The 1,002,214-nt window shown below is 41.7% G+C and overlaps 2 protein-coding genes, 2 non-coding genes and 1 pseudogene across 4 annotated transcripts; 3 read left to right on the top strand and 2 right to left on the bottom strand.

Annotated features, from left to right (window-relative positions):
• Window positions 1-36,489: 36,489 nt before the first annotated feature.
• Window positions 36,490-827,449, top strand: LOC124775227 (voltage-dependent T-type calcium channel subunit alpha-1G-like). Its single transcript, XM_047250065.1, has 39 exons — window positions 36,490-36,567; window positions 70,538-70,671; window positions 81,121-81,218; window positions 206,261-206,432; window positions 314,418-314,703; window positions 327,454-327,546; window positions 332,493-332,671; window positions 336,177-336,313; window positions 354,898-354,949; window positions 389,292-389,449; window positions 402,959-403,168; window positions 436,087-436,205; window positions 436,254-436,406; window positions 443,541-443,692; window positions 463,737-463,940; window positions 467,870-467,990; window positions 557,277-557,432; window positions 605,411-605,569; window positions 637,134-637,269; window positions 639,546-639,709; window positions 645,431-645,630; window positions 652,858-653,028; window positions 687,149-687,344; window positions 698,827-698,899; window positions 700,018-700,042; window positions 700,127-700,285; window positions 717,336-717,528; window positions 721,156-721,305; window positions 739,231-739,392; window positions 741,125-741,343; window positions 742,603-742,795; window positions 763,605-763,756; window positions 763,843-763,952; window positions 773,655-773,785; window positions 773,903-774,052; window positions 777,897-778,189; window positions 804,867-805,119; window positions 818,018-818,250; window positions 825,553-827,449. The coding sequence occupies exons 1-39, from the start codon at window positions 36,511-36,513 to the stop codon at window positions 826,453-826,455; spliced, it is 6,906 nt and encodes a 2,301-aa protein (XP_047106021.1). The 5' UTR covers window positions 36,490-36,510; the 3' UTR covers window positions 826,456-827,449.
• On the top strand, window positions 159,873-159,945 carry Trnae-cuc. The gene has a single exon. It is a non-coding gene; the product is annotated as a tRNA-Glu (tRNA).
• LOC124778889 lies at window positions 361,137-361,254 on the bottom strand (annotated as a pseudogene).
• Window positions 827,450-928,897: 101,448 nt separating the features above from the next.
• Window positions 928,898-930,159, bottom strand: LOC124775229 (piggyBac transposable element-derived protein 3-like). The gene is made up of 4 exons (XM_047250066.1): window positions 930,135-930,159; window positions 929,675-929,841; window positions 929,297-929,580; window positions 928,898-929,192 (listed from the first exon to the last, which is right to left on the bottom strand). Exons 1-4 carry the CDS (start codon window positions 930,157-930,159, stop codon window positions 928,898-928,900), a joined length of 771 nt encoding a protein of 256 aa, XP_047106022.1.
• Window positions 930,160-999,184: 69,025 nt separating this feature from the next.
• On the top strand, window positions 999,185-999,258 carry Trnat-ugu. Its single transcript has one exon. It is a non-coding gene; the product is annotated as a tRNA-Thr (tRNA).
• Window positions 999,259-1,002,214: the final 2,956 nt, after the last annotated feature.

Consider the following 1,002,214-nt stretch of genomic DNA (forward strand, 5'->3'; position numbering starts at 1 on the left):
TCTGTGATACACACAAAGCTGAACATCCTAGAGCATTTGCCAGCCGCGGTGGTCTCGCGGTTCTAGGTGCTCAGTCCGGAACCGCGCGACTGCTACGGTCGCAGGTTCGAATCCTGCCTCGGGCATGGATGTGTGTGATGCCCTCAGGTTAGTTAGGTTGAAGTAGTTCTAAGTTCTAGGGGACTGATGACCGCAGCTGTTAAGTCCCATAGTGCTCAGAGCCATTTGTACCTAGAGCATTTACAACTGACGCGCATGTTCTTGCTGTAGGGATACATAACGTCAGTAGACATATTTTTCAGCTTTTATACAGTATATACAGTTGTTCATGTTGTAGTAATTGATTACATACATTTTTTTTCTTTGTATCAGATGCCACTGAATATCTCTTTGTCGAAATGAACCTTTCAAGTGCTGCTTGTGTGTTCAGAAGGTGTCCTTTAACAAATATCTTAAAACTGTGAAGCACAAGGCATTCAAGATTTTCACAGCTGAAAATCTCTGCGTTATTCATGAATGCCTGCAGATGATCGACACATCAAAAGTTTATAAGTGGTAAAATAATGAGCAAAAATAAGCGAAACGATCAAGTACGCAGCGTTTTACTTGGTAATCGCAGGGCATTTCAGTCGAATCAGTTTCAACCGCCAAATATGTTGTTATATCCCTGCGGAGGTGGGCGATTATAATAGTTGCCGGGTGCTAAGGAACAAACTTGGTAAAGTATAATGGGTCAATGAAGATTGACGTTTACAGATTTTCGTCCGACTGATACTTAAAAGTGAGTGTTCCAGTTGGGTCATAAGCAAGCTGAATTAAATAAAGAGGCGGAGGCAATTCCAATGTTAAATGTAATTTAAACCATAGTTTTCCCTAAACTGAATAATAGCTTTGTTACTGACGTTCCAGCGACTCAGTAACCTCATGAAACAATGCCGTGTGACACGGGCCTAATCTAGGTAATGACGACCGTTCTACAGTTACCAAATTGCTGGCATACTGATTACTAACTGCTGTTCCAAGCAGCCCCAGACATTTTCTATGGGATTAAGAAGGGCTGATTTAATGGGCCAGTCGAAGTGCGTTAAGGTGTATGAACCCTCGTAAAATAGGAAACATAAGCGTGCAGCCTTATGAACAACGCAGTTTACATTTTCGAATCCGAGAGTATCCACATAATATTTGTTATTAAGATGTAGAAGAAAGCGGAGCTCTGGACCACCCACAACGTTGAAACAACATGCTGGTTAACGGAATCCTGTCGCCTTACGTAGTCGTTGTCACATAAGGTAAAATCTTCTAGGTTTTAGGCAGCGTCATATTTCTTCTACACAATCGACGTTTTGACTCCTCTGCTGGGATCATCTCAGGATCTTGTGGCGTACGCGGTTAGCAGAACATTTAGCTATCCGTGAACACCAGGACTTTCCGAGGAAGATCCCAACAGAGGGGTCGGAACGTAAACCTTGTGGAAAAAATGTGGCGTCCAGGAGATTTTACTTTCAATCCTGGTTAATGTCCACGTGATAAAAACCACGCAGAACCACCCCCACACCGCGTGATAAATGCCTCATTGTAGCATTTATTTCAACATCTATCCTCTCCTACAGTTTTTACCGTCTACAGCACTCCATGAGTACCGTGGAAGTAATTCCTTAATGTCTTAATACATGTCCTACTACCAACTACACTGCTGGCCACCGCAAATGCAACACCAAGAAAGACAAGAGGTAGCACAACAAAATTTATTTTGTAGATAACATGTTGACCAAGTATCAAATGATTACGTTTACAGACGTCTGTGACATGTGGTTCCTGCCAGAATCAGTAGCCAGAGTAGCCGCCATTGTTGGAGATCACCGCTGCCACACGTCTCGGCATTGAGTCAAAGAGACGTTGGATGTGTTCCTGGGGTACAGTAGCCCAAGCAGCTTCCACACGTTGCCAAAGATCATCTGGTGTGGCAGCTGGGGATGTAACCTAGGTCACTGGTTGAGCAACCATGGAACACATGTTTTCTATCGGCGAAAGATCCGGAGAGCGAGCCGGGCAGGGAAGCAAGTCAATCTGGTTATTGACGAAGAACCTTTGGACAATGCGTGCCACGTGTGGTCGCGCATTATCCTGTTGAGATATGGCTGTGGCCGAGCCCTGAAGGTAAGGAAGGACAACTGCTTCCAGCACTTCGGATATGTAGCGCCGGCTATTTAAAGTACCGGCAATGCGTACTAGAGGCGTGCGAGAGTAATATCCAATACCACCCCATACCATAATACCCGGTGCAAGACCAGTGTGGCGGTGCATAATGCAGCTGTCCAGCATCCTCCCTCCACGGTGTCTCCACACTCGAATCCGACCATCGTGGTTCTGCAGACAGAAGGGTGCCTCGTCAGTAAAGACAACGTCATTCCATTCTGCCGTCCACATCCGTCTGTCATCACACCATTGGCGACGGAGACGTCTGTGGTTCTGCGTCGATGGTAGACGAAGCAATGGACGTCTTGCGGGGAGACCACTCTGCTGTAAACGGCGTCGAATGGTACGCGCAGACACTGGATGATGCGTTACAGACGCAATGTGCTGTGCTATGGTTCGGGATGTCACTGAGCGATCCGTCACTGCCATGCGCACAATTTGCCTATCAGCACGTGCAGTGGTGCACCGATGTGAATGCGATCGACCACGGCGGTCCGTCGTACCCTCCTGCATCCAATGGTCACATATCCGCATTACAGTTGTTTGGTTTCGTCCAACACGACTAGCGATTTCTCTGTATGATAATCCACAATCTCGGTAAGCCACTATCCTTCCTCTGTCGAACTCGGATACTTGATCAAACGATGTTCGCTGTTGTCTACGAGGCATAACTGATCGTCTTGTGAAACAACCACAAGGTAAACACACGTGCCGAACGTACACTCGTCGAAATCGCCGAGCCTTAAATGGCGCTATGAGGTGGCGCCACAGGCGCGCGTGATGTGCGTCTGCGCTGAAATTCTAATCAGTTGCATATCTCATCGCTGCAAACCCATGGTGTAAATTTCACTTGATTCGGATGCTTCCTTCAGGGTGTTGCATTTACGGTGGCCAGCAGTGTACTTTCCATATGTTCCTCGTCTCATAGATTTTGTGGAGAAGCTCGTCATTCCTTTCCTTATAAGACAACATAATTTTCAACAATTTTCTGTAGCACCACGTCTCAGACGCTTCGATCTTCTTTTGTTGCATCCACTCTCAGAAATGTCTTCGGCAAATTCAGGCCTATGGTCGAAAGTAGCACACTTCTTTTGGTCAGGAATGACCTGTTTGCTTGTCCTATTCTTCTTCACATGTCCTTGCCCCGTCGATCATGTATTATTTTGCTTCCAAGATAGTAACAGTTCTTCCCTCCGTCATATTTGTGTTCACAAGTTTGATAACTACATCGCTAATCTCATTTCTGCTATTCCTCATTACTTACTGTGATGATTTTATTTAACTGAAAGGCGTGTCACTGCCGTGACGTACGTCAGTTCTGAAATGTCACAAAACTGTCTGGTACCAGGTCAACAACACCTTTTTTTTTAAATTTTGAGAATGTATGTGTTTCGATTTAAAAATAAAATTTAGAAGTATTTTTATAGTTTCAGTACTTTTTGAGACTTTTTTAAAAAAAGCTAGGAAACAGACTCCTCGGTCTTCTGACCGGTTTGATGCGGTTCGTCACGAGTTCCTCTCCTATGCCACCTTTTCTCGCCTCATAGTAGCGCTCGCAATATATGCACTCAATTATTTGATGGATGTATTCGAATCCCAATCTTCCTCCAGAGTTTTTACCCTCTACAGCTCCCTCTAGTACCAAGGAAGTTATTCCGTGAAGTTTTAAAAGATGTCCTAGCATCCTGTCAGTTCTCCCCGTCAATGTTTTTCAAACATTTCTTTCCTCGTCATTTATTACGTATCAGTCCACCTAATTTTTAACTTTCTTCTGAAGCACCACATTTCAGATACTTCTATTGTCTTCTCTTCCGGTTTTCCCACAGTCCATGTTTCACTACTATACGATGTTGTGCTGGAAACGCACATTCTCAGAAATATCTTCCTCAACTTAAGGACTATGTTTGACACCAGTAGATTTCTCTTGGTCAGGAATGCCATTTTTGCGAGTTCTAGTCTGCTTTTGATGTCCTCCTTCTTCAGTTATTTTGCTGCCTCTGTAGTAGAACTCCATAACATCTACTTCATGATCACCAATTCTGATGTTAAGTTTGTCGCTGTTCTCGTTTTACTGCTTCTCATCACTTTCGGCTTTCTGCGATTTACTCTCAGACTGTATTCTGTACTCATTAGAATGTTCATTCCATTCAATTCTTCTTCGCTTTTGGTTCAAATGGCTCTGAGCACTGTAGGACTTAACATCTGAGGTCATCAGTCCCCCAGAAATTAGAACTACTTAAACCTAACTAACATAAGGACAGCACACACATCCATGCCCGAGGCAGGATTCGAACCTGCGACCGTAGCAGTCGCGCGATTCCAGACTGAAACGCCTAGAACCGCTCGGTCACCGCGGACGGCTTCTTCGCTTTCACTGAGGACAGCAATGCCATCAGCGTATTTTATCGTACATCACCTACTGCTCTCCAAATCGACCTGTGTGCTTTTTTTAGGGATAAATAATATTTTCTTTCCGGAGAGCGTAAGTGAAGTGGCAATAACATCCTTAGCCAGGCACAACTAAAAGACACTAATAAACTTGTTTCTTCCTTCTAGATGCATCACATGTATTTACCAAGACAAAAGAAAGTCTGTGCTCATGCAGCAGTGTGGCGTGAGATGTTACTCGTATAACGCCATTTGAGAATAGCATGGGTGTTGAATTATGAGGCGGAGGGTTGTTACAGGTGGATGTATACATGGTACTCATGTAGCTATAGCCTATATTTAAATATTGGAGAGAAATATTTTAATGATTTATTCCGATGTGATATTCGTACAAATTAATTTTGTGCCAGTCAAAAAGTCTATCACAAGTCTGTGCGTCTACCGTCCTAGGGAATAAAGACGCGCGCACTTCTGCGCACGCGCGCCTGTGTCGCCGCTATACTTTCAGTATTAGTTCGCCGCGCGGCAATCCCGACATTCTTAATCGACAAAAGCGTTCACGCCTCCACGCTCAGCCGAGTTCAAAGAAGCGGCAGCGTGAATAATCGCGTTTCGAAGCGTGTGACACCGTCAGCAGAACGCAGCCGCCGTTCGCGCCGCTGCGCTGGGCAGGCGCGCGGCTCCCAGCTCGCGGCGCGGGCTCCACTAATGCTAATCCGGCACTGCCCATTCGCCTCACGCGCCATACTCCCAACACGCCGCGTCTAATCGACTTAGAAATCGCGACGTACCGTTGCGTTGCTTTATTCATAGCGCTTGCTGCCAATACCACTGATCCTGGAGGTCAGTGTGCCATCAAAAAGAACAACTTCGGCTTTTTTTGCGATTACTCTCCAGTCTACGCTTTTAAGTTCAAAGGAAATATTTTTTAATCTTACAAAACAACTCTCAGTAACTTTTTATCATCATTCTCTGGCATTGTGGTTGCCCCTTGGTATTGTTAAAAACACAATGTAATAATAAAATGCTGCTTGTGGTGTCACCGCCAGACACCACACTTGCTAGGTGGTAGCCTTTAAATCGGCCGCGGTCCGTTAGTATACGTCGGACCCGCGTGTCGCCACTATCAGTAATTGCAGACCGAGCACCGCCACACGGCAGGTCTAGAGAGACTTCCTAGCACTCGCCCCAGTTGTACAACCGACTTTGCTAGCGATGGTTCACTGACAAAATACGCTCTCATTTGCCGAGACGATAGTTAGCATAGCCTTCAGCTATGTCATTTGCTACGACCTAGCAAGCCGCCATTACCAGTTACTATTGATACTGTAATAATGTACCGTCAAGACCGACGTTCTTCATTAACGGATTAAAGTTAACTATTCCACCATCTACGTCCGTTTTTCTAAATTCTAATTTCCTTGTCCTGTTCCAGACCTCACGCCAGCCTGCGTGAGCTAAAACGCGTGCCTTTCGGTTTCCTCTAGTAAAACGGTGTTGGCTCTCCTGCTAACCACAACACTGCTATTTTAGTATTATCAGGTACTGTGACTATGTATCCCCTACTGTTACATTTTTCAGTAACGAAATGCAGTTAGTAAATGTGTACAAATGAAAAACTGTGCTCTGCACAAAAAATGCAAGAAGGGTGCATTGCATTACTTCTTAGGGTAGTTTGGACAATAAGAGAATAGAAGCTTTTGAAATGTGATGGTACAGAAGAATTCTGAAGATTAGGTGGGAAGGACATGGAACTAATGAGGAGGTATTGAATAGCATTGGGGGGAAGAGGAGTTTGTGGCACAACTTGACAAGAAGAAGGGATTGGTTGTTAGGACATGTTCTGAGGCATCAAGGGATCACCAATTTAGTATTGGAGGGCAGCGTGGAGGGTAAAAATCGAAGAGCGAGACCAAGAGATGAATACACTAAGCAGATTCAGAAGGATGTGGGTTGCAGTAGGTACAGGGAGATGAAGAAGCTTGCACAGGATAGAGTAGCATGGAGAGCTGCATCAAACCAGTCTCTGGAGTGAAGACCACAACAACAGCAACAACAACAAGGTGGAGTACATCCGACCTAGTAATTTCTTGTGGCTATAAAACGTTTATCCGAGGACGTATCTTAACGTTATATACTTTAAATTATAGGTAATACAAAGGAGCAACTGTTTACAAAATATTTTTGTTATACCATCAATAGTTTTTGAGATATCCGTATTTTACGAAACGTCCACTTTTGCTGTTTGAAAAAATGGTGGGGTACATCCGACCCCCTATTATTTTGCACAGAAATAGTTCTAAATGAACGGTTTCTTGGGAAATAATTATAAGCAATTATGTTTTTTACATAAAGGAACAAAATGTATTAAAAAATAACAATGTTTAGAGTATTAAATGTACTGAAAGTTAAATGAATGTAAATATTAATTGACAATAGATGATTTCATTGCACGGCGGTGCAACAGCAATGTCGATCTCGGAATGTTAAAATCACGAGCGACTGCTCGTAAAGATATTCCCATTTACATTGCAGCAATTGCTCGGCGAATATCGTTTTGTTTGCTTTTTGTCGTTTTTCGTTTGTAAATTCGTACCATTTTCCTAAATATAAACAAAAATTAACTTTGTTTACATAAATAAATAATTCCATACACATAAACGATAAAAAATATGCGGTCGGATTTACCCTACCATTTATCGGTCGGATTTACCCCACCATGTCATGTTTCATTTAACACACATAGAAACAGTTTACACGACATTTCCAACAAAAACGATATATACACTGAATAGGTCACTAAATGCACTACAAAAATCACTTGCCGTTTGTTTTGTGATCGCTTTATTTAATAAGGTAAATCTAGTGATGTAATTTGCACAAAAAATGGTTCAAATGGCTCTGAGCACTATGGGACTTAACAGCTATGGTCATCAGTCCCCTAGAACTTAGAACTACTTAAACCTAACGAACCTAAGGACACCACACAACACCCAGTCATCACGAGGCAGAGAAAATCCCTGACCCCGCCGGGAATCGAACCCGGGAAACCGGGCGCAGGATAATTTTCACAAAAATTAATTTGAAACAATCGAAAAAATACTTGTTGTCTTCTGAGTGTCTCAGTGTCAAATTCGGCAAAGCTGTCAAGGTGACATTTTCGTTATTTCTAATGGTCTATATGGTAACACTAATGCGAAATCGCTCCGCTTTGCCGTTTCTCACAAATAGAAGGCGGTCGGGTTTACCCACCCGGTCGGATTTACCCCACCTTACTCTATATATATTTATTTATTTAACTATAATGAGTGTAACGATATGTGGGGATATGACCTGAACACATAGTATGAACTGCAGATGAAACGGGTGGCAATCTTCGATTGATATGTAGGATACTGAAGGAATTCAGAGTCTGCAGAGAACATTGTTTACAAAGGTTCGTGCGGCCCATTCCACAATACCGTTCAAGCCTGCTGGACCCATACCAAATAAGACTAGCAGAGGCTCCTCAACTTGTGCAGGGATGGGCAATACGAATGGTCGTAGGTTTGTTCGAACCGTGGGAGATCGCCACCAAAATGCTGAAGAACTTGTATGTGTATACATTCATACATGTACAGCGTTATTCATGTTAACATTTTAAAAAGCCCGAAGCACCTTAGGCGACGCTCAGACAAGTAATTTGTTATAAGAGACATGGGGCCGCAAATGTCGGGAAATATCCCAAAACTGGATGAAAAATGTTGAACGTATGAAATCAGCAGATGACATACCTTGGCACATGAGCAACCTCCGGGCTTGTCGACCCTACCCTCGCTGGCAGGAGGCATTGTTGCACTTCGCTTAGCCAGGCTACTCAGTTTTCGAACGCTTTTTGTAAAGTGATCTCATGTAAACGTACAAGCAAGCAAAAATTGTTCTCATTTTGTGTTTCTTTCCTTTTGTCCCTTCTTTTGTTAATGGACTTATTTAGTAAGGAAAACGTAGTGGCGCAGTTCAGAAGCTTATACTCATTTACGTGTGACGCAATACGCTAGGTATCTGTTTGACTGGACTTTGCAATAAACCAGTGGAGGTCACGAAACCGGTGAACAACAAAGTAAATCGTATCTCAATGTCAACACATAGCTGTCCAATGCAATGTAACAATGTACTGCCTGCCACACACAAGACTCAAACCCTTATTCCCAAGCGCTAAATCCGCTCACGTAGGTGCAGAACCACACTGACGTGAATACTAGACTCGTATTGGGATGAAAGGTGCAACAAACCGATAGGCTCAATCGCTACACGTGTGGTGATGTACGTCATTTGGTGACGTCACATGTTCAGCACTTGTCATCCACTTTCGGGATATTTTCCGACATTTGTGGACCATGTGTCTTATATTAAATTACTTGTCACATCGACGAGGAAATTGCTTCGGGGTTTTGTAAATATTAACAAGAATCTCCCTACATGCATATATATGCACGCATATGCATTTATATCTATATAGTTTGTAACCGGTACAACTTCAGATATTTACATATTTGGTACCTTAATGCGTACACACATCAATGTGTTGTCTGTTTTTTTCTCTGCGTCGAACAGTCTTTCCACAAGCTCGTCACAACCTTTACGACCTGATACGTTCTGCATGGCCGTAATGCACCACTAAGTAGACTATGCCCGTCGGTAAAGACTAACCGTTGCGCGTCAGTGCATCCACAGTTCAAAAGCCGACCTGTTGCCTAAGGGGAAATAAGCATATAAGCATTAAAGCACTACTGGCCATTAAAATTGCTACACCAAGAAGATATGCAGATGATGAACGGGTATTCATTGGACAAATATATTATACTAGAACTGACATGTGATTATGTTTTCACGCAATTTGGGTGCATAGATCCTGAGAAATCAGTACCCAGAACAATCACCTCTGACCGTAATAACGGCCTTGATACGGCTGGGCATTGAGTCAAACAGAGCTTGGATGGCGTGTACAGGTACAGCTGCCCATCAGCTTCAACACGATACCACAGTTAATCAGGAGTAGTGACTGGCGTATTGCGACGTGCCAATTGCTCGGCCACCATTGACCAGAAATTTTCAATTGGTGAGAGATCTGGAGAATGTGCTGGCCAGGGCAGCAGTAGAACATTTTCTGTATCCAGAAAGGCCCAGACAGGACCTGCAACATGCGGTCGTGCATTATCCTGCTGAAATGTAGGGTTTCGCAGGGATCGAATGAAGGGTAGAGCCACTGGTCGAGCTGAAATGTAACGTCCACTGTTCAAAGTGCCGTGAACGCGAACAACAGGTGACAGAGACGTATAACCAATGCCACCCCGTACCATCACGCCGGATGATAGGCCAGTATGGCGATGACGAATACCGCGATGTCGCCAAACACGGATGCGACCATCAAGATGCTCTAAACAGAACCCGGATTCATTGGAAAAAATGACGTTTTGCCATTCGTGCACCCAGGTTCGTCGTTGAGTACACCATCGCAGGCGCTCTGTGATGCAGCGTCAAGGATAACCGCAACCATGGTCTCCGAGCTGATAGTCCATGCTGCTGCAAACGTCGTCGAACTGTTCGTGCAGATGGTTATTGTCTTGCAAACGTCCCCATCTGTTGACTCGGGGATCGAGACGTGGCTGCACGATCAGTTACAGCCATGCGGATAAGATGCCTGTCATCTCGACTGCTAGTGATACGAGGCCATTGGGATCCAGAACGGCGTTCCGTATTACCATCCCGAACCCAGCGATTCCATATTCTGCTAACAGTCATCGGATCACGAACAACGCGAGCAGCAACGTCGCGATACGATAAAGCGCAATCGCGATACAGTACAATCCGACCTTTATCAAGGTCGGAAACGTGATGGCACGCATTTTTCCTCCTTGCACGAGGCATCACAACATCGTTTCACCAGGCAACGCCGGTCAACTGCTGTTTGCGTGTAAGAAATCCGTTGGAAACTTTCCTCATGTCAGCACGTTGTAGGTGTCGCCACCGGCGCCAACGTTGTGTGAATACTCTGAAAAGCTAATCATTTGCATATCACAGCATCTTCTTCCTGTCTTCGCGTCTTTAGCACGTCATCTTCGTGGTGTAGCAATTTTAATGGGCGTAGTGTATAATGTACGTTGGTGAGACCGAAACAAATGTAAACGATGTGGCCGTACCTTAATAACTAATATTTTTCTCCCTCTGGAATGGCCTGGCAGGTCATCGCCCCGCGAGAACGGTGGGCTGTCGATGGGATCACAGAAAATATTTCTTTGCAAACCCGCAAGCAGCAGCCGATGCGACGGCAGCAGAAGCGCTCCGCGCCCAGGGGACTGTCCGCGGGCGACACGTTTGCTCAGAGCGGCCGCCGGCAGCGGGCTGGCGTCGAGTTGGCCAACACAAACAGCCGCGCGACAGAATGGATGCCAGTGTCAATACGGGCCGCGCCGCAAACACGACAGTTCCTACAAACTTAAATTAACGCCGGTCCCGCGCCGCGGCCGACGCGCCGCGCCGCTCCGGCTCACACAGATCGAACGGCCGCAGCACATCCGCCGCCTAGCGCCGATCGCTCACCAGTCATAACACACAAACACTGGATCTAAAATATTTCTGCAACTGACATAAATTTCTTTAATCTTGCTCACGTCGTGCTTCATCAGTTGATCAATAAGAGTGGTAAGATAACCGTAAAATCTCTTATTTTAGCTGCATTTATTAGCACTACTGCACGATGTTTCCATCCGACAACAAACCGTAAATTTGCGTATAATGTTAAACAAACCACTTACACATGCATGATGGTGTCGTCTCGCGACACATAGAGTCTGGCTGCATCGAGCTAGCCTCTGTGTAGTGTCATTATTTTGGTAGATACACTTACAAATCGATCATTTTAACTGAAGGTCGAATGTACATAAACACATCCGAAAGCAGCAGACACAGGGAATTTCTTTCCCCCGTTCTTGCAAATCGTTCCCTAATGCTCTTTCCGAAACTCTCTAAAACCTCTGATTCTTTCAGTTTGTCCAGTTCTCATCTCCTTAAATTCTTACCTTTTTGCAGTTTCTTCAGTTTTAGTCTATAGTTAATGAACAATAAGTTGTGGTCAGATTTCACAACTGCACCTGGTTCCTAAATCTCTGTCTTACCATAATATAATCTATCTGAAATCTTCCAGTGTCTCCGGGCCTCTTCCACGTATACAACCTTCTTTCGTGATTCTTAAACCAAGTGTTAGCTATGATTAAGTTACGCCCTGCGCAAAATTTTACCAGGCGGCTTCCTCTTTCATTCTTCACCCCTAGTCCATATTCACCAACTACTTTTCTTTCTCTTCCTTTTCCTACTATCGAATTCCAGTCCCCGTGACTATTACATTTTCGTCTCCCTTAACTATTTGAAATTTTTTTTAATCGCCTCATACATTTATACAATTTCTTTATCATCTGCGGAACTAGTTGTCATATAAACTTGTACTACTGTGGTAGGCGTGGGCTTCGTATCTATCTTGGCTACAATTATGCGTTCACTATGCTGTTGGTAGTAGCTTACCCGGACTCAAATTTTTTTATTCGTTATTAAACCTACTCCTGAATTATCCCTATATGATTTTGCATTCATAACCCTATATTCACCTGGCCAGAAGTCTTGCTCCTCCTGCCAACGAACTACAATAATTCCCACTATATATAACTTTAACCTATCCTTTTCCCTTTTTAAATTTTCTAACATACCTGCCCGAATAAGGGACCTGACATTCCACGCTCCGATCCGTAGAACGCCAGTTTCCTTTCTTCTGATAACGACGTCCTCCTACGTAATCCCCTCCCGGAGATACGAATGGGGGACTATTTTACCTCTGTAGTAGAGGACGCTCTCATCCTTTAACCATACTATAAAGCTCCATGCCCTCGAGAAAAATTACGGCTGCAGTTTCCCGTTGCTTTCAGCCGTTCGCAGAACCAGCACAGAAGGCCGTTTTAGGTAATGTTACAAGGCCAGATCAGTCAGTCATCCAGACCGTTACTCCTGTAACTACTGAAAAGGCTGTTGCCCCTCTTCAGGAACCACGAGTTTGCCTGGCCTCTTAACAGATACCCCTACATTGTGTCTGCACCTGCGGTAGGGCTATCTGTTTCGCTGAGACACGCAAAACCTCCCCACCAACGGCAAGGCCCAAGGTTCATGGAGGGGGAGTTGCCTGTATAAAGAGGAATAGAGCCTCTAACTGGTACGCCTTTCATGCAGCAATAAAGATGGAACGTCGCTCTCATAGACCTCTAGGAATTTTAAAGTGTATTTTCGTCCTCCTTTTTGACTTTTTCGCTCTTCCACATCGTTTTTGTTTCTCATTGAGGTATAAATTAACACAATAATGTGTTATTAAACCATAACCTTTGTTAAAATACCTATAAACAAAAATATAAAAATTCATTTCTTTTTACATTATTGCAGTTAAAATGTACTTAAATTGAATGCGCAGACGTAATAAATCAAGAAAATTTAAGGTCTATTTTTCAAAGTGTAAGTTTTGCACACTTTTCGTGAACACTTCTAGACCGCTGACTCTTCACGAGAAATACGCTTACAGGCAGTTTTTCTCTTTTTTTACATGGACAAAATGGATAAGTTTTTCGTTTTTCAAGCTTGTCCGTTGGACATGAAGTGTCATTCATCACCTCGAACTAAAAATTTATTGCGTTGCCTAACGCTTTGTTTTTCCTTTGACGTCTCTTCTCCTCCAGAAAAATTGATATTTTGTAGCTCTTGAGACAGATTAGAGGTTTCCAGTTAGTATTGCACGAAATCGAGGATCAAATATAGAGAACACTTCTGTGGAAATCGAAACGTAATTTGGTTGTTTTTCTTAAAAATGTCCATAAAGAGTATTTGGATTTGATCTACCTGTTGCCACCATGTGGTAGAAAATAGCCAACGGCCACACTCTTGTTTTACGATTAGCAGAATAAAACTGCACTTCATACTTAGTGTATCTATTCCACTTTTTGTGGCGCAGCTCTGTGTAACTGGAATGATGCACTGAAGAAACATCTAAGTTTCCCCTTTTTTTGGTGGGGGGGGGGGGGGGGAGACGTAAGAAAACAGGGTCATGTCTTTTATAAAGCCATAAAGGCGAGGTACAATTTCACGATCGCTTCTTGCTTGAAATTTCGCTGGTATCTGTTTTCTTTTTTTTCCTTTTTAATGTCCCAACTGATGTCAAACCGTTAGCTAGTAGCTCCTGGACAAGTTGTAAAGAATAAAATAAACTGTCAACTCGCAACTAATATTTCTGTTTGTATCTTGAGATGACGAATTACAGACTGATTGATGGATGAATAGTTCACCTCTGCACTGTAACACTAATTACTAACCAATGCGCAAATACTTCACCTCCTTGCTATTCTCTGTTGTACGTACCGCACGTTTTTGGTTTTAAGTCTTACAAGTATTTACATAGCTAGTCCTCCTCGGAAGTTGAATGGTCAGCGTGCTAGAAAAGTATGTGCGGGGCCCGGGTTCGTTTTCCGGACGGGTCAGAGATTTTCTCCGCTCAAAGGCTGCATGTTGTGTTGTCTTCATCATCATTTCATCCTCACCGATATGCATCACATAAAAAGGCTTGCACCAGGGGACTGGTCTACTTGACAGGAGACAATAGCCACACCGACGTTTAACTCTTTTCATAGCTGCTAAAAATTCGTAATCACAAATTATCAAGACTATCCTTATGTAATTGGGCTAGGAGAAAATATTTTATTCGTTTTATTCCGACTTAAAAATGTACAGTCAAAACTCATTTTTATTCAACTAATTCTTTTTTGTTCTTTTTTGGCGAAAATAGAAAGAGTTACAGCATGAAACACGAGTTCGACAGTCGTCAAAAATTGTTGAGACGTTAATCATATGACGGATAGTAATAGATAATATTTAATTTCACTAGCATCTTCTGCTCATCATTTCATTCGTTGGTGCAACGAACTGCGTCCGAATGTCATACTGACGATTTTTTTCGTCATGCCTGAAACAGATGCTGTGTCAGTTCACGAAAAGTGCTGGGTGGAGGTAGGTATGGAAGTAGACACCTTCCCATCGCATTCCAGACATGCTCTATGGGTAACTAACGAGTCACAGCAGTCAAGGAATTGCAGTCTTGTGCCTTGCGTCATCGTTCTGTAGTACGCCATTTGGTAACCTGGACAGGAGGAAAATGACAAACAGGTTTACCATCCTTGGCCTCTACTGGCGAGCATATAGCCGTCCTTTAACAATTACTAACACAAGTTTTTGTATGTCCATCCTTGTGACTGGAGGTCTGAGGGACTTCGGCCGCTCACTTGGGTAATAAAGTGGAACACCTACAGCCGTCCTACTGATGTCATTTAACATACGGGTATCAGTTTCGTTGCTTCAGGCCTTAGCTGACGCTGATACAAGTATTGGGTGATGGTGTGGAATCTGCATACTAATTACGGGAGGCGTCGATAAACATATGCAAATTTACCCTCCAAAATTGTGAATGGGGAAACATTACTCTTCAATGAAGCAATGGTTACAATTACTTCGATTTATTTCAATAAAAGGATTATTAAACAAATGGCAATCTGTGGCAGCATTAATATGATAAAATTATCGATAAATAAATGACAGCCCATGGAAACATTAAATCCTTAGCATGGAGAAAATAACTGGTAGCGACCGAATGAATAGTGACGGTTGCAAAGTTTATGGAAAGTGAAAGTACTACGAGAGGGAATACGTCACATCTGTGGGTAAATTTGAAAGCAAACTATTCATTACTGTAAAAATGCAAGTGTTCAGAATGAAGCTTAAAGTAATCGGAATAAAAAAGTGACTCTAATTTCCTTACACCTCATCTCGCGAATGCGGCATGACCTCATCATAGCCGGCCGGAGTGGCCGAACGGTTCTAGGCGCTACAGTCTGGAACCGCGTGACGGCTACGGTCGCAGGTTCGAATCTTGCCTCGGGAATGAATGTGTATGATGTCCTTAGGGTAGTTAGGTTTAAGTAGTTCTACGTTCGGGGAGACTGAGGACCACAGCTGTTAAGTCCCATAGTGCTCAGAACCATTTGCAGCCGGCCGGAGTGGCCGAGCGGCTCTAGGCGCTACAGTCTGGAACCGCGGGACCGCTACGGTCGCAGGTTCGAATCCTGCCTCGGGCATGGATGTTTGTGATGTCCTTAGGTTAGTTAGGTTTAAGTAGTTCTAAGTTCTAGGGGACTGATGACCTGAGAAGTTAAGTCCCATAGTGCTCAGAGCCAGTTGAACCAGCCATTTGAACCATTTTGAACCACATCATAACATAGTAGGTGGTGGGTGAAGGGGCTGTAAAACCGATCACTGGTGGGACTGATGATCCATCCCAATGACTGCCCAAATTAGACCGAAATGCTTCTAAGCCCCCAGTGTACCTGTTCAGGCACCTCTTCAGTGAGTCCCAGCTTCGAAGTCTAGGAGCAGACACTCTGGATCATGATCTTGATCCGACTTTTAATCAAATGTGAACACGTTTCACTGCCACATTTGTTGTCGCTCACTGAATTCAGATTGGCTCCGCTCCAGATCTTTCGAGTGGCGAGTGATCGAACTGCTCCTTATAACACACTCGTCCCTTTCCTCTGACAGATTGACCAGTGACTTGCATCCTACGATACTCTTCCGAAAAAAGTCACTTACCTCTCTCCATGTCTCTTTCTCTGGCCAATAAGATGCTCTGTCTGTTCTCTGTTCAATACCTCATTCTAACTTAAAATCTATTTAGGCCAGCCAGTAATGGTAGGTTTTACACCAAGTAAGCATTCAATTTTGCAACGTCGAAGCGTTCGGCAACCCTCGTGCTTACAGTGGCCCAGGATCGATCGTCCCCTATACATCAGTTAGATGTTTGTCTTTCGTTTTCTGTGCTGTTCTGGAAACAGCTAGCTTTCTATATGTTGAGTACAATGGTTCAAATGGATCTGAGCACTATGGGACTTAAGGTCTGAGTTCATCAGTTCCCTAGAACATAGAACTACTTAAACCTAGCCAACCTAAGGACATCACACACATCCATGCCCGAGGCAGGATTCGAACCTGCGACCGTAGCGGTCGCGCGGCTCCAGATTGTAGCGCCTAGAACCGCTCGGCCACTCGGCCGGCTGAGTACAATGGTTTCTGCCTGGTAAATTGGAGAGTCTCCTCACTCCATTTGTTGGTCTTAAAATGTTTTTGCCAAGCGTTTTCTCCATGGGAGATGCATCTGTGATTCTATACAGTAGCCTGAAATCACACTGCGGTTGACCACAGGAAAAGCTGCAGGCCGGTGGCCAGTTACTCTTGACCTCCTCTTGCAGCTTCCAAGAATCTGGCGCTGATGGTGGCTCTCTTTTACATCTTCTAGTGGGTTCCTATGCGTTCTAATCATCTAAGGTGTTTGTAACTGCTGTCAATTTGTACATGTCGGCCAAACATGCAGGAATTTCAGAACCAGGTATAGAGAACATCTCAGAGCACTGAAAAGCAATAGCTCACACTCAACATTTGTAGACCACCTGGGCGCTGGCCGTTGTGGCAGAGCGATTTTAGGCACTTCAGTCTGGAACCGTGCGACCGCTATGGTCGCAGGTTCCAATCCTGCCTCGGGTATGGATGTGTGTGATGTCCTTAGGTTAGTTAGGATTAAGTAGTTCTAAGTTATAAGTGACTGATGACCTCAGATGTTAAGTCCCTTAGTGCTCAGAGCCATTTTAACCATTTTTAGAACACCTGGTAGCACACAATCACCATCCGACAAACACTGAAATTGACTTACGCATCCTGAAAACTAGAAGCAGCTTATACCAAAAATTAACTGTAGAAGAAAACTATCACATCCAACAGTCAGTAGGCCGAGGAAAGAAAGTACTAAATGAATACACAACACTGTGGAATAAAACCCTCTTCGCCACAATAGAAGAACTATACAAATAACACGCACAGCAAAACTACTCATGAGAAAAAAAAATTTCTCTCTCTCTCTCTCTCTCTCTCTCTCTCTCTCTCTCTCTCTATCCCTCCCTCCCTCTCTGTCTTTCTGCCCCAGTCCTGAACATACATACATACAGACACACACACACACACACACACACACACACACACACACACACACACACACACACACACACGCATACACACGCACGCACACTCACACAAACCAAACACCACAGACGTCAAATATACATCAAACTCGCGCGCCTCACCCAGCCTATCAGGCCACGAAACAAATGAATTCTACAAATCCGCAACAACACGTAATGGCGGCGAAAACTCCACCTATGTTTTGAAAAATCGGAGGAAGTTCAGTGTCAAGCGACCATAGGCCACGAAATCAGCCTGTCCACCTCGCCAACAACATATGAGAAAGCACTGCAACCTCAAAGCCTTAAGTTACACACAAAAAATTTAATATACACTCATTTCCGTCTGTAAATGCATAATAAATAGAAAAATTAAAATTATAGTCTGCTGTTTGCGGATGGGAAGTTGTAGATTGTATAGCAGACTAGCTACCAACATAACTTTCAATAAAGGTATGTAAACTATTGCATACATCCACTCTTTTATCCAATTACGCTATATCTCGAACCTTAGACATAATGCTATAAACAACACACAGTGCGTCAGGTCGGTAATACATATCTCAACTGTGAAGTATGAACAAATGATGTATAACATTTTACAACAATTATTCATTCACAAATGTAAATATTATATACCAAATTTCATTACATGTTAATATGTAACAACAACTTTACAGTAAGAAAATAAAAAATAACCCACTGAAGATAGCACAAAAAGTGTAGAAACATGTCTGGGTAAAACTAAATTGAGAAAGGTGCCTTGCATAAGGCGGAATTCCTCGTCCTACCGCATTAGTTAATTACTATCAGTCACCAGTGCTGTGGCGTATGATTTTCATCGATGTGAGTATTCCGCCCAAATACACTATTGCTATTAAAATTGCTACACCACCAAAATGACGTGCTACAGACGCGAAATTTAATCGACAGGAAGAAGATGCTGTGATATGAAAATGATTAGCTTTTCAGACAAGGTTGGCGCCGGTCGTGACACGTACAACGTGCTGATATGAGGAAAGTTTCATACACAAACAGCAGTTGACGGTGTTGCCTGATGAAACGTTGTTGTGATGCCTCGTGTAAGGAGGGGAAATGCGTACCATCACGTTTCCGACTTTGATAAACGTCGGATTGTAGCTTATCGCGATTGCCGTTTATCGAATCGCGATATTGCTGCTCGCGTTGGTAGAGATCCAATGACTGTTAGCAGCATATGGAATCGGTGGGTTCAGGAGAGTAATACGGAACGCCGTGCTGGATCCCAACGACCTCGTATCACTAGCAGTCGAGATGACAGGCATCTTATCCGAATGGCTGTAACGGATCGTGCAGCCACGTCTCGATCCCTGAGTCAACAGATGGGGACGTTTGCAAGACAACAACATCTGCACGAACAGTTCGACGACGTTTGCAGCAGCATGGACTATCAGTTGGGATACCATGGCTGCGGTTACCCTTGACGCTGCATCACAGACAGAAGCGCCTGCGATGGTGTACTCAACGACGAACCTGACTACACGAATGGCAAAACGTCATTCTTTCAGATGAATCCAGGTTCTGTTTGCAGCATGATGATGGTCGCATCCGTGTTTGGCGACATCGCGGTGAACGCACATTGGAAGCGTGTATTCGTCATCGCCATACTGACGTATCACCCGGTGTGATGGTATGGGGTGCCATTGGTTACACGTCTCGGTCACCTCTTGTTCGCATTGACGTCACTTTGAACAGTGGACGCTACATTTCAGATGTGTTACGACCCGGGCTCTACCCTTCATTCGATCCCTGTGAAACCCTACATTTCAGCAGGATAATGCACGACCGCATGTTGCAGGTCCTGTACAGGCCTTTCTGGGTACAGAAAATGTTCGACTGCTGCCCTGGCCAGCACATTCTCCAGATCTCTCACCAACTGAAAACGTCTGGTCAATGGTGGCCGAGCAACTAGCTCGTCACAGTACGCCAATCACTACTCTTGATGAACTGTGGTATAGTGCTGAAGCTGCATGGGCAGCTGTACCTGTACACGCCATCCAAGCTCTGTTTGACTCAATGACCAGGCGTATCAAGGCCATTATTACGGCCAGAGGTGGTTGTTCTGGGTACTGATTTCTCAGGATCTATGCATCCAAATTGCGTGAAAATGTAATCACATGTCAGTTCTAGTATAATATATTTGTCCAATGAATACCCGTTTATCATCTGCAATTCTTCTTCTTGTAGCAATTTTAATGGCCATTAGTGTAGTTGTTTCATTACTGATTTGTATATGTTGCGAGATTGGTTCCGGAAAAACTGACCACTAACGCAAGATATAGGTGGAAGAGCTGCTCCAGTCTTCTCAGACTTGAATGGGAGTCAGTCACTGCGTGTACTGTGTCTCACCTCGTGCTGGCACGCAGCAGGTAGCCGAGCAGCGGCACCTGTGTCGGAAGCGGCAGACCTTACGGCCGCGCCTGAGGACTGGCGGCCAGGTGGCTGCCTCGTGCTCCCCGCGGCGCCCTAATGAAGCGAACACAGCCGAGTGGCGTTCGTTACCGCTAACAGCCCCCTACTGCCGCCGTTCCGTGGCCGCGCTGCAGCCTCTGCCGCGGCTGCTACTCCACTCCCTACCCCCTGCTCCCAACCGCTACGTCACAATAAACAATAACCTCAAGATAATGAGCATACCCACAACTTCCAGTACCACCAAATATTTCCTTGGAACGCTCCATGCCACTAGATTCACCAGCGGTGTCATGAAACAAACAATTCCTGCAGTATTTTCAATTCAGAGCTCCTTGCTTAGTAAAAAAAATATCGATTATATTAAGGAAGTGAGGATGAGATGGGAGATACGGTACTGAGAGAAGAATTTGACGGAGGGTGGAAAGATCTATATCGAAAGAAGGTGCCTCAGGATTATTGAGATAATTGCGAAACCAAGCCATGACGAAAATATTTCATCAGCGTGCAAGGTGAAATCTCAGAACAGCATCATAATTTCAAGGCCAGGAATTTGAAAATTTGTGATAAGTTCTTATGGGACCAAACTGCTGAGGTCATCGGTCCCTAAGTTTACACACTACTTAATCTAACTTAAACTAACTTACGCTAAGGACGACACACACACCCATGCCCGAGGGAGGACTCGAACCTCCGACAGGGGACGCTGCGCGGACCGTGACAAGAGGCCTTAGAGTGCTCGGTTACCCCTCGAGGCTCAAGGCCAGGGCTGACAGGTGCATATATTATCAAAACTAGTTCAATGTTATGTTTTGTTATGTTAATCGGGGACCTAGAAACGACGGAGAGGCCCCTTCCCCGCCGCAGCCGCAGTGGTCCGCAACCCCACGACGACTACCGCAGTCCACTTCACCCCTCCGCCGCCCCACACCGAACCGAGGGAACGTCTCACACCAGACGAGTGTAACCCCTATGTTTGCGTGGCAGAGTAATGGTGGTGTACGCGTACGTGGAGAACTTGTTTGCGCAGAATTCGCCGACATAGTGTCGCTGAGGCGGAATAAGGGGAACCAGCCAGCATTTGCCGAGGCAGATGGAATACCGCCTAAAAACCATCCACAGACTGGCCGGCTCACCGGACCTCGACACAAATCCGCCGGGCGGAATCGTGCCGGGGACCGGCGCTCCTTCTCGCCCGGAAAGCCGTGGATACATAGTCTGCCTCTTATAGCATTCGAAAGAAATAACACGTATCGCACACATTGTTAGACAACAAATATTTTGCATCATGTAGTCATTTATGCAATCAACGGGGCGCTTTGCTGGTGCTCTGTAAATTACAATTAAATCAAATCGATTTTAAGATTAGAATAGTCAAATACAGTACTGACTAGTGAACTTTAACACCAGGAAGAAGAGCAAATAAACTTCCACTGTATGGGACTAATAATAAGTATACAAATATTAAGGTGATTTGTAAGTGTACCAGCTCTGAAATTTATTGTAATATACAAAGCTATCGACACCGGCAGCAACATCAGCATTATGCGTGATGGGTATCGTGTCGAACTGAGCTTCGATAGCATATATCACAACTTCAGTCCATGCTGTACCAACTCTTTGCCACAGTACAATCGTCTGTCTGATGACTGAAGCCAAACGAGTCTCTCGCCAAGCCATGATAAGATGATTCCAATAAATGACAGATCTGGAGAATCAGCTGGTTATTGAACAGTCGAAAACGCTCTCTGTCGAAGTAGTTCAGAACAGCATGTGGTCTTGCATTATCTTACTGAAAGATAAAGTCACAGAAACTTCAAAGATAGGGTACAGCGTCAGAAATGTGATGCCTACTGTCCAAATTGCCAGCATTGCGAACAAGAAGCTATCGTGTTTTGTGTCCATTGACAAATAAATGGATTTGGGAACAGATTAGAATCTAAAACAGTGATGAAAACAGAGTGCATGTCAGTTGGATAGTACCCTCGTAGGCTACAGAAGTTCTTCTCTGGATTTTAAGAAATAAAAAAAACTGAGAAGACAAATTTGCGGCAGCTAGGTAGACGACTGTATAAGATATGCAGGGGAATCAGTGATTCTTATCGCTGTAGATCGCAACACATGGAAGTATCAAGAGGGGGATCTTATCAAATGGCTGATGATGATGTGTTATGTATTAGTCTGCCGAAACTGTGATAACAGAGTTTATTTTTAACAAATTTTAGGTCGGTCATTGCATGTTCATCGAACCCATTCTGTTTTTACCCCACAGAAATATCATTTTACCACTCAGGTGATAATTATCCCCGGGCTGGTAATACCTGGCCTAGAGCTTCATGTCACTCAGGTGGTTCTATCTCAAAAAATGCAGTTAGGTATAGTATTCATTGAGGTAGAAAAATATTTCAATTAACTAATGTCCTAGAATCATAAATGTATCAAGAAGAATTAATTAAGTCATTAGTTAACCCTAACAGTACTAAGCGGGGAGGAGGACTTTATATCCACCTTGTAAAAATATTGTAACCTACTAACTTACTTTATATTTTAAAATTTTTAAAAAATACTTATTGTTTTTCTGTTAAACATAACCGAAAAAATTAAGCCCAAATCGTAGATGTCGCTTCATCCATTGAATGTGTTATTGAATAATTCCATATTCAAAGCTTTATTTACATATCAATATCACTTTAAAAAGTATGTTGAGAGTAAAAGTCGACAACAATGAACGAAATTCGCATTTTTAAATTTTTTGTGGTAGTCGTAACGTCGGTAGTGCAAGCTATTGAAAGAGCATTGATATTGCTAGGTGTGTGTCAAAATGTATCTTCAGGTTCTGTACCATACATACATATCAGTACCTATTTAAAAAGTATGTTGTTAATATAATTCAACAACATTTAAAGAATTTTTTTAAATTTTGAGAGTGAGCTTTAAGTACAACCCCCCCCCAAAAAAAAAAAACACCCTTCGTAACGCATGTTATGGAAATTGTATTTGTATTGCTAGGGTTAACACCTGTAAACACACCAGACCTCAAACCAATGTGAAATATTTTAAAAATAGTCTTGACCGCAATAAAATATTTGTTTGCAATGGTTATCGAATTTAGTCAGAATTTGACCATCTTCAGACCATTTACACTAGTTCCACGATGGTAGACGGTGGCGGTGAAGGGAGCAGGTGTTATGACTGCACGAGCGTCGACTTCTTAACAGCTTATGTAGCGGTCATCTCATTAAATAGCCGAAGATTAGGAACAAACAGTCGCACATGGAATTAGGTGGAGTACAAATCTTGTCCAAGAGAATATGCGTCAATGAGCGCAAAAGAATGTGTAACACAAATTTAAGCAACAACACTCACGTGGATTGAACTAAACCAGCAGGAAGTAAAATTGAATTTAGACTAATTGTGAATGCAAGATAAATTACACAAAACGTGCACACATAATATTCACAAATTACCAACACATATCAAACACAATAGAGAAGAACTAGAAAAATCCACCAACAATAACTGTGGCATAAACCAAAATTCCTTTACGTAAACCAGGAGTTAATTCAAATCCAAACACAGTAAAACACATCGTTTAAAGAACCTACGGCACGGTGGATAGTCTGGAAGGTTGGAATAACTTTTCGAACAGTCTGCACACTGAGATGCTTATCAAATAAGTCCAAGAACAGCTGATAACTACGGCTTTCCAATCCTACTTCCCCGTTGAACTCTGTAGAAGTAAATAGCAGACACAGTTTCAACGTCATGTTCCACAAAATGGCAATGACGTGCTTCTCGGGCATGTAAGCTTTTAGAATAAAGAATCACTCTCCCACTGGGAGTTATATTCATATTTGACAAATGCTTGTAGCATCCACGTGCCACATGACTGACGGTATTTGTCCTTGAATGGCCATCCTGCAGTTACCAGTGGTAAAAACGCACAAGTCCATTAAAGATAAGACCACACTGTAGCAGAGCGGCGTGGTAGGACGCGCCGCTAATAAGTACAGCACATCTGAACTGCAGTGGCGCGAAAAAACGTAGCAAATTTTGTACACTCCTGGAAATGGAAAAAATAACACATTGACACCGGTGTGTCAGACCCACCATACTTGCTCCGGACACTGCGAGAGGGCTGTACAAGCAATGATCACACGCACGGCACAGCGGACACACCAGGAACCGCGGTGTTGGCCGTCGAATGGCGCTAGCTGCGCAGCATTTGTGCACCGCCGCCGTCAGTGTCAGCCAGTTTGCTGTGGCATACGGAGCTCCATCGCAGTCTTTAACACTGGTGGCATGCCGCGACAGCGTAAACGTGAACCGTATGTGCAGTTTGTGACATTACAGCCTTTATCACTGCGATTTTTAATATGTAAAAGTTTTTTTTTCTGGATTTGCGTCAGTATGTGCGAACTTCTAACATATACCAATGAATGTTGTAACCAGATATCTTTGCCGCGCTCCTGAAAAGCGCAGAATATCACGATAGCTATAAACTGTTATACGCTGCTATCGATCAGTAAAAAAAAACCGATGCACCTATGTTTCAAAATATCAATTGCCAATTTTTACTTCTTCAGGGAGCCGCGCCGCTGTCTAGCTGTTCTGTGAATGTGTTGCGAGTCGGACGCAAAAGTATTGTGCTCCATACTGATATAATCATTGTATTGTAAATTTAAGAGTTTAAGTGATTAAAAATATATGTAGCCACAAACAAGTGAGAATGTGTATCGTGAAAATTCGCTCCATCGCCACAATGGGTGGCCATGTTAATGTAAGTTTCCGTTTCATAATATAATACTTGAAGCCTTGAAGTTTATTTAATTTCAAAGAAAATCTCTCAACCTTATTTTCATTAATTATACTTGTGATAATCTTTTCTGTTTAAAAGATTTATGCAGCTTATGATCCAGCGTGTGTTCTGTCGGAACAGGAGGCTGTCGTGACGACATCGTTATAGTATTTATTCCAAGTTCTTTCAGTTCCGTTTATATGTTCGTACAAATCCAATTAGTTGGTCCCTTAGGTTTCTTTCATGTAACTTCCGTCTGTTTTCTCCGCGCGATCTTCCTCCGAAAAAAATTTTCTGTTCATTTTTTTTTTTAGTAATTTTCGATATCGCGAAGGAGAAAAGACAGCCGCCTCCTGCTCCGAACGGAACACCACGACTTTTCTAACGTCGGAGAGTACCGCACGAATTTTCCGCTAAAAGGTAATAGAATTTCTTAAAGCTGGATCAATTACACATGTTGCTGCTGTTCTCCGACAAATCTGGTGTGATTAATAGTAATTTATTCTGTCACGACAAAAAGAACCAATTTTATTTTTACCAAAGCAACAAAGCTTTCAAAATTAAATTACCAGAAAAAAAAAAAAATCATACCAGAAGTTGACGGACTTTGAGCGAGGGCGTATAGTGGGCATGCGGGAGGCCGGGTGGACGTACCGCCGAATTGCTCAACACGTGGGGCGTGAGGTCTCCACAGTACATCGATGTTGTCGCCAGTGGTCGGCGGAAGGTGCACGTGCCCGTCGACCTGGGACCGGACCGCAGCGACGCACGGATGCACGCCAAGACCGTAGGATCCTACGCAGTGCCGTAGGGGACCGCACCGCCACTTCCCAGCAAATTAGGGACACTGTTGCTCCTGGGGTATCGGCGAGGACCATTCGCAACCGTCTCCATGAAGCTGGGCTACGGTCCCGCACACCGTTAAGCCGTCTTCCGCTCACGCCCCAACATCGTGCAGCCCGCCTCCAGTGGTGTCGCGACAGGCGTGGATGGAGGGACGAATGGAGACGTGTCGTCTTCAGCGATGAGAGTCGCTCTTCTGCCTTGGTGCCAATGATGGTCGTATGCGTGTTTGGCGCCGTGCAGGTGAGCGCCACAATCTGGACTGCATACGACTGAGGCACACAGGGCCAACACCCGGCATCATGGTGTGGGGAGCGATCTCCTACACTGGCCGTACACCACTGGTGATCGTCGAGGGGACACTGAATAGTGCACGGTACATCCAAACCGTCATCGAACCCATCGTTCTACCATTCCTAGACCGGCTAGGGAACTTGCTGTTCCAACAGGACAATGCACGTCCGCATGTATCCCGTGCCATCCAACGTGTTCTAGAAGGTGTAAGTCAACTACCCTGGCCAGCAAGATCTCCGGATCTTCCCCCATTGAGCATGTTTGGGACTGGATGAAGCGTCGTCTCACGCGGTCTGCACGTCCAGCACGAACGCTGGTCCAACTGAGGCGCCAGGTGGAAATGGCATGGCAAGCCGTTCCACAGGACTACATCCAGCATCACTACGATCGTCTCCATGGGAGAATAGCAGCCTGCATTGCTGCGAAAGGTGGATATACACTGTACTTGTGCCGACATTGTGCATGCTCTGTTGCCTGTGTCTATGTGCCTGTGGTTCTGTCAGTGTGATCATGTGATGTATCTGACCCCAGGAATGTGTCAATAAAGTTTCCCCTTCCTGGGACAATGAATTCACGGTGTTCTTATTTCAATTTCCAGGAGTGTATTTAAATGGTCCGGCAACCTCCGAGGAAAGTGACGTGGCTTGATAATAATTTCTTTCTTATGTGAGAAAGAAGACTATAAATTTATATACGTAAACGTTGGTGACAGTGGAAAGAATAACGATGCGGGGATCTTTTGACGGTCAGGTTTAGCAACAAAATCGGAAATAATACTTTGCATATACAAGGCCCAAAAGAATTACCAAGCACGATAGTTCACCTCACGTATTTGTTGGAGACGAAGCTTTTCCAACAATTGCCTATTTGATGGTACACAATCAGAAAATATACAGTTACAGACATAACACAGCCCTAACAGTTTCAGACAACATTGCTTTTCCTGGTGCAATTCATATAAAGTTGATTTTTAAGGTCATATAACTTTGGATATCCACTTAGACATACGATTAAATTTTCCTCGTCTGATGCCATTTTGGTAAACAAACTTTGGTTTCGCACGTCATTAGAGCTACGATATGAATGATGTGCAGTGTTGTGACACTTGATGTACCCCACTAGCGACAACAGAACTACGCGATGCTGCGTGGTGCGTCGTAGTTGGCCAGTGAGTGAACTTTGGCTCATAGTGCTAGGCCGCTCCCTTCAACTGCCACGTACTGCGTTCTGTCTCACACGGTTTCATACAAACAATATTTGCAATATTGTAGTACCTGTATTATTCCGAACTACATACATGCATGACCGAAGGGACTTTGCATCATAACTCTGAATAATACAGAAATAGCAATGTAGTATTTATCCGCCGACACTTGCCAAGAGACTTTCAAGTAAAATGTTTCTCCTGACGGGAATATACATAATGTACGTACGACTCAGGTTGTAGACACATGGTTGACAGCATATGGAAGTTTGGATCTGTCCGTGTGTCGTGTTTGGATAGCCTAATGGTAAGGCGACCGCTCACCATAAGCGGGAAATCCATGTTATTGTCTGAAGTTTGGATCTGACCGTGAGTCGTGTTCGGATAGCCTAATGGTGAGGCGACTGCTCGAGATAAGCAGGACATCCAGGTTATTGTCCAAAGTTCGGATCTGACCATGAGTCGTGTTCGTATAGCCTAATGGTAAGGCGACCGCTCACCATAAGCGGGAAATCCAGGTTATTGTCTGAAGTTTGGATCTGACCGTGAGTCATGTTCAGATAGCCTAATAGTAAGGCGACCGCTCGAGATAAGCAGGAAATCCAGGTTATTGTCCAAAGTTTGGATCTGACCGTGAGTCATGTTCGGATAGCCTAATGGTGAGGCGACCGCTCGAGATAAGCGGGAAATCCAGGTTATTGTCCCAGTCCGGTGCAAATTCTCACTGTCGTCATTCTGTTACACACGTGATGGTAGTCAGTATTCGCAACTACGAATGCACTTCATGGAAATTTGTATAGGGTCGCGTCGTGACGTGCCGCTCTGCTGCAGTGCAGTCGCGTTCAGTGTGATCTTACGGCGCAGTGAAGAGTGCGTATAACCCCTGGTGGGATGCGAAGGAGACCGTTTCTTAGCTACACCGGTAAAGAGATTATACTACAGTTTCGAATTCATATCGAAGCACCAAACGGATCTGTAGATAGTAGCAGAATTAATATTGAGTATTTTGAGCACAGTTGTCAATCGTGTGATTATTGCCACAATATCTTTTGGGACAACATTACACCTTTTTCAAGCGCTTATAATTTTTTTATGCCTTTAGGCCTCGTCACAAATTAAAAACAAGTAGCACACGTGCACTGTCAACTCAAACCATAAAACAAAAATATATCACAAGCCGGCGCATTCACTGTTCCCGAGGTATAATTTCGGTTTGCAATTGTACCTTGAGATGCACCGGCTTGTGATATTTTATGTTTTACAGTTGGAGTTGGAGCACGTGTGGTGCTTGTTTTTACATAGTGACGAGGCCTAACGGCACAAAATCATTTTTTGAGCGCTTGAAAATGGGATAACGTTGTCCCGGGACAATTTGTGGCAATAATCACAAACAACTGTGCTGAACATCCTTAGTATTGCTTGAATAACAGTTATATGATGCCAGAATGAGATTTTCACTCTGCAGCGGAGTGTGCGCTGATATGAAACTTCTTGGCAGATTAAAACTGTGTGGCGCACCGAGTCGTGCTTGGGTAGCGCAGATGGTAGAGCACTTGCCCGCGAAAGGCAAAGGTCCCGAGTTCGAGTCTCGGTCCAGCACACAGTTTTAATCTGCCCGGAAGTTTCAGTTGTATGATGGTGTCACATCATTAGCAGAATTCATGATGCCGTCTTTGATAACGGCCAACGGCCTAGGCCCAGAGGTAATACGGGTTACGGGCAGATCACCGAAGTTAAACGCTGTCGGACTGGGTTTTCGCACGGATGGGTGCCCATCCGGTCTGCCGAGCGCTGTTGCCAAGTGGGGTGCACTCAGCCCTTGTGAGACAAACTGAGGACCTACTTCACTGAGAAATGACAAAACAGCCGTGATAGCGGTTTGCTGACCATATGCCTCTCCAAATCTACATCCAGCAATGCCTGTGGGTGGAGGATGACACCGCGGCCGGCCAGTACCATTGAGCCTATATTGCCTGTTCGTGCGGTGTTAAATTTTAGTCTTTGATAACGCGTTTTTATCGGGCGTTTTGTGTCCATAAAAAGTCTAAGGTAAGCCCTATGTTTGTTCATGCGTTGTCTAACAGTATTTAAGGTACACTAATGGCCATTAAAATTGCTACACCAAGAAGAATGCAGACGATAAACGGGTATTCATTGGACAAATATATTATACTAGAACTGACATGTGATTACATTTTCACGCAATTCGGGTGCATAGATCCTGAGAAATCAGTACCCAGAACATTCATCTCTGACCGTAATAAGGGCCTTCATACGCCAGGGCATTGAGTCAAACAGAGCTTGGATGGTACCCTGCTCATGCAGTTTCAACACGATACCACATTTCATCAAGAGTAGTGACTGGCGTATTATGACGAGTAAGTTGCTCGGCCACCATTGATCAGACGTTTTCAATTGGTGAGAGATCTGCAGAATGTGCTGGCCAGGGCAGCATTCGGACATTTTCTGTATCCAGAAAGCCCCGTACAGGACCTGCAACATGCGGTCGTGCATTATCCTGCTGAAATGTAGGGTTTCGCAGGGATCGAATGAAGGGTAGAGCCACGGGTCGTAACACATCTGAAATGTAACGTCCACTGTTCAAAGTGCCGTCAATGCAAACAAGAGGTGACCGAGACGAGTAACCAGTGGCACCCCATACCATCACGCCGGGTGATATGCCAGTATGACGATGACGAATACATGCTTCCAATGTGCGCTCACCGCGATGTCGCCAAACACGGATGCGACCATCATGATGCTGTAAGAAGAACCTGACGTTTTGCCATTCGTGTACCCAGGTTCGTCGTTGATTACACCAACGCAGGCGCTCCTGACTGTAATGCAGCGTCAAGGGTAACCGCAGCCATGGTCTCCGAGCTGATAGTCCATACTGCTGCAAACGTCGTCGAACTGCTCGTGCAGGTGGTTGTTGTCTTGCAAACATCCCCATCTATTGACTCAGGTATCGAGACGTGGCTGCACGATCCGTTACAGCCATGCCGATAAGATGCTTGTCATCTCGACTGCTAGTAATACGAGGTCGCTGGGATCCAGCACGGCGTTCCGTATTACCCTCCTGAACCCACGGATTCCATATTCTGCTAACAGTCATTGGATATCGACCACTGCGAGCAGAAATGTCGCGATACGATAAACCTCAGTCGCGATAGGCTACAATCCGACCTTTATCAAAGTCGGAAACGCGATGGTACGCATTTCTCCCCCTTACACGAGGCATCACAACAACGTTTCACCAGGCAACGCCAGTCAACTGCTGTTTGTATATGAGAAATCGATAGGAAACTTTCCTCATGTCAGCACGTTGTAGGTGTCGCCACCGGCGCCAACGTTGTGTGAATGGTCTGAAAAGCTAATCATTTGCATATCACAGCATCTTATTCCTGTCGGCTAAATTTGGCGTCTTTAGCACGTCATCTTCGTGGTGTAGCAATTTTAATGGTCAGTAGTGTAGATATGAAAGATTTACAGAGATTGCAATATCTGTATTACCAGTTACTCCCTAGTTCGCTTCAGCCAGGCAGGCGACTAGTACATGAGGGAAAAACCTGCAGCTGAGCGTTGCAGCTCTCGGAAGAGTAGCGCCCGCTTTTACTTCCTTTTTCTGAGCGCGGCAGCTGTATGCTCCGCCCACGGCCGAGGTGTGTGACGCCGCTGGCCGTGATTCCGGCAGCGACCGGCCGGAAGCCGCTGTTTGGCGACACGGAGGCGGAGGTGTGCCGCAACAGGTGGCTGCGCCCGATACAGCCGCGGCTGCCGCTGTCTCTGCTCCCACGTCTGCTGCCGAGCCGCCGCTGTTTAAATCGCCGTCTGCCAGGTCTAGTCAAACGGCCCAAACATACCCCCATTTGTATGAAGATAGTAACTGTTCTCGAAAGAACAGATACCACTGATGACCGTGCAGCTTCTCTAGAATAAAATTAATTGAACCCTCAGCTGCCGACAGGTGTTGCTGATATACCTCGGTGGGGACAGCTGAAAATGTGTGCCCCTACCAGGACTCGAACCCGGGATCTCCTGCTCACATGGCAGACGCTCTGTCCATCTGAACCACCGAGGACACAGATGAATGGCGCGACTGCAGGGATTTATCACTTGCACACTTCCCGTGAGATCCACACTCCCAACTGTCCACAACCTACATACGTGATGTACCTAGTAGATATTTGCCCATCCACTCAGGATATCCCGGGTTCGAGTCCCGGTCAGGGCACACATTTTCAGTTGTCCCCATCGAGGTATATTGTTGTGTACATAGTTCCGCGTAGTCAGCGCGTACACAACATTCCCACTAGAGCGCGCCCCGCTAAGAACAATAGCGCAGGCGCAGCGCTCGTCCGTCTCCGCACTACGAGATGGCGCCGCCATAGAGACAGACCAAATTCTGCTTCCGCCGATCCGCATATTAATATGTAACGCAGCCAATGAGATTGCTTCTAACGTAGAACCTTTTCTCCTCGCTGATCACACTCGCGCAGTGGTACATGAACGCGCGAGGTATTATAACGAGTGTACAGACCTCCGATTAGTCAGTCTGCATTTGTCTGCAAAGTCTGTACGAGTTCTACATTTGTCTGTACCAGTCTATAGTCAAGTTTCAGTCTGCGCCTAATAAGATTACCATATTCCTGTACATAGCCATGAAGACAAATGTATAGACGCTTTTGTCAAGTCTCAGAGATATGTGTGAGAATAATATTAACGTACCAATACCAAAGGAACTTCAGATTGTCAATTGTAAATAGCATCCAGAACCAAGTTAAGTAATTTTTATGCTTGTTATCATTTTAATAAATGTGTGTGAAAATTAATCAAGTTCTGTTTAAAGTTAGTCACCGTCAATCTGCTACTCTAAGCGTGCAAGTGACATTTCTATCGTCTGACCTAACGGCAGAAGAAAAACACGCCACGATAAGACCACGAGACATATTGCTGACACTCGCCTACGTCGTTAGAGCGACGAGTAAAATAATCTGATGGTGTGTGTACCGAAGGTCTTACAGTACACACACCACATATATCAACAACACCTGTCGTCAGATGAGGATTCAATCAATTATCATACCTCCACTTGCCTTTTGCAAAGGAAGAGCTTACTGTGCGCTACTGAGAAGAATGCTCTCGACAAAACTCGTCGCTATTAATATACGTCCTAAAAGCATACCTATCGTTAATCTAGCATACCAGATTATGTCTCAAGCTCTTATTTTTGATGTTAGAAGGAACAGTTCCATTCGAAGTGCTTTTCTTTCTTCATATTTACATTGGTCAGATTTACGTTACTGTTTAACGAACTTAATATTATTTCAAAGACTGTCTACTAACAACTACTGCATGTTTTACAGATTTTATTTGCACATCGCTTCGTCAGATTCAGTCTAGCTATTATTTCGTGCCACTCGTTCATGTGTCTTGCCCAAGACACGTTAGAGAAATATGTGTTGACTATATTCAATGGGATCGCTACACTGAGGTGACAAAAGTCATGGGAAAACTCCTGACACCGTATCTGATCTTCTTTGGCATGCGCTAAACAAGCCGTTGGAGATTCCCTGCTTAAATATTGCACCGTGATGCGAAAGTCTTGCCGGTGCAGGATTTTGTGCACGAACTGGCATCTTGGTTATAAATGTGCGATGGTATTCATGGCGAAAGACTTCGGTGGCCAAATGAAATGGTTCAAAATGGTTCAAATGGCTCTGAGCACTATCGGACTTAACATCTGTGGTCATCAGTCCCCTAGAACTTAGAACTGCTTAAACCCAACTAACCTAAGGACATTACACACATCCATGCCCGAAGCAGGATTCGAACCTGCGACCATAGCGGTCGCACGGTTCCAGATTGAAGCACCTAGAACCGCTCGGACACACTGGCCGGCTTCTAACTACAATTCCATGTTCAATGTCTGTTAATTCCCGTCGTGTGGCCATAATCAAGAGGGAACCTTTTCATATGAATCATCTGAGTACCAACGAGAGGTCCAGCAATGTACTGCCCGTTTATACGTTGTGTAGCGATACCAACGTCATCTGTATATGTGCACATCGCTGTCCCATGGATTTTATCATTTTAGTGTATATCTATGAATTGTTTGGAGTTTTAAGTCTCTAACTGCTGGAGAGCAGTCGTGTGTCTATACAATTGTGCCAATACACGTCAAGCTATTTCTCGTAACGTTTCTTTCTCTCATCACTGTTTTTTTTTTTCAAACACATTCCTCGAGAATAAAATGTTACTACTTATTTTGACGCAGTGGATTGTCTGTTAGCACGAATCTTTTCGACACACATATGCAAGCATCTGAAATGAGTTGTTCACCACTCGAAACTAGCTAAGCATTTGCAAACAAAACAACAATAAAGCACAATGATTGTTTGTGGTAATAATGTTATTATATAAAACGGTTAATACATATGTTCTCCTCAAGCAATTTCCAAGTTCAAAATAGCTTGCGAAACAAGTTTTCTGGTTTCGTAAGATTTTGAGGAGGAATAGGAAAAATTTAACGCCGATTTTTAACTTTAAACTGTGCTACACCATACCATGGCTGCTAGCGTACCTGACTGCCACAGTATTTCTAAGAATTTTTCCTGGATGGAAATAATGGAAACAAGGTGTACTCAACCTCGTGCGGCCGACTCAAAGGCTACTTGACGGAGATGTAGCGCCTCATGTGTAGAAAAACTAACTTTAAGCACTGGAAGAGTGGTGTGCTATCCACATTGCTTTCCAAGAAAAAGTATTACTGAGTATAGAATGTCCATTGGAACGCAGAAACACGGCATTATGTGAAGTAGCGCATCGCGGGCTAGCCTACATCGTAGGCGATTCCAAGACTATTGCGTTTGATGCGGCTTTCGTGAATTCTACGCATCGTTTTCTCGGAAACTGTTGTCACTAATTAAGATTCATGTACAGGTAGCGTATGATTCGTTTTATTTATAGTTATACCCATTAGAAACTTTGCTCAGTATCATCGTTAAGACAAATTTCATTATATTTGATAGTAAACATCGAGAATTTATATGTTTCAGAACAAGCAAATAATGCTCCACAATTACGTAATGAGAGAAAGAAAGATTAATAGATAGACTTTTTTCTCACAGCAGGTCTATTGAAGGTTTATGACACTGTTTCTGCCATTAACATTATCTTTCCTGAAAAACTTCCCTTTATTGCATCAACACGATTGACCACGAGCAACCGAATATGCCACTTGCATCTGCTACAAAGTAAATGAATGAGAAAGAGTGTAAAAATGATTTCAGAATTTCAGACAACATTGTGAGTATCGGACATGCAAGGAATTTGGATGCCTTCAGACAGGGGTACAACGTTGGCACATTTTAAAAAATGGTTCAAATGGCTCTGAGCACTATGGGATTTAACATCTGAGGTCATCAGTCCCCTAGAACTTAGAACTACTTAAACCTAACTAACCTAAGGACATCACACACATCCACGCCCGAGGCAGGATTCGAACCTGTGACCGTAGCGGTTGCGCAGTTTCAGACTGAAGCGCCTAGAACCGCTCGGCCACACCGGCAGGCCACATTTTTTTTAAAAAAAAGGCTTACTAGGTATCTGTTCACACTGTGCAACTAAGCAGCAGTAACAAAAAGAGAAACGGCATGTAATAGAGAGACTAAATGGTGTGGCTGTAGTGCATTCATACAACAATGAGCAGCGTTTACACTAGCAGTAAGCTCAATTAGTAAATCTTCGCGTTTAGCCGCCCAAAATCAAAACTATCCCGGGGATCCAAATGGCGTCTTAGTGTTGACCTGCTTCAGCCCCGTCAAGTTGAACTCTCGTGGCAGTCTCCGCCGTGCAGCCAGAAGATATACCTAAGATCATAGGATAAAATGTATTTCCTCTTGATCCTATTTATACACCAGAGATAGAGGCTCAGATGCTATTCTTGTGAATGGAACTATTTGCCAACTTTAGCGAAACAGAAGACGCTTAGGAATACTATTTCAAATAAGTTGTGCATCCTCGTGTTAACTGAACAGTCTTTGTGGAAACAAATATACAATCGATAGGCTACATACATCGACGGCACGAGAGCCTCGTTTGGCACTGCATAAACAGAAGTAGCCGATTCCGGGTGCTTTGCCTTTCAGTTTTAGTACAAGTTCAACTTATATTTTGCGAGAAGTTTCACCGTTAACGTTAACAAACTTTATATAATCTCCTTGTCTTTTCGAAAGCTTTTGGAAGCTGTTAAAGAGTTTGTCGTTCCATTTAAAAGAATAAAACATACTTGTTTCAGTATCTCGGTTGATTCAAGAGTATTAAACAGAACATGCGACAAAATTATGTGCCTCGCTGCCTACCGTTATTTGAGATAAACTTCGTAACGATATATTGAATCAAGGAAAAGGGGAGTCAAATCTTATGTGACTCACTCTGTATCTATGCAAGGGGCAGTCAAATGAAAGAGCTGAAGATGGATAAAAGTAAAAAAACTCTTTACTCTTTCAAAAGTAAAAGTAAAGTAAAAGGAAAAATATTTGCGGTTGTCTATGGAACCATGATTGCACCCAAGCGTTCACCTCTTCGTCCGAAGTAAATCAACAGCCACTCAAATCTTCATGGCTCGAAAAATACGGGAATCACATCAGCGGGCCCACATGTTATGAAGCTTGTTTCCACAACACTACATCGTTTCGCTGGGAAACCTTTAGACGTCCTCCATATAGTCCCGATCTCTCCCCTTGCGATTACTATATTTTGGAGCCCTAAAGAAAGACATTCGTGGCTGTCGATTTGCTTCGGACGAAGAGGCGTACGGCTGGGGACAGTCATGGTTCAGTCGGCAACCGCGAACATTTTTTCGTGAGGGCATTAACCGTCTTGTTTCATAGTGGGATAAATGTGCCAACAGTTATGGCGATTAATTTGGAATTAACAAACAATGTAATTACATTTTTCCATCTCTCTCATTTTCATGCTTTATGTATTCTGTATAATTATAAGTGAAACTCCCACTATAATTGAGAGTGTGTTAATGTGTATTTCTTTAAGATTCATGTTTGCATAAGCTTCAGCATTCTCTTGATGTGTGTTTATTTTATTAGTGACTAATGTTGTACACCTGTCAGTTTCTGGATTTTCCTTAACGTTTTCTCACGTGGTTCGAACGCGTCAGCATGCTGGTGATCCTGCTGAACTGCGTCACGCTGGGCATGTACAGGCCGTGCATCGACGACCCCTGCACTACCAACCGCTGCAAGATACTGCAGGTATGTATAATTCCACTTTCATCTAGTACTCATAAAAATCAATTCGTAGCACCTCTGACTTTTTGCTCACAAACTAATAACACTAAAAACGTGAAACTTCTGTCACTTCTCGACGTAATACCCCTTCAGCCATACAAATTTTTCAAAACGTCGACGCCATCATCCCGCAGCCACTGCAAGAGCTTTAGGTGTCTGGGTTGACCAATGGAAAATCGCTAATGCAATAGCGGCTCGGCTAGTGGATGAGTGACCACGGAGAGTGCTTTTCATCGTCGGAAACAGCCAAAAGTGAGTAGCAGGCATCAGAAATCACTTCAGAAATGTTGTCGCGAAGAAACTGCGGCATCACGTTCGCACGATGCACTGGAGGACACTTTTCGCATTACCAGGTCTTCATGCAGGATTGTGTGCACAGATCCCACGGAAAAGCCAACTTCGGTGGCGGCGTATTTCATACTCTTTCGGCGATCCTCTAAAACATCTTTCCGCTCTGGCTCGATCATGTCGTCATACCAGCCGCTGCGAAGCTGAGATTGTTGTCGTTTGATGTCACACTGCGTTCTACCTTCTTTGAACAGTCATACCCACGAACGCACATTAGACACATCGGTGAGACCATTCTCACATACCTCACTCAGCTGACGACAAAATTCAGTCAGTGTCACATCACGCAAATGTAGAAAACGAATGACTGCACTCTGTTTCGTAATGAAAACGTCGCCATTTTAAGTGTCAAAAACAGCCGTCACTCGCCGCTGTCCCTAGAGTTCTGTGTGCCGTACAGTACTACCACGACTGCCACGCATTTACAATGATTGCACGCGTATTTTAAAACAAACCGCATTTTTCTATCTGCTTCGAGTCCTGAGACAAAAACTTTGGAGTTGTTATAACGTGAATGTACCTCGTATTTCCCGGCAACATAAGGAGATAGGGAGATGCTGAGCTCCGTTCAAAAATCAAGAATTCGGGAAATCAGGACTTGCTAAATACAGCCTCACAAATAAACACAGATCAATGTTTAATGAAGCCAATATCTTGTCGTACGTTTCTTCATGCCGGCATTATGTTATTACAGGAACAGTAGAAATTCGAATGAGCAAAAGCAACTTCAACTGGAACAGTGCCTGTAATCTTAGTAGTGTGTGGAAGCGAGCTGTCAACGCCGCAACGGAACAGGGAAATGTACTGAATTGCTTACATTCTTACGAGACCTTTGAGAACACCAGTGCAAACATGGGTGCATATTCTGGCAGTATGACGTAATGGTGATATTCACCGACCTGTCACAAGCCCTCTATAAGCTAAGAATAGTCACCACAGCGGCAGTCAAATCAGACAGTTACTCCTGATGAAGACAATGGAAAGTAAACCGAATTTTTTTTACATAGGATATTGTGAGGTATGGCTGAGCTGTTTAGTATAACCCTAAGATGCTGTATGCCCGATCCCCGGTGACCTACAAGGAATGGGAGTTCCTCATAAGAATCATACAAATTTGAGAAAAAACAATGTCACGCAATGGAAACATTTTCTCAATAGAAAACTACTAGGGGTGGCCTAGTTAAGCACGGAAGTACAGGTACCACACCATACATGATCAAAGCAATTCAAAGGCAGGCTGCCAGATTTGTTACCGTCAGGTTTGAACGACATGCATGTATTACGGAGATGATTACGGAACTCATATGGGAACCTTGGAGGGAAGGCGACTTTCTTTCCGAGAAACACTATCGAGAAACTTTATAGAACCGGCATATGAAGCAGAGTGCCTAACGACTCTACTGCTACCAACATTCATTGCGCCTAAGGACCACGAAGATAAGATACGAGAAGTTAGGGCTGATACGGAATCACATAGACAGTAGGTTTTCTCTCGCTCTATTTGCGAACGGAACAGGGAAGGAAATGACAAGTAGTTGAACAGAGTACTCTCCGCCAAGCACCGTACGGTGGCTTGCGGAGTTTCGATGTAGATGTAGACTTATATATTAAGAAGGGACTCATCTAATTGCAAAAGAAGTCAGTAGTCACTGTAACAGTTTGGTTTATTACAATAAGACATCAAATAAATGAATTAAGCATCTAAACATTTCATGAGTGGATAAAAATTTTGTGATCGCGAAATACAGCTTTGGGACAGGCAGGTGGACACATGAAAGCATAAAATGAAACTTTGCAACAGATATGGCTGCGAAAATTATTACTGTTTTAAACAAATAACTCAGAAAAATAAGTGCGAACACCATTAGAACCACCAAAGTGCATAATGGAAGCAAATAAATCGGATGTCGATCAACCAGCTTTCAGTCTCCCTCTGTTTACTGACTGCATTGATGGCTCATTTCTATCTCTCTAATACAATGTGAATGTGGAAGACGGCAGGAATAATGGCTGGATATTTTGAGTCTAACTCGACCTCCATACTCAGTTCTAATATGGGGACGTGCTTCTGTGCGACGCCTCAGCAGCAAGAGTCAACTTGGTTCAAATAGCTCTGAGCACTATGGGACTTAGCTTCTGAGGTCGTCAGTCCCCTAGAACTTAGAACTACTTAAACCTAACTAACCTAAGGACGGCACACACATCCATGCCCGAGGCAGGATTCGAACCTGCGACCGTAGCGGTGGCGCGGTTCCAGACTCTAGCGCCTAGAACCGCTCGGCCACCCCGCCCGCCAGAGTCTACTCTTCAGCTCCCCAGCAGCATGTATGTACACACTGATGTCTTGGCAGCAAGCATATTCTCACCTAATTACTTGAAACATGACTGGATCTGCCAATATAGGAATCTCACCGCCAATTACAGCAGACCTTGCGAGTTCTAATCAATAATAATATCATAACTAAGCTTAACAATGTCCTACTCTTTCGGATTTTATCGTGGTTAACCAGTGATAGTCTGATGTGAAGAGGAAGGCAGAAAAGCTCTCCCACTCCATGACAAGTCTCAGCGTCATCCAACCAAAAGTCTTACAGGAGGACGCCTGCAGTTACTGTGGACTAATTGTATTTTGTATTACTAGGATTTTAAACGGATGTACTTTCATGTTGTGGTCCACGCTCTCCTGTCCTGAGGACTACACTTGGCTTTTAAATTTTATCTTTCCTAAAAGGATTTCTCCTAGCATTTCAAACAAAGTAATTTTACAGTTCACAGGCTGGTCCCCGAAGTGCCTGCTGTGCATAAATGGGAAACAGCGGATTCTTTGACATCTAATAGCTTGGGAGGGATGCTCTCAGCTCCAAACACTTTTGTGACTCTCTGATCAATGTCCAGAGCCAGATAGGAAGAGCTCCCAAGGCTGCAGAAATTGACAAAAAAATGGCTCTGAGCACTATGGGACTTAACATCTGTGGTCATCAGTCCCCTAGAACTTAGAACTACTTAAACCTAACTAACCTAAGGACATCACACACATCCATGCCCGAGGCAGGATTCGAACCTGCGACCGTAGCAGTCGCGCGGTTCCAGACTGCGCGCCTAGAACCGCTAGACCACCGCGGCCGGCTGCAGAAATTGACAAGTCCCCCTCACCATAATAAATGGAAAAGTGGAAGAACAAATAAGGAGCTGTGCAATCATTGGTAGTAGTGAATATTGTCTGCAGTTATGATGCGGCATTAAGGATCAAATATACTGATTATCTGGATATGCATATTACATTGTAAAATATGTTATGTGACAGTTTGGGAATAAATTGGTACGTAACACTGTCATCATTAGAAACTTCGATCTCATATAACTTTGTAATAATACTTCTCTCACTTTCAGAAAGAAATCCATTATTAGTATACACATAAATCACAGGTTCTTAATCTACTTAGCAGACTCAGTGAAAGAGATTACAACACTTGCCGATATAATCAGATAACTGCTGACCTCATCTTTATCATTTTTGAGTAATATGGTATCCAGGATGACTCTCTGAGGACAGTGGGATGATACAAAAAGCCTTAAAACAAATTTGAACGCATTATATATCAGGTGCTGAACAATCATCATTAATCAGCACATTAGATGTTTCCGCCAGTGTGGATTTAACAAATGATGGTACATCCTCGAATGAACAGGTCTCCAACGAATGTTCTATGACTTACTTTACTGCACTAAAACATCACTGTAAATATTTCAGATTGCCAGTATGTTAATGATCGTAGCACTGAGGTGTTGATCTAGCGCTGTATCGACCTTAAGACTTCCAATGAAGGGAAATTTCATGTACCATACATCTGTACTGGCTGCTTTAGCGAATGACGCTCGGGCTGTCGACCGCGGTTTACTTTTTATCCGTCATAGCAATACGGCGAAGGACATTTAATCTTTAGTCCAGGACCTCCGTTGGCTCTATGCCGTATTTTATGGACCTTTCCCTAAGTCTCTGTTTTTAGGTGTCTTTCCTTCCGTCGATTAGGCCTAACGCGCAATCGCTTTTAATTCGTTTTTCGTCTTCGTGTTCTACGGTTTTGACATGGGCGCATATGGCCTTAGTATTTTTTGTGCCCTAAAATAAAGCAAAATAAAACAATTCTTTATCTTATAGCCGGCAGGTGTGGCCGAGCGGTTCTAGGCCCTTCAGTCTGGAACCGCGTGACCGCTACGGTAGCAGGTTCGAATCCTGCCTCGCGCATGGACGTGTGTAATGTCCTTAGGTTAGTTAGGTTTAAGTAGTTCTAAGGGACTGATGACCTCAGATGTTGAGTCCCATAGTGCTCAGAGCCATTTGAACAATTTTTGAACCTTATCTTATAAATCCACTCGATTTTCTACATCCTTCTGTAACACCACATCTCAAACGCTTTGTTTCTCTTTTATTCCAGTTTTCATACTGTCCACGATTCACTACCATACAATGCTGTGCTCTAAATGAACTTTCTCAGAAATTTCTTCCTCAAATTAAGGCTCACATTAGATAGCAGCAAATTTGCCTAGGCTAGGGATGCCCTCTTTGCTAGTCTGCTTTATAAATCCTCTTTGCTTGTCCGTCACGGGTTATTTTGCTGCCTAGATATCAGAATTCATTAACTTTATCTAATTCATGATTCCTAATTCTGATGCAAAGTATCTCGCTGTTCTCAGTTCTGCTACTTCTCAGTGGTTTCGTCTTTCTTCGATTTACTCTCAGTCCATATTCTGTACGCATTACACCATTCCACTCAACAGATCCTGTAACTCCTCTTCGCATTCACCGAGAATAGCAATTTTCTTTCTGTTCTTTCTCTGCGCCTTGTCCCGCGCCTAAGCGGGGTCGGCGTTTTTATTACCGATTTGGCAGTGTTAGTTGCAGAGTGTACCCGGATGCCATTCCTGCCGCTACCCCGAACCCTACGTGATGTAAGTGGTGTACGCCAGCTGTCTGCGTCTAGTGTAAGCCATGAAATAGTTCAAATAGTTCAAATGTCTGTGAGCCGTGTAACTGAGGCGGAACGTGTAGACCAGCCCGGCATTCACCTATGGGGGTGTGGAAAACAGCCTGAAAACCACATCCAGGCTGGCCAGCATACCGGCCCTCGTCGTTAATCCGCTGGGCTGATTCGATCCGGGGTCGGCGGGCCTACCCGAATCCAGGAAGCAGCGCATTAGCGCTCTCCACCGAGGATAGAAATGTCATCAGTGAATCTTGTCATTGATGTCCTTTTCGGTTTGATTTGTAGTCAAACTCTTGAAGCTTTCCTTTATTTCTGTCATTGCCTCTTCGATGTATAGTTTGAGTAGTTGAGGTGAAACACTGCATCAGTTTCTTACACATTTTTAAATCCGAGGTCTTACTTCCTTGTCTTTCAGTCTTATTATTCCCGCTTGGATCTTGTACAAATTATATATTAATCGTATATCCCTGTAACTTATTCCTATTTTTCTCAGAATGTGGAACATCTCGCACCATTTTACACTGTATAACGCTTTTTCTAGTTCGACAAATGCTATGAGCGTGTCTTGATTTTTTATTTATTTTTTTTTTTTTTTATTTCAACCTTGCTTCTATTATTGAACGCAACGTACGAACAGTCTCTCTCGTGCTTTTACTTTTGCTAAAGCCGAGGTGATCGTCATCTAACTATTCATCAAGTTTCCACTCCATTCTTTCGTATAATATTCTTGTCAACAGCTTAGATGCATGAGCTGTTCAACTGATTGTGCGATAATTTCGCACTTATCTCCAGTGCCATTTTCGGTATTGCGTGGCTCATATTTTCCGAAAGTATGGTGGTATGTCGCCCGTCTCTTAGATTCTGCACACCAACTTGCATAACGTTTTGTTGCCACTTACCCTAGTGATTTTAGAAATTAAGATGGACTGCTACCTACCCCTTATTTTCTCTCAAGTATTCCGGAGTTCTTTTAAATTATGACACTGATACTGGAATCCCTATGTCATCCCTACAGACACCAATTTCTTCTTATAACACGACATCAGACACGTCCTCCTCCTCATCGAGGCCTTCAATGTACTCTTCCCACCGATGTACTCTATCTTCTGCGTTTAACAGTGGAATTCCCGTTGCATTCTTTATGTGACCACCCTTGCTTTTAATTTCACTGAAAGTTGTTTTGTCTTTCCTAGTAGCTGAATCAATCCTCTCCATTTGTTTTTCGATTTATTCACATCTGCCCTGCATTTGATATTTATTTATTTCTTAATTTATTTACTCTGATATATTTCTGTCTTTCCGTGAACTTTTTTTTTCTTTCTTCTTTCATCGATCAACTGATGTATTTCAGCTGTTACCCAAGCTTTCTTCGCAGTTATCTTCCCTGTACTTATGTTTGTCTGTCCAACATTTGAGATTGCACTTTTTAGATATGTCCATTATTTTCTACTGAGCTGCTTACTCTGGTATTTCTTATCGCAGTATCCGCATCCTTAGCGAACTGCAAACGCGTCTCATCACTCTTCAGCACTTCAGTATTGCACTTCCTTCCACAATGATACTCTCGGACAATTCTTATGAATTTCATTGTGCTCTTCGTCATTGCTAAATTGTTATCTGAGTCTACATCCGCACCTAGGTATGCTTTACAATCCAATATCTGATTTTGGAACTTCTGTCTGACCAAAATGTAATCCATGTGAAACTTTTCCGTGTCTCCCCGTCTTCAACAAGTATACCTTCTCCTCTTATGCTTACCATCTTTGTCCTCTCTCATTCATATTGCCAAGCTCATATTCTCCAACAACCCTTTCTTTTATTCTTTCCCATACAACAGCGACCCAATACCCTTGACTATCAGGTTTTCATCTCCCTTTACGTGTTGAATTAGCCGTTCACAATCATCATATATTATATATATTATCTGTATCTCTTGCTTGTGACGTTGGCATCTATACCTTGCTATTCATAACTCCTGCTATGCTATATTTTTTTCTGTTGATGTCACTCTACGTTTTTCTCATCAGAAATCCTCATTTTCTTTCCCTTTTTTACTTCGCTCACCCCCACCACATATAGATTGAGCTATTGCACTTCCCTTTTCAGATTTTTCTAACTTCCCTACCACGTTCAGGTTGTGACATTCCACGCTCCGACTCGTAGAACGTTATCCTTTCGTTGGTTATTCAGTCTTTTTCTCAAGGTCACCTACCCTTTGGCAGTCGCCTCCCGGGTACCCGAATGGGGGTTCATCCGGGATCTTTTATCAACGGAGTGATCATCCTGACACTTTTTCAGTTACGTGCCACATGTCCTGTGAATACACATTATGTGCCTTTATGCAGTCGTTTCCGTTGCATTCTCCATTCTCATGCCGTTGATCACTGCTGATTCCTCCGTCTTTCAGGGGCTGGTTATCATCCAAAGGGTAAGAGAGCACCCTGAACCTCTGTCAGCACCTCGTCGTGCTTTTGTTCACTACCAGGTCTCCGTAGACATTCTGCAAGCGCCTATGAATATATGAGCTGCTCTGGTTTTATTCCAAAAGAAACTCAATGACGGCTCTGTGCTTGGAATGCACTTCCGTTACAGACGCCATTTTGAAGGCTACTTATGTCGCCACCTATTGAAATTTCATAAAACTAAAGCGGGGATATTCCACACTGGCCCACAACAAATTCCTCATTTTTTCACCTGGAACTGGACAAGAAAAAATGTGTTGCATTACTTACTGAGCACCCCTCGGACATACTGTGAATGTAGGTACGACGTTTCTCAGTCTATCTTCTTATATCTCACACGGGTAATACTTCCTTGCTTAATTCGAATTTTCTCTGGAAGCGAAACTTATCCTCCCCCACTTCGACTTACCAGTCGTTCCTTTCTTTAGAATTGGTGCTCGAGATTGCATTATAGAAAGGAAGAGCAACATTTTTCCAGGAGGTGTGGTATATTTGACAGTACAAAACTGTATGAGCCGGGGTTTTTCGAAGTGTAAAGCTAGCCTATTTCTTCAAACCAGTTAGTAAATCTCGAAAAAACGTCGCTTACTATTTCTTCTGTTGATGGGTCTTTGCTCGGCTTTGCAACAGTGCTTGTATCAACTGCGCACACTTTGCCTCTTGATGCAAACAAATTGGTAGACCTTTGACATGAAAACGATGAACGGTCCAATTAGTTAGTTTTGTATTCCTTCCTACGTCATTGATTAACATTTTCTAACATTCTCGTTTCAAAATTATCTAAGGATGATTCACGCGGATAGTCAGCAGCTAGTACCGCTATTGGATCACAGCTACAATTAATAGGATTCGATGCAGACGCGCACTTAGCGAGGCTATATGCTCGAATATCCAGCCCATTACGTCGCCTCCCGCAGAATGGCGGCAGCTGTTGACACACAGACACCGTCGCTCTGTTGACACTACTTATCGCATTTGGAACGGCTTACTGTTCCCGTTGCGTTATCGCATGTGGCTGTAATTAATGAACTTGCTGACTCGAATTCAGAGCTTCGGAGTGGATATGGCGAAATTTGGCCGCCGTTACTGGAAATCTCCAAACATTGTCGTCCATGTGTAACAAGCCCCACGAAAGTAATTCCTAGCCTAAAGATATCTGAGTTTGGAAAACGTAATAAGCTTTAGTCTAAAGACAACAAGTTCCAAATGTAAAGTTTTGTCTTAAAGATAACTACAGTGTTATTTAGACGCAGGACATCCGTAATGAAACTAACTAACCCTTTCTGTATGGAGCCAGCTAGCACAATATTAGCTATATTAAGACAAGTCCTGAACAGATTCATGCATTGCTTCTTCGGTGTATAGTCTGAATAGTACGGGCGAAAGATTGCATCCCTGTCTGACTCCTTTCCTAATGTTCAAATGTTCAAATGTATGCGAGTTCCTAAGGAGCCAAACTGCTGAGGTCATCGGTCCCTAGACTTACACACTACTTAAACTAACTTATGCTAAGAACAACACACACACACCCGTGCCCGACGGATGACTCGAACCTCCGGCGGAAGGGGCCGCACAGTCCATGACTTGGCGCCTCAAACCACACGGCCACTACGCAGGGCCTTTGCTAATCCTATCGCCTCGTTCTTGCTCTTCCGTTCTTATCAATGCCACTTGTTTCTTGTACATAACTACCTGTTCACGACAGTGCACGTTACCAGCATGTTCCAGAAAGCCGCGCAAAACTGTGATTTTTCAGGGGGTCATGCCTCAGGTTTTATTAATCAAATAGTTTGGATAGACCTAGGCCTGCCGACCATTTGTATACCTATCGGAAGAACGGACGTACTGTAGCTATCCTACAACACAGGTTTAAAATTTAAACGTTACACACTTCTTCCAGGCCAGACAAACTGAGCAAATTAGTCGTCTAGGGTGGACCTTAGGCGGCCTTAAAAGCACGATTTGTTCATGGGAAGTTCTTAAGAACACCCCGGAAAACTGATTTTTGAGCGAGAAAAGTACTATTTGTGGTGATGGTCACTTCTATAATTGCAGTTTATGGAATACCTTCTAAATTTTTGCAATATCTTTCTAAGATGATGGTCTCGGGGAACACTGAATTTTTTTTCGATATCATTATCCATTACGGAGATACAGAGGTTCAAATTTACAGTACTTACGCTCGTGCAAGATGCATATAACACTCGGTATGAAGCATAGTTCTAACTGACGTAGTGAACGCATGATAAGAGTTCTAGGGTCATCGCAAGGATTTTGAGACCACTAATCTATATTTTAATCAGCATTTTTTTCACCAATAATACATTATGACGCGCTGTGTCTGCGTAATGGTCGATTCACGCATATAAAAGAACCAGCCCACAATGGTACATCAGCGACAAAAAGTGAGCTAAAAACTGTCTTAACGTACCTGAAAAAGACTTAAAATGACCGCCAAAAATTATGTTAAACTGAAAAGACTGCTAAGTAAAATGTTTCTAATGCCACTACTACTCTTTTAAGATACTAATCTTAAGCCGGGTGTTGTCGATGAATTGCGACCGATGAGCAAAGTATCCAGGAAAAATCTAAAGCAAACGATTTTTTGTTAACCTTATACTATGCTTACAGAGTTGTTGTTTATATGTGTCACAGCATAAAAATAGGTTAAGTATACGAATAAACTGTTAAAACTTTTCTGACCTACAGAATTCGCTTTGTATAAACAGCACACCCTATTGTGGCACGGAAAAGAAGGGAGCTAGCTGAAAAACGCTCCGAAAGGCGAATACGTTGCTCTTTTAAAAACCGTGACAGAAAAGTGGGATACTACCAGCGTCAATTCTCATTCTGCCTACCTAACAAAAAATTTTGTCATGCGAAAACATTCGTGCTTTTTTGTGCTGACAGTAGCAGAGAGGCAGTGATGGTGGAAGAGATAGAAAAAATGCCAGTGGGAGAGTAAGAGAGAGGGAGAGAAAAAGTGGTAGTGAAAGAGAAAGAGCGACGGATGAAGACAATATCAGTGGGAACCAAAGAGAGAGAAGACATTGAAGGTCAGTGAGAGACAGTGGCAGTAAAAGAGAGAGATGGATGGAGATAGAAGCAATGGGAGCAAAAGACAGATCAGACTGTGTAAATGAAAAATGCAGCTGAGTAGAGACCATAGATAGGCTTTTGGGGTTTGGAACCTCCCAGAATGGCGAACTTTAACACTTAGGTGAAACGTAGGATGCATTTTGGGCAGAAATTATGGGTATAGGGGGAAAAAGACGTTGTACCATTTAGAAGTTTTGAGTTGCAGGCCGGAGAAAATCGAGACCGTGAGAGATGGATAATGGCAGTGAGAGGGTGACGCCCAGTTCGAAAGCTTATCTAGAACAGAAGCTGGGTTAATGACTTTAAAATGTTCTGTATTAAAAGAGCGCGAACACCGTAGCAGGCCAAAATATTTGGTGACGAGGGTGGACTGAGCATTGAGGCAGGTGGTTCCCCACTTTTCTGTCAGGGTTTTTTAAAGAGGAACATATTTGCCCATTTTTTGCTGGTCGCACATTATTTGCCTTTTCCTACAGCTTACTACAATTTTTCTCAGTATTTCGGACATCTTGCCACTTTTTACATTATCGTACACTTTTTCGACAAATCCGATGAACACGTATTGATTTTTCTTAAGTATAGCTCCCAGTAACAAGTGCAACGTCAGTAGTGCCTCTTTGGTGCGATTACATTACCTAAATCCGGACTCGTCATCAAATTGATCCGTAGTTTTCTTTCCCGTTCCTCTATATATTATTTATATTATCAACTTTGATGTATGAGCGGTTTATACCATACACTTAAACCATTACTTCCTTATGAAGGGGACATGACAACACTTAAGAAGGAGTAATAATTCAAATATATCCAAATGACGTGATTCAGTTTGGCAGCCCGATATATATATAATCTGACTGTAACGATATCACAAGCAAGTTGTATGTTTATAGACAGATAGTTTAACATACGAAAAATAGAAACTGTAACAGGATGTTAAAATCCGTTTATTTTTTTTTTTTTTTTTTTTTTTTTTTTTTTTTTTTTTTTTTTTTTGATGATTCGTTTTTGAAAAAGTAAGAGAAAAAGTTACATTTATTTCCATCATCTCTCAGAGCAAAGAGGAAAAATGTAATCCAGTTTTCGATTAAATGTGGATGTTTCCCACAGGAAGTGTCAAAATGGGTATTAATAGAGATATTCTACTATTAACAACCGATTTATACAAGTGAAACGCAGTTGCGAACCAAGAAATCAACACAGTCTGGCACTTTTTTTAAAATTCCTTCTTGGTTCGACCTCTACATTTTTGTGACATATTACGAAGCTTAATAACTTTAAACATTGCTAAATGACCATCTATACCTACATCTGCATAAGTACGCCTCAAGTCACCGTACCGCGCGTGGCGGAGGGAACCCTTTACCACGATGATTAGTCGTTTCTTTTCCTCTCTCACTCGCAGATAGAGAGAAGGAAAAACGACTGTCTGTATGCCTCCGTATGAGTCCTAATTTCTCGTATCTTGTCTTCGTGGTCCCTACGTGAAATGTAAGTTGGTGGCAGTAGGATCGTTCTGCAGTTCTTCAATTGCCGGTTCTCTTTCTCAGAGGTGTTCTTCGAAATGAATGTCTTCTTCCCTTCAGGGATTTCCACTTGAGAGCCGCGAGTGATTAGCCGAGTGGTCTAAGGCACTGCTGGCATGGACTGTGCGGCTGATCACGGCGGAGGTTCGAGTCCTCCCTCGGGCATGGGTGTGCGTGTGTGTTTGTCCTTAGGATAATTTAGGTTAAGTAGTGTGTAAGCTTAGGGACTGATGACCTTAGTAGTCAAGTCCCATAAGATATCACACTTCACACCCCACTTGAGCTCCCGAAGCATATACGTAACACTTGCATGTTGATCGAACCTACCGGTAACAAATGTAGCCAGCTCGCCACTGCTTTGCTTCGATGCCTTCTTTCAGTCCAACCTGATGCGGATCCCAAAACTCGAACATTATTAAAGAATGGGGCGCACTAGTGATCTATATGCGGTCTCCTTTACAGATGAACCACACTTTCCTGAAATTCTCCTAATAAACTGAAGTCTACCATTCCCCTTCCCTACCACAATCCTCACACGCCCGTTCCATTTCATAGCGCTTCGCATGGTTACGCCCAGATATTTAAATGAGATGACTGTGTCAAGCAGGACACTACTAATGCTGTATCCACACATGACGGGTTTGTTTTATCCACATTAACTTACATTTTTCTGCATTAAGAACCAGCTGCCATTCATCACACCAACTAGAAATTTTGTCTACGCCATCTTGTATCAACCTAAAGTCACTTGTCTTCGACACCTTCGTGTAGAGAACAGCATTATCAGCAAACAACCATGAACTGCTGCCCACCCAGTCTGCCAGCTCATTTGTGTACATAGGAAATAGCTACGGTCCTGTCACACTTCCCTTGGACACTGCTCCGATGAACAATCGTCGTAGAAGACAACGTACTGTGTTCTATTACTTGAGAAGTCTGGGAGTCTATTACCTATACACGTACCTTCTTTAACATTCTGCAGTGGGATACCGTGTCGAATGCTTTTCGGAAATCTAGAAATATGGACTCAGCCGGTTGCCCTTCATCCATAGTTCGCAGTATACCATGTGAGAAAAGAGCAAGCTAGGTTTAACAAGAACGATGCTTTCTAAAGCCGTGCTGATTCGTGAACATACGCTTTTCAGTCTCTATTGAATTTATTTTCTTCGAACTCAGAATATACTCTAGAACTGTGCAGCAAACCGATGTTAAAGATATTTAACTGTAATTTTTCGGGTTCATTGCTTTACCCTTGTATATACAGGAGTCACCTGCGCTTTTTTTCCAGTTGCTTGCCACTTTTCTTTAGTCGAGAGACTCACTATAAATGCAAACTAAGTAAGTGGCCAATGACGTAGAGTACTCCTTTTGAAACCGAACTGGGATTCCATCCGGGTATGGCGACTTACATGTTTTCATCTCTTTCAGTTGGTTCTCTGCGACATGAATGCTTATTACTATGTTATTCATACAGGGGACTGTGTGATGCTCAAACGACGTTACGTTTGTTCGATCCTTCTGCGTCAACGGCTTCTTAAATATGGAATTTAAAACTTGGGCCTTTCTTTTGCTCTCTTCTGCTGCCGAACCAGACGGCCAACGAGTAGCTGGATGGAAGCCTTAGACCCACTTAGAGATTTTACATGGGTCCCGAATTTTTCGGGTTCTCCGCCAGATCTTTAGTTAAGGTATCTCTACTAACCTTTGCTTGTAGTCATTTGCGCGTCCTCTTTGGAACCGAGAGTGCAGTAGCCTTTGGTTCCTCAGCATTTTCCAAATTTCCTTATTAAATCATGGAGAGTCCTTTGGGTCTCTAATCCACTTACTACGCACGTACTTGTCCACACCACGATTTACAACCTGTTTAAACTTTGCCCATAATTCCTCTATTCCCATCATTCTGGAAGTAAATGATTGCAGTTCACTATCTAACTGAGTTGCTAACAACTGCTTATCTGCTTTTTCTAGCAGAAACACCCTCCTAGCCCTCTTGAATGATTTATAAACTTTCGTAACCATAATCGATGCGACAGGATGATCACTAATCTCCGACTCTATAATGACGCCATAAGGTCCCGCCTGTTTGTAGCTATAACGTCCAAGGTTACTTCCATTGCATATGGGCTGACAAACTAGCTGCTCAAGACAGTTTTCTGAATACATGATCAGAAGTACGAGGGTGGTTTGAAAAGTTCTCAGCACGAAATAGAATAAAACTACTTCCATCACTGAAACTTTTTTTTATTTTTCAATGTAGTCTCGTTGTAGATTATTGCACTTGGTCCAACGACATTCCAGTGCCTTGATTCCATCTGAAAAATAGCTGTCAATTCCGGCTATCAGTTCTTCGTTTGAAGTGAATCTTCGTCGAACAAGAAAAAGTTTCAGTTTTGGGCACGGTGCCATATGAGGCGAATAAGGTGGGCGTGGAAACAATTCATACCTCAGTTCGTAGCCCCGGCACCCATCTTGCAGATAATTTTTTCATTTCTAATTCTTCAGTTAAAATGTGATATACACTTTCAGATAACATTTGGCAAGCGTGAGCAATTTCATGCACTTTCAATTGGCGATCCTCCATGACCATCTAGTGCACTTTTGCAATGATTTCTGGAGTAGTGATACATCTTGGCCGACCACTGCGCGGATCGTCATCTGAGGTCTCCCAACCAAATTTAAATTGATTTTTCCAGTTGGCAACAGTTGAATATGAAGGAGTAGAGTCCCCCGGTGTATTCTGGAAATCGGCATGAATGTCCTTTGCTTTCATAGCTTTCTTTACGAAGTGCTTAATCACTGCTCGAATCTCGATATTTTTCTTCTTCGCAAATCACTACGTGGGTACAACAACAACAGAGCCACGTCACCGCCACAGATCTCTTCCGAGAGCACTGACGTGGCACATGTTTACAGGCAACAGTCCAATGAATATCACGTTGACAACTCGTTGCGCTAGCGCTGACCTCTCGTGGTGATTCCAAGAACTTTACAAACCATCCTCGTACTTGACAAGATTGTCTGTCTGTACATCCCGCAATGAATCCATACATGTCCCGGTCTATACTCGGTAGGTTAAAGTCACCTCCAACTAGTCTGATCTGGGTATTTATGCCCAACTGACCATAAACTTACTTTGAATGACATTAGAACTGCCACAGCGGAGTCACAGTGGTCGGTAAAAACATCTAACAATTACCTTGGTTTCACCTAGACCTGTAATGCGCGACCAGATAACTTCACTATCACACTTAATTTCAACCTCAATAGAGACAATATTTTTGTCGACTGCGATGAACACACCCCCTCCTAAAGCGTCTAATCTGTCTTTTCGACAAACATTCAAGTACTCGCTAAATATCTCAGAGCTTTTTACTTCGGCTTTTAGCCACCTCTCAGTCCCAAGAATGATTTGAGGTTGAGAACTTTCCAAGAGGACGGTAAAATCCGAAACTTTTTTGCGATTTTTAGAGTTGAATTGTCTTTATCTGAACGTGGTCTGATTTCCCTATATGTGTATCGACCGGCGAGTGTTCATGAGAGTACTTCAAACTAGAGCCTAGCGTAAAAATCCCCCGTATGCACTCCACAAGTACTCTAGTATACAAGTAGCTGCTTCCTTTGTGTAGTGCATCCCTGACCTATCAAGGGAGCCCCACAAATGCCCACCCGATAACGCAGATCCAGTAATCTGCAGCCAAGACCGTCACAGAGACGTCGAAGCTATTGGCTGAGACCATCCACTCGGGTCCAAACCAGAGGACCCCGATCAACTCTGGAAACGATGCTGCAAATTGTGAGCTCCGCTTGCATCAAGTGTGCAAGGCCAGCAGTCTTCACCACCTGAAATTTTTCTTCCTAAAGGACTCAGCCTAACGCTGGAGCTCCCAATAACTAGCAAACCATAGCATGTATAGAGACACGTGGTAAAGCTGTATTCACAACATGGCAAACAAATTCGCACACTGGGAAGGGGGTTTTCCGAAGACAAAATAATTCACATTTTCAGTCTCATAAATTATTATCACGGTATTTGTGTAGAATTTAGTACTCATTAATACATACCTTTCACAAACAGCATAATTGTGAATGTCATCCTTGACTGGTTATGCCTCAGAACATGATGACTCAGATAATTACGTCGTATGAGGAGGGATAGCTTGTGCACAATTACGAATTTGAAATCACAACCTCCTTAAACAGTTGATGACCAGAAGGCATCTGTGCACGCCCTGTGAATAAGAAGAATTTTCGGTTAAAAAATCGTATTATTCCTTCTGACAGCAATATTATGTCCTCAAATGTCAACAGTATATAACAAAGGAAGAACAACAACATAGTAAGGTTTCAAAATATATGGAAAACAAGTAAACAGAACAGGAACTAAAGGAACAGACTTTTGTAGAACGATTTTATTGAAAAATCTTGAGATCTAACATAAACTGACAAGAAAGGGAGAATCATAATGGTCAGTAACAGACCGCTGATCCAAATCACAGTTAGAATACGGTCATGGAAACTAGACACAATCATAAAATTAAAATTATACTAATAGTCCCACTTCATTAGTTCTCTTAACACAACGGAATAAAATGGTAAGTGCTTAAGACGCAATCACAAAATAATTTACGGGACCATCATATTCAAGACGAATGACGGGCACAGAAGTGGTATAAATAAATTGTTCTGAAAGCCGAGCGAAGGTCATTAGCTAAAAATACATTGTTTAATTCAATTTTTAGTCTGCATTCTAATGAGAACAGAAAGTACACAACTACGAAACCGATCGCTTATTTCGAAAAATTAACATTATTCGTATTGTTTTCATTTTACGCCATTTTCCAGTCTTAAATAACAACACATGGTTTCCTAAATCTGTTCATTCCTCATTACACATTAATTCCATTGGAGTGCGGTCCTAAACGATTGACGATGATGACAATGTTTCAGTTTTAGTATCGTTGCCCTCGATACTCTAATCACAACAGCAATTATTATATATACACCCTGAGGACATAATTCACAAGGGCACAAGCTGGCCACCGTTTTAAAATACGATTAATTTTCGCAGAAGTATGGAGCATCAATTATCGTTCCACATCACAAAAGCTTTCATTAAACCTACAGTTTGTGTTATTTCAGCTCCACTGTTCCGGAAGCCTGCTCACGCTTTCACATCGGGGAATATTTTTCATTCTCTGTGACAGGCGACAGCAAAACCAACATAAGTTAAAATACCAGGCGTGCCGTTAATATAAAAATACGCGGCATTTCTCTTGTACGTTTGGATAACATTTCACTCCAGCTGTTCGCTGTATGTTCTGAATTCTTCACTCATATTTTTTTCTGTATCATCGAAAACTCCGAACGATTATATATCAATCAGAGAAGCAAAGTATAAATAACACTTCAGTCCACCTGACAGTTTGCCTACAAGGAAAAATTCAGGATGGAACTATATGATGCTGTGCAGGAAAGAATAGGCTAGTTCCTAATTGAGCGAAAGAGGCTTTATTAATTAATTCTTTCCGCCAAGGGATTTTATTTGTCCAGACAAATTGGTCATCATTTATGAGTGACAATGTGAGCGGTTCGGAAGCGGCAATTTTGCAGAAAAAAAGATTAGCCTTGCCGAAGCAACTTTCCTTGAACTGGAGTTAACTTCTTTTTCTACTATAATGCCTTCTGTTCTAAACGACCGACACTTAAAAAAATCACTGCTCCGTCGGGATGTTCCAACTACTACATCCTCCAACGCTTAGCGCAATCGAATTACATTCTCTCGTAAATCGTGAAGTACTGAAGTTCAAAAACTTCCCTCAGTATTTTTCTGATCAGTTTATCGTAAATTCTAGGATGCTCACAGCAGAACCTACATTTGGCTAATTAAACGGACTGAGCAGTCTAAGCACACATGGTCTGTACATCTAATACTGAAGAAGTTTTATATCCAACGAACTGCCATGACGGAAAAGAAAGGTTAAGCAGCGGGTTTAACATTCAGGATGAAAGGATATCAGTGATTTCAGATGATATTGCTATCCAGTGAAAGTAAAATAGAACTACAGGACCTTTTGAACGGAATGATGTAATCAATACATAAAGGAAGTAATGAGGAGCAGCAGAAATAAAATTATCTACAAATGTTATATCAAATTTGAGGGCACATGGTCGAAAGTCGAAATAATGCAAGAATTCTGCTACTTTGGAAGCAAAATAGCGGAGGACAGACTAAGCAAGGAATATGTAAGAAGCACACTAGTACAGACGTGTCTCAACCCCCCCTCCACCCCCCTCCCCCGTCCACACTGTCCTCGCGTAACTTTCATTTAGTCGACCTCCAAGCCTACGCACGTCACGATATCGGGGTTGAAAAGTCATACCTTCTGTTGAGTCCCCTACCCCTACACCCACCTGGATCTATGTTGTCTGGCCATGAACAGTACGTCATGCTGCACATTTAAAGTCAAAAGTCCGGAATGTTGTAGAAAAAGAAAGAAGCCGTATCAGCAGGAAAGGGGTCGATATCAGTACATTTACAAGTTTGTTGTAGAGAAATCGCTCTATTATTCGGTGAATAATATTTTCTGTCTTCTCTAAAGCCCATTGTATAGTCATGAAATTGTATTTCCACTCTCACGACGTTCCAACCCGATTCTATGGACGAATTGTTGGTGTCCCATCAATGTAATTCCGTATATTCCGGAACACCACGTCTCTGGGCCATTGTAGTTGCAGCACCAAACTCCAATGACTCCTGTTATCAAATGGTTCAAATGGCTCTGAGCACTATGGGACTTAATATCTATGGTCATCAGTCCCCTAGAACTTAGAACTACTTAAACCTAACTAACCTAAGGACACCACACAACACCCAGTCATCACGAGGCAGAGAAAATCCCTGACCCCGCCGGGAATCGAACCCGGGAATCCGGGCGCGGGAAGCGAGAACGCTACTGCACGACCACGAACTGCGGACTCCTGTTATCAATGCCAGTACAACTATCTCATAGGTTCTGACTAAGCCATTTCTCCGAAATATCCTTTCATTCCACTGCAGAGTGACAATTCGTTCTGGACGCACTGTTACATGCTGTAGCTAAGCCACTTCTCTACAATATCATTTCTCCATGGGGTGCTAGACACGCAAGATGTACATGAGAACGCCTGTGAAGTCTGGGTGGTAGAAAAGTTACCGGCGGAAATGGAGTTACGAGGGTGGATCGTGAGTCCTGTTTAGATAACTCAGTCAGTAGAGCCCTTGCCTGAGAAATATAACGTTCCCAATTTAGAATCCCGGCCTGGCACACACTTTTAATGTGACGTAAAATTTCACATCTGAGCACACTCCTCTGCAAAGTGAAAATTCGTTCTACAAAGTAATCCCATTGTGTGCAAGAACCAAGGGCAGGTCAATAGGCAGAATATTGACGGCTTCCTATATCTGAATAATCTCAAGAGAGAATGAAAGTTTTATTAATAATATAACTCAACGTAGGGAGGACGTCTGTGAGCCGAGCACGACGTCTAAAATGAAAATTCGACTCCCATTCGTGTTATCATGATATGAATTACAATGTAAGCGATGTTACAACAGCGAAGGAGTGACATTTCTGTCAGCCATAGCAGCTAATGATCAGTCAGTTGCAAACATCCCATTGCTGACGAAACAACAATTATCTGAAACTTAATGAAATGCATGTGAAATTTAGCAGGTGGATAAATGTGGATGCTCGCGCGCCTGTGGCTGATAAGTTTAACCGTGTATTTCTTGCAAACGTTTATTACTGTATCAGCTGTAACCACTTGGCACCTGCCTGGATCTGCTGAGCTACTGCATTATGAACCCAGGCATTGGAGCGTGCCTCCACAAGAGGCCAGCGGGCATTTTCATCACAGCGGAGACCCTGCACGCGCCAGTAATTGGATCACGCGGTATCTTAATGAAATGTATTCCGGCCGTAGCATCGATCGGGCGGCATCTTATCTCCCAGGTCACCGTCCTTAGCAACGTCACACTACTTTGCGTGCGGCTCAGGTAATGGCCTACATCTGCAGCTATAAACAAAGTAGGCCAGGAATTTTTTAATTTACTGTCCTCTCGCAAAGGAAACTATTATAACATTGTATAAGCCATATCTACATATACATACTAACTATGACGGGTATCGTGGACGACATTGATTAATATTCAGGGAAAGATGTTTGCAGGCTAATTTGATGTGCCTTACAGAATGGCGAGGTGTAATTTCACAGCTAAACTACAACGTGAAGAATGGACAGTCAAGTCCAGAAGAAAGAGGAGTGAGAAGATAGGACTACATCTAAGATCTACGCAATGAAGAATAGGCGAGTGCAGGGTGGACTATTAGGAGGAAAAGGTGAAACAAATGAATGATGCAGCAGTGTGGCCAGAGTTTGACAAAGGACTGAATTATTGAAGTATAAACATTTCAGGGTTAGTCAGCATATGTCAGAAGCTGCTGAAGTCAATGACAGATGCGACTGCCAATAGTTAGTTGAATGTCCTGCCAAAACACTATTAAACTAGCGACTTGCCCCTCACATTACCAGATGAACGTTACCATAACATTAACTAAGAAACTATCAATGGATAAGCGTGACACTCTCACTTCTAGCCAGAAAAATATGAAAAAACAGAGAAAAAATTGAATAAACCAAAGTTCTAGACTTGAAAGGTGATCAAGGTATCAGAGAACAAATTTTAACATCGCATTTAGAGATCAAAAAAAGTAAACAGAAGAACGTGAATTTTTCAATCTCTTTTGGAGACTTAGAGAAAGTCTTCGCCGATATAAAATATTCAAAATAAAATACAGTGACAGATGAGTAATTACAGTATCTACAACAAGCGTTACTATCCCATTAACCAAGAGCAAAATGTTGATCTATGTGAAATGCATCGGTCAATCAAACTGACATGTCATCCTATTGACCACAATAATGTACGAAAAACGATAAGATCATCTCATCTATAATAGTTGAGAGCACCTCCACTGTTTTCGCAAATATATCTGAAGAAAAACTGCAACCAGTCGCACTTTTTGAATGAATGAATTTTTTCAGCCTGGTTATTTTAGGTCCTTGGCCCATCGTTGTATGCCAGCGAGGACTTCTCGTACAAATTTCACATTTTTGTCCCATAGTATAACAAAATTCGTAATTTTCTGGTTTACAACAGCTTTTGCATTACATGCAAGATCTTTACATTACTCAAAATTTTGTGAAATATTTCTGTATACGAATATTTCACAAAATTTTGTGTAATGTAAACATGTTGCATACCAGTAGTTCATGGTGTGGGTTCCTGTAGTCATGTCCTAGTTCATGAACCACGGGCAACGTATGAGTGGCCAAGTAAGTGGTCCCGACAGTCGGGATACCAGTTACTTTGGAATAAGGCTGGGCATCTCGGACATATTCTGAGTCGTGGTCACCTTTGTGCTTATACGGCAAAGACTACCAAATCCACCGGTTAGTCCCTCAACCGTTAGGGGTGAAACCCAATGGGACTCGGGGCAAGTAAGGCTAGCAACCTGCTTCCCTGGTGCTTAAAATATGATGCTGGCAACAATCAGAGCAAAATGCCTCGGACCTTTGGAGTTGACGGAGTCCCACCTCTAACTGACAAACCAGGGACTCCTAAGATACGACTTGGCAAACAAATGGTAATGAGATGGGGAGCTATTAATATCAATGGGGGCTACTCTGGGAAGAAGGTAGAGCTGGCAGAGGCTGCAAGTAAGATGGGGCTGGACGTTTTAGCTGTTAGTGACATTCGGGTAAGGGGTGAGAAAGAAGAGGAAGTGGGAGAATACAAGGTCTACCTGTCAGGAGTCAAAGCAGGAATAGCACAATGGGGTGTAGGGCTTTACATCAGGAAAGAAATGGAACCCGGCGTAGTTTCAATAAGGTATGTAAACGAACGACTGATGTGGATAGATTTGACAGTGTCTACCAAGAAAATTAGGATTGTGTCAGTATATTCGCATTGTGAAGGGACAGATCAAGATAAGAAGGATAGTTTTTATGAGGCACTCAGTGATGTAGTTGTTAGAGTAAAGGACAAGGACAGTGTTCTGCTCATGGGTGATTTTAACGCCAGGATTGGAAATCGAAGAGAAGAATATGAAACGGTTATGGGAAAATTTGGAGAGGATATGGAGGCCAACAGGAACGGGAAACAACTATTGGATTTCTGTGCCAGTATGGGCTTAGTAATCACAAACTCCTTTTTTAAACATAATAACATTCACCGGTATACTTGGGAAGGCAGAGGAACCAGATCTGTCATTGACTATATATTAACAGATCAGGAATTCAGGAAGGCTGTGAGGGACACACGTGTATTAAGGGGATTCTTTGATGACACTGATCATTATTTAATCTGCAGTGAAATTGGGATTGTGAGGCCGAAAGTGCAGGAGGGCAGGTCCATATGTAGGAGGATAAGAGTGGAGAAACTTCAGGATAAGGAAATCAGGCACAAGTACATAACAGCGATCTCAGAAAGGTACCAGTTAGTTGAATGCAGTCAATTACAGTCATTGGAAAAGGAATGGACAAGGTACAGGGACACAGTACTAGAAGTGGCTAAAGAATGTCTTGCAACAGTAGTGTGTAAAAGTAGGATGAAGCAAACAGCTTGGTGGAATGACACAGTCAAGGCAGCCTGTAAAAGGAATAAGAAGGCGTATCAAAAATGGCTACATACTAGAACTCAGGTAGACAGACAAAGTTATGTTGAAGAAAGAAACAAAGCCAAACAGATAATTGCAGCATCCAAGAAGAAATCTTGGGAAGACTTTGGAAACAGGTTGTAGACTTTGGGTCAAGCTGCTGGAAAACCATTCTGGAGTGTAATTAGCAGTCTTCGAAAGGGATGTAAGAAGGAAATGACAAGTATTTTGGACAGGTCAGGAAAACTGCTGGTGAATCCTGTGGATTCCTTGGGCAGATGGAGGGAATATTTTGAAGAGTTGCTCAATGTAGGTGAAAATACGATCAGTAATGTGTCAGATTTCTATGTACAATGGGATAGGAATGATGATGGAAATAGGATCACATTTGAGGAAGTGGAGAAAATGGTCAAGAGATTGCAGTGCAATAAAGCAGCTGGGGTGGATGAAATTAAGTCAGAACTCATCAAATACAGTGGAATGTCAGGTCTTAAATGGCTACGCAGGATCATTGAAATGGCCTGGGAGTCGGGACAGGTTCCTTCAGACTGGACAAAAGCAGTAATCACACCAATCTTTAAACATGGAAACAGAAAAGATTGTAAGAACTACAGAGGTATCTCTTTAATCAGCGTTGTGGGTAAAATCTTCTCAGGTATTGTTGAAAGGAAAGTGCGAGTATTAGTTGAGGACCAACTGGATGAAAGTCATTGTGGGTTTAGGCCTCTTAGAGGTTGTCAGGACCAGATCTTTAGCTTACGGCAAATAATGGAGAAGTGTTATGAGTGGAACAGGGAATTGTATCTATGCTTTATAGATCTAGAAAAGGCATATCACCGGGTTCCTAGGAGGAAGTTATTGTCTGTTCTACAAGATTATGGAATAGGAGGCAAACTTTTGCAAGCAATTAAAGGTCTTTACATGGATAGTCAGGCAGCAGTTAGAGTTGACGGTAAATTGAGCTCATGGTTCAGTGTGGTTTCAGGGGTAAGACAAGGCTGCAACCTGTCTCCACTGTTGTTCATATTATTTATAGATCATATGTTGAAAACAATAGACTGGCTGGGTGAGATTAAGATATGTGAACACAAAATAAGCAGTCTTGCATATGCGGATGATCTAGTTGTGATGGCAGATTCGATTGAAAGTTTGCAAAGTAATATTTCAGAGCTAGATCAGAAATGTAAGGACTATGGTATGAAGATTAGCATCTCCAAAATGAAAGTAATGTCAGTGGGAAAGAAATATAAACGGGTTGAGTGCCAAATAGGAGGAACAAAATTAGAACAGGTGGACGGTTTCAAGTACTTAGGTTGCATATTCTCACAGGATGGCAACATAGTGAAAGAACTGGAAGCGAGGTGTAGCAAAACTATTGCAGTGAGCGCTCAGCTACGATCTACTCTATTCTGCATGAAGGAAGTCAGTATCAAGACTAAGTTATCTCTGCACCGTTCAATCTTTCGACCAACTTTGTTGTATGGGAGCGAAAGCTGGGTGGATTCGGGTTACCTTATCAACAAGGTTGAGGTTACAGATATGAAAGTAGCTAGGATGATTGCAGGTAATAGTAGATGGGAACAATGGCAGGAGGGTGTCCACAATGAGGAAATCAAAGAAAAACTGGGAATGAACTCTATAGATGTAGCAGTCAGGGCGAACAGGCTTAGATGGTGGGGTCATGTTACATGCATGGGAGAAGCAAGGTTACCCAAGAGACTCATGGGTTCAGCAGTAGAGGGTAGGAGGAGTCGGGGCAGACCAAGAAGAAGGTACCTGGATTCGGTTAAGAATAATTTTGAAGTAATAGGTTTAACATCAGAAGGGGCACCAATGTTAGCACTGAATAGGGGTTCATGGAGGAATTTTGTAAGGGGGCTACGCTCCAGACTGAACGCTGAAAGGCATAATCAGTGTTAAATGATGATGATGATGATGATGATTCTGCATACCAATGCTATACTGCAGATTGCCAGTTCAATCCTAAGCACTGGAGATTATTAATTATTTAAAATTTATCGTGTCTGTAAGGTTCTCGAAACTTCCTATGTTTGTATGTTCCTGTGTTCTAGAACATTCGATGTTCGTTTAAATAGCACCCTTCTCTGTAAGGGAGTTTGGTTCACTTCTGTTCTGGCTGTACACTGATGTTCGTTGTAAACCCGCTTCTAGTTCTAAGTTTTATACTTCAATAACGACCCTGGTTTCGGATTTGGACTTGGTCCGGTGACGAGGTGACACTGCTTGGTGGAGACACTGGTTACTCCAAACACCAACATCTCCGAGATTCCAATTAGGCAAAGTAAAACCCGCCTCCTACATGCACAGGACCCGTAGTACAAGCACCACATCGTTCCCACGGTCCGCATATTCAGAAGATCAATGGATTCTAAAACTTAACATTTGGGATAAATTCCAGGCCTATCTGAACAGAACATGTGGCAACAACTCACTAGTAATTCCGCTTAGAAGAATAAACAACGAACAGGATCCATTCATGTGGAAACGATAGTGGGAAACGACATAGTTCGGAATGATTTGACCCTATGTTACAGTGTGAATTATAGCATTACAGAAGCTGAGAAAATCTCACGTGATAAAAGGAGTTGTGGAAAACACGTAAAAAGCTCTTCTGGTAAGTATGTCACAAGAACCAAGGAGTCCTTAAGGCGGTCCCAGCTCATTGCTTAAATGAATAGAAAAAGTTCACCCGAACGAGGCGTGACGTACTCCCAGATGTGGATCCTATGGCAATTGTGGAAGAGAACCATGATCTCAACTGTCATACACCGTCTTGTACGGAAAGAAATACAGCACTTTATGGCATCCAGAAATGTCGGATCGAGTAATCAAGAAATAACAGCCATGAAAGTCGACACCAACTTTAGGGGGTAATATAGAATTTTGAAGAAGAGGCGTATCAATCTTTAGCACACAGTCGAATGGACCAGGAAGAATGGACTCTGCTAACTCGGACTTACGCCGTCAAACGACAAATCAGCACCCGTCTAAGGGTACAGCTAATTTCTGCCCCAAGCATATCGCCTGAACAAGAACAGATATTTAAATTGGTTGGTTGATTTGAGGTAGGGGACCAAACAGCGAGGTCATCTGTCCCACTGACATTTGAAGAAAAGAGGACAACACACCAGTATGTTTGCAATGCGGGCACCCTGGACAGTTATATGCTGCTGTAGAAAAAGAAAATGGGTTTTTGACAATAACTACTCTACCAGGCGTCAACCGTCGCAACATCCCTATTCACGCCAGGCATCTGCTGACAGTTACACACTAAGGTGACAGGATTCATGGCATACCTCCTAATATCGCGTCGGTCCTCCTTTTGCCCGACATAGTGCAGTTACTCGTCGTAGCACGAACTAAAGAAGTGGAAATAATGAGGCGGGCTTTTGTGCACGAACTGATCTTTCGATTACGTCCCATAAATGTTTGATGGATTCATTTCGGGCGATCTGGATGACCAAACCGTTCGCTCAAATTGTCCAGAATGTTCTTCTCACCAGTCATGAACAATTGTGGCCCTGTGACAAGGTAAATAGTCATCCATTAAAATTCCGTAGTTGTTTGTGAACAAGTGTCCGCTAACGGCTGCAGATAATCTCCAAGTATCCGAACATAACCATTTCCAGTGACCGATGAACACAGCCCGCTCCATTATGGAGTCACCCCCAGATTGCGCAGTACCTTGTTGACAACTTGGGTTCATTGCTTCATGCCACGCTCTAACCCTACCATCAGGTCTTACCAACTGAAATCGGGACTCACCTGACCAGGCGGCGATTTTCCAGTCGTCTAGGCTCCAAACAATATGTTCATGAGCCCAGGAGAAGCACTGCAGGCGATGTCGTGCTGTTAGCAAAGGCACTCGCGTCGGTCGTCTACTGCCATAGCCCATTAACGCCAAATTTCGCCGAACCGTCTTAACAGATACATTCGTCGTAACTTTCACATTAATTTTTAAGGTTATTTCATGCAGCATTGCTAGTCTGTTAGCACTGACAACTCCGTTGCTCTCGGTCGTTAAATGAAGGCTGTCAGCCACTACATTAGCCATGGTTGGAGGTAATGTCTGAAATTTTATATTCTCGATATAGTCTTAACACAGTTGATCTCGAAATATTGAATTCCTTTCTGCTCCTTGTGTCTAGCTTCAATTACCATCCCTAGTTCAGTCTGTTGATTCCCGTCATGCGGCCATAATTACACTACTGGCCAATAAAACTGCTACGCCAAGAAGAAATGCAGATGATAAACGGGTATTCATTGGACAAATATATTATACTAGAACTGACATGTGATTACATTTTCACGCAATTTGGGTGCATAGATCCTAAGAAATCAGTACCCAGACCAACCACCTCTGGCCGTAATAACGGCCTTAATATGCCTGCGCATTGAGTCAAACAGAGCTTCGATGGTGTGTACAGGTACAGCTGCCCATGCAGCATCAACACGATACCACAGTTCATCAAGAGTAGTGACTGGCGTATTGTGACGAGCCAGAAGCTCGGCCACCATTGACCAGACGTTTTCAATTGGTGAGAGATCTGGAGAATGTTCTGGCCAGGGCAGCAGCCGAACATTTTATGTATCCAGAAAGGCTCATACAGGACCTGCAACATGCGGTCGTGCATTATCCTGCTGAAATGTAGGGTTTCACAGGGATCGAATGAAGGGTAGAGCCCGGGTCGTATCGAATGAAGGGTCGTAACACATCTGAAATGTAACGTCCACTGTTCAAAGTGGCGTTAGTGCGAAAAAGAGGTGAGCGAGAAGTGTAGCCAATGGCACCCCATACCATCACGCCAGGTGATACGCCAGTATGGCGATGACGAATACACGCTTCCAATGTGCGTTCACCGCGATGTCGCCAACACGGATGCTGTAAACAGAACCTGGATTCATCCGAAAAAATGGCGATTTGCCATTCGTGCACCCAGGTTCGTCGTTGAGTACACCACCGCAGGCACTCCTGTCTGTGATGCAGCGTCAAGGGTAACCGCAGCCATGGCGTCCCGTATTACCGTCCTGAACCCACCGATTCCATATTCTGCTAACAGTCATTGAATCTCGACCAACGCGAGCAGCAATGTCGCGATACGATAAACCGGAATTGCGATAGGCTACAATCCGACCTTTATCAAAGTCGGAAGCGTGATGGTACGCATTTCTCCTCCTTACACGAGGCATCACAACAACGTTTCACCAGGCAACGCCGGTCAACTGCTGTTTGTGTATGAGAAATCGGTTGGAAACTTTCCTCATGTCAGCACGTTGGAGGTGTCGCCACCGGCGCCAACCTTGTATGAATGCTCTGAAAAGCTAATCATTTGCATGTCACAGCATATTCTTCCTGTCGGTTAAATTTCGCGTCTGTAGCACGTCACCTTCGTGGTGTAGCAATTTTAATGGCCAATAGTTTACATCAGAAATCATTACGCATGTATCATCTGAGTACAAATGACAGCTCTGCCAAGGCACTGCCCTTTTATAGCTTGTGTATATGAGCATATCGCTATAACCTCGGTGTAGTCGACCTGTGGGACATTCATCGCCATACCCTGGACGTGGCCACTCCCTAACACCAGGTAGCTGTTCCCCGTCGTCATATAGAGGTACCAGCCGTTCGTCGAACCGTCGAATTAGAGAAAACTAAACGAGTTGACTGTTCATGGAAATGAGGCCGTCACAGATAAAAATCCTCCATGAACGACTATTAGCAATATATATGGAAATCTCATTGGTGTCATCATCGACGGCTAACCACTCCAGGTGCCAATCGACTCAGGGGAATTCATGTCGAATGCTTACCGTCGCCAGTTAAAGAAATATTTGTTCTGTGATACGAAAGCGATTGCGCCGAAAGTCACAAAAGGGTAATATGTCCAGCAAACAGGAACTTGTATTGCAATCATTACTATCAATGACAGAACACAACCCTTTGCTGTTTTATAAGAATGTAGTCGCAACCATCCTCTCGAATCGAGTTTCTTGCAGTAGCCACAAGTAGTCATGAACTGTCGAATAACAGAGCTCCAGACTGACGAATCTATTTCAACAAGCAATCATAATAAAGGTTACTCAAGACAGTTGTTCGTCGTCCTGCTGTTATCTGCGAGACGAGTTTCAATCATCAACCTAGATCCTCAGTTAAACTGTGAAGCTTTTCTCGATTGCAAAAGTTACTTTGGCTCAGAGAAGAAATGTACATGCGGTGACTGCCATAAGCATTGTAGCTGGTCAATAACTTAAGATAACTAACTGTCACGAGCAACCACAACTCATTCCTAAAGGTACGTGTGTCGAGACAGTTAAACTGATCCAGGAGGCGCAGCTGAAAGCCATCGGCGAAGAATGACAGCTCGCTAATATTGCAGGCAAGGTAAAGGAGGAAGTTGCTATCGAACTGCCCACAGGATCGGGCCTGAGGGACAGCGTTGGTGAGTGTTATCCTTTCTGCGACAATTGCCGGATGCTTTCAGATCTGGAGTAGAGGAAAGACAGATCAAAAGGCTTACGGTAAAACACCATATCAACAGTGGCAATCATTCACCATCAGCCAGCGTTCGTATAAGGCATTTCTGTCTGAACAACGGATAATCCGGAAGGAATTTCTGCAGGATGATATTATTTAACCTTGAGAGAGTCCCCAGTCCTCTCCTGTGATCCTTGTGAATAAGGATGGCACATGGCATCGACTACCAGTGACTGGCGAATAGCGTGAAAAAACATGTCTACCGATTGTTTTGCATTGATAATATCCTACACTACTTGAGAGGTGCAAAGTATTTCTCAACTACAGACATGCTGACAGCCTATTGGCAAATCGAAGTTGACAATTTTGTATGGAAAAAAAATCCCATCATGGCCCTGACAGACTCCATAAGTTCTAAGTTATGCCATTTGGACAATGTAATGCTTCAAGTATGTGGCAGACAACGTACTTCGACACCTTACGTGGACGATGTGCCTTTACTCTCAGAATGACTGTTATTTTTTCGAAGACATTTTATGAAAATTTGTTGAAAAATTCAGCAATCGTTGCACAAAATAAATTGTATTTCTTGCCAGTTTCGGGCACCCAGTGCCCTTCTTCAGAAGATTCGAATTATCACAAATACGATAAAAGGACCCTAAGCAGCAAGTGCAGACATTATCAATGGTTCCAGTTTTTGCAATGTGTCTGCACTTGTCGCTTGGTGGCCTTATACCATACTTATACATATACAATGTTCCGTTAACCGCCTAGTTTTGATACTCGTTAATAACGTGATAATTCTAATCTGCTGAAGAAGGGCACTATGTACCTGAAATGAGTAAAGAAATAATACTTCTTTGTACACCTGTTAGCTGATTTCTTCAAAAAATGCAATTTTGAAGAAAATGGGTAAAGTAATAAATCTGAAATCCTATTGAACTATGTGCAGACTGCAAGCCTCCAGCTAAATCTGACGAAGTGCGTCTTCACTGCCCAAAAAACAAAAGTCTTGAGGTCCTAGCTAATGGTGACGGCGCCCATCCTGAATCAGATAAAATAAGAGTACTCACATATTTTCCAACTCCATGACACAGAAATGATGTGAGAAGTTACCGGCGATTCATAAACGACTTCTGTTCCATCGCATGTCCCTTGCAGGTACTACTGCAGGAAGACGCCAGATTTTTCTGGAATAAGCTGTTGCTTGTTGTTAGGGATGTACTAACGTCTTCTTCAGTACTAGCTCTGTATGACGAGAATTCCGAGACAGAATTTCATACAGATGCTAGTAGTTTTGGGATATATACAGTTATGGTACAAATTCACAGAGTTGCTAAAAAAATGACATCTTGTGCTTCCAAAGTACATCCCACACCCCAGTGTAACTGATCTACAATCTAGAAAGAGCGCCTTACAGTTGTTTTGGCCATCAACAAGTTCCAGCTACATTTATTAAATAAAAGATTCACAACTGTGACAGACAACCAATCCCTATGCTGGCTGACGGGCCTATAGGAATCACTGGGTCGACTGACGAGATTGGTACTGAGGCGTCGGCAATTCGACGTCTCAGAGGTGTCCCCAAATACGAGGTCACAAACCGAAAAAAGTGATACAACTAAAACATTCATATTTCTTTACGTACTACATGAATATGTAATAAAAATGGGTCTTCCTATTTAAAAAAACGCAGTTGATTTCCGTTTGGCCTATGGCAGCGCCATGTAGTGGGCCAATCATAGAACCATCTGGTTTTCCTCTTCAAGCTAGACGAGTTTCGTTCTTTGTAGTTTTTTCGTTTGATGCTTATTTCGTGCGATATTTGGCCCGGTCACGATCAATGGACCACCCTGTAGTTTGAGATAGCCTTGCTTACATGAAAAAATTGAAATCCTTCGTACTATATAGTCCAGACAGAAATACTGTTCTTCACGGGCCATCGGTTTTTGGTGGAGGAGTTTTGAACTTTACGTTTACGTGTAATAATACTGCCCAACGTGGTTGTGGGTGGATAACCGCAGCTGTTGCTTATTGTGGTGATGCTAATCTCATGAACAGCAAAACCATCGAGTTTTATGATGTTAGTCATTTTTTGGGCTTCAGCTTTGATAATATGCTGGTCTTCGCACAATCAGTTGCCTTTTATCTTTTTCCATACCCACGTTACCTATCGCGACACAACTTGCTATATCTTATTATTTACATGGGCTCGACATCTATAAATAAGTCTTCAGGGTATTGCCTTACACTCAAGGGAAATAGTATGACGTTGTTGGCTGAGAACTTGGAGGACTCCCCTTGGTTAAGTAGGATTTGAGATCCTTGTTGGTTTGTTTCAAAGTGGTAATGCCGACCTATTAAGTGATACAAAGGAAACCAAATCATATCTTTTTATTTCGATTTGCTTTATAACCAAGGACTACAAGGTATTTGTGAATATTCTTAGCGTCCTCTTTGCATTCTGTTTTTCCCTTAATATTTCGACTGCCATTGGGTTTTGTGTCAAGCTGTTTTTTTGATGCTGTGACAACTAATATGTCGCCAGTTGTAGTAGTACCTAGGCCGTAAATATCCATATTATTGTACTTCGTAGGTTACTGTGTGACATTTTGCTTTAAATTAAGATGGGTCCTCATATATACTAGAGGTTACCTCATCTATAACAATTTTATAGGATTTTGTACACATATATTAAAAGAAAAGGAAACAACGACAATCTTTTGTTTCAACGGAGCTCCTGATTGTATACTGTCTACTTATGATCTTTTTAATGTTTTTCATGTTTTCTTGTAAATCTGTGGAGTTAAATAGTTTTATTACTAATAAATATGTACGCATGTTTTAGTCTATTGTGCTGGATGTACACAGAGATTTGGTTTAACGTCACTACTTTCATTTTTTATCTTTAAGCGCTGTTATGATTACCTGTCACTTTCTGTAAGCTTGCTTTATACACCCTGATGTACACTGCATGTATACTCTTTTATTATGCAGGGGCCCGAAGATGGCATTGTCAAATGATGAAACTGGTAGCCTTCAAAATAAAATAACATCTTAAGTTACACGGCTGTTGTTGAATTTGACTGACATTGACAGTTACTTAACCAGCCGATGTCCCCTGTCCATGTCGGACCAACACAGAAATAGACAACTCCTACAGAAAAATAAGCGTAATACATCAATGTTGGGATATCTCCTCCCGGACTTGTACTTTTTCTTTTTTGGTCATCAGTCTACTGACTGGTTTGATGCGGCTCGCCACGAATTCCTTTCCTGTGCTAACCTCTTCATCTCATCTCAGAGTAGCAAGAGTAGCACTTGCAACCTACGTCCTCAATTATTTGCTTGACGTATTCCAATCTCTGTCGTCCTCTACAGTTTTTGCCCTCTACAGCTCCCTCTAGTACCATGGAAGTCATTCCCTCATGTCTTAGCAGATGTCCTATCATCCTGTCCCTTCTCCTTATCAGTGTTTTCCACATATTCCTTTCCTCTCCGATTCTGCGTAGAACCTCCTAATTCCTTACCTTATCAGTCCACCTAATTTTTAAACATTCGTCTATAGCACCACATCTCAAATGCTTCGATTGTCTTCTGTTCCGGTATTCTCACAGTCCATGTTTCACTACCATACAATGCTGTACTCCAGACGTAGACTCAGAAATTTCTTCCTCAAATTAAGGCCGGTATTTGATATTAGTAGACTTCTCTTGGCCAGAAATGCCTTCTTTGCCATAGCGAGTCTGCTTTTGATGTCCTCCTTGCTCCGTCCGTCATTGGTTATTTTACTGCCTAGGTAGCAGAATTCCTTAACTTCATTGACTTCGTGACCATCAATCCTGATGTTAAGTTTCTCGCTGTTCTCATTTCTACTACTTCTCATTACCTTCGTCTTTCTCCGATTTACTCTCAAACCATACTGTGTACTCATTAGACTGTTCATTCCGTTCAGCAGATCATTTAATTCTTCTTCACTTTCACCGAGGATAGCAATGTCATCAGCGAATCGTATCATTGATATCCTTTCACCTTGTAATTTAATTCCACTCCTGAACCTTTCTTTTATTTCCATCATTGCTTCCTCGATGTACAGATTGAAGAGTAGGGGCGAAAGGCTACAGCCTTGTCTTACACCCTTCTTGTACTTTAGTGAAAGTTAATTTAAATACTGCAATTACTAAAAACAATAAAATCAATTAGAAATATTGCAGTAAAGTGTGATGCAATTCAAGCAATAACAAGACACTGTCGAGTTTGAAAGTGACAACTATTATTCTCTTTATTGACAGAATGTTTAGTAATTTTACCTATTGCATTTCAGATATTCGACGATTTTATATTCGCCTTCTTCGCGCTGGAGATGTCTGTGAAGATGATTGCGATGGGGGCCTATGGGAAGGGGACGTACCTCGCCGATCCCTGGAACTGGCTGGACTTTTTCATCGTCATCGCTGGGTGAGTGAATTTGTGATTCAGTTCCTTAACAATACAATCACTCAATTAAGGGTGTGTTATGTACTTTGCTCTGTTATGTCTTCCACTATTTATAATGTATTTTGGTCCACTATGGATCTTGTTGGTGCTGAGAATTTCTAATCAATCTCTCCTCCGTTCTCATAACATATTCCTTCTTCCACTTTAAAGGTAAAATGTATATGTTTCTTAGGCAACAACGTACGTGGTTCGTTGGCTTTTTTCTGGATAAACAAGTCTTTTATCTTTACAATAGTATAATGGATCATACAAAGAAATAATATTAGTCTCTACATCCCTCGTACTTCATTGGGAAGTCATGCTTAACTGGCCCATTAATTACTCGGAGAACATCAGACACGCACTTCACCGAAATGAATAGAAAGCGACAAATCTGTCGGCCTTTTAGTTCCACAGTGGCGTCCATGTCTCGTAAGATGAATATTGCTGGTTCAGATTCGATCTCGGGCATGCTGGTGTTTTAATAGTGGCGTTACAGTATGCATTCTGAATGTTTATAATATAGTAAATTTATAGAAGGAAATATGTAGTCAGATATAAAGAATGTTTCTGAAACACTTTCGTATGATTTGAGCTAGCCTTGTTCACATGAAAAAATTTAAATCCTTCGAACTATATTGTCCAGACAGAAGTACCGTTCTTCACGGGCCGTCGGTTTTTGGTGGAGGAGTTTTGAACTTTATGTTTAGTAGAATGATACTGCCCAACATGGTTGTAGGTGGATAACCGCAGCTATTGTACTTTGCGGTGATACTAAAGGTAAGCTTGGTCTTGAAACTTTCAACACTCGAGACATTATTGCTTATCGCGCATTTCAGGTATCAAAAGCTTTAAACAGGGACATCGTTAACATCATATTTCAGTTCTAGTTATAAGGACTCGCAATGTTCGTAAGGCCAATGATACTGGCGATATATTGCTACAGATACGTGTTTCTATTTCATATTTGTAAGATTTGGGGTTATTCTGGTCAAAAAATTCACACGTCGATTGGTAGTGAGCTACATGATAAACTTTTTCTATCCTCATTTCGGGAACAGGCAGGTTTAATTTTATGAGAAGCCGCGCCAACGGTTTAAGACGAGAGGCCCTGCAGTTGCACCCGAACGCGTTTAATGACAAAAGTCAGCTGCTGACTTTTGCCGAATATCACAAACTTTTGCCGTATATCACAAACGACTAATTATGGAAGTTTAAGACTCGCTAATACGCCTGAGCGAGAAGAATATGTCCCGCTCGCTGACCAAAAAGGCTCTGACATCAGCACATAATTTTTCGCCGAAGCAAATGATACATATCATAGCGGCACGTGAGAAGGCGATACTGCAGAGGCATTCATGTACAAATGCTACTCTGAATAGGAGACGGCGCCTAAACGTCATCACCGATTTCGTCGTGGTTAATGGTGTATGCAGCACTGGCCACAAACGAAGGAGGCAAACAAGGAGCTACAGATAACCAAGCGTTTAGAAAAAAAATATCATTTTGGCGAGGATCAGACGAGGCGTAATCCTTCTGTGCTAGCGTATTTTACAGACAGCGTTAGGCGCAGTGGGAAAAATACAGAACAGGAATCCAAGGATCGGGGGTCGAGACCATAGGTGAAAAAACTTTTTCCTTCCTTTATTTTCAATTTTTACGTTACTACAATGCAAGTGAACTGAAATATTATTCATTGTATCGTATTTATTAATATTTTCGTAAAAGACATGTAAATCAAAGCCAAAGGAAAATTTGGTTTATGTGTACGTGGGAAAACATGGGAATGTCGTCATAACTGCAAAGAAACTTGGATATTTGCAACAACCTCATACAAAATTCGAAGAGTATTGCGTGCAGGAAAACAAATTTCTTCTGTCAACTGAATCGTAGGGTGAAAACGCAAATCCACGATTATATAACGAGATTTTTTAAGATGAAAAAGGATTGCCATCATGTAGTATTAAAGTGATTTCCCCCCCCCCCCCCCCCTAAATGCATCAGCTGGAGCAACGCTCAGATATTTTTATTATCATGTGAAGAATTTGATCGAAAAATCTTTAAAGCTGCTCTTACCTCATCGAGAGAAAAGTAGAAATCCCATCCCGAGAAGACTGAATCGTAATAAATTCATTGCCAATATTTTGTGAAAGGATGCGTTACCCGCGGTTTGCTGCAACCCTGTGGGAGGAGAAAGAATCTTTTCTGAAGGCAGGCCAACTTTGTTTCTCTATGGAAACTTTAAAGTCATCATGTCATTGTAAAAATTTGTCGTTTATAATGTGCGCAAGATCCCAATACAATTTTTACGATGAATGTCCCCACAGGAATGTATAAATATAAACTGTTAAAGAATAAAAGAATCTAATTTTATATACGAATTTATCTTTTATGCCTTAGAATCGCTTCCTCGTAATTTATTTGCAATCTAAATTTTCATTAACGTTTTCTTTTCCTGCCTTGTATAAAATATTAAAAGACAGAATATACTGACCAATGTTTTGTTTCACTTGCAGTGTCAGTAACGTAACAATTGAAAATGAAAAAAATGTTTCCACATAGGGGCTCGAACCCACTACCTTCGGAGTACCAGGCTATCCTCTATCCGCTGCTCCAATCTCTCAGTGCCGGCAATGCTCACACAAAAGTGTCATACGTCTCCCGTCCGACCCAAAAATACTACTTTTTTCTAAATTTTTGACCATCTGTAGCTCCCACTTCAGTTTCTTTCATTTTTTCAAAATGGTTCAAATGGCTCTGAGCACTATGGGACTTAACATCTGTGGTCATCAGTCCCCTAGAACTTAGAACTACTTAAACCTAACTAACCTAAGGACATCACACACATCCATGCCCAAGGCAGGATTCGAACCTGCGACCGTAGCGGTCACGCGGTTCCAAACTGAAGCGCTTAGAACCGCACGGCCACACCGGCCGGCCTTTCATTTTTTAACAAGCCCTGCGTATACCATAAATCTGGACGAAATCGGTGATGATGATTAGGCGCAGTGTCTTTGTCAGATGAAGAGATTTGTACAAGAGAGGGATTTTTGGCGGGCAGCATCAAACCAATAAATAGACTGGTGGACTCACAATATCTTCAACTTGTGCGAGTTCTTTCACCTGTGGATCTTCAACCGCAGCACCGATTTTACTGTTGGTTGACTATCGATCTTTTAATCCGTCATTCGTATCTTCAGCCACGTTTACAGACGAGCCAACATCAACAGAAGATGAAATAGTAAATACACTCCTGGAAATTGAAATAAGAACACCGTGAATTCATTGTCCCAGGAAGGGGAAACTTTATTGACACATTCCTGGGGTCAGATACATCACATGATCACACTGACAGAACCACAGGCACATAGATACAGGCAACAGAGCATGCACAATGTCGACACTAGTACAGTGTATATCCACCTTTCGCAGCAATGCAGGCTGCTATTCTCCCATGGAGACGATCGTAGAGATGCTGGATGTAGTCCTGTGGAACGGCTTGCCATGCCATTTCCACCTGGCACCTCAGTTGGACCAGCGTTCGTGCTGGACGTGCAGACCGCGTGAGACGACGCTTCATCCAGTCCCAAACATGCTCAATGGGGGACAGATCCGGAGATCTTGCTGGCCAGGGTAGTTGACTTACACCTTCTAGAGCATGTTGGGTGGCACGGGATACATGCGGACGTGCATTGTCCTGTTGGAACAGCAAGTTCCCTTGCCGGTCTAGGAATGGTAGAACGATGGGTTCGATGACGGTTTGGATGTACCGTGCACTATTCAGTGTCCCCTCGACGATCACCAGTGGTGTACGGCCAGTGTAGGAGATCGCTCCCCACACCATGATGCCGAGTGTTGGCCCTGTGTGCCTCGGTCGTATGCAGTCCTGATTGTGGCGCTCACCTGCACGGCGCCAAACACGCATACGACCATCATTGGCACCAAGGCAGAAGCGACTCTCATCGCTGAAGACGACACGTCTCCATTCGTCCCTCCATTCACGCCTGTCGCGACACCACTGGAGGCGGGCTGCACGATGTTGGGGCGTGAGCGGAAGACGGCCTAACGGTGTGCGGGACCGTAGCCCAGCTTCATGGAGACGGTTGCGAATGGTCCTCGCCGATACCCCAGGAGCAACAGTGTCCCTAATTTGCTGGGAAGTGGCGGTGCGGTCCCCTACGGCACTGCGTAGGATCCTACGGTCTTGGCGTGCATCCGTGCGTCGCTGCGGTCCGGTCCCAGGTCGACGGGCACGTGCACCTTTCGCCGACCACTGGCGACAACATCGATGTACTGTGGAGACCTCACGCCCCACGTGTTGCGTAATTCGGCGGTACGTCCACCCGGCCTCGCGCATGCCCACTATACGCTCTCGCTCAAAGTCCGTCAACTGCACATACGGTTCACGTCCACGCTGTCGCGGCATGCTACCAGTGTTAAAGACTGCGATGGAGCTCCGTATGCCACGGCAAACTGGCTGACACTTACGGCGGCGGTGCACAAATGCTGCGCAGCTAGCGCCATTCGACGGCCAACACCGCGGTTCCTGGTGTGTCCGCTGTGCCGTGCGTGTGATCGTTGCTTGTACAGCCCTCTCGCAGTGTCCGGAGCAAGTATGGTGGGTCTGACACACCGGTGTCAATGTGTTCTTTTTTCCATTTCCAGGAGTGTAGTCACAGTCAACTTTTGTCAGCGGATGAAACTCGTCATGATGACTGTTGTGTTGGCTGAAGAGCCAACACCGTGTTACTAGAGGAGGCCGCGTTTTAGCTCACGCAGGCTGGCGTGAGGAGGGAAGAACTATACTGACGTGAGGTCTGGGACATGACAAAGAATTAGAATTCAGAAAGCGGACGTAATTAATTTGATACTTAACTTTAATCCATTAATGATGAACGTCGCTCTTGACGGTACATAATTCACAATATTATCTGTTCTGGATACATAGTAACTGAATATGGCGCCTTGCTAGGTCGTAGCAAATGACGTAGCAGAAGGCTGTGCTAACCGTCGTCTCTGCAAATGAGAGCGTATGTAGTCAGTGAACCATCGCTAGCAAAGTCGGCTGTACAACTGACGCGAGTGCTAAGGAGTCTCTCTAGACTAGACCTGCCGCGTGGCGGCGCTCGGTCTGCAATCACTGATAGTGGCGACACGCAGGTCCGACGTATACTAACGGACCGCGGCCGATTTAAAGGCTACCACCTAGAAAGTGTGGTGTCTGGCGGTGACACCACAATGACATTGAAATGATAGCGGCAGGAGTTTATAATTAATAAGTGAGCTAGAACTGTAGATGACTGGTAGGGACGTATTTTCACGCAGCACGGTAAAGGTACTGTCTACTATTATCCTAGACGTGCTATATGATGTAGCGCTAAACATAATGTATTCCTAATATATTCCGAGCCACAGCACATAAAACAGGTTTTTTTTCCGGTGCTCATACCTCGGGTTCTATTGGTGACACGAAGGTAGGGTCAAATATATTGGATAGTCCTTGTGGTAACCTGCAGCACAGGGTCAAAGTAAGAATATTACATACTTCCTCCAGCGTACACAAATGGAGCAAATTGGTTGGTGCTTTTTGTATTTGATGTGGTCTAGGTGGGCCTCAAGGGGCTTATGGAGTCATTTCTAGTTCGTGGACAGTACTGTAGAAAACCCCAAAAAAGTTTTCCTGCCATTTTTTGTACCAAAACCGTGCCGCATACCCCAATAAGGCTACGCACAGCAAGTGGCTGAAATTTTTGTTATATATTCCTACGATCCCGCTCTCTAACAACCTTGAAACTTTTTTTGATATGTTTCCCGTTTCCGAGATACAGGGTATACACGTAAAATGCGCACGTAAAAATCCGATCTGAGGCGGAAACGTAGTTTATAAGGTGACGGAGCAAGGCGAAATATGCTATAAATTGTCTCCGTCTTCACCTGGGAGCCCCTTTTTGCATTACTGAAGCACATGCAATTTTTTTTTTGCACGTAAAATCCAGTCTAAAACGAAAAATTACATTTGCGTTACCTATTTCAGTTTCACATAAGTAAACTTGGAAGTTCCGCAGTATATGTTTCTGTATGAAATTTAGCCCAAATTTACCTCACACTGTACGAAAAGTCTACGTATTACCAAAACTATGTATCCACAAACTGTTATTCAACTTAAACTCGTACGCTAACCTTGACTAAACACAATCTAATTTGAACTGAACTGTAGTTTGTCTGACTACCACTTGTCTTTATATTAAATGCGCAACTGAAGTAAAACAATTATCTGGTCCTAATCAAAATTTCCTCTTACCTCGCGTTTCGGCAACATTGTTGCAGATTTCTAGAAAGCACAATAGCAAGCAGCAAGCAGGCACCGGATAAGCTAGATTTCTACTTTTAAGTAAAATTTCTACACTATATTCAGACTGTTGCATACCACATGGTTCAATGTGGTAATGCGTAATGATAAACATTCTTTTAAACGTGGGGTGAGGAGAGTAACTATTCGTATGAAATAATATTTCTAGACAACGATTTTAGAATGAAGTACGTATTCAAAAAGATAGAGTAAAACTTTGCGTGATCTCCACACATAGCACTGGACTGAACAATACTATGCTTACCAAAGTGAACAATGATTTAAAAAGGGTACAATTTTAACAGAGAATTTCTATAAAAACCAAACATCTTAGGCAGTTTACTTGTAAATGTATGATTCAGGGAAGTGGGGTGGTCTTTGTCTCAGCTCTGAGCAAGTGAAAATTATGAATCAGCTGACATTAATCATCCCAACAAACTAGCTGCGCAGTCTATCACCTACAAGTGTTCAACTAAAAACGTATCAGACTGCGCAGAGGCAAAGACTGTGCCACAACAAGGCCAAGGGTTGTTTAACAGTAACATAGCTTGCTCTCTCCCTGACGTACACATCGATAACTTAAAAAATCAATATGGCATTCTTACCTTACAAACTATCTAAATTTTACTCACCAACACATTTCTTCTCATGTGAGTTACATTCCCTGCTGCAGCAGAGAAAAGAAGGGATCCAGCAGAAAAGAATCCGAATGTGTTCCTCTTTATTTAAAAGATTCAGACTGAAAAATGGGGTACCAGCTGCCTCATCCTACCTTCCTCGGCACCTTTAAAATTTTTCCGAAAAATTGTGGCATGAGAATATATTCTCGCATTTTTATACTGAGATAGGAGACAGTGGCAGTGGCAAATAGATGGAAAAGTAATAAATACTGGAAGGTAGTAGACAGTTGTCGTTTTATAGAAACAGCGAAAGAGACAATGGCAGCGTGAGAGAAAATAGAGGGACACAGTGACGGTGGATCATCATTGACAGTGATAGAAAAGTGTTCAGAAAAGAGTCAAGGAGACATTCCCGGGGAATGGGGGGTTTGGGAAGGAGGGGGAGAGGAAGAAAGGCAAAGAGAAAGTGGAAGTGGGCAAGAGCCACTCATAATGAGACACAGAGTATATGACATTGATAATGGGAAAGAGAGAGATAGTCACAATGAGAAGAGACAGCAGCAGTAGGAAGGAAGGAATGATATACTAGCAGTAAGAGAGGGCGAAAGACAGTGACAGTGAGAGGAGATTGAATAGCAGGAGAGAACGAAGGAGGCTGGGGCTGTGTAACTGGAGGCAGTAGCAGTTACACACAAAGAGATAATGACAATGAGTTGGGCCGAATGAGTGAGCGGGAAAGGGCGGCTGAGGTTGGATAGGTATGAGCGACTTACAGCGATGGACTAGTGTGTGTGTGATCGAGTTGCAGTTAAGGGAAGTTTGAGGTGAGTTAAGTGGTAAAAAAGTGCGAGTATGTTCGCATGGCAAAATTTTTGGGAAAATTTTTGAAGATGCAGAGGAAAGTAAAATGTGGAAGCTAGTAGATCTCTTTCAGCCCGAGTCTTTTAAATAAACAGGAACACACTCGCATTTTTTGGGCTCTGACAGAAGCATTTTTCCGCTGGTTGATGAATGACCAAGAAGATACTACACTTTTCTCACTATTAATTATGTTACTAGTAGACCGTATAAGCCTTTTCCATTCAGAAATTGCTGACATCTGGACAGTGCGCTGCACTGATTGGAGCCACTATCTAAGGCCGTACTGAGTTTACTGGCACGGTAGCTCAGCGTGCTCGGTCAGAGGGCTGGCCGCCCTCTGTAATAAAAAAGCTGAGTGAAATATTCAACGATGAATTTGAAGTAGTGTTATGTAATGTCCGCTCAGACCAAATGATGAGAACAATGGCGAACAAAAATAAGAAAGGTGGGTACACAGGTTCCTGTTAGATAACCACCGTTAAGCACCATCGTGTGTGGCCAGTTCTTGAATGGGTAACTGTCCGGGTGCTGTTAACAAATTTTCCTTTACAGCAGAAAGAGTGGGAGGGGTGGTGGCGTAAGGGTCCATGATCGCCAATCTTTGCGCCAGTGTCCTAGATTCAATTCCAAATCTCTCCGCAGTCTCACGAAGTGAGGGCATGCAACACTGTTGATTGTTATCCAGCTGTCGGATGAGGCGTTATACTCCTCAAAAAATGGTTCAAATGGCTCTGAGCACTATGGGACTTTACATCTTAGGTCATCAGTCCCCAAGAACTTAGAACTACTTAAACCTAACTAACCTAAGGACATCACACACATACATGCCCGAGACAGGATTCGAACCTGCGACTGTAGCGGTCGCGCGGTTCCAGACTGAAGCGCCTAGAACCGTTATGCTCCTCAACGGGACTCTCTGTGCTCTTCGAGAAGAGAAAGCTATGTGCCAGCGAGGTATTTCATCGTCTCCCTTCTCTTATCATGTCGAATACTACACACACACACTACAGTCATATAAACTTAACAGACACACTCACATACAGCTCTCATACTTCGCGAACAAGTTATACCTGCGGCCGCGTAGCGTAGGGAAAACCTTTGCAGTTAAGGCGGCTGAACCTACCCTTCGGGATCTCCCAGCCATTCTTGATTTAAAACTTAACTGTAGTGAAGCCACTTTTCACACACCCACAGTATATTTGCCAAGGAGGGTGCCAATATGTCTCCTGGAATCGTTTTCAGGTCTAGAACAGTAATCTGCTGTAATGCATTGTTTGACATATGTTGAAATAAATCCATAACTCCTAGATGACCATTTAAGCATCTTCAGATATCGGGAGAGCTGAGGCTGGGGTAACGCATATGATACCCTTATGAAATCGCCGTTTTCGACAACATATTGACAGCAGGTTACACATGGGACAGGCTCTTCAGTATGGTAAACAGCTGACAGCTCCAGCTGTTGATTTATTTTACATAATAGCTCACTTAACAACTGCAAATAAATACTCATTTAATAAACTGTAAACAACTCCACCGTATAAACACAAGCTCAGTGAAATATTTTGTCGTCTCACTTAAGAGAACTGGACAGGAAATGCTGGGGAGGTACAGACTGTCATTAACCTGAAAATCGAGCAGCGCTCACTGTTAGATAAGGTGGCCTCTCCCCGAAGCACGCTACAGCTGCAGTATAGGCGGCACTAGCAGTTTAGAACAGTGTGCAGAGATTTATGTGGATTCTGTCCATATGCGTTTCTGGCGTTAGTAACTCATATCTATATTCAACATAGTGTTAAAGCACTTTGAGGAAAATAGACATCGCCTTGGTATGTCTGCACGCTGTATAGCCAGTGATTCAAAAGGCGCGAAGCCGAGGGTCGATATAGCTTTGTGAAACATCCTGTAGTTGTCCTTTGTGATGTGGTGCGGTAGATAGGTTGGGGAATCACCTTTCGCAGGCCTATGATGGAGGGAGCTGCATGACAACATTCCGGCGACACGTCTTCCCTCGCGCATTTACCCTCCACCCCCGTCGTCTGCACCCTGTTACAGCCCCGAAACGCAATTTATCAATACAGCTCTACTGTCCTCAGAAGTGGTGCACAAATTTAATATTTGTTTTTAACCAACTTCGTTTAGCAATAACCATTAATTTTATCCTATGAAGGCATTATTTTTAATAGTCCGCGAGTTTTCTATCCCCTATAACGCAGAAAGTATTAGCCCTAGAGAAAATATGAATAGGAACTTTTCTGCAGGTAATTTAATTTAGTTCAGTTTTGTACTCGGAAACATTTTCACTTGAAGCCGCGGATTTCGATTTATTCGAGTAAAACGTAATGAAAGTAACCTTTAAACTCCGCCACCCTAATGCTGCTCCTCGCCGGTGAGGATTTTTAGTATGTTGTTTACGACACTCCCTATAACTGCACAAAAATCTGCGACTACACGATTTATTTTCCTCTAATTTTCCTTTGTTGACTGGACTACTAGTCGAATCAGACAGGTCAGTTTACTATAGGTCATTCGTAATCTTCCTTCCTGCCAAAAACGCAGAGACAGGTACTTACGGCACTTTGCTTGTCTTGTTTGTTCCAGGGCACTGGAGTACTGCCTGAACGTGGAGAACATGAACCTGTCCGCCATCCGAACCATCCGCGTGCTGCGGCCTCTGCGTGCTATCAACAGGATACCAAGTGAGTTCTACTCCGTCACGCTACCCGCACTCGCCGACACTAATGTTTATTATAAGAAACTTTACAACGTAAAATCATTTTATTTTAAAGCATGTACAATACCTAGAGAAAGCTCTAGTGTAAAGTAAAGAAAATACAACTTTCGGTTATCCCCACTCCAAAAACGATTTCTTCTCTTAAATGGCACATCCCAGCATAGTGGCAGATTAGTCGAAACTTTTAACTTTGTCTAACACTGTTTCCCATAACGCTGACAATTTTATTCCAGTTCTAGGTGCTACTACAATAACCGAATACTGCTTTTCTTATTCACTTTTATGCAAGTTTTTAGCCATTATGGAATTACTAATGGACGACGATGTAAAAAACAAATAGTAAATGAATCCGAGAGCAAAAATCTGCACTCAACCCCCTTGAGGCTGTAATATAGGTGTTTCTCACGATGATATACTCTGCTTTCTCAGAATCATCACTTATCTATCTACCCTTTGTGGTGTTGTAAAAACTGCAATGTTAAAATATTAGCTACTAAAGTAAAATGTAGGATGAAAGTGGGTGACGTTCGGTACAAGCCTGCTCCATCTTCATTATCTTCATTTTTCTAACACCACTTTATGATATAATTTTATAATCGATTATCGATTATTAAAGCAAACTTGACCGCGACAACTAGCAACAGAGTCTTGGATCCTAACCTAAATTGATATTACATAATTTCTATTTTTATGCATAATATTTGTTGATAACAACAGCATACCATTGCTAACTGCTTCCTGATTTCAAGATACCGTTCAATGCTTCCGAAATTATGTGAGAAGTCTGTATTTCGAATATTGTAACCAGCTAAACCTTCGTCACGCGATATTTCGCTACCATGAACTCAAGGTCTATAACAACTGAAGATCATAATAAGACTATAAGTTTTATTTGGGACCCACTCATTTGGCTAGTTCCAAATACTGTTTTTCACGTATCAACGATGAGTCATGATGCAATACTGAAATTCAACTACACAACTATTTTTAAAAGTAGCGGTCACTTAACTGATGTTAAGAACAAAAGGTCACGTTTTATACATATCACTATAAACCGAGTGCATCAGCTGAGCTGATAGTAACGCAATATCAGTAAAAAATATTAAGTTTTCTAGAACTTCGGAAATATTACAGACTCGCAAAATCTAATACCAGTTTTGAAATCTGTCAAAAAATTCCTTCAAGATAAGATATTTTATGCGTTTCACAATCGCTTTAAATTTCGTAAAAATTATGTTTATTTTACTTTACTAAGAAGTCAGAACGAGATGTGGAAGGAATAATACACTTACATATTGTTTCCAGCACATTAATATGCATTTCGGTTAATTTATGAGACGAAATATAAACTCATTTAAGTAGAAATTAGTGTAGATTCAAGTAGTGCTAGCCATCAGGCAGCTTAATTTTATTAGGAAATATATATTTATATTTCGTTTTTCTTGCATCACCTCCTTCAAATGGGTAGGGGAGGGGCGCTTGTATAAAGATTTTTAAGAGACTCCAAAGGCAGTTCTGAGTTAGATAAAATTGAGGTAGCTCGTTAGACTTCCAGTACATTATTTTTTACGATTGCCTACCAAAGTTAGGTCGACAACACTGGAAACACATGGTTGATGCTTGCAGTTATTGTGAAATCTGCTTGTAATCTGTGTTTACGTAATAAATGTGATGGAGACATGTTTCGTCTTTGCTTGGTTCATCGAACACAATGACTAGCACAAGTGAACACTGGGACCAGACTCCTGGAATGGATTGCAGTCGGTTTCATTAATTCAGCATGTTACGAAATCCTCAAGTTAGGTCTGTGGCTCAGAATTTAACTGTTCAGTATCATCGAGTTTAGAAAACGCCATAATGTTTCAAACCAGCTACTATCGAGTTCAGTTCTAGCCTGCTAAGAAGGCTGAAACTGTGGTGTCGATTGACGAGCTTGTCAAACTTTCCTTTTCCTTCATTAAAAACCGTGAAAATATTTTAAAGATATTTTTAAGATTACCGCAGTACACTCTAAGACAAAAAAAAAACAATCCTCCACGAAGGAAGTATCTGAACGGGACGGAAACCGGTAGGATTGACGTACATGTACATACAAACAAATGATATCAATCTCAGAAGAATTGGGTGATTTATTAAAAAGAAACAGCTTCACGAACACGCTGGTCCATCTCGAGCCCTTACGCGAGCAGTTATCTGGCTTGGCATTGATTGATAGAGTTCCTGGATGTCCTCGTGAGGGATTTCATGTCCAATTCTGTCCAATTAGAGAGTTAGATCGTCAACAACCAGAACCTGTTGGAAGGCACAGCTCATAATGTTCCAAATGTTCTGAATTTGGGAGAGATCAGGCGACCTTGCTGGCCGAGGTACGGTTTGGCTAGCACGAAGACAAGCAGTAGAAACATTCGCCGTGTGCTGGCAGGCATTATCTTCCTGAAATGTAGGCACAGGCAGACGTGGCTTGCCATGAAGAGCAACTAAACAGGTAGCAGAAAACAGTCAAAGTATTGCTGTACTGTAAGGGTGTCGCAGATGAAACCCAGGGGGTTCACAAGTCTTTTGTGACTAAGTGGTTGGCAGCCATGGAGTCCCAACCTTTGCCCCATTACTTTCTTTCCGTACTGTACGTTTATATTTCCACTATCCCTTTCTCCTCTGCCTCTCCATCGGATGGCTTTCTTGGTGCTGACCCCGCTTGGACCTAGTTTATGACTGAGACTCGAATTCCCACTTCCGACGTCATCGAGCACCTGCAAGGTGGTAGCCCCATGACGAAGCAAATATCGCACTGAAGTTAAAACCTTCCGACCCCTCTGCTAGGATCTTCCTCAGGATCCGTAGTAGTGGACACCGGAAGATCCTGAGGATGATCCCAGCAGTTGGGTCGAAATGTCGATCATTTGAGAAGAAATATGATGCGGCCTAGTAACCAAGACGATTTTAACTTCAGTGACAACGGCCCCTAAAGCCTGTAGACTTACATATGTATCGCACTGTTGGTGCCTTAGTTGAAAACTCGCCATGTAGGCGAAGGAGTATATGGCTCTGAGCACTATGGGACTTAACATCTGAGGTCATCAGTCACCTAGAACTTAGAATTACTTAAATCTAACTAACCTAAGGACGTCACACACATCCATGCCCGAGGCAGGATTCGAAGGAGTATATGCCCATCGTCACTGGGGCTCGGGGATTCCAAGCAACGGACTACTGGCCAGGTAGCCATTGCTGAGGTTGGGTGGCGCCCATGCGCCAGCAACTGTGGCCGAGCGGTTGTAGGCGCTTTAGTCAGGAACCGCGCTGCTGCTACAGACGCAGGTTCGAATCCTACTCGGACATGGATGTGTGTGATGTCCTTAGGTTAATTAGGTTTAAGCAGTTCTAAGTCTAGGGGTCTGATGACCTCAGATGTTAGGTCCCATAGTGCTTAGAACCATTTGAACCATTTTTTGTGGCGCCCATGGGGAGAGCCCCCGTTCGGAGTTGGTGGCACAATGGCGGATGAAGTTACTTCTTGCTGATGTCCATAATGCCCCCGCAGTATCTGTGGTTGAAAAGACCTCCTTTTAATGCAGAGAGATGTGACTAAAATATTCCCTTCCATGGTGGCACTGTGGGAGGAACGTAGGGCTAAGCGGCAAGCAGAAGCAGACAAATACCCCCCCCCCCCCCCCCAATAGTTAGTTTGCACAAGAAATGATGGGGATTTCTTCTTGGCCACAAAACCCTTATTCTTTGTGGAGAACTCAGATGACAAGTTTGGGGAAGTGACAGCCATCTCTAAAATGAAAAATAGGTCAATTTCGATCAAAACAGCGTCCTCAGCCCAGTCACGGGCGCTGCTCGCTTGTAACAACCTGGGTGACATAAGTGTGACCGTCAGTCCCCGTAGTCAGTATATACACTCCTGGAAATTGAAATAAGAACACCGTGAATTCATTGTCCCAGGAAGGGGAAACTTTATTGACACATTCCTGGGGTCAGATACATCACATGATCACACTGACAGAACCACAGGCACATAGACACAGGCAACAGAACATGCACAATGTCGACACTAGTACAGTGTATATCCACCTTTCGCAGCAATGCAGGCTGCTATTCTCCCATGGAGACGATCGTAGAGATGCTGTATGTAGTCCTGTGGAATGGCTTGCCATGCCATTTCCACCTGGCGCCTCAGTTGGACCAGCGTTCGTGCTGGACGTGCAGACCGCGTGAGACGACGCTTCATCCAGTCCCAAACATGCTCAATGGGGGACAGATCCGGAGATCTTGCTGGCCAGGGTAGTTGACTTACACCTTCTAGAGCACGTTGGGTGGCACGGGATACATGCGGACGTGCATTGTCCTGTTGGAACAGCAAGTTCCCTTGCCGGTCTAGGAATGGTAGAACGATGGGTTCGATGACGGTTTGGATGTACCGTGCACTATTCAGTGTCCCCTCGACGATCACCAGTGGTGTACGGCCAGTGTAGGAGATCGCTCCCCACACCATGATGCCGGGTGTTGGCCCTGTGTGCCTCGGTCGTATGCAGTCCTGATTGTGGCGCTCACCTGCACGGCGCCAAACACGCATACGACCACCATTGGCACCAAGGCAGAAGCGACTCTCATCGCTGAAGACGACACGTCTCCATTCGTCCCTCCATTCACGCCTGTCGCGACACCACTGGAGGTGGGCTGCACGATGTTGGGGCGTGAGCGGAAGACGGCCTAACGGTGTGCGGGACCGTAGCCCAGCTTCATGGAGACGGTTGCGAATGGTCCTCGCCGATACCCCAGGAGCAACAGTGTCCCTAATTTGCTGGGAAGTGGCGGTGCGGTCCCCTACGGCACTGCGTAGGATCCTACGGTCTTGGCGTGCATCCGTGCGTCGCTGCGATCCGGTCCCAGGTCGACGGGCTCGTGCACCTTCCGCCGACCACTGGCGACAACATCGATGTACTGTGGAGACCTCACGCCCCACGTGTTGAGCAATTAGGCGGTACGTCCACCCGGCCTCCAGCATGTCCACTATACGCCCTCGCTCAAAGTCCGTCAACTGCACATACGGTTCACGTCCACGCTGTCGCGGCATGCTACCAGTGTTAAAGACTGCGATGGAGCTCCGTATGCCACGGCAAACTGGCTGACACTGACGGCGGCGGTGCACAAATGCTGCGCAGCTAGCGCCATTCGACGGCCAACACCGCGGTTCCTGGTGTGTCCGCTGTGCCGTGCGTGTGATCATTGCTTGTACAGCCCTCTCGCAGTGTCTGGAGCAAGTATGGTGGGTCTGACACACCGGTGTCAATGTGTTCTTTTTTCCATTTCCAGGAGTGTATATTGTAAAAGTAAGTGTACAATATGCGTGCCACTAAAACTCAGAAACGAGTCCCAGTACGATAAACAGAATTTTATAGTTTGGTAGTCCTCGTCCCCTTCAATGAAGAAGGGCCCGTTTTTACCTGAAGGGCGCGTTTTAGAAGATAATAAGGGCTGGGAAGTTTCCCCTCTAGTAATTCTAGAACATTTCAGAACATCCGAGAGTATTCGAGAACATTCCAGAACATTCTAGAGCATTCCACATCACTCCAGAATGTTCCGGAATGTTCCACAATGATCCAGGATGTTCTGGAATGTTTGGGAATAGTCTGGAATATTCGGGAAGATTACACAATATTCGGGAACGTCTCTGAACTTCCCAGACCATTGTGGGACATTTCAGAACACTCTCGACTGTTGTGGAATGTTCTGGAACGTTGTGGACAATTCGAAGCCTTCTGGTATGTTATGGAATTCGCCATTTTCGGGGAGGGGGGGCGGGGCTACATTGGTAGGAGTACATAAAGCAAGACCCGTCGTGGGTTCGAAAGTCAATTTATTATCAGTGACGAAGGGAGGAATCGAAAGATAGTCGAGTGAGTGAATAAAAACAAACAGAGAAGAGCGAGTGATCAAAGTGGTGCAGTGGACTGAATATCAACCGAAAATACAGTTTGAAAAGCATGTTAAGTGTACTTAGTGTATTTGTTAATAACAAGTTGATTTGGCTTATATTTTAGACGCTCCCCAAACACAAAAGAGGAGGAGATCTTGCCTGTTCTGAGGCAAAACAGCGAAAAAACGAAACAGACGAAATGCGCGAAGCATGTTTAAGTTCCCGACGAACGACAATGAGCACCATGAGAAGCAGAGAAACCGAAGAACAAAGAAATGATCGGATGGAAGAATCAAGAATTCCGACAAAATCTTGTTATAAACGATTGCCAACTCAAACCAGCCATGAAAATGTCACCTACAACCTAACAAATGAAACATTCCATTATGTCCCGATGAAAGAATATAACAAGGACAAAAATCATAAAAATGGAAAACATCTATCAATTTTGCAATGAGAAAAAACTAGGATTCGGTTGCTTGAATGGAAAAATTTGATTACCACCACTAGAAACACCTAAGCAGGAGTTTTTACATTACATGACCAGAGAAACTACAGATCAAAATAACTTCAAAATATAAAAGTGTACATTGTATGCTTCCAAATGACTTCTTTCTATGTCACTTCGATCAACACTAACAGGGATGAAATAGATTATGTTCTTTCTTTCCATCCAAGGACAAATCTATCACAACATGAGGTCATTACTACCACTACGCAACGAATACTAAAAATTTCTGCAAGTATATTTCATCGGAAATGAAGAAACAGAAACTGATCAACGATGCACAAATATCAGTGGAATGAGAGGAGAAGTAGTCCCTGATGAACAGAGAATCTTACACAAATACTATCAACTGAATCACATATTCAAAACAGCACTACACCGAATTATTTCTGATGGCTATAAAGTTATAATTCGAGCCGACAGAAGACCACCTGGAGAACACGAACGTCTATTTAATCCACGTCAGATAGACGAAGTCGTCATCGTAATTGTGGACAATGAAAATACAAGCCGTGACGTAGATGTACATTGAAGAAGAGAACGACTAAAATGCAGTGCAGAGACTCGCCGTTCATATGATGTCCTCCGGTATCTGCTAATATTTCTGCACGGAAAGGACGGGTATGATTTTAATATGAAACAAATCCAACCTGAACCAGGCGTAGAAACAAACAAAAAAGTCACTTCCACGGAGTTCTATCCTTACCGCTTAATGATCAGAGACAATAGAACATACTGTCACATCCTCAACGCTAGCCGTTCATTCCAACAATTCCAGGAAGATACATATGCAAAAATAGAGGCAGAACGGATGACTTACACAAGACTGAATCAGAAGAAACTACGCACGGAAGAATACATCCATCTTCGAGACGCAGTCATAAACGACGGAAACACTGATGACATTGGAACAATGGTAATCTTACCCTCATCATACATAGGAAGTCCGAGATACAAGCACGAATACACTGAAGATGCTATGACCTACACAAGAAAATATGGACCACCTGACCTCTTCATAACGTCACATGCAATTCATCGTGACCAGAAATCAAACAACTATGATACGGACAAGCCCCCATGCATCGGCAAGACATAAGAGCCCGAGTTTTCCGACAAAAACAAATGAGATTTATTGAATTCATCACAAAAACACCATACCTTTCCTTGCTGGATGTACACAATCGAATGGCATAACCGAGGACTACCTCACACAATGTCGTGTGGCCACACGACAGAATTCATCTCACGGATATCGATAAAATCATCTAAGCTGAATTTACGAATCCCCAAGAAGATCTGGAACTGTGCGATGCATAGCTGAAAGCATGACTCACGGACCATGTGGCCTTTAAACCCGATTCACCATGAGTGATGGAAAATGTACAAAAAAATGCCACAAACCGTTCTTGGAGACGCTCAAACCGGTGTTGATAGCTGTCACAAGTACAGAATACGATCGCCCAGGAAAGGTGGCTTCACAACAAAAATACGAATACGAGGTAGCGACGAACTGTAAATAGATAATCAATGGAAAGTACCATATGACACACTACTTTCCAAAATGTTCCAAACACAGATAAACGTAGAATACTGCAGTTCAAATATGTCTGAATGTATGTGAAGGCAGTGACATGGCAGTATTTCATTTAGCCAAAGGCAGCGAAAAAAAATAATAAAATACGGCGAGATGATGTACCATATTACCATATGGGAAGATAACTTAACAGCAAAGAAGAAGAGTTGTAGGTTTTCAGTTTTCTCGTACACGAACGGGAACCGGCTGTACAACATCTAGCTCTAGATTTGGAGAATGGACAGAGAATTTACTTCACAAAAGACACTACCAACGAGACTGCAAGTGAATCGCCTCGGAACACAACATTAACAGATTTTTACCAACAGTGACAAATGGAGCCATTAGCGAAAACACTACTAATGTCGTCGTCCCTACCTATTATCTATTACATGTGAAACACAACAAGAAAAATATTTCAAAGACGAAAACATCTGCTTTTCCTGAAGACCTACATATGTGTTAATTATTAGTTAATTTCTTGGAAATTCAATCAAATAATGTCGACATTTCGTTAGAAATTATGGAAACAATAGAAGAAACGGGATATAATTGACGATTCCATAAACTGGGGTTCGATCGATGATTGTCTTGCTAATTAAAGTTCGAAACAAAAACGCATTACCTCCCTAAACCTAAGAAAACAGCTTTCAGTGTTAAAGAAAAGATTATAAATTATTTGGTCAAACGAAGAAGGGACAAAACACTTTAAGTTAAGCAATGGGAATTGTATAAAAGGAACAAACATTTACACGAAGTACGAAATGCACGCCAAAATGAAACTCGCTAAATTGTGAAAGAAAAACTACCTGAAAGATTTAGAACTGCTCGTGAGAATCAATGCACCTTTACCGAAATAGATCTACGTGACATGGCCCTCTGAACTGCAAATGAGATTAACATTACAGATTTCCTGGTTTCTTCGACCTAGTTCAACAGATTCAGGAAATAATACGAAAAAGGAAGTCGCAAAATTACGAAGTTTTCTTGAAGTAAACGTGCAGAGGAGGTGTGATTAAACGTAATACTTTAGAGAAAAGGGGACTGATGACCATAGATGTTAAGTCCCATAGTGCTCAGAGCCATTTTTCACTTTAGAGAAATTCGTAACTGACGTAAAGATTAAGCTTCTTGTTATACCCTAAGACACTGTGTATAAAGCCAATCAGTCCGGTTTCGTGCAAGAACTGCGTGTAAACTACATTTTGTCATTTCGAGTGAAAGAACTAGAGAGTCGCTTCTTCCGTCGATGAATGCTTTAACACATTCCTGTACAACAACACCAGTGATACGTGTCAGTGGATTATTGTTTCGCCAGTTTTATTCCTGTATTCAGGAACCTCAAGGCAAATTAGAGTCAACAATTTAAAAAAAGTAATGTTTAGTTGCAAAGCTATTACAAACGACGTAGCAGAATCTGGAAATATGGAAGAGAGTACTTTTCAGTGCTACATACGAAACCTCATCTTAGCAGTTACAACAAGTAACGCATTGCTTTTGTTGGATTCTTGGCCTACACAGAACATCACGTCTGTCTTTAGGAGGGCGAAAAGATTCAGCCTTTCAATGAAGAACTTTTTCGGCACTGTAAAGCATTTCTCAGAAAATTACCAAACAACAGAATTTTTTATACCTCTTGGTCATTTCAGGCTTGTCAGCGGAACAGTGTTCTTAAACTTCAGTCACTTGCGCGTTGTCAGTTTGCAACAACGGCTTTTAAGGATATGATGAATTACGCAGCACAGTACACGAAAAAACGCCCATAGGCATTTCTTAGTACATCCCAGTTTTGTCTAAATAAAACTAGTAATTACTGTGACGTGCTTAATTCATAAATCCTTCCTTTCTCAGAAGTGTATGGTGGGAAAAAAAAATGTTTTTTTCCCCGTCAAATAGACACTGCGCATTTTTGTAATCAAGAAAGTGTTTCATTGTTAGTAAAATTTACATTATTCAACACTATCATAAGAGAAGCGCTACAGAAATTCTTAGCAAATATTTTATATCAACATAGTGATGTTCCGATCGATAGAAGTCGTCTTTAATTTAACATCATACATTGCCTTCATGTTCTTTCCTCTGCTAGTCACTTGTATAACAATTACATCTGCAACAGTTCAGCTGCCGATATGAACTGCAATTTATTCAAAAAATTAAAGATTTGAGACTTTTTATATGCTTTAAGTGTTCAAAATTCCCGTGTGTACACTTTGCACTTCGAGGTACGCGGCACTAAGTTACCTTGTCATGGTTGCGTCTATTTGTTCGCAGAGTCGCGCGCCAGGCAGGAAGAGTTATGCAAACAGCTGTTATAAGCCGTTCTTGTGCTACAAAAATGAGTCTGATTGTACAATTTCCTAGTACGTACACAGTCTAAAAAAAAGTCACTTTCAGCACGCTTATTCACGCACTTATGTCAGAGCTATATTCCAGTTTATTAACTGCAGCTTACTTTTTTCACCATTCCTCTGCAAACGTTATAGAATTGTACAAAATTTAAAACCAGTTTAAAAGAAAAGCAAATTGCGTTCCTTCCTCAACGGGATATGACTTGCCAAGATGATTTTCAGAATAGCTGTTCGTGGGGTTATGAAACAACACTGAAACAAAAAATCTTGCAAAAAGACGGTATTTGTCTACTTATTTTATTACTGTTCAAGAACAGGAGAACAGAATTTGAAATTATGTGATGATGCGAATCGATACTGTATCAAGTACTCTGCCGCTGAACTTGGTACTTTAATCTCATACGTCTGCCACAAGGATTTCGAAAAGTTTCATATCATTCATCTCCCGCTAGATGAACGAACAAGTTTCTTGTTATAGCCAGCTAAGCGAATTTTCCTCACAAGATCTTCGTGCAGAAGCGTTCGGAAGAAATTCCTAGATATGGAGTCTTAGATGCTTCAGCAATGGAGTAATTGGCGCGTTTGCAGGAGAATCATGTCCTCTAGAGGAAGTCACTAAGTGATGCCTCGAACGTACATAAATAAACATGATGAAAGTTAGGTTCTGCAAGAGACTCCACACGCAGAAAAGATTAGGAAACGAACAGTCCCTACAACTCTGTGCAGAAAACATAGCTACTAATGAAAGGAAAATTCTGTCTATTAAATCCAGCGACCGAAGATGTCGTCCGGCTCCGGCATTTTCTCGTTATGGTTGGAATCGAGATTTTTGTCATGATAAGGAAAGTAATACATGAACTAGCAAACAATATTCGAGTACTTTAAAAGATCGCCCCAAATAAATTAAGATGAAGAATGAAACGATATACGAGTATACGCATTCACATATTGAGTAAAAAATGTTCATTAATAAAAGTGATATTGATAATTATAAATTCTGTACCATTTAGGGGAAACTACAGCCGTAATTTTTCCCGAGGACATGCAGCTTTACTGTATGATTAAATGATGATGGCGTCCTCTTGGGTAAAATATTCCGGAGGTAAAATAGTCCCCCATTCGGATCTCCGGGCGGGGATTACTCAAGAGGACGTCGTTATCAAGAGGAAGAAAACTGGCGTTCTACGGATTGGAGCGTCGAATGTCAGATCCCTTAATCTGGCAGGTAGGTTAGAAAATTTAAAAAGGGAAATGGATAGGTTAAAGTTAGATATAGTGGGAATTAGAGAAGTTCGGTAGCAGGAGGAACCAGAATTTTGGTGAGGTGAATACAGGGTTATAAATACAAAATCAAATAGGGGTAATGCAGGAGTAGGTTTAATAATGAATAAAAAAATAAGAGTGCGGGTAAGCTACTACAAACAGCATAGTGAACGCATTATTGTGGCCAAGATAGACATGAAGCCCACGCCTACTACAGTAGTACAAGTTTGTATGCCAACTAGCTCTGCAGATAACGAAGAAATTGATGAAATGTATGATGAGATAAAAGAAATTATTCAGATAGTGAAGAGAGACGAAAATTTAATAGTCATGGGTGACTGGAATTCGAGAGTAGAAAAAGGGAGCGAAGGAAACATAGTAGGTGAAAATGGATTGGTGCTAATAAATTAAAGAGGAAGCCGCCTGGTAGAATTTTGCGCACAGCATAACTTAAACATAGCTAACACTTGGTTCAAAAATCATGAAAGGAGGTTGTATACATGGAGGAAACCTGGAGATACTAAAAGGTATCAGATAGACTATATAATGGTAAGACAGAGATTTAGGAACCAGGTTTTAAATTGTAAGACATTTCCAGGGGCAGATGTGGACTCTGACCACAATCTATTGGTTATGACCTGTAGATTAAAACTGAAGAAACTGCAAAAAGGTGGGAATTTAGGGGGATGGGACCTGGATAAACTGAAAGAACCAGAGGCTGTACAGAGTTTCAGGGAGAGCATTAGGGAACAATTGACAGCAATGGGGGAAAGAAGTACAGTAGAAGAAGAATGGGTATCTCTGAGGGATGAAGTAGTGAAGGCAGCAGAGGATCAAGTAAGTAAAAAGACAAGGGCTAGTAGATATCCTTGGGTAACAGAAGAAATATTGAATTTAATTGATGAAAGGAGAAAATATAAAAATGCAGTAAATGAAGCAGGCAAAAAGGAATACAAACGTCTCAAAAATGAGATCGACAGGAAGTGCTAAATGGCTAAGCAGGGATGGCTAGAGGACAAATGTAAGGATGTAGAGGCTTATCTCACAAGAGGTAAGGTAGATACTGCCTACAGAAAAATTAAAGAAACCTTTGGAGATAGGAGAACCACTTGCATGAATATCAAGAGCTTTGATGGAAACCCAGTTCTAAGCAAAGAAGGGAAAGCAGAAATGTGGAAGGAGTATATAGAGGGTCTACACAAGTGAGATGTACTTGAGGACAATATTATGGAAATTGAAGAGGAGGTAGATGAAGATGAAATGGGAGATATGATACTGCTTGAAGAGTTTGACAGATCACTGAAAGATCTGAATCCAAACAAGGCCCCCGGAGTAGACAACATTCCATTAGAACTACTGGTAGCATTGGGAGAGCCAGTCCTGACAAAACTCTAGCATCTGGTGAGCAAGATGTATGAGACAGACGAAATACCCTGAGACTTCAAGAAGAGTATAATAATTCCAATCCCAAAGAAAGCAGGTGTTGACAGATGTGAAAATTACCGAACTATCAGTTTAATTAGTCACAGATGCAAAATACTAACGCGAATTCTTTGCAGACAAGTGGAAAAACTGATCGAAGCCGACCTCGGGGAAGATCAGTTTGGATTCCGTAGAAATGTTGGAACACGTGAGGCAATACTGACGCTACGACTTATCTTAGAAGAAAGATTAAGGAAAGGCAACCTACGTTTCTAGCATTTGTAGACTTAGAGAAAGCTTTTGACAATGTTGATTGGAATACTCTCTTTCAAATTCTAAAGGTGGCAGGGGTAAAATACAGGGAGCGAAAGGCTATTTACAATTTGTACAGAAAGCAGATGGCAGTTATAAGAGTCGAGGGGTATGAAAGGGAAGCAGTGGTTGGGCAGGGAGTGAGACAGGGTTGTAGCCTATCCCCGATGCTACTCAATCTGTAAATTGAGCAAGCAATAAAGGAAACAAAAGAAAAGTTCGGAGTAGGTATGAAAATCCATGGAGAAGAAATAAAAGCTTTGAGGTTCGCCGATGACATTGTAATTCTGTCAGAGACAGCAAAAGGACTTGGAAGAGCAGTTGAATGGAATGGACGGGGTCTTGAAACGAGGGTATAATATGAACATCAACAAAAGCAAACCGACGATAATTGAATGTAGTCGAATTAAGTCGGGTGATGCTGACGGAATTTGATTAGGAAATGAGACACTTAAAGTAGTAAAGGAGTTTTGCTATTTGGGTAGCAAAATAACTGATGATGGTCGAAGTAGAGAGGATATAAAATGTAGACTGGCAATGACAAGGAAAGCGTTTCTGAAGAAGAAAAATTTGTTAACATCAAGTATAGATTTAAATGTCAGGAAGTCGTTTCTGAAAGTATTTGTATGGAGTGTATCCATGTATGGAAGTGAAACGTGGACGATAAATAGTTTAGACAAGAAGAGAATAGAAGCTTTCGAAATGTGGTGCTACAGAAGAATTGGGGAGAAGAGGAGCTTGTGGCACAACTTGACTACAAGAAGGTATCGGTTGGTAGGACATGTTCTGAGACATCGAGGGATCACCAATTTAGTATTGGAGAGCAGCGTGGAGGGTAAAAATCGTAGAGGGAGGCCAAGAGATGAATACACTAAGCAGATTCAGAAGGATGTACGCTGCAGTAGGTACTGGGAGATGAAGAAGCTCGCGCAGGATAGAGTAGCATGGAGAGCTTCATCAAACCAGTCTCAGGACTGAAGACTACAACAACAACAACCATTTAGTTGATTTCAACGATGTATAATGAAACTCCTATCGTTCTTATTACAGATAGTTAGTCACAAATCCAGACAGGCTGTGAATATGTAGAATATCACCGATAGAACATTACCTATCATTTCTCGCAGCTGTTTTCTTGAACAGTACGCGGAACGCCAAACAACATAAATAAAAAGTTTTTTAACAGAAAACACATTAACAATGTGGGAAGTTCGGTTTTATAACCTGTTATTTTCTAGTTACCTTTTTTAATGAATCCTCCCCGTTGGCACACTATACGATAGCATTTTTACATAAATGCCTTTGTTCCTGACCTAGCAGAAGATTAAATACACGTATAATATTAAGCCGAGAAATGGCAGAGCCCGAGAAATCCGAATGTCGCGAAAAACGTGTGAGGAGCGAAATCCAAGCAATGATAAATTAAAAACTGTCTCTTGCACCTCTGAAGATGAAAGATAAGTTCTGTGCGCAAATAACATTGATTTTCTATAAAATTAATCAGTTTTCGTATTCTGATGTTACAACTGCTCTTGGATCAGAGAATTGGTTTGTTAGAACCTCCACGGACACTTACCTTGCCAGTGAGATGAATTTTTGAATCATCCGGAACTCGTACCAAAACCTTGTGGGAAACAAAATTCCTCAATTGGACAGTTGTAGTAAAGCTAGAGCTGAACAACGGTCCAGCAAAACCACTTAAGCTCCTTTCAGTTCTCAGAAGGGCTGCAACTTCCGTGTGTTGCTGCGCACGGGACAGAAGTATGTACAGCACTCTACGACATGCAGTAATGGAATAAAACAGTAACGCAGAGCGCGAACTCCACCAACAGCTCAAAGTGGGCCCTCGACACACTGCACTGCCTTCTCAAGCGTAATGAGGGCATCCAGTGCGGCAATTAGCGGCTTATTAACTAGTCCACCAAGCGGCCCAACTTCACAGCACTCCTTGTTCAAGGAAGTCTCTCTGCGTTGTTGTTACTTCTTTGTTTCTCTTCTGCAGTTTGCCTCCATTTCTACGCTGTCGTTCACAGTCCACGCTTTCCACTAAAGATACTAGCAAAGTTTTATAGTTGAGTCCAATTTATGTTTCGAGTGTGTCCTTTTGCAATATTATCACGATGATAATTATAATTACTACCACAAATAATAATAGCGAATAATAGTGACTGACATTAGGATAACAATAATATTAATTCATTTATTGCGGGATTCATAACGTCGGTCGTAACTTCTGGGCTGCAGCAGCGCATTCTCCAGATACTTACAATAATTTTGCATGATGGAAACAAATACAGAAGAAATTACTCCAGATGCTACACTTAAAGGTGAATCCGTCATTCCAACAAGCAGGTCCCAGACAAATATGCAGGGGTAAGAAAGACGCGGAGGTTTATGGAAACTGGAAACTCTAAAATACAATTCGTAAATATTTCTTTGGGACACATTTACGCGGGTAGAATAAATGAAACAGTTCACTAAAATCCTTGATGAAAAGGAAAGAATAATTTTAGCTCTATAAAAAACGAGAGTCACAGATGAACAAATAATGGATTTAAAGCCAAAGCCGGAAAAAGGATAAAATGATAACACAAGGTTCAAATGGCTCTGAGCACTGTTGGACTTAACTTCTAAGGTCATCAGTCCCATAGAACTTAGAACTACTTAAACCTAACTAACCTAAGGACATCACACACATCCATGCCCGAGGCAGGATTCGAACCTGCGACCGTAGCGGCTGCGCGGTTCCAGACTGTAGCGCCTTTAACCGCTTGGCCACCACGGCCGGCGATAACGTAAGGCATGCCGTTCTTGTGAACAGTTATTGTGACCTTTATGAAGGAATTTACGTATCCCACTGAAAGAAATACTCTTATAACAAGGAAATGTGCAAACAAAACATATATTTCAAATAATACTCATGCACCAGTCAATGGCGTTAACAGTATCGACCCAAAAATAGTTGAAAATTTCTGTAAACTTCTAGAATCGAAACTTTGAAAATACAAGATAATAATATTAAAATTCTACTTGGAGACTTTAACGCCCAAAGTAGGACAATGAAACGTTTTCATAAAAATTCTTGGGGACTCCAGCACATAAACAAACAGATACAAATGACAAAGACTTGTAGAACTGTATCAACCGTTTCACCTGAAATTGATATCTACAAATTTCAAGAGACTGCCCCAAAAACATCATGAATATGAAGTTAGAGAATGGGCTAAATATCGAAAAGATAGCTATCTAACATTTATTAGGATGAAGCTCATCCCTCAAAATTTGTTAAACTTTAAGAAGAAAAGTGTAAATAGATTTAATTTAGAGAACATAATAATAACTTCGAGATACTGGTAAACAAGCATAAGAAACGAAGGGCAAGACGATAAAAATGCTGAGAAAATAGCTTCAACAAGTAGAACTAAGGAACATAGCTGGTGGAAGCAAGAGTGTGAAGAAACCCTGACCAAACGGAAACAGGCATGGAAAGAGCGGTACTCGGTTTTTTAAATTTAAAGAATATCGACAACAAATAGCTGAAGTTATAAGAAACTTGATGATAAAATGAACTCCGGCCAGCTGAAAATTATTTTTAGTAAAACATGACCCGAGACTTCTTCATAATACAGACAAACTCTCAAGGTACAACAGACACGCCCCCCCCCCCCCCCTCCCATCAAACCTTTCTTATAGTGTAAAACTAGCATTATCCAATAAAGAAGATTTGTGGATTATTAATTAAATATTTTGAGAAACTATTAAACTGCGATTAAAGAAAAGAGACTCGCCACCTTAACTAGTGAAGTGAACTTTCCAGAACGGAAGCCAACAGATAAGAAGGAACTTGCAAAAAATCATTCTCGATACGAAAAACAAAAAGCACCAGATGGAGCTGGAATAGTTGCTGCACTAAGGAAACTAGCTGAAGAAAACCTACTGCAGACGTTAAAACAAATAATGTACGAGGGGCGTTAACTAATACAACAAATTTTTTTCTCGGCCAATTTAGGATGAAAAAATGCAGAATGTGTTGTGGGACATCCTTGAGTGGTCCACTATAGTTTCATAAAGTTTCGAAGCTCCGATAGGTGGCGGCGCTGTACGAAGCTTTCGAAATGGCGTCTGTAACGAGGGACATTTCAAGCAGAGAGCTGTTCAAATAGTTCTGAGCACTATGGGACTTAACATCTGAGGTCATCAGTCCCCTAGACTTAGAACTACTTAAACCTAACTAACCTAAGGACATGACACACATTCAAGCCAAAGGCAGGATTCGAACCTGCGACTGTAACAGCAGCGCGGCGATCGGACTGAAGTGCCTAGAACCGCTCGGTCACAGCGGCCGGCCAGAGAACTGTCACTGAGTTTCTTTTGGTGGAAAATCAGAGCATTGTAGGTATTTATAGGAGCTAACAGAATGTCTGTTAAGGCCTGACAGCGAACAATAGCACTGTGAGTCGTTGGGTGAGGCGTCTGTTGTGGGAACGTGCGGACACTCTCATTCGAGTTGATCGACAGATCACAATAAAACACCTACTCACTAGACGTCTCTGTTGGTAGTGCTGACACAACCGCTTGGTAACTCGCCGCTTAACACTAGTCAATAAAGAGCAACGAAGGATCATCTGTGTGGGACTGCTTGCGCGTTACGAGGCTAACTGTAACAATTTTTTTGTCGAAGATCGCTACAGGCGATGAAACATGAGTTCATCACTCTGTAGCCTGGATCTCGCACCTTCCGACTACCATCTGTTTGATCCAATGAAGAATGCACTCCGCAGGAAGCAATACGTGGGTAACGGAGAGGTTACTGTGTATGTGTGTATGCGTGTGTGTGTGTGTGTGTGTGTGTGTGTGTGTGTGTGTGTGTGTGTGTGTGTGTGTGAATTCCTAAGGGACCAAACTGCTGAGGTCATCGGTCCCTAGACTTACACACTACTGTAATTGACTTAAACTAACTTATGCTAATAACAACACGCACACACATGTCCGAGGGAGGACTCGAACCTCCGGCGGGGTGGGGGCCGCCCAATCCATGGCATGGCGCCTTAAACCGCGCGGTCGCACCGCGTGGCGTGAGGTTACTGATGCAGCAAATTGTTGGCTCCGACGTCGACCAGTAGAGTGGTACCATTAGGGTATACCTGACTTCCCAGTAAGGTGGCGTAGGGCCGAGGTTATGTTGAGAAATAGGATTTTATATCCAAAAGAATGGGGAATAATATGGTGTATTGGAATCCTGAATAAAAGCAACATGCTTACAGAAAAAAATGTGTTGCATTACTTGTTGAACGCCACTCGCAGAATATATGGCTAACACAAAAAATTCCAAAGGATTCGAAATGCGCATTAATTCACCCTTTACATTAAAGAGAAGATAAAACTGATGCCAAAAACTACAGAGGAATGTCACTGTTACCAGTTGCATACAAGCGGTACTTCGGAACTGAACGGAGCCTTAAGCTCACTCTCCAACACAAAGTAGCGAGATGCATTTACCACATCGCTGTGTTTGTAGACATCAAAATGGCATACGAGTCTAATGACAGAACATCTTTATACCCGTTATTGAAAGAGCTTGGTGCGGATGACAAAACAAAAAACATAATTAGGCAAATAAGAATCAAAACAAAGAGATATCTAAGGCTTTTGGGGTGCAAACAAGTGTCAGACAACGAAATGGTCTATCCTTTAAAAGGTGATCGGGGAAAGACAAGAAGAAATCAAAGGGTGGAGTTATAGAACAAGTGCAGTTACGCTATAAAAACAAGAATCTTAGAATTCAGTGTTTATATTTTCCCAACGATATTACAATACTGCCTAGGGACATAGCAACCAAGTATCGTACCTAAAAATAGAATATATGAGAAATACAAAAAATGCTACAAATTTTATGAAAACAGGTTACAGAAAAATAAAAAGAGTTAATAAATTTAAATGTCTTCGTGGGGTAATATAGAAGAACGGTTGTGACGGTGTATCTAATAAATTCAGGGCAAGGAAGGTAGAAACGACCTTTCAGTTAACTAAAGATCTGTACAATAAGAGAACTATCTCCTCTCAAGCAAAGTTGCAGCTATACGTTCATTTTCCTTTCAAGACACTGTCCATTCCGTTCAACTGCTCTTCCAAGTCCTTTGCTGTCTCTAACAGAAGTACAATGTCATCGGCAAACCTTACAGTTTTTATTTCTTCTCTGAGAATTTTCATTCCCACCCCAAAGTTTTCTTCGGTTTCTTTTACTGCTTGCTCAATGTACACATTGAATAGTCCGCCTGGTTGGCCGTGCGGCCTAAGGCCCGTTGCACACTTACGCGGATGGTCCGCGCTCCGCGTTCCGCGCGCGGTTGGTAGTCACGTATTCGAATAGAGCACCACACAGTTACGCGGACGGTCCGCACGCGGCGGAGCCGTCCGCGCAGCCCTTGCGCGCCGCGGACCGTCCGCGTCAGTTGAATACACAGAGACAAGTTGGTGCGTGCACAGTCCTGCGGATACCGCGCGCACAGTGTAAGCAGAGTACCTCTTTTCAGCCGTAGCATTCGACTAGTGTGGTAAATACGGGTGTGATTTAAGAAGCTTCCAGAATGTCTTGTGAAATCGATACAGACGTGTTAATCGCCGAAGTTGAAGGAAGGCCTCACGTATGGGATCCATCGCATGGGGGCTACAAGAACCGTGAAATGCGATTGAAGGCGTGGCTAGACGTCTGTGCAAATATAATACTCGGCTTTGAAGGTCTGAACGAGGCAGATCAGAAAAAGTGTGTTAAGTAGACGCATATTTTCCTTGTGTTTTTATTGTAGTTCTATACAAAATACAATGATTTACAATTATAGAATTATAGACATCCACAAGTTCAGTTTATGCACGATACAAACATTGATTATGTAGAAAAACTGTACACAAGCGCAAATGTCTGTCATTGAGATAAGTGGCCTGTGTTCAGTGAATTTTTGATTCCTGCAGGGCACAGCTCCTCTACCGACAAAATATTCCGCAAATTTATCTCGTACAGTATTACCCGATTTACTGACAGGTGTAGTTTCTGCCACATCTTCGAAGCCGGTAACATGCAGGGTATCTTCAAAGTTGTATCCGTCTCTTACTCGAAGAAAATTATGCAAAATGCAGCACGTTTTGACAATAGATACTGCTAGATCAAGATTGACATTCAGGGGCCGGTGAAAAACCCTCCACTTGTGGCTTCATATTCCGAAAGTACATTCAATAATCCTTCGGGCTCGGGTAAGTCGGTAATTGAAAATCTTCTTTTTGTGAGTCATGTTTTTTCGCGCATACGGCCTTAACACATGTTGTGTTAATGCGAAGCCTTCGTCTGCCACTAGAACATACGGCACTCCAGAGTCGTGTGTACCTGGCAGTGGCTTTGGTGGGGGTAACGCTAATTTTCCTTTTTCCATTTTCCTCCAAAAGACGCTGTTTTTAAAAATATTTGAATCACAGTTCCTTCCGTATCCTCCTACATCAATGAACGTGAAACAATAGTTAGTGTCACAGACGGCCATAAAAATAATGGAGAAATAATTCTTGTAATTGAAGAAAAGTGATCCACTTTTGATAGGTGTTACTAGACGAATATGTTTTCCATCCAGGGCTCCGATCCAATGAGGAAAATTAGCGACATTTTGGAAACCATGGCTAATTTCGTTCCATTTGTCTGTTGAGGGCTCAGGCATGCATCCTTCTCTTAACGTAGTCCAAATAGTGGCGCTCACCTGCCTTGTAATCTGTCGAATTGTTGATGCACCCATTAAATAAGAGTAACGCAGATCTGTAAATGTGTTTCCGCTTCCAAGATACCTGTAACGTGTAAAGCATATATTTGATACTTACGTACATTCGCAGAGGAAAGTAGAATTAATTCTAGGTATTACGTCGGCTACGCTAACATAAAACCTTAGATGTATTCCTTCTTAAAATAATATATGTACGCGTCCTCAGTAATAAAAGACTTATCGACCTTGTTATTTCAGTTGACAAGGTCCAGACGAGATGGAAAACTGCACGGGATGCCTATTTTAAAAGCCTCACTAGAATAAACCAAACGAGGTCCGGATCAGCAGCAACTAAGAGACCAAAATACATCTACCATGAGCAGTTACACTTTCTTGACCGTCTGCGAGTTGCACCAACGGAGAGTAACTTCGACTCAGTATCGGTCGTGCAAGATAATCTGTATAACAACAATGCACTCGCAGAAAACAGTCGAGACGAGCCCTCTGAAGAACAAACCGATGATGTCCGACTGAATGTCAACACCGAAAAACAATCCTTCAAGAGGAAGAAGCCTATCAAGAACACAACATTTGAAGATAATTTACTTACATTATTAAAAGATGGTAAGGAAAAAGAGGAAGACGACGACCGAGCATTCTTTGTTTCGCTGTTGCCATCTGTGAAGACATTAAATGTTGATCAGAAGCTATTATTTCGTACTCAGGTACTTCAACTGCTTATGTCGATTAAGCACACAAATCAGGCTAATTTAAATATACACCCCCCCCCCCCCCCGGCTCCCATCAGCTCTTTCCACTATCCACCGACCTCTTTTACCTACGCCCCATCTTCAATATCCCAACAGCATCCTAACCAATCAATGCAGCACCGCGAGGATCCGTCCGTACAGACACAACTTGCGACTCCCCATCCCTCTCCAGCCCAATCAACGCCATCATCATCTTGGGAGATATTATAAAAATTATTGGAATTCAATAGTAATACAATACAAATGTAAAATTGTCTATTGCCAAACGAATGTAATACACAGCTGTAGCAAAGCTTTGAATGATTAAATATATTATTAAAGTAATCGTCATCCGTATACATATTCATATTCTTACCTTAAGGTTACTGCTGCTCGTTCTGTCGGAGTAATAGGTATCCTTCTGAGACTTTCAAGTGTCAGGTTGTCTTGTATTTTGCCGACAAGCTCGTCAAAGCAACGAATAGACATACGAAAATATGTATTAAATTTGTCTTCGTCTTTGCGCAATTCGGAATACAATGTGACGAACGCTCCTTTCGTACATCTTTGATCCACCATAGGATGCACCCAAAACCGTCTCTCGCGCGTGGAATTTCTCTTTTTGTATATCATATAGGTTGAAATGACTTTTACTTGCAGCGAGCTCATCTCTATAGATCCGATCAAACAGAACGATATGTTACACTACAGATGAGATCCAGCACAGTGCAGGGAAGACCGCGTTCACTCGGCTGCACAGAACCGCGCGCATCCACCCGACTGTGTGAACCATGACGCGGGTCCGCCATCCGCGTGCGGAACGCGCACCATCCGCGTAAGTGTGCAACGGGCCTAACGCACGGCTTTCCGGGTGGGAAGGAGCGCCTGGTCCCCGGCACGAATCCGCCAGGCGGATTTGTGTCGACGTCCGGTGAACCGGCCAGTCTGTGGATGGTTTTTAGGCGGTTTTCCGTCTGCCTCGGCGAATGCGGGCTGGTTCCCCTTATTCCACCTCAGTTACACTACGTTGGCGATTGCTGCGCAAACACGTTCTCCACGTACGTGTACACCACCATTACTCTACCACGCAATCATAGGGGTTACACTGGTGTGAGACGTTCCCTGGTGGGTCCACGGGGGGCCGAACCGCACAATAACCCTGGGTTCGGCGTGGGGTGGCGGAGGAGTGAAGTGGACTGCGATAGTCGTCGTGGGGTTGTGGACCACTGCGGCTCCATCGTTTCTAGGTCCCCGGTTAACATACAATACAATACAATACACATTGAATAACATCGGGGACAGGCTAAAACCCTCTCTCACTCCTTTCTCAACCACTTCTTCCCTTTCATACCCTACGAGTCTTACAACTGTCGTCTGATTACTGTACGAGTTGTAAACGGCCTTTAGCCTCTTCTACATCACCCCTGCGACCTTCAGAATTAGAAAGAGTACATTCCAGTCAACACTGTCAAATGCATTCTATAAGTCCTCAGATGCTATTAACGTAGGTTTGTCTTTCCTTAACCCATCTTGTAAGGTAAGTCGCAGGGTCAGTATTGCCTCGCGTATTCTTACACTTCTCCGGATTTCAAACTGATCTTCCCCGAGGTCGGCTTCCACTAATTTTTCCATTCGTCATAGTATTTTGTAACCATGACATATTAAATTGATACTTCGATGATTTTCACACCCGTCAGCAACTACTTTCTTTGAAATTACTACATTCTTCTTGAAGTTTGAGTGTATTTCATCTGTCTCATACGTCTTGCACACCAGGTTTCAATTTTTCAAGGCTTGCTCTCCCAACGCTGTCACTAGTTTTGACGGAATACCGGCTACATGCGGAGCTTCGTTTCGAACTTAGATCTTTCAGAACTCTATGAGATCTTCTCGCGGTGTCATATCTTCCATCTACTCTTCCTCTACGTCCACTTCCCTTTCTATAATATTGCCTTCAAGTTCATCTCCCTTGTATAGACCCTCTACATACTCCTTCCACCTTGCAGCTTTGCCTTTTTTGCTTCGGAGTGATTTTCCATCTGCGCCCTTGATATTCATGCTGCTGCCTCTATTTTCCTCCAAGGCTATTCTAATTTTCCTGTAGGCAGGATCTATCTTTCCCCTAGTGAAATATGCTTCGAAACCCTGCTTAGTCATTTCGCATTCCCTGTCAATCTTATTTTTTAAACGTGTTCACTACCATGAGTTTCATTTGCTCCATTTTTAAATTTTCTCCCTTAAATCAGTTAAATTCAATTACTCTTGTGTTATCTAAGGATTTCTACTGGACCTAGCATTCACCTATTTAATCCTCTGCTGCCTTCACTATTTCATTTCGTAAGGCTAACCATTCGTCTTCTACTACATTCTTTTCCCCTCTTCTAGTTGGCTGTTGCCTAATGCTCCTTCTGAAGCTCTTAACAACCTTTGGTTCTTTCAACATAACCAGGTCTCATCTCCTTAGTTGCCTACCTTTTTCCGACTTCTTCAGTTTTAATCTACAGCTCATAACCAATGAATTGTGTTCAGAGTTCACATCTGTCCCTGGAAGTTTACAATTTAAAACCTGGTTTGTAAATCTCTGTCTAACCAGTATATAACCAATCTGAAACCTTCCAGTGGCTCCAGCTCTCTTGCACGTATACAACCTTTTCTATGATTCTTAAACAGACTGTTAGCGATGATTAAATTATCCTCTGTCCAAAATTCTACCAGGCGGCTTCCTCTTTCATTCCTTTCTCCCAGTCCATATTCATCTAATATTTTTTCCTTCCATTCCTTTTCCTGCTATCGAATTACAGTCCCCCTTCACTATTAAATTTTCGCCTCCTTTGGCTCTGAGCACTATGGGACTTAACTTCTGAGGTCATCAGTCCCCTAGAACTTAGAACTATTTAAACCTAACTAACCTAAGGACATCACACACATCCATGCCCGAGGAAGGATTCGAACATGCGACCGTGGCGGTCGCGCGGTTCCAGACTGTAGTGCCTAGAACCACTCGGCCACTTCGGCCGGCTTCGTCTCCTTTAATTTCTTTCATCATACATTTCTTAAATCTCTTCATCATCTGTGGAGCTAGTTGTCATATAAACTTGTACTGCTGTTGTAGGCGTGGGCTTCGTGTCTACCTTCGCTACGATAATCATTTCATTATGCTCTTCGCAGTAGCTTTCTGACATTCCCATTTCCCTGTTCATTGCTAAACCTACTCCTGCATTACGCCTATATGACTTTGTATTTATAACTCTATATTCAACCGACCAGTAGTCCTTTTCCTCCTGCCGTTGAACTTCACTAATTCCCAATATATCTAACTTCAATGTATCCATTTTCCTTTTCAAATTTTCTAACCTACCTGCCCGATTAAGGGATCTAGTATTCCACGCCCCGATACGTAGAGTGCCAGTTTTGTTTCTCCTGATTAAGACATATTCCTCTGTAGTCCCCGCACGGAGATCCAAATGGGGGACTATTTTACCTCCGGATCGTTTTACACAAGAGGACGCCGTCATCATTTAACCATGCAGTAGAACTGCATGCCTTCGGACAGTCGTCTGCAGTGCCAGAACAGAAGAGCCGTTTTGGTTGATGTTACAAGGCCAGATCAGTCAATCATCCAGACTGTTGCCCCTACTGCTACCGCAAAGGCTCCTGCCCCTGCCCTTCTTCAGGAACCACACGTTTGTTTGGCCTCTCAGTAGATACCCCTCCGTTGTGGTTGCACCACCAGTACGGCTGTCTGCATTGCTGAGGCACGCAAGCCACCCTACCGACGGCAAGCTCCACGGTTCATTGGGGGTTTAATATCAGGAACGGAAGGGATGATAGCAAAGTAGAAAATTGAACTGACAGTTACACTTACACTAACTATTCAGAAAGGGTAGACTCTGTCAACAGTGGACTCCGTAGACAAAGGGGGGGGGGGAATTGGGGAGGGGAAAATTGGTGGGGGATAGGGTAATATGTGTGAACTACAGTCAAGTATCAGAAAGAGACAGGTATTGTGATAGAAGACGGATAATAAGCTGGAAAGGAGTGTAATCCTCTGAGATTTGGAGGAAGATCGTTCTCGAGTTGGGTTCTTTATCACAGATTTTTGACGATGACTGTGCTATGTAGTTGTATAGAGAGGATTTTACGTCGTTGAGAGCGAGTATTTCTGATATTTTCCCGTTCCTATCCATGTTGTAAGTGGAGTGGCAGATGAGGTGGGAAATTGTCAGTGACCTTTGAGAAGGAACCATCCACACCTCGTTCAGGGTGATTTAGGAATCACGAGAACAGCCGGATGGGGATTCGAACCCCATTCCTCTCGAATACGATTGCTCCCCCTCACTTATTTAGCCGAGGGTTAACATCCGTAAAACGACAGGAGTTGTAAACCAGTCAGGTGGAACACTATCATGATGAAAGAAGAAACTGTTATCGATCATCGACGAACCGTGTCAAGATCCTTGTGACAAATACTATTTCCCATATACCACTTGCCTGTCCCTTTTATAGTCAAACGCATCTTTGGTGAACACTTCTCCTAACACTGAGTGACATAGTGAACATTCTTGTGTAACTGGGACTTTTGGTTTCAGTAGTATGCATCAGCACTGAAGATATTATTAAAAATAGGGTCTTCTTTAGGACATGTTCAACACATATATATTTCAGTAACCGAATCCGGCTAATGCCTGTGTTTCTGTCAAGTTATAGTCAAACATTTTTTTTCCACATCATGACACAAAATGATGTAAATCCTATCGATAAAATGACAGTAACAAATCTGATCTCATCGAGCGAGTTGGAGAGAACAGAAGTAAGCACACTTAACTCGCGTTCGGAAGGACGACGGTTCAAATCCAAGTCCCACCATCTTGATTTAGGTTTCCCTTCATTTTCCTAAAGCGCTCCAGGCAGATACCGGGATGGTTCCTTTGGAAGTGCGCGGACGGTTTCCTTCCCCATCCTTGACATATTCCGAGCTTGTGTCGCGCCTGTAATGACCTTCTTGTCGACGGGACGTTAAACCCTAATCTTCATTCCTTAAAACTGATCTCAGCAACTTTGTTAGAATTGAACTGAACGCCCAAATATTATTAGAGCGTAAATTACAACAAATTATGCATACTGTGCTCCATTATCACAGTAATGCACACATGAGACTTATTACAGCAAAGAGTCAGCTTCGACTAAAAACTGTTTCAGAAGATAGTTTCAAATTGTCGTGTTCAGCCAGGTGAGCTGCCGAGCGGACACAACATGCACCACCTGGATACGACTAAATGAGTGACACAACATCGACCCCATTGATTTGCACATCTGCTGCAGTATCGCAAAAAATTACTTGACTGTACGCAAGGAGCAGTTGTTGAACATTCAGTGGTGCGACAGTAGTTGCTCAAACCTCATTTAATTTTCCACCGAACGGTTGATACACCCTTGCCCTCGACAGTGAATCTTTGTCATACCATGCCACGAGTGTAGTACAATTTTTTCTATTTCACATTCTGCTGCGCAAGCAATGTTATTACAGTATGTTATCCTACGTAGCAAATACACTACGTCCGGCATGTTTGTTTATCCAGCCTGCCATGTTTATTTAATCGGCTACGCATGCGCATTTGGAAACATAGCGGGCGCGCATTTATCACGAAGCTTCAGGATACATTGTCGGTGTGTTCTATTGTTATTTATTCGCAATTTGTTTATATTAAAAATCCAGACCGGTCGGCAAAGAATCTCTGTACAGTCGAAAAACAAAATACGAAAACGCAAGGTCCCCGACAGTTTCCCATGAATATACTATCTGATTCAAAAGTAATCGGACACCCCTACGTAATGCGGAACTGACGGCTAGATGGTAGGAGAGGCGGACACGCCAGTATTAAACGAGACGGGGAGTACTCTGTGGTCAGTAAATAGGCAGTAACACCAGAATGCGTCGTCCAGCAGAGTTGAGTCGTCTTGGGGTTGTGTAAAAACAATGTCACTGGACACTGGATGACTGGAAATGAATCAGAAATCACGCTATTCCGTGTGCAAATCTGATGAAAGGATTTAGATTTGACCATTGCCTGGACAACGGTACCTGCCATCAAATTTGGTGCCAACAGTGAAGTACGTAGGAGGTGATGTTACAGTACGTGGAGTGTTTTTCATGATTAGAGTGCGGTCCCGTTATTGCGTTTAATAAAACGTTAAATGTGGAGAGCTATGAATACATTTTACAGCATTGTGAACTCCATACAGTATAGGATTAACTTGGAGACGAAGATTGTTTACATCAGCATGACAATGCACTCTATCATATAGAAACGTCCTTCAGACAAGAGTTTATGGACAATGTTGCTGTTGTGGTCTTCAGTCCTGAGACTGGTTTGATGCAGCTCTCCATGCTACTCTATCCTGTGCAAGCTTCTTCATCTCCCGGTACCTACTGCAGCCTACATCCTTCTGAATCTGCTTAGTGTATTCATCTCTTCGTCTCCCTCTACGATTCTTAACCTCCACCCTGCCCTCCAATACTAAATTGGTGATCCCTCGATGTCTCAGAACATGTCCTACCAACCGATTCCTTCTTCTAGTCAAGTTGTGCCACAAGCTCCTCCCCAATTCTATTCAACACCTCCTCATTAGTTATGTGATCTACCCATCTAATCTCCAGCAATCTTCTGTAGCACCACATTTCGAATGCTTCTATTCTCTTCTTGTCTAAACTTTTTATCGTCTACGTTTCACTTCCACACATGGCTACACTCCATACGAATACTTTAAGAAACGACTTCCTGACACTTAAATCTATACCCGAAGTTAACAAATTTTTCTTCTTCAGAAGCGCTTTCCTTGCCATTGCCAGTCTACATTTTATATCCTCTCTACTTCGACCATCATCAGTTATTTTGCTCCCCAAATAGCAAAACTCTTTTACTATTTAAGTGTCTCATTTCCTAATCTAATTCCCTCAGCATTACCCGACTTAATTCGACTACATTCCATGATCTCGTTTTGCTTTTGTTGATGTTCATCTTATACCCTCCTTTCAAGACACTGTCCATTCCGTTCAACTGCTCTTCCATGTCCCTTGCTGTCTCTGACAGAATTACAATGTCATCAGCGAACCTCAATTTTTTTTATTTCTTCTCCATGGATTTTAATACCTACTCCGAACTTTTCTTTTGTTTCTTTTATTGGTTGCTCAATATACAGATTGAATAACATCGGGGATAGGCTACAATTCTGTCTCACTCCCTTTCCAACCGCTGCTTCCCTTACATGCCCCTCGACTCTTATAACTGCCATCTGGTTTCTGTACAAATTGTAAATAGCCTTTCGCTCCCTGTATTTTACCCCTGCCACCTTTAGAATTTGAAAGACAGTATTCCAGTCAACATTGTCAAAAGCTTTCTCTAAGTCTATAAATGCTAGAAATGTAGGTTTGCCTTTCCTTAATCTTTCTTCTAAGAGAAGTCGTAGGGTCAGTATTGCCTCATGTGTTCCAATATTTCTACGGAATCCAAACTGATCTTGCCCGAGGTCGGCTTCTACCAGTTTTTACATTCGTCTGTAAGGAATTCTTGTTAGTATTTTGCAGCTGTGACTTATTAAACTGATAGTTCGGTAATTTTCACATCTGTCAACACCTGCTTTCTTTGGGATTGGAATTATTATATTCTTCTTGAAGAATGGACAATAACATTCCTGAAATGGACTGACTTGCACAGAGTCCCAATCTAAAAGCAATGGTTCACCTTTGGGATGTGTCAGAACATCGACTTCGCTCCAGACCACAGCGTCTCACATCAAAATCTTCTGTGGTTTCGGCTCGTCAAGAATGGCTTGGATTCCTCCACAGACATTCAGACATCTCGTTGTCCCCAATAGAGTTCAAGCCGTAATAAAGGCGAAGAGTGGGCACACCCTACATTAATTTCAGCTAAGAGGTGTCGGGATACTTTTGACGAGATAGTGTGTTTCTCTGGGCTGTAGGAAGACTTGAGTTCCTCAATTACCATAACAATGCAACTGCTGAAAAGAAGTTTTGTATGACCTGCATATCTACAAACATGTGTTGGCTCATTGTCAAGAAGAGAAGGAAATGAATGCAGAAGCTTTTTTCGAACTAGCACTGTAAGTTCACTATTAAATGAAAACTGGCAAGAATCGCCCAAAAACGTTTGGCACCACCTGCACATCTGTGAACGTGTCTGTGAGTAGTGCCTTGGATAACAGAGAATGAAAGAGTAAATCTTACATAGCGGGCTGCTAAGCTTACGAAACCAGAAAAAACTTTTTCTGCAAAGAGAAAATAAACAACCAAAGTTTGGTCAGCATATTCGAAATTACAAATCTTTACACATATTCAATGAAAGTTTACTGCTGGGTAACATCACTACCTTGTTTCTCCACTCTGTGGATTGTAACACGCTTATTTTGGTAGGAGTGTAACACGATTATTTTGGTATTCTTTCCTCTTGCATTCTGCGCCATGTGTGAGAGTCGTCTTTATTTTCGTCGACTCTTATCGTCTATTACAAAAATGTCAAATCCTCTCCGCGCATCGCCATTTGTAAATGCATCCAGTTTCCTGCAGCCTTTCGTAGATCTCAGGAATCTCGTTACTGATCCCTGTACCCATATTAAGTTGTTTTTCACTGTCAGCCACGTCTCTGAGCGGCAAAGTTGCGCTGGCACAGCCGTCACTCGTTCTAGAAAATGTACCATTAATTGTTCCATATATGGTCTGGTCCTTTCTCAGTTTGTAATCGACATGACGTTCACTGTCATAATCAGGGTGTGCTGAGAAATAATTGTTAAGAAAAAATTCGATGCGTTGTGTCATTTCCGAGTTGATTGTCATTGAAGTTAGGCAATGAGGCCGTTGTGCCGGAAGTTCAAGCGGCCTCTCAGATGCAGTTAGTGTCAGTTGTTATCACAGTGTAGATGACAGCGCACGAGGCTCCTCAGTCTTTTGCTCGGCTTCCATCGATACTAACGTCGCCGCGCGCAGTGGCCGCGCGGTTTGAGGCACCATGTCGCGGACTGCGCGGCCCCTCCCGCCGGAGGTTCGAGTCATCCCTCGGACACGGGCGTGTGTGTTGCTCTTAGCATAAGTTAGTCTAAGTAGTATGTAAGTCTAGGGACCGATGACCTCAGTAGTTTAGTCCCTTAGGAATTCACACACATTTTTTTGATACTAACATCTTATGTCCAGTTATTGTATCGCTCTCTTCTTCGGTTTTAGGAAACCAAATGAAGAGCATGTTTTACGACACCGCCTTTGGTGGGCCGTAGGAATTTACTCGGGAAAAGGCCTGATGGGCTAACTTCAATGCCAATTAACTTGGAAACGACAAAATGAATCAGATATTTTCTTAACAATTATTTCTCAACTCAATCAACACTTGTTTCCGATTGCCCTATTTACAGGGATATATATCTGGAATGAAACAAAATGTAAAAAATTTAATTGGCCAGCGATGCACCTATGTTAGTGGCTCACGCAATGGGCAGGAACGTACAATCCACAAATGTAAACAAACATCACTTTCAAGGCAAAGTTAGGTTTCTCTAACTGACGCATGCATGTTTTTTCTACAGAAATGAAAACTAGAGGTACAATTAGTAACAATATATTTGTTTTCATTGTCTTAAACCTCATACTTTCTGAAAGGCGTAGACTAATGTGCAGAGCAAGGGTTGCCTGTAGCAGACTTCAGGACAGCGCAGGAACCCTCATTTCGGCATTACAGAATTACGACGGAAACTGTGGCACTGAACTACCATCCTTCCTCCTAATGGCTCTGAGCACATGGGACTTAACATCTGAGGTCATCAGTCCCCTAGACTTAGAACTACTTAAACTTGACTAACTTAAGGACATCACACAGATACATGCCCGAGGCAGGACTCGAACCTGCGACCGTAGCAGTCCCGCGGTCCCGGACTGAAGCGCTCAGAACCGCACGGCCACCGCGGCCGGCCTTCCTCCTAATGAAAACTCATGAAAGGGTAGGCAACCATCCTCTCCCACCCCCATCGTAAAACGAATGTTCGGGTGGATCGATTTCAGATATTCTGAAAAGGCATTCAAATTCTCCCCACCATGAGGCCAAACAACAAACGTATCATCAACGTATCTGAAGAAAAAGGCGCGTTTCAAAGGCGCCGATCCCAACGCATGTTTCTCGAAGTCGGCGCATCTGAACTCGATCCACCCGACCATTTATTTTACGATGAAGGTGGAAGAGGATGGTTGCCTTCCCTTTCTCGAAAAAAATGGTTCAAATGGCTCTGAGCACTAAGGGACTTAACATCTGACGTCATCAGTCCCCTAAAACTTAGAACTACTTAAACCTAACTAACCTAAGGACATCACACACATCCATGCCCGAGGCAGGATTCGAACCTGCGACCGTAACCCTTTCTTAACCCTTTCTCGACATTTTGGTTAGGAGGAAGGGTGATGGATCATTGGGGCATTCGGTTTACAGGAAAGGTACTCACACTGACTTGTATCTACAGGCTAATAGTTGTCACCATCCAGCTCAGCGTGAAGGGGTACTTCGTAACTTGGTACACAGGGCACATGTCATTTCCGACTCTGAGATTTTGTTAGCTGAGCTGTCCCATCTTGAAGCTACGTTTCGTCAAAATGGTTATAGTGAAAGACAGATTGAACGTACGTTGCGCTATCGACCAACTGTGCATCGGGTTATTAATGATAATACTGAGTCGTCACCTACGTCTACTGCCTTTTTGCCTTACGTAGGAAGCACTTCCAATAAGATCGGTTGTATTTTACGGAAATTCTATGTGAAGTGTGTTTTCCGACCTCCATCTAAAATTAGACTGCTTTTGTGTTCTGTTAAGGATGATCTTGGTTTGCGTAAGGCGGGTGTATATCGCATTCCTTGTAGCTGTGGCATGGCACATATCGGTCAGACTATCAAAACCGTGGAGGTCCGATGTATTAAGCATAAACGGCACACACGATTACAGCAGCCAAGTAGATCTGCTATTGCCGAGCATTGCTTGGATAATGGTCACCCCATGTTATATAAGAATACCGAGATGTTGGTATGCACGTCCAGCTATTTGGACAGGGTTATTAAGGAGGCAGTTGAGATTAAATTAGCGAGCAACCTTGTAAACAGGGATGGAGGTTTTTGTTTAAACTCTGCCTAGAATCCTACTCTCTCCCTTGTCAAAAAACAGAGGGACAGATCAGTGTTACGCTGCTAGTTCGTAGTCTTTCACAATCGATATCTCTGGTGGCACTAGTGTTCAACATATGTGTGTGTGTGTGTGTGTGTGTGTGTGTGTGTGTGTGTGTGTGTGCGTGTGTGTTGTATGTTCCACATCTCCCCCTAAACCACTACACCGATTTCAACCAAACTTGGTAAACATATCACTTACTGTCAGAAAATAATCGCCGTGGGGGTAAGACCAACCTACCTATCTTAGATCAGGAGATATGTAGTCATAAACAGTGACATGCGTGAGAAACTGCTGCATTATGTAAGACGTCTTGCTGCTAACTCAACTCGCAACATATTTTGCAGATGATTTCCACATATGCCACTGAATGTACCTACACAAGTACGTCACTGTACGACACATGGTTCAAGAGATATGCTGTCATAAACGCTGAGATGAGTGGAAAAAATGCCCACATCGTGTATGAAGTTTGAATACATTTATTCTTTCTACTACACTACTGGCCATTAAAATTGCTACACCATGAAGATGACGTGCTACAGACGTGAAATTTAACCGACAGGAAGAAGATGCTGTGATATGCAAATGATTAGCTTTTCAGAGCATTCACACAAGGTTGGCGCCGGTGGTGACACCTACAACGTGCTGACGTGAGGAAAGTTTCCAACCCATTTCTCACACACAAACAGCAGTTCACCGGCGTTGCCTGGTGAAACGTTGTTGTGATGCCTCGTGTAAGGAGAAGAAATGCGTACCATCACGTTTCCGACACTGATAAAGGTCGGATTGTAGCCTATCGCTATTGCGGGTTATCGTATCGCGACATTGCTGCTCCCGTTGGTCGAGATCCAATGACTGTTAGCAGAATATGGAATCGGTGGTTTCAGGAGGGTAATACGGAACGCCGTGCTGGATCCCAACGGCCTCGTATCACTAGCAGTCGAGATGACAAGCATCTTATGCGCATGGCTGTAACGGCTCGTGCAGCCCCGTCTCGATCCCTAAGTCAACAGATGGGGACGTTTGCATGACAACAACCATTTGCACGAACAGTTCGACGACGTTTGCAGCAGCATGGACTACCAGCTCGGCGACCAAGGCTGCGGTTACCCTTGACGCTGCATCACAGACAGGAGCCCCTGCGATGGTGTACTCAACGACAAACCTGGGTGCACGAATGGCAAAACGTCATTTTTTCGGATGAATCCAGGTTCTGTTTACAGCATCATGATGGTCGCAACCGTGTTTGGCGACATCGTGGTGAACGCACATTGGAAGCGTGTATTCGTCATTGCCATACTGACGTATCACCCGGCGTGATGGTATGGGGTGCCATTGGTTACACGTCTCGGTCCCCTCTTGTTCGCATTGACGGCACTTTGAACAGCGGACGTTACATTTCAGATGTGTTACGACCGCATGTTGCAGGTCCTGTACGGCCCTTTCTGGATACAGAAAATGTTCGACTGCTGCCATGGCCAGCACATTCTCCAGATCTCTGACCAATTGAAAACGTCTGGTCAATGGTGGCCGAGCAACTGGCTCGTCACAATACGCCAGTAACTACTCTTGATGAACTGTGGTATTGTGTTGAAGCTGCATGGGCAGCTGTACCTGTACACGCCACCCAAACTCCGTTTGACTCAATGCCCATTCGTATGAAGGCCGTTATTACGGCCAGAGGTGGTTGTTCTGGGTACTGATTTCTCAAGATCTGTGCACCCAAATTGCGTGAAAATGTAATCACATGTCAGTTCTAGTATAATATATTTGTCCAATGAATACCCGTTTATCATCTGCATTTCTTCTTGGTGTAGCAATTTTAACGGCCAGTAGTGTAAGACACTCCTATAATCGAGGCAACTTACGAAAATTCTTGTCACCTGGCAGCGCTTTTGACAGCTTTCAACCGTGAAGCGCAAACAGCAGTAGGCAAAAACAAACCTGTCTATAGAACTATGAAGACACGTTACCAAAGAGACGTTTACAAAACAGCGTTGTAGACATCCGAAGTAGCTGCACTCGGCCTGCAGAAACTGCCCAGTATCATCTCACGCCGACTCTACTGCAGCAGTACAATAATTCGCTTATACTAGAAAATTGGCAAAATGAATAACCTGGCAATGTCGGACTTTTCAGCTAGTTAATAAATAAAAGGAAACAGTTGCACATATAGGTTTTAGGGACCAGTTAAAAGTTTTATATTACTCTTTTTTTGGCCGTAATGCGGTACGATGTCAGAGCGAAACAAATATGTACTGGAGAAAATAGTTTTGCAGCTTCAGGGTGTCTTTTATAGCCATCGTTTGCAGTTCGTCCGCATTTTCCGCGCGCGTTGCCATAACACTGGTGCAGATGCCTTTATTGAAATACGCCGTCCGCGCGTGTTTTAGCCCGCACTCGGACTCCCTGAAGGGCGGGGCCGGAGCTTTATGAGGCATTCAGGGCAGCCCCTCCTCCCTCCCCCCTCACCGACCCTCCCACGGGCAGGAGGACTTCCGTAGCGCTCAGCGGAAATCCGTCGTCTCGCGCATTCGCTTCCTCCCAACAGCAGGCACCCGTATTTCGGCCGCGTGCCATCGTATGCGCATATTGTCCTAGGGCGCACTTTCGGTCGTGTCACCCAAAAATATAAATTAACGAACGTGTGCCTCTGTTAATTTAGAGTGCTGTGTGCTGGAGTTCCCTATTCTGCGCTATTTCTCGTCCGCCGAGTATTTTCCTCGGCTTTTCAATTTACTTTCATATGATCTGTTCCAAGTTTGATATGCTCCACAAATTGTGCTGTCTAGGAAGCCTGCATACTCGGATCGCTGGACACACAATCGAGCCACCCGTATTAATGAGTTTTATTACAATAAGCAAATTACAATACTTAACCTTTGCAATTACACAGATGTGTCGCAAGCAAACGGCGACACAGAAAATACACTACTGGCCATTAGAATTGCTACACCAAGAAGAAACGCAGATAATAAACGGGTATTCATTGGATAAATATATTATACTAGAACTGACATGTGATTACATTTTCACGCAATTTGGGTCCATGGATCCGGAGAAATCACTACCCAGAACAACCACCTCTGGCCGTAATAACGGCCTTGATACGAATGGGCATTGAGTCAAACAGAGCTTGGATGGCGTGTACAGGTACAGTTGCCATGCAGCTTCAACACGATACCATAGTTCATCAAGAGTAGTGACTGGCGTTTTTTGACGAGCCAATTGCTCGGCCACCATTGACCAGACCTTTTCAATTGGTGAGAGATCGGAAGAATGTGCTGGCTAGGGCAGCAGCCTAACATTTTCTGTATCCAGAAAGGCCCGTACAGGACCTGCAACATGCAGTCGTGCATTATCCTGCTGAAATGTAGGGTTTCGCAGGGAGCGAATGAAGGGTAGAGCCACGGGTCGTAACACATCTGAAATGTATCGTCCACTGTTCAAAGTGCCGTCAATGCGAACAATAGGTGACCGAGACATTTAACCAGTGGCACCCTATACCATCACGCTGGGTGATACGCCAGTATGGCGATGACGAATACACGCATCCAATGTGCGTTCACCGCGATGTTGCCAAACATGGATGCGACCATAATGATGCTGTAAACACAACCTGGATTCATCCGATAAAATGACGTTTTGCCATTCGTGCATCCATGTTCGTCGTTCAGTACACCATCGCAGGCGCTCCCGTCTGTGATGCAGCGTCAAGAGTAACCGCATCCATGGTCTCCGAGCTGATAGTCCATGCTGCTGCAAAGTTCGTCGATCTGTTCGTGCAGATGGTTGTTGTCTTGCAAACGTCCCCATCTGTTGACTTAGGGATCGAGACGTGGCTGCACGATCCGCTACAGCCATGCGGATAAGATGCCTGTCATCTCGACTGCTAGTGATACGAGGCCGTTGGGATCCAGCACGGCGTTCCGTATTACCTTCCTCAACCCACCGATTCCATATTCTGCTAACAGTCATTGGATCTCGACCAACACGAGCAGCAATTTCGCGATACGATAAACCGCAATCGCGATAGGCTACAATCCGACCTTTATCAAAGTCGGAAACGTGATGGTACGCATGTTTCTTTCTTACCCGAGGCATCGCAGCAACGTTTCACCAGGCAACGCTGGTCAACTGCTGTTTGTGTATGAGAAATCGGTGGAATCTTTCCTCACGTCAGCACGTTGTAGGTGTCGCCACCGGCCCCAACCTTATGTGAATGCTCTGAAAAGCTAATCATTTGCATATCACAGCATCTTCTTCCTGTCGGTTAAATTTCGCGTCTGTAGGACGTCATCTGCATGGTGTAGCAATTTTAATGGCCAGTAGTGTAAGTAATCTTCTCAAATAAAGTATAGTGGACAGAGGGCAGCCTTGGCGTATCGATCGAGAAATGGTGAGTGGCTGCATAGGCCGGCCGTTGACGATCACCTTGGACGTCGGCCCACGGAGTAGTCGCATGACGACAGTGACGAATGGCTGTGGGTACCGCATATGTTGGAGGACCGCTTCCAAATAGTAGTGGTCCTCTCGGTCGAAAGCTTGACTAAAATCGATTGCCGCCAGTGCACCCTTCAGACGATATGCCCTCGCCAGTGAGATCAAATCACGATATTCACTGAGCGCTGTTTGAATATTATTGTCGACTCCTAATGACGTTTGATCGGGTGAGATAACATTTCGTAAGGTCTGGCGTATCCGCGCCGCCAACAGTCGAGAAAAAATCTTAAAGTATCAGTTCAATAGCGTCAACTGGCGGTAGTCCTGCAGTCGTGAGCTACCGGACGGTTTGTGAATAGGAATAATCATCCCTTCCACAAGGGCCGCAGGGAGCGGCACGTCCGGGGATAGTAGTTCGCGACAGATGTCCGTCCATCGGGAGGCTAATAAATATTGAAAAGTCCGGTAAAATTCCAAGGGGAGGCCATCCGGACCCGGAGACTTGTTGACAGCTCCTTTTCTAATGGCCTCGATCACTTCTTCTTCTGTAATTTCGTCCATCAAGGCCGCTTCCATTGCCGGGGTGACGGTGCCGTAAATCGTCTGAGAGACGTCCTCCAGTGCTGTCGGATCAGGGGTCTGAGCGGAATGGAGTTGGGAATAATGATTGTAGAACGCTGTGTTTATGTCTTGTTGCGTGGTGAGGCGACGACCGTCCTCCGTGTCGATGAAGCGTATCAGCGCTCGTTGGCGTCGTTTACGTTCACGAAGGACGTGGAACATTGACGGGCGTTCGCTCGGTATCCGATCCTGCGTCCTCGAGCAGATGACTACCCACTCTAGGTGGCGTCGCATATGAGCGAGGATCTGAGCCTTAGCACGGTGGACCGCCGTTTGTCGCTCCGGAGACGGCGCCATAGCATCGCAGTCGCGCAGGACCTGGAAGTAAAAGCCGAGTGTATGTCTTCGCCAAGTAGCGTGGTCGCGACCGTAGGTTATCAACGTTCGCCTCAGTGCCGGTTTGGCGCAGTCCAACCACCAGCGGATCGTTGTGGGATACGCACGGAGGCGATTTTCACACGAATGCCACGTATCCTCAACGGCTTGGCGGCAATCCGGGTACGACAGGTGAGCGATGTTTAATTTCCACGGGCTGCGGCTTCTCCACACTTGTTGCCGCCGCAGGGTGACGGCACAAATGTAAGCTGAGTGGTCCGAGAATGCTGCAGGCCACAGTTCCGCATCCTGTGGTCCAGCGGCGAAAGAGCATGAGACATAAATCCGATTGATACGACTGGAAGAGTGACTTGTGAAGTGCGGGAATCCCGGTCGGTGGCCGTGAAGATGTTCCCAAGTGTCCACCATCTGCAGGTCTCTAATTAGCGTCTCGAGTTCCGGGCACGGATTATGTCCGGGGAGTTGGTCTCTGGGTGCCAGTACGCAATTGTAGTCACCTCCAAACACCAGATGGTCGTGGCAGCCTTGGAAGAGCGGGGCGACGTCTTCCGCAAAGAATCGTGAACGTTCGCGACGTTTCTCCGTCCCGGAGGGTGCGTAGATATTGATAAGGCGGACACCCAGTACTGTGAGTGCCATTCCTCTAGCCCCAGGCAGAAACAGGATATCGTCCGCCACTATCCCTTCCCGAAGAAGTACAGCGACACCGCTGCCTGTTGGGGAAGCTGGAGAGACGCAAGCATCGTAACCGTACATGCCTGGGAAGTCGTCGACGTACACTTCCTGGAGAAGGGCTATATCGATGGAAGCAGAGTTCAACATATCCTGAAGCAAGGATAACTTAGCGCGCGTCCGTATAGTGTTGAGGTCTATCCATAGCACCCGTGTTGGCCATCAATACCCTTGTAAGGCTGTCTCGTCACTGTATCTGATGGCGGGAAAGGATCAACATTGGTGGGGTAAATTTCCCCCCGCGTCGTCGGACACGATGAGCAAGGCGTTTTCCTCACAGTCATCCGCCCAGTCGCTATGAAATACCATCGGCTGTTGGTGGCTGTTAGTGGCTGCTGCGGCACTCGGCGCTGACTCCATCGGCTCTGCTGGCTGGAAATCGGCAGCGGCTGTCTGCTTGTGATCCTGCTGTTCTGTGGGGTCGGAGGGGCTGAAGCCGTCACCACGGCAATCTTTTGAGGTTGATGTTACAGCGGCCTCTGTACCGCCGGTACCGTCGTCGGAATTTCCGCAGTCCATGTCAGACGATCGCTGCAAACACTTGTCCGATGGAATACGCCGGTGTTTCAGTATCGGAATGTGGGTGGATTTCTTCAGCTGCTCCGGTATCTGGAAGAAAAGCCGCTGTTGGCACAACCCGTGGGTCAATGTCCATCCTGGCATCCACGCCTTCTTGCAAGGTCGGTCGGTGATTATCTTCAGGTGGGGGCGCCGTTGTAGAGGCCGGATCCTGTACTGCAGAATCCATCGTGGTCACGCTGACGGGGGAGGCTATCGGACTAATGTGGTCATCATCGGAAAGGGTTGCTGCCCGTTTAACTTCGGCGTAATTGAGAGGAAGGGTCGTCACCGCAGAAGGAGTCATAGATTCACCTGTCGGGATTTGAGTAAGCCGTCGTCGGAAACAATCCGACCGGACGTGCCCTTCTTGGCCACAACCAGATCAAGTGCGTGGCTGACCGTCATACATAACGATCGCCCTACATCCGCCGATAACAAGATATGACGGAACATGTTTGGTCAGTTCAATTTTAATCTGTCGTAAGAACGGGGTACGTTGTAAAGGTGGTCCATTTTTCGGCCATATCGCTGATCACTCTGCCGTAGGGCTGGAAAGCCGCGGTGACTACGTCCGGTGGTACTTCGAAAGGGAGTTCGAAGACGCGAATCGTACGGAGGTCAAGCCCCGCGTGATCGATAGAGACCGCCCCAATATGGCCATCAGAATGTTTGAATTTAAGATCGTTCGCATGTGCGCCCACGATTCTGTTGCACACCTCGTCACTTACTAGCTTGATGTAGACAACACTGCTCGTGATAGAGAGGTGGATACCATTTATGTCTCGCGGTTCAATTTTAACGTCGTCACGTAGAAAACATTCCACTTCAAAAGCTCGCGGTCATGCATGATCGGGTTGAAAACTGATCTTGATGGTGGTTTGTCTGTATGAATGTGCCATGTTGCGTCGGTAGTGATGGACTCTAAACTAGCGACAACGCAGTAGTAAACAACTACGGGCACTCGCGACCGCGCGGACGGTGAGATGACATCAACCCACAGGAAAAATAATTATCAAAATCTGAACTGTGAAGTCATCCAAAATTCTAGTTGGAAAACCACACTCTTTGTTATACTTCTCAATTGGTCACGATCCCACATTGTTTATGATCTGAAAACTCTAATATTCACGAGAAACTGCTCTGAAATTGACCTGAACCGACAAAATTGTGTATATATTCTCTGAAACTTCAAAGACATCTAAGACAATATCTGAAAGGAATTAGAAAAGTGACTAAATTTCGTGAATCACACACAATACTGTTAACAATCGCATGAACACTGGGGGGTCTCACCATACATCTACCCACTTTTGAGTATATCTCTTAATACTACGACTCGTAGCAATACAATATCAAAAACTTTTATTACTAGGTAAACAGTCACTACGCGATTTGACAGCTGACATTTATAATTCCCGCTCACGTCAGGAAAAGCACCAATACGGGAATAGCAGCTTTTAAGTTATTGGTCAGAACGCAAGCAATTATGGCGGTCGCCGTAATTTTCGCGCGAAGCCATATTTCGCGACAAAAGACTCTTATTAGTCACTGTCATACATCTAGTCTCATAACAATACATAAAACTACATAAAATAACTACAATAATTTTGACATGCAAGGAGAATTAGTCCTAATGAGAGGAAGAAGTTTATATTTACTGGTGTTTCAACGATGACTACCAGGCAACTTTTAATTCACTGATTGTAATTTTATTTTCGTTAGCAGAAAGCAAACAAACTAAACAAAGAATTTAATTAAATAGAGTCTGTAATTCTTATACTTTTAATAGAGAAAGAAAGTTGCTAGGTCAGGGGATAGCGTTCGGCGAAATCCCTTAACTTTTTGTTGCATACGAAGCGTTGCGTTAGGCAGCACGATGTCGGCGGGTTACGATGATGAGAGCAGGATACAGACAGTTCCGCTGGTTAATCTTCTCCGGCGAAACGCAAATAAAGTTCCGGCACAGCTGTATCTTTAACCCCGTGGTGATTAACAAACCACAAGACGCCAGTACACGAAAGTTGTTGACATGTCCTCTCTTTCAAAGTACATTACGTAGACATCGCTCGTTTTTACACTTTATGCACTGTCCGTGACGCTATCGTCCATAATTACACGGTTCGTCACATTCATATAGTCTTAGCCACAAATACACAGTTCATAGAATTGTTCATGTATGTGAAGCACACCGTAAACAATGTCCACTCTGTTCTCGCATTTCAAACTTCGAGAACGTCACTGAAAGCCATTTATATTGCACAGTTAGTTAGTCTTCACTTTCATGGCTTGATAGAATGTGATATACAACAGTTCCACCACCCAAAACCAATACCAGAAAAGTTCATTCAAACAAAGACACAGTTCGTGTCGGCCACAACAAAGTAATGTTAGCGGCACTTTCACAGTCCGGTTTATTTGCTCTTAAAGTTCGCTGGCGATGGCATTACATACCGCAGTGGTACAGAGAATTAACAATCTGATAGTTCGGTATCACTGTCCATACAATTACGTATGCTTTTCAAGGAACACAGTACTATTTTTCCCGCGTACGCTTCACAGACACGCCATCCACCATTCCCTCTACTACGCAACAACCTTTCAACTCTCGATATCACTATCGCTGTCCCCTGTCTATAGATGTTATATCGTTATCGTAAATTACATAAACCTTTATTGACTGCATTTTTCACAATTAATAATATTCCAAAAGAGAACCTTAGAAACTTTACCACAGGTACAAAGCAAGAAACATATTTATCCATTGACTAACGAAATAATCACAATTACATCTTAACATTTAAAACCCACAGTAGAATGTTACATAATCACAATTAGAAATGCCCATATGAACAAAAGAAAAAGAATAGAAATCTAAAGAAAATCACGAAAAAAAATTTATATGCGTAATTAGCAATGCCTTCACATATGCCCCCCTTTTATCATGAGATGTTCCCAGGAACCTCTCAGATAAAATGTCATTGACTCATGTGAGACAACCAACATCATAAAGCTAGGTCATGTCATGAGTATATATATTGCCCTAAAGTATTCAAACTTCTATTCAGACTATTTGACATGAATAATTGGATACATCATATAACAGTACAAATAAAGTTAACAACAATGAAGCAGCATTTTACACAGTTCTTTGAGAATGCTGACATAAAGCAAGCAAATCAAATTAACAAATGAATATTTCATATAGTAAAGACTAAAACTAAGACAGGTGTTAGTTACAGCACAAACAGAATTCTAGGATGAACAAATAATTACAGTAAACCTATACAATGCTGCTGCAGACAAATCTTGCTAGATTCTTGACAGTTGTATATACTACTTATCATCACACACACTGGAGTGTCTTTGGAAGAGTTTGTAAGCAAAGCCACAGTCTACTATAACAACTCACATTTCATTGCTTGAATCTGATAACTACTTGACTCTTCACATCATCAAACATGTGAAAAAAAAGCTATCAGGTTTCAAAAAGAAATTTATATAATGGTATACAAGAAATTATTCTTAAACCACTTCTTATTTACAGTTCATAATCAAATCTTTACACTGTTTACACTGAAATTTATTTCCTCTGAAAACTGCAAGTGGGCAAATGTATTAGTGTGTTGTTCTTGCCTTATATGGTTTTAAATCAACCACATTCTTAAGGGCAAATTTCTTTTTGGACTTGGGATAAATCAGATAGAATGCATTCGGGTGGGGTATACCAGCCACCTCAAATGGTCCTTTGTATACATCAAAAAATTTAGAAATCTCACTATTTATCTCTTTTGACTTCTCATATGTCTTGACCAAAACCAAATGTCCTATCCTTATATCAATACCCTTCACCTTATCATCATGTCTTTTTTTTCTTTCCAACAGTTTCTTCTCTACCAGTTCTCTTACCCTTTTCTTCTTTTCACCCCAACTCAATTCCTCCTTGGCAGGGAAAGATAAATTTTCCTCTACCACTTTTTTGTCTCTCACCTTACATAATCTCTTGAGGAGTAAACCCCGTTACCTCATGAACAACAGTATTCATTACATCCTCAATGTCTCCTATTATGTCTCCCCATGAACTGTGGTTATTGCTACAATTAGTATGGCAGAATCTGCCAATCTCCCTCATATAACGTTCTACTGGATTCCCTTGCGGATGATACGTTCATGTGTAAATTACTGTAACTCTTTGATTGGTAAGGCCTTCTTTCCACTTCTTACATGCAAACTGTGACCCATTGTCGGATAATATGGTCTTAGGTTTCCCAAACTTCACAAAATAATCACCTTCCAATTTACTCAAAACGGCTTTTCCAGTAGCTCTACATAGCGGATAAAGTTTTATAAATTTAGAAAACACCTCCAAAACTACAAAAATGTATGCAAAACTTCCCTTGGTTTTTGGTAACTTACCATAAAGATCCACCGATAACAGTTCCATTATATCATGCGGTTTAATATTTTGCATAGGGAGCCTACATGTTTGGTTAGTAACTTTGGCTCTTTGACATTTGTCACATGTCTTAATACGGTTATTCACTCTCTTTACCATGTTGTTAAAAGATACACAGTCCCTCAATTTCTGTATACACTTCTTAGCACCAACATGTCCAAAACTCAAATGAATATAGTCTATTATCTCATCTATATGTCCACGGGGCCAACACACTTTCCAATCTTCTGAATTTTCATCAGTTCGTCTAAACAACACTCCATCATGAATTTTGTAATACTTTGGCAACTTATTGTTACTGTCTTTCCTTTCCAGTTCAAGCTTCGCCATTTTCCACACTTCATCCTGATTCTGATACCTTCTCATGTTTTTGCAAATACCTTCAATTTTCTTCTCTCCTTGAACACCTTTTATATAAAACAACTTTACATGCTCTTTATCAACATCATACCATGTATCATTACCTTCACTCAATGGTAACCTGGATAAAGCATCTGCTACTTTGTTCTGTGTACCTTTAATATACTTTATCTCAAAAGGAAACTGTTGTAAGAACAAAGTCCATCTTGTTAACCGTCTATGTACCAGCCGAAACTTTTTGAAAAATATAAGGGATTTGTGATCAGTATATATAATAGTTTTATTTCCCTATAGGTAATCTCTGAACTTTTGAAATCCCCAAACTATTGCCAATGCTTCACACTCAGTCACAGTGTAATTTCTCTCACACCTGGTCAATGACCTACTTGCAAAGGCTATGGTCCTATGATCTTCATTTTCCTCATCCCCAAAATTTTGAAACAATTCCGCTCCAATACTGTACCCACTCGAATCAGTCCCCAAACAGAATGGTTTACTAAGATCCAGATGGTGTAAAATCTTTTCCACTTTCAAAGCTTCCTTAAGTTCATTAAAGGCATTCTGACACTCTTCTGTCCAAACATAGTTCAGTTTAGGACTCAATAATTTGTTCAGACATGGGACATTAAAAGCTTGCCCTGGCACAAAATTCCAGTAAAAATTACACATACCCAAAAATGATTTCAACTCTTTTCTATTTCTTGGGGATGGACACTCTTTGATTGCTTTCATTTTGTCTGGATCCATCTTAATACCAGTATTTGACAAAATCCTACCCAAAAACTTTATCTCTTTGCGACCAAATTCACACTTTTTGAGTCTCAGGGTCATGCCCCCTTTCCTTAAGGGTTGAAACAACTCATTTAATTGGTTCGCAGGAGAGCTTCTGTAAAGTTTGGAAGGTAGGAGACGAGGTACTGGCAGAAGTAAAGCTGTGAGTACCGGGCGTGAGTCGTGCTTCGGTAGCTCAGTTGGTAGAGCACTTGCCCGCGAAAGGCAAAGGTCCCGAGTTTGAGTCTCGGTCGGGCACACAGTTTTAATCTGCCAGGAAGTTTCAACTCATTTAATAAACAACAATGTTCTTCCCATAACTCAGTGACAACTAATAGGTCATCCACATATATTGTCAGTTTTGAACTCAGCTCTGGTCCTAATACTTGATAAAGGGCTCGTATAAAAACAGACACACTAATATTCAGCCCGAATGGGACAACAGTGTATTGATAAGACTTCCCGTTTACGAAAAATGCTGTATACTTCCTATATTCGTTAGCAAGTGGCACCTGCCAGTATCCGCAGGTCAGATCGAGACTACTAAGATAGTTTACTTTGTGATACCTCTGTAACATCCCCTCCATATTCTCTGGCCTATCAGTTTCTCTCCTTACCACTTCGTTTAACATCCTGGCATCAATAACTAGTCTCACACTACCATATTTCTTGCCCACAATGACCAGAGGTGAATTATATTCACTCTTCCCTCGCTCTATAACACCACAATTCAACATCCTCTCAATTTCTTTATTTACCGCCTCCCTCTGTGCAAATGGTATGGAATAAGGTTTTTTCGAAAAAGGTTCATGTGGCTTGATATCCAGCTTACATTCATAATTCTTTACTCTTCCTGGCCTGTCAGAAAAAACTTCCCTATTCATCCACAAAACTTCTCTCAGTTCTTCTTTCTGGCATTCATTTAACCCTTCAACTTTAGACATTTGGTTCTTCAATTCGTCCATAAGTCCACTTATATCCTCCTCACTCCTATACTCCAAGTTCAGCTTATCATCACCAAAATTAGTTACTTCAGGCATCATTTTCACTTTTAAATACCCTAACAATCGGTCCTTATCTATCACCAATCAATCAGACTTCACGCTGATCCTTGACCCATCACCCTCAAAATTAACAAAACTCTCTCCACAATTTATCTGCCTTTCACTCTGTCAACCAATCCATGCCCAATATAATATTCACTGTTAACCCAGGTACTACAAAAAAAATTATGCACTAAACCTATGCCCCCAATCTCAAGTTCCAAAATTATTTGGTGTTTAATTACCTTGCTTAATTTCCCTGTAGCACCCACTATCATCAAACCTACTACTGGTACATTCATCACTTCATTATGGTCCTTTATGTAATTAAATAAACTTTCAGCAATAGCACTAATTTCACTACCTGTATCCAAAAGAGCTTTTTCTTCCCTACCATACATTCCAATTCTCACAAAAGGTTGCTTAATCCTATCACCATCATCACTACTTTCTTCACATAACAAATCCTGCTCAATTTCATTATGAGCCCAGTCATCACAATTCAACTTTGAACTTTCCTATCCTTCTAAACATTTCTGAAGAGCACAGACACCTACTTCCTCCTCATCATCAGCTGCTATTCCTACATCTCTGTGAATAATAAAAACATTGACATCTTCTTCATTACTTACTTTCTCTTTATGGTTCAAGGCATGTGTATTCATCACCCCTCCATTGACCTCAGAAATTGATCTTTCTCTTGGCTTAGCATCTTTCCTTCAATCATCACATTCATGGAAAGCACCCCTTTCACTACTTTCTTTCTCTCCTCCCATACTGCAACCATTACTCATACCCTCCCTTTCATTATTACCACTTGCATTTTGAAATAATTTCTTTTCATTTATCACTCCCTTTGGCTGCCTTTCATATTCTTTGACTCCCTCATACATATGGGAAAATCTCTCCATACAAGAGTCCCCTAATTCCTTACCACCTTCACCATTAACCTCAGGTCCAATTTCTTCCATCACCAGACCATGATGAATACACACCCTATCACCATAATCATTACTAATACTATTACCTATCACTGTATCCCTTACATTACCATGGTGATTTGAAAATTCAGTAGGCCCTAACCTTTGACCCGCCCCAGCACAGGCATTCACTGTAGCAGGGTCCCGTTTCCCTCTCGTGATTCCCCTACTGTCTGACAATCTTGGCTATTTCCTCTAAAAGCTCCTTGGCCTCTTCCCCTACCTCTAACATTTACTTGGTTCATTCTCCCTACTCTATCCTGATTATCGTAATGACCATCCACATGTCTATTTTCATTAAATGAACAGCCCACTTGCCACCTATCCACATCCCACACTCTGTTCAGAAAGTCTTTGATAGTACTAAAATTTCCTATCAATCCACATCTTCTATTAGGAGGCAACTTCCCTATCAATACTTCTGTAGTATCCTTGTCACTCCATGGGCTGTCCAAATGTTTTAGTTTACTTATCCATTTCTCACAATATTCTCTCATATTCTCCCTACTACTCCTATCATACCATGGGGCCTTCTTAAAAGCTTCTATGACATCACTTTGTTTTTCTTTCAACCAGTATTCTTTCAAAATCCTCAAATGTTTCGTATTTTTCTGGTGCATCAGCTCCCCAATCTAAACCTTCTCCTTTTACACAAGCACTTGCCCTCCTTAGTTTGTCCTTTTCTGTCCAATCTGTAGTAAACTGACTTCTCAAACTATTCACAAAAGACACGGGATGTACATCTCCACTAGGATCAAAAACTATATTATTGAAACTACTACCATCCCTTATCTGCACTGTTACTGGTGATGCAGTAAACTGCTTACCCCATACTGTCTTTTCTAAACTCCCTACCCTATTCTCGATCTTAGCAGTGGTCTCTCTAATATCTTCCAATTCTGCCTTAGTCTCTTGTCTACATTCACGGAACATTTCTTTGCAATAATCTTTAATTTCATCCTTCCCCTTCATACATTCAGTAGCTTGAGTTTTAATGTTTTTATCCAAGCATTCTACATTTTCCTTTATAATGTTTTCAAACTTCTCTTGCTTCTTATTTAACTCAAACTCTGTCTCTTTAAAAGTCTCTTTAACGTCATCTTTAAACTTCTCAAAATCTTTATCAACCTCTGACTTAAAGCACAAGATTTACTTTTCCAACCCATCTTCCATTTCCTGTTTAAATCCCCTCAGACGTTTTTCAAACTTTTCGTCTAGCTTTTTTATTTCTTCACCCATTTTTTCCTGTGATTTGCTGACAGCTTCTAGCTTTCCACTCACTTCTGTTTTCATTCCTTCCAGTTTCGTCAAGAGCAATGCTAACATACTTTCCACTCCTCCCCTGTCATCAGCTTCTCTTCTGACACCTGGTTCCACTTTAATGTCTAATCCTTTATCTACCTTTTCCATAACAAACTCTTCTTCTTTATTTTTTATTTTTGCTCACTTTCCCACACCTTGAAACTAGCTACACGCTCATCTTCTTTGATTGTCATTTTGTCTACAAGAGGTAACACACACAAAACAAAACAATTTTCACTCTTCCAAATTTAAACATAGATCCTAAGATTGACAGGTTCTAAAAGACAGTATTACTAAAACACGGTCCTGTCACAACACGGCGCCATATGTGATGACCTCAACCCACAGGAAAAATAATTGTCAAAATCTGAACTGTGAAGTCATCCAAAATTATAGTTGGAAAACCACACTCTTTGTTATACTTCTCAATTGGTCACGATCCCACATTGTTTATGATCTGAAAACTCTAATATTCACGAGAAACTGCTCTGAAATTGACCTGAACCGACAAAATTGTGTATATATTCTCTGAAACTTCAAAGACATCTAAGACAATATCTGAAAGGAATTAGAAAAGTGACTAAATTTCGTGAATCACACACAATACTGTTAACAATCGCATGAACACTGGGGGGTCTCACCATACATCTACCCACTTTTGAGTATATCTCTTAATACTACGACTCGTAGCAATACAATATCAAAAACTTTTATTACTAGGTAAACAGTCACTACGCGATTTGACAGCTGACATTTATAATTCCCGCTCACGTCAGGAAAAGCACCAATACGGGAATAGCAGCTTTTAAGTTATTGGTCAGAACGCAAGCAATTATGGCGGTCGCCGTAATTTTCGCGCGAAGCCATATTTCGCGACAAAAGACTCTTATTAGTCACTGTCATACATCTAGTCTCATAACAATACATAAAACTACATAAAATAACTACAATAATTTTGACATGCAAGGAGAATTAGTCCTAATGAGAGGAAGAAGTTTATATTTACTGGTGTTTCAACGATGACTACCAGGCAACTTTTAATTCACTGATTGTAATTTTATTTTCGTTAGCAGAAAGCAAACAAACTAAACAAAGAATTTAATTAAATAGAGTCTGTAATTCTTATACTTTTAATAGAGAAAGAAAGTTGCTAGGTCAGGGGATAGCGTTCGGCGAAATCCCTTAACTTTTTGTTGCATACGAAGCGTTGCGTTAGGCAGCACGATGTCGGCGGGTTACGACGATGAGAGCAGGATACAGACAGTTCCGCTGGTTAATCTTCTCCGGCGAAACGCAAATAAAGTTCCGGCACAGCTGTATCTTTAACCCCGTGATGACTAACAAACCACAAGACGCCAGTACACGAACGTTGTTGACATGTCCTCTCTTTCAAAGTACATTACGTAGACATCGCTCGTTTTTACACTTTATGCACTGTCCGTGACGCTATCGTCCATAATTACACGGTTCGTCACATTCATATAGTCTTAGCCACAAATACACAGTTCATAGAATTGTTCATGTATGTGAAGCACACCGTAAACAATGTCCACTCTGTTCTCGCATTTCAAACTTCGAGAACGTCACTGAAAGCCATTTATATTGCACAGTTAGTTAGTCTTCACTTTCATGGCTTGATAGAATGTGATATACAACAGTTCCACCACCCAAAACCAATACCAGCAAAGTTCATTCAAATAAAGGCACAGTTCGTGTCGGCCACAACAAAGTAATGTTAACGGCACTTTCACAGTCCGGTTCATTTGCTCTTAAAGTTCGCTGGCGATGGCATTACACACCGCAGTGTTAAAGAGAATTAACAATCTGATAGTTCAGTATCACTGTCCATACAATTACGTATGCTTTTCATGGAACACAGTACTATTTTTCCCGCGTACGCTTCACAGACACGCCATCCACCATTCCCTCTACTACGCAACAACCTTTCAACTCTCGATATCACTATCGCTGTCCCCTGTCTATAGATGTTATATCGTTATCGTAAATTACATAAACCTTTATTGACTGCATTTTTCACAATTAATAATATTCCAAAAGAGAACTTTAGGAACTTTACCACAGGTACAAAGCTAGAAACATATTTATCCATTGGCAAACGAAATAATCACAATTACATCTTTACATTTAAAAACCACAGTAGAATGTTACATAATCACAATTAGAAATGCCCATATGAACAAAAGAAAAAGAATAGAAATCTAAAGAAAATCACGAAAAAAAAATTTATATGCGTAATTAGCAATGCCTTCACAACGGGACATAAACAAGACGTCCTCGCCGCAGCGCTGCGGAAAGCAGACTGAGTTCGCCAGGTCAAGTCTTTCGATTTGACGCCACTTCGGTGACTTGCGCGTCAATGGGAATGAAATGATGATGATTAGGACAACACTACATCTAAATCCTTATCAGATAAAATCTCCGACCCAGCCGGGAACCGAACCCGGGCCCTTAGGATTAACATTCTGTCGCGCTGACCACTCAGCTACCGGGAGCGGACTTCGTCAAATTAAAAGCTATGTTTGACACTAGCAGACTTCTCTTGATCAGCAATGCCCTTTTTGCCAGTGTTAGTCTGCTTTTTATGTCCTCCAAGCTCCATCCATCATGCGTATTTTGCTGCCTAGCTAGCAGAGTTCCTTAACCTCATCTGCTTCGTGATCACCAGTTCCGATGTTACATTTCTCGCTGGTCTCATTGCTGCTTATTCTTATTGTTTTCATCTTTCTTCTATTTCCTCTCAATCCATATTCTTTATACGGAGGCTTTTTCCCCTCACTCCATTTGCGGCTCGCTCAAGGAATGGTAAACGTAACAGGTCCCGTCCACCACGCAGCGTACCGTACGTATATTTAGATGAACTGGCGTGTCAGTTGGTTATATGGAATCAGAGTGATAAGATGGTTTGATAGCGAGACATGACAGAATAAGAGAGCGGAGCCATCATGTTGACGGCGCCCATTTGTTGATGTATCATTGTAGGCCGTCTAAATTAGTAAAAAGATTGGTATACTACCGGCAGCCTTATGACATAGCTTAAGAATAGTGGTCGTAAAGAGTGCAGAGGTCGCTTTAGGGTACTGTAGATGGTGTGCAACTGGTAATAGCTCGTCTACCTCTGCATCTACACCTACATCTACATCGATACTCCACAATCCACCTCGCCATCCGTGGAGTAGAGTACCCCATACCACTACTGATCATTCCCTTTCCTGTTTCACTCGCAAACGGAACGATGGAAAAACGGCTGTATATATGCGTCCGTATGAGCCGTAATTTCTAGTATCTTGCATTCGTGGTCCTTACGAGCAGTGTATGTTGGAGGCATCAGAATCGTTCTGCATCCAGCTGCGAATGACGTGTCTCTAAATCTTCTCGATAGTGTTCCTTGAAAAGAACCTGCCAGTAACAAATCTAGCAACCCACCTCTTAATTGCTTCGATGTCTTCTTCTGACCCGACCTAGTACAGATCCCAAACACTCGCACAGTAATCAAGAATATGTCACGCTAGCGTCCTATATGATCTCTCCTTTACAGATGAACCACACTTTCCTGGAATTCTCGCTATAAACCGAAGTCGCCTGTTGGCCTTCCCTACTATAATCCTCACATGCTCATTCCATTACATGTTGCATTGCAACGTTACGCACAGATATTTAAACGACGTGACTGTGTCTAGCAGGGCACTACTAACGCTGTATCCGAACATTACGGGTTCTACTCATCCTCCTTAACTTATATTTTTCTACATTTAGAGCTGTCGTCCATCCATCACACCAACTAGAAGTGAACTTGTATCTTCGCACAGTCACTCAACTGCGGCACCTCACCGCACACCACAGCATCATCAGCAGACAACCTCAGATTGCTGTCCACCCTGTCCGCCAAATCATTTATGTATAGAGACAACAACAGCGGTCCTACGACACTTCTCTGGGGGCACTCCTAAAGTTACCCTTGTCTCTGATGGACATTCGCCACCCACAACATACTGAGTTCTACAACTTAAGAAGTCTTCAAGCCACTCACATACCTGTGAACCCATTCAATATGCTAGTGCCTTCTGTAACATCCTGCAATGGGGCACCAAGTCAAGCGCTTTCCGGAAATCTAGAAATATGGAATCTGCTTATTGCCCTCATCCATAGTTCGCAGTATATTATGTGAGAAAACGGCACGCTGAGTTTCGCACGAGCGATGCTTTCTAAAACCATTCTGATCCGTAAACACAAGCTTCCCAGTCTCAAGAAAATTTATTATTTTAGAACTAAGAATGTCCGCAGCCCGTGGTCTCGCGGTAGCGTTCTCGCTTGCCGAGCACGGGGTCCCTGGTTCGATTCCCGGCGTGATCAGGGATTTTCACCTGTCCCGGGATGACTGGGTGTTGTTGTGTCACTTCATCATCCTTCATCCTCATTACGGTTGGAGGAAGGCAACGGCAAACCACCTCCGTTAGGATTTTGCCTAGTACGGCGGTGCGGATCTCCCGCATCGTTCCCCTAGGCTCTGTCAAGAAGCGTGGGACTTCATTTCCAGAACTGAGAATATGTTCAAGGATTCTGCAGCAGATCGATGTTGGGGATATTACTCCGTAGTCTTGTGGGTCCGTATCCTGCCCTTCCTATACACAGGAGTCACATGCGCATTTTTCCAGTCGCTTGGGACTTCGCGCTAAGCGATCGATTCGTCATAAATGCAAGGTAAGTAAGAGACCATTTCCACCGATTACTCTTTGAAAAACGGATTGGAATTCCGTCCGAACCTGTTGGCTTATTTGTTTTCAACTGCTTCAGCTGTTTCTCTATGCCAGTGACGCTTTACTACTATGTCGTCCAGACGAGATTCTGTTCGATGGTCAAACGACGGTATGTTTGTACGATTCTCCTATGTGAACGATTTCTTGAACGTGAAATTCAAAACTTTGGCTTTAGTTTTGCTATTTTCGACTGTCACACCAGATTGATCAGCAAGTGATCGGATTGAAGCCTTAGGTCTACTTAGCGATTTTACATAGGACCAGAATATTCTCGGGTTCTCTGCCAGATCTTTTACTAAGGTATGACGATGGTAGTAGCTGTATGCTTCACACATAGATCTTTTCACAACGCACGAATCTCTATTAATCTTTGCTTGTGTCATTTGCGGGTTCTCTTTTGAACCTAGAGAGCAATAACCTCTAATTCGTCAGCAGTTCCCGAGTCTCGGCCTCTTCCGTCGTCAAATCCCCTTACTAAGCACATAGTTCTCTAGACCACAATTTATAGTCATCTTAAAGGTTTCTCATTATTCCTCTACATCCATCTTACTGGAACTAAGTGATGTCAGTTCACTAAAAGATGCTAACAACTGCTTATCTGTTCTTTCTAGCTGAAGTACTCTCCTAGCCTTTGTCACTGTTTTATTAACTTTCGTAGCCATAGTTGCTATAATGATATCATGATAGCTAATCTCCGCCTCTACATTGACATTGTCGATATGGTCAGGCTTACTTGTAGATACAAGGTCTAACATATTTCCATTGCATGTGGACTACCGAAGTAACTACTCAAGTCAGTTTTCAGAAAACGTGTTCGAAAGTACTTCGAATGACTGTCCGCACCCCCTGCAAAGAAACATGGACATCCCAGTCTACACCCAGTGGGTTAAAATCGCCTCCAACTAGCAATGCATGATCTGGGTATTTAAGTGCTGCTGAACATGAACTTTCTTTGAATGACTCTAGAGCTGCCACAGCAGAATCTGATGGCCATTAAAAACATTCAGCAATTAACTAGGTTTCATCTAGAGCTCTTTCACGCGACCAGATAACTTCACTGTCACTCTCAACTTCGAGCTCAATAGAGACAATATATTTGCCAACTACAGTGAATTCTATCCCTCTGTGGTCTTTAATCTGTCTTTCAGATATACATTCTATCACTCACTGAATATCTCAGAGCTTTCCACTTCGGAATTCAGTCAGCTCTCAATCCCGAGAATAATTTGAGCATGAGAATTTTCCTGGATGGCAGTAAATTCGGGAACTTTGTTACGAATATTTCGACAATTCACCGATAAAATTTTGACAGTCGAAGTGTCTTTACTCTGAACGTGATGTCCCTTGCTGTGCATCGACTGGCGAGTGTTCATCATAGAATCTAGAACTACTGCCTAACTCAAAAAACACACTTGTGCACTCCACAAGTACTCTGCTAACCGAGCAGCTACTTTCTTTGTGTAGGCCCGCGAGTGAAACAAGCGACGCCCGAGATGTCTCATGCCAGATTCTCCACCACTGCTACACCCCCAGGCAGCAGCCTGAAGGCAACTGACCACAACAAAAAGCACATACATCTGTTGGCAATCTGCGGCCAGCTCCTCCTGCGGCATCACACAATATACACACATCCTACCCATTCTAGCAACACTGAAAAAGTAAACTATAAAAGGAAACAAATCCTAGGCATGCAACTTTCTATCCTTATCAATAGACGCTGATGCTTCAAAGAGGCTGTTCAGAAGAAATGAAAACTGTGCTACAGGCTGCTTACAAAACGCAAGCTTACACTTCTTAAACAGAAACACGCACAAGGAAAAGACAGGAAAAGATAAATTCTTAACCTGCCGCTGTGTAGGTATTTGTCAGTTGAGAGCTGGATCGTCACTGACTGGCTTCCTCTCCCACCCCTACGCTTGATGGTCGTGTAGTGATCTGAATTTACCAAACGGCTGCATGCAGTCAGCGCAGTAAGAGAGAAACACGCTCACGACTACACAGTATACAAATTTGACCGATTTGTTGGTGTATCAGTGTGGACCGTCCACCATATCTACAAGGAATGTTGTACCATCTTTACTGAGAAGAGTGGTCGTAAGAAGACTATAACCTTCAGGCACTGCCGACGAGTCTCACGCATTTTCAGGGACAAACAATTTCAAATCCGACATGAATTGATGCTACCAATGAATGCAGGTCCCTCTCAACCGGTTTTCGAGTGAAGAATGTGGGGGTAACTGCATATGGTGGAGATTCGGAAACGTATACGTCTCGAAAAGGCCATTGCTCATTGCTCACAGCACCACACAAAGCGGTACGCCTTTAGTGAGCCAAACAACGCAAAAACTAGACTGTAGTTGACTGGAGGCGTGCGGCGGAGTCCAAAGAGTCAAAAGATTGACTCTTTCCAGTGATGCAACGCATCACCCGTTTAAAACACAGTGTGCGGAGGCGGTAGTTCAGGCTGTAGCTATCTTCTCCACCTTCATTGTACTCCGTGAGTTCCTTTTTCGTAGAACCTTCTGTCTTCATGGCATCATATAAATTTAAGGTGTCATTTTATGTTTTCACTTTTACACTCTTGGTCTCTGAAGGAATTAGGCGCCAGACAAAATGAATTACATACCTACCCATTCAAAGCAAGAGAGACGAATATTTACGTTCATTAAATCCTCTTCCTGGAGAATCTTATCTCATGATGTCATAAAGTGCCCCTTCTGCACACAGCGCTTTGCTCTTACCTCATTTCCTCTGAGGCATTAGTTGCCATTCACTTTTGAACCAGATTAGTCACGAAGAGATATTTTTGGTATTACCATATTTTTCATACATAACACAGTATGCCACTCCTCATACTGCTAACTCGAGCATTCCACGTCAAAAGTATAAAACTTTAGTCTGATAAAGAGGCCGATTGCATAAAAAAACCAATTTGGCACCTGTTGAAGTAACTTCAGAAATGTAATCTACCGATATATACTTAGGAAGAACAATTTCACGTTTACTAGAATCAGTAGTGGCTGTCATCTCACCATGTAGTAAGACAGCATTCAACAACAACTGCAACACCAAGATTATGGATGACAGCAGCAGTGCCTGGGTCACACCTAGGAACATACAGCAAATTTTCGTCTTTTATTTCTGAATATTTAAGTCTTTTTGGAAAACTATTTCACTGAAAAATCTGTTACCTTGTATCTTGCCACATTCGTAATTTTGGATGCACAAAACTTCGTTCTGCAGAAATATCCTCTGCTACACCACAATTTAAATTACAATAAAGATTTTGTAAAGTTTTTTTCTGATTTTGGGCTTCTACTGAACTACTTGATTCATCAAAATTACTTGGTGTACGAAGACAATCTAATTCGCAAGGAGTCATGTCTACGGTGTTACCCAATGGCTTCCACATGTAAAACGAACAAAAATGGTGATTCATACCAGCTGCATAATGGTCCATTTAACTTCTGTGGCAGATGATTTTCCATGTAATAAAAAGTACTTCGCTCACTCAGATAATCAACATAAAGCAGTCATCAACCAGAACGGCAGTCTGAATCACGAAGTGCTTTTTTATACACGGTCCAGTTGGAGATAGTATGTCAACGTCCGTCCCAATAATCACCTCACGTAGCCAGTTACAAGGGTACAACAGTGTAATGCACCATTTGAAACACTGCCACGCTCGAAAGTCTCCATATACATAAAACGCTCTCTAAGTTGAATGTCACACATTTTTCGTAGTGTGAGATGGGGTGGTTGCAGTTGTAGTGTCCATCCCACTGAACTGCAGAATCAAACTCCCCGTGATTGAAAACGGAGTGAAACTCCCTATGTAATCATGCGGATTTACTTTTAAAAGTTAATAAAACAGTCACGCGATGGACAACGACTCTTTAAGTCTGAATTTAACAGGGGTAGGCCCACCTTTCTGAAAGTCAACAGTAATGCATGAAATACACAGGTCAACCACCACACGACAGTTCATTTCAGTTAAGCGAGGCATCTAACTACTAAATGAAAATGCACATTTAGAAAAGATGTCATTTATTTCCATTAACGAGCATTCAAGTGGGAAATCCTTTAACAAGACAGCAATGAACGCAAAGGTGGAGATCAGTTCCGTTTGATTCAGATTTTGGTACCAATTTTAGGATCGTGTTATGAATATTGCCAATGGTCAAGCGAAGAGTAAATCAGAAAGTGATAATGAAAAGTGAACTCGGAAGAACAGACACCCCTCACAGATAGTAGTTTATCCTGCATCAAACAACAAAGTGTGGTCATCAGTTACAAAATCAACTAACTCTGCAAAGTTAACAAAAACTGTGGCCCCTAAAATATCCTACGGAAAAGCATTGTTGGCCGAATCTTACCAAATAAACTTCCAGTACTCGAATGTATGCGCGTCAACTGTGAGCGGCAGGTAACAGTGTACTGACTCCATCTTCCCATGTGAGACCTGCGAGGATCCGACCAAGACCGTCGTTCATGTAAATAGGAGGGAAGAGTCCTAAACTGAAATTCTAACTTCTCTCACAAGTTCTGGGAAAGCTCCAAGTCATCCACCAGTGATGCTAATGATTCCGAGCGACGTCCAAACTCAGCCAAGTTTTGCTTAGGCTGCGACCAACGCCCCAACAAAATTTCAAGATTTCGACAGAGCATCAAAAAGAGTGCGACCTTCTGTTCATTTTGTGGGCGGAGACAGAGGCAGAAGCTAAGATTTCTTCCTAGCCACCTTCCAGAGCAGCCGTTGAGACGCTGTGTTTTGTGATTCCCACTTCCAACCGCCGTTTTCTTTTGGCAAAGGAGCATTCCTCCACGTATGTATCGCGCCTTTGAACAAGCACTTTTTAGCCACCCAGCGCTTTATCTTCCGTCGTGATAACGTTGCCAGCTCCGAGTTGGGGGAACCAACGAGGGTGGTCGCCGCAGCGTCTCTGAAGCTCACTTAAAGCTATACATTTATGGCCGTAATAAAGGTCGGGTGCTTGCGTGCTTCTGCCGTCTTTCTTCAGATTCCTGTGCCGAATAAACGGAAAAATACAGCTTCTCACAAACCAAAGAAAACAGCTAGTTAAATTCCTACCTTGACCGTAGGCAATACGTGGAATTACACATGCATTTTGCAAGTAGTAATACGTATTATGAAAGGAACACCTCAGTCACACATGCATTATGTTGATAGGCCTGAGGAGTACTAAAGGGGCCTATAAACATGAAAAAATACACTGATCAGCCAAAACTGCCCACTGCCCACTGCAAGGTTGATGTCTCCGGTGGCGTTGCGGGCAAGTGACGCGGTAACAAAAGCATGTATGCAGAGCAGACACGGACGAGGGATCACCCTTGCCAATATGTGTGCTGCAAATGGATAAATCCACTGAGATAAACGACTTTGCCAAAGGGCTGATTATTATTACGCACAGCCAGTGAACGAGCATCTTGAAAACAGCGAAGCTAGTCGAATGTTCACGTGTAACTGTCGTGAGCATCTACAGAAAGTGTTCGAAGCGCAGTGAAACCACCACTAGGCGCTGTGTGGTTGGACGTCCACGACTCTTCAGAAAACGTGAGGTTTGGAGGCTTGTCTGTTCTGTGAAGTGGGATGGATGGTGACCTGTGGCATCTCTGTCGAAAGAGCGCAACGGTGATGGGCGCACAAGTGTTTCGGAGCACATCGTACATTGTTGAACATGCAGCTCCGCAACAGACCACCCTTACGTGTTCACATGTGGGCACAACGACATCGTCGAATACAATTATAGTGGGCCTGGGATCGTTGACATTGGACCGTGTATCACTGGATGAATCACGTTATGCTACACCAGGTCGATGGTCGCCTCCACAAATGCCGTCATCCAGGCAAACGGCTCCTCGAAACTTTCATTGCGCCAGGGACGCAGGCTGGTGGGGGTAGTATTATGCTATGATAGACATTCTCCTGCATTTACATGGGACCTGTGGTAATAATCGAAAACATTATGTCAGCTGCGAACCACCTGCATCCCTTCATGTTTGATGTCTTTCCTAAGGACGATGTCATCTTTCAGCAGTATAATTTTCCATGTCTCGAAACCAGAATCATGCTACAGTAGTTCGAGGAGCATGATAGTGAAATCACAATGTCTTGGCCACCAGATTCGCCTGATGTGAATCCGATGGTTCCCATCAGGGTGGCTATCGAGCGACATCATCGTGTAGACAAATTAGCGGCCTGTTATTTAGAGTAATTACCTGATTTGTGCATAGACACCTGGTTCCACATAGCTCCACAAATCTACCAACCAACTGTAGAATCGATTAAATACAGAATCTGTGATTTATTTAATTACAAACATTGTCCAACGAGCCATTAAGTAGTCGGTCGTAATCGTTTGGCTCGTCGGTATATGTAGTGTGGCGCAACATGAATAATTAAGCCTGCTTATACTAGGACCAACTTTTAGACACGCTTAATCATCATAGTACTTATCAGGTAAAACAATGAAGATGTGGAACAAAGATCACACCATTTTCGATCAAATGTTCTACATCAATAGTTCACTGGTCTTTGTTTACGGTGACTATAGTGACTGAAATGACGTGCCGCGCGGGATTAGCCGAGCGGTCTCGGGCGCTACGGTCATGGACTGTGCGGCTGGTCCCGGCGGAGGTTCGAGTCCTCCCTCGGGCACGGGTGTGTGTAATTGTCCTTAGGATAATTTAGGCTAAGTAGTGTGTAAGCTTAGGGACTGATGACCTTAGCAGTTATTTGAACATTTGAACATTTTAAACTGAAATGACGTAATGCACATTGAAAAAAATGGTTCAATGGCTCTGAGCACTATGGGACTTAACATCTGAGGTCATCAGTCCCCTAGAACTTAGAACTACTTAAACCTAACTAACATAAGGAAATCACACACATCCATGCCCGAGGCAGGATGCGAACCTGCGACCGTAGCGGTCGCGCGGTTCCAGACTGTAGTGCCTAGAACCACTCGGCCACTCGGGTCGGCTAATACACATTGTAGACATAGTACGGTAAGTTTCAAATTCAAGAGGATAAAATGTCCTTCACTTACAACACTTGAAAAAGTGAGGGCAAATGTTAAACAAATAGAATAAAAGATACCAAATTACCAACACTTAGCTTTATCTTGTCCAATGTAATTACGAATTATTTCAGTGGTAAAATGGCTAATTCTACTCCTTGGAATTTTTATAACGCACAGGATGCAGTAGCAGTATCAGAAACCAGAGAAGAATCTTAGAGAACTCGAAGCAGCGTCCTTACGAATTGCTCATTTACATGTGAATAGTACTGAACCCAAATTCATGCTGCTCAACTTTCATTTAACTTGACTGTCTGTCATAGAAAGAAATTAGGATTGTGGAACTTATTAGTAGCTGCAAATCGTTCGGAAATTTAGTACCCGGGATCAGTTGTAGAAGTGTTGGGTCCACAGACACAAATGTTACATACTGGCTAAGTACATCACGGAATATTAGAACTCTGTGTGTGTCAGAATTAAAAGCAAAACGTATGAAGTACATAATCTGGAATGACAGTGGTAGGCGTTAAGAAAACATACGTGGAAAACTTTATTTTGGTGTTAATACAAATGTAGCGGTGAATTTGGTGTTCACTTTCGTGGATTAAGCCTGTAATGAATTCATGACGAATAGTATTACGTGTCATAGCTTGAGCAGCTCTGATGACTACACCGTAAAGAAAAACCTATCCATCACTCAGGTCGTTTCGCAGCCAATTGTCCAAAGATAGGTCGAACAAGGTGCATACCCAACAAGCAAGTAACACTCGTGATTTAGTTATCTAACTAAATGTAAAGGATATGGCAGAAATGGTATTGACCTAGTCTTTGGGATCTTTCTTCTCTTTATCGCGGAAGCGAGAGCTGGATAACCAAGGAATAGGAGCATTGTGCACCTTGGAGATGATGTGGAGGCCTTTATGACACAAAGGGCTGAGAGAAAGTACCAATGAAACTCAGGAAACGAAATTTTAATTTCAAAACCCGATAAATACTTTTCATACAAAGTAATGCTTCAAACCTAGAAGAAATATTGAAGTCAAAATAAGATGGTTTTTGAAGTGAGTGACATCAATAATACTAAAGTAAATCAAAAAATTCAAACTACCAGATTTTCAGGAAAGAAACAGTTAAGCCCCTGAAACAGAAACAGAGCCAAAGACCTGAGTTTGCTGCTATTGGTTTTCTCTGTATGTACCAATGCTTTACTGTCATTTCAAATATTTTATTATCGCTTCTATCTATATAATAATCTATCTGTCTATATTAAGAGTCTATATAATAATTAAAATCCCAAAGAAAGTAGGCGTTGACAGATGTGAAAATTACCGAACTATCAGTTTAACAAGTCACGGCTGCAACATACTAAAGCGAATTCTTTCCCCGACCTCGGGGAAGATCAGTTTGGATTCCGTAGAAATATGACAACACGTGAGGCAATACTGCCCCTACGACTTATTTTAGATGCTAGATTAAGAAAAGGCAAACCTACGGTTCTAGCATTTGTAGACTTCGGGAAAGCTTTTGACAATGTTGACTGGAACACTCTCTTTCAAATTCTGAAGGTGGCAAGGGTAAAATACAAGGAGCGAAAGGATATTTACAATTTGTACAGAAACCAGATGGCAGTTATAAGGGTCGAGGGACATGAGAGGGAAGCAGTGTTTGGTAAGGGAGTGAGATAGGGTTGTAGCCTCTCCCCGATGTTATTCAATCTGTATATTGAGCAAGCAGTGAAGGAAACAAAACAAAAATTTAGAGTAGGAATTAAAATCCATGGAGAAGAAATAAAAGCTTTGAGGTTCACCGATGACATTGTAATTCTGTCAGACAGAGCAAAGGACTTGGAAGAGTAGTTGAACGGAATGGACAGTGTCTTGAAAGGAGGATATAAAATGAACATCAACAAAAGCAAAACGAGGATAAGGAATGTAGTCGAATTAAGTTCGGTGATGCTGAGGGAATTAGATTAGGAAATGAGACACTTAAAGTAGTAAAGGAGTTTTGCTATTTGGGGAGCAAAATAACTGATGATGGTCGAAGTAGGGAGGATATAAAATGTAGACTGGCAATGGCAAGGAAAGCGTTTCTGAAGAAGAGAAATTTGTTAACATCGAGTATAGATTCAAGTGTCAGGAAGTCGTTTCTGAAAGTATTTGTATGGAGTGTGGCCAAGTATGGAAGTGAAACATGGATGATAAATAGTTTGGACAAGAAGAGAATAGAAGCTTTCGAAATGTGGTGCTACAGAAGAATGCTGAAGATTAGATGGGTAGATCACATAACTAATGAGGAGATACTGAATCGGATTGGGGAGAAGAGGAGTTTGTGGCACAACTTGACTAGAAGAAGGGATCAGTTGGTAGGACATGTTCTAAGGCATCAAAGGATCACCAATTTAGTATTGGAGGGCAGCGTGGAGGGTAAAAATCGAGAGGGAGACGAAGAGATGAATAAACTAAGCAGATTCAGAAGGATGTAGGCTGTAGTACGTACTGGGAGGTGTAGAAGCTTGCACTGGATAGAGTAGCATGGAGAGCTGCATCAAACCAGTTTCAGGACTGAAGACCACAACAACAGCAACAACACTTCTATCGTCATTATTATGATTTCTAATACTATAATTATCGTTTCTAATATTATTGTTATCAGTTCTAATATTCTTGTTATATCTATTGATACTAACACTTATCTTCCAAATTATCATTCATGTGACACTCCACGAAAACACTTTTCTGCTTCCTGGCCAAAGAATTTCATGAAGCTCATTAAATCCTGGTGCTTTCGTCTGGAGATGGGCAGGAAACCTGCATATAATAGAGGCTTTTGGTACATTTTATACACAACCAATTTTAAAGGAAAGTTTGAAGTAGAAGAATAAAATGTCCATTTAAAATTCCCTGTGTAGGACAAAGAAGGAAGCCTGACTTCTCCTGTCTTTACTTTTGATGTAGCTTTGTCAAGCTTCATATGATGCTGGATACCATGGAATACGTGTCTCTCCAGTTTATGAGATGAGGCTGAATGGAAGAGGCCTCAATTTCCTACGCTGGTTGGTTTTTAAACGGATATGTCATCACATATTTCTGTCTTAAGAAGTCTTTCCAGTCAACGGCGCGGTTACGACAGTTTGTAGTCGGGTACCTCGACCAGGGTATGTGAAGTATTTTTAATATTTTGGAAGACAGTTGACGATCTATAAGTAGCCAAGAAGAAGAGTTTTGTTTACGTGAGTCTAGGATAATATCAACACCAGAGGAAAATTGTATGAAAGGAGTAGGATTCTTTATGAATAGGAAGGTAGGAGAGAGAATGCGTCACTGTGAACAGTTCACTGACAATGTTATTCACGTCAGAATCGACAGCAAACAAACGCCAGCAACAACAGTTCAAGTACACGTGCCGACATCACAAGTGGAAGAGATAGAAAAAGTATATGAGGATACTGAACAGGTAATTCAGTACGTAAGGGAGTTGAAAATCTAAGTCGTTGGGGACTGGAATGTGATTGTAGGGAGGAGTAAAAGAAAGAGTGACTGGAGGATGTGGGCTTAGCACTATTAATGAGAGAGGAGAAAGACTAACTGAGTTCTGTAACAAGTTTCAGCTAGTAATAGTGAATACTCTGTTCAAGAATCACAAGAGGAGGATGTATACTCCGAAAAGGCCGGAGATACGGGTAGATTTCAGTTAGAATACATCATACTCAAGCAGAGGTTCCAAAATCGGATACTGGATTGTAAGGTGTGCCCAGGAGCAAGTATAGACTCAGATCACTATTAATGAAGAGTAGGCTGAAATTTAAGAGACTAGTCAGGAAGAACCACTGCGTAAAGAAGTGAGATACGGAAGTACTAGTGAATAAGGAGATAAGCTTCATCTTCTCTGAGGCTATAGATACTGCGTTAAGGAATATCGCAGTAAGCAGTTCAGGTGAAGAGGAATTGACATCTCTGAATACGGCAATCATAGAAACTTGAGCGAAAAACTTAGGTACAAGGAAGGTAACTGCGAAGAAACCATGGGTAATAACGAGGTACTTGTCGATCGACGAAAGAAGGGAGCAAAAAATGTTCTCGGAAAGTTAGGAATACTGAAACACAAATCACTCAGAATGCAATAAATAGGGAGCGCAGAGAAGCTAAGGTCAAATGGCTACATGAAAAATACGAAGAAATCGAAAAAGATATACACTATGTGATCAGAAGTATCCGGACACCTGGCTGAAAATGACTTCGTGGCGCCCTCCATCGGTAATGATGGAATTCAATATGGTGTTGGCCTACCCTTAGCCTTGATGAAAGTTTCCATTCTCGCAGGCATACGTTCAGTCAGGTGCTGGAAGGTTTCTTGGGGAATGGCAGCCAATTATTCACGGAGGAGAGGTATCGATATCGGTCGGTGAGGCCTGGTACGAAATAGGTGTTCTATAGGATTCAGGTCGGATTTCTGTGCAGGCCAGTCCATTACATGGATGTTATTGTCGTGTAACCACTCCACCACAGGCCGTGCATTATGAACAGGTCCTCGATCGTATTAAAAGATGCAGTGGCCATTCCCGAATTGCTCTTCCAAACAGTGGGAAGTAAGGAAGTGCTTAAAACAACAATGTAGGCCTGTGCTGTTATAGTGCCACACAAAACAACCAGGGGTGTAAGCCCCCCTCCATGAAAAACACGATTACACCATCACACCAAAGCCCCCGAATTGTACTGTTGGCAGATGAAGTTAACCGGGCATTCGCCATACCCACACCCTGTCATCGGATCGCCACATCCTGTACCGTGATTTGTCACTCCACACAACGTTTTTCCACTGTTCAGTCGTCCAATGTTTACAGTATTTACGCCAAGCGACGCGTCGTTTGGCATTTACCGGCGCGAAGTGTGGCTTATGAGCAGCCGCTCGACAGTGAAATCCAAGCTTTGTCACCTCCCGCCTAACTGTCATATTACTTCCAGTGGATCCTGATGCAGTTTTGAATTCCTGTGTGACGGTTTGGATAGATGTCTTCGTATTAAACACTACGACCCTGTTCAACTGTCGGCGGTCTCTGTCAGTCAACAGACGAGGTCGGCCTGTGCGCTTTTGTGCTATACGTGTCCCTTCAAGTTTGTGGAAATCTCTCGTACATACGTACGACGCAAGTGACACCCAATCACCTACCAAGTTCGAAGTCCGTGCTTTCTGCGGAGCGTCCCACTCCGCCCTATCACGATGACTAATGAGGTCGCTGATATAAGTACCTGGCAGCAGGTGGCAGCAAACTGCACCTAATATGAAAAAAGTATGTTTCTGGGGATGTCCGGATACTTTTGATCACATAGTGTATTTGTCGGAAGGACAGAGTCAACATACAGAAAAGGCAAAACACATTCCGGTGAGATTAAAAAGAAAGGTGGTAACATTAAAAATGTAATGGTAATTTCACTGTTATATGCAGAGGAGACAACAGATAGGCGGTAAGAGTACATTGAAGGTCTCTATGAGGAGGAGCACTTGTCTGACTACGTGACAGAAAAAGACGGGAGTCGCTATAGATGAGATAGGGGATCCAGTATTAAAATCAAAATTTAAATGAGCTTTGGAAGATTTAAAATCGAATAAGGGAAAAGGGAAAACCAACATTCCATTAGAATTCTAAAATCGTTGAGAGAAGTGAGAACAGGACGACTATTCACGTTGCTGTAAAGAATGTATGAGACCGGCGACATACCATCAGACTTTCGGTAAAACATCGTTCACACAATTCCGTAGATTGCAGGAGCCGAAAAATGCGATCATTATTGCACAATCAGCTTACCAGTTCATGCATCCGCTTCTGACAAGTCTAATATACAGAACACTGGAAAATAAAATTGAGGATGTGTTTGGTGAGGATCACATTGGCTTCAGGAAAGGTAAAGGCGCCAGAGAGACGATTCTGACGTTGAGGTTGATAATGGAAGCAAGACCAAAGAAGAATCAAGACTCGTTCCCAGGATTTATCGACATGGAAAAAGCGCTGTACAAATTCAAATGGTGCAAGAGGTTCGAAATTCTGAGAAAAGTAGAGGTAATACATATTATGTACAAAAGCCAAGGGGGACCAGTAAGAATGGAAGTCCAAATGAAAAGTGTCCGGATATAGTCTATCGCACCTACTGTTCAGTCTATACATCTAAGAAGCAATGACGGAAATAAAAGAAAGTTATAGAATGGAATTACGATTGAAGCTGAAAATTCAAGGTGACAGCAGCAAAAGTCACCGCAGATCTGAATGCTACGCTCGCGAAACCTGCTAGCACGAAAATAACACGAAGGGAACTCCATAAGCAGGGAATTGCAAGGGAAGATGGAATTACAGAACCACAAATCAGTGATTTAAATGCCCATAATTCGAAGACGTGGTGCCGATGCCATGAAACGTAGACTATGGAGTAGTGGGCGAATGTCAGTTTGGTCGGATGCGTCTTCTTTCACACTGTTTCCAACTTCTGGCCCTGTTTAAGTCCCAAGACTGCCCTGTTGTGGTATTCAATGGGCTCCATGGTTACTCTGCGAGGTCGTATTACTGCCAAAGATTATACGACGATTTTTGCTGATCAGATCCATCCCGTGGTGCAATGTTTGTTCCCCAACAGTGAAACTGTGTTCCAAGAAGAAGAGGCCCTGTTCACACTGGTGGCATCGTCCAGGACTGGTTATTTGAGCATGAAGATGAACTGTCGCATATCCCCTGGCCATCACTGTCACCAGATCTCAATATTATTCAGCCTTTGTGGTCTAATTTTGAGAGAATAGTGCGTGATCGCATGCACCAGTAACACCGTTACCTGAACTTGATACTATTTTGCAGGAGAACTGAAATAAGATTCTCTTAAAAACCATACGGAACCTTTTTGTTTCCCTTTACAAACAATATAATTTTTAAATCGGAATTTTACGTGCCCATTCGATAGAGCGGTCCAAAATTAATCTAGTCCGGTATGGGTCTATCGATGTGTGTGTTATCAGGGATAATACAACACGAAGAATAGCTGTACTGCAGCAGCGACTCAGTAGAACTGCATGCTTGGTGGTAGCATGGACGGTAGCAAGGAAAGCTGCGCGAATAAATATAAAAATATCTCGTATCGCATAATAATTATCGGAATTCAAAAATATAATCATTTCATTAGAAAGAACACAGTATTACAAGAAACAAGTAGTGGTTGCACCACGGCAAGTGAAAGACTTCACTCACACAATATGCATGAAACCCAGGAAAATGCAACGAGACGATAGTTGTGTTGTGACGTAACAAGACTGTTACGCCACTTGAAGTAGCCGGTAGGATAGGCACGCGTACACACACGCCGACGGGCGTCAAGTCTGGAACAGGCTACGTAATTAATGCTATGAAGAAAAGTACGTAGCTGGATTAATACTTATCTTTAATCAATCATTGTGGTACATCGCTCTTGACTATACACAGGAGACTTTAATTACAATCACTGTAAGGCTAATGGCGCCTTGCTGGTTCATGGCCATTAACTTAGCTGAAGGCTATTCTGTCTCTCGGCTAATGAGAGAGAAAGGCTTCGTACATCTAGTCGCTAGCTAGGTCGTCCGTACAACTGGGCGAGTGCTTGTTCGTATCACGAGACCTGCCTTGTGGTGGCGCTAGGTCTGCGATCACACAGTGGCGACACGCGGGTCCGACATGTACTAAATGGACCGCGGCCGATTTAATCTACCACCTAGCAAGTGTGGTGTCTGGCGGTGACACCACAAGTTGAACGGAGAATGGATTGTATACAGCTAAGTTACGAACCAAATAAACTCTATACGGAAGCAGATTCTGCTCTATCGCTAACAGAAAACGCATGTATCGCCATTCCTTACGAGCACGTCACAGCACAGTCAAAAACGGAACAGAACTCCATAGAACCTTTGTTCCTTATTCAAGACGTTTCTCTCAATGGCCACGAGCATTCCTTATTGGCCGAGTTACCGCTCGATCCAAAGAGCGTCGTTACGTGGTATCGGCGTGATATCTCTTGTCGGTAATTAATATCTTGTTCGTTGTGCTTACAGGTCTCTTTTCCTCGTAAATGTTTTAGTTTATACGTAACAGCTCTTGCGGCGGCGCGGTTCCTTACGTCTCTTTACAACGAACCTGCATCTACCTGTGAACGTTGTCTCAGCAGATCATCAGTAGAGAAGCCGAGCGAAACCTACTGTACTTCGACGTGAACCAGGCTGCAATAAAAGTCACTAAATCTACGTTTCGGGAGAAAATTTTCACACGAAATGAAAGGTTGGAAATTTCGTCCTTCATTAATATATTCTGAAACTTAGGTGAACAAGTATCACTGCCAAGCCCGTGCTAGTCCTAACACAGTCACTCACAATACCTTTCACTCACGTTAGCAAGTTCATGGTGTTGCATTTCCCGAAAACGTAATAGCTACAAAAATACGGATTGTTTTTGATTGAGAATGCTCGCCAAATATTAAGTCTGTCGCTACCTAAAACAGTCACAGTTTTTAGCCACCGACCTGCTCACTACGCCACGCGGAATATACACTCCTGGAAATGGAAAAAAGAACACATTGACACCGGTGTGTCAGACCCACCATACTTGCTCCGGACACTGCGAGAGGGCTGTACAAGCAATGATCACACGCACGGCACAGCGGACACACCAGGAACCGCGGTGTTGGCTGTCGAATGGCGCTAGCTGCGCAGCATTTGTGCACCGCCGCCGTCAGTGTCAGCCAGTTTGCCGTGGCATACGGAGCTCCATCGCAGTCTTTAACACTGGTAGCATGCCGCGACAGTGTGGACGTGAACCGTATGTGCAGTTGACGGACTTTGAGCGAGGGCGTATAGTGGGCATGCGGGAGGCCGGGTGGACGTACCGCCGAATTGCTCAACACGTGGGGCGTGAGGTCTCCACAGTACATCGATGTTGTCGCCAGTGGTCGGCGGAAGGTGCACGTGCCCGTCGACCTGGGACCGGACCGCAGCGACGCACGGATGCACGCCAAGACCGTAGGATCCTACGCAGTGCCGTAGGGGACCGCACCGCCACTTCCCAGCAAATTAGGGACACTGTTGCTCCTGGGGTATCGGCGAGGACCATTCGCAACCGTCTCCATGAAGCTGGGCTACGGTCCCGCACACCGTTAGGCCGTCTTCCGCTCACGCCCCAACATCGTGCAACCCGCCTCCAGTGGTGTCGCGACAGGCGTGAATGGAGGGACGAATGGAGACGTGTCGTCTTCAGCGATGAGAGTCGCTTCTGCCTTGGTGCCAATGATGGTCGTATGCGTGTTTGGCGCCGTGCAGGTGAGCGCCACAATCAGGACTACATACGACCGAGGCACACAGGGCCAACACCCGGCATCATGGTGTGGGGAGCGATCTCCTACATTGGCCGTACACCACTGGTGATCGTCGAGGGGACACTGAATAGTGCACGGTACATCCAAACCGTCATCGAACCCATCGTTCTACCATTCCTAGACCTGCAAGGGAACTTGCTGTTCCAACAGGACAATGCACGTCCGCATGTATCCCGTGCCACCCAACGTGCTCTAGAAGGTGTAAGTCAACTACCCTGGCCAGCAAGATCTCCGGATCTGTCCCCCATTGAGCATGTTTGGGACTGGATGAAGCGTCGTCTCACGCGGTCTGCACGTCCAGCACGAACGCTGGTCCATCTGAGGCGCCAGGTGGAAATGGCATGGCAAGCCGTTCCACAGGACTACATCCAGCATCTCTACGATCGTCTCCATGGGAGAATAGCAGCCTGCATTGCTGCGAAAGGTGGATATACACTGTACTAGTGCCGACATTGTGCATGCTCTGTTGCCTGTGTCTATGTGCCTGTGGTTCTGTCAGTGTGATCATGTGATGTATCTGACCCCAGGAATGTGTCAATAAAGTTTCCCCTTCCTGGGACAATGAATTCACGGTGTTCTTATTTCAATTTCCAGGAGTGTATGTCTTTTCTCGTCACAAAATTCACTTAAAAATTCCGAAATTTCTACACACACATCGGAATAATTATGCCGTCACTTTCCAACACTTTTGATGTACGAAACATTACTAGATCCGGCAACTTATTTCCATCTGAACTACTACTACACACGTCCGATCTGTTTCATGGCTAGGCTCCGACTCCTCCCTAGAATACTCTAAGTCTTCTCTACCAGCAGAGAAAGGCGCGGAAAGAATATTGCTTTACCACTGGCCAGTTTACCCAACAGCCAATAGCATAACAACACTCTCCCGCGTCAATCCGCACTTTTCATCAATAACCAATTGCAAAATAGTAAACCTAACGACTGCACTTATTACCGACGTAATTATCTAATATGCTGAAGTTTTGCTTATGCATAAAGTTATTTACTATTGTTATTTATAGCTGAATTAACTTTCCCTTTACCATAAACTTAATTTACAAATCTATTCTACAAAAATCCCCTTTGTCCATATCCATACTTCTTCGAAATGTTCCCACACTAAATCCTACTACACAACTCGTTAAACAATTTTCTTCATATTAACCTTAAACCACACTCACGCATCATTCATACTGCTAAAACACACTTTAAGACATAATAACACTTTATAAAAATACTAGAACTGTTTATGAAAAACATTCTATTACTTTAGTGCACTCTAGTGGGCACAATCGAAACTAAAATCACAGTCCCCCTATCCAATACTGTCCTCTATCGGCTGATACATAAACTACGTGCGCGTCCAGTCTCGCGTCACCATCTGTCACTATCCAGCTCTGAGACACATCTCCCACTTAACCGCCTCCAAGGCAGGATCGGTATACGGCGCTACGCCTCACTTTGTCAGTCGAATTAGAGCCTTTGCTCCTCATTTCTCTCACTGGCCGAACCAGGGCTCGCCCCAAAGAGCGTCGTTAGAGAAATCACCGCAGCTGAGCTAGAAATGGTTACTGCGCAGATATCGATCTGTGGACACAGATTACCATAACAAAAATTGCTCACGAGTTCGCCGACCCGTAAAACATGGGAAATCGGAAGTTGGCAGTCCTAACAAACAACATTCAAGTTCACTCGTGCCTGTTATTCGTACAGTACCAGAAGTGTCTCTGCAGGAAACTGCGAACACGTACTCTCTTCTGAATATCCGCAGTGGTCTTGGGTGTGACGACATGTGTAACTTACTTTCGGAAGTCCCTCTGTACGAGTATATTTATCTCATGCAATTTTGTTTTATTAGACACATATTTTCAAACAGCAATCAAGTACAAAATATTTTATACTTCAGCTTTTGTTGCTTTCTCTATAGGTACGAACATCTATTGCACAATCATTGTTCCTTGTTTGGCGGATATGGTATAACTGAAATATCTTAGTAATATCTTACGGACTCACTTCCTAGCCTCATCTACTACACAATCATTGTTCCTTGCTTGGTGGATATCGTATAACTGAAATATCTTAGTAATATCTTACGGACTCACTTCCTAGCCTGACTATAGTCGGTGTTACACGGTATCAACGTAATATCTCTTGGGGTAATTAATATCTTGTTCGTTGAACTTATAGATCTCTTTCCCTCGTAATTGTGTTAGTTTACACGTAACAGCTCTGGCTGTCGAAATAGAATAAGTTAGACTTATGCAGCTACAGAATTAGCACCCGGTGTTTCGCACATTCTTTTGTATTAGATCATGTTTATACTGACACACGTCATGTTCCGAATTCTCTTTCACGTCTTGCAACGTTTATGTATTTTTCGACCCGTAATTATGTTAGTTGCTGTAGCGACACGCGTTCACCGAAGCCGGGGCAGGTAGGGAGAATTTACGACCTTCAGAGCTCGTAACGTCAGCCGGAAGGATCATATATTTCTCCGCGGCGGCATTGGCGGACCGCTGCACCGGCTTTGCCTCTGGAGCGAAGCACGGAGAAGTATGTTCAGCTGCGGATTACGTGGCAACTCTAGACAGGCCGTAAACACCAGCTGCGTCTCCACTCCTAGCCCTCGTCTTCTTTTATAGAGGCAGCTGAATCTAGACTACTCGTTGCTGTGAGTTTTAGTATTTTGTTGCAAGTTTCACAGCTCAGCTCGCAATACTGAACTGCCACGACAGCAGCTTGTGTCACGGATGGAGTCCCACAGGGTTCAATTTTGGGTCTACTGCTATTCCTTATATAAGGAATGACCTTCCACTTAACACTCATCAAGCAAACTTGGTACATTTTACAGACGACACTAGTATTATGAAGACTCCAGATGGAGATAAAGCAACTCAAGAAATCGTTAATGATATTTTTCAAAAGATTATTAAGTGGTTCTCTGAAATACGACTCTTCCTTAGTTTTGAGGAAATACGCTATATTCTGTCCTGAATAACATACAGAGTCATTGCAACAACATATTTAGCATATGAATAACAGTTAGTAAACAAATTAGTATGTTCCAACGTTTTCGGTGTATGTGTTACTGCCAAAACCCGAAATGTGGCCAGTTGCCGAGATGGCCAGCCATTTCGAACTTTGGCTGAGAGGTGTAGCCAAGGTTCGATTACCCAACAGTAACAGTATATATGCTACTTTGGCCCGCCATTTTGCGCACTGGCTGAAAGTCTCTGGCCAAAGCTCGATGTGATGATGCGAGACTGCGACTTGTTCTTTTCTGACAGATCGGCTTCATTGTGGATACTACAGGGTGATTCAAAAAGAATACCACAACTTTAAAAATGTGTATTTAATGAAAGAAACATAATATGAACTTCTGTTATACATCATTACAAAGAGTATTTAAAAAGGTTCTTTTTCACTCAAAAACAAGTTCAGAGATGTTCAATATGGCCCCCTCCAGACACACGAGCAATATCAACCCGATACTCCAACTCGTTCCACACTCTCTATAGCATATCAGGCGTAACAGTTTGGATAGCTGCTGTTATTTCTCGTTTCAAATCATCGATGGTGGCTGGGAGAGGTGGCCGAAACACCATATCCTTAACATACCCCCATAAGAAAAAATCGCAGGGGGTAAGATCAGGGCTTCTTGGAGGCCAGTGATGACGTGCTTTGTCACGGGCTGCCTGGCGGCCGATCCATCGCCTCGGGTAGTTGACGTTCAGGTAGTTACGGACAGATAAGTGCCAATGTGGTGGCGCTCCATCCTGCTGAAATATGAATTGTTGTGCTTCTTGTTCGAGCTGAGGGAACAGCCAATTCTCTAACATCTCCAGATACTGTAGTCCAGTTACAGTAGCACCTTCGAAGAAAAAGGGACCAAAAACTTCATTGGCTGAAATGGCGAACAAATGTACAACTAAATGAAACTTTATAGCTCCCTTAATTCGCCGACAGATAGTGCTTAGCTCTGCCTTTTGTCGTTGCAGAGTTTTAAATTCCTAAAGCTGTGGTATTCTTTTTGAATCACCCTGTATAATAATTCCTGGTATTTGTGTTATTTGTGCTTCCTCTGTGACTTGTTCTTACTTAGATACATCGGCTTCATTGCGAATACTGCGGTGATTCACGTTATTTATATTATTTTGTACTATACTATACAGCAGAGCCTCATTTATCCGACCTAAACTGGGCGTAGCCTGGTCGGATGCGTAGGAAGGCCGGGTGAGGCGGAAAGTGGTAAATAAAAACTTTAAAACTGACAAAATACATTAATGTTATGAATATTTCGACAGTCACCTTTTCTCCCGCAGACCGGTTCGAACTAAATGGAGGATCGGATTAGCGAAATTCGGCTGATTGTGACTCTACTACGTTTTTATTTGTAATATTTATATTCCTGCCTACGTTTTTCTTTAAATATGGTTAATCAGCAAGCGAACATAAATATTTGGTCTGTAGAACTATCCCATGTGAAGGTACATCGATTTGTATTATTCGTATTATTCTTCCGTAGGCTGTCTAAAATTGCTACTTAACACGGGTATAATCAGCAGGGCATTGTTGGAATACCGGAAAATCCGTAACAACATTTGATATGAAAAGCGGATAGTCAGACACTATAAATACTATGGCGCAATCACTGGTGCCTTCAGAAAATTTCCCTCAACAACTGCGAAAGTTTGTCGAAGGAGTCGGGCTCACTGTCTACACAAAATCTAAATAGTTGCAGTAGTAAATTACTTTAACTGAACTTTTGCTTTACGTAATTTTCTCAGTATGTCTGAGAGAAGACCTATGCGTGCCTGGGTGTCCTACCGAATCAGGGTCACATATTCTGCACAGAGTTTAGGTTACTTAGACTGCACTCCAACTATGTAGAGAGCTTGCAGCACTAACGAAGACAGCTAGGTCAGTCGTCGAAACATTGTGGTCCACGATGTAATCGTCCTTTTTTATCTTTTTTTTGAGGATTACATTTTACGATAATTTCTGTGTTCTCCCGAAATTATAAGTTCCGCACGCTGTAATCGACCTAAAGTTTCCAGAATGAGTTTTCCCTCTGCAGCGGAGTGTAACCTGATATGAAACTTCCTTGCAGATAAACACTGTGTGCCGGATCAGGACTCGAAACTAGGAGCTTTGTCTTTCGCGGGCAGGTTCTCTATCAAATGAGCCACCCGAGCAGGACTCACAACACGCCCTCACAGCTTTAATGCTGCCAACCTTCTAAACTTACTCGCAAAGGGGAGGGCCCCGTATTTTGGAGTTCTAGTCCGGCACACAGTTTTAGTCTGCCACGAAGTTTCAGCCTAAAATTTGTTTCTGTTTTTCAACATCCGACATATTTGGCAAAATATAGTGGTCCAATTAGATTAGTTAAGATATCATGTTGCACAATGGAAATAATATTGTGATTTAAATGGCGTGCAGACATTCATTATTGCTGTAGGAATAATAATCAGCCTTACAAATATGAGCAATAAATTCAGCCTTCTTTCAAATATTTGAACTCCATTACTCGTCTGTTTGCAGTCATAGATTCCTCTTAAAATCGTTTTACAGGAAGTGCATTGTTTCAGCAACATCATATCCTTAGATCGGTGGAATGTTGAGTTAAGGGATAATGGTAATTCTGGTGGTAGTCTTACGATAACAAAGGAATGTCTATGGGGCAGTGGTACGGAAGATGAGGACGAGGTGCAGCAGTTATAACAGGAAATGAAAGTCATCTCTTGCACATAGCAGTGGTCTAAGTCAAACTATTCCCAAGATGAGTACTGTTTCAAGAAGACGGTAGGAATGTTTCTGAGACATTGAGCAGCGAATATCGCCGATGTGGGCACGCTGAAGCTGATATCACACACAGTGGATTCGAATCGCAATTTATAATCGAGCTTGATACCAATTTTTTTGTATCGGGGGACATTGTGAAATCTGAAACTACGTGCCAAAAACACCCCGTGGCGTAATTATGGGTGCAGGATTCATCACGGGAAAGCATATGACACTGCCTATCATCCCAAACGGTTCTCTAACAGATGCTAAGCACAGGAACTTCTCCGTTGACATTTTCTTCTACAGTATGCCACTCAAAGGCAATTTGCTTCTGTCTCGTGGATGAAGATGGCCGTCCCCAGTCAACTCCGTTAGTGGGCATTGCATCAAACACAATGTGAGGGCCGGCCGGAGTGTCCGAGCGGTTCTAGGCGCTACACTCTGGAACCGCGCTACCGCTACGATCGCAGGTTCGAATCCTGCCTCGGGCGTGGATGTGTGTGATGTCCTTAGGTTAGTTAGGTTTAAGTAGTTCTAAGTTCTAGGGGACTGATGACCTCAGAAGTTAAGTCCCATAGTGCACAGAGCTATTTGAACAATGTGAGGACACCACTCTAAAGGTGCGTTTACACCTGTGCGTCTTGCAGCTCGTCGCCGTACGGCTGTAGCTTGCCCCGTGGCGAAGTAGCGGAGCCCATTGTGAAGACGGTTGTGAATGGAACCACTCGAACGCACAGTTTGAGGATAAGGCATGCACCTACACGCATGATTTTATTTACGTGTGGAGCGAGTTCCAGCGCACGCCGACTAAACTCAAGGCGCACAGGTTTAAACGCACCTTAATGCTGTAATCACAATTCTGCATGAGATTCGCTTGAATGGCGCACTTCAGATGCAGCAAAATTTCCTACGACTGCTCCAAAGCCGCACATGGGTCCTCATAAATGCTAGCAAAAGATTCTCCGAAGAACTGAGAAATAATATCAGTGAATCCATGCGACAAAACAACAAATCTACTCAAGAGAAATAAATAGAGTAAATGAGTAAGAAGTCAATGAAATATAACCATATGAAATGAAATCAGCGAAATCTGTATAGAACTACTAGCTTCCAATGTAACGAACTTGTGACAAATGAAATTTTGTGGGACACAAAAATTCTAAACCGAAGTTCGTGCTTATCTTGGCCATTTGCTTTATTAGGCCACTAGTACACAATACAGGACCACCCCAAAGATTCACTGTCATTTATGCTTTCCCCCTCTTCTTTCCTAAGAAACAACCGGAGGTGCGCCTTTAGTGATTAGTACACTAAGAGGAAGGGTTATAATATTGGAACGAGGCTCGTTCAGTAAGTAAGCTAACAAGAGGTCTCCCCGAAAAATTAAATTCCACGTCTGGGTAGAATAGACAACGCTTTTAAACGACGCCAGTAGGGGGAGGAAGATGTGCTCTTGTACGTCGAAATACAGTTTCAAGATGGAGGCGTTGATGGATGCATTGTTATTTTCAGATGATCCATCATTAAAGTGGACGCTGGGCTGCGGCTGGTCACATACTTGTACAAATAACGAATACCAGCAGCCGTACTTTCCACACTGAAGAGCCAAAGAAAGTGGTACACCTGCCTAATATCGTGTAGGACCTCACGAGCACGCAGAAGTGCCGGAACACACGTGGTATGGACTCGACTTACGTCTGAAGTAGTGCTGGAGGAAGCTGACACCATGAATCCTGCAGGGCTGTCCATAAATCCGTAGGATTACGAGCGGATGGAGATACCTTCTGAACAGCACGTTGCAAGGCATCCCAAATATGCTCAATAATGTTCATGTCTGGAAGTTTGGTGGCCAGCGGAAGTGTTTAAGCTCAGAAGAGTGTTCCTGGAGCAACTTTGCAACAATTCTAGAAGTGGGAGTGTCGAATTGTCCTGTTGGAATTGCCCAAGTCCGTCGGAATGCACAATGGACATGAATGGATGCAGGTGAACAGACGGGATGCTTACGTACGTGTCACCTGTCAGAGTCGTATTTAGACACATCAGGGGTCCCATATCACTCCAACTGCACACGCCCCACGCCATTACAGAGCTTCCACCAGCTCGAATAGTCCCCTGATAACATGCAGGGTTCATGGATTCATGAGGTTGTCCCCATACCCTTACACGTCAAGCCTATCGATACAGTTTGAAACGAGACTCGTCCGACCACGCAACATGTTTCCAGTCATCTACAGCCTAATGGCCGGCCGAAGTGGCCGTGCGGTTAAAGGCGCTGCAGTCTGGAGCCGCAAGACCGCTACGGTCGCAGGTTCGAATCCTGCCTCGGGCATAGATGTTTGTGATGTCCTTAGGTTAGTTAGGTTTAAGTAGTTCTAAGTTCTAGGGGACTAATGACCTCATCAGTTGAGTCCCATAGTGCTCAGAGCCATTTGAACCATTTTGAACAGCCTAATGTCGGTGTTCACGGACCCAGGCGAGCGAGGCGTAAAGCTTTGTGTTGTACAGTCATCAAGAGTACACGAGTAGGCCTTCGGCTCCGAAAGCCAATATCGATGATGTTCCGTTGAATGGTTTGCAAGCTGACTTTTGCTGATGACCCAGCACTGAAATCTGCAGCAATTTGCGCAGGGTTTCACTTCTGTTACGCTGAACAATTCTCTTTTCCGGCTGCAACGATGTTGGGGATTTGCTGTTTTACCGGAATCTTGATATTCATGGTACACGGGTGAAATTGTCGAACTGGAAACTCCCCACTTCATTGCTACCTCGGAGCTACTGTGTCCCATCGTTCGTGAGCCGACTATAGCAGCACGTTCAAACTCACTTAAATCTTGATAACCTGCCATTGTAGCAGCAGCACCCTATGTAATAACTGCGCCAGACACTTATTGTCTTATATAAGCGTTGCCAACCGCAGCGCCGTATTCTGCCTGTTTACATTACATATCTCTGTATTTGAAAACGCATGCCTATACCAGTTTCACTCACCGAGCGAGGTGGTGCAGTGGTTAGCACACTGGACTCTCATTCGGGAGGACGACGGTTCAATCCCGTCTCCAGCCATCCTGATTTAGGTTTTCCGTGATTTCCCTAAATCGTTTCATGCAAATGCCGGGATGGTTCCCTTGAAAGGGCACGGCCGATTTCCTTCCCAATCCTTCCCTAACCCGAGCTTGCGCTCCGTCTCTAATGACCTCGTTGTCGACGAGACGTTAAACACTAACCACCACCACCACCACCACCACCACCACCACCAGTTTCTCTGGCGCTTTAGTGTACAAAATGTATTAATTACGTGACCAGTTTTGACACTACGTTAGTGTCATCTTCAGGCCTCTATGCGTGCTGAATGGGACAGGCACCGTGTATATTCATTGGTATCGTGGATTTCTATTTATTGGATGTGTGCACTCCAGCTGGTCTAATAACAACTATCAACTTTAAAGTCCATGAGATCAGTGTATATATATGGTAGCTGACATAATTCACCGAGGTTTGGATATCACCATTCATTTCGCATAGCGGCCTGAAGATGACACTTACATGTAGTTTCGAAACTACGATGTAATAATTACTACATTTTATAGAAAAGAACAGGTTTTGGTATTCTTTATTTCTGTAAGGATACATTGTTGGTGATTGAAGCACGAAGTCCAGTAAGATTTTTGCGTTCAAAGAAATGTCCTCAGCCACAGTTTATTGTCAACTGTTGAACGTTTGCGTAGCGACTATAAATGGATAAGGTTCAAATGGCTCTGAGCACTATGGGACTTAGCTTCTGAGGTCATCAGTCCCCTAGAACTTTGAACTACTTAAAAGTGACTAAGCTAAGAACATCACACACATCCATGCCCGAGGCAGGATTCTAACCTGCGATCGTAGCGGTCGTGCGGTTTCCAGACTGTAGCGCCTAGAGCCACTCGGCCACACGGCCGGCTAGCGAGTGTAAATTCTCGAAAGCAGATGTGGATTTGGTGGCAGGAATTTGATGAAGGCAGAACAAATGTGCGAGACGGGCAACGGTTACTTCCACAATGGCCACGTCCATCTCAGATAACTAAGTGTGCCGGCTCGAAGGGTTGATTCCAGCCAAACGTTGCAATCATGTGAGGCTGACTGCAAGCGAGCAAAACGTCTCCATTAGAAACCGTGCGACACACATTGGGTTACCAGTATATGTGCTCTCTTTGGGTACCGCAACAACCCTCAGACGAGATAAACTTGTCGCAACCCGACGTGGGTCGCGACATCCTCACTTTAGAAGCTTACGCCCAAATCAGAAGTGAAGGTGAACTTTTGGTCGTCCGTTCCCTGGTAAGCGAGCCGCTACGTACAATACTGAAACAGTGACGGGGTCAAGCTGAGTTTTATCTGGTCTCTGTGCTCTGTGGTTGGAGTCATAACAGAATAACTCAGATGTTGGGCTAAGGAGGTCGATATGGTAATGATACGGGAAATGAGACACTGGGTTGGTTCACTGGCCTGCTTTTTATAGCCCCTTATCGTGTTTGCAACGAACAAATAGACGAGCGCAAACACTAGTTTTATAAATTCAATGAAAATAATGGTTCAAATGGCTCTGAGCACTATGGGACTTAACAGCTGTGGTCATCAGTCCCCTAGAACTTAGAACTACTTAAACCTAAATAACCTAAGGACATCACACACAACCATGCCCGAGGCAGGATTCGAACCTGCGACCGTAGCAGTCGCGCGGTTCCGGACTGAGCGCCTAGAACCGCTAGACCACCGCGGCCGGCTAAATTCAATGAATGTAGGACATAGATGAGGCTTGCAACAAATTACCAGAACAAATGGCCACACCGGCCTATAACGTGATGAAGATTCGGGTGTAAACAGTAATGTATGGTACCACAGAGCACGAATCATGGAGGTGCCAGATTGCGTTGTTCTAACTGAACCATAGATTCAAGTACTCGTCGCAATGTGATGCAGACATGGGTACATGTAGATATCTGAACGATGAGCTACATATAGGCCAGCTTTTCAAGTCCTTGTCAGTGCACAAAGTTAACTGATTAAACTGCTCACTCACATGGTAACTGACGTAAGCTATCGATCATCTGAATCTATAACTCTTCGATGAACTCTTGAACGCTCGAACTTGGAACTACTTAAACGTAACTAACCTAAGGACATCACACACATCCATGCCCGAGGCAGGATTCAAACCTGCGACCGTAGCGGCCACGCGGATGCAGACTGAAGCTCCTAGAGCCGCACGGCCACACCGGCCGCCGTGGCGTTCTTCGTCAAATACATCAGCGCAACTCGGCTAGCGTCTGCATTTTTGTTCAAGCACGCATTTTTCGCGATGTTTCCGTATTTTTGTCCAACCGCTGGGTTTCTGAACTGTTACGATGGCTTAGCGGCAGAATATGTACATCACAATGGTTTGCAAAGTGCAGGTGTAGGGGTAAATGCAAATGTCGCGGCGAAATACGAGGAGACGGAATCTAGTTTCGCCGAGAAAAGCTGGAAAAGCGCCGTGACGGGAGGTCCGCTGGCGGCGACGGGCTCTCAGCGCGCTGACTGATGGCGACTTTTATCGCCGCGGCTCGGCCGGCGATCCGTCAGCGTGGCCAGACACACAGCCATTAGGCGCTATAACAGGTGGCAGCGCCGGCAGCCGTGGCCAGCGTGCGGCGCGTCTCTCTGCCGCCCCCTCTGGTGACGCTCGCTTTATGTTTTAAAGCGGAACGTCTCCAGATTCCCTCAGAATAGCGTAAATGACCAGAACTTGCAACTCAGTGCTGTATTACAACAAAACTGAATTGACGTACTGTCCCTACTTGGAACTACTTAAACCTAACTAACCTAAGGAAATCACACACATCCATGTCCGAGGCAGGATTCGAACCTGCGCGGCTTCAGACTGAAGCGCCTAGAACCGCTCGGCCACAGAAAATGAGTGAGGATATACAAAGTGTCGTGTAATCTATAGAGCATTTTCGTTCCACATAATTATCCTCCTGTGTTTTCCTTAAAAATAAGTACTATTTATAGTAAAACTGAAATTGTCAGTCTTAAATTCAGGCTTTATTCGGAAATTAGTACCGTGAAACAGAGTGATGTTGTAGTAAAAAATAAAAAAAAACTATTCAAAATTGTCATACAGCGCTAGCAAAAGCTATGTCTTCAAAAAAAGGGAAAGTAAAAAGCTCAAAACCAAAACATATCTAACATTGCTTCAATACTTTTTCGAGCTTATATAAAACATGTTTCCATTACTCATAAATAACTTCCGCATTTATCACTAATAATAATTACAGGAAACTCTTCCCTTTGGTTATGATCAAGAACGTTCTAGTGAGTACAGAAAACAACAATAATAATATAGATTTTTTATGTTTCTGCATTAAACTGTATTTGCATCAAAAGTAATTACATAAAAGTCCAGATGTTACGCGATCAACGAATTTTTATTGCGCATAAAATGGAGTTTGCATGCAGTGCAGTGCAGTGGGCTAACACTGAACGCTGTTTGGATCTAATTATGTGAAACACAAACAAACAAAAAACAAAGAGAAGTCTTCAGCCGATGTTTCTCTCTGACACATACATTTATGTTTCTTTCCATACCAACGCTGCTAATACTACCAGTAATACTACCACTGACTACTTGTGCTAGAGCGACCGAACCGTTGTTTTGGCAGAGTGCAACTCTATCTGTCCTCATCATGGTTCGTCCGCAGCTGGTGGTCTCGCGGTCGCGTTCTCGCTTCCCGAGCACGAGGTCATGGGTTCGATTCCCGGCGTGGTCAGGGATTTTCACCTGCCTAGAGATGACTGGGTGTTTGTGCTGTCCTCATCATTTCATCATCATTCATGAAAGTGGCGAGATTGGACTGAGAACAGGTTGGGAATTTGTACGGCCGTTGATAACCGCGCCCCACAAACCAAACATCATCATCACCATCACGGTTCCAGCTCTCCATCCACACCGAACGACTCCTGTCTCTAACACAGTAAAATATTGAAGACTAATCTTGACAGGAAACTAAAACAATTCACATCTCCTTTCCCAACACAAAGCCAGAAACCGCAACGGAGAGCCAAAAGTTATCTAAATTTTTCGTATTGTAACATATTTACAGAAAAATGGTGGTTGATAAGTACGTTATTTTACAACATATTAACCTTCCTTTCCAATGCACTTCGTCTAGCGGTCTACAGGCTTACGGCTTCCTCCCAAGAAGGAAGCTCCGCATCTGTGGAAAAACCAAAGACATCACAAAGTATCCCTGAGTGACCCAAACAAATAAAAATCCAAATGATAAATACCTGTGCAGTAGGGTAGAAGTTCGAACAGCACAAAACTCGATTTCTTGGTGGATTCAACGGTGTGGCAAGCCGTCTGCGGGCGGACTATCACACAACAACAGCTCTTCGACAACACACCTCATCTTAAACCGTCTAGATCTCTTAATATATCTGTATCACTACAAGAAACCTAGGCTTCTTTGGTGTGCTTTTCCATATTGACCCTGAGCCTTGTTTCACAACTTCTAAGTTTCAATATGACAGTGGCAGAAGTCTAAACTACGTCGTAAGTAACGAAATATACTAAACAATGTACATAGTTTTATTCACAAAATATGCACTTATACGAGACTGTTTTTTGGCATTTAGCTCTGCCTCTGTATAGCTGCCTACGTAAGTAAATCATAACGACATACAATCAGCTGTGTCTACAAAAGCAAACTGATAAAAATAAACATTAACGTTGGTGAGAGAAACCAAAATCGACAGCAACTTGAAATAACGTACTCAAATAACACAAAACTATATTCTAAGACAAAAAAAAAAGACGCACCACGAAGGAATTATCCAAATGGGGCGGAAATCTGTAGATGTGATGTACACATGCAGAGAAACAAATTATTACAATTTCATAAAAATTGGATAATTTATTCAAGAGAGATGGCTTCACAACCTGAGCAAGTCAATAATGTCCCAAGCTGTTATTCGGCTTGTCATTAATTGAGAGAGTTGCTGGATGCCCTCCTGACTGAAATCATGCCAAATTCAGTCGAATGGCGCGTTAGATCGTCAGACTCCCGAGACGGATGGAGGGCCCGTCCATAATGCTCCAAACATTCCCGACTGAGAAAGGATCTGGAGCCCTTGCTGCCAACATAGGATTTGTCAAGCACGAAGACAAGCAGCAGAAACTTTCACCGAGTGCAAGTGGCCGTTATCTTGCTGAAATACAAGCCTTGTTGGCTTGCCATGAAAGACAACAAAACGGGGCGTAGAATATCATCGACGTACTTCTGTGCTGTAGGGGCGCCGCGGATGACAACTAAAGGGGTTCTGCTGTGAAAATAAACAGCACACCAGACCATCACTCATGGCTGTTTGGCCATATGGCAGCGATAGTCAGTTTGGCATACCACCGCTGCCCGATAAATCTCCAGACACCCCTTCGGGGCTCAGTTACAAGCGGGACTCATCACTTAATACAATTCTAATCCAGTCAATGAGATTTCAGGCCGAAGACGTGTCTGGAGACACTCAAGGCAGCGGTGGGATATCAACTTGACTGTCCCCAATTGAGAACGTTTGGAACTTTATGGGCAGGCCCCTCAATCAGCTCGGGATTTTGACGATCTAACGCCCCAATTGGACAGACTTTGGCACCATATCCCTCAGGAGCACACCCAACAACTCTATCAATTAGTTACAAACCGAATAACTGCTTGCATAAAGGCCAGAGGTGGACCAAGGGCCGGCCGAAGTGGCCGTGCGGTTAAAGGCGCTGCAGTCTGGATCCGCAAGACCGCTACGGTCGCAGGTTCGAATCCTGCCTCGGGCATGGATGTTTGTGATGTCCTTAGGTTAGTTAGGTTTAACTAGTTCTAAGTTCTAGGGGACTAATGACCTCAGCAGTTGAGTCCCATTGTGCTCAGAGCCATTTGAATCATTTGGACCAAGGCATTATTAGCTTGGTCAATTTATGAATTTTTATGAAATTGTAATAAATTGTTTTTCTGTACGTGTATATCGCATCTACTAATTTGCAGCCCATTCCGACAATTCTTTCGTGTGCGTCGATTTTCATTTCTTTTGTTTTTCTTCCTCTCTCTGTCTCTCTGTCTCTCTCTCTCTCTCTCTCTCTCCTAGAATATATTTAGTCTGCATGAGTTAGTTCATACCATTTCTTTTCGGTTCCCTTAGAAAGAAGTAAAGGATTTTATAAACTGCAAAGTCTGTGGTTGACAAAAACGTTCCCACAGAAGTTGGTAACTGGTATTTCTTGCTCGCAATTTCGATATGAGGTCCCATCGATGGATGCATCCAAAAAGTATGTGATTTGTGACTCCCACTCCACCATAATGACAAAGTGAGACAGTATGATATCCGTGCGGTGTAGGTGCTGTGCATATCGACAGTGATTGAACTTCAGCTACGCTGTGGTATCTGAAAATTTCCGTGAACACATCAAGGCTTGGTTAGTAGCACTGGCGTTGTTTAAACTTAGTATTTCCTTCAGTTTTCAGGGAAGCTTGCCATTATTTGTCGCACTCAGGCCGAACTGTCATCTTGTATAGTACTCTACACCTGAGGTCATCGATTTCTTAGCAAAAGTGGCTGCGACTTCGTTACCCACGACGTTGGCGCATTATTTCAATAGATGGAGAACCTGTGACAGGACGTCCCAGTTGTTTTACATATGCTGTTATCTCGTGGGCTATCGGCTGTCCTCAATGAAAGTATTCAAGAAGAGTGATCGCAGACAGAATCCGAGAAGATCAAAAAGTTTTCCTCTGGCACCTCATAGCAGCTCTTTAAGGGTTTCCAAGACCACCGAAAGTTCTGCCATCAACACTGCCATTTCCAACTTACACATTAGTATTCCTCCTGCTTCTTTGAGTCGTCTGTGTAAAGCATCATCGTCTGTAGATATTTGGCTCGGAACTCGAGCAAGGCATGATTTGAAGTAGTTGAACTGTTTGACCAAATCGCACATCTGTTCCAGCAACAATGCATAAGTAACTTTGTTCAAACATGAGCACTCTTCGTCCAGAGGGGTCTAATCGCATGTCCAGTGCTATGTCTTTAAATTTCCTTGCTACTGGTGGCAGATCCTTACACAACCAATAATTAGACGTGTAACATATTACACAAGGTTTCTGGATGCAAGATAATAAGGTGTCCTCTGAATATTGGGCCCTCTTCATTAGGAAATTAATGCTTAAATATTTGCGCCACAAGTGTAGCGGTGATTCGTTACTTTCCACAAGTAATGCATCTGTTTGTGTTGACTTCATGGCACCATGACCTATTCCAAGCCCTTTTTGTTGTATCGTATTAAACTTCTATAGTAAGGTGTCCGCCATCGATCCGTAGAATATACCTACATCTATAGTCAAGACGCAACTGCACTAGACCGCGATACATGCACATGCATGTGCAATAGTCTGCACCCCATATTATTCTGTCCATTGTTCTTAATACCTTAATGTTTGTCTCACGCTTTACGATTGCTTGATCTATGTGTTATATCCGTCGCAGTTTACAGTCGATGTACAGGTCAGGATATCTCACCACTGGTTCGTAGAGTCGTAGAGGGGATCTTTTGCATCCGATGTCTGGTGCAGATGTTTACAGCATATTTGGTTTCTGAAATGGTCAGTCTGTTTTCCTCAAGCTAATAGAAGAGGACTGTCATCGCAGCGTCATTTTACGCTGTCCTACTAAACTGTCGCTTGTTGTACATATACACAAATTATCGGCATATTGTAGTATGTTGATATTGCTGCCGAAAATGGTGTGGATATCTGCGGTGCAGATACTAAACAATATGGGTGATAGAGCTGATCTTTGCGGTAATCCCTTCCTCGTCCTCCTTGGTCCCATTCTGCTATTACCAATATTCATAAAAAGTTCTCTGTCTTTAAGTAGACAAATGAGGCTGCAATGAGTTGGGGATATTGTGCCATTCTATCTTCTTGGCTAGTAACCAAAGGTCAGCTACATCATATGCATTCTCAATAGCCATATAAACAGCTATTAGCAACCCGTTGTTGCTGAGACAAAGCAGGATATCTGTAATAAGTTTGGAAAACGTTTCAAAGGTTCCACTGCCTCTGTAAAGCTCATCAGCCCAGTTTGAACAGGCCCTTATGTTGATCCCTCCGTTCTTTTCAATGTTTTATCATTATTTCTAACATCTTCAGTGAATATGATTTTAGCGCAACACGTATATATGACAACTGATCCGGACATTCTCCAGTCGTCAAAACCGGAAAAACTGTCTGCAGCAGCTTAAGTCCTACTGGACGAGAAATTGCTTAAACATATTGCTGAAGTGATTTTTTTCCTTGTTCAGTCAAATTATGCAGCATGGGGAAAATTGTGTTGTCAGGATCAGGTGCCGTACTTGCGTGAACTGACAACACTCCATCTAGTTCTGCAGAAGGTCGAGGGCAGGCACCTCTGTGTAAAGCCAGGGTAACTGTTGGGAACCTGTGGATCGTGTTCGGCATAGTAAAATATTATTCGTATTCACTCATTTGTTCACAAGTCGTCATTCTTCCGCACCAGCCCCGACTGATGCTTCATTCAGCAGAATGTACGATTCTAGCTGACATCTGTCGAGTGAGCTCAGCTTCTGCATGTCTGGGCAATGGTGCGAACGACATCAGCATTGCAGTGAGTTGATGACGAGTAGGCACGGCCGTTGCCCAGCGAAGTCGTCTCATGCTGGCTGCTGAAGTGTCCTCAGTTCCACTCCACATTCTATGATGACATTTGATGATTCACCAACGGTATATCTGATGTTGGTAGTGGTGTGATTTGCAGGTCTCCTCCCTGGAGAGTGGTAAGTTTCAGCATCCAAGATGCACCTGGATATTCAACAGGATCATGGACCCTAAGAGACGTTGTTGATGGCTATCACATTGAAGTTCAGAGGTAGCAGCACCCTCTAATATGTTGTTATCGGAAGACAGTCAGTTTCTCCATCAGTAGACGTTAGGCAACGGACAGCAGGAAGATCATCAGGTGAGACCATCATCTGGAGTACGTCTTTGGCTAGTTAATAGACTGTGCTCGAGCATCTAGGACATAGATTCACTGTAGCATCGTAATCATGGAATCGAGAGCTATTACTGCGAATGCCATCAACCCCAACGACCAATGCCTGACAAGAGCTGGAACGCCGGAGTGTTTAAACGGAGCTAGGTGAGGTTATGACATGAGACTCAGTTTGTAATGAATCTGTGTGTCCTTATTCTGCTGTATTAACTTAATAGGCTGTTAACTGTTGTTCAGTTCCTCACTACATGTTCTTGTGTAAGAGAGTTTCTTGCACTATATCTTGTGAGCTAACAAGTATGCTTGTCTCGCTTCCTTTCTACTGAAAGTGTGTTCTGACTTGACTGATGGTTTCGCAATGTGTTGAGGGCTTGACCCATTTGTGATATACTGGCTCACTTCCTGATATGGCCTCTGCCTCAGGTATAACTTTGTTTTGCCTGTGACAGTGTTAATGAATTTTAATGAAAATTTCTAACTTCCTACCCTTTACCGTTCTGTGATGTTACACATCCCTCCTCTTTAAGAAATTCGTCCAGAATTTTACCTTTCTTTCACTTAATACTAATCAGAGTACCTGCCTTCTGTGTTGCTTCTCAATGTAAATCTTGAAACCTAGCTTAATTAATGTGCTTCATCTCCTGTACTAGTTCTATACACTATTTACATTTTCCACTTACATTACTTATTATTAGTTAGTATCCATTCTACAAGTATCTGATGGATGGTTACTTCTATTCAATGAGATATTTTATGCACTTTATACAAAAGTAAGTTGAACAAATAAACAATCTGTCTGATAACTGAAGTCAGTCTCTGAGGTGCCAGGTAATTTCTTGGTAGTAAGATCAACATAAGCTTCACCGCTACATATTCTCTGTCTGCCAAGATAAAGATACCATTATACCACCAACCCATTAGCCAACTTTGTTTCAGTTACATAGACTAGCCAAGCAGCCTAAAGTGAACAAATGACCGTCTTATTAACAAAATTATATTACTGATGTTTCAGCGTTTGGACAGCATGGCTCACCAAACAAGGCTATATACAGTAGTAAGCTAAATTGTGATATGCAATTAGCTAAAAACATGCGTTGTGTTTGAGACCTTACCTCCACATTGTTATACCTAGGTAATTGCTTTAGGCATGGATATGTTAAAAAAGGATGGCTCAATACAATCGAAGGGTCGAGCTGTACACGTCTGTTTTCATGCCCTGCAGCTAGACTCGTTGCAGATAATACCATGTACCCGTCATACTGCAGCCAAACAGTTTATATGTTGCCCACAATTAAGAATCTGAAATTCATGTAGATGACACCAAAGTATTATGCTGAATAATGTTTATTCAAGTAAGAAATCTCAAATAAATGGAAAGTAGTTCTATAGTTAACAGTTATAAAACACCCAGAAGGAGACCCCTATTATCATGCAATTAAGTGGCAGTAAGTGCAGACAATAATGGTAGCAGAAATCCCAAGTAGTCATCCAAGGCACACAAAAACAAGGTCCATTTCATGTTAAGGATAAACGAAATATTAGCCAGCTCAAAATAACTCAGAGTTCAGCATGGCGATTTGCACACCAACAGATAAGAGATAAAGATTAGATCCTCATGCCCGTCTACAATTTCGTAACTAAACGGAAAGGGTCAAAGATCTGAACTTGAGCACATTCAGACTTCATCGAAGTTAGAATCCTTTCGAAAGTTATAGTATTCTAACGGCAATCTACTGCCCAGAATCCATCACCTATACGACTCCCCTCAAAAAAAGATATTTGTCTGCAATTATCTCCAGTAGTGTTCTGTCGTTGCCCAATTCTCATTGGCCGAATACCATCCCAAATACTCGTTCTTTTGTTGACCAATACAGTTTGACTCAGCTTGACCACTCCTGCACTACACTAATAACTTACAACAACATTTAATAAAAAAATGTTATAAACGTTCAGTCTCACTTAGACCATTCACAATAAGTATAAATAACAGTTTGTTCATAAATAAATTACTCAGCATTGTTGTGCATGTGCACTCACAGTAGATGACTGTTTAATATTGTTAAATATTAGTTTAACTATTACTTAGACCTGGTTGACAGAAGCATCTTTTGGCATTCATTCCAATTGTGGTACCAGTTAATACATGTGACTGACCACTTTTAAATTACAGTGTTTTTTAATATGAACTACAAGCAACATTTAAATAACGTTACTGGCAGGAATTGAAAAATACTCATTAAATAACTGCTCAAGTACGGTAAGATGTGAGGCTTTCATGCTGCATCCAGTTGCTGTGTTGCCGTGGAGAATGCTATGTTCTGACAGATATTTGTATAATGAAAAAGATAACAACGTAATAAATCAATAAGTGAAAATCAAGAATGACACCTATAGCCCTAAGCTGTAATCCAATCATTTAAAAGTGGTTAATTTCAAGGTTTATTGGGAAAATGTTCAGTCACTGTATGTATTTAACTTCTGTAGTTTTTAAGATTTTGAAATTATTTTTTTTATGCATACCTCCGGAATTAAACACGTATTTTCGTCAACATATCGAGGGAAAATTAAAGTCACCACCAACTATTATCGTATGAGTCGGGTACGTGTTTGAAATCTAACTCAAGTTTTCTTTGAACCTTTCATCAACTGCATCATCTGAACTGGGAGGTCGGTAAAATGATCCAATTATTATTTTAATCCGGTTGCCAACAATGACCTCTGCCCATACTAACTCACAGAAAGTATCTACTTCAATTTCGCGACAAGTTAAATTACTTCTAACAGCAACAAACACGCCACCGCCAACCGTGTTTAGCCTATCTTTTCGGAACACCGTTAGCTTCTTCGCAAAAAATTCAGCTCAGCTTATATACGGCTTTAGCCAGCTTTCAATGCCTATAACGATTTGAGCATCAGTGCTTTCTATTAGCGCTTGGAGCTCTGGTACTTTCCCAACACAGCTACGACAATTTACAACTGTTACGCCAATGGTTCCTGTATCTATGTTCTTCCTGTGTTCAGCCTACACCCTTTGTGATTGAAGCCCATCTTGTGTTTTCCCGAGACCCTCTAACCTAAAAAAACTGCCCAGTCCATGCCACACAGCCCCTGCTACCCGGGTAGCCGCCTCCTGCGTATAGTGGACACCTGACCTGGATGCACCTCAATTTTCTGAGATTGCAGGTGTATTCACATTTGCTTCACTATGGAACTACGATTTGAATTTCTAGCAAGTAGCCATATTTTAGACTGTCTTAAACGCCACCATTACTGATACATCTTTTGCGCTCTGCCCATGTGAGCAACTGCCATCCAAATTCTCCATGCTTTGAGATTACCCATATTTGGCCACACGCCGATCGCTTTTGTATTTGAGCTCATGTGGAACAGCCAATCAGTCTCCTTGCCTAGCCAAGCAAGCAAATTCACCTCTCCTCAATAACAATCATATCTGGCTGAATAGCTCTTCTAAGTACGTAGTACATGCTCATTTACTGCATAGACAAGAGCCAATTATCGCATACAGAGAACAGAAGACAAAAACTAAGTGCTAAATCACAATCTTGTATTTCTACGTAGTGCGACTATTAAGTTAATAGATCATCTATTTCACCACAAAAACTTCATATTTAACCAACCGCACTTTTTTTAAAGACATTGAAATTATCTAACACGATTAGATGAAATATCACCGTTAAAAATAGAAATATATTTCCATTGCGAAAGACAGATACTGGTAATATTTACGCTTATCTACATATATATAATTCAAGAAGCAAACAAAAAAGAATGGCTGCAGTGGTGGTATAATATATGTTGTTATGAGAGCATCAAGATGATGATGATGATGAAGTCCCATACTCCTTGATAGAGCGTAGGGGACGATGCGGGCGACCAGCACCGCAGTACTAGGCAAGGTCCTAGCGGAGGCAGTTTTCCATTGCCTTCCTCCGACTGTAATGGGGATGAATGATGATGAGAAAGACGACACAACAACACCCAGTCATCTCGAGGCAGGTGAAAATCCCTGACCCCGCCGGGAATCGAACCCGGTACCCCGTACTCGGGAAGCGAGAACGCTACCGCGAGACCAAGAGCTGCGAACAAGCATCAAGAAGCATATGTTAAAAAAATGTTAATTGCCAAGTTAAGCTTGCAGTTATATGAAACGTAAACTGGTAGTATTTACAAATGGTTCAAATGGCTCTGAGCACTATGGGACTTAACTTCTAAGGTCATCAGTCCCCTAGAACTTAGAACTACTTAAACCTAACTAATCTAAGGACATCACACACATCCACGCCCGAGGCAGGATTCGAACCTGCGACCGTAGCGGTGGCGCGGTTCCAGACTGAAGCGCCTAGAACCGCTCGGCCATGGTATTTACATTTCATTAGGAGCAGGTAAGAAGTAAGAATCATACAGTGTGATCAGAAACAGTCTGAGGAGCTCGTAAGGGTGTTGCAGGACAGATTGTGCTAGAAAAATATTAAGAAAAACATTTTCGATACGTTGCGTTGTTTCCGGTTACTTAACACTGAAGTTAGCCAGTTAGGCCAATGCGCTTGCAATTTCAAGAGGTCCACCAGGGACGATGTCGTCAAACGTGTTCTTCGTTTGGTGTCCTAAAACCGAACAAGAGAGCGATACAAAAATTGGGCATGGGACAGTAGTAAACTCGAACCAGATCCAAAGGATGAGCATTCTCGTCCGCTATCGTCTGCACTACTAGAACAGTTGACACTAAAGGCTGAGCATTCTCGTCCGCTATCGTCTGCACTACTAGAACAGTTGACACTAATTGTATGTGGTGGGCCGCTTGAATTTGCGCGTGCATCAGCCTGATTGGCTAACTTCAATACGAATTAACTCTGAATAGGAGCAACGTATGTTTTTTTTTCTTAATAATTATTTCTGAGCGTAGTCTTCCCTGCAACACCCTTACAAGCATTACAGACTGTTTCTGGCCACCCTGTTTAATGGCCTCTTTGAAAGATGGCATGTGTAAAACAATTTACTGTTATAAATCTCTCAGGTTTCCAACTTTATACATCAGTTCAATCCACCGAGAAAGGTAACGAGATCATAATATACCCAATGTATCTACTAATTCGGAAAGTTATTTTTTTTTTTGACACACGATTATGTAACTCATGCAGGAGTTTAACATAAAGGCATTTACCGAATATGGGGCATTACTTTTAGGTGTTCACGCACTTCAACTGCTTCCGAGTAAAATAAACAGATAAGACTTGTTGAGGAAAAAGAGTTCAGCATGAGTACATTCTAGCTCCTGCTCGAACGAACCACGTTGATCAAAGTAAATCTCAAAACACAACACATAAGAAAGGTTTCTTCATACTCTTTCCCTTGACCTGTCTCTGCCTGGTGTACATTAAAACCGCCGTATCGAGAATAATGCGAGCTTTCGCAGACCCTGTCTCCACGACGTCACGGCATTACAAAGGAGTTTCTCAGGCGGATTAAGCCGGCGACGTCCGTGCCACAATGGATCACTTTTACCGCTTGGCTTCGCCCTTTCGCAGAGTGCCAAACAATACGAAAGGAATTTGTTAAACGACCGATTGAGCACATTATCCGCCGTCGAAGCCTGTTTCCAATACCGACCCATGATTCATGCAGCTCGCTACATCAATTCAAAATTATCTGCTTGCCGAAATACGCCCCTGCGGGTTCTGTAGCAGACAAGGCAGATGAAAGGCCCCGTCTTACATATTTCTACACGCTTCCGCCAGCGATACTGGCTCTTAAAATTTCTTTACAGCAGAAAGATCCTCGCAAATGTCTCTGATGTGCCGTTGGCCTCTACTTCGGTCCTGTGAAGTTTTCGCTGTTAATTTACCCTAGTCACGGTAGCTGTTTCCAGATGCTCTTCCCTAAAGCGTAATATCTGCTATCTTGCATTGAAAACGCAGAATGTATGCATTACTTATACCATGTGGCTATAATTAAAGTGCAGTTTCTCATGGAGGTCCACTGTGGGCAGTAATTATCGTATGGCAGCGAAAATACGTAGATATGCAAATACGTTGATACGGGATCAGTTTACGCTGGGAAAAAATTAGTTCCAATTTTAACCACGAGGTACAAATATGGTGCTGTATATTGTTTGAATAAATGTATGACATACACGCTGCCATTTAAGAAGCCACAACGTGATTGAACAGTCTGGCTATCGAGAAGAGAGACCGCGCACTGTTAGTGAAACTGTTTTAAGTGAACGGCAGAAATACAGTGCTGCGTTGAGAGAGTATCACCGATTGCCAGGTCTGAGGAGAGCCCGATGTCTTTAAATAGTTCAAATAAGATAATAATGGAATTCGAAAATTGTGTGGCACATGGAAGAGGAAGGCAGCCTATCACAGTGGAAGTTATTGATGAGGTTGCTGCCGAATTTGGCTTACTGTGAAACCGCCCTCCGTGCACGAACGACCATTGCTTCGCCGTATGTGATTGTGTGGGGTGGATTTAGTCACCTTTATTCTCAGTCGGTTCTTCTTTGAGCAGAATACACCCAGAGGGCCTGTCAGGTGTACCGTGATGTCTGTACGTTTTCGAAACCTCCTTGTACAGCATATGATTTCTGCTTTGGAAGAGCGAAACTGTGTGGAAACCACTGATTCCGTGGAATAAGGGGCAAGTCTCACGTCGCTCGACAAGAGAAAGATCTGCCTTACACAACCTTTCAACAACGTGTTATCTCCAGAGGTTTTCCAGAGGCATGGTTTGCAATATTACCAGTTTTGTGATGTTTTGATTTGGGGACATCTAAAAGAACGCCTTTACGGGAGACATGTTCTTCTCTACCTGATCTGAAAACCAGTATACAGGAAACGTTGCTCAGATTCCAACAGAACTGCTGCGAGCAACCGTTGATCGTGTCATTTTTCTCGTGCAGCTTCTCGCCGAGGTCTCCGCTGCTCATATTGAACAAATTGTGAAAGTATCGGTTAATAATAAAATCAACATTATGCCTTCCTCACTTGATTGACATTTTCTGCCCACGTCCCATTCATAACCCACTACATTTCTATAAGTCTTTTTTGCATTCACAGCGCAAGATTTTCACCCGGTGGCTAAAATTGGAAATATTTTTTTCCATCGTAAACCGGTTCCGCGTTAACGCATTAAAGTATCTACCAAGTTTCCCTGTCGTACAATAATGAACGTCCACACTGCACCTTTGTGAGTGGCTGCAATTTAATTATAACCACTTGGTATCTTTGTGCCTACCACTACTACTGCAGTCATTGAGAAGGTGATGTATTCCAGAATAGCATCTCACCTTACCATCAATAATATCATCAGCAAATCACAGTTTGGATTTCGGAAGGCTCTGAACACTATGGGACTTACCATCTGAGGTCATCAGTCCCTTAGAACTTAGAACTACTTAAACCTAACTAACCTAAAGACATCACACACATCCATGCCGAGGCAAGATTCGTACCTGCGACTGAAGCGCCTAGAACAGCTCGGCCACACCGACCGGCGGATTTCGGAAGGGTTTGTCTACTGAGAATACCATTTCCACATTCACTCACTACATGTTACAAACATTAAATAATGAAATAGCGCGGGCTGGTATTTTCTGCGACCTCTCTAAGGCATTTGAATCACAGTCTTCTTCTAGATAAAGTGAAGTTTTATGAGACTGACGGTAGCCAACCTGTTGATAATGTCATATCTGATGAAAAGAATGCAGACACTTGTACTTAATTATTCAATCAGTATAGTTTGGGAACGTAATTCTGAATGAGAGAATACACTTATGGGGTTCCCCAAGCCTCAGTCTTAGGTCCACTATTGTTCCTCATTTATGCAAACGATCTTCTGTCTAATATACAACAAGCAGAATTAGTTCTCTTTGCAGATCACACTAGTATTGCAATCAATCCAAGCCTACATACAGAAAGACAAGAAATGGTAAACAAAGTTCTTCCAACTATCATTGACTGGTTTCTGTGAATGTCTCACCCTCAGTTTTAAAAAAGACACAACATATCCAGCTCTGCACATCTAAAGGTACCACATCAACGGTAAGTGCAACACATGGCGAGAAACTAATAAATAGGATGGAAACTTCAAAATTCTTAGGTGTCCATATTCATGAGAATTTAAATGGGAAAAACATATTTGGGAACTCGTAAAACAACTGAGTTCAGCCACGTTTGCACTTAGAATCACTGCAAATCTTGAGGAGAGGCAAATCAGTAAGCTGACATATTTTGCACACTTTCATTCGATAGCGTTACATGGAATAATGTTCAGGGGTAACTAATCTTTAAGAAAAGAAGTCTTAATTGCGTAGCAAATGTTGTTGGGATAATATATGGTGCTCCCCCACGATCATCTTGTAGACATCTGTTCAATGAGTTGGGCATTCTGACGACCCGATAAAATTTCGGGCATACACCCGCGCGAATGCTACTTCTTCTGTTGATATTTCGGCCGTGTATCGTCCGATTATCCTCAGAGTGAGTCGCAAGGCTTACGAAAAGTTGCCAAGCGCTGTCTTATATACCACAAGGCGGAAGTGCTACGCATGCGGTTCACAGCAGCTGGTCGGCAGCATAGAGGTGCACTAATACACGGGCCACCTATTGTGAAAGAGTCCATACATTCAATTATCGATGTACATTCGGCGGCGGTAATACCTTGACAACTACTCTGCAATTTAATTACACCAAGAGTGGGAATCCATGCCCCACCCAGATTAAAACCATTATCTCTGTTTATAAAGTTATTGGTTAATGTAATTTATATGGATTCCTTGAAAATAGAATCCCAAAGTGAATGTAGATGTTAAAATCTTAGCGTCACTGTAGTTCATCGAATGACCTGTATCCATACAACGTTCTCCCACAGCTGACTTGTCTGGCTGTAGTAAGCGCGTGTATCTTCGATGTTGCACGCGTGTTGTCGGACCTATATATGACGTACCACAACATCCGCAAGGGATCTGATGCACACACACCCCCTACCAAGCAATAAATAATCCTTCACAGAAACGAGTAAGGCTGCAATGTTCGTAGGAGGCCGGCGGATCGCCCTAACACTGTTTTTCTCGAGAGTGCGGCTTATATTCGAGAAGAGAGCACCCACATAAGGCAAAAACGCCCCTAATCTGAAGGTATTTTTTTCTTCTAGATCACGTTCTTACATTCTAGGATTCACATTGAATGCTCTGCGAATTTGTTGCTGGGACTATCCATTCACTTTAAAAATGCTGGTGAGGTATGTGAGCTCTTCTTGCAAATTATAATTATCGGATATACAGGGTGCGCTGTGCACTAAGGTCTTAAGGACACCAAGGTTTTATGAAGGGTCATGGTAGCTAATGGGATGTAACCAACAACGTGACAATAAGAAGTGCTACCTTACCGAACGCTTCATCGGTACCAAAGGAAGTTAAAAGAGGTTGAGAAGTGTGAGGCGCGGTACCACCGAGACTTAACGGGTTTCCTAAGGTTCATAAGATCGATAAAGATGAGCGTCTAGACGATTTGTCTATGCGGCAAATAGCGGGTACTAAGGGTTCACCAACCTATCTTTCTGCCAAATATTTGATTGCATTATTAAAACCATTGGTGACGGCCAGTGTGGCCGAGCGGTTCTAGGCGCTTCAGTCTGGAACCGCGCGACCGCTACGGTCGCAGGTTCGAATCCTGTCTCGCGCATGGATGTGTGTGATGTCCTTAGGTTAGTTAGGTTTAAGTAGTTCTAAGTTCTAGGGGACTGATGATCTCAGATGTTGAGCCCCATAGTGCTCAGAGCCATTTGAACCATTTTGAAAACCATTGGTAGGAAAATGTAGTCATCACATTCGTAATTCTATAGATTTTACTCAGAGACCTAGCAACCTCAGACTAAATAGTACCCTGTGTGCTGTTTACATTTGATGTGGTATCATTATATACCTTCAAAGGATTCTTTGTCTCGTATCAGCCAACATTTTGATAAAAGCCTCACCTCCTTATTTGAGCATGTATTTCTGTCATTTTATTTTCAGTTTAATGGTGAATTTTATGTGGAGATTGGTGGAGTCGCGATTCGAAGCCTCCTCTCCCCTCTGGTAGGTAATTTATTTATGAGTGATTTCGAGGAAAAGTTTGATACCAACTGTCTTTTGTAGGTACGTGGACGACGCATTTGTAATTAGGCCTCACAGGAAGGCGAATTACATCGACAACTTGAGCATCTGGATTCTACCCATGCTAGTGTTAAATTTACTGTGGAATTAGCAAAAGGTGAATGTCTCTCTTTTTTTAATGTTTTCGTTTATCGTAACGTTGACAGTTTATCGCAAACTAGAAGCGCCGAAGAAACTGGTACAGGCATGCGTATTCAAATACAGAGATATGCAAGCAAGCAGAATTCGGCGCTGAGATCGGCAACGCCTATATAAGACAACAACTGTCTGGCGCAGTTTTTGAATGGTTACTGCTGCAACAATGGAAGGTTATCAAGATTTAAGTGACATTGAATGTAGTGTTATAGTCGGCGCACGAGCGGTGGGACACAGTGTCTCCAAGGTAACGATGAAGTGAGGATTTTTCCGTACGACTATTTCATGAGTGTACCGTGAATATCAGGAATACGGTAAAACATCAAATCCCCTATACCACTGCGGCCGAAAATCATCGTGCAAGAACGGGACCAACGACGACTGCAGAGAATCGTTCAAATTGACAGAAGAGCACCCTTTCCGCAAATTGCTGCAGATTTCAATGCTGAGCCGTCAGCAAGTGTCAGCTTGCGAACCATTCAACGAAACGTCAGCGATATGGCTTTTCAGAGCCGAAGGCCCACTCGTGTACCCTTGATGACTGCACGAAACAAACATTTACGCCTCGCCTGAGCCCGTCAACACCGACAGTGGATTGTTGATGACTGGAAACATGTTGCCTGGTCGGACGAGTCTCGTTTCAAATTGTATCGAGTGGATGGACGTGTACGGGTACGGAAACAACCTCATGAATCGATGGACACTACATGTCAGCAGGGCACTGTTCAATCTGGTGGAAGTTCTGTAACGGTGTGGGGCGTATGCGGTTGGAGTGATATGTGACCCCTGATACGTCTAGATATGACTCTGACAGATGACACGTACATAAGCATCCTGTCTGATCACCTGCATCCATTTATGTCTATCGTGCATTCCGAAGGAATTGCGCAATTCCAGCAGAACAATGCGACACCCCACAAGTCCAGAATTGCTATAGAATGGCTCCAGGAACACTCTTCTGAGTTCAAACACGTCCGCTGGCCACCAAACTCTCCAGACATGAACATTATTGAGCATATCTGGGATTCCTTGCAAAATGCTGTTCTTAAGAGATCTTCACCCTCTCGTACTCTTACGGATTTACGGACAGCCCTGCAGGATTCATGGTGTCAATTCCCTCCAGCACTACTTCAGACGTTAGTCGACTCCATGGCACGTCGTGTGGCACTTCTGAGGGCTCCCGGTGGCCTACACGATATTAGGCAGGTGTACCAGTTTCTTTGGCTCTTCAGAACATATTGACATGCCAGTAGCTGCCATTAGCCTTCACAAAACGTAAGCGTCCCTAAGATCTTAGTGAACAGGGCACACAGTATATCTGGTAATGATAATTTGTAAGAAGAGCTCACACTCCTCAAGAGCGTTTTTAGTGCGAATGGATAGTCCCAGAAACAAATTCGCGGAGTATTCAATGCGCACTCTAGAATGCAAGAATGTGATCTGAAAGAACAAAATAATACATTGAGATCAAGACTTTTTGCCATGTGTGGGTGTTCTTTCCTCGAAGATAAGACGTATTCTCGAGAAACACATATGGGACATCATCGGATGACAACTCCAGCGTAATCCACAACCCGCTTTAGCTGTGCTTTTGTTGACCGACAAAGCGCAATAGGCACGGAACTTCATCCCACAAACTGACATCCGACACCTGTACAACACAACGCTTGCACTTTTATATGCTTGCATTCAACATTCTGGCGGCTACACCGGTTATTTGTGTGCCAGCATTTCAATTTGCAATGACGTATCTTGCGCTTACATTAACTTGTGATGTTGCAGTGTTAATCACGTAACTATGCTACCTCGACAAATGTATCCCCAAAATTTCATTACTCTACATTAATTTTTTTTTTTATTTTGTGATGTTTTTCCCGTCAGCGTAGATTTAACGCGTCTGAAGGCCGAACATAGTGATGCTTCATGATTAACATACCTTTCCAAAACGAAAATCTTACAATAATTCTAAAGCGCGTTTCCAAGTGCGGGCGCGGATTTCTGGTTACTTACTTACTGGTACTGTAAGCGAGTGTTTCGATTTAGTAAGCGCACATGAGCTCGGTAGGAGGGGTGGTTATACCAAAGCAAGGAATCATCGGCTAGCTGGGGGTGATGGTTACTAAAAGAGGGGGATTTGGCGTGGGCCAACTAAAGTCAATAAGTGACATTGTTTACATGGGATCTTACAGCATGGTGTTTTCACATGTCTTGTGAGGTGTTGTGTTTGAACTGTAATCCTGTTGTGTCTTTGTGAAGGTTGTCGGAAGTTCATAGGGAACAATGGAGATGGTGTATTGACTCTCACAAGTATCCGTTTTCGAGTCCAGTGGCGGGATATCGGAATCTTGCTATATGCAGTTAATTAGCTACAACACATTACTATTGCTTTTGGACGAGAGACAGTTTTAAGCCTGTCTCGCTTGTTAAAGCGAATCTGGCTACACTTACATGGACTGAGTTTACTAGTGTGGCAACAGTGCATAGAATTAATCCAGCTCCATCAAAAAGCGTGTCCTAATAAATCTGCGCATCAATGGGTCGCGTAATTAGTTTCATGCGTCACGTGGGCGCCAAATTCGGCTCTGGCAGCAAATGATATTTTACACGACGCCACGGAGGCCCAGAGAACTATAGGAATGGACATGTCAGTTTGATATGCTGAATTGCTATGCGCAGTCGTGTAACGGCATCGAGGCTCTTAAAAGACTTCCACTGCCTTATGTTCCACTATCCGATCATAAAGACTCCGGACATACCCAGTTAACGAGAAATTGACCTGTATATACCATTATATGTAGAAGGAGGGGAACAGTATTGTATTGTCAGTCACGAGAGCGAAGTGGCTTCGACCATGGACTAGTGACTGGATGTCACCTGAAAACAAATCCTTCAGGAACAATTCAGTCTTCCTAAAGCTGTCCAGTTCGGCTATTGGTGATGTGACTGTGATATGGAAGTGCGAAGTAACAGTCACAACTGAACCAAGGCCAGGCAGTTATCATGTACTGACTGGGACCGTCGAGCTTTGAGGAGGGTGTCTGCAGAAAAACACGTGAAACCAGCTGAGTCAATCACTCGTGACTTCCAAAAGTGCATACCTGTGCTTATGGATTAAAAAGAATGGATTTTTAATGGTCGAGTAGCTCCTCATCAGCCATATACACTACCGGCCATTGCTACACCACGAAGATGGCGTGCTACAGACGCGAAATTTAACCGACAGGAAGAAGATGCTGTGATATGCAAATGATTAGCTTTTCAGAGCATTCACACAAGGTGAACGCACATTGGAAGCGTGTATTCGTCATCGCCATAGTGTCATATCAACCGGCGTGATGGTATGGGGTGCCATTGGTTACACATCTCGGTCACCTCTTGTTCGCATTGACGGCACTTTGAACAGTGGGCGTTACATTTCAGATGTGTTACGACCCGTGGCTCTACCCTTCATTCGATCCCTGCGAAACCCTACATTTCAGCAGGATAATGCACCACCGCATGTTGAGTTCGTGTACGGGCCTTTTTGGATACAGTAGATGTTCGACTGCTGCCCTGGCCAGCACACTCTCCAGATCTCTCACCAATTGAAAACGTCTGGTCAATAGTGTCCCAGAAACTGGCTCGTCACAAGACGCCAGTCACTACTCTTGATGAACTGTGATATCGTGTTGAAGCTGCATGAGCAGCTGCACCTGTACACGCCATCCAAGCTCTGTTTGACTCAATGCTCAAGCGTATCAAGGCCGTTATTATGGCCAGAGGTGGTTGTTCTGGGTACTGATTTCTCAGGATCTATGCACCCAAATTGCGTGAAAATGTAATCACATGTCAGTTCTAGTATAATATATTTGTCCAATGAATATCCGTTTATCATCTGCATTTCTTCTTCATTTAGCAATTTTAATGGCCAGTAGTGTATTTCTGTCATTGCTAACTGACGCTCTAGAGAGCGACGCAAGAGGCAAGTGGAAGATTGGAAATGAGTGATTTGAACTGATCACACTGTATCTTGCATCAATTCGATAAAAGTGTTTTGATCTGACGAAGGCCTAGAGAACGTTTGCTTCCTATGTGATATGTGACCTTTTTTTCCTGAGGTTGTGAAAAAGTTGCCCTCTGAATCTGACATCAATAAATCGTAAGCCTTCAAAAATAGTGAATGAGTAAATCTTGAGCTACAAAATTAAACAATAATGACACTTAATTTAGTTGGCAGCATTCGAATTAAGTCGCATTAAATCATCTGACAAACATAAAGAGTATCAAACTGTTAACTTGGCAAATCTGGGTAGAAAATCCGGGTGTCCGATTCTAATAAATGCCGACCCGGTATAAAACGATAATATTGGTGAATTCGTACCGTGGTTGCTGAAATGTTACTGTTAAAAGATAGAAAGGGCATTCATTTACATCTGTGGGAGGAATTGAAAGGAGACTGATCGTAAAAAATCTGCAAGCAAGTCTCGAGAGTGAAGCTTTAAAATTACTGGAATGATTTGGCTGTCCCTACAATCTCATTGTTTCGGCTAGATCTCACCTTGTTTGTTTGCAGCTGGTGGCTGCTGAATCAGTCATAGATTTCGCGCCAGTAAATTTCACCTGAGGCTAAGTGCAACTCAGCTCAAAATATTTCTAAATCCCCCAGCGCTCACCGAGGTTCTGAAGGCTGTAAATTCAACTAAATAAATACATAGGGATTACAACTACAAATAACCTAAATTGGAGCGATCAAATAGATAATATTGTGCGTAGAGCAAACCAAAGACTGCGATTCGTTGGCAGAACACATAGAAGGTGCAACAGGTCTATTAAAGAGACTGCTTACACCACGCTTGTTCGCCATATTCTGGAGTATTGCTGTACGTTGTGGGATCCGCATCTGGTGGGACTGACGGATGACATCGAAAAAGTACAAAGAAGGGTGGCTCGTTTTGTATTACCGCGAAATAAGGCAGATAGTGTCACAGACATGATACGTGTATTGGAGTGGCAATGATTAAAACAAAGGCGGTTTTCGTTGCGACGGTATCTTCTCACGAAATTTCAATCGCCAGTTTACTCCTCCGATAGCGAAAACAATCTGTTGGCACCCACCTACATAGGGACAAATGATCATCACGATAAAATAAGAGAAATCAGGGCTCGCACATAAAAATTTAAGAGTTCATTTTTCCCGCGTGCATTTCGAGAGTGTAACGGTAGAGAGACAGCTTGAAGGTGGTTCATTGAACCCTCTGTCAGGCACTTTATTGTGAATAGCAGAGTAATCACGTAGATGTAGATGTAGATGAGATGTAGACTGCTCATCTGGTGGTGACGGACCTTGGCGATGAAGATGAAGCATTAGGATGAAGTCTAGAGCTGAAGTGGTTTTGTTCCATCCGCTTCCAATCAGGAAGACTCGGTTTTCGCTTTTCCATTCTCTGCATCATTTCTAATTGGCTGAGAAAGGGGTACTCAGAGTGTCGACTAGCAAAAAGAAGCCTTAAAAGAAACTGGTCCCTTCTCCATCTCTGGTATCAGGCGTTAACCAATAAACCATAGCCTAACAATTGCTGCTAGAAGACTGTGTTCTGGTCTCTCTGTCTTTTCCTCAGGCCAATGAGGCGGGTTCTCGACAGCACAGCCATTTTTCTCTCTTCTGGCGGCTCTTAAAGTGAGTTAAAATTTCTGTTTTTGAGGTGCCGGAGGTCGTCATTACCTCGCGCTCACAAAGGTGTCTTCACTGTGGGTTCTTGCTCCACGTTTCGATCTTTATCTCCTGGGGGAAATGCATATCGGAGAAAGCTCTATGTTTTGCTCACAAAAGCGTTTCCCGCTCTTGCCAGAACTGGCATTTCTTCTCCTTCCACGTTCGTGTTGTAAGCCATCCTCACCACAGGGCACCTCCTCAAAGAAAAGCTGGTCAGCCATGTGGTGTTGACCGGAGTAGCTCACAGCTGCTCCCATCTGGGAACTCGACAGGAGGTAACCCTCTCCTGTCGGCCTGCTTGACCTAACCATACCCGACTGCTTGTAGCTCAGCTTACTATATTCCGAAATAGGCTTCTTATTTAAATTGAACCATGCGATGCAGTATAAGAATGTAAAACAAGTACGTATATACACCTCATTATCAGTGGGCATTAATTGTTGTGATACGCTTAATTTTTAATTCTGATTGTACATTAGTTATGGGACAGTTTTGGGAAAAATAGTCACGTAACAGCACCCACTCCTGCTTTCTTTTAAATTCGTTCAGATGCAGTTGCACTAGGAACTTGTTAAAGGATAAGCGCATCAAAAGATTTTGTCTATGTGGCACTGAGATTATGAGCTCATTTGAGGCACTGTTTGGGGTTTGGACTTTCCCAAGAGTACACAAAAACATTTTATTCTACTACTAATTAACCCTCAAAACCATCACCCACTCACTTTTTTACTTCCACTCACTCTTTTATTGGTGGTGTCAAGTCAATTTTACAACAGGGTCCTTTAATGTACCATTTAACAACTCATTGACTCCTCCTTAAAACTGAAGTTACAGCTTAGCTCCTAGCCTGACACACACTGACATTAAATGACTTCATAAACTATATAGTATTACTTTACTTGTTCAATCAAGCACTGATTACTTATACACAGTCGAAATTTCCATCCTTTAAAACATCGATTAATCTCTCATTCTCACTTCAGTTCCCGACACTGAATCCACGCATTTTCGAAATTATGCAGGCTAAGATATAGCAACATAAGAAAAATCTCCCCTCCATGAACCATGGACCTTGCCGTTGGTGAGGAGGCTTGCGTGCCTCAGCGATACAGATAGCCGTGCCGTAGGTACAACCACAACGAAGGGGTATCTGTTGAGAGGCCAGACAAATGTGTGGTTCCTGAAGAGGGGCAGCAGCCTTTTCAGTAGTGGCAGGGGCAACAGTCTGGATGATTGACTGATCTGGCCTTGTAACAATAACCAAAACGGCCTTGCTGTGCTGGTACTGCGAACGGCTGAAAGCAAGGGGAAACCACAGCCGTAATTCTTCCCAAGGGCATGCAGCTTTACTGTATGATTAAATGATGATGGCGTCCTCTTGGGTAAAATATTCCGGAGGTAAAATACTCCCCCATTCGGATCTCCGGGCGGGGACTACTCAAGAGGATGTCGTTATCAGGAGAAAGAAAACTGGCGTTCTACGGATCGGAGCGTGGAATGTCAGATCCCTTAATCGGGCAGGTAGGTAAGAAAATTTAAAAAGGGAAATAGATAGGTTAAAGTTAGATATAGTGGGAATTAGTGAAGTTCGGTGGCAGGAGGAACAAGACTTCTGGTCAGGTGACTACAGGGTTATAAACACAAAATCAAATAGGGGTAATGCAGGAGTAGCTTTAATAATGAATAGGAAAATAGGAATGCGGGTAAGCTACTACAAACAGCACAGCGAACGCATTGTTGTGGCCAAGATAGATACGAAGCCCACACCTACTACTGTAGTACAAGTTTATATGCCAACCAGCTCTGCAGATGATGAAGAAATTGAATAAAATGTATGATGAGATAAAAGAAATTATTCAGATAGTGAAGGGAGACGAAAATTTAATAGTCATGGGTGACTGGAATTCGAGTGTAGGAAAAGGGAGAGAAGGAAAAGTAGTAGGTGAATATGGACTGGGGCTAAGCAATGAAAGAGGAAGCCGCCTGGTAGAATTTTCCACAGAGCACAACATAATCATAGATAACACTTGGTTTACGAATCATGAAAGAAGGTTGTATACATGGAAGAACCCTGGAGATACTAAAAGGTATCAGATAGACTATATAATGGTAAGACAGAGATTTAGGAATCAGGTTTTAAATTGTAAGATATTTCCAGGGGCAGATGTGGACTCTGACCACAATCTATTGGTTATGACCTGTAGATTAAAACTGAAGAAACTGCAAAAAGGTGGGAATTTAAGGAGATGGGACCTGGATAAACTGAAAGAACCGGAGGTTGTACAGAGTTTCAGGGAGAGCATAAGGGAACAATTGACAGGAATGGGGGAAAGTAGTACAGTAGAAGAAGAATGGGTAGCTTTGAGGGATGAAGTAGTGAAGGCAGCAGAGGATCAAGTAGGTAAAATGACAAGGGCTAGTAGATATCCATGGGTAACAGAAGAAATATTGAATTTAATTGCTGAAAGGAGAAAATATAAAAATGCAGTAAATGAAGCAGGCAAAAACGAATACAAACGTCTCAAAAATGAGATCGACAGGAAGTGCAAAATGGCTAAGCATGGATGGCTAGAGAACAAATGTAAGGATGGAGAGGCTTATCTCACTAGGAGTAAGATAGATACTGCCTACAGGAAAATTAAAGAGACGTTTGGAGATAAGACAACCACTTGTATGAACATCAGGAGCTCAGATGGAAACCCAGTTCTAAGCAAAGAAGGGAAAGCAGAAAGGTGGAAGGAGTATATAGACGGTCTATACAAGGGCGATGTACTTGTGGGCAATATTAAGGAAATGGAAGAGGATGTAGATGAAGATGAAATGGGAGATACGACACTGCGTGAAGAGTTTGACAGAGCACTGAAAGACCTGAGTCGGAACAAGGCCCACGGAGTGGACAACATTCCATTGGAACTACTGACGGCCTTGGGAGAGCCAGTCCTGTCAAAACTCTACCATCTGGTGAGCAAGATGTATGAAACAGGCGAAATACCCTCAGACTTCAAGAAGAATATAATAATTCCAATCCCAAAGAAAGCAGGTGTTGACAGATGTGAAAATTACCGAACAATCAGTTTAATAAGCCACAGCTGCAAAATACTAACACGAATTCTTTACAGACGAATGGAAAAACTAGTAGAAGCCGACCTCGGGGAAGATCAGTTTGGATTCCGTAGAAACACTGGAACACGTGAGGCAATACTGACCTTACGCCTTATCTTAGAAGAAAGATTAAGGAAAGGCAAACCTACGTTTCTAGCATTTGTAGACTTAGAGAAAGCTTTTGACAATGTTGATTGGAATACTCTCTTTCAAATTCTAAAGGTGGCAGGGGTAAAATACAGGGAGCGAAAGGCTATTTACAATTTGTACAGAAACCAGATGGCAGATATAAGAGTCGAGGGATATGAAAGGGAAGCAGTGGTTGGGAAGAGAGTAAGACAGGGTTGTAGCCTCTCCCCGATGCTATTCAATCTGTGTATTGAGCAAGTAGTAAAGGAAACAAAAGAAAAATTCGGAGTACGTATTAAAATCCATGGAGAAGAAATAAAAACTTTGAAGTTCGCCGATGATATTGTAATTCTGTCAGAGACAGCAAAGGATTTGGAAGGGCACTTGAATGGAATGGACAGTGTCTTGAAAGGAGGATATAAGATGAACATCAACAAATGCAAAACGAGGATAATGGAATGTAGTCGAATTAAGTCGGGTGATGCTGAGGGAATTAGATTAGGAAATGAGACACTTAAAGTAGTAAAGGAGTTTTGCTATTTGGGGAGCAAAATAACTGATGATGGTCGATGTAGAGAGGATATAAAATGTAGACTGGTAATGGCAAGGAAAGCGTTTCTGAAGAAGAGAAATTTATTATCATCGAGTATAGATTTAAGTGTCAGGAAGTCATTTCTGAAAGTATTTGTATGGAGTGTAGCCACGTATGGAAGTGAAACATGGACGATAAATAGTTTGGACAAGAAGAGAATAGAAGCTTTCGAGATGTGGTGCTACAGAAGAATGCTGAAGATTAGATGGGTAGATCACATAACTAATGAGGAAGCATTGAATAGGATTGGGGAGAAGAGAAGTTTGTGGCACAACTTGACCAGAAGAAGGGATCGGTTGGTAGGACATGTTCTGAGACATCAAGGGATCACAAATTTAGTATTGGAGGGCAGCGTGGAGGGTAAAAATCGTAGAGGGAGACCAAGAGATGAATACACTAAGCAGATTCAGAAGGATGTAGGTTGCAGTAGGTACTGGGAGATGAAGCAGCTTGCACAGGATTGAGTAGCATGGAGAGCTGCATCAAACCAGTCTCAGGACTGAAGACCACAACAACAACAACAACAAGAAAAATCTTGAAAAATTACATCATTATACAGTGAATTAAGATATATAGCAATATAGTTGTTACAGAACGAAAGAAAATTCAAATCATATATATGCTGAAAGAGAAAACGAGAAACATAAATCACAAACTCTGCTCGAGATAGTGTCAACTTAAGCATACGAAACACAAAATTCAGTATTCAATTTACAAATCACACTTGTGTCACAGTGTATGAAACGAAGTACACGTTTATAAATAATATATAAATTGATATGAAGAAAGATACGTACAAGTGGAGTTAGACTTTACAGCATACTAGTTCTCCACAGGTGATCATGGTTACACATTTTAAAACAATAAAAATTTACAAAAATCAACAATAAAGTTCCTTTCAAGATATGTAGGTCAATCTCTGTCACATAAAAGGTGGTACAACACACAAAGTACAAAATGAAATGTCCCTGAGAAAGAAGCACACAAAACTGGTCTTTATGTGAGGCACAAAACAAGTTTGACACACACGATGTCATATGTTGTATCCTAGCCAGTAATGCCAACCGAGCCCGCTGCCAAAAGGTTGGCAGCATCAAAGTACGGACGCCGTCCGTATAAGCAGCGCCAGCGATACAGGAAATCGCCGCAAGTCTGCGCGCGCCACCGCTGGCTTCTGGCTTCTTAAGCGCTGGAGTCGCGAGCGCTAGGACAGTTCTGTATTCACCGCTCAGTTGTATACTCGCCACCGAATTGTGTACTTGTTAGTCAGTTGTGTGTTCATCGCAGCAGAGTTGTTGTTTGTCGTCAGCCGACGCTGACCTAGCCGCTCCGACTCGAACTAGACAGATGTCTGTAGACACGGAGTTCCCTATTGTGTTTCTGTATCTTTATCAATAAAGATAAGTACCGACTTTTATTTAATCTGAGTGTTTGGGCTTTCATCTTTCTGTTTACTGTTCCAGCGGACCGGTCGGCCCGCTATTAAAAATGTGGCGGTGACTTCGTAAGCCATTTCTACAGCCAAGTGTTTGTCGCTACGAACACCGCCACAAAATCATAGTCTTGGGTCGAGGGGTACGCGATTATTTTCAGTGCTCAACATTCGTGGAAATAAGTCCAGGTGGATGACGCACATTGTCTTAAACTTGAAAAACGGGTGAATTGATTGCGATGCAAGATTGTCCACAGCATAGAGTCTTTCCATATTTTCATTGTGGCACACATATACACGAGATTACAAGTTCAGGTGTACACAGCGTTGGTGACTGTAATAACTCCAAGTCTCTGATCCGATCACAGTTGTGCACACTAATATTTTTAAATACAGATGTAGAGATAGTGTCCAACAATGTCTTTTCGTCCAGAAATAACGTCGCAAGCTACATCAACGTTGAGTGGCTAATATTCTTTCTCTTGCTGAACATTTCGGATTGTGATTAACGTTAAGTTGAGAAGCGGCAAGCAGCCTCCTCTCATTTCACAACAGAAAGTTTCACAGTTAGTTTGGTATGAAGACACAGTCTCTTTGTTCATTAAGTGTAAACACACAGTCTCAGTGTTCTTTAGGTTTGAAAACAACAGTAAGGCTCACTCGGACATCGTGTAGTGATTTGTTGACAGCTGCATGGAATCCTCTCATATCATCGTTTGTATGTAAACAGTGCGGCTGGCTCTTGCCGGTTTCTTAACGTGGGTGAGCCCTCAGGATACCCAGCCGTCAGTCCCCTTGAGATGGCTGCTTGCGTCGCAGATTCTTTTGTCAGCGATGGGTAATCCGCTGGGCGTCTGGCTTCAGACGGCCGTTTACGCTGAGAAGCGGCAACCCCTGGCACGCTCCCCCAACTGTCTGACGGTCTGCTGTGTGCATGTGCCTGGCAGAGTCTTTAGCAGTGGCACCTCATACTTGTTCCAGCCCTCTCGTTCCGGATGACATCTGCTCCACTCCCATGTCTCCGTCCAGTATGTAGCTGGTGCGACCTTTAAGAGGCTCCTTGGCTTTTCGCATAATGCTCTGTCACATCTGTTGAACATACAACAAAACAAAACAAAAACAATATGCAATCTTCATCAGGGCAACTACAGCCAATGATCCACTTAATGTTACACTGATGTGTCTCCCTCGCCATCTTCCTGACTTCTTCTGATGACAACTGAACTTCTTTCATGAGAAAAATCTCATTTACTATGACTTCAAAACTCTTATATTTTTCATAGGATAACTTCATTTAATTACTACTACTGCATTTTCTTACAACGGACTTGAAACTGTATCACGTCTCTGCTGACTTCTTCGATGTTTCTCATTCTCTGAATACTTTGATATGGGAAATGTGATGGTTTCCAATCGACTTGTGGCTTTGCGCTGTTTCTTATTCTACGACACTGGGGTGAGCAATGTTTCGTTGGCCGTAGCAAAACTTTATTCCCCACCATAAATATCATCTCTCTTTTTCGATAACGAATGGCTCATTTGCATTTGCTCTAATTAGCAAATAACAAGAAGAAGGGGTACTCAGGCAAGCAGGAACGATATATAAGCAAATAAATTACTGGTGTGTGCAACTGAAGGTTTTCCACAGCACAACAGTTCACGAGAAAATAAATGAATCAGGAAGCACTGAGTTTGCAGTTGCTTGTTCTGAAATAATAAATTTTGAAAGTTAAATGGAGTTACTGGTTATATAAATGACTGGCTTAACTTAATCTTTGTTATGTAAAAAAATGACTTTCACTAACCTCAGGGTGACGTAATATAAATTTTAGAAAAAGGCAAGCAATTTACATATTGTTATTGAAAGATTCAATTGAATTGACTTTAAGCAAATGAGCAACTGATTTTACTTTTAAAATAACAATAAAATACATACCAATCCATGAGGAGTCACTCGCTAAGCTAAATAGAGAATAAATAAAATTGCTGACTCTTAATTTGTGCTGTATCTTCAGTTATCAGTTTTGCCAGTGAAACTTTACGTTACTTTAATTGAATGAAGTTAATACTAAAATTTACAAATTAGTTTAGCCTCTCTTATGCAATACAAGAATGAACAGTTACTGAGGCAGACAATTTAGACTGAAACTGGTCATTATCAAACACACGAAACTGGCAGTAAGCAGTTAATCAGTTTTCATATGCTTACAACACACGGTGATTGCATGGAAAAGAAAAGGACCCTGCCAGGTAATAATGTCTGAGGACAATAACAACACAGGTGCCCTACAATTTTTAACTACTGCATGTTAATCATGCTTTGTGAAAGAAATGGATCTGGGTAAAGCCTCTACATTCCTATATCTGTCAGTTAACAATCGTACGATGTTGTAGCTGTGCAAACGACGAAGACATTTCTGAGCTGCAGTTGTCGCTGCTGCTACTGTTTGAGAACCCCGAGTCGTCTCCAGAGCCGTGGATAACTACGGGACAGGCACTAGTTAGAATTTCAGCTTCCTCCGCCTGTCCTCTGCTATCGTGCTCCCAATACTCGCGGATTAACGAATCAGGCGCGTCTGCACTGGCGCAAGCATAGTGCACGCCGCGTCGGCGGGACCCCCCAATGAACACTTCCGCACTTTCTTTACTCAAGCTGCTCTGCCTCCCCTCTGCTTGCAACGCGACAGAGAGTCTCCATACGCAAAGATAACAACAGCACAGCTACTGCCATTACGTCGTTGCTGTCGATATATTAAATAAAGTTTCCTTAGGTATTACCAAGAAATTTATAATAGTTTCATTATAATTACAATCAATTGTATACAGTCAGAAATAAATACAAAATTACATTGATTAATTACTAAATATAGTTTCTGTAATACAGCTTACAGATTCAGAATCAGAAGCACAGTACAAGTTATCAACGGATATTAAATGGCAGTATCTTTTGATGGTACGGAAGGTATTTTATGTGCATTTTCGGTGTTACAGTCTCTTAAATCGTGCTTCCCCGTTTTTCTTTGAAAAGTGCAGGTTCTGTATTTCAAATTCTATAAGGAGTTGAGGTGCGGACTCAGAAGTGGCATCGCTCTGAGCTGCATCCCTGTGAGCTCTTGTTTCTGAGCCGGCCGTGGTGGCCGTGAGGTTCTAGGCGCTCCAGTCCGGAGCCGCGCTGTTGCTACGGTCGCAAGTTCGAATCCTGCCTCGGGCATAGGTGTATGTGATGTCCTTAGGTTAGTTTGGTTTAAGTAGTTCTAAGTTCTAGGGGACTGATGACCACAGCAGTTGAGTCCCATAGTGCTTAGAACCATTTGAACCATTTGAATCTTGTTTCTGAATTTCCCCTACATATTACTCTCGTCATCTCTGCTAAATTCTACTTTGCATACATCGTCATTAATATGGACGTGATCCTGCTTGTTCCCCATGTTATTCTCGGTTTGCGATGCTGTTTCCCACAGCTCCCTAGTATCTACGTACATCTTGAATATTTCCTTTTGTCGCTCCATTTCTGAACTAATGTCTTCCATTTCTAAATTCTTTCAAGGCTCATTCTTTGTAAACTTCTAGCTTTCACTTTGGTATGTTTTGACATATCCTAACTGTGGATTCAACATTATACACCACGCTAGAGGTTGCGGTAGTCGATAGCGGTCCAGCACTTGCAACCTCTCTGGGCTGGCTGGCGCTTGCAGCGCCGCCGTATGGCACGGACAGAGACTGGCAGATCGCACTGGCCGAGTCAGCTACAGGTCGTGAGCGAAGTCAGATTAGAATAGCATTCAGTGCACTAGGTTCGCAGCCTCTAGTACGCGCATGTATTACGCACATAATACCAGAATTGTGTTAGCCTATCTTGCTTATTGTGTAATCCAGTTAATGTTCGTCAATGAGTCATTTGTATTCAAGAAAGATAGTTGTTATTAGTTATGTTCCTGGAGAACAGGACAAAGTTAATGGTTCAAATGGCTCTGATCACTATGGGACTTAACATCTGAGGTCATCAGTCCCCTAGAACTTATAACTACGTAAACCTAACTAACCTAAGAACATCAAACGCATCCATGACCGAGGCAAGATTCGAACCTGCGACCGTAGCGGTCGTGCGGTTCCAGACTGAAACGCCTAGAACCGCTCGACCACTGCGGCCGGCGACAAAGTTAAGTTATTAACTAAAGCATTCCAGAACTAATTATTATAGAATGTTCCAGATTCCTACAACCACCCCACTCCTGCTAGCCTCCATCATCCCACTGCAAATCCCAGGGATACAGATTGAAAAGCATCCTGCATTTGTGTAAGGTGATGACATGCTGTCATCGATCTTCACATCACTAACACCATTGTTAGACTTTAACACACCTAACCTTACAATAAATCTAATCACCCTATGGTAACATTTCTCAAATCTCACGTATGCACTGAAATTCAATTCCCTTCTAACACACAAAAGTCGGTCTTTTCCTATAGGAAGTGAGGTGGGTCCTCGACGGAGCAGCTGTGTTTCTTTTTCTAGCTCCTAATTTATTTACGTTAGCCAGTCCTGGCAGTTCTTACATTTTGTTAAACATTTGGTTTTTGTAGTGCTAGTGGTCAGCAGCATTTCACGCTCACAAAGGAGACTTGACTGTGGATTCTCATTCCGAATTTCGATCTTTATCTCCTGGAGGAGGTATATTTCGAAGAAAGTCATATTTTCTACGTTTTGGTCACAAAAGTATCTTTCCTGAACCAGCTGAAAACAGCATTTCTTTTCCTTCCACACGCTGGTGGCCCTGCAGAGGAGGCTACTGTCACTCCAATGATGGATACCATGCGGCAGCCCTCAAAGTAGAGCTGTTCAGGCATGTGTTGTTGACCTTTACAGCTCACGGCTGGGCCCTTCTGGGGGTGCGACTCTCTTGTTGGTCTGCATGATCTAACCACACATGCTTGGTTAAAATTAAACTTGATGTTTCTAAAGTGGCCTTTATTTTAATGACCCAAACACAGTAAAAGAATGTAAAATACATTGATTAACTACTGGCAGTCACAGGTGATACATCTCATTAGCTGGTTGGGCTTAATTGTTCTGATTAGTCTTTTTAATTCTGATTTAATATTAGTTACAGGAAATTTTTTGTGAAAAAAGTTCGTGTGGCAGCATCACGTCTCGTATCAACAGCGAAGTACGGAGGAAGCGGTGTGTTACGGTATGAGTGAGTTTTTCTTGATTAAAGTATGGTTCCCTTATTGGGCTTACAAAAACATTAAAAGCAGAATACATTTTACAGCGCTGTGTACTGTGTGCAGTAGAACAACAGTTCAGCGATGATTACTGTGCCAGTATGACCATGTCATAAAGCACTGTAAGTAAAGCAATGATTTTTGGACAACAACAATCCTGAAACGGATTGGCCTAGCCAGAGTCCTAACTGAACCCAATGGAACACTTATGTTTAGGCTTATTGGCCAGGTTTCATCACTTCTAAGAGTGCCTTCATCAGATTTAAAACAATTAAAATGGCCTATAACATAGTTACAAATCTATAGGAAAAGACACATTTTCTTATATAAAAAGTGTAAGACTGACTATCAATAAAAGACAGAGGCAGTACTTACATGTCACATATAAAATAATTAACAGGCCAGAAAAGCTTTAGTCACAAAATATATAAAAATGAATGCGTGAAAGCGAGCCACTATGGGCTGCTCGTACTTGTACAGCCACAGCTTGCAACAGACTGAGGCATCCGCGTTAACAAGTGCGGGCAGGTGAACATGACATTGCATCGAGAGTGCCATCTGGTAGCCGCAGGTACAACTTGGCTACTTAACATTCAGGTGTAGACAGACGAAAATTGTAATGAATATTCTTCAGTACATAATGTAAAAAGTAATATTTTGCTTAACAGCGACAGATAAAGTAACATTTTGTCTGCATCAGAGCTTAGCAGTACAGATTGAAGCATAAAAACGTCATTATAGAAAATATGGTAAAGGCTGAATGACACAGCTTGTAGAAATCGATATAATATGAAATACAGCCGATAAAACATTTAATAAACGAAAAATTATGAATTAACTTAGACGGAAAAAAAACGTTTCGGTACACTGCACAAGGAGACCCGAAATTAAATGTGAAATAACAGCTTTCTAACGTTGAAGAAATTTTTATTACGTAACTGCAGCTGTTCATTGAGAATAAGACTATCACTTCGAGAAAGATGTCTAAAAATAATTCTTCCACAATGTCTAATTTACGTCCTTTCTTCTCGGTGTGCAAAATGTTGACATCGCAAACAGCTTTAGGCGCATGACCTGTAATTAGAAGATGGTCGACAAAAGACGACGCGGTGGTCTAGCGGTTCTAGGCGCGCAGTGCGGAACCGCGCGACTGCTACGGTCGCAGGTTCGAATCCTGCCTCGGGCATGGATGTGTGTGATGTCCTTAGGTTAGTTAGGTTTAAGTAGTTCTAAGTTCTAGGGGACTGATGACCACAGTAGTTAAGTCCCATAGTGCTCAGAGCCACTTTTGAACAAAAGACGAATTTTGGGGGCTAGTGCCATTTTTTCTTAAAAGGTGTTCTTTATATTTGGTTTTAAAGGCACGTCCTGTTTGTCCTATGTAGCAAGAAGAGCAGATGTCGCAGACAATCTTATAGACGCCAGAAGTTTCTAAAGGGGAACGAATCAATTTTAAATTATGAATGAAGATTTTTTTCAAATTATTATTGACAGAAAATGCAACGTTGCAGTTGTATTTATTACGAAGAAGGCGTTGGATCTGATAGGAGATGTGCCCCACGAAAGGAATAGAGAAATATTTTTTTGTGTTGGATTCAATGATAGAGGTGTCGAGCGTAGTAACTCTTTTAGTAATCTTTTTAAGGATGCTAGCTTTATACTCGTTATTAAGTGCTATCGTTTTGAGTAAATTGATTTCGTCGTTGAACTTTTCTTTCGAAAGTGGAATGGAAGTAGCTCGGTGAATAGCTGAATAAAAGAAGGCGTTTTTATGAGACTGTGGATGAATGGAAGGCGCAGCTACATTCTCATCGGTGTATGTTTCTTTACGAAAATTATTGAATGACATTTTATTATCTTCTATTGTAAGCGTCAAGTCAAGAAAGTTTAATTGGCGGGCCTCGTTTTCAAGTTGGATGGTGAAAGAATCAAGCAGCCATGTCTGATACTTTCCAATGGAACACTTTCGCAAAGAGTTAGGAAGTCGATTTCATTTCAGATCACAGTGTCCAGCATCACTACCTTCCCTGGTTTCAGATTTTGAAGAGCAGTAGCCCGACATTCCTCCACAGACATTCAGACACTTCTTTGAAATAGTCCCTGGCACAGCTGAAGCCGTCATAAAGACAAAGAGTGGTCGAATTCCATATTAATGCCCATTAATAGTTGCCTGCGTATTTTTCATCAGATAGTGTATCTCACTGGATCCGAACACTTCTGCGCATACCCTTGCAAGGCTTTGAACATATCAACTGCACTTACTGGCCCATTCTCGAGTCACCAGCTGTCACATTCCACCTGGAGGTACTGTAATTTATTCAGTGCTGTATGTGGCGTGTAACTATTTCAACAACACTGTCTCGAGTTTCGATTCGGTATTAAGGAACTTTTCAAATGGTTCAAATGGCTCTGAGCACTATGGGACTTAACATCTACGGTCATCAGTCCCCTAGAACTTAGAATTACTTAAACCTAACTAACCTAAGGACATCACACACATCCATGCCCGAGGCAGGATTCGAACCAGCGACCGTAACAGTCGCGCGGCTCCGGACTGAGCGCCTAGAACCGCTAGACCACCGCGGCCGGCGGAACTTTTCAACACGGTGACGTAACTACCTGTCTATATGTGTGAACGCACTCTCTCCTGTGAATACGTGAACAGTGGTTTGTTGCCGGAAGGCATCTGTGTCCCGCGTTGGTCAGCTTCTCGCTCGTACCACGATCACAGCAGGTATTATTCCGGAACGAGAGAGAAAGTGCCGACTCCAGTTTCGGAGTTTCGGCTGTGGGAAGAGCCGTACGAATTCCATTTCCCGGGGCAGCGGGAGCAACAAGGCGCCGGCGGCCTGCCTGCATAATGCAGCCGGGAAATTGAAGCGAACTGGCGCCAGTGGCCGTGGGGAGCCAGTCCTGCCGACGAATTACATTTCACTTCTTGTTCCCGTCCGCGTCGCAAACAAATTCAGAACCGTGACGCTGAACAGGGTGACGACATCATTTCTTGACGTGAATGCTCAAATCCCGGAAATCGCTTGTGTGATTCGACCGTTGGAACATGTCTATATTTTTTTCATCGTTGGTAGTGTGACAGTCAGCACCATTTGCTTGCACACTGTTAAAGATTCCAGTGCTCTGTTCACGGCAGTAGGGAACAGGATTGTGATTGAGAGAACTCTACTTTAAGAGTCCAACAGTGACAGCATTCACTACTTATCGTATAAGTGACATCAAGTGAATAACGTAAGAGGCTGTTACACTTGCTGTTGTGCTAACATATAAACCAACAGTAAGAGAGTCAGTGTATGTTGTTAATGTATTGCGTATCTCTTCTTCTGGCGATGAAGCCACAATGATCAATGTTTAGGTCTTCCAGTTCTTTAGTCTCCAGACTCTCTTCCACGAACACTCATATCTTCAACATCAGCCTGCTTCATATTACCATGTTGTTCTAGCTACATTACATTCAGGAATGCATAGCAAATTCTATAGTCAGTTATTTCTGTTTTTTGTTATTTGGTTTTTAAATCACAGTTCGTTTACTTCTCATTATAACCGAACAGTGAAAAACTAAGTTAAAGATATGAGACGATTTGATTGGTTTCAGGAACGGTAATGCAATTATTTTATATAATACGAATGAGGATTCCCTTCTTACTTTTGTGATCTAGCATTCACTGCACTGAATTCAGGAAACTTCTATATCTATTACATTCATTGTAGCGCTTCAGCGATTATACAGTTCAAACTGCTTTTGTTCGGAATTAATTTTCTGCTTAAATGGGAGTCGTGTTTGTTTTCTGTGAAGATAAACTCGATAATACGCGAACAGTGCTGTAGTATTACGACAAATGTCCTTGGTCTATCCGCCACCTTTTGTTCGTCTGCCTTGCATAACATCGATGGAGAAGAACCGCCAATGACCTTATTGTATTTTAGTTGTAAGATTATTTTATTCGTTCTTATTCTTAAGACATAGTTACTATACAGTTTTCTGTTGGATTACTGCGCGGCTTCTCGTGTCGTATATGTGTTCCAAAAGTTGTCTCCTCCACATCTCTGAAAACACCTTCTCAAATTTGACTCGTACGTTACCTTTGGTGATCGTGCTGGTGCAATGTGCATACGGTGGCCCCCCCCCCCCCCCACACACTTTTTTTTTTTTTTTTTTTTTTTTTTTTTTTTTTTTTTTTTTTTTTTTTTTTTTTTTTTTTAAAATAGACCCATGCTGGGCTTGTTTTGCTGTGCAAATGTTCCCATGAGTGGCACTGACCTTTGTCTTTTACCACTCATTCAACAATATAAGTTCAGTAATCAATGGCCTCGTAATAGTTTCATTATTTTCTTTGCGTAAGTTACTCTGTAGCCAATACATATTTATAAGATTTAGTTGTCTTCGGACTAAAGCTTCTTGATCATGTTCAGTATTTTCATTGATCCCTGTGCCTTTCTAATTTTCATTGATCCCACTGCCTTTTTAATTTTCATTGATCCCAGTGTCTTTCTATTTCTAGTGTCATTAATCATTTCAAGCATCCTGTTCACTGCTAGCCAATATTTTTGCATGTAACCTAAACATTACCATACTAAAAAGAGTAAATTATTAGATTAATTTTTATGTGGTTGATTGTTTCATGCTTATGCCGGTGACTTCACTGAAATAGAGCTTACATTGTGTCGAAAGACTTATTACATGTCTCCAGCTATTGCTTAACTACTTCTGTAATCGAATCTACATTTAGCATTCCGTGATTGATATGGTTCCTTCTTGCGACATAGGCAGGCACAGACGAGTAAGCTTACAGTTTGTCTGTCATATATAGACTGGGCACGTTTTGATTTTTATGGTACACCTGTGAAAATGATGTTCGTTTTATTGTATTGCATCTTTTTACAACCTTGACAGTGCGTGAAATGACTTCATAACACGATTCTACGAGGTAGTTACAACACTTTACAGGAATCCAAATTAACTGAAAGCAAAAGACGTGCGACATATTTCGTAAAACCAACTACCGTTTTGGGGCAGTGGATGGGAGTTTTATCACGTTGTGTAACAACCGCTGACCTGAACTTGGACGCAAATACTTTTAATTAATGTCATTATCTGCTTCAGTTCAGTTTCACAGTTTAATCTAAAAGTCATTTTTTCTAATCTCAACTTCTGAATCAGAATCCTAAATTCATTTCACTCTAGAGGTATTTCGATACCTCCAACTATTTCGACGCGAAAAACTTATGGAACTTTTTGACACTCCATGTTCTATATTTGGGCGATCATTTTATTACTGGTTATAACGATTCCAGTTCTCCACGTTTTGGACTTGGTACAGGTAATTCCCGTTAGTAATTCTATGTTAGTGCACAGTCATACAGGTCTGAATGCTGAATGAATGGTAAACCTCGAGAATGTAGATGTATTGCTCATCACATGTGAAGAAAAACTGTGAAACTAGACCTCAGTTTTTACTTAATTTTAACTATGTATACTTTCTCTATCGATAATGTAAGGTAGTAAATATCACAAGAAAAGCATAATAATAAAATATTGAACAAAGAAATATCAGAAGTAAATAACAATGAAAATAATAATAATAGAAGTACCAGTAATTTTAACATGCAGCAAATGTAACATGTCCATATCTGGAAGTTCTCCAGTGGCTCGTTGAAACGTTAACTTTTTTGTTGATTTTGTGAATAATAAGTACAGTGAAAACTGTTCTTTAGCTATTGTGCTAAGTAATATTTTTCTGCAGTTACGATTCGCCTTATTTATAGCTTATGTAACACTTTTCAATGTAACCAATACTTAGGGAGCAATCGCTACTTACCCGTAGCTCACGAACAGCTAACGGATACGTAAAATTATTATCGTATTACATAGATTTCATGGAGCTGCTTCGTCTAAATGAACGATGGTCACAAACTGAACGAAAAGTTCCAGTAGTGAACGACGCTAGCTGGCAAATGTCATCGACTGGATGTGGCATACCTTTCCTTGTATGTATCCGCCGTATGTGGTCAACTTAGACTAGGAAATCGTCAACGTAGCTGCTTGTTCCATAGCTGATTTCCAAGGGTCGTTACTTCACTGAAATAGGGTGCCGGTGCGCTTTAACAAGGGGATTTGCTAGGCCTGTGCGTACTACAACATTTAGCACCCGCAAAGGCGGTAATAACTGCTCTACCAAGCCGCCTACAACTGACACAACTACTGAGTCACTGTGTCGGAGTTTACACTATTTATTATGTAATGAATAATATACGAAATTTAACTCCCGTTTGAAAGATATCCTACGTCAGGTACAAAATTTGCCAATTATCACTCTGAATCAAGGTCCCAATCCGGTTGTAGACACTTCCAAGAAATTATTCTAGATCCAGTCGTGAAGCGGCGAACTACTGCATCAGCGGTGACCATTGAAGACAGGTTGCAGACAGTTTGCTGGCACTCGCCGTAACTAGAAACCTGAGCGTCGGCTCCAGAAGTAGACCCACCGAATGACTCTCCAGCTGACTTTCTTGTCGGGCTGTGTAGCCCATGTAAATACCAGGCGGGCAGAATGATACCAAGCAACGCTCTATTTCCGCCCAACGACAGGCGATACAAAGTAGGGCGCAAACGTGTCGCCCTATGTAGACCACACCATACTACGATTTCAGCCGCACGTGAACTCGGTGCTTAACGCCTGCTATTCAGGCAACCCAAAAGACACCACTGTACTGCGCGGAGCCTCTGCATGACATGGTATATAGCAGTCTGATCACCAATAAACTCTGATGTTAATTACTGACTAAGTCTATTGGTAAAGAAAATATTGCAAGAGATGTTTTCATGTGCATAATTAATTCAGCTACATACAAATGACCAACTTTTCAAAACACTTGATGTACACTGGTGGTCAAACTCGAGTCTGATATGAAATGGCCGGCCGGTGTGGCCGTGCGGTTATAGGCGCTTCAGTCTGGAACCGCGTGACCGCTAAGGTCGCAGGTTCGAATCCTGCCTCGGGCATGGATGTGTGTGATGTCCTTAGGTTAGTTAGGTTTAAGTACTTCTAAGTTCTAGGGGACTGATGACCACAGATGTTAAGTCCCATGCTCAGAGGCATTTGAACCATTTTTTGATATGAAATCATATGTTTTTTGACCCGCTCTACGAACTCCTATAATCAACTCCCGTCAAAATTCGTTCTAAAACCTTCAAAAATCGCCGGTAAAAAGTAGTAAATACAACAAATACCATTTTTCCTTCTGGTATGAATGTATAAATATGAATTAAGTCCGTTAGTTTATTTTATTTTGTTGTATTAAGCTACATTTAAATTACCGAACTATCAGTGTAATAAGTCACAGCTGAAAAATACTAACGCCAATTCTTTACAGACGAATGGAAAATCTGGTAGAAGCCGACCTCGGGGAAGATCAGTTTGGATTCCGTAGAAATGTTGGAACACGTGAGGCAATACTGACCTTACGCCTTATCTTAGAAGAAAGATTAAAGAAAGGGAAACCTACGTTTCTAGCATTTGTGGACTTAGAGAAAGCTTTTGACAATGTTGACTGGAATACTCTCTTACAAATTCTGAAGGTGGCAGGGGTAAAATACAGGGAGCGAAAGGCTATTTACAATTTGTACAGAAACCAAATGGCAGTTATAAGACTCGAGGGGCATGAAAGGGAAGCAGTGGTTGGGAAGGGAGTAAGACAGAGTTGTAGCCTCTCCCCGATGTTATTCAATCTGTATATTGAGCAAGCAGTAAAGGAAACAAAAGAAAAATTCGGAGTAGGTATTAAAATCCATGGAGAAGAAATAAAAACTTTGAGGTTCGCCGATGACATTGTAATTCTGTCAGAGACAGCAAAGGACTTGGAAGAGCAGTTGAACGGAATGGATAGTGTCTTGAAAGGAGGATATAAAATGAACATCAATAAAAGCAAAACGAGGATAATCGAATGTAGTCGAATTAAGTCGGGTGATGCTGAGGGAATTAGATTAGGAAATGAGACACTTAAAGTAGTAAAGGAGATTTGCTATTTGGGGACCATAATAACTAATGATGGCCGAAGTAGACAGGATATAAAATGTAGACTGGCAATGGCAAGGAAAGTGTTTCTGAAGAAGAGGAATTTGTTAACATCGAGTATAGATTTAAGTGTCAGGAAGTCGTTGCTGAAAGTATTTGTATGTAGTGTAGCCATGTATGGAAGTGAAACATGGACGATAAATAGTTTGGACAAGAAGAGAATAGAAGCTTTCGAAATGTGGTGCTACAGAAGAATGCTGAAAATTAGATGGGTAGATCAAGTAACTAATGAGGAGGTATTGAATAGAATTGGGGAGAAGAGGAGTTTGTGGCAGAACTTGACAAGAAGAAGGGACCGGTTCGTAGGACATGTTCTGAGGCATCAAGGGATCACAAATTTAGCATTGGAGGGCAGCGTGGAGGGTAAAAATCGTAGAGGGAGACCAAGAGATGAATACACTAAGCAGATTCAGAAGGATGTAGGCTGCAGTACCTACTGGGAGATGAAGAATCTTGCACAGGATAGAGTAGCATGGAGAGCTACATCAAACCACTCGCAGGACTGAAGACCACAACAACAACAACAAGCTACATTTGCTACAATATAAGACTGGTAAACTGAAGACAGCCTTCAAAGTGATCAACAATGACCAGTTGGGATTGGTTTTAAATATTAAAGCATCTTTGTGCAGCCAGCCGGTGTGGTCGAGCCGTTCTAGACGCTACAGTCTGGAGCCGCGTGACTGCTACGGTCGCAGGTTCGAATCCTGCCTCGAGCACGGATGAGTGTGATGTCCTTAGGTTAGTTAGGTTTAATTAGTTGAAGTTCTAGGCGACTGATGACCTCAGAATTTAAGTCGCATAGTGCTCAGAGCCATTTGAACCATTTTTGAGAAAAACTATTAAACCTCAGATTTGGGAAATATCGGAGAGAAAATGATGTACTGCTTGCTACTTAAGTTTTTCATCTAGATTATCAGCCTTCTTTGTAATGACTTTATTGCACAAGATACTGTTTGTGATTCTTAGAAGACGAGCGTGTTTTTGGAAGTACAATGTGAAAACTGTCATTGGAAACGAAGCAAACTAATTTTTTTGTTTCTACTTTTGGTGTTAAGGTGCTTTATTGAGTATGATAAAGTGAATTTTCAAAAAAATACAGAGTATTTACCAATTCTGTGTAAATCTGAACTAATCAAAATGCATTATGTCCACATAAGCTTACATCAAAAGGCTTATTGTCCAATAGAACACAAGAAACGACATTTAGTCCATCACAAAAGTCCTCAGATCTTGAAAGTAAAAAAAATTGTAATAAATACATTTTTATGAACAACTCTGACTGAGTATTTTGTTTAAAGTCCGAAGAAGTAAACAAAATATTTTTTGTGACATGTTTTTCGCCACTTCTGGAAATTTTGCTTTCTGTGACATTATATGTTTTGAAAAGTTACGCCTCATACATGTGGTGAACCAGAACGCCACTGTAAAAACTTTGAGAGGTTATTTTGGTAGAAGGAATCCAAGGTGTCATTCGACTCATTATAGAGTCATTGCGTTTTGTTTCTTGTCCCAAATAGCCTTGTACGTGTACTGCACTGAAAATAGTGCACAAGACTGCATATAACGACGGTGATCGTCCATTATACCAATATTGTGTTAATCGTTTTCGCAGTTCGTCAACGTTACCCGGAAGCGGAGGAACAGAGATTTTATATTTAATGTAGCCCCATACACAGGAGTCCGTTGGGGTTAAATGAGGTATTCGCGGTGACCAGAATATTGCTCCACCACGCCCAGTCCAAGTCGGCACATTCCTACGGAGATGTGCTACAATTTCACGACAATTAAGTGGTAGCGCACCACCTTACTGGAAAATCAATTCTGTGTCTATATCCTGTTGTAATTGAGGCATTAGATAATGTTCAATTTGTCCACGTACGACATGCCAGTTACAGCTAAACCGTAAACTTTGACGTCTTTCGACACAAAATATTTATCTTAGGCGAGCCCAATACATGTTAGATTACTGCTCATCCTGTATCCGGACATTATGCCGATTCACTTTACCACAGGTATGGAAGTGGCTTCGTAACTGAACGGAATTTTATTAAGAAAATAATTTACAGTCCGTATTTTGTTATACATTTCTATACAAAATTCAGCTCGTTTTCTTTGTCACTTTCTCTTAAAGGTTGCAATAGTTCCAACTCGTAGGATTTGAATGACAGGTGTTTCGGTAATACCTTCCACTCTGTAACATTAGGCATATTCAGTTCTAGGCTGGCACGCCTCACTGATTTACCCAGACTACGAATGTATGACCACCGAGCTTGTTTAAATGCTACATCAGTGACTATTGGCCGACCCTGACCCAGCGTCCTGTGTGGTACACATCAGTTTCGGTGAAACGATTATACAAACTAAAACAACTTGCCTCTGTGGTGGTAGCTTGCGATATTTAGTCCTGAGTTGTCTCTGAACTATAGCAGCGGCTTTGGATTCCTGAAACAACAGATAACTCTGTGCACGCTCTGCACCATTATACGACTCCAGATGATTATTGGATGACTCATTCGCGCACGTCACCTAGCGGGAACGTCAGTAACTGACAGTATTAGACAGGAATAAATCTAGAAGATGTATTGCATTCAGTGCTGTATCAAATATTTCTGTAAGTTATTAACCTTTTTCACGATTATAGATTACTTTTGTTTAACCAATTTATAAACACAGGACCGGAGAGTGAGTTTATTGCCTGTTGCCATGTCACGTGGTAACGGCGCCGGTGTGCTGATGTTGGCAGGCATGCGCATCCTGGTGATGCTGCTGCTGGACACGCTGCCGATGTTGGGGAACGTGCTGCTGCTGTGCTTCTTCGTCTTCTTCATCTTCGGCATCGTGGGCGTGCAGCTGTGGCAGGGCATCCTGCGCCAGCGCTGCTTCCCCAAGACTCCGCCGAACGTCACGCTGCCCAAGTGAGTCCGCCGCCGGCGCCGCCCACCGCCTTGCGCTACGACTAGACACTTCCCCTGCACAGTGGTCACGCGTAAGCGATGTTTCTTGTTATCATTCAGGAACAAGGAGAAGTAAGAAACTGAGATTTAACTTCCCGTCGACGACGAGGTCATCAGAGACGGAGCACAGGCTCGGACTGGCAAAGGCTGGAGAAGGCCATGCTCTCTCCAAACGATTTAGGGAAACTGTTATATACACTGATCAACATCCACGTGATAGTAAAATTTGCTTTATTAGGTGTAGCCAGGACACGACTTAATTTTACCAGATAACCTTCTTTGGAAAATAAAAAGGCTTTTCTCCTACCCAAAAATTTACTAACGCGTGTTTATAAGAAGGGTAGAAGGACGGATCCTCAAAATTACAGACCAATATCCTTAAAATCGGTTTGTTGCAGGATTATTGAACATATTCTCAGTTCGAATACGATGAATTTCCTTGAGACAGAGAAGTTGCTGTCCATGCATCAGGATGGGTTTAGAAAGCATCGCTCTTGCGAAACGCAACTCCCCCTTTTTTCACGTGATATCTTGCGAACCATGGATGAAGGGTATCAGACGGATGCCATATTCCTTGGCTTCCGGAAAGCGTTTGACTCGGTGCTCCACTGCAGACTCCTAACTAAGTTACGAGCAAATGTGATTGGTTCCCAAGTATGTGAGTGGCTCGAAGACTTCTTAAGTAATAGAACCCAGTACGTTGTCCTCGATGGTGTGTGTTCATCGGAGGTGAGGGCATCATCTGGAGTGCCCCAGGGAAGTGTGGTAGGTCCGCTGTTCTTTTCTGTCTACATTAATGATCTTTTGGGTAGGGTGGATAGCAATGTGCGGCTGTTTGCTGATGATGCTGTGGTGTACGGGAAGGTGTCGTCGTTGAGTGACTGTAGGAGGATACAAGATGACTTGGACAGGATTTGTGATTGGTGTAAAGAATGGCAGCTAACTCTAAATATAGATAAATGTAAATTAATGCAGATGAGTAGGAAAAAGAATCCCGTAATGTTTGAATACTCCATTGTTAGTGTAGCGCTTAACACAGTCACGTCGATTAAATATTTGGGCGTAACATTGCAGAGCGATATAAAGTGGGACAAGCAGGTAATGGCAGTTGTGAGGAAGGCGGATAGTCGTCTTCGGTTCATTGGTAGAATTTTGAGAAGATGTGGTTCATCTGTAAAGGAGACCGCATATAAAACACTAATACGACCTATTCTTGAGTACTGTTCGAGCATTTGGGATCCCTATCAGGTCGGATTGAGGGAGGACATAGAAGCAATTCAGCGGCGGGCTGCTAGATTTGTTACTGGTAGGTTTGATCATCACGGAAATGCTTCAGGAACTGGGTGGGAGTCTCTGGAGGAAAGGAGGCGTTCTTTTCGTGAATCGCTACTGAGGAAATTTAGAGAACCAGCATTTGAGGCTGACTGCAGTACAATTTTACTGCCGCCAACTTACATTTCGCGGAAAGACCACAAAGATAAGATAAGAGTGATTAGGGCTCGTACAGAGGCATATAGGCAGTCATTTTTTCCTAGTTATGTTTGGGAGTGGAACAGGGAGAGAAGATGCTAGTTGTGGTACGAGGTGCCCTCCGCCACGCACCGTATGGTGGATTGCGGAGTATGTATGTAGATGTAGAACATACAACCTTAATAAAATTGACTTTTATAACTGAACTGATTTTACGTTCCTTGGTAGTGCTGCCTCGATGCTCTCCAACGGATGCCGAGCAGTTAGACGGGCGCCGCTTCCGGGTCGAAGACTGGCGTATTGAAGACGGGCACCTGGTCGATCAGGCTGCGACGATGTTTCCTCCTGGCGGCGGTCCGCGGCGGGTCGAAATCCGCCTGTTTCCTTTCCTGCCGGCTGTTTAACCCGGCGGCTCTAGTCTTCCTCCGCGGATTCTGTCGTGAGGATTGGCGGCCGTTGGCGATACCCGATTGGCGGATGGTGATGTCGTCGTATTACCATCCGCGTCGGAAAAAGGGGTTGCGCGCGTGTGTTTCCGCGGCTGCTTTCATGTTTGGCGGGAAACGCCTCTAGTGCCGGCTGGCGGAACGCGTCGGAACTACGTTGCAGTTACGGCTTATTCTGCAGCGGTAGCCGCCCGTTGCATTTGCGTGGCTGTGCGCTCCATGGCAAAAACCACGGAAATCCTAAATCTGGATGAACATACAAAGATTTGAAGCGTCACTGCGCCACCACCTTGCTCTGCAGTCGATCTCGATGCTTGAAAACATAAGTTGCTTTGGTACAAAGGACTCATTCGTAGTACGCTAGCTGCACCAAATACGATAACACCACTTTAATAGTTTTATCAGAAATATTCGATAGCACTCATTTTCGTACTTCCCCAGTCATGCCATTCCCGTTGCGAAACGCTTATAAAACCAGAACAAACAGAAAACTAATACAAAGAATTGACTGATAGCAATAAAACAACGAGACTCCAGCTCTTCAGATTGTACTTCCCCTGTGGCTGTAAAACTCATAGCTATCCCACCGAACATTATCTAGTTTTCCCCTTGTCCAAGCTTCACTTGCATCTCTTTTCTATAAATTGTGCAACAAAATGTAGCGATCAAACTTTCGGGACATGTTCCTCGCACTTGTAAGGATAAAATAGAGTATCTTATTAGAGTCTTCAGTTCAGTTCTGGTGCTTACAGACAAATAACAATGAATAAAGAATGGGCCTTTTTCTTGCAAGTACACAATTGTTATTTTTTATCACCCAAACATGTTTCACCATAGTTGTGGCATTCTCAGTGGGTCTTTTATTTTATTTTCCTGAAACTCATACATACAGACTACGTTTAGGTTATGGAATATGATACTTCAGATTTTGTTCTTATTTAAATTACATATGCACTTTATCATTTATTTTACATTGTACGAGGGCTATTCGGAAAGTGAGGAAGAATCGGTCGCGAAATGGAAACCACTGTGAAAATCCGAAGAGACTTTTCACAGAGGTTTTGATCAGTGTCTAGTATGCCCGTCGATCGCATCAAACAGCTCTTTTCAGTTGTGAGCGAGTAAAGCTGCCTAGAACAACAATATCTCCCGCCAAGTAGAAGGGCCCGCTGAAAGGCTTCGCCTTAATGAATGCAGCCCACCTAACACAACTGCCACGCACTTCCTTCTTCATGGCAATTCTCAGCCGCACTCTGCAGGGGTAGTGAAGATGCTCCTGCAGCCTTCTCGATGGGAAGTGTTCGATCACTCACAACACAGCCCTAATTGGCTCGTCGTGAAACATGAAACGCTAGATACGAAGACAACACTTGGGCGCAAGGCTACGCGCTATAGACCAGCGTAGAGAATTATCGGAAAGCACAGGCGGCTGCCTTCTATGACGATGGTGTTGGAAATTTGGTATAACACTCCGACAAATGTCTAATTAGAGTGCGACTATGCAGATAAGTGCCTGGAAGGTGTAGCTAAATGCGGAAAGAAAACAGTTTTGATTTTCACTGTAGTTTCCTTCTCGCGACCGATCGTTCCTTACTTTCCAAACAACCCTCGTATATATCCTGTGGCTGCCAACCAACGTCAGTCATAGGTCTAAATTAGCACACCATATCATCTAAAAACATGAGGGTTGTTGGAATTTTTGTTTATTATCCAATCTTTAATATGTATGTTCTGGGAACATTCGTAGCATATGCCCGTTTTTGGCCTTACCATTGTAGTGTTTGGCTAGTTCTGAGCTGTGACAAGTTTGTTTTAATGTAACACACGTGCTCTTGTGGAGCTGAGCTGAACCTGTGAACATCGGTAAAAGTTCTGTGAAGCTTAGTTATGGTGAACTATTTCCTGTCGTTTGTTATTCATACCCTATATTTCGTATTCTAACAGTGTTTACTTATGTTTTCTTTTGCCTGTTTGTGAATACTGCGTGTTGCTATGTTCCTGTGGCGTGGACACACGTTTCACTGCACAAATTTACGTATATGATGCTCTTGCTGATGCTATGGCAAATAGTTCGCAGGAGCTAAGCTTCACAATACTTTTTCCGATGTCCGCAGGTTGAGCTCAACTACAGAATAACACGTTTAGTACATGAAAACGAACTTGTCACAGCTCAGAACTAGCCAAATACTACAAAAGGTAAGAATGATAAAACAACACTCAACATAGTACAACGGTAAAGCCAAAAACAGGCATATGCTATGAATTTTACCAGAGCACAGATTTCAAAGCTTGCATAATAAACCAAAATTCAATCCACACTATTTTCCAACATCCTCCATCTTTGCAGAAGAAATGTTGTGCTAATTTACACCTGTGACTGATTTTGGTTGGCAGCTACAAGACACACACAATGTAAAATAAAAGGTAAAGTGCATATACAATCGAAATAACAACAAAATCTGATGTTTCACATTCCCCAAGCTAACCATAATTTTTATGTATGTATTTCAGGAAAATAAAATTAGAAAAAACCGCTCAGGATGCCACAACTGTGGCGAGATATTTTTGGATGATAAAACAAAACAATAATTTGTGTACTAGTAAAAAAGTGAACCCATCCTTAATTCATTATCATAAAATGAAATATACGCTCATCGGTACGTAAATGCTTTATTTCCATCCTACACTCTTAATAATACATCAGTCATAATCAAGAGTCAGAAAATGAACGTATCAGCATACCACATAACGCTTTCTTACATGAACTGTACAAAACTCCCACTGCTACTGCTACCATAAACGCTTGAATCAACCCACAGTCACACTTAATCTCTGGTGTGCTGACGACTCCCTGGAGTACGTAATCTCTACCGTTTCGCAGTCCGAACAAGAACTTCCAAACCCCTCCACAAATTACTGGCTCAGGCGTGGAGAAAGCGAAGACGAAAAATTCCGGCTACCCTTTCCTAACCACCTGGCGCTGAATCTGCCACTCAGAGACTCATGGTATTTACAATTAACTTACACCGATATAACAAAGAAGGAACTTGAAACGTTTATGTGCTACGTACGCTCCCTTCCTATGTGCCTCCCATGATTAAAATACTATGTAGGGCTGTAGGGAAAAGTGGAAATTTCCAGATCCACATACATGCAATACATATTTTCTTTAAATGTGTGAATAATAAGCCCTGAAAAGTTGGCCGTTCCATTCTGTTACGCCTTAATACAGCGTGCACCTTTAACAATGAATTCGTAATATCACTTGCCACATGCCGAATTTTGCTGCAAAAGTCCGATATACAAATTTCAAAATTATAACCTCGTAAATCAACACATCAGCTGCTATTCCGTACAGTGCTTTATTGGTTACATGCTTAGAACATTATCAGGTGATACCTGTCCATATACTGGCTGATAACGTTTAAAGTGACATACTCTGAAAAGGGAGTTCTCTTATGTACAGTTCATTACCAGGTACGTTTCAGTTAGCTTATCCTACCGGGATTACCTATTCACCATTAACAGATACCTTTTAATTAACGGACGTTCTCTTTTATATAGACCTCCCAAGTAATGCATCTCTTTCAAAGCCTCTTGGAAATATTACCTGCAATTCTGTCTCTCGCTCTCTCTCATTTTTTACGTCTCCGCTATTAACATTAAAGAACTCTACAGAACAGCAGTTGCGGTGTTTATTTACGAATTTGGGTTAGCATGTAGTAAAACAGTTACGCTCGAAGGCCATAAAATTCCTTAATTAATAGATCAGCGATGCCCGTGTTTCGTAGCAGAAAACTCGTAGCTTTACTTCCCAGGGGGAGCTATTGCACAGGAACGTTATATCTCCAGAGTGAACCACAACAGTTACACATTCGGCTTCCATCACTTCTTTCTAAATGAAAAGAAATTACTTTTTTTAAGTTCCACCTAGTTACGTAGTCATTTGAAAATAAATTTGGTTTAAAAATTCCTGCTGCTGATTCACGTGTTCTCGAATGTGACACCACAACTGCCGTGTTTGTAATACGTTACCTGCCTTAAACTTTATGACCCCTCTGCCGCACCAAAAAGAATGAAAACATTATGTTTTAGGGTTGTAAGTAGATGAAAAAAAACTTTTTTTTTTCAATCAAGGTTCTCGCTGGCTCCACCAAATTAGTTGGAGAAGGCCATGCCGTTCATTGTGATGCAAAATTAATAATTATGTCTTAACATGCTTTGTGGCATCCAGTAGTTTACGAATAAACATCAAAATCAGTTCTAAAGGAGTCTCGAGTAAAAAATGAACTGCATTACACAGAGCAAAAACCAATTTCAAATAATTTATGACCCACGTAAATTGAACTCTTACCTCCACCATGTTACTAACGTCCGACTGCAGCATCCTGTAATGTATCACCGATCGAACACTGTTTCTTCAAGCCTGTTTGTACTCCCAGCAATAACTGAAATAACAATATTACAGACTGCTTCAGTTCGCCTTCAAGTGAAACAGAGCTTCTATTCAGGAGATTTTTCATTTAAATTCAGTGAACAAAAGACTGATTAAGTACAATATCAGACTTGATTTGTAGATTATAGATGCAAGTGTCAGAAGTACACATTTTGCGTGGTTATGTGCAGTGAAGGTTCCGGTAATCACTTCCATTTACTGAACTACTCTATGTTCCACAGACACAGTGAAACTGTGTGAACTAAAATAAATTACCTAGCCTTTCCCAGTCAGCGAGAGAGAGAGAGGCAGATAGACAGAGAAATTTTGCGAAAAGCCACAAATCGATCGACTAAGAGAGTGCCTGAAATATGCATCGAACTGGATGCCATGCATCGTGCTCATCACGTTTTAACAAGAGACGTCGCTTTAGAATTTGATGAAGGTCGTGGGTACAAAACGCGCTGAATTTGTTCCTTCCTCCAATTGATTCTGCTCTAACAAACACGCTAACAATGTTCACATTACGAATTATCAATGTTTGTTTGCGTATAGTACGGTCGAAAAATAAGAGACAGATAACGTGTGGAGTATTGGTGAGAAGATTCATGTTGTTTTTTCCGTTCGTATTATTTTTTCAGTTTTTAATATGACAGTCTATGCAAAAATGGACTAGTAAACTGAGTAATGTTATTAACCACTAAAATTCATCTATCAGGTAAATAAATTTTACTAAAATACTGCGTTGTAAGATATCCAGTAGTGGACATCTTTTGCATATTGCAGTTATTCCAGACTGTTACCTAAAACAATATTCAGAAACATCGCTTGCGTTGATCACATAATAAGACAAAAAATATTAGTGCACTTAGCTTGATTTATTGTTTCTTGCTATCTGCTTGACTTCAAGCCTTTGTCAGTGTTTTTGCTGAAATGTTGCTTCTGCTTCTATGCTTTAAATGTTCTACCTACTCATTTCACTAAGTTTCAATATCGGATCATCTCTCAAGTATTAATCTGTGCAATATATATGTAATATGTAGTTCTTACATACATAATAATAAATATACACTCATGCCATATCACACGCTTTTAAATAAATCAGTACGTTTTGTCTGAAGTATAACATCGGCAGAAAAAGTAATTTTTAATATTGTGCAGATTTACGTTACATTTATAAGCAGCTATTAGTTTCTCATCAAAATGCAACTTCAAACTATGTGTGTTTAAAATTGGCTTTGTTTCCTTAAACTAACATTGATTTCAGGAATGTTGAAAATTGAATTTTCCAATGTTGTTACTATCTACGAAATCTTCCATTCATTTTGTCAAGTGCAGAGTGTGTTTTATTTGTTAACCTGAAATTAGCTGTCACATGTTTCTTAAATCCACAAAAATAATGAAGGATAATTATATTAGTTAATAAGTAATTCACAAATTTTATAATACTAAATGTTGTATAAATAATAGAAATGTATTGAATCGATACAAATATAAACCTTTAGCTTCTGAAAAATTAACATGATTATAGTAATGGTAAATATAAATATTCTCATCAAATGAGATCAGAAGTTAAAGCCACAGGATCATGTGGTAATTCAGTTAAATACTATAATTTATTAACGATATTAAAACTTAACTGCATAAGTGCTAAATGACAAATTACGTATCGCTAGACAGACATCAATAATCTATCATAGCACACTACATTGTAAATACCATATAAAAATGATTATAGACATAAAGCCATGATAAGGTATGTACCATAAATCATACATTTTGCAGTGATTGCACAAATGCTTTCCCTTAATATTTCATTAACCAATTCGCATGTAAAATATTTATAATTGAAGTTTCCCTCATAACCCGACTGTTTCCTGTTAATGAAAATACTCTATTTAGCTACTATCATGACCAAACACAAACTATTTTTAAAGCATGTCCGTGTGACCTCCAAGCGCAATGTCACCCAGCATGGATGTAATGTGTACAGTGTACAGTAACTAATTTTTGTCGTGAAACGTAACTTTATAAACGCTATTTGATACAGTCCTCAGTTAGAAATCAGTGGTTGTGGCAATGACCAAAAATAGTATTATATTTAAACATCATCCTGATCATATCACAAATATAATATATCCTTAACAAGGAAGCCGAATAAGCACATAAGCTGCCACATTCTTTTGAGTTTATTTGTTGATTTAGTTGATTTGCAGGTGACCACTGACATCTCTTCCTCTTTCAGAAATGCTAACATATTACTTACTATTCCTAGCTTCCGCACCAAGAGCCATGGTACAGGGATCATTATCACTTCATGTCTTTAATAAATTTCTAAAACAACTATCGATGATACGCTTGCAGTAGTATAACTATTACTTGCGAAGTAAAAATATGATGAGGCCAAATGCGATAAATTGGATCTCAACGGTCGAGTTACTCCATACATGTACGTACTTTTCTGTTCACACCCTAGCAAATTTCTACGAACCTGAGCAGGACGGAGAGTAGGGATGGTCAACCAGACAAGTGCAAAGAAAGAAGAATACGAATGGAAAGTAAGTGTGATAGACCGAATAAAACGTTTTCACGCATATTTGTGGAAATTTATGACAAGGCATCCAGTCATGTGCCACACAAGTACTCTTCAAATACCTTAAAAAGCTCCTATTGTCTCTCGAGAAAAGCAATTTGTGTTTATTACTGGCGATCGTCGAAGTATTCTGTCTGCCTGAGAAATGCCACAGGCAGTAGAAGACATGGAATCTATCGATTCGACAACATTAGTTTGGATTGCCACAGTAATTGCTACGTGGAAGCCTGAGTACCTTCACACGCTTTAGAGTCATATGTTACTTATAGCTGATGCAGCAATAAGACGAAACACACAGCAATAATGGACACACTTGCGTAAAACGTTTGACATAAGCCTTGTAAAGCAATCTGAATTTTTTTCCACACGATGCGAAACACTTTCAGAAATGTTAACTTCTGGGCTGAATATGAGTTCTGAAGTACGGAATCAGAAAGGAACTGTGACAAAGCCATCTTATTAGTGTCGTTCAATCAGCGTTTCTCCCCTTTTATTCGAAACTTTAGCGTTACTCAAATAAAATACAGAAATTAATATTTCACTAGAAGGTACGAAAAGTGTAGAAATCCAACAATTTCACAACCTTAAAATTTATAATTCTTGATGAAAAGATTTCAATACATTTACAACAACATAAGCGAATTTTTTAAAAAACATGGAACATACTGGATCAAATCCGCGCAAAATAATAAGTGGTGTGTCTAGAAAATATGCATGGAATGTTTGACAGCACTTACTCAGGTCATCCTCTATACATAAAGTAGTACAAAAAATCAATACACATCCTAATCATTTTTCGAATTAAATCCGTAATTGAATTTTCTTAAAATAATCTTAATGAATTCGATTTAAAGCAGGTAAATTAAATACACCAATTAATTCATTTTAATTAGTAATATTCTTAAAAGAAAACCTTTCAAATTTTTGTTTCTTTGATAAAATATTATATCATAACAAGGTAAATCATTTCTTTCTGATTAATACAAAGACACTTCCAAAATTATCCTTTAAAATGCGCTTCAAAAATGGTAGAGTGGATTTACATGTGAATATTGCTTATCTGCACTGAAATTTCAAATGTTTCAGATGGCTCTACGCAGAGACACCCAATCATAAGTAAGCTGCAAGTTAAAGCTCTCATTCCTCCACTCCAAATAATATTTGTATATTCAGCCTAGCTAATAGTTTTGTCTTGGAAAGAAGATCACAATATTTTACTGACATAGATTTTTCTTCCTTTTAATTTTGATTTTGATAAACAATAAATGTTAGATTTACGCCTGCCTACTATATTTTTCTCTTTTTTTGGTCCCGACTTGTGATTGGTTGGCATGTCTGGTACACACATTGATTTCAGTGTAGCGTTCTCTGACGAGATGCGCATGCATAATCGATTTTTCAGCTTGTCTGAGGTTGCCGGACCCGAATTTGTGAAAGAGTTCTGCTGCCGCCCCGCACACGAGCCTCTGGGACGTGACGTGTGCACCTCCCCCAACCCCCTAGCACCCTCTTCAAGGAACTCGAGCCGGCAGCCGCCACCCTCTACCCCACAACCTAACATCCCATGCATCCACCCCGCCCCACCCACCTTCACTCTCGTTTCGTCTGTTGCAGGGAGCTCGACGAAGAGTTCACGATCCATACCAGAGCTACTCTGTAAGCAGAAAATTAAATGAAAACACCCCTCCACGGTCATGTTCTGTTTATCTTATAAAATAACGTATGCCGTTGACGGAAAGCAGTCCTACATTTCCTGTGTTTTGTAAAAATGTTTGCCTTTAGGGCTTAGTTTTGTATTGTATGTGTGTGTCTCTCCGTGCATATTCTCTCCCTTGGTGTCGAGTTGCAGAATAATAGTTTTTCCTTCCAGGCCAGGGTAACATCATTGTCTCCTGGTTTGGCCTTTTCTCTGAAACGCAGTAATTCGAAAGATGCTAGAAGAGCAATATCATAAATGTGATGTTGTTATGCAGCGTTCTGGAAACTGTTTGTTTCGTTAAAATATCTTGCGGAACAGTGATTCGTTCCAAATTTCTTACAGTCACAGTTCAGGCCACTGCGTTACCTTAGATAACCCTGGACGATTGTTATTGCAACTCGGATCAAGCTTGAGAGGAACTTTGTTATGTTTGCATTTATGTGTCAACGTGTTGCCTTGTCTGCCAGTGATAGGACAGTACGTTCATGTTTAAAACGTGCGTCGCATTTTCCTGATGTTTGCATTGTGTCATGGACTGTATACCTAATCACGGCGGCCTACAGGTGCTCGAAATGACTCCTTTGGCTTTTATAGCGTATTGAAATATCGCTGCTATTAATTGACAATGTTTGAGACAAGAGAAGTATTCCGCCCCTTTACAAGGGTATCCCATTGAATGATATTGTTTATGTTCATTCAGTGATTATATCTTTTGATATTAACACAGATACACATAACAATGACTTCCAATTTTTGCACAGAAGTTCACGCCCCCGAGTTCTATTTACGCTGTAAAAATATCTATGATCTGTTGTCAGACGATTGCGATACTTACGGACGACGAATATACTGTAATGGTAAAAGAGAAGAAAAACATTGTTGTTTGACATGTCATAGAAGGATTCTGAAGACAGCATTGGCAGATCGAGTAATGAAGAGGTACTAAATCGAACTGTGAAAAATAGAAATTCATGGCACAACTTGCCTAAAAGAAGGGCTCGGTTGGCAGGGCATATGTTGAGGCATCAGGGAATCGTGGGCTTGCTGACGCATGGAAGTGTGGAGGTTAAAAATTGTAGATGGAGTCCAAGGAATGAATACAGTAAGCAAGTTGAAACGGATGTACGGTACAATAGTTATTCGGAAATACAGAGGGCACAGGATAGGCTATCGCGGAAATCTGTGTCTAAACAGTCTTCGTACTGAAGGCCACACACCAGGAGTGACTTCAGTAAATCACGATGCATCTTAGGTCATAGTGAAATGCCGGGAGCTTATTTGCATTGGAAGATAGAAGAACAAATAGATTCAACACATACTTGCTTTAGATGATGAAAAGGACAGGAAAAGACGTCTACAAGTAATGAATAAAGCCAGGATGCTGAGAGAGATATATGCCACAACAATAGTTCAGGAAAAAGATAGCAATGTATGTGTTTATCATCAAATTTATTTCAAAAATCTTCACTTGTTTTATGGTTACAAAGAAATATGTGTGCGCACATATGGAAGCGAGAATCTACAGGATGTTTCAAGGTGTTGCCGTAAAGTGTCTAAGGATGATGGATCACGTCATAGGAAACTACGTTCGGCGCTTCCTGGCGACGCCAGACATCTTCTTCTGAATTCTCTGGCAATGGGTCGACGAGATTATACCTAGCTATCGGGGTGTACTAACTAGATGAGCTGCATCTGCATGCTGCCTATCCTCTTTGAATTGATAGAGTGATTTTCAAAAAGAAAACATTAAGAATGATTGTCTAAGAAGAGAATGATATTTTGCGATCTTCGCTACCGCCTTTCAAATGGAGCAGGTGGCTGGCTAATAGGCAGCACACAGTGCGTTTAAACGCTGCAGAGTGCCTATTCCTTACTGCCTCTGAGGGGAATAACTAGTGTTGCGCTCTATGAACATTACGATTCGATAGTTTTGGTATACTACATAAATGACGTAGGAAATAGTAGGATTACCTTTAGTATTGGTAGCATTGGTGAGGAAAAAAACATAAATGAATATGTTAGAGAGAAACTGGGAGCCAATAATTTCACTTTTTTTCTTTGTTTAGCGCATAATTAGAATCACACATAATTCAGTGTTAGTCCATTGCGTATCTGATATCCTTACAGAATGTAAACAGCATTTCATAAGAAATACAAATTAGTTGGTCGCATAACTTTTGCCCTTTTATGTAATCAAAGCAATTACATTCATACAAGTAGAGATTACGTGCACAAATATAAAACAAATCTATATAATAAAAGTTTTATACTCAGTACAACGTTCTCCATCATGATCAAAGGCAAGAGCTTCCTGTTATTATTGATAAATGCGAAACTTGTTTATGAATAACAGAAACATGTTTTATAACAGTTTAACGAAGTATTGAAATAATGTTTTATATATAGTTTTGTTTTGCATTTTTCTTTATTTTGCCTTTTTATTGAGGAAATCACGATTTCTAACGCCATATGATAAATATGTAGTGTTTCCTTTATTTTTACTGCAATACCCCTCAGCTTCACGTTACAAATTACCAGTTTTCGAATAAAACCTGAATTAAATATTGACAAGTTCAATTTTGCTGTAAATACTATTTATTTTTAAAAACAGACAGGAGGATATCTGTGTGGTACAAAAATGTTCCGTAGGTTACAGCTCTTTGTATATCTTCACTCAGTTTTTAGACAGTTTACCGTTTCGGTTTTTAGCGAAATCTAGTAAGACACTGATTGGATATGTAAATAAAGCTATCATTAAGAGGTAACGCCCGACTGGTATGCGACACACCTAACGCAAATTTAACGTGGGTACGACCTTAACTCACCACAGACATTAGGAAAATTCAGTAGTCGACGGCTACTTAGCCTACGGTAGCCTATAGTAGTTTTACAACTGTAGACATAACCAATAATAAATGACGCCTATCGTCACTGGGAACCGTTAGTGCACATTTTGTCTCTAGCAAAAGTTGTTCCGCATAACGTGATCTGTCTCTCTGAGACGTTTGATTTACAGATGTTGAAACGCCCTGTATATAGTTGCTTCCACGTATATTTATGCGTATCTCTTCTAAGCAAACACTTGTAACGTTTGTTAAAATAAATTTCAAAAATGTGTGTCTTTCATAACGCTTTGTTTTAGTCAGAAACTAGACACAGGCTATATGGTGGCATGTCTACTGCCGGTGCGATCACTGAACGGGAGCAACAGGATGAAACTCAAGTGCTAAACATGAATGCTTAGGGTTCGAAACTGGTACCTGCAAAACTCTCACTTCTTCGTCGATATTGAGATCATTATATTACTGATTATTAATAAAAGATCATCATCAAAAGATCAGAGAGCATTACAGAAGTTTACTCACACAACAGGCGAACAAAATATAGGTAAGGAAATAGTATCGGACTTGCTGAAGCAAGTATTAATGCCATCTTCTGGAAATCCAGAGAAAATCAAGATGGATGGAGGGGCTGACCAGTTTTGAAGCATAAACGGTGCACCCCGAGGTCTCAAGTAAACGTCATCAGCTTGAAAAGTGGGTTGGTGTTACTCTTTGTGCCTTGCTGGGAGTGTTGATTGTGACTTTGCTCTGTGTCGGTGTTGTTGTGGTCTTCAGTTCTGAGACTGGTGTGATGCAGCTCTCCATGCTACTCTATCCTGTGCAAGCTTCTTCATCTCCCAGTACCTACTGCAACCTACATCCTTCTGAATCTGCTTAGTGTATTCATCTCTTGGTCTCCCTCTACGATTTTTACCCTCCACGCTGCCCTCCAATACTAAACTGGTGATCCCTTGATGCCTCAGAACATGTCCTACCAACCGATCCCTTCTCCTAGTCAAGTTGTGCCACAAACTTCTCTTCTCCCCAATCCTATTCAATAATTCCTCATTAGTTATGTGATCTACCCATCTAATCTTCAGCATTCTTCTGTAGCACCACATTTCGAAAGCTTCTATTCTCTTCTTGTCCAAACCAGTTATCGTCCATGTTTCACTTCCATACATGGCTACACTTCAAAAAAATACTTTCAGTAACGACTTCCTCACACTTAAACCTATACTCGATGTTAACAAATTCCTCTTCTTCAGAAATGCTTTACTTGCCATTGCCAGTCTACATTTTATATCCTCTCTACTTCGACCATCATCAGTTATTTTGCTCCCCAAATACCAAAACTCCTTTATTACTTTAAGTGTCTCATTTCCTAATCTAATTCCCTCAGCATCACCCGATTTAATTCGACTACATTCCATTATCCTCGTTTTGCTTTTGTTGATGTTCATCTTATATCCTCCTTTCAAGACACTATCCATTCCGTTCAACTGCTCTTCCAAGTCCTTTGCTGTCTCTGACAGAATTACAATGTCATCGGCGGACCTCAAAGTTTTTATTTCTTCTCCATGGATTTTAATACCTACTCCAAATTTTTCTTTTGTTTCCTTCACTGCTTGCTCAATATAGAGATTCACCTGACCAGAAGTCTTGTTCCTCCTGCCACCGAACTTCACTAATTCCCACTATATCTAACTTTAACCTATCCATTTCCCTTTTTAATTTTTCTAACCTACCTGCCCGATTAAGGGATCTGACATTCCACGCTCCGATCCGTAGAACGCCAGTTTTCTTTCTCTGTGTCGGTGTATCAGCAACAAAAATGATCACTAATAATGAGAATTTCTGGGTAGTACATACCTTTAGGAACCGAGATTATTAGTACATATAAAAGTACACGAAATAACTACAGATTTTGGAACTAGGATTACATTGGGGAAGATCATAAAGTAAGAGTACGATATAAAACATCTTTGTAAGTGGTGCTCCACAACTGTAACAAGTTTAATGAACGACGTATTTCTGGAGCTACAATATCAGCTGCTATAAAAATTTTACTGAAATGTGCAACTAGTTTCGGTCTGTACGACCTACCTTCTGGCTATGACAATTAGGTCGTTTTAGTATCTCGCTTTCTAATGTATTATACATAGTGACCTCAAATTTTTCTTAAAGAGGCATAGGCAAAAAGCGCAAAAAATTTTCGGTCAAAGAGCAAATAACTAGTCGAGAGCGGGTCTGTGCAAAGCATTTTAACCGATAATTTGCTGTGAGACGAGTAAGTGCCAAATTTGTTACCAGACTTTCATGTGATGAACAGAACGAAAATCGTGAGTCATATTGCGTGGAATTGAAGGATCATCTTCATTACGATCCATACTTCACGTCGAAAATTGTAACTCGAGATGAAAGCAAGTATGACTCCGAGACGAATCGAAAATCAAGGAGTCTCCTCGTCCTAAAGAGGCATGTCAGTCTAAATCGACTGTCAAAGTCATGCTCGTTGTTTTTTCCGCTATTGAGGGCATAGCGCAATCAGAGTTCGTTCCAAGGGGAACAACTGCAAACGCCGATTTGTACATCGGAATACTACAACGTTCGCGAATGGATGAACGGAGAAAGAGGCCGGAAAGATTGGCCAATGGCTTCCTTCTTCATCACGAAAACGCGCCGTGCCACACTTCGCTTTTGTTCGCGAGTTTTTGGCCGGAAAAAGTGTTCCAGTCTGCCCACATCCTTCTTACTCACCAGATTTAGCACCATGCGGATTCTTGGTCTTCCAAAAAATTGTGCTTCAAAGAAAATGTTTTGGCACCATTTCTGATTGGAGGGCCACGTCAGAGTATCTGAACGCCGTTCTAGAAGTATGCATCCAGTCATGGATACAATTTGGAATAAGTGCATTGCTGGCCAGGGACAGTACTTTTAAGGAGGTTAAATCAAATTCCATGTAAACGTAAATAAAATTTTCAAAAAAAATCATTTCAGATTTTTGTCTATTAGAACTTTATTTATTGCGATTGCAATTTAGACATGTTACTCATTTTCAAGCATTCTGAAAACGGTTAGTCGTCAAATATAATACACGTAGTTATGAAACTGACAAACACTGAGAGTGAAAATTTTGAAGCTACTTACGTGTGATGTTGTAATACACTCAATAATATACAGCTGATCCGTCTACTGTATACATTATAGAGCTGGTGAAATAATTAAATGAACTTGAACTTTAAATTTCATGTCGTAGGCGTGGATCATAAAAGCGGCAAAGATGCAAACACACAAAGAGTGCGAGCTATGGGGTCCAACGATGCTAATATATGGAGTGGGCACGGTGTGCTTTGGGAAATACGTGCGTAGAAAAGTGACGGAAATACAGGTGAAATAAAAAGGGAATCTACAAAAGATACTGAGAATATATTTACAAAAATAGGTAAAGATGAAATGACTATTAGGTCAAAATAAACCAATATCCAAAAATACAAATATAGAAAAGGGTCTAAAATCTCAGATATAGATGAACGCTGTGGTCCACATACGTACAACAGTTGCAATAAACACATGAACGTTGGAGAGGTGTGAAGTAGTATTAAGCATAGCGCGGCCTACATTTGCTAGGATTAACTATATTATAAGACGTTCTTCGAGCAGACCAGGAATTTGGGGTTTGTAAGGTCAGTCTGTTCATTCAAAATGCATTCTGGCTGTTCACGAAATGACCTACCGATGTCTTCCAAATAACTAAGCTGTCTTCCTTTTCCTGAAAATGACAACCTGTCGCAATTGCAATCACAATAAATAATGTTTTAAAAGCCAAAAGCGGAAAAAAATTTCACAAAGGCTGTGGACCCAGTAACCATCAAATGTCTGATAAAATTATTCATCGTATTTTTTATCACACCTCGTATGCGCCTTTCAGCAGTTAGTACACGTCAGCATTTCTGTCTCATACTTTTACAGTCGTTATCAGGAGAAAGAAAACTGGCGCTCTACGGATCGGAGCGTGGAATGTCAGATCCCTTAATCGGGCAGGTAGGTTAGAAAATTTAAAAAGAGAAATGGACAGGTTAAGGTTAGATATAGTGGGAATTAGTGAAGTTCGGTGGCAGGAGGAACAAGACTTTTGGTCAGGTGAATACAGGGTTATAAATACAAAATCAAATAGGGGTAATGCAGGAGTAGGTTTAATAATGAATAAATAATAGGAGTGCGGGTAAGCTACTACAAACAGCATAGTGAACGCATTATTGTGGCCAAGATAGACACGAAGCCCACGCATACCACAGTAGTATAAGTTTATATGCCAAATAACTCTGCAGATGAAGATATTGATGAAATGTATGATGAGATAAAAGAAATTATTCAGGTAGTGAAGGAAGACGAAAATTTAATAGGTGACTGGAATTCGAGAGTAGGAAAAGGGAGAGAAGGAAACATAGTAGGTGAATATGTGTTGAGGGTAAGAAATGAAAGAGGAAGCCGTCTGGTAGAAGTTTGCACAGAGCATAAATTAATCATAGCTAACACTTGGTTCAAGAATCATAAAAGAAGGTTGTATACATAGAAGAATCATGGAGATACTACAAGGTATCAGACAGATTATATAATGATAAGACAGAGATTTAGGAACCGGGTTTTAAATTGTAAGACATTTCCAGGGGCAGATGTGGACTCTGACCACAATCTATTGGTTATGAACTGTAGACTAAAACTGAAGGCCCCAGGACTAGACAACATTCCGTTAGAGCTACTGACAGCCTTGGGAGAGCCAGTCCTGACAAAACTCTACCATCTGGTGAGCAATATGCATGAGACAGGGGAAATACCCTCAGACTTCAAGAAGAATATAATAATTCCAATAACAAAGAAAGCAGGTGTCAACAGATCTGAAAATTACCGAACTATCAGTTCAATAAGTCACAGCTGCAAAATACTAACACGAATTCTTTACAGACGAATGGAAAAACTGGTAGAAGCCGACCTCGGGGAAGATCAGTTTGGATTCCGTAGAAATTTTGGAACACGTGAGGCAATACTGACCTTACGACTTATCTTAGAAGAAAGATTAAGGAAAGGCAAACTTACGTTTCTAGCATTTCTAGACTTAGAGAAAGCTTTTGACAATGTTGACTGGAATACCCTCTTTCAAATTCTAAAGGTGGCAGGGGTACAATACAGGGAGCGAAAGGCTATTTACAATTTGTACAGAAACCACATGGCAGTTATGAGAGTCGAGGGGCATGAAAGCGAAGCTGTGGTTGGGAAGGGAGTGAGACAGGGTTGTAGCCTCTCTCCGATGTTATTCAATCTGTATACTGAGCAAGCAGTAAAGGAAACAAAAGAAAAATTCGGAGTAGGTATTAAAACCTATGGAGAAGATATAAGAACTTTGAGGTTCGTCGATGACATTGTAATTCTGTCAGGGACAGCAATCTGGAAGAGCAGCTGAACAGAATGAACAGTGTCTTGAAAGGAGAATATAAGATGAACATCAACAGAAGCAAAACGAGGATAAGGAATGTAGTCGAATTAAGTTCGGTGATGCCCAGGGAATTAGATTAGGAAATGAGACACTTAAAGTAGTAAAGGAGTTTCGCTATATGAGGAGCAAAATAACTGATGATGGTCGAAGTAGAGAAGATATAAAATGTAGACTGGCAATAGAAAGGAAAGCGTTTCTGAAGAAGAGAAATTTGTTAACATCGAGTATAGATTTAAGTGTCAGGAAGTCGTGTCTGAAAGTATTTGTATGGAGTGTAGCCATGTATGGAAGTGAAACATGGACGATAAATAGTTTGGACAAGAAGAGAATAGAAGCTTTCGAAATGTGATGCTACAGAAGAATGCTGAAGATTAGATGGGTAGATCACATAACTAATGAGGAATTATTGAATAGGATTGGGGAGAAGAGAAGTTTGTGGCGCAACTTGACTAGACGAAGGGACCAGTTGGTAGGACATGTTCTGAGGCATCAAGAGATCACAAATTTAGCATTGGAGGGCAGCGTGGAGGGTAAAAATCGTAGAGGGAGACCAAGAGATGAATACACTAAGCAGATTCAGTAGGATGTATGTTGCAGTAAGTACTGGGAGATGATGAAGCTTGCTCAGGATAGGGTAGCAACTCCACAGAATATTTCTTTGGTGCACGTGTTTACTTATGATTAAGTATAGATAGATGCAGAACGAAATTAGAATCAAGTTGCCCTGACTGAATGGAATGGTAACCGAAAGCCAAAATTTATAGAATACGTCTAAACTGACCGTGTAGAAACCTCATAACCTGCCACGGAGTCTGCTCGGGCGCCTGTGGCGGCTGCACCCGACTGCTGCATGCACCACCCCCTCACCGCCCCACGGCACCTCCTCCCCCCTGCTCGTGTGCTGCCTGCTGTGTCGTGTGCACTTGGAGACTGCGGACTGCGGACTGCTCTTCTCTCTGTCTCTCTTCTCTCTCTCTCCTATTCTCCTTCTCTGTCTCATTATATTTGCCATCTCTGTGTCTGATTATCTTGTGTCTGCCGATCATCTCTTGTCACAATTACATGCACATGTGTACTCAGTGTTCGTATTAGTTTTTAAGAATCATCTGCAAAAGTACAAACTTGTTAATGCTCTAGAACAGAAAGAAAAACTGAAAAAAATTCTAATTTCCCATCTCTTGTTGGAATTTGCATCATAGATTAAACGTATGTGTTGTATGAGTAATTTAGTCAAGTATACATAAGTCAAGAAATGTTTCTCATGTTATTTAGTGTTAAAGTTATTTAACGGTATGACTGAAAATGCAACACGAAGGAATGCAATTATAGACTAGAAAATGCATTGTATCGCTGTGATTGTGAAAATATTATTCATTGTACCTTTGTTTCAGAAAGGAATAACATTTCATTTCTATACGTAGGATAATTCCATGATTATGTTACAAACTTTCAGGGATGATGGAGATGGATAAACGTATCAATTAGAGGTAAGGGACCCCGATCTGGAAACTATTTGGTCGAAATTTATAAGCGAAAAACTCTCTGATATCTCCGTGAAATACGTCTATCGTTACCGTTGTTGCTAAGACTGTAGGTGGGCAAGTTTCAGAAGTGGTAGAATGGATCAAAACGATAAAAAAATTTTTGGTTAACATGGGCTCTTAAATGCATACCTTAATAGCTACGAGCTCTTGTTCATCTTCTATATTGTGGAACACATCTCTTCCATCGAACAATTGTCCATAGCTCTTAACGTATGCCTTTAAGAGCCCAAGTTTACAAGACTTTTTTCCTTGTTTTGGTTGATACTACCACCTCTGAAAGCTGCCCACCCTAAAATCTTAGTAACAGCAATACCGATACGTGTATTTCACTGCCAGAGGTATCAGAACGACGTTCGCTTATAACTTTCTACCTGATCCTTTCCCGTCTTGGGACCTGGCCTCAAATTGATACATTTACTCTTCTCCATCGTCCCCCTAAATTTCTAGGATCATCACGGAATCACCTTGTACACAGTGGACAAAATAATACTGGTCTGTGAAATAGATACGCAATCCCACTTACATCATCTGCATTTTAACCAGGTGGTGTAAGTTGGGCTGCCTATCTTAAGGTGCACTATTCAACAGACAAATTGTATTTTGCCCACCCTATATTTGCCACACACGGTATTAAACCTGTCTTGAAAATCGCAGTAAAATGTTAACATATGTCTCACTTTTCTAATGTTTACACATTAATAATAGTACCATTACGTTCTTATTTTAAAAAATCTAAAATTATACATAATATTCCAAAAGGACCTTACAGTTTTAAGAGCAGAATAAGACCATTACACCAGGAGCTGATCGTTTGGCACCACACCGACGTTCCAGGTGAAGTTCTACCACTGATAATAATAATAATTTATCGTAGTTACTTTTTGCGAAAAAGGTTTCCAAAAAATGAAAAAAAAAGTCACACGAATCGCGTAAACTGTCACCACAGCCGCCCCATGCTGAAAGCGCACTCTTTCAGTGACCGACGTTTTTCACAGAATAAGAGCAGCAGATAATTTCAAAAGTAAAACTGTCGTTCTAAAACAAAACTGTCCCAGCATTTTAACTTCCAATATCACAACTGATATTAACAACACAGATAAGATTGTAATCCGACACAAATAATAAGGAATATCAATACACTACCACGAACACAATTCTAAATCTCTAAACCTAACAGCTTCTGCAGTTCAAGACTGTTACACAATTATGTAGTTCACCATTCGCCTACTATGCCGTATCTGGCAAAAACTATTTTCGATTTTTCTACGTGAAATTTTTGAAGAATGCACATGCAAATAAAGTACACAGCAGGAAGTTCATTCTGTAGAAATACTGTTTTTAATCAAAGATTTGTTTCCTTGGAGCAGAATTTCTGGAATTTTTTGTTAAAAATCGGGGCTCTCTTAAATAAAAGCTTTGTACACGATGATGGGCCGTAAGTACGCTGCGTAGCTGTTACGCGGCTCATGAAATATTTATTTCTCATCCAGGAAATCAGTACCGTAGGCGTCTCCGAAATGCGATTTTCATTTTTAAACATGTTATATAATTAATAAGCCCGTTTTACATACACGCTGCTCATTATACGGCTTCATTAGCAAATGTATTTCAGTCGGTGGCAGGTTCGCTAAATTATGACGAATCGGTCGTGTTTAAGTGCATCTTCTCGATCTATGAAAACTTTTCAGTAGCAGCAGAGCTACCGTAAAATCTGATAAATATGAAAAGATACCTAAGAACTGTAATACAAAATCATATACGATTCGAAAGGAGAACTGAGATAAAAACAGAAGTGACATATAATCTTCTGCCAAAAACTGCGTATGGTTTCAAACTTATCTAAGTCTTTCATGACCTGTAACATGATAGTTTCTCATCAGATTCGTGTTTTTCAATTGTTGATAACATCACTGTTGTTCTCAATGAAGAGACAGACGTTCGCCGATGACATTGTAATTCTGTCAGAGACAGCAAAGGGCTTGGAAGAGCAGTTGAACGGAATGGACAGTGTCTTGAAAGGAGGATATAAGATGAACATCAACAAAAGCAAAACGAGGATAATGGATTGTAGTCGAATTAAGTCGGCTTATGCTGAGGGAATTAGATTAGGAAATGAGACACTTAAAGTAGTAAAGGAGTTTTGTTATTTGGGGAGCAAAATAACTGATGATGGTCGAAGTAGAGAGGATATAAAATGTAGACTGGCAATGGCAAGGAAAGCGTTTCTGAAGAAGATGAATTTGTTAACATCGAGTATAGATTTAAATGTCAGGAAGTCTTTTCTGAAAGTATTTGTATGGAGTGTAGCCATGTATGGAAGTGAAACGTGGACGATAAATAGTTTGGACAAGAAGAGAATAGAAGGTTTCGAAATGTGGTGTTACAGAAGAATGCTGAAGATAAGGTGGGTAGATCACATAACTAATGAGGAGGTATTGAATAGAATTGGGGAGAAGAGGAGTTTGTGGCACAACTTGACCAGAAAAAGGGATATGCTGGTAGGACATGTTCAGAGGCATCAAGGGATCACCAATTTAGTACTGGAGGGCGGCGTGGAGGGTAAAAATCGTAGAGGGCGACCAAGAGATGAATACACTAAGCAGATTCAGAAAGATGTAGTTTGCAGTAGGTACTGGGAGATGAAGAAGCTTGCACAGGATAGAGTAGCATGGAGAGCTGCATCAAACCAGTCTCAGGACTGAAGACCACACAACAACAACAACAACAACAACAACAGATCTCGTAACCTTCAGGAGCGTGCAGTATATCCACGTCACCTAACGTGGTCGACACCAGGTCTCTAATTCCGTCGTTGCTGCGATGGAGAATTTTAATGTTCACAGGGCTAATAAGTTTCCCCACGCATGATTAACTTCCTGCGCATCTGTAGAAGAGCAGGGCGTTTTTGCCCTCGTCTCTGTTGCTCTTATTATTTTCGGACATGATTTTTGCATACGCTTTTCGTTGTATCCCTTAATTCTGGGAATGGTACGTAGCCTCTCAGTTTCCACACTTACGCGGTCCAGTATTTTACAACACAATGACATACGCAACCTAAACTAATTTTGTGGAGATTGACACTGTCCGAGAAAACATATGAACTAAGAAAAGTCTTTGGCTTGGCACTAAATTAATTTACCACACACTTGAGGTTTCTGATAGCTCACAGAAAAATGTTTTGCTGAGACTAGTAAGTTTTGGAACGATCGTATTTCAAGAGAACACTGAGTGTATCTCACAATTTCCACATCCATTTCTTTTAAAGATGCTAGACGTGAAATGTGAACTAGGTGAAGTATTGGTTTTATTTTAAGAATATGTTCTTTTATTTTTGTATGTTGTGGCAGTTTTACATCTCCGTAGCAGAGCATTTTCACCGAGCGTCCACATGTAATTAAATCAATTCCTGACTTATTCTCAATCTTATTAAACGTTTATCTCCCTAAGAAAAAGAGATCATGCTTCAGTGTTCGTATGGAGGCAACATCCTAATGCAATTTGTCGTTCCTTTTTATACACATGAAATTTTCCAATTGCAGCTACAGCAGTTTTTAGCGGAAACTAGTGTATAGGAACTTCTAATTTAGTCTGTACCAAGAGTTGGTCGTGCCGAAATTGTTCTGGCGATTTCCTCTACTGTACAACACATTTTTAACGTCGCTCTTTAACGTTCCGAAATTATACTGAAGCATTCTGCGCGATACCCGTTCACTGCAACATAAATCCAATGGTTAATGAATAACTTCATGCATTTGTAAATGGAACCAATGCCAGAAGAAAATTGGTAACTCAGCAAAAGAGAAATTGGATTTTAATATTTAACTGTAGCATACAGGACATTTCAATTACCAGACAATGAGATTGGCTGATACTGGATTGATGCGGCCGCTGTATTGTCCTCTTTATATTATTGCGCGCGCGATTATTAGGCGGAAATAGGTGCAACCGTATGAAATTGGTAAAATAACTCCACCATTACTGTTGTCTAAATTCCATCCTAAAAGGTGCTGTGGTGCACGTAGGGACACTCGTCTGAGGTGTTTGCTCACACATTCTGTGGGATTCACCCGTGTCCCAAGTCCTCTATGGGCTACCAGGAAGGCCGTGGGCAAGCTCTGACACAAGCATCTAAACAAAAGTGTAATCTCGGTCTTCCTCATAGAGCTAGTAACGAGACAGCGGAGTCTGCTTGCAGTTTTCGGGCCTAAATGGAAAACATTAATAATAAATATTGGACAAAATAGACAACGGGCTCAGATATCGATGAAAGGATAAAGTTCTTATCAATTGATTGTTTCATTTCTGTTTTTAATTGCCAAAAATAAAAGTTTTACAAAACACTTGCCAGTGTGTCATGATGCCGGAAAGCGAAGATGGCAAGAAGGTTAACGACATTCTGGTACTGCAATTTAATCTGTTAACTCTTTGATGCACAGATTTTATGTTTAATTAATTTTTTAATAAAACATGCATTTTCTATGTCTGGTGGGGTTGCTAATAAAGGAAAACATGAATTAAAATTTTTTATTGTATTGATTTTGGTTTTAGATGGTGGTATATATAATATACCACCATGCCACTTAGGGCCGTACCTAAAGTTTTTGAGATATCTTGGTTTGTGCTTGTAACTCACCTTTAAATTCTACTCTAAGCAGTAATAATTAGTATAATTAATGTAAAATAATTTTATTTCTGGCAATTGGTCATTTACAATACAAAATCAAATTACAAACCTTACAAATAAAATATGTTTCTTATTCCTTTTTGTGAAAATCTTGAAAGCACCTTTTTGTTTTGCTAAGGCACAAAGGCACTTTGCATTCAGCGCACATCCAGAAAGTGCGCACTTGCTTCTTTTTTGTACTGCATTTCGCACAACGTCTGGCGGTAGTACGCTCTGGCTGGTGGGATGAATTGTCGAGACGCTGGCGTGAGGAAACATATGGCTTGTTTTTCTTTACGTGGACTTGACTCTCATGAAGTCTAGATGGCCTCAATGGTGTTTTCTGGGTTACTAAGCTTTGCAGGATACTCATCCTGAAGACTTTGGCAGTCATTTTTTCTCTATCGCCTAGTTCCTTCCAAATTATATAGCTGTTGACGATACTGACATCAAGCAGGTGAAAGAATATTCGGTGCCACCACTTTTTACTTCTCCGGCTTATTTCATATGATTTTTTCAGTTGGTCGAACTTGTCGACATTGTTCATGTGTGCATTGTAATCCATCACTGCTTGAGGACAAGGTAGCTCTATGCGTGAACCATCTCTTTCACGGCGAGTCACTGTAGTAACTTCAGGACTGTGAAAATTTGAAAGGAGATGAACAGCTCTCTTATCTTTCCACTTCAAGTAGAGGATGCCACAGTTGCTGACCCTCCAGTCAAATTCACCTCTGCTTAATTCTTTGTCTGTTTTTAATTTGGGTAAATGTTTCCTTGTTGGTTGAACTGTCCCACAGGCATATATGTTTCTCTGCTGTAAACCAGCCAACAAGTTATAGCTATTGAAATAGTTGTCGAAATAAAGATAATGGCCTTTATTTACGAGTTCAGAGGACAAACTCAGCACTACATGCTCCCCAAGGCCTGTTTGCACTGTGTCACCTACTTTTCCGGTGTAAATATCAAATTTCAAGTTGTAAGAGGTCTTGTCACACAGCATCCACACTTTGTAACCACGCTTTATGGGTTTATCTCTCATGTATTGTTTCATACTGTTGCGGCCTTTGAATTTGATCATTGACTCATCAATTGCTAGGTGTTTGCTGGGTTGGTAACACTTGGAAAAAGATTCAGATAGTATCTTGATCACTGGTCGCAGCTTGTACAGTTTGTCATAACCTGGGTGTCCTTTTTCTGGATGCAATGTGTTATCATTCAGATGAATGTTCCTCAGTAACCATCCAAACCGATTTACTGCCATCAGAGATGCAATATAACGATCATGAAGTTCTGGGGCACTAGACCAGTAGTCTCTGTATGCTGGCATACGCTTTATACCCATCAAAATGTTGATTCCCAGGAAAGTTCGTATTTCATTGTCAGTTGTTGGAGTGAAAGACTTGCCAGATTGCGTCGCATATAAATTTGTTTGGAAAACGATTAGCTGAACTAGCTCTTTTGGAAATATTTTTTCGAATATATCGATAGGTTCTGGATCATCAATGTCCCTAATAAAAGCACTTGGTCCTGATTCACTGTCGAACTGCATTCCTGAGGTAGCATTGAATTGTTGTCCCCAAGTTGGCGCTGTGTCAGCAGCGCGTTTTGGCGGAGTGGACTCACTTTCTTCCTCGCTCTCTGAAACTTCGCCTTCAGACGACACAATAGCCTCCGCAACAATGCTTGCTTCATAATCAGATTCGTCATCTGTGGTGTCAACAGTGGAATCCTCGTCTGATGGAATTTCACACAATAATCGTTCGATTTCTTCATCTCGTAAGCCTCTTCTTGACATTTTCATTTTCAAACAACAGCCTGAATCCAAGTAAAGAATACGTAAGCAAAACAAAATGGAGAAAGAGCTAAAATAAGTCACAACACAATTAAAAACTAAACTTTGTAGCGGAGGATTTCGAATTTTATACTAGGAAACGAAATGCAATAGAATACTGCTACATGCACGGTGGTACAAATAATATACCACCAAAATAAATTGTATATAAATAACGGAAGATTGTGCATATGAATGTATACATGGGTTCATACCGTAGCTGTGACGTCCAAGATATGGAAAAAACACAGGCGCAACAAGAAATTCGTTATAAACCACTATTCACACGCAAAAACCATGCACAACTCAGCACGCAGCTTTCACAGTTGTAATCTATGCAATTCTTGGCGGGAACTGATTCCTTATAGGCAGTGAGTGCCATCTGTCTGATAAGTAGAGAACTAGGTGAGCATATTAGAGTGGTGGTCGTGCAGTTAAACCACTGTGCAAAGAGCCAAGAAAATTTTCAAAAGGTGGTATACTATGTATACCACCGTGCTCCAAAGAGTTAAGTAGTTAGTCAGGATCGGATTTGGTGTCTGGCGTATCATGTGTCACTTATGATGAACGTGTGAGAATGATTGTATTTTGTTGTTTTGATCATACTTGAGAGAGTATGGACCTTGAAATAGTGTCACGTCACAAGTAGTTCTTATACGATATACGACGGTACTTCTGAAAGTATGTTGCATATTATTATGCCAGCCCAAGTAAATTTTAAAAATTGCATCGTACAACACACAGCTATATTACTTTATTTTTGTTAAAGACGATTTCAGGCATGAATCTGACCATCTTCGTGTTGCACAGTAAGTAGTGGAGCGAGATCTGTTTATTAAATTGCAGATTGACAACTAAAGATATTTACGAATTAATCATATACAACCTGTTACTCAAAAATTAAAAAAAAAACAGATTTGTAAGCCAAGGAATAGAGAAAAATAGTGTAATAGAATAATAATTCAGTGAGTAAGGTTGGTAGGTACTTAGACGGAGGTGCATCCACAACTACAAGACATTAATATTTAAGTTCCATGTGGCCACTCACTTACAGATTACTTAAGAAAATGACTTCGGCCATCTGAAAAAAAGACCATTTGCCAAGAGCGGTTACAATGCTTGTCGAATAAAATTTCATCTGTGTTTGCTGAACTTCCATCCAGCCCCGGCCGAGAAATGGATATTATAACTCGGTCCGAACTCAAAGTTAACTCCTCAAAATACAATAACAAATCCAGAAACCACATACAGGAGAATACACCTAAATACAAAACTCACTCAGATAGAGGCTCAACATTTAACAAGCATATCAATAAAATAACTTCAAATTACATCCTGTTAGGTTCTTATCATAAGGAGCCCCACTTACATTCTAAAACCACAGAGGCAACACAGTTCATACAAAATAACTTATAAGGCCGAATTACAAACTGCTACAAGACATCTCTTAATAAGCAATACATAAAATTTTTTCGTCAAACATTCTGGCCAACACTGTGGTCCAGAATAATGAATCAGTTAAATACTCCAAACACCGTGATAAAATATACATCAAGATACCACTTCTTACAACTGTTTAGTACAATGTTAACGCCCAACAACCACAGTGGAAATAAACTCATGAGCACAAGCCCTAATGGCTAGCTAGCTACGTCAGTAACTGTCACTACCAAACCCGAGGCAACGCCTGCAATGTCTGAAGAAATTTCCTTTTTTAAAAAGAACCACGCGAATTAGAAAACAAAACCCCAGACAGTCTGTCTACAAACCTGGGACAGAATATGCCCAAACACTTACCAGATTAAACAAGTCACTTTAGTTACCAGAAGAGACGTACGGCTTATCTTTAATTTTCCTGGAAGGGCTGTGTATCAAGAAAGATTTCCGCCCTGGAGGTTCAGCTGCACACGCATAATATTCCAAAGTATCGTAGACAGTTCGTTTAGCGCTGGGCGCTAATCCGGATTCCAATACAAATGCCACTCAGCAACGTGCTGCAGAAAACGTGATCAAGAGCCAGACCACAACACGCTTTCCGCTGCTCTATCAGCTGACTGCAGTTTGCAAGCATTCCGGCATCAGGAGGGCCCGAGGTAAATGTGGTAGAACCACTACTATTTTCTATATATATAAATGATCTGGCGGGCAAGGTGGGCAGCGTCCGCTGTGACCGAGCGGTTCTAGGTGCTCAGTCCGGAACCACGCGACTGCTACGGTCGCAGGTTCGAATCCTGCCTCGGGCATGGATGTGTGTGATGTCCTTAGGTTAGTTAGGTTTAAGTAGTTGTAATCTTCTAGGGGACTGATGACCACAAATGTTAAGTCCCATAGTGCTCAGAGACATTTGAACCATTTTGAGCACGGTTGGCAGCAATCTGCGGTTGTTTGCTGATGACGCTGTGGTGCACGGGGAGGTGGCGAATTGGAGTGGCCGCGGGGGATTAGCCGAGCGGTCTAAGACGCTGCAGTCGTGGACTGTGCGGCTGGTCCCGGTGGAGGTTCGAGTCCTCCCTCGGTCATGGGTGTGTGTGTTTGTCCTTAGGATAAGTTAGGTTAAGTAGTGTGTAAGCTTAGGGGCTGATGACCTTAGCACTTAAGTCCCATAAGATTTCAGACACATTTGAATATTTGAATATGAGTGACTGTAGGAGGATACAAGAAGACTTGGGAAAAATTTCTAATTGATGTGATGAATGGCAGCTAGTTCTAAATGTAGAAAGATGTAAGTTAATGTTGCGTTACGCTCGGATACGGCATTATTAGTATCTAGCTTGACGCAGTCATGTCGTTTAAGGGGAGGTTTACTATCTTTGGGCCAGCCGGAGTGGCCGTGCGGTTCGAGGCGCTACAGTCTGGAACCGAGCGACCGCTACGGTCGCAGGTTCGAATTCTGCCTCGGGCATGGCTGTGTGTGATGTCCTTAGGTTAGTTAGGTTTAATTAGTTCTAAGTTCTATGCGACTGATGACCTCAGAAGTTAAGTCGCATAGTGCTCAGAGCCATTTTTAACTAGCTTTTGCTCGAAAAAAGCATGTTCTTCGAGAATTTTTTTCTCAGGATATATTTTAGATTCCATGTCAAATTTGTTCAAAATGTTTATTGATATTTCCTCTACAAACTGGAATTTTTTCGACCGGAAATGTCGAAGAGCAAAAACGGAAATTCCGTCGGAACGAAACAAAATTTTGTTGTAGACCTCCACGCGCGGTATGTCACAAGTCAACCGGCTCGTCTGAAACCAAAATTGAGTTGAAGTTAGCGAAGTGTATAACATTCTTTAGGAGTTGTACCTCGCTTAAGTTATTTGGACGATTGGAAACAAAATGGCGGCTATTTGAAAATAAATTTTATTTTTCCATCGATTTTTCGACTTCGTCGGCCAAGTAAAAATATTTATAGTTAATGAAACGGAATGAAAGTGGTACAACTCCTAGACAATTTAGTTAGCTTCGTCGGAAACAAAGAATCATGCCAATCGGTTCAGTAGATTTGAAATTACCATACCGCGCGATAAAAAAAAGCGTCATTTCGAGAAAAAGGCGTTTGAAGTTTTGACTCCATATAAATGCAATATTATGCAACTTACATTCAATCTACTATTCCGGATCCATAAACTGGTCCTTCCTCTTCCTCACAGAGGGCGTTCTGCTCGATCTGGGCCATCCTGCGCTGCTCCAGAGCCGCTCGTACGGCCGGTGAAAAGCGGTTTTCGGCCGCTTGAATCCGGTGGTCGTCCGAATGCTTGGCGAACTGCGTCGAATAGAGTCCCAGAGCGACGTCCATCGTTGTCACGGTCATCAGAATTGCTGAATACCCTTCGTTGAAGCTGCTCACTGCCAGGAAAGTAGCAATCTTTACAGTTTTCGCACCAGAATGCAAATGCTTGGGGGCTAATTTCCAAACACACGCGTTCAAACTTTCATTTGAATTTTGTGTGTTTCCTCCCAAGCACCGGTACAATAACTCGTCCTCCGAAAGGAAAAAACTGGTGCATGTAAAAGGCCGATTTCAGGCAGGAGCATTTTTTTTGTTCAACCGCGAATAACAAACATTTCCGTTCCGTATTCGGAAAAACCGTTTCAGGGGTGGATTCTAAACACTGTTATGGATCCAAAAATTAAATTTAAAAAAAACGATTTTTTGAACCAGAAGATAGTAAACCTCCCCTTAAATATCTGAGCGTAACGTTGCAAAGCGATATGAGATGGAACAAGCATGTGAGGACCGTAGTAAGGAAGACGAATGGTCGACTTCGGTTTATTGGGAGAATGTTAGAGACGTGTGGTTCATCTCTGAAGGAGACAGCATATAGGACTCTATTTAGATCTATCTCGAGTACTGCTCCTGTGTTTGGGATCCGTACCATGTCGGATTGAAAGAAGACATCGAAGCAGTTCAGAGGCGGGCTGCTAGGTGTGTTGCCAGTAGGTTCGAACAACTCGCCAGTATTACGGAGACGCTTCGGAAACTAAAATGAGAATCCCTGGAGGAAAAGCAATGTTCTTTCGGGGAAACGCTAGTGAGAAAATTTAGAGAACTGCCATTTGAAGCTGACCGAAGAACGATTCTGTTTCCGCCAACATATATTTGGCCAAAGGACCACAAAGAAAAGATACGAGAAATTGGGGCTCATACGGAGGCACGTAAACAGTCTCACTAAGTTTGCGAGTGAAGGGGAGCCGGAACGATTCATCTCCTCCATGTTAATTTTAGCAAACAGAAGGAACATTTTTTTTTTTCACCATTAAACGTATTGCTCTGAAATTGGGACTACATGTTCAGTGAATATTTCTCTACAAAGTTATAACGCCATGTTATGAAATATTAATTGGTTTTTGTTTTACAATTCTTTTAAACAGATGCTTATTTTTTCTCTAAAATTTTGCACTTTTTCTTCTATAACTCCAGAATTATACAATATTTTTTTTACAATTTGTTATAAAAATTAAGGAAAAGCAGTAAACAATATTGTGTATAAATTTCATTGATATGCTGTTAGCAGTTTTTGAGAAAATGTTCCTCAAAGATGAAAATTTTAAAGTTACGGGAAATGGCTTCCTAAGTTTTTTAGTACATTCCTGCCCCATATGATGGATTATCAGCATCCTCTTCTTTTTCTAGTATTAATTTCCTTTTCACTGGTCTTTTCTTCCCTTTTGCTGCATGTTGTAGGCTTTTGTCTCTTCTTCCTGCACCTCTTAGTCTTTCTTCATCAATTAGGCGCGTTGTGGAAATGGTGTTGTGTCCTGGTTGGAAACCTAAACGTTTCAGCACATCACATTTGACAAAGTTTCCTTCATTGTATGTTGCCACTGCATCGTACACTCCAAAATTCAATGTTTTTATCTGTCAAACACTATTTTGGCAATCCTAATCCAAATTAAATTATTTACACTTCTATTTGAATTTTTTGTTTCCCCATGTAAACACTTTTCCAATAAACTTGGCTGTGAAAAATCTCTGAATACGGGCTTAATTATATCAATTACAGCATTTGGCAAACTGTTTTTATGGGCATATACCTTTCCTGATTGGTACTTACACCATGAGTCATCGCCTGTAGGGCACAGTGCATGTTGTGGATGCTCATTTGTTGATGCAGTATGAAAAATAATGCCCATACTGAAACTTCCTGGCAGATTAAAACAGTGTGCCCGACCGAGACTCGAACTCGGGACCTTTGCCTCTCGCGGGCAAGTGCTCTACCAACTGAGCTACCAAAGCACGACTCACGCCCGGTACTCACAGCTTTACTTCTGCCAGTACCTCGTCTCCTACCTTCCAAACTGGCAGAAGTAAAGCTGTGAGTACCGGGCGTGAGTCGTGCTTTGGTAGCTCAGTTGGTAGAGCACTTGCCCGCGAAAAGCAAAGTCCCGAGTTCGAGTCTCGGTCGGGCACACAGTTTTAATCTGCCAGGAAGTTTCATATCAGCGCACACTCCGCTGCAGAGTGAAAATCTCATTCTAATGCCCATACTGCTCTCCTCATACGCTCAATGCTTTTTGTATTTTGCCTAATTGCACACCCATAATACATCTGCATTCTTTCAATTGCTTCATCTGTCAATCTTCCTCTTCCTCCAACGGTCTTACCATCACTAAGCTTCTGGGATCCTAATGTCTGCTTTAGTTTGCGAAAGCGAGCCCCCCATGCTCTTCTGCACATGTCCAATGCACTCCTGGTTTTTAATGTGAATTTCATTGCCATAAGGTTTGAGTTCCTCTACAGCTTTATATCCCTTAGAATCACCATCTCCTAGATAGTTAGTGTATCGTACATTATACCACTCCTACGATCTGGAAAAAATTGCTTTCACTCCCTCTACTACCATCGCTCCACTCGTGCCGTGAAAATTTGCTTCACAACTTTCACTATGTTGGTCCTTGGTATTGTCCTTACATCTAAAATGTTTTGAGAGAATATAAACATCAATTACTTTGCAACTGTCTCCATTTGTAGCTGTCACAACTCCATTTAAAGATTTATGACCTCTATGTTGTCATGATGCATCTAAAGCAACAGTTAAATCTCTACAATTCCCATTACCTGTCACAGCTACTTCAACTGCTTTCTTCATTGTTGCTTGAGCAATGTCTTCAGCAGAAGATCCCACCAATTCATTATAAAATCCAAACTTGGTTGGTTGTTTTGGCAAGTTCATAATTCCACATAACAATGTCCCTGCAGCACTGCCCTTGTCAATGCAACGCATTCCATACACTAGCCTAACATTCACATCATACACCTTCTTTCCACTATTACCACTACGAGGAATACTGTTAGAATTAGAGAACGAAACTTCTGCAGCACATTTGTTACACTTCAAAAACATTTTACATGTCAAACCAATGTGTGAAGCTATTTTCAATTCCAGTCCTCTTTCTTTGCAAACGTGGAATAATACGTTACGTTTCAAAATATTAAAGAGCAACGAAATGTTAATTATTTCATTCACATCATTACTGTCACTTTCATAGTTTTCAAAGTTTTCTTTCCTGGCACAAAGTTTCTTGCTGGAGGAAGTTCTATCACATTCATTTGGAGTAGTCGGTGATGCAGTCTGAGCAGCATCTCCCTTCGAAACAACAAAAGATTTCCAGAATGAGATTTTCACTCTGCAGCGGAGTGTGCGCTGATATGAAACTTCCTGGCAGATTAAAACTGTGTGCCCGACCGAGACTTGAACTCGGGACCGGGCGTGAGTCGTGCTTCGGTAGCTCAGTTGGTAGAGCACTTGCCCGCGAAAGGCAAAGGTCCCGAGTTCGACGTAAACTTAAGTGAAACGATCGTCAAAGACCGTCATAAAGACATTCCAGTTTACACCATGTGATGTGTGCTATGTCATGGGACAGGTAGTGGAACTCTTTATTATAAAAGCTAGTTACGTAATCATAAAAGACACCATATTTACGCCAATGACTGTAACACTTAATTTATTTCAAGATTGCAATTTCGGGCTTAGGCCATTATCAAGTGAAGATGTTATGGCTATTAGGCCATGTCAACCTAAAATGAGCTGACACATTTATATGTCTTTGTCATTACTATTAAATACATTGGTGACGCTGTTACAAAGTGCGAGCACACATATCCATATGTCATAAAACAACGTAGTCTGTAGACACTCATGTTTTTTAGCCCATCACTAGTCACATAGGCACTAAACTGCCATAGTGATGGGGTAACGAACATGAGTGTCTACAGACTATGTTGTTATATGACATATGGATGTGTGTGCTCGCACTATGTAACAGGATCACCAATTTATTTAACAGTAATGACAACGACATATAAATGTGTCAGCTCATTTTAGGTTGACATGGCCTAATAGCCATAACATCTTCACTTGATAATGGCCTAAGGCCGAAATTGCAATCGTGAAATAAAGAAAGTGTTACAGACACTGGCGTAAATATGATATCTTTTATGAAGTTCTACATGACTGTGAATCCCAGGTAGAAAAATGAAACTGGTTACATTATCTCTGAAGAAGGCACAAGATGCCAGTGTTTACATTACATGGTGTGAAGAGACAACTTCCCAATTCCCAGTGTAATGATTTTTGATACATAAGTAAGAGAACAAATCATGCAGCCCAGACATTAATTCAACTGTTTGCCCTGCTGTTTTTCTGATTTTGCGCTGTTATTGTGCTTTGATCTGTTGCAGTTGTAACACTTGAAAATAGCCTAGGGACGAAATCTAGATTGTGGGATGAAACAAGTTGTACAGTCAAACAGTGGTTGAATCTTTCAAAAAGTTTTATATGACTGTGTCTCCACACCAAAGTAAAATAATTACTTCTGTCAGGCTTTCAGTTCCTCGACAGAACCCGCTCCGTGGTCACCGAGCCATTCGAGAACTACTCTGTTAACATCCTCACCGTTGGAAAATATCTGTTCCCCGGAGGTTCCTTCAGCTTCATGAATATTCTGAGGTGAAAGAAATGGAAAGCGAACGGGATGGGAAATAGATGGGAAGGAAATAATGCCTTCCGGCCGCCCAAGGCATTGAAGCAATGCAGTGGGGAGAGTTGAAAGCTTGTACCAGACCAGGACACGAACCCAGATGCTCCGGTTCCTTAGAACGATTGCCATAACCGCCTCGGCCATCCGGACACGCTTCTCGTCAGATCCAAATTCGCAACGTTCTGCTCACCGAATGGAACGACCCCAGCCAATTACCCCCTACTCGCAGATTTCTGAGTCCCGTAGGAGTTCGGGCGCTGGTTATGCATCCGCAAGGAAACTTTTTCATCAAACGGCTGTCGCGTACGTGTCCACGGCTATTTGATGGAAAATTTTCAGTGTGGATGCACAATCAACGTCCGAAATCCTATAAGGATCGGAAATATGCGACTAGAGGGTTAATGGGTCACTGCGGTGAGGTGCGGCTTCGATTGCTTGCCGGGCCGATTTTTCTTCACTCTGGGAGTTTATGTTTCTGTTGTCCTCGTTATTTCATCTGATCATCGTCGAGGCGCTACTTGCCGAAGTGGCGTCAAACAGAAAGACTTCTGTGGCCGAGCTATCCTAGACGGGACCTGCCAGTCTGACGCAAAGCGCGTTCCGGAAGGCCGAGGCGGTTACGGAAACCATTCTAGAGAAGCGGAGCATCAGGACTCGAGTACCGATCCTGCACTGAGCTTCAACTCTCGCCGTTCCGTTGCCGCAATGCCTTGTGCAGTTGTAAGTCATCATTTCGTTCCCATCTCTTTCCATTCCATGCACCCCCTCAAAATCACAAAAATAAAAATATTCATTTAACTGTCCTAGCCCGCTGCTCCACCATAAGTAATGTGTGTTCTGTTGGAACAGACACCACTCATGTCTATAATTCTTTCAGCCTGCGAAGAGAAGGATTTCGCTTGGCGAAAGATCTGGAGTATATAGCAGATGCTTCCAAACCTCCCACCGAAAAGTCGAAGCGAAGCTTGTGTTGGCGCGCATTGTCGGGTGTTCCGTTGTCGTGCAGGAGAACAATACCAATTCTTAATTGTCCACAGCTCTTACTCTTTATGGCCATAAACCTCTTTGCCTTTTGTGTGCTTAATTTTCCACGGCACTTGCTCTTTACTGCCGTAAACCTTTTGCCTTTTGTGTGCAGGTGACGATGGCTGCGGTGTCCAGATTGTGCACAATTTCCAATAGTGCAGACGACCTCGCTCACTGATGTGGTCACTTCTTATTGTGATACGCATCTCCGGAGCAACACCCGCGATAGTCAGTCTGCGACGGCCGCAATTAGTGATCCCGTGGTTGACCTCGTTGCCTCTAGATACTGGGGTCTCGGCTTCGATTGCTGGCCGGGTTGCGATTTTTCTCCACTCTGGGAGTTTATGTTACTGTTGTCCTCGTTATTTCATCTAATCATCGTCGACGAGCTTCCTGCCGAAGTGGCGTCAAATAGAAAGACTTTTGCGGCCGAACTATCCCAGACGGGACCTTCCGGCCAGTAATCCCGTACGATCATTTCGTCTGTGATTGCAGCGAATCACCATCAACTCATACCTGTGCGGCTTTGGTCAGTTGGGTAGCACTGCTTCACTACGGCTTGACACGATATTGCATTTGAACCATATGTCGCCAAAATTTTACGGCCAATCTGAGAGCGATTTAGACGTTTTGCCCACAAGGATTGTACTGTCCCGAGTACTTCAACTTTGGAGAAAGTTTTCAGTTGCTGCGACATTTCACTCACACTCTGTGATGCACCTGTTATTCGTACTGCAACAGAACTGTCTCTGCAGGAAACCAGGAAGGTGCTCTTACATTTGACACTCTTATTGCGCAGCGGTCTTAGCATGGGACATGCTCGACACTTACTGCTCCACTCGATGGCGTGGGAGCAGTAAATCTCAATAGCAGCTGCAAGGGTTGCCCAGAAAGTAATGCACCGCATTTTTTTCCAATAATTCTTCATTGAAGCTAGTGAGAATTACACACACGAAAGAATGGTGTTTTATCTACACACGCCGCGCGGGATTAACCGAGAGGTCTCGGGCGTTGCAGTCATGGACTGTGCCGCTGGTCCAGGCGGAGGTTCGAGTCCTCCCTCTGGCATGGGTGTGTGTGTTTGTCCTTAGGATGATTTAGGTTAAGTAGTGTGTAAGCTTAGGGACTGATGACCTTAGCAGTTAAGTCCCATAATATTTCACACACATTTGAATTTTTTTTATCTACACACCCTGTTTTTCCACATACTCTCCATCCCGTTCTATGGCCTTCCTCCAGCGCAAAACAATGGCGTGTATGCCCTGTCGGAACCAATCCTCGTCCTGGTGGCGGAGCATGTGCTTCACTGTGTGACTCACCTGATCATCGTCCTCAAAAGTCTTCCACGAATGGCATCCTTTAATTGGCCAAATAAGTGGAAATCTGAGGGGGCTAGCTCAGGGCTGTAGGGTGGATGTGGCAACACTGTCCAACCCTGTTATGCGTTGTGTTCAGCTTTCCTCAGACTAGTGTGGGGCCAAGCGTTATCGTGTTGCAGCAAAACATCTCCTGGATTGCTGTGGCGCCGAAATCGCAGGAACCGTGTCTCGAGTTTTGTTAATGTGTTGACACATGCTTCCGAATTAATGGTACCGCCTCTTTGAATCACATCAATGAGAATCACACAGTCCCAGAACACGGTGATCATGACCTTACCGGCGGAAGCAGTTGATTTGAATTTTTCTTGTGTGGGGAATGGGAACGGGGTCATTCCATCGACTGCCATTTTGTTTCGAGCTCAAAATTGTGAACCCAGGCTTCATTACCTGTTGCAACCTGGGACAAGAAGGCCTCATCGTCAGCTTCAAAACGTTACAACAAATCAAGACAAATGTTTTTTTCTGTGCGATTTGTGATCCACCGTTAAACGCCGCGGGAGCCATCTTGCACACACTTATGAGTATCCAAGAGTGCGGATAATTGCATCCACACTTCCTTTGCTGATTGACAGATGCATCACCAACTGCCGAGTCGTAATGCGAATGACATTATCATCTCGCTGCGTCATGTCAGATGTGACAGCCGTGGACGATCTCCCCGACCGCTGCAAATCGTGGAGCTCCGCCGATCACCCTCAGTGCCCAGCGACTAACTGTACTTCTGTCAACAGCAGAATTTGCACAAGCGTTTATGAATGTTCCCCACAGCTTCTTTCTCTGCAGTGAAAAATTCAATGACGGCACGTTGCTTGTAACGTACTTAACCTACAAACGCCATTTTGAAATTGTCCTACAGCTACGCTATCTGTCGGAAGTGACGGAAACTTGGCCGTCCGAAGTGGCCGAGCGGTTCTAGGCGCTTCAGTCTGGAACCGCGCGACCGCTACGGTCGCAGGTTCAAATCCTGCCTCGGGCATGGATGTGTGTGGTGTCCTTAGGTTAGGTAGGTTTAAGTAGTTCTACGTTCTAGGGGACTGATGACCTCAAAAGTCCGATAGTGCTCAGAGCCATTTTTTGACGGAAACTTGGCGCGTTCACTCAGGAGACTTCAAATAATACATATGTGGCGTTTCGCATTCGTAGCATTGTTTTCAGCTGAGAAAATAAAAAGTGGTGCATTACTTTCTGGACAACCCTAGTACCTCCTGTTTCGCCAGTGTGAGCCAATCCACTTTCAGTTACAATCCATAAAGAACATGAGCTCCGCTCATTATCACTGCCGCCTTCCATTGGAAATGAAGTCCCATGCTTCTTGACAGAGCGTAGGGTAACGATGGGGGAGACCCGCACCGGCTTACTAGGCAAGGTCCTAAAGGAGGTGGTTCGCTGTTGCCTTCCTCCGAATGTAATGGGGGTGAATGATGATGATGAAGAAGACACAACAACACCCACTCATTTCGGCCAGGTGAAAATCCCTGACCCCACCGGTAATTGAACCCGGGACCCCGTGCGCGGGATGCGAGAACGTTACCGCGAGACCACGAGCTGCGGATCCGCCTTCCACTAGTACGACGAAATACACTCATTTGAAGTAACTGTAGGGTTATGGGAGAAGAGAATATATTGAGGATGCCTTGTTCCAGTAATGTTATATACCGTTAATGAAGGCAGCTGGTTATTTTCGCCGAAATATTGACACATCATTTTTCTGCATGATGCGGTCAACAATAACAAATTTATGGTAACAAATGCTTTCACTTTTTCATAATAATGAGTGCAAAAGTTGCAGACTACCACTGCAACCAATTTCTTGCCATGAAGAGAGATCAACATACCAGCCCTGCTCTTGTAATTCAACTCGTGGTGGACCACACTCAAATCGAATCCGCTCGGCGGGTTAACGACAACTGGTCGACCAATCCAGCGTGGTTCTCGGGCGAATTTCCAAGCTCGGTTAGGTGAATGCTGGGCTGGTCCCCAATCTCCCCCTCAGAAAGTTCAATACACACAGAGCAACGTTTCCGTGATTCACAGACGGGTGACTTCCCTCCGGTTAATTGACAGTAAATTGTTGTTTGCAGATCTAGAAATCTGTCCAAGTAAAATATGACGATATGACTGGTGATTTAGCAACACTGCATACTAAACAACAAAATAATAAAATGTCTATTTTCTCCTGGGCAGCAGGTCAAATATTGATGTGAGGATGCGTAGATGCGAAACGGTCAGTCTATACCGACAGTATAGTGCATTTCACAGCAGAGTTATGACCGTGCAGAAGACATCAGGTAGAAAATTATGAGATGAGTTTGCAGGAAGACTGTTAGATGCAGAGACAAAACAATCAACAGACTTATGTATGTACATATTAAGGTACCACATTTAAAAATATCTACACTTATTCCCTTTACACACTATAAAGGGTCTCTCACATATCTTACGCACACCAATAACTTTTTATCCAAGAAAAACTAGCGTTCAGACGAAAAATATGCATGCTCCATATAAGTCTACGGAGGTCACCTTGTGGTATCCGTTCCTATTCTTCAATGACAGCCCATGAGAGTTCTTAAAGAGTCTGTGGTGGAACAGGACATCACAAACACAGTGTTAAGCATGTCGCACTTATCCACGATGGAGTTTAGATCAGGACTCACTGCCGGCCTCTCCATTACTTCAATGTAGAGGCTTCTCAAGACATCCATTCTGACGCCCGCCACATAAGCCCTAGCATTAGAGGGAATTGCCGGCCGCGGTGGTCTCGTGGTTCTAGGCGCGCAGTCCGGAACCGTGCGACTGCTACGGTCGCAGGTTCGAATCCTGCCTCGGGCATGGATGTGTGTGATGTCCTTAGGTCAGTTAGGTTTAAGTAGTTCTAAGTTCTAGGGGACTGATGACCACAGCAGTTGAGTCCCATAGTGCTCAGAGCCATTTGAACCATTAGAGGGAATTCAGTGCCACCACAGTATGCAGCTGCCACCACACGATCAACAGGATCTGTTGGATGTTCTGCCTGGCGGTAAGGCGACCGTGGACAGTGACATAATCCATGTGGCTGCCAACCATCAAGTGTCCCCGCATCACAGAACCTTGGAAATCTGTCGATTTCCTGGACAACATTTGGCAGGTACTCCTCATCCCGGGTCTCCGTACACGAACGCGACTATCCCCTTGCGTCAGATTAAATCGACTTGTCTGCGAATAACACGTTTCGCCAGTGAGGAAGTTGCCAGTTAACATGGGAACGGTACAACTGGAGGTTAGCTGCAAGATGGTGTCTTGTCAGGTGGGGTGCTCGAACAGGACGCCTGGGTCGTAAGATCCTTTCTCGTAACCTGTTCATTACAATCCTATCGAACACAGCGGTTCCCCTGACCCTCCTGAGATCGTCTTTCTGTGCTCTGGCGGTACTACGCAATGCAGAGACGACTATATATCGCTCTTCACGTGGAGTTGTAATGAGTCGGCGACCTTGTCCAACTCGCCTTGTGTACTGACTTGTTCATTGCAGCGTGTCCACAGACTACGGATGACACACGGATGGCACCTGCAGGAAAACGACCGAAAGTCCTTTCTGGATCAAAAAAATTGTCCTTGCAAGTTGCATTGAATTAAGATGTCGCACTGCATACAGGGTGTTACAAAAAGGTACGGCCAAACATTCAGGAATCATTCCTCACACACAAATAAAGAAAAGATGTTATGTGGACATGTGTCCGGAAACGCTTAATTTCCATGTTAGAGCTCATTTTAGTTTGTTCTTCCACCTACGCTCAATGGAGCACGTTATCATGATTTCATACAGGATACTCTACCTGTGCTGCTAGAACATGTGCCTTTACATGTACGACACAACATGTGGTTCATGCACGATGGAGCTCCTGCACATTTCAGACGAAGTTTTCGTACGCTTCTCAACAAAAGATTCGGTGACCGATGGATTGGTAGAGGCGGACCAATTCCATGGCCTCCACGCTCTCCTGACCCCAACCCTCTTGACTTTCATTTATGGGGGCATTTGAAAGTTCTTGTCTACGCAACCCCGGTACCAAATGTAGAGACTCTTCGTGCTCGTATTGTGGACGGCTGTGATACAATACGCCATTCTCCAGGGCTGCATCAGGGCATCAGGGATTCCATGCGACGGAGGGTGGATGCATGTATCCTCGCTAACGGAGGACATTTTGAACATTTCCTGTAACAAAGTGAAGTCACGCTGGTACATTCTGTTGCTGTGTGTTTCCATTCCATGATTAATGTGATTTGAAGAGAAGTAATAAAATGAGCTCTAACATGGAAAGTAAGCGTTTCCGGACACATGTCCACATAACAAATTTTCTTTCTTTGTGTGTGAGGAACGTTTCCTCAAAGTTTGGCCGTACCTTTTTGTAACACCCTGTATATGTGGTTAAACACAACGTCCACAAATGACAAATGCCATCTGCGTATCTCACCAGAAAACACTGGGACACTGGTACCCACTTCCTTCGGAGGGTCACCTTTCACTGTAAATAATACCACAGCCAATACTAGGCGAATGATTTTAATTGTTGCCGACATTTAAAGCGAAGATCAAGCCATGCAGCAAGACCACAGGTATCACCTGAATCAAAATAGATTTCATATACTGGACGTTGATACAAGTGTTCCCCTAACTCTTTTGAACTGTTTACTCAATAGCGTGCTTCCTGGGGTTCTGCCGAGTTGTCTCCATTGTACGTACAATATTTCGTCACCCGATCCAGCCGTGTTCTCCAGGTGCTGAGAGTTTTGCTGTAAGTGTACTTGCTACCTGGAGTTCTGTTGCTATGTGTATTCGCTGCCTGGGCTCCAGGTGTATAAAATGGAAACAACTCGGCAGAACACCTGGAACCTTTCTACTAATCAACCTGAGGAAATAATATATTTATTTCGCAATAATGTTAGTGCTACATATGTGCATCTCAATAAATAATAAGCAATGATACACGGTTGCGTAAGACCCTGAGCTTTTACAGTAACAACTCACAAAAATCGTTTTCACATCTTGGAATAAGAGCTGTGTTTCACATTAAGAGACTCTACCCCTGATGAAATACTTGTATTTACCAAACTGTCATCATTAAAGTGCACATTGCTTTCCTAACCAATTATCTTTGATGGACACATTAAGTACTGCCACTCTATGTCTCACCGATTCAAGGTTTGCTGAGTGGGCACGGTAAGCCCACGCCACATGCTAATTAAGCTGATGCGCTATTGAATTAGGCATCGCTCATTTGTCATGCTGGAGAGACGGCAGACCTGTCAGCTCACCTCATCGTCCATATGCCACAGCGTTGTCCAGTCGGTCACTCCAGTGTCAGACCGAAACGAAGTCTCTTACGTATCGATCAAGAAATGAGATCTCAGTGCATTTAACGATTTAGTAAATCCAGAACCTGCATTTAATAAAAGAATAAGTGTTTTTCGTTGGAAGTTGGAGTCCCTTCGATCCCGCTCTACAGTGTGGTTGTTTCTCCTGACGAGGTCATCGACATGGTCAAAAACTTAAAAACAGTAAAGCAGCAGGAATGGAAAGGATTAGTGCTGAGCGCTGGAAATATGGTGGAAGCTACTTACGTACTAGACCAGTGATTCCCAATCGGAGGTAATTCCCCCTGAGGGGAAAATATAGTTTTCCAAAAGGTAAAAGCGAAAGTGTCCATTTGTGTTTCGGTCACGAGACAAAATTATTTATGAAGATAATTACTAGTATCATTACTTCATTAGACTATAATACTGATTACATAAGTTATCAGTAATTACATTTTTTCATATACTAGCATTAACGTGTAGCACAATGTCGTGGAGGTTACAACTTGCGGAACTAACGTATGCACATCACCTTCCGTACATAATCCACTCACTACATACTTACTTTGTAATATAACAATTATTGAACTATGTGAAAAAACGTAAATAAGTTACAAACTACGGCGTGCACACACTTTATTCAACGTGTAAACGTCACTACAAATATTCGGATTTAGGTTATGATACACTACTGGCCATTAAAATTGCTACACCACAAAGATGACGTGCTACAGACGTGAAATTTAACCGACAGCAAGAAGATGCTGTGATATGCAAATGGTTAGCTTTTCAGAGCAGTCACACAAGGTTGGAGCTGGTGGCGACACCTACAACGTGCTGACATGAGGAAAGTTTCCAACCGATTTCTCATACACAAACAGCAGTTGACCGCCGTTGCCTGGTGAAACGTTGTGATGCCTAGTGTAAGGAGGAGAAAGGCGTACCATCACATTTCCGACTTTGATAAAGGTCGGATTGTAACCTATCGCGATTGTGGTTTATCGTATCGCGACATTGCTGCTCGTGTTGATCGACATCCAATGACTGTTAGCAGAATATGGAATCGGTGGGTTCAGGAGGGTAATACGGAACGCCGTGCTGGATCCCTACGGCCTCGTATCACTAGCAGTCGAGATGATAGGCATCTTATTCGCATGGATGTAACGGATCGTGCAGCCACGTATCGATCCCTGAGTCAACAGATGGGGACGTTTGCAAGACAACAACCATCTGCACGAACACTTCGACGACGTTAGCAGAAGCATGGACTATCAACTCAGAGACCATGGCTGCGGTCACCCTTGACGCTGTATCACAGACAGGAGCGCCTGTGATGGTGTACTCATCGACGAACCTGAGTGCACGAATGGCAAAACGTCATTTTTTCGGATGAATCCAGGTTCTGTTTACAGCATCATGATGGTCGCATTTGTGTTTGGCGACATCGCGGTAAACGCACATTGGAAGCGTGTATTTGTCATCGCCATACTGGCGTTTCACCCGGCTTGATGGTATGGGGTGATATTGGTTACACGTCTCGGTCACCTCTTGTTCGCATTGACGGTACTTTGAACAGTGGACCTTACATTTCAGATGTGTTACGACCCGTGGCTTTATCCTTCATTCGATCCCTGCGAAACCCTACATTTCAGCAGGATAATGCACCTCTGCATGTTACAGGTCCTGTGCGGGCCTTTCTCTTGATACAGAAAATGTTCAACTGCTGCTCTGCCCAGCACATTCTTCAGATCTCTCCCCAATTGAAAACGCCTGGTCAATGGTGGCCGAGCAACTGGCTCGTGACAATACGGCAGTCTCTACTCTTGATGAACTGTGGTATCGTGTTGAAGCTGCATGGTCAGCTGTACCTGTACCTCTGTTTGACTCAATTCCCAGGCGTATCAAGGCCGTTATTACGGCCAGACGTGGTTGTTCTGGATACTGATTTCTCAGGATCTATGCACCCAAATTGTGTGAAAATGTAATCACATGTCAATTCTAGTATAATATATTTGTCCAATGAATACCTGTTTATCATCTGCATGTCTTCTTGGTGTAGCAATTTTAATGGCCAGTAGTGTATGTTCGATATGTCTGCCATCATTGGCGATGGTGTGGCGCAGACAAATGGCGAAATTCTGCATGACCCACTGAAGAGTCTGAAGATCGACCCTGTCGTTGACCTCCTGAGTGGCTGTTTTTAGCTCAGCAGTGGTCTGGGGTTTTCGCTATACACCTTGTCTTTAAACATAGCGCCGGCCGCGGTGGTCTCGCGGTTCTAGGCGCGCAGTCAGGAACCGCGCGACTGCTACGGTCGCAGGTTCGAATCCTGCCTCGGGCATGGATGTGTGTGGTGTCCTTAGGTTAGTTAAGTTTAAGTAGTTCTAAGTTCTAGGGGACTGATGACGACAGTTGTTAAATCCCATAGTGCTCAGAGCCATTTGAACCATTTTTTTAAACATAGCCCCACAAAAAGGAGTCGCATGTGTCCAGACCCGGAGAATATGGCTGCCAACAGAGGCCAATTTCAGTGGCTCTGGGTACTCCAGACTGCTCTTCGAGGTCATCAAACACTCTCCTGCTTAGATGGGGTCGAGCTCCGTTTTGTATGAACCACATATTGTCCAAATCAGGGTCACTTTGGATAATGGGGATGAAACCATCTTCCAAAACCTTAACGTACCGTTCGGTAGTCACAGTGTCATCAAGAAGTATCGCAGCGATTATTGTGTGACTGGACACTGCACCCCACACAGTCACCCGTTAAGGGTGAAGAGACTTCTCGATCACGAAATGCGATTTCTCAGTGCACCAAGTGCGCCAATTTTGCTTACTTGACGATCTAAATGATGGGCATCGTCGCTAAACCAAACCGTACTAAATCCCATCACGGCCCGCAGTTTAAACGTCCTAACGCAAACCGTTCAGAAGTTACGACATTTTATTTCGTATAGTTCAGTAATTGTCACCCTGTGTGACCGTAAAACTGAGACATACACATCGCATATGCTTAAATATCTGATGGAAATACCTTTTCCGAGACGTACTTATCTCCCGCAATGGACCACAAATTGCTTCATTATTTACTTCGAAATAGTAACGGAACTAATTGACAGCACAACACAAAAATAACTATGTAATGGCTACTACGCTGATTATTATTATAATTATTACTATTGGCAGTGGTCAGAAACAGAGCATTTGCCACTTGTGGCCTTCCAATTTCTGCCAGTTCATAAGTAACAAAGTCCAGAAATCAAGCGATTTACAAACAGTGAGTATAGTGCGCGTATTTTAACTTAGTTGATGCACTGAGAATTGTTTTATCATTCTATAAAAGAAAGGGTTGTCAGAATAAGCAGTATCAATTCTTTCATTAGTCCGTTGTTTAATAAAACGCCTACTACCACTAAATGTTATTTGTCGTCTGTCATTTTAAAAATGAGTGTTCAAATGAAATTCTTTTTCATGCCAGAGTTTAGTTAGGCACTAAAGACGATGAGAGTGGGAGGGGGATGTGGGGGGGGGGGGGGGGGGGGAGGGAGAACTACCTTAAATATGATTGTGTTCAGGGGCAGGGCAACGCTCTCAGAAAGATTGGGAGCCACTGTGTTGGACTCATATGCTGGAGACATGGAAAAATACTTGAGAATTGGCTAAAAGCGAGGACCATTCCTATTAACAATAAAGGTGACATGAGTGTATCTGAAAATTAACTTGCCGGATTTCGCGTAATCAAACTGAGGATTACAATTACAAATACAAATACAATTACAAATAACCTAAATTGGAACAATCACATAGATAATATTGTGGGTAGAGCAAACCAAAGACTCCGATTCATTGGCTGAGCACTTAGAAGATGCAACAGGTCTACTAAAGAGACTGCTTACACCACGCTTGTCCGCCCTGTTCTGGAGTATTGCTGTGCGGTGTGGGATCTGCATCAGGTGGGACTGACGGATGACATCGAAAAAGTACGAAGAAGGGCAGCTCGTTTTGTATTATCACGAAATAGGGGAGACAGTGTCACAGACATGATACGTGAATTGGAGCAGCAATCATTGAAACAAAGGCGTTTTTCGTTGCGGCAGGATCATCTCACGAAATTTCAATCAGCAGTTTTCTCCTCCGATTGTGAAAACATTCTGTTGGCACCCACCTACATAGGGAGAAATGCTCATCACGATAAAATAAATCAGGGCTCGCACAGAAAAATTTAAGTGCTCGTTTTTCCCGCGTGCCGTTCGAGAGTGGAACGGTAGAGACAGCTTGAAGGTGGTTCATTGAACCCTCTTAAGGCATTGCGCCTTCGCATCGCTCCTGGCACTTGTTAGGACGATATCATTAAAGGCATGAGTCATCGACAGATGTCACCAGCTAACATGGACCTGAGTTACAGAGCTGCGCGTAGTTGTACTAGTAGGCGGCAGAGGTCAGCAGTTGACGGACAGTGCTAGCATTCGTAGTCAAAACAATGTTGTAAAGTTATGTTTGATTAATATTTGATGTATTTGCATAATTATAATTGTTTTATAAGTGTAGTAATTAGCAGTGTGAGTGTTGTATGAGTGAAAAAAATTGTTCAAATGGCTCTGAGTACTAAGGGACTTAACATCTGAGGTCATCAGTCCCCTAGACTTAGAACTACTTAAACCTAACTAACCTAAGGACATCACACACATCCATGCACCAGGCAGGATTCGAACCTGCGACCGCAGCAGCAGCGCGGTTCCGGACTGAAGCGCCTAGAACCGCTCGGTCACTACGGTCGGCCTGTATGAGTGATGAAGGAGAACAGAAGTAAATGAAAGTTGTTTCGATTATTCTCGAAGTACCAGTTAAACTATGCAAGCGATTTACTACAGTTAAATGTGCAGACAGTTTATGGTACTAATAAATCGTGAGTAGAACACAAATTAATCGGTAATTTCAGAAGGTGTAATTTTATATTTGATACTTTTCTAAATTTATTTATTTAGCAATTGCCATAGAAAGAAATGTTTTACTATGATTGGTCATTGCGAGATAATACTGCAACCTGGTCTGCTGTTTGTGATATCAGCCAATCAGAAAAATGCAGGCTCGCGCCAATCTATGCTGGGAACAAAGCCTTTGGTGTGATCTAGGGGGTCGGGGCTGAGGGTTCGAACGAGTAACGTCTGATTGAAAGCAGCTCCGACGAAAGTACTGTAAATTCGCGGAAAAATGCTAATTACGAGTTCGCGAAGTAGTACAAAGTGTATTTAAGTGAACGGTGTAGTGGAAGTCGTGTGGAATTTCGGATGGAATATCAAAATTATTGCTTTTGACTGTTAGTTAAAACCGCGTGGCGTGTTCTGCGATCTGAGACTGGAACAGGTGTTACGTGTAGAGCAGAGTGCACAACATTTGAGAGAGCATTTCCATAACCAAACGATCCGGTGAACTCTATTAACTTCGGTAACGGGTGTAAATACCATAAACTGGCTACGTGTGTGATTGTGGTGTGATTGTGAACTTTACATTGTGTTGCCACTTAATACGGACTTGGCAGTATTAACTGTGATCTTTATCGTAAAAATACACCTGAAAATTTACATTGCCAAGTTAAACCTTTTATTTCAGTAGCTAGCCACATCCCGTTTACCGGACAATTCTATGTAGGTTGCGACCTGCAATTGACGGTAGTGGTCTAGTATTTTCTACTACAGCTTTTAGCTAGACAAATGAACATTGCTGGACACTGGCAGGGCGGTAAAAAGTAAGGTGCCGCGCCGCGCTCTGCCAGGCACTTCATTGTGAAAAGCAGAGTAATCACGTCGATGTAGATGTAGATGTAGAGGCATACTAACATACTTTCTTCCTGTGTACCATCACTGAATGGAATGGAAGGTAGGTGCTACTAGCACACTACGTGACATCTTCCACACGCCCCACGGTGGCTCTCGAAGTAGCGCAGTAAATTTCATCGCTAATATCTTGGCAAACAACAAAATAAATGGAATCGTGTGACTTTATGCTTCAGAAAAGACAGAGAAAGAACAGCTTGTGTTTAAAAATATTTTCGGTTCTAAAGTTGTGCAGAATCGTTACAAATGCATGAATATTCGGTTAGCTGGTTGATTTGGGGAAGCGGACCAAACAGCGAAGTCATCGGTCCCATCGGATTAGGGAAGGATGAGGAAGGAAGTCGGTCGTGCCTTTTCAAAGGAACCATCTCGGCATTTGCGTGAAGCGATTTAGGGAAATCACGGAAAACCTGAATCAAGATGGCCGGACGCGCGTTTGAACCGTCGTCCTCCCGAATAAGAGTTCAGTGTGCTAACCACTGCGTCACCTCCCTCGGTCGAACTTTCGGCAGGGTCCATCGCGACCATCGTCAAATGAATAAATGCTGTGCAGTGGCTATAGAAAAGATCGGCTACAGGTTCTGATGGCGCCGATGGCGCGTTATAGCCATTTTTTTCTCAAGAATGTCGTATCAGAACGCTGTATCCTCCCTTCGCACCTATGGTTTCTGATTTTCTTGGCGGCAATCGGATACGGGAAATGGATGGCTAACAGAGATAACACGCTTCGTACGAAACCTGATCATGTGTCTGTTTTCTGTATGATTATTGAATTCATTAGTTCATTAATTTAAGCGAAAAGGCTGATTTTAAAGGAGAATAGTTCAAACTATTTACGTCGTTCATTGAGTTCATAAGTAGCACATTTTTTATCAATGGCTGAACCCAAAAATGCTCTTATTTGCAGTAATATTCACCTCTAGTTTCACACTGGAGTTTACCATTGCTGTACCACTTTCCCGAATTATACAATATGTTAAAATATCTGCGATCTTCTTAATAATTGCTGAAGTAATAATATAGTCCGTCAACGGATACTCACTTATCCGGAGATATATCCAGTAATTTTGTGAGTAATTAAAGCACACCCTCGGCCAATAAACGACTTATTGTTGCCCTGCTATGGATAGAAAACGTTCAAACTGATATTTTGTCAACATCTGCAAACCGTACATAATTTCTAGTACGTTACGCCTTCATACGTCCGTTCCACGCGGAAAGTGACGAACTGCCCTCACCTCGCGGAAACAGCAAGAAGGTGTTACCTGCCGAGTAAGGCGCGTTCGGCTCCGAATGCTACAGACAATCAACGATACGACTGACTACGTCATGCCACTATTGATATAAATACCGCTTACAGTTTTTCGGGTAAACAGCGGTTTTGACGAATCTTTTGGATAAAACCAAAATCAGACATGCACTGCATAGGAACCGGAGAACTCTGAAGAACACTTTCAGAATATTAGACAGGAAGACGGTACGATATAATATCGTCGAACGAAGGTCTCAGAAGTGAAATACCTAATGATGGAAGTGCATTAATGTTGCAATGCATCGCTCCAGCCGCACAGTGTCAGACCTAAGAAGAGTACGAGATAACATTTCCCATATTTCATTTCTTGCTGTTCCTTGCCTCGCCTTAAGAGGACTTCCGGCGGCATGTGCACTCTGAACGTTCCTTGCATCTTTTCTAATTATTTCAGACAATGGCGTTTGTTAATAAAGAACCGTTTTATATTGTTCTCGTTCTCGCAGAATTCTGCAGAATGTACCGGCAACCTCCATGATTTATACAGACGTACGCAAGTTCGTCGACGACTGCCAGAAGCATTACTGAGTAACTGCAATTGTCCCACATTCGTAAAAATCGGGGCAGTACGATGAAGTATTCCAGGAACTGTATGAGATTCAAGGGCGAGCAAAAGTAATAGACTTTGTTGTACGTCGGGACACTTTTCAAAAACTTTCGCCTCTGCCAGCGCTGTAATAGAAGTTTAATATATTTCCCTATACTATTTGTGAATGATGGAATTCAATTTTTGTGGGCACCACTCTTCTCCTGAAATTACAAAAATTACTTGGGGCAACTAAGGATTTACGAAATGTGAAAACGTGTTCCGAGGTACAAGATGGTCATGCACCTAGGAATAAATATTCTATTGAAATTTAACAGTGCTGCAAACATCTTGTCAATATTGTATTTAGTCGGCTACCTGTTACCTTATTTCTGTACTTCACCCCAGTAATGACCAAGTGAAATGAAATTAAGCAGAATTATTATCAAAAGCCAGTTACAAAGAAAATACAGTTTGAAACTGAGGCTATTCGAAACTAACACAAATTTCCATTTTCATGACAGGTAAAATTGTTAAGACATGAACGAAACACAGTTAATTTGCAAATATCCCACGTTTCATTGTAGAAGACCTCCTTCGGTTTTATTGTACAAAGAGGTACACAACTGACTAAACATGGTTTTACCGTACAAACGTTATGCTGTACAACTAGTTTCAAAAATATATAAAATTTTACTAGTTATATAATTCTGTAACTGAAAAATTAACTCTATATTCGAAGCAGCTTTATAATATTATCCAGCACTTAAATCTACATCTACATCTACATCCATACTCCGCAAGCCACCTGACGGTGAGTGGCGGAGGGTACCCTGAGTACCTCTATCGGTTCTCCCTTCTATTCCAGTCTCGTATTGTTCGTGGAAAGAAGGATTGTCGGTATGCTTCTGTGTGGGCTCTAATCTCTCTGATTTTATCCTCATGGTCTCTTCGCGAGATATACTATATGTACTGCTTGACGCTTCGGTGAAGGTATGTTCTCGAAACTTTAACAAAAGCCCGTACCGAGCTACTGAGCGTCTCTCCTGCAAAGTCTTCCACTGTAGTTTATCTATCATCTCCGTAAGGCTTTCGCGATTACTAAATGATCCTGTAACGAAGCGCGCTGCCCTCCGTTGGATCTTCTCTATCTCTTCTATCAACCCTATCTGGTACGGATCCCACACTGCTGAGCGGTATTCAAGCAGCGGGCGAACAAGCGTACTGTAATCTACTTCCTTTGTTTTCGGATTGCATTTCCTTAGGATTCTTCCAATGAATCTCAGTCTGGCATCTGCTTTACCGACGATCAACTTTATATTATCATTCCATTTTAAATCACTCCTAATGCGTACTCCCAGATAATTTATGGAATTAACTGCTTCCAGTTACTGACCTGCTATTTTGTAGCTAAATGATAAGGGATCTATCTTTCTATGTATTCGCAGCACATTACACTTGTCTACATTGAGATTCAATTGCCATTCCCTGCACCATGCGTCAATTCGCTGCAGATCCTCCTGCATTTCAGTACAATTTTCCATTGTTACAACCTCTCGATACACCACAGCATCATCTTCAAAAGCCTCAGTGAACTTCCGATGTCATCCACAAGGTCATTTATGTATATTGTGAATAGCAACGGTCCTATGACACTCCCCTGCGGTACACCTGAAATTGCTCCTACTTCGGGAGACTTCTCTCCATTGAGAATAACATGCTGCGTTCTGTTATCTAGGAACTCTTCAATGCAATCACACAATTGGTCTGATAGTCCATACGCTCTTACTTTGTTTATTAAACGACTGTGGGGAACTGTATCGAACGCCTTGTGGAAGTCAAGAAACACAGCATCTACCTGTGAACCCGTGTCTATAGCCCTCTGAGTCTCGTGGACGAATAGCGCGAGCTGGGTTTCACACAACCGTCTTTTTCGAAACCCATGCTGATTCCAACAGAGTAGATTTCTAGTCTCCATAAAAGTCATTATAGTCGAACATAATACGTGTTCCAAAATTCTACAACTGATCGACGTTAGAGATATAGGTCTATAGTTCTGCACATCGGTTCGACGTCCCTTCTTGAAAACGGGGATGACCTGTGCCCTTTTCCAATCCTTTGGAACGCTACGCTCTTCTAGAGACCTACGGTACACCGCTGCAAACTGTGTAAAATTGAACTGGTATCCCATCAGGTCCCAATGGATAGAACACGAAATATTTTTCAAATGCTGCACGAAACACAACCTCATGTTACCAATAGAAAAGCTGTAAAAATGGCGGAAACTGCTTATGGCAGTCTCTAGTGTGTATTCCTTCGCGCGAATCTGAAATCGGTCGCTAGGCTGAAGCATCGAATAAAAAACATCATGTTTTCCTGGGTATACTATCCTCTATGTACAACGATCTACCCTACCATGTGAAGAATTCTGTGCTTAACATTCACACCACATCTACTACTATCAAGAAGATATCCGGAAATTAGCTTCCTTGGAGCAGCTTGTTTTTAATCAAAATTTGCATTTTTGTATCATTCAGTTAAGAGACGAGACTACTTTCCCATCTAACGCAGTCCCAAATATCCATTATACTCACTATTGAAAGCGCCTGTTGTTAATTGGTAAGACTTCTGATGCATCGGCAGCTTCTACACTTGACGTAAACTCATTTGTAATCAAGTTATCAAATTTAGCTTTTATGAGCTTTTTACTGATGAGCGGAGCTATGAATGTTTGCAAAGTGCGTTGATGAAATTCTGCAGAACATTCAATTAGCAAAAAAGGTTCTTAAGACACAAACAAGAGCACTACTAGTTGGCTTATTTTTCACTGGTGAGCAGCATACTCGAAATTCTTTTCTTCCCTGTCTGTACAACGGGTGAGGGGTCCAGTGGCTGGGTCGCAAAATCCGTCAGAAATCCCCTACCTCTCCTTTTTATTTACTTTGGGACGCATCAGAGACGCTGTATAAACAGTGAAAAGCAAGTCTGGAAGTAAGCCAGTCCTTGTGAGTTCCACAAACATTCTGCGTACCCGGAGAGCACGAACACGGCCATTCTTAAACAAGGCAGAAAGGAATTTCAAAATCCGTAATATCAGACGCAAAATAGGCAATGCGTTCTCCCACAGTAAATTTGAAATAAAAGATCATTTCTAAATTTCAAATCTTGAATTTGTCACTGTTAGCATGGCAATAACGTTCATGTAAGTAGAATTACTTGGATAAGGAAAAAAGTTTTTCCAGCAAAACATTAGTACTTTCAAGCAGTTCACTACACATCAAAATGTAGAGGTCATTCCTTAAGCACCGTTGAAAGATACCAAAACACATTTCAAAGAAAAAAAGCAAGCCTTCTTCCATGTTGGGTGCTATGTTCAAAAATTTTAATTCTGTACCGGCTTCATATTTTAAATTCTGCAGTTGACTACGATTCGCTACCGTGTCCAGAACATTTTAAGTGATGTGAGGTGAACTTTTCGTTAGGCCTTTGCAGGCTGGCCTAAAATGCATTACACCCGAGGGAGCTGGAACGCAGCGTTTTCGAGCAAAAGAGCTGAAAGCATTTTTAGTCGCGAATCCGTTGCAGCAGTTTAGTTTGCTACCACTGGGTCCAATCCGTGGCGTAAATGCGTATCTCCGTCCCAGTTCAGGGAACGTTTCTGATTTCAGTGGCTCCTCTCATAACATTGTGTTAGTGAAAAGACGTTCTGTTTTAAACAGGTAATTTAACCATGCCCATTCTCCACAGCATCTCTGTTCAAAGTATATTTTTGTGTTTAGCTCCTGCTACAACACATTTCATGTTTACTGTTTCGTTGTTTTACAGTTAGACGCTTAAAACAGGGACATTAACATGTAGCTAACAAATGCACAGAAAACGAGTACAGCCGTTACTAGAGAGGCACTCAAATACGGTAATGACTGGCTAGTCTTCGACACAAACAGAATTCGCAGTTCACGTCCACATCAACACTATGTAGTGACAATGGCAGAAAACAATTTCTCTGATCCCAATACACAAAGAACACTGTTGTGGGTTGGCAGAAGAGCCAACACCGGGTACTAGAGGAAGCCGAAAGGCACGCTTTTTAGCTCACGCAGGCTGGCATGAGGTCTGGAACAGGACAAGGAATTTAGACTTTAGAAAAACGGACGTAGCTGGTGGAATACTTAACTTTAATCCACTAATGATGAGCGTCGCTCTTGACTGTACATGACTCAGTATCAATAGTAACTGGTAATGGCGCCTTGCTAGGTCGTAGCAAATGACGTAGCTGAAGGCTATGCTAACTATCGTCTCGGCAAATGAGAGCGTATTTTGTCAGTGAACCATCGCTAGCAAAGTCGGCTGTACAACTGGGCGAGTGCTAGGAAGTCTCTCTAGACCTGCCGTGTGGCGGCGCTCGGTCTGCAATCACTGATAGTGGCGACACGCGGGTCCGACGTATACTACCGGACCGCGGCCGATTTAAAGGCCAACACCTAGCAAGTGTGGTGTCTGGCGGTGACACCACAAACACAAATACATAAAATTTAATTTTTAGCTTGGACAATAGTCAACATTGTCCCAAAATAAATTAAAATGATTTCAGTCCACTGCTTCAGCCCAAGGTATTCTGGAGGTTTCCTTCGTTACCAGGCGAAAACAGGAATTGAAAATCTGCCCCCAGATATCACAGTTGTTAACCTTTCTGCCCCAATTCCAGCTTACTGGGTGGGATGAACTGCTGAAGTAAACAAAGTTTGGCAACAACTTGCCCAGCTCTCAGCAATAGAGAGCAGATCCCGTTCGTCATGAACGATGTCGCATCACATAACAATTTTCATTCAGCTGAAGTCTAAAATTCTGTTACTAGGGGAAAATTTACGACTTGTTAGTTAATTAGCTTGTTACTTGTATTTTCGACGTATTCAGTCCTCAGCATATAACAATAACGAAGCAAGTATTAACTGTTTCAGAAAAAAATCTTCTTCAGTAAAATGGCAAGGATAAATGAGCACTATTTACTTGAATACTTTGAATTTATATTCACATTATTGATAATCCAGGTTAAACGTTCTGACTAGAAACACATACACACACACCTGAATTCCAGTAACTACACAATGAAGGTGAAGAAGTTGCATGAAACTATAATTTCAATTGTTTTTAAATTTAAATTTTGTGCATCATTACCTTCTATTAGATACAACATTGGGGGACAGTTTTAACATCAGAGTAATTATTAGGGTATGCTTTTGGTTTAAAAGCAACCTACAAGATGTTTAAATGTGTATACAACATGTTATCGTCATTCAAAATTATTTTATACGTTGTATCAAACTTCAGAATTCTTGAAAATATTATTCAGTATGACTTTAAGGAGAGGAAAAAAGGCTAAACTTCTGTGGCATTCATCACCATAGTCATTAGTCCAACACACATGAAAAGTTTCGAATTTCAGCACTCCAAGATATTTGTAATATTTGATTTTCATGGTAGCTCTTTGTCAACAAACACATACAGAAATAATTAACACTTTGATTTAGATGTTGCCTTTACCCCAGGTTCTGCTGTTTTTGCGTAAGCTTTACACATATTTGTCTGTATTGTGTTTCTTTCAGACTACGGAAAGTCAGTCAAAAATTTCAATACAAATAGTGATTTTATCCATCATTCTTTCTATCGATACGCCTCTAGCGATACCTTAATTACGATACTTGTGTCATCATTAAACAGAGTTTTATTCGCTTCACCAGGAATGTCACTATTTAGGACAGAAACAAGAAGAGATGTGGCTCCAGTGTTGAACTGTACGGCAGGCTGGTGGTGATTTGTCCCTAGCTGGGAGATAAATGAGCTTTACTAACTGAGCGGACCTCTAAATCAACGCGTTGTTTCACAGTAACTTATGAAGACAACCAGCTGTTAGTCGTTCCTTTGGAGTCAACCAAATTTATAAAAATAGACTTTAATATTTTGACACTGAAGATACTAAAGACGAAGCTGATGGGAACAAGGACAGCAAAGGGAAACCGGTTGAAGGGATGAATTCTAGCGACCGATTCCAAACGTCTGGTTTGACCAGCGAGGTCATACCTGAGACTAAGACGCTACAAAAGCGATTTTTGAGGGTGACAGTCATTTCACAAGACGTTCTGCAAAGGTGACGTCATATCACGTCACGTGAAATATCGACAACCGCAGGAACTGCTGTCGGCTTCGTGACAAGAAAGAATAAAAAAGTTATTGTTCCTCGTTTGACTCGCAGCGATAGGTTGTGCTCTTAGGTTCCTGCCTAACAGCACATTCGGAAATCGCCACATATTCGGAAATAAAGGGTCGAATATTTGTGAGAAGGAAGAATATGAATTTTATTGCTGCTCGTGTTAGTCGCAGCAATGAAGAACCTCTTAGATTTCTGTATAATCGCACACTCGGAAATCACTACGTATTCGGAAATAAACAGCGAAGTATTTGTGCCAAAGAAGAATATTAATGTTATTGCTTCAGGGTGTTTCACTCGCAACAATTTATCTGTCCTCTTAGGTTTCTGCCTAACCACACACTCGGAAACCGCCTAATATTTATTTCATTCTTCGTTCTCTAATCAGACAGAAACGTAAGTGCCACAGAATACCGCAGAACATACTTGTATCACATTCATGAGGAAGTCCCGTAAGCTGAAACCTTTTTTTTTGTGCGAACCTCCTTCCTTCAATTATATAAGCCCCCTCATTATCCATTTTCCACTTTGTCATGTGATATTAAACTCCTGTCTTGGATATCATAGCATATTTTGAAGGCTTATATCGTTGATGTGTTATTAATTGACATTGCCATGTTTGTAATAAATTTTCAGCGCGCCGTTGCTTGAAACGGAATACTGCAAATTGTAATAGAAGTGAGTTTCCTGTTTTATTTGTAAATTATTGGCGTTAAAAACTGACTACTGAGAGAAATCTTACATGAAAGCATAAACTTTCAATGAATCATAATATGACTTTTAATTATAACAAAAATTGCAATAAATCGTAGCAAGAACGACGTGTTTTTATAAATCCCGATACGTTTGCGTAACGTCTTGTGAGAGGCCCGTATCGAATGCTAACGAAAGTTCGTTACGCATGATATCAAAATGAGGTCTCGCTTGCAGAAAGTCTTGTGAAATTTTACCGGATATCTGAAGGCAAAAACGAACAAAACAAACGAATGTATTACAGAAAAAAATATCACACACACACATACAATAAATTACAATTAAACTTCACACGATTAATTACGCAACCACGAACTTCACTGACGGAAAAAAATCGCAACCCAAAAAATAATTAATGTAGAGTAATGAAATTTCTGGAATACATTTGCCTACGTGACATATTTAAGTGATTAACATCGCAAGAACACAGGTTAATATAAGCATGAGATAAGCCGAGTCATATGTGAAATAGTGGTACATTAATAACAGATATAACGGCCAGCATGTTGAATGCAAGCATGAAAACGTGTAGGCGTTGTGTTGTTCATGTGCCGGTTATCAATTTGTCAAATGGCGTTCTATGCCTATTGCACTAAGTCAATACCGGGACGCTTAATGCTGTTTGTGGATGACACTGTAGTTGGCATTAGATAATGTCCCATACGCGCTCGATAGGAGATATATCTGGTGATCGAGGAGGCAAATGAAAGATGTCGACGTTCTGCAGACCATGTTGGGTTACAATAGCGGTACTTGGCCAACCGTTATGCTGTTGGAAAACACCCTCCTGGAATTACGTTCATGAATTATGGCACAATATGCCGAATCACCAGACTTATGTGCATTTGTGCAGTCAGGATACGAGGATTAACCACGAGAGTACTCCTAGCGTCACGCGAAATCGCACCCCAGACCATAACTCAAGGCGTAGTTCCAGAGTGTCTAGGCCGCATACAGAATGGGTACAGGCTCTCAACTGACCTCCTTCTGACCAACTCACAGCCTTCACGAATGACACTGATGTAGAAGCAACTTTCATCAGAAAATACAACTGACCTCCACCCTACCCTCCAATGAGCTCTCACTGGACACCACGAACGTCGCAAATGGAATGGACACTATAGGATGTCTGGTTCGTATCTGTCCATGAAGTAACCGGTTTGTAACAGTTCTTTGTATCACTGTGGCGCCAGCTGCGGCTTAAACTGCTGCCTGCAAGTGTTGTACGATGCCCAGATCCATATGCCGAACACGATGGTCGTCCCTCTCGGTAGAGCCGCGTGGCCGTCATTAGATCGGTCTTTTGAGACCGTACATTCTCGCAATCGCCGCTGCCAGCAGTCATATACAGTGGCTACATTTCTGCCAAGTCTTTCTGCAGTATCGCAGAAGGAACATCCAGCTTCTCGTAGCCCTATTACACGATCTCGTTCACATTCAGTGAGGTACTGATAATGGCGTCATCGTCGCCTTAAAGGCTTTCGTGATTGACATCAGCTCTCCACGTCCAGTCTCAAAGGTAACTGACGCTCACGACCGTTGCAGCGTGTATTTAAAGCAAACTTGATTTGCATATCCATAGTGACGCTACTAACGCCACTTTTATGCGACTGATACGAAATTTGAATATACTTCATCTTTCAGATACAGAAAAACACCTACCAACTTTCGTTTATGTCGCACAGCTCCTTCTTGGTGACGTAATTTTTTTTTTTTCAGACAGGATAAATCGCAAAGAAATTAAGGAAACGAAAAAAAATAAAAACCAGAGAAAACGAAATATACAAATGTGAAATAAAGCGCTATCATAGTTTACGCCAGTAAGTGAAAGAACCACAGATGACCTTTAAAATCCGCTACAATATCATGCATCGTAAACTCCTAATATAACGGAATAGCGGTAATTCTTAATAAATATTGAATGTAAGGGGACTATCGCGGGTAAGTGTGTGTTTTGGACGGAGACAAACTAAAATGTAACATAACAACCGCCAAATGAAATCAACAATAACATAAGAAACGTAAAAAGGACGTAAACAGGAAGTAAGGAGAAAGTAACGCAGACATCCTAAAAGAAAAGGCATTACACATGTAACGAAAATTCATGAAAAAACAAAATATCTTGAACTCGGTAACTAGAATTCAGCTACATAGGATAATTCAGGCTACCTATTCCAAGCTTCATTATTTTCAGCTTTTTTGCAGTACGTGTGTGCACTTACTTGAATTCATAGATTTCAGTTTCTGGTACTGCTTTCACTGCTGTTCCGATAAATAAAAATCGTTTACTAGAATTGACGTCTACAACTCAGTTCTCTTTGTCGATTCCATTGTTTGTTATTCATCGAGTTTTTTGAAGCAGTACAGGGAGTGATACCATATGGTTAAATCGCTAACGAATTAGCAAACCACAACGGATGAAAATTTATAGTAAAGGAACATGGAATCGACAGTTAAGAGCGATACCACATGAAATTCTAAGACAATGAATAGCGCACATCTGTTATAAAAACGTGAAAATAGAAAATCTTCGAATCAGTTACTAGAATTGACCTACATAGGTGAATTCTTATTGTCACTCCCGAAGTTCATTATTTTTAGTGTTTTTCGAGTAGCTGTGTGACATGATTTGATGTAGGATTTCTATTTTTCTGTTTCTCAAAAATGGTTCAAATGGCTCTGAGCACTATGGGACTTAACATCTTAGGTCATCAGTGCTCTAGAACTTAGAACTACTTAAACCTAAGTAAACTAAGGACATTACACACATCCATGCCCGAGGCAGGATTCGAACCTGCGACCGTAGCAGTCCCGCGGTTCCGAACTGCAGCGCCTAGAACCGCATGGCCACCGCGGCCAGCTTCTGTTTCTCTCTGCATTGCTGCGAAAAATAATGAGCTTTGAAATCAGTAACTAAAACTAACCTATATTGATGAATTACAGTTACTGATTGCATGGTTCATTATTTTTCGCGTTTTCTGATTAGGTTAGTGCAGTGGTTTGTTATAGCACTCCTATTTTTCGTGTTGCTTTTTGTACTACAGTTGTATCACTAGGTCCGTGTCCACCCCCGGCAGCTGAGTGGTCAGCGCGATATAATGTCAATCCTAAGGGCTCGGGTTCGATTCCCGACTGTGTCGGAGATTTACTCCGCTCAGGGACTGGGTGTTGTGTTGTCCTAATCATCATCATTTCATCCCCATCGACGCGCAAGTCGCCGAAGTGGCGTCAAATCGAAAGACTTGCACCAGGCGAACGGTCTACCCGACGGTAGGCCCTACTCACACAACATTTACTAGGTCCGTACTGTCCATTCTTTGGGAATTTCCATATATGGTATCGTTCTCTGAACTACTGCAGAGACGTGATAAATAACAGATCTTGGAATCGACAACTACAGTTGACCTATTGAAGTCAATTGTAGTTACTAATTCCTAGATTCGTTAATTTTAGTGATAGTGCAAGAAGAAATCACCTGTGCAGGTAAGTCTGAAACAGTTTGGAAAGCTTGCAGTGGTGTCGGAGGGAAGGTTGTGCTGAGGAACAATTGTTAAGAAAATTCGATACGTTGCACCGTTTCCGAGTTAATTAACAATGAAGTTAGCCAATCAGGCCATTGCTCGCAAATTCAAGCTTCTCGGCAGGCACAATTGGTGTCAACTGCTCTCACAGCGTAGATAACAGACTGCTCAGCCTTTTGCCCTGGTTCGATCCTTACTACCTCCCCATGTCCAATTTTTGTTCAAATGGCTCTGAGCACTATGGGACTTAACAGCTGAGGTCATCAGTCCCCTAGAACTTAGAACTATTTAAACCTAACTAACCTAAGGACATCACACACATCCATGCCCAAGGCAGGATTCGAACCTGCGACCGTAGCGGTTGCGCGGTTTCAGACTGAAGCGCCTAGAACCGCTCAGCCCAGTTTTTGTACTGCAGTCTTGTTCGGTTTTAGCAAACCAACTGAAGGAAGCGTTTGGCGACATTATGTCTGTCAGGCACGTTGAATTGTGCGCGCAACGGCCTAATTGACTAACTTGAGTGCTAATTAACTCGGAAAACGGCGCAACGTATCGAATTTTTTTCTTCACCATTATTTTTCAGCACAACCTAACCCGCAACACCCTTGCAAGCTGCCAGCCTGTTTCTGAGCATCCTGTACAGGCCAAATGTTCTTGTCGATTACAAGTTTCTTTATTATTTGAAATAGTACAAAAATGGCTCAAATGGCTCTGAGCACTATGGGACTCAACTTCGGAGGTCATTAGTCCCCTAGAACTTAGAACTAGTTAAACCTAACTAACCTAATGACATTACAAACATCCATGCCCGAGGCAGGATTCGAACCTGCGACCGTAGCGGTCTTGCGGTTCCAGACTGCAGCGCCTTTAACCGCACGGCCACTTCGGCCGGCCGAAATAGTACAGACAACACGTCCAAAAACTGAAATATCTAAAAAATATCATTGCACACACCAACTGGAAGAACACGAAAAGTAACAAACCGTGAAATCACAATGTAATTTCACCCTCGGAGAATGTGCCATAATCAAATATTTGTTAGAATCAAGATTATAAATGTAACTGTACATCGTTTCACTTGCAGCAATGTAAGCTGTGCTCTTAGGTTCCCGCCTAACCTAACCCACGGAAATCGTGACACATACGCAAAATAATATTTGTGAGAAGTGAGCTTGTAAATAGGATTGTACATCGTTTCACACGCAGCTATTTAAGCTGTACTCTTAGGTTACTGACTTACCACGTCCTCGGAAATCGTGACATATTTGAAATAAGCAGCATAGTTTATGTCAGTTGCCAAGCGAAACACAAATAAAATTTAATAACAGGCGGCTTACATCCTTCGCATCATAAACTTATGACGTCACTGGTCAAAGCTAAGGGCTGCAATTTGACACTAGATTTGACCCCTGGTTTGCATAGAAAAAGGTCCCACGCCTTAGTCTCAAGTGATTTATAAAATATAAATACCCTGTACGTATTGTAAATTGAGTCGTGTCTCCACACATACACAAGTAATCAATTCCAAGAGCATTTAGTTGCAATATAAAGAATGTTGTGAACATTCGAGATGAGCTGATAGGAAACCAAAGGTCATATGACAGTAATAAAACCGCTGCAGTAAAAGTAAGCGGCGCAATCAAAATTCATGTATATATAAAAAATAATATCGCTCTAGCTAGCCCCCTTACGAATGAAATGAGATTCCTCTATCATTTGTAAACTATAATCAGGATGATTAGTACAGCCGTAAACGTTTGAAGCTGGCATTTTTTACCAAAAATTTCCACCAGGAGCTAATGTTTGGTCCAACTAACATTGCCGACGTCGGGTTCAAGTTTGTGACATCATGACAGCTTTCCTTATTATACCTCCATGGACTGATGCGACAGAACCATGCACATTTCTGATTCCTACGAAATTTTTTACCAGGAAACATTAATGATAAAACTGGAAGAACACGGTTTCAAAGTCACAAATTGAACGTATCGATACCGCATCGGGAAAACAAGTGACGAGAACAAAACCTTGCATAACGAGGCCCTCATACCGCAGAAAATACTACAGCATGGCTGGTCCTGTATTCTACATTAATTCTTCTGGAATGCGATGCAGATATATTTACCGTTGCACTAGCATGATCACTGTACGAAATTTAAATTTATCCAAAATAACAATTTAACTGGTATTGTTAAACTTCCCAGACATAATAAAGAAAAATTAGTTGATGCTTTAAAATTCAGTTTCTTTGTTAGAAGTTGATGGAAAATTCACTCTAACTCATGTCTACTGATACAAATGGCTGTGAGCACTATGCGACTTAATTTCTGAGGTCATCAGTCCCCAAGAACTTAGAACTACTTAAACCTAACCAACCTAAGGACATCACACACATCCATGCCCGAGGCAGGATTCGAACCTGCAACCGTTGCGGTCTCGCGGTGATAGACTGTAGCGCCTAGAACCGCTCGGCCACTCCGGGCGGCTCTACTGATACAAATCATATTAATAATAATCATGCAATCTCAGCGCACTTCATCATTTGCAATCACACATAAATGAACAAACTGAAAGGATACGACTTGAAAATCACAGAAAGAATATACCGATGCTGCTTCGTGAAAACTAGTTAAAAGACTGATACCGTGCGAAGCTGCCTCCCATACCCCTGAAAACGGGCCTGCGATAAGTGCGTAGTTAGGTGATAATACAGGCGGGGCCAGTGTTTACGGAAGTGCCCGGCACCGTCCAGGTTGACTCAACGACCATAATCCTTTAGGGGAACAGATTCACTGCATCGCGAAATAAACACGACGTTGGGGCTCGTTTACTCGCAGATTTTCTTCAAAGGGTTCATTAAATCTGAAAGAGTAAGAGATACGAGATACGTCTTCAGAAGAGTAAATAGCTAGCTGCACAACGATGACACTGCTTTCTTTTGCTCGTAATTTTGTTTTCATTGATTGTCGGACTACGACGAGAATACTAACCGAACTACTCTCACGTTCGAGTAAAGCAGTGATACTTTTGACGTGAAGGCAGTAATAAGTACGTTTTTAGAAAATTCAGGCGTAGATTTGCGCAATAATCCGCTACTTCAGCACTTATCAGAGTCTTCAACGCCGTACAGCAATTCATATGACACATTACTAATAGGTTCGGAAAACGCAATGACAAATCACTATTAACAAGTGCTTATCAAGAAAGTTAGGTGGAACCGTCGTGTGGTTACATTCCTCCTCCGTATGTGCTACGCAGTTTCTCTCTGCGTGTATTTAGAGAAGTTCTACCATTCCAAATTTCCGCCAGAGAGAGTTTAGTTTTATGCAGTTTCTCGGATCATTAGCTTTCGATTTTGTTCGCACTAAAGTGACCGTCAAGTACGAGTACATAGTTCTCAACCGAAGAATCTACTATGCTCTCGCTCCCTGAGACACTTCACGGAGGTATGGCGTTGAACATAAAATACTGACGAACACTCTTTTGACTACAAACTACATACTACAACCTAACCTCCCATACTCGACTTCGGGTAATTAAACAGTCTTTCAGCAACAGAGAAGCGGCTACTTACTCGACAGGAGGGATGGGCGATGTTTAACGTAACTAATAAAATAATGCAGTTACTGAGTCGTACCTATTAAGGAGGTAATTAGTTCCATCCTTGACCCTATCAACTTGTTAATAGGGTAGTATTCAGCAACGGATAAGAGTATTTTCATTATTCATTCTTTTGGTTCAAATGGCTCTGAGTACTATGGGACTCAACTGCTGTGGTCATAAGTCCCCTAGAACCTAGAACTACTTAAACCTAACTAACCTAAGGACATCACACACATCCATGCCCGAGGCAGGATTCGAACCTGCGACCGTAGCGGTCGTGCGGTTCCAGACTGAAGCGCCTTTAACCGCGCGGCCACTCCGGTCGGCGTACGCGGAACTAATTTTTTCCATTGATAACACTGATAGGAGAAGACTGCTGAATGCTGAGCCGTTCCGCTGCACAAGCTGTACCCGTTTGTACGTAAAAACCGTGACACTATTATATTTGCCGGCCGGAGTGGCCGAGCGGTTCTAGGCGCTACAGTCTGGAGCCGCGCGACCGCTATGGTCGCAGTTTGGAATCCTGCTTCGGGCATGGATGTGTGAGATTTCCTTAGGTTAGTTAGGTTTAAGTACTTCTAAGTTCTAGGGGACTGATGACCTCAGAAGTTAAGTCCCATAGTGCTGACAGCCATTTGAACCGTTTGAACTATTATATTTCATATTGAGTCATGACTGAGTAAGCTGAGAAAACATACAGAACGAGGTTGTCCAACAATAGATTTGCCAGTTCACCAGCATCCTCTCACTCGCTGAAGCGTGAAACGTATAACCAAGGTTCTCTTATCGAAATTTGGTTTGCTATTTGTTGGAGGAAACATGAATGCGTTGTTTAAAAAAAATTTAAGTATGTAACTTCCACTCAGCATCGGAGTGTGTGCTGATATGAAATTTCCAGCAGATTAAAACTGTGTGCCGGACAGAGACTCGAATTCGGGCACACTTACCAGCGAAAGACGAAAGTCCCGAGTTCGAGTCTCGGTCCGGCACATTATTCCACTCTGGTTGGTTGGTTGGTTTGGGGAAGGAGACCAGACAGCGTGGTCATCGGTCTCATCGGATTAGGGAAGGATGGGGAAGGAAGTGGGCCGTGCCCATTCAGAGGAACCATCCCGCCATTTGCTTGGAGCGATTTAGGGAAATCACGGAAAACCTAAATCAGGATGGCCGGACGGGGGATTGAACCGTCGTCCTCCCGAATGCGAGTCCAGTGTCTAACCACTGCGCCACCCCGCTCGGTCTATTCCACTCTGCCAGGAAGTTTAATATCAGCACACATTCCACTGTAGAATGAAAATTTCATTCTGGAAACATCCCCCAGGCTGTGGCTAAGCCATGTCTCCGCAGTATCCTTTCTTCTAGCTGTGGTAGTACCGCAGGATAGCTTCTGTGAAGTTTGTAAAGTAGGAGATGAAGCACCGGCAGAAGTAAAGCCGTGAGGATGTGTCGTGAGTCGTGCTTGGGTACCTCAGTTGGTAGAGCACTTGCCCGCGAATGACACAGGTCCTGAGTTCGACTCTCGCTCCACCACACTGTTTTAATCTGCCAGGAAATTTCAAATTTCAAGTAAACCAAAATTCAAAATGACATCCTTAGTTACATCTAAAACTTAGAAAAAGTTGCTACGATAATGTATACAGTTCTACATCTACGTCCACATACACATACACACTCCGCAAGTTACGGTACATTGCGTGGCGAAGTGTAGTCTGTATCACCACTAGTCATTCCCTTTTCTGTTCCTTTCACGTATACAGAGAGGGAAAAACGTCTGTTTATTTGCCTCCGTATGAGCTCTAATTTCTTGTATCTTATCTTCATACTCCTTACGTGAAATGTACGTTGCGGGCAGTAGAATCGTTCTGCAGTCAGCTTCAAATGCCGGTTCTCTAAATTTTCTCAATATTGTTCCTCGAAAACAAAGTCGCTTTTCCAGCAGGGATCCCCATTTGAGTTCCCGAAGCATCTCCGTAACACTAGCGTGTTGTTCGAACCTACCGGTAACAAATCAGGTACCACGTGTCTAAACTGCTTCGATGTCTTCCTTTAATCCAAAGCGGTGGAGATCGTAAACACTAGAGCAGTACTCAAGAATAGATCGCACTAGCTTCCTACATGCGGTCCCCTTTACAGACGAACCATACTCCGCCGGGACCAGCCGCACAGTCCACGGCTGCAGCGCCCTAGACCGCTCGGCTAATCCGGCACGGCCATGCTCGTTCTATTTCATACCGCTTTGCAACGTTATGCCCAGATATTTAAACGACGTGACTGTATCAAGCAGCACACTACTAATTCTGTATCCGAAATGGTTCAAATGGCTCTGAGCACTATGGGACTTAACATCTATGGTCATCCGTCCCCTAGAACTTAGAACTACTTAAACCTAACTAACCCAAGGACATCGCACAACACCCAGCCATCACGAGGCAGAGAAAATCCCTGACCCCGCCGGGAATCGAACCCGGGAACCAGGGGGTGGGAAGCGAGAACGCTACCGCACGACCACGAGATGCGGGCATTCTGTATCCGAGCATCACGTGTTTGTTCTCCCTACCCGTCCGCATTAACTTACATTTGTCTACATATAGAGCTAGCTGCCGTTCATTAAGCCAACTAGATATTTCAATTAAGTCGTCTTGTATCCTACTACAGTCACTCAACTTCGACACCTTCCTGTGCACCACAGCACCATCACCTAAACAATCGCAGTATGTTTCCCACCCTGTCTGTCAGGTCACATATGTATATAGAAGAAATAAGCGGACCTACCACAGTTCCTTGGGGTAGTCCTGACGATACCCTTGTCTTTGACTAACACTCGCCATCGAGAACGGTATGATGGGTCCTATTACCTATGAAGTCTTCGAGCCACTCACGTGTTTGAGGATTTATTCCATACGGTCGTACCTTCGTTAACAGTCTGTAGTGGCGCACAGTGTCAAATGCTTTCAGAAAATTCAGACATATGGAATTTGCCTGCTGTCCTTCATCCATAGTTCACAATATATCATGTGAGAAAAGGTCGAACTGAGTTTCGCACAAGCGATGCTTTCTAAATCCGTGCTGATTCGTGGGCATAAACTTATCAGTCTCGAGGAATTTTATTACGTTCGAAAAGAAAAAAAAAATGGCTCTGAGCACTATGGGACTTAACTACTGTGGTCATCAGTCCCCTAGAACTTAGAACTACTTAAACCTAACTAACCTAAGGACATCACACACATCCATGCCCGAGGCAGGATTCGAACCTGCGACCGCAGCAGTCGCGCGGTTCCAGACTGCGCGCCTAGAACCGCTAGACCACCGCGGCCGGCGTTCGAACAGAGAATATGTTCATGAATTCGGCAGCAAATCGATGTTAGGGATGTTGATCTGTAGTTTAGCGGGACCTTTCTTTTACCATTCTCATGTACTAGTGTCACCTGAACTTTTTTCCATTCACTTGGGACTTTGCAGTGGGTGAGAGATTCGCGATAAATGCAAGCTGGTTTCAGTGTACTTCACGATCAACATAGAACCTGTTTAATAGTTAATAGGTTTCTGGGATCTGTTATATGATCAGAACTGCGGCATTAGACTATTTTAGCCCACACCTACTCGTAAACACTTGTAAATGAGACTTCGGTTTGGATCGACTAATATGCTACTCAGAAAATCAGATGCTTAATGTAATGGACTGCAGCTTTAAGGTCTGGGCGAGCTCTAAAGGCGAAGCCAACTTAACTAGGAAGAAAAACTCGAGAACGAATCGCAGGGTCTCAGGGACATCTGAGTGGCAGCCCATCTACTGGGCTAACCCCCACAAGGCCGCAACGCGCTCGAGGGACATTTCCAATTACTGTACCAACCAACGTCACACAGCGAAAGGCGGAGACGATGTTTGCGGAACAACAACAAGCGATTAGGTGGTAAGAATACCGTGAAATTAGCTAAGAAGAGACTTCCAATTATGATTTATTCTGGAGTAGACTAGAATGTCACATAGCACTTCAGGCAGGTAAAAAGTTGTAGCGGAAGATAATCAGTTAGTTTATAAAAGTGAAAGAATTGTGACCAAGAGGTTGAATAAAATCAGAGATCATTATTTAAGACTAGTGCGTCTGCTCCAGTGGAGGACATAAAGTTTTGTTTTAATCAATGGTGATTTCAACATACATCTATACATCGAATTGTATATGGTTTTGCCGAACTAATAATTAAACCTACACTGTATGGAGTTAAGACAATTTGCTACCGAGACATACAAATTGTTAGGCACAAAGACAGCCATAAGGACGTCTAGAAGTTTAATATCCTTATCAGATCTTGTCACGTAAGAATGCAGAGTCTCGCAGCAGTGAAACTGAATAAAAAGTTTTCAGGTTTCCACCGGTGTCAAGTGATGAAGTTTACACGAGCTTCGGGCCAAGCAGTTCCTGTCCTTTGTCGACTGGTATGGCTGCCAGTAGGGCGCTGAAACGCCCTTATATAGATTAGCTGCCCGTTGTGACGTCACTATTGTTCGCGACATCGCCATGTATGGCCATACGTTGGCTCACGTTTCAAATTTGCCGGCACCCATGTCGTGACGCACTAACGGTTTCTGGGATTGTCTAGTTGCCGGCCGCAGTGGCCGAGCGGATCTAGGCTCTTCAGTTCGGAACCGCGTGACTGCTACGGTCGCAGGTTCGAATCCTGCCTCGGGCATGGATGTGTGTGATATCCTTAGGTTAGTTATGTTTACGTAGTTCTAGGTTCTAGGGGACTCATGACCTCCGATGTTAAGTCCCGTAGTGTTCAGAGACAGTTGAACCATTTGATTGTCTAGTTAAAGAAGCCGTTGAAATAAAAGGCAGCAATAACATCCTTAATAGAGACGACAGCCTGCAGCTCATCGCGGCATGGGACCCAGCGATCGCGTGGTTGAAGTGGGTACATCGAACACGGAATCAACCAGTGACATCGCAGCCGGCAGCTAGTGTGTATAAGGGCGTATCTGCAGCCCAGTTTCAGTCATACCACTTGACAACGGCCGAGTAGCGCTTACCTGGAAGCTAGTGTAATTTAATCACTTGACGCGCTTGGATCCCAAAAACTCATTATTCAGATTTTGTCACAGTTTAGGAACAATCCTCATCTCAAATACTGCCACTAAATAGTCTTGTACACATCTGACAATTGATGAGATGGATGAGCGCCGGTCCAGAATTAGAAACACCACGGTAGATGTCTTTAAACTGCACAAAAAGATGCACAAAAAACCTGTATCATCATAATGTATTAAAGGCGACACGACCGTAAACTAACGGAAAAGCGGCCTTTTTCAAGTAGAGGAAAGAATAAGAAAATCAGGAAAAGCCAGAATCTTGCTGTGCGGCGAAGAACTCGGAGTGACAGTAAAGAAGAAACGATGGCCACAGTTGAAGCATTTTCCAAGTCGAAGAGGGCAGAAGTATAGCGAAAATGGAAAAGGAACGTCAGTATTCCTGGGAGATTTTCATCGCAGAAATAAAAGTTCGTGAACGTGTAAGACAAGAGGTAGCCTACAATATAGTGAGACAGTGTAATAAAGTGCATTTTAATGTAACAAACAAAGGGAAATAAGTTTACCATTAGAACTTTCAGTACAACACACACAAAGAGATAGATGAAGTAGTACATCATCGTTGTTATTATTATTATTTACGTATATTCCACCTTGCATATGCATAAACATGCATTATAGCTGGTGAAATTGTGGCACCCGAAAATATTATACAAATTGAAAATTAAACTCCAAGGAGACAATTAAGTAGTTGCGTTAACGTCGAAAGAGCTGTAGCAGGAAGTCAAGAAAAAGGAAGTTACTAGCAGCAGTAACATAAACACAATGATTCTTCAGTACTAGAACATCGTCCTCCGCTCAAGGCTTATACACTTACAATGGACGTTGGCAACGTTTAGTAGTACCACAGGAAACATCAACACCTCGAGTCACAAACGCTCTTGATAAAACAGAACCGTAGAAACGGTATGAACTACCAAGCGTTCATCCTGTTACATTCTGTGTACAAAACTCATTGTTAAATTGTTGAAATGAAGCTTCAGATAATATTTGATTAAAAGAACGAAGTTGAAAATGGAATAACGCTATAACTAGTTCAATTATAGTAACACAGAATACTGCATTGACAAATTTTGAAAATGCTGTGGACTACAGCTAACGAAAGATGGTAGAATCTCTCATAAGTCTTTTTAAAATTACACTAATGGTACCACACGACCTCGTAAAAATCATTACACGCACACACACACACACACACACACACACACACACACACACACACAAACAAACAATCACACACAAATATGTTTCACCACGACCATTATTGTGTTACAAGACCACCAGTTGACCATCCAGACTCAATTTTTTCACTTCTTTAATATTTTTAAATCTTTATTGCCGATTTATTTACAGGATAATTATAAAGCACATGAACATTTTTGAATAATGGTATAGGTAAATGGGTAAACGTAAGACATGGTGCTGGCAACTTAGTATGGAAAACGGTCGCCAGGGGCGTCATTGTCCACAGTTACAGAAAATAACGACGAGTAAGTAATTTGTGTGTTAGAATTTGTCCGGGTGAGCGCGTAAACAGTTGCTACGGCAAGTTTCACAAGGCATCACGAGTCAGCGTAGTGCAGTGGTGCGAGATATTTGAGGAGGATGGTTGTTTGTCTATGGCATATCTCGACAGGCTGTAATAGCGGCTCACATCACAGCGTGAAACTGATAACAGGGAATTCATCTTTCACCAAGATAGCGCCCCTTCACAAGTCCACAATACTGTGTACAAGATTACCTGAATGAGGCGTTGCCACGTCGCTGGATAGGCTGCGCTACAGTCGCTGACCTGTCGCTACTACAGTCGTCGCACTGGACGCCTTGATATTTTTTCTTGTGGTTACATCAAGGATAGTATTTATGTTCCACCTCTGTCATAGAACCTCGAAGATTCGTGACATCACATCACACCTCTGTCGGATATGGGCGTAATTGGTCTATCGATTAGATGCATGCCATGTGACGAAGGGTGGGTACATATGAGGGCAAATCAGAAAGTGTTTGCCCCGATTTTTTAGCCGAATTACTGCTGTAAATGTGAAATAAATATATCCATTCCCAGCGTTGGACCTTTCTTGGTTTTTGCCGGCCTTATCTGCCGGCAGCTTGGCTTAGTGCACTGCTGTCAGTTATTAAAGATGGCGGTTGTGCTTCACACGTCCACGGCGTTAGAGCAACGAAGTGTGATTCGTTTTCGAAGGAGAAAGGGAAGAACGTCCGTCGAGATATACAGGAAAATTTGGCCGACATATGAGGAAAACTGTCTCGCTTTGAGAACTGTGAGGTGATGGTGCTGAAAGTTCGACAAAGTTTGTGAAGTCTCGTACGACAATGAGTAGACGGGGAGGCCGCGTACGTTGCTGACTGACGACAACATTTCTCGCAAGGATGCAATGGTGAAAGCAAGTCGGCGTGTGCACATCACTGCCATTTTTCCGGGAGCTTGGCTTATCGTATGGAAGTACAGCGATTCACAATTAGCGATAATGCCAAGACAGCAATCCAGTGGTGGCTCCTTAGTCAGGCACACTAATTGTACTGCAGTGGCATCTCAAATTTAGTGCTGCGATGGGACAAATTTGTGAACCGGTGTGGGGACTATGTGGAAAAATAGTGTGAGGAACGTAGAACAGAATGCATATTTGTTATTACCTGTGTGTACCTTACATTGACTAATAAATTATAGGGGCAAAGACTTTCTGATTTGCCCTTGTAGAACAAATATTGTAAAAAATCTTTGATAATTGTCTTTCGCACAGTGTATCGTTTGTTACGTTTATTTGTACTGATTTTCTAAGATGTATCAAAGACTCTAGAATTACCGTGTATAACGTTTGAGTGAAGCGAAGACAATTGTCACTGGTAGTTAATCACTCTTAGCTATTCCGAAATGAAGAAAATAAAGCTCTTTCTGCTTTGTAATTCGTTCTCCATGAGGACGTGCAAACCTTCCCTATCTAAACATTCTCATTCTCAGCGAAGTGCATGTTTTCGCGTTTAAGCGTTGGGGGTACTTAAGCAAACGATTCAGTTTACTTGCCGCTGCCTATTTCGTCGTTTCTCCCCGCCGTCACAAAAGGAAACACGGCTCGCTTACTTAATTTTAATTTCATTTCGCGTTCTGCGACAGGAGTGGAGCGGAGTCTCAAATAACATTAACGAATAAAAGCAAATGGCAGGACGGGGTAAATTGCACCCCGTGAAAGACGTTCCTAGGCGCGGATGGGGAACGAGCGGGCCGAGGCATCCGCTGGGAATCCCACCACGGTGACGGCATTTGCTGCCTAACGAAGCCCACGGCTGAGATGCGCCGTATTTCCAGGGAGATGACGAACGACGTAGCCAGTAACCGCAGCTTGCAAGAGTTATATTCTCGCAATGTCGTCACAGATCTGTCAAATAATTCCAATTGAACTGACTTCACTCAAAACTGTAATCAATTTTATCCAACATTGTTGAATGTTTGTCTATAACAAGACTGTTCACTAAAAATCACTCTGTGACAGTATGTTGCTTATCTTGGTACACATGGTACGGTCTCTCTTTCTCGGCGAAATTATGGTTGGAAACAGGAGAAGTCTGATACTTAAAAGAACAGTCTGAGATATCACTACAGTTCAGATGTTTATTCTTTTGTAATTAAATCAAAATTCAGAGAGAGAGAGAGAGAGAGCTGACTTTTAGAGTGTTAATTACAGGAGTTGGACAAAAACATGGAAACACCGCGAGAAATACATTCTTGAACATAAAGCCTGCGTGCAGCTCTGTTTTATTCGACTACGAACGGCACCTGTGCGAAGTCTCAGCTGTGATCAGGACGGCGTTCTGTGTAGTTGTGAGCGCATTATGTCGGATCTAAGTAACTCCGAACTTGAGCAAATTGTTGGTACTGCTACCGTAACCAAGGTAGCCGAAATAATATGGTGTTTCAAGAGGCACCATGTTGAAGATTTATACCGCTTACAGGGAAAACATAAAACATCACCTGCTAAGTCAAAATGCGCTCAAAAGTATGTGCTAAGTGATGGTGACAGATGGTCATCGAAGAGGATTGGGACGAAAAATAAAGAGGACGACAGCTGCAAAAGTCACTGCGGAATTGAATGTCGCACTCGCGAACCTTGTCAGCACCAAAACAACACGAAGGGAGCTCCGTAAGCAGGGAATTAGAGAGCGAGATGGAATTCCAAAACCACTCATCGGTGATGCTCACGCCCGTAACTGGAAACTGTGGTGCCGAAGCCATAAAACCTGGGAAGAGTCGTTTGGTTGGATGAGTCTTGTTCCACGCTGCTCCAACGTCTGGCCAAGTTTACGTCCTAAGAGTGAAACACGATAGTGTCCGGTGATGATTTGGGCGGCCATATCGTGGTATTCAGTGGGCCACATGGTTGCTTGCAAGGTAGCATTTTGGTTCAACAGGTCCAACCGATGGCACAATGTTTGTTCCCCAATGGTGTTACCGTGTCCCAAAACAACAGGGGCCCCCGTTCACACAGCTCGCATCGCCCGGGACTGGTTCTGTGGGAGCGAGGATGAACTGTCGCAACACCCCTCGGCACGAAAGTCACCAGATCTCAGTTTTATTAAGCCTTTGTGGCCAGCTTATCAGAAAATGGTGTGTGACCATTACCCACTCCCATTATCGTTGCCTGAACTTTCCGCTATTTTCCAGGAAGGATGGTATAAGATTCTCTTCAAAGCCGTTTATCCAGTCCTAGACGAGTGGAGGCAACAAGACCAACGGTTTCCCTACACAATATTAGACACTGTAGCATACTGTGTTTTTTGTTTTGCCCACCACCTTCAGCTGTAGTGCAGTTCAGAGCATTATCGACGCTCACAACGTGGTATATGCTGGCACACTAATACACTACTGGCCATTAAAATTGCTACACCACGAAGATGACGTGCTACAGACGTGAAATTTAACCGACAGGGAGAAGATGCTGTGATATACAAATGATTAGCTTTTCAGAGCATTCACACAAGGTTGGCGCCGGTGGAGACACCTACAACGTGCTGACATGAGGGAAGTTACCAACCGATTTCTCATACACAAACAGCAGTTGACCGACGTCGCCTGGCGAAACGATGTTGTGATGCCTCGTGTAAGAAGGATAAATGCGTACCATCACGTTTCCGACTTTGATAAGGGTCGGATCGTAGCCTATCGCAATTGCGGTTTATCGTATCGTGACATTGCTGCTCGCTTTGGTCGAGATCCAATGACTGTTAGCAGAATATGGAATCGGTGGGTTCAGGAGGGTAATACGGAACGCCGTGCTGGATCTCAACGGCCTCGTATCACTAGCAGTCGAGATGACAAGCATCTTATCCGCATGGCTATAAAGGATCGTGCAGCCACGTCTCGATCCCTGAGTCAACAGATGGGGACGTTTGCACGAACGGTTCGAGAACGTTTGCAGCAGCACGGACTATCAGTTCGGAGACCATGGCTGCGGTTATCCTTGATGTTGCATCACAGACAGGAGCGCCTGCGATGGTGTACTCAACGACGAACCTAGGTGCACGAATGGCAAAACGTCATTTTTTCGGATGAATCCAGGTTCTGTTTACAGTATCATGATGGTCGCATCCGTGTTTGGCGACATGGCGGTGACCGCACATTGGAAGCGTGTATTCGTCATCGTCATACTGGCGTATCACCTGGCGTGATGGTTTGGGTTGCCAATGGTTACACGTCTCGGTCACCTTTTGTTCGCATTGACAGCACTTTGAACAGTGTGGACGTTACATTTCAGATATGTTACGACCCGTGGCTCTACCCTTCATTCGATCCCTGCGAAACCCTACATTTCAGCAGGATAATGCACGACCGCATGTTGCAGGTCCTGTACGGGCCTTTCTGGATACAGAAAATGTTCGACTGATGCCCTGGCCAGCACATTTTCCAGATCTCTCACCAATTGAAAACGTCTGGTCAATGGTGACCGAGCAACTGGCTCGTCACAATACACCAGTCACTACTCTTGATGAACTGTGGTATCGTGTTGAAGCTGCATTGGCAGCTGTACCTGTACACGCCATCCAAGCTCTGTTTGAATCAATGCCCATGCGTATCAAGGCCGTTATTATGGCCAGAGGTTGTTGTTCAGGGTACTGATTTCTCAGGATCTATACACCCAAATTGCGTGAAAATGTAATCACATGCCAGTTCTAGTATAATATATTTGTCCAATGAATACCGTTTATTATCTGCATTTCTTCTTGGTGTAGCAATTTTAATGGCCAGTAATGTAAGTAACTCCCTAGAAGCAGCATCATTCAACTATCGTTATGGCCACTTCCAGCCAGTCAGGAACACAGCAGATGTCGATAAAGCCATCGTGTTTATTCCGTCAGGCACACTTTCACTTAATACGTGTACTTCCAGAATTAGAGGAAGAATAGTTCCCTTCCCCAGGTTTTGATCACGGGTTTCACTTCGTTGTAAGACAAATGACGAAACTGAAAATTCCGTCCAAAATATTCCCAATCGGAACTTCCTCTGTCCCCCTACCAGCTAGCATAGTATTTGCCTCAAAAGACCCTGAACCTACATGGGTTATCAACCGATCGGCTCTCACTACCTAGAGAATGAAAAGCACAAAACAGGTAGCTTCATCCATCAGATTAATACAATGACAGTTCACGATACCACGCCACAACGCCGTCCGGTCCAAAACACCACTCATCCGATATCGACCACCGCCATTCGCAGACCATGTCTATCTTCCCTAGCCAACGCTACCTAAAAAACAAAGGCTCACGGCGCACACTGTGACGTCATGACTGTAGCACTGCATTGAAGTCGTTCCCTCAGTCAGCGTTTAAAGAAAGACGTGAACAAAAATGCGGAAACCTTTTACGGCTAAGCAAGTGCTGTGTGCTCTGTTACACCAGGTTCAAAAACATAAAAGCTCTCATAACAAATGGTTCAAATGGCTCTGAGCACTATGGGACTCAACTGCTGTAGTCATAAGTCGCTCTCATAACAGACTCATGTTATTCGTATGTTGGAACAAGTACTTTTAAAGGCAAAATATCTATGAATATCGAGTTTTATGTATTGTACTTACAGCATATACTTACTACAAATAAGCGTTTACAATTAGGTAAGTTTCGGCTCAGAGCTTTTACTTTATATTTAACTACAGAAACAATTTTTTTGGAGGTAGAAAAAATGGTATCACAAACAGGTACAAAATATTTACTGAAAAATTCGTGCACAAATGCCAATCCAATGTATTTATTGCTATTTTTCGTTCAAACAACCAAAAAATAGGGCGACAATGGTACTGAGTCTATTTAATGGTGGTACTCAAGGAGAAGACAAATAAACAGCTCATTTTTTTCGCTAAAGCATACTGAAACATAATTACTTGAGTATCCCACAGTAATGCTTGCTCTCTTTCTCTCTCTCTCTCTCTCTCTCTCTCTCTCTCTCTCTTGCGCGCACACACACACACACACACACACACACACACACGCACACACACACAAGAAATTTGTACAGTATGTTTCTTCATTCGCCTTTGCACTAGTCATCAGAGTGGTGACTTGCACTAAGCGACTGAATAACTCAAATGGTGTCATTTACATCACTTTTTCCCTGTGTAAAGTTTTTAACAAAATATTTGCACAGCATAACTTCACTTGGTGTCAGGTGCGTGCTTTTGTATATACAAAGGTATTCAGGAAACAAATGTCGGGACACATTGTTTGATGCTACTTTCACAAGTACACTTCTTTGATTTGTTTGCTGTAGGAAAAAAATTTCCCTTGCTTTAAGGATATTTTCAAAAGTTTAGTTTAGAAATGAAACACATGTGACTACATCATTGGGTGATATTTTTCCCTCGACTATCCTTTGTCACTATTAAATTATCTGCTTCTTTTATTTCTTCAGAGCCGAAAAACATTTTATAACAGGTACAACGAATTTTTTTCAGCACCCGTTGTTAACAATATTATATCAGACAATCAGCTTAATGTCTCATGTGTCCAAATTCCTGACAAGAATAAAGTACAGAAAGAAGTGAGATAGGCAAGAAATCGACAGACTGCAGCCAACAGCGCGCATACCTTAAGAGAAAAATGTCACTGACCTGATTGGTAAACTCCTTCGCAGGGTTGGTGCCGTGTCTGTTTACCACAGCAGCCGCAAGATTCAGGACGTGCTAGGCTTCAGGGAGGACAAGATAGATGCTGTATACGCTGCAGGTGTGAACAAGGTGGAACGTCACAGTGGAGAAGCATAAATGAAGCGGATAGTAGCGCGCATAAGAGAACATGAGTGCTACATTCGTCTGGGGCTGTACAAGGCTGAGGTGGCCGAACACCGGCGATAGTGCAGCGAAGAAATCAAATTTAACGAATCCTGCGTTCTGGCTAAGCAGCCGGCCTTGACAAAACGCAAGATCAGAGAAACCATAGAAATAATAAAAACACCCAAACAATGTGAACAGACCGCAGCAACATCACTTGCCACGAGCGCAACGGCGAGTAACTGCCGCCGCGCGGCCTGCGTCCTGCAGGAAGAACACAGGCTCATTCGCCGATGAGCACCAATCATAGTAAACAATGGAAGAAGTCACAGACGGCAGCAGAGCTCCACTGTTTCCACCGCAGCAACCTATTATTACACAGAACACGCTCCTTCCGCCTCAGGTGATAAGTCATAAAAACGAACATTTAAAATCATGACGTAACGTAATGCTCAGTAAGCAGCAATGACAAACAATAGCAATAGAACATCAGTAGACCCAGAAGAAGGCCACTGAACATGTACGATGTACATTACGATACAGGTACGAGCGCTCAGAACACTTTTATCTCAAAATATAGAAGAATAGAAAAGAAAATTGCGGATCTTTAAGATGACCATCACTTTGGCTTTCGGAAAGGAAGACGCTCCAGAGAGACAATTCTGATGTAGCACTTGATAATGGAAGGAAGACACCTTCATATGACATGGCGAGATAGGAAAAGCGTACGATAATGTGAAACGAAATTTCCAGGACAATAAGCTTGAGCTATAGCGAATGATGGTAAACTGGGAAATACACGATACGTACAAAAACGAAGACGGAACAGTAAGAGTGGAAGACCAAGAACGAAGTGGTCAGAGTAAATAGGGTGTAAGGCAGGGATGCAATCTTTCGCAGCCGACCGGGGTGGCTGAGCAGTTCTAGGCGCCTCAGTCCGGAACCACGCGACCGCTACGTTCGCAGGTTCGAATCCTGCCTCGGGCATGGATGTGTGTGATGTCCTTGGGTTAGTTAGGTTTAAGTAGTTCTAGGGAACTGATGACCTCAGATGTTAAGTCCCATATTGCTCAGAGCCATTTGAACCAGCCTTTCGCCCCTTCTGTTGAATCTATAAATTGATGCAATTACGGAAATAGAAGAAAGGTTCGAGAGTATGATTAAATCCCAAGGTTAAAGGATATCAGTGAAAAGATTCGCTGATGGAATTGTTGTCCTAAGTGAAAGTGAAGAAAAGTTACAGGACCTGTTGAATGGAATGAATGTCTAATAAGTGCAGAACGTGGATTGAAAGTAAACCGAACAAAGACGAAAGTAATGGGGAGTAGCAGAAATGAGATCAGCCAGAAACTTAACATAAAACATGGTGACCAGGAAATAGATGAAGTTCAAATATTCTGCTGCCTCGGAAACAAAATAACACATGACAGACAAAGCAAGGAGGACATAAGAAACACTTTGGCACAGACAAAGAGGGCATTACTGCCAAGAAGCCATCTACTAGTACGAAAGGTATGCCTTAATTTGGAGAAGGTTATGAGAATGTACGTTTAGAGCGCAGCAATTTATGGTAGTGAGTCATAAGACAGTGGGAAAACCGGAATAGAATAGAAGCGTTTGAGATGTGATGTTACAGAAGGCTGCTAAAAATTAGATGGACTGGTAAGGAATGAAATTAGAATTATATTAATACCTCCAGCTGCTGACGGGCGTTGATATATATCAACGGGGACAGGTGAAAATGTGTGCCCCGACCGGGACTCGATCCCGGAATCTCCTGCTTACATGAGAGACGCTCTATCCACTTTTTTTTCATTTTGTTAGATATATCCATCTGAGCCACCGAGGACACAGAGGATAGTGCGACTGCAGGGACTATCTCGCGCACGCCTCCCGCGAGACCCATATTCTCACCTTGTATGTCCACACACTACATTCGTAGTGTCCCACCCCAACACACTCATTACTCGTGGAAGACATTCTTATCAAGTCCCGTAAGAGTTCGGGGAATATATGTGCATCTGCTCAGAAGGAGAAGATCATGGCCGTACTGTTCAAAAATGTGTGCGAAATCTTAGCAGTCCCTAAGCTTACACACTACTTAACCCACATTATCCTAAGGACAAACACACACACCCATGCCCGAAGGAGGATTCGAACCTCCGCCGGGACCATGTCCGAAAGAACAGACACCACATCCATATAAGTAAGTGTATAGGTAAGGAATGAGGTGGTTTTTCGCAAAATCGGCAAAGAGATGTTTGAAAATATTGGCATGAAAAAGGTACAGAATGGGCATGTGTTAATACATCTGGGAATAACTTCCGTGGTACTAGAGAGAGCTGTAGAGGGTAAGGGTAAACACTAGTCAGAAGACTGTTGAGAAAAGAAACAGGAAGTTTGAAGCAACCTTCCATTGTAATAAATCAGGCTCAACTTTTGATATTTGACAATTTCGTTTAGAGTACCAAATATATCGCTCGAGTGTTTGCAGTCGATGTCTGATTGTTGAAGGCGGTGAATTTATAACAATTATGTCACGACACACAAACAAGTAGACGACAACTTACAAACAGTCATAAATGTTCCGCTTATTTTTACAGTTCTGCATGCGCTTCCATTTCTTCGTGCAAATAAATTCTACAAACAGATGTGTACAATAAGGGAACCTCAGTTTGGCCTGGAAAATATTGATCTCTATGATTCGAAGGAGGGTCAACTACAGGAAACATGTAATGGTCACAGACGACCAATTTGGCTTTAGAAAAGGTGTTCACACACTAGAATCAATACACGTCATACGATTACTTCTTGAGAAAGGACTAAATAAGGCCCATCATATACTTAGAAAAGGCATTTGACAGGATAAATTGGCGACAGTTTTTGAAGATGTTGAGAGAGATTGGCATAAAGTATATGTACGGAAGAGTAATGCAGAGACTGTATTGAGAAGATGAGAAGGAGTATAACAGCGTTTAAGGTAACGTCGACAGCGATGTCATTAGAGACGGAGCCCAAGCTCGGATTAGGGAAGGATGGAGAAGGAAAGCGGCCGTGCATTGTCGAAGGAACCATCCCGGCATCTCCATGAAGCGATTTAGGAAAATCACGGAAAACCCAAATCAGGATGTGCGGACGTGGATTTCAAAGCCGTTCTCCTGAATGCGAGTCCAGTATGCTAACAACTGCCCTACCACGCTCGGCTTATGGATTGTGATAAGGTGTCGAGAACATCAAGAAGAAGCCACTATTAAGCAGGGCGTAATACAGCGCTGTTCACTCTATCCTCTCATGTTCGTTGGATTCATTCACAGGGTAATAAATGAAGCTAGGGAAATACTGAGAGCTTCCTATAAGATGAAAATTAACAAAGGCAAAACAAAAATCTTAGTGGTGAGTTAACAAAACACAACAGCGTAGCGCTCACTTTAACAATGAGCGACCGGAGGTCGTCGGAACCTTTGCCTGCCTAAGGAACAAAATTACATCAGACGGAAGATCTAGGAAGGATGCTGCATCTCATATCCACCAGTCAAAAGCTCCTATTAAGAAGAGTAGAAACATGCTCACATCCAGCAGCATAGACAAACCTCTCAGGAAAGACGTCATAAAGACGTTTATTTGGAATGTGCGTCTGTAGAAAAGTGAACCACTGACAGTCGGAAAGCAGAAGAACAGAAAATAACAGCCTTCAAGATGTGGTGCTACAGCAGAATGCTCAATATTTCCTGGGTAGACAAGATAGCAAATGAAGAGGTGCTCCACAGAGTGGAGGAAGAGACTCCTTGTCTCCTGAAGCTCACGAAACGCAGAAGAAGGGACGCATGGGTCGGCCGTCTGCTAGGCGTGATGGTATCATCAAAAGCATCACTGACGGGACACTAGCAAGAAAGAATGCTTGATGTAGACCGAGACTACAATATATCAACCAGATCATGCAGAATACAAGATTCGCCACCTACACCATTCTCAAGAGGAAGGCCGAAGACAGAAATGCCTAGAGAGCTGCTGTTAACGAACTTGATGGTTGACTACAAAAGATAAGAAATTCGCTGATACATTTTATAACACTTACCACTTCTTATTAATGGTAATTTCTATTTGTACAAACTTGTCAAATTTTTTCACTATGTAGATCACTGATTTTTATTTCCAAATTACCGATTCTGGGCAATGTCGTCCATCTTCGGATCATACAATCAAGCACCAAAGAAACTGATATAGGCCCACTCGTGTACCGTTGATGAATGCACAACGCAAAGCTTTAGACCTCTCCTGGGCTCGTCAACACCGACGTTGGACTGCTGATGACTGGAAACATGTTGCCTGGAAAGGAGAGTCTCGTTTCAAATTGTATCGATTGGATCGACGTTTACGGGTATGGAGAGAAGCTCACGGATCCATGGACCCTGCATGTCAGCAGGAGACTTCAAATTGATGGAGGCTCTGTAATGGTGTGGAGTTGGAGTGATATGGGACCCCTGATACGACTCTGACAGGTGACATGTACGTAAGCATCCTGTCTGATCACCTGCATCCATTCGTGTCCACTGCGCATTCTGACGGAGTTTGGCAATTCCAGAAGGACAATGCGATACCCCACACCTCCAGAATTGCTACGGAGGGACTCCAGGAACACTCTTCTGAGTTTGAACACTTCCGCTTGCCACCACACTCCCTATATATGAACATTATAGACCATATCTAGGATACATTGCAATGTGCTGTTCAGAAGAGATCTCCACACCCGCGTACTCTTACGGATTTCTGTACAGCCCGGCAGGATTCACGGTGTCAGTTCCCTCCAGTACTATTTCAGACATTAGTCGAGTCCATGCCACGTCGTGTGTAGTACTTCTGCGTGCTCTCGGGTGCCCTACATGATGTTAGGCAGGTGTACCAGCCTCTTTGGCGCTTCAGTGTGTGTTGTCGTTACAAAGTAATTTGTCGTTAAGGAACTATTCGTTCACTGCCATATGATAGTGAATTATCCGTGTCGCTGTCATATGACAGTCAAATGACTGTCATGTGACATATGTCACTGACAAATGACAGTGAATTACCAGTTTCTGGCAATGTCCTCCACCTTCATATCATATGTTGTACTTACAAAGTAGCCCGTCGCTAAGGAAGTGTTATGTCACCGTCATATGACAGGTACCGTACAACTGCAGCATATGGTCTGAAGATGAGCGACATTGCGCGAAACCAGTGATTTGGAAATAAAAACCAATGAAGTATTGATTCACAAACTGAAAAAATTAGACAAATTATGAATATGGATTGCGGATGCCCCATGTGTCCAGTTTTGAGAAACGTTTATTTGGTTTTTGTTTTACAATGTTGGCGACTCTAGCTCAAGTCTGTAACTCTGATTCTCGGAGGCCTGCCACCTTTTTTATGTACGGTCTTTTTGTGGTTAAAACTGGTTTTGTCTGGGGGTGAGGCTAACGGGATGGAAGAAGTGATGTGGCATGACATATGTACTGAATATTGCAAGCACGGCGAATTATACGAATTTTAGCTATCATATCCTCATGTAATAACTATAGTGCTCAAATGCTCCCTCGAAATGCAGAACAGTACACATGAACACACAAGGTAACACTACAGCAAACAGACGGGCGAACAAGTTAGCGAGAGAACCAGGGAATAAGAAAGGAACATAGACATGGTGAACAGGCGCAGGGAATATAAATGAGATGGCTGGGCGGGGGGGAACAGGGTGCGAGCGCTGATGAGCCGCCTGTCGGATGCATAATTCTGACACAGCGCTGGACGAGGGTGGTTGGGAGGAAGAGAGATAGAGAGAGAGAGAGAGAGAGGGGGCCAACCACCGTAGTCAGCATTGCGCCATTTGCTGACGTCATGTAGAGCCGATCTCCGGGGAGTCAATGATACGCACTGCTTGTCCGCGCCCGTTGGCTCCGACAGCGACACGTATCGTAGTACGGGAGCGAACATCAGCAGCTGGAGAGGTGACGTCTGATACCATGTGTACAGTACATCGCCAGCAGGAGCGCAATCTGGCCTAATGCCTGGACCTGTCTGCAAACCCGATGACGGAGAGAACATCGTCAACATTGGACATGCTACGCTTTTACCTTTCGAACATAATATTGCGGATTTTTAAAAAAAGAAAAGAAAAACTCAAATTTTCGGAGTAGAACATTTAAGAAAAAGCACCTATGGACCAGCGCAGTTTGGAAGCTATTACAGGGAGAGTCAAGTGTAAAACTTAAATATTTTATGTGATTCGTTGAAAAAATGTAGAACACAATTACGTCATTTTTCAACGTAGTCTCCCTCAAGTTCGGTACACTTCCTCCAGCGTACAGGACGTGTACGGATTTCTATGGAAAAAAATCCCGTGGTCGAGTGCACAGCAACTCCTCCATCTACATATACATCTATATTTATACTCCGCAAGCCACTCAACGGTGTGTGGCAGAGGGAACTTTACGTGCCACTGTCATTACCTCCCTTTTCTGTTCCAGTCGCGTATGGTTCGCGGGAAGAACGACTGCCGGAAAGCCTCCGTGCGCGCTCGAATCTCTCTAATTTAAATTCGTGATCTCCTCGGGAGGTATAAGTAGGGGGAAGCAATATATTCGATACCTCATCCAGAAACGCACCGTCTCTAAACCTGGACAGCAAGCTACACCGCGATGCAGAGCGCCTCTCTTGCAGAGTGTGCCACTTGAGTTTGCTAAACATCTCCGTAACGCCGTAACGCTGTAACGCTTACCAAATAACCCTGTGACGAAACGCGCCACTCTTGTTTGGATCTTCTCTATCTCCTCTGTCAACCCGACCCGGAATGGAGCAATACTCAAGTATAGGTCGAACGAGTGTTTTGTAAGTCACCTCCTTTGTTGATGGACTACAGTTTCTAAGGACTCTCCCAATGAATCTCAATCTGGCACCCGCCTTACCAACAATTAATTTTATATGATCTTTCCACTTCAGATCGTTCCGCACGCATACTCCCAGATATTTTACAGAAGTAACTGCTACCAGTGTTTGTTCCGCTATCATATAATCATACAATAAAGGATCCTTCTTTCTATGCATTCGCAATACATTACATTTGTCTATGTTAAGGGTCAGTTGCCACTCCCAGCACCAAGTGCCTATCCGCTGCAGATCTTCCTGCATTTCGCTACAATTTTCTAATGCTGCAACTTCTCTGTATACTACAGCATCATCCGCGAAAAGCCGCATGGAACTTCCGACACTATCTAGCAATGGTCCCATAACACTCCCCTGTGGCACGCCAGACGTTACTTTAACGTCTGTAGACGTCTCTCCATTGATAACATCATGCTGTGTTCTGTTTGCTAAAAACTCTTCAATCCAGCCACACAGCTGGTTCGATGTTCCGTAGGCTTTTACTTTGTTTATCAGGCGACAGTGCGGAACTGTATCGAACGCCTTCCGGAAGTCAAGGAAAATAGGATCTACCTGGGAGCCTGTATCTAATATTTTCTGGGTCTCATGAACAAATAAAGCGAGTTGGGTCTCACACGATCGCTGTTTCCGGAATCCATGTTCATTCCTACTGAGTAGTTTCTGGGTTTACAAAAACGACATGATACGCGTGCAAAAAACATGTTCTAAAACTCTACAACAGATCGACGTCAGAGATATAGGTCTATAGTTTTGCGCATCTACTCGACGACCCTTCTTGAAGACTGGGAATACCTGTGCTCTTTTCCAATCATTTGGAACCTTCCGTTCCTCTAGAGACTTGCGGTACACGGCTGTTAGAAGGGGGGCAAGTTCTTTCGCGTACTCTGTGTTGAATCGAATTGGTATCCCGTCAGGTCCAGTGGACTTTCCTCTGTTGAGTGATTCCAGTTACTTTTCTATTCCTCAGACATTTATTTCGATGTCAGCCATTTTTTCGTTTGTGCGAGGATTTAGAGAAGGAACTGCAGTGCGGTCTTCCTCTGTGAAACAGCTTTGGAAAAAGGTGTTTAGTATTTCAGCTTTACGCGTGTCATCCTCTGTTTCAATGCCATCATCATCCCGGAGTGTCTGGATATGCTGTTTCGAGCCACTTACTGATTTAACGTAAGACCAGAACTTCCTAGGATTTTCTGTCAATTCAGTACATAGAATTTTACTTTCGAATTCACTGAACGCTTCACGCATAGCCCTCCTTACGCTAACTTTGTCATCGTTTAGCTTCTGTTTGTCTGAGACGTTTTGGCTGCGTTTAAACATGGAGTGAAGCTCTCTTTGCTTTCGCAGTGGTTTCCTAACTTTGTTGTTGAACCACGGTGGGTTTTTCCCGTCCCTCACAGTTTTACTCGGCACGTACCTGTCTAAAACGCATTTTACGATTGCCTTGAACTTTTTCCATAAACACTCAACATTGTCAGTGTCGGAACAGAAATTTTTGTTTTGATCTGTTAGGTAGTCTGAAATCTGCCTTCTATTACTCTTGCTAAAGAGATAAACCTTCCTCACCTTTTATATATTCCTATTAACTTCCATATTCAGGGATGCTGCAACGGCCTTATGATCACTGATTCCCTGTTCTGCACTTACAGAGTCGAAAAGTTCGGGTCTGTTTGTTATCAGTAGGTCCAAGATGTTATCTTCACGAGTCGGTTCTCTGTTTAATTGCTCGAGGTAATTTTCGGATAGTGCACTCAGTATAGTGTCACTCAATGCTCTGTCCCTACCACCCGTCCTAAACATCTGAGTGTCCCAATCTATATCTGGTAAATTGAAATCTCCACCTAAGACTATAACATGCTGAGAAAATTTATGTGAAATGTATTCCAAATTTTCTCTAAGTTGTTCTGCCACTAATGCTGCTGAGTCGGGAGGTCGGTAAAAGGAGCCAACTATTAACCTAGCTCGGTTGTTGAGCGTAACTTCCACCCATAATAATTCACAGGAACTATCCACTTCTACTTCACTACAGGATAAACTACTACTAACAGCGACAAACACGCCACCACCGGTTGCATGCAATCTATCCTTTCTAAACACCGTCTATGGCTTTGTAAAAATTTCGGCAGAATGTATCTCTGGCTTCAGCCAGCTTTCTGTACCTATAACGATTCCAGCTTCGGTGCTTCCTATCAGCGCTGCGCTGCACTGCCTGTGTACAAAATCTTTTCTCCCACCGCCTCTTTGAGTGGTTCAAACGTCTAGTAATCACTTGGGTACGATCTGGTCGGTACGGTGGATGTGGAAGAGTTTAAAAGTGAAGGTCTTGATGGTTGCAGTTGGTTGCACAGACTTTATCATGTCAAGCATTGGAAAATGTCACCTACGGTCAGAAGCCATCGTTTGTTTGTTCTGACTGCACGCTGGAGATGATTTTTTAACGAATTGGAATGTGACTGACTGGGAATGGTGTTTCTCCTAGGTGTGTAGATTCCGAAGATAATGCCTCGTTCGTCCCAAACAGAGTGAAAACAACCTTCCCTGTAGATGGCTGCGTTCGATAATTATTGGGTTTTGGTGATGAAAAGGCACTATTCCATGCTTCCTCCCTTAGTTTCCAGTTGGAGGTAGTCCTCAGGTTCATCTCCTGTAATGATTCTCATAAGGAAATCATCACCTTGTGCTTCAAAGTGCCGCGATCGTTATTCACAGACGTCAACGCTTCGCTCTTTCAAATGTGAAGTGAGATGCCGTGTAATCCACTTTTCAGACTGTTAGCGAGATCTGAACGTGTCATAAGTAACGTGATATGCTGAGCTACAGGTAATGTTTAGATGAGCGTTCATTGATCTACCGTCACACGGCGGTCGTCCATCACAACGGTTTCAGCTGCTGGAGTGGACTCCGGTGTCACAACACAACATGCCTGTCCAGGGTTAATAGCATCTGCCACAGAAATCACCTCGTATTTGAACTTCCTACTCAACTAATACATTTTAGCAGTGATAAACATGCCTCACCGTAGTGGACTTGCACCATTTCAATATGTTTCGTACCTTCACTGATCAAGAAACGTATGAACTTCGTTCTTCATTGGTGCGTGTCGCAAGTGAGGCAGAAATTTTAAATTGGTATTGTGGTAGCGTTTCGTTTTTGTGCAGTATTCTACCGTAAATTGGGTGTTATTTAAAGCACTGTTACTTGTACTACCAATCTGCAGAACAAAGGAGCGGCAAATTGAATTTTTATTACGTTTTGAGGGTCTCCATTTTACTTCCCGTCGTTCATCTCCCATCCTTCCTCCATCCCCTACAGAATATTTTAATGCCATCAAGGCTGTTAAAATTTTTAACGAGGAATAATATTGGAAGATGGTACTCAACACGTAGTTCTCAGCGGGGATGTAAAGGTAACTTCGGCTGCCCAAGAGAGTGTTGTAAGGCCGTTAAAGATCACAGTACACAACATCTTTTAAAAACTTGCTTGCGGTTTCGAAAGACATTTACTAGGAACTTTTAATACAGGCGTTAGAATGACCACTATTAAAATTTAAGGAAAAATCTTTTGATTCCAAGCATGTTTAACTGCGTCTGTCTTTTAAAGTCAGTAAGATAGAAAAATTTATCAAGATACGAAAAATTTTACACCGATTAAATAACCGCAAAACAAAAAAAGACACTTTAATTGACGGATTCAGTGCATAGTTAATAGGGAGCTGACATTTAATGCACTAACCAAGGTAAAGTTACCGACGTGGGCTCAGACCACGCATCAGTTGCTTGGTTCAGCCCACACTCATATATACAAAGGGTACAAATTAGAGTTATATAACAGATACAAATTGCAGGTTGCATCATGCGGGTACTTGGCCTGAGAATAAGACAAAGTGTGCCCGTTTTACCCACAGAAACAAACACAATATTTAACACGCAAATATTTTAAAACAATGTAAACAACCGGTCATTCAGAATGAGATGCAAATATGCTTCTCAAGAATCAACATACGAATGCTTTAAATACAAAAAATAAAACAAGGTTTGAACCCCTCAGCATTCAAAATTAGTCATTGGTACAGTATTAAAAAAATCTCTATTCTTAATCAGTAATAGTGGAACTAAAGCCAGCCAAAATGTGACCGCCTTTAAAACAGTCTTAAAATTACTTCGATCATGTTCCGGTTACAAAGGATGCTGATCCACTTTTAAAAACCTACCCCAAATAAAGGTCACCACACGCGGTATACGTGAACAGAACACAAATCTGAGTTACCAGGGCTCAACAAAGAACACGGGATTCTGCAAATCGCATTCAATATTTAATCACACGCGAACTAGGTCTCACCATTTATTTCTATGCCAGACCCCGGAAGTACCAGGTATGGTGACACGACCACATCCATCAACCAATGCACCAGAAATGGGAACCGACCGGCTCCAAAGATGCATTCCGCGCCCACAAAGGCGGCAACGATTCTTCAAATGGCCTCGGAACACATGTAAACGTTGTGAACAGCCGTCAACCTCAACACGGCGACTACACCTCGTTCTAGACGAGCGAGGGCTCTTAGCGTGCGGAACAGCCAGTAACTCCACCGCATGATGTTAAAATCCCTTCAAGCAGCAAGTTTGATCCGTAGCGAGACGCCCTTAGTCACGAAACGTTCAGCCATTGGCTAGAATCGATATGACTGCATTCATTTAACTTACACTTGTCGTCCCATTGTAACAACTGGGCAGCAAGAGTGGTGCATTGTTTCAGTCTGACATTCATTGGTAGAATCCAAAACAAATGTACTTCATGAACTAAGAAGTAACTTACAAAAGCACTTAGCCGACCAATTCTTGATAGCAGTCAGAGATTCTTACCAGAGAGGATTAACAGAGATGATAAAGAATAGCATCGGGTTTAGTCAAGGGGCCGTTTGTAAGGGCATCTGTGATAAAAAGATGCTGAACAATCTCGAGTGGAAGACAAGACAGGATCTGCAATACGGAGAGGTTTATTGTCAAACGTCTGAGAACACGCGTACTGAGAAGAGTTAAGCTATATATCTTCACGAATATGACCCGCCGGCTGAACGCGAATGGAAAATCCTAAACTAGAGGACCTGCAGAGGCTTAGTTAGCAGCATTCGATTTTGCTAGGAACCATTTGCGAGTGGAAAAAATGTAAGAAAATAACAGTGCATATACATTGTCATCCAAGTGCACGACTGCTCGAAACGTGCCACGGACACAGGACAATTGGTGCAGTATTAGGCTTGGGGTGGGTGCACAGTGGGGGAGGAACATTCACTTGGGTTCCTTGAGACTGTGTTAGTACTCGAACTCACCATGACAGCTATAAACATTATTGCAGATCACCTGGATCTCTTCATGGTTGATCTCTTCCCGACTGCGATCGAATCTTCCAACAGGATAACTGTACTTGTCACGTGCTTGAATCGTGCTACAGTAGTTTGAGAAGCATGTAGTGAATTCATATTGAAGCCTTGGCTACAAAGTCACCTGATAGAATCCGATGAAACACATCGGGGACGCTATCGAGCTCCAGTTCGGCATCCACAAACAACTTCCCCATACCTTCTGGGAATGGCGTGACCTGTATGTAGACATCTGGTGCCACATGTCTCCGTAAACCTAGCAAGGACTTAACGAGTCCGTCCCACGCAGAATCGCGATCGCACTGCATTCCAAATGTGGATCAACAAGCTGTCAAGCAGGTGACCACTATGTTTCGGCTCATCAATGTAAAGATGCTGTATCTGCGTAGAATCTAAAAAAAAAATATTTTTGGGGCATGGATAGTAAAAATCGAACTATCTCCATGTCACAGCCATTGGAATAAAATGAAAATGTAGACGAAACTCTCCAAGGGTTTAAACTCGTTTGAGATGCTCATCGGGGTGCAACGAGATTTCAGTCGTGTTGAAGAAAAATGTACGAAAGTTACCTTGTAACGTACCTCGACCCACACACTCATCCCTCATCAGTCATGATTTCTGGTATGATATTCGTGGCACTCCCTCCTGCAGTTGTACATATTTTTTTGACTACACAAACTATTCCCGATATTCGATCTTTTTATGTCTTTTGACCGACTTATTACGCCACCAGCATAATCAACTGTTTCGTTAACATGACTAATTTAAACATGCCCGTGAGGATAATGGAATATAAATGACTTTTGTAAACATTAAGCTGATACTGATTACGATGACGATTCGATCCAAACTTAATCCTTAGAACCACACTAGTTTCGTGGTCAGAAGCCCTGAAGAATACAACAATGTAATTGTTTATTTTATGCTGTTAAAATTTACAAAATTATTAAGTAAAATTTTCACAAACAGTTTCTAAGTGCTCGACTAAGCCGATGGTGCAACAAGGCCAGTCAGTGAATACCAAAAAAGGTAGAAAGTGGGAAATAATTCGTGCAGTCGTAAATTTTTGTACAGCGGTAGGAGAAAGTGCTATGAACAACATACTAGAAATACTGACCGCCAGGGACTGACTGTGGGAGTGGTGGTGCATTTAGAGGTCACTTTTGTCCATTTTTTTTAATAACTTGAGAACTACGGCATCTAGGGTGAACGTACCGCAGTACAAAATTTGACTACATTAAATCCCCGACAAAAAGGTCTTGTTCGTTGTTTTTCTGTGGGACTAATAGTTCGCGCTTAGAGAGCGAAAGGCTATGAAAATCTCGCGAGTGATTTCTGAGGGAGCTATAAAACTGCAGGTTGCATACAACGATATAGGTACGGGCAGAGAATCTGCATTACCATACTTTTTTTTTTAAGTAAAGGAAAAAGGTTCAGAAGTGGGATTAAAATTCGGGGTTGAATGATACCAATGATAAGACTCACCAGTGACATTGTAAACCACAGTGAAAGTTAGGACACATTACAGACCCTCCTTACTATAATGAACAGTCTAATGAGCTCAGAATGTGGATCAAGAGTAACTACGAAGCAGACGAAGTGAGGGATTCTGTTACCTTGAAAGCAAATAAGCGCTTGAGCGATTCAAGGAGAATGTACGAACTAGACCAGCACAGTGAAATAGGGCATTCCTCACTAGAAGAAAGTCTACTAGTATCAGACAAAGGCCTTACTTTAGGGAAGAAATTTATGGCAGTGTACGCTCGGAGCACAGTTTTATATGAAAGTGAATCATCCACTTCAGGGAAACCAGGAAAAGAACATATTCTAAGCGTCTGAGTGTGGTGTCATAAAAGGACGCTGAAAATAAAGTGCACTGATAACAGGAGGGGATTCTACGCAGAATCGGTGCCGAAAGGAACAAGAGGAAATGGCTAACAAGAAGATGGGACAGGAAGCTAAGTCACGTGTTGAGAAACCAGGAAATAACTCCCACGGTACTAGAATAACGCGTAGAGTGAAAAAATAGTAGGGTAAGGCACTGACTGAAATATTTTCTAAAAATTATTCAGGGTTTTTGGCGAAAACTCAAAGGTAAAGAGTTTTGCACGGAAAAAGAAGTCGTGGCAGGAAGCATCAACCAGCGCGCCTGGAGTAAAAAAATGTTCGCATATGGTAACATATCTGTAAGAATTGGAATTGCACTGACAGTGCAAAGAACTTGAAGGTAATCCCTTCTTCGGTTGAACTGACAACATGTTGTCAGAGAGTACCTGAATCACAGGTACTCTCATGGCATGAAGAGGAGGCAAATTTAAGTTTCACAATCACCAGAAGGCTCAAAGTGACGTGCTGAGCAGCAGATGGAAATAGGTAGCTGAGTGTGTATATTTTGTTCTTGTATCACGGTACATTTTTTTTACTTATGGAAAGTCCTTCACATGCAAATAATACTTATAGAAGTAAGTAGCTGTGTATTAGTTTGTCTACTGATAACTCACAATCATATCTCCGCTTAACAGTCTTACCTCATGAAAATTCCACAATGGACAAAATCAGTTCGATTGATTGGTATCGCAAAGACCTACCGTTTATTTCAAGCCCTTTTTCCTTTTGTTACCCTGTCTGTAGTAATGACTTTTCCACATCTACATACACAATCAAATGAAATACACAACATTCATAAATGCCTCCAAAAATTGCTCATTGCTGAGAGGATTCTGATAAACACATCTTCACTGCAGCAACATAAGCGCATAAGATGACTGTGTGTTTACTCTTGAATTTACTGTTCGAAAAGGGCCGACCTACTTACGGTAGATGGCGATACCCGGCAAACTATTGCACACTGCTTGAGAGAAGTAAGACATTTACATATCCGATCGAAATGCCACCAGTTGATTAACTTGCTAATTGTTCCTGATAGATGGGTTCCTCTTCCGCAATATTACACGTGTCACGTTTCCGACAAAAACGTTAAGTGCATTTGTGATTCACGGGGCAACGGATTGTCAGGGAATAATGAAAGTGGCCGGTCTTCTTGAAACACATAGTGCTGCTGTCTGTTCTTCTCTAAAACCTTCTGGGCGAAGCGACCTGTTCAGAATACCTAGCGCCTGAAATTAAAGATTTTGGTAAAAATATCTTCAGTTGTTGTAAAGGAAACACAGTTATAAACGACCTAGCTGCCGTGTTCCAATAAGGATTTAAGTTCATTGTTTCTATCAGACGTGGCACACGAATGTGTAAAAGGAAACATAACGTACTCATTACAGTTTCATTTCAACGACATGTGATTTTCACAGTGTGTCTCGAAACCATCCACCGAGTTAACTACACCACTGTCAAGTTTTTTATTTCACACAATCTACTGTTAGAGATAAGAAAAGTAACATAAATGGCTGATTAATTTACATTGATGTAATGTCAGGTACAGGACACAACGAAACACCTGAAATGCCGTAAATAAGACAAGAAAGATGAGATAAGATTTAGAAGTGTATGCTGTATAAGAAATTTAATCAAAGTAAAATGGACACAGTAAATATCTTCCATTTTCGTATTCTGACGTCTATTTTTGGAAACCTGGTAAACTTTCGAAATGTTAACTGTGGTTTGTATAAACAAGGCTTATTTTCTACAATAGAAACCATCTGAAGAAACGTTTAATCAAATGATATGAAATACAACATAATATTTTCATGACTGGATACCTATTCTTTTCTCATTCTGTTTAACAGCCATAACTACACATGTTGACATTTTCTTATCAAATAGTTTTCATCAAAGACTAGATCAATATGCATATGGAAAATATTGTAACTATTCATCCAATGTAAGCGGTGATGATAAAATATAAAATAATTCTGTTACTATGCATGTAATATTGTGTAAAACACATAGCACTTTGAACACCTTTACACTTACTGTAAAAGTTTCATTTTATTTATAATTTATATTATAGAAGAGTTCATGACTCCAGTAAATAAAAGTTTCATAAATAAATACTTAAATCATTAACTTTAATGAACGTTGGATATGCCATTACTGGTTTAGAGGGACGAAGCTCATCAATAAATTGAGTGTATTCTTGTTCATACACATAAATGTAGATGCTGTTAATCAATATTTAACTGAATATTCTTCAAAATGTGTTACAAATTTCAAAGGAAGACGTATGACATCTTCGGTTTCCATTAAATGTCACACATGCTGATTGGTGTCAACGAAACACTTGTCATCAACCGAGTTGACATAATTAATGTGCCCTATGGTTACGATATGTTTTAACTTAGCACTATAAAACATGCAGAAAAATGACTTAAATTACCTCGCGCCAGACACAGAACCCATTTTAACTATTACAAAAATGTATTTTCACCTCCTACATAATTATTTGCTGAAATAATGAACGAAATATTTTATAACTGGCCTATGATAAACGTCCTCGAACATATACAGGGAGCTTTTCAGGAGTAATAATAAATATTTTAGGACGTGGTAGTGTAGACTAATTCGAATAAAACATTCCACATAACGTATGTCCAATTTTTATTGGTTACAATGGTACGGCTGGTTACAGAGGTACGCCTGGTTTCAGAGATAAGTTTTAAATTCGTGTGTTGCTATACAAGTTTCTGTTGTGAAGCCTGACTTTCTCCCGGCGTATGCAGTGTTCAAATAACTTACGGGAATGCAACCGGGTGACATCGTCGACAGCCGACGATATTTCGACGGGAGTGAGCAGGAAGTAAGCGCTGTGTAAGGGAATTTAGAACCTCGGTTTTCAGAGAAACTCCGGAAGTATAAAACACATACACACATACACGCAAACGCACATACTGTGAACACTAGCGCCATCATAAACCAAAGATGACAGACGTCAGAAGTTATCGATACAGAAATTAATAATCAACGGGTGAGGTAGCATAAACTCTGTCCCCCTGTCTCTGTTACTTTTTTTTATTCTTGAAAATGGCGAGAGCAGGATTCCACGTAGAATTTAAACAAAATCCACCATCTCTATTTATAATGTTGCTTTCTAATTTAATTTCAACTGCTTCCTTAATAACATTATCCCAATAGATAGAACTGTATGTCAGAATCTCCGTGTTGTTATATTCCAAGAATACCGGTACCGGGACACTGTTCTGCAATGGCGGATTTGCTCGGCTGTTGTAAGCGAGTGTGACGCTTATGTTCAGTAGACGGATCCTTCACAGTCCTGGTAGTCTGGTCAGTATATGATATGCCACAACTGCAAGGAATACTGTGGACACAAACAAAAATCATCCTTCAGGGAGCCTAAAATGACCCTGATCATAGATGGTGATAACGAAACACACTCCACATCACATTTCCGTAAAATACTCCACGCGTAAGGTAAAAAGGCCGTAGACTTCTGTGCTACCATGACTCACCCGATGCGCAGTTGACCGGTAGCACAACGCACGTCCGATCTGTCTCTCATTGTAACCATTCCGACGAAAGGTGACTTCGATATGGGCTAACTCAACCGAAAACTTCTGACATCGGTCACCTTTGGCTTGTGATGGCGCTAGTGTCTACAGTGTGTGTGTGTGTGTGTGTGTGTGTGTGTGTTATCATTCCTGTGTTTCTCTGAAACCGAGATTTTGAGATTTTAAATTCACTTCCGCAGCGCTTACTTGCTGTAGATAAGCCTAGAAAATTGCGGGGTGTGCTCTTCTCCAAATATCGGCGGTTGTCGACAAAGTCACTCGGCTGCATTTTCGTGTGTTATCTGAGCAGGCTGCTATCGGTTTGTTTATCAACTGTTATTTTTGGTATGAATTTCAAGTTGTGAAGTTGTGCTTGAGTTAACATAATCAAATTTTTCAGTTGTGATTGTGACCCACTGGACAGTTCCACGGTACCTTCTAAGCATGACGCACTTATATACAAATTATAAATATGCCGATACGCTATTTGTGTACAGGTTTTGTAATGGAAACGCTGCTGCTGCTTGTAGAAACCACGTTGGACTACTTCCTAACCGCACAGTCCCAGATTCGAGAGTCTCTAATCTTTAACTAAAGTGCCTGAGACTGGCGCAGTGCCCAGCAGTCCAATTCATCTGAAAGTCAAATGAACAGAGTGTGGATGAAGTAGAATACACTATTCACATGGCTGAACGCAGTCCTTCCATGAGCATACGCAGAATTTCTGCACGTATTGATGCGCAACATGCATTAATATGACCACATTACGCATGCACGCTCTCCCCTTCTCGTTTAGAGCGGATTGGATACCTTCAAGAAGGGCACGAAAGTAGAGGATTCGAGTGTTATTGACTAATTACAAATCGCCGAATAATCGCATTAATACTCTTTACTGATGAAGCCACTATCACTCGTGGAGGTTTCAGTAAGATATCTGACTCACATCCGTGACCCGACAAAAACCCCCACGTCTTCGTGGAGTCGTATTTTAAAGAGCACGTCCCTGGAATTGTGCTGTGTGGTGTGATAATCAGTTGACTCGGAGTGTTGTTAAAATCGTTGAGCAGCCACAAGTTGCGAGTAACTTTTTGTTTATTTTTACATGTTTCACTCGATCAGTGCGAGCATCTTCTGAACTGTTGAAACACAATGTGTTGCACCACCACACAATAAGTCATAGATTCAATACAATAAAGGATGGCAGCCAAAAACAGTTGCAGGATAGAATTTTTTTATTAAAATTCTTGACCAAGGTTTCGGTACATATAAACATACCTTCATCAGAAGTACATTTCCTGAATAGAAAGACACATTCATTAGAAAAGCCATATCAACGAAAGTGAGAAACAGAAGCTTAAATAACGGTGAAATTGCTAAAGTAATACAGGCACACAATCTTTAGTACTTACTAAAATTACATCATGCACTGGAGAATAATGAAACAATTATGCCAAAAGGCGTCGTCAGTAATTAAAATATCATCTCCATTTGTACGACATGTGTAATGGGTACAGGATCAAAGCGAACAGTTTAACAATGTTACTTCACCTATGAACTGTTGACACACGAGTGTGAAGGCACTAAGGTAGATTGTTTCGCCGAGAGAGGGCACTTTCATGTGCCAGACTCGCGCATATTACAATCCATAAATACATACATAAGCGCATTAAATTATTAAAGGTTGTGTTAATTCAAACTTTGTCTTAATAAATAAAGCGTATCACGCCAATTAAAGACATTTATGTAAACTAGAAATATAGAACCAAATTTACCTGTGTCCTAGTGTCAAACGGATAAAGCTTGCGCTTGGAACATCTAACGAGAGAGGGCACTACTGTAATGCGCGAGAGTCTCGCGTAACGTAGGCAGTGAAATCATACTAGCGAAACAACCAAAATGTTATAATAAAACGAAACCATCTGTCTGTATGAATAAAACATAGTAGTCATTTAACCACACATACACATTGAAATTCATAATTAACAAACATCACATTATGTAGATCCCAACAAGATAGGAAAAGCGCATTTCACCGGCATCAACAAGCAAGAAAATAACTCCTAGTCAGCCAGACTATATTACATTAAGGCAATGAGGGGTTTGAAACTGTCTAAAAAATTTTTGTTTCGAAGCTGCACCTGTTCATTAAGAACAAAACCATCTTTTAGAGACAGATGCTTGAAAATCTCTAATTCTTCGAGCAAGTCTAGTTTGTCACCTTTATCAGCTTCATGAAGCAGCTCTACGTCGTCCAGTTCTCTTGGCGTGTGCTGTAAGAGCCGTAGATGTTCAGCAAAGGTGGAATTATATACGTTTTCCCCATTTTTACCTAACTTGTGTTCTTTATACCTAACTTTAATGGGTCTACCTGTCTGCCCTATGTAATAGTTTGGGCAGTCATTACAAGTAATTTTGTATACACCGGACTTAGTGCTGAGTTCTTCTCGTGCTCCAATCTTATGAATTACTCTACGTTTGAGGCTATTATTTACGGAAAAAGCAACTCTATAACCGTATTGTTTCTGTAAAAGTCTTTTTATCTTATATGAAACGTTCCCTAAAAATGGAATAGAAATAAAGTTATTACTCTCATAGTTCTTTGCCCTGTTATCTCCTAAAGTAGAAAATTTTACTGCTATTTTTTTCCTAGCAATTTGGTCAATTAATTTAGGGTCGTATCCATTGTTAGTGGCTATTGATTTTAATAAAAATATTTCATTTTCAAAACAATTCTGTGCTAAAGGTGTGATCACAGCGCGATGAACTGCAGAATGAAAAAAGGCGATCTTGTGAGTTTGAGGATGACAGGAATCTGCTGGAATAATATTATCAGAAAAAGTTTCTTTACGGAAAATGTCGAAGCTAATGGTGTTACCCGATAACTTAAGTTTCAAATCAAGAATTTTAATAAAAAAATTCTATCCTGCAACTGTTTTTGGCTGCCATCCTTTATTGTGAAGAATTTTAACAGTTGCTGTTGCAGCCATGTTTAAAATTTTGTCATAGATTCAACTTACAATGTAAATACTTGCATTATGTAGCCGTAGCCACGCGTAACAAATATCAGGCTGCGTATAGCGCCGCTGGAGTGCCTGTATGGCGGAAAGGGCAGCGCATCTGCCCAGCAAGCAGGAGACCTGGGTGCGAATCCTGGCATTGGTACAAACTTTAATTCAGCCTTCATCATTATCATACATAAAGATGAGACCCTATATATGTCAGGAACATCAACTGTGTATGATTGAAACGGAGGAAGTTAGTTGTGTACAGTTAAAGTAAACTCTCCGGTCAGGTATATTCTATGATTAAACAGCAAGACATATCATTTCTTGTTGAGCGAGTCAAAGCCCTAGCAACATGCGCTTTAGTTGAAACTACCTCATTAAGCTCAATGTAAAACAATGAAATACAAAAAAAAACCGCTACCATCACTAAACTAAGGGAAATATCCGCCGCTTTCTCGGGCGTTCACAGAGGTATGACTGAAAAACATATCCGGTTATTAAAATAATTAACGTAGTACAGTTACAAATTAAAATTATAACTGTCGCTTTTACATGCGTTGATACACATGAGTCATGTACCGGATGGTTATAATTAAACTTTCCCTACTCAATACGTATTAACACGGAAACTAACAACCGTACGAGGAGTCGTATTTTAAAGAGCACGTCCCTGGAATTGTGCTGTGTCGTGTGATAATCAGTTGACTCGGAGTTTTGTTAAAATCGTTGAGCAGCCACAAGTTGCGAGTAACTTTTTCTTTATTTTACATGTTTCACTAGATCAGTGCGAGCATCTTCTGAACTGTTGAAACACAAATGTCACGAATATGGGGAAGAGAAATATTGCAGAATCAATTCAATCAAAACACTTTTAATGTGCTTCTACGGTACATCATACCATTACATGCCGGTACTGGTACTGATACGAAAGTGACTCACAATGGCGGCCATAGTGTCCATAAGAGTTTGTAAGCGCAGTATTGCATTCTGCACAGCAGAACGAAGCATGGCTACTTCTCTCGATGAATGTTCCCCTGGTAAACCATGTCCTTCAGGTAGCCTCACAATCAGAAATAACAGCGTGTGAGATAAGGTAATCGTGCCGGCCAAGCATTTAGAAACGATCGGCTAATAATTTGATCTTTTGCAAATGTGTTTCGGAGAAGCAGGTGAACTTCAAACTGGCTCTGAGCACTATGGGACTTAACTTCAGAGGTCATCAGTCCCCTCGAACTTAGAACTACTTAAACCTAACTAACCTAAGGACATCACACACATCCATGCCCGAGGCAGGATTCGAACCTGCGACCGTAGCGGTCACGCGGTTCCAAACTGAAGCGCTTAGAACCGCACGGCCACACCGGCCGGCAGGTGAACTTCACGAGCGATTGCGGTGACCCCATCTTGCATTAAAACTGTTGAGTCCAATGCGTCTCCCTCCTGTGGGGCGGGTATGACATGCTGGCGAAGCACATCGCGGTAACGCTGGCCAGTCACACTGCTCGTCTTTTGTCCTTGAGCGCCAGCCTGTCCAGCGTAGCCCTGAAGCCACCCCATACGGTGACGCTTTCACCATACAGGGGAACTTCATGGATAGTGACTGGAAGTGAAAATCCCCACACCGAGCAAGGTGGCGTAGTGGTAGCACACTGGACTCGCATTCGAGAGGACGACGGTTCAATCCCGCGTCCGGCCAGCCTGATTTAGGTTTTCCGTGATTTCCCTAAATCGCTCCAGACAAATGCTGGGATGGTTCCTTTGAAAGGGCACGGCCTACCTCCTTCCCCATCCTTCCCTAATCCGATGAGACCGATGACCTCGCTGTGTGGTCTCTTCCCCCAAACAACCATGAAAATCCCACACTTGGCAATTCTGTGTGTTCATCTCAATCTCACCCGTTAGAGAAAAATGAGCTTCGTCTGTTCATACGGTGGTCCAGGGCCAGCTCTCGTCAACTTCAGTCCTTGCGAGAAAGTGGAGAGCGAACAACACGTCGTTGTGCATCCTGTGCTGGAAACTGCTGTACGATATGGATCTTGTACGGATACCATTTGCGAACGGTTCGAAGCACCTTCCGTACAGTGAACCATGGGATGTTCAACTGTCGTGACACGCCCACTGCCTGACGATCGGGAATTGTCTGCCGTAGCAACTGCGATTTCATTAACCACCTGTGGTGCAACCGGTCATCGGCCTCTTCCCGGAGCGACGCCCAGTTCTGTAGTTGATTCGAACTTCATCATGCTCCGCACGGCAAACGGAGAAAGAGGACCCTTCCGTAATCCTTTCAGCCAGCGTTATTCTCGAGGGGCAGCCGCAGCATTGCTGTTGTTTCGTTAATAGAGCCCCACCTGCCGCTTTTGTCCAAGCTCATGCTGAGACGTCAAGTGCACTGCGACTGGTCAGGTGTATGAGGCTAGGAATTACGATGACTGACCACAGCACCTGGTGGCCATAATTGGAACTGGACAGTGGCGCTGTTACGCATCCCATACTCTGGACATTAATGCTACCAAGTTTGCTACTCTTGCTACTCGTACAGTAATTAGTTTCCGTGCCGTAAAGTGTTAGATAGGGAAAGTTTAATGAGAACCATCCGGTATATAACAGTTCACAAATCCATTAAAACTGCCGTATACTAGTGCAAAGGTGGGGGGGGGGGGGGGCTCTGAGCACTATGGCGACTTAACTATTGAGGTCATCAGCTCCCTAGAACTTAGAACTACTTAAACCTAACTAACCTAAGGACATCACACACATCCATGCCCGACGCAGGATTCGAACCTGCGACCGTAGCGGTCACGCGGTTCCAAACTGACGCACTTATACTAGTGCAGATTAGTTACATAATTCAGACATGGTGACATGATTCTCCTTGTGTCTACAACTATTAAAGTGCAATATATCGAAAGGAAGGTATTAGCAACATACATATTCACTTATAACGTACATATTTGGTACATATACGTATTTTCGTATACTCATGAGGGAAAGGAATTTCAGATTGCATGGAATTTTCGTATTTAAACCAGACGGCAATTACGAAACCTATTCGTGTAGGCTCTGCTAACGTCAATAAACGTGGTAAAGAGTCGACGCCTTTACGGGGATAAGCACATTCCTAAAATTCGTAACTGATTATATATACCTTTTAAATAAACATAAAAATGACATTAAAATTGTCCTTTTTTCGGTTGTCGTCTTATGTTCGTCGTATTTGTAAATGCTCAATACAATTATTTACTCGATCATCATGAAACGATATGTCTTGTTGTTTAATCTTAAATATACCTGACCAGAAGGTTTGTGTTAACTGTATACGGACAACTTACTCCATTCTGCTGCAACACCAGGTTTTGAAAGCTTCTATTCCCTTGTTGTCTAAACCAATTATCGTCCATGTTTCGCTTCCATATATGTCTGCACTCAATACAAATACTTTCAGAAAGACTTACTGACGCTTGAATCTATACTCGATGTTAACAAATTTCGCTTCTTCAGAAACGCTTTCCTTGCCATTGCCAGTCTACATTTTATATCCTCTCTACTTCGACCATCATCAGTTATCTTCTTCCCAAATAGGAAAACTCATCTATTTTGTGTCTCATTTCCTAATCTAATTCCCTCAGCATCACCCGACTTAATTCGACTACGTTCTATTATCCTCGTTTTGCTTTTGTTGATGTTCATCTTATATCCTCTTTTCAAGACACAATCAAAAATGTGTGTGTGAAATCTTATGAGACTTAACTGCTAAGGTTCAAAAAATGGTTCTGAGCACTATGGGACTCAACTGCTGAGGTCATTAGTCCCCTAGAACTTAGGACTAGTTAAACCGAACTAACCTAAGGACATCACAAACATCCATGCCCGAGGCAGGATTCGAACCTGCGACGGTAGCGGTCTTGCGGTTCCAGACTGCAGCGCCTTTAACCGCACGGCCACTTCGGCCGGCTAACTGCTAAGGTCATCAGTCTCTAAGCTTACACACTACTTAACCTAATTTATCCTAAGGACAAACACACACACACACATCCATGCCCGAGGAGGACTCGAACCTCTGCCGGGACCAGCCGCACAGTCTATGACTGCAGCGCCTGAGACCGCTCGGCTAAATGGTTCAAATGGTTCTGAGCACTGTGGGACTTAACATCTGTGGTCATCAGTCCCCTAGAACTTAGAACTACTTAAACCTAACTAACCTAAGGACATGACACACATCCATGCCCGAGGCAGGATTCGAACCTGCGACCGTAGCGGTCACGCGGTTCCAGACTGAAGCGCCTAGAACCGCACGGCCACACTGGCCGGCCGCTCGGCTAATCCCGCGCAGCAAGACACTATTCATTCCGTTCAACTGGTGTAGGTCCTTTGTTGTCTCTGACTGAATTACAAAGTCATCGGTAAACGTCAAATTTTTTATTTCTTCTCCACGGATTTTAGTTCCTACTGCAAACTTTTCTTTTGTTTCCTTTATTGCTTGTTCAGTATACAGATTAAATGACGTCGGGGATAGGCTACAACCCTGATTCACTCCCTCCCCAATCACTGCTTCCCTTCCATGTCCCTCGACTCTTATAACTGCTATCTGCTTTCTGTACAAACCGTAAATAGTCTTTCGCTACCCGTATTTGACCCATGCCACCTTCAGAATTTGAAAGAGAGTATTCCATTCAATGCTGTCAAAAGCTTTCTCTAAGTCGACATATGCTAGAAACATAGGTTTGGCTTTCCTTCATCTATCTTCTGCAATAAGTCGTAGGGTCGGTATTGCCTCGCGTGTTTCATCATTTCTACGGAATCCAAACTGATCTTCATCCAGGTCGGCTTCTAGCAGTTTTTCCATTCGTCTGTAAAGAATTCGTGCTAGTATTTCGTAGTATGTGTGTTATCCAGTTCTAATTAAATCTGAGAATTTATCTTACTGTATGTTGGGGTAACACATTGCATTTCCACAGTACTGAAGATGCTCGTACTGGTCGAGTGAAAAAGGTAAAATTAAGCAAAGATCTAGATGCAACTTTTGGCTGCTGTACAGCTGTAATAGTGACATCAAGTCGCGCAGGAAGAATGCAACATATTGCATATCAACAGCAGTACTGCAAAATTGCTGGTTTGGTCACTAAATAACAAGCCACCAGCTGGTAACCCAATGACTTAATTTTCCGTAGAAGTCTACCACGACAGCTTTGTTTGTTATATATTGCCCTTGTATAACTAATCACCAAGATGTTCACGACAGTCTGACGATGGGTTCTACCCGAAACGCGTCAAATATAGTCGGTGATTTATCAGCTGGTGGCTTCACGTTTAGTGATCAAAACAGCCATTGTGTGGTACTCCTATTCAGCTGCTCTTCAGTTTTAATTTACAACGCTCGCTGTTCCCCTGCAGACAAATGCCGGAGTTCGCTGGACGCGTTGTGTTTCTGCACCGCCTTGCGGGGTCCCGTTAGCTCGACTTTCTTGAAAACGGGCTTCCAGCATTATTGGAAGAGATTCCTTTGGCTACAAGGATAGGTATATTCTTTCAGCATGACGGGACCTCTGCACATTCTAGTTGTCAGGTGACACATCACCGAAACCTAATATTCCCTCGAGGATGTGTCGGCAGAAATGTTCACGTTTCTTGACACGTAGGGCCCTGCCTTCACGGTTTGATATTCTTACCCATGGCAAAGGTTGAAAGGCGTAGTATGAAGAGAAAAAAAAACTAAGACACGAACTGAATAGCGCTGCTCTCATAAGACAACGTCAAGATCTCAGTTTTCAAGAGAAATCGAAAGCTTCTTGACACTGGATGTGGAAGTTATGAAAATCAACTTTGAACTTACATGCATCTGGTTAAAGCCTTCTGTGAATATTTGTTTGGGTTACTGTTTAACGATTGCATAGCAGTAACCAATGAAAATTGTTCGTATGTTACATGGAACGTTTTATTCGAAATAGTTTCTAGTATCACCTCCCAAAATATTTACATTCTACGTAATCATTGTTTCTGATCATGAGCTATGAAACTCAGAACCAGTAACGACATTAATAACAGTTATTTACCATAACTGGTTGCTAGATTTACAAGTTAATCCTGTGTTAAAAGTATATTACCAGCTCAGATATAAGTAATACTGGTGTTTCAGAATACAACTGCAGTACTTATTCAATAGACACAGCAAAAAGTCTTGTATCTCCAAGCTTTTACTGGTAATAACTGCCGTGACAAAGTTGAAGATCGCACCACTAGACGGCATTAGTGTCAGAACATGGGACCATATGTCCTAATTTTTAATTCGACGGACTTGAATAAATTTTAGAGATTCAAAGGCTTTGTACCAGCAGCTAAATAGAAAAAGTCATGTAATTATAGAACACATTTATTATTTCCCAAGCTCAATAAATTCTGATCACTATGTCCTCATCAAACCTATAGAGCACTCTTATTCAGAAAGTGCTATTGGTTTACTGTAGCTGGACAGGCTGTAGTCGCGGCTTGAGCCTCAATTACGGAAGAAATGTGATGTTTTGATTTTGCAACATAACTGTACTGCATCTACATCACTTTCACTTTCATGTACGTGACTGTCCGGACACAGAACTTCAGAAAACCCGAAATGAGTGTGCCTTCCATCATAATTCTCTATTTTTAAAATGATTCGTTGTTGCCTGCAACTGTCGATTTTTATTTCCTTTTCCTATTTTCGCGTTACGCTATTTTCCCTTAACTGGATATATTTTTACAACATCGATACATCGCTTTCGGATAAATTGGCAGTATTTGCCATTGCGGATATTTTACAATCAAAGAGTTGACAAATGTATCAGAGTATCTGTAAATGGCCTATGCTGAAACTGTTCAGTAGTACAAAGATAAAAATGTCAACAGTTTCAGGCAGTCAAAATAATAGTAGCAGCTGTGGACCTCGTGTCAAACAAAATCTCTCTTCATTCCCAGTGGTCTCCAGTAAGAGATGATCTAACTCCACACAATGTAATTTTCGTGCTTCCAACTAACTTTTATAGGATGTCGAATGACCATAACATAATGGGAAGGCTTTTGACTGTAATGTTTCATTTTTCAATACGCAATAGCAATTTAGGCACTTGGGCCATTGTCACACGCTTGAAACAGTGCCTTAGTGATTCAGACACGTCTGTCATTATATAAACGTCGAAATATTCTAGAATGGTTTCAGGAAGACCTGGGTGGGATCACCACTTGAGTTGTCAGTGTTTAAGACGTATTCCACGTTCAGAAGAAGAGAATAATGTGTATTAAATTTGATCCGCACACACTAATCCCCGAACAAAAACAACGATGCGTGGACGGCTGCCGCCACTTTATTGAAATGCAAAGCGCGAACAGTTTTTTTCCGGAACAAATCATCACGGGTAGCCATACGACAAAGTGGAGAAATTCACCTGAAAGATCAAGGCGTCGACGACAAATCCGACATTCAAGCCAGTGTTCTGCACGAGCTGTACAACATCCCAAAGGAGGACTTTCCTGACAGTTTCATATCGTAAGAACGTTCTGAGCGTTTTACTAGATGCGAGGGAGACTATGTGGCATTAATACCGGCATTTTAATGTTCCTAAATTTTTATTAGAATAGCAACGTTTTGTACGGACGGGGTACATTTACGGTGCTATGTCATACCGATCACAGTACGACAGTACAGGAAGAGACAGCGATGCAGATTAATAAATAATAAAAGAAACTGCGTGCAAGTAAACTAAAAATAGAAGAGCCTCATTCTGTGCAAAGAAGTATTGACAGTTAACTCGTGCGGTGGTATACTTGAAAACTGAAGATATTCTCTGTACAGGGTGACTCCGTGGTGATGCTACAATCTTTCAAGGATGATGGAGAGTGGTAAATGTATCAGTTTGAGCTAAGGGACTCTGCTGGTCTGGAAACGAAGTATCGACAATTGTAAGCGAGAATCGTTGTGATACCTCTGACGGTGTAATATGTGCACTGATTTTATTGTTCTTAAGCTTATAGGGTAGGCAACTTCTAAGGGGTGGTAGTATGGACCAACACAAGGAAAAGATGTATAGTAAATATGGGCACCAAAATGCATACCTTACGAGCTATGATCTCTATTTCATTTCGATACTGCGAAAAACATCTCTTCTACTGAAAGCTCTTTTGGTTTCCACATTTTTCGAAGCGGTAATATGGACCAAAACAGGAAAAAAAGTCCAGTCGACATGGGCTCTAAAACGCATACCTTACGAGCTACGAGCGCTGTACTAGTACCTGCGAATATAGCGTACCCTACAGTCTCAACAACAACAGCAGCTGTAATGCATTGGTTCAAATCGTTCAAATGGTTCACATGGCTCTGAGCACTATGGGACTTAACATGTGAAGTCATCAGTCCCCTAGAACTTAGAACTACTTAAACCTAACTAACCTAAGGAGATCACATGCATCCATTCCCGAGGCAGGATTCGAACGTGCGACCGTAGCGGTCGCGCGATTCCAGACTGATGCGCCTAGAACCGCTCGGCGACTCCGGCCGGCTGTAGTGTATTCGACTGTCAGATGTGTCAGAATGAGTTTCGCCTACAAACATCGACTCAGTCGTTTCCGGACCACGGTCCCTTACCTCAGATTGATACTTTTACACTTCTCCATCACCCCCGAACCCGAAAGTCTGCAACATCATCACGGACTTAGACTGTATTTTTTTGCTGTGTCTATTGTAGCTACTGTGAAATCGTATACTGAAACAAAGCAGGCAGTTGGTAGTTAGCATAACTGGCCCCAGAGCTGGCACGTCCCACAGACGTGTAAGGAAGTACGGCCGTGATGTGTAGTAGAGCTGTTAAGGCGAGGCGGGGCGAGTGAGTTGAGCGGCTCGGGCGCGGCTGCCGGCAGGGCTGTGGCGCAGTACTACCACAGCGTGGACCAGGAGCGCGACTACATCTGCTCGACGCCCAAGGACTCGGGCATGCACCTCTGCCGGGACCTGCCGCCGCTCGTGCTCGACAGCGGACTGGTCTGCAACGCGACGGCGCTGCCCAACAGCCCCAACGAGCCCACCAACGCCTCCTGCGTCAACTGGAACCAGTACTACACCGAGTGCCTGCCCTCGCCCTACAACCCCTTCCAGGGCACCATCTCCTTCGACAACATCGGCCTCGCCTGGGTCGCCATCTTCCTCGTAAGTACATAACAACATGGCGGACACTGCCAACCCCGTTTTCTATTGACGCTGTAGATTATTTACTCTGAGGCGACAAAAGTCACGGGATATCTCATAATATAGTGTCAGGCCTTTTTTGCCCGGCGTAGTGTAGAATCTCAACGTGGCATGGACTCAACTAGCCGCTGGAAGTCCCCTGCAGAAATATTGAGCCACGACGCCTCTCTAGCCGTCCGTAATTGCGAAAGTGTGCAGGATTTTGTGCACGAGCTGACCTCTCCATTACGTCCCATAAATGTTCGATGAGATTCATATCAGACGATCTGGGTGGCATTCTTTCGAATTGTCCGGTATGTTCTTAAACCAATCGCAAACAGGTGTGACCCACTGACATGACATCGTCGTTTGCGCACATGAAGTCCATGCAAGTCTGCAAATGATCTCCAGGTTGCCAAACATAACCATTTCCAGTCAATGATCAGTTGGATCATGTAAATACAGCCTACATCATTATGGAGCCACTATCGTATTGCAGAGTGTCTTCTTGACAACATGGGTCTGCCTTCGTGGGGTCTCTGCCACACTCGAACCCTACCATTAGCTCTTGCCAACTGAAATCGAGATTCATCTGACCAGGTCATGGTTTTTCAGTTGTCTAGGGTCCAACCGACATGAGAACGTAGAGGGTTCAAAATGTTCATATGTGTGTGACATCTTATGGGACTTAACTGCTAAGGTCATCAGTCCCTAAGCATACACGCTACTTAACCTAAATTATCCTAAGGACAAACACACACACACCCATGCCCGAGGGAGGACTCGAACCTCCGCCGGGACCAGCCGCACAGTCCATGACTGCAGCGCCCTAGGCCGCTCGGCTAATCCCGCGCGGCTAACATGAGAGGGACTGCAGGCGATGTCGTTTTGTTAGCAAAGACTCTCTTGTCGGTAATCTGCTGACATAGCGCATTAATGCCAAATTTCGCCACACTGTCCTAACGAATACGTTCGCCGTACGTCCTACAATGATTTATGCTGTTATTTCACGCCGTATTGCTTGTCTATTAGCACCGACAACTCTACGCAAACTTCGTCGGCCATTCCGTTGTCCGTGGTGAGACAATGCCAGAACTTTGGTATTCTCGGCACACCGCGACAGTGTGAATCTCGGAATACTGAATTCCCTAACGATTTCCGAAATGGAATGTCAGATGCTTCTAGTTTCATCTCTCATTCCGCGTTCAAAGTCTGTTTTTCCCGTCGTGCGGTCATAATCACGTCGGAAACATTTTCACGTAAATGACCTGAGTACAAATGGTAGCTCCGCCAATGCACTGTCTTTTTATATGTTGTGTACGCAACACTACCGCCGTCTGTACATATGCATATCGCTATCCCATGACTTTTGTCACCTCAGGTTAGTTTCTCATGTAAGGCATAACAAATCACACATGGTGAGCAAAGTGAAAATGGCCCAGAAAACATTTCATGCACCTCAAGATAGGCAACCCAATATACATCATCCACTCCAGTTTCAGATACTGTAAGTTTGCCTGCCTATCTTAAGGTTCTAACCTAACCTCGACAATGTTAATAACAACAATGTTTAAACACAAGTAAATGTTTGCCATATCTCACTTGTTCGCTGTGAATGATTTTCAGTACTTTAAAAAACAAAACAGAAGTTCAGCTGATCAATGCCCGTTACAGATTCTTTGTATACTTATCACAACTAGTTGTCGACTATGATGATTCCTGCTTCATGTAACACATTTTTCGATTCACAATGTTTCCGTGTTTAAATCTGAATGAAAAGTCACGGGAATTTAATTTGCTTTGTCATCAATTTTGTCAATATTTCTTACATTCAATCGACACAATATAGTATGTTCAAATGGTATGCGCAGTCGAAGAAAAAATTATTCGACTCCCAACTATTCAAACCCCGAAACCGGACAAAGATCAGTTAAAAAAGCTATACAAAGACACTACTAGACAATGCGATAAAATTATCTTTGTGTATTTATCATTTACAAATTGGTGTTTTGATTTCATTACGATTAAATTCAAAATTAATGCTAGTGATGATTATGAGGAGTAATAACAATTAGTGTCATTTTTTTCAAAAATACATAATATATTTGATATTTTTAGGGCTACAGTATTACATTGAAAATAACTCTTCTACATACATTTTTCCATTTGTACATACATGAACTATACTCATACCGCGGAAAAGATTTGGACCCAAAATGCAAACAATATGTGGATGCAGAAATGTTCAAGATATTTGTATTTCGGGATATAATTATTTAGTCTGATTGTACGAAAAATGACAGAATTTTTTTGGACATGTAGCACAAATGGATGGCGTAAGTTTACTCAAAAACGTCTTCGGGATCGCAAGTATAGCTCAAAAATCAAACTGAAATGGCTAGCCGACACCCAGAATCATAGCAGGGAAGTCGCTGTCAAACACTAGCAACCACACGGACCACTAACAGACAGAAGATCGACTCTCATTAAGGTCGCGCCCAAATAACTAACAGCGAGAAGTCTGAAACTCAAAGACGCATGGACACTAGAACGTCAGCAGACGCATGCTGCCAGGATGATGAAGTTTTGACAAGATAAAAACAAGAAGCGTAAAGCTGACTACGGTAGTGGTTGTAAATGTTCTTTAAGGGCTAAATGATTTAATAATAACAGTAGTAACAAGTGTACATTGGGAACTGCCCACCGGGATCAAATTGATTTAGAGCTGGAACTGTTAAAGTTGAGCTGTGCTAGTCCTTACGTTTGTGAGTTGTGGCGCTACAATACTGGATGAAAGTATGTAATTCAAGCTTTAGACAGATAAACATTGGAAATGATAGCGTTGAAGTGTTTCAGCAACGACCGCGTGTGTTGTGTAATAGGTTCTTCGGAATTAGGCTAACCTCGGAAGTGACAAATTTAGTCTTTTGGGCCACAGTCAGTTCAAACCTGCTAATGAAAGCGATTTTTTGTGTAAGTCCTGTTCTGTTGAAGAGTACATTGATTTACTCTAAGCAATTAACTCCAGATGACAGTTATTTCGTAATTTCTTCAGTTACTTAGGTCATATTAGAAATTTGTGAGTTAAGCTTAACTTCTTGGCCGCTACAGGTCAGCGATCCGATTTGTTCACTGTTATTCAAAATGAAATCAAGTGCAAAGAAGTTTTTCGTTTGCGGTCTTTTGTCATGTATGGCCATTTATTTTTATATGAACAGGTTTGCCTTGTTTTATTTACTGATATGATCATATATAGGGAGGGAAAATTAAATCTGACTGACAGTTTGTCGGGCGCCTTATAATGGAATTGCACAGTGGAACACTTTTGTTCTTAGCATACAACTCTATACATAAATTAGATAAACTACCAGATATCGAACACTTTTCACACATCATTATTTTATGATTTTCTATTGCAAGAATAAAGTTTTGTCTTTCCTTTTATTCGGTGGCATTGAATTTCATGGTTAAAGATGATCTCTGAATTGGTAAAAGTGCTTCTGGCAGAACGACTGCTTGATAGTGGCGTAGTTTGGGCAATTATTTATTTTGTGCTTCAGCTATTTGGTTATTGGAACGTTTTAACAAATCCCAAGATTATGAAACAAGCATTAGTTGTCTACCTTTATGTCAGCTCTCGTCGTTACAAAATTTAGCTTACCCTCTATGTACTGCTGCTACAAGACAAAAACATTTCAAAGTTCCTACATAAATCCTTCTTCAAGTAACAGTAGACAGGATCATTTCTTTTGCTAAAGTATTTAAGAAAATGTTACTGGAATTTATAGCTCTCTTTGGTGAATCTGAACTACACATGAACGAGTAAAGTCTTGTTTGCCACTTCAAAATTTCGTCAGTTAAATCATCACAGTGACGTGTGTACATTGTTAAACTTATTGTGATTATAGCTCAGATTAGGAAATTCACGTCTTGTCTAACTACTGCCACATTATAAGATTGTATTGGAGCACATTTATTGTTCTTTTCAAACACAAGAAGCAGAAAGAAAGCTGATGTTCTTTTAAAAATCTAATAGTAACTAAATAAGATCTTGTCTTATTACGCTTTAAAAATGCTACCCAGCTTTCACTTAGCAAGTTGTAGCATGTTTAGATCGTCCATTTCAACACGACTTTTCAGTGTTTTCCAAGTAGTACCAATCCCATACCATTAAACTTCGTCTTTCATTACCAGACCATGCAACGAACTCCAGTTTGACCTGCCTGCTTTCATATTTCTTCATGCAAGGCAATGTACCATTAGTAGTTGAATTTTCAAGGCTTCATATTACTGCAAAGGTTTAAAGCGTTGGTGTTCCCCACGTCTCGTGATAGAAAACTGTGGTAGAACACCACGAAGACCCCATTCAAAATGTAATAGTACTTTTTCGCTACACAATTTTCTCATTTCTTATATTACAGTAGACAAATAATAAATAGCACTGTAATTAGTACAATTAGTAATACACGTAATGTTTAGTATACAATGTGACGCTCCGCCGACGTACCCGGGTAATAATAATCTTATTCACCCTACAGAAGTTTCACATAAACTAGATGAGGAAGATTGCAGACACGTCTCAGCAAGATATCGTTAGGACAAAAGAAAGGTAATTTAAGTAGTGCATCGATTGCCACAATTTGCAAATCCAGATATATTACTGCCAATGATTACAATAAAAAATAAAACTATAGATGTGCTGTTATATGCTGATATGTGATACGGTCTGACCTGCATTCAATATTGTGCGATCTTCTCAAAATTTTCGATCACAGTAACCTAATTTTTGTTCGTTTATAATGATAAAATAATACATTTCTACTTAACGTAAAACTTCCGCATTGATAAGACGTGGTCGATGCATAAAAATTTCCCTTAACATTTCATCTGCGACTGCGAGAGATATCTGCAGAGGTAAGGCGGCGAACTGCAAACATAACTCAAGAGAGCGCCCAATATAGGCAGCGCAAAGGGCACCACGGTCCATCAAACGACGTCGGCTACGAGGTCATCACTGGTAATTCCGACATTCTCGACTGAAAGTAATCGATCGTCATTCAATTCAATCGAGAATGTATGCATTATCAGAGATAATCTCGCATCTGATATCATGTGATGGACTGTCGCCCACTCTACACTGCCTATATATTGGGCGCTCCCTCGAGATATGATTGCAGTTCGCCGCTTTACTTCTGAATATCTCCCGCAGTCGGAGATGAAGCGTTAGGAATAATTATAGATGGAATTGTCTTTGAGACATTAACTAAATAATTTTCTCTGTCCTTGCGTAAAAGTGCGCGTTCCCTTTCGCATCGCAACTTTCCTTTGTTATATCTCAAATCATGTCTTCAACATTCCAAAGAGATTAAGCCCATTTAAACTACTCGTAGCTAAGCATCTGGTCTTTGCAGTATGCATTATTCTTGTTTTTTGTAAAGTATTTCCTTCATAGATATATTGCTTGTCTTTAAATTAAATAATATGAAGTATTATCTGACAGGGTTTCTTGTGGTACAATCGGGACAAATTATGGATCAGAGATTTTCAATATTTTATCGCTCTCAGTTATGTATACACTTCAGTTTTGAGTCTTTTCCCTAGATAAATAGAGTCTATTTTAGTAATAATTCTAGAGACTAATGCTGAAAATCAGATGGGTTGGTGAGATAAAGAATGAGAAGATTTTCCCCTATATAGGCTGAGAGAGGAACATGAAATACACTAGAAATAAGAGGGGCATGATGATAGAACCTCAGAGAATAACTTCCATGGTACTAGAGTGGGTCGCAGAGGGTAAAAACTGTAGGGCAAACCAGAGATTAGAATATATGCAACAAGTAATTGAACACATAGGAGCCAAGTGCTACTCTTGGATGAATGGGCCTGGAGAGGAATACATGACGGGCTGCATCAAACAAATCAGAGGGCTAATGACTTAAAAAAACATGCGAAATCAAATTTTTGAGATTTCGCTATGAAATAATTAGGTATTTTATTTTATTTTGTTTTCATTTTTTATACATTCACTGAACTTCAGTTCCCCACAGTTCCCTGGCTTACTCATACTCTTGGCCTTCCCTGATTACAAAAAAAGGAAAAGACAGCTTCTGGATTGACACCGCCTCTTGTCATAAAAGACAAACAAAAAGGATGTCACCTCATTAAACAAAATAATCCCAAAATAAACTTGTTATATCATTTTGTGGAAATTCAAGCCAGCACGTTTGTAAGTGAGGAATAAAGCAGTTATTGTTAACTACAGTTACGAAATCTACAGTACCACAGCGCTGGTAGCTAAAATCTCTGTTAATGTTGGGCTCTCTATGTAACACAAGCTATCAACGTGTCGAATTATCTGAAATCTTTACGATGGTATACATTTCACTAAAATCAGGTTTATGAGCCTCATTTGCACTCATTCTCAGATTAAAATACCGCCTCAGAACAACAACTACCGTTCTCACTACATACGGCACTGTTCATAGATATTTTTTTAATAACAGATCAATACAATTATCCGAAAAATTATTCTTCTCAAAACAAAGCACTATTCACTTTGTACGAGATGCGCTTTCCTCAAAGACCCACTGACAGTTATCTATTCACCACAACATATTACTCAGAATCCGGATTCTATTTCACTTTTTTGAGCAATATTTTTTTATGATTCCACTGGAAAAATGTAAGCAGACTTTTGTCATAAATCAGGGCACTCTCTTGTCGTTGGGGTGGGAAATTGTCCCTAAAGGCGGAAGAATTAGCGATGGTCAACGGCGGGGGATGCAGAAGGTAATGGAAACCACTGCATTAAAGACACGTAACGTGTATCCACAGGACACGTAGCCTATGATTGAAAAAGTGTCATGATGATCTCTCCATTGGCAAATGATTCCAGAATAGTCTCCCATTCGGTTCTCCTGGAAGGGACTGGTTCAAATGGTTCTGAGCACTATGGGACTGAGGTCATCAGTCTCCTATAAGGAGGAGGAGGAGATTAGTGTTTATCGTCCCGTCGACAACGAGGTCATTAGAGACGGAGCGCAAGCTCGGGTGAGGGAAGGATGGGGAAGGAAATCGGCCGTGCCCTTTCAAAGGAACCATCCCGGCATTTGCCTGAAGCGATTTAGGGAAATCACGGAAAACCTAAATCAGGATGGCCGGAGACGGGATTGAACCGTCGTCCTCCCGAATGCGAGTTCAGTGTGCTAACCACTGCGCCACCTCGCTCGGTGTCTCCTATAACTTAAAAGTACTTAAGCCTAACTAACCTAAGGACATCACACACAACCATGCCCGAGGCAGGATTCGAACCTGCGACCGTAGCGGTCGAGCGGTTCCGGACTGAAGCGCCTAGAACCGCTCGGCCACAGCGGCCGGCGGGAATGGACTCCCAAGGGGAAGGTGACCATGAGAAAAAAATTTGAATAGTCAACGAAAGGATAACGTTCTACGAGTCAGGGTGTGGAATGTCAGAAGCTTGAACTTGGTAGGGAAACTATAAAATTTGAAAAGGGAAGTGCAAAGGCTCAGTCTAGATATAGTGGGGGTCAGTGAAGTTAAATGGAAAGCAAACAAGAATTTATGGTCAGATGAGTATAGGGTAATAAGTACAGCTGCAGAAAATGGTATAATGGGAGTAGGATTCGTTATGAATAGGAAGGTAGGGTGGTGTGTGTGTTACTGTAAACAGTTCACCGACAGGGATGTTCTTATCAAAATTGATAGCAAACCAATACCGACAACGTTAGTTCAGGTATACATTCGGCATCGCAAGCTGAAGATGACGAGATAGAGAAATTTTATAAGGATACTGAGAGGGTAATACAGTACGCTAGGGGAGATGGAAAATCTAATAGTCATGGGGAACTGGAATGCAGTTGTAGAGGAAGGAGTAGAAGAAAAGGTGACATGAGATAGTGGGCCTGGGACAAGGAATGAGAGAGTAGAGAGACTAATTGAGTTCTGTAATAAATTTCAGCTAGTAATAACGAATACTCTATTCAAGAATCACAAGAGGCGGAGGTGGACTTGGGAAAGGCCGGGTGACACGGGAAGATTTCAGTTAGGTTACATCATGAACAGACAGAGATCTAAAATAAGATACTTGATTGTAAGTCGTACCCAGGAGTAGATATAAACTCAGATTACAATTTGGTACAGATGAAGAGTAGGCTCAAGTTTAAGAGATCAGTCAGGGAGAATCATTACGCAAAGAAGTACTAAGCAATAACGAGATACCCTTCAAGTTTCCTAAGGCTATAGATACAACAGTAAGGAATAGCTCAGTAGGTATTAGAGTTGAAGAGCAATGGACATCTTTAAAAACAGAAGTTGCAAAGAAAAACATAGATACAAAGAACGTAACTGCGAAGACACAATGAGTAACAGAAGGAATACTTCAGTTGATCGATGAAAGAAGCAAGTACAGAAATGTTCACGGAAATTCAGGAATGCAGAAATACAGCCACTGAGGAGTGAAATGAATAGGAAGTGCAGGGAAGCTAAGACGAAATTATTGCGTGAAAAACGTGAAGAAATCGAAAAAGAAATGCTCGTCGGATACAGGAATGTCAAAACAATCTTCAGTGAAATTAAAAGCAAGGGTGGTAGCATTAATAGTGCAACAGGAATTCCATAGTTAAATGCAGAGGAAAGAGCGGATAGGTGGAAAGAGTACATTGAAGGCCTCTATGAGTGAGAAGCTTTGTCTGATGTGATAGAAGAAAAAACAGAAGTCTATTTAGAAGAGATAGGGGACCCAGTATTAGAATCAGAATTTTAAAGAGCTTTCGAGGACTTAAGATCAAATAAGGCAGAAGGTACAGATAACATTCCAGTAGAATTTCTATAATCATTGGGGCAAGTAGCAACAAAACGGCTATTCATGTTGGTGTGTAGAATGTATGAGTCTGGCGACATACTATCTGTCTTCTGGAAAAATATCATCCACACAGTTCCGAAGACTACAAGAGCTGACAAGTGCGAGAATTATCGCACAATCAGCTTAACAGCTCATGCATCCAAGTTGCTTACAAGAATAATATACAACAGATGAAAAACAAAATTGAGGATAAGTTAGATGAAGATCAGTTGGGCTTTAGGAAAGTTAAAGGCACCAGCGAGGCAATTCTGACGTTGCTGTTGATAATGGAAGCATAATCAAAGGATGAGAGGATATCTGTTAAGACATGAGGGAATGAGGATATCTGTTAAGACATGAGGGAATAACTTCCATGGTACTAGAGAGAGCTTTAGAGGGTAAAAGCTGAAGAGGAAAATGAAGATTGGAAAATACCCAGCAAATAATTGAGGACGTAGGCTGCAAGAGTTAGTCTGAGATGAAGAGGTTGCCACAGGAGAGGAATTTGTGACGGGCCGCATCAACCCAGTCAGAACACTGACGACAGCAAAAAAAAGGAAAAAAACGCAAAATCATTGTGCTGGCTCACCAAAAAAAATGGCTCTGAGCACTATGAGACTTAACATCTTTGGTCATCAGTCCCCTAGAACTTAGAACTACTTAAACCTAACTAACCTAAGGACATCACACACATCCACGCCCGAGGCAGGAGTCGAACCTGCGACCGTAGAGGTCACGCGGTTCCAGACTGAAGCGCCTAGAACCGCACGGCCACACCGGCGCGCTGCTGGCTCACCACTTCACAATCATACCAACAGGCGATTTGATCAGCTTTAGAAGAGTTGAAATATCGCTGACGGCTTTGTTATTCAGGTGACAAGACTAGTCTGCTTCCGAAGTCAGGGAGCTCTCCTGATCCACCAGTTCTGTTGACACCGCATCCCCACTGACAACACAACAATGCTCGCCAACTTCAGTACTGGCGGATTCTCCTCTAGCGAGATTGTTGTTGTGGTCTTCAGTACAGAGAATGGTTTGCTGCAGCTCTCCATGCTACTCTATCCTGTGCAAGCTTCTTCATCTCCCAGTACCTACTGCAACCTACATCCTTCTGAATCTGTATTCATCTCTTGGTCGCCCTCTACGATTTTTACCCTCCTCGCTGCCCTGCAATACTAAATTGATGATCTCTTCATGCCTCAGAACATGTCCTACCAACTGATCCCTTCTTCTAGTCAAGTTGTGCCACAAATTTCTCTTCTCCCCAATTCTAGTCAATACCTCCTCATTAGTTATGTGATCTACCCATCTAATCTTCAGCATTCTTCTGTAGTACCACATTTCGAAAGCTTCTGTTCTCTTCTTGTCCAAAATATTTATCATCCATGTTTCACTTCCATACATGGCTACAATCCATACAAATACTTTCAGAAACGACTTCCTGACACTTAAATCTATACTTGATGTTAACCAATTTCTCTTGTTCAGAAACGCTTTCCTTGCCATTGCCAGTCTACATTTTATATCCTCTCTACTTCGACCATCATCAGTTATCTTGCTCCCAAATAGAAAAACTCATCTACTGCTTTAAGTGTCTCATTTCCTAATCTAACTCCCTCAGCATAAGCTGATATGATTCGGCTACATTCCATTATCCTCGTTTTGCTTTTGTTGATATTCATCTTATATCCTCCTTTCAAGACTCTGTCCAGTCCGTTCAGCTGCTCTTCCGGGTCCTTTGCTGTCTCTGACAGAATTACAATGTCATCGGCGAATCTCAGAGTTTTTATAGTGGTCAATTCCGCTTTATTTATGGTTGACCGGATACTTTTGATCACGTAGTGTAGTTAAGAGCAATAGACTCGCAAGTTTTATGGTTTTTAGTTGTGGAACGTCCATTGGTTGTATAAGGTTCTTCCTATTTTTCTGCAGGTCGGAAGATGGTATCGTTGATCGAAAGCGGTAGTCTAAGGATAAACAACTTTTTTGATCATAGATGGAAATAAATACAATTTATTCTAAACAACGTCAGATATATACATACGTGCGATGTTGTTACCTTACATGCCGTGATGTTGTACACAGTTTGTCTGTTATCATCATATTGACATCTGCCTAGGGTTGTTCTGATACTGTTGAGAGTAGTTCTTTTCTTCAAGTGTGAGGATAAAGTCCGGTTTTACTGTGACACAGGGAAGATCGTAGGCACATACTGATCAGACCTGTTCATAAATGTTATTAAAATTTGGTTGTCCTGCAGATACAGTTAGGCAGTTTGGTGTACTTAAAGATAGGTTTGACTCAAAAGGCATCGTACCTCATTAAACAGAAAATACAAATATAATTCTGTATGAAAAATTAGTGTTGTACTTCCCCCCTTTCACCTGTTCATACCATAGAACGTTTCATGCCTCTAAATGATATCTTTGTGAGCTCATATGTGCACATTACAGCAAAATGAAAAGTTTCCGACCTGATAAAGAAGGAGATAAGCTCAACATGTAAAAGGAATACAACATAGACATATTTCGCAGATCTCTTTCGATAATTCACTTCATAACGATTTTCTTGACTGATATGATTTCTCGGGTGTTCCTGGAGACTTGAAATAGTTTTTCGGATAGTCAACCTGATAGATGATTACATCTCGATGAAACCATTTTTGAAATAGTAGCTATGAGATACCGTCTATGAAACACTAGCTCTTCATCCCAGCTTTAAACCTGAAAATTTGAATTATATCGTAACTGATATCGTTTCAGCGACTGATGATTTTTTAAAATTATTGTCATATATTTGTACACCCACCAGCTCATTCTGCCTTGTGTCTATAACTTCATATCAGTTTATGAGGTACACTCAATGCCCTGGAGAATTCATTGTCTAGTTTCCAGTCTTTGTCTGACCCTACATTTATTCTTTCTACATCTTCACCAAGTTAAAAGTTAGTTATTCCTTAATACCTTACCATGTTCCACTAAACTGTACAGTAGTCTGCTAAGAAGACTGCTTTCATCCCCAAGTCCTTGTAGTAGTACATTTTGGGGTGCCATATGATATTCTATTAGCACCACAAAACCAATACATTATGGATAGACGTGTACGTTAATTTACGAATGTCGCCCACTGGATGATATGCGGTTATTCTTTATAGTAATGTTTCATTATCTAAAGTTGACGATGTCGGTTTACGGCTACGGTAGGCAAAAGGGTAATGGTCAGTGGACACTTTTTTTTTCCTGTGACAGGCGTATTAACTTTCTTGAAGTTACAAGGAACTGAAGCGGTCAACTGTATAGCAGGAAGGGGCTTAGCAAGGTTGTGTACCTGTGGGCCGGTATTCATGTCCCACTGTGGCTATAATGAGTGTGATTCTGTGTTATCCCAATATCATCGTAAGTAAGCTGAGTAATACCACGGTTTCTTCTACCTCGACTATCGACCAAGAGTTCTCGTTCCCCAGTGTTAACCAACTTGCTCTCCATGGAACGTTTGTACCCTGCATACGTTAAAAAATTAACGAAACTCACGTTCTGTAACAATACGTAAACTTTTCTTTTCTTTTCTTTACATTTTGTGACTGGATGAACAGTTTTTGACTGTACTTTATTTGTGCACGAGATAAGTCTTTCTTTCCTGAAACAATAGCGGTAGCTACCCTTTCAGCATCCTAATCAGACCTAGAACATTGCTTTTCTTAATAGTGTAATGTCAAGATTTGTTACTCACTGTTTCACCTCCTTATACTGCAAATTGTGAAGTGCTTGAAGGCTATAATACCTTCAGATTAAATAAGATAGTAAGTAATAGTTTTATTAGTCATGGTAGTAAAATGCTGTTAATACTAATGGAACCTGGATCACATGTTGCAGGTCATCAGTCTCGAAGGCTGGACGGATATTATGTATTATGTACAGGATGCCCATTCGTTTTGGGACTGGATATATTTCGTATTGCTCATTGTGGTAAGTAGGTTATCAAATTACTTTTTTCCTTCTGCTTTAACTCTTTTGCTTTTATTGGTATTGGATTTTATGTTGTATTCATAACATATTAACTTACTATCTCTTGTTAAGTTATTGGAATTTAAATAGATGAAAAATATTGTAGCTTTGTTTAAATTTGTACCCTCGCTCATAATGGTAACATATGCGCTAGACTAGATTATTTTCAAATTATTAAACACAGGTATACAATATTTCAAAATGAGCGTAAGAAAAATAAAGTAAATTACAAATAAGACTGGTAGACTTAGGAAAGGATTTTCGCCAGATTAATCTCAACTGGTTACTGTTCTTATTTTTTCGTTACGAAGCTAAATGATAAGCTTCCGAGTATTCTCAGTAGAATTGTCCAAAACATTGTCGTCTCTTCTCCAGAAGAAATCTAGAGAATAAGAATGTGAATTCGCGGGGAATGGGCTAAAGACATTCTACTAGAAATATAACACATAAATTGCCTGCGATACCTAATATGTTACTCTTCAAAAATTATTTCAGACTTCCTCATCCCCTTTGCCTACTTGGGTAGTTAACATTGCATTTTACGGCAGAAGTAAAATAATCATTTTCTGCATTCTCCTGTTACTGTCAACATTATTTCAGTTGACGTGGAGATGGTGGACGTTATGAGCTGAATCAATAAGGTGCGTATTAGTGTACTGAGAACGAATGGCGGGTAAAGAAGTAAGAGAAGCTGAAAGCCCAATTTTTTTCTGCTCGGTGTTCCGTCGTTTAAATTATAATGCCAGCTCTCGACTGCAGGGCAAATTAATGACACTAGATGCTTAAAAGTGCTGTCGAAAGCCCTGATTTCTCTATTATTAGAAGATATAGCTACAGAGATAATAAACTTAAAATGTAAACAATATTTGTTTAGAACATTTTATAGAAAATTTAAATTGCCAGAAATATACATTAAAAGAGTTGAGGAAAAATGGAAATTAGTTATTATGCGCAGTTATACCTAATAAATAAACGAGGTACTTACGCGAAAATCATCGAGGAAAAATGCTGTGTTCCACAAAATAATGTTACCCGAATGAGCTGCAAATCAATTATCAATGCATTATATTTCTTATAGTGTGATCGTAAATTCTGTAAGGCAGTTTATGAATACGAAAAAGCATATTAACATTGTTTTGACTTTGATACCAGCTTTCTTCACCATTGCGTACCCCGACGTAACGTGATCTGTTTGTGGTTTTATAATCTGAAATTTTTCTGAAAGGTAGAGTGTCTACCATATCTACAGGTGAAATATGTAATGATTTCCTCTGAACGACTGTTCGTTCACAGCTATGACACATATGACAGGTCTTATTTCTGATGTAAGCATCTGCCAGCCTCTTTGAAAGGTAGTCGCCTGTAGCGGTGATGGTTATAACGATTTAGTTTCTTTTGTCTCGTACATGCCCTTCATCCTGCAGCAGGAGCATTGCACAGAGTCTAAGGCGTGACTCAAGAAGCAGCAGATGGAAGTTTTTCCAAAGCTGCAAAGAGTGTACAGAAACGTTTCCGTAAAGCATAGTTCACAGATTTATTTCCCACTCTTTGTTGCCCTTAAGAACCCACTACTCTACGAATCCTGTCCATTACTGCATTACTAGCTATTATGTGAATGGCAGAAAGCAATGTATATAGACATAAATGATATTTCATATGCAGTTTCAGAAGATTTGAATCTGTTGTTTTTTGCAGATGATACAAGTACAGGAATAAAAATAGTACCAGTACTCATACTGAATAAGCAGCTAGTTGAATATTTGAAAACATCAACTGATGGTTCAAGACAAATGGATTACCACTGAATTTTGAGACGATTCAGTGCATACAGTTCAATACTTCTCATAGAACTCCACAAGCTACAACAACTGGTTACGCAAACAATGAAATACAAGAAGTAGGAATTTTTAAGTTTTTGGAACTGTAATCACAGCCGTAATTTGAAAACCCACTGCCTATAATTAATGAACCCTGTTAGTTTACTTTGCACATGATCACCGCTAGGGAGAATTTTAGAATGGAGATGTTGGTTTATTTTACATTTTTCTACTCATTAATGAGCTGTGCAATGATTGTGTCCGAAAACTAAACGTACAGGGAGAATACTTTCAGAATGCCAGAGCATGTTATAAGAAATATATCACTTGTTAGCTCTAGAACACCCTGCGGAAACATATTCAACAGAAGCTGGGTATTTTGACAACTACTTCATAATACGTGTATTTATATGTGTCGTTTTCCTTTAGAAATACTTCTTTCTTCTCGGAAAATAGTGAAAAGCATGAATATAACATCAAGTAAAATAGAATCTATCAAGACTTCAGTGGGAGAATATGGGTACATATGTATTAAACAACGTTTACTGATTAATTTCTCGTTCACGAGGTACACAGCCATGTAGAACTTTTTAAAGGACATCATACTCTTCGCTGACTATATAACTTATTCTTTGACAATTGTTATTTCGGCCTTTGGGTTGTTTACAAGTGGTCCTGCAAATGGCTTTGCTTGAGCACATGTCAGACTTTAAAATCCTCTCACATGTATGCATGTCATCGTCAAACATAAGCTTTTTCAGTGTAGAAATAGATTAACATCAAACGTGCGCGAAGCCGTTTACACCGTGATATGATGTAAATTTCGAGCAATAATATGGTTTTCGACAGATACACAATCTGCTCAAAAGTATCCGGACACCCAATGTGATGCAGAACTGACCACTAGATGTAACGAGAGGCGGACCCGGCAATATAAAAGGTGGTGAGGAGTTCTGTTCTGTCAGACAGGCAGTAACAGTAGAATGAGTCAGCCAGGAGAGAGCACTCACTTCGAATGTGTCACCTGAGTAACAAATCCATCAAGCAAGTACAATACAGCACTAGCTGTTGATAAACCTTTCGGGATGTGAGGTTGTGGTCCAAGAAACTCTTGTGTTCCTGACGTTTCGTCCATGACTGCGCTGGATATGCTCAGAGGCGTTCCACCGCTGAGTCTTACCAACTCGGCAAGATTCAGCGGAGGAGCGCCTCTGAGGATGTCCAGCGCAGTCCTGGACGAAACGTCAGAAACAGAAGAGTTTCTTAGACCACGACCTCACATCCCGAAAGGCTTACCAACAGCATTGTCATCCGGTCGTGTAAGTCTTCATTCTACACTACAGTACTTCTAAAGCTGCCCATGTCGACTGTGGGTGATGTGATCGTGATGTCGAAATGAGTAGGACCAACCGCAGCTAAAACAACACCAGGGGGCTCATATAAGGACCTCATATACTGACGGACAGGAACCATAGAGCATTGCAGAGCGTGGTTGTAAAAAGCTGCGTGAAATCAGTGGAAGCAATCCCTTATGAGTTCCTCATCTCTACCAGTAGTCCAGCTAGCACAATCACTACGCGTAGAGAATTAAAAAGCAGCTCCTCATAAGCCACACGTTTCTGTAGTCAATTCTCATCATGTGTAGTGCCAACAGTCAAGAACAGAGGACGTGGAGCTACGACGTTAGGTTCTGTTCCCCCTTATTGCTGCTAAGAAAACGCTAAGTGCGGAAGGATACAGCATTGTACGTAGGTTGGAACTTAAATAGTGGCAACACTGCTGTGGCGACACTATACAATGGAATCTACTATTGTCGCTGATAGCACACGTTGTTGACATTCCTACCTTACCTCCGAGCAAATGAATTCGCCCGTCCCACGTCACCGGCGTGCGCACAATCGAGGGAAACACAGTCACTTGCGAGCGAGCGGTCTAATGTAACGGTGTCACTATGTTATCGAGACAGGAACAACGGAGAGAAGTTGAATGCGCCAGAGGTCGTACAGCACGACAGTGTCATCAAGGTCTTCAAGAGGCGTGCGAAAGAAGCGGCGACCCTTTCTGCCCAATCCACCCATCATTTTGCACGACAATGCGCGGGCGCATACAGCGCAAGCTGTGGCTGCTCTGTTCAGTCGATGGGACTGGGAAGTACAGTGCAATCCATCATTCTCCCCGGACTTAAGTCCTTGTGACATTGATTTGTTTCCGAAGATGGAGGAACCACTCGTGGCATTCTCTTCGGAACTGTTCCAGAGATACGACAGGCAGTAGATCGCTCCATTCGCACCATCAACAGAACAGGTTCTGCTAACGGTATACTAAGCCTTCCACATAGCTAGCAACGGGTTCTACGCAACGCTGGTGACTACTCTGAAGGACAGCAATAGGTGCAAACATGTAACTCTTTTGTATCGGCTGTGAATAAATAGTTGCCACTATTTAAGTTCCAATCCTCATATACTTGCTTTAATGGACGAGGAGTTTGGGGACGGTAATTGTTTATATAAGCATGACAATACAACCTGTCACAAAGCACCTTGTGCGAGGCAATAGTTTGAGGGCAATAGTTTGAGGACAATGGTTTGAGGACAATAACATTCCTGAAATGGACTGGCCTGTCTAGAGCCCCGACCAGAACCCAATGGAACACCTTTGGGATGAGTTACAACGTCGCTTCCGCTCCAGACCCCAGCCTTCGCTGCAGCGTCCAACATCATCTGTTTTCGGCTCTTGAGGAAGAATGGTCTGCCCTTCTTCCACAGACATTCAGACCCTTCACCGAAAGTGTCCCCAGCTGAGCTGAAGACGTCATGGTGAACACGCACCATTTTTAGGGAAATCACGGAAAACCTAAATCAGGTTGGCCGGAAGCGGGATTGAACCGTCGTTCTCCCGAATGCGAGTCCAGTGTGCTAAGCACTGCGTCACCTCGCTCGGTCCACTAATAGGTGTTCGGATACTTCTGATCAGTTAGTCCATCTGTAAGCTGTAGTGCACCCATTGCTGAAGATATTTCGAAAATAAAATAAGTTATTTGGCGTGTGTCGTATTTTGGTGGCTGTACCCGGCGATGGCGTGTTGCCGCAGATCGGATCGTTCTTCATGATCAACCTGTGCCTGGTCGTCATCGCGACGCAGTTCTCGGAGACGAAGAAGCGCGAGATGGAGCGCATGCGCCTGGAGCGGGAGCGCTTCCGGTCCAGCAGCACGCTCGCCTCCAGCACCAACAACTCCGAGCCCACATCCTGCTATGCAGAGATCGTCAAGTAAGTTGCAAACTTGAAGCATCTTAATAAAAGTTTTTCTGCACTCACTCTATCGAATTGGGCGAACTAGTGTCAAGTGGGTGTAAGATTTTAAAATTGCCATTATTTGTGTAGCTGATTCGATGACGTTAAAGACATGTCGTGCCTGAAGAACTAAATATTATAGGACAATAACATTCACAAATCTTATTGTATCTTTGTGCTGTGATAGGTGTTTAATTAACATATTTTTCCAGAATGAGATTTTCACTCTGCAGCGGAGTGTGCGCTGGTATGAAACTTCCTGGAAGATTAAAACTGTGTGCCGGACCGAGACTCGAGCTCGGGACTTTGCCTTCTGTTGGCAAGTGCTCTACCATCTGAGCCACCCAAGCACGACTCACGACCCGTCCTCACAGCTTCAATTCTGCCAGTACCTCATCTCCTACCTTCCAAACATAACAGAAGCTCTTCTGCGAACCTTGCAGAACTAGCACTCCTAGAAGAAAGGATATTGCGGAGACATGGCTTAGCCCTAGCCTGGGGAATGTTTCCAGAATGAGATTTTCACTCTGCAGTGGAGTGTCCGCTGATATGAAACTTTCTGGTAGATTAAAACTGTGTGCCGAACCGAGACTCGAACTCGGGACCTTTGCCGTCGCGGAAGAGCTTCTGTGAAGATTGGAAGGTAGGAGACTAGGTACTGGCAGAATTGAAGCTGTAAGAAGGGGTCGGGAGTCGTGCTTGGGTAGCTCAGATGGTAGAGCACTCGCCCGCGAAAGGCAAAGGTCCCGAGTACGAGTCTCGGTCTGGTACACAGTTTTAATCTTCCAGGAAGTTTAAACATATTTTTATTGGTTCATTACTCTGATACCTTACAAGTAACGAATTTCATTAGGGTATCTTTTGTGTTATATGTTTTAGATACCATTGTTTTTAAGTTAATGATCCTAAATTACATCTATATATGACGATGTCCAGCGTATCCAGGGAGTCTTGCATGAGAGACAATTGCAGTCACAAGTAGAGATCTTGAGTAATAACCACTTGTCTGCTATTGTAAATTATTTATTTAACGACCATTTTCGTAGCCTAAAAGCCGAATCATCAGATTAGATGTGGTGAATAATGTCATTAAAGTTGCAACGTGGACGGGACCTAACATTCCTTGACCAGTTCATGTTGCAACTTTAATGTCATGATTCTTAACAGATCCTTAACATCTGTTTGCTGCAGAAGTTTAGAGCATATGCTAAGTTGGAATGTAATAAATTTCCTAGAGACCGAAAAGCCTATGTCTATGGATCTGTAAGGTTTTAGAAAACATCGAAACATCATTCGAGCGAAACTCAGCTTGCCCTTTTCACACATGACATTGAAATTACAACATGGAAGGGACAAGGAATGCTCGGTCCAGTGCATGTTGCAACTTTAATGTCATGATTCACCTTATCTAACCTTATGATGTGGCTTCTAAGCTACGAAACCGATCTTCAAATAAACCATTTACAAGAGTAGCCAAGTGGTTATTATTCAAGATGTATACTGCTAGAAAATATTTACAAAATAAATTTTTGTTCATATATTGATAACGATAGGTTGAAATTAAAAATTATAAAGCTGAAAAAAGAAATGAAGACACATCTGAGAAATCCCTCTTGACTACTACAAAGTACAACAAACAAAAATGTCAATGAACAATAATCCACCAACTGAGACACAGGTCATAATCATTATAAAAAACTTTATTCCAATACACCGTTTGCTTACAAAGGTTAACATCTGGCCATATTAATGGAGCTATTACATTATTTTTATGACTTCCGTTTTTTAAAGTTGACTAGCATAAGCAAAGCTTAAGCAAATGCGTTATGAAAGCAACGTCTTTATGAGTTGTTTCTGTACAGTGCAACCCAGGACCGTCATTCGACTACATGAATGTTAGAAATGTCCCTGTAAAACTGAGTTCTTAACAGTCTATGACTGAACCAAGACCGTCTTCGCCTTCCCATCATGCATCCTAAACGACTAAATTGCCAAATTTTGCACTCTGTTATTTAATTATAGAATATGAAATTGTGGTGTCTGTTCTTTCAGACATTACAATAACTGTGACAGTCCCGTATATTAAACATATGTGTTCTACTTGACTATAGATCAAAACAAAAGCTTTTATTAGTTGCAAGTTGGATAAAATTATTACTTATACGTGATCGCATGTATCGGATAATTCAGATGTAAATTAGTAACGACTGTTTTTACAAACATTGGTAACGACTACTACAGTAGTATAAATTTACCAACCACATCCCTGAGATACATTTCAGCATTTCAGTCCCTAAATTTAAGGGCAAACCCAGTCAGCGGCAGGTAACATTAGTTGTCTCCCCCCCCCTCCCCCTCACATACGTCCAGAAAAAAAATCATCAGAAACTGAAGTCATATCCTGCCCCACCAAAAAGACATGTGTTAGTTCAGTATGAGTTTGAAGAAAGCCAGAACATGCAGCGGACATTGACTTGTACTAAATGTACATAGCCATAAGTCATGAAATGTCAAAACTATTTCGTCATTCACCGTGAAAATAACAATGCTTGACCACCTTACGTCGGGTGCTGAATATGTCCTTGTCTACAGGGTGTTACAAAAAGGTACGGCCAAACTTCCAGGAAACATTCCTCACACAAAAATAAAGAAAAGATGTTATGTGGACATGTGTCTGGAAACGCTTAGTTTCCATGTTAGAGCTCATTTTAGTTTCGTCCACCTATGCTCAATGGAGCACGTTATCATGATTTCATACGGCATACCCTACCTGTGCTGCTAGAACATATGCCTTTACAAGTACGACACAACATGTGGTTCATGCGCGATGGAGCTCCTGCACATTTCAGTCAAAGTGTTCGTACACTTCACAACAACAGATTCGGTGACCGATGGATTGGTAGAGGCGGACCAATTCCATGGCCTCCATGCTCTCCTGACCTCAACCCTCTTGACTTGCATTTATGGGGGCCTTTGAAAGCTCTTGTCTACGCAACCCCGGTACCAAATGTAGAGACTCTTCGTGCTCATATTGTGGACGGCTGTGATACAATACGCCATTCTCCAGGGCTGCATCAGTGCATCAGGGATTCAATGCGACAGAGAGTGGATGCATGTATCCTCGCTAACGGAGGACATTTTGAACATTTCCTGTAACAAATTGAAGTCACGCTGGTACGTTCTCTTGCTGTGTGTTTCCATTCCATGATTAATGTGATTTGAAGAGAAGTAATAAAATGAGCTCTAACATGGAAAGTAAGCGTTTCCGGACACATGCCCACATAACATATTTTCTTTCTTTGTGTGTGAGGAACGTTTCCTGAAAGTTTGGCAGTACCTTTTTTGTAACACCCTGTATATGTGTCCGAATGTTGTGGAAGTCAACATACTAAAAAACAAGTCTGTGACTGTCACCATGGAGTGTGCCTTGTTGAAGTCAGTTTTAATTCGAGGCTGTGAGAGTGTGGTGTTGTGTCGGCAGGTACGTGGCGCACCTGTGGCGGCGCGGCAAGCGGCGTCTGATGAAGAAGTGGCGGGTTTGGCGCTACCGCCGGCAACAGCGCCGCCAGGCCAAGGCAGGCGCCATCTCCCTGCAGCACTGCGGCAACAACGGCGCCGGTACGACTCCCGCTGCAACCCCGTATGGCATATACTATAGTCGAAAAGGCGTAAGAAGCTTCCTGACAGCACGCAGCCGTCAGCAATGTTGCCAGCTTTCAAATTCGATACGTAAACGGCTGCAGGTGAACACCACAGCCAATATAGAGATGTGATAACACTGAGGCATTGCAATACAGACATTTACAAAATCGCATTACGTTACTGGTCGAGGTTGTCATGCGAAGCTACCGCGACCAGCCCATGGTAACCGTCAGGGATCGGCTTACGCCAACTCAACTATAGTCTGATTTATAAACTATGTTGCAGCAACTCGTACGATTGTCACTTGGTCGCGACAGTACAGTCTGAAGTACCAATGTTCACCGTTTACCACACAAACAATGACGATTACTTGACATTGTCAGCCGTATTGGTAATCATTTCAGAATCAAAACACGGTTGTTCTTCTATAAGCTCACATAAAAATATACAATAATTACTAGTTTCAGCGAAATTAAGTCGCTATCTTCAGATAATTTGCATACGAAAAAAATATATGGGGCCAATGCATTTCGTCGACTGTTCACATTAATTGGACGCAAACGTAATGTACATACAGGAACAATTATGGAAAATTCTAACATAAAACCAATATAAAATGCACACAAATTCAAAGTAAATTAGATTAGATTAGATTAGATTTACTTTCATTCCAATTGATCCATAGTGAGGAGGTCCTCCAGGATGTGGAACATGTCAGAAAAACATCAATACATGACAAATATTTACAACTAAAACAAATAAGCTAATGTACCATTCCACAGGTCCCAAGTGGAATGATCGTCATTATTTAATGAACAATATATGAAAGTCATTTTACAAATACTAAAGCACTGAATTTAAAATAAAAGTTTTTTATTTATTTATAAGGTAATAAACATGTAATACAACTACTATAATACTTATTTACAATGAACACATTACTGCACTGAAATGGTGCAGAAGTTAGATTGTTCTTACACACACACACACACACACACACACACACACACACACACACACACACACACACACACACACACACATATTTACAATGAACACATTACTGCACTGAAATTGCGCAGAAGTTATATTGTACTTATATATATACAAATCAGTTGGTTTTACTGAGAAATTCATCAATGGAGTAGAAGGAGTTGTCCACCAATAAATCCTTTAGGCTTCTCTTAAACTGAATTTCATTGGTTGTTACGCTTTTTATGGCTGCTGGCAAGTTATTGAAAATGTGTGTTCCTGAATAATGCACACCTTTTTGTACAACAGTAAGTGACTTTAAATCCTTGTGAAGATTATTCTTATTTCTAGTATTGATTCCATGAATTGAGCTGTTGGTTTGAAAAAGTGATATATTTTTAATGACAAATTTCATTAAGGAATAAATATATTGAGAAGCAGTAGTTAGTATCCCTAGTTCCCTAAACAGGCTTCTGCAGGATGTTCTTAAGTTCACACCACATATAACTCTTACTGCACGTTTTTGTACCCGGAAAACTTTAGCTTGGCTTGATGAATTACCCCAAAAAATAATCCCATATGACATTATGGAATGAAAGTAAGCATAGTATGCCAGCTTTTTCATTTTTATATCCCCTTTGTCTGACAAAATTCGCATTGCAAACAGAGATTTGTTAAGACGCTTCAGCAGTTCTGTGGTGTGGTCCTCCCAGTTGAATTTATTATCAAGCTGTAATCCCAAGAATTTAACACTGTCCACTTCTTCTATCTTCTTGTCATCGTATGTTAGACATATACTCGTGGGACACCCCTTACAATTTCTGAACTGCATGTAGTGTGTTTTTTCGAAGTTTAGTGACAAAGAATTGGCTAGGAAACAGTGATTAATGTCTACAAATATTTTATTAGCTGATCTTTCTAAGACTACGCCTGATTTGCTATTTATTGTAATGTTTGTATCATCGGCAAACAAAATGAACTTGGCATCTGGTAATGTTACTGATGAAAGGTCACTGATATACACAAGAAATAGAAAGTAAGGGCCTTAAAATGGAACCTTGTGGGACCCCACATGTAATTAGTTCCCAGTTGGATGATGCCTGATAGCTTGATACATGTCTTTTTCCTAGTAACACCCTTTGTTTCCTGCCAGAGATATAAGATTTGAACCATTTTGCAGCATTTCCTGTTATACTATAATACTCTAATTTACTTAAAAGGATATTGTGATTTACACAGTCAAATGCCTTTGACAGATCACAAAATATACCAGTTGCCTGCAATTTTTTGTCTAATGAATTAAGCACATTTTCACTGTAATTGTAGATAGCCTTCTCAATATCAGAACCTTTTAGAAATCCAAACTGTGACTTTGACAGTATGCTATTTGAGATAAGATGGTTATAAAGCCGACTATACATTACTTTTTCGAAAATTTTTGAGAATGCTGGCAACAGTGAAATTGGACGGAAATTTGATGATATTTCTTTATCTCCCTTCTTAAACAGTGGCTTAACTTCAGCATATTTCAGCCATTCAGGAAATATTCCACTGATAAATGACTGGTTACACAGATAGCTTAATATGTTACTTAGCTCAGAATCACATTCTTTAATTAACTTTGTTGATATTTCATCATACCCACTAGCTGTTTTTCATTTTAAAGATTTTATGATGGACATTATTTCTGTTGGGGTAGTGACGGTCAAATTCGTGTTATGGAAGTTGCTTGAAATTTCTGGTCTGAGGTATTCCATAGCAGCATCTACCGAACCTGACAACCCCATCTTTTCGGTAACAGTTATAAAATGTTTATTAAAAAGTTCTGCAGCACTATACACATCTGTCACCAATGTATCATTTACTCTTAATGCTATTTGTTCCTTTTCATGTCTGGTTCTACCAGTCTCCTCCTTCACTATATCCCATATTGTCTTTATTTTGTTATCTGATAGACTATCTTTTCCTTGTAATATATTTGCTTTGACATCCATATTACAGTCTTTAATATTTTGCAGTATTTCTTGTAATGTGCTATAGCATCAACATCGGAACTGTTTCGGATTGACAGATACAGTTTTCTTTTTGTTTTACAAGATACCCCTATTCCTCGAGTAATCCATGGCTTTTTTGTAGACTTTGCTCTAACCTTGGTAAGTTTTGCGGGAAAACAGTGTTCGAATAAGGTAAGCACTTTATTAGCAAAAGTGTTATATTTTTCATTCATGCCATGAGCACTGTATACATCAGTTCAGTGAATGTCTCTGAGGAGTGTCCTAAAATAATCAATTTTTGGCTTATTGATTACCCTCTTGAGCTCAGATTTAACAGATATTATATCCTGTTCAGTATTAACATTTAACAGATGGAATTGCATGTCATGGTCTGAGAGGCTATTGACTATTGGTTTTGTAATATAATTTTGTTCATTGGACTTTTCTATAACGATATTATCAATGGCTGTTTGTGAGCAAGTGGCTACCCTAGTGGGGAACTTTACAGTGGAAATTAAGTTGAATGATAGTGTTACTAACTCAAATAAGTTCTTATTGGGAGAGTCTTTAAGGAAATCTACATTGAAATCACCAGCAACCACTATTTCTTTGTTTTTTGTTGTTAAATGGGCCAGTACAGCTTCAAGGTGGTTTACAAAGAGATTAAAGTTACCTGCAGGTGTTCGATATACACTTAATATTATGAAGGATTTTTTGTGAAATTCTAATTCTGTTGCACATGCTTCCATATGCTGTTCTAGGCAAAATTTATGAATGTCTATGTTCTTAAATTTATGACAGTTCCTAATGAATGTGGCAACTCCTCCTTTCTCCATTTCTGATATACAAAATTGAGATGCTAACCTAAACCCTGTAACACTTAAAAGTTCTATACCAGTGGTCACATGATGCTCAGAGAGGCAGATTATGTCAGATGGGTTTGAAGACTCTAATTCCTCTATGCAGATAGTTAATTCATTAATTTTATTTCTCAGTCCTCGAATATTTTGATGCAATAAAGATAGCTGACATTTCACATTGACTGAGTTAAAATTTGGTAGAGTTATCTGCTGACTGTTGAAAATTCTTAACCAATAGCTGTTTACGCTGATGTAATAAGCTTGAATTATGTTTTTTTGATTTCTTTCTCAAACTTAAGGTTTGTCTCAGTTCTAACCTCTCTTAAAATTTGCTTTCTTTCTCTCCTCCCTATCCTAAAAAAGGGTCTTTTCTGAACCCTATAACCACTGGTATTTTACCACTCATGACAGTGCCTCTCCCCCTTTAACTTTCCTGCTATTTCCTCAGCCAGTTTACTCTTCCCCTTCCTGTTGAGGTGAAGGCCATGCCTAGTATAATCCCACCTACTGAGAGATTCAACAGGAACCCTACCAATGTGTGACCCTGCACCCGACATAAGAAGCCGTTGCAGCTCCAAATTAACTCTCTTGACAGAAGAGTTGAAATGAGGTCGGTCATGGCGCCCAAGAACAGATACAAACTCAACACTAGTATGCTTCGATGCTGATGCAATCTTCGCCAGGTCACACTCTATACTGTACCCAGGATCTCTGTAAATATACCATATAGAGACGATATTCCATAGTACTGTCTCTCATCATACGATAATAGAATAGCTGTGCAAACAGTGCACAATAGTCACAAATAAAATACGTAATATGTCTATAAAATTCTTTCATGTTGTGTCCTTGTTGACATCTGTTAGGAAACTTATGAGGCAATCATCGGAATACACTATGTTTCCAGGTAACACCAGATGACAGGAGACTTTTACAACATACAGTTATATCTTCGAAACAGAATGTAAAGAATTTTGCATTTTTTATAATCTTCGTTCATACAAAAATCTATAAAAGTAAAACTATTGTTACAAGAATATTTTCATTATATCACGTATCAGTCTTATGGAGATTGTTACCAGATATATAAAGTGTTAAAGTATTAACGTTATAATAACGAATTCTTGGTATAAAAAGATTAAAATTATGAATACAGTGTTGTGTGACTTTACTACATGCGAGTGTAGACTCTCGTATAATAATGTGTTTTTAATTATTTGTATCGAGTAGCTCGAGGTCTAGGTTATGGTCCAACGCACTAAGTCTGTTATCTGAGTCATGGTTTAAGTTACGATATGTGTTTCATATTCACTAATTATACAAAAGTTTCGGACCAAACTTCATCTTCAAACTTAAAAAACGAGAGAAGAGTTCCAAGACGAAACCATATAAACAACACAGGTGGCATGTTGTTATTACATATATAAAACAAGCTCGTGAGCTCTATTTTAATCCACTGCAGCACCTTCCAGCGCTATATCACATACCGTTATGTAACAGACATGAATATATTAAAAAATCATTAGTGGAGTATACACAAAAACAACAGTACAAACCTTAGAATACCAGGTTTAAAACACACTGGTGAGCTCTTTTTTAATTTCTTGCAGCGCCTTCCAGCGTAATATGTTGAAAAAAAGGTGTCAATGCAATGAATAATGAGACCAGTACAAAGCTTACAATAGCAGGTATCAGATCTCATTAATATCAAAAAAAACTACCAACTTCATAGAATATATCAATTAATAATACTCCAAAGATATAATCGTTTGTTGTAAAAGGCAGCTGCCATCTGGTGGCACCTCAAAACACAATGTACGATTATTCCATTGAGTGCTTCTCATAAGTTTCCTATCAGATGTCAACAAGGACACAACATGAAAGGATTTTATATACGTCTTGTGTATTTTATTTGCTACTATTGTGTACTGTTCACACAGCTATTCTCTTATTGTATGACGAGAGACAATACTGTGGAATATCGTCTCTATAAGGTATATTTACTACGAATTTGTCTGCATTTTGTGTTGGTTTCATGTTAGAATTTTCCATAATTGTTCCTTTATGTATATAACAGGTGTGTCCAATTAATGTGAACAGTCGACGAAATGGATCGGTCCTTAAAAAACAATTACAGAAATGAAATAAAGACGGCGATTTAATTTCGCTGAAATGTGTAATCATGGTATATTACCTCAATAATAAGAAGATAACCGTGTCTACAAACAATGATCTTTGCCGCTCGCTACTAGTGCTGCGTACGCGCTAAGGGCACTTGCCCCTTACTGCGCCCCTCACATCGGCCACCAGTTGGCATCTGACAGCTGGCGGCCTCGAGTCTTCCCAACACTTAACGGGAGCCTGACATTGCTGACTACCTCTGTGTTACCATTTCCGTTGCACAAAGCCTTGTGCCTGGCAGTTCTGAGGGAGCCGTTACATTAGAGATTCGTGTATTGTTGTAGCAATTAGTTCTGAGATGTGTTCCTTACGACGTGCAATGAAATTACAGCAGCGCATCGATTATCCGAAGGCACTGCGAAAGCGGGAGGTTTGGGGAGGGGGGGGGGGGGAGATTTTCGGATTACCGATCGTTTACGAAAACATGTACCAGTGAAAATATGACTGTGAAACAAAGAAACATTGAGTTAAGAACAAAGCTATATGCAGATGGTGAACCAAAATCAGGCAGAGCAGTCGATAAAGTCTGGCACTGAAATAATCTGTGAAGTCAGTTCCGAGTCTAAGTCTAATGTTTTAACATCCTAACTTCAGATTGCGTGATGCGATATGTAGCTTCTTATACGTTGTACAGTGACTACGGCAGGCGTTATACAAAAGAAGTGCAATTATTTAGCACTAATGAAGAAATTATATTACAATCGTAAACGTTACCAACTTAGTATTTGGCATTTCCCGGGGTATGTGTTTATTTAACTTCTATTAGTGCATCTCCTCCTTCTCCCTTTCCATCTTCTCTTCCCCTCTCTCTGTCCACCTCTTTCTCCACTCTCTCTCTATCCATTTACCCCACCCACCACTGTCTGGCCATTTCCCCCGGGACCTGTCTTTGCCAGCTAATCACCTCTCTCTTTCAATCAACTCCTCCCCTCACCTATGTCCTCCCCTCCCTATGTCCATCTCCTCCTATCTCCTCCGCACCTTTTCAAATTGCATCTCCTTCTCCCCATCTCTCTGTCCACCTACTCCTCCACCATCTTTCTATCCATCTCCTTCCCCCTTTCTCTGTCCATTTATTCACTTTCTCTGTCCATTTTTCCCTCCCCTCTCTCTATCCCTCTCCTCCTTCCCCCTATCTGTGTCCATCTCCTCCTTTGTCCTCTCTGTTTCTATATCTCTATCTCTCCCACTTCTCTCTCCACATTATCACCCTCATCCCAATGGGAGGTTGCTTTTTACCCACGGCTTTGACCATATACACACATGTCACATATATTTAACGTATATCTACCCTGTTTTACACATATTTGCATACGTATTTCCCATGTACCACTGGCGAATTTAGGCCTGCTGTGTCGTTTTCACTCAAATAAATGTTATCGACGCAACATCTCCTGAACTGTGTGTCGTGTTGGAGGAACATTCAGTGGTATATGTGAATACCGTCTGCAAAATATCTAAAAAATAGCGTTATAAGTAAAGAAGTAATCAATTACAAGGTCATGCCTAATGCGGCAGTTTTACTGCGTGAGCAGCAAAATACAGTGATAAATTTTTTCATTCCATCGTTTCGCGGGAAGGGGGGGGGGGGGAGGGAGAGGAGAGGGTTTGGGGATGTGAGCGAGAAGAATTATGATAAAGGTTTGAATTATGTGTAAAGTTTGTTGCAAATCAATAAGCGTTCTCATTCTCAAATAATGGATGAATGTAGTCTGGCTATTCACGCGTTGTGAGATACGCTACTTTTTCAGTCCCACATCTCCCCTTTGAGAGGTAGATGGTTCTTATCCGCACAGTGGTTCTTTTCAGACAGTAAACGATATGCGTACCAAGTCTGCTTGAAATCGGTCAAGCTGTATAGGAGGAGATGTGGAGCGTACATACGTACACACATACATACATGACATATGCTTTAGTGAAATGTATGGATTCTATTTGTAAGCGAACACTCCAGAACAGCATAATCCAGTGAGTAGATAAATGCTTGGAGATGCAGGTAGATCGATTTAGCAACTACTCAAAAGACAACGGCTTTTTTAAAAAAATACACGGTCATTGATAGTGTATTTAAAATATTGCAACTCGTCACAGTAACTGAATATAGTCTCCATGTTGATAAGTTTCGTAATTGTTTCTGTGCAGTCTTTACTTACGGTATAGGTAGCGTCTGGTGCAGATCACGCAAAGCAGAAGAAAACAGAACGTCCGTCAAGATACACTCCCCAACAGAGCTTGAAACTCTGCGCCAAGTAACGTGATTGACTGAGAAAGCTCTATTGTCAAAATACTGCGTGAAGACATGTTTCCCTATACGCAGCTAAAGATAACACTTCTGTAGCAGACGAAAACATGGACTGTGTGATCTTTGAATTATTCGTGTGGTTTGCGAGTTGCGCATTGATACATAACATGGAAGACGTTTATAACCATGGCTTTCAGCTTCTTCCTTCGATCTAGCTTGTCAATACAGACTAGTAGATACCTGAGAAACATATTCCTACAGTTCTAAATTTTTTTCTTACTCGGCCGTCTTGTTCAGTATAACTCCATAAGCAGTAGAAATCTTTCATCTACTACAACCGTGTCGTCTTCAACTGTGATGTTTGTCAAGTTGTTAAAAGTCTTCTTCTTCGATCAAACCACATTGCTTTGTAAAGCGAACTCAGTATTACGTCTGCAAAGATATAATGACTTAAATTTAACGTCAGCATTTGCACGCTTTGTGATTTTATCACTCTCCTGTTTTTATGTTTTATTATTTTCGTGTCCCTTCGAAATTAAATAGCAGAGGCGAAAAACTGTAATGTAGAAAATTTTTGTTTATCTTTCCTTTTCTTGTACTCTTCTACAAGCAACATACTAACATTCGTTCCTGTAGGCGCTATAAATTAGTATTATGCCTCCGTAGGAAGATCCCGTCCCCCCCCCCCCCTCCCCCCCACAACCACCAAACGGTGCTCTACAATTGTCACTTAATATAAGCTATCGGTTATATTCGTAACAGAATCAACATAGCTTCACCAACGTAGGCACTCATTCAGAATGTAGAGTCTCGAATATGGATTTTGCAAGGGGTTGAGCGACAAGAGTTTGTGCTAAATGGAATTCGGTCCATTGACCGAGGTTGTTATCACTGTTCTCTCTACTTACAGAAACCTTTGTACGTATCCCAAAATCAGCAGAGCCCTTCCAGCTATGTAACGTCTTCGCAGCGACTTCACCCTAACACAGTGGCTGCCTCCGTCGACGATCGCTTGTCTTGCCTAAGCCATACCGTCTACTCAGCAACACTTCAGACATCTCCGTATCATTTCTGTTCAGCCCTCCAATTCCGACGGATGGCCACATGTTTCTGACTCTATCTCTGCCTGCACAGTTCTCTGACGACGGACTACATAACTACTCTCTGGACCCCAGGACCTCTCGATTTTGTTCAATTTGGTTCCCATCAGTCCCAGACGTGACGCAGGGTCGAAGACCTCACATCGCCATATTGCTCTCCTTGTGCTTTATTCTTCAGCTATTTTTCGGAGGATGAGGAGGGAGGATAAGAAGCAGTTCCCTATAAGGTAAAGAAAAGCTTTCTAAGCCTTTCATTCTCTTCCTACGACGCATCGTTTCTCCCACCATAAGCTCTCTCTCTCTCTCTCTCTCTCTCTCTCTCTCTCTCTCCTAATTCTTGCCCCTTGTCTCTAAGGCCATCGCCTCTGTTACGTTACTTATTTCTCATCGTATAAACACAGCCTTCATTAACTCTGTTCATTTATTTACTCCATTATCCTCTAAGGACACCCTTCATAAATTCTGTCACATAACTTCTTGAGTTATCGCCTAGCCCTTGCCTCGTTAAGTCTGTCTCCTAGCTTATTTTACTGGGGTTCGCGCCTCCTGACCACGACCGCAAGGTCCCTCGGTCAATCTGTGACTGCTTCTCTTGCTATGCGCAGACTCTGGCTTTGCTTAAGTAATTTCAATATTGTTTGCAGCACTTGTGTTATAGCTACTCGCACGACAATAGGTAGATGAGTAAAGGGCCACATTCGCCATATTTCTCTGAATTTAAAATATTACAGACTAGGAATATAAATATTAAACAATAAAAGCTATGGATCAAATCTTTTCAATATTTCTTTTAAAAATTGTTTTTATTGTCTACAGTATGAATCTGTACTGATGCGACAAAACTGGGGAGGTTGTTTAGGTACATTTTCTCAGTACTTTGTTACTACGGCTCCATTGTGTTTGGTGACTCGTAACAGAGAAATAATGTAATTACGATTTCTTCGGTGAACCCAGCTTTCTTTGTTTCCTCCAAATTCCTTTACAGTAATGAATAAGCATGTAATATTCAATTGCCAAACAGTACAACATAAAATACACAGTAATCGAAGAACTTTTACACAGATGTCAAAACTGCTGTGATGTGGCTGCCTTCACTGCCACTACAGCTTAGCGTAATTTCGATTTTTGTCGTTTTTATACTGCACTAAGTAAACCTTCACACGATACGCATATCGGTCAAGTCTTCTTCAGTAAACGTATCCATATTGCTGCATTCTACTGTTAAGTTACAGTTAACACTGTCGGAAAAATAAACCAGAGACAGACCAGTGCAGAACTGAATACAAGTTTGAGGCCTGGGAGTGAAGTGGTCTTTTCTTTTGTCAACAGAAACTATTGTGAGTACTTGGAACAAGCTCGATTGCAAAGAACATACAGCGCATATCGTCCACATTGACACAGATGTGCATATATTTTTAGTGAAATAGACATACAAAGATAAATGGAACGGAGAGGAGAGGTGGTAAGGAGTCAAACGAAATGCAGTTATTCTGTAACAAGTCACAGTAGACCACAGATTGAGTCAAGTTAAATCGTCTTATGAAGTTCTGGGCTGTATTTATGTTTTTAGAACGTGTTACTACCCCTGCCATAATAATTTCACCTCAGTGAACAGTGGAAGTCATCTTTCTTTCTAATGTTACGTGCTTTATTCCAAACGCTACTTCGAGAATTACTTGTAATGGCCAAACGTGGTAAAATCAATTACACAATTTTTTACTCAAACTATTATTAGCCGAAACAATACTAAAAACGAGTCAGAGACAGGTGTTGACATCGTCGCAAAGTTTCGAGTTTCAGGAATAACGTCTCTGTCTTAACGCTGGCACGTGAACCTTTTCCGTTTATATCTTCACAAGGCACGTATAGCATTAATTATAACCCTTCTTAATAAGTGCTTCATATTTTGTTATAGCCTTCTATTCCAAACAAATCATTTAAAAAATTTTGCTGTTCCACTCTGTGTTGCATATCAAAAGACTGCAAGACTCGTCCTCACGAGATACAGACACGCTATAACACTATTAAAGTACACAGGGGAATGAATGTTCGAAATACCGTCTGCCACAGTATGTAGACGGTGACACACAACGAGGCTACGTACAACTTACGTATGAGAGTCCAGTGCGTCCGCCGCCCACTTCTCGTAAATGAATTATAGCCAGTTTGCCTGCCTCGCATCTTGCAGACTTTGCCCGAATTGGTTTCTTCTCCGTCGGTCGCGAGCCCAAACTCTTGTGCAGTAAACAGTACATAATAATATGTCAAGTGTAGGTTTCAATGCTTAAGCATAATGAGAATCGTAAAATGTTAGGATGCCAACCAATCTTGTTTTATTTGCCCACTCGCAAAAGTAGTACAACGATTTTTAGAGCATCTCTATCGTTAGTGTTCTTAACAAAAAAATGTTCAAATATGTGTGAAATCTTATGGGACTTAATTGCTAAGGTCATCAGTCCCTAAGCTTACACACTACTGAACCTAAATTATCCTAAGGACAAACACACACACCCATGCCCGAGGGAGGATTCGAACCTCCGCCAAGACCAGCCGTACAGTCCATGACTGCAGCGCCCCAGACCGCTCGGCTAATCCCGCACGGCTCTTAACAAGACTCCCGATCATTAATCATTAGTTCATGGGCATCGCAAAAGTCACAAAATACTTCACGTGATCTGAGAATCAACATGGGACCGTACAAATATGCTTTCCGAGGCAACTTTAAAATTGGACGTCTCTACGTGGAATCAAACTTTACACACTAGTTCGTGTGTTACCACCTTGAAAACCGATCGTAGACTGCCTTGGATTAACGCAACATCGCACATCATCCGAGGCAATTTTTCAACAAAATATTCCGTCTTTACATGAGATCAGATTTTATACACGGATTCATGTATTGCCTCCTCGGAGACTGTAGACTATAAGTGATCTACCTCAGCAGTTTGACGCCTGCCCTCTCAGGACACACTTCTGATTGTCCCATCCCTTCCATCAATGAGCACAACAGTAACTAAAATTTGCAATTATCATATCCTGATGAACTGAGCAATACCGAAGTTATTGTTAACAAGTTCTCAGTGCAAGTAACGCCATCAGCACGGTTGGAGCTGCATATTTAAGCAGTCAACATAAATAACAAAAAATTCGCTACTTGGCGCCCAGCGTTGTAGGTGAATCCCCACAATCTCTGTCTGTTCCAGTACGATACTGCTCTTATTCATCCGGCCGTTCCCACGCTATGTGAGCATCTGGCGCGTCATTCGATGAGTTTGTTTGTGACCCTACTTACTCGCTAGTCTCCCGTAACAAATCTTTCTATACTGTGCATTAAAACATAGCAACAAAAATGTAATAAACATGGGCGGGGATGTAGCATAAACACCACAATACTCAGAAGTGCAACCTTAAAGCCTGCTCCTTACGCTGCTGTATTTTCTGTCTTGGCGCTACTACTCCGACGTTCAGCAACGCACCATTTATCATGTCCTCAAAACTTTACACGGTGCAACACAGTCAGGCATGTTGCTTTTATTTTCGGAAGGGGGCGTTGAGATTAAAACGCGATGACACCTCTGAAGTCCTCCCACTTAAAGCGGAATCGGATGTCTGGATGCCGGATTCTTTTTTTTTTTTTTTTTTTTTTTTTTTTTTTAACGTGACAATAGCAGACGCTGTCTCGTGGCGACAAAGAAAATCTCGCCGCGCCGTGCCGTTGGGCCCCCGGAGACGGACGGCAGGCTCGCATTGAGCGAGATTAATGCCCGTCGCCGAGGTTCCGGGAAAACGGTCCATCTGTCTCCTCGAGCAGACGCGCCGCCGTTCCCAGAACGAGCTTTACACGGCGATCAACTCGCTCTCGAGTACAAAAGAACAGCACGTTCGCTCCTCAAACCAGCCACACGCTCAAATGCGCTCGGCTGGTGTCAACACTTCATACTTCACTAACCAAAGCCGCCGTTGGCAGGCGGAGTAAAACCTTCAAAATCCCCGTTTCACTGGATTAAGCTCGTACTCGAGGATGTACTACAGTGTATAAAATACAGTTATCGAAAGTGCAACTGTTATCTCATGAAGCACAAGTCCGTTATTTATCAAACTTTGTGGAGATAGTATTAAATACACTATTGGCCATTAAAATTGCTACACCACGAAGATGACGTGCTACAAACGCGAAATTTAACCGACAGGGAGAAGATGCTGTGATATGCAAATGATTAGCTTTTCAGAGCATTCACACAAGGTTGGCGCCGGTGGCGACACCTACAACGTGCTGAGATGAGGAAAGTTTCCAACCGATTTCTCTTACACAAATAGCAGCTGACCGGCGTTGCCTGGTGAAACGTTGTTGTGATGCCTCGTGTAAGGAGGAGAAATGCGTGCCATCACGTTCCGACTTTGATAAAGGTCGGATTGTAGCCTATCGCGATTGCGATTAATCGTATCGAAACATTGCTGATTGCGTTGGTCGAGATCCAATGACTGTTAGCTGAATATGGAATCGGTGGGTTCATGAGGGTAATACGGAACGCCGTGCTGGATCCCAACGGCCTCGTATCACTAGCAGTCGAGATGACAGGCATCTTATCCGCATGGCTGTAACGGATCGTACAGCCACGTCTCGATCCCTGAGTCAACAGATGGGGACGTTTTGCAAGACAACAACCATCTGCACGAACAGTTCGACGACGTTTGCAGCAGCACGGACTATCAGCTCGGAGACCATGGCTGCGGTTACCCTTGACGCTGCATCACAGACAGGAGCGCCTGCGATGGTGTACTCAAAGACGAACCTGGGTACACGAATGGCAAAACGTCATTTTTTCGGATGAATCCAGGTTGTGTTTACAGCTTAATGATGGTCGCATCCGTGTTTGGCGACATCGCGGTGAACGCACATTGGAAGCGTGTATTCATCATCGCCATACTGGCGTATCACCCGGCGTCATGGTATGGGGTGCCATTGGTTACACGTCGCGGTCACCTCTTGTTACAGTGACGGCACTTTGAACAGTGGACGTTACAGTTCAGATGTGTTACGACCCGTGGCTCTAACCATCATTCGATCCCTGCGAAACCCTACATTTCAGCAGGATAATGCACTACCGCATGTTGCAGGTCTTGTACGGGCATTTCTGGGTACAGAAAGTGCTCGACTGCTGCCCTGGCCAGTACATTATCCACATCTCTCACCAACCGAAAACGTCTGGTCAATGATGTCCGAGCAACTGGCTCGTCACAATACGCCAGTCACTACTCGTGATGAACTGTGGTATCGTGTTGAAGCTGCATGGGCAGCTGTACATGTACACGCCATCCGAGCTCTGTTTGACTCAATGCCCAGGCGCATCAAGGCCGTTATTACGGCCAGAGGTGGTTGTTCTGGGTCTGATTTCTCGGGATCTATGCACCCAAATTGCGTGAAAATGTAATCACAGGTCAGTTCTAGTATAATATATCTGTCCAATGAATAACCGTTTATCATCTGCATTTCTTCTTGGTGTAGCAATTTTAATGGCCAGTAGTGTAGGTAACACTTTCCTAATGTGCTGAGAAATATTATTTACTTGGTCACAAATCGCCTTTCGGTTGACAGCTGAATGTCGTAAACACGGATAAATGATGAGCGGTTTTCAAAGATTTTGCTTATACAACAGATATAAAAACGACGACATATACAATGCCTACAAGGGAAAGTAATACATTTTTATGTCACACAGGAATAGTTACATTTAACTAAAAATGACACATAACGTTTCTAACGTCGATATTGTTACTTTTCACAACTTAAGAAAAATAGATTTTAATTTACGATTGTAGTCTAATATATGTATACCTGAATCTTAATTTAAGATACGGGAAAAAAATACAGTTTAATCATTTTAATACTAAGCTGGCATTCCGTGTCATATGTTTTGATTTCAAGTATTTGCAGTTGGATATTCTTTCTGCGTATCTTAACAGTATGTGAGACGTTATATGCCACATCCTATTGATGATTTTTTCTTAAAAGATGTTCTGCAAAGGTTGAACCTATATTTCGTAGGCTCTAGCTTCTCTCATGTTCTGAATAATGCCTCGGAAATCAAGTTATCAGAATATGAGAGGAGCTGTGGAGTAAATCAGACCGATTTGCAGAACATCTCAAAACAGAAACCACACGTGCGATGTACACTCCTGGAAATTGAAATAAGAACACCGTGAATTCATTGTCCCAGGAAGGGGAAACTTTATTGACACATTCCTGGGGTCAGATACATCACATGATCACACTGACAGAACCATAGGCACATAGACACAGGCAACAGAGCATGCACAATGTCGGCACTAGTACAGTGTATATCCACCTTTCGCAGCAATGCGGGCTGCTATTCTCCCATGGAGACGATCGTAGAGATGCTGGATGTAGTCCTGTGGAACGGCTTGCCATGCCATTTCCACCTGGCGCCTCAGTTGGACCAGCGATCGTGCTGGACGTGCAGACCGCGTGAGACGACGCTTCATCCAGTCCCAAACATGCTCAATGGGGGACAGATCCGGAGATCTTGCTGGCCAGGGTAGTTGACTTACACCTTCTAGAGCACGTTGGGTGGCACGGGATACATGCGGACGTGCATTGTCCTGTTGGAACAGCAAGTTCCCTTGCAGGTCTAGGAATGGTAGAACGATGGGTTCGATGACGGTTTGGATGTACCGTGCACTATTCAGTGTCCCCTCGACGATCACCAGTGGTGTACGGCCAGTGTAGGAGATCGCTCCCCACACCATGATGCCGGGTGTTGGCCCTGTGTGCCTCGGTCGTATGCAGTCCTGATTGTGGCGCTCACCTGCACGGCGGCAAACACGCATACGACCATCATTGGCACCAAGGCAGAAGCGACTCTCATCGCTGAAGACGACACGTCTCCATTCGTCCCTCCATTCACGCCTGTCGCGACACCACTGGAGGCGGGCTGCACGATGTTGGGGCGTGAGCGGAAGACGGCCTAACGGTGTGCGGGACCGTAGCCCAGCTTCATGGAGACGGTTGCGAATGGTCTTCGCCGATACCCCAGGAGCAACAGTGTCCCTAATTTGCTGGGAAGTGGCGGTGCGGTCCCCTACGGCACTGCGTAGGATCCTACGGTCTTGGCGTGCATCCGTGCGTCGCTGCGGTCCGGTCCCAGGTCGACGGGCACGTGCACCTTCCGCCGACCACTGGCGACAACATCGATGTACTGTGGAGACCTCACGCCCCACGTGTTGAGCAATTCGGCGGTACGTCCACCCGGCCTCCCGCATGCCCACTATACGCCCTCGCTCAAAGTCCGTCAGCTGCACATACGGTTCACGTCCACGCTGTCGCGGCATGCTACCAGTGTTAAAGACTGCGATGGAGCTCCGTATGCCACGGCAAACTGGCTGACACTGACGGCGGCGGTGCACAAATGCTGCGCAGCTAGCGCCATTCGACGGCCAACACCGCGGTTCCTGGTGTGTCCGCTGTGCCGTGCGTGTGATCATTGCTTGCACAGCCCTCTCGCAGTGTCCGGAGCAAGTATGGTGGGTCTGACACACCGGTGTCAATGTGTTCTTTTTTCCATTTCCAGGAGTGTAGATTGTGAAGTTTTTTAAGCTTTTAAGAAAATGAGAAAGATGACCCTACTGAAAATACTTCACATCAATAGTTATATGATACAGAATGTCAAACTCAATTTTCTTTTACCCCACGTTTAAATTAACTTTCAATTCTATAAATAGTAGATTACAGTTGTAAATTCAAAAATATCTTTCATCTAGAATGAGATTTTCACTCTGCAGCGGAGTGTGCGCTGATATGAAACTTCCTGGCAGATTAAAACTGTGTGCCCGACCGAGACTCGAACTCGGGACCTTTGCCTTTCGCGGGCAAGTGCTCTACCAACTGAGCTACCGAAGCACGACTTACGCACGTTACTGACAGCTTTACTTCTGCCAGTATCTCGTCTCCTACCTTCCAAACTTTACAGAAGCTCTCCTGCGAACCTGCAAGGTTTCTCAGTTCTCTCACATGTTACATTGATGTAATTATTTTTGTCTCTTCGGCAATTTCTTTTTATTAAAGCCGATAACTGGTGGTACTGCGGTATTCTCTGTAATCCTCGTACTGCCGTATTCTCTGTAATCCTCGCATATTTGACAGTTTCATTCTCACTTCTCCAACACTTTATCTGTTCAATCTCTTTGCGCGTAGTAAGCTTCTCTCATAAGATTTCTTGAATATGTCGAACAAGAGAATTTTAATATTTTTTTTACTATAATTCTGCAATTAATGCAGAATTCCAAGCATTTTGCCCAAACCTTAGCTTGGACTCAGAATTCCAAAATTTAATCTTGAGAAAACGTTTATTGAGTTTATATAAATAAGTGTACAAAATTTTATAATTCCAGCCTTCAGAGATACTGAGGAAAAGGTACACAAATTTTTTAAAAAAAGGAAAAGAAGCATCATTTTCCGGAAATGCAATTTAAAATCCAACTTAATATTTTTTCTTATGTCACCTCTTCAGATTCCTTGTTTCTGCCTTTTTCTTACGTCACCTCTTCAGATTTATTGTATTCTGCCTTCTTTTCCTTTACCAGGTCTTCAATTGGCTTTTCAGCTGCAGAGAGGCGCTGTAAATTTATTTTTCTTACGATGCCTTGCGCAAAATTTCCTAACTTAAAGCCAATTCTCTCTCATACCTTCATCCTCCCAACGTTCTCATCATCAGATTCAAGAACTGCATTATAAGATGCAATTCTGGACTAAATAGGCCAGTGGCACAAGGAAAAACAGTAACTGTTTCTTCGTGAACGAAGCAGCTGGTTTGTTATTGTTTGTAAGATACGGAACAAGGTCACAGGTGACCTACAAAACCAAAGAGTGAATATCACAGCCGTCTAGAAGTATCTCGTGTAATTATGCTTAAAAGTAATCCACGAAATCGTTGTTCACCGAGCTAGTACTCAAGTGTTGCTTCAAAAAGTGGGCGTGGCAAGAAGGTCGCGTCAAACATTTAATTATTTTTCAGCCTCTTCGGATGCAATTTGATCATTGAAACTTGCTGTCCACTTGTTGTTCTACTAATAACTAAAAGTAAACTGAAAATTGACATTTTCTCTCAGTATCATAAACATCCCCACTTAAGGGCAGTTATGTTGGAGTGTCAGGCCATGGACATTAAACGAAAGGAATATGTGTGTGTTGCAGGCATGCTGCGAGCCCACGCGCACCACCACCACCACCACCACCACCACCACAGGCACGGGCACGGGCACGGCCACCACCACAGCAACCACCACCACGGGCACCGCGGCCACCACTCGCACCACCACCACCACCACCATCACCACCATCACCACCACCACCACCACGCGGCGACGCCGCGGCACGAGCACCAGCCGCCGCCCCCGCCGCAGGCGCTGCCGCCGCCGCAGCCGCCCCCGCAGCAGCAGCCGCCGTCGGCCGGGGACCGCGCCGCCCCCGACTCGGCCGACGTGGACGCGCCGCCCTCGCCGCGCGGCCTGCTGCGCGTCTCCTCCGCCACCAACGGCTGGGACTCCGCCTCCGTCGCCGGCGACGTGAGTAGCCTACTCTAGCCGCGACTCACACAGACACTTGTCGAATCTCTCACCTTATTGCTCTGTAGATTACACCTCGCCTAATCTGTGGCTGGTCTGATGCAGCCCTCTTCTTCTTCGTCAGTTCTTAATCTCATAGTAGCACCTATACCCAGCATCTTTTCCTCGATTATTTGTTGGATATACACCCTACGATTAAAAAAATGATGCACAACAAAAAGTATCCGAATGGGACGTAAATCGGTATCTACATCTACATCTACACCCATACTCCGCAAGCCACCTGACGGTGTGTGGCAGAGGGTACCTTGAGTACCTCTATCCGTTCGCCCTTCTATTCCAGTCTCGTATTGTTCTTGGAAAGAAAGATTGTCGGTACGCCTCTGTGTGGGCTCCGATCTCTCTGATTTTATCCTCATGGTCTCTTCGCGAGATATACGTAGGAGGGATCAATATACTGCTTGACTCCTCGGTGAAGGTATGTACTCGAAATTTCAACAAAAGCCCATACCGAGCTACTGAGCGTCTCTCCTGCAGAGTCTTCCCCTGGTGTTTATTTATCATCTCCGTAACGCTTTCGCGATTACTAACTGATCCTGTAACGAAGCGCGCTGCTCTCCGTTGGATTTTCTCTATCTCTTCTATGAACTCTATCTGGTACGGATCCCACAACGGTGAACAGTATTCAAGCAGTGGGCGTACATGTGTTCTGTAACCTACTTCCTTTGTTTTCGGATTGCATTTCCTTAGGATTCTTCCAATGAATCTCAGTCTGGCATCTGCTTTACCGACGACTAATTTTATATGGTCATTCCATTTCCAATCACTCCTAATATCTATTCCCAGATAATTTATGGAATTAACTGCTTCCAGTTGCTGACCCGCTATATTGTAGCTAAATGATAAAGGATCTTTATTTCTATGTATTCGCAGTATATTACACTTGTCTACATTGAGATTCAGTTGCCATTCCCTGCACCATGCGTGCAGGTACATGTGATGTACAAGTATAGGCAAACAAGTGATTGAATGTTCAGATAAATTGGATGATTTATTCAACAGAAATAACTTCCCAAATTGAGCGTGTCAATAACGCGTTGGCCCTTATGCAAGTAGTTATTCGGCTTGGCATTGGTCGACAGAGTTGTTGGACGCCCTCGTGAGGGATATCGTGCCAAATTCTGATTGTCGCGTTAGATCATCAAAATCCCGAGGGGGTTGGAGGGCCTTGCCAATAATGCTCCAAACGTTCTCAATTAGGGAAAGATCCGACGAAGTGCTGGACAAGATAGTGTTTGGCATACGCTAAAACTAGCAATAGGAACTCTCGCCGTGTGAGAGCGGGGATTATTTACGTGGCGTGGAAGCCCAGGATGGCTTACCATGAAGGGCAACAAAACGGGGCGTAAAATATTCCCGACATACCGCTGTGCCATAAGGGTGTCGCAGATGACAAACAAAGGGGCCCCTGCTATGAAAAGAAATGACAATCCAGACCGTCATGCCCAGTTTTCGGTCCGTATGGCGAGCGACAGTCAAGATGGCAAACATGTGTACGCTGGTCATCGGGGCTCAGCTTGAAGCTGGACTCATCAGTGAAGACAATGTTTTTCCACTCAGCAATATTCTACTCTGTGGATGTGTCTGGAGACGTCCCAGACAGCTGTGGGATACCACATTACTGTTACTCGTCATACGGCCCAACAACCAGCAGTAATAGTCTATGGTGTAATTTCATTAATTTCGTTTCAAAGCAGGACCCCTTTAGCTGTCAGCCGTGGCACCTTTACAGTACGGCGGCACGTCGACGAGTCGACGAGTTTTGTTGCCCTTCATGGCAAGACATCCTGGGCTTACATTTCAGAAAGATAATGCCCACCCGCACATGGCGAGAGTTTCTACAACATGTCTTCGTATTTGCCAAACCCTACCTTGGCCAGAAAGATTGTCGGATCTCTCCCTAATCGAGAACATTTTGAGCATTATGGGCAGGCCTCGCCAACCATCTCAGGATTTTGACGACCTAACGCGTCATTTGGACAAAATTTTGCACGATACGATATCCTTGAGGAGGACATGCTTTGATAAAGGCCAGAGGTAGACCAAAGCTTTATTGACGTGGTGAACTTGTAAAGCTCTTTCTCTTGAATAAATCATCCGATTTTTCTGAAATTGTAATCATTTGTTTGTCTAAGCATGTACATGACATCTACCAGTTTTCGTCCCAGGTCTTTGTTTCACTCTCTGGCGTGTCCTGCAGTTTTAGCTACCTACCTCTAATACCGTGAAAGCTACTCCCCGATGCCTTATCACATGAATCATTATCGTGTCCTTCTTTCAGTGGCTGTTATACCTTCCTTTCCTTGACGAATATGCAGAAGATCTCCAACTCATTTTCAGTGACTTTCTGTAACTCCATGTCCTGATGTAATTTCCTTCTTTTCTGGTCGTCCAACAGTCCATTACTCATTTCCCTACATTGCTCTGCTTCAGACGTACGTTCTCAGAAATTTCTTTCTCAAGTTAATACCTCTATTCGACGCTAACAGACTTTTCGTAACGAAGAATGCTCTCTTTGCTTCTGCTAGTTTGCTTCTTATATTCTCCTTGCTTCGGCTGTCATGTAGTATCTTGTTTGCAAGCATAGTATCTCCAGAATACTCAAGCATCTTATAAAAATTATTAATTCTGGTACATCGTGTAGAGACCTCTTCAAAAACCTATTTTGACGGCTATTTCACAGTACAAGCACTCTTCAATATCCTTTGTTATTACCAATATTTCGATTTTCTCAAAAATAGTGAACAACAAGGAATTATCGCTAGCACCAAAAACAACATCTACAAAGACTTCAGGGGTCCACAATGGGGTTAGATAAATCAGTACACATGAATTCAACGACTTACCAGAGCACACGTCTTGTAGGTAACGTTGTTGAGTTTAAAACTGCATTAACGAACTTTCTTTTGGGCTACTCCTACGCCACTGAAGAGTTTCGTCACAGAAACTCTGAAATTTAATGTTTCAAATTAATTTACAATTATAATTAGCACTGTAGTATAGTAATGTAATGTCATTTCCATGTACTGCACTAAACTAAATGTTACCTTTGACTTCTTTCCACATCCCAGAGTCCAATCTCCATAGGATCCATGGATTATGACTGCTTTAATGTAAATGCAGTGCGATGCAGCAAAATTTCTTTACTTCATCTGCTAAGTGTTCCCCAGTTTTCATGTTAAGTTTATAGCTACTATCATTTATCGTACTTTTCATAAATTTCGTCTTTCTTTTGTCTATCCTCTTACACTCTTACTCTCAATCCATATTCTGTGCTCATCAGACTGTTCATTCCATTCAAAGGGACCTGTAATAATTGTTCCTCGCATTCTCCGAGGATAGAATTATCATTAGCGAATCTTATCGTTGATGTCTTTTCACCTGAATTTTAATTCTGATCTTGTTTCTTTTTTTCGTCGTTGTTTGTTCAATGTACAGACTGAACAGTAAACGCGAAAGCCTGCTTCCCTGCCTTACACCCTTTTTAATCTGAGAAATTCTCTCTTGGTTGTCCAGTTTTATTTTTCCCTCTTCAAAAATTGGTTCAAATGGCTCTGAGCACTATGGGACTCAACTGCTGTGGGCATAAGTCCCCTAGAACTTAGAACTACTTAAATCTAACTAACCTAAAGTTATCACACACATCCATGCCCGAGGCAGGATTCGAACCTGCGACTGTAGCGGTCGCGCGGTTCCAGACTGGAGCGCCCAGAACCGCTCGGCCACTCCGGCCGGCTTTCCCTCTTCGTTCTTGAACATAATGTATACTATCTTCCTTTCTCTACTGCTTATCTGTACCTTTCCGATAATTTCAAACACACTATCTCCGTAACCTACTCCAATTAAAGTCTTTTTTCACTTATTCAAGTGGATATCCCCTTCCTCCTATTCCTGGACCGCAACTTGCGTAAATGGCTTAAAGCACACCACATGCCAATGTCGTTCGGATTACCCGGAAGGGTGTCTCGCAAAAGTAGTGATTTTATTGCTTCCAGATTTTTCTTGTGGTAACAAATAGTCTTGAAATTTGGTCCAGTCTCCTTGCGATTTGACCCAATCCTCACGTAATGACCTACCAAATAGGTAGCAATATTTCTTTCATTAGCAGCGTAGTTATTACTGAACAACTATCTACTGATATCCGTAAGCAAATCGGGCTTTTCAATAAGTGTCTTAACGACCGAGCCTTCTTGTTCAGGCTACACGAATTAATTGCTTTATCACTAACGAAATTTAGACAGAAGTTTGCTCTTGGAATAGTCTTCCTATAGTTCCTAGTAATGACTTCTACGTCTACATTTGCACCCCGCAATATTTCTTTCAGTGTGGACAGAAGATATTTTGTGTACTACTGTTAATTTCCCCCTCCCCCTTCCCCTCCTTCCTGTTCCTTTAGTGAATAATTATTATGATAAGCTTCCGTGTAAACTCGAATCTTTCTCATTTTGCCTTCATGGTCTTTTCGCAAGGTGTGCGTAGGAGTAAGCAGTATGTCGGTTGACCCTTTCGGTATCGTGCACTCTCTGAATTTTTATAGTAAACCACACTACGATGCTCAACTCCTCGTTCATAGCGTCTGCCACCAGAGATAGATAAGCATCAACGTGACGCTTTCGCGGTTGCTAATCAAACTTGTGACGAAATGCTTGGATCTTTTCTTACGTCCTCTATAAATCCTTTCTAGTGTGGGTCTCAGCCATACAATCAGTATTCGAGTAATGGTCAAATAAGGGTTTTGAAAGCTACATTCTGCATGGACGGAAGACATTTCCTGAGGATTCTTCAATCAATCTATATGGCATCTACTTTTCCGATGATTAATTTTATGTGGTCATTCCAAAAAAAGGTTCAAATGGCTCTGAGCACTATGGGACTTAACTGCTGTGGTCATCAGTCCCCTAGAACTTAGAACTACTTAAACCTAACTAACCTAAGGACATCACACACATCCATGCCCGAGGCAGGATTCGAACCTGCGACCGTAGCGGTCGCTCGGCTCCAGATAGTAGCGCCTAGAACCGCTCGGCCACTCCGGCCGGCCTAGTCATTCCACTTTAAATCACGCCGCTCCCATACTTCCACATACGTAATGGATGTGACTATCTCCAGTGATTGATCAGCTGTTGTCTAGTCATACAACAAAGAGTTTTTCTCCCTACAGCTTGCATTTCTTTAGTTTGAGGGTCAGTTGTCAATCTCTGCCCCAACCGACGATCTTTTGCAACGCTTTCTGAATTTTGCTGCAATATTATAGCAGTGCGACTTCTCCCTAACCAAAGGCGTCATCAGTGAATAGCCTAATAGACATAGACTAGATGCTGGCACATTAACACACACAGGACGATTTTTTTAAATGAGAGCAGACTGCAGGAAACTATCGCTGAGTGAATGAGGAGCAAAAAATAACACAGGGGCGTAAAATTGGTTATGTACTCCAAGAGAGGTCAACCAGCTTGAAGGTTAAGGTAAAAGATGTTTGATAGTGACTCCAGTATCAGCAACTGTTAGGTGGCCAGCCAGCGTGGGGTAAGCCAGACAACAGTGTGGAACATCTTCCACGAATACTACCACTACCCGTACCAACGTAAATTGAACTGAACTCCGTCAGAACAGGCCTTGGAAGACCCAACGGTACCGACCGGCCTCCGTGTCATTCTCAGCCTATAGGCGTCACTGGATGCGGATATGGAGGGTCATGTGGTCAGCACACCGCTCTCCTTGCCGTATGTCAGTTCACGAGACCAGAGCCCCTACTTCTCAGTGAAGTAGCTCCTCAGTTTGCCTCACAAGAGTTGAGTGCACCCCGCTTGCCAACAGCGATCGGCAGACCGGATGGTCACCCATCCAAATGCTAACCCAGCCCGGCAGCGCTTAACTACGGTGATCTGACGGGAACCAGTGTTACCACTGCGGCAAGGCCGTTGGCTCCCAACGTACATTAAGGTGACGAAAGCCATGGGATACCTCCTAACATCATGTCGGACCTCCTTTTACCAGCAGGAGAGCATCAACTCGACGTCACATGGACTCAGCAAGTCGTTGAAAGTCCCCTGCATAAATATGCAGCCATGCTGCCTCTACAGCCATCCACAATTGCGAAATTATTACCGGTGCAGGATGTTGTGCACCAACTGACCTCTCGATTACGTCCTATAAATGTTCGATGGGGCTCACGTCGGGCGATCTGGGTGCCAAATCATTCGCTCGAATTGTGCAGAATGTTCCTCACACCATTCGTGAACAACTATGACTCGGTGACAGATGACGTTGTTTGGAAAATGAAGTCCACGAATGGCTGTGGATGGTCTCTAAGAAGCCGAACATAGCCATTTCCAGTAAGCGTTCCGTTCAGTTGGACCAGAGAATCCGGTCCATTCCACGTAACTACAGATCATACCATTATGGAGCCACCATCAGCTTCCATAGTGCCTTGTTGAAAACTTGGGTCCATTGTTCCGTGGGCTCTGCGCCAAACTCGAACCCTAACATCAGCTCTTAACAAGCTGAAATCGGGATTCATCTGACCAGGGCACAGTTTTCCAGTCGCCTAGGGTCCGTCCGATATTATCGCGATCCTAGGAGAGGCGTTGCGGGCGATGTCGTGCAGTTAGCAAAGGCAGTCGCGTCGGTCGTCTAGTGCCACAGCCCATTAAGGACAAATTTCGCCTAGTGGATACGTTCTTCATAAGTCCCACATTGATTTCTGCGGTTATTTCGCGCAGTGTTGCTTGTCCGTTAGCACTGACAACTCTAAGCAAACGTCGATGGTTTCGGCCGTTAAGTGAAGGCCGTCGGCTATTACATTGTCCGTCGTGAGAGGAAATGTCTGAAAGTTGGTATTCTCGGACCCTCTTGACACTGTGGATCTCGGAACATGAAATTCCTCGCTATTTCCGAAGTGGAATCTCCCATGCGTTTAGCTGCAACTATCATTTCGCGCTCAGACTGTTAATTGCCGTCGTGCGGCCATAAACACGTCGTAAACCTTTCCGCGTGAATTACCTGAGTAGAAATGACAGGTGCGCCAATGCACTGCCCGTTTATATCTTGTGTACGCGACACTACCTTCATCTGTACATGTGCATATCGCTATCCCGTGACTGTTCTCACCTCAGCGTACGCAGGCCAGATCACCTACGGACTTGCTCCCGTGGCGATGATTTTATGGCTGGTTCGTTGCACAGACCACCATGGTGCTGGGAACTCTGTCATCTATCCTATTTACACACGAGGCCACATTTACAAAGGGCTGTATGATCAACATGCACCTGTGAGTTATGGAGAAACCCCATGATATGGTGGCACCAAACCATCAGCACCAGTTCGGTCCCAGTGTGTGGGAGAGTATTTTTGCTGACCGCCTCGCGGGACCAGTCATCCTAACACAAAGCCTCACAGGCGAGGCATATCTGCTTTTCCCGTAGATGACCTTGCCTCTCCTTCTGCACGAAATGCCTTTAGTACGATGGTAACGTGACTACTACATGATGGTTCTCCAGCTCACTGCTCTCTTCAGTGTGCGGCTAAAACACTCGTAACGACAGAACATCCTCGTTTGCCTGGTGCGTACTCATTAGAGTTGGCAGTTATCGCTCAAACAACAGGTTCTCGGTTATACCGACGTTTTCCATCTCCAGGTTAACCTGACTGTTAGCCGGCCGGAGTGGCCGAGCGGTTCTAGGCGCTTCAGATGGTTCAAATGGCTCTGAGCACTATGCGATTTAACTTCTGAGGTCATCAGTCGCCTAGAACTTAGAACTAATTAAACCTAACTAACCCAAGGAAGTCACACACATCTATGCCGGAGGCAGGATTCTAACCTGCCACCATAGCGGTCGCTCGGCTCCAGACTGCAGCACCTAGAACCGCAAGGCCACGCCGCCCGGCTAGGCGCTTCAGTCTGGAACCGAGCGACCGCTACGGTCGCAGGTTCGAATCCTGCCTCGGGCATGGATGTGCGTGATGCCCTTAGGTTTGTTAGGTTTTTTTATAAAAGTAATGGGGCGCTGAATACTTCAAAAAAGCACTGGTATTCTCCTACTGATTCTAATTATTTTGAAACTCTGCTCAAAAATTGTTCTGTAATCTAGGATCGTTCAACTATTTGGGCATTACGTATAATCATTCATAAAGGATGAAAACTGAAGTTGGAGAACTCTATTTTTCGTGTTTTTGTCCGTTTCCACGGGCTACAAATAGACAAAGGCATACTATGTAAACACAGGCAGCTGGCCAACTACTTCCCATTTTTATTATAAGCAATGATTGTTGATTTTTAATTTATTACTTTTGTCTTAATTTCCTGTCTTTTTTTTATTATTTCATAGAAACAGTAGATAAATAATAAGCTTATGTGAGAAATTTGTAGGTTTTTTGTTTAATGATTTCGAATGAAAAACCGGTTTTTAGTCAAATATCTATTTTTGCTTTTTAACAGGAATTTGAATGCAGTTGATTTTTTGATGACAAAATTAAAAACGCTCGCTCTACCAAAAATTTTAAATGAACAGTTTAGACAGTAGGTAAAACAGAACCTATAGTAGGAACCATTACTCGACAAAAATGTCGGCAACGAATTAATCCACCGGCCAATATTTATTGTCCAGTCTGTTCATAAATACCGGTTCTATAATATGTTGATCTGCTAGTCGACTCCTTTCGTCAGAAACAACATCATTCGAAGACGATACCAGTCAATCAGAAGGCACAGAACTTCCTATCAACGAGAAATATTTTTGTATTATAAATGACAAGTATTCTACTCTACTCCCAAACAACGAACGTATCGCACCTTCTGGGTAGTAAAAGACAACAGGTACCTTATTTCCTCAGCAATGCTGAGCCGATGCTTATGACGTATCTTTGTTGCTCGTTTCGTTTGGCATTCTTATTTAAAATAGCTCCGATCGGTTTTCCACATTCTATAATAACCCAATATTTCAAAGCAATGGAAACTATACGAATAGACATTATCCATTTTTAAAAACATTTTATTTAAAAATCAAAAATTTTTGCGTCACTTACATGGCAAATTTATATAATGGCTTTTTACCCGGTTATTAATAACATACAAAAAAGCTGCTATGACCGAAAATAAACAAATACCTAAAAGTGCCGGTTAAGCAGAACTAAAATACCAGTATCTGTTTTAACCGGTCGGTTTTTCCCATCCGTAGATCTCGTGTATGCTTTGAACCTTCGAAATCTGTCAGACAGCCCGAAGTGGGTGTACCACCCTAGGAACGCATCTCCAGCCTTATGTCTCTAAGACCGTGTTTGCTCCTTGACCTCTCCGAAATCTTTTCCTGAAGTTTGTTCCGACTTAGTAAAATCACACTCTATTCTGTACATTATAATCCCATAGCACTCTCTTGGGTACTCTCAGGGTTATTCTTACTTCTGAAGGTTTCTTTCTGTTAAGAATCGCACGTTCTATTTCGTGTAATTCAATGATATAAGTGTCCAAGACACTTATATCAACAAACAATGGAATGGCTCCTTATCCAACACCACAGGCAAACTTATTGCTCTATTATTGTCATCGTGTACAAATATTACGAAAACTATCAGTAGAGACGTGGCGCTATGACTTACCATTGCCTCGTCCTAAGCGTAATACGACACTGGACTCCAGAGCTGAAACAGCATATCGCTCTCCTGAACATTAAAGTCCGCTTTCGAAGAATAAAATAAAGGAAGAAGCTTTGGGTTTTAAACTTCCTTCGATTATGGGGTCTTCAGAAAATTTCGCTTGCGAAACAAGAGCAACTGCTTCCAATTCGGGCAGATCACAACAAACTGAATGGATCCCGATCCAGCCCTCCCATAGACGAAACTGCGAACCAAACACGATTCTCCGTGTGATACTCAGACGTACTGATCACTCTCAACACCTTTCAAAATCTTACCTTTAAACGTTCTACAAACCTGACGAGTCCTCACATTCTAGCTGAGATGAACTAAAATAACTCATCATTTATTTCCAATCGGCGAATTTTTCTATCAAATGACACCATGCTTTAGAATTTTAAAGTTGCCTAAGTATCGAGATCAGAAGAAACTGTAGTTACTCAAGTGTATTTACTCAAGTGCTCAAACGTAAAACGTAAAACTCTAGTTCCATGCCACATCAGATGATGTCCACGTAGTCTCATCTTTCTGTCCAAGTCAAACTTTGTGGAGGTTAAAAATCAGCCACGCAATTCTGTTGTGAGATCTTGCGATACAGAAACATGGAGCACTTCCGATATCTTCATACAATGTTCCTGACAGAAGCTTCTTGAATTCTGTCCCGTGCTAGTTCTGTTACATGTACCCGCACATCGACCGCGTGTTATTGAGTTCAAACTGATATGCAAAAAATTCCATGATTTTCTTCTCTGTAGCTAAGCCGACTATAGATGATGGATTCTAGTTCCTTGAGTTATGAAGTGGTATTCATTAGCACTCAACTCTTCCCATAAGACGTAAATTCTCTTATTTCGTCGTTTCGACGACAGTTACAGTCCCGTAATGTACGCAGAAGAAATTCTGTGGAGTTTGGGAAGTAGATGAGAAATAATGGCGGTAGAGCCACTGGTAAGGAATTTTTCCGTGAGATACAAAAGTTCCAGATCGATTTCCGATCTGGCACACAATTTGAATCTGCCAGCAAGTTTCAAATCAACTCAGGCTCCGCTGTAGTGAGAATTCCTGCTGGATGGCAATAGTTGCAGTAAACGGACATGACCACGTAAAGAGAATTTCTTATGAAAGGGTGGTACCTCGCAGTATGTTTCTTTCCCTTAAGAAACTAAGCTTGAGACTGGATTAACGTTCAACAGTTAATCAGTTCCGCTACGTATATTACCGACCTCTAAGCCATCGCCAACGGTTCAATTACATAACACTTTAACATCTGTTTGGACGATGGTACCAGCTCCAGGCTATCAGTTAAACGATGGTGTTGGACAACGAATTCTGAGAGCTTCAAACACAAGTTCGTACAAACAATTTCCTTTTTTAAAAAAATCTATGAGTGAAAAGGACAAATTTTCTTCTTCCTTTTATGGTTACCTGTAATTCCATCATAGAAGGGACTGAATTAGTTCATCCAAGACAAGGACAGGTGGAATGATTTTTCAGTCAAATGGAATGTTTTATGAATTCAAATCATTGTTCATTACAGGCGCAAATCATGTAATGTTCAAATTGATTAAGAAGACAACCTTCACAGCAGGACCAGTGAACTGCCAGTAATTACGTCCTACAGGAGGGCTCAACATAAGGCGGAAACATACTACGTCGGAGCAAAATGCACTGGGTTACAGATGAAGGAAATTTGAAAGTGTGATGGGAGTGGTTGTCGGAAGTGCCAGCAAACTTATCCATGTCTTTCTGTCTTGTTCCAGTATACTGATTCCTCAGGGAAACTTTACAAACAGAAGAATTTGTGAATCCGATTCTCGAATTATTTTAATGAATGAGCGCTCTCGTATTTGCAGTTTTGCTGTTTATCTTAAACTTCATACTGCACTGTGTATTACTTACCAGTGTTCACGGCTTGTAGGTTTGAACTACCGCTAGCTATGTGCACCATCACCTGCACAGTGGAATCTTTTGCTGTAACACGCCTAATTCACTTTAAAGCACCTGCTTCAATCCAGGGTCTAGCTCTGTCCTTAATTCCAAAGATACTGAAAAAAAGCAACAGTGAAGACCAGTTACCAAAGTTCTGAATATTGTTTTATGTTATTACTCACACTTTACGTTTACATCTACGGCATTTCATTGGCGATGCATTCAATTGCAGTCATGTAATGGAGGAAACTAGAGCCACCATCTGTTGGAAAATAAAATAAAGTTATTATAAGAGGCAGTAAAATCAAAAAGAGACAGACGGGAAAAAAGTAAATAAACTGTTCATTATTTCAAAATAAATCGCTACAACTGTTAATACATTTATCTCAATGTGAGACAAGACGGTCAATGCCTTCATGGAAAAATTATTGCGGTTGCCTACGGAACCTTGATTGTACCCAGGCAAGCACCTCTTCGTCCGAAACAAATCGACTACCACGAATGTCCTTCGTCAAGGCTCCAAAAATATAGAACTCGCATGGGGAGAGATCTGGACTTAATTAAGTATGTGGAAGGCTTTACACACCCTCCATGCAGCCCAATCTCTTTCCATGTAAATTTTTTTGGAACCCTGACGAAAGAAATTTGTGGCCGTCGATTTGATAATACAGAGGTGTTGTTGTTGTTGTGGTCTTCAGTCCTGAGACTGGTTTGATGCAGCTCTCCATGCTACTCTATCCTGTGCAAGCTTTTTCATCTCCCAGTACCTACTGCAACCTACATCCTTCTGAATCTGCTTAGTGTATTCATCTCTTGGTCTCCCTCTACGATTTTTACCCTTCACGCTGCCCTCCAATACTAAATTGGTGATCCCTTGATGCCTCAGAACATGTCCTACCAACCGATCCCTTCTTCTGGTCAAGTTGTGCCACAAACTTCTCTTCTCCCCAATCCTATTCAATACTTCCTCATTAGTTATGTGATCTACCCATCTAATCTTCAGCATTCTTCTGTAGCACCACATTTCGAAAGCTTCTATTCTCTTCTTGTCCAAACTATTTATCGTCCATGTTTCACTTCCATACATGGCTACACTCCATACGAATACTTTCAGAAATGACTTCCTGACACTTAAATCAATACTGGATGTTAACAAATTTCTCTTCTTCAGAAACGCTTTCCTTGCCATTGCCAGCCTACATTTTATATCCTCCCTACTTCGACCATCATCAGTTATTTTGCTCCCCAAATAGCAAAACTCCTTTACTACTTTAAGTGCCTCATTTCCTAATCTAATTCCCTCAGCATCACCCGGCTTAATTAGACTACATTCCATTATCCTTGTTTTGCTTTTGTTGATGTTCATCTTATATCCTCCTTTCAAGACACTGTCCATTCCATTCAACTGCTCTTCCAAGTCCTTTGCTGTCTCTGACAGAATTACAATGTCATCGGCGAACCTCAAAGTTTTTATTTCTTCTCCATGAATTTTAATACCTACTCCGAATATTTCTTTTGTTTCCTTTACTGCTTGCTCAATATACAGATTGAACAACATCGGGGAGAGGCTACAACCCTGTCTTACTCCCTTCCCAACCACTGCTTCCCTTTCATGTCCCTCGACTCTTATAACTGCCATCTGGTTTCTGTACAAATTGTAAATAGCTTTTCGCTCCCTGTATTTTACCCCTGCCACCTTTAGAATTTGAAAGAGAGTATTCCAGTCAACATTGTCAAAAGCTTTCTCTAAGTCTACAAATGCTAGAAACGTAGGTTTGCCTTTCCTTAATCTTTCTTCTAAGATAAGTCGTAAGGTCAGTATTGCCTCACGTGTTCCAGTGTTTCTACGGAATCCAAACTGATCTTCCCCGAGGTTGGCTTCTACTAGTTTTTCCATTCGTCTGTAAAGAATTCGTGTTAGTATTTTGCAGCTGTGACTTATTAAGCTGATAGTTCGGTAATTTTCACATCTGTCAACACCTGCTTTCTTTGGGATTGGAATTATTATATTCTTCTTGAAGTCTGAGGGTATTTCGCCTGTTTCATACATCTTGCTCACCAGATGGTAGAGTTTTGTCAGGACTGGCTCTCCCACGGCCGTCACTAGTTCCAATGGAATATTGTCTACTCCGGGGGCCTTGTTTCGACTCAGGTCTTTCAGTGCTCTGTCAAACTCTTCACGCAGTATCATATCTCCCATTTCATCTTCATCTACATCCTCTTCCATTTCCATTATATTGTCCTCAAGTACATCGCCCTTGTATAGACCCTCTATATACTCCTTCCACCTTTCTGCTTTCCCTTCTTTGCTTACAACTGGGTTTCCATCTGAGCTCTTGATATTCATACAAGTCGTTCTCTTATCTCCAAAGGTCTCTTTAATTTTCCTGTAGGCGGTATCTATCTTACCCCTAGTGAGATAGGCCTCTACATCCTTACATTTGTCCTCTAGCCATCCCTGCTTAGCCATTTTGCACTTCCTTACGATCTCATTTTTGAGACGTTTGTATTCCTTTTTGCCTGTTTTACTTACTGCATTTTTATATTTTCTCCTTTCATCAATTAAATTCAATATTTCTTCTGTTACCCAAGGATTTCTACTAGCCCTCGTCTTTTTACCTACTTGATCCTCTGCTGCCTTCACTACTTCATCCCTCAAAGCTACCCATTCTTCTTCTACTGTATTTATTTCCCCCATTCCTGTCAATTGCTCCCTTATGCTCTCCCTGAATCTCTGTACAACCTCTGGCTCTTTTAGTTTATCCAGGTCCCATCTCCTTAAATTCCCACCTTTTTGCAGTTTCTTCAGTTTTAATCTACAGGTCATAACCAATAGATTGTGGTCAGAGTCCACATCTGCCCCTGGAAATGTCTTACAATTTAAAACCTGGTTCCTAAATCTCTATCTTACCATTATATAATCTATCTGATACCTTTTAGTATCTCTAGGGTTCTTCCATGTATACAACCTTCTTTCATGATTCTTAAACCAAGTGTTAGTTATGATTATGTTGTGCTCTGTGCAAAATTCGACCAGGCGGCTTCCTCTTTCATTTCTGTCCCCCAATCCATATTCACCTACTATGTTTCCTTCTCTCCCTTTTCCTACACTCGAATTCCAGTCACCCATGACTATTAAATTTTCGTCTCCCTTCACAATCTGAATAATTTCTTTTATTTCATCATACATTTCTTCAATTTCTTCGTCATCTGCAGAGCTAGTTGGCATATAAACTTGTACTACTGTAGTAGGCGTGGGCTTCGTATCTATCTTGGCCACAATAATGCGTTCACTATGCTGTTTGTAGTAGCTTACCCGCATTCCTATTTTCCTATTCATTATTAAACCTACAGAGGTAGTGGACCCATAATAGAAACATTTTTGAAAAAGATACGTTTGTTAACATCTAATATAAATTTAAATGTTAAAAACTCGTTTCTGAAGGCATTTTTTACGACTGTAAACCTGTAAAGATGTGAAATGTGGTCAATGAACAGTTCAGACAAGAAGAGACTAGAGTATGAAAACCTTTCACAAATATCACTCCCTGTCATAAAACTTGTTGACTACTTAAATTATTTAATTAGCTGAATCGTTCGAGGTTATATCTCATCATCAGGCCACAGTGATAGTACAAAAAACATTTAACACAAGTGCACCTAGATATTAACGTTTCTTTGTGTAGTCTTGGTATATGGGGAAATAGAAGAACGAGCTAATAAATGGCGATGCCACTTTGTCTGTTGGTCTGCTGTTCACATGAAAAATGTTTCAAAAATAATTACTGAGTTTGTTCTTGTGAGGTGACAATCTTCTTATGATGTGTTGAGGTGCCCCACCTCCCTATTTCTATGAACCTTTTGAACTTGTAAGCCATTGTTAACAAATTTCTAAATGTAACTTGAAACACGATATCATAAACAAATCAACAGTGCAGAATACAAGATGGCGGTCAAAACAAAGTTTATTTCTTTTGTATTTGTAAATAATAGATTTCAGCTATCAATCGTCCTTTGGAATTTTTATTGGCAGATCTAGATTTCAGCTAGCAACTAGCAATTTTCAATACTAAAAATGGATAGTGGTATGTAATATACAAACCATATGAGTTAAACCATTAATTCCAAATTTTTTATGACATCAGCTAACTACGTACCTCTTTTATTTTTAGCATTGAAAATGGCTACTTTCTAGCTGAAATCTATATCTGCAATTAAAATTCCAAAGGACGATTAATGGCTGAAATCTATTATTTACAAATCAAAATAACGGTCGCTGCGTGCAACAGTCTCTGAATGGAGGGTAACCTGATGAAGTTTATTTCTATTTGATTATTGATATGTCGATCTTTTGTTCTCAGTCACTTGCAGTGTCTTCTGCTGTCGCATCACTGATTTTGGGTAGCGAAATATGCAAAAAAATGAGCGACTGTGACAGTTTTATAATAATACAATATCAGGAAGGTAACAGAATACATTTTTTGAAGTTAACAATAAACAATACAAACCAGATCCTGAACAGCAATGTGCACAGAAAAACCAACAAACGCAGGCACTGCCTTTAATAAATCCTCCACACACCCCAGCTCGCATAAACAATTTGCATTAGGATGCTTCTTAGACAGAGCACAGAACTTCCCACTTAATGCTGCCGACTACGAGACAGAAATAAACGACATCAGATACACTGCACTTAACAAGTGCTATAGTAAACATCAAACAGATATAATTTCACAGCACATAACAAAAAACAAAACCAAATAAACTGACACAGCCACTTCGCACGACATTCAAAAACTGAAGTATGTCAAAGCTCTGTAAGTCCATCTTTTTGCAAGATCGTTGCTGGACATCGGCTGTTCGGCAAGTGATGATCGAAAGGATCGCTGTGTTAAGAAGAAATCTACGGATACCAGTCACTAAATGCTGGTCCCTATTTCGGTTGGGGCAGAGGTAGATTCTTCCCATACATCGGTCAAGGGGTATGAAGATGGCGTAATATAACGCTGAACCGATTGTACATATAAAATAAAACTGGAAATTTGGACGGCTGAAGGTATTTTGATTTGACATTTTTATAAACTACATAACTACAAGTGGAAATACGCTCCTGTTGGAGGACAAAAAAGTGGTATGTTCTTCTAAAAGACTCTGACAGGAAAATGGGGAACCACTTGTCTCAATCCTGGTTTCGCCGTCCTCATAAAAAAATTTGGCATAAGAATATTTTCGTGCTCTTTTAAAATGCAACATTCTAAATCCTTTTACTCAGTCTCTCTTTGCAGTTAAACCTTCATACTCAGCATCTACCTCTCACTGCCACTGTCTATTCAAAGTATACCAGGTATAGAAGTATGAAACCGAAATTTCCCTACAGATGGCGCTAGTCGTCAGTATAGGGCCCGTGGGACCGCGTCTGCAGCGCCACCTTCTCCTGTAACGGCTGACTACGAATGTCCACACCCAACACCCAGTAACCCAAGTTCCATACATCTGTATCTGCTTCAACCCGTAAACATGTCGAGTTTTGTGACTACGAACTACGATTTGTGGAGAGAATTGGTTTTCTATCATCATTTGAAGAAAACTGCTGCAGAATCGAAGCTTAGGGCGAACATGCTCTTGGGAAAACACAATGTTTCGAGTGGTTCAAATTCGAAATTGGTGGTCCTGACTTGATAAATGACGTGCGCAGGAAACCACCGAAAAAGTTCGAAGACAACGAATTGCAGGCCTTATTGGATGAAGATGATACTCAAACTCAACAGGAGCTCGCGGAACAGTTGAATGTGACGCAGAAAGCCGTTTCTCTTCGATTGGAAGTTATGGGGACGGTGCAGAAAGTGGGAAAATGAGTTCCGCATTAACTGAATGAAATACAGCAAGTAAAGTAAAATTCTGCTCACCAGATACAAAAGAAAATCGTTTCTCCATCGAATAGTGACAGGTGATGAAAAATGGATATATTTCTAGAATCCTAAGCGCCGTAAATCATGGGTGAATCCAGGCAAACCATCGACATCCACTACAAGACCAAATCGCTTTGGAAAGAAGACAATGCTCTGTGTTTGGTGGGATACCAAGGTGTCATCTAATATGAGCTGCTAAAACCTGGTGAAAACGTTACCACTGATTGCTACCAACAGCAAATAATCGATTTAAATCGAGCATTACGTGAAAATCGACCGGAATATAGAAAAAGACAACACAAAGTCATATTGCTCCATGATAACGCCCTACCACACACAGCAAAACGGGTCTGGGAAATACTAGGGCATGCGGCTTATTCTCCAGACTTGGCTCCTTCCGATTATCATCTATTTGCATCACTGGGACACCTCTTGCTGAACAACATTTCAGTTCGTACGTAAATGTACGAAAATGGCTCGCTGACTGGTTCGCTTCAAAATAAGAACTGTTCTTTTGGTGTGGCATTCATAACCCGCCAGAGCGGTGGGAGAAATGTATAAATAGCAATGGAGATTATTTTGAATGAAATATTGTTTATCAATTTCAAACCACAGACGTGTAATTACTGCAACCAAATTCCGGTTTCATACTTCTACACCTTGTACATCTCTCTCACTGTCTTCTTTTTCTCCCATCGATTTATAGTACATCCCACCGTCACTATCTTCTCTCTCAGTACATTGTCCCCTTTTGTCTTTCTTTCTTACTGCCACTGTCTCCACTACACCTCGGCAGCTCAAAAACTTTGGGGACCCCAACTTATTTTTCCCCTATACCCACGCGTTACAAATTTCAGTCCAAAATGTGCCCTTCCCTACACCTATGTGTTCAAGTTCGCAGGTCTGAGGTGGGTCTAGACCCCGCTCATTTTCGCCGGTCTGAGGTGGGTCTAGACCCCGCAAGCACATGCATGGTCTCCAGTCATCTCCCTTTTATCATTTCCACTCCTTCCTCCCTCTTCTGCTCCCACTACTTCTACCTACATTCATCTCTCTTTCACTTTTACTGCCACTGTCTCTCACCGAACACCACAATCTCCTCCCTCTTTCTACTCCGCTGCTATTGTCTTCATCCATCTCTCTTTTCCTTCACTGTCACTTTCTCTCTCTCATCATCACGGTCTCTTCACTTTTTCTCTCTCAATGGCCTCCCTCCATTCTCTTACTGGTCACGGTAGCTCTGCTACTCTCTTTTAGTACAAAGAAACGCAAATATGTCCCAGGCCCAATTTTTGTGGTGAAGAAGGCAGACTGGGGATTGAGGTAGTTGATTTCCCACTATTCTGTCAGAGACCTTTAGGGGAACATAGTCGCCCTTTTTGTGATGCGCCAGGAGCATTTTTCCAGTGGGTCCCTTCTTTTAGCAGCTACAGCAAGATGTACCGCTTATACAAAATAAATACTATAGTTCAAATGACTCCGAGCACTATGAGACTTGACATCTGCGGTCATCAGTCCCCTAGAACTTAGAACTACTTAAACCTAACTAACCTCAGGACGTCACATACATCCATGACCGAGGCAGGATTCGAACCTGCAACCATAGCGGTCGCGTGGTTCCACACTGAAGCGTCTAGAACCGCTCGGCCACAGCGGCCAGCTAAAAATTATATAGCTAAATAAAGTTTTGACCGGTTTTTTTTACATGTATTGACGGAAAAAATCGGGACACCAAGAAGGAGTTGTGTGATATAAAAGAAATTGGAAGGCTACATCCGAAATTTTGTTCCATCTACATCTACATCTACATCCATACTCCGCAAGCCACCTGACTGTGTGTGGCGGAGGGTACCTTGAGTACCTCTATCCGTTCTCCCTTCTATTCCAGTCTCGTATTGTTCGTGGAAAGAAGGATTGTCGGTATGCCTCTGTGTGGGCTCTAATCTCTCTGATTTTATCCTCATGGTCTCTTCGTGAGATATACGTAGGAGGGAGCAATATACTGCTTGACTCCTCGGTAAAGGTATGTTCTCGAAACTTCAACAAAAGCCCGTACCGAGCTACTGAGCGTCTCTCCTGCAGAGTCTTCCACTGGAGTTTATCTATCATCTCCGTAACGCTTTCACGATTACTAAATGATCCTGTAACGAAGCGCGCTGCTCTCCGTTGGATCTTCTCTATCTCTTCTATCAAGCTTATCTGGTACGGATCCCACACTGCTGAGCAGTATTCAAGCAGTGGGCGAACAAGCGTATTGTAACCTACTTCCTTTGTTTCGGAATTCATTTCCTTAGGATTCTTCCAGTGAATCTCAGTCTGGCATCTGCTTTACCGACTATCAACTTCATATGATCATTCCATTTTAAATCACTCCTAATGCGTACTCCCAGATAATTTATGGAATTAACTGCTTCCAGTTGCTGACCTGCTATATTGTAGCTAAATGATAAGGGATCTTTCTTTCTATGTATTCGCAGCGCATTACACTTGTCTACGTTGAGATTCAATTGCCATTCCCTGCACCATGCGTCAATTCGCTGCAGGTCCTGCATTTCAATACAATTTTCCATTGTTACAACCTCTCGATATACCACAGCATCATCCGCAAAAAGCCTCAGTGAACTTCCGATGTCATCCACAAGGTCATTTATGTATATTGTGAATAGAATCGGTCCTACGACACTCCCCTGCGGCACACCTGAAATCGCTCTTACTTCGGAAGACTTCTCTCCATTGAGAATGACATGCTGCGTTCTGTTATCTAGGAACTCTTCAATCCAGTCACACAATTGGTCTGATAGTCCATATGCTCTTACTTTGTTCATTAAACGACTTTGGGGAACTGTATCGAACGCATAGGAGTGGCGTATAGCGCCACCACGAGGGTGAAAATCAGGTATCCTTTACGCACATGCTGTAACGGTCGTGAATGTTGGTTATCTTTAACATTGGACTTGGTGAATTGATGTTAGCCAATAATTCGTTTAAGGGGACAAAGACGCCATTATCAACAACTCATTGAGTTTGAATGGGATCGTGTAGTAAGGCTACGAGAAGCTGGAAGTTACTGCACAAACACTTGGCTGGAATGTTGCCACTGTACATGAATGCTGGCAGTGGTGGTCACGAGAATAAGAAGACCGGGTTCCAGAAGGCCACGCTGCCCTGCTGAGAGGGAAGACCATCATGTTCGGCATATGGCTCTGGCACATCATTCTGCATCTGCAGCAGCAGTTTGAGCAGCACTTGGCATCACAGAGAGACAACGAACAGTTACTGATCGGTTACTTCAAGGACAGCTCCGAGACAGCCACCCCGTAGCGTGCATTCCTCTAACTCCAATCCATCGTCGTTAGCGACTTCAGTGGTGTCAAGCGAGAGCTCATTGGAGGGCAGAGCGGAGATCTGTTGTGTTTTCTGATGAGAGCTGGTTCTGCCTAGGCGCCAGTGATCGCCGTGAGTTGGTTAGAAGGAGGCCAGTTGAAAGCCTGCAAACAACCTATCCGCGTGCTAGACGCTCTGGGCCTACACGTGGTGTTATGGCTTGGTGTATGATTTCGGATGATGGTAGCAGCAATCTCGTGGTTATCCAGCGCACCCTGACTGCAAATATGTACGTCAACCTGCTGATTTGACCTGTTGTGTTACCATTCACGAACAGCATTCCAAGTGGTGTTTTCTAACAGGATAACGCTCACCCACGTTCCACTGTTGCAGCCCATCATGTTCTACGGAGTGTGGACATGTTGCCTTGGCCTGCTCAATCACCAGAACTGTAGCCTATCGAGCACGTATGAGACATCATCGGACGACAACTCCAGCGTCATCCACAAAAAGCATTAACCGTCCCTGTATTGACCAACCAAGAGTAACAAACATACAACTCCATCACGCAAACTGAGATCTAGCACCTGTGCAACACAACGCATGCACGTTTCCACGCTTGCGTTAAACAGTCTAGCGGTTACACAGGCTATTAATATGCCAGCATTTACTTGTGATTTTGCGGTACTGATCACTTTCATTGTTACCTAGACAAAAGTATTCTCAAAAGTTTATTGCTCAACATTAATTGTTTTGGTGCTGCGAATTTTTTTCTGGTAGTGCACTTCGGCAACTTTATGTGCTTTGACATACTTAACAAGACCTTACGCACAATATAAGGTTAACACGAAATCGCTCACTTTAATTTTTTTTTTTCTTGCGTACTTTGCTCCTCGATTGCAGTTTATTGCGAAAAATCGGCTTATGATTTGCATTTTAAAAGTTTAAAAATTTTACTATAAATATTTTACTCGATTTTCAGTCTTTCCAATTTTAGATAATTTTTCGTGTCATTCTAAGCTCTTTTCAGGCATGTTAAGAACCTTTGTCTTCATTTTTTGTCACTGCAGCACCACTGCTGATGAAAACATAGTTTAGTGACCTCAGAAAAGCTACTCTGACAATAGAACCCTTGCCATGTGATCATTTCGTCAGTTAAAACAACATTTACGACGGCATTCAGTGCTGTATCAAACATTTTTGCAAGTTATTCATCTTTTTTCGCAATTTAAAGTTATTTTTGTGTAATTAATTTATAAAAACCCTATAAGTAAACGACCTGACAGATAGGTTGAACAGCACGGGAAGTCTTATCTTTGAGTTGAGACTGTAGGAGAAATGAGGATGACTTGGACAGGATTTGTGTTTGATGTGATGAATGGCAGCTTGCTCTGAATGTAGCTAATGCAGATGAGTAGGAAAAACAATCCTGTAATGTTCGAATACTGTCATAGTGATGCACTCTTTGGCACTGCCACGTCGATTAAATATCTAGGGATGATGTTGCAAAGCAGAAATAGAGCAGCAAGTACGTAGTGAAGGTGAATGGTCGACTCAGAAATGGGAGAATTCTAGAAAGGTGTAAATCTATAAAGGAGACTGTTGAACACTTGTGCGACCCATTCCTGAGTACTATCGAGTGTTTAGGATCTCCACAGGTTGAGTTAAAAATAGTCGTTGAAGAAGACTGGTTACCGGTAGGTTTAGTCAACACGAAAGTAATACGAAAACGCTCCATGACGTCACACTGGAGTCTCTGGAGAGAAGATGTTCTTTTCGCGACACACGGTTGAGGAAGTTTAGGGAACCGGCATTTGCGACACAATACGGAACTATCCTACTATCTCCGACAGGTATCTCGCATGAGGACCGCTAAGACAAAAGAAACCAGAGCTCGTACGGTACCGTAGCAACAGTCGTATTTCTCTTGCTACATTTGCAACAGGTGCATGTATGTATGTATGTATGTATTGAACTGGGGACCTAGAAACGACGGAGAGATTTTTTTTCTTTACTTGTACTGTGAAACCTTACTTCTTGCCAAATTTCATCACTGCAGATCAATGAGAAGTACCCTACACGAGTCGATGAGTGAGATTGCGACTATCAGCGTATGTGACATAAACAGCCGTATATTTTGATTGCATTGACTCAGAAGCTACGATCTTTTACACCACCAAGGGGCTGTACACCTCAATATGTAACTTAAATTTCAACTTCGTACGTCTACCCGTTCCTAAGGAAAAGGGTTTTTACAGCCAAATTGACACACAGACGAACAGCAAAGCGATCCAATAAGGGTTCCGTTTTTACCGATTGAAACACGACACCCCAAAAACTATGTAGACGTAAAGGAAAAAATGTAGAATGTTAATGACGTTTGTTCTATTTAAAATGTTTGATGAACTTTCACACAAAAAATTCGGAGGCATTACTTTTTAGCAAGCCCTCGTATAAACACGATCTAATATACACACATCAAAAAAAGTTGTGCATCACCCGGTTCCCAGAACTCCTGGAGTCAGGCGTTGACTTTAGATATTGTATCACAGACATAGTCGCTTTCACTGTTCAGAGATGTCACTAAACCCGCCCAAAGACGCAAACAGCCTTGCATGAGCAGCGCCTATTAGACGGAGGGGGTCCGACAGCCGATCAGTTCCAGTCATACCACCAGGAAGGAAGTACACAGCTTGTGTTGTCTGTAGATCAATCAAACCTAGACAGTGAATACCGTGGTTCGATTGCGTCCGCATTGTTACTTAGTGCCAGGAAGGACTCTCAACAAGGCGTCTCGGAGTGAACCAAAGCGATGTTGCTCGGGCATGGAGGAGATACAGAGAGACAGAAACTGTCGATGACATACCTCGCTCAGGCCGTCCCAGGGCTATTACTGCAGTAGATGACCGCTACCTATGGATTATGGCTCGGAGGAACCCTGAAAGCAACGCCACCATGTTGAATAATGCTTTTCGTGCAGCCACAGCACGACGTGTTACGACTCAAACTGTGCGCAATACGCTGCATGGTGCGCAACTTCACTCCCGACGACCATGGCGAGATCCATGTTTGCAACCACGACACCATGCAGCGCGGTACAGACGGGTCCAACAACATGCCGAATGGACCGCTCAGGATTGGCATCACGTTCTCTTCACCGATGAGTGTCACAAATGCCTTCAACCAGACTATCGTCGGAGACGTGTTTGGAGGCAACCCGGTCAGGCTGAACGCCTTACACACATTGCCCAGCGATTGCAGCAAGGTGGAGTTTCCCTGCTGTTTTGAGGTGTCATTATGCGGGGCCGACGTAACGCCACTGGTGGTCATGGAAGGTGCCTTAACAGCTGTAGGATACGTGAATGCCGTCCTTCGACCGACAGTGCAACCATATCGGCAGCATATTGGCGAGGCACTCGTCCTCATGGACGTCAATTCGCGCCCCCATCCTTCACATCTTGTGAATGACTTTCTTCAGGATAACGACATCGCTCGATTAGAGTGGGCAGCATGTTCTCCGGACATGAACCTTATAGAACATGCCTGGGATAGATTGAAAAGGGATGTTTATGAACGACGTGACACGCCAACCACTCTGAGGGATCTGCGCCGAATAACCGTTGAGGAGTGGGACAATCTGGATCAACAGTGCCTTGATGAACTTGTGGATAGTATGCCACGACGAATACAGGTATGCAGCAATGCAAGAGGACGTGCTACTGGGTATTAGAGGTACCGGTGTGTACAGCAATCTGGACCACCAGTTCTGAAGGTCTCGCTGTATGGTGGTACAACATGCAATGTGTGGTTTCCATGAGCAATGAAAAGGGCGGAAGCGATGTTTATGTTGATCTCTATTCCAATTTCCTGAAGAGGTTCCGGAACTCTCGGAACCGAGGTGATGAAAAATTTTTTTCGATGTGTGTAGAACGTCGGAAGTTCCATAACGCTTTTAGCTGATAATGCTGTTGTATACAGAGAAGACGCAACGCTACAAAATTTTAGCGAAGTGAAGGAAGACCTGCAGAGGATCAAGGCTTAGTCCAGGGAGTCGCAATTGACCCTCAACGTAAACAAATGTAACGTATTGCTAGTATATAGACAGAAAGATCCTTTATTGTATCATTAGGCGTTGCAGAATAATCGCCGGAAACCATACAATATATAGGAATATGCGTACGGAACGATATGAAATGAAAAGGCCACGTAAACATCAGATGTCAGACTGAGTATTACTGGAAGAATTCTCAGGAAATGCAATCCACGAAAAAAGGAACTAGCTTACAAAACATTCGTATGGCCAACACCTGAGTATCTGTACCAGATAGTACTGATAAACAGAGAAGATTCAAAGAAGAGCAGCACGTTTCGTTACAGGTTTATTTAGTAAGCGCGAAAGCATCCGCAAGATGATCACTCAACTCAGACGCAGACGCTGCAAGGGTGGCGTCCTGCATCACAATACGATCTACTGTTAAAATTCCGAGAGAATACATTTCTAGAATAGGCAACCAATACAGGATGTTTCAAAAAGGGCGTCACAACTTTAAAATTTCATATAAATTCGTTGAAACAAGATATAGAGCTGGGTTTAGTGTTATTTTGTAGGGAAACACATCAAGTTATTTTACCTTAAACTAAAGATGTGGTTTGTGACTTCCGTTGGTTATCCTGCACATATCGGAAGTCTATTTCTTCCCTAACTCGCTGTAGCATTACAGGTGTAACTTGCTCAGTGGAGGCGCAAGTTTTTGCTCTAAGTTCAGATACAGAAGCCGGCACAGGAGGTACAAACATGACGTCCTTTATGAATCCCCATAAAAAAATCGAGTGGTGTCAGGTTTGGGGAACGTGGGGGCCATGCAATTGGCGCATCACGGCCAATCCATTGACCTGGAAAGCGGTCACTGAGAAAATCCCGGAAGTCAGGCAGTAATGGCTCAAAATGGCTCTGAGCACTATGGGACTTAACATCTGAGGTCATCAGTCCCCTAGAACTTAGAACTACTTAAACCTAACTAACCTAAGGACATCATACACATCCATGCCCGAGGCAGGATTCGAACCTGCGACCGTAGCGGTCGCGCAGTTCCAGACTGTAGCGCCTAGAACCGCTCGGCCACCCTGGCCGGCAGGCAGTAATGGTGTGGTGCACCACCTTCCATGAAGTGAACATTTCGTTCTTAGTCATCCTCATCGATCTGTGGTATCAAAAATTGTTGTAACATATCCAGATACACTATCTCATTGATGGTTCTCTCACAGAACAAAGGGGCGGTACACTTTGTTCTTGCTCAATGCACAAAAAACGTTCAGTTTAGGGCTATCACGAATACGTTGCAATGTTCTATGTGGATTTTCACTGCCCCAAATCCTACAGTTAGGTGTACTAATCTTGCCACTTAAGTGAAAAGTCGACTCGTCAGAAAAGATGATGTTGTCCAAGAAACGTTCATCCTCAAGTAATCGATTTAACAAATACGTACAGACGTTATTGCGAGTAATTTTATCAGCGTCTTTTATTGCTTGTACGAACGTCAATATGTACGGTTTCAAACGCAAACGGTTTTTCAACACACGCCAAACAGTCGTATGTGCGATTTGCAGTTAGCTAGATGTACGCCGGGTCGATTTCGTAGGGCTGTCGACAAAACGTTGTCTCGCTCGCTCAAGGATGTGCTTGGACGACCTGAGTATTTCCCATGTCTTACCGAGCACCCTGTTTCCACAAAACATTTGTACCACTCATAAATTGTAGGCCTACTAGGAGGATCTTTAGCGTGCTTGGTACGGAAATTACGCTGAACTGTTGTCGCCGACTTCGATTCTTCAAATCAAAACAAAAAGCTAGCACGCTCGAGTCCAGTGAAGGCAGCCATCCTTAACACAACAACTACTAGCGCTCCTTACGTTGTAATTTGGCACTAGCGAACTACGCGAGACAAAATTTGATGTACTTCCCTACAAACTGACATTACAATCACCTCTGAAAGTACTATGAATTAATTATATGAATTTTCAAAGTTGTAAAGTCCTTTTTTAAACACCCTGTAAATTGTTTCCTCCTATGTATAACTCGACAAAAGACCGTGAAGATAAAATTAGAGATTCGATTCAATATGGAGGCTTACCAGCAAATCGTTCTTCCCGTGAACCATACGCGACTGGAGCAGAAAAAGGGGATGTGGCAGTGATACACAAACTCCCTCCGCCACTCACCGTAAGGTAGTTTGCGGAATGGAGATGTAGAAATACTCGCGATGACCAAACGAACGAAACGGCGATGGAAATCGATCGACGTTACTGACCTGTATTCAAACTAATGAACAGTTTAACTTTACTACAGCATGGCTGTGAGTATAGAACAATGCGGTCTCAGGCGGTGTAGAATCGGCATCTACTAGTCGCTCCGAGAAGTTCTCACACAATGGGCAGAAGTGACGCTGGCCAGGCCTTTTAAAGACCGATTGCTGCCCCACATTAATATACCTACGCCTTCAAAGGAAGAGCGTATACTTCTAGCCTGATGGGCCACAGAGACTGGCCACTTTCCTTTGGCCACAGAAGTTCCCTGCCCTGGCGCCGTATCAACCGTTAGAGCGGCTGTCTTTTCTGTGTTTTAGTGCGTCTCACGACTAAGAAGACGCTCCTTTCAAACTTGAATCGTTTTAACGATACCGCCATCTCGAACACGCTATTAACTGCTCTCAAAACGACGGCAGCCGAGATTCCAGCTCCTCTGTATGTCTGGCCTATAATTACATCGCTTTCTTCCTTTCTGAAATATCTTCTTCTTCTACTTCGGAGCTTCCCCCAGGAGTTAGCCGCTTTCGACCTCCACAGGCCTCTTTCGTTGCAGTCTGCCGGGGCTAGATTTGTGTCTTCCATTGCTTCCTGTATGATTTTTTCTATCTTAGTGCTGGCCTTCCTCTCCTTCTTCTTGCGGGAGGCTGCTAGTTTAAAATCTTCCTTGGCCATCTATGGCTGGGCACTCTCTGTACATGCTTGTACGTCTGAAGCGTTCCAACCTCCAAAGTTTTTGTTACGGAGCGCGTTATCTCCATTCGCCTCCACACCTACACATTTCATATCCTACGAGTATCTTGCCTCCTTAACTGAGATATCTTCTCATAAAGCTCAATTCCCATGTTCTACTTCCTGCGTAACTTTCATTGTTTCAGGCCACATTTCAGCTCCATATCAAACTATTTTGTCCACCACATTTTAAATATTATTTTCTGTGTCTTGCTCAATATTATTATTCCGTATTACTCCACGCAGAGCTTTATTAGCTCTCTTCCCCACTGTTGTCCTGGAACTAATATCCTTGTCACATGTACCCAAGTTATCTGTTATTGTTCCCGAATATTTTTAGCTTTCTCAGCGTCAGATTTCATCAAATACAGTCCCCTAAACATTCACTGCGTCTTTTCCTGACTTATTGCCGAACTCCGTTTGATGTCCCCCTCTTAAGCTTCCTCAGCATGTATCCATATCCTCTTGATCTTGAGAGAAAATAACTTGATCACCGGCCTGAGCGTTTTTTGTATCAGCCATTCGTAGCCTGTTCCAAATAAATAATAGATGACATTCCACAACCTGGTTTAGACATTTGTCTAGTAAAATACTTTGAGTAAGCTTGTTTCCCATGTCATTCATTACTTTTGTGTTCATGTGTAACATTTTAACCAGGTTAATCTACTTTTCTCTCAACAACCCTTCTCATTACTTCCCAAAATTTTATTCTAATGCTGTAATTATCGATTGAATTTTTAGACAAAACGAAGTAAAATTGGTATACAAATTATTAATATACCAGCGGGTTGCTCATCATCAAAGGGTCCCGAATCTGTCACCTTATTTGTTACGTCTGGACTCATCCTTTGTTTCTGCTCTTGTGCAGCCTCCCATCCGCTCGTCACGACACGTGGAATTCTTGGGAGAACTCGTAGCATCTGGTGTTGTGGGTTTCCCACTCGCAATATTTTCCTGGTACTCTGAAACTTGCTTCATCGGAATCCGACTGTATGAAGGACGTTGAATAAGTAATGCAACACATCTTTTTCTCGGCCAATTTCGGTTGAAAAAATTTTTGAAATTTTCTGTGGGTCATCGCGGAAAACTATAGTCTCATGAAGTTCAGAGGGGTGGCAGCGCTGTACATAGCCTTCAAAATAGCATCTGTAACAAAGGTACGTTCCGAGCAGAGCGCTGTTCTTTAGTTTCTTTTGGCGGAAAACTAGAGCATCTCAGATATTCATAGGCACTTGCAGAATGTCTACGGAGACGTGGTAGTGAACGAAAGCACGGTGAATCATTGGGCGATGCGTCTATCATGATCGCAATAATGTTGCTCGAACCTATCGGATGTCTCACGTGCTTGTCGGCCATATACACCTGTGACTCCTGCAATGTAGGAATGTGCGGACACTCTCACTCGAGGTGATCGACGGATCACAATCAAACACCTCGTTGCTCAACTGGATGTCTCTATTGACAGTGCTGACACACTCTTACACCAACTGGAGTACTCAGGTTTGTATGTCCGGAGAGTTCTTGGCCACTTAAGTGAAGACCATAAAGAGCAAGGAAGGACCATCTGCGCGGAATAGATTGCGCGTTATGAGATTGAGTGTCTCAATCTTTTGTCGAACATTATCCGACGTCGAGCAGTAGAGTGGTGTTACGTGGGCACAAAGGTCCTCTCACTAAGGTGGCGTAAGGCCGTCGCATTAAATTGCGATTATGTTCAAGAATAGGATTTTTTGGTTGGTTGGTTGTGTTGGGGAAGGAGACCAGACAGCGAGGTCATCGGTCTCATCGGATTAGGGAAGGACAGGGAAGGAAGTCGGCCGTGCCCTTTGAAAGGAACCATCCCGGCATTTGCCTGGAGCGATTTAGGGAAATCACGGAAAACCTAAATCAGGATGGCCGGACGCGGGATTGAACCGTCGTCCTCCCGAATGCGAGTCCAGTGTCTAACCACTGCGCCACCTCGCTCGGTAGGATTTTTTTTTTTTTTTACCCAGAAGAGTAGGTAATAATATGTTGTAAAACCAGGCCGATTTCAAGGGAAAAAATTTAAATTTGAAGTGAAGGAGAGGCAGGGGTGGGGGGGGGGGAGGAAAGGGAAGGGGAGGGTTTATTGATGTTAGTTGCATCGAACCCAGTATTTCCTGCTTACTAGGCAGTTGCGTTAACCACTGTGCCTTCTGGACACAGTGTTCACCGCAGTTGCTCGGACTGTCTCGGTAAGCCTTTCAGCTGACACACACTCCCGCCTAGCGCTACCTATCGGCAGTCCCCCTCGACGTCCTCCTTGCTCGCTACTTTGAGATTCCCGCAGGAGCTCGCATAGAATTGTGCGCCCGCACTGAAGGTGGTGCATCCATTGCCCATCGAAGCGAGTCAGCTAACAGAAAGAGTGGTGTCTGTTCTTTCAGACTTGTCCGAAAGAGTAGACACTACGCAGACCTATAAAAAAGGTTATGTATTAATATCTTCAGCTGCTGACGGGCGTTGATATATATCAACGGGGACGGGTGAAAATGTGTGCCCCGACCGGGACTCGAACCCGGGAACTCCTGCTTGCATGGGAGAAGCTCTACCCGTCTTTTTTTTTCATTTTTGTTCGGTATTGTTCGTTGCGTTTGCTCTGGGCGGACGTCACAAGACATCCGTTCAAGTTGATCGTTGATTCCTGTACTCAGTTTTTTTATTACAGAGGGCGAGCAGCCCTCTGACAGAACACGCTGAGCAACCGTGCCGGCTCCCATCTGAGCCACCGAGGGCACTGAGGATAGTGCGATTGCAGGGACTATCTCGCGCACGCCTCCCGCGAGACCCACATTCTCACCTTATATGTTCACACTCTAAATTCGCAGAGTCCCTACCCAACACACTCATTACACGTGGAAGACATTCTTACCAAGTCTCGTAAGAGTTCGGGTAATATATGTGCATCCACACAGAAGAGGAAGGTCATGGCCGGTATTGCCAGAACTATATACTTATATGGATATGGTGTCTGTTCTTTCGGACATCGGCAGTCGCACTATCCTCAGTGCCCATGGCGTCTGCCATGCAAGCAGGAGACCTCGGGTTCGAGTCCCGGTCGGGGCACACATTTTCACCTTTCCCCGTTGATACGTATCAACGCCTTTCAGCAGCTGAAGGTTGTTGTTGTTGTTGTTGTTGTTGTTGTGGTCTTCAGTCCTGAGACTGGTTTGATGCAGCTCTCCATGCTACTCTATCCTGTGCAAGCTTCTTCATCTCCCAGTACCAACTGCAGCCTACATCCTTCTGAATCTGCTTAGTGTATTCATCTCTTTTTTACCCTCCACGCTTCCCTCCAATACTAAATTGGTGATCCATCGATGTCGCAGAACATGTCCTACCAACCGATCCCTTCTTCAAGTTGTGCCACAAGCTCCTCTTCTCCCCAATTCTATTCAATACCTCCTCATTAGTTATGTGATCTACGCATCTAATCTTCAGCATTCTTCTGTAGCACCAAATTTCGAAAGCTTCTATTCTCTTCTTGTGTAAACTATTTATTGTCCACGTTTCACTTCCATACATGGCTACACTCCATACAAATACTTTAGGAAACGACTTTCTGACATTTAAATCTATACTCGATTTTAACAAATTTTTCTTCTTCAGAAACGCTTTCCTTGCCATTACCAGTCTACATTTTATATCCTCTCTACTTCGACTCTCATCAGTTATTTTGCTACCCAAATAGCAAAACTCCTTTACTACTTTAAGTGTCTCATTTCCTAATCTAATTCCCTCAGCATCACCCGACATAATTAGACTACGTTCCATTATCCTCGTTTTGCTTTTGTTGATGTTCATCTTATACCCTCCTTTCAAGACACTGTCCATTACGTTCAACTGCTCTTCCAAGTCCCTTGCTGTCTCTGACAGAATTACAATGTCATCAGCGAACCTCAAGGTTTTTATTTCTTCTCCGTGGATTTTAATACCTACACCGAACTTTTCTTTTGTTTCCTTTACTGCTTGCTCAATATACAGATTGAATAACATCGGGGATAGGCTACAACCCTGTCTCACTCCCTTCCCAACCATTGCTTCCCTTTCATACCCCTCGACTCTTATAACTGCCATCTGCTTTCTGTACACATTGTAAACAGCCTTTCGCTCCCTGTATTTTACACCTGCCACCTTCAGAATTTAATAGAGAGTATTCCAATCAACATTGTCAAAAGCTTTCTCTAAGTCTACAAATGCTAGAAAGGTAGGTTTGCCTTCCCTTAATCTTTCTTCTAACAAGGGAACATCCCCATCGCACCCCCCTCAGATTTAGTTATAAGTTGGCACAGTGGATAGGCCTTGTAAAACTGAACACAGATCAATCGAGAAAACAGGAAGAAGTTGTGTGGAACTATGAAAAAATAAGCAAAATATAAAAACTGGGTCGTCCATGCGTAAGATAGGCAACATTAAGGGCAATGTGAGGCGAGGAGCGCCGTGGTCCCGCGGTTAGCGTGAACAGCTGCGGAACGACAGGTCCTTGGTTCAAATCTGCCCTCGACTGAAAATTTTGCTTTCTTTATTTTCGCAAAGTTATGATCTGTCCGTTCGTTCAATGACGTCTCTGTTCACTGTAATAAGTTTAGTGTCTGTGTTTTGCGACCGCACCGCAAAACCGTGTGATTAGTTGACGAAAGGACGTGCCTCTCCAATGGGAACCGAAAACATTTGATCGCAAGGTCATAGGTCAACCGATTCCTCCACAGGAAAACACGTCTGATATTTTGTATACGACACTGGTGACGGCATGTGCGTCACATGACAGGAATATGTTGTCGACCCACCTAACTAGTACACTTGGCGAATGGGTGAAAAGATTCTTCTACCTTGCCCGATTTTGGTTTTCTTGTTGGTGTAATAATCACTCCAAAAAAAGTGATGAAAACATAAGAGTTTTTCACATAAACTGAAAATAAAAAGTTAAAATTTTCAGTCGAGGGCAGATTTGAACCAATAACCCCTCGTTCCGCAGCTGTTCACGCTAACCACGGGACCACGGCGCTCCTCGTGTCACAACCCCTTAATGTTGCATATCTATGCATGGACGACCCAGTTTGTATATTTTCCTTATTTTTTCATAGTTCCACACAACTTCTTCCTGTTTTCTCGATTGATCTGTGTTCATTTTTTCAAGGCCTATCCACTGTGCGAACTTATAACTAAATCTGAGGGGGGTGCGATGGGGATGTTCCCTTGTAAGATATGTCGTACGGTCGGTATTGCCTCACGTGTTCCAACATTTCTACGGAATCCAAACTGATCTTCCCCGAGGTCGGCTTCTACCAGTTTTTCCATTCGTCTGTAAAGAATTCGCGTTAGTATTTTGCAGCTGTGACTTATTAAACTGATAGTTCGGTAATTTTCATATCTGTCAACACCTGCTTTCTTTGGGATTGGAATTATTATATTCTTCTTGAAGTCTGAGGATATTTCGCCTGTCTCATACATCTTGCTCACCAGACGATAGAGTTTTGTCAGAACTGGCTCTCCCAAGGCTGTCAGTAGTTCTAATGGAATGGTGTCTACTCTGGGGGCCTTGTTTCGACTCAGGTCTTTCAGTGCTCTGTCAAACTCTTCAAACGCAGTATCATATCTCCCATTTCATCTTCATCTACATCCTCTTCCATTTCCATAATATTGTCCTCAAGTACATCGCCCTTGTATAGACCCTCTGAAGGTATTAATATATAATTCTAACTTCGTTCTATACGGCTGCAGATCATCGATGGTGTCTGTTCTTTCGGACATGTCCGAAAGAACAGACACCATATCCATATAAGTATTTAAAAGAAGTGCTCCATTGTCTATTAAAATCGTTCTGGTTGTGCATTTGCTTTTCCAACGTGACCTCTGCAGCTGCGTCTAGACGCACTGCCAAGACAACAGACTCGCATTTGGTAGGGCGACTGTTCATGTTTCTGTCTGAACATCCGGTTTTTTTCCCCTAAATCGCTTAAGGCAAACGCCACGGACATTTTCTTTAAAAAGCACACTGCCCATTTTCTTCTCCATGCTTCCCCCACGTGAGCTCGAGCGCTCCTTCTCTACGAGACGTTAAATCCTAACCTGTCCTGCTTCCTTGTCCCACGCTAGCAGATTTGTTGAGGCACAGAGAGACGGTAGTAGTGAGTGTGGAGCGTTCCCCTGAGCCGAGCGCGGCCCGTGCACCGCAGGCGACGCCGGGCCTGCTGTCGCCGCCGGGCGGCCCGCGGCGGCGCTCCAGCGTCATGTTCAGCGAGGTGGTGCTGCTGCACGGCGGCGCCGGCGCCGGCCCCGGAGGCGCAGCGGGCGCGGGCGGCGCCGCGCGCAACGTCTGCTCCAGCGAGAAGATGACGCAGACCGGCGACGGCAACGTCTGGACGCCCGCCGCGCCGCAGGCGCCGCCGCTGCGACAGGTGAGCCGCACGCCCCCCCCCCCCCCCCCCCCCGTCCACCGCACTCAGTTTATTCACGTTTGTCACAAAGCTCCGCCGCGAATACTCAACGCCTTCTTTCCAGCCCTGTTTGCGAGAACCGGAAACACTACTAAAGTACCCTGAAAAGCTAAAGAAACTGGTACACCTGCCTTATATTGTATAGGGGTCCCACACACGCAGAAGTGAACAGCACATTGCAACGCATTACATATTCTCAATAATGTTCGTGTCTGTGGAGATTGGTGACCAGTGGAAGTGTTTAAACTCAGAAGAGTGTTCCCGGAGCCACTCTCTAGCGATTCTAGACGTGTGGGGTGTCGCATTGTCCTGCTGGAATTGCCCAAGTCCGCGGAATGCTCAGTGGACATGATTGGATGCATGTGAACAGACAGGATCCTTACGTACGTGTCACCTGTCAGAGTCGTATATAGACGTATCACTCCAACTGTACACGCCCCACGCCATTACAGAGCGTGCACCAGATTGAACAGTTCCCTGCTAAAATGCAGGGTCCGTGGATTCATGAGGTTGTCTCCAAACCCGTACACTTCCATCTGCTCGATACAATTAGAAATGTTGATGATGACGATGATGATGATGTTTCGTTTGTGGGGCGCTCAAATGAGCGGTCATCAGCGTCCGTACACTGCCCCAATCTAAACACAGTCCAATCTCGCAATAAATGATGATGGAATGATGAGGGAAACACGAACACCCAGTCCCTGGGACCACGTGATCCGGAGGTAGCAACGCTAGCCACTGGACCTCGAGCTGTGGACAATTTGAAACGAGACTCACCCGACCAGGCAACATGTTTCCAGTCATCAACAGTCCAATGTCGGCGTTTACGGGCCCAGGCGAGGCGTAAAGTTTTGTGTCGTCCAGTCATCAAGAGTACACGAGTGGGCCTTCGCTTCTGAAAGACCATATCGATGATTTTTCGTTGAATGGTACGCACGCTAACACTTGCTGATGGCCCAGCTTTGAAACCTGCAACAATTTGCCGAAGGGCTGCACTTCTGTCATGTTGAACTATTCTCTTCACTCGTTGGCTTAAAATAGCTCTGAGCGCTATGGGACTTATCATCTGAGGTCATCAGTCCCCTACAACTTAGAACTACTTAAACCTAACTATCTTAAGGACATCACACATATCCATGCCCGAAGCAGGATTCGAACCTGCGACCGTAGCAGTCGCGCGGTTCCAGACTGAAGCGCCTAGAACCGCCCTGCCACACCGGCGGCTTCAATCGTTGTTAATCCTGTTCTTGTAGGATCTTTTGCGGTCGCAGCGCTGTCGGAGATTTGATGCTTTACCGGATTCCTGACATTCACGGTATACTCGTGAAATGGTCGTACGGGAAAATCCCCACTTCATCGCTACTTCGGAAATGCTGTGTCCCATCACTCGACTATAACTCCACATTCAAACACACCTAAATCTTGATAGCCTGCCATTGTAGCAGCAGTAACCGATCTAACAACTGCGCCAGACACTTGTCTTATAGAGGCGTTGCCGACCACTGCGCCGTATTCTCCGTGTTAACATATCTCTGTATTTGAATACGCCAGCCTACACCAGTTTCTTTAGCGCTTCAATGTATTGTCGTTACAAATCCGATGTAATACCAGGATATTATTATTGAAAAGCAGTTACTCACAGATATCCAATGTGCACTCAAATTATCGTATGGCAGCGAAATTTGGTAGATACTCTAATTCGTTACTGCGGCCCCCATCTCTACTGGAAAAAAATTAGTTTTGATTTTGGTCACAGGGTGCAAATATGGCGCTGTGAATGCAGGAAAGACACATAGAATTGTGAGATAAAAATATAGTCTTCGTTGCGGAGGTCTTTATTTTCATATTTCGATGAAGCATTTCGCTTGTGGTGGGCATCTTCAGATTACAGAAACTTGTCCTTGAGCAAGCCATCCCTAAGAACGATTACACGATGAGAATAAATCGCAAAATGCGACCAGAATAACAAAAACTTAAAAATCACCAATGCCTGTCTACTGGGTTCCTTCGTCACTGCCACCCATTTGACAGGCAATGAGATTTTTAAACTTTTTGATATCCTACACTAGTGGCCACTAAAATTGCTACACCAAGAAGAAATGCAAATGATAAACGAGTATTCATTGGACGGATATATTATACTAGAACTGACATGTGGTTACATTTTCACGCAATTTGGGTGCATAGATCCTGAGAAATCAGTACCCAGAACAACCAAATCTGGCCGTAATAACGGCCTTGATACACCTGGGCATGGAGTCAAACAGAGCTTGGATGGCGTGTACAGGTACAGCTGCCCATGCAGCTTCAACACGATACCACAGTTCATCAAGAGTAGTGACTGGCATATTGTGACCAGTTGCTCTGTCACCATTGACCAGACGTTTCAATTGGTGAGAGATCTGGAGAATGTGCTGGCCAAGGCAGCAGTCGAACATTTTCTGTATCCAGAAAGGCCCGTACAGGACCTGCAACATGCAGTCGTGTATTATCTTGCTGAAATGTAGGGTTTCGCAGGGATCGAATGAAGGGTAGAGCCACGGTTCGTAACACATGTGAAATGTAACGTCCACTGTTCAAAGTGCCGTCAATGCGAACAAGAGGTGACCGAAACAGGTAACCAATAGCACCCCATGCCATCACGCCGGGTGATATGCCAGTACGGCGATGACGAATACACGCTTCCAATGTTCGTTCACCGCGATGTCGCCAAACACGGATGCGGCCATCATGATGCTGTGAACAGAACCTGGATTCATCCGAAAAAAAATGACGTTTTGCCATTCGTGCACCCAGGTTCGTCTTTGAGTACACCATCGCAGGCGCTCCTGTCTGTGATGCAGCGTCAAGGGTAACCGCAACCATGGTCTCCAAGCTGATGGTCCACGCTGCTGCAAACGTCGTCGAACTGTTCGTGCAGATGGTTGTTGTCTTGCAAACGTCCCCATCTGTTGACTCAGGGATCGAGACGTGGCTGCACGATCCGTTACAGCCATGCGGATAAGATGCCTGTCATCTCGTCTGCCAGTGATACGAGGCAGTTGGGATCCAGCACGGCGTTCCGTATTACCCTCCTGAACCCACCGATTCCACATTCTGCCTACAGCCATTGGATCTCGACCAACGCGAGCAGCAATGTCGCGATACGATAAACCGCAGTCGCGATAGGCTACAGTCCGACCTTTATCAAAGTCGGAAACGTGATGGTACGCATTTCTCCTCACTACACAAGGCATCACAACAACTTTTCACCATGCAATGCCGGTCAACTGCTGTTTGTGTATGAGAAATCGGTTGGAAACTTTCCTCATCTCAGCACATTGTAGGTGTCACCAACGGCGCCAACCTTGACTGAATGATCTGAAAAGCTAATAATTTGCATATCATAGCATCTTCTTCCTGTTGGTTAAATTTCGCGTCTGTAGCACGTCATCTTCGTGGTAGTGTAGCAATTTTAATGACCAGTAGTATAATTGCATTTTGCGATGTGTCTGCATCGTGTAATCACTTTTATGTATTGTGTGTGACGTCACAAGATTCTATAATCTGAAGATACCTACCACAGGCTAAAGGTGTGGTATCAGATATCGACACCGTTGGTAACAGAATTGTAAGTTTCCGTTAGACGCTGATAGCGGTCAGGCGGGATCAGGCAGACCCAATGGTGTGTGCCCATTGAGCCACAACTCCAGCGGCTCTGGACCACGAGTGCCCTCAGCCGCCATGGTACAGGACGGCCGGCGGTAGCCGCTCAGCCCACTTGCACTGGGAGCCTCATCACTACGACACCGTTGTTTGTGCTTACTTTAGGGAGTATCTTCCTTGTTGACCTTGAGAGCTGGATTCTATTTCTTGCTGCATTCTTTGTAATGAACTTTCGTCCACATGTAGAAATACAGGTTAAGTAAATCTTCTGCTTGCTGTGTCAGCTTGTTCGTTAATCATTCGTGCTCGTGCCCAGCTTTGCCATGACGAAAGTTACTGGACCACTCTGTAGCCCACCTGTCCTTACCGTTGTGTACAAATTCCTACATAGCAAAACGCGTAATTCAAATTTGAAAATAAAATTCTCTGCAACCAAGATTGCATTTTTTGCTAAAATCTTACATTGGATGCTGAATCAGCCGCAAAGGTGTAATGGAAGAAATTGAATAGATGTGTTTCGTATGCAATGAGTCATTAACAGGACGTGGGCAGAAAACAAGTGAGAAACTTTTTTTAAATAAAAATTCCGCCATTTTACTCCACTTTTGACTGAAACTTTATTTAAGCGCTATTATGTGATTGTTGCCCCAAACTATCCAAAGATTATCAACTGACAAAGGCATAATGTTGATTTTATTATGAACTGCCGGCTACACAATTTCCCCAATATGAGCACCTGATACATCAACGAGATGCTGCATCCGTAAAACGCGGTGATCAACAGTTACTCGCAGCAGTTCCGGTGGCATCTGAGCAATGTGTTCCTGTGTACTGCCCACTGCCGTTCAGGTCAGGTAGAGACCGAATGTGCCCCTGATAAAAGCGTTCTTTCAAATAACCCCAGATCCAAAACCCACATGGAAGGGATCAGGTGATCTTGCAGGTCATGCACCTGGAAAACATTTGGAGATAACACGTTCGTGGAAAGTTGCATTAAACAGATCTTTCACTGCGCAATCGACACGAAGTGTTACCCTTCTTGAATGAAAAGAGTGGTTTCCACACAGACGCGCATATCCAGAGTGGTAATCACATGCTGTACAAGGTCTCTATAGTTTGGAGACGTCACGGCACATCTGAAAGGCACTCTGGGTATATTCTCTCCAAAGAACGGACCCAGAATAAATGTGTTTCTGAATCCACGCCGGCCGTGGTGACCGAGCGGTTCTAGGCCCTTCATTTCGGAACCGCGCAACTGCTACGGTCCAGGTTCGAATCCTGCCTCGGGCATGGATGTGTGTGATGTCCTTAGGTTAGTTAGGTTTAAGTAGTTCTAAGTTCAAGGGGACTGGTGACCTCAGAAGTTAAGTCCCATAGTGCTCAGAGCCATCTGAACCATTTTCTAAATCCAAGCGACACAGTCACATACGGCGAGTGCAATGGCCCTTTGTGCACAACAGGCCCCAAATTCGGCAGTTATGTGTACACACTGCACTCTTGAGTGAAGAACGTTCCTCGTCACTCCGTACTATATTGCCTGACGATATGTCATCAGCTTCGATCCTTGCGAGAAAATTCAGAACGTTGCTGCGCCCATCAGGTTTCAGTTGCTGCGGCATCTGGATCTTGTACGGGTACCAGTTTAAAGTAGACCGCAAAACAGACTGCTGACCATAGGACCGTTCTCGTGACACTGCTCGAGCACTAGCACTACAGTAGCACGTGCTGCATGGTCAGTAACAGCCACAGCAATCACCTCAACAACTTTCACCGGGGTAGAACGCCCTCCTCTTCCAGGTGCTACACCTAGCTCACCCGTTTTCGAATTTCATTATCATCTTCTTTAACCCATGTAATGACATTGGGCCTCTCCTCAAACCATTCAGTGGGCGATATTCTCTCAATGCAGCACTGTAATTTCCGCCGTTCACATAAAATACTTTGACTAATAGCGCACGGTCTCTCTTCTCGACGGCCATACTGTTCATTCACTTTATGGCACGTCAAATGAGAACTTAGATGTAGCACCGTCATAAAACAGTTTACAGCGCCAGATTTTCATCTAGTGGCAGCAATGGAATTTTTCTCAAGTGCAAATTGGCTTAGCATTAAAGCCTTAGTTTATCTACTACGTTTCGCTGCCATACAATAATTACAACCCACAATGGACCTTCATGTGTAGCTGCCCTTAAATACAACAACCCGATAAATGGAAATGAGCGTACGGCATAGTTGGCAGGGAGGCCCCTGTTCGAGGAAGTTCGGCCGCCAAGTGCAAGTCTTATTTCATTCGACTCGCGACTTGCGCGCCAGTGATGAGTTGAAATGATGATGAGAACAACACAACACCCAGTTCCCAAGTGTAGAAAGTCTCCAACCCTCCGGGAATCGAACCCGGGCCCACTTGCATGGGAGGTCAGCACGTTACTACGTAGCTACTCAGGTGGACAACAACCTGGTAAATGTGATTACTCGTTTCGGCCATCGAAGCCTATCTTCACATCTACAAAAATGACAAATATACAGGAAGCCCCACACTACTATGTCAATAAATATGTCAAGATGGACCAAATCATACTGGTCCGGAAAATATTTCATGCGTCTCAAAACAGAAAAAACAACTTACACCATCTACCCCAGACGTGCACGATGTAAATTGGGTTGCCTATCTTAAGGTGCATGAAACATTTTCCGGGCCAGTTTTAGTTTGCCCATCATTTGCAATCGTTTCAATACTTTCCGGCGAGTAGCTGGAGCTAGCCCAAATAAATGCTCATCATGATATGTTTTAAGCAGAACTCCTACAGCGATAGCACAGCCCTCGCCGCGTTGCCTGCTACTGGCGTGCAGCAGCGCTGCTCGGTCGCTCCTGGAGTGCTGGTTATTCATCGTATCTTACTGTCACTGTTAACACATATCGATAAAACTACACTAACTGGGAACCACCTGCGAAATTCCGCTTTAAAAATCGTACTGTTTGTGACGAAAAACAGGCCGACGCTTTCCGTCGCATGAAAGACGTGACGAGCAGAATTTCCATGGGTTAACGCTAGCTCCACATTGCGAAAGCAAAATTGTAAACATCCGCCGAAACGTCGGAGAAAATGCGCCCGACGACTCTGAAGAGGGGTACCCGGTGCATGTATAAAATTACACTAACTGTTTAAGCTTGGATACGTTGTATACACATTTACGTAATTACTCTGCAAATCACACAATTTTTTTTCGCAAACCGTTCGTGATACCAGACTATTTCTTGACCGTTCCATTCTCGAACAGTACTTGGGAAAAATGGAAAACTTAATCTTACCGAGCAAACTCTAATTTCCCATACTTTATTACGATAGTCATTTCTCACCACGTAGGTGCAGCCAAAAAAATATTTTCTAGCTGGGACGAGAAATTTGGCATCTGAAATTTCGAAAACCCCTTTGCTTTAATGATTGCCGGCCAATTCGCATATCATAACGTGAACCCTCTCCCCTACTTCGGGATAATACAAAACGAGCTGCCCTTTGAACGTATTCGATGTCCATAAATCTTATCCAAGAAGGCTTCCAGAAGAGGACGTTCAAGCATCGTGTAGGCATCTTCTAAATTTTTTACCAAAAAGTATATTTGGTTCGCCCTCCCCACAACACTTTCTGTGTGCCCCTCCGATCTTTAAATTTTTGTGATTTATTGTACAGACCCAGTTTAACGGAATTTTTTGTAGTACTCTTGTAGGTGATCTCTCACCTGCTAATATTTATGGTCAACTTGAACATTTCGCACCATGAAAACGTCTTCTTTAAATCATTTTTGTATTCTAATAACGTTACTGGACGGTAAACGACAGCACCATCTGTAAACAACCTAAGAGAACTGCTCATACCGTGTCTTAAATCGTTTACGTAGACTGAGAACGCTTCCCTAGGGTACGCCAAGAGTCAGTTCAGTTTCACTAGATGACTTCCTGTCAGTCACTACAACACAATGACGTTTCTGACGGGAAATCACGTATCTAATCGCACAATTGAGACGATATTCCTAAGCATGCAATTTTATTGGAACTCGCTTGTGAGAAACTGTGCCAAAAGCCTTCCAAAAATCCGGAAATACGGAATCACCTTGAGATAAAAAAATGGTTCAAATGGCTCTGAGCACTATGGGACTCAACTTCTGAGGTCATTAGTCCCCTAGAACTTAGAACTAGTTAAACCTAACTAACCTAAGGACATCACAAACATCCATGCCCGAGGCAGGATTCGAACCTGCGACCGTAGCGGTCTTGCGGTTCCAGACTGCAGCGCCTTTAACCGCACGGCCACTTCGGCCGGCTCACCTTGAGATATCCTGTCGATAACACTCATTACTTCGTCACCGTTCATGTCTATCTCGATGTTCAAATAATGAGAGGGAACATCCGAGCATCTCGCTGAACTGTACGTCGAAACTGGGGATGCGTGTGGGGAGGGAATAGGAGGTGTTAAGTACATAAAGTTACCGTTCACCAGTGAGTTACAGGATAACAAATTTTTGTATAAATTATCACTAATTAAAAACAATTGTTCATGAGAAAACGAAATTACTGATAAAATATAAAGTATTTTACCAATGCTTCTAAAATCTAAACTACAACATAAAAAATTAAAACATAACAAGATAAACAGCAAAAACGTATTTTCAGATTTCATGTGTTTATTCATACTGGATATTACCCTTTAGACTAATTGTGTTTTTAATTTTTTAATTTCTAGTTGATTAAAAACCATCATAAAATTTTTTCAGACGTTTCGCCTGTTTTTATGATAAACGCTGACAAATTGTGACATTGGTTCTTCCGCTAGATCTGAATGAAAATCTGGGAGGCTCAGAATTTATTTATTTATTTATTTACTTTTTACTAGAGAAGTCTAATGAGATCGCGGAATTGTGTCATAAGGCAAGTAAAACATATAAACAGAATACGTCGTTAGCATTTATGTTATTGCTTACAAATCTGGTGTAAAACTGTCAGTGAAGACCACTTTGTGTTAAGTCAAGGCACTGATGCTCCACATTTTACAATAACAGCCGAAATGTAATGCAAAGCAGCTCTGCAGCGCAACTCTGATAGTTGACTGCCTTACTCCAGATTGAAATGATCGCAGACAGTTCTCGGTCACACATTTCAACGAGAGCTTCACCTGTTTTCCAATTGTGTTGTCTTCTGCTCGTTAGTCACTTTGTACAACACAGTTCCGCGATAGGTGCTCCGCTTTCAAAAATATTTGTAAAATCTGGTGTTGACGATGTCCGTGCTGCGTCAGCAGTTCCTGCTATGTGAGTCTCATTGATAGTTGTCGATTTTGTGCCAGAGCGTGTCTCACTTGTTCAGTGTTACTTGTTGCTGATCTTCTTGATGATTAATCAAAATGTGATGCGTCATCCGCCCCGGACGTGTTTGAACGACTTTTGTCTGTACACTTGCACCTTCTCGGACATCTTCCACGATTTCAAAAATGTTTCAGATTAATGCGTTGCTCCATTGGTCTGTGACGCAAGTATTCAGCCTCGCTACCCTCCACTGACTGTAGATGATAATTCTGCTTCGTGTTAAATGTGTTCCATGTTATGCAATGTTTCTGCAAGCATGCATCTTCATCACACGTTGTCATTTGAGTATTAGACCATTCACCAAGTCTGTTAGACGCACCTAGTATTTAACGCTATTACCCACTATGTGATTGTGTTTAATCTGCTGTATCACATGCCTATTTCAAGTACATTGCTGCGTTATAGGGATAGCAGATCTCACTTCGTATCTCTTTTGAGGTTCAATTTAGGTTTGTGTTGCGTGTAGAACGCGGCTTTCCGAGACATAAGAGTGGGCCAAAACCGCCCGCCTTATTAACCACTGTTGATGTGGTCCGATGGTAATCTGGGAATGCTCTACACATCCATCTAAGAAAATTCATGGATTGGTAACTATTTCAGTTTTTCAGGTACCCAACACAAAAGCACGAAAATCTGTACAGCAACATTAACACCTAACTAATTAAAATACAAGTAAAACACAACAAAATTAATCAAATTTTCAGATAAATGTTACACATCACTTTCCATTCGTTTGACATTAACATGACGGTATGGCAATAGAAATGGCATCTATCAAAAGAAATATAATGAGCCACAAAACTATGTCAATAAAATGCTGTCGCCATACAGAACCCGAAAAGAGCGACAACGAAAGATAAAAATGAAATGAAACGTACTACGGTTTTCTTGCATTGGCTAATTTTAAACACCGCCTCTTAGTTACTTTGTCACGATTCACTGTCTATTCGTTTCAAACCGGTTACTAATGGTACGTCAAGTAGTCTCATACAAGAAAGAAATATACCCCCTGCATTTCCTAATTTCCCTTGGCGTTTCACTCATTAGTGGAACATATCTTAAGGCTGTTAATCGTAGCTACTCAACTGATGCCACTTTACATGGAGGGATTGGACGGGAGGGTGTTTCTTGTTTCATTTCCCATTAATGTTGACGTCGACCCTACTAGTTTCAGATAATGTTTTTGGTAATAGGTATTCAGCTTTTATTTTGCACATTTTTGTTTATCTTATGTTTATTCTTCCTAAGCATTATGATTCAAAATTTAATATTTTCTTTCTTTCATTTTATATATAGTTTTATATCAACATTGTTTGTATGCTATAAACATCGTTTACACGTACATTTTTACTTTCGTATGTTAACAAAAAAAAAACTAAATGACTGTCAGCGAAACTTTCGACCCGCCATACAAATTCCAAGACTGCGGGTTTACATTTGTAAAGCCAAATAAATACATAAAATGCTGACTGCAATTGCTCTTTCTAAATGGAATGTTCAACTCTGTGACCCTCAATTGCTTTTAACAGAGTATGATTATGCAGTGGCGTCTGGAACTGTACCAACAAAAACTCAATGAATTATCGCACAAGAACATTTTGCAGTCATCCACGTGACGCAGTTAGAGATTTGATGCAATATTAATGGTCGGAAGTAGCAAGATGTCAAACATCCATAATAAACCATTACTGACAGATAGTGCAAGATCACCATAATGAGACAAAGCTCAATTGTGAACATGCAACTTTCGGAAAGGATAACTGGCCAGATGTTGACTTGAGCTACAACATTATAATATTCGTATCTGCAGTCATATTTCTGAAGGACCCTTGACACTTCTGTAAAGAATAACCTTTACCATTTGTTTTGTAATTTGTGACCCGACAACCTCAGGGTCATTGCGAATGGACCCACAACTCAGCAGGATATGGACTGTATGTTTGTAAAGAAATAATTCAGCCCATTGATTTATCTCATTGAATAGAAAATCATGGGGAAGCTAAATGAAGACGATATGAACGATATTTGAACCACATTACATTCCAAATAGAAGTTTTCTTCCTGTGTCATCTCGATCAGTTAAGTCTGATATTAGAAAACAAAACGAAAAGAGAATGTTTGAAACCTACAATTATAAAATTATGCTTTTAGCGGTGATTGTATTTACATAAAAAACCACACAGGAGCTTCAGCTTCTTAGTAATAGCTAATAAATAACGCTTTCAAATATGTGACCGAAAATGTAAAATTATTTTAAATAAACCAGGTCATAGGCGACTAAATGTCTGTAGAAAATCTGAACATCAGTAGTTATTAAATGCTGATTCTGACGCACTCAGCTTTTTTGCCATATTTTCCACCGTCCTGTCCTCCTTTAAGTGCCAGCCCCACTTAGCAGCGCTACATTTCCGATGAGAAACGCCGTAGATAGTAGACTTAGCCGAGTGGTACTACTTAAATATGCAATATGGCGATAATAGCACACAAATGGTCCTAAGTACATTTGATATGATTCACACTTTCAACATGCAAAATGAAATGATTTTAAAACCGTGTACTACTACTGTAATCGGCCAATCTGCACGAAGAGTTAATGGGATACATTTTTTTATTAATATTGCACAATGAAAAGTAGCTGCACGCTTCATTCATTTGGCACCTATGAAGAAATTACTTCAAAATTACTCTTTTAGGTGCGTGCTGGGAGCATGCTGTGGTTTTGACATCAGCATCATCATCATCATCTAACACTGGCATTATATGGTAAAGAAGTCCTTTTGGTGAAGAGAAATGGAATTACTGTAGAAATATGCATGCAAAACACATGCACAAATTCTCTCTCTCTCTCTCTCTCTCTCTGACACACACACACATACACACACACACACATACACATTATACTGAAGCATTATAGATTCTCAGTGACTCAGTGAAGCTTTCACAACTCGTCACATATTGTTGGATCCAGTCAAGGGCAGATAGCACAGAATTTTAATCAGCATTCATGGATTATCACAGGTATGTCTAACATTCTGAGCACATGTCCAACACATCATGCATTCATTTTATCTGTGACATTCGAAATCATTACAGAAAAATTGTCACAGAAGTGGGCGCGAAAGAATAGTAACAAGTGTGTAAGACCAATATCTGCGTATAACAGCAATCAGAAACCTTCAACACAATGCTACACGTCTACAGCGGCAGTTCCAAGCACGTTCAGGAGTGCAGTTGTCAACACAATCAGTACGAAGCAGGCTCCATGAGCAGGCATTGTCTCTCAAGGCTCCTCCTCCAAACTGGGTTTGGAGAGGGGCTCGTGTTGCATGGCACAAGATCACAGTCTGTGTACTAGGCAACAGTGGCACACACTACTATTTTCTGATAAGACTCTGTCAGTCTCCGCGTTGACAGTACTGATATCCGTGTGTGGAGACAACAAAGACAACGTTTACACCATAACTGTAGCCTGCCACTCTTCTTAAGGTGCTTCGTTCATGTTTTGGGTTGGGATAATGTACTTCCAAACGACACTCCTTGTCCCAGTACATGGGAGGGTGATTCGTGTGAAGGACTGGGACAACATCCTTGCACGCATTATTGTTCCATTTGCTTAACATATCAGAGCGGGATTCACGCTGATGGATGGCAATGCACGCCCCATCGTCACAATCTTGTGACCACTTTCCTAATAGAGCATAGAATTATTCGGATGGAGTGGCCTCCATATTCTCCAGATCACAACTGCATTTAGAAAACAGGAGCCATGCTAAAACGAGCGGTTTGCAATCGTCTTGTCCCACCGTAAACCTTACAGGGCATCATAAAGGCCGCTATGGACGAATGAGACAATATCCGAAAGACTTATCTAGACAACTTGCTAAGGAGTATGCCTAACATGGTTCAAAAGTGCGGCCAATTACGAAGAGGGCCAGTTGCTTCACGAACAATGCGTTATGCGAGATGACAGTGAGAGCAAACTGTGTGGAGTCCCTTGTAAGGTGTTGTTTTTGTTTTTAGTTTGTGTTTATCAATTATCATTTTTAATTTTGTTTTCTTATGACCGTACCTACAGAACGAAATCACGTTTGTTTCCTATTATTTTCTGTATAGCCAATAACGCAAAATGCAGCATTTATTTTGACCACTGTACTGCCGTTTGCAGACTCATTAGTGTAGCTTACAAGTTATGCGAGATAATACGTTTGTGGATAGGCTTCAAACGCTGAACTGCACCACACCTACCTTCACAACGAAGGCCCCACCAGCACCACTGTCCCCTCCGCTACCGCGCAGTCTGCGCAGCTACGATCCGAGTTACTTTGTTCGCGCTCTACAGAAACAAACAACATGGAAGTTATTCGTGAAGTGAGTGTCAGTGTTGTGACGTTGTTGTGGCAGTGCCCGCTGTCGGAGAGCGCGTGCGGCGCCGCGTCCGAGGCGATGACGTGCCAGGAGCTGCTGGCGCTCTCCGGCGCTCTCAGCGCAGCCCTGCCCACAGGACAGCTCGCGCTCGACTCCTTCTTCTCGTCGCTCAGCAAGGGACCAGGTAAGGCAAGCCTCTCCTCTCACTGCTACCAATAACCACTGCCTAACAAAATAGTCATCAACTTTGGCATTAAAATACATATATAATTAAGGCAACGATTGCCAATTATCTGTTACGCACAGATACACATCATTCTCGAACACTTACGGGAATTGGCGAAATGCCACGAGTAATGAGGATAATGGGCAAGGGACACTACACTTGTAGTGATTGGATAAATGGAGAATTTGAGTCTGACGGGAGTCGTGCTAGGGCAATCCGTACAGCTGCGATGTTCGCTGTGTCTGGATGGCTTACTGAGAGCCGGCACGGTAGCTCAGCGCGTTCGGTCAAAGGGCTGCTCGCCCTCTGTATTAAAAAAGAAAAAAAACTGAGTAAGGGAATCAACGATCAACTTGAATGGATTCCTTATGACGTCCACCCAAAAAAGAAAAGAAAGTGATTTTTTTTTTTTTTTTTTTTCTTTATTGTATTTCAATTCCCCATCGGGGCGGGCTGGCAGCAGCACATGCGCTGCTCTTCAGCCGAAAGACACAGAACAAAACAAGAGAAGACATTTAAAAACAGCAAAGGAGAGAAGAACGCGAACATGGATATAAAAAAGGGAGAACATCATGGAAGGCAATATACAAAAAACGGGGTGACTGTAAAATGGAGATAAAAAAAAAACTGTTTAAAAGTAGCACACACAAAAAGCCACACATTGCGACGATTAAAAGAACACAAGGCACAGTATGACTAGAGCATAAAGGTGTTGACGGATGGCATAGCACACAACGTAACACTCACGGCGAACCTCACGGCAGTACACAATGAAAATCACACCTCTTGACGCACACGAGAAAACAGAACTAAACACAACATTGACGTGGCACACTGATGATGATCAAGACAGAGGATCTGCCAGGTTCAAGGAGATGAGGGAGACCTGAAGAAGGGAGGGAGGGGAAGAGATGGGGGAGGGGAATGGGGGGCGCTCGGAAGAGGGCCAGGTAGGGAGGGATGTGGGAAGGAGAGAGGCAAGTATGGGGTGCAGGGTCTCAGGGGAGGGGGGGATGGAGGAAAATCCGCTCTGGGAGGAGGAGGAAAGAGGAGAAGGGGCCCTGGGGCGGGGGTGGGGGGGAACAAGGCCGGGTTATAGTTGGAAGGAAGGGTATATGTCACGGCGAAGTTCGTCATCCGGGAGGGGGAGGCGTTGGAAATTGCCCTGATGAAGGAGATGGAGGGTGTGGAGGTGGAGAGAGGGAGGGATACAGCGATAGAGGCGCGGCAACGGGCGAGGGGTGGAGAGGAAGGAGGAAACCAGAGGGTGGGGGGGATCAACCCTGCGAACAATGTAAAGGATGCGGAGATGTTGGAGGAACAAGAGGAGGTGGGGGAAGGGGATCAGTTCATACAGGAGCCGTGTGGGGGAAGGAAGGCGGATACGGAAGGCAAGGCGGAGCGCATGACGTTCAAGGATTTGGAGAGCCTTGTAAAAGCGGGTGGGGGCGGAGATCCAGGCGACGCTGGCATAACAGAGGATAGGACGGATGAGGGATTTGTAGGTGTGGAGGATGGTAGAAGGATGCAGTCCCCATGTCCGGCCGGACAGGAGTTTCAGCAGGCGGAGGCGGGAATGGGCTTTCTGCTGGATGGTCAGGAGATGAGGGGTCCAGGTGAGGTGTCGGTCAAGGGTGAGGCCAAGGTATTTCAGGGTGGGGGTGAGTTGGATAGGACGACCATAAAGGGTGAGGTAGAAATCTTGGAGGCGAAAGGAGCGAGTGGTACGGCCTATGATGATTGCCTGGGTTTTGGAGGGGTTCAGACGGAGGAGCCACTGGTTACACCAAGTGGTGAACTGGTTAAGGTGGGTTTGGAGGGTACGTTGAGACCGTTGAAGGGTAGGATAGAGAGCCAGGAAGGCGGTGTCATCAGCATATTGGAGAAGGTGAACTGGTGGGGGTGGCTTGGGCATATCAGCTGTATACAAGAGATAAAGGAGAGGGGAGAGGACAGAAACCTGGGGGACGCCAGCCGTGGGATAAAAGATACGGGAGTTGGTGTTGTGGAGGGTGACATAGGAAGGACGGTGCGAGAGGAACGAAGCGACCAGACGGACAAAATTGATAGGCAGGGCGTAGGTTTGGAGTTTAAAGAGGAGACCGGGATGCCATACACGGTCATAGGCATTTTGGAGGTCAAGGGAAACAAAAATGGCGGAGCGACGGGAGTTGAGCTGGAGGGACAGAAGGTGAACAAGGTTGAGGAGTTGGTCGTCAGCAGAGAAGGAGGGTCGGAAGCCACACTGGGTAAGGGGGAGGAGGTGGTGTTGAGCAAGGTGCCGATGGATACGGTGGGAGAGGATGTAGAAAGTGATTTTTTTTTTTTTTTTTTTTTTTTTCTTTATTGTATTTCAATTCCCCATCGGGGCGGGCTGGCAGCAGCATATGCGCTGCTCTTCAGCCGAAAGACATAGAACAAAACAATAGAAGACATTTAAAAACAGCAAAGGAGAGAAGAAGGCGAACATAGATATACAAAAGGGAGAACATCATGGAAGGCAATATACAAAAAAACGGGGTGACTGTAAAATGGAGATAAAAAAAAACTGTTTAAAAGTAGCACACACAAAAAGCCACACTCTGCGACGAGTAAAAGAACACAAGGCACAGTATGACTGGAGCATGAAGGTGTTGACGGATGGCATAGCACACTGACGGCGAACCTCAAGGCAGTACACAATTAAAATCACACCTCTTGACGCACACGAGAAATAGCATGAAACACAACACTGACGTGGCACACTGATGATGATCAATACAGAGGATCTGCCAGGTTCAAGGAGATGAGGGAGACCTGAAGAAGGGAGGGAGGGGAAGAGATGGGGGAGGGGAATGGGGGTCGCTCGGAAGAGGGCCAGGTAGGGAGGGATGTGGGAAGGAGAGAGGCAAGTATGGGGTGCAGGGTCTCAGGGGAGGGGGGGATGGAGGAGAATCCGCTCTGGGAGAAGGAGGAAAGAGGAGAAGGGGGCCCTGGGGAGGGGGGGGGGGGAACAAGGCCGGGTTATAGTTGGAAGGAAGGGTATATGTCACGGCGAAGTTCGTCATCCGGGAGGGGGAGGCGTTGGAAATTGCCCTGATGAAGGAGATGGAGGGTGTGGAGGTGGAGAGAGGGAGGGATACAGCGATAGAGGCGCGGCAACGGGCGAGGGGTGGAGAGGAAGGAGGAAACCAGAGGGTGGGGGGGATCAACCCTGCGAACAATGTAAAGGATGCGGAGATGTTGGAGGAACAAGAGGAGGTGGGGGAAGGGGATCAGTTCATACAGGAGCCGTGTGGGGGAAGGAAGGCGGATACGGAAGGCAAGGCGGAGCGCATGGCGTTCAAGGATTTGGAGAGCCTTGTAAAAGCGGGTGGGGGCGGAGATCCAGGCGACGCTGGCATAACAGAGGATAGGACGGATGAGGGATTTGTAGGTGTGGAGGATGGTAGAAGGATGCAATCCCCATGTCCGGCCGGACAGGAGTTTCAGCAGGCGGAGGCGGGAATGGGCTTTCTGCTGGATGGTCAGGAGATGAGGGGTCCAGGTGAGGTGTCAGTCAAGGGTGAGGCCAAGGTATTTCAGGGTGGGGGTGAGTTGGATAGGACGACCATAAAGGGTGAGGTAGAAATCTTGGAGGCGAAAGGAGCGAGTGGTACGGCCTATGATGATTGCCTGGGTTTTGGAGGGGTTCAGACGGAGGAGCCACTGGTTACACCAAGTGGTGAACTGGTTAAGGTGGGTTTGGAGGGTACGTTGAGACCGGTGAAGGGTAGGATAGAGAGCCAGGAAGGCGGTGTCATCAGCATATTGGAGAAGGTGAACTGGTGGGGGTGGCTTGGGCATATCAGCTGTATACAAGAGATAAAGGAGAGGGGAGAGGACAGAACCCTGGGGGACGCCAGCCGTGGGATAAAAGAGACGGGAGTTGGTGTTGTGGAGGGTGACATAGGAAGGACGGTGCGAGAGGAAGGAAGCGACCAGACGGACAAAATTGATAGGCAGGGCGTAGGTTTGGAGTTTAAAGAGGAGACCGGGATGCCATACACGGTCATAGGCATTTTGGAGGTCAAGGGAAACAAAAATGGCGGAGCGACGGGAGTTGAGCTGGAGGGACAGAAGGTGAACAAGGTTGAGGAGTTGGTCGTCAGCAGAGAAGGAGGGTCGGGAGCCACACTGGGTAAGGGGGAGGAGGTGGTGTTGAGCAAGGTGCCGATGGATACGGTGGGAGAGGATGGATTCAAGGACCTTACTGAAGACGGAGGTGAGGCAGATGGGACGATAGGAAGAGGCGGCAGAAGGGGGTTTGTTGGGTTTGAGGAAGAGGAGGACGCGGGAGGTCTTCCACAGGTCAGGGTAGAAGCCAGTAGAGAGGATGACATTATAGAGATGGGCGAGGACAGGTAGGAAGGAATAGGGGCTTTCTCGAAGGTGACGGTAGGTGACACAGTCGTGACCAGGGGCCGTGTTGCGTTTGGACTGGAGGAGAAGTTTTAGAAAGTGAGCAGAGCAACAGTCTAGTAAGCAGGGAACCCAGATTCCAGATTCGAGTCCCAATCTGGTACATATTAGTGGTGGGCAGGAAATCGCGTATCTGTTAGAAATCACAGTGACTGAGAAGTCACAGATATCACAGTAGCAACTATACAGAATCTAATTGCGATTTCAGTCACAGTTAGCAGTCGCAAATAGTATTTCACATTCAAAGACGTGAGCCATCTATTGGTCGAATTTAGCACTGCTTTCTGCGATTTCAGTGACAAGTCGCAACTAAGAGTCGCAAGTAGCAACTAGAAAGCGCGGTTAACAGTGCCATCTGTTGGCCACAGTTCGTACTACGCCCATCTCTGCGATACACTATTGAGTCTAACTGCGATTTCCGTGACAAGTCGCAACTAAGAGTAGCAAGTAGCAACTAAAAAGCGCAGTTAACATACTTTTCCTAGTGTCATCTGTTGACCGACGTACGTACTTCGTTATGAGAGCCTTGTGCCTCACGAGATCGGTGGGCTGTGTGTGCATATGAAGGGCTTATTTCAATAGTGGTACAAGTCCATTTTTGTTCATTTTGAAATACAGAGTCGTAAAGTTAAATGAGCGCTGAAAAATCTGCAGTTGAGATACCAGAAATATTCAAGCATATGGTTTCTTGCTAGAGATGAACCTTTATTTATGTTTGTTTGGATCACTAATTTCAGAAGCATTATAGACAGAAAAGTGGAGGTAATGGACTTGTACCACTATTGAAATAAGCCCTTCATATTATATGACGACATGCACATTCAGCATCAGTTATGGTTGGTCAAATACTGCTGTGACTCTGAATGTATTATATTAATAAGAAGCAACATTGCCTTTTTCTCCTGAAAATATCAAGTAACGTAACAAATGTGATTCTGCTTCCAATATGACAGTTTTGGTTAATACTCCACATGCCTACAGGACTTTGCAATGTTAACACAGCAGAACTCAGACATCTGTATAAGTGTAGAGAAATGAAAACAGTCATATGAATGCCTCACATTTGTTCCGACACAGTTCAAGACTCGGGAGAAAAGTTTTACACCTGGTGTAACACTACTACCACCTACATAAGTAAGCTTTTCCTGTGTTACTTTCAAGTAATGCACTTAAGCTATTCCTGATTTAACTGGAAGATCTGTACTTTCATATCAACAGCCTCAAAATGCATATTGTAGGCTTCGGGATATGTTACAGGTCAGTGTCACACCAAGATTGTGGAGAAAGGGGGGGGGGGGGCGGCATGTCACTCTCCAACAAGTGTTTACCAATAAGTAAGTGGCGGAAAATTATGGGTATAGAACGGCTTAAACATGTGGAAAATGAGATTTTTATTATTCACTCACTGTATTTGACATTTATTATTCCTTTAAAATCGCACAACAACTTCAATAAAACACAGTTTAATCATTCACACACTTATTTCACAATTATTTCACTTTCAAACTGCAAATCCTCTAAGAGCTGTCTTGAATCTTCACGAGTCTCTCTCAACAGCCTTGATGTGGATAGATACGTACAGCAACCAGTAATCAGAGTCAGAACTGTGTCTGCAAAAACACAAGGATTATTAAACAATTTTTGCTGTCATTAATTACTAGCAATATAATTGACAGAGTAGATTGCTAATATTTGCTATAATGAATATCACATTTGCAAGAACGATCTCACTGAAGTAATTAAGTCCATCGGAACGCTTAGAAACTAACCACTCCTCTGACGAAAACGGTCTAAAGACGCAGTGGCAATTTCTTCAGATCTGTTGACAATGATATTTTGAGTTATCACTTTACTGAGTGACTGAAATGTAGTTCAGGTACCTGTGAACATAACAATATGTTAGAATTCATTTTCTAAATACGAACTATTACGGTACTGTACGGCTACTTACATATTAATTACGCTATTAATATTTTCACAGTTGTTTCTTTAATACAAAATTAAAGCCAACGGAAGAAAAAACGTAAAACATACTTGCCAATGACAGGTTTGTTGAGATGCAATTTTCTGTGTTGACAGATGTAACTTTTTCATACGGTGGTAAGTCGCAGAAATCGCAGGAATCGCAGAAATCGCAGAAGTAGCAGAAGTCACAGAAATCGCAGAAGTAGCAGAAATCGCAGAAATAGCAGTGGCGGAGGGATACACGACCTATGTTCCTTAACTGCGACTCTTAACTGCGACAAATCACAGTTAAGAATAACAGATACTGAAAAGTAGCATTCACATAAATCACTGATGCGGAAAATCGCAGTTTAGCCCATCACTAGTACATATTTTTAATTTTCCCCATTGATTTAAATCAATGCCAATTCGTAGCCATTGTCTGTAATTCCTCTGTGTCGTAACTTTGACACTGCCACGTGACCTACGAGGGATGTTTTTATGGTTCCGTGCCCAAATCGGTAAAAACAGAATCCTCATAGTATCATGTTTTTGTCCGTCTGTCTGTGTCCCTGTGTGTCTGTGCGACAGTTAACAACCCTTTTCCTCAGTAACCGGCAGCAAATCGAAATTTATGTCACGTAATAAGGTCTATAGTCTTTTGGTGGCGTAAAAATGTTAATCTTCTAAGTCAACGTAATCAAAAGATATGGCTGTATACGTTACGTATTTTGACAATTGTAAACATACTCATCAAAGGCTATAAGATACTTCCCATTGACTTAGAGTCTTGAAATCTGACAGGAAACAAGACCTCACAGTACAAGTAAAGAAAAGATCCGAGAATTAATTTGTAATTATATCACACGAAAAGTTTTTTTCTTACGTTCATTACCCGACTTTGAACTTAAAATTAAAACATACTCTGAAGTCTTGGAATTCCTGGGAGCGATATCGTGCAAGTAACAATGTGGATAATAGGCAAAAATCGTCGCGATTCTCGATTCCCAGGAATGGATGAACAGCATATGTGTATAATTAAACTTGTGCAGAAACCTTAGAGCATGCGTCCTGCTAGCATCTAGTCATTTTTTTTATTAACCTCCCATTGGTCGCGAAATGGAAACCACAACGAAAATCAAAAATGTTTTACTTGTAACATTTAGCTACACTATATATGAAGGTATGCTACCCGGCCATTGACCTTCTAGTGCGAACGCTCTCGCTATGCCCCATCTCGTACGGGACTTGGTAGATTAATCTGCCACGAGTAATGAGTGTGATGGGAAAACATCTATTAGGCGCACTACGAATGTAGTGGTGTGGACATGTCGGGAATGTGGGTCTCACTGGGAGCGTGGAAGGGATAAGTCCCTGCAGGCGCACTACCCTCTGTGCCCTCGGTGGCTCAGATGGATAGAGCGTCTGCCATATAAGAAGGAGATTACGGGTTTGAGTCCCGGTCGGGGCACACATTTTCAACATATCCCCAATGACGTATATCAACGTCTGTTTGCACCTAATTTAATTATCATTTCATTAGCTTCACCTTCTAGCTACTGATCTAAATAGTGGCCGCTCCGATATACACGTTTGTCGCAGTGTCGTGCCATCTTTCCAATACCCTCACCATAGAGGGCAGCCGCCTGTGACTTCCGCCAATTCCTTAAGCCTTCAGCACACGGGAGGAGTTAGCCAACATTGACGTGGCGCTCTACGAGTTTTCCGACTTCACCTCCTGCTATTTCTCGTTGAGGAGCCATTTCGTCACGTGAGACACGAAACAAGTTCTGCGATATTTCTGCAACGTACCACGTGTAGTAGAACCAAAAGGCAACAAGAATGCTTCCTGCATCACAAGTATAAAGCAAGACCCCGTACTGTACTTGGCGTGTTCAGCAGAAGTCCATATTCGGCGAGTTTTATGTTATACGTTGCACTCTATAAATATTTGCTGTTTCTAAGTAATTGAATCTCTCGAAAGAGAATCGTTATTGGTACGATTTGTTGTAATAAAATGGCGGGAAACGTCATATTGGTCGTTAAAGAACTTTCGTATTTAGTTCCTTTCACGTTATAACTCGTGTGCTAGGAGAGTAAGCCATTTCAAGGCAACGACATATTGAAGAGTCATGAAAACGTATCGTTCTTATAAGGATTTGTTATAATTAAATGTCAATAATGTCGGCGAGTAAAGTCTTCAGAAGCATAAAATATGAGGTTGCTAGAAGTTGAGATTCAGTATAGTGTAGTTGGCCGAGGTGCCCCGTTACGGAACCAAGGCTAGTTCGGTAGAGGGTTCGTATCCTACTGTACAGATATTTTTCCACTTCCACTTTTCTATAAAGTTGTGGGAGTTTCCTATGAAACTGACAGAAATAATTTCTTAGTATGTTATGTAAATACAGGGTGTTACAACAAGGTACGGCCAAACTTTCAGGAAACATTCCTCACACACAAAGAAAGAAAATATGTTATGTGGACATGTGTCCGGAAACGCTTACATTCCATGTTAGAGCTCATTTTATTACTTCTCTTCAAATCACATTAATCATGGAATGGAAACACACAGCAACAAAACGTACCAGCGTGACTTCAAACACTTTGTTAGAGGAAATGTTCAAAATGTCCTCCGTTAGCGAGGATACATGCATCCACCCTCCGTCGCATGGAATCCCTGATGCGCTGATGCAGCTCTGGAGAATGGCGTATTGTATCACAGCCGTCCACAATATGAGCATGAAGAGTCTCTACATTTGGTACCGGGGTTGCGTAGACAAGAGCTTTCAAATGCCCCCATAAATGAAAGTCAAGAATGTTGAGGTCAGGAGAGCGTGGAGGCCATGGAATTGGTCCGCCTCTACCAATCCATCGGTCACCGAATCTGTTGTTGAGAAGCGTACGAACACTTCGACTGAAATGTGCAGGAGCTCCATCGTGCATGAACCACATGTTGTGTCGTACTTGTAAAGGCACGTGTTCTAGCAGCACAGGTAGAGTATGCCGTATGAAATCAAGATAACGTGCTCCATTGAGCGTAGGTGGACGAAACTAAAATGAGCTCTAACATGGAAATTAAGCGTTTCCGGACACATGTCCACATAACATCTTTTCTTTCTTTGTGTGTGTGGAATGTTTCCTGAAAGTTCGGCCGTACCTTTTTGTAACACCCTGTATAAGTCCTATGCCTGCCAAGAGTGAGTTTGTTCGATTTGGTGAACTTTTATAAACCGATACCCTTACTGAATGAAAATGTATTTTTCGTTTTGTCTTATTATACTTTCTCAGCTACTGAAGCTTTTATTTATGTACGAGGGTTGCCTAGAAAGCAACGCACCGCATTTCTTTTTCTCAGCCAAAAACACTGCTACAATGCGTAACGTGACGTATGTATTATCTCAAGTCTCCTGAGTGAGCGCGACAAGTTTCCGTCACTTTCGACATACAGCGTAGCTGCAAGACAGCCTCAAAATAGCGTCTGCAGATGACGTACGTTACAATCAGCGTGCCGTCATTGAATTTCTCATTCCAGAGAAAGAAAATGTGGGGAATATTCACAAACGCTTATGCAAAGTCTATGGAGCATCTGCTGTCGGTAGAAGTATAGTTAGTCTCTGGGCACGGAGGGTGAGGTCATCAGAAGGCGGTTCGGCAGAGCTCCACGACTTGCAGCGATCGGAGAGAACATCCATGGTTGTCATACCTGACATGTTGCAGCGAGTTGATGTTTTCATTCACGAGGACAGACGCATTACGACTCAGCAGTTGGCGCTGCATCTGTCAATCACTAAAGGAAGTGTGGATGCAATTATCCGCCCTCTCGGATATTCAAAAGTGTGTGCAAGATGGTTCCCGCGGTGTCTAACTGTGGACCACAAATCGCACAGAAAAAAAACATTTGCCTTGATTTGTTGTTTTTTTGCAACGTTTTGAACCTGAGGGGGAGGCCTTCTTGTCCCTGATTGAGCCCAAAACAAAACGACAGTCGATGGAATGGCGCCATTCCCACTCCCCACAGAAGAAAAAAATTCAAAGCAACCGCTCCACCGGTAAGGTCATGATCTCCGTGTTCTGGGACTGTGAAGGTGTGATTCTCATTGATGTGATGCCAAGACGCGGTACCGTTAATTCACAAGTATATGTCAACACATTGACAAAACTCAAGATGCGCTTCCGGCGACTTCGGCGCCACAGCAAACCAGGAAATGCAACACGATAGCGCTCGGCCCCACACAAGCCTGAGGACTGCTGAACACATCGCAAAGCAGGGTTTGATGGTATTACCCCATCCACCCTACAGCCATGACCTAGCCCCCTCAGACTTCCACTTGCTTGGGCGATTAAAGGATGCCATTCGCGGACGACATTTTGAAGGCGAAGAGGAGGTGATTCACACATTGAAGCACTGGCTCCGCCTCCAGGACAAGGATTGGTACCGACAGGGCATACACGCCCGAGGTGCATTGCTTTCTGGGCAACCCTCATATACCATAGACAGAACAACATGACTAGCATACACTCAAGACAGCAATTATGCGTTTTAGTAGAGCTAATACAGGAATTCTACGCACGTCCACTTTCGTGAACATACTGTATGGTTAGCAAGAAAATAAAGCCGACACCTGTCGCAGGAGAGCGCTGACAACGCAAAAAAATGTTAACCAGCTTGTGCTCTGTGCCATTAGCGGTGTCTCTTGTGACACTGAGTATTCCGTCTGCATTCATGTCAGCATTTTCTGCCTTGTCCCCTGGGCCGACGGCCTTACACTGGTCTGCAGCTTGTCAGCTGTGCCAAAATGCTATCCTCATAGCTAGTGGTTCATGTGAACCAATAGATGAAAGTTAGAAGGAGCCAATTCCAGGCTGTATGGTGAGTGATCAAGCACTTCCCATCGACGACGCAGTAGGATAGTCTTCGTTGCACCTGCTGTGTGTGGTCGAGAATTTTCATCAAGAAGGAAACTCATGGCAGTTACATTATACGGGGCGCATGAAATCAGGCGAAAGCCTTCGCAGGACTTCACACTTGGTGGGAGACACTATTTCCTACACATCTTTACTTGCTCACTGTGCACTCAGAAGTGAAACATGCGAAGTGACGTAATAGATGGACAAATTAGACACACTGCGCAACACCTATGCACTAAGCTTCACCCAATTTGCACTATGGTTTTAATTTCGCGATCGATCGGAGGTTGAAAAAAATGGCCCTCATAATTTTAAAAATACATTTTTGTTCTCAGTTTTCTTCAACACATTGGCTGGACTCGCAGCAATTTATCAATTTCGACTTGAGTGGCAATTCTTGAACATATCGATGGAAGGCAATGAAAACCTCATAAATATATTTTGCTTAACTTCAAAGGAGAAGCAAAAACGATTTCTTAAAAAATATTAAGTGATACAGATAAATTTGCTGCATGTGCAACTTTATAGTAGAAACCTATTTATTAACACATTAGAGAAATCCATGCACTTTCAAATCTATCTTTTATAATGGAGTTAGTGGTTAATGGAATTACGTGGTTTTCGTAGACAGATGGACTTACGACGTTTTCATTGCCTGCTATCGATATACTGTGTTCTAAAATTATATTATACCTTGAAGAAAACGATCTATTGACATACAACTGGACGGATGCAAGAAATATCGCTCTTATGAAACACAGCTGGCCTTTTATTCACACGAAGTACTGAGAGCTACCGATACAGGTCTCAAGCTGATTCCATCTTTCTACATTTTTTCTAAATTTCCAGAACAATTTTGACGCCGTTCCCCACGAGCGGCTTCTAATCAAATTTCCGACCTAGGGAGTTATCGACTGAATTGTGCGACTGGATTCGTCATTTCCTCTCTATCTCTCTCTCTCTCTCTCTCTCTCTCTCTCTCTCTCTTTCTCTCTCACTCTGTCCCTATTCGTTTAGTCAATTCTGATTCCTCATGATTTCTTCTATCCCGTACAATCTCCCGAAGACTTTCCAAGGTGGAATGCATTACCAATGAATTGTCATCAATCCATTTCATCCTTTGCAGTCCTCTTCACTATATGCCTTCCATCTTACCTAGCATAAGATCTTTTCCAGGGAATCAGGTCTTCTCATGACCTTCCCAAAGTAGATCTGTTTATGTTTCAGTATCACAGCTTAAAGAGAGCAACCTTGTTTCAATTGCAGTAATACTGAATTAAGATCTTTGCAGTCCACGAAACACTAAGGAATTTCCCCCAACACCACAATTCAATGGAGTCTATTCTACTACGTTCACTCTTTCCTGTGGTCTGGATCTCACATCTCTGCATCACAAACAGGCCTTACTATACAAATAGTCCATACTGTATGAATAAATGTTGCTAAAGCTACACCTTTGCTCCGTGAGACGTTGTCAACATTCGACACTGACTGTCTAGCAAGTGACAAGCCTCTCTTGATATCATGGTTCTTTGTAATATGCGTGAAGTTTTCTAGAAAAACAAAAATTGTATCAGGAGTTCATCAAGGTAGAGTTATAGGTCCTCCACTGCGCTTAATCATTATAAATGCTTTAGGTGCTTACTCTTAGACTGTTCGCAGATGATGGTGTCGTTTAGCCGCTAACTGCGCTTAATCATTATAAATGCTTTAGGTGCTTACTCTTAGACTGTTCGCAGATGATGGTGTCGTTTAGCCGCTAATCATCAGAAGATCAAAAATAATTGCACAGTGCTTTAGATAAAATTCTTGCATGGTGCGTAAATCAATTAATCCTACACAACAAAAATTGTGAGCTGCTCCATATGAGTACTAAAAGTGTCTGTTAAATTGCGGTTACACGAAAATTGCACAGTTTTAAACGTTGTGCATTCAACTACATAACTAGATGTTACAGTTACAAACAACTTGTATCGGAACAAATGGCTCTGAGCACTATGGGACTTTACATCTGTGGTCATGAGTCCCCTAGAACTTAGAACTACTTAAACCTAACTAACCTAAGGACATCACACACATCCATGCCCAAAGCAGGATTCGAACCTGCGACCGTAGCAGTCGTGCGGTTCCGGACTGAGCGCCTAGAACCGCTGGGCCACCGCGGCCGGCTGTATCGGAACCGTTACATGGAAAATGTGTTGGGGAATACGAACCAAAGACTGGCAGAACACTTGGAAGGTCCAACAAATCCATTGGAGGGACTGCCATTCTACGCTTCTCCGTCCTCTTTTAGAGCATTGCTGCACGGTGTGGGTCCTTGCCAAACAGAGCTGACGCAGGACATTCAAAAAATTCAAATTCGGGAAGCTCGTTTTGTGCTATCGCGAAATACAGGAGAGACTGCATGAATAGGGTAATCGAGTTTGGCTGTCAAACATTAAAACAAAGGCGTTTCTCGCTGCGGCGGCATCTTTTCACGAAATTTCAAGCACCATCTTTCTCCTCAGATGGCCAAAATATTATCTGGATTCTTATTTACATAGGAGCAAATGACCGTCGCAATAAAATAAGAGAAATCAGAGCTAGGACGGAAAAATTTTGGTGATAATTTTTCCTTCGTACTATTCGAGAATGGAATGGTCGAGAAACAGTCTGAAATTGGTTCTATGAACTCTCGGCCAAAGGTGTGTCAGTTGTTGAGTAACCATGCAAATGCAGCTGCATGAGTCATCGTCAGAACTAAAAATTCAGAAAAAGTAAGTATTAGATATAAAAAATTCAAATGCACAAGGTAAAGAAAAATACTATTTTATTTTCCCCTTTATCTTGCATTTTCAATTCTGTAGTATTCGTGATTCCCCCTCAATCATAAAAACGACCTTTTATAGACCAACATCATTATATGTGATTATATCTTACCTGCTGTGTAAAGAGCATTTAAATTTTTGTATCATAAAAATTTTTCATCAAAATATATTTAAAGACAGAATTTGTTCAATCTATTTTATAGAATTAAAAAGTCGTTAATGACGCAAAATCTTGAGATGAAGAGCGATTTTACCTGCTTCCAGACCACCCCGGTCGTCTGAAATAAAAATAACAGTAAAGAAAAAATCTTACCGTTAATGTTGCATTTACCATACATGCGAACGATACCGTCTCGCAGTTACATTTTGTAGGAACCTTGCTACAGGTTTGTATCCTCCTGTTCTGCTCTTCGTCTCTTTACTTGTCATTCTGCTACTGGCACTAGTCTTGCTTCAAACGTACATACAATGAATTTCTTTTAGTCTATGACAACTGTGCTGTTATAGGATGATTATCATATATCTCTGTATCCACTCCTCTAAAGCTTCTACGGCACATTGTTAATAAACTGACTTTTTGCGCAAAAAAAGTACTATTCCTCAATTGTGATATTCAGCAAGTTACTAGTGCATATCTACTCTCTTACCTTCGTTTGTTATTCACAAAATTTTAGGCCAAGAGCTTGCCCACCCTTATGGAGAGAAAGTTAACTTCAACAGTGAATTCTAGCATTTATTCCTCTTTGATAACTTGTTTTTAGCTTCCTTCAACGTCTTTTAGATATGGAAGTAATATCACGGCGCTATAAGCCACAACCATACCTGCCGTCAACATTCACAAGGTCTTTCTTTGTCTCAGTTTTCCGAAGCGACTCTTAACTGAACCCACCTCCGTATATGAAATCGTTAACACAAGCTTTTGCGGTAATCCACAACTAGTGAGTAGGCACTACAAATCTTATGGTGGAAGTGCTTTTCACCACCAGTATTTGGCCGGCACGAGAGCAAAGGTGACACACTTCCACCATAGAACATAATCAAATTCCTAACCCCTTAGCTATATCTCTTGAAATGTCATACGGTTGACGGTGGTTGGTATTTTGGAGGGGGGCGTTGACTTCTTCAGCCTCATGCACCATTTCCTTCACCAGCCACGAATGCTGCGACATCGACAACAATCTGACGCTTTGAGTTCACTGTCATCGATCATTCTTCATACAATCCCGACTTGGCCCATCCAAATTTCATATATTTCTTAAACTTAAAGAACACTGTCACTAATTTCACTTTGATAGTGATGAAGCGGAGCAAGCATGGGTGAGGTTGTGGCTCCATCAACAAATCAAAACATTCTATGGTGACGGTATCAACAAACTTGTCTCTCGTTTGGAGAAATGTGTTTGTCATCAGGCTGTCTATGTTGAGAAATAAATGTTTAGGCATGAATATAAATATGTAGACTGTTAATGATATTCGTTTTATCTAAAAAGCCTTAAAAATCTTCACATAAAAAGTTCGAAGGCATCACTTCTCAGCTCGCCTCAGTACAAGAGCTCATCGGGCATCTGCATGACCTTTTAGCAATCGGAGGAAGATATTTGAAAATCATCTACACTAGGACCTCATATCAAACGAAAATATAGGACTCCTGCATCCGCTCATTTCCTGACTTATTTAGCTACATATTGTAAGTATTGATTACACAAGCGTACATTTTAAAATTTTTGTCAGACGAGTTCTTAAAAGTAAGGTTAGAATCAAATAATAACGCTATAATTCTGAAAATTAGTTTCATTTCCTTCCGTCACGTCAGGAATTTCCGCAAAATAAGGCATCACACTCGAAATACTTATGTAACTAAGGCCCAAGGATTAAAATAGAATTTCAACCGAGGTCTGTGTTTTTATAATAATTGTTTTATGTCAAATTTTCTTTTTTGTTGCTTCGACGAACCTTCATCTTTACTGCCCCTCTTCAATGTCTAGCAATAGTCGGCCATCATACGGTCATTCCGTCTTTCCTGGTACCTGTTCTCCACTCCTTAACGTCCTAATTGAAGAGCTCTCCTTGTTCTTCACTTTAATGCTTCAGATTTTCAACGAATTATCAATATGTGAATTGGGCTATTGCACTCATATTTACTCAAATTTATAAAATTTTCCACCGTATTTTCGACATTGTTCTTGTAATTTTGATTTTTTTAATTTCCTGTAATGTTTTCAGTAACAAGCCTTAAATTCGTTGTAGTGTAAAATTAGTGATCCATCATCAGTCTTTGAATCTGAGAACCGACGAAAATTCCAGCTTTCAGTGTCTCTAGACTGATGAAGAAAAGTTTCATAGAAAGCTACTTAAAGCAGAATCTGTCTTGTTGAAGTACTCTTACAAATTGTTTCATCAATCTTAGTTTGATATATAGTTGTGGGAGCAGTAATTTTTTGTGGTCTTCAAGTGGTACATGCAATATGTTTCTAGACCAGTCGCGAAATGTCTCGTATTTGGCCAAACCTTTACACTCAGATAAATTTGCTTGCCCCAGCTACCCCATTCACATATAAATCAGGGCATTTTGGTTTACCTACATTACTGTCCTAGTAAAATTCTGGTATCTAAAAATAAAATATATTCCATTCCGAAGAAAAGCTGTACGTGGTATAAGAAAACTAAAAATAGTTCTCAAAATCAGCATTAAAAGTTCTCTGTGCACAATTCGGGTTTGCGCCGTAGATTTTCTGTGAAAATGTAGGGAGAAATGAATATCAAACGTTTAGTATTAATATGTAATTTAATAATCAATCATTTTAATACAGTGGTAGCACTGAGTAGTATAATGACTACAGTATAGATAAATTACGGTTTTTGACTGTCGCTGGCCGCTGCACGCCTGATGGACCAACTACATAATGGCTTTCATTTTCGACGCTGCCATAGCTCTCGCATTCACTCGGCACTGACATTTTAGGCTTTCTCGATTCCTTTTGTGGCTTAAATTAGTACTACAACTTGTGGAATAAGCCTCGCCAGCTGCGAAGTTTCGCTGGACCGCCACCTGAAAGTGTTGTTGTAGGACTTGTCCATGAAATGAATAGCCAGAAGCTTACTCTTTAAGTTCAAAATTGAAAGTTTACCAACCTTTAATCACGTCTTTAAGATCCTACTGGTGCTGACCAGATTTCTTACAGTCTCTAGGTTTACAAACATGTAGTTATTATGAACGTAAAAGAGCACACAGTACCTAAACTCACAAATATTATTTAAATGATCAAGATCAGAAATTTTTGAAGTCTGTTGCTCATAATTATAAGCCGTGCTTTCTCAGCTTGAATGAAACGAAAGTAGAGGAAACCCAAACGGTTCCCGAGGCTACTCTAGAATACAGGGTAGCTAACCCGAAGAAATGCCACATAAAGACTAAGAGCAGAATAAGAACAGAGTCACACTGAACAGAACGAGCGCGGACGCAGACTCCGTGACTGTAAATGGAGCGTATTTTGGCCTAATAAAGACTCGCTTCAGCATATTGTCCAATTTTTTAAATTTATAGTATCTTATTAATTCTATAGGTCATAAATTCCATCTTTTACTTGCTATTGATTTTGTCGTCATATTTTGTTTGTATTTTATTTATCATGAGCAGCATTTGCTAAAATATGCAGTACTTATTCTTGTTTACACAGTTTAGAATCCCGGGTTCATAGCCATGGAATCCATTTTGGTGATTAAAATTTAGTTACTGAAAATAACACTTGATCATTACTATGGGTGTCAGTAGATTCAGAAAACTCAGGAGATCGAAAGTATATCAAGAGATCACGGAAATTTACGTAATTTGTCTACAATTGGCACTTACAGTTTTGATCAGGTAGAATATTTACTTAACAATATCTTATGAACTAATTAGGTTTGGGTTAACGTAAATACTTTACTGAAAAGAACACAAACAGCTCTTTAATTTGGAAGTGGCCTTTCCTTTTAAGTTTAACCACTAGCTCATAAGATATTTCTCTACGACTAGATGTACGAACTTTTATGATTACAATAATGTTTGATTGCCATCATTTTTGAAGAAACTAATTTGCTCATTGCAACAAAGGCAACAAATTGAGTGCTCTCAATAATAAACTTTTGTGGTGGGGTCTTTGTTTCTACATTTTGATAATATAAACACTACTTGCTTAATGTAGGAACTTTAATATCGGAATTTTAGAAAGAAAGCGCACATTTTATGTGACCTTAATACATGAAACAGGAGTGCACACAAAGTAGGATAGTGGGAGTCAGCCTACTTGTCACAGTTTCGACGCATCTTTTGCTTTTACTTGCGTTTTCTGCAATTCCAAGCACGTTTACGAGTCATATGATACTACGTCGTCCATTATTTTGCAATTTTCAGTTTAATATTGCCTTTCTTCCGGAGAATATTTTTATTGTCTCAATCTGAGTCCTAGCAGTGCTCCTTAAACTATTCATAATGACGTCCGAATCAACGTCTTAGCTAAACGCGTTTCCACGCTACAACAATTTATAACTTTATATAAAGCTAATTCGTAACTGTCACATGCATGCGCCTACACTGGTACGACGACGTCACAGACAAAACAAAAACATATAGACTATATCTACCTGTTGCGGGCTCAACCATTGTTTTCGCATTGTTAGTCTCGTAGATAACAGGGATTCAAATCTGATGGTATTTTGTTACACAACCAAATTCCACCGATGTGGGAACAGATGTCAAAAGAAGTTAGTTAAGAATCTAAATTTATTTTGAACCATCTAATATTACGCAGACTGAGTTGACAAAAGTCATGGGATAGCGACATGTACTCGTACATATATAAATGGCGGTAGTATCGCGTACACAAAGTATAAAAGGAACTGTAATATTTACACAGGTGAGTCATGTGAAAAGGTTTCCGGCGGAAATTCATAGACTTAGAACACGGAATGTAGTTGGAGGTAGAGGAATGGGATATTCCATTTCAGAAGTCGTTAGGGAATCCAATAATCCGATGTCACAGTGTCAAGAGTGTGCCAAGAATATAAAATTTCAGGCATTACCTCTCACCACAGACAACGCAGGGTCCGACGGCCCTCACTTAACGCCCGAGAGAGGATACTGCAGCGAAATTTGGCGTTAATGGGCTGTAGCAGCAAACGACAGACGCCAGTGCCCTTCCTAGCAGCCATGTCACGATTTCAGTTGGTAAAAGCTGATGAAAAGGTTCGCGTGTGACAGACCCCACGGAGCCATGGACTGAAGTTCTCAATAAAACACTGCGCAAGCTTTTTGCGGCTCCTTAATGGTGTGGGCTGTGTTTACATGGAATGTACTAAGTCATCTGATCCAACAGGTTTTTGTCCGGCTATTTGGATACCATTGCATTTCATGTTCCCAAGCAACAATCGAATTTTTATAGGCGACAATGCGCCCTGTGACTGGGCCACAACTGTTCGCGGTTGGGTTGAAGAACATTCTAGGTAGCAACTTCCTGGCAGATTAAAACTGTGTGCCGGACCGAGATTCCAACTCTGGACCTTTGCCTTTCGCGGGCAAGTACTCTACCAACTGAACCACCCAAGCACGACTCACGATCGGTCGTCACAGCTTTAATTCCGCCAGTACCTCGTCTCCTACCTTCCAAACTTCACAGAAGATCTCCTGCATTGGTAGAGCACTTGCTCGCGAAAGGCAAAGGTCCCGAGTTCGAGTCTCGGTCCGGCACACAGTTTTAATCTGGCAGGATGTTTCATATCAGCGCACACTCCGCTGCAGAGTGAAAATCTTATTCTGGAAACATCCCCCAGGCTGTGGCTAAGCCATGTCTCTGCAATATTCTTTCTTCCACGAGTGCTAGTTCTGCAAGGTATGCAGAGAGCTTCTGTGGAGTTTGGAAGGTAGGAGACGAGGTAATGGCAGAAATAAAGCTGTGAGGATGGGTCGTGAGTAGTGCATGGGTAGCTCAGTTTTAGAGTACTTGCCCGCGAAAGGCAAAGGTCCCGAGTTTGATTCTCGGTCCGGCACACAGTTTTAATCGGCCAGGAAGTTTCATAACAGCACACATTCCGCTGCAGAGTGAAAATCTCATTCCTGAAACATCCCCCAGGCTATGGCTAATCCTTTCTTCCAAGAGTGCTAGTTCTGCAAGGTATGCAGGAGAGCTTCTGTGAAGTTTGGAAGGTAGGAGACGAGGTACTGGCAGAAGTAAAGCTGTGAGGACGGGTCGTGAGTCGTGCATGGGTAGCTCAGTTGGAGAGTACTTGCCCGCGAAAGGCAAAGGTCTCGAGTTCGATTCTCGGTCCAGCACACAGTTTTAATCTGCCAGGAAGTTTCATAATAGCGCGCACTCCGCTGCAGAGTGAAAATCTCATTCTGGACAGTTCGAGCAACCCAGATCGCCCGACATCAATCCCATCGAAAATTCGTGGGACCTGATCGAGAGGTCAGTTCGTGCGCAAAATCCTGCACCGGCAACACTCTCACAATTATAGACGGCTATAGGATTAGCATGGCTCAGTATTGGCTCTAGGATTAGCATCGCTCTGTATTTCTGCAGGGGCTTCCAACGCCTTGTTGAGTCGATACCACATGCAGTTGTTGCATTATGCTGGACAAAAGGCGGTCCCACTCGATATTAGGATGTGTACCCTTACTTTTGTCGCCTCTGTGTAGATCGGTGTTACAATTTCCAGTAGATACGAAAACTCTAAGAAGACTTGGCCACAGTGAAGTTTGTGTGTGTGTGTGTGTGTGTGTGTACGAGTAAACTGAATTCATACGCAAGTGTAGAGAGTTTGAGGAGACGCTTTGAACAAGACGTCTGATGGTGGGACACGGCGTGCGGTCGCGACAGCGTGTGTACCCGTCTGCGGTGGCGAACAAGGCGAGACGAGACGGGAAGCAAGGCGAGACAAGGCTAGGCCCGACGCTGTAATGAGGAGCAGTCGGCAGCCGTGATTCGGCACACGCGTGGCGCGACACCCACGGCCCAATTACTGCGCGCGCCTGCCTGCCGCCACCTCGTTACCCTGCAGTGTGGGAGCGCGAGTATCGTGTGACAGCTGCTCGCGGCCGTGTACCGCGCGCCACTGGCAGCACAGCTGCCTTTGTGCTCCCCACCGCCAGGCATCAGAGTCGAAGGCGGAGACGTCCTGCGTCATCTCGAAGACAGAAAAGAGGTGCCGGCATATGTGCACCTCACGGAAGGAAACCAGAAGCTGAATAATCTCGAACATGCGATTTTATGCTGCTGGTGAACAACGCAACCAGTGACAAATACTTTTAAAAATATGTATTTTAATGCCATTACCTACTTCAGTTCATCATGCCCATCTTCAGACGGCTTATTTTTTCAATTCTTTAATAGAATTTCGTCCTCTCCTGCACCGTATAAGAATATTAAGAATACACTACCAACCATTAAAATTCCTACACCACGAAGATGACGTGCTACAGACACGAAATTTAACCGACAGGAAGAAGATGCTGTGATATGCAAATGATTAGCTTTTCAGAGCATTCACACAAGGTTTGCGACACCTAAAACGAGCTGACATGACGAAAGTTTCCAACCGATTTCTCATACACAAACAGCAGTTGACCGGCGTTGCCTGGTGAAACGTTGTTGTGATGCCTCGTGTAAGGAGGAGAAATGCGTACCATCACGTTTACGACTTTGATAAAGGTCGGATTGTAGCCTACCGCGATTGAGGTTTACCGTATCGCGACATTGCTGTTCGCCTTGGTCGAGATCCAATGAGTGTTAGTAGAATATGGAATCGGTGGGTTCAGGAGGGTAATACGGAACGCCGTTCTGGATCCCAACGGCCTCGTATCACTATCACTCTAGATGACAGGCATCTTATCCGCATGGCTGTAACGGATCGTGCACCCACGTCTCAATCCTTGAGTCAACAGATGGGGACTTCCTGGCAAATTAAAACTGTGTGCCCGACCGAGACTCGAACTCGGGACCTTTGCCTTTCGCGGACAAGCGCTCTACCAACTGAGCTACCAAAGCACGACTCACGCCCGGTACTCACAGCTTTACTTCTGCCAGTACCTCGTCTCCTACCTTCCAAACTTTACAGAAACTCCCTTGCGAACCTTGCAGAACTAGCACTCCTGAAAGAAAGGATATTGCTGAGACATGGCCTAGCCACAGCCTGGGGGATGTTTCCAGAATGAGATTTTCACTCTGCAGCGGAGTGTGCGCTGATATGAAACTTCCTGGCAGATTAAAACTGTGTGCCCGACCGAGACTCGAACTCGGGACCTTTGCCATTCGCGGGCAAGCGCACTACCAACTGAGCTACCGAAGCACGACTCACGCCCGGTAATCACAGCTTTACTTCTGCCAGTACCTCGTCTCCTACCTTCCAAACTTTACAGAAGCTCTCCTGCGAACCTTGCAGAACTAGCACTCCTGAAAGAAAGGATATTGCGGAGACATGGCCTAGCCACAGCCTGGGGGATGTTTCCAGAATGAGATTTTCACTCTGCAGCGGAGTGTGCGCTGATATGAAACTTCCTGGCAGATTAAAACTGTGTGCCCGACCGAGACTCGAACTCGGGACCTTTGCCATTCGCGGGCAAGTGCTCTACCAACTGAGCTACCGAAGCACGACTCACGCCCGGTAATCACAGCTTTACTTCTGCCAGTACCTCGTCTCCTACCTTCCAAACTTTACAGAAGCTCTCCTGCGAACCTTGCAGAACTGTAAAGTTTGGAAGGTAGGAGACGAGGTACTGGCAGAAGTAAAGCTGTGAGTACCGGGCGTGAGTCGTGCTTCGGTAGCTCAGTTGGTAGAGCACTTGCCCGCGAAAGGCAAAGGTCCCGAGTTCGAGTCTCGGTCGGGCACACAGTTTTAATCTGCCAGCAAGTTTCATATCAGCGCACACTCCGCTGCAGAGTGAGAATCTCATTCTGGAAACATCCCCCAGGCTGTGGCTAAGCCATGTCTCCGCAATATCCTTTCTTTCAGGAGTGCTAGTTCTGCAAGGTTCGCAGGAGAGCTTCTGTAAAGTTCGGAAGGTAGGAGACGAGGTACTGGCAGAAGTAAAGCTGTGAGTACCGGGCGTGAGTCGTGCTTCGGTAGCTCAGTTGGTAGAGCACTTGCCCGCGAAAGGCAAAGGTCCCGAGTTCGAGTCTCGGTCGGGCACACAGTTTTAATCTGCCAGGATGTTTCATATCAGCGCACACTCCGCTGCAGAGTGAAAATCTCATTCTGGGAACAGATGGGGACGTTTGCAAGACAACAACCATCTGCACGAACACTTCGACGACGTTTGCAGCAGCATGGACTATCAGCTCGGAGACCATGGCTGCGGTTATCCTTGACGCTGCATCACAGACAGGAGCGCCTGCGATGGTGTACTCAATGACGAACCTGGGTGCACGAATGGCAAAACATCATTTTTTCGGATGAATCCAGGTTCTGTTTACAGCATTATGATGGTCGCATCCGTGTCTGGCGACATTGGTAGCGTGTATTCGTCATCGCCATATTGGTGTTATCACCCGGCGTGATGGTATGGGGTCCCATTGGTTACACGTGTCGGTCACCTCTTGTTCGCATTGACGGCACTTTGAACAGTGGACGTTACATTTCAGACGTGTTACAACCCGTGGCTCTACCTTTCATTTGATCCCTGCGAAACCCTACATTTCAGCAGGATAATGCACGACCGCATGTTGCAGGTCCCGTACGGGCCTTTCTGGATACAGAAAATGTTCGACTGCTGACCTGGCCAGCACATTCTCCAGATCTCTCACCAACTGAAAACGTCCGGTCAATGGTGGCCGAGCAACTGGCTCGTCAGAATACGCCAGTCACCACTCTTGATGAACTGTGGTATCGTGTTGAAGCTGCATGGGCAGCTGTACCTGTACACGCTATCCAAGCTCTGTTTGGCTCAATGCCCAGGCGTATCAATGCCGTTATTACCGCCAGAGTTGGTTGTTCTGGGTACAGATTTCTCAGGAACTATGCACCCAAATTGCATGAAAATGTAATCACATGTCAGTTGTAGTATAATATATTTGTCCAACGAATACCAATTTATCATCTGCATTTCTTCTTGGTGTAGCAATTTAATTGCCAGTAGTGTATTTCAGTATTCAGATTTACAGCCACCTCTTTCGTTGTGTGGACAGCGGAAACGTGACAACGTGCCTGTATTACATTACATAAAGTGTCTTATACACTTACAGTTGTTGCGGGGGACGCTGTTTATTTTCTGTTCGTGTAATATGTTTCCACGGATACCATTTTGAACGCTGCAGCTGCCTTTTGTTCATAACTTGCAGCTTCTTTGTCCGCCTTTATATACTGGGTTGTTATAATTAAAGTGCAGCAATTCAAAAAAGAGGTCCATTGTGGGCTGTAATTACCGCATGGCTATAGAACTGGTAGATATTCTAATACGTTAATGCGGAACCGATTTACGCTAGAAAGAAAATTGTTCCAATAACGGCTACCAGCTCCAAATATGGCGCTGTGAATGCAAGAAAAACGCGTAATGGATTAGCAACGGGGCCTGGACACAATATGTAAAACAAGTGAGAAAGGCATTATGATGATTTTATTGCTGGACGTTGATTACAAAATTTGTTCAGTGTGAGCAATGAAGACGTCGACGAGATACTGTACAGCGACAGATTTGCACCTGGTGGCCAAAATTGGAAATGACTTTTTTTTCAGCGTACATTGGCTCCGCATCAACGCATTAGTATACCTACCAAGTTTTGCTGCCATACGTCAGTTACAGCCCACATTGGACCTCCATAAGCAGCTGCACTTTAAGTATAACCACCCAACATGTGGAAGTATGGTATCAGTGCAGTAATAAGACTGTACGTGGAGGCATAATAGACATTTTATTCATTGCGCTTGTACAATAAAATAGGAAGAATAAGTAATTACATTTTAGGTGATTTGAGAGCAGGAAAAAGATCCTAGTGTCTAGTCAAACTGGCTTCAGAACACGGACAAAGGTACAACATTGCACACAGTTTCGAATCCATGCCATTTGTCAACTGTAGTGGCCAATGAGCGTTGGCGTACCAGAGCCTCTGCAGCCCATTACCAAATGGATTAACTGGCTTGGGAAACAGTCTAACACCCTCTGTATTTAAAGGTACCAGCCCAGATCACGTAAGAAACAGATTGCCCGATCGCTTGGTCCAGCAGGCAACCCCTGTTAGGGAACGGCCACCGGGCGGCAACAGCGTCACACCCTTACTTCTGGAATCAACCACTAGATAGCACTCCGTTCTGTGAAATATGTGGCAACATCGGCAGAACGCGTGCAGCTTTCCACTATTTGACGTCTGTGAAGTACAGCTGTTTCTGACATACCGGTGGTAGTGGATCGAGTCGTCATACCGACGACCTACGAGTATATCGACTGTGGAAGAAGTAGACGAACAAATCCTGAACTAAAAATGTTCAGATTCCCGTCAAAGATAAAGAAAGGTTACGCGAGTGGCTTTTAAATTCAGGTAAGTCAATAAATTGCTTACGAGTAAGTATTAATAAAGAGCCATAAGCATTCGATCCAATTTAAATTTTGTCGATGTTATATTCGATATAACGTGGCAGCCCTTCCTGTACAAGAATCATATCATATCATATAATTTTTAAATGAAATCTTTGCTGCGATTTGGATTTTATTAAAACTGTTTATTCCTTCACTATCGTAATTTTGGGTGTAGAGGCATTTTTGTGTGCAATGTGGATAACAAAATGCAAAGCGTAGTGTGGTAACATTTGGTAAACAATTTAAGAAGCATTACCTTACAAGACCTTTCCCTTGGTACTTGAAAATGGCTCTTGAGCTGAAATCGCAATAGTGAAATAAATGAATAATAGTCGTCATCTAACTGCTAGATCATCGGTCCCTCTAAATCCTGGTATATACTAGAGCGAACGAAGTGAACGAGTGTAAAACCTCGTTTACACTGCTGCAAACGAGCATTCATAGATAATTCGCCAATGTTCACTGCCATTCGTTTATGCTTGTGAACAAGCGTTTATACTGGAATGAAGGGAGGAGAATAGAAGAGAACGAGCATAACATGCAAACTATAGACGCTGCCTATTTTAATTTTTTTTAAATCTGTGCGCTAATAATCCTCAAACAGCTTTCACTTGAAAACAACACTACTTATAGTAACAGGTCTGCGCGAGTGTGGATATCCCCAGTAATAACTGTGTTGCAGATAAAAGCGTACGTCTGTTGCGAATATATGCGGGTTGTCTTCAAACTGTACAAAGTAAATTTTTAACATAATTATGGTTTGCCGTCTGTGGCTCTTCAAAATTGACACCGCCAAAATATGCTCGAACAACACGCTTTCACTTGTATATTACCGCGTTTCCAGCCCTCTTTCAACAACAATCCAAAATTCATCGTTTTGTGCCACTCTTATATCATTTACGATAAGTTACATGCAAAGTAAAAGAATTTAAATTTGAAATGACTGGCACTGAAATATGTCCAGCATTAATTCGCATCATAACCGAGTGCGCATTTTGAAAACTTTCTAGTGTTAACCTGCACGTGGAGATCTGTTTTACCACCATAATCCGTATCAGAAGAGCTGTATAGCAAAGAGGAAATAGACGGCATGGAAGGCGAGTGTAAAACCCTTGCGACTGCAATACAATCTGCATTTAAACAGTAACTCGGGAGAAATGTTTGTGTGTTACTTTTCATTTATTTCATTTCGCATTTGATTGTGAGAAATAAACTTGGTTTGTAGAATTACAGGAGCTAATCTACATTCTTAGACTGAAAACTCGGGAAAAACCACAGCCGATCATGAGCTACAGTCAGCAGTGTGACGAATGCATTTCGCGCACAGCGCTCTAGCCGAACGCAAATCAGCGTCATTCACGTCACCGAAGATACATCGTTGCCAATTCCGCGACATGGACAGGTCAGTTAGCATTGTAGCGTCGCCTGTGACATCTGTTGACTGACGGGAAAACTATTTTTACGGTTGCCTGTTCCGCCGTAAGGACGGTCAATCTGTTTCTTACGTGATCTGGGGTACCAGGTGGTTATACAGAGGTCCAGCGAGGAATGTAATTATCACATCGCAGTGAAACTTGGTGGATATTCTAGTGCGTTAATAAGAGAACGATTTACGCTGGAAAAAAATTAGTTCCCATTTTGGCTACCAGGTGAATATCTGTCACAGTGAACGCTACAAAGATGTACAGAAATGCTTCCATACGTAATTTGATTAGGACATAAGCAAAAAACGTCAAAGGAGTGAGAATATCGTAAACCAAGGCTTACACAATTTGTTCAACAAGAGCACCGGAGACGTCCACGAGATCCTGGATCGGCAAAACGACGAAATCAACAGCAGTTCCAGCGGAATCTGAGCAAAGTACTCCCGTATACTGGCCTTCAGATCAGTAGAGATTGAACGTGTCCCTGACAAACGAGTTCTTTAGAGATACGTAGAGCCAAAAGCCACGCGGATTCAGAGCAGGTGATCTCGCAGACCGTGCATCCGAAAACCTCTGGACATAACACGATCGTGGAAGGCTGCATTAAGCCGATATTTCACTGGGAGAGCGACATGAGGTGTTGCCCCATCGTACATGAAAACAGCGGTTTCCACACCGTCGCAATCTTCCAAAGCAGGAATCACACGCTATTCAAGGAGACCTCGATAGCGGGAAAACGTCACTGTAAAAGTGACAGGTTGTCTGGGTGTACACTCGTCAAACACGAACAGACTGAGAATAAAGGTGCTTGTGAAACCCCAGCACACAGACTTATACGGCGTGTGCAACGGCTCTTCGTACACAAAACGGGTTTAACAGTATCCCAATTTCGGCAGTTCTGTGTATTCACTGCACACTATAGCGAACAATGAGCCTGTCATTCCATGGTATATTATCTGGCGACTTGTCATCGACTTCGATCCGTGCCAGAAACCAGACAGCAAACTCATAACTTTTCTGCGGATCATGAGTTTTCAGCTGCCGCACCGTCTGGGCCTTGTAGGGGTACCAGAGTAAAAAAAACAGACCACAAAACTTTCCGTACTGTTGACCATGGGATGGACAATTCTTGTGACACTGCACGAGCACTAGAACTAGCTGCATGGTCAGTTGCAGCAGCAGCTACCTCATCAATAACTTCCACCGGGATAGGACGTCTTCGTCTTCGAGGTAATATGTCAAGCTCACCCGTGTTTGGTAATTTCATTATCATATTCTTTAAAGCATTTAATGTCATCGTGCCTCTCCTCAGACCTTTCCACTGTAAATCGGTTCCACATTAACGAATAGGAAACGATTTATACTGGAAGAAAATTAGTTCTAATTTTGGCTACCAGGTGCATATCTGTCTCAGTGAACGCTAGAAAGATGTATAGAAATGCTTCCATACGTAATTTGATTAGGACATACGAGAATTATAGCCCACTTTCAACTTCCGTTCGTAGCTGCACTTTAATTATAACTACCCGCTACATAACAGAACCACGTTTAGGTTCACTGGTGGAGCACTGATACTCAAATTAACGTTCAAATTACAGTCGATAAAAACGTTATGTAGTTGAAGATGTAAATGAATTACACCAGCTGAAGATGGCTGAAAGTGTGAAACGCGTTTTAGCATAAATAAAGCTACGTAAAAAGTGGCTGTTAACCGGTACTGCTTCAAGTAACTCGATCCACGGTCAACAGACCATCTTTAACGTGGGTAAACCGAATATCTCAGCTTAAACAACGCTAAGAGAAAGTCGATGAGAAGCAGAGTTATTCCATATAAAACATGTTACGTGCTGTGCTTCATTCATATTAGTTGACAGTTACACGAGAAACTGAGAAATGCCAGCTCTATCTCTATATTCACATTCTAGTCAATGGCAACTTTACCAGGTTGTCTGCATATGAACAGAAACATAGCTGCCAGCAATAGAAACTAGTGTGATGTCGGGGCTAGGAAAATGCCTTTCTGGGACAATTTGAACAAATCCGAGAATGATGTAGATAACTGCGATTCAGATTCTGAATATGTTCCTGAACACAAATACCTTCAAAAGTTGTTGCTAATCAGATAATGTGAACAACCCTTAACCAAGAAGCAGTGTTGTTTCCGTTTCTATGGTTTACGTGAATTTAAATAAGAGTGTTTTTTTTAGTCACCAATCTGATTGGTCTGATGCGGGCTCGCTACGAAATCCTCTCCTGTGCCAAACTCCATACTATGGCAACAGCGAAATACTTTTATATTGTGCTGCATCATAGATTAATTTTTGAGGCTGTTATACACTGCTTGCCAATTGCAAAGGAACAACAGTTGATTGTTGGGGAACAACCGACAATTGCTACGGACCACCCAACCACTGATAGTGAAAGGAAATGTAGAGGGTGGGACGCGTTAACTGCAGAGAGGCCTGTGCACGAATGCTCTGTATGCATTCGACAGTTCATGCAGTACCGTGTTTGACGAAGGTTGTTGTGGAACCGATTAGTGTGACATTCCGTGTGGTACGCCAATATCCCTGGAAGACATTATTCAAGTGATTAAGATCGGTGACTTGCAGCTGGACGGCTCGAAGCCAGTCAGAGTGTCACTATTGTGACCACAGTAATAGGTGTGTCAAAAACTGTCATTTCAAAATTAAAAAATACCGCCGAACGTGTAAATGCTATGCGAAAGCACGCCCTTTGTCGTAGACGGACCATCACACCGCAAGAGGATTGATACGTAGTTCAACTGGCGAAAAGGGACAGACTCACACTCCTAAGCACGTCGTTGCAGTCTTTGCAACCGGCACACGTGTCTCTGCTACAACCATTTCGCTACCTTTAATCAGGCCGATTTTTATGCTAGGGAGCCTGTTAAGTGCATTCCGCCTCAAACACGCCAACATCTAGAACGAGTTCGTTGGTGTAAGCATGTTGGTTGGGGCCAGCAACAACGGTCCAGAGTGATGTTCTCCGACGAATCCCGCTTCACGTACGGCCACAATTTAGTGTGGAGAGGGAATGGAACACGTTATATCACAGATGTTTCATGAATGTCTACTATATGGCTTAGACTTTTGGTGTAGGCAGGAACTATGCACAATGGAACGCTGCAGCATACCCTTGTGCGAGGTACCATTACAGCACAGGACTGCTGAGGTGTCGGGCAAATTTGAAAGTGAAGATATTGAACGTATGGAGTGTCCTATGTAATCTCCTAGATCTAAACCCTATAGATCATGCCTGGGATGCTCTTGGTTCCTCTTGGCCCCTCCCCGAACGGCCTTGAGGGACGAGTGAGACAAGGAGATGCAACCGGCATTGAAGCTGACTGCCGAACGAGTCTACTGCCGGCAACATCCATTGCGCGCAATTACCACGAATATGACACACGAGGAATCAGGGGTCATACGCAGGCATATAGATGGTCGTTTTCCCTCGCTCTAATAGTTGCCGCTCCAATTGAGAGATTTCTTGGAGAATTGTACCGACTATCCAGTGCCCTCGTCAGCGAAGGCAGCTGCCTGTGCTTTCTACCAATTGTCTATGCTTATCTGCAGCTTGTTGGCTGTGCCAGTACGTTGTCTTCATAGCCAGCGGATCATGTGGGAAGAGGCGAAAGTCAGAGGGAGCCAAGTCCGGATTGTATGGAGAGTGGTCTAACACTTCCTAACAAAAATGCTGCAGCAGGTCCTCAGTGCGCCGGCAGTGTACGACCGAGATTTGTCATGAAGAAGGAAATGCTTAACAGTTACGTGATGTTACGGGCTGCATGAAATCAGGCGAAATCTCTCACAGGCACTCACACTTGGCGGGAGACTTTGCTCTCTACGCATCGCCACGTGCTCACTACGCATGCAGAACTGAAAAGAGCGATACGACGCGATCGACGGGCATATTACAGACACTATCTATCAAATTTATGCAAAAATTCATCAGATTTTCACTGTGATTTCCATTTCGCGATGGATTGGACCTCACTTTCCAGAGAGCCGTCATTACTACGTATGGTGTGTTCCATGTTGTCCAACATTGCCTGTGATTATTCCCGTCCTATAATGTGTCATTCATTAGCAGTTGTCAAACAGCGCACTTTATTATTGCAGTAACTGGTAATGCAGATCTTACAAGGGGAGGCCACGACGTTTGGAAGGCGGATTTACTGTAAACTTCGTACACTCGTAGTAACCCAAGAGGACAACAGAATGTGTAAGCAGTAGCGCGTAGTTCTCATCGTTTACTGAGAAAATCGCAATATAATTTCGGTTGTCAAATATTAGTAGGCTAACATCGTAAATTTAATAAAGGTTCATCCGATTACACGTATTTTCCCCATTATATCAATTGTCATATAAATAATAAAGAAAATGACTGTGTTGAAAATTAAAAGAACTAACGAACGGAACTCGAACCAGCGATCCAGCGGCTTGAACGCCAACCACTTTTTTTTAATTGTCCTATATTATTCGTTGCATTTGTTCAGGGCGGACGTCCGATGATACCTGTTCAGTTTGTTCGACGGTCCGTTTGTTCAGCTCTTTTATTAGAAAGGAAAGCTAACGCTCTGACCGAACACGCTGAACTGCCGTGCCACGACCACTCAGCTGCAGCCACTTCATTGTTAAAATGGTCACGCACAGATATATATTTGACGACCGAAATTATCTTGCGATTTTCTTTTCTCAGTAACGTTTGAGAAGTACGAGCTACTGCTTACACATTTTGTTGTCCTCATGGAGTACTACGAGTGTACGAAGTTTGCAGTAAATCCGCGTTCCAAGCGTCGTGGCCTCCCCTTGTTAGTATCAGAAACTGCAACAATTCTGACCTTTAAAGTTGTATTTAAGGAATGTTTCGTTACCTAACCGGGCAAATATGCAGTGCTAAGTCAATGCTAACTGATGTTAAGCCCACTTAGTTTGCAAGTAAACAATATTAAGTACCCATTGACGTATTTTTAAGAATATCAATTTTGATAATTTTGACGATTTTAATAATACGTCATGACGAAAACGCCTTACACGATTGAAAGATCACCATGGATTCAGTTTAATGTCTTAATACGATGGAATTACTTTTCCTGGTGACATATGAGCCTCAACTTTGTCTTTGATAAGGATAGAAGCTGACGTAATGAATGAAAATTTGTGCCAACGTCCAGACTTGAACCTGAGTCTCCTGCTTAGTAGGCAAATGTTGTAATCGTTACCCCACAAGAGCACTGTGGCTCAGACAGCTGCACGGAACTCTAGTCCAATCTTAAGTCATGAACTGAGGTTTGTGTTGTGTAGGGTATTGGACTAGAGTGAAATTAGAATTATATTAATACCTTCAGCTGCTGACGGGCGTTGTTATACATCAACGGGGACAGGTGAAAACGTGTGCCCGACCGGTACTGGAATCCGGGATCTCCTGCTTATATGGCAGACGCTCTATCCATCTGAGCCACCGAGGGCACAGAGGATAGTGGGACTGCAGGGACTACCTGTTCTTTCGGACATGTCCGAAAGAAGAGACACCACATCTACATAAGTATATTGGACTAGAGTAGTCGGTAGTGTAGCGGCTAGTTAACCTCGTTAGTAAGGAGCAGAATTGTGTTCAAGTTCCGATCTTCGCACAAATTTTAATTCATTGCTTCAGCGTCTATCCTTAAGACGAAATTTTATTGAAAATTTTCCGAGCAATTTCTAAAAAGAGCCAACTTATGCCTTACCCAGTTGTTCAATCAACTTCTCGTGTAGCCTCACAATCTGCTGATTTTGGTGCCCGCAGGAGGCGGCGAGCCGCTGTGCTGCCAGGATGCGGGGTGCTGGGAGCTGGAGCTGGAGTCGGGGCTGTCGGAGGGCACGTGCTGCGCCGAGCAGCCGTGGGCGGCCATGCTGGAGGACAAGGCGGCGGCGGCGGCGGGCGCGGGGGCGGCGGCGCGGCGCCGCAGGCAGCGCTGGAGGCACGCCCTCGCCTGCTGCACCGGCTGCCTGCGCTGGGTGCGCCGCGGCGTGCGCTCCCTCGTCACGCACAAGTACTTCCAGCAGGGCATCCTCTTCGCCATCCTCATCAACACGCTCAGCATGGGCATCGAGTACCACGACCAGGTCAGCGACACCCAGCTAACTATCATCCGCGTAGACCTACAGCCGATCCATTCTCTGTTGTCACCAATAGATTCATCATGCATGATGGTTGTCGAGAAAAAGTAAGCCCCGATCGGTCGCGAAATGGAAACCACAGCGTTTTATTTGCAACAGTTAGCTAGACCTTCCAGGTACTTCTTTACCCTGACGCCGTTCCAGCTCAGACATTCGTCGTAACGTTATATCAACCTTCCAATGCCCTCATCATAGAAGGCAGCAGCCAGCTCCCTACACTGGTCCCCAGTTCGTTTTCTGTGCCAAAGTGTTGTCTTCATGGCCAGCGGTAGGTAAGAAGAGATGAAAATCAGAGGAAGCCGCCTCCCGCCTGTGTGGTGGGTGATCAAACACTTCCCATCGAAAACACTGCAGAAGCGTCTTCATTGCTCCTGCAGTGTGCGGCCGATAATTGGCTTGAAGAAGGAAATGCATGACAGTTACGTTATGTGGAGTTCCATCTCGGCCGGCATCCATAACTGCGGGTTGGTTATTTTCTAGGTATTTTTATGAGCTCATTGAGGACTCAGAAGTGCAAAGTGCAGTGTGACGCGCTCGACACGGATACTAAAGACACCGCCCAATACCTCAGTGCAAAGCTTCATAGGACTGAATGAATTCTATCCATAGTGGATGCTGTCGAACTCCGTGACTGTTCCTTTATGGGGTGTAGAAAAATATCCGCTACCAGTCGCAAAAAAAAGGTTATTTATTTTTCACACGACCAGTTTAGGGCTTGAGCCAATCTTCAGGTGTTTATACATTCATGTATATGTTTATACTGTTGGAGATCACTGTATAAATACAAAAAAATTATTTGCTGGTGATTACACAGATACAAGTGGGACAATTGTAAGTGGTAAGGCAGCATTTGACGAAAATATATCTGTACTTACATAAATATGAAGGACCATTATTACAGTTATGCTGTGGTGATAGTTGTAACTAAGTGGTAAAATTATCACCACAGCATAACTGTAATAATGGTCCTTCATATTTATGTAAGTACAGATACATTTACGTCAAATGCTACCCTACCACTTACAATTGTCCCACTTGTATCTGTGTAGTCAACAGCTAATTAATGTTTTGTCTTTATACAGTGATCTCCAACAGTGTAAACATATACATGAATGTATAAAGCCGGCCGGGGAGGCCGAGCGGTTCTAGGCGCTACAGTCTGGAACCGCGCGACTGCTACGGTCGCAGGATCGAATCCTGCCTCGGGCATGGATGTGTGCGATGTCATTAGGTTAGTTAGGTTTAAGTAGTTCTAAGTTGTAGGGTACTGATGACCTCAGAAGTTAAGTCCCATAGTGTTCAGAGCCATTTTTGAATGTATAAACACCTGAAGATGGGCGCAAGCCCGAAACCGATAGTGTGACAAACAAATAACCTTTTATTGTGACTGGTAGCGGATATTTTTCTACACTTCATAGAATTTTCATTGCGGTTTCCATTTCGCGACTCACCGGAACTTACTTTCTGGACACCCCTCGTAGTAAGCACACTGTAGAGATGGGCGGTACTTAAACCTCAATAAAAAAGGAATCACACTGCAACCACGAAATTTGGTGCTGGTGTTAGTCCTCCTCTATATTTTCGCCCTTCAGACCGAGACTTTCTCACAACGATGGATGACTTAGCGGAGGCCTCGGCAGTAGAAGTGTGCCTATTCAGGAACCGTATCACGTCGGTAATCATCTCATCGTCTTTCTAGAAATATCTTCTGCATCCGTCGAAAGAGAGAGACACTGGGTTCTACGTCAAGAGAATACGGCCGGTGAGGCAAATACTGATAGTCCAAAGAAGCAGCATGTGTGGCTCTGTCGTGTCCAGAACGAACTGATGCGTTGTCATTTAGCAAAAACGCACCCTTGGACAGCTTTACTACACGTTCCGCCTTGACAGCCTCCCATTATCCCCTCAGATAAATTCGGTAATGCGCTCCAGTGACGGTTTTCTCCTTTCGAGTAATCCATTAGTATCATGGCAATCTCAAAAAACACTCAGTATTACCTTGCCTAATTACGATTCGGTATTCGTCTCTTGCGTAGGTTCTGAACCCGCTTATTTCCTATTTCCTTCGCTCCATTGTCTAAGGGTCATAGATCTACATGCAGCTGTCGTTCGTGGTGATTACGCGCCTAAAAGAGTCATCTGGATTCGACTCATAGAGCTGCTACAATTCCACTACAGATCCGTTAAGGGGCATTTTTGTAGGTGTGAGCAGTCACGGAAATCAGCGGCGGCGACCTTTGTGGTGTTCCATTGTCAGGCAAGATATAGACAATGATAATGACGATGACGATGGAGGTAATCGTCGAAGGCTCGAAATTTTATCCAGAACTGACGCGGAAAGAATACCGAGAATGTTTTACATATAAGTGTCGTCGCGAAAAACTTCGTTCCCATAAGATGTAGACAACTGATACCCGACTGATTTTCGCTTTTTCCACTAACTCTTCAATTCTGATTCATTGGTCATCGAGTAACAGGGCCTCCATTTCTCTTGGCTGGTGTAATGAAACAGTTTGCGGAAGCTCTTGATCAAAATGGTGATTCTTTTAAATATCTCAGTGCTAAATTTCCTGCTCTGTCTGGAACCAAAATTGAAGAAAGAATCTTTGTAGATCTTCAAATCAGAGTCCTAGCTAAAGCCAGCCAATTTGAAGCTACTGTGACTTCTAAAGAGAAAAATGCTTGGTGTGCATTGAAAGAAGTCATGGATGATTTTCTAAGGAGCAGTTATTACATCAAAATTGCAACCAACATGCTAGAGAAGCTGATTACATTAGTATTCAACATGAGTCTCAGATTACACTATGTATTTTCATATTTGGGCATGTTTCCTGGGAACATGGGGGCAGTGAAGAACAAGGTTGCATCACGGTTTCCGAGAAATGGAGAGGAGACACCAAGAACGATGGAATACTTCAGTGATTGCATATTACTGCTGGACGCTGTGTAAGGAGTCTAAAGAAAAACACAAGATTAAATCCGAGAGACAAACATTCTAGAACAAACGAATAAGATCTTACTAACGTGCTGCTTATAAGGTAAACAGGCCTGTAATTTGATAGTAAAATGCTAAATGATAAAATGCTAAAATGATAGTAAAATCTGACGTGATTGAGAAAAGTGGAAGTCATTTTTTAAAGTAATGGCATTGAAACGTTAAGAATCACATCTCTCAACAAGTTTTAATTTGTAGATCCGTGTTATCAATTAATATCCTGGTAGTTGTTGCCAAATGAAATGAAACAAAATAGTCATTGTAAAAGGTTAATCTCTGGAAATATACAGGGTGCATCGAAAAGAATCATCCGATTTGCCACGTCTATATTTCTGAAACTAATAAAAATATACAATGAATTTTGTTTTTTGATTAATGAGAAACTCAAAAAGTTGTTTTTATACCTTTTCACAGGTGTTCAACATATCCCCTTGAGATGCACGGCATATGTCAATGCGGTATTCAAATTGTTCCCACACTGCAACGAGCAAGTCTTAACTTACAGCTTCTACAGCTGCTGTTATCCGATGTCTCAGGTCATCCATTGTTGTTGGTAGTGGAGGCACATGAATAGAGTCTTTTATAAACCCCCCACAAGAAATAATCACATACAGGCAGATCCGGTGACCTTGGAGACCAGTAATGTAAGGCTGAATCATTTGGCCCAGTGCGACCGATCCATCCTTCAGTAATCGTATAATTTAAAAATTCCCGCACTTTCTGATACCAGTGTGGCGGTGCTCCATCCTTTTGGTAATGAAGTCGTCCGCATCAGTCTCCAACTGTGGGAAAAGAAGGTTGTCAGTCATATCGAGGTATGTGCTTCCCGTAACAGTGTTCTCGGCAAAGAGAAATAGACCATACACCTTCTCCCGTGAAACTGCACAAAACACATTAAATTTTGGCGAGTCCCTCGCTTGAACAACTTCATGTGCTTGCTCCATACCCCATATTCTCACATTATGACGGTTCACCTTTCCATTTAAAAGGAATGTTACCTTGTCACTAAACACTTAGTGTGGAAGAAAACTGTCATCTTCGATCTTGCCAAGAACGAAATTGCAGAACTCCACACGCTGTTGTTTGCCACCTTCACGAAGAGCTTGCAGTAGCTGAATTTTATATGGTTTCATGTGTAAAAATCGACGCAACACACGCCAGCCGGACGTCGGGGGCATGTTGAGCTGTCGAGCTGCACGGCGAACGGATTTCTGTGGATTCCTTGTGAAACTATGGCAGATGCTTTCGATGTCTATATCAGCCACTCGGAGATGGCACGGCGATTTGCCTTTACATAACCAATCTCTTGCTCGGAATTGTTCATGCCATCGTCTAATGCTCTGTGCTGTAAGAGGGTCCACACCATACCTAGTACGAAAGTCACGCTAGATAGTTATTATTGACCTGCACTACGCAAAAACGTAGAACACGCAACACTTTCTGTTGTCCCGACACCATTTTCCCTAGAACTGAAGTGGGCGCACACTGCTGCTACCTAGCGGGAACCATGTAAAACTCAAGAATTTGCTCTTTCCAACAGTACGTTGTTCGCGCACATATCTCAAATAACATAATAGTTATGACTTTTTTTAAATCGGATGATTTTTTGATACATTCTGTACATCATTTGATAATACTTTAGTGTAAGTAGGTCATTAATTACAGGGCAAACCTGTGCAGGACACTTTTTTTTCTGTCTGCATTTCATCAACAATTGCATAAAAGAATAATTGAGAAAATTTTCATGCCTCTGACTACGATCATAATAGGTCCACTCGTATGTCTACAAGTTTAAAGAGAAGCTGAAATATTAACAGCTGAACACATATACGAGTACATGCATCTGATTATGATAGCAATACCTCCATTGATTTGTCTGCAATCCCAGAAAAAGTCGAAGCACTGATACACTTTTGACTGTCTCCATAGTCCTCAACAGAGTTCGACTCCTGACTCTCACAAAAATTTGTACTAAATGTTGTCACATCTAGCTGAACTCACCTTAACGAAGCTGAAAATTACAACAAACATAAAAACCGCTTTATTACTGTAGGAGGTTGTAACGTAGAGACATTTGTATAATTTAAAGGATTGTTTTAGAGTACTCAGGCATTGGCATAGGTCGTTCGTAACGGATAGCCTGACGTTAACATAATTTAAAAAAATTCTCATGTGGCAAAAATGAATTTTCAGACATCTGTTTATTTAACAAGCAGTTACATATGTGACCACTGATAGTACTTGGTAACCAGCTTATGAAATCATTATTTACACATAACTCACCTGACCAAGATAATTCACACTATAAAAGTTCAGACTCTCAAAGAATTATTGAAAAAAAATTAAATTTTCCTCCACGATATGTTTCTATTAATACTTCTGGACAAACACACGGCGTCAAATCCAAAATGTAAGAATTAATGGCTACACACTGTTTCCGGTTACGTCTAACTAAAGATCTTGGCAGGAAATCTTGACACAAAAAACTAAACATTACCAAAACAAAATAACAACGGCAAGAGGAAGCTTACTGTCATTTCTGTTTGAAAGATCTTGAATAGACTAGATACAAATACCGATGGACAAATATCATATGGATAGACTTATTAACGTGGCCACCTCATGCAAAACCATTATGAAATTGTAATGGTTATGAAAACCGACTGGTAAACGCACTCGCACAAAGTCACTACACTAAAGAAGCCTATTAGCAATGACAGACAAATTACCTGTTGCAACGTATTTCACATACAATGAGTGGCTAAATTTCGCCAATAGAACTCTTTCACCTGGAAAGAGTTCGCTTGCCGCTCTTTGTCTAGGCGGGCTGAGAAGCCACGAAGATACTACTGCCTACGTACTAATTTAAAAAACACAACGCAAGCCATGCTAGGATCGACTACTGCACGCATCTTTGGAGATGCTAAACGCCAATAAATGCATCTTTGAAACAACTGTATCCTAGTAATGAGACGATGTTTGCAGCCACGCTTCAACACTGCCTATAAATAAGGGAAATGTGGTACTGAACATATGTCAGTAGTAGTTATTTGGCTAAAGACTACATAATGTTTAGTGTTAGACTGTACATCTCTGGGTGCGTATCAACTGAGATAATGGCAGTATACAATACTGAAACTGATGCTTGCAAGGTGGCACCAGTGGATAAACATTTGTAGTATTGTCTCCGCCTTTATATCTGCATCATTTCTACAGTCCAAACACATGTTGACATCAAACAGCACATTATAAAAATAGCCATGTAAACTACACAAGCATTACTGTGGTACACATTCATGTTCTAGAAGAAAAACCTACGCTGTCCCATCCATTTTATCTAGTAAATTTACAGGTCCCAAAATAATGTAACGAAATGTATTTCGCTATAGCTTTATTTACGTAGCCCATTAACGATACTCCTTAGATGTACAGGTAGCTTCTCGTCCAAGTAATTAAACATTCATCATACAGTTGGTGTAGTTCCACCTGCTCGTGTTATATAATTTGTGTGTTACTTACATCTCAGAACGACATCTACGTCTACAATTGAGCTTTGTAGAGTGGCTAAATTACAATGTGTTAAGAGACAACAGTGATTTTCCGATTCGAGTTCTTCCAAATTCTTTCTGATTCACTCACCCAATCCTAATTTGTGCAATGGTAGGAGGATAAGAGGGAAAATAATCATAAACTTTTAATTCACTTGTTCGGTTTCACAATGCCAATCTGTAAGCAGTTATATGAAGTATAGCACAAACAAATAACCGCCTGTGTTAAGCCAAACTTAGAAATGGTGGCACCTAAATATGACACACGCGAAATAGATGAAAAAAAATGTGTTTTTGGTATTTTAGTAAAAAATTATCGTATTTTCGAATGAAGGCATTGGAAGATTTGATGTCAAGTCCTAGTTACGAATTTGTCCCGTTTACCACTCTGACATTAATTTCATAAGCTGACAGTACGTTTTGATACTACTACTGTATAAGTGCTTTTCAGTAATGGCAATGATTACATCTACACTATCGTTCTCTCTTATATTAATAAGAGTATTGTCGTAAATTATTTGTTCTCTTGTTGTACAGCCCGAAGAACTGACCGTGACGGTGGAGATCAGTAACATCGTGTTCTCCGCCATTTTCGCAGTCGAGATGATGCTCAAGATAATCGCTGAAGGGCCGTTCGGCTACATCAGCAACGGCTTCAACGTCTTCGACGGAGTAATCGTGGTACTCAGGTGAGCGACACGCAGCGGCTCGTGGAGATAACATCTTGGACCTACTGGTAACAAACAGGCCCGAAATTTTCGACGCCTCTGTAAGTGCAGAACAGGGAATCAGTGATCATAAGGCCGCTGCAGCATCCCTGAATATGGAAGTTAATAGGAATATAAAAAAAGGGAGAAAGGTTTATCTGTTTAGCAAGAGTAATAGAAGGCAGATTTCAGACTACCTAACAGATCAAAACGAAAATTTCTGTTCCGAAACTGACAATGTGAAGTGTTTATGGAAAAAGTTCAAGGCAATCGTAAAATACGTTTTAGACAGGTATGTGCCGAGTAAAACTGTGAGGGACGGGAATAACCCACTGTGGTTCAACAACAAAGTTAGGAAACCACTGCGAGAGCAAAGAGAGCTTCACTCCAAGTTTAAACGCAGCCAAAACCTGTCAGACAAACAGAAGTTAAACGATGTCAAAGTTGGCGTAAGGAGGGCTATGCGTGAAGCGTTCAGTGAATTTGAAAGTAAAATTCTATGTACCGACTTGACAGAAAATCCTAGTAAGTTCTGGTCTTACGTTAAATTAGTAAGTGGCTCGAAACAGCATATCCAGACACTCCGGGATGTTGATGGCATTAAAACAGAGGATGACACGCGTAAAGCTGAAATACTGAACACCTTTTTCCAAAGCTGTTTCACGGAGGAAGGCCGCACTGCAGTTCCTTCTCTAAATCCTCGCACAAACGAAAAAATGGCTCACATCGAAATAAGTGTCCAAGGAATTGAAAAGCAACTGCAATCACTCAACAGAGGAAAGTCCAGTGGACCTGACGGGATACCAATTCGAATCTACACAGAGTACGCGAAAGAACTTGCCCCCCTTCTAACAGCCGTGTACCGCAAGTCTCTAGAGGAACGGAAGGTTCCAAATGATTGGAAAAGAGCACAGGTAGTCCGTCTTCAAGAAGGGTCCTCGAGCAGATGCGCAAAACTATAGACCTATATCTCTGACGTCGATCTGTTGTAGAATTTTAGAACATGTTTTTTGCTCGAGTATCATGTCGTTTTTGGGAACCCAGAATCTACTCCGTAGGAATCAACATGGATTCCGGAAACAGCGATCGTGTGAGACCCAACTCGCTTTATTTGTTCAAGAGACCCAGAAAATATTTGATACAGGCTCCCAGGTAGATGCTATTTTCCTTGACTTCCGGAAGGCGTTCGATACAGTTCCGCACTGTCGCCTGATAAACAAAGTACGAGCGTACGGAATATCAGACCAGCTGTTTGGCTGGATTGAAGAGTTTTAGCAAACAGAACACAGCATGTTGTTATCAATGGAGAGACGTCTACAGACGTTAAAGTAACCTCTGGCGTGCCACAGGGGAGTGTTATGGGACCATTGCTTTTCACAATATATATAAATGACCTAGTAGATAGTGTCGGAAGTTCCATGCGGCTTTTCGCGGATGATGCTGTAGTATGCAGAGAAGTTACAGCATTAGAAAATTGTAGCGAAATGCAGGAAGATCTGCAGCGGATAGGCACTTGCTGCAAGGAGTGGCAACTGACCCTTAACATAGACAAATGTAATGTATTGCGAATACATAGAAAGAAGGATCCTTTATTGTATGATTATATGACAGCGGAACAAACGCTGGTAGCAGTTACTTCTGTAAAATATCTGGGAGTATGCGTGCGGAACGATTTGAAGTCCATCAACAAAGGAGGTGGCTTACAAAACAATCGTTCGACCTATACTTGAGTATTGCTCATCAGTGTGGGATCTGTACCAGATCGGGTTGACGGAGGAGATAGAGAAGATCCAAAGAAGAGCGGCGCGTTTCGTCACAGGGTTATTTGGTAACCGTGATAGCGTTACGGAGATGTTTAGCAAACTCAAGTGGCAGACTCTGCAAGAGAGGCGCTCTGCATCGCGGTGTAGCTTGCTCGCCAGGTTTCAAGAGGGTGCGTTTCTGGATGAGGCATCGAATATATTGCTTCCCCCTACTTATACCTCCCGAGGAGATTACGAATGTAAAATTAGAGAGATTCGAGCGCGCACGGAGGCTTTCAGACAGTCGTTCTTCCCGCGAACCATACGCGACTGTAACAGAAAAGGGAGGTAATGACAGTGGCACGTAAAGTGCCCTCCGCTACACACCGTTGGGTGGCTTGCGGAGTATAAATGTAGATGTAGATGTAGAACGGCAGTGTTGCCACGGAAGCTGCGCCATATCTTTGCTGTTGCACCAAATATAAATATGCATTCCTCACCAACTCACTGTTAGTCATACGGTGAAATGTGTAGTAGCGTCTCAAAATAAGTCATTGAACTATGCAGAAAAACGTGACACTTGGATGCAAACAAGCCGTGTGGGTCAAATCTTATTGTACATAGAAGTTATTTTCTATCCTGACCTTATCTGGCGTTTTTCTGACTGAACGTAATTGCCTCCACATATTTTCTACGTCAAGTTGTATTTGATACTACTACTGTATAGGTGTTGTTCAGTAATGGCAATGATTACTTGTTCGTCCGAATTTAGTTTTCGAAATACTATTTTATAACATTGAGAAGATAATCCATTTCGGTATGTACATCATTTCTCTCCCTGTACGCCAGATGTTACCGCATAACGCACTCTTATATAAATTCTGCTAATTCCTTAAAAAGTAACATATATTCGTCAAGTATTTTTTAATACTCCGTCAATGTCCTTCTCCATCTATTTCCATCATGAGCTAATCTTTTCGTTTCTGCATACTTTCTCCACTCAACGGCGTCACGGTTACACTTAACACATGTTTCCTTCTGTAGTTTTTTCTCTCTACTGTTCCCACCAACGTCAAGTTCGCAACTCGTAAACGCCGACGCCAATAAAGTACAAGCCCGTCCATTTTTCTGACAATGATTTCAATTAGACATTAATCACGGCCTGTTGTCCCAGATGCCTCTTGTTTCGTACTTCCTCGTGCATCCGATGTTTAACACGCTTCCGTACCACCATATTTCAGGTGCTACCACTTTTTCTATTCAGTTATTTTTCAATAGTCAACATTCACTTCCGAAAAATGTTGTCCCCCACACATAATGGTTCAGGAACATCCAGTTCTATTTTTTGTCAATATTTGATAGCAATATTGTATTTTAAATCTCCTTTTCGTCTGCGCCAATTTCTTTCTGATGTCTTCCTCGGTCCGTCTATTCCTTGCAGTCGTACTTATCGTGAAGTAAAAAATTTTCTGTACTTCTACTGCACATACTACATTGTCGATACTTATGAAATTATTTGTCTCCTTCTACGTTTCATCACTTTTTTATTTGCCTTATTTATTCTTTACTCAAGTTATGCACAAAGTATAAAGTTCATTTTATTCAATAGTTCTTCTAAATGTTCCTTACGCTCACCTAAAAGGCCTATGTCGCATCTGCCCTCCTGACACATTTACTTCTTTTTTTTTAATTTGATCTTTGGATTTCTTCATTGTTTCTTAGACAAAGGATAAACTGCATTCTGTCCCTGCACATTCCACAAATAATGTTTTTTTCTTGATTTTCCATTTTCATTAGTCCCATCTAATTCTTGGAAATACTGTACAGTACTCAACCATCACTGCTTTTTATCCCTGTTCATCTATATATATTTAACTCCTTATTCCTCTTTACATCACAAAAAGCCTTTTCTAGTTCTTCAAATGTGATAAAAGCGATCTTATTTTTCATTTTCCATTTTTCTGTTAATGAGCTCAAGGACAGAAATTTGTGATACCTATACATTTTCTGAACCAAATTCATCTTCATCCAGCGCTTCTTAATTTATCTTCCTAGGGATTTGTGGGAAGTTCAAATTCCATCACAACAATGCAATACAATACGACTACCTCCACTAACCTAAGAAAATGTGGAAAAAAGGGCACTTTGACTACCTCCAATAACCTAAGACATCCAACCACCACCTCCTCCTACGAATTGCCTGGAAAAAGACTCAACCTGTGCTGGACCTAAGTCTTTTTTTCTTTGCATGCACTATTTATTTAAACAATTGGAGGCAGTACAGCCATCAAGTGTGTTCACCCCGAGGTCGAGAGTTCAACTGGCCTAGTACACAGTATGACCACCAGAGGGTGCTGTCATCCGTTCCATGACATCATCCAATATGGCAGTCTGGAGTGGGGGGAAATGGCAGGAAACACTGTGGTCGAACCGAGCGAGGTGGTGCAGTGGTTAGACACTGGACTCGCATTCGGGAGGACGACGGTTCAATCCCGCCTCCGGCCATCCTGATTTAGGTTTTCCGTGATTTCCCTAAATCGCTCCAGGCAAATGCTGGGATGGTTCCTTTCAAAGGGCACGGCCGACTTCCTTCCCCGTCCTTCCCTAATCCGATGAGACCGATGACCTCGCTGTCTGGTCTCCTTCCCCGAAACAACCAACCAACCACTGTGGTCGCCATGAGGTCCAGAGTCCAACTGACCTAGTACACAGTACTGCCACCAGAGGGCACTGACGTCCACTCTGTGATGTAACCCAAGATGGCTGTCTGGAGGGCAAAATGACTCAGCCTGTGCTGGGCTGCTGGAGAGAGGAAGATGTGTACTTTATTTATTGTGGAACAATTTATTTAGGGATGGATTTGAGATAGCATATTTATCACACTGATACAGAACACACGCTGTGACATGCTTGGAGTCACGCCACACAGCCTACAGACCTGTAAACTACTCGTAAATTACCGAAAAAACTATCTGCAGACGCGCAAACAACTTCTAAATTACCGAAATTATCAGTACACAGCACACAGACATGCAAATTCCTACTAAATAATGCAGTACACTGATGTGCAGACACGAAATCAACTTGTAAACTGTCCAAATAACACATAGCACAGCCTACAGATCTGCTCGCAAAACAATGCAACAGACACGCAAATAACGTGTGCAGGCACCACCCACCGCCCCCTGTCCACTGGACTGTACAGGAGACTACAGCACACACTCCCAGAAGCCGGGATACACCAGCAGCCCCAGCGAAGTGACATGGCTGTCAGCTGCCAAGCCACACGCAGGTGCCCATTCTGGTCCCTTAAGCATAAGGTGGTGGCATCCCTTTCATACTTGACACCTGAAAAATTCCTCTTCACTGGGGCTGCTGGTGTATCCCGACTCCTGGGAGCGTGTACAGTAGCCGCCTGTGTGATTCAGTGGACAGGGGGTGGGAGGTGGTACCTGCAAACATTGTTTGTGTGTCTGTTGCAATGTTTTGTGAGCAGGCCTGTAGGCTGTGCTATGCGTTATTTGGACAGTTTATGAATTGATTTCGCGTCTGCACAACAGTGTACTGCATTATTTAGGAGGAGTGTGCTGTGTACTGAAATTATTTCGGTAATTTAGGAGTTGTTTGCGTGTCTGCAGAGCGTTATTTCGGTAATTTAAAAGTAGTTTACAGGTTTGTAGGATGTGTGGCGTGACCCCAAGTATGTCAGATCATGTGTTTTGTAACAGTGTGATAAATATACTATCTCAAATCCAGCCCTAAATAAATTGTTCCAAAATAAATAAAGTACACTCCTTCCTCTCTCCAGCAGCCCAGTGCAGGCTCAGTCATTTTCCCCGACAGGTAGCCATCTTGGGTTATGTAACAGAATGGACGACAGCACTCTCTGGTGGCGGTACTGTGAACTAGACCCGGACCCCCTGGTGAACACACTGTTTCCCACCATTTTCCCCACCATCTTGGATTACGTCACAGAATGAATGACAGCGCCCTCTGGTAGCAGTACTGTGTACTAGGCCATTTGGACTCTGGACCTCAGGGTGAACACACCTGATGGCAGTACTGCATCTAATTGTTTAAATAAATAGTGCATGCAAAATAAAGACTTAGGTCCATCACAGATTGAGTCCTTTTCCAAAAAATGGTTCAAATGGCTCTGAGCACTATGGGACGTAACATCTTGGGTCATCAGTCCCCTAGAACTTAGAACTACTTAAACCTAACTAACCTAAGGACAGCACACAACACCCAGCCATCACGAGGCAGAGAAAATCCCTGACCCCGCCGGGAATCGAACCCGGGAACCCGGGCGTGGGAAGCGAGAACGCTACCGCACGACCACGAGATGCGGGCAGTCCTTCTCCAGCCAGTTCCTAGGAGGAGGTGGTGGTCACATGATTTAGGTTAGTGGAGGTAGCCGAAGTGACCTATTTTCGTGCCATTTCCACAGGTTAGTATAGGTGTGTTGCATTGTCCTGATGGAATTTGAACTTTCCACCATTTTTTGGGGAAGGGAAGGGGAGTGGGGTTAGGTTAGTGGAGGTAGCCTAATTGACCTATCTTCCCAACAACATTTTCCATCTGAATGACATCATGGCCATAATCTTGGATGATGTCAGCAGATGACGTCACAGACGCCATCTTTGATGACGTCATCGCCACCATCTTGGATTTGGGACCACACCGCCCTTGTTCCACTACTAGTGTTAGGTGACATCCCCACAGAATTGCTGACTAAAAATGATGAAGAAAATGATAGAAAAAAATGGTTAATGCCGCTCTCTTCCATGCTTCACCTGGGTTCTATTCCCGGTAACACCGCAATTTTTTTCTGAGATAAGGAGATCTGGAAGGGGCTACACACAGCCTCACGAGGCCAAACAAGGAGTTGCTTGAATAAAAATGCAGCCGCACCATTAGGATACAGGTTTGGCGAAATGCTGAGCACACATGCCATGACCACAGATCGCTCCTGGTACTGCCTTGTAGGCAGCTGTGGGCCTGTCGGAATATACATGAAGCCTAATAATTGGTGTTTATGTTTTGGGCACACAAGTCCATCATCTGCATTAGTATGAAGTGTAGCCCTCACGAGCCTAAATACACTCTGGTATATGCTGTGGTATGGGAGCAACCAGCCTCTGAATGCCATGAGGAATTTCTTGCCATGCCTGAATGTCCTTTTGTGTCAGTGCATAAATTTTGCTGGTGGAGGATGGTGTGAAATTATACAGCTACCCTTTTCATCCTGGACATACTCTGATAGAAGAAAATCAATGGGCCTCGAAGGCCAGTCAAGCATCTGTATATTCTTCACGGCACTTGTGGTTTGAACTACAGTATGGGGTCTTGCATTATCCTGTTGAAACATACCAGCAGGAAGGGCATGACAACAGCGTTTCCCATCATGACACATACACATCAGCATTCAGCCTCTTTTCCACAATTGATACATCACTTCTGTTGTCATATCCAATACATCCCCACACTATAATTCCAAGAGTTGGAGAAGTATGTGTCTCGAAAATCGCAGCTTCCTGAATCGTTTCACAAGTAGTCTGAGAACACGTGGGCGTCGATCTGATCGCCATAAACCGAAGCTAGACTCACCGCTGAGGACAGCAGGACGGCACTCAATGTCCCATTTGACTCTGATTCTGCACTATGCAAGTCTGTGTTGTTTGTGGTATGATTTCAGCGGTAACTCGAGATCTCATTACAGGTCACTGTAATCTGTTATCGATGGTTTGTGGTGACTCTTTACCTGTAAGCACAGCCCGGATTTCAGCTGGTAACATCTGCATATTTATCAGTGCCAGTCGAACAACTCGACAGTCTTCCAGAAGGTAAGAAGCTGAAGTAGTGAATTCAAATTTGTGCCAAAGCCAGGACTTGAACCCCGTGTCCTGCTTACTAGGCAGATGTGCCAACTACTACCTCACCGTGACGTTATGGCTACCACACCTGCACAGACTACTGTGGTCCAGTGATCTCCCTAACACAAACATTAACTCCCGCCTTGAGTCTATTTTAATTCATTACTTTATCTTCTGACCTTATCGAAGATAAAGATGAAACTCACATGTCTTCAGAAAAATGTAATTCTATCCAGATCAATAGATCACCTACGTCTAAGATACAGGCGGTATTTTCCCATTATGTACAAAGCTGGGGTGCTATTCCAATATCAAAGAGTCTTCGCAGTAGCGACTCTTAAGAAGGAGAAAACGGGCTGAAGGCATGAATTGAAGTTTGCGTTAGAGAGAGCACTGGACTGTGGTAGTCAACGCAGATGTCGTAGCCACTCTGCCACGATGGTGTAGCGGTTAGCACACCTGCCTAGTAAGCAACAGACGTGGGTTCAAGTCCTGACCTTGGCACAAATTTAAATTCATTACTTCAGCTTCTGTCCTTATCGAAGATAAGGAAAATTTAATTCTAGCAGATCAACTCTACAGTCTTATAGTGGTGTAGTTATTCTGAAAGAACCACTGTCTAATCTTCTTGTCAAATCGTTGGCTCCATCTCGTCAACAGGCGTTCTGCTGCCATTCTACTGCAGCTAACTGTTCGTGCGATGTGTCACTATGACGCTTCCGCATCCCTCATGGCGATGATTTGACCATTCTCAAAGCCCCAGAGATGGTGATAGGCTACGTGTGAACGACCTCTGGGTATGCTATGTTGCGATCTCCACCTTAAAATGTCAAGTAACATTAGATACGCCCTATAGCTATCATGTACTCAGGTCATTCTTCATCTCTAGGAATGGCTTTTTTCCAGGATAAATATATTTAAAATACGCTTGCATAAGGATCACATTTAGAACATCATCCCCAGTGGTATGGAAATGCTTGAGTATCACTTTGGTAACGCAGGGGTCAAGGAGCTGTTCATGGTTCGGTACCTTCCTTTCACGTCAGAGTGCGGCTACTCGAGGAGAATGATTGAGTAATTAATTTGGCTGTCTGTTTTCCTTGTTCCCCTAAGAACTGGTGATATTAAATCTCACTCGTGATTCTTCCGCTGTCCAGACCGCGGCCAGCATTAGGCTCCATCACGTCTAGCATGGTTTCAGTGATCGATTGATAAAGAAAGAGACAACAGGGAGAGACAACAGACCAAGAAAACAGACATAACTGGTATGATGTGTACATTGTTTCAATACAATAGGTTAAACGAGAGGTAGCCTTTTAGATGTGAATAATGGTTACTCCTCACCAACGAAGTTAAGAAACTGGGGAGAACTCGTCTTGCTGCAGGTCAAGACACAATAACAATCAAGCAGTACAAATTACGGACAAAATATTGAATGATCCAACCCCTGAATTAAGAGGAAGTGCACTGAGGGATGTTGAAGTACTAATAGTCATGAGAACTGACGAGACCAGCACAGGCAGGGGTGAATGAGATTGCCTTAACGGAAACATAATACGATTCCTGCACCAACAATTTGGTGAACACGTATCGTGTCATGTCGAAATTATTTCCGATTAGCATGAGTAAACTATTTACTGACCATTGTGTATTGTGTCGCGCGATCAATGGCCGCTACCAATGTAACTAGCATGTACGTCTGTGAATTATGGCGGCGGCTCACTCGCGGACGATTGTCACGAACTTGCAGCTGCCTTCGACTGGGACATCGAAAGCGTCTCCCATCACTTTCGTGTCCGAAGATCGAACAGCACTATCTGCCTCCGCCGACAGGAAGAGAAGTTCCGTGACCAGCTTAAAAGGTCCGCCTCTTGCGCACTCGTTCCAGCCCGTGAAGGCAGTGTCGGCGACCTCTCAGTTGGGAAACCTGGAATAGCGGGTCTTCCGCAAGAACGGAGGGCGAAGTGTGTGTCCCACTTGTAGTGCCAATTCTATACTAACTAAACCATGCGTCAAAAAACTGCAATCTCTTCACTGGCCGCGAGTCATGTTGTTAGGCAAGCCTACGGAGGTCCCTCATTGCCGGGGAAAATCCATTTGATATTATTTAATCGGAAATTAATTAACTCGGCTTTTAATCAGCCCGTGACTTATACCTATCGACTCGTAATCTAAGGACGAAGCTAAATCTGTTGTCGAAGGTTATGACTAAATGTTATTGGGGCACTTTCCCTATATTAGAGATTTGGACTGGCTGCTACTTTGCCTCCAAATGTTTCGTAGTTGGGTCGCACGACATATCAGTGTTACAAGTGTCGTCGCTACACCGCCGGCGGATGTTAGAGTTACGCTGCAGGTACTTCGTCTTACGCCTTTAGAGTGTTCTTCCACCTAGTTTTGGCCCATTGCGAGGCGTCCCTCACGGCCCTGGTTCACCTGCTGCGACATTTGAGCCGCCCACGCCGCTCCCAAAGGGCGCGTTTCACAGCCAGCGGCCCGCGAAGCCGGCAGATTAAAAATACCGCGCACCTCCGCCCGCCCGGAGCTCAATCCGATTCCCTTTGAACGCCCGTCTTCGATTTCTGAAAATTCCGCCCTTTCTGCCTGACGAAACGGAAACATTGACTGCAATATAGTTAATCCCTGTTCACCCCTGTTCATCGTCTGCATTAAAAAGTCGAAAGTTAATGAACAAACAATATGACGTATTTTCATTTCCTTACTTTGTTATGCTACATACACTTCCCACTTACTTCCTCGACACAATTTTACGTTTATAACTGGCTGTTTTGATTTATTACTTCATTCGAGTATTTCTTAAAATACTTACTAACACTAAAAGCTACAGTTCATACTTCTTACTCAGCTCGTCAACCACCAAACTGGTTTGATAGAGCCTGCCTCGAATTCCTCTCCTGTGCCAACCTCTTCATCTCGAAGTAATAGTTGCATTCAACATCCTTAACTATTTGTTGGATGTATTCCAATCTCAGTTTTACCGTACAGTTTTTACCCTCTGCAGCTCCCTCGAGTACCATGGAGATTATTCTTGTTTCAACAAATATCCTATCATCCTGTCCCTCCTCCTTGTCAATGATTGCGAATGTTCCTCTCCTCGTCGATTCTTGGAAGCTCCTACTAATATCTTTTCTTTTCAGTTCACTGTTGTTATTTGAGTTTATGTACTGTGATTCTGTCATTTGGAGATAGTGAGTGGAGCTGTCTTCACTAGAGTATGAGCTCCAAGTGGAGAAATCGGTACATTTCCGACATATCCTCCTGTTTGATTTCAACAGAGAGGTGATAGCAACGGAGGCAGCCAAAAACATTAGCGCCTGTATGGGGTATTGCAGTTGGACAGAGCACTATAAGAAAACTGTTTTCTCGTTTTAAGGAGGGTCGTTTTGACATTAGTCACTCCCCACATTCAGGAAGACTTTCGGGGTTTGATGAAGATCGTTTAAAAGCATTAATCCATAATAATCCATGACAGTGCACTCGAGAACTGGCAAATGTGGTGCACTGTGATCATTCCACCATCGTAAGACATTTGCATGCAATGGGGACCCTTAAAAAATCGGGTGTATGGGTACCGCATGATTTAAGCCAAAATCACACAAATCTGCGAGGTCCTCTATGTGAACATCTGCTTGCTCGTCATCAATTGGCGCTTGAACAACATCGACCACTCCCATCTTGTTTCGTCACTATTGACGGTAAATGGTGTGTCGCAGACGCAATCCAATAACAACGATTAGGAACACTGCATCAAGTGACACAACTCCACGATAACGTCCGAGCGCATTCTGCTTCAGTTCCCATCTTATTCACCTGATTTTGCTCCCTCAGACTTTCACCTTTTCCACTCTCTACCGAACAACCTTCAAGAAACTTCCTTTCCGGATGAAAATGCGCTCCGAACAGGGAGTTCTTCATTCAAAGCCACGTGATTTCTACAGTCGCGTAATCGAAAAGTCACCCCAGCGTTGGGGTGTGAAGTCTCTGACAAGTGTATCTGTTATGCTTATTAAGCTTCTGGAAAAACGCTACGAACTTACGCATCAACCTCATAATTCAACAAATCTCAAACACTTCGATTCTCTCACCCTTCAGTTTTTCCACAGTCCATTATCACTTCTATACAATGCTGTGCTCCAAACGTACATTCTGAGAAAGTTCTTTCTCAAATTAAGTTGTGTGTTTCATATTAGCAGACTTATTTTTGGCGAAGAATGTAGTTGTTGTTGTTGTGGTCTTCAGTCCTGAGACTGGTTTGATGCAGCTCTCCATGCTACTCTATCCCGCGCAAGCTTCTTCATCTCCCAGTACCTACCGCAGCCTACATCCTTCTGAATCTGCTTAGTGTATTCATCTCTTGGTCTCCCTCTACGATTTTTACCCTCCACGCTGCCCTCCAATACTAAATTGGTGATCCCTCGATGCCTCAGAACATGTCCTACCAACCGATCCCTTCTTCTGGTCAAGTTGTGCCACAAACTTCTTTTCTCCCCAATCCTATTCAATACTTCCTCATTAGTTATGTGATCTACCCATCTAATCTTCAGCATTCTTCTGTAGCACCACATTTCGAAAGCTTCTATTCTCTTCTTGTCCAAACTATTTATCGTCCATGTTTCACTTCCATACATGGCTACACTCCATACGAATACTTTCAGAAATGACTTCCTGACACTTAAATCAATACTGGATGTTAACAAATTTCTCTTCTTCAGAAACGCTTTCCTTGCCATTGCCAGCCTACATTTTATATCCTCTCTACTTCGACCATCATCAGATATTTTGCTCCCCAAATAGCAAAACTCCTTTACTACTTTAAGTGCCTCATTTCCTAATCTAATTCCCTCGGCATCACCCGACTTAATTAGACTACATTCCATTATCCTTGTTTTGCTTTTGTTGATGTTCATCTTATATCCTCCTTTCAAGACACTGTCCATTCCATTCAACTGCTCTTCCAAGTCCTTTGCTGTCTCTGACAGAATTACAATGTCATCGGCGAACCTCAAAGTTTTTATTTCTTCTCCATGAATTTTAATACCTACTCCGAATTTTTCTTTTGTTTCCTTTACTGCTTGCTCAATGTAGTAACATTTATTATATCCAGTAGACTAGAACAATGCAGCGAGTAACTGCCTCACTGGAGTGATTAAAACATATAGAACTGCGCGAAGTAACAGGGCAAGTGAATCCAGTCATGTCGACTCCAACTCTTAAAAAAATTGCAATCTTCACTGCTATCCTAGATTTTGAAGGCACCCATCAATGATACCCTGAATGCAGTAGAAGTTGGCATTTTGAGAAATATTATGAACTATTTTGAGGATAATCACTGTCAGTTGAGAGGAACCAGTGGAACGACTACGTTAGATGATATTATTATTTAGACAAGTCTTCAGTTCAGTGATCACTCTCACGCGCACCTGGTAAGTTAATTGGCGCTACGTGACCATTTGCAGTGACTGGGAAGCACGCAAATGACAGAATGAGTTATAAACATTTCTCGCAAGTCGTGATGAGAAAAATACAATTGTTACGTTTAGAAATGATACACATCTTTGGAGAAAAGAGAACCAACTGTATGAATATCAAGAACTCAGATGTAAAGCCAGTCCTAAGCAAAGAATCGGAAGCAGAAAGGTCGAAGGAGTATATAGAGGGTCTATACAAGGGCGATGTACCTAAGGGTAGTACTGTGGAAATGGAAGAGGACGTAGATGATGATGAGATTGAGATATGATACTGCGTGAAGAATTTGACAGAGCACTTAAAGACCTAAGTCGAAACGAGGACCCGGGAATAGACAACATTCCGTTAGAAGTACTGATAGCCTTGGGAGGGCCAGACATGACAAAACACTTCAATCTGGTGACCAAGATGTACGAGACAGGCGAAATACCATCAAACCTCAAGAAGGATATAATGATTCCTGTTCCAAAGAAAGCAGGTGCTGACGGGTGTGAAAATTTGCCGAACTATCGGTTTAATATGTCACGGTTGCAAAATAATATCAAGAATTCTTTAAAAACGAAGGGAAAAACTGGTAGAAGCCGAGCTCGGGGAAGATCAGTTAGGCTTCCGCAGAAATGTTGGAACACGTGATGCAATACTGATTTTATGACTTACCTTTTAAGATAGGTTAAGAAAAGGCAAACCTACGTTTATAGCATTTGTAGACTTAGAGAAAGCTTTTGATAGTCTTGACTTTAATACTCTCTTTCAAATTCTGAAGGATCAGAGGACAGGCAGCGAAAGACAATTTATAATTTGTACAGAAACCAGATGGCAGTTACAAGATTCGAGGGACACAAAAGTGAAGCAGTGGTTGAGGAGGGAGTGAGACAGGGTTGTAGCCTACCTCCGATGTTATTCAATCTGTATATTGAGCAAGCAGTAAAGAAAACAGCAGTAGGAATTGAAAAACAGCGAGAAGAAATAAAAACCTTGAGGTTTGGGGAAGGAATTGTAATTCTGTCAGAGGCAGCAAAGGTTTTGGAAGAAAAGTTGAACGGAATGGACAGTGTCTTGAAAGGAGGATATAAGATGAACATCAGCAAAAGCAAAACGAGGATAATGGAATGTGATGCTGAGGGAATCAGATTAGGAAGTAAGACATTTAAAGTAGGAGATGAGTTTTGCTGTTTGGGAAGCAAAATATCGTATGATGGTCGAAGTAGAGAGGATATAAAATGTAGACTGGTGATGGCAAGGAAAGCGTTTCTGAAGAAGAGAAATTTGTTAACATCGATTATAGATTTAAGTGTCAGAAGTCTTTTTTGAAAGTATTTGTATGGAGTGTAACCATGCATGGATGAGAAACATGGACGATAAACAGTGCAGACAAGAAGGGAATAGAAGCTTCTGAAATGTGATGCTACAAAAGGATGATGAGGATTAGATGGGTAGATCACCTAACATGTTCAGCTTCCATGGTCCCCAGTTTCGCAACACCCTTTGACGGCGAAGAATGACTGCACAGAATACGCATCATGATTAGAGAAATAATGAGCCAGATTTCAGCAACCTGCATCCCACCGAAAATATCGTGGGAGATATAAACACGAACGAGGCGAATAGTAAAATACATACACCTTCGAGATCGCTATGAACATGCTCCCTAGAATCCACAAAGTTGAGGGGTACTGAATAGAATTGTGGAGAAGAGGAATTTGTAGCACAACTTGACTAGAAGAAGGGATCGGTTGATAGGATACATTCCGAGGCATCGAGGGATCGCCTATTTAGTTCTGAAGGGAAGTGTGGAGGGTAAAAATCGTAGTGTGACCAAGAGGTGATGCAGTAAGCAGATTCAGGAGGATGTAAGTTGCAGTAGTTACTTGGAGGTAAAGAGGCGTGCACCGGGAAGAGTATCATGGAAAGATGCAGCCAGTCTTTGGACTGAAGACCACAAAAACGACATATGTCTTATTTGTAATATAATATGTGTAAGGTTTTGACGACAGAACAACTGTGTAAGCTGTAAATATTTTCGTTTAATGTTGCAATCTTATCACAGAAAGATATGCATTTACACAGTTTACAATGTGACAATGCTATGACAGTTGTCAAACGAACGCATCTCTTCCTCAGAAAGTGAAATAATCTTAAACACAACAATGGTAAATTTTAACTACAAGTTCCTTTACAAAATTATTCTTATGACTACGTCATGATGTTGACCAGTACTGCAATAAATCATCCGATTCCGGTTCAAAGTTCGGTACTATTTAGGATAACAGTCAAGTCTACGGAGGGTGGTTAGTTTTGTGACAAGTTGAGCAAAAGATTACCCAAGGTCGCTCAGGTTTACAGTGGATGCAAGCTGGTGAACCAACAAAGTTTACGCCTCTGCTCACGGTATTTACCTTAGCTGTGATGAGCTGTCGTCTGAATAGCTGCTCTCGTCCTCTGAAATTCCTATAAAAACTAACTAAGCCTTTACTGATTTTTCCAGCAAAAACCTCCGTATGTTTCTCGTTGGAATATGGCGATATACACTGCGTAGCTGGAGCAGGTTGTATATTAAAATGCCCTCTCAGTCCTCGCAAGAACAATTAACTAACTGGCTTGATCGTTTCCCCACAGTTCGAGCTAAACGACGCTACAGATGATATCTAGCTGAATGTCAGACACAGTGAACGCAGTTTCACACAAATTTCTCCTCTGCATCGTACGGAGCATTATGCGCTCCATTCTGCACTTGACGCCAGTTCAGAGAAGAGTCCCTGAAAATTTCCCTCTTGTCTTTCTTGTAACCGAACTATCTCCCAACCTGGGTTCTTTCGTTCTCCACATCACAGCTTTTTTCGATCAATAGGAGCATTCCTCTTATTTTGAGGAAACTCTCCCTGCCAATCGCAAGGGCCCTACCATTAAACTGCGTTGAAATTTCGGCACTTTACTCCTTCCTAGTTTGTTTCCGCCAATCGGACGTTTTGTACCCGCTCCAGATGCCTAAAAGTTACATGCGTACATCACAAGTGTACCACTCGCTGTTCACGTGATCAACTGCGTGACTGGTTTTGTTCATGTCCATTTGGAATTCTGAAAGGCAGTTTTCTGAAGCTTCTTTCTGTCCTACTTCTGTTAGCTCATTACTTGCTCTCCAGTATGCGTCACCTGCCCGGTCACTGACTCCCGCCGCGGAACGCCCCTTAAGAGGTTTTCGTGGTGCCTCCCATCCATGGTGTGGCCTCTGCTTCTGTCCACGCCTGCTCCCACACAAAACGTTTCCTCTCGCTTCTTCTTTCACCTTCTGCTCATTGACATGCATTTTATACGAGTGGTGTGTTAATACCGTCGACTGAGTGTCATCCCTTTTGCTTTACATACTTATAGGCAAATCTGCTCATTACCGCAAAAGTAAGTTAGGTTTCGTATTCACCTTCCTGTTAAGACGTATGAAACTCTTATGTAAGGTGCAATATTGACCTTCATTTATTCTGCTGCCTTACATACGTACTGAAATGTTTTTATACTGCTCACGTTCGTTGCATACATGAAAATTGCACAATTAGTGTGGTCCACAGTGCAAATATTTCTGGGGTCCACAGGGACCATATAATCAAATGCGCCCACTTCGCCACATCATGCTAGTAAGGAAACTTACCAGCCTCTTTGATGCCATCCTCTGCGACGCTTCCAACTATCCAGTAGTCTTTGTGCATTGGAAATCGCACATTAGAAGACAGTTGACTTACATTACTCGTCAACGCAACTGTCAGTGGCTCAGAAAGGAAATCTATATTTATCCAAAAAAACCTTTAATCACTTGCCCAATAGCAAAATGTGTCTGACAGGTAGCAAAACCTCCAATTATTTTTTCTAAATGCACCAGCAATTCCATAGACGATTTGTAATTAAAAACTGGAAGCAAGCATAACTAAAAATATTAAATTTAATTGATTCACTAGTTACATGAGTAGCCTTATGTTACTTCTTCTGGAGAACTCTTTCCTGTCAGTAGACGGATTTTTAATTAAAAATTGGTGGTTTGTTTAACATTACTAACCCTGAATCAATAATTGTTGTTGTGGACAACACTTTCCACTCCGCAGACGATAATTTTATTAAAAACTAATATAATACAGAATTAAAGTGTGTCAATAGTTATGCGAGTAGTATTAAAGACTAATATGTTCACTCGTATTCCTTTTAAGTCAGTTTCCTATTTAGTACCATGTAAACACATAGCACATAGCCATACTCACAAACAGCTCTAACACATGTAGCAAGTAAAGTGAATCCGTCCAAATCATTTCGATAAAAATTGTGCAAATTATCTGTGGAACATGTAACTAACAAAGTAAAGATCCTAGCAACTTGTAAATTCAGAGGCCAAAAGTCAGGGGAAGCATTGTCCCGTTTGAAAATGTGCAATACACAGCGCCCAAATGTTGTGGTTAGATGTGGCGCTTGGCACAAATATAGAAATGATATCAGAGTAGTCTGTTACAGACACAGCAACACGGCGCCAGTTAACGGACTTTAAGAGTGAGATGATAATCGGTGCAAGATTCGTGGGTCATAGCATTTCGGAAAATACAGAAGAATTCAAGTTTCCAAGATCACCAGTGTGTGTGGTGGATTTTCAACATCGCGGAGATATTTTTTCCGCAGGAACACCACAGGTGTTTGATCATCGGGGGATGTAAGGAACCCACAGTACAGGTCATGGCGAAAGGAATGGTACAAGTACTAGCGACTTTCTTTCCTGTTCCTTTCTGGTACTGAGTGAGGAAAAAATTATGTCTTTGTACGTGTCATAATTTCTTTTCTTTTACTATCATGATTCCTATAATGGGGGCAGGATAATGATCACTCAGTCTTATTGGAATACAGATCTCCACATTCACCCACCAAGGTACAAAGGGAACGTCGTCGTCTTTCTTCCTAGGATCCCCATTTAAGTACCCCGAGTATTTCCCTTAGACTTCCGTTTGGAATATACGAACATGTTACATTCCAAGAATCGAGTCTCTGAATTCACTCGATGGACACGGAAGTCACGAAAGTCCTGGGATGCCTCCCAATATCATGTTGGGCCTCCTTTTGTCCGGCATAGTGCTGCAACTCGACATGGCGTGGACTCAACAAAGCGTTGGAAGTCCACTGCTGAAATACTGTGCCATGCGAACTCTATAGCCGTCCTCAGTTGCGGAAGTGTTGCTAGTGCGGGATATTGTGCACGAACTGACTCCTCGTTTACGTCCCATTTCGGGCGATCTGGGTGTCCAGATCATTCATGTCCAGATCATTCGCTCAAATTTCCCAGAATGTTCTTCAAACCAATCGCGAACTATTGTGGACGTCATATGGTGCATTATCATCCATAAAAATTAAACTGTTGTTTGGGAACATGAAGTCCATAAATGGCTGCAAATGTTCTTCAAGCAGGCGACTGATGACCTCAGAAGTTAAGTCGCATAGTGCTCAGAGCCATTTTGTTCTCCAAGCAGCCTAACGTAACCATTTAGAGTCAATTACCGGCTCCGTGGGACCAGAGGACCCATTCCATTTCGTGTACACGCAGAACACACTATTATGGAGCCACCACCAGCTTGCACAGTGTCTAGTAGACAACTTGAGTCCATGACTTCGTGGAGTCTGCGCCGCACTCGAACCCTACCCTCAGTTCTTACCTACTGAAATCGGAACTCATCGGTTGTCTAGCCGTACAAAGTCCAACCAATACGGTCACGAGCCCAGAAGAGGCGCTGCAGCCTGTCTGTCATCTGCTAACGTAGCCCACTAACGCCAAATTCCGCCACACTGCCCTAACTGATACGTTCGTCGTACATCCCGCATTGATTTCTGCGGTTATTTCGCGCAGTGTTGTTTGACTGTTAGCACTGGCAACTCTGCGCAAACGCCGCTGCTCTCGGTCATTAAGTGAAGGCCGTCGGACACGGCGTAGTCCGTGTTGAGAGGTAGTGCCTGAAATTTGGTATTCTCAGCACACTCTTGACACTGTGGATCTCGGAATATTGAATTCTCTAACGATTTCCGAAATGGAATATCCGATTCATCTAGCTCCTGCTACCATTCCGCACTCAGAGTGTATGAATTCCGGTCGTGCGACCACGGCGGAAATCATTTCACATGAATCACCTAAGAACGAATGACAGCCCTTTAATACCTTGTGTACACGATACTACCGCTACCTCTATATGTGCGTATCGGTACCCCATAGGTGTTGTCAAAAAATGGTTCAAATGGCTCTGAGCACTATGAGACTTAACATCTGAGGCCATCAGTCCCCTAGACTTAAAACTACTTAAACCTAATTAACCTAAGGACATCACACACATCCATGCCCGAGGCAGGATTCGAACGTGCGACCGTAGCAGCAGCGCGGTTCCGGACTGAAGCGCCTAGAACCGATCAGCCACAACGGCCGGCTGACTGTTGTCACCACAGTGTATTCTACAGCAGTTCTTGCCACGCATGGTCCAAGTCTGATGGAGCTTGGCAGTGACAGGTGACAAGAAAGTTAATTTGATGCTAAAGTTTTGCACCCTAGTATACGTTCCTAACCACGTCACGTGCCCACCTCGCCGCCCGATGGCATCAATCTTACTGGTGGGGCTTGGGGTGCGGGTCCCAAGGTTGGTTATAATGTTTTGACTCATCTGTGCATATCGTGAATAGTAATGGCCGTATAACGCTGCCTTCGTGGTCGCCCGAAGTTACTTTTGCGTCTGAAGACCTCTCTCCTTTATGAACGATATGCTGAGTTCACTGTAAAATCCGTATGGAGAAAAATGTACAGCATAGTCCGAAGCAGTCAAATGTTGACTCGCACCACAGTGCATCCCCCTGACCTTTGGCCACTGTGTGAGTAATTGTATAGAGTAAGTGGATGAAGGTTGGTCTGTGTCCGTTGTGCAGCGTGATCGAGATGTGCCAGACGTACCTGGGAGAGGGTGAGGGCAGCTCGGGACTGAGCGTGCTGCGCACCTTCCGGCTGCTGCGCATCCTCAAGCTGGTGCGCTTCATGCCCAACCTTCGCCGCCAGCTGTTCGTCATGCTGCGCACCATGGACAACGTCGCCGTCTTCTTCTCGCTGCTCATCCTCTTCATCTTCATCTTCAGGTACGTACCCCGGAGCGCCGCTCAGCATTCGCTGCTGGCTCGCTGCGAAACAAAGCGCCGACACTCCTTCGACACAGCAGGGACGCCTCCCAGCTCGTTAAGCCCTGTTCAAAGAACTAGCAGCAAACAACAGATACCTGCACTTTCAGCCGTGGCGCAGATCTGTACAGACGCGAGAAATACTCGAGCTGCTCTTCTCTAAATGAATAGATCCCCTTTTAATTACTTCGGATGCTGGCTTAGTAGAACTCTGTGAGGTACCTTTTGAGACCTTCCGGAGCTCGAGTCTGGTACAGTTCCTGCTGCTTTTGCCGCTGGTCATTCCCACCATATCTTTCCCGCAGTAACAGCAGAAAACCACAAATCTGAAATAATTTAACCAACACACCCATTTTAATAAGAAATGTATTACGTCCTGCACATTTCGTTAAGTTTTTTTGCTACTCTCGTTTTAAAGCCTGTATCAGGCAAATGCGTTTGTGTTCAAATACATCCAATAGTCCTTCGTGTTCACTGATACGCCTGTAACAACAAAACGACATAATATTCCTGCGAGTTATAGTTGTTTTGCTACGATTGCCTTTAGCAAAATTAAGTTTCCTTTCCAATTCTCATTTCTAGTACAACAATGAACTACGTATCTTTAAAGTGCAGTAGTCAAATGTTTCCCCAACATTTGTAATAAAATATTGTTCAGTTGCTCAAGTTATACAGAACATTATGTACGCAGTGGGTACTGACTCTAGTGGTAAGATTTTAGGTGGCTAATCAAAGAGGTTTGCTGAGCAGTTTGCACATGAGAACTCCATGATCTCCATTGCTTCGTTACCGAGTGCTTTGATCTCTGTTTCTTGCAAAATTTTCACCTCTATGATAATGCCATGGATTTTTATATGACAAATAAATCGATAAATGGCCGTTACCCCCTGAGAAATTAACACCGTGTTTTACAAGAATGGAACAAAAGTGAACAATGATACTTTTATTGAGTAACACAAATATTCTCAGACGATACACGTATACTTTAATTGCGGTGCTGCTCAGTATACAGCTTTAGGCCATCCCATAAGAAAGTCGGGCAATTTCAAAGACTGCAAGAATCCTACAAACCAAATGCTTTCGAGTAGCGACTGAATTTTCGTAAACTGTTGTTTTCATTGACAGTCCCATCTTCATTTATGGTGGGCTAGAAAGCTATAGAACAAGAGTGCAACAACATATTCCACATTGGTCAAAGTTTACAGTAAAGATAGTGCAAAAACTTCGTCCTAAGTGTCCTGAATTTCCCAGCAAGCAGAAGTTCGAGTCCCGATCCGGCTCGCAGATTCAATCTGCCATTAAGTTTCATAATGCCGCACGCTCCGTTGCTGAGTGAAATATTTATTTTGTTAATAGAACTCACTTAAGTATACCAACTGTAACTGGCACACCTTACAGGAAATGGAGCACATAGGCAAAAAACCATTTGTAGGCGAGTGTTATCAGTACTTGTGAAATATTCAGGTACTTCGTAACGAGTAATTGGAGATCGTGCTTTACTTATATCAGACCACTCAGCCAACGTACTGAAGAAATTTTGGGAGTTAACCACTAAAGACTATACACACACTGCGCACCGTATGTGTCCTAAATGTTTTGAAGGAAGGTAACACTTAAAGGATAACAAGAACGTATCGTTAACATCTCTTGTGTTTAAAGTACCTTAGGCGTCCAGTATTCCATTTGTTTCGCAGTTAAACAATGGCTAAATACTACCATACTGGCACTGTTTGCTTTTGGTCGATATTGAGATATAGTTTCTTAAGTCTATTAATGTTATTTTCGATCTGTGTCACGTTGACTGAGGCTATTATGAGTACAATAATCTTCAGTAACTGTCACAGGGTATAGGGATAAAATAACAAATAAAAGGATTAGTTCTTGGAATAATGGTATTATTTCTGAATTTCTCTAATTTATCGATACGCTCATGAATATATTTGGATAGGTGCTACACCAGGGTACAGCACATAATGTAGTTCCGATAAGATATATCTAGTAGCTTTAATGCTTCATCTGAAAATTAGTCAAGTAAAAGCGCACTAGAATTTGGCAGTTTTGACGTTCTAATGAAGACTTGCCTTGAATGTGGATTTGTTGCAAATTCAGGTTCTTATTATTTCGTGGATATGGCTTGCCGTGTCAGAGCTCGTTCCTTTATGCTGCTTAGGTGTTTGCTGATTCATTCACATTACAGCAATAAGGCATCAAATAAAGCATTCCAATAAAACTGCTAAAAGCAAAGCGTGCTGTGCTCATCCATTTATAAAACCAAACTGTTAAAGCATGTTCCTAAGACTGCTGCTTAAATTACTTGAATGAAAATGCACATGTAAAAACAAACAAAACAAAAATGAAAAAATTAAATGATGCATGTCTATACAGCTAAAAGTCTTAAACTAAAGTGCCTGCATCATATACTTCATAACAAATGTCACTGCACAAAGACAACTGTACAGGTTCACAGTAAATTCACACAATACTGAATAAATTACTGTAAAATTGTTATCGTAGCTCAAAAGATTCCAAATGTATGTCCACGATCTAAACAATATTGTCAACTCAGGCTTTACTTTGGAAATTTGTCTGTGGTATGTTTGGTTATAAATGAACTTGCGCTGTTGTAAGTTCTTGACAACGTTTCGGTACTTACGGCATTTCTTTATTGGAAGCAGTTTCGTTTCAGTGTACCCGCTCTTCTTCATTATTCTGTCGTTGAAGATGAAAACTAAATTTGAAATCTTTTGAGCACCGTTTGATATATTATAAGATCCATATATTTTGGGCTTGTAGACTACGTATAAAGCTTCACTCTACCAACAACTGTCTCTTTTCCTTTTTTTCTCACCTACATTGAATTTTCTCTTGTATTCTTCATAACTGTCTTTTCTCTTCTTCCAACAGGCGAAGAACTGTATGCCTACAGAATTCGTCTTTCATAGCAGAGACTACCCTTAAGACAATGGATCTCTTCCTTCTCTTAGTGAATAAAAGTAGCAATTTCTCATGTAGTACAACTAAACGATGCAAATTTCTTTTCCCTGAGACCACAGAATTTTTTCATAGTTAAATTCTATTAGTGTCTGCACTGAACGCGATATATTTTATGCACGTTTAAAATTAGAGCAATACACTGTATCATACTCATGCGAAAAATAGTTGCTATATAACTCTTCCCACACAAATCTGTGTGTAAATTCAGTTCTTAATTAAGACTGTTTCTAACTTAAAGATTCATCACCTGGCTATCACATATTTCATTAAATTCAATCGCAGACACACACAACTATTCATCAACAATTTTATCATTTTTATTGTAGACTGTTTCTTTATTTCCTTTTTCCCTTACTTGCACTGTATTGTCAACGCAGTTGCCACATTAAGAACAGTAATGTAAATATCAAATACAAAACACTAACCCATGATTCAATTTTGTAGTTTTATGTAGCCCTTAAATCAGTATTATAACTAAATAACGTATGAGTTAACTTGCATTTATATAAAAAGAATGTCTTCATTACAAATTTGTGCAAATTTGCTAATAAAATTGGTATACTGTCACCTGTTTGTCTGTCCTTATGATCCAAGGACTCATGTCCCTCAGTTTTACGCCATTACTATTAAATCATAGATCGACACAGAAATGTTGCGGAATAGATGCACAGAATCTGCTTTTTATACTTTAATTAGTTAGAAACTGACAAATATTCATACTATAAAAGCAGAACGTTTAAAAGGATAATGTAGTTTGAAAACTTATTATCACACCGTCGCCTCACGAGAATGCTAGTATACATAATAAATAATTGTGTTAGTGAATCGAATTGATGACTTACAAGTTTTCACTTACATACATTGATTACATTTATCCGTATTTCTTTTCGTTATAGTATACTTGGAATGAACCTGTTCGGTTGCAAATTCTGCAATAAGGCCGACAACGGAGAGACAGATGAATGCGACAGAAAGAATTTCGATTCCTTGCTCTGGGCAATTGTGACGGTGTTTCAGGTACACTCGGCTTCTTGAATCAAAACTGCGCATGCGCTGCCTCCCATAGCGCCTGCCAATCGTGGCCACCGTCCAACAGCTTGAGACGAAACGTAACAGACACGAAGAAATTACGCCACTTTTTCTCTCTTCCCCTAATGGTCAAAATTATCTGTTCTAGCGTAGGATTCATATTTGAATTCCTACGACCTGTAAAACCCTAAAAGTACGTGTCCTATTTCATTCACGTTCCGGTGTTACATTTGCAGTGCAGAGGTCATGGGAATGGCTTAGTGAAGTGATATCGATACAAGTATAAAGCGTGTTATGGCTTGGCTACGCAGAGGCCTTTCTCAAATGGCTTTCACTGTGGGAAATAAATACTATTTATTTATTTTTCAGTTTTTATGGAAACAGATTCATTTATTGTCTTCCACTTCAATTGTTATCGATTTCGAAGCCGCGAGGCTTCATCTTCAGACACAAAATGCAGTAGTCGATGTACAATACATCTACAAGAAGCTAAGGTGTTTCCGTACCGCTTCATGGATGGATGAGCAGTTTCCTCACACTCATATGATATATTTGCGGATATACTGTACGTCGATTCCTGGCTTTTGTGCGTCAAGTTGCTAGTAGCTCTGGAACATATAACAATTAAAGTGGAAAGCAATAATATGACCGTTTCAACATATAAACAAAAATTTAATAAATAGTATTTATTTTCGTCCGCGGACCTGGCGTCCCCACCAGCTCCTGTCACCATGTAATCTGCAAGACTGTCTCAACTGGTTTCGATCATTCCTTGAAGACAGGTTCTCCTTCTCATGACAAGAAGTTATGGCCGTACCGAACTCCCTGTTGATGGTACACCCAATGGGTTACTTCATATCCAAAACTCTTCTGGAAGTCGAAGTTCGTGGATCCACCATGCCACAAAAGCACCCGGCAAACTACACCCAAAGTATTAGCAGTGTCGGCAGCGAAGTGGCCTGTGCTGACAGTGCTGACAGCGAACAGTCACGGCTAGTAATAAATGGCTGCAGTAACAGACAAGACGCTGTAGATAACGCTCGTTAGTACAGAATATAGACAAAACACATCCAACAAGGTAATGGAGTCGTTATTGCCTTCCAAGAGAAAGAAGAGTGAATGATTCACCAGGAAGTCTCTGTCTGTCACGGCATTAATACTCGTCAGAGAAACATGTGGATCATACAGAAAACACAGTATCCAGAGGCTGCATTTGGTTATAGCGGAGACGTCACGAGATCTTGGAGTGTGATTCTGGAGAAGCTACTGGAATGAGAGGGTCGGGTACCTTTCATGGAATAATTAATTGGCGAAAGCCTCTACGAAAGACTGTGGTCATTTGCTTATTTATTTTCTTAGCTTTTGTGGAAGTAGCAATCCGTGCTTCATCTTCGTAGAATCAGTTACTGCATAACAATCGCTTATGTTCGACGTCAACGTGCAATAAATACTCACAGACGTCAGGTGGCAACACCAGTACTGGAGAGTACATAAAACGCGTCGAAGGGGGACGCGGAAAAAGTTGGGTTGTTTTGGGGAAGAGACCAAACTACGAGGTCATCGGTCTCATCGGATTAGGGAAGTACGGGGAAGGAAGTCGGCCGTGCCCTTTCAAAGGAACCATCCCGGCATTTGCCTGGAGAGATTTAGGGAAATCACGGAAAACCTATATCAGGATGGCCGGACGCGGGATTGAACCGTCGTCCTCCCGCATACGAGTCCAGTGTGTTAACCACTGCGCCACCACACTCGGTAGGACGCAGGAAAAAACGCACCCGTTGTCGCAATGCGGAAACGGAGCGTCTTACCTGACGTCCAGAAGGGCATTATCATTGGCCTTAGGATCAAGGGGTAGAAGCATTTCCGAAACGGCTAAGTTTGTAAACAGCGTACGGCCTTGGTTAAAGTATAGCGTGTGTGGCAAAACAGCACTATCCAAAACCTGACGTCCAGAAGGGCATTATAATTGGCCATATCAAGGGTAGAAGCATTTCCGAAACGGCTAAGTTTGTAAACAGTTAGCGTGCGGCCTTGGTTAAAGTATAGCGTATGTGGCAAAACAGCACTATACAAAACCGGCGCCTAGGCAACAGTGGCGCCAACTGTGACGCACCAAAGGCTATAGAAAACAGGGGTGAGCGACGGTTGTGTACCGGCAAACAGATGTGCAACTGTTGAGAAACTACCCGCCCAGATGAACCAAGGGACTACCAACAGTGTCTCCTCAATGACCGTACAGAGAATGTTACTGCGTATGGGCTCTCCGTGGTTCATACACTCATACTGGCTGCTTCTCATCGGCGACAAAGGCTGGAATCTATACGTCAATACCGCATCTGGACGTCTACCGAGTGGCGAAAGGTGACTCGCGTTTTATGCTGCGTCGGACATATATGGCCGTTGGCCCAGCATCAATCGTCGGAAGGGTCCAAGCCGGTGGAGGGAGTGTTAGCGTCTGGGGAATGTTTTCGTGGCGTTCCCTCAGTGATGTTATCATTCTGGAAGCACAATGAATCAACACAAGGATACCTATCCACAGTTACACGCAGTTTTTTTTTTCGTCACGATGGCAATCACCAACAGGAAAATGCAACATGTCACACAGCTCGCGGTGTACGTGCGTGACGCGAAGAGCAGCAGGATGAGGTATCGTGCTCTCCCGGCCACCAAACTCCCCGGAAGGGGAGTAACCATTCCGACCATGCCGACCCTTCGTAAATGTGGGACAAAGCACGAGGAAAAGAAGAAATCTGTTTCTATTTACACACAGCTAAATCGGCTTCCAAAATTGCTTCCATTCAGTTAACGAATGTATCAAAAGCTGAAAGCTCACATTTCTTCAAGTAACAGGGGATAACACGAGCCATTCTCATGACTTCTGTGCTGACAAACATCAACGTTGCGATGATGATGGATTTTGCTGATACAGTAAACCGACTTCTTGATTAGTTGCCTAACGTAATGTTGAGAGACTGGATGTGAGTATGACACGTACGTAACTCTTCTTCTACTAAGTTACCAGTACTCGTTGAGAAAATTATATCTGAGCTGAACGTAGAGGTAAAAGTTGTCACACAGTTGGTCGATGGCGGTGAGCGGCACGCCACCTGGGAGGCAGCGCTGCGACTTTTCACTCACTAACTGTCGCTCTCTCACAATCCCAACCCTTCTCTTCGGGAATATTCGCGGCTCTGTAGCCGTCACAGGTAAAGTATCTCTGTGAGACAGAGAAACATTTTTCACCAAAATTTTTTAATGATAATACTAACAGTATTTTTCTCACGCCAATGCAGAATAATCGCATGCACTCAGCCTGTCCCCGAAGACGATGCAAGCAGACTGATTACGTCACAAAGAGATGAACGTCGGCCCTGGACATGTGGTCAGGCATCTTGCCCTAGATTAGTGCATGCTCCATCCCACCAGCCCAGGCATGCCACCGAGTAGCTAGCGCCCACCTGTCCAGCACGCTGAATGCGCATCGGCCAAATTTCCATTCAGCAGGCACTGTTGTTTCCCTTTCTGAATGCATTCGTGGATTTCTGGGAGACATTAACTGTATTTCTCTATGATTTTGTTTCTTTTTTGGAAGAACGCAGAGCGAGCATCATTATCCTTGTTCTGCATTTGAGCTGCCCTTTGTTTCCCCGTGCGAGGGAGCTTGGAAGTGACCGTGATTTGTCTGTTTCTACTTACCCAACACACTATGCAACGTCTGTTTAGATGCGACACGTTGTTGATCCCGCATTGAGTACGTGTGACTGCAAATAGTACGAAAATGTTATGTTTGTTAAATGTATTCCTTCAAAAACTCGTGTTATATGTGCATGTACTTGTATGCTATCTCATAGCGAAATAGCGTTTCTAGCATTCTCAGAGGAATGCCTGTGCAGTGTGATCTTCTATTCTAATCTGCCATCTATTTGCGTGAATGATTAAGTGTTTTTATTATTTTTGTAACTCTGAGAATGGCAGTGTAGAATACCTACGGTATGATTTGCCTGAACTTTTGCGAATTCGATGTCAGCTTACTTCTTTAATGGGTATGGAATGAAATAGTACGTCGATTACTTCATACTTAACTTCTACAAGGAATAAATGTTCTCCGTTTCCTCTCTGGGATCTTTTTATTATTCTTTTTATCTTGCAGAAGTATTCTCTACTAGGAAAAATTATTGATGTTTACAGTAGTAGCTCACTTAGCCCAGTACAAATTCTGTTCTTTTGCTGATAAAATGCTTTTCTATTGCGGCGGTTTTCTCTCGAAACGGAAAGCTTTCCCGCGTTTCGGACGAGTAGGACACTCTTTCTATTTCAGAGGAAACTTCAGCCGTCCAAGAATTTGTGACGTATCTGTGAATAGATTAGTCATAATGACTGTTTAGTAAGTGTTGTATCTATCCATTTCTGACGGAAGTATGGCATTGATGTGTGTTAGAATAGCATGCGCATGCATTCCTCAAACAAGCACACTTGTGACGTAATCAGATAGCCTTGCACTGCGACAGAGAGTTATCGTAATGCTTGCTGAAGCCACGCTTAAGCTTACTTGCTTAAACACTCAATTCGGACTGGTCGCAGAATGTTTACAGCTTACGCTTGACAGTAAAGCCTGGCTAGAGAGACGCAGCGATACGTACTGTACATTAGCGTTGCGTGTTGCTTCAGTAAAGTCTCACCTAGATCACCGTTTCCCAATGACAAAGATGTAGTCGCTAGTGTACCTCCTACGCCACGGAGAGACCGAATGTAACGCAAAATCCATTATTTAGTATTATTATAGAATTCCTTTGACGTATTTATGTACTGAAGATCTAAACTGTCGAGAATCTCCGAAACCGCGCGTACGAAATTGGCATCGCTAGGCTTCTTTAAGCAAATATTTGTAAAACGATTTATAGCCACGGGATCGAGATCGTTCTTCGGGTTACTTTTGCTTAAACTTCTATTCTTCCATTGTCATTGTTTACGAGCTGTTATTCCATTGCACCGTCACTTTTTATTTGTCTTCATTGCTCTAAGCACGTCACGTTTCGCACCAATTCTCGTACCGTAGTTAGAATCTTATGTCAATCTGGCGACATGTGTATTCTTGTGCGATTTTGCGTTTTGCACTTTAGTTTCGTTCGGCCTACAGAAAGAGAGAGACTAATACAATTGTGCTGAAATTTATGAAGCACTACAGTTATGACTTTCAGAATGTTTAGGAACAGGTAAATTGTTGACAACACTATAATGAACTGTTTTTTCTCATATGATCAAAACCTCGAACCGTGTCACGCTCGGTGCAGTAAACACAATTAAAAAGTGACGTATCAGAGGAAAAACGTTTCGGCATAAGCAACCTTCAATGACAAACATTAGAGATTTTCGGTAACTAAAGGAAAGCAGAACGTATCTAGTTGAATTCAGGTTCAAGGTCGGAAATAAGACTGGAACAACAACACAAAAATCTGTAGACAGGTAGAAAACTTTTCCAATCCAGACCAGCTACTTCGTGAACCGTTAAGCATCCACAAACAATACATTGTAATATCGAATTGCAACACTAAGTCCTCTGTCAGTTGCCTCCAGATTCCTCCGATAAGAGTTATCACTTCTTTGCTAATCTCTGCTAATGAACTGAACAATTTCTAGATGACCAGACCACACCATATGTATCAGAACACACATCTGATAAGCATGTAGGCTACTGTGCTATGAAAATGGCACCGATCGTTTGATAGGTATGCGGTCATTAATTGTCTTACTGAAGTGTCAGGAATCTGCTGAATCGCAAACACGATATCGGAATTCAACGATAGTTGCTGAGATAATCGAATTTTTCAGCAATCATCTTCACACACACTACATTCGAAATTTTCACTTGTTGTTCTTCAGATACACCTTGAGTATGTTTTATAAGTAGTTGTTCGTACCTGTAATGCTGAGACATTGCTCTGAAACGTTATATTGACATCATATGTCGTAACTCTGACACTTTTCTTTTCTCTTCGATGCAAAGTGTTCTACAGACATTTACCGCAGGAAAGTAAAATATAAACAGTAATTAGTCGTAGTTGAAATCTTATGACGGATTGTTACAGATTGCTACTTGGACTTGTAATTCACTGAGTGATTTGAAAATTTCACGGTGAGATTTCACTGTGAGACCTAATACACAACTGCTTTGTAACATTTTATTTTGCCGGAAATATCGTTCATACTGTTCCACACTGCAGTCAATGGTCTTGCGTGGAAAATATTTCATTAATACTCATTACTTCTGCCATCTGTTGTAATTTTAATTTATGCTATTACCTTTCCAAGACTTTGGTCCCCTAGGTGAAATGTATGTGATTTAAGCCGCAAAGTATTTAAAGCAATTTACTGTTTCCACTTTCAAATAAGGTAAATTCTACTGAAAAATGTTCTGTTTTTCTTTCCTCCCACGATCTGCTTCCTTCTCATACTTTCACAATAGAATCTAAGTGAACTTCCACGACGTCTAAGTAGAATTTCAAAATCACATGAAACTGATTCAGATTCATAGCTTTGGAACTATTTTCTAGCGTGATGGCCGAAGCATAAAAATCAAACTGTCCGAATAAAGCGGTTAATAAAAGGACGGTTCAAGTTTTAAGACATATGATTTCTTATAATATTCTTAAATACGATAAAAAATTAAATTCATCCATATCATAGTGAAATTTAATTTCCGTTTAGTTATTTACATTATATATTTTAAGATATAACTTATTTCTTCACTTCGACTACAGATCTGTTATTCTATAATCACATTTCTAGAAATTTAATCAGAGATATTTGTGAGAGGAATCGCGTTTGCGTAATGGGGGTGTTCTACGAACCTTGATTTATCTCTACCACTGTATTGTGTAAATTTCTACAGCCAAATGAATCTGCTGATTTCAAATAATTGACATGAAGCATTGCTACATGATAATCTCAATACACAAGTTGACTGTCAAACTAGCTTGAAGTGGAGTAATTGGTCGTGCAGGGTTTATTTCGCAGGCTTTCTCTCATGAATGTAGTGATCCAAGGCCCTCAAATGAGTTCAGAGTTTTGGTGGGGTAAACGTTTAGTCACGGCGGAGTCTCATGGATCGTTGATTGCAAAAATTCCACCTAAAAAATGTCGCCTCAGGTACGAGGAGTTGAAAGTAAGTTTATGAATTTTGTGCCGTACAGAAACTTTTTTTAACGTTGATTGAAAGCAGTACTCCGTGATCTCGCCTACCACAATACCACGACTGTCCTCGGAAGAAATTCTTAGAACATTGATACACATTTTCTGTGTATTCTTTTGATTTAAAAACTCCACGTTCTGCAAAATAAAATGTGTCTCAAAATAGAGAAACACTGCGCTTTGCCGAAGACGGAGTTTTAAAATAAATGCAGAGAACACGTACCAATGTTTTGAGAGTCTCTTGTGAGGACAGTCGCGGTATTGTGACTGGCGAAATCACACAGTATTGCTATCAGTCGAGATTAAAATGTGTCTGTCATCTTCTGTGGGTCTCCTTTACATTTCTGTAAAATATTATTCCAATGTTCGGTTGGTTTTCTGCTTTAGGCCTAAAACTATAACACGTGCATATTTCTTGTCGTTATTGCTCGTTTGAAGCTGTATAATTTAAAAGCTTGATTTTATACGGTGGCCTGTTGTTATGAATTTTGTAAACTGACTTCATGTTATCCGCATTTACTTTTTTTCTCTTACTGTGCATTGCTGTGTTTCGTATAATTTAATTATAAATACGTACTTATAAACTTGATTAAAAATAAATATTGAACGTGCACTACTGTTACTCTAGAACAAAACAACAAAAACAATTATTGTTCAATAAAGAAAACATTTTTGCTGCGATTTTGTAGATGACATTCTATTAGGTCAAAGATTACTGTACGATAAGCAGGCGATCATCTAAAACTCAACGTTTCATATAAATGAAACTTCAGATGAGTGATCATATGTTGTAGTTTTAGGCCTAAAACAGAAAACCAACTAAAAGTTTGTACAATATTTTACAAAAATAAAATATGTTGATGCGTACTGTAAATCTCGAAAAATATAAAAAATAAGGGAAAAAAATTGTATTTCGCGGAATGCAGGTTTTTAAAAATCAAATTTTCATTCTTACACACGGGCAAGAGGGAACAGGACGTTTCAGCCTAAGGAAAGTGGTGGTTCGAAGTAGATATGCCATCTACACACCACATCTGTGTCCCTCTAGCAAATAAACATTTAACACACCGTACTATCCTATCCCAATAAATATTTTAACAAGATGCGAAATACATGTATCATGCCATATTAGCATGGCTAAAGACAACAACACAACTTATGATATTAACGTCCGTAAACTTCAGTTAACAGCGTTTATAGCACAGTTAAAGACATTTTCAAATGCCTTTGAATCAAACAAAATTTGGTACATTGGTAGAGCAAATACTATTACTGTTTGTTTCTTTTTAGTATTAAAAGTAAGGCCCGCAAAAAAAGTCTAAATTCAATCGCCATTTTCTTTCTAAATGTAAAGTATTAAAAGAAGTTCAACAACCAAACAAAGAATTGTACTTCATAGTGTCTATCATTCTAAGACTAGCTGTGCCGCGTATTTCGCACGTTAAAGTGCGAGCATAAGTTAGCGAGAAACTGAGCAGTTGATGTGCCTTGGCTGTTTAGCAGCTACGCTGCTGAAGCTTCGAGTGCATTGCCTGCTGCCTGATGCACTTCAAGCTCGCTTAGAGTTAAAGCATGTGCGGCAAGCGAAAGGGAGGAACTGTTTTTCAGGGCATCTCACTACTCTGGCATCATCGACTCCATCGTACTGAGTATGCCTGAAAGGCGCCCAAGGAGACAACAACACAGAGATAGGCAGAGGATCACGCAAAAAGAATTATTCCAGGACAATAGCATCCCATACCTCAAACAAAATCTAGCTCTCCTTCCAGTTTTAGGACTCTTCTGGGACTACTGCTATTAAGTAATATTGTGAAAAACTAAAAGAAGTCCAAGGAGACAGTAATACTGAGACAGGCAAACGATCACGTAACAAGAATGATTCCAGGAGAACAATATCCCATACTTGAAACAAAATCTAGCTCTCCTTACAACTTTAGGAATCTCCAGGGACGACTGGCGACCCGCCGATCGATGAAGCTAGTACCAAATGTGAACAAATTTATGTTCTACGTACATGTTCCCCATGCCATCCCTCAGTGTCAGTTCCGCAAATGACTTTCACGCTCACAATTACCAGAAATGGCTGGAAGGTTACCCACACTTTGTAAACTTTTGATATTTGCCCCGCAGTCTCAAAAATCACCTGGAGGAATGGATACGAACGTGTAACGAACGGATGTACGTTAACCGAACGAAGCAGCACATTTAGCCTTGTTCTCTTTTTCGCACGATTAGGCGAAAGAAAAGTCAGAATCTATCATCCCTTCCACGACGACCTTGTTACACCCAGAGCACTGCTTCATCTGGAGAAGTAAGACCCGTTTAAGAAACAGTCACTGCGTGCGACTGAGATGGTTTAGGGAAACTTCAGGAAACCGAAATCAGATTATCCGGTGGGAATCTGAGCATCACTGCTCTCAAATAACAATGGTTGCCACAGACATTTGCTTGAACATTTGTTTTTCTTAAAATAACAATATAAAAAATATTCAAACTAATATGTTAAAAATTTATATGAATTCAAAAAGTAAAATATTTCAAGAACCATATCGTCGACGTATTTCTAACAACGAGTAAAGGCGACTTTTCCTGCTGTGTGGAGTTAAAGTATCTAACAAGGGAACAGCGCCTATTCGTCATCACCGATTTCGTCTAAATTCATGGTGTATGCAAGGCTTGGCCAGAAATGAAAGTGACAGAAGAGGGGGCTCCAGATGGTAAATCGTTTAAAAAAATAGGATTTTCGGAGCGGGTGGGACGAGGCATGTTACTAAAGTTTCCAGGCAGCTGTTGGCGCAGCTGAAAGAGTGCAGAACGGTAATCCGTGGGTCGCGGACTCGAGTCCCTGTGCAGATGTTTTTCATATTTTCAATTTTTATAATACTCACACTGCAAACCGAAATAATGCTCAATATATTATATTTATTCATACTTTCATAAAAAGCATGAAAAGGAAAGCAAAGGAAAATTTGGGACTGCAATTAAATTTCCATAAAATATGCAATATATTGAGTATTATTTCGGTTTGTTTTCAGTGTAAGTAACGTAAAAACTGAACATCAAAAAAATTCTGCACAGGTGCTCAACCCCATGACTCTCGGATTACCATTCTGAACTCTTGTCGTTGCGCCAAACGCTGCTTAGGAGCTGTGCTACCATAATTGGCTTATGCCTTGCTTTTCACGCGCCAAAACTGCTATTTTTTCTAAATGCTTGGCTATCTAAAGCTCCCACATCTACCACTTTCATTTCTAACCGAGCCCTACACATACCACAAATTGGACGAAATCGATGCTGACGAGTATTCCGGGTCGCTTTGTAGGTCCTATAGTACACTCCTGGAAATTGAAATAAGAACACCGTGAATTCATTGTCCCAGGAAGGGGAAACTTTATTGACACATTCCTGGGGTCAGATACATCACATGATCACACTGACAGAACCACAGGCACATAGACACAGGCAACAGAGCATGCACAATGTCGGCACTAGTACAGTGTATATCCACCTTTCGCAGCAATGCAGGCTGCTATTCTCCCATGGAGACGATCGTAGAGATGCTGGATGTAGTCCTGTGGAACGGCTTGCCATGCCATTTCCACCTGGCGCCTCAGTTGGACCAGCGTTCGTGCTGGACGTGCAGACCGCGTGAGACGACGCTTCATCAGTCCCAAACATGCTCAATGGGGGACAGATCAGGAGATCTTGCTGGCCAGGGTAGTTGACTTACACCTTCTAGAGCACGTTGGGTGGCACGGGATACATGCGGACGTGCATTGTCCTGTTGGAACAGCAAGTTCCCTTGCCGGTCTAGGAATGGTAGAACGATGGGTTCGATGACGGTTTGGATGTACCGTGCACTATTCAGTGTCCCCTCGACGATCACCAGTGGTGTACGGCCAGTGTAGGAGATCGCTCCCCACACCATGATGCCGGGTGTTGGCCCTGTGTGCCTCGGTCGTATGCAGTCCTGATTGTGGCGCTCACCTGCACGGCGCCAAACACGCATACGACCATCATTGGCACCAAGGCAGAAGCGACTCTCATCGCTGAAGACGACACGTCTCCATTCGTCCCTCCATTCACGCCTGTCGCGACACCACTGGAAGCGGGCTGCACGATGTTGGGGCGTGAGCGGAAGACGGCCTAACGGTGTGCGGGACCGTAGCCCAGCTTCATGGAGACGGCTGCGAATGGTCCTCGCCGATACCCCAGGAGCAACAGTGTCCCTAATTTGCTGGGAAGTGGCGGTGCGGTCCCCTACGGCACTGCGTAGGATCCTACGGACTTGGCGTGCATCCGTGCGTCGCTGCGGTCCGGTCCCAGGTCGACGGGCACGTGCACCTTCCGCCGACCACTGGCGACAACATCGATGTACTGTGGAGACCTCACGCCCCACGTGTTGAGCAATTCGGCGGTACGTCCACCCGGCCTCCCGCATGCCCACTATACGCCCTCGCTCAAAGTCCGTCAACTGCACATACGGTTCACGTCCACGCTGTCGCGGCATGCTACCAGTGTTAAAGACTGCGATGGAGCTCCGTATGCCACGGCAAACTGGCTGACACTGACGGCGGCGGTGCACAAATGCTGCGCAGCTAGCGCCATTCGACGGCCAACACCGCGGTTCCTGGTGTGTCCGCTGTGCCGTGCATGTGATCATTGCTTGTACAGCCCTCTCGCAGTGTCCGGAGCAAGTATGGTGGGTCTGACACACCGGTGTCAATGTGTTCTTTTTTCCATTTCCAGGAGTGTGTTTGAATATTTTCTGATCATGGTTACAGAAACTGCTGGAGCGAAAATTAGCTACAGCTGACGGCGAAATGAGTGTTGAAAATGGCTGACTGTAATGACTGTATAAAGATACTATTAGACATCGTCCATAGATCAGCGGTGAGGTTCGAGCCTTACGGCACCGTATTCCAGGCCGCCTGGCAGTCGGAGAGACACCATCTTAATTAGGTTCAGGAATCTAATCTCAAATACTTGCAATATTGCTTGGCTACGGTCTGTAGTGTGGGGTTTCTAGATAATTCTACACAGCTGCAAGGTTCGGCGTCAGACAAGTAAAATATAGAAATGCACCAGAGTAACAACTCTCAGGAAAAATAGCGTTTCTCCATTCCTATTGTACGATTACACTACATTGATGCATCATTGTCGTCACTTAAGAGGCAGCTTAAAAAATGGCTCTGAGTATTATGGGACTTAACTGTTGAGGTCATCAGTCCCCTAGAACTTTAAACCTAACTAACCTAAGGACATCACACACATCCATCCCTGAGCTAGGATTCGAACCTGCGACCGTAGCGGTCTCGTGGTTCCAGACTTAAGCGCCTAGAGCCGCTTAAGAGGTAGCATTATGCCGTGTTGCATGTATTGTTTACATTCATTGCCCTAATTAGAGATAGCACCACAGTTCGTGGTTTTAATTACTGGAATACTTTCTGCAGATTTCAAAGTAAAATACGAGGGCTATTCATAAATTAACCTTCAATTGTCTATTAAAATGAAATAAATGCTTTTAGCTTCATGGCGCTGGCGTGGTTACAAAAGCAGACTTTGAAGGTCACATTGCCTCAGTTAGCTCTACTTTTCGTTAGTCAGTGTGTAAGCAGCAAGCGACTGAAATGGACTGTGTTATTTCGCCTCCCTCCAGTTGCGAGGTACGTTCTGTCATTCGCTCACTTCAAGTGGGAGTCAGTGTCGCCGGGATCCATCGTCGACCGTGTCGTATGTATGGGAATAAGACTGAGCGGTAGTGTTCTGAGGAAGTCGTGCAGAAATTCAAAGCTAGTCGCAAGGATGTGTACGATGATTGTGATCGCTGAAGAAATTCTGATGTGACTAATGAGCTTGTGCAAAATGTTGATGATGCGTGCGAGACATTGCTTCACAACTTTCTGGAAATGTACCTCAGATTTCAAGGACAAATCTCTTTTTTAACATTGTCACAGAGAGAGTATCATACCCGTTGTGCATGGTGGGGACCAAACTCTGTAAACGATGTTCACAAAGCTGAAAGGATGGGTTTGGCCTAGACATTCCTTCACTCTTACCCTGAAAAGCGGAGGAATTTCTATACAGATACGTGATTGGGGACGAAACATGGGTGCAACACGTGAGCTCTGAAAAAAGGAATAGTCCAAACAGCAGCTGCACACTTATTCTCCAAATAAGCCCAAAAATTCAAGCAAAGGTTTTCAGACCGCAAAATGATGGCTGTAATTTTTGAGACAGAAAAAGAAGTTTGACAACAGGTTTCATGAGAGTAGCATGGGAGACTACTGTGACATCACAGGTTTATTGTGACTCTTACGAAACTCTGAAAGTCAAGCCAAAACAAACGGCGCGAAGGAATCATTCTCTTTGGTGACAATGGACGACCCGGCACTGCGAACTAAACGAAGGAAAACTCGGACGTTTTGACTGGGAGGTTTTTCCTCCTAAGTCCGGACTTACCATCAAGTGACTTTAATCTCCTTCCCAATATGAAGGCCTGATTGGCTAATCCACACTTCACGACGTGCGACGAGCCCATGCATGTTCACAACAACTAATTGGAGCACCAGGTGGCACCATTCGTTGATGAATGGTTAGAGATGCTGGTGTCAACAGTACGACAGATGTTTGAATTTGTAACATGTAACATGTAAATACAGACTGCACCTAAAAATAATAATCTATTGTTTTCCTTATTTAATAACCAATCGGAGGTTAATTTATGAATAGCTCCGCAAACGCGCAACCCACAATGATATCCTGTTTAAACTGATGGAGATGTTTGCAATTGCCATGCACACCATACACGCTAAGGAATGAACGTCTTAGAATTTGTGACGTTTATGACGATTAAGTATGATGTCACGCATAGCCGTCAGAACACCCGACACCTCAGGATGTCAAATAATGATGTCATTCACAACTGTCATCGATTAAAAATGATTATGACTTACGTAATTCTATATAACTACAATATTTACCTGTGAAGATATAGGGCTTTGTATATCTTACATAAAGATGTATATCACGGCAGTTTATAGCTGTTCGCTGTTACGATTAGTAACACTATCACTGCACGGCCAGGAAACCATTCGGATGTACCTCATAGTCTCTCACTAGACTTCAGCATTCCTAAGGAATCTAAATCTAAAACGCTGTCCATGTAAGAACTGCAAGAAAATTCGACAGAAGAAAATATGTTACGAGCAGCCTAAGGCATTAGCTGAGATTTCAACGGAATAAACACCTAAAACAAATAAAGCAAAAAGCGGTTGATGCAAATATAGAATGTGATTGTGTGGTTGTCATTTTATACAGCACATATTCTATTTTCTGCTGTAAAATGAACTTTGCGACACATTACAAAGTAATGTTGCTGTGTTAACGTGTTCGCAAACGATATCTAACAAACTACAGTTAGGGGTTTGTCTTGCATTTACGTTTTCCCTTAATGTTGCTCTGGAAATAGAAGATATATGTCTTTTAATTAAATCCTAATTTAAACACTTACACCACGCCTAATTATAGCGCTCAACTCTAAACCGTGATATTTATTGTGGAGATGATATAGCAACTGCTATCATTAAGAGGTAAAAAGCTATTCAGATGGTAACAAATTTATGTACGAGATTGCAACTTCCATCGTACTAAACAGACTTGGAGCTCTAAGCGTAATGAAAGCTATAACAATAGCAATGTTTAAAGTTCAAACATAAAGTCATGGCATCAAAGTCACAAGTTAGCAGACGTTTCCGATACGATGTAACTGCATACTTGAATCAGAAATAACCCTTATGTGGAAATCAAAAAACTGAAAAGTTAGGAAAATTCCTTTACCTGGATCATTTTGTACCGTACGAACATTTAAAAACTACTCAGAGGTGGACTGGAGTATGTGCGCGCGGTAATTGTAGGTACCTCATAGATAAATAAGCAAACGCATTAAAAATACCTTGGGATCAATAGAGAGCAACACCAGTTAGGTAAATAAAAAGAAAAGAAGTACTGAAAAATGCCGAGTACATCGTTAGCGCCTGATCGTGCTGTACGGTTGTCCCTTGTCACTTGCCACCTACGTCTCACTACGTTCTTCCCTCTGTTTAACAATGCACTCGTCTTCCCAGTAATAACCCGCAGTTCCACCACAGTTACTGAGCTAACAGGTAATAGCTTCCGTAAAGTAAATGATACTTCTGGAGGTTATTCGTAAAACGTCAACTGAGAATTCAGGAAATCTGGATCATCCTTCTAAATGACATCGAATGGATGCTGGGCATCATTTTTGTCTCTGTTATCGAGATAACGAGCCACAGTGAATTTCATGTCAGTCTCCTTTTGTCATGGCACTATAATTTGAATCTGCTGCAGTGAAACTACGACCGCCGATGTGATATTGTTGCTTTATATATTTGAGCAACCATAACTTTGTATTTTTCGTAGCATTTCGTCTTGTGTCGATAGATATTACACTACTATCTAGCTGTTGTGTTAGCCCAGGCGTTTAGAAAGAAATATGGCCTGTCGGCTTGTTTCAAGAATTTTATCTGTTTATGAAATTAATATTATCCACGCCGGGATTTGAACTACCACCCACAACAAAAGTGAGGCATCAACAAACGTTGGCGGATCGAGCAAGAAACATTTGGGAATCACCAATGAATAGCTCAGTAATTATTATCCCTCCATTAAGACCACCGTGCAAAAATCACAGCGATACACAAGCGCCTGTTGAATTGGAAGTTTTCCTGCCTTTCGTTAAGGACGTTACTAACCGCAGAGGAAAAATCTTGACAAAACGGACATTCGGTAATCTACAAGCCACCCGGGCTGGCGATACAAGATCACCCAAAATTGACCAAAAATGCTCGCAAATTGCTGAAAAAACAAAGAAGTTATAAGATTCCATGTAGCTATGTGGAGGTGTACGTAGATACCGAAAAAGGACCGGTCAAAAAAGACTACTAAAGGACAGCTGCAACTGTAAAAGGGGATTCATTGACAGATCAGCTGTTGCGGAACATACTACGTAGCCAGGAGATCACAATATTCATTTTGGTAGGACTCAAGTACTGACAGCCACAAGTGGGTACCACGAAAGTCTATACAGAGAGACCATAGAGTTTGTTAAACGCCCCAGGTATTTTAATAGAAAGGTGCAGGGCGTGAAACTAAATGACATCTGGATCACAATACTGAAGAATAAGTGTACGTGTCTTCCATCATGGGGTGATAGCAATAGCGGACGATGGTGACCGACAGCGGCCAATTTCGTCTGGTTATACAAAGCATGTGTTGTCACACCACTACGCGGGAAAAGGTGTAAACGGAATTTTTCTGCAGTCACTAGCGAGCCAGGGTGTGAAACGAATATTCAAAGAAGCTACGATTCCCGTTGAAAGCGTCCTCCGTAGATGGGGACAAAACATTGGCTTTTAATGTGAAATCCATCCGACCATGACATAACAGCCTGGAATATTTTATTAATGGTTACATTTCACATAATTAATGTGTTTCGTCCTTCAGCTGTAAGTATTATAGAACATTCCCTCCACAAAAAAAATTAAATTGATACTTTCTAAATCGACATACTCATTTCAGTAATGTATGGACTTTCTTAAAAATTTACAATCCCTTCTTCACTACCATAGGAGTTAAATATCCAAAAACAGTGAAACATGTATTTCTTATTTCTAACCGAGAACTCAAATGACCATTTTCATATGCGTAGCCTTAATAATCATTTATTTCCAAAAAAATTTTCATCCAGTGCCAAAGGGGATAAGTTTCCAAAATAGTCAAACACGTATTTCTTTATTTCTAATGTAGAAACCAAATACCAATTTTCGTAGGTCTAGCCTCAAAACTGCTTTAATACCGACATATTTTCCAAAAACCTTCTATCCCCTATTTCAGCCTCTTAAAGGTGAAGTTTAGAAAAATCCCTTTTTAAACTATGCCTATAGTATAGGATCAACGCACCCTCGAAATGTTGTTGTTGTTGTTGTGGTCTTCAGTCCTGAGACTGGTTTGATGCAGCTCTCCATGCTACTCTATCCCATGCAAGCTTCATCATCTCCCAGTACCTACCGCAACCTACATCCTTCTGATTCTGTTTAGTGTATTCATCTCTTGGTCTCCCTCTACGATTTTTACCCTCCACGCTGCCCTCCAATACTAAATTGGTGATCCCTTGATGCCTCAGAACATGTCCAACCAACCGATCCCTTCTTCTAGTCAAGTTGTACCACAAACTTCTCTTCTCCCCAATCCTATTCAATACTTCCTCATTAGTTATGTGATCTACCCATCTAATCTTCAGCAACCTTCGGTAGCACCACATTTTGAAAGCTTCTATTCTCTTCCTGCCCAAACTATTTATCGTCCACTTTTCACTTCCATACATGGCTACACTCGATACAAATACTTTCAAAAATGACTTCCTGACACTTAAATCTATACTCGATGTTAACAAATTTCTCTTCTTCAGAAACGCCTTCCTTGCCATTGCCAGTCTACATTTTATATCCTCTCTACTTCGACCATCATCAGTTATTTTGCTCCCCAAATAGCAAAACTCCTTTACTACTTTAAGTGTCTCATTTCCTAATCTAATTCCCTCAGCATCACCCGACTTAATTCGACTACATTCCATTATCCTCGTTTTGCTTTTGTTGATTTTCATCTTATACCCTCCTTTCGAGACACTATCCATTCCGTTCAACTGCCCTTCCAAGTCCTTTGCTGTCTCTGACAGAATTACAGTGTCATCGGCGAACCTCAAAGTTTTTATTTCTTCTCCATGCATTTTAATACCTACTCCGAATTTTTCTTTTGTTTCCTTCTCTGCCTGCTCAATATACAGATTGAATAACATCGGGGAGAGACTACAACCCTGTCTCACTCCCTTCCCAACCACTGCTTCCCTTTCATGTCCCTCGACTCTTATAACTGCCATTTGGTTTCTGTACAAATTGTAAATAGCCTTTCGCTCCCTGTATTTTACCCCTGCCACCTTCAGAATTTGAGAGTATTCCAGTCAACATTGTCAAAAGCTTTCTCTAAGTCTACAAATGCTAGAAACGTAGGTTTGCCCTTCCTTAATCTAGCTTCTAAGATAAGTCTTAGGGTCAGTATTGCCTCACGTGTTCCAACATTTCTACGGAATCCAAACTGATCTTCCCCGAAGTCGGCTTCTACCAGTTTTTCCATTCGTCTGTAAAGAATTCGCGTTAGTATTTTGCAGCTGTGACTTATTAACTGACAGTTCGGTAATTTTCACATCTGTCAACACCTGCTTTCTTTGGGATTGGAATTATTACATTCTTCTTGAACTCTGAGGGTATTTCGCCTGTCTCATACATCTTGCTCACCAGATGGTAGAGTTTTGTCAGGACTGGGTCTCCCAAGGCCCTCAGTAGTTCTAATGGAATGTTGTCTACTCCGGGGGCCTTGTTTCGTCTCAGGTCGTTCAGTGCTCTGTCAAACTCTTCACGCAGTATCATATCTCCCATTTCTTCTTCATCTACATCCTCTTCCATTTCCATAACATTGTCCTAAAGTACATCACCCTTGTATAGACCCTCTATATACTCCTTCCACCTTTCTGCTTTCCCTTCTTTGCTTAGAACTGGGTTTCCATCTGAGCTCTTGATGTTCCTGCAAGTGGTTCTCTTATCTCCAAAAGTCTCTTTAATTTTCCTGTAGGCAGTATCTATCTTACCCCTAGTGATACTCGCTTCTACATCCTTACATTTGTCCTCTAGGCATCCCTGCTTAGCAATTTTGCACTACCTGTCGATCTCATTTTTGAGACGTTTGTATTCCCTTTTGCCTGCTTCATTTACTGCATTTTTAAATTTCTCCTTTCATCAATTAAATTCAATATTTCTTCTGTTACCCAAGGATTTCTACTAGCCCTCGTCTTTTTACCTACTTGATCCTCTGCTGCCTTCACTACTTTTTCCTTCAGAGCTACCCATTCTTCTTCTACTGTATTTTTCCCCCATTCCTGTCAATTGTTCCCTTATGCTCTCTCTGAAACTCTGTACAACCTCTGGTTTAGTCAGTTTATCCAGGTCCCATCTCCTTAAATTCCCACCATTTTGCAGTTTCTTCAGTTTTAATCTACAGATCATAACCAATAGATTGTGGCCAGAGTCCACATCTGCTCCTGGTAATGTCTTACAATTTAAAACCTGGTTCCTAAATCTCTGTCTTACCATTATGTAATCTATCTGACACCTTTTAGTATCTCCAGGATTCTTCCACGTATACAACCTTCTTTTATGATTCTTGAACCAAGTGTTAGCTATGATTAACTTATGCTCTGTGCAAAATTCTACCAGGCGGCTTCCTCTTTCATTTCTTAGCCCCAATCCATATTCACCTACTATATTTCCTTCTCTCCCTTTTCCTACTACCGAATTCCAGTCACCCATGAGTATTAAATTTCGTCACCCTTATTTCATCATACATTTCTTCAATTTCTTCGTCATCTGCAGAGCTAGTTGGCATATAAACTTTACTACTGTAGTAGGCGTGGGCTTCGTATCTATCTTTGCCACAATAACGCGTTCACTATGCTGTTTGTAGTAGCTTACCCGCATTCCTATTTTCCTATTCATTATTAAACCTACTCCTGCATTACCCCTATTTGATTTTCTGTTTATAACCCTGTAGTCACGTGACCAGAAGTCTTGTTCCTCCTGCCACCGAACTTCACTAATTCCCACTATATCTAACTTTAACCTATCCATTTCCCTTTTTAAATTTTCTAACCTACCTGCCCGATTAAGGGATCTGACATTCCGCGCTCCGATCTGTAGAACGCCAGTTTTCTTTCTCCTGATAACGACATCCTCTAGAGTAGTCCCCGCCCGGAGGTCCGAATGGGGGACTATTTTACCTCCGGAATATTTTACCCAAGAAGACGCCATCATCATTTAACCATACAGTAAAGCTGCATGCCCTCGGGAAAAATTACGGCCGTAGTTTCCCCTTGCTGTCAGCCGTTCGCAGTACCAGCACAGCAAGGCCGTTTTGGTTATTGTTACAAGGCCATATCAGTCAATCATCCTGACTGTTGCCCTTGCAACTACTGAAAAGGCTGCTGCCCCTCTTCAGGAACCACACGTTTGTCTGGCCTCTCAACAGATACCCCTCCGTTGTGGTTGCAACTACGGTACGGCTATCTGTATCGCTGAGGCACGCAAGCCTCCCCACCAACGGCAAGGTCTATGGTTAATGGGGGGGTTCATCCTCGAAATATGAATTTTCTAACCCTAGCGGTTTGAGCTGAACGATGAAGAGTCAGTCAGGACACTGTCGTTTCTGTACACAGATATTAGTATCAAATTTTCTATTTGCTTTTACGATTTTCTTTACTCTTGTCCAAACATTGAAAGAAAGTATGTATTGAAACGTTTTAAATCAAGAAACACTTGAAATTCAATTGGAAAACGAGTAATAGCTATAATTTTCTACAAGATAATCAGAATATATTTTAGATACTCATCGAATCATATAATTTACAGGGTGAGTAAAGCAACCAATAACAAGTTATGTAATTAGTGAAATATGACGTAAACAGGAAAAATTATGATGAGGAACAGCAAACTATATTTTATTTTTGCGCCTGTAGGTGAAATTTATGATATACTTCGAAGCATCACGAGATAAGTCATACTTACACAAGAAAGCGTAGATAATTTCACAACAGGAAAGTGTAGTGTTCCACAGCAAATGAAACAGAAAAAAATAAAATTTGATGGAATTTATCACTTCTGAATGTGCTTACACCACAACTACTTTTCGTTGAATATATAGTAACACACACATAAAAGAAATTTACGGACTGCAGCAAAGCAGAATAGATCGCCTATTCCAGTTATGTCAATTATTTCTTTGAAAGAGGGTTCCCGTTACGAATAATAATTATGGTCTGTTTAATAACTGAAGAAATACTGACGATTTAAAACAACATGGAAAATTGCTGTACCTGGAATATCTTAGAACATGGGTAGTTAAGCACTGAATAGCACTTATTCTTTACGAAATCCTTCTATAATTTTTGGCGATTTGTCATATGCGAGTACTTTATCAAGAGAGAAATGTGAAACGTTATCACATGTTTTGATGCTAGATATCCTTACAAAATGCTCTGATGACACCATTACAGTGTTTACCTCCTCTCATTTTTTTGAGGAAATCTAGTACGCTAAGGGCGATAACCACTATTTAGCCGATGATTTCTTAAATCTCATTCCAAGCAAGTGATTATCAATAACGTGAAAAGTGCACATTGTGATGGAGATACCACAGGTCTATCTTCTAGTGCATCTACAGTGTCAAAGTGGAAATCGAATTCCTAAACATTAACTAGCGAATGAAAGGCCTTAGTTTACCCTCAAATCTAAAACTCTAGCATTCATTTCGGCAACATAACCAAACTCTAATTAATGTAAGTGGTAGCAGTAAACAAAAATATTTATTAGTTGAAAGTTAAGAAGAGTTAAAGAGTGAGAGTACATTTAACGATCAAAATGACAGAATGGTTGCATTATAAAGTACTACTTACGCGGAAGCATTGATTAGAAAATTTGTGGGAGCGAAAGAGTGACGAAAACAGAAATCCGTTCCCACAACAACAAAATAAATGATAGCTGACCGGCTGAAGTGGCCCGCTGGTTAACACTCTGAACGCTCGGAGGGGCAGGTTTATACTCTGGCTCGGATATCCTGCGTTAAATTTGTCGTGAGTTTTTTAAAAAATCAAGTAAAAGTAATTCCGGAATGGTTCCCTTAAAAAGTACACTATTTCCTTTCCACTCTTGGCGCATTCGAGCTTGTGCTATCTCTAATGAAATGGCTCTGAGCACTATGGGACTTAACATCTGTGGTCATCAGTCCCCTAGAACGTAGAACTACTTAAACCTAACTAACCTAAGGACATCACACACATCCATGCCCGAGGCAGGAGTCGAACCTGCGACCGTAGCAGTCGCGCGGATCTCTAATGACTTCGTCGTCGAAGAGACGTTAAAGTCTATTCCTCCTTTTTTCGGTTAAGAGGGATTATGGGTACCCCTACACCCTACGGCAGTAACATCGATCCCTTTGCATAAAATGGCTCACTGGCTGAATTGGCAGCCGATAAGTTTTCTGAGAATGGAGTTTTTGATGGAAGTCAGTTGCCGTGTTGGTGTTCGTGATATGTATGATTTACACTCTGAGACACATGTGGCTAGTCATTGGGACAAATATCCTTCCATGCAAGGTAATTCATAAGTTACACCGACGTGACACGCAAGCATATCGCCCATGGAAGACACTCTGCTCCAACTGCACTCTGAAAAGTCGAACATGTTTTTCCAGTACATTAATGCGTTAATAGAATGCCTCTGGACACCAAAAAATTGTGACTGCACCGGCTTCCACTTTTACGAGACTCATTTGTAAGTTCAAGCTCACGCCGCAATCAACGGCCCCATGCCTGAGCATGAAACAGTCAACCATAGCATTAATATACAATTATACGACCGACGTGGATTACACGCACGTTAGCCTCTAATTCAGCTACTGAGACCAACAGGGCATCCGTCGATAACGACAAAAAGCCACTCATATTACTCATTAGATCTTCAAGCGGTATTTGTCACTCTTCTTCGAAAATGCCAGTTTAACAAACAATTTCACCGACACAGAAGGCATGGCAAGCAACAACAAGTATTTCACAAACCTAGCCATAAAATCTTTACTAACTTCAAAACTAAAAGGCTCAAGTTCAGTTTATTCTGAACCGTGGAGCTGAGTTTTGCAGGTAGCACCCAGTGTCAGTCAAAAGAGTGTTGGAGCAGACTCTGACATTAGTGGCAAGAAAGGGAAACATAGTCAAAATCGCCTAAAATCTCATTTATGACTTCTGAATTTTTTTACGTTCTCTTCAGTACATTTCTATTGACTTCGACCACATGCAATGTTTCAAAGAAAACATTTTAACTTTTACTGATTTTACTTTATACGGAAGACACAAAGAAAAGCGAAAAAAGGTCGTGCTAGCCTCCGTCAGTGAACTGACTTCTAACGGCTAAATTCGATAAAGTTGAAATTTTCTATCTTTTTGGGGTAAAAGTAGTCAACAGCAGAAATATGATTACAGCTCCGCAATACGGGATCTTCTTTTGGAAAATCCCTGATTGAACACTACACTGTCAACCGTTCTGTACTACGATAAACGTCAGTAGTAAAGCGGCGAACACGAACAACTTAGGGCACGTGATAGAAGTAGCGGAGTATTATTTTGGTACCACTATACTGTCACTTATAGTTGTCACATTTAATAAAGCAACTTTCTCTGATTCTGCATTCTCTTGTGCTCGTGTTACTGCAACATTCAGCTCACTGAAATATTGGTTGTACTCCTATACGTTCACATTCGACAAAATTTTATTTCCTTCTTGTGGAATATTTAGTGCCCGTTGCAGTAGGACTGCATCAAATGTTTTGCGTTAAGGAGAACGAATGAAAGTGTGTCATCCAAAAACTTCAGTATTTCGCCAGGATATTACTAGCTGTGAGAGAATAAATTCTGGGGAGGTAGTTTTTCAGACTTGCATATAAACGTGTATTATGCCTCAGTGAACTCAGACAGGTTGTGTTGCTGAAAAGCACTCACACAAATGCTACATTTGTCTCATATGTGAACTGCTGATGCGTTGCACTTTCACTCTGCACCTAACATCAACAGAAACAGCTGACTACAGAAATGTATATCATATGCAACTGATCAGTAACTTTTCTTAATATGGCCGCTGCTTCATTTGTTTTACTAGCAGCAAAAGAAATGATAGTGAGAGATGCTTATCATAAGGTACATTTTTGTCCGAGGTACGATGCAGACAGTTGTACGTCGATAATAAAGTGAATTGTAGAATTTTTGTGATTTTTTAAAATATAAACAACTTAAACCAAACTCTAAGGCATCAACGTCAGTCAGTTTCTTTAAAAGTATGACGAAATAAGTATTTGGGTAATGATAATATAGCTTCGTAAGTTGTAACGTAGCAAGCAAAATACGTTTGTGTTTACAAGACGCAGAGAATTTCCTATCATTCTCTCACTGGGTTATATGTTAACTTCAGTTATTTTTCACGTGCTGTAACCTAGGCACAAACACTTATTTAGCCATGAACTATCAGAGCAGCAAAGCAAGCGAATTTAAGATAGCAAACTTTTCCTGGACAGTGCCAAATAAATGGAAGTACTCGTAACAAATGAGAGGTGTTCCTTACATTTACAGGAAGGAACAAAACAGATGCTCCAAAATGCGTGAAAACAAAAGTTCTGCTATTTCCATTATCAAAAACATGTACCTATTACTATGTGATTACAAAAAATTATCAGAAAAGTTAGTTTTGGCAATTTAAGGTCAATGGTTCAGTGACGCATCAATTATTAATCGAATATGTCGAAGATGGATATTCGATTTTCGTATGCTTCCTCTTTCCTCTGTTGCTTTGTTAGCTTAAGCTCTGGCAACACAGATATATGTGTGAAAATCGCCTGTTGGACTATTGTTAAGGCCTCACGATAAACTGAACCCTCCTCCTAGGGTAACATGTACCACAATGTGCGTTGTAAGTAACTAAAACAATATTTAATCAATAGGTGAGAATGTGAAACGTGAAATATGATTAAATGCTTGTAATGCATTTATCAGAATCTTTCCTTGCTCTTTTCACCTAAAAGACACGCTGCAAGAAATACTTTTCTAGTAAGGTAAAATCGTTTCTGTTGTAAAATAGCCGGCCGTTGTGGCCGAGCGATTCTAGGCGCTTCAGTCCGGAACCGCGCTGCTGCTACGGTCGCAGGTTCGAATCCTGCCTCGGGCATGGATGTGTGTGATGCCCTTAGGTTAGTTAGGTTTAAGTAGTTCTAAGTCTAGGGGACTGATGACCTCAGATGTTAAGTCCCACAGTCATTAGAGGCATTTGAACCTTAGAGCGATGATATATTCCAAAATGTAATTCTACAATCAGAAAAAGTTTTCAAAAGAGCTTTTATATTCTCTTCGAAACGCAACCGTAGTCAAGACATTAATACAAATCGAAGAACTCTTGATTGTCGAAGTTTACAACCCAGCGATACTTTCAAGAAAGAAGTCAATGAGCTCATCTATCAAGAGAATACTGCATTGTGCGATAGGCGTAGTGCGGATGTGAATTTAGATTGGATTTTGAATTGGGGCAGATATCAGCAGCTTTAAATCACTTAGCCGGCCGTATCTGGGAACGTACCACGACAGCAAGTCGATAACAAGACGGATTACGGTTGGCTGTTCTCCGTAGCCTCAGGTTCCATTGACTCCCCGCCTTGTTATCCCAGGAAATGTCGGCGGTGGCCAGCAAGTGGTGGTATCAAAGAAATGAGATCTGTGGCTGCACTACGTAACTCTCACGGCTCACTCAAAGATGTCTTCCTCCGTTCCTTGCCTTGTAGTTCGCGACAATTGTAGTTCTGTTGCATCAGGCTTTTTTCGATGACATCAAGCCGGAATGGTCAGAAGAAGCATTGCTTCGAATCACGAGGCGTGATGAAATAACTTGACGACTTCTAGCTTTCTAGAGAAACGCATAGATCCAAGTTTGAGTGCCGATTCGACACACGCGTAATTAATGTGAGTGTTGTGATTTAAGAAATCAAATTTGAGCAAAGAAAGACGGAAACGAAAGTATTATAGCTTCCATTTCACGAGAAAGAATTGAGATAATTCTTTCAACTTTTTAATTACTGCAACTGTATGAGCTCTTCGTTTAACATTGAGTTTATTACTGATTGACAGAGGCTCTGTTTTGTCAAGTGGCCTTTCAGTGGACAAGGTGAGTTTCTTTGTCTTAAAAAAGTCTTCATACTACGCTGTAAGGGTTTTACAAAGCTTTAACAGTTACAAAAATAAAAATAGCATGGCGGCTGAGCAGTGGTAAGAATATACTACCTACAGCAATCGTATCCAGAATCGGCTAAGAAACAGCAACCACTCCAAAACTGTCTACATCAAAATTATCCGTCACAGTAAGAATGCGAACCGCTTAAAGCAGAGAAAAATATCAATGAAAAGTGTAACAATGTGTATACGCTGTCTCAACACAAACGCCTCTCGTATTCCACAAATTAAAGAGGAATTTTGCTATTAATTTCCATGGTTTAATAGTTCATGGAGACTGGATCAAACAATTCTTCGATTGAAATAAAATCTTTTGAGCACATTATTGGATGTAAGGTCCGTCAGTTACGCAAAACACCATTTTTCCAAGTTCCCTAACATGTTTCAGAACCTCTTTGCCATTATCAGTAGTTTCTGTTTTATTTAATCTATAATGTGAACGATTTTACTAAATGATTACAAAATTACGGGAATATTTAGCTCAAACAACAATTTGTTCCTTTTGGTTAATTTCTTTAGACTCGGTTGGTATGGTTTTTCAGGACCACTTGTGTATTATTTATCACAGGTAACTTGTCGTCTGCAACCAAACGATGTTGATGAGAAATTTTATTAGAAGATAACCTATCATTTTATGCTTTAAGCGTAATTCAGTTTGTCGCGATATTTCGCGCCTATATTCGTTTTCACTTACGTTTTTCTGCGGCAAGCCCTTTTTTCTCAGTGTCCTGATGAGGTGGTGTGAATCACACGTAAATATAACACATATTTTTAGTAATTGGTCGTAAAATCACTTTGCACTTCACCAAAACACACTGTAGCCGTGGTTGTTGTGTGACCAAGCCCAATCAATGTTCATTTGTTCAGCAGTGAGTTTGGCGCCAAATTTGAATTTTGTTTACATTTTATCTTTGTGTGTGTGTGTGTGTGTGTGTGTGTGTGTGTGTGTGTGTGTGTTTGTGTGGGTAGACCTTTTAGCTGTTTATGTTTTGCATAACTGGTGGACCTTACATCCGACAAATTTAACTACAAACACGAAAAACACAAAGAGCTGCAAATCCAAATGATGTATATCTTTCGAGCACTTCACTCTAAAGTTTTGAAGTGGATAAAACAAGGTTCCAAAATACGAGGTATGTCCACAAAGTAAGTTTCGTTTGGTTATATGAAACAAACGTGTGCAGATACAGAAAAAATATTTATTGTACTAAAATCTGCAACTGTTAAACTACTTTTCTACATAGCTTCCGAAATTTTGTAGGCACTTGTCATAGCGTGGCAGAAGTTTTTGTACGCCTTCTTCATAGAAGGTTGCCGCCTGTGTATTCAACCATGTGGTAACGTGTTCTTTCAGCTCGTCATCATCGTTGAAGTGGTGACCACCAAGCACAGATTTTAGGTGTAAGAAGAGATGAAAGTCGCTAGGAGCGAGGTCCGGGCTGTACGGAGGATGATCAAACGCGTCCCAGTGAAATTCCTATAAGAGTTGTTTGGTCACATTCGCCGTGTGAGGTCGGGCATTATCGTGATACAAAACAACACCTTTTGACAGTAATCCTCGGTACTTATTCTGTATTGCGCAGTAAGCATGTACATTGATTATTTGGCCTCGTGGTAAGAAATCAATCGGCAAAATGATATTTCGAGGTGTCAAGATTTGCTTAGGCTTAACCTTCGGTAGGGATGAAGTTTGCCTCCACTCCTTTGACACTCGTTTTGTTTCAGGGGTGTCGTACGATATCCAAGATTCATCCCCCGTGACTGTACGAGAAAGAAAGCCATCGCCTTCTTCATTGTAGCATGCCCATCCGTTTTTTTTGTGTTGTTCAGTAAGAATTTTGGATAACCAATGTGAGCACTGTTTTCGAAATTTCAGTTTTTCAGTAACAATTTCATGAATTAGTGATCGTGAGATTTCCGGAACTTCCATATCAAGGGCACTAAGTGTAAACTTAGGGTTATGCTTAACCTTCTCTTCAATTGTGTGAACCAGTTCATCAGTAACCACAGTCGGGCGTCCACTTCGTTCTTCATAGTGCACTTGATCACGTCCTTCATTGAACAGTCTGACCCATCTTCTAACCAGTGAATCACTCATAGCAGTTTGACCGCAAACCTCGCAGATTTGCCGACGAATTTGCTTTGGTTTAACTTTCTCTACATTTAGAAAACGAATCACAGATCTGATTTCATACGCGGCGGCATTTTCAATTACGGTTGACAGAATAAAGAAGCACTACAAAGCACACGTCGGCAACAGCGACCTGAAAATGGCGTACATGTCTTCTCCTTGAGTCAGAGTAACAGCCGCGCACGCTCGGAACTACGATTGCAGCGCTGCCGCGGATAGAAATAGAAACGGAACTTACTTTGTGGACGACCCTCGTATATACATTAAAATGTCATGACCAGATAATTATAAATGAGATAGAAATATGATGGAAAAGAATCGAAATATTAAACCATATGGCAAAGACAAAGTCGATCCATTACGTTATCTGACACGAATATTTTTCTTTTTAAAAAGATATAGGAGGCCATTAAATTACCACTTATTATAGATTAAATGTACGAAGGTTACTTTTCTTCCAATAAACTTTCAGGTGGCTTCCGGTTACGTAGGTTCGCTGGGGAATCGATTGCGTTGCTACATGTTAGACACTACAGACGTACGCCGGCGAAAGAAAGTCTCACTTACAAGCACAGCTGAGAATTATAAGGGTCTACTGAAATATGTAAATTATAGGATGCAAGTTCAGTATGTAGGACAATATTGTTGCGGACCAGTGCTCTATTTCTGTTTCATTTTCTTCGTAACAGAGTTCGAGAAAAAACCGTTACAAAAATGTTGTTTCATACAATACGTATTCCCTCATTCAGACGAAATACCATCACAGCACACACTTTCAGGAAGATTGGACGTTACCTGCATCATTTGGCGGACCAAGAAATTTTATCACGCTCACTCATTCACCTGCCAAGATCAACATGGTTACAGGAGACGCCCTCCAATTACACTTCGTCGTCGCTATAGATGACAGACAACCATCTGAAATTATAGCCCTTGCGGTCTGGGAAGTGACATAGAAAGCAGTTGCTTATAGTGTATCGTACATTGGTGAGAAATTATGTTAGAAATACAACCTAAGTGCCGGCCGAAGTGGCCGTGCGGTTAAAGGCGCTGCAGTCTGGAACCGCAAGACCGCTACGGTCGTAGGTTCGAATCCTGCCTCGGGCATGGATGTTTGTGATGTCCTTAGGTTAGTTCGGTTTAACTAGTTCTAAGTTCTAGGGGACTAATGACCTCAGCAGTTGAGTCCCATAGTGCTCAGAGCCATTTGAACCATTTTTTTTTACAACCTAAGTAAAAAAAACTCACCACGAAGGAATTACCCGAAGGGGAGGGAAATCGGTAGATATGCTGTACATGAACAGAGAAACAAATGATTACAATTTCAGAAACGCAGGATGATTTTTTCAAGAAAATGAGCTTCACAAATTGAGCAAGTTAACAGTGCGTTGGTCCACCCTCTGACCCTTATGCAAGCAGTTATTCGGCTTGGCACTAATTGATAGAGTTGTTGGATGTCCTCCTGAGGGATATCGTGCCAAATTTTGTCCAATTGGCGCGTTGGAGGACTCTGCCCATAATGCTTCAAACGTTCTCATTTGGGGAGAGATCCGGCGACGTTGCTAGCCACGGTAGTGTTTGGCAAGCATAAAGACAAGCAGTAGAGACTCTCGCCGCGTGAGGGTGGGTATTATCTTGCTGAAATTTAAGCCTAGTATGGCTCACCATGAAGGACGACAACACGGGGCGTAGAATTACGTCGACGCACCGCTGTGGTGTAATGATTCACCATTCGGACACGTGAAGGTTTCCTTGAACGGAAGATATTTACATGGGATGAACGACGCTCCAGACTGTTACCATTTCTCACGGATAACTGATACGAGAACCTGCTGTCTCATCGCGTCAACATAAAGCAGAACAATGTACCTGTTCGTCATTCCCGGATTTTGTGAGAATTGTTAGATTAACGCCACACACAAATGACAGTGGTGGTGTGGTTTGCTAACTTCAGTCCTGTTGAACATATTTGCACTTCTTGGATTCGGCCTCGTCCACTTCCGTAGAATGTGTGTGTGCGGTTGGAGCTTAAGGCCGCTCAAAGGCGAGGTTATCAGCGCCCTGTAGGCTTAGGCTGTTGACAGCTGTTGTGGGTCATGATTCCGCTGTCGATGATGACGAGCGTATGCAGGAGATTAAGCAATCATCATAATCATCAGCCGTTTGACATGCACTGGTGAATGAAGGCCTCCTCTACACTTTTCATGCATTACACCTGCTCCTGATTGTTTCCCAGTGTCATCTATCTACTTCCATTAAGTCGTCGTCTGATTTTATGATTTCTTGAAATTCAGCAAAAACACCTTGTTCCGTCTACCATTAATTCGTCTCGCTACATGTCTCACGTTTATCTCATTTTCATTGCGATAATAATTTCGTCTCTCACTGCACGCGATCCCATGATGCTATCGATAGTTCTCCTGTCCCTTACAGTAATTCGCATCATGCGTCTTTCGTTATTGTAGTGCAGTCTTCAGTTTCCGTGTGTTTTTCGCATCAAAAGTCCGTGTCTCACTGTCATAAGACAAAAGCTTTGTTCTGTAAATGGTATAAACCCCAACAACGGTAATTATCATGAAATGCCCTTTTTAAAACGTTGCAAGAAAATAAATCCGCGTGGCTTAACAAAATTAACAATTACAAAATTTCCATCACTTATTTGCAGATAACCTGAAGTGATCAGCAGACTTCATTAGTTTGACCTCAGAAGGTGAAACAACAGACAATAATCGTTAAAGGCCCTCAGTTGGGTTACCTGGTATGTTGCACTCTTCGCGCACTGTGCATGAGGACAATAATTTCTTTTATCGTGCGCAGCGGAGAGCAGTTAACTTGTGCATACAGAGTAGCCAACTGGGTACCTGTTCTGTTACTTAAGAGGAGAAATTAAGCTTCATCTTTGAAAAGACGAAAGCATAGCTCTTCAGTGTCTCTGGTCGTGATGTGGCACACTCTGTACTTGCGAAAGTAATCGACAAACTATTTACTGATCTAAAAAGACATTAGTGTAGAATTATAAACGCCATAATTATAAAATTACATTTTAATACAGCATACATGAAATTATTAACGTGCAGTCCTTAATGAGACAGGAAACGTTCAAAGGTTCCTTTGCACGACAGTGCCACTTCGCAACCTAACTTGATTTTAGAGTGAGTTAGGCGTCCCAAAAGATGGTAACTTCAGATGCGTTATTCAGCGAAGAACTGGAAACCACTTGTAGCAACCTTAGAAAATTGGTATACAAGCAGAAGTTGCCAAACACGTTACTGCACAGGCGACATGGAAATTACACAAACAAGGGTTCACACCGTTAATTTTTTTATGACTATGTAACCTTGGATTTGTAGGAGGATTACGCAAGCAGTATTCAAAACGCAATTAAAAGAGTCAGCCACATAGTATCTGCTTATCCTCACTATCAAAGCAGAAGTCAAGTTTTATGTACACAGCGAGTACGTGGTTCCCTGGGAATTAGTCATACTACAGAACTGTGTACATGGCACAGAGCAGAATCTACATCTACATTGATACTCCGCAAGCCACCCAACGGCGTGTGGCGGAGGGCACTTTACGTGCCACTGTCATTACCTCCCTTTCCTGTTCCAGTCGCGTATGGTTCGCGGGAAGAACGACTGTCTGAAAGCCTCCGTGCGCGCTCTAATCTCTCTAATTTTACATTCGTGATCTCCTCGGGAGGTATACGTAGGGGGAAGCAATATATTCGATGCCTCATCCAGAAACGCACCCTCTCGAAACCTGGCGAGCAAGCTACACCGCGATGCAGAGCGCCTCTCTTGCAGAGTCTGCCACTTGAGTTTATTAAACATCTCCGTAACGCTATCACGGTTACCAAATAACCCTGTGACGAAACGCGCCGCTCTTCTTTGGATCTTCTCTATCTCCTCCGTCAGACCGATCTGGTACGGATCCCACACTGATGAGCAATACTCAAGTATAGGTCGAACGAGTGTTTTGTAAGCCACCTCCTTTGTTGATGGACTACATTTTCTAAGCACTCTCCCAATGAATCTCAACCTGGTACCCGCCTTACCAACAATTAATTTTATATGATCATTCCACTTCAAATCGTTCCGCACGCATACTCCCAGATATTTTACAGAAGTAACTGCTACCAGTGTTTGTTCCGCTATCATATAATCATACAATAAAGGATCCTTCTTTCTATGTATTCGCAATACATTACATTTGTCTATGTTAAGGGTCAGTTGCCACTCCCTGCACCAAGTGCCTATCCGCTGCAGATCTTCCTGCATTTCGCTACAATTTTCTAATGCTGCAACTTCTCTGTATACTACAGCATCATCCGCGAAAAGCCGCATGGAACTTCCGACACTATCTACTAAGTCATAGAATATGGGCAGGTTGGTGGTTGTGTCAGCAAGATCAAGAAACAAATACAATCAAAGAAGCTTGCGGCTATTTCAGTGATACGGTGCCCATTTGGAAGGATGGAATTACGCCCAATGGCAGTCTCTTATGCGACAGAGGTGATCACAAAAGATAAAGATATTCTAATGGAATTAACCATTTCCAAGGTGAATGCAGAATAATATCGAGAGGTGGAACTAAAGCCGTTTGCACTGTAGCCGGGTTATAAAACTCAAGAGATGGCTCAGTCATAAGGTCAGAATCGTGCTACAGTGGTTTGAGGAGCATGTTAGTGATGCCTCGGTCACCAAATTGGCTTGATCTGAACCCTCTGTAAGACATTTGGGACGCTATCGAGCGCCAGCTCCGCACTCACATATTACTGACCGGTAAATACGGCGCAACATACCTCCGAAAACCTACCAAGTGTTTGTCAAATCCATGACACTCAGAATTTATGCTGTATTGCGTTCCATAGGTAGGCCAACACGATATTAAGCTGATGGTCATAATGTTCTGGCTGATCAGTGTGTTTCCCTATTTACACTCAAATACGGAAAAATGACGCACCACGAAAGAATTACCCGTGTGGAACGGAAACCGATGGATATGATGTACATGCACAGACAAACGAGTGATTAGAATTTCAGAATAATTCATGATTTATCCAAGAACAAGTGCTTTACAAATTGAGCAAGTCGACAAGGCGTTGGTCCACCTCTGGCCCTTATGCGAGCAGTTATTGATAGAATTGCTGGACGTTTTCCTGAGGGATATCGTGCCATATTCTGCCCAGCTGGCTCGCTAGATCGTCAAAATCACGAGCTGGTTGCAAGGCCTTGTCCATCATGCTCCAGACATTCTCAATTGAGAAGAGATCCGGCGACCTTGCTGGCCAAGGTAGGGCTTCAGCAAAAACGAAGACAAGAATTAGAAACTCGCTCCGGGCATCATCTTGCTAAATTGTAAGTCCAGTATGGCTTTCCGTGAAGGGCAATAAAAATGAGCGTAGAATATCGTCGACGTACTGCTGTGATGTAAGGGTGCAACGGACGACAACCAAATGAAATGAAAAATGAAATGAAATGGTACCCCACACCATCACTCCTATTTTTCGCCTATTTTTCGGTCCGTACGGCGGGCGACAGTCAGGTTGGTAACCCCCCACTCTCGGTGATGTCTCCTGATACGTCTTCGCTGGCCATCGGAACTCATCGCTGAAGACAGTTCTATTTCAGTCAATGAGATTCCAGGCCGAAGGCGTCTCTGGAGACACCCCGGATGCCGGTGGGATACCAACCAGTATGTCGACCGCCATACAGCCCGACATCCAGGAGTGATGGTCTGGGGTGACCCTTTGGTTGTCATATGTGGTACCCTTCACAGCACAGCGGCACCTCGACGAAATTCTACGCCTCGTTTTGTTGTCCTTCATGGCGAGCCATCCTAGTCTTACATTCAGCAAGATAATGTCCGCCCACACTGCGAGACTTGCTACTGTTGATGAGCGAGGTCTTCGGATATCTCCCCAATTGAGAACGTTTCCAGCATTATGGGCAGTGCTCTCTAGCCGCCTTAGGATTCTGACGCGTCAATTGGACAGAATTTGGCAAGATATTCCTCAGGAGGACGTCCAACAACTCCATCAATCAACGCCGAACCAAATAACTGCTTGCATAAGGGCCAGAAGTGGTACCAACGCATTATTAATTTATTCACTTTGTCAAGCTTTTTCTCTTGAATAAATCACCCATTTTTTAAAATTGTAATTATTTGTTTTTATATATATGCACCTCCCATCTACTGTTTTTTCCTTAGAGTGTAATTGTACTCAAGAAACTCTTGTGAAACACAACTAGCTCTTTATACTCATGAAGAAGTAAGTGCAATCGACAGGGGATGTCAAATTGATTCCATATTTCTAGATTTCCAGAAGGCTTTCGACACCCTTCCTCACAAGCGTCTTCTAACCAAACTGCGTGCCTACGGAGTATCGCCTCAGTTGTGCGACTGGATTCGTGATTTCCTGTCAGAAAGATCACAGTTCGTAGTAATAGACGGAAAGCCATCGAGTAAAACAGAAGTAATATCCGGCGTTCCTCAAGGAAGTGTTATAGGCCCTCTATTGCTCCTAATCTATATTAACGACATAGGAGACAATTTGAGTAGCCGTCCTAGATTGTTTGCAGATGATGCTGTCATTTACCGTCTTGTAAAGTCATCAGATGATCAAAACGACTTGCAAAATGATTTAGATAAGATATCTGTATGGTGCGAAAAGTGGCAATTGACCCTGAATAAGGAAAAGTGTGAAGTTATTCACATGAGTACTAAAAGAAATCAGCTAAATTTCGAGTACACGATAGGTTACAGAATTCTGAAGGCTGTAAATTCAGATAAATACTTTGGGATTACAATTACAAATAACCTAAATTGGAACGATCACATGGATAAAATTGTGGGTAGAGCAAACCACGGACTGCGATTCATTGGCAGAATACTTAGAAGGTGCAACAGGTCTACTAAAGAGACTGCTTACACCACGCCTGTCCGACCTATTCTGGAGTATTGTTGTGCGGTGTGGGATCCACATCAGGTGCGACTGACGGATGACATCGAAAAAGTACAAAGAAGGGCAGCTCGTTTTGTAATATAGCGAAATAGGGGAGATGGTGTCACAGACATGATACGTGAATTGGAATGGCAATCATTAAAACAAAGGTCTTTTTTCGTTGCGACGGGATCTTCTCATAAAATATCAATCTCCTCCGATTGCGAAAACATTCGGTTGGCAACCACCTACATACGGAGAAATGACCATCACGATAAAATAAGAGAAGTCAGGGCTCGCACAGAAAAATTAAAGTGCTCGTTTTTCCCGCGTGCCGTTGGAGAGTGGAACGGTAGAGAGACAGCATGAAGGTGGTTCATTGAACCCTCTGCCAGGCACTTAATTGTGAATAGCAGAGTAATCACGTAGATGTAGATCTAGATGAAACTGCTCCAATGGGTCAGCACTTAATAATGACACACGTGTGAACATAAGGAGGCTGTTGACGAGCTCGTAACCTTGACACCCATACTGCGGTTCTACCTCAAACATAAACATTTTTTCGGTTGCACACAGAACTACATTCAAAGAAAGTTTTTGTAATATCGAAATACCGCATACAAAACGTTGAAGCCTCGCTGCCAACAAGCACCGAGCGTCGGCAAGTGCGGATGGCCGGCGGAATCGTGATAGAAAAAGTTCCGGAAATTCGTTCAAGTTTTGGGCGCTTGAAGAGCGCCTCGAAGTAAGAGTTGGTGGAAAATGAACAACGAACCCCATATCGCCCTCTCTCAGCAGTGAGATGAAGTGCTCCCCCGAAATAAGCGAAAATATCGCCCTACGTTTTATTCTGGTCGTGCACGGAAACCACAGAAATAATATTGTTTTAGACTTTAGAGCAAACATTGCAATAAGACTACAGTTTATAAATATATAATCCTGCTATATTGGACCGCAACGGAAATGGTAAAAACTTAACTTATAACAAGTGTAGTTTAGTTTGAAGAACCAGCGCATCTACCACTATGATTTCTGTTTTACCTTCACTGAGTAAAATCCACCGTTTATATTCATATTAGCTTCCTTCGTACGTCGAGTAAGATTATCTCGTGCAGCACTAATTCTTGAGCATCACTCTTTACTAACTTCCAGATTTCAACCACTTAACCCGATCGATGCCGTGAATGATTTCGAAACTAATAACGATCACGATACATGACCTAAAAATCATACGGGCGAATGTGGACATGAAGAGTGCTTGGACAAGGTATTTACCGGAGTCTATGTGGCAACAGTGAAAATTGTGCACGCAGTGTGAAGGCCATGACCTGATTTTTTATTCCTGTTTTGGGCTACCACAACTAGTTTTTCTCTATGGTAAAATGAATTCGGTTGCTCATGAAAACATTTTAGAGAACACCCTGCATTCAAGCTTGTCACCATAGTTTGTTGCTGGACCTTTTTCCGTATGAGGTCTGCCTGAAAAGCATGGAACACTGCATTGCGATTCGAAGAAACTGACCTACACGATACCACAGTCTGAAATAATCCGGCGTCTTTAGGGTGAACTAGAGTAACTACGGCACGGCGGACCAGTTCGCCCAAACGCGTAAAAGCAACAATTCACCACTCTTCAGCAAGAATGGAAACAAATTCTGTCATCAGCGTACCACAGCTTAATAAAATTACGGGGACTACACGCTGCAGACGCAGAAAAATGAGATCATAGGCGCTGTTACGTGACTCTTTGAAACGTACTACACTGGATGTACACAACCTTCTGTGACCACATAGTGTACAGGGGGTGGACAAAATGTGGAAACCCCGCAATCACAACATATTATCATGCCTAACACCGTACACGTAAATAGTCGACATTCAAAGCAGCTTCCAGTAGTCTCGGAATGGATAAATACAGGTCCCGTATGGTTTTCAAGGAAATCTTATGGCATTCTTCCTGCAAAACACTGGCAACTGTAGCTAACGATGATGGAAGTGGATAGCAATCAAACACCCTTGCCTCCAAATAAAACCACAAAGGCTCTATAATATTCAGATCTGTTGGCTGGGGGGCCAGCGGAGATGCTCACAAAAATAGTCATGGATGATGCGAGCTGTGCGCGGTCTTCAAAAACGGCATCACCATTGAAGAACATGCATTTTAGCATGGGAAGGACCTCATCAGCCAAAATGGTCAAATAATCCTTGGCAGTAATGACCCTGCAGATTTCCCATGGAGCCCATGAAATACCACAGTATGGCAATTCAGATCATCCAGAACCCCCGCCACGTTTCACTCTTGGGACGTAAACTCGTCCATTGTACAAGAACCATCTGAACAAATGACTTTCTTTCATTGCTCCATTGTCCATGTTTTATGGGCTCATCACCACGTTTTCCTGTTTCGGACAGTCGCACCACTGATGTGTGGATTTGGGATTCCACGTCGCCTTACAATTCCCAGCTTATGGAGCTGCCCTCGCTTTGTTTGGGTGCTGGCAGGGTTCGCGAGTGGGACAGTCTGTTTTGCAGTGACTTTTGCGCGTGTCGTCCTCCAATTTTTCGTAACAATCCTCTACAATGATCGTATGTCACGATCACCCCAACACGCACTTCCGTCTGCGTCGCGACTTGGCGGATGATGTTTTCCCGCTTCCACTGTACGCCATATAAATCTTCGACAGATATTTCTTGAGACGCCAAACACTTCGGCTACCTTGATTAAGGAAGCACCCACCATACTAGCGTCAACAATTTGCGCACGTTCCACTTCACTTAGCTCAGACTTAACGCTCTACACAGAGTACTGTTCCCACCACGACTGATACTTGTATTGAGGACAATGCGTAGATGCCGTTTGTGATCAGGTACAAGAACGCAACCCGCAGGCTTGGCTAGCATCTGTGTTTATGATCAAGAGTGCATTTCTGGAGCTATTTCCATATAATTTTGTCCAACCCCTCTATTTCTGCACGAAACACCCTGTTATATAACCGTGCCGAAATGGTTCGTCCTCCAAACTGAAATTCAGTTCTGTCCGGTATCACGTCTTCTTCCAATACTTCACACCAGTTTCTAACCCATGTCGCTGAAGTGCCTCATCAATTTCTTTCATGCTAAGTCGAATTCGTACAAGATGTTGACCTCTTAGCTAGACACAAAAAAAATGGTTCAAATGGCTTTGAGCACTATGGGACTTAACATCTGAGGCCGGCAGTCCCCTAGAACTTAGAACTACTTAAACCTAACTAGCCTAAGGACATCACACACACACATGCCCGAGGCAGGATTCGAACCTGCGACCGTAGCGGTCGCGCGGTTCCAGACTGAAGCGCCTAAACCGCTCGGCCACACCGGCCGACTGCTAGACACATCTTACAAAGGTGATGTTGCAGTATCTTAAAATAACAAATTTTCTCAATCCTGCTGTCAATACATCGCCGTTACGTACTCTAACCTCTCTCGTTTTATTTTGCAAACAAAAATGTTCTTACTTTCTTTTCACATACCTGTACATGAGAAGCAGTGTTTTGTTTGGGAGGGAGGGGGTGAATACCGACGCTATTGCAAGGAGGAGACAGTTTGGAGGATAGTCGGCCACAAATGGTTCGAACTGAATATAGAATTTAAGAGGTTGCAATGCTGGTGCGTTCCGACCAAATGGTAGACGATCTTGCAGCAGCAATAGGGATCAGACGTAGTATCTGCTACAACATTCAGACTGATGACATTGTGTTGTCGTGTATTATCCAACACGGTGTGCTATGTATCCTGAAGAAATACCAACGTGATGTTCGCATGATGAGTTGTGGGGACTTGATGGATGGTGGTGACGATGAGACGACGATTCTCAACCGGATCATAGCTGAAGACGAAACACGGTGTTTCCTGCACGACCCGCAACAGAAAACGCCAGTATCGCCTCGACAGAAAGAACCGAGACAAGTCCAGTCAAAAGGCACGGTGACGCTTGAACTGTATTTGATTCATAGGAAATATTTCACGTGGAATCCATCCGAGACGGTACAACAACAGAAACACTACAGGGGGAGCCTTGACCGTTTACGCGATTCAGTTCGCTGTAAGCGTCCTAAGCTTCGGCGTGGGAAGAATTAACTGTTGCTGCACGGCAACACCCCTGCACTTGGCTTTGTCTTCGTCCAAGACGAACTTGCAAAGCAATAGGACACCGTGTTGCCACCCTCACCGTACTCACCTGATCTCGCACAATGCGGGTTTTGTCTCTTTCCCTATTTGAAAGCACCCCTATGTGGGAAAAGATTTCATTCGTCCGAAGAGATCATAACTGCCAAAGACAAACCGTACGGTACCTCCCTGCCAGTACGTTTCAGAAGCTATATGGACGCTGGCAGACATGCACAGGATGATGGGGGATGTTCAAATGGCTCTGAGCACTATGGGACTTAACGTCCGAGGTCATCAGTCCCCTAGAACTTAGAACTACTTAAACCTAACTAACCTAAGCACGTCACACACATCCATGAACGAGGCAGGATTCGAACCTGCGACCGTAGCAGCAGCGCGGTTCCAGACTGAAGCGCCTAGAACCGCTCGGCCACAAGGCCGGCGATGGGGGATGTGAATCTGTGTAAGTGTACGCCTTTGCCGTATAGAATTCAGGCCAAATGTCAGTTTTTTTTAAAAAAAAGTATACACTGTGTTCTGCGGAAACACGAGAGATATCCAAGTTCTCGTCGATGCCTGCTCTCCAGAGGTCAGTCTCAAAACTTAGTGACTGTCGTGTAAGGGCGAGTCAAATGAGAACTAAATACCAGCAGTGATACACAGTTTAGCGACAAGTGGTCCCACTGTTACGCTCCCATACTGCCACCGCTGTGGTCCGGCAAGGGTATAGTGCCACATCACAGCTGCACACAGTTGTTGGGTTATGGACTTGGTTGTTGGCGGATGGGTCTAGTGTGTTCGTCCAGCTGCCATAGTATCCTACGGCTAGTGCCTACGATTCCACTACCTTTCAGACAGCAGAGCTGGCCTGCGTACCTCGGCACATCGCTGCACGAACCCTGGCGATCACATGGAAACAAGTTCCTCAGGCGTGGAACCACAATCGGACGAAAGCTCTGCTTCAGTGATTTGCTTCGGAAACACTGCAACATCCTCCAAATAGCCGGGATCTTTCACCATGTGATTTTCACCTTCGTCGACCTGAAGAAAGACGTGAGAATGTCGGTTTCAGTTGAACGAGGAAGTACGAGACTGGGCGTGGTTGTGGACCCGGCAGCGAACCACAGCGTTCAACGAAACAAGAACTGATCGTCTCGTCTCCCAGTGGGGTAAATGTCTTAACGCGTATGGTGGTTACTGTCGAGTGAAACCATTCGATAGTCCCGCTGTGGAGTGTCTTCGGTTTTCATTTGACTGTATCTCACAGCATAGTCCTCGGCTGGGCACCAGGCGGCAGTACATCTTGACAAGACGGCAGCAGCAACCACACGTCAGTCACCACTTGGCAACGGCGGAGGAGCACTTGTACAAAAGCTTGCAGATAAATAACCACTTGAAGCGACTCAACTATTGAAGAGTGAAAACGAGTGACAGAGTGTAAGAACGTAAAAAACTGAATTAAAGAAAAAGTAATTGCAATACAGTGTGGTTTTCAAGAAAATTTTTAACGAAAACATGAAATTCTAATATCGATTTCTTTGTGTAACTGCAGTAAAACAATTTGATAGACGACGAATTAGTAATTAAATGATAGGACATGAATGAGACCTATGATCGGAAGGAAAACGTATTTTATAAGACACATAAAAAAGTGTTGCACCTTTTATGAAATCATGTCATCTAAAATAAATAAATTAAAACTAAAAAAACTGCTACACGCTATTTCTACAAATAGGTAGTTCAATGACGTTACACCTCTTACGTGACATACAAATTCGAGTTACGGAGATTAGTTTACAACGGGTTATACAAATAAATTTAAGTGGTTGTTTCAGGTTACCAAATTGCGCAGTCTGCTGTCTGACGGAAGAACATGGACGCATCTGAACTAATGTTTCACGCTAAATATGTACAAATTAATCTATATTCGTTCGTGTGTTTTCAAATTAAATCGACACAACGTGCACACTCACTGAACATGACATTCTGCCACTTAAGATGTGCTAACTTTGTCACTGTTTCATTTCATTTACTATGTATTTGTGTAAAGCTTTCCCACCGGTAGTCACATGAAACAGTCTCGTTGCGGAGAAAAGAAAACTGAGTGGGCGGACGCTTGTAAATCTACGACATGACCCCGAACTCCACTCACAAAATTTTACAGACTGTTCAGGAATATTCTAGAAATGTTTTTGTTTAAGAGACCCGTCAGCTCTGATGGCTTGTTGCAGAGGCTTCCATTGTTTTAGTGAACCTGTACACGATGTGCATGTAGGACAACTCGTCACCGCCAAACCTATCCGTACTGCTGTATATCACTGTGAATGTCCAGCTAAGTTTCTTATTTATACGTGTATTCCTACGGGGAGCATTCATTAAGTAATGAAACACATTTTTTTTCTGAAGGTAGGCAGGTTTCATTCAAGATTCCAAGACATCATATTGTTCTCCACTCTTTTGACTACAAAATCCTATTTTTCAGCATAATCCCAGTTCAATGCGGCGGTCTTACTGGTAGGGCCTGTATGCCTGCGTGGTACTACTCTACTTTTCGATGTCGGAGCCAACGTCTTGTTGCATCAGTAACCTGTCCCTCATCCTCGTACTGCTTCCTCAGGAGTGCGTTCTTCATTGGGCCAAATAAAGGGCAGTCTGAAGATGCGAAATCCGGGCTGTAGGATGGATGAGGAAGAACAGCCTAATGAAGTTTCGTTAGCTCCTCTCGGGTGCGCAGACTTCTGTAAGGCCTTGCCTTGCATGGAGAAGGAGGAGTTTGTTTGCATTTATGTGGCGATGAACATATTGAAGTCGTTTCTTCGATCTCCTGGGGGTATTACAGGACACTTGAGAGTTGATCGTTGCACCACGAGAGAGGACATCAAATAGAATAACACCTTCAGAATACCAGAATGACGTCCCCATGACTTTACTGGCTGAGGGTACGGCTATGAACTTTTTCTTCGAGGATAGGTGATGTGGCACCACTACATGTATTGCCGTTTTGTTTTCAGTTCGAAGTGATAAACCCTTGTTTCATCACCTGTGACGATGTTCGACAAAAATTGTCACGATCAGCCTCGTAACGCGCAAGCAATCTGCACAGATGGTCCCTCGTTGCCCTTTATGGTCTTCTGTGGAACCCAGAGGGCACACACCTTTTAGTACCACAAATGGTGGACGAGTGTGTCAGCACTACAAACAGACACGTCTTGTTGAGCAGCGAGGTGTTTGATTGTGATCAGCCGCTCACCTCGAACGAGAGGGTCCGCACGTTCCAACACTGTAGGAGTGACACCTTCGTAGGGCCAGCCGACACGTGAAAGATCGGACATGTTTGCGCGACATTTTTATGATGATGACAGACGTCTCTCCTAACGACTCAGTGTGCTTTTTTTCACTGTTAGATCTCCGTAGACTTTCTGCGAGCACCTATGAATAGCTGCGATGTTCTGGTTTTCAACCAAAAGAAACTCACTGACAGCTCTCTGTATGGAATGCACCTCCGTTAAAGACACAATTTTCAATGCTACGTATGGCAGCGCCACGTATTGGAACTTCATGACATTATAGGGGCTGTAATTGGAATATTCCAGAATGTTCCGCAACAAATTCTGCATGTAAATACCTCCAAGAGTCCCTACGGTAAATCAGGAATATACAGACTCAGATGTGATACATGCCCAAAATTCTAAATTGGACAGACAGGCAGAAGTTATGAAGTTAGATACAAAGAACACATTGATGCTTCAAGTCTTGGCAACTTGAACAAATCTGCATTTGCAGCCCATATTGCTGAAGAAAACCATTCAGTAAGGAACACTGAGAACAACTCAAAAAATTTACATCTAGCAGGAAAAGGAGCCACTATGAATATATTAGAAGAAATAGAAATACACACACACACACACACACACACACACACACACACACACACACACACACACAGAAACAGCACCCCACACTATATCCTTAATGAACAAACCGAGTTAGCTAACACCCCTTTCCTAAAAAATTTCCAAAAATTATTTTCCACCCTCCAAAGCAAGTAATATTCCTACACCTATCTGCAGATCAAGCAAAAATTTATATGTTACTACAATTCTCATGATGCTAAATGTAAATAAATAATGTACTGTCTTGCCTATACAGTACTCACAAAAAAAATCTATCTTTGACATGGAACATCTTTTTAATTAATATAACAATATTCACTCTAAAACTCACAAAATCAATGTCTCTCTGTACTAGTGTAAAAAGCGTTTCAGTTGCATAAGTGTATATATGATCTTCTTCTGAACATGTGACATCCTTATAATGTTACGATATATCGTAGCATCCTTGATACTCATATGTTTATAAGCACTTTGTAGCTATCAAAATATGTGGTGCATGTTAGAAATATATTCTGCAACAAGTCTAAAAAGTTCAGTGAGAAAAATTTACGTGTGCAACGATATGAATGCAGTGGGAGTGTATTCACATCTGTTGGAGGAAAACTCTTGAAACAAACACTCCATCCGACATTTCACGTAAGACACATCCAATGCAAATCTGTAACACAACCATCTGTGTGGCGTGCTTATAATTATGTATTATTTATATTTTAGGACAATTAATCTGTAAAAAACGCACCACATATTCTAATGAAAGCATGAAAACCGTCTGAAGATGAATCGTAATGACCCGAAACCGGTAACGGTACCTTTTGAATAAAGGAACTGAAAATAAATTTGTGGCTGGTTGCTGTCTCAACACCATCAACATTTGTCTAAATAACAGCCACGGTCTCCAACCATGTCATCATATGACAAAATTGCAAAAAATTCTGAATTTTTAATCGAAATTAGCCACGTGTTGGAACTTCATGAAACTATAGGGGCTGTAGTGGGAATATTCCAGAATGTCCCGCAAAAAATTCTACATTTTTTTAAGCGAAATTGACCGAGAAAAAAAGCGTTGCATTGAACATCTACATCTACATGGTTACTCATTTCTCTTATATTATTATGATGATCATTTCTCCCTACGTAGGTGGGTGTCAACAAAATATTTTCGCATTCGGAAGAGAAAGTTAATGATTGAAATTTCGTAAATAGGTCTCGCCTCAAAGAAGACCGCCTTTGTTTCAGTGACTGCCACCTCAACTCGCGTATCATATCAGTGACACTCTACGAGCTGCCCTTCTTTGCATTTTTTCGATGTCCTCCGTCAATCTTACCCGGTCAGGATCCCACACCGCGCAGCAATATTCAAGCACAGGACGGACAAGTGTAATGTAGGCTGTCTCATTATTGGGTTTGTCGCATCTTCTAAGTATTTTGCCAACAAAGCGCAGCCTTTGTTTCCCCTTCCCCACAATATTATTATGTGGTCTTTCCAATTTAAGTTGCTCATAATTGTAATTCCTAGGTATTTAGTCGAATGGACAGCCCTTAGTTTTGTGCGATTCATCGTATACTCAAAATTTATCGGATTTCTTTAGTACCCATGTGGATGACCTCGCACTTTTCTTTGTTTATGCCAATTGCCACTTTTCGCACCATACAGAAATTCTCTCTAGAACATTTTGTAAGTGGAATTGATCGTCATTAGAAAACAATCTAAGGGGGCCACTCAGATAGTCACCTAGATCATTTACGTAAATCAGGAACAGCAGAGGGCCTATGACACTACCTTGCGGAACGCCAGATATCATTTCTGTTCTACTCGATTATTTACCGTCTATCACTAAGAACTGTGACCTCTCTGAGAGGAAATCATGAATCCAGTCACACAAGTGAGACGATACTCCATATGCACGCAATTTGATTAATAGTCGCTTGTGTCAAAAGCCTTCTGGAAATCTAGGAATATGGAATCGATCTGATATCCCTTGTCGACAGCACTCATTACTTCATGGGAATAAAGAGCTAGCAGCGTTGCATAAGAACGATATTTTCTGAATCCGTGTTGGTTATGTATCAATAAGTCATTTTCGTCACCGGCCGCTGTGGCCGAGCAGTTGTAAACCCTTCAGTCCGGAACCACGCTGCTGCTACGGTCGCAGGTTCGAATCCTGCCTCGGGCATGGATGTGTGTGATGTCCTTAGGTTAGTTAGGTTTAAGTAGTTCTAAGTCTAGGGGACTAATGACCTCAGATGTTAAGTCCCATAGCGCTTAGAGCCATTTGAACCATTTGAACCATTCATTTTCTTCAAGGTGATTCATAATGTTCGAGTACAATATATGCTCCAAAATCCTACTGCAAATTGAGATCAGTGGTATGGATCTCTAATTCAACGCCCCTCGTATGAAATTTAAGCTCCACGAGGCAACGAAATGTGTTGACATCTATAGGCTATGGCCCGTTTTCAACGTGCTGATATTTATCTACATGCTTAAGTAGGTCGCAACACGTGTAACAGGAAGAGGCGGCCAGCGTCTATATCTTTCCAGTCATTCATCGTGCTTTATTCTCTCACAACGGGCTGCCACAACCTCTCGCTTCTTCCCCACTACGCTACGTCGATTGCCGCTCCGAAGTGCAACACGTGGCTCATCGCTCTTCTCGTGGCCCCCCGCGCTTCTCTATCGGTTCAGAGACGACTCTGTATCTGTCACAGTGGATTTTCTCGTCGGATTTGATCTCAGTGGATCTTCTCGGTGCATTTAAACTGAACAGGGTGTGAAATGCTTCTTCAATTTGCTTTACTGGAAGTATCTGATAATCACTACTGTCCAGATTTCCAGTCGATTTAACTGCAGTTTCTTGGTAATGCATTATGCCAATGACGTATTTTTACATTTTCTTTTTAAATGAGTTCCCCGGATTCATCTTATAATTATATATCTCATATATCTGTTTTCCATTTAACCTGGATCTAGCTTTTACTAAGCCAGTGGGCTCGGTCACTTAAATAAGAATTTCTGAATGACACGAAAATGAGCCTATGTGTACAGCCCTTTTTTACACGTTGTGCTGATTATCTTGGACATGTGTTACATAACACTAATCCTCACTTAAATCCGTGCATTTAAAGAAAACAAATGTTTCCGCTGTCAACGACGGATTAAACTTGTTCATTTATCCTGACCAGACTTGTATAGCAAAATCTCCATTGTAATCCTACTTACTTAGATCTTTACACCTTGTTCAAATAACTTTAGGTTGGCTTCTCCTCTTGGTACTGAGCAACCATCAGTAAGACAGATATAAAGCATAAAGCGTTGAGCGTTTGCTTCTAATTCCGGCTTGACCTTTGAGATTTACCTTGACTGAGCCAGTATTGGACCAATAATTAGCAAGCAATAACTAACAAGAAAACGACAACGTTATACAAGCAGCTCATTGTTGTGAAGATGCGTAACACAACAGAAGTAACTGCTGTCATTATTTGGTGGAAAGACTCTTCTATTTTTTCTGTCTTCCACTACAGTGACCAAAAATTAAGCCTTATCAAAAAACGTGCTATCGCTTCTTCTGACATCATCAGTTAATTTGCTCCCCATACAACAAAACTCGACTACAATTTTCTGTTTCTCATTACCTCATTTAATTCTCTCAGCATCACCTTATTTAATACTACAAAGTCCCGTTATCCTAATTATATTTTTGTTACTGAACAACATATATCCTTTTTTCAAGGCAATATCCATGTCGTTCAAGTGATCTTCCAAGTCCTTTATTGTCTGCGGCCGAATTGCAACACCATCGGCAATCCACTTTTTTTTTTATTTCTTCTTCCTGAATTTCAATTCCCTTCTCCCGTTTCTCCTTACTTTTCCTTAAGTACTCGCCCATTGCACAGATTGAATAATATGAGGCACCGGCTACACCCCTTCGTCGATCTCTTCTCGACTATTAACACCATTATATTTCCTTCAACTCTTCTATACTAGCTGTAGATAACTTTTCGCGCCCTGTATTTAGTTCCTGATACCTTAATAATTTCAAATAGTGTGTCCAGTCAGCACTCTTAAAAGTGTTCTCTAAATATACAGATGCTACAAATGTAGATTTGCCTTTCTTCAACATATTATACAAATCGTAGGGTCACTTTCGCCTCATGTCTCCCTACATTTCTTCTTCACTCAAAATTATCTTCCCCGAGGTCGGCTTCTACCAGTATTTCATTGTTTGGTAAATAATTTGTCTTAGTTACCACAGGGGACAAGAAATGTGTCATCTCCAGGGTACATCAGGCTAAACTCGTGTAACACCGCCTTATCCCTGCACAAAATTAGAAAATACACATGTTTCTTCAGGGACGACACAATCAGCTAAAGCTACTCTTTGATGATCAAACCCGACTGCTCTGTTTCAACCGCTGTTTTAAATAGTCCAAGACGTTTCCTCTGGGATTAAGATAGGTTTGTTTAGAGGTCCAATCAGAAAAGTAAGCCTGTAGTCCTATAAGCACAGCTGTTGTTTGTCTGGAAGACGGGAATTCAACAGCTTACTCATTATGAAGAAGTAGTAGAAAGAGCAACACTTGGTAACATAAACATCCCGGTTCATGCTTGATTTTAGGTTTTCCTGTCCTGGGGATATCTTGAACAATTTTCGGGTGGCGTCTTCCAAAAGGTACGATACTTCGGTAACAGCAACCGCCAGATACAGCGTGCCTCAAGAACGAAGAAGCCACGACCACAACCTACTGAAGATTGGTTGCGACGGCGATTATTCCACACATTGCGAACAGATCAGGAAAAATCAGAAGAATACCCCGGGAAATGTCAAGTGCGTGTTCCGTCCACCAACCAAGACGAAATCCTTATTCGGACCAGTGAAGGCTAACCTACGTCTCCGGTAACCGAGAGTCTACAGCATACCTCGCCAGTGTGCGAAAATGTACGAGAGGAATTCAATAAATAATGCAAGTCATTTTTTTTCTGAAAGCAAAATGGCTCTGAGCACTATGGGACTCAACAGCTGAGGTCATTAGTCCCCTAGAACTTAGAACTACTTAAACCTAACTAACCTAAGGACATCACACATCCATGCCCGAGGCAGGATTCGAACCTGCGACCGTAGTGGTGACGCGGTTCCAGACTGACGCACCTAGAACCGCTTGGCCACACCGGCCGGCTTCTGAAAGCAAGTTGGCTTTATTTAGGATTCCAATACACTATATGACTCCTCACTCTTTTGGCTGCAAAACCCCTTTTTCAATGTAGTCTTCAATTTGACGCCCTTACGGCAGGTTACTGGGAGAGCCTGCATGCCCGCATGCTACCACTCTACTGGTCGACGTCGGAACCATCACCTTGCTGCATCAATAACCACCCCGTCATACAAGTATTGCTTTCCGCGGACTGCAACCTTCACTGGCCCCAACTAGTTGCAAGTCTTTATGGTCATCTGTTAGGCAGAGAGGAATCCAGCAGGCTCACACCTCTGAGTACCCCAGCTGGTGGACAACTGTTCCAGAAGTATCAACAGAGACACCCAGTTATGCAGCGATGTGTTTGATTCCGATCCCTCGATCTCCTCGAATGAGTGTGTTCGCACGTTCCAACACTGCAGGAAACACAGTTGTGTGCGGTTGGCCGGTACACGGGAGACAGGACAGGTTGCTGCGATCTTGTAGCAATTATGACAGACGCCTCGACCAGCGTTTCGCTGTGCGTTTGTTCACTGCCAGGTCTCTGTAGAAATTCTGCAAGCACCTTTGAATGCCTGCGGTGCGCTGATTTTCCGCCAAAAGAAACTCAGTTATAGCTCTCTGCTTGGAACGTACCTTCGTTACAGACGGCACTCTGTAGGATACGTATAGCGACTCAACCTATCGCAACTTCATGAAAGTATAGGAGTTGAAGAGGGAATATTCCACAATGTCCCACAACAAATTCTGCGTTTTCTTCAGGCGTAAGTGGCCGGGAAAAAAAATGGGTTGCATTACGTATGAACGTCCCTCATATACAGGGTGAGTCACTAGCTATTGCCACCTAGAATAACTCCGAAATAGGAGCTGAAAAGTTTGTCGGACAAAAGCTGCATGGGACAACGGGGGCTATAATACGACGTTGCTTTTTTGTTGCTAGGTGGGGTCGCGTCAGAGATATGAAGGTCAGCTTTGTTTTTTAAATGTGATGCTATAGTTTCGTACTTATTTTCTGACACCGGCTGTCGAGACGAATCCAGTGATGTGTAACACTATGGTCTTTGAAGGTCAGTGAAGGTCGTAAAGGTGGCATGAACGTCCATTTAAAGAAGGTGTTCGAAGTGATGACCGTTGGTATCAATGCAGTGCTGCAATCTTCTAATCATGGAAGAGTAGTATTCCTTATCACATTGGCACTTATCGAAGCACATGCTCTGACAATTCTTTCCAGCATATCTTCAGGTGTAGTTGGAACGTCTTTATAAACAATGTCTTTTACGAATCCACAAAAGAAAAAATCCAGAGGCGTCAAGTCTGGCGAACGAGCCGGCTACGACACATCCCCTCCGCGTCAAATCCAACGATTTGGGAATTGTCTCTGCAACTCATTTCTAGCCATCAGCGAAAAATGTGCTGGACACCCATCGTGTTGATACCACATTCTGTTCCTTGTTCAAATGGTTCAAATGGCTCTGAGCACTATGGGACTCAACTGCTGAGGTCATTAGTCCCCTAGAACTTAGAACTAGTTAAACCTAACTAACCTAAGGACATCACACACATCCATGCCCGAGGCAGGATTCGAACCTGCGACCGTAGCGGTCTCGCGGTTCCAGACTGCAGCGCCAGAACCGCGCGGCCACTTCGGCCGGCCTGTTCCTTGTTCAAAAAGGTATTTCTTCCAATAACAGACCTAATGTTCTTGCAGTAATGTGGTGTACTTCATGCCATTAAGATTTCCTTCGATGAAATAAGAGCCTATAATTCTGTCCTCCAGAATCCCACACCATAAATTCATCGACCACGGTTTTTGGTGTGCAACTTGCCGCAGTCAACATGGATTTTCAGTTGCCCAATAATGAATGTTATGCAAATTAATATTTCCATGGATCGTGAATGTAGCCTCGTCAGTAAATAAAATCAAATCCATAAATGGGTGATCCCTCTGAATCTGAAGCTGAGCCCATCGGCAGAATTCAGCGCGACGCATACAATCCGTACCAGTTAATTCTTGATAGAGACTGATATTGTAACGATGATATTTATGGTGATGCAGAACACGAACAACACTACTCTGGCTCATGCCAGATTCCCTTGCGATTTGACACGAACTAACACAAGGATCTCGAACAGTGGCAATAGTACTAATTCCCGCTTCCTGGTTAGTAACTGTCCTTTGCCAGATATGTTTCCGACGTGCTAAAGATCCAGTTGTTATCAATTTATCATACACATATTTAGATGTACGACGTGTATTGTGAGTACATGGAGGATTCTTTCAGCGTAAAAGTCTCTAGCTCTCACTGAATTTCGTTGTAATTCTCCGTAACTGAGAAGCATACCGACTTGCTCTTCAAGGAATACATCATTCACATTTTCTTGATTCGACGATACTAGTCTTACCGTTCCCATTAGTGATGTATTGCAAAACCGTCGAATGGCGTTCACATGTCAGTGGCACGTTAGATGGATACACCGTATTCGGCAAACATTTGCTATTTGCACTATATACGGGACAGAATTGTCAGATAATGTGTTTCGATAAGTGCCAGAGTGATAAGGAATACCCTTTCAATCCATGATAAGAAGATTGCAGCATTGCGTTGATACCTATGCTCATCACTTCCAACACCTTCTTTAAATGGACGTTCATGCCATCTTTTAGACCTTCGTTGACCTTCAAAGACCTTAGTGTTACACATCATTGGATTCGTCTTGATAGCCGCTATCAGAAATAAGTACCAAACCATAGCGTCCTATTTAGAAACAAAGCTGACCTTCATATCTCTGACGCGACCCCACCTAGCAACAAAAATCCTACGTCATATTATGGCCCCCGTTGTCCCATGCAACATTTGTCCCACAAACTTTTCAGCTATTATCATACTTTCGGAGTGATTCTAGCTGGGAATAGTTAGTGGATCACCCTGCGTAAGCAAGACTATCCGGAAAGTACAGGAGAGATGCAATGAGCTTAAACGGCACACTGACAACCTTCAGCCGACAAAGTACGCTATGGTAGAGCACTGCATCTCCCGCAGACATACCATGGATCATGACGACATCAAGTTGTTGCAACAATCCAACGCTTTCTGGGATTGTATTCTCAAAGGAACTGTAGAGATCCCACTGCGTGACAGACTAATAAATAAGAACAGCGGTTTTCAACTAAGGAGGCCTGGGATCCATTTCTGGCACAATCACCGCACAGTGGCAGTCTACGGGGAGGTCTGCTCTCGTCATGACAAGTGGAAAGAATGCAGAAGCATTGTCGCCTCGCCAGCAGGGGTCCGCGCCCGGCGCCGGACGCGGCGCTACTGAGGACCGGATCGACGACCGACGCCGTTCTTCCCCCACCACGGCACCACACCCACACCCGGGGGCGTCGGCTGGAGAGGGTGGGAAGGAGGAGGGAGCACCCAGCAGATATCACTCAGTCATCAGAAAAGCCTCAAGATGGCAAGAAGACGGCTTGCGGAAGTGTCGCGCCTTTTGGACGACACCACTCGGCTGAATACCCGAGAACTATTCAAGATCCGGGTTCATGATCACGGTAACCTGAATTTCACCGTAATCCTGAAGTTCAAATGGCTCTGAGCTCTATGGGACTTAACATCTGAGGTCATCAGTCCCCTAGACTTAGAACTACTTAAACCTAACTAACCTAAGGACATCACACACATCCGTGCCGGTGGCAGGATTCGAACCCGCGACCGTAGCGGTCGCGCGGTTCCAGACTGAAGCGCCTAGAGCCGCTCGGCCACAACGACCAGCAATCCTAAAGTCGTGTCGCGAAAAACATCTCCCAAAACATCACAGATCCACCTCCGAGCTGAACTACACCCACCACACATGGTCGGTTAAACATCTCATTTGGCAGTCTTCACCTTGCGTAGTCTGAAAAGACTTGAAATTACAACTTTTTGCACCACACTGCACACCTGCAGACAGCTACTCTCTAGTTCCTGTGACTTTTGGTCCATTGATGACGTGCAGTTTCATGTGCCGCTGTGAGCAGGAACGTTTTGTTGGGCATCCGACTTCAAATGTCCACTGCATGCAGTTCCCGTCGCTTGCAAAGTGTTTAAAGATGAACTTGCATAACTGACAGCAGCAGTCCCTGTCGGAGCTGAAACATTGTCGTTAACAAGGCGTCACATTCTTCACTAGTCCCGACAGTTAGACTCTTCTTATGACCACGCCGTGTAACATGACTATGAGTGGCACACCACTCATTGTAGGCATGTTGAAAAGTCAGAGCTGGGACACTAACAAATCGTGGATTTCTTTCACGTTGTGGTCATGTGCTTTTCCAAGCACGTTAGCTTTTTTCTGGCATTCTGACACGTCTCAACGTCAAACCATCTTACATCAGTGGTTCCATACACCCGTCTGGCAAGTACAGGGCACTTCACGGCCGTGACTTTGTATTGTATTGTATGTTAACCGGAGGCCTAGAAGCGACGGAGAGGCTCCGTCCCCGCCGCGGCTGCTTGTGTCTTACTCTTTCCCTCACTGCCTACATTACTCCGTGAAGCATTGAATTTTCAAATGGTAACGGATTTTTGGATCACCCTGTATTTTGATTAGTGAGCTTATTTTGCAGTGACAACTTTCTAATCTGCGAGCTAGGTACCATTCACGCCTTTCAGCATCTGCCTACTTCTATACTGGGATTATTACAGTCTTCTTGAAGTCCTAGGATATTTTACATGGTTCATGTATCTTGTACACTAGGCCGAGTTGTTTTGTCTTGGTAAGTTCTCCCAGGCATTTCAGTAATTAAAAGGGAACGTCGTAGAGCCCAAACACCTTGTTTCGACTTAAGTCTTTCAGTGTTATGTCAAATTCGTCTCGTAATATTGTAACTCCCAACTCAAGGTCATATGTTTCCTTTTCTCTTTCCATAATACTGTCTTCAACTTAGTTTCATTTGTGCAAACCGTCTACATAACAATGCCAACTGTCAGCAATGCTTTCTTTGCTTGCCACATGAACATTTTTTCCAAAGTTTATTTCATTTTCTTGTTTGCAGCATCTGTACTTCCCATAGTAGTGTATTCTTTTGCAACTGTCCATTAATCCTCTAGGCATTATTCCTTGCCAGTTTGCACTTACTGACAATCTCATACATTAAGAGTCTATATATACATGTGCCCGCTTCATCTGTGTAATTTTTATATTTTGTCCTATTGCCAGTTACATTCGACTTCTCGTATATTATCCAAATATTTTCTGCCTATTTGCTCCTCAGCTGCCTTCATTATATTGCATCGCTGAAAGCTACTCATTCATCTTATTTTGCGTTCCTTTCCTTTGTTTGACTCAAGTTCTATCTAGTCCATCCATTGAAACTCTTAACAACCGCTATCTTTTTCTTTTTTTTTATATAAATCCAGATCTCTAATTTCTTACCTTTGTGTCGTTTCTTCACTTGTAACCTTCAGTTCATAACCAGTCAGTTATGGTCAGAGTCCATATCCATCCCTGGAATCTGGAATACTTTCCAGTCTAAAATCTAGTTTCTAAACCTCTATCTAGCCATTATTATAATATGTCTGAAAACTTCCTGTGCCTCCAGGTGTCTTACACGTACAAAACCTTCTTTCATGGTTTACTACTGATTAAATTGCTCTCTTTACTAAATTCTACCAGCGGCTTCCCCCATCATTCCTTTCCATGTTCTCCTCTCAATTTTCCTTCTTTTCTTTTTTCTGCTACCGAATTCCCGTCCACTGACACAGTTAATTTTTGTCTCCTTTAACGGAATGAATGAGTTCTTTCGTCTCATCATACATTCTTTCAATCTCTTCAGCATCTGCGGAGCTAGCAGGCATATATACTTGTACATATATACTTTCACGACTATGATTGGTCTTAGCTTTGTGTCTCTCTTAGGTCTTTCACCCGTGTTTCTACTTTCTAATTCATTACTGAACTTGCTCCTGAATTATCCCTATTTGATATTGTGCTGGCAATCCTGTGCTCACCTGAACAGAAATCCTGTTCTTTCGGCCACCGGAATATTTTCTCTATATAGAACTTCAACCTGCCCATTTCTCTTTCCAAATTAGCTAATCCACCTTCCCGATTGAGAAATCTAAAATTCCTCGCTCCGACGCCCAGAACGCCACGTTTGATTTTTCTGATGATAATATTCTCCCGAGTAGTCCCCGACAGAACGTCCGAATAGGAGATCATTCACTCTCCAAAGTATTTTACCCAAGCAGGTAGAGCTGGATGTCTTCACAAAATATAACATCTGCAATTTCTCGCTGGATGCAGTACCAACATATCAAGACCATGGCTAATGTTATAAGGCCTGATAAGTCGATAATCTAGACTGTTCAAACCGCTGCTGCCTCTCTTCAGGAATCAATGTTACTCTCGCCTCTCCATAAATACATCTCCGTTGTCGTTTCACCTGCGGTACGGCTGTCTGTGTCGTTGAGGCACGCAAGCCGAACTACCACGACAAGAACCATGATTTGTGTCAGAAGGCAACAGACTAGAAAACCAGAAGTATCTGTGTTGAAAAGATTAGTTTGCCAGAGCACTGTACAACATAAAAGTATTATCATCTACATTAGTATTAAGAAGCACGCTGTTGGTCGGTCAATAGTAGTAGATAGTCATCAAGTATACCCCATATTGTTCACCTAGTTTTATTTCAGGAGCGCAACCTCATAGCGCCTGTAGAGATCTAGCTCAGATGACAACGTCATACTATGAGAAATATGCTCTTTTGTACGTCTCAACATTAACCATATACCGTGGAAACTTTAGTACACATTTCCAACAAGGCCCTATTAGACGACCCGGATAACATGTTGGCAACCAAAAGTTTGTTGTCGGATGAGCCAAAACATTTTGACCACTTGTTTAATAGCTTCTCTCTCCGTCCTTGGCACGAAACACATCACTGATCTGCGTATCAGGGATCCGACAGTTCTTTGGTAGGTTTGTGGAGATATGTGTCATTAGACGTCTACGCACAGGTCATGTAATTCGCGTAAATAACGGGCGGCTGGTTTGAGTCCGCGGTGATGACGCCCGATAGCGACCCAGATAGGTTCCGTAGGACTTAGTCAGGCGAATCTGGTTGCCGAAACATCAACGAGAGTTCACTATAATGCTCCTCAAACCACTGTATCGCGGTTCTGGTTCCGAGACACGCACCATTCTCCTACTGAAAGATTACATCGCTTTCGGGGAAGGCATCAAGCATGAAGAGATGCAGTTGGTTCGCAGCTGTCAGCGTGTTTTCAATTACTACCACAGGTCCCATGCAAGCGCAAGAGAATGTCACCCATAGCATAATACTGCTCTCAGCAGCCTGCGCCAGTGGCGCGTTGCACGTTTCGGGCCGCCGTTCTCTTCGGTGACACGTTTGTGAAGATGATCATCGACAAAGTGTAGCACAAATGTGATTCACCCGAAGAGCCGACACGTTTCCATTGATCGACAGTCGAACTCCGATGGTCCCGTGCCCATTGCAATCGTAACTGACGATGTCGTTGGGTCAACATGTGAACACGTAGGGGTGGTTTCTGCGGAGCTCCATGTTCAATACCGTGCTATGAATGGTGTGCACCGAAACACTTGGGCGTGCACCAGCATTGTGCTGTTACGGCAGAAATGACACAGATCACCATCTATCGCACTTTACAGAGTAGACAAGCCTCCAAACCCCATGTTCTGTGAAGAGTCGTGGACGTCCAACCATTTAGCGACTAGTGGTAGTTTCACTGTCCTGCTACCACTTTCCGTAGATGCTCACGACAATAGCATGTGAATATCCGACCAGTTTCGCCTTTTTCTAGATACTCGTTTACAGGCTCTGCATAATAATAACATGCCCTTTGTCAAGGACTCTTATCTCAATTGATTTCCCCATTTGCAGCCCATATCTTCGCTAGGGTGATCCCCCGATCGTGTTTGTTACCACATCACGTGCCCGTAACGCCACCAGGCGGCATCCAGCATCGCTGTTGCAGTGGTCTTAATGTTTTGGATTATAAGTGTATATTCTGAATCGTTAACGTATGATCAAGGAGTAATTCTTCCGCAGCGTTCTCTTTCGAAAGAAGGGCAAGTGGGAAGGATGTGCCCCCGTAATTACTTTTCTAGAACCATACATATCTGCTGAGTATTCTAAAACTAGAAGGATCAGCTTGTTTAGCATTTTGTGCTACTATAAAACAGTTCTAATTTCTTTATCTCAGAGTGCTATACGCAGCAGCTCGAAAACGAAGTCCATTAAAACAAATTTTCTTAAGGCATTCTGCTTTTCTTACGTGACATTAGTTCATCAGTTCACGAATAAATTCATACATAAAAATCGCATCAAATAGTTTCTGTTAAACTTATACAACTTTACTCAGATTCTCTGTTCAAAAACATAATGAGGTACTGTTATCAGTAATGACTTTAAGAACAAAATAGCACTATGCATATGAAGTATGGTATGTTCTCGAGCTTAAAAGCACATAGTTTCATACAATTTCACTGCAACGTGACAGAGCTAAGCCAGACCTAAAATTTGAGCTAGGCGGAGCATGTAGTTATGATATTGGGCCTGTACTCGTGAAGCGGAGGTTTGAAATAGCTATCCAGCCAGCCCCATTTATATTTCTCATGAAATTCCCAATCCATCTGAGACGACTACTTGGACGACTTGTGTCTTCCTTCTGGGTTAAATCTGATATTGTCCTCTGTCTGTAATGATCTTGACATCGAGGGTTTGTAAGAAATATGGAGAAGGTCCCCTGCGTTTTTCATGCAGAACCCAGAATCATTTAATTCAGGTTATTTATTAACATATAGGTAAACTATGGTTCAAACTGATGCAGTCAGTTGATACACCACTAGAAAATGACAAGTAGCTCCAGAATAATTATTAGAGACGATAACAACTGCATTTGTATAAAATCAAAACATGGAAGCGTCTTAAGAACTATGCCTGTTGCACTATGATGCAGATATTGATCGTAGCATATACGTCGCTACCGGAAGAGCAATCCAGGTATCCTAAAGCGACTGCTTCAATATAACGCTAACGTAAAACATTTTCCATAGTCCAAACAAATTAAGGAAATATGTTGAGACAGTATGGAACACAAAAAATTATGTTGTTAGTTGATAACTAAATAACCAACTCAGATATCAGAAAAATAAAAGAAGAAAGGTAGAATTTTACTTCAAATATTTCTCCACGAGGCAGAATCTAGGATAGTTTTCAACATTCAAAATCCGTTCCACTCGAAGGATGAGTACACAGTAGTCCGTGCTGGTGGTACTGAAAATAGTAAACAAGGCCCCAGGGGCGGCTGAACCCTTATCAGCTTCTGTACAGAATTTTGTAAGTGCTTCAGCTTCATTCATAACCATAATTTATAATTGATTCCAAGAGAAGGCATGTCCATCAGAGACTGGAATAGGCATGGGCCACAGTCGTCTACCAAATAAGCAGTGGGAAAAATCAATAGAACTAGTCACAAATAATCTCGGGCGTGTCTTAAAGATGTTCGATTGGGCTGTTATCGTCCATTATATATTAATAATTTAGCGGATAGGATTAATAATCGCATCGTTTGCAAAAGTCTGAAATTGGATCTTGGAAAAAATATACTGCCGGAAAAAATCCTTACACCAAAACATAATTCATATAGAGTATTAAAATTTCTGTATGTAACATACTTAACTGATCAACAGTTTAGTGTAAGAACGAGATAAGCCATTGCAAATGTGCAATGTTGGTATATTAGCAACCGGTGTAGCCGTCAGAATGTTTAATGCAAGCATGGAAACGTGCATGCATTGTACTGTACAAGCATCGGATATCGGTTTGTGGGATAGAGGTCCAGGCCTGTTGCATCTGGTTGGTCAATACAGGGACAGTTAATGCAGTTTGCGGATAAAGCTGCAGTTCTATGATGTACCATATGTGCTCGATTGGAGACATATCTGATGATCTAGCAGATCAAGGTAACATGTCGACACTCTGTAGAACATGTTAGGCTACAACAGCGGTAATGTGGGCTAGCGTTATCCTGTTGGAAAACACCCCTGGAATGCTGTTCGCGAAAGGCAGCACAAAGGTCGAATTACCGGACTGGCGTACAAATTTACAGTCATGGTGCACCGGATAACCACGAGAGTGCTCCTGCTGTCATACGAAATTGCAATCCAGACCATGACTCCAGGTGTAGGTCTTGCGTGTGTAGCAACTGCCCTCCTTCTAAGCAACACACGGCCATCACTGGCACCGATGCAAAACCAGTTTTCATAACAAATCACAACGGACCACCACCCTGCAGAACCAGCTTTCATAAGAAGACACAACAGATCTTCACTCTGCCCTCCAATGAGCTCTCACTTGGCACCACAGAAGTCGCAAATGGCTGTGATTTGGAGTCAGTGGAGTGAACGCTACAGGACGTCTGGCTCGAAGCCGTCCTCGAAGTAACCGATTTGTAACAATTCGTTGTGTCACTGTGGTGCCAACTGCTGCGAAAATTGCTGCTGCAGATGCAGTACTATGAGCCAGGGCTGTAAGCCGAACACAGTGATCTTCCCTCTCGGTAGTGCCATGTGGCCTCCCGGAGCTCGGTCTTCTTGCGACAGTACGTTCTTGTGACCACCGCTGCCAGAAGTCATATACGGTGACTTCATTACTTCCTAGTCTCCGTGCAATATCGCAGAAGGAACATCCAGCTTCTCGTAGCACTATTACACGACCTCTGTCAAACTCAGTGAGTTGCTGATAATTGCGTCTTTCTCGCCTTAAAGGCGTTCTTGACCAGCATCAAGTCACCACGTCCAATCTCAAAGGTAAGCAACGCTCACGACCGTTACAACGTATATTTAAATTTAACCTGATCTGCATCCTCATAGTGGCGCTACTAGCGACTGACGCGAAATTTGAACAGACAACGTCTTTCAGATGTGGAAACACGACTACCAACTTTAGTTTATGTTGCACAGCTCCTTCTTGGTGTTGCGACTTTTTTCCCGTCCGTGAATTGTACGATTAAATATGTGGTAGCATCCCTTCAGATCTTCATAGATAAATTTGTCGCAATGAGTGAGTCGATTCTAATCGAGACAGATGTGAAGTTGTACATTTCACGGCACATAAAAGTTATTGGTCTTTAACTACATAGTTAATAAAGCACAATTAGAGTCATTGAAAAACAGCTTGTAATGACAAAACGTAACTAAATGAAATGGAATAATCATCTAGAGTCATTTCTATGTGAAGAAAATGGAAAATTTTGTTTGACTGACAGTATACTCAATTTTTTACGCTAAAGTTCGTTTCCGAAAACACTTGTAACATCTACAGTAATATTTCAGACATGTGTGATATCAATATTAGGTTGCGCTAACAGGGGACTTCGAGGGTATGCAAAGCCAAGGTAGCGTGTACATTAAGCAGAATTTTTGCTTCGCTGGAACCGCGCGACCGCTACGGTCGCAGGTTCGAATCCTGCCTCGGGCATGGATGTGTGTGATGTCCTTAGGTTAGTTAGGTTTAAGTAGTTCTAAGTTCTAGGGGACTGATGACCTCAGAAGTTAAGTGCTCAGAGCCATTTGAACCATTTTTTTGTGAAAACAGTATATCAATAGCACTTCCCATTTCCGCAATATCTGCTGTGCAAGTTTTCGGTGACTCACCCTGGATACACAGGAGTAAAACCAAAGTAACATTCACATGATATATCACTGCCAAGTAACATAGCTCCTTGAAACTTGGACCATACTTAGAAACAACTGCAGAAGTGTAGTACAAATGGTAACTGAAAGAAATATGCTCTGAGACAAACAGAAATGACACTTTCTTTCAGAGACAATAATTACACTGAAGTCCCCGCGATTTATGATGGTTCCATGAACATTATAAAAGGCAGGACATGGTTCTTAATAAGGTGTGATCATCACGGGCAGCGATGCTTGCTCTGCAGCGTGTTCCCGTTTTGGCCACTGAGTCGGTATGGAATTTTTGTGGTAAGGCTTCCCATTCCTCCACTAGCGTAACAGACAAAACTCATGGTCGTTTCTGCATGTGAACGTGCCGAAACACGTCTGCCACTGCATCCCACACGTGCTCGATGGGATTTAAGTCAGGGGAACAGGTAGGTCAGTTCATTCGCGAATATTCTGTCGTTCCAACAGGTCCTCCACCTGCGCCATTAGATGCAGTAGCGCATTGTCACCCATAAAAATGAAGTCATGGACGATTGTATCCCTGACATAAGGAAGAAGTACAGCTTCACAATAGTTGACCGTCGAAAGTATAGTGCTGCAAGTTTTGGAGGACAATGAGCCCATGTAACGTTATGCCTCGCCACACCCTTACAGTTGGACCGCCGAAGCGATCATGTTCGATAATGTTCCTGAGTACATTACATATTTCCACTTCTTGTCACATGAGAATATGTCGAGAATCACTACGCAGACTCAATCCGCTCTCATCCGAGAAAAGCATGCGACCCTACTCCTTGTTAGTAGAGTCCCTGTGCACTTGCCTCCATACCCGGCAGTGCCACTGAAGTGCGAGTGTCAACGGAACATAACGTACTTCTCGTAAGGCAAAGACACCATTCCTCATGCAGTCGTCGTGCCACTTGTGAGCGTGGGATTAAGTGCCTTACAGTCCTGTTAAATGTGGTTGTAATTCCACCCGCTCTTTGACGTGCGTACCTTTTTGAATGTAGCGGACGTCTGCTTCTGTAGCTGAAATGTGGTCGATCACCTCCACTCCTTCGGGAAAGCTGCACATGCATGTGAAACAAAACTGCGAGCAATACCAAACTCCTCGGCTATACTCGTCACACTTCGTCCTTCTTCCCGTTTCGCAATGTTTCTTCACCGTGTGAAGTCATCGAAATGTTCTCTCCGGCCCATGTTGTTTAGATCAGATTAGATTAGATTTGCTTTCATTCTAATTGATACGTAGTGAGGAGGTCCTCCAGGATGTAGACCATGTCAGAAAAACAATAATACATGACAGATATTTACAAGTGAAACAAATAACCTAATGTACTTTCCACAGGTCCCAAGTGGAATGATCGACATTTTTCTAATGAACACTATATGAAAGAATCATTTTACAAACACTAATGCACTGAATTTAAAATAAAAAAGTTTTTTTTTAATTTATAAGGCAATAAACATGTAATAGAACTACTACAATACTTGTTTACAATGAACACATTACTGCACTGAAATGGCGCAGAAGTTAGATTGTACTTACACACCCACCCACCCACAAACACACACACACACACACACACACACACACACACACACACACACACACACACACTTATTTACAAGGAACACATTACTGCACTGAAATGGTGCAGAAGTTATATATATATATATATATACAAAACAGTTGGTTCTACTGAGAAATTCATCAGTGGAGTAGAAGGAGTTGGCCACCAATAAATCCTTTAGGCTTCTCTTAAACTGAATTTCATTGGTTGTTAGGCGTTTTACGGCTGCTGGCAAGTTATTGAAAATGTGTGTTCCAGAATAATGCATACCTTTTTGCGCAAGAGTAAGTGACTTTAAATCCTTGTGAAGATTATTCTTATTTCTAGTATTGATTCCTTGAACTGAGCTGTTGGTTTGACAAAGTAATATATTTTTAATGACAAATTTCATTAAAGAATAAATATATTGGGAAGCAGTAGTTAGAATCCCTGCTTCTCTAAACAGGCTTCTGCAGGATGTTCTTGAGTTCACACCACATATAACTCTTACTGCACGTTTTTATGCCCGAAAAATTTTAGCTTGGCATGATGAATTACCCCAAAAAAGAATCCCATATGACATTAGGGAATGAAAGTAAGCATAGAATGCCAGCTTTTTCGTTTTTATATCCCCTATGTTGTTGTTGTTGTGGTCTTCAGTCCAGAGACTGGTTTAATGCAGCTCTCCATGCCACTCTATTCTGTGCAAGCTTCTTCATCTCCCAGTACCTACCGCAACCTACATCCTTCTGAATCTGTTTAGTGTATTCATCTCTTGGTCTCCCTCTACGATTTTTACCCTCCACGCTGCCCTCCAATACTAAATTGGTGATCCGTTGATGCCTCAGAATATGCCCTACCAACCGATCTCTTCTTCTAGTCAAGTTGTACCACAAATTTCCCTCCTCTCCAATTCCATTCAATACCTCCTCATTAGTTATGTGATCTACCCATCTAATCTTCAGCATTCTTCTTTAGCACCACATTTCGAAAGCTATTATTCTCTTCTTGTCTAACCTATTTATCGTCCAAGTTTCACTTCCATACATGGCAACACTCCATACAAATACTTTCAGAAACGACTTCCTGACATTTAAATCTATACTCGATGTTAACAAATTTCTCTTCTTCAGAAACGCTTTTCTTGCTATTGCCAGTCTATATTTTATATCCTCCCTATTTCGACCATCGTCAGTTATTTTACTCCCTAAATAGCAAAACTCCTTTACTACTTTAAGTGTCTCATTTCCTAATCTAATTCCCTTAGCGTCACCCGATTTAATTCGACTACATTCCATTTTCCTCGTTTTGCTTTTGTTGATGTTCATCTTATATCCGCCTTTCAAGACACTGCCCATTCCGTTCAACTGCTCTTCCAAGTGCTTTGCTGTCTCTTACAGAATTACAATGTAATCGGCGAACCTCAAAGTTTTTATTTCTTCTCCATGGATTTTAATACCTACTCCGAATTTTTCTTTTGTTTCCTTTACTGCTTGCTCAATATACAGATTGAATAACATCTGGGAGAGGCTACAACCCTGTCTCACTCCCTTCCCAACTACTCTTTCCCTTTCGTGTCCCTCGACTCTTATAACTGCCACCTGGTTTCTGTACAAATTGTAAATAGCCTTTCTCTCCCTGTCTTTTACCCCTGCCACCTTTAGAATTTGAAAGAGACTATTCCAGTCAACATTGTCAAAAGCTTTCTCTAAGTGTCCAAATACTAGAAACGTAGGTTTGCCTTTCCTTAATCTATTTTCTAAGAAAAGTCGTAAGGTCAGTATTGCCTCACGTGTTCCAACATTTATACGGAATCCAAACTATCTTCCCCGAGGTCGGCTTCTACCAGTTTTTCCATTCGTTTGTAAAGAATTAGCGTTATCGCGTTAGTATTTTGCAGCTGTGACTTACTAAACTGATAGTTCGGTAATTTTCACATCTGTCAACACCTGCTTTCTTTGGGATTGGAATTATTATATTCTTCTTGAAGTCTGAGGGTATTTCGCCTGTCTCATACATCTTGCTCAGCATATGGTAGTGTTTTGTCAGGAGTGGGTGTACCAAGGCCGTCAGTAGTTTTAATGGATGTTGTCTACTCCCGGGGCCTTGTTTCGTCTCTGGTCTTTCAGTGCTCTGTCAAGCTCCTCACGCAGTATCGTATTTCCCATTTCATCTTCATCTACATTCTCTTCCATTTCCATAATATTGTCCTCAAGTACATCTCCCTTGTATAGACCCTCTATATACTCCTTCAACCTTTCTGCTTTCCCTTCTTTGCTTGGAACTGGGTTTCCATCTGAGCTCTTGAATGGTTCAAATGGCTCTGAGCGCTATGAGACTTAACTTCTGAGGTCATCAGTCCCCTAGAACGTAGAACTAATTAAACCTAACTAACCTAAGGACATCACACACATTCATGTCCGAGGCAGGATTCGAACATGCGACCGTAGCGGTCACGCGGTTCCAGACTGAAGCGCCCAGAACCGCACGGCCACACCGGCCGGCTGAGCTCTTGATATTCATACAAGTGGCTCTCTTTTCTCCAAAGGTCTCTTTAATTTTGCTGTAGGCATTATCTATCTTGCCCCTAGTGAGATAAGCCTGTACATCCTTACATTTGTCCTCTAGCCATCCCTCCTTAGCCATTTTGCACTTCCTGTCGATCTCATTTTTGAGACGTTTGTATTCCTTTTTGCCCTATGTCTGACACAATTCTCATTACAAACAGAGATTTGTTAAGACGCTTCAGCAGTTCTGTGGTGTTGAAGGGTCTTAACAAATCTCTGTTTGTAATACGAATTGTGTCATATGGGATATAAAAATGAAAAAGTTGGCATTCTATGCTTACTTTCATTCCATTATGTCATACGGGATTATTTTTTGGGGTAATTCATCAAGCCAAGCTAAAGTTTTTCAGGCACAAAAACGTACAGTAATGAAGAACATCATCATAGTGCACAGTAACTGCCCGCTGATTGGCAGACACTATATTTTCCCGTTCCTTCAAATGCCTCGCGTTGTGGGGCCAGCCCCATTTGGTGCCACAGTCACACTGACCTCGAGCCATGTGAAATCCAGCTTTGTATGCCCGACAAGAAGTCGTTTGCCAACATGCCCCACACATTCATTCATTACCAGCGAGTGGTCAATAATTTATACCACTTTATCTATCTCGTCCTTCAGTTTCGCAGACCTGTGTATGTGTTATCGGTGTCCGCTCTTGCACTGTCCTGCAATAAATAACGTTAGTTACTTCATTAAAACTCTGAAAAAACTTGCTGTAACTTTTTACAGATGTATTGGAAGTTACGATAAGATGGAATACCTTCGGTAAAATATTTCATATTGCTTCATTTGCAACCACACACCTGTTTTCACATCATGCAGAAGACCTCGGAGAGGATTTTAAGAACTCGAACGTCGATTGATTTGCAAGTGCACGTACCTCACTAGGTACAGCCATGCTTCATCAGAAAAAACAGCATTTCTGGATCAACCTCTCCATTATACACTGAGGTGACTAAAGTCATGGGATACCTCTTAATATGGCGTCGGACCTCTTTTGCCCGGTGTAGTGCATGGACTCCACAAGTCATTGAAAGTCTTGCTGCCTCTCTAGCAGTCCATAATTGCGAAAGCGTTGCCGGTGCACGACTTTTTGCACGATCCGACCTCTCAATTATGTCCCATAAATGTCCGATGTGATTCACGTCGGGCAATCTGAGTGGCCAAATCGTTAACTTGAACCGACCAGAATGTTCTTCAAACCAATAGCGAACAATTGTGGGCCGCTGACATGACATCGTTGTTTGGAAACGTGAAGTCAATGAACGGCTACAAATGGTCTGCAAGTAGTCGAACTTAACCATTTCCAGTCAATGATCGACTCAATTGACCAGAGGATCCAGTGCAGCCGGCACTGTGGCCGAGCGGTTCTAGGAACTTCAGTCCGGAAGTGCCTACGGTCGCAGGTTCGAATCCTGCCTCGGACATCGATGTGTGTGATATCCTTAGGTTAGTTAGGTTTAAGTAGTTCTAAGTCTAGGGGACTGATGACCTCATAGTGCTTAGAGCCATTTGAACCATTTTTTGATCCAGTCCATTCCATGTAAACACATCCCACATCATTATGGAGCCACCACCAGCTTACACAGTGCTTTGTTGCCAACTTGGGTTCATGGCTTCGTGGGCCTGCGTTACACTCGAACCCTACCATCAACATTTACCAACTGAAATCACGATTCATCACACCACGGTATTACAGTCGTCTATGGTATAATCGATGTGACCAAGAGCCCAGGAGAGGTGTTGCAGGCATTGTCGCGTTGTTAGCCAACGCACTCGGGTCGGTCGTCTGCTACACCACTGGCCATTAAAATTGCTACACCACGAAGACGACGTGTTACAGACGCGAAATTTAACCGACAGGAAGAAAATGTAGTAATATGCAAATGATTAACTTTTCAGAGCATTCTCACAAGATTGGCGCCGGTGGCGACACCTACAACGTGCTGACATAAGGAAAGTTTCCAACCCATTTCTCATACACAAACAGCAGTTGCCTGTGAAACGTTGTTGTGATGCCTCCTGTAATGAGGAGAAATGCGTACCATCACGTTTCCGACTTTGATAAAGGTCAGATTGTAGCCTATCGCGATTGCGGTTTATCGTATCGCGACATTGCTCCTCGCGTTGGTCGAGATCCAATAACTGCTGGCAGAATATGAAATCGATGGGTTCAGGAGGGTAATACCGAACGCCGTGCTGGATCCCAACGGCCTCGTATCACTAGCTGTCGAGATGACAGGCATCTTATCCGCATGGCTGTAACGAATCTTGCACCCACGTCTAAATCCTTGAGTCAACAGATGGGGACGTTTGCAAGACAACAACCATCTGCACGAACAGTTCGACGACGTTTGCAGCAGCATGGACTATCAGCTCGGAGACCATGGCTGCGGTTACCCTTGACGCTGCATCACAGACAGGAGCGCCTGCGATGGTGTACTCAATAACGAACCTGGGTGCACGAATGGCAAAACGTCATTTTTTCGGATGAATCCAGGTTCTGTTTACAGCATCGCGAAAGGTCGCATCCGTGTTTGGCGATATCGCAGTGAACGCACATTGGAAGCGTGTATTCGTCATCGCCTTACTGCCGTATCATCCGGCGTGATGGTATGGGGTGCCATTGGTTACACGTCTCGGTCACCTCTTGTTCGCATTGACGGCACTTTGAACAGTGGACGCTACATTTCAGATGTGTTACGACCCGTGGCTCTACCCTTTATTCGATTTCTGTGGAACCCTACATTTCAGCAGGATAATGCACGACTGCATGTTGCAGGTCCCGTACGGGACTTTCTGGATACAGAAAACGTTCAACTGCTGCCCTGGCCAGCACATTCTCCAGATCTCTCACCAACTGAAAACGTCTGGCCAACGGTGGCCGAGCAACTGGCTCGTCACAATACGCCAGTCACTACTCGTGATGAACTGTGGTATCGTGTTGAAGCTGCATGGGCAGCTGTACCTGTACACGCCATCCAAGCTCTGTTTGACTCAATGCCCAGGCGTATCAAAGCCGTTATTACGGCCAGAGGTGGTTGTTCTGGATACTGATTTCTCAGGATCTATGCACCCAAATTGCGTGAAAATGTAATCACATGTCAGTTCTAGTATAATATATTTGTCCAATGAATACCCATTTAACATCTGCATTTCTTCTTGGTGTAGCAATTTTAATGGCCAGTAGTGTACCATAGCCCATTGTCTGATTTCGCCGCACTTAACGGGTATGTTCGTCGTACATCACACAGTGATTTCTGCTATTATTTCAAGCAGTGCTGCTTGTCTGTTAGCACTTGTAACTGGTGCTCCCGGTCGTTCTCGCAAACCCTACTGCAACTGTACTCGGCTTCATTCACTACCTATTTGACACGTGGCTGATCTGCAGAGGGGGTTGGTAGTGAACGGTTGCATTTGCGCCCCTAATATTGAGTCATATATTGGCTAGCCTTTGAACAGCAGTGAATTGAATATACAATTGTCTATACCTCAACCTTGCGCAAAATGAGGTACACTATACAAGGTCAGATTGAAACTTATTTATTTAAAAAAAAATTCTAACTTTGTGGCCATGCACATAACAGTTATTGACTTGTCTTTGTGCTTTTCACATCCCATCCATTTTTCCATAGCTGATATTTTCATTTCCAGCAAAGCTGCTCTATGGCCACATTATCCCCCGTGTCCTTACACTACCAGCACCAGAACATCACGAATGAAGCTCCATAAGTTGAGAATTGCAGAGCGACCTGGAGTCCCAAAACCACATAACAGTTGTGCAAATGCCCTTAAGAGGAAATCATGGTGCCGAAGCCATAAAACCTGGACAATGGAACAGTGGAAGGAAGTCATTTGGTCGGTGAGTATTGTTGCACAAGTCGAGTTTAAGTTCCAAGAAGGAAACATGGCGGGAGTTGGGTGATGATATGTGCCCTAGGGGTACTCTGCAAGGTACCTGTTCACACGGGTCTCATCGTTGAGGACTGGTTGAGGATGAACTGTCGCATCTCCCATGGCCACCACAGTCGCCATATCTGTATATTAGTGAGACTTTTTGGTCTGTTTTGGACAGAAGAGGAAAAAAATGATCCGCTAAGTCACAACTCGGAAGAATGTGTGTGCTGAGTGACCGTGACAGGCGGCCATTGAAGAGGATTGTGACTACCAACCTCCATCATCGTTATGCGAACTTGCCATTGTTTTGCAGGAAGAATGTTAAAGACCGACACCCCGAACTGTTGCTCGATTCAGTACACATTCTAAAACGTACACACAGAAAATATAGTAAATTTACGTAACAAAAATAACACACAGGCCCCCACCCATGACAGCGGAAATGAGGGCAGACAGCTCAGTCCATTTGACTCACAAGTACTTGTTAACAGACTAGAATTTACATAACTAAATAAATTACAACACACATATTGGCCTGTCAAACCTGACAATGAAAAATGTTTAAGATACAAAACCAAGAGAGAACACGCAGTAGTATTGCAGGTAAAAGTAAATCTATTTGATCGAAGTTAAATGACAATGGGTAAATATACCTAAACCTAGAAAATAAATGCACTAGTAGTGCAGGTACAGATCAAGGTTACCAGACAACGAAAAAATTTTGAAGGTACGTAAACGTAGTGCAAGTAGGAACAAGTCTTTCACAAACAGAACAAGATAAAATCGAAGCTCTCTTACAATTGAGTAAATGTTTAACTTTCGTACGTTCTTATTAACTGAAATTCCTCATAATCAGAAATTAGAACTAACGATCTGTAATTGCTTTGGCCGAGCGGTTCTAGGCACTGTAGTCCGGAACCGCGGGACTGCTACGGTCGCAGGTTCGAATCCTGCCTCGGGCATGGATGTGTGTGATGTCCTTAGGTTAGTTATGTTTAAGTAGTTCTAAGCTCTAGGGGACTGATGACCTCAGATGTTAAGTCTCATAGTGCTCAGAGCCATTTTTGTATTTGCTTGGAAGCAGCTTTTAATAGCCAAGATCGCATAAGATACTTTATATTACTGATACCTGAAGACCGGTTTCAGCAATTAAGACTGTCATCTTATGATCTGTAAACTGATTCATTTACACAGAGTACATCTATAACCATTATTTATATTTGCCATTACAAATGAGGAAATGGAAATCTTACATTTTCACCTTCAGAAAACATGTTATACGTTCGTTTCTATTATGACTGCATCAAATGGTTCAAATGGCTCTGAGCACTATGCGACTTAACTTCTGAGGTCATCAGTCGCCTAGAACTTAGAACTAATTAAACCTAACTAACCTAAGGACATCACCCACATCCATGCCCGAGGTAGGATTCGAACCTGCGACCGTAGTGGTCGCTCGGTTCCAGACTGTAGCGCCTAGAACCGCACGGCCACTCTGGCCGGCTATGACTGTATCAGAAATGCTATGTTGACATTATAGTGCATAGTATGTAGCAAAAAAATGTCGTGTGACTAGGGCCTCCCGTCAGGTAGACCGTTCGCCGGGTACAAGTCTTTCGATTCGACGCCTCTTCGGCGAGTTGCACGTCGATGGGGATGAAATCATGATGATTAGGACAACACAACACCCAGTCCCTGAGCGAGTAAAATCTCCGACACAACTGGGAATCGAAACTGGGCCCTTAGTATTGACATTCTGTCACGCTGACCACTTTTTTTTTTTTTTTTTTTTTTTTTTTTTTTTTTTTTTTTTTTTTTTTTTTTTGTTGTGTTTGGTCGTTGCGGACGTCACATGACCTCCGTTCAAGTTCGTTTGTTGATCCTTCCACTCAATTATTTTATTACAGAGGCCAACCGGCTGTCTGACCGAACACGCTGAGCTACCGTGCCAGCACTTTTTTTTTCGTTGTTGATCGTTGTGTTTGATCGTTGTGGACGTCACTTGACTACATGACTTCTGTTCAAGTTCGTTTGTTGATCCTTCCACTCCTTCCACTCAGTTTTTTTTTCTGAGGCCAACCGGCTCTCAGAGCGAACACGCTGAGCTACTGTGCCGGCAGTTTTTTTTATTTTTTATTTTTGTAATCTCATTTTGTTCGTTCCATCTGATCGGGGCGGACGCCGCAAGACACCGGTTTCATTTCGTCGTTGATCCATTAACTCAGTTTTTTAATTACAGAGGGCAGCTAACCCTCTGACAGAACACGCTGAGCTACCGTGCCAGCGACCACTCAGGTACCGGGGGCGGACATGGTATGTAGCAAATTCCACACAGGATCCCTTTAGTTGTCATCCGTGGCACCATTACAGCACAATAGTACGTCGACGATATATTACGTTCCATTTTGTTTCCCCTCGTGGTCCTAGGCTCACATTTCTGCATGATACAGGGAGAGAGTTTCTACTGTTTGTCTTTGTGCTTGCCAAACGCTGCCTTGGTCAGCAAGGTCGCCGGATATCTCCGTAACTGAGAATGTTTGGAGCACTATGGACAAGGCTTTCGAACCTGTTCGGGATTTTGATGATTTAATGCACCAGTTGGACAGAATTTGGAACGATATCCCTTAGGAGGACATCCAACAACGCGTCATTGAGTTTCTCAAGTTGTGAAGCCTTTCTCTTTAATAAATTATCCAATATTTCTGTAGTTGTAATTATTTGTTTGTCTGTAAATGTACATCACAAATATCGGTTTCCGCCCCATTCGGATCTTAGTTGTGTGTCTCTTTTTTTTTCTTAGTATATTATTGATTTACACGTAATATCTAACCATCTCAGAAACCTGCTGTGTACTAAAGGAAAGTTCTGCAGGAATATAGTCACCTGAGAGTAAAAATTTTGTGCATTTATCGTAGTGCACAGTAAGACATAAACATGGCCCCTAGGGAGGGTAAACTCAAAGACCTTTCCACTCTCAGTCCACTAACAATATGAGAGGTAAACATATGTATCGACGTCAGGCGACCTGTCCAAACACTGAACAATCCCTTTTCGGCAGTAGATATAGAAGGTATTGCAGACACCACTGCCAGTTTCTCTTCGTAACTGTGAGCATTATGCTACCTACTCTAGCAGAGTACTTTGATGCATGTTCTTTGCAGTTTGCTATTGAAATTTTTTACCAGTAAATTATACTCCGGGGACTACGCCACATTACGAAAATTACAAGCATACTCCCCTCTCTACGCGATAGCGGTTTCCTGTAATCTTTCGCCAGACGAGAGATCATTATATTTTTTCCGTTATCTTGCTGACTTAGGGTAATAAAGTTATCAGTTATTGATTGTGGCTTACAAACCATCCTATTATTATAACAGAAAAATTAAGCAACGTGCAAACGACAGCAGTTACGCTTTGTAATTTCTTTCCTACAGAATTGTAAAGTTGATCACTGGTGGGTTTTCATCTTAATGTAACAAATTATGAATTCAGTTGACGAAATTACTACCACAGTGAAGATAATCTCTCAGATTGACCCATGCTGTTTATGGGATCACATGGAAAAATATCCGTTGTAGTTTAATGGTATGACTGTGAAGAGCTAGGTGACGATTAGGATGTCTGTGATCTGCCGTATAACGACCGCTGAAACCTTTGGAATCTCCGTGTTCGTTTATGACGAACACAATATAGAACACGGTTCATTTAATATGTCCAACTCCGTGTTCCACACGTTCGTTAAGGAAATTGTAGATGTAAGGGCTGTAGATGTAAGGACGCAATGGAGCGTCGTGGTTGTAAAGTCAACGTTGGAGTTAATGATGAACGAAGCAGCTGATTTATTTCTTGGTAAGTAACGACCAGTTTAAGCCTCATGGGATGCCATTATCAAGTTTTGACGTAGCTCGATACACCGAATCAAGAACATGCCCCCATTTGATAATAGCATCACAGGAGTCCGAAACAGACAGTGACTGTCATCAAATAAGTCAGTCTTAACTGGAGGTGTCGTGCACATCGTTAGCAGTTCATAGGTGCGGATGAACCTGCCACTTCCCACTATGGAGCTAGTTATTGCTCCTCTAAACCTGATCCACAGTCACCTGAAATTACAATACCTACTAGATTCTGAGAGAAATAATTGCGTCAGTGTTAATATAGGGTGTCCCAGGATGAATGGTCAATATTCGGTGATATAACAAGAACGATCTTTCTGAGCAAAAAACGTTAGTAAACAAGAGATCTAAAATTCGTACCTTAACAGCTATGAGCACCTCCTCAGTAGAAATGTGTTCTACAGTAGCTAAAAATGTATAAGTGGCCATAGTCCTTAAGGCACGTACTTTAAGGGTCATGTTTACTAGACTTTTTTGCTTCGAATGACCATTCCTGTCATATTCCTGAATACTGACCGTTTTTTCCAGGGTACCATGTATACTTTACGAAGAAAAAGTCGAAGATAACCCTACAAAACACATTCGTATTATAATTCCAGCTACGTGGACGACGATGTGAAACTTTTTAAAGGTAACATTCTGTAAATCAAGTTCTACAGGCAGTGTCTATTTTATAGATGAAAGTATTGGGAAGAGTTGAAGCGTGCAACATCTAACCAATCATGGAGAGGAAGTGTAAAAAAAAAAAAAAATGGTTCAAATGGCTCTGAGCACTATGGGACTCAACTGCTGTGGTCATCAGTCCCCTAGAACTTAGGACTACTTAAACCTAACTAACCTAAGGACATCACATACACCCATGCCCGAGGCAGGATTCGAACCTGCAACCGTAGCAACAGCGCGGCTCCGGACTGCAGCGCCTAGAACCGCACAGCCACCGCGGCCGGCAGGAAGCGTAAAAGCTGAAAGCTTAAACAAACACTGTCAGTATTGACATAAGAGTGTTTTAATGTTGAACTGAGTATATGATGCGTTGAAATTTTATAACAGTTTACAGATTTGTGCTGGGCCGATAGTCAATAAGACACTTACGTTTTTTGGGAAAATGTAAAAATATTTGCGATAAATTACATTTGACATGGTTTTCTTTAAATCTTTGTGGTCTCTCTCTCTCTCTCTCTCTCTCTCTCTCTCTGATGACTAGGGTTACCCAGTTCGTCTGCCACATTCTGTGGATGTACTGGACCAACTGCTGTTCCATCTCTTATGTGGTCGTCCAGGTAGTCGTTTCCATGTTTGCAAATTATCTATCTTGTGCGATCTATCATTCCAATTTCTTTTTCTTGTCTTCATCTTTTATTTATGTCTTGTATTCCACACCGTTCCCTTATCAATACATTTGTTCTCTTGTTCCACATGGTTACTCCTTGGATCTGTTTTAGTACCTTCATTTCCACTGCCGTTAACTTTTATGTTAACTTTTTCGTTTCCGCTGTAGTTTCTGCTGCATATGTCATAATAGGAGGCACCATTGTTTTACATGTTTTTATTTTTCCTCTTAGTTTTAGTAAATTTGTTTCTCCATACAGCATCTTGCAGGTAAACGGCTACCCTTACTGCTTTCGTCACTGTCAGAAAAGTCCTAAAGTCCTTCTTCGGGGTGTAGTTCAGCTCCCGCGTCCCACTGCCTTGCATGTCGGTTATGTCCTCAAAGCGTTGACGTTTTATGGGAATAAGTGCACTTTCCTTTTTTTGAGAGATTCGTATTGATAATACCAAATCTCGTCACCCGTGATGATTTTTTTCCAGAAAAAGATCCCGAAGAATGTTTTGAACATCGATTTAGAGATGCAGTTCGTTGCTCCATTGCGATTTGTAACACAATAATATTGGCAACAGACCGGTCGAAAGCAATAATATTTTTTACAGTTCTTGGTTCAGGCTGCTATCGTAGTTACTGCACTGATGTGGCTTATAGGATACGAACAGTCTCGGAATTTTTTGGACGAACGATGTATATCTCTGCGAGTTTGTAACAGGCATATATGGATAAATATGTTCTTGTCATACTGATCTTCGAATTAGAACGTCAGCATCTAACGACGAAACCCCTTGGAACCCTTCATTGAAAGAGGAATCAGTTGTTCTCAGGAGATGGAGGTATACACAACATTTTGACAACAGACGACGCTGTCAACATCAGGGGCGCCCATGCACTAATGCAAAAAATGGTTCAAATGGCTCTGAGCACTATGGGACTTAACATCTGAGGTCATCAGTACCCTAGACTTAGAACTACTTAAACCTAACTAACCTATGAACATCACACACATCCATGCCCTGGGCAGGATTCGAACCTGCGACCGTAGCAGCAGCGCGGTTCCGGAGTGAAGCGCCTAGAACCGCTCGGCCACAGCGGCCGGCTGCACACGATGCCAGAGGGCAGTTGCGCTCTCTGTTTATACGCATAGGTGTCCCCCTCTACTTTCTTGACAAATATGTGACTGTTACACAATTTCTCAGTTTCTGCGTGCTATTTCTTGAGTTTCTCTAGCACTAGGTTTAGGTATCACCAGTATTCATGCTTCAATTCCCCTCTAGTTGCTATTCTGAAATAACTTTCAGCCTGCGATCAAATAATTGTATTACTACGTGGACGTTTATAGTACAAGAATGTCTACAATGATTATGATTTAATTTGAAAAACTTGCCATGACGTCCGTAATAACACATTAGAGCAACGATTCATTATATACACTAAGACAGAAAACGACACATCAAGAAGGAATCATGCGAATGGGACGGAAATAGGTAGATGTTATGTACATGTACAGACAAACAAATAATCACAGTTTCAAAAAAACTAGACGATTTATTCAAGAGAAAGTGTTTCACAAATTGATTATGTCAATAATGCCATGGTCGGCCTCTTGCCCTGATGCAAACAGTTATTTGGTTTGGCATTGGTTGACTGGATGTCCTCCTGAGGGATATCGCGACAAATTCTGTCCAATTGGCGCTTTAGATCGTCAAAATCCCGAGCTGGTTGGAGCGCCCTTTGCTAATCTTCCAAATGTTCTTCATTGGGGAGACATCCGGCGACCTTTTTAGTCAAGGTACGGTTAATCAAGCACGAAGACAAGGAGTAGAAACCTCGCCGTGCGCGGAGGCATTATTTGCTGTAATGTACGCCCCAGGATGGCTTGCCATGAAGGGCAACAAAACGAGGCATAGAATACCGTCGACGTATCGCTGCGATGTAAGGGTGCCGCGTTTGGCAACCAAACTGGTCCTGTTATGAAATGAAATGGAACCATGGAACCTCAGACCATTACTTCGGTTGTCGGGCCATATGGCGGGCGACAGTCAGGTTAGTAACCCACCGCTGTCTGGGGTATACGTCTTCGTTGGTCATCGGGGCTCAGTTCTAAGTGGTACATATAACTGCAGACAATTCTACTTCAGTCAGTTCCAGGCCGAAGCGGTACCTCGACGATATTCTACACCCTGTTTTGTTGCCCTTCATGGCAAGCCATCCTGGGGCTTACATTACAGCAAATAATGCCCGCCCGTACACGGCGAAGTTTCTACTGCTTGTCTCCGTGTTGCCAAACCCTACCTTGGTCAGCAAGGTCACCGGATCTCTCACCAACTTAGAACGTTAGGGGTATTACGCGAAGGCTCTCCAACTATTAAAAAATAATGCGCCAGCTGGAAAGAATTTGGCACGATGTACCTCGGAAGGACATCCAACAACTCTGTCAATCCAACCCAAGCCGAATAACTCCTTGAATAATGCGCAGAGGTGGATCAACGCATTATTGACTTACTCAGTTTGCGAAGCTTTTTCTCTTGAATAAATCATCCAGTTTTTCTGAATTAATAATAATTTGAATGTCAGTACATGTACGTCACATCAACCAAGTTTCGTCTCCTTCGGGTAATTCCTTCGTAGTGCATCGTGTACTTTTTTCATTTTCTTTTTTTTTCTTAGATTGTGTTAGGACGCAGAAACTGAATTCACGTATACAAGTGCATACAGAATAAATAAAATTACGTGCCACAAACTCTGAGAACGAAATGTTAGGCTTTTTCCCGTTCCAACGGCGTACGAACAATGATTGCATAAATACCCCTCTGCGTGGTGTAATTAATGTAATCTTGCTGTAAAAAATTTCAAACTCCCACCACATCATAAATAATCGCTGATATTCTAGCTTAATACAGATATAAGATGATGTAATAGCATTTCTTCGGTGTCATATTTCACAGAAGACGATAAATACATTTGACAGAATCAGTCTGATTTTGCTTAGATACCCCACGGGAACCCTCAAAATTAAACAGCTATCATTTATAGTGTTAAGACACCACAACTGATAAAAGTGTAATATTTTCAACAAAAGAAAATTATTTTTAGTTCATCTTGTAAGCAGCCTTTATGTTAAATTAATCTGATAGCACATAGAATCACGACAGAAAAATACCCTGATTAAATGTCTTTTTGTATCTGTCAGTATTGACTCATAAAAGTAATATTATAATGTGATATGGCTTTATCCGCCGGCCGCGGTGGTCTAGCTGTTCTAGGCGCTCAGTCCGGAACCGCGGGACTGCTACGGTCGCAGGTTCGAATCCTGCCTCGGGCATGGATGTTTGTGATGTCCTTAGGTTAGTTAGGTACAAATAGTTCTAAGTTCTAGGGGACTGATGACCACAGATGTTAAGTCCCATAGTGCTCAGAGCCATTTGGCTTTATCCCACGAATAAGCTAACACAGAAACCTCTTACTTCGAGCAACAGTTAAACTGGGTATTAAGAATGTTTAATTCACTCTAATAATCAAGATTCTTAACAAAAGAACTATTATTTGGCATTGGAAAAATTTAGTATAGTTCATTTAATAAGCAAGTTATGTACAGTGAATATTATTGACTCATAATTGTAATTCAAACACTTTTCTACAAAGAACCCGAAAATAGTGAACGATAGACCAAAACTGCGTTAACACATGACACAGTATTTGCCGTTCTGAAGATCTAGACGAAAAACACTGCTAGCACACTTATGGTGACTAAATGCGTGCAGCACATGGAAAACAGTTGAAGACCTCGGCTGTAAACAGCTGTAAAGGGCAAGTTCTTTTTTTTTTTTAAGAAATTGCTCACTAAAGGTTCAACAAAATCTCAAAAATAAGATATTCCAAAACGTGCAGTGTGATTTTTTTATTTTGGGTAGGTCATTGGTTTCAAATATATTTACAATAATGACATATTAAAATGATAAAGTCCACCCAAAGTTTGATTCTTAAAATTTCTTCAATGGGTATTTAACACTGTTTACTTGCTATTTCATTGCACTTAACATGTGTTTGCATGGACTTACCAATGTATAGTTGCTGGGCGACAGAACCCATCAAAAATAGAAATTGAAAAGGTCCGAATTGTTCCAGTTCTTGATAATATGATTTGCTTTAACAATTTTTGTAATACTAAGTATAATAACCTCAAAAATCAATCTATGATTCAGCAAAATAAAAAATTTATTTTAGCAAGAAACTTACTACAGCTCGTAAATAATGTTAATGACACCCCTTAACATGTCTACTATCACCCTCTCGTATAAATTCACATAAACTATGGCAAGGAACACAGCTTAACGTTGTTTACTTGCGTAAATAAATATTCACATTTACCTGATTAGTGATGGTTTTGAAGCGCATATGCGTACGGAAACATGTTCAGGAAACATGTAGTTACCCAAATCATCATCAGATTCCTAAATATCGTCCCTGAAAAGCATTTTCTTGGCACGAACACCGCACGTGTTACTATCACTGGCAGTTCATGTCTGGCACTTGCCACTGTTTACACGCACATATCCCGACAAAGTTGCCATTAGCGAGAACCTGAAATTGGAGATAGGAGCTGCCATTTCTCGGTTTATCGTGAAACTATCAACTAATAAGAATAATTTTAATATGATTTGCATGCGACAGATCCGTTTCTCATCAACTGTCCCTGACCAATGTTTACAGCTGAGGTCTTCAATTCCCACTGAATGAATACTCCTGCTGAAGGCAAAAGATTACATTAGGATCCCCACGACTTAACAATTTATAAGTCGACGACCACTTGTATTCTTGAAAAGAAATGTCATATAACTGCTCTGAATTTAATAATGGGAAAGTGCATAAATAAATACAGAAAATTTTAATAACAGTTGTTAATTATTACAACCCAAAGGAACATTACACGAAGAAAATAGTTAAAGTTGCATGAACCGCATGGCTTCTCTACCACAGTATGACGAAGACTTTGTTTGCAAAAATTCATGGAAGCAACCAAAATGAAAATAATCGTTAGACGAATAACGAATGGATAAACATAGCTGACCTACGAAATAAATGCATAGCACAGAGAAAACAAATTCTGGCACATAATAATGGAAGCTTCATGTCCCGCAATATCACTCATAATATCTCGGTACTCACGACAATATCTTGCATCAACATGGCAGGTCAAGTAAAGCATTTGCAGCATATATTACCTCGTATATGGAAGCTCGTGCGCAGAAAAATCCAGGTCGCAATTATCAGTACAAGTTTTCACATACAAATCCAGGTTGCCATCATGAACCAACCTCTTTCCCTCTCGACATACCTCTGGGTAGCCACGCTTCATCCCTAAGCGCAACACCCCACAGAATGCACCAAAAACCCCACAGAATGCACCAAAACGGAACAGAATAACTCCTTCACTCCTCATTAGAACATACTGACCATGCTGCTCGCACAGGACGTATAAAATTCCTGTTGGCTGAACCGCAGCTCACTCTAAGAACTGAACCAGGGCTGTCTACACCGCATATATCGACTAGAGGGGGCACATTGTCACAGAATCTGCTTACGAGGTAATAGACGCACAAAATGCGATAAATTGGAAATTGATGTACATAAGAGGTAACTTTTAATCTATCATACGAGGTGCATTACCAGTTGATAATGTGAAATTTATTACTCGGTGAATGCCTTCAAAAGAAAAACTGGTTTCAAACCAAAGTGTCTGTTTGCTAACCAGGCAACACTTTCTCCCACGATAATCGTAAATGAAAGAAACATCTGGAGCAAACCTTAGTAATACAGCTTTGTAGACCTGATGTTGTTAACGTTTGTAACAATATGATGGCTTTGACATGTTAAGCTTTGCTTTGTAACCATTTGCTCAAAATGTATAGAAAAGATGAAGCTAGATAACAACTCACGATAAATGAAAGAAAGGCAAACATTCAGAGGATCAAACGAACTGCACCAGTTACACTATATATCCGTGGCACAATGCGTTTCGGGAATTGCTTCCCATATCAAGTGGTCTGGGAACATATGAAATATGATGTCTCTGTAGTGGATGTAGTTCTCGAAGCACTTGAAAACATGAATCAATTTCCGAAGCACGTTGTATTAAAAACACAAAAAACATAGTTAGTGAAGTTAATCTGCTATTCTAATTCTGTACTGGTATTGTTGCATACGTCCAACAACATAATTTATTATAGATAAAATTAAGTCAAAGTTTAAATTACACATGAGGCTATGTGGTGGTAATCATAGCAGTAAATATTTACTGATTTTAAACGTGGCTGCAGCAGCAACTGTTAAAATTCTTCACAATAAAGGATGACAGCCAAAAACAGTTGCAGGATAGAATTTTTTTATTAAAATTCTTGACCTAGGTTTCGGTACATATAAATATACCTTCATCAGAAGTAAAACTTCTAAAATTACATCATGCACTGGAAAATAATAAAAACAATTATGCCAAAAGGCGTCGTCAATAATTAAAAGTGAAGTAACGGTGTTAAACCGTTCGCTTTGATCCTGTGCCCATTACACATGTTGTACAAATGGAGATGATATTTTAATTATTGAAGACGCCTTTTGGCATAATTGTTTTTATTATTTTCCAGTGCATGATGTAATTTTAGAAGTTTTACTTCTGATGAAGGTATATTTATATGTACCGAAACCTAGGTCAAGAATTTTAATAAAAAAATTCTATCCTGCAACTGTTTTTGGCTGTCATCCTTTATTGTGAAGTAAATATTTACCCTTTACCATTGTCAATACAATACAGAAGCTATTCTTACCTCAGACAATTTCGAATTATTTATTCTTACTTCCAACGTTTAAAAATATTTAAAACAGACGGTAACAATGAAAAATTTAACCCTTTCAAACGATGTTGACGTCGCAGATATTATTACAGGGTTGTAAGAAAATTGAAACTCTCTCAGTACTGAAAAATTTCAGTACTACCACATCACAGATGCATCGCAACGCGCCAGCCAACGACACTAACTTCTATATCACTCGACATGGACCACAACCCGCGGCAATATATCTTGCATACCAAGCAGAACAGTTATGGCTGGCTCTTAGTAATTAGTACGAGCTTTGAAACGCTATTGGTTTTAAAGCAGCTACAAGTAACACGCAAAATAGCGCGGAAATATTCCTTACATACTGTTTTGCTTGGCTCTGTAAAATTAGAAACTGAAATGCTATCGGTGTTACATCATGAAATTCAGGCGCTAGCCTAACATGTTTAGTGCTAAACGACGTCGCGTACAGCTGCTATGTAGTGCTTGTTCATGTTTTCAGTACCGTTAGAAGCTTCGTAAGTAAACAGATACTTTAGGGGTGGATGGGCAGGGGAGGGGGGGGGGCGGTAACGTGGGGTCGAATGACCACACGGCACTTATCCTTGCGTGTAGACCATTCCCACACTTTTCAACTGATATTACTAGTAATCTTACTCCTCAAATCAATCATTACTTCATTTTCGTGCATTACCTTTACCGTGTCTGATCTCATGCTAGTATTTTTTTCTTCAGGACGGAACAAAATAACGGACGATGGCAAAGATAGAGAGACTAGAAAATGGAGGATTACAGCAGCTAGGAAAACTTTTCTAAAAATGACAATTATGTCAATATCTAACGGAAATTAACGTATTAAGAAGTCTTTTCCGAAGGTATTTGGAGTGTATACGGAAATAAAACAGCAAAGACAACAAAACATAGAAATATCGAAGGTCAGATATGAAAATAGAGTATCAAACGGAAAGGTATTGAATCAAGTTTTTCGGTATCGTCAGCCAGGCGATACGCGATGTGTCATGATTTTTTAAATTTAAGTTTTGATTGAAAACCCATCAATTCAAGGTGGCACATGGAATCTTTTTTATTTGGACTGATTATTAGTTTCAGCTAACAATCTAGCCATCTCCAAATCATAAAAAAATCTTGATTAGTGTTTGTGCCGTTACGGCTTCACAATGGTTAAAAACTTTCTTAAAATGACAACATCCATACACGACGTAATTAAAAACAGCTTTCCATCGTTCGTGGCTAGCATAATTGAACGATGGTAGCAAAACAAAGGCGTTATGCCTTTACAACTTTGTACCTGGCACAATCTGTATTTATATCATTTCGTAATAGAGATCATCATATATATATTGCTGTAACGTGAAAAAATAGTATTTGCATCTATATATGCACATTATTACATGTACCACGTTACAGCAATATATATATATATATATATATGACGATGTCTGTCACGAAATGATGTAAAGACTGATGGTGTCAGGTTCAAAGTTGTAAAGGTATAACGCCTTTATTTTATGATCATCGTTCAATTACACTGACCGCAAACGATGAAAAGCTGTTTTTCATTATGTTATGTATGGATGTTGTCGTTTTAAGATACATCTTAACGATGTGCGGAACTGCAATGGCACCAACACTTACCAAGAATATTTTATGATCTGAAATGACTAGACTGTTAGCTGAAACTAGTAATTAACCCAAATAAAGAAGATTTCTTGTAGTATCTTTGCTTCGTGAGCTTTCAATACCCGACATAAATAAAAAAAAAGGTATTGACTCGAATAGGGGAGAAAAGGTCTTCAGGGATTAACTTGATTAAAAAATAGAGATCGACCGATACGTCTTATCGTGTGGCACAGGATTACAACATACTTTCGAAGAACATGACTGGGCAGTCATTGTAGTAATCGTAGTATTTGTTGATAATTACGTCATTATAATAATTTATGTCAACATTAAGAATAATTTGACTGAAATAATGCAATTGTCATTATTGCCAAATATCTAAGAAAACTGAAAGCTAGAAACAAATAGATTACACTAACTTATTATGAGCAATAAAGACAGGGTCATTCGTAAGTGCTTCCGAAGACACCTGCGCAAAAACTAGAAGACATACAGAAAACAAACATATATTCATGGATAGAGCACCTCTTCAACTTTTTAACTCTCATTACAGTTGCTCAATACGGGTACCTTTTCTGATGCGGCAAACGACGAGTGCAAGAGCACGCACATGCAGTTCATTGCAGTCACTGCTGCCCAGGAACGTGCAGTCACAACAGCGCATTCGAACTGTGTTCATTGGGTTCCCTATCAACATTCGTAAATTAATTCGATGCGACAATGCAGAGCAGATGATTTGTCTGCATGTTCTTACACGTCTGTCCCCTAATGGTGAGATCTACTACTCCTCCATGGCATGTATTACGAATAGAAACTTGGAATGATGCTCTGTCCACTGAATGTGTCATTTTTCTCTATGTATTGTAGTTTTCGCGCAGTCGCCTTCTCAAACCCTGGAGGTACTTATGACTAACCCTGTACAAGAACTATCCACGATGTCTGTCTTATTTATGGTGTCGAAGCTATCTTACAACAAGCACATGTTAGTCTTTGGTAGGAAACAACACTAATGCTGTACACTTCGTTTTTATAAAGTGTTGTTTCTTAAACAAATATAGATGATAAAATGCCACATTAATTTAGTCTTACTATAACTAACTTCATCTCGCTTATAAACATAACATACCATATCAGCTGAAGGGAATCAACAATACAATTTCACGATGTAGTGATTTGCGGAATTATATACAGAAAAAATGTGTTATTAACACATTACATGAACTGTTTTTCCTTTATGTTAAAAAGTGCATTAAATTTGAGAGAATTTGCTTTCTTCTATTATTTCTCTCTATCCATCTTTCTCCCACTGTCTATCTCTGTCTCTCTCGTTCGCTCTATCTCTCTCTGGCCTAAGAAGTACTGAATTTGTTTACCAACATGCAACAAAAACCTCTGAACATTACTGGTGGGTAGTGAGCTCTTGCCGGGTGCTGAGAACGTAACACAATGGATATCAAGAACATATTTTCCGTGTGAGTGAATTCCAGCTCTATAAATAGCTGCATAAGAAGAATTACAAGTTCTAAAAACTACTGTATTTCAAAAGCTAACTCTGCAAATATATTCGAAAAATTAGGACCATTGTAGTGCTCAGAACGTAACTGATTGCTGTAGTGGTTTCCGAATTTCTAGTGTGCAAAATTAATAAAGCATTTCTGTCACATGCCCACTGTTAGCGCATGGATACCTAGAAAATAAAAACTAGCGTTTGTATACCGAAGCAGTCCAAGAACTAATTAAAGTAAAGGAGACCTGTAACACATGCAATCACGGCAACAACCACCACTGATTAATAATGTCGCATGTTGCACAGTTGTTGGGTAACTGAGAGACGAACGCTTAGTATTAAAGTCTGCTCCTCACGTAGTGTGCCACCTGTACTATACTTCCCCACTCTGCCACATGCAGTCGAGTCGTGTATAAACATGTATCGAGTGCCTGTTGAAAATCTTCCTTAAGACATACTTTGTACCACACCCTGCTTTAACTCTGTCTTTACTCACAGTAACAGTGCAGACAGATAGAAATAGATATTTTGCAAGCGCTTCTGTATTTATCACGGCGGGAGCGACGTCGGGGCGTTGGGTGGTGCTTGCCAGGGCCGAACATTGCCTCCTGTCGGGGCGGTGTCGCCTTCACAATGACACAAGCCAGCCAACCGTCCCTGCGACTCTCTTGCCACGCTTACCTCACCTTACCTCTATAGTTACTCATCTTTACATGTACTTTTCGTCACCACTTGTTTTGGGCTGTTTATATTGTGTGTTTCTGTCTCTTGCAGTATCTTAGGAATGTACCTGTTTGGTGGTAAGTTTTGCATGCTCTCAGACGGATCCAGAAGATGTACTTGTCACGAAATCATCACGAGGCACCCGAACTGTGTCTGTGATAGGAAACACTTTAACAATATTCTCTGGGCAACAGTCACAGTTTTCCAGGTAAGCCTCAAATTTCTCTATACAATTGTAATTTTGTGTTTATTTGTGTGCTTTCAAATTCACTGTAGTTGGACTAACACATAAATTTTAATTTCTTTACTGCACGATTAATATGCAAGTTATTTTCAACTCATTATTAATATAAAGATACAAATTGTCTATTGTTTACTTGTGTAGTGTTTCTATTCTATTTTTTGCTATAAAGCTGCAAAATTCTAAAGAAACGCTAGATATATAATTTACTGAGAATAGCTGTTGTGAATTAATTTCTACTGGTTCCTTACATTTAAGTCTGACTATCGAATCACTTATTAATTTGTTAGAAAATTTTGACAGATAGTAGATATAATGATTATCGTAGTGTTATGAGCGTTATCTCCAGGACTAAAACAGTTCTTTCAACGATAACTGCTTTTTCCGACAATATGTTTACCTTATCTTTAAAAAAATAATTATGATTTAATGTATTCCACGTCAGATGTCAAACGGTAATTTCTTTGAAATTAACCACGGAATCAAAATACGGTGAGGTTAACTGTAGTAGATTCTCTCACGATGTATTATTGCACCTCTTGTGTCATTGTGCCATATAGCCTAGGAAACAAATGGGTAAAGAGGCAAGTACTTTGTTATATCAGAACAGACTAAATAAATGTCGTGTGACTAGGGCCTCCCGTCGGGTAGACCGTTCGCCGGGTGCAAGTCTTTCGATTGGACGCCACTTCGGAGACCTGCCCGTCGATGAGGATGACATGACGATGATTAGAACAACACAACACCCAGTCCCTGAGCGGATAAAATCTCCGACCCAGCTGGGAATCGAACCCGGGCCCTTAGGATTGACATTCTGTCGCGCTGACCACTCAGCTACCGGGGGCGCACAAAACAGGCTTCTTATATGGTATTAATCGTTCTACACTCTGACACAATACTCATTCAGAGTCTTCTGTATTGTCTTACTGCTGAGGTTCTCAGAAATATTTTTATACTATGAATGCATACCACGGTTTAAAATTAACTGTAAGGTAACTCTGAAGTTCACATTATGCAAACAGAAACCCTCCTGCGGCAACGAGTCCTCTGGAATCCATGCTCTTATGGCAACGTTTACGATCTGGGAGTCAGTGGCTATGGGTAGTTCGTCGCTCAGAGCTCCCCAGGAAACGCCGTAAAAATATGAGGAAACTCTATAAACTTCATCGGCCAATTTCGAATTGATGAAGTTATGAAGCGCGTATTGTTCTTGCTTCTGTAAACTTTGGAAAGCTCTTTTCTTTGCCCATAACAGGTCTCCCGTTTCCAGCAAGCTTATGTATCTTCCTTAACTTGGAAGGCACGCACAGGTCGAAGCCAAAGCGCGGAAGATTTTAATTCTGCGGTCTCCATTCCGCAGCTTTCCGGTGTCCCCGCTGCTTCATCTTTATCAAAGTTCTAGCTATTTAACGACAGCGGGCGCTACTGAGACTATCAGTAACATGATATAGCATATTACTCCACGACAATATCGTCTCTTTAAATTATTATACACTTGATCAATTTTTACTTGATCTTTATTGTACACGTCCCCGATTACAAGTAGAAATTAAGGAGATTTCTATCGGTTGCAAGGAAAGTGACGGAACAGTAACAGTAACACCTTCCTCACATTCTTGTCAACTAGCATTCCTTTTGTTAATGGAATCCGTAAAAATACCGCAAGCTCTACAACTGCATGGCCTACCCATTTTAGACAGCAAATCAATTATATCCAAGTTTTTTGCGAATATTTACTCCGTGTTATTCAGTAAATGCACCCTCACTGTAACACTTTGTTTGTGATTAACGTCCAACCAAGCGAACCGTTAAACGGTCACAAATACTATCGTAGTTCTTCATCTCCCTAGGTGAATGACTGAGTGTTCATCTGATATCAGCAGTTGTTGTGAGAGGATGCAACCTCATATCTCTGCGTTAACTGTGCAGAAAAATTGCACTTATGTTGACAAAATGAATTTTAATGTAATAATTCTTCCAAAATATGGTCCAATTGACAACGTATTGTTGTCTCGCATATCAATTAAGACGGGCACTGGGGTCTTGCTTGTCGTACATTCAAATGCCATAGCTTCTCGAAATCACTTCTTTTAAACATTGATATCATTCACTGTCATTACTTTCAAGGACAGAGACCGACCTTGATAATAAAACTTTCCTAGCCGAAAGCGTCAGTTTCCTCGGAAGAGGAAAATACATTCAGCAGATTTTTTACAGCATCAGCTTCAAAAAACCCGCAGTCGACTGCATTTATCAGAGCAATCCTTGCAAATTGTCCCACTTTCATTTTCCCCGAAAGACAATGGAGAGCTTGGAGTCTATAATTCCCAAGTCCCTCTTCGTGTCTACACGACTGCTACACCCAATACTGTGAAGAATCCGAGAGACGTACACCAATGTTTGTGGTCCTCTTCAGTTATTCCTCTCTCCTGCTTCTTCAGTCGCAAGATTAACTATTTTCGGGGGTGGCACACATCCCACTAGCCTGCTCGTTATTCTGGAAAGAACGTCAGGCAGAATAGTTCCACACATCTTCCAGCTAAGCCTGCGTATTTCGTACATTACCTGCACTGTAAAAATTTCTTCTAATTTGTCTTCCCCGCATCTGGTGTTTAGCAGATCTTGCTTTCGTTCATTCTTAAATCGAATGCTGTCCAAAACTATCTGTCCATAAAATTGAAAATTTCTTCTTCTTTCTCTTTACTTTCCTCAATTGCAAATTTTATCAATGAAGTCTTTTCCCTTGGACTTTTATTTCTCGTGCGAGCTTCATTTTTCACAATTCATTGATTTTCGAACATACAAATTAAATATCATTTTTAATTATACAGCTCTTCGCAGTCCACGTTAATCTGTTCAATCGTCACAGTATAAGGTTTAATCTGTTCAATTGTCACAATCTAAGGATACTCCAACGAGTCAGAAAAATACTGGGTAAAGTATTTGTACGAAGTTGTACGTTAACAAGCCGTAAATGCCCTTTCTTACCCTTAGCACAAGGTGGCAGAAACAGTCCGAAAACCTTGTAAGAGTGTTACAGGGTAGGCTGTGCTGCGAAATAACCGTAAAGAAAAAAATCAGTATGTTGTCCGTTTCCGAGTTCATTAGCACTGAAGTTAGCCAATCTGGCGGTTGCGCGCACAAATTCAAGCGGCCCGCCAGCGACAGTGTCGCCAAACGTGTTTTTCGTTTGGTTTCCTAAATCCGAACAAGAGAGCGATACAACAGTTGCACATGAGATGGTAGTAAGCGTCGAACCTGGGCGAAAGGTTGAGCGATCTCGTGCTCTATCATCTACGCTTTGAGAACAACCGACACTAATTGTTTCTCGCGGACCACTGAATTTGCGCGCGTTTCGGCCTGATCAGCTAACCTCAATGCTAATTAACTCTGAAACGATGAAACGTATAAAATTCTTCCACAAACATTATTTCTCAGCACAATCTACTCTGCAACACCCTTACAAGTTTTTCGGAATGTTTATGACCACCCTGTGTAACTTCCAGTATTTGTTCACCTCAAACTTTCAAGTGAAAATCATTTCCACTACCTATTTAGAGTTCTATTAGTGGAGTCGATAAATAAAAAGTACATCACTGACACTGCAGTTAACCTAAATCCGAAATTTTGAATGGTTTTAGACTTCGTATTGAAATTGTAGTTGGTAATGTATGGAAAAGATTTCATTCTTAGCTTTTATCTCCATCCAGTTTTCCATCATATACCTGTGAGCAACAACGGTATTAAAATAATCGACATCAAATTAATTACTATCATGTTTAAGGCTGCAGTAGCACAAATAAAGTTTTAAGTACCACCTCGAAAAAATAAAGTTACACAGTCAAGTCTTTGTGTGCTGGCCTATAGGGTGATTCCGGAATGATATTACAAACTTTCATGGGTGATGGAGAAAGGTAAATGTATCAGTTTGAGGTAAGGGACACTGGTCCGGAAAAAGTCGAATCGAAAGCTATAAGTGATGGTTATAAGCGAAAATCCTTCTGATACCTCTGACAGTGGAGGTGGTTGTAGGGACCAAACGAGAAAAAATTGTCAAGTAAACATGAACGCTAAAGTACATACCTAAAGAGTTATGAGCACTTGTTCATCTTTGCTAGTGTGTAACACTTCTGTTCTACAGAACAAGTGCTCACTGCTCTTACGGTAGCCATTTTAAAGCCCGTGTTTAATAGACAATTTTTTTCTTACATACTCCTAAAATGTGAAACATAAAGAGACTGCAATTGAAAAGGACCACGGTCAGAGGTATCAGAACGATTTTCGCTTATAACCATCGACTTCCTCGTTTCCCGACCAGGGGTCCCTTAACTCAAATTGATACATTTTCCCTTCTCCATAATTCGTGGAAGTTTGTAATATCATCATGATATCACTCTCTGTATTGGAATCCCGCATCATAATACCTTAGCATGCCGTTAGATGAACCAAAGCAAAATGGCGGAGACAACTAATAAATTGGGGTATCATGTGGCAATCCATTTTCAGCAACAGCGGAAAAGTTCGAGGCGTGTCAGGCCAATCCAGGTAACTTCTTCAACGTTCAGAATTCGGCTGACACAGCTGCAACATTTCTGCCGCTACTGTAAACGAATTGCCACTTGATACACCGATTTATCAATGGACTCCACATTTTGGTTTGGCTCGTCTGGAGGCATCATACGGTACTGTGGCGTGGTGATTTCAGTATGTACTGGGATTTGAGACATTTGCATGTAAAAAAAAGGGGATAATTATCTAATTTTATTTTTCCGAGGTTATAATTAAAACTTCATGACTATGCCGTGTACACTTCCAAGAATTAAGAAAGAAATTAAACTGCCACACTAAAACAGTCAGTCGATGTTTCTGTAGTAGATCCGATAAATTCTTTATTGATAAGAAATGTAGGTACAAGCGGAAAGTAAGTGTGCGTTTGGTGCGTGTCATACAGATCCTGACGCAGGAAGATTGGAACGTGGTGTTGTTCAACGGCATGGAGAAGACGACGCACTGGGCAGCCCTGTACTTCGTGGCTCTTATGACGTTCGGCAACTACGTGCTCTTCAACCTGCTGGTTGCCATCCTCGTCGAGGGCTTCTCCGCAGAGGTACGTATCTGCCCGTCGCACATACGTATCACCGTGGAACAATACTCAGGCGTCTCATACTCAACATTAAGTCCTCTACGGTTAATTAAAAAACAGAGGTCCACACAATGTGACCGCTATCGTACAAACGTAGGAAGATAAAAGAAGAGAAACTAGAGGGGTGTGGAGAGAAGCATATAAAATGATGTTGATTTAAGCACGATAGGTAGATTAAGTCGACTTGTACAATGGATGGTTTCAGCTGAAAGACTGATTTGTATTATCGATGTCACGTTTCACATTCCCAATTGAAGTGAAGATGCGTCCCGTTAAGGACGTCTCTACCCTGTCAAATAATCGCTCACCGTTTAACTGTTCAAAATAGTTCACCAATATATATATATATATATATATATATATATATATATATATATATATATATATATATATATATATACTATTTCGGCGGTATTACCATTATCAAGTCCAACTGCGAATATTACAGTTTGTAAGTTTCATTTACTTTTGCGATATCTGTATATTGATTTAACCTTTCATCGGTCTCGTAAACTGACAAAACGGACGGGAGAGCAGTTTGCTGACCACATTCTCCTCCATATCCGCATCCAGTGACGCCTGTGGTGTGAGGATGACGAGGCGGCCGGTCGGTACCGTTGGGCCTTCATAGCCTGTTCGCGAGAGTTCAATTTTAGTTAACTGTTCATGTATACTTACGTCTAGCTGGGCGAGACATACATATTGCGTCACTGATGAATCCTTTTGTCAATTGTCGCTGTTTTTATGTTGGTAAAACAATGTCACGTGGTAATCTGACAGCTAGTTGACAGTTCTCAGTGATTCTGTATATTTACAGAGTAGTTATAGCTAGTCAGCGGTATTGTTTGAGTTACAGATAACATTCAAAGATTACACAAACAATTATGTTAGGTCTTAAGAGCTGGAAACGTCATTTGCTTTTTACCTTTATCCTAGCAAATCGGATGACTTATGCCATTTATTGATCTTTTTTAGTAAGAAAGCTTGTTACTTTCTTGGTATCGATGATGATGACGAAGGAGTCATGAAGTGCTGTTTACGTCTCATGTGTTCACACTTTCAATCTCTTCTGAAAAATAAAAATCTAACGAACTAAAAAACGCTGCATTGAATCTCCGCTTCAGAATGGATTTCCTCTTATTTCAATTATTTGCGCAATTTAGACACGTACTTATTTTATTCTTTTTTGCCTGTATATGAATTCAGTAAGTGGAAAATAGACCTGAATCAGTTCGTTCCCGTGTCAAGTGTCCCTGGCTGTTTTCTCTTTACCACCAATTTCGCGTCTATCAACTTGGTCCTTTCCTTCCCTCGTCCCAACACAATCAAGTTTTCATACCTTCAACATTTCTGTTTCTGCCTATTCAGAATCATATACACATCTCTTCGTCACTAGTTGTGCGGTTAGCATCTAAAATATACAACGTTGTTCTGTAGCTAAGACCTAATTTCTTCCAGACTTCAGTTCAGAGAAAAGTAATTCACAAACAGAAATACCGTTCTCATACGATGTTTTAAAGTGTGTTAATGATAGGGAGAACGCAGCTATTAACAGGTACTGTTCTCTCAATGTACTAAATGCACTGTCGAACAGGATAAACAAATGCTACGCTATGGGAAATTAATGGCTAATATAATCCCCATGGTCTGCAATAAACCACAGATCGGATGATCACAGCATTATAGATTATGTTCGTTGTATACTACACTAGTTAAAAGAAAATTATGGTAATTGTATCTGTTATTCAATGCCTTGACAGACCTACTGTCCGTCCGCTTCCTACCCAATTAATTCCATCAGTTTAAGGATTTCGTCGTCTGAAAGACCTTCTCGCTTAACATTATTGATCTAAAGACGTTATATATCGTCGGAGAATGCTCTAAGAATCTTCGATGCAAATGTTCTACCATACGCATTCACACCTTCGTCGAGTGTGTGCAAAGTCATACAGCCTCGATTACATTCGATATAGGTGGAGTCAAGTGCTTCGTACTATCCATATAGTCATGCCTAACTCTATACATATTCTATACTTACTGACGTAGCTAGGCTTAATTATCTCCTTCGTTGTTTCGCATGTTTCGGTGGTCAACTGACTGCTCGAACTGTTTCAAAAGCGTGTCCCTGTTTCCATGCCTACTGAAAATGGCTTCAGTTTTATTCAGGGGAGTTTTATTGTAGTTAATAGACAACTGATAAGACAATCGCTGCGCGTGTCGTTAATGGTAGCACGTGACAAAAAAAATGTTCAAATGTGTGTGAAATCTTATGGTCCCATAACTGCTAAAGTCATCAGTCCCTAAGCTTACACACTACTTAACCTAAATTATCCTAAGGACAAACACACACACCCATGCCCGAGGGAGGACTCGAACCTCCGCCGGGACCAGCCGCACAGTCCATGACTGAGCACGTGACACAGTACCTGACTGTTTCGTCCTCATTTTCTGCGAAATTCTTGAGAGAACACGTTTGATGGTTTCTATATATTCGTTGCATTTATTTTTACGTCAACAGCGTATTCTGTATCGTCGACAAAGTTATGAATCTCGTCGTCAGTAGCTTTCAGCTCATCGTTTCTCCTGTAATCTGACCGTTCTATATTCTACGTTCTCCAGTGGCTCCGAATCGGTAAACTCCTGTACCTCCGACAAAGCGCGTATTGTTTGTTGTTTTGCATGTCCGTCGACTTCTTCATTGATACTTGCGTGCGTTATAGTACCAGTTTTCTATATCTGACACCTTTACAGAAATTCCATTCCTATATAAATTGTGTTCTGTCTACAACGTAGTGCAAACGAGGTGCATACAGTAGAACTGGTGTAAACAGGAAAAAATAGATACTCTTTTATTACGTTTACAAGGGGCTCCGAAAACCGGCTTTCATAATCCGGTTTCCTAATGCCGTTTCTGACTGGTCATTTAATATTTCAAAAGCGATTTAGGAAATGCTGAATTTCCTCTTCCATTATCGATTTTCGCGCCAACCGCTTCTTGAATTCTGCTTGGATTGTCAGGTTCATTCAGGCATTTAAAAGTGTCGGTTAATCTGAGTGGAATGACTTTTGTGCGGCAGAGAAGAACGAGTATTAGGTTCAACAGGAATGTAATCAACAGTATTTAATTTATCGTGCTGACTTAAACGGAAAACGGAACACTGAATGGCCAGAGGCCATTTGTGTAAAACATCTACCGATCCAAAAAATGATCTTTCCAAAATTTGACAGGTTTAGCAAAATTGACTCAGGAGTCACATGTAAAGAGGACAGGCAAAAACGGTTTCTAAATTCGATTTTCGTCCGGAAGTTGTGTCACACGTAACGCATCGTTTTCTGGGCTCTGAACATAAGAGAAGTTGGCAACGGTAAATAAGGACTGTGATAGCGCCTCTTTCGGATAATGTACGAACTAGGTTCGAATCAACGCTGATGTGGCGCCTCTTGCGGAATATATGTGAACTAAATAAGATTTGTTGAGATTCTGTGTAGGAAACAAATTCAAACGTCTTTGATTTGCCTTGGTATCTTATCAAGTGATGTTCGACGTATGTTTATTTTCTTAATACATCGCGATTTCCGAGATGGCGGTTAGTTTGGCACCTAATAGCAGAGCTTAAATTGCTACGAGCAGCAAAAATATTTGCTATCGTGACTGTCACAAACTTTCGGAATACATTATGTCTTGATTTCCGAAGTGGTGGTTAGTGCTAAAATTTGACTCCACATTGGTTGTTGTCATGTCCTAAAAAGTAACACTTCATTATGACGCCGAAATTCGCACATTTTTCTTAAAACCCCATTCTAGCGCACCTTATGACAGTGTTTATGATTTCAAGTAATAGACATGACTATTGTCTACAGTTTAGTGTCATATATATGTATTTAAAGTTTGTCCTGAAATCACTTTTGAATTTGCTAAAATTATACCTCTTTGAATACAAAAGCGCATACTCACTCTACAATAACACTGCACGTTTGCGGAATATTACTAACCCAAAAACGACTAAAGGAACCTAAACAGTATCAGAATGTTTGGGATACTCACCTTAGCGATTTCCTGAGACGCAGAACGCGTGACGCGACTATCCATCGCAATTCCCTAGTATTACGATACGGCGTGATGCAACGTGTTCAGCCAGTCTGCGATCTCCACGCTAAATATACTCTGTTGAACTAGAGTTAAGGGTCTTCCCGGCTTTCGATACCAGCATCTTTATATGTCGCGTATGCGTTTTGTATTTCATCAAATATCATACAATCAAAGATACATCAAGATATAACCATAGATAAAACATTCGCAACTCGATACTTCATAAATCACAATATTCATTACATCAAAGATTCCACACACGTGTGGTTTGATCTAATATTTCTTGACAAACGGAAGCCAGCTGTAAGGCGTAAGTCTCGTCGTACACATAGCTTGGAGTAACAATGTTTTAGAGATGAAATGAAACGAACAGGTAAGCCTAGTTATAGGTTGAGCAAACAGAAGACTTCGGTTTATGGGTATGATGGCTGGGAGAACGTAATTTGTCTGCTAAAAAAGTGGGTTAAAATATTTGTACGGAATTTTTGTAATGTGTGTTATCAACATCAGATCTGACTAACAGGGGATACCGAGAACTTATAAGGAAGGCCAGGCACTGGAAGAAATCGTATTTCTTGCGAAAACCTAAATTAAAAAATCCAGAAACCGGGGTACAGGTTGGGAACTACGAATATTTTGGAATACACTGCATACAGATCTCGCAGTTATCGCGCGGACCAAAGTAGACTAACAACAGTTAGCACATAGAATAAAAGGTAATCAATCTTTCCATGGTCCATCCGTAAATGCAAAGGGACGAAGCCTTAATGTATTGTCAAATAAAAATTGTTCATTACTATACATGCAATAGAAATTCACAATGTAGACAGTCTAAACGTAGAATTTTTTTGATTTTGCCCTACTCTTTAAAGAACACGACGTCAAACGGGCATTTTTGGTTATCCCTCGGTAATACTTGTCAATAAACTGTGACCTTGAATCGAAGACGATTTTGATGTTGTTATGTACAGTTGATCATCGTTTTGTTACTAGCAGCTTCAGGAACACTTACTATTGGAAAGTATTCAGTAGTCTTTGTTGAGAACATACAAAGAGTCAGTCATTTCTGCTCGTGCAGCATAAGACGTAGTAGACCATTAGCTTTCGACGGCCCGTTACAATAGCCAGCTTGATATTTATGTCATAGTTTTTTCCACTATCGTTCATTTGAACTCGGGTTTGTGCACCTACCTCTGCATCTGGGTGTAAGGCTAATAATTTTGAAACGAAATAGTAGAAGACGCAATGGCACACAGGTGGCGTACGTGACGACTCTCTCATAACATTCTACTGTCAGAAGGACATCTGGACACAGAAATTAGCGTCAGATCCAAGGCGACAAGCCGGCCGCGGTGGTCTAGCGGTTCTAGGCGCGCAGTCCGGAACCGCGCGACTGCTACGGTCGCAGGTTCGAATCCTGCCTCGGGCAAGGATGTGTGTGATGTCCTTAGGTTAGTTAGGTTTAAGTAGTTCTAAGTTCTAGGGGACTGATGACCACAGATGTTAAGTCCCATAGTGCTCAGAGCCAATTGAACCAAGGCGACAAAATACTCATCATGTTTGGATCCTGCAGTCGTGCCAAGTAAGGAAAAAAACTGTTTTGACACTGAAAGGAGCAATGTAACATTACAAGGAAGGGCATGAGCAATGATTGTGCTTTTTTATTAACTGGAATTTAACCATGGGCCTATAGTCATCACTCACCTCGGCACGCATGTGCGGTAGCGCTCGACTCGGAAATAAGCCGGTTCGAATCCCGGTGGTGGATGAAATTTTCATTGGCAGTGTTTGGCCAGCAGTAAGACACAGATGTGGTGCTGATTATCAGTCTTTGCGCCAATGTCCTGTTGATCCGTCCGTCAAATGGGGAAAATAAGTTTGACGCCCCGTTGTTGCTACTCACGAGGAGTACACTGCTGGTATGGGACTCCATCCTCTCTCTTCTCCTCACCGCAACAACATAAATCAACTGTATTGTACAAGCACTCGTCACATGACACGGAAACACACTTGACACTACATACCAGGTCGGACAAATGCAACGGAAAACCATCTCCACTAGGATCTCATGTAGAACGTTGGTGTAAGACTGCCGCTTCTGCTTCCGTACGTTCGCGGTAGTAACCAGTATGCTACTACGTACTTCATAATTTAAATTGTCAAAGATGGATGGGGCAAAAATCCGGCCGTGGTCTATTCCAAAGTGTAGCAGTGCATCATTATACTGAAACAATAGCTGTCGCCAAACACTGAGTGAACGTTTTCTAACGTGTCAGTCAAAGTACTGCAAAAAAACGTACGACAGTCGGCTTGCACGGAAATAGGTAAGGGCCCGAAAGCACTTCTCTCACGATTCCACCCCACAAGTTTACGCCATAGCGTGCCTGAAAGCCATGTTTGCGGGTGACATGTGGGAGGTGTTCTGACTAATAATGGCTGTTGTGGAGGTTGGAAATACCTTCACGAGTGACGCAAGATCCCTAAGTGACATCGCATGTTTATAAAATGTTCGTTATCTTCCCCTTAGTGCAAAAGCCATTCACAAAACTGTATGAATGCAGTCTTCTGGATCCTGGCGCTGCGTTAACGTGTAGTGATATGGATACAGTTCTTCATCGTGCAACACTTCAACTGGAACTGCCTTGCAAGATCACGGATATTTCGCCGAGGTGACTGGTAAACGGTTTCACGAATCGCATCCCTGTGTGTGGAGTACGTTTTGTCCTTGGACGACCTGTGTCCAATACTTGTGGGCGAAGACTACTGATTACCCGAAGGCGTTGCTGCAGGTGACGAAAAACAATCTTATAGAGATCTTGCCTTTTATGATACCTTGCAGCATACACAGGAGCAGCAATAGCAGCAGTTTAGTTATCGGTTGCACCCAGCACGAAAAGCATATTGACATATTAATCGTTTGCGTACTTCATCGGAAAGACGCCCTACATGAAACTGACAGAACTAGTTATTGTTGTGCTCTGCGTGTTTAGTAGATACGTGCATGCAGTTCAACGGATTCCACTGTCATGTCACAAGCTATTGTCATGCAGCAAAATTATGTCCTCCTTATAAACGACGAGAACTAGGGAACGGACGACTTAAAAAAATAAAAAAAAGGAACCTAATGAGGATTCAAACTATAACATGTGGGTCTGATGTCCCAGCAGTGTGTTCAGTGAGCTATGGCGGCTGGGAAGGTAGTAGGGGGTGATACGTTCCTCTGTGCATTCCGATGTGCTGCACGATGTGAATTGTCAGCTCCTCGTTATCACACATGTGTTTTCAAAAATGCACCCGATCTGATTTTACTACATAGAATCTGGAGCAGGAGTCGCATACCAACCTACAAATGCGGTATATTTTCGTCGACCTGTATACGTATAGTGTGAATCACCTAAAATTTGCAATGTAAATATTGCAGAAATGGGAAGTACTACTGATGTGCGGTTTTCACAGAATGGGTTGGTAGCCAGGGGCTCGTATCCATCAACAGATTGTAATAATACTTACAAAGTGTATTTTTTGTGCAAACATACATTTTTTAAATGGAATAATGCCTACCGACATTAACAAACTAAAAGTAGGTTAAATTACAATGGCAGTGATGTTTGTTGCAGGATTCTAGTGCGAGTCGTTTATGAGATATCGTATTTTATAAAGTTCCCACACCGACACTTGGAGAATACTTGTGGCAGCACACACTAAAGAACAGCCGAGTGCATACACTACTTTTGTGTATTCTGACCATTAACGAGACACGTGCCAAACACACGTTGTGTTCAACATGACCTCCGGCAGCGGCAGTACACCGCTTCCAGTCTGGTATGGAACGACTGCTGCACACTTGCTAGCATTTCAGCGGAGGTGTCCAAGTAAGCTGCAATAGTACGTCATCGGGTGTAGTTGGTAAGTCCTTGTAGACAGCGTCTTTCAACTTTCCCCACAGAACAAAAGTGCACAGGAGTCAAATCTGAGGAAGGAAGCAGCCAAGTACAGGTCCTCAGCGACCATTCCAACGACTTTGGAACTGTTCTTGAAGACATACTGTAGTACTTCGTGCTGGACTGGACAGCCATCACGTTGCTGCCGCAATTTCCTCCTAGCCTGAGAGGAACGTCTTCTACTAGTAGCATCGGTGGCGCCTTCAATGTTCCGTCTGCGAAAAGCGTGCCTATGAGCTGATGGTTCACTATATCGCACCAAACGTTCACGCTGGATGGACAGGGATTGTCAACAGAGCAGTAGTGCATGTTTCGGGAGTTTACCTGGCCGTGATTGGTAAATGTGGCTTCATCACTAAATAAGGTACAGGAGTAAGGAGTATCCTGTCTTAATGTCCATGTGCAGAAGTTAACGCTATTCTCACGATCGTCTCCGTGAAACTCTTGATGGAGAGACATGTGATAGGGATGGAACGTATGTCGATGGAGAATGCTCAGGAGCCGGCCGCGGTGGTCTAGCGGTTCTAGGCGCTCAGTCCGGAGCCGCGCGACTGCTACGGTCGCAGGTTCGAATCCTGCCTCGGGCATGGATGTGCGTGATGTCCTTAGGTTAGTTAGGTTTAAGTAGTTCTAAGTTCTAGGGGACTGATGACCGTAGATGTTAAGTCCCATAGTGCTCAGAGCCATTTGAACCAATGCTCAGGACACTTACCTGTCTCATGCCATTTCCTTGTGCGATTGCGCAGGACCTAACGTGCGGATCAACTGAAACATGAACATTAATTACCCCCTCTTGTCATCTGTTGTTTCCTTCTACTACGTTCTCTAGGTGTTACACTACCAATTTCACGTAACTAGTTGAAGAGATCGATAAATAATTGCCAAGATGGTTCACGTCTATTGCGATATCGTGCCACATTCACCGTACTAGAACGAACTGCATTGTTCCTACACTCTTCATGCACCATGAGCATGTCGGCTTTTTCTGCATTGGTAAATCCCGTCAACCACTCACGGCCTCCTGCCTGGACTAACTCACTGGTAAGTCGCAATACAATCAAGGAACACACAGGCACACTATAAGCAAATATAACAACAACGTACCTAGCAACTACGCAAGTTAAATGACACAGACAATGTAGGGGTCAAAACTTTTCAAAATACGATATCTTGCAACAAACAACACTGACATTCTGATTATCCTACTTTTAGCTTGTTGACGATAGGCATTGTTCCGCTTAAAAAAGTGTGTGTTTGCACAAAAAATACACTTTCTAAGTATTATTACTAACTGTTCATTGGCTAACAAGACAAGCCCCTGACTACCAATCCATTCTGTGAAAACCGCATATCAATAGCACTTTCCATTTTCGCAATATTCGACAAGAACTGTTCTACAATCGGAACTGACCGCTGTACCTTTACATATGAGATGAAACATATTGAAGATATGTACGATTAGGGATCTTTCTGTTAATCATCAGTCGAGTGCCTGTTCTGAAAGTCCCTTTCTTCGGTCTCCTACAAGTCTCCATTGAGTCAAAGGAAAATCTTTGATATAGGTACATTTATACGATTTCTTTGTCTTTTCCTATTCCACGCTTTCGTTTCTTGGATTGTATTTGTGGTTGTTCAGACCCCCGTGCATGGGCCAGTCTACATTTGTGTTCCTTTGTCTTTCGCTGATGTTTCTATGCAAAACCTGCTACACTTCCTTTGTACCTGTTAATTGCATTCCCTCGTCTCATTGATTAAATACCGTCTTCCTTCAATTATTCTTACCCTTTCCTTATCTCTGTCTTTCGTTAGTTGTAAACTCATTTCAATAATCTCAAGTATTTCGTTCTTTTTTACTTCTTTTCCCTAACTATCAAATTTCCTTCAGTACTTTGTTCGAAAGGTTTCTTAATTTATCTTTTCCTTTTGTCTGTGCCCCCATTTTCCATTGTGGTATACCTCTTCCTTCATTTCTCTAAATTTCTGGTTATTTTCAGTCATAGTTATAAACTTGTTATCAGAATAATCTTAGTATCCTTTTTTGCAAAAAAACAGATTTCTAAATGTCTGTGTAAATATAAAGTTTAAATGGTGTATTTCTTTTTTCTAGTCATTTTCTAAATACCGTTTCTCTCTTATGATTTATAAATAACAGGCCAAATCCATTGAAGACCTCCAGATTCTTGTCTCCTCTTCCATTTCTATATACCAGCCCATATTTTTTTGATAAATGCCAGCCATCGCCTTCTGTCATAGTCTATACCACACCCCTTTCAGAATTCCTTACTTTCCTTACGTTTTCCCTCTGTAAAGAGTTCTAGATCTCACTCTTCTTCTATTTGCATCCCCCAATCCTTATTTTTTACTTTACAGTCTGCAGCCCCCCTCTCGTCCAATATTCTTACATAGTACCCCTCTTTAAAGAGCTCCAGTTTCCTGTCCCCTCTTCCGTTTCTATTCCCCAACCCATATTCTTCGATGAAAGCCACTCTTTCCTGTTTATCACATTCTATTCCACATCACTTTTCGGCTTCCTCACTTTTCATTTCTCCTAAGCGCTTCATACTTCTTACTTTCTGTTCTGATGTTTGGGTGAAGCTTGTGTCACTTGTAACTTACTGGGAAGTGACGCCAAAATGACGTGTCTTCCGTAACACACGATACGAACACGAAACTCGGTAGCAATCGAAAAATTAAGAACTTTGAAGGCACCATACAGAAATTCGTCGATTTTACCTACGTCCTATGAATATACGCTCACACACACCTCAATCTTGGTATGATTTTTTATAACTAAATGTCAGTTAATGATCTATCGGTGGTAAAAGTCTTCAGGTGATCCTAAGTGTAAAATGAAATGCTAAGAGTTCATCGTAGTGTAGTAGATGGAGGATTGTGATTGCGGAGTCGAAAGGAGTAGGTTTACGTCCTGGTATATTCAAATATTTTTTCATACATTTTTCCATTTGTAAAAGATTCTGAAATTTTCTTATGCTGTTCTGTAGTAATCGAAGTTACATATTTATAAGAGCGCTGTTTCTCATGATTGAGTTTGTTCAGTTTTGTGAATTTGGATGAAAAAATTGGAAGAATGGTGATCTAAACCACATCCACATTAATCGCGAAAATTGCGGATATAACGTGGTAATGAATTTTATAAATGACGTGCTGATATAACTAATTTCAAATAGTCACTGAAAATATAAGTAAAGTACTAGAGTTGCGTGATAACTTTCGTTTTTTAATAAGAATGACGTGTATACTTTGCAACCAATTGCCTTGTTTCTTTTTCCGCCGAAGCAATTACACACGTTTTTGGATTCTACACTCATTGTTCCTGGAGTACGTGTATTAGCATTGAATTTCATTACTAAGGTGTGGAGCACACGTAATTCTCTGTAAATACTGCATGGTTATAATTAAATGTACGTACTCACGGAGGCCAGATCTGAGCCGTAATTATCCTATGGCAGCGAAATTTGGTTGATATGCTTATGCATTAATGCGGAACCATTTTACACAGGAAAAAATTAGTTCCAGTGTTGCAAATTGGCGCTGTGCACTGTTTCTACGGTTGTAATACATCCACGCTGTCATATGACAAGCCGTGAGTGAACAGTATGACTACTGAGAAGAGAGACCGTGCGCTGTTAGTGAAACTGTTTTATGCGAACGGCAGCAATTACAGTGTCGCCGGCTGGAAGTCTGAGGAGAGACCCCATGTCATTACGTGGTTTAAAGGAGATGATAACGAAATTCGAAAACGCCGGTGACCTTAGTTGAACAATTCAGAGGCTTCCTTTACCAGGATAGAGGTTGGCTGGCAGCTTTTCTATGAGCTCTTTGCGGTGTGGGGGTGTAGCCATGTACGTGGAAAATGGCATCCCATTTGAGTCAATCGATGTTTCAAAGTACTGCACTAAAAATGTGTTTGAATGTAGTGCAGGTGTGATTAAATTTAGTGGAGCTAAACTTCTAACTGTTGTTATTTCTAGATCCCCAGGCTCCGATTTCACAACATTTTTGCTAAAGCTAGAGAAGGTTCTTGGTTCACTTTATATGAAATACAAAAAGTTAGTTATATATGGTAACTTCAATATTAATTGTATAAGTGATTGTGCAAGGAAAAGGATGCTGGTAGACATCCTTAATTCATACAATCTTATGCAAACCGTATTCTTTCTAGCGAGAGTGCAAGGGAACAATAGAACAACCATAGACAACATTTTTGTTCATTCCTCATTACTAGAAGGGCATTCTGTTAACTCTAAAAGATTTTTGCGCTGCAACACATGTTAAACATAGTTACCAACGTTTTAGGAAAGCGGATCCAGTTGCTGTAGAGATCTATGTAAACCTTATCAAGGAACAAGACTGGCAAGATGTTTGTAGTGCTGCTACAGTAGACGATAAATATAATGTTTTCCTCAAGACTTTTCTCGTGCTCTTTGAAAGTTGCTTTCCGTTAGAACGTTCAAAACAGGGTACTAGCACAAATGGGCACCCTGGGTGGCTGACTAGAGGGGTAAGAATATCTTGTAGAACAAAGTGGCAATTACATCAAAACGTTAGAAACAATCAGAATCTAAATGCAGCAGCCCATTACAAACAGTATTGTAAGGTGCTTAAAAATGTTATTAGGAAGGCAAAAAGTATGTGGTATGCAGATAGAATAGCTAAGTCTCAGGATAAAATTAAAACCGTATGGTCAGTCGTAAAGGAAGTGACTGGTCTGCAGAGACAGGTCGAGGATATAGAATCAGTGCGTAGTGGGAATGTCCGTGTTACTGATAAGTCGCATACATGTACAGTATTTAATAATCACTTTCTCAATATAGCAGGTGAACTAAATAGAAACTTAGTCCCAACAGGGTGTTGAAAAAAGTGTTCCGAGACTGTTACCTGAAATGCTCCTCCATGATACTGACAAGAGGGAGATTGAGTTAATAATTAAATCACTGAAGACCGAGAACTCTCATGGATATGACGGGGTATCTAGCAGAATACTGAAGTATTGTTCTATGTAGGTTAGCCCAGTACTTAGCCATATCTGTAACTTTTCCTTTAGGAGTGGTCGGTTTCCTGACCGATTAAAGTACTCGGTAGTGAAGCCACTTTATAAAAAGGGAGACAGGGATAATGTTGACAATTTTAGACCTATTTCTATGCCATCGGTGTTGGCTAAAGTTATCGAGAAGGTTGTATATACAAGGTTACTGGAGCATTTAAATATTTCTGTTTGCTGATGACACTAGCTTGGTAGTGAAGGATCTTGTGTGTAATATTGAAACAGTATCAAATAATGTAGTTCATGAAATAAGTTCGTGGCTTGTGGAAAATAATTTGATGCTAAATCACAGTAAGACTCAGTTTTTATAGTTTCTGACTCACAATTCAACAAGAACCGTTATTTTGATCAGACAGAATGAGCATATTATAAGCGAGACGGAACAGTTCAAGTTCCTAGAAGTTCGGATAGATAGTAAGCTGTTGTGGAAAGCCCATGTTCAGGATCTTGTTCAGAAACTAAATGCTGCTTTATTTACCATTAGAACAGTATCTGAAATAAGTGACAGTTCAACACGAAAAGTAGTCTACTTCGCATATTTTCATACGCTTATGTCGTATGGTATTATTTTTTGGGGTAATTCTTCTGATTCAAAAAGGATATTTTTGGCTCAAAAATGGGCTGTTCGAGCTATATGTGGTGTAAGTTCGAGAACCTCTTGTCGACCCCTATTCAATAGACTGAGAATTCTGACATTGCCCTCACAGTATATGTTTTCTTTAATGTCGTTTGTTGTTACAATATTAGCTTATTCCCAAGAGTTAGCAGCTTTCACTCAGTTAATACTAGCCAGAAATCAAATCTGCATGTGGAATGCACTTCCTTGACTCTTGTGCAGAAAGGAGTGCAGTATTCTGCTGCATCCATTTTCAATAAGCTACCACAAGAACTCAAAAATCTTAGCAGTAGCCCAAACACTTTTAAGTCTAAACTGAAGAATTTCCTCATGGCTCACTTCTTCTGTTCTGTCGAAGAGCTCCAGGAAGAGCTGAAAAATTAAGCAAATTCCCGTGTTTCATTGTTGATTTTCTTTATTTAAACTTACGACTTGTCGCCTGAATATGTTTCTTACATTTCATTTTATCTGTTTTTACAATCGTGCTATAATTTCATGTATTGACTCGTTCCATGACCATGGAGACTTCTCCTTAATTTGGTCCCACGGAACAATAAATAAATAAATAAAAACCTGGAAGAAGAAGGCGTCCTATCCCGGTGGAAGTTATTGAGGAGGTTGCTGTTGCTGTAACTGACAGTGCAGCACGTGCCCGGCTAGTTCTAGTGCTCGTGCAGTGTCACGAGAATTGTCCGACCCACGGTCAACAGCACGGAAAGTTTGCTGTCTACTTTGCGCTGGTACCCGTACGAGATCCAGACGGTGCAGCAGCTGAAACATCATGATCTGCAGCAACGCTCTGAATTTGTTCTTTGGTTTCTGGCACGGATTGTAGTTGATGACATGTGTCCAGGTAATATTCTATAGCCAGCCGCGGTGGCCGAGCGGTTCTAGGCACGTCAATCTGGAACCGCGCGACTGCTACTGTCGCAGGTTCGAATGCTGCCTCGGGCATGGATGTGTGTGATGTCCTTAGATTAGTTAGGTTTAAGTAGTTCTAAGCGACTGATGACCTCAGATGTTAAGTCCCATAGTGCTCAGAGCCATTTGAACCAATATTCTATGGAATGACGAGGTACATTTTACAGTACATGGAGTGGTAAATACACAGAACTACCGTGTTTGAGGTATTGTTAAACCGCGTGTCGTGCACGAAAGACTCATTTCACTCGCTGTATGTGCCTTTGTGGTGTGGATTCACAAGCACCTATGTTTTTGGTCCTTTCTTCTTTGAAGAGTATACACCAAGACGGCATGTCATGTGCACCGTGGCGTCCGCACACCGTCAAGACCTCCTCGTACAGCAAGTGATTCATGTTTTGAAAGAACACAGCTGTGTGTGGAAACCACCGTTTTCATAGAAGATGAGGCAGCAAACACCACATGTCGCTCGCCCAGTGAAATTAATGCAACCTTCCGCTAACGTGTTATCTCCAGAGGATTTCCAAATATATGGCCTGCAGGATCACCTGATCTGGATCCATGTGACTTTTGGCTCTGAGGATATGTAAAAGAATGCGTTTACCGGGGTTGTGTTCGGTCTGTACTTGATCTGAAGGCCAATAGACAAGAATACATTGCTCAGATCCCACCGAAACTTCTGCAAGCCGTTGTCGATCACGTCGTTCTATGGATGCAGTACCTCGTCGACGTCTCTAGTGCTCGAAGTGAACAAACTGCGTAAGTGGCGGTTGATAAGAAAATCAGCATTACGCCTTTCTCACTTGTTTGACGTTTTCTGCTCATGTCCTGTTCCTAATCCACTTTATATGAGAACATTTCTATACGTTTTTCTTGCATTCACAATGCCAGATTTGCACCTGGTGGCCAAAATTGGAACTAATTTTTTTCCAGCGTAAATCGGTTCCATATTAGCACATTGTAGTATCTACCAAGTTTTGCTACCATACGATAATTACAGCCCACACTGGACCTCTATGGGTAGCTGCACTTTAATAATAACGACATGGTGTAACTGGATGAGATTTGTAGAATAGATTTTGTATCACAACTGAATCAACAGAAACAGTGTAATTTATTCGAACACGACAACAGAAGACTTTGTGTCGTGCGCGGAATTGCGGTCAACGGCCGGTGACAACACTGTGGTGTCGTGTGCATGGTATCGCTCAGTGGCCGGCGACAGCACTTTAGTATCTTTTGCATTCTGTTGGTGTTTTGTTTAGGTAACAATAAGTTACACACGTCAATAAGTGTTTTGTTTTTATAAGTACTTGTGCCCTTTCATCAAGGAGGATTAAGAAACAACAAGATTATTTACGATGAATGCGTGGATGTCTTGTCTGACGTTCCGGATGACTTGGCCGATTGGGAAGAAGACATTGGATATTAAAAACATGAAAGTGAAGCAAAATCGTAAGAAGATAGTGAAATACGTCCAAGAAGAATTCGGTGAACGCTATGATTGCCAACTGATTCGGCTGAATCAGACGAAGAAGACAGTTCACAGTGGTCAGACTTTGATTTACCGAGGACCAATAATAAATTTGAAGGATCCCCGAGTCCAAACATATTTCCCAAAGATACACAGAGCGTCGAGGATGTCGTACAATTATATATTGGGAACGATCTATTTGAATATATTAGCAACGAAACCAAAAAGTACTGCAGTCAAAATTGCAATGGAAGGAAACTGGATAAAAAAACTGCCAAATTTGTCGAGGTTACGGGACCCGAACTTAGAAAATGGTTTGAGCTTGCTATCCTTATGGGAATTGTAAGAAAAGCAGGGATCAACGATCATTGGTCAACGAATCCGTTGATAGACACACCGATATTTTGCAAAACGATCTCCCCCAACCGATTCAGACAAATATTATCAAAAAATGGTTCAAATGGCTCTGAGCACTATGGGACTTAACATCTGTGGTCATCAGTCCCCTAGAACTTAGGACTACTTAAACCTAACTAACCTGAGGACATCACACACATCCATACCCGAGGCAGGATTCGAACCTGCGACCGTAGCGGTCACCCGGTTCCAGACTGAAGCACCTAGAACCGCACGGCCATACCGGCCGGCAAATATTATCATTTTAACATTTTTCCGACAGCAACAATAAACTGAATAGTGCTGACCGGCTTGTCAAAGTGCAATTCGTAATTGATTATTTTTCCAAAAAGTTTAAAGAAGCATTTAATCTAAGTCAAAACATCTCAATTGATGTAGGAATGATACCGTGGCGTGGACGGTTAAATTTTATTACGTCGAAAATTGCGAAATACGGCATACTCATTCGGATGCTGTGTGATTCGAGTACAGGATACATTTCCTCATTCAAGATATATTCCGGCGCTGGACAGTCTTTAGAAAAAACGGTGAAGGAACTATTGACACCTTCTGATAGAAAGTGGCATCACCTCTGCATGGATGATTATTATAACAGTGTAGAAATTGCTGAGAAGTTACTTGAAAAGAAAATTGGAGGTTATGGAACGATACAGCAAAATAGAGGATTTCCGGAAAACTAAAGCGCGCAATGTGTTTGGAACTTGTCATCAACGGAAAGGTGACAAGCGGCCGGCGCTTACAAAAACGTTTCATACCTGCTTGCGTTGTATCAACACGACCACAGTGCCTCGTTATTGCCGAATCGGCTTCCAGTGAAACCCTTCCTCCCCTTAAGCACTCCTCAACCAACCTTACTTCCCCTCTTCACATACCGGGTGATCAAAAAGTCAGTATAAATTTGAAAACTGAATAAATCACGGAATAATGTAGATAGAGAGGTACAAACTGACACAGGCTTGGAATGGCATGGGGTTTTATTAGAACCAAAAAAACACAAAAGTTCAAAAATGTCCGGCAGATGGCGCTTCATTGATCAGAATAGCAATAACCAGCATAACAAAGCAAGACAAAGCAAAGATGATGTTCATTACAGGAAATGCTCAGTATGTCCGCCATCATTCGTCAACAATAGCTGTAGTCAAGGAATAATGTTGTAAACAGCACGGTAAAGCATGTGCGGAGTTATGGTGAGGTATTGGCGTCGGATGTTGTCTTTCAACATTCCTAGAGATGTCGGTCGATCACTATACACTTGCGACTTCAGGTAACCCCAAAGCCAATAATCGCACGGACTGAGGTCAGCATGACGAAAGTGGCGGCTCGGCACACGATCATCACCAAACGACGCGCGCAAGACATCTTTCACGCGTCTAGCAATATGGGGTGGAGCGCCATCCTGCATAAACATCGTATGTTCCAGCAGGTGTTTATCAGCCAGGCTGGGAATGATGCGATTCTGTAACAAAAAAATGGTTCAAATGGCTCTAAGCACTATGGGAGTTAACATCTGAGGTCATCAGTCCCCTAGAACTCAGAACTACTTAAACCTAAGTAACCTAAGGACATCACACACATCCATGCCCGAGGCAGGATTCGAACCTGCGACCGTAGTGGTCGCGCGGTTCCGGACTGTAGCGCCTAGAACCGCTTCGCCACTCCGGCCGGCATCCTGTAACATATCGGCGTCCTCTCACCCGTCACGGTAGCAGTTACAAAACCAGAATCACGCATTTCCTCGAAGAAAAAAGGCCCGATAATGGTAGATGTGGTAAATCCAACCCATACCGTGACTTTCTTGTCGTGTAATGGAGTTTCCACGACAGTTCTAGGACTTTCGGTAGCCCAAATTCTGCAGTTGTGGACGTTGACAGACCCTCGGAGCGTGAAATGAGCTTCGTCGGTCCACAACACGTTACTCAAAGAATCGTCATCTTCCGCCTTCTTTTGAAACGCCCACACCGCAAATGCCCTCGGCTTCACTAAATCGCCAGGTAACAGTTCATGATGCCGATGGATTTTGTACGGATAGCATCAGAGGGTACGCCTAAGTGCCTACCAAACAGTAGTGTATGGAATGCCGGTGCGACGTGCGACTGCACGAGCGCTGACTTCGCCGTGCATAGACCAACTCGCTACAGTCTCCATTTCTTCCTGAACTGTCTCAGCAGCATTACGCCTTGTGCTCGGTCGGCCACTACGGGGTCTATCGTCTAAACAACCCGTGGCTTCGAACTTCGAAATCATTCTCGTCACAGCTGCATTTGTCAACGGACCGTTTCCCGATCGAATCCCCTTCCTATGGCGATAGGATCGTAACGCTGAACTAGCACATTCCCCATTCTGATAACACAGCTTCACTAAAAGCGCCTTTTCAGGTAACTTCAACATGCTGCGACTGCTGGCGCATCTGATTCTCTCTCTCATTACAGCTCCTTTTATACACGATTGTCATGCGCAGTCACTGACGTTTTGCTGTCCAGCGCCATCTGTCGGACATTTTGTGAAGTTTTTTTTTTTTGTTCTAATAAAACCCCATGTCATTCCAAGCATGCGTGTCAATTTTTACCTCTCTATCTACATTATTCCGTGGTTTATTAAGTTTTCAAATTTATACTGATTTTTTGATCACCCGGTACATAACATCCACAAAAAACAATGCGATACTCGATAGCAGTCGACGAATGTGCGGGACAAGTGCACGTCATTTAGACGCAACTCCCATGTTCCTTAAACCCGGTAAACCACCATCCACTGTCTCCTCCTACCGTCCCATCAGCCTTACCTCTGTCTTCAGCGAGGTCCTGGAATCCATCCTCAACCGACGCATCCACCAGCATCTCCGCCAGCACCGCCTTCCCGTTACCCAGTGTGGCTTTCGGCCGTCCTTCTCTTCCGATGACCTTCTGCTTCACCTCACTCATCTCCTCTCCGAACAGCTTAATTCCCGTCGTTCCGCTATCTTCCTCTCCCTTGACCTTGAACGAGCCTATGACCGCGTGTGGCATTCCGGTCTCCTCTTCAAGCTCCAATCCTTCGCCCTTCCTATAAACTACGACCGTCTGATCGGCTCCTTTCTTTCCCACCGTCCTTCCTACGTCACCGTCCACGACATGGATTCCTACACCTTTTTCCCCTCCGGCGGTGTGCCCCAGGGTTCCGTCCTCTCCCCTCTCCTGTACCTCTTGTATACGGCGGACATGCCGCCGCCTTCACCCCCCCCCCATTCACCTTCTCCAGTACGCCGATGACACTGCCTTCCTTGCCCTTGCCCCCACCCTGCAGCACTCCCAACACCTTCTCCAATTCCACCTTGACCGGTTCACCGCTTGGTGCAACCAGTGGTTGGTTAAGGTCAATCCTGCCAAATCCCAGGTGATCATAGTAGGCAAAACCACTCCTTCCTTCCGCCTCCTCGACTTCTACATCACCGTCTATGGCCGTCCTATCGCCCTCACCCCCACCCTTAAGTACCTTGGTGTCACCCTTGACTGTCATCTCTCCTGGACCCCCCACCTTTGCAAGATCCAAGCCAAGGCACGCTCCTGCCTCTGTCTCCTCAAACTCCTCTCCGGCCAAACTTGGGGTCTGGACCCCTCTACCATCCGCCATACCTATAAATCCCTCATTCGCCCTATCCTTTGCTACGCCCACACTGCCTGGATCTCCGCTCCCCCTACCTTTTACAAATCCCTTCAGATCCTGGAACGCCATGCTCTTCGTCTCGCCTATTGTATCCATCTCCCCTCCCCCACGCGGATCCTGTACGACCTAATTCCCTTCCCCCACCTCCTCCTTTCCCTCGAACGGATACGGATCCTCTACACCTCCCGCAAACTCGATCCTCCTCACCCACTGGTCTCTCCCATCCTCTCCCGCCCCTGTCCACTGCCGCGCCTGTACCTCCATGCCCCACCTGCTCTCCATCTCTCCACTCTCCATGCCCTCTCCCAAGGTGGCTTCCGCCAGCTCCCCCTCCCTGATGATGCCCTCCTCCCCTCCATCTACCCCTCCTACCAACTTTGATCCTCCCTCCCTCTTCCTGTGTTTGTTTCCTTTGGGCACCCTCTCTCCCTTCTCTCCCCCTTCCCTCCCTCCTCCCCTTCTCCCGACTCCTCCCCCGGGCTTCCCCTACCCCCATCCCTCTACTCCTCCTCCCATCTCCTCTGTCATTGGTCATTGCCATCTCTGCTCTCCCCTCTCCCTCCCCCTCACCCTCTTCCCCTCTTGGCAGGTACCCGGACACGCACACGTTACGTGGACATTCGCGCGCCGGAGATCATCGCCATCAGTTTCTCGTGTGTGTGCCGTCGTGTTTGTGTTAGTGTTCACCGTCAAACTCCTACGTTTACCTGTGCCGTCGAATCATCAGTGTTTGTGCGCCGTGCCAACGTGTTTCAGTGTAATTTTCATCGAGTGCGAACGGCTCTGTGTTTTGTATTTTTGTATGTTTACTGGTTTTTTTTACCCGTCACTCTAACTATTATGTATCTTCTTACTGTTTTTTATTATTGGAAAATCGAAGGCTGAAGAGCAGCGTACGATGCTGCTGCTAGCCTACCTATGTATCTGTATAGGTATGAAAATTTACAATAAAAAAAAACGCAACTCCCCAGTAGGCTTCGTGCAATGAGCTACTCCTCTGATGTCCTCACATCGCTGGTGCGCATTACTATCTTTGGCGTCAGATGGTTGTTGGTGTGCCGAGTGTGTCGCGTGCGCACCGGGTTGCGGTACCGGTGGAGTAACGCCAGGCGGCGGCCCACAGCGGCAGCACGGCACCGCGTCCCCACGGGAGGGGCGGTTGGCCCGCCGCGCAACGCCAGGCCAGCAGATGATTGCCTGGCGCGGCCGACAGCAGGCAGCCGTAACGAGCACGCCCGCCTAAACAGTCACGGCGCTCGCGCTCGCACTGGAGGCCGCAGCGCACGCGGCGCGTCAATATCGCGCTGACGTCACGCGCGTGGCTCCGTGGCCCGCCTCGGGCGCGCGCTATCTGTTGCCTCGCCGTATCGGAATGCCACAGCCAGCTTCCCTCCTACCCCGTTTTTCACCGTGCACCGACACCGTCTGTTCTGAGTTTGCAAAACTAAGTGTAAAACGCTCAAAACATTTTCGCTCCCCGTGCTTATCTCCTAACGTATCGGGGGTTACATGCGAACAGAGGATGATTGAATTATGAGGCTAAAATTCGTGAAATAAGAACAAAAGTAATCAGAATTAGCTTAGTCTGTTCGAAAATTGGGATATGACCTTGATCTTGATAAATGAATGTAAAGCACATGTTGTTGTTGTTGTTGTGGCCTTCAGTCCTGAGACTGGTTTGATGCAGCTCTCAGCCGGCCGAAGTGGTCGTGCGGTTAAAGGCGCCGCAGTCTGGAACTGCAAGACCGCTACGGTCGCAGGTTCGAATCCTGCCTCGGGCATGGATGTTTGTGATGTCCTTAGGTTAGTTAGGTTTAACTAGTTCTAAGTTCTAGGGGACTAATGACCTCAGCAGTTGAGTCCCATAGTGCTCAGAGCCATTTGAACCATTTGAATTTGATGCAGCTCTCCATGCTACTCTATCCAGTGCAAGCTTCTTCATCTCCCAGTACCTACCGCAACCTACATCCTTCTGAATCTGCTTAGTGTATTCATCTCTTGGTCTCCCTCTGCGATTTTTACCCTCCACGCTGCCCTCCAGTACTAAACTGATGATCCCTTGATGCCTCAGAACATGTCCTACCAACCGATCCCTTCTTCTAGTCAAGTTGTGTCACAAACTCCTCTTCTCCCCAATTCTATTCAATACCTCCTCATTAGTTACGTGATCTACCCAACTAATTTTCAGCATTCTTCTGTAGCACCGCATTTCAAAAGCTTCTATTCTCTTCTTGTCCAAATTATTTATCATCCATGTTTCACTTCCATACTTGGCTACACTCCATACAAATATTTTCAGGAACGACTTCCTGACACTTAAATCTATTCTCGATGTTAACACATTTCTCTTCTTCAGAAACGCTTTCCTTCCCATTGCTAGTCTACATTTTATATCCTCTTTACTTCGACGTCGTAGCAAAACTCGTTTACTACTTTAAGTGTTTCATTTCCTAACCTAATTTCCCCAGCATCCCCCGACTTAATTCGACTACAGTCCATTATCCTCGTTTTGCTTTTGTTGATGTTCATCTTATATCCTCCTTTCAACACACTGTCCATTCCGTTCAGCTGCTCTTCCAGGTCCTTTGCTGTCTCTGACAGAATTACAATGTCATCGGCGAACCTCAAAGTTTTCATTTCTTCTCCATGGATTTTAATACCTACTCCGAATTTTTCTTTTGTTTCCTTTACTGCTTGCTCAATATACGGATTGAATAACATCTGGGATAGGCTATAACACTGTCTCACTCCCTTCCCAACCACTGCTTCCCTTTCATGCCCCTCAGCTCTTATAACTGCCATCTGGTTTCTGTACAAATTGTAAATAGCCTTTTGTTCCCTGTATTTTACCCCTGCCACCTTCAGAATTTGAAAGAGAGAGTTCCAATCAACATTGTCAAAAGCTTTCTCTAACTCTACAAATGACAGAAACGTAGGTTTGCCTTTCCTTAATCTATTTTCTAAAATAAGTCGTAGAGTCAGTATTGCCTCACGTGTTCCAATATTTCTACGGAATCCAAACTGATCTTTCCATTCGTCTGTAAAGAATTCGGGTTAGTACTTTGCTGCTGTGACTTATTAAACTGATAGTTCCGTAATTTTCACATCTACCAACACTTGCTTTCTTTGGGATTGGAATTATTATAGTCTTCTTGAAGTCTGAGGGTATTTCGCCTGTCTCATACATCTTGCTCACCATATGGTACAGTTTTGTGAGGACTGGCTCTCCCAAGGCTGTCAGTAATTCTAATGGAATGTTGTCTACTCCAGGGGCCTTGTTTCATAAATAAACGGAAAGATCAGATATTGTTTGACTGTGTGGTCGTTGATCATTCTGCAACGACCCCGGGTGGAAGTTGCGTTGTTAGCAAAGAATGCGAGTTAGTGGTTCAGCACACGCCTGGAGGCGTCAGTGATAAAGCATTGTCTGTAATAAAATTTATTGGTCGAGCAGAATTTACAAAGGTGTAACTGTCTTCAGAACTGCAGGCGGCGGCCGGGCACAAGCACACATGCCGCAATGTAATGCTGACGCCTCGCCAGTGTGTCTTGACGTCGCCCCAGCAGGTTAGCGTGACAGATGCGTGCTGTGCTGGACGAAGAAGGCGCACCCCACCCAGGCCTATTGCAATGACCCAGTGTGACTTCCTCCTCAGGGCTCTCGAAGACAGCTCATTGAGTGCTCAGGTGGAGGCTGTCGACTGAAGTCGAGGATGCTACTTGCCGTGACGACTAGACCCCAGTCACCCACCAGGGATGCAGCAAAACTGCAGCAGATGCTCGTGAGTCGGATAGAAGGTTGCACAGATCGCTTCGCCTGATCGGTTCGAAGATGGTACGTAGCTTGCTGATCATCCACGATGACCCAGTACTGACTGCTCACCAGTCCTTTCAGCCCCGATGTTCCAGTAGGCAGCTGTGACAGACCGCGGCTGTGGTATGCACCAGTTGGCTGTCCCCTGGTGCTGAAGTTAGGATGCAAGTAGCAGGATGACTATCATCGAACGGTGTGTCATGGTTTCACTAAAAATCAACAGACTGGCATTCTCCCTGGTTATAGCCACACAGACACGATGGGATCACGACAGAATGTGTTATTGAGATGCAAAAGCCTCTCTAATTAACAGATCGAGCTTGCATCTATGGCTTAGTGGCTCTTGTTGTATGACTGCATTGGTCCCATTTATCGGACCTGTCACGTTGTCATCAGGAGGTTGAGCACAGAGTGAGGCGTCAAGGATACATCGTTATCTGTAACAACATTTACTGGGTGATCTGAGCTTACAAACGTCTTCAGAGCTGCAAGCGGCGGCCAGCCATGAGGGCACGTGCTGCGTCGGTATACTGACGCCCCGTCAGCGAGTCGTGTTGTCGCCACCACATATCAGTTCCACATTCGCAAGCTGTTCTGGTGACGGTAACTGGACGAGGAAGGCATGACCGTCTCAGATGCAATGCGATGACCTAGTGCGGCATCCATCTCAGCGCTCTCAAAGACAGCCCGCCTTGAGCTCAGTTGTAGAGTGCCGACTGTGATCTAGGATGCTTGTCGTGAAGACTAGACTCCGGTCACCCACTAGGGATCGACTAAGACTTTAGCAGGTGTTCTCGAGTCGGTCAGGGGGCGGCGCGGACGCGCCTAGCCTGGTCGGTGCGAAGATGGCGGCTTGCAGATCATCTGTGATGACCCAGTAGTGAAGGAATTCTGGCTGCTTACCAGTCATCTCATCTGCAATGTTCCCGAAGGCAGCCGTGACAGACCATGGCTTTGGTATGCATCAGCTGACTGTCCCTTGGTGTTGTAGTCAGCAAGCAAGTAGCAGGCTGGGCATCATTGATCAGTGTGACATGGTTTCAGTGAAGCTCAACAGACTGTCATTACTCCTCCGTCTATGATAATCCACTAGGATTGGTGATAACGTTCAAACAATTGTATGGTGCGTTTTAAAGGCGAACCACCACACAAATCTATCCCTGTGGAAGGCAAATGTCAGACTCTGATTTATCAGAAACGTATTTCTGCCACAAAATAAGGTTTCTCATAAGACCAGTCGTCTGTCTGGAACCCTTACCAAGGTGGATTTTGTCAGACAGGATAAGGGATTCAAGGAAGAGATAGACTTGTCTCCATTTGGTTTAGTCACCATGAGAATGTCACAGAGATGCTGAAGACAGTTCAGTGGAAGACGTTAGATGAAAGACTTTTTACATCGTGAAGAAACTTACAAAATTCCGAGAGCCCACGATGCCAAACAAGAAACCTACAGTTTCTGCCAATATACATCTCGCGTAAGTATTACGAAGCTAAATATTGAGGAATCTGTGAAAACTGTATACCGACTGTCTTTTTCTCCTCACACACCTCTCATTGAAGCAGGAAGGGATGGGAATGATTCTTGTGTCCTATGTACCCCACTAAACACACCGTACGTCGGTTTACGGAATAGAGCTGTAGATGCAGAAATGATTTTCTTGTCGTTACACTAATACCCGCTGATACGAACAGAACCAGTTAGTAAAATGTGAAAGGGTGATAACGGCATAGAAAAATTTCAAACCTATCATACAGAAGTTCAAAGAGGTAGTGTCTCTTTGCTGCCAATGTCTGTTTAATATCATAATACATTTTAGAACCCTTCGTGCATTTATCCAGACATCTTGTTGTCTAGCCGTGATTTTATGACTTGCATCCTGACACCTTTGCAAATTTGTGAGATCAATAATAGCCACAGCGTAACATTTGATACCGTGTTGCTTTATCTCTTGCATTGTAACATTCGTGGAGCCTCCATAGCATGCTGTCCACAAAATAGTGGAGACACTGATGCACACGCCTGGCCCACCATCCAATAGCGGCGTTACTGAGGTCACTCAGTCTGTGAGGATGATTCTTGAGATAACACACTGTAAGTTTCAACTGGTTCTGTCCGTAGACTATTCCAGCTAACGTGTGCAACAGCGGCAGCTGGGCCGACACGGGCACAGGTGGACAGGGGTGGACAAATGGCTGAAGTGCAAGCAGTTTTGCAGCCAAACTGTGATGCACACGATTGTACTCCACTGACAGGCTGCTCGCGGCCAGGGGTGACCAAACAGCTCGGGTTAAAGCAGGCCAACTTGGTTTTCCGCAGGCCTGGCTAGTTTCACGGGAGCCGTTCAACCTGCTGCACCTGATAACAGGTTGTAACAGGTTGCGCTGTCGATCCAACGTGGCTACAGAATAGCCAGTTATATGTTTGCATAGGTAGTTTCGCTGCAGCTCATTTATCATAACGGTGGTTCCGGACTTAACCCTAGATTACTAAACCCTCGTAAAATATTCGAATGCAGTTGGTACCAATTCCAGGTTAACGCCAATCTGGTATTGTCAGTGTAGGGTATAAAACAAGGCATTTTATACTTATTTTGTATGTGGCATATCACTGGAGACCTTATAATTGTAATTAATTAGTGCATAAACCATAAATTGTGACTTAAATAAAATACGATACGGAGTACTAAAATTTACGATAGTTTAGTAACAGTGTAACATTTTCCCACCTGTAGTGTTCTAGGGTTAAAGAAGGTTGAGGAGAAACTAAGAGTTGCGGAATATATACCAGACATGGAACAGAGCCCAAGTTCAGCAGGGGAAAAGTTGTGTGTATAAGAGAGCTTTAAAGAAACCTATTGTTATCTCGTAATGCAAATTGTTCAAACAGTTAATAAACACACATTCGGGAACCGTAAGTACGTAACGAGATTGTTTGTAAATTTGGCCATCTGTTCCCTCACTCCAGGAATATTTCGAAGGAGGACAACGATTTGGGGGCTGACAAGCGTGTGGAAATGTTTGTTAAATATCTGAAGCCATTTAGCAGTACACAGACATCCTAAATTTGGGGCAAACATTCATTGAAATAGGAAAAAAGTGTGGCTCATTGGATGTTAAAGACCACATACCAGTGGTGCACAACGTAGAGTGAAGAAAGCTTAATTTGAAAGAAAAGCTTCTTCTTTCATACTTGCGCTTTTTACATTAACATCGTATGAAAAACGAACTTCGTGTTAGCTAAAAAGCATTTGAGGAATTTAGAATGAACTATTTTTGCCATTTATAAGGCATTCGACGAACTCACAATACACATCCTGGAGAAAGTAATTAAAATCTGTATAATTGGGGTCATATTTGGCTGGAAAACACTTAGGTTACAGAAAGTAGACTTCCAAAACCTTATTTTAGTTGGTGTTGCAGTATAATAGACACCTTCAGGTTCTTAGGTGCAAAGGATCTCGCCTTTCAGAGATGGTTCTGCTTACTACAGAAAACATGTGTTAGAGGTGACCTAATGCTGATCATAACGGAGAATAGTCAGTACTAGTCGAAAGAGGGTGAAACTGCAGAGATAACCGTTCATATCGAAATAAGTAAATAAGCCGAAATACGGATAACAGGAAAACAAGAACAAATAAAATCATCGTTTTTTGGCCTAGAAAGACGTAAAATGAATGTATATTTCATTGAATCTCGTCATTTGATACTCCCTGTCCGCCCCCGGTAGCCGAATGGTCAGCGTGACGGACTGTCAAAACTCTGGACACGGTTCGATTCCCGGCTGGGTCGGGGAATTTTCTCCGCCCAGGGACTGGGTCTTGTGTTGTCCTCATCATCATCCTATCATCCTCATCTACTGCAGGTCGCCGACATGGCGTCAAATTGGAAGACCGACACCCGGTGAACGGCCTGCCCGACGTGGGGCCGTAGCCATACGCTTAAATAAATAAATGTGATCCTCCGGTAAAAAAAAAGGCTTTTCATCACCTTCTACTACTCGTAAGACTACAACAGCATACAGAATAAATTGCTACGTAGCGCAGCGCAGAGGAAAGACTGGCAGCGCAAGCAAGACTTCTTTAGCCTGCTTAGGTTGGGCATAGCTTGACTTGGATGGAGCTGCCAGCCTCTTAGGTTAATAGACAACCATGGGCAGGTTAAGAGCGCACCTGTGCTCATGTGCAGGAGGAGCGCAACATGACCGTCTGGCGGTCCCCCAAATGGGACAGCGTTGGAACATCCTACTCCACTGGGTTCATGTTACCAGATAACGTAGGCAATCTCATTCAGTTGATTCCTTCCTCTTGAAAAAATGTGTTCATGAGGAGGGGCAGTGTCCTCGTGCTCTATAATCGTGAAAGAAGAACCTGTTGCCGAAGTATTGACTGTAGGACTGGATGAAAGGTGGAGGACAATGTCCAAGTGCCTCACTGCTCTCAGTTTACCTTTGATGGCGATGAGAGTCATTCATACATGATATCCGCCCACAAAGCATGATTGACGCACCTCCTTGCTGAATCTGTCGTTCTGCATGTCTGTGACATTCTTTGTCACCTGACAACTTCTACACTCTACTATGACAATAACTGCACTCGTCGGTGAAGAGAACCCAATGCCACTGATCCAGCTTCCATTCTAGTCGTTCCAATGGTAGGTAAGTGTGGAGGGGGCCACAGTTGTTAATATTGTACACCTACAGGACAGACTGATCATGTGGAGAAGGCTGCGTTCTGTCTTGCTCAACACAGTCCTCGCTGCGTAACTGGCTATGAGCCAGTTTGAAGGCAGTGGTCAGTGGTGTTGAACACAGTGGACTACTCCGTGCAGACTTTTGATATTTTGTGTCTCACGAATGTATGAATGATGTCGCTGTGATACACAACAGTTCAGTGTGCAGCATTTTTCCTCTTAAAGTGGCAATGTGTGCGAGGTCTAAGCTTGAAATGACCTGCTCAGGCATACTGACAGGCTAGACAGCCTACTCAAGCCACACTGCCGCATTCACGGTACGTCGCTCAACTATACTTTGAATGCAGGTTTGCTTTTACTTTCACTACACAGGTGGCTGTAAGTTACGAATTCCTGTGCTGAAGACAGTATTGTAGAAAAGTGTTTGAACTAAAAAATACAAACTGCGCACATCATGGAAGGGTGAAATAAATTTTTTAGAAGGTTACTTCTTGTTTTGCTTTCTGTTCCTCCATTTGTCCTCAAGGAATTACGGTGAAGACAGCACCGAGCCAGAACGTTTTGGTCCCACCACATACGGCCCACAAGCAACAAAATTCTAACACGGTTATGATAAAAGCGATTTTATCGGAGACTGAAGTCAACGAAAGAGTAGTCAAAAATCTAGGGTTCTGTACATAGTTAGTTAGTTACTTGTTCCATAGATCATTTGAACAAATCTATCGAAATGTTGTGGAAAGAGTCAGTTTAAAGCGTATGTATACATGATTAGTCCATGAGAACTTATTTTACGTTAGATTTAAAACTTGCTGTGCTACCTGTCAGACATTTTATGTTATTGGGAAAATGATGAAATATTTGTTGCTGTACATTGAACTCGTCTCTGAGCCACTGACGGCGTTAATAATGGCTAGTAATAGTCATTTTTTCCTCTCGTGTTGCAGGTATGAACTTTACTGTTCACAAATTGTGATGGATTGTATATGACAAATTTCATTAGGAATATATGTACTGCAACGGTAAAGGCAAAATGCCTGTTTCTTTGATCAGGTGCCTATATGATGACCATGATAGATCACAAGATATTATTCTTTCTGCTCGCTTCCTAAGTGGTGAGCCACCCCAGAAAATTATTGCGTAAAACATTACTGAGCGGAAATATTGCGAAATATTTCAGGATGTTAATTCGTTTGTTTCCAAAAGAGCAATTGAGCGAAGAACAAAATCAGCTGAAGTTAGCGGTTATAGGAGCTAACAAGGGAACCTCCCCATCGCACCCCCCTCAGATTTAGTTATAAGTTGGCACAGTGGATAGGCCTTGAAAAACTGAACACAGATCAATCGAGAAAACAGGAAGAAGTTGTGTGGAACTATGAAAAAATAAGCAAAATATACAAACTGAGTAGTCCGTTCGCAAGATAGGCAACATCAAGGATAGTGTGAGCTCAGGAGCGCCGTGGTCGCATGGTACGCCGGCACGGTAGCTCAGCGTGTTCGGTCAGAGGGTTAGCTGCCCTCTGTAACAAAAAAAACTGGGTTAATCGATCAACAACGAACCTAAACGGACGTCTTCCGACGTCCGCCCCGAGCAGATGCAACGAACGAAAGTGAACCAAATGAGATTTTTAAAAAAATGGTTAGCGTGAGCAACTGCGGAACGAGAGGTCCTTGGTTCAAGTCTTCTCTCTCTGTCCGTTCGTTCATTGACGTCTCTGTTCACTGTAATAAGTTTAGTGTCTGTATTTTGCGACCGCACCGCAAAACCGTGCGATTAGTAGACGAAAGGACGTGCCTCTCCAATGGGAACCGAAAACATTTGATCGCAAGGTCATATGTCAACCGATTCCTCCACAGGAAAACTTATCTGATATATTCTATACGACTCTGGTGACGGCATGTGCGTCACATGACAGGAATATGTTGTCGACCCACCTAACTTGTACACTTGGCGAATGGGTAAAAAGATTCTTCTACCTTGCCCGATTTAGGTTTTCTTGTGTATGTGATAGTCACTACCAAAAAAGTGATGAAAACATAAGAGTTTGTCACATAAACTGCAAAAAATGAATGCAACAGTTTCACAGTCGCACAGTTTTCCCTGTGCTCTGGCAAAACATATGTCTTTGCGATTTCAAATTTTTCCGTGTGTAGACCGTCAAATCCTGCATATGTCCAAGCAAATCTGAACATGTCCTGGAATTCTGGAGAGCAAAGTTGATTATGTGTGAGTGCCTGAACTTTGATAATTGTCTCAAAATAAAAAATTAAACTTTTCACTCGAGGGAAGACTTGAACCAAGTAGCTCTCGCTCCGCAGCTGCTCACACTAACCAAGAGACCACGGCGCTGCTGAGCTCATTTTGTCCTTGATGTTGCCTATCTTGCGCATGGACTACTCAGTTTGTATATTTTGCTTATTTTTTTCATATTTCCACACAACGTCTTCCTGTTTTCTCGAGTGATCTGTGTTCAGTTTTTCAAGGCCTATCCACTGTGCGAACTTATAACTAAATCTGAGAGGGGTGCGATGGGGAGGTTCCCTTGTAAGTAATATGTTCTTTTCAGTTCAAGTTTCATATATAATTGCAGCGTGACGAGTTGCGGCTCAATAAATATCGTTTTCAGTGATTTGTTTTGAATGCACAAATTCTTCCATGTACATTTAAATTCAATATGCGTATAATTCGGTCGACATCTGCAAATGTTTTCATAAGTTGATATCCATTGGCTCAGTTTACAGGGTCACCGGATTATAAATATAAACATATTCGTAACTGATGCCATTGTAACTTCTGAGTTTTTGAATGCTTTTACGGTTTCTTTCAGTAACAAATACTGACCCTACGTTGTAACCAGTTCTTACTGCTGATAGTTTCCTTCTGAAAAATATAACACGAAAAATTTAAATCAATGTTCCTCTTAAAAGACCGTTCAGTGCCAGAGGATTTTGCACTTGTGTTTAAGGATAACGAAATTCAGTTAAGCCACCTATTGCATTCTTTTAAATCCAAATCATACCTGTCGTCTCCGTCTCGCATACTGAATCTTCTCAGTACAAATTTGCAGTACTGCCGACTTCTCGACTTTTTTTTTTATTCGTACATCTACAGTCCAATTTCATTAACTGTCTTTGAAATGTACCAATTCACTTTTATTCATACAGTCTGTAAGTAACGGAGATAAGAAGAAAATGATGTCGCCAATTCCTGACGCCACCGTGACGTAGTGCTTCGACGTGTGGTGTCGGCAAAAACTCGTAAAACTCGTAACAGCACCTGGCTTAAGCACTGCTCAATGCGGCTTGAGCTCTGCTCCAAGAACTAGGTGCTCGAGAAGTTTTCGATCCGTTTGCGGCGCTGTGCCTCGTCTTTCCATTCCTATCTAGGATAAGGGTGGAATGATGCCACACGTGCAAAAGTCTTCCACAAGGTATAGTGTCGTGGTATTCAGTTCAAGTTATTAACTTACGAATCACAAGTAACTGAAATTTTCACAAACTTCGCGTTTTGGCAGAATTATTTTTATGGCCACTTTAAAACATATCAAAAATTTGTCAGAAACATCGTAAACCACAGCACAGTGAGCGTGTGCAGATATGTCGTTTCTTTCAGTTTCTTTCTTTTGTATTAAACTGAAAACAATTCACTTTTTTCACTTAATTGATTTGGAAACTGCAATAGCTTTGAAAATAAAGCTCCGAAAAGAAAGGCGTATTCACGGTGTAGCAGGATTGCGGTTTCTTTCACTTTGAAACATTCGAGGAAGAAATTATATAATATTAGAAAGAAATACCACGATAGAAAACAAATTTGGTCGAATTACGTCACCTGGGATTCGAATACCAGCACAATTTAATTTCAACAATCAATAGTACATCTATAGTTTAAACGTCAACGTAGAATTATGTCAATGTAAAATAAAAAATTCATGTTTAGGTAGTTTGCTACCCATATAAAGTTGGTCTCTTCCGTGCTTAGGGTCTCTTTGACTTGTTTATATGAAACTGTCTCCTTCTAGAAGACACATGGTCATTGTAATCTAAGGGAGAAGTGTCGTGACCACTATGAACCGTGTACACTTTGTTCTGTGTGTATTCACGTCACGTTCTGTGTGTTGTGTGTGGGGTGCGAATCAGGTTAACATGCAGTTACATGGCTGTATGCAACCGAGCCAAAACCACACCCAGTCTGGCCGTTGTACCAGTCCATCGGTCGTTAATGGACTGCGGATTCGAAACGAGTCTGGTACACCTCATTGTGTCACAAACCAGGGCTTTACGCAGGTACGTTCGTGACTGATCTATTTTTGAAAACTAAACAATAAACGGGAAAAATAAACATTTAAATTTTGAACAGACGCCCTTTGAAATCGTGCAATCAAAATTATCTACTAAAATATCACAGCACGGTCTTAGCTAGACGACTGCATACCGTCAGTAATAAAATGCTGAATCTTTGAACCTCAGCTGATTCATTCCGCACACTACATGTTTCGGAAGGCACCTTCCAACTTCGTGTGTTTAGGCGGAATATTTAAATTAATTTCAAGAGTGTATTTCTGCGCGCCGCGTGGGATTAGCCGAGCGGTCCTGGACTGCGCGGCTGGTCCCGGCGGAGGTTCGAGTCCTCTCTCGGGCACGGGTGTGTGTGCTTGTCCTTAGTATAATTTAGGTTAAGTGGTCTGTAAGCTTAGGGACTGATGACCTTTGCAGTTAAGTCCCATAAGATTTACACACATTTGAACTTTTTTTTTTAATTTCTGCGAATAATCTAAATATTTCACTTAAACACACTTGAAAATGGAAAATATTATTCCGTGTGAGAAATCAATCAACTTTGCGGCGAAGGGTGAACATTTTATTACTGCTTACCTAGGTTGCAACGATCATCACAGGTCCATGTACGGAGCCGGCAAGTATGATGATGATGATGTTTCAGATTGTGGGGCGCTCAACTGCGCGTTTATCAGCCCCCGTACAAATTCCCAACCTTTACTCAGTCCAAACACGCCACTTTCATGAATGATGATGAAATGATGAGGACAACACAAACACCCAGTTATCTCGAGGCAATTGAAACTCCCCTACCCCGCCGGGAATCGAACCCGAGACCCCGTTCCGGCAAGTATACATCAATGAGCCAAAAAATTATGACCACTGCCAACAACGACGCTGGATGCCGCCTGGTGGCGTTGCGGCCACGTTACGCGGTAAAAAATAAAATAAAAAAATTAAAAAAAACTATTTAAGCGAAGCAGACACGGATGGGGGGATCACCCTAGCGAAGATATGGCCTGCAAATGGGGAAATCCATTGAGTTAAGCGACTTTGACAAAATGCAGATTATTTTCATGCAGAGCCTGCAAACGAGTATCTCGAAAACGGTGAACCTGGTCGAATGTGCTACTGTCGTGACCATCTGCGGAAAGAGGTAGAAGGACAGAAAACTACGACTAGGCGCTAAACGCTTGGACGTCCACGACTCTTCACAGAACTTGGGGCTCGTAGGCTTGTCTGCTCTGTAAAGTAGGATAGATGGTGAACTGAGGCACCTCTGCCGAAAGAGCGCAATGCTGGTGCACCCATAAGTGTTTTGGAGCACAATGTTCATCGCAGATTGTTGAACACGGAGCTCGCAACAGACCACCCCTGTGTGTTCACATGATGACCCAATGACATTGTCAGTTACTATTACAGTGGGGACGGTACCATCGAGATTCGACCGTCGATCAATGGAAACGTGTCGGCTCTTGAGTTGAATCACATTTTTCCTACACTAGGACGATGGTCGTCTCCACAGAAGCATGAATGGCGCCTCGAAAGGTGCAGCGCGCCGCGGACACAGGCTGGTTGGAACAGTATTATACTATGGGAGACATTCTTGTGCATGTATGGGTCCTGTGGTGGTAATCGAAGACACGCTGACAGCTGCGAACCACCTGCATTCCTTCATGCTTCATGTCCTCCCCGACGGCACTGTCATCTTTCAGCAGTATAATTGTCCGTGTCTAGGAGTCAGAACCGTGCTACTGTGGTTTGAGCAGCATTATAGTGAACTCCCGTTGATGTTTCGGCGACCAAATTCACCTGATGTAAATCCTATGGAACCCACCTGGGTCGCTATCGGGTGCCGTCAACACGTACGCAAATCAGCGGCCCATCGTTTACTCGAATTATATGACCTCTTCGTAGACATTTATTGTCACATACCTCCACAAACCTACGAACAAACTGTCGGATCCCTGACGCAGATTCATTGATGTAATTCGTTCCAAAGACGGACAAACAAGCTATTAAGTAGGCTGTCATAATGATTTGGCTAATCAGTGTAAGGTTGAGTTCAGTATTTTGTAGATACAGGATCATTGTAATAATTTTCATCTGCTTTAGTATTATCGATTTTTAGTGTTCGTTCTGAACAACGGAGAGAATCATATCGACTGGAGAGCTAGTTACTGTCAGTTTTAACTTTAGTGAAATAAAATACATTTTTTTTTTGTAAATGCAAGTACATAATGCTGTAAAATGAGTTCAGATGCTTACTCGCTTAGCATATTCTTACGTGCAGTAAGAGGACCACAACTTAAGCACGAAAACGGCACCCTTACCACCTCCTCTCTACTTCATTGTTGGCACTGCTCAGATGACAGCAGGTAACGTTCTTCAGGCATTCGTCAAGCCCAAACCCTTACATCGGATTGCTACAGAATACAGCGGAATTCATGACTCGAAATTACTCATCTCCAGTGATCCTCTTCCTCGTGGCGTCGTTCTTTATACCACCCCAAGCGTCTGTTAGCTGATACTGCAGGAATGTGTGGCTTATGAGGAGCTGACAACCGTTGTTCCCCAGTCTTTCTAACTCCCCACGCAAAGTCATGGTGCTAGCTGGTAGCAAAACACGTCAGAACTATGCTGCAGCAGCAACGAAAAAAGCATGCCAAATTCAGAAGAGCGCAAAATCCCCAAGACTGGCTAAGTTTGAAGGAAGCTCGAAATTTAGTGCAGACGTCAATTCGAGATGCTTTTAATACCTTCCACAATGAAACATCGTCTCAAAATATGGTGGAAAACCCAAGGAGATTCTGGTCGTATGTAAAGTACACCAGTGGAAAAAAACAGTCAATACCGTCACTGCGCGATAGCGATGGGAATGTTTCCGATAATGGTGCCACTAAGTCGCAGTTACTAAAAACAGTTTTCCGTGATTCCCTCACGAAAGAAGACGACGTAAATATTCCAGAATTCGAAACCAGAACAGCTGTTAGCATGAGTGACATAAAAGTAGATATCTTAGGTGTTGCGAAACAAATCACTTAAGAAAAGGAAGTCTTCCGGTCCAGATGGTATACCAATCATGTTCCTTTCAGAGTATGCAGACACAACAGCGCCTTTCTTATCAGTCATATACAACCGCTCACTTGACGAAAGGTCTGTTCCTAAAGACTGGAAAAGCAAAGGGCACACCAGTATTCAAGAAAGGAAATAGGAGTAATCAATTGAATTACAGACCCATATCGCAGACCTCAATTTGCAGTAGGATTTTGGAGCATATACTGTACTCGAACATTATGAATTACCTTGAAGAAAATGACTTATTGAAACATAACCAACCCGGATTCAGAAAATATCGTTCTTGTGCAACACGGCTAGCTCTTTATACCCATGAAGTAAAGAATGCTGTTGACATGGGATCTCAGATCCCTTCCATATTCCTAGATTTCCAGAAGGCTTTTGATACCGTTCCTCACAAACGACCATTAATCAAATTGTGTGCATATGGAGTATCGTCTCAGGTGTGTGACTGAATTTGTGATTTCCTCTCAGAGAGGTTACAGTTCGTAGTGACAGACGGTAAATAATCGAGTAGACCAAAAGTGATATCTGGCGTTCCGCATGGTAGTGTCATAGGCCCTCAGCTGTTCCTGATTTAGATAAATGATCTAGGTGATAATCTGAGCAGCCCCTTAGACTGTTTGTAGATGACACTGTAATTTACCGTCTAGTAAAATCATTACACGATCAATTCCAATTACAAAATGATCTAGAGAGAATTTCTGTATGGTGAGAAAAGTGGCAATTGGCACTAAACAAAGAAAAATGTGAAGTCATCCACATGGGTTCTACACTACTGGTCATTAAAATTGCTACACCAAGAAGAAATGCAGATGATAAACGGGCATTCATTGGACAAATATATTATACTAGAACTGACATGTGATTACATTTTCAAGCAATTTGGGTGCATAGACCCTGAGAAATCAGTACCCAGAACAACCACCTCTGGCCTGCTAGTGATACGAGGCCGTTGGGATCCAGCACGGCGTTCCGTATTATTCTCCTGAACCCACCGATTCCATATTCTGCTAACAGTCATTGGATCTCGACCAACGCGAGCAGCAATGTCGCTTTACGATAAACCGCAATCGTGATAGGCTACAATTCGACCTATATCAACGTCGGAAATGCGATGGTACGCATTTCTCCTCCTTACATCACAACAACGTTTCACCAAGCAACGCCGGTCAACTGCTGTTTGTGTATGTGAAATCGGTTGGAAACTTTTCTCACGTCAGCACGTTGTAGGTGTCACCACCGGCGCCATCCTTGTGTGAATCCTCTGAAAAGCTAATCATTTGCATATCACAGCATCTTCTTCCTGTCGGTTAACATCTGAGCTCATCAGTCCCCTAGAAGTTAGAACTACTTAAACCTAACCAACCTAAGGACATCACACACATCCATGCCCGTGGCAGGATTCGAACCTGGGACCGCAGCGGTCGCGCGGTTCCAGACCGAAGCGCCTAGAACCGCTCGGCCACACCGGCCGGCGGAGATGCTATCTTTAGGCATTTATTATGGAATGGAAAAACAAATGTGATCAGTGCTTGAAAGAGAAATAGGCAGCTAACATCTGTCATTATCTTATACGAGGGTTAACCAGGAAGTAATGGACAGCATTTTTTTTCTCAGCCAAAAACAATGCTTCGAATGCGAAACGTTACGTATGTGTTATTTGAAATCTCCTGAGTGAGCGCGGCAGGTTTCTGTCACTTCCGACAAATAGCGTAGCTGCAGGACAGTTTCAAATAGGTGTCTGTACGCGATGTACGTTGCAAGTAATGCCCTGTCATTGAATTTCTCACTGCATAGAAAGAAACTGTGGGAAATATTCACAAACGCTTGAGCAAAGTCTATGGAGCATCTATTGTCGACAGAAATACAGTTAATCGCTAGCCACGGAGGGTGAGATCATCAGAAGACGGTTCGGCGGAGCTTTACGATTTGCAGCGGTCGAGGAGACCTGACATATTGCAGCGAGCTGATGTTGTCATACACGAGGTCAGACGCATTACGACTCGGCAGTCGGCGCTGCATCTGTCAATCAGCAAAGGAAGTTCACACAGTGAAGCACTCGACTCCGCCACCAGGACAAGGATTGGTACCGACAGGGCACACACGCCCTTGTTTCGCGCTGGAGAAAGGCCATAGAACGGGATGGAGATTACGTGGAAAAATAGAGTGTGTAGATAAAACACCACTGCTTCGTGTGTGTAATTCTCATTATGTTCAATAAAGAATTGTTGAAGAAAAAGAATGCGGTGCTTTACTTTCTGGGCAACCCTGGTACATTATTTACCAAGGGGAATTCTGTTTGCTGTTACGTAACTGATAAAGTATTTGTTTTCGAAGTATATGTTTCGCAGATGCCTTTTTCTTTCATTTCGTTTACGTACATTTTTTGTGGCTAGTTTAGGGCCACAGGTTCAAATGCTTATTCGTGTACAGAGCAATTCAAAATGAATATAGCGGTTACATTCGGCTATAACTATTCAGTGCGTGGCGATACATGGATAAGAATTACAGAGAATGTACAGTATTGAACGAGGAGGAGATTAGAGTTTAACGTCCCGTCGAGGTCATTATAGACGGAGAGCAAGCTCGGATTAAGGAAGGAAGAGGTAGGAAATCGGCCGTGGCCTTCAAGGGAACCATCCCGACATTTGCCTGGAGAGATTTAGGGAAATCACGGAAACCTAAATCGGGATGGCCAAACGCTGCATTGAACCGTTGTCCTCCCGAATGCGAGTCCAAATCTACAGTATTATACCGGTAACCTGGAACGCAGTTAACCATTCTCAGCTACAGGCTGCCTATTTAAAGACATTGTGGGTTGCCTGTTTAACGACTTCCAGGGGCAACACAAATTTGCGTTTCAATATTTCACAAAAAGAGGGAGCCAAAAATATGGAAACACGAAAAACAACACATTACCATGCCTACTAGGATGTAGGTAACCCGTTAGCGTTCAAAACAGCTTCCAGTCATCTCGGAATGGATAAATACAGGTTCTGTATGGATTTTAAGGGAGTCTTACAGCATTGTTCCTGCAAAATAGTGGGAAGTTCGGTAACACAGAGAGGTGGAGGCGATCATTCACCCTTTTTTCCAACGTAGACCTCAAAGGCTCAATCATCTATAACATCGTGATGCGATAACTGTGGTGGCCAGGAGAGGTGCAACCGTTCATCCTCGCAGTAATGTGACCCAGCAGAGTAACAAAACGGCCCACGAAATAGCATAATATCGTTATCCATATCGTACCGAATCCTCGTCATCTTCCATTCTTGGGATATTAACTCGGCCAGAAGTTGGAAACAGTGTGAAACAGGATACATCGGACCAAATGACTTTCTTCCATTGCATCATAGTCCAAATTTTATGGCTTCAGCAGCACGTTTATGCTATAGGAATTTGCATCACTGATGAGTGGTTTTGGAATTCCAGCTCACGCTGAAATTTCCAGCTTCTGGGAGTTTTCTTTTTTGTCAGTGTTTTCAATACATAGCAATTCAACTGTCAGTTTTGAGTGACACACAAAAATGGCAATTAAACTGCTATACATTGAAAACGGTAAAAAAAAGTGCAAACTTTCAACCAATTCGTCACCCGAGAGAAAGCTGTTTGGCTTAGAAATAAAGAATTAGACGCTGATCTGCCACCCGCTGAAGATGCCTTGTAATTAAGGCGAAACGGGTCTGTATGCACAAGATAAATAAAAAAATCTAACGAGCAACAGTGCAAAAGGCTTTTTTCTTTTGAGTTACTGTTACTTAAATTACTTAACACCCTTTCAGTATGACTGACAATGATATAATCCTGTACTCATTACTACGAGGACATGTTCAAATGTGTGTGAAATCATACGGGACTTAACTGCTAAGGTCATCAGTCCCTAAGCTTACACACTACTTAACCTAAATTTTCCTAAGGACAAACACACACGCCCATGCCCGAGGGAGGACTCGAACCTCCGCCGGGACCAGCAGCACAGTCCATGACTGCAGCGCCTCAGACCGCTCAGCTAATCCCGCGCGGCTACGAGGGCATTTCGAAAAGTAAGTTACACATTATTATGGCAGGCCAAGTAACTTTATTGAATGCTGCACTACCCTTCTTACTTGATATCCGATATCAGAACGGGGACGAACCCAACTTTGGTCACAGAACGCTTGCAGTGAGGATGGTGCGAGGCATGCCTTCTTCTGCCTCTCTGAGGCGTCGATCTACACAGCGGAGTTACGGGCATCTGTGAGACAATTTATTACGGCACACAGACGTACCAGCTCGAACTAATCATCACGGACTCCCAAAGCGTGTTGCAGAAATCACAATATTTAGCGTTGATAAACGGACTATCAGATATGTCTTGGATTTTTTGGAAGCTATAGCAGAGGCGCAGACATTGGGCATTGACATAATAAAATGAAACACCTACAGCCGTCGTTTTGAGACAATTTTATGATATTGTAACCAGTTTCGGTGACTCAATATTCCACCTTGAGTTGCTAGTTGCTTTTACAGTATTCTACGGAAGCCAGTTCATAGATGACATCTTGGGTTGTTCGACGTTCTGCCCGATATCAGCGTCGTACTTGCACGATATTTCGGTAACGTAGCTCGTTACCTTCATCAGGTGCGACCTGAGACTACTCCTCGAGTGGACCTGGTCCAGTATTTATGCCTGTGGCCTTCCCCCTTCATCAGGCGCCCCCTTTGCGGTTCGCGCCCGCTCGCTGTGATCTTCGGGAGCATTGCTGTTCCCTTTTCCGTTTTGCTGTTCCCGCTCACTTTTATCTCTATTGACTCCATTATAACACTGTTCCAAAATCTGAGCATCTGTGCTAGAAACTTGGTTTCTTCATAATTCATCGCATGACCTAGCTCTAGACAGTGTTCAGCAATGGCTGATTTTGTTGCCTGTCTTAATCGGGTGTGCCTCTGATGTTCCTTGCACGTGATATCTACTGTTCTTGTCGTCTGGCCAATTTAGGACATGCCACAGTGACCGATAATCTCATGAACCGTGACACGGGGTACCAGCTAAGTAGAGCTGTCGTCGGTGGCTCAGATTGATAGAGTGCCTGCCATGTAAGCAGGAGATCCCAGATTCGAGTCCCGGTCGGGGCACACATTTTCAGCTGTCCCCATCGAGGTATATCAACAACACCTGTCGGCATCTGAGGGTTTCAGTCAGTTATCATTTATTCTAGAGAAGCTGCACGGTCATCAATGGTACCTTTTCTTTTGAGAACAATACCTATCTTCATATATAGTTGAATGGCTATCCGACCACAGGTTGCGCGAAATCTTAGGGGAATCGTCACCTTAGTGGGCGCGAGTAATGATTGGATGGGAAAATATCTATTAGCAACATCACGTATGTGATTGTCGACAGTTGGGAGTGTGGATCTCACGGGAAGCGTGCAAGGGATAAGTCCCTGCAGTCGCGATATTCATCTGTGTCGTCGGTGGCTCAGATGGACTGCCGGCACGGTAGCTCAGCGTGTTCGGTCAGAGAGTTAGCTGCGCTCTGTAATAAAAAAACTGAGTTAATGGATCAACGACGACCTGAAACGGATGTCTAGCAACATCCGCCATGAGCAGATACAACGAACGAAAACGAACAAAATGAGATATATATATATATATATATATATATATATATATATATATATATATATATATATATATATATATATATGTGTGTGTGTGTGTGTGTGTGTGTGTGGATAGAGTGTCTGACATGTAAGTATGAGATCCCGGGTTTGAGTCCCGGTCGGGGCACACATTTTCAGTTGTCCCCATCGAGGTATATCAACAACACCTGTCGGCAGCTGAGGGTTTCAATCAATTATCATTCAAATAACGTAGGCAGTTATAGCTTATTGTGGTGTCTCCCACAGCCATTGTTTCTTATGTACTTGTGGAGCACTTACTTCTCCACAATTTATGTCCGGAAATTCTTACACCCGCAACGAAACTTTTGTTGAGAAGGCTTATTGAGACCTGGTGGTCAAGGAAGGCAGGATTCGGTTACGATTGTGGACGGGGCCGTAATCAGTTTCTATTGGTTGGCTTTTCTTTTAATCACACACAATTTATTTAAAATCAACAACAAATTAAAATAATGGCAATAATTTAAGAATTGTTTCACGGCTGAAGGCCTTAATGGCAATAAGTTAAGAATTGATTAAACTTGCTTTAACTTACAATTACTGTTATTAAAATACAAAAGACAAGTGACCAAGGTCTTAAAGCTCGCTGCAAAATACAATTGCCAAATTAAAATTTTAATACAAGTAACGACACTCACAGTTGAAGGCCTTGATGATAAAAAATTAAGAATAGTTTCACGGCTGAAGGCCTTAATGGCAATAAATTAAGAATTGTATAACTTGTTACAACTTACAAACTACAGTTATTAAAATACTGAAAACAAATCACTTAGGTCTTAAAGGTTAACTGCTAAAATACAGTTGCCACATTAGAATTTTAGGACATGTAGCGACAGTCACGGCTGAAGGCCCTTAACGCCAATAATGGCAACTATTAAAAAAAAAATTAACAAACATACTGTCAAACAGCAAGGCAATAGCAAAAGCTAATTTAAAAGACAGGCAACTGATCACCAAACAGTGAGATAAAATGATAGTAAACTTTGTGGCACAACCGTTTAAACGTGCTGTAACGCCAGGAATGGCAATTATATTTTAAAAAAAATTAGAAACATACAATAAAACAGCAAATATAATAACAAGGTTAATTCAAAAGGACAAGCAACTGGTAGCTTGGTAATACAAATGGTTCAAATGGCTCTGAGCACTATGGGACTTAACAAAATGGTTCAAATGGCTCTGAGCACTATGGGACTTAACAGCTGTGGTCATCAGTCCCCTAGAACTTAGAACTACTTAAACCTAACTAACCTAAGGACATCACACACATCCATGCCCGGGGCAGGATTCGAACCTGCGACCGTAGCAGTCGCACGTTGGTAATACAATAATAAAATAATAGCACCATAATAAAACACAAGGGCTAGTCACAGACGATGCTCCAGGAATCGACCTCTGAGTAGGTCAGGCCAAAAACACTTTCGCGAGCGATGAGAAATGCAGCGAAGAGTTGCATCCACTTCACAAGATGGTAACTGAGACTAGTGGCAGTCTAACGAATGACTAATGATAACATGCTGAAGCTACCTAACGTCCGATAACCAAAGCACCACGCCAAAGCCGGAACCGGCGGTCAGCACTACGTCCTCAGAATGCTGTGTTTGTGGCCGAGCGGTTCTAGGCGCTACAGTCTGCCTCGGGCATGGATGTGTGTGATGTCCTTAGGTTAGTTAGGTTTAAGGAGTTCTAAGTTCTAGGGGACTGATGACCTCAGAAGTCAAGTCTCATAGTGCTCAGAGCCATTTGAACCAATGCTGTGCTTAGAGCGTCCGAAAGGAGAAAGGAACCACTACTACCAGAGTAGAAGAAACACCAACCGACCTACAAATCAAGGAAACTGTCAAAACAACACGCCTTACCGGACAGCAGCGGCAAGGCGAGGAAACGTACACTGCCGTTACATACACTAACCTCCAGGACAGGTCACTGGAGCGTTAGCGGCCACCAGGCAGGAAAAATACCGCTGGTTGAACTTAACAAATAGTAACACATAGAATGCAGCAATTAGTAACAAGAAGTCGAGGAAATCTATTTAGATCCGCCTTCCCCAAGCACTCCACTCGCTGCTCTTCGTCTCGGCGACACTGCGAGCAGCAACACGAACCCATCTCACTGGAGAATCGCGAGATCTCACAACGGTTGAGGTTTCACTGCTAGAATTAAAATCCACTGAACTTAAAACTTGTTGGATCCGGTTGACGACTAGGTCGTGTACCCTCGCGACCACAGCCATTCCATCTGGCAGTGCATGCGTGCCGCCAGTGGTCCCGGCATGTTCTCGCACTGCCCTCTTGGCTCCTCCGGAGTCCCCAACCGAACTGCTCACTCACACGACCCGGAAGAACAACGACGTCACCCCAAAGATAGGGCCACAGTTACTACATATCGATAACGCCGCTGCTGCCACTAGTGGACAGGCAACGCTTGCGAAACCAAGTGGCGCCATTCAACACAAGAAGAATACAAACAACCGCAGCCATGTCAGCTATACAATACAGTCTGGCCTCCAACAAAGGACGGAAACCTAAAAACAGCACCAATGCTAGCCGCAGCACGGCTTACTTATAATCGCGCAAACTGTCCCGACACAATGCCATTGGTCTTGTAATCGCATTTTCGACGCACAGAACTGATTGTTTTCATTGTACTCTTCAAAACATCGATTGCACGGCTTTAGTGTCTGCTACCTAGCCTCGCTTTGTTTCCAGTTCGGCACTGTCCTCGGTCGCTAAGCTCGGCAAGGTGTTCCAAACTTCCGTGACCAAAGAAAAACCCAGTGTTCCCTGCCTTACACGAAACAGTTTTTACACATGTGAATCCAATATAATAAAGTTCCTTTAGGAGTTGAACAGTTATTTACAACTAACGAACTATTCTACGTTGCATTCCAATTAACAACTCGTATCAATTTTTAAACATGCAAATATACACTGTCCAGTAACATCAGTGTCTCCACCCGTCAAAAGCCTGAGTAACTATCTTTTGGAGTGCGGGCCGATATGAGGCTTGCAGGATGGGAGTGGTACCGACAGGGATGTGGAGCCATGCCGACTCCAGTGTCGTGACAAACTGCGCTAAATTTCTCGGTTGAGGATCCATGGTGCGAACGGCAGGATCGAGGTGGTTCCATATATTCTAGATGGGTTTAAATCCGGGGAATTTGGTGGTCGGGGAGCACGGTAAACTCACCCTGGTGCTCTTAGCCATGCATGTAAACTGCAAGCGCATGTAGGGGTAAAAATGGTCTCCAAGGATGGATGCATACTTGTATTAATCCACTGTGCCTTCCAGAATGCTGAGTTCAACCAGTGATTACCACGAAAACAAGTTGTAGGCCAAAACGCTCCCTCCTACGGCCTGGAACCTTCCGACGCTTGTTGTAAGGTGTTTCCCGTCTGTCAGATGGAGCATAAAACATTATTGGTGTGAAAAGACCATATGTCGCTACCTAGTATTCGCCCAGTTGCAGTATTGGCGTGCAAATTCCAGCCTTTCTCGGCGGTGAACAGCAGTCAGCATGGATGCATGAACCAGGGACCCGGTGTAGAAACCCATACGCATCAACGTTCGCTGATAGATCGTTGAGGAGACACTGCTGGTGTCCTGTTGTTCACCCGCACGGTCAGTTGCTCAACAGATGCACGTCTGTTCGCCCGTAGACATCGCCGCAGCTACAGTTTATACATGTATATTAGTTGTGGTGTATCACAGTTGCCTCGGCGCCGGTTTTGAGTAGCGCTATTTTGTCAAGCACGGTATACTTTAAACACGATGGCACGCGAACATTTAACAGACTTAGCCATTTCGGAAATGCTTCCACCCTTCGCCCGAAAGCCAATGATCAGACCCTTTTGGGCGTCAGATAAACAGCTCCGTTTCCTCAGTACGACAACGACCGCAATGTTTTTGACGTCTCCCCGACACGTTTTATACAGGGTGAAAAGTATTTAAACCGACAAACTCTGGGTGGTTACAGAGGACATCAAAACAAATATTTTTCCCTAATGTCATTTTTTCCTGTGAGGAGTATTTAAACCGGTAGAGGAAGATTTCTCTGGTGGCAAATTAATTAAACCAAAAAACACTTTTCCATTTTTTTATGACCAAGAGACAACACATTAACACAACCCAATTTCAATTACAGTGGGTTTGCAAAAATGCCTCCATTGACACGTAAACAAAGGTTACACGGTCGGATCATGTTCTGTCTGACACGGGCAAAAACCCCAGGAGTATCCTGAATTGTTCCTGCTGCTGCTACTATCCGGGCAATCAGATCCTATTCTGATGCAACAGGGGTTGCGTAAACAAGGTTGCGCATCACTCACCAAGCAGAAAAGTCCAGAGTGGACATATGTGGGGATCGAGCAGGCCATGGTACAGGACCACCTCTGCCAATCCACGTTCCTGGGAACCGTCGGTCCAGGAATCGACGCACACGACTACTGAAATGTGTCGGCACCCCGTCATGTTGGAATCACAAGCGTTGTCTTGTAGGGAGCGGGACGTCTTCCAGCAAAACTGGCAATGCTCTGGCGAGAAAATTGTAATAGTGCCTGCCATTTAATGGCCTAGGCAGCAGATACGGCCCAATTAAACAGTTCCCAATAACACCGACCCACACATTAACGAAGAACCGCACTTGATGAGCGCTAGTAATTGTGGCATGTGGGTTATCCTCACTCCAAACATGCGAATTGTGCATGTTGAAGACTCCATCACGCCCGAACGTTGATTCATAAGTAAACAACACAGAGGGTGGAAATGTAGGCTGCACTTCACACTGTTCCAGGTACCACTGCGAAAACTGTGCTCCGGGTGGATAATCAACTGGTTCTAGGTTGTGGACACGCAGTGAGTGAAATTGACGTAACAATTGCTCTCGAGGGACTGTTCTTATATTCGTCTAATTCGTCCCCATGTTACGTGCAATTGCACGAGTGCTGATTGAAGGATCCCGCTCCACATGCTGCAAGACAGCTTCCTCAAATTGCAGCTTTCTTACCGTGCGACGGCGTCCCTGTCCAGGTAATCTGCTAAATGACCCGGTCCCACGCAGACGTTGGTACACAGCAACAAATGTCGTATGATGCGGGATACGGCGATTAGGATATTGTTGTCGATAAAGCCGCTGTGCAACTCGTCCGTTGTGGTGCGCTAGGTAGTACGCACCAGCCATATCAGTGTACTCACTCCAGGTGTATCGCTCCATTAGTAAACAGAGACAATGCACTACTACACTGGTGGACAGCAGTTGCCTACAACTGAAGAGCGTAATACGCCCTCTAACAACTGAAGATCGTAATACAGCCTCTAACAACTGAAGAGCGTAATATGGCCTCCACTCGTTTAAATAATCTTCGTAGGACAAAATAACATTAGGGAAAAATATTTGTTTTGATGTCCCCTACATCCTCCCAGAGTTTGTCGGTTTAAATGCTTTTCACCCTGTATAGCTTCCACTCCAAGTGCTCTCGCCTGCCGTGTGTGAGTGATTATTGCACGTTAACATCGAAAATAGCTGGTCGTCACGTTAATGTGACTGTTCCGTACATCATGGTTAGATAAGCTTTCTTTTATAATTCGGTATCGATTCAACATAATATTTTTACCAATATACAATGTCATAAAAAAGTTTTAAATTGTTCAGCGTGTAGACATGTACTTTGTTGCTCGAACAGTCCACGGGTACACTGCCGGTTCATAGTGTCCAACGGGTACAATATTTCGGCGATCAGACATGTCGCCATCGTCAGGTGCGCTGACGAACTGAGCCCCTGAGGGCGGGCGGCCGATTTAAATCCCCTCCCCCGCGGGCCGCTCTCTTCGCCGTCCGCGCCCGCGCGCCGGCGGTCACGAAGACGTGGGTGTCGGAATCTGTCGTAGCGTCGATGTGCTAGCTACGTCCTCCCTGGTCGCCAGTTCGTACTTAAGAAGACTCTCAGCAAGAAGTACATCGACGCTACGACAGATTCCGACGCCCACGTCTTCGCGACCGCCGGCGCGCGGGCGCGGACGGCGAAGAGAGCGGCCCGCGGGGGAGGGGATTTAAATCGGCCGCCCGCCCTCAGGGACTCAGTTCGTCAGCGCACCTGACGATGGCGACATGTCTGATCGCAGAAATATTGTGCCCGTTGGACACTATGAACCTGCAGTGTACCCGTGGACTGTTCGAGCAACAAATACGAAAGGAGAAACTGAAGAATCATATGTACTTTGTTGTTGTTCCGTTACCAACTGTGTTCCTTTGTGCGCAGCGCAACGAACGGCGGGAGCGCGAGCAGCGGGAGCTGGCCAAGCAGCAGCAGCTGAAGAACGAGCAGATGCACCGCGAGGCGCAGCTGGCCGCCTCCAGCTACGAGTGCTCGCGCACCGACTCCAGCTCAGACACCACAGACTCCTACTTCGCCACCCAGGTCAGTTTACTGCCAAAAGCTCCCTCTCGTTATTGTTCCTTTCTCAGGCGGTGCCCTTTTATCCGTTGCGTCGCCTTCTGTACACTGACGAGCCAAAACATTATGACCACCTCCGGTTACCTTCCATTCAAAAGGCTGTTGCACGCAGTAACTGTTATATTGACTTGTAAACAACAGATTTCAGCTATCAGTCGTCCTTCTTAAATTTTTATTGGCACATCTAGATTTCAGCTAGAAACTAGCAATTCTCAATGCTAAGAATACAAGAGGTACATACACTACTGACCATTAAAATTGCTACACCAAGAAGAAATGCAAATGATAAACGGGTATTCATCGGACAAATATATTATACTATAACTGACATGTGATTACGTTTTCACGCAATGTGGGTGCATAGATCCTGAGAAATCAGTACCCAGAACAACAACGTCTGACCGTAATAACGGCCTTGATACCCCTGGGCATTGAGTCAAACAGAGCTTGGATGGCGTGTACAGGTACAGCTGCCCATGCAGCTTCAACACGATACCACAGTTCATCAAGAATAGTGACTGGCGTATTGTGACGAGCCAGTTGCTCGGCCACCATTGACCAGACGTTTTCAGTTCGTGAGAGATCTGGAGAATGTGCTGCCCAGGGCAGCAGTCGAACATTTTCTGTATCCAGAAAGGCCCGTACAGGTCCTCCAACATGCGGTTGTGCATTATCCTGCTCAAATGTAGGGTTTCGCAGGGATCGAATGAAGGGTAGAGCCACGGGTCGTAATACATCAGAAATGTAACGTCCACTGTTCAAAGTGCCGTCAATGGGAACAAGAGGTGACCGAGACGTCTAACCAATGGCACCCCATACCATCACGCAGGGTGATACGCCAGTATGGCGATGACGAATACACGCTTCCAATGTGCTAGTGATACGAGGCCGTTGGGATCCAGCACTGCGTTCCGTATTACCCTCCTGAACCCACCGATTCCATATTCTGCTAACAGTCATTGGATCTCGACTAACGCGAGCAGCCATGTCGCGATATGATAAACCGCAATCGCGATAGGCTACAATCCGACCTTTATCAAAGTCGGAAACGTGATGGTAAGCATTTGTTCTCCTTACACGAGGCATGACAACAATGTTTCACCAGGCAACGCCGGTCAACTGCTGTTTGTGTATGAGAAACCGGTTGCAAACTTTCCTCATGCCAGTACGTTGTAGGTGTCGCCACCGGCGCCAACGTTGTGTGAATGCTCTGAAAAGCTAATTATTTGCATATCACAGCATCTTCTTCCCGTCGGTTAAATTTCGCGTCTTTAGCACGTCATCTTCGTGGTGTAGCAATTTTAATGGCAGTAGTGTAGTTATAGATGTCATAAAAAAGTTGCAATTGATGGCTTAACTCTTATGGTTTTTATATTACATACCACTATCATTTTTGATCAATGCATGTAATGCCTGTTGGTCGGGCTTCATCCACAGTTAATTGAATACTAATGTTTGCGGAAGGCGGACTGTACGGAGAACACATCGGTTGGTTACATGGCGCCATCTATGTGAACTACGCATAAACCTCAATGGAAGTAAACCACTTCAAATTTAATTACACAAAATGAAACATAAGTAAAATTCTTACATTGTTGTCCGACTTATTTCATATTTATCATCAAGTAATAAAATTTCCATGTCCACTCCTTGTGAGTCCGTTATTATTATTAAAACATTTAAATTACGTCACGTGGGTAAAACTTTTTTCAATTTTTTTAAAACACTTTTTTTAATATTTAAAACACTAGAAGACACGTGATGTGTATACCTGTTAGTTGATATCGCTTAAACATATTTGTTTTATATTATATCTCCCTTTATTAAAACATAGTATATTGTTCATCATATTTACTAAATAGTTCATAGATGGCGCCAAACATCAGTCAGCTGCATGGATATTACAATTTGGCTATTCCGCTATAGATATAGAGAGTGCTAACCTCATTCTCTCTTAAAACCGATTTTCCTTGTGAATGCAAATATAATATAATATAATATAAAAATAAATATATTTAAGCCATATCAACTATTATGTGTATACAGCACGTGCATTCTAGTATTGTATAAATTTAAAAAAAGTTTTAAAAAATTCAAAAATGTTTTATCCACCTGACGTAATTTAAATGTTTTAATAATAATAACGGACTCACAAGGAGTGAACCTGGAAATTTTATTACTTGGTGATAAATATGAAATAAATCGGACGACAATGTTAGAATTTCACTTATGTTTCATTTTGTGTAATTAAATTTGAAGTGGTTTACTTCCCTTGAGGTTCATACGTAGTTCACATAGAAGGCGCCATGTAACCAACCGGTGTGTTCTCCATACAGCCCACCTTCCGCAAACAGTAGTATTCAATGAACTGTGGATGAAGCCGGAGCAACATGCATTACATCCATTGATCAAAAATGATAGTGATACGTAATATACAAACCATATGAGTTAAGCCATTAATTGCAGCTTTTTGATGACACCATCTAACTATGTACCTCTTGTATTCTTAGCATTGAGATTCGCTGGTTTTTAGCTGAAATCTAGATCTGCCAATAAAATTTAAGAAGGACGACTGGTAACTGAAATCTGTTATTTACAAGATTATGACCACCTGCTTCAACGCGTATGGGTCCACTTCTGGAACGCAACTCGGCGGTGATTCTGCGTGCAGTGGATTCGATAAGTAACTTGATAGCTTTCCAGAGATTTGTGGCACCAGATGCCTACGCACAGGTCACATACTTTCCTTAATTTACACGCTGCTGGTTTGCGGGCGCCGAGATAGCGCGCGATAGCGTCCCAGTTGGGTTTCATCGGATTCAGACAAGCCGAATTTGATGGCCATGACATTAACGTGAGTCCACTATCATACTCCTGAAACCATTGCAGCATTCTGGCTTCGTGACACTGACAGTTATCCTGTTGGAAGGTGCTACCGCTATTGAGGGGACATCAATCATAAGGAGTTACAGGTGGTCCCTAATAATGTTCACGTAGTCCGCTGCTGCCATGGTTCCTCCTGTTAGAACCGCAGGTCTCGTGGATGCCCAGATGAATGTCCCACTGTTCCCACCGGCCTGCGTCCATGGCGCGCTGCATGTTTCTAGCAGCCGTTCGTCTGGATGCCGGCGTATCTGGACAAGACCATCCTGCCTGGTTTAAAATAAACGGGATTCATCCGACCAGGCGACACGATTTCATTGATCCGCGGTCCAATCACGATGATTCCGTGCCCACGGTAATCGTAACTGACGATACTGTTGGGGCAACATGGGAACACATTGGGGTCCTCTGCTGCGGAACACCGTGAGGTAAGCGGTGTGCTCCGAAACGCTTTTGCCTGCGCCAGCATTGTGTTCTGTCGTCAGATCTGCCACAGATCGCAGCCTATCTTGCTTTAGGGAGCGGACAATCCTTCGACCTCTACTTTCTGTGGCGATGTATGGACGTTTAACTTCTTGCCGTCTACTTGTGGTTTCAGAATTCTTCTACCACTTTACAACGATACTCACGACAGTAGCACTCAAACAGTTGAACAGCTTCGCCGTTCGAGATAATCGCTCCCAGGCACGGGGGCACAGCAGTCTGGCTTTCGTCAAAGTCGCTTAAGTCGGCGGATTAGTCCATTTGCGGCACTTATAGTCGAATGATTCCACATTCGCCGCTGCTCCGTTCACACAGGGCGACCCACTAGGAATGGTCAATATTCCGGGATATGACAGACAGGCCGATGACATTGTAATTCTGTCAGAGACAGCAAAAGACTTGGAGGAGCAGTTGAACGGAATGGACAGTGTATTGAAAGGAGGATATAAGATGAAACGAGGATAATGGAATGTAGTCGAATTAAATCGGGTGATGCTGAGGGAATTAAATTAGGAAATGAGACACTTAAAGTAGTAAAGGAGCAAAATAACTGATGATGGTCGAACTAGAGAGGATATAAAATGTAGACTGGCAGTGGCAAGGAAAGCGTCTCTGAAGAAGAGAAATTTGTTACCATTGAATATAGATTTATATGTCAGGAAGTCGTTTCTGAAAGTATTCGTATGGAGTGTAGCCATGCATGGAAGTGAAACATGGACGATATGAAGTTTGGACAAGAAGAGAATAGAAGCTTTCGAAGTGTGGTGCTTCAGAAGAATGCTGAAGATTAGATGGGTAGATCACATAACTAATGAGGAGATGCTGAATAGAACTGGGGAGAAGAGGCACAACTTGAATAGAAGAAGGGATCGGTTGGTAGGACATGGTCTGAGGCATCAAGGGATCACCAATTTAGTATTGGAGGGTAAAAATCGTAGAGGAAGACCAAGAGATGAATACACTAAGCAGATTCAGAAGGATGTAGGTTGCAGTAGGTACTGGGAGATGAAGAATCTTGCACAGGATAGAGTAGCATGGAGAGCTGCATCAAACCAGTCTCAGGACTGAAGACCACAACAACAACAACATGACAAACACGGTCATTCGAAGCAAAAAAGTCTAGCAAACATGGGCTCCAAAATGCGCACTTCAAGAGCTATGAGCAGTTCTTCATCTTCAACCGCAATCACTCTGCTTTCCTCAGGTTAAGAGGTGATGGTATTGACCAAAACAAGAAAAAACTGTCCGGTAACATGGGCTCGAAACTGCCCACCTTAAGAGCTAAGAGCACTTGTCCATTTTCGCTACTGTTAAACACATCTCTTCTACTGAATAAGTGCTTGTAGCTCTTAACTTATGCATTTTAGAGTCCATGTTTATTAGACAGTTTTTTCTTGTTTTGGTCCATACAGCCTCCCACCTAAATGTGGAAGGCAAAGAGCTAGCAGTAAAACACATATGTTTCACTATATGAAAGAGGGTGCTCATAGCTCTTAAGTTATGTTTTTTAGACCCATGTTTACTAGACTTTTTTGCTTCGAATGATCGTTCCTGTCATATCCCCGAATGTTAACCATTACTCCTGTGACACCCTGTATACTTCTGTTACCAAGTCACGTGTCCGCAGCAAGCAACTTAGCGGTGGGTAGTGGTCATAATGTTTTGACTCATCGGTGTATGTCGCTGCCTTTTTATGGAGTAAGTTTGATGAGGGGGTCACATTATGGGCCATTAAGAACGGACAAAACATCCTGTAAAATGGGCTCTGTTCTCAATGGTTCCCGAATGACAGCCCTCTGGGACTGCAAATTAAGTAATTGGTACACGTGACATAGAATTAACAGTTCCTTACTTGTTGTGCCGTGTGGTTATAATTGAAGTGAAGCTACTCACAGAGGTCTAATGTGGATGGTAATTATCATATGGCAGTCTGAACCGTGGTACTACCCCATTCATTAGAAAATCAAAATTACAATCTCACCATAGTTATTTAAATGAAATAGGAAGCCCTGGATTACTGGTGATGGACAAGCTTGTGATTGTTTTTCAATTTTAACTTGACTCAAAACAGACTTTATTATAAACTTCAATTCGGACATTTGCCCCCTTACTGATGCAATATACCAATCTTCACTTTGATTGAATTACATAAACACGAATAACAATCATTATTTTACGTCCGCAACCAAAATCATTGACAGTAGGCACGGTGAATAATCAATCACAAACAATCGTTCTTGTTTAACCGTGTCTCAAGAGACTAATAATACAATACACTTCCAACCGAAGTTACACAGCCACATAATACCACAACTTCATAAAGAAGAAAGAGATCTTAAAGCTTAATAAAACTGAACTACCCACGTAAAGGTGCACAGTGAAACATGCTTATACCAAAAATACAAAGTGGGCCAACCAAGGTCGCAAAACTTGCACACAGGAATAATAACAAGTTTCACGTTCATTAAAGACACACAAATGATTAACATAAAAGTTAAATAAGAAGGGCTAGTAATAACTCAGCCAATAAAATTACTTACAGAAACGCCATTATTAACAAGGTGGCCTCACTTAACTAACGGACATAATGACTTAGAATGATTCCCAAATTGCACTTAACTTTAGAGAACAGCGTTAAGGCCCACAGCAGTGTTTGGAAGCAATAACGCTACGGCCGGCAGGCTATACGAGCGTTCACTCCCCACGGCTTGTGCACAGGGTCACATAGCAGGCGGTATATATTTACTGTATATATAATCCGACCGGCCTCACAATGAGCGGTCCTAACAAGAATCCATAACCGCGCCGACGCCAGGGAACGAGCAGTCTTAACAAATGGCCTGTAGCACAAATAGATTGCAATGAAAACAAGGTCAAATCACAGCCACACTGGAATATATAATAACCACGCCCCCAGATTCTTAAGGAGCAATACTCTAACATTACCCGTGTCCCAGTAAATTAGCAGGAAACTTAGAGATCACTTCCAGTTGCCTTAAGGCACTTAAATGTTGCCGTGACAAATGATTAAACCATTAACTCTACGGCTGCCGGGCACGTAAACAACCGCAGCCAGTCCCAAAGCGGACAATATGCCCTAAAACAAGTTAAAATTTGCGTGAAAACCACTTAAAACACACACTCCACGGATGATCAAAAACGGAATGAGGAACATCAGACTCCTTAAAATAGCAGCTGTGGAACCAAGTTCAGAACCATCTCCGGCAGCTACCCATGTCACAGTAAGTTTCAATAATCTTCTTAGTTAAACACAGAATAAAAGTCATACCTAACTTGGAGCTTGCAAATTACGAGCTGGGAAGCTGTTCAGCGTGATACGACGAACCCACCACAATTTTGCACGTCAAGGCGCCCAATGATCGGCACTGTACATCCAGCGCGAGCCAAAAGACAAGGACGGCGAGCACGGCGAGGCCCATGCACCACTGTTAGGGAAGCGGGCTTGTTTTCAACACAAGTTGGCTCGTTGAACGCCAACCGGAGACTCACTCGTCACACGTTCACCCTGAAAACCGCCTGGGGGAGCAGTCAAAGATAGCAGGACAGCCGAATATCGATATCAGTGATGCAAATGGAACACCCTAGCTCCAGCCGCCACGGCTCACAGTGAAGCTTGGTAGATATTCTAATGTGTTAATGTGAAACCGATTTACGCTTGAAAATATTAGTTCCAGTTTTGGCCACCATGTGCAAATCTGACACTGCGAATGCAAAAAAGACGTACAAAAATGTTTCCATATGTAATCGATTAGGAACGGGACTTGGGCAGCAAAAATCAAACAAGTGAGAAAAGCATAATGTTGATTTTATTGTTTTCGGCCGCTTACAGAAGTTGTTCAGTATGAATACCGGACACGACGACGAGATGCTGCGTCCGTAAAACGACGTGATTAACAGTTGCTCGCTGCAGGTTCGGTGGATACTGAGCAACGTGTTCCTGTAAATTGGCCTTCAGATCAGATAAGAGATCTCACGTGTCCCTGGTAAACGGATTCGTTTAGATATCCCCAGTCGCATAGATTGAGACCAGGTGATCTTGCAGACCATGTATCTGGAAAACCTCTGGAGTTAACACGTTCGCGGAAGGTTGCAATAAGATTTTTCACTGGACGAACGACATGAAGAGTTACCCCGTTTTGCAAGAAAAAAGTTGCCCTCTTCCACAGAGGGAATCATATGTTGTACAAGGAAGTTCCGATAATGTGCAGACGTCACGGTACAGATGACAGGTCTTCTGGGTGTACTCTCTTCAAAGAAGACCTGATCGAGAGTAAATTTGCTTGTGAATCCACACCACACAGTACATACAGTGATCGCATTTGCTCTTGGTGCACAACACGTGATTTAACAATACCCTGAATTAGGCATTTCTCTGTGTTCACTGCCTATTGTAGTGTAAAATACGCCTCGTCACTCCATAGAATATTGCCCGGCCACAGGTCATCAACTTCGAATCGTGCCAGAAACTGAAGAGCAAATTCAGAACATCGCTGCAGGTCATGAGGTTTATTTTTCAGCACCATCTGGATCAGCATAAAATAGATCGCAAAACTTACCGTACTGTTGATCTTGGAGTGGACAATTCTTGTGACACTGCACGAGCACTAGCTACACCCGAAGCGCGTGATGCCTGGTCAGTCACAGCAATCTCGTCAATAAATTCCACCGTAGCTACACCCGAAGCACGTGATGCCTGGTCAGTTACAGCAATCTCGTCAATAAATTCCACCGTAGCTACACCCGAAGCACGTGATGCCTGGTCAGTTACAGCAATCTCGTCAATAAATTCCACCGTAGCTACACCCGAAGCACGTGATGCCTGGTCAGTTACAGCATTCTCGTCAATAAATTCCACCATAGCTACACCCGAAGCAAGTGATGCCTGGTCAGTCACAGCAATCTCGTCAATAAATTCCACTGAGATAGGACTCCTTCCTCTTCCAGGTACCACACCAAACTCACCCGTGTTCCCTATTTTTATTATGATCTTTTTAAGCCATTTAATGACATCGATCCTATCCTCAGGCCTTTCAGTCGGCGATATTCTAGCGATGCAACGCTATTTCCTGCCGTTGACATAAAACGGTTCCACTAACAGTTCACTGTCTCTTTTCTCAATAATCATACTCTTCACTCAAGTTATGGCTTGCAAATTACAGTGTGGATGACATAACGTCAGATAAACTCTGTAAAAAGCCAGCTTTGCATCTGGTGGCCACAATTGGAGTTAATTATTTTTCCTGCGTAAATACGTTCGGCATTAACGTAACAAAATTGCAGCCCACACTAGGCATCCGTGAGTAGCTGCACTTTAATTACAACCACCCGGTATTACAACGGCAATCTCACTTTACAAGTCATGATAAATAGCAAGCAGTAGATGCTTGAGAACAGATCGATTCCGCCCTCCTAGATTTCGAAAATACATTCCACACTGTCCTACATTGTCGCCTACTAACCCAGATACGATTATATGGAGCAGCTCCGCAAATACTCTGGTGCGCAAAACTGTAGAACGAAAGTAACTTCCGTATGAAGTGTCACTGCCAAGTAACATAATTCTGTGAAGCTTGGACCATACATAGAAAGAGAACTGCTACACTGTAGTACAGAAGCTAACTGAGGGAAATACGCTATGACACGGACAGAAATAACACTTTAATTCAAAGACAAAACTATACTCAACTCACCGGGAGTCATGATAGTCTCCTGCCACTATAAAACACGGGACATAGTTCGTGTGATCACCACGAACGGCAGTGCGTGCTCTGCAAAGTGCTTCCGTGCAGACCACAGGGTTGGTAAAGAGATTAGGGCGGTTGTAGAAGTACACTACTGGCCATTAAAATTGCTACACCAAGAAGAAATGCAGATGATAAACGGCTATCCATTGGACAAATATATTATACTAGAACTGAGATGTGATTACATTTTCACGCAATTTGGGTGCATAGATCCTGAGAAATCACTACCCAGAAGAACCACCTCTGACCGTAATAACGGCCTTGATACGCCTGGGCATTGAGTCAAACAGAGCTTAGATGGCGTGTACAGGTACAGCTGCCCATGCAGCTTCAACACGATACCACAGTTCATCAAAAGTAGTGACTCGCGTATTGTGACGAGCCAGTTGCTCGGCCACCATTGACTAGACGTTTTCAATTGGTGAGAGATCTGGAGAATGTGCTGGCCAGGGCAGCAGTCGAACATATTCTGTATCCAGAAAGGCCCGTACAGGACCTGCAACATGCGGTCGTGCATTATTCTGCTGAAATGTAGGGTTTCACAGGGATCGAATGAGGGGTATAGCCACGGGTCGTAACACATCAGAAATGTAACGTCCACTGTTCAAAGTGCCGTCAATGCGAACAAGAGGTGACCGAGACGTGTAACCAATGGCATCCCATACCATAACGCCGGGTGATACGCCAGTATCGCGATGACGAATACACGCTTCCAATGTGCGTTCACCGCGATGTCGCCAAACACGGATGCGACCATCATGATGCTGTAAACAGAACCTGGATTCATCCGAAAAAATGACGTTTTGCCATTCGAGTACCCAGGTTCGTCGTTGAGTACACCACTGCAGGCGCTCCTGTCTGTGATGCAGCGTCAAGGGTAACCGCAGCCATGGTCTCCGAGCTGATAGTCCATGCTGCTGCAAACGTTGTCGAACTGTTCGTGCAGATGTCTCTTGTCCTGCAAACGTCCCCATCTGTTGACTCATGGATCGACACGTGGCTGCACGATCCATTACAGCCATGCGGATAAGATGCCTGTCATCTCGACTGCTAGTGATACGAGGCCGTTGGGATCCAGCACTGCATTCCGTATTACCCTCCTGAAACCACCGATTCCGTATTCTGCTAACAGTCATTGGATCACGAACAACGCGAGCAGCAATGTCGCGATACGATAAACCGCAATCGCGATAGGCTACGATCCGACCTTTATCATAGTCGGAAACGTGCTGGCACGCATTTCTCCCTCTTACACGAGGCATCACAACAACGTTTCACCAGGCAACGCTGGTCAACTGCTGTTTGTGTATGACAAATCGGTTGGAAACTTTCCTCATGTCAGTACGTTGTAGGTGTCGCCACCGGCGCCAACGTTGTGTGAATGCTCTGAAAAGCTAATCATTTGCATATCACAGCATCTTCTTCCTGTCGGTTAAATTTCGCGGCTGTAGCACATCTTCGTGGTGTAGCAATTTTAATGGCCAGTAGTGTATATAGTCGTTTTTCCTTCGCTCGATATGGGAATGGAACAGGGTACAAAAAAGCTAATACTCGAGTGAATACCCTCCACCAGACTTTGTACAGTGGCTCACAGAGCACATATGCAGATGTAGATGTAGTTGTAAGTATAGATGTAGAGTTTCAAAAATGTGACATACGTCTTCGATTATTTTTGTTCTCTCTGGACACATATGATTTTTTTGCTAATCGATGCAGTGATCTGAAGAACATATTAACAAATTTATTATTTATGTAGACTGAAACTAGAACGTAGCATCTGGATGGGACTGCGAAGTTCATCTTTGGCTACCGGCCTCAACACACTGAAGAAAAACAAATTATCAGAAGCCGAGTTTGTTGTAGTTGTTGTTGTGGTCTTCAGTCCTGAGACTGATTTGATGCAGCTCTCCATGCTACTCTATCCTGTGCAAGTGTCTTCATCTCCCAGTACCTACTGCAACCTACATCCTTCTGAATCTGCTTAGTGCATTCATCTCTTGGACTCCCTCTACGATTTTTACCCTCCACGCTGCCCTCCAATACTAAATTTGTGATCCCTTGGTGCCTCAGAACATTTCCTACCAACCGATCCCTTCTTCTAGTCAAGTTGTGCCTCTTCTCCCCAATTCTATTCAACATCTCCTCATTAGTTATGTGATCTACCCATCTAATCTTCAGCATTCTTCTGTGGCACCACATTTCGAAAGCTTCTATTCTCTTCTTGTCCAAACTAGTTATCGTCCATGTTTCACTTCCATACATGGCTACACTCCATACAAATACTTTCAGAAACGACTTCCTGACACTTAAATCTATACTCGATGTTAACAAATTCCTCTTCTTCAGAAACGCTTTCCTTGCCATTGCCCGTCAACATTTTATAACCTCTCTACTACGGTAATGATCAGTTATTTTGCTCCCCAAATAGCATAACTCCTTCACTACTTTAAGAGTCTCATTTCTTAGTCTAATTCCCTCAGCATCACCCGACTTAATTCGACTACATTCCAATATCCTCGTTTTGCTTTTGTTGATGTTCATCTTATACCATCCTTGCAAGACACTGTTCATTCCGTTCAACTGCTCCTCCGAGTCCTTTGCTGTCTCTGACAGAATTACAATGTCATCGGCGAACCTCAAAGTTTTTATTTCTTCTCCATGGATTTTAATACCTACTCCGAATTTTTCTTTTGTTTCCTTTACTGCATGTTCAGTATACAGATTGAATACCATCGGGGAGAGGCTACAACCCTGTCTCACTCCCTTCCCAACCACTACTTCCCTTTCTTGCCCCTCGACTCTTAGAACTGCCATCTGGTTTCTGTACAAATTGTAAATAGCCTTTTGCTCCCTGTATTTTACCCCTGACACCTTCAGAATTTGAAAGAGAGTATTCCAGTCAACATTGTCAAAAGCTTTCTCTAAGTCTACAAATGCTAGAAACGTAGGTTTGCCTTTCCTTAATCTTTCTTCTAAGATAAGGCGTAAGGACAGTGTTGCCTCACGTTTTCCAACATTTCTACGGAATCCAAACTGATCTTCCCCGAGGTCGATTTCTACCAGTTTTTCAATTCATCTGTAAAGAATTCACGTTAGTATTTTGCAGCTGTGACTTATTAAATTAATAGTTCGATAATTTTCACATCTGTCAACACCTGCTTTCTTTGGGATTGGAACTATTATATTCTTCTTGAAGTCTGAGGGTGTTTCGCCTGTCTCATACATCTTGCTCACCAGATGGTAAAGTTTTGTCATGACTGGCTCTCCCAAGGCCGTCAGTAGTTCTAATGAAATGTTGCCTACTCCCAGGGCCTTGTTTCGACTCAGGTCTTTCAGTGCTCTGTCAAACTCTTCACGCAGTATCGTATCTCCCATTTCATCTTCATCTACATCCTCTTCCATTTCCATAATATTGTCCACAAGTACATCGCCCTTGTATAGTCCCTCTATATACTCCTTCCACCTTTCTGCTTTCCCTTCTTTGCTTAGAACTGGGTTTCCATCTGAGCTCTTGATATTCATACACGTGGTACTCTTTTCCTGTAGGCAGTATCTAGTTTACCCCTAGTGACATAAGCCTCTACATCCTTCAATTTGTCCTCTAGCCATCCCTGCTTAGCAGTTTTGCACTTCCTGTCGATCTCTTTTTTGAGACGTTTGTATTCCTTTTTGCCTGCTTCATTTACTGCATTTTTATATTTTCTTCTTTCATCAATTAAATTCAATATTTCTTCTGTTACCCAAGGATTTCTACTAGTCCTTGTCTTTTTACCTACTTGATCCTCTGCCGCCTTCACTACTTCATCCCTCAGAGCTACTCATTCTTCTACTACTGTATTTCTTTCCCCCATTCCTGTCAATTGTTCCCTTATGCTCTCCCTGAAACTCTCTGTAACCTCTGGTTTAGTCAGTTTATCAAGGTCCCATCTCCTTAAATTCCCATCTTTTTGCAGTTTGTTCAGTTTTAATCTACAGTTCATAACCAATAGATTGTGGTCAGAGTCCACATCTGCCCTTTGGAAATGTCTTACAATTTAAAACCTGGTTCCTAAATCTCTGTCTTACCATTATATAATCTATCTGATACCTTCCATGTAGCTGAGTTAATCACCCTTTTTCCGGCGGTCATACCTGCAGCCACAGATGTTGTTATCGGAGGTTACTTAAGAGATGCCGAAAAGGTATATCACGGGTGGAACTCGTTGTGCAGCGTAAACTTGCTGACAGATTAAACCCATGTCAGATCAGGATTCGAACCTGTATCCTCTATCCCGAGCAAAGTTCAGACCAACTGAGCACATCCAATGTTCCAGCTCGAACCGCTAGTACCTCTCTTCGTCGTACAGCGTTGCCAGCCAGTGTAAATTATAATCTCTAGTATACCACATTCTTTAACTTGCCGCCATAACGTAACGATAGATTATTCACTGAAAGCGAAGCTTATCTCTTTATGGAGGCCACCGATGATCCGGATGAGTATGTTCCCTACGAACTAAAACGCTATCATCTCATCTAGTTGATTGTAGAATATTTCAGGCCCCCTAAATGATCTTACATTTGCGTTACTCTCAAACTCTTTCAATAGTGACGTCCGAAAGGCTAAGTGGGAACCTAATCGACAATCATCTAGTGTCTTACCCGTTAGCTTGCCCGCCTATATGTCGGAGAGGCATTTGTTTCATAGTTCTTATTTTCTCTGATTGCTGTCTCATGAGTTTCAACGGATAGACGGTGTTCTACGTAACGTGTTGTTTTTTATGCAACTTACAAAATAATTAATGGAAGGATTATTTATTTACACAAGTAAACGTAAGAAACGTTACTCTTTCTGCGTACTTATGAACATCATTTATTTGGTTATTTTCCAGAGGTTTGCAGCAACGACTCAAAATTTTTAAATAAAACTGTTTTGTGCTGTAGCTCATGTATTAAAACCAAGTGTGTACAAACCAGTTTAAATGAAATTTTTGTCAGTTTTATTTAGGGATTCAGAAACGCTGAAAATTTTGGTGGTGGATGCAACATGGAGTGCATAATTGGTTGTGTTCAGATAGATGTTCCAGTGGCGGAATTTTCATGTAAATGAGATTTTCAAACAAGTGCCCATTTTCCTGAGTGCGAAACTCAGCTCGCCTTCTAAACACCAGCAATTTTACATCTCGACGTAGGTTGTTAGAGGGCGCACTAAGTTTTGCGTTCAGAAAAATTGTCACACGCTTGAACATCTCACTTAAATGAACATTCCATCACTCTAATATCCATCTGAATACATACTGTTATGTACAGCATGTTCCGTCCATCTGTAAAACTTTGAACGTTTCTAGTTTCCTAACGAATATTGATAGAAATTTCATTTGAATTGATTTGTACACAGTTTATTTAAACACGTCAGCTACTCGACAGAAAAATAATGTTCTATTACAAATATTACAACTCGTTGCTATAACTGTCTAAAACAAAACAAAAACAACGTTAAAAACTCCATTCCTTTCACTTATTATTTTGCAAGTGACAGAGAAAAACGCCTTATCTGAAACACTGTGTACGTATCTCTCTGAGTGTGACACAACTGTGACGAAACGTGGTCGGGTAAACACAAACAAATAAAAGTTTTGTGGATACTACCAATCAAATTTTATACTAACACAGGAACAGAGCTTAATAATACAGAAAGATTACAGCAAGGTCTTGCCAGTCATTTTCCTCAAAGCTCTACAACAAGTATGGAAAGACAAAAATGATGCTCAACCAGACCACATATGACATCAAGTTTAACAAAACAAATTTATCCAGCAATGTTATCCCTAATTATGTCAAATAAAATGGAAGCAACATGTCATGTCTCAGAAAGGAAATATGTAACCATTCTGTCAAAACGTCACTCAACAACACTGAAACGTCCCCTTAGAAAAATTATGAATGACTGTGCTTAAACTGACACACAATATTTTTAGCGCAACGCAATCTGACTTTCAATAATCCCTACAAAAGAATGGCCCTGACTAACAATAACCTATACCTTTCATGAATCACTTACCTCACAAAATCGAGTAATGACTAGAACTACTGCAATACAGCGAGCGCCAATACTGCCAGCTAAATAAAAGATTCTAACTACTGAAGTCACTAACTACTGATAGGCATAGTTACCAAATGAAAGATTTTGATAAAGAACAAACAATGTATTTACCTTAATAGTGTTCAAAAGTCATAATATATATATCAGTTCATGACATCCAGTCTTACAAATTTACTGTCTCTGATGGACACACGTCCAGATCATCCGCTCTCAAAACTCCGCCATCTCTCTCCCTACATCCACCACTGCTGGCGGCTCACCTCCAACTGCGCAACGCTACGCGCTGTTAACAGCCAACTGCCCAACACTACAATAGCATATACTCCAACAATGCAAACCAACCACAGCCTTCACACAGCACAGTCAGTGATTTTCATATAGAGCGCTACGTGGCGTTACCAACAAAAAAACGTAAACAGCCTACTTACAACACATAATACAAAGCACTCAATCAACTAGGAAATGCAACGAAACAATTGTCATACCTAATGAAATTATATAGAGGATGGAATCCCATATAGAACACATGTCTGACAGAACACCACATTTATCTATAAGAATATACTCTATAGGTCTGCTACTTTCAACTAACGAAGCGAAAGTAGTGCCATGGGAACATTGCTGCAAACTCCGAAAGTCCTTTTATATGTCAGGAGAAAGTTCTCCCATATAACAGTTTCACGTAGAAACAGTTAAAAAATTTTTCATCTTTGGTATCTGAATGGCAGGTCCTTTGATAGTCGACCTCACACTCCATCAACGCCTCTGCGCGAGATCTACTGAAGAATCACTCCCAAATACGCTTTTCCTGTCCTCCATAGTTCTGGTGTTACTTTATATTACCGTTTACGCATGTTCTACTGGACGACAGCACATAGCACGAAGTAAATCGGTGTTTTGGTTGATACTCTATCGTCATACAACGTATGGTACCGATCTGAGTGTCTGACATCTGGAGGTTTGGATTTAAGAACAGAAACACCATTAACCATAATAAGAAAACTGCAGAGATAAAAAACTCAAATATATGTGCAAGAAATTATGTTCACTCGGGACTATGGTCACTAATGCAGATAAAGGTAACACACTAACCATCATACATGAGAAGGATTAGATAGATAAAAACATCGAAACTTGCAACAGAAAACAAAATAATGCAACTAGAAAGCAACCGAATTCAAAGATTCCACAAAAATGCGTAAAGCTCTTGAACTAGAAACACGCACTCACAATCAGATTGGTGATAAATTTTACAACGGCTCTAATGTACGATTTGTAAAGATACATGCACACTTTCCTGCGAAAGCATTACGCATAAACAACATATGCGTAGAAACAGCAATTACTTAATCTCTAAATTTAAGACACAAACTTACCTGTAACAGACACACTCGTTCAACTGATGCCACATCAATGTACTATCACCCATCAAAAGAAGCAACAATAAACATAACTGAAAAACTGTTACAACAAGGTCAAACTAAACTAGAAACACAGATACAGGCGCTGCAGTCATGGACTGTGCGGTTGATCCCGGCGGAGGTTCGAGTCCTCCCTCGGGCATGGTTGTGTGTGTTTGTCCTTAGGATAATTTAGGTTAAGTAGTGTGTAAGCTTAGGGACCGATGACCTTAGCAGTTAAGTCCCATAAGATTTCACACGCATTTGAACATTTTTGAACAGATACAGGAAGTACCAGACATCCTAAAAGTAATCAGAGAACAAACTTCAAATTTAATAATGAATTTTCTGCGCAAGGTACCCACTGATCCAAAGGAAGAGGCCTTCTGGTTTATATCTTCCTAAACAACTTTGAAAACAAAATCTTTGGGGCAATAACAAAAGCTTTAATGCCACGGAGACAGGTGCTCGGGTAGCTCTCCTTGGTCTCAGTCTAGTAGTGTCAATATTGTGGCCTCTCGCTTGTCCGTGGTATACCTATTTCAGGCCATCAGTTATTCCAATTAATGTTGTGTTTGTGTTATGGTGTTTGCGAAAGCTGGACTGATATTGGTCACAAAAGTTGAATTTGCCTAAGTTTTCAGTAATTTGGTCGTAAACAATATATTTCAGGCCTTTGGGCAAAACAGGTTAAATGCTTATTGGACGGTAATCACAAGGTAGCTACGGGTTTTCGTTCTTAGGGATAGCTTCAGTTCCATGGCGTGGAATATATTTCATTCACGAGAGGAAAATTAAATTTGCCTGTTCTACAACATTCTTGATCATTGCAATGCTGAAAGCATAGTTGCCTATCTCTGTAGAAGAGAGTTTCGTTGTTGCTTTTCTTTTAACGTGTTTTAGATGGAAAGTGTCTTGGTTAAGAATATAGTCCGGGGATTCTTGCAGACGACAGTGCTTTGCAGCTTTGGGGCCTATTTCGTCAGCTGAGACCTGAAAAACTATTTTTCATTTTGCTTTTCCGACTCCCGAGCTACGAAGCTTCTTCCACATATCTTCGGGTGTCGTATCACTGCATGGAATGGAACGAGCGTTCCTGAATTCGGCGCTGCGGACGCATTGGTTTGCCCTGTTTGGCAGCATTCTGTATCCTTCGTAGTGTTCCTGTTTCGGATTTGCCTTGAAATTTGTATGAGCAGGGTCCCTGCTGTTCATCATTAGACGTAACTCAGAATGAAATTTTCACTCTGCAGCGGAGTTCAAGTTAATATGAAAGTCACTGGCAGATTAAAACTTTGTGGCGGACCGAGACTCGAATCCTGGACCTTTGCCTTTCGCAGGCTTCTCTACCGACTAAGCTACCCAAGCATGACTCAGGACACGTTCTCTCAGCGCTACTTCCGCTAGTTTTAATCTGCTAGGAAGTTCCATGTCAGCATACACTCCACTGCAGAGTGAAAATTTCACTCTGGGAACATTTCCTAGGCTGTGGCTAAGCCATGTCTCAGCAGTATCCTTTCTTCCAGGAATTCTAGTCTTGCAAGTTTCGCAGGAGCACTGCTGTGAAGTTTGGAAGGTAGTAGATGAAGTACCCGAGGAAATTAAGCTTTGAGGACGGGTCCTAAGTTATGCTTGCATAGCTCAGTTGGTAGAGCAATTACCTATCAAAGGCAAAGGTCCTGAGTTCGACTCTCGGTCCGGCACACAGTTTTAATCTGCTAGTAAGTTTCAGACGTAAGTCAGCTGTCTGCCAAGGAGGACGGCTTTTTCTTATGAGGATCGTACGTATAGGAGTGTGTGTCGCAGAGAGCTGTGAACTTATCACTAAGTTCATGGATTTTGCATTCAGCTATGGTTTACTCTGAATATTTGAGTTCACTTCGTTTCTGAGCAGTCCAGTTATTAGACGTCTGGCACTATACGTTTAACGTTCCTTTCTAGTTGCGATTACATCTATAAGAATGTGTCTGTGCGCCATGCGGTGTGTGGGTTGTAATGTGAAAAGCACGGGCGCTGAAATTAATGTGTTTCTGACTGAAAGGAAGTCACTGAGCTGATTTTTGGGCGTTTAGATACAACCCTAGCTAAACACTTTCGGCTCTGTATACTTATTGCAATGGACGTAAGTTCTGCCTGTGTTTCTTCTTAAGGGTTCTACGTGCTAACGACCTTGGGTTTGAGGTAAGATTGTGTATACACACTGACATCTCCGCGGCGTTTATTTGGTCTGTCAGCCCTAAGGAACGTACATCCCGCAAGATAAATAGATGCAGATGATATGTGTGGTTTTGGCAACCTTTCAGATAAGATTGCTTGGTAGAAAATAAGACTCAGTTTTTCGTAATGTGTAGACGAGGGTTCCACATTACCATGCGCCACTTACAGCTCTGAGACGTGCCTCTGGGAAATCTGCAGGAGACGAGATCGCAGAGTTAAAGCTTTCTGAAATTACAGCGGTACATGAAATGCAGAAGAATATTCGTTGTGATGAAATATAGACGAGATACTGGCGAACGTGAAACGTTTAAGTCTATGTCCTTGAGGATGAAGCACAATTTGTATGTTGTACAGCTCGAAGTGGAAACAAAGTGGGATTCGCATGCCCAGTTCTGCCTGCAAAGAAAAGTAAACTTAATAACTACAAAGAAACTATAGTTCCACTAGTTCCTGAGGGGTAAAATGAAATTTTCTGAGGGGTAAAAAAAAAAAAAAGGGTTCAGTAGTGTTTGGGTGTCGAAACTGAACTATTTTCAAAAGATCATTATTATTATCATCATCACTGTTTCGTAAAACGTAATAATGATTACAGAAGTCACCAAAAACTACATTTTTTGTTTCAAATACAACCATTAACGCGTGAGACAATGTGGCGGAGGCTTCAGCTAGTGAAACGAATGTATGAACATCTTCCTTGTTCCTCACATAGTTCACCAGCTGCACACAAACTTTGTATCTCCGTCTGTGACAGTAAAATTGATACATATATGCTTAAATATCCCATGAAAATGCCTTCTCCGAGTTGTATGTAGTGTATGTAGTTCCCGCAGAAATTGCTTCATTATTCACTTCGCTACAATAAACGATTTAACTGAGATCACAAAATGGTTGTAATTATGTAATGACTACTACGTTGCTGCGAGGCAGTGGTCAGACGGAAAGCAATGGCAGCCTAAAGTCTTCAAATTTCTACCATTCCAGGGGTAAGGAGTCCAGGAATCAAGTGGCACACGCGCAGTAAGTGTAATGTACAGTCTTTGGCTCGGTTGCTTTTACAATGGCGTTGCAGGGTGTGAGGGAAGCAAGTGTCACTAGCAAGAGAAGTGCTGCAGAGGAAGCACATTTTGTACTGAGTATCTACCATCAAAGAGGATGGTTAGCTTTTTTTTTAAGGTGTTCTAGGTAGCACTCGCGATGCACTAAGAACAATCCCATCTTTTTATAAATATCAATGAAAGGTTGTTAGAATTAAGCGGTACCAATTGTCTCATTGACTCTTTATTTTGGGACTTAATAACACACCTACGAAAACACGTATCATTTACCTTCCATGATTTACAAATTAAAAGCGTTCAAAGAAAATTCTGTTTCATTCTAATGTTTAGTTAGGCGATAATGCTGTTGATGGTGGGGGGGGGGGGGGGGGGGGGGAGCGTGGCGTGGTGGGTACCACCCTATAGCTGATTTCACCTGTGGGTAATAATCTCAGAAAGGTTGGAAACTACTGCGTCAGTAGTTACTGTAATGACAATGGTTGTAATTTTTCTAACGTCGATAACTATTAATTACGTTTCGGAACATAGGTGTTATACAGAGAAATCAACAAAATGCGTTTCACAATTGAAACAGAAACAAACCTGATTCCCTATGCCTCGTAACGGAAAACAAAAATCAATAACATAAATTCTCAGTATCAAACGACACATTGTTCCACAACAGATAGAACCAATCTACAACAGACAAACAGTTGTGTTATAGACACATGCTGCACACAGTTTGAATAACATTTAAATGCAGGGACAGTAACGCACAATAACTTAGCATAATAAAATAAACGAAACGTTGCTCAAATATGTTTCGTTAAACACAGATAAATATCTATTTTATATCAGAGTGGGTAAATTGTTAATTATATAGTTCTCAGTTTGTTTACGAATTGTTTATGTCAAACGTTCTGGGCACTCTGTCAGTAACCTGCTGCAGGCCGAATGTCGTTCCATGCAATTGATTTTCTCTTTTGTTGGTAAATTATTTCCAACAGAAAATACGTAAAAACTCAAGTATTCACTGATTCAGTTCATCTTCGTTTCCATTGCTTCATATTAGAAAATCTATGTACTTGCTTAGAGCTAAATATTGCACTCCTCTCTTGGATGAATCGAATCCTGTCCCCTGCATTACTTTTTTGGTACCACTCGTGTTTTGAATATGGCTATATTTCCGTGTGTGTCGGCATTTTGATGCGTACAGACAATGTATAATCACGAGAAATTTGCATATAACAGGCTCCACCACATGTAACTATCGAACATCTGTTAGCTCGGGGATGGACTCCACAGCATGACACAGATAAACGAAGAATAGGAATAACAATATTAAATATACAGGGCGTTTCTGTGATGATGATGCGAACTTATCGCGATGACAGAGAAGGGAATAAGTATTCATCCGTACTAATATTATAAATGCAAAATCAACTCTTTCTATTACATTTTCACGACTAAACCGCTGAACTGATTCTGATGAAAATTGGTGTGGCGATGGTTTGAATCATGAAGAAGAACATAGTCCCCTTAAGAAAGTGTACAAGATGATTTGAGGAATATAACGCGCATTAGGGAAAAATATTTACTTGCTGAGAAAGCTACTTACTCTCTGACTTTTGAACTTTGTCATATCTGTAAAAATGCGTTTATTGATTGATATATTGTACATAGCACGATTCAACCTAAAGAACTCAATGCATCTACAGTTCTCAACGTGTTTAATCCATAGTTCCATACTAATATTATAAATGCGAAACTAACTCTGCCTGTTGCGTTTTCACGACGAAATCGTTGGACCTACTTTGATGAAGTTTGGTATGGAGACGGCTGGAACCCTGAGGAAGAGCATAGGCTAAACTGTACCTCAAAAAGCAAAAAATTAAACTATCGAACCTTACTAGGCTAAAGCAAGAAATAGAAAATCTTTTTTACACCATTGAACATAAAACATATTTTACATAATGTGCACGTATTATAATGTAGAGACACTTCAATAGCACGATGCATAGATTTGCATCCACGTCCACACCCCTCCGCACACACCACTCGGCAACAACATTGCGCCTATGTAGGGCAGTTAGGGGAGGCAGCTGACATTGTTGCACAAACAGATGTTTACTTACTGACCGTCATTCATCATAACAAAACTACTGACATGTGGGTGCAGCCACTGTTAAGAACTAATGTGAAATGAAGAACTCTGATTTGGAAACAACTGAATCTAAAGTTATGAGCAAAAACGATGAATTTTTTAATTTACCGTCTTTTGCTGACTGGGATAAAAACGTAAGTCGTCTTTTAGCTTTCGACTTCAGTTCGAGCTTCCGTTCGAGCTTCAGTTCGAAGACTCGTTTGATGCAGCTCTCCAGGCTACTCCATCCTGTGCAGGACTCTTGATATGTCTACAATTACTGTAGTTTACATCCACTTCAAACTACTTACCGTAGTCGACCTTGGTCTCCCTCTGCAACGTTTACGACTCACACTTCCCTCCATAACGAAATTACTTCTTGACGCTTCAGGACGTGTCTTATCAACTGATCCCTTCTTTCAGTCTAGTTACTCCACGACGCTCATTTTCCCCAGTTTATTTCAGGACATCTTCATTAGTTAGTCGATCTGCCCATCTAATCTTTACTATTACTCTGTAGCACCAGATTTCAAAAGATTCTATTCTCCTACTATATAAATTATCATCCACATGTGTCGGCTTCGGTGATTTAGTGATAAAACTCATGCCCGGGAACTGAATGGTCGCGAAATCAAACCCTGGTCAGAGCTTAAACTTTTCAGTCTGCCTTTACTGTGGCCGAGCGGTTTTAGGCGCTTCAGTCTGGAACTACGTAACTCCTACGGTCGCAGGTTCGAATCCTGCCTCCTGCATGGATGTGTGTGATGTCCTTAGGTTAATTAGGTTTAAGTAGTTCTAATTTTTAGGGGACTGATGACCACAGATGTTAAGTCCCATAGTGCTCAGAGCCATTTCTGCGTTTACTCTAGCCGTCACCTCTTAGTGATGTGAGGGCACATCAGGAAACGCGGTTCCAATTTGAGGTTATACTGTAGCTTCCCTTTCCCCTTAAGTTACTGAAATAGGTTAGGAGCACACAAGTCGCCTAAATGGCATTCTTTAAAAGACGTGAACCAGACGGCTGAACATTACTCTGGAGGGACTCCCAAACAATCCTGCCGTATGAATATTTTTTTTAACGTCCACGTTCCACTTTTGAACAAAATTAAACTCCAGAACATTACCTTCAGAAAGGACTTCCTGAAGTTCTAACGATTTATTACATTTTTTGGAAATTCCTGTTTTTCGGAAACTATTTTCTTGCTTTAGCCAATCCGTATGTTAGTCGTTTATCTCTCTACTTTGACCATCGTCAATTATTTTGTTGCCCAAGTAGCAAAATAATTCTACTACTTTCAGTGTCTCGTATTCTAACCCAATTCCCGCAGCATAGCCTGATTTAATTTATTCTATTTCCCTTGTTTTACTTTTGTTGATGTTCGTCTTATAAAACTTTTCAAGACTGTATCAATTCCATTCAACTACTCTTCGAACTCCTTTGCCGTCTCTGACAGAATTACGATGAACGTGGCAAACCTTAAAAGTTTTTATTTCGTCTCTAAAAAGTTAAATTCCCTTTCGAAATTTCTCATTGGTTTTCTTCACTGCTTGCTCAATGTACAAATTGAAAATCATTGAGGATAGGCTACAACCCTGCCTCAATCCCACGAAATAATTTTATCTATATCCGTAACCTGCACAAGATGCTACACTCATAACACAGTTGCGTCCTCCAGATTGTATGTGTGCCTAACGTTATCGTACAAAACCCTCAAGAAGAAACCAGGTGGCAACAGAGCAGTCGAACACCCTTGTCACGAAACAGTCGCTGCTCTTCCTATCCACTTTTCAGGGAACGCCCGTCGCAGGCGTTACAAAGTGAGTTGCGACTCCAGCTATGTTGGAACCACATACAGTAGTGTGCAAATTAATTGAGGCAAGCTCATATTTTACAAGGAAATGAAGTTTGTTAGCTGTAACCAATGAAATCCCATCGAGAATCTGTGGAGTACTGTGAAGAGGCGTCTTATGAAATGAGCTGTTCAACCAAATGCAGTTAAAGTTTAACCGACTTGTCCCAATTCATTTACACACTACTGTAAGTGTGATAGGTTACGGTATTATGGAAACACACGGTTCTGTGTGTATACATGTACCTGTTCACTTCTCTATAGTCATCACCTGCACGCGCGTGCCCGAAAATCATGTCTATTAAGTAACCGGAAACAGCGCTGTTTCGCTAGGACCGAGCGATATTTCAGCTTGTAAACATGGGGTACAAAAAAATTTATTCGCAGTTGCGATATAGACTACCATCAGCTGTATAATGGAATGACGACAATGAAAATTTGTGCCGAACCGGGACTTCAACCCGAATTTCTCTCTTATCGCGAACGGTCGCCTTGCCATCAGGCTATCCGAGCAAGACTGACTGCCAGATACAAACTCCCATATGTCGTCAACTATGTGTCTGAAAACCGTACTCGCACTTGCAACCACATATGCGTGTCTGAAGGAACTTTGCATCGTAATTCGAAATAATACAGGCACTGCAGTATCGTATAGACTACATTTGTGAGGCGTAAGTTTCTCCCGGCGTATACAACGTGCAGATACTTTAAAGGAATGCAGCCGACCATTCCCGTAAGTAACTTGAACGTAGACTACAGCTGTTTATACACTGCCCGAAAAAATTTGTACACCCTTTAAGAGGTTTCCAATTGACTCAAGACTTATCGTTGCAACAGTGCATGTGGTGTCCGTGAAATGATTACATTTACAGATCAATAGCGCGAGCGGTATTGAAGTACCAAGTGTCGATCCATGCTGGTAACCTATATTAGTACGTGGTACAGCCCCCACTGGCTGCAGCGTAGGTACTGACTCTTGCATCGAGTTATTCATACAGATGTCGAATACTGTTCTGGGATACATTATACCACGCCTGCTCAACCTGTCACGTAGTTCTGTGAGAGTTGTTGGTTGATGAGTGGCACGAGTCACTTCTCGTCCAATCATATCCCACACGTGCTCGACTGGAGACAAGTCCGGAGATCGTGCTGCCCAGGAAAGTTGCTGCAAATCTTGCAGAGCACGTTGATTTTCACGGGCAGTGTGTGGGCGAACATTATCCTGTTGGTGCAACACATCACCTTCTTTTTGCAAGAACGATAAAAGAACGTGTCTAACAACATTCTTCAAGTACCGAGCCCTGGTTAGTATCCCCTCCAGAAACGCCAAAGGTGAACGAGAGTTGTAGCTTGTCCATCCCAGACCATGAGGCCTGGGGTGGGGCCACTGTATCTTGGACGAATGAACGAGACAGCACTCACCAAGTCTGCGTCGTACTCGCAAACACTGGGTGCAGGCTCCGAATCCAAGACCCCTTGGAGATGCCCAGAGACTGGATGAAGTCACCCTAAATGGGGCTTACTGTCGGTGTCTCCGGCTCGAATCTTGAAATCATTTAGTACTGCAATGATATGTAGAGCAGCAGCTAGCAGGTGAAGTGACTAGATGTAGATGAAGCTGGTTGGCCCCTACGGGGCCATTAGCTACCACGGTGTATGTCTCGGCGTCGGTAGTAGTCGAAGACAAGATACTGTGAGGTCTGAGTGGGAAGTGTTTACAGTGGATTTGCCCAGCTCTGCTGAGACCGGACCCCACCTTTGCCCATGTTGGGGACCGAAGCGGCGTAGCATTATGCCATGGCAAGAGGTAATTCAGCTCGCCACTGTGACAGACTCGAGTCTTGCGCCATTCCGCCTCACCAATATTTCAGGGCTGGCATCAGGTTTTCACAGATAGCTAGCTTGCTCGCCTCGACCACGCGTTATGTAGCCTCAACACTCGCCCCCTTTAGAGATTTGTCCATTGAATCCAAGACTGTAGCTACGTCTGTGAAACACATTTACAGAGTACTATTTACATTCTCTTACACTCTTATTTATAATTCTTGCAATGACTGTCCCTTGTAGACTCTGCCACATGGTGTACTGATAATGGTACATTCTTAACTATTTATATCTTAGGGATGCCCCTCTCGGTCGGTAAGTGATGGAGTGAGAGTTCAGAAAGGTGGATGATTCTCCGTTGTAGCCAGGAGTAAGCTGGTTCCCGATCAATGTGATCGTGTACTGGTATCTGCTGCGATACTGTTGGATATATTGAAATATGTTCTACACTAACCCGCTTCTTCTGGGACGCTGTAAGCTCGTCCAGAGAACTGAGTAATGTAGGATCCAAGCGATTATTCAAGAAAGTCAAGTTCTTACCGGGTAGTATTCTCAAAAGATTGTCAGACACATCTAGTGGTGGATATGTTTTGTGTAGAGCCGTAACCTCCGTTATTGTTGCAGTAAGTCAGGAAGTCAATCCTGAGATGTTGTACTTCATGCCATTTAGCACATCTCGCTGCCCCCTAATCCCAAGCGTTTGTACTCTTTGCCTGTCCCTCCTTGGATCAGGTGCTGATTTCTATAACTGAACAGTACAACCTTGCCGTGGAAGGTTGTCATCCATACACAATCAGCCCTCTGCTGTTAACCCCCATGGCAGCCTAGTGTTATTCAGCACTCCTGTTCCAAGTTTGCCAGCTGGGTTATGCCAGTCTGCCAGGACTCTGATATTTTCCGTTTCCCCCAGTACGGGAATCAGTGTATCGTTTACCTGTCTTACATCGTCGCTGTCGTTTGTTCCTCCCACAGTTTTCAACAATCGAACCCCCGCATCTATCTATCGCTGATTCCATCTCCTCTGAGTGTGGGGAATCAAATCCATGGCTTGCTCTAGGCATTCCCGAAAATGATCATAGGCGACACTGATTAATAGATATTCCCTCTGTTCTTCCACCCTCCAAATCTCATTTCTCAATGGCCAGGCGATTCTATGACACTTTTAACGTCCAGTGCAAGATCTCAACCAAAAGGAAATGTATGGAAAGATGGGGCAGGGACTGTCTGCTCGATGTTCTGCATTCTCTTCCCTTTTCTACATCCTGCTCCCTTTTTGGGACTGGTGCCAGCAATGCTGATAAAGAGTCTGGTGCGCCTTGAAAGGGATGGATGTGCCAAGTGTGAGTGGCCATAGTCCGGGCAGGAAGTTGTAGGTTTACATTCACTGGTGAAGTCATTTCACCCTTTTGGTATTGACTCTGATAATGTGTGAGGAGTTCCTTTTTCTTACCCTATGGGGTGTACGGGTTCGCTAACATCACATAATGTCTTATATAGCATTCAGTTAACTCCACACTCCGTTGTCTCACACATTCCTGACGTTCAAGGGCCTTCGTACTGGCTTTTTGTACTTGCTTCCCGTAAAGTTCTTGCGAAATTTCTTACCGACTCCTCACTTTTCCCTACTTTAGGCATGACTATCTCTAATGATGATGACATTTTCCGTCCATCTGCTGTCTCATACGGTTATAGATACATACTCTTGTGAACCTTAGAAATACATGCAGCGATTTTGTATGGCGAAAGGGTATCCCAGTCATTGTGATGGCACTTCACACAATGGCTTAACATTTTCCCTATTCTCTGATGTACTCGTTCAATTCTCATTCAGCCGGCCGCTGTGGCCGAGAGATTCCAGGAGCTTCAGTCCGAAACCGCACTGCTGTTACGGTCGCAGGTTCGAATCCTGCCTCGGGCATGGATGTGTGTGATGTCCTTAGGTTAGTTAGGTTTAAGTGGTTCTAAGTCTAGGGGACTGATGACCTCAGATGTTAAGTCCCATAGAGATCAGAGCCATTTGAACCATTTGAATTCTCATTCGCCTATAGATGCAATGCAGTCGTCCTTAACTAAAGAAAAAGCAATAGTGACAAGGCATTTTCTTCAATTCCGATATAAATTTGGTCCTCTGATCCGTAATTAACGTCTCTGCAACACTGAATTTCAATGACCAGTCGTTCAACACTGCCTGAGCCACTGTGACAGCTTGCTGATTTGGGATAATTACCATTCTCATTTACCACGAAAAATGGTATATTATTGTCAGCTCATAGCGATACCGTGCTGGTGTTTGCGAAATACATGGAATACCCTGATGGCCCAATTCAACCTGCTGTGCAACCAGTTGCAGTTCTTCACATATTGTTCCACATCCTGCTTTCGTCTACTCCACATGCCATTCCATGGTTCTCCAATCCCCATGGTTTGATAACACATGATCATGTGCCTGTCTCAATACTTCATCATGCATTGTGTCTGGAACTACAACACGAGATCTGAGTTCCGTTTTGTTTCGTAACACACTGTCATGCGCACTGAACTGTGGTTGCGTTGCAGATAGTTTATAGTCCTCGTCATCTGCTTGCCTTTCCACTCTGTAGTGATGTGAATCACTCTTCGCAACATACAGACCTTGCTACTGAGGTCATCTATACTCCTGCAAAAAAAGAATGGAAATGAGAGTATGGCATCGTTGGCCGGGAGGCCCTTATTTGGGGAAGTTCGGCTGCCAAGTGCAAGTCTTATTTCATTCGACGCCACATTGGGCGACTTGCACATCGTTGATGAGAATGAAATGATGATGAGGACAACATAATACCCAGTCCCCGAGCGCAGAAAATCTCCAACCCGGCCGGGAATCGAACCCGGGCCCGCTTGCATGGGAGACGAGTACGTTACCATCCAGCTAAGCAGACGGACTGCACTCCTGCAATTATCGCAAGACAGATGTGTGACCTCAAAATCGACTTCACTAAACTACAGTGCCCAATGCGTCAATCTACTTGATTGGTCTTTCAACCCCAGTAGGCACTTCAATGCTGCATGATATGTTATTACCTTAAATTTTCTACCATATAGATAACATCGGAAGTACGTTACGCCACTCCACTCCATTTACTTATTGATTTAATGTACAGTGAAGCTCATTATTACTTGTGTCACATACAAATTCCCTCTCATAACACAGAAAAATTAACGCTGGACTAGTGGTCAACAATTCTTTTAATTTCCAAAACGCATCTTCACATTCTGATGTCCACTGGAATTGAATGAGAATCCATACTATTTTTCCGAATTTTGGGACAAACTGTTTATAATAATTCGCTAACCCCAAGGGTAACTGGAACTCCTCCGTGCACTGCATTGGGAAATCCTAATTTACTCCATTATGTTATAGTATCATTTCAAAACAAGAAAGCGAAACGCTTTCGAGTGGCCCACTCAAACCCATTAGCAGTTGGAAATAAAAAGTATTAAAAGGATGCCAATGAGCACTCTCATGTAGCACCTGGTGAAAATAACGAGTCACGTTGTCGAAAATGGTTCATAAACGGCGCTGGCGACTGGCAGAGTACGAGGCACCTCATGATATCACATTATTGACATTATCATAAAACTGTACTAGTTTCGTTTTTTAAATAATATTTGTCTTATGGCGACCATCATTTTTTAGCGCAGAACTCAATATTTTCCCGGAAACTACTAGCTGCGCATCCTGTCTTGTTATGGCAAATGACCGTGATTTTCCTATCGTCTGGCAGTCTTAAATATCCTGTAACATATGTGGTCTGAACCCATGGAGGATATGGTTTGACAGATGCCCCTAACAAAATCGCACACGCAAAGAGCCAGGAACTGGAGAGACTACTCAGTGTAACAAAGCCGATCACTCACATATACAAGAAGCACGTCGTGCAGGCCACTCGTACTGGAACAGGTAAATGCTTGGTAAAGCGCCTAGTGTCAGGTATCAGGTCACACCATCCTCTCGACGGCGAACACAAAATGTGGACGTTCTCTTTGAAACATGATTTGTAAATGGCAGTTTCTCTAGCCACCACTCCTCACATGCTTCATGTTGAAGGAGTCCATTTCAAAAATCTCGATGACTTTATCCCGCTGACACCTCGTCATAAGCAATATGTCATTTATCATAGCAAATTAGAGTTGGAGAATAACTCCGTCGCTCTATTGGAAACTTCCTCTGCAGTACACGAGCAATAAAGTAATGTTTGGAAATAGCCCCGCCACTTTGTTGCCAGCTTCCTCTATATTAAATGACTCGATTACCTCAAACTAAGTCCCACATAAAACTCTCTGGGATGAAACAAATAAAAATCATTATAAATCATTTTAGATTGTTGTAGAATTTCAAAGATAAAATTAAGTAAGACCCTGGCAACTAGTTTTTGGAGGCACAGGCAGAAGAAGTCGTAGCAACTTGTAGGTATTTAACTGGCGTCGACTATCCATCATGAACTCTCAGGAACTATGCCTCCAAATTGCGTGAAAATGTAATCAAATGTCAGTTCTAGTATAATATATTTGTCCAATTAATACCCGTTCATCATCTGCATTTCTTCTTGGTGTAGCAATTTCAATAGCCAGTAGTGTATGTTCAAATCAAGTTTGGCAACAAAGCAGATTACCTGAGCAGTGACTCTCAGACAGTTAAGAGATGGGTCATTGAAAGTCACCCAGTCACTATCATACAGGCTGAAAGCGTTTAATACTGCTACAGTCTTGAGGAAAAAGAAAAATTTACTATGAATTTTTTTCGGAATGCATCTGAAATGTAACGGCCACTGTTCAAAGTGCCGTCAATGCGAACAAGAGGCAACCGAGACGTGTAACCAATGGCACACCATACCATCACGCCTGGTGATACGCCAGTATGGCGATTACGAATACACACTTCCAATGTGCGTTCACCGCGATGTCGCCAAACACGGATGTGACCATCATGATGCTGTAAACAGAACCTGGATTCATCCCAAAAAATGACGTTTTGCCATTCGAGAAGCCAGGTTCGTCGTTGAGTACACCATCGCAGACGCTCCTGTCTGTGATGCAGCGTCAAGGGTAACCGGAGCCACGGTCTCCGAGCTGATAGTCCATGCTGCTGCAAACGTCGTCGAACTGTTCGTGGAGATGGTTGTTGTCTTGCAAACGTCCCCATCTGTTGACTCAGGGATCGAGACGTGGCTGCACGATCCGTTACAGCCATGCGGATAAGATGCCCGTCATCTCAACCGCCAGTGATACGAGGCCGTTGGGATCCAGCCCGGCGTTCCGTATTACCCTCCTGAACCCACCGATTCCATATTCTGCTAACAGTCATTAGATCTCGACCAACGCGAGCAACAATGTCGCGATACGATAAACCGCAATGGCGATAGGCTACAATCCAACTTTTATCAAAGTCGGAAACGTGATGGTACACGAGGCATCACGACAACGTTTCACCAGGCAAGGCCAGTCAACTGCTGTTCGTGTATGAGAAATCGGTTGAAAACTTTCCTCTTGTCAGCACGTTGTAGGTGTCACCACCGGCGCCAACCTTGTGTGAATGCTCTGAAAAGCTAATCATTTGCATCTCACAGCATCTTCTTCCTGTCGGTTAAATGTCGCGTCTGTAGCACGTCATCCTCGTGGTGTAGCAATTTTAATGGCCAGTAGTGTTTTAACGCCTTTATGCTTAACAGTGGTTATTATGGATGACATACAGATGGTTATAATTGTTGGTTATTCACACTGTTCCACAATATCTCCTTGTGTATTTTGTGTCAACTAACAGACAACTGTCTTGCACTAATGAAGCTTTACCAGAAGCGGCGTTTGTGTCGGCAGGGCATGACGAACGAGTGGCGCAGCGCGGAGGAGCTGAGGAAGTCGAAGCACAACGGCCACCGCGAGAAGGAGAACAGCTGCCACCGGCGCCGACACCTGCTGCATGACTGCGAGCCCAAGTGCAACATCCAGAAAGGTGAGCAAGTGCGGCACGCAGATAAGTGAGCAACTGCGAACAAATCTTATACACGAAATGTATTCGTAGTTGCGAATACTAACAACAAGTAGCTGTAAAAGAGAATGGCAACAATGAAAATTTTCTGCCATACCAGGTCTCAGGCCCGAGTTTCCCTCTTTACGCGAGCTGTCGCCTTAACTGTTTTGTCTATCCGTGCCCGACCCACGGCTTCACCCAAACTTCATATGTCATCGTTCCTGCGTCGCAACCTGTACTCGTACACACATTATCTGATTGCCCTACAAAACGTGCTCCCCTGTACAGGAGCTACATCGTGTAAGTACGAGTACAGGTTGTGACGAGCGATAAAGGCGACGGTTCGCTTAAAGCGGAAAATCCAGGTTCGAGACCTGGTCTGGCATAAATTTTCATTGTCTTCATTCCTTTATACAACTACACTCATGCTCATAAATTAAGGATAATTGCAGAATGTGGTGCCACACAACGTGGCACTGCACAAAACTTGCGCTAAGAGCATAGATATGTAAGTCCACCGGTATTGGTGATAAGTTGAGAAAACCGTCCCGAAACACATGTGCTACAAAACGCCACTGTTTCCTGCGCATGTTCCCCGACGTCAGCAAGGGATATGATCACCATGCACACGTACACAATCCGCACAACGAGTTGGCATACTCTGGATCGCATGGTCGAGCAGCTGCTGGGGTATAGCCTCCCATTCTTGCACCAGTGCCTGAAGTGCCATAGGGGTTAGCAGCGATACGTCGACCGAGATCATCCTAGACGTGCCTGATGGGGCTTAGGTCTGCAGAACAGGCAGGCCACTCCATTCGCCTGATATCTTCTGTTTCAAGGTACTACTCCACGATGGCAGCTCGGTGGGGCCGTACGTTATCATCCATCAGGAGGAAGGGGGTACCCACTGCACCCCTGAAAATGTGGACATACTGGTGCAAAATGACGTCCCGATGCACCTGACATGTTACAGTTCCTCTGCCAGGCATGCAGGGGAGTACGTGCACCAATCATTATCCAACCCCACACCATCAAACCACGACCTCCATACAGGTCCCTTTCAAAGACATTAAGAGGTTGGTATCTGGTTCCGGGTTCACACCAGATGAAAACCCGGCGAGAATCACTGTTCAGATTATACCTGGACTCATCCGTGAACATAACCTGGGGCCACTGTTCCAATGACCATGTACTGTGTTCTTGACACCAGGCTTTACGGGCTCTCCTGTGACCAGGGGTCAGTGGAATGCACCTTGCAGGTCTCCAGGCGAATAAACCATGTCTAGTCAGTCGTCTGTAGACTGTGTGTCTGGAGACAGCTCTTCCAGTGGCTGCGGTAAGGTCCCGAGCAAGGCTACCTGCAGTACTCCGTAGCCGTCTGTGGGCACTGACGGTGACAAATCGGTCTTCTTGTCGTGTTGTATACTTTTGACGTCCCGTACTGTGGCGCCTGGACACGTTTCCTGTCTGCTGGAATCGTTGCAATAATCTTGAGGTCACACTTTGTGGTACACGAAAGGCCCGTGCTAAGACCTGCTGTGTTTGACCAGCCTCCGGTCGCTCTAGTATTCTACCCCTCATAACGTCATCAATATGTGTTCTTTGAGCCATTTTCAACACACAGTCACCATTAGCACGTCTGAAAGCGTCTGCATACTTACTGGTTGCACCGTTCTCCGACATGTACCAACATACCTCTGCGTATGTGGACTGCTGCCAGCACCACCGTGCGACAACCGCAGGTCAAATGCACCGCATGGTCATACCCAGAGGTGATTTAAAACAGCAAACGGCCCACCAGAGCGTTGTTTCACCATGTATCAGTATTATCGTTAATTTCTGTGCACGAGTGTAATAGTTCTGCATTTTGCAACTGAGAGTACATTTCACGTATTTTATAGCGGGAGTAATAGCGGTAGTGTCTGTTCCCTGCATCTTCCTTATTTACAAACAGGTACTGCAACGTCGTAATACCTGTAAATATTAAGGCTCCTAGAACCAGAAATGCTGGCGGACCTAGGCTAATGTGGCTGCATTGGTCTCACACTAAAATCTTATTCTTTCCATCAACTGAGCTGCAGTTTTAACGAGCATTAGGTTACGTTTATCCAACGCAACACGTGACACGGGACTCAAGTGACGAAGCAAAATTGGGCTCAAAGGAAGTAAAGAATTACATTAGTAATACGAGAAAGGGAGCGTCCAGCTGATGTATCCTAGAGATGTTCCAGAGCACCGTCGACCGCGGCCTGTTGCAGAGAGCAAGATGCTGTCGCAGCCGCCCATCATCACGCACACGGCGGCGACGCCCCAGGACTCGCCCAACACGACGATGGACCCGGGCATGCGCGACTGCCGTCTGGCGCCGGTGCTCGCCCTGCACGGCTCTTCCATGTCGCTCGAGTCCATCGATCGCTCTCTGGTGAGTACGACTTCTTCCCTCTCTGAAGCAGCAGATTTAACTATGCAGCAGGTAATACACTACTGGCCTTTAAAATTGCTACACCACGAAGATGACGGGCTACAGTCGCGAAATTTAACCGACAGGAAAAAGATGCTGTGATGTGCAAATGACTAGCTTTTCAGAGCATTCACACAAGGTTGGCGCCGGTGGCGACACCTACAACGTGCTGACATGAAAGTTTCCAACCGATTTCTCATACACAAACAGCAGTTGACCGGCGTTGCCTGGTGAAACGTTGTTGTGATGCTCCTCGTGTAAAGAGGAGAAATGCGTACCATCAGGTTTCAGACTTCGATAAAGGTCGAATTGTAGCCTATCGCGATTGAAGTTTATCGTATCGCGACATTGCTGTTCGCGTTGGTCGAGATCCAATGACTGTTAGAAGAATATGGAATCGGTGGGTTCAGGAGGGTAATACGGAACGCCGTGATGGATCCCAGCAGCCTCGTATCACTAGCAGTCGAGATGACAGGCATCTTATCCGCATGACTGTAACGGATAGTGCAGCCACGTCTCGATCCCTGAGTCAACAGATGGGGACGTTTGCAGGACGACAACCATCTCCACGAACAGTTCGACGACGTTTGCAGCAGCATGGACTATCAGCTCGGAGACCATGGCTGCGGTTATTCTTAACGCTGCATCACAGACAGGAGCGCCTGCGATGGTGTACTCGACGACGACCCTGGGTGCACGAATGGCAAAACGTCATTTTTTCGGATGAATCCAGGTTCTGTTTACAGCATCATGATGGTCGCATCCGTGATTGGCGACATCGCGATGAACGCACATTGGAAGCGTGTATTCGTCATCGCCATACTGGCGTATCACCCGGCGTTATGGTATGGGATGCCATTGGTTACACGTCTCGGTCACCTCTTGTTCGCATTGACGGCACTTTGAACAGTGGACGTTACATTTCCGATGTGTTACGACCCGTGGCTCTACCCTTCATTCGATCTCTGCGAAACCCTACATTTCAGCAGGATAATATACGACCGCATGTTGCAGGTCCTGTATGGGCCTTTCTGGATACAGAAAATGTTCGACTGCTGCCCTGGGCAGCACATTCTCCAGATCTCTCACGAACTGGAAACGTCTGGTCAATGGTGGCCGAGCAACTGGCTCGTCACAATACGCCAGTCACTACTCTTGATGAACTGTGGTATCGTGTTGAAGCTGCATAGGCAGCTGTACCTGTACACGCCATCCAAGCTCTGTTTGACCCAATGCCCAGGCGTATCAAGGCCGTTATTACGGCCAGAGGTGGTTCTTCTGGGTAGTGATTTCTCAGGATCTATGCATCCAAATTGCGTGAAAATGTAATCACATGTCAGTTCTAGTATAATATATTTTTCCAATGAATACCCGTTTATCATCTGTATTTCTTCTTAGTGTAGCAATTTTAATGGCCAGTAGTGTAAAATGTTCAACCGACGTGTTGGACGAACGGCTTCTGTGCATTTGTTCTTGTCGAGTTCACGCTTAACAGCTTTTCTTGAAACACCTTCCACTCGATCAGAAAACTTTAACTGTCATATACAGAGCCAGGCTGGTGGGGATGCAGAGCTTTTAGCAGATCAGATGTTCAATCAACCTGTATCTGAAACTATCCAATTTTCGCACTAGTGCTTTATGTATCACTCTACACAAATACATACTCATTTCATACCTGTCTATTCGTGAGAAACCAGGCAGTATTATTCTGAATGCCAATTCTCACTCATTGATTCAAATTTCCTGCTTTTAACTCTATCCGAAACAAATCATAATTTCAATCCCCTGGGCCACCCTTCTGTTCATTTTGGCTACAGAGCTTGAGATATCCTTAAGGACTTTGCGCTGGTTCCTCCTTGCCTTCCCCAGTCCATTTCCATTGATCCTCAGTGAGATTCGTCCGCCTTCTGGTTCAGTTTCCCTAACCTAAGACAAGAGATTGCACTGAGTACCTCATGATGGTCATAAGGAAGGAGACGGCTTTTATCGGCAGCCATTCGATCCTCGCGTACGTTCGCCACCTATGGCGAATTAATTAGACATAACAGATTTCTTGCAAAGAAATTACCAAAAAAATCAAGGGGCAGGTTCTGCACGTGCATATTACAAAGTGTTATCAACGGAATGAACTGCAGCAACTACAACCAACTCGTACAGATGGCGAGAGACAGAAAAGGATCGCTAAATGAACAATACATTGCCTTTACTATCTGATGATCCCCGACCCGACCAAGGTTTTTGAGGTTTCTCATAGATGTAAGACAAGTGCAGCAATTTGTAATCCGCTCCAGATTTATTCCCAATTGCGAACACATACACCTACTTCTGATGTTCGTTTGGGGCGATATACAGTTTTACTCACCATGGTTCCAATCCCTAATTTCAAAAGATTTCTCTCGATTGGGTGGCAAATACCAAAACTGGTAATCCCCTCCCATTTATTTCCAGTTGGCGAACACTTTACAACACTACCAGACGTCCTGGTATTTGGCTGAATAGTGCTAAGGCTCAACAATTGAACTGGCAGGTTCTTAAACAATTCACTATACCATCTCGGGTACAGAATGAAAAAAAATGACAGTATGCACTGGCTCTTCTGTAGTTTCCGTCAGAAAATACTAACGCATATACAATCATGAAGGACGAACTGAAAATGCTCCGTGTGATCCAAATTTACCGTGCCAACAAAAAAAATGAGACCACGTGAAATTTCCAGTGGAATATCCTCAAACATCCTCTACGTACAATACGCTTTGTTTAACGCAAGCTTTATTTGCTTTTTGTTCTTTAACATAATTGTACGTGCAAACGTTTTCTTGAAGATTAAGATAAAGAAAGAAGAGACTTTAGCCAAACTCGACGGCCTCCAAAAGAATTGTTGGCTACTACTTCCACACATTTGTGAAACGATGCTTCAAATGCTTCATAGAGCAGGGAGAGCAGTATGCTGAAAAAGGGCATTATTTTTCTAGATTATTTTCTTTTTGTGTAATTTTCATGACAAACTGCCTATATGCTTCCATCTCGGGTTCTTCGAGCGACGTTCGTCTGATGATTTTACTGACGTTCCGCCAGCACGAGTGGCTGGCATTGTCAAAGCTTCACCCTCCATTGCCGGTGGTGAACTGGAGCCGAGCTCGCGACCGCAGACTATACTGAATGTATCTGGCACGCCAACGTCCGAGGGATTCTCCGCGGTCATTTCCGGTGCGGCTTTCTGTTGCTACCTGCGACGGTCGTTCGCTGCAGCACGGGAAGCCACTGCTTGTACGCCTTCGTACGAATTATTATTTGCTTAATTCCATCTGCACAGCCTCTTTCAGGCAATTACGTAAGGAGCTCAAGAACAGTTCTTGTCCTAAAAGACGTTTCTTGAAGTTTATTAAGCAAATTCTTACAAAATCTACACTGTAATTCGTCGTTTTAACCCAAAATGTCTATTGTTTTCATTGCCAGTCAATTATGCATGTGATCACACGCTTCGCTTCTTTATACAAAGTCAATTACCGTAGTTAGTCGACATACCTAAATTTTGGTTTCTTCTGGGATGAACAACAGATGTGTACGAATGTTTTTGTGATGCATGCAAAACTAACGTGATGGCGATGAAACAGAAGTCAGTCTTCAACCACCGCATCAAGAATTTCTGTATATTTCATAATTCCACAGCCATCCGTTGAACGCCAATTTTCTCCCCTTTTCGACGACTTTCCGTGAGCCTTTTGGATGAACACGTCAGAATATCCTGTATCCTTCTCGTCGTCAGCGTTTTCACCGACTCTACATGGCAAACCCAAAGCTAGTTTGGATTCCATTGATGCCTCTTCTCTGAAAATGAGTAGTATGTTGTGTTAGATAACAACTAATTACCTCTTATTTATTCCACAGGCTTAAGTGGACAAGCCTCTTAGTAAAATGAGTTGTCTTTATTATTAAGCGACTAGGCAACTTCTTTGAGGAGCTCGTCCGCATTCTAGCAGTGAGATGACACACCCACTCAATCCAACAGTCCCATTATAGATATTGCTACCATAATAGAAAAATCGAAAAAAATTAAGCATGATACTCCAACGAGAATTGAAATCTGCATTACACCCATGAATGTTTTCTATGAAAAGTGAGTACTGGGAGTTATTTAATTGCATTTTACTCAAATAATTTAATAGTAAACGTTTTAATGAATTCTGTTTCCAGTTCGTGGTAGAACTACTTCATATTTAAAGGTGAAGAGAAATTTATTGCAGACCAGTTTTCAGCTTATTAGATCATCATCAGGTCATAACAGACTAGTGTCCCAAAAAACACTAGTGTGCAAGAAACCAAAGCCAATGTTTGTATTTAAATTAGTCTCCATTACGTTGGTATAATTTAAATTGTAATTCATCCACTATTATTAGAAAATGCTCTAATTATCGTAATATATTTCATAGATAAGACGAGTGATGATTACTCGATTTGACATATTCTGACTAATGTCATGACCAGTGAGTCTGTATGTTAGCAAAAACTTTCGTTTCCAGGGTTTTGTACCTTGCACACTAGTGTCTTCGGTGAATGTTAGTCAGTAGCTACCTGGTAAAGGTGCAATGACTTGAAAATCGGTTGTAAGAAATAAATAGTGGACCAAAACTCAATTCGTTCGTCTTTCTCCCTTTAATAAACACTACATACTCTTAATCAGTTTCTGACGTTCATTTTCGATTTATGTGCAACATTCACACAGCTGAAACCCTACATTAGCTTAAAGTTGATCACATGTTTATACCAGCTTTACCTACTACTAATCATGTATAGTTGTGGAACCCTCCTCAAATACGGAACGCACGTTTCAAATATTTGTTTAACGCTTTTTTAGACAAATCGACTGCAATACTATTGAGGAAAAATAAAGCGAGAGACGTAACGTATAAAATAAGATAGAAACAAAGAGATATTAGCAACACACAAAAGAGAGATGGAAAATAGAAGGTGCATAATTCCATTTTGGGAAAATATATGAGAGAATTAGATTTAAATTAATTTATAATGTCACGTTGTGTTTTTTGATTGATTGAATTGTGGGTCGTTTTATGCTTGTACAACAAGTTATGCACTTAAGAAAACCAAGAACGAAGCCACTGTTTAATCTCACTACAAACAGTTTTAGATCAATTGATTGATGTTTTAGTTGTGACACAGATATGTGCAGGTGCTCCCGTTACCGAAGTTCTATTCATCCCTCTTTATTTCATATTTAAAGCTCTCACAAAATAAAATAACGTTTGCTGATGTTGACTTATATGACAGAATAAAATCGTGTGCGGGATCAATACTCGAAGTCGTATCTTTGGCTTTTCCAAAGCGAAAGAACTCAGCCATCCAAGAACGAATTATTGGACAGTTTTGAGAACCGTAGTAACTGAAAATCTTACTGTAGCTTAGCATTCCTGTCAGCGCCAAATTTACTCTGATAAGCAATTATTGCAGGTATCTTTCGATTTCTTAAAAAATTTGCCACTTCTGTAATTTACTCAACTCGAGATAGACTCAGATAGTTACCCTCCCTCTCATCTGTCTATCGTTATCTCCTTCTTTCTCACGCACACTCTTCTCTCTCTCTCTCTCTCTCTCTCCTCTCAGGGCAAGCTGGGTCCAACTTGGAGTGACCACTACTCAACACTGACATGTTTACTTTGTTGGCAGACATCCGAGCAAAGTGTGCCTGGCCTGCTGAAGCCACCCAACACCAAGTTCAGCGGCAACGGCGCCAGCGGTCCCGGCGGCAGCAGCTACAACAACCACGGCAACAACCACAACAACAACAACGGCCACCAGCTGCATCAGGGCCGGCGCGTCAGCTTGGTGGCCATCGTCAGCTCCCGGCGGGAGTCAACGGCTTCCAGGTGAGCAGAAGAGTAAACTCCAGGCAGCGATAAGCTAAGAATTCTGCTTAAGAGCACCACACTGCATATTAATAATCACTCTCATTATTGTTATTCTCGTGGCCTGTCGAGATTAGCACGCTAACCGTCTTCGCTTGGTGGATTCGTAATAACATGAATACAAATTTCGTATTGCTGTAGCTATATCAAACAGCGTTTGGATATGATGTGAAGTTCAAGAATTCTATATCACCACATTCCATCAAAAGAAAATCTTTCCTCGGTTTCTTTCCACCTTTGATTTCTGCACGTTGCGCACTTTCATTTCTTATTCGTTACCGTTTTTATACTTCTGTGTTTCCACATTCGGCAACTTTACTTCCTAAAAATTACGCGTTGCAACACCTATGTAATACTTTCTCGTCTTAATCCTCTGTGAACTATTACTTCCATTCATTCCGAATGTATATGCGTTTCACTCTAGTGCTTCTATCACAGTTGGAAACACGGGTACCAATATCTTCCCGTTAATTTCTCAAGTTTGATAGTCTTCGATTAAAATCAGCTTCATATTTTTCTTTAATTTCTATTCTGCCTACATCAGTCGTTCCCAGCCTGGGGATAATTACCCCTGAGGGGTAAAACGAAATGTTCTCAAAGGTAAAACAAAAGGGCTCGATTGTGCTTCTGACACGAAACTAAATTATTTTCAAAAGATTATCACTATCTCGTACGAGTGTAATACTGATTGCAGAAGTTGCCAATAATTACATTTTTCTCAAATAGTAGCATAACGCGTGACTTGAGCGCTCTACCAAAACGACGGTTTGGTAGTTTTGTTAGAGTACTTACATGACGCAGTAAATTGTAGTGTTACCGGTGATACTGGTAGCATTGGTACGGAAAGAGACTGGGAGCTGAAGACTTCTGGTTGTTTTTGTATGTTTGTTTCACACTTAATTAGAACCGCACTTCGTTCAGTGTTATTCATTTGTGTATTTTATGTCCCTACAAAATATAAATCGCATTTTTAAGCAATAAAAATTACTCGGTCGCGTAACTTCTGAGCTTTTAGGTAACCAAAGCAACTACTTTTGCTGTAAGTCTGGTTTTCATGCGCAAACATGAAAAAAGCAAGTATATTATTACTTTTGTAATTTTATACTCGATAGAACTTTCTTCGTCGTGACCAAAGGCAATTGTTTCGTGTTATTAGTGATAAGAGCGAAACTATTTCATAAATAACAGAAATGTATTTCATATAAGCTCGACGAGCTATTGACGCGATGTTTGACATGTCCCTGTTTTACGTATTTTTTATTTATTCTCCTGCTCTATATTTTATATTTCATTTTATACTACAGATCCCTCTGTTCTCAAATAAAACCTGAACTTAACATTGAATGTTTCAATTTTGCTATAAAGACGCTTTATTTTGAAGTAACAGACAGGAGGATAAGTATGTAGAACAAAAGTATTCTGTAGGTTACGCGGCCCTTTACATACCCACACTCAGTTTCTAGACGGTTCACCGCTGCCGGTTTCTGGGGGAATCTAGTAAGACACGGATCACATACGCAGACAAGGCGATGGAATGAGACCACGCCCGATCGGTATGCAACACACCTAGTGTACATGTAACGCGGCTACGATCTGAAGTCACCAGGGCTGCTAGGAAAACCGCCGTAGGTATGATAGTCTACGGTAGCCTACGTAAGTTTTACAACTCTACCCGTAACACAATGTGGTGGAGGGTAGAAACGAATGTCTGAATAAAATGTTACTTTATCGTATAAGCTACATACATACTTTCTACTGTGTACTATGCTTCCAAGATAGTAAAACTGAGACATAAAAATGTCTTATGAAAACACATTTTTCCAAGTTGGTAGTTCTCACAATGGACAAGGAATTTGCGCCATTATTGACTTCGCAACAGATAAACGAATTTACTGGCAGCATAACACAACAGTACCTAGGTAATGGTTATTACATTGCAGTAGGGCCTGTACAGTACTATTGTTATTATCATTAGCGGCTGTGGTCAGACACAAAGCATTGGCAGCCGGAAGTCTTCCCATTTCTGTCAGTTCAGAAGTAAGGAGTCCAGCAGCCAAGTGATTTACAAACAGTAATTCTAGTGTAAGAGTTTTAGTTTGACTTATTTTAAATTAGGAAGCAGTGTGTGGGTGAATTAGGTGTCGCTAGGGATAGGATTGGTGCAAATGAAACATGTTAGCTTCTTTTTCTGAGAAGAAGCTGTAGGTGGCACTTGCGATGCATTGAGAGCTGCTTCATCACTCTATAAAAAAATTTTGCTAGTGATAAGTAGTACCATTAGTCTCTCTGAAGCATTGGTTCCTGGTTCTATAAAACACCTACAAAAACTAAATATCGTTTACTTTCGTAACTTTAAAAATAAAGGTGTTCACAGAAAATTCTTTTCAACACACAATTAACACATCTGAAAACGTCTGGACACTTACTCGCTGCACCGTACTCTGACATGCACCAACACACCTCTGCGTATGTGGACTGCTGCCAGCGCCACCGTGCGACGACAGCAGGTCAAATGCACCGCATGGTCATACCCCGAGGTGATTTAAACCAGCAAAGCCCCCACCAGAGCGTTGTTTCACCATGTATCAGGATTATCCTTAATTTATGAGCATGAGTGTAGATTAATTTTTGTTGAAAAGAAATTCATACACTGAGGTGACAGAAGTCGCGAGATACCTTGTAATAACGGACCTCCTTTTGCCTGGCTTAGTGCAGCAACTCGACGTGGCATGGAGTTAACAAGTCCCCTGCAGATACACTCCTGGAAATGGAAAAAAGAACACATTGACACCGGTGTGTCAGACCCACCATACTTGCTCCGGACACTGCGAGAGGGCTGTACAAGCAATGATTACACGCACGGCACAGCGGACACACCAGGAACCGCGGTGTTGGCCGTCGAATGGCGCTAGCTGCGCAGCATTTGTGCACCGCCGCCGTCAGTGTCAGCCAGTTTGCCGTGGCATACGGAACTCCATCGCAGTCTTTAACACTGGTAGCATGCCGCGACAGCGTGGACGTGAACCGTATGTGCAGTTGACGGACTTTGAGCGAGGGCGTATAGTGGGCATGCGGGAGGCCGGGTGGACGTACCGCCGAATTGCTCAACACGTGGGGCGTGAGGTCTCCACAGTACATCGATGTTGTCGCCAGTGGTCGGCGGAAGGTGCACGTGCCCGTCGACCTGGGACCGGACCGCAGCGACGCACGGATGCACGCCAAGACCGTAGGATCCTACGCAGTGCCGTAGGGGACTGCACTGCCACTTCCCAGCAAATTAGGGACACTGTTGCTCCTGGGGTATCGACGAGGACCATTCACAACCGTCTCCATGAAGCTGGACTACGGTCCCGCACACCGTTAGGCCGTCTTCCGCTCACGCCCCAACATCGTGCAGTCCGCCTCCAGTGGTGTCGCGACAGGCGTGAATGGAGAGACGAATGGAGACGTGTCGTCTTCAGCGATGAGAGTCGCTTCTGCCTTGGTGCCAATGATGGTCGTATGCGTGTTTGGCGCCGTGCAGGTGAGCGCCACAATCAGGACTGCATACGACCGAGGCACACAGGGCCAACACCCGGCATCATGGTGTGGGGAGCGATCTCCTACACTGGCCGTACACCACTGGTGATCGTCGAGGGGACACTGAATAGTGCACGGTACATCCAAACCGTCATCGAAACCATCGTTCTACCATTCCTAGACCGGCAAGGGAACTTGCTGTTCCAACAGGACAATGCACGTCCGCATGTATCCCGTGCCACCCAACGTGCTCTAGAAGGTGTAAGTCAACTACCCTGGCCAGCAAGATCTCCGGATCTGTGCCCCATTGAGCATGTTTGGGACTGGATGAAGCGTCGTCTCACGCGGTCTGCACGTCCAGCACGAACGCTGGTCCAACTGAGGCGCCAGGTGGAAATGGCATGGCAAGCCGTTCCACAGGACTACATCCAGCATCTCTACGATCGTCTCCATGGGAGAATAGCAGCCTGCATTGCTGCGAAAGGTGGATATACACTGTACTAGTGCCGACATTGTGCATGCTCTGTTGCCTGTGTCTATGTGCCTGTGGTTCTGTCAGTGTGATCATGTGATGTATCTGACCCCAGGAATGTGTCAATAAAGTTTCCCCTTCCTGGGACAATGAATTCACGGTGTTCTTATTTCAATTTCCAGGAGTGTATATTGAGCCATGCTGCCTCTATAACCTTCCAAAACTGCGAAAGTGTTGCTGCAGGATTTTCTGCACGAATTGACCTCTCCATTATGTCCCAAAATGTTTGTTGGGATTCAATCAGGCGATCTCGGTGGCCAAATCATTTTCTCCAATTATCCAGAATGTTCTTCAAACCAACCGCGGGCAATTGTGGCACAGTGACACGACGCATTGCTAGCCACAAAAATTCCATCGTTGTTTGGGAACACGAAGTCCATGAATGGCTGCAAATTCTCCAAGTAGATGAACATAACCATTTACAGTCAAAGATTGCCTCAGTTGTCCAGATGACTCAATCCAGTCCATGAAAACACGGCCCACACCATTATGGACCTATCACCAGCTTGCGCAGTGCCTTGTTGACAACTTGGGTCAATGCCTTCGTCGGGTATGCGCCACACTCGAATCCTACAATCAGCCCTTACTAACTGAAATCGGGACTCAACTGACCAGGCCACGGTTTTCCAGTCGTGTAGGGTCCAACTGATACGGTCACGAGCCCAGGAGAGGTGCTGCAGGCGATGTCGTGGTGTTAACAAAGGAACTTTTGTCTGTCGTCTGCTGCCATAACACATTAACCTCAAATTTCGCAGATTGATTTCTGCGGTTATTTTACATAGTGTTGCGTGTCTGTTACCACTGACAACTTTACGCAAACGATGCTGCTCGCAGTCGTTAAGTGAAGGCCATCTGCCACAGTGTTGTCTGTGGTGAGAGGTAAGGCCTGAAACTTGGTATTCTCGACACACTCTTGACAGTGTGGATCCCGGAATATTAAATACCTTAACGATTTCCGAAATGGAATGTCCCATGCATCTAGCTGCAACTAACATTCCGCGTTGAAAGTCTATTAATTCCCGTCGTCCGGCCATAATCACTGTAAAAACCTTTCCACATGAGTCATCTGAGTACAAATGACAGCTCCGCTTTTTTTTTCTTTGATGTTATTTTAACACCTTTACAGGAAAGGTAGGTCGTCAGCAGTCTATCTATGCCGCTCTTCGATCACAGATAACGCATACAGCATAATGAGAGACAAAAAAGCATGGTGGATAAAAAACGGTAGTCAGATATATTAAAATACATGTAGCCGTTCGCAGGGGCATTGTCCGAATAAAAAACGTTCAGCACTTGTACACATCAGAGAAGACAGAAATTACACACGTGAACGGTGGAGCACAAACCTAGAGACACTTAAGCACTAACACGAAGACACACACAAGCACTGGCACCGATGTCCGCCCCTGGTAGCTGAGTGGTCAGCGCGATAGATTGTCAATCCTAAGGGCCCAGGTTCGATTCCCGGCTGGGTCGGAGATTTTCTCCGCTCAGGGACTGGGTGTTGTGTTGTCCTAATCGTCATCATTTCATCCCCATCGACACGCAAGTCGCCGAAGTGGCGTCAAATCGAAAGACTTGCACCAGGCGAGTGGTCAACCCGGCGGGACAACCTCGTCACACGACATTATACAGGGTGATTCAAAAAGAATACCACAACTTTAAAAATGTGTATTTAATGAAAGAAACATAATATAACCTTCTGTTCTACATCATTACAAAGAGTATTTAAAAAGGTTTTTTTCACTCAAAAATAAGTTCAGAGATGTTCAATATGGCCCCCTCCAGACACTCGAGCAATATCAACCCGATACTCCAACTCGTTCCACACTCTCTGTAGCATATCAGGCGTAACAGTTTGGATAGCTGCTGTTATTTCTCGTTTCAAATCATCAATGGTGGCTGGAAGAGGTGGCCGAAACACCATATCCTTAACATACCCCCATAAGAAAAAATCGCAGGGGGTAAGATCAGGGCTTCTTGGAGGCCAGTGATGAAGTGCTCTGTCACGGGCTGCCTGGAGGCCGATCCATCGCCTCGGGTAGTTGACGTTCAGGTAGTTACGGACAGATAAGTACCAATGTGGTGGCGCTCCATCCTGCTGAAATATGAATTGTTGTGCTTCTTGTTCGAGCTGAGGAAACAGCCAATTCTCTAACATCTCCAGATACTGTAGTCCAGTTACAGTAGCACCTTCGAAGAAAAAGGGACCAAAAACTTTATTGGCTGAAATGGCACAGAAAACGTTCACCTTAGGCGAGTCACGTTCATACTGAGTTGTTTCCCGCGGATTCTCAGTGCCCCATATACAGACATTGTGACGGTTGACTTTCCCCTTAGTGTGGAAAATTGCTGCATCACTAAACACAATCTTTGAAACGAAAGATTCATCTGTTTCGCCAAGTCAACAGCGCCTCAAGCGAACAAATGTACAACTAAATGAAACTTTATAGCTCCCTTAATTCGCCGACAGATAGGGCTTAGCTCTGCCTTTTGTCGTTGCTTAGTCTTAAATTCCTAAAGTTGTGGTATTCTTTTTGAATCACCCTGTATATTATACTGGCGACGATCTCCGGCGCACGAAGATTCACTGTTCACGCACAAAGCCAGGGACCTGCCAAAGGGAAAAGGTGTGGGTAGGAGGTAGAGAGAGAGGGTGTAGATGCCAGTGCCAGAAGAGAAGGGAGGCGGAGGGAAGAAGGTAGGGGGGGTAGGGGAAGCCTGGGGGAAAGGAGGGAGGGAGGAAGAGAGGAGGGAGAGAAGGAAGAGAGGGTGCCCTGGGGGAAAAACACAGGGGGAGGAAGGGGAGGATCAGAGTTGGTAGGAGGGGTAGATGGAGGGGATGAAGGCATCATCAAGGAGGGGGAGTTGGCGGAATTCACCTTGGGCAAGGATATGGAGTGTGGAGAGATGGAGAGCGGGTGGGATGTGGGACAGCTCCGCCAATGAACTACCCTTTTATACCTTGTGTACGCCACACTACCGCCAGTTGTGTATGTGCTTATAGCTATCCCAAGACTTTTGTCACTTCAGTGTAGAGTGCTCGTTCCTGGGAGTCCGAAACGAATCCACGACGAGCTCCCTCACGAACAGTCGCCTCGCCAGCCTGACCTAACAGTTTGCTGCTTGTGCTGCAGCACCAGTGGGAGCCGCGGCTGCCCCTGGAAGCTGTCCCGGCCGTCGCTGCGGAGGAGGGCGTCGCGACGCTCCTCTGATGCCGACGACGCGTCCGCCGAAGCAGACGCCGACGCCGCACCGCCCGTCCTGAACAATGGCCTCAACAACCACAACCACCTGGCCAGCCCCACGTGAGTACACAACTCACCTTGCTTGCTTACTAGTTGATCCATTGCTCATCGCGCGTCAATGCTCATCTGCACACGCTTTTTAAACGGTGGTCCTGTATGGGGTTTTCATACATCACTGCCAGTTTCAGCATTACGTAATTTGTTTCTTTGAGGGGCTAGAGGCCAATAAAATATATGTTGCTTAACCCTCTCACTGCTACAGACGTGGCCTCTGCATTCCGTGCTGAGCACAGTTTTGTTTAGGCTGTACTGATCGCCAAATGCTAATACCTGTGCTGCATTCTGGCAGCTATGAAATACTTATCATCCGATTTTAAGAAAACTAATAACCGAAAAAGATTGACTTTTCCACCCCTTACAGTCTAAGATCTTCGCTCGGTATAGGGCTGAATTTTTATTCGTTACACGTAGCAGTTACTGCGCTACATCAAACGAACTAAAACACTACAGTCTGCAGAGGTAAAAAATGCATTGTCTAATCTTTGCTTAGGGTTGATTTCAGCCCATACATTTGAGTATACAAAATATAGATAATATATCTTAATTTTATTCAAAATTGAGAGCAGAATGATATTTCATTCTCCAGGTATTGATTTTTGTATCAGACAGACGGCCGCAGGAGACACGCCCACTTCCATCCCTGCAAATCGGGAACCATGTGCCCACAACAATCGTCGTATTTCATAAACGGTTCAAGATCTCGAAACGAGGTTTTTTAGCAAATGATAGCACCTAAAGAGGCATATATGTTTTTTGATAAATACTCAAAACTGTTTTATTAACCAAGATATCAAAGTAACTCGTCCGCGGCACTGAAAGATAGCGGCTCAGGGGGCATACAGCTTCAAGAGCACTGTAGGAAAACACGCGTTTACCCGTCCACAGCACCTGGGGAACAATGGAGCAGGACGTATGTAGACGTCCACAAAAGCGAAAGTAATGTGTATTGCTAAAACTTACATCATACAGAGCGATGCAACTATTCCCATTGTAGACAACTAAAGGGACAAGCACAACTATACCCAAAAAGGGAAGTAGGAGTAATCCGCTGAATTACAGGCCTATATCACTAACGTCGATTTGCAGTAGGGTTTTGGAACATATACTGTATTCGAACATTATGAAGTACCTCGAAGAAAACGATTTACTGACACGTAGTCAGCAGGGATTCAGAAAATATCGTTCTTTTGAAACACAACTAGCTCTTTATACTGATGAAGTAATAAATGCTATCGACAGGGGATGTCAAATTGATCCATATTTTTAGATTTCCAGAAGACTTTCGACACCGTTCCTCACAAGCGTCTTCTAACCAAACTGCTTGCCTACGGAGTATCGCCTCAGTTGTGCGACTGGATTCGTGATTTCCTGTCAGAAAAGTCACAGTTCTAGTAATAGAGGGAAAGTCATCGAGTAAAACAGAAGTAATATCCGGCGTTCCCCAAGGAAGTGTTATAGGCTCCCTATTGTCCCTGATCTACATTAACGATATAGGAGACAATCTGAGTAGCCCTCTTAGATTGTTTGCAGATGATGCTGTCATTTACCGTCTTGTAAAGTCATCAGATGATCAAAACGACTTGCAAAATGATTTAGATAAGATATCTGTGTGGAGTGAAAAGTGGCAATTGACCCTGAATAAGGAAAAGTGTGAAGTTATTACATGAGTACTAAAAGAAATCAGCTAAATTTCGATTACGTGATAAGTCACACAAATCTGGAGGCTGTAAATTCAACTAAATACTTAGGGATTACAATTACAAATAACCTAAATTGGGACGATCACATAGATAATATTGTGGGTAGAGCAAACCTAAGACTGCGATTCATTGGCAGAACACGTAGAAGGTGCAACAGGTCTACTAAAGAGACTGCTTACACCACGCTTGTCCGCCCTATTCTGGAGTACTGCTGTGCGGTGTGGATTCCTTATCAGGTGGGACTGACGAATGATATTGAAAAAGTTCAAAGAAGGGCGGCTAGTATTGTATTATCGCGAAATAGGAGAGAGAGTGTCACAGACATGACACGTGAATTGGAGTGGCAATCATTAAAACAAAGGCGTTTTTCGTTGCAACGGGATCTTCTCATGAAATTTCAATCAGCAGTTTTCTCCTCCGATTGCGAAAACATTCTGTTGGCACCCACCTACATGGGAGAATTGATCATCACGATAAAATAAGAGAAATCAGAGCTCGCACAGAAAAATTTAAGTGCTCGTTTTTCCCGCGTGCCGTTCGCTAGTGGAATGGTAGAGGGACAGCTTGAAGGTAGTTCATTTAACCCTCTGCCAGGTACTTTATTGTGAATAGCAGAGTAATCACGTAGATGTAGATGAAGAGGATTTCCGTGACTATTTGCACCTAAACAAAACAGTAAGAACAAATAAGCAACATTGTATTTTCCTTCTGCGAAAGAACGCATTTATGAAACCCTAGGACACTTGAAAGTGTAATTATGTCTAATGAACCAAATTTTTATTTTGTGCAGTATTCATGGCGCTACGGTTCTTAGCTACAAGTAGCATAACACGCTGGTACTCAAGGACGAAAATAACTTCCGTAAGATGAAACAATGCCACGTAAAAAAGCTCGACCAATCCTAGACCACTCATAGAAAGAACTGCTACAGTACAAAATATAAAGTAACTGAAAGAAATACGCGTTGAGACGAACAGATATGACACTTTTAATCAAAGACAATAATGAAATTACATTGAAATGAATACCCTTCTCTGCATACAGGCGTTGATATAAGTCAACGGGGACAGTTGAAAATGTGTGCCCCGACCGGGACTCGAATCCGGGATCTCCTGCTTACATAACAGACGCTCTAGCCATCTTTTTTTCTATTTTATTCGTTGTTGATCGTTGCGTTTGGTCGTTGCGGACGTCACATGACATCCGTTCAAGTTCGTTGTTGATCTTTTCACTCACTTTTTTTTTTTTATTATTAAACAGAGGCCAACCAACTCTCTGACCGAACATGCTGAGTTACCGTGCCGGCATCCATCTGAGACCCCGAGAACACAGAGAATAGTTCGACTGCAGGGACTTATCTCTGGCACGCCTCCCGTGAGACCCGCATTCGCAAGTTATTGTCCCGCACTATATTCATAATGCCCCTGCCCATCATACTCATTACTCGCGGCTTTACTGCCGATTCCCGTAAGAGTTCGGGCACTGTTTGTGCATCCGCACAGAAGAAGATGGTCAAATGGCCGGTGATCCTTAACTATATATAAATGAAGTGGTATCTGTTCTTTCGGACATATAAAGGCAATTATTACACTAAAATCATAGCGATTTATGACAGTCCCTGGACATCAAAAAAGGCAGGACGTGGTTTTTAACACGGTGTGTGATCATCTCGGGCAGCAATGCACGCTCTGCAACGCGCTCCCATGCTGGTCACATGCTAGGTAAGGAATTCTTGAGGCAGGGCGATCCACTGCTCTACCAGGGCCGTTGACCACTGCTGGACGGTTGGTGGTGCATGTGGATGCGCTGCAATACATCTCTCCGACGCCTCTTACACGTGCTCAATGGATTTCAGTCGGGGAAACGGACACGCCAATTCATTCGCTGAACATCTTCTCGTTCCAACAGCTCTTCCACATGCGCTGTTCGATGCGGTTGAGCATTACGACTCTTAAATAATAAATTCAGCGCCGAATGGACCCTAGGAAGGGCGCACATGTGGAAACAGTACAGTTCCACAAAACGTTCACCGGTGACTGTGCCGTGTTCAAAGATTTGGAGGTTAGTACGCCCATCAACAGTATGCCTCGCCATACATCACACGGACCACCAAAACGATCATATTCGGCAATGAAATCAGGACCGAATGCAGCCCTGAAATGACGCACTTGGGAACAGAGTATAGTTTCACAGTAACGTTTGGTGTGTGTACCGTGTTCAAAGATTTGGATACCAGTACGACCATGCAGCGTTACGCCTCCTCATACGATATCGCATGGACTACCAAAACGTTAATGTTCGACAATGTTTCTGATTGCATTACGTATTTCCACCTCACGCCATAGGGTTGTACGTCCAGAATCACTACTCATTCTGGATCTGCTCTCATATGAGAAGACCACACAAACCCACTCCCCGTTGACCCAGCCCCTATGCTCTTGGCACCATCGCAAACGGTGTCATTGATGCGGAGGTGCCAACGGAACAAAACGCACTGGCCATTGGGCAAAGACACGACCCCCCTCCAGTTGCTGTGCCATTGTGCAGCATGAGGTTACGTATCTTTCAGTCCTGTTAAATGTTGTTGCAATTGCACCCACCGTTTGACTAAGGTCACTTCTTGTCTCTTGCACAATGTAGGGGTCATCTGCTGCTGCATTTGATCGTCGTCGACCGCCTACTCTTCTTCGGGCAGCATGGGTTTGATTGGGAACGCTCTCCAGGCACGTGAAACAGTGCTGTGAGCAGTATCACACTCCTGGGCTACACCCATCACACTTTGTCCGTCTTCCAGTTCTCCGATAATTCTTCCCCGTGTGAAGTCATCCAAATGTTGCCTCTGAGCCATGCTGTAATGGAGGATAGCACAATAGTACAACGTAACTGCTTGCTGATTGACACGCTCTGTCTTTTCCCATTCGTTCAACTACCTCGTTTTCGGGTCCAGTCTCTTTTGAAGCTATAGCCACGCTGACCTCATGCCATGCGACGTCCAACTTTCGGTGCACCACTGGCAGACATCAGCACTTTCATTCACTTACATCGAGTTTTTAATATGTTACGTTACTTTATCTACCTCGTCATTAAGTTTTGCAGAGCAGTGGATTAATAAATGATTTCGTACGGGTCAACGGTCTGGTGCAAGTCTTTCTCCTAGACGCCACTTCGACTACCCTAAGAATCCTGTTAGGGTTCATGTGGTTCAGATGGCTCTAAGAACTATGGGACTAAACATCTGAGGTCATCAGTCGCCTAGACTTAGAACTACTTAAACCTAACTAACCTAAGGACATCACACACATCCATGCCCGAGGCAGGATTCGAACCTGCGACTGCAGCAGCAGCGCGGTCCCGGACTGAAGCGCCTAGAACCGCTCGGCCACAGTGGCCGGCTGTATCCTGTTAGGGAAGGGGGACCTCCAGTGTATTGTAGAACACGAACCACTTGTTGTTCCTGGTGAATCCACAGCATTGAGACGTGAAGGCTAGGTTAAAGGTAGACTGACAAATTTCCGTGGTTCGGTCGAGATTCGATCCTGCGACCTCTCGGTTTTATAGTCACGCGCTTCACCAGTAGACCACCATGGTAACATCACAAAAATAGTTTACTAAGACGTGGCATCTCCATAATGACAAGGGCCCTAACTCTATGTCATATCTTGGATCATTCGTTAGTACTGTACCGTCGTTGTCAGTTCATGCGGCCCGCCGACGGTACTTCAGTTTGTTTGATAAAACTCAATGGAACACGAGACGTTGTGATACAATTTAAATTTAAATATTATGACTACAACTTTCAGTGGAATCAGCTTCACGGTGTTACGGCTGGAGTCAGGGAAGGTAACTACTCAGCCTTGATAATTCAGTCTTCAATCATATTGGTCTTGTCATTCGCTGAAAATGTCTATCATATTGCCGTCATATACTCACAATTAATTAATCATCAGAAGATATACCACAATCACAGTTCGGGCATAGGTAGTTTAATAAGGCTTGATTCTGCCCACATCTGGAATGGGCCCAGTTCTTACATTCTTGACATTGGTTCAAATGACTCTGAGCACTATGGGACTTAACATCTATGGTCATCAGTCCCCTGGAACTTAGAACTACGTAAACCTAACTAACCTAAGGACAGCACACAACACCCAGCCATCACGAGGCAGAGAAAATGCCTGATCCCGCCGGGAATCGAACCCGGGAACCCGGGCGTGGGAAGCGAGAACGCTACCGCACGACCACGAGATGCGAGCATTCTTGACATTGAAGCCATTCTTCCCTAGAACGTGAATTACAGTAAATGTCACTGAACACTAGACAATAATAGTCTAAACTGTCCTCTTCACTCTCAGTCCTTTCACAACTCGTTTGTAAAGCCAGTCGTTTAACAGACTTCCCCTTCCCTTTGCCTTTTCCTTTTCCAATTCCTTGTGTTGCTTTACCTTTCCCTTTTCCTTTATTTTTTTCAGTTTTTCATTGTTGATGTTCACTTTCCTTTTCTTGCTTTGCTCTTCTGCTAAGGTCTGCTTTACTGGAGTATCGGTTAAAATAGCAGATTTTCTAAGACGTCTCTTGTTTGTTCCAATCCTTAGTGGTGGAAAAGGACGTACTGCATCTGGAAAGAAAGGGACTTGATCTCCGAGTTGTTCTTCTATGACACCAGAAGATGCGGGCAGATTAACAACCCCTGATGGCCCTGTCGCATCAACGATTTGTCTTGTATCTGTACTAATGTTTACAATTTCAGATACATTAGCGTCTATGCTAGTAACAACCTCTGGTACTGCTTCCGACGTATTGGTGATGATGTCATGTGAAATGCCTAAAGCCACATCTGATACGTTTACTAAAGCTAAAGGGCGATGTGTAACATATGATGATGGAGCATAGTCGTTTTCTGTAAAAACGTTGGGTCATAAGGTCAAATGTCAGCTTTTCTGAAAGTGCTCATTACCTTTATGCACGAGGTAGCGCGTATCTAATAACTTCTGGGATCTCATATATCCACATTGTCTTGCCAGTCCTATTGCCTAGCCTATTGTCCTGAGCCTTTGCGCAATAGCTTTTGAAAGGTGCATTTACTCCAACATCCAATGGCTGTAGGTGGTGTGTACAGTGAGGTGGGAATGGAGTTCGCTTTTTCCACCACACTGATAACAGTATGAGATTGGTGATTATCGAGCAACAACAAAATTGGATGTGCAGGTGATGGTTTAGTATGTTTGTCAAAATGATCCACATATTTCACGAGCTCCGTAGCTGTCATCCATTCTGAACTGTTTCCTGCGCCGATAGGTTCCGGTGGTCCGACTTTTATAAACAAATCCTAATATTTAAACCTTGGGCAATTAAACATGGGAGGAACTGCATGACCTAATGCATTTACTGCCAGTTCGACTATAACAAATGTCCCTTGCTCAGCAGCTACTATGGTCCAACTTGCTTCATTCCCTTCTTGGCAATAATTTTCCTTGGCTTTAGCACTGTGGTTACGACTGTTTCATTTAAATTATATATCCTTGAAGATTGAAATTTATATTTATGCAACACTGTGCTCAGCTTTTTAAAAAATTCGGTAACATTGTGTTTGTTAAGTGATGTCGCCCTTTTGGCACTCGTTGACTTTGGTGTTCTTATTGGCAGGTGAGGGTGTATTTTTTAAAAAACCATTCAGCCAGTCTGGACCAGCTTTTTTATTTTCGTGCCACGATGGTGGAATATTGCGAGCACTGAAATTCAGTGCACATTCGTACGCCAACTTTTTGACTTCTTCTGGCAGAAGACCAAAGAAAATTGAAGCACATTACAATAGATATTCTGCTAACTTATCTTCCTGTCCTTTAGTAAAGACCAATCTTACTTTTTTGTAACCAGTCGCTGTATTTTCTACCCCAGATCTTAGCTTTTTGAAACATTTGTATAGAGTCATATGACAAATATCTAGTTCTTTGGCAACAGTTTTTATTTTCCCGCCATCGTTGAGAACTGAATCTGCTGTCTTTTTGCATCAACTCCTGTGACACAGAACTTCGTGTTGTTTTTCGGGTATACGTCCTCATACTACAAAAGAAAAAAATAACGATATTTATATTCCATTGGTGGTACAAATGAATTGGGGCAAGTTGTTCCGAGGTCACAACGTGCCCCCGAAAAACGGAACATCTAGCCCCAATCGCACATGTTGAAATAAAAGCAAGAAATTGGTTACGTTACGAAACATAGGTAATTTACGCATTGTGTACCAAAACAGTAGATAAATCCTTACAATAAAACATTGAAACACTAAAGGCTAGTCGTTAAGATTCGTGAGATAAAAAATGCCAAATACGAAAGTATTTACTTACGTGAACCAGCGACGCATGTGCTGCCGTTCCGCTGTTCCAGGGACCACTGGCCTGTTTACGATGGCTGCCGACGGTGCGCTGTGGCGTTTCATTTCACGATGTGTTTACTTCATATTCATATCTCTTTCCCTCGCGGAGTTATTTCAGTCGGAACAATTTACCTCGGTAACTTGTAGCCGAGCTCTCCCTTACGCAAGTCGCTGTTTTTGGAAATTCAACCCCTAAGGGAGTGAAATAGGGGGTGCAACGTTTTATGAAACTATATCATTGCGAAAGCATTTTCAAAGCCAAATCTTTGAAAATTGATGTTTGGCTTCTCGGATAGAGATGAAAATATACGTATTTGACTGTTTTTGGAAATTCAACCCCTAAGGGGGTGAAATAGGGTCAGACTGATTCACTGACTCATCATCGCCCAACTCAAACCACTAAGGATGGAAACTTGAAATTTGGAGAGGGTGTGGAACTTATACTGCAGGTATCGTTCAGGAAGGAGTTGTCCGAAATTTCGTTCATAAGGGGGTGAAATAGGGGATGAAAGCCTTTTTGAAACAATATCTCTATTAAGGGAACTTTGAAACTAGAAGTTCGAAAGATGGTATTTGGTTTCTCAGCAAGAAAATAAAAAATTGGTGATCCAGCATTTTTGGAAATTCAACCACTAAGGGGATAAAATAATGGGCAAAAGTTTTTTAGAAACAAATAACTACTAAAGAACTAGTAAAGAATTTTTATGGCTACATCTATGACAAATGATATTTGACTTCTCGGTTAGAAAAAAAAGACGCGTGTTTCTTTTTAATCAGCCACATAGATAATTCTGAAAACTGGTAACTGTGAATTTTTAATAGCTATAATAATACTTTGTAAGATTTATAACGAAAAACGTGGAGTGTGTTCAATAAGTAACTGATGCGTGAATAATTCACCTCGAATCTTATGTACTTCGGACAAATTATTTTATATTTTTAGTCGAATATAGAAAGATATCATATTAAAAACTTATTTTTATTTAAATAATTAATTTATTACGAGAGTCACTCCAAAAGAAAAGCACACTATTTTTGTAAAAATACAGTTTTCATTCTGCAAGTGTGCAAGTTTTACAGTGTGTAGATACATCCTTCCCGCTTGTTTTCAAACTTAGTTCAACCTGTTCCCGTGAGTAGCACCGTCACAGCATTTCTTCAAGATGGCTGCTACAGAGGGAAACATCCACAAGAGGTTGAAAAAGGTGTATGGGGATGCCGCTGTCGATGGCAGTACAGTTAGTCGGTGGGCAAGCAGGTTACGTGATGAAAGCGGCCACGGCAATGTTGAGGATTGTCCTCGCAGCGGCAGGCCTCGTACTGCACACACTCCAGACAATGTGCAGAGAGTTAACGAATTGGTAACTGCTGACAGACACATCACAGTGAACGAATTGTCACGCTACGTTGGAATAGGGGAAGGAAGTGTTTGCAGAATACTGAAAGTGTCGGCGTTCAAAAAGGTTTGTGCCAAGTGGGTTCCCAGGATGTTGACAGTGGCTCACAATGAAACAAGAAAAACGGTATGCAGCGAACTTTTGAAACAGTACGAAAATTGTGGAGATGAATTTCTTGGAAGAATTGTGACAGTTGATGAAACATGGCTCCATCATTTTCCACCAGAGACGAAGAGGCAATCAATGGAGTTGCATCACGCAAATTCACCCAAAAAAAAATTCAAAACCACACCTTCCGCTGGAAAAGTTATGGCTTCGGTGTTTTTCGATTCCGAAGGACTCTTGCTTGTGGACATCATGCCAAGTGGAATCACCACAAATTCTGATTCATATAAGACGACACTGAAGAAACTTCAAGCTCGAGTGAGTCGTGTTCTACCACATCGGCAAAAGCAGGATGTTTTGCTGTTACCCGACAATGCACTGCCACATGTCAGTCAAAAAACCATGGAAGCGATCACAAAACTCTGATGGACAACAATGAAACACCCGCCTTACAGGCCTGACCTGATTCCATATGACTATCATCTCTTTAGGAAACTGAAAGACTCTCTTCGTGGAACAAGGTTTGAAGATGATGACTCCCTTGTGCACACTGCCAAATAGTGGCTGCAACAGGTTCGTTCAGAATTTTACCGTGCGGGTATACAGGCGCTGGTTCCAAGATGGCGTAAGACAGTTGAGAGGGATGGAAATTATGTGGAGAAATAAAAATATTGTTCCTAAAGGATGTATCTACACACTGTAAAACTTTCAAACATGTTGTTCTTGTTGTTGTTGTGGTCTTCAGTCCAGAGACTAGTTTGATGCAGCTCTCCATGCTACCCTATCCTGTGCAAGCTTCTTCATCTCCCAGTACTTACTGCATACTACATCCTTCTGAATCTGCTTAGTGTATTCATCTCTTGGTCCCCCTCTACGATTTTTACCCTCCACGCTGCCCTCCAATGCTAAATTTGTGGTCCCTTGATGCCTCAGAACATGTCCTACCAACTGGTCCCTTCTTCTAGTCAAGTTGTGCCACAAACTCCTCTTCTCCCCAATCCTATTCAGTACCTCCTCGTTATTTATGTGATCTACCCATCTAATCTTCAGCATTCTTCTGTAGCACCACATTTCGAAAGCTTCTATTCTCTTCCTGTCCAAACTATTTATGGTCCATGTTTCACTTCCATACATGGCTACACTCCATGTGAATACTTTCAGAAACGACTTCCTGACACTTAAATCTATACTCGACGTTAACAAATTTCTATTCTTCAGAAACGCTTTCCTTGCCATTGCCAGTCTACATTTTATATCCTCTCTACTTCGACCATCATCAGTTATTTTGCTCCCCAAATAGCAAAACTCCTTTACTACTTTAAGTGTCTCATTTCCTAATCTAATTCCCTCAGCATCACCCGATTTGATTCGACTACATTCCATTATCCTCGTTTTGCTTTTGTTGATGTTCATCTTATACTCTCCCTTTCAAGACACTGTCCATTCCATTCAACTGCTGTTCCAAGTCCTTTGCTGTCTCTGACAGAATTACAATGTCATCGGCGAACCTCAAAGTTTTTATTTCTTCTCCATGGATTTTAATACCTACTCCGAATTTTTCTTTTGTTTCCTTCACTGCTTGCGCAATATACAGATAGAATAACATTAGGGAGAGGCTACAACCCTGTCTCACTCCCTTCCCAACCACTGCTTCCCTTTCATGCCCCTCGACTCTTATAACTGCCATCTGGTTTCTGTACAAATTGTAAATAGCCTTTCGCTCCCTGTATTTTACCCTTGCCACCTTTAGAATTTGAAAGAGAGTATTCCAGTCAACATTGTCAAAAGCTTTCTGTAAGTCTACAAATGCTAGAAACGTAGGTTTGCCTTTCCTTAATCTTTCTTCTAAGATAAGTCGTAAGGTCAGTATTGCCTCACGTGTTCCAATATTTCTACGGAATCCAAACTGATCTTCCCCGAGGTCGGCTTCTACCAGTTTTTCCATTCGTCTGTAAAGAATTCGTTTTAGTATTTTGCAGCTATGATTATGAAACTGATAGTTCGGTAATTTTCACATCTGTCAACACCTACTTTCTTCGGGATTGGAATTATTATACTCTTTTTGAAGTCTGACGGTATTTCGCCTGTCTCATACATCTTGCTCACCAGATGGTAGAGTTTTGTCAGGACTGGCTCTCCCAAGGCCGTCAGTAGTTCTAATGGAATGTTGTCTACTCCCGGTGCCTTGTTTCGACTTTGGTCTTTCAGTGCTCTGTCAAACTCTTCACACAGTATCATATCTCCCATTTCATTTTCATCTACATCCTCTTCCATTTCCATAATATTGTCCTCAAGTACATCGCCCTTGTATAGATCCCCTATATACTCCTTCCACCTTTCTGCTTTCCCTTCTTTGGTTAGAACTGGGTTTCCATCTGAGCTCTTGATATTCATACAAGTGGTTCTCTTTTCTCCAAAGGTTCCTTTAACATGTAGAATAAAATATTGATTTGAAAAAAATAGCGTTCATTTCTTTTGGAGTGACTCGCATATTAAACTAACATTAAATTATTTCAAAAGTTCGTAAAAGAAGAACGGTTAGTACAATACACTAGGCCTGAAAATTCACATTGACTATCAAAACTGAAAATCGGTTAAATGAAGCGGTTTATACACATTTCTCATTCACAGCTGCTAAAAAAAAAAAGACATGCATGTTGTACTGGAACGGTTCTTCAGTCAGTCGAGACAGTGGGAGTGCGCTCCTTCAGAGAGAGGCGAATTGCAGGAGCGTCTTGCCCGCGCAGTTTCGACCCACGGGTGCAGCAATTTGCGAGTGCGGGGGCGCTGCTCATCCCGCCTGCCTCCAATCAGCAGCCATTGTCCCCGCCCTGCTGACATCAGGTGTGACCGCTCTGTTCTTTGTACTAACAGTAGCGCCCGGCAGTCTTCCCATATTCAATTCCGTGCCATTGTCTACGTATCTGAAATACAGGACTATTCGAAGTGAGTACAGCGAATACAAAAGGCTGCAACTATTTAACGTATTATAATAATTACGGAGAACGTTACAGAAAGTTTTTATATAATTTATAGATAATTCCCTTTGGTCACACAAAATATACAGCTCAGCGGTAATCCATTCCACGCCATACACTCTGAATCATGTGCAGAGTCACCGCAAGTGTCTTTCACGTAACTTCATAAAACGAAATCCATGAATGTCAGGTCGGGATACATAAGATGGGCAAGAGCGCAACAGAACGTCGTCATATGCAGTATGATCGATTCAGCGGTTTGGCACATGTTAATTTAGAAATGGGTGAATCTCCACACCTCAACGTGGGGGGGTGCCTCATCTTGCCGAAAAATATAATCCCTATCAAGATGTGACATCCGCCATTGCTCAAGCATGTCCAGATAAATGTTGAAACAACTAGCTTAGTGAAGAAAAAATGACCACACCATTTTTGTGCTGACATTGCACTGAACATATTAACTTTCAGTGAGTTACACTGATGTTGAGTTTACTCACGAAGGATTTTCTGTACCAGTATTCAAATGTTGTGCCGGTTAACCTTGCCACTTATTTGGAAGGTTGCCTCATCGCTAGAAATGAGACGTGCAATAAATGTTTCTTTCTCCATAGCCCACAGTACCGTACCATAATACGTACATTTAACGTAGTCTTGCTGTAAACTTTGAATTACGTACGGTTTCATTTTCAGCTCGATTTGCGATCGTTGTTTGTGGCATTTGAAGCTACCTATTGCATTAAAATGTCGATTTTCGTGGAAAGATAAACGAAAGAATAATTATTTCCACGTTTAGCGCTGATACGTGCAGCCGGCCGGAACTTCTTCCTTTGCACAAACGTCTTATTTTTTCGAACAGCCGATGCCATCTTCCAATGTTTATGGCATTTGGAGGTGCTTGCTCGTATCGCCAACGAAATCTTCTCTGCACTGTCGTGACAGAACGAAAATTGTTTTATTCTTACATTAAGAATGCTTTCTGTAGGGGATCAACCATTTTCTCTTATGACACGGAACTTTCCGCTTACATTATCACCGTGCACGCGCTGGCTTCAGATTCACTGAACTTGCACATCAATCGAAATTCTGAACTTTCTTTAAATTCTACATCATTCTCGTCTGGGTATCGCTACGTATTAAATAGTTGTAATTGTTTGGAATCACTATATACACACATCAAAAAAAGTTTTGCATCACCCTGATTCCCAGAACTCCTGAAGACAGACGTTGGCAGTGGATATTGTGTCACAGACACAGTCCCTTTGACTATTCAGAGATTTCACTAAACCTGCCCAAAGATGTAATTCCAGTCATTCCACCAGGAAGGAGGTACACGGTTCGTGTTGTCTGTAGTTCAACCATGCCTAGACGGTCAATAGCGCGGTTCGATCGCGTCCGCAATGTTACTTTGTGCCAGCAAGGGCTCTCAACAAGGGAAGTGTGCTGGCGTCTCGGAGTGAACCAAAGCGATGTTGCTCCGACATGGAGGAGATACAGAGAGACAGGAACTGTTCGATGACATGCCTCGCTCAAGACGCCCAAGGGCTACTATTGCAGTGGATGACCACTACCTACGGATTATGGCTCGGAGGAACCCTGACAGCAACGCCACCATGTTGAATAATGCTTTTCGTACAGTCACAGGGCGTCGTGTTACGACTCAGACTGTGCGCAATAGGCTGCACGGTGGGCAACTTCACTCCCGACGTCCATGGCGAGGCCCATCTTTGCCACCACGACACCATGCAGCGCGGTACGCATGGGCCCAACAACATGCCGAATGGACCGCTCAGAACTGGCATCACGTTCTCTTCACCGATGAGTGTCGCATATGCCTTCAACCAGACAATGGTCGAAGACATGTTTGGAGGCAACCCGATCCGGCTGAACGCCTTAGACACACTGTCCAGCGAGTGCAGCAAGGTGGAGGTTCCCTGCTGTTTTGGGGTGGCATTATGTGGGGTCGACGTACGCCGCTGGTAGTCATGGAAGGTGATTTCCATCCTCCGACCGATAGTGCAACCATATCGGCAGCATATTAGTGATGCATTCGTCTTCATGGACGACAATTTGCGCCCCCATCGTGCACATCTTGTGAAAGACTTCCTTCAGCATAACGACATCACCCGAATAGAGTGGCCAGCATGTTTTCCAGAAATGAACTCTATTGAACATGCCTGGGACAGATTGAAAAGGGTGTTTATGGGCGACGTGACCCACCAACCACTATGAGGGATCTACGCCGAATCGCTGTTGAGGAGTGGGACAATCTGGACTAACAGTGTCTTGATGAACTTGCGGATAGTATGCCACGACGAATACAGGCATACATCAATGCAAGAGGACGTGCTGATGGGTATTAGAGGTACCGGTGTGTACAGCAATCTGGACCACCACCTCTGAAGGTCTCGCTGTATGATGGTACAACATGCAATGTATGGTTTTCATGAGCAATAAAAATGGCGGAAATGATATTTATGTTGATCTCTATTCCAGTTTTCCAATTTTGTGTACATTCTAAATTGCCCTACAGTATAAGAAAGAAGTCTCCGTTTCACAGATATTTTTTTTATTCAACCACGGTTTGTTTAGACTCTACAGGTATAGTGCAAGGCAGTAGCATAAAATCGAGATAATCATTCGTGTTTTTAAGAGGATCTTAGATCTCTTGGATTGCCCACCAGTTTGCAGAGTGTGATGTTAACCTGGCAATAAATTTTAACTGCCTCTTTGAATAACCGTGATAATTCCGGAATGAAATTTTCACTCTGCAGCGGAGTGTGCGCTGATATGAAACTTCCTGGCAGATTAAAACTGCATGCTGCACCGAGACTCGAATTCGGGACCTTTGCCTTTTCGTGGGCTCTAGTGACGGGTCGTCAGTCGTGTTCGGATAGCTCAGTCGACGCCGCCACGGTAGCTCCGCGTGTTCGGTCAGAGGGTTAGCCACCCTCTGTAATAAAAAAGCATCATGGGACGTCCACCCCAAACTGTTAGAATGAAAAATCACGAACAAAATGAAAATAAAAAAGTCGGTGGAGCATTTGCCCGCGAAAGGCAAATGTCTCGAGTTCGAGTCTAGCCGCGGCACGCAGTTTTAATCTCCCAGGAAGTTTCAACCGTGATAATTGTCATAATACTCACTTTATGAAAATTATCTCTCTTGGTTATTCAATTAAATATGCAACTTAGCAGTGATACCGTTTGAATGGATGAAATCAATGTTCATACTGCTGCCAAAAGCGTAACTCATCTCAGTGTGATGACTACCATATCATCTGCTTGATGTCTCACATACTAAAAGTTTTCCTACTGATCATACAATCGCGAAAACAGAAATATCTGAAACTCTCAAGGATCAGAGTTCGGTTCCCGAAACGGTGTTCTCATACGCGAGGGAATTTTCTCGTTAAATATACTCGTAAAGCGGGTCAGGGGTATGAATGTCGGTGTCTATGCCTGTTTTATAGATTACAAAAAGGGCTTTGATGTGTCATACTGAAAAAGAATAGAGATTCTTCGACAAAATGGTATTGACCGCGATGATTTACACATGATCACTAACCTATACTGCAATCAGATAGCAGATGTCAAACTGATCAAAGAACTACATGAACGGCCTCAGTCACGAATGGTGTTTGTCAAATGGTTCAAATGGCTCTGAGCACTATGGGACTTAACTTCTGAGGTCATCAGTCCCCTAGAACTTAGAACTAATTAAACCTAACTAACCTAAGGACATCACACACATCCATGCCCGAGGCAGGATTCGAACCTGCGACCGTAGCGGTCACGCGGTTCCAGACTGAAGCGCCTAGAACCGCTCGGCCACAGCGGCCGGCCAGGGTGTTTGTCAAGGCTGTGTATTATCTTTTGTTCAACGTAAGTTCTGTGGCAGTTTTCAAGGAAGCAAGTTATTAATTACATCAGACACGCAGACGACCCTGCCATCGTAGCAGACGATCTAGCTGAAGTGGCCCACGCCGGGTCGGGTGTAGAAAAACTAAAGCCCGGATAGACAATGAAAAGGAGTTTATTGAAATAAACATAAAACTTCAGTTCTCCATTCCTCAGAGCGTAATTAGATAACACAAGAAACGTAGGAGGAGATAAAAAAAGTTTCCGTTCGAAGGCAGCACTGTCCAGTACTGATATGCCAATCAGGCAAAACCCCCGTGAGCACTAAGGCAATCATTCCACCGACGGACCCGGTTGAAAATACCCGTCTGGCAGAACACCGTGTCTCGCTGCATGAAGAAGTATGTAATTGCCTGCTGCACATCCTCATGCGACAGGAACCGTCGACCATTCGAGGATTTATTTAAGGGACGAAAGGTGTGATAATCGCATGGGGAGAATGGGGAAAGATCCTCACTATAGTAGGCAGGGGGGAGGGGGAGGTGTTCGAGTGTCGCGTGTCTTCCGCTTGAGTTGGCGTAACTTCTGCATTACGACATTTGTGACGTGGGGAAGTGCGTTATCATGAAGCAACAGTATCCCTTCATGCACCATTCCACAAAGGTGGTTTTTGGTAGACAGGTTGCCCCATCCACATTCTTCATTGTCTGTTCGATGTCTAGCGGTGTTTGTCCTTCGGCAACAAAAAAAGAATAACAGCACGTTGGTTCAGTTTGGATGCATTTGGTAATAACATCGCAGTATCATAACATGTAAGCTTTCACGGCCGGCGTCTTCATTAATTAAAACTTCCGGGCTGAATTGCCGTGGTCCATATATAAAACTTCTTCTCCTTCCTGACGTTTCGTTGCCTATTGCGGGCAACATCTTCCGAGGGGAGTCGGCGACTGGCTGCTAGGCGCTTGAGGTCCCGCTTACATAGAACGCCTAGATGGCGCCACCACTCATCACGTGCTTTCGACTTCAAAAATATCTCTGGCTAGTGCCATCTCTATCGATTACAAGTAATCGAGTCTCACTTCGTTGGTACAAAGTCGATCGCCATATCTTGTCTAGTTCTAATCCTTCTTCTTGTTTATTAAAATTATTTTCGTGCTTGCAGATCTCTATAGCTTCTCTATACATGCGGATATAATAATGTGAGGTCCTAGCTATCACGTATGTCTCACTAAATTTTATTTCGTGATCACCGTCTTTGAAAACGTGTTCCGATACAGCTGATTTGTCAATTTGTCCTAATCTACAGTTCCTTTTGTGTTCCTTTAGGCGGGTATTAACACTCCTTTTAGTTGTTCTAACATAAACCATGCCACAGCTGCACGGAATTTTATACACACCTGGGGTTGCTAAGGGGTGTCGTGCCTATTTCACCGATCTTAAACTTTCTGTTGTGACTTGGCAAGACAGCCAAGCCACTACGAAGTAGCCGAAAGGCACGCGTTTAAGCTCACGCAGGCTGGCGTGAGGTCTGGAACAGTTAAAGGAGTTGAGTCTAGTAAAAAAAGTACGTAGCTTCTGGAATACTTAACTTTAATCCATAATTGGTGAACATCGGTCTGACGGTACATGCATCACAAGATAAATAGCAATTGATAATGGCGCCTTGCTAGGTCGTAGCAAATGACGTAGCTGAAGGCTATGCAAACTATCGTCTCGGCAAATGAGAGCGTAATTTGTCAGTGAACCATCGCTAGCAAAGTCGGCTGTACAACTGGGGCGAGTGCTAGGAAGTCTCCCTACACCTGCCGTTTGGTGGCGCTCGGTCTGCAATCACTGATAGTGGCGACACGCGGGTCCGACGTATACTACCGGACCGCGGCCGATTTAAAGGCTACCACCTAGCAAGTGTGGTGTCTGGCGGTGACACCACACTTTCGCTAATTTTCTTGGTAGGTCGAAAGATTGTCTCCACTTGAAACCTGGCCAAAACTTTCCCAATACCGTCCGTGATGTTATTCATAACACCAACTGAGTATTAAAAGAGTGGATGAACATCGCCCCCATTATGTTAGAAGCAGGGTGGAATGGCGCTGTAAATACCAAAGATATGCCGTTCACCATACAAAAACTGCGAAACTGAGAGCCATGTTCCGTCCTTCAATTGAGGAGACAAGAGATAAATCCTGGATGGTTTTTACTGATGCATCCTTGAAATTCATGGCAAACTGCTGCCAGCATCTAGCCAGAAAGTTTAGATGGATGCGGGTCCACGGGGCTGCTGCAGCATGCCAAGGAAACTATCAACGGGCGGGTGCTGTCTGCTTCCTATGACATGTAATGCACACTGCAACCACACATTCTATATCTTTGTCCTTGCCCCTCCAGAAGTCGTTGGCAGGCCAACCGTTCGGTGAGGACCATATCCCAATGGTCTTCGTGAAGTAATTCCAAGACGCGGCGTTGGACTGCTTGTGGATTGACCTCTCTGGTGCGGCCGTTACCTCCTTGGAGGAAGAGAACGCCACTGAGTGTGGGCAACTCGCTTCAGCAGTACCAATAGACTTGAACGTCCAGATATTCAAGAGTCTTGCCATCCGCTGGTCAACCATTCTTCATCAGTCACAAGACTTCTAAGAGGACCGGTACTCCACGACTTGCGGGCGACGACTGCGATATCAATGGTTAAACTTTGTCTGGACAAAGCTTTAATATAACAAATAAGAGTTATCCAAGGAGTCGAATTCCACAAACTGGATGACTGAATGGAGTTGAAAGCCTTTGAAATACAGCCAAATGTGGACTACGTCAAAACATCAGAAAAGGTACACTCATAAAAAGAAAATCTGAAGTATAGTTTATGGAGAACGGGTAATGAATTTAAAACACACCGTAACCCAAAAACTCTTCATCTATATCAAAAATTCTAAGAGAATAGACAAGAACTAGTGCGATGGCAAACCGCCTAGAACAAATACTCAAGTGGATACAGCTGGACAGATTGTCAAAGACAACCTAAGTGTAAAAAAAAAAAAAAAAAAAACAATTTGATGTATTAAAAGAACAGGTAACGAAAATTCAGCTATTGCTTTCGTTAGGAAAAAGTAATGGAACATATCAACGCAGGCCCTTATGTGTCAAATACAGACCTACCTGTAAACTCCTGTTATGTGACAATATGGAGAACATCCTGTGTATCAACCAGTTCATTTCTGATATAAACCATTAAAAGAGCATTTAGGTAATGTAGACAGCGGATCATTCGCCTGAAGAACAAGTTCGACGGTCAGGCTCCCGAATCAGGTAGGTTCGTATTACTCTCCGTTGCAAAGTGGAATTTACATTATGTGCGCTTCCGGGTCAAATTATTTGAACGTGACGTATTATTTAGATGGTATCGAGGGACCACCCCTGAAATCACCTTATCCACCATGGAAAACAAATAAGGAACAACTATTCTTTTGTTATTTACCTCTTTTGTCAGGGACAAATGGCTCAATAGAGAATGAGTATCTGAAACTTAGCTTATTTTGCGTACCGTACAAACACTTGATAAGCGCCTGCTGTCATCTGGGCTAATTAAAAAAAATTATCGTTTGTCACATCAAATAAAAATTTTGTTTCCGAGTATCCCCCTGACTGTTTAATCTTCCAAGCGCAAATAGTTTCAAGAAAGATGAGCAATTTGTCTCTAAACCATCTCCTGGTGCTCATAAACGTGTCTCTCTGTAGTACCTCCACGAACGTAATAAAGATGCTCGCTCGACGCAATAATTTCTGCTTTTAAGTAATGAAAAGCTGCTCCTTAAAACATGTATCTTTACTACCTTGCAAGTACTGACTAGATGCTTTTTCTTGCGAAATATCCCTTACAGTTATGGGGAAAATTTAAAATATTTTGTTTCTTTCCAGTTAAAATATCGTTAACATTACATGCGTTATTGTTCATTAAACTGTACTGAAATGCTGTAATGCAGCAGTTAGCCTACTTATGGACAGTATATCTCTTGATAAAAGTTTCTCTTGCCTGTCCTGCTTATATGGTAGAGGTTCTCAGCAAAGTTTACTTCACTGAGAGCATACACTGATTTTTCTAGTCTTTGGGCGCAAAAGGGCGCCACTTCAGCTTTGACGTCATCATGATGTAATGCAACCAATCAGATGCCGTTCTCTGGGCATAAAAGTGGAAGACTCGCAAGTTTCACGGCAGCCAGACATAGCCTTTGGCAACGATGATGTAGGAAATCATCGAAATGTTAGGATTTAATCGTTATTTGACAGAGCAAGTTAACCCGAACTTTCTAAGTATTTCTGCACCTGTGCAATAGCGACAGGGCGAGGAAAAGACGGGGAGGGGCTTAATTGCCATGATCAGAACAGGAAAGAATAGTACTGTTTAACGTCCAACCGACTACGGTGACTTTACGGAGGGGTGTAGGAAGAATGGAGGAGGAATACAGCCGCATCCTTTCCTAAGAAGCCATTCCGGTATCTACATTGAGCATTTTGGTGAAACTACTGGAAACTTAAGTCTGGATGGCTGGACGTGAGTTTGAATCACCGTCCTCCAGGATAATACAACTACGTAACCTCGCTCCGTCTCCTCAGTCAAAACAAGACATATGTACGCACAGTGCGTTATTACTCAGTTACATGTTAGTGTACGAAACGTACAGCGGCCGCCTCAATCAGTCAGTCATTAGAATCGCACAAAGCAGCCTCCATAGGCAGCAATGCATACATGGTAGGTTTTCAATATGGACTAGTAAAGTTATACTCTCTTTCAAATTCTGAAGGTGGCAGGAGTAAAATACAGGGAGCGAAAGGCTATTTACAATTTGTACAGAAACTAGATGGCAGTTATAAGAGTCGAGGGGCATGAAAGGGAAGCAGTGGTTGGGAAGGGAGTGAGACAGTGTTGTAGCCTCTCCCCGATGTTATTCAATCTGTATATTGAGCAAGCAGTAAAGAAACAAAAGAAAAATTCGGAGTAGGTATTAAAATCCATGGAGAAGAAATAAAAACGTTGAGGTTCGCCGATGACATTGTAATTCTATCAGAGACAGCAAAGGACTTGGAAGAGCAGTTGAACGGAATGGACAGTGTCTTGAAAGGGAGAGTATAAGATGAACATCCACAAAAGCAAAACGAGGATAATGGAATGTAGTCGAATTAAGTCGGGTGATGCTGAGGGAATTAGATTAGGAAATGAGACACTTAAAGTAGTAAAGGAGTTTTGCTATTTGGGGAGCAAAATAACTGATGATGGTCGAAGTAGAGAAGATATAAAATGTAGATTGGCAATGGCAAGGAAAGAGTTTCTGAAGAAGAGAAATTTGTTAACATCGAGTATAGATTTAAGAGTCAGGAAGTCGTTTCTGAAAGTATTTGTATGGAGTGTAGCCATGTATGGAAGTGAAACATGGACCATAAATAGTTTGGACAAGAAGAGAATACAAGCTTTCGAAATGTGGTGCTACAGAAGAATGCTGAAGATTAGATGGGTAGATCACATAACTAATGATGAAGTATTGAATAGAGTTGGGGAGAAGAGGAGTATGTGGCACAACTTGACAAAAAGAAGGGACCGGTTAGTAGGACATGTTCTGAGGCATCAAGGGATCACAAATTTAGCATTGGAGGACAGCGTGGAGGGTAAAAATCGTAGAGGGAGACCAAGAGATGAATACACTAAGCAGATTCAGAAGGATGTAGGTTGCAGTAGGCACTGGGAGATGAAGAAGCTTGCACAGGATAGGGTAGCATGGAGAGCTGCATCAAACCAGTCTCAGGACTGAAGACCACAACAACAACATAGTAAAGTTACTCGATGATCGCTGTTCAAGAGCTGCACAGGCGATAAGAACACACTTCTCAAGGTAACAGATGTCGTTAAAAGGAAATACCGTACACTACACTTTTTTAATGTCGCCAGAAAAAAGGTTCATGAGATTGGGTAGGTAGATGCACTAGACTTCGGGCACCTGATCCATTGTCATGGGCAGATTTCGTCCAAAACCTGACTTACATGCAAATTGCGCGGGGGCTCCATCATGCATGAATCGCATAATGCAGCGAACTACTACAAGAACTTCTTCCAGTACTATAGTCCGATCCACGAATGAAGCGGATCGCGCACTTCGAGGCACGAATGCGGACTGCATTGTTAACGATTCCAAGCGACAGTAACGGTGTGCGCATGCGCGTGCTTTCCGCTTGAAGACAACGTATATCCTGCAAATTATGACTCTCACTTGCTTATGCAGAATTCGTCACTTACCACCACAATCAGCGATGACAACTCGCAACAAATGGAATCGAAATTTACAACTCGCTACGGTCACGTTTAATGCTCGCATTAGCTACGGCATTCACGGCAGAGCGCTCAGAACATGCTGAACGTCCATTGACCTCGGAAAATGCGTGGCGTAGCTGCACAGAACAAGCCTAAACTCGATCGCCATCGTTCGTGACTCCAACTACAGTATGTTGTCACACAAGAGGTGAAGTACGTTAGTCCATTCAGTCGTCGGGGCAGCATGCGTGGGCTGTCCTGGATAAAAATACACCAAATGAGCCCATATTCTATTGATGATTAACGGCAACTATTTCGTTGGCATCTGCATATGCCCAAGAGTGATACATACGGTTTTGATACTATATCGCTCAAATACTGCATAATCGGTGACGACTTGGGCAGCACAATAGACAGCAGGCATGTGGAGCAATGTACAGCAAAATTATGATGGTAGATGGCAATCAGCCTCGCTTAGTCACTGCATCTTTTATGTGATGTGTGGATACTAGATATCATCAAGAACAATACGCCACACAAACACGTGACTAACATGCATTCACGACGCATTTCCTGAAAAGTCGTATGTGGATCATTGTTCACGTGTTGTAACATGTCTGTGGCAAGTTGCGACGTTTCAGGTAAATCTTGTAATTTTCTCTTTTATTTCACTCATTGGTAAAGATCGCGCTTTGTTCTTCACGCTAGACATGGTGCGGCGTGCTGAACCTAGGCAGTGCAGAGAAGCTGTTTCTGTCGGCTTGCCAGTTGTCGCCGCTGACCCTCCCATCGAGGAACGACGGATGATGGGTGGTACCTCATGTGAACACCGGAGGCCAGCACTACTGACCGGGTTGGGGGAAAAGGCGAACACTGCACATGGATTTTGCAAGTTTATTAGTAACCATTTCTTTTTCTAACGCGAAACTGTAAGCAACAAGTGCAAAAGGAACAGAAATTACGAGATTTTTATTTATAAATTTGATAGAATGTTTCAGGTTTAAATTACGAAAACGAGTCGTATTGTGCCCAAAGCTATACGATCTCGTGTAACAGCAAACTCCGTAATTCTGCAGTCATAACAACCATAATTGCATGGCCGCAGTGCATAGAATTTGTAATAAGTTTTTGTTCAAATGGTGCAAATGGCTCTGAGCACTATGGGACTTAACATCTGAGGTCATCAGTCCCATAGAACTTCGAACTACTTAAAACCTAACCAACCTAATGACATCACACACATCCATGCCCGAGGCAGAATTCGAGCCTGCGACCGTAGCGGTCGCGCGGTTCCAGACTGCAGCACCTAGAACCGCTCGGCCACATCGGCCGGCAAAGTTTTTGTTGATTTGTGCTACTAAATCTTATTAAAAAAGGAGTAAAAGTATTTTGACTGAGCTGTTAGGCATCACAGAAGAATTTGACGGCATCCGTGACCTTTCTTGAATGAAATCTGCTGAAGTTGATATCCAAGTGCACTAGCACCTAACGCAATAAGAGATGTGTATCGGTGCGCTGTCCTCTCCGAGGAAATATTGAGGTGGATACATCTGACAAAGACACTCGACTAACGCTAAGGGCTGATTCGAAAGAATTCTGCGAAATATAGGTTCTTACATAGTTCCCCCTTAATACGTATTCGCGGCAGTAACTGGTACGTAGTAAATCAACTGTGCAGAAACTGTTGTCGATACCTGTAGGTCAGAACGGGTGTTTCAAGGTGTTCGTAAGTGGCTGAGTCGACCGTTAAGTCTTTCGGACAGGCTGTACTGAACCTGTTGCACATGTGCGACAATATTCGTAGACTGCTGCCAGCATCCCGGTGGGTGCTGTCAGTACGAAAAATGCTCGCGATTCTGTCACACTGGTTCACTCTTAATGCCATTCGTACAGTTGTACACAGACAATTTGTCACTTAGTTCTCGGTTTCAGTGACGCAGTATGCTTTACACCTAATCAGCAGCCAAGAAGCTGTCTATTATGAATGAAATGGCAAATACCGCGAACAGGTATAATAATGCACAATTCGTATTTTGAAAAGAGTACGCTCAAATTCCTTTGAAATTTGGTGTTCGTAGAAATGCCGTCTCCATCTTTAGTCGACAAACTATTACTTCCTTTCCAGTTTAAAGTGCAGTATGTGCCAAACAGACACTTACTTTTGTGTATAACAGTATAGCAACGCAGATTCACGATGCCGTAGTTGGAATGCATTGAAAATCGGACATATTTAAACGAAGGACGCAGTAATGAAATACGGTACGTAAAAAGATACATCTATTAAAAGTTAATGCCCCAATTTTATCTCAGGTTCGAGGAGACATTTAGTGATCGGTATAGTGTCTAAAGATCTTTATACGCCTAGAAGAAAGAAATAATAGTAACGGTACTATCCTACTAATGATTTTGTGTTGAAAATGAAAATTAATTAGTCTGTGTTATGGCTAAGGAATTATTTCAAAAGTTTTTCATTGATACAAAGTGAGTAAAACGCTTCTCCCACTTTTCTGGAATCACCGCACTTCGAAACAGCTGCCTCGTCTAGTGTTCCCGGTAATAACGATTATATAGTTTCTTCTATTTTATACGCCAATCACATCCTTATTTTCTGTCCATTCTGAGAGAAATATTATTTCCGCCTCATCTGCCCCCTAATTTTCAACGCTAGTGTCATCTAATAACTCGTCGTCAATTGATGAGTTACGTACAGACCGTTTGACAAAGCTTCTAAACTAACGTGACTGCACTTAATATACACTCCTGGAAATGGAAAAAAGAACACATTGACACCGGTGTGTCAGACCCACCATACTTGCTCCGGACACTGCGAGAGGGCTGTACAAGCAATGATCACACGCACGGCACAGCGGACACACCAGGAACCGCGGTGTTGGCCGTCGAATGGTGCTAGCTGCGCAGCATTTGTGCACCGCCGCCGTCAGTGTCAGCCAGTTTGCCGTGGCATACGGAGCTCCATCGCAGTCTTTAACACTGGTAGCATGCCGCGACAGCGTGGACGTGAACCGTATGTGCAGTTGACGGACTTTGAGCGAGGGCGTATAGTGGGCATGCGGGAGGCCGGGTGGACGTACCGCCGAATTGCTCAACACGTGGGGCGTGAGGTCTCCACAGTACATCGATGTTGTCGCCAGTGGTCGGCGGAAGGTGCACGTGCCCGTCGACCTCGGACCGGACCGCAGCGACGCACGGATGCACGCCAAGACCGTAGGATCCTACGCAGTGCCGTAGGGGACCGCACCGCCACTTCCCAGCAAATTAGGGACACTGTTGCTCCTGGGGTATCGGCGAGGACCATTCGCAGCCGTCTCCATGAAGCTGGACTACGGTCCCGCACACCGTTAGGCCGTCTTCCGCTCACGCCCCAACATCGTGCAGCCCGCCTCCAGTGGTGTCGCGACAGGCGTGAATGGAGGGACGAATGGAGACGTGTCGTCTTCAGCGATGAGAGTCGCTTCTGCCTTGGTGCCAATGATGGTCGTATGCGTGTTTGGCGCCGTGCAAGTGAGCGCCACAATCAGGACTGCATACGACCGAGGCACACAGGGCCAACACCCGGCATCATGGTGTGGGGAGCGATCTCCTACACTGGCCGTACACCACTGGTGATCGTCGAGGGGACACTGAATAGTGCACGGTACATCCAAACCGTCATCGAACCCATCGTTCTACCATTCCTAGACCGGCAAGGGAACTTGCTGTTCCAACAGGACAATGCACGTCCGCATGTATCCCGTGCCACCCAACGTGCTCTAGAAGGTGTAAGTCAACTACCCTGGCCAGCAAGATCTCCGGATCTGTCCCCCATTGAGCATGTTTGGGACTGGATGAAGCGTCGTCTCACGCGGTCTGCACGTCCAGCACGAACGCTGGTCCAACTGAGGCACCAGGTAGAAATGGCATGGCAAGCCGTTCCACAGGACTACATCCAGCATCTCTACGATCGTCTCCATGGGAGAATAGCAGCCTGCATTGCTGCGAAAGGTGGATATACACTGTACTAGTGCCGACATTGTGCATGCTCTGTTGCCTGTGTCTATGTGCCTGTGGTTCTGTCAGTGTGATCATGTGACGTATCTGACCCCAGGAATGTGTCAATAAAGTTTCCCCTTCCTGGGACAATGAATTCACGGTGTTCTTATTTCAATTTCCAGGAGTGTATGAGGGCTTGTCATAAAGCTGTAAGTATAATCTCGAAAAAAAATCAGGCTGTGAGCGATAAAACATGGCGATGCTGTTTATCCTTCTCCATTTCAACGCGATTCATTTCTTCCAACAATGAACGACTTGGTGTGCACTTCGGTTGTAGAAGTTTGCATCACAAAAGTCACCTCGTCGACATTTTACAGCGCACAACAACATTAAAGGATCACTTTATCAAAGCGCCATGATTGTTCCCCATCCGACAACTAAGTTTAAAATTTGGCTCAAGATGCCTAGAACCTTTCTCTGTAATGGTGCAAAATTGTAGCGCCCTGCAAAGTCACCCTCAGGCTCGGCGACCCTTCGAACAGCGAGGTGTGGACACACCCCTCAGGTTCCGAAGGGGTTGCCTAGCCCTCACTGAATGTATGTGTCGAAGTTCCTGACATACACTATGTGATCAAAAGTATCCGGACACCCGGCTGAAAATAACTTAAAAGTTCGTGGCGCCCTCCATCAGTAATGCTGGAATTCAATATGGTGATGGCCCACCCTTAGCCTTGATGACAACTTCCACTCCAGGAGGCAAGGTTCAATAAGGTGCTGGAAGGTTTTTTGGGGAATGGCAGCCCATTCTTCATGGAGCGCTGCACTGAGGAGAGGTATCGATGTCGGACGGTGAGGCCTGGCACGAAGTCGGCGTACCAAAACATCCCAAATGTGTTCTGTAGGATTCAGGTCTGGACTCTGTGCAGGCCAGTCCATTACAGGGATGTTATTGTCGTGTAACCACCCCGCCACAGGCCATGCATTATGAACAGTTGGTCGATCGTGTTGAAAGATGCAATCGCCATCCCCGAATTGCTCTTCAACAGTGGTAAGCAAGAAGGTGTTTAAAACATCAATGTAGGCTTGTGCTGTGATAATGCCACGCACAACAATAAGGGTTGCAAGCCCCTCCATGAAAAACACGACCACACCAAGACACCACCACCTCCGAATTTTACTGTTGGCACACACACGCTGACAGATGACGTTCACCGGGCGTTCGCCATACCCACATCCTGCCATCGGATGGCCACATTGTGTACTGTGATTCGTCACTCCACACAATGTTTTTCCACTGTTCAATTGTCCAGTGTTTACGCTCCTTACACCAAGCGAGACGTCATTTGGCATTTACCGGCGTGATGTGTAGCTTATGAGCAGCCGCTCGACCATGAAATCCAAGTTTACTCACCTCCGGCCTACCTGTCATAGTACTTGCAGTAAATCCTGATGCAGTTTGGAATTCCTGTGTGCTGATCTGGAAAGATGTCTGCCTATTACGCACTATGGTCCTCTTCAATTGTCGGCGGTGCGTTTTGTGCTTTACGTATACCTTCACGTTTCCACTTCACTATCACATCGGAAACTGTGAACCTAGGGATGTTTAGAAGTGTGGAAATCTCGCGTACACACGTATGACACAAATGACACCCAATCACCTGACCACGTTCGAAATCTGTGAGTACCGCGGAGTGCCCCATTCTGCTCTCTCACGATGTGTAATGACTACTGAGGTCGCTGACATGGAGTACCTAGCAGTAGGTGGCAGCAAAATGCACCTAATATGAAAAACGTATGGTTTCGGGGGTGTCAGGATGCTTTTGATCACATAGTGTATATGTTTGTAACTTGCTCATCTAAGGTGCGTGGGTGGCACCGAGGGTGTTTCCGAACTGCAGGGTCCTACAGGGGCCCCATTGCCGTTTAATTCAGGCATCCCACCCCCCCCTCCCCCCCTCGATGATCACGTCATGGGAGGGTGCGAAGAAGGAGGGATGAAGTAGCAAAAGCACTCTTTGCTGTTTAGGATCAAGTTCAGGTTTCATCGAATAGTTTTTAACAGTCCCTAGTGATTCCTAGCTGTCCGGAAGAGCAAAAGCTGCGGTCGCGGTAGACTCCACAGCGGTGAGATCACGTTCAATAAGGTTGCAGCCTCACTATGTCCTTAGGTTATAGCTGGAACGTCCAGGGAATGTCAGCAGTGTCGAAAGTTGTCGTTTTCGACCGCGAAATGTGTGGAAATGAACTCCCCAAGCGAGGAGGTAGGAGATAGTTTCATTGACGCCCTTTATTCCACAACCTGAGAAGTTTTCACCTCGAATCTGAGCGGCAGTGTGTCTGAAATACTTTCCTCGGCCACCCACAAGAAACACGCGTAATTTCAACGCTGGTCGTCGCGATTCTGACCTCCAACGCTGAAGAGTTTAAAAAAAAAAAAAAAAAAAAAAAAAAAGGGGGCTGCAATGTGGGAAACAATGGCTGATGGCCTTCCCCTGGAGCGAAACGTGTATAGGCACAATTGTGGTGACACTTGGTGCCAATGTGACATTATTAACCTACCTTGCAGTTCACATTGACCTCTGAGCTGTGTCCTCTTTCTTCGCACGTGTCAACACCTTGCTGTTTGAAGCTTCGCCGAGCCCGAGAGTAACGTTGCAGGGAGCCAACGCCTTTACACCATTACAAAAGAAAGTTGTAGGCATCTTTGAGCCAAAGTTCAAACTTATACGTCGGAATGGGACATAATTTCGGGGTTTCGAAGAAGTGACCCTTTAATTTTGTTGTCGGCCGTTGTGACCGAGCGGTTCTAGGCGCTACAGTCTGGAACCGCGCGACCGGTACGGTCGCAGGTTCGAATCCTGCCTCGGGCATTGGTGTGTGTCATGTCCTTAGGTTAGTTAGGTTTAAGTCGTACTAAGTTCTAGGGGACTGATGACCTCAGAAGTTAAGTCCCATAGTGCTCAGAGCCATTTGAACCATTTTCAATTTGCTAGGAAAACACGAAAGGGGTGAGGAAAACTTGATAGCTCAAAGTAGCAGCCTATGTGACTTCTCCTGTTTAGAAATGGATGGGGTGTTATCGTGGAACAAAACTACTGTCTAGGAGAGCTTCCCGTGACGCTTCGACTTGATAGCCTCCCGTAACCTCGTCAAGAGATTTCGGTAGTATGCTCCAGTGACAGTTTGCCTCTTACGAGCCTAATCAGGTAACAGAACACCATGACACCTCCCCCCCAAAAAAATCAGCAACAAAAAAAATGGTTCAAATGGCTCTGAGCACTATGGGACTTAGAACTACTTAAACCTAACTAACCTAATGACATCACACACTCCATGCCCGAGGCAGGATTCGAACCTGCGACCGTAGCGGTCGCGCGGTTCCGGACTGAAGCACCTAGAACCGCTCGGCCACACCGGCCGGGAATGAGCAACACCTCGTCTCTACTAGAAGTAGTGAATCCGTATGTTTCCATTGTTTGGTTTGCTCCTTTGCCTACGGATCACTATGACACAATCACCACTCGTCCATGACGGTTAGACAACCAAAGACACTGCTGCGACATTTCTGCTGCTACCTCGGTTCCGCGGATTTTTTTTTTTTTACTTTCAGTGGGTGTGAGAGTCGCGGAACACGGTGAGTCCCGGCGACTTTTCTCATGTTCCAATTGTACTGCAAGATGTAGAAAACTTGGCCACGACTGATTTTCATTTTTACCACTATCGCTTCGAAAGTGATACGCCGGCCTTAAAGCAGAAGGGCCTCCATTTATCTCGCTTTTTTCGAATCTTCACTGCGAGTTGACCTGCCACTTCGTTTTTACAGTTGAGATTCGTTTGACCACAGTTGCAGCGACTGCACCCCTTAACCAATGTGTCTCTTGATGACGCTTTGGTGACCTTCCACACCTCTGCATGGGTTCTTCAGTACTTTTCCCTTTCAAATCAGAAAACGTATTGCCAATTTGTTTTGGCTCCTCTGGTGGAGTGCTACGGTACCGCGGCGCGGGTATTTCATTGTGTACCATGACTGCAGACAAAAGTTAATTATGTAACCCTATTGTTGAGATGATAATTTAACTTTATGAGTACCTGTCGAAGGACGAATACTAATATGGAAACTTTGTAAATACAGAATCAACTACATCATCGAGAGAATGCAATACGGGGCTAAAAACTGGCATGTCAAATACACCAATAATCGAGGGCGTTGCTAAAAAGTAATGTCTCCCAATTTTTATTTTGTACTGAATATCAGTTGAGGTTTTACATGCCATGCATGTTATTCGGTCGACTTTCCCGCTTCGCTGACATAAGTTTAAACCCTCTGCCGCTAGAAGGACCCGAATTGTAGCGTGTAGTTAGAGAGCCCATATACAGAGGGGGAGCGACCGTTGGTGATTGCCTGATCAGCTGCGATGCCATTTTGGTCCATAGGTTCCTCTCGATTCGTATATTCACAGTGCTTGCTGGAGTTGGAAAATTGTTCCAGTCTATAGCGCACAAAAGGGAAAAAAGTACGATTCCAAAATTTATGGGCACCATTATGTACAAAATATTTCAAACATTTCGCCTGTGTGTCTCAAAGTCGCATGTAGCTCGTAAGTACAATTCAAGATTATAAACTATTCTGTTGGCAGTTCGTTTCTCGATGTTACCAAATTAGTTTTTTTTTTTTTTTTTGGAATTGCTTATTTTATCGAACTGAAATGTCGATTAACAAATTCTGAACCATAAATCGTAATCTTTTTATGTTTAATTGCTAATCGCCTGAAAATGCGAGTATCTGTTATGACACATGTTTCGTTTTCGAAAATCAGCTACTGTGAAATTGTTTTGCCATGCTTCCGTTCTTTAGTGTTTCTAAGCATCATTACAGAAGTATGTGTGTTGGATTTTTCCAGTATGAGACAGTTTGTAGATTCACAATATCTCACCTAAAATATATTATCTCGGAAGGAAAAAACTACATAAAGTTTAGAGACTATCAAGTAATATAAATGAAATACTTTTTTTTCCTGGTCGATTCCCATTTTTTGCGGAACGTCGTAATAAATGGCTAATATGCTGCATCATGATACACTTTAATTCACGTCGTATTAAATGCATAGTAGTCATACATTATATAACAAGCTGGAATTTCTGCTATAATGTGAGTGTCTTGTGATAGTTAACAGTCGACAGTGTTTATTATCTATGGTCTAATGATCATTGGCCACTTCCTCTCTCCGTATACGAGTATAGGCTCCCTAGCGTGTCACATGTCGGTGTGTAATGAACTATATCGGTGCGTGAGAAACAGCGTGCTCTAATCAAGTTTCGAATTCGAAGAGTTCGTCCACACATGGAGAACCCTCACCTTCGCCATGACAATGCAACATTACGTACGAGAGCTATGACATCTGTAGCAATCCGACGCTTTGGATTCACAGTCATCGATCATACTCCATACAGTTCCCACATAGAACCATCCGATTTTCATCTGTTTCCAAAACTCAAAGAACACCTTCGAAGCCTTCACTTTGATAGTGATGTAGCGGTGGAAGGAGAGGTGAGGTTGTGGCTCTGCCAACGAAGTCGAACATTCTGCAGTGACTGTAGCAACAATCTGACCCTTCGCTGGGAGAAATGTGTTAGGCACTACGGTTAGTATGCAGAGAAATAAATATGTATACATGAAGAATAATGATGTAGAATGTTACTAAAGTTTGTTCCATTTAAAAAGCTTTAACAGTTTTCATATAAAAAATTCGGAGTCATTCATTTTGAGCAAATCCCTGCAGAAATCATTTACAATACTATGTCGCATACATCACATTTAGTAACCGTCAAAAATTATATTAGTTCACAACAAGCCTTTTTTTCTTCCTCTAGTATTTTTCGGAACCTCCATCATTTATTATTATTATTATTATCATCATCATTATTATTATTACAATAAGCTAATTCGTAACCAAGACTGCACTGAGAAGTAAGAAATACTAACAATCTAAAATACGTATCATTGGAAACTGCTATAATTACTGTATCTGCAATACATGATGCGTGTCACTGATGACTTGCACATTTCTCGCAGGAAACTAATAACTTATTTACAAAATTGCGCTTTAAATACACTGTATTTCGTACCCTCGCTTTCAGTTACTTTCGGGAAATAATCGTACAACTTTTCTCTGTTTCTTTCATTCACTTACATTTTCCGTCCTGACGATGCTCCTATTTTCTGGAGGGTCAAAATGCTGGCATGCTCAAACAAATTTTGTCATAAATATTTTAATATTTCACTGCCTCCGTCGCTGCAGTCATGGACTGTGTTGCTGATCCTGGCGGAGGTTCGAGTCCTCCCTCGGGCATGGGTGTGTGTGTTTGTCCTTAGGATAATTTAGGTTAAGTAGTGTGTAAGCTTAGGGACTGATGACCTTAGCAGTTAAGTCCCATAAGATTCCACACACATTTGAACATTTTTGAGCTGCCTCGATGTGCACGATAAAACATGAGCTTCAGGCATAATAACGCATTCTAAACGAAAGTATTGGTTCTAATTACAAGAAAAGGCTGCAGAGACTCCAAATCTATATACTTTTTTTCTTCCTCTAGTGTTTTTCGGAACCTCCATCATTTATTATTATTATCATTATTATTATTACGATAAGCTAATTCGGAACCAAGACTGCACCGAGAAGTAATAAATACTAATAATCCAAAATACATATCATTGGAAACTGCTATAATTACTATATCTGTAATACATGCCGCGTGTCAGTGATGAATTGCACATTTCTCGCCGGAAACTAACAACTTATTTACAAAATTGCGCTTTAAATGCACTGTATTTCGTACCCTAGCTTTCAGTTACTTTCGGGAAACAATCGTCCAACTTTTCTTTGGTTCTGTCTTTCATTCACCTCCATTTTCCGTCCTGACGATGCTCCTATTTTCTGGAGGGTCAAAATACTGGCATGCTCACACAAATTTTGTCATAAATAGTTTAATAACAGATCAACGCATTTCACTGCCTCGGTGTGCACGATAAAACATGAGCTACATGCATAATAACGTATTCTAAACGAAACTATTGGTTCTAATTACAAGAAAAGGCTTCAGGCTTCGTTTTTTTGAAAAACCACCGAACTAGCCGGATAATCGGGAGCGTGCTTTATTTCAAACGTTTCATGCTTCCCAATTTGTAATAGGTGTAATAGTGATAACGTTTGCAGCATTGGCGAAAACAACTAGTAGAGCTTTAGCATAATGAAGAGTGTCGTGAAACTACGTTGCCTGATATCTGATGGGGAACTCCATGCTTCTGCTGATCTGACAGTAATGTGAATTCTACATACTGGAGTCAGCTGGTCTCGCTTGCTTTTTTTGCGCCTCGCTACACTGTTCGCAGGCTGTCGTAACAGCAGTCGTGATGTATTTTTTTGCCGCAGTGACAGGACGAGCCATCGGAGCTGCAGCCAGTGCGGGGAGCACGCACACGCTCACTGCAACGGCGGGCTGGTGGGCAGCATCCGCAACGACACGGGTAGCGGGGGCGGCGGGGGCGGCGGCGGCAACGGCGCGAGCAGACAGCTCAGCCCGCAGGGCTCGCTGCGGGGACACGCCTCCTACTGCCCGCTGCCGCAGGTACAGTATCGAACGCAGGGTATCGATACTCTGCTCATTAGCCGTATGGAAAGGAAAGTGTCGATACTATATTGAATCCACCTTTGATAAAAAAATAAATAAAAAAAAAGAGCCGCAGCACAGCCCTCAGGGCTCTCTGCGGGGTCGCGCCTCCTTCTTCCCGCTGCCGGAGATACAGTATCGATACTTTACTCACGATCGGTATCAATAGAAGAGTATCGATACGTCGTCATGTCGAAGTTATCTTCGATAAATACTACAATTTGTTTTTATTTACACCCTTCTTACATCCCTGTTGTCATTTTTATATTGCTAAAACGTTATCCCCGAACACGGAACCAGTTGCAGCGTTAAGGCAACAAAATTTCGATTGTCAGTATTACGCCCAATTACGAGGGCTGATCAACAAAGACTGAGACCGATTTTTTTCACTGATATTTGTTCTGCATTTCAATGTTAACATGATATTTTTCAAAGTACTCCACTCCTACTTGAATGCACTTCTTATAGCGCCTCTGCCAGTCCACAAACAAAAGAGGCAGACCATTCTTTGTCAGGTCCTTGAAAATCGCCTCACATTACTTAAGCACTGATTCAGAGTTCTCAAGCTGAAGGTGTCCCGAAGCTTTGTCTTTAGTTATGGGAATTAAAAAAACCACATGGTGCAAGATCGTGGTTACAAGGGCGGATGTGGTACACGGGTAATGTTGGATTGAGCCAGAAACTGCATGACTTGGTTTGCGACATGAGGCCGTGCATTGTCATGATGAAGACGCCACTCAGTGAAAGTTCTAGTTCTTTCCTTGCAATACGTGTCCTCAGTCTAGCCAATACTGACTTGTACTATGCAAATCTAACGGTAATGCGAGAGGGAACTGCATTCTGGTAAATCTTTGCATAATAGTGAGAAAATGTGATGATCACTTTCACTGCATATGGAAAAACTTTCGCCTTTTTTGGTGCTGGAGAATCTGGCGATTTCGCGCTATTCTGGTTCGTTTTTCTCCAGGATCATAATGATGTCGCCATATTTCACCACCGGTATTAATCGATTTCAGAAACGCATACCATCCATCAGCAAAGAGACGCAGCCCCTCTCGGCTTGTCTTTATTCGCACACGCTTTCGTTCGGGAGTCAACAGACGTGGCACTCAACGGACACAAAAACGGGTCATATGAGATGATCGTGGATGGTTGGGTGGTTGATTTGGGGGACATCGGTCGCATCGGATTAGGGAAGAATGGGAAAGGAAATCGGCCGTGCCCTTTCAAAGGAATCATCCCGGTATTTGCCTGAAGTGATTTAGGGAAATCACGGAAAAACTAAACGAGGATGGCCGGATGCGGGTTTGAACCGTCTCCCTCCCGAATGCGAGTCCTGTGTGCTAACCACTGGGCCACCTCACTTGGTGATCATGCATGATCGGCATGATCCTTAAGACACTGTCATATGAAATTCTCAACACTTGACTGATGTTGCGCAGTGTTATCAGCTAATCCTCATGGACAATCACAGCAGCTGCGTTAATGCTGACTTCAGTCACAGCAGAAGCCGAAACACCATTGCTTAACACAAAGAGGTCGCCGTTCTTTGAATTCCTTGAACCACCTAAACAAGATAGCACTGAGATAGTGCATCTTCATCGTACGCTTGCTGTAGCTTTTCATAAGTTTCAGTGGCGGCACGGCTTAAAAGAACACAGAATTTTATTGCGCCGTACTGCTCCTCTTAAATCACTTCACTGTTCTGTATGCGAAATGCAAAGAACATCTGCAAAATAGAGCTTACTTCCAACCTACCCACGCAAGAGTACTGCGAACTACGAACATTATACATGCAAACTCGCTTTTTTCAAAATTCACGGTACAAGTAGGAAACTAGCACGGAAGCAACAGGAAAAAATCAGTCTCAGTCTTTTTTATCAGCCCTCGTACCACTAAATTTAAAAATCTAAAATGCTGTCATAATCTATTCATTAAGAGGTATATCTTATGTTAAAATTTTAACACAGTAAGGCAAGCATTACAGTGCGTTTGTCTAGAGGCAGCGTAACTGACGGCGCACAAATACACAGACTTCATTCCTCCAGTATTTTAGAATGAGAGCACTTAGCGGCTTCCAACAAACCTTATACATAATTTGAAACCTTTACGGACGTTTCCTTGCTGACATCGCCAGTAAAATGACAAAAGGAAAAAAAATTCATCGCTTACACATTTTCACCAGCAAGCATGACGTTTTAATTTGTTACTTCTTAACTGCTAACTCGATTCGCTACACATTTTGTAGACAGTAACTACATACATCATGCAATGTATCTCCAAAATTATATCAAAGTGAGGCTCGTATTTCAGAAGACATGACGTCATAAACATTGCGATGCTTGAAAAACTATCTTTTGCTTAAAATGGAGCATAAATTACTCAGCTTATATTCACACACTGTTGTGTGTGTCCATGTCGAAGTTCAGTGAATGTAGAAGGATACAAGACAACTTAGACAAAATTTATATTTGTTAGAATTAATGGCAACTAGCACCAATGTAGAAAAATGTAACTTCCTGACGGATGAAAACTGTGTGCCGGACCGAAACTCGAACTTGGGACCTTTGCCTTTCGCGGGCAAGTTCTCTACCAACTGAGCTACCCAAGCACGACTCACGACCCGTCCTCACAGCTTCAATTCTGCCAGTACCTCGTCTCCTACCTTCCAAATTGAAGCTATGAGGACGGGTCGTGAGTGGTGCTTGGTTAGCTCAGTTGGTAGAGCACTTGCCCGCGAAAGGCAAAGGTCCCAAGTTCTAGTCTCGGTCCGGCACACAGTTTTAATCTGTCAGGAAGTTTCATATCAGCGCACATTCCGCTACAGAGTGAAAATCTCATTCTAGAAAAATGTAAGTTAATGCAGCTAAGTAGGGATAAAGAACCGTAATGTTCGGATACAGTATTAGTAGTGTCCTGTTTGATGAAGTCGTCTCGTTCAAATGTCTGTGGGATAACGTTGCAAAGGAATATGAAATGGAACGAGCACGTCAGGATTGTGGTAGAGAAGACGAATGGTCGACCACGGTTTATTGGGGGAATTTTGGGAAAGTGTGGTTCATCTGTAAAGGATACCGCATATAGGACGCTAGTGCGGCGTGTTCTTGAGTACTGCTCGAGTGTTTAGGATCCATATGAGGTCGGATTAAAAGAAGACATCGAAGCAGTTCAGAGGCGGGCTGCTAGGTTTGTTGCCGGTAGGTTCGAACAACACGCGAGTATGACGGAGACGCTTCGAAAACTCAAATGGGAATCCCTGGAGGGAAAGTGATGGTCTTTTCGAGGAAAACTATTGACAAAATTTAGAGAACCGGCATTTGAAGCTGACTGCAGCATGATTCTAATGCCGCCAAAAATATTACGCTTAAGGATCACGAAGATAAGGTACGAAAAATTAGAGCTCATGTGGAGGCGTATAGATAGTCGCTTTCCTCTCGCTCCATTTCAGACTGGAACAGGAAACCACCGTACGGCGGCTTGCGTAGTATGTATGTAGATGTAAATGTAGATAACTATAGTATTTAGCAACTTCCAACAAACTTTTATGTATAATTTCAAATCTTTCCTAAGCTGCTTCTCGCTTACATTGTTAAAGTGAAATCTTTAACGCATTAACTCATTTGTAAAGTAATCAGACGTCTGAAGTTGTTTTATCTGTGGGAGTTCGATTCTTTATTGGATATTTATGCTAAGAAATTCGTGCCGGATCGGGGCTCGAACCCGCATTTTCCGCTTATCGTGAGCGGTCGCCTTAACTACTCGGCTATCCGTGCATACTTCCAGGACCGATCCAGTCATCCATGTATTGTAGAGTCCACAGCAACATTCCTCGCAACTTACCTAGATTCCCACAACAGGGTTAATGGGGCAATTGTGTTCAACGTAGTCTTTATCTTCAGAATGCTGTACGCCACAGCTCTTATATATTTGAAAAACGTCATATTACCGCCCTGAGCTGCTCGTAAAATACTTTATTTATATCTACATCTACATCCATATTCCGCAAGCCACCTGACGGTGTGTGGCGGAGGGTACCTTGAGTACCTCTATCGGTTCTCCCTTCTATTCCAGTCTCGTATTGTTTGTGGAAAGAAGGATTGCCTCTGTGTGGGCTCTAATCTCTCTGATTTTATCCTTTTGGTCTCTTCGCGAGATATATGTAGGTGGGAGCAATATACTGCTTGACTCCTCGGTGAAGGTATGTTCTCGAAACTTCAAAAAAAGCCCGTTCCGAGATACTGAGCGTCTCTACTGCTGAGTCTTCCACTGGAGTTTATCTATCATTTCCGTAACGCTTTCGCGATTACTAAATGATCCTGTAACGAAGCGCGCTGCTCTCCGTTGGATCTTCTCTATCTCTTCTATCAACCAACCCTATCTGGTACGGATCCCACACTGCCCACTCAATCAGTGGGCGAACAAGCGTACTGTAACCTACTTCCTTTGTTTTCGGATTGCATTTCCTTAGGATTCTTCCAATGAATCTCAGTCTGGCATCTGCTTTACCGACGATCAACTTTATATGATCATTCCATTTTAAATCACTCGTAATGCGTACTCCCAGATAATTTATGGAATTAACTGCTTCCAGTTGCTGACCTGCTATATTGTAGCTAAATTATAAGGGATCTTTCTTTCTATGTATTCGCAGCACATTACACTTGTCTACATTGAGATTCAATTGCCATTCCCTGCACCATGCGTCAATTCGCTGCAGATCCTCCTGCATTTCAGTACAGCTTTCCATTGTTACAACCTCTCGATATACCACAGCATCATCCGCAAAAAGCCTCAGTGAACTTCCGATATCATCCACAAGGTCATTTATGTATATTGTGAATAGCAACGGTCCTACGACACTCCCCTGCGGCACACCTGAAATCACTCTTACTTCGGAAGACTTCTCTCCATTGAGAATGACATGCTGCGTTCTGTTATCTAGGAACTCTTCAGTCCAATCACACAATTGGTCTGATAGTCCATATGCTCTTACTTTGTTCATTAAACGACTGTGGGGAACTGTATCGAACGCCTTGCGGAAGTCAAGAAACACGGCATCTACCTGGGAACCCGTGTCTATGGCCCTCGAGTCTCGTGGACGAATAGCGCGAGCTGGGTTTCACACGATCGTCTTTTTCGAAACCCATGCTGATTCCTACGGAGTAGATTTCTAGTCTTCAGAAAAGTCATTATACTCGAACATAATACGTGTTCCAAAATTCTACAACTAATAGACGTTAGAGATATAGGTCTATAGTTCTGCACCAGTTTCAGTCGTCTGACCATCATCAAGTTCCCATATGCCAAATAAAATAGTACATAAGTAACAGTAATGGTTTAAGCTGTTACGAATGTGTTAACTGATATAAATATCAACACCAACGAATGCCTAATGGAATATCACTTACATAAAAGTGTACACAGCGTCATGTTAGGCGAAGTATAAAATAAACTCCATGAGCATGAAATTGCAGGGCGAGCTGGAATCCCATAACAACTCACCAGTGGTACAAATGCCCACAACAGGAAAGAAAGGTGCCGACGTCTTTAAAACCTGGATTATCGAGCAATAGAAGAAGAACGTCATTTGGCCGGATGAGTCTTGTAGCAAGGGTTCCGACGGACTCACGAAGTTACTTCTATATCTGTGCATACATGAGACATAGCATGCTGCGTCCTCCTTGACACGAAATCAGTGGCAAAATTCGCTTCATACCCCATACGATCGTACTGTCCATAATAAGCGTAGCTGTGTTACTGAGTCACATGCATCTCGGCACCTAATTAAGAGACGCGTTAAACGTTAAAGAACTTTTGTATGAAATTCTTTAATAGTTTAGATCGCAATATTTTAACAAGCATTGATTATTAGTTTTCTGAGCAATCAGCCGTCTTCAGATCTGAACAGTAAAGAAAACTGCACGTAAAGGGGAAACAGTGTAAAGGACGCTAATGAATTGAACAGGAAGTAAATGAAGGCAAATACATACAAGTAATAAAAAGAGTGTAGTGTCTTATCACAAAAATGGATGCTTGTGCACAAAAGTGACCACAGGAAAAGTTTTGTATGTTACAAATCGATGAAACTGTATGTGAACAATACTCAGAAAATGTAAATAATCCGAGTAATATAAAACGTGACATAATGCACCACTACACGAGTGTAAGTTTATGAAGATAAACTTTCCTTCTTCAAACGCGTAAGGACGTCCTACATGGCTGGGGTTCGATTCCTGGGCAGGCCGGAGATTTTTTTTTCTCGGGGACTAGGTGTTGGGTTGTCTCACGTTAGTACCGTCATAACTGACTTGCCACTACTGGGATGGTTGTATGGACATGTCCCGAAAGCCAATAAATTAAAAAAAGTCATACACATTGTACAGCAACATTGTAGCACTTCAGTAGCAACATGGGTCATATACCCAATACGGAGCCGTAAAAAAAGGTGCAGCCGTGACGTCTCGGCCTCACAGGAAAACTACATGCCTATAGGTGCCACTGTCGTAAACACACTTAAATAAAGAATACATGTTTGTAACACAAACGGTGGCCTCTTTCACGCACAACAAGCAAGTGTTATATTGGTGACACTGTGTCTGAGTCCAATCTTAAGATTAGACATTACACTCATTTTATTAGTTCGTATGTATTTGCCTTCATTTACCTCTCGGTAAATTTGTCAGCGTCCTTTACACTGTTTCTCCTTTACGTGCATTTTTCCGTAATAATTCAGATCTGAATATGGCTGATTGCTCACCCGAAAGTAGTAATCAATGATTGTTAAAATATTGGAATCTGAATTGTTAAAGGATGTTATATAAAAGCTAGCTGAGTACCCGGGGTTGCCCAAGTATGTATTCATTTGCATCTTCTATTAGTTCATCTTCCCTCTCTCTCTGTCCCCCATCTCATCCTTCACCCCCTCTCTCTCCATCTCCTCATCTCCCCTCCCTCTGCCCTTCTACTGTTCACTCCACTCTTTGTCCATCTCAGCCCCTTTCCCTGTCTATTTCCTCTTCCTTCCTCCCTCTGTTCATCTCCTTCTCCCCCCCTCTCTCTGCCTATCTCTTCCTCCCCCTGACTCTGTCCATCCCTTCCTCCTCCTCTGTCCGTTCATCTTCACCTCTCCCCTCTCTCTGTCCATTGCCCCCTCTCTCTGTCCATCCCCCCTCCCCCTGTCTGTATGCATAGCCTCCTTCCCCTCCATTGTCCGGCCATCTCCTCCTCCTCCTTTCTCCTCTACGTCATCACACTAACCCCAATAGGAGCCCGGTGGTTCTTACTCCCACAGTACTTCCTTCCAGATCGTAACTAATATGTGCACCAAATTTGGTTGCAATCGTTCCAGAGGTGTAGGGTGAGCTTTTTACCCGTGGCTTTGTCCGCGTACGCATATGTCAGATATATTTCACATATACACTCCTGGAAATTGAAATAAGAACACCGTGAATTCATTGTCCCAGGAAGGGGAAACTTTATTGACACATTCCTGGGGTCAGATACATCACATGATCACACTGACAGAACCACAGGCACATAGACACAGGCAACAGAGCATGCACAATGTCGGCACTAGTACAGTGTATATCCACCTTTCGCAGCAATGCAGGCTGCTATTCTCCCATGGAGACAATCGTAGAGATGCTGGATGTAGTCCTGTGGAACGGCTTGCCATGCCATTTCTACCTGGCGCCTCAGTTGGACCAGCGTTCGTGCTGGACGTGCAGACCGCGTGAGACGACGCTTCATCCAGTCCCAAACATGCTCAATGGGGGACGGATCCGGAGATCTTGCTGGCCAGGGTAGTTGACTTACACCTTCTAGAGCACGTTGGGTGGCACGGGATACATGCGGACGTGCATTGTCCTGTTGGAACAGCAAGTTCCCTTGCCGGTCTAGGAATGGTAGAACGATGGGTTCGATGACGGTTTGGATGTACCGTGCACTATTCAGTGTCCCCTCGACGATCACCAGTGGTGTACGGCCAGTGTAGGAGATCGCTCCCCACACCATGATGCCGGGTGTTGGCCCTGTGTGCCTCGGTCGTATGCAGTCCTGATTGTGGCGCTCACCTGCACGGCGCCAAACACGCATACGACCATCATTGGCACCAAGGCAGAACCGACTCTCGTCGCTGAAGACGACACGTCTCCATTCGTCCCTCCATTCACGCCTGTCGCGACACCACTGGAGGCGGGCTGCACGATGTTGGGGCGTGAGCGGAAGACGGCCTAACGGTGTGCGGGACCGTAGCCCAGCTTCATGGAGACGGTTGCGAATGGTCCTCGCCGATACCCCAGGAGCAACAGTGTCCCTAATTTGCTGGGAAGTGGCGGTGCGGTCCCCTACGGCACTGCGTAGGATCCTACGGTCTTGGCGTGCATCCGTGCGTCGCTGCGGTCCGGTCCCAGGTCGACGGGCACGTGCACCTTCCGCCGACCACTGGCGACAACATCGATGTACTGTGGAGACCTCACGCCCCACGTGTTGAGCAATTCGGCGGTACGTCCACCCGGCCTCCCGCATGCCCACTATACGCCCTCGCTCAAAGTCCGTCAACTGCACATACGGTTCACGTCCACGCTGTCGCGGCATGCTACCAGTGTTCAAGACTGAGATGGAGCTCCGTATGCCACGGCAAACTGGCTGACACTGACGGCGGCGGTGCACAAATGCTGCGCAGCTAGCGCCATTCGACGGCCAACACCGCGGTTCCTGGTGTGTCCGCTGTGCCGTGCGTGTGATCATTGCTTGTACAGCCCTCTCGCAGTGTCCGGAGCAAGTATGGCGGGTCTGACACACCGGTGTCAATGTGTTCTTTTTTCCATTTCCAGGAGTGTATGTACACATGTTTCACCCGTGTCTCAATTGAATTTCGCTCTGCAGTTTCAGTCTCACGCAGTTTAATGTTTATGACACAATATCTCCTGAACTATGTACTGTACAATGATATCATTTTACGCACATCCAGTGGTATATGTAGCTTCCGTCTGTGAAATGTGTTGAGCACAGTTAGTAGTAACGAAGTAATAAATTAAAACGACATGCATGATGCGGCAGTTTTCCACGCATCGCAGTGCTTATGGCGTTTGAACTGTCTGTAGTAATACGACATATTTTGTAGGTACATTCAGCGACATACGTGGATACTGTCTGCGAAAAGTGTTGCGAATAGAGTAAGTAGCAACGAAGTAATAAATATAAACGTCTTGTTTGACGCGGTGGTTTTTCATGAATGTCAGCGTTTTTTGACGCCATATCTCGTGAACTATGTGTCGTACAATGATAAAATTTTGCTGGTTCGTTCTATGACATTCGTGAATAGTACAGTTATGAACATGGCTGTTATTCAGCAACCGTATGCTAAATTCAATATAAGATCAAACATTGTCTGAAAAATGTGTCACGAATACAGTTAGTACAAAGGAGTAATAAATTAAAACTTAATCCTTTTTGTGGTAGTTTTAGTGCATGAACAACCAAAACATAGTACACAATAAACTATTTTTCCTTTCATCATCTTGTAGGACTTCTCAGCGAGAAAGAGTTCTTTAAAAGTTTCACATTATGTGTAAAGTTTGTTGTAAGTCTCTAAGTGCTCTCACTCTCAACTATTGGACAACTGAGGTACGGGTATTCTCGGGTCGTGAGCTACATTGCTTTCCCTGTCCCCACCCCTTTGATAGGTGGTGATTCTTAACCAACAGCGATAATGTCCAGACAGTAAATTATATGTGTACCAAGTTCGGTTGAAATCGGTCCAGTGGTTTAGGATGAGATGTGGAACATACATACATAGGTACATACACACACTACTGGCCATTAAAATTGCTACACCACGAAGATGACGTGCTACAGACGCGAAATTTAACCGAGAGGAAAAAGATGCTGTGATATGCAAATGATTAGCTTTTCAGAGCATTCACACAAGGTTGGCGCCCGTGGCGACACCTACAACGTGTTGACATGAGGAAAATTTCCAACCGTCTTCACATACACAAACAGCAGTTGACCGGCGTTGCCTGGTGAAACGTTGTTGTGATGTCTCGTGTAAGGAGAAGAAATGCGTACCATCACATTTCAGTTTTTGATAAAGGTCGGATTGTAGCCTATCGCGATTGCGGTTTATCGTATCGCGACATTGCTGCTCGCGTTGGTCGAGATACAATGACTGTAAGCAGAATGTGGAATCGGTGGGTTCAGGAGGGTAGTACGGAACGCCGTGCTGGATCCCAACGGCCTCGTATCACTAACAGTGGAGATGGCAGGCATCTTATCCACATGGCTGTAACGGATCGTGCAGCCACGTCTCGAACCCTGAGTCAACAGATGGGGACGTTTGCAGGACAACAACCATCTGCACGAACAGTTCGCCGACGTTTGTAGCAACATGGACTATCAGCTCGGAGACCATGGCTCCAGACAGGAGAGCCTGTGATGGTGTACTCAACGACGAACCTGGGTGCACGAATGGCAAAATGTCATTTTTTCGGATGAATCCAGGTTCTGTTTACAGCATCATGATGGTCGTATCTGTGTTTGGGGACATGGCGGTGAACGTACATTGGAAGCGTGTATTCGTCATCGCCATACTGGCGTATCACCCGGGGTGATGGTATGGGGTGCCAGTGGTTACACGCCTCGGTCACCTCTTGTTCGCATTGACGGCACTTTGAACAGTGGACGTTAAATTTCAGATGTGTTACGACCCGTGGGTCTACCCTTCATTCGATCCCTGCGAAACCCTACATTTCAGCAGGATAATGCACGACCGCATGTTACAGGTCCTGTACGGGCCTTTGTGCATACAGAAAATGTTCCACTGCTGCCCTGGCCAGCACATTCGCCAGATCTCTCACCAATTGAAAATGTCTGGTCAATGTTGGCCGAGTAACTGACTCGTCACAATATTCCAGTCACTACTCTTGATGAGCTGTGGTATCGTGTTGAAGCTGCATGGGCAGCTGCACCTGTACACGCCATCCAAGCTCTGTTTGACTCAATGCCCAGGCGTATCAAGGTCGTTATTAAGGCTAGTGGTGGTTGTTCTGGGTACTGATTTCTCAGGATCTATGGACCCAAATTGCGTGAAAATGTAATCACATGTCAGTTCTACTATAATATATTTGTCCAATGAATACCCGTTTATCATCTGCCTTTCTTCTTAGTGTAGCAATTTTAATGACCAGTAGTGTACGTACATCCATTTTTCTAATGTGTAAGGATTCTTTTAAAGATCGCTTGTCTGCACCCTGACCATGTCAGGACATAATGAAAATCGTGTGCTCGTACCGCACCGCAGGTGTCGACGCCGGCTGGAGTGTCGAGGCACGGCTCGCTGGTGTCGTCGCCTGGGTCGGTGACGTCGTCGGCGGCGGCGGCTGCGGCGGTGGCGTCGGCAGCTGGTGCGGCGTCGTGCCACAAGCCACTGTCCCCGCAGGCGTCGCTCGTCTCCTGCAGGGCCGACGACGAGCTGCCGCAGCCCAAGTGCGTCAACGCCCTCGTCGCCAGGGGTACGTCACCATCCGACATTATACAAATCAGCGGAATTTCGTTCCAGTTCCAGTCCCACCCTGGAAATAGGTTCCAGAAACCTATTACTTGTTTAATAGGGCACACGTAGATCGTAAAGTACACGGAAACCTAAAAAAAGAATAGTGAAGCACCCAGAATACTGTGAGATAGTATTAATTAAAGAAATTCAAACAAAATTAACGATTGATGATAAATATTCCCCTCAAAAATAAAAAATAAATTTCTTCTGATAAGCTACAGTACATGCTCGAAAAGCAAGTGATTAAGTCAACAAACAATTTTTAAAAAATTATGTTTTCTTTTCACGCCATTTCAGCATTTACCAAAACAGAATTATCGGCAGAGAGTACAAACCAGCGGGAAGAGGGATACAAAGCTTCAACAACTTTAAATTACAAGTAATTGATAACCTATTTATAAAAAGTTCTTTAATTTATCTCTATAATTAATGTTTTAAAACCAACTAAAAATCCATATTTAATGCCAGAAGTATGAAAAATTCGCATTTAAATAAATAAGCACACAAATTTTGGAAATAATTCATTTTTAAAAATATACTTTTTATTCGCCTCCACTTGAAATAAGATACATCATTTGTCTCCAAAAAAAGTTGAGAACCCTAGTCATGGTTCATACACAACCGAAAAGGCTGAAAAGTATGCAACTCTAGTCACTCAAACCCGGAGACTGAGTGAAATTCATATAGCTGACATTGTCGGTTGTTTCATTCGACTGTCTCATTCGAGTGAAAACGCCGACTGAATGAAATAAAAGGCAGACTGACCAATAGGTTCTTAAAGCCAGCCATTGCTCTATCACTATGAAGTGCAACGTGCAAACGCGGTTTAATCCTGTTGTGTTAAAGGTGCAAACAATCAAAACGAAACAATCTGTGGCTTGGTGAATTGGTTTGGTAAAACATATTTAGATCTTGATTTTACGAAGTAATGAAGGCAGGAAGAAGAAGAGGGTGGCCCTGCCACTTTTGCGACACTGTCCATCCTACATTGTTGTTTTCCCTCCCATTCAGCCAATACTGCTTGACCACCTGCGTACTCAACAGTGTACACAGATACGATCACCATTCGTGTTGCAGGGATGGCTGAGGGCTCGCCACTGCCGCGCGTTGGAGCTGCGGCCGTGCCGGACGACAGCGGCGGAGCCGGGGCCGGAAGCGGGAGCGGAAACGGCGGCGGGGGCGGCAGTCGGACGTCGCCCCACGGCTCGCTCAGCTCGGGCTCCGCCGAAGGCGCGACGCCCACACCGCCAGAGGCCATCAAGAAAATCTTCATGTTCTTCGAGCCCCGTGGCTGCCTGAAAGAGCGCGACGACTATTCGCTCTACATGTTCCCTCCGCGCAACAGGTAACGTGAATGCGCAGGCGCTGCTAGCCCACCCGTAACACGTTCCGACTGAGTGAATCCTTCCTTCGAATAAATAAAACTACTTGCGTAATTTCTAGCCTTCCCTCAGAAGGATATTGCGCTTCTCTTTGTCACAAAGTCCCTTCAGACATTCTTCGATACAGCCATCACTGTGACTCGAGGCAGCGAAGCCCACGGCGCTCAAATTACCCACATTATTTTCGTCAACTGTTTGAGAATAAAAGCACTTCACACACGGTTCCAATACTTTCCCAAATTATTTTTCTCAAGCACCTCCTACGAAACTATGAAACGAAAAAAGCTTACGCTTATAACATGTTCACTGTGTGAGGTAACGGGCGAGTTGCGGCGCCCTGAAAATATTCTTAAGTTCAGAGTTGGCGGCCACCGCTCGGGCCGTTTGGCAAGGCGCAGCTAGTTAGCAAGCGCGTGGTGCCTCACAACGGCCAGAGCATGTGGTCAATCGAGTACGTGGCTGGGAATTCCTTGGTGACACTGTACGCCGGGAGAGGTAGAAAGAAAGACTTGGACAGTGGAGCATTTTGCGCGTGATCGCGGAGGATAGAAATATTTCGAAGTGCCGACCTGTGCTCTTGTGTGATTTCCGTGGCTTCTGCAGTGAAGTCGCAGTACGCGTTCAGGAGTGAATATCTCGCGAGCTACGTTGTTGTTCATAACTAATTATGTGCAGTAGGAATCTATTGTTTCCCTGTTATTCAACTTATATTTTATTTAATTGCTGGACCATCGACACCAATAAGTGTTTTGCAGAAATATACCGCATTCTCAAAAGTACTTCTATCACAATCATCATTTAAAGTCGTTAAGATAGTACCTGCAAATTTTATTTAATTGCAATCTTTCATTTATAAATTTATATGTTACATTCGTAATCCGCAATTGCCGAGTGATAGAAACCTTCGACCATTCGATTCATGTGTATATTCTTATCGTATACTGTAGACTCAGTAGTATTTGGCCTGTAATGCGGCAACTACGTATCCCAGCCCCTAGACAACGAAACCAGCCAAAACTTTTAATATTTCAACTCTGAGTCGGAGGGTGCGCAGTTATTGGAAAGCCCGCAACTGTTTATGCAGTAAAACTGCCGCATGAGGCATGACGTTTTCGATTTATTACTTCTTTACTATTTTTTATGGTAACTCTATTCGCAACACACTTTGCAGTCAGTATCTACTTATTTCACTGTATGTACGTGAAAAATTATATCATTCACAACGTGCACTTCAGGAGATATAACATCATAAACTTTGAGATACGTGAAAAACTAGCCTTTGCTCAAAATGAAGAGTAAATTACTCAGGCTGCATTTACCCAGTGTTTCATAATGTGAGCACTTTGTCGACTTCCAACAAACTTTAAACATAATTGAAACCTTTCTTACACTTCTTCATCGCTTACATGCTTAAAGTCAAGTATTTAACACATCAACTCATTTGTAAAGTAATCAAACGTTTGAATCTGTTTTATACATGCGATTTCGATTCTTTAAAGAATCGGCGGTTTACTGGTTTATAACTGCTTCCCGCATAACCAACTCTGGTTATGCGGATACAGACTCTTGACCTACGAACGGATCAGCGACAGGCAGTCTGTCAGAGATGTGACAGGGGATGGTAGACTATAAAACGTAACAGCTCATTATTCAGATGTTTCCGAGAACTAATGTAGTTTATCTTTCACACGACACTAAAGCTGATTCAGGTTGCTTAATTGTTATATCATTAGGTAGGCTCTATGTAGTAATTTCACCTTTTGAACACTGAAGTACAATTTTCAATAACATCATGTTAAAGTACTCGTCAATATTATATCCATCTATTGCTATGCATCATCAATTCGTTCACTTACAATTAGAAACCTTCAATTACAGACAAAAATATAATGAAAGACACACCAAAAAATACTGTTTTTATAATGTGTGAAATCCGTAACAACGCTGATTAACGCACTGCCAGCTTACTATGCAAAGGCGAAGGTAGTATTATGGGCTACCACTTTATTTTTAAACCATAAATTCCAAAATTGTTACTGAAATTTGATGAAAACCTCAAAAAATAATCTTTACTGTGTTATAATCTTTATTATATTATTAAAAAGCCAATCACATATTTTTTAGTTTAAATCAAAATGACATATTGTGAAAAAATGAAAATGTGGTAGTAATATTGGCTACCCTATAAAAACAAAAAAGTCAATATTATTTCCCGTAAATTTTTATGGAGTAATTAGAAAATAGCAAACCCTTTATACTAAGACATGTTTATCACAAGCTGTTCATTAAGGGTCGGCAGAAATCACAAATATAATGTTCTGTTTTGCAGTCAGCACACTCGTTGTGCGCCCACGTCTCGCACATTAGGCACTGAATCCATAGCTCTCCTTTAGTGTCTTTGGAATATAACCCCTCATATAAAAGGCAGGTAGCATCTTCATCTCAAGGCCTTTCAGCACCAATACGCGGCTCTAGAACTGACTTCTCAGAGTCTATCGATCCCTCCTCTGAGCTCTAGGATGATGATTGGAGATTGATGATCAATTTTCGCTTCACTGATGGCGTTTTGCTTTTTATTCCTTCTTTCTTTCTTTTCTCAACACCTTTCCCACATTTCACGTTCTTCGTATTCTCTTTTATAGCATCACTTTCGATCTTCCTTTTTTTGTCCACTTCTTTTTCCTCCTTTATTTTCCTTTTTTTATCAGCTTCCTTTTCTTCATGCTTTTTTGAGCTTCTTCCAAATATAGCCTATTTTGTAAGGTAATGCTGTAATTACAGCTGCCTTTCCTGGCTTAGATACTTTCTTTGTTTTTTTTCTTATTTTTTGGAACTGGCAAAATGTCCTTGGGTGATATCTTAATGTTTCCTATTGAAAAGTGGGACGCACTGCTAGGGCCAGCTTCTGGTAGGTCTTTGGCACATGGTATGTGGTGGCTCTGGTCGCTGGTATGAGCCTTGTGTGGACCATTAGGGGCCTGGCATGTATTCTGGGCGAGCCTTCTGTGTTATCAGGCTGGTTTTCTTTAGGCAGTAAACTTGGTTTTGTTTTAGAACGCTTCCTTCCTTTATGTGTCTGGAAGGTGTTAACATCCAACTCTTCCATGTTTGAGGGCCCAAAGTCGACATCTGTCAAAACACTACGATTTCACGGAAAAGTCCCACAAACTTCAAACCCATTCACAGCTATTTGACCACTCTCGCACCTTAGGTATGCTTTTCCAAACAGTTCACCTACCTCATAAGGACCAAGTGGTTTATCATTATGGAGTATTGATTGCCTAACATTCTCACTATAGTGAAACTTGAGAGTGGACATGAAGGACTTATCCAATGGTTGCACCCACCTTTTTGCAGTTTCTTCAGTTTTAGTCTACAGTTCATAACCAAGAGATTGTGGTCAAAGTCCACATCTGCCCCTGGAAATGTCTTAAAATTTCAAATCTGGTTCCTAAATCTCTGTATTATCATTATATAATCTATCTGAAACCTTCCAGTATCTCCAGGCTTCTTCCATGTATACAACCTTCTTTCATGATTCTTCAACCAAGTGTTAGCTATGATTAAGTTATGCTCTGTGCAAAATTCTACCAAACAGCTTCCTCTTTCATTCCTTACCCCCATTCCAAATTCACCTACTATGTTTCCTTCTCTCCCTTTTCCTACTATGGAATTCCAGTCACCCATGACTACTAAATTTTTGTCTCCCTTCACTATCTGAATAATTTCTTTTATCTCATCATACATTTCATTAATCTCTTCGTCATGTGCGGAGCTAGTTGGCACATAAACTTGTACTACTGTAGTAGGCGTGGGCTTCGTATCTATCTTGGCCACAAGAATGCATTCACTATGCTGTTTGTAGTAGCTTACCCGCATTCCTACTTTTTATTCATTATTAAACCTAATCCAGCATTACCCCTATTTGATTTTGTATTTATAACCCTGTATTCACCTGACCAGAAGTCTTGTTCCTCCTGACACCGAACTTCACTAATTCCCACTATATCTAACTTTAACCTATCCATTTCCCTTTTTAAAGGTTCGAACCTACCTGCCCAATTAAGGGATCTGACCCGTAGAATGCAAGTTTTCTTTCTCCTGATAACAACGTCCGCCTGAGTAGTCCCCGCCCAGAGATCCGAATGGGGGACTTTTTTACCTCCGGAATATTTTACCCAAGAGGACGCCATCATCATTTAACCATACAGTAAAGCTGCATGCCCTCGGGAAACATTACGGCTGTAGTTTCCCCTTGCTTTCAGCCGTTCGCAGTATCAGCACAGCTAGGCCGTTTTAGTTAGTGTTTCAAGGACAGATCAGTCAATCATCCTGACTGTTGCCCCTGCAACTACTGAAAAGGCTGCTGCCTCTCTTCAGGAACCAAACGTTTGTCTGGCCTCTCAACAGATACCCCTCCGCTGTGGTTGCACCTACGGTACGGCCATCTGTATCGCTGAGGCACACAAGCCTCCCCACCAACGGCAAGGTCCATATAGGGGGGGGGGGGGGGGTGCTTATTAAAATTGAAAAACAGAGGAAACAAGATGAATAGAGTAGACAAACGGTTGCTCACCCAGCATGAATACGAAGTTGCACACTGGAGAAATGTACTGAAAAAGAGTTGTTTCTATAGTTAAGAAGCTAGTCTCCAGAAGTCTTGCACTTCGTGGAGACGAAGAGGTCTTTGGCTCTGTGAAAAATGATAATTTCCTCATGCGTCTCGAATTAATTGCGGAGTGTGAGTCTTTTATGGGTGACCAAATAGTAAGGTTTGGTAACCATGGAATCGGATTTACTTCATACTTGTCACCAGCAACTTATGAAGATTTAATACGTCTTACACCTTCTGACAATGTTGTCTGGAATACTCTCTTTCAAATTATGAAGGTGACAGGGGTAAAATATTGGGAGCGAAAGGCTATTCGCAATGTGTACAGAAACCATATGGCAATTATAAGAGTCGACGGATGCGAAAGGGAAGCAGTAATTACAAAGGGAGTGAAACAGGGTTGTAGCCTATCCCCAATATTATTCAATCCGTATATTGCGCTAGCAGTAAAGGAAACAAAAGAACAATTTGGAGTAGGAATTAAAATGCAAGGGGAATAAATAAAAACTTTGAGGTTTGCCGATGACATTGTCAGAGACAGCAAAGGACCTGGAAGAGCAGTTGAACGGAATGGACAGTGTCTTGAAAGGAGGATGTAAGGCGATCATCAACAACAGCAAAACGAGGATAATGGAATGTAGTCGTATTAAGTCAGATGATGCTGAGGGAATTAGATTAGGAAGTGAGACACTTAAAGTAGTAGATGAGTTTTGCTATCTGGGGAGAAAAAAAACTAATGATGATCGAAGTAAACAGGATATAAAATGTAGATTGGAAATGGCAAGGAAAGTGTTTCTGAAGAAGCACAGATTTAAGTATCAGGAAATCTTTTCTGAAAGTATTTGTATGGAGTGTAGCCATGTATGGAAGCAAAACATGGATGATAAATGTTTTAGGCAACAAGAGAGTAGAAGTTTTCGAAATGTGGTGCTACAGAAGAAAGCTTCAGATTAGATGGGTAGATCATGTAACTGATGAGGAGGTACTGCACAGAATTGAGGAGAAGAGTAATTTGGCACAACCTGACTACAAGAAGGGAGCGATTTATAGGACACGTTCTGAGGCATCAAGGGATCACCAATTTAGACTTGAGGGAAGCGTGAAGAGTAAAAGTCGTATAGGGAGACCAAGAGATGAATACACTAAGCAGATTCAGAAGGATGTAGGTTGCAGTAGTTACTCGGAGATGGAGAAGCTTGCACAGGATAGAGTAGCATGGAGAGCTGCATCACACCAGTCTCTGGACTGAAGACTACAACAACATGGAGAGATCAGTGACCCAAAAAATATGTAATGAGGTTATTGCTTCTAAATATTTATCAGTCATAGTAGATTCTACTCCAGATGTATCCCATAACTGGCTAAGTATAATAATTAGATACCATATGTAAATGAAGATGGGCTCTAAAGTTGAAAGATTCGTATGTTTTACCAAAAATGCAGCCGACCTTTGTGACCGAGCGGTTCTAAAGGCTTCAGTCCGGAACCACGCTGCTGCTACGGTCGCAGTTTAGAATCCTGCCTCGGGCAAGGATGTGTGTTCTGTCCTTAGGTTAGTTAGGTTTCAGTAGTTCTAAGTCTAGGGGACTGATGACCTCAGATGTTAAGTCCCATAGTGCTCAGAGCCATTTGAACCATTTGAACCAAAAATGCAGGTCACACTGGAGAGAAGATTTCTGAAGAAATTTTGAGTTCTTTAGAATCCTTTACTGAAATTCGACAACTGCAGAGGTTAGTCACGCGATAACGCAGCCAAAATGTCTTGTACACAATCAGGCTTGCAAGACTCAGGGACTGAAACTCTCAGGTTTTCTTCATTCCATGTTCAGCTCACTCGCTTAATGTAGTTGGCTCACGAACTGCACAGCTGCAATATGATTTTTTGTGTTAATTCAAGGTTTATACAACTTCTTTGCAGATTCTACAAGTAGATGGAATATCCTGGAAACATTTTTTGATTCTGTATGACAGTGAAGTCACTGACTACAACATGGTGGTGTGCATGTGAGGCTACTAGTAAGAGTTTGAATTCAGATTGGAAAGCTGTATTTTTTCATTAAAAACAATTTCAGAAAATGATTGTGATAGTGTTAGATGTGAAGCTGAAGGCCTTCTTAGAAAGTTAAGTAGGGTTTCTTGAGATCAGTGTGATGTTGTATACTGCAACAGTTTGGAAAAGCAATGGAAAAACTGCAAGCTGAGGATGTAAACATTTGTACTTCTGTTGAAATGTGTGACTTGCAGTGTTTTTAGCTGTGCTTCAGACATCTGTTTCATTTCACAAGGACTCAGCTGAAAAGAAACTTATGGAAATCAGGAATTTGGAATCAGTTTCACCTCCTTCAGCTGCTAAGAATCAAAAAAGGAAACGTAAAATTAAACACAAGAGATTCTTTGATGAGTCATCTGACTCAGAAGACGAACACAAACGCCCTGAATAAGAAACAGGATCAGATTGTGAGATCTGGAGAAGAATGAAAATGTCTTAATCTAAGATTATACAAATTCTTCAGAATCTACATCTATACTCTGAAAACCACCGTGAGGTGCATGGCAGAGGATAGGTCTCATTGTACCAATTATTAGGGTTTCTTCCTGTTCCATTTACGAATGGAGCGCGGGAAGAATGATTGTCTGAAAGCCTCTGTGCGTGCATTAATTATTCCAGTCTTATACTCACGATACCTATGTGAGCGCTACGTAGGGGATTGTACGAGGATAAGTCAATTATTATCCGCAGTTTAGTTATATTTTTTTTATTTTGGTAGGACTGTCGTTGTATGTTGATGATGCATGCTTTGTTTATTTTTTGTTATATGGTTCAAATGGCTCTGAGCACTATGGGACTTAACATCTGAGGTCATCAGTCCCCTAGAACTTAGAACTACTTAAACCTAACTAACCTAAGGACAGCACACACATCCATACCCGAGGCAGGATTCGAACCTGCGACCGTAGCGGTCGCGCGGTTCCAGACTGAAACGCCTAGAACCGCTCGGCCACCACCGGCCGGCTTTGTTGTTATATCTTTGCAATTTTCTAGCTGCTAGGTTAGTTTCGTTATCGCTGCCGTGCTGTTAATCATGGCTTCATGGCTGCTCCGCTGTCTATTTGCACGAAAGAAGAGCAACGTTCAGTGATTCTTTTTTTTTTTCGGAAGGTGTATCAGGGGCCGAAATTAATCGATGACTTTCGACAGGTGCGGGAATAGTGTTCTGCCACAACGGAGTGTCTACAAAAGGATTGAAAAATTCCGAAATGGTTGCACAAGTGTTACGCACGATGAAGGAGCTGGACGACCGTTTACCGCCACAAATGAATAAACCATTGAGGAGCGTTCACGTGAAATGATTCTCTTAGACAGACGATTAACTATTGACGAAGTGGCACATCGTCTACAAATAAGTCACAGTTCTGCCTATGACATCTTCCACAACAGACTTGGGTTTCATAAAGTTTGTGCAAGATGGGTCCCAAAACGGCTCACAGTTGCATAAATAAACAAGCTTGGACATCTGCAAAAACATTTGGATCGCTATGGTAACGGAGGGGACAACTTCTTAGACAGGATCATTACTGATGACGATAATGGATCCATCATTACGAGCCGGAGAGTAAACGGCAGAGTATGGAATGGAAACATCCAAATTCACCGTGCAAGAAAAAGTTCAAGACCCAACCGCCCGCAGGACAACTGATGCTTCTGGTTTTTTGGGACGCACATGATCCAGTACTGGAACATTATGGGGAAAGGGGCACAACAATAAACAGTGTCCGTTACAGTGAGATGCTTACTGCCAGGCTAAAGCCTGCAATTAGAAGCAAACGCTGAGGATTGCTGTCAAAGCCTGTTGTGTTGTTGCACGACAATGCCCGTCGGCATACTGCTGCCCACACTGCTGAAACGCTCCAGAAACTCAAATTTGAACTACTGGATCATCCTCCATATAGTTTTGATCTTTCCCCTTTTCACTATCACTTGTTTGGTCCACTCAAACAGGCATTAACGGGCCGTCGATTGGCCTCGGACGAAGCAGTGACAGAAGCGGTGCATTCCTGGTTCGCAGCTCAACCGAGAACCTTTTTTTATGAGGGCATCAGGAAGCTTGTACAACGATGGACCAAGTGCGTTGAAATGCAAGGATACTATGTCGAAAAATGATGTTCTTGTAAGTTTCCTACTTGATTACAATAAAATTTTATAACTACTTTGCGGATAATAATTGACTTACCCTTGTAGTATACCCCTAGAGTAATCACTTAAAGCCAGTTCTTGAAACTTAGTTAACAGACTTTCTCGGAATAGTTTACGTCTGTCTTCAAGAGTCTGCCAGTTCAGTTCCTTCAGTATCTCTGTGACACTCTCCCACATATTAAATAAACCTGTGACCATTTGTGTTGCCCTTCTCTATCTATGTTCAATATCCCCTATTAGTCCTATCTGATACAGGTCCCACACACTTGAATAATATTCTAGAACTGGTTGCACGAGTGATTTGTAAGCAATCTCTTTTGTAGACTGATTGCACTTCCCCAGTATTCTACCAATAAACCGAAGTCTACCATCTGCTTTACCTATGACTGAACCTATGTGATCATTCCCTTTCATTTCCCTACAAAGTATTACACCCAGATCTTTGTATAAGTTGGCTTATTCCTACAGTGACTCATTGACGTCATAGTTATAGATTAATACATTTTTTCGTTTTGTGAAGTGTACAATTTTACATTTCTGAACTTTTAGAGCAAAAAAAGTTATCAATCTCTGCACCACATTGAAGTCTCATGAAGATCTGACTGAATATTTATGCAGCTTTTTTCAGATAGCACTTCATTGTAGATGACTGCCTCATCAGCAAACAGCCTGATTTTACTATTCATTCTATTAATGGTCTGCAAGGTTATTAACATACAAGATGAACAGCAAGGGTCCCAACACACTTCCCTGGGGAGCACCCAAAGTTACTTTTACATCTGACGATGACTTCCATTCAAGATAACATGCTGGTCTTCCTAGCAAAAACTCCTCAACCCAGTCACATATTTCACTTGATACCCCATACGATCTTACTTTTCACAATAAGCTTAGGTGCAGTACTGAGTCAAATGCGTTACGGAAATCAAGAAACACTGCATCTACATGGTTATCTTGATCCACAGCTTCAGTATGTCGTGAAAAAAGTGCGAATTGTGATTCACATGATCGACGTTTTAGAAATCCATGCAGGTTGGCAATGAGGACGTCATTCTATTCAAGATACCACATTGTGTTTTTTCGCTCATAATGTGTTCTAAGATTCTACAACAAATCGATGTCAAGGCCATTGAATGGTAGTTTTGTGGATCACTTCCACTACCCTTCTTGTAGATGGGTGTGACCTGTGCCTTTTCCCAAGAATTGGGTACGGTTTTTTATATGAGGGATCTACAATAGATTATAGTTTGAAATGGGGCTAACTCAGTCACAAATTCATTCCAGAAACTCACAGGGATTTTATTAGGGCCTGGAGCTTTGTTCAGTTTTAACGATTTCAGGGGTTTCTCAGAATAACTGACACTAATACTTGTTTCATACCTTTTCAGTGGTATGAGCATTAAATTGGGGCAATTCGCCTGGTTTTTCCTTTGTAAAGGAACATTTAAAAATAGAGTTAAAAGTTTCAGTTTTCTCTCTACGCCGCGCGGGATTAGCCGAGTGGTCTAAGGTGCTGCAGTCATGGATTGTGCGGCTGGTCCCGGCGGAGGTTCGAGTCCTCCCACGGGCATTGGTGTGTGTGTTTGTCCTTATGATAATTTAGGTTAAGTAGTGTGTAAGCTTAGGGACTGATGACCTTAGCAGTTAAATCCCATAAGATTTCACACACATTGGAACAATTTTCTCTCTACCTATAGCCCTAAGCTTTGTTTTACACCTTTAATGCAGTCTTGTACAGTGTCTGTATACCATAGAGGTTCCCTCCAATTAAAAACTGTTCTACTGGGAGCATATCTGTCCAGTGTGTGGTCAACTATTCTCTTAATCTTGAGCCAGAGTACCTCTACATGCTCCTGACCTGTGCTGTAAGTTTCTATTCCCTCACTGAGATATGCCACTACCGATTTTTGATCTACAGTAGTTTACTGATCGTCACTGATACCAGTTTCGATGTGGTCATTCTCAAAGATGTCAGGTCTGTTTGTTGCCATTAGATCCAATATATTTCCATCATGAGTGGTGTGGGGCCCTGCCCACTCTTCGCTTATAGGATGCCCAAAGGTTACTGCGTTCTCGGATAGCTATAGAACAATTCAAACAAATCACATTAATAGTTCTTATTTCAATAAAGCAGACTGACAATACTTAACTTTTAATTTACAATGGTGTCGCAAGCGATGGGCGACATGCAAATAGAGTTTTTTGCTGTATACAAGGTCCATGTAAGCAATTGATATGCTATCGTAGTGCTGGTCTGGTACTGTCCAATATTGTGCGAATACTGTGTGGTAGCGAGGCTGGCAGGAGCGGCGCTTATATTCTCTTCCGCTAGAGGGCACTCCTGTCTTGATGCGGTCCTTGTCAGTGGGCTATTGGCTGACGTCGTCTCACAACCTTCTTTGCTCCTGCTTTCTTCGTCTTCGTGCCGGCACATGTGTTTATGCCGGAACAAGTGGAATCCCTAACTATTTGTTCTAGGTAGTTTGCAGAAAAGGCATTTAGCAAAGTGTCACAGGATGCCTTAACATGCCCACCACTAACAAAATTGTAATTTTCCTAATAACAGTTAGATGATTAAAGTCTCCACCAATGATTACAGTAGGTAAGGGGAAGTTAAGTACAAGTTAACTGAGGTTTTCTCTTACGTTTTGAGTTACATCAGGAGATGAGTCTCGTGGGTGACAGAAGGATCCAATTATCATTTTATGCCCACCTCTGATAGTGAGTCTTGCCCAAACAATCTCGCATGCAGCTTCAATTTCTATCTTGGTGGACTCCAATTTCTATCTTGGTGGATTTGAGTTTCTTGTCTACTACGACAAATACACCACCTTCATTTCCCATTTGCATGTCCTTTCGGTATCCACTTAAATTTCCCAAAAAATCTCACTGCTATCAATTTTAGGCTTCAACCAGCTTCCTGTACCTAGTACACTACTGGCCATTAAAACTGCTACACCACGAAGATGACGTGCTACAGACGCGAAATTTAACCGACAGGAAGAAGATGCTGTGATACGCAAATGATTAGCTTTTCAGAGCATTCACACAAGGTTGGCGCCGGTGGCGACACCTACAACGCGCTGACATGAGGAACGTTTCCAACCGATTTCTCATAAACAAACAACAGTTGACCGGCGTTGCCTGGTGAAACGTTTTTGTGGTGCCTCGTGTAAGGAGGCGAAATGCGTAACATCACGTTTCCGACTTTGATAAAGGTCGGATTGTCGCCTATCGCGATTGCGGTTTATCGTATCGCGACATTGCTGCTCGCGTTGGTCGAGATCCAATGACTGTTAGCAGAATATGGAAACGGTGGGTTCAGGAGGGTAATACGGAACGCCGTGCTGGATCCCAACGGCCTCGTATCACTAGCAGTAAAGATGACAGGCATCTTATCCGCATGACTGTAACGGATCGTGCAGCCACGTCTCGATCCCTGAGTCAACAGATGGGGACGTTTGCAAGACAACAACCATCTGCACGCACAGTTCGAAGACGTTTGCAGCAGCGTGGACTATCAGCTCGCAGGCCGTGGCTCCGGTTACCCTTGACGCTGCATCACAGATAGGAGTACCTGCGATGGTGTACTCAACGACGAACCTGGGTGTACGAATGGCAAAACGTCATTTTTTCAGATGAATCCAGGTGCTGTTTACAGCGTTATGATGGTCGCATACGTGTTTGGCGACACCGCGGTGAACGCACATTGGAAGCGTGTATTCGTCATCACCCGGCGTCATGGTATGAGGTGCCATTGGTTACACGCCCCGGGCATCTCTTGTTCGCACTGACGGCACTTTGAACAGTGGACGTTACATTTCAGATGTGTTACGACCCGTGGCTCTGCCCTTCATTCGATCCCTGCGAAACCCTACATTTCAGCAGGATAATGCACGACCGCATGTTGCACGTCCTGTACGGGCCTTTCTGGATAGAGAGAACGTTCGACTGCTACCCTGGCCAGCACATTCTCCAGATCTCTCACCAATTGAAAACGTCTGGTCAGTAGTGGCCGAGCAACTGGCTCGTCACAATACGCCAGTCACTACTCTTGATGAACTGTGTTATCGTGTTGAAGCTGCATGGGCAGCTGTACCTGTACACGCCATCCAAGCTCTGTTTGACTCAATGACCAGGCGTATCAAGGCCGTTATTACGGCCAGAGGTGGTTGTTCTGGGTACTGGTTTCTCAGGATCTATGCACCCAAATTGCGTGAAAATGTAATCACATGTCAGTTCCAGTATAATATATTTGCCCAATGAATACCCGTTTATCGTCTGCATTTGTATTATGTGAGCTTCGTTGCTTTTCATGAGCTCACTTTGTTGTGAGTGCTTCGGCAGTTTACCATTAGGATTTTAATACTCTCACCTGTTGGAAGTATTTCTTTCGATCTTACACTGGTACTTCTGCGTTTTCTACAGCGCTCGTTATCTGTATTGGATAGAGTGTCGCCTAATCTAAAAAAAAGGCTCTGCATCCCACACACATTTAGTTACCTGAGTAGCAGCCTCTGATGTGTAGTGCACAACTGACCTATTTAGAGGGAATCTACAGTTCTCAATCCTATAGCGCAAGTCCAGGAAGTCGCAGCGTAGCTTGTCACAGAACTTTCAAAGTCTCTGGTTCACTCCTTCCTGTCGACTCAGAACCAAAGGGCTACGATCAGTTCTGGGGACAATGATGCAAATTGTGAGCTTTGCTGAAATTCCACACACAAGGCTGGTCTTCTCAGCGTTCTCTGCCAGTCGCTGGAACGACTCAAGAACGACCTCGGAGCTCAGACGACAGATATCATTTGTTCAAACGTGCGCCACAATCTGCAGTTGGTTGCTCTCTGTTCCCTCAACTGCTGCCGGGATAGCCTTTTCAACATGTTGAATGAGGCCCCCAGACATACACACTGAGAGCACCTGGTGCCCTTTCCTCACCGTTGCCGTCATTTCCCTAAGGCGTACCACCATTCGCCATACGTTTGAACTGCCAACAATTACTATACCCCTACCCTTTTGTGTTTGCCTCCTCCTGATACCCGACAAAACAGGTTTCTCTAAAGCAGGTGAAGTGAATCCCACTGGCTCAGCTTCAGTTTCAGTGAAAGACACCATCTCAAACTTGTTGTTTAAGACGATCAGTACAACAGCCTGAGTCCTCCCTGGTCCTCGTCCACCCTGTACAGGACGCCTAGATCCGTCATTCACATGTCACTCGCAGTCAAGTGGGCGGATAATGACAGATCCTGTACTTTCTACAGAGGAGAGATCCACAGGAGAGGATAGTACTTGAGTTACTTCTGGTACAGGTATCACAGACACACGACTTTCGGGAGCTCCTCCAACACACCGATTCACATCAGCTGCCAATCGTTTGACTGTACCACGGCTATTTCCAGCTGCTTACGAACGTCAACCAACTCATCCCGTGTTTGAGAACACCATTCACAGGGGGGGCTGTATTTTAGCTGGTGCAATGCGTTACAAGGCAGTGAACAAATAACTTTAAATTAAACCTGCTGATTATCTTTTAAAGACGTTAATTTCCTATCAGAATTGAAGCAAATACACAAAACAAAATTTCTATTACAGTAACATAAAAACCTATGGTAAAATTACCAGTTTCCTAAAATATTTTGATGTTAATTATAGTTGGTAAGAAACTCGAAAACAGAGTTAATTTACCATAACTGCAGATAATATATAGGGCTACTCCTCTTTAACGGAAATCTAGATGTAATACAATATGTTAGTATTGATCTTGACCACAAACGACGATTTGTTACAATTATGCAAAGGACGATGATAACTTCCGAAAATTCTCAAAAACGCACGTTTATTTGAGTTGATATGCAATGAAACTCAGGGTTGAGGCATACTTTGGCTGAACTGTGAAACACGGACATTGATTTGCTTCGAATTTAATTACCTATCCAAAACACTCGCGCCGCTAACGTACCAAAATATAGTTTTGTAAGCGTCCAACAAATTCTGAAACTAACGTGTTTCTCACGTAATTGTAGAATGAAATTAGAGAAAGATTATTTTGAACGAGGGCAGTCCTAATGTTCTCAAAAAATTTTAAAAGATAACAATTTAGCTAAAGATTACAATTGACGATAACAGTACTAGTTTATCGCAGCACTCCCGAATGTTCGAAATTTCACATTATATCACAATACAAACGGGTATTGATAAAATCAATGAAAAATTACGCACAAGAAACGACACGAACAGTAAAATATGCGAATCTAGAACTTTAAAGCGGCACACGATCTTGTACAAGCGGTCTCACACAAGGGAAAATTTCTAAGTTGGCTTTTACATATAAACAAACTTGCGTATTGCGCGGATTTTTTCACTTGCCTGATTCTGTACACGCTTCTATACTGGTGCGCCGAAGAAGAACACTGCAGAGTAAGTTTATCTCGATGAAAATCGCTAAAATGTGCAGCACCAACAAAGCACGTTTTCTGACTGTTGCAGCTATCATTGAGTTACAGAGGAGAGTTAAAGCCTACAGAGAATATAACATAAAATTTTCATTTCTCTCAAATATCACCAAACTGGAAGCTGTTCAGATTTATTATGTTGTAGAGGAACTTCTGACGTAGACCAACTTTGTGAACAATGTGTACATCTTAAAAGCCATCTGTAATCTATGAAGAAAGAAGATGGGGGACAAGTTGACCCCTTTCCCATTTCTCTATAGAATGCTGGTTTTAAAAAATGGGTTATGTCTGTTAAAGAGAATCAAGAACAGAAGCGTGAAGAGGAAAAGATCAGTTAAATGATATTGCAGAAGTAATTTTGGTGTAGGTTACTAAACTGTAATGATTTACTTTGTATTTTTAGCATATATAGTGCCCAAATTCGATGCTTCTGTATTAAGTTTTAGGTAAAACCGGCTATTAAACAGTAGTGCTTATTATTTAACTTGCGCATGTACTTTGTGCTATGTTGTTGTTGTTGTGGTCTTCAGCACAACAACAACAACATAGCACAAAGTACATGTGCAAGTTAAATAATAAGCACTACTGTTTTATAGCCGGTTTTACCTACCTACCCACTTTGTGCTAAACATTGTTTAAATAGGCTACGTCTGTAAAGTATAGAAGTGAAGTTAATGATTACCGTACGCAGATTTATTGTTGGTAGTCTGAAAATGAACAGTAATGCTGAAGTTTTGGAATTGGAGGCATAAAATAAATTATGGCCCTGGCTGCAGATCATCTTGTAACGCTATAGTAGCAGTGAGAAGTCATTTTTACAGATTGCGATGTTAGTATTGATTATTTTCCATTTTCCATAGCTCTGGCTGTACATGTGTGTGTAACACCTATGAAATTCTTCCTTTTACTGACTTCTGCGTACCTGTCGACGGCCGGCCGCGGTGGTCTAGCGGTTCAGGCGCTCAGTCCGGAACCGCGCGACTGCTACGGTCGCAGGTTCGAATCCTGCCTCGGGCATGGATGTGTGTGATGTCCTTAGGTTAGTTAGGTTTAAGTAGTTCTAAGTTCTAGGGTACTGATGACCACAGATGTTAAGTCCCATAGTGCTCAGAGCCATTTGAACCAGCCACCTGTCGACAACAAACAAATCGAATGCCTCTAAGTTAAACCAACTTGCAGTTGAACCGAAATAATATTGTTTCACCACTCAGATTATATGACTTCATTGTAGGCTATCTGCATGACTTGACACTGTAGCTCTGTAGGTGTGAGAAAGAAGATGCATTGCTGACAAGATGCAGAGGAAAGATTTACAGACAAGGATAGAGATAGATATGGCCCAGCCATACAGAATATTTCCAGGGCTTGGTGGGCAATACCAGCAACACATCAGCTATAAGTCTGCAACAGCCTGCTCCATCAGCAATACTGCCTGACCGTATCACAATACTGTGATGTATTGCAGTCCTTTTTTATCAGTGTTGACTGCAATAATATTGCCATGAATATGCCCTTGTAAGTGGACCTTTAGGTTCAGTATGTGAGAGTGACACTTTTTCAATTTTTTTTTTGTCTTTGTGCTCCTTTTTAAAAATGATTTGCTGTGTTATTACTGAAGACCAGCATTTGAAGCTGGCTGAGTGTACACTTTATGAAAGAATGAATGAATACTAAAATACACCTCTTACCAGTAGAAAGTTATACTCTGTCATTTACCCTGACTCTGGTTTATGATGCAACTATTCTGGATGCCACAGATTCCGGTTGCTCTGTTGCTGGTTCGTGGAGCAGAAGTGGTTTGACAACGTGGTGTTGCTCTTCATTGGGCTCAACTGCATCACGCTGGCCATGGAGCGGCCCAACATCCCTCCAGACAGTCCAGAGCGTTTGTTCCTCTCCACCGCCAACTATGTGTTCACCGCCGTCTTTGCTATTGAAATGTTTGTCAAGGTGAGCTACATAATACTTTCACTATTTTTGTTGTCTCCCTGTAAACGAAGACAGAAAGTTACCTCAGACAGAAAGTGTACAGTTTGATTTATCAGGCAGTCTAGCTGCTGGTAGGGTGGCCGAGTGGTTCTAGGCACTACAGTCTGGAACCGCGCGACCGCAACACAAGTGACTATGTTCATAGAGGTACTGTGACTGGTAAGTATGGACTGCTGATGCTGGGGTTGCATTACATTCAATTATGCATCACGGTTCTGCATTACCGTGGACGACCACCGTTGGCAAGTGTGGCAGCGACCTGGGAGAACACAGCAGTGTACTCTTGGCGTCATGATGTGAGGAGCCATTGAGTATGATTTCAGGTAAAGGCTGGTAGTAATTGAGAGAACTCTTATGGCACAACAGTATTTCACATACTTCCGGATCCTCATGTACAGTATCTTATGCGACAGTATTTTTTTGCCATTTTTTGAGTGGACAATGCTGCTCCACACATGGTGCTTCTCTCTATGAACTGTATGCATGCTACTGAGGTACTTTCATGGCATCAAGATCCCCAGATCTTTCTGTGATAGAACATGTGTGGTACCAGCTCAGGTATAATCTCTGCCCCAGTGCCAATATCAAAGGTATCAACAACCACTTACAGTCAGTCAGTCACCTTGCCTCAGGAGAGAATACGAAGGCTTTCTGACACCAGTTCACCCGACAGGAGGCCCTAGCCACATCACATTTCATTTCAATGGTGCAAACTCAACCTTAGGAAATACAATTCAGATGATTTTGTTGCAGGCCTACAGGTTTTCTAAAGGTCCCATTTTGAAACTTATGCTCACAAAGACTCCTATCATATAATTTCAAACAAGCAATAATGACCTACTCAATTGAAGTCGTTATTGTGCAGCTTGAAATTTTTGAGGTGTATTGAATACTTGATGATGATCAGGAGAGCAGCTGGTTGTTATTGTCTACCAAGCATGATATTCCATCTCGGCACCTGCCAAACATCTTCAGGTGAGCCATCAAAGACTGACATCAGTTATCCATGTTACACAATTTATTAGTGTATTGTATGCATTTTTAGAATGATCATAATTCCAGGGGCAGCCACACTGCTTACAGGCTATGCCCTCAATGGGGGAGCACCGGTCAGTCTTGCAATTATAATCATAACACAATTGCAAACACATACAGTGCACTAATAAATTGTACAATGTGGGTGAGCAGTGTCAGACTTGAACAGCTCACCTATAGACGTCTGGGTGGTTCTCAGAGGAAATATCAGGCTGGGCAGAAAATAACGACCATCTGTATTCCTGAAACATCACTGAGCATCCAGTACACCTCGAAAATTTGAGGCTTAACAATAATGACCTATTTCCACCAAAAGAGGACATAAATGATCATATACTAAATGAAACACACTCTTAATTCCCATGGCTCCAACTGAATTAAAACTTACAGTGGAGTCAATACATAGATAAACTAATTGAGAAGCTCAGTTCAGCTGATTTGCACTTACAAATATTCCTCAACAAGGGAACCAAAAGAAAAGTGTGTTGGCTTATTTTCTATAGGTTCACTCCCTTTTGTCTTTTGCAATTATTTTCCTGGCCGTAAATGTGATGAGAACCAAACTGTTGTGTAGTGTTGAGTATACTGTTTCTATTTCAGTGTGGCACAACTATTGACTACATTAAAATAACTTCATTTGCACTGGCAATTACATATATATTTTCCTTTTCTGTTTACAATCTATTTTAGTTATCGCTGGTGCTCTAATTATTTTAATAAACTTTTTGAAGTGTTGTTTAGAGAGATACTTTCAAATATTGATATAAATTTTTAGACATTATTTTAAATTTTACAAAACCATATTTTTCCTTACAGAGGGTATTAAATAATAGTGTCAAATATTTTGAGAGACGATACTACCCACCAAAACCAAAAAAAGTCTAATAAAGATCGGGTCTAAAATAATGCCATAAGACCTGTGAGCACTCATTCATCTTCACATCTTCAGTACTGGAAAACACATCTCTTCTACAGCAAGCTCTTTGCTTGCCATATTTTGGGAGATGGTAGCATGCCCCAAAACAAGGGAAACATGTCCAGTAAACATATGCTCTGAAATGTGTACCTGAAGAGCAATGAGCACTTGTTCAGTAGAAATGTGTTTCACAATATGAAATATGAACAAGTACTCATAGCTCTCAAGGTTTGTATTTTAGAGCTTGTGTTACTGGAACTTTCTTTTTTCCTTGTTTTGCTCTATACTACTTCCTCCCAAGATATAGAAAGCAAAGAATTTGCAGTAGAAGAGATGTATTTCACAGTTTCAAAGATGGACAAGTGCTCCTAGACCTTAAGGCAAGCATTTTAGAGCCCATTTTCATTGGACTTCTTTCCTTGTTTTGGAGTAACTACCACCACTCAAAACATTTGACACCCTTTTTTACCAGCCTGTGTACCCCATACCAAACCACTCTTATATCTTATTCTCCAAATATTGTTCCCTGATATTGTCAGTAATATTCATTGTTTCAATGGACATATAGCATGGCTGTATGGTACCATGTTGTTCATTTTTAGTATTTGTCTACCATGGCCAAATAGTGTACTAACGGTGGGATAAACAGTAATTTTTTGTGTGAATATTGCCTGTGAAAATATTATCAAAGTCCTACATTGAAACAGATTGTATCAGCAAAATTACTTATCCAACTCATTTCTCCTGTCAGAACCTGAAGAAATCCAAACTGAAATCTCCACATACTGTTCACTGTTTCTTCATGTCCAGCTAGTAGCTCAATAGTTACTGTAGATTTCTCATAAGTGAATGAAATGTTCCCAGAATTGATCTGTAGACTGTTATAATTATTACTCTTCAGTAACAATTCACAAACACATACTTCTGAGTTCTGAGATACACAAAAACTAACAATAAAAATATTTCTGGCTTTGTGTTCAACTTTTACACAAAGAGTAATACTTTTTTTCCATATTGGTTATGCATCAAAATGGTGAGAACCCAAAGTCATTTCCATCTGATATCACTAGCTCTGTGATTGTGAAAGAAGGTGGCATATTTTTTTTGAAAACTGTTAGATATTTTATTCTGATTTCTTTCAAGACAACCTGTCTGCAACTTGATTCCAGTGTAAGAAATGTTATCCCCTCTGACCCCAGACATCAAAGACATATTGCCTTTTTGTTTACAATTCACATTTTCTGTCCTACCTCTCCTATTCAGGTGCATGTGTTATGTCCTGTTCTATCATATGGTATTTATGAATAACAGACATAGTGATAGTTTATTCTGATTTCTTTCAAGACAACCTGTCTACAACTTGATTCCAGTGTAAAAAATGTTATCCCCTCTGACCCCAGACATCAAAGACATATTGCCTTTTTGTTTACAATTCACATTTTCTGTCCTACCTCTCCTATTCAGGTGCATGTGTTATGTCCTGTTCTATCATATGGTATTTATGAATAACAGACATAGTATTCTTATTTTTTTGCTGGAGCTGTCTAATAAGAAATTATTTTTCACTTTCAGGAAAAATTGTTTGTTTTTAGGAATAGTACAGTATTTTACAAACTGCAACAAATCTTTTCTTGCAGGTTATTGCTACAGGTATGATTTATGGCCGAGATGCATACTTCACGTCTGGTTGGAACATTATGGATGGTTCACTTGTTATAATATCAATCATAGATCTATTGATGTCACTCGTCTCTGAATCCAGTCCTCGCATCTTTGGCATTCTCCGTGTGAGTAACATCTCATATTTTCAAGACACTTTTAGAAACTAGTGGTCTCATTTTCTTCAATTCTTAGTTAAAAGAAAGATATCTAGGTCACTCTACAATAAAAAATGCACTTAGTTAGAGAATACTTAGTTATAAAATTCCTTCAGCTAAGTACTGTATGTATCGATTACATGGATGGTGACTGGAAATGTTGTAATACGCAATATCCATGGATTTGACTGAGCTATAGTATTTTATTTTCTAGTAATTGTTTCAGCTGTAACTATACTTATTTTGCAGCCCTGTCTATTGGGTGAATTTGCTCTAAAAAGGCGTATGGAATGGTGAAATAGGGTGGACACTGCTATGGTCAGACTGGCTGCCTCTGGCAATAAGCCATGCAAATAAATTTGTACCAGCAGCATTCAAATTCAAAGCATGCTCTGTGTGATGTGTCCTGCTGAGGTGTGATGTATCAGTCACACCTATGTGTGAACATCCCTCTACCATGAATATCAACAATGGAGGAAAAGATAGATTGCTACTTACTGTAAAGACGACAGGTTAAGTTGCAAACAGGCACAATTAAAAGACACTTACATAAAGCTCTCGGTCACAGCTTTCATCAGCAAAAGAGAAACACACACTCACCATTCATACACACAAACAAGCACACCTAGTGAACACATGACGGCCAACTCCAGCAGCTCGGGCTGGAATGCAAGCATCACGTGGGATGCAAGCAGCAATCTGAAGGGGCAGGGAAGGAGACGGAACAGCAGTGTATAGGTGGGCGGAGAGGTGACCACTGTCTGGCGTAGCGTGCAGGGACTAAAATGCCAACAGATGCAGGAGGTTGTGGGGCAGGGAAGTGAGGAAAAAAGGAGGGGAGCGGGGAAAGATGGATGGGTGCATTGGCAGAGGGTGGGAAACAAAGAGGGTGGGAGACAGGAACGGGAAGGATGTGGATGTGGATGTGGATGGAGAGGGTTGTATGGGCACACGACGGATAGGTCTTCAGCACCCATTCAGTAACAGATTGAGACAGGTGTCAAGAAAAGACTCAGAACAATAAGATAAAACAGAACATACAACACAGGTAACAAGCTTGGAAAAATATGTGCCCACCCACACCGAAGTGTGGGACGGAGTATGCCGCCAGCAGTAAAACATGGACAACACAGGAAGAAAGTGGTAGAGGGAGCTAAAACAATATAGCAGATGGAAGTGGTTGGCTGACCACAAGGAAAAAAGGGAGGAGCCAGCCACTTTGAAATACACTAAAACTCCAGCCTAAAAGTTTAGGCCAGAGTCCAGACACATCACAAAACTTTAAAACCCTAGACACACACGTCTCATCATTAGCTAAAACACACGGCATATCCCCATCAACTTGTGCTTCTGCCCTTGCAACACAGTATAAAATGCAGTCTGTTAAAATGTGGAAGACAGAGATGACGACACAACAGAGGGGTGAAAACTGTTGGGTGGAGGGTGTGGGGACAGTACGAGGTGCATTCAAGTTCTAAGGCCTCCGATTTTTTTTCTCCGGACTGGAAAGAGATAGAAACATGCGCATTGTTTTAAAATGAGGCCGCATTCATTCTCAATACATCCCAGAGATGGCAGCACCGTACGGCAGATGGAATTTTACCGCCAGCGGCGAGAATGAGAACTGTTTTAAATACTTAAAATGGCGATGTTTTCCTTACTTGAACAGCGTGCAATCATTCGTTGTCTGAATTTGTGTGGTGTGTAACCAATTGAAATTCATCGACAGTTGAAGGAGACATGAGGTGATGGAGTTATGGATGTGTCGAAAGTGCGTTCGTGGGTGCGACAGTTTAATGAAGGCAGAACATCGTGTGACAACAAACCGAAACAACCTCGGGCTCGCACAAGCCGGTCTCACGACATGATCGAGAAAGTGGAGAGAATTGTTTTGGGGGATCACCGAATGACTGTTGAACAGATCACCTCCAGAGTTGGCATTTCTGTGGGTTCTGTGCACACAATCCTGCATGATGACCTGAAAATGCGAAAAGTGTCATCCAGGTGGGTGCCACGAATGCTGACGGACGACCACATGGCTGCCCGTGTGGCATGTTGCCAAGCAATGTTGACGCGCAATGACAGCATGAATGGGACTTTCTTTTCGTCGGTTGTGACAATGGATGAGACGTGGATGCCATTTTTCAATCCAGAAACAAAGCGCCAGTCAGCTCAATGGAAGCACACAGATTCACCGCCACCAAAAAAATTTCGGGTAACCGCCAGTGCTGAAAAAATGACGGTGTCCATGTTCTGGGACAGCGAGGGCATAATCCTTACCCATTGCATTCAAAAGGGCACTACGGTAACAGGTGCATCCTACGAAAATGTTTTGAAGAACAAATTCCTTCCTGCACTGCAACAAAAACATCCGGGAAGGGCTGCACATGTGCTGTTTCACCAAGACAACGCACCCGCACATCAAGCTAACGTTACGCAACAGTTTTTTTCGTGATAACAACTTTGAAGTGATTCCTCATGCTCCCTACTCACCTGACCTGGGTCCTAGTGACTTTTGGCTTTTTCCAACAATGAAAGACACTCTCCATGGCCGCACATTCACCAGCCGTGCTGCTATTGCCTCAGCGATTTTCCAGTGGTCAAAACAGACTCCTAAAGAATCCTTCGCTGCTGCCATGGAATCATGGCATCAGTGATGTGAAAAATGTGTACGTCTGCAGGGCGATTACTTCGAGAAGTAACGCCAGTTTCATCAATTTCGGGTGAGTAGTTAATTAGAAAAAAAATCGGAGGCCTTAGAACTTGAATGCACTTCGTACATTACCATAGGTTGAGGCCGGGATAATTATGGGTGTGGAGAATGTGTTGTATGGATAACTCCTAGCTGTGCATTTCAGAAAAGCTGATGGTGGAGGGGGGAATCCACACAGCTCAGGTAGTGAAGCAGCCATTGAAATCAACCGTGTTATGTTCAGATGCAAGTCTTGCCACAGGATGGTCTACTTTGCTCTTGGCTGCAATTTGGTAGTGGCCGTTCATCCTGGTGGGCCGGCTGGTGTGGCCGAGCGGTTTTAGGTGCTTCAGTCTGGAACTGCACGGCCACTATGGTCGCAGGTTCAAATCCTGCCTCGGGCATGGATGTGTGTGATGTCCTTAGGTTAGTTAGGTTTAAGTAGTTCTAAGTTAGAGGGGACTGATGACCTCAGATGTTGAGTCCCATAGTGCTCAGAGCCATTTGAACCATTTTTTCATCCTGGTGGACAGTTGGTTTGTAATAATACCAATATAAAAAGCTGTGCAACGATGGCAGTAGAGTTGGTAAATGACGTGGTTGCATTCGCAGGTGGCCCGGCCCCTGATGGGGTAGGATAAACCTCTGACAGGACTGGAATAGGAAGTGCTGCATGGGTGAATTCAGCAGGTCTTGCTCCTGGGTCTTCAACAGGGCTATGATCCTTGTGGCAAGGTATTGGGATTGGGAGTGCACATGGGGTGGACTAGTATGTTGTAGAGGTTGTTTGGGCGACACAACACCACTTTAGGAGGGGTGGGGAGGATCTCAGGTAGGATGTCCTTATTTCAGGGCATGGTTATAGGTAATCAAAGCTCTGGCCGAGGATGTTGTTCTAGTCAAGAATGGTACTGGGTGATGAAGGGAACCCTCCTTTGTGACTGATTCCTGGGGTGTGGGAGGTTGGGGGGGGGGGGGGGGGTGTTAGGGGAAATGGCGTAGCAGATCTGTTTGCAGAATAGGTCTGAGGGATAGTCATCATCATCATCATCATCATCTTGGACAGTTTCCAGCCTCTGATCAGGTCTGTATGGAACATAGGCCTCTCCATCATCTTCTGTCTTGCCACCATCTCTCCGTCTTCAGCTTAGTCCAGTCTTCTCCTTTCTTCTGGACGCATTCCTCTACTCCTTTCAGCCATCTGTCTCTCAGTCTTCCTCTTGGTCTCTTTCCTTCCAGTTTCATCTTGTGTATCCCCCTGGGTATCCTCTTCTCCTCCATTCTCTTAACATGTCCATACCATCTCAGCCTTGATTTCTCTATCTCCTCCTGTAATGGTTCCACTTCATTAACTCCCTGATCCTCTTATTTCTTAACCTATCTGTCTTTGTCACTCTAATACTGTTTCTCAAGAATTCCATCTCACTAGCTTGTACTTTGCTTTTCTCTCTTCCTTTCATAACCCAGGTTTCTGGTGCATATGTCAAGATTGGGACATAGTACGACCAGTATATAAACTTTTTACTGATTTGGGTACATCCTTGCTCCATATAAGGCTTCTGACACTCTTCCGAAATGCTTCTGCTTTTCTCCCCCACTTGTTTATTTCTCTGTCATTTTTTCCATCTTCCTGTATCAGGCTTTTAGGTACTTGAAACTATCCAGTCTCCTCAATTGTTCCTCACCAATTGTTATTCCAGTTGTTCCTCTCTCCTTCTTTCTTGTTGTGATAATCATCTCACTCTTACTTATACTAAATTTCATCCCATATTCTTGTACTGTTCGTTCCCATACGTCCAACTGCTCTTGTACTTCCTCCTCCTTATTCCTCCAAATCATCAGATCATCTGCAAACACTTCCATATATTCTTGAGTTCCTCCTTATTCTCTACATCTTGTCCACTTTTGTTCACCATTTGAGCATAATCTCTCATACAGTTCTTCCTCTTACTTTTAATCATCTCATATAACACCTTTTTTGGACCTTCACTATCCTCCTCCATCATTCTGGTCCACTGTTCCATCCACTTTCTTCTTTCCTCCGCCACCACTCTTTTTGCTTCTTTCTTTCTTGCCTGATACTCTTCCCTTGTCTCTACTGTTCTCTTCTGGAACCATACCCTAAAGGCTCTATTCTTCTTTTGTACTATATCCTTTGTTTTACCATTCCACCAGGGTGTTTCTTTCCATCTTGTTTTGTTGCTTGTCCTCCCACATATTGCTTCCATCGCACTTACTAATGTTCCCTTGAATCTACCCCATTCCTCTTCTACCATTTTTAGTTGATCCTTTGGGATGCTTTCCTTTACTACTTGTAGGTACTGTAGCCTGCTTTCTTCCTCCTTCAACTTCCATACCCTTATACATATTTCCTGGTTTCCTGTTCCTTTATTATCCTTAGTCCCTCTCAGGTTCATTCCCACCAAACGGTGGTCGCTATCCAAGGCCCCTGATGGTTATACTTTTATGTCAGTGATGTTCCTATTCATCTCACTATTTCTTTTTAAGTCTTGACTGTACCAGGTAATCTTGTGGCTCTCTCTTTTCCTGAACCAAGAGTTCCCAACCAGCAAGCCATTCCTTTGACAGTCTTTCACCTTCCTCATTTTGGCAGCTCCAACCCTCTGGTCCAAGCACACTTTCGCAGCCTTGTCTGTCTCTTCCAATGTGTGCATTTAAATCCCCCATTACTATCATATTCTTCCTTCCCATCTGCTTTTGTATTTCCTCTTCAAACTCTTGCTTCTTCTCAGAAGTGCAACCCACCTGTGGCGCATGCACTTGTATTACCTCTATGGTCATCCCGTTGAGTGATATTTTGGTCTTCATCATCCTATCACTTATTCTCTTTACTTCCTCTTTTAATCCATCTCTTACTACTATTCCAACTCTATTTCTCCCTCCCTCCTCATTTCCACTCCAGTGCAGGTGGTAGCCTTTCCTCAGTTCTCTCCTTCCTTCTCCTTTCCATCTCATTTCATCTAACACCAGTAGCTCTAACTTCCTTCTTTCCATCATGTCTACCATCTCCTCCACCTCTCCAGTCATTGTTTGTATATCTAATGTTCCAAATCTTAGTCCTTGTTTATAGCCTGTTTGTTGTCAATTAAATCTGTCCTTTCTGAGGCTCATTCTATTTTTGAGTGATAGTGCCCATGAGTAATTTTCTAAGTTCTGAATTAACATGGTTCACAAAACACTTCATTCAGGACTATTATACCTCTCAATGTGCGATACATTCTTCACAGAGATCTGAGGAGCATTCTCAGTAATGTGCCTGATGCCATCATGAGCTGTAGGTGTATAACTGAGATTACCTATACCCACTACTATGCTGTAAACCTTAACAACTTGCATATAGTCATGTGGAAATTAATTCTTCTTGGCACATGATGACAAATATTTGCTACAGTTCATATTGTAAAATTGCAGTCGCCAGTCAGTTGTAGAGTTATGGAACATGCTTTTTGCTCACTATTTTGGACACCAAAAATCTCCCTTGAAGGTATAACACTGCGGACTATCGTGTCTCACTCCCTTCTCAACTTCTGCTTCCCTTTCGTGTTCTTCAGCTCTTACAACTACAGTCTGGCTGCTGTACAAGTTGTAGGTTACCGTTCACATCCTGTATTTTATATATGTATGTAAGTGTACTTTATATATGTATGTGTGGGGCATGAAAAGTGGGAAAAGACAGAGCTATATTAAGTCTCCCCTGCACATATTGTAATGTGGCTTGTAGCATGTAGTTGTAGATTCAGATCCTGTTTGAAGTTTGCCACATATAGGCTTACATGAGCCCTAACTGGGACTTCTTCATTTCATCAGTTACATTGTTTTCTTCATTAGCCTATTACAGAAGTGACTTAGAGCATTCCACTGCGACAACTCATGTTCTGCATTGACATGTGAGCATTTCCTGCCATTACAGCATGTCTATTGAGCTGCATTAACATTATATCCCATATAACTTTAAAAAAAAATGACTAAATGCTAAAGTAATCACAGATAGGTAAAACTAAAATGTTGATATGGCCTCCACAAACCCTAAAATCTTGTTAGAGATTACTTCTGGGTCTCCTTTCTTGTACATAGACACCATGTGTGTGATGACACCACAGATTATTTGTTGATCTTCTCTTCAACTGCACCATCCGTGTGTTCTGACATTGGACTTATTCAGAAAAAATGGTATAAGTTGTTGCCTGCTGTTTTAGGACACTGGTAGTGGTTTGAGAGTTTTCAGTTAATTTAATACCTACATTGTTTTCTATACAGTACCCCCAGGGGATCACAACTCTTTTGGGAGTACATGTGTGGCAAGTTAAGGCCCAAGCACTGTGGCATTTCTTCTCTTTGTGTACCACATTTGTATTCTCAAACTATTTCTTTTCCTTTGAGTTAATCTTTAACAGATGACCTATCAATGTTGACTCCATTTTCTGTTACTCAGTTAATTACTTTTTTTGTTAAATCATACACCTTTTTTGGCTTTTGTTTAAAAATAGCATCTGTTACTGGCTTTGACCTCCACTTTATGTTCAAAATTTTTTCAGTAGCGCAGGCCATGCGAGAAAGGTTGCCCAAAACCATGGTACCCTGTCTATGGTATGGATTGTCAGGTACTAGTATGGTGGTAGCCTCTTGCTGTTGGTTTCTGCACTATTTCCTCCCTGTGAATGCTGAGGAATGTGTATTGATATACAGGGACTCCACAATGACCTCTAGGCTGTGTGGTCATCACTTATGCAGGTTGGAGCCCCTGGGTGACAGTAGGTACCAACATGGTGGACTAAGTACAGTGAAAGAGAACTAAGGTGAAGCTCACTGGCCCCAACAGTCTCATCAAAGCAAACAGGTCATTTTAACGCAGAAGGTTATAATCCAAGTATGTTTTCCTCATTAGGTACATATCAAGATGGAAACCGACCTGTCAAACAAGGACAGAGATGTATGCCTCAATTCATAGTCTGTATCAGGCCTGTTGGTGAATCCTTCCTAAATATTGAGCCATTATTTTTTGTAGAGGAAATCAAAGACAAGTATAGTGAGGTCTCTTCGATAAAAAATGTGGAATGGATCTGTACTGATCAAAACATCCATCTCCGCATTGTCAAGGGCATTGTTAAGCTGCAAGGAACTTGGTGAAGTTCTTCACAGTTATCCCTCAAGGGTCCTAAACATGATTAATAATATGACCTTCCACAGGGACCTTGTGCTTCGAATATATGAGGAATTATGTGCTAATTTGGACTGACATTGTGTCCATTTTATCCTCCAATCCAGTAAGAGTCTGAAGATAATAAAGTAAACACCAGAATATTTATCTTTGGATTTGAGTATGACGTACTACTCTTTTTTTTCCCCTCCCGCTTTCGTTCGTTACATCTGCTTGGTGCAGACGTCGTAAGACACCCGTTTAAGTTTGTTGTTGATCGTTGAACTCAGTTTTTTTATTACAGAGGGCAGCTTACACTCTGACCGAACATGCTGATCTATCGTGCCAGCCGGATAATGCTAAGTCTATGTGATGCCAAACCTTATTATCACACCCACCATGAGGTGCTTTGAATATATGAAATTTGCCCACATGTAGTCTACATGTGCAAATCAACACATTTGTTGTGACTGCAGACAGTTGCTGCATGGGGATGCCCTCTAACTGCCTTACTGCACCAATTGCCGAGAGGGTCACCGGACACCAACCTGCCACATTGTAAGAAGGGAATGTGAGCTCCAAGACTTCAATATCTTTGATCCTTTAACATAATGGGAAGTAAGGAACAAGTATAAGTGCCTTTTTCAAGTCCAGAAGACAGCTTCTTGTCAATGGGTCCTGGTGCCCACATTAATTAATCCAGTCGACACCTCCCACCCCCCACCCCCAAATCTCCACCCCCACCCCACTCTTACCCCCACCCCACTCTTACTTCTACATCTGCACTTGAAATCCTGGCCCCCTCAACTTGTTTAATAAAGACCCCTACCTGGTTCACATCCATTAGTGGAGGGTTACTACCTCCTGGTCCTACTGCCCAACCACCATGACCCCACACTGTAGTAAGAGCCAGCAGCTGCAAGAGACATGGACATCAGGCTACAGAACTGTCTACCTCTCATCTGGACCAGACTCTTATCTGGATACTTCTCCCATAAGGATAAGAAGAAGAAGGAGGTGAAAAAGGAGAAAAACCCTAAGGTGAAGGCAGACCTGGTAGCCCCGCCTGCCCCAGGTCACCCCTCCACTACTATCAAAATCATGTAGGTAGATGACTACCAGAAAGTGTTGCTAACCCAAACTGTATTATGATTAACACTTCTATCCTTTCTGCACTGCCACAGGATGCACACAGTAACCTAGTCCAGTGAAATTTTATCGGCTGTTTTCATCACCATGCAAAACAGAAAATTTGTCCTTGATCTATTCAGCATTTTGCATAGCTCTGCTGGAGACCTGATTTCCTACAACATGTTCACCCATTTTACGTAATTATCTAGCCTATTGTAAGAACAGAATTGGACCTAAATGAACTCCTGGCAGTGTATATATAGTAGTCACAGAGACCAGCCCTAGTGTTCAAAAACCACTTAATACCAGCAATGGCACTACATACATATGAACTAATATAGAATTCATTATTTGCAACAGCTCTCCCCCCCCCCCCCCTTGCCCCCCCCCCCCCCCCCCCGCTCCCCCCTAAGTGAAGAGCTCCTAGTTACTCCACCCTCTCTTTTACTGGTGATATTAATGCTCATAAGCCTTTATGAGAGAGCTGTAAGACCACTAAACTTGGTTATTTATTAGAGTTGGTGTTTTTGATTCTTGACTTTTGTATACCAAATAATGACTCGTCCACTCTAATACAGTGCACGGAGCCTATACCTGTTTGATAGGGATCACTATGTGGTCACTTTATCCCTCCCTCCCTGATTCTCAATGGGACACTACCTGCAATGAGGTTTTAAGAATGCTGGCAAGCACACTTTTAATTTTTCCCTAATGTTCGTTACATCTCCCCAAGGGGCTATGGAAGAGACCCTCAGACATACAGCAACCAAGATCTTACTCTCAGCAGAACTGGTGATGCTACTTTTTCAAGATCCTACTCTCTGAGGCCAGTTCTGTGGTAGATACAGGAAATTTCTGCAGTCATTAAATGCTGCAGAAGGGTACTCCAAGTGCCATTCATTGAAAGATGCTTTTATCACCTTTAAAAGTCTCAAAGGCAGAGCTGACTACCTTCTTTTTTTCGTAGCATAGCCTTCAAAACAAACTGTGACATGGCCATGTGCACCCACATGGCACCCTCCTTTGCCAACCTGTTTATGAGTCATGGATAAGGAGGATGTTTGTGTGTAGGTAGGTGGCTTCAACAGTGATGAGTAGGAATCCAGGTGGTAAAGGGGTTGGGAGTTGGTGAAGGAAGTATTTCTTGACTTAATATCTGTGTGCATGTAGCCAACCAACAAAATATGGCAGCACATATAGTACTTGGAGGAGCTACTGTGGTGACCATCCCTGTCTTAAGTCCAGGTTCCTGGCAGTGAGGAGCTTCCCACTGGCTGTCATGTTATGGGTTCAAGTCAAATAAAGTGTATTAAATTTTGACAAGACTCAGTACATGCAGTTTAGAATTCATTATGTAGTTAAATTTTTAGGACTACTGGTAACCACATACTCGAATTAAAAATCCACACTGTAAACTTAATGAAGTGCCTTGAGCTACAGCTGCAGTGTACAAACCTGCGAATTTTCATTTTGGCTCGTCTTCCCCTTCTGGATGTTTCTCTTTTTCATCAGGCAGTGTATTTAATTTTAATCAATTTAGATGGAACCAGGTATCTAATTTTTCTAGGTCATCTATGGTCCTCCCCCGGTAGCTGTTGTCAGTGTGACAGAATTTCAATCCTAAGGGCCAGGGTTCAATTCCCAGCTGGGTCGGAGATTTTCTCCGCTCAGGGACTGGGTGTTGGATTGTTGTAATTATCATCATTTCATCCCCATTGACGTGCAAGTCGCCAAAGTGGCATCAAATCAAAAGACTTGCACGCGACGAATGGTCTACCCGACGGGAGGCCCTAGTCACACGACATTTACATTTATTTTTAGGTCATCTACAGTATTTCTGGGAGGTTTGTCTGCCTTACTATTTTCATTCAGCACTAATGTATCATTGCGAATAGTACAGAATCGAAATTTTACATTTAGTGGTAGGTCATTTATGTGAAAAATGAATAGAATTGGCCTTAATACAGAGTCTCCTGGAACTCTATTTACGAAGTTCTTCTGTTGTGAGGAACATTTTCTATTACCTGAGGAGATGAGATCCCCTTGTTTTCTTTTTGTCAGGTATGACTTAAACCATCTTGAAATGCAACCCTCAATTCCATATTTTTCCCATTTGTGCAGAAGTGAACAGCTGTGTGTGCTGTTGAAGGCTTTTAATAAGGCACAGAAAATTCCTGCAGGTCTCTAAGACTTATCTACACTCCTGGAAATTGAAATAAGAACACCGTGAATTCATTGTCCCAGGAAGGGGAAACTTTATTGACACATTCCTGGGGTCAGATACATCACATGATCACACTGACAGAACCACAGGCACATAGACACAGGCAACAGAGCATGCACAATGTCGGCACTAGTACAATGTATATCCACCTTTCGCAGAAATGCAGGCTGCTATTCTCCCATGGAGACGATCGTAGAGATGCTGGATGTAGTCCTGTGGAACGGCTTGCCATGCCATTTCCACCTGGCGCCTCAGTTGGACCAGCGTTCGTGCTGGACGTGCAGACCGCGTGAGACGACGCTTCATCCAGTCCCAAACATGCTCAATGGGGGACAGATCCGGAGATCTTGCTGGCCAGGGTAGTTGACTTACACCTTCTAGAGCACGTTGGGTGGCACGGGATACATGCGGACGTGCATTGTCCTGTTGGAACAGCAAGTTCCCTTGCCGGTCTAGGAATGGTAGAACGATGGGTTCGATGACGGTTTGGATGTACCGTGCACTATTCAGTGTCCCCTCGACGATCACCAGTGGTGTACGGCCAGTGTAGGAGATCGCTCCCCACACCATGATGCCAGGTGTTGGCCCTGTGTGCCTCGGTTGTATGCAGTCCTGATTGTGGCGCTCACCTGCACGGCGCCAAACACGCATACGACCATCATTGGCACCAAGGCAGAAGCGACTCTCATCGCTGAAGACGACACGTCTCCATTCGTCCCTCCATTCATGCCTGTCGCGACACCACTGGAGGCGGGCTGCACGATGTTGGGGCGTGAGCGGAAGACGGCCTAACGGTGTGCGGGACCGTAGCCCAGCTTCATGGAGACGGTTGCGAATGGTCCTCGCCGATACCCCAGGAGCAACAGTGTCCCTAATTTGCTGGGAAGTGGCGGTGCGGTCCCCTACGGCACTGCGTAGGATCCTACGGTCTTGGCGTGCATCCGTGCGTCGCTGCGGTCCGGTCCCAGGTCGACGGGCACGTGCACCTTCCGCCGACCACTGGCGACAACATCGATGTACTGTGGAGACCTCACGCCCCACGTGTTGAGCAATTCGGCGGTACGTCCACCCGGCCTCCCGCATGCTCACTATACGCCCTCGCTCAAAGTCCGTCAACTGCACATACGGTTCACGTCCAAGCTGTCGCGGCATGCTACCAGTGTTAAAGACTGCGATGGAGCTCCGTATGCCACGGCAAACTGGCTGACACTGACGGTGGCGGTGCACAAATGCTGCGCAGCTAGCGCCATTCGAAGGCCAACACCGCGGGTCGTGGTGTGTCCGCTGTGCCGTGCGTGTGATCATTGCTTGTACAGCCCTCTCGCAGTGTCCGGAGCAAGTATGGTGGGTCTGACACACCGGTGTCAATGTGTTCTTTTTTCCATTTCCAGGAGTGTATATGTGAACAAATTCTTTCCACAAAATCTTTAATAATACAACCTGTGCTTTTGCATTTTTGGAAATTGATATTCCGAGTACGCATTAAATTTTTCATGAAATTTATAACCTGTATTGCAGAAAGTTTTTCAAAGATATTAGAAAACATTAGATCAAGAGAGATGGTGTGGTGGTGTCCCATATCTTCTGTGAAGGTTTTTTTAAGTTATTTATTTATTTATTGGCTCAAAGATAGCTTTCAAGCTGCTTAAGATGTAATCCACAGTTAGATACATGTGATTTGTTTTAACTACTTAAATATAGGTTGCATTGGCCCACACATAGTTGCATAATTACATCACAGAATTTTTCAATGCATCTGGGAAGCATCACCTTTTCAAATAACTGATTTGTAATTATGGATAATAATCATGTTATTGTACGGTATGTCCCAGGAGGAAGGTCAGTATTGAGGTGTATGAGAGGAATGGAACTAAAAAAGTCGAGTAAATGTGGGCTTTAAAATGCATATCTCAAGAGCTGTGAGCACTTCTTCGTCTTCAATACTGTGAAACGAACCCCTTCTGTTGCAAGTTCTCTGCTTTCCTCATTTTGAGAGGTTGTAGTAGGGACCGAACCCAGAAAAAAATTCCAGTAAACATAGGCACTAAAGTGCATACCTTAAGAACTATGAGCACCTGTTCATCATTGCTACTGCGAGACATCTCTTCTACAGAACAAGTGCCCAGTCTTTAGGTATGCACTTTGGGTGGAAAGCAAAGTGCCTGCAGTACAAGAAATTCGTTTAACAGTGTCAAAGATGAAGCAGTGCTCACAGCTCTTAAGACATACATTTTAGAGACCATGTTCAGTAGACTTTTTTGCTTTGAGTGATCATTTCTGTCATATCCCTGAATAATGACATTTTGTCCTGGGACACCATGTAATGGAAGGACCTTTAAGAATGTTGGTCAGTATTTCATCCAATATTACAGAGTTATTATTTTTTGAGTGTCTTTGTCTGTTACTTCGCCAAATTTACTAAAACATCTAGTCACATTTTTATTGGGAATGAATAAATGTTCATTTTCTAGATAATCCTACATTGACATCATATTTTGCTACAGTTATAAAGAAATTATTGAAATATTGTGGTATATGAGCAGGATTTAAAGAGACTGTTGGCTTTATTTGCAAACTTCATTTGACATTTTTAATAAATTTATTATTTGTCATTTCTTTCCCTGTCTTACAACATTCTTAAATATTTTTATAGTTTTCGACATAATTTATAAATTTGGACTTTATTGTATTTCAGTTCTGCATATAGTTCCATGTATTTGTCGCTAGATTTCTTAGGCCAGCAGTAATCCATTTCAATTTATTAGCTGCCTTTCTATGGTAGTCTAGTGGTGGAAATGTTTCTTTGTGGAGTAGTGGAAAACTCTGTAAAAAATTCCAAAAATTTCCTCATAGTGAAGATTAATTTGTACTGGTCAATGAATCTCATTTAAGGGGAGTTGGAATGCCGGAAAATGGAAAAAATTCACATTTTCAGTTTTTAACCTTATAACTTAATTTGAAATTTTCTGCTTAAAATGGTGCAAAATTTGTTAAGAAATTCCAATTGGAAGTATTTTTATTTAATTTTTCAAAATTACATGTGCGCCCAGCAAAGTTACCCATCTTGTGATTTGTACACATTTAAATCTTCGCATTTCCGAAAACATTACATATAGAAGGCTGTGGATTTCACTCTTCAGTTGTAGAATCTTTGATCCTTCCATAGGTACCATTGTTTTTACGACTAGCTGTGTTTATTGTTCAGTTTTTGATCTGTGAGTGTTTGTTTTGAGCCTCGAGTTTAGTTTGTCGCTCATTTGGAGTTTGTTATCTGTCTTGTTTTGACTTTCAGTGGTGAGTGCGTAGTTTCTACGATGCCTAGGAGTGCATCATTATTTAAAAAGCGAAAGTTTCGCGGTAATAGATTTACAAATAACGTTTGTTCAAGTGATTCTGCTTCAGCACCTGTTGATGCTGGTGAAAGTTCTGACGTTTGTACAGCTGAGATGTGTGAAGGAGACACGCCCACCAGTGCATCAAAAAAGAAGTTATCAAACTGTGCAAGTGAAATTACAGATGAAGCTTCTAATGAACAATATGTTTTAGTCGACTTTCCTGTTTTTACTGAGTTTATGAAGAAATGTTTGTGTTGTAATCTTTGTGGAGGTTCTTTTGATATGAACATAACAAAATCTATAGGACTTTCCTGCAAAATTGCTATAGTTTGTGCCAGTTGTGAAAATGAGACCTGTTTTTGGAGCTCTAAAACATGCAGTAGCAATTTGTTTGAGAGTAATATCAGGCTAATGTATGCAATGAGAGCAATTGGTAAAGGACATACTGCTGCTCAAACATTTTGTGCCATAATGAATCTTCCACCTCCACCTGCTAAAATTGACAATTACACTGAAGTGATAGGAGATGCTGTTCAGTCTGTAGCAGATTTATCAATGAAAGCTGCTGCCAGTGAAGCAAAATATATAAATGAAGGAAACCCAGATATCCCTGTTGCTTTTGATGGAACCTGGCAGAAAAGGGGTCACACATCCAAAAATGCTGTTGCTACTGTTACTAGTGTGGACAGCGGTAAAGTTTTGGACTATGAAGTGCTCACTAAACATTGTTACCATTGTGCATCTGGTAAGATAGAAGCAGCTCACATATGTAGCAAGAATTATGAAGGTACGAGTGGAGGCATGGAGGCTGCCGCTGCTGTGAAAATGTTTAGCAGATCAGAAAAAGAACGGGGAGTATTTTACACAAAATTCCTTGGAGATGGGGACTCCAAGGCATACAAAAGTGTTACAGAATCCATGCCATATGTCAATAAGACAATAACTAAACTAGAATGTGTCGGTCATGTTCAGAAACGAATGGGCACTCGTCTAAGGAAACTGAAACAGAATCTGAAGGACAAAATTTTGTCAGATGGTAAAACCATTAGAGGTCGCCTGTCAGATAAAATTATAAATGAATTACAACAATACTATGGTATGGCAATAAGAAATAATGCAAATAATTTGCAGGAAATGAGACAAGCTGTATGGGCCACATATTTACATCGATCATCAACTGATGATAATCCTCAACATTTTGCTTGTCCAGATGGTCCTCAGTCATGGTGCAATTATAGAAAATCTCAAGCTACTGGGGATCCTTATCACCATAAAAATTATATTCCATTGGCTGTTATGGAAGTAATTAAACCAATATATAGAGACTTGGGGCATCCTGATCTTCTGCGAAAATGTCTTCATGGTTGTACCCAGAATCAAAACGAGTCGTTCAACAACCTCATTTGGACTCGTGTACCTAAGAATGTATTTGTTGGGATAAAAACATTGAAATGGGGAGTCAGTGATGCTGTTATTTCATTCAATGATGGTCATATGGGTAGGCTAAAGGTCATGGCAAGGCTCGGCATTGCTCCTGGTATCAACACCATCAGAGGTCTTCAGCTTCTGGACAGCGTGCGAGTAAGGAAGGCTCAGTATGCAGCTGAATTTAATACAAAAAAAGCAAGGGCAGCAAGGAGAAGAAAGCTTCTAGGTGAAGAAGAAGAACTAGAAGATGACCCTGATTACTCTGCTGGACACTTTTGATAATAGAATAAAAGGTATTTGTGAATTTTCATAATAAATTACTTTAATCGCATTTTCTGGCATTTGACATTTTTAGTGTTACATGTACCTTTATCTCATAAACCACTCAACCAACAACATTCAAATTTTCAGAAATGCTGCAAAACAGTTCAAAGAGGCCACTGAACTAGAATCATGACAAGAACTGGCTTATTCTCTGAACTAGGGAAGTTTATGTTATACTTTTTCCAATAAAAAATGGCTTAATGGTAAAAAATTCATAAATACTATACCAACAAAAAGAAAACATTGGTTCTAGTTCAGTGGGCTCACAATATATGCTGAAAACCTCTGCCAGAATTTCAAAGTTCTGAAGATAATAGTTCCAAAGAAAAAGGTACACAAAGTTAGCAAATTTAACATTGGCGAGATAGGGCATTCCAACTCCCCTTAATCTGCAACAAAAAATTTAAACAATGAAAAATCCAGGATACAATAATAATAGTATGAAATGATAAATAGCTCCTTGCCACATAAAGGGAATATTGTGTGTGGTTGACTGGCACAATGGAAAAGACTGCTAGATATCACTTAGTTGTTGGACTAAGTCCTTCCTCAGAAATAGCAAAACTCACAAATATTCACACAAGCACAAATCACACACACATTGTTCTAAGGTCTGACTGTAACGTTCCAGCCCTACACACACTGTCTGTCTTGACAGTGCACCTGCAAAGTCCTTTGACATTCTGTACTTGTCCCCCCTAGCATCCCCCTCACCCCCCTCCCTGCACATCTTCCCAATATCTCACCTAGCAGCCCATCATCTTGCCCCCATCACCTGCCTGTATGCACCCACAGGCAGCACTGTCATTTTCCTCCACTCCTATCCTGCTATCCCTCCTTGCTCCACAACTCCTCTGTACCCCACTACCCATCCCACCAAAGATCAGTGCTCATCTCAAATGCATTTGCTGTTGGGCCTTAGTGCCTGGAGATGGCAGTTGCTATGTGTGTGTGAGTTGTGCTTGTGTGAGAGTGTGAGAGTTTTGTTACTGGTGTCTGATGAAGGAATTAGTCCAATAGCTGAGTGATATCCAGCAGTGCTGTCTGCCACTCGCTGCCTCCTCTACTTGATGAGTAGCTATGTACACTTTCATATTCTTATTACATAACAAATTCATGTTTTCCTGACTGAATTTTCTTGTGGAAAAGTTTTCCTGATATTTTGGATGTTTACTACACCAAATCAACCAGTAAAGAAGAATGATTTGAAATTTCTGGGTTGAAACTGAACTTAGCAGTGTTGTCAAATACATAATTTGCGAAAATATTGTCTAAGGTCTACACACAGCTGACTTACCATTTGTCCTGGTGAAACTTAGGATGAAACCAGAGTCCTGCATCAGATCAGTTCCTTTTAAGTTTCCCAAAAAGACACTGTAGTTTGGCTAAAAATGATTTGGTTACTTCAGCATCTGGAATCCTGTTTACAGAGTTAATTGTCCTAATTCTACACAGCACTTCCAATATAAATTCTTCATTCAAAGTTTCCAAATACTATCATTGTCTGTGATAAATGACTGAATTCATATTACGTAGATAATATGTCTGTGGCATTTTTTGTTGCTAGATACACAGAATGATGATAGAATTACATATTCCACAGGTTTTTCGGCTGCTGCGTTCCCTTCGCCCGTTGCGTGTTATCAACCGTGCCCCAGGACTTAAACTTGTTGTACAAACACTTTTGTCTTCACTACGTCCCATTGGAAATATTGTGCTTATATGCTGCACATTCTTCATTATTTTTGGTATTTTAGGAGTGCAGGTTAGTACCCACGATTTTTCCATAAATATTCTAAGTAGTACAGTTAGATGAAAGACAGAATTATGCAACTTGCAAATAGATCAAAAGAATAATTAACAAATGTTTATTTTATGCGCTGGATTCACTAATCATTTTCAGTAATAGTGAAAGCAGAACAGCAAGAACATCCACTGTTCTTGGGTTAACTGTACAAATTGATGTATATTCCCTATGTTTCACTGCATTAACAGGGAGATTTAAAAAATAATTTTATTCCTTATCCAATAATTTAAAAAGGAGTTACCTCAGACAAATCAAAGCCAAAAATTGCAATGTCAGGTGGTATCAAGTGATTTGCTGACCATTTTAATTTGGAATCTACATCAATATATAAGTTTGATTTCAATCATATTCTCATAATTTAAGAAAAATCCTAGATAATTGTGCAATCATTAGTTAAATAACACTGAAAGGACAAAGGTTCACATATCACAACATATTAATTTACTTATAATGTGAGGTCACTTCCTACTTTTCTTTTCCTGCTGAAGTGGATTTGGATGCAGATGGTGTATGTTGTCTTTATCCATATTTTTTTTTGTCATTGACCACATACAGCAGGATAGGCTTTCTGTGTTGGCAAGTTACAGTTACAGTCAAAGTATTAAAATTTATGTTCACACTGCATGTACCCATAAAGTATCATGCATACAGTTTTAATCTTAATTCACAGCAAAAGGCAAAGTTCAATTTTCATACATCAAAATAAATTCCAAATAAAAACAAGATAATTTACACATTGTCATACCACATATTAATATTAATAAAAACATCCAAAGAAAGTAAAGTAATGACTATAATAGAAAGAATGTGTTTTAAAAAGTATTTTGTAAGATACTGCCTCATGTAATATCCCTCTTTTCATAGAAATCGTCATTTTGGATGAAATTAAATGTCTTCTTTTATAAGTCCATGGCTTGAACTGAGAGGCACAGGAAGAGAAACAGATTTCTCAGTCATATTAACCCCTGGAAACAGATTTCTCAGTCATATTAACCGTCAAGTGGGTGCACCTATATGTAAAGTACGCCAAGCACAAATAACTTTATCTTGTACCATTCCATTGTAGTTTTACAGTTGTGAGACTATACCTACTCTGCCATTATAGCTTCAGCTAACACAGTGATATCTTATGTTTTCATGGGTCCAATTGAGCAGCAGTAATGTAAAACAAACAGTGAACTAGGTGAGAAAAAAATTATGATCTGTTAAAGAAAATTATCCAGATTCCAAGATAGCAACTCAGTCGCACAGTGAGGCAGTTGTCTACAAGATAATTTGTGACTGTTTGGCTGGAAACTGATGCAACTGCACTGTTTAATGCTTTGAGTAGGTTGTTACTGGGTGTAACACTCATAAATGGCAACAGAGTGATACAGTGAAAGTTTATTTTATTATTGTTTAATTGAACAGCAATTTAGCTCATATATTATAAATGTATTTTATTGTTGTTTAATTAAACTAACATTATGCCATGAAATTGCTCATACACGTTTACCTTAGTAATATAAAGACAACTATTCTCTACCTGTGTATAAAGTAAGCTGCACGTCCACTTGTGTTATGAAAATCAGCGCACCTGCTTGAGGGTTAATTATATGATTATTAAAAAAATTTCTGTGCCCATTCAATTATTTTTTGTTTTATTGTGTATCAGTTCTGTATGGTTGACCTTACACTGCAAAATTTTCAGTTATTTAAAGGTACATTTTACTACTGTGAGGGGGCGGATATAAAGAATGTTCGCAACAAAACAGACTGCCTGAAGGACAAAAACAATAGATGGGTTAACCGTAAATACAATTTTGATGACTTGGGAAAGGCACTCATGTCTCTGTTTGTCCTCTCATCAAGAGATGGATGGGTAAACATCATGTACACTGGTCTTGATGCTGTGGGAGTAGATCAACAAGTAAGTGTTGCCCACACATATTAAATGTAGATTTATTTTTAAAGAATATATAAACTGTAGTATAGATGTCCTCAAATAAGGCATATGTTCATGATTACTTACTGTTAATTATTAAGTGTGTTTAAAAATAGACTAAAGAATTATAATGCAAACTTAATCAATATCCTCACAAAATTCAAGCAAAGCAAGCTCCCCTATTGTGAAAACATGGCCCTCAGTAAATATATATAGCTTTCTCCATAGGCGTATTTACTAATATTAGTTTTTAGTAATGATACAAAGCATTTGTATTATTTGTTACTAAGTTTGATGTATAGTAAAAGTCAAACATCAATATTAATAATCTTTGTGAATAAATATGTACGTTTGTTTACCAGTCGCTAAAACATCTACAGTTTCAATAAGACTAGCAGATGCACAAATTTATATTTAATTCAAAGGAGACCCTCCCCCTTACGTATCCTATCAGTCCACTTAATTTTCAGTGTCTTTCTGTAAACTACACATCAGGAATTTTGATTCTTTTCTGGTTTCTGACAGTCCGTGATTTACTTCCGTACAATGCTGTACTCCAGATCTACATTCAAAGAAATTTCCTCCTTAATTTAAGGCCTGTATGTGGTACCAATGCACCTGACAATATTATGAAAAGGATAGATTGCTGCCGGCCGCGGTGGTCTAGTGGTTCTAGGCGCGCAGTCCGGAACCGCGGGGCTGCTATGGTCGCAGGTTCGAATCCTGCCTCGGGCATGGATGTGTGTGATGTCCTTAGGTTAGTTAGGTTTAATTAGTTCTAAGTTCTAGGGGACTTATGACCACAGCAGTTGAGTCCCATAGTGCTCAGAGCCATTTGAACCATTTTGATAGATTGCTACTCACAATGTAGTGGAGATGTTGACTCGCAGACAGGCGCAATGTGTGTGTATATGTATGTGTGTGTGTGTGTGTGTGTGTGTGAGAGAGAGAGAGAGAGAGAGAGAGAGAGAGAGAGAGAGAGAGAGAGAGAGAGAGAGAGATGTACTTGCTTGTCTGAATGAATGTATGTGTGTTTTCTGTTCTGGTGAAGGCTTTGGCCAAAAGCACCTGTCTGCAACTTATCGTGTCATCTTCACGGCAAGTAGCAATCTGTCTTTTCCTTATATTGTTAATTGAATACAGGAATGTTAACCTGTAAGGGAATGCATGTTATAAATAATGCAGCACTTTAGTAAACTGACCCATAATGTCTTATACTTTGTTTTTCTTGTGGTTTTTTTCAGCCAATTGAAAACTATTCAGAATGGCGACTACTCTATTTCATCGCATTTATCTTGCTTGTTGGATTCTTTGTCCTTAACATGTTTGTTGGTGTTGTGGTGGAAAACTTCCATAGATGTAGAGAAGAGCAAGAGAAAGAAGAGCGTGTTAGGAGAGCAGCTAAAAGAGCAAAACAAATGGAGAAGAAAAGGAGAAGTAAGTTTCTGAACTTAAGTGTTCATGTATGATATTTTTCATCTTTTCATGGAAGCATTAAAATTACAATGGGAGAACTACAAACTGTTGAAAAATGATATTGTATGTACATTTGATGTTGGCTTGGTTAAATCATTTTCCGTGAATCAACATGTAAGGAAACTTGTTATTTTGTAGTGAGCTGCAGTGTGCTCATTACTGTTACAAAAATAATTAGTTTGAGTACGCCTGTAAGGAGATTGACAAATCACTCTGAATTTGTAGTAAAACTCACTAACCCACTGCGAACATGGTAAACGACTAACCTATCACTTTAAAAGTGTTGGAAACAAACACAAACAACAATACTGAGGCAAAAAACTTGGCCATAAATCTATTAGCTGACTAAAGCATTTTTACTATGCCACTGTATATTTTGAATTCATAGCTTCACCCTCAGCAGTTGATCAAACTTAAACTACAGAACTGGCATAGTAAAAATGCTATAAAGACAAGAGATAGATTTTATTATTAAGTTTTTGCCAAGAACAAAAACTATAGCTACCACGAAAAAAAGAACTATACTGAACCTTATTTTTGCGTGGATCACAAGAAAAATAACACTGCATTTTCCATTTCCCATTCTGCATCCACCTATACAGATGAAATTCCATAATTAGTGCAAATTAAATTGCTTCAGTTTCACTCTATATTTTAACAAGGCAAGAAATATTATTAATGATATGCTAAAACTATGTATCAGAAATCGATTTACTAGTACTGCTTCTGTAGCTATGGTAGCTTTCCAGAAGACAATGTCAAAGTTATTCATAAAGTGATACTTAAATTTCCATGCTTTAGGACATACTGCTGCTAATTTTACATGAGAACTAAACTTTTTTTTTTTTTTAATTTCATCTTGCTTACATGTGGACTTTTGGAAACAAAATTCACTGATGTTGTAACTGAGTGTATAGAAAAACAAATTAGGAAAATCAATCACTCACCTCAAGTTGGTTGATCTGTGGCACATACTCAAAACATAGCATGAATATGGTTTTCTGTTATGTGCGTCTATGTTCCACACATCAGTCTGCTACAGGTGAGTGGTTGCCTTTCCTTTATTCTATGGACCCATCCAGGAATTTCCGTTACTGTTAATGAGTAATATGGTGACATTTGCTGTGAAAATCACTGTACCTCTTCAAAGACAGTACAGAATAAACTTGTTGCAGTATATAACACAAAGACAACACCTGTAGTCATTCACATTAACAGTACATGGGATACAGAGGAATTGCACCATTCTGCAAGGGTATCAGGTAATGAAAGGTGCACCAAGGCAATATGAAATGTGGTACAATCATTATGCAAACCAATAACAGGGTGACAAGCACTTCATAAACGGTCATGCTAATTGCATGCATTTATCAGGAATGTTTTCAACAATGGCAACAGCCTTCATACAGGACATATGTAGCAAATTTTTTGTCACACAAGTGAAACAAGTTTAGCACACTTCAGTGTGAATATGTGCCAGTCTTTGGAAGCCAGCCTCTGAAGATGCACTGTCTATGTCTGTCCATTAGCCTCCATCTGATACCATTCTTAAAAACAAAAGAAGATTTGTTGAAATAAGGCACTGAGCACTTTAATAGTTCACACAACATAGGCCATATGACAGATCTGGAATACCTTAGGTCCGTACCTAACATCCCTTAAGCAACTAACTTGCATGGAGTGACTAAAGCCGTCAAGGAGCAGAAGCATAAAAGAGCAGTTGGTGTTGTCAGTATTCCTGATGAATTGTTAAACTACAGGGGTGGGGGTTTGCTTTAATTTATTTGGAAACTTTTTGTACATTTGTGTGAAGAGCAACCAGTACCAACTCAATTCAGAGAGTGTTATATTTGCACACTGTACAAAAACAAAGAAGGCTGCTCTCATCGTGACTCATTTTCGATAATGTTGTTACTTTCAACACATCAAAAAGTATTTATTAGACTTTTGCTTAATCATCCGTCTTCTCTGGTGGAAGCGATCTTGCGACAGACTCAACTTGGCTTTAGACCAGAAAGGGGAACATATGAACCCATATTTTCCATATAACAGCTGCAGGAGAAAAGTAGGAAAAGAAGTCCAATCCCTGTACCTCTGTTTTGCTGACAAAGAGAAAGTGTTCGACAGTGAGGACAGTTCCGGTAACATTAGAATGCTCAGAAAAATTTGTACTGATGAGTGACTCCTATACAGTGATATGATGTTCTGTGTGACAACTAATAATGAACATTCAGATTTCTTCCCTGTTAGTTTGTGGAGTGAAACAAAATTGTGTTCCAGTGCCAACACTGTTCACTCTGTATGTTGCTGTAGTAGCCAGAAAAGCATTGCAGCAGACTTCTGTTGGTATCCGTATATGATGTATTTATTTAATCCAGACTTGAGGCTAACATAAAAGTATATCATATCAAAGACATAATGAACTCCAGCAACCTGTGCTCTGTGAACCTTTACCAATCAGCTTCAATATCCCACTTTTACATTTTATGAGTCTTGAAGGTCCAGCCACAAAATAAACATCAGTGAGACTGAAGTTATGGTGACAGACTCATCTCACAACAATCAGCTCCGTAATCTTGATGGAAACTGTTTGAAGCAACAACAGTGTGTGCTAACAATATGTTCCAGTGGACTGCATATAAAAATGTGATTTTTCTGAGGTGCGTACCTCAGGTTCTGTTGGTGATAGAAAGGTGAGGTCAAGAGTTCTGGATAGCCCTTGGGCTGGGGGCCATTTATATATGCAATAGGAGGATCATCTTACTGTAACTATCCTGCAGCACATGGTCATATTTTGAATATTACACACATCCTCCAGTTTAGGCAAATGGACCAAACTGGTTCATTCCTTTTGCATTAGATGTGGTCTAAGGTGAACCTTACGGCTTATGGAGATCCCATTTAGTTCATGGGTGGTTCCTGAGACAAGCCAAAAAAATCTGTTTTCCCTTTCAGCAATGGATATCCAAATAATTAACTGCAGCAAATTGCTTAAATTTTAAAGATATATTCTTTTGGCATTTATCGAGAAGTGCCATCTTCCTGTTTTCAAAAATATTTATCCATTATTAAGAAACAATCCAAAAACATGGTTATTGGTACCAAAACTGAGTTGGGAAGTCCTGAATGGCTACACACAGCAAATGGCTGAAACTTTTATGACATATCTCTAAGATCCATATCTCGAACAATCTGGGAAATTTTCTGGATATCTTTATTAGTTTCCGAGGTACAGAGGTTCAAAGTTACCCTACCTGTACATGTAAAAAACTCTCATAAAATCCAGTGTGAGGCAAAAAGTTAGTTCATAAAGTGTCGTAGCACAGAGAAATGTGCTGTAAGTGTCTCCATTATCATCAAAAGGCTCCAGGAAACCCCATGTTGTAGAAGTGAAGCAAAATTAGTTTTGTGTTATTTCAGTTTCGCATAACTAAATTATCTAAATTTTACTGACCAAAACATTTCTTTTCGTATGAGTTACATGCCCTGCTGCAGCAGGGAAAAGAAGGGAACCAGTGTAAAAGTGCTCCTGTCGGAGCACAAAAAAAGGCAAATACGCTCTTGTTAAAAAAACACTGACTAAAAGGTGGGGTACCTGCTGCCTTGTTCTACCTTCCTCAGCATCTTTACAAATTTTCCCGAAACTTTTGGCATGTGAACATATTCGCACTTTTTTATGCTGAGAGAGGAGGAGACAACGGTAGTGGGAAATGGAATTAAAGATAACATCCATTGTGAAGTTCTGGCCAGTAGGAACAGTCATAAGATGTTTCCCTTTTCAGAGGACACGCTACATCGAAGGAAGAGAATTACAATAAATTCACAAGTGTTGTCATATGGAACATCAAAGGTTTGAAGAATGCCCTGCCTCTCTTCCCAATAGAAATGCTGAAAAGCTATGGCATCATCATACTGACAGAAACTTTCTTAACAGAGGAATACAACATACAAGGACATTATGGAATCCATTCATTCAGCCATCACACTGCAGGAATACCAGCAGGGGGTCTCAGCTTTTCTCAAACTGATCATAGGAGCAATAAAACAAATAATAAAAGAAGAAAAGACAATCATCGTAAAGACTAACCAACTCTCAGTCAACAGCATGTACGCACAACCACACACTTCAACAGAAGACACAATTGAAACAATTACAGGAGTGCTATCCAAACAAAAACAGATGATAGGGTAATTCTCACAGGGAACGTCAATGCTAGGATAGATAAACCAACCATAAAAACAGAACTGATTAAGGAGACACTAAAAGAAGCTGGATACTCTCTCATTAATGGTCCCAACATGAAAACTTACATTGCTCTGAATGGAACCAGCACCATAGACCTAGTCTTCTATAGAGGAACAGACATCAAGTCACTCAACCAAAATGCACTATGTAACTTGGCCATGGCTCCGATTAGAAAGCATCTACCAATCTCAACAACCTTTGAAATCACTCACCGAGAATAAGTGCCCATACCGCCAAAGAAGAAAATATCTAGGAAATTAGATACAGAGAAACTTGCACACAACACCGAAAAAATAGACAAAGCAAGACAGTTAATACAGTAGCACTAATTAAATAAAGCAGTAGAAATATGCATGAGAACTCTACAAGCTTGCCATACTCAAAAGAAAGAAAGAAAATCGCAACCAAGGTTTAATAAGGGCTGCCATAATGAACAGAAAAAAACACTGCTAGCGCTACATTGGGCAAAGGATACAAATCACTCAAATGACCTACTCCAATATGCCGAGCAAAGAAGGAAATATAAGGCACTAATCAAGAAGACGGGGGTAGAATATATTGAAGAAGTCCCCAGGAGACACATAACAAGTGCTCAAGCTGACCCATTCATACTGCTCAGGAAACCCGAAGTCCCAGCAGCAAATAATATCTTAATGGAATCATGGGAAAGCAACTTCAAAAGCATCCTCAATCATAAAAGTCGACCAACAACTTTTAAACTAATGCCAGATACAGTGACGGCAAATCACACCCCCATAATGAAACGTTAAATACTTGAGACAATGTTGTTGTTGTTGTCTTCAGTCCTAAGACTGGTTTGATGCGGCTCTCCATGCTACTCTATCCTGTGCAAGCTCCTTCATCTCCCAGTACCTACTGCAACCTACATCCTTCTGAATCTGTTTAGTGTATACATCTCTTGGTCTCCCTCTACGATTCTTACCCTCCACGCTGCCCTCCAATACTAAACTGGTGACTCCTTGATGCCTCAGAATATGTCCTACCAACTGATCCCTTCTTCTAGTCAAGTTGTGCCACAAACTTCTCTTCTCCCCAATCCTATTCAATACTTCCTCATTAGTTATGTAATCTGCCCATCTAATCTTCAGCATTCTTCTGTGGCACCACATTTCGAAAGCTTGTATTCTCTTCTTGTCCAAACTATTTATGGTCCATGTTTCACTTCCATACATGGCTACACTCCATACAAATACTTTCAGAAACGACTTCCTGACTCTTAAATCTATACTCGATGTTAACAAATTTCTCTTCCTCAGAAATGCTTTTCTTGCCATTGCCGGTCTACATTTTATATCCTCTCTACTTCGACCATCCTCACTTATTTTGCTCCCCAAATAGCAAAACTCCTTTACTACTTTAAGTGTCTCATTTCCTAATCTAATTGCCTCAGCATCACCCGACTTAATTTGACAACATTCCATTATCCCCGTTTTGCTTCTGTTGATGTTCATCTTATATCCTCCTTTCAAGACACTGTCCATTCCATTCAACTGCTCTTCCAAGTCCTTTGCTGTCTCTGACAGAATTACAATGCCATCGGCAAACCTCAAAGTTTTTATTTCTTCTCCATGGACTTTAATACCTACTCCGAATTTTTCTTTTGTTTCCTTCACTGCTTGCTCAATATACAGATTGAATAACATCGGGGAGAGGCTACAACCCTGTCTCACTCCCTTCCCAACCACTGCTTCCCTTTCATACCCCTCGACTCTTATAACTGCCATCTGGTTTCTGTACAAATTGTAAATAGCCTTTCACTCCCTGTATTTTACCCCTGCCACCTTCAGAATTTGAAAGAGAGTGTTCCAGTCAACATTGTCAAAAGCTTTCTCTAAGTCTACAAAGGCTAGAAACATAGGTTTGCCTTTCCTTAATCTAGCTTCTATGATAAGTCATAGGGTCAGTATTGCCTCACGTGTTCCAATATTTCTACGGAATCCAAACTGATCTTCCCCGAGGTCAGCTTCTACTAGTTTTTCCATTTGTCTGTAAAGAATTCGTGTTAGTATTTTGCAGCCATGACTTATTAAACAGATAGTTCGGTAATTTTCACATCTGTCAACACCTGCTTTCTTTGGAATTGGAATTATTATATTCTTCTTGAAGTCTGAGGGTATTTCGCCTGTCTCATACATCTTGCTCACCAGATGGTAGAGTTTCATCAGGACTGATTCTCCCAAGGCTGTCAGTAGTTCTAATGGAATGCTGTCTACTCCCGGGGCTTTGTTTCGACTCAGGTCTTCCAGTGCTCTGTCAAACTCTTCACGTAGTATCATATCTCCTATTTCATCCTCATCTACATCCTCTTCCATTTCCAAAATATTGTCCTCAAGTACATCGCAACTGTATAGACCCTCTATACTCCTGCCACCTTTCTGCTTTCCCTTCTTTGCTTAGAACTGGGTTTCCATCTGAGCTCTTGATATTCATGCAAGTGGTTCTCTTTTCTCCAAAGGTCTCTTTAATTTTCTTGTAGGCAGTATCTATCTTACCCCTAGTGAGATAAGCCTCTACATCCTTACATTTGTCCTCTAGCCATCCCTGCTTAGCTATTTTGCACATCCTGTTGATCTCATTTTTGAGACTTTTGTATTGCTTTTTCCCTGCTTCATTTACTGCATTTTTATATTTTCTCCTTTCATCAATTAAATTCAATATTTCTTCTGTTACCCAAGGATTTCTTTTAGCCCTCGTCTTTTTACCTACTTGATCCTCTGCTGCCTTCACTACTTCATCCCTCAAAGCTACCCATTCTTCTTCTACTGTATTTCTTTCCCCCATTCTTGTCAGTTGTTCCCTTGTGCTCTCCCTGAAACTCTCTACAACCTCTGGTTCTTTCAGTTTATCCAGGTCCGATCTCCTTAAATTCTCACGTTTTTGCAGTTTCTTCAGTTTTAATCTACAGTTCATAACCAACAGATTGTGGTCAGAGTCCACATCTGCCCCTGGAAATGTCTTACAATTTAAAACCTGATTCCTAAATCTCTGTCTTACCATTATATAGTCTATCTTCCTTTATGATTCTTGAACCAAGTGTTAGCTACGATTAAGTTGTGCTCTGTGCAAAATTCTACCAGGCGGCTTCCTCTTTCGTTGCTTACCCCCAATCCATATTCACCTACTACGTTTCCTTCTCTCCTTTTTCCTACTGATGAATTCCAGTCACCCGTGACTATTAAATTTTCGTCTCCCTTCACTGTCTGAATAATTTCTTTTATTTGATCATACATTTCTTCAATTTCTTTGTCATCTGCAGAGCTAGTTGACATATAAACTTGTACTACTGTGGTAGGCGTGGGCTTTGTATCTATCTTGGCCACTATAATGCGTTCACTATGCTGTGTGTAATAGCTTACCCGCATTCCTATTTTCATATTCATTATTAAACCTACTCCTGCATTACCCCTATTTGATTTTGTATTTATAACCCTATATTCAGTTGACCATAAGTCTTGTTCCTCCTGCCACCGAACTTCACTAATTCCTACTATATCTAACTTTAACCTATCCATTTCCCTTTTCAAATTTTCTAACCTACCTGCCCGATTAAGGGATCTGACATTCTACGCTCCGATCTGTAGAACACCAGTTTTCTTTCTGCTGATAACGACATCCTCTTGAGTAGTCCCTGCCCGGAGATCCGAATGGGGGACTATTTTACCTCCAGAATATTTTACCCAAGAGAACGCCATCATCATTTAACCATACAGTAAAGCTGCATGCCCTCGGGAAACATTACAGCTGTAGTTTCCCCTTGCTTTCAGCCATTCGCAGTACCAGCATGGCAAGGCCGTTTTGGTTATCGTTACAAGGCCAGATCAGTCAATCATCCAGACTGTTGCCCCTGCAACTGCTGAAAAGGCTGCTGCCCCTCTTCAGGAACCACACGTTTGTCAGGCCTCTCAACAGATACCCCACTGTTGTGGTTGCACCTACGGTTCGGCTATCTGTGTCACTGAGGCACGCAAGCCTCCCCACCAACGGCTAGGTCCATGGTTCGTGGGGGGGGGGGGGGGGGGGGGCGGGGGGGGGGGACGACTTGAGACAATAACAACAGCAAAAAAATGGAAAGGCCCCAGGCCCAAACAGCATCTGTATCGAACACCTAAAGGTATCACTTCATGTCATGCAAGACTACTGGGTAGAACTATTCAACGAATGCATCCACTCCGGGAAAATACCAGAGCAATGGAGGTCATCATTAATCAAGGTGATGTTCAAAGGGAAAGGAGACCCCTGCAGTCCTGACTCATACCAAGGTATAGGACTCAAAAATAATACATCCTTCAAGATATTCATGCAAATCTTAACAAACAGACTCACAAAAATGATAGACTCACAGATACCAGAGCATCAATTTGGCTTCCGAAAAGGAAGAAGCATGCTGCATGCCGTAAGCTACCTAATGGAGCAAGCACAAGATACACTCAGACATCCAAGAAAGAAATACTTTGTAGTCTTCGTGGACTACTGTAAAGCCTTTGACCTCATCAACAGAGTGAACTAGTCCAAACACTCAGTCATCTGATAGGAGCCACACACCCATTGGCAACCACAATCTCAAATATCCTCAGATACATACATATCCAAGTATCAAACAGCATAGCAATATCCAAGGACATAATCCAGACAAATGGAGTTCTACAAAGAGACCCAATTTGTCCAATGTTATTCAACATCATGGCCGCAGACATCACACACAAAATAAGAGACACTTCAGCATCACTTCTTCTCTATGCGGACGACATGGCAATAGGCTCAGGAAATGCAGAAGAGCTCCAAGGTGTCCCAACAGGCTCACATCATGGGCAGAAAGAAATGGATTGCAAATAAACCACAGCAAAACCAAACAGATGACTTTTTAGGAAAGGAGGGAAACACGCTCCCAGAAATACAATGACCCTGCACAATAAACCTTTAGAGGTAGTGACAAAATTCAAGTATCTTGGAGTCACCCTGCAAACCACCTTGTCATCCTTCAGTAACTATGCCATAAAAGCCATCTACCACATCCTACAGACTCAACAAATATCACTGGATACAGCAATGTTACTGTTCAAGACAGCCATTTCCCCATATGGGAAAAACTCACCCTAAGCGACCTGATAACAATAGAAAATGAAGCGGATTCTAGGCATCGAGAAGTCAGCACCGTCAAGGCTAAGATATGCATTAACCAAGGAAACTACTTCATCAATGACATCAAAATGCAGTATTGGCTGCCAAATATCAAGCCCTACGAGAAAGCACGTCAAACCCTCACCAGGAAGTGCAGAGCCATCTGGCCTGATTTCTACTCCACAGACTACTCCATGACAGACAAATGGAAACAAGCAAACTACAAGCTACATCACACATAGACTCTGCCAAAACAAGAGATTTCACCAGCCGAATGAAGACTGTGTTTGTGATTTGTGTAAGAAACATTGTGAGAGATACCACGCTCAAAACTGTAAAATGAGGAAAGTGTCGATTATAAAACTGTCTCTGGAATAACTATTCATTTGTAATTTGTGATTTCTCTTTGCACATTGTGCACTTTTCAATTAATAATAATAAAGAGATGGAAAAGTTACAAATTCTGGAAGGTAGTTGACAGTGACTGTATTATAGAAAGAGCAAATGAGGCAATGGCAGTGTGAGACAGAAAGAGGATCACAGTGGCAGCGGAAAATGTTGACAGTGACAGGTCAGTGTTAGGAAAAGAGTGAAGAATAAGAATAAGAATCTTTATTAGCCGTTCAGTATTTTCTTATACAATGGGCTTCGTCAGTAAGTTCAATTACAGTATAAAGATGGTTATATTCTCATAACAATGTTTATATAAAGCATATGAAATTTAGTGTAGTACAATAGCACACAATTGGAATTTTATATATTATTAATTTTACAATAAAAAGGAAAACATTATATAGATTTATATTAAGCTGGGAGTATTCATGTTGATGTCACTACGTCATTATCATATACATGTTGATAACACTATGTCATTATCCTAAGCTATTGATACAAATTTAGGTCCTACTACAGGCAGAGGTATCTTTCTCTATGTTAAAACAGCAAATCTGCCATATTACAATCTTTAAATTCATTAACTGAGTAAAATGCTTTACCTTTGAGCCATTGACCCAATGTTGTCTTAAATTTACTTTTAGATACTGTTTGTACAATTTTAGGGAGCATATTAAACAGTTCGAGGCCTACATATTTATAACTATTATGTATCTTAGACAGCCTAGAGTATGGCAGATCAATTGTGTGGTTTCGCCTTGTATTGTGGGTGTGGACAGATGACCTAAGGGGATATTGAGCTATGTTTTCTTTTATGTGTAGTAAGCAATAATAGATGTACAAACAAGAAACTGTCATGAAACTTCCTGGCAGATTAAAACTGTGTGCCCAACCGAGACTCGAACTCGAGACCTTTGCCTTTTGCGGGCAAGTGCTCTACCATCTGAGCTACCGAAGCACGACTCATGCCCGGTACTCACAGCTTTACTTCTGCCAGTACCTCATCTCCTACCTTCCAAACTTTACAGAAGCTCTCCTGCAGGTACTGGCAGAAGTAAAGCAGTGAGTACCGGGCGTGAGTTGTGCTTCAGTAGCTCAGATGGTAGAGCACTTGCCCGTGAAAGGCAAAGGTCCCGAGTTCGAGTCTCGGTCGGGCACACAGTTTTAATCTGCCAGGAAGTTTCATATCAGCGCACACTCTGCTGCAGAGTGAAAATCTCATTCTGGAAACATCCCCCAGGCTGTGGCTATGCCATGTCTCCGCAATATCCTTTCTTTCAGGAGTGCTAGTTCTGCAAGGTTCGCAGGAGAGCTTCTGTAAAGTTTGGAAGGTAGGAGATGAGGTACTGGCAGAAGTAAAGCTGTGAGTACCAGGTGTGAGTCGTGCTTCGGTAGCTCAGATGGTAGAGCACTTGCCCGTGAAAGGCAAAGGTCCTGAGTTCGAGTCTCGGTCGGGCACACAGTTTTAATCTGCCAGGAAGTCTCATATCAGCGCCCACTCTGCTGCAGAGTGAAAATCTCATTCTGGAAGAAACTGTCATGATGTTAAGTTTTTTGAAATGTTCCCTGCATGTATCCCTAGGAGATAAACCCACTATACATCGAAGAGCTTTTTTTTGCCATCTGAAAATTGATATTGAATTGGGAGAATTTCCCCAGAGCAGAATACCATATGAAAGATGGGGGTGGATATAAGCAAAATATGAATGCAGCAGTAAGTTTTGGCTGACATTACTCCTAAGCTTATAAAGTAGGAACATAGCATGTGCAAGTTTAGAACAGATGTATGTGATATGTTTATCCCAGCTAAGTTTCTGGTCAATCATCATTCCTAGCAGTTTAACAGACTTATTTTATTTGTTTGATACCTTCAAATTAAAGAATATTTCCTCAGGTTTTGTTTCGTTTATGAATAGGGAGTTTGCACTAAACCAATGAACCAATTTTTCAAATATTATATTATTTTTTCTCGTACAGATTCAAGAGTCTGTCCTGAATTGTCAGTGGGAGAGGGAGAGGGATAAAGAGAAAAGAGAAGGAGAAAATGGAAGTGGGTGAGAGCCAGTGGTAATGAGAGACAGAGACTATGCCAGTGACAATCAGGAAGAGGGAAATAGTGACATGGTGAAGACACAGCAGCAGTGGGAAGGAATGAATGAGATAATAGCAATAAGAGGAGCACAAGGAAGACAGAAACAGTGAGAGGAGGCAGTAATAGCATTACAGAACAAAAGAGGCTGTGGCTTTGAGACAGGAGACAGTGACAGTTAGAGAGATAATGACAATGAGTTGGGCTGAATGAGTGAGTGAGCATGGGCAAGTGGGAGTGGAGGGGTATGAGTGACTAGCAGCAATGGACTAGTGGGTGTGAGTGAGTTACAGTTGGGGGAGCTTGTGGGAGTGAGGGACGAGTTCCACATTAAAAAGTGTGCAAATATGTTCACATGCCAGAATTTTTGGGAAAAATTTTACAGGTGCTAAGGCAGCTGATATTGCATTTTTCAATCATATTTGCCTTTTTGTGCTCCAATAGGAGCATTTTTTCATGGCTTTTAAATACCGTGGTGTGCAGAACTTAAACAACAAAAGTAACTTTCACCTGATGTGTCACTATCAAGGAACATAACTTGATGAAGCTTGGACTATACTTGATGAAACTTGGACTAAACAGTGAAAGAACTGCTGCAGTATAGTACAGACAGTAACTAAAAGAATTATCCAATTAGATGAACAGAAATGACAGTTTTATTCACAGGCAATAATTACACTGAAGTCACTGTGATCCATGATGGTCCCCTGAACATTACAAAAAATGGGCATATTTCTTAGCATAGTGTGTGATCACCGCAGATGGCAGTGCATGTTCTGCAACCTGCTCCCACGCTGACCACAAGGTTGGTACGTAGTTCTTCTGGTAGGCACTCCATCTCCTCCAGTGTAGTTGACAACTGCTGGATTGTCATTAGTGCATTTTAGCATGCTGCTAAATGTCTTCCCTATGTTTCACCTACATGCTAATGGAATTTAACTTGGTGCAGGGGGGGAATAGGCAGGCTAATCCACTCTCCGAATATTCTCTCCTTCCGGGAGCTGCCCCAGCTACACTGTTCAATGCGATCACAGATTGTCATCCATAAAAATGAGGTCAGGGCCAAATGCTCCCCTGTAAAGGTGCACGTGGGGGAGGAGTACAGTTACAGAATTACATTAATCGTATTTGACAATGCTGGATGTACCCTTATTTGGTGAACGGTGGGAACACACAATGCACTTAGGAACATTGTTAGTAGTAAACAATATGCATATAAAAAAGAGTGTTCTAGATACCAGGCTCCCATTATCTGAATACAACCAGTCTGCTTTGAGAAAAAAAAGGTGGTGCAATACTTGTTGAATGTCTTTCATCTGTGTACATATAACAAAGTTGCAGTGTATCATGATGTGTAGTAAAGAGACGTATTGTGTACTACTAATGGTGAAACTCTTTCGTTTACATTAGACCCTGATACTGTCATTTATTTCATCTATGTTTCACTGAATGAGTGTCTCATCAAGTCAGCCCTTACTGAATTGCTCAAAATAGCTCTCCTATCAATTTTTAACCAATGCATCTTCCCTATTTCTCTTCATTTGTTATAAATACCCACACCAGATATTAATATATCTAGATGAGTAATTACAAGACAACTGTTATCCAGTAGGAAAAAGATGAGTGTGAGTCATCAGTTATGGATAGGTGGGCAGAACTGTGGTGGTTCATGTGTAAACCATCAGTGCATTATGTAGTTGCCCTTTGATTTGGAGTTTTCAGTGGATAATCAAAGGAACTGGGGAAGGCCATGGCTAAAGTTTCTAAACCCAATCAACGATACCACTAAGTTGGGAATAGAACACCAATAACAGTAGAGAAATACTTATCACAGACATACTAAAATTAGAGTGTTGTTAACATCTCCACCAGATATATTTAAGGTAATTAAACAACTGTTTGTTACAATCATTCATTCACTCAGTTGCAGATCATGTTCCAAAACAGCTGCCAATTTGAAAAGTGTCACTGCCCTTTCCCATACACTATTCAGCTGCTGTTTTTACCAATATTTTAAATTAATCATTTAAGTAACTTTACAGTGAAAAGAGGTTATTCTACATCACTTACATATGGCAAATTGCTCTTAAAACTACATATTTTTGCCTCATTGTGAGAAACGGATAGTTTGTTATGTTCCATAATAATTTACTTTATTTGACAGAGTTGTTTGTATCCCCTCCAGAGCTATCAAATGGTTAAAATGGTGATAGGCATCCAATTTTTGGCAGTTATAATGCCAGTTCCAAATGTGTCATAAAATTCTGAGGAAACACATTTTATCCCCAAATTGTTACAAAGGCAGATTTAATGTCTTTCCACATTGCTTAATTTCTTACAGCGTTAAACTTATTTTTAATTTTTAATTTCACAATTTTATTAATTTCTCTTCTTTGTTTGAATAGTCTTAATTGTTTTTGAATAGGTACTAATAACATGCCACTTAAAATTCTAAGCTGAACTAGAATGAAAAGTAACGAGTATACTCATAGGCTTGTAAATTTTGTTGCTGTACATGAAGAGCAACTAAATAGTATAATTATAAAAGCAAGAGCTGTTTTCAGAGCTGCGATTTTTTTAACTGTCTAAAATGCTAATTTGCAACCTTTTTGGTGCAAAAAGTGTATGATAAGTACCTTTGGTAAACAACAAGTCACTGATTAGCTGTTTGTAAATGTAATCAACAGATCTGCATCTCTGTGCTGTTGTATGGTTGTACTCATCTACTCCCCAGAGAGTTTTCCTCAAGAGGTGAATTACAGAACATGATATGTGAACAAATGAAGTAAGGAAGGAAATGAGAAATGGTAATGGTAATAAGTATGATGTCTCAAGCTTGCACAGGAGAAGAAAATGTGTCGCACAGCAAACTCACTATAATTGAAATATACATTTGTGAGCAACACCAAAAGTGTTAGAAAGCCATTCTAATCCAGAATTGCTCAGTCCCCATCCACAATGTATAAGCTCTCAATTGGTTTGAAACAGATTCAGTCTTCACTGGGATATGAAATCATACCCGATTCATAACACATGAATAACTTCAATAGTGAGGCTTTAATTTACTGATTTGTAAGCACTGAACCGTAATGCAACCCCTTGTTCCTCTTATAACTTAACTTACACTGTTCACTATGATGATGCAGAGGCAATGGAAAAAGCATGCGAAGTTCAGAAGAACACGAAATCCCGAAGATTGGCTAAAATTTAGATGCACGAAATTTGGCATGGACTTCAATGCGAGATGCCTTTAATAGGTTCCACAACGAAACATTGTCTCAAAATTTGGTAGAAAATCCGAAGAAACTCTGGTTGTATGTAAAGCACATAAGCGGCAAGACGCACTCAATACCTTCACTGCGCAGTGCCGATGGTACTGTTACCGACGACTGTGCCACTAAAGCAGAGTTATTGAACACAGTTTTCCGAAATTCCTTCACCAGGGAAGATGAATGGAATATTCCAGAATTTGAAACACGAACAGCTGCCAGCATGAGTTTCTTAGAAGTAGGTACCTTAGGGGTTGCGAAGCAACTCAAATCGCTTGATACGGGCAAGTCTTCAGGTCCAGATTGTATACCGATTAGGTTCCTTTCAGATTACGCTGATACAATAGCTCCCTACTTAGCACTCATATACAACCGCTCGCCCACCGATAGATCTGTACCTACAGATTGGAAAATTGCGCAGGTCGCACCAGTGTTTAAGAAGGGTAGTAGGTGTAATCCATCTAACTACAGACCTATATCATTGACGTCAGTTTGCAGTAGGGTTTTGGAGCATATACTGTATTCAAACATTATGAATCACCTCAAAGGGAATGATCTATTGATACGTAATCAGCATGGTTTCAGAAAACATCGTTCTTGTGCAACGCAGCTAGCTCTTTATTCGCACGAAGTAATGGCCGCTATCGACAGGGGATCTCAAGTTGATTCCATATTTCTAGATTTCCGGAAAGCTTTTGACACCATTCCTCACAAGTGACTTCTAATCAAGCTGCGGGCCTATGGTGCGACTGGATTCGTGATTTCCTGTAAGGAAGGTCGCAGTTCATAGTAGTAGACGGCAAATCATCGAGTAAAGCTGAAGTGATATCAGGTGTTCCCCAGGGAAGCATCCTGGGACCTCTGCTGTTCCTGATCTATATGAATGACCTGGGTGACAATCTGAGCAGTTCTCTTAGGTTGTTCGCAGATGATGCTGTAATTTACCATCTAGTAAGGTCATCCGAAGACCAGTATCAGTTGCAAAGCGATTTAGAAAAGATTGCTGTATGGTGTGGCAGGTGGCAGTTGACACTAAATAACGAAAAGTGTGAGGTGATCCACATGAGTTCCAAAAGAAATCCGTTGGAATTCGAGTACTCAATAAATAGTACAATTCTCAAGGCTGTCAATTCAACTAAGTACCTGGGTGTTAAAATTACGAACAACTTCAGTTGGAAAGACCACATAGATAATATTGTGGGAAAGGCGAGCCAAAGGTTGCATTTCATTGGCAGGACACTTAGAAGATGCAACAAGTCCACTAAAGAGACAGCTTACACTACACTCGTTCGTCCTCTGTTAGAATATTGCTGCGCGGTGTGGGATCCTTACCAGGTGGGATTGACGGAGGACATCGAAAGGGTGCAAAAAAGGGCAGCTCGTTTTGTATTATCACGTAGTAGGGGAGAGAGTGTGGCAGATATGATATGTGAATTGGGATGGAAGTCATTACAGCAAAGACGTTTTTCGTTGCGGCGAGATCTATTTACGAAATTTCAGTCACCAACTTTCTCTTCTGAATGCGAAAATATTTTGTTGAGCCCAACCTACATAGGTAGGAATGATCATTAAAATAAAATAAGAGAAATCAGAGCTTGAACAGAAAGGTTTAGGTGTTTGTTTTTCCCGCGCGCTGTTCAGGAGTGGAATGGTAGAGAGATAGTATGATTGTGGTTCGACGAACCCTCTGCCAAGCACTTAAATGTGAATTGCAGAGTAGTCATGTAGATGTAGATGTAGATGCTTTGGTTATTGATCTTTTGCATGTTCACACTGTTGTGGATTTAAAACTTAAGCAATGTGCAGGCAGCTCAATAACTGGTATACTCCATTCTGCCCACAGTGTGTGTGTGCTTGATGATACAATTTGAAGCACAAGCAATGTTGGTTCATAGCTGCCAACGCAAATTTATAAGCAAACTAAAGGTAATATTTATACTATTTACACACAACTGGTGCCTTGTTTACCTAACAGAGTTAGATAAAAGTTAAGTCTGAAGTGGAAGCACAGATGTGTGAAATTGGGGGATGAAGATTAGTAGGGACAAGATGTTTACATATTTTGGCAGGTCAGTAAAGTGGTTAGTATCATAGAGAATGATTTGTAGGTAATAGTCAGTTAAAGTAGAAACACATTCAGCAGAGAACCTGAAGTCAGTAGGATGATTTTTCTGTTATACAGGGTGTCCATAATTATAAAGTTTCAGTTTCAAAATGCTGTAGAAAGAGAATGACTGCCCAGAATAATGTCAAATTTGAACAGTGTACTATTGATGCAGAGGAAAAGGTGGCAGAACAAAGAGAAATTTAATTAAAATTTGATCAACAGATGGCGCTGTAAGCGTCAGAATATGCTCACAGGCACAGGGTTGTTCCCCAGTTTGTGTCTGTGACACCCAATGTGGCTTCCATGAAGGTTCACATGCTGTTGGTAAAGCTCTTTTACAGAAGCCATGCACCCGTAGCCCCGCAGAAGTTCCAGACACTCAAGGGCATAAAAAATGCATTGGTCCAATTTCTGCTAAAGGTCTGTGGAAAACGATGAAATTCAAAAATACAGGTTCTTTTGGACTACAATGTGGCAGAGGGAGGGAAGAGTTGATCCAACCTCTGTTGAAGATGTGGCCACAGCATTGCAAGAGAGATTGAGCAGTGGTATGCAAACATGCAGTGCACAAGCAACTGCCCAAACATTGGACATGCCTGCAGGCACATTGCATAAAATCCTATGAAACATCTTAATTTGCTATCCATACAAAATCACCCATGTTCATAAGTTGTTTCCTGCTGACTTGACAGCAAGACAAATGTTCACTCTAGAATTTCTGTCTTGCTTGGAAGTGGACAATGAAAGTCGATGGAACATTCTGTGGATAGACAAAGCCCATCTTCAAGGATATGTCAATACACAGAATTGCAGAACATGGGCAACAAACACACTCACACACACATCAGCCGGTACCACCTCATTCTGCAAAAGTAACTGTTTGGTGCAGGTTCATGACATGCTTTAACATAGGGCTGTATTTTATCAAGGAGGTGAGTCATAGGGTCCTGTTACCTGTACAGCCACTGGTGAATGCTATAAGTGTCTTTTGTACACCACTGTCATTCCAACCCTTCTATAGCATGGATGTCTGAGGTCATTTTTATGCGAGATGGCACTCCTCTGCACAATGCACAGCCAGTGAAGTGGCTGCTGCAGAGGAATTTTATAAATTCTAGAATTATCAGTCATTATTTCCCTACAGCCTGGCCATCCAGATCACCTGATCTTAATCCATGTGATTTCTGGCTGTGGAGTTATCTGAAATATGTTGTGTTCTGTGCTCCAATTACAAATGCTGCTGAACTAAAGGCATGCATTGTGCAACATATTCTGAATATGACCCCCAAGACATTCTGATCTGTTGTGGAACATGCTGTTTCTCAATTTCAACTTGTGGCAGAAAGCAGTGGACAGCATATGGAACATGTCTTGTGTTACTCCCACGACAATTAGAAACTGATAAAATTTTGCTTTTTGTGGGTTCCTGGTCCCAGAATAATAAAAAACCAATGTCATTTTTCTTTTTATGCTGTTTTTGGCTCCAGGACAATTAGAAAATGATGCCATTTTGCTTTTTATGCAGTTTTTGGCCTTAGGACAATTAAAAACCGATTTTTCCCATCTAATGTGGCACAATTTTTCCGTGGTGGATGGGCTTACTATACAGTGCCACAACTTTTGGATGCCAATCTTTTGTAGTCATGCACATTGAAAATTTCAGATGGTGTAACATGCAGCTTCAACGATTGTCATTGTATTGCGATTCACCTGTCATTTGTGGACGATCTCATTTATGTTAAGACACTTAAAGTGTCATCTATTGATAAAATTTGTGGCGACCTCATTTATGTTGAGACATTTACAGTGTCATCTACTGATAAAATTTTTGTTACAATTTTTTTTTATCTGACATCATTCCGAGCAGTGATTCTCTTTCTGCAGCATTTTGAAACTGAAACTTTAATTGTGGACACCCTGTTTGTTAAAAAGCCCTTTCTTTAATATGCTATCTTTTTTATCACACCAGATCTTTCATTGTTTGTGCTCTACAAATTAAAATCCAGTTATTCCAAATTTTGATTTCGTATCTTTACCTAGTGTGGCTCTGTTCAAGAGCACCCACACAATAGTTTGCAGGGAGAGTGGGAGCCAAACCAGCTGGGAGGGAGGGGGGGTTGGTCATTAAGTATTTTTAATACTTTGTAAGATGAAAGGTGACTTGTAAGTAGCCATAAGAAAGTTCCAGTTCCAGCCATGTTAAAAATCTGCTTAATATCGACATTTAAATATTTTTTTGGAAGAAAAACACCAGGTAACACTACATTTTTTCCTTTCCCTAAGAACTGCTATGTGTGCACTTGGCTCTGTTCCAGAGTTCTCAATACTTTTATTATTTTTATTTTTTATCAAAATCAAATCATTCCTGAATATTTTCCTCTTTCGCTTCTGCCTTACAATGTTTTGACAATTCAACTTGGCTCTGTTCCAGAGTTCTCAATACTTTTATTATTTTTATTTTTTATCAAAATTAAATCATTCCTGAATATTTTCCTCTTTTGCATCTGCCTTACAATGTTTCGACAATTCAGAATACTGCCTTTTTCTCTGTTTGTGCATATCAGATTTCCTCATAACATTCCTGTTTGAAAATAAGCACTGTTCTACAGATCTATGTAGTACCAGGTGGTTATAATTAAACTGCAACTACTCACAAATCCCAGTCTGGGCTGTAATGGCAGTGAAACTTGGTAGATATTCCCTTGCATTAATGCAGAACTGATTTATGCTTGAAAAATTAATTCCAGTTTTGGCCACCAGGTGCAAATCTGGCACTGTACAGCACCTCATCAATGTGTCCAGTGCTCATATTGAACAAATTGTGTAAGCAGTGGTTAATAATCAAATCAAATTATGCCTTTTTCACTTGTTTGACCTTTCCTGCCCATGTTCCATTCCTAATCCATTACATATGGAAACATTTCTGTACGTCTTTCTTGCATTCATAGAACCAGATTTGCACCTGGTGACCAAAATTGGATCCATTTTTTTTTCTAGCATAATTAGGTTCCACATTAATGCATTAGAATATCAACCATGTTTTACTGTCATACAATAATTACAGACTACATTGGACCTCTGTGGGTAGCTGCACTTTAATTATAACCACCCGGTACAAATCATCACTCCTAATGTTGGTATTTAGATTCACATTCTTAGCAGTTACAGAAGTTCCACAGAAAATGTGTAACATGTCATGGCATCTCAGTAGAATACCATATTTTATATAGCTTTCTCATCATTGACTATAACAATAGTACTGCTAAAGTGTTGGAATAACATTAATGTCTCTGTACAACAACAAAAGTTGAAATAGCATTGCTTCTCTACAGCATTGGACAACTTCTCCAGTGATCACTATTAACTGGCAGTTGCATTTGTGTTTTACTTTCATTTGATCAAAACAGGTGTTGTTACATAAACATATTTATTCCTAAAAATGAAAACTCATTGGCCATTCATAAATATATTTGCCTCTTTGTTACATCTCATTTTGAATACATTCAGTAATATATAATTTCTTTCAGAGATGCATGAGCCACCATATTACACTAACTACACACATTCACGGCTGATGATTCACAATGTTGTGACATCTAAATATTTTGACTTGGCTATTGCTGCAGTAATTGGCCTGAATGTGGTAACTATGGCTTTGGAATTCTACAAGATGCCTAAGGTACTGTCCTCAAATAATATTCCTAATAAATAAATAATCTGATATTTGGTAAAAAAATTAAAATAACTTCCTATTATTTGTTTCAGCCCTTGGAGTATGCATTAAAAATTTTCAATTATTTCTTCACGGCTGTGTTCATTTTGGAAGCTGTTATGAAACTTGTAGCTCTGGGTTTCCTATTGTATTTTAAAGATAGGTAAGCAGCCCATAAATTCTTTCGTAGTCCTTAGAAAAATTGTTATCTTTTAAAGACAGACAAGAAAACTGCAAATTATTAATCATGCATTGGATAAAATATTATGTAGCATCATTAATATTTAGCATAATTAACATTTCAATAATGAGTGTTTATTATGTGTATTATCTCATTTTTGCCTATATTAATCCAGATTTTGATGTTTTGGAGTACTGCAGCCTCAGCCAATCCATTTCAGTCATAGCAGCAAGTTTTACCATAATTTCTCTAATATCTTTGTCATTATCCATGAAATACCATCATTTTTGTCAACAAATATTTCAAACAGTTTAGTAGTTTTCTTACAGTGAAAACTAATAAAAATAGAGCATGTTTGCAGAATAGTGATATTACTATGGGTCATGATTCCTACTGTTTATAACAACAAAACTGATATACAAGAAATGTAAATTGTTGTATGGTGTTGTTGTGGTCTTCAGTCCAGAAACTGGTTTGATGAGCAGCTCTCCATGCTACTCTATCCTGTGCAAGCTTCTTCATCTCCCAGTACCTACTGCAACCTACATCCTTCTGAATCTGCTTAGTGTATTCATCTTTGTTTTTGTGCTCCGATAGGAGCTTTTAAATACCGTGGTGTGCAGAACTTAAACAACAAAAGTAACTTTCACATGATGTGTCACTACCAAGGAACATAGCTTGATGACACTTGGGCTATACATGATGAAACTTGGACTGTACAGTGAAAGAACTACTGCAGTATAGTACAGAAGGTAACTAAAAGAATTATCCAATGAGATGAACAGAAATGACAGTTTTATTCACAGGCAATAATTACACTGAAGTCACTGTGGTTCATGATGGTCCCCTGAACATTACAAAAAATGGGCATGTTTCTTAGCATAGTGCGTGATCACCGCAGATGGCAGTGCGTGCTCTGCAACCTGCTCCCACGCTGATCACAAGGTTGGTTCTTTATTTTAGAAGATAGACTGCAGAGAGACATCTACATTTACAGCATTTTTAGATTTAAAAAAATTGGTTGATAGTGTTGACTGGAATATGTTCTTGAAATTGTGAAATCATCATAGGTGAAACACATGTTTTATATCTTTTGTCCTCACATGGTGGCAAGGACATCATTTAATAAAGTTAGCTCCCAAGATACAGTAAAAGAAACACATTTATTGGTAAATACATAACTGAACAATTCACAGTTCTGATGTGAAACAGAAAATAATAGCCACTTCTCGTAGAATAATAAAGTCTCTCAACTGGAGTACAGCTCAAGACCCTGGGTCAATATCTGGCTGAGGTCCTAGATGGTATTTGAATAAGTAGGGTGCAGTCTAAGCGGTGGGATGTCAGTCAAATGCCAGCAGCCAGTGGGGAACTTGTGCTCGGACCAATGGTGGTGGCTGAGATGCAAAGGTGCCAACAGACTTGTCCAGGTGGTAATGTCGTAAGTGATATCCCGTCAGGTGCAGGCTGGCTGGTGGGACATAGGCTGAGTGGTGGCAGGCAGTGGGAGACTTGTGCTTGAACCATTGTCAGTTGCCAGGATGTGAGGATGCCGAAGAGCTCAGTCAGCCAAAAATGTCATAGACCATTTCTGGCCAGTGTCTACATTGGAGTACAGTTAGAGTTAACCTTTGGTTGGAAACCTGTGCTGTGCTGGATGGTACTGAGAGATGGGCTGCAGGGTGCACCTGGTGTCGAGCCCAGAGCATGAGTGAATGCTGTCAAGTTGCGGTCATATAGTGTCTTAAATAATCCAGTGGGAGGATCTCCATAAGGTGTCATGTGACATGCATAGGCAACATAGTACTGTGCTCACAGCACTGTGTTGGATGCATGCACAGCTGTTGGGTGATGCTGCTTCCTGTAGTGGAGCCTGTTGTGTACACAGAGTGACATGCACTGTGTACACAGATCAGCAGTGTGCTGTCATCATTTGCTGATGTTAGTAATCAAGCAGTATGTGTGGTTGCATGTAGCTGGCTTCGACAGATGATGTCAGGAGTACAGCAACTCACTGGCTGCAGATGTATGTTGGCGGCAGTAATTGCCAGGCAGCTGGCATGGTACCAGTTATAGGAAATGAAAGAGTAACACAAATGAGAATACAAATAAAAGAATGAAGGATAAAGGGAGGCAGTAGTTGAGAAACAAGTGGAACAGGGTTGTAACTGAGCCTCACATAACTCAGTCAGTACATAGAGCAGTGAGTAAAGAAAACCAAGGAGAAACTTGGGGAAAAAATTAAAATTCAGGATGAAGAAATAAAAGCTATGAGATTTGGAAACGTTATTGAAATTCTGTCAGAGATGGCAGGGAACTTGGATGAGCTGTTGAAGGGAGTAGGTAATGTGTTGGTATAGGTAATAAGATGGACATCAACAAAAGTAAAACAGTGGTAATGGAATGTAGCCAAATTAAGTCAGGGCAAGGAATTTGGTTGAATTGAATCAGGCAATGGTGAAGGAATTACTGTAGGAAATGAGGCACCAAAAGTAATGGATGGGTTTTGCTATATATGTGAAGGACAGGCTACTATCCAAGTGCACTCCCTTCTTGTCTAATACCTTGCTATCACTTCTGTCAACACTTGGAAATCAGTTAGTTCCTATACAAGGTATAGATAACCTTGTGTTTCCTGTAATTTCTTCCTGATATCTCAAAATATCAGTGAGTGTATTAAACTCAACATTGTCAAAGCTTTTTCTAGATCTGCAAATCTTGGTCAATGGCTCTTCTTCAGTCTCTTTTTTTAAGATGTGTAGTTGAGTCAGTATTGTCTCAAATGGTTCTACATGTCAACAGAACCCAAACTGATATTCCACCACAATGTCTTCTACCACTTATTCCATTATCTTGGCTCCACATTTCTATCCTTCTTTCATCATTCTTAAACTCAATGTTAGCTATGATTAAGTTTTGTTTTGTGCAAAATTCTGCCATTTTCATCTTCATCCATACTCTGCAAACCACTGTGTGCTAAAGGTACTTCCTGTATTATTATGTATTAGAATTCTATCCCACTCCATTCACATATAGAGTACAGGAAGAATGGTCAAATAAATGCCTCTGTTCATGCTGTAATTCAAAATTAATATGAAGAGGACTGTAGTATATTCCCATATTCTTCATTTGGTAGTGTTTCCCGAATGCTAAGTAAGGCTTCTGCAAGATGATTGACATTTGTATTCCTGCTGATGTTTTTCACCATTTGCATGATGTTTTAACATGAGCTGTTAAAAAAAGTTACATTTGTGTTGCAGTTCTTTGTAGACATTCAGCATCTCCTGAGTTCCAACCACGGTTTTGAGTAATACTCCAGAATGGTTCAAATCTGTGTTTTGTAAACAATCTCCTTAGTAGACTGACAACATTGTTCTGGTGTCCTACCAATGGAGCAAAGTCTGGCATCTGCTTTACTTACAAGTGACACTGTGTCATATCCCCACAAATTGTTAGGTTCATGTATGTGCAGCTGATTGATATTGTAATCATAATATACTATACATTATAGCATAGGTCAATAGCATGGAAATGGAAGAGGACATAGATGAAGATGAGAAGGGAGATATAATACTGTGTGAAGAATTTGACAGAGTACTGAAAGACCTAAGTCAAAACAAGGTTCCGGGAACAGACAACTTTCTGATACAACTACTGATAGACTTAGGAGAGCCAGCCATGTCAAAACTCTTCCATCTGGTGAGCAAGATGTGTGAGACAGGTTAAATGCCCTCAGGTTTCAGGAAGAATATAATAATACCAATTCCAAACAAAGCAGGTGCTGACTGGTGTGAAAATTACCAAACTATCAGTTTAATAAGTCACAGTTTCAAAATACTAGCACAAATTCTTTACAGAAAAATAAAATAACTAGTAGAAGTCGACCTCGGGGAAGATTGGTTTAGATTCCAGAGAAATGTAAGCACACATGAGGCAAATCTAACCCTACAACTCCTTATAGAAGGTAGCTTAAGGAAAGGTGAACCAACATTTATAGCATTTGTAGACTTAGAGAACGATTTTGGCTATGTTGGCTGGAATACTCTCTTTCAAGTTATAAAGGTGGCAGGGGTAAATACAGAGACCGAAAGGCTATTTGCAATTTGTACAGAAACCAGATGGCAGGAAAAGCAAGCAATGGTTGAGAAGGGAGTGAGACAGGGTTGTAGCTTATCCTCGTGTTATTCAATCAGTATATTGAGAAAGCAGTAAAGAAACAAAAGAAAAATTTGGAGTGGGAATTAAGTTCAGGGAGAAGAAACAAAAACTCTGAGGTTTGCCGATGACATTGTAATTCTGTCAGAGACAGCAAAGTACTTGGAAGAGCAGCTGAATGGAATGTACAGTAAGCAAAATGAGGATAATGGAATGTAGTCAAATTAAATCAGGTGATGCTGTGGGAATTAGATTAGGAAATGAGACACTTAAAGTAGTAGATGAGTTTTGCTATTGGGGTAGCAAAATAACTGATGTTGGTCGAAGTAGAGAGGATATAAAATGCAGACACGTGATAGCAAGAAAAGCATTTCTGAAGAAGAGATATTTATTAACATCGAGTGTACATTTAAGTGTCAAGAGGTATTTTCTGAAAGCATTTGCAGGGAGTGTAGCCATGTATGAAAGTGAAACATGGATGATAAACAGTTTGGACAAGAAGAGAATAGAAACTTTTGAAATGTGAAGCTACAGAAGAATGCTGAAGATTAGATGGATAGATCATGTAACTAATAAGGACGTACTGAATAGAATTGCGGAGAAGAGAAAGTTGTCGTACAACCTAACTAGGAAAGGGCTTGGTTGGTAGGACACATTCTGAAGCATCAAGGGATCACCAATATAGCACTGGAAAGAAGCATGGAGGGTAAAAATTGTAAAGGGAGACCAAGAGATGAATACAGTAAGCAGTTTCAGAAGGATGTAGGTTGCAGTAGTTAGTTGGAGACGAAGAGACTTTCACAGGATAGAGTAGCATGGAGAGCTGCATCAAACCAGTCTTTGGACTGAAGACCACAACAATAACAACACTAGTTTATATTTCTGAATACTTAAAGCAGTTTGCCAATCACTGCACCACTTCAAAATCTTACTGCTGTTTATGCAGCTATTCCACACAGTGCTTCAATGTCGGTCATCTTCAAAAACTGTAAGTTACTATTAATACTGTCTGCCAAGGTATTAATACATAACAAGAACAGCAAGGAACCAAATGCACTTTTCAGGGACACTCTTAAGTTACTTCTGCATCTTCATCTAAGAAAATATACTGATTCCTCTATACTACGAAATCCTTAATTTAGTCACAAATTTTGTTTTATGTGATATTAGTCAAAATTATTTTCAGAAGTCAAGAAATACTGCACCCACATAATTGTCTTAATCTATAGCTTCCAGGATGTCAAGTGAGAAAATTGAAAGCTACGTTTCACGTGATCATTGTTTTTCTAATCGATTTTGGTTGTCATGAGGGAGTTCATTCTATTTGAGACACCTCATGTTTGCTCTCAGAATATTTTCTAAGATTATAGAACAGGCGGATGTCAGTAACATTGAACAGCTGCTTTCTGCATCACTTCTACTACCCTTTTTAGGGTTCCATACCTCAGTTAGTAAAAAAGGAACCCTTACCGGATCACTTTGTTGCCTGTTTGTCTGTCCGGCTATTTAAAGCCTTTTTTCTCAGGAACAGTTTAGACATAACAGCTTAAAATGTATGCCACATACAAAAGTCTACAGTTCCTCAATGATGTAAAACATTGAAGCTTCTAAGTCAATGCAATCAAAAGATGTGGTCATTTATGTGACAGATTTTCATTCAAAAACTCACTCATCCAAATGTATAGAGTACTTCCTGTTTAAATAGAATCATGAAATTTAGCAAGAAGCAAGGTTTCACAGTACAGCTAAAGGCAAAAATCTGAAAACTGTTAATGTGTATTTATATGACACGAATTTCTTTTTATCTCTCTCTCTCTCTCTCTCTCTCTCTCTCTCTCTCTCTCTCTCTCTCTCTCTCTCTGCTGTCCTTCTGTTAAGACCCCTTTTTCTCAGGAACTAGGTAGACATATCAAATTGAAATTTATGTCACATACTAATGTCGAATGTCCCTTGGCAGCATAATAAATGTAAGCTTCTAAGTCGATGCAATCAAAAGGTACGGCTGTTTATGCCACATATTTTGATTCTTGCAAACTCACTCACCAGAACCCATAGGGTACTTTGCTTTGGTCTAGGATCATGAAATTTGGCAAGAAGTGAAGTTTTACAGTAAAAGTAAAGGGAAAAAATCTGAAAATTGTTAATTTGTAGTTATGTCTCACAAAGAAATTGCTTTTTTCATTCGTAATCTGTCTGTCTATCCATCTGTTAAGACCCCTTTTCCTCAGAAAAATTTAGACATATCAAGTTGAAATTTATGTTACATACTTAGGTCTTTTGTCCCTTGGTGGAGTAAAAAACTTAACTTTTAAGTCAGTGCAATCAAAAGATAAGACCATGTATGTCACATATTTTGATGTTTGCAAACTCACTCATTAAAACCTATAGGATACTTCCTGTTGGCCTAAAATCAAGAAATTTGACAGGAAGCAAGGTTTGAATTTACAACTAAAGGAAAAGAATCTGTAAATTGTTAATTTGTAATTTTGACAATATTATGAAAAGAATAGTTGCTACTCACCATGTAGTGGAGATGCTGAGTCACAGATCAACAAAAAGACTGTCAGAAAGTAATGTTGGCCCAAAGCTTACTTTCTGAAAATCTTTTTGTTGTGACTGTCTGTGACTCAGCATCTCCATTGTATGCTGAGTGGCAACTATTCTTTTCATAATAATGTCATATTCCACCCTGGGTATCCATTGTTTAATTTGTAATTACATCAACTAAAAAAATTGCAATAAACAGTGTGTCCATATGGTGCAGTGGTTAACTCAACTGCCTAGTAAGCAGAAGATCCCCTGTTCGAATCCCGATCTGACACACATTTTCACTCCTCGCCTCTGATTCCACATGAAGTCCCAATACAGCTGACATCAGTAGTTCCTTCCCTTCCCTTTCCTTTCACCCCCTTCCACTCACAGTTTACATATTAGATATACCAAAGTTTCAAAATAGTTCAGGAAGCTGCTAACAGATGGCACTGTAATCACAATACATAGTGCCTATAAATAGTGTGCCACAGCTCAGAGCGATCAGTTCCATTGTTGAAATACGAAAGAGGTTAGTGTGCTGAAGGAAGAGTTTGAAATCGTGTTTCATTCAACAGTGTGTTTCTCTGGTACTGGAAAACAACAGGTTAGAATACAATCCAATGGCAACAAGGCACAATTTTCAAACATGACTTAATGTTCCAAAACAACCCAATGCAGAAACAATTCACAAGCTCTTTGTCAAATTCCAATCGATAGGCTAACACATTACTTTTTAATTACAAACACAAATGTGTTACAGAATTATTCGTTTTTGCATGTGCAGTATTTAAGATCAAAAAAGAAATAAAACTTTAATTGCTCAATGTCTAAATACCAATGTATATTACTAAGAAAACAAACCTGAGTGATGAGCCACAGGTTACATTATCTTGTTTTATCAAGAGTATGTTTTAACTTCACTTGTCACTTCTGTACTTACTTACCTGTTCTCTGTCTTGTCACTGTGGGTGCGACATTATGTGTCGTGTACAGTCTGCTTATGGAACAATAAGTTAACATGAATTGTCTTACTCTGTTTAATTTCATAGTGCCAGATGAAATTACCATATCTGAATAACATTTTTTGATTTCATGTGTTATTTATGATTTTCAGAGACCATTTTCAAAAGGTCGGAGCAAGACTGTTAGTGACCAAATGATTCTAGTTTCATTTATGCTCTTTTGTTAATTATTCTCTTGATAGAGAAAGGAACTATTTCATCTATATCAAAGTCCAGTTACATTAATTTCTACATTTATCCAGTGTAAGAATTTTGTTATGCTTTCATAGTCAAGAATCCCTGAACAATATCAGCAGAAAATTAAAACGCATTGGCCTGAGTTATCATTTTTTTTTAAATGGTGAAGGGGATAATTATTACTGACATTTTTATCTTTTCAGATCACAAAAGGTCTTACAGAAGACATTCATGTGGTTTATAAGCATAAAAGATAACCTACTGCATTTGAAATGTGCCTTCTTGATTCGACAAAATATGTATGTGAAACGTTTAAATCATTCACAGTTTTCAGTTCATTTAGCTGGAGGATTTTTCCTTTGAAGAATTTTATCAAGAGGGCATAGTTTCAAGACATTATGGCTGATGATCTAGCAGGGAATGTTGGCACCGAGCAAACTGTAGCTACTCTTGAAAATATTTCCTACTGTTTCTGAAATTATTCAGCAAAATCCAAGAAACTCCATTCAAAGAATTGCAGCAGAGACTGGTTTGAAGAGTTCCAGCATGCAGAAAATACTGAAGCAGATCCTACACATTTCCATTCAGGATCTGAGGCCACCAGGCCATAACTGTAGGAGGTGTGTAACAGAGGGCTGACTTTGTGAACCATATCCTCACAATGATCGATAATGATGTAGGATATCTGATTTACAGATGAAGCACACTTCCATGTGAAAGGACCATGAATAAACAAAACTGGCAAATCTGGGTTTCCAGAAATCCCCATTAGTGTGAAGCGAAGCTACATTTTTCTACCAAAATTACTGTTTGGGCTATGGTATGCAGCAGAGGCATTATTGGTCCTTTTTTCATGTGAGAAATGATCACTACTGAATGTTATGTTGCAACTTGTGGAACAATTTGTCGTCACACAGGAGGATCAACAAGGCATGAAATGGTTCATGCAAAATGGGCCCAGACCACATCACACTGAAAAGGTTTTCCACTTTCTTGATGAATAATTCAAGAAAACAGTCATTGTGTTGGATTGTTGTAAATTAACTGTCACAGGAACAGATTGGCCTCCATATTCACCTGACCTGACTCCTTGTGACTACTTTTTGTGAGGCACATTGAAAAGTCCTGTCCAACAAAACAATCATGTCATGCTGGACGAGGTTGAATCGGTGATCTGTGTGGTACCTGAATCAATTTTCTTTGAGACAATACAGGACGTAATGGCAAATTTCATTGTGCATTTTCCCTACCTCTGTACTGCAAGTGGTGGACATTTTGAGAAGATTGTGATGTGACTTCAGAGACTGCTTGAGAAGATGAGTTTACTTATTATTCACACAAACAAAGTTGACACTCAGCACGGTATTGATGGGAGTGGCTATATATGGGAAATGCCTTTACGGTCGCTCCCGGCAGCCAGTGCACCCAAGTGTCAATTTTGTTTGCAGATACAGTATGCACACTGATACTGTATGCACTGCACAACATACAGTACTGCCTGTTAACAGCTTTTTGAACTATTTTGAAATTTCTGTATAAAATTCTTACAGCTCCCGCATTAAACATACTTTTTGCTGCACTCATCTATTGATGTTAGTTTCTGAGCTATTTAATGTTGAAATCAGGGACTCCTTCACTGGAAACCCTATATGTGTCATCGGTAACTTTCTACTGTTTTTTTTTTTTTCTTCTTTCTAAAATTGAAGTGACGTATCAATATTTTAATGTACATCTTTAGCCTTTAACTTATTTTGTTGCACTATTTATCATTTGAATCAGCACTCTGATTTTCTTCCAGGTGGAATCAGCTGGATGTTATTATAGTAATATTATCCATTGTTGGAATTGTGCTAGAAGAAGTTGAATCAAAATTTATTCCTATAAATCCAACAATTATAAGAGTGATGAGGGTCCTCAGGATAGCAAGAGGTATGCACATGTGACTTCAGTCATATATTTGTCTTTTCAGACACACTCATAAAATTTCTTGAAGTTATTTCATATGTTACATTACACAGTAATACAGTTATTATTTTCAATCTCTAGTGCTCAAACTGCTAAAGATGGCTAAAGGAATACGGGCCCTGCTAGACACAGTAATGCAGGCTCTACCACAGGTTGGGAACCTAGGGCTGTTATTTTTCTTGCTGTTCTTCATTTTTGCAGCACTTGGTGTTGAGTTATTTGGGCGCCTAGGTAAGTGTTCATGCAATGTACTTACCACAGTTATGTAAACTTATAATTATGTTTTTGAAGTTCACCAGTTTTATATTGACATTTTTCCAACATATGGAATAATTTTGGCAGATAAAATACATTAAGACTATCGTCTTGAGGATATTAAATTATTCCAGATGGTAAACATTCCCACTGTTAGTGTTATTACTATTATATAATTAATCTTTAAACAGCACAGGTTATGTGAGTCTGTGATGTGGAAATCCTATACTATTTATTTCCATTTTAATACAAATTTGAATTACTTACACACTACATGAAAGTTTCTGAAAGGTTCTTAAAACAAACAATTTGCTCAACATGCAGTGGCAGCAGAAAACACATAAAAGATATGGAAATGCATGAGCTTTCAGAGCCAATGGATCCTTTTCTGACAGAAGGGTTAATCTACTCTGTCATCTCTTTTCTATAGGGACATTCAACAGTTCTTCGAAACAGTCCTTCCATAAGTTCATGCCATGTTCTTGGTTGGTCACCAGCTCCCCTCCATTGTTTTCCATCCATTTTTGGTTTTGCACCTCACCTTTAAATATCTTGTACATCTATACAATTAAAACAACAGGGAAAGTATACTGCTACTCACTACATAGGGGAGGCATCAAGACATACGTAGGTGCAATGAAAGCAGTATTACAAATATTTAAACTTTTGGAGAGTCTTTCCTCCTGAGGAAGGAATTTGTCCAAAATCTTAAATATTTCTAGTGTTCTGTTCATTATACCTATCTGCAACTCAGTGCCTCCTGTATTTTGTGAGTAGTAGTCTATCCTTTCCATGCACTTATTATTCCATCCTCATCTTTCCATCATTTGACATCTACATAATTCTCTTATGTCCTTCTTCAGCCTTCTCTGGTTGCTTGTTGATGAACTACCTCTTTTCTCTTCATTTTACTTTCCTTGTTTCTCTTGCTGCCTCTGTGTAGCATCCTCTTTTGGTACTCCTTTAGGTGTTTCTTTTCAGTCTCAGTCGTGGTGGATTTAAATGTTTTAAATGTTTCCCAGTTTTTTTTTGTTCCCCCCCCCCCTTCTGTCACTTTTCTTTCACCTTCTTCTTTTATCTTATGCAGAATATGAAATCAATTCTATAGCTTCAGTTGATATTTGCTTCTTATTTCCTCATGTCCCACATAGACTTATATCTATTTTGTCTTTCATATTGTCTTGTGATGTTGTTTGTTTTACTATAACTTGTACAAAATTATGATCTCTTCCCACTTCTGCTCCTCATGCTACTCTGGCACCCGTGATTCTACTTACATGTTTTGAAACCACCCACACACAGTCAGTCTGGTTGGTAAACCTCCTTTCTGGAGCATTCCAAGTTTCTAACTGTATTTCCTTATGCAGGAACATTGTGCTGACAAACATCTTGTTCTTTGCAGTTGAAAATGTTACAAGTCTTATCCCATTGTCATTAGATTGTTTGTGCAAGATGTATGGTCCACTCATAAATCTCTTAGTAGATGCAGTTATCAATGATTGCATTTTAGTCTCCCGTCAACATCTTCATGTCGTTTTGTGGCATCTTGTAAGTCACTTGTTCAAATATTTCATAAAAACGTTACGTCTCCTCATCACCCTTTTCTTCTAGAACAGCATGTACAGCAAGGATGGAAGTGTTCTTAAAACTTACCTTGAGTCTCAAATAGCAGAGCTTTTCACTGGTTGCTTCATATTTAGTTAGTTCATGCACAGTTTTATTGATATTGTATGACATTAGTGGAAAAACAGTGATTTGTATTGAAATTTAGAAGAAATAATCATTTTGATTGCAAAAATATTTTTTTAATGTTGTGTTTTAATGGTAAGTGGTTTATCAGTGTTGATGAAAATTATCAGTCCATTACACGTCTCCATAGATAGAGTGCAGAGACACCAAACTGAACATGAACATATGCCAAGAGACACGTGTGTCTCTTGACCTGTGTTCATACTCTGTTCAGCATCTCTGCACATCACCTAAAGAGACTTATAAGGGTCTGATGATGACTGTCAAGATTGAAACCAGTTACCATTAATATAGAACATTAAAAAAAAATATTTTTCCGATTAAGACTGATCATTTCTTGTACACTATTTTATTGTCGACTGCTATTCCTGTTCAAAGATGTCCTTTCCTTTCTACAGATCTGTAGTGAAATGTGGTGTCTTTCTCTCCTTTCTGTATGGATTCATCTTTCCACCTGATCCTGAAGAGACACCACATCCATGTTTTAGTTACACAATTCATCATCCATTGCCTTCACTGATCTCAGTCCAGTCACTGTTTTGAAATTCCATATCCCCACAAATAAATGTTTGTATCTTAGTCCTTGTTCTTTGCCATAACTGTCAACATATGAAGCCATCTCTGAGGCTTGTTTTCAGTGTTTCATAGAAGGTCTTTGTAACAGAGTGGGTTGTTAGCCCAGTGTCCAATCTCCAACCTGGAGGACCAGTATTAATGTGGGTTTATTCCCATGGAGAGACTGGCTTCACTTCGCCATATGAATTTCTGTCCAACAGTGATCTGTTGTGGTTTGCCATGCTTTAAACCTGGTGTTGAATGCCTACCCATAAGGCAGCAGAAGCAGCATTTATTTTCTAGTAGTGCTTACTGGGCATCTCATACAATCAGCATTGAGCTAGGGTGATATTTGTCAAGTGTATCCTTGCCATGGAATACCTTCCCATGCTCCCTAATCCTGCTGCCTCAGTCCTTGATTGTGGATTCAAATTTATTGCAACCAACCTCCATATCCTGTCACCCTCATGGGTTAAAACTGCATTAGATTAACACTCATTCTTTCTTTCCTCCACTGTGTTCCTCAAAGCTGCTTTATTATTATTTGTTTGTTCATTCTATTCTCCAATACATTTTTCATATTATTCTTTCACTTACCATTTTCTCTTCTTCATCCTGTATATGTATCACCACTTCTAAGTTTCTACTTCCTATCATTTGTGAATTTAACCTCACATAGTGCATTCTAACATACTACCCTTGATCTTTTATTCTCTCTGATGCCTCTACTTTCATCTTTACCTATGTATGTTAAGTATTCCCTCACTGTACATCTATGAACTGATTATTTTTGTATATTATAGTCCAATTTATTTGTAGCAAATCAATTTCAAAATGATTACAACACCAGGAATCAAAATAATATTATGCCACCCACCCATTATTTATAACTTTATGCCCAAACTCCACAGTAAATGGATATGAAAATTTATGAAAAATGAAAGGAAAAAAGTTGCTCAGCATTAATTTAGAATACTGAAAAAACTTGTATGACAAAGTGGTGCAGAATATTACTATTCAACTGAAAAGTTCATGAGGGATGCTCTGAAAATTTGAGCAGAACACATACTTAGAATTAAAGTTCATTATTTTTTAAAAAATTTATTGTGTTTCAGTTATGTGTCCAGTACAGTATATTATATTAAAGATATTTTAAGAAAAACTGTTAATCAATTTTTGTGTTTTGACAAGTTTCTTGTACATTAAGTCAATAACTTGAAATGGTAGGTTATGAGACAATAAACATCTATCCTATTCCTCCTCACACAAAGTTTATCCTTTGTAACCAGGGTTGGTTCTAAATGATCTAGTTGAAAATTGCTATTTATATCAAAACCTAGTTAATGTGGAACAAGATTTGTGAAAAAGAGTCAAAAGTATATCTTCTTGCATAAAAATTTCAGTCACTAGTTGCAGTTTAAATATATGACTGATATAATTAATGTAACTTTAGCTAAACAGTTCACGAAAACAAGTTTTGAAAGGTCAGAAGTTCAAAGTATTTTATATCTTCCAGAATGCAGCGAAAAGAGACCATGCCAGGGACTGGGTGAACATGCACACTTTAGTAACTTTGGCATGGCATTTCTCACTCTGTTCCGTGTAGCTACAGGAGACAACTGGAATGGAATAATGAAAGACACATTACGTGAAGACTGTGACAATTCAGCTGATTGTGTCAGAAACTGCTGTGTTTCGACAGTGATAGCACCCATCTTCTTTGTTATATTTGTTCTTATGGCACAGTTTGTGCTTGTGAATGTTGTCGTTGCTGTGCTAATGAAACATCTGGAAGAATCACACAAACAGGCAAGTTAACTGTTGAAGTTTCATTTGCAGACTATTAAATAACTATGCACTGTCACTTACTAATTTGTTGTTGCTATTATTCGTGCATTACACTCATCTCCAGAAAAATTATGTTTTCCAGTCTCATAGCATTTTAATATTTCTTAGTTACATTTACACAGTATGGTAACATGAATTTACACAGTTGGGTAACACGATGGGAGAAGGATATGGATGTCTGCGCAGGATCCGTAATTCTCATAGAATATAAAACAGATTATAGTCATAAGCTCAAGATGTAATGTTCCATTGAGTAATAAATACACCATCAGTTTTTCTTATGGTGCTCCTCATAACCACAAGTGAGGTATTGCCAATATTGAGTGGGCCTTAGGAGTGTAGTGCCTCTCAAAGTCATAAGTTTTGAAATAGCACATGATGTTCAAGATGCGTCAAAGAGAGACTGAAGGAAAAGTCCATCCTGGATGTCAATCAAGTGATAAATCTTAGGACAAAATGTGCTATAAGCATAAATTTTAGAATACTGGCTGTTGAAGTGACAGATAAGTGATAACAGAGACTGTAGGGATGGAAAAAGTACTGAACATAAAAACTTGTATCTTAAATTTGCAGATGAGGAGTTGAGTGCAAGGCTGATGTTCAAAGTGTTATGCAGTGAGCAGAAGAAACTGAATGATCATGTGCTTGTTTTCCAGAAAATTTGAAGCATGTTTCTAAATTCTAATTATTGACAATAATAACTCTGTTTTTAGTATGACCTGGATACAAGATTCTGAAGACCAAAGACATGTATGCCAGCTTCTTTGGACCACATAGGCATGCCATGCTCACTGCATTCACCAAGGGCAAGGGTGAAGGGAGGGAATAATGAATCTGAACTGAGGAGTGTTCCAGATAAAAAGAGTACTGAAATGATGTGACAGTGGAGGCATGAAAGAGACATAAAAGGGCACCTAATCATCATTACAGAAAAGGCCTTTGAGGATGCCTAGCAACTTTGAAAATCACGATAGGCAATCTGTGTCAACACCCAAGGGACCTACTGCAAAAAATTTTAATCGTAGTACTGATAAGTTCTTGGACTAGGTGTTGCAGAAGTCAGAGCTGCTGTAATTAGTATTGTTGTTTTTCATTGAAATGGTAATTAGTAGAATTTCTATTATTGCTGAGATCCTTTCTCATTTCATTCTAGGAGTTTCAAAATAACTACATCCATAAGTAATGGAGAAAATACATGCATGAAAGTTTGAGAGTTATCAGACAGTCTTTTTGTAATATGTTCTCTAGACAAACATATAGACATGTAAACAGGAATGATGACACTTGAACTAAACATTGTCAAATACAATGCAGTGCAACACAATAAATCTGTAAATATTGTACTGGGCTCTACAGATCAAGTCTATGAACATTGATATTAACTCAGTATAAGCGCAATTTCCAATACCATTAAGGAATCCTGAGTGCAAAACTGTAAGCAGAGGAAGCAGATGCCATTGCATAAAATGGCAGGAAAGCCTCCGCTGATCAAGCACCTTGGTGAATGTTTCTATACATTTAAATTCCAAAAGACACCATGGGAACTGGAATATAGCCCAAGTCACACCTATCTACAACAAGAACAGCAGAAGTGATTGACTGAGCTATTGTCCTAATTTCCACTTCTATCTCTAGTGATGTTTTAGAACATATTATGAGTGCAGACACTGTAACCTATCTGAAAAACAGTGGAATTCCATGTCAGAATATGAACAACTTAAGGAAAAGACAGATTGCTACTGACTGTAAAGATGAGAGGTTGGGTTGCAGACAGGCACAACAAAAAGACAGTTACACATTAGCTTTCAGCCAAAGTTTTCTTTAGAAAAGGAAATTCACACACACTCATTCACAAAAGCAAGCACACTTCAAGTGCAGTAATGCATGTATGAGGTGTGATTGCTTGTGTGAATGAATGTGTATGTGTTTCCTTTTCTGAAGGAGGTTTCGGCCAAAAGTTAATATGTAACTACCTTTTCCTTGTGGCTGTCTGCAACTCAATGTGTCATCTTTACAGTCAGTAGAAATCTGTCTTTCCATTAGATTGTTGTTATCATTTTCTGCAGATGTGAGATCCTAAAAGCCAGAAACAGACTCGATTCTGAGTTTCTATGTTTTAAGAAACCTTTAGTTCAGTACTACACCAATACCTACTACATAAGATATCTAGCCAGGTTCACAACTGGATTGAGGACTACTTGATAGGCCCTAGTTAATTAGTCATCCAAGAGTGAAGAATGAATTTAAGATGTTTTTCAAGGAAGTGTGATGATTTGCTGATATAGTGCTGATTTGAATCTTAGGGCTTTTGCACATAACGTAACAACATAATAGGAAATATAACCAGATAATCATGATAATATCCATTCAGTTTTTGACGATATTGTAAACTACACTGTGTGAGGCTCCACTCAAATTTATTCCAGATATTCCAATCACACTATGATATACCATCTCCTACTTTAAACAAAATAAATTTATGTAAACTTGCTATAGTTGAAATGCTATAAATTTGCTTCATTTTTAAATTTGATGAAATGTGAGCAGTCTAAATGGGTGGTGCAGCTTAGAAATCTTAACCTAATATCTGCTCATTGTCCTGGAGTTCTTCCTGAGAACTGGATTCATATCCTTGGTCCATTTGACATGCTATGTGGATTAAGGAACAGAATTAGATCTTTGTACTAGTATAAACAGCAGTTCTGTGCATCAGACTAAAAGTACTTTTTGATAATTTTGTTGACATCTTTAAGGCTGCATCATTTTGCAGATTATTTGAATTACTTTGAAAATTAAAGACTTGCTTCACATAGATTTGTTTTTACAGATTGACAGTGTAAGATCATATGCTATTTCAAGTTGGTGAACAGAGGAAAATGAGTAGCATTCTATTATATAACTTCATTACATGTTAATTACAACCGAATATGATAATCTCTGACGTTCCTACCAATTGACCGAATTCTGTAAATTAGATATTGCTGTTTCATAGTAATTTATATTTTATATTCTTCAAAAGGTAGAAATAACTGCTTCTAACAATTTTTGGATATTGTAATTTTGCCATTAATTGAAATCTCAGTGATTACTTGCCCTAAATGATCTGAGAGTTGTGGTATTGATCAGTGCAATATACTTCCAAAACTCATTTGTTATGTATCAACTGCCTGACAATAAATGTGATCAACCAGAAGATATGGCTGTATGTCAATGTAAGTTTAGACACATGTACACCATCAGCAGGTATGTAAATAATTAGAGATACAGTTCTGTGGCAACTAGAACAGCCACCAATATGTGTTAGCATTATTCATGTTTGATGGTGTTACAAAGCTAGTGGGTATATAATAGGTGAGTGGATAGTATTAGATGTTGAGTGGGCACTGTGAAGGACAGAGAGATGCGACATACTCTTGTGAGACAGTGTTATCAGCACCTGATAGAGTTTCAAAGGGGCCTCATTGTGCGTCTCCCTTTGGCCACATGGTCAAACGATGCAATATCCAGATTGGAGGGGCATAGAGATGTGACCAGATGGGAACATGAGGGCTGGCATACTCATCATCAAGGTTCTAGTTGACCATTTCTGTTCACCACAAGGGAGGATAACCATAGTGTGCATTAAGTCCACTGTAAACCCTTCACATCAGTGCCTGCCATCTAAGAACAAGTAATGCACTCCCTTCAACATTTTGTGTCATCCTGCACCATTGGTTGGTGACTAGCTGCAGTCAGATTCCAGCATTAGCCTCCCACGCATGGGCTGCCATTAACAGCACAACACAAACAGCTGTATTTTGAGTGGTACTCTGACCATGAAGCATGGACTGCTGATGAATGATATCATGTTGTTTCAGTGATGAATTGTAGTTCTTCACTATGTGGATGACCATGATTGGCGAGTATGACAGTGACCCGGGGAGAGGTTCCATTCTTCCAAAGTTATGGAGAGGCACGTTGATGTTACTCCTTGCATCAAGGTCTGGAAATCCATTGAGTAGGACATCAAGTCTTGGCTGGTGATGATTGAGGGAATTCTGAGGGCACAACTGTATGCATGGACATCCTGCATCCTCATGTGTTACCTCTCAATTAACAGTATTCTGGTGCCACTTTTCAATAGGATAATGCTCATCCACAAAGGAAATATGTCTCTATGAACTATCTGAGTGATGTTGAGGAACTTCCATGGTGAGCAAGATCCCCAAATCTGTCCCCGATAAAAGATGCATGGGACCAGCTAGGAGGTCAACTCTATACCAGTGCCAGTACCCAACATATCAAGGCTCAGCTTGAATATTTTCCCAACTGAATCAGGGCATGCATCCAGGCCAGAGGGAGTGCAGTGTCATACTGATAAGTGGGCTCACAGTGTCAAATTTTGTAAATTTGACTCATTTTTGTAGTCACTGAAACAACATTAAATATCCCTCAACCCTGATGTTTAATTTCATTTCCTCCTCCACTTCTGGGTGCCTCTGGAAAACTGCAGTACATTATAAACCAGACTGCTTACAGAAAACAATATAATGGCCTATACTGAAATAGTTCTGAAGGATGGGCTCACAGGGAACATCAAGCACATACAAAGATGGACAACAAAAATTGCCAGTTGCTTCATTGACTCGTTTGAGAACATAACAGACAAGGTGCAAAACAGAAAGGCAGAAACCTGAAGGGCATATAAAAGCTTTCAAAAATTATTTTGGTAACCCCCCAGAGCTAGTTTGCAAATTGGAATGTTAGTGTTCTTCAGACTCTTATCTGGTGAAATTGGAATAGTAAAATCAGACTGACAACAGCTGACACAGAGACAAATTAGGAATCACTGTTCCCATGCCCTATCCCTGAGTAGCACATGTGGTGAGATAAAATGTAGCCCTGACACACACTTAACAGGAATTGCTGAGTATAGATGCTGGTACAAATATCAATGTAGAAGTGTAGGAAAATTCTGTGTGGTATAGTTTTGTACTATCATTTCTGTTTGACACTTCTTTTATACTTATATTACATGGGAACAATGAATTTCTCCACAAAAGTGAGAGTGGTCTTCATGAAGTATATACATATGAAGCTGAACTCATTCTTTGTAAACATGATACACTGAATGAATGCTATTAGATTTCAAATTTATTCCACAGTTCTTGAATTCTGAAAGATATATCCTAAAGTCCCCAGAAACTGACTGCAGTTTGTGCCTGATATGTAAGCCATATAGACAGTGTCTAGCATTTCTTTTTGTTACTAATTACACCATTCAATGTTTGGAGTAGCTTCTCTGCTACGCTCTAATATAGTAAAGACAGCAGTTATGTCTATTCTTCCCAAGGCAAAGTTAGCTCCATACATGTTCCATAGATCACTAGCATGAATTATGTCAAAATTCTACCTATGCATTATTTCATTCCATGTATGTCCAACAGGTGCAGGAAATCGATCCTTGCATGACAGCGCATAGTACCAGTATGTTTCAAAAAGGCATGCACGAAAATGCGACTTTTCAGAAAGTTATATCTTGGGTTCTGTTCATTGTGGAGATAAGGGTTCAAGTGTTCTGGATAGACTGTGGCCTTGTTACCATTTATATACCTATCAGAAGGATAGTCATACTATAGGTATCCTACAATACAGGGTCAAAATTTAAACACACACACACACACACTTCCTCCAGCCCAGGCACATTGAGCAAATCGGTTGGTCCTGTTGTATTAAGTGTGATCTAGGGTGAGCCACAGATGACTTATAAAAGCCCTATTAGTTCATGTGCAGTTCCTGAGAAAACCCTGAAGAACCATGATGTTTAGGTACTAAAAGTACCAACTGTGGGGGTGGCCACTTCTATAATTTCTATTCATGGCAAATCATCAAAATTTTTATTACATGTTCTTAAGATGATGTTCTCAGGAAACCTGGAAACTTTTTTGATATAATTATACATTACTGATATCCAGAGGTTCAGAGTTACTGTACTTATGCACATAAAATATACTCATAATATCCAGCCTGAGATGTAATTGTAGTTTTAACTGCCATAATGGCGAAGGCACTGGTGTCATTGCAAGAGTTCTGAGGTCACAAAACTATGTTTTTAGTTGCCATTTTTTCACCAATAAAACTTGTTGATGCACTATCTCTGTATAATGGGCACTTCAAGGCAATACAGGCTGTCTTGACCTGGAAGTTATTGATTGTGCCACCTGACAGTGTAAGCACCTTACAAAAGTTATTTTGTCATTCAAAATTCTTTGTAGTTGCAAATCAGATACCAGATTTTTTTGTGTACTGAATTTGTAGCCTAAAAATGTGCATTTTTATGTAAAGTAGTGTAAAGTGAACTTGCGTTGGATGGGAAACAGTTTTGTGTTAACCTTATATTATGTATGTCCGTCCCTCGTGGTCTCGCAGTAGCGTTCTCGCTTCCCGAGCACGGGGTCCCGGATACGATTCCCGGTGGGTTCAGGGATTTTTCCTGCCTCGAGATGACTGGGTGTTGTTGTGTCATCTTCATCATCATCATTCATCCCCATTATGGTCAGAGGGAGGCAACGGCAAACCACCTCCATTAGGACCTTGCCTAGTAAGGCGGTGCGGGTCTCCCGCATCGTTCCCCTACGCTCTGTAAAGAAGCATGGGACTTAATTTCCATTTTTATATTATGTATACTTATATGTGCAAAAGTATGTACGTGTGTCAAAGTGTATAAATAAACCATTAAAACTTTACTGATCCACAGAATTAGTTTTATATAAGCAGCGCACCCTGCTGTAGAAGGGGAAAGAAGGGAAGCAGCTGAAAAATGCTCCTGTCGAAGCACATAAAAGATAAATACATTCCTCTTTGAAAGATTCCTTTAAAAGATTCTGACATAAAAGTGGGAAACCAGCTGCCTCAGTCCTCATTCCACATTCCAAAAAGGAGAGGGCAAGAAAGCAGAGAGTTTTAAGGTATTGCATGAAACTAGTCTATAATTCATGTTATAGGATGCCCTTGCAAGCTTTTTTTATCAAAGGGGAGTCCTTAAAATGGGGACTGTGCAGAAATGTCCAAGTGATGGCTCTCCAAGTGGATTTCTGAGTCAGAATGTACAGCGGTACAACATCAAAAGAGCATGGCTCATGTTTTTGTAGGAGAGTTGGAAAATATGAGAAAGGATCAAAGTGGATGCCCTTCAGATGATGCCCTGGAGTTGGTTTTCAACCAAGGCTGCGGACTGGGAGCTTTACCAAATGCAGAAGTTGTTGGCATGTAAGATGAGGGATACCTGTGGGCCAATGGAGGTTACTAGCCAATCCATGGCGATGAGGAAGAATGCAACACTCAGCATGGAGTCCTGTGGGGATGCCGTTTGCTAGGACCCACAAGGAGCTGAGTGTTGTACCAACTCTAACCCAAACAACCACTGGAATAAAAGTTGATGAATAAAAATTAATAGAGAGCCTCAAAAGCCCCAGGCATGGAGGGAAAGTAAAATGTAGTGACTCCAAGCTGTGTCATATGCATTGTGTAGGTTAAAAAGAGACTGCTTTATGGTGTCAGCATTTAGAAAAAGCCTGTTAGATTGCTCTTTCCAACATAATCAGATGATTGGTTGTGGATAGTTCTTCCTACAAACCTACTGATAGGGCAACAAAATGCCCCATGCTTTGAGTATGCAGCATAATCAGCTGCCTACCATCCTTTCAAGCAGTTTGTGTTAATGAGGCTAATCGGTTGATGCCTGTCAGTCAGTGGATGTTGAATTTTTTGCCTGGCTTAAGGATCACGACATTGACACTATCTCCCCACTGTGAAGGGAAAAAATGCTGTACCCAAATATGGTAGAATATTCTAAATTGGTGGAGTCCTTGAGTAACATTTGGATATTGGATTATCTGATTGTGAATACCAATCAGCATCTGGGGCCACATCATGTGGCAAAGCAGTTCCCTGTCAGCAAAATATTCATTATATAATTCGGAATGGTGTGGATGAAGGATAGGGGGATGTTGTCAATTTGCCTTTATGTGTTCTGTAGATAGCCAGATAGAAAGAGGACACTAATGCTGTCACAAAGTCAGTCACAAGGTGTTCTGCAAGAACTGATATGTATATGCCCTGAAGGAAGTGTTTCCTTAGATAGCTAGACTTAGTGTGAAGCCACTTACAAATGAGAATGGTGGTCTGTGAAGAATATCACTTGAGACACTGCATTGTCTTTCAATGATTCTGAATAGCTGTTTCAATGTCTTTGGTCCACCATGGTACTATCTGGTGGTGGAGGGAGACTGCAGAAAGGCAACAGCAGTTCCAGCAGTGCGGTTCATCACATTGGAGATGTCTCCCACAACTTTAAGGATGCAATCTAACAGAGAGAGGGCGAAGGTGACGACAGAGTATACAACTGACTGCCTATTGGCTTTTTGAAGAGCGCAACATGGTAATTCATCTGTCAGGTGATGACAGGCAATGGACAGGATCACCAGAAAGTGGTCATTGTCATGCAGATCATTGTGTAGCGATCAATGCAGTGAAGTCACAAGATTTAGGAAAAACATCATAAGGTCAGTAGCTGAAAAGGTGCCACAGGAATTACTGAAGCAGACGGGAGTATCATAATTTAGGAGACACAAATTGAGACCAGAAAGAAGTTGGTTAATCAGAAGGCCCCTACCAGATTAAGTGGTACTTCCCCACAGGGAGTAGTGTGCATTCAAATACCCAGGTGGAAGAAAGGAGGAGGGGGAGGGGAGAAAGTTGTTGGATTAAGGTGGTCATCTCAGAACAGGCAGTGGCCCCACCTGTAAGTAAAGAAATGTTGCAAATGATGAACTCTTGGGTCTTTTGGTCTTTAACACTCACAATGCTATTGTTTCCAATATGGTGCATGGAGAGGGGGAGGCCTCGCGGAATCCATTCACTGATGACATCTATGTCAATGATACAAACCCCTCCAGATGCTCTCTCAGGACCAGTATGGTTCCAACAGTATTCATGGTAACTTGAAGAGTTGGGGAATGGTCATCAGCGTTCTTGGTGAACAACACAGATCACAGAACAAGAGGAAATTAGTTAATTCCAGCAGGTAACAGTAAGATCCATTGCAGTTCCACTGGATCATCAGACTGATGATTTCATTGTTAGGCATGAAGGCACCAGGGGGACAGTTTATACCTCAGCATACTGTCTGTCACTGTAGGCAGTGGAACAATCTCAGCGAACACTGATGTGAAATCCACAGGCATGGGGGAACCTCTCACCTCTAGGGTCACTAGAACAGCCTTTTTCCAAGACTTCTTCTTCTCTTTCATGACGTTTGGCAGTTGAGGTCCTTCTGAGGGCTTATCCGCTGTGGGTATAGGAATGGAAAAAGAGCAGGCAATGATGAGATTCCCAGTCTATGACTCCTTCAGCCACTGGCTGGTGTCAGACCTCTGATCTCTAGATTTCCAGAAAAAGGGTTCATGCAAGAGAGCCATGTCACTGGTACATGCTGGAGGAGGATGCTGCCTCTCCAGGCAAGTGGCTGAAGTGGTTCCATTCAAACTATGAGAGGAGAAGGACTATTGCCCCTAGCGTCAAGTTTATTTCTGTGGGTACTGGATGTTTATGTGGAGGGAGTAAGTGCCTAAGATACTGCTGACAACCAGCCACATCAGTTGCAAAGGTCAATATCAGTGAAACTAGATACAACTGATCATATTTTTCTGGGATTCAAAATATGAGAGATGGTCTGTGACTCTCAGTTCCTGGATTTAGCATTTTGTGAGTAGGTTAGGATGCTTTGGGGATTGGGTTGGATAGTGATCCCTGCAACTGAGACAGACAGCTGATAGTGCACATGATGATTTTCCATGAAGTGGACATCACTGTCTCCCCAAACCATGCTGTATGTACTCTGAGAACACATATGTGCGAAACTTTGACATTTAAAATGCCACGTTTGGGGCAGGAAATACAGCTTTACATCACAGTGGTAACACTTGATTTTAAAATTTTCTGGAAGCAGACCCCTTAACAAAGAGGATAACTACACTGGTGTCTACTTGCTCTCTGGATGGCCATGGTATACACAAGGTATCCCTTGCCTCTCCAAATGTTTGCATAGTTCTTTGTCTTCTTGCAGCATTATCTTACATGGGAAATTAATCCCTGTACCATGTTGAGGTTCTTATTAAGCGTGATGGTAACAGGTAAATCACCATCATATTACAGGGGAGTAACAACTTGGACTGAGGGAACCTGCGGCATATGAAGTTCCGCTCCTTTCACATGCACACTTCCTTGAAGCTACTGAAATGCAGTTCTTAGCTTGAGAAAGCTACAGAAAAAGCAGTTGTACACCTAGTAACCACAAGTCATACACTAAAATTTGTTTTGTTGGTGGAAGGTTAATAATAGTTAAATGAAAGTATTCTTGTACATAAAATTTCACTCTATTATAGTAAGCTTGCATACACCAGTTACTACCAAGCCTTACTCTAAGATCTACAAAGTCTGAAAAGTCCATGTGTACACATCATTCATAACCATAGCCAGTTTATGGTAATTATTAGTTATCCTTCACTGAATGTTTACAAATGGATTGTTTTTTTTTTTTAGAATAGCTCACTCAAATGTTGCTATAATCAGTCTCACATAACAAAATGTTCATGTTCGCGAGTAAGCAACAAGCCATGCAGTATTTAGCTATTTAAAATATATCCAAAAGTTCTGAATTTCACACTATGCATTATATTGAACTCTCTTCCACACTTTACGGCACTTCTCAAACATTTGGGTACCGAAATATCACAATATTAATAATTTTCATCATAGGGCCTATCAATAGGTCTGATCACTCTGTGAGCTAAGCCACAACTCTACTCATCTCTCTACACAAAAGAAGTTTCTAGTCCCCAAAATACATGTGAATATGCTAATTTCTGATTGGCAGAGAAACATCACTGCCAGTCAGAAAGCAACATCAGACCCACTCAATCCCATGCACATGCACAGAACCAATCAAAACTTGTCACTGAACCAGAACAGTAAATTAACATAAACATATTTTGAAAACCCACAAATATAAAATTAATTGCCTCTTAACAGAACTACTTTACCGAAATCATAATCTCGTTTCCCAGTACCATAAACTGATGAAATAATTTATAACAAATTCCATGGAATGAATGACTAACACACAGGCCATTCTCAAACATTCCTCACAACACTAGTTGCTTCAATGTATAGTATAAAAAACTTTACGTGTAACATTATTTCACATTCACACCTTCATTACTGTCATGACTAAGCTCAATTGTAATAGTAGTTAATAAACAAGTAAGAGATTAAAGGAACAGAACTAAAAATAAAAATTACAGTATTTCAACTGCAGCTCAAACAGTGTCTGTCAGCTAGTGACCTCTACCAGATGCCACCTGTCCTGCCCGTGACTCATAATGCATGTCTGTTCACTGCTGTTACGATCTCAATAGGCATGATGTAGGGCACTATGCCTCATGCCCCCTTTAAATATGAAAAAGTTTTTCTTGCAAATAAAAATTTTGATTATTTAACTCAGACATCAGGCCAATACCAAAACCAAAATATAGTAAATTACATTTCCCTTATTTGAGACGCAGTAGTTCTAAAACTAACCTAGTATATTATTTGACAAAGTTATATTGCTTTCAAATTCATCAAAGTAGTTTTTCATACAAAATTAGTTTTTTCACATAACAGTGAAACTTTTATTTCCAGTGCACTTTCCAATAGTTATAAAATTTTCCTTTTTCATAATGGACTGTGTGTCTGTATTTTACACCAATTAAATTCTCTCCTACCTTCATGTTGGCAATTCATTAGCTTCACAATTTTTCTACAATTGTTTCTCATATATGTAGGGCACCCTGGTATGTGGCATCCATAACATTTGACCTTCAGCTACAGTCCAAGTTTCAGTTAGAAGTCCATACTTCCTAAAAACAGAGTTTGGTCTAAACCTGCAAATAACAATTACATCTTCCAGAAATGAATCATTATTACATATGTTTCTTAAATTTCATTTCCCTATTAATTAAAGTAACAGAGACTTTACCCTAACTAGTGCATTAAAATGGCACTCAATTAAATTTACTTGACACCGTAAGTAAACAAATCAAAATAATTTCAAAACTTCAGCAAGTACCTTGGTTATTTACTTAGTGAAGTGAAGTATTTACATTAAGTAGATTCAAGTTATTTAAAAATGGATTTCATCTAGTACAAATCATTCTTCGACAATATTTACAACACAACATAGTTACCACTGCTTATATCAGTTACTTCATTACAACTCATGTACAGTCACTCATCTGGTAAAAATACTAGAGTGAAGCCACAATGTCTCTCTCTATCTTCACCATGATGTTTTGACTTTACAAATTCAAAAAAACTCATTTACAACTTTTTTGTTTCACCTTCCAACTCTCTGACTCTATGAATTTAGCTAATGTCAATACTTGTATTCTCCTTTCCAAACTTCAGTTGATTCTTTACATCACCATACTAATCAGTTAATCTCAATAATCACATCCAGTATTTTCCCATGTTACAAAAATCTGTTAACAATTTTCCACCAAAATGACATGCCTCTCCTTCCAACAAGTCATCTTACTACATTGTTATTTGTTTTTCATCATGACAACACACCTCTGGTTGCAACAAAACATCTCATTCCCCATTAGTCCCCACTTACTAATATGTTCCTTCGCCCAGCATTTTCAAAAATATTGGAAAAACTGATGAAGCACCGAATCAACAAATATCTAAATGACCATAATTTACTTAACAGAAATCAGCATGGCTTCCAAGCACGTAAAAATACCGAAACAGCAGTAATGTGCTACACTGAACAAATAATCAAAAATCTAGAAAAATATTATAGTGTAGTATGAGTAAATCTAGACCTCTCCAAAGCTTTTGACACTGTGAACCAGGACATTCTTTTAGAAAAATTGGAAGCGTTGGGTATACATGGGATAGGAAAAAAATGGTTTGAATCATACCTAAAAAACAGAACACAGGTTGTAGGACTGACATCAACTTACTCCAACCACAAAATAAATTCAGTATCAGAGGCAAAAAATGTAGAAATAGGAGTACCACAAGGCAGCATCCTAGGGCCCATATTGTTTCTTATCTATATAAATGATTTTCACACCTCAGATGATGCAGCCAAAGCAATAATATTTGCAGATGATACTAGTGTGATAATAAGTGCACCAAAGCAATTGCTACCAACAACTGCTGATAAAGTACTAAATTACATCCACTCTTGGCTCAATGCAAACAGGTTGACATTTAATCTAAATAAAACAAATTATATGCAGTTTGGGAAAAGATGTCAAAATGTAAATCTCGATCTGGTGTGGGGTGACAAAGCCTTAGACAGAATGACATCCACAAAATTGCTGGGGATCATGTGGATGAAAACTTAAATTTTAATGACCACGTAATAAAACTTGCACAGAAACTTAATTCAGCCTGTTTTGCCCTCAGAATTATTGGAAATGTTTGTACCTCAGAGGGTGCCAGAATGGCATATTTTGGCTATTTTCAATCTCTTGCCACATACGGAATAATATTTTGGGGTTCCACAACAGGGCACCTAAAACAAATTTTTCTGTTGCAGAAGAGGGCCATCCGAATAATAACTCACAGTCATCCACAGACACACTGCAAACCCATATTCAAAAGCTTAGAATACTTACTATACCATCATTATACATATACAAATGTGTATTGTATGTCAGGACCCACATTGCAGACTTTCAGACAAATGCTGACTTTCATAACTACAATACCCGTAATAGCGCAGCACTCCATACTCAGCGAACAAAAAGAACGAGTACACAAAGGCATGTGAGCCATATCAGTGCAAAACTGTACAATGCACTGCCAGTCAACATCAGGCAGTTAGAAGACGATAACAAATTTAAAACAGAATTTAAAAAATTTCTAGTAGAACAATGTTTTTATTCTGTAAATGACTATGTAGGTCAATAAATGTTTTCTGATGATATTTATAAAGGCAAAATGGAAAATACTCTATCTGTACCTAATCATTCATTACATTCACATACTTAAAGGACAGCTGTTGTGTGATGTAAATATATACTTAAGCAGTGTTGTGTATATAAGGACTTGCCGTTTAGGGAGGACAAAACTAAAGCCTTATGAAAAACAGACTATGCATTTAAAATAACAAGCAGGGATGTATATAGGCTATATTAATTTCATTGTATTATTTTGTTTTGTACTTTTTTAAGTATATATTGTTTGTGTCCCATTTCTTTGAAATGGCTTACATGTACCCTTGACAACATCCATACAATATTTATTGTCAACGGATGGATAAATAAAATAAATAAATAGATAAATAGATGTCACCTTCAACAAACTTTACAAAACCAATTCGAAATCCACTACCCATTTGTTGTTACACAAAACCTCTCATTACCCCAAGCTACCTCAAATTATCATAAGTCACTTCATTTTCACGACCAAATCCTATAATCACTTCAAATTACCTTAACCCTCCCTTCCACAATTATACATTTCCCTCTTTCTATAAGCTTCAACATGCAGTACCCCCTGTTGCTTCTACTTCTCTACAGAAGTGAAAAAAGTTGAGGATGATAGACAAAAGTTCAGAATGAGAGAAGAGAAAGATTGACAACATAAAAATAAATTAAAGTAGTACTGTCAGTAACTTGAGTATCTGGTAATCGACAGTTATCTAGCATTGCAAAGAGTGCAATGCCCTCTGTGGTATTTTCCCCAACTCCTCTTTTTTATCTGCCTACTACCTTCAGCGTTACTAAACTCACAACTTTCAAGGGCTCATTTCTGAATCTATTTTCCCTTGGTTTACCAATAACTACAATCCAATTCTCTCCCCATCTTACTTTCACATGGTTTAACAAAACGAATGTGCCTGGTCAACACGTACATTCATAACACAAGCAGAAGAACTTACCTCATTAAGCTACATTTCTTTGCTTACAGCTTCAGCTATCAGAACAACATCAACACCTTTTTCTTCCATATAAACCTCTCATACTTCCTTAAAGTAAGCATCTTTTTGTGCATTACCATTTCAACCACAACATTCTAAACTTCCACTTTTTCATTGGAGTAAGCACCCATTGTGATGTATTACTGCATGCAAAAACACCAGTTTCAGTTCCTTCTACCTGTACTCAATAACCACTGATTTTTGCTGAAGCAGACTCCACTTTACTTCCTTCAGTACTGTCACTGTTGTCCATCATTAATCTCTTATCACCACAGTAACATTCATTTTACCAAACTCCACAATTGACTCTAATTTATCATCCAGAATGGATACCAGAACCTCATTACTTCCAAATTTAACTTCCATACAGAACATTGAACCCTCAGAACATAAAATTATACTACAACAAAAATTCTTTCTTGCCCTACTTCGCTAGAATTTTTATCCAAGAGATGGCAGGTGTTACAAGTGTGAACTGTTCTAAAGATTCCTTTTCCAAATCACCTCATCCACAAAAGTTGTTGTCACATCAAATGGGAACCCAGATAGAAAACAGTAAAACAAAAATTGAAGAGCACTGTGGGAATCGAACTCAGATATAAGAGAGTTAAGATAGAGTGCACTAGAAAATAAGAATGGACACACCCAGCTAGGGAAGGTACTACTCACCAAGTGGTGTGTCTACCAAATTCAGCAGACACCCTACTTCATTTTACTCCTCCTTCTGACTATCATTTAATTCAGCTATTTCTTCTACTTTCCCTTCTATCTTTACCTGTACAATCAGCTACTCTTATGGATCAATCCCCATTTCCTCGGTGCCATATTCATTATACCCTTTCATATATTTCCTTTTTCTGAAGTACCTAATGGAAAAATTGTCACTCTCCTCAGCGGCCAGATTCTTTTTCCTAGAAAATGGCATCATTCCATTTCTTCCCTGTATTTCCAGCATCGTAGAATCTTCATTGAAATCTAGCTTCCCTTGGTATTTATTGAAGAAGTCCATCTCTATCAACATATCCATACTTAATCCTTGAATTACCAGGAAGTTATTATCCACCTGTATACCATTTACTTTAAGAGACAGCAATACTTCATATTTAATGGATTTCTTAACCTTTTCTGTGACTACAATTATTTGAATCCTCATAACAGGCATTATTACTAACTCCTCCTCATTTGTCAAAGTATCTGACCACTTTTGACTAACAGCTCAAAATCCCTGCCACTGTTAGCTAAACACTGCACTTCCTCTCCTAGAACCACTAACTTAACTGCTAGTTGTCCAGTCTTCTCCCCACTATTACTGACTTCAGATTCATCTAGTAAATCACGTACAACTTCCCTTCTCTCAAAACCTTCCCCAGGCCTAGAGATTACAGAGACATTTCCAGGATTTATCCTCTTAGTAGGAGACTGCTGTCCACTAATGACAAATCAAAACACCTTGACGCATCTCCTTTTTCTTCCTGAACCTCCTCTAATCCATCACTTAATTGACCCCCTCTATGGTCACCCTGAGCATGCACCTCTGCCCTTACTGCAAACAAATTCTCATTAGCCACATCCACAATATTTCTCTACAATTCTTTACTATCTGTGCTCTCCCCTTCTTCATCAAAAGATTCCTTGTCTGTTACATTGTTTACATTTCCTTATTGATTTGAACCTGTTCATCATCTGTACACACTCGTATCAAATCCTCATTACTGCAGTGTTCCTTCCACCTGTTCCTATTCAGGAAGTCACCTAAGCCACTGTTAAATACCCATTTTTTGATGTTATTTACCTCATTTGTATTGCCCACATCATTGCTTCATTTTCAGTTGCTTCTTCATACACATCACAAAAGGTGTTTGCTAGTGCTCACAGACTCCTCTGTTGCCTGTTTTAGACATCACTATCTTAATATATTGGAGATCGCAATCTGTTAGCATGTCATTATCAGAGTTAGTTTGCCTACCTGCCATAGCCTGGCGCCAGCCTCTTACGACTCTTCCCCTGTCATTATCTCAAGACACACCCACTCTACATTTACATTCTGTTGAAATTGTGCTTTATTTGGAGGCCTAAAGTTTCTGTTAGCCTGCTCCTCCTACTGCTTTAGTCTCTCCTCCTTCTGCATTAGCCTCTGTACTCTTTCCAGATAATTAATAAATTTGTTAATTTCATCTCTGGGAGCAGCAATTATTTTGTTATGTCAGTTTATAGGCAACTTCCCATCTAAACCCATTATAATCTGCTCAGGCTCTAGTTTGTCAGTGAGATACAATAAATTAGCAACCCACTTTAAAGCAAATCTTTTCACAATCTCCTTTCTGGGATTAAAGTTTTCACCAGCCCATAAATTGTTTTGCTGTTCCATCTGCTTTTGTTTACCCCAGTATTCTCTGAAATAGCATCTTTATACTTTTCCAAAATATCATATTGTTCAGTAGCATTCACACTTCAGGTCCTGGCTTCCCCCATAAAACTTAATGAAATAAAGCTGATCTTTTGTCTATCAATCCACAATCTTGGTAACACATTTTCAGAATCATTCCAAAATTCCTTTGGATGCACATGTCCAGCAGGATCAGAATGTAAGAACTTTGTGTTAGTATTGTAACCTACTTCAGCCAACTCTGATATCAGACTACCACCCAGACTGTTAGTACCAACTTATATACTGTGTTCTACTTTAGTTAGTCTGTTATTATGATCATGCAATTTGTTTGCTACCATCCCCATGCGATTAGTTCAGACACAACCTTTGCAGCTTTTAAACAATTTTCACTTTCTTCATTGATTTTACTATTCTTTTTTTAACTTAGTATCATTTTCAACTTTTACCTATGTAAGCTCACCAACTAAATCCTAATAGTAACACACTGCTATTTAATCTCACTAACTAAACCATTTGAAGTATTGGACTGCTGATCAGTATTCCTATTAATATTTGTATTCGCTTCATTGATGCTAAGCATAAATGCTGCTAACATCTCCTTTATACCTTCCTGTTCAGTTTGCTTTACCGGCAACATATCAAGTGTGGCATCTGTTTATTTAGGTCACCCTGGCTCATATCAAATAAATCAGTATCACTAAAATCACTCTATCTATTGTTAAAAGAGCTGATACCATCTCCCGTAGTTACATCTGTTAAAACATTTTGGCCTTGTTTCTCTCCCACAATTGTACATAACTGTCATAAATTAGGAACTGAAACACAATTCATTTCTAATTCACCCATATTTTTCTCTGCCCTGTAGTGCTTGTCTGACTGGCACTTCCATCAAACTAAATCATATCCTCTTCCTTCACAGCTACAGAATTATCATTATCTTCCGTTTTAAAAAGTCTTTTGATACAAGCAAACAACAGATGAACTAAACTTAACTCACATCTATTTGATGACTGTAGTCACAGCGTGCAAAAACTGCAGGTCTGTCCTCTGCCTCCAACTACACCAGTTCGTGGGCTATCATTTACTGCCAACACCGTCAGTGCAGTTGCTGAGATAGTGGCTGCCGCTGCATTCATCATTCCATCTGCTAAATCCACACAGCTTCTTCTGTCATATCTACAACATCCCTTCTTCTTCTTCCCACCGTGGGGTTACAGTTCTCATTGCAGTGTCCTGCTTTTCCACTTTGTCATGCACTGTTCTATCCCGTCTTTTGATCACTGTTCAACTCTGTTCATTTTCACATTTATTCTCGATCACAGTTCTCTTCTCTACAGCTTTTTATACTTCCCTGCCAATGTACCATTTGCGGTGGTGCAGTGCAATTCTGCTGCGTATGAAGTTCCACTCATCTTGTGGTGAATCTCTTCTCACATGCATGCCTCCTTGAAGCTACTAAAATACAGTTTTCAGCCAGAAAAAGCTATAGAAAAAAACAGCTGTATACCTAGTAACCAAAAGTTGCACTAAAAATTGTTTTGCTGGTGGAAGGTTAATAACAGTTAAATGAAAGTATTCATGTGCATAAAATTTCAGTCTCTTATGGTAAGCATGCATACACCAGTTACTACCAAGCCTTACTCTAAGATGTACAAAGTCTGAAAAGTCCACAGGTACACATCGTTCATAACCATATCCAGTTTACAGTAATTATTAGTTATCCTTCACTGATTGTTTACAAATGGATTGTTTCTTTTAAAATAGCTCACTCAAATGTTGCTATAATCAGTCTCACATAACAAAATGTTCATGTTCGCGAGTAAGCAACAAGCCATGCAGAATTTAATTATTTAAAATATCACCAAAAGTTCTGAATTTCACACCATGCATTAAATTGTACTCTCTACCACACTTTACGGCACTTCTCAAACATTTGGGTACCAAAATATCACAATATTAATAATTTTCATCAGAGTACTTGTCAATAGGTCTGATCACTATGAGATCCAAGCTCCAGCTCTATTCATCTTTCTACACAAAAGAAGTTCTCTTTCCCAAAATACATGTGAATATGCTAATTTCTGATTGGCAAAGAAACATCACAGCCAGTCAGAAAGCAACATTGAACCTACTCAATCCCTCACATATGCACAGAACCAATCAAAACATGTCACTAAATCAAAACAGTAAATAAACATAAATAAATTTTGAAAACCCACAAATATAAAATTACCTCCCTCATAGCAAAATTACTTTACTGAAATCACAATATCATTCCCCCAGTACCATAAACTGATGAAATACACTGCCTTTTGTGAAAAGTGCAACACCGGGAAGGAATCACCTGAATAGCAAGTGTGCAAGCAATACGTGATACGTTGCATCGAGATGGGGTACATGTAGGCTGAGCAGAGCCCTCTTGTGTCAGTCTGACAGGGTCGGTGTTACGCCTGGTGTAGTTGGTGCAGAGCTGTCACACAATGTGGAAACAATACAGTGAGAGCCAGTATGCTGCATTGACGTCAAAGGGAGCCATATCAGCGAGTTTGAACAGGGCAGAATGATCAGTCTCCAGGAAACAGTGTTGACATACCGTGGCATTTTGGCTAGCACAGGACATGCTACTATGACAGTGATGCCTGTGTGGAAGCAGTAGATAGAGGAAGGTCATACGCAGTGATGAGCAGGAAGTGGATCATGCAACATGACCACAGCATGGGATGACCATCATCTTGTCAGCATGGCCATTACGGACTTTACAGCATCATCCAATGTTGGCTTATCATTGGAACACTGCAACAGGTGGGAACTCATCTGCATCAACGGTTCTGCGACGTCTGCTGTAGTTGGACTGGTTGCATGCATGCCATTACGTCGGCTTCCATTGTCCAGAAACCACAAGCTCCTCCAACTGCAATGGGCTCTTGAACACCGTCACTGGGGTGCTGAGTGGCAACATGTAATCTTTTCGGATGTGTCCCACTTCAGTGTGTCCTATAGTGATAGCTGCATATGTGTCCAGCGGTACTGTGGTGAATGCAACCTGGAGGGCTAGAGTGGCATAGCAGACAAACACAAGATGTGACAGTTTGGGGCGCCATTGGCTACAACAATCAATCTTGCCTCATACATATTGCGGGTGCTTTAAACAGCAACCAATACCTAACGGAGGTTGTGGAGCCTGAGGCACTTCCCCTGCTTCAGTCATCTCCACAGGCCACATAGGAATCTCCACAGGGCACATTTCAACAAGACAATGCCCAGCCACATATTGCGAGGAATGTACAGGCCTTTGTCGAAGAGTGAAGTATCATTGCTTCCCTGGCCTGCATATTCGCCAGACATGTCACCCATCGAACATGTCTGGGATATGGTCGGTCAACACCTGGTGTGTCACGATCCTCCAGTAACTGATGTCACAGATTTGTGGGCTTGGATACAAACTGCATGGAGGAAAATCCCTCAGGAACATATTCACAACCTTACTGATTCAATGCCACCATGTATAGCAGCTCTAATTGCAGCACACAGTGGCCGCACAACATCCTGAATAGTAGGGCTCAAAGGACATGTACAGATTTGAAAAGGTAATGATTTGTTGCTTGTCATGTACCTAATCTGTGGTATTAAATTAATTGAATTCATGCATTTTCTTCTTTGTGCTGCAGTTTCCACAAATGGTAGTGTAGTTTATAACAAATTTCATGGTATGAACGTTCCTCACAAGACCAGTTACTTGAATGTATAGTATAAAAATTTTATATAAAACATTATTTCACATTCACACCTTCATTACTCTCATAACTAAGCACAAGTATAATAGTAATCAATAAACAATTAGAAAATTAAAAAAACAGAACTGCAAATAAAAATGACAATATTTTGACTGCAGCTCAGACAGTGTCCGCCAGCTAGTGACCTCCACCAGATCACATAGAAACTACATACACTCGAGCATCTGATTCCACCTGTCCTGCGCGTGACTCCTACTGCATGTCTGTTCATTGCTGTCACAATCTCAATAGGCATGATGTAAGGTGCTACGCCTCAAATGATTTCAAATTTTGCTAACGGAAGAGATTCACCAAATACTTTTTCAATATTCTCCACAAAGAAACATTGGTTAAATATGGAAAAAGGATGTTCCATCTGTGGGTGCAAATCAGGAACTGTGGGGAATACCTGTCTACAAGTTTCTGGGTTTTGCTTTCCTCCCACAGTGGAACCAAGGAGGGAACATTCCTAGGGTTGTAAGAGTTGGCACTAAATTTTCGTCTGTCTAAAGAGACTGCCAGAGTCTCATGGCCACGGGCTGATAACTTTGGTCCTTAAGCTGAGTACCTGCCATCATGTCACCTACTCCAAATAAGTGCTCTCCACACTGGCACCACCCATCCTTAGCAAAGGTCACTTCATATGATGGCCAGTGGCTGAATATCTGGTGCGTGCAAATGGGAGATACGTATTGCTTGATATGCATGAGGAGGTGCAGTTCGGGCAGCAACAGAGTGATCCCTGTGCAGTCGAGGGGGCTGTCACTTTAAGTGTACCTGAGGATCTCCCCCAAATTGTCTGGCTACCTTGCTAAGTAGTGAGCAACCCCCACCTCATGGCCCACACAATTTGTACAAAATTTTAAAAAGTGTGAGGACCAGACATTACTTAACTAAAATGTGTGATATAAAATGAGAGTACAAAGTGGAAGAAGCTGATCAATATCCAATGAGTGAACTACGCTGTTGCAGGAAATCCGCCCTAGAGAATTAATCAGAGAGAAAAATTGTATCACAGGGAAGGAAGAAGTGCCTCAATAGCTTGGGCCCCTATGCTTGCCATGCACATACTCATAAAACAGTTGTGGGCTGTGTCATCCTGCAGTTCTTATGTGTTGAGTTACTTGAATTCTTCACAAGCTTTTCAAATGATTGTGGGAATGACAATCCATATTAATATGAGTATACTTTTAGTTACAAACACGTTATTAATTGAAACTGATAGAGCACTTGCCCGCAAAAGGAAAAGGTCCTGAGTTCGAGTCTCGGTCAGGAACACAGTTTTAATCTGCCAGGAAGTTTCATATCGGCACACACTCCGCTGCAGAGTGAAAATCTCATTCTGGAAACATCCCCAGGCTGTGGCTAAGCCATGTCTCCACAGTATCCTTTCCTTCAGGAGTGCTAGTACTGCAAGGTTTGCAGGAGAATTCTGTAAAGTTTGGAAGGTAGGAGACAAGATACTGGCAGAAGTAAAGCTGTGAGGACCGGGCATGAGTCATGCTTCGGTAGCTCAGATGGTAGAGCACTTGCCCGCGAAAGGCAAAGGTCCCAAGCTCGAGTCTCAGTTGGGCACACAGTTTTAATCTGCCAGGAAGTTTCATATCAGTGCACACTCCGCTGCAGTGTGAAAATCTCATTCTGGAAACATCCTCCAGGCTGTGGCTAAGCCATGTCTCTGCAGTATCCTTTCTTTCAGGAGTGCTAGTTCTGCAAGGTTCACAGGAGAGCTTCTGTAAAGTTTGGAAGGTAGGAGACGAGATTCTGGCAGAAGTAAAACTGTGAGGACCGTGCGTGAGTCGTGCTTCGGTACCTCAGTTGGTAGAGCACTTGCCCACGAAAGGCAAAGGTCCTGAGTTTGAGTCTCGGTCAGGCACACAGTTTTAATATGCCAGGAAGTTTCATATCAGCGCACACTCCGCTGCAGAGTGAAAATCGCATTCTGGAAACGTTATTAATTGACTAATGTAATACAGAAGCTATGAAATGAGGATACACCTTTTGTGGAAACGTAAGACACACTGGCAGAAAAACAGATACAGAAATCATGACAGTTCAGAAAGGAAGATATTCCACATTTTCAGTCTGTCTTGGACTACCCCTACCCCTATAGAGTGGAGCTCCTGAAATGAATGAACATTCAAGTGGTACACTCCGGCCAGTCTTCATGTGGACCAGCCATAAAATGGAAGAAACTGGGGAAGTATCCTGTGGAGGCTCATCCGGCAACGGCATGGCATCTTTGGCAGCTGTGTCAATCAGTGTAGGCATTGGTTGTGCATGTTTATCTGGGGATTGTGCGAAGTGGTCAACTGGTGCGTGGTGCAATGTGGGCAATAGTCTGGAGGTGTCTGCTGTGCTGATAGGAGGGGCCATGCCCACAGTGTATAGGAATGTCAAATGCTCTTTTTCTTGTTCTTGGCCAGGTGTTAACTTGGATGGCAGAAAAGTGATCGGCCATCCTGGTGAGGTAGGAAAGTGATGGCAGCTGTTTTGAAACATGGCAATGAGAGGTGCATGCAGCTGTTTAGTGGCAGCAGAGTAGACAGGGGAATGATGTCATCTTTTATCTTTATGAGTTTTGTCAGAGCTCTCCTGATAGCAGCGGCTCGATATATTTCATTGCTGTTAACAGTGGGCAGTATCACTTCCCGCATGGCTGTCACCTATAGGTGTGAGCATCATATGAACATGTTGTATGTCTGTAAATACTCTCATTCTTCATTCAAAATTGAGCCTCTTGTATGGACACACAAGTGTTGAAATGGTGCAGAAATTCTGCTCAATGAATAGGCTTGGCCACATCCATGACAAACATCTGCTAGAAATTTTTCTTGAAGCCCAAACACAAAGGTCAAATCATCTGTAAGTAGGAATTCTGGAGTTTTTTGCTGCCATTAGCCAGGATACAGTAGAATCTCAGGCTTCAGATTTTGCTGATGTGCAACTCTGAGTCTATTAAGTGTGTTCGGAACACACACATTTTCTGGACATGTAAATGACATGATGTACCAATTTTTTGAGCTGTAGATTGTCGAGTTTAAATGTCAGGGAGAGTCACATATCCAATATTATTAAGGCATCTGCCCTCTTGAGAATGATTGTCGTTAGTCAATGCAATACTATGTGGAATGGAAGATCCTTTGTTTGCCTAGTAGAGGACTGCAGATATTGACAAGGAACATTCAATAAGTAATACAACACTTTTTTTTCAGGCAATTTCAGTTGAAAAAAAAATGTGGAATTTAATTTGGGACATCGTTGAATATTCAAGCTTCAGTCCGTATAGTTTCCTGGATTTCCAATAGGTGATGGTGCTAAACATAGCCTTCAAAATAATGTCCATAATGGAGGTGCATTCCAAGCAGAGAACTGTCATTGAATTTCTTTTGTTGGAAAGCTAGAGCATCAAAGATATTCTTAGGTGCTCGAAGAATGTCTACAGAGACCTGGCAGTGAACAAAAGCACAATGAATCATTGGGTGAGGTGTCTTAATTATTGCAACAAGGTAGTGTAAACCTGTCCAGTTTCTGTGTGCCAGCAGGCTGCACATTGGTGCAATGTTGGAAAGTGCAGACACTCTCATTTGAGGTGACTGACAGACCACAATCAATCTGGGAGTCTGAAGGGGTTGTTCTGTTTGATGTCCTCCCTCATGGTGTATTGATCAACTCTGAAGTGTATTGTGCTACCCTCAGGAAACTGAAGACATGACTTCAGTGTTGTGCATCGCCACAAAAATGCAGATGACAATGTCAAGGCCTCACACAAGTCTGCACATCTGAGAGGATGTCACAAAACTTCATTGGACTGTTCTTCCTCATCTAACCTACAGCCAGATCTCACAGCTTCTGACTTCCTGTTTGGCCCAATGAAGGATGCACTCCGCGGGAAGCAGTATGTGGATGATGGGGAGGTTATTTCTGGACGTTTGCTCTGACAACAACCAGTAGAGTGGTACCATGCGGACATACAGGACCTCCCAACAAGGTGGCATAAGGCTGTCATATTGAAAGGCTATTATGTTGAAAAATAGGGTTTTGCAGGCAAAAGAGTGGGAAATAATATGGTGTATTGGAATTGTAAATAATACCAACCTGCTTTCAGAAAAAAAGTGTTGCATTACTTATACATTAGAGCATGTGCTGACATCATGGCGAGTGCCATGTTGTGCAGTAAGCTGAGGAATGCTGGGATCTGCTGGAAGTTGCCTGCAGTGTCATCGGAAAATGCTGGCGTCACACTGTAGAGAGTCAACTTGTTCTGTGAGTCGATGCTGCTCCCCTCTAGTGGCCTCTGGATCTATGGTCACAATGCTCTATCCAGTTTGTGGGGCCCCACTTGCATTATCATCTAACAACAAATTATGTATCTGATCAGCAATGAGTAACTGTAAGTATACGTTTGAGGCATTAATTACAACTGCAGCACAAGTGATGGCAAAAGGCTACTGGATTATCCATAACTGTTTAAGTGTGGTTTCAGACACTTTGGCATTACTCACAAAGGGTCGAAGATGATGCCAGAATGCAGAAGGTGATCTGTTGCTGATAAATTCACTTGTCAGATCATGTTGGATTTGCAGTTCAACTGGTTACATGTCTAGCAAAGCACATTGTCCTTGAGATGCTTGTATCTGCACACCAAAGATGTGGTATGCACGACATCAGTCACTAACAAATAGGTGAGAGAGTCCAAAGTGTTTAAAGTCAGGATGTATTGCAGGTTATCATTTATTATGCTATAGGCTTCAAAAGAAAGGTCCAGAACCTGATATCATAGATCTAGCTGTTCAGTCATGTACGGCGGGGTGGCAAATTTTCCACAAGGCATGGTGTACATGATGCAGCTTTTTAGTGAATTGTCCATGAGCTGCATATGGTGGAAAGTGCAGACCATGTGTGAGAAATTTATTGCCACTGATGGAATGTAGTCACTTCCTCCACAGTACCAGATGAAATACCAAACAGGTGACCTGATGAGGTGGCACACGTGGTAGTATCCATATGTGTGATGCATTTGTCATCTGCCATGGTCTTGTCTGGGTCACCACATGTGGGAGTGATCATCCACATTAATATATGTATATTTTTAGTTACTCACACTTCATTCATTTGCTAAGACAATACGTGAGTTATGCAAAGAAGATGCACATTGTATGGAAACATAAGCCACACAGGCAGGAAAGCACAAAGATCATGTCAGATCAGAAATGGAGATCAGTATTTTGCAAATAATAGAAGACATAAGAAAATACTTATCAAATGGTTTTATCATTTTTGTGGGTTTCTAATACTGTGGTAATTCCACCCAAAACAAGTAGTACTGCATTGCACATCATGTGACAAGAACTGTCAAAGAATGCAAAAATAAATATATAATACAGCTTCAGTCAGGACTGGCATGACCTACAATTATAGTATATAGGATGAAGTTACAATCACCTTTATTTTCAGATGGAAGATGAATTGGACATGGAAGTGGAGTTAGAACGAGAACTTGCAGCAGAGCAAGAAGAACTCCTGGAGGAAGAGCAGCAAGAGGAACTACAGCGTGTTCTAGAAATGGAACTTGCAATGTCACAGCAACAACAGCAGCAGCAGCAACAACAAGAGATTCAGTTGCAGCAAGCCCATCCCACTCTCACTAGAGGTCGCTCTCTGCCAGCAGACTTCATGTTCACATCTCTTGATTCTGCAGCAGAAACAGGTCAGATTTCATTATAAACTTTTTAAAAAATGTAACTTGTGTGGCATCTTTAGTCTGGCATGATAACAGAGATTTTGTATGAACCAAAGAGCTTTAACACACAAAAAGCTAATCATTTCTTCAAAAATTAAAGAAAGATAATGTACCTACAGACTGCAAGAGTGAAGCTCTATTGAAATTAGTATTACTTCTTGCCACATTATTAACAAAGACTTCCAGTCCTCCAGTGTAGACAATTCAGTGCAGACAATTAGATGAGTTGTAAAATAGTGGCTGCTAAGATGTGCTGTTGCTTTCTTTTGAAAGTCTAGGGGTCTCCAATTTCTTGCTTTATGTGTGCATTAGGTTGTCCCAAGTCATAAGAGATATTTTTTTGTGAAATCAAATATGCATACCCTATATTTTTTTCTGTTTGGCCTTAATAACTCACATGGTAAATATAACTTTGATTTAATTATGATAACACGTGCTGACTCAATACCAAACACAAGCCGTAAAAATTTGTAAATATGGAAGGATTCTATAAGTTAATGTTTATTTATTAAATAAAACACCAATATGTCCAGATCATGTTTATTTACTGTTTAAAATGTAAAAAATATTATTCTTTAAATTTTCTTTTCAAAGTAAACTTTCTGCATTCAGAATAAATCTTCTGATGTTCTTGTATACAATGTAATAAAAATTACTTTTGTTCCTCCTGAACCATGAAAAAACCATGAAAATCTTGCATCAACTTGACTGCTCTTTCAGCTGTATTGTTCACTGCCCTCAGCATTGAAACCTGCTTTCTGGCGTTTTGAAATGAAGCATAAGCTGAAATTAAGTTGTAGACATTTTTCTCTGAAATAAAAAAAAAAGAGAAAATCACTTAACAAACTTGTGAAATAAACAGAAAGCTAAAGAAAGAACTTCTATATTTACTTCTTTAACTTACCATATAACTGATTGCAAAGTTCTTTCTTTGATGGGATGTAACATTTACGATGAGCTGCTAAATTCTCATTAATTCAATTTTCAACCATTTTTACTTCAGTTTCTTCCAATCATAATATTTGTGTCACCTAGGAAACTCCTTAGAAAGTCTTCATAAGTGGGTTATACATCAAACAATTGTAAAATGAGAATATCACAAGCTCACCAAAAATTTCTCAACTGTCAAATTCTCTCCTCATGATATGTGCTTGCACCACTTGCTACTGTTTGCTAATGTCACAGTTGCATAAAGGAACATGCCACTCTGCTGTAGAGGCTTTGTGATTGTCTGCTGTGGACTGGATAATTTTTATTACTATCAATATTACTCATGTACTCATCCCTGGATCATCTTACAATGGTAATGGATTTGTCATCTTAATACAATGAAAATAAATAGCTTGAAAAATGTATATACACATAGGCTATGCAGTTGTGCTTTAAGAGATTGTAGATTGTATTTTATTGATCCTGTTGTCTACATACAGCTTATGCATAAGACATTGGACAAGTCAAGTTATAAATATACAGGCTGAAAGTAATTTCAAGGCATACATATTTAAGCTTACAATAATACACTTTACACGTAAGTATTTATATAACACATTTCATAAATTTAAATATTCTTCAATGGAGTAAAAGCAGTGATGATGTAAATATGAATTTAGAGATTTTCCAAATGTATTGACCTCAGTGATAGCTTTTATGTTTTCAGGAAGTTTGTTATAAAGCTTAACTCCCATGTGAAAAGTACCTTTTTGGCACAGTGCTGTGCTGATTTGAGTCATATGTAAGTTTCTGTTTTGTCTGGTAAAGTGCTCATGTATATCACAGTTTTTTTGTAGTCTCCGGTCCTTGCCTATTACATTTAATTTAAAGAACAAAAGGGTTTCCATAATGTATACACACGGTAATGGGGGAATACCAGATTTCTTAAACAGGGGTTCACAAGAGTCTCTAGGCTTGCACCCAAACAAGATTCTAATGGCCCTTTTTTGTAGTTTAAAAGTGCTATTAGCTGTTTTAGAGTTTTCCCAGAAGGTGACCCCATATCTAAGACGAGAATGAAAGTACTCATGATATGCATTCAATACTGTTTTCTCACTACAGCATGATTTTAATGAACAAAGAAGATAACATGTTTTGCTCAGTTCTGCATTGAGATATTCAATAAGCTTATTCCATCTGATGTTACTCTGCAGCCAAAGCCCTAAGAATTTGGTTTCAGTACTGTTACCAACTGGTTCGTCATTGATAGAGACTGATGGGATAAACATGTCCTTGTTAGGGACATTGTGGAATTTTAGAGCAATGGTTTTCTTACTGTTTATTACAAGCTGATTACTCTGTGCCCAGCTGCTAAGTTGTTTCGTGACCGTGTTTACTGTCTGCTGTAACTGTTCATCGTCATCTCCTTTTAGTAGAATCGTGGTGTCATCTGCAAATATGATTGTTTTGTGTGCATCAATATTTAAGCTTAGATCATTTATGTACAGAAGAAACAGAAGGGGTCCAAAACGGATCCTTGGGGTACACCACATTTTATTTGTTTATAGTCAGATAAGTGATTAGATACAGTTTTTAGTTCAATATTTGTGTGCTTGATGCACACTGCCTGCATACGATTTGTCAGAAAGGAACTGATCCACTTGTTGGACAGACCTCGAATACCATATCTTTCTAACTTTGATAGCAGAATTTTATGTTCCACCATGTCAAAAGCTTTTGACAAGTCAATAAAGACTCCTATTGTTTCCTGTTTTTGTCCATCAGATTTAGGATGGAATTGATGCACTCATAGACAGCAGTAGTCGTTGACCTCTTATTTCTGAATCCATGTTGTTCATTACATAGGATGCTGTTTTTATTTATAAATTTCATAAGTTTCTCATACATAACTTTTTCCAGTACTTTAGAGATGCAGGAGGAAATTGTGATGGGTCTGTAGTTATTTACATTGTCTTTATCCCCTTTTTTATACACAGGAATAACTTTTGATGTTTTCAACACATCAGGGAAAGTACCTGCCTGAAGTGAGCAGTCGCATAAATGTGTGAGTACTTCAATTAGGTTTGATGTGCTCTTCTTTAACATTGTTGCAGGTATACCATCAATACCTGCCGATTTGGAATTTTTTAGTCCTTTTATTGCTTTAGCTACTTCATGTTGTGAAACAGAACTGATGTACATTGATCCTCTACATGCACTTTCAGTTTTTCAGTTTCGTATTCATTTGCCTGGGTGCTCTTGAAGTTTGACTGTGACATATTTGCAGCAACACCTGTGAAAAAGTTGTTAAATGTGTTGGCTACTTCTAAGGGGTTTGTTACTTTTTTATTTTTATGTGATAGTGTTATATTTTTCCAAGGTTGTCTGTATTCTCCACATTCTTTTTTTATAACACTCCACATAGCCTTTGATTTATTAGCTGAATTATAAATGATTTCATCATTATCCATTATTTTTGCTGCTTTTATTACTTTTCTTAATATTTTGGAGTATTTTTTATAGTATGTGCGTACTACAGGTGAGGAATTTTTTGAGCTACATATTTCATGAAGTAGTCTTTTCTTCTGGCATGAAACCCTTATTCCCTTTGTGATCCAGCTGTTTCTTCTAGAGTTTCCCCATATGGTTAATGTTTTCAGTGGGAATGCAAGTTCAAAGAAATGGGTAAATGTACCAATGAAAGTGTTGAATTTTTCATTTAGATCGTTCATTTTGTACACACCTAGCCATTTTTCTTTCTGTAATAAGTTGTTGAAGTAGTTCACATTATGCTGATTATAACTTCGATATGCTGTTCTGAAAGACATGTTGTTAATAATACTGCCTTGTACTTTTATGCTTAATATTTGAGCAAGATGATCACTAAAACCTGCATTGAAAATTTTTAGTGAGGTGTTGTGTAAACTCTTCTTGACTAGAAACTGATCAAGAGCTGTTTGGCAAGTTTCTGATACTCGGGTAGCTGCTTTTACTTCAGCCTTTAAATTGTAGGACATTGCAAGGTTCAAAATGGACTCCCTATTTCCACTATTCGTGAGGAAGTCAATATTGAAGTCACCACAGATTATCAATTCACAATCCATTTTATTTATTTTATTTAGCAATGACTCTATTTTGTTTAAGAAAAGTTCAAAATTCCCGGACGGTGATCGGTAAACTGTAGCAATAACCAGGTTGAACTGAGTAATTTTTATAGCTCCAATTTCATAATCCTTTTCGACATTTGCCCTAGTTAAGTCAGGTAGTGTAATAAAATCTACATTATCCTTTGTGTAAATTGCTACCCCACCCTGCTTGCTGTTTTTCCTGCAGTAGTAAGCAGCCAAGACAAATTTGTTTATTTTCGTATTCTGGATTAATTCTGGGTTAAGCCAGTGCTCAGAAATGCATAACACTGAGATATCATTAAGTTGATGTGTTAATAGAATGTTAATTTCATCGATCTTATTATGCAGGGATTGTACATTATGGTGATAAATTTTTAGTTCGGGCGTATTCACGATTTGGTAATTGGGGATCATATTTACAGCATCACATACCTCTAGTTTAAATTAGGAACGTCAGCAGTGTTGTATTTTCATTCTTCTCTCTTGTTTATTTTGTTTTCCTTGCTGTTGGAAGGATGTTCAGGAAGCTGATAAATTGTTCTATCCCTTACAAGTCTTTCTTTAATTATTTCACTAACACGATCACAAACAAATCTTTTCCCTTCATAGTTCAAATGCATTCCATGCTTCGTGTGCAGATTTCGATGCAGCTTGCTTATATCCAGTACATCGCACTTAGTGTATTGAGAACACAGTTTCCTTATTTTAATGTTTGTTTTCTGAATTTCTTTGTTTACACACGAACCATAAATCAGATCATGCCTATGAGGAAGTGTGGCAACTACTGTGTTTCTGCATTTATTAGCTTGTAAAAAATTCTGTAGCGTTTTCACGCAAACCTCTACTTCATTTTTTGCCACATCATTTGAGCCCATTATACAGACGATAAAGTCATTTTCTTGCATTAATTTCGTCTGAGAGTTAATGTCTACAACATTTTTACATCCCGCTCCCGGTTTCACTACACTAGTCACTGCTATGTCGCAATTTTTCTCATGGAGCATGCTGGATAGATTCCTGCCATGGCTGTCTGTTAGTAATAGTACATTACTCTTTTTCCCTGAAGATCTGTGTTTGTTGTTGACATTATTTGAAAAAACGCTATTCATTTTCAGTTCACTGACTTTTTCAAGTTCACGATCATTTGGAGAGTCGTTATCACAGTCACTTGTTTGCAAAACATGATATTTGTTTTTTTCCGAAAATGTGGCAGTTTTAGCAAACTTTGTTGTTCTTTTTGTAGTTGGAACACTATTTTTGTATGGCACTTTTACCCACTTGGACGATATATTACTTTTGTCTTGTATCACTTCACTTAGTGTTGGCTTCGATCGCAGATCCCGATTTTCTTTCTTGAGTGAGTCAATATCGCTTCTTATGGAACTGACTGAATTGTAAGCTAGCAATTCGTTCTTTTAGCGTTGCTATTTCAGTGTTACAATTCTTACAAACTCCCTTTTTAACAGCATAACTATAACTATTTCTCAAGTTAGATTCACACACTTCTACACTCGCGGCCATATTCTCCATGAGGCCTTCTTCGTGTCATCCCCTCAGTCCACCTGAAAAACTGAGTCAGCATCCCCCACAATGAGTGAGGTGTTGTACTCACAAGAAGGACAAGATATTACTATCATGTGCTATTGATATTGGCACATAATGTTCTTGTAAAAGCATTACATTACTGTAATGTGATAAATTGTTGTAGTTATACCCTTTTGTTATTAACCACTGTTTTGAATCCTCTAAGTAATCTTTGATTGAGCAGTATGTATTACTTATGAAGGATGGTTTGCCTGCCTCTTTAAATATATGTATTTTAGAAATCTTTTCCATATCCTTGGGCAATTTATTATACAATTTTATTCCTTGATAGAAAATGCTGTTTTGGATTTTTGTATGTTTCTCCTTAGTAAATGTGAGTCAAAACTGTAAGTTCAAACTAGTTCTTGCTCCTTGATTTGTTGGTGAAATTCTTAGTTATATTTATCCTGATATGCACAGCAGATTCGTAGGTGTACGCACTTGATGCAGTATCCAGTTTTTTTCTTTTAAAAAAAAAAGAAAAAAAAAACAGTTCCTTGCAATGAGCCCACATACTACTTCTAGTTATTAGTCTTATAGCCCTTTTCTGCAGATTAAAAGTTGTGTCCATGCCTTGTGCCATCAAGCCCCAGAAGAGAATCTCCTAGCAAAGAAGTGAGTGCATGTAGCTATAGTATGTCATCACAAGACATTGGCTGTTGCAAACTGATGACAGAACCTCAAGAGCAAAGCATGCCAGTGACATTCTTTATGTCAGCATCTTTGTGAGTTAATTTCATGTTAACTAACAAGCACATCAATCCACAATAAAAACAAAATTTCTTTGTTTCAAGTCTTTTTGGCGTGTGGATTTTTATCCCTATACTCATTGGAGGTAAGAGAGGTAACCCAGCTATAAGAAACAATGTGAACTTGATTGTCGAATAAACTGTATACACAAGATCACAAGTATACATCATGACAGCAAAGCCCAAAGATGTTAGCATTTATCATCATAGAGGCTTGGTGGACTATCAATAATTGCTACAGGTGTATTGAAAAGTTGACTCTGCCACCTTATGTTACAACAGCTCCAAATGATACTGAACATAAATAAAATCATTCTCTTACACTAAATTCAGTAATTCTAATAATACTATGGCTGTATGAAAATGAAAGTGATTGAATTGGCAATACTTCATATTTTAATGGAAAAGATGAAATGGCCGAGGCTGACCACTTAAAAGTACATAGTCAAACAATAGAAACTCGAGGTAGGAATATCAACAATGTAGGAAAAGACAGATTGCTACTTACCATAAAGAAGACATGTTTAAGTTGCAGACAGGCACAAATAAAAGACACTTACACAAAGCTTTCAGCCAAAACCTTCATCAGCAAAAGAGAAACACACACCATTCATACACACAAGCAAGCACACCTCATCTGCACATGATGGCCAAATCCAGAGCCATTCTAGCCTGAGCTGCTGGAATTGCCAGTCATTTGTGCATATGGGTCCCACAGACTTGAGCAATATTCTATAACTGTCACATGATTTATTTGTAAGCTGTCTCCTTTGTAGACAGATTGCACTTCCCAATTATTCTACCATGAAACAAAGTTATTCACATGCTTTACACATGGCTGAGCCTATGTGATCATTCCATTTCATATCCCTGCAAAGTGTGACGCCCAAGTACTTGTATCAGTTGGCTGATTCCAACAGTGACTCATTGATACTATAGTCATAGGATACTATGTTCTTTTGTTTTGTGGAGTGCACAGTTTTACATTTCTGAACATTTAAAGCAGGTTACCAGTCTTTGCACCACTTTGAAGTCTTATTGAAATCTGACTGAACATTCATGCAGCTTCTTTCAGACAGTACTTTATTATAGATAACTGCAAGGTCATGAATATACAACATGAACAGCAGAGGTCCCAACACACTTGCCTGGGGCAGACCTGAAGCTACTTCTGCATCTGACAATGACTCTCCAGCCAAGATAACATGTTGTGTTCTTCCTACCAAAACCTCCTAAATCCACTCACAAATTTCACTTGATACCCCATATGATCCTAATAATGACAATAAGTGTAGGTGTGTTACTGAGTCAAATGTTTTCGGCAATCTGCCTTGATCCAAGGCTTCCAGTATGTCAGGTGGGAAATATGCGCGCTGGGCCCCACATGATCGTTGTTTTTAGAATTGATGCTGGCTGGCATTGATGAGGTCATACTGTTTGAGATATCTCATTATGTTTGAGCTCAGAATGTGTACTAAGATTTTACAACAAATCAGTGTCAAGGATACTGGATGGTAGTTTCATGGATTACTTCTACTACGCTTCTTGTAGATGTGTGACCCATGCTTTTTTCCAGTAACTGGGCACTGATTAGTATAGGGGCTAACTTAACCACAAATTCAGTATAGAATCTGATAGGAATTCTGTCAGGCCCTGGGGTTTTGTTAAGTTTTAACGATTGCAGCTGTTTTTCAGTACCACTGATGCTCATACTTATTTTTCATTTATGTTTTCAGTGGTACAACAATTATATTGGAGCAGTTTTCCTGGGTTTTCCTTTGTGAAGCGGCATTTTAAAACAGAGTTAAGCATTTCAGCTTTTGCTTTGCTATTCTCAAATTCAGTTCCTGTCTCATTCACTAGGGACTGAACACTTAACTATGGTGTCCCTAACAGCTTTTACATATGACCAAAATTTCTTTGGTTTTAGTGAAATATCACTCGACAATATTCTGCTATGGTACTCATCGAAGGTGTCACACATTTCTCTCTTGACATCCACACATTTCATTCAGCATCTCTTTATCTATAGCCCTACACTTTGTCTTACACCTATTATGCAATAATCTCTGTTTCTTTAGAAGTTTCTTTACAGTGATTGTATATGATGGAAGTTCCCTCCCATTATGAACTGTTCTGGGTACATATCTATCCAGTGTATCATCAACTATTCTTCTGAACTTGAGCCATAGCTCATCTACATGCTCCTGCCCTGTGCTGAAAGTTTCAAGTTTGTCAGTGATGACACTACTGGTTTTTTATCTAGTTTACTGAACATATGTATCATTCTACTAGTTTCAGTTGTACTTTGGTAACCATTGATGCCACAACCATGCCATGGTCAATAGTTTTGATGTTGACATCCTCAAAGAGATCAGGACTAATTGTTGCCATTAGATCCAATATATTTCCGTAATGAATGGCGTTCCTAACTATCTGTTCTAGATAGTTTTCAGAGAAGGCATTTAGTAATTTCTTTAAAGTCAGTACTGTAATTAGACTGTTTTTTATTTGCAATGTTACATTTACACGATCATGATTTTGGCTTTACAATGCCATTATCAAGTGTTTTAATGTTATACAGTGCAAAGATGGCATACTGTCATATTTAAAATACACTATTAGACACATTGTCAGGTCAATATTTCTGGTAAAAGCCCAATGTGTCTAACAGTGTTTTTTTTTCACTCAGTGATAAAATAAAGCAGTAGGCTTTTACCAGAAATATTGACCCTTAGACAATGTGTCTAATAGTGTATTTTAAATATGACAGTATGCCATCTTAGGCACTGTATAACATTAAATCACTTGAAAATGGCATTGTAAAGCCAAAATCGCGACCGTGTAAATGTAACACTGCAAATAAAAACCAGTCTAATGACAGTACTGACTTTAAGGAAATATATTATGACTGTGGCCCCACATTATGGAAAAAAAAAACATTTAGTAATGTTTCACAGGAAGTTTTGTCTCACCCACCACTAACAAAACTGTAATTCTTCCTATTAATTGTTGGATAATTATGTCTCCAATGATGATTACAGTATGACCAGGTAACTAATGTAGAAGTGAACTGAGCTTTTCTGTAAAGTTTTCAGTTACATCAGGAGATGAGTCTCTTGGGTGATAAAAAGATCCAGTTATCGTTTTGTGTGCTCTCCTGATACTGAGTCTTGCCAAAACACTCTCACATACAGCTTCAATTTCTATCCTGATGAATTTGAGTTTCTTGTCTACTGTGACAAATACACCACCTCCATTTCCCATTTGCCTATCCTTTCAATATACTCTTAAATTTTCCATAAAAATCTAACTGCTATCAATTTCAGGTTTCAACCAGCTCTCTGTACTTAGTATTATGTGAATTTCACAGCTGTTCATGAGCACTTCAAACTCTGGCACTTTGTTGTGAATGCTTCAACAGTTTACCATTAGGATTTTAATACTCGCACCTGTGGGAGGTATTTCTTTCGATCTTACACATTTACTTCTGGGTTTTCTACAGCTGTCATTATCTGTATTGGATAGAGTGCACCACATTTTGCAGTTGGTTGCACCCTGTCCCCTCAGTGACTGTTGGAATATCCTTTTCAGCATGTTGAATGAGGCCCCCAGGCATACCCACTGAGCGCACATAGTGTCCATTCCTGTCTCATGCTACTCCCTAAGAGCTACAATCATTCTTCTTCAAGATGATTTTTATGTGTTGCTTGTGTTGGTGACCAAAACTCTCATGAGAGACCATGACTGTCATGACCAGTCATCATCTTTTCCTGAATCACTTTGTCTTCAATTTTGATACTTTTGTTATCAATTCTCTTCCAAAAACCATTTCTTGCATCTGCTTTTGTGGATAACAAAGGAGCACTTGCTTCAGGAACATAAAGTACATTTTTCAATTCAGCATTTTTTCTGGCATTATTCAACTGCTTCTCTCTCCCTCCAACAACGAATTTTGTATTCAATACAAGGTATAGTTTATTTACATTGATGTGATTTGTGGCACCACTGTTGCAGTACTAAGAGTATACTTCAACACATTTATTGACTGAGGCACCAGAAACATGTATCAGAAGTGCAACACTCTTTTGAAATTGATTGATGCAAGTGTTACTAACTGTCTTGCTCAACACACTCTGATACCCAATGGTGCACCTACGTCAACGAATTTTCATATTGTGTATTCAAGATTGTTTTTAAAGATTGCAATATCTTCACTTTTACATCACTGAATTATCTCCTTAGGACCACTGCATGCAGCAACCACAGTTGACTCAACTATACTTTGAATGCAATTCAGTCGTTCACAGTTTTTCAATGAAATGGTTCATACTTAAACTTTCAAAAGCAATCATTTCCCACTGGTCTAAATTGCCACTTTCTTTGCCTAGCGAGGATAAAACTTGACCATTTAAGATTCTTTCAGACAAAACATTTTTCTCATGCTTCTGCAGTCATCGTTCAAATCCACAAAAACCTTTCTTTCAGACAAAACATTTTCCTCATGCTTCTGCAGTCATCGTTCAAATCCACAAAAACCTTCTGCAACTTCACAGCATGTGTACTAATGTTCTCTTTGTTATCATGTTGAACACAGAAAAATGATTTGATCAGCTTGTGCAGCTGCTGTGTACTCATTTGTTCGAATCAAGCAAGTAACTTATCCCAAATTTCACTTGTGTGAATGCATGTCAGCACCAGCTCAGCAACAGATTTTCCTAGTCTGCATGCTAATAAACATGTCACTTTACAATGACTTTCAACCTCGGTTCATGTATTGCTAATGTTTCTGTGGTCACATGTTCCACCAATTCAGGACACTTGTACATACTGTTAACAATATCTTGAGGTGCTTATGCTTGGAACAGCATCAACACATACCTTTTCCATTTTTCCCAGTCTTAAGGTGCTCTGAGTTTATCCACTTCTATTTTTTAATCACTAGTGCCAGCTACCATTTTCATCAAACACAAAACAGTGGCCAGATTCACATTATTTTGCAAAAAATTATTCACAAGTAAAATAAACATTTCACAGCTGTTCACACACACTCTGGGCCCATGACCTATTAGGATTATTTATTTAAAACAGGTTACCAAAAATTTGCAAAGCTTGGTTCTTCAGAGATGCACTGACAACAATAAAATACCAAATACAAGGGTTGGAACTTTAATAGTGGCATCTATTTATTTATGGCTCGTACAAAATAGATATGTGTTTCAAAGTTTTACTGACCTTCAAAGTAGATACCAGCATTGTGTATAATCTGTTGCCAGCTATGTGGAAGTCGTAGGATACTCTTAGCAGTGCCAGTTGTGTTGACAGATCGAGTGGCGCAGTCTGTTGCCCAATGAATTTATAGCAGTTCTGAAGTGAATGCTGTGAAGTGTTTCCTTCAGTTTATAAATAGAGTTGAAATTATGAGGGCTTAAGTCAGGGGAGTGTAGTAGGTGGTACAGCACTCAGCAGCCCCATCAGTCAAGCATATCAGTAACAGCTTGCACTGTATGTGCATGAACATTTTCCTGCAAAATGATGGTTAGGTCCTGCAGAAAATGTCATCACTTCTGTCTCTACACTGATCATTTTCGGAACATAACCTACGACCAGCTTAGAGACAGAAGTGATGACAGTCTCTGCAGGACCTGACCATCATATTGCAGGAAAATGTTCAAGCACGTACAATGCAAACTGTTACTGATATGTTTGACTGGTGGGGCTGCTAAGTGTTGTACCACCTACTGCACTCACCTGACTTAAGCCCTCATAAGTTCAACTCAATTTCTAAACTGAAGGAAACACTTCACGGCATTCGCTTCGGAACTGCTACACATTCGTTGGGCAGTATACCGCGTGGCTCAAACTGTCAATACAACTGGCACTGCTAAGAGTATCCTACAACTTACACATTGCTGGCAGTGAGTTACACACAATGCTGGTGACTACTTTGAAGGTCAGTAAAACTTTGAAACATGTATCTATTTTGTATGAGCTGTAAATAAACAGTTGCCACTATTAAAGTTCCAACCCTTGTACTTTCAGTTTACCAGTTCAAAGATTCAGTTGTACTCACATAGCAAAGATACAAAAACTCACATTACACAGATGTGACAATTATTACACATCATATTTTTCTTTTCAATTATTTTAGGAATAATGAACAAAGAAATTTATGGGCTTCAACTGTAAAACTTAAAAGCATCACTCCAATATTGGAAGTACATTCCTCAAAGCAAATTAATCCTTTATTTTTTAAAAAGGCTAATCTTTTAGTTTGTATTTATATGTAACATATACAATGTCTATCAGCTACAAATGACACTAATTGCCTCATAGGTAATAGTTTTGAAGGAATAATGAAAGAATCTTTGGATCCACGTAACTAAAACAGATAGATTCATACTTCACGTTTTCCTCCTAATTTATTTTACTGTAAGCATCTTGAAATGTGTTAAGATAACACTTTCTCAATAGATGAAAGAGTACGTGGTATGAATGAGAGGCGCAGAGATTCCACTGAGCTTCGCAGCAGACGTGGAGCACATAATCGACGCCGGCAGACTTTTCACTCTCATCAGGGGCCTCTTCTGCCTCCCAGCATTCCTCCTGCATATCCTGCAACTGAATATACAGCTGTCTACAAAGCAGCCAGTGACATCAATACTGATACAGTTGAGGAAAATGCTGAAGAAGAATCACCAAACTGGGTAAGTAAGGTACCTAGTACATAGTATCCACTAATTTTACCCCATACTTTCTTTGAAGTAATACACAGGTAGGAACTACTGGTATATGGAGTGACATATTTCACACAATTCATTTGTTTCTGGATAATTACATTATTTACAGGTCATATATTTTAAAACATCAAAATCTTTCAGTGTTACACAATCTTGTTAGCTCAGTGTCCTTTACATATGTTAAACACTCGCCAGGATAGATAAGAGCATTAAAGCACCCCCTTCCAGGACATGGATGTGTGCCAGCTCCTGATCAATCTGTCTCATAGATTAACAATGAGGGCCGGCATGCTGGCCAGTCTGAATGCGGCTTATAGGCACTTTTGCACGTCCACTTAGATAAATATTTGTCTGTTTCCCAGGTTTTGCCTCAGTTGTTTGATGTGCTAACACGCTGAAAAACTATGTCACATTTGACCATGTGATATCACTAGACACAGATAACAGTGGTAATTGGATTCCTCCTCAAGTAGGGGGCAGGGTGGAGCTTGAAGGCAGCAGTAGCTTTAAAATGTCTTTCGGGGTCACAATCCCATTGTAATAATAGCCTAAATACAGGTATTGTTCACCGTGGATGTGATGATGTTGATGATGATGATGATGATGATGATGGTATATGGTTTGTTGGGTGCTCAACTTCATGGTCATCAGTGCCCGTACGAATTCCCAATCTTTTCACTGTTCAGTTTCACCACTTTCCTCAATGATGATGAAATGATGAGGACAACACAAACACCGAGTGTCTGGGTGAAGAAAATCCCCAACCTGCCTGCGAACAGTACCCAGGACTCGGTGATTCAGAGGCAGCAAAGCTATCCGATAGACCACGAGCTGTGGTCGGTTCACCGTGAAATTACAGAAATATCATGCCAGTCACTAACAGCCATTGGCTGGATATAGGGTACTAGAATGAATGGATGGGCTGTACATATGTTAAATAACCAGTTTCACTACTGATTGAAGTTACTGTTGTTAATCAGCACATCAGTCAGTTCTAGTACACAAAATGCACCAAGGTAAAACTAAATTCAAAGCTTTTTGGGAACATAGCCACTATCTTAGCTTAAAGGAGATGAAATTTAACTGCTTGAGGTTCCTTTGTGGACCTTCTCCTGTTCACAGTAGCCCTTGCTTTCCACTTCAGACTGCCACAGCATGAGGTTTTCATCACCAATTTGTCTCTCTTGATATCAGTGTCAGGCTTGAGTTGACACAACTGATATGTATGTATATGATTATAAGGTTGTTTGTCGAATCTGACTTGCTTTGAAATTGCTGCTTAATGAGCCTACATTTGACTCAAATTTCTTGTGAAAGATGATGATTTATGTTGGAACACACATTCCAAAATGAGATTCTTCCATAAAGTCTTATATATGAGCCTTCAACATGCCAAAGGATTATAGTACTGCACTTTTATTATTGTTATTGCTTCATGTTATAATGAAAATAAGCTCTGTAAGTCAGTAAGTAAATTTGGTATCCTCAACTGACTTCAGTCTCTTCTTCCCTTCCTAGTCTCTCTTTCTCAGTACCTTAAGATGGGGAAATATCAGACACACAGGTTATTTCGGACGGGAACAGTGTATTTCTGTTCTTACCTCGGTATCACTGAATGCAGGCTTTTATTTCACGTGCACATTTTGCGTACCTTAATTATTGTCAAGCATATACGAATACACATTGTTGCAGTTGGAAGTTGAAACAGTGGTGCTTAGCAGGTTACAGTGCAGTGTGCAATTGTGGTTGCTAGTTATCTGTATGCGAATACTTTCATCATTGTACAAGAAGAGGAAAAATTGGTAAGCCTAATTTGCTTATAGTTTACTTACTTAAATGTTAAGAAGAAAACGTAAATGCAGTTTGTCTCCACATCTCACTTTCACTAGTGACTAGTAAACTATTTTTAGATATCTACAAATATTGAGATAATATCGGACAATGCCACGTACTTACGAAAGGAGGCTTGGTGCTCTTCCAAGGTGATCATGAAAATCTTGAAAAGGTGGTTTGTAGCTGTAAGATCAGGAAAACTATCGTACTGAAAGACGTCAAGCAAATTCAATGTACCATGTTCAACATTAGAGAATAAAGTTAATAATACAAACCCTCTAGTGATTGGAAGGCCTTCTGCCTTAAGTACTATTGAAGCGAACACACTTGTCTGTGGTATTTTAAGGCCTGCACATTGGGGTTTTCCTTTTACCTCTGATGATGTTTGGTACATAGTGAAAGGATATCGTGATAAATGTGGATGAAGGGAAAATTGCTTGCCTTATAACACAACAGGGATTGAGTGGTCACGTTCATTCTTACAGCATCACTCTGCCATATTAAGTGTCCAGCTATCAGAGAACATTAAAAGGCAATGTGCTGAAGTGAGTTAGAGACAGTGAAATCATATTTCCAGAACGTTGGTGAAAATATGGAAAATATCGATCCCAAAAATGTAATCAATTATGACAAGACCAATCTGTGTGATGACCCTCAGAGGAAGCATATGATAGAAGGGGAACAAAACATCCTGAAAGGAGCTTAGATTCTTCTACTGCCACGCTGCTCTGCACTTAGGTTCTTCTGCCACTGGGGATGGAAAACTATTACCTCCCTATGTGGTCTTCAAATTGGAGCATATATGGGACACCTGGCAAGAAGGAGGTCCAAAGGAACATGCTATAACGACAATAAAAGTGGATGGTTTTATCTGTCTATATTTGAAGACTGGTGTATTACTATTGCAGTGCCTTACCTGAACTCAGTGGATGGGGAGAAAGTTATGATAGGAGACAACCTTTCAAATCACATATCACTGTGAGTAATTGACAAATGTGAGAAGAATAAAATCTCTTTTATTTTATTGCCACCAAACAGTACTCATATTTTGCGGCCATTAGACATAGGTTTCTTCAGACCTTTAAAAGCTGCTTGGTGGGCAGTGCTTATGTAATGGAAGAAAAGCTCCTGCATTTCATGCTATGGGATTAATTCCATTTGAGCCTGAAAGAGTCCTCAAAAAATTACCTGATGGAAGTCATTCTCAAAACAGTTCTGTAGAAGCCTTGTCTTCAAGCTTTGAAGATATGCTTCAGAATGTTCACTATGGAATGAAAAATAACACGAGTGTCCAACAAAAGTGAAAATTAGATGTTTCCCAAGGAAAATCCATTTTATGCATCAATAAGAGAAAGATATATAATGCTGACTCAGTGTCTGAATTACTTGTGAATAATGATGTAATACCAACTGGTGACAAAAGCAGCAGTGAGGGGAAGCAGTTTTGGAAGTGGAGGCTTTTGTTCTTGTGGATTGTCCACAAATGTTTGGGGGGAAGCAGCAAAATAGGCAGTTTGTTGGAATTGCAACAAATGTGGGCACAAAAGAAGTGGAAGTCAGATTTCTGCATCCATTTCAAGCAGCAAATCTGTATTTATTTTTCCTGTCATTCCAGATGATGATACTGTAGACAAGGCCAACTTGTAAGAGTGTTGCTGACTCAAAGAGAAGAAAAGGGGGAGTTTTCTTTCACTGAGAACATATTGTAGATTATTATTGATTTGTTGTATGAGTAGTTTGCCTTAATTAATGAAATATTTTGTAAATATGTCTGTGAAAGTTTTCTGAATATGTGTCAAATGTTTATTGAAGATGTGTAGAATGTTTTCTAAGCAAGTAAAACGTGTTTCTAAGTATGTCTGTTTTTTAAAAAGGTAGTCACTGTACAAAATTATCCCATTAGATGTAATATGGACCTTTGTGTGTAAATCCAATGAATGTCAGAAATTATCCCATCAAGGGGGTAACATCAGACAGTTTTATTTGTTGGATTCTAACTAATTAAAAATATTTGTGACTGAAGTTCTTTGATCATATTATTCTCCAATGTCATCCAAAATATCTTGCACTTTTTGTCTCAAGAATTTAATATTCTTTATGAAGTTACCTTAAATAAAATGAAAATTCCATCTGATATTACCTCATCTTGCAGTATATGAACAGAAGAAAGGAATCAATCAATGTAATTCCTTAACAAATTGGTCCATCTTCATATATTTATTCTGAGCTTACATACATAAGGGAAACTGGCACCAAAATAAAACTGTAAAGCTAGAAGAATATTGTACAAAGTGATAGCAGTAACTGGCACACAGAGATAGTATCAGAGTCTTTGGAGCTATAGGTTCCTTTATTACATTGTATAAACATAGATGCCTTTCCCAGCAGATTTGTTTTTCCTGCCATGAATGAATTTTTTAAAGTTCATCAAGCAAATATTTCCAACTTACAGAGGAATTCTCAGTATTTCAAATGAAATTTAAGCACTCACTTCTTTAGGTGTCCTTCCGGAGAGTGCCCATTGTTTCATAAAAAGTTTCTCCCAAACAGTAAATCCTAAATAGTTTTCTTCTAGCTCAACCAACTATTCGCTATACAGTTTTGCAATCCTTACTTTGTAACTTGCCTGAGTGTGCGTATCAGAACTGAGTAAATCTCCCTCAACCCTCAGCTGTTCAGTGAATAGTGAGTTATTTTCCAACTAATGCCATAATCTTACCTGTTCAATACAGGCCTTTCCTATGGATTACAGTCTTCACCTCTGCACATCCATGTTGCTTCTGTGTGTCTTCCAGTCTCATTTGCCACTTTAGATTAAGCCACAGTGTCAGTGTTTTCTTATCTCTTGGAATCCACCAAAGGATTTTTTATGTGGATTTACATTCCAGTCACTTGGGTATAAGTTCCCTCCTGCTCCAATTCATTTTCAGAACAGTCATTATGTCTTCTACTCCATTCTATTCATTCTGTCTCTCCTGATAATTTAAAACATGCATATCTTCTCTGCTTGCCCTGATACCCTCAGTTCTGGGGTGTTCTTTTTCTTCATTAAAAGTCCATGTCTCACTCCCATTAAGTAATAACTGGTTCCATATATTGATTGTAAGCTTCCCTTTTGAATTACATGGAAGCTTGGTTTTGACAATGGCATTTAATTTAGCACTTTTGATAATGTGATATATAAGGATAGAATTGTTTTTCCCTTTGCTACATTCAGCAATCTATTCATTGAAAATCATAAAACGCTTTTTTAATACACATTAAAAATATGAATTTGTTGTTTAATTTTTCATCTTTAAGTAGTTTTTGCCATTTATTATTGGCTCCATCATCATCAACATACCGGTACATTATCCTGGAGGGGTTTTCTTCTTTGCATATAAAAATCACATTATTGTGGTCTCTGCAAATGTTTCTGAATATTATTCTGATAATGTACAACGTGAATTTATTTAGATCCAAATAGTTAACACCATTAGTTTAAAATGTTGTGGACAACGTAATTTTTCTGTAATGGATTGGCTTTTGTAACAGGAATAAATGTTTCTAAACATTCCACTTAGCCTTTCGAATCATGGCTATTGTAGCTGTATGATTACACTGTGAGTTACTGATTGTATGTACTAGCATTACATCCTTCCTCTCTGTCAGTATGACCTCAAATGTTATTAGTACAAGGTTCATCTATGAGAATAGTGTATTCTAAGTCTATAGACTGATACCTATTTTTAATCAGTGTATAGCCAATCCAGTTGCTCCAATAGTCTGATGGCAAAGTCATGCCAGAACCAATTTATGTACTATATCATGTAACATGGGTGCTGTTACACTTGACTTAAGTTAGCATCAGAACAGTAATGCAATTTGTGTAAGTCAGTTTTGCAAACTATTTTCATTTTTGGTGGTGCTTGGTTACAATAGCATTGGAATTATCTTATGCAGCTTAGTATGTAGACATTTAAATAATTTGTTGTAAGCATTTTAATTAACATGTACATAAATGAAAATGGTATTTTTTCACTTTTTAAACATAAAACACTCTTGGGGGTATGTGAAAGAAACATGAGCATATCATATTTTATGTATTTTTGTTTGTCCGACTTTTTCTCATCCTTGAGGTGCTTTCATTAAGGGCCATTGGAATGAATTGGGTAATTAATCTGTATGGAAACTGCGTGATGTCAGCACGATAAGAACTTTTCCGCCGTAATTGTGAAAATGGATAGATAAGTAACAATTTTGACAGTAGTTCAGAACCATTCATATACTTACTCAGTAACAAATTGATAGTTTGAAAGGTAAAACTTTATTTAAAGAAGCATCATTAATGAAATCTGTTTTTGGGCTCTCTCTCTCTCTCTCTCTCTCTCTCTCTCTCTCTCTCACACACACACACACACACACACACACACACACACACACTCTCACACACACACACACACACACACACACACATACCTACACTTACATCTTAACCTCACGAAGACTGAATTATAGTCCCTAACAAAACCATTAATATTGATCCTTAATGGAAATCTACTTCCATACTTACTAATAGATACTATAAGCCCTGGACCGGGAAAGGAATTTCCATTTCTTTTCAGGTGACAGGCACCAAAACACTTATTATACAGGGTATTTCACAATTACTTTTACAGGCTTCGAGGGGTTGTAGAGGAGACTAAGTAGGTAAAATTTAGATAATGAATCCACATCTGGAAATGTATCAGTTGGATGTAAAACATGTTTGAAGATCAGACCACATTCAATTCTCACATTCAAATCTCCCATATCACAGTACAAACACAGTAGAGCCAATGAAATCTTACTTGCATGCTGTACAGGAGCCCATGTAAATGACAATGCTTTGAGTACTCATTGTAAGCAGTACTTATTGTTGGGTTCTCCTCTAAGTGATGAAGGACATCCTCTTCAAAATCAAGAGTGAGGCACATCTGTGGAGCACTACATTCAACCTTCCTAGTTGCAGATGTGCCAGTTCCTTGCAGCCATTGTTGTAGGTGGACAAAAATGGTACCTGACGCCATAACTACAACAGAGACTGATGACAGTGCCCTCTTCTTGGTTTCTATGTATACCAGGAAGCAGGAGATTTGAAAGTAATTCAAACTTCAAACTTATTTCATAACCAAATGGTACATTTCTAGACATGGGTTCCTTATCAAAACATTATCATTCCCATTACAAGCCCTAGAAGCCTTTAATAGGAATTGTGAAACATCATTTACATCTTTTGCTTTTCAGTGAAGCTTCTGTTTTTAATTCTGAACCAGTTCTTAATTTATTTATTTTTATGTTTGTCAGACTGCTTATCCTACTGTTCTTGTTTCGTTATTAATAAAGATCATTTTAATTGTGTTATTGAAAAGATTTTTCTTGGCACCTTCATTAATGTATGTATTTTCAAATTTTAAGCTGCTGCCTCAGGTGAAAGAGAAAGCACCAATACAAAGAACTGCAAGTGACCCACATGAGGGGAGTAGAGGTCTGCTGGCAGTGCCTGGCTTGCGACGTAGTGATCTGGGCAGCACACAACGTCTAGAGCTCCTGGTTGGCACCCAGTCAAGGAGAACTGACTGGGCAGATCCAGAGTCCGTGACTCCATCTGATGATATTTCCCCTGACTGTGTATCTCCAACAGCTACACTAATACCCCCACCTTATCGTGCAGCCACAGCGGAACAGTCTACTCTACAAGCCCCTGTTTTAGACAGAACTATGGCTGCTCCACGGTTTTTAACTCCCTCTTTGACTTTAGTAACAGCTCATGATCTAAACAGAAGTGGCAGTATGACTAGCAGCTTAAGAAGTGAAAACATTTGTGAATTAGCAACTGCTATTCAGTCCCCACCAGCACTGTTAACAGAAAAGGCAGTGCATACTCACTTTCAGTCCTCATCAAAAGGTGAACATGCAGATGATAGTCTTTCAAGTGATGCCTCCAGTTTAGAATTAACAAATGTTACACCACTGTTTGTTACACACAGTGAAATTACGGTATCAGTTCCAAGTTCTTCATCCTCATCACACAGTGGGAGAAAATCTCCATCTACCTCCAGACCGGTCATTGTAGGTGAAGTTACTGACAGAATCATTGTAGATTGTGACAGTGTGGACAGTGAAAAGGACAATGTTTGTAAAATAGATATAGACACAAGAGAGTGCAAAGCAGATAAGGAATGTGATGATACGTGTGACCTTTTCCAAGTTTCATTTGAGGTGGATGACAGTGCTACCGAACCAATTTACAGAAGTCTCATTTCAGAAGACAGTAAAAGTGCTGGACACAGCAGTGAACCAAGAACAATATCCAAATGACTTACGCAGTAAACATTCTGGTGAAAAACTTAATTATGTATTTAATACTTTTGTTCATAATAAATTTAGTTCATAGTTTGTTACTGAAGTTTGATTAATTTCTTTTTAATGGCTAACAGACACATATCATAGTTGATGTGAGTAATAACAGTCACATAGGATGACAATAGTATCTGAGAGAAAATGGAGGTACATAGACTATTCGCTGTTAAAATTAGGTGAAATCAGTACCTGTCATTTCAAAAAGGGAGGTGCATAAAAATAGAAACAACATTAAATAGATGTTCTGCTAAGAAAGAGATTACCAAATTAAACAGCAAGCATATAGTACTCTCTTCTAAAACATGGTTATTTTAGTTTAAAAGAGTACTGAAATAAAAGGATCCTCAAATGTTGCAAAAATGTGTCATATCTTTTTATTTTAACTTTCCGTTTTCTCTAACTTCTAACTATTAAAACTCTCATCATCCATAATTAGCACCTCTTTGTAAATTTCTGACAGTGAGAAACTGCATAAACAATACTTGAAATTTAGTTAAAATCAGAAATGTCAGCAGGTTCTGCTACTTCCCATGTCTGGCACATTGTGCCTGCAATGTTTGAAAGAAATGCTCCAGTACACAGGAACAGACATGGGAACATAATTAGAACCTGTGACACAGGAGCCAATATGATTTTAGTGACACAAGAATTGTGTCTTCATTAAGTTTTTCATATCTGTGGCAATGGGGTCTCTTCGTTTCTCTATAAAAGTGTCATTAGTAACATTATTTTAATTATAAATCAAGAAAATGACATTTTTATCCTAATTCATGTTTAAAAAGATTTTTGTATGATCATTCAAGTTTCAAAAAGATTTAGTAATGTTAGTACATCAAATTCAATTTTTGTAAGCATAAAGTTTTTTAAAAAAGGTTTTGTGTTATTTATATCAAAAGTCTAATGCTGTTCAGCTAAAATTATGTTTCATTTATGAAAGGAAAACTGTTCAAAAAACTACACCTGTATAAAATTGTTTATAAAAATATACAATCAATTTTTTGATAAATGATTAGCAGTTGTTAATTGTACAGTGTTGTTTTAATCATAAAAGAGTCTGTATAAAATGTTATGTTGTATAAATTATACAGCATGAATATTTTAATGAATGGTATTAAAAAATATGTTGTGATTGGCATAAACAAATAATTGGTTCAGCTCTTTGACAGAGACTCAGAATTTGCTGAAAATGCTTTGGCTGACAGGTATAACCCACACAAAAATCATAGTAATAAAAATTTATCATGAATATTTTTACTATTTAGTTGGTTCCCTCTTAATTTTTTTAATAGTTCTCAACATTTTTATTTACTAAACTAATTCTCATTACTGACCACATATTAGTCATTCATAAAAATTCAAAACAAAACGGAATGGTAAAACAGTAAGGAGCTTCAACATGTTTGTCATTTTTCATCTGCTATACACTATGTTTTAAAATCATGTCTGCTGCAGATATTCTTTCTGATTTACTATGCCTGCTTAATTGGTGCTACTATAATGTCCTTATATTCACTTTTTTTTCATTGAATAGTTTTATAAACCATTATATTGTGGTAAAGTAAGTCATCACTAACTTCGCATTGTGATGCTAAAAAGTAGTCAGTAACATTGCCTCAAAGGTAGTGATTCTCACAAAAAGTATGGAATGTAGATCTCTAAAGTTCATAAAATAGCATTATTTTAGTACAAGCAACTACACTTGTTGCTACACTGTATTGATAGCCAGTGCTAAATATGAGAATCTACAAAGCATCTTTATTGGAAGCTGTATATAATGTCCTAAGTGAAATTAAAATTCAAACTTGTATGACTGGTACTTACACTTAATATTATCTGTGATCTTAAGTCCATGTAGCAAGATGTTTCTGTAACATTTCTACAGTATTTGTGTGGCATTCCTCAACACTAAAATTTCAATGGTGTAGAACTGCAAAAATGTTATGTGGGTTATTAGTAGTTATCTGTTAGTCTAACAACATCCCAAACAAATGCAACTAAATAGTTTTTTCCAGTTTTAATTCTAGAAATATTCTATGAATGAGTAAATTAACAATGTTTTTAAAACTTTATATGTAACATTTTCATATGGACAGACATGTTTTAAGTTGTCTTCAATTATTACACTGCAGATTACAATAGATTTTCATCTATCCTTTGTTCTTTCTACTGCTCCAAACAATGTTGTGGAAAGGACTGTTCACTCAGATGTGAGCTTGGAAGTAATTTCATTGCATACCATATGTCATTGGTAGAATTGCTTTGAATTTGTATAGCTGAATATTTTTCTAATTATAGAGAAAAAGCAAACACTGATTACTAGTTCGTTGTAGCACAATGATATTTTTTTACCATATGAAAACAGTACATAACACAAAATTTGAACTGTGTGTGTATGGAGGACATCATTACAAACCACAAAACAGTTATTTTGTGCAATAAACACTCAGTCTATCCTAAACATATATTGTAAGTTAATGGTGCTCTCTGTCACATGCTTCTAGATAATTCTAATGTTAAAATCTATTTCACTTTGTGATGAAGTTTTGAGTATCATTATGCTTCTATTGATAACGTGATGCCATTGAGGGAGCTACCATTCAGGAAATAGGAATGTGTAGTTTTGGCCACCAGTTGTTACTTGTTTACCAAATGATTAAATTCATGTAATACCTCTAAATAATCCGCTACCTCTACCACACTATTAACTGAGCTAATTATAACTTTTCTCTCTGTCTCTGTCCAGTAGTATCTAATATTTAACGGTAGAATTTTCATGCATGATTTTACCTTTGAAGTGAAGTTAAAGAGAAATGTCAGAAGTACGAGAAGTACGCATATGATTTGAATTTAATGAGAAAATTATTTGTTAGGAAAAGTAAGTTTGCATTCCTTACACAAGGAATTGATAGTGAATTGAACAGAGTACTGATGACTGTCCTGCTACATAAATATGTTGTCTTAAGGAAATCTGATATATACAGCAACTAATAAAGATGCAAATTTTTGTCAAACAAAGTTAAACATAGGTTTTGCCTTCTTTTTTAAAAAATCAAGAAAAATACTGATGCAGCTACGGCAAATTTAATTTCAAAACCAAAATTATCATGGTGTGCTTAAACTATAGTGCTGACTCAACATTCTGGGAATATTATTTATTTTCAAAGCACTGTGATTCTTATTTTTTAATAACAAATATGACGAACAAAAGAAATCAATTTTTTGAGAAATAAGTTTGTGACATTGCTGCACATAACATTTTTTCTACAACATACACTATAGTACTGGCACAAAAAACCTTTATTATATTTGTTTACTTTGAGTAGTCGAACAAGATTGAGTTTCTAGGCTGACTTGCATCAGATTTCAGACATTTTAATACTTTCTTTGTATTTCCTGCTTACACCTAAGCTGGCCCTGTTTGCAACACAATTCTTATTGCTTAAAATATTTTGTAATACACTACCACATAGACTAATGAAGCAGTGCCATTTGTAAAAATAAGAATAACTTGGTAATTTGCTACAAGACATTTATCCTTTTTTAATGGCATCCTATAATTTATTTATCTCCTTCCCCTTTCTCATAAAAAGTAATTATTTCATATGGTTAAACACTATGCTAATGGCTTTTCAGTTCACACTTGAATCTTTTTTATATTGATTTTTCCTTCCAAAGCCTGGAAATCAGTATGGCTGTCTACATGTTTTCTGTATTTATACATGTTCATTATACACACAGTCTTAATTTTGTCACTGTTTTCTACATTACATCTGGAGGCTCTGTGAAACTCACTCTTTTGTCATAATTCACTAGTGGGGCCGGAAGTATCACTAATCACAGCTGTAAATGGTGATCTGAAGAGAAGTCATTACCTCACTCAAATAAAATACTGAGTATAGAAAAAGTATCCATTCAGAGAAAGTCAGAGAAGATTAAATCATTGGTGAAGATACATTGTTCATATTGTTCAGTGCTTCCATATTTATATCATTATCAAGCACAAAACTGAGTTGTAACCTCAGATGTTTTCTCAGTTGTCATAATTTATTAGTTCTTGTTTAGTAAAACTACTTATTAATTAAATGAGAAGATAAGCACACCTATAAATTTTCGTGTCTTGGTAAATTGGTGTATATAAATTACTGTTTCTTTTTCAGATAGAGCTCTTACATAGATACATAGGCATAGAAGAATTTGCCCAGCACAGTATAATCAAATTAAGGCAGACAATGAATGTTGGACTCCTGAATGTGGTTTTCCACTCATCAAATAAGAGATAATCCATGTATTCTCTTTCATGACCACACATATTTCTCTTGTTTCAAGGTTGACAGTTTTTTTTACTCATCTTTCTGCAATTTTTCCATTTTCTGCTTCCACTTGTACCTATAACTGCATGATTTCCAGGTTTCATTACTTTTTGTCAGCTTTTCACATCCATTGTTCTCAATACTTTATTGCTTTCAGAATTTTACATTGTAGCCTGTGGCACATATACCATACTTCATTTCAGCTTGTAATCAAAATGAACGGGTACTTTGTATTTATACTATGAAAGGATTATAAGAATGTGGTGAAATGTTTGAATACTTGAATAACTCTATAGCGATACAGCAAAATGTTTCAATTTTGGCTGCTGAATACCTATTCTGAAATAATTTATGCAAACTGAATTTTTGTTATAGTGGCTAAAACATTTAAACTGAAGAGGATGCTAACACTGTACTGTCAGTATTGCAACAAAGAAGGTACATGGTGGAAATATGGCATGATAAATCAGGTAGAATTAAAATGACACAGTAAATGAGATGTAGAATGTAAATTAAATTAAAAAGAAATCAAGCAAGAAAATGAAAAAAAAAACAATATTCTAAGTATAAAGTGATTATTTGATGTGAGAAAAAAATTATGAAAGAAGAAAAATCATTAAATGTGGATTATAAATTGAAATAAATTCTAAAACATAATCAGGCCAGATTGATAATCTAAATTAAAAATGCTGTTCTAAATATAAGACATTTTACAATAATTAGTGTTTGTATGCACATTTCTATTAGATTAGATTGGAAAAAAGACATGTTTATATAATAATTTATTGCATCGAGATAATCTAATAACTAAAAAATTCACATTACTGGTTTTGACAGTATATTGCATCTTTAGGTGTGGTTAATCTGCTAACAGCTCTGTCATGATATATAAAAATTTATTATGCTCTCTGAACATCATGAAATATTATAATATACCTCAACAAATTATGCATCATTTTACACAAAGCAGAAGAAACTATCTTTAATGAATTGATGACATGATGCATAATTCATTGACATATTTATACCACTTTGGACGTTCAGAGTGCGTGAACAGAATTTTTATGTAGTTTGACAAAGCTGCTACTGGATTCATCACATATTAAGATGGCAATCAGTTAGGGAAACATAGTTGTTAGGCAGTCTTCACACCATAAATTATTATATAAACATTTATAAGGACATATGCTTCTGTTTGACAACATGTCACTTCTTAAAAAAGATTAACATCTTCATAAATATTAAAGAAGAAAGATATATGAAAATTATTTCAGTTTGAACTCAAAAGTACCACTGCTTGTATCAAACTACTCAGCATAAAAAATATTATTAGCAATGTATTATTTTGTCATAAACTTAAAATCTGTCTCAAGCGGAATAACTATAAATGGAACTGAAAAAAACTAAGGGGAAAGAAATGTAAGTGGAGGGAGTGTATTGTCAGTAATTCGCATTAATTATGTGCCTGCACAGTGCATTCAAACTGGATAGTTACTCAATCTCTTAATTTTGTCATTTCATTCTTAAATATTGTGAGAAAGATATGATAGGAATAGATGTCTTGCATTTTGAACAGAAAATTCTGGGTATATTGCCGCCCTACTTTTTTCCCAGTACCAATAATGAAATGAATGCTGATATTATAACCCAGTGTCTGTGGTTAATTTCTACTATCTAACACTGATACTGTGTTTCTACAGGCCAACAATGTGTTTAAAGTACCTCTCATGAAATGTGGTATGAACAGTATATGATTTGTATCAGTTTGGCAAATAATACTGTAATATTTTTTGGTTCTGTACACTTGCATATATGTGGTAATGTGATACCATTGAAAATGGTTTGTTAATATATGGGGGGTAAGTCAGTTATAGTTATCTCCGCCTTAGAAGTTTGAAACATTTGACAGCTTTTAGAACATACTTCAACGGGCAATTTTCAGAATTTATGGTCTTTCTCTTTTACCTTCCAAAAAAGGCAAAGTCAACCAAAATCTTCTAAAACACACACAAAATTGATTTTCTTTAATAATGGTGAGACATAACCCAAATCAATTTTTGAAATCTCATCACTAACTTATGCAGTAACTTTGTGAGCAAAGGAGATTCTCGTAATTGTGTATCATGTAAATGAATGAGCTATGTAAGAAGAGCCATAAAGTTTAAGGTTTGCATCTACATCAGATACAAGCACATGATGGGGAAAGCATGTTTCATTTGCAAGCTCTTCCACTAACTCTTTAATACTACTGATAAAACTACGAAAGCGTGATAGTTTGGTAGCAATTTCAGCCTGTTCTTGAGTGCCTCAGTCATTGTATAGGTCATCTCCAAATAGGAATTATAAATGAAGGAATGGAAATAATTTATCACATAAGCATTTCATGAATATTCATGATCCTATAATTCCATAGTTTTTCACAGCCTTTGAACAATCAATGAAAGACATTCTTAATTTCTTTATTTGGCCAGAAGAGAAATTACACTATGGTGTTGATGATATAGTTTCATTAGCACATACATTTTATCTGTTACCTTTTAAGTAAGAAGTAACGATGACATTTTTAACATAGATATGATAACTTCTGTTTTGAATTTCACCTGGAATTACTCAATAAACTGATGCATACTCTTTCAAAATCTATGTGCCTATCACTTTATTTTGATTGTGAGTCTAGCCATGGTTTCTTTATCTGTCAATCTGTTCTAACACAAAGTTTCTTAGCAAGCACACCACCAAAATTACCATATTTCTCTCACAGTAACTTTAGCCTTGGACAGATCTGGTACTGCATTTAACTTTCGCTTGTGCTTCATAACCCTCCAATCAGGGGCCACATATGTCTTACACCAGACATTGAAAGAAGTCTTCTGTTCCCCGTGCATTCTGGAACATTCTTAGCAAGTTCCTTTCTCTTGTTTTCATCTTTAGTACTACGCCCACTGCAAACCTGTCCTATGGATACACCTACTAACACTTGTTCCATCACTAGTAATATATATTTCAGTTAGTAGAGTATCACAAAATATAGTAATCCACAACAGCTAATATGTATATGTCATTCACCATCAATCCAATTCTTTCTGCTATAACAGTGCTTCATGAATCTGTTGATGTAAGACTATTATGAAAAGGAAAGTTTCTATTCACCATATAGTGGAGATGCTGAGTCGCAGATAGGCACAACAAAAAGACTGTCACAATATAAGCTTTCGCCCAACAAGGCCTTTGTCAAAAATAGATGACACACACACACACACACATACACACACACACAAAAGCAGTCTCTGGCAGCTGAAGCCACACGCCAGAGACTGCAGTCATGTGTGGGAGTTGTGTGTGTGTGTGTGTGTGTGTGTGTGTGTGTGTGTGTGTGTGTGTGTGCCTACCTGCGACTCAGCTTCTCTGCTATATGGCGAGTAGCAACTTTCATTTTCATAATATTGTTACATTCCATTCTGGAATTCTTGTAAGACTGCTTGAATAAATTATCTTAGTGATTTTACTTTTGCAAACTACACAGTAAGAGAAGGAAGCTGCAGGCTGAAACATTTATTTTTGAAAGCTATTTCCAAGCACTGAAGCTTCAGTATGCATACTTTCACCTGCAACAAAATATTAAAAGAAAACTGGAAAATATATTGAGCAGATCAGGTGCTATAGCAAATAAATCCCTAGCAGAGCAGTCATAGTGATTCCATTAGAAACAGCATCTAATTTGTGTGAACTAACTGTGAATTAATAACTAAAAATTAGTAAATTTTTATTATCAAATTTGTCTTACATGACACATTTTATTTACTATGTGCACCCTATTTCTGAGTTTTTGGTTCACCATACCATTCATATTGGGAGAGAGGAGGGAATACCATATTTGTTAACATACTGTTGTGTAAAAATTCATTATGTATGAAATTTTATTGAGCATCACTTGTCATTTATGACATAATGTGTGCTTTCAAAACATGTGCACGAAGTACTTGTGTACAATTTACATGAGTGATGCTGTATATATTGTCGCTTATAATAAATGCTACACAATATAATCTCATACAAAACTTATTTATCCACAGTAGGAAACTAACAAACATGTACCAGTATGTAGTAGTTAGTAAATCAACAAGCACTGAACTACTGGCATTTGGATTTCTGGCCAGAATGTGGTATCAGCCATGACAGATCTACCATATACCCAACTGTTCTTGAATTTCAGAATTTTTATTCAATATTTCTTAAAGCATAGTTTCTAGTCTGAATTTTCAAGTAACTTAAGAAAATTAAAAATTGCTGCATACAGGTAAACTGTCTACTTACTTTCCTTTTGCATTTCTTCTACACTTCTCTTCCAAAAGTAATTTTTCCTCCATCTTTTTACTTCTATCATGTATCTGTTGTTGTCTTTAGGCATAAACACCCTCCACATCTCTAACCCATATAACATTTTTTTCTGTGGCGTGTCACTAAAACGTGCTGCTTCTTAAAACTTTAGCATCAATTGACCTAGTGAATATTCAGTGAGTAGAACCATTTATCTGTGTTCTGCAATTTTCTTTCATGGTTTAATTTCATCTTCAGTTATGAACTGTGCAGAATTTCACAATAGAGTGGTATTAACAAAGGAAATACAGCCTGAATGATGGTTTCCACTTTAATTTCATTAAGAATAGAATAATATGAACACAAACAGAACTTCCTTTCAGTGCTTCGCATTATAAAACTTCATTAACAATTATGGTATTTACAGTTATATATCGACTTCTTTGGCTATGCTAATTCAATAGTTACACAAATTTCTATTTCACCTGCAGAGTGATAAATCACTTGTAGGACCTATCTTCAAATGTAGTGATTATGTTTTTTAAAATGTTATATTAAGTTGCCACTAAAAGACAGTAGTAAAATACATATCACAGTCCAGTGCATAATTGAAAGTAATTCTACGACATTAAGTATTAAAGGTACCATATGGCTTCAGTGCTCTGTAACCTGTATTGTGTTTTTTATTTCATAAGTTCATTTACTCCAAAAAAATGTTATGACTTGGTAAGAACAAATGTAACTTATTACACTTTTTTGGGTCATTACGTTTTTATGTTGTCCACTGCCCATAATGAAATTAAATTAGAAGCAATCTAGCAGCCGCACTTTTCTGTATATTTTGTTAGCTCAGAAGAGGTAACAATAAATTATTCCACATTTCATTATTATTTATAGGCACACACAAATATAAGTCTACAGAGAAAATAGCAGTTCAGTTTCAGTACATAATTCCATCAGAAGTCAACACTATTTTAACTCATTACTATACAAATCAGAATGTAGGCCCTACAACATATTAATTGGTGTCAAATTAAGTACCTAACATTAATTAAATATAAAGAAAACAATCAACAGTGTTCAATTTTTATTCGTTTTACAAAGAAAGAAAATTACCAGAATGAGATTTTCACTCTGCAGTGGAGTGTGCGCTGATATGAAACTTCCCGGCAGATTAAAATTGTGTGAGACTCGAGTCTCAGTCGGGCACACAGTTTTAATCTGCCAGGAAGTTTCAAAGAAAATTAAGTTCAATAAGCAACCGAAGGTTATGATAGTATTTATTCCTCTGGTGTTCAATATACTCATTACTAAAATGAAATGATAATGTTTTATCATCTATTAACCTCAAAATTTATCATTATTTTTAATTTATTTTTAATAATCCTATAACTGCCTGAACAATGTTATCAGTCACTTGTAACTAGTAGCATGGAAGACTGCTAACATCTGCATTTGCGTAAAACAACCATTATTACAACTGTTGTTATTATTTATATATTATCATCAGTGTCCATAAAATATGAGATTTGGCCATAATTTAACTATACAATAAGAAATTAGATGTATGCATGTCACTCAACAATGTACCACTTCATAAGAAAACAGAAAATAATTGTGTACAAATGATTAATGAAAAGAATTTAAGATATCAACGGAATATGCAAATGACTAATGTTAAAAATCGCATCAAAAATTGTCACAATGTAAACTAACATAAATGCCTCTCATCTTAACATTAACTTATTTGACACCTATATTTTATATCCAAATGGAAATACCGCAGCATTTTGATTATGCTCATTGTCATCTTTGTCATGCACCAATAAACAGCAGAACAACTAGTGTATACAGATTATGACACAACAGAAAGTTCCGTCTGGCATTTGTAATATTATACTGAAAAAAATCCAGGTGACTGCTACTAAGATTTCTTATGTTATTATGATTTATGACATCATTTAGCTTTGTTTCACACTTATATCTTACAAAAGATAATGACTCTACCTGGAAAATCTGTGATATCTTAAGATAAGTCCTTATTTAATCTACTTTGTATAGTCATGTAAAGTTTAATGTTATCTTTACTTGTGTCTTGATGTAGAATAGTTTTTTTATCACCCATCTTCTCAACCTTGATCTCTCTGCCGAATTATACTGTAAAAAAGAGGTGAAATTGGAAACAATAAATATTTAACAAGAAGTTTATCACTTTTTCATTTCTTCATTTCACTACAAAATTGTTTTGTAGCCTACTTGTCCTTCAAGCTTCATTATGTATTTATCATTGTTTCCTTATAAATATTTTAATAATATGCTGGTATTAGAGTTCATATTTTATATCAAATATCACTGATTCACCCATTTATTTAAGTGAATAACATGTGAGAAGCAACATTGACATTCCCTGTTATTAGCTTTGTATGAATGCACGGACTCACCACGATATGAATTAATAAAATCTTCTCAGGCTCCCAGCTGCATAAGGTGGTTAAAATCTCATGAGCTTTCAACCAATCCCTCCTTGGCCATTGTCAAGTGGTAAACGACTGTCGTGTTGCCGTTGCCCCACTATTATATAGCCATGCTGCTGGCTGCTATGTCATTGGTGCCCTCTTCCTTGCGAACTATGGAATGTTTTCATCCCATGTCTGTCACACTCACTTTAACCTCATGATGACCAGGTCCCATGCTGTGCTGAGCAGCAAACCACTATCCTTGTTGATGATGTTCTCACATATTTTAATTTGTACCACTTCTTTTATGACACTATCCCAAAATGCCTTCATCCTCATAATGACAGATGTTTCATCCAATAGAATTTGGTGTCAATTTTGTAAAGAAAGCTCTGCCATTGTTGATTTTTCAGGATAGCACAGACTTAAGCATCTCTCTCATTGCATCTGGCATTGCTCCACAAAATGTACTGTTTGACCAACTTAATAGCTGCCACACTAACATGGTATTTTGTACACTGTAGGCATTCTAAGATCTAGATTGTCCTTCAAAGGTCTCATGAGCTGTTGTATTTTTGCTGGGGCCTGAACAGGGATGAGATGTTGTGTCTCAAAGGCAAAAACACAAGTTTCTTGTTCTCACACCACCGAAGAAATTCATGCACTTCTTTGAGATGCTAACTGGCTCCTTTGTCATTGACATGTTGCTTATCAATTGCAGTAAAATTTGCAACAAAGGAATACTATAATTCAGTGGTGTTTATTTGAATTTTTTTTAATCTTTTGAACTATGAATGTCACAAGCAAAAATGTAGCTTACTTTTTGTTCCATAGATTGTGATTCCTTAACCTCAGTCCCAGATCAGTATAACTCGAGGATCTCAAACAAACATAAATTCTTAGGCAGTTTAATGAGTTATCATAGAAGATTCACTGTCATGTAACATGTTGCATTATGTTAATCTCCAGATTGTCATGTTTGCAACTAGAAATCATCAATTCCGTCAACAAAACTTAACACATCACATTAATTATTTGGTTCGCATTGCATGAGATGTTTATTCTTCTACAAAAATGAGTTGCACTGCAAAGCATTTTAGATGAGTGGATAATATCCAGGATTTAGTCAGTCAGTTAGTTACATACACCATTTCAATAATTCTTTTATCAAAATGATGTGTAACAAATCAGTTTACAGGATATGTATACATGATTACTTTTAACATTAATGACCACATTATCATTTTATTCCTATTCATGCATTTACACTTAAAAACGTGTTTGTTTAATTATTTTTTACACTGGCTACCAGTTTTTAAGTAGAAATTCATCAGTGAAATAGAAGGAGTTGTCCAGGGGAAATGATTTTCAGTCAGATTTAAAACTTGCTTTACTATCCATCTTTTATTTATGAGGTATTCCCTTAGTGAAAATATGTATTGTGAAAGCACAAAAGCACAGTTAAAGTGCTACCTACATGATATCTGTGGGTGGACACAACATATTATATTGGTCAACAATGAGAACTTTTCAAGTGTGTAAATGGGGGTTTCTTATGTTTTTTGATCCCACAAGCTCATACATCCCTTTGTTCCCCTAAGGTAAGTCTTTCCGCTCCCGGGACTGGAATGACTCCTCACCCTCTCCCTTAAAACCCACATCCTTTCGTCTTTCCCTCTCCTTCCCTCTTTCCTGATGAAGCAACCGCCGGTTGTGAAAGCTTGAGATTTGTGTGTGTGTTTGTGTTTGTTATTGTCTCTATCAACATACCAATGCTTTCGTTTGGTAAGTTACAGCATCTTTGTTTACATACCAATGCTTTCGTTTGGTAAGTTACAGCATTTTTGTTTTTAGATATATTTTTCCCACGTGGAATGTTTCCCGATATATATATATATATAGGGAAACGTTCCACGTGGGAAAAATATATCTAAAAACAAAGATGATGTGACTTACCACACGAAAGTGCTGGCAGGTCAATAGACATACAAACAAACACAAACATACACATGAAATTCAAACTTTCGCAACAAACTGTTGCCTCATCAGGAAAGAGGGAAGGAGAGGGAAAGACAAAAGGATGTGGGTTTTAAGCGAGAGGGTAAGGAGTCATTCCAATCCCGGGAGCGGAAAGACTTACCTTAGGGGGAAAAAAGGACAGTTATACACTCGCACACACACACATATCCATCCGCACATACACAGACACAAGCAGACATTTGTAAAGGCAAAGAGTTTGGGCAGAGATGTCAGTCGAGGCGGAAGTATAGAGGCAAAGATGTTGTTGAAAGACAGGTGAGGTATGATCGGTGGCAAATTGAAATTAGCGGAGATTGAGGCCTGGCGGATAACGAGAAGAGAGGATATACTGAAGGGCAAGTTCCCATCTCCGGAGTTCTGACAGGTTGGTGTTAGTGGGAAGTATCCAGATAACCCGGACGGTGTAACACTGTGCCCAGATGTGCTGGCCATGCACCAAGGCATGTTTAGCCACAGGGTGATCCTCATTACCAACAAACACTGTCTGCCTGTGTCCATTCATGTGAATGGACAGTTTGTTGCTGGTCATTCCCACATAGAAAGCTTCACAGTGTAGGCAGGTCAGTTGGTAAATCACGTGGGTGCTTTCACACATGGCTCTGCCTTTGATCGTGTACACCTTCCGGGTTACAGGACTGGAGTAGATGGTGGTGGGAGGGTGCATGGGACAGGTTTTACACCGGGGGCGGTTACAAGGGTAGGAGCCAGAGGGTAGGTAAGGTGGTTTGTGTGATCGGCGTGAACCACAACTTCTTCACTTGAAAGGAAGTGCTCCATTGCAGCGAGGCCCTGGACGTGCAGAATATTTGTGTATACACAAATATTCCGCACGTCCAGGGCCTCACTGCGATGGAGCACTTCCTTTCACGCTGATCACCTGCCACCCTACCAAAAACCTCTTTCCTCATTACCTTAGCCAGCTTCATCCTGACCCACAACTTCTTCACTTTCGAAGGCCAGACATACCAACAATTAAAGGGAACAGCCATGGGCACCAGGATGGCCCCCTCGTACGCCAACCTATTCATGGGTCGCTTAGAGGAAGCCTTCTTGGTTACCCAGGCCTGCCAACCCAAAGTTTGGTACAGATTTATTAATGACATCTTCATGATCTGGACTCACAGTGAAGAAGAACTCCAGAATTTCCTCTCCAACCTCAACTCCTTTGGTTCCATCAGATTCACCTAGTCCTACTCCAAATCTCATGCCACTTTCCTTGACGTTGACTTCCACCTGTCCAATGGCCAGCTTCACACGTCCGTCCACATCAAACCCACCAACAAGCAACAGTACCTCCATTATTACAGCTGCCACCCATTCCACATCAAATGGTCCTTTCCCTACAGCCTAGGTCTTCGTGGCATACGAATCTGCTCCAGTCCGGAATCCCTGAACCATTACACCAACAACCTGAAAACAGCTTTCACATCCCGCAACTACCCTCCCGACCTGGTAAAGAAGCAAATAACCAGAGCCACTTCCTCATCCCCTCAAACCCAGAACCTCCCACAGAAGAACCCCAAAAGTGCCCCACTTGTGACAGTATGCTTTCCGGAACTGGATCAGACTCTGAATGTGGCTCTCCAGCAGGGATACGACTTCCTCAAATCCTGCCCTGAAATGAGAGCCATCCTTCATGAAATCCTCCGCACTCCACCCAGAGTGTCTTTCCATTGTCCACCTAACCTTCGTAACCTCTTAGTTCATCCCTATGAAATCCCCAAACCACCTTCCCTACCCTCTGGCTCCTACCCTTGTAACCGCCCCTGGTTTAAAACATGTCCCATGCACCCTCCCACCACCACCTACTCCAGTCCTGTTACCCAGAAGGTGTACACGATCAAAGGCAGCCACGTGTGAAAGCGCCCACGTGATTTACCAACTGACCTGCCTACACTGTGAAGCTTTCTATGTGGGAATGACCAGCAACAAACTGTCCATTCACATGAATGGACACAGGCAGACAGTGTTTGTTGGTAATGAGGATCACCCTGTGGCTAAACATGCCTTGGTGCACGGCCAGCATATCTTGGCACAGTGTTACACCGTCCGGGTTATCTGGATACTTCCCACTAACACCAACCTGTCAGAACTCCGGAGATGGAAACTTGCCCTTCAGTATATCCTCTCTTCTTGTTACCCGCCAGGCCTCAACCTCCGCTAATTTCAAGTTGCCGCCGCTCATACCTCACCTGTCATTCAACAACATCTTTGCCTCTGCACTTCCACCTCGACTGACATCTCTGCCCAAACTCTTTGCCTTTACAAATGTCTGCTTGTGTCTGTGTATGTGCGGATGGATATGTGTGTGTGTGCGAGTGTATACCTGTCCTTTTTTCCTTTTTTCCCCCTAAGGTAAGTCTTTCCGCTCCCGGGATTGGAATGACTCCTTACCCTCTCCCTTAATACCCACATCCTTTCGTCTTTCCCTCTCCTTCCCTCTTTCCTGACGAAGCAACCATTGGTTGCGAAAGCTAGAATTTTGTGTGTATGTATGTGTTTGTTTGTGTTTCTATCAACCTCCCAGCGCTTTCGTGTGGTAAGTCACATCATCTTTGTTTTTAAATATATTTGTCCCGCGTGGAATGTTTCCCTCTATTATATTCATATCATATATATGGTTATAAAAAGCAAATAGGCAGTTTTCTTAAGAAATGCAACCTATTAATGCTGCCCTCATGATTTGACTCCCGGAAAGTTTTCTTGTAATTAATTTTTCCCAACATGGCAACAGTGTGTGAGACTCATCTTTTGCTCCTGAACACCATGTTCTTATCAGACCTGAGGAAATGGTTCCTTTGTTTGGCTGAGCATTCTCTAGTGTGAATTGTGCTGTCTAAATATACCTTGTGCTGAGTTTTTTGTTTTGTTTTGGTGGTGCACTTGTGTTATGTTTGTACAATGTCATGGGTATGTTTAAATCACCAAATAACTTCTGCTACATCTGTGGGGAGTACACTATTAAATCACACAGATGACATGTGACACCCATATTGAGGAAATTGTATAATCTTTATTTCGGGTGCAAGTTAGATGATCAGGACCGAAAATGGGCTCCACATATTGTCTGTGTCAGCTATTTGTCTCATCTTAATGGCTGGGTGAAGGAAAAAAGTAAAGTTGCTACTTCTTTTGCTATTCCAACGATATGGAGGGAACCAACCAATCACATACATGATTGCTATTTCTGCATGGTTAAAATAGCAGGGATGAAGGGCAAGGATACAAAGACGATCAAGTATCCCTCCATCAAGTCAGCTATTCGACTTGTACCACACAGTTCTTCCTTACCTGTCGCCATTCCTGCAGACACATGCTTACTGAAAGTTGAAATCCAAGTAAAATATAGTACAGTTGCAGAGAATGATAGCTCTGATTTCAATTAGGAAGAAATAATGGCACATCTCCTGACATAAAATTATTTAAATGACCTCATTAGGAACCCAAATCTTTCTAAGGCACAAGCTAAACTTTTGGGTTTGCATCTAAAACAGTGGAATTTACTAGACGAAGATGGTAGGGTTTGTTTCTTTTAACATCACAGGCTACCTTCACACCATTCTTTGAAATGGAAAACTCATTTACTGCAATAACATGAATGGTCTGTTTAATGCTTCGGGAATGAAACATATATGAATGGAATGGTGACTATTCATTGATGGCTCCAAACCTAGCTTCAAAGCGGTACTCTTTCACAACAGAAATGTATATTGTCCTGTTCCCATAACTTATCCCACTATTTTTAAGAAAACATAAAGCAGTATGGAACTTTCATTGAATGAAATTCAATGCCACACCCACAAGTGACAAATCTCTGCTGGCTTCAAAGTAATTGGGATACTTCAGGATTACGATCTGGGTATACAAAGCATTGCTGTTTTCTTTGTAAATGGGATATCTGTGATCAGAATTGTCAGTACAATAGACAGATTTTCCCTGCCTGTACACAAATGGAACCTGGTTGCAAAAATGTAGCAAATGTTCGATTGGTGAATTTGAAAAACATTTTGTTGCCACCACATAACATAAAACTTGCACTTATGAAGTCATTCATTGTTGCAAGGACAAAAGTTGTCCTGGTATTATGTGCATACATCAGAAATCCACTGCGCAAGTGACATCAAAGTGAAAGCAGATGAGTTTGTTGGCTCTCAAATCATACAGCTTATTTACGATCCTGATTTGAGCTGTCTTGAACTGGACTGCTGGAATTCTTTCAAAAAACTGTGTTCTGATTTCTTTGAAAACAAGAGAGCAGATGATAGTGATGTATTAGTCAACAAACTGCTACAGTCTTACCATAATCTTGATTGTTACACATCATTAAAACTGCATGTTCTTCACTCACATCTGGATTCTTTTTATGCTGGTGCTCTTGGACAAATGAACATGGGGTAAGATTTCATCAAATCATACCTACATTGGAGCTATGCTGTCAGGGGCAAGGTGTGACAAGTATGCTGGCTGACTGCTGCTGGACACTACTGCAGGATAGTAGTGCCATATGTAAGAGGTGCAGTAAATGTCCAAAAATAATTTAGATATGCATGAAAACATATTTCATTAGCATTTCATGCTCTTTGTGTTGATAAATTAGCAATTAAAGACGAAATAAAATTGTTTAATCGTGCTCGGTAGCTGAGTGGTCAGCGTGACATAATGTCAATCCTAAGGGTTCGATTCCCTGCTGGGTCGGAGATTTTCTCCGCTCATGGACTGGGTGTTGTGTTGTCCTAATCATTATCATTTCATCCCCATCGACATGTAAATTGAAAGACTTGCACCCGGCGAATGGTCCGCCCAACAGGAGGCCCTAGTCACACTACATTTTATTTGACACAAAAACAAAATACAATTAGATAGTGACGAGTACAATTCACACAAAAACTGTATGTGCTGTGAACAAACCAATGCCAAATTCATGTTCAGCAGATCAAAATACATTTGGATAGCCTATTCTGTTGCTTGAAAATATTACAAAGTTGAAATTTGTAAATCAGTGTTATTCTTACTGCATGCTTTTGTGCAATCATTCCTTCCTTTTTTAAGTGATGAGTTACCCTAGAAAATTATTCCATATGACATAATTAAATGTAAATAAGCAAAATACGACAGGAAGCTGGTATGTTTGTTTCAAAGATTAGCAATTATGCATAGACAAAAGAAGCTGAACTTAAGTGTTTGAGAAGCTCAGTAATATGCTTATTCCAGTTCACATTTTTATCAATATGTATACCCAAAAATTTGTATCTGGTAAGGAAACAGTGCCTGTGCAAGAGTGTGCTAAGTCAGACCCATTATTTCAAATGCATTGGTGATGAAGTTTACCTGCAGCTGCCTTTCTCATCATCACAAAGCACTTGGATGCTCAATTAATTTCACATGAAACTTAGTTTTGGGAGTCACGACAGTAGACCTAACTTGTTTACGTGTATCTGTGAGAGTAACTATACCTCTAATACGTCACCAATACATAAAAACAAGTACATCAGTGTAAATATTTATAATATTACAGCCATGGGCGAGAGACGTGCATACTGCCATAGTTCGGTTAATGGTATGGCACTGGTGTGTGGGAGTTGTCAATTGTTGTTTCACTGAGGTGAATGCAGAGGGACAAAGGAAAGGTCATAGTGAGGTTCTCCCTTGGATATGTAAAAGAGTGGAAGATCACAGAAGAACAAGTGAAGATATGTGCCCTTCAGGCAGAGAATGAGGACATGAAAACTGTGTTAGAGTAGTTGGGGCAAGTGGGAAAAGGTAGCAGGATAGGAACAAGAAGGGTGTACAACACATATTGCCTGTTGCCTGCTAAAATGGGTGGGAGAGAGCCTCATTCAGCTGTAAAAGAAAACAGGACACAGTACACCAATAATAAGAATGTAGTTGATAGGTCAGGAACTAAGTTTAGTACAAAACCAAATATCCTGTTGCTAGGTAGCAGACATCAGAGGGTTCTACGCCAACATCGGAAGGAAAAAATAGGATCAGGGTACCATGTAACCAGTACTGTAAAATTTGGCAGTGGCCTTGGTCAAGTAACAGAGAATATTGAGGCACTGACTTCTGCATACTAGGTATCGATATATAATAATAATAATAATAATAATAATGCTTTATTCAACATTGACTGTCTCATTGTATATGTACAAAAACAGCAGTGGCTACAATTCCTGATACACAACTCAATAATAAATTCTTTTGAATTCATCATTGATTAAATTTGGTGCTATTATACATAATGATTTGCTGATTCTTACATATATTTCAAAACCGTTCTTATTCTGTGTATAACTATGATATTCTTCCAACATAAAGAAAGGAATTTCTGAAACTGAAACTCAAGCTTCACTGTGAGAAGAGTGATAACTGTACTGGACAGTGCATTGGCTAATTACAACACTGTATACTGTGAACCCTTTTCCTAGAGTTCTATACTGTGGCTGCTAATGTAAATTTTTTCTTCATTTCTCATATTGTTGTTGTTGTGTACTTCTTTCCAAAGACTGGTTTATGCAGCTTGCACAAGTCTCTTTATATCTGCATAATTACTGCAACCTACATCCATACGAACTTGCTTACTGTATTCAAACCATGGTCTCCATCTAGAATCTTCACTTACTGCATTTCATTGTATTACCAAATTGACAATTCCCTAATGCCTCAGCATGGGTTCTAACGGTACCATCTGATTATATGTCAAAGATCAAAATTTGCAAACAGCTAAAAATTGTTACCTATAGGTGATCTGACTGCAACAAGCCAATGTACATAACCAAAAGTTAACAGTACTAAATGGCAATGCAGAATTAAAATTGATTTATAATAAAAATTACTTAAACTGATTGTTGCCTAAATATGTTCTTCATCATCAATAACCTAATTTCAGATTTCTCTTAACCTTTTATTTATTGCTTGAAATGAATACCAAATCTTTATTTTATTCTCCAATTACATGTTTCACAGTTCTCATAGAATTTATAAAGTTCAAGTTCTAACACAATTTAATATCAGCATATTGCACATGGAAAAAAAGTAATACTGAACTTGTCTGGATTTAACTGATTACAAAAACTGCTTTTTGTGGCTTCTGCCATGTTTTAACAATCAGAAACTATTTACAAAATCTGCCTTGTGTGGAATCTGCCATATTTTAACAATCAGAATTTTATAAGTAATTTTAAGTCACTTACATGAATGAAATTTGTTATACACACACACACACACACACACATATATATATATATATATATATATATATATATATATATATATATATATATATATATATATATATATATATATATATATATATATATATATAAGCACAGTCTATGTATGTGTGCCGGAAATCATCTTCCAAACTAATGGATTGATTTCAGCCAAATTTGGTACAGAGACAGCAGCCCTCACAAGTATCAGCACTATGGGGTTTATAACTGTCTTGCTCCAATTGTAGCAGAGATACAGGCAAAAACATGTACTTCCCAGCCCCTGGTGCATATGCTGCACTGCACAACAGGCATGTTGTTTGGGAGCTGTATTGGTCTACCAAATCAAACTGCTTTGCAAGGCAGCCTACATGTCAGGGGCAAGAAACTGATATACAGGCTGTCCTGCATGACAGGTGTGTTGTGTTGGAATAGTGTCAGCCTCCTTTATCAGCCTGCTTTGCACGGCAGCCTGTATTTCACGGGCAAATAATTTATTGTCAGGCCCCTGATTTGCATCCTGCCCCGCATGACGTGTTGTGGGAATATTATCAACCTGCTTTGTTGAACTGTATTGCAGGGCTACACATGCTGTTGTGCGAGGCTGGAGACAGGTTGAGATGGATAGAGGAGGTAAGGACAGAGTGATGGGTAGGAGGAAACGGACAGAGAGATGGGAGCAGGGGGAGATCCATGAGGCAGGTGGAAGGTGTAGAGGGTTAGTGGGAAGGTGGAAAACAAAGAGAGGGAAGGTGGGAGGATAGGTGGACAGACAGAGGGAGAAAGAGATGGACACACAGAGGGAGAGGAGTTGGTGTGTTTAATACGTGTGTTGAATGAAGCTGCAGGGAAAAGCCTGGTTACAATTAAAATTTACCATGGATCATGCTGATTATCAGTCTCAGTGTTGGTAAGTACATAATGTTGTTTTTGAAATCTGCCACATTACAATGTCCTGTCAAATGATTCCTTCTTTTAATCAAGTTTGCCATAAATTTCTTTTTCCCCAATCCACTTCAGTACCTCTTCATTTGTTATTCAGTCAACTCACCTAATCATCAGCACTCTTCTATGAGGGGCATTTGAAAAGCCCGTGCAAAGTCTGAGAGATGTTACGACTGGCATGTATCGAGGTCATGTTTAGTTAGTAGCATCTTTGGAAAGAGCGCACACCAAGTTTCAGCCATATTGGTCTATTTCTTTGTGTTTGGCATTCGCGTGAATCAAGAAAGTCAAGTGATTGTCAAAAAATGGACATAAAAGAATTTCGTGTGGTGATTAGACATTACATTATGAATGGCAACACGCCTCAGGAGACTAAAGAGAAGCTTGATACTCATTATGGTGACTCTGCGTCTTCAATTAGAACAGTTTGTAAGTGGTTTCAAAATTTTTGGTGTGGCCATATGGGCACAAGTGATGCTGAACATTCTGGATGTCCTGTGGAGGCTACGACTCCAGAAATCATTGATAAAATCCATGATATGGTGATGAATGACAGAAGAGTTAAGTTGCATGAGATTGCTGGTGCTGTGCGCATCTTGAATGAGTGGGTACATAATATTTTGCATAAACATTTGGACATGAGAAAACTATCCACAAGATGGGTTCCACAATTTCTCACACTCGACCAAAGATGGAATTGTGTGAAGTGTTCCAAAGATGGTTTGCAGCTGTTCAGGAAGAATTTGCAGGACTTTAAGCATCGTTTCGTCACTGTGGATGAAACATGGATACATTACTATACTCCTGAGACCAAAGAACAATCTAAACAATGGGTTACCAAGGGAGAATCTGCACCAAAATAGGCAAAGACCATTCCTTCAGCCGGAAAGGTTATGGCGACTGTCTTTTGGTATTTGCAAGGGATAATCCTCATTGACTATCTGGAAAAAGGTAAAACTATTACAGGTTCATATTATTCATCGTTATTGGACCATTTGAAACTGAACTGCAAAAAAAAAAAAAAAAAAAAAAATGCTGGCGATTGGACCGCAAAAAAGTCCTTTTCCATCATGGGAATGCACCAGCACACACCTCAGCAGTTGTGGTCACAGACTTAATGGAAATAGGATTCCAATTCGTTTCACATCCCCCCTATTCTCCAGACTTGGCTCCCTCAGACTACTATTTGTTCCTCAATTTGGAGAACTGGCTGGCGGGACAAAGATTTTATTCAAACGAGGAGGTGATTGCAGCAACTAATAGCTGTATTGCAGACTTGGACAATTCCTATTATTCGGAAGGGATCAACAAATTAGAACAGCATTGGATGAAGTGTATAAGTCTAAAAGGAGACTATCTCAAAAAATAAAAAAGGTTTACCCCAAACACGTAAGTAGTTTTTATTTTTGCATGGACTTTTCAAACACCACTTGTATAACATCACATTTCAAAAGCTTCTATTCTCCTCTTGGCTCAGCAGTCTGTTGGCCACATTTCACTTCCATACAGGTCTATACTATAGACAAATAGTAATAGAAAAAGCTTCCCAACATTAAAAATTATATATATGACCTGTATGGAAGTGAAATGTGGCCAACTAATTGATGCATGATGCATTCAATGACATTTCACAAAATCTAAAGAAAATCTGGCCATATGTAAAGGCTGTTAGTAGCACCAAATTTAGTGTCCAGTCCCTAGTGAATGAGACAGGAACTCAAACTGAGGGTAGCAAAGCAAATTCAAAGTGCTTAACTCCATTTTCAAATGTTCCTTTACACAGTAAAACCCAGGAGAATTGCCCCAATTTAATCCTCATACCACTGAAAAGATGAATGAAATAAGTATTAGTCAGTGGTGTTGAGAAACAGCTGAAATAATTAAAACTGAACATAGCTCCAACTCCCGATGGAATCCCTATTGGATTCTATACTGAATTTGTGGCTCAGTTAGACCCTCTTCTAACTATAATCTATTGTAGATCCCTCAAACAAAAAACCATGCCCAGTTTTGGAAAAAGGCTCAGGTCACACATGTCTACAAGAAGGGTACTAGAAGTGACCCACAAAACTACCATCCGAGACCCTTGACAACAGTTTGTTGCAGAATCTTAGAACATATTCTGAGCTCAAACACAATGAGGTATCTTGAACAGAATGTCCTCCTCAGTGACAACTAGCATGGATTTCAAAAATATCGATCATGTGAAACCCAACTCACACTTTTCCCTCATGACATACTGAAAGCTTTGCATCAAGCCAGCATTTGGCTCAGTACCACACCTATGCTTACTGTCAAAAGTACTATCATATGAGTGCCAAGTGAAATTTGTTACTGGACTGAGGACTTCTTGGTAGGGAAGATACAGCATATCATCTTGGATGGAAAGTCATCATCAGATGTAGAAGTAACTTCAGGTGTACCCCTTGGAATGTGTTGGGACCCTTGCTGTTTTGGTTGTATATTAATAATCTTGCAGTCAACATTAATAGTAACATCAGGCTTTTTGTAGATGATACAGTTATCTATAATGTAGTACTATCTTTAAAAAAAGCTGCATAAATATTCAATCAGATCTTGATATGATTTAAACATGGTGCAGAGATTGGCAACTTGCTTTAAATGTTCAAAAATGTAAAATTTTGCATTTCACAAAACAAAACGAAAAAAAGTTGTATCCTATGACTATAATATCAATGAGTCACTGCTGGAATCAGCCAACTTGTACAATTATCTGGTGTAACACTTTGTACAGATATGAAATGGAATGATCACATAGGTGTAGTCATAAGTAAAGCAGGTTGTAGACTTCAGTTCATTGGTAGAATATTGGCAAAGTGCAACCATTATACAAAAGACATTGCTTACAAATCACTTGTGTGACCGGGTTAGCACTAACAGGGGATACTGAACATATACAGAGATGGGCAGCATGAATGGTCATAGATTTGGTTAATCTACAGCAGAGTGTCACAGAGATACTGAAGCAACTGAACTGGCAGAAGAGAAATGTAAACCATTCTGAGAAAGCCTATTAACAAAGTTTCAAGAACCAGCTTTAAATTTTTACTCTAGGGATTTACTACAGCCTCCTATTTATCGTTCACATAGGGATCTTGTGGATAAAATTAAAATAATTAAAGAACGCACAGAGGCATTCAGACAATCATTCTTCCCGCACTCCATACATGAATGGAACAGGAAGAAACACTAACAACTGGTACAATGGGATGTACCCTCTGCAATGCAGTTCATGGTTGTTTGATAACTATATATGTAGTTGTGTATGTAGATTCCTCTTTTACAAAAATGATTTTTGAGCTATAGCCAGTCTGCATTTTATGTCCTCTCTACTTTTGCTTTCATCAGTTATTTTGCTGCAAAAATGATTCCTTCTTTTACTCAGGTTCTGCCTTACATTTCTCATCTATATCTATGGTGATACTCAGCAGTCCATCTTATGGCATGTGGTGGAAGGTACCCCATACTGCTACATGTCATTTCCTTTGTTGTTCCACTCGCAAACAGAATGAGGGAAAAACAAGTATCTGTATGCCTCAATCTGAGCTCTAATTTCTTGTATCCTATCTTCATGGTCCTTATGCACAATGTATGTAGGAGGCAACAGAATCATTCTCCAGTCAGCTTCAAATGTTGTTCTCAACATTTTCTCAATAGTGTTCTTCAAAAAGAATGTCGCCTTCCCTCCAGCGATTCCCATTTGATTGCCCGAAGCATCTGTTTCTTGCCTGTTGTTTGAACCTATCAGTAACAAATTTAGCAGCCCGCCTCTGAATTACTTCAATGAATTCATTAAATCTGACCTGGTTCAGATCACAAATACTACAGCAGCATTCAAGAAAGTTCACACTAGCATCCTATGTGTGGTCTGTTCTACAGATGAACCACACTTTCCTAGAGTTCTCCCAATAAACTGAAGTAGACCATTTGCCTCTTCTACCACAATCTTCACATTCTGATTCCATTTCATATCGCTTTGTAATGTTATGTCCAATATTTAAACAATGTGGCTGTATCAAGCAGGACACTATTAATGCTGTATTTGGACATTATAGGTTTGTTTTTCCAACTCATTCACATTAACTTACATTTTTCTACATTCAGAGCTAGCTGCCATGCATCAAACAGACTAGAAATTTTGTCTAAGTCATCTTGTATCCTACTACTCAATGACAATGCCCTATTGAACACTACAGCATCATCAGCAAACCACCTCAGATTGCTGCCCACCCTGGCCACCAAATCATTTCTGTACGTAGAGAATAATAACAACCCTATCACACTTTCCTGGGCCACTCCTGATGATCTCTTGTCTCTGATGAGCATTCTCCATCAAGAACAATGTAATGGGTTCTATAATTTAAGAAGTCTCCAAGTGACCCACATGTCTGTGAACCTATTCCATATGTTTCTTTAACAGCCTGCAGTGGAGCACTGTGTCAAATGCTTTCCATAAACCTAGAAACAGGGTATCTGTCTGTTGCTCTTCATCCATAGTTCGCAGTGTACAGGCTGAGAAAATGGCAAGCTGAGTTCCACAAGAGTGATGCTTTATAAAATCATTCTAATTTTTGGACATAAGCTTTTTGCTCTCAAGAAAATTTGTTATGTTCTAACTTACAATATTTTCAAGGATTCTGTAGCAAACCAAAGTTAAGGATATTGGCCTATAATTTTGCGGGTCTGTTCCTTTGCCCTTCTCATACACAGAAGTCAACTGTGCATTTTTTTCACTTACTTGGGACTTTGTGCTGGGCAAGAGATTTGTGATAAATGCAAGCTAAGTAAAGGGCAATGCTGTAGAGTACTCTTTGGAAAACTAAACTGGGATTCCATCCAGGCATGATGACTTATTTTTTTCAACTCCTTCAGTTGTTTCTCTGTGTTAGGGATGCTGAGTACAGCAGCACCTGCTTTCTCAGCAGTTTCCAAAGTTTGTTATTAAACCATGGTGGGTCTTTTCCATCCTTAATCCACTTACTAAACACATGATTCTCCAGACCACAATTTACAGTCTGCTTAAACTTTACCCATAATTTCTCCACATCTATCTGGAACAAAGTGATGTCAGCTTACCATCGAAGTGAGATGCTAATAACTGCTTATCTGCTCTTTCTAGCATAAATACCCTCCTAGCCTTCTTAACTGATTTATTAACTTTTGTAACATAGTTGCTATAATGACATCATAATTCTAATTCCTATTTCTATACTGATGTCGATAAGGTCTGGTCTGTTTGTAGCTACAAGGTCCAAGGTATTTCCATTGCATCTGGACAGCTGAAGTTGCTGCTCAAGACAGTTTTCATAAATGTGTTCAGAAGTAGTTCACATGACTGTCTGTCTGTCCCCCCTGCAATGAATCCATAGACATCTTAGTCTATACTGGGTAGTTTAAAGTGGCCTTTGACAGGCAACACATGATCTGGATATTTACACACTACTGATTATAGACATTCTTTGAATGGCTCTAGAATTGTAATAGCAGAATTGTCTGGCCAGTAAAAACATCCAAAAATTAACTTTGTTTTACTTATACCTGCTTCAAGCAACCAGGTAACTTCACTGTCACACTCAACTTTGACTTCAAGAGAGACAATATTTTTGTCAACTGCAATGAAAGTTCCCCCTCCTACAGCCTCTAATCTGTCTTTCTGGTATACATTCCATGACTTGTTAAGTATCTCAGAGCTTTCGACTTTGGGTTTCAGTCAGCTCTTGGTCCTGGAATAATTTGAGCATGAGAACTCCCCTGGAGAACAGTAAATTCAGGAACTTTGTTATGAATACTTCACCAATTTAGTACTGATAGTTGTATGAGAGGTGCAGAGTGTGGATCAGATCATTTTGTGCTAATGTCTAAGATATTATTCAAGTTTATGAAAGATACAGAAATTCAACTGGAAGCCAAACCAGAGAAAGCCAAGAATGTTCAATATAACTTACAAAGCCATGACCATAGTTCTACCCGCTTCTTGTACCAGCAAAGGCTAGCAGAAAAACTTGCTGCCATTGAAGAAACCTCTGCAGATAAGATGTATGAGATTTTTAAAGAAGCCATCCATAATGCAGCTTATGAAGCACTGGGAAAAAAAGAAATCCAAAAGAGTAATAGAATATGTAATGAGTGGTGGAACCACTCAGTACAAGAGAAGGTAGAAAGTAAGAAGAAAGCTTATAATAAATTGTTAAACTCAAGATCAGGCAATGATTGGCTGGAATACAGAGAAAAGATGCACAGAAAACAATAATTAAGGCAAAAAATGAAGCCTGGCAGAAAACCAGTGAAGAGAAAAAAAAAGCATGGGGAATACACGAGCAAATAAAGCCTGGAAGGTATTAAAAACAATAAGAACACAGAATAAAGATAAAGCAAATATAAACCTCATTAGCATGCAGGAATGGGTACAACACTACCAAGGACTACTAATTGAGAACAGAGCTGCATTCACTGAGAACCCACCAGGCATTGAAACCAGTAATGATAATATACCACCGATAACCCCAAAGGAAGTCCAAAATGCAATTAATGCCATGAAAAACAGAAAGTTGCCAGGTCCAGGATTAATTTATATAGAACTGGTTAAAGCAGCACCATCAAAACTCTTTGAGATATTGGCAGTGATTTTTGTCAAATGCCTTAGAGGTGACGAAGCCCCAAAAGAGTGGAAAAAGGCAACAATTACATCAACATTTAAGAAGGGCAACAGGAGGAATTGTGCAAACTATCTTGGTATTAGTGTGATGCCATCCATGGTGAGAGTCTATGGCTGTATCCTAAAAAAGAGGATAGAAGAAGAAATAACTGAATCTGAAGAACAAAATGGATTCAGATCTGGTCGCTCCTGTACTGGTGGAGTATTTACCCTCAAAAACCTAGTGGAGAAAAGGACAGCAGGGAGCCTTACAACCCACCTTGTCTTTGTAGACCTCCAGAAAGCTTACGACACAGTTCCACAGAACAAGCTATGGACAAGTCTAATTGATAATGGTGTGTCACTGAGCTATGTGACAGCTGTCAGACTCCTCTACCAAGGTTGTACGGCAATGGTTAAAGTGAGAAATCAACTATCTCAAGAGTTTGAGGTGACAAAGGGACTACATCAGGGATGCACACTTGCCCCTACACTCTTTAAGATCTACCTAGAGGAGGCACTAAAATCATGGAAAAGGAAATACGGAGGAACGGGTGTCCCTATAGACAACGAGATCTTGTTCACTCTATTTTTTGCTGATGACCAAGTGTTAGTAGCTGTATATGAGGAAGATGCAAATTACATGCTCTGCAAATTAAAAGAAGAATATGAAAAATGGGGTCTTGTCATAAACGTATCTGAAACAGAATATCTGAAAGTGGGAGAAAATACTGTTAACGACTTACAGCTCGGTTCTGATATTGTTAAAGGGTGTCATAATTTTAAGTACTTGGGAGTGACACTGTTGTCCATTGGTAGAAGTATGGATGATGTAAACAATAAAATAGGCCAGGGCAAGTCAGACATAAAACAACTAAATGGTATTCTCTGGAACAAAAACATAACGTGCAGAACAAAACATACCATCTACCACACAATTGTTGAAAGTATCACAACATACGGTGCAGAGTTGTGGGAACTAACTCAGAGGCAGAAAGATCACCTGCTGGCTGTCGAGATGGATTTCTGGAGACGGAGTTGTGGATACTCCAGACTTGACCATATTAGAAATGATAGGATCAGAGAGGTTATGAATGTCAAAAGCACAATCCTAGACTACATAGAAAGGAAGCACCTACTCTGGTATGGTCACTTACAGTGTATGCCAGACACAAGCTGGCCAAAACGGGTACAGCAATTGACTCCACATCAAAGAAGAAAGCACGGTAGACCTGCAAGATGCTGGAAAGATGACATCAACGAAGCAATGGCGGCGAGAGGTCTTAATGAAGGAGACTGGAATGACCGTGCATGATGGAGATTGGGATGCGAGAGGCGGCGGCAGCTGTAGAAACCTCACTCATATAATAATAGTACTGATAAAATTTTGACAGTCAAAGTACCTTTTCTCTGAACATGGACTGACTTCACTTGCTGTGTATTGACTGGTGAGTGTTCATCAAAGTGTCTCAAACTACTGCCTAGCATAAAAATCCCTCATGCGCACTCCACAGCCACCTGAGTAGCTGCTCCCTTTCTATAGTGCACCCCTGACCTATCAAGGGGAATCCTACAAATCCGTAACTGATAATGCAGATGTAGAAATCTGCAGCCAATACCATCACAGAGCCATCAAATTCTTTGGTTGAGGCCCTAGACTTGGCTCCAAATGAAAGGACCCCGATCAGCCCTGGGAACAATGCTGAAAATTGCAAGCTCTGCTTGCACCATATGTGTGAGGTCAGCAGCCTTTACCACTTCCACCAACCACAAATATGAACTGAGGGTGGCCTCAGAACCCATGCAACAGGCATTATTGGTGCTTATGTGAGCCACGACTTGCAGATGACTGCACTCTGCACACTCAATAGCTGCATGCAAAGCTGCCTCCACATCTCAGATGAGGCCACCTGCTGGACATACCAAGTTCACATTGGCTTTCTTTCCAGCCCTGAACACCACCTGCCTAAAGGGCTCCATGATATGCCTAACGTTAGGGCTCCCTGTAACAAGTAAACCCCTCCCCCGACATGTTCTCTCGCAGGGTGAATCGACGAGCAATGCGAATGCGTTACCACTCACCACTCATTCTGCTGTGAGGGCAGATCCACCATGTCGGGTAAACTAGGAGGTGAGGAGGTGCCTTGGTACCACAACCCATGGGTGAATCAAGCAACACCTGAGGTGTGCCAAGCAACGTGCCAGACTCTCCACTTCTGCTACACCCTGAGGCAGCAGTCTGAAGGTGACTGACCGTAGCCAAAGGTGCATTCAGCTGTTCATGGACTGTTGGCAGCACCTCCTGCATCTGCACACAACATGCATCCATCCTAATAAGACTAAATGAGAAATTAAACTATAAAAGCAGACAAATCTTAGATATGTAACTTCCTATCCTCCTGATGTGCCATCAATCAATGCTGATGCCTCAATAAGCTATGTAGCTGGCTGTCCAGAAGAAATGTAACCTGTGCTACAGGTCGTCCAAATATACACTTACAAAATGTGAGGTTACACCTCTTAAATAGAAACATGCACAAAATTTTAGAGATATACTACAAGGGAAAGATAATAAAAGAGAAACACTTAACTTGCCACTTTTTTCACCAATTCATTTCAGTACCTCCTCATTTGTTATTTGAGCTACTCATATAATCATTAGCATTCTTCTATAGCATCACATGTCAAAAGCTTCTATTCTTTTCCTAGCTCAGCTGTTTGGTGTCCACATTTTGCTTCCATACAGGGCTACACTCCAGACAAATACCTTCAGAAAAAGCTTCCCAAAATGTAAATTTATATGAAATGTTAACAAATTCCTCTTTTTAAAAAATGCTTTTCGACCTATAACCAGTCTGTATTTTACATGCTCTCTATTTTTGCTGTCATCAGTTATTTTGTTGCTCAAATAGATAAACTCTACTCATTTCCTTAGCATCATCTGATTTAATTCAACTTCATTCCATTATCATTGAATTACTTATGTTGATCTTCATGTTATAACTTCTTTTCAAGACACTATCCTTTCCATTAAACAGTTCTTCCTAGTTCTTTACTGTCTGTGATAGAATCACAGTGCCATCAGTAACCTACAAAATTTTTAGTTCTCTCCCTGAAATTTAAGCACCTTTACAAACTTTTCCTCAGCTTCTTTCACAGTTTGCTGAATGTTCAGATCAAATAACATTGGGATACTTCAGTTTCTACCAGTCTTTCCATTCTTCTATACATAATTCATTTCAATATTTTGCAACAATGCCTGTCAGCACCTGATTTCTGTGGAATTGTAATTACACTCTAAGACAAAAAGAATGTGTTGTGACTTGCCGATCATTCAAAGCACGGCTGCGCAATTATGCGCATCCTCTACGTGTGGCACTGTCTGCCAGCCATGCAGCAGCTGTGCCACCTAAGCCCAATTGTTATAACGTCAAGTTGAACACATATATTTCAGAACGACACAACACATATAAGTCACAGAGTAAGTTGACAAGCAAGACATGTGCACACGTTAACATTCGAATGAGCACTGAGTCCCAGTCTAGTGGCTGCTACTCGGCTGGCTGCTTAGGTGGCGCAGCTGCTGCATGGCTGGCAGACAGCGCCGCACGTAGAGGACGCGCGTAATTGCGCGGCGGCACTTTGAATGATCGGTGAGTCACAACAGAATGGTTCACCACAAAATAGTTATGGAAATTGGTCACAAATTGATATTAATACAGATATTGGCAGAAATTGCAAAACAATAGACTTCGGCAGCCAATGGATGAATGTGTGATGCTGCAGTGCAGTTTCACTGTACGGCTGGCAAGAGTTGTAAACAGGGGACATGTCAATACCAGATCATAAAATGTTTGTGCATATCATTCTGTGTCTTCAGCTAGATGGTAACTGTGCCTCACAGATAGGCGCAAGCACAATATATGCAGATGCAAGCATTTGAGAGAGGACATGCAGTTTGTATCGAAAGAGCCAATTGGAGTAATCGGTGAATCGCTCAACTTCTGAATAGGAGCAATACCACTATTTGATTATGTTGGGAGGACTGGATGAACTACAACAGATCACAGCATCAAGAAGAAAGCAGTTGATCCAGAGAAATGACAGAAGGTGAAAGCAATCATCAGAGAGGCACTCAGAGCCCCATATTCATCTTTATCATCGACCCTATGTGCAACTGGTGCTTCAGTGACTACAAGGACCATTCATAGGTGGCTAGCTCACCTTATGCTGACTACCACTGACACCTGTAGACCAAGACTACCTAGTCAAAGACTAGGTGGGAACTGAGGTCCCAGAAGTATACAAAACAAAGATCAACTCGAAGACATAATATACATATGATGTTCTGGCCTATCGATCCGTGGATCAACACCACAATTTCATTTCATAGTAGGACCTCTTTGGTTGTCATCCATGGCACCCTTACAGCACCATGGCAACTAAACGATATTCTATGTCCTGTTTTGTTGTCTTTCATGGCAAGCTATGCTGAGCTACATTTCAGCAAGATGATGCCTGCCTACATGTGGTGAGGGCTTCTACTGCTTGCCTTCATGCTTGCCAAACCCTATCTTGGTTAGCAAGGTCACTGGATCTCTCCCCAACTGAGAAGAACATTTTGTTGTAACGTGCCCCCCCCCCCCCCCCCCCAACCAGCTTGGGATTATGATGATGTAAAGTGCCAATTGGACAGAATTTGGCACAACATCCCTCGGAAGGACATCCAACAACTCTACACCAAAAAGAACAACTTCTTGCATAAGGGTTAGGGGTGGACCAGTGCATTACTGACTGGCTTAATTTGTGAAGTTCTTTCTCTTGAATAAATGACCCAATTTTTCTGAAATTGTAATCATTTGTTCCCCCCATGAACCATGGACCTTGCCGTTGGTGGGGAGGCTTGCGTGCCCCAGCGATACAGATGGCCGTACCGTAGGTGCAACCACAACGGAGGGGTATCTGTTGAGAGGCCAGACAAACATGTGGTTCCTGAAGAGGGGCAGCAGCCTTTTCAGTAGTTGCAGGGGCAACAGTCTGGATGATTGACTGATCTGGCCTAGTAACATTAACCAAAACGGCTTTGCTGTGCTGGTACTGCGAACGGCTGAAAGCAAGGGGAAACTACAGCCGTAATTTTTCCCGAGGACATGCAGCTTTACTGTATGATTAAATGATAATGGCGTCCTCTTGGGTAAAATATTCCGGAGGTAAAATAGTCCCCCATTCGGATCTCCGGGCGGGGACTACTCAAGAGGACGTCGTTATCAGGAGAAAGAAAACTGGCATTCTACAGATCGGAGCGTGGAATGTCAGATCCCTTAATCGGGCAGGTAGGTTAGAAAATTTAAAAAGGCAAATGGATAGGTTAAACTTAGATAGAGTGGGAATTAGTGAAGTTCGGTGGCAGGAGGAACAAGACTTTTGGTCAGGTGATTAGAGGGTTATAAATACAAAATCAAATAGGGCTAATGCAGGAGTAGGTTTAATAATGAATAAAAAAATAGGAGTGTGGGTTAGCTACTACAAACAGCATAGTGAACGCATTATTGTGGCCAAGATAGACACAAAGCCCATGCCTACTACAGTAGTACAAGTTTATATGCCAACAAGCTCTGCAGATGATGAAGAAATTGATGAAATGTATGACGAGATAAAAGAAATTATTCAGGTAGTGAAGGGTGACGAAAATTTAATAGTCATGGGTGACTGGAATTTGTCAGTAGGAAAAGGGAGAGAAGGAAACATAGTAGGTGAATATGGATTGGGGGGAAGAAATGAAAGAGGAAGCCGCCTTGTAGAATTTTGCACAGAGCATAACTTAATCACAGCTAACACTTGGTTCAAGAATCATGAAAGAAGGTTGTATACCTGGAAGAATCCTGGAGATACTAAAAGGTATCAGATATATTACATAATGGTAAGGCAGAGATTTAGGAACCAGGTTTTAAATTGTAAGACATTTCCAGAGGCAGATGTGGATTCTGACCACAATCTATTGGTTATGAACTGCAGATTGAAACTGAACAAACTGCAAAAAGGTGGGAATTTAAGGAGATGGGACCTGGATAAACTGAAAGAACCAGAGGTTGTACAGAGTTTCAGGGAGAGCATAAGGGAACAATTGATAGGAATGGGGAAAACAAATACAGTAGAAGAAGAATGGGTAGCTCTGAGGGATGAAGTAGTGAAGGCAGCAGAGGATAAAGTAGGTAAAAAGACGAGGGCTAATAGAAATCCTTGGGTAACAGAAGAAATATTGAATTTAATAGATGAAAGGAAAAAATATAAAAATGCAGTAAATGAAGCAGGCAAAAAGGAATACAAACGTCTCAAAAATGAGATCGACAGGAAGTGCAAAATGGCTAAGCAGGGATGGCTAGAGGACAAATGTAAGGATGTAGAGGCTTGTCTCACTAGGGGTAAGATAGATACTGCCTACAGGAAAATTAAAGAGACCTTTGGAGAGAGGAGAACCACTTGTATGAATATCAAGAGCTCAGATGGCAACCCAGGTCTAAGCAAAGAAGGGAAGGCAGAAAGGTGGAAGGAGTATATAGAGGGTTTATACAAGGGCGATGTACTTGAGGACAATATTATGGAAATGGAAGAGGATGTAGATGAAGATGAAATGGGAGATAAGATACTGCGTGAAGAGTTTGACAGAGCACTGAAAGACCTGAGTCGAAACAAGGCCCCGGGAGTAGACAACATTCCATTAGAACTACTGATGGCCTTGGGAGAGCCAGTCATGACAAAACTCTACTATCTGGTGAGCAAGATGTATGAGACATGTGAAATACCCACAGACTTCAAGAAGAATATAATAATTCCAATCCCAAAGAAAGCAGGTGTTGACAGATGTAAAAATTACCGAACTATCAGTTTAATAAGTCACAGCTGCAAAATACTAACGCGAATTCTTTACAGACGAATGGAAAAACTGGTAGAAGTGGACCTCAGGGAAGGTCAGTTTGGATTCCGTAGAAATGTTGGAACATGTGAGGCAATACTAACCTTACGACTTATCTTAGAAGAAAGATTAAGAAAAGGCAAACCTATGTTTCTAGCATTTGTAGACTTAGAGAAAGCTTTTGACAACGTTAGCTGGAATACTCTATTTCAAATTCTGAAGGTGGCAGGGGTAAAATACAGGGAGTGAAAGGCTATTTACAATTTGTACAGAAACCAGATGGCAGTTATAAGAGTAGAGGGGCATCAAAGGGAAGCAGTGGTTGGGAAAGGAGTGAGACAAGGTTGTAGCCTCTCCCCGATGTTATTCAATCTGTATATTGAGCAAGCAGTAAAGGAAACAAAAGAAAAATTCAGAGTAGGTATTAAAATCCATGGAGACGAAATAAAAACTTTGAGGTTCGCCGATGACATTGTAATTCTGTCAGAGACAGCAAAGGACTTGGAAGAGCAGTTGAATGGAATGGACAGTGTCTTGAAAGGAGGATATAAGATGAACATCAACAAAAGCAAAGCGAGGATAATGGAATGTAGTCAAATTAAATCGGGTGATGCTGAGGGGATTAGATTAGGAAATGAGACACTTAAAGTAGTAAAGGAGTTTTGCTATTTAGGGAGTAAAATAACTGATGATGGTCAAAGTAGAGAGGATATAAAATGTCGACTGGCAATGGCAAGGAAATCGTTTCTGAAGAAGAGAAATTTGTTAACATTGAGTATAGATTTAAGTGTCAGGAAGTCGTTTCTGAAAGTATTTCTATGGAGTACAGCCATGTATGGAAGTGAAACATGGACGATAACCAGTTTGGACAAGAAGAGAGTAGAAGCTTTTGAAATGTGGTGCTACAGAAGAATGCTGAAGATAAGGTGGGTAGATTACGTAACTAATGAGGAGGTATTGAATAGGATTGGGAAGAAGAGAAGTTTGTGGCACAACTTGACTAGAAGAAGGGATCAGTTGGTAGGACATGTTTTGAGGCATCAAGGGATCACAAATTTAGCATTGGAGGGCAGCGTGGAGGGTAAAAATCGTAGAGGGAAACCAAGAGATCAATACACTAAGCAGATTCAGAAGGATGTAGGTTGCAGTAGGTACTGGGAGATGAAGAAGCTTGCACAGGATAGAGTAGCATAGAGAGCTGCATCAAACCAGTCTCAGGACTGAAGACCACAACAACAACAACAACAACAACAACAATCATTTGTTTGTCTGTACATTTACCAATTTCTGTCCCATTCAGATAATTTCTTCATGGTGTGTAGTTTTCTTTTTATTTATTTATTTATTTTTTTATTAGAATACGTTATATTCTTCCTGAGGTCTGAGAGTGTTCTGTCTGTCTCATATACCATGCGCATCAGTTGGACTTATTTTGTCATGGATAGGTCATCCAAGAGTCTCAATTCTGCTGAGGGAATTTTGTGTATTCCAGGATCCATGTTTCCATTTAAATCTATCAGTTCTTTGTCACAGTCTTCTCACAGTACCATATCTCCCATCTCAATTTCACCTACTTGCTCTTCTCTTTCTATAACATTATCCTCCAGTTGTTTTCCTTGTAAAGACCATCTATATATTCCTTACACCTTCCAGTTTTCTCTTTCTTGCATAGTACTGGCTTACCTTCTGAGCTCTTATATTTGTATAGCTACTTCTCTTTTCTCTAAATGCCACTTTAAATTTCATGCAGGGAGTATCTATCTATCTACTAGTTACACATGCTTCTACAATGTCGCATTTGTCTTCCAGCCATTCCTGTTTTGTTGTTTTGCACTATATGTCAATCTCATTTTTACACATCCATGTTCCCTTTTGCTTATCTCATTTGATGCATTTTTATATTTTCTGCTTTCATCAATTAAATTCAGTATCTCTTGTATTACTCAGAGATTTCTACTAGGCCTCCTTTTTCTACCTCTGTTGCCTTCCAGGGTTCAACTCTCATGGCTATCTATTTGTCTTCCATTGTACTCCTTTCTGCTTTATCAGTCGATTGTTTCCTGAAGCTCCCTCTGAAACTCTCAGCAACCTCTGGTTCCTTTAATTTATCCAGGTTCCATCTCTTTAATTTCTTTCTTTCCTACCATTTCTTCTGTTTTAACCTGCAGTTCATGACCTATAAAGTATGGTCAGACTCCAAATCTGCCTCCATAAAAGTCATACAGTTTAAATCTGGTCACAAAATCTCTATCTGTCTCTCTATCTCTCTTCTCTCTCTCTCTCTCTCTCTCTCTCTCTCTCTCTCTCTCTCTCTCTCTCTCTCTCTTTCTCTCTCTCTCTCTCTCACACACACACACACACACACACACACACACACACACTCTCTCTCTCTCTCTCTCTCTCTCTCTCTCTCTCTCTCTCTCTCTAGCTCTCTTTTCTTCTTCTTTTGTCATCAGTCTTCTGGCTGGTTTGATGTGGCCTATGACAAAGTCCTCTCCCATGCCACCCTCTTCATCTCATAATAACACCTACATTGTCAGTTATATGTTGTATGTATTCCAATCTCTGTCTTCTTCTATAGCTTTTACCCTCAACAGTCTCCTCTGGTACCAAGAAATTTATTCCCTGAAGTCCTAATACATGTCCTACAATCCTGTGTCTTCTTCTTGTGAGTGTTTTCCATATGTTTCTTTCTTTCCTGATTCTGCAGAGAATCTCCTCATTCCTTAGCTTATCAGCCCACCCAATCTTCTACATTCTTCTGTAGCACTACATCTCAAATTCTTTGATTCTCTTCTGCTCTGATTTTCTCACAGTCCATGATGCAATAGTGTGCTCCAAATGAATGTTCTCAGAAATGTCTTCCTCAAGTTAAGGCTTAAGTTTGATACCTCCTTGTTTCGTCTGTCATGAGTTATTTTCATTCCATGGTAGCAGAATTTCTGAACTTTGTCTACTTTATGATCACCAATTTTGATGTTAAGTTTCTCAATTTTCTCATTTCTGCTGATTCTCATTACTTTCATCTTTCTTTGATTTACACAGTATCCATATTCTGTACTCATTAGACTGTTCATTCTGTTCAACAGATCCTGTAATTCTTCTTCACCTTCAGTGACAATATCAATGTCATCAAGGAATCTTATCATTGATATCCTTTCACCTTGAACCTCTCTTTTATTTCTGTCTGCTTCTTTGACGCATAGATTGGACAGTAGGGGTGAAAGATAACTACATCAGTGTCTTACACACTTTTTAATTTGAGCACTTCATTCTTCATTTTCTAGTCTTATTGTTCCCCCTTGTTTCTTGTATATAATGTACCATCTTACCCTATAGCTTATTCCTATTTTTCTCAGTATTTTGAATGTCTTGCTCCATTTTACATTGTCAGACGTTTTCTCCAGCTTAACAGATCTTATGAACATGCCTTGATATTTCTTAAGTCTTTCTTTCATTGTTGTTGTTGTCTTCAGTCCTGAGACTGGTTTCATGCAGCTCTCCATGCTACCCTATCCTGTGCAAGCTTCTTCATCTCCCAGTACTCACCTACCCCCATGAACCATGGACCTTGCCGTTGGTGGGGAGGCTTGCGTGCCTCAGCGATACAGATGGCCGTACCATAGGTGCAACCACAATGGAGGGGTATCTGTTGAGAGGCCAGACAAATGTGTGGTTCCTGAAGAGTGGCAGCAGCCTTTTCAGTGGTTGCAGGGGCAACAGTCTGGATGATTGACTGATCTGGCCTTGCAACACTAACCAAAACGGCCTTGCTGTGCTGGTACTGCGAACAGCTGAAAGCAAGAGGAAACTACAGCTGTAATTTTTCCCGAGGGCATGCAGCTTTAACATCAACAAAAGCAAAATGAGGATAAAGGAATGTAGTCGAATTAAGTCGGGTGATGCTGAGGGAATTAGATTGGGAAATGAGACACTTAAGGTAGTAAAGGAGTTTTGCTATTTGGGGAGCAAAATAACTGGTGATGGTTGAAGTAGAGAGGATATAAAATGTAGACTGGCAATGGCAAGGAAAGCGTTTCTGAAGAAGAGAAATTTGTTAACATCAAGTATAGATTTAAGTGTCAGGAAGTCGTTTCTGAAAGTATTTGTATGGAGTGTAGCCATGTATGGAAATGAAACATGGCCGATAAATAGTTTGGACAAGAAAAGAATAGAAGCTTTCGAAATGTGGTGCTACAGAAGAATGCTGAAGATTAGATGGGTAGATCACATAACTAATGAGGAGGTATTGAATAGAATCAGAGAGAAGAGGAGTTTGTGGCACAACTTGACAAGAAGAAGGGACCAGTTGGTAGGACATGTTCTGAGGCATCAAGGGATCATAAATTTAGCATTGGAGGGCAGCGTGGAGGGTAAAAATCATAGAGGGAGACCAAGATATGAATACACTAAGCAGATTCAGAAGGATAGCAAGCACAATGTCAAGACTGCCCTTCTGCTGTCCTCATTTATTTTTTTTTTTTTTCAAAGCCGAGCTTATCATCACCTACCAGGTCCTCAGTTTTCTTTTCCATTCTTTCGTACATAGTTCTTGTCAGTAACTTGGATACAAGAGCTCTTAAGATGATTGTGTGATAGTTCTCACACTTATTAGATCTTGCTATCTTTGGATTTCTGAGGATGATATTCTTCTGAAAGTCTGATGGTATGTCATCAGCCTCATAAATTCTGCACACCAACTTGAATAGTTGTTTGGTTCTGCATAAATCCCAATGGGATGTTATCTCTCTCTTCTCTCTTATCTAATCTCAAGTATACCAAAAATCTTTTACATTCTGACTGTAATACTGGATTCCCTATCTCTTCCATATCAACTTCAATTTCTTCTTCTATCACATCAACAGAAAACTCCTCCTCCTCATAGAGGTCTTCAGTGTACTGGATCCCTTATCTCCTCCATACTGACTTCAATTTCTTCTTCTGTCACATCATCAGACAATTCCTCTCCCTCATAGAGGTCTTCATTGTACCTTTCCATCTATCTGCTCTCTCCTCTGTGTTTAACAGCGTAATTCCCATTGCTCTCTTAGTGTTGCAACTTTTGTTTTTGATTTCACCAGACATTGTTGTGACTTTTGTATATCCTGAGTCAGTCCTTCTGATGATTATTTCTTTTTCCATTTCTTCACATTTTACCTGAAAACATTTTTCCTTCACCCTGCACTTACTATTTATTTTATTCCTAAATGATTATAGTGCTGTACTCCGGTCTTTCTCTAAACATTTTTGTACACCCTTCTTTGAATGATCAACTGTAGTATTTCTTCTGTCACTCAACAATGTGTTTGCCTTTCCAACATCAGTGATTGATCTTTTTAGTGATGTCTACCCTTCTTCAACTATTTCATTTTCCATTTCTTCACATTTTACCCAAAACATTTTTCCTTCACCCTGCACTTACTATTTATTTCATTCCTAAATGATTTATAGTGTTGTACTCCAGTCTTTCTCTAAACATTTTTGTACACCCTTCTTTGAGTGATCAACTGAAGTATTTCTTCTGTCACTCAAAAAAGTGTTTGCCTTTCCGACTTCAGTGATTGATCTTTTTAGTGATGTCTACCCTTCTTCAACTATACTGCCTGTTGTTTTATTCCTTATTGCAATATCCACATCTTTTGTGACATTCAGATGCATTTCATTGTTCGTCAGTACTTCAGTACCCACTTCCTTCCACAGTGTTTCTTCTGTACAATCCTCTTAAAATTCTGTCTACTCTTCATCACTACTAAGTTGCAATCTGAGTCTACATTTGCTCTTGGGTACACCTTACAATCCAATATCTGATTTTGTAATCTCTGTCTGGCCAAGATACAATCCAGCTGGAATCTTCCCATGTCTCTGGGCCTTTTCCAAAAATAACTCCTCTTCTTGTAATTCTTGAACACTTTGTTTGCTATTACTAGCTGAAAGTTATTGTAGAACTCAGTTAGTCTTCCTTCTCTCTAATTTCTATCAAGCCCACATGCTTGTGTAACCCTTTCTTGTACTCCTTCCCCTCCAACTGCATTCCATACTCCCATGATTATTAGATTTTCATCTCTCTTTATACACTGAAAAAAATTACCCATTAAATATCCTTAGATACTTTCTCTCTCTCTTCATCTTCTGTTTGTGAAGTCCGCATGTTTACATTAACTATTGTTGTTGGTATTGTTTACTTCATGATTCTGGTAAGGTGAACCCAATCACTGAATTGTTCACAGTACTCACTCTATGCTTTACATTCCTATTCATAACAAGTTCTATTCCTGTTACTCCATTTTCTGCTGCTGCCCTATATTCGTCAGAACTGAAATCCTCATCTTCTTCTAATTTCACTTCATTGACCAACACTATAACTAGATAGACCCACAGCACTTCCCTTTTCAGATTTTCTAGCTTTTTTACCATGATCAAACTTCTCACTTTGGACACCCCGACTCACAGAATGTTACCCTCTCATTTGTTATTACATCCTTTTCTCATGCTCACGTCCCTCTTGACAGTTTCCTCCCAGAGATCTGAATGGAGGACTAGTCCAAAATATTTTGCCAATGAAGAGATAATCATGACACTTTTACTATTACCAGACCTTGTGTGTCTTCAATGCAGTGGCTTCCATTTCCTTCTGCATCCTCATGCCATTGATCACTGCTGATTCATCCATCTTTCAGAGAAATTTTCCCACCTGAAGGGCACTAGGTTGACATGAACATCAGTTCCTCTACCCTACTTGACAAACCCATTAGCAGAACATGGGTGAGTTCTTATGGCAGAAGTCTTTAGCCAACATTGCTAATGATTATTATCCAAAATTTAAGCAGTGATTAGGTTCTGCCCAAGACATTTTGATGCCCTGAGACCACGGGTCCATTATTTCTGTCTTACCATTATATAACCAATTTTAAATGTTCCAGCATCTCCAGCTCTTTTCCACATATACAGCCCTCTTTCAGGTTTGTTAAACCAAATGTTATTGATGATTAAATTGTGCTATCTGCAAAATTCTGCCAGATAGTTTACTCTCTCATTCCTTTCCACTAGTCAATTTTTCCTATTTTACTTCTCTTTCTTTTCCAACTAACAAATTCTAGTCACCTATCACAATCAAATTTTAGTCTCCTTTACCTATCAGAATAATTTATTTTGCCTCATCATACATTATTTGAGCCTCTTCATCATTCATGGAGCTACTTAGCAAACAAACTTGTACCGTTGTAGCGGGTGTTGCCTTCATGTCCATGCTATGATAAGGCACATTCCACAGTCCAATCTGTAGAAAGCCAGTTTTGTTTTTCCTTATTACAACATCCTGCTGTGCAGTCTCTGCCCTGAGATCTGAATAGGTGACTATTTTACCTCAGAATATTTTATCCTAGAAGATGCCTTACCACTTAAACAGGAATATTTTAACCAAGAGAATGCCTTATCATCTAACCAAATTGTAGAGTTTAATCCCATCAGGAAAAAACCAACAGCTGTAACTACCACTTGCTTTCAGCCATTCATAGTACCAGCACTGCAAGGCCATGTTGGCTGATGTTAGAATGCCATATCAGCTAGTCATCCAGACTGTGCACCTACAACTACTGAAAAGGCTTCTGCTCTCTTCAAGAACCAAAGGTTAGGGGTCAGTCTGGCCTCTCCACAGATACCCCTCTGCTGGGTTTGTAACTATGGTACAACTCTCTGCATTGCTAAGTTTCATAGTTCTCTGCTTTTAACAAGCAATATAGCTTTAATGATATACATGGGATTAGAAGACAGCGTGCATGATGAACTTCAAAAAGAACTTGATATTATAAAAAAATATATAAAAACAATGGAAAATGTGGCACTAACCATACGGGAACTGACTGAATCATCAAGGCAACAAGATCTCATTAATGCTAGCCATAAAATTCGTAGGTCTGCACAACCAAATGTACAAAGTGTAAACAGTACGACTGTAACTAGAAATATGAACAAACTGATCACTCAAAAAGACACAAGTGAATTAAACGCAAGAAAAGAAAGTGTTAATAGTGCATCTATGGATAAAAATATGGACAAACTATCCACACAAAAAGATGCAAGTGGATTAAATGGAGAAAAACACAAGGTAAATATTTGTAAAGAAAGAAAAGTAAACAACCACATTATGCATAAGCAAGGATACAAGCAACAGACATATATATTTGCAGATAGTCATGGGAGAGGAGTTTCAGAAATTATGAGAAGAAATCACCCAGACCTTAATGTAACAGGCATCACCAAACCAGGTGCGCCACTACGCGAAATTTTGAAAAACAGTGACAACATATTGACGACCGGTAACAGCTGCGTCATAATTGGTGGCGGAAATGACGTTTACTGTAATGAAACTTGGCGTGCAATGAGAATCCTATAGGAAACAATCAAAAGGATGCCTCGAGTGCATTTCTACATTGTTAGTATCCCCAGGAGACATGATCTGATGGAAAAGTCATATGTAAACATTGAGATTGTTACAGCAAACAGGCTATTTGAGAAAATATGTAGAGGTTTCCAGAATATGACTTTTGTAGAGATAAACAGTGTTCACAGAGAGCACTTCACAAGACATTGTCTCCATGTGAACGTAAAAGGAAAAAAGATTATTAGTGCTGAAATACTTAAATTTATTAATGAGTCATCTGTAATGAAAGGGTCTCCAATCCCAATTCCGCCAAAACAAGAGTCGTCTGTAGCAGTGGAACCATCATTATCTGCAGGAGAGCTACAACAAACACCAGTAGCAGCAGTAAAGGCTCTGATATTCTCAGCAGCAGTGTCAGATAAACCACTAGCAGCAGAATCACCACAATCATCAGCAGAGCTGTCATCACCAGCAACAGCATCCAGAACAGCAGACCCCATATTACTATCTCAAGGCAATGAAAATGCTGGTGAGGAAAACATACAGGGGTCATTAGCTGCAGCAGCTAACAAAGAAGGGCAGTCACCAAGTCGGAGAGCACAGGAGCCACCAGCAACAGCAACCACACAGAAGAGGGACCTGAGGCCTGGGAGATCAACAGCAGAAGCAGCTTCCAATCAAGAAAGATGCCTGAGAACTAGGAGATCTGCTACACTAAGTGAGGATTTTTTATGGTATCGAGTAAGCAGAAAAAGAACATGGAAAAAGATGTAAGTAAAACTGTCCATCTTCAATACCAGTGTGACAATTGTGAGAGGAATATAAACATAGGACAAAGGTATGACCCAGGTATAATGACACAAACTGAAAAAAATCACTGCATAGTACCAGAAACAAAGGGAGCAAGTGAAGTGCTTAGTATATTACAGGAAGGGGAAGTATTAAATTTAAAGCCAACTGTTAGAATACTTCACCAAAATGTTCAATACATAAACAATAAAACAGAGGAACTAGAGGTAATATTACAGGAATATAGGCCCAACATTCTAGTAGTTACAGAACATGGGCTAAAAGAAAATCACATAGAAATGTACAACTTGAAAAATTATGTGGAAGCAGCCAGTTTTCGCAGAACTTCCTATAAAGGTGGTGGGGTTACCATTTTTTCTAACTATAAATCAACTAAAGCCATAAATATAATAAAATATACTATAGAATTGAGCTTTGAAGCTACAGCACTGGAAACTAAAATTGCTGGGAATTTATGTTGTGTATTAGTTTTGTATTGATCACCAAATGGTGTAATTAAAACCTTCTTTGAACAGCTGGAGGATATAATCGAACACCTCTCAAAAACATATGCTTATTTGATCATTATAGGAGATCTGAACATAGACATAAGTAAAAATACAGACAATACTAAGACCCTACTGGACTTATTGTCCATATACAATCTAAAAATAAAAATAGATAAACCAACCCGAGTAACAAAGCACAATGAAACTATAATTGATTATGTAATAACAAATATTCCTACATGCTATTGTGACACACAGGTAATAAACTCCACATTAGCAGACCACTTTGCAATCATGATAGACATAAATATAAAGACTAGTGATTCAGTGCAGAAGATATGGGAGATGAGAAGACAGAACTACCCACATAACATAAATCTGCTAAAAAAGATGTTAGAGGCAGAAAACTGGGAAACAATATATGCAGCTAAAGATGCAAACACAAAATGGAACCAGTTTTTTTCTTTATTCAATTATTATTAGGATGTTACATGTCCTGTTAGTAAAAGGCTTGTCAAAAAGCGACAAAAAAAGAAAATCTGGGTGACTGGAGAAGTAATCCATGCCAGAAATAATCTGAGAGTGTATTATGATCTCTCCAAACAAAAAAATACTGAGGCCTACAATACACTGTATAAAATAAAAAAGAAAGAGTACTGTACTTTTATCAGAGAAACTAAAGCATCATTCATCAGGATGTCTATAGATAAGGGAAAGAACTACTCAAAAGGTTTATGGTCTTTCATTAACGTAGAGAGAGAAAAAGTAACTAATCGGGCAGAGGACATCTGCCCACTGAGCAATGCAAACCCTCTAGAAATAGCCAATACATTTAAGAGATATTATATTACTGTAGCAGACGAATTAATAAGACAAAATAAAACATATGCAGTAAGTAAATTGTTAAACCCCCCACATACAAATCATACCATGGTTTTCATACTTATAACAGATACAGATGTGTCAAACCTAATAAAACAACTTAAAATTAAACATTCATCTGGCTTGGATGGTGTTACATCATATCTCATAAAGGAATGCAGAGAATGTATATTAAAACCATTGACACACATGCTGAATGCTGCAATAGAAGAAGGTATATTTCCAGATCCACTGAAAGTAAGTAAAGTGAAGCCAATATTTAAGAAAGGGAACAGGGATGAATTAGGAAATTACAGGCCAATATCATTGATCTCAACATTTGCTAAAATCTATGAAATGATAATAAAGAATAGAATTGTAAGTTTTATAACAAAGTACAGTATACTGCATTCATCACAACATGGTTTCAGAGAAGGGAAGTCAACAAAAGCAGCATCAACAGACATTATCGAGCACATTCTTAATTTACTTGACAGGCAACAAAAGACTTGTGGGATTTTTATGGACCTATCTAAGGCATTTGATTGTGTGAACCACTCAAAATTAATGATGATATTATATCAATATGGAATTAGATGAAATGCTATGACATACTTAAATCATACGTTACAAATAGGAAACAATGCACGGAAATCAGACATACTAGTGAGGGAAATATAACACACTACAGATCAGAATTGCAAACAGTTAAACACGGTGTGCCGCAAGGGTCGGTGCTTGAGCCAATACTATTTATACTCTACATAATTGACTTCCCTAGCTATATAAATCAGAAACTTATAATGTATGCTGATGACACAATAATCATTTGCACAGGTGACACAAAGGAGGAGCTTGAGAAGGAAGCACTCCTGAATATCAAAAATGCAAATAAATATTTAACACAAAACAACCGTTTTATGAATCAGTCTAAAACAATGAATGTAGTATTTCAGACCAAGCATAGTGAAAATTATAATATAAATGTTAATATAAATGGAAAGACTATTAAAGAAGTAAACAGCACAAACTTTCTAGGAACTATAATAGACAAACAGCTAAGACTGTGGATGATGAAGTCCTCAGATCAATGTATTATGGACTTGTCTTCCCACATTTGTCTTATTCAGTTCATACACGGAGAAGTGCACAAGCTGGCTACTTAAAAAGAATATTCACAATTCAGAAAAGGGCAGTGAGATGCATTGCAAGAATACAACCAATGCCATGTAGGCAAGCTTTTGCACAGTATAATATTATGACAGTATATTCACTGTACATATACCAAAGCATAATGGCAATAAGGTCAAGCTATAAACACCTCCTAAATAAAGATGTACACAAACACGGTACAAGAGGAAATGAAAATTACTATATGATAAACAGAAATCTAAAACTGTCTATGAGTGCCCCTGAAGAAGCAGGTAAAAGATTTTTTAATAAACTCCCCAAAATCATTACACAAGAAACAGACCCAAAATGTTTTAAAAATCGTGTGAAACTTTATCTCACAGAGAAATGTATATACAGTTTGAGTGAATACTAAGATGGTGTTTAAATATGTTATATCATTACTGAAATGTACCTTCAAAAATTATCATTTCTGTATGTTGTTTGGATTTGTGTATATATACAATGTGAAACATTAATACCTTTGCATGCTTATAGACTATTTTTGTTTAATTATTTGTTTCATTTATAATAATGAAATCAAATTTGATGTTAATAGGCTATCGTATGACACATCCAATACTCTCAGCTGGATTTTCAGCTGGAGTTCATGGGCAAAGTATAAATAAATAAATAAATGTTTGGTCAGCATGCCAGGTTTTGGAAAAAGGCCACAAAATGTTTCCTTATGTTTAGCTCTGCATCTGATTCTTATAGCCCTGTCTTCAAGCATCAGGAACTTATTGAGATTTACTTTGGTTGTTGTTCCTCAGATTTATTTTCCATAGCTTAGGCATGAAAAAAATAATGCTTGGTATGCAGTCCTTAGGACAACGGCATCTTTGCAAAAGTTGCTGATCATATTTAATGCAAATATATACTTAGTTAACTCATACACTAAAGAGCCAATGTGCATGCCTCATTTTAGATTGCTTTAAAGGTTTAAATCACAGAAATTTACACTAAACTCTTTTTTTACCACTTCATTACTTATGTACGGTTTAATTTCATTGTTTAGTTTAATGCTGTTGAACTCCATGAGTCATGTCTTACTGGTGCTTATACTTAGGTGGCTTTCATTAAAATAAAAAAACAACTTCAGTTGTCACATTACTGCAACGTGTTTTTAGTTCATTAACTGATCACTTTTAACACAAATGGATGCATTGTCAGCATACAGAGCAACTTTGGAGCTTAGAGAGTGATACTGAATGTCACTCACAAAAATCAAAAACAGAAAAGGCCCAACACTGAGCCCTATGAGAAACTATATTTGATACTAGTAATTTTAGATTTGTGAACACCACTTTCAGTTTTAAGCACTCAAATGGGTTTTAGTAGGAATTCATTACATCATAAGCAGCGCCTATAATGTCAGTATTCAATAGCTTATCTAATGGGTTAGGAATCCTTGTTAAGTCAAAAGCTTTCTCAAGGTGTAGGTATGTAACAACAGCAATTTCCTTGGTCTCAATGACGCTTACCACCCCTTCAGTTGCATTTGCAATTTTGTACCTGGAATCTTTTTCAAAGATACATGTTACCTAGGCTATTTTTTAATAGTCTAGGGTATATTGCTTACTGCTACAGACAGAGATAAAGAGACATTTTGTCTACAAATGTTTAGTATGTTATATTGTGGCCAAAATGCCCTGCAGAACTGGAAGATTGTAAGAGCTAATGGTGTTCACTATTTCTTTGCAATTTGTAGGAGTTAGATATATATGCTATGAGGAGATGGACTGCCTTTAATTTATACTGTAGGTTAACTTATCATCCCATTATTTCTTAGAACAGCAGTTTCATTATTACAAACAAAATGCATAATATTGTGTATGTTCCACATAATACAGTAGAAAATACTATGTAACGTACACTATATTGTGCTTTTCATTTGTAATTATACTGTAGGTTTTTATATCTGTCATTGATGGCTTTCCCTACTGAAGAAAAGTATTCACAGTATACTCTAGCAATTCCAAGTTGTTTTTTTATTTATATACAACTGCAGTTTAATAATAAAGTCCACACAGAATTTGTCTATGCCCATTCTGAAAGTGTTTAGCACTGCCTAAACATCAGCAGTAATATTGTGTGAAGCCTGAATTTGGTTGCAACGGAGTTGCTCCTGATCTGTTAATAAATCTTTTTTGCACTCTTCATAAATATGAGGAGGATCTGAGTTTGATTCCCGGTCTACCGGGGATGTTTGCTTGGTGGGAGGAGAGAAATAGAGTGAAATCAGCTTCATGATACTAACTGAAGAGCTACTGAGTGAGAAGCAGCTCCAAGGTCTGGGAAGCTGACAATGGCCAGGAGAGCAGTGTGCTGAACCAATGTTCCTCTGAACAATGGCACTGGCAGAGACTGACATGGTGGCTAGTCAGTACTGATTGGCCCAAAAGGGCCAGTAGACAGAGCTTCAGCTTTAACTCTTGATAAATTTCGAAGGCTTCTTTTAGCTTCATATTTTCTCTATCACTCAACATTGCACAATGGAATAAGTTTAATTTTTCATTTGCTTTGATGACATATCCACATACTTTTCTTTATTGTTTTTCTTCACTAACAATATTTAACTGCCATGGAGTTCATGAGATCTGGCATGTGGGAACTCTGTGCTATGTAACATTACTGAAAACTGATTTTCATAAGAGCGGAGAGTCTTTGACCTGCCTGTATGCTCAGACAGCACATCCTATGCTTTCTGATAGAACAGGTGTGTGTGTGGCTTACATCTGAATCCTCATCTATACTCTTCTGTAAATCAATGTGAGGTGCATGGCAGAGGGTATGTCCAATTGTACCAGTTATTAGGGTTTCTTCCTGTTCAATTCACATTTGCAGCATGGGGGAAGAATGATTGTTTGAATGCCTCTGTGCATACAGTAATTTTTCTAATCTTATCCTCAAGATCCCAATGTGAGCGATATGTAGGAGGTTGTAGTATATCCCTAGAGTAATCCTTTAGATCTGGTTCTTGAAACTTTCTTAATAGACTTCCTCGGGCAAGTTTATGTCTGTCTTCAAGAGTCTGTCAGTTCATTTACAATGTAATATTCAAGAAAGAAAGAATTGTTATCATATCCTAACATGCTGTACTTTAATTATACTGCTCTTACACCACACCGGACTACACTGGTCACCCACGATGAATGTGAATCATAGCAAATATGTACCAAAACTGGATACTACACAACAACAATGCAGTTTATATGAAGTCATTGTACATCACAATTCGCAATGTTCACCCATAAGTAGAATGCTGTGGCATACCGTGTTTCACATCTGACTTTCCAACAAAGTGTTTAAATTAAAAGTGACTGTGGCACTCAACAGTGCACTGAAGCAACTACCAACATCAAGGCTGAACAACGGTGTCCTACTGTGGACCTACCGTATGACTCTAGCACCACTACTACTTCACATTTGGGTACATTCTGAACCCTTACCACTTGACACCAACAACCACTAAAAGTGCACAATGATCCTATTGCGCCACATGAACTAAATTTTGAACTGATGTCAACAAAAATGCCCATACAACTGCATGGTTCCCTCATGCTACCAACTGTGCTTCATACGGTAACAGGACATTCACCTGCACTACCAGTGCACATTCTACCATGACCACAGGTTCAACCAACCACTGATAATCCAGCTCTCATGATTTGGAGTCCAACCCGTACTTCCACCGTTTCCCCCGGATCACACCTTTGTATGGTTCACCATTCCCACTACCCACAATGTCACAAGTGACATAGCTAAACTTGTCACAACCTAGGTTAATGTGCACACATGATTAGTGATATCATCTTGGCATTGCCAGTGGAAAATAAATATTCGACAGCAAAATCAACACTCCTGCAACATCCCTCCAGGTTGCCTGAAGTGCCATTACAAGAAGTAACATAAGATGAATATCTAACAAATAGAAGACCATCCAACTATGGAACCAACATGTACACCAATAAATCCACAATTAATGTCTAGTCACACACTGTGAACCATGTGGGCAGCAAAACTTCTGCCCCAAGTATGTGTCGCCATGATTACTGCATGGGAACCGCTGGACCATAAACACATATTAGAGGATAGAATCTTTGTCATTATACAGCACAGACAGTGTATCAATTTAGTTGACAACAATGCCACTGCATGCAGCCAGCAGCAGCAGCCTTGTCGTGCACTGCCCCTGCACCTGCCAAACCGGCCCGTCTGCCTCTGACTGCTGCTGGCCAATACGTCACGACTTCTGCCTGGCACAGTGACCCCCACACAGTTGGGACAACAAAGCAAACCACTGGCAACTGTACTCCATTGGCGACCACCCTGTGCTACTGCTTGTATCAAGCACAGTTTGGCGACACCACACATAATTGTCGCTCACCCTCTTTCAACCCAAAAGATTCAGACAGTATGCAATAGGCACACAGAGCCGTGATTACCATGCAAGTTGCCATATTTCAAGTGTCAATGGTTCACTGCATGCCTCATGAACATGTAATAATGGCACGCTCTGTATCACAGACCAACTCGGACAGTGATACTCCCTCATTGATTCAGGCTCAGATGTTAGTGTGGCACCCCTGACTTCAAACCCTAAAGTGTACAGCAAACTGACTTTGCAGTTTTGTGCAGTGAACAGTTCTACAATCACTGTTTAGGGCCCTGAAACATGCACCTTAGATCTGAGGACTTTGAAATTGCAGAGGTTAATGAACTCATACTCAGAGCTGATTTCCTCCATTATTGCAGACTAATCCAATACAACAGTGTCTGTGTAGTCTATGGTGTCTCTTCCTCACACAATGAACAGCAAAGTTCTGAAACGGGTCAACACTACCATCATCTCCACAACTGCTTGGTACTTGAACGAATTCAACAAAACTAGTTCCGTTACAATGAAACTCTAAACCTCCATGAGGATAATGAAACACTAAGACTGGCAATACAACAAGCATTCAATGAATTTGCCACAGCATGACCTGCAACGAATTCCAGCCATTTATGATGACTTCACCATGCAGACCCAACACAGCCAAGGCATGTCTCCATCTGCCTTATGGGAAGAGCCACCGCATACAAAACCTTCACATTCCAGCAATGTCAGTAATGTACACCCAGTCTGCACCTGCAGCCACCTATGCATCTTGCATGAGTGTCTTTCACTCAATGTGCCATCACAGACAGTGTTGTACACTGGAATATTACCATGACAGGAATCCTGATTTGACACAGACCACACGAGCAAAATCAGCAGTTGATGACCTTCTCAAATAAGAAACAGTTAGACCCTCAGACAGCCCTTGAGGTTCACCCATCAAACTAGTGCTGAAGAAAGACAGTACTTTATGCTTATGTGGTGTATGGGTTAATACTCTGGGGAAACAGCAGAAAAATAAATGAAATTATGGTGATCCAGAAGAAAGCAATCAGAGTAATGGCTAAGGTAGATAATAGAACACATTGTAAACCATTGTTCACTAAATATAGAATTTTAACAGTAATTAATTTATATATTCTTGACAGTGTTAACTACATACTTGCTGAACTACCTAATTTAAGTGTAACAAATGAAAGACATGGCTACTATACAAGAACGTGTACTTCTCTGCTGTTGCCACAAAATAGATTAGCCAAAACTAACAATAGTCATAAGTATATGGCAATTAAAATATATAACAAATTGTCTAAAAATGGGTCAATCAAACCTGACAAATTATTTAAAGACAATGTTCATAACTTCTTGTTAACCAATCCATTCTATTCATTAGAAGAATTTTTAGAAATGCCTAATATCAACTTAAATGTGTAAAAATTTTTTTTTTTTAAAAATTAATAAGTTAAGTGAACTGACGAAGTCTATTGCATGTAACAATGCTGAATGACTAATAAAGAATCTGAATCTGAATCTGAATCTGATTGCTCTATAGTGTAACACATGCACTATCATCAACAGTTATCCACAACCCAGTATTCAAAACTTTACTAACTGTCTTGTGGGTGTGTCTGTATTCAGTGTCTGGACTGTAAACAAGCATATCATCCAATACCAATGTACTTGGAAGCTGTTCTAATGACAGCAAACATTGTGCTGTTCTGCCTATTTGAATATCTCTTCATGCAATATGGCCTCAAAAATGCAGCCCAGATGTGCTACAGATTTGTAGACAGTGTCCTGTTCAAGTTGTCCTTTTGTTATGCTTGCACACTTCAAACAAGCTTTCAATGTTCTTTCAAAAAATGGCATCATTATCAAGAATGAAAAAAGCCAACTATGACATACCAAAGTTACCTTCCTGGGTCACTTACTTAACACAGCAGGCATCTGCCCAACATCACAATGAATAGAACTCATCTATCAACTATCCCTCCCCACAACTACCGAGAATTATGCCACTTCCTGGGGATGATAAATTTCTACTGGTGCCACCTACCGCACACAGCTACCTTACAGGCCCCACTAACACAGGTGCTACAAGGCATAAACACTAATGGCAAATCGAAAGTGCACTAGACTATTGACATGCAGACAGTTTTTTAACAACTAAAAGACTACCTCACCCATGCGACAACCTTGCAACAACTATCAGTAACACAGTTACCAGTAATGGTGGGTCAAGCAACGCGCGTCCAACTACGCTTAGATCCTTTCCCCAGAAACTCTCTGCCTTATAAAGCAATTGGGCAGCTTACAAAAGTGAACTCCTCATGGTCTATGAGGCAATTCCCCAGTTTAAAGACGATGTCAAGGGCAGACATTAATTATCTGCCTGGACCACTGGCAACTATTAGACTCAATCCATAACCCTCCAAAAGACTTACACCTGAGGTGTTTCTGAAACCTGACAACATCACGCAATTCTTAATGGATGTAAATCACCTAAAGGCTGTGGATATCATTGTCACTGATTACCTACAATGCTTCAAAGCTACCTCGATACAGATTATGACTAGTTCTTGAAAGCACAACAGCAAGGTAAACAAATTCAAGAGCTGCTCAAAGACACAACCACAAATCTCAAGATTGAAAACCACCTTCAACCAGGTACAATATGACAAGTCTTGTGTGATGTCTCACAAAATCAAACTCATCCACTAATACTATGGCAATTTAGGAAACTCGTTTGCAAGCAGCTGTGCAACTTAGTACACCCCGGCATCCAACCAATGACAGAAGTTGTTACTGACCATCTTGTATGGTCACGTGTCAAGAGAGATAGCAGAGAATGGGCATGCACATGTATACTTCATCAGAAAAATATAGTGAGACAGCATGCAACAACCATCATTGGACAATTTACCCTACTAAAAGGGTGGCTTCAACTTCACATCAACTTGGTGACACCTCTTCCTGAATCTGAGGGTTTTGAAATATACTGTCAATCGTTGGCCACATAACTTGGTGGGTGGAAGCTATTCATCTACACTTGTCAGCAGAGAGAACAGCCAGAGCTTTCATCGCCCCCTGGATTGCTTACTATGGATGCACTGTGTCCATTACCACTGATGAGGGCCAACACTTCGAGTTCGCTTTGTTTTAGGCACTGTACACTCTCTATGGTACTCACAGTTATCAAAGTACTGCACATACCTACATCTGCATCTACATCTATACTTTGCAAACCACCATGAGGTGCAAGGTAGAGAATGTCTCCCATTGTACCAGTTATTAGAGTTTCTTCCTGTTCCATTCAGGTATGGAGTGTGGGAAGAACAATTGTTTGAATGCATCTGTGTGTGCAGTAATGATTCTTATCCTCACAATCCCTATGTGAGCAATACATAGGGGATTGCAATACATTCTTAGAGTAATCATTTAAATCTGGTTCTTGAAACACTGTTAGCAGGCTTTCTTGGGATAGTTTGTGTCTATCTTCAAGAGACTTCCAGTTCTGCCAGTTCAGTTCCTTCAATATCTCTGTGACACTCTCCAATGGATTAAACAAACCTGTGACCTGCCCTCCTCTGTATACATTTAATATCCCCTGTTAGACCTATATGGTGTGGGTCCCACACCGTTCAGCAACATTCTGGAACCGGTCGCATGAGTGATTTGTAAGCAATCTCCTTTGTAGACTGATTGCACTTCCCTAGTATTCCACCAATAAACCAAAGTCTACCACCTGCTTTACCTGTGACTAAACCTATGTGATCATTCCACTTCATATCCCTACAATGTGTCCCACACAGATATTTGTATGAGTTGACTGATTCCAGCAGTGACTCATTGGTATTATAGTCAGAGGACACTACATTTTTTTTCGTTTTGTGAAGTGCAATAGTTTAAATTTTTGAACATTTAGAGCAAGCTGCCAATCTCTGCACCACTTTGAAATATTATCAAGACATGATTGAACATTTATGCAACTTCTTTCGGATAGTTCTTCATTATAGATAACTGCATCATCCACAGAAAGGATGATTTCACTATTAATATTGTTGGCTAGGTCATTAACATACAACATGAACAGCAAGGGTCCCAACACACTTCCCTGGGGGCACACCCAAAGTTACTTCTACAACTGATGATGACTCTCCCATCACAATCCAGTCACAAATTTCACTTGATACTCCCTATGAATGTACTTTTGACAATAAGGGTAGGTGGGGTACTGAGTCAAATGCTTTCAGAATTCAATAAATACTGCATTTACCTCACTACCTTGATCCAAAGCTTTCGGCATGTCATGTGAGAAAGTGTAAGTTGGATTTAACATGATCAATGTTTTCAAAATCAATGCTGGCTGGCATTGAGGAGGTCATTCTGTTCAAGATATCTCATTGTATTTGAGTTTTCTGGATCACTTCTACTAACCTTCTTGTAGACAGGTGTGACCTGTGCCTTTTTCCAAGAACAGGGCACTGTTTTTTTTTTGGGGGGGGGGAGGGGGATCTATGATAGATTATAGTCAGTATATAATCCAACAGGGATTCCATCAGGCCCTGGAGCTTTGTTCAGTTTTAATGATTTCATTTGTTTCTCAACATCACAGACATCAACACTTATTTCATTCATCTTTTCAGTGGTGTGAGGATTAAAGTGGGGCAATTCACCTGAGTTTTCTTTTGTAAAGGATCATTTGAAAATGGAGCTAAGCATTTCGCTTTTGCTTTGCTACCCTCAAGTTCAGTTCCAGTCTCATTTACAAGGGACTGAATTCTAATTTTGGTGCTACTAACAGCCTTTACATATGACAAAAATTTCTTTGTGTTCTGTGAAAGACTACTTGAGACTATTCTGCTACGCTAGTCACTGAAGGCATCACTCTCTTGATAGCCAAACGTGTTTCATTCAGCATCTCTCTGTCTATAGCCCTGCATCTCTCTGTCTATAGCCCTATGGCTTGTTTTACACCTGTTATGCAGTAATCTCTGTTTCTTTAGAAGTTTATTTACAGTGACTATATACCATATGCTCCTGCCCTGTGCTGAGAGTTTCAAGTTCCTCATTAAGATATGACACTACTGGTTTTTTTAAGTTAGTTTACAGAATATGTATATCTTTGTATTTGTTCTAGTTGTCCTTTGTACTTTGGTAATTATTGTTGCCACAACCACATCATTGTCACTGATATCACTTTTGATGTGGATATCCTCAAAGAGGTCAGATCTATTTGTTGCCATTAGATCCAATATATTTTAGTCATGAGCGGGGTTCCTAAATATCTGTTCTTGGTAGTTTTCAGAGAAGGCATTTAGTAATGTTTCACAGGATGTTTTATCACGCCCACCACTAACAAAACTGTAATTTTCCCAATTAACTGCTGGATAATTAAAGTCTCCAATGATGATTACAGTATGACTAGGGAACTAATGTACAAGTGAACTGAGTTTTTCTCTAAAGTTTTCATTTACATCAGGAGATGAGTCTGTTGGGCTATATAAGGATCCAGTTATCATTTTGTGCCTACCCCTGATGCCCAGTCTTGCCAATAGAATCTCACAGACAGCTCCAATTTCTATCTCAGTGGATCTGAGTTTCTTGTCTACTGCGACAAATACATCACCTCCATTTCCCATGTGCCTGTCCTTTCAATATACACTTAAATTTTCCCCAAAAATCTCACTGCTGTCAATTTCAGGTTTCAACCAGCTTTCTATACCTAGTATTAAGTGAGCTTCACTGCTTTTCATGAACACTTCAAACTCTGGCACTTTGATGCAAATGCTTAGGCAGTTTACCATTAGCATTTTAATACAATCTTCTGTGGGAGGAATTTCTTTCGATCTTACATTTATACTTCTCGGTTTCCAACAGCTACTGTTATCTGGATTGGACAGAGAGTTGCTGAATTTAAAAATAAAACCTTTTATGCACCCCACACACAGTCAGCCACCTGAATATCAGCCTCTGGTGCGTGCCACCTGCAAATCAGTGATGTAGTGGAACAATGACACTGCATGTTGAAGATTACACTTATGTCCCTTGGAGATTACTGGACTGAAGCATTGCTATGGGTGCTTTTAGGCATATGCACCACACACAAGACAGAACCCAATGCATCCCTCACCAAACTCTTATATGGAGATTTGCTCACCCTCCCTCTGATATCATGCTTCAGCTACCATTGTTGTATATTACTGAACTTTCCACCTTCATCAAGAGTTAAAGATCATACTACTCACCTGAAAATTCTGCTTCTACAACCTCACAGTGCCCCTAAGATTTTCACATATGAAGTGCTTCTGGATTGCACCCACATCATGCTCCACAATGATACAATCCGACCTGCTTTGCAGTCTCCTTACACAGGCCTGCACAAGCAGCTGAAATACAACATGCGTACTTTTGACATACTTCTCAATGGCAAAGCCACCACAATATCAATAAACCACTTGAAACTGATGTGGACACTTCAAGACAATCCACCCACTGCCGATAAATTGACCCCCACCAAGATCCGTGACAATGCAATCATGCAGACAACGCTCACTGTCGACCAGTGATTTACAACCTAATGACCTCACCATGGAAGTGGTGCACACTTTCCTCTTCATCAAAGATAAGCACATTGAACATGATGTTATGAACTGGCTAATGATGTTGAACAACAGCTAACTCATTGCGGCTATCTTCCAATGTTAAAATTCAGTACCACACTCTTGATCACAAAGGATGTTTATTTATTAGGCAATTGGTTTCAGCCCATAATTTAGACAATCTTCAGGCTGTAAGCAACATGATGGCAGCTGGTAGTGGTGGACGGATCAATATCCATAAGAGCACGGTTGTTTACTGCAATTGAGTAATATGCTACACTTTTATATGACAAAAAAAATATCCCAGAATTTTGACTGTTGTAAGTGATGAGTGGAGTGTATTGGCAAGACAACATCCTACTACAAATGTCCAGAACAAAAATATAAACCATTTAATCAACTGGAAGTTTTAATACGAATTATCAGTCCACCACAACTAACAACACAGGACTGTTTTCAAGTACCAGAGCCCATTTATTTGAATATTAATGCTCATATTCACACTGTACAGTATCATTAATATATGATATATTCTCTTCGTAAATAATTACCATAGTGTAACATGTAGTTTGAAAATGAATTAGTTGATTTCTGAAATATTGTACACTTTTGTATTTACTCTAAAACTTTCTGAATAAAGTTCAATATTTCATGTTCTTGCCTTCTTTCCACCCAGCAATGCTTATACATCCAAGCAGCATTGGCACTGATATCCCCACACCCTTGTGTTCCTTGTGTTGGTGCTCCTCTCATAACTTCTTTTCAAGATACTATCCATTCTGTTATATTGATCTTCCAAATCCTTTGCTGTCTCTGACAGAATTACAAAGTCATGAGCTCACACCAAACTTTGTATTTCTTCTCCATGAATTTTAACGACCTTTATAAATTTTTCCTTGCTTTCCTTCACAGGTTCCTCAGTGTACTGACTGAAAAACTCTGGGGATAAGCTACAACCCTGTCTTCTCAATTACTGCTTCCCTTTCATATCCTTTGACTCTTATAACTACAGTCTGATTTCTTTACAAGTTATAAATAACATGTCACTCCTTGTGTTTTATCCCTGCACCCCTTAAAATTTCAAAGAGTGTAATCCAATCAGCATTGCCAAATGCTTTCTCTAAATCCACAACTGCTATAAATGTAGATCTGCCTTTCTTCAGTCTACCTTTTAGTGTAAGATGTACATTCAGTACCAGTATTGCCTCACATGTTCCTACATTTCTCTGGAACCCAAACTGACGTTACCTAATGTTGGCTTCTGCCAGTCTTCCATTCTTCTGTAAATAATTTGTGTCATTTTTTTGCAACCATGACTTATTAAACTGATGATTCAGTAACACTCACATCTATCAGCAGCTGTCTTCTTTGGAGCTGAAATCGTTCCCTTCTTCCCGTTTGAGGGTATTTCGCCTGTCTCATGTATCTTGCACATTAAGTGGAATTATTAGGTCATAGATGGTTCTTCCAAGGATCTCAATTTTTCTGAGGGAGTGGTGTCTGTTCCTGGTGGTTTGTTTTCAATTTGAGCTTTCAGTGCTTTGTCAAATTCTTTGGACAGTATTGTATCACTCAACACATCTTCACCTTCTTCCTCTTCTTTTTCTATAACATTGTCCACAAGTTTGTTTTCCTTATGTAGACTTTGTATTTGTACTTGTATTTCTATTTTATTCATCTCATAACATACACTTACAGACCATCCAATCATGTTGTACAGGAGACATGTCAATTTCAGTCTTATGATATATGTAATTACGTAATTCCCCAACACTACTTTTTACAGTACAGGTTGACATTGGACACAGTAATATTATTAAATTGTTTTTCTTGTGGGTTAACAGTACATTATCTTTATATATGTATACAGTATTATACACAGTGCAATAATATTAAACAGTCGCACTGTTCAAATGATGATTTCATCATTCATAAATTCCTCAACTGAATAGTAGCATTTTTCCACCAGGAGATCATATAGTTTTCTCTTCAGTGAACCTATCACCATGCTCAGTACATCTCTACCCTTGAGTTTATTGTAATTTTTCATTCCCATGTACTACATCTACATCTACATAGTTACTCTGCAATTCACACTTAAGTGCCTGGCAGAGGGTTCATTGAACCATTTTCATACTACTTCTCTAACATTCCACTCTCGAATGGCGCATGGGAAAAAGGAAAACCTAAATCTTTCTGTTCAAGCTCTGATTTCTCTTATTTTATTATGATGATCATTTCTCCCTATGTAGGTGGGTATCAACAGAATATTTTCGCATTCGAAAGAGAAAGTTTATGATTGAAATTTCGTAAATAGATCTTGCTGCAAAGAAAACCACCTTTGTTTCAGTGGCTCCCACCCCAACTCGCTTATCATATCAGTGATACTCTCACCCATATTGCATGATAACACGAAACGAGCTGCCCTTCTTTGTGCTTTTTCAATATCCTCCGTCAATCTTATCTGGTAAGGATGCCACACCGTGGAGCAGTATTCCAGCAGAGGACGGACAAGTGTAATGTAGGCTGTCTCTTTAGCGGGTTTGTCGCACCTTCTAAGTGTTCTGCCAACAAAGTGCAGTCTTTGTTTCGCCTTCCCCACAATATTATCTATGTGGTCTTTCCAATTTAAGTTGCTCGTAATTGTAATTCCTAGGTATTTAGTCGAACTGATAGCCCTTAGATTTGTGTGATTTATCGTATACCCAAAATTTATTGATTTCTTTTAGTACCCATGTGGAAGACTTCACACTTTTCTTTGTTTAATGCCAATTGCCACTTTTCACACCATACAGAAATTCTCTCTAGATCATTTTGTAATTGGAATTGATCATCTGAAGATTTTACTAGACGGTAAATTACAGCGTCATCTGTAAACAATCTAAGGGGGCCGCTCAGATTATCACCTAGATCATTTATGTAAATCAGGAACAGCAGAGGGCCTACGACACTACCTTGCGTAATGCCAAATATCACTTCTGTTCTACTTGATGATTTACTATCTATCACTACGAACTGTGACCTCTCTGAGAGGAAATCACGAATCCAGTCACACAACTGAGATGATACTCCATATGCACGCAATTCGATTAATAGTCATTTGTGAGGAACGGTATCAAAAGCCTGCTGGAAATCCAGGAATATGGAATCGATCTGATATCCCTTGTCAACAGCACTCATTACTTCATGGGAATTAAGAGCTTGCTGTGTTGCACAAGAACGATATTTTCTGAATCTGTGTTGGTTATGTATAAATAAGTAATTTTCTTCAAGGTGATTCACAATGTTTGAGTACAGTATATGCTCCAAAATCCTACTGCAAATTGAGGTCAGTGATATGGGTCTGTAATTCAATGGTCACTCCTATTTCCTTTCTTGAATATTTGTGTGACCTGTGCTACTTTCCAGTCTTTAGGAACAGACCTTATGTCAAGTGAGCGGTTGTATTGCTAAGAAAGGTGCTATTGTGTCTGCATACTCTGAAAGTAACCTGACTGGTATACCATCTGGACCAGAAAACTTGCCTTCCTTGAGTGATTTGAGTTATTTCACAACACCTACGATATCTACTTTTATGTCACATGCTAACAGCTGTTCTGGTTTCATGTGGCTGTTGGTAGAATTTTAGGTGATGTTGTGGAAGCATGAAATTTTCTTTGTGTCTAGTGTTGTACATATGTTTGAAATGGTTTTCTTCAGTTACCTGACAGTTACTATGTAAAAAGATGATAATTTCAAATATGAACAATGCAGGGGCAGATAATATTTTTAGGTTCTTGAAAGATGTTCTTGGAGGGGCAGCACACATTTTTCTAACAATTCTTTTGTGAAGTAGCAGCATTTGTGACATGTAGCTTGAATTTCCATAAAAAATTAAACCATATCTAATCATGGATTCAAAGTAACTTTTCTGCAGCTTATGTCTGTTATACCAGATAGTATATCCATTGCAAAGGCAAGCCTGTTTACTTTTGTAGTTAAATAATCTATATGTGCTTGGCAGCTAAGATTTTTGTCCAAGTTTAGTTCCAAGAATTTAATGGACTGAGCTTCGCCCATAACTTGATTTTTATGTGCAATACTGATGTCACTGAATCTCTTTGTTCCTTCTACCTTCCAGATTTATCTCCTTTCCTTTGTACTGGGTTGCCCTCTGAGTGCTTACTATTCATACAGATTCTTATATTTTCTCCAAAGCCCTGTTCAATTGTTCTACCTTTCCCCTAATTACGCATGCTTCCATAGCATTGCATTGAGCTCTAGACATTAAATCTGGGCCATTTTGGACTTTCTTTCAATCTCATTTTTTTGACATCTGTGTTTCCTTTTGCCTGCTTCATCTGATGCCTTTTTATACTTCTCTTTTCATCAACTAAAGCCAATATCTCCTGCATTATCCAGAGATTTCTACCAGGCCTCATCTTTCTATCTCCATGATCCTTTGCTGCCTTCCCTATTTCATCTCTCAAAGCTACCCATCTGTCTTCTACAGCATTCGTTCTCCCTTTTTCAGCCTAACTTTTCCTGACACACCCTCTGAAACTGTCAACAGCATCTGGATCCTTCACTTTATATGGCTCCCATCTTCTTAATTTTCCACTTTTTGTGATTTATTTATCTATAATCAGCAATTTATAACCAGCAAATTGTAACCAGACTTCACATCCGCTTCTGGAAATGTGTTACAGTTTAAAATCTCTCTCTTATCATTACATAATTAATCTGAAACCTTCCAGAGGTGCCATGTCTCTTCCACATATAAACAACTTTCTTTCAGGAATCTTAAACCAAGTGTTAATGATAATTAAATTATACACTGTGCAGAGTTCTATCAGATGGCTTACTCTTTTATTTCTTTCGTTCAGTCCGTATTCTCATACTATTTTTCTTTTGCTTCCTTTTCCTACTACAGAATTCCAGTCACCCACCATGATTAAAATTTCAGATCCCTTAACTGTTTGAATAATTTTCTTTATCTCTTTTAACAATAATTTTCATTATCTTCTTTAACTATTTGAATAATTTTCTTTATCTGCTTTAACTATTTGAATAATTTTCTTTATCTTGTTGGGATGTCACAACTTATTAACCTCACTGATTATTGACTGTGGTCTTCCACAGGTGATCTCTGGAGTTGGAATTTATTCTATGGCTGTGTCTTGTACAGATATGATAATGTATTGTTGTTCATGTAATTTCTTATTAGGGAGTCTAATGGTACCCTGTCCTGCCTATAATTGAAATTATTGTTACCTAACTGATGTAAAAAAAGTACTGTTATAATTTTGTACTTAATTACCTCACTGATTATTGACTGTGGTCTTCCACAGGTGATCTCTGGAGTTGGAATTTATTCTATGGCTGTGTCTTGTACAGATATGATAATGTATTGTTGTTCATGTAATTTCTTATTGGGGAGTCTAATGGTACCCTGTCCTGCCTATAATTGAAATTATTGTTACCTAACTGATGTAAAAAAAGTACTGTTACAATTTTGTACTTAAGTACCAGACATAGAAGTTATTAAGTTGAATAAGAAGACATAGATCCAAGAACTAATTCATTAACACAGCTCATCGTAAAAAAAGTCAGTAGTTGGAAACAATACTCATATTTCTGTTTGTATCTGTAGATGTTACTCTTGTTTCTCATTGTCCTGAAAATAAGTGAAACATGATTTCACTGAGAGGGTTCCTGGGTCTCGAAAGTGTTTAAGAACAACATGTTAATCTTCCTCTTGGTCCTAATACTGTGATATAATTCCTTCATTCAGCAAACACAGTCGTCAATAAAGTAGATCAGTTGTGCTCCCAAAATGACATATTTCAGGTGTACATATGCTTTCTTAAAATGAAACACCAGTTTTAAGTCACTTTGATATGTATACTTCACTTTTAAAGAACTATAAAAAAAATTTTCCCACTTCAGAAAACATTAAGAATGTAATCCAGAAGGGTACAACAGAAACGAGTTACATTTTGAGTTCTCTCCATTAGATCTCATATTCAGCAAGGCTTTAAACTCATGTGCTACAACAAATGTGTTGATTGGTAGACCACATAGTTGGCAAGTCATGATCAAAGGGATCGCTCTGTTAAGAAATAATCTATGGATACCAGTAACTGAATGCTAGCCCATATTTCGACTATATAAAAGGTGGGATTCTTCCTATACATCGATTAGGGGCCTGACAGTGAAGTAATGTAATGCTAAAACTGTTTGCACAAATAAAGTAAAACTGCAAATTTAGATAGCTGAAGGCGTTTTTCTTTGACATTTAAACTAGAACACCATTAATTGAAGCTTTGATCCTCTTAGGCTCTCGCTTTTCTAAAAGAGCTCACCAGTCAATTTTGCAATCTAAAAGCATGGCTCTAAGTTGTCTGTACATACGTGTGTGTGAAATGCAGCAGGGTGTAACAATTAATAGCAAACACTCATCGTTTCTCGGTGATCTCCGTTGCTGCAGTAGCTGTAAAAAGATTTTCAAGTATCTGTTCCACCACAATTTGCTGCCACTTTCCGAGTTATTGACAGTGTAGCTAATTATTTGGAACTTCCAAGAAATTTCAAGAAATTCGGGTTGACACGATGTTCTCTGTCAGAATTACATGTTTACTGTGTAATATGGTTACAAAACTGTAACAAAACTGGTTCACATAAACTGATAGGAAAATGAGACTCTGGTGACTGATTGTCATGTCTTATATATTATTTTAACAATTATTTGTTATGTCATCCATTACTAGACATGAAATTATGTATTAGTTCATTCCTACCAGATTTCAACATAAAGTTATATATGGCTTTTAGCTTTTAGTATTGAAATTCACAAAAATGTTTGATAACAATGCTTTTTATGAAGATGCTTATATCATGACGACTATTACTTGGAAAGTGTTTCTAATATTTGCATGGGTTTATTCCATAAATACTAATGGGACACTTGTGTCACTTCTTCTGAAAGTTATTTCAAAACCAGAGTTGTTTTTGTTTTATCTTGAAGTATCGATTAGTAATGGTGAAACCAGCACAGAGTATGACTGCTAAAATCAAAAAGAAATTATAGGCAGAATTTGAATCATTATAAGAATTGAGTTCTAAAGTGACCAGATAAGTGAAATAAGATGGTTATAAAATGTATATAAACCAGTAAATATGGGAGCCTGACAAATGAAATGAACACTTCATGTCACACGCATCCTAATGATCATATTTTGCCACATTTCATATGCACATGCAAAGCAAAACTGTGCAACACAGAATGTTCTCTAGTCCCATAAGCACTGATGTTACAAAATTACACCATGGCTAACCTCCTCACTAACATCACTTACAATTACGTGTTCTGTTACCATCTCAGCTTTCAGATTGCAACAGCACTGCATGGTAGTAACCTCTGAAGACTTCCGTTAGCCTTCTGCTGTGACCAACATAGATATGATTTATACAGCACCCAATCTCTAACTGATACTTTGAACATAAAAAATGCTCTCTATAACTTCCCCCTGCTGTTGGACTGAATTATACATCTCCTCAGAGCTGGCTGACTGTACTCTATAACATCAAAATTACTCTCCATAACCAACACACAGCTAGTTTCTATCGCTCCCACAGCTATCTGGCTGTACTCTATGAAACCCCATGGCTATATGATTACAGGCCAGCAAGAAACATTGCCTCCCTCCCATCTCTTTTGCAGTCCTCTCGAAGAATACACTGTCACACTTCTCTGCATAGCGCAGAATCCAAGAAATACCCCCAAGAATACTTTTTTATGGCTCCCTTGCGAAAAGAGAAAGCTGTTAGATCCTTCTTGAATCTTCTCTTGAGAAATCTGAAAATCCAATGAAACATCTTGCCCAAAAATTTGGAGCAAAAGCTCATTTTTCCACCCTCACGTGAGTCACATAGCTCACAAAGAAATGTGCAACCCTTTTTTTTTTTTTTTTTTTTTTTTTCATATCCATCCTGCCAGTGGCCAGTGTCCCATGAAAGCTAACAGCTCTCCCTGGCGTCCTCAAGCAAGGCAGAGTAGCAACACCCAGCTAAACTTATGCAATTCATTTTCATGCAAGGAAGTCAATAAGCACAGAGTAGAGATATTTAACCATAAAGAACACTTAAAAATATGCTGAAATGCAGGTAACTGAGCATCAGTATTACTCAGTTGAATTTGAAACAGACAAGGAAACAATATGTCACCTAGTCAAATTAATGAGTTCTAGAGTTAATTAAATCTGTACCAAAATCAACATATGACATTCAACTTTAATCCTCTTCATTGCATCAAGTAGTCAGAGGGTAGCAGTGGCACACACATTATCCTTCATGAAAGTAAAAATTGAATGGTGTTATATCAGGCAAATGTGGAGGCCATGTGAAACCAGCTCTGTCATCTGGTCCCTGTAGCCAATCCAGCGGTCAGGTATGACAATGTTTAACCAATTGCATACCAGTACTCAGATATGCCAATGAGACAGTGCACCATCCTGCTGCCAGATAAAGTTCTGTGGTTCATACTCTTCCAATTGTGAAAGAAGCAATAGTTCTAGAACATGAAAATAAAAACGCTAGTTACAGGTGCTTCGACAAAAATTAAAGGCCAGTAAACTTTCTAAAGGGATATAGCACAAAAAAAATTCAACATCTGGAAGACTCATTGCAATAATTCCATTTCATGGGGATTTGCTGAGCCCCAGATGTGCACATTATGCATGTTCACATTTCCACTTGGGTGAAATATCATTTTATCACTAAAGACAAAACAATCCACAAAAACTTGACCATCACACAGCAATGTTTCACTTGCAAATTTGGTACCTAAACTAGAGTCTGTAGGCTTTATAGCTTGTAACAACTGTGAATAAGGATCTAGTTGCAAGCATCTTCTTAAAAGTCTCCATACAGATGTCGCTGGAACTGATAATTTGTGACTAGCCTTCCATACTGACTTTTTGGGACTACACAAAAATACTCTCCCTCATTCAAAATGTTCGTTCCAACAGAAAACGAAGGAAATGTGCATGCCCATGTAAACCCCAGATATGAGAAGTTAATGTTAGTTTTTGATTCACATTTCTCAGATATATTACTTTGCAAGGTCACAAATACCTTTTGGTTTCCAGACAGGCAATTTACTATTAGAGTAAGAAGCTCACCCATAAAGTGTAAATGAAAGACATTGTCATCTAAAACACATATTTTGAATTAAAAACACAGATTTTTGTGCCATATTTTCTCATATTCAAAGTTCACTGCCAAGCCACTGAAAGTGCTGTTGTAGTTCTCTGCTTTTATAACACAGTATATGTTAATTACACCACTTCTGATTAGGGATAGAGACTCTTATGCTGTAGGCATGAGAAACTGATCAGTAAGCTGGACTGTTTGTTCATTGTAAGTATAGTGGGTTTTGGGCAAGACTTTTATTCTTTGCTGATTTAGAACTCTTACTTCTGATTGTGACTGAGAAAAATAAACGTTGTGAAATATATCTGGATTTCACATCTAGCCTGCATAATTCTTGATCCCAAAAACAGGAAGTTTTAGTCACAACAATACTTTTCACATAACATTAGTTAAACTTGGAAAGCACAAAAATCTCTTTATTACAAACCATTGGTGATGAGATTTGGTTGCTGCAACAGGAAGTTGAAGTTTTACAACTTTTGAAGCTGAGAGATAACAGCAAGATGGACATAATGAGATAAGAAGCTTCAGCAATCACAGCTACACCACGATCATACACCCATGCTAAAAATTTTTAATGTGTTGTCACATTCACATCAACCATCCTGTGCCTACAGTTGCAAGCATCACTGTTGACACCCATACAACAGGGCATATGGTTTGCTATCTTGGAGAGCATTTCCACACAACAATGGATTACAGAAGACTGAATGATTTACGCTGGCAATCAGCAATTTGGACCAGAGAGCAACAATGACACTTTCCAACATAGTTCTACTTCCACCTCACCAACATGCATACCTCATACTGAAGACTTCATTAATCACACACTGCACAAAGTTACTTGCACAGAGGCTTTCGGAAGCGATTTACCAGGAGAAACACGGAGACAGAAATCCATTTGGATTTTGGAGGCATTTGCATGTGATAGTGAACATTAGCATAATATCTAACAAGTTGCTTTTATTTATTTATTTATTATCATCCCAATGATCACATTTGTGATACAGGATTTTTCAGTATACATTTTAACAACTATATAATATCTTTACAAAAAAATTTTCTATGCTGAATTCATATGAATCTACCTAATGTTTAATATAATATACAACTAATAAGTGCTTTTATAACATAACTTCTTATGTGCTTGACAGACCTATTCCTTGATGTTTTGATTCCATTTGTCACATTTATGATATCATATATTCTTATACAGTTGAGCAGAGCTATTCATTTACACTGTAGTGACATTTGTTAAGCATGTGGTTCTTAATCTTCTTATGTGCTTGACAGACATACACATCCAGTGACAACAGCTTCCGCCTCAAGTGCAGTTGATATTAATAGCATATGATGGACAATGGTTGGATACGTAACTACATGTAGCTGATAGAACATATGACATTAGAGTGGGTTGCTGTGGTATCCGTAGCATTGACAACTACCAGCTTCACAGCGGGATGCTACAAACACCAAAGTTCTTGGAGGAGCATATGCCAAATTCTGCTGCTACACATTATCAACAATTACTGAACATCACTGAGGAACTCCAAGAGCTGCAGACCACAGATGGAAGGACTGCAATGCCCTTACAAAACTTAGACTTATGAATGAACTCTGATAAGAGGACATACATACAGTGTACATCCAACCTACAGCCATTACACCCCAGTTAAGGTCAAGCCAGCACTGATAATATCTTCTGATACCACACATGGTTCGTGTTATAACCTTTAATCACTAATAATTGCGTGGGTAGTCAAACACTCACTTAGAAACAATAGCTGGTTACATGATAACTCAGTATCTCTTATTCGACTGCCGTGCCGTAACATGCGGCCGGCGCCGTTCGTAGCTAGGTGGCGCTCCCACGCTCAGCCGAGTTGCGGTGCGCCTCTATCGCCGTTTGGACATACTGTCATGGCGGAACTGTTAGTTGTCGTGGCACTGTCACAACACTTTTCCCCCCTTGAAAAAAAAACACTCACTTCCTTGGAGACATGGACAGTGCGGAGACATCCATGGCCTCTTGTGAGGCTCCAAGAAGATCCCGCAGAGAGACACGAGAGTATGGTCGAAAATGTCCAGGACGGAAGCTCGTGCGTGGAACGTGACTCCTGGACGAGATGATGGGTGAAAACTCCGGAGAAGCATCCATAGGTGTTGTGGACCTGGGGGTGTGCTCCAGCGAGATGGGTCCCAGAGAAGGTGGCGCCGCGAATGGGGCCGGTTCCGGCGTACTCGGAAGCAGTAGCGATGTCGGCTGCATCAACACGTATGGTAGATCGGCAGCAGCGACAGGACTGGCTTCTCGGGCTGGTGGAGGCGAAGGAAGGGGCAGTGGCACCAGCGTGGCCACCACTCGTGGGCACATTTGGTCATAATGGCGAACAACCATGCCATCGTCCGTACGTATTTCACAAAGCCGGCGGCCACGAAGAGCCTTGACCACCCCTGGAATCCATTTAGGGCGAGATCCATACCCTCATGCCCACACGTCGGCACCCACCGAGTATTTCCCGCACTAGGGGACACAGCACAAGGCCTGACAGGGTGAAGCAGGTGCAGTAGAGTGCACGGTTGGCGGTCACGCAAGAGTTCAGCAGGGCTGCAATCACCCAGAGGCATGAAGCGATATGAACTCAGAAATTGCAGCAGAGCATCATCTGTGGAAAAATCACTAAGGAATTTTTTCATCTGGCTTTTGAAAGTGCGGACAAAGCGCTCGACCTCCCCATTCGATTGCGGATGGAAGGGCGGTGCTGTAACATGATGAATCCCGTGTTCAGTACAAAAATCACGGAAGGCCTGTGAAGAGAACTGAGGGCCATTGTCCGTGACAATCGTGGATGGAAGACCTTCTAGCGCAAAGATTTTGGACAAAGCCAGCGTCAGTGGTGGGTGACGGACATCGAACAACAAACGGAAACTTCGAGAAGGCGTCAATCAACAGTATCCAATAAGTACTGAGGAAGGGGCCGGCAAAATCAGCGTGCAACCGTTCCCATGGCTGCACCAGATCAGACCACGGAGAGGGCATTGTACGAGGTGCAGCCAGTTGTTGAGCACACTGACCACACGCATCAACCATGTGGGCGTTGTCCGAATCAATACCGGGCCAATAAACTTGCCTGCGGGCCAGGGACTTAGTCCGAGAAATTCCCCAATGGCCTTCATGCAACAGTTTGAGAACATCTTTTCGAAGAGAGGCTCACACCATGACCCGTGGAGATGCGCCATCCATGGCCAGAAGAACAACATCATCACAAACAGACAGACGAAGGCACAAGGCATGGTAGTTGCGAAGGGGATCCGATGCCCGGCCCTTGGTCCTGTCCGGCCAACCCCGTTGAACAAAACCGATCACCTGACGCAGGACCGGGTCCCGCGCAGTAGCCGACGTGACCTGCGAACCTGTAAGTGGAAAACCCTCGATCGCATGATGTTCTTCCTCATCAATGTGGAAACAGTAGTTCATCACGATCGGAAACTGGGTCGGAGCCCATCGGCAATCGCGACAATGCGTCAGCGTTGGCGTTGGCGTGCTGGGCCGTGGGGCGATAGTGAATCTCATAGTGAAAACGAGACAAGTATAAGGCCCAACATTGCAGGCGGTGAGCTGCCTTATGTGGAAGCGACGCCGATGGGCTGAACAGAGAGACCAGCGGTTTGTGGTCGGTGATTAGGTGAAACTTAGAACCATACAAAAAAACGCTGAACTTTTTTAGAGCATAAATGATAGCGAGCGCCTCCTTTTCGATTTGAGAGTAACGCCGTTGCGCATCGTTGAGGGTCTTGGAAGCATAGGCGATGGGACGTTCCGACCCATCCTCATACCGATGGGCGAGAACAGCCCCTAGGCCATACTGTGACGTGTCAGTCGCCAGAACCAAGTGCTGACCTGGACGGAATGTGGCAAGGCAAGGCGCCAAATGGTAATGGATGGTACTGATACAACCCACAAGGAGTGTTGATGACGAGAAATTCCTTGGAAGAAGCATCCAACGGCAACTGATGGTACGCATCCGATAAGTCAAGTCTGGAAAAGAATTGGCACCCAGCGAGCTTGGTAAATAACTCCTCAGGACGGGGAAGAGGATAAGTGTCAATGAGGCTCTGTGGGTTGACGGTGGCTTTAAAACCACCACACAAACTCAGACTCCCGTTTGGTTTAGAAACCACCACGATTGGCGATGCCCATTCGCTGGAGGTAACAGGAAGGAGAATCCCTGAAGCTGTTAACCTGTCTATCTCAGCCTTGACAGGTGCACGCAACGCCACCGGAATAGGGCGTGCCCGGAAAAACTTAGGGCGAGCTGTAGGTTTAAGAGTAATGTGGGCTTCAAAATCCTTGGCACGACCCAGACCAGCAGAGAACACGGACGAAAATTCAGAACACAATCCATCCAGCTGTTGATACGGAATATCCTTAGATATGAGGTGCACATCATCATCAATGGAGAACCCGAACAACTGGAAAGCATCATAACCGAACAGGTTTTCAGTGCCCGCATGATCCACCACATAAAACGTGAGGGGCCTAACAACAGACTTGTAGGCAGTGGAAGCATCAAACTGGCCAATGATAGGAATTTTCTGTTTATTATAATTTCTCAGATTTCGCGTAACTGGAGACAAGGGAGGGGAGCCCAATTCTAAATACGTGCGAGAATTAATGAGAGTTACTGCAGAGCCAGTGTCCACTTGCATGCGAATGTCTTTATCCAGAACACGAACAGTAACAAACAACTTATTTGTTTGAGAAAGCACACAGTTAACATCCATGTCCGATGCCTCGTCCTCGTCGACAGGAACTTTAGGGGACTGACACACAGAAGCAATGTGGCCTTTTTTCCTACATGAATTACACGTGGCCCAACGTTTTGATCACGCGGCCCTGTCATGCTGTACGAAACAACGTGGACAAGAAGGAAGTGCGGAACGAACCTGCTTCTGTGGTTGCTGTTTTCGCTGCGAGCGTTGCGGCCCAACGCGACGTTGTTTACGCGAGTGAACCGCCGCCACATCTTCGTTCTCCTGTGAAACAGGCAAATTGTCCGTGTCGAAAGTTGACTGTACAGCGCCTACATCACACCACGCATCTATTTGCGCGCCAGCAGCGTGAGACACTTCAAAGGATTGAGCGATGCTTAGAACTTCCGACAACGACGGGTCTGGCAGTTGTAGGGCACGTTGCCGAACTTCTGTATCAGGAGCAAGCCATAGAATAGCATCCCTAACCATTGAATCAGCATAAGACTCATGATGAGTGTCCGTGACAAACTGACATTTCCTACTCAGACCGTGTAGTTCCGCCGCCCAAGCCCGGTAAGATTGATGGGGCTGTTTACGATACCGGTAGAACGCCACGCGGGCGGCAACGACGTGGGTGTTTTTGCGGTAATAGTTAGACAATAAGTCACACATTTCTTGGAAGGACAGGGAGGCAGGTTCCCGCAGAGGGGCTAACTAAGATAGTAGCTGATAGATCCGTGGGGAAATCCAAGATAGAAATAACGACTTACACATAGGAGCGTCGACAACGCCGAAAGCCAAGAAGTGTTGCCGCAAACGCTTCTCATAATCCTCCCAGTCTTCAGCGGCCTCGTCGTAAGGAGGGAATGGAGGCGGAGGAGAGGAAAACAGACAATGAGTAAGCGACGTCGACAACGCCTGAATAGCAGCCGTCAGCTGTGTTTGTTGTTCAATGAGTGCTTGCATAAGCTGTTCCATGTCTGCCCCGTCACGAACACACAAATCCACAACGCAGTGAAAATATCCGACCTCGTCGCCAAAAAGTGTTATAACCTTTAATCACTAATAATTGCGTGGATAGTCAAACACGCACTTAGAAACAATAGCTGGTTAGACAATAAGTCACACATTTCTTGGAAGGACAGGGAGGCAGGTTCCCGCAGAGGGGCTAACTAAGATAGTAGCTGATAGATCCGTGGGGAAATCCAAGATAGAAATAACGACTTACACATAGGAGTGTCGACAACGCCGAAAGCCAAGAAGTGTTGCCGCAAACGCTTCTCATAATCCTCCTAGTCTTCAGCGGCCTCGTCGTAAGGAGGGAATGGAGGCGGAGGAGAGGAAAACAGACAATGAGTAAGCGACGTCGACAACGCCTGAATAGCAGCCGTCAGCTGTGTTTGTTGTTCAATGAGTGCTTGCATAAGCTGTTCCATGTCTGCCCCGTCACGAACACACAAATCCACAACGCAGTGAAAATATCCGACCTCGTCGCCAAAAAGTGTTATAACCTTTAATCACTAATAATTGCGTGGATAGTCAAACACGCACTTAGAAACAATAGCTGGTTACATGATAACTCAGTATCTCTTATTTGACTGTCGTGCCATGACATGCGGCCGGCGCCGTTCACAGCTAGGTGGCGCTCCCGCACTCAGCCGAGTTGCGGAGCGCCTCTATCGCCGTTTGCGCGTACTGTCGTGGCGGCACTGTTAAATGTCGTGGCACTGTCACAACAGTTCGGTCCCCAAGCTACAAAGTGCATGATACCAAACAGGCACCCAAATGACAAGGGTAGTCCGAATTAGGTGCTATGGGCTGCAGCACTCACAAACAGTACCGTCAACATAAGAAGAGTCATATCATAGCTACATACAGATGGACACGTGGGGAAGTTGAGGTCCATGGTGGCATACTCACTTCTGTTCTGATGAGTCGCAGCATGGCATGGCGTCAGTTTCACATGTTTGACAAGATTCTGGGGTTAAGGTTTTTAACAGACATTGGCTCAGAGGTCAGCATCCTTCTGGTTGTGGGTACAGTTTGCATCTAAGTTAAGTCATAAGATTTAGTAAGGTCATTATGACCAGTCTGATCAACAAGCCAGCTAAGTCTATCCACAAAGTATACATCTGTCTGCATTTGATGGACCCCGTATCCAAACTATTTCATTTGTTTATTTTTTATTTGTTTGTTTCATCTGATCTAATTAGTGTCATCAGGCCGTCTTTTACATTGAACCTGAGTTTCACACATTTTTTAAAAGAAATTTTCCTAGAAAAATAACAGCTTTAATATGACAAAAAGTACTAAAATGATTTGAGTGTATTAAGTGGCAATGAGAGTAAATAATACTGACTATGAACAAATAATAATGATAATACTGGTAGTAATTGTACTACTGCAGTTGCTGCTACTAGTAGTGATAACAATAATAATACTAATGGCAATAATAACAATAATGATAGTGATGGATATCAAAAGAATTTATAGGTGTACAAGGTAGATGTTTTTGATGTAACGAGTCCTCAGGAAAGGAAATTTAAGGAGACTGCACCAGTAACAAGATCTGGTTGTAAATAAGGATGTACAAGGGTAACAAGTGCATACAGGACAAAGGTAATCCTTATTGTCGCTTTAGTATATAGGTCATTCATTAACTGTCTTCTGAAGCTGGAGAAGTTACTCAGAGTCAGGTTGCTTCTGCTGAGAGCCACTGTGAGAAAGTGGCTGAAGGATGGAGTGGGACAGAAAAGATTTTCCTCTGATGCGAACATGTGTTTATGTCATGTTGTTCAGATATGAGTATCAAGGTTAAGGAGAGATATGAGGGACAGCATTTGTTGATAAGACAGTAGAGAAGACAGAGGGTATGGAAACCTCTGTGCTTGTCTGCATGTAGCTGGGATAGTTGTATGTATGATGATGAAATATGTTCAAAAATTTGAACATCACAGATGTAAGGAACATAGGCAATATCAAATTATATGTGCTTTGAGCTTTCCTGAGAAAGGACTTTCAGGATAACATCATTGTAATCTATAATTGAAAGTATAAGTGTTTGTACAAGGTTCTGTTTCAAGTCGAGAAGGAATAGGTCTGTATATTTTTGTACATCATGGAGAGATGCTAAGACCTCCTTGCACACTGTAGTTATGTGCTAAGTCCAAATTATATTTTCATCTGTTATTATTCTTAGACTCTTTACTGAAGGAGAGAAGTTCATTTTGTTCCTATTTAGAGTTAAAGATGGTAGGGATTCCGGAAATTTCGGGCTAATAAGCCTAGAATGACCAGCCAGTATGTCTGGGTTTTTGATGGGTTCAGTTTTAACCCTATATCTTGCACCCATTTTGATAGTGTACACAGATTGGTATTGAGATTCTTGAAAGTGGTGTTCATCATTATTGGTTTGACTCAGATACAGCTGGAGCCATCAGTGTACATTTGCTTTTTACAAAAGGCCAAACTGATGACACATCGTTTATGTACAATGAAAAGATTGTAGGACCCAATACTGAACCCTGGCGGACGCGTAATACTACCTGCCTCCATTGTGACTCTGTGGTGCCACATATGATGCATATGACGTCAGGTATGAGCGAAACCACTGCACAATACTTGACAAGTAATTTAGGTTGCTAATTTGCTACCTAAAATGTTGCAGTCAACAGTGTCAAAGGCTTTGTTGATGTCTAAGAAGTACACGATATTTGCCTCTTGTGGACCAAAAGCAAGGTTCAGATCATCTGTAACCTTTGTTAAGGCAGATGTCGTGCTGCGATGTTTACGGAAATCTGATTGGTATTCGTTTAGTAGGCTGTTTGTAGTTATGTAGGATATTAGCTGATTGTGGACTATATATTCTAAGGCCTTGGAAGTGTAGGAAGAATGCAAATTGATCTGTAATCAGAGGGTGCTGTGACAATGTCCTTTTTATGTACTGACTTAACCAGTTCCTGTTTCCAGACCCCTGGGAAAACTGATGCTTAGCTAACTTAAGGTCATTACCATGGAGCACAAGATCTGAGATTTCAGATGATCCTTCTGTGATGCCGTATTCAAGAAAAGTAATTTTTTAAATTGGTATATCCTTACTAATATAAATTGTCACACCATCACCTTTATGACATTACCTGCAATAACTGTTTGCTAGTAACCTTCTAAACTACAATATGTTGTTTCACTAGGTTTTTAATCAATGGTATTAGCAAGACATTTGTGTTTCTCTAAGAACATTTGTAGTAAATCGAGTTTTTTCTGAGATACTCAATATTTAAATGTATCAGCTTTAAGAGTATTGTCCCTTCTTGTTGATTTATCACATTGCACGAATCACATTTATTTGAATTATAATTTTTACGATTACCTGTTGCATTAACTGGGTCTCATGCCGTTTTTTCGCTCAGAATTGTAGAACTGTATTTCTTTGTCTACACGTGACCATTGTCGCAGAGAGGAACAAGTCTCACAGGCAATTTTGTGATCACGATGTTCATATGAAATAGTTTATGCAATAAGTTTTGCAAACATCGCTGGCCTGTTTTCGTTTTTGTAAGCATCGCTGTTGCTGCCTATAATCACAACATGAACTTTTTTTTTATTCTCCCACTGTAATTAATATGGGACGGGGCTTAACCTTCGAAAAAACGCTTGTGTAGAGGTTGTTTTTCATGTCTGTAGGCACTGTAGCACACAGTAGGTTTCATTTGATGCATCTTTGCATCAGACAGTTGATTACCGAAACTTTTTCGAAAGTTTTATCAATGTTTTTCGGTTCGCCTACATGGTTGTATTACCACAATCAGTGTCCGGCGCCTAAAATTTATATGAATGGAATAGAATAGAATACATTAGAATAATTTTATTGTCCTTAGGCCATTAAGGCAATAGACAAAATCATATATATAATACAGTACCGGTATAACTCATGTTGCAATAGAACAAAAGGTTTGTTAGTACAGTCAACAGTGTAGTATTACGATTGGTGAAATCCTACAACGTCATACTTATAATACTATATAATTCCTGTTGCAAAAGAGTAATTGCTTTGTTATTACAGTATAATATTACAACTGATAAATCTGTTATGTCATAGAGTGGGTGGGCAACTAACCAATCATACCATACAGTGCTTGTTTGAATGATTGCTCTGGTAAATCTTGCATAGCGAGTTGAAGTTTATTAAATAATTTGTCCCGTTAGTTCATAACTGTTCAGTGATTTTAAGAGTCTGTGGAATGGAGTATAAATACATCTATTCGTCCTAGTGTTGCAGCAATATATATTTTCTCTGTGTTTAGCTTCGGGTAGCTTCTTTTACGTATAGATTAAGACATATTATGTATATAGGTTTACTATTGTCATACTTTTTGCTCAGAAAACAAAGGTTTACAGTGTGTCTTATATGGTGAGCCAGTAATTACCCTAATAGCTTTCTTCTGCAGTAGAAGGATGTCACGAAGACAACTGGAGTTTCCCCATATAATGATACCATAGGCTTTTATGCTTTGGAAGAATGAGAGATAGGATATTTTAACATAATTTTTAGGTACATAATCCATTAGTTGCCTTAACAGATAGCTTACCCTAGACCAGAGGTCTCCAAACTACGGCCCGAGGGCCAAAACCAGCCTGCGAGAGCCGGCAAACGGGCCCGCATTAGCTGGCCGGACATCCCCCGTATCCGGCCCGCCAAATACACTCCTGGAAATTGAAATAAGAACACCGTGAATTCATTGTCCCAGGAAGGGGAAACTTTATTGACACATTCCTGGGGTCAGATACATCACATGATCACACTGACAGAACCACAGGCACATAGACACAGGCAACAGAGCATGCACAATGTCGGCACTAGTACAGTGTATATCCACCTTTCGCAGCAATGCAGGCTGCTATTCTCCCATGGAGACGATCGTAGAGATGCTGGATGCAGTCCTGTGGAACGGCTTGCCATGCCATTTCCACCTGGCGCCTCAGTTGGACCAGCGTTCGTGCTGGACGTGCAGACCGCGTGAGACGACGCTTCATCCAGTCCCAAACATGGTCAATGGGGGACAGATCCGGAGATCTTGCTGGCCAGGGTAGTTGACTTACACCTTCTAGAGCACGTTGGGTGGCACGGGATACATGCGGACGTGCATTGTCCTGTTGGAACAGCAAGTTCCCTTGCCGGTCTAGGAATGGTAGAAGGATGGGTTCGATGACGGTTTGGATGTACCGTGCACTATTCAGTGTCCCCTCGACGATCACCAGTGGTGTACGGCCAGTGTAGGAGATCGCTCCCCACACCATGATGCCGGGTGTTGGCCCTGTGTGCCTCAGTCGTATGCAGTCCTGATTGTGGCGCTCACCTGCACGGCGCCAAACACGCATACGACCATCATTGGCACCAAAGCAGAAGCGACTCTCATCGCTGAAGACGACACGTCTCCATTCGTCCCTCCATTCACGCCTGTCGCGACATCACTGGAGGCGGGCTGCACGATGTTGGGGCGTGAGCGGAAGACGGCCTAACGGTGTGCGGGACCGTAGCCCAGCTTCATGGAGACGGTTGCGAATGGTCCTCGCCGATACCCCAGGAGCAACAGTGTCCCTAATTTGCTGGGAAGTGGCGGTGCGGTCCCCTACGGCACTGTGTAGGATCCTACGGTCTTGGCGTGCATCCGTGCGTCGCTGCGGTCCGGTCCCAGGTCGATGGGCACGTGCACCTTCCACCGACCACTGGCGACAACATCGATGTACTGTGGAGACCTCACGCCACACGTGTTGAGCAATTCGGCGGTACGTCCACCCGGCCTCCCGCATGCCCACTATTCGCCCTTGCTCAAAGTCCGTCAACTGCACATACGGTTCACGTCCACGCTGTCGCGGCATGCTACCAGTGTTAAAGACTGCGATGGAGCTCCGTATGCCACGGCAAACTGGCTGACACTGACGGCGGCGGTGCACAAATGCTGTGCAGCTAGCGCCATTCGACGGCCAACACCGCGGTTCCTGGTGTGTCCGCTGTGCCGTGCATGTGATCATTGCTTGTACAGCCCTCTCGCGGTGTCCGGAGCAAGTATGGTGGGTCTGACACACCGGTGTCAATGTGTTCTTTTTTCCATTTCCAGGAGTGTAGTTGAGGTGGTACCTATACTGACAACAATTGAGTTTAGAGGCCTATCACGACCAATACATCGCGACAGTGACTCTGCTACTTGCTACAAGACTGCATAACTAAACTTATTGTTGCGCCGCTTGAAATAACAATGCGTTAACATACTCTACCTCTGCTACGTCTTGCAGTAATAGTGTTGCTAACAATGATTTTGAGATTTCGTTAACTTTGCAGGACGCTTTCGTGAAGAATGTGCAGTGACATACTTTTTTGTCGGTGAAATTCGCCAGAATAAAATACGCCAGAAATTCGGTCAGGTACGTCCACCAATAAAAATTATGTAATTAAATAAAAATTGTAGTTCGTTTCAGTGCTAGCTATTCCCAAAACCTTAGATTTTTGAGATTTCATCTTTCCTTTAGCGTTACATTACGGTGATCGTGGAGTGCTAGGGTGCTTTAATCCCACTAGGTAGATCTTGGCCCTTATGACTTCGTGGAGGAGTCAATGTGGCCCGCAGACTAAAAAGTTTGGAGACCCCTGCCCTAGACAACTTACCACTAAGATACCGTACTTGATATGTTGGCCCCAAGATAAATTGTCATCCAAATATACCCCTAAAAAATTAACATAACTAGGATCATCAGATGGTAGCTTGTCTTTTAGACTAAATACTATCTGCTGAGTTTTATTTTCACTAAGCAGAAATCCATGTGCTTTAAATCAGTATGATTCTTGAGCAATTGTCTCTGTAACGCAAGTTTTAAGGCTATGAAGCAATGTCACTGGGCTGTACTTTTGTGTTGTGCCCTGCTTACACCTTTTGTTCAGCACACAACACGTTTAATGCCCGTGTGGTTAATAACACAGTTAAGACAAAGTACGTCATTAATAACACACGTTTCGAAGGAAATACGTTTATTAAACTCCGAATAACTAGACACAATAAAGTAGAAAACATGAGGGTTACAGCATGTGAGAAAGCTGACATCAGTCTGCTCTAAGGAAAGTCGTTCACAGATAAACACACTTTTCGCTCACAGATACTTGTTACAGAGTCCCCCTCCCTTTCCTGGAAGTGCAGAGCACAATGGAGTAACTGTCCGGAGGCTCTTGGGGGTGTGTAGGAGGCTGGCTGCAGCGAAACATGGTAGCCTTCAAGCCAGCAGGGTGGTTGAATACAGTATCCATCTCTGAAGACAGGAGATGCATCAGCTGGCATCAGTTCAGTGGAAGTATTGTCATCTTGTCCGTACACAGAGGGGAGGCCTGAGGGGGCGTCGTCTTGGGGCGATGGGGAAGCCAGTGCTTTGGGGGAGTCTTCCGGGGTCCAAGCGGATTTGACATGGTGCACCGGTACTGTCTGAGGCTATCCATGAAGCATGATGCAAATAGTATTGGTGCTGCATGAGAGCACTTTATGTGGCCCTGAGTAGGGGGGTTGAAGAGCTGCACATACGGAATCGCCCTATAACATGAAGAGTGGCATGTTTCCAAGTCCTTATGGAGAAACATGCATGGAGTGGTGTGAGGCTTAGGTGGTGGTGTCTGAAAGTTAGAGATGTGTGTGCAGACGTCCTCGACCAGGGCAGGTAATGAGTTTAGAGAGGAATGTGAAACTTTGTCCATGAAATCGGTGGGTAGGATTTGTGGCTTGCCATGCAGGATTTCTGTGAGTGATGGTCTAGGTCCTCCTTGTGCTCCACACCCATGCCTAGAAGTATCCAGGGAAGTGCCTCAAACCAGAGCCCGCCATGGCACATAAGTGCAGCTTTGAGTAACCTGTGCCAGCATTTGACCAAGCCATTGCTCTATGGGTGGTAGGGCGTGGTGTGAAACTTTGACACACCACACAGGGCACACAACCGGTCGAACAGGTTAGACTTGAAACGGGAGCCCTGGTCCATTGTCAGGCACAAAGAAGAGCCAAATCAGGAAATCCACATGTTGACGAACACATGGACAAAAGTGTCAGCCATAATGTCCTCCAGAGGAACCACTTCAACTCACTAGGTGCCCCCGTCGATCACAGAAGTCCTCGGCTGGAGGGAATTGGCCCATGAAATCGATGTTGATGTGCCTCAGCCTGCTGGGGTGGGATGACAAAGGTACTGAAATGGGTGAGGCATGCTTGCCAATCTTTCTACTTTGGAAGGGGTGCACACCATAGCCCACATGCGGCAGTCGTGCTTGACTCCAGGCCAGATACAACACTTGGTTACTAGCTTGTAAGGCAACAATGATGTCACATGGCAATTCAGTTGGGACGACTGGTCAGACCATGCCTGTCGATGTGTCTCAGAGTACTGTTGTCATCGTTCTGGGAAGGTGGCACATTTCAAGTGCGAGTGAACTCAATTGGTCAGTGTGGAGCTGTTGCACTAGGGTGTCGGCAGGCTGCCAGTGTGTGAGGTCTTCGAGGTCGACACGTGTGGCAATGATAATGATGCGTGAGAGGTAGTCCACCACCACATTCTCTGCCCCATGGATGTATCATGTGTCTGTGGAATTCTGGCAGATGAGGTCGAGGTGGTCATGAGAACACAAGGATATCTTCGAGCTATGCATAGGCAAAGGGAAACGTAAACAAAAATGATTCGATAGAACGTAGTCACTTTAGGCGTCGTTTTTAAGGCCATAAGGCATGAATTGGTACTCAAAGAGCCCAAAAGGCGTAATGATAGCAGTCTTAGATGCGTCAGGTGGGTGCATGGGAATTTTGTGGTATGCCTTACGGCAGTCAAGCGTTATAAATGCCCGGACACGATGTAGCAACTGTTTGAAGTCCTGGATGTGGGGAATAGGGTAGTTATTGACGATTGTGCGATAATTTAGGATTCTGTAGGCACTATGTAGAATCGAGATAGGACATGGTGCCTAAACGTGCCCGCCGTTGGCGTTTGGATGACTGCACAGAGGCCTGCAGTTGCCTGCAGCGGCGCCAAACGTTGTGTGAAATGAACAGTGCAGATAGGTAGGGAGGGGAGGCAGTGTTGGCAGATGGATCGCGTCGTTGCTGAGCGATCGAGGGTTGGCTGGGCACGGCTTCGGCTAAAGTCGGTGCACGTCAGGTTATTGACACTGGCAGGGCAGTGCAGGTTGGAGGCCACCAGGCGGCAGCAGTGTAGCAATGAGAGCGGCCCGGTCGAGGGCGGCTGTTGCCGCGTGAAGGAGGGTTAGCAGTGAAAGCGCTGTCACCACCACCATCATTGGCGACAGCGCTCGAGGCACACGCCGGCGGTGGCGAATAATATTGAATGTTTGGTCAACGAAACGGAGGCGTGACTCCAGAGGGACTGTGACATGCAAAAGCATTTGCAGCTGTATCATGTAAGGAAGTTTGACAAGCCAAAGGGCTCAGAGAGTGACGTCAGGCAGAATTTCTGTCTATTTGGGAGCGAAAGTGCGCTCGCCTAGTAGTTCATCGTGAGTAAAGTGGTATACAGCCTCCACTGGAGGACTGGAGAGGCACTCGATGGGGCAATTTTTAGTCAAAATATATTTGCGTCCTTAGGTGACGAAAGTGGTAGGTCACTGATGAGGTCGAAAAACCTCATGCTATCATCTGAGATACCATGGAAATCTAGGATGTTGTCCGCTAGGGCAAACCACGTCCTCGGATCGTCTTTTCAAAGGCCTGGCAGCTTGGGACACCTTGGAGGGGTAATATTAAGATTGGATGAGGAAGCAGCAGAGCAGGAGTGGCATGGTCCTTAACAGCAGGGTAAGGCGGGTGGGCGGCAGTGGCAAGCAGAGCAGGTGCACACGAGGCAGCAGCGCCATAGTCAGAGGCAGCAGGCCTAAAAGAATTAGGTGCGAGCAAGGAAGGAACACCATGCTCCATAGCAGCAGGAGTGGGTGCAAGCGAGGCAGGCATGAAGGACGCTGCGGCGCCATGGGCTGGTGCATTTGAAACGGGCGTGAACAGAGTATGGGTGCTGTAGGTTAGTGCGATAGGAACAGGCGCAGAAAGCGAGAGAGCGAAAGCAGCTATCACAGCAGAAGCCCAGCATCGCTGAAATCCGTGTGTGTGGGAGGCGAGATGAGTGAAGGTGCAGGCATCCGACGTGGCGGAGGCGACCAGCGTCGCCGCTAAAGTAGGCCATAGAGCCGATGCAGAAGAGAGGAAATGTGACACCTGGTGAGCATGCAGGCTAACTGAGTCGGCAGAGGTGACTATCATCGCCGGGTAAGTGTGTAAAAATGAAACTGTGTGAACGGAGTCCATCATGGCAGGGCGGGTGAGCGTCGTCGACGTGAACTGTGAGAACACTGCAGAATGAGAAACTGAATGGAACAAGGCAGCATGCTGCAGACTCACCAAGTGGTGGCTTGAAACGTCTCCGTGGGCTGGCGAAGTGGTGTGGAAAAGCGTGGCGACATGCTTTACAGGGACAAGGTTGGTGAGCAACCTGCTCAGTGTGGCATGATAGGCATGCAGGGCAGCAGTTGAGGTCGGCCATATTGTGCAGGGTGAGGCTGACTCAATGGCATCAGAAACCTGTGAAAGGAAGCCACATAGTTCTGCCTTAGCCATGAGTGACAAGGTGGATACGATAGCAGATTCACAGTCAAATTTCACTGTAGACATGGAGAAGTCCGAAAGTGAAAGAATAATGTGGTCCATGTTGTCGATGAACAGTGGGAACCGAAGCACACAAAAGAAAGGTGATAAACACTCACAGTTTTTTCTGATGTCACTAATGGCTTTTGGGGTTATCAGTGTGGTTATTAACACAGTTAAGGTAACATATGTTACTAATAACACATGTTTTGATTGAAATAAATTTGTTAAACACTGAATAATTGGACACGATACAGCAGAAAACGTGTTACAGCACATGAGAAAGCGGGCATCGAACTGCTCCAAAGAAAGTCGTTTGCAGATAAGACAAATCTTTTCACTTTTCGGCAGTGGCCACACGAGGAATGTCTGTTAACCAAGGCCACACAAAGGCCATGGCGAGATAGGCACCCACCAAGGATGTACGCACAGGGGAGAGGGGGGGAGGGGGCAAAAACTGACTGAAAGAAAGAACAAGAAAGACGATTTAGGAAATACTGTGAGAGGTACATAAGTTTTCATGCCCCACATGATGCCACATTCTGCCTTTGAGAAGAAGTGTTTTCCTTTGGCTCGAATTTATAAATGCTCGCTGTTGTCAAAGTGATATTTTGTCCAAGTACCATCAAAAATAAACGATTACTAACAAATAAATGTCACATGGGTTGTGTGTGCAATTAACTCATACAGCTGCCACATGTACAGCTAGCTCATGTTGAACAATGGAGGTTTTGCTGCTTGTGTGGTACGAAAATGGTGGACCTCAAAAGGCTGTCGAGAGGGTGCTGAAGGAAATATGCCTTTTAACCAAAGACTTCCGATTTTTGCCAATTTCTGCAAATGAGGGCTGGAGTGAAATTGTGCTTGAAAGCATTGGAGAGAATATTAAGTGAAGTTGGAAACAGATCTCACATACAGTATAACACATCATCTCATCTCACTTTAATTTTCTATGAGGAAGGCCTTAACGGAGCTGCAGATTTCAGCGCAAAATCTATGGTATGTATTGATATAGCAGAGCTAGTTAACGAAATAGCGTCTTCCAAATCCCAGTAGAAAGAGCTTATGAAGAATACTGACAATGTTTCCCATTTGAATATTTTGCCTTTTCTTTTTAATGTATGGGTAAATGGAACTGTCGTGTGACTAGGCCTCCCGTCGGGTAGACCATTCGCTGGGTGCAAGTCTTTCGATTTGACGCCGCTTCGGCGACTTTCGGGTCGATGGGGATGAAATGATGATGATTAGGACAACACAACACCCAGTCCCTGAGCAGAAAAAATCTCCAGCTCAGTTGGGAATCGAACCCGGGCCCTTAGGATTGACATTCTGTTTCACTGAACACTCAGCTACCAGGGGCAGACAATGTAGGGGTAACAAGCTGCTTATTGAAATACTGAAGTAGCTTAGAGAATATTTATAGCAGTTCGACTCACTAGTGCAACTCGTCAATGAAGTTTCAACAAATTAAAGATGATGATTAAAGTGCTTAAGGTCAAGTGTAGGTTCATGCAGACTGTTAAATTCAGCTGATTTGTCCATAGAATGCAAGACAGCAGCTAAATTTGACTTCAGTGACACAATCAATGAGCTTATTTCACTTAAAACAAGGAAATGGAAAGTAAAAATTATAAAGAAACGTACTGTTTTCAACACTTAATTATAGCCTTTTCTTAATTTAAATTAATTAATGCGCTGCTAATTATTAATTAAGAGCAAATGTTCTCTTTACTACACATCATACTAAAATCAATGCACAGTAGCTGTCATAAACAATAAGATAAGATTTTCTTTACTTTCAATTTTTAGAATTTTTTACTGTAATAATAACATTTAAATTATTGTGTGCAATAGTTTCCAGCTCTAAAGCTCAATTAAGCAATATTATTCAATAATGGTTTATTTTTATGGAACTTGGCTTACAAAATGCAAAATTTCGCAAACCTGTCTAGAAAGGTTCTTTACAGTGGTAGGGCGAGGAGAGGAAGGTGCACTCTTGGGAGTGCTTCCGAAAGGTGCAGGATCGCCTCGGTATAGGTCTGTCAGTAACCTCAGTGCATTCTTGGGCTTAGCGATGTTTCTAATTGAGTCCTTTATATTTCATATCTAGCTCTTGATACTCCCTCCACGTTCTTGATATTTTGAAGCGATTATCACTAAATCTATTTCAGACACTTATTATTTTTTCTTCTCAAATTGGTGTGTTCCTTACTTCTTTATTGTGGCACTTCCTAAACATTGACGACATTTCCAGTTGTGTTTGTCTTTTATACTGCGTCCTCTCCTAAGAATCGTCGGGCGTCTTTTCTCTGGTGTTTCGGCAGATATTTGCAATTTCATTTTTGTACTGTGTACTCGGAGCCAGCCCAGATAATTATTACTCGTCACGTCTTTCAAACGACTCTCAGTGTCAACAGAAAGCATCGGCTTGTTTCCTATTGCGAACAAATTAATTTTTAATGCGGAATTTTACCTGCCCATTCGACAGAGTGGTCCAACATTAGTCTACTGCGATATTTGTTTTATCGATATGTATTATCATGGAGTAAATTATGAAGAATAAACAGCAATCCAGCAGCGACTCAGTAGCGCTGCATGCTTGGCTGTATAAGTCAGCGTGGGCTAGAGCAGTGGTGTCACTGCTGGAGTACTCGTCACTCTTGCAGATTTATTGCTCCTTTTAATACATACCGATAGGACAAATATCGCGCCAGACTAATCTGGGATCGCTCTATCGAATGACACGTAAAATTCCGCTTTAAAAATAATTTTGTTTATAACAGGATACAAACCGACGCTTTCCGTCGACACTGGGCGTCGCATGAAAGATGTGTTGAGCACTGTTTGTTTGGCCTGATTCCAGCGGCACAATGCAAAAACGAAATTGAAAGTATCTGATGAAACACCAAAGAAAAGGCGCCTGACGACTCATATTAGAGATACCCTGTATGTTTCAGATTTACTTTTACACATTCATCGCGGTTCTAGAACTTTCAGTGCTCAAGATACCTCTTTCAACCCCTTTTAGTAGTAGTAGTAGTAGTAGTCGTCGTAGTAGTAGCTTAATTCATCCGTAGATCTCTTTTTACAAGGGTATAGGAGATGTCAAAGTATTTACAAATTTAGATCAATTTAAAATAAGCTAATTCGTATACACATATATTTACAGACTTCTAGTTAGAGACAATCATTAGATTTACTCCTGGTATGCAATACTATTTTTACAAATAACTTATTAAATAATGTAATGCCACATTGTTCACTCATATCTCACTATCAGTCATTGCACACACTATACACACATTGTTTCATAACACTTCACTCACTACACACACACACACATACACTGGTGATCTTTGGGCCATCTTCTGTTCCACAACTTCCCATTTACTACCCTGAAAAACTGAGTCAGCATCCCTTCATAATGAGTGAGATGTTGAGCTCAGAGCTATTTTACAAGGATTTTACAGATATCACTACCATTTCTTAAAGAAACCAAGACATCATGACATTAAAAACTGTCCTTTGGTGCGATCTTGAAAATGTCAATTCTAATTTACAGCCAATAACTATTAATATTCTTCCCATCTCATCTTTTTACTACGTAATGCCTGTTTATAATCCACCAGACGTAAAGTAGAGGCTGAAACCTGGAATAATACCTTCTGTCAGTTAGTTATTCCTGTCATTATACAGGTTGTCCGGAAATTACCTTGACAAACTTCAGGGACTTGTAGACAGGAGTGAGTACAAAATATTTTGAACAGGAATCCATGTCCAGAAATGTTATATGACAGTTTCAGTTCAGATGTTAAACTGATCCATGTTTCTTTGAGGAATTGAATTAGATGTGACATAGTATGATTATTAAGTAACAATTCGAAAGGAAGTGTAAAGAAACATCCATTTATCATTTAAGCACATTTTTTGTGTTAACACATAAACATTATATGTTTATATTATTCCAAGATAAAAAAGAACCCAGTATACTGAACACTCTGAACAGTACTGATTCATTACAACACTGGCTCGATCTGGCGACCAGCAACGTAGTTACAGACATTGTGCCTACAAAGTATTTTCTGGTACACACTCTCCATCCTACCTGGTGTCTCTTCAGTTTCTAGTGAAGCGTCCACAACTCGTGCCAGCAGATTTTCCTGTGGCTCTACAGGAGTCTCGTAAATTTAACTTTGCATATGACCCCACAAGAACTAGTCCATAGGAGTTAAAACTGGCGATTGCGGCGGCCATACGGATGGACCATCTTGGCCTATCCATCTTTCACCAGTCTGTCTGCTGAGATACCTCTGAACTGTACATGAGGAGTGAAGTGGTGCACAATCATTTCCTGACGGAAATTTGGTGGTCCGGCTTGTAAAAAGGGGTGCCATGCATCTTAGGGGAAGATCAAGTATGCAGGACCAGTTAGCTTGAGAGGAAGGAGGTATTGCCTAATCACATGACCAACCAGAATACCTACCCATACTTTAATACCGAACTGGTGCTGAAATCCCTGAAAATGTGTGTCATGTGGGTTTTCGTCCTCCCAGAGCCATATGGGGTAGCCATGTGGTCTGAGACGCCTTCCCACAGTTCGCACTGAGCTTGAGAGGAAGGAGGTATTGCCTAATCACATCACCAACCAGAATACCTGCCGACACTTTAATACCGAACTGGTGCTGAAATCCCTGAAAATGTGTGACATGTGGGTATCGTCCTCCCAGACAACAAGGGATAGAGCCACGCGGTCTGAGACGCCTTGCCACAGTTCGCACTGCTCACTGCTCCCCCCCCCCCCCCCCCCCCCCCCCCTGTAGTAATTTCGAGTCCTCCCCTATGGGTGTGTGTGTTGTACTTAGCATAAGTTAGATTAAGTAGTGTGTAAGCCTACAGCCCGATGGCCTCAGCAGTTTGGTCCCATAGGAACTTACCACCACTACCGCTATAACTACTCAGACATGGCTGTTTCACAAATTGAGAACACAGTCCGTAGTGAACTCAGGTTCATTTGTGAACAGAACTCGACTTCGAAACTGGGGTGTGGCGATGCAACGGTGCAGGGACCATCTGCAGTAGGCAACACGTTGTGGAAAATCAGCTAGACCCAAATCGTGTACCCTTTGCAAGTGGTGCTCATGTAATTACTGTTCAAGCAGAACTTTCCAGACGATACTGTGGCTAACACCCACTTCACACGCAATTGTTCGAGTGGTCATTGACGGGTTCTCTTCAACACGATGCAGTACATCTTCTTCAAATTCAGACAGGCAGCATTGCCATGGAGCATCACAGTCCTACCGCCTCACAGTGTAGATACCTGTTTCTCGGAGCCACTGCGTAACTTGGGCAAAACGTGTGTGCATTGGCCTGCTACATTGTGGAAAACGTTCATGATACAAACGATTAGTAGTTCTTCCGTTACATCGAGCTTCGCCATACACAAGAAGCATGTCTGTGTATTCCGAAAACGTTAACCGAACCTTGTTTACTTATCGGAGACGCACAGGCACTGAATGTCTCGCACCAAGGAGCACGTTAAGTGACATCAGGTGACCAGTGTATGAATTACACATCTGAATTGAAACCGTAGTAGAACGGAAACGTTAAGTTTCTGGACATGAGTTCCCATTCAAAATATTATGTACTCACTGCCCTCCACAAGCTATAGAAGTTTGTAATGGTAATTTCCGAACACCTTGTATATGGAGATTTTGAACTCCCATTGCAAAAGCTTATTAACAGAGATAGAGAATAATCAAGTGATTGTATGAATGTTGGGTTACCAATTCCGATATCTCATTCCTCCAAAAGACCATCAGTACTGGCATTACATTATGTTCTCCTAACTTTACCAACATTTCCAAATGAGAACTTTTCACAGATCCACTAAGATCCGACCATGTACCAATTTTGTTGAATGTTACCAACAATATAATAACTCAAAAAAGCCAGCCACTATATGGATGGAATATTAGAAAGTTTAATGGGAAGTACACTCCTGGAAATTGAAATAAGAACACCGTGAATTCATTGTCCCAGGAAGGGGAAACTTTATTGACACATTCCTGGGGTCAGATACATCACATGATCACACTGACAGAACCACAGGCACATAGACACAGGCAACAGAGCATGCACAATGTCGGCACTAGTACAGTGTATATCCACCTTTCGCAGCAATGCAGGCTGCTATTCTCCTATGGAGACGATCGTAGAGATGCTGGATGTAGTCCTGTGGAACGGCTTGCCATGCCATTTCCACCTGGCGCCTCAGTTGGACCAGCGTTCGTGCTGGACGTGCAGACCGCGTGAGACGACGCTTCATCCAGTCCCAAACATGCTCAATGGGGGACAGATCCGGAGATCTTGCTGGTCAGGGTAGTTGACCTACACCTTCTAGAGCGCGTTGGGTGGCACGGGATACATGCGGACGTGCATTGTCCTGTTGGAACAGCAAGTTCCCTTGCCGGTCTAGGAATGGTAGAAGGATGGGTTCGATGACGGTTTGGATGTACCGTGCACTATTCAGTGTACACTCGACGATCACCAGTGGTGTACGGCCAGTGTAGGAGATCGCTCCCCACACCGTGATGCCGAGTGTTGGCCCTGTGTGCCTTGGTCGTATGCAGTCCTGATTGTGGCGCTCACCTGCACGGCGCCAAACACGCATACGACCATCATTGGCACCAAGGCAGAAGCGACTCTCATCGCTGAAGACGACACGTCTCCATTCGTCCCTCCATTCACGCCTGTCGCGACACCACTGGAGGCGGGCTGCACGATGTTGGGGCGTGAGCGGAAGACGGCCTAACGGTGTGCGGGACCGTAGCCCAGCTTCATGGAGACGGTTGCGAATGGTCCTCGCCGATACCCCAGGAGCAACAGTGTCCCTAATTTGCTGGGAAGTGGCGGTGCGGTCCCCTACGGCACTGCGTAGGATCCTACGGTCTTGGCGTGCATCCGTGTGTCGCTGCGGTCCGGTCCCAGGTCGACGGGCACGTGCACCTTCCGCCGACCACTGGCGACAACATCGATGTACTGTGGAGACCTCACGCCCCACGTGTTGAGCAATTCGGCGGTACGTCCACCCGGCCTCCCGCATGCTCACTATACACCCTTGCTCAAAGTCCGTCAACTGCACGAACGGTTCACGTCCACGCTGTCGCGGCATGCTACCAGTGTTAAAGACTGCGATGGAGCTCCGTATGCCACGGCAAACTGGCTGACACTGACGGCGGCGGTGCACAAATGGTGCGCAGCTAGCGCCATTCGACGGCCAACACCGCGCTTCCTGGTGTGTCCGCTGTGCCGTGCGTGTGATCATTGCTTGTACAGCCCTCTCGCAGTGTCCGGAGCAAGTATGGTGGGTCTGACACACCGGTGTCAATGTGTTCTTTTTTCCATTTCCAGGAGTGTATACAAGGTCTTCTTATTTCAAAACACCTTTAAATCTGGGGTTTATCAAATGTGAGAAATTAGTATAACAACCTAAGAACTTCAATACTGGATGCAACAGAGCATTCAGTACCAAGGAAAAACTCAGTGCAGTTGAATAAGAGGCCTATTTCTTGCTGGTGGACTGCAGACTGCTATAAAAGAATTGGCATAAGGATACTTGCACCTCATAAATATAGGAAAAGTCCTTCTCTAGATAATTATCTTCAACTAACGAAAACTGAGGTACAAACTACAAAAAATTTAAAACAACAATAAGTCTCATTGGCGAACTTTACGCGAGAACTTGAGTGAATGAACGAACTATGTGGGGTATGATATTGTCTCAAGAAACCAAGAGGCAGGGTTTAACTGGCAAGAAGTACCTTCAAACAACTGGATGACTCCTGTTTAAAAGCATTGATGATAGATTGAATCAGCCCATTGGAAATTTTGTATAATATCTTCTTTTAATCAGGCCTAATTCATTCCTCCCTCTTCTTTGCACGCTCGTTTCACTCTGATTTCTGGGTCACCCTTTGTTGGAGGCTACATTTTCTTTAAATATGATGATAACGGAGGAAATAATTTTGGAATGACTTCTGGTAAAAACAGAAGCCTCTGACAAGGGAACTCTGGACAATTCCCATCTGAGTTCTTGTGAACTTCCACTCTTGACACATCACATTCCTCAAGTTCAATATGAGTAATTCTTCTGTTGGATGTATTTGTCCACTTTTAATATATCACTTTCCATCAAGTTCAATAAAAATAATACTTGTGATGGGTGGATTCCAGTCGCTTCTGCAGATGTTTTTTATCCAACATTTTCTGAATCCCCCTTTAGTGGAGAATCTAAACACACCTTCTTCCTTGCTGGATTTGTAATTGCTCTTGCAACTAGGAACACAACACTTTTCTGGTGTCTGTAGATAGAATAATGCCCTGATGGTTAATATCTTAAACCACCTACTATTGTTTATGAATGACAACTGAGAGATCCAAAACATAATTTTATGGTCCAATGTAATTTTTTGTTCATTTTGTTGGCGAAGGTCGATCGGATAGCACAGCTGCAAAAATAAATGTACACTCCTGGAAATGGAAAAAAGAACACATTGACACCGGTGTGTCAGACCCACCATACTTGCTCCAGACACTGCGAGAGGGCTGTACAAGCAATGATCACACGCACGGCACAGTGGACACACCAGGAATCGCGGTGTTGGCCGTCGAATGGCGCTAGCTGCGCAGCATTTGTGCACCGCCACCGTCAGTGTCAGCCAGTTTGCCGTGGCATACGGAGCTCCATCGCAGTCTTTAACACTGGTAGCATGCCGCGACAGCGTGGACGTGAACCGTATGTGCAGTTGACGGACTTTGAGCGAGGACATATAGTGGGCATGCGGGAGGCCGGGTGGACGTACCGCCGAATTGCTCAACACGTGGGGCGTGAGGTCTCCACAGTACATCGATGTTGTCGCCAGTGGTCGGCGGAAGGTGCACGTGCCCGTCGACCTGGGACCGGACCGCAGCGACACACGGATGCATGCCAAGACCGTAGGATCCTACGCAGTGCCGTAGGGGACCGCACCGCCACTTCCCAGCAAATTACGGACACTGTTGCTCCTGGGGTATCGGCGAGGACCATTCGCAACCGTCTCCATGAAGCTGGGCTACGGTCCCGCACACCGTTAGGCCGTCTTCCGCTCACGCCCCAACATCGTGCAGCCCGCCTCCAGTGGTGTCGCGACAGGCGTGAATGGAGGGACGAATGGAGACGTGTCGTCTTCAGCGATGAGAGTCGCTTCTGCCTTGGTGCCAATGATGGTCGTATGCGTGTTTGGCGCCGTGCAGGTGAGCGCCACAATCAGGACTGCATACGACTGAGGCACAAAGGGCCAACACCCGGCATCATGGTGTGGGGAGCGATCTCCTACACTGGCCGTACACCACTGGTGATCGTCGAGGGGACACTGAATAGTGCACGGTACATCCAAACCGTCATCGAACCCATCGTTCTACCATTCCTAGACTGGAAAGGGAACTTGGTGTTCCAACAGGACAATGCACGTCCGCATGTATCCCGTGCCACCCAACGTGCTCTAGAAGGTGTAAGTCAACTACCCTGGCCAGCAAGATCTCCGGATCTGTCCCCCATTGAGCATGTTTGGGGCTGGATGAAGCGTCGTCTCACGCGGTCTGCACGTCCAGCACGAACGCTGGTCCAACTGAGGCGCCAGGTGGAAATGGCATGGCAAGCCGTTCCACAGGACTACATCCAGCATCTCTACGATCGTCTCCATGGGAGAATAGCAGCCTGCATTGCTGCGAAAGGTGGATATACACTGTACTAGTGCCGACATTGTGCATGCTCTGTTGCCTGTGTCTATGTGCCTGTGGTTCTGTCAGTGTGATCATGTGATGTATCTGACCCCAGGAATGTGTCAATAAAGTTTCCCCTTCCTGGGACAATGAATTCACGATGTTCTTATTTCAATTTCCAGGAGTGTATACACTACACTTTAAAATTAACAAGACATGGGTGGGTTCACTGCAGTACAGATGTAGCTATACAAGCAACAACAGTACATATAACAATGGTCAGCCAATGTGAAATGTTTACTCTATAGTTCCTTAGGTTTTCTGTTGTAATGAGCACTATTGCTGAGTAGGAGCAACAATAGGGGTAACGATAAGGATGCTATGCACTGTGCAACTGATTGTCAGGTGAAGAGTCGACAAAGAAAAAGCAAGCGCACCCGAAACCTAATGGTAGCTGTTCATCTAATGGTAGCTGTCCATCTCAACAGAAATTCTGTAACAATTTGAGGCCACGGTTATTTCTGTGCGTTATAAACGAAAACACTAAGTGGGACAGTTTTACCTGTATTGTACATGAAAAATTGAAAGAAAGTTCAAAATGTAACACATTCAGAAGTACGTAAAACGTACATATGGACAGCGTATGGAAAGGGGTTGTTACTCTAGTTTTATGTAAAATTTTATTTCTTGTAATACCAGCATGAAATACTGGGGTTCGAAATAACACGTCTCGAATTACATATTTGCGGCATATTGGACTCTGCTAAAATTGTAGCATACAGTCATAACTACAGTAGAAGATAAAACACTAAAGTAAGTGCAGCATTCTGTTAAGTTTGTAATGTCTTTATACACTCCTGGAAATTGAAATAAGAACACCGTGAATTCATTGTCCCAGGAAGGGGAAACTTTATTGACACATTCCTAGGGTCAGATATATCACATGATCACACTGACAGAACCACAGGCACATAGACACAGGCACAGATCATGCACAATGTCGGCACTAGTACAGTGTATATCCACCTTTCGCAGCAATGCAGGCTGCTATTCTCCCATGGAGACGATCGTAGAGATGCTGGATGTAGTCCTGTGGAACGGCTTGCCATGCCATTTCCACCTGGCGCCTCAGTTGGACCAGCGTTCGTGCTGGACGTGCAGACCGCGTGAGACGACGCTTCATCCAGTCCCAAACATGCTCAATGGGGGACAGATCCGGAGATCTTGCTGGCCAGGGTAGTTGACTTACACCTTCTAGAGCACGTTGGGTGGCACGGGATACATGCGGACGTGCATTGTCCTGTTGGAACAGCAAGTTCCCTTGCCGGTCTAGGAATGGTAGAAGGATGGGTTCGATGACGGTTTGGATGTACCGTGCACTATTCAGTGTCCCCTCGACGATCACCAGTGGTGTACGGCCAGTGTAGGAGATCGCTCCCCACACCATGATGCTGCGTGTTGGCCCTGTGTGCCTCGGTCGTATGCAGTCCTGATTGTGGCGCTCACCTGCACGGCGCCAAACACGCATACGACCATCATTGGCACCAAGGCAGAAGCGACTCTCATCGCTGAAGACGACACGTCTCCATTCGTCCCTCCATTCACGCCTGTCGCGACACCACTGGAGGCGGGCTGCACGATGTTGGGGCGTGAGCGGAAGACGGCCTAACGGTGTGCGGGACCGTAGCCCAGCTTCATGGAGACGGTTGCGAATGGTCCTCGCCGATACCCCAGGAGCAACAGTGTCCCTAATTTGCTGGGAAGTGGCGGTGCGGTCCCCTACGGAACTGCGTAGGATCCTACGGTCTTGGCGTGCATCCGTGCGTCGCTGCGGTCCGGTCCCAGGTCGACGGGCACGTGCACCTTCCGCCGACCACTGGCGACAACATCGATGTACTGTGGAGACCTCACGCCCCACGTGTTGAGCAATTCGGCGGTACGTCCACCCGGCCTCCCGCATGCCCACTATACGCCCTCGCTCAGAGTCCGTCAACTGCACATACGGTTCACGTCCACGCTGTCGCGGCATGCTACCAGTGTTAAAGACTGCGATGGAGCTCCGTATGCCACGGCAAACTGGCTGACACTGACGGCGGCGGTGCACAAATGGTGCGCAGCTAGCGCCATTCGACGGCCAACACCGCGGTTCCTGGTGTGTCCGCTGTGCCGTGCATGTGATCATTGCTTGTACAGCCCTCTCGCAGTGTCCGGAGCAAGTATGGTGGGTCTGACACACCGGTGTCAATGTGTTCTTTTTTCCATTTCCAGGAGTGTATATTTTTCCATCCAAGCATATTTTTAGTGGACATACGTAACAGGCAGTGCAGAAAGCAGTGATATTTTTTAAAGCTCTAGGCTTAGCAGCTTCACTTTATGGTCTCCTATTACATTCGATGCAGTAAGAACTATTATCCTCTCTTTACGTTTTTTGCAGCCTGGGGCAACTTTTCTTCCTTGGAAGCTAGAGTTTTAGATGGAAGCATTTTATAATTTCGGCCTGTTTCATCGCAGTTATGCTGTTGATCAGGAGTAAAATTTTCTTCTTGTATTATTGTTCTTAATTTCTCTCAAAATAGTGCAACAGTTTGAGTATCCACAGAAAGATGTGCACCGTAAATTTCAAGCTGCCTTTCGCCGTATCGTTTATTCCACCTAACCAACCTTCCTGAAATTGCAGTAAAATCGTCTGCACCTCCATTTCGTACTCAGATTTATTCAAATGACGAAATAGAACTCTTGTTTTCTGAAAACTTCTCAATTTTATCTCTGTTTCGTGGTATCTCTAACTGTTACTTCACCGACTCCATACCCAACAGCAAGTTTCTTTAGTCTAGTCCTTCCACAGCCTCCAGTTTCTGATTCAACAGGAGAAATTTTCTTACTCCTACCATTAATTGTAATGTAGGAATTAAAACATTAAGAAACACATAGTCACATATGTACAGTACACTGTACATACAGTATTTTTAAGAAGTGGTTTTTCGAAGTTTTTTCCAGAGACTAAAAGATGCCTGAAGAAAACGTTCTTGCCTTCCAAAGCAGTCTTAAAGCCTGACAACGGCTGGCTCACACCTGTTGAGGGAGAATTACAATGTGACGGTATTCTAGCATTGTTCTTACCGCTTAACGTGACGAGTTTAGTACAAACTGACCCAAGGCGCTCTACAGTGCTGAGAAAAAAAGGTATCGTCGTCGTTTGCTCCATACGCTTCTACAAACAACAGGAGGTGATGGGACCATCTAAAAAATTCCATTAAAAACTTCGAAAAAAGATGTAGTTTACTGGATAACGTATTCATGGTCTGAAATAAAGACAGAGACACAAAAAGTCTTGGAACCAGTTTTTACAGAATGAAACGAATACCTACAGTACAGACGATGATGTCCTACCATTGGCAGAACTGATGAAAAAACTTGCTGTGTGTGAAAATGCGAATGTGAGTGATGTTTCAGAATAGATGAACAGTGATGAACAGATGAAATTGTACCAATGGTCACTCACACCGAGGGTTTGGTAGCGCTTGATGAGGCATTGCGTTATATCAAGCAGTAAGTGGAAGCTACTCAACTGACACTGTAAAGGCAACAGTGATGAAATCTAAATGGAATTTTTATATTTTATGAAGTTGCCAAGACCGTTAATAGTTATAGTTCATTACTGATAACATGATGCAATATCTTTAAATTTTTTTTGTTTATTCTTTGGTAGCAAAGATGTGATGATTCGGGGATAGCTGCTAAGTAAAAGCCAATAAAGAAGTCTCAAGCAGGCCAAGTGGCGTGTGTTCTTGGTGATTTAAAATTAGACTAAATATGGTCAAGCAACATCTTTTGGGAATTGCCGCAAATATTACGTTACAGCAGTTATATTTGGTGACCCCGACGTGATAATAAGAAGATATGACAACAAACGGGAGCGTTTCCGAAGATCGCCTGGAAGCAAACAAGGTTAGCATCAAAATTCCGCCTTTTTGGAGTGAACAACCCGAAATTTGGTTCTATCAGGTAGAAGCACAGTTCAGCATTTGTAAAATTGTCACAGAAGAAATTAAATTTAACCACCTAGTGTCACAATTAGAACCAAAATACATCGAGAATATCTGGGACATTATTTGCGGCACAGATGCGAATAAATATTCGTTGGCTAAGGACGTCTACTGAATATTTTCAAAGAAAGTGAAGATAAGTGTATTAACCCATTAAGTCCCAAATAATTTTTTTAATTGAATTTTTTATTCCTGAAATATAATGTAGATAGTGCATAAACCACAATAAGTACAAAAATAGTCAAAGAATATTTATACATGCTGATATAATGGCCGTCCTCAAAATAGGACACTGGGATCTATCAGGGGTCTAGTTTAGCAGGGGATACAACCCGTCAGCTTTGTACAATGACGTCACAAGTCGCCAGAGAGCATGTATTACAAAGATGAAAGAGCTGAGGAGAATGTTGAGAAACAAAGGAATGCGAGAGAGATAAACTTTATTTCACATATGTAAGGGCCAGTAGTATTTTCATGTTAACGATATCGTGTGTTTGTATCTTAGTATTTCTCCGCAAAATACAATGGAAAGAAATGAATGAAATTACTAGCAAAGAATACATCACGTTACATGTATGTCAGTTGTATCTCGAAAGTCTTTCGAACTGTATTGCTTAAGTGCAGTACGGGATACAAGTTCAGCGGGTCTAGTGCAGCAGGGGATACAACCCGTCGGCTTTGAACAATGACGTCATTCTTTAGTCATAGATCGTAATGTCTTCACTTCGGGGCATACATAATAAAGCAGTTCTGAGTTCTAATAAGCACTATCATTAAAATAATTGAATGTTAATCTAAAAGCGATCGCTTGATATTCGATACATCATTAAACGTGTGATTTAATTAACTTAATTGTTTGTTTTTTATTCGGCTGGTACTTAATATTTTTCGTAATGATATTGAGGTAATGTGGATTGTGTTTTTTGGCTTTAAAAAAAAAATCTCACGAGATAGAATAAACTGATCCTACTTTATTCAGCAATCAATAAAAAAAACTAAACTAAAACATAACAGCTTTTGCTGTTATCTTTCCATTTCGTTTTTTTACTGATTGCTTGATAAAGTAGGATCAGTTTACTCTATCTCGTGAGATTTTTTTTTAAAGCCAAAAAACACTTATCAGCTACTGAAGGCAGCTACAACACTACAAAGAATTGCTTCTCGGCTTCTGACAAGATATTGCTTAATAAAGTAGAATCAGTTTATTCTTTCTCGTGAGATTTTTTTTTTAAAGCCAAAAAAACACTATTGCTTAATAAAGTAGGATCAGTTTATTCTATCTCGTGAGTTTTTTTTTTAAGGCCAAAAAACACTTATTAGCTACTGAAGGGAGCTACAACACTATGAAGAATCGCTTCTCGGCTTTTGACAATATCAATGTTTATCTCTCTCGCATTCCTTTGTTTCTCAACATTCTCCTCAGCTCTTTCATCTTTGTAATACATGGTCTCTGGCGACTTGTGACGTCATTGTTCAAAGCCGACGGGTTGTATCCCCTGCTGCACTAGACCCAGTTCAGCGTAGTCGATTTCTTAGTTTCAACTAGCATTGCTGTCCTGTTGTTCACTTGAACTATGTATCCCTGCTTCACTAAACCGCAAATGAAACACCCGATACAAATTAAAAGCTCATTCGGTGTGTTTTGCTTAAGTACAGTCCGGAATACGAGTTTGTCGTAAGGCGATTTCTTCGTTTTCACTAGCATTACTGTCCTGTTCTTCACCTGAACGATGTATCCTCCGCTTCAGTAAACCCTAAGTGGAACACGGGATACAAATTGTAGATGTGCTGTTTATTTCGTCTCCGCTATTATTAACAGTCTTTTCTTGCGTACATATCAGTATTACTGATAACAGAAGGACCTACGTATGTAATATATGTATACCAGACTTCCATTGACCTCGATATATGTACACTGGTAACGAATAGGTGGAAATACACGTACGTTACATTTGCAACCTGTTTCATTTTACACTCCTGGAAATGGAAAAAAGAACACATTGATACCGGTGTGTCAGACCCACCATACTTGCTCCGGACACTGCGAGAGGGCTGTACAAGCAATGATCACATGCACGGCACAGCGGACACACCAGGAACCGCGGTGTTGGCCGTCGAATGGCGCTAGCTGTGCAGCATTTGTGCACCGCCGCCGTCAGTGTCATCTAGTTTGCCGTGGCATACGGAGCTCCATCGCAGTCTTTAACACTGGTAGCATGCCGCGACAGCGTGGACGTGAACCGTATGTGCAGTTGACGGACTTTGAGCGAGGGCGTATAGTCGGCATGTGGGAGGCCGGGTGGACGTACCGCCGAATTGCTCAACACGTGGGGCGTGAGGTCTCCACAGTACATCGATGTTGTCGCCAGTGGTCGGCGGAAGATGCACGTGCCCATCGACCTGGGACCGGACCGCAGCGACGCACGGATGCACGCCAAGACCGTAGGATCCTACACAGTGCCGTAGGGGACCGCACCGCCACTTCCCAGCAAATTAGGGACACTGTTGCTCCTGGGGTATCGGCGAGGACCATTCGCAACCGTCTCCATGAAGCTGGGCTACGGTCCCGCACACCGTTAGGCCGTCTTCCGCTCACGCCCCAACATCGTGCAGCCCGCCTCCAGTGATGTCGCGACAGGCGTGAATGGAGGGACGAATGGAGACGTGTCGTCTTCAGCGATGAGAGTCGCTTCTGCCTTGGTGCCAATGATGGTCGTATGCGTGTTTGGCGCCGTGCAGGTGAGCGCCACAATCAGGACTGCATACGACCGAGGCACACAGGGCCAACACCCGGCATCATGGTGTGGGGAGCGATCTCCTACACTGGCCGTACACCACTGGTGATCGTCGAGGGGACACTGAATAGTGCACGGTACATCCAAACCGTCATCGAACCCATCGTTCTACCATTCCTAGACCGGCAAGGGAACTTGCTGTTCCAACAGGACAATGCACGTCCGCATGTATCCCGTGCCACCCAACATGCTCTAGAAGGTGTAAGTCAACTACCCTGGCCAGCAAGATCTCCGGATCTGTCCCCCATTGAGCATGTTTGGGACTGGATGAAGCGTCGTCTCACGCGGTCTGCACGTCCAGCACGAACGCTGGTCCAACTGAGGCGCCAGGTGGAAATGGCATGGCAAGCCGTTCCACAGGACTACATCCAGCATCTCTACGATCGTCTCCATGGGAGAATAGCAGCCTGCATTGCTGCGAAAGGTGGATATACACTGTACTAGTGCTGACATTGTGCATGCTGTGTTGCCTGTGTCTATGTGCCTGTGGTTCTGTCAGTGTGATCATGTGATGTATCTGACCCCAGGAATGTGTCAATAAAGTTTCCCCTTCCTGGGACAATGAATTCACGGTGTTCTTATTTCAATTTCCAGGAGTGTATATGTTTTGATTGTTAATTTAACCTTTGTGTTTCACTTGTTGAAAGGGAACTACACATTGATCTTGTCAAAAGCCGAGAAGCGATTCCTCTTAGTCTTGTAGCTCCCTTCAGTAGCTGATAAGTGTTTTTTGACTTTTTAAAAAAAAATCTCACGAGATAGAATAAACTGATCCTACTTTATTAAGCAATCAATAAAGAAACTAAACTAAAACATAACAGCAAAAGCGAAAATGGTAAACTGAAAATAGAATAGATTACGAAGTCTTCGTTTACCATTTTCGCTTTTGCTGTTATGTTTTAGTTTAGTGTTTTTTATTGATTGCTTAATAAAGTAGGATCAGTTTATTCTATCTCGTGAGATTTTTTTTTAAAAAGCCAAAAAACACTTATCAGCTACTGAAGCGTATCTTAGAATCAGTTTATTCTATCTCGTGAGATTTTTTTTTTAAAAAGCCAAAAAACACTTATTAGCTACTGAAGCATATTGGTGGAGTAAGAAAGTGAAATATGGCAAAATAGTGAAATATAGATAAGGATGAAAATGGAAAAGAGAACTTACCACACGGAAATATCGACGAATAACGTAAGCTCGCCTAAACAGACAGTAATGAAAATCGCATACTCACACTCACAACACATTACGAAATCTCTCTCTCTCTCTCCCATACACACACACACACACACACACACACACACACACACACACACACACACACACATTCACCAACCCCCCTTCCCTTCCCCCCCCCCCCCCCCCCCGAAATTAACTGAGATGTTTGGGACGGTACATTTTGCCCACATGTTTAATGACACATTTAAACGGGCAATATGTCTGCGGAATGCATTTGTCTCGAAGAATACTCATCTAGATGGCTTTGAAGAGTCGAAATCTGGCGTTTCCCTTTCCCTATGAGAGATTTTACCCCTATATGCTGTTAGTGCAGGCGCCTGTCTATAGAGATCTAAATTCAGTGTTAGGTTTACTACAAGATGTTGGTAACCCCTATCCCCTAAATCTCTATAAGAAGAAAACCCATCTGAAATAACAATAGATCCCTCTGCAACCTGATCTTCAATTAACCTAACCAAAACTTCCTTACTTCTATTTGGTACTACTCTAAACACTACATCATCACAACGCTGACCTGAAACTATGCCCCCCACACCCATAATCCAACTGGAGGTTCCCCCCTATTGTATTTCCTTTTCCCAAAATGAGATTCATCAATTTCGACCATAATGCCTGGCCCCCCCAACGGCCCCCTATATTTCATATATTCCCCACAAACCTCCCTACAAAACGAGTACCAGTCTACTACGATTCGCTTACTGACACGACACTCATGCACACACAGCCATACAGGATATCTTAAACACCAACAATATGTTATTTTCATTATGTCTCTCAGGGCGAGCTTAGATTTCTCGAACCACGTCCCTCGTCTAATGGACCGCCACAACCGATCTTTGCTGCAGCGCCATACGAATAAGTCGTGAGTATGGTGACTTGATACACTCATAAGGCGCATATGTTCGCCGCACTCACGACATTGAACGTATTCCGCAGTGAGACCACACATTTGCAGGAAGCAAATTGTGGTCAACATATCTTGGCCCATAACTTCCCTTAAATCTTTCAGATTCATTGGGATAGTCAAATCCATTCCTATAAACGAAAATAAGATACTACAAATTGTTCTATAATAAAAAACTAATAATCCACATTACCTCAATATCATTACGAAAAATATTAAGTACCGTCTGAATAAGAAACAAACAATTAAGTTAATTAAATCACACGTTTAATGATTTAGCGAATATCAAGCGATCGCTTTTAGATTCACATTCAATTATTTTAATGATAGCGCTTATTAGAACACAGAACTGCTTTATTATCTATGCCTCGAAGTGAAGACATTACTATCTATGAATAAGGAATGACGTCATTGTTCAAAGCCGACGGGTTGTATCCCCTGCCTCACTAGACCCTCTAACAGTATCATATAGCATACTAAACTGTATTCTAGTCTCAACTATTTATTTCTTGTGAAATGGTACAATCGACTTCACACACAGTGTTACAAGACATTTAACACAATATGTTTTTGGTTTCCCATTGCATTTAGCTTTTACACATCTTGTTTGCGTGCTTCTTTTGTCAATCATATGACCAATTCCATCAAATCTGATGTCTGGTATCACTCTCAATTGACTTGATGGGTATTCCATTGGACGTCTAATATTTGGTCTTCCACAGTCCAATTTCAGGTATGTAACTGTAACAGCACATCTGAAATCCAGTAAATCCTGTGCATTTTTCCCATGTGCTAGTCTGTAGAAGAGTCAGGCATTTACGAGGGCCATTTCCAGCAAATTTGTAATAGGACCCAGTACCATTTTTTCCCTCTAATTACTGTCGCATATTTTCCAACTAACCGGTCATGGTGGTCAACACCTCCCATGTACGCGTTATACACCTTCAAAACGGCAGGTTGTTGCACTTGTGTCTTCTTACTTTCTTGTCTACTGTACCGCGTAGCTGCTCCCAAACTTTCAACTTGGTGAAAATTTGTATCATTGTAAACACATCTGTTGTCGTGCCATCGAACAAATAAGTCTTCACCATTCCTGTCGAACTGGTAGTCATAGTTTCCTCGAACTGTCTTTTTCAGTTCATAGTGGACAGTCAGCGACTCGATTCTCTCTGGCAGTCCCAGTTGCTCAAAAACCCAAATTTCTACTAGTGAAGAAATTGTCAAAGTACACACAATGATTCTCGGGTTTTTCAATGCAGTCCAACATCTTTAGGACTACTCTTGATCCCAATAGTAGGTCATCCCTTGCAGTATCTTCTGGATCCTTTCCACAGTATAAATCAAATTTGAAACAATAGCCACTTGCTCCACAAAGAGACCACAACTTACAGCCAAATCTATTAGGCTTGCCTCGGATAAACTGTCCATCTGGAACTGTATTGTTTACTAATGGGTAAGATATTCATAAATATACTTACATAATACACTGTAAATTTCAAAGTAACTTCATATCCTATAATTTATATATAAAAGAGGGGTCGTTACTTACCTCAGCAACAAAATCTGGTAAAATTACCACGTTCTAAAAAGAAAATACATCAGCAGTAGCAGAGTTTCATATTGGAACATGCAGCAATACAAATGACTGAAATGATAACACCAAGTCCCAGTGTCCTATTTCGAGTACACCAAATGTTATAACAATAGGAAACAATGACTATAACTCCAATTGAGCTAACAATGCAAGTAGTTTAAGAGACACATTATTGACTATAAATAATCGCAAAAAGATCTTTGCCACATATTTCAAATGTTACTAAATTGTCGATAAAGTAAACACTTGTAATAACGAAAAGTGTGCCTTAGTATTCAATAATCAATTAACGGTAGGATTTATTGCTTTTAATTTTCTCTAAGCATACATTTGTTATAAAAAGCATCAACAAATGACGTAGAACAGTAATAGATGCCAATTAATAATTTATTGTGTATTTATAAATAAATATGTGCTTTGTTCTCAGAATAGGACACTGGTACTTAATGGGTTAAGAGATTAGTTACTGGAATTGATCTGGGAGACCAAAAACCTAGTCAGTTATTACGCAAAATGCAAGCCTTGGCAGGTGTAGATGTGTCAGAAAAGGTCCTAAAGACACTTTCGCTAGAAAAACTTTCGGATTCTATTATAAACATTTTAACTGTCAGTGACGAGGGAATCGAAAAGGTGGCTATAATGGCTGACAGAATAACAGAAATAAATCCTAGTAACGAATTGTTCGTCACAAAAAGTGGTGCTTGTAGCCAACAGGATGTTTCAATAACAATGAGTGACTTGATGACAAGAATTTCGGAGCTAGAGCAACAAATGGCCGCGCTGTCAACTGGTTATCGAGGCAGATCTCGTAACAGAAGCTGTTAGCGTCAGTGTAACAGAAGTCGTAGTAAGTCTCGAAATAAATACAGTCCCAAGGGCAAGTACTGTTATTACCGCTTTCGCTGTGGGCAGAACTGCAAGCCTGAAAAATTCACACCTCCATGTAGCTGGACTGAAAAGGGAAACGCGACCCAGCAGCTGAATTAGCGGCAAGTTCTGCTGCCCAAGTCCATTGCCGTAAAACCCGCTTATCTGTAACCGACAAAAAAACGGGATTGCAATTTTTAGTCGACGGTGGGGCGGATGTTACTGTAATTCCCGCTCACGCAAATGTTAATGATGAGTCACCATATAAATTGTATGCTGCAAATGGTACCGAAATTCCTACATACGGAATCAAACTATTGGTCTGGGACTGCGACGTCAATTTCAATGGCCATTTATAGTTGCGAAGATCATTAAAGCATTTTGAATAAATTTCAATTATTAGTAGATGTCCATTATTAAAGATTAATAGATGATGTAACCAAGCTCAATGCTGAGGGTAAAGTTATGTCAATCTCAGAGGAAAACGTCCTGAGCACCATGAGCCAAAACTCAAAATTTACAGATCTACTGTTACAGTATCCAGACATAGCTAAACCTAATTTGGTACCTAGCGAAATTAAACATGATGTCAAACACTATATTACCACTGAAGGCCCGCCTGTGTTTTCTAGGGCAGGACAATTAGACCCAAAGCGCATGGCGATGGCGAAACAAGAATTCAAATTCATGTTAGACAATGGCATCATTAAACCATCTAAATCTGCATGGGCAAGTCCTCTCCATATTGTACCTAAGAAGGATGGCTCAATACGTCCGTGTGGAGATTATAGATGGTTAAATGAAAGAACAACTGCAGACCGTTATCCTGTACCTAGAATAGAAGATTTCCATTGTATTCTTCAAGGCAAAAACATATTTTCTAAAATCAATCTCTTTAAGGCCTATTATCAAATACCTATTGCTGAAGAAGATAAGCACAAAACAGCTGTAATCACACCATTTGGACTGTATGAATTTAATGTCATGAGCTTTGGCCTGCGCAATGCACCTTCAACATTCCAGTGATTCATTAATGATGTTATGTCTGGGCTAGATTTTGTGTTTCCTTACCTCAATGACATTTTAATTGCCTCATCCAGTATTGAAGAACACCGAACACACCTGAAACTAGTCTTGGAGCGATTGTCTAATTATGAACTTCGAATCAACATATCAAAATCAACCTTTGGAGTAAATGAAATTGAATTCCTGGGGTACTGGATAACATCAGAGGGATCCTGTCCACTACCTGAGAAAGTGCAAGCAATTTTAGAGTATAAGTATTGACAAACTGCATGAGCAAACTACTACTGTCGCTACCTTAAAGATGTGGCACAGACTCAAGCTGTTTTGCATGACTATCTTAAGGGAGCAAGAAAGAAGGATAATAGGCAAATTCAGTGGACTGAAGAAGCAAAGAAAATGTTTGAGAAATCTAAACAAGATATAGTAAATGCTGCATTATTGGCTTATCCTAACTCAGAGTTACCCCTAGCATTATGTACAGACACATCAGATATTGCTGTTGGTTCTGTGCTCCAGCAACTGGAAAATGGAAATTGGAAACCTGTTGCATTCTTTTCACAGAAACTGAGTAAATCACAGAAGGGTTACAGTACCTATGACCGAGAATTATTGGGAATTTACCTTTCAATAAAAAAGTTTAAGCATTTACTGGAAGGAAGAGACTTCATAATCTTCACTGATCATAAGCCACTCACATTAGCTTTCAAGCAAATCAATGATAAGGCATCTCCTCGACAAATGAGACAGTTGGAGTACATTTCACAATTTTCGACCGATATTCGTCATGTCAGTGGCCATGACAATATTGTTGCAGATGCCCTATCCAGAGTTGATGAAGTAGTAATACTGGACTATGATGAAATTGCCAAAAACCAGCAACAAGACCAAGAACTACAGCAACTCCGAACATGGGACAACTCCTTAAACTTCAAGTCATATCAACTTCCATCAGTGAAAACATTGTGGTGTGACACATCCACTGCAAATATCAGACCTTATATTCCTCAACCTTTTCGTTATAAAATATTTCTTCATTTTCATGGTTTAGCTCATCCTGGCATAAAGACAACAGTGAAACTGTTGAGCAGCAGAGCCATTTGGTCAAACATCAAAAGTAATGTGCGACAGTGGACTAAATCCTGAGTCAGCTGTCAAAAAACCAACGTCACTCACCACACAAAATCACCGCTAGACAAATTTGAAGAACCTGATGAACGTTTCAGTGTTGTACACATTGACCTCATTGGACCTTTTCCTCCTTCTAATGGCATGACTTATTGTTTAACTTGCATTGACCGTTTAGCATCTTGGATGGAAGTCATACCACCTGAAGATATTTCAGCTGAAAAGTGGCAACAGCCTTCTACCAGCACTGGATTGCAAGATGTGGTGTACCATCACAGGTAATCACTGACCAAGGAACACAGTTTAGATCGCAGTTGTTTAATAATTTGGGCATAGTATGTGGAATGAAAATTCAGCACACAACGCCATATCATCCTCAATGCAATGGTAAAATTGAGCGACTACATAGAACTCTTGAAGTCTGCAGTCAAGGCCCATAACAGTTCTAATTGGACAGAAATTCTGCCTACTGTTCTATTGGAGTTGCACACTGCAGTGCTAGAAACATCGTATCATTCCATTGCACAGATGGTATATGGGAAAACTATAAGACTCCCTGGTGAATTTTTTGAAGAGCCCACTACAAAGATTGAACTTGATTCATTTGCATCTAATTTGCAAAATCAAATGCTTCATCTGAAACCTAGTAGGCCTACACAAAGCAAGTCAAGATCAGTATTTGTTCCAAAAGATCTGCAAACCTGTTCCCATGTCTTACTGAGATGTGACAGTGTTAGAAAACCATTAGAACCTACATATGATGGTCCCTTTCCTGTCATTTCAAGACATGAAAAATATTTCACTGTTAAAAGGAAGTGCAAACACATAAATGGGTCAGTGGACAGACTTAAACCAGCTTATCTGCTGCAAGAAAAATGGGAATCAGAGAAGGAACTTCCAAACTTTTCCAAGGACACTGAACCACAACATACCACAGAGGAACAATCTCCAAATATCAGAGTATCGAAGTCAGAACAGATTATAAGGTTCCCACCTAGATTCTTAGAACAGTTGTCTCTGTGGAGAATTAATCATATATCATACCAGATATTTTAAAAAGTTTTTGTAATTATTTTGTATCATATCTTTTGTCATTCCAATATGTTTTTTTATTGATTTGTGTTAATGTTGTGGTGATTTTTTCAGATAATTCTTTCATCACCATGTATTAATTCGTAACCATGTTACTGGTGGGGGAGAAGTGTAAAGGCAACAGTGATGAAATCTAAATGGAATTTTTATATTTTGTGAAGTTGCCAAGACCGTTAATAGTTATAGTTCATTACTGATAACATGATGTAATATCTTTAAATTTTTTTGTATATTCTTTGGTATCAAAGATGTGATGATTTGGGGATAGCTGCTAAGTAAAAGTCAATAAAGAAGTCTTAAGCAGGCCAAGTGGCATGTGTTCTTGGTGATTTAAAATTAAAGTAAATATTGTCAAGCAACATCTTTTGGGAACTGCCGCAAGTATTACGTTACAGCAGTTAAAACACCATGATTCTTAGAAGACGGCGCGACATTGCTGCTAAAAAGTGAGGTTCCGTTTTAAAACAAAGGACTATGGACAATTTCTTTAAAATGCAACCAATATTTTTGCAACTTGGAAATGTGTTCCCATATAAATTCATATAAAACAAGTATGTACTATATTGGTTTTTATTGTTTTTATTATTTATTATTTGTTTTTTAATAATTATTGTGCCCATTAATCATTTATTCATGATTTACACATTGATTTAGTGATATTTCCGCATTATCGGACTTTTTTGTAATTTGAGGTAGCCTCAGCCCCAATTAGCTCAAATTACTCATTCAAAAATACACAAACATTTCGATTTACTATCAAACATTCACATTGATGCAAATGCTCTAATGTAACATGGCCATACTGCAGCCCTCAAGTGGCTAATACAGGAGCTGTCCATGGACTCCTCCTCCATTCAAGTCAGTGGATCATGTGAGAAATCTAAATTCAAATAATTTTCCTTCGGGGTCTTTATTGTTACAGCACTTGTGGGATTCAGTGTCATATCAACACAATAGATGTGGGTATACCATATCAATTCCCATTCAGCTGCCAAAATTATGACTCATTATTGTAACTTGAGAAGACAGTTTTGGAACAAGAATGTATGAACTGGATTTTTGAAGTTCCACAGCTATCACAGTTAAAACAATTTATCCTCGCAGCTCTTTTTCCCTTCTTCACAGCAAAAGCAATACCCATAAAGAAACATCAATATTTCATAGATAAACAGGATATTGCAACATAACAATTATATCAGACTGTGACGTTACTGCTCTGCATTTAATGTGATGAAGGGGCAAATGCATGACACTGAATAAAGCTTTTCTCACCAAAGCCCCAGGGGTGAGCTGGACACTGCCCGCTCTACGCTCTGTTGTTGCATTATCAAAATAATTTACAAAAATGTCGTTCTGTGATCGAATAACTGAGCATAGACAAGTTATGTGAATTATAAATCAATGAACATAAATGGCCAGGGAAACATTTGTAGTAAAGATAAGCAACACTGCACTAGGTACATAAGTTCCCTGCGCTCTTAAATGCCTATGAACAAGATTTGATTAGTGATTCGAAGCATATCCACCTAAATAAAATCACACCACTCTGCTGTACTCTCCGATGGCAGAGAACTAGAGTCTTCCCTTCTCGGCCTATGTCTTGAACCTTTCTTTCTTCCCTTCTGTCCCTCCTGCTCCCAAGACCATCTGCTTCCCCACTAAAATCATCAACATCACAACATTTCAGCGAATGGGAGCTCGAACAGCTCCCCAAGAAGTTGCACACTTCATACAACAAATGGACCACCATTCCTACACTAATGATTCTATAACTAAAATACATATTCTAATCGACAGGTTATGACATGACATGTCCATTGACATCTAACAGCAACATATTTGTGCTTCTAGTGCACACTAATTTATATTATAATCAGCTCTGATCACAGATTAATAAATCGATTCACTAATAACAATATATTGCTTCATTTTATGAGAATAAGTATCGAGAATGGTCTGGTTCAATACCCAACTTAATGCTATGGAATATTTGACTACTATTGTTTGTTACATGAAGTCTACTGTTCAATGCTGTTCCTGGACTTACAGTTTATTGTGTATCATAGAATCATTTATCACCCAGTAAATGTAAATATTTGCAGTGGAATGAATGGTTTGACAGCAAATGTGTTTATGGTTCCTGTTGGAAATTTTTTGTGCGATGTCTTACATCCCATTGATTGACTTCATGCTCTTGCATTTACTGTACCAGTTTTTCTGGTCTCTTTTTGGAATATTTAAGTGTGTGTTATATCTGTCGTTATCCAACCACATACACTACTTTGGGTCCAACTACCTGCAGTCGAAGGCAACTCTCTGCAGATGGCTGTAAAGATCATGCCGGCAAAACCCCGTCGCTCACCCGCTCTAATCCCCTCATTGTCCATAGGCTGACCCATTACTTACTCAGTGGAAACCATTTCCAACCTTCTAGCTTTTTGTGCTTACCCTATTCGAACTCAAAACCCACTTAACTACTTATTTTGTTCTACCACAACTTCGGAATTTCCCTGTGACTCGTTAAGTTACGGTCATCTGTTGTGTGTCCTTGTCGCACTTGCCGAATGGAAATTATACCTCGATCCCTCAACAAATATTAGCCGCTGTTTTTGTTCATTTCCAGCCAAAGATTTCTCCCTAGAGTCGTTATGTTATAATACCTCCAGTTAATGTCCTGTATGGCACACAAAGTACCACCTAGCATAAGTTGTGACATTGAACATATTCTAAAAATTAGTGTCTAACCAGTAATTTAAACAACCTGTGGCGCACTTATCTTAACTACGAGGATCAGCAGAAACCAATACACTGCGTATACAGTCATCATTAATTCAACTCGAACATCTGAATTAGAATAATAAAACTGTTTTAGCTTTCCAACTCTTAGATGTCATTTAGGAATTTGTATTCATTTGAGTTGATTATTGCTTGCCTTAGTTAGTTAGTTAGTTAGTTAGTTAGTCACATGTCCCATGGATCATTTTGCATGATCGATAGAAATGATGTGGAGCGAGTAATTCTATACAACATCGCAAATTAATTTGAACATGTCTAAGGTTTTTTTTTACAAGAAGAACAAAAGATATATACATGTGACTTAGTAATTCCTACCCATCACCTTTTAGACATCACAGTGATAGAAATTCTTCTATGGAATAGAAGGAGTTGTCAAGGAGAAACTGTTTGAGTTGGTTATCAAATTTCACTTAGCTATCTGTCAGACATTTTATATCAGTGGGTAAAAGGTCAAAATTTTTGTCGCAGCACTGTGCACTCTTTTTTGTGCTAAAGACAACCTTAATGTGGAGTAATGAATGTCATTTTTCCTTCTAGTATTGTGATTATATACCTCATTTTTTTCTTTTAAACTGTACTGGATTATTTACAACAAACTTCATAATGGAATAAATATACTGTGAAGCAGTAGCCAGAACTTTCATTCTTAAAGAAGAGTTAATCCAGAACTTTATTACATATGACATTATTGAATAAAAATATGCAAAACATGTCAAATTACTGATTTGTCTCTCCCAAATATTTGCAATGATTCTAATCCCATATGTGGCTGAACTAAGTTGTTTTAGCAGTTCCAAATTGTGTCTTTTCCAATCTCAATTCTCATCAAAATAAAACCCCTAAAATTTTTGAACTTTCCATCCTATTTATTATTTTCCTCACCATGTGTTACACTTATCACTGCTGCCGTAAATCTAGATGTGCAGAACGAATATGTTGTGCCTTTTTTAAATTGAGTGTGGAACCATTTGTAGAAAACTGGACAATGATACTTTTAAGAACTTTAATTTCTTCTATTTCTGAACATATATTTGGTATTATTAAGATACTGATGTCATCGGGAGAAAGAACTAATTCTGCTTGTTGCATACTTGTCACCAGTTAGTGGAAAGATTACTAAATTCTTATTTCTATGACCACTTACAAACTCTTCAGAAACCAGAGACACATTTCTTTCTGAGTCAGGAGGCATGCATACCTTTTCATCACACATCTCAATCTCTATAACTGGTTGTATAATTTCAGCTTCTTTCGTCTCTAAACATTTCTCCCTTAGTAGATCATTTGTGATAGCCCTTCCTCTTTCTTCAACTTCAAATTTATGCATCTCATCTGTCGAACAACCTTCAACATTTTCGCGTCCCTATACCCAAATGGAAGCGATTCCCTGGTCTGAAACACCCAAGCCAGTTGTGACACAATCAATGTCCACAACGTTATTTCCTGAAATTTCTCCCTCTCCTTCCCTTACCAATAAATGTAGTACTTTTGTTAACACACACTCAAGCTTTTCCAGATCCACTGTTGAAACACTTGATACACTATAACTAGCTTCTTCAATATCCGCTGATACAATATACAAAGCACCATAACCATTTCCTTCAATGTCCATCAACACATTAAAAAAAATTTTGTGGTCACTACCCACATCACAAGAATTGCTGCTGTTAGATTCTGTGCCAGTCAAGTTTAATACAGTCCATTTCCGTCAAATTTGCATTTACTTCTGGTCTCGAATTTGATATCCAGTTTTCCACCAAACGTTTTCTATTGTTATTCTTTTCTTCCCTTGAATCAAATAAACTTTCCAGCCCCATTTCATAGTCATTTAAAATATTTATCTCACTTATCCCTCTCCCATTTTTATTACTTTGCTTCATACTACTCTCTACTTTCATCTCTTACTTCCTCCATTTCCGTTATTAAAGCTCTGTTATCCAGGTTCCTTACTTTTGTTACCCATTGTGTGCTTTTTGATGACAGTTTATTTTGAATTCTGTACCAGAGACGTGGCGAAAATTATTTTTCCAGTCTTCTGTCATGGTTATACGGTTCTTCTGTTTCCTATCACAATTCCTAAAATTTCTTTCTTGACCGTTGTCCACTTGATAAGCATTCGCACTGCTGTTACTGATCTGATGAAATTGATTATGTTGATTTCATTCATGAATGGTGAAATTACCATAGTGATTCCCATTTTCTTGCCTGCTGTAAAACTTTTGCAGCTTAAATTTCAGTGCCTGTTCTAACTTTTCTATAAAATCTGGAAAATCATCAATTGAGTTGGTCAGGCTAATCACTAGGTCCCACTACAAAGATTCTGTGCCTCATCGCTTGATTGTTGTAATTTCAGTCAGAAAATCCAGCAGCCAGCGTATGTGCATTAGCTTATTTTGCTCACATCCACAAAACCCTTGCATCCTCATATTTCCATGTCTGTAACTTGGGCCATTTAAGAATTCATTATGGACTCATGTCTACCATGCCTAACTCAAGAACGTATTCACGAAGCACTTTTCAAACACTACGTAACTGATAAATGAATTATTCATCATATTTGTCTGTGATTGCACATCACCATCTAACTGCCTTTTAAGTAATTTGAACATAGTTTCATCAGACATTCCCTGTGCAAAAGTATCTCTGCATCTGCATGAGGCAAGAAAATTATCCATCACCCCAGCTCACAACACATCTTTCCCACTTTTGCATCTGTCAATTTTTTAACCTCACATATTTTTCTTTCCACCTGGATGACATTGTAATGTAGCAAGTTATTACGAAATAACAATCAATGCAGTAAGGCACATAGCCGTGTAGCACAGTGACATCAGGATGGCTCCGTTTTTTTTTTTTTTTTTTCACTCAGACTCACAGTGCAAATGACGCTACTGGCCGTGTGTACGGTCTCAAGTAACATTCAGTCGGTACACAAATTCATACCCCCTACAACTCTAAATAAACCATAGTAATTGTCATCCGATTTTGTTCAAACTTGGTACGCAATCTTTTGTTATTAAGGAAGGGGTCCTGTCAAAATTTCAGAATTTTATCTATTATAGTTACGAAGATTGAGAAAATTACCCAACTGTCCTCAAACTGACACTTAGGTTTCAAAACTCAGGAACAATAACCAAATGTCTTTTATTATCATCTGAAGTCATAACAAAGCTCACAGTATATAACATGACTTAATTGGAATATTCTTTGCAAAACTTTAATTACTCAACGTTATGTAGTACAAAAATCATTCAAAATTATTATTATTTTTTGGTGTGAATACATGGGAATGAATGAGAGAGTATATGAGGGACATACATTAAGACTTAATGTCATTTTATGTACAACCTTATAAAATCGTACTGTGGGAAAACTTGTGTTTCACCAAGTTGCTGATGGCATATGTCGATGGGTGCTTGCTTTTGTAAGAGAGCAGCCAGAATAAAAGTCTGAAGCGGAATAACTTTCTATATTAATTTTAAGAATATTTTGGATTTTGTTCTATTTTATTAAACAATACATTATAAATTGAAATGGTAATGACATTAATGACTGGTTATTGGTTGGGTAAGGCAAGTTTTGCCACGAGAATGATCTGGAATGATCATTCTGTTTGGTCATTCAGATCAATAGCTAATCAGAATTAAGCGGTTCCCGCGTGCAGATAGATAGGCAGTGAGGAGAGGAGCATCGAGAGGCTCTCTCTGACCTGCTTCCGGGTAAAACCATGCTAGATGTCTCCGTGAAAATAGTATGTAATATGAAGAGCTAGTGAGATCATTTCAAATAGAATGTGTCGTGACTACAGCGGTTTAAATTAAGAAAATTTTGAGAAGAAAGTGGTGTTTCGGATTTAATTAATTGACGTTTTATAAGCGTGTGAACTTTTCGTCGTGGAGGCAGTGCCGCGTGGCATATTCCATGCTTTTGATGGATTACTTCTGTGAGCACTTCTGACATAGAAGACCATTGAAACGACCAAAAGTTAAACTCGCTAATAGGGGTGGGTCAGTGACTGTTAGATCACAAAATTAATTGCGTCGGACGTGCAGAAATTCTGGCTACTTTTATGTGTGAAACATGTTGGATAAACAGCGAACTTGGAATGGTAAAGCATTTGCATCATTAAATAGGGACTTGACAGCCATTTCATGTGATTCCTTGTGAACAAAAAGACGTTAATAGAATTTTCAAATGCTACTGCAATTAAACTACATTCCCCTACTGCCCAAAATTTGTGAAAATGAACTTACAGGAACAGGTTTGCAACTCGAGTTACACGGCCTCTGTGTGGTAGGTATTAGGTAGTGGTTTCATCAACGCAGCTTTACCCTGCCTAGCATGTATCTACTACTGCAGAGTGAACGGACGTCAAAAGGAAGAACTGTCTGATGAAAGTGACTGAGAGAGAGAGAGAGAGAGAGAGAGAGAGAGGGAGTAAGGAGACGAAAGAACGGCTGACCGACCCCGCCCCGCCGTAACTGGTGCATTTAGCGTCTAGGAAATGATAAGTTCTAGTGTATACAAACTTCAAAAGCAGCAGTGCAAATAATCAGATAAATGACAGACCCAGACATGTATAAAGAAACTTTAATAGGACCACAGTAACGAAGTGGAGAATATAGTGGCGAGAACAACCGGTGTAGAAAGCGGCTGACGACGTCGGCAACAGCTGAACATCGCGAGGCAAGGAGCAACAGCAGCCGGGAGTCTGCGGCGGTTGGTAGTAGTGGCCAGAGTGGGGACCCAGAAACTACACTTGCAGGGGCAGAGCTTGGTGAATGGACCCGCAAGAATATCTCGCCATGCTGATGATGGTAGATGATAGCTCTTCGTTTGGTGTGTGTGTGTGTGTGTGTGTGTGTGTGTGTGTGTGTGTGTGTGTGTGCAGTGAAACTTGTGAGCATGGTGTAAAATAATAACCATGAGATAGTAGACGAGAAAGTGGGGTGGATTTGGGTAGAGTAAAATATGAAGATGATGCAGAGACTAGTTAATTTAATATTGATGTATCACAAGTAAATGATAATGGTCTGCCAAATTCAATGTTAATTATCAGAGTGATAATGGACAGAACATGGTGGAAACCGATGCCCCATTTATACCTGTTACTGTTACGAAAATAAAGCAGGAGCCAGTGTCAGTTGCTTGAGAGCAGAAGGATAGTGTGTGAGATATGTTAGCCAATATTTTAAAACATATAGGTGAGATGAATATCAGTATGAAATAAATGGGTTCGGATATTGACACTAAAATGAAGAAAATTGGTTCTGATATTAAAACTTCATTAAGTTCTGTCATGACCAGTTTGAACAATGAAATAATTGGGTTGCATGCTGAAGTTGATGGATTGAGGTCTGAAGTTAATCAAGGTTTACGAACTTATGAGCAGAAATGGAATCCAGAATGGAAAATAAAATTTCTAAATTACGAGATTCATGGAAAATGATATGACTATGTTTAGTAATGGTGTAAAAAGTGAGGTTATATAGTAAAACAAGAGTGCAATCATGCTGTTGTAATAGTAAAAAGTAAATGACTTCTCGGATTAAGCAAGTTGCTGATGACAACAAACAGTTAAAGGAACAAGTAAATACAGAGTTAGATAAAATCTAGGAACAAGTCAATAATGTGGGAAAACAATGTGAGGATAGTCACATTGTAATGGAAACCAAATTAAGGATGAAAAAGATGTGTGTGCGAAATTTGAAGTGCAAGTGGCTACTAAAATTACTAACCTAGAAATGAATAAAAGTCAGTTTAGTACTGCTGTAGATGAATGACTGTGTGACCATGAAGGTAGACTAAACAGAGTAGAACAGAGTGTTAATAACAGTAGTGGTTGTATAGTACCTAGTGGTGTAACAGTATTGTCGGAAATTGGATATGTGACTAGTCGGCATTTTTTGCGGTTCAACCCGAATAAAAATGTACATCCGAAGGAATTGTGGAGTGTTTTTGAAGCCGTCTTGCCCAAGTTTTGGAATGACAAACAGAAAATTGGTTTCATTACTTCAAATTTGATGGAGAAGCAAGAATTTGGGGAAATTGGGCATCAGATAAATATGACAAGTTAGAGGAGTTTAAGCAGGCGTTTTTTGAGGAATATTGGGGCAAAAGAAAGCAAATGGAAATTTTAAACAAATTTTGGGCAGGGGAAAAGTTTGATCCAAAGAGAGAAAGTATTAAAAGATTTGTACAAAAATGGGTAACAATTTTATCGCATTTGAACTCTACAGTGGAGACAGAACAGATTATTATGGGAACAGAGAATAAGTTGCCTTTATACTGGCAGAATAAAATGATTTTGGCATCTAGGGATGATATTGACAAATTCATTCATTATCTGGAGAGAGTAGAAAATATTTTAAAAGAGGAGAAGAGTGTAAGAAGAGATTATAGGACTCATATTAGGCAAAGTGAAAACTGAGCTGTAGTACATGTAAACAGAACAGGAGTACAAAGATCTAATAATTACAGAGGCAGATTCCGATGGCGAGGGGGTCCTTGTGGAAATAGATACAACGACAGAGACAGAAACATTGAATATAGACAGCAGCAACCAGCTGACAGGGTGATGTGGCGCAGATCGCCAGTCAAAAGGAATTTCAGGGTCAATGACCTTGTAGAAGAGGAGGAAAACAAATGGCAGTCTGTAATGGCGCTCGCGTTTGCAGACTGACGCAGCATAATTTAAACCTGCTAGCAAAACCTTCTGTAAGAAAAACACCAGCTGAACAATTTGCGGGCGATGTGGTAGAGATAATTATTGCAGAGGAAAGAGACACTGTAAGAAATTGGTTTTTCAGGGGAAATGTAGTCGAATTTTGTGAGAGAAAAGATCAAAACAGCGATTCAAGAAACCAGGTTAATAAGGAACAGATAGTAGAAAGTAACGATTCAGAACAGGTTGTGAGGGTGAATGAGCACTGCAAAGCAGATGAGGGGCTTACCGTAAACTGTGAAATTAGCACAAAAATAGGGGAAACGGTATTGGAGGTACCGGAGGTAGAGAATAATATGGCAGACGAAGTTTTGTATAGATTAAATGGAGTAGTTTCAGATAGTGAGGAAGAAGAAACAGAAGAGAAGGAAGCAGAGGGTAAGTTTGAAAATTCTGACAACACCATAGCAAGAGTTGCAGAATCTGGTGATACTATTAAAGAAGGGGAGTATTTAAAGAAGTGTTTCAATTTATCAATAGTGGACAGACTAATGAAAGCTGCCAGAGATAAAGAAGAAGAAGAAACCCCAGTGAGCATGTGCGTTATTTCCACAGGAGTTTTAGACTTCAATAGACATGATGTGATGCAGGATTTGTTAGAAGAACCTGATTCTGAATGCAGAGAAAAACTACAGGACAACCTACAATCGAAGTGACGATTTTTTATGAAAAGGTTCCTTATTTATTGAATAGCAGTTCTGATGTATGTGCAGTGTCACAATGTTTTGTAAATGTACTCCCTGCTAGTAAGGAGGTGTTTATAATGCCAGTGGGCCTCATAAATATTATGGTAGCCACAGGGAAAAATAAAAAAGTAGTTAAACATGAAATTATGCTACAGTCAGGTTTGGTGAGGTACAATTGGACCAAATTTCTTTTTATAATTAATGGATTAAGAGTTGAAATGCTGGCAGGTGCAGATTTCTTACAAATGTACCAAGGAAAAGTAGATTTTCGAAATAATGAAGCAGTCATTGTAGTAAATGGAAGAACAATAGTTACAGCTTTCTCTGGAAAAAGACAATATGTATCCAATGAGCAAAATTACATTCCTATACGGTATTGCAGAATGAAAGAGTATATTGAGGGGCATAATGAATATGGCGAAAGGAAGGAAGTAAATCCTTCTGAGGTAGAAAATATCAGGATGAAAATTGATGAAAAAATACACGAATTATCAAATTTGACTGAAATACAAACGGATGATGGGGACAGTAGTAACTAACATGCATTGGGGGATGCGTGTACTTTGTGTCGTCAGGTGTTTGACGAACACCAGGCATCCCGAGTTGTTGGCAATATTATTTCCTTTTCGTTTCGTATTGTCAACCTAACTCTTCATCATTCAGAACTTATTGCAATCTTCCTTCCTTCTTCCCTATTGTAGTGAAGAATGGAGGTAAAATGCAGATAAAGAGAATAGGGGAAATAAGAGAAGGAGTAAAAGACTATTTTGGCAGTAGATGATTAAAAAAACTAACAGGTGTTAATGTGGAATGAAAGAAGCGAAAGAAATGAATAATTAAAGGAATAATGTAATGTGACTATGTAATAAGTGAATTTTAAATAAATTTTGAAACATACAGAAATCTTGTAAGATGTTTGGAGTAAAGGGGAATTAGGGAATTAGAAATGAGTAAATATTTTATGTATGTGATGTGTGTTTGAGAGCCACAGAAATTGGTATAAGTGATTTTCAGTATTTTCAACAATTTTGCATTCTCTTTGTATAATAATTTATTTTCTGTAAAATCATGCATTTTAAATAGTAACTGTAAAGGAAATATTTTTTCTGAAAGGAAAAATTAATAGAGAAAATGTTTGTAATTTTTTTGGAATAAGTATTGCTTTCAGCAGGAACTTGCTTAAGTAATCTATCATTAAGAAAGGCATAAAATGATTGTTAAAAAAGTAAGGCAGTAGTGCCAATTTGGGTACTGTTGGTGTTTGTGAATACAGTTAATTCATTTTCTACTGAAAATAATTAGAACTATATGATACTATGGTATACAAGATGTTGGATTGCAATGAATATGGAGCTGTCATGGGAAAAAGTTTTGTGAAAAAAAAAGTAATAATTTTTGAGTACACCAAAATTTGGAAGGTTCCTTGTAAAATTAAGGACTATCATAAATATATATGTGTAAAGTTAGGATGCAGTCATTAAGAATGGAGTCTTAGACATACTTTATTTTGCAGGTATGAAAATTTGAAAAACTCGATATGAGAACGTAAAAAAAAAAAAAAAAGATATAGGACTGAGGCTGGAAGCTGTATCTCAGTGGTGTGCGAATAAAGCAACTAAAGTGTATGTACGAAAAAGAAAATTGTTATACCAAATATGTGACGCTACAGGAAGTCAATGTTTCGTTTTCTTTTCTATTATACACTCCTGGAAATGGAAAAAAGAACACATTGACACCGGTGTGTCAGACCCACCATACTTGCTCCGGACACTGCGAGAGGGCTGTACAAGCAATGATCACACGCACAGCACAGCGGACACACCAGGAACCGCGGTGTTGGCCGTCGAATGGCGCTAGTTGCGCAGCATTCGTGCACCGCCGCCGTCAGTGTCAGCCAGTTTGCCGTGGCATACGGAGCTCCATCGCAGTCTTTAACACTGGTAGCATGCCGCGACAGCGTGGACGTGAACCGTATGTGCAGTTGACGGACTTTGAGCGAGGGCGTATAGTGGGCATGCGGGAGGCCGGGTGGACGTACCGCCGAATTGCTCAACACGTGGGGCGTGAGGTCTCCACAGTACATCGATGTTGTCGCCAGTGGTCGGCGGAAGGTGCACGTGCCCGTCGACCTGGGACCGGACCGCAGCGACGCACGGATGCACGCCAAGACCGTAGGATCCTACGCAGTGCCGTAGGGGACCGCACCGCCACTTCCCAGCAAATTAGGGACACTGTTGCTCCTGGGGTATCGGCGAGGACCATTCGCAACCGTCTCCATGAAGCTGGGCTACGGTCCCGCACACCGTTAGGCCGTCTTCCGCTCACGCCCCAACATCGTGCAGCCCGCCTCCAGTGGTGTCGCGACAGGCGTGAATGGAGGGACGAATGGAGACGTGTCGTCTTCAGCGATGAGAGTCGCTTCTGCATTGGTGCCAATGATGGTCGTATGCGTGTTTGGTGCCGTGCAGGTGAGCGCCAAAATCAGGACTGCATACGACCGAGGCACACAGGGCCAACACCCGGCATCATGGTGTGGGGAGCGATCTCCTACACTGGCCGTACACCACTGGTGATCGTCGAGGGGACACTGAATAGTGCACGGTACATCCAAACCGTCATCGAACCCATCGTTCTACGATTCCTAGACCGGCAAGGGAACTTGCTGTTCCAACATGACAATGCACGTCCGCATGTATCCCGTGCCACCCAACGTGCTCTAGAAGGTGTAAGTCAACTACCCCGGCCAGCAAGATCTCCGGATCTGTCCCCCATTGAGCATGTTTGGGACTGGATGAAGCGTCGTCCCACGCGGTTTGCACGTCCAGCACGAACGCTGGTCCAACTGAGGCGCCAGGTGGAAATGGCATGGCAAGCCGTTCCACAGGACTACATCCAGCATCTCTACGATCGTCTCCATGGGAGAATAGTAGCCTGCATTGCTGCGAAAGTTGGATATACACTGTACTAGTGCCGACATTGTGCATGCTCTGTTGCCTGTGTCTATGTGCCTGTGGTTCTGTCAGTGTGATCATGTGATGTATCTGACCCCAGGAATGTGTCAATAAAGTTTCCCCTTCCTGGGACAATGAATTCACGATGTTCTTATTTCAATTTCCAGGAGTGTATAAAAAGGACATACCCTCTATGTTCTCGGCTGTTGAAAGGTCATTCCCCAAAGCAATTATAATAATATATTAGGTTTTATAAACGCTAATGTAGCAACTTGTAAGATGTTTGATTATGTTCAAAATAATATAGAAGTGTGTAGGATAATTCTTCGTAGGAAAATTTAATTTCAAGGAAAATTCGAATATTTGCTGACGTAACAGGTTTGGTAATATTTTATTTTTTGATAAATGCTAAAAAGAGGAATTTTGTACGAAATATATTAATTCTGAAGAAAAAAGGAAATTTTGTAAATTAATTTTGCTAATTGCTATCAAGTCCAAGCCTTTGAAATTTGATGTCACATGGTGAAAAAACTATAATGTAAGTTTTGATATTTTGTTCACCTGAAAATTTATTTTTTGTAAGTAAGAACAGCTTTCATTAGAAGCCCCGTAGTGAAATGTCTCAGTGTAGTTAAAGAGTTCAGTAATAACATTGCCATTGTAAGAACTTCAAATGCACTCAGGAGTAATTTTAGTTTCTTAGGGGGGGGGGGGGGTGTAATGTAGCAAGTTATTACAAAATAACATTCGATGCAGTAAGGCATGCAGCCATGTAGCATGGTGGCTTTAGGATGGCTACATTCTTCCTTTGCTCTGACTCACAGCACAGCTGACGCTACTGGCCATGTGAACGGTCTCAAGTAAAGTTCAGTCGATATGCAAATTCATACCCCCTACAAATCTAAATAAACCATAGTAATTATCATCCGAACATGGTATGCAATCTTTTGTAATTAAGGAAGAGATCCTGTCAAAATTTCAGAATTTTATCTCTTATTGCTACGAAGACTGAGAAAATTACTTAACTGTCCTAAACCTGACACTTAGGTTTCAAAACTCAGGAACAATAACCAAATGTCTCTTATTATCATCTGAAGTCATAACAAAGCTCACAGTATGTAAAATGACTTAATTGGAATTTTCTTTGCAAAACTTTAATTATTCTACATAATGTAGTATAAAAAAACATTCAAAATTATTATTTGATTACTATTATTTTTTGGTGTGAATACATGGGAATGAACGAGGAGCAGCCAGAATAAAAGTCTGAAGCGGAATAAGAATCTATAGTATTTTAAATAATATTTTGGATTTTGTTCTATTTTATTACATAATATATTAAAAATTGAAATTGTAGTGACGTTAATGACTGTTTAGTGGTTGGCTATGGCAAGTTTTGCCACGAGAATGATCTGGAATGATCATTCTGATTGGTCATTCAGATCAATAACTAATCAGAATTAAGCGGTTCCCAGGTGCAGATAGTTAGATAGGCAGTGTCTCTCTCTGACCTGCTTCTGGGTAACACCGTGCTAGATGTCTCCGTGAAAATAGTATGTAATATGAAGAGCTAGTGAGATCATTTCAGATAGAATGTGTCGTGACTACAGCGGTTTAAATTAAGAAAATTTTGAGAAGAATGTGATGTTTCGGATTTAATTAATTGAAGTTTTATAAGCATGTGAACTTTAGGTCGTTGAGGCAATGCCACGTGGCATATTCCATGCTTTTGATGGATTACTTCTGTGAGCACTTCTGACATAGAAGACCATTGAAACGACCAAAAGTTAAACTCGCTAATAGGGGTGGGTCAGTGACTGTTAGATCACAAAATTAATTGCGTCGGACGTGCAGAAATTCTGGCTACTTTTATGTGTGAAATATGTTGGATAAACAGCGAACTTGGAATGGTAAAGCATTTGCATCATTAAATAGGGACTTGACAGCCATTTCATGTGATTCCTTGTGAACAAAAAGACGTTAATAGAATTTTCAAATGCTACTGCAATTAAACTACATTCCCCTACTGCCCAAAATTTGTGAAAATGAACTTACAGGAACAGGTTTGCAACTCGAGTTACACGGCCTCTGTGTGGTAGGTATTAGGTAGTGGTTTCATCAACGCAGCTTTACCCTGCCTAGCATGTATCTACTACTGCAGAGTGAACGGACGTCAGAAGGAAGAACTGTCTGATGAAAGTGACTGAGAGAGAGAGAGAGAGAGAGAGAGAGAGAGAGGGAGTAAGGAGACGAAAGAACGGCTGACCGACCCCGCCCCGCCGTAACTGGTGCATTTAGCGTCTAGGAAATGATAAGTTCTAGTGTATACAAACTTCAAAAGCAGCAGTGCAAATAATCAGATAAATGACAGACCCAGACATGTATAAAGAAACTTTAATAGGACCACAGTAACGAAGTGGAGAATATAGTGGCGAGAACAACCGGTGTAGAAAGCGGCTGACGACGTCGGCAACAGCTGAACATCGCGAGGCAAGGAGCAACAGCAGCCGGGAGTCTGCGGCGGTTGGTAGTAGTGGCCAGAGTGGGGACCCAGAAACTACACTTGCAGGGGCAGAGCTTGGTGAATGGACCCGCAAGAATATCTCGCCATGCTGATGATGGTAGATGATAGCTCTTCGTTTGGTGTGTGTGTGTGTGTGCAGTGAAACTTGTGAGCATGGTGTAAAATAATAACCATGAGATAGTAGACGAGAAAGTGGGGTGGATTTGGGTAGAGTAAAATATGAAGATGATGCAGTGACTAGTTAATTTAATTTTGATGTATCACAAGTAAATGATAATGGTCTGCCAAATTCAATGTTAATTATCAGAGTGATAATGGACAGAACATGGTGGAAACCGATGCCCCATTTATACCTGTTACTGTTACGAAAATAAAGCAGGAGCCAGTGTCAGTTGCTTGTGAGCAGAAGGATAGTGTGTGAGATATGTTAGCCAATATTTTAAAACATATAGGTGAGATGAATATCAGTATGAAATAAATGGGTTCGGATATTGACACTAAAATGAAGAAAATTGGTTCTGATATTAAAACTTCATTAAGTTCTGTCATGACCAGTTTGAACAATGAAATAATTGGGTTGCATGCTGAAGTTGATGGATTGAGGTCTGAAGTTAATCAAGGTTTACGAACTTATGAGCAGAAATGGAATCCAGAATGGAAAATAAAATTTCTAAATTACGAGATTCATGGAAAATGATATGACTATGTTTAGTAATGGTGTAAAAAGTGAGGTTATATAGTAAAACAAGAGTGCAATCATGCTGTTGTAATAGTAAAAAGTAAATGACTTCTCGGATTAAGCAAGTTGCTGATGACAACAAACAGTTAAAGGAACAAGTAAATACAGAGTTAGATAAAATCTAGGAACAAGTCAATAATGTGGGAAAACAATGTGAGGATAGTCACATTGTAATGGAAACCAAATTAAGGATGAAAAAGATGTGTGTGCGAAATTTGAAGTGCAAGTGGCTACTAAAATTACTAACCTAGAAATGAATAAAAGTCAGTTTAGTACTGCTGTAGATGAATGACTGTGTGACCATGAAGGTAGACTAAACAGAGTAGAACAGAGTGTTAATAACAGTAGTGGTTGTATAGTACCTAGTGGTGTAACAGTATTGTCGGAAATTGGATATGTGACTAGTCGGCATTTTTTGCGGTTCAACCCGAATAAAAATGTACATCCGAAGGAATTGTGGAGTGTTTTTGAAGCCGTCTTGCCCAAGTTTTGGAATGACAAACAGAAAATTGGTTTCATTACTTCAAATTTGATGGAGAAGCAAGAATTTGGGGAAATTGGGCATCAGATAAATATGACAAGTTAGAGGAGTTTGAGCAGGCGTTTTTTGAGGAATATTGGGGCAAAAGAAAGCAAATGGAAATTTTAAACAAATTTTGGGCAGGGGAAAAATTTGATCCAAAGAGAGAAAGTATTAAAAGATTTGTACAAAAATGGGTAACAATTTTATCGCATTTGAACTCTACAGTGGAGACAGAACAGATTATTATGGGAACAGAGAATAAGTTGCCTTTATACTGGCAGAATAAAATGATTTTGGCATCTAGGGATGATATTGACAAATTCATTCATTATCTGGAGAGAGTAGAAAATATTTTAAAAGAGGAGAAGAGTGTAAGAAGAGATTATAGGACTCATATTAGGCAAAGTGAAAACTGAGCTGTAGTACATGTAAACAGAACAGGAGTACAAAGATCTAATAATTACAGAGGCAGATTCCGATGGCGAGGGGGTCCTTGTGGAAATAGATACAACGACAGAGACAGAAACATTGAATATAGACAGCAGCAACCAGCTGACAGGGTGATGTGGCGCAGATCGCCAGTCAAAAGGAATTTCAGGGTCAATGACCTTGTAGAAGAGGAGGAAAACAAATGGCAGTCTGTAATGGCGCTCGCGTTTGCAGACTGACGCAGCATAATTTAAACCTGCTAGCAAAACCTTCTGTAAGAAAAACACCAGCTGAACAATTTGCGGGCGATGTGGTAGAGATAATTATTGCAGAGGAAAGAGACACTGTAAGAAATTGGTTTTTCAGGGGAAATGTAGTCGAATTTTGTGAGAGGAAAGATCAAAACAGCGATTCAAGAAACCAGGTTAATAAGGAACAGATAGTAGAAAGTAACGATTCAGAACAGGTTGTGAGGGTGAATGAGCACTGCAATGCAGATGAGGGGCTTACCGTAAACTGTGAAATTAGCACAAAAATAGGGGAAACGGTATTGGAGGTACCGGAGGTAGAGAATAATATGGCAGACGAAGTTTTGTATAGATTAAATGGAGTAGTTTCAGATAGTGAGGAAGAAGAAACAGAAGAGAAGGAAGCAGAGGGTAATTTTGAAAATTCTGACAACACCATGGCAAGAGTTGCAGAATCTGGTGATACTATTAAAGAAGGGGAGTATTTAAAGAAGTGTTTCAATTTATCAATAGTGGACAGACTAATGAAAGCTGCCAGGGATAAAGAAGAAGAAGAAACCCCAGTGAGCATGTGCGTTATTTCCACAGGAGTTTTAGACTTCAATAGACATGATGTGATGCAGGATTTGTTAGAAGAACCTGATTCTGAATTCAGAGAAAAACTACAGGACAACCTACAATCGAAGTGACGATTTTTTATGAAAAGGTTCCTTATTTATTGAATAGCAGTTCTGATGTATGTGCAGTGTCACAGTGTTTTGTAAATGTACTCCCTGCTAGTAAGGAGGTGTTTATAATGCCAGTGGGCCTCATAAATATTATGGTAGCCACAGGGAAAAATAAAAAAGTAGTTAAACATGAAATTATGCTACAGTCAGGTTTGGTGAGGTACAATTGGACCAAATTTCTTTTTATAATTAATGGATTAAGAGTTGAAATGCTGGCAGGTGCAGATTTCTTACAAATGTACCAAGGAAAAGTAGATTTTCGAAATAATGAAGCAGTCATTGTAGTAAATGGAAGAACAATAGTTACAGCTTTCTCTGGAAAAAGACAATATGTATCCAATGAGCAAAATTACATTCCTATACGGTATTGCAGAATGAAAGAGTATATTGAGGGGCATAATGAATATGGCGAAAGGAAGGAAGTAAATCCTTCTGAGGTAGAAAATATCAGGATGAAAATTGATGAAAAAATACACGAATTATCAAATTTGACTGAAATACAAACGGATGATGGGGACAGTAGTAACTAACATGCATTGGGGGATGCGTGTACTTTGTGTCGTCAGGTGTTTGACGAACACCAGGCATCCCGAGTTGTTGGCAATATTATTTCCTTTTCGTTTCGTATTGTCAACCTAACTCTTCATCATTCAGAACTTATTGCAATCTTCCTTCCTTCTTCCCTATTGTAGTGAAGAATGGAGGTAAAATGCAGATAAAGAGAATAGGGGAAATAAGAGAAGGAGTAAAAGACTATTTTGGCAGTAGATGATTAAAAAAACTAACAGGTGTTAATGTGGAATGAAAGAAGCGAAAGAAATGAATAATTAAAGGAATAATGTAATGTGACTATGTAATAAGTGAATTTTAAATAAATTTTGAAACATACAGAAATCTTGTAAGATGTTTGGAGTAAAGGGGAATTAGGGAATTAGAAATGAGTAAATATTTTATGTATGTGATGTGTGTTTGAGAGCCACAGAAATTGGTATAAGTGATTTTCAGTATTTTCAACAATTTTGCATTCTCTTTGTATAATAATTTATTTTCTGTAAAATCATGCATTTTAAATAGTAACTGTAAAGGAAATATTTTTTCTGAAAGGAAAAATTAATAGAGAAAATGTTTGTAATTTTTTTGGAATAAGTATTGCTTTCAGCAGGAACTTGCTTAAGTAATCTATCATTAAGAAAGGCATAAAATGATTGTTAAAAAAAGTAAGGCAGTAGTGCCAATTTGGGTACTGTTGGTGTTTGTGAATACAGTTAATTCATTTTCTACTGAAAATAATTAGAACTATATGATACTATGGTATACAAGATGTTGGATTGCAATGAATATGGAGCTGTCATGGGAAAAAGTTTTGTGAAAAAAAAAAGTAATAATTTTTGAGTACACCAAAATTTGGAAGGTTCCTTGTAAAATTAAGGACTATCATAAATATATATGTGTAAAGTTAGGATGCAGTCATTAAGAATGGAGTCTTAGACATACTTTATTTTGCAGGTATGAAAATTTGAAAAACTCGATATGAGAACGTAAAAAAAAAAAAAAAAGATATAGGACTGAGGCTGGAAGCTGTATCTCAGTGGTGTGCGAATAAAGCAACTAAAGTGTATGTACGAAAAAGAAAATTGTTATACCAAATATGTGACGCTACAGGAAGTCAATGTTTCGTTTTCTTTTTTATTATATAAAAAGGACATACCCTCTATGTTCTCGGCTGTTGAAAGGTCATTCCCCAAAGCAATTATAATAATATATTCGGTTTTATAAACGCTAATGTAGCAACTTGTAAGATGTTTGATTATGTTCAAAATAATATAGAAATGTGTAGGATAATTCTTCGTAGGAAAATTTAATTTCAAGGAAAATTCGAATATTTGCTGACGTAACAGGTTTGGTAATATTTTATTTTTTGATAAATGCTAAAAAGAGGAATTTTGTACGAAATATATTAATTCTGAAGAAAAAAGGAAATTTTGTAAATTAATTTTGCTAATTGCTATCAAATCCAAGCCTTTGAAATTTGATGTCACATGGTGAAAAAACTATAATGTAAGTTTTGATATTTTGTTCACCTGAAAATTTATTTTTTGTAAGTAAGAACAGCTTTCATTAGAAGCCCCGTAGTGAAATGTCTCAGTGTAGTTAAAGAGTTCAGTAATAACATTGCCATTGTAAGAACTTCAAATGCACTCAGGAGTAATTTTAGTTTCTTAGGGGGGGGGGTGTAATGTAGCAAGTTATTACAAAATAACATTCGATGCAGTAAGGCATGCAGCCATGTAGCATGGTGGCTTTAGGATGGCTACATTCTTCCTTTGCTCTGACTCACAGCACAGCTGACGCTACTGGCCATGTGAACGGTCTCAAGTAAAGTTCAGTCGATATGCAAATTCATACCCCCTACAAATCTAAATAAACCATAGTAATTATCATCCGAACATGGTACGCAATCTTTTGTAATTAAGGAAGAGATCCTGTCAAAATTTCGGAATTTTATCTCTTATTGCTACGAAGACTGAGAAAATTACTTAACTGTCCTAAACCTGACACTTAGGTTTCAAAACTCAGGAACAATAACCAAATGTCTGTTATTATCATCTGAAGTCATAACAAAGCTCACAGTATGTAAAATGACTTAATTGGAATTTTCTTTGCAAAACTTTAATTATTCTACATAATGTAGTATAAAAAAACATTCAAAATTATTATTTGATTACTATTATTTTTTGGTGTGAATACATGGGAATGAACGAGGAGCAGCCAGAATAAAAGTCTGAAGCGGAATAAGAATCTATAGTATTTTAAATAATATTTTGGATTTTGTTCTATTTTATTACATAATATATTAAAAATTGAAATTGTAGTGACGTTAATGACTGTTTAGTGGTTGGCTATGGCAAGTTTTGCCACGAGAATGATCTGGAATGATCATTCTGATTGGTCGTTCAGATCAATAACTAATCAGAATTAAGCGGTTCCCAGGTGCAGATAGTTAGATAGGCAGTGTCTCTCTCTGACCTGCTTCTGGGTAACACCGTGCTAGATGTCTCCGTGAAAATAGTATGTAATATGAAGAGCTAGTGAGATCATTTCAGATAGAATGTGTCGTGACTACAGCGGTTTAAATTAAGAAAATTTTGAGAAGAATGTGATGTTTCGGATTTAATTAATTGAAGTTTTATAAGCATGTGAACTTTTGGTCGTTGAGGCAATGCCACGTGGCATATTCCATGCTTTTGATGGATTACTTCTGTGAGCACTTCTGACATAGAAGACCATTGAAACGACTAAAAGTTAAACTCGCTAATAGGGGTGGGTCAGTGACTGTTAGATCACAAAATTAATTGCGTCGGACGTGCAGAAATTCTGGCTACTTTTATGTGTGAAATATGTTGGATAAACAGCGAACTTGGAATGGTAAAGCATTTGCATCATTAAATAGGGACTTGACAGCCATTTCATGTGATTCCTTGTGAACAAAAAGACGTTAATAGAATTTTCAAATGCTACTGCAATTAAACTACATTCCCCTACTGCCCAAAATTTGTGAAAATGAACTTACAGGAACAGGTTTGCAACTCGAGTTACACGGCCTCTGTGTGGTAGGTATTAGGTAGTGGTTTCATCAACGCAGCTTTACCCTGCCTAGCATGTATCTACTACTGCAGAGTGAACGGACGTCAGAAGGAAGAACTGTCTGATGAAAGTGACTGAGAGAGAGAGAGAGAGAGAGAGGGAGTAAGGAGACGAAAGAACGGCTGACCGACCCCGCCCCGCCGTAACTGGTGCATTTAGCGTCTAGGAAATGATAAGTTCTAGTGTATACAAACTTCAAAAGCAGCAGTGCAAATAATCAGATAAATGACAGACCCAGACATGTATAAAGAAACTTTAATAGGACCACAGTAACGAAGTGGAGAATATAGTGGCGAGAACAACCGGTGTAGAAAGCGGCTGAAGACGTCGGCAACAGCTGAACATCGCGAGGCAAGGAGCAACAGCAGCCGGGAGTCTGCGGCGGTTGGTAGTAGTGGCCAGAGTGGGGACCCAGAAACTACACTTGCAGGGGCAGAGCTTGGTGAATGGACCCGCAAGAATATCTCGCCATGCTGATGATGGTAGATGATAGCTCTTCGTTTGGTGTGTGTGTGTGTGTGCAGTGAAACTTGTGAGCATGGTGTAAAATAATAACCATGAGATAGTAGACGAGAAAGTGGGGTGGATTTGGGTAGAGTAAAATATGAAGATGATGCAGTGACTAGTTAATTTAATTTTGATGTATCACAAGTAAATGATAATGGTCTGCCAAATTCAATGTTAATTATCAGAGTGATAATGGACAGAACATGGTGGAAACCGATGCCCCATTTATACCTGTTACTGTTACGAAAATAAAGCAGGAGCCAGTGTCAGTTGCTTGTGAGCAGAAGGATAGTGTGTGAGATATGTTAGCCAATATTTTAAAACATATAGGTGAGATGAATATCAGTATGAAATAAATGGGTTCGGATATTGACACTAAAATGAAGAAAATTGGTTCTGATATTAAAACTTCATTAAGTTCTGTCATGACCAGTTTGAACAATGAAATAATTGGGTTGCATGCTGAAGTTGATGGATTGAGGTCTGAAGTTAATCAAGGTTTACGAACTTATGAGCAGAAATGGAATCCAGAATGGAAAATAAAATTTCTAAATTACGAGATTCATGGAAAATGATATGACTATGTTTAGTAATGGTGTAAAAAGTGAGGTTATATAGTAAAACAAGAGTGCAATCATGCTGTTGTAATAGTAAAAAGTAAATGACTTCTCGGATTAAGCAAGTTGCTGATGACAACAAACAGTTAAAGGAACAAGTAAATACAGAGTTAGATAAAATCTAGGAACAAGTCAATAATGTGGGAAAACAATGTGAGGATAGTCACATTGTAATGGAAACCAAATTAAGGATGAAAAAGATGTGTGTGCGAAATTTGAAGTGCAAGTGGCTACTAAAATTACTAACCTAGAAATGAATAAAAGTCAGTTTAGTACTGCTGTAGATGAATGACTGTGTGACCATGAAGGTAGACTAAACAGAGTAGAACAGAGTGTTAATAACAGTAGTGGTTGTATAGTACCTAGTGGTGTAACAGTATTGTCGGAAATTGGATATGTGACTAGTCGGCATTTTTTGCGGTTCAACCCGAATAAAAATGTACATCCGAAGGAATTGTGGAGTGTTTTTGAAGCCGTCTTGCCCAAGTTTTGGAATGACAAACAGAAAATTGGTTTCATTACTTCAAATTTGATGGAGAAGCAAGAATTTGGGGAAATTGGGCATCAGATAAATATGACAAGTTAGAGGAGTTTGAGCAGGCGTTTTTTGAGGAATATTGGGGCAAAAGAAAGCAAATGGAAATTTTAAACAAATTTTGGGCAGGGGAAAAATTTGATCCAAAGAGAGAAAGTATTAAAAGATTTGTACAAAAATGGGTAACAATTTTATCGCATTTGAACTCTACAGTGGAGACAGAACAGATTATTATGGGAACAGAGAATAAGTTGCCTTTATACTGGCAGAATAAAATGATTTTGGCATCTAGGGATGATATTGACAAATTCATTCATTATCTGGAGAGAGTAGAAAATATTTTAAAAGAGGAGAAGAGTGTAAGAAGAGATTATAGGACTCATATTAGGCAAAGTGAAAACTGAGCTGTAGTACATGTAAACAGAACAGGAGTACAAAGATCTAATAATTACAGAGGCAGATTCCGATGGCGAGGGGGTCCTTGTGGAAATAGATACAACGACAGAGACAGAAACATTGAATATAGACAGCAGCAACCAGCTGACAGGGTGATGTGGCGCAGATCGCCAGTCAAAAGGAATTTCAGGGTCAATGACCTTGTAGAAGAGGAGGAAAACAAATGGCAGTCTGTAATGGCGCTCGCGTTTGCAGACTGACGCAGCATAATTTAAACCTGCTAGCAAAACCTTCTGTAAGAAAAACACCAGCTGAACAATTTGCGGGCGATGTGGTAGAGATAATTATTGCAGAGGAAAGAGACACTGTAAGAAATTGGTTTTTCAGGGGAAATGTAGTCGAATTTTGTGAGAGGAAAGATCAAAACAGCGATTCAAGAAACCAGGTTAATAAGGAACAGATAGTAGAAAGTAACGATTCAGAACAGGTTGTGAGGGTGAATGAGCACTGCAATGCAGATGAGGGGCTTACCGTAAACTGTGAAATTAGCACAAAAATAGGGGAAACGGTATTGGAGGTACCGGAGGTAGAGAATAATATGGCAGACGAAGTTTTGTATAGATTAAATGGAGTAGTTTCAGATAGTGAGGAAGAAGAAACAGAAGAGAAGGAAGCAGAGGGTAATTTTGAAAATTCTGACAACACCATGGCAAGAGTTGCAGAATCTGGTGATACTATTAAAGAAGGGGAGTATTTAAAGAAGTGTTTCAATTTATCAATAGTGGACAGACTAATGAAAGCTGCCAGAGATAAAGAAGAAGAAGAAACCCCAGTGAGCATGTGCGTTATTTCCACAGGAGTTTTAGACTTCAATAGACGTGATGTGATGCAGGATTTGTTAGAAGAACCTGATTCTGAATTCAGAGAAAAACTACAGGACAACCTACAATCGAAGTGACGATTTTTTATGAAAAGGTTCCTTATTTATTGAATAGCAGTTCTGAATTATGTGCAGTGTCACAGTGTTTTGTAAATGTACTAACTGCTAGTAAGGAGGTGTTTATAATGCCAGTGGGCCTCATAAATATTATGGTAGCCACAGGGAAAAATAAAAAAGTAGTTAAACATGAAATTATGCTACAGTCAGGTTTGGTGAGGTACAATTGGACCAAATTTCTTTTTATAATTAATGGATTAAGAGTTGAAATGCTGGCAGGTGCAGATTTCTTACAAATGTACCAAGGAAAAGTAGATTTTCGAAATAATGAAGCAGTCATTGTAGTAAATGGAAGAACAATAGTTACAGCTTTCTCTGGAAAAAGACAATATGTATCCAATGAGCAAAATTACATTCCTATACGGTATTGCAGAATGAAAGAGTATATTGAGGGGCATAATGAATATGGCGAAAGGAAGGAAGTAAATCCTTCTGAGGTAGAAAATATCAGGATGAAAATTGATGAAAAAATACACGAATTATCAAATTTGACTGAAATACAAACGGATGATGGGGACAGTAGTAACTAACATGCATTGGGGGATGCGTGTACTTTGTGTCGTCAGGTGTTTGACGAACACCAGGCATCCCGAGTTGTTGGCAATATTATTTCCTTTTCGTTTCGTATTGTCAACCTAACTCTTCATCATTCAGAACTCATTGCAATCTTCCTTCCTTCTTCCCTATTGTAGTGAAGAATGGAGGTAAAATGCAGATAAAGAGAATAGGGGAAATAAGAGAAGGAGTAAAAGACTATTTTGGCAGTAGATGATTAAAAAAACTAACAGGTGTTAATGTGGAATGAAAGAAGCGAAAGAAATGAATAATTAAAGGAATAAAGTAATGTGACTATGTAATAAGTGAATTTTAAATAAATTTTGAAACATACAGAAATCTTGTAAGATGTTTGGAGTAAAGGGGAATTAGGGAATTAGAAATGAGTAAATATTTTATGTATGTGATGTGTGTTTGAGAGCCACAGAAATTGGTATAAATGATTTTCAGTATTTTCAACAATTTTGCATTCTCTTTGTATAATAATTTATTTTCTGTAAAATCATGCATTTTAAATAGTAACTGTAAAGGAAATGTTTTTTCTGGAAGGAAAAATTAATAGAGAAAATGTTTGTAATTTTTTTGGAATAAGTATTGCTTTCAGCAGGAACTTGCTTAAGTAATCTATCATTAAGAAAGGCACAAAATGATTGTTAAAAAAAGTAAGGCAGTAGTGCCAATTTGGGTACTGTTGGTGTTTGTGAATACAGTTAATTCATTTTCTACTGAAAATAATTAGAACTATATGATACTATGGTATACAAGATGTTGGATTGCAATGAATATGGAGCTGTCATGGGAAAAAGTTTTGTGAAAAAAAAGTAATAATTTTTGAGTACACCAAAATTTGGAAGGTTCCTTGTAAAATTAAGGACTATCATAAATATATATGTGTAAAGTTAGGATGCAGTCATTAAGAATGGAGTCTTAGACATACTTTATTTTGCAGGTATGAAAATTTGAAAAACTCGATATGAGAACATAAAAAAAAAAAAAAGATATAGGACTGAGGCTGGAAGCTGTATCTCAGTGGTGTGCGAATAAAGCAACTAAAGTGTATGTACGAAAAAGAAAATTGTTATACCAAATATGTGACGCTACAGGAAGTCAATGTTTCGTTTTCTTTTTTATTATATAAAAAGGACATACCCTCTATGTTCTCGGCTGTTGAAAGGTCATTCCCCAAAGCAATTATAATAATATATTAGGTTTTATAAACGCTAATGTAGCAACTTGTAAGATGTTTGATTATGTTCAAAATAATATAGAAATGTGTAGGATAATTCTTCGTAGGAAAATTTAATTTCAAGGAAAATTCGAATATTTGCTGACGTAACAGGTTTGGTAATATTTTATTTTTTGATAAATGTTAAAAAGAGGAATTTTGTACGAAAGATATTAATTCTGAAGAAAAAAGGAAATTTTGTAAATTAATTTTGCTAATTGCTATCAAGTCCAAGCCTTTGAAATTTGATGTCACATGGTGAAAAAACTATAATGTAAGTTTTGATATTTTGTTCACCTGAAAATTTAGTTTTTGTAAGTAAGAACAGCTTTCATTAGAAGCCCCGTAGTGAAATGTCTCAGTGTAGTTAAAGAGTTCAGTAATAACATTGCCATTGTAAGAACTTCAAATGCACTCAGGAGTAATTTTAGTTTCTTAGGGGGGGGGGGTGTAATGTAGCAAGTTATTACAAAATAACATTCGATGCAGTAAGGCATGCAGCCATGTAGCATGGTGGCTTTAGGATGGCTACATTCTTCCTTTGCTCTGACTCACAGCACAGCTGACGCTACTGGCCATGTGAACGGTCTCAAGTAAAGTTCAGTCGATATGCAAATTCATACCCCCTACAAATCTAAATAAACCATAGTAATTATCATCCGAACATGGTACGCAATCTTTTGTAATTAAGGAAGAGATCCTGTCAAAATTTCGGAATTTTATCTCTTATTGTTACAAAGACTGAGAAAATTACTTAACTGTCCTAAACCTGACACTTAGGTTTCAAAACTCAGGAACAATAACCAAATGTCTCTTATTATCATCTGAAGTCATAACAAAGCTCACAGTATGTAAAATGACTTAATTGGAATTTTCTTTGCAAAACTTTAATTATTCTACATAATGTAGTATAAAAAAACATTCAAAATTATTATTTGATTACTATTATTTTTTGGTGTGAATACATGGGAATGAACGAGGAGCAGCCAGAATAAAAGTCTGAAGCGGAATAAGAATCTATAGTATTTTAAATAATATTTTGGATTTTGTTCTATTTTATTACATAATATATTAAAAATTGAAATTGTAGTGACGTTAATGACTGTTTAGTGGTTGGCTATGGCAAGTTTTGCCACGAGAATGATCTGGAATGATCATTCTGATTGGTCATTCAGATCAATAACTAATCAGAATTAAGCGGTTCCCAGGTGCAGATAGTTAGATAGGCAGTGTCTCTCTCTGACCTGCTTCTGGGTAACACCATGCTAGATGTCTCCGTGAAAATAGTATGTAATATGAAGAGCTAGTGAGATCATTTCAGATAGAATGTGTCGTGACTACAGCGGTTTAAATTAAGAAAATTTTGAGAAGAATGTGATGTTTCGGATTTAATTAATTGAAGTTTTATAAGCATGTGAACTTTTGGTCGTTGAGGCAATGCCACGTGGCATATTCCATGCTTTTGATGGATTACTTCTGTGAGCACTTCTGACATAGAAGACCATGGAAACGACCAAAAGTTAAACTCGCTAATAGTGGTGGGTCAGTGACTGTTAGATCACAAAATTAATTGGTTCGGACTTGCAGAAATTCTGGCTACTTTTATGTGTGAAATATGTTGGATAAACAGCGAACTTGGAATGGTAAAGCATTTGCATCATTAAATACGGACTTGACAGCCATTTCATATGATCCCTTGTGAATAAAAAGACGTTAACAGAATTTTCAAATGCTACTGCGATTGAACTGCATTCCCCTACTGCCCAAAATTTGTGAAAATGAACTTACCGGAACTGAGTTTCAACTTGATTTACGCGGCCTCTATGTGGTAGGTATTAGGTACTGATTTCATCAACGTTGCTTTACACTGCCTAGCATGTATCTACTACTGCAGAGTGAAGGGTCGTCGGAAGGAAGTAATATAGTGGTAGCTGAACTGTTCGATGAAAGTGACAGAGAGAGAGAGAGAGTAAGGAGACGAAAGAACGACAGACTGACCCCGACCCACTGCAACATCTTCAGTAGTTTTGCCCACTTCAGCTAGAATCTGTGGTAGTTTCCTCTCAATCATATCCATTTTAATTTTCCAATCTCAGTTTATATGTCCATGTTCAAATTCCCCCTCTCAGTTCAGAACTCACATTATAAATACTAGTTCGTATGTCTTCCATCATCATCGACAACATGAGTGCAGTTGGGCCCTGTATAACTAAACTTTCCCAATTTGATTGGGCGCTATTCGATTAGGAACAACAAGTGCACATAGAGTGTTTAATCGGGACAAAATCTGTTTCTGTCATTGAGCCTGCTAAGTCATATATTTACATTTTCTCTGCCAGTATTTAGCTTTTCTGCCTTGACTACTGTCTTTGATGTGTTGCTGACCTGAAAGCGAAGAATTCTACTGACGATGGACTACAGTAGATGTCGATGGAGATCTATGTGTCGTAGCCGTAGCCGTTTCTGAAACCTGTGCCTTCATTCGAGTCTCCACTGCTGCAGCCGACGTCTTGTACTCAGCAAACCTTTGCGTTGCTGTCTTCTCCTCATTTGAACATTGCTCTACAGTACATTTCCCGCACCAAATTTCTATCGTCTTCGTATCCCGGACGAGAAAACCCCATTTGCGATGTAACTGCTCTGCGTTTGATGTGACAGAGGGGCAAATGTACCGCTCTGAATAAAGCTTGGTCTGCAAAAGTCCTAGGGACGAGTCGTATGCCGTTTGCTTTACGCCCTGTTGCTGCATTGGCTAAAAGTGATCCTATGTTCGAATAATTTATGGTAGAAAAGTTATGTCAATTATAAAATAATGAACATAAACAGACATGGAAAGCAATTGTAACAAACATAGGAAACCATACATATTTAACTTTAAGAGCAGATGATATATTCAGTAAGCACCAAACTCCTACTGAATGGTGGTCCTAAAGCAGTTTTATAATTAAAAAGTTATTGAAATATATCAACAGCCTTTGAGTTAACTAGTGTGATAAGAAGGAGGACACAATACCCCTAAGATCAAGGTGCGATGTGCACTCAGTACATAAATTCCTTCACCCGAATTCTTAAATGCCCATAAACAAAATCCGATCAGAGATCCGAAATGTCTCTGCATAAATAAAATCATACCACTCTGCCAGATTCACAAATGGCAGAAAGCTAGAGTCTCTTTCTCGCTCGATGTCACGACTCGATCTTCCTTTGTCTATTCCCTCTTGCTCTCAAGAGCTCCGCTTCCACCACTAAAATCCACCAACGTTACGACGCTTCAGCCAATGACAGCTCGAACAGCTCCCCACAAAGATACTGACTTTGTACAACACTTTGACATTGACGCAAATGGGTCACCATTGCTACACTAATGAATCTATAACTGAAATACATATCCTTAATCGACAGGTTATATCGTGACATGTCTGCTGACACCAGTCCTTATCATTTTAATTACACTGATGGGAATAAATCGCAACACCAAGAAGGAGTTGTGCGACGTAATCGGAATTTGGTAGGCGTGTTTCTTCATTTGAAAGATAATGTCTATTCAAATTTCGCGCCAGTCGAGTAAGAGTGGCGCTAGCAGCACCACTATGACGATGCAAATCAGGTATGCTTAAGATAAACTCTGTAACTGTCGTGAGCATTAGTGACCCATGAGACAGGATGTGGTGAGTTGATGTTAGTCAAGAATGCCCTTAAGGCGACAAAGACCCCTTTATCAACATCTCGCTGCGTTTGAACGAGGCCGTATAATAGGGCTGAGAAGCTGAATGTTCCTTCAGCGATACTGGAGAAAAACTTGGCAGGAATATAGCCGTTGTACATGATTGCTGCAGTAGTGGTCACGAGAACATACGGTCGCAATTTTAAGACGGGGTCTGGATGGCCACGTGGCACTTTGGAGAGGGAAGACCACTGTGTTTGATGTATGGCTCTGGTACATCATACTGCATCTGCAGGATCAATCTGAGTACCAGTTGGCACCACAATGACACAACGAATGATGCATATTGGTTATTCTAAGAACAGCTCCGAGCCAGATGGTCTGTAGTGTGCATTCCACTAAACCCAAACCATCGCCATTTGCGACTTCAGTAGTGTCAAGCGAGAGCTCAGTGATGGGCAGAGTGGATGTCTTTTGTGTTTTCTGATGAAAGCTGGTTCTGCTTCAGAGCCAGTGATGCCCATGTGTTAGAAAGAGGGCAGTTTAGGATTGGCAACCAACTTGTCTGTGTGCTAGACACACTAGACCTTCACTTTGTCCAGTTATGGCCTGGGGTGTTGTCCTGTACGACGGCAGGAACACTATCGAGGTTACCCCATGTATCCTGAATGCATATTCAGACGTCAGTCTAGCGATTCGACCTGTTGTGCTGCCATTCCTAGTCGTGTTTTCCATCTGGGTATCGTTCGCCCACATACCGCTGTTGTAAACATGCTCTACGAGTTTCATCATATTGCTTTGACCTGCACAATCACGAGATCTGTTTCCAGTCGAGCGCATGTGCGACACCATCAGACGACAACTCCAGTGTCATTTGTAACCAGCACTAACTGCCCTGTTTTGGACGACCAAGTGCAACAGGCATGGAACTCCATCCCACCATCTAACATCCGGCACCTGTACAACACAATACACTCACGTTTTCATGCTTGCATTCAAAATTCCGGCGCTTACTCCAGTTATTAGTGTACAACCATTTCACATTCCCAGTGGCTTATCCCACACTTACTTTAACCTGTTATACTGGCATGTAATTTCTGGCGCCGTAAGGAGGTGCGAATAATGTGAATTATTTCGATGTGTGTGGCTCATAGATACTCTCATCAGCAGCAATTGAAAATTCTGAGTTCGCACTTCCACAGTCTCTCACTACGATTACCACTCTAACAGTTTCAATTGATTGATATATTAACTGTTCTTTGAACACAGTGATATTTGTCTTCTTTCTTGAAGAAGAAGATGTAGCGTCCAGGTCCATGATAAACAATACAGTATACTACAGTCATAAATAATGTCGCCATATGTTCCGAACTTTGCAGGCCACAGTGTATCCAGATATCATTTTCGGGATCAAGCAGTTTAGAACTGAAAGAAACTGCCTCCCTTTCCACAAGATATATTGTGTAAAAACTTTTGTAGTAGTACATATGTTGTCTGACATACGCACAAAGAATCATAACAGGAATAGACTGATACCTGAAGAGTGAAAACTTTGATATCAGAATAAGGAAACATTAGAATACAGATTTCTTTCCTTACATCTCTTTTTGGCTTGAGCATTTTTATATTGCATCCTTTCCCTGCACAATGTTGTGATACTTATTAAATGACATATACTTGATGGCTAATCCAAAATAAGATGTACCATACCTGAAGCCTACTTTACACTGGTGTTGTCAATGATTACTGGACGACTGGATACAGTAGTGGTGCATGTTACAAACATTAACGCAGATAATCATATTTCGCATGGAAGTACCATTTAAACTACTTTTTTTGCCTGGTTAGGAATCAAGTACCTTTATTTTTGGCCATGTTTACATCTTATTTATTCCCCTCACATGTCATATTCATTTGTTTTACAATTAATTCAAATGAAATTTACAAAAGTTTAAATGTTCAGTTTCTGAGAGATCATGACTCGGCAAAGGGCAGGTTTGAATTAGAGTCTTTTGCTCCATTTTCGAGATATAACCACCACCCATAGTTTGCATGGCCACATTTCCAGTTTTTAAGTGGTGTTCTTTCTATGCATACCTCATGGGACCATCGGTATGACTATAGAGAACAGTTCCGCCTCGGAGCTATAATGTTGTAGATGATGAGGAACTGCATGTTGTTATAGTGTTCAGAGTATAGCTGCATAGGATAAGTATATGTTGATTTGTGTTTCGTTAAAAGTTCGATGCCACAATGAAGAAGCTAAGTTCCAACAATGGTTATACAAACCATGTTGTCCATCATGTATTTCAGTGTGCAAAAGGCCATCCTGTATCATTGGCTTAACGTCAAGAGCTCACCATATTCCAGGTAAGTCCATAAATTACTTGCTGTAATTCCTCCTTCGTAGTAAAATTAGGCGTCCAACGCCGCTACAAAGGGCAGTTAGAACGCTTTTCTCCTTGTAAGCACACCCAAGTTTGATCACTACTTCACACAAGTGTGTATTCCTCATTTGACACACGCTAAATATATGATATCTGGGCAGTTTTTCTTGAAGTTCCTTTTCATTTCGCATATGGTAAACACCCTTTTAACATAATTTTCTTACATGTGTTTGTACTAGTGAATAAAATTTTATATGACTTCAGCGAAGAAAATAAAACATGACATAAATTTACTTCTTATAATTACACATAAATGTCACTTTAATATTAGCTGACTTGTGAGGTCTAATACATTTCACTTATATACTAGTTTATACATGAATTTATCACATCATTTTCGATGTTTGTATAACAATATTGAAAAGCATGTGAATAAATTTAAGTCGTTTTTGACTTCAAAAATTCATAAGGCAACATTTTCGTGACAAGTTATTTCATATTAAATGTCATCATTAATATATCATTATGTTTACAACTCCCATGAGGAGCTAGTGCTCTCTTTAACATTTAACCTCATGATTTAATCTTTGTTTACGTGAATAATTTGCAAAACGTGTTACATGTTGGGCTGAAAAACAATATACATAAATGCAATCTGATGATATGCATGAACTACTACCATCATCTGATGTAACTCAAGCCTTTGTAATTCTAGATTGCTAACGAAAGGAACAGAGAGCCAACTTATGCATTTTCAGCACCGGAAATCATAACTACACTTAGCCATGCCTCTCTCAAATCTACCAGGTAGTGGTCTACGAATCTACAGAGAGATATGGCAAGGAAGGGAAAGAAGCATTAATCATCTCCCACTGAAATACATCGGTTACACAACACGCAATAATTTAGTAAATTGTCTGTGAACGCTTCTTTGTGTTTTACGACTAACTATTTACTCATTGTTTGAAGTCCTATAGATAAAATTCTAACATCATTGTGTAATACAAGTTTATTAATTTGCTTAAAAGTACCTGTAATGATTGTACTTTAGTGTACTTAATTTATACTTTTCACTGCACAATACAGTTCCTGTGTACTATAATATGTTTATACGCAAATACTTTGCTATGAAAGTTGTGTCAAAAGAAGTGTTTGTGGAAGGACATTCAGGTAAGTCATGATCATGTGTAATTGTGTCTTGAACACTTGTATTCAGCGTTCATATCTGTTATTTACATTCTTCAATGTACGGCCCAACCCCCATTTCTTTCATGTCCTCTCGCAGAACTGGCCCTAGACTTCATTTCACAATGTTTTATGTAGCATAACTTCGTTACAACCACACAACGTTCACAGTATCACATTCATGTACATATTTATGTATAAATAATTACCTATATTGTGATGTAGCCTGTTTCTTTTCGTGCCAGCTACCTAAATTCTCTTTCTTCTCATTACTGGGATGTGTCCTTGCATCATTCCCAGTAAAAAAACCTAACATTGACTTATAAATCAAGTACATAGTTGCTCCAAGGCCAATCAATGTATGATTCACAATTTTTACGTATATATTTCCATCCAGCACACAATTTTTAAATTATCTCACTGATTCTCAGAATTCAGTCCTTTTTTGTGGGAGCACAAATATTAACAGTATGTCTACTGTAACGTACAGAAGTTCTGGTTGAGAGTTACAAATTATTCAGGAATACAGGGGATAACTCATCAAAAGGCAGAAGTGCTGTGTCATCGATAGGCACACAGACAAAAGGTATAGAGATTCGCTAGCTTTTGGAATAAACTTCCATTTTCAGTCTTGTAGGAATAACATGTACACAAACACACACACACACTCAGTCGATCTCCAGCTCTTTCCTTGCCCACAGTGAGTGTACTGGGGTGAGGTGAGGGTGTGAGGTGGGGTGGGCGTGGGATAGAGAGAGGCAGGAGGAGAGAAGTGGTTGGAGGGAAGCTTCTAGTAGCTAATAGCCTAACCATTAAAATCTCTATTTCTCGATTCCACCCCTCCCTCTACTATGACCTTCATCTTTTCAGATTCCCCCCAGTCTCTTTCCTGAGAAAGCTGGTTCCACAAAAATACATCTCCATGGCACCTGAACCACCTCCACTCTCTCTGCAAAATACTATTACTATGCAATCCCCACTGGCTACACCTCACCACCCACACTGAAATCCTGACACTCCAACACCTAGAAGAACCTTCCAAACAGCAGCACTACAAGCTATCCAGCCTGCTGACATCCTATTCTCGCCTTGGGGCACCACTATCCAACCCCCAATCCTATCCACAGTGGAACTAACCCCCATAACACCCAGGCCCTGCCTAGCTGATCTTTTCAACCTACCACGTCCTGCAAAGTCCCCTACCAACACTCAGAAGAAGGTCTCACAATGAGCCCTGTACCCACATAAAACCATGTTGGACTTGTGAAAGACCTGTTCTCTTCTCAAGCTCCCTACAGTTGAAACACTTCTTGGCATCAACCCCTCCAATCAAAGACAATCCAATCCCAACATCGAACCCTGCCTGTCCCAATTCACACCACCATCCAACCATGACCCTACCACACTCCCACCTAACCATCCCTTAGACACCTTCCATGAATTTCTAACTTCCAACCTGGCTTCACCATCCTTCCCCAGGTCCTTCCCTAAGAACAACAACCTTTCAACAAAAGGAAGGACTGTCCTACACAACCAAGAAAAGGATCCTGAAGTGATCATCCTCCCTGCAGACAAAGGTTCCACCATTGTTGTGATGAACTGGAGTGACTATCTGGCAGAGGGCCCCCACCAGTTGTCTGACACCTCGACCTAGAAGCTCTGCCAAAGTGACCCCATCCCAATAGTCCAACACAACCTGCAACCCCTGCTGAAATCCTTAGGCGCTTCTCAGAAACTTTCCACTGAATCCATCTCTCTATGCACCCCAACGGGAGCCTGCACACCCACCTTCTACATGCTCTCCAAAATCTACAAACCTAACTATCCTGGGCACCACACTGTGGCTGACTACTGTGCCTCACTGAAAGAATCTCGTCACTTGTTGATCAACATCTTCAACCAATTGTCCAAAACCAAGCAGCCCACATGAAAGATACCATCCACTTCCTACATCAGTTCTCCACCATCCCCACATCCTTACCTCCCAGTCTCTACTTGTAGTTGTTGATGCAACCTAACTAATTTACCGTTGAAGGGAAGGTGAACAAAAATATTTGTGGCATAGCCATGGGCACCCATATGACACCTTCCTGTGCCAACCTCTTCATGGTCCATCTAGAGGAAACACTCCTAGCTTCCCAAAAACCCAAACTCCTAGTGCAGTTCAGGCTAATCCAGAACACCTTATCCTGATTCTTTCACAACCTCAACACCTTTTCTCCCACTCACTTCACCTGGTCCTTGCCCACCCATCGTGCCACCTTCCCAGGTGTTGGTCTCATTCTTTCAGATGTGTCCATCCACACCCCAGTCCACATCAAACCCACCAGTCACCAGGTACCTGCACTTTGACTACTGCCTCACATTCCACACCAAAAAGTCCCTCCTTTACTGCCTTTCACTCATGGTAGAGGCATCTGCAAAGATAAGAACTCCTTCGCTCAGTAATCTGAAGGCCTCACAAAGGCCTTCACATATATGGAATACCCTCCAGATCTAATTCTCAAACGTGTCTCCATTGGCATATCCTGACACACACCTGACTCTCACATTCATTCCAAGTAGTGACCCCCAAAAAGCGCTCCCTTTATCACCCAATACCACCCATGACTAGAAAGACTGAACCACATCATTTTTCAGCTTTTAATTATCTATCATCAAGCCCTAAAATGATGGAAATCCTACTCCTCCCAGAGTGGTGTTCCACCATCCACCCAACCTCCACTACATCCTAGTCCATGCCTATATCACTCTGTACCCCAATCCCCTGTCACAGGTCCATCCCTCCATGGAAGACCTAGATGTATGTCCTGACCAATACACCCACCCAGCACCTCTTACCCCAGTCCTGTCACACGCTTATTCTACCCCATCAGAGGCCAGGCCGCCTGTGAAAGTAGCCATATTACGTTCCACCTCTGCTGCAACCATGCACAGAACTTTACATTTGTATGATAATGAACCAGCTGTCAACTACAATGAATGACCACCGCCAAACTGTTGCCAAAAGCAATGTGCACCACCCAATGCCACAAAATGTAGTGGAGCACAGCTTCCAAGATTTCCGTAGCTGCTTCACAACCTGCGCCATTTGGATCCTCCCAACCACCACTAGCTTTTCTGAGCTGCACAGATGGGAGCACATCATTTGCTCCCGTAACCTTTCTGCCCTGAATGTAAGATAACTCATTACCTCCCGTGCCCCACCCAACTGTGTGTGTGTGTGTGTGTGTGTGTGTGTGTGTGTGTGTGTGTGCTTGTGTGTGTGTGTGTGTGTGTGTGTGTGTGCGTGCGTGCGTGCGTGTGTGTGTGCATGTGTGTGTATGCACACCATCCCCTATTGCAGTACCTTGATCCAATTTGTGTCCCCACATCAGCTATTGTGTGCTGTTGTCGTCTCATGCCCTAGTCTATGAAATTACATGTCCATCTGCCTGTCACCTGCACCCCTAACTAGACCACAGACAGCTCCCCACTCACCCATGAGCGGCTAAACGCTTATCCCAACACCCTCCCTCCCTCTGCCTCTCTCCGTCCCTCACGCCACTCTACCCCACTCCCCCACCTCACTCCATTATACTCACTGTGGCCAGGAAAGAGCTAGAAGTTGACTGATCACAATGTAGGAAGACATTGTGATTGAGGGTGTGTGTGTGTGTGTGTGTGTGTGTGTGTGTGTGTGTGTGTTAGTGTGCATGTTTTTCCTACAAGATTGAAAAAGCGAGTGTATTCCGAAAGCTAGCGAATATATGTAACTTTTGTTTGTGTACCTATTGATGACAAACGCTTCTGCCTTTTGATGAGTTGTCTCCTTTATTGGATTGATGGCCTTTGTAGTCTGGTCCCTTCAACCCCCACAAACCAACTAACCTCTCCTTTATTGCTGAATAATCAGCATGTCTATCACTTTGACTTACCGTTTTACTTGTATTCCATATTCATACAACGAGTACACCTGAAACTAATAGGTATCTTCCTAGATGAGGCTCAATGTCATGAGTGTAGCAAGATGGCGTCGGGTGAACATTTTTCGTATAGTAGTGTCTCAGTTTCTTTAAAAAGTGATAGTGAGGTTTGTAAAATTTGCGTGAAGAAGGTCAAAAGAGGTATCCTGTGTGCCGACTGCAAGTACTGGTACCACGATAAATGTGTAAAAGTCAATTTGAAATATATAAAAGACGAACATGACTGGACATGCCGACAGTGCTTCGTAAGTGCCGCGGAAAACGAAATAACGAACACGCTAAACACAAAAGGAAAAATAATAAGCGTGTTAACAGATGATTTAGCGTAATCAGTACAAAATATCAAGAACTTCTGAGGAAATATCAAGAGCCGGAAACTAAATATAAAGCAGTGGATCGGAATTATCGACTAACTCAAGACAACGCTGTTGTTAATAGTTATTCGGCGCAGAAAATGTGGCGTGTGCCGAAAAAAACAAACAAGCAAGAACTACATGTAAGTACAAGCTCAGTGATTCCATTATCAAACAAATTCTCAGCACTAGTAGCGGATTGCGGTAACACAACAGACAAAAACGAACCAGAAAGTAATCGCAAAACTGCCCCTAAAGAACCAAAAAAGAACTTGCCAACATTAAGATGCACCAAAGGGCTCCTTCTGTGTGCCGACAGTCATGGAGAAGATCTATCCGAACGTTTTCGCGAAAGTAAGCCTTCAAAGCATTCAGTTTTCGCGAAAATCAAGCCTGGTACAATGTTAAATGCAGTGGTGGAGAAAATTACACCAGAAACAAGTCAATTGAACAAAGACACTCACGTTGTGATTATTGGCGGTGGCAACGACGTATACAAAAACGAAAGCAAGACAGCCCTGCGATGCTTCCATAACATATTACCAAAACTATTTCAAACGAATATTGTCATCACAAACGTGCGAGTGCGACATGATTTACCACTGTGGTCGTGTGTAAACAAGGAGATTCGACACTACAATTCCAAGCTAAAGAAACTGTGTGATAAATTTAGCCACGTACATTTGGTAGACTTAAGTAAGATGCGTCGTGGTGAACATACAAAACACGGATTCCATTTAAATAGGAAACGGAAGGCCAAGCTAGTTTCCCACATAAGCAAACTGTGCGAGAAAGACAGTGTGGAGGAAGCTCCAATTGCTCTGGGCTACAACCACGAGGTTTTTTTTAGAATAAAGGACGATAATAATAGTTTTCAGGGATGTATTTCGGATGTTACTGATTCCCGTTCGCGCAAAGAAAACGCAGGCTGTGAAATAAGAGATCAGTCATTGTAGATCAGTTCTAAAAAACCAGTGTATGCCAAATGTTGTAAAAATTGTAACTCAAACAATTTTGATTCGTGCAAGATGGTAAATGAACAAGAAGGGATAACACCCTTAAAGTTAATGCACTTAAATCTACAATATCTCAGAAACAAACTAGGCATTCTACAAATATTCATAGAGGAACACTTGCCACACGTACTAGTAATAACGGAACATCGGCTAAAACGCAGTTAAGTAATATATTATAGATTAGAACGTTACATACTAGCAAATGTTTATTGTACGCAAAACCATAAAGGCGGTGGTGTGGCAGTTTATGTTAATAAGGATATAGAAACTAAAAAATTTCCTTTCTTGAACACCACACCAAAGAAGGATCAATTGAAATGACAGGTATTGTACTCCACAGTAATGATCTTAAGTTAACAAAGCATAAAGTGATTGGAGTATATAGGCCAGCAAATGCTGATGTAATGCTTTTTATGGATAAACTTTGTAGTGTTATTGGTCAGGCCGGTTCTACAGACCTTACTATATTATGTGACTTTAATACAGATGCAAACTCAAATAGTATAGTAAACTTGAAACTCAGTGATGTACTGACTTTATACAATCCTGTAAATATAGTGAACTCTGACACCAGAGTGACAGACACATGTTCCACTAGAATAGATTATGCTACAATCAGCAAAGATGTTGTAGATAAAGTAAATTACAATAACTTAGATTCTCTTTTTTCTGACCACATCTGTCAGATGATAGAATACAACAATTCAGTTGTGCCTAAAATAACAAAAATTGTGCTACAGAAACGAATGCTGAATACCTCAAATATTAATGCTCTTAAAGACAAACTAGCGAATGAGAAATGGGATTCTGTGTAAGAGGTAAAAGGGTCAGATGAGAAATGGAATGAATTCTACTCAACCTTACTGTATCATTATGAATATAGTTGTCCAGTCAGAGAAATCCAGAAGGTAGTTAAACACTGTCAAAATAGAAGTAATCATAGACTAAAACTCCCAACAAATCTGATTATGCTCAGGCAGCAAGTACATGATCTAAACCAGGTTTATAAAGCTACTACTATGCAGGTTTTCATGGAAAAATACAATAGGGCTAATCAAGCTTTTAAAACTGAAATTGTTAACCTAAGGAAGCAGTTTAACAGCAAAACAATACAACAGTCTGACAACATAAGCAAAGCATCTTGGAAACTGATTGACAAATACCGAAAAGGTCCCAACAAGATGAACATGGAACCACTCAGCATAAGACATAATAGTAACATTATAAAAGACCCAGATACTATATGTAATATTTTTAATAACTACTACATTTCTTGTGATCAGTCAACCCGTACTATAGATTCACAGGTAGAGACCCAATGCCATCCCACCCAATGTACCGAATTTGAATTTGTGGAAGTGAATGAGCAGGAGGTTCGCAGGGTAATGTACATGCTAAAGAAAAAATTTTCATCTGGGTGGGATCGTGTATCCAGTGCTATTACTAAAGCGTGCTTAAAAGAAATCTCTAAACATCTTACTCACCTGATTAATTGCAGCATTAGAGAAAACATGTATCCAGCGGTTCTAAAAATGAGTGTAGTGAAACCAGTGTATAAAAACGGAAGGAAGGAAGATGTCTCGAACTATAGACCAATATCATTAATTCCCACTTTTAGTAAGATATTCGAAAGCATTATCCTTTCTCTGCTAAGTGCCTTTTTCACAAAACATAAACTGCTTGTAGATTCACAGCATGGCTTCAGAAAAGAGCTAACTAAGTAGAACCACAGCAGTTACACAGTTCATCCATGAAGTTTACTGTCTGTTGGACCAGAAGATGCAGACTGCAGGTATATTTTTGGACCTAACAAGAGCATTTGATACGGTAAACCATAGGGTACTTCTTAAAAAGCTAAAATCTTATAGTATAGGGTATCAGGCCATGAATCGTCTAACCACATACCTGCTCAATCGTAAGCAAAGCACTAAACTGTCATACAAACTAGATAATAAAATCATGAACTCCCAGTCCACCAGTGAACCTGTATTACAAGGAGTACCACAGGGCTCAATCCTTGGACCCTTTCTCTTCCTTATTATATTAACGACATCGCACAACCCATTAGCTCCCATATTGTAAGCTATGCAGATGACACGTCAATCTTATTCTATTGGAGTGAATCTAATGAGCTAGAATCTCTTGCTACTATTGGTGTAACAGAAGTAACAAAATACTTCAATGATCAGGGACTCAAGGTGAATGTCACCAAATCTCAACTACAGACATTTAAAACAGGCACTTCTCACCACAACAATATGAATAGTGTGTGTAATATCTCTGCAACAGAAAATGGTAATTGTAAATTCCTGGGTGTGTATGTTGATGAAAATTTGCGGTGGACATACCACATTAATTTCGTATGCGGAAAAGGCAGTAGTGCTATATATCTCCTCAGTCAGCTCGCAAAGATAGTTCCTAGCCAAGCACTGAAATTAGTATATTGTGGAACACTTTACCCCTTTCTCAATTACGGAATTGAACTGTGGGGCTGTGCATCTGATGTACATTTAAAAAGTGTACTACTACTTCAGAAAAGAGCAATAAGACATATACATGGGATGGGACATAGAGATTCATGTCGTGAAGTGTTTGTGCAGCACAAATATCTGGCAATATATTCTTTGTACATCTTCAAAATAGTTATATTTTTTATAAGTCAACCAACAGAAGCTATCAAGGGCAGTGATGTACATGATCACAACACTAGAACAAAGTGTAACTATTTCCATAACAGAACAATGTTAAAAATGGCTGATAGAAGTCCCTATATCAGTGATTTGATTTGGTATAACAAGCTACCAAACTCTCTAAGAATGTACGCGGGAAACGTTTTTAAAACAAAATTAAAATCTTTTCTAATAGAAAAATGTTTATTTTCTTTCAACGAATTTTAAGATAGTGATTGTAACATGAGGCATTAGCATATCAGTTGTAATGTGATAAATGTAAAAAATAGACATAAGAAGCAACAGCTACAGAATATAGTGTATTTTATACTTGTAACTATAACAATAGTATTAAGTCTGACGTTTGCAAAAGCCATCATTACGATGGCTCTATGCAAAGAAAATGTAAATAAATAAATAAATGATCTCCTCTCATAGCTTACACAGAGTGCGAGCATATCTCTGGAATGTTCATTCTTTTGGGGTATATAGTGATTTCATCTACTTTAGTGCTTAGTTTATTTTGTATATAGCTGTACCATCGATTTTTGTGTATACATTGTAAACAGTATCCTAGCTTGCAGAAGCATCCTGTTGTTAGTTCATTTTGTTTCCTTCAATGTAAATATTTCCTTAGCTTATTTCTCTGTTCTTACATTAGTTTTATTCTTGTAATGTCGATCTTGGTATTTATTTTAGTAAGCAATTTATATTCATAATCTTTCTTGTATATTATGCTTGGTGTACAGATATTAATGTTCACTGAGCACGTAGTGTGTTAAGCAGCTTATTGGACTTCTTTTGCCTTGGCTCATGCACTGAGGCCACTGTACTGCAACGCAGATTTCCACTGCACTTGCACGTTGCTCCTTATCGTAGTGCTACATCACTTGTTTCTCCCCACCAAATTCATCAATTTGCAGTTGGAAGGTGTATGTATATTAGTAGTGAATTCGCATCATGGCAGTTAAATTCAGTTTATTACTTATTTCACAACATCCATTTGTCAGTGATCAAAATCTTAAATAACTAATGACTTACCTTATTTCTATTTGCGCATATATAAATAACAAGAGAGAAACTTCCTGGCAGATTAAAACTGTGGGCCGGGCTGAGACTCGAACTCACGACCGTTGCATTTCAGAGGCAAGTGCTGTACCGACTGAGCTACCCAAAAACGACAAGCATCGCCTCCTCAAAGCTCTAATTCCTCCAGTATCTCGTCTCCTACCTTCCAAACTTCACAGAAGCCCTCCTGCGAACCTTGCAGAATTACCACTCCTGGAAAAAAGGATATTGCAGAGACATGGCTTAACCAGATCCTGGGGAATGTTCCCAGAATCAAACTTTCACTCTGCAGTGGAGCGTGCACTGATATGAAACTTCCTGGCAGATTAAAACCGTGTGTCGGACCGAGACTCGAACTCGAGACTTCCGTGAAGTTTGGAAGGTAGGAGGTACCGCCGGCCGGAATTAGAGCTTTGAGGACAAGTCGCGAGTCATGCTTGCGTAGCTCATTCGGTACAGCACTTGCCTACAGAACGCAACGGCCCGAGTTCGCGTCTCGCTTTGGCACACAATTTTAATCTACCAGGAAGTCTCATATCAGCACACACTCCGCTGTAGCTTGAAAGTTTCATTCTGGAGACGAGAGAAAGTTATAGCATACAAATCCCTTTTGATCCTTGTGTGGATAAAGGCGCTTGTCCCTTCCACTTAGAGGATAAGCTGGCCTACATGATCCTGGATGAGGGCCTTGTGTAATTACAAATGGGACCATGTATAAGAATTGCCATTTGCATTTAAGTTAACCATGTTTTGGTAAACTTTGGTTGCATTCACAGCAATACTTCTTGTTCAATGCGGAATTGTACAGTGCGCCCCAATCTTTTGCCACAAGACTTTTTTCTGTGCTCAGCCTTTTCTCCTAGATTAATCAAGGCTTGGCGTATTTTTTTCTTAAAATGACGTATCTCAACATTATTTCAGTTGGTGTAAAACATGTCGAAGTATGTGACAAGCTATTAATTATCTGCTGAAACAGCAAGCCGAACTCGATCCATTACGTATGTTTCTGTGGTGTGTAGCAACGTATAAATCTATTAAATTCCTTAAACACCCTTCCTATGGGGCTTGCTTTGGGGTGGAATTGTGATACCAGTATGTGTTTATTCTATTTGTGGTTGCGAATTCCTTCCATCTGTTAGCTGTGAAGTACGATGCATTAACAGTTAATAGTATCTGCAGCTTCCCTGCTCTTGGGAGCTACTCGTCTGTAATTCTTCTAATAATAGAACTGGGGATCACTGAAGTCACTGCATACAACTTAACAACTTGGAAAAAAACATCAAATAAGACAGCCACATACTTTACACCCCCTTTTGCTTTTGGATAAAGACTGGCAGCATCCAATGATGCTAATTCTAAAGATTTTACAGGAACTACTGGATGCAGTTGAATTAATTTTGATTGATTGGAGTGTTTGGTCTTCTGGCAAGTAATGCAGTTACGAATTACTTGGAAGATTTGGTGCTGCATGTTGAGCAAGTAGTAGAACGTGTTTATCTTATCAGCACATTTAGAAACACCATAGTGACTGTATATATTGTGAGTGTAAAGAATGAATTCATCTACAAACTTATCAGGTAAACATAAGCTCCACTGTTCTTTGTTAGGTGTAGGTCGGTAAAACGGTACTCCTTTATAAAAATTATATTTTTTTTAAAAGTTATTCCTCCTTTGCATAGTTTGAGTCTAATCTTTTTCCAGCAGTTGCTTCAGACAATTTTTTTTTTTTTGCATAAGTAAGTTGTGGATTTCAGAATCCTGTTTGATGAGCTCTAAAATTTCAGTTAAACTTAGGGGTAGCCTTGTAAAGGCATCAGCAATTATTCTTCGATAACAAGTTTAACAGGGCATCTCTGTCCAGCAACTGGTTAGGAATAAATTTTATAAAGAAACACGCCAAGCCCAGACAAGCTTTGAGTTGTTTTTTTTGTTCCAAGGTAGGGGAAAATGTCTGATTGCATCTAGTTTTCTCGGATCTGGCAAGTTATCTTGTAGTGGTATGATGTGTCCTATGAATCTGACCTTTCCTTCCCAAATTCAGACTTCTTTAAGTATGATGTAAAGCCATACTCTGAGAATCGATATAGCACTTGCTCCGAAAGTCGCAAATGCTCTTCTTATTGTAAGGGGTCATCTTGAATGTGCAGCCCGTTTTTGTAATATAACTCATAAACTATGACTTGAAACAGTTGTCATATGTAGAAGAGATGGTATCTTTGACACCATTGAACCAGAGATGTTGCCTGAGTGACAGAATCGATTGTAAGCAGAAATGTACAGAGTGCAGTAGCAGTTGCCGTTGCACTCTGTTATAGGTAGAATGTAAGACTTAAGGCTAGTGGCTAGCTGTGAGATCTTAGTTGTTGGTCCATACACACAGCATAATATGTTTTTATAAAATGAAGTGATTAACAATACTGTTTGTGCTCACATGGAGCCAGTAAACGTCAGGTCCATTGTCCATGGCAATTATGTAAAGGTAATGATTTTATACTGCTGCTTAAAGGGAAAGCAACTGCAGCAAATTTGTAAGATAATGAAATTTTGTATATTTAGTTATAAGTATGCAGCAATGTTATATGTGGATTTAGCTGAATTTTATAATATTGACCCTTGACTTTAGGAACCAAGTATTTTCCATCAGTTTTAATGTATAAGTTGCCAAGGTGTAACAAGCCCAGGAGTACGAATGGGTGGTGTACTTTAAACTGACTTCTCGTTTCGTGACCGTTGCTTTTCTTGACCGTGCGTCCGGTCCACACCACGTACCTGGTGATCCCGCAGCGGTCGTACTGTTCTGTTCCACACTGCTGCTGGCTTGCCTGAAATTATTTATCGAAATATGCAAGCGAATAAGGGGAGCCACTCAACGTTAAAACACAACACTGTTCGACATCTGGTATGAACAACTATATTCTGAGACGATTAAAGGAAAATCGCAGGTTGCACTGTTTACATTCTCATTCAGAAGTGTTATCCCAATTAATAGATGATTAACAGCCCACAAAATATCATTTAGACGAGCGTACGCGTAACCGACACGACGCGGGTGATTGTTGATGATGCGGAAGCCGAATGATCGAACGAAAGTTCTTACGCTCGTCACACACACAGATACCTGGTAGTAGTCCTCCTTGTCACTAGTAATGATATAACACTGATCGTAAAGTTAATTTTTCAGTTCTCAGTTCTCACTTGTATGAGCGTGCGCGTAACCGTCGCGGCTGATTGTTGATAATGCGAAAACGCGATGATCGAACACACGTCCTCACGCTCGCTACAGGACACTGGCATTTGACTGCCCTCTATCATGGTAACTAAATTTTTACTGATTCACATCAATTCATTCTGGGAGACCGAACACGGCGCGGATGATCGATGCTGTGCGACACGCAACGAGAGGATACATAAATATGTTATCGACGGCACTGCTCATTTTTTCATTACTTCTAGACACACTTTCCTCTGAATCACTTCCGTATTTCATCACTTTGCTGTAGCAGCACTTGTAGCAACACTTCAACCTGAATACTAAAAAAAACCTCTCACGTGCGGAGCTACTCACTACACAACATAACAGTACCGTGTCTCGCGCTCGACTCTCTACAGACACAGCTGCCCGCAAAGATACTCCACAATTCAGCCAGCGATATGACAATACGCTTACAAAGGTATATCCGATTTGTAATATTTTGTGTGTTTTGTAATGCTGATACAGAGAAGTTAAGTTTCGGAATCTATTTTGTCAAAAGTTGTCAGACTTTTTCTCGTGTAACAATCGAAATGTTTTTAACTATGACAGTAAGTGCGAATTGCAGAACAGTTGAGAAGTTCACTGATTTTGAAAGGAATGTAAAATGTTTCATATCAGATTTTGTGAAGGTGAAACTTTATTTTGAATACAATTTTCAAACTGAAGTATTTGGTCTTAGTATATCCCCTTATCAGTACCTCATCCTCTTCCATGGTGTGTTTATTTAAATCCAATGAATATTTTACTAAAAGAAATCATTTTTTAATCAGAGGCAGAAAAATATAAATATGCCAGAATCAGAAAAGTATTAATGTTTCTAACAGTTGCAATGTGGCAGCATTGCACAGTGCTGAACCAATATCCAGTATTTTCAACAAACATTTGCAAGGTTTTTCATGTATCAGCCAATCTACTGATATTATTTGTATGAAGCTATTTTATGGCTGGCATTGCACTTTGCTGTGCCAAGATTGAATATGTCCTATGCCTATTGTGGAGAGATCAGAATACCAAGATTACATCTGTTGTGACTCTAGAGCAAACGAAAATTTATTTCATTGTTTATTTGCACAGGAAATTTTGTCAATTTATTGTCAGGGCATAGAACTTGGTGCTCAAGAGTCTGGGTAATTTCAGAGGGATTAATTTCATTATGGGCACTGTGTATTGGTTTTCCAGATTAAGTTGTTTAATTTTTTGGATTACAGTAAAACTTGAAAGATGGCAGTGCCTTCCAGGCAGGCCAATGCCAAGGTAATACCCATCAGGCACCTCCCCTGTTATTTTATTTTGGTGATTGTCATTCAATTTAATTCGCCTTTGGTGTATCTAAATTTTCCCTGATTGATATTAATCTGATGATTATTAGGGTTAGGGTAAAACACTGATTATCTCACACTACTTGCATGACTTGAGTAGCAGTAGTAGAATTAAACTCGGCTATAGAGACAGATTTGTGGACGCTGGAGGTAACCTGTGCATTAGGGGCAGCTTTAGAACATTACCTGAGCAGCAAGCGAGTTCTCGGATTCCTTTGTATTCAACGAAGTGGGCCATGGGCCTAGCAAGGCAGTGGTTTGTGGGTGGCCATTCTGGCGGCCGGCCTCGTTCCACTAGTGGCCGAACAAGAGGGTGGGAACGCCGTTCTTTAGAAACTGGCGCCTCTGGGCGTCCTGGCGCCAGCCTAACCGCTTTATTAGCGAGTGGACGTGGTGTGGGAGTCTTGTCTCCTTATCTCATTATTCCCGGCGGGGTCAGGGATTTTCTCTGCCTCGTGATGACTGGGTGTTGTGTGATGTCCTTAGGTTAGTTCGGTTTAAGTAGTTCTAAGTTCTAGGGGACTGATGACCATAGATGTTAAGTCCCATAGTGTTCAGAGCCATTTGAACCATTTGAGCCTTATCTCATGTGCGGGTCCAGGAAAAGCGTATTCGGGCTGGCGCCTGACTAATGTGTTTATTACAAGAACAGTGTACCTTATGAGACAGGATAACGAATTTCTCTGGCAGTCGCGTTTCTTAGATGCCGCCGCGCCCCTCCAAAACGGCACCCATTACATCGTGTTATGGACGAGACGGAGTAGTTTTCACAAGGAAGCTTCCTTCATCTTGTGAAATGCGCCAGGGGTTTGGCTGCAGACACTGTGTGCTGATTTTTTTTTTTTTGAGAACAGAACGTGTGCTGCAATACAGTGGTTGGTTGACAGGTCTTCTTGACAGAAAACATGATTGGCAGGGTAACCACTGTTGGTAAATGATAGTTTTATTCGAGAACATTGGGGGGAACGGCTGTTTTCGGAAGGTTTTGAGCAAAAGGGAGAGGCGGTGACTTGGTTCTCGAGTGTCACGGAGTACAGTAGCTAGAGTACTTCCGTTTCCATGGAGAGAGAAGTTTGTTGTAAAGACATCGCGGACGGGAGACAATCAGCAGCAGATGTGGCATCATCTCCCACAGTATGACACTTCGGCTGTGCCCACTCGCAGATGACAGCATCTCGTCTTTGACTGGTTATATCGGTAACGTTGCGAAGCTTTGGCATATTCAGAAGCCTATCAATCACTTTCACGACCATCTTTTTTCATAGCAGCTTTTTACTTGCAGTAGTCACTCCCAGTGTCCATTGCCTGCTTAATTATATTTTGATGTTAGAGACCAATCAGTGGAATGATACTGCAGAGTGTGCTTGCCTAGATTGGCATCCTTCCACCCACAATAGCCAGTTTCATTTACACATAAATTCCAGTTAGGATCCCCAAGCTATTGCCAGCCAACCTGAATTCATGTTAATGAAATGTTACACAGTTGAAGTTTCTGTTTATATGTTTGTTCTTTCTTGACACCGATATTAGTTAATAAATCTCTTTGTGATACCATAGGTCTTGTTATTAACTTCTCAATGATACCCATTCTCATTACCTGTGTTGTCATTTATGTTGCGGGTTTGAAGAAATTAAATTAATTTTATATAACGTTAGCCAACTCAGGGATGATCCTCACTGGGGCGACTAGTCACATATGCTTGCGCCATTGATATACGTGGCCCCTCTTGGGTGTGATGGATATGACTTTTTAGTCGTTTGGCAGATGGAGAACTACCGCTACCACAGGCTAGCTTGCAAATTGATTAAGCACACCATTTGCTCAACAACACATCGTACAGTAAATTTTCGTAACACGAACATCCGCATTTCAAATTCATTGGCAAACAAACACACAAAATATTTTGAAGAATGTTATACATACACTATGTGATCAAAAGTATCCGCGCACCCCCAAAAACATACGTTTTTCATATTAGGTGCATTTTGCTGCCACCTACTGCCAGGTACTTCACATCAGCGACCTACGTAGTCATTAGACATCGTGAGAGAGCAGAATGGGATGCTCTGCAGAGCTCACAGACTGCAAACGTGGTCAGGTGATAGAGTGTCACTTGTGTCATACGTCTATATGCGAAATTTCCACTCTCCTAAACACCCCTAGGTCCACTTTTTCCGATGTGATAGTGAAGTGGAAACGTGAAGGGACACGTACAGCACAAAAGTGTACAGACCTACCTCGTCTGTTGACTGACAGACTGTCGACAGTTGAAGAGGGTCGTAATGTGTAACAGGCAGACATCTATCCAGACCAACACATAGGAATTCCAAACTGCATCAGGATCTACTGACAGGTAGGCGGGAGGTGAGAAAACTTGGATTTCTTGGTCGAGCAGCTGCTCATAATCCACACATCACGCCAGTAAACGCGAAACGACGCCTCGCTTGGTGTAAGGAGCGTAAGCATTGGACGATTGAACAGTGGAAAAACATTGTGTGGAGCGACGAATCACGGTACACAATGTGGCGATCAGATGGCAGGGTGTGGATATGGCGAATGCATGGTGAACATCATCTGCCAGCGTTTGTAGTGCCAACAGTAAAATTCGGAGGTGGTGGTGTTATGGTATGGTCGTGTTTTTCATGGAGGGGGCTTGCACCCCTTGTTGTTTTGCATGGCACTGTCACAGCACAGGGCTACATTGATATTTTAAGCATCTTCTTGCTTCCCATTGTTGAAGAGCAATTCGGTGATGGCGATTGCATCTTTCATCACGATAGAGCACCTGTTCATAATGCACGGCCTGTGGCGGAGTGGTTACACGACAATAACATCCCTGTACTGGACTGGCCCGCTCAGAGTCCTGAACGGAATCCTATAGAATACCTTTGAGATGTTTTGGAAAGCCGACTTCGTGCGAGGCCTCACCGACTGACATCGATACCTCTCCTCAGTTCAGCACTCCATGAAGAATGGGCTACCATTCCCCAAGAAACCTTCCAGCACCTGACTGAACGTATGCCTGCGAAAGTGAAAATTGTCAAGTCTAAGGGTGGGCCAACACCATATTGAATTCCAGCATTACCGATGGAGGTCGCCACGAACTTGTAAGTCATTTTCAGCCAGGTATCCGGATGCTATTGATCACGTAGTATGTATATAGAACGTTACACCACGTAGGAGTTCTTATCATCAATTATTCGACATACACAGTGACTTCATTAAGTAGTTATGGACCTAAAACTTTGTCTAACGCGGATATGAAGACACCTGCTCTCAATTTTAAGCCGAAAGGCAAGACACAAAATTTATAGCTTCTGCACCCATATAAAAGTCTGTGTACTTCGTACTGTCTTCATGGCTGCCATTTTACAAGCCATAACGTGAGCGAACAGTATGGCTAAAGAGAAAAGAGACTATTTACTGTTAGTGAAACTGTTTTATGTGAACGGCAGCAGTTAGAGAATTGCATTGAGAGAGTTTCGCCAACTGAGAGGACTGGTAAGAGGCCTAATCTCATTAAATAGTTTAAAGAAGATGATAGTGAAATTCCAAAACTTGGGCGAATTTTGTGTGACACCCGGAAGAGGAAGGTGTCCTATCCAGTAGATGTTGACGAAGTTGCTGTTGCTGTAACTGACCACGCAGCTCATGCCCCAGGTAGTGCTAGTGCTTGTGCAGTGTCACCAGAATGGTCCAGACCGTAGTCAACAGATCGAGAAGTTCTGTGGTCTGTTTTACGCTGGTACCCATACAAGATCCAGATGTTGCAGCAATGGGAACCTCATTATCCGCAGCAACGTTCTCAGTTTGTTATTTGGTTTCTGGCATGGATCGAAGTTCATCATATGAGGCAGGGCAGTTTTCTGTGGAGTGTCGAGGAACATTTTACACTGCAGGGTGTGAGGATTACACAGAACTGCCAAGTTGGAGTACTGCTAAACCGCGTGTTATGCACGAGATCCTTATGTGACTGTGTGGTACAGATTCACAAGCACCTTTACTGTTAGTCTGTTGTTCTTTGAAGGGTGTACACCCAGAGGTCCTGTCAGGCATACCCTGGCGTCTGCTTGTTATCGAGGCCTCCTGTACAGCATGTGATTCCTGCTTTGTAAGAACACAACTTTGTTGAAGCTATTGTCTTCATGCAAGATGGAGCAGTACCTCATGTCGCCCGCCCAATGAAAGATCTTCTTAATGCAACTTTCCACGAATGTGTTATTTCCAGAGGTCTTCACCACACGGTCTGTCGCACCTTGTCACGGTCCACGTGGGCTGCCCCCATCGGAGGTTCGAATCCTCCCTATGGTAAGGGTGTATGTGTTGTCCTCAAAGTAAGTTAGTTTAAGTTAGATTAAGTAGTGTGTAAGCTTAGGGACCGATGACCTCAGCGGTTTGGTCCCATAAGGCCTTACCACAAATTTCCAGTTTTTTTTTCCAGGGCTCTTCCAGATTCATGACCTGCAAGGTCACCTGATCTGAAGCCATGTGAGTTTTGGCTCTGTGGAAATCTAAAGAGCGCGTGTTCCATGGACATGTTTGGTCTCTATCCAATCTGAAAGTCAGTACACAGGAACACGTCACTCAGATTCCACCAGAACTGCTTTGAGAAACTGTTGATCACATTGTTTTATAGATGCAACAACTCGCTGACGTATCTGATGCACATATTGAACAACTTGTGTAAGTGATGGTCAACAATAAAATCAACATTATGGCTTTCTTACTTGTTTGACCACTTCTGGCCATATCTGGTTCCAACTCCGTTACATATGGAAACATTTCTATACGTCTTTGTTGCATTCACAGTATCAGATTTGCACCTGTTGGCTGAAACTGGAGCTAACGTATTTTCTAGTGTATATCGGTTCTGCATTAACTGCATAAGAATATCTACCAAGTTTCGCTGCCATACGATAACTGCAGTCGATACTGGACCTCTGTGAATAGCTGCACTTAAATTACAACCACTCGGTATTTGTTATGTTCCATTGCAGCCTTAGGATTCTCCAAAGACTGGTCAAGTTGCTCTCTTCTGTTGTAAGTGCGTCCTGGCCACACTTGCTGGGAGTACACTGTACCTCGACTGGTCAGCAAATATTAACTACTTATTATGTGCATTCCCTACCTAGATTTTCTTCCCAGACTTGTTATGTTATAAGATTACAAAAGTATTATTCAGTGTAATGAATGTTCAAAATGGAACTACAGCAAACTGAATTTTCTATCAGTGCTTTGCAGAACATGATAATACCAGGTGGTTATAATTAAACTTTCCCTATTTAACACATTATAACTAGGAAACTAATTACCACATGAGTACCATACTTGGTAGCATTAACGTCCAGAGTATGGGGTGGGTGATTTCCATGCGTCACAGCGCCACCGACGAGTTCCAGTTATGGTCACCAGGTACAATGATTTGTCATCATCATTCATAGTCTCACACACCTGACCAGTTACAGTGCACTTGTTGACGTATCAAAATGACCTTTGACAAGAGGGGCAGGGCATTATTGGTGAAGCTCTGTTATCAAAACAACAGTAATGCTGCAGATGCCCTTCGAGAATATCGGCAGCCGAAAGGATTATGAAAGGGTCCTCTTTCTCCACTTGCTGTGTGGAGCATGATGATGAATGAATCAACAGGAGAACTGTGTGTCGCTACAAGAAGAGGCCGACGACCGGTTGCACCACAGGTGGTTGATGAAATAGCTGTTGCTATGGCAGATAATGCTGCACGCAATTCACGATCATCAGTAGTGTGCGTGCTGAACATCTGCAACTGTAGTCGGGCTCGTTCACTACCTATTTTTCACGTGGCTCAGCTGCAAAGGGGTTGGTAGTGAACGGTTGCATTTGCGCCCCTACCATTAAGTCATATATTGGCTAGCTCATGAACAGCAGTGAATTGAACTATACACTTTCAGATTGAAACTTATTTATTCAAAAGAAACACTTTAACTTTGTGGCCACGCATTTTTAAGTTCACAAATAAATCCGATCTGTACAAATAATAATCGGTGCAATTCGCACACGGTTTGTCTCGCACCTACACACTTTCACGTTGTTCCTTCACATACACTGGCGTCCATGCTAACACTCACGGCACTTTGCCGCTCCCAACTTGCCACCACAACCGACAACGACCAAAGACCCGATTTTCCCGCTCATATCCACAGTCATGAGTCAGGTCATGTGACACTACATTAGTCAAAATAATTCCTAAACATGGCCATAATTCGCTTACAATTTTTATAAGATTTAAATACTTAAATCTAAATACATTATATAATTTTACACATTTATCACCACAATGTTATAATTCGTTGCAATTAAAAGAAAACCAAAACACTATGCAACGGAACTACAACGCCCATCAAAACACAAAACAAGTATTTTCCGGTCTATTTTGCCCAACATATTATCTCTGCTGCTGTGCTTTAAATTTAAATTACGAACTACTTGAAAGAGCTACATATTATCCCCTGTTACCTTACACATTCTGTGGTCCACTGTATGGAAGGTGCTTCGAACCATTCTCAAAGGGTATCCATACAAGATCCGTATCATACAGTAGCTTGCACCACAGGATGAACAATGACATGTTGACTTCACCCTCCATTTTCTCCCAAGGATTGAAGTTGACCAGGGCGGGCTGTGCACCATCCTATAGACAGATGTAGCTCATTTTTCTCTGACGGGTGAGGTGAAAACACAGAATTGCCTAGTGTGGGGATTTTCATATACAGTCACTGTGCATGAACTTCCTCCGTGTGGTGAACGTGCCATCATATGGCGTGGCTTCACTGCTATCACGGCTATGTTCATCATTGGCCCATTATTTTCGAACAGGTTGCTGCTCAAGGACCAAAGACATTTAGTAGCAGCGTTACTGTGATATAATTTGCCCTTACAGGAGAGAGACACATTGAACTCAACAGTTTTCATGCAAGATGGGGCCCCACTGCACTTCACTCACGAAATTCACCTGCTTCTCTGAAACACATTTGGTAATGATCGAATTATCAGCCAATCGTTTCCAGATGCTTGGTGAGCACAATCACCTGATCTCACTCCCTGTGATATCTGGTTGTGGGGCTACCTGAAGGACAGGGTTTATGAGGGGAACATTCTCACTTGTGCTGATGTGCTGATATGAAGCACAGCATATCAAGAGAGGTAGCCAGCATACTTACAGACATGGTTTATTCTGTTGTGCAGAATGCTATCCTGCATTTGTAGACTCTTCTGAACACTGATGGGCGCCATATTGAGCTCCTTTTTTAGCAGTAATGTTACCAGTATGTAATGTACTGTAGCAGCACATTAAAATTGTTTCAATTGAATTGATTGTGCATTATTTCTCTCCCCTATATCTTTGACATTAATGCTAAGAAAGTTGGTTCTTGTACATAATTAGTTTCGATGTTATAAGGTGTTAAATAGGGAAAGTTTAATTATAACCACCTGCTAATATTAAGTAGGAAACACTTATTAAGGTTACACATAATTATATTTATGTGGTCACAAACTGACTTTTGCCTCTTAGTATGTCATTGGGTGACAACTGAATTGCACAAACAGATAAAATGACACGTGACTTACACAGACATTATTTACACAGAAGATACAAAAGAAACAAAACTTGTAGCATGTAGAGGGTTTTCATTGGAAAATATTACATTTTTATCATGCAGAAATAGTTTCAAAAATAAAAAATAATGTTTTTCATATGGAGATACATTTAACAACTAATGAAAAAACGATTTTCAATTTCAGTATATTATTTGTAACTAAAACTTGATTTAACAGAGGTGAAAAAGGTAGCTGAGTTTAACCAATTAATTCAAAGCTGGCATTCTGTGTCATATGTCTGTTGATGTTGCTGATTTCCAGTATTCACAGTAGTGTCATCTTTCTGTTTCTATTTACAGAAAGTAAAACTTCACGTTCTAAGCACATGAGTGCCTTTCTGTTAAAATATGATTGGCCAAGGTTAATCTTTGTTTCTTAATCTCCAGCTTCTCTTATGTTCATATATCCTAATTGCCACATCTCTGCTTCATTGGCCAATGTGTACCTTATGCTTGCATATGATTTTATAGACAGCACTCTGTACCAAATATTGCAGTTTGTCTTTACTATTAATTGAAATTTTTCATGTTGTTACAATTTTAAAATGCAGGTCTGTAGTTGGAAGACTTCAGATTTTTTGGGAGGTAATTTGAAATTTTGTCAATACACATGCAAAAACAAACCCACATTTTATAATACCAATGGCATATCAAAAATTTTATTCAGTAAGAAAGACAAACTACAATTTCAATTTGTTAGTGGGATTGTCTAATATTGTTCATATAGTGATCCAAAACGATGACATAGGAAACATCTCTTCTTTCGTTTGAATCTCATTACACTCTGGCAATGCTCACAATGAACAGGTAGAACAGTTAGCAAAGTTAACAGTTAGGTTAGAAATTATCTACCATTTACCAGTTCCTAAATCAGACCTTAGTCCATGGATGAAAGAGAAAATCAGTATCTATTGGGAAGAATACATCAGCTTATCTATTCTAGGAAGGACAATTGTATGCCTTGATACGAACATAACTTCATCTAAATCTTGGTTTTATGATAAAAAGATCTCTAGGAAGCTAATAACTTGTGTAATTCAGATGCATTGTGGCCATGGATATTTTCCAACCTATCTACTTCTACATCTATACTCTGTGAATCACTTCAAATGCAATGGCAGAGGGTACAAGGGAATATCCCACTGTACCAGTTATTTGGGCATTTGACCATTCCATTCATGTATGGAGTATGGGAAATGATTATTTAAATTCCTCTGTGCTTGCCGGAATTAATCCATGATACTTAGAAAAATTGGTAGAAACCAACCTCGGGGAAGATCAATTTGGATTCCGTAGAAATATTGGGACACGTGAGGCAATACTAACCTTACGACTTATCTTTGAAAATAGATTAAGGAAAGGCAAATCTACTTGTCTAGCATTTGTAGACTTAGAGAAAGCTTTTGACATTGTTGACTGGAATACTCTCTTTCAAATTCTAAAGGTGGCAGGGGTAAAATCCAGGGAGCAAAAGGCTATTCGCAATTTGTACAGAAACCAGATGGCAGTTATAAGACTCGAGGAACATGAAAGGGAAGCAGTGGTTGGGAAGTGAGTGAGACAGGGTTGTAGCCTGTCCCCAATGTTATTCAATCTGTATATTGAGCAAGCAGTAAAGGAAACAAACAAAAAAATTCGGAGTAGGTATTAAAATCCATGGAGAAGAAAGAAAAACTTTGAGGTTCGCCGATGACATTGTAATTCTGTCAGAGACAGCAAAGGACTCGGAAGATCAGTTGAACGGAATGGACAGTGTCTTGAAAGGAGGATGTAAGATGAACATCAATAAAAGCAAAACGAGGATAATGGAATGTAGTCGAATTAAGTCAGGTGATGCTGAGGGAATTAGACTAGGAAATGAGACACTTAAAGTAGTAAATGAGTTTTGATATTTGAGGAACAAAATAACTGATGACAGTCGAAGTACAGAAGATTAGAATGTAGACTGGCAATGGCAAGGAAAGCGTTTCTGAAGAAGAGAAATTTGTTAACATCGAGTATAGATTTATGTGTCAGGAAGTCGTTTCTGAAAGTATTTGTGTGGAGTGTAGCCATGTACAGAAGTGAAACATCGACGATAAATAGTTTGGACAAGAAGAGAATAGAAGCTTTCGAAATGTGGTGCTACAGAAGAATGCTGAAGATTAGATGGGTAGATCACATAACTAATGAGGAGGTATTGAACAGAATTGGGGAGAAGAGGAGTTTGTGGCACAACTTGACTAGAAGAAGGGATTGGTTGATAGGACATGTTCTGAGGCATCAAGGGATTACCAATTTTGTACTGGAGGGCTGCGTGGAGGGTGAAAATCGTATAGGGAGACCAAGAGATGAATACACTAAGCAAATTCAGAAGGATGTAGGTTGCAGTAGGTACTGGGAGATGAAGAAGCTTGCACAGGATAGAATAGCAAGAAGAGCTGCATCAAACCAGTCTCAGCTCTGAAGACCACAACAACAACAACCTATAGGAGTAGTATGAAGAGAGTTGTAGTATATTCCTGGAGTCATCATTTAAAGCTAGTTCTTGAAACTTTGAAAAAGAAGACTTTCTCAGGACAGATCTTTCAACATTTCAGTGACTCCTTCCCATGGGCCAGACAAACAGTGGCCATTCATGCTGCCCTTTTCTGAATATGTTCAGTATGCCTTGCTAGTCCTGTTTGGTGCACTTCCCACATACTCCAGCAATGTTCTATATTCGAATAGCATTAGAAGGTACCTCACAGCGCACAGAACTGCTGCCATCTTTCAAATGTGAAGCACTAAACGAAGCAGGGGAAACAGTAGCGATCTACAGAGCAGAGACACCACTGAGGTGTTGCCGTAGAGATATTTACAAAACCACATTATCTTATTGGTTGAACTAGGCCCACAAAGTTGCCACAGCCATCCCACTGCCACTATCAAGGATCAACTTACGCCGACTCAGCTTCAGGGTTGGTCGCAGGAATGATCTGTTCTATCAACATTACACCAAAGAATTTGTAAGAGTTTACAATTTCCACTTTACAGGTTACTAAGTGTTTTCGTTTTGTGAAGTGCACAATTTTATATTTTTGAACATTTAAAGCAAATGGCCCATCATTGCATCTCTTTGAAATCTTATTAAGATCTGACTGAATATTTGTACCATTTCGTTCACACTGTACTTCATTCTATAAAACTGCATCATTTGCAAAATGTCAGAGGTTACCATTCATGTTGTTTGCGAGATCATTAAATACAATGTGAACAGCAAGGGACCCAGCACACTTCCCTGGGGTACACCTCAAGTTACTTGTAACTCTTCAGCAAATGGGAATCTTGTAGTGGTACATGCTGCTATAAAACATAGCAACATGTCTCACTTTCTTGTACTAGCCTGATGAAAGATGTGCATGTGAAAAACCTGACTTTAATTAATAGTAGCGTAAATAGCATCTACTGTGGCCACGTTTGTTGCAATTTATGTGGAGATATGAGAAAGAATAATGCAGGCACAGTTCAGAAAGTGAAGATGGATATGTAATTTAAACTGGCACCTTGAAGTTATGCTTTGGGGGTGCTGTGGACTCCACGGACGAAAGGGACCTGACAACAATGATCGAGTAGTAAAGAAAAACGAATGTTGCTGTATAGACTCTGTGCTATGCTATCTCCAGTTAAGTACAAACTAAAGGTTTTGGTCAAACACTGAAGGGTCATGTATGAACATTTTGTCTGAAAAGCTTTGTTAATCATCAGTTGTTGTGAGCTGAGAACTGTATAAGCTCTCTTATAGCACTTACCCTCTGCAATTACAAAAGAAGTCAATAGTCAAATACGTGGCACTGCATTAATAGGAACACAACATCAAGAGAAAACAAGACGGTGACCGGGAAATTCAGAAAAGAAGGTGACTGTTGTTACAGGGAAGAATAAAGACTGGGCAACTCGCACTATATCGATCGCTTAAAACCAACTCACAACAAGGAAAACATCTCATACAGCGTCTAACTTGAGAGTAAAGACAAGAGGAAATAAAATAAGATAGGTATAACGAAAAATTAAAACTAAAAACGAGAAGATGAACATCGTTGCCTAGGGCGATGGAAGTACGCAAGCCATCAGGACTGCAAAACACTAGGAGATAAGCCGACTAGGGAGAAGATTTTCGAAGAGCGGATTCGACAACGACAAGTGTTGTGAGAGCTTTCAACAGCAGCACACCATTGCTTCCCAGTAGGTAGCATAGGCAGGGCGCTACAGCACCTGCTGTGGCAAATTACATGAGCTGTACAGTGTACCAACTCCAGAATTTGTGTGTAGTTATTTAATAATTGACTGTGACCTAAGGTGACACTCTTGATACTCAAATATAAAGATGGCAGAATACTAATATTTGGTGACAACAATTAGGTTTAAGATTAGAAATGTTGATCATTTGCGAAATATATTAAGATCGAGTAACTTCAGCTGCATAAATGACAACTGGAAGGCAGGAAGCATGTCTACATAATATAATGTGTTATTTTCATCCAAACAAAACAGAATTTGGTATTCTTAAGAGCAAACCAATTGAAACTTCTACTAATGTAGAAAAGTTATAAGATCAATTAATGACTCAAAGCTAAAGAAGTTTAAAAGTAAGTTGAATTTAATACAATGGAATAAAATAATAATCACTGCAGATGCAAATTAATCTATCAAGAAATTTTAAAACTGTTAACTTAACATTTTGAAGCATGTTGTCTTAAATACCACAAGAAAATAGCGAAGCAGATTCGCTGCACCACACAGCATAATCTAATAACCTGGTCCAACCCACATCTAAGTAGAATAATAATCATAATGCTATTCTGTCACGATATGTCTAAGCATAACAATGCTGACAAGGAAATATATGTGAAATGTCTGAAATCAAAGCAGAAAAGTGTGAAGCAAATGATACAAATATACTGAGCACAGTGAATGAATGCGAAGCTGTATGGGAAATTATTAAAACAGAAATAAACTGTGATGATAGAGTAAACCAGTTACCAATTCCACCTGACAATCTAAATTGCACATTTTGTCAGTCCTTAATAAGATGACGGCATCATGAAGCATGTGAGTAAAGCAGACAGCTTTCAAGGGACTCGAGTAACTGAGAAGACATCAATGAATCAATAAATAATCTCAGAATTTCTACAGGAGAGAAGTACTATGGCCTCTCACATTACGTTATTAAATATATCAGAAATCAAATTGTAATGCCATTGACGAAAATAATCAGTAAAATTTTAAATGAAGATATTTATCTGGAATACTTAAAAATATCTGTAGTTAAACCAGCACATAATAAAGGAGAAATAGCATGTCCGGATAACTCTTGAACTATATCACTTAAACTCATAATAATACTGTATGTATAAACAGATGATTCAATGTTTTGAACATAATGATATTCTTTTGTCCTCACTCTATGGTTTCAGATCCAGCCTTTCTACATTCAGAGTAATTGAGAGCATGGTAGCAAAAATATACAATTGTTTTTTAAATAAGAAAATTATCTGTGCAACTTGGTTGGACCTCAGAAAAGCTTTTGATTTTCTCATAAAAAAAAACTCCAACACTATAGAGTGAGAGAGAATGCTCTGTGCCTAGTGCGGTCTTACTTGAGCAATAGAAAACAGTTCATTAAAGTAAAAAACCATATACAGAATATCTTCTGATTGTAAAGAGGTTACCTCAAGGATGTATTCGTGGATCTTTCCTTTTCATAATTTTCATAAATGAATAACCCACAGTTGTATCATGTGATTCATTGCTATATGCAGATGACACAACACTCAACTTGACAGTTGCAACAGAGGCATATACTACCAGGCTTGAGGCAAATGAACTGCAGAAGAGTGATGGTAAAACTGAAGACACTGTATTCAGTCTGAATCCTCCCAGTCATGATAATAAATCAGTCAAATTACTAGAATTTCACATAGATTAAGAGTTCAGGTGGGATACTCACACAGGGAAATTATGTGACAGACTAGCAAGTGCCATTTGTCGGCTGTACAAGCTGAGGAGCAGTGTCAGTAAAAGAACTGCTACAATATGCACATTTTGCATTCTTACATTCCCATCCGAGTTTGGGATACTATTATGGGGCAATTCCATAGGTTCGAAATTAGTGTTTAAATGGCAAAAGGAAACTGTAACATGCACTGAAGGACTCGAGCCATATGAATCATGTCGAGATTGTTCAAAAAAACTAAATATAATGACAGTGACTAGCCTTTACAATTGCAGTTGCGTTGTCTTTGTTAAATAAAATCTAGGCATATTTGACTTAGGGAGGGCAGTTTATGACCATAACAGAAGAACTGGGCATACAAATAATGTGCCATACGCTATGCTTGCAAATACTCATAACAGTTACAAATATCTTGGTCCTATCTACTTTGACAAATTACCTGAAAATGCATATACAGTGCCAGTAAATAAATTTAAAACTAGTCTTTTGATATGAATGAAAAGTACAGTTAATTAACTCTGCTCAAGAGTTCCATCACTGTGTGTCAAATGAACCATGTTTCTTATAAGAATTAACAATAAATTAACTACAAACTTTACACATGCCACACTGTGTAACTATTTCATTACTGTTTCATATATTTATTGTTCATTATCTGTTTGATTACTCAATAACTTTGTCATTCACTCACTATGTCTTTCATATATGCTCTAATTATTAGGAAACTTTTTGTTGTTATTGGCATTTATTTAAATATATAGTTTATATAATTATCATTATTGTGTCAACTTTGATGAGACTGACTGCATGTGAATATGCTCAAAGGTGAAATAAAACATTTTTAAATTTGTACATGAAGAAACAAATAAACCAAATGAGATGTCTAATGAAGTCGGGCAACTAGATGAACTATCTCAAAATAATAAAAAAGTAGATATGGCCAAGAAATAGAAAAAGTTTCAAATTACAGGAAACATTAGCTAATTTACCTAAGGAGTTGAAAACGAATATAGTTGAGCGTTGTGATATAGAAGAGAAGATGTGAAAATAAAGTTTAAAAATGTAAATCATAAGATGACACGCTTAGAGAAATCATCTTTGAGCAATTATGAAACTATATTCAATCAAATCTCAGAGATTCAATATAAGGTAGAAATATTAGAACTACATAAAAAACTTTATTGAAATTTCTACCGATCCAAGTACTTGACTGATTTGGAGAAGCATCTAGAAGAAATGGTAAAACAAAAAGTACACGAAAAAGTAGATACCAACACCGCTACCTCTAGTACTGTGGAAGATACTATTAATAAAGGAGTGAGTCACACAAATTAGGGAAAGATTTAGGAGACACTAAACAGGAACTTAGAAGCCAAATAGCTACATCTAACATAGAATTATCGCCAGAATTATTGAAAGAATTGTGAACTGGAAATGGAGTTAGTTGTGCTAAGCAGTTTTCAAAGTTTAAGATGGAAGGAGAAGTACATTTACCGTACTTCTTAAGAATATGTTCTCAATCTATGCCTCAGAGGTATTGTGAGAGTTTAAATATAAGGAAACAGACGAGTAAGTTTTTCCCAAAATATACCGGCCGTTTCAAGATAATAGGGATACCACATTCTAAAGTAATATCTCTGATAGATCTCAAAATGGAATGCGAAACAGGACTTTATAACATTGATACAATAAACATGTTTAAGCCGTCAGGATAATCTGCCCTCTTTCCAGATTATGCAGGGTGACGACCGCCAGATTCCAAGTTAATTGCTTCATTTCTTTCCACTTTAGTTTTCTATGGAGCAATTTTTTCCTCTTTAACTATTCTATTGTCTTTCAACTATCTCCTACTATCTTACAGAGACTTTTCTAACATGAAAGGTATCTGTCAAAGAGGTACAGATGTACCTATGTTTTGAATACGTAAGTGCAGCAGAAGCTTTGTAAGTTATTGCAGGTAGGTAAAGATTTACTATAATAATTGAAGAAAATACTTGAGTACAATAAAATTAGGTATTTATTTGTACAATCTTTATTAAAATGATCTCAGTAATTTTATATACCTTGTTTCTGGGATTCTATATTTTTTTCCTTCCATATAAAGATTAAGTTGGGTTTTATGCATGTTTTATAGGGGAGGTTAACTTCTGGAATGAGTTATGTAGTTTTCTAAGTACCGTAGTACCTGTCACATGTAGGGTATATATAGGATGACCAACTATCCACACAATCGTTAAGATCCACAAAGGTGATTCACGAAGACATTAGGACAAATGATAACAATTAAATAACAAATAATGTGTGACTACCAGATCTTTACTGGCTATCTGTTGGTGGGGGTTAGGATCAGTTTTCAGGGTATGGAATGATGAAGCTACAACAGTCCATTCTGTAGGAAATGCTGACCATCTTCATCCTCTGGCGTCATAGTCAAGAATGTTAGCAGAAGGGGAACCTTGGGTCGGGAGTGGGGGTTGGCGGTTGGAAGGGAATCTGTCTTTGGCGCATATCATCTTTTTCTTCTCAATCATAACGCACTTATTCTTATACTTTCTTTCTTTCCTTCTCCATTAGGAGCACCAATTACATCTTCCCGCTTTCCATATGCATGTGTTACTATCGCAGTAACCCTTCTCTTATCCAAACCACGTAGTGGTAATGACACCCTCTTATCTCAGCTAAAGCCGAGAGCTCATAACCAAAACAACATACCGACACTGACTAAAGGTTTTTTTCTCATAAAGGCATTAAGTTTTGTCAATTAAGCTGAATGGTTGTACCTCATATTAGTGATTTCATCTGAGTGGGGGGGGGGGGGAGGGGGCAAAGGACAGAAGGAGGTTCAAGCTAAGAAATTACCAAGTGATGTACTAATATAAGCTAAGTTATTCAGAGGCACTCATATAACACACAAATAATAACAGATCGAGAAATAGGAGCGATAAGAGAAAAAAGGAAGTAATAAACTTATATAGATGTTGGGTAAGGTCACTATGCTGAGGGAAATCTTCAATATTAGAAATGGTGTAGCCATGTAAGTGAAACGTATCCAAATTTGCAGAGAGGTAGAAGAATGAGAGGGTAGGTTTACCTAAGAAAGAGGGGAACCTATATCTGAGATCAGATGAATCCAAAGAAGGAAGGACCTGAACCAGTTTGGTAGAAATGAGAGGAAAGGTTTACCTATGAAAGAGGTAACCTATAACTAAGGCATATATATATATATATATATATATATATATATATATATACATATATATATATATATATATATGTATATATATATATATATATATATATATATATATATATATTGAGCACACTGTATTGCCTTCACAAGGTATATGCTCCTCCATTGTGTGTGTGTGTGTGTGTGTGTGTGTGTGTGTACCCCAGTCAGAGCACACATTTTCAGCTGTCCACATCGAGGTATATCAACAACACCTGTCAGCAGCTGAGGTTTTCAGTTAATCATCATTTATTCCAGGGAAAAGCTGCACAGCCATCAACAGTAACTGTTCTTTCGAGAACATGTTACTGTCTTCGTATATATAGTTAAAGGCTACCCAGCCATTCACATTAGTCTGTGCGAATGTGCACAGGTTGCCCAAACTCTTATGGGAATCGCCAAAGCGTGCGCGAGTAATGAGTGGTTCGGCAAATGTCTATAAGGTGCAAAACATATGTAGAATTGTGGACAGGTGGGAATGTGAGTCTCACGGGAAGCGTGCAAGGGATAACCCCCCCGCAGTCGCGCTATTCAACTGTGTCCTCGGTGGCTCAGATGGATAGAGCGTCTGCCATGTAAGCAGGAGATCCCGGGTTCGAGTCCCGGTCGGGGCACACGTTTTCAGCTGTCCACATCGAGGTATATCAACAACACCTGTCAGCAGCTGAGGTTTTCAGTTAGTCATCATTTATTCCAGGGAAAAGCTGCACAGTCATCAACAGTAACTGTTCTTTCGAGAACAAGTTACTGTCTTCGTATATATAATTTATAGATTGCTTGTAAGGGTAGCCACACTATCTCTAATTGTGTAAGGTATTCCACATGACATCTTTCATATTAGTGGAGGAATCTGTAAAGCATAACAACAAGTCTCACTTTTCATTTACTAGAACAACGAAAGATGTGTGTGTGTGTGTGTGTGTGTGTGTGTGTGTGTGTGTGTGTGTGTGTGAAAAACGTGACTTTAATTATTAGCAGCACAACGAGCATTTGCTGTGCCCACGTTTGTTAGAATTTATGTGCGGATATGAGAAAGAAAAAATGCGGCACTGCCCAAAATATGACAATGGATGTGTAATTTGAATAGGCCAATGAGGGGTCACCTGCACTTTGCAGTCATGCTTTGGGGATGCTGTGACTCCAAAGAAGAAAGGGGCCTGACAACAATGATCGAGCACTAAAGAAAAACGAATGTTTTTACGTAGACTGTGTGCTACACTATTACTGTGCTACACTAGTACAAACTTATAGTTTCGGTCAAACATTGAAGCATCATGTATTAACATGCATGAACATGCTGTCTGAAAAGTTTTGTTAATTATCAATTGTGTGAGTTGAGAACTTATTTGGACATAGAAGAGTTATGGGAACCATGTTTTGTGGTTTTGTAGTGAGTTGTTTGGATGTAGAAGCTCTCTTCTAGATCTCACCCTCCGCATTTGAAAAAAAAGTCAGTGGCACTGTATAACAGAACGACATCATCAAAAGGAAACAAGACGGTGACCCAGAAATTCGGAAAAGAAAGTAACTGTTATTATAGGGAACGAGTAAAGACTTGGCATCTCGCAATATATCGACTACTTAAAGTCAAACCACAACAAGAAAAACACCTCGATCTTTAATTCTCCTTATTGTGATTGTGATATGTCCTATTTTGGTCTCAGCTGCTTTTTCTGCATTTGTTCCAAATGCAGTGCACTCTGGCAGAGTGCTATGGAAAATTTGGTAAGAACTAGTGTTCATCTAGCATGTGGTTTTCCAAGTACACTTTATGGCCACTCGACCTATAGGTATAAGTAAATATTTAAATTTTGTAATATACTCTTACTTTACATTACTGCTTGAATATAGCTAGAGGTTCTGGAAATGAATACTTAAAATCATATTTGTAAGTAGTATTAACAAGGAACTGTATTAGTATTTGTAATGTGTATGGTTGTATGGTAATTTTTTGCGAACTTCCAAATTAATAAACAAAAATGAAATGAACATCTTAGGCTTCTTTCCGGTCCCAGAGACTCCTCTCCGTTAACTCCCCAGAAATCCAGTGCAATGTAATATTTTCAGAACTGGTCGGTTCTTGTATATCACACTTTTTTATATAGTTTATCGCGTGACTGTCGGCTTTTTTTATATATCAGTGCACAAAAGGAGAGAAAGCAAACCTAACTTGATTACACTTTGAAATGATTTGGTATTTGTTCGGAAAGTTGTTATTGTCAAGCAATCTGTGCATTTATCTGTTTTTTAAAAAGTGAATTTGTTCTTCTAATTGTTAACGGCTTAACAGCGTAACTGATTAAGGCAGAACAGTGTAACTCTTGGTGCCTAAATAGTGTATCTAACCTGAAGGGTAAATAAATGAATAAGTCGTCTCTCTTAAGCCGATTCACATACGCAACTAATGTGGCGCCACAGCTCTTGTCTTTCGGTAGTGACACCTTGAGCCATCCCTCGCACAGGACGCCACAAATTCTACGTAGTTGCACAGCTTTCAGTACGGCGTCTGTTGAAATTATGTGGTCGGGTATGAATATTAATGTGCTGGATATGGCATTAGAGCTGTGACATGAGTTAAATACAAGGAAGACGAAACCCAAATGCAGGATCCATAAATAGATTTCACACAGGTCCACAGACAGAATTATAAAAGAAATATCACACGAAGACGACAGTGCTGTCTACAATGGCGAACTAACCAACGGCTGGCATGTAAATATCATCTGCAGGCACGCCACTCTTCCGAGATTTTAGAATCTTATTGTGTTCGTTCATATATGCATTTTGAATAACCAAGTTTTAGTTTAACAGCTGCTACCATACACTCGGGGGCTATTTGCTGCGTATAATACACAATTTGTATGTGCCGGTGTTCTTGTAGTTCCAGAAGCTGCGAAAGTGCGCCCGCCCTCCACTGTTTTCACTTTTTTCAATAATAAAATGAAAACACAATGAAATCGAATGGATTGCAGCAGCAATTACTCCACGATAACTGCGACAGAATGCTTTTGTTTCGAAACGCTACCATAAGGAAGCAGTAATGGAAGGACAGTTGCGCAACATAATACATCGAAGTTGAACGTTTTGTGGCATGACGAACCTTGCGTCTCTTAAGTTGCGCCACTAAAAACTGGAAGTTCACACATACAGCAGCATTGCAACCACAGTCTAAAGCCCGGTCCACACGCAACGATCTGTCTGCGCAGACATCGGCGCAGATGTCTGTACATGCAAAATATCGCTGCAAATGTGGTGTGTTCACACGACACAAACCCCAATCTACTACTCGCCCGCCATCTGTCGGTGTAGAAAAGAAATCAGTAACAAGCGACTACGCTCCCCGTAAACGTCAAAAATTTAATTAACTTATTTTGAAATATAGAGATGGAGGAAGTTCTGTTGTGGTCTGTGTTCGCAACTTCAGTTGCAATAAACATTTAGACCAACCGCAGGAAACAGAGAGCGGTCAAAATGGTGTAGACAGTGGCTGCTAAAGCGAAAGCAGTTTTCTCACGTAAATTTACTGCGGGAGTTGCAGGGCGAACCTAACGACTGGCGAAATTATTTTCG

The sequence above is a fragment of the Schistocerca piceifrons genome, chromosome 2 (genome assembly GCF_021461385.2).
Source record: "Schistocerca piceifrons isolate TAMUIC-IGC-003096 chromosome 2, iqSchPice1.1, whole genome shotgun sequence".
NCBI lineage: Eukaryota > Metazoa > Arthropoda > Insecta > Orthoptera > Acrididae > Schistocerca > Schistocerca piceifrons.

Bases quoted from the DNA above. Each gene is read 5' to 3' on its own strand.
- LOC124775229 (XM_047250066.1), bottom strand. From the start codon at position 930,159: ATGTGTCTCTTAAACTACTTGCATT. The intron at 929,842-930,134 runs GTTAGCTCAATT...CTTACCCATTAG, and splicing joins TCTCTTAAACTACTTGCATT to TAAACAATACAGTTCCAGAT. The intron at 929,581-929,674 runs GTAGTCCTAAAG...TGGGTTTTTGAG, and splicing joins ACCTACTATTGGGATCAAGA to CAACTGGGACTGCCAGAGAG.
- LOC124775227 (XM_047250065.1), top strand. From the start codon at position 36,511: ATGTACAGGCCGTGCATCGACGACCCCTGCACTACCAACCGCTGCAAG. The intron at 698,900-700,017 runs GTACGTCACCAT...TTCGTGTTGCAG, and splicing joins CAACGCCCTCGTCGCCAGGG to GGATGGCTGAGGGCTCGCCA. The intron at 739,393-741,124 runs GTTAGTACCCAC...CAAAATTTTCAG, and splicing joins TTGGTATTTTAGGAGTGCAG to TTATTTAAAGGTACATTTTA.